Below are 1,153,433 nucleotides of genomic sequence, written 5' to 3'. Positions count from 1 at the left end.
AAATGTCTATTCAAATCTTTTGCCTATCTATTGATTGAATTATTAGATTTTTTTTCCCTATAGAGTTATTTGAGCTCTTTATGTATTCTGGTTATTAGTCCCTTATCAGATGGGTAGTTGCAAATATTTCCTCCCATCCTGTAAGGTTGTCTCTTCACTTTGTTGATTGTTTTCTTTGCTGTGGAGAAGCTTTTTAATTTGATATGATCCCATTTGCCTATTTTTGCTTTGGTTGCCTGTGCTTGTGGCGTATTACTGAAGAAATTTTTGCCCATACCAATGTCCTGGAGATTTTCCCCAATGTTTTGTTGTAGTAGTGTCGTGGTTTGTGGTATTAGATTTGTCTTTAATCCATTTTTTATTTGATTTTTTGTATGGCAAGAGATAGAAGTCAAGTTTTATTCTTCTGCATATGAATATCCAGTTTTCCCAGCCCCATTTACTGAAATCTGTTTTTTTCCCAGTGTATGTTGTTGGCACCTTTGTCAGAAATGAGTTCACCATAGGTGTGTGGATTTGTTTCCAGGTTCTCTATTATGTTCCATTGGTCTATGTGTTTGCTTTTATGCCAGCACCATGCTGTTTTGGTTACTATATAGCTCTATAGTAAAATTGGATGTCAGGTAATTTGATTCCTCCAGTTTTGTTCTTTTTGCTTAGGATAGCTTTGGATATTCTGGGTCTTTTGTGATTCCATATAAGGTTTAGGATGTTTTTCTATTTCTGTGAACAATGTGATTGTTATTTTATAGGAATGGCATTGACTCTGTAGATTGCTTTGGGTAATTTGCACATTTTAACAATATGGATTCTTCCAATGCATGAACATTGAATATTTTTCCATTTTTTGGTGTTCTCGTCAATTTATTTCATCAGTGTTTTATAGTTTTGATTATAAAGATCTTTCAATTTTTTGGTTAAGTTTATTACTAAGTATTTAATTTCATGTGTGGCTATTATAAATGGATTACTTTTAAAATTTCTTTTTCACATTGTTTACTGTTCACATATAGAAATGCTCCTGATTTCTATATGTTGATTTCTGTATCCTGCAACTTTACTGAATGCATTTATCAGCTTTAATAGTTTTCTTGTGGAGTCTTTAGGCTTTTCCAAATATAAGATGATATCATCAGCAAACAAGGATAATTTGACTTCTACCTTTCTAATTTGGATGCCCTTTATAATTTTGTCTTGTCTGATTGCTCCAGCTAGGACTTTTGGTACCATGTTGAATAACAGTAATGATAGCTGGCATCCTTGTTGTGTTCCAGATTTTAGAGGAAAGGCTTTCAGTTTTTCCCCTTCAATATAATACTAGCTGTGGATCTGTCGTATATGGCTTTTGTTATGTTGAAGTATGTTCCTTCTATATCCATTGTTTTGAAGATTTTCATCATGAAGGGATGTGAAATTTTATCAAATGCTTTTACAGCATCAATTACAAGGATCATGTGGTTTCTATCCTTCACTCTGTTGATTTGATGAATCACATTGATTGATTGGTGTACATTGAACAATTCTTACATCCCTAAGATAAATCCCACTTGGTCATGATGAATGATCTTTCTAATGCATTGTTAAATTCAGTTTGCTAGTATTTGGTTGAGGATTTTTGTATCAATATTTATCAGCGATATTGTCCTCTAGTTTTCTTTTTTTGATGGGCTTTTGTCTGGTTTTGGTATCAGAGTGATAGTGGCCTTGTAGAATGAGTTTGAAAGTATTCCCTACTCTATTTTTCAGAATAGTTTGAATAGGATTGTTATTAGTTCTCTGTTTGGTAGAATTCAGCAGCAAAGCCATCAGGTCCCAGGTTTTTATTTTTTATTTTTATTTTATTTTTTTACTTGGAGGCTTTTATTATGGCTTCAGTCTTGTTACCTGTTATTGGTCTGTTCTGCCCTGGATTTCTTCCTGTTCAACACTGGTAGGTTATATGTATCTAGGAATTTGTCCATTTCTTCTAGATTTTCCAGTGTATTGGCGTATAGTTGCTTATAGCAGCCACTAATGTTCCTTTGAGTTTCTGCATTATCAGTTATAATGTATCCTTTTTCATCTCTGGCTTGATATATTTGGATCTTCTCTCTTTTTTTCTTAGTATGGCTAAATGTTTGTGAATTTTGTTTAACTTTTCAAAAAGCAAAATTCTTATTTTATTAATCTTTTGTATTTTTAAAATTTCAATTTCATTTATTTCTGCTGTGCTCTACATTTCTTGTAATGATTTGGGTTTTGTTTGCTCTTGCTTTTCTAGTTCTTTAAGATGCATCATTATATTATTCATTTGAAGTTTTTCCCCTTCTTGGATGTAAGCAGTTACAGCTATAAACTTCCTCTTAGTGCTGCTTTTTCTGTATCCCAGAGGTTTTGGTATGTTGCATTTCCATTATTATTTTCAAGCAATTTTTCCTTTTCCTCCTTAATTTATTCATTGACCCACTGATAATTCAGAAGCATATTGTTTAGTATCCACGTGTTTGCATAGTTTCCAAATTGCTCCTGTCATTAATTTCTGGTTTTATTCTATTGTGATCAGAGAAGATGCTTGATATTGGTATTATTTCAATTTCTTGAATGTTTTAAAACTTGTTCTGTAACATAACATATGCTCTGTCATTGAGAATAATCCATGTGCTGAGAAAGAAATGTGTATTCTGCAGCTCTTGGATGAAATGTTCTCTAAATATCTGTTAGATGCATTTGGTCTATAATGCAGATTAAGTCTGACATTCCTTTGCTGATTTTCTGTCTGGAAGGTCTGTCCACTGCTGAAAGTGAGGTTTGACATATCCAGCTATTCTTGTATTGGGACCTATCTCTTTCTTTAGATGGAATAATATTTCCTTTATATATCAGGGTGCTTCCGAGTTGGGTGCATACATATTTAAAATTGTTACATTATCTTGCTTTATTGACCCCTTTGCCATTATATGGTGCCCTTCTTTGTCTCTTCTTACAGTTTTTGTCTTGAAATCTATTTTGTCTGATATATTATAGTGACTCCTGCTCCTTGGTTTCCATTGGCATGGAATATCTTTTTCTGTCTCTTTATTTTCAGCCTATATGTGTCTTTTTAGGTGAAATGTGTTTCTTGTAGGCAACAGATCAATGGGTCTTGATGTTTCATTCAGCCAGTCTATGTCTTTTGATTGGAGTGTTTAGTCCATTTACAGTCAATGTTGTTGTTGACAAGTAAGGTCTTACTCCTGCCATTTTGTTATTTCTTTTCTGGTTTTCTCTTCCTTCTTTATGTTGTTCCTGTCTTCCTCTAGTGAAGATATTTTTCTCTAATGGTATGTTTAGTTTCTTGCTTTTTATTTTTTGTATATCCATTTTATGCTTTTTGGTTTGGGGTTACTATGAGGCTTGCAAATACTATCTTATAACCCATTATTTTAAACTGATAATATTCAACACTATTTGCATAAACGAGTGAAAAGAAAACTAATAAAAACTCTATGCCTTAACTTCATCTTCCTGCTTTTTAACTTTTTATTTCTATTTATATGTTATTTTACTATGCATTGAAAAGTTGTAGTTATTTTTGATTGGCTTATTGTTCAGTCTTTCTACTTAGAATAAGAGCAGTTTATACACCACAGTTACAGTGACATAATCTGTGTTTTTCTGTGTACTTACTATTACCAGTGTGTTTTGTATCTTCAGATGATTTCTCATTCGTTAACATTCCTTTTTTTGAGATTGAAGTATTCCCTTGAGCATTTCTTGTTGGTCAGGTCTGGTATTAGTGAAATCCCTCAGCGTTTGTTTGTCTTGGAAAGTCTTTATTTTGCATTCATGTTTGAAGGATATTTTTGCTGGATATACTATTGTAACACAGAAGTTATTTTTCCTTAGCACTTTGAATATATCATGTCGCTCTCTTCTAGCCTGTGAGTTTTCAGCTGAAAAGTTTGCTGCCAGACATATTGCAGCTCCATTGTATGGTATTTGTTTCTTTTCTCTTGCTGCTTTTAGGATCTTTTCTTTATCCTTGACCTTTGGGAGTTTCATTATTAAATGCTTTGAGGTAGTCTTCTTTGGGTTAATTCTGCTTGGTGTTCTATAACCTTCTCGTACTTCGATATTGAAATCTTTCTGTAGGTTTAGGAAGTTCTGTTATTCTCCCTTGGAATGAACATTCTAACCCTATCTCTTTCTCTAACTCTTCTTCAAGGCAAATAACTCTTAAATTTGCCCTTTTAAGGCTATTTTCTAGATCTCATAGGTGTGTTTCATTGTTTTTTATTCTTTTCTCTTTTGTCTCCTCTGTGTTTTCAAATAGCTTCTCTTCAAGGTCACTAGTTCTTTCCTCTTGATCAATTCTGCTATTAATAGACTGATGCATTCTTCAGTATGTCAATTGTATTTTTCAGCTCTAGAATTTCTGCCTGATTCATTTCAATTATTTCAATCTCTGTTAAATTTATCTGATAAAATTCTGAATTTCTTCTCGGTCTTATCTTGAATTTCTTTGAGTTTCCTCAACACAGTTATTTTAAATTCTCTGTCTGAAACGTTACATAGCTCTGTTTCTCCAGGATTGTTTCCCTGTTGCCTTATTTAGTTCATTTGATGAAGTCATGTTTTTGTTGATGGTGTTAATGCTAGTAGTTATTCTTCAGTGTCTGGACGTCAGAGTTAGGTATCACTGTCTGGACTTATTTGTACCTGTCCCTCTTGGAAAAGTTTTGCAGATATTTGAAAGGACTTGAGTGTTGTGATATAAGCTGATTGTGCTTTAGGGGCACCCTAGGCCCAGTAACACGGTGGTTCTTGCAGACTCATAGAGGTACAGCATTGATACTTTGGACCAGATCCTTGAGAATTCCCTGGGTTACCAGGCCCAGACTCTTGTTCTCTTCCCTTATTTCTCCCAAACTTATAGAGTCTCTCTCTTGTTCTGAGCCACTTAGAGCTGGAGACTGAGTGACACAAGCACCCCTGTGGCCACCACCACTATGACTGTACTGGGGTCAGACCTGAAGCCAGTGTAGTGCTGGGTCTCACCCAAGGCTGCTGCAATCACTCCCTGTCTATTGCCTATGTTTTGTCAAGGCCCTGGGCTCTACAATCAGCAGGTGGCAAAGCCAGCCAGGCCTTGTCCTTCCCTTCAGGGTGATGAGGTCCCCATTTTCTCAGGTAGGTCCAGTAGTGCTGTCTGGGAGTCAGGAACTAGAGTAAAAAACTGTAGAAGTCTACCTGGTGATCTATGATATTGCGGTTGAGCTGGAACTCAAACCACAAGACACAGTTTTTCCTGCTCTTCCCTCCTCTTTCCAAAGGCACAGGAGCCTTGCCCTATAGCTACTGCCACTGTGGGCCGCAAGGAGTATTTCCAGACTAACAACTATGTTCCCTTAAGGCTCAAAGTCTCTTAAGTCAGCTGGTGGTGAATGCTGTCTGGCCTGATCCATCATTCAGGGAAGTGGGCTCCCCTCTGACCCAGGGCAGGTCTAGAAATGCCATCTAAGAATCAAGTCCTGGAATCAGAGATCCCAAGAGCCCGACTGATTTTTGCATCTTATGAAGCAAGTTTATCTTTTTCTATTAAGTGTCTTTGGGTTGTCATTGGCAAGCCCAATTCTATGCATTTAAAATACTAGGTATTTTTTTCTGCAATTGTTCTGGGGCTGAAATACAGTATATACAATCAAATAAAATGCTAAATCATTAAAAAACCCTATATTTCCAAGTATGTATATGTTAAGTATAGTCGTTTAGGGAAAGGTTTAAGAAGGTACCTACTTCTCACTTAAAATAGCACCAGTTCTTCAAATTCTTGTGGTAGATTTTAGAGACTGGGCACTAATATCCCAAAGGGTTCCGCTAAAATAGAAGTTTTATAGGACTCTCTATGAACAGATACTTTTTGTGACAGATACTAGAAAATTCATTTCCCCTGCCTTTATTGTAGTCCTAGTAGACAAAAAAATCATGAATCAACTTAGAAGTGGTTTTGCAGAAAAGATTAAGCTTTCATCCAATTAATTAGAGGTATATAAATTCACTTTAAAGGAACTATTCCTCATACAAATAGGAATTGCATGTGGAAGAGAGTCGCATTTTTTTTCTTTTCTCTTATTTGGGGGACAGAGTTTTACTTTTGTTGCTCAGGCTAGAGTGCAATGGTGCGATCTCAGCTCACTGCAACCTCCGACTCCTGGGTTCAAGCCATTCTCCTGCTCAGCCTCCCGAGTAGCTGGAATTACAAGCATGCACCATCACGCCCAGCTAATTTTGCATTTTTGGTAGAGACGGGGTTTCTCCGTGTTGGTCAGGCTGGTCTCAAACTTCCGACCTCAGGTGATCCGCCCGCCTTGGCCTCCCAAAGTGCTGGGGATTTCAGGTATGAGCCATAGTACCTGGCTGAGAGTTGCATTCTTATGAGGAATATTAGTGTATTTTATTCCCTAAAATCATGGTGTTAGAAATAATTATTACAGCTTACTATTTTGCTATTTCTTTAAGCTATACCTTGTTAAAAGGGGTTATAAGACCTTTCAATACATTATAAGCAAAGTTGTTTATAGGTTAAGAACTACGGTTATGAAAAGCATGTTTTCAAAATAACTGATCATTAAGTAGATAACTACAGAAATTGTTAGGTGAAGGCAAATAGCCTTTGAGATCAAGAATTATTGAGAGCCATATTCCAGTGCTGAGGAAGGTAGTGCTCTAAGTGAGTCTGTTTGTATGTTCCTTGTAAGAAGAACTTTTCTCTAGGTAAGTGTGATATTTGGCAAATTTCACGAAGCTCTGCTTTCTGTACCTGTCCATCTTTCTCTATTTCTGCCAGACAATGGATGGAAAGATGCAGAATCTCTTAGAACTCAAAACGCTGGAGGAAAACAACCAACCCAAAACTTTTGGAATGTTAAACTGTGGCTTCTCTAACATCATCTAAGAAACAGCAGAGAAAATCTACTAAGTTATGGACGAACTATTCAGGACAGTTTTTCTTTTTCTTAGATTCAAAATAGGCCTAAAGCTCTGCATTTGTTCATGAAGATGTCTGAATACAAGATACCCATTTAAGAAGCACAGTGCTAGAAAGAAATTCTATTTAGGCTTGGAGGAAGAACTAAGAAAATATGTACGTATATTTTTTTGAGACACAGTTTCACTCTGTTGCTCTGGCTGGAGGGCAGTGGCATGATCATGGCTTGTTGCAGCTTTGACCTCCCATGCTCAAATGGTTCTACCACCTTAGCCTCTAGAGTAACTGGAACTATAGGCGTGGGTCACCAAGCCTGGCTAATTTTTTTTTTTTTTTTTTTTGTAGAGATGGGGTCTCGCTATGTTGCCTAGGCTTGTCTTGAACTCCTTGCCTGAAGTCCTCCCACCTCGGCCTCCCAAAGTGCTGAAATTACAGGTATGAGCCAGCATGCCCAGCCATTAAAGCTATTTTAAGTGTGCAGTGATTGATGGGCTCATTCAGAGCAGGAAGAATAATATTTCTGAAGTACTAGTTGTGCAAATGGAATAAGCTTGCACTGGGTATTAATCAGAATTCTTTTTGCAGAGGACAAAAAGTTCTTTAACTTAAGCACAAAGGGGACCACAACAGTTCATGTCATCAAACAGATGCCAATTTTTTTTTTATTTTAAATTTTTATTTTGCATGTGTATCAGCTTTGGAAGATCATGGGAAAATTCATGTTAACTGTGCAGGTAATCACACCTGACTTTCCTGATGTGAGGCCATGGATGAATAAATTGTTATGATGGATTTTTCCTCTGCCTAGCAGATTTCCTCCTTCTCCTCCCCATCCTTCTGGTAGCAGCAGAAAGATGCTTTCCTTTGAGGAATTGTCATCCCTGGTAAGTCCTTTGAATCACACTAAACCTATAACCCCCTCCTCTTTTAACCCATGAACTCATGCCTCATGCCTGTCTAACTAGAGTCCTTCGTGGGGCTTATCATGCTGAACTGGGAGGAATATTTCACTCTTTAGACTGTGAGGTCCTAGTGTGTGACTTCAGAGTGGTCAGCAGCTGTGTTTTCTGCCTGAGAGAAAGAGACCAGCACACAGATGCTGAGGAGGTGGTGGGAGGCATCAGGGGAGAAGGGCAGAAGAAGAAAGGGGGAAAGAGGGAGAGCCCTAATACATTGTGAGTCTTTGGATCCAACTGGTCTTAAAGCCAACACTACTTAGGTTTTTAGGGTTTGATGACATGAGCGATTGTGGTCTCCTTTGTGCTTGAGTTACTTAAAATGACTTTTTGTCTTCTATAAAAAGAATTCTCATTAATACCCAGTGAGAGCTTACTCCATTTGCACCATTAGTGCTTTAGAATACCTACCAACTTTAATAGTCAAACAAGTAAATGGCAAGATTTGAGAAAAAATACAAAAAATTCTTTTGGTGTTGGAAGATGAAAGTTACGCTTATTTCAGGCTAACTCAGCTCTTTCTTTTTTCTTTTTTTTTTTTGAGACGGAGTCTTGCTCTGTCGCCCAGGCTGGAGTGCAGTGGCGCGATCTCGGCTCTCTGCAAGCTCCGCCTCCCGGGTTCATGCCATTCTCCTGCCTCAGCCTCCCGAGTAGCTGGGACTACAGGCGCCCGCCACCACGCTTGGCTATTTTTTTGTGTGTGTTTTTTAGTAGAGACGGGGTTTCACCATGTTAGCCAAGATGGTCTCGATCTCCTGACCTCGTTGATCCACCTGCCTTGGCCTCCCAAAGTGCTGGGATTACAGACGTGAGCCACCGTGCCCGGCCAACTCAGCTCTTTCTATTAGCTCCTTCTTGTACATAGTTAGGTTTTGGGAAATGTGATTTGACAAAGGTACATTTGAGTCCATGCAATAAGAAGTCATATTTCTAAGTAAGTTGCTGGACTTGTTAGGAGTTGCTGGACTTGTTAGGTAAACAAGACGTCAATGAGTGACATATGTGCTTTCTAGTGTATGAAGAAACTTTTTAAAAAATTTATATGAGTTTAAGGGTACAAGTGCAGTTTTGTTACATGAATATCTTGCATAGTGGTGATGTCTGGGCTTTTAGTGTGATCATCACTCAAATAATATGCATTATACCCAGTAAGTAATTTCTCATCTCTTGCTCCCTACCCCCCTTCCAAGTCTCTAATGTCTGTCATTCCACACTAATTGCCCATGTCTACATATTATTTAGTTACCGTGTATAATTGAGAATATGTAGCATTTGACTTTCTGTTTCTGAGTTATTTCACGTAAGATAATGGCCTCTAGTTTCACCTATGTTGCTGTAAAAAACCCTGTGATTTCATTCTTTTTTAAGGCTTACTAGTGTTCTATTGTGTATATATAGCACAACAGATACTCATCCATTGATGGACTTTTAGATTGGTTCCAGCAAACATCTGATCTTTTTGACTTTTTAATAATAGCTATTCTGCGATTATTAGAAAGTCAAGAAACAACAGAGCTGGCGAGGTTGCAGAGTGAGAATGTAAATTAGTTCAACTCTTCTGGAAGACAGAGTGGTGATCCCTCAAAGACCTAGAGGCAGAAATACCATTTGACCCAGCAATCTCATCACTGGGCATATACCCAAACGAATATAAATCATTCTCTTATGAAGACACATGCACGTGTATGTTCACTGCAGCACCATTTACAATAACAAAGACATGGAATCAACCCAAAAGCCCATCAGTGATGGACTGGTTAAAGAAACTGATACATATACACCATGGAATACTATGCAGATATCAAAAGTAATGAGCTGATGTCCTTTGCATGGATGTGGTTGGGGCTGGAAGCTGTTATCCTCAGCAAACTAATGCAGGAACAGAAAACCAAGCACCACATTTCTCACTTACAAGTGGGAGGTGAACAATGAGAACATATGGACACATAGCAGGGAACAACACACACTGGGGCCTGTTATAGCTGGGAGGGAGAGCATCAGGAAGAATATCTAACGAATGCTGGGCTTGATACCTAGGTGATGGGTTGATCTGTGCAGCAAACCAATGTGGCACATGTTTACCTATGTAACAAACCTGCACATCCTGCGCATGTACTCTGGAACTTAAAAGTTGAAGAAAAACCGTTCTGATTGATGTAAGATGATATCTTATTATGGTTTTAGTTTACATTTCTCTGATTAATGATGAGCATTTTTTTGTATGCTTGTTGGCCATTTGTATGTCTTATTTTGAAAAATGCCTCTTCAAGTCTTTTATCTATTTTTAATGGGTTTTTAAATTATTGTTGAGCTGCTTGAGTTCCTTGTAAATTCTAGATATCAGTCCCCTTTTGGATGCATAGTTTGCAAATATTTTCTCCCATTCTGCAAGTTGTCTTTTCACTCTTTATTACTTCTTTTGCTGTGCAGAAGCTATTTGGTTTAATGAAGTCCCGTTAGTCTGTTTTTGTTTTTGTTGCTTTTGCTTTTGAGGTCTTAGTTATAATCTTTTTGCCTAGCCCAGTATCCAGAAGAGTTCTCCCTAGGTTTTCTTCTAGTATTTTCACAGTTTCAGATCTTAAGTTTAAGGCTTTAATACATTTGGAATTGAACATTTGTATATGTTCAGAGTTAGGGGTCCAGTTTCATTATTCTGCATATGGCAATACATTTTTTCAACACCATTTATTGAAAAGGGTGGCCTTTTCTCAGTGTAACCAGTACCATTTCTATACACTAATAACAGTCAAGCTGAAAACCAAATCAAGAAGGCAATATCATTTACAATAGCTACAAAAAATTACCTAGGAATATATTTAAGGAAGTGAAAATTCTCTACAAGGAAAACTACAAAACACTCATGAAAGAAACTGGAGATGATGCAAAGAAATGGAAAAATGTTTCATGCTCATGGATTGGATGAGTTAATATTGTGAAATGATCATAGTGCCCCAAACAATCTACAGATTCAATGCAATCTCTATCAAAATACAATGTCATTTGTCACAGAATTGGAAAAAAAATCCTAAAATTCACATGGAACAATAACAACAAAAAGAGCTCAAATAGCCAAAGCAATACTAAGCAAAAAAGAACAAAGCCTGAGGTACAAGATTACTTGACCTAAAATTATACTACACGGCTATAGTTACCAAAACAGCATGGTATTGGTTAAAAAAGGACACACAGATCAACTGATCAGAAAAGTAAACCTAGAAATAAAGCCAAATATCTACAGCTATTGATCTTTGACAAAGGAGGACAATTTATTTGAGAAAATAGACCAGGTATTTTAAACTTCTTGCTCTTGTTATTTTAGTCAGTGGCTTAAACAGCTGGCCAGGACAGCTCTGCTTCATCTCATTTCCTTTTATCCTTAGAAGTAAGAAACGGTCTTGTTCTAGCAATATTTTGTCTAGAGGAAGGGGACAGATTAGATCAATGGTAGAAAACCTAGTCTTCAAAGGTAGTAATTGATGTCTGAAGGCTATTTCTAGTACTTCAAAAATCCTAATGCTAAGGCATAATGCAGTTAGTTTGTTTGTTAGAAAAAATACTCAAGAACATAAAACATATGAGGGAGATAATAAGTGAAATTTGGAGAAAAGTTCAGAAATTCTAGCCAGATGACCTTTCTTGACACATTCTTCCCAATTAAACTGACTTAATTAGAGCTAGGAAACACAGTGGGGTTTTTTAAGTAAAGTATTTCTTTTTTGGCCCAAAGTGTTACTTGTCAATGCTGATTTCCATAGGAATAATGAAATAGATTAATGAGAAAGCATTTTATCACATGAATTTATCTCTGTCTTCAAGACCATTCACGTAGGCATGCACATTGATTCATTTTTGTTTCTACCTACAGGATAATAATGGGCAGAATGGTGTGTTTCTCATTCCAGATTTACCAGTAGTCCTGTAGTCCTTCCCCTGGTAGCCTGAAGAATTTCATTCCTGCTGCCCTTTATTCACATCTACTTAACAGAGTTGCTCTTTCTGCCTTTTTTTTTTTTTTGATGGAGACTCGCTCTGTCACCCTGCCTGGAGTGCAGTGATGTGATCTCGGCTCACTGCAACCTCAGCCTCCTGGGTTCAAACAATTCTCTTGACTCAGCTTCCCAAGTAGCTGGGACTACAGGCACACACCACCACACCTGGCTAATTTCTTTCTGCCTTCTTCTGAAGGCTAACTTGGTAAGTTCTGCTCTGGGGCATCACTTAACAAGCTGATGGCCTGAGGATTGACAGTCTGTGTTGGTAATAATGGAGAAATGAGTTGGAAGAAGTTGGGTTTGTCATGTGGGAAGAAGAACAGACCAGAATTTGAAAATTCTCAGTATACTTGGAAGCATGATGGTTGGTGGGAAGTAGCCTTGAGAAGCATGGAAATTGTGTGGGTAGATGGTAGTCCAAGGGTAGGGATATTGATTGACAGTGAAACTGATTTGGATAATGAGGTTTGGTGAAATTGGGAATTGGGGAAAGTAGAAGGCCATTGAGTAGCTGGCACAGAATATGAAGAAAGATGAGATAGTAGAGATAGTTAGGCAGGGGTAGGTTGTTTTGTGTGGATGATTAGGTTCATTTAATTCATCTTCTCACCTCTTGAATATTTCAAATCGAGAGGTTGAAATTATGAGTGCAGATTTTAACATTGCTTGGAAGTACCTGAATGATTTGGTTGCCAACTTCTATTTGACATGATAGGATTTGATTATATGTTTGGAACACACATTCAGTAGGGCAGATATTATAAAACATATGACTTGTATTTTTTAAATTCTTGATCTAATTGTTTTCAATTCCCATAGTACTGTTTTGTTTAATCCTCTGCTACAAATTGTGATGTTTTCTGTCCAAAATACGTCAGCAAGACACGGTCCTCTAGGAACTGCAGTAACTTCAATGGTGCTATGTAGAGAAGGCTGGTGGATCTATTCCAGTTAGGGATAATTTTATTTTTTATCTTTTGTTTTTATTTTAAGTTCTGGAATATATGTGCAGAACTTGCAGATTTCTTATGTAGGTATACATGTGCCATGGTGGTTTGCCGCACATGTCAACCCATCATCTAGGTTTTAAGCCCCACATGCATTAGATGTTTGTCATAACGCTATCCCTCCCCTTGCCCCCATCCTTTGACAGGCCCAGGTGTGTGATGTTCCCCTCCCTGTGTCCATGTGTTCTCATCGTTCACCTCCCACTTATGAGTGAGAACCTGCAGCATTTAGTTTTCTGTTCCTGTGTTAGTTTGCTGAGAAAGATGGCTTCCAGCTTCATCCATGTCTCTGCAAAGGACATGATCTCATTCTTTTTTATGGCTGCATAGTATTCCATGGTGTATATGTGGCACATTTTCTTTATCCAGTCTATCATTGATGGGCATTTGGGCTGGTTCCAAGTCTTTGCTATTGTAAATAGTATGGCGGTAAACATATGTGTGCATGTGTCTTTATAGTAGAATTATTTATAATCCTTTGGGTAATGGGATTGCTGGGTCAAATAGCATTTCTGGTTCTAGATCCTTGAGGAATCACCATACTGTCTTCCACAATGGTTGAACTAATTTATACTCCCACCAACTGTGTAAAAGCGTTCCTATTTCTCCACAGACTCGCCAGCATCTATTGTTTCCTGACTTTTTAAGTTCAGTTTGCTTCATATAAATCCTTTGTGGTATTCACACAGAAAAGACTTGCAAAGTGATGCAGGTGCATATGCTGTGTGTGTGTGTGTGTGTGTGTGTGTGTGTGTGAGAGGATGAATGTTAAACAGTTTAAGGAACTGAGTCTCATGTCTAGAAGGTGCAATTAGAAATAAGAATAGCGTACAGAGTACAGCAAAACAATCTGTATGCTACAGTAGTTCAGGAGGGCTTAGAGCCAGATGTAACAAGAATATAAGCACTCCCTGATTTTCTAGGAGTTTGCACAAATATTAGGGAGGTCATGAGACTTTTTACTAATGTAAAAATGAAAGTTCATGCTAGTCTTAGCTAGATTTTTAAGAGACCTGGTTACCTCAGGTGACATTGACATATGATTCAAGAATAACAATAGTTTATTATTATTATTATTATTATTATTATTATTATACTTTAAGTTTTAGGGTACATGTGCACAATGTGCAGAAGAATAACAATAGTTGTTTTTGAGAACTTACTACACACTGGGTGAAGTGCTTTACAAATATGTTATCCCATCATCTATGAGAAAAATACTGTTGATATCCAACATTACTGATGAAGAGATAAAACGTAGAGATGCTGTAATTTATTTAAGTTGCACAACTTGATAAGAGAATTCAGAAAGGAAATATTCTGGCAGCTAGATCAAGAACAATTGGTCAAAGCAATATAGAGAGAAGGTTAAATGCAAAACTCCAATTCTTTTCTCAGGGACAAGGTCCATTGAGGGGGTATGACTTGACAAGCCAATTTTTCTTATTTTTTAATACATTCACATGAGAGTCCCAATGTTGCCATTATTTTATCTTACCTGCCTTGTCCCAAATGAAGCCATGCTAGTGAGGCTGATGGTGTAGTAGCTAAGAGTACAAACATCAGAATCAGAGAGCCCTAGATTTCAATCTTGGCTCTGTCACTTATAGGTGTGTAACCATGTGCCTTCTTGGCCTCAGTTGTCTCATCTAAAATAGAGGACATTTAATAACAAGATGGGCTGCTCTTGCTAAGACTAAGATAAGGAGTATGAAGAGTTTAGCACAGTGCCTAGTACATAGTCACCCCATAACTTACTATTATTACATCACCCCTACCACATTCCTACCCAACTAAAGGATAAAATGAATTGGGGAGAAAACACTTATGGATGACTTACTATGAGTCAAGAATCCTTCTAGATATTTGTTCACTATCTTATTTGATACTCATGCAGCTATGGGCCCTATAAACCACATTTCACAGTAGAGAAAATTGCAGACCAAAAGAGGTAAAGTGACTTACCCAAAATGACTGAATTATGTGAAGTTAGCTATTAATCCAGTTTTTCAGGTGAGAAAACTAAAGCTGAGATAAAAACATTGTAGAGTGTTTATTTGCGCCAGAAGTTCTCTGACTCCAAAGCTTATCATATCCCATTACTACCTGCTAGCTTCCCTAGGCCATGTCCACTATCGTGGCACAGGTAAGTGAGCAGTTAAAGAGAACACTAGTGAAGAGGCTGAAATGGAGTCTATTTGCATGAGATATTCTGCATGAAAAATTTGTGTCTGAAGAAGCAAGAAATTCAAATAAGACTGCTTGGGAGATAAGCTGAATAAGGACAGTATTTTGTCTATTGTCTAGCCCAGGTTGGGTTCCCAGGGAGACCCATACTGGCTGTGAGAGTGAGGTTTTCAGTTGGAAAAGCACAACCCAGGATTGAGGAGATGGCCCTACTTGCTGTACTTGTGCAAGGAGTACAGGAATATTCAGGTGTAAAGATGACTGAAGAGAATACAGGTTTGTGGCTTTAGAATTTACCTACCTTAGCAGAGAATTCTCATTCTTCTAGAAGATATTGGCATTGTGGCCTTGGTGCTACATTCCTCTTCAGGGCTTTGTGAAAGGTGTATCTCAAGTGAAGAAGAGCAGAAACCTGGTGACATGGGAGGAAATCTTATTTACCAAACCACAGGGGACCAACTAGTGGTGGAATGCCCAAGTGTTTGAGAGAGCAGCTTGGATGGCATAATGGATATGGTGGTTGGCTCCTTGATGGCATCTCTACCATGCCTAATGTGGTTTGAAAATTGTGCTCAGCTGTAGTGGTGGGTTCGAATGACTTGAAAGTATTTTCATCCCTCTTGCTAATAACTGGTTTAGAATGGGACATGTGAAGTAATGAGATATGAGGAAAAGTTTACTGAGGCTTCTGGGAAGGTTTTCTTCTTCAGAGAGCCTCATAAGAAGTTGGTTTTTCTTCCATCATGTATAAATTAGGAACCAATGGCCCCAACTTAATGACTTACAATCACAAGGGAACCAGAATGAAGATGAAGCTGTGCATGATAGTGGAGAAATAGAAAGAATGTACATCTTGGGTGATGTGAATAAAATGCAAGATCAACCATTTCTAAATCTTGTTCTACTTATAGACTTCTCCTTTAATGAATTAGATGTTTAAAAATTGTATAAGCTAGTTTGAGTTGACCTTTTCCTTTTTTAGTTTCAGCTGAAAGCATCCATCCTGATTTGATTGGAGAATGGGTTTCAATGAAGATTTTACATTTTTTTTTCAATTTACATACCAGCTGACTTGTGTCAGCACATAGATCTAGGAGTAGAAAAAATTAGCTAAAATATTTCTATTAAATTAATAGAGGAGTTAAGTTTGGAAATGATTAAAAGATCTAAATTTGAGAGCAGTATGAAAGAAAAATGATACTGGAAATTAGATGTTGAGGAAAGGACAGTTGATCAAATTAATGTCTTGGTGAATTTTGAGTCTTGGTTATTCATCGAGGATGAGGGATGGGATTAGAGGATGGTAAATGTTTTAACAGCTGCTATTTGGAATGGAAAAGGAATTAATTAAAGATTAGTGCTGAGAAGCATTGAGAATCCAGCTGAGTTTGGAGATCACAAATTTATAATGGAGCTAATCAGTTTGTTTATGAAGTTTTTTTTTTTCCAGTAGGACTGTGTAGAAGAGAAATAGAAGCAGAGGAAAAGGACAGTGGGACTTCAAAGCTGGAGACTGGCAGAGAAGGTGGAGTGGAAGGGCCAGGGGCCAAGAAAATTGACAGTTATAAGTATAATAGTAATCATTACTTTTTATTAACAATAAATGATTCTTTGGCATTTTAACTTCCAACAAAATGTTTAAAAATTATCATATTTGATTGTTAGAATGATGTTGTGAAACAGATTGTTAATCCTAGTTTACTGATGATGAATTGGAAAGTCATGACATTTATGCATTCATTCCTTCAATCACTATTTTGTTTTCTCAACTTTAGAAAATGTGTGTTGTAGGCCAGATTCTGCTCTACATACTAAAAGTTTAGAGGTGCAGAGCATAGAATCTGCCCCCAAAAATGCATTCTCTCTGGTGGGAACATAGACAAGGTAGTGCAAACATGTAATACAAGATAGATGAAGCCGCAGATGGATCTTCTAGAAGCACAAAGACGGTGCCTTTACCCAAGATATGGAGTTAGACTAGTTTTCCTTGGGTGGGTAAGCATATGAGTGAGGTTTGACTGAACAGTTGGAGTTGGGAGGGTGAGGCAAGGGGTAGGCAAAAGTGAGCAGCAGGAGTAAAAGGTACATACATGTAAGAGAGCACAGTGCAAGAAGATAAACCTGGATTTAATACTGGAAATGTAGGTAGGAACTAGAACATAGTTACACTGAGTAATTTGAATTTTATTCTAAAGACAATTAGGTATCTCCAAAAGATTTTAAAGAGAAGAATGATATCTTTGGCAACAAAGTGAAAGATGAAATGTAGATATTATGCTCGAGATAGAGAAACCAAATAGGAGATCACTGGACTACTGTAAGAAGTGATGAGTGAGACTTAGAGGATGGGAGGATCTTGACAGTTACGTAAAAAGAAACCAATGAGGAGGTAGAACAAGATGGCCAAAGACAAGCCTCTACCAATTGTCCACACACAATAAAAGCACCTTCATATGAACCAAAAACCAGGTGAGGAATCACAGCATCTGGTTTTAACTTAATATCACTGAAAGAGGCACTGAAGAGGGTAGAAAAGACAGTCTTGACTTGCTGATGCCATCCATACCCTATACCTTGGCAGTGGACAGGTGGCATGGAGAATGTGTGTGCTTAGGGGATGGAGAGCACAGTGATTCTGGGACTGTGAATAGAAACAGTGCTGTGCTGTTACAGTGGAAAGCAATACCAAGCAGAACTTTGCTGGTGCTCATGGAAGGAGTAATCATACCAGCCCTAGCCAGAGAGGAATAGCCCATCCCAGTGGTCAGAATCTGAGATCTGGCAGGCCATGCCACAGTGGACTAAAGTGCTCTATGTTTCTAAATAAACTTGAAAGGCCACAAGGGTGGCAGTTTCTGCACAAGTCCTGATACTGTTCTGGGTTGGAGCCAGTGGACTTGGGGAGCAAGTGACCTAGTGAGACACCAGGTGGGACAATCCAAGGAGCGCTTGCATCACACCTTCTCTAACCCTGGGCAGTGCAGTGCAGCACAGCGCAGTGCAGCTTACAGCTCTAAGGGAGGCTCCTTTCTTCCACATGAGAGGAGAGGGAAGAGTAAAGAAGACTTTGTCTTGCAAGATGGATACCAACTCAGACACTATAGGATAGGGCACCAGGCAGAATTCTAAGGCCTCCATTCCAGGACCTAGTTCTTGGACAACATGTCCAGACATAATTTAGGCCAGAAAAAAACTCACTGTCTTAAAGGGAAGGACCCAGTCCTGGAAGGATTCATCACCTGCTGACTGAAGAGCTCTTGGGCCCTGAGTAATTACCAGCAGTATTCAAGTAGTTCTTGCTGTGGGCCATGGGTAAAACTCAGATGTGCAGCCTTCAGGTGTAACCTAGCACATTGCCAGCTGTGGTGGCAAAGAAGAGGGACTCCTATTTGAGAATGACAAAGGGGACTTTGTCTTGCAGCTTAGGTACCAGCTTGGTTACAGTGAGGTAGAGCAAGAAGCAGCCTCTTGAGGTTTCTGATTCCAGGCCTTGAGTCTTGGATAGCATTTCTGGATGTACCCTGGGCCAAAGAGGAGCTCACTGCCCTGAAGGATGTGTCCCAGGCCTTGCAACATTCACCACAAGCTGAGTGAAGAGCCCTTGGGCCTTGAATGAATGTTGGCTGTAGCCAGGTGATACTTGCTGTGGGCCTGGGGCAGTGAAGGAGATGGGGAGAGACTCCTCTGCTTGTGGAAAGGGAAAGGAGGATTGGGAAGGACTTTATCTTGTGGTTTGGGTGTTAGCTCAGCTGCAGTAAAGCACCAGGTAGATTCTTAATGTTTCTGACTCTAGGCCCTGGCTCTGGAACAGCATTTCTGGACCTGCCCAAAACCAGGGGGATCTTGCTGCCTTGAACAGAAGAACAGAAGCCTAGTTGGCTTTGCCACTGCTGATTGTAGAGCCCTAGGTCTGTGAGAAAACATAGGCAGTAGGTAGGCAGTGAATACACCAGGCCTGGGGTGTGACTTAGCACCATTCTGGCTTCAGGTCTCGCCCAGTGCAGTCCAGTGGTAGTGGCCATATGAGTTCTTGTGTCACCACTTTTGCAGGTCCAGGCATATCAGCACTTAGAGACTCCATTTGTTTGGGAGACAGTAAGGGAGGAGAAAAAAGAATTTCTGTGTGGTAATCCAGAGAACTCTTCTGGATTTTATTCAAGACTACCAAGACAGTACCTCTGTGAGTCTGCAAGAGGCATAGCATTACTGGGCTAGGGGTGTCCCCATTTAATGCAGATAAAGTGGAAGTGACCAAAAACTTAGATAACAACTCCCAAGTCCCTGAGAATACCTGGAAAACCTCCCCAAGAAGAGTAGGTATAAAGAAGCACAGACTGTGAAGACTAAAATAAATACTGAACTCTTGAATGCCACATCCACAAGCATCCACATCATCCAGAAAAACATGACCTCGCAAAATGAGATAAATAAGGCAGCAGGGACCAGTCTTAGATAGGTATATGTGCCCTTTCAGATAGATACTTTAAAATAGCTGTTTTGAGCAATGTCAATGAAATTCAAAATAACATAGAAGAAATTCAGAATCCCATCAGATAAACTTAACAAAAAGAATGAAATGAAAAGAATTAAGCAGAAATTCTGGAGCTGAAAAATATAATTGACATACTGAAGAATGCAACTGGAGTCTCTTAAAAGCAGAATTGATCAAGCAGAAGAAAGAATTAGTGAGCTTAAAGACAGGCTATTTGAAAATAGACAGAGGAGACAAATGAAAAAACAATGAAAAAAGAATGAAGCATGCCTACAAAGATCTAAGCCTCAAAAGGGCAAATCTGAGTGACTAGCCTTAAAGAGGAGGTAGAGGAAGACATAAGCATAGAAAGTTTATTCAAAGGAATAATAACAGAACTTCCTAAACCTAGAGAGAGATATCAATATTCAGGTACAGGAAGATTATATAACACCAGGCAGACTTAACCCAAAGGTTACCTCAAAGCATCTAATAATCAAACTCCCAAAAGTCAAGGATAAAAAAAGAATTAAAAAAAAACAGCCAGAGAAAACATACAATGGAGCTCCAATATGTCTGGCAGCAGACTTTTCAGTGGAAACCCTACAGGCCAGGAGACACTGGCATGACATACATAAGGTACTGAGGAAAAAACCCTTTTCCTTGGAAGAGTATATCTGGAAAAAAATAAGGAGAAATAGACTTTCTCAGGCAAATCAAAGCTGAGGAATTTAATCAACACCAGACTTTTCCTACAAGAAAGGCTAATGGGAGTTCTTAACTGTCAATGAAAAGGATGTTACCAAGTAACAGCAAATCATCTAAAGGTACAAAACTCACTGGTATTGGTAAGTATATAGAAAAACATGAAATAGTATAAAACTGTAATTGTGGTTTGTAAGTTACTCATATCTTAAGTAGAAAGATTAAAAGACAGACTGATCAAACATAACTAAAACATGTTTTCAAGACATAGATAGTACACTAAGTTATAAATAGAAACAACAAAATGTTAAACAGGGAGACAAAGTTAAAGTGCAGAGTTTTTTTTATTAGTTTTCTCTTGGCTTGTTTGTTTATGCAATCCGTGTTACCCGTTTAAAATAATGAGTTACAAGACATTATTTGCCAGCCTCGTGGTACCATAAAATCTAAAAACATACAACAAATACACAAAAAATAAAAAGCAGAAATTGAATGTTATTATCAGGAAAATAACTTTCACTAAAAAGAAGACAGGAAGGAAGGAAAGAAGGTAACAACTATAGAGCAAACAGAAAACAAACAACAAAATGGCAGAAGTAAGTCCTTACTTACCAATAATAACATTAAATATAAATAGACTAAACTCTACCATCAAAAGAAATAGAATGGCTGAATGGATGAAAAAACAATACCCAGTGATCTGCTGCCTACATGAAACAAGCTTGACCTATAAAGACACACATAGACTAAAAAATAAAGGAATGGAAAAACACATTCCATGCAAATGGAAACCACAAAAGAGCAGGAGTAGCAATATATATATATCACACAAAATAGATTTCAAAACAAGAAATATAAAAAGACACAAAGAGTGTTATTATATAATGAGAAAGGGGTCAATTCAGCAAGAGGGGATGACAATTGTAAATATGTTCACATTCAACACTGGAACACACAGATATATAAAGCAAACATTGTTAAAGCTAAAGACAAGCAGACCCCAATACAGTAAAAGCTGAAGGTTTCAACACCCCAATTTCAGCATTGGATGGATCGTCTAGACAGAAAATCAACAAAAAAATCAGACTTAATCTACACTATAGACCAAATGGACCTAAAAGATATTTACAGAGCATTTCATTCAACAGCTACAGAATACACATTCTTTTCCAGACCATATGGATCATTCTCAAGGATAGGCATATATTAGGAAACACAACAAGTCTTAAAACATTCAAAACCTATAAATTTCTCCATCAAAAAAGAAGAAAAACTTCAAATAAACAACCTAATGATGCAGTTAAAGAACTAAAAAGTGAGAGCAAACCAAACCCAATGTTAGCTGAAGAAAAGAAATAATAAAGATTAGAGTAGAAATAAATGAAATTGAAATAAAGGAAACAATACAAAAGATCAATGAAACAAAAAGTTGTTTTTTGGAAAAGATAAAATTGACAAGCCTTTAATCAAGCTAACTAAAAAGACAAAATCATAGATGAAAAAGAAGACATTACAATCAATACTGCAGAAATTAAAGAATCAATAGAGGCTGGTCTGAGCAACTATATGCCAATTGGCATTTATGTCAATAAATGGGAAAACCTAGAAGAAACGGATAAATTCCTAGTCACATATAACCTACCTAGACTCAACCATAAAAAAAAACAAAACCTGAATAGACCAATAACAAGTAACAAGATTGAAGTTGTAGTATAAGGTCTCCCAGCATAGAAAAGCCCATGACCCAGTGTCTTCACTCCTGAATTTTACCAAATATTTAAAACATTCATAACAATCCTACTGAAACTATTCCAAAAAATAGAGGGGGAGGAATTACTGCCAAACTCATTCTATGAGGCCAGCATCACCCTGATACCAAAACCAGACAGATGCATAAAAAATCCCAACAAAACTATGTGCCAGTATCCCTGATGATCATTGATGCAAAAATCCTCAACAAAATACTAGCAAACCAAATTTAACAACACATTAAAAAGATTATTCATCATGACCAAGTACAATTTATCCCAGGGATGAAAGGATGGTTCAACATATGCAAATCAATCACTGTGATACATGATATCAACAGACTTAAGGATAAAAACCTTATGATCATTTCAATTGATGCTGAAAAAGCATTGATAAAATTCAACATCCTTTCATAATAAAAAATTGTCAAACTGAGTACACCTCGACACAATAAAAGCCCAGATACCTACAGCTAGTATCATACTGTGCCGGGTCCGACCTACAGACCCTGGCTGAATGTTGGATGACAGAATGCACTCAGACACAGGTATCTAGTGAAAGAGTGGGATAGGGGACCAGGCTGTTCACAGAAAGAGTTGTAGCAACCACAGCCCCGACTAGCTGGTATTGTGGGCATTTATTTAGTGCACAGTTAATGACAAAGGCTTGAGTCAACATTCTTTGTGGGTAAATAATATTGCCGATCCCCCCAGGTAAAGAGCAATCTTGTGCATGAATGATCAAAGGTCAGTTTTAGGACAACATGAGTAAGCAAGCTATTTAGCCTTCAGCCAAATTATCTTTCAAAGCTTTTGCAACCCCCCTGGCATTTCAAGAAGGTTTGCTTCTATTCCTGTAATTTCTCCCACCACCCTGAATGATCTCCCACATCTCCCCCTTTTCTGTTTTTTTGCATTAGGCCTTGTTGATTGAAGAGTACAGATCTGTGCAGCAACAAGCTTGTCAGGTGCAGCGGTTATAACTCGTACTCTGGCTTTGCATCCTAGAGTTAGTAAGTAACATAAAACAAACATGAGTATAATTAGCAACATTCTTTTCCAATTGAGGAGTGACCTCTAGGAGTGGGGGATCTATCCAAGAGAGATGTTTTTGCATATCCTTTCATATGGCTGTTGCTGAGGAACCCCACTGGGGGTATGTTAATTCCTCTTAGCCAAGCAGTCATGTTGTCAGTTGCTAGGAGGGGGTGTTTGCCTAAGTAACAGGGCTGAAAAAAGGTGGATTTAGAAGATGGGCTTAATAAAATGTAGGTACAGGTAGCAGGCAAAGTGAGCATAAAAAGGAACAAATTATCTGGAGTGAATGGTGTCTGTATCTGGAGCAGGATTTGCTTGGCCTTTTGAGTTGTCTTCTTCAGCATCCCTCAGGTAATGTCCGGGGCTTGTGTCATCTGAGGAAGCCACATCGTCTGGGGCTATGGGTCCTATAGGGTCATTTTCTTCATTTCTAGTACCAGGTTGGGTCCTAGCCACACCATGGTATGGTTTGATGCATCGTGCTAGAATCCAAAGAGGACCTGAGGGGGTGTGAACACAAGCATATTCTCTTTCCCATGTTAAGCATTCATTTGGACCACACCATACATTACTGTTTACATCTTTCCATAAAACTGTGGGTTTTATGTCTTGAAAGGTTTTAGGAAAGTACTTTTCTACAGCTAATTGAAATTTATCATCTACATTTTAAAAATTAAGGGTAAATAAGGCTTGTGCCAATAGTGTTGCAGGGTCTTTACTCATATTCCCCCTTTTTTGTTTTTTGAGCATATTTTTAAGAGTGGAATGGACACATTCTATGGCCTGTCCTTGGGGGTTATACGTGATGCCTGTGGAATGTTGGATGTTCCACTTGTGACAAAATTGTTGAAATTGTGAGCTGGCATAAGCTGGATCATTATCAGTTTTAATTTTTGTGGGCCACCCCATAAATGCAAAAGTTAAAAGAAGATGTTTAATGACATATCAGGTGGATTCTCCAGGCAAAGCATGGGTGCTGATTAAGTTAGAATTGGTATCAATGGATACATGTACATATCTAAGTTTTCCAAATTCAGGGATGTGAGTAACATCTGTTTGCCATAACTGATTAGGTTCCAGTCATCTAGGGTTAACACCTGTTGAAGGAGGGGATGTGCCTGTAAGCTGGCAATCTGGGCATTGCGGGATAATTTGTTTAGCTAGTCTCTGGGTAAGTTGAAATTGTTTAGATAAGTTTCTCCAGTTTTGGTGGAAAATTGATGTGATTGGGTGGCTTGGTCAAGCAGTGATGTCATAACCTGTAGGTCTGCTTGATCATTGCCATAAGCCAATGGGCCAGGCCGTGAGCTGTGGGCTTGAATATGTCTGATAAAAATAGGATGTGTATGTTGATCTAGCAAATGCTGAAGTCAGAGAAAAAGAGCACACAGGGTGGGCTCCAGAGTGGACTTAATGAGGGCTGTCTCAAGCTTCTGCAAAATATAAACAGAGTAAGCAGAGTCACTAACAATATTGATGGGCTGAGTGGAAAAAGTCTCCAGAGCCAATATTAAGGCTCCAGCCTCAGCTCTTTGAATGTTAGTCAATCCAGAACCAGCGAGGAAATTATGTGGTCTCCACCAGACAGCCACTTTCCATGTTTATGCAAGCTATCAGTAAACAGTGTTAAAGCCGTCAGGTATGGGGGATTGAATTTTTTTTAGGCAAAACCACAGAAGTATGAGATAAGAACTGAAGCAGTTTGTCAGCAGGAAGGGCATGCTCTATATGACCTGTGTAATCAGAGAGTGCTATTTGCAGGTCCATAGATAAGGGCAATACTGCTTCAAATTGCCTTTTACTTAAACGAATCCTGATGATATCAGGGTCATAACCTAGCAACTGATTGCATCTTCTGCAGCATGAATAGATGACTTTACTGACGAACTGGATATAGGGAGAGAGTGTCTTAGTCCCAGTATGTGAACAAAAATCCCATTCTAGAAAGCATAGCTCTGGGGCCGTCTGTCCTATTAACCCTGTAGGGGAGTGTTTGGTAGGAAAAATAAATAATTGAACTGAATACCATGGGTCAATGTGATCTAGTTGCCTTTGAGAGATAGTTTGTTCTATCTCTTCCATTTCCCTTTGTGTTGCAGGAGTTAGATATCTAGGAGAGTCAAGGGCTGTATTGCCCTTTAAGATAAAAAAGATGTTCCGTATCAGTAGTTATGCCCAAGGTGGGATGAAGCCAGTTAATATTGCCTAGTAATTTCTGATAATCATTTAAGGTGTGTAAGTTGCTAGTATTTAATTTAAACTTTTGAGCTCTTACTGACTGGGAAGTTAGTATGTATCCAAAATATGTCCAAGGAGAGGACATTTGTAGTTTTTCAGGTGCTATGATTAAACCTCTTAACTGTGTATTCTTCATGACAGAGGTATATAAACTTAAAAGCATTGGCCGCATTGGGGTTGCTAGTAAAATATCCATAAAATGAATAATCTTGCAATTAGGAATTTTTTTCTTTTTATTTACTGGGGAGCAAAGCCTGATTTACATGATACTGACACATAGTAGGACTGTTCAGCATTCCTTGAGGAAGCACTTTCCAGTGAAATTGGCAAGCTGGCCTTTCATTATTGATAGCTGGTATTGTAAATGCAAATTTTTCTCTGTCTTGCTTTGCAAATGGAATAGTATAAAAGTAGTCTTTTAAGTCAATAATGATTATAGGCCAGTCTTGAGGAATCGCCGTAGGAGAGGGGAGCCCCTGGTGAAGGGGCCCCATAGGTTGCAAATTAGCATTAATAGTGTGTAAGTCATGCAAAAGTCTCCATTTACCAGACTTTTTGGGAATGACAAAAATGGGCAAATTCCCAGGGCTGTTTGACAGTTCTATACGGCCAACTTTTAATTGCTCCTCAACCAATTCATGGGCTCTTTGTAATTTCTCTCCCTTTAAAGGCCACTGTTCTACTCAAATAGGATTTTAAGAGAGCCACGTCAGGGGTAGGGGAGAAATAACAGTGGCCATTATCAGAAAGAGGTCTGCAGAGTGACCTCAATTAACCCTCTTGTAAATGGGCTAGTGGCTCCTTTTTCTCTAATTCCCCTTTTTATCTGTTTGCCTTGTTGATCTAGCATTACTGGACAGACTAAGAGCTCCCCTTCTAATGCCACTTGCCTAAGACAGGGTCCCATAGCTCTAGCCTATCCTTTGTCTTTTTTTCTAATTTACTAGAAGAGGGGCCCAGGCAAAACTTCCATCTCCTCTTTGTGATTTTGGCCTGGTGATAGCAGGGCTGAGGGTTAAGGAGGCAGTAAGGTAGTTGACGGTTCTTCCTCCCTCCCCTTTTTAGGCTCTTCTGTGTATAACAGGATCAAAGCTGCCCTAATTTAAGCCCATTACGTTAAAGATGTTACTGGGACCCATTGCCCTTGCACACGATGTTAAGAGTTCTCCTCACTTGTTCCCAGAGCTCTATGTCTAGCATACCTTCTTCCAGGAGCTATGGGTTATGGGATACAACAGTTTGGATTAGGTCCCTTAATTGAGCCTGTGAAAGCAAGCTCCACTAGCTTTGGCAGTTGTTTCAATACTTTTAAATACTGTTTCTGCTGAGCTGATAACCATTGTCCCATGATGAAACCCTAGTCTGAACAATTCCCTTGAACTTGGAAATCCTGAGCAGGCACAAATGATTTGCTGATTACTGACTGCACAGTCTTCTTCACCTTTGTTTTTGAGGGTTCCATTGCGATTTGTTGCAGCATTCCTCTCATGGGGCACCACCTACCGGGTCTGACCCGCAGACTCTGGCCAAACAACGGATGACAGAATGTACTCAGGCACAGGTATCCAGTGAAAGGGTGGGCTAGGGGACCAGGCCATTCACAGGAAGAGTTGTAGCAGCCATGGCCCTGACTAGCTGGTGCTATGGGCATTTATTTAGTACAGATTTAATGACAAAGGCTTGAGTCAACACTCTTTGTTGATAAATAATATTGCTGACCTCCCAAGTAGAGAGCAGTCCTGCACGTGAATGATCAAAGGTCAGTTTTAGGACAACACGAGTAAACAAGCTATTTAGGTAAACTCCTCTACATTTCTTTTTATCTACACCCTAAGCTCTCAGGCTCCTGAAAAGAGAATCTGGCTTCCTTCAGCCAAGTTATCTTTCAAAGATTTTGCAAAACCCCTTGGTCTTCCAAGAAGTTTTGCTTCTATTCCTATAATTTCTCCCACCACTCTGATCAATCTCCCACAGTACTGAATGGAGAAAAACTGAAAGCCTTTGCTCTATAATATAGAACATGACAAGGATGCCCACTTTGGACATTGTTAATCAACATAGTACTGGAAGTCCTAACTAGAGAAATCAGATGAGAAAGAAAGGGCATCCAAAATTGAAAAGATGTCAAATTACCTCTGTTTATAGGTGATATGATCTTATATTTGGAAAAACTTAAAGACTTCACCAAAAACCTCTTAGAACTGACAAATTCAGTAAAGTTGCAGCATACACAATCATACAAAAATCAATAGCATTTTTTTTTGGAATCTAATTTTTTTTTATTATACTTTAAGTTCTAGGGTACATGTGCACAACATGCAGGTTTGTTACATATGTATACATGTGCCATGTTGGTGTGCTGCACCCATTAACTCATCATTTACATTAGGTATATCTCCTAATGCTATACCTCCCCCCTCCCCACCCCACGACAGGCCCCAGTGTGTGATGTTCCCCTTCCTGTGTCCGTGTGTTCTCATTGTTCAGTTCCCACCTACGAGTGAGAACATGAGGTGTTTGGTTTTTTGTCCTTGCGATAGTTTGCTGAGAATGATGGTTTCCAGATTTATTCATGTCCCTACAAAGGACAAGAACTCATCCTTTTTTATGGCAATCAGTAGCATTTTTAAATGCCAATGCAAATAATCTGAGAAAGAAATTTAAAAAGTAATCTCATTTACAATAGCTAAAAATAAAATTAAATACCTAGGAATTAATAAAAAAAAGTGAAAGATCTCTACAATAAAAACTATACAACACTAATAAAAAAATTTGAAGAATTCACTAATAAATGGGAAGATACTCTATGTTCATGAGTTTAGATAATCAATATTGTTAAAATGACTATACTATCCAAAGAAGTCTATATGTTTATTGCAATTCCTATTACAAAAACCCAATGACATTCTTCACAGAAATAGAAAAGACAAACTTTGCATGTTTTGACTTACTTGTGGGAGCTAAAAATTAAAACAATTGAACTCATGGAGACAGAGAGCAGAATGATGGTTACCAGAGGCTGAGAAGCATAGTGGTGATAGGGGGTGGCAGGGGGAAGTGAGAATGGTTAGTGAGCACACAAAATTGTTGGAAAGAATTAATAAGATGTAGTATTTGATAGCTCTACAGGGTGACTAGTGTCACTAATAATTCCATTGCACACTTAAAAATAACTAAAAGAGTATAAGTGGATTGTTTGTAACACAAAGGATAAATGCTTGAGGTGATGGATGTCCCATTTATCTTGATGTGATTATTATCCATTATATGCCTGTATCAAAATACCTCATGTATGCCATACACACACACATACACACACACACACACACTATGTATCCATAAAAATTAAAAATAAAACAAATGAAATGACTAAATTTGATAACTGCATGTAGATAGTAAGAAAGGAGTTAGTATAACTCTAGAGTTAAGAGATGAATTGTAGTGCCAGTTACAGGTCAGATAATAGGAGGAATCTGGGGGCTTATAATTAGTTGCAAGCTCCATCCCATGATACCACACTTGACACCTTGGAGGCATCATCATTGTGTGGTTGTCCCCAAACAAACTACATCAATAATTCAGAAATGGAAAGAAGAACCAACTCTTGTAAAGCCTAATATTATAAATGACCTATTAGTGTCAGTTATCCATCTGATCATGTGAGACTTTCAGTCTCTTGCAGATCTTCTTAGGACTTACGGGAATTCCTCTTAAAACAGCCTGTCATGTGTAATCCTATGGAGGACCTTCCTTGTGTTCTTGTTTTAGCATCGTGTTGACATCTGCTACCCTGAAATCCACTTAAAGGGATTTCAGTATTGCCTGAACTGGAACATAAGGACAACATTGCACAAACATAAGCACAAACATTGTTTATGCACAGAGTGCTTTTTCCCCTGTGTTCTCAGAGCCATTGAGGGGAATCTCCATCAAGATAACTGTTTTCTGTTCTGTTGCATTGCATGGTCTGGTTCCTGAGCAACATCCCAGCTACTGTCAGCAGCTCACATAGTCTTTCTTACTTTAATCCTAAACCATCTCCCGTTTGATGTTTGAAACCAGTGCTAAGGGCTAAATGGAGAGCAATTTCTTTTCCTGGTCTATCCTCATTTCCCACTCTCATCTAGATTTTCCAAATTAGAAAACAAACCCACACAGATAATTTAATAATACTATCTCACGCAGAGAGATTCCAGAGAGGTTTTTAAGGTTTCACTAGTTACACAAAAATGCAAGTCATGTTTGGCTCCACTTAGACATCCTGGTATATTTCACTTCCCTGTTTCATCTCTAGTACTTCCCCTTCATGATTCTACTCATCCACACTCTTCTGCCTTCTTCGGAATATACTTTTGTACTAAGAGCCATCCCGGAGGGGACATGACTTCTCCACTGTAGATTCTTATGGATGGGGGGACTGCCATGAAGTCTTTTGTTAGCAATCTCTTCCAAAGCCTCTGAGAGTTATTCTGTAAAGATGGTCTTGCTGTCTTTGACACTTGGACCGCTGGTAAGAAGCTGCAGTTGGTTGTCTAGCATGCTTTTGTTTTTGTCTGTGTCCTCAGTAGTTTTGATATATTATTCTTAGCATGTCATACTGATTTGTAGCCCATAGAATATCAGTGCTGTGAGGAACTCCAGGGAGAACATCCTCGTCCACCCCTCCCCTCTACCCTCCCTTAATTTATTGATAAGAGAATAGGGTCCTGGAGAGGGAAGTGACATATCCTTGAGGTCAAGTTCAGGCTTGCCATCAACTTTCCTCATCCGAATAGCAGTGTAAATGCATGAGAATCAGATGAGGAAAATCAAGTTGGATTCTCACAATAACACTGGGCAAGGCACTTGTGAACTCATTTCACAAGTAAGAAAACATTTAAATTGAAGTTCATACAGTGAGTTAGTGATAAAGCCACTCTAGGCCCATATTTTTCATAATCATTCCCTCTGAAGCCTTGAGAAACTGTGATTTTAAATTAAACATGTAACCTGGGTTCCACACTATCCAAACACATATACAATATATAACCGCTTTTTTGACCAATATATTTCCTGATATTTGGAATGTTTTTGTGAATTTGTTGAATGAGAAATGAACTATTAATTTATTTTCAAGCCTCAAAAATGCCATTAGAGAAAAACCTTTATAAAAATCCATCAACTTGTCAGGAGGATATTTTTTTTTTGACAGCTCACCTGTGTGTGCCAGATGAACTTTGAGGCTAGAGACGGTGAGAACATTTAAAGTGTATCATTTGTATTTTCTCCCCAAAGTTGGGACCTTTTCTCTGATTCAGTCTGGCTGTCTTCTGTGACAGGCTGATTGACATGCCTACTTATAAGTGAGAATTTTAATGTATTTTTTATCTTTGAGGGAAATTTAGATTTGCGCTTCATACTATGGGAACTTTCAGACACCTCCATCAACCTTCCATGTAGTTAAAAAATCTAACCAATAAAACTGTCCTGCAAATTTAACCTTCTGTAATGGGATGAAGAACACTGTGGCTTTATAGAAACACCAAGTTAAGACAAAACTTACTTCTCTTTCCTGTGTCAGTAGCTAGATGTGTGACCTTGGGCAAATTTGAGGCTTTCATGGCACCTGTTTTCTGTTCTTAAAAACTAGATAGTACCTGAGGTCTCTTAGAGATGTAGAACAATTAGTCTCTTAGCCTGTTTGAGGTGTTCATCTAACTTTAATCATTCATTTAGTGCATTGAGTATTAGGTATTATTGTAGTGAGGAGAGTTGTATGTTCATTTTGTCTAGTTAGGAACACGTTGCTGTAAAGAATAAATGAGGTAATGGATGTGAAAGCTCTCTGAAAAGCATAAATTCTAAAGTAAGTTATAGACATAATTCTTATTTAAGTACCGTAACTATTTTTTTTATATTTTTTCTAAGTAGCTAGCTGCTTAAGTATCAGATTCTTTCCAAGAAGATCTTACATAAGTTATTGTTTTTCCCTCTTTTGGAAAGACAAGGAGTAACAAGGCATCAATTTCTACATTAAGTCTATAGATCTCTGATTTTTTATTTTACAAAATGATTCAGATTCCAGAATGGACAGAAATGAATCGTACTTTCTACTTGTGCGCATAGTGTACTTTGTGTGGCAGGACTTAGCTGCTGTGGGTATAGTCACACTGAACAATGTGAGATTTCAAAAGGAAGACAGAGCAGTTGTCTTCTGGAGAAGCCCAGGGTATGTGCAAGAAGATAGGGGTTAATAAAACATATAATAGAAGAAACCATATAGATCGTCTGGTCAAGGATTCATAAAATCAAATGTCTTTCAGGTCCACTGGATTATGATAGTGAGTAAAGTGAGCTAGTGACAAGCTGTGATATACCAATGAGGGTAGCTGCAATTTACCTCCAGCTGACTGATGCCATGTTGGGAATGTGAAAGCAGTGTTGCTGGTATTTGAAGAAAAGCTGAAAAATATTGGGGATAAGCTATTCTAATTTATCTCCCTCCCTCCCTCCCTCCTTCCTTTTGTTGTTACAAGGTCTCCTTCTGTTGCCCAGGCTGGAGTGCAGTGATGTGATCACGGCTCACTGCAGCATTGACCTCCAGGGCTTATGTGATCCTCCCACCTCAGCCTCCCCAGTAGCTGGGACTATAGACATGCAAGGCAATGCCCAGCTAATTTTTGTATTTTGTTTTGTAGAGATAGGGTTTCACCATGTTGCCCAGACTGGTCTTGAACTCCTGGGCTCAAGCAATCTGCCTACCTTGGCCTCCCAAAGTGCTGGGCTTACAGGCATGAGCCACGGCGCCCAGCCAGCTTTTCTAATTGGTAAATGTGTTTCAAGTGAGGTCGAGATCTTGTTTATGACCTACTGATTTAAGGTATATGATCTAGATCAACTTTATTTTTTAACTTAAAATATTTTTTCCTCTTATCTATCAACTACTTATTGAGTACATGCTATATGTTTGGAACTTTGCCTAGATGTAGGGATACAAAGAAGAGTATAGCCCAGCTCTATGGGGTTAGTCATGTAAGCAGGTAAGAGTAATCATATAATATGATTACTATTATATTAATAGAGATTTTTCCAAAGTGAAGTGGGAGAACACGTGAATATAATCCACTCTATTAGGTATCCTACCCACTCACCACATAACTTTGGTTTACTTTGAAAAATATGTATCATTGCTATTGCCTAAGCCAGTATCCATGAAAATGCACCAAGCCTCCTTAAAAACAAAGACAACATTCCCGTTTCATTAGGCATAATTATTTTTTTTTAATAAAAATAACTTTCCTTCTGCTTGGGAAAAAATAACTTTAGCTATTGAAAAATAATACAAGAAATGGAACCCAGAGCACCAATTCTTCTAAACTTTGAGAAATAATTGTAGTAAATTCTTATAATTTTATGTTGTCTTTGCATTTATTGTGAATATAGATTTAAATTTCTCATTTCAGAAGCAGACCTTAGTCAACCTTGACTTGGTTTCCCATTTCCGCCTTCTCCAGTTAACTAATGTAGTTGATCTAGATATCTGTCTTATACAATCACCTCCGGGTGGCCACTACTTTATGGGACAGCTAGATTCAACCTATTTGACTTACCCTGCTGACCCCATAACCTGCATAGACTGCACAGTTATGCTTCAGTGACCACCTCTCATTCACAGTGTGACTCAACAGAACTTGTATCAGCCTGCTCTAAAGTCACTAATCACAACTCCCTGCTAGAAGCCTGCTTGGGTAATGCTCTGGACCCCTGTAATGGCTTTGGCACATAGGTCCCTCTCTCTCTTCCTCCCCACGTACTCATTGAGTGTACATGCCCCAGATGGCTTCCTACTTCTTGTTGGTCCTATGCGGCATGGGGCCTTCTCTATGATCTATAAGTAATACATTGCTTTTCTTATTTCATGTGTCTTGTTGAGTTGCCTCCTCTGTGTTTCATGGGACTACCACATCTGAACCTAACTTCTCTCCTGCTTGGGGCTCTCCTAGAGAGTGGCTATCTTAGTAGAGGTAAACCAGACACAGGTCAGACTAGAGCCACAAGGGTGTCTGCCAGTAGAAACGATTTTTCTGTGAGAAGGACAATTGACGCTGGTCAGACACTTAGGTATTAGGCCATCTGCCATGATAAAGAAGTATCCTGTGAAAGACCCACTGTAATCACCATCACCATCACCAAATCCCTGACTCTCCATCAGGGAAGGGATAGAGTTAGTAGTTACTTTCTTGAAAAAGACCTCATGACCAAATTAGAAAAAATACAAAAGGAATCAATCAAATCCTAACAGTTAATATTTGTAGCACGCTTTGTAGTTTACAAGGTGCTTTTATAAATGAGTCGGTTGGGCACGTTGGCTCACACCTGTAATCCCAGGGCTTTGGGAGGCTGAGGTGGGTGGATCACCTGAGGTCAGGAGTTCAAGGCCAGCCTGGCCAACATGGTGAAACCCTGTCTCTACTAAAAATACAAAAATTAGCTGGGCATGGTGGTAATCCCAGCTACTCGGGAGTCTGAGGTAGGAGAATCGCTTGAACCTGGGAGGCAGAGGTTGCAGTGAGCAGAGATCACGCCACTGCACTCCAGCCTGGGCGACAGAGCAAGACTCTGTCTCTAAAAAACAAACAAACAAACAGAAAGTAGTAACAAATAGTTTGTAGCTAATTGTAATTGTAAAGTGTCTGGAAGCTCTGTTAGCTGGGATGGTAGGTGGCCCCAGATGAAGATCATAGGGGTACTTGTGTCTGATGTTTAAAGGAATAGCGAGGAGATGTTTATATATTTTTCTTTATACAGCATGTGAAAACATACTATGTTTCTCAGCTTTTAGAGAGGATAGGAATAGAGGGGACCAAAAGAATCAGCCCCACAGGCTTTTTTTTTTTTTTTTACTTGTTGATCCCAGAAGGGAGAACTATTCCAGACATGGAGTGGGCAGCACCCTTGCAGAGATAATGGCATTCTCTGAGGTTTGGGACGATCAACAGCAGAAGCCTGAGCCACTGTCATGGAGCTTACTGAGCAGAGGACATCCACTGTAAGGGAGCAGAAAAGTCATGGCTGCTGTTTTAGGGTGACTGTTGCTGATAGATTGGCTTTTGTATATTAAACACCCTGAGGTACTTCCTGAAATATTGGGAACCAGGAAGGGGGAGATTTTTGGAACATGGATATCTTTCACAACCACATGAGCGCAATGGTAGGAAATTTGGCTTGTAGCTGTTTATATCACTTTATTTGTGCAAATAAAAATGTAAAATGTGACCTAGGAACAGCTATATTATGTTGTTTCTGGAGTATCAGTTTTTGCTCACAGTGTTGCTGTGCCAATACAGCACACATAAAGTTTATTTATTTACAGTGAAAGACTACATGATTTACTGATTTTATACTTTTTCCATTCTAGATGCAAAAAGCAGAATCTTTCTATTATGTAGGGTTGTGAGAGAGTTCTCAACATTTTAGAGAAACAGCTTCCCTGAATTGCACAGATGCACTCGGATGCTACATTCTTAAATAAGGTGTCAATAGATTCTTCAAAATCTCTTGGGAAAAGATCACAGGGCTGTGAACGTTGATAGTACCAAGTTAGCACAATCCTCATATCACAAGATGCTGTGGGATCAGACCAGGGTTTTGCAGTTATGGTTGACATGGGAATTGTTGATAGGTGGTTGCTTGACAAAGATTTATGAAAGCGATTAAATGCTGGAACATTTACCTGGTAGGAACAGAATTATTTGAGGATGGTGCAAGTTAATTTTCCCATGGGAAAATGATGAAGTAAGAAAAATGCAGGTATCCTGAAACATATTCCTACCTCAGAGGCACTGCATTTGCTCTTGCATTTGCCTGCATTGCAGTCCATTGTTCTTAGCTCATATTTTTAAATTTATGTATATATTTCTTTTGTCTCCCCTGAACCCCTTTAAAATATGATTGTTTACTGACTGTAGACTTCGATTTTCTGTCTTGTTCATCACTGTATTCCTCTCATCAGATAGTGCCTGGTAAATAGTCAATGCCCAAAAATATCTGTTAGAAAATTATTAAATTTGACCCCATTTGTCAGTATTTTAGTAGAAAATTTGGCAGAAGAAAGTTTCATTTTATGTTACATTTCTTGTCTCTATTTTAAAAATCTTTTTATTTTGAACTAATTGTAAACCTCAGTAAAGTTACAACTATTCTGAGTTCCTATAAGCTTTAAAATATCTTTCTGTATGTTAACATCTTACATAAAGTATAATCATTGAAACCATCATATTAATATTCATGTAATACTGTTAACTAATATATGGACCTTCTTCACATTTTACTGATTTTCTTACTAATGCCATGGATTTGTTCAAGAACCAATCTAAAATTCCATATTACATTTAGTTATCGGGTCTCTTTAGTCCTGAGACTCCATATACACATTCTCAGTCTTGTCGTTTTTATTTTTGTGTGTGTGTGTGTGTGTGTGTTTCATAGCCTTGATTCACTTGAGGAATACTGATCATTTTAGAGACTGTTACCAAATTTGGGCTTTCTGATACCTTCTCATGATTAGATCAAGGATATGCATTTTTGACAAAAATACCACAAAAATGATATGACTACCTCCTCCATCTCTGTGGGTCATTTCATAGGGTCTGTGACATTGATCAGTCCCACTGCTGTGACGTCAACTTTGATCACCTAGTCAAGAAGGTGACTGCCAGGTTTCTTCATTGTAAAGTTGCTGTTTTATCCTATGTGGTTAATACGTTCTTATGGGAAAATTCTTGTTGATTATGTGAATGTACTGTTTCTCATCTCAGTTTTGTCCTCCAATTGGTGGCTCTTGCCTGCAATAACTATTACTGTGTTTGCCTGATGGTGATTTTATAATTCCACCATTCCTTCTAATTGGAATTCTTCTGTAATGAATCACTGTATCTTCTCTACCACTTTTATCTGTTCAATAATTTATTTATATTGGTATGGATTCATGGATATTTGTTCTGTGTGCTATGATACAAAGTTGCCGTTATTTTATTGCTCAAATTATCCCAGATTTTGCTATTAGGATCTTAAAATTGGTTCCTGTTTTCCATCAATGTTGCCTGTCAGTTTTGGGGCACTTCCTTACCCTCTGGCACCACAAGATATTTCAGGTTTATTTTGTATTTTCTTACTCTTAGATCTGGAAAAATCCAACAATTTTTCCAAGATTTCTGACTCTATTGAAAAACTGGTATTTATAACGCAAGATCTGGGTGATAGGTTTGCTTATGGCTTCTGAGGTAACATTCTTTTTAGGCCCTGTCAGCAGACAGAACTAGGAAATGTATGTATAAATAATAACACATGCACAAACATGTATCTATATTGATTTGTATGTTTATCCATAAGAAGATTGTTAGTATTTTTTGTTGTGGTAGTGTTAAGTTTATAAACTAACTTAGAAAGAACTTACATCCTTAAATTGTTGTCATCACTTCCAGTAACAGGCTAATTTCTTTCCATTTGTTCAACTCTATTTTTATGTATTTAACAATTATTCTCATAGATTTTTGTATATTAAGTATGCATATATTTTTTTATTTTTATATTTTATTTTTTGAGATGGAGTCTCACTCTGTTGCCCAGGCTGGAGTGCAGTGGCTCGATCTCATCTCACTGCAGGCTCTGCATCCCAGGTTCACACCATTCTCCTGCCTCAGCCTCCTGAGTAGCTGGGACTACAGGCGCCTGCCACCACGCCCAGCTTATTTTTTGTATTTTTAGTAGAGACGGGGTTTCACCATGTTAGCCAGGATGGTCTCGATCTCCTGAACTTGTGATCCGCCCACCTCGGCCTCCCAAAGTGCTGGGATTACAGGTGTGAGCCACCGTGCCCGGCCTAAATATGCACATTTATTAAGCATGTAGTCTTTGTCCCTATTGTAAGCAGCATTTTCTTTGTAATGACGTTTTCTGTTTATTGTTTGTATACATGAAGGTTAGGATGCTTTATTATTACAGGTGATTTTAGGTCCACTATATGTCCTTTTGCTAGCTTCTCTCTTCTGTATCCCTGGCAGGTTTTTTTTTTGTTTTTTTTTTTTTCTTTTATTATTATTATTATTATTATTATTATTATACTTTAGGTTTTATGGTACATGTGCGCAATGTGCAGGTAAGTTACATATGTATACATGTGCCATGCTGGTGCGCTGCACCCACTAACTCGTCATCTAGCATTAGGTATATCTCCCAATGCTATCCCTCCCCCCTCCCCCCACCCCACAACAGTCCCCAGAGTGTGATGTTCCCCTTCCTGTGTCCATGTGTTCTCATTGTTCAATTCCCACCTATGAGTGAGAATATGCGGTGTTTGGTTTTTTGTTCTTGCGATAGTTTACTGAGAATGATGATTTCCAATTTCATCCATGTCCCTACAAAGGACGTGAACTCATCATTTTTTATGGCTGCATAGTATTCCATGGTGTATATGTGCCACATTTTCTTAATCCAGTCTATCATTCTTGGACATTTGGGTTGGTTCCAAGTCTTTGCTATTGTGAATAATGCCGCAATAAACATACGTGTGCATGTGTCTTTAAGTCTGCCTTTGCTCACCACAAAGTTTGAAGGAAAGGCAAGAGTGGGTCAGGAACATCAGAAATTGTGTAGATAGTGTAGACCTGATTTTTCTATTTTCTAAGTGCTAGTTTGTAGTATCAGCATTCTGTCTTTAAATTATGCTCAGTGTATGTTTTTTGTGGAGATTTATTTCCCCTTTCTTGTTGTATATTGCTTTTGGAGAAAACGTGGAAAAACAGGTACCTAGACAGCTGTTATTTTCTTCAGCTACCTGGAAGTCCTAGGTTCAATTTTTAATTTTTTATTATTGTTATTGTTAATTAACAAATATACATTTATGGGGTACAGTGCACTCTTTTGATACATGCATACAATGTGGAATAATTAAATCAACCAAATTAGCATTCATCAATTTGATTACCTATGATTTCTTAGGGTCAGACATTTGATTTAGTACATTATTATTGAGTATAGCGACTGTTCTGTGCAATAGATTTCAAAACCTGTTCTTTCTGTCTGAAACTTTCTACGCTTTGATCAACAATTCCCTGTTCCCTCTTTTTTCAGCTCCTCTGACCTCTGGTAACCATCAGTCTACGCTACTTTTGTGAGTTGAACGTTTTTAGATTCCACATGAAGGTGAAATCATGTGGTATCTGTCTTTCTGTGCCTGGCTTATTTCACTTAGCATAATGTCTTCCAGATTCATCTATGTTGTTGAAAATGGCAGGATTTCTCTCCTTTTAAAGGCTGTATTAATAGTATTCCCTTGCATGCATGTACCACATTTTCTTTATCCATTAATCCACTGAAGGACACTTGTGTTGATTCTGTATCTTGGCCATTGTGAATAATGCTACAATGAATGTGAGAGTACAGATATCTCTTTGACATATTAATTTCAGTTCCTTTGGATATATACCCAAAAGTGAGATTACAGGATCATATGGTGGTTCTATTTTTAGTTTTTCTAGGTGCCTCCATACCATTTTCCATACTGGTTATACTAATTTACATTCCCACCAAGAGTGTATGTGAGTTCCCTTTTTTCCACATCCTCATCAACACATTATCTTTTCGATGAAAGTTATTCTAACAGGTGTCAGGTGACTTCTCAGTGTAGTTTTAATTTGCATTTCCATGAGGATTATGAGCCTGAGCATTGTTTTATATACCTGTTGGCCACTTATATCTTTTGAGAAATGTCAGTTTAGGTCCTTTGCCCATTTTTAAATCAGGTAATTTATTTTCTTGCTAGTGAGTTGTTGAGTTCCTTGTATATTCTGGAGATTAGTCCCTTGTTGAATGAATAGTCTGAAAATATTTTCTCCCATTCTGTTGTATGGCCCTTCACTTTGTTGTTTCTTTTGCAGAGGATTTTGGTTTGATGCCATCCCTTTTATCTATTTTTGCTTTTGTTGCCTGTGCTTCTGAGGTCATGCCCAAAGTATCATTTCCCAGACCCATGTTGTGGACCTTTTCTTCCATGTTTTCTTCTAGTGGTTTTACAGTTTCAGGTACGATATTTAAAACTTTAATCTATTTTTAATTGATTTTTGAATATTGTGTAATATAAGGGTCCAGTTTCAGTCTTCTGCATGTAGATATCTACTTTTCCCAACATCATTTATTGAAGAGACTGTCCTTCCCCCATTTTGTATTCTTGGCATCTATGTCAAAAATCAATTGACTGTAAATGCATGGGTTTATTTGTGAGCTTTCTGTCCTGTTTGATTTGTTACTATCTTTGTGTTTGTACCAGACTCATGCTGTTTTGATTACAATCACCTTGTAAAATATGTTGAAATCCGTTATCATCATGCTTTCAGCTTTGTTCCTTTTTGCTCAAGATTGCTTTGGCTATTCAGAGTCTTATGTGGTTCTATAAGACTTTTGAAATTAAAAAAAAATTCTGAGGGTAATGCCATTAGAATTTTGATGGGAATTGTGTTGAATCTGTAGATCGCTTTGGCCAGTATGGACATTTTAACAATATTGATTCTTCCAATCCATGAAGAATATCTTTCCATGTATTTGTGTAATCTTCAATTTATTTGCTCAATATTTTATAGTTTTTAGTATAGAGATCTTTACCCTCCTGATTAAATTTTCTCCTGTGAATTTTCTGAGGCTTTTATAAATGAGATTTCCATTTTTTTTCTCCAGATAGTTTGTTGTTAGTGTATAGAAATGCTACTGATTTTTCTATGTTGATTTTGTATCTTAGTGACTTTATCAGTTCCAACAGGTTTTGTTTTGGCAGTCTTTAGAGTCTTCTGTATATAAAATCATGTTATCAGCAACTAGAGACAGTTCAACTACTTAGTTTCCAATTTGGATGCATTTTCTTTGCTTCTATTGCCTGATTGCTCTGAACAGGACTTCTAGTACTACGTTAAAAAGAAGAGATGCTACAGGGCATCCTTGTCTGGTTCCTGATCTTAGACAAAAGGCTCTCAACTTTTCATCTTTAAGAATGTTAGCCAGGAGTTGGTCATATGTGGCCTTTTATTGTGCTGAGGTACTTTCCCTCTATATCTAATCAACTGAGAGTTTCTGTCATGAAAAAGTTTGAATTTTGTCAAAGATTTTCCTCATCTATTGAGATGATCATAATTTTTATCCCTCATTTTGTGAGAGTGATGATCACATTTATAGATTTGAGTAGGTTGATCCATCCTTGTGTCCCAGAGATAAATGCCATTTGATTATGGTGTATGATCATTTTAATCTGTTGTTGAAATGTGTTGTTGAATTTGATTTGCTGGTACTTTGTTGAGGACTTTTGCATCTGTGTTAATCAGGGATATTTATCTGTAATTTTCCATTCTTTTAGTAGCCTCATCTGGCTTTGGTGTAAGGTAATGCTGGCCTCATACAATGAATTTGAAAGTATTTCCCTCTCTTCAATTTTTTGAAAGAGTTTGAGAATAATTAGTATTAGTTCTTATTTAAATATTTGTAGATTTTAGCAGTGAAGCCGTCTGGTCATAGTCTTTTCTTAATGGGAGTCTATATTACTGATTCAATTTTCTTACTCATTACTAGTCTGTTCGGATTTTCTATTTCTTTCTGTTTCAATCTTGGTAGGTTATTATATGTCTTAGGAATTTATCCATTTTTTTCTAGATTATCCAATTTGTTGGCATATAATTTTTCATAGGATTTTCTTGTCTTTATATTTTTGTGGTATCAATTGTAACATTTCTTCTGTAATTTCTGATGTTATTTATGGGGAAGTTATAGGTGAATTTTTAATTTGTTAAAAGTTTTGAGTGTTTTTCTCAGCAACATTGTGGTTCTTTGTAACTTGTACTTGTCCTAAGTGTCTCTTTTACAAATTTATTTTTAGTTTTTAGGAACAGGGTCTCACTCTGTTGCCCAGGCTGGAGTGCAGTGGTGCAGTCATAGCTCATTGCAGCCTAAACCTCCTGGGCTCAAGCAATCCTCTTGCCTCAGCCTCCCAAAGTTTTGGGACTACAAGTGTGAGCCACCATTCCTAGATACTTTTTGTGTGTATCTCCTTTATTGCTTGCTTTTTCTCCTATATGTAGGTAGGATAAAATATAAATAGTATTCAGATTTTGATGTAAACTTAAATATTTAGAGGCTGACAAGGCAGTGAACAAAAAAAAAAAGGATCACAGAGTTGTGCGAGAATGAGAGGCTTGGAGAAAATTTAGAAGAGTCTGAAAATAAAAGTTTAGGGCAGGAGAAAAAAAGGCTTAAATGAGATTGATAGGGAAGAGGAGGAAAGCATGAAGGGGGAAGGGGATGCTGATTTACTGTGCCTCTCACCTGTCCTCCTTGGAGCTCAGTGTCCGGGGCTGGGTCCCCACCTGGTGTGGAGTTGCCTTCTCCCTGACTGTCACTCCCTTTACTCAGAGCTGAACCCTCTGCGTTCACTAAGATGAAGTCCTGCTAGATCTTTGCCTGTGACCTCTTAACCATCCCCATGGAGGAACAACCCTTTTTCTAATGGATCCTCTGCAAATCCCAGTTATTTACCTGTCTATATCTTTCTGTGGGCCTTTGTGGCTCTTCTAGGATGGGAAGTGCCTCCATCCTAGTCTCTGGAGTCCTCTCTTCCCTCTGCTGAATGTGTGTTGGTAGCTATGTGTCCATTTGCCTCTGCACCTGATGGTGCTTTCACCACTCATTCTAATATAGTCTATTTTTCTCTCAGTGTTATTTCTTACATAGTTTAATAATTAATTGATTTTTACAAGTGAACTGATTGTCAGTCTCTGTGCTAGTGGCTATAATGAATATAGAAAAATGTACAATTGATACAGATTTAGTATGAGATATAAAGCATACCTTTAAAAAATAGAGGGCAAAGCAGAAAGTACAAAAAAAACCTTAATATTTTTATTCCTCATTGACAAATAGCAATGTTACATCAATAATTCAGAGTGGCATCTTAGTACTAACTCTTGGTGCAAGTATCTTTCATACACTTTAAGTTAAATACCGTGTTATAATGTGTTGTGAAAATTAAAATGATAGAATTTCCTTTTGACATTGAGAATTTGAAGTTTATGGTTCTAGCCCATTGGTTACAACTCAGAAAATTAAGGCGCTTACCTGTAACCTCAGCTACTTGGGAGGCTGAAGCAGGAGGATCAGGGCTGCAGTGTACTATGGCTCTGATTGTAAATAGCCACTACACTCTAGCTTGGACAACATAGTGAGATCTTGTCTCAAAAAAAAAAAAATCCTGGGGAAAGTAGGAAAATTTTCTCTCATGAAATTTTTCAGTAAGACTGTCAGTAATACAATAGTGTTTGTGGGGCAAATAAACAAATGTTTTGTCAACATAGTATAGTCTTATGATACAGATGAGGAACCGAAAAAGCACCAGAAACAAATAAAACAAAATACAAACATGTAGCCCTTGTAAAAGATTTTCACTGCTATTACTAAAACATATAAAAGTCAGCATGATACATTAGAAAAGACCCTGGACTGGTCATAGCTCTTAGATTAATTTGGGTAAGTTACTTAGCCTTTCTGGGTCTCAGTTAACTTATTAAGGATGTATACTCTAGTGGTTCCAAAATACAGTCCAAGATTAATGTTATCTATGATAAAGTATTCATAGGTAGAGGTAAAAATATTAAGGACATTTGAAAAACATTTTCATTCTAAGGATTATTCTTTGATATTTTGTTGCTCTTTTGGGATTAAAAAGTGTGATAATAGTGATGGTTTTAAAGTCTTAGCTTAAACATGTTGACAACTCTATGCTAATGGCAAAAGTGTTTTTTTTCTTTTAAACCTCATACTGTTTTAATAAATTTTAAAAATTTTAGAAAACTCTAGATGTCAATAGGCTTTGCTTCAGCCTCTTTCTATGAGTATGAAATATTATGAAAGCAATGCTATGAGTAATATACCTACAATTCAAGCAGTTTTTTTTTCTATTTTAACACACAGAAATGCTAGCCAATCTAGTATAAATTTCTGGCAATACTTGCCAAAAGTCAGTGTAGGTGTAGCTGAGGTAATAACAGCTGTTGGAAATCTGAATTTCTCCATACCTACCCAATTCCCCAGTTACACAGGTCAATAAGCAGATAAAGTTAAAACCACATACCTTCAGAATACCTGGAAGACAGAGAACTTTAAAACTGGAAGTTACCCATAAGTACAAAAATAAACACTAATTACAGTAGAATCATATTTTAAGCTCCTGCCTCAGGTCTTTGTGGAAAGGTAAACTATCTGGAAACACTATATTGGAAAAGGAAGAGGATATTGATATAAAACCACTTCCAGAAAGAGAAAGTTCTGGGTGTTTACACTGAAACATGACAATAATAAAAGAGAGTCCTGGGAAATCAGAACACTGACCCAGAGAAAGGATTGAAAAGTATATGTAGGGCTTAAGGAAGAAATCTTGGAAGGGAAATACTACAGGAAGAGGATACAAATGAAGAGGAAATTGCCCTTTAGGAACTTAGCAGAAAAGAGAAAGGAATGGGAAATTTAGATTCCTTCAAGACAAAAGAAAACTAAAAATTTAAAGGACAAAAAATCATTTTCCCTGATTCCTCAGAAAAGCGATGAATTAAGGAAACTGACACACAGATAGAAAAGGTAATTATTGAAATAGCCATGTGTAAGCCACCCCAAATGCTGGCCACGTCTATACAATACAGAAATGCAAAGTCTTATCTATACAAAACTATCCTAGAAGAAAACAGAAAATGAGAATTAAAATTTATGGATTGATAAATTTCCTGAAAACCAACCTCTTAAACAGAAAAAAACGGTATCATAGAACTTCAAACCAAATTAAATATTCTCAAATAACAAATGTAAAATAGTCAAATCAGTGATCTAAAGAATAATAACTGGATAGAAATCAAGATAACAATTGATTGGACTCAGGCAAGAAACTGATATAGAAAAAAATATCAGAAATGTCTAAATTATAAGATGTCCAAGAGAGAATTGATTTAGATAAAAATTTAACAAGTGGCATTGAAGAAAGCTAGCAAAAACAACCAACAAAATGAAAATGAGATAGAAATGTTTTAGAAAGTGGTTGAAATGGAAATCAGGAAAAGGATATTGAATAAATGTAGAATTGGAGTCTATGAGGCAGGAAAAATAATGGAATAATGAAATTATAAATCAAGAATACTTTTTAGAAATAACAGAAGGCATAACTTTACATATTTAATGGGTCTATAGGGAACCTTGGAAAATTTACCATGATCAATTGGCTCCAAGCATATCCTAGTATACCACTAGGCTTTAATGATTCAGAAAAAATTCTCAGTGCTTCCAGGAAAAAAGATCAAGTAACCTACAAAGCCAAGATTATTATACTGTTATTAGACTTCTCAGAAGCAATAGAGCAAAGGAATAATGGCAGCATTTTCAAGAAACACATTGGATGCTTGCTCCCTCCTCCAGGTTCTAGCCAGGAGGCTTCTTGCCCCATGCAAATTGTTACAAAGTTCAGCTAGAGAATTCCTTCTCCCTGTGGAGTTTTGCCCCCTGCTCCTCTGATCATCCTCCTGATGCATCCCTGTGGTGTCAGGCAGGAATGGCCTGCTTGGGTACCCAGTGAGCTCCCAGGGCCTTTCTGCTGCTTCCTCTACCCCTGTATTTCGCTCGGCTCTCCAAATTGACTCAGCTCCAGGTAAAGTCAGAAACTTCTCCCTCAAAGAGACATTGAGCTTCTCCAGTTGCGGGTATGTGTTAGGGAGAGGAGGGTCTCCCTTTCTCACTTCTGCAGTTGGGGCATACACAGTTTTTTGGGGAGTCTCCTGGGTCCTGCAGGAGCAGTCCACTGCCTTCAGAGGGTCTGTGGATCCTCTCAGGATTGCTGGTTTGTTCTTGCAGTCCATCTGGAGCTAAAATTCACAGTGCGAGCTGTCGGCTGCTGCTCTGTCTGCAGCTGCAATCTAGTCCTGCCTCCCGTCTGCCACGATCTCCTAATCCAGGTTTGTTTCCCCAATTTGTTTAGAATTTTTATCATCAAAGGATGTTGAATTTTATCCAATGCTTTTTCAGCATGTATTAAAATTCTATTGTTTTCATTTGTCTTCCTGTTAATGTGGTATTTCACATTTATTAGTTTGTGAATGTTACACCATTTTTGTGTCCCTGGGACGCGTCCAACTTGATCATAGTGAACTTTTTAATGTACTGTTGGATTTTGTTTTTTGTCTTGAGAATTTTTATATCTGTTTTCATCAGGGATATTGGCCTGTAGTTTTGTTTTGTTGTTGTTATATCCTTGTGTGGTTTTGGAATCAGGGTAATGCTGCCCTTTTAAAATGAGTGCGAAAATATTCCCCCATTTCAATTTTCTGCAATAGTTTGAAGAGAGTTGGTGTTACTTTTTAAATGAATTCAACAGTGAAGCCATCAGATCCTAGGTTCTTCCTTGATGGGAAACTTTTTATGACTGCTTCAGTCCTGTTACACATTATCCGTCAGTTCAGGTTTTCTATTTCTTCATTTCAGGCTTGGTGCATTGTATGTGTCCAGGAAGTTACCTGTTTCTTTTATTAGATTCGTGGGCATATAGTTATTGATAATAGTCTCCTGTGATCTTTTGAATTTCTCTGGTATCAGTTGTATTATCTTCTTTTTCATTTGATTTTATTTGAGTCTTCTTTCTTTTTTTCCTAGTATAGCTAAAAGGTTTGTTGACTTTTGATCTTTAAAAAAAAAACAACTCATGGGTTTGTTAATCTTTTATAATATTTTTAAAATCTCAATTTTGCTTATTTTTGGTCTGATATTATTTCTTTCTGCTATTTTGGATTTAGTTTGTCCTTGGTTTTTTAGTTCCTTGACATGCAATGTTAGATAGTTTATTTGATAGCTTTCTACTTTTTGATGTAGGCATTTATTGCTGTAATCTTCCCCTATAAGAACTGCTTTTGTTGTATCCCATAGGTTTGTGTATGTTATTTTCATTTGTCTCCAAGAATTTTTAAATTTCCTTTTTAATTTCTTCATGACCCATTTGTTGTTCAGGAGCATGTAGTTTAATTTCCATGAATTTGTAGTTTCCCATTTCCTTTTGATATTGATTTCTAATTTTATTCCATTGTGGTTATAAAATGTTCTTGATATAACCTTGACTTTTAAAAATTTGTGAAGACTTATGAACTAGCATGATCTTCTCTGGAAAATGTTCCATGTGCTGTTGAGAAAACTGTATATTCTGTAGCTATTGGGTACAATGTTTTATAAATGTTAAGTCCGTTTGATTTAGAGTGCAGTTTAATGTTTCTTTGTTGATTTTCTCTTTGAATTATTTGTCTATTGCTGAAAGTGGAGTGTTGAAGTCCCCTACTATTATTGTATGATACTCGATCTTTCTCTTTAGGTCTGTTAATATTTACTTTATGTGATTGAGTGCCCCACTGTTTGGTGCATGCATATTTATAATTGTCATATCCTCTTGCTATGATGATCCTTCAATCAATATATGGTGGCCTTTTTGCCTTTTTTTTTAAAAAAAATACTTAAAGTCTATTTTATCTGATTATAGCTACTTTTTTGGTTTCCATTTACATGGAATATCTTTTTCCATCTTTTCACTTTCAGTCTGTGTGTTTCTTTATAGGTTAGGTGAGTTTCTTTTAGACAGTATATAATTGGGGCTTTTTCATCTCTTGTCCTACTTTTTGTCTTTCAAATAGATAATTTAATCCATTCACATTTAAGGTTATTTATAGGTAAGTGTTTAGTATTGCCATTTTGCTACTTGTTTTCTCATTGTTTTGCAGATCCTTTTTTTTTCTTTTTTCTTCTCTTACTCTTAATTTATGGGTAAGTGATGTTTTTCTAGTAGTACGTTTTGATTCTGTGCTATTCATTTTTAGTGTATCTATTATAGGTTTTTGCTTTATGGTTAGTTACTATGAGACTTACAAAATATATCTTATGTTATTTTAAACTAATAACAACTCCACTTCAATTGCAAAGAAAAGTATAAAAAACAAACTCTACACTTTAACACAATTTCCTCCACTACTGTTTGACTTTTTGATGTTTCAATTTACATCTTTTTGTATTTCCTATCTATTAACCAATTATTGTAGTTATTAGTGTCTTTAATAGTTTTGTCTTTTAGTCTTCCTAGTTACAGTATAAATGGTTTACCTACCATAATTATAATATTAGAGTATTCTGAATTTGTCTGTAGTCTTTTATACAGTGAGTTTTATACCTTCAGATATTTTCTCAATTCCCTGGTATTGTTTTTAGTAGTATTGACCCTGCCTTGTGTCTTTTTCAATGTGGTTTTCATCTCTGTAATGGTTTTAGTTTTCTTTCCCACATTAGTTTGAACTAAGCATGTGTTTTTTCTTTTGCTTTTGTCTTTGACATAGTTCCATAGCAGTTACTCATCTTTGTTGAGGTATTTTTAAGGAGGTACTTGCTTCAATATTTTTTAATTCAGTTGCTATCTTTGTTGATGATTTTTATTTTCTTGATAGCAATATTTTTGTTTTCTTCCTACAATTCACCTTTTATTTTAAATATAATTTAAGTTCTGGGATACATGTGCAGAACATGCAGGTTTGTTACATAGGTATACACGTGCCATGGTGGTTTGCTGCACCTATCAACCTGTCATCTAAATTAGGTATTTCTCCTAATGCTATCCCTCCCCTACTCCCCCAACCCCAAAACAGGCCCCTGTGTGTGATGATCCCCTCCCTGTGTCCATGTGTTCTCATTGTTCAACTCCCACTTATGAGTGAGAACATGCGGTGTTTGGTTTTCTGTTCCTGTGTTAGTTTGCTGAGAATGATGATTTCCAGCTTCATCCATGTCCCTGCAAAGGATGTGAACTATGGCTGCATAGTATTCCATGGTATATATGTGCCACATTTTCTTTATCCATTCTATCATTAATGGGCATTTGGGTTGGTTCCAAGTCTGTACTATTGTGAATAGTGCTGCAGTAAACATACGTGTGCATGTGTCTTTATAGTAGAATGATTTATTATCCTTTGGGTATACCCAGTAATGGGATTGCTGAATCAAATGGTATTTCTGGTTCTAGATCCTTGAGGAATCGCCACACTGTCTTCCACAATGGTTGAACTAATTTACACTGCCACCAACAGTGTAAACGCATTCCTATTTCTCTACAGCCTCTCCAGCATCTGTTGTTTCCCGACTTTTTAATGATTGCCATTCTAACTGGCATGAGATGGTATCTCATTGTGGTTTTGATTTGCATTTCTCTAATGACCTGTGATGATGAGCTTTTTTTCATATGTCTGTTGGCTGCATAATTGTCTTCTTTTGAGAAGGGTCTGTTCATATCCTTCACCCACTTTTTGATGGGGTTGTTTTATTTTTGGAAATTTGTTTAAGTTCCTTGTAGATTCTGCATATTAGCCCTTTGTCAGATGGATAGATTGCAAAAATTTTCTCCCATTCTGTCTGTTGCCTATTCACTCTGATGATAGTTTCTTTTGCTGTGCAGAAGCTCTTTAGTTTAATTAGATCCCATTTTCAATTTTGGCTTTTGTTGCCATTGCTTTTAGTGTTTTAGATATGAAGTCCTTGCCCATGCCTATGTCCTGAATGGTATTGTCTAGGTTTTCTTCCAGGGTTTTTATGGTTTTAGGTTTTACATTTAAGTCTTTAATCCATCTTGCATTAATTTTTGTATAAGGTGTAAGGAAGGGCTCCAGTTTCTGTTTTGTGCGTATGGCTAGCCAGTTTTCCCAAAACCATTTATTAAATAGGAAATCCTTTCCCCATGGCTTGCTTTTGTCAGGTTTGTCAAAGATCAGATGGTTATAGATGTGTGGCATTATTTTTGAGGCCTCTTTTCTGTTTCATTGGTCTATGTATCTGTTTTGGTACCAGTACATGCTGTTTTATTTATTTATGTATTTATATATGTTTATTTTATTATTATTATTTTTGAGATGGAGTCTCACTCTGTTGCTCAGGCTGGAGTGCAGTGGTGTGATCTCGGCTCACTGCAACCTCCGCCTCCCGAGTTCAAGCGATTCTCCTGCTTCGGCCTCCTGAGTAGCTGGGATTACAGGCACGCACCACCACGCCCAGCTAATTTTTGTATTTTTAGTAGAGATGGGGTTTCACCATGTTGGTCAGGCTGGTTTCAAACTCCTGACCTTGTGATCAGCCTGCCTTGGCCTCCCAAAGTGCTGGGATTACAGGTGTGAGACACCGCTCCTGGCTGGTACCAGTACATGCTGTTTTGGTTACTGTAGCCATGTAGTGTAGTTTGAAGTCAGGTAGCATAATGCCTCCAACTTTGTTCTTTTTGCTTAGGATTGTCTTGGCTATGTAGCTTTTTTTTGGTTCCACGTGAAATTTAAAGTAGTTTTTTTCTAATTCTGTGAAGAAAGTCAGTGGTAGCTTGATGGGAATAGCATTGAATCTATAAATTACTTTGGGCAGTATGGTCATTTTCATGATATTGATTCTTCCTATCCATGAGCATGGAATGTTCTTCCATTTGTTTGTGTCCTCTCTTATTTCCTTGAGCAGTGGTTTGTAGTTCTCCTTGAAGAGGTCCTTTACATCCCTTGTAAGTTGTATTGCTAGGTATTCTATTCTCTTTTTAGCAATTGTGAATGGGAGTTCCCTCATGATTTGGCTCTCCGTCTATTATTGGTGTATAGGAGTGCTTGTCATTTTTGCACATAGATTCTGTATCCTGAGACTTTGCTGAAGTTGCTTATCAGCTTAAGGAGATTATTGGCTGAGATGATGGGGTTTTATAAATGTAGAATCATGTCATCTGTAAACAGAGACAATTTGACTTCCTCTCTTCCTGTTTGAATACCATTTATTTCTTTCTCTTGTCTGATTGTCCTGGCCAGAACTTCCAATACTATGTTGAATAGGAGTGGTGAGAGAGGGCATCCTTGTGCTGGTTTTTGAAGGGAATGCTTCAGTTTTTGCCCATTCAGTTTTATATTGGCTGTGTGTTTGTCATAAATAGCTCTTATTATTTTGAGATACATTCCATCAATACCTAGTTTATTGAGAGATTTTAGCATGAAGGGTGTTGAATTTTATCAAAGGCCTTTTCTGCATCTATTGAGATAATCATGTGGTTTTTTTCATTGATTCTGTTTGTGTGGTGGATTATGTTTATTGATTTGTTTACTGATGATGTTTATGTTTGTGTGGTGATTATGTTTATTAAGTTGAACCAGCTTTGCATAGCAGGAATGAAGATGGCTTCATCATGCTGGATAAGCTTTTTGATGTGGTGCTGTATTTGATTTGCCAGTATTTTATTGAGGATTTTTGCATCGATGTTCATCAGGGATATTGGCATGAAATTTTCTTTTTTTATTGTGTCTTTGCCAGGTTTTGGTATCTGGATGATGCTGGCCTCATAAAATGAGTGAGGGAGGAGTCCTTCTTCTTCTGTTTTTGGAATAGTTTCAGAAGGAATGGCACCAGCTCCTCTTTGTACCTCTGGTAAAATTTAGCTGTGAATCCATCTGGTCCTGGGCTTTTTTTGGTTGGTAGGCTGTTAATTACTGCCTCAATTTCAGAACTTGTTATTGGCCTATTCAGGGATTCAACCTCTTCCTGGTTGAGTCTTGGGAGGGTGTATGTGTCCAGGAATTCGTCCATTTCTTCTAGATTTTCTAGTTTATTTGTAAAGAGGTGCTTATAGTATTCTCTAATGATAGTTTGTATTTCTGAGGGATCAGTGGTAATATCCCCTTTATCATTTTTTATTTTGTCTATTTGATTCTTCTGTCTTTTATTCTTTATTAGTCTGGCTAGCAGTCTATCTATTTTGTTAATCTTTTCAAAAAACCAGCTCCTGGATTCATTGATATTTTGAAGGTTTTTTCATGTCTCCATCTCCTTCAGTTCTGCTCTGATCTTAGTTATTTCTTGTTTTCTGCTAGCTTTTGAATTTGTTTGCTCTTGGTTCTCTAGTTCTTTTAATTGTGATGTTAAATCTTTCCTGCTTTCTCCTGTGGGCATTTAGTGCTATAAATTTCCCTTTAAGCACTGCTTTAGCTGTGTCCCAGAGATTCTGGTATGCTGTGTCTTTGTTCTCATTGGTTTCGAAGAACTTACTTATTTCTCCTTTAATTTTGTTATGTACCCAGTAGTCATTCAGGAGCAGGTTGTTCACTTACCATATAGAGATGCGGTTTTGAGTGAGTTTCAATCCTGAGTTCTAATTTGATTGCACTGTGGTTTGAGAGACTATTTGTTAGGATTTCCATTCTTTTTCATTTGCTGAGGAGTGTTTTACTTCCAATTATGTGGTCAATTTTAGAATAAAGGAGATATACCTAATGCTAAATGACGAGTTAATGGGTGCAGCACACCAGCATGGCACATGTATACGTACGTAACTAACCTGCACATTGTGCACATGTACCCTAAAACTTAAAGTATGATAAAAATAAAACAAAACAAAACAAAACAAAAAGAATAAATGTGATGTGGTCAATTTTAGAATAAGTGTGATGTGGTGCTGAGAAGAATGTATATTCTTTTGATTTGGGGTGGAGAGTTCTGTAGATGTCTATCAGGTCCGCTTGGTCCAGAGCTGAGTTCAAGTCCTGAATATCCTTGTTAATTTTCTGTCTTGTTGATCTAACATTGACAGTGGGGTGTTTAAGTCTCCCACTATTGTTGTGTGGGAGTCTAAGTCTCTTTGTAGGTCTCTAAAAACTTGCTTTATGAATCTGGGTGCTCCTGTACTGGGTGCATATATATTTAGGAGAGTTAGCTCTTCTTGTTGCATTGGTCCCTTTACCATTATGTAATGCCCTTCTTTGTCTTTTTTCATCTTTGTTGGTTTAAAGTCTGTTTTATCAGAGAGTAGGATTGCAACCACTTCTTTTTTTGCTTTCCATTCACTTGGTAAATATTCTTTCATCCCTTTATTTTGAGCCTATGTGTGTCTTTGCACATGAGATTGGTCTCACTGAATACAGCACACCAATGGGTCTTGACTCTTTATCCAGTTTGCCAGTCTGTGTCTTTTAATTGGGGGCATTTAGCCTGTTTCCATTTAAGGTTAACATTGTTAAGTGTGAATTTGATCCTGTGATTATGATGTTTGCTGGTTATTTTTGCCCATTAGTTGATGCAGTTTCTTCATAGTGTTGATGTTCCTTAGAATTTGGTATGTTTTTGCAGTGGCTGGTACTGGTTTTTCCTTTCCATATTTAGTGCTTCCTTCAGGAGCTCTTGTAAGGCAGGCCTCTTGGTGACAAAATCTCTCAGCATTTGCTTGTCTGTAAAGGATTTTATTTCTCCTTTGCTTATGAAGCTTAATTTGGCTGGATATGACATTCTGGATTGAAAATTCTTTTCTTTAAGAGTGTTGAATATTGACTCCCATTCTCGTCTGGCTTGTAGGGTTTCTGCAGGGAGATCTGCTGTTAGTCTGATGGACTTCCCTTTGTGGGTAACCTGACCTTTCTCTCTGGCTGCCCTTAACATTTTTCCTTCATTTCAACCTTGGTGAATCTGATGATTAGGTGTCTTGAGGTTGCTCAAGGAGTATCTTTTTGGTAGTCTCTGTATTTTCTGAATTTGAATGTTGGCCTGTCTTGCTAGATTGGGGAAGTTCTCCTGGATAATATCCTGCAGAGTGTTTTCCAACTTGGTTCCGTTCTCCCTGTCACTTTCAGGTAAACCAATCAAATGTAAGTTTGGTCTTTTCACGTAGTCCCATATTTCTTGGAGGCTTTGTTCATTCTTTTTCATTCTTTTTTCTCTAATCTTGTCTTCACACTTTATTTCGTTAAGTTGATCTTCAGTCTCTGATATCCTTTCTTCTACTTGATTGCTTTGGCTATTGATACTTGTGTATGCTTCAGGAAGTTCTTGTGCTGTGTTTTTCAGCTCCATCAGGTCATTTATATTCTTCTCTAAGCTGTTTATTGTTGTTAACAATTCCTTTAGCCCTTTTTCTAGGTTCATAGCTTCCTTGCATTGGGTTAGAACATGCTCCTTTAGCTTGGATGAGTTTGTTATTACCCATCTTCTGAAGCCTACTTCTGTCAATTCATCAAACTCCTTCTCCATCCAGTTTTGCTCTGTTGCTGACAAGGAGTTGTGATCCTTTGGAGGAGAAGACACGTTCTGGTTTTCAGAATTTCCAGCCTTTTTGTGCTGTTTTTTCCTTATCTTCATGGATTTATCTACCTTTGGTCTTTGATGTTGGTGACTTTAAGATGGGATTTCTGTGTGGAAGTCCTTTTTGTTGATCTTGATGCTATTCCTTTCTGTTTGTTAGTTTTATTGCCAAAAGGCCCCTCTGCTGCAAGTCTGTTGGAGTTTGCTGGAGGTCCACCCCAGACCCTTTTTGCCTGGGTATCACCAGCAGAGGCTGCATAACAGCAAAGATTGCTGCCTATTCCTTCCTCTGGAAGCTTCCTCCCAGAGGGGCACCTGCCAGATGGCAGCCAGAGCTGCCTGTATGAGGTTTCTGTCGACCCCTGCTGGGAGATGTCTCCCAGTCAGGAGGCATGGGGGTCAGGGACCCACTTGAGGAGGCGTCTGTCCCTTAGCAGAGCTCGAGTGCTGTGCTGAGAGATCCGCTGCTGTCTTCAGATCTGGCAGGCAGGAATGTTTAAGTCTGTTGAAGCTGTGCCCACAGCCACGCCTTCCCCAAGGTGCTCTGTCCCAGGGAGATGGAAGTTTTATCTATAGGTCACTGACTGGGGCTGCTGCCTTTCTTTCAGAGATGCGCTGCCCAGAGAGGAGGAATCTAGAGGGGCAGTCTGGCTACAGTGGCTTTGCTGAGCTTTGGTGTGGTCTGCCCAGTTTGAGTTTCCCCATGGCTTTGTTTACACTGTGAGGGGAGAACTGCCTACTCAAGCCTCCCTAATGGTGGACACCTCTTCCACCACCAAGCTTGAGTGTCGCAGGTCGACTTCAGACTGCTGTGCTGGCAGCGAGAATTTCAAGCCAGTGGATCTTAGCTTGCTGGGCTCCATGGGGGTGGGATCCGCTGAGCTAGACCACTTGGCTTCCTGGCTTCAGCCCCTTTTGCAGGGGAGTAAACAGTTCTGTCTGGCTGGCCTTCCAAATGCCACTGGGGTGTGAAAACAAAAAACAACTCTTGCAGCTAGCTCAGTGTCTGCTCAAACAGCCACAGAGTTTTGTGCTTAAAACCCAGGGCCCTGGTGATATAGGCACCTGAGGAAATCTCCTGGTCTGCAGGTTATGAAGACTGTGGGAAAAGTGTAATATTTGGATTGGAATGCACCATTTCTCACGGCACAGTCCCTCATGTCTTCCCTTGGCTGGGGGAGGGATTTCCCTGACCCCTTGTGCTGCCCACGTGAGGCGACTCCCCACCCTGCTTCGGCTTGCCTTCTGTGGGCTGCACCCACTGTCTAACCCGTCCCAGTGAGATGAGGTGGGTATCTCAGTTGGAAATGCAGAAATCACCCACCTTCTGAGTTGATCTCTCTAGGAGCTGTAGACCGGAGCTGTTCCTATTCAGCCGTCTTGCCCGCCACCTCCACCATTCATCTTTTGATTCTTTACCCTTAACGTTAAAAAAAATAATAATACCATGCTTGTATAGTTCTGGGCCTGGTTTTGTTTTATTTGTCATTTTTGAATTTGGTGAGTTATTTCCAGACCATGTATTTGCAGGTGGTTCAGACTGGGAAAGAACCTGGGTTATATTTTATACTGGCCAAAAGTTTCCCATAATACACCGGTGTGTGTGAAAGGAGTTCTTTTGGCCTTTATTTCTCCCTAGTCATCAAGAATGGGAAGCTGTAAGGTCTGGCAAGTGTCTGTTTCCTTTTTTTTTTTAATCTCAATTCAGCCTTGCGTCTCTTTAGTGTTAAAGTTGATTTAGCGAAGGTTCTCTGCATACCTTCCCTATTGTTAAACTCCAGATATTGTTGGCTTTGCCTTTTTGGGTGTGCCGCCTATTTGAGGACATGAACTCTGCCAGCTTTGAGACTGTAGCCTGAGCTGTCATCTCAGTATCTTTTTCCATGCTCGTTTGACCTTAGGATTTTTGGAAGCTCATTCATACCTTTTGTTGTTTGATGTTCACTTGGTGTTGTATTATATTACCATTTGTGTTAGTTGAATTACTTGGTGTTTTGGAATTTCTGAAAGGAAATCTGTATTTTATAACTGGAAATCTGATTGCTTTTTAAAAAGTGACTTCCATCCAGGCACGATGGCTCATGCCTATTATCCCAGCACTTTGGGAGGCTGAGGCAGGCAGATCATGAGGTCAGGAGATCAAGACCATCCTGGCTAATACAGTGAAACCCCATCTCTACTAAAAATACAAAAAAATTAGCTAGGCGTGGTGGCGGGTGCCTGTAGCCCCAGCTACTCGGGAGGCTGAGGCAGGAGTATGGCGTGAACCTGGGAGGTGGAGCTTGCAGTAAGCTGAGATCACACCAGTGCACTCCAGCCTGGGCAACAGAGTGAGACTCAGTCTCAAAAAAAAAAAAAAAGTGACTTCCATGATGTCTCAGCTAAATTCTTAGAAAAAAGAAGATTCAATTTATAAAAATTTAGGATGTACTACATTTATTAATACCTCTGTTTAGTAAAACATACCTATTCCTTTTTATTAATATTATTTTAGATAGCTAATTCCAGGTAGAAAAATTCTCTATTACTTTTTAAGAGATACTTTATTTCCCAGTTAGCTGGAAAAGTGTGCTATTTACTTGAACACATGAACTGTACTTGGCAGGGAGTTCATGACTAACAGGCAAAAAATTTGATTGGCTTGAATATTTCACCACTATTGTTAGGTCAATATATTGAGTAACAAGGTTCTGTCAATTTTCCCTTAAATATTTTTATATATTTCTTATGCATATCAAAATACAACTTGTGCTCCTAGTATTATTCTAAGTCTTGTAAATGCTACAAAGGAGTGAAGAATCTGGTTGTCACCTAGTTTGGGAATGGCATATTTATGAAAAACACCTGTGAGGCTTATCAGATTCAGAAAGTATGGCCTGCAGAGAGATTCTTTAGGAGGCCTGACACATTCCCCCGATGCCAGGTTCTGACACTACAGAACTGGATGACTAGGTATTTGACCTGTGTATGAAACCTGGGGGCTCACCAGGAGGATAGTTTCAGATTCCCATACATATACTGGGTATTTATTAGATGCTTGGAATTTTTACATCAATAATCTTATTTCATCCATATGGTAACTATCAAGGTAAATGCTATTATTCCCACTTTAAAAATAAAGAAAGTGACTTTCAGAGAAGTCCTATGATCTTTGCAAAGTCACATGGGCCTGTTCCTGGCTGGGCTGGGATTGAACCCAAGTTTTTAGACTTCTACTTCAGTGTTCCTTCCACTCTCTCATCCACCTCCTGGGCAGCTGCCAGGTTTCTTGCTACAAGATTTTCCCACCAAATATACCCTCTTGACTTAGTCAGTTTCCATTAATTTTACATCAAGGTTTGACTTCCTGACTCTCATCTTTTATCTGACCCTCAATAATAGCAGAGAGCTAAATACCATGCTAAAGTTAAGTGATTGAACCTTTCCAAAAGCAGATATATGGGGTCAGGAAATGACACCTTTCTTCTGTTCAATCTTGATGTGCCTGGGGTTGCCTAGATTATGGTTTTTTATTTCCTTGGGTCCCTTAATAGCTTAGAAATTGTGTACATGAACAAAGAAACTTTGAGGCACTATAGACATTTTTAGAAATAAAAGAAATGTGAGGCTTTCACATTTTGAACAGGTAACATGCAGGACCAAAGGCCTAACAACTCTGTAGAGGGTCAGATGAGATGAGTGTATGACTCTCAGTAATAAAGCCTAGGGAAGAAGACTCCATATAAGGGGGATGGGGAGGAGAAAGAACCATCTGCAAGTGAGATTTTGCGTCAATATCCTCTAGTTCTAGAACTCAGAGTTGAGTTATTTTAATTGGATTTATAAGGAAGTTTGCTTGTTTTTTTAAAGAAATGTACTATTCCTTGATTATTATGTGACTTTTGACATTAAAGATTAGAGGCACAATGTGAAATGTATTGTGACAAGACCCAGCTTTTCCTCCTTCACATTCCTTCAGAGAAGTCACTGCCTGACAATGTTTATCTTTATACAAATCACTATGCTTTGGGGAATATTGATGGGTATGTATATGTGTATGTGTGTGTGTGTGTGTGTGTGTGTGTGTGTGTGTGTGGTGGTTGTGGGCACAGAAAGGAAAAGCACATTGCTTTGGTGATAATAGTTCACTACACTCTGTTCATCCCAGGTGGTTCTATTTGGGTAGGAAAAGCCAAATTGTTCTACTGTTTCTTTACGAATAGAAATTCTAAGAGCTTGAAGGAGGCCTTTGCTGATTTTTGTTTGTTGCTGTTGAGATCAGAGTCACCAACAAGGGGACATGTTTATAAATATTAGGCCATGATGTTTGTATAACCTCTCTAGGGTAAAGAAAGGAAGTTATGGCAGAAAACAGAACTTCAGGAGTCAACCTGACAATAACAAAGTTTTCTGGGCATCATGGATGACACTTAACAGTTTTAATCCTTCTGTTTAATGAGACACACTGTGTGTTTTGTTCACTGCTTTCCTTCTTCTCCAGAAGGCTCTTACCCTGGATTTTTTTAAAGGGCCACTAAACTTCCTTTAGAACATTATTTCTATGAGACCAGGGTCATCTTTTTTGTTGTTAAACTTTGAGGCATGCATTTACTTTCCCACATCACCAATCATGGCTTATTGTGTGTCAACTATCATAATTATGAGTGGCTAAATCATATATATCCTCAGGAAAACGTAGACCTCATGGAAAGAGTCTCATGCAGTGGAACTTAAAATGTGTTGTAGCTGGAGTATCAGGCATGAAGTGGGCATGGTGGGAGATAAGGCTGCAGAGATGGGTACAGGTTTCGAGCCACATGGTCTTTATCCTAGAAACAGTGAGAGGCCATTGAAGAGTTTTAGACAGGCAGAGGACAGGTAGGATTGAGGAAGTGGTGCTCTTCGTACAGATCTCTGTGTTAAGAAATCTGTTTTGTATAAACATTAAAACTCGGCACTCTGGAGACAGACTAGTTTTTGACCAGAGTGTGTGTAGGAGGATCAGTTAGAAGTTATTGCAGTAGAGCTTATACAGAACAGTTACAAAAATAGACAATAAAATAGGCCCCTAAGAAAGCTTCATTTAATTCTGGCTGGGTGCAGTGGCTCACACATGTAATCGTAGCACTTTGGGAGGCCGAGGCAGGTGGATCACAAAGTCAGGGGTTCGAGACCAGCCTGGCCAATATGGTGAAACCCCGTCTCTACTAAAAATACAAAAATTAGCCAGGCGTGGTGGCGGGTGCCTGTAGTCCCAGCTACTCATGAGGCTGAGGAAGGAGAATTGCTTGAACCCGGAAGGCAGAGGTTTCACTGAGCCAAGATCGCACCACTGCACTCTAGCTTGGGCGACAGAGCAAGACTCCGTCTCCAAAAAAAAAAAAAAAAGCTTCATTTGATTTCATTGGATCTATATAATACAGAGGGTTTTGTGATTATAATGCAATAAAATGAGAAATCACTTTTCAAAGAGTTTAAGAAGCCCATATGTTTTAAAATAAAATTTTACAGAATAACCTTGAGTTTAAGGGGAAATAATGAATGGAAATGATTACTTAGAATTAATAATATTCATATAAACATTAATGATATTTAATATATGATAACATGAGCTAGTCATTCAATGTTATGTTAGAAGAAAGAAACAAAACAAACTGAAAGAAATAGGAAAGATAAAAATAAAGACTGGAAGAAATATGTGAATTAGAGAACAGGAATAACACTAAGCCAGAGAGAAGATTAAGATACCCAAAAGCTAATTCCTTGAAAGAATGAATATTATAGATAGACATCTGTCAAAATGGAACAAGAAAAAACTATGCAATGTAAACAAAAGAATTTGAAGGAAAAGATAAAAATATCAAGTCAGAGTTGCAATGATTTTGAAGAATTAAATAAAAGTGATAAGCTCTAGAAAAACACATATTCTATAATATGTGCAAGAGAAAATATAGAACTTTGACCGATAAATACGGAAGAAATTAGATAGTCAGAACCTCCCACACCGTAACACCCAGTCAGCATTGTTTTCTTTTTCTTTTGCTTTTTCTCTTTCTCTTTCTCTCTTTTTCTTTTCTTTTTTTTTTTTTTTTTTTTTTTTTGAGATGGAGTTTCACTCTTGTTGCCCAGGCTGAAGTGTAATGGTGCAATCTCAGCTCACTGCAACCTCTGCCTCCCAGGTTCAAGCAATTCTCCTGCCTCAGCCTCCCGAGTACCTGGGATTATAGGCACTTGCCACCAGGCCTGGCTAATTTTTTGTATTTTTAGTAGAGATGGAGTTTTGCCATGTTGGCCAGGCTGGTCTCGAACTCCAGGCCTCGGGTGATCGTCCACCTTGGCCTCCCAAAGTGCTGGAATTATAGGTGTGAGCCACAGCGCCCAGGATGGTTTTCTAAATGACTTTTAGCATAGCTTCAAGGATCAGTCAATTGTTGGTTCATAAAGTTGCTCCAACATATGGAAAGAAAAAAAGCTACAAAGTCTATTCAAAATTCTATGGAGAAATAATGGTCTATGAATGGCTAGGTGTAAAATATATATGTTGTTATCCGCAGTTCCTGACTCATAACTCCCATAGCCCTTGTTAGAATCTTTTACTATAATGTTGGAGTGCTTTAGGCCTCAGAAGCAGGGCTCAGAAAACAATCTGTCTCTCTGACCTTCTCCTGCCTCCTTTTCCTGCTCTTTTCTCTCCCCAAGGCAGGAATCTTCCCTTGCCTTTGTCTTGAAGCTGGCCGTAAAGAAATTGTCTGGCCTACCTTGTGTGCTTGTAAGATCCCCATTTCAGAAGAGGCTCTTTCCATACCTTCAAGGAAGGAATTGTGCACAGAGAGGTCAAGAAGAACCTGAACAGACAGGTCTTGTTGGGTTTCCCCACTGGTCTATTAATGTTTCATATCCTTTTTGTCCAGCCACATTTATAGATGGTTGTCAATCATGCCTATCAAATGAAGTCCATAGCTATAGAAAGCCCGAGAGGACAAGATCCTAAAAGCTTCCAGATAGTTGAACACCTGAGGTTCTTGGAGGGCGATCCTGGGGCGGGCATGGAAGTTCTACATCCCTTTTCATGTGCCTCACTCTATGCATGGCTTCATCTGTATTTTTTGTGATATCCTTTATAATAATACATGTAGATAAATTTTCCTGAGTTTTGTGAGCCACTCTAGCAATTTAGTTGAACCCAAAGTGGGGATTGTGGGAAGCCCAACTTGTACCCAGTTAGTCAGAATTTTCAGAGACCCAGACCTGTGACTGCTAGGAGGGAGGGGGCAGTCTTGTAACACTGAGCCCTCGCCCTGTGGTGTCTGAGGACATCTCCAGGTAGATAGTGTTAGAACTGGATTGAGTTGGAGGACACACAGCATGTGTCATCTGAAGAACTGATTGCTTGCTTGGTGTGTGGAGAGAAATCTTCATACATTTAGTCCCAGAAATCTTTTGTGTTGATTGTTGTGGCGTGAGAACAGAAGAAAAACATAAGTTGAGTTAATTTTTCCTTAACATACTAGGTAAATGATAAAAAAAGAAGAAAGAAGGTGTACTTGCTTTACCAGATATTAAGATGTATTACAAGGTCATGGTAGTAAAACGTATATGATATTGGGGCAAAAACAGGGAAATGCACCATTGAATTTGTAGAAAACTCCAAGACAGATGCATGTATATATGGTGACACTACAAATCTATGGGGGAAAGAACAGATCATTTAGTAGGTGATGTTTGGGAAAATGGGCTCCTAATATGGAAAACAACTAAGCTGACATCACATATAAGGGTAGACCCTAGGTGAATAAAATATCTGAATGTGAAAGCATCCTAAGCCGAAAATAGCTAGCACAAAGGAGGCTGGATGCAGACGGTGACTGAGTTTCCTTTATGAGCTGAGACATAACTGGTGAGGAAAATCTGAGATGAATACAAGAGGGGCTACCATTGAAGGCATGCATCTCAGGAAAAACCCTTACTTTAACAGCGAGTCTTTATGTGGTGGTGTGGGAACCAAGATCAATTACTTCTCATACTAAGACAAAGGACATGTACAGTAAAATGATTTTGAACTAAAGGCAAGAGATCTAAGGGAAAATGCCAGCTTTTCCCTATATTGAGGTGGACAGGTTTTATGTAGCTTTTATAGCCAAAATATTTCCCAGAGTTTCAGAACCAGTGGCAAAATTAGAATTCGGTATTTAGTCCAGATGATGGCTTGTTCTTTTCAAGAGTGTGAGGCTTGTTCTTTTAAGAGTGAACTCAAGCAGACCTGAGTTCAAACCCTTGGCTCTGCCACTGAAGAGTAAGTAATGGGTTTGAACAATCTTTCTATGCTTTACCCTCTTTACCTATAACATGGGAATGGAAATAATTCCTTTCTCATTAACTTGTGTGAACAATACGTGAAATAACCCATGCAAAGTGTCTTGCTTTGCTTAGCATAGTGCCTAGCACACAGTAACTGCTTATTTCATACTAATTTTCCTATCTTTATTGAGGAATAATTGATATACAAAAGCCTGCATATAATTCATGTATATAATTTGAGCTTGAACCGATGCCTATATTAATGTTATCATCACCATATTCAGGCAATAAACATATCCATTACCTTCAAGAGTTTCCTTGTGTCTTCCTCCCATTTTTTTTGTGGTGGTGAGAATACTTAACATGAGATCTACCCTTTTAACAAAATTTTAGATATGCAATACCTTATTGTTAACTGTAGGCACTATGTTGCACAGCAGATCACCGGAAATTACTCGTCTCATATAACTAACTTAATATACATTGAACAATACTCTATATCATCTTCTCCGCATTCCCTATGAATCACCATTTTATTGTCTACCTCTGTACTTTTGACTAATTTAGGTGCCTCATGTAAGAGGAATCATGTAGTGCTTGTCTTTCTATGACTGACTTATTTCACTTCTCTAATATTAGCTGTTACAGTAATCTCAACATTGAGAAACATGGAAATCGATTTTTCCAATTGTGGCCCTTTGAGTTGTTTCCTCATCTGCTAGTGACCAGTGACATGCCTTTGCTTAGTAGGAAGAGGAACCCAAAATAAGAGTTAATTTAAGAACAAAGCTTCTGTCCTTAGTGGGCTAAATTTTAGAATCCTTAAATTTTGACCTATTCCCTTATAAAGTAAGAAGGAAGAGAATATTTTGTATCTCATGTTTTCTTTCCCTGAAGGTTTCAGTTAAAAGTACTTCTACCAAGCAAAGCATAACTGCATTCTGAATAATGCATTATGCCTTTTTAGAGACAAGGAAGATGGAAAGGAACAAAAAGCATTTTTTCTCCTCCTCAAAATAGTTACTAGTCAGGTTGAAGGAATACCTATTTTTGACCTCAATTAATGTGTACTTTTCCCCTGTAGTATGTTTGGGAATGATTTTGTCTCAATCAGCCTTTTTATGTTTGTTCTTTTACAATTGGATAACTAGAACAATGTCACACCCTTATCCCCTAATTTTTTTTTTTTTTCTGCTAAGACTGTATGTACATTAAACCAGTGGATTCTTGGTCTTTATGTAAAATGGTTGTACCTCTGTTATGGGTTGAATTGTGTCCCCCCCAAAAATTTTTATGTTAAAGTCCTAACTCTTGCTACTTCGGAATGTGGCTTCATTTGGAGGTAGTCTTTACAAAAGTAATTAAGTTAAAATGATGTCATTAGAGTCTACTCTAGTCCTAATAAAAGGGAAATAGGGGGACACAGACACGCGCACACACACACACACACACACACACACACACACACACACACACACACACACACACACAGAGAGGGAGAATGCCATGTAAGATGAAGGCAGAGATTGGGGTAATGATTTTACAAGCCATGGAATGCCAGGGATCGCCAGCAAACCATCAGAAACTTGGGGAAAGGTACGAGATAGATCCTTCCCTCACAGCCCTTAGAAGGAACCAAACCTGCTGACACCTTGACCTTGGACATGTAGCTTGAAGAACTGAGACAATAACTTTCTGCAGTTTAAGCTCCAGCCGGTTTGTGGTACTTTGTTGCAACAGTCGTAGCAAACAAGTGCAACCTGCATGAAGCCATCTGGGAAGTGGCATCTTAGCAGAAGTATCAGATTTGTTTTTCACATACCAGCTCTGCCATGTAATAAGTTGTGCAACTTTAAGCAGCTTAACAGTTCTGAAAATCAGTTTCCTTACTTTGTTACTGGTCTAAAAAACAGTCATTCTTTGCACTCCTTGAGCTTTTACTTTACTAGAGTCTGAGAATGTTGGTATTTGCTTTGTCAGCTTCTCTATGGTCTGAGGAAGGCTTTCTTCCTTCTTAAAATGTGAAGCATGAAATAAAGGGAAACTCTTTGTCCTCACTGATATCGCAGAAGCAGTAAACCTAGTATGGTCATCCCTCACCTCAGACTTGTACTAATCAGGCCCGAATCTTTACATGTGTTAACCTATTTTATCCTCACACCGGTCCTAGGGTGACAGTACTATTCTTTGTCCATTATAAAACCAAGGAAGCTGAAGCACAAAGTGTTTTAAGTAAATTGCCCAAGGTTACATGTACTAAGTAGAAAAAGAATTTGAAAACATGCATACTGTCTTAAGAGCCTGTGCTTTAACTATTACATCAAAAATCTTTAAACCACTGTCAGTTGGGAATTCTTTTCTGCAGTGTTGAAGGGCTCGTAAAGGACAGACCTTCTTCTAACATGGGAACAAAACCCCTACTCAGATTTGTTGTGAGGATTTCATAAGATCATATGCTAAATGCGTGGCAAAGTACCTAGTGTATAGTAAGTGCTCAATAAATGTTTGTTCAGTTTGCCTCTGTCAAGGGAGCAAGAGAAGTCATGAAGACTGGAGAAACTCCTGCTGCTCCCCTCTCCCAGAACACAGAGCTCTCAGCCTGTGTTTAGGTGCTTTTGGGAGGAGGCAGCAGTTGGAGTGCTGATGTGGACAGCAACAGCTTCTGCTGTTTCAGTGTGGCCTGTGGGTCTCAGAAAAGTGGCTCGGCTGCTGGAGTCTCGACCTCACTCATAGATGGAGACAATCTGAACCACAAGGGGCAGAGGATAGAGAGGCAAAGGTGGCTGGAACATGACTTAGGAAATTGGCCTTTTTTTTTCCTGTGGTGTTGACCCCTAGAGCAGCCTGGAAACAAAGTGACCTGCAATGGCTTGAGAGGTTCTTCCTGGAAAGAAGCTATTAAAAGGAGCCTGAGGCAGAGACACCTGTCCTCATATCCTAGAGTCCGTTCCTCTTAGTGTTACTGACTTTCAGGGCACGCGTGTTGCTCACTTTCACAGTCAACGTGAAAGGGAATGCACAGACGAGCCTTGATCTTCACAGAACTTAGGAAATGTGAAGCCCTTTTCACGCGCACAGCTCTGCTCCCAGTGTGAGCTAGGGTGTGAGAACAAAGCCACGTCTTGGGAAGACTGAAAGGAATATTATATCCAGAGACCGCCACTCCTTTGTGGTGAAAATCATGCTCAGAAGGAGTTAGTAGTATTTTTTACTATGTCCCGGCAACATGGAAATTATTCTGAAAAATGTTAGTCTATCTTTAAACTGTGTGTGTGTTTTTTTTTGTTTGTTTGTTTTGTTTTGTTTTGTTTTTAAAGAAAGAGACAGGTATCTGGTGTAGCCCAGACTGGAGTGCAACGGTGTGATCATAGCTCCCTGCAGTCTCAAATTCCTGGCCTCAAGTGATCCTCTCACCTCAGCCTCCTGAGTAGCTAGGCACATGCCACCCTGCCTTGCTAATTTTCCAAGAGCCTTTGAAAGGAATTTGAATCATTTTTTGATGGGGATCTTTGACAACTTTATTATGTAGGTTATCTCAAATTATGTTTATGGGGAGTGATTCTCTATTCTTGTGTTTTTATTGAAATTTTAGTCCCTTCCCAATTTATATAGCTGAGCAAAGCAGGGTCTTGCCACTATTTCTAAAAATCGCAGCTTTTGCACCTTCCAGTTTTGGAAAGTAAAGCCTTGCCAGTTTCAGAAGACATTCAGCTACATAACGTGTTTGATTTTTGTAGACTTTATTGAAGATTGGGAGAATCTCAGTAGTTCTTTGCATAATCTTGGTCCACAATCTTGCTCACTTTTCTGCCGTCTCTCTTCCATCACTCCCCATTTGTGTCATCTCCCAATCAGGAACAACTTTCTCTTTCTGTTGAAAAGAGTAGGTTTTGTTTTTGTCTTACATGACTCTGTAGTCCACAGCCCAGCAGAAACCCAAGACTTCTAGCAATTAACGTATCCTTATTGGAACAATGTACACATTTCCTCAACATATCTCTTCCTAAGAAAAGGAATTATAATAGTCACTCAAATACAAATTTAAAAATGTATCATCACACATACTTTCCTGCTTTTTCAGACAGTGTAAGCAGAATGCTAGTTGTTTTCTTTTGGATGTTAATGCTGACGGCAGTGCTGTCCTGTGCTGTAGTTCTCTCAGCACTTCCGGACTGTTAAATTTGTGGACCTATACAGAGCAGCCCCAGATTAATTCTAGTAATTTCTTTTCTATCCTCGGTCACTGATTTCTTTTACGTGTTTACACCCCTTCCTTCTAATTTTCTGCTTGTATTCTGTTGTGAAACAGAAAACCAAGTAACAAAAAAATATAGCAGGTTTCACTTGAACGGATGCCAGATGCTGTGCTATATACTTTGTGTGCACTGACCCACAACAGTCCTTGAGAAAGGTGCTTGAATTTACATTTCATTCAGATGATAAAGAAGAAGGCAGAAAGAGTAAATAGCCTCTTCAAATAAAGTGGTACAATTAGTAAGTGAAAGATTCAAACTCAGCGGTGTCTGACTCTGGAACCCATGATCTTTATTACGTTGTTCTGCTCAAATTGTACATGAAATGAAGGTAATAGTTTTTCAGGAAGGGCTAGGTGATGTCTCTACAACTTAAATTTGTTTCACTTTGTGCAATTTGTGGCATTTATATTACTAGTGCAAAAGAATTTTTAGCTCTTATTTGCAGAATCTAAGTTTTGGGTTGTTGGGTGTTCCTCTAGGTTGAGGATCAGGGAGGACCTCCTTGAGAAAGTGGTACCTGTCATGACTTTGGGGCTGTGTTTACTTGACCTGAGCTATTTTTTATTCATTCATTTGCTCACTCACTCATTCACCATGCACTTACCAAGTGACAGACACTGCAATAGATGTGGGAGATTCAAAGATTTGTTTGACTTAGCTGTTGTCTTCAAAGATTTCCTTAGTGACTCTCTAACCCCGTCATATAATACTCTCTCTCATTCCTGCAGGATCAAGTAAGAGAGTGAAGGATGTGCTCAAGGAGAGGGGAAGAGTACAAATAGGACTTACCCAGGACTGGGGGTCTAAACAGAGTTTAAAAGGTTAAGTTTGACAGACAAGAGGAGCAAGACTTGAGTCAAGAATCTTGTTAGGCATCTAGGAAGACAAGGGCTGCTTGTAATTAAATTTAAGTGAAGAGGAGCTATAGAAAGTGTGATTTTATTTATTCACTCCTTCAGTCATTAGCTAGTCCCCATATTAGAGACCATAGATGCAGATTTCTTGTTCTTGAAAGGCTTATTGCTTTAGGGGCCATTCAAATTAGGGGTAAATCAATTTTTATATAAAACAATGAGTTAAAAACCATATTAGAGGAATAAATACAGAGTTGGGAGCAGAATATATCTGATTAGGGATCAGTCAAGACAGGCTTTGTAAATTACATTACACATGAGCTAGACTGTTGAACAGGAGTTAGTAAGGTACTGAGGAAACAAGAGAATCAATTAAATACCTTTTTATATCCAGTCAATGTGGAAAGAGTTTGCTTTTAAGTTTTTTCTATAGTTTTTGGCAACAAATTTTAATTATAAAAGTAATATGACTGATCTGTCACTGTGAGAATTTCAGCAGGAATAAATAAAATGAACATTCATTTTTTAGAAACTGTCCCTCCTAGGCCCCTTCAATCTGAGTGTTTTTTTGCTTTTAGAAGAAGCCACTGTAATCAGTGTCATTGGTGTGTTTTCTATATTCATTTTAAAACATAGAAAAGCTGAGTTTTGTTGTATGTATTTAAATCCAAATAGGACCACTACATACTGTGTTTTTAACTCTGTGTTCTAGATCTGCTTTTTCATACTCCGTAGTATGACTACATAGAATGTGTATATTATCATTTATTTAACTATTCCCCTATATATATTTTTCTTTAGCCATTCAAAGAATACAGAAATTAAAGTCTCTTTGCAAACACATGCAAGCATATAGATACCAAGAAGTGGAATTTCTAGGTCAAAAAGAATATACATTAAAAATACCAATAGATACTGATAAATTGCTTTCTAAAGTGTTCCCATTTATATTTCCTCAAATAATGAGGATACTTATTTCTTAACACCTTTGTCAAACTTAGTATTATCAAGCTTTTGAATTTTGGTCAGACTGATGGACAAAACTAGGACCATTTTACTGATGTTACATTTGCCTAAATACTGTGATATTGAGCATAGTTTTACATGTTTATCATTTGAGCTGTTCTGTGAATTTCCTGTTCTCATTTTGCATTCATTTTTCTATTTGTTTATCTTTTAAAAACATTCATGGAGTTTTACAAATGCATTCCTGAGAAGCGGTTTTCTGTTATCTATGTTACACATGCTTTCACCCAGTCTATCACTTCTCTTTTAACTTCGTTTATAGTGAATTCCAAAATTTTCAATTTTGATGTCGTAAAATACATCAATATTTTCCATTATTTGTGTTCTGGAATATGTTTAAGAGATCTTTACCTACCCCAATGTGTGTTTATTGACATGACCATATTCCTCATTCCACCAGTGGAGCTGGAGACTAATATGGATATTTCAACTCATTTTCAAAGCTGTAGAATTCCTATTAATACCTATTAGCACATATAAAATAGAATATGAGGGAATAGGACATAAAGAGAATTAACAATTATACATTATCCACCTGTTTCCAAGGACTAATTAAATGTCTTTCTATTAGTGAGTTGAATTAATGAATTGTCCTACTTTTAAAGAACTCTTCAGTAAAAAGGAGTTCCGGAGAGATGTACAAGCACTTAGCATTATTTTCAGATTTAGTGGCTGTGAGGTACCTTTTAGGTACTACATTTAACTGCTTGCTTTTCCTTTGTATAGTAGTCAATAAAGAGGATAAATTATTTCAAGGCTTTCTTTTTTCTTCTCTCTCTCTCTTTTTTAGACAGGGTCTCACTCTGTTACCGAGGCTGGAGTGCAGTAGTATGATCTCTGCTCACTGAAACTTCTGCCTCCCAGGCTGAAGTGATTCTTCTGCCTCAGCCTCCTAAGCAGCTGGGACTATAGGCACTCTCTACCACAGCTGGCTAATTTTTGTATTTTTTGTAGAGACAGGGTTTTTTCATGTTGCCCAGGCTGGTCTTAAACTCCTGAGCTTAAGTGATCTGCCTGCCTCAGCTTCCCAAAGTGCTGGGAACACAGGCATGAGCCACCACGCCCGGCCTTCTAGGTTTTCTAGGAGAGGTTTGGTTCACAACTTCAGGTGTCAATACTGGATTAGCTGTCAGCCCCTACTGAACGTTATCTAACCACAGGATGTAAAGTAAATTTCATTTTCCACCCCATATTCTCACTATGAATGGGAACAAAACCTAACTAGACTTGACTTAAAAATTTAAAAACCAAATTCAAAGGCTGAGTCATCCAAGAAATAGTGTTTATTTATTTCTAGGTACATAAAACAATCTTAAACTCCTAAAAATATAAGTTGTTTAGTAGTTGGTCTAAAACTGAGAAATTTGACTTCTCAGAGAGCTCAGTGAGAAGGAAGAAGTAACTAGCATACTATGATCTGGAGAAGATAAACATATCTGTTTCTAGCATAGCAACTTTGGCCCAAGACAATCCAGTGAATAGAAAACATACTTGGTCAGATGTTTTCATGAGGAAGGCCCAGTAGGTCTGTGAGCTCACCAATGGCAGAAGTGTTGGTAGTGGTGTTGTGGACTGTCTTCCTGCTCGAGAAAAAACCAAACCTGTATTTTGGGTATGAGAATTAGCAGACATCTTTTGGGTGGCTTGCTGACAAATGTTAGTCTTAAGTTTCCAACCAAGGAAGCTAGAGTTTAGGGCTGGGTTTTGGTCCCAACAGAGGAGGTGAAGTGTTAACTGGACCACGAAGGCAGAGGACCATTTCTGTCAACTGAACTAATACATAGTTGTATTAGTTCATTTATTTATTAAATATTTGCTGAGCAACTGCTATATCTCAGGTACTACAAATACCAATGAATATAAGAGACAAACATCTCTATCCTTGTGCAGCTTGGATTCTATCAGGGGGAAGACAGCTGATAAAGCATAGACTGTGTTACGTGGTGCTGTTAAGAAAAATAGAGCTGAATGGAGATAGGAAATATCAAGGTGTAGAAGCTGCAGTTTTAAGAGTGGCTTGAGAGGGTGTCTCTGAGAATGTGGCCTTTGAGCAAATATCTGAAGGACGTGAGGAAGTGAGCCATGCATCAATCTAGAGAAAGGGGATGTATTAGTTTTCACTCTTATAAGGGATTGTCTGAGACTGGATATGAATAAAGGAAAGACATTTACTTTGGCTCACATTTCTGTAGGCTGCACAGGAAGTGTGGTGCCAGCATCTGCTTCTGCTGAGGCCCCAGGAAGCTTACGATCATGGTGGAAGGTGAAGCAGGAGCTGATGTGTCACATGGAAAGAGAGAGAGAGTGGGGACTTGGCAGGTTCTTTCAAACAACCAGATCACGTGTGAACTCATAGAGTGATAACTCACTCATTACTGCAAGGACAGCACCAAGCCATTCATGAGGGCTCTGCCCCTATGGCCCAAACACCTCCCACTAGGCCCACCTCCAACATTGGAGGTTACATTTCAACATGAGATTTGGAGAGGACAAAACATTCAACCCTATCAGAGGGTTTTCAGGAAGAGAGAAGTGTAAATGTTTCTGAGGTGGGAGAATACTTGGCATGTGTGCTAAGTGAGGGTTCAGCCAGTGAAGTACACATGCACTGAGATCAGTGACGAGGAATGTGTTCAGGTGATGAAGGGGGCTGGCTAAGCAAGTCAGAAACGTATGGGGCAGGCAGTCAGGAAGAAAATAGTATGAACAGGACTTAAGTACAAGGACACAGGACAAGGCTGTTGTCTACAGGTGGAATTTCTTCTTACTGGAGGAAGCCATAGCCCTGCTCTTAAATCCTATCTGTCTAATTTAGGCCACCAGATTATGCAGGATAATCTCTCTTACTTAAGGTCAAACAATTAGGAACTTCAATTACATGTGCAAAATACCTTCACAGCAACACCTAGAATAGAGTTTGAGTGAATAATCGGGGACTGTAGTCTCACCAGTTGGTATATTTTTAAAAAGCCATCGCAACATGTTCCAAGAATAGTAAGGAGCCAATAGGATTAGAGAGATGTGAGCATCTGGAAAAATAGATGAGTGAGAGATAACAGGAGCCGTTGGAAGGACATTGAAACTGACTCTGAGAAAGATGTGTGGCTGTTAGAGGGTTCTTAGCTTAGAGAGAGAGAGATCTGAAGCCTATTTTAAAGGATTACGCTGGCACTCCATGGAGGAATAGATGGAAGAGGGCAAGATGATGTTATAACTTGGAGACTACATCATGCTGGGCTTATTCATATATTACTATGTTCAGGGATACCAAGTCTTATTTCCAAGTCTCACTTGGCTATAATCCTGATTAAGAAGGTTTAATAGGCCAGGTGCAGTAGCTCACGCCTGTAATCCCAGCACTTTGGGAGGCCGAGGCAGGCGGATCACCTGAGGTCAGGAGTTCGAGACCAGCCTGACCAACATGTAGAAACATGTAGTAGAAACCCCGTCTCTACTAAAAATACAAAAATTAGCCAGGTATGATGGCACACGCCTGTAATCCCAGCTACTCAGGAGACTGAGGCAGGAGAATCGCTTGAACCCGGGAGGTGGAGGTTGCAGTGAGCAGAGATCGCGCCATTGCACTCCAGCCTGGGGACAAGAGCAAGACTTTATCTCAAAAAGAAAAAAAAAAAAAAAAAAAAGAAGGTTTAATAAGGAAACACTGTGCATTTATTTACTAGGTTCCTAGAACTATGATAGGTGTCAGGAATGTAAAGGTGATCAAGGCAAAGCAATGTATAGTCTTTTGTTTCCTCAAAAGTGATGCAATTTACAGTGAGCTTCCCTCACTGTTCCACCATTGGGACCAAAATGTCATGTGATGTTAAGTTTTAACTATGTGTTGGGGCAGGTCCCAGGCCTTCTTGTACCTTGCCCACCACGTTTAGGCTCTTGAGATACATGGTACAGGGGACACTCCAGCCAAGGCATAGACTTTTTACCTTGATTTTCAGAATTCTTTATTATCCTTTTGGGTTAAGCTAGAGAGAAAAAACAAAAACATGACTAGAGTGAGATAATGAAAAATGGGGATGTACCAGCTGTTGTTTCTTGACCCTTAACACAATGCCTGTTCATTTTAGATTTTTTCCTCAATCACTGTGTTGTAATCCTGGGAACTGAATTTGCCAGGAGGGCAGAGAGACATACTTGGGTGATGTTTGGAAGTGAGGAGGGAAGAGAGGATCCTTCCTCTGCCTGTGGTGGAGGCAGGGTAGCAAGGGTACCAGCAATGATGGCAGCAGCTTCCTGGGCTCCATGACCCCGTGGTGTCTCCAGCTTTGGGGATGTAGACAGCTGTGCTTTAGCTGTAGCTTCCCACAGTTTTCTGATTTCTGGGTTGATCACCTTGCCTGTCTAATTTACACTTCCAAAAATGTAGTAATAACTTATTTCACTGCACTAATCCTGCTCTGTTTGAAATGTCTGACTGAGCCCTCACTGACTCACAGGTCTTCTCTACCTCTCTTTCTGCAGCCTGGGGAAGGCTTCAATCAGTTAGTTTCCTCCTTCTCCTCATCTGACCTCAACCCTGACTCCTCTTAACTCTCCAAAGATGAATGGTCTGCAACAGAAGACTTCTGACCAAAACGAAGGGAAAGGAAAGGATGTGAGGATGTCTAGATAGGTGTAGAGGGTGGTGGAAGAAATGTACTAAGAGACCCCAGCATGGGAGGGGGAAGGGGAAAAGAGATAGTCCCTTTAATTTCTTGTCATGTCTTAAACATTTTTTAATTCCCCAGTCTTACAGTTTTAGAAGTGAGTTAAATGAAGGATGTGAGAATAGTCTTCTTTATTTATGACTACCTTTTATTTCCCCTGAACTTTCACATACTCTAATAGAAGTGTGTTTTCATCACTCTTCAGTCTGAGTGTGTTCAGGTTTTCTTGGGAGAGGGTTGGGGATGCAATATTTCACTTATCCAACATCTTTGGTCTTATTTATATACATGACCTGATATAATTTTCACATGTATTAGGTTTTAATATGTTTTATATTTAATATACAGAAAACTCTATTAAAAGGAAAGGTTGTGTCAAAGTTTGAGAACTTGCTCGGATTCATGTAGGTAATCAAAGTGGACCTAAGATTTGAGCTCAGATCACCAGACTGTAATTCAGTTAACCCAGAGTTCCTTTGTTAGTATAAACAAATCTGGATTTGGAATCAGGGAGAGGAATGTAAGGTCGACAGTAAATTGAAAGAAGTTCTAGTATAGTTTCTGACTTTTTAAAGTCTGTTAAAAGAGTGTCATTAATAATGTCCCTAGGGATTGCTGGTGAGTCTTTTGACTAGAATTGAAATGGATGTTTAAAATTAATTTAAAAATAAAAATAAAGGATTAAAAACTACATTACTTTATTACTTAAATTTTGACTTCAACATCTCTTTCAGTCTACCCCATCCACGAAAGTTCTTTTCATAATCTTTTTTTGGTAGGAGAAGATGGTTAGAAATACTGAAGGAATTGTGGGAAAAATAGGGCTAGGCCGAAGTCATGAGTAAACTTATGAAAACAGTTATTATGGTTTTATATATTAATTAAAACAATTGGGACATAAGTCTAATTAAAAAGAAATAACAGGCCAGGCGTGGTGGCTCACGCCTGTAATCCCAGCACTTTGGAAGTCCGAGGCGGGTGGATCAAGAGGTCAGGAGTTCAAGACCAGCCCGGCCACCATGGTGAAACACTGTCTCTACTAAAAATACAAAAAATTAGCTGAGCCTGGTGGTGCATGCCTGTAATCCTGGCTACTCGGGAGGCTGAGGTAGGAGAATCACTTGAACCCAGGAGGTGGAGGTTGCAGTGAGCCGAGATTGCACCATTGCACTCCAGCCTGGGTGATAAGGCGAGACTGTCTCAAAAACAAAAGAAGTAACAATATTGCTTCACACATCCTAATTTAGTGGTAATGGTTAATGTGCAAGTCCTCCTATTCTTGCTTGCTTGCTTGCTAGAAGTTTTTTGGCTTTCAATAAGATGTTTATAAATTCATTTAGCTTTGCTGCAAATAATTTTGCAGCTTAGGTGTTTTCAAAGTATAGTCTATTCTTCTGCTTCATTATTCAAAGACTTTCTTATTGTGTGGTACAGTTGTTAATATCTGTCTCGTAGGTCCCACCCTGAACACAGAAACAGAGCATTTTTGATGTTTGAGATGGGGAAAGCTTTGAATATCACTTATGTCAATCTACTTGTTATAGATGAACAGTTAATTATCAAATTCTTTTGTAAAAATAAAAAATCTAAAATGCATTAAGCATGTATTCTACTTGCTATGTACCAGGCAGTGTTCTGAGTTCTTTACCTGTGTTAACTCATTTAATCTTCAGAGCAGCGCTTGGAGATAAATGCAATCATTGTCCCATTTTTGCAGACAAGAAAACAGGCACAAAAAAATTAAGTGGCTTATGCAAGGTCACACATCAGGAAGGAGCTCTCTGGAACTGTCTCTTAAGTGTTGCTCACATGACCTCTTTGTGTGTAGGTTATGCTGTCTCAGACCTGCTTGAGTCCAGGTTTCTTATTTCCTACTCTCCTGACAAAATAGGATGGTCATCAAGTTTGACCTTACCATCTCTTGGCTTTTTATGCTTCTCTTAAAGTTTCATTGCAAGAATTCTACTTTGGTTCTCTTTTCTGTTTCTGACTCCTAGTTTGTTGTCTGTCTGTCTGTGTCTCTTGCAGAATTGACTTTCAGATCCTATATACTATGTATGAGATGACATTTTATGAAAGTCTTAAAGATGAAACCTTTTTACTGAATAATTTGTTAAAAGAAATATTCAAAATTGAGCCCTCTTATCCTCAAAATACTTAATTTTTAAATAAACAGAAATGACTTTTCTGATTACAAAATAACATAATTGTATTGTAAAAATGCAGGGCATGCACGAAGATATAAAGAAGATCATTAAAATCGCCCCATATTCCTACCCCACAGTAGGAATATGTTAGTATCTAATGGCGGAGTCACGGGAAGTACTAACAATGACTGATGAGACAGCGTCCTTGAATGTACACTTCCAGCGATAAGGAAACTCTATCACAAGGTAGCCCACACACTATTTCAACAGCTTTAGTTGTTAGAATGCTCCTTTTGGAAGATAGATGGATATACTTGACATGCATGTATCCATTCTTTCTTTCTGCATCTTGGCGGATCATTGTGCTTTATCATTGAGCTTCTAGGCAGTTATTACCGAGCTTTGGAGATGGCATACAAAATGAAACCTCTTTTCCATCCCTGCTCCATGCTGACACTGAGGCATTAATATGTTTTAAGGACTTTCATTCAACTGTCTCCCGACATCTAAGAGTTCTGGGAAATCACCCCTGGGTGTGTAATGTGCTTTGTGCCTTTTTGTAAGAACAGAGTGGTGACTTTAGAAATTTTTTATAGTAAGACTCATCATCTAGATTTTTATCTTTTTTTTTTTTTTAGAACATTGAAAAGCAACAAATAAGACACTTTTGTAAGAGTAAGGGCTGTTTTATGTTCTAGTATGACTTGTTCAATGCTGAAACGGTACATACCTCTGTTACATGTGCTTCATATTTGTACATCAGGGGAAAGCCAGGCCCTAATCTGAAAGCCACAGGCAAGCCTTGCAAATATTGAGTTCTACACAGATGGAAATGCCCATTGTGATGAAACTGAATCCTCTGCTAAAGTAGGCAGTTGGTATGCCTAGCCCTTTGCTACATGTTTACTTTATTTGGAGAAGGAAATGAGGAATTATACATTCTGCCTTGCTCACAAAGGAAAAGTTAAAGAACAGCTGCTTCCTCATTGTGAATGTGCTGCCTTGGGGCATATCATCCCAAAAAGATACTTGCAGGAGCAAGGCCAAGAAGGGGAGGTGAAGTTCATGACCTGTATTACCTTTCTCTCATTCTCCATATCCACTCCAACAGCAACTCCAGTTAAGTCTACCTTTGAAATTTACGTTGAATCTGAGCACTTTTCACCATCTTGAGTCTGCTCATGGTCATATCTTGGTTCCTTGACTCACTAGCAGTGTAAATTTGGGAATGTTCTTTAATCTCACTGTACCTTGCTTATCTATCAAATGGAGATAATAAAGTAGCAGTTACATAGGGTCATATGCACATTAAATTAGGGCAAGTAAAGTACTAAAAAAGTGGCTGGTATCTCCAAGTGTAAGTATTATGGACACATCTTTTCAGGGTCTTACAAATGTGCATGTCTAGTATGAATTATAGAGAATCAGTGTTAAAAGGGACTTCAAGGATGAACTAGCCTAATGCCCTTGTTTACAAAGAAGCAACCTGAGGTGCAGGGAGGTGAAATATCTTTGAATTCACATAATAACTTTGGGTGGGTGAGTTTGGATTAGGATGAAAGCCTCTATGATGGATTAAGGACCCTGGTTGAGAACATGAGTCCCTGCATGTCTGAAGTATTCTGTGTTTCCCCAGTCTGAGATTTTGGCTTGTCCAACAAGCTTCCTGACCTTCAGTCACTGGTGAGGATTTTTCATGCATTGTTCAGCTCTGCACAGCTCATTAAGAGCCTTCTCCTGTCCCCTTAGCTATGAGATGCCTTCTAGGGCCCACTGGTACAATTTCCCATTTATATTAATAGAAAACCCCTGATCAGATGGACTTGATCTATCCAAATACTATCCAAATAGTACTGGTTATGCAGTCCAGAGGTGACGTGAGGGCCTATTTTCAGTGCCCTTTGACATATAAAATGTCAAATCTATAGCTTTCATGAATAAAACTGAATTTTGATCTCAATTTTAAGTAGATGTTTATAGGGGTCAAGACAGTATAAGGAAAAGTCAGAGTGAGATATGTACTTTCTTTCCCATGAGTAATAAAATTTTAAGACTGTAATATTATTTCCCTCACAAGAACATGAACAATGTGAACAACGGCTTTATCATCACTGAGTGTTTGGTTGGGCACATTTTTATTGATTCAGTCCATGTTTTAAATTTCTAGACACAGAGAAAATGGGTTGGATAAAACAGGCAAGGGGAACTTGACTCCCATAGATTGTGGTTGCCCTTTTCCCAAAAATAAACCAGGCATGGTGCTGGAAATTTTTACACACATTATTTTAATTGTATAAAACTTGGTGAAGTGACATTTCTTATTTCTGGAGATAAGAACATTTAACCATACAGAATTTTTAGAAGTTTTTAAGGAGCACTGCCAGCGACCCTAGCAAGATGAATGACTAGAGTTACGTGGTGTTTGTCCCTCCCACAAAAGGGGACCAAAACAAAAAGTAACCGTATTTTGAACAGAGCAACTACAGAAGTGTGCTGGAGAGCAGCAAGGGCCTGGCAAAATCTCTGTCAGGTCAGAATCCTCCATTTATGTAAAGGTGCTATGTACACCTCTCAGTTCTCTAATGTAGAAGTTTACAGTCAAAGTGACTAAAAGCCATAACAGCTACAATTAGTGGCTAAGGAACACATAATATATAAGTAAGTATTAAGGCACAAAAATATAAATTGTAAGGGGTGGTGGTAAAATGTCTAGAGTATTTTGATATCACCAAAGTTAAGTTGCTACCAGCTTAAAATAGTTTATTATAACTACAATATTTTTTCTGTTAACCCCATGGTAATCAAAAAGAAAAGAAATTACAGTAGATGAACAAATGACAAACAAAGCTTAGCAACTCAGAAAACTACCAAACCACAGACGTAAAAGACAAAGGAGGAAAAAAGGAACAACGAACCTATAAAACGACCAGAAAATCCTTAACAAAATGACAGGAATAAGTTCTTCACTCTTGGAAATAACCTAGAATGTTGATGGATTAAATTACTCAGTTAAAATATATAGAGTGGCTGAATGGATTTTTTAAAAAACCAACTGTGTGCTGCCTACAAGAGCCTCACTCCAGTGTTAAAGACAAATGTAGACTGAAAGTAAACAGATAGAAAATCACATTCTATGCAAATGGGAACCAGAAGTGAGCACTAGTGGCCAAACTTATAGCAGATAAAAATAGCTTTTAAGTTACAAACCGTAAAAAGAGACAAAGAAGATCATTATATAATGATAACGGTATCAATTCAACAGAAGGATATAACAGTTATATATGCGTTCAACTCTAGAGCACACATATATATAAAGCAAATAGGAGACCTATAGGAAGAGATAGTCTGCCATATAACAATAGAGGATTTCAGCGTACCACTTTCAACATCTAGTAGATCATCTGAAAAGCCAAAGAAATGTTGAACTTAAATTGTTCCATAAATGGGCCTAACAGAAGGTAACAGAACAGTCTGTCCAATGGCTAAATAATACATATTTTTTTAAACTGTACATGAGACTTTATCCAGGATATATCATATGTTAGACCACAAAACAAGGCTTAACAAATTTAAGAACATAGGGATCATATTAAACATCTTTTCCAACCACAATGGTATAAAACTGAAATCAACAAGGAAAACTTCAGAAACTTTGTACAAATACATGAAAATTAAACAACATGCTCCCAAACAATGAATCAAACAATTAGTCAATGAAGAAAGTAAAAGGAAAATTAAAACTTTCTTTGAGATAAATGAGAATGGAAGCATATTATACCAAAACCTATGAGACACAGCAAAAGCAGTTCTAAAAGAAATATTATGCAATAAAACCCTACATCAAAAAGAAAGATTTCTAATAAATGACCTAATGATATGCTTCAAGGAACTAAAAAACAAGCATAGACTAAACCCAAAATTGAGAGAAGGAAGAAAACCATGAAGCTTGGAACAGAAATAAGTGAAACAGAGACCAAAAATAAATAAATAAATAAAAAACAAAAAAGATTAACAAAAGAGTTGGCTCTTTAAAAAGATAAATAAAACTGACAAATATTTAAGAAAAAATGATAAAATCAGAGATGAAAAAAGAGACATTACAACTGATACCACAGAAACATAAGGAATCATTAGAGACTATTCTAAACAACTGTATGTCAAAAAATTGATAAATAGAAGAAACGGAATAATTCCTGAACACATATGACTTACCAAGATTAAGTTATGAAAAAAAGGAATCTGAACATGTCAATCACAAGTGCAAAAATTCAATCAGTAATAAAAAGTCTTTGATCAAAGAATAGCCCAGTACCTGATGGCTTCACTGCTGAATTCTACCAAACATTTCAAGAAGAACTAATACCAATTTTACTCAAACTATTCCAAAAAATTAAAGAGGAGGGAATACTTCCCAACTCATTTTACAAGTCCAGCATTACCCTGATTTCAAAACCAAGTAGGGATACGACACAAAAAGAAAACTGTGTATCAACACTATTGATAAACATAGATGTAAAAATTCTCAATAAGACAGACAAACAGAGAGCCAAATCATGAGTGAACTCCCATTCACAATTGCTTCAAAGAGAATAAAATACCTAGGAATCCAACTTACAAGGGATGTGAAGGACCTCTTCAAGGAGAACTACAAACCACTGCTCAAGGAAATAAAAGAGGCTACAAACAAATGGAAGAACATTCCATGCTCATGGGTAGGAAGAATCAATATCATGAAAATGGCCATCCTTCCCAAGGTAATTTACAGATTCAATGCCATCCCCATCAAGTTACCAATGACTTTCTTCACAGAATTGGAAAAAACTACTTTAAAGTTCATGTGGAACCAAAAAAGAGCCCGCATCGCCAAGTCAATCCTAAGCCAGAAGAACAAAGCTGGAGGCATCACAGTACCTGACTTCAAACTATACTACAAGGCTACAGTAACCAAAACAGCATGGTACTGGTACCAAAACAGAGATATAGATCAATGGAACAGAACAGAGCCGTCAGAAATAATGCCACATATCTACAACTATCTGATCTTTGACAAACCTGACAAAAACAAGAAATGGGGAAAGGATTCCCTATTTAATAAATGGTGCTGGGAAAACTGGCTAGCCATATGCAGAAAGCTGAAACTGGATCCCTTCCTTACACCTTATACAAAAATCAATTCAAGATGGATTAAAGACTTAAATATTAGACCTAAAACCATAAAAACCCTAGAAGAAAACCTAGGCATTACCATTCAGGACATAGGCATGGGCAAGGACTTCATGTCGAAAACACCAAAAGCAATGGCAACAAAAGCCAAAATTGACAAATGGGATCTAATTAAACTAAAGAGCTTCTGCACAGCAAAGGAAACTACCATCAGAGTGAACAGGCAACCTACAAAATGGGAGAAAATTTTCGCAACCTACTCATCTGACAAAGGGCTAATATCCAGAATCTACAATGAACTCCAACAAATTTACAAGAAAAAAACAAACAACCCCATCAAAAAGTGGGCAAAGGACATGAACAGACGCTTCTCAAAAGAAGACATTTATGCAGCCAAAAAACACATGAAAAAATGCTCACCATCACTGGCCATCAGAGAAATGCAAATCAAAACCACAATGAGACACCATCTCACACCAGTTAGAATGGCAATCATTCAAAAGTCAGGAAACAACAGGTGCTGGAGAGGATGTGGAGAAATAGGAACACTTTTACACTGTTGGTGGGACTGTAAACTAGTTCAACCCTTGTGGAAGTCAGTGTGGCGATTCCTCAGGGATCTAGGACTAGAAATTCCATTTGACCCAGCCATCCCATTACTGGGTATATACCCAAAGGACTATAAATCATGCTGCTATAAAGACACATGCACACGTATGTTTATTGCGGCATTATTCACAATAGCAAAGACTTGGAACCAACCCAAATGTCCAACAATGATAGACTGGATTAAGAAAATGTGGCACATATACACCATGGAATACTAGGCAGCCATAAAAAATGATGAGTTCATGTCCTTTGTAGGGACATGGATGAAATTGGAAATCATCATTCTCAGTAAACTATCGCAAGAACAAAAAACCAAACACCGCATATTCTCACTCATAGGTGGGAATTGAACAATGAGAACACATGGACACAGGAAGGGGAACATCACACTTCGGGGACTGTTGTGGGGTGGGGGGAGCGGGGAGGGAAAGCATTGGGAGATATACCTAATGCTAGATGACGAGTTGGTGGGTGCAGCGCACCAGCATGGCACATGTATACATAGGTAACTTACCTGCACGTTGCGCACATGTACCATAGAGCCTAAAGTATTATAATAATAATAATAATAATGATAATAAAAAGAAAAAAAATTCTCAATAAGACACTGACAGTCTAATAGCACATTGTAAAGATTATTCACTATGATGAAGTTGGATTCATCCCAGGGATGCAAGAATGGTTTAACATACACAAACTAATAAACGTGATATACCATGTTTATCAGGAAGAAAAACATCATGTGATTATTTCAACACATGCTGAAAAAACATTCAATACAGTTCAATATTCCTTCATCAAAAAGATTCAACATCAGTTGGAGATAGAAGTGATACGGGAGAGGGGGAGGGAAGTGCTGGTTAGAGAAGTGCGGGATCCCTAATGAGGGCTCCATTCTTGGCCTGCGCCTGTGGACCTAAATGAGGACAGGCATTTCTGTTTTCATGCCCCAAAAGTTGCCTTTTGGCCCACCATGCCCCCTATCCTGTACCCATAAAAATCCGAGACCCTAGCGGGCACAGACACAGGCAGCTGAATGTTGAGAGGAGCAGAAGAACACACTGACAGACACCAGCAGACACTGGCAGGTCAGTGACAGCGGAACAACGCTAACACTGAGGGGAATTCAGCTGGGGCCAGTTGGAGGAAAGTCCAGCTGCTGGGCGTCCTGACTCCAGGGGAAGACAACCTTTCCATTCCATCCCCCTTCTAGCTCCCCATCCAACTTGCTGAGAGCTACCTCCACCACTCAATAAAATCTTGCACTCATCCTCCAAGCCCATATGTGATCTGATTTTTTCCAGTACACTAGGGCAAGAACCCAGGATACAGAAAGCCCTCTGTCCTTGGGATAAGGCAGAGGGTCTAATTGAGGTGATTAACACTAGCCGTCTGCACATGGCAAAGCTGAAAGAGTGCACCATAACACATGCCAACTCGGGCTTCAGGAGCTGTAAATACCCCTATACCCTGCCTTGGGGTTGGAGCCCAGAAACGTTCCCCATGACCTCTGCAACTGCCTGTCTGCATGTCCCCCCTAGGGGTTTGAGCAGTGGGGCACTGAAGAAGAGAGCCACATCCCTGTTGAACACCCTGCAAGGGGAAAAGGGGGAACTTCTCTCATTTCAGAAGGAACATACTTAATAAAGGCCATATATGACAAAACCCACAACACCATACTCAATGGCAAAAAGTTGAAAGCTTTTCTTCTAAGATCTGTAATATGAGAATCATGTTCACTTTCACCACTTCTTTTCAATATAAAACTAGAAATACTTGCTAGAGCACTTAGGCAGGAGGAAAAAAAAGGCATCTAATTTGAAAACGAGAAAATCAAGTTGTCCCTGTTGGCAGATGACGTTATCATATACATGGAAAACCCTAATGATCCCACTGAAAACTAATTAACAAATTCAGTAAAGTTACAGTACACAAAATCAATATAGAAAAATCAGTAATATATATATACACACTAAGACTGAAATATCTAGTAGTCAAGACAAAAATTGTAGTTACTATAGGTACAAAAAGATAATAAACTTAACCAAGGAGGTGAAAAATCTCTACACTGAAAACTACAAAACTTTTATGAAATAAGTTGAAGAGGACACAAATAAATGGGAAGATAACTCATGTTTGTGGATTAGAAGAATTGATATTAAAAATGGCCATACTAACCAAAGTAATCTACAGATATAATTCCTTTCAAAATACCAATGACACTCTTCATAGAAATAAGAAAAAAATCCCAAAATTTTATGGAACCAGAAAAAACCTTGAATAGCCAAGGCAATTTTGAGCAAAGAGAAGAAAGATGGAGCCATTTATGCTACTTGACTTCAAAATATACCACAAAGCTATAGTAACCAAAGCAACATGGTACTGGCATAAAAACAGATTCATGGACCAATGGAACAGAATAGAGAGCTCAGAAATAAATCCACACTTTTATAGCTGACTGATTTTGAATAAGGATGCCATGAACACACATTGGGAAAAAGATAGTCTCTTCAGTAAATGGTGCTGGGAAAATTGGATATCCACATGCAGAAAAATACTAGACATCATGGATGAGCCTGGAGGACATCATGTTAAATGAAATAAGCCAGGCACAGAAATTCAAATATGATATGATCTTACTCACATGAGTGATCTAAAAAAAATTATTACCTTACAAGCAGAGAGTAGGACAGTGGTTACTAGAGACTTGGGAGGGGAAAAAGACAAAGAAAGAATGAGAAGAGGTTAGCCAGTGGGTATACAGTTAAACTTAGATAGGAAGAATAAATTTTGGTGTCCAATTGCATAGTACAGTGACTATGGTTAATAGGAAAATACTGTATTATTGCATGTTACGCAGTAGCTAGAAAAAGGCTTTTGAAGATTCTCACCACGAAGAAATGATAAATGCGTGATGGATACACTAAGGACCCTGATTGGATCATTATACAATGCAGGCATGTACCAAAATATCAAATTGTACCTTGTACATATGTATAATTACACTGTGTCAATTAAAAAATAATTTTAAAAGTGTCTCAGGATTAAGGAGCAGGCCACTATCAGGGAGAGGAGGCATCAAACCCAGATTTCCCTCGTTCCAAAGTTGTGCCCTTCCCACAATGTCCCATGGCCGTTCTTCACCATAGAATTGATGATAATAGCATAATGCATATGTGAAAGTGCTTGTAACCTTTAGAGTGACAAAACATAGGGTTATAATGATTGCAAATGTTAATATTTTCTGAATTTGTTCTAAAACTCTTTAGATCCCAGCATGTATAAACTTACACATAGGTAAACCACAGTTTGGTGTCACACCTTGAAGAAGTTTTGAGCATATACCTTGTCCTAAGATATAAGCTTCATTGTCTTATGTGTTACCATAAAGAGGGGCTTCTATTTTAATATGTTGTAAATTTCTAGAAACATAAACTGCTGAAAATTGAAAATTGAATAACAGTTAATATTATGATAGGTTTTCTGTTTACAGAATGCTAAAAATATAAGATGTCTACTTGTATTTTGAATTTTAGCTATCAAATTTGAGGATTATAATTTGCTTTTAATATCTGTAGTTCTTTTGCTAGTGAGTACACAATTAACTGCTTAAATTTGGTGAGGCTTCAGCTGAGGATAAAGAAGCTTGACTTCCAGCACATCTAGTGATTTACATGTTTATCCGATTTATGTAACATCTGTTACCTTAAAGAAGACATTTAACGTCTCTGGCCTCAAACTCATTTGTGAAGCGAGATTTGATAATACTACCTGTTGATAGAGTTGCTATGATGATTCAGTAGGATGTTTGTAGAGCTCATTGAACAGTGCTTGGCACATAGTAAGCTCTACATAAATTGTTCAATAAATCAGCAAGATGAGCTTCATTATAACACCAACTATAATACACCTTAATTGACTTCTTATAACATGTCATGCTTTACCTGCATACAGCAGAGGAAAGTTACTTGACTTAAGTTGCACCTACAGCCGGTGGTAGAGCTGGATTCACGTTAGGCTACCTGAATCTGAAGTATTCTCTCCCTCGCTCTCAGCTTTTCACTTTCCTAAGAAGAAGAAACAATTTAACATGCTTCTTCAACTTCCCTCCTCTCCACCTCAAACTATTTCTTTCATGCCACTCTCCTTTCTACCTCCAAGTGCCTTCTCTCTTTTCTCAGAGGTGCTGTATCCCCTTCACTTTCCAAAGTGAATTTTTTCATGTTGTAGGTAACTCCTTCCTCTGGGCTTTGCCCCATCTATATCCTTTTTTGATCTCCAGTCTTTCTTTTCACTTGCCCCTTCACCTCTTCCTCCATGTTTAGACTCTGCATCCTCACCGTTCTGCGTTCAGCATGGCATAGGAGTCAGAAGACCTATGTTCTCTTCCTAGATCTGCCCCTGGCTGTGTTCATTTAGACAAGTCACTCAACATTTTTCAGCTCAGTTTATTTAAAAAGTTGTAAGAAACTCTTAGGCCTTATTTCAAGGTCAGAACTCTGGGATAATAATTCTTCTGTCTTTGTTCCTCAAAGGTTTGGGAATAGGGGTACCTAGAATTACATTGGTCATGTTTCTCTTTGGACCACAGCCTCCTACCTTGGTGGAATCTCTTTCGACTGTCAGTTTCACTTTATCTAGAAGGTCTTCAAGTCACTGTCTCCAACAGCAAAAAACAACTCCACATTTCCAATTCATGTCTCATGTGGAATAATTTAACTTGTCTAAACCTCTCACATCTGAGCTACACCTAGAGGTGGTGGCTATTCATACCCAAGCAGTTCTCTTAATGTGGTTACCTGGATAAAGTGGTGGTTCTCTTTCTAAGAGTATTCTGTCATCTTCTTTTCCCAGCTGGTTTAAACTGCAACCAGCTTATCATTGACAACATTTTGTTCCTATGTATTTTGGGGATGCAAACTAGCATGACTTGGTGCTTCAGTGTTTACATTAGAATACAATTAAATTTTATAACACAGATAATAAAGAAGCATATTCTATTTTTTTTTCAAACTAGAATTTCCTGAGTGTATTTTTCCACCAAATCTTTTTTTGCAGTATGGTAATGTTTTAATTATCGTTTTCCAGAAACAATGGTTAGTGAGAGACAGAGATTTTAAGTGATTTATTTTAAGGAATTGACTCACACATTGCGATGGCTGGCAAGTACAAAATATGCCGAGTAGGCTAACAGGCTGAAGAACTAGGGAAGAGCTGGTGTTGCGGTTTGCATCCAAAGGCAGTCTGCTGGTGGAGTTCCTTTTTGCTTGGGGATATCAGTCTTTTTTCTGTTAAGGCCTTCAGTTGATTGGTTGAGGCTGAGTCACATCATGGACGGTAATCTGCTTTACTCAGAGTGTGTTGATTTAAATGTTTAAAATAATTTTTAAATGTTTAGACATTTAGGGAGTACAAGTACAGTTGTGTTACATGGATATATTGCATAGAGGCAATGTCTGGGCTTTTAGTGTACCTGTTGCCCAAATAGTGTATGTTATATCCAATAGAAAATACCTTCACAGAAACATCTAGAATACTGTTCGACCAAATATCTGGATACTATGGCCTCACCAACTTGACACATAAAATTAACCATCACGGCTTATTAACCTAAAACCAGTAATTAATGAACAATGTATTTTAGAAGTATAGGCCAAGGTCATATTAATGCTAGGCTAAGGGGACTCAGACTATTCTGTAGGTAAAGAAGAAGTCTAAGTTTTGAGCAGAGCTGTGACATGTACTTTGGGGAGATTATTTTGAAGGTAGCTGTATTTAAGAAGCATTTAAGCTGTATTTAAGAAGCATTTAAGCTGTATTTAAGACCAAGTAGGAAGAAAAAAAAATTCATTTTGATGATCTAGGCAAGATGTACTATAGGATAAGTAGGGAAGTGGTAGCAGAAGTGGGTGAAGTAGAGTGAATTTCAAAAACACTTTGTAAGTGTAACTAAGAGGATGGGTCAAATGACTGTTTTGGGGCTAGAGAAGGGAAAATTTAGTAATAATGCTAAGGCTTCAAGTCTTGGCACTGAGAGGATGGCAGTGACATTGGAAGAAAATAATATTGGAGGAAAAGTAGACTTCCTAGGTGCTGGTGGGACCTTATATCTGAATAAATAAACATTTTGGCTTCTTAATGGTTTGGTAACAGGCCAGGCGTGGTGGCTCACACCTGTAATCCCAGCACTTTCGGAGGCCGAAGAGAGCAGATCACTTGAGGTCAGGAGTTTGAGACCAGTCTGGCCAACATGGTAAAACCCTGTCTCTACTAAAAATATAAAAATTAGCCGGGCGTGGTGGTATATGCCTGTAATCCCAGCTACTCGGGAGGCTGAGGTAGGAGAATCACTGAAGCCCAAGAGGTGGAGATTTCAGTGAGCCGAGACGGCGCCAGCGCACTCCAGCCTGGGCCACAGAGCAAGATTGCATCTCAAAAAAAAAAAAAAAAAAAAAAGGGTAGTAAGATAGAAAGATAATTGAGATAATTGGCAACTGGGATTAATAACTTCAGGAGAATTTATGAGGAGAATAGGGCTATGCATATCACTTCATTGTTTTGTCAGGCCAAACTGTTTTTTTCTTTTCCTTAGAAATGAAGAATAGAACAGAAATTGACAAGAAAACCAAATGCTCCACAGCCACTAGCTCTTTGTTCAAAGGTGATGAATCCTGACTAGTGGACATTCATGAAACCAACCCAGACTCCTAGTTATGAGGTAGAGCTGTTGGATTCGTCACAGTAAACATTTCTGAGGCTGAGAGAATCAGGGTCGAAAGGCTTGTTAGGATTTGATAAAGAAAGCCGGTGGCCCATAGTAATAACCCTTCTATTTTTCTTTTCATTTCTTTCACCTTCATTTGTACTCATTCTTTTCTGCAGCGAGCAATTCCCTAAGCTCAGCTTAACCCTCTGGCTCCAACAAAGATGCTATTTTTATTTTCTATACTGTTCTAGGCCATTTTCAGTCATTTTACATTTGAAAAGATATCTTTGACCTACTGAAAATCTTGCTAGCAAATTTGCTAAAAATAGCTGTACCAATCCTAGAGTTTTAAGATGAGGAGCAGAAAATTAATTAGTTGCATGAGCCTATTACTACCATTGAGCATAGATTGAAGGAAGTCATGAGAGCCCAACAAGTTAGAGACAGAAGGACCTTGTAGGTCACCTAGGCTATTACCCTCATGTCACAGATGAGGAGGCAGAGGCCGGGAGAAGGTAACAGATTGTATCTAAAGCAATGGCAGGGCTTAGAGGAGGAGGTGTGTTGTTTAACTTTCAGTCTGGGGATGTTTCACTGTACCATGATGACCTAAGCACTCTGCTTGAGCTGGGCGCTACAGAATATATGATAGAAGTCCAAGGCATGGTCTTTGCCCTCTTAAAATTTTACCTTTATACCCAAGATTTTAAAAAAAGTTTCCCTAACATTAAAAGAGGGATTGACCCTTGTAGTTCTTCACAAATTGAGAAAGCTTTAGGTTTGTTTTTGCCACGTGATCTCAGTATATTTTTCCACCAGACTTAGAAAACACTGTGACCATTTTACAATTCTTTTTCTTATCAAACCCATAGATTACAGTCAGAGATAGCAACTACTGCTACTTGGCTTGCAAAAATGAATTGCTTTATCATCTTTTTTTTTCCTAATGTGTCACAAAAATTCTAGCAAATCATTTGACCTCTATGCTGCACACGATCTATCTTGTTCTAAAGAGAATTGTGTCTGTTAGGCAATGGTTATTGACATCCTCTTATGGAAGTTGCTTCTGAATGGTGGCATAATTTTTGGCTCTGTGGGGTGTGTACAGTTCTTGATCTCTCTTGATGCTTGCTGTTGAGCTGGTGACTTGTCTATAGAATATAGGTAGTGAAATGTGTTTGTGGGTTGTGGCAAATCACTGTGACTGGTGATATGTATGTGACCTAGAAACACCCAAACAAATCCCAGTAGTTTATATGGGAAGAATGTACATTAAAACATTTTATTAGTTTAGGTTGGGATTTAAAATATGGGCTATTTTCATGTAAAAACGTGTTGAAGTACTAACAATGAGATGGAGTAGTTTTGTTGACGAGTCTGCTTTGTACACATATGCATAAAAAGAATGCATAAAATGCTAAATTGGAAGGATATGGAATTATTGGGAAAGTGTGGCATTTGGAGCTCTAGGTTACTTGGGAAGCCAAGGGATAGCAGTGAGGAAGTAGCGAGATTTGATGCTGCCTAAGAAGGATAAAAAGCTAGGGCTTGGCAATGAAGGAGAAGCTCTGAGATGTCAAAGCACCGATTGAGTCAGCACGGAAGGCTTTGCACCTGGGGTTAGCAAGGCGAAGAGGAGCAAGCACAGGCTTATAGACCCGCAGAAAGCAGAGATCAAGGGAAGGGATCATTTAATATAGTACCTGTGGCTCTGCATGTGGGAAGTTTGGGCAAAGTATTGAGTGTACCAAGCTTACTGGAATACTAGGAGTTAGGTTTTGGGGTTTAAATTCTAGTTATACATAATTTTGTGACATAGAATTTATAATAAATGCTATTAATAGAAAAATTATACTTTTTCTGAGCTTCAGTAACCTCATTTGTAAAATGAGTCTAATGATGCTATTCAGAGTTGTTTTTGAATTAAATGAGATTATGTGAAAGCCCTTTGTGGCTAGCAACAGGCTATATGAATGAAAGACCCATTTGATTTATTGTAAATTAAAAGCGAATGATGGCTTTAGGTTACATGTGGCCATTCAATTCCAATAAGGCCATTATAAAATAATTGTAAACTTTATGTATTTTTATTACAAGGTGAGAAAGTAGCTATGAAAGGTTGGTTACTTGTTCACAGGTTTACCCAATCAGAGCATAGTTTCTAAATTTTGAAGAGAGCACTTTTAAAAATATTCATCTTACTCCTTAAAGCAAGAAGCCATAGGTACATAATGACAATTTAAAGGCAGAATTTATGTATTTCTTTAGTGCATAAATCATCATTATGCCCCCAGCACATCAGTAGGATCTATCATCTATGCATTTTTTATGGACTCATTTGGGAAATGTCATGGTTTATCAGAGCCACATAAATCAGAGTTTGCTGGATTTAGTCCAATCTTTAAATATCACCTGGAGATGAGGGAATAATATTGAATCATTTTGTGTGTGAGAGATTAAATAAAAGCAATAAAAGCAGGTAGAGAAATCAACGAAAATTTGAGGAAAAAAATTACATGAGCTAGAAATAGATATCACTGGGTATAAGAAATTGCAAATTTTCTTAAAATATAGGTTCATACTCAGCAGGCTTCATGCTTTCCTTTTATATGCTTTAAGTGATAACAGTGTTGAACTATTGCTTTTCATAATGTTTCCAGAGTTCCAGAATTCTCTCCATTTATGTGCAGTATCTTCCTTGCACAAACTCAAAACCTACTGTACCAGCCAGGATAGGGTAGGTTGTACTATAGTCATCAACAACCTCCAAAATACTCAATGTCTTATAACAACAAAGGGTTATTTCTTTACTAATGTCATGGGTCCATCTTGACCTCACTATTGTTCCTATTCAGTGAGCAGGAAGCTCTCTTGACTGAAGGTTGGGTCTGGAGTTGCCTGAGCTTGGCAAGGCCTGAGCTTGGCAAGGACACTCCTGACAGGAGGAGGAAAATGGCAAATGAGATGAGCAAATATTGGCTACTAGAGAGGGCAGTGAAAATGAGGAAAGATTGCAATGTGCAGCCTTATTTTTTCCTAGGTTGATGGCCTTGTCAGGGTCTCAGGGAGGCAGCCAGATGGGGGAAAGGGAGAGGTCTCAGTGGTCGTTGCCCTGGTACATGGTCTGATAGAGCACCTCTGTTTGTAAATCTGCAGGTATTTCAACTGCAAAGGAAAGAGGGCCAAGGCAAACAGCACATAACCTTTCCACTTCTACTCAGGGTACAAACCAAGTCACATAGCAATCTCTGCATTTAAGGGGGCAGGGATGTAGAATTCTCCTGCAGTGTGAGGAATTGAATTGAGTAGTTATGAATAACACCCTGATTTGTCCTTCAAATATTGTCTCAGGTAGCACTGTAACCATGAAGCAGTCCCAGTGAAAAGTCAGGACACCTATAATATTTCTCCTCTTTTCATGATACAGTTTTCATCTTTTTTTTGTTATTTGTGAATGCTATGATCTGAATGTTTGTGTCACCTCCCAAATTTATATGTTGAAATTCTGACCCTCAAATGATGGTATTAGGAGAAGGGGCTTTGGGGAAGTGATTATGTCATGAAGGAAGAGACCTCATGATTGGGATTAGTGCTGTTTTCACACTGCTATAAAGAACTACCTAAGACTGGATAATTTATGAAGAAGAAGAGTTTAATTGACCCACAGTTTCACAGAGTTAACAGGAAGCATGACTGGGAGGCCTCAGGAAATGTACAGTTATGGTAGAAGGTGAAGGGGAAGCAAGCATGTCTTATGGTAGAGCAGGAGAGAGAGACAGCAAAGGGGGAAGTGCAACACACTTTTAAGCCATCAGATCTTGTGGATCTTGTGAGAACTCACTATCATGAGAACAGCAAGGGGGAAATCTGCCCCCATGATGCAGTCACCTCTCACCAGGCCCTTCTTCCAATTCGACATAAAATTTGGGTAGAGGCACTAACCTAAACCATATCATCCACCCCTGGCCCCTCCCAAATCTCATGTCATTCTCATATTTCAAAATCAATCATGCCTTTCCAACAATCTCCCAAAGTCTTAACTCATTCCAGAATTAATTCAAAAGTCCAAGTCCAAAGTCTCATTTGAGACAAGGCAAGTCCCTTCCACCTATTGGCCTGTAAAAGTGAAAACAAGTCAGTTACTTCCAGGGTACAATGGGGGTACAGGCATTGGGTAAATGCTTCTGTAACAAAAGAGATAAATTGGTCAAAACCTAAGGGGTTACAGACTCCATGCAAGTCTGAAACCCAGCAGGGCAGTCATTAAACCTTAAAGCTCCAAAATAATCTCCTTTGACTCCATGTCTCACATCCAGGGCATGCTGATGTAAGAGGTGGGCTCCCATAATATTGGGCAACTCCATCCCTGTGGTTTTGCAGGGTACAGCCCCTGCAGCTGGTTTCATGGGCTGGTGTTGAGTGTCTGTGGCTTTTCCAGGTGCATAGTGTAAATTGTCAGTGAATCTGGGGTCTGGAGGATGTTGGCCTGCCTCTCAAAGCTTCTCTAGGGAGTGCCCCAGTGGAGACTCTGTGTGGGGGCTCCAACCTCACATTTCCCCTCTACACTGACCTAGTAGAGGTTCTCCATGAGAGCTTCACCTCTGCAGCAGACTTCTGCCTGGAAATCCAGGCATTTCCATACATCCTCTGAAATCTAGGCTGAGGTTCCCAAACTTCAACTCTTACCTTTTACACACCTGCAGGCCAAACCCTACATGGAAACTGCCAAGTCTTTGGGCTTGCATTATTTGAAGTAATGGCCTGAACCATACCTTGGCTTCTTTTAGCCATGGCTGGAGCTGTAGCTGCTGGGATGCAGGGTGCCATGTCCCGAGGCTTTGCAGAGCCCACAAAACCATTTTTTTCCTCCTAGGCCTCTGGCCTGTGATGGGAACAGCTGCTGTGAAGCTCTCTGAAATGCCTTGGAGACATTTTCACCATTGTCTTGGCGACTAACATTTGGCTCTTCTTTATTTATGTAAATTTCTACAGTCGGTGGCTTGAATTTGTCCCCAGAAAATGCGTTTTTCTTTCCTACCTCATGGTCAGACTGCATATTTTTCATATTTTATGTTCTGCTTCTCTTTGAAACATAAGTTCCAATTTCAGACCATCTCTTTGTGAATGCATATGACTGTATGCTGTTAGGAGTTGCCAGGTCACATCTTAAATGCTTTGCTGCTTAGAAATTTCTTTCACCAGAAATTTCTTCCTAATCATCTCTCTCAAGTTCAAAGTTCCACAGATCCCTACAGAAGGGACATAATACCTCCAGTCTCTTTGCTAAAGCATAGCAAGACTGACATTTACCTTAGTTCCCAGTGAATTCCTCATCTCCATCTAAGACCTCCTCAGCCTAGATTTCGTTGTCCATCTCACTATCAGCATTTTGGTTAAAACCGTTCAACAAGTCTCTAGTAAGTTCCAAAATTTCCCACATCTTCTTATCTTCTTTTGAGCCCTCCAAACTGTTCAAACTTCCGCCCATTACCCAGTTCCAAAATCTTTTCCACATTTTCAGATATCTTTATAGCAGTACCCCATTCTCGGTACCAATTTTCTGTTTTAGTCCATTCTCACACTGCTTTCAAGAACTTAACTACCTGGGACTGGGTAATTTATGAAGAAAAGAGGTTTGACTCACAGTTCCACAGGGTTAACAGGAAGCATGACTGGGAGGACTTCAGGATACTTACAATTATGGTGGAAGGTGACAGGGAAGCAAGCATGTCTTACCATGTCACAGCAGGAGAGAGAGAGAGAGAAGGGCAAAGTGCCACACATTTTTAAAGCATCAGATTTTGTGAGAACTCACTCATTATCATGAGAAAGCAAGGGTGAAATCCACCCCCATGATCCAATCACCTCCCACTGGGCCCCTTTTACAATTTGACATGAGATTTGGGCAGGGACAGAAATCTAAACCATATCAGTGCCCTTATGAAAGAGACTTCAGAGAGACCCCTTATTCTTTCTTCCAGGTGGGGATACAAGGAAAAATTGGCAATTTCCAACCTGGAAGAGGGCCTTCACCATGCTGGTACCCTGATCTTAGACTTCCAGCCTCTAGAACTGTGAGAAAGAAATTTCTGTTTTTTTATAGCCATCTACTGTATGGTATTTTTTTTAATAGCAACCTGAATGGACCAAGATGGTAAGTGTCTCTTACTTCTGCTGATAGGTGATAGATGGGTGAACTTTTTTTGGGTACAGGTCATATCTTATTCATTGAGCTATCTCTAGTAATAAGCACTGTGCTTGGAGTACAGTAGTATTCAATCTTTTTAATGAATTAATGGGTCCAAATTTTGATGAATTAATCCTTTTAATGAATTGTGAATTAAAGACTCTTTTTTGTGCATCTCTAACCTAAAAAGGCATCTTAGGTCAGTCACCCCTAAGTATTCAGAATTGGGTAAGAGGGCAGTTGTCTTAATAGTAGAGGTGAAGCAGAATCTCATCTGCACCCTATATTCTCTCCTCTCTATATTAAATGGAAACTAAGGAGTGGGTGAAAATACTGCAAAGGTTTATGAGTCACATGGGAGGAGACAAAATGTGCTGTACTTTATCATATCTTATTTGACTTTAGATTCTGCAGGATGCTAGGACTCCATAGTTACAACTAGTTAGGCACTGCTAATGACCATGGCTAGCAAGCAATCATTGATCAACCCAGGTCTGTGCAAATTAGGTCCTCCTTATCTGTTAGTATTTTCACAGTGGCTGCTACTTTGAGTTGTAATAATTTTTTTAATAGACTTTATTATTTTAGAACATTTTTTGGTTTATATAATGATTAAATGGAAAATGCAGAGAATTACCATGAAACCCTATGCCCTAGTCCTATTAATTTTTAACTTAGGCTTATTCATAGCTATTCAGTAAACAGGTTGGTCCCTTGGCAACAGGTTGGATCTGAGTTTGAGTCTTTTACTGGGCTAGTCAAGGCAAAATCTGGATAGGAGAAATACAAGGAAGTCTTTTTTTTAATTTTAATTTTTTTTTTTTTAAAGCAAACATGGGCTGCTTGTGAGGCAATGGGAATGAGGAGGCAAAATGACTAAGGAGGGATAGAGGCAACTCCCAAGCAGAGGCTTGGGAAATTGCTCCACCTGTGTGAACAACCTTGGCAATGGGTTTAAAAAGGTGGAGATGTGGAGTTGGAGGTGGACTGGGGAGAAGGTTTAAGTAACTTCACGTTTTCTTTTTAAATTTTTGTGGGTACATAGTAGGTATATATGTATTTATGGTATACATGAGATATTTTAGTACAGGCATACATTGCATAATAATCACATCTACGTAAAGAGAGTATCCATCATGTCAAGCATCTATCTTTTCTGTTATAAACAATCGAATTATATTCTTCTAGTTATTTTTAAATGCATAATAAGTTATTGTTGAGGGTAGTCACCCGGTTGTGTTATTGAATACTAGATCTTGTTCATTCTACATAATTACATTTTTGTACCCATTAACCATCCTCATCCCCTCCCCCACCCACATACTACCCTTCTCAGTCCCTAGTAACTATCATTCTACTGTCTGTCTCCATGAGTTCAATTGTTTTAATTTTTAGCTCCCTCAAACAAGTGGGAACATGTGAAGTTTGTCTTTCTGTGCCTAGCTTATTTCAGAGTAGAAGTTTTTAAGCACACAATCCCAACTTACCCTTTCCCAGTTATCATATTTCTTCATCTTTGCCCTAATCCTTTCTCTCTACCTATCTTTCCTTTTTTTCCTAATTTTCCTCTTAGAAGCCAAAATCTCTGTTCACTACATGGATACACAAGTCGTATTTGTCATATCAAGACTTTTCCTCTGCTCTTGGGCAGCCCTTTCTGGATTCTCACACTATCAGCAGTGGCTAATACTGTCTCAAATGCAAAGTCCTCCTTGGAGCTGGAGGTGGTGCTTAAATAATACTAGTATGCATTTCTTTTGACTGAATGTGATTACATATGTAAAGGCTCAGAGTAGTTCATTAAAAATGGATTTAAATCATGCATCACAGAATAATCCCTTAAATATAATGTTTCTATAAACTCTTACATTCCATCAATAATACTTCCAGGTAATATATGTTCATATTTTGAAATAGTAATTTCATATTTTAAAGCACAGTACTTGATTTTTTTTTTTTTTTTTTTTTTGAGACGCAGTCTCACTCTGTCACCCAGGCTGGAGTGCAGTGGCATGATCTTGGCTTACTGCAACCTCTGCCTCCTAGGTTCAAGCGATTCTCCTGCTTCAGCCTCCTGAGTAGCTGGGATTACAGGCATGTGCCACCATGCCCGGCTAATTTTTGTATTTTTAGCAGAGATGGGGTTTCACCATGTTGATCAGGCTGGTCTCGAACTCCTGACCTCGTGATCCACTCGACTTGGCCTCTCAAAGTGCTGGGATTAAAGGCATGAGCCACCGCACCCGGCCAGTGGTTTTTAATTATATACCAGCTCCTTAGAAGTCTATATTCAGTTCACTTAACACAGACAGAAGTATTTTCATATAGGCTGAGAGCATTTGAAATAACTTAAAAAGTAAAACAATTACAGATTTGACAATAGTATAAAATGGAACATAAAACAACAGAAGGCTAGGTCAAGACCAAAGATTTGTATCTTTGAATACAAATGTCTACAATATCTATTGAAAAAAAGTTGCTGTTTCATAGGGTGAGAAACTTCAAAAGACCATTCTGGAAGATCATGCATAGAATTAGTGAACACATGTTGTGGGCAGCTAGTTCACCATATGCCAAATGACAATATGAGTCTTAGCATGCTGCTACTGAATTTTTAATAGATTTATTTCCTTGGCTATTTGCCATTCTCTTGTAGTTTGATAGACATCAGAATGAAGGTAAAAAAATTCTCATGAAATGAACTATAGAGCTTTGAAGTAAGAGAAAGAGGCTTTTCCCCTTTGGTTTTCCCTTCAGTAAGTAGTTGAGACTGAGACAGTTGATCCAGGTCCATCTTGGTAACTTTCAAGGCAGAATTTCCAGCATTTTTATAAAACTTAAAAAAAGGGTGATCATTTAATTTGTTTTGATATATTTTAAGTTTTCAATTTGTAAGTGTTCATAGCCTCTAAAATTCTAATTTCAAGTGGACAATGATAAATCAGGAGAGGTAGCCTCAGAGCATTGAGTGCATGTGGATGTTGGGACAGATTACTCTAGCAGGGAATGAGGGAAAATACTGAGTGACTCTGTATGCAAGGCACCGTGCCATATGCTTTTCAGGTAGTATCTAATTTGCTCCTCATGTTAGCCTTTTGAGGTTTGTAATTGCCATTTCTATCTTAGAGAAGAGGAAGATGAGGTTGAATAAGATAAGGAACCATGTCAAACAATATGTAGATGACATCTAAGACTCAAGGGTTTTTCTGCCAGGACTCCAGAGCACATTCTCTTTTATTATATCTTGAACTCCCTGTGGTAAAGAGTTTCTGAGACCCCCCCCAAAAAAAAAGAAAGACAAAAAAATGAGCCAAGATTTTTTAGTTTTTAGGGTTTGTGGGAAATGAATCCTTGATCAGGAGGTTAAAATCCTCAGGCTTTGGTTTTAGTCATTCCTGAGTTACTCTTTCTGGGCCAGTGAATTACTGTTGGCTGTTTCAGAACTCATTTTGTACCCAACATTTTACTAGGATCTTAGAGAGACATCATAATGATATAGTACTTGGCAGTAGATCTCTAAAAAGTTTTCTTCTATATCTGAGAATTAGAATGTAACGGAAGGAAAATGGTCTATTACTTGGCTAAATTGTGTGGCATGAATTTGTACTTCCTCTTTCATGGGCTGTGAGGATACACAGTGAAGGAAATCGTACAGTGTTTATGCCTATGGGATTTTTAAATTTCTTATGGAATGCAGAAAGTACAACTACTATCATGTGGAGGTGAGATCATGATTATTTTGATATAGAAGGTGCAACAGGGAAATGTTAGTATAGACAACACTTTTTTTTCCTGATAAAAAGTACAGTAATAGATTAGAAAGGAAAGAGGTCAAAATGTGTTGAAGTCTTGTGGTGATAGCTTCGTGGAAATGGTATTTGAATTGCGTCTGGAAGGTTGGGTAGGATTCAACAAAAAGAAAGAGACTTTTCAGGTTTGGGGAACTGCATAAGCAGAGCCATAACCTGAATCAGTTATTTTACTCATAATTTCTATCTTATCCAATTCCAGCAGAAATTGAGGCAGAATTTTTAAAGTACCTATTAGTATAGCTTAAACTAATGTTAAAACAGTTAAATAATAGTGTCAAATGGGCCTTACATTTAGCTTCAAGTTTCCTGGCAGTGAAAGAATAGGAAACATGAGAATTTGTCTGATAAATGGAAATGTACTGAGTCTTCAGATGAGACATGATTTTGTCTCTTAATTTCCAATTTGGTATATAACAGACATTGAGCAGTAATCACAGACAATACGGTTTGTAGCAGTTTAGGAAGAACAGAACTCACTGTGTGGCTCTGTTTTCTTTTTTAAAAAGTCTAATTTAATTTTTAATTGAGTAATGTATATTTATAGGATACCATGTGATGTTATGATATATATGTATACATTGTGGAATGATTCAATCAAGCTATTTAATATATCTACCACCTCACATACTTATCATTTTTCTGTAGGAAGAAAATTCACAATCTCCTTTCCAAAGAGGCGCTGTTTTCTACTGACTCTTGAGTTCCTTTCCACTCAGCCAGGGGGTGGAGAAGGGAAAGTGAACTTGTAGTAGAGTTTTTGGGCCATGCTGAGTTTTACTTACATCTGCACACATATCATTGTTCAGGACTTGGTCAAGTAGCTATACCAAATGTCAGAGGTGTTTGAACCAAAGCAATCCCATCTTGAGTAAGGGCTGAGTAAAATAAGACTGAGATCTACTGGGCTGCATTCCCAGATAATTAAGGCATTCTAAGTCGCAGGGTGAGATTGGAGGTTGGCACAAGATACAGGTCATAAAGACCTTGCTGATAAAACAGGTTGTAGTAAAGAAGCCAGTTAAAACCCACCAAAATCAAGATGCTGACAAGAGTGACCTCTGGTCGTTCTCACTGCTACCCTCCTACCAATGCCATGACAGTTTACAAATGCCATGACACCATCAGGAAGTTACCCTATATGGTCTAAAAAGGGGAGGCATGAATAATCCACCCCTTGTTTAGCATATCATCAAGAAATAACCATAAAAATGGGCAACCAGTAGCCCAAGGGCTGCTCTGTCTATGGAGTAGCCATTCTTTATTCCTTTACTTTCTTAATAAACTTGCTTTCGCTTTACTCCATTGACTCACCCTGAATTCTTTTTTGAGTGAGATCCAAGAACCCTTTCTGGGGGTCTGGATCAGGACCCCTGTCCAGTAACACTAACTTCAAAGGACGTTTGGAAATGTAATGTAGCTGTGAGCCTAGAAGGATGGGGAAAGAATTTGTGCATTTGAACTTCAGTGGTAGTCAGCATAAGGAAAATCCTTTTGACTGGTGTAGACATTTTGTGCTAGTGATTAATGTCAGATACTTTTAATGTCAGATATAGGGATAAAAATTACAAATCCTGATTCATTTTCCTTTCCCTGTGGAGAGCATTCTACTTCTTTCTGACTTGGAGCTGGGTCAAGGTCGGGGGATGAATGCTTTCATTAAGATTCAACTTGTTTTGTACAGTAGAAGACAGGGACAAGTTTGCATTTCAAGGGTTTGGGCTGGGGAAGATAATGCTAAAATGACAGTTCAGAAAAGAAATATTCTGAATGTCATATAGCAGAACACTGCAGAACTAAAACGTTATCTGATAAATAAATGAAGGAGTCTTGGTCAATGGACCCCAATCCATCCAGTTACCTATTAGAAATCTCAGCATCATTACCAAATGCCCCTCTCCCTTTCACCCCAAGAAGAGGCTTGGCAAATAATAGATCCTCAAAATATTGTTATTAAAAAAAATAAATATATTTGTTTTCTAATAAAATACCTTTGTGACCAGAAAATAATCTGTATAATACTGACTCTTTGAAATTGCCTTGTGGTCTAGTACATGACCAGTATTTATAAATATTCTGTAGGTACTTATAAAGAAAGTATATTATCTAATTATTGATTATGATAAACTAATTGAAATAGTACCTGTATTGCTTAGATGTTTTATTTTCTTTCTAATATTTGTCAATTTGATCTTTCAGTTACGGAAAGATGTTAAATTTCCCACAATAAAGATATATTTGCCAATTTTATATACAGTTCTTGACCAAGATGGTCTTAGTGTTGCTCCTTCAGCTTGACTCAACTTTTAGGCAGGCTTTTTCCTGACTCTAGGTATGGGACCTCTTGAGCTCTTTTTTCTTAAAGCATTTACTTTGAGAAACTTCAAGTTGTAATTTTTTCCTCTGCTTCCTTGAGATGTAAATCCTTTTTAAAAGCTTCTTGCTAATTTTACAATCCAGGATATCTTTCTCAAGAACCTGGAAGTCATCCTTTACAAATGTAATCATCAAGGAAGACCACACCTCTATCTCCTAGTGTCCTTGGGAGAGTGTCACGCCCTTTATTTCAATGGAGTTGAGGTCAGACTGCATTGGGGTATGTCTCCTTGATTGCAGTAGTCTAGAATAAAGTCTTCTTCACTTGTTTAACTTTGTCCAGTACAATTTTTTGCTCTTGTGAAATTTGCAGTCTATCTAATTGTAGTTCCTTACAGGTTTTTGATTTTTCTCCTTGAATCCTTCTAAGATCTTTTCAGTACCACATTAAATTTTTGAATCAGATTTTTCTCTATTGTACATGTCATGTCAATTTCAATTGTGCATCCATGTGAAGAGAGGACTATGTTTACTAATTCTTAGGGGAGGTGGTTGTTGTTGTTAATTTCCATACAACATGTTAACAGAGATTAATAGATTTTCTTGTGAGTTGCCATTACTGCATGCAGGTGGATTTTTTTCTAGCCTACCTTTCCTTTTGATGATGTGGTTCCTTTTGGGGTTCAATTCTGGGTGTGGATCTCAAATTCAGTACCCTCCCCCAACACATGCACACACTTTGGTGAACTTACACCTACTTTCTTGTTTTCCCCTAAGCAGTTAATCTCTAAAGCTCTAGTTTCTAACATCAGCTGTTGTTCTGACAGAGCCTTGGTTTCTGAGATCACGTAACATTTTTATTTCAGCTCTCTGTTTTTCTTTCTTCGCTGTTTTTGTCTTTTAGTAATTTTTTTGAGGGTCTTGGCAATGCATTTAAAGTAGAGTTGATATAATCTGTCTTTTATCTAGGTGCTGAACACAGAAGCCCCAAAGTATAAAAAAGTGCATGAGTGAATGAAATCATAAATTTGATCCAATAGATTATAGGAATCTTGTGAATGATTCTCTATGGGGAATGTAGTATTTTGTATAGGACTATGTCCTGGAAAGGGGTTTATGAGATTTGGGGGGATTATAACAGTTGTAGTGATGACACTTTCCTTTGGTTAGAAAAGAAAGCATACTGGCTGAGGATGGAGTGAGGTACTTACTCTTTATAAGCCAGGAGAATGCATTGGTGGCATTCTCCCAGGGACAGCAGGGACGGTTGGTTCCATTGTCATTTATTAAACAAGTATGACCTTTATCTTTTTTATTGTATTTACATTAGACTCAATTTCAAAACTGTTCCTAATTTTTTGATGGTTTATGTGCTGTCAAAGCACAAAGGAGACTGCCAGGCCCTTAGGATGTTTTACCCAATTTCAGGCCCAAATAATTTTTGAGATGTGAAATGGGTCGGTTTAAAACCTCTCTTCTTTTTGGAGGGCAAGATAATGATAATCATTTTGCAGTTCTCAGGGTCACGACATAAGACTTAGGTAATCTTGTTGGTAAGTGGCCAACTGCACAGAAAGAATGAATTTCTTACAGTCTGTCTGCTGCCGTAGAAAATTATTGATCAACCAATGGAATTTCTATATATTTTTGTTGCCACCAGTCAAAACTGAATTATGGAAAATGAAATAATTTTGGATTCTTAAGTGTTACAAGGATCAAAGTATGAGGCACATAACTTAAAAAAGCAGCTCAACATTTTCTGATGGGTGTTTATGTGACAGAACCTTGAAATCTAATTGGACTTCTTTGGAATGAAAATACCAGGTAAGTAGCTAAAACAAGACAAAAAACAGTGTCACACGAGTTCACTTTGCAGAAAATTGGCAGCAGCAGGTATGGAATGTTAGCTCAGAGCACATACTGCCATGTCGCCTTGGCTGACTGCTTTCTACAACTTTGCAGAGACATCTCAGATTGAGGTTTTTTGGGGGTTTATATTTGAAGATAGAGCTTTTTCAAGGCCAGATTGGTAACAGATTGTGATTTAAAAATTACTAAATGCCTTTGGTACCTGGCAGCTACAAAAATTCATTTTGTTTTGAAAACTTGATGTTTGGTGGTGCCTATGAGTTTCCTACTCCTCAAGTCTAGATGCATGGTGTTTCCAGGACATCTATGAGAATGGGCTTTTTGCCATCAAGGGTGGTGGTAGAGAATGGGGTTGCAGGAAGGTTTGGGGGCTTATTCTAAAGCTGTGTTTGATTCATAAGTAGATTGTTTTAAGCATATTACAGGTCAATAAAAATGTTAAAATGCTTAGTACAGAATTGAGGAAATCCCAGTTATTTATATAAAATAATGTTATTTTTCACTTGGGAGTTTGGGGATATTGATGGAGATAATGAGGGGGTGACTTCCCCATAACTATTGCTGCTGACATAGGCTGATACATATATTTAACATTTAAAAGGCCGCCTTTAGAGATTTTCTTTTAAATTTTATTAGGAAATATTGGTTTATCCCACTCTTTTCCATTTTCCTTTTTTGGCTCTTTTAATAGTGGAATTCTTTTAAAAAATATACAGATTTTGGGGACTAAAATAACTACGTTATAGTATAAATGTGCACAATTGTTTTCTACCATCTGCAGCTTTAATTTTTTTTTTACAATATTAGACAAGAAAGACTTGCAAGGGATCTTAAAGATCTCTGGGTCCAAACTCTGTGTTACCATAAAATAATGTGAACAGAAGTGATTGAGTTGGTCTCTAATTACCTCTTTACTGCCCAGTGCTCCTAATATGGATTCACTAATTCTTCTTTGGTGATAGAATCTGGATTGAAAATGCCCGATTACCTCTTGCTATTGATAAACACCTTAGGACACGTGGTCATGTGACAAAGCTCTAACCAATAAGCTGAAGTGCTGTGTAGTTCAGTAGTGTGTCCTTACCTGTGGTTTCACTTTCCTGTTTCAGTTACTTGTGGTCAACTGTGGTCCAAAAATATTAAGATAGTTTGAGAAAGAAAGATCACATTCACATAACTTTTAGTATAATACATTATTGTTATAATTGTTCTATTTTATTATTGTTTTATCTCTTACTGTACCTAATTTATAAATTAAACTTCATCAAAATGTATGTAGAGGCAAATGCACTTGAACTCCAAATACAGTGTATGTAGCATTCAGTACTACTGTGGTTTCAGGTATCCAGCAGGGGTTTTCGAACATACTCCTGTGAATAAGGGGGGACTATTGTACTTCCAATATGTTGTCTTAAGATGACCTTTATCCTAGTTTTCCATTTCGCTGCTGAAATATGATAGGACACTGAAATGATGGCTGAAGCACCAGCTTTCATTTTATACCATGAATACCAGAGCCACATCCCAGGGACTGAGCATGTAAAGGAAGCTGAGTCATGATGACAATGACTGTAAGACCTCTGTATTGACTCTACTGTGTCTCACTCTGGACTTCCATCATAAGAGACAAAAACACTTGTAAATTGTTTAAACCATTGTCATTTTGGGTTTTCTGTCACATGAAACAGTGACTCACACATGAGTCATTTATAACATACTATATTTTATTCAGTCATTAGTTCAATATTAATCTCTTACTAGATATTGGGCTCTATTCTATGTGCTAGCAGTGCAGAGGTAAATAAGACATAGTATTTACCTTCAACAAGCTCGGAGACCAGCCGGGGAAACTGATACATCAAAAGACTATGAAACAGAGTTTCATTAGTAGAGGCATCTATAAGTGGTATGGTGGAGTAAAAGAGGAAGCAAGTAATTCTATTTTTTTTAGGTGAGAGGCAGGGTTCACAGAAAAGGAAGTACTTGAACTGGCTCTTGCAAGATTTGTAAGACTTTTCCAGTTAAGAATGGGGAGGTAGTTGGGGAAGGATGCAAATTTTAGTCAGAGAAAACTTGTAAAAAGACCTGAAGGCATGTCACAGAATAATACTTTAGGTGAGCTCTAAGTACTTTGGAATAGATAGAAATTAGAGTTACTGGAAGTGATAAGAGAGCATGTTATAGAGAGCCCAGATCATTCTGTATCTGGTGAACATATTTGTCATGTCTTGTTTTACTTCACTTTACTTCAGTTGTCCAGGGAGGAAAAAGGGTATCATCATGTCCTGAGCATCATACACTTTCATAAAGATTTGCTTTTTGGAAAACTTGTTACTTTTGATTAAAGCATTAAAATTTACTCAGCACATACTATATGCCAGAATTATGTAATACTTAATATGTATAATCTCATTTAATGTAGCCCTTTTTGGAGGTAAATACCATTATCACACCCACATTAAAGATGGAGATATTAAGGCCTGGAAATAAAAAGTAGCTTGTCCAACATAACATATTTCACAAGTAAGAACATTGAGATTCAAGTTAAAGGCTCTCTGCATCTGGAAGCAAAGGTCTTACCCAAAAGATTTAATCCATTTGTCTGTCTATTCACTTAGCATCTCTCTATTAGTCATAACTCAATTTCAATAAAAGTTATCCTTTATTTGAATATCAGATGCCTTGAATATGGATGGTCCTTCTGACACATCGAAGTTATTACAAGGAATTAAAATATTTTGAAAGCAAATTTTATTACTCGTATGTTGACTATTGACATGACAAGTTAAGAAATATTGTTAGACCAAACTTGGCCATTTTAAAAACATGTTTATCTGTGTATCTATCTATATATCTACTGACCTATAACTATCTATGTGTCATCTATCTGATCACAGAAATGTGGACTGGAAGGGACTTTGGAAATCAATCTAGTACTTTCTCAAAGCTTTTGGAAAGCAATTATGTGTTTCAAGACAAACTCAGTTTCTGAATTCTTGGCTCCTTGGCAAATGGCTTGCCATTAACAAACACCTGAGGAGGATTTCTGAGGTACAGACATAATTTATTGATTTATTGATGAAGATAACTCAGAGCCATTTGGAATAGAAAGAAGCATTTATAATGTCGTAAATAATGCAGTCTCATGAAAATGCAAACTGAATGGTGATGATTATTCCAAGGAGTCAAGAGAGTTATTGCCCATAAAATGGTGTTTGGTTTCTTCAGGATACCTGACTCCTAAACATAATTAGAAAATTGTAAGTAGACAGGCTGACTCTAGAAAATATTAGGATCATCTTGCAAAGGAGGTGGTTCTATGATAAAAAAAGACATTTGAAACTATAAATCTGTTACGAAATCCTAGATTTGACCCCTCTACACTTGAACTCACATTATGACAAAATATTTAATGTTTTATTTCTAGTCTTTTCTGGTTATATTCTTGTGAACATTATAACTTCAAAAGGATTGTGACCTATTTGAGGGCATTGATTGCACCTTTGCTTTGTTCTGTTTGTCTTTGTTCTGTTTGTCTTATTTTTCCCTCATGGTTTCTAGAACCAAGCTAAATTTTAGTTAATTTTTTTAGTATAACTCCATAAAACATGAAACAGTCAAGCCTGTATACTGTACAGAAAAATTTACAGGAAGAGATTAAGAAAAATGATATTGTTTTGATTTAGTATTATTAATTTTTTAATGTATTCATTCCACAATTACATAAAGAATCTAGTATATAAAAGGAAGTGTGCTAGGCCCTGAAGTAGATGCAGATAGCCTCTTTTAAGGAAGCATGAGTTTTATAGCAGAAATAAAGGATGTACATCAAGATCTCTAATATCAGATAAAGAGGAGAAAGTACCATGATGGCTGATATGTTTCATGTTTGTCCCATATAAATCTCATGTTGCGATGTGATTCCCAATGTTGGAAGTGGGGCCTTGTGGGAGGTGATTGGGCCATGGAGGTGGATCCCTCATGAAGGGCTTAGCACCATCCCTTGAAGATAAGTAAGTTCTTGCTCTGAGTTCGTTTGAGTTCTGGTTGTTTAAAAGTATGTGGCACCTCCCTTCTCTCTCTTTTGCTCCTGCGCTAGCCATGTGAGACACCTGGTCCCTCTTGCTGGCACCACACTTCTTGTACTGTCTACAGAACTATAAGCCAATTAAACTACTTTTCCCTTTAAATTACCCAGCCTCAGATATTTCTATATAGCAATGCCAAAACAACCTAAGAGAATAGCCTATTTAGGGTGCTCAGATTGGGGTGTTTCAGTTTCAAAATAGTGGAATTGAAGTAGTTTCTGCCTCTGTCTCTTAAGATTATTCCAAAGCGACCAGCAAAATAGAAAACAAGAAAAATACTCAATGAAAATGGGCTGATATATATAATCTTGTATTATAATATGTCATGACAGAGATGAGGAAAGTCAAATGTAAATTCCTGTGGCTTGGTGTGATGGTGAATTCTACATGTCAACTTGACTGAGCGTGTTAGGTGTTTTTGCATTGCTATAGAGGAATATCTGAGACTGGGTAGTTTATATAAAGAAAAGAAGTTTAATTGGCTCATGGTTCTGCAAGCTTTATAGGAGGCATGGTGCTGGCATCTGCTGTGATAAGAATCAGTCTCTGCGTTACAAACAATCCAACTACACTCTTTAAGTTATTTTGAGGGGATGGATACCCCATTCTCCATGATGGGCTTATTTCGTATTGCATGCCTGTATCAAAACATCTCATGTACCCCATAAATATATACACCTACTATATATGCACAAAAATTGAAAAAAAACACAAAAAACCAAAGAACCAACCTCTGCTAACATCACACTTCTCTTCTGCAGCTTTACCACCTCTCTTAGACTTCATAGAATTGAAGAGAGTTAGGGCCTTGCTCTGGACTTGGCTTTGGCTTGAAGAAATGTTGTGGCTGGTTTGATCTATCCAGGGCAGTAAAACTTTCTCCATATCAGCAGTGAGCCTGTTTCACTTTCTGATCATTTGTGTGTTTACTGGAGCGGCACTTTTAATTTCCTTCAAGAACTTTTTCTTTGTGTTCAAAACTTGACTGTTTGGCGAAGAGGTCCAGTTCTGGCCTCCTTCAGCTTTTAACATGCCTTCTTCAGTAAGCTCAATTGTTTTTAGCTTTTGATTCAAAGTGAGAGACATACCACTTTTCTTTTCACTTGAACACTTAGAGGTGTTTGTAGGGTTAGTAATTGGCCTAATTACAATATTGTTGTGTCTTGGGAAATAGGGAGGCTCAAGGAGAAAGAAAAAGATGAGGTACAACCAGTTGAATACATCACAGTTAGAATACACAGCATTTATTTATTGGGTAAGTTTGCTGTCTTATATAGGCAAGGTTCGTGGTGCCCCAAAGTAATTACAATTTTGTACGTCCAAGATCACTGATCACCCTAACAGATAAAATAAAAGTTTAAAATATTTCAAGAATTATTAAAATGTGACAGACATAAAATGAGCACCATGCTATCAGAAAAATGGTGCCAATAGACTTGTTTGACACAGGGTTGCCATGCCACAAATCTGCAATTTGTGGGGAAAAAAAGCACCAAAAAATGCAATTACCTGGGAAGCACAGTACGGTAAAGTACAAGAAAATTATGTAAGTTTTTGCACATGCATTGAAGCATCATGTTATACCTCATAAATATGTACTATTACTGTGTGTCAGTCATAAATTTAAACAAATACCAAAGTCAAATAATAGTAGTATGAAATCATTAAAGGAACTTATACAATTTGATATAGGCTTGAATGCCTATGAACAAAATAATGCACTGAATTTCTGTTCTTCTATTTAATTTCCATTTTAATAACTAAGTCAAATCATAAAAATAATTTTGCCTAAAAGAATTATTTGCTATGCTAATTAACACCTGAAATTATGATTAAACATTTACAAATTAAATGTCTCTCTGGGGAGCCTTACATCTGGGATACATCTCTTCTGTATACATCTGTTGCTATCTAAACATATTTCATTATTTAAATGCAAGATTTAAAAAACCCATTATGCTATTAAAGTTAGAAATATAGCATGTGAAAAATCTGCTGATTTTTTAAAATGTATTTTAAATTGCTGGGCTAAAATATGTAACAACATAAATGTTTGACTAATTTTGCTGCCATAATACAGAAGTTTCAGTTTAACAGGGCTGCATGGATCTGAAAAAACAATTGCTCTAAAACTAGCAATGACAATAGGAAATTAATCAGAATAATTGCCACCATGTTAATATCTGGGTTAAGTGAGTTAACAGGCACAAAATATTTAGAATAGTACCAGGCACAAAGTAAGTATTTAATTATTTTTACTTGTTATTGTTATTACATAAATGTATCTTCCTTTTTTTTTTTTTTTTTTTTTTTGAGATGGAGTCTTGCTCTGTCACCCAGGCTGGAGTGCAATGGAAGATCTCGGCTCACTACAATCTCCACCTCCCGGGTTCAAGTGATTCTCTTGCCTCAGCCTCCCGAGTAGCTGGGATTACAGGCACCCACCACCACACCTGGCTAGTTTTTGTATTTTTAGTAGAGATGGGGTTTTACTATGTTGGCCAGGCTGGTCTCAAACTCCTGACCTGAAGTGATCCACCCTCCCAGGCCTTCCAAAGTGCTGGTGTTACAGGCATGAGCCACTGTGCCCAGCAATATCTTCCTTTTATAGAATAGATTTTCCTTGAAACTGCAAACCTCAAAGATTTTCGATTTACAAGCAGAGGAACTGAGGAGATAATGTAGATAAATTATATGCAAACTCTCAAGTGGTATGTGTATATCAAATTTTTACTTTGGAGGCTAGAGATGCTGTAGTGTAGTAGAGGGAAATTTTATCTCTGGGGTCAGGTCAGGACAAGGGTTGGGTTAAAATAAAAATCTTTGGGGAAAATCGACTTTCTCCTTACTTGCATTGTTGGCAGAATTCATTTCTTTGTGGCTATAAGGCTGACACTGCATCTCCTTGCTGAGTTCCCAGCTGCTAGCAGCCACCTGTGTTCTTTGGCTCATGGTCGCCTTCCTCCATTTTCAAAGCTAGCATTGGCAGATTGAGTCCTTCTCAGAATTTCAATCTCTCCTCTTTCTTCTACCTCATCTCTCTGATTTACTGTTTTGCTTTTAAGGACTCATGTGATTAGATTGGACCCATCTAATAATAACCCTAAGTAATTTCCACATTTGAGGGTCCATAACCTCAATCACATCTGCAAAATTATTTCTGCCATAAGTAACATATTCACAAGTTTCTACAATTAGGAACTATTATTCTGTTAACCACAACTAGGTATTGTGCTAAGCGCTGTGCAAAATAATAGTATTAGTAATGATAATAATAATAGTAATAGTGGTAGCAAGCCCTGTGCTAAGTTTTCTACATGTAAATTTAATCATTAAACCAACCTAATGAGGTACGTAATGGTATGGGTCTTATTTTACAGATGAGAAAACCGAGGCACAAATGGACAAATAACTTGCCCAAAGTTACCACATCAATAAGCTAGGGTTTGAACCTAGGCAATCTGATCTTGGAGAGCAAAAATGTCCTGTCCCCAGTGAGTTTATAGTCCAATAGGTTTTGGGGAAAGGAGAAGTCATACAGATAAATGCATGTTTTAATTCTGGTAAATTTTAGGACGGAGTGGTGGTGTATGCTACTTAAAAAGCCTGAAGTTGCAAGATCTGACTTGTCTAGAGGAAGGTGAGGGCTTGGCTGTTGCCTGAGTTGTGAAGAATGCATAGACATTAACTAGATAAAGTTGTGGGGCGGGGCATGTGCTTTCCAAGCAGAGGACTGAGTATCTACAAATGGCCTGTGGCAGTCCCGAGCTTAGCCAGAATGAACAGTCTGAAAGAAGGCTATCATGGCCAGATGACAGGAAGTAAAGGGGAGTTGAGTCCTAAGGGAGGCTGGAAAACGTGGGAGCCAGACCAGGCTGTGAAAGTTTTGTACTGTACTTACCTAAGAGCTGTGGGCAATATGTTAAGCCCTGGGTGACATGGTAAGATTGATGTTTCAAATCATAAGCCTGGCTCTAATGGAAAAAACAGACTGGAGTAAGGCAAGAGTGGAAGCCAGAGACCTGGTGGGAGAATGAGATATTGCGGTGGACTGAGGTTTGTTTATAGGGGCTTAGACTACAGGGGTGATGAGGTGTAATGGAGGTAAATAGAGATATTTCACATGTATTTAGGAGGTAAAAGTTTTAAAAATGATGCTGCATTAGATGTTGGTGTGAGAAGGTACTATATGTCCTTTTTCTTCTCCAACCTCTGGGATTAATTATAATGTCTTTGGTGTCTTGTGAAACCATGCTTCTTAATCTGGGGCTCTTGATCCTACTTATTTCTGTGGAGCTCCTGATTCATGAGGTTTTGCTTGAGGCTCTGGAATTTGGGAATTCAGAGCCATTTGTTTCATTTCATTTTTTTGAGGTACCTTGTTTGAACATTCTTACGTTCACGCACATTTGGGAAACGCTGATATAGACAGTGTGTAAGATAGTGATTCTTAATATTGGTTGCACATTAGAGATGCTTTAAAAAATATGTACGCCAGGGCCCTACCTGAAACAATTAAGTCAGAATCTCTGTGAGTTGGGCCTGGGCATTGGTGTTTTAACAGATGATTGTGATATGCAGCCAGTATGAAACTCTGAGTTAAATTATGATTCTGGAGAGAATGTGGAAAAAAGAAACCTGGGGTAATAAAAAGATAGAAGCATGCCAGGCATACGGTAAAAATGATTTATAAAGCACAACATGGACAAATTATTCAAAATGAAATCAATAAAGTCGTAAAGGTACTGAATTAAGCTGCATCCACTGGGATATTTTCAACCTTTTCCAAATGACTGCATAAAATTATTCTTGCATCTTCCAGCAGAAAAGATTAAATAGTAGATATAGTACTTGATATACTTCTCTAAATCAGACATAAAGCAAATATATTAAATTGAGAGAACCTCTTCATAAAAGGAACCTAAGTTTTCAAATGAAGATAAGGTAACTTTGGACATTTAGCACGATCTGAGGTTATTTATAAAATAAACTAAGACAAAACCATCATGTCTGTACTTGTAAATTTTGTGTTTTGACTTCTCAATAAATTTTATATGAAAAGGCATTAATACTTGCTGTTTGTTATTGGATACTTATGTCCATTGTTGAGGAAGCTTTGCATTTAAAGCAAAGCATAAATAAGAATATAACTACCAAATGACTTCTGTAATAATTAAGTTAAAAAATAGCAATGCCAGAGACCTAAAGGTTATTCTCATTCACTGGTGATGTAAAGAGAACAACCTAGTTAGATGACAATTTAAAATACCTCCCCAAACTTTAGAAATCCAAAGTTCTCCAGGGGGATTCCTGGCTTTATGTTTCTATCAGTCAATCACTTAATCTATCCATCTATCAAATAATCGAGTTATACTCAATATACAAAAACTGTATATTTAAAATTTACAATAATTGCATATATTTAAATCATAGAATGTAATGTCTTTACATATTTATAAACTTGCGAACCCTTTGTTACAAAGATAATGAACATATCCTTCACCTCCCAGAGTTTACTCATGCCTCTCTGTAATCCTTTGTTTCCACATTTGCTCATTCCCCACTCCTCATACATATAGAGTGTTCTCCTTTTTGTCTTGTTTTTTGTTTCATCCAGAAAAATTATTTTGAGATTTATTTTTGAGATTCATATTGTTACTTATACCAATAGTTCATTTCTTGTTGTTGCTTAATAGTAGTCCACTGTATATAATCACCTGTTTTTCTATATTTCTTGATGGATATTGAGGGCATTTCTGGTTTTTGGTTATTACAAATAAAACTGCTATGAACATCAATATACAAGTCTTCGCATGGACATGTGCTTCTTTTCTTTCAGAACTTTGGAGTAAAATGGCTACATCAAGTGGTAAGTGTATGTTTGACTTCTTAGGAAACTGCCAAAATACTTCATGAAGTAGCTGTATCATTTTACTTTCTCACCAATGTTTTCTCCAGAGACTAACCCTCCAAAGGCCTGCCTGGATGGATAAACCTGTCTGTAAATATTTCAGAATTTGGGCGAGGGAAGGGGACTGGATCTAGTACTCTCAGTAAATCCTGTTTCTAGCATGGCACCTCACCTCAACTGTTATTGTGCCTCCGTGACCTGGATTCTGACATACTTGGACTCAATTTCTACAGAGAATAAATTGATTATCTCTTGAGACATGGAAGAAAGAGGAAATTACTTGGTTGCATGGAGTCAGAGAAAGGCAGAGTCCAGTTGTTCTTTTACAGAATTCCAGGCAATGCTGCATTTTCAGTGTCATGATCCTTAACCCCCTTTAACTTCAGAAATACCCGGCATCTCCGATGTCTGAAATTTCCTAGGATTCTAAAAGATGAGTTAGCTTGTTTCTCATTGGAATCTTGCTTAGCATCTTCTTAGGCAACATCTTTTTCCTTTATGTGAAGTCAGCTATCACCTAGAAATTTTCCATCTTCCAAAAATTGGTTAACATCTCTTGCTCTATCACTTAATATAGTACTATATTTCTTTTATTGCTTACCTGACACTTTAGCAATGCTTGGAGAGGGAGCAGAAATAAACTTTTCCATCATAACTCTATCGTTACAGCACTTAAAAAGGAACCTAGAGACCCTAGAAGATATCAGAAGGAAAATGAAGGCAGGGCTGATAGTCAACATATTGTTACAGCTATGCAAGGTAAAACAGCAAAACACTTTCATGTGTATTGGTTATTAGTGGCTACTCCAAGCCTCCTGCCCCTTCTGAGACCTCTGAATGTCTCCCATGATTTAGCAACTAATGAGGTAATGTCTGATATAATAGACGGGCTTCTAGGACCCTGCTCTGGCACTCACCTCTGTTCGTTTTGATTGGGTGGCATGCATTCTGATTGATCTGCAAGTTTTTTGATTGGTTGGCAGCTGGTTTTGACTGATCATATCCATAATATATGCTGTTAAATAATTTTGATATCACTCTTGAATAAAGGAACTCTAACCCATATCATCTGAGGAGGAATTGAATGAAATTGAGTATGAGGTTAAAGGAGAGCAGATTCAGGAAGGATATTTTAATTATTTTCAAATACAGTAGGACTTATTGACATGTTCGAGATAAACTACAGATTTAGATCTAGGGCAGATTTAATCTCAATATAAACATGAACCTTCTAAAGGTTCAACGTTTTCAAAATTCAAATGAGCAGTTTCATTTATTCCCTAACACTGGGAAGAATAATATATTTACAATTACATCTATCTACAATATGTTATATACAACATAAATACATGATTTTAAAATATAACATATTCTTTGTTTAGACTATAAAAGCAATGCAGGCTTTTATAACAGTGCGTGCTGGAAAACTTAGCATAGGAAAATATGAATAAGAGGCTGGGCATGGTGGCTCATGCCTGTAATCCCAGCACTTTGGGAGGCTGGGGTGGGTGGATTACTTAAGCCCATGAGTTTGAGATCAGCCTGGGCAACATGGTGAAACCCTATCTCTACTAAGATCCAAAAAAAAAAAAAAAAAAAAAAAAAGCCGGGCATGGCAGCATGTGCCTGTAGTCCTAGCTACTCAGGAGGCTGAGGCACAAGAATGGCTTGAGCCCGGGAGGTGGAGGTTGCAGTGAGCCAAGATCATGCCACTGCACTGTAGCCTGGGCAACAGAGTGAGACAGTCTCCCAAACAACAACTACAACAAAAAATGAAAAATAAGAAAAGTATGACTAAGAAAACAGAAAACTCTCATGTTACAACCCAGAGGTGATGATAATGTATTACCTCCACCCAATTGTTCTTCTAAGTAAAAGAAATAAATTTGTCCTTTGAGGTTTTCCTATCCTATGTATTTGACATTTGAGCCCTTATTTTGTTTTAATTTTTGATGCATAAAATTTTATTTGCTCTATAAACATCACAATAATATTTTATATCTTCTGTTTTGTATATAATTAAGAGCAAATAGTAGAGTGCATTTATAGTATACAGATCACAAATATGATAACCAGGAGCACTTTCTCATTTTATTTTGAACTAATAGAACCATGGAAATAAAATATTTTAAATCAGAATTGATAGGACCTAGCAAGTAAAAGTGTTAAATTTCCTATCAATGTTGAGAAACATGAGGTATTCATAGATGATGTTTAACTCTTTCTAACATGGGAGTGTTAGAAAACTAGTTAATTATTATACATCTTTATTTTATTAATTTTTCTTTTTTTATTACACTTTAAGTTCTGGGATACCTGTGCAGATCATTATAATGCAGCCCTTATTTTAAATATCTACATTATAATAATTTCAGACCCCATCCTTTAGATCACATGAGGAAGTCCATTTTTTTATCCAAGAAAATTCTGGAAATCCCTAAAAATGTATGTACACAATATGCATAACATGTACTGCAAATCAACCCATTGGCTGTATTTGGGAATTGTTTTATTGGATTGTATTCTGCTTTTGTTCTAAATCTCAGGAATTCTTAGATCACTTCACTAAATCCAGTGGCTTCTCTGGGTCATGCTATTCTTCTATCAGTTTACTTACAGGATGAGTATAAACCCCTCGTTTAATTTCCCCAAATTATATTTCAGGCGAGGAAATGCTGTATCATAGAACTTGAGTAAATGCAGATACATAGAGAACAATAGAGGAAACATATTACACTGCTATTAGAAATAGTTTCTCGTAGTGTGTAGATACTAAGCAAACCAGAGAGTTCATGCCTAGCTCCTGGCAGGCTCCTGCTGAGTCAGGGACATCTTAGCTCCATCAGCAAGTAACCTCTGCCATCTAGTACCAGGTATACCAGGAGACAACCTTCCTGGGTGCCAGAAAGAAAAGCAGGTCTCCTCACCTCTTGTCCAAGGAAATCTTGCTTATTTAATGATCTCGTATGTTTGACAGTGGTAGTAGCCATTCCTTCATAAAAACCCATACCCCACCTACAATGATGTGGTTAGGCTTTCCTGACCCAAGAAACATATTCATGATAGTTGCCATACATTTCTATAGATTTAATGCCATCCCCATCAAGCTACCAATGACTTTCTTCACAGAATTGGAAAAAACTACTTTAAAGTTCAAAAAAGAGCCTGCATCGCCAAGTCAATCCTAAGCCAAAAGAACAAAGCTGGAGGCATCACACTACCTGACTTCAAACTATACTACAAGGCTACAGTAACCAAAACAGCATGGTACTGGTACAAAACAGAGATATAGATCAATGGAACAGAACAGAGCCCTCAGAAATAACGCCGCATATCTACAACTATCAGATCTTTGACAAACCTGAGAAAAACAAGCAATGGGGAAAGGATTCCCTATTTAATAAATGGTGCTGGGAAAACTGGCTAGCCATATGGAGAAAGCTGAAACTGGATCCCTTCCTTACACCTTATACAAAAATCAATTCAAGATGGATTCAAGACTTAAACGTTAGACCAAAAACCATAAAAACCCTAGAAGAAAACCCAGGCATTACCATTCAGGACATAGGCATGGGCAAGGACTTCATGTCTGAAACACCAAAAGCAATGGCAACAAAAGCCAAAATTGACAAATGGGATCTCATTAAACTAAAGAGCTTCTGCACAGCAAAAGAAACTACTATCAAAGTGAACAGGCAACCTACAAAATGGGAGAAAATTTTCGCAACCTACTCATCTGACAAAGGGCTAATATCCAGAATCTACAATGAACTCCAACAAATTTACAAGAAAAAAACAAACAACCCCATCAAAAAGTGGGCGAAGGATATGAACAGACACTTCTCAAAAGAAGACATTTATGCAGCCAAAAAACACATGAAAAAATGCTCACCATCACTGGCCATCAGAGAAATGCAAATCAAAACCACAATGAGATACCATCTCACACCAGTTAGAATGGCAATCATAAAAAAATCAGGAAACAACAGGTGCTGGAGAGGATGTGGAGAAATAGGAACACTTTTACACTGTTGGTGGGACTGTAAACTAGTTCAACCCTTGTGGAAGTCAGTGTGGTGATTCCTCAGGGATCTAGAACTAGAAATACCATTTGACCCAGCCATCCCATTACTGGGTATGTACCCAAAGGACTATGAATCATGCTGCTATAAAGACACATGCACACGTATGTTTATTGCGGCATTATTCACAATAGCAAAGACTTGGAACTATTTAATCTTAACTTCATATGTGATACCAACAGTTCAGACTAAATTTGTTTATGTGGGGATGGGGGGAAGAGGATCTAACTTTCCAAAGGCAAGTGATCCTAAAAATAAGTATACTCAATTTACGTTCACATACAGAATATATAATATTTTGGCCTGCAGTTTCTGCATTGAAAATTGTTGGTATTCCATAGTTTTCCAAAGTCAAGAGGTGTATACTTGCTTTATATTTGTGTAACTAAAGAATCTAGTCCTGTGATTTTTTTTTTCTAAAAAAGTCTGTTACAAATGTAAATTAAAGTTGTTTCCAAAGGAAAGAAAACTGCTAGTAATGTTATTTTTTCCTTTTTCTAAAAATAGCTTTATTGAGTTAGAATTCATATATCATGCAATTAATTCATTTAAAGTATACAGTAATAGCTTTTAGTATATTAAAAGATGTATACAACCATCACTACAGTCAACTTTAGTTTTCATCACCTCAAAAAGAAATTCCGTGCCCTTTATTTGTACACCCCCATTGCCCCATCCCCCCCATCCCTAAGCAACCCTGATATACTCTCTGTCTCTATAGATTTTCCTATTCTGAACCTTTCAATAAAAATATTGTGTGGCAATGTATATTAGTCCATTCTCACACTACTATAAAGAACTGCCTAAAACTGAGTGACTTATAAAGGAAAGAGGTTTAATTGACCTGCAGTTTCACGTGGCTGGGGAGGCCTCAGGAAACTTAGAATCATGGTGGAAGGGGAAACAAACATGTGCTTCTTCACGTGATGGCAGGAAGGAGAAGTGCTAAGCAAAAGGGGGAAAAACCCCTTATAAAACCATCAGATCTCATGAGAACTCACTCACTGTCACTAGAACAGCATGATGGTAACCACCCCCATGATTAAATTGTCTCCCATCAAATGCCTCCTACCACATGTAGGAATTATGAGAACTACAGTTTAAGATGAGATTTGGGTGGGGACACAGCAAAAGCATATCACAACTTATGGTTTATTTGACTGGCTTCTTTCATTTGACATTATGTTTTCAAGGTTAAATAATTTTGTGGTGTGTATCAGTATTTTTTTATGGCTGAATAATCATTGTATGGCTACCACATTTTAAAATTCATAAGGTGGACATGTGGATTGTTTCCACCTTTTGGCTATTATTAGTAATGTTGCTATAGAAATTTATGTACAAGAGTTTGTGTGGTCATGCTTTTATTTCTTTTGGGTACATCCTAGCAGTGGAATTTCTGGGTCATATGTAAGTGGTAACATAAGTCTTATTTTTCTTAAAATTATGGTAAGTACTTTGGTACAAATTTTATACATATGGATATTTACATGTATGTGTATCTCACATGAGATATATACTATTTATAGTTAAAAGAGAGGAAAGGAAAGAGATAAAAAGCACTGATAAGCCTACCATTTTGTAAAATACACTTTCAGCTCTTTTGTGTACATATCAATAAATACATACAAGTTTATGTCATAGTATTGATAGTTTTAGATGCTTCCTTTGATCCTTAGCATGATGATGGACATTGGATTCATTATTGCATCATACAACTGTATCATAACTTATTTAACCAATTTCCTATTACTGGACATTGTGGTTATTTTAAAACCTGGTATTATTTTAATATATAAAGTTGGTACATAATTTAGGTCTTTGGAATAAATTCCCAAGAGTGGGATTGATGGATCAAAGATTAACATATTGCTACATATTGCCAATTTGAATCACATCACTTTAAGGTCTTGTAAAACTAGTTTTTATAAGACTTGAGTGAGAAAACATGAAAGGGCACTATCTAAACCAAGGTAGTCCTCATTTAATTATTTGAGCAATTGTACTTGTTGGGAGAGAGTAGTACTATGATAGATATTTTAAAAAAAGAAAACTATGTGAAGCACCAAAGAGAAATGCCAAATAATGGGAGGCAAACAGATGTTCAACGCTGATAGTCTGACTCAAAGAATGGTAGAAACTAAATGGTAAGAGAAATGAGTGTGGAGTTGGCTATAGTAATCCTTTTCTAATCTTGGTTTTGTAATAAAACATCTGTGCTATATTTAATATAAGCCACATTTAATTGAGCACATGTGAACACAAAAGCATATAGCAACTGTTCTTTAGCAAATGATAGTGGCTCTGTGGGGTTGTCCACAGAGAAAATATGTCTATCCTTTCAGTTTATGAAGAAAATACAGTAAAAACTTACCCTTAGGCACCAAGTTAACTGGAAAGGAAGTCAAACAAAAAGTGACAAAAACTTTTTTTTTTTTGGCAAAGATGTGTGAAACAAGAGAAAATGCTCATACAAAAGACAGTAACTTAACCAGGAAGCATTGCTTCAAGTCCTTTCAAAGAAGCAAAACCTAAAATTTGAAGGAGAACATACCTTTGATCTCAATACTATTGCAATATTTCTTAAAGATCTGAAGAAGCTGATTCAGAAGAAGGGATATAGCAAAAACATTAAACTCTGTCAATATTTTGTTTTGAAAGTGGGTTGTCTTCACAACTTTTATTTGCATATCTATGTTTGTCTCACATATGTGAATGCGTATATTCAATGCCACTTTTATTGCTTACTTTTTCTTAACCACTATGCTATGAGAGCTTAAATTTATCAGACATGGCTTTCCTACCTTTGTCCATTTTTAGAAATATAATTTCCTTGTTTGAAGGAGTCTGCAGTTGGAGAAGCCTTCCCAGAGACGGGAAGGACATAAGTTGATTTTTAAGGATGCATTTGCTTCCCTAGCCTGAAAATCAATACATGAAGCAAACCAAAGTTCTGTTCTCAGATTTGGAACACAGCACTTCTGGGACTTTTCTTAGCAGCCTCTATAAATACATATAAGTTCACATTGCAGTGTCACATAGCAGGAAATTCTAGAAGTCAGTGGTCAGAAATAAGAGGAAGAGCCAGTTGCAGTGGCATGAGCCTGTAGTCCTAGCTACTCAGGAGGCTTGAGGTAGGAGAATGGCTTTAGCCCGGGAAGTCTGAGGCAAGCCTGAGAATTTGAGGCAATCCTGGACAATACAATGAGACCCCATCTCTTAAAAAAATAATAAATGAATAGAAATAAAAAGAGGAAAAGTGATCTGATGTAGCTGATCATTGAGAAGGTGCAGAATGCAGAGCCTCAAAGAGGAGATATTTTACTGTAGGCAAGTGACTCAAGGGATTTTCTGATCTGTCTTCTCTGTGTTCCTTGGCCGGCAAGCTCTATGGCATTCACCTGAAAGCCACCATATCATTGAGCAGTTATGGGTGAAGGGCATTCTGGTGGTCTTGGGGAACATGGCTATAATGGGGCATATGACCTTCCCCTAATTCATGCCAATTACTTCTCCTAAATCCATACTCTGTAGCTGGTACCACTTATATTGCTTCTTTACTAAGTGTCTACATTCATAAAGTTCCTATCATAAAGATAGGAATCTATTTTCTTTAGAAGATTACAGATTCACAAGGAACAAAACAATGTAAGTGTGATTAAAAAGTTCATATTCAAAAGGCAGTTACTGGTTATTTTCTCAGCTAAATGTAATGTTCACTTATCTTGATTTTTAAATTAGTAGTAGTAGTGAAGAGTAGGGATCCTTAACTCAGGTCTCAGTGTCTAATCCCTAAATTGAAGGTATTTAAACAGATTGTCAATAAAATTAATTTTAGCTGTAAACTCTGATGAGCTTGTGTGTTTTCTTAAAACAAGCACAGGATTCTTCTAGTCTTGGACTCTGATTAAAAATGTGCAATGGCTTCCAATTGCCATGGGTTTTAGACTAGCATTTAAATACATTTGACTGATTTGCCCCCAGTCTACTATTCTAGTTTGCTTCCTCGCATTCCTCACTACAAGTCCTCCACTGACTTGGTCAGTCTCCTAATTATACCACAAACGTAACTCGTTTTCTTCTCTTCCCATCCCGCGTGCTTTCTCTTCCTTCCTGTAACTTTCATTTTCTTATCCAGACACTACACAGTATTTTTATTGGAGGTACACATTAGTCTCTTCTTTGCTCTTTGGGAAGACTGGGACTCTGGAGTGAGAGGAATCTTTGATCTCTAGTAGCTTAGCCACTTTGGACCAGTAACTTACAACTTCTGTAGGCTTTAATTTCTTCTTTTGAAAAGGATTCATAAAAGTACCTGGCTCATAAAGGTTTTGTGAGGTTACCTGGAAAGCACTTAATCTGTTGTTGGCACATAGTAGAAATTCAGTAGATGATGTTGAGAAAGATGATGAATATCGGCTTATATAATTGCGTATTTGGTCTTTGTCAAGAAAGATCTGCCTTATGTTTTCATTCATATCACTGTGAAAGATCTTCTTGAGTTAAAGTTTTCTTCCTATACGGCAGTGTGTGATTTTTTTTTATTTCCAAAAGGCCCCTTCTACCTCTGTGAGGAAAATAAGCTAATCTCCATGAGAAAGAGATTAGCTCCTAGTGTTTGAGAGAAAGCGGCCAATTTCAGAACCACAGCCTCTCTGGCTGTCGGTCTTTAGCCGTGTTTTATTTCTCAGAGTTTTTAGTCCATTCCACTTTCTCGTCACTCCTCCCTGGCTCACAGTAGTAAACTGAAGCATACTTTATTGAAGTAAGAAGAAATAATTGTATTATGCTTCTTAACTGCAAGCACGTGAGTTTTGGTGCCTTTCAGGAGGAATACATTAGATGGGCACCTGGTTGGCAATCAACCTACTCTATCTCATTGGATGACATTTGAATAATCACTCAAATCTGCAGTAACTAGAGAAGAGTATTTCAAATGAATTACTGAGTATTTACTTCATATTACAGTTTAATGATTAGGCATACAGATAAATAAGGGAACATTTTCATGACATCCATACTATTGAATGCAGTGAACGTGTAGAACACATTTTGATTTCTAAAAATTGCTATAGTTACCGGTGAACAAAAACAATACATCTGAATGGGGAAAATTTAAATTCTTTTCCAGGTTCACGTTGTCTTGAGGCTTATTTTTAGAGATGCCTAGGACACTGAAATAATTGATGATTCATGACAGATTCTTATTTGACTTGGTAATTATGTCCACACAAATTATTCATAGGGTTTTAAAAAAATTTACCTGGACTACTAGAATATTTTCCCTGAAGATCTCTCAGTAGAATGGGGCAGAGATATTTATTTTTATTTTTTTGTTTATGTGGGTTCTATTTGTATTCACCATATTAACAATTAACATTGAGACATGTTTTAAAATATATGATTATCTTAATATAAGTTACATGTTAATTTTTATGAAAAATAATTTTATTTTTCAATAATAAGTAATATTTTTTATTGTGTAAATTTAAGGTGTACAACATATTTTCATGTATTTCTGCATGGTGAAGTGCTTACAACAGTTGAAATAATAATATATTATCTTCCATAGTTACCTTTCCTTTGTGCTTGTATGTGTGTGTGGGGGGTAAGAGTATCTAAAATTTATTGTTTTAATGAATTTCGAGTATATAAAGTGCAATATTATTAACTATAGTGCTCATGCTGTATGCTATTTCTCTACATGTATTCATCCTGTGTAAATAAAAAATTTGTACCCTTCGGCCTACAACTCCCATTTCCCCTGTGCCTTTCCCAACTACCATTCTACTCTGCCGCTTTGTGTTTATTATTATTTTTTTAAGATTCCACATATAAGTGAGGTCCTGTAGTATAGTATTTGTCCTTCTATATCTGGCTTATTTCAGTGAACATAGTATCATCTAGGTTCACCCATGTTGCTGAAAATGGCAGAATCTCCTCTTTTAAGACCAGGTAGTATTCTGTTGTGTATGTATACCATGACTTCTATATCCATTCCTCTATCAGTGGACACTTAGGTTGTTTCCCTATCTTGGCTATTGTGAATAATGCTACAATAGGCATGGGCATGCAGATACCTTTATGAGGTGGTGATTTCATTACGTTTGGGTATATATCCAGAAGAGGGATCACTAGGTCAATATGGTAGTTCTACATTGAATTTCTTTTAGGAAGCTCTGTGAAGTTTTCCAGGGGCTACACAAATCTGCATTCCTACCAACAGTCTATAAATGTTTCCTTTTCCCTACACCCTCACCACCACTTATCTCTTGTCTTTTTTATAATGAGCATCCCAGCAGATGTTAGATGATAAATCATTGTGGTTTTGATTTGCATTTCCCTGATGACTAGTGATGTTGAGCACCTTTTCATGTACTTGTTGGCCATTTGTATATCTTCTCTAGAAATAAGTCTATTCAGGTCCTTTACCTATTTTTTAATCAGGTTATTCTTTTGTTTTCCTATTAAGTTGTTTGAGTTCCTTGCATATTTTATATATTAACCTCTTGAGAGAGACTATGGTTGGAACATATATTCTCCCAGTATTTAAGTTGTCTCTTCAGCCTCTTTAGCATTCTTTCATGGTAAAAACACTGTTGAGTGTTTTTACCATGAAAGAAGGTTCGACTTTGTCAAATACATTTTCTGCATCTGTTGGGCAGATGGTTTTTGTCATTAATTCTGTTAATGTGGTTTATCACATTAATTGATATGCCTTTTTTTAAACCAACATTGCATACCAGGGATAAATCCAACTTGGTCATTATAATTTTTTTGATGTGTTCTTGAGTTCATTTTGCTGGTGTTGTCTTGATGATTTTTGCATCTATGTTCATCTGAGATATTGGCCTGTAGTTTTTTTTTATTGTGTCTGGCTTTGACGTAAGAATGATGCTGGCCTCAAACATGGCTTTGGAAGTATTCCCTCTAGTTCTAAACTTTAGAAGAGTGTAAGAAGAATTTGAGATATGTTCCATCAATATCTAGTTGATTGCATGTTTTTTTTTTTTTTTGAGATGGAGTCTCACTGTGTCACCCAGGCAGGAGTGCAGTGGCATGATCTCTGCTCACTGCAAGCTCTGCCTCCCGGGTTCACGCCATTCTCCTGCCTCAGCGTCCCAAGTAGCTAGGACTACAGGCGCCTGCCACCACGCCTGGCTAATTTTTTGTGTTTTTAGTAGAGACGGGGTTTCACCATGTTAGCCAGGATGGTCTCAATCTCCTGACCTCATGATCCGCCCGCCTTGGCCTCCCAAAGTGCTGGAATTACAGGCATGAGCCACCGTGCCCAGCCGAGTGTGTGTTTTTAACATGAAGGGATGTTAAATTTTATCAAAGGCCTTTTCTGCGTCTAGTGATATAATCATGTGGTTTTTGTCTTTGGTTCTGTTTATGTGATATATTACATTTATTGATTTGCATATGTTGAACGAGCCTTGCATCCCAGGGATGAAGCTGACTTGATTATGTGGATAAGCTTTTTGATGTGCTGCTGGATTTGGTTTGCCAGTATTTTATTGAGGATTTTCGCATCGATGTTCATCGGGGATAGTGGCCTGACATTTTCTTTTTTTGTTGTGTCTCTGCCAGGTTTTGGTATCAGGATGATGCTGCCCTCATAGAATGAGTTAGGGAGAAGTCCCACCTTTTCAATTGTTTGGAGCAGTTTCAGATTTGTACCTCTTTGTACTTCTGGTAGAATTGGGCTGTGAATCCGTCTGGTCCTGGGCTTTTTTTGATTGGTAGGCTATTAGTTACTGTCTCAATTTCAGAAGTTGTTATTGGTCTATTCAGGGATTTGACTTCCTCCTGATTTAGTCTTGGGAGGGTGAATGTGTCCCAGAATGCATACATTTCTTCTAGATTTTCTAGTTTATTTGTACAAAGGTGATATAGTATTCTCTTAGTTTGTATTTCTGTGGGGTCAATGGTGATATCTCCTTTATCATTTTTTAATTGTGTCTATTTTATTCTTCTCCCTTTACTCTTTATTAGTCTAGCTAGGGTCTACCTATTTCATTAATTTTTTCAAAAAACAGCTCCTGGATTCATAGATTTTTTTGAAGGGCTTTTTGTGTCTCTATCTCCTTCAATTCTTTTCTGATCTTAGTTATTTCTTGTCCCCTGCTAGCTTTTGGATTAGTTTGCTCTTGCCTCTCTAGCTCTTTTAATTGTGATGTTAGGGTGTCAATTTGAGATCTTTCTAACTTTCTGATGTGAGCATTTAGTGCTATAAATTTCCTTCTTAACACTGCTTTAGCTGTATCCCAGAGATTCTGGTATGTTTTCTCTTTGTTCTCATTGGTTTCAAAGAACTTATGTATTTCTGTCTTAATTTCATCAGTTATCCAGGAGTCATTCAGGAACAGGTTGTTCAATTTCCATGAAATTGTGTGGTTTTGAGTGAGTTTCTTAATCCTGAGTTCTAATTTGATGGAACTGTGGTCTGAGAGACTGTTTGTTATGATTTCAGTTCTTTTGCATTAGCTGAGGAGTGTTTTACTTCCAATCATGTGGTCAATTTTAGAATAAGTGCCGTGTGGCACAGAGAAGAATGTATATTCTGTTGATTCGGGGTAGAGAGTTCTGTAGATGTCTACTAGGTCCATTTGATCCAGAGCTGAATATCCTTGTTAATTTTCTGTCTCATTGATCTAATACTGACAGTGGAGTGTTAACGTCTCCCACTATTATTGCGTGGGAGTCTAAGTCTCTTTGTAGGTCTGTAAGAACTTGTTTTATGACTCTGGGTGCTCCTGTTTTGGGTGCATATATATTTAGAATACTTAGCTCTTTTTGTTGAATTGTTTCCCTTATCATTATGTAATTCCCTTCTTTGTCTTTTTTGATCTGTGTTTGTTTAAAGTATGTTTTGTTGGAAACTAGGATTGCAACCCCTGCTTTTTTTGCTTTCTATTTGCTTGGTAAATTGTCCTGCATACCTTTATTTTGAGCCTGTGTGTGTCTTTGCATGTGAGATGGATCTTTGCATGGAACATATCTCAAAATAATAAGAGCTATTTATGACAAACCCACAGCCAATATCATATTGAATGGGCAAAAGCTGGAAGCATTCCCTTTGGAAACCGGTACAAGACAAGGATGCTCTCTCTTACCACTCCTGTTCAACATAGTATTGGAAGTTCTGGCTAGGGCAATCAGGCAAGAGAAAGAAGTAAACGGTATTCAAATAGGAAGAGAGGAAGTCAAGTTGTCTCTGTTTGCAGATGACATGATTTTATATTTATAAAATCCCATCATCTCATCCCCCAAACTTTTATGGATCTGATAAACAACTTCAGCAAAGTCTCAGGATACAAAATCAATGTGCAAAAATCACAAGCATTCCTTTCTACCAACAATAGGCAAGCAGAGAGCCAAATCATAAATGAACGCCCATTCACAATTGCTACAAAGAGAATGCCTAGGAATATGGCTCACTAGGGATGTGAAGGACCTCTTCAAGGAGAACTACAAACCGCTGCTCAAGGAAGTAAGAGAGGACACAAACAAATGGAAAAACATTCCATCCTCATGGATAGAAAGAAACAATATCATGAAAATGGTCATACTGCCCAAAGTAATTTATAGATTCAATGGTATTCCCATCAAACTACAGTTGACATTCTTCACAGAATTAGAAAAAACTATTTTAAATTTTATATGGAATCAAAGAAGACCATGTATAGCCAAGACAATCCTAAGCACAAAGAACAAAGCTGGAGGCATCGTGCTACCTGACTTCAAACTGTACGATAAGGCTACAGTAACCAAAACAGCCTGGTACTGGTACCAAAATAGCTGTATAGACTACTGGAGCAGAACAGAGGCCTCAGAAATAACACCACACATATACAACCATCTGATCTTTGACAAACCTGACAAAAACAAGCAATGGGGAAAGTATCTCCTAATCAGTAAATGGTTCCTACTTCAACTTTGTTTGTTAGTGGTTTGTTTTCTATTTCTTCTTGATTCAATCCCACTAGGTTGTGTGTTGCTAGGAATTTATGAATTTCCTCTAGGTTATCTAATTTGTTGGCATATGACTGTTTATAAGTCCCTTACGATCCTTTTCATTTCTGAGGCATCTGTTGTAATGTCTCCTCTCTAATTTGTGATTTCAGTTGTTTGAATCTTCTCTCTTCCTTAGTTGGTCTAGCTAAGGATTTTTCATTTTTACTTATTTTTGCAAAAACCCACCTCTTTGTTTTATTGATATTTTTATTTTATTTTTTATATTTTTTATTTTATTGATATTTTCCCTACAGTTTCTCTATTCTCATTTGATTTGTGACCTAACATATGATCTATCCTGGAGAATGTTTCACGTGGGCTTGAGGAGAATATCCTGTGAATGTTCTACATATGTCTCTTAGCTTCATTTGATTGAAAGTATAGGTGGGAAAAATAAAGAAAATGTAGGTGAAGTCCAATATTTCCATATTAATTTTCTCCTGGATCATCTTTCTGTTGCTGAAAGTGTGATATTGAAATCTCCTACAATTATTGTATTGCTGTCTGTCTCTCCTTTCAGATCTGTTAATATTTGCTTTATTCATGTAGGTGCTCTGATATCAGGTCCATATGTATTTATAATTGTTTATCCTTTTAGTGAAGTGACCTCTTTATCATATAATATTTATTTTCTTTTTTTACAGTTTGAATGTAAAGGCTATTTTATCTGATAAGTATAGCTACTCCTGCTCTATTTTGGTTTCCATTTGTATGGGATATCTATTTCCATCATTTCATTTTCCGTCTGCTTGTTTCCTTACAAGTGAAATGAGTCTCTTGTAGGCAGCATGTAGTTGGGTCCTGTTTTAAATTCCTTTAGCTGCCCTGTATACTTTATTAATTTTAGGCCATTTACATTTAAAGTGGTTAGGTAAATATTTACTATAGATATTTTATTTATTGTTTTCTGGATATTTTGTAGATTCTTTATTCCTTTCTTTCCTTCTTGCAGTCTTTCTTTGTAATTATATAATTTTCTGTAGTAATATGCTTTGATTATTTTCTTTTTCTCTTTTGTGTATCTACTGTAGGTTTTTGCCTTGGGGTTGCCATGAGGCTAATGCTAAACATCTCATACCCAAGTTAACTTGACTCACAAGAAGAGGTGGGGATTTCTAAATGAAGCGTACAACTGGGCCTTCAGGTGTTCATGTTTTAGGAATCTTCAAAATTTATCAGATCTCTGGAGCTCTTGGTGCCACTGTAATGAGCTGAAGGGATTCATTTCTTGCCAAAGGTAGCTAAATAATTTCTCTTACAGAACCCAACAGTGACTCCGATGTTCAATCATTTCTCTATTCATTCATTTACAAAACATACATTAAACAACTAGGTGTCAGACACTGCTCTATGGCTGAGTGATGCCAATATAAACAAAGCACATTTTCTCTAACTGCAGCAGTAGTATGGTGGTATAAAAGTTAAAATTATATTAGAAGCTTTCCAGAATCAAAACTGTGTGACCTTGGGCAAGTCCAAACCTCTCTGATATTAGTATCCTCAACTGTAAATTGGGATAATATCTGTCCCAAATAAATTGTCTTTAGATGATCAGATGTGCTCATGCACGTGGGAGTACTTTTTAATGAGCAATGCAAATGTAAGCAGATTTTTTTTTTTGTTTTGCTTTTTTTTTTTTAAACATAGGCAACTGGCTAAATAGACTTAAAAGCATTCCTTCTCAAGTGTCCAACTTGGTAGAGAGCCATGGTGACCAGAATGTCAAAGGGTTGAACATGTCTTGGGTGTTTTAAAACTAGATTCTTCACTAGAACTGTTGCAAAAAAAAGCCCAATGACAATACTGAATTTAGATCTGTCAAAAAACAAGTGATACAAAATACATTTTTTCAAATTTTTAATGCTGTTATTAGAAACTTCTATTTTTCATAAATGACACATGGGTTTTCATCTTTATAACCATCCAACTTTTAAAATTATCCAGCATGTTCATGAATTTAACAGGTTTTAATTTCCAAGCTACTCTTTACTGCTCCATGTATTACAGCCTGGAAGCAAATATGAAATCCGTGAACAATACATCTTATTTTCAGATACCCATTTGTTTACTGAGTAATTTGTTCTCTTGTTGGTAACATATTAAACTAATATATTTAAAAACACTTGTACAGCTTGGTAAATGAAGGATTATGAATATATCTGACCCCAGGGATATTCTTACAAATGTCCGGTAGTATAGGAAAAAATTTGCTGAGAGAAAAGTATGCTAGTATAGTGTATCTGGTTATAATTTATTAAAACCTTCTTGCCTGGATTAATTATTGTGTGAATGAGTTTTAAAATGTCACATAAGTAATGTGTCATGATGAGCCTGTATAATTAAAATGTGGTTTACCAGTTGCTTTTCTCAGATTATAAATTATTGACATTGTGATTGCATTAGTGCAACTGTGTTAATTTCTCTCATGTTTAATGTCTGCCCACAGGAACAGATTTCCTTATAATATTAATGAACCAAAAGATGGATGGTGAGTCTTCACTGCCATGGTTGATCTGATTTGTAAAAAGCTAATATGGGTATAGGAATTCAATGTTGTGTTCATTTTTCTCTTCTGTATTATAATCTAGTAACTAAACAGATTGGAAGTCCCTTTTGGGGTCAGTGCTCACATAGAGTAGCAAAGCTGAAAATCAGTCATGCACTGAGATTAAAATAGAGTGGTTGGGAATATGTAAGTTGGGGGAAGTATGTAAACAAAGAGACAGTGTTAAAGAGTAGAAAGACAGTCACATGAAAGCAATTCTGGAACAGGGTTTCAGGAAGACATGGCATTTGCATAGGTTGGGTCCTGCCACTTCCCAGGGTTAGTTGATCTCATGGTTATCATATCCATGCCTAACTCACTGGGTTACATTGTATATGTGGTTTTCGTTTATAAGAATTAAAGTATACATGGCCAACAGGTCTATGAAAAAAATCCTCAGCATCACTAATCATCAGGGAAATGCAAATCAAAACAATACTGAGATGTCATCTTTCCCACTTAGGATAACTATTATTAAAAAGACAATAAATGCTGGCAGGGATGCAGAGAAAAAGGAACTCTTATACACTGTAGATGGGAGTGTAATTTAGGAAAGCTATTAAGGTAAACAGTATAAAGATTTCTCAAACAACTAAAAACAGAGCTACCATTTGATCCAGAAGTCCCACTCCTGGGTATTTATCCAAAGGAAAGGGAATCAGTATATCAAAGGGAGACCTGCAACCCTATGTGTACTGCAGCACTGTTCACAATAGCTAGAATATCGAGTCAACCTGCATGTCCATCAACAGATGAATGGTAAAGAAAATATGGTATACATATATAACGGAATTCCATTCAGCCATAAAAGAGAATAAAATCCTTTCATTTGCAGAACATGGATGAAAACTGGAGGCCATATGGTAAGAGAAATAAGGCAGATACTGACAAATACCGCATGTTGTCGCTCATTTGTGGGAGCTAAAAATGCTGACCTCATGAAGGTAGAGTGAAGAATGATGGTTACTAGAGACTGGGATGGGTTTATGTGTGTGGGAGGGGATGAACAGAGGTTAGTGGTTGCAAACATATAGTTAGAAGAAATAAATACCAGTGTTTGATAGCACAGTAGGGTGATTATAATTAACAATATGTATTTCAAAATAGCTAGAAGAGAAGATTTGAAATGTTCTCAGCACAAAGAAATGATAAATATTTGAGATGATGAATATCCTAAATATCTGATCAACAGCCTGATTTGATCATTACACACTCCATGCATGCATCAAAATATCACACGTATGCCATAAAAATATACAAATATTATGCATTGGTTAAAAATTTATAAAGAATTATGTATAATGACCAACATAAATGAACTAACAAAAATAAAAGATCGAGGAAAAGTAATCCTTTAAAGCATTCAGGGGAGTCAACCAGTGACTTCCTTCAACGAACAGGAATGGCCTTTTCCTCATGCCTTTTATAGTATCACATCTTGCTAAGCTAAGTGGAACTTTTGTATTTAAACGCAGACCTGGTTTGAACAATGCATTACCTTAAATGAAAGCCAAACACTTCATAGTGATTGGTTCAAATGCTGAAAGAAAAACCAGCAGTGATGCATTTTTGAGATACATATTTTTTTTTCTGATCTGAGATTTGCAAGAGTATAATCATTGATATATATATATTTTTTTCACCTAATAGAATAATGTTAGAACCTAACCCAGGAGTAAGCTGTGACTCCATTGCATTATCCACTAAGAAGAAATAAGTTAGCTAGGGCAAGGAGTCTAAGTAAGGCAAATATTGGAAACTGCTGGATACTGCAGGACTAGGCAGTAGCTTCCTCGAGTCAGCAGATAGCTAATAAAGAGGCAGGCACATCCAGGGTGGTAAACACGTTTCAGAGATGAACAGCAATGGGTAGGAAAGCACAGCTACTGAGATTTCAGGCTTAAAAACAGATTCCAGAGATGAAGAGATGAGCAAAGAAAGGGAGAAGAAAACAAGAAAGAAAGGCTAGTAAATGATATTACAATCTGATCATAGTGTAGAAGTCACTTGATTTCTGATACATTGGATCAATTTCAGGTTATGTGCCAATTAAGTACAATAAACATTTTAGCCATTTCTTTGCTTTAAATACACAAATACTTTATTCCATAATCAAATTTTCTTTTTTTCTGTTTGTCTTAACATTTTTTGGCCATGTTAAACATGTATTTATATTGGAGGAATCAAAGATGTCTTATATATTTAAAAATCTTGTATAGTACAGCTCTTATTAGAGTATAAACACATTGATTGGCGAATTTTCTTTGTTGTTAGAAGACAGTAAGGAGGAAAAATACTGCAACACTATAGAAAAAACTTATGGCCCAAGTAAAATAGCAATATTAACTTTTTGCTGTTAGTCTGCCAAGGATACATAAAATTTGTTGTAGATTGTTTACCCTAGGAAACAGACTCAGATGGCAATGAGTGTGAAGGATGTTTCTTAGGGAGTGGACTTGGGTTCAGCACCTGGGGTATGGGGAAGGGAAAGGAATTAGGGTTGGGCCTAGGAAGAATTGAGGCTGTGATGCATCACAACAGGGACTCAGCTGACTCCAAAAGGATCTCTGAAGCTTGGGTAGCCCCTCAGGGTTGTTCCTCTTTGGGGAGAGGAGCTGGTCATTTATCCCCAGTACTTGGGTAGGAATTCACTGGGGAAGAGGGAAGCTCTTTCAGTGAGGTCATACCCAGCTTAGGGTATATATCCTTGAGTCTTTAGGGGAATAGAGCATAGAGATCTGGGCAGTGTAGCATTCGTGACAATTCATCCATATTTCTGGGGCCATTTGTTTCATACAAGTTTTCAGGGTAGCTGCTTTAAGACTCTGGTGGGACTTTCTCTTTGGATAAACTTAAAAGGTTATAAGGGAAAAAGGTTAGTAGGAGAAACTGCAACCCCAGCTGCTGCTGGGGACAGGGAGCTCTGGGCTAAACTCTCTGATCCATTCTGGAGCCCTTTACCTTTGTTCTTATAATGGTACAAGGACGCTAACTTTGTGAGTAACCCAGACCTTCCTTCCTGAGGGGACCAAGTTAATGTTTACTTTTCTTAGGCTGTGGCTGTGGCAATTATGGGTTTATTATTAAAATTAGATGATGGAATACTAACATATGCCAACCACCTTGGTGTTAAACTGATCGCCTACTTCTCTAATGTGTAACAGCAGCTTTCCTCCTGATGACTAGGTCATGTACCTTTTCCAGGATGGTGATTATCCCAAATCTTTTTTTTTTTTTTTTTCGGGCCCTGGACACAAGGTGCCCAAAGTGCGGAAGTGGCAGCTGTATCTTCTATCTAATGGGACTTTGCTATGTCTGCTGGTAGAAGAGTTCTCTAAACCTGTGGTGCCCAGAATTGTGGGAATGGGAAGCACACATTCCCGAAGTAGGTTACTGGGGGCGATAGTAAGAGGGGCCATGTGGCTTTCATGCCTTGATTCTGAGACCCATATATTTTTTCTTTGGGGGACAGTGCATCAAATAGTGGTCATTGATTTAGTATGGATTTTGTATATTGGAGGATGGTGCCCCAGGCTGGCAGGATATTGTCATTAGTGTGGGGCTTTAGCAGCACCTTCAATAAGTGATTCCCATATACTTTTAGGTCAGCAGTTTCTGAGTAGTAAAGTTAGTGGTAGAACGTGGATTTCATGGTCATGTGCCCACTGCCTTACTGAGTATGGTGTAAAGTAAGTTGCTTGTCTGACGTGAAAGTGTGTGAGGTGCATGCTAGTGGGCCAAATGCCCTGTAAACTGTTGGATAGTGGTATTTGTGGAAGCTATACTGGAAATGTGTAGTGGTATCTGTCAAAATAAGTGGTTAGTTGATCTCCGAGGGATGGTGCTATATCAGTGCTTATGGTTGATCTTTGTGGCATCGTGTGGAAGTGGCAGTGGCAGTGACGGTAGTAGCTAGATGATCCTTGTTGAGTGAGATTTTGACACTATTTGGTTCATGCATGCTTCATTTCTGCTATGATACCACAGTGCTTATCCTGAGCATATGGCAAACTTTTTTAAAAAGAGCTTAAGGTTTAAACCTCTCTTTTAATTGTAGCAAGACATAACCTTGAGAATTTTGTTCTAGTCTCCTGCCTTAAGAACTCCTGTCCAAAATCCCCATGGGTGATGTGAACCATTCCAAGAAGACATAGTTTGCTTTTACCAGTTGTCCATTCACATGAAATTTCTACTTTTTTTAAACAAAGAATTTGGGCAAGTAAGCATTTTATTCTAAGAAAAGATTTAAAATCCAGTATTAATTTAGAGTCAAATATGTCATCGGCCTGATAAAGTTTATATGTCTAGAAATTTTTCTAAACCTTATTAGAAATTAATGTCAGTGCCACTCAGAGTTTGTGAACACTGCTCTGTGTACATATCATCTAATGGAAGAATGATAGGAAAAGCTCCCAGGAGCATATACATCTTAAACAGGGCTTGCCATTGTGTATCAAAGACTCTGTTAATGATGCAATTTCCCAGTACAAACAATACATGTTATTTGTCCTCAACTTTTCAATCTGAGTTTGCTCTACAGTAGAATTAGAATTTAAAACACTGTGTCGGCCAACTCAGTGAAGTTCAATTGTGAGTAGAATTTCTGCTTCTGAATTCTTGAAGTTTAAATAATGACCTGTGTGTTATAAGCTCCAGGAACTTCTTTGAAAATGTGTGGGCAAAACAACGTTCCTGTAATAGCTGTTGAAAGAATGCGGTCTTATTAAAGGGAATTAGAATAGGGGATGTAGATTTTAATTTGATTCACTTTGATTTAAAGCAAAATACAGTAAGAATTTGATAAATAAACTTATGAAGCCAAACTAATCAGAATCCTCAGTTAACCTATTTTTTTGCTGTTGTTGTTGTTGTTGCTATACTCATATTTCATGAGAAGGGGACAAACAGTGAAAACTAGTTCACACTCAAGATAGATCTCCCGCCAAAAATCACCTTCCAGGGATGCATGAGTCCTATACAGATTCAGTCCAATGTTCACATCCCATATTTACAATCCCTATACAGAGGTAATAATGTTTAAAATAATGACTCAGAGATACTACAAAATGTAAAATGATCAAAGGAGGATTCAGTAATGTTCAGGAGACTGTGCCGTTTAGGAAAGAAAATTTGCTTATGTACTTAAAAAAAAAAAAAACCTACACACACAACAGAATAGACTGACAAGTTTTCCAAAGTAACTCAGAGTTAATCAGATAATCAATCTCCAAAGCATTCTACTCATCTGTGGTCTTACTCTGTTTGATTTAACCCATAGCTCACTTGGTGGCATCCATGTCTTCAGTAGTTTAGGCAATTTTTTCTTGAAGTCCTATGTCATGAGCAGTGCAGGGTTAGAGGTGTCCAGGTTCACACATGTGTATGTCTTTACACAGAGTCAGACTTCTATTGATAACTATTTTAATCACAAAAGCCACGAGCTACATGGAGTTCCCAAGGAGACAATTCTCCTTAGTACTTCCCATTCACTCCATAGTCAGAGCCATGGCCACACAGGCTCAATCCACTCCACAAGTCAGTCTATATTATATACCATACATAATAGTATATTTAATCTATATATAAATATTATAGGTTAAACATTACACAACAAACAAAAGTAACACTTAACATCAAGAGGAGAAAGAGATAGGAGAAAGGGTTAATGAGCAAGTCCCAGCGGGAGCAAAGAAGACAAAAGGATTCCCGGTCTGGTCCATTGGTCTCCAAATGGACTCTCCAAAGGAAGAGTCTTTGATGTGGCAGAGCCTTTAGAGGTAGATGCCAAGTGCTTATCATGGGTCACTGCAAGATTCAGTCAGTTAAGGCAGCTGTTTGGAGCTGCTGAAAGTCTGCTTTTTTTTTTTTTATAGTCATGGAGTCCTCTGGTGAGAAACTGTAGTGGAAGAGTGTGTTTGTTTATGTGCTTATCTGCTTGGACGTAGTCTTTGTATTTTTATTTGTTAAGTAAAACATCTTATCCTTGTTGGCAAAGTGCCATATGAAATATAAAATGGAGTCTTTTTCTAAGATGGAGTTTAATGAAGGGGTGCTCTATACACCCCAATTTCATAGTTTTCGGGCATTTCTGGATTAACTTCCTCAGAGTTAACTCTTCTATTTCTGAGGGAGTTTTCAATTTCTGTTGCTACCTGGTTGCCAAATATTACTTCTTTCTAGGATTCATTAAAAAATTATAACCCACCAAATATATAAAGATTTTTGTGGGTTTGGATAGAAAAGTCATATCACACAACAAGCAGTCAGTGGCATTTTTCTTGGCCCAATATAATCTCCACCCTTCCTCTTGGGGCCATTCTTCCTCCAAAATGTTCTGGGCCTCTGGTCAAGTGTCTCTCCCCACCGAATGCAGCACCTAGGTCTTAGAAGGGAGTGATTCCTGAAGCTGATAATCATTTTAGCTATCTCTTGGTCTCCTCTCCCTGTGTCCCATTGAATTCTAATGAATAATATTCATATAACATTAAACTTTTATTTCATATAAAATTGTTCTAAATTGCCATCTGGTCTCCCAGTCCTTGAAGAATAAATAGCCCTTGATCTTGCAGTTCCAACAATCTTAATTCAGTTCAGCTGCCACATTTGATAGATGAGGAAACTAAAGCTCAGAGAATGGAAGTGATTTACCAAAAAATATTGGTGCTATTTAGAAGCAGAGCTGAAGCCATAACTCTGGTCTTCTTCCTCTTAAGCCAATGCCTCTTCCTACTTGTGTCATTTTTTTGCTGCATTCCAGATTGGCGAGATTGTAATGATGAAAGATGACAGAGTTGCTTATGCACCTTGTATTCTTGTCTATTATAACCATAAACCTGAATATGTTTCCCAAAATAGTTAATCATATAATAAAAGGAGATAATGTGGTTTCTTGTCCTGTAAATCTTGAAGAAACACCTCCTGTATCTTTTATTAATGTTGATATATTGTTTTTCAGGCTGTAAGGAATTCGTCTTAGTGTAATCGTATATAAATACTGCCTGTTTGTCTCTCCTTACTAGTAGATGCTGACACAAGGTAATAATTGGTTACACTGCATTAGGAGAATAACAATTTATAACAATATTACTTGCCAATAAGCTTAATACTTTCTTTTCCTATTCAGTGGAGAAATTGTTTGGTTTTATGTCTACATAGATTTTTCTTTCCTAGCTAAGTTTATTTTAGTCATAAGGCAATCAGGTGGCATGAAAATATTAAACACTACAGGAAACCAGCATCTAGCAAATAAATTTGAAGACCATGTTCACCCTGAATAAACAAATGCCTTTAAAATTTTTCCAACTTTTAATAAAACTTTAAACTCAGAAAAGTTGAAAAAGAAGTGCCATAAAGACACATGTACCCTTTACCTAGATTCACAAATTAACATTTTCTGAGATTGGCTTTGTGTGTCTCTGTCTCTTTCCCTCTTCACACACACACTCATTCTCTCTCTCTCTTACACACATTCACATATATATGCACATACACACATTTTGGGGGAGCTCTGAACTGCTCTAAAGCAAGTTTCAGACATCAAGATCATCCAAAAATACTTAAGGTATTTTTCCTAAAATTAGCACATTCTTTTATATTACTACAATAACAATCACAAGACATTTGCTACTGATAATTAATACTATGTAGTATACAGTCTAAATTTAAATGTCTCTAATTGCTCTCAAATATTCTTTATATTAGGGATCATATACTGGATTTTTTATCATGTTTCTTATTTTCATCAGTCTACAATGTTGCTCACCCTCCGCCCTTTTTCCTCATCTTTTACAACCTTGACATTTTTGAAGAGTCCAGACTAATTGTCTCATAGAATGTTCAATCAAACTGGATTCACCTAACTCTTCCTTCTGGATTCGATTATGGATAAAATGTTCCAGCAAATACTACGTTTCCCATTGCATTACATCAGGAGTTTGTGATGTCACTTTGTCTCAATATTGGTGAAGCTAAGTTTGATCTTTTCATTTAAAATACAAGTTTCTTTATTATTATTATTATTATTATTATTATACTTTAGGTTTTATGGTACATGTGCGCAATGTGCAGGTAAGTTACATATGTATACATGTGCCATGCTGGTACGCTGCACCCACTAACTCGTCATTTAGCATTAGGTATATCTCCTAATGCTATCCCTCCCCCCACCCCCGCACCCCACAACAGTCCCGGAGTGTGATGTTCCCCTTCCTGTGTCCATGTGTTCTCATTGTTCAATTCCCACCTATGAGTGAGAATATGCAGTGTTTGGTTTTTTGTTGTTGCGATAGTTTACTGAGAATGATGATTTCCAATTTCATCCATGTCCCTACAAAGGACATGAACTCATCATTTTTTATGGCTGCATAGTATTCCATGGTGTATATGTGCCACATTTTCTTAATCCAGTCTATCATTGTTGGACATTTGGGTTGGTTCCAAGTCTTTGCTATTGTGAATAATGCCACAATAAACATACGTGTGCATGTGTCTTTATAGCAGCATGATTTATAGTCCTTTGGGTATATACCCAGTAATGGGATGGCTGGGTCGAATGGAATTTCTAGTTCTAGATCCCTGAGGAATCGCCACACTGACTTCCACAAGGGTTGAACTAGTTTACAGTCCCACCAACAGTGTAAAAGTGTTCCTATTTCTCCACATCCTCTCCAGCACCTGTTGTTTCCTGACTTTTTAATGATTGCCATTCTAACTGGTGTGAGATGTTATCTCATTGTGGTTTTGATTTGCATTTCTCTGATGGCCAGTGATGGTGAGCATTTTTTCATGTGTTTTTTGGCTGCATAAATGTCTTCTTTTGAGAAGTGTCTGTTCATGTCCTTCGCCCACTTTTTGATGGGGTTGTTTGTTTTTTTCTTGTAAATTTGTTGGAGTTCATTGTAGATTCTGGATATTAGCCCTTTGTCAGATGAGTAGGTTGTGAAAATTTTCTCCCATTTTGTAAGTTGCCTGTTCACTCTGATGGTAGTTTCTTTTGCTGTGCAGAAGCTCTTTAGTTTAATTAGATCCCATTTGTCAATTTTGGCTTTTGTGGCCATTGTTTTTGGTGTACTTAATAAACGTTTGATGGGTGATAGAGATTCATGAATGTCCTTTTTCTAACAATATGTTAGCTTATAGTGTTAGGAGTAATTGCTTGCCAGAATCTCATATTACCTTGGTGGTATTTGCAAAATGGTGATTTTAAATTTCAATCATTTTTCTAGATCAGGGGCCAGTAAATTTTTCCAGTAAAGAGCCACATTCTAAGTATTTTAGGCTTTGTGGGCTACATATGGTCTCTGTTACAGTTACATATTCTATTTTTTCTTTAGCTGTGCAAAAAAATATTCTTAGCTCATGGACTGAAGGAAAACAGTCTGCAGCAGGAGTTGGGCCATGGATAGTAATTTGCCAAAGCCCTGTTCTATATCATAAAGAAGAGCTTTCCTTTTCCTTGTTAACACCTGTGTGTGTGTATGTGTGTGTGTGTGTGTAGTGCGTGTGTCAGAGAGAGATTGAGATTCTTTGATAACACTGTTTCTTTTATAGAGTTGGTCTGTTTAAGCTTTTTTAAAATAAAATACTCTTTTGGATTTAACTTTGGTAAATAACACTGTCTTAGGAAAATTTCAATTTCATCTTCTATGCTTCCTGATGCAATAGCCACTAGCTGCTTGAAGCTATTCAAATTTAAATTAATTATAATTAAATAAAATAAAACATTCAGTTTCTCAGTCACATGAGCCACATTTAAGTGTATAAGTATTCACTCAACACATATGGCTAGTGGCTACCTATTGGACAGTACAGATGTAGGATATTTTCATGATTTAGAAATTCTGTTGGATAGTAATGAATGCAGATTTCAAATGTATTTGCATAGAGTAGTGCAAAATAGTCCGTTATAATTAGAGTTAAATTATTATTTTTTCTTGTCTTTTTTTTTTTGCTTTTATGCTTATTTCCTTTCTTACTAATTTATTTTAATTTTTTTCAAGGTACTAAAGTTCTTATTTATTATATCTACTATTTTTCTGTTTTTATCTCACATTTTCCTTTCCTTATGCTTTCTTTTGATTTACTTTTTCTTTATCAACTCTTTTTTTTAAACTTTTAGATTCAGAGGTATGTGTGCAGGTTTGTTACAAAGGTAAATTGTGTGTCACTGGGGATTGATGTACAGTTTATTTAGTTACCTCTGTGGTAAGCATAGTACCTGATAGGTAGTTTTTCAGTCTTGACCCTCCTCCTTCCCTCCACCCTCAAGTAAGTCCCAGTGTCTGTTGTTCCCTTCTTTGTGTCCATGTGTACTCAATGTTTAGCTTCTACTTGTGAGAACATGTAGTATTTGGTTTTCTGTTTCTGCATTAGTTCATGTAAGATAATGGCTTTTACCTTCGTTGATGTTGCTGCAAAGGACATGATCTCATTCCTTTGTATGGCTACGTAGTATTTCATGGTGTATATGTACCACATTTTCTTTATTCAGTCTGCCATCAGTGGGAATTTAGGTTGGTTCCATGTCTTTGCTATTGGGAATAGTGCTGCAGTGAGCATACGTGTGCATGTGTCTTTATGGTAGAACAATTTATATTACTTTGGGTATATATCCAATAATAGGATTGCTGGTTTTAATGGTGATTCTGCTTTGAGTTCTTTGAGAAGTTGCCAAACTGCTTTCCACAATCGATGAACTAATTCACATTCCCACTAGCAGTGTATAAGCATTCCCTTTTCTTTGTAACCTCACCAGCATCTGTTATTTTTTAATTTTTTGATAGTAGACATTCTGAGTGGTGTAAGATGGTATCACATTGTGGTTTTGATTTACATTTCTCTAATGATTAGTGATGTTGAACTTTTTTTCATATGCTTGTCAGCCATGTGTATGTCTTTTTTTAGAAGAGTGTCTTTTCATGTCCTTTGCCTACTTTTTAATGGCATTGTTTATTTTCTGACCTTAGACAGAAGCATAGTTTGTGAATATTTTTTCCCATTCTATAGGTTGTCTGTTTACTCTGTTGATAATTTGTTTTTTAAATTGATTTTTTAATTTAAAAAATTTCAAAATTTTTGTAGGCACATAAGGTATATATATTTATAGGGTACATGAGATGTTTTGATACAGACATGTAATGTGAAATAAGCGCATCAGGGAGAATGGGGTATCCATCCCCTCAAGCGTTTATCCTTTGATTTACAAACAATCCACTATACTTCAAGTTATTTAAAAATACAGAAGTTATTAATGACTATAGTCACCCTGTTGTGCTATAAAATAATAGGTCTTATTGATTCTTTCTAACTATTTGATTGTACCCATTATCGATACCTACCTCTCCACTGCCCTTCCTGGCTTCTGGAAACCATCCTTCTACTCTCTATGTCTATTAGTTCAATTATTCTGAATTTTGAACCCCACAATTAAGTGAGAATGTGCACTGTCTTTCTGTTCCTGGCTTATGTCACTTAACATAATGATCTGCAGTTTCATCGATGTTTGTGAAAATAACTGGATCTTGTTCTTTTTTAAAGATGAGTAGTACTCCATTGTGTATATGTACCACAGTTTCTTTATGCATTCATCTGTTGATAGACACTTAAGTTGCTTCCAAATCTTAGCTATTATAAACAGTCCTGCAACAAACATAGAAGTATAGATATCAATTTAATATCCTGTTTTTCTTTCTTTGGGGTATATACCCAGCAGTGGGATTGCTGGATCATACAGTAGCTCAAATTTTAGTTTTTTGAATAACCTACAAACTGTTCTCCATAGAGATTGTCCCAATTTACATCCTCACCAATAGTGTACAGGATTTCCTTTTCTTCACATCCTCGCCAGCACTTGTTATTGTCTGTCTTTTGGATATTAGCCATTTTGGCTGGGGTGAAATGATATCTTGTTAAAGTTTTGATTTCCATTTCTTCGAGGCTCATTGATGTTGAGCACCTTTTCATATGCCTGTTTGCCATTTGTATGTGTTCTTTTGAAAAATGTCTATTCAAATCTTTTGCTCATTTTTAATCAGATTATTATATTTTTTCCTATAGAGTTATTTGAGCTGCTTATATATTCTGGTTATTAATCCCTTGTCAGAGAGGTAGTTTGCAAATATTTTCCCCTATACTTTGGGTGGTCTCTTTCACTTTGTTGATTGTATCCTTTGCTGTGCAGAAGCTTTTTAACTTTGTATGATCCCATTTGTCCATTTTTGCTTTGGTTGCCTGTGCTTGTTGGGTATATTGCTCAAGAAATCTTTGCCCAGACTAAAGTCCTGGAGTTTCACCAATCTATTCTCTTATTAGTTTTATAAATTGAGGTCTTAGATTTAAGTCTTTAGTCCATTGTGATTTGATTTTTATGTATGGTCACAGAGAGGGGTCAAGCTTCATTCTTCTGCCTACCGATATCCAGGATTCCCAACACCATTTATTGAAGAGACTAGCTTTTCCCCAGTGTGTGTTCTTGGCACCTTTGTCAAAACTGAGTCACTGTGGGTGTGTGGGTTTGTTTCTGTTCTGTATTCTGTTCCATTAGTCTATGTGTCTGTTTTTATGCAAGTACCATGCTGTTTTGGTTACCTGTCAGGTAATATCATTCCTCCAGGTTTGTTCTTTTTTCTTAGGATGGCTTTTGCTATTCTGAGTTTTTTTGTGATACATTTCAATGATAGGATTTTTTTCATTTCTGTGAAGAATGTTGTTGGTATTTTGATAGGGCTTGCATTGAATCTGTAAATTGCCTTGGCTAGTATGCACATTTTAACAATATTGATTCTTCCAGTCCATGAACATGGAATATTTTTCCATTTTTTTGTGTCCTGCTCAATTTATTTCATTAGTGTTTCATAGTTTTCATTTTAGAAATCTTTTACGTCTCTGTTAATTCCTAGATATTTAATTTTATGTGTGGCTATTGTAAATGGGATTACTTTTTAAATTTCTTTTTTGTATTGTTCACTGTTGGCATATAGAAATGCTACTGATTTGGATATGGTGATTTTGCATTCTGCAACTTTACTGAATTTTTATCCATTCTAATAGTTTTTTTTGTGAAGTCCTTTAAGTTTTTGCAAATGTGCTAAGATTGTATCATCTGCAAAGAAGGATAATTTGATTTCTGCCTTTCCAATTTCAATGCAGTTTATATCTTTCTCTCATCTGATTGCTCTAGCTAGGACTTCCAGTACAATGTTGAATAACAGTGGTGACAGTAGGCATCCTTGTTGCATTCCAGATCTTAGAAAAAGGCTTTCAGTTTTTTCCCCTTCAGTATGATACTGCTATGGGTCTGTCATATATGGCTTTTCTTATATTGAGGTATTTTCCTTCTCTACTCAGCTTTTGATGGTTTATTTTTAAATCATGAAGGGATGTTTAAATTTTATCAAATCCTTTTTCAGCATAAATTGAAATGATCCTATGGTTTTTATTCTTCATTTTGTTGATACGATGTATCACATTGATTGATTTGCATATGTTGAATCATCCTTGCAACCCAGGGATAAATCCCACTTGGTCATGATGAATGTTCTTTCCAATGTATTGCTGAATTCAGTTTGCTAGTATTTTGTTGAGAATTTTTGCAACAATATTCATCCGAGATTTTGGTCTGTAGTTTTCTTTTATTGGCGTGTCTTTGTCTGAATTTGGTATCATGGCAATACTGGCTTTGTAGATTGACTTTGGGAGTATTCCCTCCCCCTGTATTTTTTGAAATAGTTTGAGTGGGATTGGTATTAGTTCTTATTTAGCAGTTTGTGCAGTGAAGCCATGAAGTCCCTGGCTTTTCTTTACTGGGAGACTTTTTGTTACGGCTTAAATCTCGATATGTGTTACTGGTCTGTTCAGGTTTTGGATTTCTTCCTGGTTCAATCTTGATAGGTTGTATATATCCAGAAATTTGTCCATTTCTTGTAGATTTTACAATTTATTGACATACAGTTGCTCATAGTAGCTACTAATTATCCTTTGAATTTCTGCAGTATCAGCTGTAATATCTCCTTTTTCATGTCTGATTTGATTTGTATCTTCTCTCTTTCTTTTTTACTCTGGCTACAGGCTTGTCAATTTAACTTCAAAAGACCAACTTCTTGTTTCATTCATCTTTTATGTTGTTTTTTCATTTAAATTTCATTTCTGCTCTGATCTCTGTTATTTCTTTTCTCCCTCTAATTTTGGGATTGGTTTGCTGTTGCTTTTTAAGTTCCTTAAGATGCATTGTTAGGTTATTTATTTGAAGTGTTTCCTCTTGTTGATATAGGCACTTAGAGCTATCAACTTCCCTCTTAGTGCAGCTTTTGTTGTATCCCATAGGTTTTGGTATGTTGTGTTTCTATTATCATTTGTTTCAATAAATGTTTCAATTTCCTTCTTAGTTTTTTCTGGCTTACTGGTCATTCAGGAGCATATAGTTTAATTCATTTATAGAGTTTCCAAAATTGCTCCTGTTATTTCTAGTTTCATTTATTGTGGTCAGAGAAGATGTTCCATATTATTTCAGATTTTTTGAATGTTTTAAGACTTGTTTTGTGACTTAACATATGGTCTTCTCTTGAGAATGATCCATGTACTTAGGAAAAAGAATGTGTATTCTGACACTCTTGGGTGAAATGTTATGTAAATACCTATTAGATATATGTGGTCTATAGTGCCAGATTATATCTGATATTTCTTTGCTGATGTTTTGTCTGCCAGATCTGTCCAATGCTGCAAGTGGGGTATTGAAGTCTCCAGCTATTATTGTATTGAAGCTTATTTCCTTCTTCGGCTATAATAATATTTTCTTTATATATCTGGGTGCTCCTCTGTTGGGTGCATATGTATTTAAAATTATTATAAATTCTTGCTCTATTGACCCCTTTATTATTATATAGTGCCCTTCTTTGTCTCTTCCTACAGTTTTTGTCTTGAAATCTATTTTGTCTAAGTATAGAAACTCCTGCTCCCTTTTAGTTTCCATTGGCATGGAATAACTTTTTCCATCCCTCTATTTTCAGTCTGTGTGTGTCCTTACAGGTGAAGTGTGTTTCTTGCAGGCAACAGCTAAATGGGTCTTTTTTTTTTTTCATGCAGTCAACCAGTCTGTCTTTTGATTGAAGACTTAACTCCATTTATTGTAATGTTGTTATTGATAAGTAAGGACTTACTCCTGCCATTTTGTTATTTGCTTTCTGTTTATTTTGGGGTTTTCTCTTCTTTGTTTCCTCTGTCTTCCTTTAGTGAAGGTGATTTTCACTAGTGATATAATTTAGTTTCTTGCTTTTTATTTTTTGTGTTTCCATTATACGTCTTTTTTGGTTTGAGGTTACCATGAGGCTTGCGGATACTATCTTGTAACCCATTATTTTAACCTGATAGCAACTTAACATTATTTGCATAAACCAACAAGCAAGCAAAAGGAACACTAATAACAGCTTTATGCCTTAAACTTTTTCCTCACTCTTTAACTTTTTGTTGTTTCTATTTATATCTTATTGTAGTGACTATGTCTGGAAATGTTGTAGTTTTTCAATGTACTTATTATTACTAGTGAGTTTTGTACCTTTAGGTGATTATTTATTGCTCATCAATATCCTTTTCTTTCTGACTGAAGTGCTCCCTTTAGTGTATCTTGTAGGATAGGTCTGATATTGATGAACTCCCTTAGCTTTTGTTTTTCTGGGAAAGTCTTCATTTCTCCTTTATGTTTGAAGGATATTTTTCACCAGATAGGCTATTCTAGGATAAAAGTTTTTGTTTTCCTTCAGCACTTTAAATATGTTATGTCATTCTCCCCTGGCCTGTAAAGTTTCCTCTGAAAAATCTACTGCCAGACGTATTCGAGCTCCGTTGTATGTTATTTGTTTCTGTTCACTTGCTTTTAGGATCCTTTATCCTTGACCTTTGGGAGTTTGATTATTAAATGCCTTGAGGTAGTCTTCTTTGGGTTAAATGTGCTTGGTGTTCTGTAACCTTCTTGTTCTTAGATATTGATATGTTTCTGTAGGTTTAGGAAGTTCTCTGTTATTATTCCTTTGAATAAACCTTCTATGCCCATCTCTTTTTCTACTTCCTCTTTAAGGCCAATGACTCTTAGATTTGCCGTTTTGAACCTACTTTCTAAATACTGCCGGCAGGCTTTGTTGTTTCCCATTCTTTTTTGTTTTGTCTCCTCTGTGTATTTTCTGTTTTTGTTAAACATTTTTAAATAGTTCAATATGTTTTTGGGGAACAGGTGGTGTTTGGTTACATGAATAATTTTGTTAGTGGTGATTGCTGAGATTTTAATGTACCCATCACCCAAGCAGTGTACACTGTACCCAATGTGTAGTCTTTTGTCCCTCACCCCTCTCTCACCCTTTCCTCTGAGTCTCCAAATGTCCACTGTATCATTCTTATGCCTTTGCATCCTCATAGCTTAGCTCCCACTTCTGAGTGAGAAATACAATGTTTGATTTTTCCATTCCTGAGTTACTTCACTTAGAATAATTATCTCCAATTCCATCCAGGTTGCTGTGATGCCATTATTTCATTCAGTTTTATGTCTGAGTAGTATTCCATGGTGTGTGTGTGTGTGTGTTTGTATCACATTTTCCTTATGCACTCATTGATTGACGGGCATTTGGCCTGGTTCCATATTTTTGCAATTGCAAATTGTGCTGCTATAAACATGCATGTGCAAGTATCTTTTTCATATAATGATTTCTTTTCCTCTGGGTAGATACCCAGGAGTAGAATTGCTGCATCAGATGGTAGATTTAGTTCTTTAAGGATTCTCCACATTGTTTACCATAGTGGTTGTACTAGTTTACATTTCCATCCACAGTGTAACAGTGTTCCTTTTTCACCACTTCCATACCAACGTCTGTTATTTTTTGATTTTTTGATTATGGCTATTCTTGCAGGAGTGAGGTGGTATTACACTGTGGTTTTGATTTACATTCCCCTGATAATTAGTGATGTTGAGAATATTTTCATATGTTTGTTGGCCATTTGTATATTTTCCTTTGAGAATTGTCTATTGAAGTCTTTAGCCCACTTTTTGATGGGATTGTTTGCTTTGTTCTTGCTGATTTGTTTGAGTTCCTTGTAGATTCTGGATATTAGTCCTTTTTCAGATGTGTAGATTGTGCAGATTTTCTCCCACTCTGGGTTTACCATTTCCTCTGCTGATTATTTGTTTTGCTCTGCAGAAACTTTTTAGCTTAAGTTCCATCTGTTTATTTTCATTTTTGTTGTGTTTGCTTTCGGGTTCTTGGTCATGAAATCTTTGCCTAAGCCAATGTCTAAAAGATTTTTTTTTTTCAATGTTATCTGCTAGAATTTTTATGGTTTAAGGTCTTGGATTTAAGTCTTTGATCCATCTTGAGTTGATTTTTGTATAGGGTGAGAGATGAGGATCCAGTTTCATTCTTTTAGATGCTGCCTACCAATTTCCACAGCACCATTTGTTAAATAGGGTCCCTTTCTCCATTTGTGTTTTTGTTTGCTTTGTTGAAGATCAGTTGGCTGTGTTTGGATTTATTTCTGGGTTCTCTATTTTTTTCCTTTGGCCTATAAGTCTATTTTTATACCAGTACCATGCTGTTTTGGTGACTATAGCATTATAGTTTGAAGTCAAGTAATGTAATGTCTCCAGATTTGTTCTTTTTGTTTAGTCTTGCTTTGGCTATGCAGGCTGTCTTTTGGTTCCATATGAACTTAAGGATTTTTTTTTTTTTTTTTTTTTTTTTAGTTTTGTGAACAATGATGGTGGTATTTTGGTGAGAATTGCATTTAATTTGTAGATTGTTTTTGACAGTATGGTCATTCTCACAATATTGGTTCTACTTATCCATGAGCATGGAATGTGTTCCATTTTTTTGTGTTGTCTATTATTTCTTTCAGCAACGTTTTGTGATTTTTACCGTACAGGTATTTCACCTCCTTGGTTAAGTATATTCCCGAGTATTTTATTTTATTTTTGCAGCTATTGTAAAAGGGGTTGAGTTCTTGATTTGATGCTCAGCTTGGTCACTGTTGCTGTCTAGCAGGGCATTAATTTTGTGTTGGAAACTTTGCTGAATTCATTTCAAATTGTTTGTCTTTAAGCTCAAAAATTCCTTCTGCTTCATCTACTCTGCTATTAAGGAGTCTGATGCATTCTTCAGTGTGCCAGTTGCATTTTTCAGCTCCAGAATTTCTGCTTGATTCTTTTAAATTATTTCAATCTCTTTTTAAAATTTATCTAATAGAATTCCGAATTCCTTCTTTGTGTTTTCTTGAATTTCTTTGAGTCTCTTCACAGCTATTTTAAGTTCTCTGCCTGAAAGGTCACATATCTCTGTTTCTCCAGGATTGGTTCCTGGTGCCTTATTTAGTTCGTTTGGTGAGTTCATGTTTTCGTGGATGGTGTTGATGCTAGTAGATGTTCTTCAGTGTCTGGGTTTTGAAGAGTTAGGCATTTATTGCAGTCTTCACTGTCTGGGCTTATTTGTAGCCATTCTTGTTGGGAAGGATTTCTAGATATTTGAAAGGATTTGCTTGTTATGCTCTCAATGTATTTACTTGAGTGGGCACCCCAAGTCCAGTAACAGTGTGGTTCTTGCAGACTTGTAGAAGTACTGCTTTGACGGTCTTGGATGAGATCTGGGAGAATTCTTTGGATTACCAGGCAAAGGCTCTTGTTCTCTTCCTTTACTTTCTCTCAAACATACAGAGTCTCTGTCTCTGTTTTGAGCCACCTAAAGCTGATGGTAGAGTAACACAAACACCACTGTGGCCACCACTGCTATGATTGTGCTGGGTCATAGATGAAGGCAACACAGTCCTTCCCTTTAGTGCGGCAAGTTTTCCTAGTCCTCATGTGGGTACAGAGGTGCTGTCCTGTAGCCAGAGACTAGCGTCAAAAACATTGGAAGTCTACCTGGTGTTGTATTGTATTGTGGTGAACTGGCACTTAAACCACAAGTCACAACGTTTCCTACTCTTCCCTCCCCTTTTCATAGGCAGAGGAGCTTACTTTGTAGCCACCACCACCCCAATCCAGGAGGAGTAGTGCCAGACTTTAAGCCAATGTTCCCTCAGGGCCCAGGAGCTCTTTAGTTAGCAGGTGATGAATGCTGCCAGGACTGGATCCTTTCCTTCAAGGCAGCAGGTTCCCTTCTGGCCTAGGATGTATCTGGAAATGTCATCTCAGAGCTAAGGCCTAGACTGGTGGCCTCATGAGTCTAACTAGTGCCCTATCCTACTGTGGTTGAGCTGGCATCCAAAATGCAAGGCAAAGTCCTTTCCATTCTTTCCTCTCCTCAAATAGAAGGAAGGGGTCTCTTTTGGAGTCACAAGCTGTGCAGCCTGGGGTTAGGGGAGGAGTAATGCCAGTACTTCCTTGGTTGTCCCAGCTGGCGTCTCAGTAGGTCAGTCCCCCTACAGTCCACTGTCCTGGGCCTAGTTCAGCACTATGACTCACCTAAGAGTCTCAGCCTTATTAGCTGGGTGCAGTGGCACATGCCTGTGGTTCTAGCTACTTGGGAGGCTGAGGAGGAAGGATTGCTTGCTCCCAGAAGTGGAGGTTGCAGTGAGCCAAGATCTCACCACTGCACTCCAGCCTGGGTGATAGATGGAGACCCTGTCTTAAAAAAAAAAAATAAATAAAGAGTTGCAGTTCTTGTGGCCTAGACTGCTTTTCAAATTTAGTTGGAGACACGGAATGCTGTAACTATCCGTAGCAAGGTTTGTAGGTACTCTAGTTTGGACCGCTGGGATCAGCGATTCCCCTCTGTTTAGAGCTGCTTTAAATGCTCCCTTTGTGAATGAGCTTCAGATAAGATGAATCTAGTTTTCCTTTCTACTCTATCAGGACAGCGCTGAGTTCCGTGCTTCACAGTTGCTGTATTCTCCCTACCCTGGTGCCCAGAGATGTTCTCTGTGCCAAGCAGCTGCTTCTAGGAGTGGGTGAGGTGTGGTGTCAGCGATTTAGGACTGTATTTTCTGTTTCCTCAGTGCGTCTTTCAGCAGCACTATGAAGTTAAAACCAGGTACTATGAGTGCTCACCTGATTTTTGGTTCTTAAGAAAGTTTTATTTTTTTTTGAAGTATTTATAGATGTTAACTTGGTGTCCTTGTGGAGAAGGGAGGCTCCTTGGAGGAGCCTTCTATTCTGCCTTTTGTTCTGCTGCTCTTCCTCTAATCCCTTGATAGTTTCTTCTGCTGTGCAGAAGCTCCTTTGTTTATTTAGGTCCCATTTGTCAATTTTTGTCTTTGTTGCATTTGTTTTTGTCATCTTCATCATGAAATCTTTGCCAGGTTGTATGTCCAGGATAGGATTGCCTAAGTTGTCTTTCAGGATTTTTGTGGTTTTAGGTTTTACATTTAAGCTTTTAATCCATCTTAAGTTGGTTTTTGTATGTGGTGTAAGGTAGAGATCCAGTTTCAATCTTCTGCATATGGCTAGCCCGTTATCCCAGCACCATTTATTGAATGAGAGTCCTTTCCCCATTGCTTGTTGTTGTTAGCTTTGTCAAAGATCAGATGGGTGTAGGTGTGTGGTCTTATTTCTGGGCTCTGTTGTGTTTCATTGATCTATGTGTCTGTTTTTGTACTGTGCTCTTTTGGTTACTCTAGCCCTCTATTATAGTTTGAACTCAGGTAACATGGTGCCTCCAGTTTTTTTCTTTTTGCTAATATTGCCTTGGCTTTTCAGGCTCCTTTTTTAGTTCCATGTGAATTTTTAAACAGTTTTTTTTTTTTTCTAATTCTGTGAAGAATGTCATTGGTAGTTTGATAGGAATAACATTGAATCTATAAATTATTTTGGGCAGTATATCTATTTTAACAATGTTGATTCTTTGTATCAGTGATCACGGAATGTTTTTCCACTTGTGTCATCTCTGATACCTTTGAGCAGTGGTTGTAATTCTCATTGTAGAGATCTTTCACCTCCTTAGCTGTATTCCTAAGTATTTTATTCTTTTCGTGGTAGTTGTGAATAAGGTTACATTCCTGGTTTGGTTCTTGGCTTGGTTTTTGTTAGTGTATAGGAACGTTAGTGAGTTTTGTACATTGTTTTTGTATTCTGATGCTTAACCAAAGTTGTTTATCAGATCAAGGAGTTTTTGGGCAGAGACTATGGGGATTTTTTAGGTATGAAATCCTATCATTTGCAAACAAGGATGGTTTGACTTCCTCTCTTCCTTTCTGGATGTCTTTTATTTATTTCTTTTGCCTGATTTCTCTGGCCAGGACTTCTGATACTGTGTTGAATAGGAGGAGTGAGAGAGGGCATCCTTGTCTTGTTTTGGTTTTCAAGGGGACTGCATCCAGCTTTTGCCCACTCACTATGTTGTGCCTATAGGGTTTTCATAGATGGCTCTTATTATTTTGAAGTATGTTTTCTCAATGCCTAGTTTGTTGAGGGTTTTCAGCATGAAGGGATGTTGCAATTTATCAAAAGCCTTTTCTCCATCTATTGAGATAATCAAATTTTTCTTGTTTTTAGTTCTGTTTATGTGATGAATCCCAGTTACTGATTGGAATATGTTGAGCCAATCTTGCATTCTAGGGATAAAGTCTATTTGATCTTTATGGGTTAGTGTTTTGATGTCTTGTTGGATTCAGTTTGCCAGTATTTTGTTAAGGATTTTAGCACTGACATTCATCAAATATTTTGACCTGAAGTTTTCTTTATTTGTGCGTCTCTGCTACGTTTTGGTATCAGGATGAAGCTGGCCTTATAAAATGAGTTAGAGAGAAGTCCCTCTTCCTCAGTTTTTTGGAATAATTTCAGTAGCAATGGTACTAGCTCTTTTTGTACATTTGGGAGATTTTGTCTGTGAACCCAACTGGTCCTGGGCTTTTTCTGGTTGGCAGGCTTTTTATTACTGATTAAATTTTAGAACTCATTCTTAGTCTGTTCATTTGGTTGTCTAAAATGGATCTTTTGTTTGTTTTTTATTTTTAATAAAAAATGAAATGGATCTTATTTCCCTTTCACTTAAGAATCTTAGTTGGGCTGGATACAAAATTCTTTGTTGGAAATTCTTTGTTTTAATAATACTGAATATAGAACCCCCATGTCTTCTGGCTTGTGGGATTTCTACTGAAAGGTTTGCTGCTTGCCTGATACGTTTCCCTGTCTAGATGACTTACTCCTTCTCTCTAGCTGCCTTCAACATTTTTTCTTTCATTTTGACCTTGGAGAATGTGATGAATATGTGTTTTGGGGATGGTCTTATGTAGTATTTTGGAGGGATTTTCAGCATTTTTTGAATTTGAATGTTGGCCTCTAACAAGGCTGGGGAAACTTTCATGAATGATATCCTGAAGCATGTTTTTCAAGTTGCTTTCTTTATTGCCTTCTCTTTCAAGGATGCCACTGAGTCATAGGCTTGGTTTCTTTATATAATCCCATATTTCTCAGAGGTTTTGTTCATTCTTATTTATTGTTTTTTTCATTTTTTTCTGACTGAGTTATCTCAGAACTGGTTTTGGAGCTCCGAGATTCTTTTCTCAGCTTAGTCTATTCTGTTGTTAATATTTGCAGTTTTATTGTGAAATTCTCAACCTGAGTTTTTGAAATCTGTAAGACCAATTTGGTCCTTCTTAAAATAGCCATGTCATCTTTTATCTCCTGGATTGTTTTATTGTATTCCTTAGGATCCTTGGCTTGGGTTTTGACTTTCTCCTGAATCTAGATGATCTTCATTCCTATCCATATCTGAATTCTATTTTTGTCAATTCAGTCATTTCAAACTGGTTAGGAACCATTGCTGGGGAACTAGTGCAGTTGTTGGAGGTAAGAATACACTCCAGCTCTTTAAGTTGCCTAAATTCTTGTGCTAGTTCTATTTCATCATTGTGGGTTGATGTTCATTTAATCTTTGAAGTTGCTGTCCTTTGGATTTTTTTTTTCTTTTATCTTTTTGATGTGCTTGGGGGTTTGATTGTGTTATAAGGTGGATTCAGTGCTGGAGGCACTCTGGTTGGGCATCCAAGGATGTACTGCAAATGCGCACAGTGAGGCTGAGGCCCTGGAAGAGGCCAGCTGACAAGGGGGCACTCAAGTCAGACTGCCCCATTTTACAGGCAAGGCCACTTTGCTCTGTTCAGGCCTAACAGTTCCTCTAAGGCTAAAGTCTCCAAAGGGCACATGGTGAGCCTTGGGGGATAGGCATCCCTGGTCATACTCCACTGAACACATTCCTGCACCAAACACTCTGGGCACTGCAGAGGCTGGTCCTACCCCTCCCTGCCCTTTAAGCAGCTCTCCCTGCCAGCTCAAGTGTCCATGGGTGTCACAGGATCTATTGCTGCCATGATTCCTGAGGTCCATAGCAAGATTAGGTCATTCCTTGACTGTTCAATTCACCCCTTTGCCAGTTGTCATTGGGGGCCAGGAAGGAATCCTGGTGTGGGGTAGCCCCAGGCAGGGTTCCCAGCTTCCTCTTCCTTCAGCCCAGCATCTGTGTTCTCCCTCTATTCTCCCTCTATTCTCAGTGCCTTCCCTCTGAATATCTGCTCAGACTGCACCAGTGCGTTTTTTTTTTTTAATAACACTGAATAGTCCTTCTTAGTCCTTCCATGGCATATGTTCTTGCTGGCTGCATCTAGTCAGCCATCTCCATCTAGTCTGGGAACCATTTTTATTTTTTTAAGACAGGGTCTCCTTCTCTCCCTGGGCTGGGGTCCAGTAGCCAGATCATAGTTGCCTGCAGCCTCTGCCTCGAATTCCTGGGCTTGTGTAATTCTCCTGTCCCAGCCTCCTGAGTAGCAGGAACTATGGGCACACAATGCCACACTGGGCTATTTATTTTATTTTATTTTATTTTATTGAGACAATGTCTCCTTATGTTGCCCAGTTTTGTCTCAAACTCCTAACTGGAAGCCATTGTCATGCATTGACCTTCCAAAGCACTGGGATTACAGGCATGATCAGGTGTACTTAGCTCTATTCTTTTGAGTTCAGAATTTAACTTTATAAAATTCTAGCTGGGTGTGGTGGCATGTGCCTGTAATCCCAGCTACTCAGGAGGCTGAGGCAGGAGAATCACTTGAACCCGGGAAGCAAAGGTTGCAGTTAGCCAAGATTATGCCACTGCACTCCATCCAGCCTGGGTGAGAGAGCGAGACTCCATCTCCAAAACACAAACAAAAAACAAACAAAGGGAATATGTATATCAAATCATAACATTGCACACCTTGAAAATATACAATCTGTTTGCCAATTAAGTACTTTAAAATACATATTTTTTCTTTTTAAGATTATATATTTGATATATATATATATTAGATCTACCTTATTTCTTTTACATATTTATATTTTCTTTTTTTAATTATACTTTTAAGTTCTAGTGTACATGTGCACAACATGCAGGTTTGTTACATATGTATACATGTGCCATGTTGGTGTGCTGCACCCATCAACTCATCATTTACATTAGGTATATCTCCTAATGCTATCCCTCCCCACTCTCCCCACCCCACAACAGGCCCTGGTGTGTGATGTTCCCCACCCTGTGTCCAAGTGTTCTCACTGTTCAGTTCCAACCTATGAGTGAGAACATGTGGTGTTTGGTTTTCTGTCCTTGCAATAGTTTGCTGAGAATGATGGTTTCCAGCTTCATCCCTGTCCCTACAAAGGACATGAACTCATCCTTTTTTATGGCTGCATAGTAATCCATGGTATATATGTACCACATTTTCTTAATCTACTATATCATTAGTGATGGACATTTGGCTTGGTTCCAAGTCTTTGCTATTGTGAATAGTGCCACAATAAACATATGTGTGCATGTGTCTTTATAGCAGCATATTTATAATCCTTTGGGTATATACCCAGTAATGGGATGGCTGGGTCAAATGGTATTTCTAGTTCTAAATCCTTGAGGAATTTCCACACTGTCTTCCACAATGGTTGAACTAGTTTACAGTCCCACCAACTCTGTAAAAGTATTCCTATTTCTCCACAGCCTTTCCAGCACCTGTTGTTTCCTGACTTTTTAATGATCGCCATTCTAACTGGTGTGAGATGGTATCTCATTGTGGTTTTGATTTGCATTTCTCTGATGGCCAGTGATGATGAGCATTTTTTCATGTGTCTTTTGGCTGCTTAAATGTCTTCTTTTGAGAAGTGTCTGTTCATATCCTTCGCCCACTTGTTGATGGGGTTGTTTGCTTTTTTCTTGTAAATTTGTTTAAGTTCTTTGTAGATAATGGATATTAGCCCTTTGTCAGATGGGTAGATTGTAAAATTTTTCTCCCATTCTGTAGGTTGCCTGTTCACTCTGATGGTAGTTTCTTTTGCTGTGCAGAAGCTCTTTAGTTTAATTAGCTCCCATTTGTCAATTTTGGCTTTTGTTGCCATTGCTTTTGGTGTTTTAGTCATGAAGTCATTGCCTATGCCTATGGCCTGAATGGTATGGACTAGGTTTTCTTCTAGGGTTTTTATGGTTTTAGGTCTAACATTTAAGTCTTTAATCCATCTTGAATTAATTTTTGTATAAGGTGTAAGTAAGGGATCCAGTTTCAGCTTTCTACATATGGCTAGCCAGTTTTCCCAGCACCATTTATTAAATAGGGAATCCTTTCCCCATTTCTCGTTTTTGTCAGGTTTGTCAAAGATCAGATGGTTGTCGATATGTGGTATTATTTCTGAGGGCTCTGTTCTGTTCCATTGGTCTATATCTCTGTTTTGGTACCAGTACCATGCTTTTTTGGTTATTGTAGCCTTGTAGTATAGTCGGAAGTCATGTAGTGTGATGCCTCAAGCTTTGTTCTTTTTGTTTAGGATTGTCTTGGCGATGCGGGCTTTTTTTTGGTTCCATGTGAACTTTAAAGTAGTTTTTTCCAATTCTGTGAAGAAAGTCATTGGTAGCTTGATGGGGATGGCATTGAATCTGTAAATTACCTTGGGCAGTATGGCCATTTTCACGATATTGATTCTTCCTATCCATGAGCATGGAATGTTTTTCCATTTGTTTGTGTCCTCTTTTGTTTCCTTGAGCAGTGGTTTGTAGTTCTCCTTGAAGAGGTCCTTCACATCCCTTGTAAGTTGGATTCCTAGGTATCTGATTCTCTTTGAAGCAATTGTAGATGGGAGTTCACTCATGATTTGGTTCTCTGTTTGTCTGTTATTGGTGTATAGGAATGCTTGTGATTTTTGCACATTGATTTTGTTTCCTGAGACTTTGCTGAAGTTGCTTATCAGCTTAAGAAGATTTTGGGCTGAGACGATTTGCTAAATATACAATCATGTCATCTGCAAACAGGGACAATTTGACTTCCTCTTTTCCTAATTGAATACCCTTTATTTCTTTCTCCTGGCTGATTTCCCTGGTCAGAACTTCCAACACTATGTTGAATAGGAGTGGTGAGAGAGGGCATCCCTGTCTTGTGCCAGTTTTCAAAGGGAATGCTTCCAGTTTTTGCCCATTCAGTATGATATTGGCTGTGGGTTTGTCATAGATAGCTCTTATTATTTTGAGATACGTCCCATCAGTACCTAATTTATTGAGAGTTTTTAGCATGAAGGGCTGTTGAATTCTGTCAAAGACCTTTTCTGCATCTATTGAGATAATCATGTGGTTTTTGTCTTTGGTTCTGTTTATATGATGGATTATGTTTATTGATTTGTGTATGTTGAACCAGCCTTGCATCCCAGGGATGAAGCCCACTTGATCGTGGTGGATCCAGCTTTTTGATGTGCTGCTGGATTTGGTTTGCCAGTATTTTATTGAGGATTTTTGCAATGATGTTCATCAGGGATATTGGTCTAAAATTCCCATTTTTGTTGTGTCTCTGCCCGGCTTTGGTATCAGGATGATGCTGGCCTCATAAAATGAGTTAGGGAGGATTCCGTCTTTTTCTATTGATTGAAATAGTTTCAGAAGGTATGGTACCAGCTCGGCTTTGTACTTCTGGTAGAATTTGGCTATGAATCCGTCAGGTCCTAGGCTTTTTTTGGTTGGTAGGCTATTAATTATTGCCTCAATTTCAGAGCCTGTTATTGGTCTATTCAGGGATTCAACTTCTTCCTGGTTTAGTCTTGGGAGGGTGTATGTATCCAGGAATTTATCCATTTCTTCTAGATTTTCTAGTTTATTTGCATAGAGGTGTTTATTTTATTCTCTGAAGGTAGTTTGTATTTCTGTGGGATCAGTGTTGATATCCCCTTTATCATTTTTTTATTGCATCTATTTGATTCTTCTCTCTTTTCTTCTTTATTAGTCTTGCTAGCAGTCTATCAATTTTGTTGATCTTTTCAAAAAACCAGCTCCTGGATTCATTGACATTCTGAACTTTTTTTATGTCTCTATCTCCTTCAGTTCTGCTTTGATCTTAGTTATTTCTTGTCTTCTGCTAGCTTTTGAATGTTTTTGCTCTTGCTTCTCTAGTTCTTTTAATTGTGATGTTAGGGTGTCAATTTTAGATCTTTCCTGCTTTCTCTTGTGGGCATTTAGTGCTATAAATTTCCCTCTACACACTGCTTTGAATGTGTCCCAGAGATTCTGGTATGTTGTGTCTTTGTTCTCATTGGTTTCAAAGAACATCTTCATTTCTGCCTTCGTTTTGTTATGTACCCAGTAGTCATTCAGGAGCAGGTTGTTCAGTTTCCATGTAGTTGAGCAGTTTTGAATGAGTTTCTTAATCCTGAGTTCTAGTTTGATTGCACTGTGGTCTGAGAGACAGTTTGTTATAATTTCTGATCTTTTACATTTGTTGAGAAGTGCTTTACTTCCAACTATGTGGTCAATTTTGGAATAAGTGCCATGTGGTGCTGAGAAGAATGTCTGATCTGTTGATTTGGGGTGGAGAATTCTGTAGATGTCTCTTAGGTCCACTTGGTGCAGAGCTGAGTTCAAGTCCTGGATATCCTTGTTAACCTTCTGTCTTGTTGGTCTGTCTAATGTTGACAGTAGGGTGTTAAAATCTCCCATTATTATTGTATGGGAGTCTAAGTCTCTTTGTAGGTCTCTAAGGACTTGCTTTATAAATCTGGGTGCTCCTACATTGGGTGCATATATATTTAGGGTAGTTAACTATTCTTGTTGAATTGATCCCTTTACCATTATGTAATGGCCTTCTTTGTGTCTTCTGATCTTTGTTGGCTCAAAGTCTCTTTTATCAGAGACTAGGATTGCAACCCCTGCTTTTTGTTTGTTTGTTTTCCATTTGCTTGGTAGATCTTCCTCTATCCCTTTATTTTGAGCCTATATGTGTCTCTGCATGTGAGATGCATCTCCTGAATACAGCACACTGATGGGTCTTGACTCTTTATCCAATTTGCCAGTCTCTGTTTTTTAATTGGGGCATTTAGCCCATTTACATTTAAGGTTAACATTGTTATGTGTGAATTTGATCCTGTCATTATGATGTTAGCTGATTATTTTGCTCATTAGTTGATGCAGTTTATTCCTAGCATCGATGGTCTTTACAATTTGGCATGTTTTTGCAGTGGCTGGTACCGGTTGTTCCTTTCCATGTTTAGTGCTTCCTTCAGGAGCTCTTATAAGGCAGGTCTGGTGGTGACAGGATCTCTAAGCATTTGCTTGTCTGTAAAGGATTTTATTTCTCCTTCACTTATGAAGCTCAGTTTGACTGGAAATGAAATTCTGGGTTGAAAATTCTTTTCTTTCAGAATGTTGAATATTGGCCCTCACTCTCTTCTGGCTTGTAGGGTTTCTGCCGAGAGATCCGCTGTTAGTCTGATGGGCTTCCCATTGTGGGTAACCCCATCTTTATCTGTGGCTGCCCTTAACATTTTTTTCCCTTCATTTCAACTTTGGTGAATCTCACAGTTATGTGTCTTGGAGTTGCTCTTCTTATGGAGTACCTTTGTGGTGTTCTCTGTATTTCCTGAATTTAAATGTTGTCCTGCCTTGCTAGGTTGGGGAAGTTCTGGATAATATCCTGCAGAGTGTTTTCCAACTTGGTTCCATTCTCCCCGTCACTTTCAGGTACACCAATCAGACGTAGATTTGGTGTTTTCACATAGTCTCATATTTCTTGGAGGCTTTGTTCATTTCTTTTTGTTCTTTTTTCTCTAAACTTCTCTTCTCACTTCATTTCATTCATTTGATTCTCAATCATTGATACCCTTTCTTCCACTTGATCGAATTGGCTACTGAAGCTTGTGCATTCGTCACATAGTTCTTGTGCCATGGTTTTCAGCTCCATCAGATCATTTAAGGACTTCTCTATGCTGTTTAATCTAGTTAGCCATTCGTCTAATCTTTTTTCAAGGTTTTTAGCTTCTTTGCAATGGGTTCAAACATCCTCCTTTAGCTCAGAGAAGTTTGCTATTACTGATCATCTGAAGCTTTCTTATCTCAACTCGTCAAAGTCATTCTCTGTGCAGCTTTGTTCCATTGCTGGCAAGGAGTTGCGTTCCTTTGGAGGAGAAGAGGCGCTCTGATTTTTAGAATTTTCAGCTTTTCTGCTCTGGTTTCTCCCCATCTTTGTGGTTTTATCTACCTTTGGTCTTTGATGATGGTGACATACAGATGGGGTTTTGGTGTGGATGTCCTTTCTGTTTGTTACTTTTCCTTCTAACAGTCAGGAACCTCAGCTACAAGTCTGTTGGAGTTTGCTGGAGGTCCACTTCAGTGTTTGCCTGGGTGTCACCAGCGGAGGCTGCAGAACAGCAAATATTGCAGAATGGCAAATGTTGCTGCCTGATCCTTCATCTGGAAGGTTCATCTCAGAGGGGCACCTGGCTGTATGAGGTGTCAGATGGCCCCTACTGGGAGATGTCTCCCAGTTAGGCTACTTGGGGGTCAGGGACCCACTTGAGGAGGCAGTCTGTCCGTTCTCAGATCTCAAACTCCGTGCTGGGAGAACCACTACTCTCTTCAAAGCTGTCAGACCGGGACGTTTAAGTCTGCAGAAGTTTCTGCTGCCTTTTTTTTCAGCTATGCCCTGCCCCAGAAGTGGAGTCTACAGAGGCAGGCAGGCCTCCTTGAGCTGCGGTGGGCTCCACCCAGTTCGAGCTTCCTGGCCACTTTGTTTACCTACTCAAGCCTCAGCAGTAGCAGACGCCCCTCCCCCAGCCTCGCTGCAGCCTTGCTGGTCCATCTCAGACTGCTGTGCTAGCAGTGAATGAGGCTCCGTGGGCGTGGGACCTTTCCAGCCAGGCATGGGATATAATCTCCTGGTGTGCTGTTTGCTAAGAACATTGGAAAAGCGCAGTATTAGGGTGAGAGTGTCCAGATTTTCTAGGTACCGTCTGTCACAGCTTCCCTTGGCTAGGAAAGGGAATTCCCTGACCCCTTGCATTTCCCAGATAAGATGATGCCCTGCCCTGCTTTGGCTCACACTCGCTTGGCCTGCACCCATTGTCTGACAAGCCCCAGTGAGATGAACCTGGTACCTCAGTTAGAAATGCAGAAATCACCCGTCTTCTGCGTCGCTCATGCTGGGAGCTGTAGACTGGAGCTGTTCTTATTCGGCCATCTTGGAACCCATTATTTATATTTTCTTTATTTTACCTGTGTTAGACTAAGAGTGGTGGTGTGTGTTATGAGTGTGTTTCTGTCAGTTTCTCTTTGCATGTTTGTCGTTTCTGCTCTATGTATGCCATTGCTGTGGGATTTTGGTGTATAGATTCATAAATGATACTTTTATTGTAAATTGTTCTTAGTATTACAAAGCACTCTTTTTTGTTTAAATTTTTTGACATGAATTGCCCTGTGTGCCTGATATCAGTATTGCAAATCCTGTTTTCTCAGTGTTTGCATTTGTTTCACATACATTTGTCCATGTATTGCCTTTTATTCATAATCTTTCTGTATAATTTTGTTTTAGGTGTATCTTCATGTCTTGCATACTGTGTAGACTTGTATTTAGCTTGAGAATCAATCTGAAAGTCTTTAAAAAAAATAGATGGGCTAAGCCCGTTTACAATTATCGTTATGGCTTGTTAAGTGTGGTCCCAGCTTTGTCATTTTTTAATGTTATGCTTCTCTTTGTATTAATTGATCCTATATTTATTGTATTTTTTCCTCTATGAGATATGTGTTTTCCTCTTTTAAATTTCTTTTATTGTATTGGCAGATTTGAACATATTTGTTCTAGTTGTTATTTTTATACTCATTTTTTAAAAATGATACTTTCAGTATATGTTTTCTTATTTGAGACTGATTTGGTTTTTTCAGTTTTTCAGCTTCAAGGGCATATATTTTGATTCTGACATCATACGTTTAGGGCAATCACTGTGCTTATTCCATGTTCCTTTTTCTCTTTCCCTTCTCTTCTCTTTTTAAAAATTGTGTTATCTCTACATTTTCAGAATATGTAACATTTGTATGTATTTAGGAACTTTAGGGACTCCGATAATTTGATGGATTGTTGTTTATCTACTTATTTGTCACTCTATAATTCTTTTTAAGAAATCATTTTCTTTGTTATAGTATTTTTGTTTCCTTGGGTTTTTTCATTTTTCAGTTCTCCTTACTATATTTAAAGTTGTATCTATTCTCTTACATACATTGTAATTTAATTTAGCTTTCATTTCTGAGATAATTTTGAGTTTGTTTTCAGTTTGGTTTGAATTTAATTGACTCTCATTTCATAGCTTCCCTTTTTAATCCATTTATATTGAAAGATTTAAATATGTGGTTCAAAATCTTTTGAAATATCTCCAAACAGTTGTTTAAAGGTAGATAATTCCAGTTGGGATATTGTAATGCAGCTTTTCTCTGCTTTGGGTTTATTTTAGGGGATTTTTATCAGCTAAAATGTTTTTAATTTTTTTCCCTTTAGTAGCCTTGTAGGGATGGCTTTTGCCATTGTTACTTATTTTGAATGTCTTATATTTTCCTGGACTACCAATAAAAGATTTTTCTGTCTGTTATTCTGAAGTTTTGGTTGTTTTCTAGATGTCTTAGTTAATAGCACCCTCTTCTTTGGGGGTGGTAAAATCTTTCATATTTTTTTTGGGGTGATGAGGACAGAAATTCATAACATGTCTTCTGATTTTGCAATTCTCTTTTGTTTCTATATTTTCCACATTTCCACTGCTTGGTTTTTTTTTTTGGCGGAGGTTGGGGGATGGAGTCTTGCTCTGTTGCCCAGGCTGGAGTGCAATGGCACGATGTCGGCTCACTGCAACCTCCACCTCCCAGGTTCAAGTGATTTTCCTGCCTCAGCCTCCTGAGTAGCTGGGATTATAGGCACGTGCCATCATGCCCAGCTAATTTTTGTATTTTTAGTAGACATGGGGTTTCACCATGTTGGTCAGGCTGGTCTTGAACTCCTGACCTCGTGGTCTGACTGCCTCAACCTCCCAAAGTGCTGAGATTACAGGCTTGAGCCACTGTACCCAGTCCCACTGCTTACTTCTTTCCCTTAACAAGCCTTAATAATGCCCCTCTCCAAGATGCCATCATCAGCCCCACACATTTTTAATCCCCTCCTTTTTGATTTCTCAGGAGCTATGCTTTGATCTATGAAGTCTCAAACTTGGTCTTAGTGGCTTTCCCCATTCAATATTTGACTGCCTCTGATGTAGGTTTTATCTGCACTCTACCATGGTTAGCTCTCCACTGTCTTCTCTCTTCTCTGCAGGGCACTACCTGATTATCTACTCTGGATTGGGGTCTGAAGCCGACTCTACTAATTTCATATATTTATTGCCTTTCTTACATATAAATTAAATTATACTATATTTTTAAAAATTATTTTACTTGTAATTGACTAATTGTATATTGATAGGGTACAATGTGATGTTTCCATACATGTATACATTGTGTAGTGATAAAATTAGAGTAATTAGCACATCAAGCACCTCAAATATCTATCATTTCTTTGTTGTAGGAACATTCAAAATCCTCTCTTATAGTTATTTTAGGTATACAATGTTTTTTTGTTGACTATGGTCACCCTACTGTGCAATATGACACCAGAACTTTTCCTTGTACCTGTAACTTTCTATCTACTGACTAACCTCTGCCTAGCTCCCACTGCCCCCTACCCTCTCTAGTCTCTGGTAACTACAGTTGTATTCAGTTAATTCTATGAGGTTGAACTTTTTAGATTCCACATATGAGTGAGAATATGCAGTATTTGTCTTTCTCTGGCTTATTTCATGTAACGAAATGTCTGTAAGATTGATTCATGATTTTGCAAAGGACAGGATTTTGTTCTTTTTTTGTGGCTGAATATTATTCCATTGTGTATATATACACCACATTTTCTTAATCCATCATCTGCCACTGGACACATGTTGATTCCATTCCTTGGTTATTGTGAATAGTGCTGTGACAGACATGGGAATGCAGATTATTTCTTTGAAATACTGATTTTTGTTTTCTTTGCATATATATATACAGTAGTGGGATCACTGGATCATATGATAGTTCTATTTTTAATTTTTTTGAGAGACCTCCATACTGTTTTCCATAATGGCTATCCTAATTTACATTCCAACCAACAGTGTGCAGGGGTTCCCTTTTCTACATATACTCATCAAGACCTGCCTTTTGTCTTTTTGGTGACAGCGAAGATGTCACCAATAGGTGATACCTTATCATGGTCTTGATTTACCTTAACCTGATAATTAGTGTATTAGGATTCTCTAGAGGGACAGACATAATAGGATATATGTATATACGAAAGGGAGTTTTTTAAAAAGCATTGACTCACATGATCACAAGGTGAAGTCCCATATAGGCTGTCTGCAAGGTGAGGAGCAAAGAAGCTAGTAGTGGCTCAGTCCGAGTCCCCAAACCTCAAAGTAGGGAAGATGATATTGCACCCTTCAGTCGGTGGCTGAAGGCCTGAGAGCCTCTGGCAAACCACTGGTGTAAGTCCTACACCCCAAAAGCTGAACAACTTGGACTCTGATGTTTGAAGGTAGGAAGCATCCAGGGTAGGAGAAAGATGAAGGCTGGAAGACTCAGCAAGTCAGCTTCTTCCACCTTCTTCTGCCTGCTTTTACTAGCCATGCTGGCAGCGGATTGGATGGTGGGTCCATTGTGGATAGATGTGGACCCATCCACAATGCAGTTGGGCCTTTCTTTCCCAGTCCACTGACACAAATGTTAATCTCTTCTGGCAACACCCAGAGACAATACTTTGCATCCTTCAATCCAGTTGAGTTGACACTTAATATTAACCATCATAATTAGTGATAGTGACTTTTTTTATGTGTGTGTTGGACATTTGTCTGTCTTCTTTTGATAAATGTCTATTCAAGTCTTTTGCTCATTTTAAAATCAAATTTTTTTCATATTAAATTTCTTATATATTCTGAATTTGTTAACCCTTTGTTAGATGCATACTTTGCAAACATTTTCACCCATTCTGTAGAGTATGCCTTCACTCAGTGATTGCATCTTTTGTTGTGCATAAGGTTTTTAGTTTCATGTAATTCTGTTTTTCTATTCTTTGTTTTGTTGTTTGTGCTTTTAAGGTCTTATCAAAAAAATTCTTGCCCAGTCCAGAGTCATGAAACATTTGTGTTTTCTCCTAGTGTTTTGATAGCTTGGGATCTTATGTTTTAGTTTTTAATTCATCTTGAGATGATTTTTGTATGTTGTGAGAGTTTTGAGATGATTTTTGTATATTGTGAGAGTTAAGAGTCTAGTTGCATTCTTCTGCCTGTGGATACTCAGTTTGCCAAGTACCCATTTCTTGAAGAGACGACCTTTTCCCCATAGTGTGTTCATGACACCTTTGTTGAAAATCGGTTGGCTTTAGATACATGGTTTGTTTCTGGGCTCTCTATTTTGTTCTGTTGGTCTAAATATCTGTTTTAATGCCAATATCATGCTGGTTTGGTTATTACAGCTTTGTAGTACATTTTAAAGTAAGGTAATTTGATGCCACCAGCTTTTCCCTCCCCTTTATCTGAGATTTCTCTAGCTTTGGGGTCTTTTGTGGTTCGATACAAATCTTAGAATGGGCTTTTCTGTTTCTGTAAAGATTGTTTCTGGCGTTTTGTTACAGCTTTGATTCAATTGGTAGATTGCTTTTGGCAGTATGGCCATTTTAACAATATTAATTCTTTCTGTGAGCATGAAAGATCTCTTTATTTGCTTTCATTCTCTTCACTTTCTTTCATCAATGTTTTTATAGTTTGTAGACATCTTTCACTTCCTTGATTAAGTTTATCCCTAGGGTATTTTTTCTCTTTTAGCTATTGTAAATGGGATTGTCTTGATGATTTCTTCTTCAGCTAGTTTGTTGTCTATGTACAGAGACACTATTGAGTTTTTGTATGTTGATCTTGTATCCTGCAACTTTATTGAAATTGTTTATTAGTTCTATGAGTTTCTTTGGTAGAGTCTTTAGGTTTTTATACTATTAATATCTTGTCATCTACAAGAAGGGATAATTTGACTTTCTCTTTTCCAATTTGGATGCTTTGATTTCTTTTCCTTGCCTAATTCTCTGGCTAGAACTTCCACTACTATGTTAAATAAGAATGGTGGGCATGGACATCCTTGTTTTCTTCCAGTTTTTAAAGAAATAGCTTTCAGCTTTTCTTCATTCAGTATGATGTTAGCTGTGGGTTTGTCATATATAGCTTTTATCATTTTGAGGTTCTTTCCTTTTATGCCTAATCTCATCTCTTCTCTTCTCTTCTCTCTCTCTGTCTCTCTCACTTACTTTCCTTCCTTCCTGCCTTCATTCCTGCCTTCCTTCCTTCCTTTCTTTCTTCCTTCCTTCCTTCCTTCCCTCCCTCCCTCCCTCCTTCCTTCCTGAAGAAATTATCATGAAGAGGTGTTAAATTTTGTCGAATGCTTTTTCTGCATCTATTGAGATGGTCATATGGTTTTTGTTGTTTATTGTTATTTTTGTTGTTTATTCTGCTGATGTGATATATCATGTTTACTGATTTGCAAATCTGGAACCATCCTTGCATTCCTGGGATAAATCTCATTTAATCATAAAGTATTTTTTAATGTATTATTGGATTCAGTTTGCTAGTATTTTATTGAAGATTTTTACATCTATATTTATCAGGGATATTGGCCTGTAGTTTTCTTTTGTTTCCTTGTGTCCTTGTCTGACTTCATTATCAGGGTTATACTTGCATCATAGAATGAGATAGGAAGAGTTCCCTCTACTTCCGTTTTCTAAAATAGTTTGAGAAGAATTAGTATTAGTTCTTCTTTTAAGATTCAGTAGAATTCCGCAGTGAAGCGATCCAGTCTTGGACTTTTCTTTTTTGGGAGATTTTTTATTACTGATTCAATCTTGTTAGTTGTTACTAGTCTGTTCAGGTTTTCTATTTCTTCTTGGTTCAATCTTGGTAGGTTGTATGTGTCCAAGAATTTATCCATTTATTCTAGGTACTCAAATTTATTGGTCTATAATTGTCATAGTATTCTCTAATGATCCTTTGTATTTCTCTGGTTTTTATTATGATGTCTTCTTTTTTTATTTCTGATTTTATTTAGGTGGGTCTTTCCTCAAGTTTTTCAGTGTAGCTAATAATTTGTCAGTTTTGCTTATCTTTTAAAAAACAACTTTTTGTTTCATTGATGTTTTGTATTGTTTAGTCCAAATTTTGTTTCATGCTGCTCCAATTTTTATTCTTTATTTCCTTCTAATTTTTGGTTCAGTTTGTTCTTGCTTTTCTAGTTCTTTGAGATTTATTGTTAAGTTGTTTATTTGAAATCTTTGTATTTTTTGATGTAGGCATTAATTACCATAAATTTGCCTGTTAATATTTTTTTTTCTGTGTCCCATAAGTTTTGGCATATAGTGTCTATTTTAATTTGTTTAAGGTATTTCTAAATGTTATTATTAATTACTTCCTTCACCCACCAGTCATTCAGGAACATATTTAATTTCAATGCATCTGTATTGTTTCAACTGTTCCTCTTGGTATTGATTTCTAGTTGTATTACATTGTGGTCAGATAAGATACTTGATATGATGTAGACTTTGTAAAACATTTTGAGAGTTATTTTGTGTCCAAACATATGGCCAGTCCTGAAGAATATTCCATGTGCAGGTGAGAAGAATGTGTATTCTGCAACTTTTGGGTGAAATGGTCTGTAAATATGTTAGGTCTATTTGATGTATAATGCAATTTAAATCTGATGTTTCCGTGTTGATTTTTTTTGTCTAGATGATCTGCCCAATGCTGAGAGTAGGATATTGAAGTCATTAACTGTTATTGTATTGGGAGTCTAATCTCTCCTTGTAGATCTAATAACATTTGTTTTACATATCTTGGTGTTCCAGTGTTGGGGACTTACATATTTATAATTGCCCTCCTGTCTCTGGGCCAATCTAATCTAGGTGGAGAGATGGGGCTACAGAGGATGAATGTCTGCATTGCCACCCTCCTGGGCTTCCAGTCACCACAGTCTTTTCTTGTGGGAGAGATGAGTTTCAAATATCTCTAGTCAGTCATCTTGCTAATTGTCATTCTGTGTATTGATTTTGTATTCTGCAATTTCACTTAGTTTCCTCATTCCAATAGCTTTAAAAAAAATTCTTTAGGGTTTCCTACAGGTAGGATCATGTTGTCTGCAAACAGACAATTTCACTTCCTCCTTTAGAATTTGGATGCTTCTTTTTACTTTTTTCTTGCCTAGCTGCTCTGGTTAGGACTTGCAGTACTATTATTTCAGTACTATATGGCAAAAACCTCAATTACTTTTTCACTTACCTACTTTGTTCAATAGAAGTGGTGAACATGGCATCTTTTTCTTTTTCCAGATGTTAGACAAAAATCTGGAAGCTTTTCATGATCTCTTGTGTCTCAGAGGTATTAGTTGTAATGTCTTTGTTTTCATTTCAGATTTTACTTGTCATCTCTTTTCTTAGTCTTGCTAAAGATTTGTTGATTTTTTTATCTTTTCAAAAAAACTAACTTTACATTTCATTGATATTTTGTATTTTTATTCTTTTCTATTTCTGTTGTCATCTTTATTATTATTTTCTACTAATTTTGAGTTTATTTTGTTCCTACTTTTCCAGTTACTTGAGGGTTCAATGTTAGGTTGTTTATTGGAGATCTTTCTACTCTTTTGATATATGCATTTATATAAACAGTGCTATGAGGTACATACTTCTCTCATGGTACTGCTTTTGCCGTATCTCATAGATTTTGGTATGTTGTATTTCTGTTGTCATTTGTTTCAAAAATTTTTAACTTCTCTTTTAATTTCCTCATTGACCCATTGGTTATTCAGTAGCCTGTTGTTGAAGTTCCATGTATTTGTAAAGTTTCAGAAGTTCCTCCTGTTACTGATTCCCAGTTTAATACTGTTATGATTAGAAAAGATACTTAATATGACCTCTATCTTCTTAAGTTTGTTAAGACATATTTTGTGGCCTAACATGATCTGTCCTGGAGAATGTTCCATGTGCAGTTGAGTAGAATGTATATTCTATAGCTGTTGGGTAGGATATTCTGTAAATGTTATGTCCATTTGGTCTAGAGTTCAGTTTAAGTCCAATGTGTCTTTTATGATTTTCTGTCTGCATAATCTGTCCATTGTTGAAAGTGGGATATTAAAGTCTTCTACTATTATTGTATTACATGGTATTTCTCCTTTTAGATCTAATAATATTTGCTTTATATATTTGCATACTCCAATTTTGGGTATGTACACATTTATAGTTGTTATATCCTCTTGCTTAGTAGATTCCTTTATCACTATATAATAACCTTGTTTGTTCTTTTCATAGTTTTCTACTTAAAGTGTGTTTTATCTATTACAATCATAGCCACTCCTGCTCGCTTTTTATTTTTGCAACTCCTGCTCACTTTTTATTTTTGCGTAGAATATATTCTCCATCTCTTTCCTTTCAAATTGGATGTGTTCTTACAGGTAAAATGAGTTTTGTGGGAGCATATAGTTGGATCTTGTGTTTTAATCTATTCTGCCATTTCATATCTTTTAATTGGAGAATTTAATTCATTTGCCTTCAAGATTGTTATTGATATGTAGGTACTTATTCCTTCCGTTTTGCTGATTCTGTTGTGGTTGTTTTGTAGATCCTTTGTTTTTTCTTTTGTTCTTGTTTACCTTTGTGGTCTGGTGATTTCTGTTTCCTTTTGATGCTAAGGTTTGATTTCATTCCCTTTCTATTTTGTGTATCTGCTGCATTTTTTTTTTTGAGGTTAACGTGTGGGTAATATACATAATCTTGTAGCTAAAATAGACTAATTTAGGCTGAGAAAAAATTATCTTTGGTTGTATAGAAACCCTCTAGACTTTCACCCACTTCTCACAATACATTACTTTTACCTTAATATACATATTGGTATATTGTGGGTTCTTTTACAACTAATCGTAGCTGTAGTTATTTATGACCATATTGACTTTAACCTTCATAGTAGAGATTTGAATGATTATGAATTTACCTTTAGTAATGAATTTATACTTTGATGTGTTTTCATAATAGTAATTATTTTCATTTTGCTTCCAGTTGTATTCCTCCCTTAAGCATTTCTTTTAAGACTAGGAGTGATGAATTCCTTGTAGTATTGCTCATCTGGGAAGGACTTTTTTTCCTCTCTTTTCTGGAGGACAGCTTTGCTGTGTATAGTATTTTTGGTTGGCAGTTTTTTCCCTGTATAGCACTTGGAATATATCATCTCATTTTTTCTTTGCCTGCAGTGCATCAGCTGAGAAATCTGCTGATAGTCTAATGGAGATTCCCATGTATGTGGCTTCACTCTTTTCTTTCTCTTGCTACTTATAGAATTCTCTCTTTGTGTTTTGTCAGTTTGGCTATTGATAAAGTTTGGGTGTTATCCCCTCTAAATTTCATGCTGAATTTGTAATCTACAGTCTTGGAGGTGGGGCTTGATGGGAGGTGATTGGATTATTGGGGCATAGCCCTCATGAATGGTTTAGTGACATCTCCTTAGTGGTGAGTGAACTCACATAAGATCTAGTTGTTTAAAAATGTGTGGTACCTTCCCCCTGTTTGCTCTCTCCCCATGTGAGATGCCTGCTCTCCCTTTGCCTTTAGCCTTGATAGTAAGCTTCCTGAGTCCTCATTAGAAGATGAGCAGATGCCGGTGCCATGCTTTCTGTACAGGCTGCAGAACTGTGAACCAATAAAACCTCTTTTCTTTATAAATTAACCACCCTTGAATACTGCATTGTAGTGATTCAAGAGCAGTCTAACATAATTATAATGTTGCCAGGTGAGGAACTTTTGTTTTAATATATTTAGGGACTTTTGAGCTTCCTGGATTTGGACGTCTATCTCTCTCTCAAGACTTACAAAGTTTTCTGCTATTGTTTTGTTAAATAGTCTTTCTGTGCATTTCTTCACCTATTTTGCCTCTGGAGCTCCTCTAATATATATTAAGCATATTAACCAAATATATATGTAAATATATGTAAAGATATATTTACTTAATGATATCACATAAGTCCCTTTGGCTTACTTTTTCTTCTTATTTTTTCCTCCTTTGACATGGTTATTTCCAAAGACTTATCTTCAAGTTCAGAAATTCTTCCTTCTAGTCTGTTGTTGTAGCTCTCAATTCATCAGGTTCCAGGATTTTTGTTTGGTTCTTTTCACTTTTTTTTGTTAAATTCCTCATTTGTTAAATTCCTCATTTTGTGACGTTATTGAAGTGTTTATCTGTATGTTCTTGTAACTTGCCAAGTTTCCTTATGACTATGATTTTGAATTCCTTCTTTGGCATTTCATAAATTTCCTTTTCTTGCAAGGCTGTTATTAAATAATTATTATTTTTTTGGAAGTGTCATATTTTCTTGTTTATTTTTGTGTTTCATTTATCCTTACTTTGATATCTGTGCATTTGGTGGAATTGTCACTTCTTCCAATTTGATGGAATAGCTTTTGAAAGGAAAGACATCTTCTTGTAGCTGTTGTCCTAGGGTGTCACTGGGTAGTTTGTTAGCTTTGGTTCTGGAAGACTACATAATAGTGTAGTCTCCATGCAGATTCTTCCATTGAAATCCACATCAGCAATTTCTGCAGGTGCCTTAGTGGCCTAGACTGTGGGGATTTGTGGCAGTGGCAAAGCTTTCTGGGTGCTGGGTTGGTTTTCAGGCCAAAGAGTCACATATGCAAGGTATCCACTGGCTCTGGCATAGCCTGTCCAGTGGAGGGGCTCAGATGATGGAGTTACATACATCCCACTGGGCCCAAGCTTTCAATAGCTGGGAGTATGGTACTGTAGTCACATGTGTAAGCATGATAAAAATGACAGGGCCTCATGGATGGAGAGACAGGGTAGTCACTGGCCCTCAGAGAAAGGTACACTCTGGTTATTGGTTCCAGTTCTAAGATGATGCTGTACTGTAGCAACTTGTGTCACTGGAAGTGAGGGGTGCACAATATGGGCTTGTATTTTGGAGCAATGTAGCCATGTGAACTCTAGGCAGCTCACCCAGCTGTGATCATGGTCTGTGAGGGCTGCAGGATTCTCCTGTATGTGACCTCTATGTAATGGAGCTGCTGGAGATCTTCTGCTTACCTTTTCCCCCCGCAAATGGAAGTCCTTTCTGGTTCCCAGTCAATCTTGGTGGAAGTAATATAGTACCAGAAGCAGGGTGCTCTGCTCCCCTTTCTATGCTGCTATTCTGGGTGTCCATGCTTCACAGGGAATTCACACTTCCCTTGCGGTACTCCAGTTCTCTTTGTAGAGACTATACTTTAATTTTAATTGTTTATTTATTGCTCTAGTCTTTGTTGTTGTTATTGTTGTTAGGGGTATGAGTGCCAGGCATCTCTGGTCAGCCATCTTGTTGAAATCTCAAGTGTGTAAACTGTATTATATTCGTTGTCTCCAAATTTATTCTTTGGCATGTTTTAAAAGTAGTTTTATTTGCTCACTTTTTTTTCTCCATATGGTAGTTAGATTATGGGCAAAGAGATTAGATTTAGGAAGTTGCCATTATTCCATAGGAACCCTGGATTATTTTACATGACTTTGTTCACTGCATTTTCTCAAGATAATGTGTACAAAGCTGAGTACTCACTTGATGGAGGTGTAGTGATTGTCTTGATGTGTCTGAAGGGGGAAGATTGCGGTCACCCTAGGAGGAGAAAACTTAAGAAAAAATCTGTGGATCATTTAAATTACCACCTTACAAATGATTCACACAACTTTAGTGGCTGCATCTTTATTTTGGTTTACAAATCTCCTGATGCCAAGAGAAGATCAAATGACTTAACAGTTCAATGTTAGGAGTCCATGAGATTTGTTTCACTTTTAAATATGTTTACATTATTCAAGTTTGATAAAAACTGATATGGTGCAGATAGCAACAGCTTTTACATTGGATAGAACTGAACTCAACTGCTCTGTCACTTTTTAACTTTGCAATTACATAACCTTTTGGGGTTCAATTTTCTTATATATAAAGTGGGAAAAACAATTTCAGCATCATAAGGTTGTAGTAAGGTTTAAAATAAAGGATAATATATGTGAAGTGATGGTAGGGTTTCCAAAATTGTAGCAGTTACTGTTAAATTTGTGATGTGCAGACAATCAAGGACTGATTTAATTAAGAATGACTACATTTTCAGAATTCCATTGTGATTTTTCAAATGGGCTTTCTCTCCACTTTCCACATTAACTCTTTCCTGCTGTCTTTTCACTCCTCACATTTATAGTCTTAGTTGCAAATACTCTTGCTCATACTTTAATGGAAAAATTCAAACCACAGGAAAAGAGTTCTCTTTTCCTTCTAATATCATATGTACAAAGCACGAGGATTCATACTCAGAGTTTTATTTTTTACAAGGGTGATGAGTTTTTGCTCTCATCAAAGACCATTCTCTCCAAATGGGATCTTTTGTACTTCACCCTGTGATACGGTTAGGCTTTGTGTCTCCACCCAAATATGATCTTGAATTATAATCCCTGTAATCCCCATGGTCCCCACATGTCAAGGGAGAGACAAGGTGGAAGTAATTGGAGTGGGGGCAGTTTCCTCCATGCTGTTCTCATAATAGTGAGTTATCACGAAATCTGATGATTTTATAAGGGGCTCTTCCCCCTTTGCTTGACACTTCTCCTTCCTGTTGCTTTGTGAAGAAGGTGCCTTGCTTCCCCTTTGCTTTTCACCATGATTGTAAGTTTCCTGAGGCCTCCTCAGCCATGCTGAACTGTCAGTCAATGAAACCTCTTATCCTTATAAATTATCCAATCTTGGGCAGTTCTTTACAGCAGTGTGAAAATGGACTAATAGACCCTGCCTTCGCAAGGGCCTCTTTTCTTTGGATATCCCTTCTTTTTTTTAGCATCATCAACCTTTTTCCCCATTGGATTATTCCTACCAGAACCCAAATAGACTCATTTCTTTTATGCCAGTTTTCTGTCTAGATAGTGATCTATTTATTGGCTCCCTTTTATTACTGAATCTTGCAAAAAGACATGTTGTCTTCACATCCTCATCTCTCACTCACTGTTTAATTAACTTCAGTATGATTTCATTCCCACTAATCCCTTGAACCTGTTCTTGCCTTATTAACATCAGTGACTCTCAGTTGCTGAGTGTGGACAGGTAAAATTTTATCCTTCTTTTGGATAATCTTTCCTTTTGGTTTCCAGGGCCCTTCACCAACTGGTTTTCCTTTTATTCTCTCATGTCACTTCTCAGCTTCTCCTGCTGGATCATCACTGTACCTGATGGCTACTCCCTTTAAAATTTTGTGTCTAGATGACTTTATTCATCTCAGTGGCATTATATACCATTTACTTGTTATTCTGATAACCTGCTATTCATGTTATTGGTGAAAGGGAGATCCCTAGTTCTAAGCAGTATGAGATGGCCAAATACATGACACCCAACACTGGATAGATGAGACTTACAGAAGTTTACTAGTTACACATATTCAGGATTTGGGAGAGGAGGATACCGCATACCATGCAGGTGACATGGGGGTTGTACTTGGGAATAGAGTTAATCCTCAGGGGCTGTGAGAGGCAGGCTTTGTAGTAACAGGGGTGTAGGGGGGACCCAGGGTTCCCACTGAAAGATGTGATTGGCCTGTTTGAAGAATTCTGGTGCCGGGTGCAGTGGCTCATGCCTGTAATCCCAGCATTTTGGGAGGCCGAGGCGGGTGGATCATGAGGTCATGAGATCGAGACCAGCCTGACCAACATGGTGAAACCCTGTCTTTACTAAAAATAGAAAAATTAGCTGGGCGTGGTGGCATGTGCCTGTAATCCCAGCTACTCAGAGGCTGAGGCAGGAGAATTGCTTAAACCTGGGAAGCGGAGGTTGCAGTGAGCCGAGATCACGCCACTGCACTCCAGCCTGGTGACGGAGCGAGACTCCCTCTCAAAAAAAAAAAAAAAAAAAGAATTCTGGCTTGCACAAAAGTGAAACCACTTAGGTTAAGGACTGAGTGGGGTGCAGCTAGTACAGGTGGGGACTAGCTGGGTGTGGAGCAATTCTCGCAGGGTGTGGAGTGTATTTGGAGCCAGCAGGGGACATGACGGTTAGGCCTTTGAACCTAATCCTTTTTCAGGCTCAAAGATGTTAAGGCAGCAGTTAGAATTTTATGTCTTTCAATATGCATGTCTATTGTTCCAAAATGTGTGTCCTCATTACAAACCATTCCTCTGGGCTCCAACTTTATTTATTTCTTTATTTATTTTAGCCAACTGCATCCTTGACATTTTCCACTGAGATGTCTCACAAATAAGTTAACTTAACATGTCCCAGAGTTTTGATTCTTTTCATTCTTACTTGCCATGTTTCCCCCCAGTTTTTCTTATCTCAGTTGATAGAGTCATCATCTACTCAGCTGCACAAACTAGTAATATGGGAGTAATATTTGTTTCTCCCTTTCTTGATTTTCACAAACCATTGCATCAAGAACTCTATTAGCTTTTTATCTAATTCCTGTCACACAGTCATCTACTTTATATTTCCAACATCACCATTTTACCCAAGCTATCATCTTCTTTCTCTTTGACAGTTATAATAGCCTTCTAATGACTCTTTCCAGTTTTGCTCCCCTTTTTCCGGTCTGTTCTCACATGGCAGTTATAGTGAACTTTTATAAATATCAGTCAGTTTGTTGACTCTGGGCTCTATCTCTACCTCTCACAGAGCAGGCCCAACTTTCCTGGGTGAGAGTTAGGGCAGGGAGAGCAGTCTAAGCAATAAATGTTAAAATTGTCCTGATCAAAGACCAACTTACAAAGAGAACATCATGATTCCATTTCTCAGTCTGAGGTCCCTTGCCAAAGATGGTATGTCATACCCAGACTCAAATTTACCCTTTCACTGAACTCACATTACTTCCTCATCCTAAAACCTCTTAGATGGAGCTAATAGATGGAGCATATATTTCTCTTCTTCTGATTACTGTTTATTCCATTTGTGTGCTTTATTGTTATTATATTATAGACATAAAGGGAAGGTTCCTTGTCTAGGGTAAGCTGCGGTGGTACCTGGGGGTCAAACTCAAGTGGACACTGGTCCATTTGGTCAAACTCCAATTGTGTTCTTAGCTCACCTCACCTTATTGTTCAAAAAAATGTGATTCTTCTGCAGTTTCTTCTTCCTTAGTTTGCCTGTTTCTCCACAAGGTTTTGATAATGCATAGATTTCCTTCCCTCGATCCACAGATTTTTTGCCTATTCTATTTCTTTTGGTTAACTTTGATAGATTTCCTTCTTTCAGTCAATACTGCCCACTTAATACACATTATGCTATTCTACTGCTTGGAATTCTTTAAGGACTTGCCACTGTGCATGGAATACAATCTCAATTTTCTATTATGACATATGGTGGTTTGTAAGATACAGTCCCTGGATCAGTTTCCAGCCTCTTTCTTTTCTGTCCCTTCTTTGCTCATTATACTCTAACTGCCTGTCTATGCTTCAGTTCATTGAGGACATCAAGCTCTTTATCACCTTAAGATGTTAAAAATGTGGTGTTTGCTCTGTCAGGTCTTCTTTCTGTCATTCATTTCATATGATTCTTTCTTATTCCTCAGTATAGCCTTCCTAATTTATATGAGGGTTCTTTTTCCTCCCGCTGTTGTTCTACCTCATAGCATCTTGCTCTCCTTCTTTAAAATATGTATGGAAGTTTATAACATGTATCTGTTATGCATTGATGATTGTTTTCTACCCTTACTAGGAATAGGGGCTATTACTTTGTTCATTGCTGTACACCCAGTATCTGGAGCTTCTTTGCACATTATAGGGCTCAAGAAATATTTATTGATTGAAGAAAGGAAGAATGAGTAAATGAAAGAACATAATTGAAGCATAGGAATTTATTTGTTGGTCAACTCTTCAGCAGTTGTTAAAATGTTCATTGTCAGGCCCCTTTACACTCTTGAAAGTGATTGAGGCCTCCAATAACTTGTAAAAAATACAGATTATATCTGTTACCATTTATCATATAAGAAGTTAAGAAACAATGATTAAAATCATATGTTGACATAAATTTTATGAAAATTTTTAAAACAAAAAATTTGGGAAGATTGCCATTTTTATGTTTTTGAGAATCTTCTAAATGACAACAGAAGAAAGCTGGATATTCTTTTCTGCTTCTGCATTGTCTGTTTTCATATCACATACCATGTAGCCTCTGGAAAATTCTGCCATACTCTCCTGAATGAATGCAAGTGAAAAAGGCTGATAACACCCTAGTGTTGTTATAAAAAACATCCCCTGAAAGGTGTCCCTCTGTTTTACTTGGAGAACTACTGGTTTAGATGATCATGCATTTGTTAAGTGGCAGTGGAGCATACTCTTCCTAGACAGGTCACTCAGAAATTTAGGTGAGAACTGGGGCAGTGTCAGATAGAGAGGTATAATGGTCAAGAGAACCAGATTCCAATCCAAGTTCTAAACACAGCATATACCATTACCTATGCATGTTTTTAAAACATCTATGGCCCTTGTTTCTCCCTCTGTAAAATGGGGTAATTGTACCTCTCAATTGCCTCTATGATGATGATACATGTGATATCATAGATATTAAGTAGCTGGAATAAAAGTTAGCAGAGGCAAACAAATGCAAGAGGTTACTTACCTTTCACCACCATTTATTTTCATAAGCCGTGCCTCACAAAAATTAATAGATGTAGGATTTTCTGTCTCTGAGAGTTCTTTCCTGGTGAATTTAGTTTATCATTATGCCATCAGGGCTAAAGGGAAAGTGTTGAACGATTGATCATTTTGTAGTGGTCTCTATTTTGGTTGGAAAGCATAGAACTAGGTGAGAGAACTCTTGCTATGATTATTTTTAGAAAACATTTTCCATGAGAATCAATTATTCATGTAATATAAAAAAAGTCAGTTGCAATCTATTTCATATTGACTCTCTATTCACTGAAAAAGAAGAGACTAAATGGCTGTTGCAGTAATTCAGCTGCCCTGCCAATAGCTCTGCAGCAGCAAGAATGTCTTTTCTAATAAGGTGTTCCCTATATGGAGTCAGAGATTAATGTCATGACTGTTCTTTTGTCTCATAGCCCTGTGACATTACTGTCCTGTTTTGCAAAGTCTCACTTCTGGCAGAACTGAGAGGCTCACACACTTATAAGGCACCAGATTTTGTAGTGAAAATGAGAGCTTTAATGTTTGGAAGTGTAAGAGTTATTGTTTCTTCATACATTTAATAGACTAAAAAAATAAAAACAACAGTTGTGCTGATAACCAACTCCTCAGAGTGGCAAGATTACAATAAGCTGGATGTATTTTTCCAAATTATTTGACTCTCATAACAGTTTCAGTAATTCCTGAAGTGGATAATAATTCTAAAGGTATTTATAACAGAGGAGGGGTGTTAGCTAGTACTACACCCCATTCCCATACACACATATACATACTCATACCCATCCCTGAACACATACCACCCCCACCCACACACCACCCATATAAGAGAGAAATATATAACCTAGAGTAATGGGTAGTTATTCTGCCCTTTCTCATGCTCTCAATAATTTGATGTTTTATCTCTCCTTACTATAGACTTTCTCAAACTTGAACGTGCATCAGAATCACTTGGAAGGATTATGAAAATATAGAATTGTTGACACCATCTTCAGACTTTGTGGTTCAAGGGTTTGAGGTGGGGTCGCAGAATTCACATTTCTTACAAATTCGTTGGTCGTTGGTCCAGGGACTATGCTTTGAGAAGTACTCACTACAGAAGCCTGATAGACAGACATCATGGTTTCCGATAGTGGTTTAGGCTCAGATATATCATGTTTAAATATTTACTCGCTGCATGACCTAGCACAGTTTTATCTCACTGTGTCTCATTTTTTTCCTCTGAAAAATGGAAATAACATATCGCAAGGCTATTGCATGTGTTACCAGGGATCAGCGGTTTAAGCACAGTGCACTGTGGTTTTGGACTGGAGAGTATTCTGTGGTTACTGTTCTTAAGAATTATCTTCAATTCAAGGTTGGGTTTTCTGAGTGTCTGAAATGTGAATATTATATGTTGATGATTAAACATTTATCTCCAGGCCCGGCGCGGTGGCTCATGACTGTAATCCCAGCACTTTGGGAGGCCGAGGTGGGTGGATCACAAGGTCAGGAGTTCAAGACCAGCCTGACAAAGATAGTGAAACCCTGTCTCTACTAATAATGCAGAAAAATTAGCTGGGTGTGGTGGCAGGTGCCTGTAATCCCAGCTACTCGGGAGGCTGAGGCAGATAATTGCTTGAACCTGGGAGGTGGAGGTTGTAGTGAGCCGAGATCATGCCACTGCACTCCAGCCTGGGTGACAGAGTGAGACACGATCTCAAAAAAAAAAAAAAAAAAATTACCTCCAAGATTTAGATACCCAGCTGACAGGTAGAAATAGACAGTGCAATGATTTATTTGCACCATTGCAAAATACCATTGCATAAATCAGACTGGCTTATTTTATTAACATCAGGGAAATAAATAGATGTTTTGGTTTCCAACAAAAATTGTAACTAATTGTGTTAATTAATTAATAATATTAGCTTTCCACATATCCTACAATATTTTGGCTCAAACTCCATTATATATATTCCTTAGCATTTATCACACAGATCAGATTTTCTCTGTATATGTGTTTCAGAATATCTCACTAAATGTAGCATGTCATCTGCCTTTCACACTTCATCAGTATTAGTGAAGAAAGGATCCTGAGACTCGAAACACTTTTATAAAAACCCCCTTTCCCAGCACCATTTATTAAATAGGGAATCCTTTCCCCATTGCTTGTTTTTCTCAGGTTTGTCAAAGATCAGATAGTTGTAGATATGCGGTGTTATTTCTGAGGGCTCTGTTCTGTTCCATTGATCTATATCTCTGTTTTGGTACCAGTACCATGCTGTTTTGTTTACTGTAGACTCGTAGTATAGTTTGAAGTCAGGTAGCGTGATGCCTCCAGCTTTGTTCTTTTGGCTTAGGATTGACTTGGTGATGCGGGCTCTTTTTTGGTTCCATATGAACTTTAAAGTAGTTTTTTCCAATTCTGTGAAGAAAGTCTTTGGTAGCTTGATGGGGATGGCATTGAATCTATAAATTACCTTGGGCAGTATAGCCATTTTCACGATATTGATTCTTCCTACCCATGACCATGGAATGTTCTTCCATTTGTTTGTATCCTCTTTTATTTCATTGAGCAGTGGTTTATAGTTCTTCTTGAAGAGGTCCTTCATGTCCCTTGTAAGTTGGATTCCTAAGTATTTTATTCTGTTTGAAGCAATTGTGAATGGGAGTTCACTCATGATTTGGCTCTCTGTTTCTCTGTTATTGGTGTATAAGAATGCTTGTGATTTTTGTACATTGGTTTTATATCCTGAGACTTTGCTGAAGTTGCTTATCAGCTTAAAGAGATTTTGGGCTGAGACAATGAGGTTTTCTAGATATACAGTCATGTCATCTGCAAACAGGGACAATTTGATTTCCTCTTTTCCTAATTGAATACTCTTTATTTCCTTCTCCTGCCTGATTGCGAGAGGGCATCCCTGTCTTGTGCCAGTTTTCAAAGGGAATGCTTCCAGTTTTTGCCCATTCAGTATGATATTGGCTGTGGGTTTGTCATAGATAGCTCTTATTATTTTGAGATACATCCCATCAATACCTAATTTATTGAGAGTTTTTAGCCATGAAGTGTTGTGGAATTTTGTCAAAGGCCTTTTCTGCATCTATTGAGATAATCATGTGGTTTTTGTCTTTGGTTCTGTTTATATGCTGGATTACATTTATTGAGTGGCATATATTGAACGAGCCTTGCATCTCAGGGATGAAGCCCACTTGATCATGGTGGATAAACTTTTTGATGTGCTGCTGGATTTGGTTTGCCAGTATTTTATTGAGGATTTTTGCATCAATGTTCATCAAGGATATTGGTCTAAAATTCTCTTTTTCAGTTGTGTCTCTGCCCGGCTTTGGTATCAGGATGATGCTGGCCTCCTAAAATAAGTTAGGGAGGATTCCCTCTTTTTCTATTGATTGGAATAGTTTCAGAAGGAATGGTACCATTTCCTCCTTGTACTTCTGGTAGAATTCGGCTGTGAATCCACCTGGTCCTGGACTGTTTTTTGTTGGTAAGCTATTGATTATTGCCACAATTTCAGATCCCGTTATTGGTCTATTCAAAGATTCAACTTCTTCCTGGTTTAGTCTTGGGAGGGTGTATGTGTCGAGGAATTTATCCATTTCTTCTAGATTTTCTAGTTTATTTGCATAGAGGTGTTTGTAGTATTCTCTGATGGTAGTTTTTATTTCTGTGGGATCGTTGGTGATATCCCCTTTATCATTTTTTATTGCATCTATTTGATTATTCTCTCTTTTTTTCATTATTAGTCTTGTAGTGGTCTATCAATTTTGTTGATCCTTTCAAAAAACCAGCTCCTGGATTCATTAATTTTTTGAAGGGTTTTTTTGTCTCTATTTCCTTCAGTTCTGCTCTGATTTTGGTCATTTCTTGCCTTCTGCTAGCTTTTGAATGTGTTTGCTCTTGCTTTTCTAGTTCTTTTAATTGTGATGTTAGGGTGTCAATTTTGGATCTTTCCTGCTTTCTCTTGTGGGCATTTAGTGCTATAAATTTCCCTCTACACACTGCTTTGAATGTGTCCCAGAGATTCTGGTATGTCGTGTCTATGTTCTCGTTGGTTTCAAAGAACATCTTTATTTCTGCCTTCATTTCGTTATGTACCCAGTAGTCATTCAGGAGCAGGTTGTTCAGTTTCCATGTAGTTGAGCAGTTTTGAGTGAGTTTCTTAATCCTGAGTTCTAGTTTGATTGCACTGTGGTCTGAGAGACAGTTTGTTATAATTTCTGATCTTTTACATTTGCTGAGGAGAGCTTTACTTCCAAGTATGTGGTCAATTTTGGAATAGGTGTGGTGTGGTGCTGAAAAAAATGTCTATTCTGTTGATTTGGGGTGGAGAGTTCTGTAGATGTCCATTAGGTCTGTTTGGTGCAGAGTTGAGTTCGATTCCTGGGTATCCTTGTTAACTTTCTGTCTCGTTGATCTGTCTAATGTCGACAGTGGGATGTTAAAGTCTCCCATTATTATTGTGTGGGAGTCTAAGTCTCTTTGTAGGTCACTCAGGACTTGCTTTATGAATCTGGGTGCTCTTGTATTGGGTGCATATTTATTTAGCAAAACTGGCTAGCCATATGTAGAAAGCTGAAACTGGATCCCTTCCTTATACCTGATACAAAAATTAATTCAAGATGGATTAAAGACTTAAATGTTAGACCTAAAACCATAAAAACTCTAGAAGAAAACCTAGGTATTACCATTCAGGACATAGGCATGGGCAAGGACTTCATGTCTAAAACAGCAAAAGCAATGGCAACAAAAGCCAAAATTGACAAATGGGAGCTAATTAAACTAAAGAGCTTCTGCACAGCAAAAGAAACTACCATCAGAGTGAACAGGCAACCTACAAAATGGGAGAAAATTTTCGTAGCCTACTCATCTGACAAAGGTCTAATATCCAGAATCTACAATGAACACCAACAAATTTACAAGAAAAAAACAAACAACCCCATCAAAAAGTGGGCAAAGGATATGAACAGACACTTCTCAAAAGAAGACATTTACGCAGCCAAAAGACACATGAAGAAATGCTCATCATCACTGGCCATCAGAGAAATGCAAATCAAAACCACAATGAGATACCATCTCACACCAGTTAGAATGGCGATCATTAACAAGTCAGGAAACAACAGGTGCTGGAGAGGATGTGGAGAAATAGGAACACTTTTACACTGTTGGTGGGACTGTAAACTAGTTCAACCATTGTGGAAGTCAGTGTGGCGATTCCTCAGGGATCTAGAACTAGAAATACCATTTGACCCAGCCATCCCATTACTGGGTATATACCCAAAGGACTATAAATCATGCTGCTATAAAGACACATGCACACGTATGTTTATTGCGGCATTATTCACAATAGCAAAGACTTGGAACCAACCCAAATGTCCAACAATGACAGACTGGATTAAGAAGATGTGGCACATATACACCATGGAATACTATGCAGCCATAAAAAATGATGAGTTCATGTCCTTTGTAGGGACATGGATGAAATTGGAAATCATCATTCTCAGTAAACTGTCGGAAGGACAAAAAACCAAACACCACATGTTCTCACTCATAGATGGGAATTGAACAATGAGAACACATGGACACAGGAAGGGGAACATCACACTCTGGGGACTGTTATAGGGTGGGGGGAGGGGGGAGGGATAGCATTAGGAGATATACCTAATGCTAAATGGGAGTTAATGGGTGCAGCACACCAGCATGGCACATGTATACATATGTAACTAACTTGCACATTGTGCACATGTACCCTAAAACTTAAAGTATAATAATAAAAAAAAAGTAAACATCATTTTGTTAATATCAAATATCCAATGTTCAAAATCTCATAAATGTCATGGTTGATTTTTATAGATATTTTATATGAATCAGGTTCAAAATAAAGACCACTTATTGCTAAAAAAAAAAAAAAAAAGACCCCCTTTCTCTTTTTACCAACAGATGCTGCATCCCTAATGTATCCTGCTTAAGGACCCAAGACTAATCCCATTTTCCACTTAATCTTTGATTTTGTCAGTTACTCTATGATCTCTAAGACTTCCAAGTCGTTCTTCATCATCCAGATTTATCCTTCACCCCATAAGGGTGTGGGACTCAGTGTCTGTTATCAGCAAAACTATGCATTCTTCACCTATTTGCCAAACATTCTTTAACCTTCTCCCTCTATGAAACTTGACTCTCTCTAAGGAAATGGCTTCCCGGGAAGCCCTTTTAAGAGCTTTTTTTTTTTTTTTTTTTTTTTTTTTCCTTCTGCACTCTTCTGCTACTGGGCCTGGAGATAAGCATATACTCTCTTGATACCTTTCAGACAATTCTCCTTAAAAATACCCAGCTTTAAGTTCAAGCTATTATATTGTGCCTTTTATTACTCTACCTTGTTGCAGGCATCTACAGATCCCCAGGTCTTTCTCTTGCACATTTTTTCAAACTCAGCACCTAGCACATCCTTTTTCTCAATACATAGACATATATGTAAAACATATGCATATAAAATATGTATGTGTATATATGTATGTGTGTTATATTATTTTTCACATATCTGCTACCTCATTTTTTTTTACCTTCTCCCCTCCAGCGATTGTATTTTTTTTTACCCCACCTCAGGCACATATTTCTATGGTCATGACCAAGATGTTGGCATTGTCAATAATTACTCTTCCCCATAATCTTCGTTTTAAGCATTACACTCTCCAAAGACCACTCCCATTTTCCCAGCTTACTCCTTCTACTGCCCTGACACTAAGAATTCTTAAATCCTACCAGCATCCTGCGTTCCATTGCTTTTGCTACCATTACAATATTTCTCGCATACCATATGCTCTCACTTCCACTTTCATGTAAAGTCCATGCCCGATCATTATAATCACCCCCTTGGGCATACCTTCATGGGCCACTTTGTCTTTGCATTGACTTTTTCTGGAAAAATCTCACACCTGGCTAAGTCTAATTCTTTTTCTACTCCACAGAGTTAAAAAAAAAAAAAAGTTGACTGCTTTTGTATTTATTTATATTGCATTTGCTCTGATTATTGGTGAAATGTCTGTACCTTTATTGAAGGCCAACCCCTTTGCTTTTACACTGCAGCCCATCCCCTCTTGAGGATATGACTCTAGCAATTGTTCTGCTTCTCTTGCATCATCAATTTCTTACTCTTATTGGTTTACTCAAATAAGCTGTAATCATATACTGAAAATAAAACTTGCTCAACTTCACATTTATCTCTAGTTTGTTCCATTTCTTTTAGCTTCTTTCATCAAAACTCCTGAAAATAATTACCTGTGCATGTTGTCTCAATATATATAGTTCTCTTTTCTCCATTCTTGCTTGAACTCACATCAGTCAGGCCTTATCTCTACCCCTCTATAGAAGTCTTAAGTTACGGTCATATTGTTAAGCACAGAGGTCAATTCCTAGTCCTTGTCGTACTTAATCTGTCATGATCACTTGTTCAATCTTTTATTTTTTTTTAACAGCCTCTGGGTTTCTTGTCTTAGTCCTTTTGGACTGCTATAACAAACTAGCAAAGACTGGGTGCCTTATAAACAACAAATTTATTTCTTACAATTCTAGGGGCTTAGAGGTTCGAGGTCTAGGTGCTGGCATATTTGGTGTCTGGAGAGGGCCCAGTTCCTCTGAGAGACAGCTGTCTTTTCATTGTAATGCCACATGGCAGAAGGGAAAAATGAGCTCTTTGTGGTCTCTTTTTGAAGAGCACTAGTATCATACGTGAGGGCTCTTCCCTCTTGACCTGATCACCTTCCAAAGTCTCCACCTCTAATACTATCACCTTGGCGGTTAGGATTTAAACATACAAATTTTGGGGGGCACAAATATTCAGACCATAGCACTGTTTCATTGGCAAGTAACTTTTGGTTTGCTTTTTCCTCATTTCTAAGATCTATGAATATTGGAATATTCTAAGGTTCAAGCATCAGACTTCTACTAGTTTTCACACTCACTCACTGGCTTACCTTATCTGATGTAAAGACTTTAACTACTACCAATGAACTGATGACTTCCAAATTTATATCTCTACCTTCACTCAGAATACAGACTTGTGTGTTTTATGACCTATTCAACTCTCCCTACAGATGTCTAATAGCTGTTAAAATGTATTATGTCTAAAAAGAAACCCAGCCATACTATTTCTAGTTTTGTTTTGCCTTGTCTTTTACATCTTGATAACTCATCTTTCCACTTGCATAAGCCAAACACTGTGAAGTCATCCATCATCTTCATGTAGTATTTATTGACCAATACTGTCAAGTCTACTTTGAAAAAACATCTAGAATATGACCACATGCCACAATTAGTATGCCAACACGCTAGTTCAAATGCTATCGTCTCTTACCTGGAATAATGCAATAGCCTTCTAACTGGTCTCGTGGCTTCCTTATGCCCCATGCTCTGCTATTTATTTTCAATGTGTTAGCCTGAGTGAGATTTTAACAAAGTCACGTTATGTCACTTCTCCACCTAAAATTTCCCAGTGGCTTCCTATGCGTCAAGTTAAAAGTCAAAATTTTTGTATTAACTAATAAAACCCTAAACATTATGGTTCCACTATATCTACTCTAACCTCATTTATAACACATGTTTTCTGGCTATTGTGTTGTTTCCCAAACCTACTAGGCATGCTACTAACTCAGGAATGTTGCACTTCCTTTTTCTCTGGCATCTAATGCCCTTCCCCCAGAAATCTGCATGGCATACATTCTCAGTCCTATCAGGTCTTTCATCTGATGTCATGCTATCATCCTGACAATAACCTAGTACCCTTCCTTGCCCACTCCTCCCCATCCTTACCATATTTTGTTTTTCTCCATAGCCATTGTCATCATCTGGTAAAATGTATTTTGTATTTACCAGTGTGTTTACTTACTGACTGCCTCTCTTAATCAGAGAGTACGTTAAGTTACATGAGTGGTAGAACTTTACTGTCCTTTGCACATAGTAGGCGCATGATAAATATTTGTCATATGATTTTAATTAACTTCACATTAACACTGAAGATGACTTAGGTGCTAAGTTAAATAAACCATGTAAGCTATAACTAGTTTTTATTATTTATTTATTTTATTATTTATTTATTTTAATTTTACTTTAAGTTCTGGGATACAAGTGCAGAATGTGTAGGTTTGTTACTGTGAAGAGGGAAAGAGGACAGTTTTGAATCACTGATGCCACCTCTCTCCCAACTCTTGTCAGTGGCTGGGTGGCACAAAGAGAGAGCCTGTGCTCTTGGGAGAGGGAGAGCACAGCAATTGTGAGACACTAAATTGAACTCATTGCTGGCCCTTTGTCACAGGATCCTTAAGGTGTCACTTTTGCAGCCGGAAACCTCTGTAGCCGGTGGTGCCTTTGCCCGTTTTGCTTGGGCCCACTGGTCTGTTCCACCCACTTGGCCCAGTAGGTTGTGTTCTGCTCATGCTACCAGCCTGGATCCCATGCTTGCCAAGGGTGAGCCAGGTGTGGAGTGGTGAGGGGTGTGTGAGTGAGCACAGTGTCTAGCCACTGCTCACAGACAGGGTGCTGGCTGCATGCAAGGCTGTGGCTGGACCATGCATACCATGAACAGCTTCCACTGCGGGCACCAGGGAATTTGGTGTTGCCCTTAAGAGAAGGTCACAAGTCTGCCTGGATTCACTACCTGCTGATTGTAGAGACTAAGGGCCTTGAGAGAACATAGGTGGCAGCTAGGGAGTGGTTCAGCCAGCCTTGGGCAAGACCCAATGCTGTACTGGCTTCAGTTCTGAACCAGCACAGTTTTGTGGCAGTGGCCAAAGGAATATTTATGTTAATCCACAGCTTCAGGCAGCTCAGAACAAAGACTCTGTTTGGGATAAAGTAAGGGAAGAGAACAAGAGTCCATGCCTGATAATCTATAGCATATTTTTCCAGATCTTATCCAAGACCATCAAGGGGATACCCCTAAGAGTCTGTAGGAACCACAGCATTACTGGACTTGAGTTGCCCCCTAGCGCAGATACTGCTTAGAATACAACATTCAAGTCCTCTTGAATATCTGGAAAGCCTTCCCAAGAAGGATGAATACAAACAAGCCTAGACTGAGAAGACTACAATAAATATATAACTCTTTAATACCCAGACACAGACAAAAATCCACAAGCATCAAGACCATCCAGGAAAACATAACCTCACAAAATGAACTATATAAGTCACCAGGGACCAATTCTGGAAAAGCAGCGGTATGTAACCTTTCAGACAGATAATTCAAAATAGCTGTTTTGAGGAAACTCAAATAAATTTAAGATAACACAGAGAAGGAAATAGGAATTCTATGAGATACATTTAATAAAGAGGTTGAAATATTTAAAAAGAATCAAGCAGAAATTCCGGAGTTGAAAAATGCAATTGATATACTGAAGAATGCGTCAGAGTCTTTTAGTAGCAGAAATAATCCAGCAAAAGAAAGAATTAGTGAGCTTAACAGATTGTTTGATAATACACAGAGGAGACAAAAGAAAAAAGACTGAAAAACAATGCAACACACCTATGAGATCTAGAAAATAGACTCAATAGGGCAAAATAAGAGTTATTGAACTTAAAAAGAGGGTAGAGGGAGAGAGGCGGGTAGAAAGTTTATTAAAAGTGTAAATAACAGAGAACTTTCTAAACCTAGAAAAAGATATTCATATCCAAGTGCAAGAAGGTTATAGAATACCAAGCATATTTAACTAAAAAAGAAAGCTTCAAGGTATTTAATAATCAAACTTCCAAAGGTCAAGGATAAAGAAAGGATCCTAAAACCAGCAAGAGAGAAACAACAACAACAAATAACATGCAATAGAGCTCTAATATGTCTAGCAGCATACTGTTTAGTGGAAACCTGGTAGGCCAGGAGAGAGTGGCATGATATATATAAAGTGTTGAAAGAAAAAAACGTTAACCTCAAACAATATTTTGAACAAAAATATCCTTCAAACATGAAGAGTAAATACTTTCCTAGACATCTGAGGGATTTTATCAGCACCAGACCTGTTCTATAAGAAATACTAAAGGGAGTACTTCAATCAGAAAGACAAGGACGTAAATGAGCAATAAGAAATCATTTGAAGGTACAGAACTCACTGGTGTTAGTAAGAACATAGAAAACCACAGAATCTTATAACACTGTAACAGTGGTGTGTAAACTACTCTTATTTTAAATGGAAAGACTAAAAGATGAACCAATCAAAGATACTAACTACAACAACTTTTCAGGACATAGACAGTACAATGAGATATAAATAGAAACAGCAAGTTAAAATGTAGGGTGACAAAGTTATGATGTAGAGTTTTTTTTTTGGTTTTCTTTTTGTTTCTTTGTTTATGCAACCAGTGTTGACTTTCTATCAGCTTAAAATAATAGGTAATAGGTTATGAAATGGTTTTTGTAAGCCTCATGGTAACCTCAAATAAAAAACTACAATGGATACACAAAAAATAAAAAGCAGTAAATTAAATCACACCATTAGAGAAAATCACCTTCACTAAAAGATAAGAAAAAAGGAAAGAAAGAAGAGAAGAGCACAAAACAACCACAAAACAATTTTAAAAATGGCAGGAGTAAGTCCTTATTTATCAGTAGTAACATTGCATATAAATAGACTAAACTTACCAATCAAAAGAGAGAGTGGTTGAATGAATTAAAAAACTAGACCCAATGGTCTTTTGCCTACAAGAAACACACTTCACTTGGAAAGATACACATAAACTGAAAAGAGATGGAAAAAGATATTCCATGCCAATGGAAACCAAAAAAAAGCAGGAGTGGGTATATTTACATCAGACAAAATGGACTTCAAGACAAAAACTGTAAAAAGAGACGAACAAGGTTACTATTTAATGATAAAGGGGATAATTCAGTGAGATAATATAACAATTTGTAAATATGTATGCACCTAACCCTAGAGCACTAAGATATATATAGGAACTATTAGAAGTAAAGAGAGAGACCCCAATACATTAATAGCTGGAGACTTCACCCCACTTTCAGCATTGGACAGATCTTCCAGATAGAAAATCACCAAAGAGACATCAGAGTTAATCTGTACTATAGAACAAATGGATCTAATAAATATTTATAGAACATTTCAGCCAACAGCTGCCAAATACACATTTTTTCCTCTGCAGCACATGCTGCATCATTCTTAAGGATACATTATATGTTAGGTCACAAAACAAGTCTTAAAACTTTCAAAAAATGAAATATCAAGCATCTTCTCTGACCATAATGAAATAAAACTAGTAATCAATAGCAAGAGGAATTTTGGAAACTATACAAACACAATGAAATTAAGCAATATGCTCCTGAATGACCAGTGGGTCAATGAAGAAATTAAGAAGGAAATTGAAACATTTCTTCAAATAAAGGTTAATAGAAACACAACATACCAAAACATATGGGATACAGTGAAAGCAGTATGAAGAGGGACATTTATAGACATAAGTTCCTATATCAAATGATGCTGAAAAAGTATTTCATAAAATTCAATGTCCCTTCATGATTAAAAAAGCCCTTAAAAAGGGTATGGAAGGAACATACCTCAACATAATAAATGCCATGGATGACAGATTCACAGCTAGTATCATCCTTAATGTGGAAAAACAAAGCCTTTCCTCTAAGAGGGGAAACATGACAAGGATGCCCACTTTTACCACTGTTACTCAACATAGTACTGGAAGACCTAGCTACAGCAATCAGGCAAGAGAAAGAAATAAAGGGCATCCAAATTGAAAAGGAAGAAGTCAAATTATGCTTGTTTGCAGATGATATGATCCTATATTTGGAAAAACCCAACGACTCCACAGAAAGCTATTAGAGCTGACAAATTCAGTAAAGTGGCAGGACACAAAATTAACATACAAAAACCAGTAATAGTTCTATATGCCACAGTGAATAATCTGAAAAAGAAGTCAAGAAACTAATCCCATTTATAATAGCTACAGATAAAATAAAATATCTAAGAGTTAATCAAAGAAGTGAAAGATCTCTACAATAGAAACTATAAAACATTGATGTAACAAATTGAAGAAGACACAAAAATATGGAAAGACACTCCATGATCATGCATTGAAAGATTCAATATTGTTGAAGTGTTCATACCACCCAAAGCAATATACAGATTCCATGCAATCTCTATCAAAATACCAATGACGTTCTTCACAGAAATAGAAAAAATAATTCTAAAATTTACTTGCAACCACAAAAGACCCCAAATATCCAAAGGTATCCTAAACCAAAAGAACAAAACTGAAGGAATCACATTACCTGACTTTAAATTACACTACATAACTACAGTTACCAAAACGGCATGGTACTGGCATAGCAACAGACATATAGAACAGTGGAACAGAATAGAGAACCCAGAGATAAATCTGTACATCTCAGAGAACTCATTTTGACAAAGGTGCCAAGAATGTACATTGGGGGAAAGGACAGTCTCTTCAATAGATGGTTTTGGGAAAACTGGATATCCACATGCAGAAGAATAAAACTAGACCCCTATCTCTTACCGTATACAAAAATCAAGTGGATTAAGGACTTAAATCTAAGATCTCAAACTATTGAAACTACTTAAAAGAAACTTTGTGGAAACTCTCCAGGGCATTGAATTGGGTAAAGATTTCTTAACTAATACCCCACAAGCACAAGCAGACAAACTTAAAAATGGACAAATGGTATAACATCAAGTTAAAAATCTTCTGCACAGAAAAGAAACAAAGTGAAGACAACCCACAGAATGGGATACAAATTTTTCAAACTATGCATCTGAAAAGATATTGATAACCCGAATGTATAGGAACAAATCTAATAATCTTATTAAATACTGGGGGAAACTGCCCCCAATATTTCAACAGAGGTTCTTTATATTTTCCATAAGTGTTGGCTGGCTGAGAAATAAAGAGAGACAGCACAAAGAGAGGAATTTTACAGCTGGGCCGTCGGGGGTGACATCACATATCGGTAGGACCGTGATGCCCACCTGAGTTTCAGACAGGCAAGTTTTTATTAAGGGTTTCAAAAGGGGAGGGTGTGTAAGAACAGGGAGTAGGTACAAAGATCACATGCTTCAAAAGGCAGAAAGCAGAACTACTAGTAAGGGTCTAACAAAGATCATATGCAAAGGGCAAAAGCAGAACTACTGATAAGGGTCTATGTTCAGCGGTGCACATATTGTCTTGATAAACATCTTAAATAACAGAAAACAGGCTTTGAGAGCAGAGAATCGGTCTGACCACAGATACACGAAAAGGTGCTCAGCATCATTGATCATCAGAGAAAAGCAAACCAAAACCACAATGAGTTATCTGACCTCAGTTAAAATGGTTTTTATCCAAAAGTCAGACAATAACAAATGCTGATGAGGATGTATATAAAAGGGAAACCTAGTACGGTGTTTTTGGGAGTGTAAATTAGTACAGCCACTATAGAGAACAGTTTGGAGTTTCCTAAAAAAATTAAAGATAGAGCTACCATGTGATCCAGCAATCCCACCGCTGAATATATACCCAAAAGAAAGGAAATTGGTATATTGAAGAGATATCTGCACTCCCATGTTTATTGCATCACTGTTCACAATAGCCAAGATTTGGGAGTAACTTATGTGTCCGTCAACAGATGAATAGATAAAATGTGGTACATATACATATTAGAATACTATTCAGCCATAAAAAGAACAAGATCCTGTCATTGACATCAACATGGTTGCAACTGGATGTCATTATGTTAAGTGAAATAAGCCAGGCACAGAAAGACAAACTTCACATGTTCTCACTTATAGGAACCGAAAATTAAAGCATTTGAACTCATGGAAATAGAGAGTAGAAGGATAGTTACTAGAGGCTGGGAAGGAAAATAGGGGGAGTTGGAGGGAAGTGGGAATGGTTAACGGGTGCAAAATAAATAGTTAGAATGAATAAGACCTAGTATTTGATAGCATAACAGGGTGGCTATAGTCAAAATAATTTTATTGTACATTTTATAGTAACTAAAAGAGTATAATTGGATTGTCCATAACATAAATCCAAATACATAAATGTCCATAACATTTATCCAAAAGGGATAAATGCTTGGGGTGATGATATCCCCATTTATCGTGATATGATTACACATTGCTACCTGTATCACAAGATCTCATGTAATCTATAAATATATATACCTATTATGTACCCACAAAAATTAAAAACAATGAATTTAAAAAATAGCAAGTTTGCATATTAATAGCAGGTTCTTATTCTTCCTGTATTGAGGTGAAACACAATTCTAAATGACATTTCTAATACTTACAACCTATCTTCTGAATAGTAGATTCATAGTCTGTTGTTTTCTGCAGCATGCAGAATAAATGTTAAGAATTATGTAATTTCAATATAAAGTAGTGTAGATATTTGCTCTAGGAAGTGAAGATTAGAGATTGATTAGACATATTGGTCATTTGATAAATATGGTCCTGGTGGGGTCTAGAAGTCACTGATTTCACCAGAAAAGATCAGGTGAAAAAACAAACCATGGTTAAGATAGGTTAAGTGAAGGACAAAAATTAAACTGAAAGTAGCAATTCAGTGAATGCACTCAGCTGCAGACTAGGCACAACTGAAGAGAGAATTGGTGAAATAGAAAATAAAAGAAGAAAAAACCCCATGAATGTTTTAGTCCAGCAGTGCAAAATGCAGAAAAGAACATAAACATATAGTTAAAAGTTTTAACATGTGGAATTAAAGAATCAAGAAGAGAATCGAACAAAAGCAATACGTGAAGAAAAGATTACTAAGATTTTGGGAAAACGGAGGAAAGACATGAGATCACAGTTATGCCTGAAGCACATTATGTCAAAAGAAAACTTAGTTTCGATGCATCATAGTAACAATGCTAAAAAAGAAAAATCATTAATGTGGCAAGAGAAAGAAAAATAACTCCAAAGGAGCAGAAGGAAGAATGACGGTGGACCTTGGAAGAGATGGAAATGGTCATAAAATGGAATATCTGGAAATTATTGAACGGAAATAACTGCCAACCTACTATTCTATAGAATTTAATACTCAATTACAATATCTTCCAAAAATGAAAAGAAAGTAAATCTAATTTTATACAATAAGTGAGAGAAATTATTAGTAGAGCCACACCAAAGTATATGCTAATTTGTGTTGTTCGGGCAAAAGAAAACTGACAATAGATTACAGCTCCAAGGTGCAAGAAATAATAAAGAGAAATGAGAAAAATAAACCCATGGGTTAATCTAACTGAAAATTGGCTTAAAATAAGAAAAATATTATTTTAGATATTTAAAAATACATGAGAATAATGGCAAACAGAAAGGAATAGAGTTCAAGTATACTGAGAGCTTTGCATTGTTTAGGAAGGAGTAAATATAGTTCTTTATTTTTTAACCAGTAAAACTATAGTAAAAAGAATTGAGAAGTAACAAGCTAATGAAAGAAATGGTATAATAAAATGTGTTCAACCCGAAAGGAGTCATACAGAAATAAAGAATAGACAGGCCAAAAATAAAAACATATAGTAAGAAGATAGATTTAAATATAATTACTAATTTCATTAAAGGCAAAGGGAAAATAATTTTAAATAATTTCAAATATTTTCTATTGGTTTATGGGACCTATAATGCTAACAAGAGAAATATCTCTTTGTGTATATTTTATGCTTATATTTTAAATTGTTATAAAATGGTGTGTATTTAATACTTTATGTGTGAAATAAAGAATTCTTATATATAAACGCAAATATATGGAAATGTATAGTATTTGTACTCAGTATCTATGGAAGATTCTTCCATAAAATGTGTACCAGGATCTTTGAGAAGGGATTCTTGGAGATTATGGTTCTGGAGTGGGAGAGAAACATATTTTCATTATGTACTTATTTGCGCTGCTTGATTTTGTTTCATCATATGCATGTATTTATTGTTAATTTTTTTTCAAATAAAAATTGTAGGGCTTGGGAGAATAGCGATACTTGTCTGATTCCAATATCTCCTAGACTTTACTCTAAAGTAACATAAAATAAAAAGATCACATAAAACTATTCATGACCCATACTTGCATTACCAGAAAACAGAGAACACCACATCTTTCTAATTACCTGTAAGAAGAGGGAAAGATATGTCAACAAATTTTTCATTATGCACTTGCCACTGCAAGCCTGTGATAAAAGTAAAGAGTGAGGGGAGGCTTAAAGATATCAACAAAAGAGTAGAGGGGAGCAGAGAACTTAGGGAAAAAAGACACAATCACCCCAAGAAAGAAAAAGTGCAACAATAAAAGTCAAAACACAGAACATAGGTCACTTGTTCTGGCTACCTAAAAAGGACTTGCAAGTGTGTAGGACAGGAAGTATCAACTTTAAGGTGGCATTCTGGAGGGAAATTAGACATACGGAGGGGGAGGGGGAAGTATTTCTTGCAAAATAAAAGCAGTAATGCAAATGAAAGCAATATGAGTAGAAAGTTAAGAATACTACAGAAACAAAAAACGAAGTAAGACTTTCCAGTTCCTTTCCTTCCCCAACCTAACAGCAGTAGCTATAAAAGAGACTGCACAAAGAGACAAGAGCTAACAAAAGAGAATACTCTTGTATTTGAGCCATGTCCAAAAAAAAAAAGCAGCAAAAAGCAGACTATTGTAAAAAAAAAATTAGAAAATGCTAATAAAAGCTTCACTGCTGATTAAAAATCTCCCTTAAAAGACCTACCTTGAAGGGGGAGAAAACTGTAACATAATTCTCTACATATTAAGTATTGTTAAATGAGCTTTTGAGTATATACAAATAGATACCTTGAATTAAAAATACAAAAATTGAGGCAGGACATTGACCCCCATAGGAAGAAAGATAATGAGAGTTGATTGAATGCAGGAAACTAGTAGAGTAAAAAGACAAAAGTATTTAGGAAATGAAGGGTAAATTATGAGTGCCCAAAGGAAAGTTAAAAAAAAAATCAAAGGGAATAAAAATGAGACACAAAAATAAAAAGAGTCAGAGAACAAAGTAGTTGAATTAGAAAACAAAGGAGGTTTAACATATGTGTAACTGGTTTCCCTGATGATAGAAAAACCAAACAATGGAAAAACAATATTTAAAACTATAGTCCAAAAAAAAATTTACCAGAAATAAAATAACTTAAATCTCCAATTGAAAGTGGCCATCTGGTATTTTGGAAAATTGATCTAGAAAAATAAACTCCAAAAATCAACTCCAAAACAGTAAAAATACTTTAAACATAAAAATAAAGTAATCAGAATCTCCAGGTAAAAAGATGAGTAACACCTATAAAGGCACGAAAATTAAACTGGCATCAGACTACCCAAAAACTGCATATAATGTAAGGCAGCAGTCAAGTAGCTTTTCAAGAAACTTAAGGAAACCAAAAATAGCATATGTGAAAATTATAGGTGAACCAATAATTGTATAAACCAAATGGAATGACTACTAGAAAGAACAAATACAGGTTGTTATAGGGATAACCTCTAGTCACCCTTTAGTGATCTAACCTTTTGGTCATGACTGATTGAATGGGAAAGAAAGAATTTCAAGTTAGGTAGACTATTTAGAGCATGTGCTTGTTCTTAGAGCGTATGCTGGGATTTTTAAATTTTTATTTATTTATTTATTGCCGTCTTCCTCTATCCCCTCTCTTCTGCCTATCTCTCTACCCCCATTTCCCATCTTATTCATCTTCTTTTCCATCCTTCTCCATCTTTCTTCTGGGCCCCACCCTGTGCCTATGGGGCTGGCCCCTACAGACCTCCTAACTGGAATTTTCTTACCCTCTGGCTTGCAGATGGGTTTGGAGTACGGGAAACAGGTCTAGATGTTTCTTCCCTCATTGTCTTTCTGCCTTGTCACTCTGGTTGTTTCAATGGTCGTATTTATTTTTAGCTATAACCTTTGCTGGAAAACTGCTTCTCCCAAGTCTCCCTCTCCTGGCTCCCTCTCTTTGCTCCTTCAAGTCTAGGGTAATAAAGGCCTCTTTCTGTTGGTAGATCCTGGGTCTCTATATCCTTTATTGGTTCCTTAATTTTCGCCTAAATTGCTGTAAATACTCCCTTAATTAATTTCTGCTGAAAGTAACAGCTAAGTACACTTTCCGTTTTCTGTTGGGACCCTGACTAATACAAAGTGCTTCTCCATTAATTTGAAATTATTACTAGAACTAAAACGTGAGACTCAGTTTCAGATTTTATTTCTTAAATAGAGGATATTTCTTATGTGAAAATTTCTTAGTTGTTATGGAGCCACCATACACCATGTAAATGAACCTAGAAAGGAGAAAGCTTGTGTATAAAAGAAAGAAAAGCAGATATGCAGAGATAAGAGACAGAAGATGAAGATCAGAAGTTCTTACTGTTTCCAGGTGCTGACCGACTTCACTGTCTTTGAGGGCCAGCTACATTCCTGCACTTGTCTAGTAAAACACATCAATATTATTGTCATAAACTAGCCTGCTTATTTTTCTTTTGAACACTTCAGGCTTGTTTTAGTTGTCACTAAATCTTTCTTTTGTGTTTGAATTTCTACTTGTTCTTCAAAAATTTTGAAAGCTCTATGGACATAGTTCTCAATGCTCTTCTATTAATAGTTTCATTTAGAATAAAAAAGTAAAATACTGTTTCTAGGAGGTTATATACAAACTTCTAATAGTATTTTTTTCTTTGGGTATAGAACTATAGCAGGATTTTTTTTGGGTACCATCTCAATTTATTGAAAACCATCGCACAGTACCTGAAAATTAATATATTCATTTTAAAATGTATTCAGTTTATAAATCTATAACTACATGTAAACTATTTGTTCAATTTTGTTCACAGATGCGTATGGAAAGAAGTGATAATAGATATAATTTTATTTTATCCATTCAATTTAAAGATCAAAATGAGCAAATACGAGCAAAAAATGAATATATTTTACATTTCAAAATGAATAAAATATATACATTATCATGTTACGTTACTATATGGCATATAAAAATGCATATATTCCTCATTCAAAGTTTTCCCATGGCTTCAATATCTATGGGAATTTCTTATTGCTAATGCTGCATATTTTACAGCATTTTCTACCTAAATGGTCACCGTATCACAAGCCTCATGAATCCTGTCTTTATAAACGAGCCAAGAGAAGAAGTTTCATCTATCATAATTATAAAGAGAGAATTAAGCAAAAGCATTTTCAAAATTATGCACACTTACAGACTGTCATAATGGGTTGTTATAAATCTGCAAATGACTAGCTGGGAAAACTTCATGGAAGTTTGTGTGGTGGAGGGAGATACTCACTGCATTAAGGTAAGACAACTGGCGTCTCTTTAAGCATCTGTCATCAGCTCATGGGCTTTAGTTCTCCAAAAATGGATTCGGGAATAATGACTCCCTTAATGACTCCATATTATCTCGTCTTGGGACTCTTTGTTGTTAATAGATTTGTAAGTGCAGTAACGTGTAAAGTTCCTTGTAACCAAGTTGTAATTGTTACCATTCTGTTTACATTAGGATACAAAAACCATCAGAGAAGTGTTGTCCTATGTAAGCTGTTAACATATTTATACTGAGCTGTATCATATTCAAGGGCTTTTCATAAGTATAACTTAGGTATATTATATTTGATTCTCATAGAAGTTTCATAGGTATATTTTATTCGATTCTCATAGAAGGTCTGATAAGTTGTGCCACAGACATTATTCCCCCGACACACACATATTTTATTAATATGGTGAAACTGAGGATTAGAGGTTTTTATTACAATAATAATTCTAATACATAGTATTTTGGAGTATTAAGTTCTGGGCATCACAGTATGGTTAGTTGATTAATAGTTATGCAGTCACCCAGTGGTAATAGATGTGCAGAATCTACACTGTGCCATCGTGATTTTGGAATTTATACTTTTTATGTTTGTTAGATTTGTTCATCCCAAAAGAAAAAGATTCAGACTCATATTCTGAGTGTAACATGTTCTTCTTAATTCCTATTGGAGACACAGCAGCTATTTGTTTTATATTGGTGAAGAGTGTGAAGGGAAGACTGGAGAAATCAACATCAGAACATCAAATATATATTGGGGAGGGTGCTCCTTTTCTTGTGCTTAGTTAAGCTATGAAGAATATGGATTACCTGACAATCTGAGGACCCCAAGCCTTTTACCATCTTTACATACTTTCTGTGCTAACTTCTTTGATCATGAGAAAATAAATAATAGCCTAGTTCCTGGGAATAAGTGGTTATTTATTAACGTTTCAGGGGGATAAAAATAATAGATATGAAATCTTTGGGAGCCTCACAGTATTGAGAGACACAGCAAATGCAGTTTAAGATAAATAGACAAAGGCAATTTGTAATATCTCAAATTTGTTTCAGACATTATCATGTATACTGTAATTTCATATCCATATTATTACTTGATTATCGTAAGATCTCTAGTTGTAGGTACAGTTGAAATCATTCCTTTGGTGAAAATGAGGCACAGAGGGAATTAGTACTATAGAGGCAGTGATACTAATACTTGATATAAATGCTAATCACATTTAATGAAATAGAAGGACAAAGTACGAAGGCAAACTGTGACAGCAGTGACTCTAGTGATCATTCCTGAGGAAGGACAAGGTACGAAGAAATAATACCCCGTTTATTTCTATAGATGAACAAGGGTCAAGATTCTCATTGCACACTCTGATAGGTAAAATATTTTGACTGTGTACTTCCATATTTCAATTTTAAGCACCAACTATGCAAATTTTTTCTCAACTTATATAGTAAATTTCCATCTTCTACTGTATCAATCAGTCACTTGTTCTCACAAAGTAATCAGAAAGTGCTGCCTTGTTGTAGTTTTTAACAAGTTGGTGCAGAACCCACTGAAATTCTGAAAGATATTGAAATAATGTTAGGGTATTCTCTTTCCAAATTTCTGAAGTGAGCATATGTGACAAAATTTTAAATAGGTAATATACTTAAATTGTTCTTGGAATCAAAATGACATGACTCTAGGAAAGTTTCCAAATATCAATTTCCAAAATGTTCTTGCTGAAGTATAACTTTATTTTTTAAGAAACTACTTCTCTCACTCACTGTTAAAAATATGACCTTTATCTTGAATGGATAAATTAAATATGTATATACATTTTAAAATCACTCAGGAGCATTTATCATAAAAATCATGAACCATTTGATTTATCTGTATAATAATTTATAACTAATATGAAAATTCTGCAGCTCTTTTAAGTGCTTTGCCATGAGCAAAATTTCACATATATAAGACTTTAATGATTTCTTCCTGTCTCATTAGGTATTTTAAATATTCTACACAGTATTTTGATATTCTCATTTTTACACAGTTAATTAAATCATGATACCTTTTAACATTTAGTGCATTTCTTACTGTAGCCTTTTTTAAAATTTAAATTAAATATATTTTACAACTTTTGGTCTTATTCCTTCGGCATATTTGCATACTAATACGTAACGATGTATCTCTTTTTAATGATCTAAAAGTTCTGTTGTTCAGGTGAATCATTACATCATCTTCTATTGATAAATACTTGAATCGTTTCCACTTATTTCTCATTATTAACAATGCTATGGGTAATATCTTCATATGTATGTCTTTGTAAATATGTACACATGCACAAAACCATATTACAAAATTAAGCTTCCATAGAATACTGGCATATAGTAGATCCTAAATGAATATTTATTGAATTAAGGAAGTGCCTCTTGATCTTTTGAACCACATCTGAGGTCTGGAGGATCTGAAATATAACCTGAATTCCTGAAGAGGAACTCTAGAAAAACAGTATATCCCTGTTAGCATACCAGGATTAGGGGACAGAACCAAAATGTGTTTAAAATGAATATAGTCCAACAGTGTTGGGCACCAGTGATTTCTTAGTATCTTCACCACCAGGAACCTCATTCTGAAATATTTTGCTTGACAAACAAATAATAATTACTTATATTTTTACTTTATTTAGGCACACTTTTAAGTCTTGAAAGCTATAACTTATAGTAAAACCAAATCCATAAAATGGGAATCTGTGTTTATCTGTGTTTAATCTACTTAACTTTAGAGAACACAAGATTCAGTCAAGGAGAATGCACATGTAGACTACCTCTTGAGAAAATATATTTATGCTTTTAGTGAAATATTCACATAAAGATAGCCCAGTACCAAGCCCTATGTACTAATCCTGATGTCACTGGGAATTGGATTTCCCCTGTGGGGAACTGATTGGAGCTGAACTTAAATCTCCAAGGTTCTGGCCTTACTCAGGCATCTAAAGATTTATTCTACAGATCTAATTAGGAGGGTTGAGCTATGGCTGTAAGCTTTTGCTGCAAATGTTTGATATGCAGTCAAAGAATATAATATTACCTTGGAGTAAATGAATAGATGAATAACTGAATGAATTTAAATGATGCCTGTCACTTAAAGATTCTAGTTAAAGTATAACTCCATCAGTAGTTACACTTGCAGGTTTTAAAAAATAAATACTTGTATTTTTTAAGTTACAGAATATATTCACTTTTGAGAATGTATGTGTGTGTGTATACTCTTTCATTTGGTGTTTCACTAAATAGTTCTTAATGTATTATTAAAACGGAATGTAGGCTGGGCATGGTGGCTCATGCTTGTAATCCCAGCACTTTGGGAAGCCAAGGTGGTGGATCACTTGAGGTTGGGGGTTTGAGAACAGCTTGACCAATATGGAGAAACTACATTTCCACTAAAAAAAAAAAAAAATACAAAATTAGCTGGGTGTGGTGGTGCATGCCTGTAATCCCACTGTAATCTCAGTTACTTGGGAGGCTGAGGCAGGAGAATTGCTTGAACCCGAGAGGCGGAGGTCACAGTGAGCTGAGATTGTGCCATTGCACTCCAGCCTGGGCAACAAGAGCGAAATTCCATCTCAAAAACAAACAAAGAAACAAACAGAATGTAGCAAATGTTTTAAAATAGGATATTAGAAATATGTTTTCATCCAACTATATTAAAAAACCTCCTATACTTATGTAATTCACTCCAGTGCTTGTTTCTTCAAAATTTTAGCAGTATATCTATGCATCCTCTGAAAGCATTGTCTGCTAAAGAAATGCATTTTGATCACTATATTGTATTCAGTGTGTTGTTTCAGCTATTTAGCTACTTTTACAACTTCAGGTGGAACAAGCACTGCTGGCAAAGCCAAGCCTCCTCATTTGGCTTGCACTCTGAAATAAGAAATCTCTAAAGAGGCTTCTTATCTTTTTGTAGCACTTTGTGAAATGTTGTTGTACCCTGGAGTGAGAATCACATGACTTGCTGTGATACTGTAGAGATTTGTGTTCAGGTTCTGGATAATTAATGTTTCAGTGTTAATCATGATGACTTCATACAATCGTTGGGTAATATCTCAAGGCACAGTGAATACTTAGGGCAAAGGTCACTCTTAAAAATAGTAGATGTAGATCTATATTTCAAATAATCTTGATATATCCAGGTTTTTGAAGCCTACTTCTTGTCAGATGTGATTAGATTATCACTTTTGTTTTAACTTGAAAGCTGACAAAGAGCTTGTACACTCTTACTCCTTTTAGTTTGGTCAAAAAAAAAAAGACAAACTGAATATTGAATCAGCCTTACATAGAATGAAATATGTTGCAATACATTGAAAACCAGCACAGCTAGGGTATCACTCCAACATACTTTGTGTGGGGGAGCTTCTCCTCCTCCTGTAGGTGACACAATGCTGGAAATGTGATATCCAACACGGAGACATGGGGTTGATCCATATGTTAAATGAAATATTCTGTGTCCTTTTTTATACAAGTATAACTTTAAAAATAGCTAACACAAAACCATGTTTTTCCTATTTATGTCCACCTACCCAGCATGAGTTTGATAATTCTAAAAAATTCTGGTAGCCTTTAGAATGTGAAACATCATGGCTATTTCCTAACAATAGCTATTTTTATTATCTGCTTGTTTCTTAGTTTTAATGGTAGCTACACTTCTGTGATGCTTAGGCTCCTAAAAGATTGAAAGCATACACAGTGAGGGTACCACTCTATTCCACCTCATGTGGGGGCGCTTCTCTTCCTCATTAGGTGGCATGATGCTGGGCATGTGATATATGACGCAGAAAAGGGTGCTGATCCATAAGTTAAATAAAATATAGTTCCAGCAAAGTATGAAGTAGTTGCTTCTGCTTCTACCAAACAAGATTTTTTGTGTCCAGTATCCAGACAGCTGGTTTCTGAAATGAAGGCACTGGACCCACATATTCTCACTGCAAAGGACACTGCTACTGTGGCTGCTTCCACTGACTGGTATCATCACTGAGACTGCAACGGACTGATGGACTGATGAAAGGAGGGTGGTGTTATCTCCATGTCAGGCATCTTTCTTTGAGGACTATAGCAGTGCAGTGTCTGAACCAAAGTAAGTATTCAGGAAGTATTTATTGAGCACCTGAATAAATCTTATGGCAAGGTATGATGTTATAGGCTTTAAGAACCCTGCGCTTCTATTTGTAGATCTTACCAAAATTATAATTGGATTTATATGCAATTATTTATTTAATGGCAGCCACCTTGCTTCTCAAACCACTCCCCTCCCAAGTAAGCTGCTTGAGTTTAGAGACCAAAGTCTATGGTACAAGTAATGTTAATGCCCTTGACTCTAGATGTCATGAAGATATTTTGATTGTGAAGATACGTATTTAGTTTTTACTTGTTCTTTTATTGAAGCCCCTCAAGGAGGAGTTAAGGGATGCTGGGCAAATGAATGATTATAGTGACAAATACGTAGGTGTGGTGACCAGGGGCATGGGCCTTTCAGACCTTCAATTAATGAGTGTAATTAAGTCCCCATCTGCTGCACCCTGAAATCCAAGTGTGTGTTTGCACTGAGGCCATGCTTCTTCCAGGACATTCCCTGTTACTGACTGAGGGAAGAAAGCTGACTCATTTCAGGGAAACACAGGACTGTTATTGGCCAATTTCCTGAAGGCTTTATTGAAGCTTTCTTAGACCATGTGGTGGTCTAGGATGCATCCAGCCAACTTTCTCTCTGTTTCTTCTTCACTCCAAATCATGATGGTCTGCTGACTCTCCAAGTCTTCTCTGGCTGCCTTCTCACTTCTTTTTCACACAGGTATTTTCCCTAACAAAACTGTCAGTGTTTAATCCCATCTTTGTGTTTATTTCTTGGAAGATCCTAATTAAAGTAGTAGTGTAGTTCAAATGTTCCTAACCCAAAGAAATGATAAATGCTTGAGGTGAGGGATATCATGGTTACCCTGATTTGTTCACTATACATTCTATGTCTGTATCAAAATATCACATGTACCCCATAAGTATATGCAACTGTTATATACCCATACTAATTAAAAACTTAAGAAAAAAAGTAGGGTAATCAATCTTTTTTTTTTTGCACTAGTCTACTGCACCTCATCAAATGTGTGTTTCAGCTTTTGTTGTTTTAGGATGGGATATTTTCCCCCATGAGGTTCCTTGGTTCTTTATGTATACAAACCCCTGAAGTGCTTTTCTCAAAATTTCTCTGTACTTGCTTAGGCACCCCTACATCCATGGCCTTGATCTATACTAGGACTATAAATGTAAAAGCATGAACTTCTATAATTACTGTTAAGACCGTGAAAGAAGACAGGAGACAATTTGTCTTTTATCACTGTGATTCTAGAGGAGCAAGATATGCACAGACCTGTGTTAAATGCTGGATGACATATTAGAGCTGGAAGGTTTGAGAAATCATAGATTTAAACTTTTCCATAAATTCTTACTAGTAAAGATGGTGTGCTGTTTTGTAATGCTTTGCATTCTCACATTTGTTGCTGTGAGTAGACATAGGCATTTTGTAAGAAGAAAAGAACAAGACAAATGTGCTTTGTGAGCAGCACAGTGACAAAACATTAGTGGCCAAAATGAGAATATATGGGAGAGCCAAGGGCACCGTTAATATGATGGAAAAATACAAAGTACTCAAGATTAGTGAGGATAATTTTGCTCTCTGAAATTAGAACTGTGTGGAATAGCTTTCTAATTTATATCAATTACTGGCTTGTATTGGCCTATTAGAAGTATCTGCTAAAGTCACATAAATTGAATTTAAAAATAAAACTGTAGTGTAGCAAATTCCAGTTGTGTTGTTAAGGTAAAAAACTTAGTCAAGGAGTAGCCCAGAAAAACATCAGCAACAGAATTTAGGTGGACAACCAGCTTGTAAAAAATGTCTATCACTCACTGCCTAAAATCACACAGGTAACCTCATTTAATGAGACTGAGTAATCTGATGCACCATGAATATGACAAAGGACTCAGAGTTGCCCAAAATAAGACCAGTGACTTTCTTTGTATCATTTTTTTTTTAGTGTGCGTGTTTTGAATACATATTCAACAGGTGGTGAAAATATTTGGACTCTTTTCAAGGGATGGTTGTTCACATAGAAGAGAAGTTGGAAGGATAACCTCTTCAGGCCCAGGAGAAAAGGACTGTGCTATTTTCTGAGCAGACATAACCTATTTGAGAGGATGAATCTGAAGGAGTTGAGCTGTACTCTCATTGCAAGAGCTGCATGTTGCTACAGTTATCACTAATCACTTCTTAGATTTAGAATGGAGCTCCACCAACTGATAAATACCATATAGTTGTTTGAGAAACCATTGCATCATGTCATGACTGATGTATTTTAGCAGGATGTGGGTACATAATAGGATGTGGTAATATCAAAAAACAAACAATTGAAGGGACCAGAAACTAAGACTTGTAAGAGGATATGATAATTGTGGAGCACTGATCTATTTTTCTGCTGGTATTGTTCTTTCCTGTTAGCCTATTGGGTTAATCTAGTTCCTTTTATAAATCTAGGCATACATTCTTCAAAGTCTGAATGAATGGTGTCAAGCTACCAGACTGTCTACAAGATGGAGCAAGTCAGTAGACATATGAGCTTTATGAAATATTTCCAAGTTTCTTATGACCAAATTTCTAAGAAAAATAATAATTTGCAAGTGAAAGCAATGTTGTGTTGAGTCTGGTATGTATCACTGTGGGCTAAGAAAAACGGAGCAATTGGCTACTTTTGCAGGTTCTAGTGATGGCAGTGGCTGTTATCATCACTCCGGCTGCAGCAGGGAGGTGCCCTGGGTGGGGCTACAGCTGTCCAAACTGCGCTGTGGATCTGAGCCTCCCTGTGCTCTTGGGGGGCACCGGGAGCAGGCAGGATCTCCCCTCCTGGGTGTAGCTGCAACCGCCCAACCCCTGGTTTCCGACCTGGTCCTCCCACTCCTCTCAGCAAGAAGGAGCTGGGGACAAGCAGGAACGCTTCCCCTTCTGAGTTGGCCCGGTGGGAGCTCTTGGAGTGCAGCTGTGGCTGCCTTCCCAGGCTCAGGACCTGGGCATCTCTGCAGCCTGCACCCTTGGGGGCCTGGGAAGGTCCCCTCACCCCCCCACAATCCCTGCATCCTTGGGGAATGTCTTCTCCTGCTACCTGGCCTCTTTTGGCTCCCATGCTGGCTCTGATCTTGGAGCAGGGTTGGGGCTGAGCCCCAGGGCCATGAATGGCAGCGGCAGGGAGAATAATTCCTGGGCAGAAGGGGGCGGGTCTCCAGTAAGGCCCCATTTTCAGGCCAGGCAGGGCCTGAAGTCTGGAAGCTAGGCTGCCAGTTCCTCAGACCAGAGTGGGAATTCCTGATGCCTCTTCCAGGCCCTCCCATGGCCACCCATGGACCAACTGGCACACACTTTATCCCCTCTGAGGTCCATAACGGCCCTGGACTCAGCCAGGGCAGGGCAGAGGACAGCCAGAGGACTAAGAGGGCAGAGAGACAATGAGACGATCAGCTGCAGAGAGAAGTACCCTCTGTGCTTAGAGCTGCAGAGACGACCTGCCGGCAGAGAGGAGCTACCCTTTCCGCTGAGAGCTTCAGAGACCTGCAGAAATGTCCAGAAGACCTGTCTGCAGAGAGGACCTATCCTCTCCAGGGCCTCCTCTTTGAAGACAGCTGAACACTCCACAGGATGACCTGCCTACAGAGAGGAGCTACCCACTCCTCTGAGCTGCTCTAACACTAAATCAAACTCTTCTTCTTCACCTTTCACTTGTCTGTGTACCTCATTCTTCCGCAGGACAAGAACTCGGGCAAAGGCACCATGGCCACAGAGGTTTCCGGCCAGAAAAATCGACACCCCAGAGATCCCGTAACACTAGGAGAGTCAAGAAGACGGTTTTCTTTCAGTGTGTGCCAGTGATCTGGAATGAATGATTGATTGTTTTTGCTAGTAAAAGTTGGAGAGAAAGAAAAAAAAGAAGAACAGAAAGGAAGAGAGAGAACAAAGCAAAGATAATGCAGAAGAAACTAAAACAAAGTAAAAGGAAAGAGGGCGGAGGAGGAAAAATCACATATTCCCTGTGAGCTTCATTGCCCTGCCTAGAGATTTTCCAAATATCTAAAAATTATTTTTGTGGATAATTTTTAGCATCTCTCATAATATAAATTAATTCCATGAATTTTTTTGTCTAATAAATATCCATGATAATTTAAGACATTAATTCTGTTAGGCTTTTGAAATATTCAATATAGCTTGGGGATGAACTTTTCTACTCTTAGAAACTCGGGATAGAATTATGCCTAAACTCCTCTATCAATTTAGGGAAGTTAATCCTGTTAACTCTGGAACCATAGTGTAGGATTTAGCTTTGCTTAGGAGTTCCCTGGATCTGCCAGAGTAAGTTGCTGGCGTTTGGGTACCACCTCACTGTGTTGCTCACATGCATTTTTTAATTTGTTTAGTGCCAGGATCCTTCTGGTCCCCTTACATGAGGAGATCTGAAGCAACAAGTCTTCATTGCAGGCTTTGATTCCCTCAAAGCCTAACTATATTCTCTCTGGTTCCTACAAGTTCTGTTAGCATTCACTGTTGTGGAAGCAGGAATCAAATTGTTTAAAAATTTGTAGCTATGCCATTATATTTTAAGTAAATATTTTTGGTAAGCCAACAAAGGAAAATGGATATATGAAGCTTAAAATCACATTCTAAAGTTTTGTAGTCTTTGAAAAACATGATTTATTTTAATTTATGTAGTCTATTATTGTGCCTTTAAAATTATTCAACTATCAATCATCAGGTCCTGTGTAAAGTCAGTTTTGAGGTATAAATAGGATTCAATTGCATTTTATCATGGGTCCCCTCAAGTAAAAGAGAAATTTCCTGAAATATTTTCTTTTTCTGAAAAACTATGAACCCTCTTCTTACAGTTTATTTGATTTCCAAATGACCATTCCTTGACTACTTTTACCATAGGACAAAATAATCTTCTGTATTTTAAAAATCAGTAGTGCTTATAACTTTTTTTTATAGGAAGGAAGTTTTTTTTTCTTCTTATTTTAACATCAAATTGTTTCCTTAGCAAATGAAGCCTACATGACATTTGAATACAATAAAAAAATTGGCTTAAAATCCAGATACATCAAGTCCTCAAAAAACATTATTTTGTTCAACATAGTTTAGTTATATCACTGATGAGAAAAAAATAGATTCCTGGCTGGGGCCACATTCTCTGTGGATTTTGCATGTTCTCCTTATGTCTGCATAAGTTTTCTCTGAGTACTCTGGTTTCCTCCCATGTCCCAATGCTTGTGTGTGTTAGATGCATTGGTGTGTGTAAATGATGCCAGTCTGAGTGAGTGCAGGTGTGTGTGTGTGTGCCTTGTGAAGGGATGGTGGTCTGTCCAGAGTTGGTCCCTCCCTATCCCCTTGAGCTGCTGAGATAGGCTCCAGCCACCATGACCCTGACCTGGAATAATTGGATGAATAATTATCTTGAATTCATTAGTTCCTCTTAAATGTATGTTGATCTCACAGTTATTTCAGTGTTTAATATTAGAGGTGTTTAGAGTCTTTATTTAGAGGTTTGGTGATGTTTTTGTGATCAGAAATGGGGCATAGGAGCTTACTTGTTTATATCAATTAGCCTGTGGTAACATTGGTTTCATTATTTGTCGTTTGGCTTAAAGTCACAGTTTTCAAGTACCTATCGATGGTGTTAAGTAAGGACTCACTGTATTTTTTGAATATTTTGATTTTTTATATTAAAGGAAATATGTATAATAAGAATAATTTTTAGGCTTTTCTGTAATGTTAATTTTCCTGTGATTGATTACCCTGAAATACAGAAGGATATTAGTCCAAGGTCTTTCAATAGCCATAATGATAAAATGTAAAAAGCATGAAATGTTTTAACACCAACCCTCTTTGGAACATTTTTTTTAAAATTAATTTCCAGCTCAGTAAACCTTCTTGATGGCAACACCAAATGTTTCATGTTAATCCAATGTATGATTCATTTCAGTTTTACTAATCTTGCCACATATAGTTCTAGAATAAAGCCAGATGCTGAAGAATTATTTTACAAATACAAACTTCTACAGATGGAAATTTAATGGAAATGTATGTGTATATTAGGTAGCAATTGGTTAATGATCACAAATCTTTATGATTGTATAAAGAAAAATGAGAAAATTCACATCACAAAAAAGCTCAACATAAACAAAAATAAAACTTTGAGCAGAAAAGATTAAGAAAAAAACACAGTTGCCTGCTGTTAGGTAAAATGAGTGTACCTGAACTCCAGATGCTGGCATGTATGTACCATTTAATTCAATTATTCCACAGACAGATGTCAAATTTGGCCTATCTTCTGATTCCATTATACATTAATTCATGGTAGATATAAGAAACATTCTATTTGGCTTAGAAAGAAAAATAAACCTCCTTAATCATCCTATGGAAAATCACAATTTAACAGCTCCTCCAGGCTTAGAATCATAGAATTTTAGGATCTCAAGAGAACCTGGAGATGATCTGGCTTGATCATTTTACATTTGAGGAAACCAGGGTTCAGAAGTCTGATGTGAGTCTTCTGATTATGGTGACCTGGATTAAGGAGAATCTGGTTCTGACTCTCCTGACAAATATTGTTTGTATCCATTATAGATAAATAAGTGCCCTAGAGACACCTGAGCAACTGTCTCCCATCTTCAGGTATAAGGATGGCTATGCACACAAGCACCAAATTATAGTAATGATGGCCACCACTTATCGGGTGTCTTCTATATAGCATCCATTTGACGTATATTACTTATGATTCTAACGTCTTTGTGACCTGGTAATTGTTGTTATTCTTCTATTACTAATAAAGAAATTAAAGTTCAGAAGGGTAAATTACCTTTTTCAGATCCACACAAACAGCAAATAGCTGAAGCAAGGTATGGTATGACTGTTCCTGAAGGTCTCAGGAAAAGGAATTTGAAGGAAGGGAATGTACAAACTATCGGAACTGTAAGAATCTATATGATAGTAGAAAAGTTGATGGGGTGCTAGTGCACTTCTGTTGGTGACTGAGATTAACAGCAGTATCATACAGGAAGTCACTTGTTTTTAAAAGTTGGATTAAGTCTAAGTTTAGCACATGATATTTATTCTATATAATTAAAGATATGTAAAAATCAGAGTATACATATATAGCTTTAGAATTTTCTTTTGGCCAGTGAAAATTTAAAATCTAAAGAGTCTATTCACATTTCCAGCATTCCATTAGACTCTTTGTTTCATATACTTTATGTCTCTGATGAGATTTCTCATTTGTTATTGCATATTGCCTACCTTTTCTTCTAGATTATTCAAAATCTCAATCATAGATTTTTTTGTTGATCTGAAAGTTCTAACACCCAAGTCATCTCTGGCTCTAGTTCTTTTGACTGATTTTTCACTAAAGTGCTGTTTTTATTTTAGCCTTTTTGTGTTTCTGATACTTTTCAATTAGAGGCCAAACATTGTATAGAAGAATGGTAGAGACTGAGGTGAATAATATTTATGCCTGGAAATGGGCCACCCCTTCTTTAGGTCATGGATGTGGGAGTTGAGTCAATTTAGTAAGTAATTGAGCTGGGATATTTTGTTGTTATATTCAGTGCACCACAGCCTTCAAATGCTTACAGCAGTGGGCTACCTCTGCCTTGTGTTTCATTTAGGAGTTGGGGTACCACAAAGTTTTTCTCAAAGTTCGTGCTGCATCTGCATATCTGGGCATAATGGGGGTCTCTCTCCACATTCCTACCCCTCCCTCAGCAGCAGACGACTTTTGCTACTATTCTTTCTGGCTGCTAGGGCAATAGGATTTTCTAACCCTCTCCTATGGCTTGTCTTTTGTGTCACAGAAAGGATGGCTCAGAGAATGGGCATATTTTATGTCTGTGCACCACGAAGTGGTTCTTTCTTGGATCTCCTTCTTTGAACCAAGTCTTTTTTGAGAGTGCCTGGTGGGGCTTATGGAAAAGCACTTCTAAGTATGTAAGTGAACGTAGACATACCCTTGTGTCTGAGCTTCCAGGGATCCCAAACTGTCTGTCACGTGAATCCACAGTCAGCCTTTAAGAATTAATTATTTTGCTGATTTCTTCTTTGTGTTTTTTTTTTTTTTTTAAAGGCACTTGCTTCTTTCTCCTGTGTTTCGTCAAAACTGGAACAGTTCAGGTATCCTGTCTCCCTTTTGAAACTCAGTTCACGTAATTGTTCAGAAACCTCAGCTCTCTGATAGGTTTAAGGAAAGTTATGATTTTGTAGATTTCCCAGCTTTTTCTTCTTGTTAGGATGACAGTCATACTTCCTGCTGCTTTATATTAGAGGCAGTAGAACCCCTCAGCCCACTCTTATTAAAAAGGTATAAGGATAATCATCTAACTGTTGTTATTCCTGGTTCTGCATATTTATATTACGATAGCCAAATAAACATTCTCAAATTGGGTAGTTACATTTTAGTCATTAAATACATTTCTTTATCATTTGAAAAAATATGAGTCAAGGGTTGTGAAGAGACTGCGTGTTATGATGAACATAGAAGCTTTTACTTGTAGCCAGAGGATACTATAAGGAAATGGTTTGCCACTAATTATCTAGTGACATTGGTAAGCTTACTTAACTACTTTCTGTAGTTCATTACTTTGTAATGTAAAAAGCATCATTTTCATACTATTGTAAAGATCAAGAATATACTTTTTCATTCAAAAAATGAATTTGAGCATCTACAGTCAGTAATAAAGGTGTTAGTAATACAGGAGTGAACAAGGGAGAAGTTGTTCCTTGCCCTTACAAAGCATGCATTTTACTGGGAAGAGACAGATATAAACATGGAGAAAAATTAAGGTAACTTCAGGTAGTAAGTGCCTTGAAGAAAAAGTGGGGTAAGAATATAGAATTAATGAAGTCAGATGGGGATTGTTTTACAGTGTGTGGGCAGTAGGTTACTTTTGACTAGAAACTGAATGACTCCATCTTCCCCCGAAAAAAATCAGCTTTGAGAAGGCCAGGTAGAAGAGAAGAAGCATATTCTAGTTAAAGCAAACTTCAAGTGTGAGCCCTGAAGTGAAATAAGCTTGATGTATTTGAGCAACTGAAAAGTCAGTCTGGCTGCAGCATAGATGGCTAGAGAAAGAATGGAAGGGGCTAGTTTGGAAAGGGAGACAAGATGCAGATTATGTAGTGTTTGACGGGTGAAGTTAAAAAAAATTGTATGCATGACCCTAACCACAAGCCTGAGAAAAGGTAAGTATTCAAGAAGTGTTAATTATTTTATCATTATCATTTACTCCTCTCTGTGGATGTCAATATATCCTATCCCAAATAAATAAAAGTCAGGAAAAGGATGGTGATACACTGCTCTGGAATTGTAAGTTTGGGTAAGTAAATCTAAACTGGGAAGGCTAAGTAAAATTAAGAAATCTGGGAATTTTGTCTTCCAAACTGGTCTTAATATCACTATTCATCTGTGTGTTGGATATAGCTAGAGTTCTAGACAAAATTTCAGATTGGTCAGAGTTTATGTTTTGAGGTCCTAATTCCGTTAATTACTATTTTCTTTCAAATGCTCTTCTATCCTACACCAAAGATATCAAATGTCTTTCATATAACCCCATGAAATCTCCCATTCTCATAGCCAATATATTAATTTGGAAGTAAGATAAAAATAAGAGGTAAATTACTGATAGGTTTTTATACTGTCAAACTCTAGGCCTTATAACCCATTCCTACAGATAACTGAATTTGAGCTAAATTAACTAAGATATGGTTATGTCATAGAAATAACCAGGTTCTTGTCATATGACCAGGAAAGATTAGGCTCACTGACACATAGAAGGCTGAGGAGCAGTATTTGTTGGGTGAAAAGGAAAAAGGAAAAATAACTCTCAGCCAAGTGAGAGAGAATCCTGCTAGCAGTTTGAATCCCAGTTTACCACACAGGAACAGGAGAGGCCAGGCTCCTCCCCTCTGCAAACAGTGAGAGCTTCCCGAGGTTCCACTCTGTCCTGGAGTGCTCAGGTGGTCATTATACAGAAACAGTTGGGAAAGGGCCAGCTTCATCCGGGACCAGCAGTCTGAGTTTTCAGCCTTCAGGCTTTTTTATGCTTGAAGGCAGGGTTTCACTGGGAACCCTTGGCTGCCTCCTTTCTCTATCAGTTATGACTGTTAACCGTGAGAAAAGATATTTTTGAGCAAAGGCATCTTGCAAACTCAAACTTGTCTTTCCGATCCTTGGTCTGTATGGTGGTTCTGGAAAAAAATACATTCAGCATTGTTTATTAACTTGCAGTCACCCTATCTGCGCTTCCTTTATTCCTTTTAAAAAAATCTGTATTAAAACAACAAGCAGTTATCTTTTATTCTAGAGAGAAATGGGCTCAGCACAACACAAAGGTCTCATTTTCTTATGCTTCTGTTTTCTGCTTTAATGTAAAAAGCATACTAATATTTAAGAACAAAAACCTAGAATCTAGGCTGAAAGGTAACATAGGTATCATCTCGTACTTCCATTCTCCAAATCTTTTGCTCCTCTGTAGTCCTGCTGCAATCTCTCACCAAGATCATTGGCTTATCCTTGGCTGGACAAATTCTTCTGGCACAGAGAATGCAGAGAATATAGTGTCTCACGAAGTGGCCCGTTTAATCTTGGCTTATGTATTTTAAATTTCTTTACACACCTCTTATAATTCTGTCACTCCAACTTACTCATAAACAATGTATTTTGGATTCTAATGAAATCCATGATCCCCAAATGTTGATATTTTTCCTTCTATGTTTTTATCTTCCTCTTTTTGGTAATGTCTCTAACCTTCTTGATTTCTTCTCTGGTAACTTTTACATATTCATATCTGCATTTATGCTGATGAGTATGAATTCATATTCATCTGCATTTATGCTGTTGCCAAGTTGCCAACATTGTAATTCCTGGGGTTTTATTTTTAGTAAAAGAATATATATATTTTTAATATTACTGATATGATCACCAGAGAAAGACGAGTTCATTTATTAAACCTTTTCTTTTGTTTGTTAATTCATTCAGTAGAAACTTATTCAGGCATTTATCTAGGTCCTGAGGGTATAATAGTGAACAAAAGGAACAAAAAGAAGTTTTGTAAGATGTGTAATAAAGAAGTTCTGACACCTCACTCTGTTCACCTATTTACTTTTTTATACCCCCTAACTACCAGGACCTCTGAGCATATATACATATGTAATTCCTTACATGTTAAGAGTGAGGAATTCTGGAAGTTCCATAACTTACGGAATTTTAATTATTGATATTATTATTATGATTGAGACAGGATTTCACTCTTTCACCCAGGCTGAAGTGCGGTGGTGCTATCTTGGCTCACTGCAAACTCTGCCTTCCAGTTTCAAGCAATTCTCCTACCTCAGACCCCTAAGTAGCTGGGATTACAGGTGCCCGCCACCACACCTGGCTAATTTTTGTATTTTTAGTAGAGACGGGGTTTCACCATGTTGGCCAGGCTGGTCTCGAACTCCTGACCTCGTGATCCGCCCACTTCGGCCTCCCAAAGTGCTGGGATTACAGGCGTGAGCCACTGCACCTGGCCTGATATATTGTTAATATCAATGAGATGAAAGTAAGAACCTCCCCATAAGCTGTTTATTATTGCTGAGAATTGGGTGCTTTTTTCCTCTTCCATAGTCTCAGCAGATTCATCTGTAATTGTTGTCTTCAGATTTTTAATGCTTTGGCATGCCACTTCCCCAATCTTTTCTCTTGAAGGTGTGCTCTCTTCTCATCTCATAAACTCAGAATTTTGTTCTGGTTAGGACTAGAATATTCAAAGTAAGATACTCCATGTGACATCCCTGCTGTGAACTTTCTTAAATTTCCTTCAGTTGCTAAGATCATTATAATCAATATGTATTTTATGAGTGTTAAAAAAAACCTCCTTCAAGATTTCTTTAATCCTTTGCTCTTTTTCTTTCTAAATCTTCAGGCTTCATTTGCAACCATGCCATCTTTTTCCCTTTTGTGTGTTGTCTAGTTTTATTTGAAAAATGTTTCCTCATTAGACAGAAATCTTTCTACTAGTTTTTCAAAACTGGTGGGTAAAATATAGAGCAAGAACTACAATTGTTACCATCTCCTGCTTTTTGTAAAATGCTTTTTAATTATTTTTTAATTTTTATGGGCACATAGTAGGTATATATACTTATGAGGTACCTGCGATGTTTTTATACAGGCACTGAACTCCTCTGCACTGATTTTGCCCAAACTTCCTTTCTCCAGTTACAGATACACGATGAATCTTCTGGTCAAGGGTACTGTGTTTTTTGATAGGGCAATGAAAAGGGACCCTGTGGCTAAAAGCTGTCCCACAACTAGAGTATAAGAATAAAAAGGACACCAGGACGTATTCACATTTTCTTTCTTTTTTTTTTTTTTAAAGGTTCAACCACTTTTTATTGATTTGAAATTTAACATAATGAATTTGGGACCAACAAAGGTGTTTTAAAAGTAAAAAATAAATATTAGATCTCTGTCCCCAGTTTCTGGTACACAAATCCTAAAATTCTTGGACTTTCCTGAGGACTAAAACTATATTTGAAGCTATCTTTTATTTTATTTTATTTTATTTTATTATTATTATACTTAAAGTTTTAGGGTACATGTGCACAATGTGCAGGTTAGTTACATATGTATACATGTGCCATGCTGGTGTGCTGCACCCATTAACTCGTCATTTAGCATTAGGTATATCTCCTAATGCTATCCCTCCCCCCTCCCCCCACCTCACAACAGTCCCCAGAGTGTGATGTTCCCCTTCCTGTGTCCATGTGTTCTCATTGTTCAATTCCCACCTATGAGTGAGAACATGCGGTGTTTGGTTTTTTGTCCTTGCGATAGTTTACTGAGAATGATGATTTCCAATTTCATCCATGTCCCTACAAAGGACATGAACTCATCATTTTTTATGGCTGCATAGTATTCCAGGGTGTATATGTGCCACATTTTCTTAATCCAGTCTATCATTGTTGGACATTTGGATTGGTTCTAAGTCTTTGCTATTGTGAATAGTGCCGCTATAAACATACGTGTGCATGTGTCTTTATAGCAGCATGATTTATAGTCCTTTGGGTATATACCCAGTAATGGGATGGCTGGGTCAAATGGTATTTCTAGTTCTAGATCCCTGAGGAATCGCCACACTGACTTCCACAGTGGTTGAACTAGTTTACAGTCCCACCAACAGTGTAGAAGTGTTCCTATTTCTCCACATCCTCTCCAGCACCTGTTGTTTCCTGACTTTTTAATGATCGCCATTCTAACTGGTGTGAGATGGTATCTCATTGTGGTTTTGATTTGCATTTCTCTGATGGCCAGTGATGATGAGCATTTCTTCATGTGTCTTTTGGCTGCATAAATGTCTTCTTTTGAGAAGTGTCTGTTCATATCCTTTGCCCACTTTTTGATGGGGTTGTTTGTTTTTTTCTTCTAAATTTGTTTGAGTTCATTGTAGATTCTGGATATTAGCTCTTTGTCAGATGAGTAGGCTGTGAAAATTTTCTCCCATTTTGTAGGTTGCCTGTTCACTCTGATGGTAGTTTCTTTTGCTGTGCAGAAGCTCTTTAGTTTAATTAGATCCCATTTGTCAATTTTGGCTTTTGTTGCCATTGCTTTTGGTGTTTTAGACATGAAGTCCTTGCGCATGCCTATGTCCTGAATGGTAATGCCTAGGTTTTCTTCTAGGGTTTTTATGGGTTTAGGTCTAACGTTTAAGTCTTTAATCCATCTTGAATTAATTTTTGTATAAGGTGTAAGGAAGGGATCCAGTTTCAGCTTTCTCCATATGGCTAGCCAGTTTTCCCAGCACCATTTATTAAATAGGGAATCCTTTCCCCATTGCTTGTTTTTCTCAGGTTTGTCAAAGATCAGATAGTTGTAGATATGCGGCGTTATTTCTGAGGGCTCTGTTTGTATTCACATTTTCTATCAGTCAATGAATTTCCTATGAATATACTTCCCTTTCTATTTCACTTATTTTCTTTCTTTCTATCTCTCTTCTTCCCCTCCCCTTCCTTCTGTTTTTGATGGAGTCTTACCCTGTCGCCCAGGCTGGAATGCAGTGGCGTGATCTGGCTTACTGCAACCTCCGCCTCCTGGGTTCAAGCAATTCTCCTGCCTCAGCTTGCCAAGTAACTGGGCTTACAGGCATGCATCACCACGCCCAGATAATTTTTGTGTTTTTAGTAGTGACAGGGTTTCACCATGTTGGCCAGGCTGATCTCAAACCCCTGACCTCATGTGACCTGCCTGTCGCAAAGTGCTAGGATTACAGGCTTGAGCCACTGTGCCTGGCCTACTTCACTTATTTTCATTTTGTTTCTGCCACCAAGGACAACAAATAATCATTTTTGACTCATCCATCAGTTTTGCTTTTTCAATTCAGTTGTATTTAATTTTCACCGTTTTTGTTTTTTTTTTGTACTTTTGAATTTTGCCCTTCCATCTCTTACCTCATTTCTCTTTCAGACTCTGGACATCTTTTGATAACTTCCGGAAAAATATCCATTGCATAAGCAATGATTGGACTGGCCGGCACCTTCATTCATTATACATATTTACACTCTTCTAAATTTTGATAAGTTTTTCTGTAAAATGATCTGGGAACTCCATAAATTTCTATGGACTTCAAGAGGCTACTAGAGCAACTTGTTCATTTTCACTTATTTTTTTTTTCCCGCATCTAACCCAGGGATGGATAGGGATGCTAGTATCATATCAACAATCTTTCAGGCAAAGGTTATTTTACAAAATCTTGACTAGAAAACCATTGATTAGATTGACAGCTTTTAGATGTTTTCTTCATACTTCCCTCCTTTGTCATGTTCCATGATTTTTACTAAAGTTCAAGCAGTCAGCTATTTTTTTCCCTTTATGGCTCTTACCACTCTCCCCTTTCTAACTGTAAGGTTTTGGTAAGTACAGTGTTTCTGTTTTTCCAGTCATTTTCTGCTTTAACCACTATGACTCTGTTTGATGAGAATGGTCTAATCTGTCTTCTCTAATTTCCCCCTTTTGCTTATAATGTGTAATCTCTTATATGGATGGAGACTTGGAGTATCTATTCTGTACCATAAAACCTTGGGGTTTTCTTTTATAATGTACTTTTTTAGATGATTATTATTCATGGTTTAAATTTATCTAAAGTAATATAAATTTGTGCATTGGGTATACTACATCTTTTTGCAAAATTTCTCACTTTTTTGGAAAAAGTCATGACACGGCATGGTCAGAAAATAAGTATTTTTCTCAGTATTTTTTTTTTTCTGCCCATGCTTGCTGTGAGTACTACTGGGTCACTTTAGTTTTGAGTAAATACATTTGTTTATTTTTTTTTGAATTTATATAATTATTTGTATTATTTGGATCCCCATCAATTTCTTCTGATATTCCCCCCTGCCTTTTTTTTTTTTTGACTTTCCCCACTCGAACTTCAAGATTTTTTTGTACTAGATAGGAACATGTTATATCCTTAAATCATGTTATTTCTGGAGGAATTAGACACATAATCCACTACTAATCTAGGCATTTTATTTGTTGTTTATTTGTTGAAAATACAGTGTGTGTAAATTAAGAAGTACCATGGTAGCCTGGCTTTCTGTGGGCACCATGGTGAAGTCCCCCAAATGGTCCATTGTGTTTGCCAGTAGATATGTGGCACTGCTTATGTATTAGGATGACATGACATTTTAGGTAGAGAAGAGAAAAATCACTTGGCCTGTTTGTTTTCCCCATTTGGTGTGATTTTAGTTTTTTAAGGTCTTCTGTAATTCCTTTATTCTTTTTCCGCCTGTAGTGCCTCATATTCTAATATGCTGTTACTCAGTTGCCTCTGTCTTCCTGGAAGTTCTTGTATGAATCTTGGCAGCTGCAATGTCCTGTTTTTATGCTTTCAGATTTCTCTTTCCCTGAATACCCTGTCCACTTTCTTTCATTCCTACTTGATTTTTAAATCTGCTTTCTTGGGATATAATTTACGTACATTAAAATTCTCTAAGTGGGCAATTTGATGCATTTGGCACATATATACGGCTTTAAAACCATCACAGCAATCAAAAAGAAAAACATTTCTGTCACTCACAAATATAATAGCTGCCTTATACTGCTAATTGACCACGTAGTTTTCTCTAAAGGAAGTGGTTTCTTTTTCTTGTCCTCAAAGATCTTTTTTTTTTGTTTTTTTGTTTTTTTGAGATAGCGCAGGAGTGCAATGGCATGATCTTGGCTTACTGAAACCTCTGCCTCCTGGGTTCAAGTGACTCTTGTGCTTCAGCCTCCCAAGTAGCTGGGATTACAGGTGTGCGCAACCAGGCCCGGCTAATTTTGTATTTTTAGTAGAGATGGGGTTTTGCAATGTTGGCCAGGCTGGTCTCAAACTCCTGAGCTCAAGTGACCCCCTGGCTCATCCTCCCAAAGTGCTGGGATTACAGGCATGAGCCACCACACCCGGTCCTATCTTTTCTTTTTACTGAATAATTATCTTTGTAGTAAAATGATTTGTTTTACTTTTCCTTCTCTCGTCTCAGTACTGTAAGCCCATCACCATTTGTATTTCTTCCCATCTCTTTCTGAAGCACCCTCTTGAGATTTTCCTTTTGCACAGAGGACTATGCATTAACAGGAGCAAATTTTACCTGCTTCGTTATTCCTTTTCCCTCCTGTGTTCTGAATCCTGAACATGTGTGTCTTCTGCCTATTTTTATTATTTCGTGGTCTTTGGTAACCTGAACTGGCTAGTACTTTTCTAAAACACAAAATTATAGATGTTTTTCTCCTCCTTTTTCCCCCTTCCCTTTTCCTGCCAGAAGGAACAGTGTTGAGCTTGTTTTAAGAAGACTGTGATGTTTTTATTTATTACATATTCACTTTATTTCTAGATCCACAAAATGTGTTTTTTCTAATCCTTATCAGACCCTAACTGAAAAGCATCTGGCATTGATTAATCCCTCCTTCTCTTGCTCCAATTTTACTTCATCTTTGTATTCCTAGTTCCAAACCTGACAACTTTCACTTAAATTTTTATTACATAATGTTTTCAATATTTATACAGCAAGCTTTTTATTTTAAAGAGAATTAAAAAGAAATCTTGGGCTTTCTCTTCCTTTCCGTACAGTTTCCAAAATTTTATGCATGTTTACCGCAGATTCAATGCTTTGTCAAATGCTTTAATTCCTAAGTGTGTTTACGTGCTGTGCAAAAACTTTAGATATTGGAGGTAGACAGAAAGCAACTCAAATAATACCTATCCTGGCTTCTGATCATGAGGACTTGATATCTGTATTCCTCAAGGTTCAATTTCTTATTTTGTAAAATACAAATAAATACCTTTCAGGACATGGAAATAGTAAGAATTAGAGTGTAAGTAAAGGATTACTATAAAAATATATTTGAGATAACATATATAAAACATCTAAAACATCTGGCCCATGGACTGTATTCATTAAATAATCAGTGTTATTATTTCAGCAAATGAGAACTTTGAATAAACTCCAGTTAAAATAATGATTACATAATCTCTTGTACACAACTTTTTCCACTCCCAGAAATTTTATAGATTTTCTTCATCTGTGTGACACTGTTACCAGAAGTTCTAGGATTCTAGAAAACAAAACAGGCAAACCAGATCTTTGCTTCAGATTTTCTCCTTCATGGCCTCAATTGGCTTCAATTATTTTTTCCATTTTTGTCCTTAATGAGGTTGCCAGCTTTGTACCCTTTCTCGGTAGTTTCCATTTTCAAGTAACCCTGTTTCCTACCTTTCACACAGAGGGTGAAAGAGAATGGGGTGAAGAAAATAATATGAAGTCTTAGCACAGTCAGTCCTTACCAATTTATGTTTTTTTTCCTATTGTACTCTAAAATTTTCTCTTTTTAAAAAGTCGCAAAACTCTCAGACTGTAGCCTCCAAATCCTCCTGCTATCATTGACCACCTTGGTTTCTTTCCTGGTGAAATGTCCTGGTTTGAAAAACTCACATATAAGTGTTAATGTCTAATAAACAAGAAAATTAGTACACGCCCATTCTCCAAGTTGTTTGTAACTGGCAAATAACACTGGCAAGGATAAGTGAGTTTCAACTGACTCTTATTTCAGTCCTTTTTCTACCTGGCTGCCAGGTCTAATTAAGTGCTTCTCAAACCTGGCTACATAAGAAATACCTGGGGAGTTTTAAAATATTATCAAATGCCTGAGCCACACCATGGCTGGTTCTGAATCACTGAGGGTAGGGCCCAGGCATCTGTATATTTTAAAAGCCTTCCAGTTGATTCTAATGTATAGCCAGGGTTCAGGAATATTGCAATAATTAGATATCTAGTTTCCAAGCTCGTTTTTATTTTAAAATTTAATTACAGTTGCCTTAGAATGAAGGAATTAATTTGCTAAATGTATTTTTTCCTAAGTGGATTTTTTTTTTTCCTTTAAGGAGACGGCAAAAAGTGCAGTTGCTCTGGGGTGAGAGTATAGAGGTCTACCTAACCAGAATTCCTCCAGCTCCATCTCAGAACTCGTAAGACCACTCACAGTACTGTTTGAAAACCCTTAGCTTAGGTGTACAGTGAATTCACTGGAGGAGCGTTTTTAACTGGGTCAACTGAGCAAGACCTAGATAACAGAGCTTCCTGGCCAATTGCCTCCAGTAGCCTACTCGAGTGCTGTAAAGATGTCACCATTTTCTATGTATGACACAATGTGAAAAATGTTGGGATGCACTGGTTGAAGAGGCCATGTTGGTCTCTGTCATTTGTACCATTTTTATGTCTGTTGTTTTCACCATTTTATCTCTGTTATTTTCTGTAGGCTACATATTTCACTGTACCAAATATTTCAGCAATTAATCATTCAGTGAATGATTTTCAGCATTTACAAAATGCAAGTTTATCCAATGGCTGCTTTTACTTTGTTTTCTTTCGCTTTCATTTGAGTGTTTATACACAATACTCTGAGAAAAAGGGCATAGTTAAAAATTAACCCACAATTGGCTATAACAGCTGACACTCAACTAAGATACCATTTTTTAAAAGTCATCATTACTCAAGATTTCTCAGTAGACACTAGCCTTGTTTATATGCATGTTTTACAATAGAAGCCTTTATACCCAGAATGTAATAGATTTTTGCATCCAGCTTGCCACCTGCGTGCAGGAGATTCCCAGAAGACAGGCACATACTCTGGGTCGTTGATTCTCATCTCATTTTATACATAGAATGAATTGCTGTTGGGTGTAGTTTTGGGGTATGAGTGAATTTCAGCTGTCATCTCTAAGGCAGCTTACCTAGAATTAGAGCCTGCCATTTCAAATGCTGTTTGTCTTCATTAGTCTTCATTCTTGCCCCATTTGTCCTATTCAGTTAACGTGACCTCAATAGCTTAATGGTGCCGGTGTACTGTCAGGCAGGCTAAGACTGAATATAGAAATACCCTCTGGACACCGTCATCTGTAACTTTAAGCAATATTATATCTGTTTTTTGTTATCTTGTTGGTCTTGTTAATTTGGCTGTCTTATTATTTTCTTACCAAAACTGCTGCTGTCGTCTTTTTTTTAAGCCTAAGAAGCATGGGTGGTAGAGAACTGGCTGGACAGGCTTCTGAAATCTAAACCGGTCTGGAAATTTCTGTTTGATTCAACAACTGTCTTTTGGATAGTGGTTCTACTAGATTAAAAGTTCTGGCCGGGCAAGGTGGCTCAAGCCTGTAATCCCAGCACTTTGGGAGCCCGAGGCGGGCAGACCACAAGGTCAGGAGATTGATAACATCTTGGCTAGCACGGTGAAACCCGTCTCTACTAAAAAATACAAAAAATTAGCCAGGCGTGGTGGCGGGCGCCTGTAGTCCCAGCTACTCAGGAGGCTGAGGCAGGAGAATGGTGTGAACTCGGGAGGTGGAGCTTGCAGTGAACTGAGATCGCGCTACTGCACTCCAGCCTGGGTGACAGAGCGAGATTATGTCTCAAAAAAAAAAAAAAAAATGTTGAGGTCAGGGAGCACGTCTTAATTTTCATACTTCAACTCTAACACAGTGCTTAATATGTGGTAGACCCTTCAGTAGGTAAAGTTTTATGATAAACGAATGAACTGGAGAATGGTCTGTAGAATACAAAACAAGTGCATGACAGGTTAAATGTCCTTAAGTATTATAAAAAGCTCTGCAGAGAAAATAAGCCTCTGTACTAGAAGCATTACATATGTTGTCTATTTTAATGCTCTTAACATTGCTATAAAGCAGGCATTATTATCTTCATTTATAGATGGATAGCAAGGCTCGGAGAGGTGGAGAGAGACTCACACAAAGTCACTCAGTGGATTAGTGGAAGAACTATCTGTTTATTGTGAAATACAGTTCATACAGAAAAACAAGATCAGTATTTGATTTATTCCTTTAACTTTCAGAATTAATTTGTTGGCTTTCAATTAACTATTTTTAACTTTCAGATTAATTTGATGGCATTCTGGCAATCTCCAAAAAAAATTAATAGTTTTTTTTGTTCATCCCAAAAAGTATCACTTTGAATTCATGGGTTTTAAAACTTATTTGACATTTTGATCAACTGTAGTCATTAACCATGTTGATTAATGTTTTCACTTTTGGCTACTGTGTTTCTTTTTTTTTTTTTTTTGGAACCTTTTGACACTAGCCCAGTAAATACTTTTTGATACATATTTTCCTTACACAATTTTAAGTACCAGGTTCATTTTGTACATTTTCTGCACATGATCAGGAATTAGCGAATTTCTCCAAGGAGCCCTAGTTCTAGTGGATTGGTTTTGGACACCATCATCTAAGAAACGGTGATGTTCATTACTACTGAGTTTTTAGTGCTTCTGGGTTATTTTAATGAGCAGAACTAAAGAATACATTAAAAAAATACATACATTTAATCATTAAAAAATATATTTATCTCCTTTTCCTTTATATTGGGTATCTTAGTTCTTTATAAAATTACCATATTTATCTTGTTCTGTATTTATATAATAATTGTAAAATAATACCAGTATTATTGCTAACAGTAAGACACATGATAAACACACCATAAACTGCTTTACACCTTATTTTTTTTACTTAATATGTGCCGAATGATCACTGCTTAGCAGTATATGTAGATATTTCTCATTACTTTTTTCATAATTTACTTAGAACTATTTCAAACAGTATTAAAAACCTCTCATATTCCCTTACTCCTTCATACAGATGCCCTAATTGTTGGTGTTTCACCAAATAGCCTTCATCAACTGTCTCTTTCAATATAATGTATATTGTATGTGTGTATAATGTCTGTTTTATGATCATTATCATTTTTCTTTTCCTGAACTATTCCACCTACTCTTTCCTATTAGCACAATATAATTATCCAAAGCAGGAAATCAACATTAATACAATACCACCATCCAACTCACAGACCTCATTTAAATCTCATTATCCCAACAAAGTATCTTTTTTCTATCTGATCCTGATTCAATCAAATATCATGCATAGATTTTAGTTATGTATCTTACATCTCCTTTAAACAGTTTCTCAGGCTGTCTCAGTTTTTCATGACTTGAAGATTTTGTAGAATAGAGGCCTCTCCATCTTTATGGTGTCCCTCAACTTGGGTTCCTCCATTGTTTCCTCATGACCATATTCAAGTGATACATTCTTGTCAGGAATATGATAAAAATCATGATGTTCCTCTCAGGTCAGAAAACCTACAGGCTATACTTGATCACTTGGCCATGTGAATGCCTCCTCGTTATCGCCACAGTGATATCACCATTTTCCCACTGTAATTGATAGTATTTTTTGGGGAAATACTCTAGAGCTATGTCAATATTTGGTTCTTCATCAAATGACTGTCCTCTAGCCTTTGCATTTACTGATGATTCCTGACTGAATTAGCTACCACTATATTGATTCTGAATTTTGATTTTATATTTCTATCATTCATTTATTCATTCAGTTTTTTAGTTGTCTTTTTTGCTTTAAAGAAGAGATATCCCTAGTCTTATTTATTTATATAGTATGGACTTATGGATCTCGTTTTCTCAACATGTTGTAATGCATTGTTATTATTTATTTTCATGATCAAATTGTAGATTTGGCCAGTGGGTACCCATTAAAGCTGACTTCACTGTCCTTTTTAAAATTAACACTATTATATTAATAGCATACATTTTTGAGTATAGAACCAAAAACATTTTTTAAATTTTTGACAAATTTTTGTATCTAACTACCACCACAGTTAAAATATGGAACAAATTCCATTGTCCTCAAAATTTACTCCTGTGCCTCATCTCTTGATCCTCACTCTCAGTCAACAAGTAGAAACCTGAAGCTATGTTTTATTAAAGAAAAAAAAAACACCTTGCTATCTTTGGAATATTTAAGCTGTTTATATTTAATATTATAATGGATATATAAAGTTCTCCTTTGTCTGCTTTTTTCCCTACTTTTGTATTTATTTTCAATTTATTTTCCCTTTTTTCTTCTGTTAGTTTGGTAATTACATATTTTCTTTTTTTCGTTTATTTTTTTTTCTTGAGACGGAGTCTCACTCCATCACCCAGGCTGGAGTGCAATGGTGCAATCTCGGCTCACTGCAACCTCAGCCTCCCAGGTTCAAGTGATTCTCCTGCTTTAGCCTCCTGAGTAGCTGGGATTACAGGCGAGCGCTACCACTCCTGGCTAATTTTTTTTTTTTTTTTTTTTTTGGTCTATTTAGTAGAGATGGGATTTCACCATGTTGGTCAGGCTGGTCTCATACTCCTGACCTCGTGATCTGCCCGCGTCGGCCTCCCAAAGTGCTGGGATTACAGGCATGAGCCACCGCACCTGGCCTACATATATTTTCTCTATTCTGTCAGTGATTGCTGTGTATCATTGTTTCATTGAAGCCTAACATAAATTTAAAAATATAGTTATGTGTGGACAGTGGGAAGAATTTAGAATACTTAATTCCATTTACCATTGTCAAGTTATATCAGTGTTGCTAATTTTATTGTGTTTATTTTATTGTAGTTATATTTGTTGTCATCAAGTACAGTTCTCACTAGTTATCATTTTTGTTGTTTCTTGCAATTAATGTTTATCTTTTTTATTGTTCTTTCTTCTTGTATCTCTAAACTGCTATTTCATGTATTTTTTCTTATACTCAGTTCAGCCCCTTTTAATTCACATCTACTAGTGAAAATTTTAATTCAGATCTACTAGTGAAATATTCTCTCAGTTTTATTTATATGAAAATATTTTTAATTTTTTTATTTCTGAATTATATTTTTGCTAGTATAGAACCATAGGTCTCTAGTTATTTTTTACCCTATTTTTTATATTGACAAATTGTCTTGTAGTTTCCACTGTTTCTGTTGAAAGTCAATTGTCACTTCTAGTTTTTGGACAGAGTGACAAGTTCTTTCTCTTTCTCTCTCGCTGTGTGTCTTGCTGCCTTCCAGTAATCTTTGTTCTTGATTTTCTGCAGTTTTACTTTGATGTGTGTTTCCTTCTGTTTATTCTTATTGTTGTGTGTGATACCTCTGGAATCTGTGGCTTTGTGCTTTTCATCAGTTTTGGAAAATTCGTAGCTAATATCTCTTCAAGTATTGCTTTTCTTTACTCTCTTTCTCTTTGGATTTACTCTAAATATTTTCTTACAATTTATATTCTGTTTAACATTTCTCTTGATTTGGTTTGGTTCTGTGTCCCCACCCAAGTCTCATGTTGAATTGTAATCCTGAGTGTTGGGGGAGAGACCTTGTGGGAGTGATTGGATCGTGGGGGTGGTTCCACCTTGCTGTTCTTGTGATTGTGAGTTCTCACAACATCTGGTTGCTTGAAAAGTGTGTAGCATTTCCCCCTTCACTCTGTCTCCTGATCCACCACAGTAAGATGTATATGCTTCCCTTCCGCCTTCTGCCATAATTGTAAGCTTCCTGAGGCTTCCTACCCATGCTTCCAGTACAGCCTGTGGATCCATGAGTCAATTAATCCTCTTTTCTTCATAAATTACTCAGTCTCAGGTAGTTCTTTATAGCAGTGTGAGAATGGACTAATACATCTCCCATCTCCAAAGTCCAATGAATTCAGTGTTTTACTTATTGTATCTTTTTAAACAGAATTTATATTTGATTTTTAAGTTTCTACAACTGCAATGAAATTCATATTACTTGAACATATTAATCCTGTTAAGGTTAAAATGTAAAAATTTTTAAATTTTCCATTGTAATTAAAAATTTTTAATTTAAAAATTTAAAAAATTATAAATTAAACAAATTAATTTTAAAATTTGAATCCTAACAGGATTAATATGTTCAAGTAATATGAATGCTTAAAGTTTTAAAATTTTAATCTTAACATCTTGATCTCCTTTGGATTGTATATTTTCTCTTTATTTTAGGTTAACTCATATGTTTCATAGGCTGACTTATTTTCTGCTATGTACTAAACATTGTTTAGAAAAAGCTATCAAACTATTTTGAGGCTCTGGATGATCTTATCGTAACATGGAGTCACTTTTGTTTCTTGCAGTCAGCTAAGCATGGAACACCATCATCCAGTCAGAAAACGAGATGATCCTAGATTATGAGGGTAGATACAGTTCCGCTTTACCCTTATTCCATTAATGTGTATCCATGGGGGATTTACCAGGTCTTACTCTTCTTCTTGGATCTTGAACCCAAATCTTTGTCCCCAAAGCCCAATGAATTCTTAAAAGTTAATATTATTTGAAATAGTAAATCATAATTTCATACATTTTGGAGTGCAATTTAATGTTTATACACACACACACACACATACACACATACACACACACACAGAGCCTGGAATGACTAAATCAAGCTAATAAACAAATCTGTCACCTCACTTATCATTTTTCATGGTGAGACATTTGAAATTTACTCTCAGCTATTTTGAAATATATAATAAATTATTATCTGTAGTCATCCTTCTGTGCAGTAGATCTAAAAAAACAATAGTTTCCTCCTGTGTAACTGAAACTTAGTGCCTCTTAACCACCACTTCCCCATTCCTTCCCTTTCTACCCCAAGCCTCTGGTAACCACTATTATACTCTCTGCTTCTATGAGTTAGACTTTTTTAGATTCTGCATGTGAGATCATGTGATACAAACCTCAAAACATAGGTAACAAAAGTTAAAATAGACAAGCGGGTTTGGATTAAGTTAAAATCATTCTACACAGTAAAGAAAATAACAGAGTTAAGAAATAATCTACAGAATGAGAGAAAATATTTGCAAACCATATATCTAATAAGATGTTAATATCCAAAATATATAACTAAATAGCTTAACTAAATAGCAAGAAAAACCAGTAACCCAATTTAAATACAGAAGTAAAAATATGACTATCCTATGATCCAGCAATCCCATGTCTGGGTATATAATGAAAAGTATTGAAATCAATATATCAAGGAGATACCTGCACTCCCTTGTTCGTTGCAGCATTATTCACAGCAGCCAAGATAGAGACTCAACCTAAGTGTGTACTAGTAGATGAATGGGTAAAGGAAATGTGGTAATTATACACAATGGAATACTATTCAGCTTTAAACGGGGGAATTATGTCATTTGGAACAGTATAGATGAATCTGAAGGATGTTAGCCTCTGTGAAGTAAGTCAATGATTCTGTATGTTCTGTCCTTAGACTCCAGTCTGTTGTTTCACAGACCACTGATGGCCTTGAGGGAAAAAAGTGCTGCAAATGCAGGGCTCACTTCTTTGTGATTACCTACTGATCTAGATATTGACCCCACAATTCCTCACTGCTATTCTAATTAGCCTCCTAATGACATTATACATTATTTTGATGAAATGTACCTCCAGATTTCTAGCTGTTTTCAGCAAAATGTGTGGCCTAAAATAATACAGCTATTTCCAGAATTTAAACTCATTATCTTTGCTTAAAAAGATGGCACTTTTTTTCTAAGTGTTCTCACCTAGTATATAGAAATGTGTTTTCATATTCATCTTTTATGAATCAACATGCTAAACTTAGTGATTTGAATAGTTTATATATTCTATTGTTGTCTCTTCATTGGTCATCATATAATTTTGTAAGTAAATATAGTGATATTTTCTGCCTTTTCTATGTATCTGCCTTATCTGTCTTTCTTTCAATTGTTTATACCATTTTAATTTTTAGTGTTTGCTCTAGAGTTTTATATATGTATACACATACACATGTCACTATTACTAATTTTTCAGTCTGCTTTCAAATAATATACTACTTCACATCTAGTATAAAAGCCTCACAAAAGCATACTTTTTTCTTTCCTCCCATCTTTTGTGCTATTTTTGTCCCAGTTTTACTTCTATGTATGTTTTAAACCTTACAATCTGTTTTCACTGCTTTCTGCTTTGGACAGTCAATTATATCATAAACATATTTCAAAATAATTTTAGACTTATAAAAAGTTGCAAAAGAGTATAGAGAGTTATGGAACAGTCTTTACAAAGCTTCCCTTAAGGTCAGCTTCCAAAAGGAATATGGCACGATGACCCAAATCAGACGATGCATATTGATTCAATATTACTTTCTCATCTAAAGACTTCAGTTGGATTTTGCAAACTTTTTTGCTAACATAGTTTTTCAGATTCAGGAACTTATGCCAAATAACACATTTTATTTAGTTTTCATCTCTCCTTAATCTGCTCCAATCTGTGACATTTTTTAGTTTGTCTTTATTATGGTCTTGACACATTTGAGGGATACTGACCAGTTATTTTCTTGAATGTCCCACTAATTTGGGTATAGCCTATGATTTTTCATGATTACTTTGAAGTTATGTACATTTGGCAGGAATATTCCGGAATGATTTTATACCATTTGCAGTGTATCATATCAGAAGCTATATGTTATTAATATATGTTCTTAATGGTGATGTTATGTTTGATAGCTTAACATGTTGAAGTTAAAGAAAATTATTAGTTTTTTTGACTATAAATTTACTATTTTTCTTTTTAAATTAATAAATTAGTTTAATGTTAATTAAGTAGTTCAATTAATAAGTATATTTGAGACTATATAAGTATTCTGGTTCTCCTTATACTTTTGCCTGCTAATTTTCTTGTTAATAGACGACTCTTGCCTATGACAATTACCACTGTGGTATCTGCCTATTGGATATTTTCCATTTCTCTTTGCTTTATTCTTTCTACATTAATTGATTGGGATTCTAATGTAAGGAAGAGCTGTCTCTTGTTTCTTTCCTTTTCTTTTTATTCTTTCTCCAGTTATTTATATTAGATGGACTTATGGATAGATATTTATTCTGAGGCGTATCATTCACTATTATCACTGCCTATTTTTTTACTCAAATTGTCCCTGCTTTTGCCTGTGAGAAGTTCCTTCAAGTTTGACTCCTGTGTCCTTAAAGACTGTTTTAAAATCTTTTCATTGTGAATTATCTGTTTATGTCTTTTCTTCATCATTATTGGATTTTTAATGCTCTATTCATCACATTTTAGAAGTTCTTTACATATTAGGGATATTAGCCCTTTGCAGCACATGTTGTAAACATTTTCTCCCATTTCATCAGTGGCCTTTTGACTTGGTTTCTGGTATGTTTTTGCCATGACAACTTTGAAACAATTTCTATGTAGTCAAATTTTAAAATTTTCTCTTTTATTGCCTCTGGATTTTTAAGTCACAGTTTCAAAGCCTTTCCATATAAATAGATTATAGAAAAATTCACCCCCCCCTTTTTTTTTTTTTTTTTACTACTTGTAAGTTTTCATTTTTACATTTAAATCCCTGATCTATTTCAAGTTTGTTTTTATGCGTGGTATAAACTGAGTCTAATTTTATATTTTTCCAAATACTAACAAGATTCCTAAGCATTATTTATTTAATTATTTAAAAAATTTATCTTTGTGAATTTGAGGTGACGCTTTTAATATATACTAAATTCACATATGTACCATTTGGAGTCTCTCTGTTTCTAGTCCACTAGTCTATTTGTCAACACATGTACCTGTACCATACCATTTTATTTACAGTGTTCATACTATGTTTTAATGTCTGGTGAGTTATTTCCCATCATGGTTTTCTTTAGTGTTTTCTTGGATTTTCTTGCATGTTTCTTTTTTTGTGTGTAAAGTTTAAAATCTATTTGCCTATATCCACACAATACATTATAGTTGTCTTATTTATAATGAATAAAATTTATGAGTAGTTATGTTCTTGTAAGTAATTAAGTTAAAAATAATTACAAGTTAACCTATATTTTCCCTTAAAATATGATATTATCATGTTTTCTTCTGTTTGTGTGCTAAATTACATATATTGAGGTTCTGCATTTGTGTTATTAAATCCACTTGGAGAGGTGTTGAATGTGCTCTACGTGTAGGAAGAAGGCAGCAAGGTGATCTGAAAGCTGGGTGTGGGCAGAGAACTTTATACTACTCTCAAGATAACCATGAGGTCTTCCATATTTCCCAGCCTCCTTGCAATTAGTTCAAGCTCTTTAACTTGCTCTGTCAAATGCACATGGGTGGAAGTGTTATGTGCCTGGGCCAAGTATAATAATTTAAGAGTCGACGTGGGATCCTCTGTCTCTTTCTTTCCCTCTTGATCAGTGGAGAATATTGTACGTTCCAGAAAGTAAAATGGCAAGCCTACTTCAGCCTGGGTTCCTGGGTGATTGTGAAGAGCCAAGTTTTCTGCTGTCCTGCATTGGAGCTGTAGCATGAGGGGGAAATATACCTTTGATATCTGAAGTCACTGGGAATTAGGGATAACTTTTTAACACAACACAACCTATTTAATTGTGATGATAGGATAAGTCTCTATGATATGAGTTTCTGAAAATTTGTTGAAATTTGTGCTATGAATTGGTACATGGTCAGTCTTCTATATATTTCTTATATGATTCAGAAGAATGTATATTCTCAAGTTTTTGAATGCTTGATTCTACTTGGGTCCATGACATATAGTTTATTCATTGTTGTAATAGTTTCATAGTTTGAAGTCTTAGATTTAAGCCTTTAATCCAATTTTATGTGATTTTTGTATATGGTAAGAGATAGGGATCTAGTTTAATTCTTCTGCATATGGATATTCAGTTTTTCCAGCATCGTTTTTTTTTTTGAGACAGAGTCTCACTCTGTCGCCCAGGCTGGAGTGCAGTGGTGTCATCTCGGCTCACTGCAAGCTCCGCCTCCCGGGTTCACACCATTCTCCTGCCTCAGCCTTCTGAGTAGCTGGGACTGCAGGCACCTGCCAACACGCCCGGCTAATTTTTGTATTTTTAGTAGAGATGAGGTTTCACCGTGTTAACCAGGATGGTCTCGATCTCCTGACCTCGTGATCCGCCCGCCTCGGCCTCTCAAAGTGCTGGGATTACAGGCGTGAGCCACCGCGCCCAGCTTCCAGCATCATTTTTTGAAGGGAGTGTGTTACTCAAATTTTTCTACATTGATGCTGATTTTCCTTGTGCTTGACCTATAATTGACTGATAGAAGTATGTTAAAATCTCTTATTGTGCTGGTATTTTCATATAGTTACTATTGTCCTGTCTGATTTTCTTACTATGGTTAACCTATGTTATTAGTGGAATGCAACTTTATAATTATTATATTTGTTGAAACTATTATCATATAATTACCCTTTTTATTGCTAATGATACTTTTTCCTTTAACACGTATACAGTTTGATATTAAATAGGTTTCTCAGCTTTTTTTCCCATAGTATTTTACTGGTATGCCTTTATCAATACTTTTATCCCTTTGTGTGTTTTATTTTAGATGTATGGCTAGGTGATTTTTACAAATATGGTCTGATAATTACTGTTTTTAACTGAAAAATTTTATGTTTGTTGTGATTACATATTTATATTTGGATTATTTCCTACCAGATTCCAGGGAGTACTTTGAATTCAGGACAACTTTAAATTAACTTCCAAAGTCAGATACACAAGATAGAGAATAAAATGGTGATTATCATTGGTGAGGTGGGGTAGGAAATAGGGAGATGTAGTACAAATGACACAAAGTAGCAGATATGTAGGATGAACAATCTAGAGATCTAATGTATAACATAAGGAATATAGTTAATAGGATTGTACTGTATTTGGGATTTTTACTAAAAGAGTAGGATTTAGGTACTCCTGCCATGACAAAATGGTAACTATATGAGATGATGGATATATTAATTTGCTTGTCCTTAGTAACAATTTCATTCTGTATATGTATATTGAAACATCATGTTATATACCTTAAATATATACAATAAAAAGAGAATCCTAAAACTTAATTTATCAACCAAAGAACATTTATAAGATATAATAGTTTTTTGGACATTGTAGGTAATACGAATTCATCTAAACTTGCATGAGAATTTGCTTTCTGTAGCAAATTTTACTGGGAGCCTTTTTCTCTCTTCTACTCAGAGTCCCGCCTAAAAAACTGTTCTCTGATATCTTCCATTGTTGCAGTTTTTTTCCCCTGTCCTCGCTGCTACTGAGTGCATATCCCCTTGGAGTTTTGCATTTATAAAAATGTGTATATTCAAATCTTGAACAGACCTAAGGCTTCTTCTTTGTCCCCTGTGTAGTCATTAAAACTCAAGATCCTGAGTTACTGGTAGTATAAAAACTCCAGATTGGACTGCATCCCATTCACCTAAGGAATTACCTACTTGTATTCCCTGGAATGTCTCACAAGTATCTGAAATGGAATGTTTCTAAGATGGAGCCTTTGCTTTGTCCTCCCACAGTGGGTCTTCTCAGTCTTCCTGGACTCAACCCCAGTCAGTGACACCCTACCCTCAACCCATCCATTCAGTGCCTGGAGCTAGCAACTGAGAATTAACCTTTCCTTCCTTCGTTTCCATTTCTGCATGCAACCTATTGGCCAAGTGTCTTCATTTCCATTTCTGCATGCAACCTATTGGCCATGTGTATTAATTTTACGTCCAAATAGACCTTTAATAATATCCTCTTCATCACTCTGGACAGAAATCACCACCACTTTTTCCAGACTATTTCAATAGCCACCTCACTGGTCTTTCTGTCTAGAGCCCCTCAAGTCTGTCTGTTTCACACAGCCTGCACACAGAGAATTTTAAAAAGAAATTTGATCATATTACTCCCTTTTAGTGATTTCCCATCATATGTAAAAGCTAATTTTTCTATTATTTTCCATGTAGGCCTACGCTATCAGCCTCCTGTGTTTTCATATAAACCATACCGTTTATCCTTCAAACCCCTACAAACTACACTTTTCCCAGTGCTGTCTTGAGTACTCCACTCCCAGCTATGAAATAGAAAAATACTTCAAACAGCTATGCTAAGAAAACCATGTATTTTTCACATTTCAGCTTACATATCATATCGATAGAGATTTCTTCTCTGACTTTCTTGTCTAAATTACATCTAGATCTCTCCCTCTGGCCTTGGTGTTCTTTTTCATCACATCCTGTTCGTTTTCTTTCTGTAAGACTCCTACAGTGCAATGGGAATCAGACTGTTTTGATTTAAACTTATTTTAGAAAGAGGGAATTCCATGAAGATTTTATAAGTCCAATAATATTTCTCACTTTTCAATTGAGTCTTTTTTTTCTTTTCTATGTTAACCCATATAAACAAAGGGTAAAAGAAGAAGATTCTTTTTCTTACAGTCTTTATTTTATTTGATCTTCCATGATTTATGACTTAAATAAATAGGACAAGCATCAAAAATCCCAACTAGCTTGTATTTTGTGTATCATATAAGGTATTGTTCTGTCCATACCTGTGTTCACAGGAGGCTGTAATTGGCTCTAGAAAAGTTCGGGTGGCCAGGGTATTATTTAGCAATTAACAGTCACTGCTGGGAAGCTTTTAGCAGATATATGCTCTTTCCCCCTCTATAATGCTTTGAGGATATAAAATCAAATACCATGTCCTTCGCCCTCTTTTTGATGGGGTTGTTTGTTTTTTTCTTGTAAATTTGTTTGAGTTCATTGTAGATTCTGGATATTAGCCCTTTGTCAGATGAGTAGGTTGTGAAAATTTTCTCCCATTTTGTAGGTTGACTGTTCACTCTGATGGTAGTTTCTTTTGCTGTGCAGAAGCTCTTGAGTTTAATTAGATCCCATTTGTCAATTTTGGCTTTTGTTGCCATTGCTTTTGGTGTTTTAGACATGAAGTCCTTGCCCATGCCTATGTCCTGAATGGTAATGCCTAGGTTTTCTTCTAGGGTTTTTATGGTTTTAGGTCTAACGTTTAAGTCTTTAATCCATCTTCAATTGATTTTTGTATAAGGTGTAAGGAAGGGATCCAGTTATGCAGCCAAAAAATACATGAAAAAATGCTCACCATTGCTGGCCATCAGAGAAATGCAAATCAAAACTACAATGAGATACCATCTCACGCCAGTTAGAATGGCAATCATTAAAAAGTCAGGAAACAACAGGTGCTGGAGAGGATGTGGAGAAATAGGAACACTTTTACACTGTTGGTGGGACTGTAAACTAGTTCAACCCTTGTGGAAGTCAGTGTGGCGATTCCTCAGGGATCTAGAACTAGAAATTCCATTTGACCCAGCCATCCCATTACTGGGTATATACCCAAAGGGCTATAAATCATGCTGCTATAAAGACACATGCACACGTATGTTTATAGCGGTACTATTCACAATAGCAAAGACTTGGAACCAACCCAAATGTCCAACAATGATAGACTGGATTAAGAAAATGTGGCACATATACACCATGGAATACTATGCAGCCATAAAAAATGATGAGTTCACGTCCTTTGTAGGGACATGGATGAAATTGGAAATCATCATTCTCAGTAAACTATCGCAAGAACAAAAAACCAAACACCGCATATTCTCACTCATAGGTGGGAATTGAACAATGAGAACACATGGACACAGGAAGGGGAACATCACACTCTGGGGACTGTTGTGGGGTGGGGGGAGGGGGGAAGGATAGCACTGGGAGATATACCTAATGCTAGATGACAAGTTAGTGGGTGCAGCGCACCAGCATGGCACATGTATACATATGTAACTAACCTGCACATTGTGCACATGTACCCTAAAACGTAAAGTATAATAATAATAAATAAATTTAAAAAAAATCAATATTCTTAACTGCGATAAAAAGCCTTCAATTATAGATAAGAATATTTAATTCACATGCAAAATATCTGAGTGCTTTTTATGAACATTGTGTGAATTCTGGATACTACTGTTCAGTGGGACCCTATGGACTCCCATTTTCTGTATTCTCAAAGTGTTATTATATAAGAAACAGACTCCCTCCTTGACTTCACTGGTAACAAATCATTTTAAATGATGGCTTATGGATATTTTAGAGTTTAAGTCTCAGCAAGGTTGTAAGACCGTTAGAACTTCAAAGCTGAATATAGTAAGGATGCATATTAAATTCTCTCATTTTTTTACAAATGTAAATATGTTGTATGAATAAATATTCATTTATGTAAAGTTTGACGACAACAAGTAAAACACACAGATACGTTACAATCTAAAAAAAAAATAAAAAAATAAAATAAAATAAGATAAAATACCAAGGAGGAAATAAGCTAAGGGTCAAACTCAAAGGTTATTTTTGTTTTTATTTTAATGTTTAAAAAGGTTTAATTTTATGACTAGTCTGGGATAAGTAGTGAAATAGGCTATATTTCTATGATTAAATAGTATTTGGCACATAGTATGCATTGTACTGGTATTTATTAACATAACAAAAATATGATATAATATGAATATGATAGTTTGTATTGGTATTTATTATCAACATAACAAAATATGATATATGAATATAATGGTATTGCTAATATTATTTTCTACTCTTCTCTAACACTTTTTAATACTGTTCATTAGTTTTAAAAAAATTGTGGTTAAAATGTACCTAACATACAACTTTCCATTTTAACAATTTAAATGTACAGTTCAAGGGCACTAAGTACATTCTCCTTGTTGTGCATCCATCACCACCATCTATTGCTCATTATTTTTCTTTTTTCTTTTAACAGGTTTTTGGGGAATAGGTGGTGTTTTGTTACATGAATAAGTTCTTTAGTGGTGATTTCTGAGATTTTAGTGCACCCATCACCCAAGCAGTGTACACTGTACCCATCGTGTAGTCTTTTATCCCTGCCCCCCTCCCATTCTTTCCTCTGAGTCCCCAAAGTCCATTGTATCATTTTTATGCCTTTGTATCCTCATAGCTTAGCTCCCATTTCTGAGTGAGAACATGCAATGTTTGCTTTTCCATTACTGAGTTACTTCACTTACAATAATGGTCTCCAATTCCATTCAGGTTACTGTGAATGCCATTATTTTGTTCCTTTTTATGGCTGAGTAGTATTCTATGTTATATCTATATAATATAGAATAATATATAGATATAGATATAAATATCTCACATTTTCTTTATCCACTCATTGATTGGTGGGCATTTGGGCTAGTTCCATAATTTTGCAATTCTGAACTGTGCTGCTATAAACATGAGTGTTCAAGTGTCTTTTTCATATAATGGCTTCTTTAACTCAGGGTAGATCCCAGGAGTGGAATTCCTGGATCGAATGGTAGATCTACTTATAGTTATTTGTGGAATCTCCACACTGTTTTCCATAGTGGTTGTACTAGTTTACATTCCCACCAATGCTGGAAAAGTGTTCCCTTTTCACCACTTCCATGCTAACATCTATTTTTTGACTTTGTGATTATGGCTATTCTTGCAGAATTGAGGTGGTGTTGCATTGTGGGTTTTGATTTGCATTTCCCTGATCATTAGTGATGTTAAGCCTTTTTTCATATGTTTGTTGGCCATTTGTATATCTTCTTTTGAGAATTGTCTATTCATTGCCTTAGACTACATTTTGATGGAATTGGTTGTTTTATTTCTTGCTGATTTGTTTGCATTCCTTGTAGATTCTGGACATTAGTCCTTTGTCGGATGTATAGATTGTGAAGATTTTCTCCCACTCCGTGGGCTGCCTGTTGACTCTGCTGAATATTTCTTTTGATGTGCGGGAGCTTTTTGGTTTAATTAAGTCCCATCTATTTATATTTGTTTTTGTTACATTTGCTTTTGGGTTCTTGGTCATGAAGTCTTTGCCTAAGCCAAAGTCTAGAAGGGCTTTTCCAATGTTATCTTTTAGAATTTTTATGGTTTCAGGTCTTAGATTTAAGTCTTTGATCCATCTTGAGTCAATTTTTTTTCTTAAGATGAGAGATGAGTGTCCAGTTTTAGTCTTCTGCATGTGACTTGCCAATTATCCCAGCATTATTTGTTGAATAGGGTGTCCTTTCCCCACTTTATGTTTTTGTTTGCTTTGTTGAAAATCAGTTGATTGTAAGTATTTGACCTTATTTCTGGGTTCTGTATTCTGTTCCCTTGGTCTATATGCCTTTTTTTATACCAGTACCATGATATTTTGATGACTATGGCCTTATAGTGAAGTTTGAATTTGGGTAATGTAATGCCTCTAGATTTTTTGTTTCTGCTTAGTCTTGCTTTGACTATGTGGGCTCTTTTTTGGTTCCATATGAATGTTAGTATCTTTTTTTCTAGTTCTGTGAATAATGACAGTGGTATTTTCATAGGAATTGCTTTGAATTTGTAGATTGCTTTTGGTAGTGTGGTCATTTTCACAGTATTTATTCTACCCATTCATGAACATGGGATGCATTTCCATTTGTTTGTGTTATCTAATATTTATTTCAACAGCATTTTGTAGTTTTCCTTGTAGAGGTCTTTCACCTCTTTGGTTAAGTATACTTCTAAGTATTTAATTTTTTTGGCAGGTATGGTAAAAGGGGTTGAGTTCTTGATTTGATTCTCACCCTGTTTGCTGTTGGTGTGTAGCAGGGCTACAAAATTAATGTACATTGAAACTTTGCTGAATTCATTTACCAGCTCTAGGAGCTTTTTGGATGAGTCTTTAGAATTTTTTAGGTATACAATCATGTCATCAGCAAACATCAACAGTTTGGCTTCCTCTTTACTGATTTGGATGCCATTTCTTTCTTTCTCTTGTCTAATTGCTCTGGCTAGGACTTCCAGTACTATGTTGAATACAAGTAGTGAAAGTAGGCATCCTCATCTTGTTACCATTCTCAGGGGAAATGCTTTCAACTTTTTCCTGTTCAGTATGTTGTTGGCTGTGGGTTTGTCATAGATGGCTTTTATTACCTTAAACTATGTCCCTTCTATGCTGATTTTGCTGAGGGTTTTAATCATAAAGATATGCCGGATTTTGTCAAATGCTTTTTTTTTTTACATGTGTAGAAATGATCTTGTGATTTTTGTTTTCACTTCTTTTTATGTGGTGTATCACTTTTATTGACTTGCAGATGTTAAACCATCCTTGCATTCCTGGTATGAAACCCACTTGATTGTGGTGGATTATCTTTTTGATACGCTGTTGGATTTAGCTAGGTCATATTTTATTGAGGATTTTTGCATTTTTGTTCATCAGGCCTATTGGTCTGTAGTTTTCTTTTTTGGTTGTGTCCTGTCCTGGTTTTGGTGTTAGGGTGATATTGGCTTCATAGAATGATTTAGGGAGGATTCCCTCTTTGTCTGTCTTTTGGAATAGTGTCAGTAGGATTTGTACCAAATCTTCTTTGAATGTCTGATAGAATTCAGCTGTGAATCTATCTGGTCCTGGAGTTTTTTTTTTTGTTCACAAGTTTTAAATTACCATTTAAATCTCACTGCTGGTTATTGGTCTGTTTAGAGATTCTGAATCTTCCTGGTTTAATCTAGGAAGTTTTTATTTTTCCAGGAATTTATCCATCTCTTCTGGGTTTCCTAGTTTATACGTGTAAAGGTGTCCATAAGTCTTGAATGATATTTTGTATTTCTGTGGTATCAGTTGTAATATATCCCGTTTCATTTCTAATTGGGCTTATTTTGATCTTCTCTCTTTTCTTGGTTAATCTTGCTAATGGTCTATCAATTTTGCTTCTCTTTTCGAAGAATCAGCTTATTGTTTCATTTAACTTGTGTATTTTTTGTTTCAATTTCATTTAGTTCTGCTCTGATCTTCATCATTTCTTTTCTTCTGCTGGGTTTGGGTTTGGACTGTTCTTGTTTCTCTAGTTCCTTGAGGTGTGACCTTAGATTGTCTATTTGTGCTCTTTCAGACTTTTTGATGTATGCATTTAATGCTGTGAACTGCCTCTCAGCACTGCTTTTGCTGTATCCCAGAGATTTTGATAGGTTGTGTCACTATTATCATTCAGTTCAAAGAATTTTTAAATTTCCATCTTCATTTCTTTGTTGACTGAAAGATCATTTAGGAGCAGGTTGTTTACTTTCCATGTATTGGCATGGTTTTGAGGCTTCATTTTGAAGTTGATTTCCAATTTTATTCCACTGTGGTCAGAGAGAGTACTTGATATAATTTCAATTTTCTTAAATTTGTTGAGACTCGTTTTGTGGCCTGTCATATGGTCTATCTTGGAGAATGTTCCATGTGCTGATGAATAGAATGCATATTCTTCAGTTGTTGGGCCGAATGTTCTGTAAATATCTGTTAAGTCCATTTGTTGTAGGGTATAGTTTAAGTCCATTGTTTCTTTGACTTTCTGTCTTGATGAATCGTCAAGCGCTGTCAGTGAAGTATTAAAGTCTCTTACTGTTATTGTGTTGCTGTCTATCTCATTTCCTAGGTTTAGTAGTAATTGTTTTATAAATTTGGGAGCTCCAGAGTCAGGTGTGTATATATTTAGGATTGTGATATTTTCTTGTTGGACTAGTCCTTTTAATCATCATATAATGTCTGTTTTTGTCTTTAACTGCTGTTGCTTTAAAGTTTGTTTTGTCTGATATAAGAATAGTTACTCCTGCTCACTTTTGGATTCTATTTGCCTGGGATATCTTTTTCCACCTGTTTACCTTAAGTTATGTCTGAGTCCTTATGTATCAAGTAAGTCTCTTGAAGACAGCAGATATTTGGAAGGTGAAATCTTATTTATTTTGCCACTCTGTATCATTTAGTTGGGACATTTAGGCAATTTACATTCACTATTAGTATTGAGATGTGAGGTACTATTCTACTCATCACGCTATTTGTAGCCTGAATATTTTGTTTTTTTTTTTTTCCATTGTGTTATTGTTATATAGGTCCTGTGAGATTCATGCTTTAAGAAGGTTCTGTTTTGGTGTATGTTGAGGATTTGTCTCAAGATTTAGAGCTTCTTTTAGCATTTCTTGTAGAGCTGACTCGGTAGTGGTGAATTCGCTAAGCATTTGTCTGAAAAAGCCAGTATCTTTCCTTCATTTATGAAGGTTAGTTTTCCTGGCTACAAAATACTTGGCTGATTATTATTTGTTTAAATAGGCTAAAGATAGAGCCCCAATTCTTTCTGGCTTGTAGGGTTTCTGTTGAGAAATGTGCTGTTAACCTGATAGGTTTTCCTTTATAGGTTATCTGATGCTTTTGCCTGACATCTGCTAATATTTTTTCCTTCATCTTGACTTTAGATAACCTGATGACTATGTGCCTTGGTGATGATCTTTTGTGATGAATTAACCAGGTGTTCTTTCAGCTTCTTGTGTTTGGATGTCTAGATCTCTAGCAAGGCCAGGGAAGTTTTCCTTGATTATGCCTTCAAATGTGTTTTGCAAACTCTTAGATTTCTTTTCTTCCTGGGAACACAAACTATTCTTAGGTTTGGTGATTTAACATAATCCCAAACTTCCTGGAGGCTTTTTTAAAATTTGTTTTTTGTTTTTGAGATGGAGTCTTGCTCTATTGCCAGGCTGCAGTTTAGTGGCACGATCTTGGCTCACTGCAACCTCCAACTCCCTGGTTCAAGCAATCTCCTGCCCCAGCCTCCTGAGTAGGGGGGATTACAGGCATGCACCACCATGCCCAGCTAATTTTTGTATTTTTAGTAGAGATGGGGTTTCACCATATTGTCCAGGATAGTCTCGATCTCCTGACCTCATGATCCACCCGCCTTGGCCTCCCAATGTTTATTTTTTTAATTCCTTTTTTTCTTTGTCAGATTGGGTTAATTTGAAAGACTCGTCTTTGAGCACTGAAGTTCTTTCTTCTGCTTGTTCAATTCTATTGCAGAGACTTTCCAGTACGTTTTGAAATTCTCTAAGTGTGTCCTTCATTTCCAGAAGTTGTGATTGTTTTTTATTTATGCTATCTATTTCACTGTAGACTTTTCCATTCATATCCTGTATCTTTTTTTTTAAATTTCTTTAAGTTGTACTTCACCTTTCTCTGGTGCCTCCTTAATTGGCTTAATAGTCGACTTTCTGAATTCTTTTTCTGGCAATTCAGGTATTTCGTCTAGGTTTGGATCCATTGCTGGTGAGCTGGTGTGATCTTTTGGGGTATTATTGAACCTTGTTTTGTCATATTACCAGAATTGTTTTTCTGGTTCCTTCTCATTTGGGTAGACTATGCCAGAGGGATGATCAATCTGGGACTCAAGGGCTGCTGTTTAGATACTTTTGTCTCATGGGGTGCTTCCTTGATGTGGTGCTCTCCCCTTTCCCTTAGGGATGGGGATTCCTGATAGCTGAACTACAGTGATTGTTATTTCTGTCTTAATCTAGCCACCTAGTGGGGCCACCAGGCTCCAGGCTGATACTGGGGAGTGTCTGCAAGGATTCCTGTGATGTGATCCATCTTCAGGACTCTCAGGTATGGATACCAGCACCTGCTCTGGTGGAGGTAGAAGGAAAGTGAAGTGGACTCTGTGAGGGTCCTTGGTTGTATTTTTGTTAAATGTGTGCTGATTTTATGTTGGTTGGCCTCTGTCCAGAAGGTGACACTTTCAAGAGCACATTAGCTGTGGTATTATAGAAAGGTTCAGGTGGTGGGTGGGGCCATAGAGCTCCCAAGAGATTATCTTCCTTGTCTTTGGAGTTCCTTGGCTGTCCAGTGGAGACTGCAGTGGCAGTATGCCTCCTTCAAAGGGTCTGTGGATTCCCTTGACGTTTCTGGTATGTTCTTGTGGTAGTTCTCAGAGCGAAATTTTACATTGTGAGTCTCCATGCACTGCTCTGCCTGTCTGAGTGGGAGTTGCAAGTTAGTCCTGCCTACTATCTACCATTTTCCCCTACTCCCGAATTCAAAGTTTTTCTGAGTCCACTCCAATTTTATTTTAATACTTGAATTTTTAACTAGTATTTGGACTTTGTAGTATCAGGTCTTTGAAAGTTTAGGTTGTTGATATGTTTCAGTAACTTCTAATGGTAATATTTTTGATAAAATTGACTTTTAAAAATTCTTTAAAGTATAAATTAGGTAATAAACAATAATCCTTGTTTATATGCTCACATGTCAGTTAAACTATTTGGAAGTAAGTCAAGTTAGTGGCTTGTTAAGAATGATAGGGTAATGCAGGGAACTGTGTTCTACATGACAGTATTGCAATATATCTTTTATATTGTGTAGTAGTGGAAAGAGAATGTACTTTGAAATAATAACAAACTTACACTTGAACTTCATGTCTGTAATTTAATAGTCAAATGACCTTGGGAGACCTATGTGAAACATTATCTCTGCCTGTCAGATTTCTACAGATTTTCCTATTTTACTTTTTACTGAAAATAAGTACCATTGTAGTCCAGAATTAACAACACCCATAGTCATATACCTCAGAGTTAATAAACAGATTTGCATTATTCTTTTTATTGTTTAAATAACCCTACATACTCCTGTTTATTTGGAGAACTGGTTTTCAAATATATATCAACTCTATTAGATTTTCATTCATTTCCATAAATTATCTTTGGAGGAGATGTTATGGGAATCGGGGTAGCAAATTCAAATTTACATCAAACACATTCATTTTTATTAAAATTAATAATTATTTATTTTTACTTGGAAGCAAAAGAGCATGGTGCTTGATAGCTCAGACTTTGGAGTCAGACAGATCATGGCGTGAATCCTAGCTCTGTCATTTGTTCACCTGCATATTTGTTTAGGATAAAAGACTTGATCAAGTATGTGGGGGTAGACTAAGAGAGGTTAAGTTCTTGCCTGAAATGCCAAGTTATCACTGATAGCCTGGGAGAGAAAGTAAGATTTCTACTATCCCTTAGTTCATACTTTAAAAAAAAGGTAACATTTATTATATGGTATCTGAGCTTTATATGTGATCTCAAAGGTTAATCACAGACTCTTTCTGAAGACTCCCACTCTGGGCCTTAGAATAGTCCAATCCTGGTGACCTGGCACTGTTGCTGTCAGCCCTGGGTTCTGGAGTCCCTTCTGACCTATGTGTTTCTTGATCATTGGACACACAAAGAGCCTTGTGGGTGTTATGGTCCATATGCGGTGTATTTTACTTTATTGTGTGTCTTGAAGGAGACATTTCACATTACTGGCAGCTCTGGTGGCAACTAAGAGGTGGCCATGGAACATACTTTTGGGGAGATTCTAACCTATTCAAGAAGTTAATCAGTGGCAAGGACACTTGAAGGATGCTTTTAAAGGAGTTTCTGAAGCAATGGAAATTCGTCTTCCTTTTTGAATGTACTTTTTGTACATTTTAACTGGAATGATGGATTTGCCTTTCTCCTTTCCCTGCTACAACTCCACTTAGTAAGTACTACCACTGACATCTGCAGCCTTCTTCTAGCTCAGGGATTTTCTTAAAAGTACTGTTCCTCTAGGATATTCTTTTAACGTTCAAATATCACATGAAGGTACAAAATAACTTTTTATTATGTAAAAGATACTGTTCAGAAATTAATCTGATACTACATTCTTTTGGATATGTAGGACCATACCTGTATATACTATAGATTTACATGATCATAGTCATCAACAACTGTTTTATTATTTTGCTCACACATTAGGTCCTGAGATCCCTGAGGATATCAGAGCCAACTGATGGTGTCTGAATCTAGTAGAATTTCTTGTTATCATTATAAATAACTCTGCCTCTTATTTCAATTTGACCCCATTCTGCACACTATACTTGTTCTCCAAAGGTTAGATTAGTCACCCAAAAGCTGATTTTTCTTGAACTTTAGTACAAGTCATATCTTACTAAAAGAAAATGGACTGAGAGAAACATTCTTTGGCATCATCTTTCCACTAGCAAACCCCTGCTGTCCCTTCCTATCTAAGTGGTTGCTGACACCCATTGTGAGGCTGTACACTTCCCAAACTGGCAAAAGAAAACTCAAAGAGTTCTCCCCAAAAGGCACATGAAAAATTCAATTCCCACCTGTAAGCTCATGACTCTTAATGGAGCTCAGGAACCATAAAGGGTTCATAAGGCTTTGACCTCCAGAAAGAATAACAATATCTAATGTTTAGTTCATGTGTTACCACCTACGTACACAATTAAATTCCCCATACACAGCTAATCTGGAGCTCTGCGGCAGTGAGATTGGTGTTCTTTCAGGTGTTTTATTAGCTGAACAAATACCAGGGAAGGTAGGAATATGGGCATTGGAATCAGAAAAACCTGCATTCTGACTTTACTGGGCTCTACTGCTTACTGTATGAATGACTTTGGACAAGTGTATAACCTCTCTAAACCATAGAGTCTTTTTTTTTTCTTTCTTTCCTTTTTTTTATTATTATTATACTTTCTTAGGGTACATGTGCACAATGTGCAGGTTAGTTACATATGTATACATGTGCCATGCTGGTGTGCTGCACCCATTAACTCGCCATTTAGCATTAGGTATATCTCCTAATGCTATCCCTTCCCTCTCGCCCCACCCCACAACAGTCCCCAGAGTGTGATGTTCCCCTTCCTGTGTCCATGTGTTCTCATTGTTCAATTCCCACCTATGAGTGAGAACATGTGGCGTTTGGTTTTTTGTCCTTGCGATAGTTTACTGAGAATGATCATTTCCAATTTCATCCATGTCCCTGCAAAGGACATGAACTCATCATTTTTTATGGCTGCATAGTATTCCATGGTGTATATGTGCCACATTTTCTTAATCCAGTCTATCATTGTTGGACATTTGGGTTGGTTCCAAGTCTTTGCTATTGTGAATAGTGCCGCAATAAACATACGTGTGCATGTGTCTTTATAGCAGCGTGATTTATAGTCCTTTGGGTATATACCCAGTAATGGGATGGCTGGGTCAAATGGTATTTCTAGTTCTAGATCCCTGAGGAATCGCCACACTGACTTCCACAATGGTTGAACTAGTTTACAGTCCCACCAACAGTGTAAAAGTGTTCCTATTTCTCCACGTCTTCTCCAGCACCTGTTGTTTCCTGACTTTTTAATGATTGCCATATCAGACTAAGGATGATAGTGCTATTTATCTTATGTCATAAGAATGAATCATGTTAAATATCTAAAAGCTTAGCATGGTTTCTGGTGTATGGTAGGTATTCCCCACGCAGGAGCTATTATTATTAAGGAAAAAAAAAATCTCAGTTCTCTAAAACAGGTGTCCCAACCCCTGGGCAGCAGGCAGTTATTGGTCTGTGGCCTGTTAGGAACTGGGCCACACAGCAGGAGGTGAGTGGCAAATGAGCAAGCATTACTACCTGAGCTCCGCCTCCTGTCAGGTGAGCTGTGGCATTAGATTCTCATAGGAGTGCAAACCCTATTGTGAACTGCGCAGGCAAGGGATCTAGGTTGTGCATTCCTTATGAGAATATAACTAATGCCCAATGATCTGAGGTGAAAGTTTCATCCTGAACATATACCTACTGTTCCCCCCACCACCCCCACATAACACCCCCCACCTCCACCCCCACATAACACCCCCCACCTCCACCCTACCCCCACCCCATGGAAAAATTATCTTCCAGGAAACCCATCCATGGTGGCAAAGAGGTTGGGAACCGCTGCTCTAAAACATTTCTCAGGCTCTGGTGTACAGTAGCTTGCAAACTAATCAGAAACAATCTTATGACCCAACAAGTGATGGTCATAGCTATGGAAAGACATTTTCTAAGTCTCAAATATTTATTTTTTTCAAAAATTACTGAAGCCAATGGGAGTGGTAAAATATTAGAAATGGGATTTTTCCAAATATAGCTGGAGTTGACTCCTAGTGGTTAATTAATACCCTTCCATCTTAAAGCTAGAGTTGATGAGGACCTATTACTGGAAAAACTGTATTTATACCAGCTATAAATAAACCTCTTCTAATTGCACAATTGCCAAGTAGTTCTCAGAAAGCATTTTATTTGTCAGTAGACAGAATGAGTTGGACATAATACTAGACCAGTCAGTGGTTGGATAACCATGAAGAAAGTGCCAGGACAGACCCACAGACCATCTTGTGAGCTGGCAGCTTCCCGAGAATTCTTCATTTATAGCAGACCTAAAGCTACACTGAGGGCCAAGTGCCCCCTAGCACCTTCAATTACAGTTTCCTGATCCCTTGCAGAATAATTGAATATAGTTATTCAACAGTCTTTAAAAGGTAGGCCATCATTGTCTGGCATTTTTCTGTAGCAAATCCAGGGAGAGCTAATAGCTCCATGGACTGGAGTTAAGCAGCTTTTAAAGGAAGAGTAAATGTCAGTTAGGATTACATTTCAGAGCCCTGTGTCAATCAACCAGGCTTAACAGTACCTGAGAACAGACTCAGGCAGGAAAAATAGAAGTTGTTAATACTAGGTGAAAGAGAATATCTTTCGTTGTGGGTTCCGTGGTAGTGAAAAAGAAACATTCATTTACGTGGTCTCATTCAGCTCATTCACAGCTGGCAATTTCAACATAAGGATTAGAACTTGATGTGTAGAAATTCAGGACATGTTGTTTTTGCTGGATGCTCTCAATTTTCCTCTCCAGATTTACTCTCTACTTATATCTTGCTCTGTGTTCTAGAAGATTGTTCTCTATGGATTGTGTAAACCATGCTCCCTGTTTTGTCAGCTTTTGATTGGAATTGGCCAATGGGTGGGAGCATCAGAAGATTGGAGTATGGAAATAAAGAGAAGTTAGAGTGTTTCTCTGTTCTCTCTCCATTGGCCATTGGCTGTGTATGTTTGCCCAAGGCTGTAGCTCCTGTTGGATAGCTATTTTCAGGAACTTCCAGTGGTTTCCAATAACCATTTCCTCTACTTGCTTCCCATGTGACCTATGAATAAAAAAAGAAACACCACAATGAACTGATTACTCCAGAGAACAACCATGCATTTTTCTTTTAAGGTGAGAAATGATTTACCCTTCTAAGAAAAACAAAACCTCCTTGTAGCTTGATAGATGTTGCTAATTAATTGAGTTTACCCTAAAATTTAGTTTGAGTGTAACTTTTTTGCTGGGGGAGAAGAACTGAGTAGTAAAGAATAAGAGCATATTTTCATGAAGTAAACAGATACTGGCAACTTGAAATAAGTAGGTGGAATTCTTCCATAAGATTGCTATGGATATCAGAAACTAGGAATATAACTTTTATTTCTCATATCTTCCTGAAGCCTGAAATATTTTGGTTAGCATCCATGCCTCTCATCTGTAATCCAAGAATTTCTTGCATCTAATTATGTCACTCATAAGTTACCCTCTTACTTTCTGTAGGAAAACATTATTTTTCTATGAAATAATTATTTCTGTATTTATATTTTAAATATATTTCTTCATAAAACCATTCTTCATGTTTTTATTATAAAATGATGCTATTATTATAATTAAAAAATTAAAAAGTATATACATTTTTAAAATTATAGTTTTCTCCTTCTTCTTTTTCTTGATGATGTAATCACTGACGCTTTGCTGCATACTCTTTTCTGTGCCTATAGAAACATATAAATATGTACATATCTACCACATTTAAATTGTACCTATAGTGATGAGTAGGTTATCATATTTTATATAGTGTTCTGCAACTGGGGTTTCTGCTTAACATTGCGAAGTGAGAATCTTTCTAAGTATGTGTATATGTGTACACATGGCTTCAGAGTATTTTTTCAGTATGCATGAACCACAATTTACCACAATTGATGAACACAGTTCATGAACATTTGGCTTCTGTCTTCTCTTTTTTCTATTATAAACAATGCTTCTTTAAACATCTCTATGTTTATTTTATATACCTTTACTTTTCTCTGAGATAGAAATCTGGACAGTTGTAAGCATGACGCCAAACACCTTTAGATGGTTTGCTCCAGGTCTTTCAGAAATCTCTATGCATAAAGGGATCACTATGGTTCTTTAAACAAACAAAAACAACAAATTCCTGGAACTTACCCATACTCTATGACTGTGAGATGGAATCATCTTTTTGATAAGCATCCTCAGTGACTTTAAAATAGATGTTCCTGGAACCATATTTTAGGAAACACTTAAATCTTAAATATCCTGGTAAGTTGCATAGCATTTTTGAGCTTTAATTACCTCATTTCTCCACATTAGAATGTAAGACCTCTGCTAGGCAAGTAGTTTTTGTCTGTTTAGTTCACTGATGTGTCCACAGAGCCTAGAAGCATGCCTGGTACATCAAAAACATACAATAAATGTTTGATCAATAAAGGAATACATAAACGAATGAGTGAATAAACCTGTAAAAGGAGCTTAGGATCGAGTTAAGGTTTCAATACAATACACATCTAACATTATAGTTTACTGCAGGCACTCAGTAACTATAAATTCTCTTCCTAGCCTCAAATTTTGAGTCAGCGTGGCACGCAAAATTCTAGTTACAATTCAATGGATTGTCTTATCTGAGACAATAATTATAATAAAACAAGCAAAATGAGCTTGCCAGTTCAATGGCACAAACATAATATGCTTTACTTTTTAACAGAAGGGTTTTAGAGATCTATTCACCTTGTGCCCTTTTTCTTACTGAAGAATCCATCAAAATGGGAGCATTAGCTTATTTTAATAGGTGTGTGAAAATGTAAGAAACATGTGACAGGGAACTATACTAATGCTACTGTCATCAATCAGGTGTGTGTGTGTATGTGTGTGTGTGTGTGTAAGCAGAGAGATATTGTGTAGAAGCAGAGGGATATTTATGAGGATGACAGGAGATATATTTAGTTTCTAGAAATATCTTTACTCAAAATTTAATAAGGACAAAACTGATTTTTCCAGATAAAATCATTTACATTATTTATCTATACAGATCCTAACTGACATTTTGTCCAGGCTGTCCAGACCTCTCTTACCCTTGTTTACTGTGGGAATACATTGATTTAAGAAGTGGACAAAGCTTTTCAAACTTAGGTTTATCGGATTATGACACAGAACTTCCATTTCTCATTAATATTAGCTTACTGTTTAATGAGACATTTAACTTCACACTCTGGGCGCGTCTGTGAAACAGTCTAGTCATTCCATAAGTTGTGAATAAAATTATTTTGCTGAAAATTACTGAAATGATAAGTTCCCAAAATAGAAAGTTAAAATTTAGCTGTGAGAGCTTTAGAGACAAGGCAAACAGAATTTCACTGCACTAAATAAGCAGTATTGTATTGAAAGGAGTAAAAAATTCATAAGGCTGTGTGTTTGTTTTTTTTTTTTTTCAGGAGAGGTCAGGGTATTTAATATGATTTATCATAAAAAATAAATATAGTATTTCTAAAAGTGTCAGTTACTTCTTATGAGAAATTAGACAGAATTGACTTATTTTGCACATTAATGTTAATATCATGTCTTTTCAATGAGGTAAAGTGGAATATCATGGAACATCTTGGCTGGAGGCATACATTTAACTTAGTCATTCTAAGTAATTGAGGGGGTCTTCTAGGAAGGTGACATCTCAGGGAGCTTCCATCGTAACTTATAATTGGAAATGATTTCATAGAGCTGATAGTAATTTAATGTAACAATCTAAGAAGCAGAGAGCAGCATTTTTGCCCCAAGGGGACTATACCCCATTACCATATGTTTCATCTCAGAGATGAAAGTCAGACTGATGTAAAGAGAAGGTAAGTATCTTTCCCAAGGCACAAAGCTATTGAGAAGTACATCCATGACAAATAAAGTCATTGACATAAAATCTTTGAGGTCTCTGACCTCTGTTATATTTATAAATGAAACTGGCTACCAAATAGATAATCTTATATCATTTCTTGGGTGAAGAACGTTACAGTAGTCAACCGGATGTGGTTTCCTAGACGCTTTCCCAGGGGAATGGTGGACTCCTCTAGATTCCATCCGACTCTATGGAAGGTGATTGCTAGTTCCCACCATCAGGTCTGCTGTGTACGTTTATGGTAGCCAGCTTCCTTGACTGCATTTCCTCTTCTGAAACTCACTTTTAGCAAGCTGTCTGGATTGGCAACCCTCTTCTGCATTTATTTTAGACATTGAGTATTTTGTTCTTTGGCAGGAATTGTGACTGTGAGATGATGGTATGTGAGAAAGCCTGGTTTCTTTCTTTGGATGTTGCAATAAATTAGAAACATGCTATCAAAAGAGTGTGTCTTCTCTCATGAATGTCTTAGCTATTAGGGCTGGCTGGATAGTAAATTTGGGAGAAGCCACCACAAGATGGGCGTTCTTGCATCCGTGACAGGCAAGCCTTTCAACACTATTCCCATAGGCAGAGTGTCCCCTGGACCCTGATGCAGCTTCTTACAGTATTCTAACCCTACCCCGGTAACAACCATTATGGAATGTGCACATTTAGCTTCAACGTGGCTAGACCAGGTTGAGCCAAGTAGATGGGAACTTGATCTAGATAAATAGGATTTAGACCAACTGAGAGGCCTTCAGAGGCTGTTACCAGCTGAGACAGCACCTGGAACAAAGCCACAGAGATGAGACTGAGTATCATGAGTCATGGGTAGAGACAGAATACAATGAGGTGGCCTGGTTAAAGCAAAAAGTAGGTCTAAGGAAAGTAGGCTCATGACCAGGGTGAGTGCATATTTCTGCCAGCATTGTATTCTAGGCAAGGAATTTCAATATGGAATTGTAGGTAGTCTCTCAAGATAGATTAGTAAAACAAAAACATAGGCTATATGGAGACCAGTGTAATACTAGTATCATCTTCTAGGCTAGAGGCAGTGAGAAGGTAACTTGATAAAGCAATTTCAAAGCCATTATTATTAATATAGATAGCAAGAATGAGCAGTTTATATAACATATCACCAAAGTCATAATCAATAGGTATCATGTAGCTGATTGTATTCCTCGGATCAGATTTTCCGGTCAATAAGATAGTTATTATAATTGGGGGATTAAAAACAAACATGATAAATAACCTGTTATTGGGGACGTGGCCAGTCCATGGTGGATATATTATTATATGTATAGCAGGCCACAGAGAGAACAGCCTACATTGATCTTTGGGGAACAAAAGGATGGAATAAAGACAAGTTTTTCTTTCTCTCCGAACTCACTCTTTTCACCTCTGTTGAGCTTCAGATGCCAGAAGCCTCCTTAGCTTTCATGCTTCTTATCCTGGTGAGAGTCTTTCTGAAGGATTGTAGGTCACACCCTTGGAATGAAAATGTTACTGCCTTGGCAGGTGTGGATTTGAGTGGGCTACAGTTGGTCACAAAACTATGGACATAATAAAGAAATAAAATTCTTGAAATGTATGACTTATATTAGACTTCTATAAAACTGAATGCCAGATAGTCTTAAGATGTTTCTGAGAGAGAGGACATGAGTGAGGTCACTGCTGGATACTGTATTAAGATGAGGAAAAGTGCAAATCTCTGGGAACTTTTTTAGTTCAGTAGTCTGTGTGGCTGTATCCAATGGGACTTCTGGTTTGTTTGTGATGTGATGTTTGTTTATACATTCAATAAACTTTGAGAGTTTTTCCAAGCCCTCAGCATGCAGAAATAAAGGTTTAACGTGGGAAATATCAGAAGTAAATAGGTGCATGAGATAGGAAAGGGACATCTGTGTATGAGGGTAGGGTGGAGAGATGTACTAACGTTTCCTACAAAATGACTTCTGGGTTTCAATAAAGGGAAGGCCAGTAGGAGCGTGCCAGCTGAGGAAAATGGCTGAAGACAAGGGCATTGTAGGTAAAAACAGAGCTTTAAGCCAATTTTTATTTGGATATTTTGTCTTGTGAGCTCAGAGAGATGTTTACAATAACATAAGTATGTTTGAAAAGCAATTCTCTCCCCCCAGACTTTAACTGAAAAATAAGTGAGTTGTGGCCCCAAGTGAAGGCTGACCATGGCAGAAACTGAGGGAGAAGGATTCCTTGAGATACTTAATTTGACAGGTGATGGGACTATGCCCTCCAGGAAATTAGAGGAATTGGTGAATCTATAGTGTCACTGGGTTCACTAATAATGACAGAAGATGTCTGAGAAGAAGAAAGGACTTAAACAGTACCTTCTGAGGATTTTAAAAATCATCCTGACTTTTTTTTTTTTTCAAAGGAGACAGTGTTTATTTGGTGCCAATATGTGGAATTTCGGACTGATGGGTATAGCAGAGAGGCATGAAGACTGAAGCGGGGAGCTGGTCTTCCAGTGGGAAATACACACAATTCTATCTTCCAAATGAAGTGTCTCCACTGAGCAATCACAGAGTCCAGAAAAAAATATAGCTTTGATGAAAAGCATCTCAGGATCTCAGATTATGTCTCTGGCATAATGTCAGATTTCAATGCAACTTCTCTTCTAAGTATTAATTGTACATGAAAATATCTCAGAGTCATATACTGACTGGCATTAAGAGTCATTATAAAGAAACAATAAAAACGGACTTAATGTTTTGAATATGAGTGAACAGGTGTGTTTTCATTTGTTCAGTGAATACATTAATTAACTGATGAAAAATTACTAGCTTTCTGTTAAAGTTTTGTTAGATTTTGTGCCGGGGCTTCACATGTATTTTTCTAATAAATTCTCAAAACAAACTCATGAGGTATATATTATTAGACTCAATTTAAAAAAGTAGATATTGAAACTCAAGTAAAACAGTGCTCAAGGTCACATAGTTATTTAATGTTGAGTACAGATTGGGCTTAGGTCTGCTTGATGCCAAAGTTCTTCATTATTCTTACATCCTGCTATCTGTCAGTAAGAGGGCCTTCCCAAAACTTTAGGATGCCATGGACTCCTGAGGAATGTTGATACATGTTTCAGGAAACAACTGATGTAATACCTAGGATCTTAAAATGACTAAAATCAAACATCACCACAAAAAGAGAAAAATAGTAAAACCTAGCCTAACATAAACCTGCATTTCCTTGGACAAAGTAGGATATTTGATATGTTTTATCCAAGTAGTTTTAAAATACCAATCAAAAGTAATAGGGCTTTAATTTATCTAATTTCAGAAAAAAATAAAGTAGTTAAAACAATATTCCTACATAATACCCAAACAAGGGAGACATTTGTTTGAATCAATTAGTTTTCTTCACCAGGGTGCATATAATTATTTAGCATTTTGAAAATACTTTTAGTAACTAACACCATGTTTAATAATAAGAGTTACAAATGCTAAAAATCCTTAAATTATGGACATGTAAGAAGACTATGCCAGCACCTTTGTGGAATGCTTGCTTTTTCTTTTCCTAAAATGAATGATAACTGATATAGTGCTAACCAGCACTTAAAAAACATTTATTGTGTATCTCAGATGAACACTTTTTATGGCAAGACCATATATCAATTAGTAAGAAGGAAGAGGTCCAAAAAAGAAAAGCATAGGTCAAAATCAGCAAGAAAATCTCAGCTCAGGAGCAGGAGCTCCATGTGGGAAGAGAACAAGCCATTTGACTTTATATACAGTAGAAAGATTAGGATAAAGTAAGCAAGTTCCCTGCAAAGGGATTAAGTAAAATGGCATTTAAACTGTGAATATTGGACAGGATCTCAAGATCTAAGCACTCTGTCAAAGGTTTACAGGTTTTTCAATTCTGGAGGGAATACCTTTTCTTGTCTTTTTTTTTTTTCTTTGATTTTCTTTTTTTTTATTTCTCTTTTTCTTTCCCTTTTCCTCTTTCCTTTTCTTTCTTTCTTTTTTTTTAATGATAATGGATGAAAATGCACTCATGGGGCATGTGTAGAAACTGGAGGTCATGCTTAAGGATAATTGGAATTTTCTATTTCTAGCCTAGGACTGGGTTTACACATGTTTATTATACTGAGAAAAAATGTTTTTGTAGACTTTTTCTGGTCACTTGTTTTCTGTGAATGCCTTGGCCGTTGCAAAGGTCATTGCTCTCAAGGAATGAGTTAGTGTTATTGGATCAATTAAGATGCCTTACTTATATGGACAGTATCTAATCGTTCTGTGCATTTCAAGATTTAAAAAAATTACACACCTTTAGAAATTAATAATACTGGTGTAGTAAATGCAAAAAAAAAAAAAGAGTAGTTAAAAGAAGGAAAAAATCCAGAACACTGTAATTGAAAGAAAGCATTTATTAATATTTTGGAATATTTATGTATTTATTCATTTATAATATCAATTATATATAGATATATCTATCTCTCCACATATATATTTATATCAGCATCTGCTTTGTGCCCAGTTCTGTATAAGAGTACAGTAATGAGAAAGGCAGTTATCCATTTCTTAGAGCATCTAGTGTGTATTCTGGGGGAGGGCGTGGGCAGATATAAGCCAAATAATCAGAAAGGTATATAATTGCCATTGTGATTTAGTGCTATAGATAAAAATATATGACAAAGGCTGGGCGTGGTAGCTCACACCTGTAATCCCAGCACTTTGTGAGGCTGAGGCGGGTATATCACCTAAGGTCAGGTGTTCGAGTCCAGCCTGGCCAACATGGTGAAACACTAAAAATACAAAAATTACCCAGGTATGGTGGTGGGTGCCTGTAATCCCAACTATTAGGGAGGCTTTGGCAGGAGAATCACTTGAACCCGGGAGGCAGAGGTAGCAGTGAGCTGAGATCACACCACTGCACTCCAGCCTGGGCGACAGAGCAATCCTCCATTTCAAAAAAACAAAACAAAAATATATGTATATATGAGACGAGATAAGACACTATAAGAGGACACTATATCATATCAGATAAATAGGACTCAAAGACAAATTCCTCAACAAGGAGGGTTTGGGATGGGATTTTAATGCTGAGTTGGAATTAAGAAATAGAGAAGTGTGGAGTAAAGAAGAGGGAGGAAAATAACTTCTAGGCAGAGAGAACAACGTATGCAAAGACTCTGAGGTGTGGCATGAGGAAGATGCATTTGATGAACATAAAAAATGTCAGAGAAACTGGAGTATAGAACATGATATATTGAAGACGTACCAGAGGCCGGGTTATATTATTAATTTTAGGTTATATTATTAATTTTGGTCTTTATCATAAAGACAATAGGAAGATATTATATTGTTTTAAGCAAGGTACTTGCATTATGAGATTTGCTTTTGAAAAAGTTGCACTTGGTTGCAAAACTGTAAAGGAGATTGGAAGAGAGGCCAAAGTGGATTTAAGTGGAAAGATTTAGAGGTATCGATGGTAGTACTGAAGAGCTATGACAGTTGTGTAGCCCTTGGTGGTAGTGGAGAGATTAAAAGGTGGGAAGATTTGAGAGATACCTAGAATCTTAAATTGGCAATACTTGATGATGGACTGGGTGTGGAAGGTGAGTGAAAGCATTCTAAGTTGACCTCTAAGTTGTTGGGTTGCTTAACTCAACAGAAGATAATTACTGTGGTAGGAAAGGATTAAGGTAGTAAAGTGTGAAGGGAAGCTCCTGAATTCACCATTGGCAATGCTCAATTTAGTACCTCAGAGTTTTCTGATGAAATGTCAGTAAGCAGTTGGGTGTGGACATTTAGGGTCCACAGAAGTGGTCTATGCTAGTAAAATATATTTGGGGGTGTGGGGATCAGACAGTAATTGAAGCTATAAGTATGGATGAAAATGCACTGCTGGGGTGTTGCTCCCTTCCTTCCCTTGCCTTCTTCCCTTTCTCCTTTCCTTTCTCTTTCACCCTTCCTTCCTTTCTTCCCTCTTTCTTTCCCTCTTTTTTTTTAATTGTGTAAATTTAAGGGGTACAAGTGCAGTTTTATTAAATGGATATATTACGTCGTGGTAAAGTCTGGGCTTTTAGTGTAACCATCACCTTAAAAGTGTATATTGTACCCCTTAAGTAATTTCTCATCCTTGACCCCCCCCCCCGTTCTTCTGAATCTCCAGTGACTATTATTGCACATGCTATGTCCATGTGTACATATAATTTAGCACCCACTTATAAGTGAGAACCTGTGGTATTGGCTTTCTGTTTTCAGGTTGTTTCACTTAAGATAATGGCCCCTAGTTCCATCCATGTTGCTGCAAAAGATGTTATTTCATTTCTTTTAATGGCTGAATAGTATTCTATTGTGTGTGTGTGTGTGATTTTCTTTTTTCTGTGTCTTCGCCAGTGTCTGTTATTTTCTGTCTTTTTAGTAATAGCCATTCTGACTGGTGAAAGATACTATTTCTCCAGTGGTTTTAATTTGCATTCTTCTGATGATTAGTGATATTGAGCATTTTTATATGCTTGCTGACCATTTGTATGTCTTCTTTTAAAAAATATCTATTCATGTCCATTGCCCACTTTTTAATGAAGTTACTTGTTTTTGTTTTTGTTGTTTGAGTTCCTTGTGAATTCTGGATATCAGTCCCCTGTCAGATGAATAGTTTATAAATATTCTCATATTCTGTATGTTGTCTGTTCACTCTGTTGATTATTATTTTTTTCTGTGCAGAAGCTTTTTAGTTAAATTTATTTATTTTGGTTGTTGTTGTTACTTGTGCTTTTGAAGACTCAGCCATGAGTTCTATGCCTAGACTAATGTGCAGAATTCTCCCTTGGTTTTCTTCTAGTGTTTTTATAGTTTTAGGTAATATATCTTTCATTCTCTATTTTTTTAAGTCAATTCCTTACTTAAAGCGATGGTACCCAAATAATGTCTAATTAACTTGTGACCATATACAATTTAATTTTTTCCCATAGGTGTTTTGAAGACATATTTCATGGTCACCTTCTCTCTTGTCAACAAGGCTAAAACCTCAAACACTAAAGCCTGGCTGTAGGACTAGGGCAATTAAGATCGCTGTATATATTTTTAAATGCTTTTGTCCTATGCATATACTGAAGTCCGATTACTTTACCTTTGGTGTAAAGAAAACAGCATATGTCAGTTAGGATTTGGTTCCATTTTGTATAACAGTGACTTGAGTGTACAAGGAATTATTTTTCTTCTTGTGAATTGAGTCTGGATAATGCTCTCTGGGGCCAGTATATTGGTTCCATAGCTATCAGGGTTCTAGGTTTAGAGCATGACTTAGCATATTAAGGTAGTTTCATGGATTAATATGGTCACTACAATTTCAGCCTCACATATGCATTTGTGGAAGCACATATAAAGCAGAGGAGAAAGGCATTTTCTACTCATAGCTACAAGGGAAGCTAAGAATTATCTTTTAACAGGGCACTTTTCTACCTGAAATAATCTCTGTTCTCCTTTCCTTTTAATGAGAAAGAAGGGAAAGAATGTGGGCAGGCAAATAGAACTCTCTGTCTGAACGTGTCTGAATACATGGAGACTGGGTTTAATTCCAGGCCATGCGATTAATGGGGTTTGTTACCTTTACAAACCCCTCTGTAAAAATAAATAAATAAATAAATAACATAATAAATAAAAATAAACACTAAAGATAGTGTTCTGTAAGTGTTATACAATGCTATATATTGCTATTATTTCCAAGGTGATTGACTCTGTGGGTACTTGAAAAATAGCTCAATTGTTATAAGTATTGAAAGATTACCTGAATTTCAAAATTGTTGTTTTAGACTTTCTTGAAATTTTATCTTTTTGTATTGTTATATATTTTTTCTTTATCCATTGTTGTCCATCTATTGATGGACAATTAGGTTGATTCCAAATCTTCCCTATTTTAAACAGTGCTGCAACAAACATGGGAGTGCAGATATCTCTTTGAAATATTGACTTCCTTTTTTGGGGGTATATACCCAGCAGTGGGATTGCTGGATCATATGGTAGCTCAAGTTTTAGTTTTTTGAGGAAACTCCAAACTCTTGTCCATCATGGTTGTTCTAATTTACATTCCCTCTGTTAGTGTACAAGGGTTCCCATTTCTTCAGATCCTCACTAGCATTTGTTATTGCCTGTCTTTTGAATAGAAGCCATTTTAACTGGGGTGAGATAATATCTCCTTGTAGTTTTGATGTGTATTTCTCTGATGATCGGTGAATAATGCTGAGCACCTTTTCATATGCCTGTTTGCCATTTGTATGTCTTCTTTTGGGAAATGTCTATTCAAATCTCTTACCTGTCTTTTTATTCGATTATTAGATCTTTTCCTATAGAGTTGTTTGAGCTCCTTATGTATTTTGGTTATTAATCCCTTGCCAGATGGGTAGTTTGCAAATATTTTGTCCCATTCTGTGGGTTGTCTCTTGACTTTGTTGATGGTATCCTTTGCTGGACAGAAGTGTATTTACATAATGTGATCCCATTTGTCCATTTTTGCTTTGTTGCATGTGCTTGTGGAATATTGTTCAAGAAATCTTTGTCCAGAAGAACGTCCTAGAGTTTTCCTTTAGTAGTTTCATAGTTTGAGGTCTTAGGTTTAAGTATTTAATCCGTTTTGATTTGATTTTTGTATAGGGTGAGAGACAGGGGTCAAGTTTCATTCTTCTGCATATGGATATCCAGTTTTCCCAGCACCACTTATTGAAGAGACTGTCTTTTCCCTAGTGTGTGTTCTTGGCATCTTCGTGAAAAATGAGTTCAGTGTAGATGTGTGAATTTGCTTCTGGGTTCTCTAGTCTGTTCCATTGGTCTATGTGTCTGTTTTTATGACAGTCCCATGCTGTTTGGTCTAGTATAATTGAAGTCAAGGAATATGATTCCTCTAAGTATGTTCTTTTTGCTTAGCATAGGTTTGGCTATTGAGGATCTTTTGTGGTTCCATATACAATTTAGAACTTTTTTTTTTCTGTAAAAAAGTCATTGGTATTTTAATAGGGATTCCATTGAATCTGTAGATGGCTTTGGGTAATATGGACATTTTAAGAATATTAATTTTTCCAATTAATGAACATGGAATATTTTTCCATTTTTTGGTGTCTTTGTTCAATTTCTTTCATCAGTGTTATGTAGTTTCCATTATAGGGATCTATTAGTTCTTTGGTTAATTCCTAGGTATTGAATTTTATGTGTGGCTATTATAAAATGAATTACTTTTTATTTTCTTTTGCAGATTGTTCACTGTTGGTATATAAGAATGCTACTGATTCTGTATATTGATTTTGTATCCTGCAGTTTTCCTGAATTTTTAAATCAGTCTTAATAGTTGTTTTTTTGTGGAGTTATTAGGTTTTTCCAAATATAAAATCATATCATCTGTAAACAAGGATAATTTGACTTCTGCCTTTCCAGTTTGGATGATCTTTATATCTTTCTTTTGCTGGACTGCTCTACCTAGGACTTCCATTACTATGTTGAATAACAGTGGTGACAGTGTGTGTCTTTGTTGTGTTCCAGATCTTAGAGAAAAGGCTTTCTGTTTTTTCTCCATTTGGTGTGATAATAGCTGTGGGTCTGTCATAGATGGCTTTCATTGTGTTGATGTATTTTGCTTCTGGCCCCAGTTTTTTAAGAATTCTTATAAAGAGATGTTGAACTTTATCAAATGTTTTATCAGCATCAATTTAAATAATATGTTTTTTATATTTCATCTTATTAATATGATGTATCACATTTATTGATTTGTATATGTTGAACCATCCTTGCATCTCAAGGATAAATCTCCTTGGACATGATGAATGATCTTTCTAATATATTGTTTTTTGTGTTTTTTGAGATAGGGTCTCGCTTTGTCACCCAGGCTGGAATGCAGTGGCATGATCTCGGCTCACTGCAACTTCCACCTCCCGGGGTCAAGCAATCCTACCACCTCAACCCTCCAAGTAGCTGAGTTGGGATCACAGGCATGTGTCACCACACCCGGCTAATTTTTGTACTTTTTGTGGAGATGGATTTTTGCACTGTTGCCCCAGCTGGTCTTGAACTCCTGAGCTCAAGTGATCCACCTACCCTGGCCTCCCTAAGTGCTGGGATTATAGGTTTGAGCCATGGCACCCAGCCTCTAATATATTGTTTTTTATTTTATTTTATTTTATTTTATTTTATTTTATTATACTTTAAGTTTTAGGGTACATGTGCACAATGTGCAGGTTAGTTACATATGTATACATGTGCCATGCTGGTGTGCTGCACCCATTAACTCGTCATTTAGCATTAGGTATATCTCCTAATGCTATCCCTCCCCAAACCCCCCACCCCACAACAGTCCCCAGAGTGTGATGTTCCCCTTCCTGTGTCCATGTGTTCTCATTGTTCAATTCCCACCTATGAGTGAGAACATGCGGTGTTTGGTTTTTTTGTCCTTGCGATAGTTTACTGAGAATGATGATTTCCAATTTCATTCATGTCCCTACAAAGGACATGAACTCATCATTTTTTATGGCTGCATAATATTCCATGGTGTATATGTGCCACATTTTCTTAATCCAGTCTATCATTGTTGGACATTTGGGTTGGTTCCAAGTCTTTGCTATTGTGAATAGTGCCGCAACAAACATACGTGTGCATGTGTCTTTATAGCAGCATGATTTATAGTCCTTTGGGTATATACCCAGTAATGGGATGGCTGGGTCAAATGGTATTTCTAGTTCTAGATCCCTGAGGAATCGCCACACTGACTTCCACAGTGGTTGAACTAGTTTACAGTCCCACCAACAGTCTAAAAGTGTTCCTATTTCTCCACATCCTCTCCAGCACCTGTTGTTTCCTGACTTTTTAATGATTGCCATTCTAACTGGTGTGAGATGGTATCTCACTGTGGTTTTGATTTGCATTTCTCTGATGGCCAGTGATGGTGAGCATTTTTTCATGTGTTTTTTGGCTGCATAAATGTCTTCTTTTGAGAAGTATCTGTTCATGTCCTTCACCCACTTTTTGATGGGGTTGTTTGTTTTTTTCTTGTAAATTTGTTTGGGTTCATTGTAGATTCTGGATATTAGCCCTTTGTCAGATGAGTAGGTTGCAAAAATTTTCTCCCATTTTGTAGGTTTCCTGTTCACTCTGATGGTAGTTTCTTTTGCTCTGCAGAAGCTCTTGAGTTTAATTAGCTCCCATTTGTCAATTTCGGCTTTTGTTGCCATTGCTTTTGGTGTTTTAGACGTGAAGTCCTTGCACATGCCTATGTCCTGAATGGTAATACCTAGGTTTTCTTCTAGGGTTTTTATGGTTTTAGGTCTAACATTTAAGTCTTTAATCCATCTTGAATTAATTTTGGTATAAGGTGTAAGGAAGGGATCCAGATTCAGCTTTCTCCATATGGCTAGCCAGTTTTCCCAGCACCATTTATTAAATAGGGAATCCTTTCCCCATTGCTTGTTTTTCTCAGGTTTGTCAAAGATCAGATAGTTGTAGATATGCAGCATTATTTCTGAGGGCTCTGTAGTGTTCCATTGATCTATATCTCTGTTTTGGTACCAGTACCATGCTGTTTTGGTTACTGTAGCCTTGTAGTATAGTTTGAAGTCAGGTAGCGTGATGCCTCCAGCTTTGTTCTTTTGGCTTAGGATTGACTTGGCGATGTGGGCTCTTTTTTGGTTCCATATGAACTTTAAAGTAGTTTTTTCCAATTCTGTGAAGAAAGTCATTGGTAACTTGATGGGGATGGCATTGAATCCGTAAATTATCTTGGGCAGTATGGCCATTTTCATGATATTGATTCTTCCTACCCATGAGCATGGAATGTTCTTCCATTTGTTTGTATCCCCTTTCATTTCATTGAGCAGTGGTTTGTAGTTCTCCTTAAAGAGGTCCTTCACGTCCCTTGTAAGTTGGATTCCTAGGTATTTTATTCTCTTTGAAGCAATTGTGAATGGGAGTTCACTCATGATTTGGCTCTCTGTTTGTCTGTTATTGGTGTATAGGAATGCTTGTGATTTTTGCACATTGATTTTGTAACCTTAGACTTTGCTGAAGTTGCTTATCAGTTTAAGGAGATTTTGGGCTGAGATAATGGGGTTTTCTAGATATACAATCATGTCATCTGCAAACAGGGACAATTTGACTTCCTCTTTTCCTAATTGAATACCCTTTATTTCCTTCTCCTGCCTTACTGCCCTGGCCAGAACTTCCAACACTATGTTGAATAGGAGTGGTGAGAGAGGGCATCCCTGTCTTGTGCCAGTTTTCAAAGAGAATGCTTCCAGTTTTTGCCCATTCAGTATGATATTGGCTGTGGGTTTGTCATAGATAGCTCTTATTATTTTGAGATACATCCCATCAATACCTAATTTATTGAGAGTTTTTAGCGTGAGGGGTTGTTGAATTTTGTCAAAGGCCTTTTCTGCATCTATTGAGATAATCATGTGGTTTTTGTCTTTGGTTCTGTTTATATGCTGGATTACATTTATTGATTTGCATATATTGAACCAGCCTTGCATCTCAGGGATGAAGCCCACTTGATCATGGTGGATAAACTTTTTGATGTGCTGCTGGATTCAGTTTGCCAGTATTTTATTGAGGATTTTTGCATCAATGTTCATCATTGCATCAAGGATATTGGTCTAAAATTCTCATTCTCAGTAAACTATCGCAAGAACAAAAAACCAAACACCGCATATTCTCACTCATAGGTGGGAATTGAACAATGAGAACACATGGACACAGGAAGGGGAACATCACACTTCGGGGACTGTTGTGGGTTGGGGGGAGGGGGGAGGGATAACATTGGGAGATATACCTAATGCTAGATGACGAGTTGGTGGGTGCAGTGCACCAGCATGGCACATGTATACATATGTAACTTACCTGCACATTGGGCACATGTACCATAAAACCTAAAGTATAATAATAATAATAATAATAATAATTACAATAAAAGAAAAAAAAAAATAAATAAAATTCTCTTTTTTTGTTGTGTCTCTGCCCAGCTTTGGTATCAGGATGATGCTGGCCTCATAAAATAAGTTAGGGAGGATTCCCTCTTTTTGTATTGGTTGGAATAGTTTCAGAAGGAATAGTACCAGTTCCTCCTTGTACCTCTGGTAGAATTCGGCTGTGAATCCATCTGGTCCTGGACTCTTTTTGGTTGGTAAGCTATTGATTATTGCCACAATTTCAGATCCTGTTATTGGTCTATTCAGAGAGTCAACTTCTTCCTGGTTTAGTCTTGGGAGGGTGTACGTGTCGAGGAATTTATCCATTTCTTCTAGATTTTCTAGTTTATTTGCACAGAGGTGTTTGTAGTATTCTCTGATGGTAGTTTGTATTTCTGTGGGATTGTTGGTGATATCCCCTTTATCATTTTTTATTGTGTCTATTTGATTCTTCTCTCTTTCTTCTTTATTAGTCTTGCTAGTGGTCTATCAATTTTGTTGATCCGTTCAAAAAACCAGCTCCTGGATTCATTAATTTTTTGAAGGGTTTTTTGTGTCTCTATTTCCTTCAGTTCTGCTCTGATTTTAGTTATTTCTTGCCTTCTGCTAGCTTTTGAATGTGTTTGCTCTTGCTTTTCTAGTTCTTTTAATTGTGATGTTAGGGTGTCAGTTTTGGATCTTTCCTGCTTTCTCTTGTGGGCATTTAGTGCTATAAATTTCCCTCTACACACTGCTTTGAATGTGTCCCAGAGATTCTGGTATGTTGTGTCCTTGTTCTTGTTGGCTTCAAAGAACATCTTTATTTCTGCCTTCATTTCGTTATGTACCCAGTAGTCATTCAGGAGCAGGTTGTTCAGTTTCCATGTAGTTGAGCGGTTTTGAGTGAGTTTCTTAATCCTGAGTTCTAGTTTGATTGCACTGTGGTCTGAGAGATAGTTTGTTATAATTTCTGATCTTTTACATTTGCTGAGGAGAGCTTTACTTCCAACTATGTGGTCAATTTTGGAATAGGTGTGGTGTGGTGCTGAAAAAAATGTATATTCTGTTGATTTGGGGTGGAGAGTTCTGTAGATGTCTATTAGGTCCGCTTGGTGCAGAGCTGAGTTCAATTCCTGGGTATTCTTAGCTTTCTATCTCGTTGATCTGTCTAATGTTGACAGTGGGGTGTTAAAGTCTCCCATTATTATTGTGTGGGAGTCTAAGTCTCTTTGTAGGTCACTCAGGACTTGCTTTATGAATCTGGGTGCTCCTGTATTGGGTGCATATTTATTTAGGATAGTTAGTTCTTCTTGTTGAATTGATCCCTTTACCATTATGTAATGGCCTTCTTTGTCTCTTTTGATCTTTGTTGGTTTAAAGTCTGTTTTATCAGAGACTAGGATTGCAACCCCTGCCTTTTTTTGTTTTCCGTTTGCTTGGTAGATCTTCCTCCATCCTTTTATTTTGAGCCTATATGTGTCTGTGCATGTGAGATGGGTTTCCTGAATACAGCACACTGATGGGTCGTGACTCTTTATCCAATTTGCCAGTCTATGTCTTTTAGTTGGAGCATTTAGTCCATTTACATTTAAAGTTAATATTGTTATGTGTGAATTTGATCCTGTCATTATGATGTTCGCTGGTTATTTTGCTCGTTAGTTGATGCAGTTTCTTCCTAGCCTCAATGGTCTTTACAATTTGGCATGATTTTGCAGTGGCTGGTACCGGTTGTTCCTTTCCATGTTTAGTGCTTCCTTCAGGAGCTCTTTTAGGGCAGGCCTGGTGGTGACAAAATATCTCAGCATTTGCTTGTCTGTAAAATATTTTATTTGTCCTTCACTTCTGAAGCTTAATTTGGCTGGATATGAAATTCTGGGTTGAAAATTCTTTTCTTTAAGGATGTTGAATATTGGCCCCCACTCTCTTCTGGCTTGTAGAGTTTCTGCCGAGACATCTGCTGTTAGTCTGATGGGCTTCCCTTTGTTGGTAACCCGACCTTTCTCTCTGGCTGCCCTTAACATTTTTTCCTTCATTTCAACTTTGGGGAATCTGACAATTATGTGTCTTGGAGTTGCTCTTCTCGAGGAATATCTTTGTGGCATTCTCTGTATTTCCTGAGTCTGAATGTTGGCCTGCCTTGCTAGATTGGGGAAGTTCTCCTGGATAATATCCTGCAGAGTGTTTTCTAGCTTGGTTCCATTCTCCCCATCACTTTCAGGTATAGCAGTCCGACGTAGATTTGGTCTTTCTACATAGTCCCATATTTCTTGGAGGCTTTGTTCGTTTCTTTTTATTCTTTTTTCTCTAAACTTCCCTTCTCCCTTCATTTCATTCATTTCATCTTCCATCACTGATTCCCCTTCTTCCATTTGATCGCATCGGCTCCTGAGGCTTCTGCATTCTTCACGTAGTTCTGGAGCCTTGGCTTTCAGCTCCATCAGCTCCTTTAAGCACTTCGCTGTATTGATTATTCTAGTTATACATTTTTCTAAATTTTTTTCAAAGTTTTCAACTTCTTTTTCTTTGGTTTGAATTTCCTCCTGTAGCTCGGAGTAGTTTGATCGTCTGAAGCCTTCTTCTCTCAACTCTTCAAAGTCATTCTCCATCCAGCTTTGTTCCGTTGCTGGTGAGGAGCTGCGTTCCTTTGGAGGAGGAGAGGTGCTCTGCTTTTTAGAGTTTCTAGTTTTTCTGCTCTGTTTTTCCCCATCTTTGTGGTTTTATCTACTTTTGGTCTTTGATGATGGTAATGTACAGATGGGTTTTTGGTGTGGATGTCCTTTCTGTTTGTTAGTTTTCCTTCTAATAGACAGGACCCTCAGCTGCAGGTCTGTTGGAGTTTGCTAGAGGCCCACTCCAGACGCTGTTTGCCTGGGTACCAGCAGCGGTGGCTGCAGAACAGCAGATTTTCGTGAACCGCGAATGCTGCTGTCTGATCGTTTCTCTGGAAGTTTTGTCTCAGAGGAGTACCCGGCCGTGTGAGGTGTCAGTCTGCCCCTACTGGGGGGTGCCTCCCAGTTAGGCTGCTCAGGGGTCAGGGGTCAGGGACCCACTTGAGGAGGCAGTCTGCCCGTTCTCAGATCTCCAGCTGCGTGCTGAGAGAACCACTGCTCTCTTCAAAGCTGTCAGACAGGGACATTTAAGTCTGCAGAGATTACTGCTGTCTTTTTGTTTGTCTGTGCCCTGCCCGCAGAGGTGGAGCCTGCAGAGGCAGGCAGGCAGGCCTCTTTGAGCTGTGGTGGGCTCCACCCAGTTCGAGCTTCCCGGCTGCTTTGTTTACCTAAGCAAGCCTGGGCAATGGCGGGCGCACCTCCTCCAGCCTCGCTGCCACCTTGCAGTTTGATCTCAGACTGCTGCGCTAGCAATCAGCGAGACTCCATGGGCGTAGGACCCTCCGAGCCAGGTGCGGGATATAATCTCCTGGTGCGCCATTTTTTAAGCCCGTTGGAAAAGCGCAGTATTGGGGTGGGAGTCACCCAATTTTCCAGGTGCCGTCTGTCACCCCTTTCTTTGACTAGGAAAGGGAACTCCCTGGCCCCTTGTGCTTCCCAAGTGAGGCAATGCCTCACCCTGCTTCGGCTGGCGCACGGTGCGCTGCACCCACTGTCCTGTGCCCACTGTCTGGCACTCCCTAGTGAGATGAACCTGGTACCTCAGATGGAAATGTAGAAATCACCCGTCTTCTGTGTCGCTCATGCTGGGAGCTGTAGACTGGAGCTGTTCCTATTCGGCCATCTTGGCGCGATCCTTATGTATTGTTGAATTCAGTTTGCTCGTATTTTGTTGAGAATTTTTGCATCAATATTGTATCAATATCCAATATTTGAGATATTGGACTGTAGAATTCTTTTTTTGATGTATCTTTTTCTGATTTTATTATTAGGGTAATATTGGCCTGGTAGAATGAGTTTGGAAGTATTCCCTCCTCCTCTATATTTTGGAATAGTTTGACTATGATTGATATTAGTTATTGTTTAAATGTTAGAATTCAGCAGTGAGGCCATCAGTTTGTGGGATTTTTTTTAGTGGGAGACTTTTTGTTACAGCGTTGATCTCATTAGGTATTGGTCTGATATATGGTTTGGATTTGTGTCAAATCTCATGTTGAATTGTAATTCCCATTGTTGGAGATGGGGCCTGGTGGGAGGTGATTGGATCATGGGGGTGGATTTCCGACTTGCTGTTCTCATGATAGAGTTCTCATGAGATCTGGATGTTTAAAATATGTAGCACCTCCCCCTTCTTTTTCTTCCTTCTGCTCCAGCCATGTAAAATATGCCTACTTCCTTTTCATCTTCCACCATGATGGTAATTTTCCTGAGGCCTCTGAAGCCATGCTCCCTGTACAGCTTGTGAAACAGTAAGCCAATTAAACTTCTTTTACTTAAAAATTGCCCAGTCTCAGGTATTTCTCTGTAGCAGTGTGAGAACAGACTAATATAGAAAATTGGTCCTGAGGAGTGCGGCATTGCTCTAAAGATACCTGAAAATGTGGATATGACTTTAGAAGTTGGTGATGAGCAGAGGTTGGAAGAGTGGAGGGTTCAAAAGAAGACAGGATGAGGGAAAATTTGGAACTTCCTAGAGGCTCGTTAAATTGTTTTAACCAAAGTGCTGGTAGTAACATGGATATTGAAGGCCAGGCTGAGGAGGTCTCAGATGGAAATGAGGAACTTATAGGGAACAGGAATAAATGTCACTCTTGCTATGCTTTAGCAAAGAGGCTAGCGACATTGTGCCCCTGCTCTAGGAACCTGTGACACTTTGGGCTTGAGAGAGATGATTTAGGGTTTCTGAAATAAGAAATTTCTAAGCAGCCAAGCATTCAAGATGTGGCCTGACTGCTTCTAAAAATCTATTCTTACATGCATGAGCAATGAAATGACTTGAAACTTGAACTTATATTTAAAAGGGAAGCAGAGCATACAAGTTTGAAAAATTAGTAGCCCCGCTATGTGGTAGAAAAGTCTATTTTCAGGGAAGCAATTCAAGCTGGCTAAAGAAATTTGCATAACTAAAAGGAAGGCAAATGCTAATAGCTGAAACAATGGGAAAAGGCCTTGGAGGCATTTCAGAGAACTCTGAGACAGCTGTGTCCATAACAGGCCTAGAGGCCTGGGAGGGAAGAGTGGTTTCCGGGGCCATGCCCAGGGCCCTCTGCTCTGTGCAACCTCAGGACATAGTGCACTGCATTAAGGCCGTTACAGTTCCAGCCATGGCTAAAAGGGACACAGTACAGCTTGAGCTGCTGTTGCAGAGGTTACAAGCTGTAAATGTAAGCCTTGGAAGCTTCCACATAGTCCTAAGCCTGCAGGTGCACAGAGTATAAGAGTTGAGGCTTGACAGCCTCTGCTTACATTTCAGAGAACGTACGGAAAAGCCTCTATTTCCAGGCAGATGTCTGCTGCAGGAGAGGAGCCCTCCTGAAGAACCTCTACTCAGGCACTGCAGGGGGAAATGTGTGGTTGGAACCCCCCCCATTCAGAGTCCCCACTAGGGCACTGCCTAGTGATGCCATGAGAAGAGGGCCACCATCCTCCAGACTCTGCAATGGTAGATCCACTGACAGCATGCACTGTGCAGGTGGAAAAGCCACAGGTACTCAACACAAGCCCCCAAAAGCAGCTGTGGGGGCTGTACCCTCCAAAGGCTCAGGGATGGAGCTGCCCAAGACCTTGGGAGCCCACTCATTGCACCAGTGTTGCCCTGGATGTGAGAGACATTGAGTCAAAAGAGATTAATTTGGAGCTTTAATGACTGCCTTGCTGTCTTTCAGACTTGCATGGGGCCTGTAGACCCTTTCTTTTGGCTGATTTCTCCCTTTTGAAATGAGAGCATTTACCCAATTCCTCTGCCCCATTGTATCTTGGAAGTAACTACCTTGTTTTTGATTTTACAGGCTCATAGGTGGAATAACTTGCCTTGTCTCAGATGCAACTTTGGACTATGGACTTTTGAGTTAATGCCGAAATGAGTTAAGATTTCAGGGTACTGTTGAAGGGATGATTGAGTACTTTGCAATGTGAGAAAGACATGAGATTTGAAAGGGGCCAGTGGCAAAATGATATGTTTTGGATTTGTGTCTCCACCCAAATGTCATGTTGAATTATAATTCCCAATGTTAGAGGTGGGGTCTGGTGGGAGGTGAATGGATCATGGGGGCAGATTTCCCCCTTTGGTGCTATTCTCCTGCTAGAGTTCTCACAAGATCTGGTTATTTAAAAGTGTGCAGCACCTCCCCTCTTTCTCTCTTCTTCCTGCTCTGGCCATGTGAAGATGTGCCTGCTTCCTGTTTGTCTTCTACCACAATTGTATGTTTCCTGAGACCTCCCCAGCGATGCTCCCTGTACATCATGCGGAACCATGAGCCAATTAAACCTCTTTTCTTTATAAATTATCCATTCTGTGGTATTTCTGTATAGCAGTGCAAGAACAGACTAATGCATGATCTGTTCAGGTTTTGAATTTCTTCCTGGTTCAATCTTGGTAGGTTGCATATGTCTAGGAATTTGCTGATTTCATCTGCATTTTCCAATTTATTGGCATATAGTTGCTTATAATAGCCACTAATGATCCTTTGAACTTCTGTAGTATCACTTGTAATGTTTCCCTTTTCATTTCTGATTTTATTTATTTGGATCTTGTTTCTTTTTTTCTTAGTCTGGCTAAAGACATGTTAATTTTGTTTCACTTTTCAGAAAATCAACTTTTTGTTTCATTGATTTTTTTGTATTTTTTTTGTTTCATTTAAATTTCATTTCCTTCTTTTGTGTTGTTTTTGTTTTATTTAAATTTCATTTCTTTCTCCTCCAATATTATTTCTTTCCTTCTATTAATTTTGGGTTTGGTTTGCTCTTTTTTAGTTCTTGAAGATGCATTGTTAGATTGCTCATTTGAAGTTTTTACTCTTTTTTGATATAGGCACTTAGAGCTATAAACTGTTTTTGTTGTATCTCAGGTTTTAGTATGTTGTGTTTTCATTATCATTTGTTTTAAGAAATTTTTCAATTTCCTTAATTTCTCTGTTGACCCACTGGTCATTCAGGAGCATATTGTTTAATTTCTATGAATTTGTATAGTTTCTAAAATTCCTCTCATTATTAATTTCTAGTTTTATTTCATGTGGTCAGAGAAGATGTTGATATTATTTCCATTTATTGAATGTTTTAATACTTGTTTTGTGACCTAACTTATGGTCTGTTCTTGAGAATGATCCATATGCTATGGAAAAGAATGTATATTCTGCAGCTCTTGAATGAAATATTCTGTAAATATCTATAAGATTTATTTGATCTGTAGTGCAAATTACATTTAATGTTTCTTTGTTGATTTTCCATCTGGAAGAGCTGTCCAATGCTGAAAGTGGGGTGTTGAAGTCTCCAGCTACCATTGCACTGGGGCCTTTCTCTCTCTTTAGCTCTAATAATATATCCTTTATATATCTGGGTGCTCCTATATTGGGTGCATATATATTTAAAACTGTTATATCCTCTTGCTGTATTCACCTCTTTATCATTATATAGTGCCCTTCTTTGTCTCTTCCTACAGTGCCCTTCTTGTTGTCTTGAAAACTATTTTGTCTGAAATAAGTGTAGCAACTCCTTTTTTTCCCCATTGGCATGAAATAACATTTTCTATCCCTTTATTTTCAGTCTATGTGTCTTTATAGGTAAAGTGTGTTTCTTGTAGGCAACAGTTCAGTGGATCTTGTTTTTTCATCAATTCAGTTAATCTGTCTTTTGATTGAAGACATTAGTCTGCTTATACATAATGTTATTGATAAGTAGCGACTTACTTCTGCCATTTTGTTATTTGTTTTCTGGTTATTTTGGGGTTTTCTCTTCCTTCTTTCTTTCCTCCCTGTCTTCCTTTAGTTAAGGTGATTTTCTCTAGTGATGTGATTTACTTTCTTGCTGTTAATATTTTGTATATACATTGTATGTTTTTGTTTGTTTTAGGTTTCCATGAGGCTTGCAAATACTATCTTGTAACTCATTTTTTTAACTTGATAACACTATTTGAATAAAGCAACAAACAGGCAAAAGAAAAACTAATAAAAGCTTTACACCTTAACTTTACCCACAACTTTAAACTTTTTGTTGTTTCCATTTATATCTTATTGTACTATGTCTTGAAAAGTTGTCATAGTTATTATTTTTGATTGATTCATCATTTAGTCTTTCTGCTTAACAGTAGTTTATACACCACAGTTACAGTATTATAATATTCTGTGTTATTCTGTATATTTACTATTACTAGTGGGTTTTGTACCTTCAGGTGATCATTTATTGCTTATCAATGCCCCTTTCTTTCTAATTGCAGTACTCCCTATAGTATATCCTGTAGGACAAGTCTAATATTAATGAAATCCCTCAGCTTTTGTTTGTCTGGGAAAGTCTTTATTTTTCCTTCATGTTTGAAGGATTTTTTCGCTAGATATGCTATTCTAGGATGAAAGATTTTTTTCTTCAGCATTTTAAATATGTTATGTCATTCTCTCCTGGCCTATAAAGTTTCCCCTGAAAATTCTGCTGCCAGACGTACTGGGGCTTCATTGTATGTTATTTGTTTCTTTTCTCTTGCTGCTTTTGGGATCCTTTCTTTATCCATGACCTTTGGGAGTTTGATTATTAAATGCCTTGAGGTAGTCTTCTTTGGGTTAAATCTGCTTGGTGTTCTATAACCTTCTTGTACTTGGACATTGATTGTATCTTTCTGTAGGTATGGGAAGTTCTCTGGTAATATCCCATTGAATAACTTTTCTCCCCATCTCTTTTTCTACCTTTTCTTTAAGGCCTATAACTCTTAGCTTTGCCCATTCGAGGCTATTTTCCTGACCCTGTAGGCATGGTTTTTGTTTATTATTCTTTTTCCTTTTTTTTCTTCTCTGTGTATCTTCAAATAGCTTGTCTTCAAGCTCAGTAATTTTTTTCTCCTGCTTGATCAATTCTGCTTTAAAAGACTCTGAGTCATGCTTCAGTATCTCAATTACATTTTTCAGCTCTAGAATTTTTGCTTCATTCTTTCTAAGTGCTTCAATTTTTTGTTAAATATATCTGATAGGATTCTGAATTCCTTCTATGTGTTATTTTGAATTTGAGTTTCCTCCAACATAGCATTTTGAATTCTCCCTTTGAAAGACCACATATCTCTTTTTCCCTAGGACTAGTTCCTGGCGCCTTATTTACTTCATTTCCTGGATGGTGCTGATGCTGTCTGATGTTCTTCGGTATCTGGGCATGTAAGAGTTAGGTACTTATTTTATTCTTCACTGTCTGGGCTTATTTGTAGCCGTCCTTCTTGGGAAGATTTTCCAGATATTTGAAAGAACTCGAGTGTTGTGGTCTAAGCTGTATATGCTTTAGGGGGCACCCCAAGCTCAGTAATTCTATGGTTCTTGCAGACATATAGAGGTACTGTCTTGACGGTCTTTGACCAGATTTAGGAGAATTCTCTGGATTACTAAGCACAGACTCTTATTCTTTTCCCTTAGTTTCTCCCAAACATACAGAGTCTCTCTCTATTCTGATCCATGTAAATCTGTGGGTGAAGTGACACAAGCACCCCTATGGACACCACTACTATGACTGTACTGGGCAGACCTGAAGCCAGAACATCACTGAGCCTTTCTCAAGGCCTGCCGTAACCACTTCCTGGCTACTGCCTATGTTCTCTGAAGGCCGTGGGACTCTATAATTGACAGGTGGCAAAGACAGCGAGGCCTGTGTCCTTACTTTCAGAATGGCAAGGTCCTCCTGGCCCTGGGTGGATCTGCAAGTGCCATCTGAGGTTCAGGGACTAGAGTAAAAAACCTTAGAAGTGTACCTGTACCCTATTGTAGTGCAGATAAGCTGGCACTCAAACCACAAGATGCAGTTCTTCCCAGTGTTCCTTCCCCTTTCAAAGGCATACATAGGAGCCTTACCCCTTACCACCTGCCACCTCAGGCTACAAGGAATACTGCCAGACTACTGCCACTGTTCCCTTAAGGCCCAAGGACTCTTAAGTCAGCTGTTAATGAATGTTGCCTGTCATGGCACTTACCCTTCACTGCAGTTCCCTCTGTTCCAGGGCAGGTCCAGAAATGCTGTTCAAGAATCAAGTCCTGGAATCAGAAACTCAAAGTACCCACTCAGTGCTCCACCCTCCTGTGGGTGTGCTGGTATCTAAGGTGCAAGATAAAGTCTCCTTTACTTTTACCTCTGCTTTTCTCAAATGGAAGAAATTTTGTTCTGTAGTTATCACAGCTAGTAATGTGCTGAGTCTCACCTGAAGCCAGCAAATCTCAGAGGCTCACCCAAGGCCCTTGATGTAGTACCTGGGTATCACTGCTGGTTATTCAGGGCCTAAGGGCCCTTCAGTCAGCAGGTGATGAGTGCTGCCAGGACTGGGTCTTGTTCTTTAAGGTAATGGGTTCCCTTCTGTCCCAGGATTTGCCTAGAAATGTCATCTGGGAGCTAGGGCCTGAATCGGGGGCCTCAGGACACTGACCGGTGCCCTATCCTGTTGTGGCTGAGCTGGTATCCAAGACGGCAAACAAAGTCTTCTCCACTCTTCCCTCTCCTCTTTTCAAGTGGAAGGAAGGGATTTATTTTGAAGCTGAAAGTGCAGTCTGGGGTTAGGGGAGGGGCAATACCAGCGTTTCCTTACCTACTTCAGCTGTTGTCTCAGTATGTCGCATTCCCCCTTAGTCCAGTGTCTCTGGGCTTGGTTCAACACTAGGACTCACCTATGAATTGCTGTCTTTGTGGTCTAGACTGCCTTTCAAGTTTCTTGGAGACACAGAGTGCTGTAGCCCTTGGTAACAAGGTTTGCAGAGACTAAAGTTCAATTTGTTGGGGTCGGTGATTCCCTTCTGGCTATGGCTGGTTTAAATACTCCCACCATGGGCAGGCTGAGTTTGTTTTTGTTTTTTTTTTTGTGTTCCAACAGGACAGCACTTACTGTATTTTATTTTAAATAAATTTAATTTTTTGACTCAGGTCTCACTCTGTCACCCAGGTTGGAGTGCAGTGGCATGATATCAGCTCACTGCATCCTCGGCCTTTCAGGCTCAAGCAATTCTCCCACCTCATCTTCCCTATAGCTGGGATCACAGGCACATGCTATCATGCCTGGCTAAACTTTTTTTGTTTGTATTTTTGGTAGAGATGGGGTTTCACCATGTTTCCCAGGCTAGTCTTGAACTCCTGAGCTCAAGCAATCTGCCTGCCTCGGCCTCCCAAATTGCTGGGATTACAGGCATGAGCCACCATGCCTTGCCAGTACTTAGTTTAGTGCCTCACAATTGCTACGTTCTCCCTCCCACAGGACCCAGAGATTCCACTGCTGCTGGGGATGGGGAAGGGATGGTGTCGGTAATTCAGGCCTTTTTTTCCTATCTTCTTAGTGCCTCTTTCATCAATATGAAGTTAAAACCAAGTACTGTGAGTGCTTACTTGATTTCTCGTTCTTATAATGGTGTTATTATTTTTTTTCTTTGCTGTGTAGATGGTTAACTTGGTGTTCTTGTAGGAGGACCATTGGTGCTTTCTATTCCACCATCTTGCTCTGCCTCCCCACATACCAATTCTGACAGGTACTGTCTTTACTTTAATTCAGCTTCTAGTATTTTTAAATTTGTTATTATTCTTCCAATAGACAAAGGTTGTTGGTAAGACATTGACTTTAAAATATATATGATTTTCAGCTCTCATTTTTTTATTCATACTTTATTGCATATGGTCAAAAAAAGACAGTGTGTTACTGATCTTTTGGAATATATTGAGTTTGCCTTTGTATTCTATTAGCTGTTTTTCTAAATGTTCTGCCTAAGCTCAAAAGCAATTCATATTCAGTGAATGTTGTGAAACAGCAAAGATGATAGCCTTCTCCTTCCTCTGGTTGCTCCATCTCGGGGGTACTGACCTGTTGCTGGCCCAAGTGTGCCTATAGGAGGTGGCTGGAGACCCTTGTTGGGAGGTCTCACCCAGTCAGGAGGAATGGGATCAGGGTCTTGCTTAAAGAAGCAGTCTGGCTGCTTTTTTGTAGAGTAGGTGTGCTGCATTGCGGGGGGACCCTTGTTTTTCTGGACCATTTGGAATGTCCAGTGCTGGCATGCTGGAATGGCTTAGTCTACGAAACCACAGAGATGGTGGTCACCCTTTCCCATGGGAGCTCTGTACCAGGGATAGATTAGAGCTCTGTCTGTATAACCCTGGCTGAAGTGGCTGAAGCCCCCACGGGGAGGTCCCGCCTCCCTGTGGAAACAGAATGGATTGGGATCCTGCTTAAAGATGTTGTCTGGCCATGATCTGGCAGGGAATTTGTACTGCATTGTGGGGGACCCTTCCTCATCTGGACCCTTCGGATTCTCCAGTGCTTGCAGGCTGGAATGGCTGAGTCTAACAAACCACTGAGATGGCAGCTGCCCCTACCCCAGGAACAAACTTCAGCTTGTTGCTGTTGACTGGCTGGAATTCCAAGCCAGTAGGTCTTAACTTGTGAGGTACCCTGGAAGTGGGGCCCATGGAATGATTTTGTTTGTTTCCTGGATTCAGCCCCTTTCCTAGGGCTATGTACAGATGGATCGGCCTGCCTTGCTGGGGATCTCAGGGCCAGAGTATGTAAAACTCCTGGCTCTCTGTGTGTGCCTAAGTGGCTGCTCTGCTGAGACTCCACACAGCCCTTCCAATAGACAAAAGTTATAGGTAAGATACTAACTTTGAAATACCAAAGTTGGCTGGGCACGGTGGCGCATGCCTGTAATTCCAGCACTTTGGGAGGCCAAGGCAGAAGGATCACCCGAGATCAGGAGTTTGAGACCAGCCTGACCAACATGGAGAAACCCTGTCTCTACTAAAAATACAAAATTAGCCGGGCCTGGTGGCGCATGCCTGTAATCCCAGCTACTCAGGAGCCTGAGGCGGGGTAGTTGCTTGAACCCGGGGGGCAGAGGTTGCGGTGAGCCGAGATCGCGCCATTGCACTCCAGCCTGGGCAACAAGAGCGACACTCCATCTCAAAAGAAAGAAAAAGAAAAGAAATACGAAAGTTATTGTGTATTGGACCCAAGGCTCTGGTAGTGTGGGCCCATGAGGGGATCTCCTGATCCGGGGGTTGCAAAGGTCCGTGGGAGAAGAACCCAGGCAGGGTTGCACAATCGCTCATTATTTGCCTTGTCTGGGGTGGGGTTCCTTTGGCTCTGTGCTGCCTCTGGGTGGGCCATTACCCCAGTCTGCTTTTCTTCATTCTCTATGGGTTGATTTGTTTGCCTAGTCAGTCCCAGTGCATGAACCTATATATTACAGTTTTAGTTGCTGAATTCACTCATCACTCTCATTCCTCTTCCTGAGTGCCATCTTGAGTTCTTCCTCCTTAACATTGAATTTAAATTTATTACATTTAGTCTTTAAAGTTAAGTAACTGAAATATCATTTCTTCTAAATTCTTTTTTTAATCATGCTAAGTCTGAATGTAAGTTCTTAAATTTTACTAAAGTTTAGTTTGTTCAATTCATACTACAAAAAACTATTTTCATCAAGATTAAGGCCATTTAATTAAATTCTATCTCCACATTACAAATTGGTATGTTTGCAATTATCTGGGCCTGTTACAGTATTATGGTTTTTCATTTTTTTTTTAGTTCACAATTATGGTGTACAACATGATGTTGAAGTGGCATCACTGTCTGGCATAAATACCCAGGGTTGATTGACTTGCACCAAGAAAATTAAGGACACAAACATACGTGAGTGGGTTAAGGAGTGGAAAGTTTAATAGGCGGAAGAAAGGAGAGAGGAGAGCAGCTCCTTGCAAAACAGAAAGAGGCATCCAAAAATGAGAAAAGTGGCAGACTGCAGCAGAATTTATAGGCAGGCTTGAGAAGGAGGTGTCTGATTTATGTAGGGCTCACAGATTGCTTCTATCAGGTGTGATGTTTGCAAAGCACATGGGGAAGGGTGGTTGCCCCACCCTAATCTTATTATGCAAATAGACTTTCCACTTGGCCAGCACCATCTTGTCTGCTTTTTACTGTACACATGGCTGGCAAAGAAGGGAAGATGGAGCCACCATTCTTAACATGCCTAATCCAAGGTAGTATTTTTCTGTTGGCACAACTGCTGGCATTTGCCTGTGCAAGCTTCCAGCTTGCTTGTCTGTGTCTGCAGCTCAATTTTACAGGTTGCTCTTTGTTAGAAAATGATTTTGGAACTGCTTTTTATTAAAAGAAAAACCTTATCAAGGACTTCCTTACACTCACTATCTGCTAAATAGTTTATTTTTCACTTCTATATCAGTGTTTTGGTATATATACATATATCATGGAATGAAAAAATCAAGCTATTTAACATACATAATAGCTCACATTCTTATTTTTTTGTGATGAAAACACTAAACATAATGTTTAAAGCAATTTTTAGTTATACAATATATTATTATTAACTGTAGTCACCAGGATGTATAATAGATCTCTTGAACTTATTCCTCCTATTTAAATGGAATGTTATTTCCTTTGGCCACTATCTTCTTTATCCCTCTATACCCCAGCCTCTGGTAATCACCATTTTATTCTCTGTTCTGTGAGTTCAACTTTTTCAGATTCCATGTAATTGGGATCATGCAGTATTTATCTTTTTGTTCCTAGGTTATTTCACTTAATATATAATTATCTCCAGGTTTACTTATGTTGTCACATATGACAACATTTTTAAGGCTTAGTAGTATTCCATTGTATATATATGCCAAGTTTTACCTTTTCATCCATTTGATGGACACTTTGGTGAATTCCATATCTTGGCTATTGTGACTAATGCTGCAGTGAACATGGGAGGGCAAATATATCTTCAGTATACTGACTTTATGTTCTTTGAGTATATACCCAGTAGTGGGAATACAGATTAGATGGCAGCTTTATTTTTATTTTTAGGAATCTCCATGCTGTTTTCCATAATGTCTGTAGTAATTTACATTCTCACTAACAGTGTCCAAGGTTTCCCTATCTCCACATCCTTCCCAATCCTATCTTTTTTGTTTTTTTGGTAATTGCCATTTTAACAGGTGTGAGGTGTTATCTCATTATGGTTTTGATTCACATTTCTCAAATGATTAGTGATGTTGAGCATTTAGAAATATCCTTGTTGGCTATGTATATGTCTTAGGCAAAGAGTCAATTCTAGTTTTTTCCCCATTTTTAAATTAGGTGGTTTTTTTATTGTTTGTTTTTGGTGTTGAGTTCCTCACATATTTTGGATATTAATTTCTAATCAGATATATGGTTTTAAAATATTTTCTCCTGTGCAGTCACTTTACTCTGTTGTTTCCTTTGATGTGTAGAAACTTTTGGTTTGATGTCATCACACTTGTCTAATTTTGCTCTTGTTTCTGGTGCTTTTGGGGTCCTATCCAAAAATTCTTTGCCTAGACAAGTGTCATGAAGATTTCTCACTACGTTTTATAGTTTCAGGTCTTACAGATAAATATTCGACCCATGTTGACTTGATTTTTGTATGTAGTGTGAGGTGAGGTTCTGTTTTGTTTTCCATGTTGATTTCCAGTTTTCCCATCACCATTCATTAAACAGATCTTACTTTCTCCATTGTGTGTTTTTGGCATCTTTACAGAAAATCAGTTGACTGTAAATGTGTGGATTAATTTCTGGGCTCCCTATTCTGTTCTCTCTTCTGTTGGATGGAATGATCCATATATGTCTGCTAGGTCTATTTGGTCTAATGTGTAATTCAAGTCCAGTGTTTCCTTGTTGACTTTCTGTCTGGATGATCTGTCCATAGTTCAAAGTGGGGTTTTGAATTTCCCTCCTTATTTTTTTATTTCATTCAATCTCTGCATCAGATATCTTAATATATGTTTTATATATTAACTGTTCCAATGTTGGGTGCATATATGTTTATAATTGTTATATCTTCTCAATCAGTTGACCACTTTATCATGAATGAATAACCTTCTTTGTCTCATAGTCTTTTACTTAAGGTATTGTATTAGTCTGTTCTTACACTGCTAAAGAAGACATACCCAAGATAGGGTAATTTATAAAGAAAAAGAGGTTTAATGGACTCATAGTTCCACATGGCTGGGGAGGCCTCACAGATCTCATGAGACTTACTCACTGTCATGAGAATAGCACAGGAAAAATCTGCCCCCATGATTCAATTACCTCCCACTGGGTCCCTCCCACAACATGTGGGGATTACAGGAACTACAATTCAAGATGAGATGTGGGTGGGGACATAACCAAACCATATCAAGAATCTATTTTATCAGATGTAAATACAGCTACCCTAGCTTTCCTGTGGTTCCTGTTTGCATGAAATATCTTTTCCCACCATTTTACTTTCAATCTTTGTTTTCTTTAAGGTAAATTGGGTCTTTTAAAGGCAGCTATGCAACTATACAGTATAGGCAGGTCTTTCTATCCATGCAGGGACTCAGTGTTTTGATTAGAGAAATTAATCTACTTGTATTCATGGTAATTATTGATTGGTAAGAACTTACCACTGCCACTTTAAACATTGTTTTCTGGTTGTTTTGAAGATCCTTTTTTCCTTTCTTCTTTTATGGTTGTCTGTATGATTTGGTGATTTTTTTCTAGTGGTATGCTTTGATTCCTTATTTTATATATTTTGTGTGTCTGCCATAGGTTTTTGTTTTGTGGTTACCATGAGTCTTACACAGAACGTCTTATAGTTATAAAATGCAATTTTAAGCTAGTAATTTTGATTAAATAAAAAACTATACTATTACTCCATATCCCCCTTCTCCCATATTTTTTTTTTTTGGTGTCACAATTTACATCTTGTATTGTTTTCCCTTAACAAATTATTGTAGCTATTAATATGTTTAATGGTTTTGCCTGTTAACCTTCATACTACAAATGTAAGTTTTCCCACTTCACCATTATAGCATTATAGTAATCTGAATTTGTGTACTTACTTTTCTGGTGAGCTTTATGACATCCTATGAGTTTGTTACTTATTAGTATCATTTTATTTCATCATGAAGAATTCCCTTTAGCGTTTTATATAAGATATGTCTGGTGGTGAGGAACTGTCCCAACTTTTGTTTGTCTTGGAAAGTCTTTACCTCTTCTTCATTTCTAAGATGCAGTTTTCTGGATCAAGTATCCTTGGTTGGCATATTATTTTTCCTTAAGCACTTTGAATATATTATACCACTTTCTCCCAGTTTGTAAGGTGTCTACTAACAAGTCCACTGCTAGCTTTAGTGGAACTCCCTTAAATGATATGCTGCTTTTCTCTGTTTTCAGGACCCTCTTTTTCCTTTTGATTCTGACAATTTCATTATAATTTGTCTTGGTGTAGTCTTATTTGAATAGAATCTGATTGGAGGCCTTTGACCTTCCCATACCTGCATATTTATATATTTCTCAAGATCTGGAAAATTTTCTTCTATTATTTCATTAAGTTTTTTGACCTTCTCCTTCCTAAATTCTCATGTTCAAAAATATGCTCTTTTGATGCTGTCTCATGAATCCTGTCAGCTTTCTTTATTTTGTATTCTTTTGCTGTCCTCTGACTGTATATTTTCAAATAACCTGTTTTTAACTTCACAGATTCTTTCTTCTGCTTCATCCACTCTTCTGTTGATGTTCTGTATTGCATTTCTCATTGTATCTTTTATTTTTTAGCTGTGGAGATTTTAAAAAATCAATCCAAGTGTGGTGGCATGTGCCTATAGTGCCAGCTGCTTAAGAGGCTGAGGTGGGATGATAACTTGAGAACAGAAGGTCAAATCCAGCCTGAGCAGTATAGTAAGACTCTGTCTTTAAAGAAACAATAATAGGACACAGGAAGGGGAACATCACACTTTGGGGACTGTTGTGGGGTGGGGGGAGGGGGAGGGATAGCATTGGGAGATATACCTAATGCTAGATGATGAGTTAGTGGGTGCAGCGCACCAGCATGGCACATGTATACATATGTAACTAACCTGCACATTGAGCACATGTACCATAAAACCTAAAGTATAATAATAATAATAATAATAATAATAAACAATAATAATAATTTCAGTCTTTCAGTTAAATTTTTCATTTTGGTCGCGTATTTGATCTTAATGAATTGTTTCTCTGTATTCCTGAAGCTCAGTGATCTTCTCTAAAATAGTTATTTTGAACTATATGTCAGGCAGTTTGTGTGTCTCCATCTTATTAAGGTCAGCTGTGGGAAAATTCTTGCGTTCTTTTGGAGATATTTTTCCTTGTTCTTTTTTTTTTTTTTCATGTTTCTTGTTGCCTTATGCTGATATTTGAATATTTGGTGGAGGAGTCACCTCTTTCAGACTTTATAGACTGATTTCCTGGTGGGAAAACTTTTTCCTATGGTAGAGTGCATGGGTGCTTGCTGGGTGAGGTGCAACAGTTCTGGCAGTAGCGAGGGTGCATCTTTATAGTTGCTGTGTGGCTCTGACAACTGAAGTTCATATCCCTAAATATTTACAAGATCCTCAGTGGCCTGAATGTTTGCATTGGCTGCAAGGGTTGTTGGAATCTTCAGTGGCAATGGCTGCTAAGATTCTCCTGATCTCTTTTTCTCTCTCTGGGGAAGTTGTGGCTAAGCGGATTCTTGTTGGCAGTGGGTCTGGCTTGTGGGCCTGCTCATGGTTGCAGTGGTACCTATGTCCAATGAGTGGCACCCGTGAAGCAGCCATGGAGCTGAGTGAGGCCTAAAGTATAGGCATGCATTGAAGGACTTCAGCTCAGAGATCCAGGTTGGAAATGGCACAGCTGTGTGGGGCACAATCACTTCTCCTACCATGTTGGCAATAGTATGTGACAAACAGGGTTTTTTGAAGCAGCCAGAGAGCCAAGAATGAGAGAATAGGTGTTTGCAGTTATACCGGTTCTGGGGTCAAGGTGGGGCCTACTTCTCTGTGGTAGCTTAGCTGAATCCTGGAACACAGACATGCACGGTGAGAACCTGGGTCCAGGCCCAGAGTGTGAACTAACTCACTATAAAGATGGCTGTGATGTCTGAGACATGGGTGGGTGTAGTTACATAGCCTGGGTCTGGATTGTGGACACTCACAGGAAAGCCGCTGCTTGCGCTTCAAGACACATGTAGGTTTGAGAAAATGGTAGCTCCTTTATCATAGTGGCTTAATAGTGAGGTTATGGGGAATGCAGCTGCATCTCTCTTTCTGTGATTCCCTGGAAGTAACTGGTTGGTTACCTCAGTGGCAAAACATTCTAGTGTCCTCTGTGGAGCAAGCCACTGGAAACCATGATAGTTCCTGCTGCTGCATGGCTGATACTGGCAACCTCTGCTTTTTTTCTTTGTTCCTAGCCGTCTTCTGGTGTCTCAGGTATGCTAATCTCACCAGTGATCCTTTCTATGTAGATATAATCTTTTTTTTTGCTTCATTGTGTTGCTGCAGATTCTTTAATAGGCCCTTGAGCCCTGCTAGGGCTATTTTGATTTGTAAATTGCTGTCTATATTTTTGGCAGGGAAGATGAAGGCTGGTATTTCCTACTCCAGTATCATGGTGATGTCACTTCTCAATCTAGCCATCTTTTTAGCTAGTGTGCCCCTCTACCTTGGTTTTCTAGTTTGTACTTGTATGATTATTGTAAAAAGCTTTAATTTAACCCTCTTACTTTAATCCTGTATCATCTGTAATTTATTGTCATATTTGTCACACTTGGAAAGTGTTCTCTCTTATTTTATGCTTTCTAATTTTTCTTGTCTCCTGTATTTCTATTCAATTTTCTATTGTTGTTTGGACTATTTTGTTGGTGTTTATTATTCTTCTACACTGATTTAGAAGAAAGAAATCTTATTTTTAACTCCATAGGTGGTGAATTAAAGTTTTCCAAAAATGTTTATATACGGTCATTGATAAACACCCATAGCATGACTTTTGTTTCAAATTATGAGTTAAGAAATAGAGCACATTTATTTCTTATTTTTTGATCTGGTTCCCTAACTTTCCCTATACTTTATCAGTTCATTCTGGAGCAATGAATTCTTTCATTTAGAAATGCAATTTTTCAAGGTAAAACTATTTTCCAAACATGTTTTAATTATTACTTATGTTTACCTTATCAGCCTTTCTTCCATGAGCAGTTAGTTCTTTTATTCAGTTGTCCTTTGTGTTTTGTCTCATTGCTTAATAGTTAATTGCTACCATTATTTGAGTGTTTATCAATTACTACTATTCTAAATATTATATGCATTAAGTTATTTAATCTTTACAATACTTTTATAAGAATAGTATAGTAATCGTCATTGAACAGATGAGAAAAATTGATGATCTAAGTTTTGATTTCATGAATAGCTTCAAGACATTGTACAAGTTATTTAACCCTTCTAAGCCATAAAAAATGATGAGTTCATGTCGTTTTTAGGGACATGGATGAAATTGGAAATCATCATTCTCAGTAAACTATCGCAAGAACAAAAAACCAAACACCGCATATTCTCACTGATAGGTGGGAATTGAACAATGAGAACACATGGACACAGGAAGGGGAACATCACACTTTGGGGACTGTTGTGGGGTGGGGGGAGGGGGGAGGGATAGCATTGGGAGATATACCTAATGCTAGATGATGAGTTGGTGGGTGCAGCGCACCAGCATGGCACATGTATACATATGTAACTTACCTGCACATTGCGCACATGTACCATAGAGCCTAAAGTATAATAATAATAATAATAAAAAATAAATAAATAAATAAATAAATAAATAAACACACACACACACACACACACACAAAAAAAAAACTTAGATCAGTCTGAATCTAAAGCCTCTACAGTAATGGCTCTGAGCTGGATTACTTTTGCCTACCACCCTAAGTGACACTTGGCAATGTCTGGAGACATTTTGGTTATGATAATTGAAGGACTTGGGATGTGCTCCTGGCATAAGGTGGGTAGAGTCCAGAGATGGTAACTGAACATCTTACAATGCACATGGCAGGCTTCCACAATAAAGGGTCATCTTGTCCCACATGTAATATTTTTTCTCATTATTTGTTTCTTTTTGCTGTCTTCATCATTACAATATGTACTATTTATTTCATCCAAAGTATATGTTGTTTTGACATTGGCTCTTCATTTAATACCTATTAGATTAATTGAATTGGTGTTTTAACACCTCCCAATAAAGAAGAAATATAGGTCCACACATTTCCACTGTTAAATTCTACCAAATATTTAAGAATGAATTAATACCATTTCATCACAATCTCTTTGACAGAGTAAAGAAGAAGAGAATTCCCCATACAATTTTGGAGGCCATATATAGTCTATATTCTGCATGATTTACAGACCATAAGAGGCACTATATATATATATATATAAAATATATATGTATACATGTATATATGTGTGTATATATATGTATACATGTATATATGTGTGTATATATGTATAAATATACAGTCTATATGGTATATCTTCCACAAAATGTTACACAATTGAATATATATATATATGAAGAGCAGATATTTTGACAAAGTAGGATTTACTAGTGAAATGTAAAGTTATTTCAACAATCAAAAATGAACCAAAGTAATTTACCACATAGACTACAGCAGAAAAATTGTCGTCCTAATTGATGAGAAAAAGCATTAGACAAAATTCAAAAGTCATTTATGATAGAAACTTTTAAAGAGTAGGAGTAGGAGGCAACTTCCTTAAGCTAATAAAAGGCATGAATAAAACGTCCAGCTAACATATTTAGTGGTGACAGACTCAATAGATTCTCCCTAAGATTGAGAACAAAGCAAGTATATCTGTGCTCACCACTCCTATACAAAATCAGACTGGCAGCCTTAGCAAGTGCACTGAGGAAAGAAAAAGAAATAATATGTGTACAGAGTGGAAAGGAAGAAAAATAATTGCCTCTCTTTAATAATTGTCAATGTACAAAATCCCAAGGAATCAAAAAAAATGCTAAAACTAATAAAATGAGGTTAGTGAGGTTTCAGGATACCAAGTCAACATACAAAAATCTTTCTTTGTACAGGAACTGAACAATTGGACTTCGACTTTCATTCTCAAAGTAACATTTATACTCTTGTACACACACAGAAGAAATCCTTGGTAGGATTTGTATGCTGAAAACCATAAGACAGTAATAAAAGAAATCAATGAAGACTTAAATAAGTGGAGACATATACTGTGCCCATGAATTGAAAATTCAATATTGTTAAGACATCGGTTGTTTGTAAATTGGTGTATGGATTTAATAAGTTCTCAGTCAAAATACCAGTAGGCTGTTAAATTTTTTTTTTTTTTTTTGAGACAGAGTTTCGCTCTTGTTGCCCAGGCTGGAGTGCAATGGCGTGATCTCGTCTCACTGCAACCTCCATCTGCTGGGTTCAAGTGATTCTCCCGCCTCAGCCTCCCGGGTAGCTGGGATTACAGGCATGTGCCACCATGTCTGGCTAATTTTGTATTTTTAGTAGAGATAGATGGGGTTTCTCCATGTTGGTTAGGCTGGTCTTGAACTCCTGACCTCAGGTGATCTGCCTGCCTTGGCCTCCCAAAGTGCTGGGACTACAGGCGTGAGCCACTGTGACTGGCTGGCTGTTAAAATTTTTATAGAGAGGGAGAAGCAGTAGAATATTTCACTGTTTTGAAGAGAAGAACATGGAGAACTCTTACTACCTGAGTTCAAGACAGTATAAAGCTATAGTAATTGCTACAGTGTCACACTGGTAATAACGTATAGAGTCAGAGCAATGGAACAGACTAGAGATGTCAGAAATGGACCCGCCCACATTTGGTCAATTGATTTATGATGAAGGTACAAAGGTAATTCAAAGGGGGAAGTGTAGTATTTTCAATGAATGGTGTGCTGGAACAACTGGACATGCCTATGAAAATTAATTTCTAATTAATTACTCAATTGTAATTTAATAATCATAGATGAACCTTAACTCAAACTTTACACCCTCTGTTAACCTCAAAATGGTTCAGAGGCCAAATTGTAATACCCCAAAGTATAAAATTTCCATATGAAAACATAGGAGAAAAAAATCTTTTTAACCTTGACAGAGGCAAGTAATTCTTACGATAGCAAAGCTATGATCTATAAAAGAGAAAAAATGACTTCATCAAATTCGACTTTATGGAAGTGAAAACCTTTTGTTTTCTCTGAAAGAGATTGTTATAAAAATGAAAAGACTAGCCACAGACTGGGATGAAATAGTTGCACATTTCATATCTGACAAAGGGTTTGTATATGGAATAGAAAAATATGTCCCCAAACTCAACAATAAACAACTCATTAAATAAATGGGCAAAAGATTTGCAGATACTTCACTAAAGAAAATATATGGATGTCAAATAAGCACATACAGAAATACTCAATGTTATTAGTCCTCAGATGAATACAAATTAAAGCCATGTTGAGATGCTATTTTGTGTATATCAGAAGAAGAACTAAAATAAAGAACTGACGATACCCAGTGCTTGCAAAGATGCAGAGCAACTGAAACTCTCATGCATTTCTGCTGGAAATGTACAATTTTACAACTACTTTCAAAAAAGTTTGATAGTTCCTTATGAAGTTAAAGATATACTTATCATAAGACCTAGAAATCACACTCTAATAATCACCTAAGAAAAATAAAAACAGGTATACACAAAATCCTGTATGTGAATGTTTATAAAAACTTTGTTCATAATATTGCCAAACAATGTAAGTGTAGTAAGTGGCGAATGAAATCTTTTTTATGTTCATACAGTGCAGTACTATTCAGCAATAAAAACTAGGTAATAATTGATACATGCCACAATGTAGATGAATCTCTGGTGCATTGTGCCAAGTGAAATAATACAGGCTCAAAAGAATATATACTGTATATTTCTGTTTATATGACATTCTGGAATACACAAAACGTGAGGGACTAGAATGAACCAGTGCTGCAGAGGGTTGACGGTAGGAAAAGTGTTGGTCTATAAAGTAGTAACGTAGAATTTTGAGGCATGATGGAATTGTCCCATATCTTGACTGTTGTGATTAATACATGACTACGTATTTGTCATAACACAGAAATGTATGCCAAAAAAGATAATTTTAGTATATGCAAATTTAAAAATATATATTTTTTGAGACAGTGTCTCATTCTGTTGCCCAGGCTGGAGTGCAGTGATGCATCTTGGCTCCCTGGAACCTCCGCTTCCCAGGCTCAAGTGATTCTCCTGCCTCAGCCTCTCAAGTAGCTGGGACTACCGTGACATGCCACCAGGCCCGACTCATTTTTGTATTTTTTTGGAGACATGGGGCTTTGCCACGTTGACTAGGCTGGTCTCGAACTTCTAAGCTCAAAGCAACCTGCCTGCCTCGGCCTCTCAATGTGCTGGGATTACAGGTGTGAGCCACTGTGCCTAGCCAAACTATGTTTTAAAATAGACAACTAAGCATTACTTTATTTTCATCGATTTGTATATACATTTTTAATAAATATGCTTATTGATGCCTGGAAGTCATTCATTACAAGAAGAAACATTATGTACTATTAAGGGAGAAAAAATCACCAATTAAACCATAACATGCCAAAGGATTATACATGTATCCTGATTTCAAAGTTGTGATCTAGAACTAGAAATACCATTTGACCCAGCCATCCCATTACTGGGTATATACCCAAAGGACTATAAATCATGCTGCTATAAAGACACATGCGCACGTATGTTTGTTGCGGCACCATTCACAATAGCAAAGACTTGGAACCAACCCAAATGTCCAACAATGATAGACTGGATTAAGAAAATGTGGCATATATACACCATGGAATACTATTCAGCCATAAAAAATGATGAGTTCATGTCCTTTGTAGGGACATGGATGAAATTGGAAATCATTATTCTCAGTAAACTATCGCAAGGACAAAAAACTAAACACCACATGTTCTCACTCATAGATGGGAATTGAACAATGAGAACACATGGACACAGGAAGGGGAACATCACACTCTGGGGACTGTTGTGGGGTGGGGAGGAGGGGGGAGGGATAGCTTTAGGAGATATACCTAATGCTAAATGATGAGTTAATGGGTACAGCACACCAGCATGGCATATGTATACATATGTAACTAACCTGCACATAGTACACATGTACCTTAAAAAAAAAAAAAGTTGTCATGATGTGAAAAAACATGAGCACTTTTAAACATATGTTATTTAACATTCACAAATTGGAATTGATTCTCCTTCATATCACATATCTTAGTTTTTTATTCTAAAAATCACACTCCAGAAGCCTGAATCACAGAGATGAGTGATCAGTGGAGGCCTGGGGAGTCAAAAGAGCAAAGGGGCAGCTATTTCAAACAAAGGACTGGAGTATAAACACAGGTAACATCAGGGGAGGGCAGTCTCCTGCCTGTGTGCCCAAGAATTTTTCTAAGTAGGTGGAATTAGACATTTATTCAAGGATATTCCCTTAGTCATGTATAAGTATGATCATTTATTATTTGAGTATAAAGATTAAAGCTGCTATAGTAGTCCATAAAGGGGCTAGCTAATATAGTCATATCTTTATGTAATATAGAGAAATTAAAAGGAGAAAATCTTGTTTCATGCATTGTTTTTAAAAAAGACCAAATAAAAGACATTAAGCTAGAATTGTCATTTATAAATGTGCCCCATTTAAGATAAATTCAAGATATAAATTATCCTAGAAGTAGATAAATTAGAGCAGGTTGTAATGGGGACATCTGATTACTTATCTTAATGCATTCAAATTCCTTCGAATAGCAAATACTCCACTCTGGGTTTAAATACTTTGTGTTTGCTAAATTTGATTTACACGTGTATCTTTAAAGACCTGTAATGTGAGGTTTATCCATAGACGAGTAACAGAGCTTTGCCTTTGTGTGTTTTATCTGGAATAAGATGAATAAATTGCTACACACATTAGTGCAACACTCAATTGACAGAGATCACTGGGAACCTTAGAGTGAGTACTAATTTGGGTAAGTAAATATAACGCGCTTTGTTCTGAAGACAACAGGAATACTTGTGCTTTGAGAGGAAAACAGTCTACAGAATTTATAATCATTTCAAAATTAGTACCTGTACTTTATGATAGTAATAAATACTTAATTCACCCTGCCACTATTAGCCTTTGATATATATTGTATACATTGTGAAAGACAGAATAATTGGATGCAATTAAACATGTCAGGGAAAAAAATACCTTGCTCAATTTAAAGTGATCAATGCAAATCCTAACTGCCTTTTACTCAAATGTATCATGTATTATGACATTAATGTGCTCCTAAAGAGCTTAAGTCAATGTTCTGTAAAATATTTATAACATAAATCTAGAATGAATTTTTCAAGTAATTGATGAAAACTTTTATGTGAGATTTTAACCATGTTGCATGTTGAATTTTGTTCATGGGTCTAAACAGTATTTAGCAATATATAGGTAGATACATTAGTTCTGCCTTATTTTCCTCGTCATTACAATAGATAGTGGTTTCCATGAACGCAACACCTGTGGAATGAATTTTAACATCTGAACTATTTTTTTAACTTTTATTTTAGATTCAGGGGTTCATGTCCAGATTTATTATGTAGGTAAATTGTGTGTCACGGGGTTTTGGTGTAGATTGTTTTGTCACCCAGGTAGTAAGCTTAGTACGTGATAGATACTTTTTCTTATCATCTTTTCTCTCCTCCTACCCTCAAGTAGGCCAGTGTCTATTGTTGCCCCCTTAGTGTCCATGTGTCCTCATTGTTTAGCTTCCACTTGTAAATGATAACATGTAGTATTTGGTTTTCTATTCCTGTGTTAGTTTGCTTCAGATCATGGCCTCCAGCTCCATCCATGTCACTCTGAAGGACATGATCTCATTCTTTTTATGGCTGCATAGTATTCCATGGTGTATATATACCACGTTTTCTTTATCTGGTCTACTGTTGATGGGCATTTAGGTTGGTTCCATGTGTTTGCTATTGTGAATAGTGCTGCAGTGGACATATACGTGCATATGTGTTTATGGTAGAACATTGGATATTCCATTGGCTATGTACTCAGTAATGGGATTGCTTAGTCAAATGGTAATTCTGTTTCTAGTTCTTTGAGGAATCACCACACTGCTTTCCACAATAGTTGAAGTAATTTACACTGCCACCAGCACTGTATAAACATTTTTCTTCGCAACCTCGCTGGCATCTGTTATTTTTTGACTTTTAAATGATAGCCACTCTGACATCTAAACTTTTAATGAGATATTAGAACCAAATAATATGAAGACTATTACATATGGTGAAAAGAGCCTGGAGTTTTTATTCCTAAATAGTGAGATGATATTGCATAAATGAAATAAAAAGGCAGAAGATACAATACAATGCTGCAGGTGCTCAATATACATCCATTTATTAAAGCATATGCCAGAGGATCGCATCACACTATGCATTTAGAGGAGTCATTAACAAAGCAATGGCCTAACAAACAGTTTAACATGAATTAGCCCACCTCACTGGTCTGTGATTTCATACTCACTCAGTAGCAGAATGGTTCTGACAGTCATGATACTAAGTAAGCACTTCTGTACTCACTTAACGTATTAGATCAGCTTGTTCACAAAGCACAATCATAACAGGCTCTTGTTTCTGCTTCTGTAAGTAGTCCACTAACAGTTATGACCATAAGTTATAATTACAAAGTACTGTTTTACAGCCATATATTTTGGCATAGACTCTAAAAAGTCAAATCATAAAAATACAGAAAATGCACATATTCATAAACTGTTTTATATTCAAAAACCAACTTAGCTACATTTTTAGGTACCAAGCTGTATTACATTGTTCTCCTACTGCATTGGATGCATTTGGGGCTTATAAATACAAATTACAGAATTTTAAGCAATTTATTCTGACTTAATTTTACTATTTTTTTCACTAAGTGGATGAAAACATGACTTCTCGCATCAGTACAATATATAGTAATGCTGCATTCAATACTAATCATTGAATATTTTTTAAAATAAAGCATTGAACTGATTATAGAGTCATAACTGTCAGAGGGAAGATATTAACAATATAGTTACTTACAGGTATTTTCAATAAACCTTCCATTCCATTTCTAAACCATTAATGACTTTTTAAAGAATGAAATATGGTAAAGCCAAGACATAACACTATATGACAAATGCATTAACTTACCATTTTTACAAATGCGATGTGACCTTGGCAGTTTTAGAGAACAAAGTTTTGTCAATATATATCAAACATTGTTAACAAACTCTAGCATTGCTTTATGTAAGTAAGTTTGCTTTAACAGCATTTCTTCACAGTGATATTTCAGAAAGGTTGGAAACTGGTCAGCAGAAAATATTTCCCACCTTTTCTATTTTAATTTGTATGCAAAAATCACAATATCTGTGACTATAAAATTACAAATGCTTTCTATAAGTGACTGCATTTCTAGTTATGGTAGAAAAGGGTATTTGTAAGACATCTATAATGAGGTAAGTAAATAAAATGGAAATTGAGTAATAAATGTTTTCTGATCTATGGGCAATATAATCTAATTTAACAAAGACAACTGATGGGCAAACTCAAAAGACTAGTTTTTAAAAATTATGTTTAATGAATGTGAAGTTGGTAAAGAAACAAAATAAACATTTTAAAAGGTGTTCTTGATATTTCACTTTACATCATAATTTTGGCACTTCATGGAACACTTATTTCCCAAAGACCAGAATTGGTATAAAAGTTCAGCAGGTTTTATACATACCTTGCAGACATCGTACATGAGTACTGGCAAACATTGAAATGTAGTGAAATAAACATTCCCATGTATTTGCACATGCATGCAGTAGTCAAACAATTATAGTTATGAATTTAGCTTGCAGTGTTTGTTTCAAGCATTCTCTTCAGTAGATCTTGTTTCAGATTTAAGTCTTACAAATTCTTTAGCCACATCATCACTGGTCCTCTGAGAGAGTATTCTAAGGATAGTCAAACCAGTTTCATCCATAGAGATATTTTTCAGAAGAGGATACCATGCCCCATAGCTTCCCTTTTCTGCTATGTTCTGTAGCTGAATGACTGTCATTCCGATAATTCGATCTTCTCTGGCAAAGCAGTAATCCTTAACTGAGAGATGAAGTTCATAAGCTCCTGGTCGATTTTCCTTTCCCAGAATGCTGTGTGGATTAAAAATACAAATTTTGAGCAAAAACTTTACTTCCACTAGGCATCATTATGGTTCTCAAATACTGCTGAAAATTGTATACATTGGATCTGATTATTATGTTGGCAAATAGGATATCAGTGTATTTTAACCCTTTAAATTTGGCTTAGAAAGTGAATTCTAAAATGACTTTCTCCTTATATAGAAAAGACAGAAAAAAATGGGAATTAAGATACTATGTTACACTTAATCAGTAGAGGCAGGGTCTCCTGATTGATTGTGGGTGCGGTGGAGTTGGACAGGGGTTATGGGGGCTAGGCCAGGGTAATGGGTACCTCTTGGTAGAATTTCTATGACATTTCAATATCAGTTACTACTCTCACTTTACCTCCAAATCCTGAATAAGCTATTATAGCTAGGAGTTTTTTCTCAGGGGAATACACTGCACAGCCCATCAAGCACTATTCACAATATGCTAAATTGGATACAAATCTCCAGAGTAAATCAATTCCAGCAGAGCCTGGTGATTCAATGCCAATTCTTTCCTATGGTAACAGTTAGACCTGTCAAGTGTGTGGCCTCTCCTAACAACCACCTAACACAGCTTGTTAGTGTCAACATAATAAAGAAGACCAAGTGGTGATATGGTAGATACAGTCTTCCTCCACCCCTTATTTTTGTTCATTCTCATATTCTTGACTTTCTAATGAATGTACATCTAGCCCTCAGCAGTACCAGCTTCCAAATTCCTTCCTTTTACAGGTGATTTTTTTTTTTTCTGATGAAACATTTTGCAGAGTCAAACTTTGATTTCCAGGAAACATTGGTAACTAAACTTTGTATTTTAGGGAGAATCTGAAACAATGTGAAAGAAAATGGAAGTCTAGGGGATAAGAGTACAAGAGCAAAATATGATGGGAACCAGATCTCGTGAATTAAAAATGCTGCCTTTAAGTAGCTCACTGTGTTATATCTAACAAGAAACTTTAGTTGGGTCCAGGTTTTTGAGTAAGTTGGAGAAGTAGATAGTGAAATGTTGTAAGCTGGTTTATTAGCAGGGAATGTGATCTATTTATTAGGACCCTTTCGATAGAGTAGGATACTTCAGTTTTAATACATGATAAGAGGGTGAAATATTCAGAGCAGAGTGCTGAAACGACTATAGGAAATCAGAACAAAAAACCTGTAAGAGACTGTTTTGGCGTGTAAATCCTTAGGGCTTTGTCCTAGGCCTCTTAACTTCTCTATGTATCCATTCCTAGGTTAGATTATTTATATTTATTGAATTAAATGACATCTCTTGAGAGTCTGACAGCCATCTCCAAATTAATAGATTTAAAACAATATTTTTATCATTTCTTCTTCCATCTTGGTAAATTACTTCTTCCATCTTGGTAAATTACTATCTTCCCAACTACTCATGCCAAAAACTTAGGGATCATCCATGATTTTATTCAGTGCAAGGTGTCACCCAGTTTCCCCCTGTGGATCCACCCTCCTTTTTGCTGTTTGCAATAGAAAACTCATCTGTTGGGACTATCTCAGTAGGGTTTCTTCTTGCTTCCAGTAGATTTTGGCCAAAAGGGAACCCCATCAAGAGGTCAGCAGTGAGGAGAGTGAGGTCAGAGTCTTTATTTCCCTGGCTCTTTGCCTGTGAGGCTGCCTCCAGTAGGCTGTTGCCCTCCATGGAATGTCACTGCTGCTTTCAAGGCAAGTATACATTCAAGTATACATTTCAAACTTGATGTATACTTGAAATGTATACATCAAACTGAAAAGAAATGAATAGTTCTTTCCATTAATAGTGTATTTCAATAGTACATTTCAAGCATACATCAAGTTTTCACTTTCCTAATTTTAGTAATGACTCTTTCTCTCCTCTTTTCAGGCATAAGCATGGTAATAGCCTGGTTACTATTAGCCCCAGGTCCCATGATTACTCAAATTTCTCCCTTTGTAAGTAAGCTCATTTTGAATTACTCTAAATTGAGCATTCTCGGGAATTACTCTTTCATGTCCTACCTCCAGCCTATGGCAAGAATCTACTTTCCACACATGATATAGAATCTTCTCCATCTATCTCCCTACTAGGATCTGGTTAGTCACTAATAGCTATTGCCTGGACTATTGCAATAGCCTTCTAACTGATCTTTACATATTTGGTCTTACCGCCATATAATTATTTCTGTACACAACAAACAAAATAAAGATGTAAATCACATTGTTCATCTCTTCATTTGAAAACCCTTCTGTGGACCAGCTATTGAACTTAGAATTGAAAAGCCCTATGTGACACGGCATCTGTACCTTGGCCTCCTCTCCAAAGTAGTTAGATCTCACTCCTTTATCTATGATGTGCTGCTTCTTAAATATCCCAGACTTGCTCTTGCCTTAGAGTTCTTGTACTAGCTATTTCACTTTGTCTGAAATGTTCTGCTCTTCCATGCCTAGCTTTTTATTTGGACAGGTTTCAGTTTAAAAGTCACATGCTCAGAGAGGCTTCCCTGACCTCCCAGGCAAAGCAGCTAGTCATAGCACTTACCACATAGTTCTGCATATTGTATTTAATGCCATATGACAAATATTTTGTGACTTTATCATACATTCCTCATCTGTAGAAAGTAACTTACATGAGTGCACTGCAAAAGATTCATTCAGACACCTCCTATGATATATACACCTAATGACTATAACATTGACTGATACATGGCAGGCACTGAACAGATATTGAATGAATGGAAGGGAACTAAAAACAGAGCCTTCTTCATTTTCCTTAGCCCTTCCCACTCCAAAGCCCTCAGTAAGGTCAGCTGTACAGTAACTATTGTCTGGTGGAATAAGTAAGGTGGGTTTATGACTTACAACTGAAATGTTTCATTGTACTTTGGTGACCATGTGTTGCTTTTTGTTTTTGTGCCTTGTTTTCTCTTCTTGTCTCCAAGGTTGGGTCCCAGTATACAAACTTCCACAAAGGGGCGGAACATTGCTGTGGTCTGCCAGTTTAGGTCATTAATAGCAATCACTAAAAAAAGCAAAGGAAATATCACATTTTAGCAAACAGATGTGTAGAAATTTAGAGTGAAATTTTAAAAGTGATTTATGAAGCCAAAACTTAATAATAGTGCCCTAACTCCACTGACAAGACACTGTACTCCAAGACAATAGAATACAATTTTCTTTCCAGAAGGCACACCTGATGGAGCTTTCAGCTTTCAGCTTTAGGCTGTGTGGCTTTGGTGAAAAGTTAGTTAGCTGCAATTAAAATGATATCTGTCACTAATGAAAAGTTAGCAGTCTCCTCCTCTTGGTAAAAACATGGTGTTGTTCATATTGAACATTAAGATATGCTCATCAGGAAATAGATAAAATCTATAAATTTACCAGTCAATGACAATATTTTGGATTGTATGCTTTCATGGCTAATTTTCTAATTCATTATATATTTCATCAACTGCTAATAATAATTAATTTGCTCTGTGGATATTTCATCCTATATTTAGCCAGTCACTTGTTAGATATTATAGCTGTTTTTAAATTTCAGTCATCCTAAAAAATTACTAAATGAACATTCTCATGTTCATTTCAAGCGAAGTGTCTTATAATTAAAATCACTACTGCAAAATATTCATTAAACTTTCACATGTTGGCAACATTTTTCAAAAATATTTAAGGAAATTGACAGTATATACTACTGTATATAATCTGTTCTAAAATATAGCTATTTTACTTTTATGATGTAAAGATACAATATGTAATGTAATTCTGAAATATATTGGGCAGCCCTGGTTTTGCTCAAAGCGGGTATTGAAGTGACTAATATAAAAATAGAACGAGCGTATTGTGAACAAAATGCTAATCCTTTAATTTCATCTTTGAAATTACCCCTGCATTCAGGCTGTTTTTACAATGTAAAACCAACAAATCGAGCCACTCATTGTAAAGGGCTCTAAGCCAGTTGTTGGAAATCATATAGAAAAAGCAGTAGGTTTTGTGAATAGTAAGAACATACTGACTTAATATTTAAAGTGCAAGTGTTCAATGAATATCATGGCACCAACCACAAAATAAATATCTGATAAAGGAAGTTTGGATATTTAATCAGTGTATTTTTATATTTTGAATAATGCATGCTAAACATTAGTGCCATTGATATTTTTCTATTTTTAATCAAAAGTTTGGGTTTCATTAGGAAATTTTGTGCATGCCCTAAAATAATTATGCAGTTTTTTTAAATGCAAGAAAAGTTACATTGCTGATATCAGTACTGCTGCAGAAGTTTAGAAGGCTGTTTTGATTTATCTAGACCAGAAGTATACCTTTTACAGTGACTTTATGATCACCCGTTCCTGGGGTGGCAGTGATGTCCACATGAACAGATATCTGACCCACAGCATCTTTGGAGGAACGACCTGAAAATAAGCAGAGGTTTACTGGCCTGAGCTTTCAGACTCATTAATAATGGACAATTTCATTCTGTGCATAAGAAACATAAAATTTATTATTGGAAATGAATGTTCTTTCCATTAATAGTGCATAATAGGTGATGATAAATATTCACTTAAGTATGAAATGCAAGTTTGAAGCTTGGATGTAATAATTACCCCATTGAACTAAAATGTCATTGGGCCTGCAGAAATCCTAAGACATTCTGTTACTATTATGATAGTTTAAAGAACTAGGGTTGATTTACTAGCCACTTAATGAAGTTATATTCATTTCTTGCACACCAGGATGGACCATTGCTTTTCATTACTTTAAGAGCTTTTCCACAATGTGCCATACCAGAGCACTGGGAACAGAAAGGTAGCTTTGTTAGGGTCCCTGCCTTCGTGAAACTCATAGTTGGCCAGGGGAGACCCACATGCAAATATATTACAACAATTTATTTATAAGGTGTACCGATAGCATTTTAAAAAGTCAACTCTCTCCTGGAAAAGATTAGTCAGGGGTTAAACTTATTGTGTTGGAAAGGGCCTGTGATTTGGGTTCAGATAAACATGAATTCAAATCACAGTATGTCACCACTGATTCTATGATTCTATTTTCTTAAGCTTCTGTTTTCTTATTTGTAAAATGAGGATAACACCAACCTCTTACCATATTCACATTAACATATCTTTTATGAACATACAAATTTTCCCCAAACTGAAGCACATGCTCTAGCTATTTGTTACCAGGCCTTTATCTTTTCACCTAAAAATGTATCATGGAGGTCACTCCAGTTCAGTGTAGATAAAGCTGCCACTACAAAGTACATGTTCAACGACTACATGCTTGGAAAATAAAATATTAATGTTTGACATTTAATCCATTATATGAATATATAATTTAACCATATTTCAATTGTTTAATTCCTTGCTATTATAAACTGTAATGAATTATTATGCTACAAAAGTTTACAGTATAGTTTTTAAAGGCATAGTATTTTTGTCAAAGTTATGTGGAGTTTTAATTTCTACCATAGAGACTGTAACTTTTGCAATCTCATTTGCAATGTATTAGATTAATAAGGATCTTATTTTCATAAAAATGAAGGCTAATGCTGAAAGCCCAGAACAAAAGATTCTGAAAGACTTTCAGTTTCTATCTTGAGAGAATCATCAAGATTTGGGCCAAAACCTTTCAAGAGAACCTGCTGAGATGAGCCAGTTCACCACAAGGGCCTCTCTCCTTGGCACAGCCATTTGATGATAAAAGGACTGGAAGATAGAAAGTGGTTACTTTGGACATAAGAATTTTAGAACAACCCTTCACACTAACCAAATAGACAATGACCCCTCACCACTGAAAGTCACCACTGAAGTACAAACGGAGTCATCTTTTTTCTTTCTTTCCTCCCCCCCCACACCAGGGAGACTACCACCAGGAGAAAGAAGTCATGAGAGGAGGTCATACCTTTATCTTTTACTCTTTGTACTACTGAAGGCATGATTATAGCCTGCTTTTGGGAGAGAGGTTTTTTTTTTTTTTTTTTTTTGAGACAGGGTCTTGCTCTGTTGCTCAAGCTGGAGTGCAGTGGTGCAATCATAGCTCACTCTAGGCTCGACTTGTAGGGCTCAGGTGATTCTCCCACCTCAGCTTCCCAAGCACCTGGGACTAGAAGTATGGACCACCACGCCTAGGCCTCCCAAAGTACTGGAATTATGGGTGTCAGCTGCCATGCCCGGCCGAGAATAGAGCCAAAGCTTTAATGTGAGCAGAATGAAACCTTAAGAAATGAGTAATTTTCTAGCAGCACGAGTAACTAATACAGTATGAACCTGGATTGGGAGATCCCAAAGTACTGCACCTGGCCATAACATTCTAAGTATGGCAATATGTGAGTTTTGGTGTCCTTAGTTATGAAGGAAGACTTATGCTGTTTTAAAACAAGTAGCATCTAAGGAAATGTGCCTAAAACCTTTTTAGGAAGGGACTCTAAACGTATACAATGTAAGTAAGTTTTTCCTTTCTCAAATTGCTTGTCTGTGGTCTTCCATTTATACACCCTACCTGTGTGTGTGTTTTCTAATCAGATATTGAGGGTTGTATTGACGTCAAGGGCAGAGGATTTAAAAATCTTATGTACTCAGCAGTGCCTGAACACTTTTCTGAAACCTCCTGGGTGGAAACATTTACTAGACTCTCAAAATACATATTTCCTTTTCTAAGACAAAATTTACTCTTCAATTAGGTCATAGTCTTGAGAACTGGCTGTGTAAGGTAGTGCAACCCTAAAGTGCAATGAGGAACATAAATTTTCTGACAATTGTGGGTTAGAAACAATGGGCTAGAAAGTATTGATTATCATTGCTCTTATTGCTTAATAGTCATGCTATTTAGAATTTTCACTTTGAAACTAATGATTCTGCTTTCATGGCCCTATGTTTATACCACTCTCTAGTACTCATGCTATAGCTAGTATCACAGTTAATTATGCAGATTTTTCTCCTTAACAGAATGCCTTTATTATTAATAATCCATACGTCTCATTCATACAATACAATGCTTTGATGTGCATTACATGGACAATTAACTATTTGTTGATTAAATAGGCTGACAGTAGTTGCTTCCACAGTTTAAACAACATTAGTGCCCCTCTGACCAGTTCAAATTTCAGTTACCATGGTATATTAAACGTGTGTAATTGCATGAAGGGCAAACTTCACAAGCTAATTCTGTAGTCCACTAATCACTATGTGGATAGCAGATACATATCATTAGTGACCAGTCGCTTCTTTCAGAGTAGGTGATTGGTCACTGTGTACCTGTTCACACACAGACAACAAAGTGTGGCCCCTTTGTTTTGCAGTTATAAACCCATGTGATTATTTTACGAACCTGGATAATCAAAAGATGGACTTGGACTTGGCCAGGAAAGATGAAAGTGCAGCAAAGAAAGGATAAGGGATAATGCTAGAGTGAAACATGCGTAGAGTGCAAATGAGTTAATCTAAGAAATTACTGACCCTTGGAATGTTGACACTACTGCCATTGGAGAGATTCTACATAAGCATCCAAGGAGATTAATGAAGTTGGGCTTATTGACATAAGTGAGGAGAAAGATACAGATATCTTAGCAAAATTTACATGGACGAAAGCTCACATTTAAGGAACTCTCAGATAGGTGATGACATAAAAAGCTGAAAGGATTACAATGTTGGTGGATTGTATTACTATACCATGAGAAGAAAAAGGCAAACAGTGTTCAAACTACTCTTAAAAAGACTTTTACAATAAAACACATTAAACAAATATTTTTACTGTATTTTAAATTTCCCTGTACATTTATAATTGACAGTAAGAGGTTTTTTCTTTCTAAAAGTCACAGTAGAATTTTAAGTTTTTCCATAAGTTATCAGGATTACTTTGCACAGTTTGTCTCCCATTATTTTCATAGTCCTGTATTACTGTGAAAAGAACTATGCATATACTTCCTTTGATTCATTTAATGCTTTGATACTGAAATTCTAAAAGCTTCTTAATTCAGTCACATGTGTGTTATATTGTGCAATATATTTTACCTCACATTTGGAAGATTTGCCTTACTACGTCCTTGAATATCATGTGTACGGTGAAATTTGTCAGTTGTCTATCCTAGGGTAAAAATGAAATTGAACCAAAGCACTTTGAAGTTGAACACTTCAACTTCAAAAGATATTCAAAAGGATATCTCAATTGACTAGTTATTTGCCCAAAAAGGCAGCCTATATTTCCATTTCCTATGGATTTGAATATGGAAATAATCTAACATCATACTCTTTATTCAACAAAGTTTTAGTGAGCAATTCAGAAAAATTTAATGAGAGGCTATGCCTGTTATATAGTTTTGCTTATTCTAAATCCATAGGGATTAGACTACATGTGAAATCACCATCTGTGTGTCTACAACGTGCCCTTTGTCACTAACATTATTGGGTCATGAATACTTCAAGAATGAGTAGTGCCCTTGTGAGCTACTCATTCCAGGAAGCTCAAAGAGCTCATTGTCTGCTTTATTTGAACCTCCCTTCAGAAGAGCAGCTTTTGAGGATTAAAAATTCCTGCTTACTGTCGTTATAACACGGGATTAATAAGCACCTTACTGGAATCTCTCACCTACCATAATTTTAGTATGCTATGTGAGGGAATGAACAGTCTCACACATTTAATAATGACTACTCATATAATGCTTTTAATTGGTAATGACCTACATGAAACATGATATAGAAAACACATCACAGCTTCTCAAATGACCCCTATAGGTTAACCAATTGCTTAAGTTTCTGACAAATTTGAATCTGGCCCCATGCACCTTTGCTGGGCCCCACAAAACAAGGAGGTAGATTATTTACGAAGGTCAACCACTCCGGCAATATCAAAATTAAATATCAGGCTCATCTGCCCCATGGCTCCTCCATCTTCAGGTCCAGGACTCTGGATTGGAGTGACCTACCTCCACATTCAGTTCTGTAAGTCATTAGGCATCATCCAAGATGGTAGATGATGAATAAATGGACAATGACTTAAGCTTTTTCTCCTCTCTCATCCATTCCAGTGCTTTCTTCCCTGGTCTTTGCTCATTATTTTCATGTTATTTAATATATATTTGGAAGAATTCATGGCAGTGATAACAATAATGGCTATAATTTTTTATTACCTATGTATGCCAGGCATTGTGCTAAGTGCTTCAGGTATAAGATCTTGTAAGGTATCGTGTACATTTTACAGATGGTAAGACTGGGATTCAGATGTTAGTTGCCTGTTTAAGTCAATACAGAGCAAAGCTGAGATTTGACCTCAGATCTCTAACTTATAAGATATAGTATATACTGTGCTCTGATGCTCATTGAACAGTTTCTCCCCATATCCCTCATCCCTGCCCCTCCACTTTTTTCTTTTTTACATCAAAGAGGAAAAAGCAAACTTTGACCTGGTTTAGTTTTAATGGCACTTAAAATATTGCTACACTAAAAGACAGGATATGAAACAAAAGATTAAAAAAATTACTTATATAGGACCTAGCTATCTTAAGATTTTCTAACATTTATAAACTCTACAGTCACTTAATGACGGGCATAAATTCTGAAAAATGTGTTAGGTGATTTCTTCATTGTGCGAACATCATCAAGTGTGCTTACACAAACCTAGGTGGTATAGCCTATGACACTTCTAAGTGGTAGGGTACTGTTTATTGTTCCTAGGCTACAAACCTTTACAGTATGTTACTGTACTGAATAGTGTAAGCAGTTGTAACACCTGTATTTGTGTATCTAAACATAGCTAAACATAGAGAAGTTATAGTATAAAACATAAAAACAATATACCTATATTGGGCCCTTACCATGAATGGAGCTTGTGGGATTGGAAGTTGCCCTGGCTGAGTCAATGTGTGAGTGATGAGTGAATATGAAGGCCTAAGACATTATTGTACACCCTGTAGACTCTCTAAACACTTAGGCTACATTATAAAAGATTTTCTTCAATAATAAACTAAACCTTTCTGTAACCTTTTACTTTGTAAACTATTTTTTAATCTTTTCACTCTTTCGTAGTAACACATAGCTCAAGCTGTATAAAAACATCATCTTTCTTTATAACCTTATTCTGTAAAATTTTTTCATTGTAAAGATTTTTTTTTTTACTTAAAAGTTTTTGTTGTTGTTGTTGTTAAACTATTAGCCCAGGCCTACACAGGGTCAGAATCCTCAACATCATTTTTTAAAATTTTTAACTTGAGTCTTTTCTAACTGTACATAATTATATTGCTATACTTTTTATGACTGCCAGTACAGCAGGCTTATTTACACCATCATTACTACAAACATGTGTTGTGCTATGATGTTATGATGTTATTATAATCTTATGGGACCACTGTTGAGATGCAGTGTATCACTGACTGTAACGTTGGTATATGTCACAAACTCCGCAGCAATTATGTAGACATACTTAAATTAACTTTGTTTCCTAGGACTCCCTATTTTCATGGCTTTCTGGACTTTAAACTTACCGCTGATTGAAAAAGCTTATATCTGCTACTTTATATTAAGTGAGTCTCCATGGCTACAGTTTGCTAAAGTGTGTTGCTGAGAAATTGATGAGAGGTTAGTAAGAAATCCATGAGGTAAGTCACCATGTTGGTTAATTATCTTTTATAATTGCCTTGGGAATTTAGGTAACTTTAAATATTTTAGGATTGAAACATATTTAGATGGAAAAATTTTAGGGCTAAAGGGACACTTGGAAATCATTTGGTCCAGTCTTTTTGTTTTAGACATAAAGAAATTGAGGCTTAGTATTTTGAACACGTTTCAATAAAGGGGACAATATTAGTGGTAGGTCTTATTTTTCAGTTCTGGATTCTTTCCATTGACAAACTAGCTTCTCTTTTGGAATCCACACAATTGGTTAGATTGTCAAACAAGAGAATAACTTGGGCAGTAGGTAGCATGTGGATTTGGCCAGTCACTGTTACTTGTTTCCACCTGGAAACACACAGCAGTTGGGGGAAAATAAATAAAACAACTTTCAACCCCAACTAATGCCTGATAACTGTTTCAGATGTAGACAGTCATTATCTATTTAACTTGACCTATCAGCATCTCTGAAATCTATTCATGCACCACAATTACTAGCAAACATGACTATCGAGCAGAGAGAGGTAGAGGTATAAAAAGATTCTCCACATGGCAGTGTGTATTCCCACCAGGCATTATAAGCAGGAAGAGACTAGGGAATAATACATCTTGAAGGATGAGAGCATCAGGATGTCGTCTTCTTAGTGATCACTAAATTAAATAAATGTAGTAATGGGAGCCAAGTTAGTTCAGATGAAGTCAGTCAGTCATGGGACTATGCATCCCCACAGCCCTGGCTTCAGACCACTGCGTCTGTCAGTAACCAAAGGAAGTTAAGAAGACAGACCCTCTTTTTGATAGCACAATAGGGTGACTATAGTCAATAACAACTTAATAGTACATTTTTAAATAACTTAAAGAGTATAACTGGATTGTAAGTAAAAGGATAAATGCTTGGGGAGATAGATATCCCCTTCCCCAGGATGTGCTTATTTCACATTGCATGCCTGTATCAAAATATCTCATGTACCTGTGAAAAGTGGCTAAGGTTAATCCAGTTCACATACACATTGAAAAATCTAAATACATCTCATTTGAGGATGAGTGAACATATAAAACCCAATAAAGGGCATCTGAAACAAAAATTCTATAGAACAGGAAAAAGATAGTATCTTCAGAACTCAGAGGAGAAAGCTTCTCTCTGAAAACAGTATTCCTAAATAAATCAGGATTTTAAAAAAATAGTCACTAAATGTACAACAGAATTTCTTGAGCTAAAAGTTTTAAATATTTAGAAGAATTCCATTTGAGAAAAATTAGAAAACTATAAACTACACCAGCATATATCTGTATGAAAGGTTTACAGATAAAGGGCAAAATGTCTAAGTATATAATAAAATATCCAAGAAGAAAAGGAAAAAGATTCTGGCAGCCCTGTATTTTTCCTCCTAAAATTCAGGAAAAAATTACACAATACCTAGTTATGAGGGAGACAGTATATGATCCTAGAATTTTAATCCAGCCAGTTTTTCCTCATGTGTAAATAAAAAGTAATTTTCAAAAATTCAAAAGCCCAGAAAAATTAATACATATTTCAGCCAATAGAGCCTAAGACCGGAGCTGTTGGGTTGTAGTGAGTGTTGGTATTGACTACCTGACTACCACACAAAAGTATTCTTTCTTGTAATATAACAGCTACAGAGGAAAGTTACTATATTTTCAGGGAAATTATAGATCCAAAAAGATTCAAAGAGATTCAAATTCTTTGAATAGATGCTTATAGAGTCTGAAATTTGCTTTGTGCCAGCTCAGAGATGCTCATGACAACCCTTTAATTATGAAAGTCTTGGGAATTTGGGGATGTGGGTATTAGCAATGGCACAAGTTCTATGCAATATGGCGTTAAAGTAGAATAAGACACTAGCAATAGCGAGAGAAAAATATTAACCCTAGAAAGAAAGCTTTTCAATTATAGCCAAAGTCTAAAAAAATAGGTCCACAGTTGACCTGAGGTATTGACACTATGTAAAGTTTCATAAAAGGAAAGAGAAGAACACGAACATTATTGTATCTGATTAAGAGTTAAAAAGGAAAGCAGTATGACAATCAGCAACCTCTCTCCACCAAGTCCCTCTGGGGAACTACTTGTGCTATTAATTAAAGTAGCTGGGGCACCAGGAAATGGGGCTGGAGTTCTTACCCTGTTTTATTTTTCTTCAAGCACCTCTGATGTTGCAATGTATAATAGTTTCTCCCACCAAAATATAAGCTCCATAAGGGGAAGATCTTTGCCCTGGTCACAAATGCTTAATTACTACCTAAAACAGCTCCCAATACGTACTAGATAAATATTTGCCAAATACACAGTTACACAATTAGAGAAGTTAAGAATATTATTTAAAAGATAAATTGTAAATTAAACATGATAAACTGAGGTTATAAGCCTGGCATTTTATCATGATTTATATCTCTATTTTGATTTTTAGCTTTTTAAAATTAGCTTTTTAAAAAAGAAGATATTATAGAAATAGTTAAGGCCCCAAGAGTTCTCCTCTCTGGTCTCTTCCTCCATTATCATGAATTCAGAAACTATTACACTTGAAGGTCTTTATACTTGGTTTATGGATCCATAAATATTTATTCATTAATATTTAATAGGTTTTAGAAATATTAACAGTATTATGAGTATCATTGCACAGTTTTATTTCACTAGGTATTGTTTGTTTGAGGTTTATCCATGTTAAATGGACAGCATTGTAATTCACTTATTTTAAACTACTGTTTAGTATACCATTCATGAATATTTTATGATTCATGCATTCTCCTATTAATATTTAGTAAATAATAGCAACACAATTTTAATAGACTTTTTAAATATGTCAACTGTTGGGATTTTGATCATTGTATTTATAGATTAATTTGGAAATTGTAACCTTGATGTTTATGTCTTGCTCTGAATTTCAAAATCTTTTGGAGGTTTTATACATATTTTGCTACATTTGTATGTATGTTGTTTTATTATTTTAAATAGGATATTTTAATTTTATATACTAATTGCCTATTGTGTAAAAAAGCTATTGATTTTGTAGTGAGTAAATCTTCTAATTGTTTTTATATAGATCTATTTATGCTTTCTATGTAGGTAATTATGTTGTCTGCTTCTAAAAATTTTAGAAGTCTCTTGTTCTTGAGTAGAGAGAAAAATAATAATCTCCTAATTTTATGTGAATATAATCTCTAAATAATAGTGACATGGAGAGCACAAAATTAGGACCCCACTGAATTAATTCATATAAGTATAAAAATTCTAAGTGAAATATTGACAAAATGCAAGCCTTTGACCAAATAAAGCTTATTAAAACTTATAGTAACAAGAAAAGATTGGTTTAAACTATTACCCTAATAAATATCTCAAAGTCTAATAAGGTATGATAAAATTCAATGCTCACTCCTATTCAAACCTTATTCATATTTGGAGGGTAGCTTTAAAATGTGATTTTTCAAAAATATCCACTTCATTTGCAACAACAACACATGTAAGTCATTAAAACAACACATGTAAGTCATTAAAAATTGCCTTTTAAAGCAAACAAAATAAGACTGTGTGAAATTAGAGTAAATGAATGGAGTCAATGAGAAAGAGCATGATTATTCAATTAAATGTTCTAGAAGTTTTTACTATTGGGGAAAAAGTTAAACTGGAATCATTTGATATCTGTACGTGGAAAATCTTTTGGAACTTGAAATCAAATCACAAACTTAAAAACAAAAAACATTTGTAAATCAATCTGTCAACTGGGAAAATGTTTTGTAACAGATGTTACAGATAGAAGGTTAATATCCCTCATGTATAAAGAAGTCATACAAATAAACTCTAAATGAAGAAAGAAATAGACAATTCACAAAAAGAAATTTAACTGGTTCATATGGAAAATGTGTAACATTTAAATAAGGTATCTAGCACTGCTTATCACATTAGCATATATTTTAGCATATATTTTAAACAAATACAACCACCTAATGCTAGAGATTTTGTGAAAAATACAACTACTCGAGTCCACTATTGATGGGAAGAGAAATTAAAACAATGATTCCAGGTGGAAAACAACTTTGGTATTACATGCTTTCTGCATATTTGAGTTTAGTAATTTCGATTATGAAACTATTCAAAATATACGTGAAAGATGGTGTTTTATAAAATTCTGGTTGAAAACGAGAAATAAACTTCTTTGGTAATTGCTGAGTAAATCATTAAATGAGATATCCATATGATCAATGCAATATCCATGTGATCAGTGCAACAGCTGTAAACTTGACAGTTCACAGAGTTAATATCATGTAAAATACTTATGTTGCAAGGTCATGTAAATGGATACATAATTGTGTATAAGCCTGATGGAGCATTTAAAATAAGATTAAATTACAAAAACTATAATATCTTTATACTCTGTATTTTCTATTGTTTTCCAATTCCATGTTACTTTTTAAATAAAAATAAAATAAATGTAGTTGGAACATTTCAAAACGTGTATTAAGAGAGCTTGATTTAATACTGGCTAAAGCATAACAGTTATCCAGAAAGAGGGATTTATAACTTACAATCATAGGGATTTCAAAGGAGTATATGCATATACTTTTCCAGAAGAGTTTAAAATAGTTGAATCTTTCAGGATTCTTAAAAGTTCCTCCAGAGATTATTATTTCAGAAATAAGAACTCAACCAACCTATGGATGGCCCTTCTCTTCTTTAGGTGTTATCTTAATCAGATTTCTTGAATGTACTGTCCATCTCTGCTTACTTTTCTCTTCAAGCATAATTCTGCTGAAAATTGGGAGTCTCCAGTGATCTTTTTTTTAGGCAGCTATATATGTTTTTTTCAGGTCCTTGGTATTTGCTATGTCTTTGGCCTGTATGTGGTTGATTACCTTCTTGCAGTTCTTTTCTCCTTGGCTTTCCTAACTATCTATTTCTCTGCATTACTTATTGTAGCTTTCTTTATTTCCTTTGTTTAGCTTTTTGTTATGTGCCATCCACTATTGTGAGCTCTTGGCTTTCCACTCTCCTTTCTCTATTCTCAAACTTTAATTGTTTTAATATTTGTACTGTTAGTCCCCACCTTGATCTTTCAATTGAACTCCATTTCTAATAGCCTAAGGAATATCCTTGCATATTTTCATTTTAGCAGAACCTCAAAGTTAATTTTTCATATTCTCAAAATACCTCCAAGTGCTTACCTTCCCCATTTTCAACCCTGGTAATATTATTTTCCTACTATTCAAGCTCAAATCATTAGCAATCCCATGGGATTTATCTTGTTTTTATTTAATTTATTGACCCTAACCAGTAACTAAATCATGTCCGTTGTTCTTTATATAGTTTTAGTCTTTATTTTATTTAATGCAGTAGGACTAAGTTTCCCAATATACCAATTGCATCCTGTTAACCCCTTCTAAACCCAAGAGCCCTTGCTGATTTGAGTGGAAATTTTAAATTTACTCCTAAGCTTTAGAAATTGTTCTTCTATCAATTATAAACGAATTTACCTCTGATCACATTCAGCAATATCCCTTTTTACAATCCTTCCTTGCACATATGCAAATACTACTCCACTTCCAAGCTCTGCCACCTCTGCATAGCTTCCCCAATTACTCCAACCAACTCTACTGATGGCCACTTGTAGCTACTGTATTCTCCTCATACCACCCATTTTGTCACTTAATATGCCACCTCATTGTGTATCCCTGTGATTTTCTACAGATCAAACCTATTACATCATGAAGTTATGCCAAGATTAAAAGTTTTAATGCTAAATTTAAAAAAGTATAGTTGTCTAAAATTTTTAATACTTACTATTGGTCAAATTGATGGAATAACATACAAAAACAAAAACTGGTCATTGAAACACAAACTTTGGAGATGAAACCTAATAGTGATGCAGTGTATGTAAAAGGTACGTGATGGTCTCTGGGCCATACCGCCTGGGTTTGAATCCAGGCTTCACTAAGTATCAGCTAGGTGACCTTGAGCAAGTTACTTAATCTCAAATCTTACATCTGTAAAATAGGAGTAATAGTTCTTACCTATTTCAATTGTTGTAAAGATTAAATGAATTACCACTTGAAAAGAACTTAAAATACCTGGCATATGTAAAGTCTAGTTGCTAGCTATTATTTTGGTGGTTGTTTATTAAAATATTATTCATCCATGTTTACCTAGCAATTTCTATAAACCTGTCTTACAGAAACACTTGCACAAAGACACGTATGACTAACATTTTTAGAGGTGGGTGGATCACTTGAGGTCAGGAGTTTGAGACCACCCTGGCCAACATCATGAAACCCTGCCTCTACTAAAAATACAAAAAATTAGCCAGGCATGGTAGTGTGTGCCTGTAATTCCAGCTACTTGGGAGGCGGAGACAGGAGAATTGCTTGAACCCGGAAGGTGGAGGCTGCAGTGAGTTGAGATCGCACCTCTGTGCTCCTGCCTGGGTGACAGAGCAAGACTCCATCTCAAAAAAAAAAAAAAAAAGCTAAAGACAACCAATATGTCTATAAGTAGTAAAATAGTGAGTACATCACCATATATCATATGACATACTGTGAATTCACACTAAACAGTGAAGGAACTCTTTTGTATATAAGATGAAGATTTTAAAAAACTACAATATGCACTGATATGGTTTGGCTGTGTCCCCACCCAAATCTCATCTTGAATTGTGGTTCCCATAATCTCCCCATGTCATTGGAGGGACCTGGTAGGAAGTAATTGCATCATGGGGCACTTCCCCCATGCTGTTCTCATGACAGTGAGTGAGTTATCATGAGATCTGATGGTTTTATAAGGAGCTTTTTCCCCTTTGCTCGGCATTTCTCTTTCCTGCCACCATGTGAAGAAGCGCGTTTGCTTCCCTTTCTGCCATGATTGTAAGTTTCCTGAGGCCTCCCCAGCCATGCTGAACTGTGAGTCAATTAAACCTTTTTTCTTTAGAAATTACCCAGTCTTGAATATGTCTTTATTAGCAGCATGAGACTGGACAATTACATGCATATTACTCAATTTTAGGGGGAAGAAAGAAGTATTATACATGTATGATTGAAGGTCTGGGAGAATAAACAATGCACACAGAGATGGTATTGGCTGAGTATATTAGCTTTGGTATCATACACTCTCATGTTATCTGAATTGTTTAAGAAACATCTAGCACTTAATTAAAATGTTTAAACATATAAAAAAGAACCAGAAAATTAGAGCAGGAAAATATAGATGACAAGTTCAGTTCATTGATTTAAAACCCTGTGGTTTCCCTGTCTGGAGAATATGTACATCACTGATGTGGCTCAGTCATTTTGACCAGGATGTTATCCACCCTGCCAAGCAGCTATCATGAACAAATTGCTGAATTTGTGCGCATGTGAGTGAGTAACTGAACAGTGTTGAGAGGAAAATTGGTAATGTGCATCAATGGGTAGATGGAGCAGTGTCCACAGTGATCCAATAATTGGTATCTGGGTGACAGCAGAAGACAGAACTGACTTCATTCCAGTCATCAATCAAGAATGCTCACCCAGCAGAATACTCAAGCAGCAGCAGTAAAAAGCCATTAAAAAATGAAAAGAAATCAGCTTAGTTATGGACAACAATGCAAACACATCTAAGAGATGACCACAATTAACAGCAGTAGTTCCCAGGGTTCAGAACATTTGGCTGAGAACTCATTTAATACCAGAGACTTCAGAAACATTAGCAGCTAATGTTGAAATAGTCAAATGTAACTCTCACCATCACTTTGAAGCAGCCACTCTGCAGGAAGCAGGCATACACAAATTTAACTATCCTACAGAAAAGGCAACAGGGCTTGGTAATGTACTGCTATGATCTTTTAAATCAATAATTGGTCTAATCTAACATAATTCAGCAAGGACAGTATAGCAAGATAAGGAACTGTAATGAACAGAATGAATAACATTTGTCAGAAGAGAAATGGAGAATATATATGGTTTCATTTCCCAGCAGATACAATAAACAGGGTGTAATGCAATAAACCCTCAGTGTTTCCTTTTCTTCCTTAGTGTATTTTGTTTTTTATCGTGACACAGTGCTGAATAAGAATCTGGAATCTGAAATATATAAAAAATATAGACTAAAAATAAACATGGTTTTTTCATTTGTTTGTTAACACATTAAACCTGCCACTTTGCTAGGTGTTGAGAAATATAAACAAAAAAGCAAAACTAAAAATGAGTGCATCACATCCTGTACCTTCAGAGAAGTGAATAGAATATATACATAAATAACTCTACTGGAAGATATTTTTGTGATCTGAAAGATTTGCATTTGAATTCTGGCTGTACCACATACCTGTGCTCTGAGCAATCATTTTAGCATTCCTGAGATTCGTGTTTTATTATCTTTGGAAATAAAATAATCACATTCCCTTCACAAGATCATGAGGACAAAATGAGGTGACACTGGTTGAAATTACGGTCTAACACATATTTGGTGCTTATAAATGTTAATTCCTTTATGTCCTTTTGTTTTGATTTGAATAAGATGATCTATTTAATTTCTGTTAAATTAGTTTTAACTCATTTAATGTTTATAGTAAACTTAAATACAAGTGTTTTTTTGGGAAAAAGATCTGGAATACATAGACATGATTTCAGTTTTCTGACTTATCCCGTAATGTTATTGTCTTCTAAAAATCTTGAACTTCATCTGTTTAGTGGAGAGAAACTGGCTTTTTGTTTTTTCAAATAAATGCAAGGAGAGCACATTTCTTTTGAGGAGACCTTAAGTTATGAAATAAACACACAAAAATAAAAACTACTCTTTGTCTGATATGGTTTGGCTCTATGTCCCCACCCAAATCTTATGTTGAATTGTAATCCCCAGTGTTGGGGGAGGGAACCGGTGGGAGGTGATTGGATCATGGGAGCAGATTTCCCCCTTGCTGTTCTTGTGATAGTGAATGGGTTCTCAAGAGATCTGCTTGTTTAAAAGTGTGTAGCACCTCCCCCTTCCCTTTGTCTCTCCTGTCTGCCACGGAAAGATGCGCTTGCTTCCCCTCTGCCTTTTGCCATAATTCTAAGTTTCCTGAGGTCTCCCAGCCATGCTTCATGTACAGCCTGCATAACTCTGAGTCAATTAACCCTCTTTTCTCCATAAATTGCCTCATGGTCTCAGGTAGTTCTTTATAGCAGTGTGAGAATGGACTAATACCTTGTCTGAGGCATTTAAAAAATAAAAAATAGATCTCAACTTCCAAAGACTATTCTCTACAAGAACAGTCACTCTAACAATTTCCTAAATTCAAACTGTGCTGAGGAACTCCCAGGTAGAAGATAGGATTAAAAATATTTTTTCTTTCTAAACAATGTATTGAACTGATTCTGAAAAAAGGGCAAACAAGCATGGAGAAATAGAGATAAGAAACAGTGTTCTGAAGTTGAAACACAGGCTTCTGGTAATTTCTGTGGCCTAGTGTATCCCTGTGATCTGTGGCTTGGTTCTCACTTGCAAACCGAGTCTCTCACATTCTTAAAATTCATTCTATTCTTCAACTATTTGGTATCATACATCTGTCACCACCAACCATTAGTTGCATTCATAACACAGGATTTGACATAGAACTAGATACCAACTCATTTAAGTCAAATTTATTATATAATTTTTTTAAGTTTTAAAAAACTAAATTTAAGATATGAAGCTAATGTAAATGCCAATTTTTTTTCCCCATAAAACCTTCCCTGATTTCTCCATAGGAAATAGTCTCTTTATAAACCATGACTGTGTATAATTCATTTAAAGCTTAGTATTTTCTATTTTGATTATAGTCATTTGCATACAAAATACATATATTTCCAATTTGGTAAATTGTAAGCTCTGTAAGGACAGAGTATGTGACACATTCATCCATGTAATTCCTATGGCTAATGCAGCACCTTCAACTCAATTTGGTCCCAGTAGAAATAGAGCAGAGCAGAGGGTTTGACACCACAGGCTGTAGGGTCAGATGCCCAAGATTGAGATTTAGCTCCTAACTCAGCATGACTTTGAGCAGTTCCTTAATCTCTTTGACTCTTAGTTCCTCATTGGAAAAATGAAATGGTTTTTTCCTTTTAACGGTACTACGAGGATTGAACAATGTAAAGCACTTAGTTCACTGCACGCAAATCATCAAACATTGGTGGTTAACATTATCTCTAATGCGTACTTGGTCTGAAACTCTGGGTTTGTATAATGCACTTGCATAGCTCAAGTTTCTTTCTTTTTAAAAATTAAGGCTAACTAAATGACAAATTGTTTGACTCCCTAGGTTCCCCTAAGAAACGCACAGATGATTCATAGGATCATCATGACCTTTGAAGTTATCTACTGATCAAATATGGAACACATGCATTCTTAAATTTGTTTTAAAATAAATTCCTTCAAGTTATAAATTTGTTTTGTGAAATCTTGCAAAACTTTGCAGTTTGTCATATCATATTCTGTCATTTTCAATAAGATTCCAAGTCTTAGGTCCTTGCTAGAAATCTGTGCTGAAAAGCAAACTATTGCTTCAACTTCAGAGAAATGTAATACAGACTCTAAGAAGACTTGTTACAATGACAAGTAATAGAATGATTGCTCACTAATTGTACTTTTCTTTTATACTTTAATAACAATAACAAACCAATAGCCAAAGACAGATTTGTTGTATTTTGCAAAGTCTTTCTCACCAGAAGTGGGAAACAGGAGTAGCCTAGCAATGTCATATAATGGTTTTACACACAGATGCCTTTGGTTTCTTAAAGAAGGCAGAGGCAGACAGTGCTCTGCCCAGGGTATAACACTCAGCTCTAGTTTATTTTCCCTGTTTGCAAAGACTTGTCATCCCTAGTTGCAAGTAGCACTGGCCTAATGTCCATGAATGATGTTTATACTGAGAGAAAATGTTCATGAATTTTGCCTGTTATTGAGGAGGAGGAGGAACAGCATATTGCTAGCGAAGCATTTAAGCAATCGAGTCATACAGGTTTGACCAGATCCTGCTGTCTTCTACCTGCCTCCTGGTTGACAGAATCCTGGACTGATTCAGTCATCATCCATCAAACATTCACTGGGCACCTACATGTCAAGCATTAAAACTTGGTTAGGATGATTCCTGACCCTCTCTGTATACTGGAAACACCTGAGGAACTTTAAAACAAGGGTGGGCTCCATGCCAAGACAATTACATTAGAATTTTGGGAGTGGAGCTCCAGCAGCTACATTTTTAAAAACGGGGCTGTAGGTGGTTTTGATATGCAGCCAAGGTTAAGAACTACAAGTATGGGGGCTCCAAAGCAAGACAAAAAAGTATTTTTGAGAGCTTCTAAGCTTGTGGAAGGAGAAGTAAACAAAATCCAGTGGGATCTGTGCTATGATAGGAAACACAAGGGGCACTGGAAGCACGCAGGAGGAGCACCTCATTAAGACTGGGGATTGGCTCAGAGTGCTAGGCTTAAAAGCAGTTTCAGTGATTCTATATGGCACTGTGGCCCCTCTTAGAACTCAGCTGTCTGATCCAGCTAGGACTGATTAAACTGCCATTCAGACAAATTGGTTGCTGATTGTTTGACCCTCCCCTGGGGCCACTGTTTACCTGTTTGTGAGCTTCCCATTGATCACTTCTCCCTCCAGCTTTACTACCCAGCAGGTCTTGCTTCTGGTCTCAGGCAGTGAAAATCCTAACTCCAAGCTGGGAATAAACTCCCAGTGAGTTCCCCTGCTGATGCAGCATCCTTTGGAGATGAGGAAATTACCCATCTCAACACAGAACAGAGCTGTTTTTTTTCCCCAGTTGTACTTTATTTTTATTTTTTAAGTTGCAGGGTACATGTGCCGGAAGTGCAGATTTGTTAATTAGGTAGGTCTGGGTCCAGACCGTTTATTAGGTTTTAGACTCTACATTTTAAGCATGAGGAGAACTCCATTTTGTCTGATTTCTCATGCTCTCTATTATGATGGCATTCCTCTTCAATGCCCTGTCAGAGTAACAACATCTGAACAACTCAAAGTCCTCCAGAACACTGCTGGCACAGTATTGCCCTGTGCTGGCACTGGAAAGAGGTGTTCAAGTGGGAATATTATCCCACCAGAAATAAAGAGGTCTTAGAGGAATTGCTGACTGTAGAGGTAACAAGACCAGTGGGGATTCTGGCCTCACAGGGGTGGCCTCTTATCTTCTGGAATCAATATTTAGAATTGGAGCTTTTACCGGAAGCAGGGAGTTCCCCAGGAAAGTTAGCCCCTTGAGGAGACAGGTACCAGTGATCCCCCAAAACTGCAACTGCCCGTCTCAAAATAAAGTATTTACAATAAATTATGCTCCTAAACTCAGAGGTGTTACAGCTATTTTTTTTCTTTTTTTTCTTTCTGGTTTAAGGAAAAAAGTAATTTCAAACTTTGTTGTGTTTCTTAATGGAAAAACTGAAAGTAAACTACAGGTATTAGATGCACAACTAAATACATTTTAGTTCATCTCTGTGGTGGGAAATTATGCATTCTTTAACTCATACTTTTAGAAATTTTAGATGACATGTGTCAGTGTCATCAGGCCACATTGTGATATACACAATGCCAGGACATGGATGACAACAGAGACCAACCAGTCCACTGTAGGGTGAAGAAAAGGCCGACTCCATAAAGAGATGGGCATGAGTTCAGCTCTCCTGTCAACAAGCTGAGGGTGAAAGCGTCAGAGGCAGATCAAGGCCTGGAAAACCGTGTACCAGGCATGTGAAACTGGAGGATATCACGAGCTCTGAATAAGTGGGAAAGAACATTTAGATATTGGTAACAAAGAGTGGGAAGGCTGCACTCAGTCAGGTAGAAACAAACAAAAAAAAGCCCTGCTCAGGTGTAAGCTTTCAATAAAGTCTATCTAGACACAAGTTTTGTTTTTTGGAGTCTCCCTCTGTCTCCCAGACTGGAGTGCAGTGCTGCGACCTCAGCTCACTGCAATATCTGCCTCCCGTTTCAAGTGATTCTCCTGCCTCAGCCTCCCAAGTAGCTGGCATTCCAGGTACCTGCCACTACACCTGGGTAATTTTTGTATTTTTCTGTAGAGACAGGGATTTCACCATGTTGCCCAGGATGGTCTCAAACTCCTGGCCTCAAGTGATCTGCCTGCCTTGGCCTCCTAAAGTGTTGGGATTACAGGCGTGAGCCACTGTGCCTGGCCAGTTCTTCATATTTTTCCTATCCACATGTGAATGGTTTCAGGGGTGGGAGTGCTTATAGATCCACACTGGAGTATTAAACAAGTGATTTTCTATATATGTCTAAGAATGAATGCAGTGCTACCAACAGTTCTGGCAGCAATTTAACTGTGGAATAATGAACAACCAGATAAGCATCTTTCACTATACAGGGTGTATTCTTCAAAAGCTGCCAGTAAAGTGATTTGTGTCAAGTGTTTTTCTCATCAAGAATTAAGGAATCGATACCTTCAAAATGCATTCTATATGATTAAAAGAGTCATACTTCACAGAATTCTAGGAAGATGTGTGAGAGATGGCAGCCTAATTTTTTGATCCTCCCAAATCCACACAGAGACAAACAAAGCAACTACTTATTGAGGCCAGAAACCCGAGGAAAACATTTACCATGAGACAGGTGTTAAGGTAACTCCTTGAATCCCAAAACTGGATAATGCCGGAGGTGCCACAAACAGCTATGAGTTCTTTGTGTGACTGGTGTCTATGTGGAAGAGGCACATGGGAATGGAGGAAGGACTAAACAGATGCACCAGAGCCTCTGTGAAATCTCCCCACTGATCCTACCTATTATCTTGCCTCAAGGATGAAACCTGAGTCCAGTCTCCAGACACAGAGGCCAACTTGCAGGAACACAGAAGGATATGTGGAATCACACTGTGTCCATCCAAAATCAGAAAAATCCAGGCTGTCAGAGACTCTACCATTGAAAAATGCTTGCTCTTAAAAAGATAACAAAGTACAGAAGGGATATGTAAATGAAAGGGACTTTAAAAGACATGACGTTTAAAAGAAAATGAGCAAGTGAAACTGATGTCCAAGGATCCAATCTTGGGCATGGAAAGCTATCAAGAAATGTAAAGAAGTGATTACAATGAAAAGTCACTTTGGAGGGAGGGTGGGGGCTGTGACTGATGAGATGTGTGGAGGAACTTTTGGGGTGACTGGCAAAGTTTTCTTTGATGACTTTTGTGGTCCTTACACTTGTTCTATTTGGCTCTTTGTTCTGTGCTGTATGTTACAATAAAGGTTAAAATATTTAAACATAAGATCTATTGATAATCTCAAAATAAAAAGAAAACTTAGAGGATCCTCTAAAATATGCTCATGCTTTTAAAATGAAAATAGAATATTTAATAGCATATAATCTACGGATCATCTCTAAATATTAAAATATTCTAGCTCCTTGATGTTAGAGCTATGGTGGCCACTTAAAGGCTATTTGTTTCTCACTTCCATGAAAGTAAGGAGGGCACAGGTGTGTGTGAGAGAGGATTTTCTTCCTATTCTTGTTCTCACTCTGTCCCACTGTCAGCCCGGTGAAACTAATCTATTGTTCTCCAAGAATTAGAAACAATTGTGTTAGTTACTCTGCCTAGTGTTAACAAGCTACTAGGGTAATTAAAGTGTTTCCGAAATAAAGTTATCCCCTTCTACCTCCAGGCTGCACAACTCCATGGAAACCACTACAGGTTTGCTTTCTTTGGATGCTTTCTTGGTCCTCAGAGGCCCTTGAGGAGCTCATTCCTTTTCAACAACTGCTAATTGATGAAGAAATAGTTGCCTGTTCAGTCTATGCCAGAATAAAATGGCCAAGGGAGGAGCTAGACAAGGGAGGGCAAGACAAGAGGACTGGGGAGCTGGCTGTGGGCTCACAGAGGGAGGGAATTAAGAGGGGAGTGCAAGTCAATCCTCCTATTGTTTTCAGATGGGGCAGTGGGTGGGCGAGACCGGAAATCACTACAGCAGATTGCAGAGACCAGGCCATGCTCTTCCCCAATACTTCCTTACCTTTGCTTGCTTCTACATTTCCACTTTGAGGAGAAACATGTTCTTAAGTGAATGGCAGTCACCCTAAGGATGGCACCTGGATGATTTTACTTCTTTCTTCCTGTTGCTAAATTTAGTGACAAAACTCCTTTGGAATGGGGGACAGGGAAAGGGAGATGGATGTCTGAACCACACAACCAGGCCCCCAAAGGGAAAAAGCATATGAATAAGGAACAGAGAAAGTCTTGTACTCTCTGTGATCATCAAAACTTGCATACTTTTTCCTGCTGACAGAGTCAAAGATAATTTTTATTAGACTATGCAAGACTCTGATGCAAGTAAGACAATTTCTACACCACTTTGCCCACACTTTGTGTCTGTCTTTTCTTCTGTGTATTGGTAACTATTTGGATCCTACCAAAGCTCCCTAACCTGTTCCCCTAGGGTCTTCTCAGTCCTACCATCAAGTGCTCTCCTTCTCCTCTAAACCACAGCACTTTCCTGTAATATTCTTGTAGGTCTGGCTTAGGTTTTAAGTCATTTTGTTTGTGGCCTCTTGCACCAGGAGATTATCTTCTCTTTGACATTAAAGACCCTATTACCCTCTGGATTCCCTGTGGCATCCCAAAGAGTTCCTGGTATATAGGTCACCAAAACATATTTGTTGCTTATTTAGCTTATTTTACTCATATTCATTGCATGCCATATTGAATGTTCTTTGGAACTAAAGAATTGTGAGAATGTAGGGGTTTACTCTAGCTTAACCCATTAGATCAAGCTTGTCCAACCCTCGAGCCACAGGCTGCATGTGGCACAGGACAGCTTTGAATGCAGCCTAACTCAAATTTGTAAACTTTCTTAAAACGATGTTTTTGCAATATTTTTTTGGCTCATCAGCTATCATTAGTGTTAGTGTATTTTATGTGTGACCTAAGACAATTCTTATTCTTCCAGTGTGGCCCAGGGAAGTCAAAAGATTGGACACCCATGCATTAGACTATAGATTACCTGAGAGTATGGGCTTACGTATCTAATGCTATATCATCCACATCTAGATTGGTGCTTGGTCCATGATGGACACTCAGTTAACATTAGTCCCATGAATGAATAAATGATCTATGTATGGGGTTTTCTTAAGATATGAAAGCTTTGTTTTCAAAGATAAAATATTTATTTTATATAAGAAAGAGATAAAAAACAAACACTGATTGGTAAGAATAATCCATAATTCAGACATGTTATTAATCAATAAATACCTGAAAAATAAGGTACCAAAAAAGTGAATTATAATGCGTATTCACATCTGACAATTATTGTGCATTTAGCAATAGGACAGTACCATAGGGACAAAGGAATCTAAAAGGCCCCCTATAATCTAACTTAATCTAGCTGAGCTCATCTTGTTCTCAAATTGGACCTTCTGCTCCAGCTTATCTGGCCTGCTCCCCTATACTCTGAATACAGCTTTCTCATTCCTACATCTTTGCCTTTGGTGACACCATTTTGTGTTCATGGAAAAATGCTCTCATCCCTAAATCATATGCCTTCATTAAAATCCCTCCCTAGATACCCCTTTCCTACACAGTGTTCCCTAGATAACACTATTCTTGAGGAATTTAGAGAGGTCTCACTTTGATAAGATCAAGGCACAGTCCAGGGCCTACCACATTCTCACACAAATATGTGCTACCATGAAATCACTCTCTCACTGTCCCATACTTATTTATTATGCCCTGGCAAATTAGATCATAAACTACTCTGGAGAGTAGGAATGGTGTTCATTATTCTCTCTGTTCCAAATTACCTGGTCATATAAGAGGTTAATAAATGGTCATATGCCTGCTATATTAGACATAGGAAATTTCTTCCTAAAAAAACAAAAGTACCAAAACAATTACTACAAAAGCAAGATAAGTTAATCTTTTCAATGCCTCTAACTTAAGTGCCTAGATAATTATCGTTCTCTTCAAGTTTACTTTCAATGGTTAGGAAGAGGTGCGAGAGAAAGAAGAGTGAGGAGACCATAACTATTTTATAAGTACTACTCAAGAAAAGAAGTAGATGTCCTTCATTTCCATAGAAGACAGAAACATAATAGGCTTCACACAGACCCAGAGAAAATTTGTCTATATGTGGGGAGGAATTTTTCACTGTACAACTAACCACTGAAGTAGGCTACTTAAAGGAAATTCCTAAAAACAGTATAGACAACCATGTGTTTCGGGTAGTTGGAACAATTTCACTACTAGAGGAACAATCCCTCTCTTGAGGCTCCTCCAGTGCCCTAGATCCATAATGAAGAAATATCGTTGGAAAAACCTTACTTTTGGAAACTTGGATAGTCTTACTGGAGTGAAAGAAATAGTTCTTACCATTTTTATCCACGAATAGCATAAAAATATAACAATGATTGCAAGCAGATACTGAAGAAATAGAGATTACACTGCAGGCTTTTACAAGACACAAACTCAAAGCAAAAGAAAGCAAAAAGCCATCAAAGGCAGAATAAATTGTTCAGGCTTTCTCTTTTCTTGATCTGTACCTCTGAAGCTGGCATAAACCCTCATGTTTATTAGAAAATGTCCTGAACGTGGAATCTTGAAGCAGGGATTTGTATTCTAGTCACCAATGTGATTATTTAACCTCTCTGAACCTCTGTTTTTCTTCATTGGTAAGATGGGAATGATAATATTTCTCTACCTATATATGTGTGACCAGATAATATCATGAATATGGATATATTTGCTAAAGTAAAATGAGCTATTATGAAATGTATGATTATTATGAGATATTAGGTGGGGAAAAGTAGAATATGATTAGAATAGTATTTTACTATATTATTTTACCACAGCACAATTGATTTTTCATTTAATATTTGTTGAGCACCAGATGCCAAGGTTACAGAAATAAACAAAACAAATGATCCTACTGTTATTGAAGGAAAACAAACATCAAATACTTGAGTATTTGTGCCTCAGTACAACACAGCTAACATTTTCTGAGTGTCTGCTAAATGACAAGTGCATGAATGTTTTTATATAAACTCTCAGAGCTTAATCTTTTTGCTTCAAGTATTTTCTGACATGAAAACAGCCAATTTTTCTTTTAAAAAGAGGGAAAATTTAGAATGCTTAGTAAAACTTATAACATCAAATTAATAGAAATTGACTCCATTTTTACAACTTAAACTTTACAGTGCTTGAACTAAATCAATATAAATTGAATTCTTTTAGGAAACCTTAACACATGCCAGTGCTGCTTCCTTCAGGTTGATTCAACAGAACTTTATTCCACCCAGATCCTATGTGCTGTGCCTGGATGTGCCTCTGGAGAGCATCAAACTGTCTCTGTATACGGACAGGTTTTCACTCAATTTTTTAAATCCCAAAGCAGTGTCATGGAATTTTAGAATTAAAAAAGGACCTTTAGGCTGGGCACGGTGGCTCATGCTGGTAATCCCAGCACTTTGGGAGGCCGAGGCAGGCAGATTGCCTGAGGTCAGCAGTTGGAGGCCAGTCTGGCCAACATGGTGAAACCCTGTGTCTACTAAAAATACACAAAAACTAGCTGGGTGTGGTGGCATGCACCTGTAATCCCAGCTACTCAGGAGGCTGAGGCAGGGGAATTGCTTGAACTAGGGAGGTGAAGGTTGCAGTGAGCCAAGATGGCATTCCAGCGTGGGCGACAGAGTGAGACTCCATCTCAAAAACAAAACAAAATAAAGGACCTTAGAGGTTAAAATCTTCCACTCATTGTAGGAGTCTTCTACAATATGCCTGGGAAGTTTTTACCAGTCTTAAAGTTTGACTAGTTTCTATCATGTAAACATCTAAAATAGGCATCATATTCCTTTGCTAGGTAGCTCCAATGATTATTTTGTTCATAAAATATTAAGACAAAGTTTGTAACCCTGGAATACATTTAATGCCTCAATTTTGAAAAAGTTATTACTGTGCTCCATGAATATTAGGTATAACTGGAAAATTGTTTATATTATTAGCTGGATATGATGTATTTTTAGACACTCAATAAAAACTGTACATAATGTGATTTCTTTAACACCTGAAATCATCATTAATGTTAGTAGTCTTCTCTGATCTCTGACACCATGTGTTAATACATTATTTACTAATTCATTTACTCAAATATTTTAAGTTCTTAGTATGTGTTGTGTAGGTTACCAGTCTATGAAAAAGATCAAAATTTAATTCTTATGTAATTATTATGTTTTACACAGCAGGGACTCTCTTGCCCCTTCTGCAGTGTCTCAGGGATGATTCTCCCTGCTCAACATTCTTCCCTCTCCTTCCATGTCTTACCCCAGACGTATCTGGAGTTCCTAAGCAGAGGACCACAGACCCTGGGCTAAGTAAAATAAATCCCTTACATGCACAGAAACTTTGGCCTGCAGGTTCAGTGGAATATCTTCCTACTAGAGGACCCTGGATTCCAAAGGTGTTAAGCTATCTCCTAACGTACGTGGTAGGATTCTTCACTGGCACGCTGCTATTGCCCTTGGCTCTTACCTTCCTGAGCAGTGGTCCCTAACCCCCAGGCTGTGGACTGATACTGGTCTGTGGCCTCTTAGGAACTGGGCTGCACAGCAGGAGATAAGCGGCAGGCAAGTGAGCATTACCACCTGAGCTCCACCTCCTGTCACATCAGCCAGCATTAGATTCTCACAGGAACATGAACCCTATTGTGAATTGCGCATTTGAGGGATCTAGGTTGTGCACCCCTTATGAGAATCTAACTAATGCCTGATGATCTGAGAACAGTTTCATCCCAAAACCATCCCAACTGGTTTTGGGATGAAACTGCCCAAGACGAAACCAGTCTCTGGTGCCAAAAAGATTGGTGACAGCTCTTCCTGAGGATGGGACTTCCCAGTTGTATTAGTCCATTTTGTATTGCTGTAAAGGGATACCTGAGACTGGGTAACTTGTTAAGAAAAGAGGTTTATTTGGCTCACAGTTCTGCAGGCTATACAATCATGGCACTACTATCTGCTCAGCTACTGGTGAGACCTCTGGGAGCTTTTATTCATGGTAGATGGCAAAGGGGAAGTAGCTGTGTCACATTGCACAAGAAGAGGGAGGTCCCATGCTCTTAACCAGCTCTGATGTGAACTAATAGAGCAAAAAATCACTCATTTCCATGGGGAGGGCAGCAAACTATTCATGAGAGATCTGCCCCCATAACCCAAACACCTCCCACTAGACCCCACCTCCAACAATGGGGGATCACGTGTCAACATGCGAGTTGGAAAAGACAAAACATTCAAATGATATCCCCAGTCCTCCTGCCTGTGCAATGCCTCCCATCATGGTCATATTTGACCCTGGTGGTGCTCTCATTTGGCCTCTTGAGTTATTGTTGTACGTGTGTGTGCATGTGCATATCAGAGGGTAACTCCTCAAAGCAAGCCTGGGACTTACAGTCATTTCAATTTGCATCATGGCTATACTATTTATATTCCAATTCCTAGATGAAAATCCCACAAAACTAAAAACAACAAAGCTGGCCTCCATAGTCACCTTCCTTGTGGGAAATTAGTTATCTAAAATTCACAGGGAGGCATGTTTGACATGTGATATAGAAAATATTCTTTTTAATGTAGCACTTTCGGTAGAAAAAACACCCACAGTTGGGATAAGCATATTTATATGCCATGAAAAAAATACAGCTTTCTGATAAATATAACCTCTGAGATGGAACTTAACACATTTCTGGTTTGAACCTTCAGATTCAGTAGCTCAAACCCTGTCCAATTCAACTTGACTCAGTCAGGCCGGGTTTTGGACCAAAAATACCAATAAGCCCAAGCAGACAACCAAAACTCCTATTGAAGACTTTTTTTTTTCAAATTCTTAAAGGCATTTTCATATGTAATATTTCTTATGCTCTGAAGAAATATGTTATCTACTTCATGTAATCATTGAAGAGATTGAGTAGCTAGTATAATGAATGGAAAATTACTTTTCAATTATTTGGCTACATTTCTATAAAAGATCAAGTCTAATTCACTGGAAAATTGAATCTGTCCAGATAAGCCAAAGAATTAAACAAATAGAAGCTGTCCAAGAATTTTGAATTCTGAGAAACTTTTATGCAATTGCATCACTAAAACCACTCTTAGCACAAGTGGTAGGGAATGTATTTCCAATGTAGTTTAGTGGCAAAATAAGATCTGAACACAATTGCCTTAAATAACTTAAACAAAATAATCACAAATTTCATAATTGAGAATCTACTTATGGATCAAGACAAATGAGAGGCAGGACTAGATTGCAGCCCCACACAGAGCAGCCTGTGGAGGCTTGCATTGTGAATTTTAGCTCCAGATGAACTGCAAGAACAAACCAGCAATCCTGAGAGGATCCACAGAACCCCTGAAGGAAGGCGGCTGCTCCTGCAGGGACTGGGCGACACCCCAAATACTTTCAGTGCCACATCTGCGGGAGTGGAAAAAGGAGACCCTCCTTTGTGGGAAAGAGAGTTTCTGGGGTGCCAGTTGAGTTGGTCTTCCCTGTGTGAGACACCCATGGGAAGCCACTGGTGGCCTCTGAGGAGAAAAATCTCCTTATTGCCTTCATGTCCTTAGGCCCCGAGAGCATAACGGCATTCAACAGGTTGCTCAGGGAGATAACACTCCCTTGAAGCAGTGGAGTATAATCAAACATCTTGGCTCCTCCTGAAACCCACTCCCACCTGTATCAGTCCCGATAAGTTAAAGATCTTAAGTAGTTTAGACACATGCCTTTGCTCAAGGAAATTCACAGAAACCACCACTGCTATACATCTTATCGAATGACTCACAAATTCTCCTTCACTGATTAATCCTTTTCCTCATCCCTTCCTCCTCCTCCCATCTGCCCTAAGAACAAAGAGCTTGTAAACCAATAAATTGGGCAAAGCCCAAGAGCTCTGGGCCGTCAGCAAGCCTCTGATGCTCTGGTCCCCTGGACCCGCCTTTTTTTTTTTTTTTTTTTTTTTTTACTAACTTATTCTGTCTGTAACTCCTTTGTCTCTGCTGGACTCGGGGTACCCACTGGGTGGTGTGGGGCTGGTTTCCCCAACATCCTTTCCTGAACACACATCCCTACTGGGGAAGCTGAACCTGACAGATGGAAAGCCTCAGGCAAGTTTTCAAGCCCAACTCGCCTTCTGCCTAGAAACAGACTTGGGGATGTTGCAGGGGGCATGGTGGAAGTGAGACTGGCCCTTCAGTTTGTGTGGCAGCTGGGTGAGGCCTGTGACTGTCAACTTTCCCCCACTTCCCTGACAACCTGCATGACTCAGCAGAGGCAGCTATAATCCTCCTAGGTATACAACTTTAGTGACCTGGGACTCTCATCCCCACCCCCCACAGCAGCCACAGCAAGACCTGCCCAAGGAGAGTCTTGAGCTCAGACACACCTAACCCTGCCTCTACCTGATGGTCCTTCCCTACCCACCCTGGTAGTGGAAGCCAAAGGGAGTGCAATCTTGGGAGTTCTAAGGCATCGCCCACCAATGGTCCTTCTCTACACTACTAGAGCTGATGCTTTCTGGAAAGCGCCACCTCCTGGCAGGAGGTCAACCCGCACAAAAAAAGAGCTTTAAACCACCAAAGCTAAGAGCCCTCATGGAGTCCATTGCACCCTCTGCCACCTCCACTGGAACTGGCGCTGGTATCCATGGCTGAGAGACCCATAGATGGTTCACATCACAAGACTCTGTGCAGACAACCCCCAGTACCAGCCCAGAACCGGGTAGACTCACTGGGTGGCTAGACCCAGAAGAGAGACAACAATCCCTGCAGTTTGGCTCACAGGAAGCCACATCCACAGGAAAACGGGGAGAGTACTACATCAAGGGAACACCCTGTGGGACAAAAAATCAGAACAGCCTACAGCCCTAGACCTTCCCTCTGACAGAGCCTATCCCAGTGAGAAGGAATCAGAAAACCAACCCTGGTAATATGACAAAACAAAACTGGTCAACATGCCCCCAAAATCACCTAGTTCACCAGCAATGGATCTAAACCAAGAAGAAATCCCTGATTCACCTGAAAAAGAATTCAGGAGGTTAGTTAAGCTACTCAGGGAGGGACCAGAGAAAGGCAAAGCCTGGTGCAAGGAAATCCAAAAAATGATACAAGAAGTGAAGGGAAAAATATTAAAGGAAATAGACATCTTAAAGAAAAAACAATAAGAAATTCAGGAAACTTTAGACACACTTTTAGAAGCATGAAATGCTCTGAAAAGTCTCAGCAACAGAATTGAACAAGTAGAAGAAAGAAATTGAGAGCTCAAAGATAAGGTCTTTGAATAAACCCAATCCAACAAAGACAAAGACAAAAGAATAAGAAAATATGAACAAAGCCTGGGATTATGTTAAATGACCAAACCTAAAAATAATTGGTGTTCTTGAGGAATAATTCAATTCTAGAAGCTTGGAAAACATTTTTGGGGAAATAATCAAGGAAAACTTCTCTGGCCTTGATAGAAACCTAGACATGCAAATACAAGAAGCACAAAGAACACCTAGGAAATTCATCACAAGAAGATCTTTGCCTAGGCACATGGCCATCAAGTTATCCAATGTTAAGACAAAGGAAAGAGTCTTAAGAGCTGTGAGACAGAAGCACCAGGTAACCTATAAAAGAAAACCTATCAGATTAACAGGAGATTTATCAACAGAAACCCTACAAGCTAAAAGGGATTGGGCCCTTATCTTCAGCCTCCTCAAATAAAACAATTATTAGCCAAGAATTTTGTATCCAGTGAAACCAAGCATCATATATGAAGGAGAGATACAGTCATTTTCAGACAAACAAATGCTGAGAGAATTCACCATTACCAAGCCATGACTACAAGAACTGCTAAAAGGAACTCTAACTCTTGAAACAAATCCTGGAAACACATCAAAACCAAATCTCTTTAAAGCATAAATCACACCAGACCTATACAACAAAAATACAAGTAAAAAAAAGCAAAAACAAAAAACAAAGTACACAGGCAACAAAGAGCACGATGAACGCAATAGTACCTCACATTTCAATACTAACATTAAATGTAAATGGCCTAAATGCTAAATTTAAAAGATACAGAACCACAGGATGGATAAGATCTCACAAACCAACTATCTGCTGCCTTCAGGAGGCTCACCTAACACATAAGGGCTCACATAAACTTAAAGGGGTAGAAAAAGGCATTTCATGCAAAAGGACACCAAAAGCAAGCAGGGGTAGTTATTCTTATATCAGACAAAACTTTAAAGCAACAGCGGTTGAAAGAGACAAAGAGGGACAGTATAGAATGGTAAAAGGCCTTGTCCAACAGGAAAATATCACAATCCTAAACACATATACAGCTAACACTGGAGCTCCCAATTTTATAAAACAATTACTAATTGACCTAGGAAATGAGGTAGACAGCAACATAATAATAGTGGGGGACTTCAGTACTCCACTGACAGCACTAGACAGGTCATCAAGACAGAAAGTCGACAAAGAAACAATGGATTTAAACTATACCTTGGAACTAATGGACTTAACAGATACATGCAGAAGATTTCATCCAACAACCACAGAATACACGTTCTATTCAGCAGTGCATGGAACTTTCTCCAAGATAGACCATATGATAGGCCATAAAATGAGCCTCAATACATTTAATAAAATTGAAATTATATCAAGCACTCTCTCAGACCACAGTGGAATAAAACTGGAACTAAACTCCAAAAGGAACTTTCAAAACCACACAAATACATGGAAATTAAATAACCTGCTCTTGAATAAGCATTGGGTCAAAAATGAAATTGAGATAAAAATTAAAAAATTCATCAAACTCAATGACAATAATTATACAACCTATCAAAACCTCTGGGATACGGCTAAGGTGGTGTTAACAGGAAAGTTCATAGCCCTAAACACCTGTAACAAAAACACTGAAAGAGCACACACAGACAATCTAAGGTCAGGCATCAAGGAACTAAGAAACAAGAACAAACCAAACCCAAACCCAGCAGAAGAAAGGAAATAACCAACATCAGAGCAGTACTAAATGTAAGTGAAACAAATAGACAAACAAAAATACAAAAGATAAATGAAACAAAAAGCTGGTTATTTGGAAAGATAAATAAAATTGATGGACTGTTAGCAAGATTAACCAAGAAAAAGAGAGAAAATCCAAATAACCTCACTGAGATATGAAATAGGAAATATTACAACTGATACGACTGAAATACAAAAGATCATTCAAGGCTACTATGAACAACTTTATGTACATAAACTAGAAAATCTAGAAGAGATGGATAAATTTCTGGAAAAATACAACCCTCCTAGCTTAAATCAGGAAGAATTAGATACCCTAAACAGACTAATAACAAGTAGTGAGATTGAAATGGTAATTAGAAAGTTACCAATAAAAAAAGTCCAGGACCAGATGGATTCACAGCAGAATTCTACCAGACATTCAATGAAGAATTGGTACCAATCCTTTTGACACTATTCCACAAGACAGAGAAAGAAGGAACCCTCCTTAATTCATTCTGTGAAGCCAGCATCACCCTAATACCAAAACCAGGAAAGGACACAAAAAAGAAAACTACAGACAGATATCCTTGATGAATATACATGCTAAAATCCTTAACAAAATACTTGCTAACCGAATCCAACAACCTATCAAAAAGATAATCCACCATGATCCAAGTGGGTTTCATACCAGGGATGCAGGGATAGTGTAACATACACAAGTCAAAAAATGCGATACATGACACAAACAGAATTAAAGACAAAAATCACATGATCATCTCAATAGATGCAGAAAAAGCATTCAACAAAATCCAGCATCCCTTTATGATTAAAACCCTCACAAAATTGGTATACAAGGGAAATACCTTAATATAATAAAAGCCATCTATGACAAAACCACAGCCAGCATAATTCTGAATGGGGAAAAGTTGGAAGTATTCCCTCTGAGAACTAGAACAAGACAGGGATGGCCACTCTCAGCACTCCTCTTCAACATAGTATTGGAAATCCTAGCCAGAGTAATCAGACAAGAGAAAGAAATAAAGGGCATCCAAATAGGTAAAGAGGAAGTCAACCTGTCCTTGTTTGCTGACGATATGATCGTCTACCTTGAAAACCCTAAGGACTCCTCCAGAAAGCTCATACAACTGGTAAAGGAATTCAGCAAAGTTTGTGGACACAAGATTAATGCACACAAATCAGTAGCTCTTCTATACACCAACAGTAACAAAATGGAGAGTCAAATCAAGAACTCAACCCCTTTTACAATTGCTGCAAACAAACAAACCCTTAGGAATATAGCTAACAAAAGAGTCAGAAGACTTCTGCAAGGAAAACTACATAACACTGGTGAAAGAAAACATAGATGACACAAACAAATGGAAACACATCCCATGCTCCTGGATGTTAGAATCAATTTTGTGAAAATGAGCATACTGCCAAAAGCAATCTACAACTACAATGCAGTTCCCATGAAAATACCACCATCATTCTTCAGAGCTAGAAAAAAGAATCCTAAAATTCATATGGAACTAAACAAGAGCCCACATAGCCAAAGCAAGATTAAGCAAAAAGAACAAATCTGGAGGCATCCCACTTCCTGATTTTAAACTATACTATAAGGCCATAGTCACCAAAACAGAGTGGTACTGGTATAAAAATAGGCACGTAGACCAATGGAACAGAATAGAGAACCCAGAAATAAACCCAAATACTTACAGCCAATTGATCTTCAACAAAGCAAACAAAAACATAAAGTGGGAAAAGGACACCCTTTGCAACAAATGGTGCTGGGATAATTGGCTAGCCACATGTAGGAGAATGAAACTGGATCCTCATCTCTCATCTTACACAAAAATCAACTCAAGATGGATTAACGACTTAAACCTAAGACCTGAAACTATAAAAATTCTAGATGATAACATTGGAAAAACCCTCCTAGACATTGGCTTAGACAGGGATTTCATGACTAAAAACTCAAAAGCAATTGCAATAAAAACAAAGATAAATAGCTGGGACCTAACTAAAATAAAGAGCTTTTGCATGGGAAAAAGAACAGTCAGCAAACAGTCAATCCACAGAGTGGGAGAAAATGTTCACAATCTATACTTCTGACAAAGGACTAATATCCAGAATCTACAACAAACTCAAATCAGTAAGAAAAAAACAATCTGATCAAAAAGTGGGCTAAGGACATAAATAGACAGTTCTCAAAAGAAGATATACAAATGGCTGGCTGGGCGCAGTGGCTCATGCCTGTAATCCCAGAACTTTGGGAGGCTGAGGCAGGTGGATTGCTAGGTCAGGAGTTCAAGACGAGCCTGGTCACCATGGTGAAACCCTGTCTCTACTAAAAATACAAAAATTAGCTGGGCATGGTGGCATGCGCCTGTAATCCCAGCTACTCGGGAGGCTGAGGCAGGAGAATCACTTGAATCCAGGAGGCGGAGGCTGCAGTGAGCTGAGATTGTGCCAGTGCACTCCAGCCTGGGTGACAGAGTGAGAGTCAGTCTCAAAAAAAAAAAAGAAAGAAGAAGAAAAAGAAATACAAATGCCTAACAAGCATATGACAAAATGCTCAACATTACTAATGATCAAGGAAATGCAAATCAAAACCACAATGTGATACCACCTTACTCCTGCAAGAATGGCCATAATCAAATAATAAAAAAATAGTAGATGTTGGTGTCATTGTGGTAATCAGGGAACACTTCTACACTGCTGGTGGGAATGTAAACTAGTACAGCTGCTATGGAAAATAGTGTGGAGATTCCTTAAAGAACTAAAAGTAGAACTGCCATTTGATCCAGCAATCTCACTATCGGGTATCTACCCAGAGGAAAATAAGTCATTATTTGAAAAAGATACTTGCACATGCATGTTTATAGCAACACAATTCACAATTGCAAAACTGTGGAACCAACCCAAATGCCCATCAATCAACGAGTGGATAAAGAAACTGGTATATATATACAATGGAATACTACTGAGCCATAAAAAGGAATGAATTAACAGCATTTGCAATGACTTAGATGAGATTGGTGACTATTATTCTAAGTGAAGCAACTCAGGAATGGAAAATCAAACATTGTATGTTCTCAATGATACGTGGGAGTTAAGTTATAAGGATACAAATGCATAAGGATGATACAATGGACTTTGGGAACTTGGGAGGAAGAGGGGAAGGGGGTAGGGATAAAAGACAACAAATATGGTGCAGTGTATACTCCTTGGGTGATGGGTGCACCAGGATCTCACAGATCACTAAAGAATTTACTCATGTAACGAAATACCACCTGTACACCAATAACTTATGGAAAAAAAAAGAATTTACCATGAAATATTTGTTATGCACTAGGCATTGTTCTAGGAGGTTTACATATATTGATTTATTTAATCTTCTCACCAACCACACTTAGGGGTCACTATTGTCAACCTCATTTTACAGATGAGGGAATGAGACATAGATAAGTTAAATTACTTAATGTTACACGTAGTAAGTGGCAGAGCCGAAATTTAAAGTAATTAATAATGTGACCATATTTAAAGGGAAAGTTCAATTTACTTGAGGAAATAAATTTAAAATGTATCAGCATTTCCTTTGCATTTCAGCAGATAATGCGTTGTGCCCCAATGCTATCAATGAACCATATGGGAAGCTAGGTGAGGCAGAAGCCAAGGTTAACAAAGAGCTTCACCATGCAACCAGCAGTCTGCTGGTCAGGGGAAGGGTGTCCTACCCATTCTCTATCATCTTATCTAGGACTCTCCAATCTACCTTGTGATTATGCCTAATACAGAACACCATACGAAACCCATCTTCCTGAGACTAAAATGATTCACCCATGCATTGCGCCCAGGGCCAATGTTAGTCTCATCTGAAACTTGGCATAACAAATGCACAGTGAATAATTATCTCTTATTTCTTAAAAATATGACTCAATTAGTCATTAAAATATATCTAACTTCAAATATTTTATTATTGAACATGTCAGTATCTTACAGGAAGAGGTCTACCTTTTATTTGACTGAATAAAGTAAAAAGATGTTTGCTGTTTGTGTAGACAGGAGATGCACAGGGTAGAGAATCAGAGAGTTGGCTGGGCATGGGGAGGTGAGTGGAGGCTCAGTCTCACCTGGCTTTCACTTGCCTTCCTCCAAGTCTGATTGCCAGAGGGGAGGAGCAGTGCAACATCTGCCTCAAGTGATGAAAATCCACTCTACCAACAGAATGACCATGCATTAGAAGAGTGGAGTACTGAGGTCCTGAAGGCTGGTCCCAAACTCCTTAGTTGTGAGTTTACTATCTATACGTGGAAGTTATAAGACTACATTATCTTCTAAACTATCATATGTCTATTTTGTCCAGACTGTCTTTGAGTTATTTTGAGTGAGTTCTATTATATGAATTAGTTGGTGGTTGTTTTTAAAAACTGGGAAGACATGCAGATAACTGTTTCCTTACAATAGACTCTGAGTGCATATGAAGAAGCTTCAGGCCATATAAATGTTTCACGGGTTTTGTGAACTGTCCCGGTAAGAGGAGAATTCTGTCATTTCACCTCATAAGTATTTGTGTAAAATCAACATGACACAACAGTTTGAAATTGAAATCTAAGTTGAAACCTAATAATTTCATAAAATTCTTTCATTTCACCTTATAAGTATCTGCGTAAAATCAACATGACACAACAGTTTGAAATTGAAATCTAAGTTGAAACCTAATTAATAATTTCATAAAATCTACGGTGGTAGTAAGTGATGGAAGGAAAAACATTATCTGGGTAGTTTTCAGCCATATTGGTATGTAAAATGAATCTAGGGGTGATTAAATGTTGAGTATGTGAATAAATGAATTAATGTATAAGTGGAATTTGATAAATTATTGATTGATGGCCTAACAGTCTGTACAGTTTAGTTAGATCATCAATTATCTGGATGATCCTGCTTCCATAAATTTACTTTTCCAGCTCTTTCCTTTCCAAATTATCAGGAATGCACAATTTACTCCCTGGTTAACCAGGAGCTGGCTGGTTTCTTCTCATCCTTAAGCGAAGGGCCTTCACCCATCACTGTTTATTTCCTTGATTATTACTTGCAACTTGCATTACTTGCATCCCCATGATGACAAGGACTTAGCCTGACTTGTTATTCCTGTAAGGGCAAATGCCAACTAAAAATAAGAAGCTCAACTCTTTGTTATGGACTGAATTGTGTCTCCCCTAAATTTGTTTGTGAAAGCCCCACCCTCCAATGTGACTGTACTGGAAGAAAGGGCCTTTAAAAAGTTAACTAAGGTTAGATGAGGTGACAAGGATGGGGCTCCAATATGATAGAACTGGTGTCCTTTTAAGAGGAGGAAGAGACACCAGAGATCTCTTTCCCTGTGCACGGGGAAAAGGCCATGAGAACAGAATGAAAAGGTAACTGTCTGCAAGATAGGAAGAGCAATCTCACCAAAAACCAAGCCCACTGGCACCTTCGTCTTGGGCTTTCAGCCTCGAGAACTGTGAGGGAATAAATATCTGTTGTTTAAGTTACCCAATCTGTAGTATTTTGTTAAGAAGCCTATAAGGAATATACGACTAATATGTTCTCCGTGTTAAAAATAAGGAAAGAAACATCCTTTTCTTAGGGTATTTACTTTAGAAAGCTTGTACCTCTTTGTTATTTTGAAATGTATATAAACATTTTTAAAAGCTAACTTAGTCTCTCGCTAGTTTTAAGAACCAAGGATACAGTTCTCAAAGACCGGGGAATCATCACTTTGAAAATTATCAAGGAAGATAACACCTCTATTTATCAGGTTCTGTAGGAGGCTAGGAGGGTAATTTCAGCAGGTATCTTATTCCAAGTTGCAAGACAACCTCCTTTTATAAAGATATGAGAAATTTATTTTTTGCTTTGGATAAAGCCAATTGTCTAACACAGACGGTTACCCCAATTACTAAGGGAATTTAGGATGAAAGTTGTTTGACAAATGGTGCTGTAAAGTCCCCTTGAGGACAAGTTATTGTTTACCTTGAGAATTTGTATATAAAAGGTTATATCTGCTTGTTATATTAAAAGGTGAGATTTTTTTCTGTCTTTGCAATTTCTTAGCTCATTTCCTGAGACGTGCATCTCACTCTGGTTTAATGCTTATTCAATAAAACTGTGTTCTTTCTCTTCTACCTTTGTGGAGAAGTTTTCTGGGTTAGGAGGAGATTATGTTTTCATTTATATTTCTCTAACACTTCCCAGTCCCAGTGAGAATATACGCAATATATAAGCATCTGTTAAATTAATACCTACATCTCCCCATCTGTATTAGTCCATTTTGCACTGCTATAAAGGAATACCTGAGGCTGGGTAATTTATAAAGAAAAGAGGGTTATTTGACTCATAGTTGTGCAGACTGCCCAAGAAGCACAGCAACAGCATCTGCTTCTTTTGAGGCCTAAGGAAGATTACAATCATGGCAGAAAGCAAAGGGGGAGCTGGCACTTAACATGGTGAGAGAGGAAGCAAGAAAGACACGGGGGCAGTACCACACTCTTTAACAACCAGATCTCAGTGAATGAATAGAGCAAGAACTCAGCCATTACCATGAGGAGGGCACCAAGCCATTCATGAAGGATCTGCCCCATGACCCAAACACCTGCCAACAGGCCCTATCTCCAACACTGGGGATCACATTTCAACATGAGATTTGGAGGGGCCAAATATTCAAACTATATCACCATCTCTGTTACTACTGCATCCACACAAATAATGAGAGATTCTATTAGACTTCATTACCTCTTAATTCTGCTGCCCATATCAGATAACCAATGGTAGGCTGGTGATGGGGAATTAAAAGTATAGGCCAAAATTGGTTTTACTCAAATGGCCATAGCATCACTTTAAATGTTTGGAAAAATTAGGTTTCTGTGGTTAGTGGGCTGATTAGTGGAAAATGCCCTGTGCTTACAGTTGGAAGAATTTGGATTTGAATCCAGTTCCACCACTTACTCTCTATATAAGTCTCACCAGTCACCTAATTTCACCCTGAAGCCCGGTCTCATCTGAAAATGTTTCATTTACCTTATAGGGTCACTGAGAAGACCAGATGAAATATTACAGGTGTGCTTTGCACAATGAACATTTGTACCATAATGTTGTCTTAGTGAATACTAAGAATGCCTGTCATCTAAATGGACTGTAACACTTACCAGCTAGTTTCCAAATTGGCTTACTCCTAAAGGAAAGAAAAACTGACTTTTTGCATTTCCAGTTCATCTGTCTATTCTTTTACTCTTTTGAATTTCTTCATAAGTACTTTCACTGCCTTTCAACATCATTTTCTTTAACAATGTAGGACACGGTGCTCACAGTTTTGCACGTTTAATTTGCTCTGCATTGGAGGTTATGGTTACAAAGGGGGATGCTCTATCAAGTTACCTTGCCTTTTCTGCTAAAGAATTCGAGGTATTTATAAACTGAGGGAATAAAATGACTTCAAGTGGAAAATGAAATGAAACGAGGCATAACTGCATACTACAAGATAGCAATGCAATTTAGAGCTAGAATAGGTCTAGTGTGTTCTAAATCATAAACACATTTTACAGTATAAATATATATTGTCAGTAAACAACCAAGCTTTCTGTTGCGATTTATATATTTAGATTCCTAATTTGGTCTTCAGGTCTCTCTTTGGAGGGAGCCAGAAACCAGCCAATCTCCACGAGAGCCCTGGCCAGGGGGAAGGGTAGGTTCTAGGGTGTCAGTCAGGTGAGGCACAAGGAGGAGGTGAAACCAAAACGCAGGAACAGAAGAAATCTCTTACTTACACATCCCAGAGAGGTCCAGGGAGCGGCAGGAGCCCGAGGGGAAGTCTGGAGGCCATGGGGAGCCAGAGAGCAGAGGGAGGGCCTGGAGCTTTGTCCTGAGGCTTTCCCGTGGGGGTGTGGCTTAGGCTGATTTAAGAGAACATGTAGGAAGCAGGACTTATTTACAGGACTCTGGTGTTGGCCATTAGGTTTGATCGTGGTTAGCAGCTGTGTGATGTGTGGGTTCTGGGTCAGTTCAATGAAGAGCAAATGGGCCGCATTACAAACAACCACTCAGGGAGGGGAAGTGTTACCCAGACCAGAGGTGATACAGTGAGACTGGGCTTCAGACAACTTAGGTCAGGCCTGAAAATGGATGCTGAGGCAGCAACTATTAACCACATTTATGGCAGTTTCCAACAAAACCTGGCTTTTAAATCATTTCTATTATACGTGAAGAAAAACTGAACTGAAAATAATTGGAAATAACCCCTTTGGTTTGCCCTAATAAGCAGGAATCAAATTTCTAGGTTCTTCTATTATATGTAAAATGGCAATGTCATTTAAATGAAAGCTAAGATATGAGAAAAAATCAAGGGAAATATGTAGCCCTTTACCTCAGTGTGAAAGTGTTTTTGTTTCATAAAGACCTTTTTAAGCTTTAGTTTCAGGTTTATCTTGTTATTTTAGTGCAGTCTACATGGAAACATTCTTTTGAGGCTGTAAAACACATGCTCTCATTTGGAAAAAAAAAATTTCATTGACTCTATATGTTCCTATTCTGATTTTTTAGGTTTCTTTTATCTAGAGGTTTATATTGCTAAAGAAACTGCCTACGGTTATAGTTTGCAGCCAACAAGTTACCCTGAATTAGCTACAGGTGGCTCTCATGATAGGAATGGCGTGGCGTGAGGCTTAACAATGGTTCTCAAATTGTGGTTCCTAAACCAGCACCATCAGTTGTGCCTGAGAGCTTATTATAAATGCAAATTCTCAGACCCCACCCAGACCCACTGAATAAGAAACTCTGAGTGTAACCGAGCAATCTGTGGTCAAACAAGCCCGACAGGTGATACTGAACTGCATTAGAGAACCGTCAGTTTACTGTTGCAGAAACCCCCTTAGGGTTTCAGTAGCACATTGCTTAAGTAATATAAATGGCCAACATTTATATTACTTATAAATGGTAGCACATTACTTAAGTAATATAAATGGTCAACATTTTAAAATTCTTTTAGCTGGTACTGAAAACCATTATCCTGTTTAACAAGGAGTCAGGCTAACAGTAGTGGTGGTTGTCATAATTCACAGTTTTGGCTAGTTGGCCCAGTTCATAGGTACACTGATTTACCCAGGGGACTCACAGTGACTTGCAAACATGTCTCTTCTGCAGAGCTCAGACTGAGAGGCATTTTGAGGGGCTAACCAGCAAAAATGTGTAAATGTCATTGATATTTACTCTGCCCTCATCTTCACCCTCATTCTGGGTCTTTGCTTTCCTTGAAATAGTGGCTTTCTCTATGACTTCGTTTATCTTCTCTCACTGTGCGCCCTTCCTCAGAACTTGCAAAAGCTCTACAGGATTCAAGAATCACCTCCTGAATTTAGTTGCAGAACTGACTGCTCCCTTAACTATATCTCATATCTTAGTAGACATAGTCACTTAGATGTCCTCCTGTTAATATCAGCACAAATAAATAAAACTGAATTTGTGCCTCAAATCAGCTCCCTGTCTAAGCTTCCACACTTTCGTCAGTGGTAGGTTGCACAGATCTACAAGTTACCTAATTCCCCTTTCTCCTTTGCTTGCTTGACCCTGGCATGACCTGTAGATTTTAATATTTATCATCTTCATCCCTTTTCTCCATTCCTGCTATTACTATACTTAGAATGTGAATACCTGAACTATGAAACTGTTTTCCAAAAGGCCTTCTTCTCTCCCGTCCTCATTCCCTCCCTTTCTCCCTCCTTCCCTTTCTCTTAATTCCTTCCTTCTTTCCTTCTCTCCTCATTTCCTTCCTCCCTTTCTCCCACAAACAGATGGCAAAATAAATGGTTTACACTACCTGTATGACCTCCTCTCCTTCTAGGTCTCCCACTGACTAAGACGAGCCTCCACGTTCTTGAGCCTCAAAATTCTCCAAGTTCTGATGACAATCTACTTTTTTCATCTCACCTCCATTCACTTCCCCTATTGACTCTTTAGTGGTTCTCAAACTCAAAAACACCAAAAAGGCTGATTAAAAGAGATATTTGAGCCCAACTCCTAGAGTTTCTGACTCAGTAGTTTCAGGGTAAAGCCCAAGATTTAGCACTTCTGAAAAGTTTCCATGTGCTATAGATAGAATGTTGGTATCTCCCCCAAATTCATAAGTTGAAGTCCTAATCCCCAGTGTGGCTATATTTAGAGATGGGGCCTCTGAGGAAATAACTAAGGTTAAATGAGGTAATAGGGTGGGGCCCTGGCCTGATGGGATTAGTGTCTTTATAAAATGAGACACCAGAGAACTTAGGATCTCTCTCTCAGCCATGTGAAGACACAGCAAGAAGAAGGCTGTCTGCAAGCCAGGAGGAGAGCCCTCATCAGAAACGGAATTGGCGGCACATTGATCTTGGACTTCCCAGCCTTCAGAACTGGAAAATAAGTTTATGTGTTTAAGCCACTCAGTCTTTGTATTTTGTTATGACAGCCTGAGCAGGTAATCCTGAGGCTGCTGTTCTGGGACTATACTTTGAGAACACCTTTCTACTCCACTCTGATTGGTCTCCTTGTTGACTTGATTTCTGTGTCTTTCTGACATGCCTACTTTTCTCCTTTCTTTACTTGAGACCCACATCTTCTTGAAAACCCACTTGGAACCATACATCTTCCCTGAAGGCTCCCAACTCTCCCATCACAGTCATCTCTCCCCTTCTGAAAGCCTCTACTTTTTATCTTTAGATTCATCTGGCATCTAGCATAAACTACCCTGGATGATTTTTTTTTCTCTTCATACAGTTGTTTTATCTTATCATAAGCTTCTTGGAGCAAAGAATCTATCCCTGGTGTCACATACCTAGCACAGTGCTTTGTGCACAGCACAGGTTCAATAAATATATGATTATGATTATTTGACAACCATGGACTGTATGGAGAAGGGGTTCTTAGAAACTGCAGGTGTGAATCAGTCAGGTGTCACAGATCTCTCAGTCACTCCGAGAGCGTCTTAGGAATGTGGAGGTACAGCTCACAGAGGAACACGTGATTACTGGCTTACTTGCTTAGGGAGCTGCATCCTGAGGGGTCTCTCTTAATGTTTTGTAAACGAAAGAGGCACCTCTGAGACAGAGTACATCTAATGATGATGATGATGCCATAAGAATGATGAACATTTATGGGGATTTCTATGTGCAAAGTGTTTCACGGGTATTATCACTTGTAGTTCTCCCAGCAACTCCACATGGTATGAATTATTATGCTTTCCATTTTTACAGATGACAAAATTGAGGCTTAGAGAGGATAAGTGACTTATCCCAGGTCTTGCAGCCAGGCAGAACCAGAGCACATGCTTGGGCCATGCCTGCATAGCTCTCCATTCACCTGTTTTCGCATTTCTTGCCTTTCTTCCATAAATAAGCAGAGAATTTTTACACCAGAGGTTTGTGGCTTCCAACCTTTAAAGATTTAGGTTTACTATTTTTATGCCATTTAACATGGTTCATATTCCTTATTCTAAGATAGATTAAACACGTAATAACAAGGCTTAACTTCCAGTGCCAAAGGATAACTGTAGGAGAAAATGTCCCATCTTCTCTCAGAAATCAGCTGTGAAGGACACGTGCAGGTTGTGAGGCAGTAGTCTGCAGTTTCCAATTAACGCCACTGACCCCATTGGTCACCAAACTTGTTCTCAGTGAACAAAAACAGGCGTGGTGGCTCAGTGGGTCCAGAGAAATTGTATTGCATTTTGCTTTCTTGACTCAGTGATTTGAAGAGTATTTTTCTGACATGTCAGCATTTCCATAAGATTCCCAAACAACTTATTCTAACCTCTGTTTTACTTTCTAACCAGACCTAAAACAAAACAAACAGCAGTAACAAAAATATTAAAAAGTATCATAGCTACCCATAATAAAAAGGTATTACACAATTTTCAAAATACCTGCTTTATCATTAACTCAGCACTTGATTTTAATCGATGCATTATACAATAACATGTGGGTCCCACTCCAGGCGATTATGCTACTCACAAAGCAATTATAAGATTCTTTAAATCCTAAGGTTTTTTTCTCTTTTTCTTTTTTGAGACAGAGTCTTGCTCTGTTGTCCAGGCTGGAGTGCAGTGGCATGATCTCGGCTCACTGCAACCTCTGCCTTCCAGGTTCAAGCCATTCTTCTGCCTTAGCATCCCAAGTAGCTGGGACTACAGGTGCGTGCCACCATGCCTGGCTAATTTTTTTGTATTTTTAGTAGAGACAAGGTTTCACAGTGTTAGCTGGAAGGTCTCGATCTCCTGACCTCGTGACCTGCCTGCCTCGGCCTCCTAAAGTGCTGGGATTACAGGCAAGAGCCACCATGCCCGGCCAAGAGAAAGTTTAATTGGGCTGTTTATTCCAGCTCAGATTTAAATCCAAGGCCTTAAAAGACTTCAAAATCTACCACTTTGAATAAACTGCACCTTGGCAATCAATTAAACTAATTTACTTTGCATAAGAAAGTGTATTTTTTATATTTTTAAATAAAATTATAATTCAAAAATAAATATCTAGACATTTTGGGATAATTTGAAAGTATAGAAAACCATAAGCAGGCAGAAAAAAAAATCAACCACACTTTCATCACACAGAAGTAATTGTTGCTTTATTTTGGAATCCTGTAGAAGAAATTTTAGATCCTAACTTTTATTAACTTGAGATTTATTTCACTAACACTTGCCTATTTTACTGCCGAACTACATCTTGAATCTGCCCATATTTCTTTGTCACTATTCTACCATCCAAGCCCCATGCCTTGTCTCACCTGGATTTTTATTGGAGCCTGGAACTTGTCTGTCTGCTCCTGTCTTGTCTCCCTTCAGTCTATTACCCATGTTGCACTCTTGCTTAAATCACTTCAGTGACATCCATTGCTCTTGGGTGAGATGACTGTCACAAAAGGGCACCCAGGAGCCCTTTGGAATATTACACCAATAATCTGAATATCTCTGTCTGACTTTATTTTTTGTTTTTTAATTTTTATTTATTTTTTTGAGATGGATTTTCACTCTTTTCCCCCAGGCTGGAGTGCAATGGCGTGATCTCGGCTCACTGCAACCTCCACCTCCTGGGTTCAAGTGATTCTCCTGTCTCAGCCTCCCGAGTAGCTGGGACTTCAAGCATGTAGTCCCAGCTTCACCATGCCCGGCTAATTCTTGTATTTTTAGTAAAGACAGAGTTTCACCATGTTGGCCAGGCTGGTCTCAAACTGCTGACCTCAAGCGATCTGTTCACCTTGGTCTCCCAAAGTGCTAGGATTACGTGCTGGCCCTCTGTCTGACTTTAGAGGGTTGTTCTGAGACTCAAGTGACAAAAATACATGAAGGTGCTTATAAATGGTAGTAAGCTGCAGTGTGAGTGGTTATTACTTTATATGTAAACTTTATATGTAACTTTAGATGTAAACAAATGTCAAGTGCTTTTGTTTCCTTTGAAAATATATGTATGTTACCTTCATAATTATTTAAACCAATCTTAGTATTTGAGAGGCAAGTAACAGGCAACACTTGAAGTCAGGAAACAGGGATTCTAATTACTGATATTTAGCATAACCTTGGAATGAGATCTGGCTCTCACCAAATTGAGAAATAAAGAAATGCATCATATACACAGTTGTTGATTAAAATGTGAGTGCTATAAAAAATATAATCTTTCAAGTATTTGTGACAAAAAATAAATGAAGAAACGCTAGAAGTATACCTATTCTGAGCTAAAAATATGTACATTTTAGTCTGCCAGTACATTAAAAGTGATAATTTCCCCATGGCATCACATGCAATAAACATGTGCTTACTCTATGCTGTGAGAACTCCTAAATTTTACAAGTGACTTTACAAATGATTCCCAATTGTCTTAATCTGATTTCAGATTTCCAGAAAAGATAAAATGCTGGGCCAAATAAACTGTATTCTGAGAAAGTGGGATTTGGGATTTTGATGTCCTGCCCAGACTATAATGGAAATATTTCTGTGGAAAGGTCTTTTGTTCATTCTGGACAAAGGAGTCATCAAAATTTGATGTTTTCTCTCACTCCAAAGAGCATTATTCTGATGCTTGAAATGCTTATTTCAACATGTTAATCTTTGACCCAAATGAAGGAGTTGCCATGGAAGATGACCTGGCAAAACTCTAAAGATGTTTCAAGTATCAGAGTATAAATAGTGAACAGATGGAAACTAGAATTTGAGGAATTTTAGGATGGTTTGAGAAGAGACTTTTTACGAGGATTTCGCTGGGCTCTAGGGAAATGACAAGGGAAAGTGGAACTGCTAACTGCCCTCATCTGTAAACCATGAGGGGAGGAAGGAGTTACTGGAACCTGGAAAGACAGAGTTTTCTAGGAAAGACATTGAGAAGCTTACAGTCAAAGGACAGAGCCAGGCTGAGAGGACCTTGTCCAGAGGGAGCCTGGAGAAGGAATATCTGAACGTACTCTTCCCTTTTAGGAGGGGCTCCCTGCTGTCTGAACTTGGGAAACAGGGAGTAAGCCTGCCCAAGACTGTGACCCACACAGCTCAGCCTCCTGCGGAGTGGGGGAAAGTAGATTAGGAGGGGCAAATGGAGATATTCGGCATACATTTTCATGGTAATTTACCTAGCACAAAGCCTGGCATATGACAAATGCTCCTAAAACTAAGTCGCATGAAAGGATAAATGGATCTTTCAGTAACCTAAAGTGTGCACAGTGGCATACTTCATTTTTTCCTGGTTGGTTTTTGAGTTTCTTGTAACAGACTGAATAAAACATCATGATTTCAAGAGTTTGCTAAAAAAAAAAAGTAGTCTTTTTCTCTCTTTCTAATTTTATATGCCCCTTTGTATTTCTCCAATGGCACTTACTATCTTTTATCTTGTATGATAATTAGTGAATAGTGTCAGTTGTAAAATTACAAGCTTTTTTCTAAGGATGCACACACACTCATACACACTTTGGATGTTCCAGTGTCTAGAACAGGACCACAAACATAGTTGCTACAATAAAAGTCTGTAATAACATACATTCAAATATGAGAACTATGTTATATTACACAATTTGAGATTTTCTGCATTGAATTTAATAGCATTCATTTGTTCTATAACTCACTAAGCACCTGCTTTGCATCCAGTACTGTACTGGGCACTTAGATTTCAAAGATGAGTATGCAAACTGCCTGTCCTACTAGGGCTTACATTGTAAGAAGAGAGGATTGCCAATTATCAATCATGAAATGACTCACTGTGCTAGGGAACTGTCACAAGATGAATCCATGTGCTGGTGGGGTACAAGAGTGGAGAAGAGTGAGACAGGGAGGACAGAGCAATGCAGCAATGTCCTACATGCACACAGTAGACTCCAGGCTATATTAGAAAGAGTGTCCTGGAAGCAGGATGTATTTTCTTACATTTAGCCTGGATTTCTACAATGTCAGTTCCTCTGTTTATTACTTAAAAGGTGTCCTGGCTACTGAGCCTACCCAGTAACTGCAGCCAGAATGAAGTGAAACTGGGGAGCAGAGGAAGAAGTTAGAAGTTTGCGGAGGGGGTTTATTGCCAACATGAAAACCAAGTATCAGCTTAAAGATCATCTCCTGAACAGAAGAGAGATTCAATGATACTAACATGTAGAGTATGGAGAAGGAAGTACACCCAATTATTTAAAGCTAGGGAGAAGAAAGCACGGGCTGTGGGAAGGAATAATGATAGACTGATTTCTTTCTGATGAAAACGAGTGTGAGACAGTGGGACGGGCATTGTCTCTGTCACTTACCTACTTGACCAACTACCTTAGCAAGTTTTAAAAATCTATTTGTGAGTAAAATCTTTACACATCATGTCTTAATCTGAGAAGTGTGGAGAATGTTACTGGTCTTGCAGAATTTGAGGGAGGAATAGCACAGAGGTAGACAACTTGGTTAGTGCACAAGATGTCTGCTTATCATCACTGTAACCTTATTTAATATTTGCCATTTCTACTTTTGGAGTCAACATCCTTAGAATCATATCACAGTACCCCTCTTATTAAAGGTATTTGTGCGTAGCTCTTTGACTGCACTGAAGACCCTCATCCACCTTGGTGAAGTGAATGTCATCAGAAAGACTGCAATGTTTGAAGAGCCATATTTCACAGATTCTCCTCAGTTTTACACTTAGGACTCTAGAGAAATGCTAACCTCTTGTCTTAGAAGGAAATTCTACCTTCTGGATAGGATTCCAGATCTCTGATTATCTCTGACAAGCTTAGCCAATATGAGAAATAACTTCTATGTTTTAAAATCAGTATTAAGTTGAAAATGGCCAAGCATAGGAACTGAGGACATTTCTCAGAATTTTTTTCCAGAGGTGGCTATCCAGTTGAAATTTCAGCGGTGGCCCTTGGCCAAAAATCTCATTTTTTTTTTTTAAATTGAGAACAGTTTTTCTGCCAATGAAATATTAAGTTCTTCTGTATTACTGATAAGAAAATGGTTCACTCTTTCCACAATGAACCATTTCAGAAAAGGGTTTATTTTCTACTTCTGGGCATATATTCTATAGTTTGAGGAATATAATTAGAGATAATGCTTTCATTAGGTGATATGATCCCAAATAACTATGTGTGAGATGCTTCCAAATTTTACTCCTGACAATAAAAGTGTGCTTGGATATATAATCTAGTATTTAAACTTTTCACCCTATATTCTGGATACAAGGTGGGCAGATCACCTGAGGTCAGGAGTTCGAGGCCAGCCTGGCCAACATGGTGAAACCCTGTCTCTACTAAAATTACAAAAATTAGCTGGGTGTCGTGGCGGGCACCTGTAATCCCAGGTATTCAGGAGGCTGAGGCAGGAGAATCACTCAAACCCAAGAGGTAGAAGTTGCAGTGAGTCGAGATTATGCCATTGCACTCAAGCTTGGGTGACAGAGACAGACTCCATCTTAAAATAAATAAATAAATGAATAACTAAATGACATATTTCTTCCACTTAAATTATAAAAATGACCAATAAAAAGAAGAATGGGCAATCTCTACATAACATTAATGCAATATACTAGGCGTACTGAAGTATATTAATAGATTCCAGAATGGGAATCAGTAGCTATCTGCTTTCCATCTCAAATTAAAATACATTATACTCTACTTCAGCAGGATACAGATAATTAAAATGATCAAAATGATCTAATCTAAATGTTAAGAAACTCAAAATAAGCAGAGACTCAAAGACTTCACTCATTAAAAATGAAAAAAGAGGACAGATCATAAAGTACAAACACTTCAGCTCTTGTATTTTAATTCACATAGGCATTAACTATTAATGTTTTTATGGGACAGTTAAAACTTCTATATAAAATATCCCTTTTCTGTGTAAAGCTTTTGTGATTCAGGTCACTCAAGCTGCAATAAAACTCAGAGAAGGAAACAGAGGATGGCTCAGCAATTAATCATTCTGTGCCTTATTTCAAATTGTGTTATTCATTGAAAAACTGTATTTAATATGTTCAAGTTTTATTCATTTTTCACTGTCTGCTCCTGCATGAAATATTCAAAGAGCCCTTGGTATAATGAAATAGTTGTTAGAAAAAAACCTTTTTTTTATTAACATTGTAATCAAGATGCAAGAAATGAATTTTCTACCAGCTTCTAAAACTGTAAGTAATGCATTCTTGAGAAAAAACAGCAATAAAGAGTATAATATTTCAAACTAACTATCAATTTTAAACCACTGAGTCAAATTTTGGAGAAATAATGTGTCATGATTCCAACATATGTTAAAATTTCTGCTAATGTTACATTAAACCTACCACAGTATTTCTACATATTTTAATGGTGCAAGGAAATTTAAGATACTTTTAATAATATCTATTGATTAAAATAAGGGGTGATGTGGTGAATTTTGTTTTAAAAAAATTATGTTTTTTTGCCAGTAAAAATATACTGTGGACATACTTGCTATATTGGGATTTTAAAATAAGAGGGCAAGTACATACTTTCCTGGACAGTTTCTTTATCCAGAATACATTTCTTCTTCCACCTTCTCATGACCCAATATACTCACCTACCTCTCTGCCTTTTCTGTCTCCTCAGACCAAAATTTCACTTCTCACTTTTCAGCCTGTATTAGAGAAGGGTGTCCTAGACTGAGCACTATTGCTATTTAGAGCCAGATGAATTTTTATTACAGGAAGGCTGTCCTGTGCACTGTAGGATGTTTAGCAGCATCCCTGGCCTCTACACTAGATGCCAGTAACATGACCACCACTCCAGGATGTGACAACCGAAGCTCTGCAGATATTGCCATATGTCTCCTGAGGGAGAAAACCACCCCTACTTGAGAAGCACTGTATTAGAGCAACTTGCATACATAACATCATATTCACCTTTGAACATATTTCTCATTGTATGAAACAGCTCAGAGGTGACACTCATTAAATGTTGGTTAAATGGATGCAGAATAAGATGGTGTTTTAGTATGGCAGTACATTTCTAGAATAATAAACGTGTGACCCATATATATTAAATTCTCAGTTCCACGTAAAAACTTAAGAATACTTCTACATCCATCTTGGATTTGTTTATTTTTCATGTTTGGAACAGAGAGAGAAGACTGTTTTTCCAATATGATAGATCACATTTCAATTATGTGGCTCATAAATTTCTTATGGGATTCAATTCCTTGTAGAGTATTTTTTTCTTTTTGTCTAACTACTACAGAAAGATGACATCCAAATCTCTTCCAAAAGAGAATAATGAAGGAGGAAAGGAGTACAAAAATAGGAGAGAAAAGAGCAAGAAAGAGGTGAAGAAGGAAAAAAGAATAAATGAGCAAGATACAAGGGGCATTTCCATACTTATAAACCCATTTATGAAAATGTTGAATTTAATTAAACATATTTTTAAAGGAAACTATGTCTTAAAACCTGAAAATAATGAAAAAATCTATTATAAGTTATTGACTTTTTCCTTATATTAAATGCTATAGTTACTTTTCTAACACAAGCAAGGGAGAGAAACAGAAAAAAGAGAAGGAGATGAGAAAGGAAAAGAAGAAAATGGAGTAAGGGGAAATTATATGAGAATAAGAAAAGTAAAACACAAATGCCTTTAAAAGTGCCCTTAGATTTCTAAAGGATCACAAGACTTTTTATACAACACACATTTTGATTAAATAACACTTAAATAATGATTCAATGCAGTTTGAAACAGTAATTTCTCCCACAGAGCATGAATTAAAAATTAAAGAGACAGGCCGGGCACAGTAGCTCACACCTGTCATCCCAGCAGTTTGGGAGGCTGAGGTGGGTAGATCACCTGGGGTCAGGAGTTCAAGACCAGCCTGACCAACATGGTGAAACCCATCGCTACTAAAAAAAAATACAAAAATGCTGGGCATGGTGGCGTGCACCTGTAATCCCAGCTACCCAGGAGGCTGAGGCAGGAGAATCGCTGGAACCTGGGAGGCAGAGGCTGCAATGAGCCGAGATCGTGCCATTGCACTCTAGCCTGGGTGACAGAGCAAGACTCCACCTCAAAAAAAAAAAAATTAAAGAGACAAAAAAATCACTTTGGGTTTTAGGATCATAAGGTAAATGATTATGCTTATTATTTGGAAAAAAATACAAGTTTTTTGTATTAAAAATACAATTGTATATTTTTTTGTATTAAAAGATAATACTCATTTAAAAGTTGTATTTCATTAATTAGTTCTGTATTTCTAAATTAAGAACACATGAGAGAAAAAGCCCAAGTAATGGGGAAACATTCATTCAAGGTAGTGAGCCTTTTTACTTGTTGTCAAGGAGAGGTGTACATAGAGGTCAGGGCACAGAGTCCAGATATGTGTTGAACCAGGATCTGGTGCACTGCTTTTTAGCCATGTGACCTTAGGTTTGGGTTCTCCCATAAGTAAACCTGAGACAAGCATCAAAAGGTAAGTGGTCTGCCTGGGGAGGGATCCCAGGAAACACTGGGAAAGGAGCCAGGAGGTGAGAAAAGAAAAAAAGTAAGTAAGCTAAAAAAAAAAGTAAATAAGTAAAAAGTAAGTATGTGTGTGTCAAGCCAGCCTTCTGAGGGAAACAGGATCCCATCTCATGGGGAAACTCTGGAGTGCTGTGTATGTAGAATACACATCAGAGTTGTCACAAATGAGGAAGATAGAGATTTTCTCTTCTTCCTTTCTAACCCACCAACTTCCTGTATTTCACTGGTAGGGGTATGCTCCCTCAGGCATTAACCCTCTGGCACTCCAGCTGGTCCTGCATAGGACTGAGCCTATGCCTGTGGCTCCTCAGGCAGAGTGGCAGGTGTTTGCAGTAAGCAGTGTCAGCTATTACTACTTTATATTTGATTGATACTATAACACCAGTATGATCTTTCTAAATCATATAACAAAATCTAAGTTAAAATAACAAAAATGAAATACAATGACTATTCATGGGTGTTTGGTATTGTGCTAAGTGCTAGACAATTATTTGGATAATTGCAACAATATTTACACCATGATATGGTTTGGCTGTGTCCCCACCCAAATCTCATCTTGAATTGTAGCTCCCATAATTCCCACACGTCACAGGAGGGACCCAGTGAGAGGTAATTGAGTCACGGGGGTGGGTTTTTCCTGTGCTGTTATCATGCTAGTGAATAAGTCTCATGAGATCTGATGGTTTTATAAAGGGCAGTTCCCCTGCACACACTCTCTTGCCTGCCACCATGTAAGACATGCCTTTGCCCGTCCTTTGTCTTCTGCCATGATTGTGAGGCCTCCCCAGCCATGCTGAACTGTGAGTCCATTAAACCTCTTTCCTTTATAAATTACCCACTCTTGGGTATGTCTTTATTAGCAGCATGAGAATGGACTAATATGCACTGGAAACTGAGACTTCATTTGGTCAGTTTTGACTCCATGCCACCAGAATAAAACAGGTACAGGATAATGGATCCTACTATTGACTGGAAATGATCATCTGCAGGAAGAGTACCAATGGAATACAAAGGGTGGAACCCAAATGCCTCTATTTCAGCATGTCCAGTGTCAAATGTTCAAAGAATTGTATAGCACTTTATATAAATAAGACCCCAATAATTAAACTTTTCTATATTTCTCTGTCACTTAAGGGATCTTGGAAGCTGAGTTTCCTTTGGCGCCAAAGAGAACATGGACTGGACAGAAGAATTTGGAAGTCATAAGTACAAACTATAACTTTAGGATCTGTTACAGAAATAAGTATTGTATTTTCTACTATATTTTCATTTTTATGGTTTTATAAATAATTCTAAAATGTAGCTAATTTTCATTTATCTCTCTTGCCCATCACAATTTTCCAAAGGGTGTAGTGTTGGCTAACTTTATTATTCAGTCTATGGTCATGAATATTGAGATGGGATTGTGATACAATCATAAAAAGAGAGGGAATGAATATTACTCAGAAATCCTAGATTCACTAACTGAGAAGACTTTAGCTTGCCTCCATTTTTTATTGAACATGGTCATGTTACAGCAAGCCATAGCATTGTCCCTCCCCTAATGTGGAAGTATAAATGCTTACATACAGGTAGAGAAGAGAATTTTAGAGAAATGGCAGGGTGGAGAAAGTGGGTAGTAGTGGAGAAGTCTCCATTACCACCAACAATTTGAAAAAAATGTATGAGTTTTCTATAGCTCAAGTGAACATCACAAGAGGAAGTTGGGCTTTAGCTTACTTGCTGGAATCCCATTCCAGAGGGCTAGCCACAAGGAATGGATTTTCAAGCAGCAAGGATCTATGGCATATGCTGCAGTAGGCAGTCACAGGAGACACTGACAGGAATCGATCTGAAATAGACTTCACTCCTCAAGGAAATGTACAGATAGGAGGGTCCCCAGAAACACACATGAGAGACCAGTGTTTGGATGCCACCATATAGGAAGCACTGAGGACCTCTTCTTCTTCCCCTTTAGTTTCCATTCCCCAAAACACTGAGGAATAGAGGGACCTATAAGTGGATGGGGAAGGAGAATAAGTGGCACATCAGGTTCCCTTTTATACACTAAGTCCTTTGGGCCTGAGTATGTCTGGTGAGGGCAGCTGCGCGAGGGTGGAGGGAGGAGGGCTGGAGGAGGTGGAAATAGGTTTCCACAAGGCATACTTACAGGTAGTTATTGGAGAAAATTAAAAACCATTTCATATCTATATCCTACCAATTTCAGTTATCTGAAAAAAATTGAATACTCAGAAAAAAACAGAAAATGAGGGAGTAGGAAATAAACTAAGAGTAAAACCAATTATATTACCAGTGAGTTATTAGAATTAAGAATCCTCTCCTCTTCCCATATGTTTTTAATGTTTTCATATAATACATGTAATAAAAAGATAATTATGCCAAATTCCATATACCATAGTTGATTATACACACACACACACACACACACACACAAACATACATAGATGTATGCACACACACACTCACACAGTCAGCCCTTGATATCCATGGGTTCTGCATCCATAGATTCAACCAATTGTGGATGGAAAATATTTTTAAAAATTGCATTTGTACTGAACAGGTACAGGCTTTTTTTCTTGTTATTATTCCATAAACAATACTGTATAACAATCATTTACATTTTTTCATATTCTACATACTCTAGAGATGATTTAAAATATATGGGAGGATGTGCATATGTTATATGCAACTCCTATACCTTTTTATATCTGGGACTTGAGCATCCATAAATTTTGTTATCCATGGGATGTCCTGGAACCAATTACCTATGGATACCGAGGGATGACTGTCTGTATATGTATATGTGTGTGTGTTGGGGGCGGGGGGTGTACATATAAATGTAAACTGATAAAGATGAAGCAAAAGTTTTATATACTCATTTTTTTCTTGGAGTAAAGCTACAACACTATTTATTTGATATATTAGAATTGTATTCATATTTATAAAGTTTAGTAAACCTTGAGGGAGCATAAGCATGCATTCAGGAGTAATGTTTTGAATATTTCTGCATCTCTTGACAATCTCTCATGAGCTCAACTTTTCCCTTTCTGGAAATATCCCACAATATAACCTGGGATATATGAAAAGGGATAATTGTAGTTTTTAATTGGACAGTATCAAAAAGCACAAAGTATTATAGGCAGACAACTTACCTAGCACCTTTAGCTTTATCTTTGATATAGGTAGAAAAATTAATGTATCCAAGAGGAAACAATGATGAGTCCAGGGTATTTTCATCACAGTTAAAAACTTATCTGTATGTTCCCTTTTCCAAGGATCTTTCATGAATGAAGTTAGTGTCCTCTTACTTACTTTTATTATTTCTGTAGTATAACTTATTAGGTTGTGAAGTTTGAGCATGCATTTGGCTCTTTTGACTCATATTGACATTTTCAATAATCTCTTAGAAATGCCAGATCTTAAATGCATATAATCACCAAAATATAATACATCACAAAGCAACTTGAAAGAAAAATTTTTGAACGGTAATATCCTAGAAGCTTATGAGGTGGAAACTTTGACACATGAAACATATCTGAGTTTCAAATAAAATACCAAGCCTGCCTTTTGGCCTGTTTCAAAGAAATCTTGTAATTTTTTTCATATGAAATGAGCATAAAATGAGATTTCCCTTATGGAAACCCCAGAGCACAGATTTTACATTTGAAGTTAGGATTTAGGGAATTATTATCATTTTTTGGAAGATACCAAGACCAGAAATCCACTGAGTCTTTTATACTGAATTGAAGAAAATATCATGGTCATAAATATTAAAAAGTAGATTTTACTTAAAGTAGTTTTATGGAAGTTAAAATCACCAACAAGTCAGCCATTCCATAGGGCTTTAGTATGAAATATATCTTAGTGTTATTAAAATTATTTATAAAATTATAATTCATGAACACTAAAAAAAATTGGTATTCTCTATTAACCGTAAATCTCCATTTTTAGTGATACTTCAATTCACAACAGCAAAAAATTATTGGGACTATGTATAATAATTCTGATGTTAAATTTTAGTTTAGTATTCAGTTTACCTTATTCTCAGGTCCTATGTGTTACTTACTCTGTGAGGTTTGAGTATCTATGAATTTCTTTATCAAGGCATCAGTAGTTTGGGTATAAAGACTGAGAGCATATCTCAGAGACTGAAGATCTGGGCTTTTCTCCAAGAAATTCTTTTTCAGGCCATTTCCTCCTGCATGAAAGTATTGCTACAAAGAAAAAAAATAAGCAGAGGCATTTAGAGAGAAGTATTGGAGGAAAGAAATTTATTACTCTAATAGAGAAGCTCAAATGGAATAATACAATTTGATCAATGCAAGATACAAAAAAATGGTTCCATCATTTTCCCATTGCTAAGTTATTAACATCTAATTCAGGTCCCTAGACATCTCTGAAATGACACTCAATGTCACAGACCTCATATCCCAGAAGGCCTAAGCCTTTTTCTCTTATGCAAAATTTTAAACAAATGAGATCATGCTGATATAGCAGTCAGAATCCTTATAGAATAACAGGTTTAGGTAACAATTATCAACCTGGTTATTGACTTCTGTTTCTTGAATATGAGAAAAATACCAAGGGTTGTCAACATTTCATAGGGAAGGTAGCTTCCAGCCACATATTTTCCAGATACCAGTTTGAGATTCTAGGTCAGGCGTCTGCCACTCCATCTGCCCCATCCTCTAATCACACAGTGGTGCAGATATAGGCCAACCTGACGAAGCAGAGTGGTCCTTGGAAATCCAACACCCCTTAAACTTTGTGTCTGATAAATATAATAAAACTTTTTTTTGTTATTTTTGTTCAACCAAACTCAAAATTTTCCAATATTTATAAATAAGATAATAGAGAAGATATATGGTAATTGACAATAAATATGGTCACTGAGGGATGTTAGCATTTTTCATACTACAAGTGTTATGCACAGACAGACATCTCTTGGAAATGCAGACTGTCTAGAGATATATGATAGAACTAAGGATATTTTTTTCTACCTGTTTATAAATGATAATAGATTTATAATATTCTATTAAGGTTAGATAAATGGTTCTCTTTCTCTCTTCCTGTACCAACAATGCTAGAGGAAACAAAGCACTCACTAGTAACTGTAGCTCACTGTGATCTATAATTAGCACAGAACGAAATATGTCGAAGAAGCTCAAGAAATTATTCAGAGACGCTCTCCTAAATGGGTATGTGTCATTCTTCTTTCCCACTCCTTAAGAATTTCTCAGGCAAGACATTTCAATGAGCTGAAAAATCATAGTTTTCTCAGTTTTTTTTTCCCTATTCAAGGGGAGATGCAGAAAAAATTTATGGGTATTAGCAAGCATCTGGTTGTACTTTCAGAGAGTATACTGTAGAGGAGATTCAGGGTGTAGGCCAGAGAAATTAGGCAATTGGGATTTAAACTTAAGAAAGACTGGTACAATTACAGATACCCTCCCCAGGCAGAAAGAAACCTATGGTCCTTTGAAATTCCATTTACCGATTCTAGCTAGGTGCTCTGTGAAAACACAGGCTTTGGCAAAAACTACATATGCTATGAAAAGGAGGCACAGAAAAAATGTCTTCTCTTTAGGAAAAGACAAAACATAATTTTTAAATTGTTCTACACCTGGATCTTATAAAGAATGTGAAAACATTTTCACATGCAGAAAGTATTTAGAGGACTATTAGTCCAGAACTGTTTCAGGTGTCTTAATGGATTAAAAAAATGACAATTCCTTTCTTTGAGAAACACAGTATTTAAGGATGGAAAAAAGATTTCATGGACGTATTGAGGGGGATACATGTAAATGTATTTAGATTGGTCTTGACTCTGTATCACCTAGAAGGATGGTGGGGTCCTCTCTGGAGGACTGTTTACATAATGAATCAAGGAGCCATCCAAAGAAATAACTGTGCCTGACAGTAAAGAGCAATGCTAGAAACTGAGCCAAGAGTAGGAGGGGAACTCTGGAAAGGAAGGCACTTTCTCTCTTAATATTTCTCAGGTAAGCCTCAGTCTTATCAAACCTGAGCAAAAGTGCTAGATGATTATAATAAAAGAGGACGAGGAGGAGCAGGAAGAGGAGGAGGAAGAGAGGGAAGGAAGACCAAAACTGATAAAATGAAAATTTGCCACTTCTGGGGAAAAAGGAGCAGAAAAGATTAGTGGGTATTCTGTCTATGATACACATTTGGGTTATTTTCACTTTTCATTGTCCTTGGGCTACTTTAAAACTCTATAAATTGTAGAAAATTAATAATAATAGTATAGATGATTTTTGTCCCTAGTAATACAAATTAATTATTTTGGGTGGAATAAAACTGAGTATTGCTTTGCGGATAAATCTGTCTTGCCTCTATTCCAGCTTTTCTTATTGCTTGTATGCGTTTGGTTTCTGGAATTCTCCTTTGAGACAGTAGTAACATCTTACCTGGTTCTCTCACTAATTGATGAATAACATTTTGACACATTTTATAACTGCGTGAATATCACAATTATACTCTCTTTTAAAAACTGTTCTTTAACAGTGTATATAAAGTAGTATGAGTGACAGCATGTATAAGGATGACCACAGGATTTACTGTCTAATTTGTAAGACTGCACTGTGGATTCTTCAGTCACCTTAATACTTGACAGCATCTGTGGTAGTGTCTGCTGTGCCACCTGTTTTCTCCCTCTTTTCTTTAATAAATATTTATTAAATCTGTATCATGAGCCAGACCTTGTGCTGGATGCTAACATTATAAAGCAAAAGAGACACAGTGGTTGCTCCAAAAGGGATTATGATCTAGTAGGAAATGTAACCAACATTTAAAGAAATGACTTCAACAATACGTTGCAGGTGTTAGAAAAATGATTTCAAAATACAGATAATGGGGGAGGCATGCAATTCTGTTATCTAAGGAGCCAGCAAAGGCTTCCAAAGAAGTGACATCTTTGGTGGTAATGAGTTTTTAAGTACTGTTATTTTTAACTTTAGCAGCCAGTAGGTAATTCACCCTCATGAACTAGAGAAAGAGGACAATCCCACCAAGGAACCAAGAGAAACCCTGGTAGTCTCAGCACTATTTAAGGAGAACTAAAGTGTTTGTAGTTCTCCAAGTATAATTTAGACATAGTTTTAAAAATACTGTTTTCTACTGTTATTCGATACTCATCACTAAACTTGTGCTGCCTCTAGGTAGTAGAGGGCCTATGGAAGTTAAGAGATGACATTGCACTCCTAAAAATTCCCAATGCTTATTAACATGGTAGAGGCTCTGAGGCATACTGTGGTAAAGAGATCTGTGTAATCCTTTATTAATATACCTTGTTGCTAAAATTATTAGGCCATAGGACACCTATATCACTGGGCTAATACTTTTGGGAATACAAGTGTTCCATGAAATATGATTTGGGAAACCCAAGAACAGAAGAATGTCACTGAACTTCATATAATTGAGATATTGTTGAGGGCCTAGAAAGCTTCATAGGAGAAGGTAAAAAGAGTTAAGCTATGAAAGCATAAACTATGTATTTGTGCTTGAATCTTTTAAAATAGTTTTATAGAAAGGCATGTTTTTAATACTAAGGCATTATTTTGTAGGACTCTGGGACTTTGGGGACTAATCAGGAAATGAAATCATAAATAAGGTATGTGCTTGTACATGAGGAAAACCCAAGGGTCCCTATAGTTTTAGGTTACGATACTCAACTGACTTCCTCTTTTTTAGCCATAGAGTTTTACTTGTTATTCCATTAAAGTCTCTAGCAGGATATTTACTGAACAGAAGTTTTTTAAGGGCAGAAACTAATGTCTTTGTCTTTTGAGTGCATTTTTCAATATGAAATGTCCTGAGACAGAAACCCAGGACAGAGGGTAGCTATGTCAGAAGAGAAAACAAATTGCCAGGTGGTAAGAATGAAAATATCCCATTCAATGGACACAGACAAATAACATATACCATAGGCTCCTCACTCTAACAGTGAAGAAGGTGATTTCTATGGTTATGCAAATGCAAACTTGATGAGAATTCTACTTTATGAAAACCTTTCACACAGTGTTCAAAACCTGGAATGACAGCATCTAAGAGCACCAGTCTGGTTATCTTACTGGCACAGATAATCAGGAGAAAGGGGGCTGCAGTTACTACATGGACCTTGGCATTCAGAGATTTTACATTCAGATTTGACTCTATGCCCATGACTCTGAAGGAATTGGAGAGTAGAATCTGCATTTTGCTGAGGCTTGGGTTTGAAGGATATAAATGTGAGGGTGATGTATAGAAGTAAATGTCTTAATTATTAGACAAAACCCACTATCCATAGCTCAGTGCAGTATAGTTGATTTCTACTCATTATAATGGGCATTTTGTTGGGGGATAACATGCTAGAAAGGCATTTGTAAATGTGGGGTTTAAAGCCCAGTATAATGAAAACATTAAATATGTGAAAAGTGCATTATTTTCCATTGATTCTAAACCAAAGACCAAGACTTGGTTTCTTATAATTCCTCTATGGACTGCAGCATAATCTAAAAAACTTCAGTTTGATCTGTTCAGATGTTTTACTTAGACTTGCCTAAAGCAGCAGGAGAAAATGGACAAAAAACAGTTAGGACAGGTCATTTCCTCCTTATTGAAGAAAAGATTTGTAACCTCTCTGTTGAAGGACTATGGAGGAGTTGGTCGTTTAGTGCAAAGAAGGATAAAGACATTAGCTGGATGACATTCTCTCTTTCTCTCTATCATGGCTGATATTTTTGCTATGGACTTAAAAAAACAAAGGCAGAAAGCATGTTTGACAGATATGCAGTTGAGCTGAAGCTTAAAGTTGTTACATTGGATGACAAAATTTGGCTTTAGAAGGGTCCCAGTAGTCTGGAATGTTGGGTCAACATTTCTAGAATGAGATGGCAAAGAGGAAAGTAAAAAGCCAGAATTCATAATAAATATTAATATTCATGTTTACCACAAAGTACAGAATAGGGGTGATGTGGCTGAACAACAGAAAATTTTAAAAAGTCATAAAGATTTATTTGCTTTCAAGTTCAACATGATTTAATAAGTGAGAAGGCAGCTATTAAAGCAAGTGAAATCTGATCATGCATCAACATAGGTAGACAGGTCAAGTATAAGGGTTTGGTAAGGCAGGAACATTCTTCATTGGTTAGAACACATCTGGTATATTAAGTTCATTCTTGGGCTTCATCATTTATAAGAAATATGAAAAGTGGAGGCCTTTTAAAAATAGATGACCAGAATTTCATAAGGTCTACAAGGCATGTTATTCAATAAACAGCTTCAGATGATATAGGATGGCATGATAGTTTTCTTCAATATCTGAAAGTCTATCACACAGAAAAAGAAACAATAATTTTATAGTAGTTCCAAAGAACAGAAGGAGCACCAACACATAGCAGGAGAACAGATTTTTCTTTGACACATTCATCAAAAATTTCCAATATTAATGCATCTTAAAAATCAAAACTTCCACTTGTAAGTTAGTGAGGTCCCGTCACTGGCTGCTATTAAGTGGTGGCCAGAAGACCATGTGCGGACAACATTGTAGATGACGTGGCAAGAGTGGGAGATGCTCAGTCATGTTTCCAATTCTGAGAGTCTAGAATCCTCTTAACCTCTTTGATTCTCTGATCCTTATAATATGCTAGAAAATATAATTCTTCATCTGTCCCCTATACAGTCATACTTTTGCATAGGTTATTTAACCTCTTAGGCTATCAGTTAATTCATTTATAGAATGGTAGCAGAAATATCCATTCTACCTTTGGTGTTGTCAAATTGTAATTACTCTAACTGGAAGAGCTTTGTGAATGCTGGAGTTCTTTCCAATTGTAAGAAATATATTTAATTGGCAGAATAACGTAGAACTCAACATAGAACTCAGCATTGTGTTTTAAGCATCAGCCCCTATCTCAAGCAGGTTCTTAAATATTTATTTCTATGTTCCTGCCATCGTATCTAACTCCAACATGGCACTAGGAAAATAGCTTTCCTGGCTGTCTCCAATTTTTCTTGGTGGAACCATGCTTTCTCAGTCGCTGGGGCTGAAATCTCTGAGGCATTTTAGGCTCCTTTTCCTTTTTGCCCCATATTCAGTTGCCAATTCCAACAACTCTCCCTGGCTTGTGTCACTCATATCCATCTTTCCCTTTGTCCTCCTAAAGCCACCACCTTGCTGATAGCTCTCATCATCTTATGAACTAAATAACTGGAACTCAAATCTCTGGCTACAGTCTTGAACTATGCAATCTAATTTGTGCATTTCCTTAAGATTCCTATTGGTGAAATGACTTTAGCATAACATTTTCAAAATCTCTTTTGAGATTTTGAGTGAATCTTCTTTTATGAAATATACTGAGGGCACAAAAGGACCTCTGTATTTTCAACCTAAACATTTCCCATCAACCTCATTTTACACTGCTTTATTATGCAAACACCTAGTTAAGTCCAGGCCAGTCCACAGAGTAGTCTACTCACTGCCTCCAAGCCTTCTTGTCTTGTGCCTTTCCCTGGTGAAATTCCTTTTTCCGGTTGATGTTCATGTCATGAGTCTTCCTCCAAAAAAACTTTCTATTCAGCGTGTAAACTCCCATCTGTCCTTCAAGACCATTGCAGCTTTTCCTGATCTCTTGAGTCCGTACTGGTTGATCATATTCTCTAAAACTTCATGATTTTTTTAATCTGTTTCCCTCAGTTAGTATTTGGATCACCTGTTCCATCTCTTACACTGTTATAAGTTAACATGTATCATTATTTTGTTTTCAATGTACCTCTCTCAGCTTTTAATCTGGACTAGAAACTCCTGGAAAGGAACAGCACTGCTTCTCAAAGGGAAGTCTCAGGCGTTAAAGAATCTAACCAGGGCTGTGCTCTTATAGGGAAAAAGTGCTGGGCCCAGGAATCCAAAAGGCCAGAGAACAAAGCCTTAAGGATTTGAACTATTGCTTGGGTGAAAGAGTCAGATTTAATAGTTAGCTCCTTTGAGAGGGAATTAAGGGTTTATTGGGAAAGGAGGAAAAAAGAAACACACTGGTTGCAGTAGAGTATGTGGGGTCTTGGGCTTAAGAGTAGAAAGAGAAGCCTCCAAAATGAACCAGTCATCAGGCAATATAAGTGACAACTTAATATTTATGAAGCGTTTTCTATATGCCTGCTTTAATTGCTTTGTATATGATGACTCATGTAATTTTCTTTCAATAATCTTTTAAGTAGTAGTATTATTTCCATAGGAGAGGAGAATAATTTGCACATTGGTGTCTTTCTCTCTCTCTTAATCACCTCCTATCCTGATATTATGCTTGTTAGTGGCATAATTTCCCATGTAGTTTCCAGTATTTTATTTACTTTTGTAATTCATAGCCACCTTCTGACATTTGTAAAGGCTTCCACCCTAGATACATTAATATGTTGGTCTTGCAAATGTCAGGATGTATGATAAGGAGCACTATTATCACCTCGGGGGTAGGAAGGAGCTATATACGAAGTATCATTTTCTTTATCTTGAAAAATAACTAGATTTTTTTTTCTTCATGACTTTTCAGAAAATAAAGCACTTGAGACCTGGTTGTGATTTGAGAGGCAAATAAATAAATAAATAAATAGTACTGCTAAATTAAAAAAAAAATCAGGAAAAATATTGCCTGCATGCTTGGCAAGCTATTTTTTTATAATCCCTATAAAACTCTCTGAATTCTTCTAACTCTTCAAACTTTTCGAGATTGAAGATCTTGCACAATATATTTTTACTGACTCATGGGAACATGCTATTGTTTCTTTAGAAGATTATAAGAAGAATTCCCTTTTTTTGTTAAATATAGTATTTTGGTAGCAATTTTCCATCATTACTTTGTTCTTTCCAACACCTGTATCACATTTTCGGCAAATCCAGGCAGACAGCTCATTTTGCAAACTTAGATATAATCATAACCCACCTTAACTTTATAATTTTAGAGGTTAGCCACTAAAGTTTTCTTTTTTTAGAAATTATTTGACAGATATTTTAAAAAATTATTTTCTACCACAACTGGAGTCCTCTTTTACACATCATATCAGAATATGCTCTTCCTGCCCATAAAATATTTCAGTGTTTCTCTTTTGCTGACAAACTAAAGTTGAGATTCTTTACTTTGGTGTTTAAGCCGCAGCATTCTGGCTCCAATCCAATGTTCCTCTTTCATTCCCTGTGATACTCAGCCAGTCATGATCGGTTCTTCTGCACTAGACTGTTTAAAGTTTTCATGCCGGCCAATGCCTTCTCTTCCGTCACTCATGCTGTGTTTTCTATAGGCCTGCAATGCCTTTCTCCCATTGTTTTTTCCCTCTTTATCCTCTACATCCCCAAATGTCCTTCTCTGGGAAGCTTTTCCCTGGACATTCAGAGAAAATTCATCACCCTCGCTGCCCTCCCCCATCCTTTGTCCACAATTATTTTACTGACTGTAGATGTTTTTGTTCCCAAGTCAAAGGCAAGTGCTCTCATCTCCAACCACCTCATCATTGCTCACCATATTTTCTACCTATAGTAAGCTCTCAAATAATGATATTTGAATTGAAATCCTCTAAACTAGGTAGGTTATTTTGTTCTTCTCATGAGTAGCTGGATTTTAACCAAGGCAAAAGCTATACTTGTAATGGTGAAAAGAAGATGCTGAGAAAAAGCTCTTGGAATCACCCCATGGACAATGGAGACAGCAGGATAGGGTAGAACCTCTGCGAGGGTAAGAAACACAGAGGAATAAAATGTGGTTCATTACCATGTTCTTCTGTTTGCCTGGAGTCCTGAACATAAGAAATGGTATTATCTAGGATTAAATAAGAAAGTAATAAGTTCCAAAGCTATATTTGAATTTATAGTTAAATTCCTTTCCTTATACCAAGAAATGCAGATTTCTAGAGGGTCCTGATTCACATGTTTATTATTTTTAGAGAAACCTCAGTATTACCACTGCATGAAGCCAAATATATTTGCAACATATAATGTAGTGTCATGTTCAGGCCCATATAACAGGGGTTCTGGGGGAATTTAAAACAGTGGGAAAAATTAAATCATTCAGCATTTTTTTCAGGTCAAAGTGTAACTGTTATTTCTCTTTGAAAGAAATCTACATTTAGGGGAATCTCATGTCAGTCCTGAGTCTTCCTGAGATATGGGGTTGAAACTCAAAGTCCAGCTAGAACTCCTTTAAAGTTTCCCTATTGGCCTCCCTATTAGTTTGCACATACAGATTAGGTGACTGATTATCTGTCTCATAGCTGCCACCTTTCTACTTTTACTTTCAAACATTGTTGATTTGGTTGCTTTGCCAGGTAAACGGAATGTCTCAAAGCCCAACCATCCTACCTGCAGCAGATGATCATAATTTTTGTTACTCCTGCCATATTTGACACTCTTGACTTATAATAGAAGCTACATGTGACTGGTGTTATAAAATAGTTCCAGTCCAATTAGAGTTTTAATATTTAGAAAATTTAATATTTTCATCAATATTGTATAGAGGCTGAAAGGTTTTACATTATTTTAAAATAATTAGAAAGGAATCTAAGTAATTGACATAGTATTTTAATATAGCAAGAAGTAATCTCTTTGAAGAAGTATCCCTTTTAGCCTGCTACATTTTACTTAAACTTTGTACATACTTATTGAAAAAATGTGACAGAGAAGCAAGGACACTGGCTTTAGAATATGGAGTCCTTTCTCAGTTCTGCCAATTACTAGCAGAGCTATGGCCTTGGAAAAACAACTGAAATCTCTTCACTTTTAATTTTCTCAATTATCAAATGTGAATAATCATTCTTGAGCTATCTAACACCCAGGATATTTACAAGGATCAGGTGAAATGATGTACATACATAAGAGAAATCTGAAAATGTAAAACATTATTTCAGCCTATATTCTAAAAACTCCATAGCATTTTCCCTCTTTGTTTTCTCATTTCTAGCTTATTCAATTAAATTGAGCTGAAGAGGAATTAAAGATTATCTCTTTAGCAGCCATTGGACATTAGCATGGGTAGCGTCTGCTCCTTTGGTCTAAGGTCATCTTTCTCACAAGGTCTCTGTTTGCATTATAGTGCTCCTTTGGCTGGGCTCCAGGGAGACATTGAATCTTTAGCTCTTGGAGTTAAAACTCTTTTAAGTTGTACTCTTCCTTCTCTTGAATTCCTTTGTAGTCAATCTCACAATTACTGTTTGGTAGGAGAGTAAGTTGGTGCAAATCTCGCAGATAGACAAGATAAAGGGAGTCTCAGCTTTGGCAAACTGATGACAGTCATTGAAAATCAGATATCAGGTGAATACCTTGGCAGATGGGCAGGGTACAGGGTCAAGAGAGTCTCATAGCAGGCACAGCAGGCCTAGCAGGGAGGTGCCTAGAGAAAGAGTTGGCATCACAGAAGTTAGGGAAGAGGGGAACTGGAGAACTGACACAGGCTCTGGGGCTCAGGAGGACCAGAGTCAGACTCCAGTCCTGGAGAAACAAGACAAATGGCATGGACCCATTTACTGGACCTAGGACACCAAATAGTAGTTTTGTCCACAAAGAACAAGGCCGGTGTCTGGTGTCTCAGACTGAATTAAAATATTAGTATAGATGATATAAACAGGAAGATAGGATAGTTGAGCTGTCAAGATAAAAGGAATTTGCTTGAGGATCAACATTGTCTTAGACTCTGAGAAGAACTCAGTCAGCAGGTGGTGATCATCTGGCCCCATCAATAAAAATTAGAGAAATGTTGAAGTTAGAGACAGAAGCCAGACCTGTGAACACAGTGAATACCATTCCCTATTTCCACAGAACACATTTTCCTTCCTTTCCTAAAGCCATGCATTGACCTAATAAAATGCATGAAGAGCTGAATTCAGATGCCAAATGTTTTTCTTTTCTTCCTGTTCATGGTGCACGCTAGAGCTTATTTTTTTCTACTAGCATGTCCTTTTATATAGCTATTAGTGCTACTATAGCTCCAAAGATTAGTTATTTCTTCCTCAAATTTTTGAAAATAATTTAAAAAAAACTTTTAAAGTTTTTTATTGTATCTTTTTCAGGTTGTTCACTTTTTCCTCAAAATTATTTTGCAAATTTTCCATATTTCCAGACAACATTCTTGCTGCCTCTTTAGAAACTCCATTTCTGTGTCCCAGGTGCCTCCAGGTGTCACAAAACTCTCACCTCCCAACTTTAATTTGGCAGTTTTTACCACTGCAGCAGCAAAAGACTGCCTCATATTAAATGCTGAAACTGCAAAACAAAAGCCACGAGGTGACAGTTTTGTGAAAGTATGTGACTGTTATTCAGATAGAACTCTGTTGAAATGAATACCATTGTTTCTATCCAGTAGAACTGTTCTGTGCTCTACAAATGGCTCATGGTAGCTAACAGTTACAGTATAGTTAGTAGCTATGCTATTCACACATCCTGGATAGTAGATGCTTCCCCCAGTGAAGAGTGAAAACTTTGGACATAATTTGAATTTAGAAGACAAACTCACCTTTCAAACTCTTTAATAAACTTTCACATATAAATATATATGGATATAAATATAAAATAAATTATTTGAAAATAACTTCTAGGTTACATTTTGAGATCTGCACACATTTAGCATACACTACAATAACTTTTAATCTTTGGCTATGAAAACAGTTGATGCGCACAAACGACGTCTTTGGGTATTCAGCAGGAAATGACATGAAATTATTGTACTTACTAAGCGAGAAGGGAGGGTTGATATTTTAAAAATAATTTCAACATGCATAGAAAACATATAAAAACAAATTCTGTCTACCCAAAATATTCTCAAAGCATCTGTTTACCTGGGTTTTAGGGTACATGTTTTTGTTTGAGAACATGTGTTAAAACATAGGTTTCACTTATGCTTTAGAGAGAGACAAAAGAAGCAAGTATAAGGACAGTGTATTGTGGATGTCATAAGGAGATAGACAGGGCTAAATCTGGCATCCTCCAGGAATGTATTAGGTTGGTGCAATAGTATTAATGGCAAAAACCACAATTACTATTACACCAACCTATATCTATTCAACTATCTACTATCTTTTTGAATGGCGCAGCTCTACTGATATATGGCTAAGATCAGGGCTACCTATCTCTGGAGGTAAATGGGGGCCTCTCTGGATGCATATATAGGAGCATTATAATCTCACCTTGATGGTGGCCAGGACTACCTCCATTATAGCGCATTGTCTTGGCGTCAGACCCTTGGCATCCTCTCGAATCATGTGCTCCTGGAAAACAGGTGAAGAATTGCTTATAAAACAACCAGTTCATGTATTCAACTACTACTTTAAAACATAATCTGTATTATCCCCATATGCAAAATTTCCTATTTGAAATACCTTCTGCACATGAATGCATTTAAAATAAAATGATTGTCATATATTTTATAAATCTCCTCTTTGTTAAAGGAAGAAATGTTAAACATTTACTTAAAAATAAGTGCTTTGATAGAGGTGTGACTTTATTTACACTTGCAAGCTAATGTTAGGGAAAAAAGAGAGAAACCTGGAAAATGCGTGATGAAATTTTTTCACCTGACTTCCTTGGCTTATGTCTGTCACACTGAGCGATATCAATCATGAAAAGGATTTAAGGAGCAAATTTAAGCCTCTCCCAATTATTACTGATAAAGTCTATTTTAAATATAATGCCTCCACTTTATTCTTCTTAGGTGCCCTCAATTCTTACTCATTCCCGGGAAAAGCCCCAAAGAATTAATTAAATTTGGCTGTGAATATTTTAAATATTTTATAATCATTTTAAGTATTTTAGAACTGATTTTAAAACTGATTTCATTATTTTACAATGGATTTTCTTCATTGTTCACTGTGGTCTGTTTCAACCCATCATACAAAGCTTATTTACGGAAATGATGGCAGAAAAAGAAAATAATAAAGGAAATAAAAACTAAGGGAAAAATTTAAAAATGTCTGATCCCCCAAAACTGATACAGTCATCCCAGGGCTGCCATTATTCTATTCAACAACACTCAACAAATATTTATTGAGTGTTTATTATGTGCCAGCACTGTTCACAGAAAATGAGATATATTGTTTAACATAGGGAAAACTTTTGCCCTTCTGGAGCTTAAACTTATGTAGGTGCCTTTGTGAATTAGAAGAAAAGTTCCACGTGGGTGAACATGGCTCCGAGCAGGTATGGAATGATGAGTAAAGCAGTGCCTTTGGTAAGTAATAAAAGGTGTCTTATTTTTTATAAGAGGACAGCTTCAAGTTAACACATACGGCTTGGCAAGTGGAACATGGGCTCAATTTCGGCTGTCACTTGCTCCTTTAGGTATGCATTTTTGTGCAATGCACAAACCATGCAATCACACCCAGCGGCTTGTCCTTCTATTTTGGCCTTTATCTTATTGTTTTATTTGGTAGTTGCCACGACTTCCTGAAGATAATAATCTACCAATGTCTTGCTCACTCCTTCAGCTTTTCAGTGTCTATTTTGGCAGTTGTTATCTGCTAGGCACCCAGTAAATTTTTGGTAATTGGATTGTACTTCCTTCAGTGTGTGTCACAGGATTTTATATGCTCCAATAGAATCATTGTCTTTGGATACTGCTAACAATATGGTATAATGTTTCATGGATCCAAGATATATATTTATACATCTTACTGCATCTTTCTCTGATATGGGGATTTCAAGTTAATCATATGAGTTCATTTCACAGTTTTTAAACAGCAATATTATATACCCATTGAGACTCAAAGAGTAGTAGAAATGTTTGCTGAAGTATAGGGGAAAATGCTTTCAGACAAGTAATTAAAAATATTTTCTATTAATAAATTTATCTGGCTTCATTAATCTTGACTGGTTTAACAATGTGGTCACATTATTTTCTAACAGATGCTAATAAGGGATATATGCTGGTGCTAGAAATATAATTCTTACTAGAAATAATTTTTTAGAATTTAGCAACAGATCATTCAAGTAAGGGGATCTCTGAAAGAGGCCAGAAATGACTTACTGCCCAAGTAAAAAGCATGCAGTAAACTCAGAGTCTCAGGTGTATTTTCATCAATTGGTTTTGATATTATATCACCAGTTCCTGAAGATTTATGCATATTTTCTTTTATGTCAAATAAATCTGATTATATGAAATATTGTGAGGCAAATATATATGTTATATATAGCATATATTTAATATGTATTATATGTAATACGCATTATAAATGTTTTCTGTAATATATTATATATTATATTATACATTATATATAATTATATTATATATTACAATATATAATATAATATTATAATGTATAATATAACTATATATTATATATAAGTATATATAGTGTATATAAATACTTATATATAATATATAAGTGATATATTATAAATTATATATTATATATTATATATATAATTATATATAATATATAATTATATATATAATATATAATATATAATATATGATATATAATATAATATATATAATATATAATATATAATGTAATATATAATTATATATTATATATAATATATTGTAATATATAATATATAATATATTTTGTAATATATAATTATATATAATATAATATATTGTGATATATAATTATATATTATATTATATATTGTAATATATAATATAATTATATAATATATTATATATTGTAATATATAGTATAATTATATAGTATATTATATATTGTAATATATACTACAATAATATATAGTAATATATATTACAATAATATATATAGTAATATATACTACAATAATATATAGTAACATATATTACAATAATATATAGTAATATATACTATATACTATAATATATAATTATATATTACATATAATTATATTATATATTATAATGTATAATATATATAATTTATCTGTATATATATTGTAATATATGATATAACTATATAATATATTGTAATATATGATATAACTATATAATATTATATTGTAATATATGATATAACTATATAATATTATATTGTAATATATGATATAACTATATAATATTATATTGTAATATATGATATAACTATATAATATTATATTGTAATATATGATATAACTATATAATATTATATTGTAATATATGATATAACTATATAACATTATATTGTAATATATGATATAACTATATAACATTATATTGTAATATATGATATAATTATATCATATATTATATTGTAATATATGATATAATTATATCATATATTATATTGTAATATATGATATAATTATATAATATTATATTGTAATATATGATATAATTATATATAATATATATTGTAATATATGATATAATTATATATATTATATATTGTAATATATAATTATATATAATATATGTTGTAATATATAATTATATATAATATTATACATTGTAATATATAATATAATTATATATAATATTATATATTGTAATATATAATTATACATAATATATAATTATATATTATAGTATATATTGTAATATATAATACAATTATATATAATATATATTACACCTAATAAAGTTCCAGATTATGAAGTAATAGAAAATGTCAAATTGTTGAATAAATACATGTTTAATGAAATAATCCCAAATCCTAGCCAAACACAGAAAACCAATTAGTTCCCCGCATCGTTCCATTTTTCTTGATCTTGTGTTCCTTTCGGCAGTTATCTATCAATACTCCTAAATAGGAGTTCTGAAATTTTCTATCAGTACAATTATTTCAAATAGCACTTTTTCAGCACATCATATCTGCTTTCAAATTAATATATTAAAAATTTAAATACCCATGGTTTAACATTTTTTTTTAAATGGAAGTGACATTCTAATAAAATAAGAGGAAATAGTTTTATACAATTTGAAGTTCTTCATGCCAGCTGGAGTTTCAGGTTTTTGCCTAATACTGTAGGAGATTTATTGCTGTGTAATTCAAATAATGATAACTAAATGGACTGATAATTTAAAAATAAAAAACTCAAAAGCCAATAATGGAATATGATACAGAACGAAGTTATTTTTCTCATTATCAATAGATACAAAGACTATCTTTAGTCCTTCATATTATTTCAGTGTTGTTGAAATAATCCTGTTAGGTCATTGTATTTATAGTGTGCTTTTAGGTTATTAGAATTAAAAAAGAATTCAGTGAATTGAGAAAATAATGGGACCACAAAGCATGCTAAAGTGTTATGTTTCTGTGGACCCTGATTTTTCCCACAGAGCATGTGTATACCCTCTAGGGAACCAGTCTCTATCTTGATCAGAGTTCATAGGATTTGGATTGGGTTGTACCCAAACCTCAGGGTGAGTATGTGAGTTAAGCCAATTGGCACATGTCACTTCTCAGACCATGGTGACTGGTTTGGGAATGGTGATCATACTTCCTCAGAGCTACTGATATTCCAGGAGACTTTGCTGTGATTCCCTGCACTGAGATGGGTGTTTTTCTCTACAAGATTTGAAGTTCAAAAGATGTTACAACAAAGGATGTGAGAGCAGAGACAACCAACTTACACACAGAAATGAAGGTCTGTTATGGCAATGTATCAAACAAGGAGAAGGGCAGAGTCGAGAGGTAGTGAGTATCTGGGTCCTGTAACATTGTTTGAATCCCTGATCAAGTAGTAACAGAAACCAGAGTTACCCCTGGACTATAAAATTTCATGTAGCAGTAAATTCTCTGTTTGCTTATGTTTGGCTTTCCATCACTTGAAAATGAAATAGTTCTAGCTGATAGAACACTCAACTCAGGAAACTGAAGCCTGGGGAGATGGATTGTGCTTGCTAACATCACACAGATATTAGATGCATGGCCAGGGCCATTTCTTTTGTAATAAGACGTGTGTTATTTCACCTTCATGATTTTATGTGAGAAATCCACTTTTCAAAGTAGGCTCCAGAAATCCCAGGGAGGTAATAAAAGGGATACAGAAAGGGATAGAGATTCAAGATCCAAAATAATAGTTTGGCAGTGACATCTACTTTTATCTTTCCTTCCAACCATCAACAGCACTGAACATGTGTGAGTAACAATTTTAGGTGATAGTTATATCTTCCAGATGGATTATTGGTTTTAATTTTTGTGTTAGGAATGGGATAATGTGGATGATAAAATAGAATACTGAAATTATAAGGCACATATTTTACCTTAGTACATAATTATACATTTTGTTTTTCCCCTGTGCTGTACATATGAAACAATCCAATACTCAATGGCATCTAACTCTGAGCTACCAGCTGGGGGAGGGATGAAGATAGCTCCCTCTGCAAGTGGGAGGTGACATATACTTTGCAGTTACCCAGCAAAGATAGTGTATGTGTTGTCTCATTTATACTCACAACAATCCTTATAACTGATATTATTATTATTTTTTTGCATTTTACAAGAGCCACATCTGAAGATTAAGGAGGTTAAATACTTTGGCCCATGTCACATAGTAGGAAGCATTTGAGGAAGAATTTGAAACAAGGTTACCTGTGTCTGGAACTCATCCCTTAACTACATTCTAGTAGGTAGAAATGGAATAAAAATAGCATGTATTTTAGGCAGTCAAGTTCCTATGCTAGAGGAACAGGGACTGAAGTTTTCTGCATAAATCCAGAATTTTGGGAATCTCAAATTATAACTAAGCACAGGGTCATTTAGTCAGAACTTCCCCCACTTGTAATGGGATTGAACATGTTGACAAGTTCAGTGCCTGCTTTGATGAGTTTCATTTTCCTATACTGTGTTTCTTGGTTTGAAGACTTCTCTGGACTTCACTGGATTTCTATGCAGTGTTCCATTTTGTCTTTGTTCATATCAAGCCAGTTTAATATATGAAAGAAAATATGCTCTCTAATTTAATCCAGAAGCAATAATGCTAAATGCTGCAATACAAAGTTAAAAATTCCTAAAGCAGATTGTGAAATCACAGACATACGTCTTCTTAATCCTGCCATGCTAGATACTATTACTAGGAGGAGGATGCTTGCAGAACTGTAGTTAACTCACTACTTTCCATGAATGAGTAATTTCCTTATTTTTATTACCTTCAGTTTGGATAATTGTCCAAGATCTTTAGCTGCAATGAAAATCATCTGGGGTCCCTAGAAACAAAGAAAACGTTAGAGAAGACTCAGTCTTAAGATATTCAGTATTAGTCACGATAGAAATGCAGTCAACAGATAATTTCTTTATTTCCCTTATAAGAGTTATGGCTTATGCCAGATGCCCTTAATTTGTCTATTATGAAGATTGGGTCAAATATATCTAGTACCGCTGGCAGTATAACAGTCCTCATAGATGTCCCACTTCTGAAAGTCTTAAGTTTAGGTTAATGAATGGGTTGCTACTAATGTAGCCAGTTTAATGTAGTATATGGATTAAAGCAGTGATCTTCAACTTTTATTCATTTATTTTTAGCAGAGGCAACTTCCTCATTCTACTCCCTGCAAAAATAAATGTATGCAAAATCTGAAGATACGGGGCTAAAGAAGGTGGAATTGCTCCTTCTAAAATGCTGTCCAATCTATTAGCAACTACCCTCTTAACCCCTCCCTCAGCCAGAGGCTTTCTCTAGAACCCCAAGGCCCTGGGGAAATGAATTTGAAAAACACTGGAATAAACCATCCAATGCTTTACTAGAATGAAAAACTAGAGGCGTGCCTGTTGGTGTATGTGACTGGAAAAGTACTAAATTTGGCCAAGTCCATTACAGCTTGAAATATTGTCACAGGAAGGAAAATTAGCTATTTTGAACAAATGTTATCTAGATTTTTTATCGGAGTGTGTATTTTATTGGAGAATTAAAGACTATAAGTTTGAGAATAGCAACCGTGGTTAATTTTGCTCATATTTTGCCCCGTCACCTAGCACAGTGCCTAGTACATAGTAGGAGCTCAAAGAATATTTATTTAATGAATGAATAAATGATATGCATTCACACTTGGATATCCCAATGCTAGAGAAATTTTAGGTTATGGTAAGCTTTCCTAGGGAAAACCTTATACAGAAAATGAAATGTCATAGATAGCATTTCTACTGTAACATAATATATACATTCTTGAAAAACCTCATATTCTACAAAATTACACACTAAAAATAATAGGGCTTATGGGAAAAACAGCAATGGGCAGAACAGTCCAAGCCCTTGCAATTCTGTTACTAAAGAACTACCAAAACCATAACTGCTACTTTGGGATATGGCTTGGACAGCTAGCAGGGAACTCAGTGAAGCTAATGGTTGCCTCAAGGAATATTAAAATGCAAAATATCCTGGCTAACACGGTGAAACCCCGTCTCTACTAAAAATACAAAAAAATTAGCCGGGCATGGTGGCTGGCGCCTGTAGTCCCAGCTACTCGGGAGGCTGAGGCAGGAGAATGGCGTGAACCTGGGAGGTGGAGTTTGCAGTGAGCCGAGATCGCGCCACTGCACTCCAGCCTGGGCGAAAGAGCGAGATTCTGTCTCCAAAAAAAAAAAAAAGAAAGCGAAAGAAACGAAACAGCAACAACAAAACAACAGAGTTCAAAAGTGGGCTGAGACAATGCTCATGCAAGTGGAGCTACCAGCAGACGGGGAAGGTAGCCTGCAATCTGTGACAGTCATACAAGGTTCAGTTTTCCAGAGAGGGAGCCCATGTACGGTTACTCTCCTCTTTTTTCCTTTTTAAAATAGGTCTGTGAAGTAGCCAAGGTGAGAGCTTTTTCTTTTTCTGCTGAAGTTATAGTTTTTCTATTATATTCCAGAGCCTCTGACCTAGGGAAATTTATGTATAAACCAACCCAACTTCCAGATTATACTGATATTCCTCTATTGAACAATTACATGAGTGCTAACAGGTGTTATGGAAATATATTATATATTGAAGTAGAATGTGTATGTGTGTGTGTGTATGTGTGTGTGTATTTATAAATGTGGCTTGGAACCTATATATATGTAGGCTATAAAATGATTAAAGCACACATTCATGGCATTAAACGAAACTCAAAGTAATTTATATTTTATCACTCACTGTCTGGCAGTAAATCAACAAAAACACATGCATATTTGCATCTTGGAACACTTTATAAGAAAATGTTTTCTAGGCATATGTTTCACTGAATAAACATGGACTGAGTGTATATAACTAATGTATAATAATGCATATTTTATTTCCATTTATACTTACTCATTATTTGCATCAATTTATCTTCCCCAGTCATGGAGAAAAAAATACATTACCCCATAACAGGTGTTTGTTAGTGTTATTTTTCCCTTGTTTGGCTCAGGATATGTGAACAGGGATACCTGGCTCTGTGCATCCACTTGACCACTGTCTAACTTTGCAGCCAATTGATCTTTCTGGTTTTTTTCCTTTTTCTTTGTGTGATACAATCACATTCTTCAGATTCACTAAAAGATGCCTCCTCTATTAACCTCCAAGTGGGGAGGTAAGAGATGAAAGCATAATAGAAAGGTGAAAAAAAAATCCAAATAGCAGTGGTGTAACTATCTCCTTAAACTGTAAAATTTAAGAAAGAAGCACAGTGGATACATTGTATCTTAATTCTATTTTCTTGAGGTTGGTAAAATTAAATAAAAATTATATGTGTAAACCAGATGACACTATAAATAGAACTTTGATACATGTTTTAAGAGGTTAAGTTCTGACTGTCAAGCAATGTGAAGTTTGACTGCTATTGCCATTATTTAAAATTGACTTGGATAGGAAACTATCATTTGAATGATCACTTCGGGGACTGTTGTGGGGTGGGGGGAGGGGGGAGGGATAGCATTGGGAGATATACCTAACGCTAGATGACGAGTTAGTGGGTGCAGCGCACCAGCATGGCACATGTATACATATGTAACTTACCTGCACATTGTGCACATGTACCATAAAACCTAAAGTATAATAATAATAATAATAATAATAATAATAATAATAAATAAAAATAAAAAAAAAGAAACTAGATACCAAACACTTTTTCCCCAAAGGGATTTAATTAGTATTTCATCTGGATGAAAACCATTCACTTAAACCAAAAACAGATGGGTTAATGAAAGCATAACTAAACTTTATATACTTACTGTTTGATCTGTCAGAGGAGGAAGAACAATTTGTTTTTCTATTTTGTTGAGAACTAGCTTCCATAACTCTTTTAAAACTCGCTTTAGGACTGTTTTCTCACAGATTTTTGCTGAGATACTTAATCTGAAAAGAAAAAATATATATATATATATTCACTTTTAAATTTCAGATCAAGGTATCAATTTAGGCCTTTACAATTTCAAATGCTAAATTCCATTTACTAAATTATTATACAAAATGTATAATCTCAAAAAAACTATTTCATTATTCTGTACATTAGATAATTCTCTATATTTGATAGAAAATGAAATCAGCATACTTCTTTTCTTACGTTGTTTTCTAAATCAACAGGCTTTGGAAAGAGAAATAATTTTTTCCCATTATACTTTAAGTTTTGGGATACGTGTGCAGAATGTGCAGGTTTGTTACATAGGTATACACGTGCCATGGTGGTTTGATGCACCCATCAACCTGGCATCTACATTAGGTATTTCTCCTAATGCTATCCCTCACCCATCCCTCCACCCACCGACAGGCCCTGGTGTGTGATGTTCCCTTCCCTGTGTCCATGTGTTCTCATTGTTCAACTCCCACTTATGAGTGAGAACATGCGGTGTTTCATTTTCTGTTCCTGTGTTAGTTTGCTGAGAATGATGGTTTCCAGCTTCATCCATGTCCCTGCAAAGGACATGAACTCATCCCTTTTCATGGCTGCATAGTATTCCATGGTGTATATGTGCCACATTTTCTTTATCCAGTCTATCATTGATGGACATTTGGGTTGGTTCCAAGTTTTGCTATTGTCAATAGTGCTGCAATAAACTTATGTGTGCATGTGTCTTTATAGTAGAATGATTTATAATCCTTTGGGTATATAGTCAGTAATGGGATTGCTGGGTCAAATGGTATTTCTAGTTCTAGATCCTCGAGGAATCGCCGCACTGTCTTTCAAAATGGTTGAACTAATTTACACTCCCACCAACAGTATAAAAGCATTCCCATTTCTCCACATCCTCTCCAGCATCTGTGATTTCCTGACTTTTTAGTGATCACCACTCTAACTGGCATGAGATGGTATCTCACTGTGGTTTTGATTTGCATTTCTAATGCAAATGACCAGTAATAATGACCAGTAATAATGAGCTTTTTTTCATATGTTTGTTGGCCTCATAAATGTCTTCTTTTGAGAAGTGTCTGTTCATATCCTTCATCCACTTTTTGATATTTTTTGTTTTCTTTTCTTGTAAATTTGTTTAAGTTCCTTGTAGATTAAGTAGACTAAGATTTAAGTTCCTTGTAGGATATTAGCCCAGAGGGATATATTGCAAACACTTTCTCCCATTCTGCAGGTTGCCTGTTTGCTCTGATGATGGTTTCTTTTGCTGTGCAGAAGCTCTTTAGTTTAATTGGATCCCATTTGTTCGGTTTCGGCTTTTGTTGCCATTGTTTTTGGTGTTTTAGTCATGAAGTTTTTGCCCATGCCTATGTCCTGAATGGTATTGCCTAGGTTTTCTTCTAGGGATGTTATGGTTTTAGGTCTTAGGTTTAAGTCTTTAGTCCACCTTGAGTTAATTTTTGTATAAGGTGTAAGGAAGGGGTCCACTTTCAGTTTTATGCATATGGCTAGCCAGTTTTCCCAACATCATTTGTTAAATAGGGAATCATTTCCCCATTGCTTGTTTTTGTCAGGTTTGTTAAAGATCAGGTGGTTGTAGATGTGTGGTGTTATTTCTGAGTCCACTGTTCTGTTCCATTGGTCTATATATCTGTTTTGGTACTAGTACCATGCTGTTTTGGTTACTGTAGCCTTGTAGTACAGTTTGAAGTCAGGTAGCATGATGCCTCCAGCTGTGTTCTTTTTGCTTATCATTGTCTTGGCTATACAGGCTCTTTTTTGATTCCATATGAAATTTAAAGTAGTTTTTTCCAATTCTGTGAAGAAAGTTAATGGTAGCTTGATGGGGATAGCATTGAATCGATAAATTACTTTGGGCAGTATGGCCATTTTCACAATATTGATTCTTCCTTTTCATGAACATGAAATTTATTTCCATTTGTTTGTGTCCTCTCTTATTTCCTTGAGTAGTGGTTTGTAGTTCTCCTTGGAGAGGTCCTTCACTTCCCTTGTAAGTTGTATTCCTTGGTATTTTATTCTCTGTGTAGCAATTGTGAATGGGAGTTCACTCAGGACTTGGCTCTCTGTTTTTCTATTATTGGTGTATAGGAATGCTAGTGATTTTTGCACATTGATTTTGTATCCTGAGACTTTGCTGAAGGTGCTTATCAGCTTCAGGAGATTTTGGGCTGAGGCGATGGGGTTTTCCAAATATACAATCATGTCATCTGCAAACAGAGACAATTTGACTTCCTCTTTTCCTATTTGAATATCCTTTATTTCTTTCTCTTGCCTGATTGTCCTGGCCAGAACTTCCAATACTATGTTAAATAGGAGTGGTGAGAGAGGGCATCCTTGTCTTGTGCTGGTTTTCGAAGGGAATGCTTCCAGCTTTTGCCCATTCAGTATGATATTGGCTGTGGGTTTGTCATAAATAGCTCTTATTATTTTGAGATACGTTCCATCAATACCTATTTTATTGAGAGTTTTTTAGCAAGAAGGGCTGTTGAATTTTATCAAAGGCCTTTTCTGCATCCATTGAGATAATCATGTGTTTTAAGTCACTGGTTCTGTTTATGTGATGGAGTACATTTACTGATTTGTGTATGTTGAACCAGCCTTGGACCTTGGGGTGAATCCGACTTGATCATGGTGGATAAGCTTTTTGATGTGCTGCTGGATTTGGTTTGCCAGTATTTTATTGAGGATTTTTGCATCGATGTTCATCAGGGATATTGGCCTGAAATTCTCTTTTTTTGTTGTGTCTCTGCCAGGTTTTGTTATCAGGATGATGCTGGCCTCATAAAATCAGTTAAGGATGAGGCCCTCTTTTTCTATTGTTTGGAATAGTTTCAGAAGGAATAGTATCAGCTTCTCTTTGTACCTCTGGTAGAATTCGGCTGTGAATCTATCTGGTCCTGGGCTTTTTTTGGTTGGTACATTATTAATCACTGCCTCATTTTCAGAGCTTGTTATTGGTCTATTCAGCGATTTGACTTCTTCCTGGGTTAGTCTGGGGAGGGTGTATGTGTCCAGGAATTTATCCATTTGTTCTAGATTTTCTAGTTTATTTGCATACAGGTGTTTATAATATTCTCTGAAGGTAGTTTGTATTTCTGTGGGATCAGTGGTGATATCACCTTTATCATTTTTTATTGTGTCTATTTGATTCTTCTCTCTTTTCTTCTTTATTAATCTGGCTAGTGGTCTATCTATTTTTGTTAATCTTTTCAAAAAACCAGCTCCTAGATTCATTGATTTTTTGAAGGGTTTTTCATTTCTCTGTCTCCTTCACTTCTGCTCTGATCTTAGTTATTTCTTGTCTTCTCCTAGCTTTTGAATTTGTTTTCTCTTGCTTCTCTAGTTCTTTTAATTTTGATGTTAGTGTGTTGATTTTAGATCTTTCCCTCTTTTTCCTGTGGGCATTTAGTGCTATAAATTTCCCTCTCAACACTGCTTTAGCTGTGTCCCAGAGATTCTGGTATGTTGTGTCTTCATTAGTGAAGGAGACGTAAAATCCTTTACAGACAAGCAAATACTGAGATATTTTGTCACCACCAGGCTTGCCTTACAAGAGCTCCCAAAGGAAGCACTAAATGTGGAAAGGAAAACCTTGTACCAGCCACTGCAAAAACATGCCAAATTCTAAAGACCATTGACACTATGAAGAAACTGCATCAACTAATGGGCAAAATAACCAGGTAGCATCATAGTGACAGGACCAAATTCACACATAACAATATTAATCTTAAATGTAAATGGGCTAAATACCTCAATTAAAAGACACAGACTGGTAAACTGGATAAAGAGTCAAGACCCATCAGTGTGCTGTATTCAGGAGACGCATCTCATGTGCTAAGACACACATAGGCTCAAAATAAAGGAATGGAGGAATATTTACCAAGCGCATCGAAAGCAAAAAAAGCAAGGGTTGCAATCCTAGTCTCTGATAAAACAGACTTTAAACCAAAGAAGATCAAAAAAGACAAAGAAGGGGATTCCAAAATGGTAAAGGGATCAATGCAACAACAAGAGCTAACTAATATAAATATATATGCACCCAATACAGGAGCACCCAGATTCATAAAGCAAGTTCTTAGAGACCTACAAAGAGACTTAGACTCCCACACAATAATAGTGGGAGACTTTAACACCCTACTGTCAATATTAGACAGATCAATGAGACAGAAAATTAACAAGGATATTCAGGACTTGAACTCAGCTCTGGACCAAGTGGACCTAATAGACTTCTACAGAACTCTCCACCTCATATCAACAGAATATACATTCTTCTCAGCACCACATTGCACTTATTCTAAAATTGACCACATAATTGGAAGTAAAACACTCCTTAGCAAATGCAAAAGAATGGGAATCATAACAAAGAGTCTCTCAGACCACAGTGCAATCAAATTAGAACTCAGGATTAAGAAACTCACTCAAAACCGCATGACTACATGGAAGCTGAACAACATGCTGCTGAATGACTTCTGGGTAAATAACAAAATCAAGGCAGAAATAAATAAGTTCTTTGAAAACAATGAAAAATAACTTATAAAGCACACAAAGTAAAATATCTTTAAAGGCAAATGATCCCTTTTTATTCATATTTAATACTTATTAAACCTAGAGCAATTTCTGATATCAGTCACCAAGGTTTGGCATGACAGTTGAGAAAAGAACAACAGAACCCATATTTTTAACCCATGTTACAGCAGCAGAAGGCAGACCATTCTCCATAGTGGAGTCAGTCTCCCAAAGCACACGATTTTCACCCTTACCCTGATGTGCATTTAGTATATGCCAATGTTCATGGTCTAGGAACACCAAGGAAATACATTTTCAGCACTACTGGGCACTGGACCAACATAACAACATGGCAAAGGTGTATATAATTTCAATCAAGAATAAAAATTTACCTATTTTAATAGGTGTAAGGTATTCCTTACAAATTCTTCTCATGGTGACATAATGATGTAACATTATCTAGCATTTGTATAATACCTATACAAGCTATTCTTTAGAAACTTCTTCTATATATGTTTCTCATTTACTATTATACCCATATTACAACTCAAAAACAGGCACAGAGGCTTGGGTACTTGTCCACGGAAGTGAAGCTAGTAAGTTAGATTCAAAGTTTGACTCTTCTAAATCCAGCCTGTCTTCCAATGTCCCATACTACCTCTGATGAATGTGCTTATGCAGGATGTTCTGGCCTATATGAAGACACAGTGCTGCATAAATATCTATTAAATATACTATCATATGACCCTGGCCTCTTTGAGTCTCTAAGTGAAATAAACCTGTTTCACAGAGAGCCAAAGATGGGTCATATATTTCAGGGCAGCCTCATTGACTCCCTATAATGCTACTCTGTATGCTTTTGGACTCAGAAATTATAACCTGGGCTCTAGTCATGATAGACACATTTGGCTGTTTTTAATATTTAAAGATATACATAATTGTATTTATATAATTACAATGGATAACATTGAAAGGCTGGTGACATATGAGAGGCATATAGAGAGATTTTCAAGACACATTTTTATGTTAAAGTATTTATCCTAACACTATGTATGTAAAAGCCCAATATATAAAAATATGTGAAAGCAACCTTCTCTGGATAAAGAGGAAGGTTGGGGACCCCTGAGGCATGTATGTGGAACTCCAGCTCCTGTAATTTGAAAACTGTTTTTCAGGGGTACCATTTTTAGCTTGCTGGTATTCGGCATGGACATAGGGTAGAAAGCAGCAGATGTGTCATGGCAGAATAACAAAGGCTATCCACAGAAAAATTCCTGGTATGATTGGAGACATAACAACTCTGCCAATTTTGCTGCAGATGTACAATTTCCACTTTCCAAAGATCCAAGTCTAAGAATTAATCTTGTGTTTATGGTCAGCTCACATACGTGGCATGCCGACTAACCCTGCTTAGACTGGAACTAAAAGAATAGGGATAAAAACATTGTCACGTGCGCAGCTCGTTGTAGGATTTCTGCTAGTTAACAATGCAGTTTACACCTCAATTTGTGAAGGGGTGAGGTCTTAGTGGAGAAAGTGCAACATAAAGAAGTAAGATGTTTTATTTAGAGAGGCTGCACAAAGACAAAAAGAGCTTATACATTCGTAATATAACATGATTTCTAAGGGAATTTTCTCAAACCACCTTGAAGACTTTCAAGCCTCTATTGTTTATTTTAAATAATAGAAAATAATGGCGAACTAGCAAATGCCCCTTTAATTCAGTCTGATTTAATCAACTTGATAATGTAAGCTGAAAAGCATATATTTTAGAACCTGAGCTATCTAGATTGGCTGAATACAAAACTAATTAATCAGACAATTTTCAAATGCCATGTGTACTGCCTGGCAATAAAGATTTCCTGTCATATAATTAATCACATTTTCATGAAAATTTACCTAGCTGTTTTCCCTCCCCTTGGAATGCCTGTCCCTCATTTTCATATATCTAAACTTCATCCACCTTTAAATACCCAACCCAAATCAAATTTTTATTCATTCTTTGAAGTAGAAATAAATATTGTACTCATTATCACTTTACATCTTACGTTTATTTGTGTTCCTTTCTTGTTTCTCCTCCTAAACTATTAGCTCCTTGAAAACAGAATCAGTATCTGGCTTTTAAGTATCTCCCCTATGCAGTGGCTTTTAAGTTACGCATTCTGAATTAGCCCTGAGGATTTCTGCAATTCTCCATGACATATTTCTTTCAAAATTTTTAAATGTCTTTCACAAATGCTTAAAGCTCATAGATTATTTCCCCACTTTATACGTTATCTCTTTCCACCAATAATTAAAAGATATGACATATATGGTGACATAATTTTCTAATTATACTTTAGTAAGACTGAGTAAAAATAAGAATCAAAATGTACTGAAAATAAGGGTCAACCCATTTTATCTATTAGCCCCGTTTTATAGATGGTGAAATGGATTCAAAGTCACTCAGCTAATAGTTGGAAGTACCAAGATTACTTAAAACTTTCTGTTGTGTTCCACAACTTTGGCCACAGGACATAGAAAGCAAATAGTTTTGCTAGTAACAAAGAATACTTCTCCAAACTACTGATTGGACTTCTAAAAAACAGAAGGCATTCCAGTGAGAGGTTGAAGCGAATTGGGATTGCTTGGGCCTGCTGTTCATCACCATCACATTCACAACCAATGCTGGTGTGTTTATAGTGACCCACTTCTGTGTTGTCCATAGAAAAGAGTCATATACTAAGATAAAAATGTCCAGAGAATGTATAGAAAATTATGTTGTAAAAGTGAAAGTCTACATTAACAAACTAAAGAAATGAGGAAAAGTATTTCTCCTTCTCTCTTTCTTTTCTTCCCTTTCCTCTCTCCTTTCTTCTGCTTTTCTTCTGCACCTACTTCCCTACCTACATCCTATTATCTACTTACCTATATACCTATCTTCTAGATATTTCCCCACAGAGAACAAAACATAAGGCTTAATTTTCCTACCAAATATTGACATTAAATAGATAACATTAGACTTATGTAGTAAGAAGGCAACCAAACGTAAATGGAATTAAAACAGAAGTCATAGTATACAGAAGATATTTTCCTATGAGTTCTTTTTTATCCTTACCTATTTAAATATTTTATAATTATGACTGTGGGAAAGTTTAGATGGAAAGAAAAAGAAATGCACTAAATAAGTTTAATTACCTGGAAGAATAGCCAACTTTTTTTTCCTTTCCAACTCTTATTTAAATTCAGAAGGCACATGTGCAAATTTGTTATATGGGAAAATTACATGCTGTGGGTGTTTGGTGTACAGATTATTTCATCACCCAGGTAACAAGTATAGTACCCAATACATAGTTTTTGATTCTCACCCTCCCCCCGCCCTCCACTCTTAAGTAGGCTCTAGTGTCTATTGTTCCCTTCTTTGTACCTATTTGTACTCAGTGTTTAGCTCTCACTTGTAAGTGAGAACATGCAATATTTGGTTTTCTGTTCGGGTGTTAGTTCACATAGGATAATGGCCTCCAGTTCCATCCATGTTGCTGCAAAGGTCATGATCTCATTCATTTTTATGGCTGTGTAGTATTCCATGATGTATATGTACCACATTTTCTTTATCCAGTCTACCATTGATGGGCTACTTAGGTTGATTCCTTGTCTTTGCTATTGTGAACAGTGCTGCAATGAACATATGCATGAATGTGTCTTTATAGCATAACAATTTGTATTCTTTGGATATATGCCCAGTAATGGGATTGCTGGGTTGAATGGAGGTTCTGTTTTAAGTTAGTTGAGCACTCTCCAAGCTGTTTTCCACAGTGGATGAATTAACTTACATTCCTACCAGCAGTGTATAAGGATTCCCTTTTCTCCACAACCTCATCAGGATCTGTTATTTTTTAACTTTTTACTAATAGCCATCCTGATTGGTGTGAGATGATATCTCATTGTGGTTTTGATTTTCATTTCTCCAGTGATTAGTGATGTTGAACATTTTTCTTTATGCTTTCTAGCTGCTTGTATGTCTTCTTTTGAGAAGTGTCTGCTCATACGCTTTGCTCATTTTTAATGGTGTTTTTTTTTTTGGCTTGTTAATTTATTTAAGCTCCTTATAGAGTCTGGATATTAGACCATTGTCAGATGCATAGTTTGCAAATATTTTCTCCTATTCTGTAAGATGTCTGTTTACTCTGACGATAGTTTCTTTTGCTCTGTAGAAGCTCTTTAATTAGTCCTGTTTTTCGTTTCTAGTTTTTGTTGCAATTGTTTTTGGAATCTTCATCATAAAAACTGCCAGGGCCTATGTCCAGAATGGTTTTTCCTAGGTTTCTTCTAGGGTTTTATAGTTTTAGGTTTTACATTTAAATCTTTAATCCACCTTGAGTTGATTTTTGTATACAGTGAAAGGAAAGGGTCCAGTTTTAATCTTCTGCATGTGGCTAGCCAGTTATTCTAACACCATTTATTGACTAGAAAGTTCTTTCCCTTCCTGCTGGTTTTTGTTGACTTTGTTGAAGATCAGATGGTTGTAGGTGTGTGGCTTTATTTCTGGGTTCTCTAATCTGTTTCATTGGTCTATGTGTCTGTTTTTGTACCAGTACCATGATGTTTTGATTACTGTAGCTTTGTGTTATAGTTTTAAGTCGGGTCCTGTGAGGCCTCTGGCTTTGTTCTTTTTGCTTAGGATTGCTTTGACTATTCAGAGTCTTTTTTGGTTCTAAATGAATTTTGAATTTTTTTTTTCTGATTCTGTGAAAAATATTGCTGGTAGTTTGATAGGAATAGGATTTAAACTGTAAATTGCTTTGGTGGTATAGCCATTTTAACAATATTGAGTCTTCCTATCCATGAGCATGGAGTATTTTTCCATTTGTTTGTGTCATCTCTGATTTCTTTCAGCAGTTATTTTGTAATTCCTGTTCTAGAGAACTTTCACCTCTCTCATTAGCTGTATTTCTAGGGATTTTCTTGTGTGTGTGTATGTGGCTATTGTGAATGGAACTGTGCTCTTGATTTGGCTCTCAGCTTGGATGCTGTTGGTGCATAGAAATGCTACTGATTTTTGTATATTAATTTTGTATCCTGAAACTTTGCTAAAGTTGTTTATCAGATCTAGGATCTTTTGGGCAGAGACTATAGGGTTTTCTATGTATACGATCACATCATATGTGAACAGAGATTGACTTTCTGTCTTCCTATTTGGATGCCTTTTATTTATTTCTCTTGCCTGATTGCTTTGGTTAGGACTTCTAGTACTATGTTGAATAGGAGTAGTGAGAGTGAGCATCCTTGTCTTGTTCTGGTTCTCAAGGGGAATGCTTCCAGCTTTTGCCCATTTAGTATGATGTTGGTTGTGGGTTTGTCATAGATGGTTCTTATTATTTTGAAGTATGTTCCCTTAATGCCTAGTTTGTTGAGGGTTTTTAACATGAGGCGATGTTGAATTGTATTGAAAGCCTTTTCTGCATCTATTGAGATGATCATGTGGCTTTTGTATTTAGTTCTGTTTATGTGGTGAATCACATTTATCGATTTGCATCTTGCATCCTAGGAATAAATCCTACATGATAATCCTGAGATAGCTTTTTGATATGCTGCTGGGTTTGATCTGTTAGTATTTTGTTGAGGATTTTTGCATCTATGTTCATCAAGATATTGACCTGAAGTTTTCTTTTTTTGTTGTGTCTTTGCCAGCTTTTAGTATCAGAATGATGCTGGCCTCATTGAATGAGTTGTGGAGTAGTCCCTCCTCCTCAATTTTTGGAATAGTTTCAATAGGATTGGTACTAGCTCTTTTTCACACATCTCATAAAATTTGGCTGTGAATCCATCTGCTCCGGGCCTTTTCTGGTTGGTAGGCTTTTTTATTACTGATTCCATTTCAGAACTCATTATTGGTCTGTTCAGGGTTTCAATTTCTTCCTGGTTCAATCTTGGTAGTTGGTATGTTTCTGGGAATTTATTCATTTCTTTTAGGTTTTCCAGTTTGTGTGCATATAGGTCTCTGTAATAGTCTCTGAGGGTTATCTGATTTTTGTGGAGTCGGTGGTAACGCTCACTTTGTCATTTCTGATTGTGTTTATTTGAATATTCTCACTTTTTCCCTTATTGGTCTAGCTAGTGGTCTACCAATCTTATTTATGCTTTCAAAAAACAAACTGTGTTTCATTGATCTTTTGTATGGTTTCTCATCTCTCAATTTGATTCATTTCAACTGATTCTGGTGATTTTTCTTCTGCTGGCTTTTGGGTTGGTTTATGGTTTACTCTTGTTTTCCTAGCTTCTCTAGGTTGTTAAATTGACAATTTCTAACTTTTTGATCTGGATGTTTAGCACTATATACTTTCTTCTTAACACTGCTTTAGCTATGTCCCAGAGATTCTGGTATGTTATACCTTTTCTTTTACAATTTTCAAAGGATTACTTGATTTCTGTCTTAAATTCATTGTCAAAAGTCATTCAGGAGCAGAATGCTTAATTTCCATGTAATTGTATAGTTTTGAGAGATCATCTTAGTATTAATATCTAATTTTATTGCACTGTTGTTTGAGAGTGTGGTTGGTATGATTTCAAATTTTTTGAATTCATTGACAATTGTTTTGTGGCTGATTGTGTGATTGATTTTAGAGTATGTGCCATGTGCAGATGAGGAGAATGTATATACTGTTTTTGTTGGATCGAGTGTCCTGTAAATGTCTGTTAGGTCCTTTTGGTCAAGTGTAGAGTTTAGGTCCTGAATATCTTTATTAGTTTTCTGCCTCAATGATCTGTCTCAGTGGGATGGTGATATTATTGTGTATTTATCTATGTCTTTTCATAGGTCTCTAAGAAATTGTTTTATAAATCCAGATACTCCAGTGTTAGGTGGATATATGTGTAGGATAGCTAAGCCTTGTTGAATTGAACCCTTTATCATTATATAATGCTATTGGGTTGTTTTGGATCATTGTTTGTTTAAAGCCTATTTTGTCTGAAATTACAATAGCGACCCCTGCTCTTTTTTGTTTTCCAATTTTAGGTAGATTTTTCTCCATCCCTTTACTTTGAGCATGTGGGTGTCATTGCATGTGAGAGGAATCTCTTAAAGACAGCTTCCTGCATTTTAAGTGGGGCATTTAGTCCATTTATATTCAAGGTTGATATTGATATGTGCGATTTTATCCTGTCATTGTGTCTTTAGCTGGTTATTATGCAGACTTGATTGTGTAGTTACTTTATAGTGTCTATAGTTGATGTACTTGAGCGTATTTTTGTGTTGGCAGGTATTGATCTTTCATTTTCACATTTAGCACTCCCTTAGGGACATCTTGAGAGGCAGATCTAGGGTAACAAATTTCCTTAGCATTTGCTTGTCTGAAAAGGATATAATTTCTCCTATGCTTATAAAACTTGGTTTGGTGGGGTGTGAAATACTTCTTTGGAATTTCTTTAAGAATGCTGAATATAGCCCCCCAATGTCTTCTGGCTTGTAGAGTTTCTGCTGAATGGTCTACTGTTAGCCTAATGGGATCCCCTTTGTAGGTGACCCGCCCCCTATCTCTAGCTGTCTTTAGTATTTTTCTTTCACATTGACTTTGGAGAATCCGATGACAGTATGGTCATCTTGTATAGTATATCCTAGGGGAGATACTAAGACTGCTGATTATATTAGGAAATTTTTATAGTGAATTTTGCAGCTTCATCAGACCACTTTGATTCTTTCTTAAAATGGCTATTCTGTCTTTTAGCCCCTGTATCATTAGATTCCTTGGGTTCCTTGGATTGGCTTTTGACTTCCTCCTGAATTTTCATCTTTTCTCCTATCCAGATGCCAAATTCTTTATCTGTCATTTCAGCCACATCTGCCTGTTTAAGAACCATTGCTGGGTAGCTAGTGTGGTTGTTTGGAGGTAGTAAGACACTCTGGCTTTTTGAGTTGCCAAAGTTCTCATGCTGGTTCTTTCTCATCTGCATGGGCTAATATTCCTTTAATCTTTTAAGTTGCTGTTGTTTGAATAGTGTTTTTTTGCTTTTATGTTCTTTCATGCCCTTGAGGCTTTGAGGATTTGACTGTGGTATACATTGGGTTCAGTCAAAGTCAACTGGCTTCATTTCTGGAAGATTTCAGGGGGCCAAGGCTTAACTTGGCATTCCTGGATTGCATGCCCTAACTCTGGGGCTTGGTACCAGGCCCATTACTTTGTTTTCTGTCTTCTTAAGGATAAGCACCTGCTGCACTGGAGGGGCAAAGGTGTTCCTGGTCTTCCGATAACAACAGTCTGATGGAAAGTGCTGGCCAAAGCACTTGGTTGGGGCAATGGCTGGTGGCAGCGATGCAGTGGTGTCTACGTGTGCTGGTGGTAGCAGCAGCACAGTGGGGTGACTGTTGTCCTTGTCTTTAAAGAAAGACGTTGTAATTTTTCTTTTATTTAAATCTTGGTCCTTTTGATATTAGTTTGCCACAACAATAATAAATAAGATTGTGTAAACTAACATATATGACACTGGTCCCTTGGTAGGCATTCAAAATTATTATTCACTTTTCTCTTCTACATTCAGTTCTGGCTTTGAGTATCAGTGTTTAAGAAATCATGTTTCTGGTTGCTTTAGATAATGATTCCCAATCCCAGCTGTGGACACATTACAAAATATAGGTGCTTTGACCCTGCCTCAAACTTACTAAATTAGAACTTCTAAGAGTAGGAACAGAACAAAAACCTTAAAAACAAACAGAGCAACCAACCGAACTTTCAGGTTAAGAATTTGTCTTAGTCAGTCATAATGGCCTGGATTCCCACGCACTCCCACCACTATTAAATTGTAATCTCCATGGTATCAGGGACTTCAGCTTTCTTTTTCATCACTGTCCAGTGTGTAGAATATGGTTTGACACAGGTGAGCACTCAATAAATCGTTATTGAAGGTTGGGTCAGGCAGCTATCTGCTTGCCTCTGAGCTAAGTTAATTCTAGTCATATTTGTGCTATTCTCTTTTTCATCAGGTTTCTGACATGAAATCAGATGTTCTGGACTCATCTCAGTCTTTCTCTATGTCCAGGAGGATTGAAAACAATATGTTATCCAAGGAACATGAAATTCTAAATCTTTCTCTGCCTCAGAACAGCAACCTCCTTAGTTATAAAATTTATTTCCCCTTTTTCTTTCCTTTCTTGTACAAAGTCATTCCTAATTTATTTTTATCTAGTAATCAATTAAAGATATGTTGCTTTTTAGTGAATTTATTTATTTATCTTTGAATTCATTTATTTCTATAGAAAGACTTTTAATGCTACCTTACACAGAGGAAATCAATGTTTCTCTTAAAGCCTTACAAGTCAAATTTAGGGCAATAAGTAAAGAGAAAACTGGGCAAAAAAACTTACGTTTTGTCCAAAAAATCCATAAGAGATCTTAACACAATCTCTGCATCCATTGCTGCACTGTTCTTATTAGATGTGGTGTTTCCATTTGCTCTCATTTGATTTAGTTCGAAACTCATCTGTTTTATACACTCTTCAATTATAACCTGGAAACTAAAAATAAAGAATATAAATTCTAGAATATAAGAATACGTTTTGCCTCAGCCTGTTTCAATTTCATCCTGAGGATTTTGATCTGTTTCAACTGGTGTGAATTCCCCTCCTCATGAGTTTTCGAATTCATTGCTTAACTGCAAAAATTTTTGTTGCAATGAAAGCTTACGTGTAATAATTATAAGTAAGGCAGATAAAAGTGCTGTTCTCCAGGTTGAATTAATTTGAGTGGAGGTTCATTCATTCCCCACCTCTGATAGTCACAGTTGAGATGTTCCTCTGAGCACGGTTTGGGAAAATGACTGCTCTAGAAAGACTCTTGCAGTATTTGGTTTTCTGTTCATGTGTTAGTTTGCTAATGATAATGGCCCCCAACTCCATCCATGTCCCTGCAAAGGACACGATGTTGTTCCTTTTTTTGGCTGAGTAGTATTTCATGGTGTATATGTACCATGTTTTCTTTATCCAGTCTAGGGTTGATGGGCATTTAGGTTGATGCCATACTTTGCTATTGTGAATAATGTTGCAATGAGCATATGCATGCATGTGTCTTTATGGTAGAATGATTTATATTCCTTTGAGTATATACCCAGTAATGAGATTCCTGGGTCAAATGGTATTTCTGTCTTTGGGTCTTTGAGGAATTGCCACACTGTCTTCCACAATGGACCTAAATGATGAGAACACATGGACACGTGGAGGGGAACAACTCACAGTGGGGTCTGTTGGAGGGTAGAGGGTGGGAAGAGGGAGAGGATCAGGAAAAACAACTAATGGGTAGTAGGCTTAATACCTGGATGATGTATTATAATGTGTATAACAAACCCCTGTGACACAAGTTTACCTATGTAACAAACCTGCACATATACCCCTGAACATAACACAAAAGTTAAAAGAAAAATGAAGTACTGCCACTGCCACCATATAAATCAACCGTATGCTTAAAAGCATTGTGCTAAGTAAACAAGCCAGTCACAAAAGACCACATATTGTATGACTCGATTTATATAAAATATCCAGAATAGGCAAATCCATAGAGACAGAAAGGAGATTAGTGGTTTCCTAGGGCTGGAAAGGAGAGTGGAATGGCATTTATTGCTACTGGGTATGGGGTTTCTTTTTTGTGGTGATATCAGTGTTCTAAAATTAGATTTTGGTGAGAGTTGCACAATTCTGTGAATATGCTAGAAACCACTCACCTGCATATTTTAAATGGGAGAATTTTATGGTATGTGAATTATATTTCAATAAAATTTGTTGTTAAAAAAAAAGAAACACTCTTGGCATCTGGATACACCTTCTTCATTTGGATTCTGTGACTCCACACCTTCTTGTCTTTCCTCTGACCTCACAGGCTGCTCCTCCTCAACTGCCTGACCTCTAACCATTAGAGTAAGGTTGCCATATTTATCAAAGGAAAGCACTGGACACCGAGTTAAATTTGAATTTCAGACAGTGAATAGTTTTAGTACAAACATGGCCACGTAATATTTGTAACACAATTATGCTAAAAATTATTCCGTATGTATCTAAAATTCAAGTTTAACTGAGAGTGTTCTGTATTTTATTTGGAAATCCTACACTGTGATCCTCTGGGCTTCATCCTTGGACCACTTCACTTCTCCACCAGTCATCACTTTCTTGGCAATCACATCTAGTCCCATGGCTTCCATAGCATCTATATACTGGTGGTTCTCAAATTCACATCTGCAGACCTGACTTCTAACCCAAACTCCAGACTATTTTATTTAACTGCCCATGCAGTCTTTCCACTTCAAAGTCTGATGAGTTTCTCATACTCAACATCCAACCTATCAGCAAAATGTATCCTAAATCTGAGGATTTATTATTACTTCCAAAAATGCCACTATAGACCCCTTTACCATCCTCCCACTTGAACCTGTGCAATAATTTCCTAAATTGTTTCTGTTCAACCCTCTACAGATAGCCTTTTAAAATAAAAACCAGATCATGTTCCTCCTTTGCTAAAAATCTTCAATAGCTTCCAACTCCACTTAGAAAAAACTCTAGATATATTTGACAGACTGAAAGCCCAGCATAATCTGGTGCTGGCAATCTCACTGATCTCATTTCTTGCCACTCTTCCTTCTGTTTCATTGCACCAGCCGCAATAGACTTCCTGGTGTTCTTAGAATTCTCTGAGGACACTCTTATCTCATGGCCACTGTTATATTCCCTCTGCCATGGAAGGAAATTCTTATAGCTCTCTTGGTCCCTCGTTTATTTCAGGCATATATCAAATATCACTTCAGAGAAATCTTCCTTGTTCACTCAAGCTGAAATGGCATTCCTATCAATCTCTGTTCCCTTATTGTTCTTTTTTTTCTCAATGGCATTCCTCATTATATGACGCACTGCATAATTTAATTTATTTGCTTATTGCCTGTTTCCCTCCCTACAATGTAAGCCCCATGAGAGCAGGAATTTTTTTTTGTTCAGTGCTGCATGCCCATACCATGGCACAGGATGCCATGCTTGGCACAAAGAGGTTGTGCAAGAAATATTGGGACAATAGTTAAAACTGCTGCATTATATACTTGAAATTTGCTAAGAGGACAGATCTTAATGTTCTCAGCACACACACATGCACACACACAAACACACAAATGGCAACTCCATGAAGGTGATAGATACGTTAATTATCTGGAATGTGGTGATCATTTTATAATGGATATGTATATCAAAACAAAGTTGTATACCTTAAGTATACATAATTTTTATATGGTAATTATATCTCAATAAAGCTATTAAAAAGGAAATATGTGTTGAATGCATCAATGGACCATCTCCTTCCACCTACCTCTATTGCCTCACCCACTCTAAGGATTTAAATGTCGCGAAGAGCAATATTTCGTATTGCTTTTTTCATTCTGTATATCCCCTACACCAGTTTTGATGGTTCTTACCTAAGTAAGCATGGCAAGTAGTAAGATATTCAAATCTTGGCGACTCTTAGCATCATCACCATTCCTCTATATTGTCTGCTATTTTCATGTTTCTAACAATAGGAGTAATAATAATACATGTGTGGGCAGGCAAGAAAAACTACTTAGGAGAATGAAGATAAATGAAAACTTGGAAAATGGTCAAATCATTGGAATGGTAATGAGGAGAAAGAGGGAATTCATTTTAGTATTGTAGTCAAGTCAATCCCACTCCTCTCCTCCTCCACACACAATGATGATACAGTTAGTATTTGAGAAGTATCCAAATGCATAAATTCCTCAGATTTTAAATAGAAGTTTAGGAATGTTCACTATATAATGCTTTTATCAAATAAAATATACATGTTTATTTATTCATGCATACATTCTCCACATATTTAGTAAACTATTATGTGCCAATCACTGTTCCAGGTGCTGAAGATATATCAATGAACAGAACAGGCACAGTGTTTTGTTCTTAGAGCAAATATGAGAACTTTCATTTTAGCATTTACATTACGGAAATATTTTAGTTGACCTCTTGTTAAGTATTTCATTTTTCTAGTTTTTGGTTTTCTATATTTGGTTTTCTATATACATATTTCCATGCCTAATATGGAAAAATTTTAATAAATGTTAAATTATCACAACTTGGGTGTTTTTCTTGCTTCTGGGCCTTTAATAGCAGGGTTATACATACACTTGTTCATAATTTTGTGTACATATTCAAGGCCTGATTTCACTTCTACCATCATGTTTGATCTGTCTCCATTTTTGGCTCCTGAATTCTTGGATTTCTTTACTGTTGGCAACACTATTCTTGCCCCTCTGGGCTTGGCATTTACATTTGGTTCCTTGATCCTTGCATCTCAGCTGGCCCCTTTGAATTTGTCTCATTTCTTGGCTCTCTGCATATTTATCTGATTTAAAGGAACATTCTCGTCCAAGCTGCCATCTGAGAGAGTCTAATCCTTGATTATTTCACTTTTATCTGGCTGAAGCTGCCTTTGCACTTTTGTCAGGCAGAGGTTGCAAGAGATGGTGGGGAAAATGAGGAAGGGGATGTTGTTTGTGGTGGAGTGTGTATTTAATCAAAGTAAAGGTAGTAGATACTTGGGGCAATAGAAAACGAAGGCAAATCATGTTGAAAATATTTTGAACTAGTTGATTTACCACTGGGTCATCAATGATCCTGCTGGCTGTAGTCAAAATCACCTTTGAAATGACTACTTTCTTTTGCACTGATTTTCGAATCAGTGCATTGGGGTGGGGAGATAGACTGATTTTGCACTGATTTTCAAATTAGAGCATGGGGGTCGGGGGATAGACTGGACAAGGGGTGTGACAGTTATGTTCCTATTATGTAAAATTTATTTATGTTCCTATTATGTGAAAAAATAGAAAAAGAAAAGTCTAGAAAAAGAAAAATAGAAAAAAGAAAACGTTTAAAAAAAAGCCTGTATTAACTGGTTTGAATAAAAGTAGTGCCAGTAAATAATTACAGATTTTGTGAGCACCCAAGGAGCCACACACTCACAAAATAATGCCTATGAAATATTTCTGAATTTTTTTGTTTACTTAATCTAGCCAGCCTCTAGTACTAAAGATGTTGGTTAATAAGAAAAAAAATAAAGGAGCAAACCAAAAACCAAACTGCAAAGCATGTGTAAGCAGAAGCCCTAGTGGCACACCCTTTGAAAATTTTAAGACCATCTTCAAGTTATTATTGAGGTTATATCACTTAGTCTCAGTTCCCAGGTAGGTGCCCTGTGAGCATGTCAGGATTCCACAAATGTGTGGTTTGGCTCAGCTCTGACTTTACAGCAAAGACATTCTAACAGCTGCATATAGTAGAATTATTTAATCATGAGTTTTAATAACATAAAATCAAGTGGATTTTTACAATTAATTATGCACTTAATTCTAAAACTCTACACTGCCCATTTAGACCTTAAGAAGAGTAGGTTCAGATGAAAATTGTGCATTGTGACTTCACAGCATGATCACATTGATTACTGTAGACTTTTCTACCCTGAGAGTAGAATATAGACCTGATTGGTAGTGTGAGGAATAAAGCCGTAGCAACATAGCAACAAGGATATAATAATTATACTTTTTATGAGGAAACATGACATGTGGCCCATTTATTCCAATAGTCCTAATAAACCCTAATTGAACAGAGTACTAAATTCTTTCCTATATTTAAAAAATCAATAATAAATGGATTCTGGGTAGCTGCAGTTTTTACTATTTAGGCTCAAATAGCTGGCTTCATACAAATAAAGCTCTTCAAGTGTACTCCTAAGGACGCTACTCCTTCTTTCATAACTGTGGTTTATCCAGCTATCTTTTGAATCAGAAAACATATTCTAACCTTTATAACCTGAATATTCCACCTCCCCAAACAAAACAAAAAGCACTTATCATCAGAATGATTTAGATATTTTACAGAAAATAATTTAAATATACTTTACTTATATTCTAGTTTCTACTCTGTTTAGTCATCTTATTTTCCATAAGGTTCCGAACAACTCTAGCTATTCCTGACCTCTTTTTTTTCCTCCCCCTGACTTTGCTAAATAATCTCTAATGTTGCCTCTGTGGCTGAAGGCAACAGTCTTTCTGCTAACCCCATGTTAATTTGCAACTAGAACAAAGACAGACATGCCTGAAATGGCTCAGCAAAGGCCTCTTCATCTCTCAGTGTCACCCCAAGTCAGAGCCAATGAACCCCACATCTCTGGAACAATCTATGTTTCTCCAACTTCAGGTAAACAGAACCTTGAAATTGCTGACTAACATCCCGATGAAGTAGGCAGGATCATCGCGTCAGCTAACAACACTGCAGAGGCAGAGTGACTACCCTTGGCTCAACACAGCAAGGCTCCTCTGGCTCAGCAGCTGAGCCCTGAAGGTGAGTTCCATGAAGACAAGGCCACCTTGCTTAAGGAAGTTACAGACACACCTCTGATAATGAAGAGAAGGCTAAGTGGGAGATTATTCTTCACTCTGCTTTATTCCTACATCTAAGAAGAAAAATATGATGCTTTCAGAGTCTTTTGTCTTTCTTATTTAAAAAATGGCATAACTAATTGATAAATGTTTATTAATAGTGGATCTTTCTAAAACACAACAATAGGTGATGAGTGGTGGCCAGAGATAGTCCCTACCTGAAGAGAGCAATCTTTTTTTTTTTTAGACGGAGTCTCTGTCGCCCAGGCTGGAGTGCAGTGGTGCGATCTCGGCTCACTGCAAGCTCCGCCTCCAGGGTTCACGCCATTCTCCTGCCTCAGCCTCCCGAGTAACTGGGACTACAGGCACCCGCCACCACGCCTGGCTACATTTTTTTTTGTCTGTTTTATATTTTTAGTAGAGACGGGGTTTCACCGTGTTAGCCAGGATGGTCTCGATCTCCTGACCTCGTGATCCACCTTCCTCGGCCTCCCAAAGTGCTGGGATTACAGGCGTAAGCCACCGCACCCGGCCCTGAAGAGCAATCTTTATAGTCTCTTTTGAAAACTGAACATGTAGTTTAAAATAATACAACAGTTATTGAACTAATATTTAAATCAAATTCTATATTAATGAACCTCTTCAAAAATATATTTTCTTTCCTCTCTATTTTAACATTTTGATGAGGTGATAGCTTTTTCCTACAGAACTGAAGTGAAATTTAACTAGGGTGAACTTATCTTTCTTTAGAATCATATCACAGATAAAGCCAGTTTTAACAAACATTTAAAATATATAGATATATCAATAGTTTCCAAACTCCTTCCCATGGGGTAGTTGTATTCAGATTGCTAGGCCCTAAAACCAAGAATCCTGACAATTTGGTACAGGATTGTTGATCCAGCTATACTGAGTGCAACCACACTGATATGTATGGTATGAATACAACTCATACTTCTTATATATATGAAGTTTTTCTCTTTTCTTCCCTCCCTCTCTTTAGTCTTTCAATAGCCAGTCACCAAAATCTAAACACTAGAACTGCATATAGGTGTGAGATATGGTTTCTGTCCTGAGTGTGGGAAATAGACAGGTAAAACAAAACTTAGAGAGTAGTGTTATAGGTGTTATCCAACCGAAGGATGCACAGAGTTCTAGGGAGTGCATAGCGAGATAGCACTATTAGATTATGGGGTCATAACAGACGTTTCAGAGAAAATGACATTTAGATTGGGTCTTGAAGTTAAATAGATTTAGTCAGTCAGAGGAAACAGCACTGAAGGCAAGAATATCATGAACTGACACCTAATTATCTTATTTAGATAATGATAACAGAGGCCACTTACCTTTCACCATAAGTGACGCTGAGCTCATCCAGGACCCCACTGAGCTTAACCTGAAGTTCTTTTAGAATAGTACTAGCTTCAGAATCTAGCTGCAGAGAGACCATAAACAATATTACTTTGGAGTTTTGAGAAAGTATGCCTCTGTTTCACTTACAAGCATTTTGATTATTATATGGTAACTCCAAACAAAATGTAAGCTTTTTTGTCTTCTATTTTTTTTCTTTTTTGGTCTTTGAAATCAAATCTAAATATTTAGGAAACTTTAAAGAAACCAAGGGGTTCTCATATACAAAAAAATTGTTTGAAATTCAAGGCATGCATACAAATAACAGCTAGATAGCGAAGCCTTTGTTGGTTATAGCAATGAGATGCAAGGCATGACAAAAATATCCTCCAGAACATAATTCCATAATTTAGAAAACCTGTTATACTTCAGCTGAATATATGTGTTGCTTCAAAATTTATTTAAATCTTTAATATCCCTGTAAATAAATAGGCACATTAAGAATAAAAGTTGTTAAAAATTAACTTTTGAATATTGTGTTGTGCATTATTTAAAGGTGTTTTCATATTTCCCCAACTTTGGAATTAAGAGTAATAGGATAGACAAGGTATCCAAGCACTCTCATGTTTTTCTGGAGACGATAGGCATGACTTTTCTTCCTGGTTGCTAATTTACAGCTGAAAGTTCAGGATAATAGATCTAGCATATCAAGCAGAGAGAAATTCATGTAAATAGCAATCTGAAATATTCTCTGAAATTGGAATGTGACTCTTTCTCTCTTTCTACCTTTAGAAATTTAGTTTCCTACCATTAATATCATTAGTTCTTGCCCAAGCTGATCTACTATTGAAAAGAAGAGTACAGGATAAAGCCAAGTTTGGGGAGTAAAACAAATTAAAGCATGACTTAGTATAAGTAAGAGAATCGAAGAATGCCAACTAAACATAGGACCTAATATCAGTTTAAACTCCTGGTAGCCGATCCAGAAACAAGAAGTGTCCCTATGAGTGTGTATTAGACATAAGCCCTATAATCCTCCAACAGTACTTTCTGATACTAAGGAACTGTTAGGAAGAAGAATTATTTACATATCTCTGTAGCTGGGTAGCTGTAAGTTGTAGTGATGTGACTAAAAACATTGGAATGAAAATCAAATATTGCATTTGGCATTTGAGACTTTATTAATTATATCAAACCAATCCTTTATATCAGTTTTAACTCAAATCCAGGTAACTTTCAGGATTGGTTAGCTTCTGCCCTCTATCAGAGGCAATGTGATTTTTCTGGACTCCTTGTATCTTTTTTCTTCTGTCTCAGTAATCAGTTATGCTGACAGCTCTTATCCAGACACACAGGCTACCATAACAGACAGAGACTTCTATAAGAGTGAGAAAATTAACGTATCTGTGAGCCTCACACTTTCTAAGAGTTCTATTCAACTATAACCAGTTGCAGGGAAGTAATTCAGAAAGACGATTAGATAGTACATACTTATTTTAAAAAGACTTAAAATATGGATAATGAATTTAATCACAATTTGCCTAACAAACTATAACTCCCTAACCCCTAATCAAGAAAACATATGTGGATTTTCCACTCCAATCCTAAGGAACCATGCAGGCTGAATCTTTTTAAATGATATTTTCTTGTTATTGTGCTAATAACAATTTTACCTTGATTGCATTTGATAAAAATGTTGGGGAAGAGGGAATGAGAGATAAGTTCTCCCATGTGGCTTTCTTCAGGCTCTCCACTTCTTGCTCACATGTGTGGTAGTTCCCCACCCATACCTCTACCACCTCCAAGGAAATCGCTCTGAAAGTAGCATTTTCTTCAGGAAATGGGGGTTGCTTCTTATTTAGAATGTTTTGGTTTTCATATTAGTTTAATATACACACTGAGGTAATTTGTTCACATTGAGGTAGGATTATCACCAGATAAGGCCTTCAAAGTCATACAGAAATGGCTACCTAGGTCACTTGCACAAAACTATGCTATTTTCTCATAGAATTATTTTAGTCCACCTTAGGTATTTGGTGAATAGATATTTCTTATCAAACAATTATTACTTAACAACCTAAAACTGCCAGACTACAGCAATTTGAACATTGGATGACAGTTTTAATTTCTGGATACACAGGTATGTTTCTAAGTAGGTGCAGATGGAATGTCTCTGTCATGTAACCAGTCCCTCCCACAAAAGGAAAAGTTTTAGTTTCAGTTAAGTATTTAATGTTTATGTGATCTGAATCACACCATTAAAACAGGCAAAGCAATTCTGAGGCCTATGTACATGGCTCTTCAAATTGCAGATCTTTTTCAACAATGAGCATAATGGACATAATTATCATACTCATCTAATAATAAAACAATCTCTTTAGGTAGCAAAACTACCAGTTTTTGAGTTCTTCTGCATTACTCTATGTGTCCAAATTGAGGACATTTTTCTTACTCCTACAAATTTTGTAAAATTTTAAGAAATAATAGATTGGGAGCTGAGAGCTCATTGCCTAAATTATCAATAGCATATTTTAAAAATTATTGGGTACTTTGTAAAGGTAAAAGGCAGTCTAATCTTTTTTCAAAGGTTTAAACCTTATCCTAGTTATATAAGTAGTATAACATCAAAATTATCTTGAATCTTTTTGTATTGTTATTTACAGTTATTGTTAAAAGCAAAAATTAAGAGGGAAAGAACAGAAAAATTTCAAACATTCATAAGTCACAGTGTATTCTAAAGTAGAAACTCAATTTGCATGTGTATATGAACAACTTAATTGGCTGGCTGGCTAAAAAAATAAAGTTCCTATGTAATGAAGAATATACACAATGAAAATTTAAGGATTTTGAGTCAAATTCTGAATTTAAAATAAAGTTTTTAAGACAGATTTAATTCTTCACTCTATGAAGAGCTAGGGAATTCCAAAATCTAGGCTGCCAAATTATGGTTCAGATGATCAGAATAAACTACAGTCCCACATAGGTATTAACTGAATTTTACACCATTGAGGTATTTTATACCATTGAGCTGTGGTAATAGATATAACTTGTCTGGGAGAGCCAGCTAGTAGGCAAGACTTTTTGTTGTAGTTGTTGTTTTGTTTTGTTTTGTTTTTGAGACAGAATCTCACTCTGTTGCCCAGGCTGGAGTGCAGTAGCCCGATCTTGGCTCACTGCAACCTCCACCTCCTGGGTTCAAGCAATTCTCCTGCCTCGGCCACCCGAGTAGCTGGGATTACAGGCACCTGCCACCACGTCCAGCTAATTTTTTTGTATTTTTAGTAGAGACAGGGTTTCACCATGTTGACCAGGCTGGTCTTGAACTCCTGACCTCAGGTGATCCACCTGCCTTGGCCTCCCAAAGTGCTGGGATTACAGGTGTGAGCCACCGTGCCCAGCCAGAAAGACATCTTTTAAGTTATTTTCCTTAAGGCTTACTTTTCCTTTTTCTTTAAAAGATAATTCACTTATTACCTCCTTTTGCAAATTTTCGCTCAAGTGTAGCTAGACCTAGGCAGTTAGTAGATCTAGTCTCTACACTGACTATGCTCTTTACTATAACTGTGTATGCAGTGTTCTCTCTAAATGCTCTCTTATAAATCTACCTCTTCCACAGAACTTGTTCATACTTTTCTATCGTGGGTATCTGTCCCAGTGTCCTGCATGCATGGGCATTCACCACATGTTGAGGAAGGAAGTGAGGATAGACAGAAGCATAGAAGATTCCTTCACAGAAGCAGTCCTATATCATCTTTATCTCCTTGGACTGATACCTTGCATTAACTATGAATAGGATATTTTTCCCTTGAAATCTTTCATTCTTTAGCAACCATATATTCCAGAGTTATCAAGTTAATCCTGATTTCAAATATCTGTCTCATTGCCAGACCATGTCAGGTGTTTCCCTGCTATTTGTTTGGTTCAGAAGAATGGTTACCATACCCACACTGCATGTTTGTTTGTTTTCCAGAAAAGATTATTTCCCTAGAGATCTAAAGAAAATACATGTTATATATTCTCTTACAGCAGCAATTATTAAACTGACCCTCAAGCTCTTGCTAGAGTTACAACCAATGAGTTGCAAAGTCATTTAAAAGTCATTTAAACTCTTCAGATAGCTCAATATAAACTCTTGAAAAATAGACTTTGCATGGAAGAAATTAAAGATCTTTAGTGTGAATTTTATTTCTGCTCCACAGTCTTTATTACTATCTCATTTCCTTCATTTCCTACGGGCTACTAAGCTATCTTTCCTGTGTTCAGCTCATCAGTGTTATGGGTCTGTTATTTTCTGTAAAGAAGTGCAAATCAGGAAGGAAGGTAACTTCCTGGCCATCTCCCCAGGGGCCAAAATTTAATCATTAGTCTGGTGGGTTTCATACTCTCAAATATTTTTGCATTGAAACATTAATAAATAAAAATTTCACCTCTAGTTCCATGAAAAAGCCTTATTTCCAAGAAAAATGCTGTTTAACTTGCACTCTTGGTTCCTTCTTTTGGATTTTGTTCCATCAATTATCTCTTTCCCTTTTCATTCCCTCTACCATTAATTTTATTACCCCATCCTATAAATATGCTCAAGTAACATTTATGTTAAAATAAACAACAGACAATGAAAGAGAAGCCAAACTTATTTGGAACTACATTCTCACTGACATCTAGCCAATATCCTTCCTTCTTTTGATCTTCAGACTGCTTACAACAGTGTCAAACTTGACTCCACATCCTTTTCTCCTAAACATTCATTAGTTCTCTGCAATGTGGCTTGCTTCTGCTACAGATATGCCACTGACGTGTTAGCATATGGTCACCAATGATTTCTTAATTTCAAGGACCTTATTTATCTTAGCCTTCATTCATACTGTTGTTTGCTCTGTTTCCCAAGGTCCTTCCCTGCTTCTGTAACTGCCTGTGATTTGTCTGTGTCTTCTGTTAACTTTCCTCCTCTGTATATCCCTTAAATATTAGTGTCCTTCAATTCTCCTTTTTCAATCTTCTTTTCTTTTTACTCTGTACTCCCCTTGAGCAATTAAATTCATGCCCATGGCTTCAACTATCACCCATATGCTAAGGGCCCCAAATCTATTATCAACATTCTTAACAGCATGCCTGAGAATCATGTCTATATTTCCAAGTACCTAGTAAATTTCCACTTTGATGGCCCATGCATACTTCAGCTGTAGCATATCAAAGCACAACTTATTACCATTCTTAACTTATTTATCTTCTTATTTCCTCTGATTTGGTTAATGGCCTACAATTGTTTAAGGCAGAAATGTGAAAGTCATCTTTGACTTCTGTTTTCTTCCCTCCATATTTACTTCCATAACAAATATGATTGCTGATATCTCTGAAATGTTTTATCCACCTGTCTTGTCCTCTTCACTTCCAGATTCTGAATTTTTCTCCTCTGGCCCACTGTAATCATCTACACATTGTGTTCCTATTTCCTGTTTCCCCCCTTCATCCTCCTAACTGGTGTAATAAACCCAAATATGATCATTACACAGGTGTATCATCCTTCTAGCTGGCTTTCCACCAGGGAATTGCTTCAAGCAACTTCTCACAATCTTATCTGGGCTCTTGCTTTTTTTCTTTTTTCTTTTTAAAAGATCATTTTCCTTCAAATCTTCCAATTGACCAGAATCTTTTCATCTTATAAGGTCTACTTCAACTTAAAATATATGACTGAGAATTCAGCAAAAATTCCCTAGTGAATCTAGAAGTAGGGTACTTTCCTGGAAATGCCCTAAATCACTTCATAAGCCTGTGGTGTCAGCATGAATACTGTGGTTTGTTGTCAGAAGCAAAAGAATACATGGTCCTCTCTACTGGATACAAAAGTGCCCAGCTCTAACCATACTACCCTGTTTTTTGTTTCATTTTAAAATGTCTCTTAAGGAGAAACTCCAAGAACTTACATGACAATTTTCAGACAGACTATGGCATTTTCTGTATCCTATTCAGATTTGCATGAATGTTATGCTAGAGGTATCAGTTGTATAAATTCATGTTTGTAACTTCTGGGTTTCAAAAAGTTGAACATCAGTAGCTGTCTCCCATCCTAATTAAAGAGAGTATGCAGTAAATCCAACTGTCACTGTGCTTCAAATCAATGAAATGCCTTTGAGATATGTTAAATGAGGTTCTTCAGTCTAGACAACTGAAGGAAAAAAAAAAGATTGCCTTACCTTTTATAATTCACTCAATATAGTTTTGAGTTAGTGAATATAAGGAATTTTGGCTTTTTCTGTTTCTATGAACTGTTTTTCTTTAAATTACACCTTCAAGCTTTATATAAGTGATGTGACATTCTTTTCTCTTAAACATTTTTTCCCTTCTCACCTACAGCACATACACTATTCCTCTACTTCATGGATTGCTAACATGTGGATTGTCCTTATAATGACAGAAATTTAGAAAAAAAAAAGAATTTCTGAAATCACATAGTTCAACTTCCTCGTTTTTTTCCAGATGGGTAAAACCAAGGCACAGATAATGTGTTACACTTTTGGAGCCACATGGGGACTGAAGAGCAGCATTCTTAGAAACTATTTCCTCTGAAGAAATTCTCTTCTGAAAATGTTCATTAAAAAAACAGGAATCCCTGTTTTATAACAATGGGAAAGGAATTTAGGGCTTGTATGTTGCATCTATTGGCTAATTGTGAAAATGGATTGGGTAGGGATAAGTTAGGAATAGAATCAACGAGACACTTTATGTTTAGAATTTTGTTCTGCCCTTTTCCCCTGTCCTACTCTGTCTGACCCTTTGGGTGTTTCTTCACATTCTCGCATCTGTTATAAACCACTGCTCAGCGATGTGAATATAGTCCACCCAGTCAATTGAATTCATGACCTGTTGACCATCAAGTGCTGGGGACAGAGTGTTCTCTGTGAGCCATTATCTCAGGGTGCCTGAGGACTATTTTGCTAAGAAGGGCAAAAAAGAGAATTGACTGGGTTAAAGAAGTTAAATTTTACCAGTAACGGCATTGGTTTATGGTTTGTTAAAGCAGGCATGAGCAACTGAAGGTGATGACAAGAACATAATGAAATAGATTTATTATAGAAGATGGTAGTTAAAGTGAAGCTGTCTCCCTCTCCTTCCTTGCTGGGGCATGTGTCCTTTCTCCTTAAGTTTTCTTAAGGTTCAGAGAGAGGTGAGTTTAAAGAGACTTGGCAGTATATGAGTAACCCTCTGAGCTCTCTTAAATGCTCTGGGAAATGAGGTTAACAAGCATCACCTGACTGGGTCTGTATTTCATTTTGACATGGCTCGCCAACCAAAAAACCTTTCAACCTCCTCAGCAGCACCTTTTCTTAATTTCACAAGCTTAGCAGTTAGCTAAACTTTATGTGGTAGTAGTGCTAAATTATTAAACATATTTATTAAATCACTTCAATATAATTTGCTTTATTGGCCCTTATTATTCTCTTAATTTTCCATTAAGTTCAATTTATTAAATCTAATTGCAGAGATGGCAGAGATGGTTAGGAGGAGAAAGAAACCAGGCAGTCTCTGCATGTTGCCAGAATAAAAGGCCAGCACTTCATACATTCAATTCTCCTTATTATCTGGGGCTATGAAGCTATAACTGGTTGCTTTTACTGACTTCAGCCAAATTACATTTCCCTTTTTACCTCTATTTATACAACAAGAGGTGAGGTATGAGTTTATTTCTGAATTGTTGCAGGATAAGTTATAACAATTAAAACTTTCATCTGAAGGATATGTTCACGTTTAGGAAGTGTTCTTGTTGTTTTTCTCTCACAAACCTTATCTCTTTAATTGCTCTGATTCCCCTAAAAACTTCTAAGTTCTTTGACGGTGGGGTCTGCATCTTAGTAATTAATGTATCTCCAGTTCCTAGTAAAATTTACAGCTCATAACAGTGCTCAGCATATAAATATTTGTTGAATGAATTAGTGAAGGAGTAAATTCTGTCATCATATTCAGTGTGCTCAGATCTTTTTTTCATACAGCTGTCAGCCCCAAGGGGACGAGATGCGTACAGTGGTGGAGAAAGATGTGGAACAGCTGGCTTCTGAATATCCTTCAGTAAGTGCTAAAAGGCATCTCTAGTCTAATTATGTTTTACCAAGTCCCTTACACCTTGTAATCTCCTTGAGGCCCTAGGCATTAAAAAATCTTTTTATTTTGTACCCCAATTTCTTCCCACCTGCAGATAAACTACATGTAAGTAGGCAACAATGGATATTCTAACTAAACAAGAACTTTCCAAATTGCTTTAGAAAAGTTTTAGAACTGAAAGATATAATGTGACAGTTTGAAATTGTCTATTTTATTATCTAATATATACTTTATAATTTATTCTATATTTTGTAATTCCTGAAAATATGAGAACAGTAGATTAATTCTTATTAATTTATTAACTAGTAACTTATATTTCTATATTAAGAAGAAAAGGCGAGACAGATTAGAAACCTGAACGTAAAATTTGGCCTCTGTTAACTATAACACCATTTTTTATAAGATTACATACAAAATACAAGCATAAAGGCCAGAATCTTAAAAAACTGCAAGAATTTTGTATATGATTGCAAATCGACTACCTGTATTTTGGGATTATCATATTCTTTAATACAAATGCTTGCCTGCACTCTTGCATGCTGTCCCAATTTCCATACAAACACCTTGAATCTCAGGTGTTTTTAAGATTCAAAACACAGAAAGTAGGCTGGTCAGGAGTGGTGCACAAATAAGAAAAATGAGTATTCTGTGTTATTTTCTAATTATCTGTTCCTTTTTTCTTTGAGACAGCATCTCACTCTGTCATCCAGGCTGGAGTGCCGTGGTGCGATCTCTGCCCACTGCAACCTCTGCCTCTAGGGTTCAAGTGATTCTCCTGCTTCAGCCTCCTAAGTAGCTGGGATTACAGGCGCCCACGACCATGCCTGGCGTATTTTTGGTAGAAACAGGGTTTTGCCATGTTAGGCTGGTCTCGAACTCTTGACCTCAGGTGATCCACCCACTTTGGTCTCCCAAAGTGCTGGGATTACAGGAACGAGCTACCACACCTGGCCTGATTCTTTTTCAGAAAGCATATAGCAGTAATTCTCAAAGCATGGTCCCCAGACCGGTAGCATCAGCGTCACCCAGAGATTCCTTAGAAATGCAAATCATCTGGCCCTGCCCCAAATGTACTGAATCAAATACACTGGGGGTAGAGTTCAGTGATGTGTGTTTTTCATAAACTCAACAGGTAGTTCTGATGCGTGCTGAAGTTCAAGAAGAACTACTGGCATGGAGTATTATTTCCTTTGAAGCTCTGATCTTTCATCTCCTGTTGCCTCAGCACGTATAAAGTTGAGAAGCTAGTGGCAAGTGAAAAATGATGAAGATTAATGTTTTTCCTTCCTGGTCTAGGGTTGCTTAGCTAATGACTTGGTCCATGTGGCTAATAGGTATTACAATGAATTTCAGTGAGCTACACACACACACTTTTGGGCAGTCAGATGCAATTTCTAGTTGACACATCAAATTTGTCATTAAAAATTAAAAGAGACATAGATATACATCTCTGAAATAAAAGGAAAATTTAGTTGACCATTAAAATATACATATTTTTAGAATAATGGGGTTATGGTCCAAATTCCTTGGCTCTATTCTGCCTGGACTTACGTGAAGTTACTCTCATGGGAAATTTTACTACCATGATATGACACAGAAGAGTCAATCCTTTTTTGAGTCATAACAATACAAGTAGCATTATCATTATACCTAATTGATCTGCCTGTGCTCAACAGCTGAAAATAATTTAGCTGAACAAATGAACCCTCCTTTTTCCCTAAATGTCTTAATAACAGCTAACTATAATTTGAAGTAACATCAACAGTTAGCGGGCTTATGGATAACTATGGATTCTACCATTTAAAATGATTGCACCAATAAAATATTGTGAAGGATCAATGCACCTTCTAAATCAATGATCATAATACAAGTTCTTTAGAGTTTCAGAATCTATATCTTATAACTTCCTGAAAAGAAATTAAATTTTGGATTTTTTTCATATACCTGTATATATTAGATTGCAAATTAATGATAAGTCCTTTTCATGGGCTGCAGCAATGTGTTTTTGCTACAAAATAAATACAAGCTAAGTAATTATTTGCAATTGCTAGATAATAAATTATATTCATGAAATAATTAAGCTATTAACATAATGTAACCTAAAGTAATCATGCTGATAATCATTTTGTTGTTATTGTGTTATAAAGGGACAGGTAATATTACATGGGGATTTTAGTGTAAATTAACTTGTAGCTCTAGTACATCTACAACATGGGTTGGCTATTTTATTTGTTTTAGTATAGTGATTCCCAAAACTGTATCCACATAAAAAATCATCAGAGGTGCTTTTTAAAAAAACAGACTCTGTACTCCATTCCTACAGGTTAGTTTTTCTTCATGGTTTGTGAGATATTTTTTTTTATGTTCTCTAGAAGAATCAGAGGTGTTATGCCAAAACATGCCTCTGATTTGTATGTAGAGAAGTGTGTTGGAAAATCACTTTATAGGAGAAGAAAATTAGTGGTTTGCTTTTCTCTTTTGACTTTTTTTTCCCTAAATAGGGCATTAGAAAGTAAATGTGCTGACATGGCCCATAGGATATTGTGCATGCAACTGTCTAACAGTGATTGCTTAAGTGACCATTTTTGGAACCACTGGCAACAGCATAATCCCAAGATCACCATGGTGTTAAGCAATGCTTCCATTTGAACTCCATATGAAGAGTGGATTTTTCCACTGAAAAAAGTTTTTAAACACTCTTTTTATTTCCAGAGGGAAAAGAGGCTGATTCTGTGAAGAAAAAACAGCTGCCTCAACTACATGGTGATCAGGTTAAAGCAGCAGGGAGCTGCAGTAGCATGCAGTCATGCCTGTAAGCAGCCAGCACTCTGCAGATAGTATAATATTAGAGGGAAGCAATGCTGTTGTTAGAAGCCAGATAATAAACACATAGCATTAAAAACCATTTTGAGCAAGTGCACAAGCAATTATTTGCTATTTAATTTTTATAGCAAGAAGTACGTATCTCAGCACAGATGGTGGGGGATAAAATAAAAAGAAACTCTTAAACGAAGAATAAAGTCTAGCCTGGAATATTTCCCTTATTTACAGTGGAATTGGTTATAATACCAGTCAAAGGTTTTACAACCAGTTCCAGTGTAAGGAAAAAACTGGAAATTTGAATTAGAACACATTGTATAACTTTTAAAGGCCCCTGAACATGTCTGCATCAAGTGTTGCATATCAAAGGGTGAATTCTGTAATTTTCTCATATCAAAGAGTGAATTCTATAATTTTCAATGAAATCCTTTTTCATCTTTATAAAAGCCCCAAGTTAAGGAAACCGTCTAGATACTGCCATGTTTATACAACGATACTGGAAGAACTCTGCTTATTATTTTGAAATTCTGTTGCCTAGAGACACAAGAGTAATCAGAAACTCTAACATAATTCTGTATCAATTAAGCTTCTATTTTCTGGAAGGACACATGATGCACTCAGACTTGAATGCAAGTCTTGCTTCCTCCTGACATTTCATCAATCTCTATGCCAATGCTGACTGGCCCTACCTAAAACTTTGAGCTGAAAATGGAAGACAATAATAGAAAAGATCTATGCATAGAGAGGAGAAAAAGAAAACAGGAGAAACAGAAAATCACAGAAAAGGGTAAAGAGAGGAAGGAAAGAAATGAAAAAAATATTTAGAAAAATAAAGGAGCAGATTACATTGTCAGAAGCTAGGCATTCATTTTATTTCACTGATTTATTTACGTTTTCTTCTTAAATCATGTCTGAGGAGTTTAGCAAATAGACATTGCAAGAGTTTTAAAGGGAGAAGGTACCAAGCTCAGTATTTCTGTTTTCATTATTTTCTTCAATAAGAGGAGGAGTTCTATGGTTTAGTCATATATTTGAAATAAAATGAATAGTGTGAAACCTGTATACTTCAAACCAGCAATTCTATCTGAAATAAGGAATTCATTTTTGATTGGTGAACAAGCCACTTTATAACATTTTTAATTAGCAAGTGGCTTGGCCCATCCAGTTTCCTTTAAGTACAGGTCTGATTTATCTGGTTAAATTCAGTTCAACTATATGTTATTCACATTAGAGTTCAAACACAGAATAGTAATGAAATAGCGTAAGTAGCCTAAGGAGAAGTTTATGGAAATATGACATTTTAAATATAACTTTATTCTTAAATGATCTGTGGGCTTTAAAATGTATAGAAAGGAGATAATATTTCCCACATGAAATCAATAATTTCTTCATCACTTTTCTAAATGCTAAGTGGACTTCAAGTCTGAATATAAAACATCAGTAAAATTGAAAAGGAAATCTCACATTATGTTCCTTAATTGGTTGTGCTTACCTAATTCAGCAGAATAATTTTAAAATAAGATCAATGCCCTCAAACTTTACATAAAGCATTAACACACTTTAGGGAATGAGGCCTTATTTCATACAAATAAAACTGAGATTGCAATGAAGGCACAGCTCATAAGGGTTCATTTTTTTAAAGTTTTGCATCATCACACATATATTCTAGTGCTTCTCCATTGTAGAATGCTAAATAGCAAGTTCATTTTTCAAAATAGTGAAAAACAAACAGACATTGGGGAAGTGTAAAAACATCTCCTTGGGGTTAAAAGCAAAATCACATGGGAAGGAGCCAATCTTAAAAGAAACATTTATAGTCACATAAATTTAGAAATAAAAAGGATATTTACTTTGAAATGCATCCTAGCATTACGCACATCTCATAAACTTTCCCATGGGAAGGAACACTGTAAAGGAATCTTAAACAGAAGTATTTATCTACATATTCTTGACATAGCTGCCCTTGAGATTGTTTCGAGGGGAATAAGGGCATGGGGAGAAACCCTGCTTCATGACCCTCCCTCTCAGCACCTTCTCCAGTCCTCAATCCCTGAATGCTTAGGTCAGTTTATGAAAGAAAAGACTGTGGCAGGCAGGAAGATGCAGATGCATAGCTAGTATTTCGCTGTCTGTCTGTTCCAAACAAGCAAATGGGAATAAGTAGAAAATGCAATGGTCTATAGGTATGGAGTGAGGGTTGGAGGGAACAGGCAGGTAAGGGATAAGATGCTTACTATCACAAACCTCATAAAAGAATCTTTCTCCTTCCTTCTTCTGCTCATGGAATTGCAAGTCAAAGATGTTGGACAAAGACATGACACATTACAGACACATCACACAACACATTTTTGACAGAGCTTTCTCGATGTGAAAAATAAGCTACCAGTACATCAAAGACCAATAGCGCCACAAAGCATATTTCAGAACAAACATTGATATCAAGCTGACATTGTACAAGACAGTGAAAAACACAGTTTGTGGAATTTTACAAGTCATTAGCATACAAATATATATGTGTGTACATATGACTACACACACAAACATACATGCACACACACATTAAGACCAAAGGCTACTATCTTCTGCCTCCCATTCACACTTCTAATGTATTTACTAAAGTATTCTGTTGTGGATAATAATCATTTTAGTTGTTAATGACATTTGAGATTATTGTCGTTTCCTGTTCTTAGTTAACCATGTAAAAACTTGATTAAGACACTTTCATAGCAAGAGATATGCCGCTAATAATCTCTAAGTAGGTTTTTAGCAAATGTAGGAGAAAAAGATACCCACCTCTTTCCCTCCCATGGATTCAAACATTTTTTCCAGCTGGACCCGCAATTGTTGAATATTGTTCATCAAGATACAGGGCTTTAAATATAGAAAAAAAGACTATTATGAGCAATCTTTTTATATAAAATTATTGAATGAGCTTAACTTATAAGTGGTGGAAAATAGCTATCTTGGATTCCTATTATATTAGATGTATATACTAATTCTGCTATTTCAACATTATAGTTTGTAACAGTTAAGAATGGAAATGGAAAAACATAATGCCACATTGGGGAATGAAATTTAATAACATACTCAGACAATAAACCATTGGAGACTTGCTGCTAAAGTTTCTTTTATCTTTAACATTGTAACATTTCATACTTAGAAAGTAAGCACATTTTTTCTTTTTATAGATTTACTTTTAGAAAAAGGTTAGCTTAAATTCTTCTGTTATTTTACTGTTTTAGAAAACAAAACACCATGTGATTTTTTAAATGCAAAAACATTTTAAAAATAAACTTAAATAGATTTTCTGGCTACAGGTAAAGACCACATGCTGGTATTCGAAGCGTTTTGCTTCTGTTTTGAACGTGCGTTTTTCTTCTCATTTTCCTACTTGCTTATTTGACTCACATCCATCATTCAGGTTAGAGCGTTCTTTTTTCCTGGATTTTATCTTATCACTCACTTGGGATTTGTTTTATATTGCTTTACATTTCAGTTGCTTTTCACTCTCACTGGCCAACCTTAAATACATTGTACATGCTGCTGTGTCTCTTTCTGCTTTTCTTACTCACAAACTACTGCACAGTGGTGTACATATAATACATGCTTAGAAAATGTTTCTCCACTTGTTTCCAAGGAGCCAGAAATATAACAATAACAAAGATGTAAAGCTTTGTGACAGGTCTAGATGTGAACTTAGAATAGTAAACATTAATTCATAATCAGAAAACAATTTATAATAGTTATAGAATCATTTAACCTTTGCTGTATATTGATTCCTAAGAGCCAGTGTATCAGAGGAAAACAGACACAGAAAGAGAAATAGACAAAGGAAGGAAAATGGATGTATCTTCCAAGTTGCTGGGAAATAAGCCAACAACCAGAGTCATGCAAAGGATTCAGGGGATGTCAGAGAGGTGTTAGCTCTTAACAGTGGAAAGATTTTATTATTACTTGAGCCACATTAATGACCTTTGTAAAACTTTCTACTTGACTCTCAAAGTGACCACATCATCACTTTGATTTATGCAAACAATTTAAAAATTCCTTTCTGTTTCCTTGATTCCAGTCACTTAAACACTTTATTTTTTAACACAGATAGCTGAGATGTGTCTCCCAAAGATTCTGTTTTAATTAGCTGAATCAAAATGTTCCACAAATGATTCTGATCCATAGCCATAAGTGAGTACTACTTGATCTGGGCTTAGTCCTTTCCATAGTGGGTAGGGCCACATTTTCAGAGGATTCAGCATCTTGACCCAAAATCCACAAACTAAGCCAATAGCCTATCTTTTCACTAGGATGTAGGGTCATTGACATTTACTTTGAATTGCAGAAAGGGAAGATTTGGTGTGAATCTGGGCAATCCTACCGGGGGAAATCCGAGGTCAAAGTAAAACAATGACTTATAATGAGAAACAGGAAGACTACACAGGTGAGTGGTTATTATCACCTTGTTTCCCATGTCTAAGTTAGCTTGATAGACTCTTCTTAGATTATTTGATATTAACATTCAAGCTAATCTTTATTGTCACATATAACAGGACCCTAGTACTAGCTTTATAAATAAAGGCCAACTGCCAACTCTTCTTACTGTGATGATTTCTGATTAAAAAGAGCTACTGAGAACAAAATAAACATGGACAGTTTGGCTCACTTGACGTGGATTACCACTGACCCCAAGTTACCCTACAGAGAAAAAAGAGGAGATGCAGTTATCCGGAGGGAGACAAAAATAAATTTGAGACTCTCCCTTTTCATTAAGAGTTCCCTGACCTTGAAATGTTCAAAGTTCAGTTTTACTGAATCAATTCCTCAAACTGCTACTGGGAACAGATTATACAAATTCACCTTAAATTTAATCATGAAACAGTTTTTACTTTCGACAACTTCATAGTAAATGAAAAAAAGAACAACTTCATAGTAAATAAAAAAAAAGAACAACTTCATAGTAAATGAAAAAAATAAACTGACAGCAAAGGAAACATTACCCTAATTCAGGGATATTGCTTTTTGAGTTTAATAAGACAAAACAAACTATGTTAAAGTCAATTTGTGTCTTCCTATTTTTATATCTTGATTTTTTCCCTAAAAATAGAATAATACCTTTAATTTTATCTCAATCTGGAACAAAGTTAGGAAACTGAAACATAATGAATATGAAAGTTTCAGACTAGGAACATTTCTACATGGCCAAAGTGTTTCTGAGTTTAAAAATATTTTAAAAATTATTTAAAATAAAAGTAATTCTAATTTAGATTGTGATGTCTTGCTATATTTTGGAATGTGAAATTAAATGAATAAAAATATTTTGACCCATTTCAAATTTAAAATGTTACAATAGAAAACAAATTATTCTGACATGGATATTTTATTTAACTCTGGTCTTTAATTCTGAACCCTGAGAACTCAAATGTTATGGTCATATCTTTTTTGTTTGTACGTTTTTGAGACAGAGTTTCACTCTTTTTTTGGCCAGGCTGGAGTGCAATGGCACGATCTTGGCTCACTGCAACCTCCATCTCCCAGGATCAAGCAATTCTTCTGCCTCAGCCTCCCAAGTAGCTTGGATTACAGGTGCATGCCACCACACCTGGTTAATTTTATATTTTTAGTAGAGACAGGGTTTCACCATGTTGGCCAGGCTGGTCTTGAACTCCTGACCTCAGGTGATCTGCTCACCTCGGCCGCCCAAAGTGCTGGAATTATGGGTGTGAGCCACCGCGCCTGGCCTATATTATGGTCACATGTTAAATGATGTCTATCTTTAGATGTTTCTAGCTCAATTTGCAGATGAAATAGATATATTGCCATAGATCTACTGAAAGATGTACAAGTTTCAGTGGTCTTGATATTGAAATCTGATATTGAAATAATTATAAATAAGTATCTGTAATAGTAACTATATATACTCATGGAAATGTACAAAAGCATTTGAATTTGCCTTGAATGAAAACATAAGCCTAGTAACCAAGTGATATTCTTTTATAAAAGCTAAAATGATACTTGGCATTTAAGCAATAGTGTATAAGGCTGGTCAAGATATTAGTAATTATGGAAGAAAAGCCCCGAGGGAAGGAAAAGGAAGTTCCTTTGCTGTAATATTTGGAGGGCTTTTGTTTCTTTTTATAAAGATTTAATTTTTAAAAGTATAAAACCTACAGAAAGAGTACATAGAATAATATAATAAATACTGGGTTATGATTTTTATCTCAGTGTTTATTAAATGTAAAATATAATATAGAATGTTAATACATAAAGTGGAACTCTGCAGGGGCTTTTAAAAACTAATTTGCCTTTCTGAATGGCAGGAATTAGCCTTAGGAGTTCATGGTCACCTTTCAAAATCTTCAATTTGGCTGTTCTAATATAAACAGGATCCTTCTGTGAAATTATCAGATACTGTTTTGATTTTCAATGTAACACTTTAGACATGTATTATCTTTTAATCAGAAATAATATACTTTCAATAAATAAATATCTTGCTTTTTGAGTATAATCAATAGCAATAAGAAATAATTGTTTGAGTTGTCAAAAAGTTCTAATAAAATTTCTGGGCAGCATATTAATTTAAGGAAAAGAAGTATCTTATAGAATTCTCAAGAACCATTAGGACTGACTTATCTTAATGAGCTGTCAGCAAGAGGTCAATGAGGTTTCAGGGAGAAAACTAGTAGCTGTCTTTAGAATAATTTAGATTCACCTGATAGCGAAACTGATTTTTGGAGGGAGAAAAAACTGGTTTTTCTTTTTTTTAAAAAAAAATCCTATACTCACTTTTTAAACACTTTTTTTTTCAGAGCTACTGTTTTTCAAAATGTTTACAATGCTGCCAATGTATTTCTCCTAATATTACAGATTGAATAAGAAAGTTTTCACATTCCATCATAAAATAAATCTTACTATATTTCAAATACCTTTATCTAGCTTTTCTTTATGCCTTTTATTAAGTTGCAATACTAGTTTGAATTTTATAAATATTTTCTCAATCATCTAAAAAAGCTATTTTAATAATTTGGAATAGAAATCAGCATTGTTCCATATATTAACGTTTGCAATTTATTTGAAAACTGAAAGAATAAATTACACTTATTTGAGTATTAGTGCCAAAATGAAACTAGTTGGTGCCAATACTCATCTAATTTTTAAGTCCCTTGTTTTTCTCAGCTCCAGTGTTTTATGAGTATGTTTATTTTCAATTATTTATTCTAGTCTTGTTTCCTATCTACATGGAAAACCACAAGTTGGCTGGCATTGAGACACTCTCTACCTTCCTGTAAATCCTGTATCAAAACCAGTTCAAGAACCCTGGAGAAGTTTTCAACTTAAGATCCTTATTTCTTATTATTCTATATGAAAACTGAAAGTCAACAATTTCTCTTCCTTACTGATACTTTGAAGAAGTAAATCTCAACTGAGAGATACTTGAAAGTAGAGACATTTTTACTTACCACATTTTCCTTATCACAATATGAACTGAAATCACTTGATACAATTGCAGCATACTGGAGCAGCACTTTATTGATAGTCTAAGAAAGAAAACATTGTAAACTTTACCCAGGTAAGTATGTAGTTTACAAATACGCTATAAAGTTTAATCCTAAGTTAACTTCTTGCTGTCTTTTTCATCTTAGTTCTACATTTTTTTCTCCCTCTAACAACTGTTTCTGAACCTAAGAATGCCCTCTGTTTTCATTAATTATGCAAAGCAGAGGAAAATAAACCATGTTAATTAAATTTTATTTCAATTACTTAAAGATGCATGAATGCATTTGCACTCTACTGCTTTTATACATAGATTAAATTATCATAAGCCAAATGTAGATGTGATTTTCTTAGAAGAGATAAGGCAACAACAGCAGTAGAAATGTCATCTCCTTTGATAGAAAAGTAAAGACAAAAAAGCTTTTATTTTCTTATTTGTACAACATATGTCTGAATTTTCTTAGTGGCTCAAAATCAACTGAGGGAGACACTCCAAAGAGTTAAGCTGAAGAAGAGATGTTTAATTTATAAACCTGAATTCGCTAAATTGATTATAAGCTTGCTTACACACTTTGAAAATCACAACGAAATCCTGAAATAAGAGATAAGATAACACACAGAAAATCAATACTTCGTTGAAGTACACAGTAACGTGATAATATGCATCAGCTCAAATAGAAAGTTGACCTTGAAAAATATAAAATCTTATCAAGCAGCAGACCAATAAATCCTGGTAAACAGATGGCTGATCAGACTGAATTATCTTCCAAATGTGTCTCTTCAAATTTTACTTTAGACATAATGTTGAATTACTTTGGACTTACCTATGAAATACTTATTCGTTTGTACATATGAACACTACTCTCAATCTACGGCTTCTTGATGACATTATAAACTTGAAGAATTATTATATTGTATTGCATACACAACAACATATAAACACAAACCATAAACCTGACTTTAGGCAGTCGTAACTCAGACATTGTAACTTGCTTAAGGTAAAGTTTGGGCTGTGTGAAAATCCTTTACAACTTAGTGCCATGTGAGATTTTTTAATTCTTATGATTCTGCTTCCCCTACATCCTACAGCTGTTGGGTGACTTGCTGAACAGCCTGGATTTTGTTTTTTGCTTTTTTTTTTTTTTTATCGTTTTCTAAAGAAGAAAGAGGAAGCTGGATACCCTTTACAATAATTCTTGAAGTATGCCCTATGGCCTACAGTTTGAGTCTACTTCATAGGAAAACTTTAGTCCCTTGAATTTATGCTTAGAGACAAGGAATCCCGGGATCTCACATGTACTAGCCTACAAATGCCAATGGTTAGCAAGTCAGGATGGGCTGCAGGTAAGACAAAGTGCACAGTCATATAGATATATCCAGCCTGGGCGACAGAGCGAGACTGTCTCAAAAAAAAAAAAAAAAAAAAAGAATATAGCTTAAAGCTGTGTGCCTATAAGAGTTGCAAGTACACTGCCGTAATAACTCCCATCTTTACTAATGTACAATGTGCACTTAAATGAGAGTGTGCAAAGTACATTTTGTGGGCAACTTCAATTTCATTCTAATTTATTCAGCTAAGTAAACAACTATCACAAAATAGCTCTTTAACACTAATAAGCTGTTGCTTATGACATGCTTAACTCATTGTTTCTTGGAATATAGTTCTGGAATCAGCAGCATTAAAAGCATTACCTGGGAACTTGTTGAACATGCACATTATTTGGTCCTATCCTAAATTACTGAGTCAGAAATGCCAGAGGTGGACCCCAGCTGTCTGGGTTTTAACAAGTCTAAGGTAATTCCAATGCATACAAAGTTTGAGAACCACTATCTTAACGAATGCATGGCAGGGTGGAGGTAACTCTTCAGAGAGAAGCTGTGATGGAAGGGGCACCTGGCAAGGCCTGGAACATAAGACATCTGGGTGTGTGAGCTTAGGTCATGATTTTATCTTTGGGGAACTACTGGTCTTCAGAAGAGAGTATAGTGCAGAGAGAGGGAACAAACAGCCTAGCAGGGACTGTTGCATCTTGTTCTAAAGAAATAGTCATGAGGAGTAGAGGGCTCTTTTATGGATGCCTATAAAGAGCTGCTATTCGAAAAGTTCCAGATTAAATAACATGAAATTCTAATAGGAGTGTAGCAGTACAGAGAATGATTCTGCTGTATTTAAAGGATTAGACAGGGTGACTAAAATATCTTTCAGCTACAGTCAGTTCTGATTTGACACACAGGTACTGGTGGAGCATTGAGTGGGACCGCCATCAATTACTCAGACAAAGGCATTGTATTTTTCTGAGCTAATGCCACCCTGTTAGGAGTGGGCTAAATATCCTGTCAACACTTCCAGTTATTCCATCTAGTGTATTTATCTTTTGATCAGTAAGATAAGAAGTGTGGTTCAAAATCCATCTTTTCATTCACATTTTATGCATGGAACAATGCAGTATTAGAGCAACACAAGGAAGACAAGAAAACTGTCATATTGATTCAGCAACATTAGAAATGTGACTTCACGGATTGATGTAATGTATTTTAACACATCCAACGTAAGATAGGGTCTCCCATTTCTGTCACCATAAATGCCTAGGTTTGATCTCAAGGGTAAAAAACAAATAGTGACATTCTATTCTCCAAATTTCTAACTTAATTCTGATCACACCAGAATGAGAAGTGAGTATAGTTTAGTGGTTGAAAGGATTCTATCCATATCATTTCAATTATTTAAACGTTTTTAGTCTGTTTCATCATGGATGGAAATTAGGGAAAATAATAGTACCCATTTAATTATATGGTTGTGAAGAATAAGAAAATGTATAAAGTGATTAGCATATAATAATGCTAAATGAATTATCATTATTATTGTTAAAAATTAGAATTATGTTCCCAGAGAACAAGGAATAGAAATATGTGTGCGTCATTTACCACAGTATCTCTAGCACCTGGCAAACAGCCAGACTCATACCCAGGACTTAATATTTGTTTACTTATTTTTAAGCAATATTAAAAATAACATTACTTCATATCTATTTTTAAAATTAAATTACCCATACTTGTCAAGAGCAGCACTATAGTCATAGGAATATTAACTACTCATGTGCCCATTTTATCACTCATCGTAGCTTCTGAATGTTCTTGATATGAAATTTGAAGCATTTTGTTTGGTACCTTTTTTAGTCTTATATCCTGTTTAGTAAGAATAAATTGTCCCTTTAAATCCCAGTTTAAAATGCAAAAATTTTTAAATCTCTACAGATACAATTAATATGTCTTATCTCCAGGAGACTGTTTAAATCAATATAAATCCCATAAAGATAATGGGATTTTAGTATATTTTGATATAAGGATTCCAATACTTAGAAGTGTAGAGTTTTCAAGACTAATTAGTCAGTCACATCTGATGAAATAAAAACAAATTCCAATAGTTTGCAGTTCTTGTGAAATGGCTAATTACGGTAAACACAAACCATTTTTATCTACTTTGTTATATAAAATACAAATTATAGATAGAAGGGCTGATAATGAGTTTGGGACCAGCCTGGCCAACATGGAGAAACCCTGTCTCTACTAAAAATGCAAAAAATTAGCCGGGTATGGTGACAAACACCTGTAATCCCAGCTACTCTTGAGAGGCAAAGCCAGGAGAATCACTTGAACCCGGGAGGTGAAGGTTGCAGTGAGGGGAGATTGTGCCACTGCTCTCCGGTGATAGAATGAGACTGTCTCAAAAAGAAAAAAAAAAAGGAAAGGCTGATCATGGTAAAATGGATTTGACTGATGTTACTTATTTTTATATTTATGTTTAATTGATTTTGCTTTTTATTTATTATTCTGTATAGTGAGTCACTGCAAGAGTTAAAAAGAGAAATGCTGGCAAGAGATTTTTAAATCATTCCAATAAAATAGAATTTCTTTTTCAATGAAAATTACTAATTTCTTCTTTTCCAGAAAATGCTTCTCGTTGTTCTTACATTATTTCCTGCTGACAATTGGATATTGTTGAATTTCCATGGATTAAAAATGTTTTACTTAATTGATTTTTTTATTGCACCAATAAAAGCACACATCTCCTCAGTAATACATGGAAGCTGATTCTTTTCTTCTTGCTTCAGAGAATGTGTTTTCCTGAGTGTGATTCTAATACAACCTTCCTTGTGACCTCCCACCCTTTTATACTTCCATTCAGTACATTTGGTTATACCCCAGCAGGCTTATTGTGGCTAAGTTCAGTATTGCAGCTGAAGAAAGGTCAGAGCTACCAACGGGTGGCTGCAGCCCAGGGTCTAGGAATCTCAATTCAGCGTTCTTTCTACTCTGTTACCGTGCACTCATGTCTCCCAACTTACATAACCTACCTGCCTGACTACTCTGAGGGTGAATTCTAGTTACTTTTCTAACATCAGGTACAATTATAATACGTTACTAAATATATTAACCTAAATATATTAACCCTGAGATTTTTAAATTCTCATATGAGCCTGCTTCCCCTACATCCTACAGAATTCCAAGAATAGGATGTGACATACTTTGGCAAACGCTATTCCTAATGACCCAGTTTCATTCTTTTCTTGGCATTCACCCAAACACAGCTGCTCATCAAGAAAAGACTTAGAGAATTTTTAGAATTATGCTCTACAGATGTCACTATATTGGGAAATTAGAATCATCTAACGAGACTCAGAAAGTCATCTCTAAGAATGGTTTAAATAAATGATTATTGGCTATTTTTAAAAATTTTAAAAGTAGGAGGTTAGTCTTCTTAATTAATGAAGACTTGAGATCAGAATATTTCATGGCAAATAAATATAATACAGTTTAGTGTCTCTCTGTCTTTGCTTCTTTATCTATATTCTGGGCCTCTTTAAACTTCTGAGATGCTCTGATTATAACATTTGACTTTGTCATAGTTGTTTGCAGCTTTGGCCCTTCCATACAAGTTGTCTGAGGTCAGAGATTATGCTTATTCATGACTACATCCCTCAAAGTGGCTTACAGTGCGTGCAAGTGAGGCATATCAGCAAGCACTTGTTGAATGAACAGCCTAAAACCTCAGTCATCATTCAATCCACGGAATCAGACTTATATTTAGATCAGCCAGACGTAGAACTGTGTAAGTAGTTTCCCTAAATTACTATGTTTGTTATGTCACTACTCTGCATAAAAATCTCCAAAGGTTCTGTGTTTCCTAAATTGACCAGCACATTAAGTCTAAACTTCTCAACCTGGGAAGCAAAGTTCTTCAGATCTGGGGTATCTTCACTCTCCCAACATTTCCTACTGCTTCTCCCCACAAGGGTTGTTTCTCCCTGCCCTTCCCATGTCAGTCTCAGCTTTACCTCTTCCTTTGTTCCTGCTATTCCTCTGGCTTAGAATACTTTTCTAACTTCTCCATTTTAGTCTTCTACGAGCCCTGCCCTTGTCATGAAGCCTCTGTCTATTTCAGCTCTCATCAGATCTCCCTCCACTCAATTTACGGTTGATCTCACTAAGCTTGAAGCTGAATTGTGTCCCTTTTCACGTCATCTTTCAATTAGTTTATGTCATGTGGTCTTGCATATTATATGGATTTTTTTTGAGATTTGATAGACAGTGGCTGCTTCTTTTATTTCTTATATTTCCCTTGAAACTCTTGGCAAAGTAGTAAGCACATGGTAAGCCATTTTAGATTTTAAGAGGAGAAGAGGCCTTAAGATAAATTTGGTTTATCAAAATCAGTATGTCAAATATGAAAACTAAATTCATAAAAAACTTGAACTATTGAGATTCAATTACAAATATTGGCTGATTTGTAATCAGAAATCAGTTTTCATGGCTCCAAGTTCAATATACGTTGTACTATACTACAATGTCTGCTAAAACACTTAGCAATTTGCACATGAAATTGCCAAGGCTTACTTTCAGCTAGAAAACACCACATTTGAAATGGGAGTAATTTGGAAATCTATGGTAATTTCTTCTATTATAAGTAACTGAGTCCTCGATGTGAACAATAAATAAGTTTTTAAGAGATAAATCCATATTAAAGAAATAAGAAGTGCAGGAAATCAGATGGGAATCTTGGAAACAACTGAATTTACTAGTACAGAATTACAAATAAACTGGGATAGGGGTGACAGAGAAGACTAACACCACAAAACAATAGCATTTTTCAGATTGCCACAGACCCAGAAAAAAAGAAGACTCATTTTATTTAACCTACCTTTGCAAATCTTCTCATTAAGTGAGATAATGCTTCAGGATTAGGGCATTCCAGTTTCTTAATAATCTCAAAGCTCTGATTCAGCTGAGCAAAGACATCAACCACGGAGCAAGAAAAGAGGGCATGATCAGATGTCTGCTGGAACTGTGCGGAGAGGAGGTGAAACCATCCCAAACAGTACATTAGAGGCGGAATGGAAAAATCTTCGTTATTTCCCATCAACAACTGAATCTCCCGTATCATATATTTACATTTCCCAGTAATAAAATGCTTACCCACTTTAAAATCATTAATCTCCTTTTCTAGAAAGTGTGGTGGAACTAATATCATGGAGCAAGCTGCTGCTAATTGGTTTTTCCACTGCTGAATTGAGGTACTGGTTCTTTTGTATTTCATTTTCTCCAAAGGCAGTAGGTTAGCTTAGCAAGCCGGTTGTGGCTCAAGATTTTGGGAGCTGCTGCACAGGGACTGGGAGAATGTCTGCTCCTAATCTAGAAATCCTGGAAAAGTTCCAGGACAACAAAGATGTTTTGTACAAGCTTAGGGAACCTGTAGATTCAGATTAATGTAAGAATTAAAGAAAATCTTGGGAAAAATGGGTGACTGATTTTTTTTTTTTAAATAAATGTACGCAAGTTTCTAGGGTTCTGATCAGACCATTGAAATTGTGTTTTAAATTAATTTTGGTCATTGGGTAATGGAAACAATTAATAACAATGAGTCTAATAATTTCCATTAAGTTAAAAGCAAGCAATGTGACTGAATCATGGCAATGAACATTCTTAAGGTAATTTAAACTCACTCCATCTTTTTTGTCTCTTCCCAGTGCTCCATGAAGGAATTCCATTGACACATCTTCATTTTCATCTAGCCACTGCATGACAAAAGGTTCAAACCACCTATAACAAATTAATAATGTTACATACCACAAAGGATATCATTTGCATGTAATTAACAGGAATGCTGCTCTTTTTGTATATGAGAGTAATTCAGAATCAACAATCTCATTCTCTCTTGCAGTTGTGCTTCCTCAGAGACCTCTACCTGTTCTCCATCAAATCAATCTCCTCCTCTTTACCTCCAACCTCTACCTTGTCTTGATTCTTCCCATGTTGCCTTAAATATGCTTAGTTTCCAATAGCTACTCTGTAATTCCCTTCAAAATTCAAACTCTTGTAAAATGTAGACCTTGTGTGCTCTCTTCCCTGTCAACCCATTTCCTCATTTTTAAATTCTTTGCCATAGAGCTTCTACCCATTCACACTAATCTGTAACTGGTCCTGGGTGCTTACCTCAGACTCGTAAGTTATGATCTATAATCTATGGACAATTGATTTTTGGAAATTGTTTAAGATATTTTTTTCTCCATTCTGAGCATAAATTCTTTTTTCTGTATGTGTGCCCAGTTGATCTAGCATCATTTATTTAGAACACCACTTATTCCCCCACCGCATTGAATTTGCATCTTTGATGCAAATGAGGTCATCATGCCATACATGTGAATTGGCCTCTGGACTATTTTATTCCCTTGGTCCATTTGTTATGCACTGATATGGTTTGGATCTGTGTCCCCACCAAATCTCATGTCAAATTGTAGTCCTCAATGTTGGAGGTGTGGCCTGGTAGGAGGTGGTTTGATCATGCAGGTGGAGTTTTCATGAATAGTTTAGAACTATCCCCTTGGTGCTGTTCTTGTGGTAGTGTTTGAGTTCTCATGAGATCTGGTTATTTAAAACTGTGCAGCACATCCTGCCTCACTCTCTCTTGCTCGTGCTCCCCCGATGTGAGATGCCCCATTCCCCCTTTGCCTTTTGCCATGATTGAAAGCTTCCTGGAGACTTCCCAGAAGCAGAAGCCACTATGTTTCTTGTACAGCCTGCAGAACTATGAGCCAATTAAACCTATTTATTTTTTTACCTAGGCTCAGGTATTTCTTTATAGCAGTGTGAGAACGGACTGAGAAATGCATTAACATGACACTCTCTTAAGAACTCTACCTTATTAGATAACCAATAATGTAGTTCTCCGGTTTGTAGACTGCCTTTGTATTTTTAAGCACTTTGCATTTCTACATGCATTTTAAAAATCTTGTCAATTTGCACAAAAATATCTTTTGAAATTTGCATAGGGTTGCATTGAAACTGTAGGTCCATGTGGAGAGAATTACTATCATTATAATAATGCATCTTTTTAGGAATGTTACATATTTCATTTAGTTCATCTTAAATTTCTCTCATAATATTTTATAGTTGCTTGAAAAGATGGCTTATATGCTGTTCATCACATTTATTTGTGGTGATTTTAATGTTATTTAAATGGTACAATTTATATATAATTTTCTAATTGTTTGTGGCTATAATACAGAAATTTAATAAAGTTTTAAATAGACCACATGTACTTTTAAAATTCTACTTCAAAAACGTTTTGAATTTTCATCTACTTCCTGTTTTAGCTGCATTCTACAAAATTGGATATGCCATAAATATTTTGTAATTTTTACCATGATTTCTTTTTTTACTCATGAGTATTTAGAATATTCTGCTGATTTTCTGTATTTAGTTATCTAATTATCTTCTTGGAGTTGATCTGTGTCTTAATTCTATAGTGTCAAGAATACATAATATATGATTTCTCCCCTTAACATGTATTAGTTTTGTTTTATGGCTCAGGAGACAGTCTATTTTGGTAAATGTACCATGTGTACCTAATAACAATATGTATTTTATCATTTGTGTTTATAAATTTTATATGGGTGTTTTTGTGTGTAAGTATTGTCAATGAAAAATTATGGAAACTCTGGATGATCAGATATAGATATAGAAATATAGATACCTATATAGATGGATATCTCTAAATGTTTTATTCATATTTTTCAAACTTCTTTGTTCTTACTGTTTTTTGGGGTCTGGTTTTTCAATTCATTGCTGAAGAAGCATAATCTCCAGATAGTTATTTAGTCCTGTTGTCTGGTAGCCTTTAATTTTTTGATGAATGTTATATATTGTCCATGAAAAATTGTGGACCTTTGATCTAGACAGTGTTGGGTTTTAGGTTGGTCTATTTCCACTTTGTCATTATTTCTAGGGCAGAGACCTTCAAAAATCTCACCCGAAAGCCTGGAGTGTTTATAATGTTCCTTCTTTCTTAATTTTTGTACACAATGTATGATTCCATTTATATAAAGTATAAAAATCTATAAAACTAATCTATGCTATTAGGCATCAGAAGGTGGTTACTGCTGCAACAGAAGGAGAGGCTGTTACTGTAAGTAGGCACAAAGGGGACCAGACTTGACTTCTAACATTTGTCCCTTCAGCACTATGAGACTGCTAAAGTATCTACTTAGTTCCCAATCTGTTAGTGGCCACTTTCTACTTGATTTTCTTCTGCCCCAATCTCAACACATAGGCAAATTAGGCATCAGAAAATGCCTTCAGTGGGAACTGCCTGTAGAATGTTGTGCTCATATCTCTGTGGTTTCCTTTTCTCTGGGATCTTGGTCTCACAAATCCAAGCAGCCTTCATAGCCCCGTCACTCATATTGTTTCTCCAGTCCAGGGAGACAGCTGTAAACTCTGAGCTACTGTTGGCTGTTTGCTCTGCAAGCCCCATATTGCAAACTGGCAGATGTATGGGGGTGAAAACATGGGAGAGAAGATGCAACAAAATACAGGACTCATCTTAGTGCATTTTTCTTTTCTCAGGGATCTTAGATTCTCAAGTGCTGGTTGCCTTTGTTGTCTCTGTTGTCTTTCTGATGCTGTTTAATTTTATTTACCTTTTTTGTTGGCCATCAGGGAAAATATTAGTCTGATTTTAGTTTAGTGTAGAGTGTCTAGACAGAGCCAGAAGCAGAAGTGTCTGGCAAATAGCTCCTCTATTTACTTCCCTATTCCTGATCAGTGATACTACCAACAACTTAGGCATACAGACTTCATGTTTAACTCTTTCCTCTTTCTTGTTTATTTTTCTATTTTTAAAATGTTTTCATTTCAATAGGTTTTGAGGGGAACACATGGTGTTTGGTTACACGAATAAGTTTTTTAGTGGTGATTTCTGAGATTTTGGTGCATCCATCATCTAAGCAGTGTTTACTGTACCCAATGTGTAGTCTTTTATCCTTCCCCCCCACCTCCCTTTCCCCCAAGTCTTCAAAGTCCATTGTATCATTCTTATGCCTTTGCTTCCTCATAGCTCAGCTCCTACTTATGAGTGAAAACATATGTTTGGTTTTCCGTTCCTGAGTTACTTCACTTAGAATAATGGTCTCCAGTTCCATCCAGGTTGCTGGGAATGTCATTATTTCTTTCCTTTCTATGGCTGAGTAGTATTCTACGGTGTGTACATATATGTGTATACACATATATATACACACCACAATTTCTTTATCCACTCGTTGATTGATGGGCATATGGGCTGGTTCCACATTTTTGAAATTGTGAATTGTGCTTCTAAAAACATGCATGTGCAAAGATCTTTTTTGTATATGACTTCTTTTCCTTTGGGTAGATACTCAGAAGTGGGATTGCTGGATTAAATGGTAGATCTACTTTTAGTTCTTTAAGGAATCTTCACCTTTCCTCTTTCTTTTAACCCCATATGTCTTTAGTTGACAAATTCTGTAAATTCTGTCTTCAAAATTTCTGTCCCACATCTTCATCCTTTGCATACTTACTGCAATCACTCTATATTATCAATATAGCCTTTATTTAACATAAAGACTATAATTTTATGTTACTTATTTTAAGTATGTTTTATTTGACAAAAGAAGTTGTATGTACTTACCAAGTATAACATGTTGTTTTGAAATATGTATACATTGTGGAATGGCTAAATTGAAATAATTAACAAATGCATTACTTCACATACTTATCATTTTTATGGTGAGAACATGTAAAATATGTTCTCTTGCAACTTTTCAGAATATGATACACTAATTATAGTCACCATGTTGTATAATAGATCTTTTGAACTCATTCCTCCTACTTAACTAAAATGTTGTATCTTTTGACCAAAATCTCCCCAACACCCTATACCCAATAGTATAGCATTTTTAAGTTATCCCACTGTCCCCTTACTTCTTATATATTTTGTATGAGAAAAGTTGTGTTAAAGGGCTCTTCTAATTTCATATCTAAATCACTCATTACCTTCTAAATCTCTTCTCTGCCCCCCATTCCTTGTCTCTTCCAACTCCCACAATGCCTGATGAATGTGGTACAAGCTTCACAATATTTATTTATAACAATCTGGCTCAAAACTACTTTTCCTACATTATTTTTAAAACGCTACTATTAATTTTATAAAAATAGAAATATGCCTCACTTCCTATGGATGATAGCTCATATATTCTTACCTCCATAATTATGCTCATAACTTTCATTTTCATCTTAATGCTTTTTCTCCCTTTTCTTTCTGTAACCTGGCAAATTTTATAAAGTCTACATCAAATGCTATCCCATCCATAAATATTGTGTGGAGTTCCCCAAATGGAGGTAATTTCTCTCTTCTGTGAAACCCTATTGCACTTTGCTTATGCTCTTTAAATTAGCACATATTTCATTTTGATTTGCCTTATAATGATATTTGAACTTATCAGCATCTCCTAGAGTATAAGTTCCTTTCAGGGTGGGAGTCTTTATTTTCTATTGCTCTACAGCACCTGGAAAGTGCCTGGCATAGGGAAGACCCCATCAATAGAATAAAATAGAATTCTAATACATATCAAATGCAAAGTATTACATGAGTCCTTGTGTGATTACAAATGTGTTTGAAAGAGGCATATTTATGAGAAAGTTCCCTGTTAAACCACTATTTCTATTTTTAGAAATAAGAATTCCTAAGAGTGTTACAAGTTTGAATAAAAAGGAAAATCTGAATATATAGGTCAATATACAAGCACCATAATTTCCCCCAAAAAATCTGTGTTCTGGTACTTTTACAGAAAATCATTCATGTTTTCACGTGAGCCATGTCTTATTATGCATTTTTTTGTCTTTGAGTTGAATATCCAGGTAGGGCATATTTGAAATGTGCAACACAATTCAATTAAATATGGTTCCCAAAGACATGCAAATCCTTTAATGTTAACTTCATAACGGAAATTTCTGCATTCCAATGAAGATTATGTGAAGAGATTTTAGTGCTGCACAATTCAGGTGTAATTTTACAGGACTGTGAATTTAGATCTGAGGGTGTGTGTGTGAAAATCACTACTTACAAGGAGTATTCAGGAACAGCATCCTTGAAGGCAGGAAGTTCACGCACATATTCATTATAAAACCATTTAACTTTGAAATGCAAATTCATATAATCGGTGCTCTTGCATAACCGCTGATTTTCATGTTCTATAACAGATAAAATCAAATATTTAATAAAGCTTGGTTTGCCAACAATGCTGCTATGTTCCAATCTGTTTTTATTAATAGAATTTCTAAAAGGAAGAAAATAGTATATTAGATGTAAAGGTATAATGAATTGCTAAAAGCAGAGCGAAAATTTTATAAAATGCAGAAATAATTACAAGTCCCACATAGAATAGGTCAAGCAGTAATGCAAAATAACTTCAATGTTCTAATCCAGCTTACTGAAAAATGCGAAAAGTCAGATGTAGTTACAGAGAAGTAACATACTAAAATTTCGTTTATCTGCAAATTTTCATATTTTCACTGCTTTTAGCTTGATGCAAAGTGACAGAGAGAATTAAAATTCTTTTTTTAAAATTATTCTTTAAGTTTTAGGGTACATGTGCACAATGTGCAGGTTTGTTACATATGTATACATGTGCCATGTTGTTCTAAGCATGCATAAAACATGAGTCAGGAGCTATAATCATTGATTAATCAATATTGGAGATATGAAGTGAGTAGATCACATTTCTGGCCTAGTTATTTACCCCCTAAAGCATTAAAATAGTTGAAAAGGAGAGAAAATATCTCTAACTTATGAGGCACATGATTTCTTCTTCATTCTGTAGGTTTACCTAAAGTTATCTTGCACGCTTTGGCTTTTTTGATACATTCTTAGCAGGATTTCCTAATATGAGGCATTTTTTTCTCTCTTGCTCAAAAAATATAGCTTATCACAGTTGTTAAGCTATTGTGACCTGGACATACAGGGCTGGGGAACAGAGACAAATAATAATGTTACTGAGAATGTTTATCTATGCTATTTTTCCCTCCTTAATAATATTTGGCCAGTTTTCACTACAACTGTAAACATAATGAAACCTAAAAAATACCTAGCTGTATCTAGGTTGAATGTGCCCTCTGACAAATTCTGCTTGAGGTCTGTGAGTCTCCTAAGGACTTTGATTTATAGCAGAAACATCCTATACTTTACATTCCAAGCTAAATTCTTAAAACACTATTTGAAGAACTAGATTGTTATAAACAAATTAAAGGCATCCCTGCTTTTCAAAACCTGAATATAGAGGGACTAAAATCCCAGTCATGAACATAAGAGAGAACTCAACCCCAGGTCAAACATTTCCAAATTATCTGAACAATGATTAATTTAAGACAAGTTGTAAAGCAGAGAGAGACAGAGAGAGGAGAGAGTGAGGGAGAGAGGCAGGAAGGGAGGGAGGTAGGGGAACATAAAGACATGTACTCACATAGAAACAAGAGTAATAAACTAATACTTCTAGGCCAAACTCCCAAACAAAATTTTAGTCAAGATGATATTTTGCTTTAGCTCCCTCCAAATTCATTGCACTCTTTTCACCATTCAGTGTAAGCTCTCCCCTAACCTCTTTCTTCAGATGTCTAATATCCCTGTGCTCTTTAAGAGAAAACATTTACTTGATAAACTCAGGTAGAAATTTAACACAATACTACCCTGAAACCCAGACCAATGGAGACCTTCGCTTGGGAAATGATGAATTTAGAAGGTTCAACTTATCACAAATATAGACTTATCATTAAATAGCTCTTGGGCTCCTCTATCACTTGGGATCTTACACTTGGTGCTGGCACAGAACAAGATAGAACACTAAATATTTCCTCTTGTGAGTAACACCACCTGCTCTTATGATTAATACCCTCTAAGACCCAGAGAAACATTTTGGACTATTTTTCCTCCTGTGTCCTAGAAACAAAAGGTGACAATGTCCAAATGCTACCAAGGTTTGCAGGTTGTATCATTACTGACAACAGAAAGATACTGCTTTGGAGTGTGGGGAGAAATTGTGCTCTGGAAGCACTTAGGTAAGAGAAGGGGCAAACTAATTAACTTGCCAAATTCTTCCTTTGGATAGCAGAAATGCAGCAGATTATTGCATAATAAAGCATCATTAAAAAGCACCCACTTGCTTACTTTCCTTTGGTTCAACTGTATGCGTCTGAAGATACTCATAAATCACTGCAGTACCATTAATCAAAACAGGTGAGCATAACGGCTGAGAACTGTGTTAAATATTAAATAATTCATATTATGTTTAAATTTGTGCATGTAAATTTCTATGTTAATATACATGAAGCCTGATACTTCTTTGCCAACTAGATGGCCATTTAATGTTAAAATTGTCAATAGTTTTATTTTGTTTTTAAAATCTAGATACATGAGGTTTAACTAAATTTGAGCTGTATTCAAATGATTTACTGTAGAAATTTATATCTAATATTAATAATTTGTATTTTGTTTTCATTTAAATAAATATTTTGGGTACTTTAGAAAAAACTTTCTGAAAACTATATATAAACTGTATCTGAGAACACATATAGATATAATTTTGTTTTAATTTTTGGATTTGAAAGTTTAAATTGAACCTTTGTATAAACTATAGACTCAAGTGTATGTTTTGAATAGGGCAACCTTTTATTTTTTAATCCTTTATTAACAAGGTGTGTAAACTATGATTGGGTAGAAAAAGAAAATATATAAGTAGAGTTTAGAAAAAGTAAAGGCTGAAAAGCAAAAAGAGAGAAAACATTTCAAAGCGAAGGTGTGCCTAATTTTTTTTTTTTTTTTTTTTTGAGACGGAGTCTCGCTTTGTCGCCTAGGCTGGAGTACAGTGGCGCGATCGCGGCTCACTACAAGCTCCGCCTCCCGGGTTCACGCCATTCTCCTGCCTCAGCCTCTCCGAGTAGCTGGGACTACAGGCGCCCGCCACCAAGCCCGGCTAATTTTTTGTATTTTTAGTAGAGACGGGGTTTAACCGTCTCGATCTCCTGACCTCGTGATCTGCCCGCCTCGGCCTCCCAAAGTGCTGGGATTACAAGCGTGAGCCACCGCACCCGGCCAGGTGTGCCTAAATTTTAAAAACAGAAAATAGTGAAAACAAGCACATATCATGTGACTCAGGAAAGGTATTGTTTGGCACCACATTAAGCCAAATGCAAAATATTTGAAAATTTTTATTATAAGAACAAATTAGTGATTTTGCTAAAATAAAGGTGAGAAAATATATTTTCTGAAAAAATATACTGATTTATGCATACATTTATTTAAAAACAAAAGTATTACCAATCTAAGCATAACACTCAAATATGCATATTGATAATTACATTTTAACTTTTGCATTTTCCCAGCTTTTAGCATCTTAAAATGTAACTGCTATTACATACAACTTTTATCATGTTGATATGAAGTTTTTTTTTTTTTTTAGGTAGGAAGTTAGGATATGTTTCATTTAACAGTTTATTAGTTAGATTTATAAATTATAACTATTTAGGTCTATGGTATGGTATGTGGACCTTCATCTGTGCTCTTGCCTTTGCAAATATTAGGAATGAGCCTGAATTAATGTGTTATTTCTTCCAAGAGCATTTGCACATGAAGAGAATGCTGAAGAAAAAAGCAACTCAGTTTCATTTACTACCAAAAAATGTTTACTGGGTGTGTCTCTTGCCCCAGGTTACATGTGAGGCATTGGAAATATAAATATGGACACATTGATCTGAAGTGGATGGAGCTTAGGGAGGAAAGGGTGATAAGTTAACTTTCAATTCAATACAATATGGCAAGTGCCTTGATTTTTGACAGGTACAGGATGTTGTGGTCTCTTGGAGGAGATGAATTTAGCTCTACTTTGTGCTTTAAGTGAACAACTTAATAATGAAATGATCTGCTGATAGTGGTATTTAGTGGGAGAGAGGAATTTGTGTCAAAAGAAACATAAAACAAGACTTTTTTTTACTTAAATGGGATACTATTTAAGATGTGTGCATGTCTGCAAAGTTATGTAACTGTGTTTCCAATTAAAACCTTGAGTTTTTCCTGTCTCTCTACTCATGTTTTTAAATATTTTGGTGGTAAGTCTGGGTGAATGTTGAATTTATGCCGTGCCATTAAAAAAAAAAAAAAAGTTTCCCAATCCCTGTCCCTTGCAATGCAGTAGCCTCTACACTTTGGAAAGCAGGTAAAAGCCAGCAGTAGGCCGCATTCTGGTCAGTTTTTCAGACAAGACCTTCAGTTTATTTGCTTAACCCATCTGTACTTCAATTCTAGTTGTTTCTTCCTCCTTATTTGGCTGCTCTGCTCAGAACTTACAGATCTCCTCCAATTCATCCTCCTGGACTCTGCAAACTCCCTACATTCCTACAGTCTCTTCATTCCTGTTGTTCCCACAAAAGAAACACTTCTGTCTACTTTACTGCAGCCACAGATAGGCAGACCACTTCTTCACTTCACAAGTCTTCCCGTTGAGGATGGATATGGGAAAGGAGATAGGAAAGATATCTTAATCTTTCTAAAGAATTAAAACTAGTTTTATTCTTATCTAGAGACTACTCATTCTAGTTCCTAAGAGTGTACCTACTATGATAACTCTAAGTATCAGAGTTTTACCAGCCTCTTTGCTGGGAAAAAATATTAGAAAAATTACCAATAGTTTCCTCCTTATAAAGTTGCTTCTAAACCCATGGGAATTAATCTTTATCCCTTTATGCTATATTTCTCTCATGTACTATCAGCTGATATTTATTGTTCTCTGTTGACAGAAACAGGGGAGCTCAGTATCTGTTTGCCCATTCTGCCAGTTCAACAAAAGAGAAATTGGGTTCTTTCATGCATTATGCACTTCAGCTGATATAATAAAAGATTTTCAATATATTGAGTTAATTGGTGATATAGGTCTGATCTTGAGGACAGTACAAACAAAAATGAAAAGAAATGATATGATTCTATATAATGAGATCTACCTGTGATGTTTGCCCTTAAGTGGCAAATACTAAATATAAGATTTTGTTTGTTTGTTTGCAGTGACTTGTAGTACAGAAATCATCATGAACCCCAGTATTTGTGGCAGGTTTAACTAACTGGTTACCAAACTATGTCCTTTTCCTCTCAGGTACACAACCAGACTACATTTTCCAGCCTTCCTTGCTGTATGATTGAATTTGGGGCTCTGCTACATCACAACAAGATTTTCCAAACTTAATAGCCACTTATTAATTATCCTCCAGAGTGCTCTGCTTTCTAATTTCCTGCTTCTTTCTTCTTGTATACATATACATACATATAGATTTATATATACCCACACACATTGAGGCTGTCTCCTTGCCCTGTTGGAACTGTATCAGTGTAACCCTAGCTGACTCCACTATGAATTGATGCACCACTGCACAGAAAACTAGTTAATCAAATTTGTTAAGTTCATGTTAAGATAAAAGTATACAGGCTTTGAATGAGGAGTAATCATACAAGTAAAATACATAGGCTTTGTGGATAATCTAATAAATATTTTACCTTCCTGTCATCCTTGTTTCATATTCGTGGTCTCTCAGTTACATTCTGTGTAGTTAATGCCTTTTAAATGATTCTATAAAAAGTGAGCTGTTATTGTTTCAAAATCCAAGTGCCTGTTTTTCTTATGTGTTCATATATTCCTTCCATAATGAGTAATCACATATTATACAGGAGATATTTAAAATAAACTACAATTATATCCTAATGCCTACCAAATAATCAATGTAAGATATTATCATATCAAATTCAAAAATATAGTTCAAATTACTTTTATTTCTACTCACATTATCTTCTGCTTAGTGGTAGACTGCGTTGACAAAATGGCATCAATCTCATCTGATGTGAATGACTCTTAGAATTTATTTAGCCATCAATCCTCCTACATTTTTAATTTTGGCAGCAAAGATTTAACTAGCTCATTACATTTACAAAATAAAACATTTAATTAGTTTTCCAAGCTGCAGTATAATTTTGTACGAAATTTAATCTTTGAATTTCAATGAGAAATATGAATATTTTACTACCAGAATAAAAATGGTTCATTAAAACTGTACAAGGAAAAGGCTTGGCAATTTGGAAGAATGTGACTATTTTCCTTTAAATGGTGCTTACCAGCATTCACTTGAAAATAATATATTTTCTTCACAAAGTCAGTGTCATTCATGAGTTTTTTTCTGTATAGTGTACAATTATGTTTTGGTTTACATAATAGGAATGGTATATTCTTGACCCGTTCTCATGCCAAAGGAAAATTTGCTGCAATCATTAGAGTGTTGTTTTTCAGTCCTTACTTTGTGACATCATTTTATTGCATAAACACTGCTTTATCCTATAGTTTGTAACATATAATTTCTTTAAGACTATTTTAATCATCTCTCTCCATGTTTGACAGCCTGCTCTAGCTCTAATAGGTGGTAATATGAATGGTCTGGAAACAATATGAAATAAAAAGCCTGTATTAGGATTCAGTATGTATGATGTTTTACCAGCTATTGTGTGCTCACAAACACAAAATTTTATCACCAAGAAACGTTGGTTCTAAACTATGACAGACTATTATAGGTACAAAACACACATAAGCATTTCCAAGGTAATTATAACTTCATATTAACAATATTTAGATGGGATCATGGGTTCTTTTTTATATGCTAAGAATGGTAAGCCATGTAATCAGAAGTTAAAAAAATAAGGTAGGATGAGTTACCATTTTCCATTTTAGAGAAACTTTATAAAGATATTATAATGTTGGGATATCTTTGGAGGCAAGAAATCATCAAAATCCTGGCTGCCAAAAGTAAGCTATAGTGTTAACAAGGTTAAAGGTTAGAGTAATACAAACAAAAAAATAAATGACTATACATAATATGTCAGGAAAAATCATCTGGACCAATGTGAATCCTCTAGAGAGGAAAATAGGCAAAAAGGAAAGATTAGTCACAATTGTGAATTATGGTAATCAAATTTATTTTCTCTCTCTCTGTCTTTTTTTTTTTTTTTTTTTTTGAGATGGAGTCTTGCTCTGTTGCCCAGGCTGGAGTGCAGTGGCACAATCTTGGCCCACGGCAACCTCCACCTCCTGAGTTCAAGCAATTATCCTGCCTCAGCCTACCAAGTAATTGAGATTACAGGTGAGTGTAACTACACCTGGCTAACTTTTGTATTTCTAGTAGAGATGGTGTTTCATCATGTTGGCCAGGCTGGTCCCAAACTCCTGACCTCAAGTAATCCACCCGCCTTAGCCTCCCAAAATGCTGGGATTACAGGTGTGAGCCACTGTGCCCAGCCATTATGGTAATAAACTTTCTTTAGAATCAATGACTTTGGAGGAACAAATACAGTTAATTTTTGTAGGGTAAGAAAAAAGATATAGAAGTTTCTTTCATGACACATTTCTGATATCAAATCTTAGCAAAATACCAGGAAAAAAAGCAAAGAAAATTAATGAAATGGTGCCTTACTTTATGACCGCTGAAACTCATGCCAAAGGAAGCTTTATTCTTGAGAGGAGTAGCAGTTGGTAATTCTGCTCATAGTTACAAACAATTCCTCAGCAGAAACCCGGAATGAATCCAGGATCCCTGGGTTCATTAAACCAGGAATAATGTGAGGTTGGACATACCTCACAGATACACTCTCTAATTGATCTACTTAGAATTCTGGCCTAGATCTATGAGGTACGTTCTGGTTGGACATTCCTCATAGATATACTCTCTGATTGATCTACTTAGACTTCTGGCCTTGATCTATGAGGTATGTTCCAGTTGGACATTCCTCTTAGATATACTCTCTGATTGACCTACTTGAATTCTGGCTTATATCTAGTTCTGGTCTAGATCTAAAGCCATACTGGTATGTTTAGAGGAAGAGCCACTCCATGATATGACTTGGAAGAATGCTGCATGACTTGTCCAAGCCATATACCTGAAAAATTAGGAAGCAGTATACAAGTAGATCCACATAATCTGATGTTGGAAATAGAGATGGATAGTTATAAAGAAAAAGAATGGGATGGAAAGGGAAAAGGTATTTTTTAAAAAGAGGGAGCCAACAGGCTGGATCATAATGATAAAAGATAGGCATCCAAAGAAGCTCTTGGCATTAATTGACAAATCATTGACCAAGTGTATTAAAAAAATAATAATAAGTTTCACTTACTTTGCATATTTACCCATAATCCTAGAAATAAATATAGTACACAGTATGTCTGTGAGAATGAGAACTGAGGACTAAAATGTGGATTTCATTCCTTTATACAACATATTCATTGACTATTCTACCATGAACCAAGTACTATTTTCTTTTTTCTTTTTCTTTTTTTTTTTTTTTTTTTTTGAGATGGAGTCTCGGTCTGTTGCCCTGGCTAGAGTGCAGTGGCATGATCTTGGCTCACTGCAGCCTCCACCTCCTGGGGGTTCAAGCAATTCTCCTGCCTCAGCCTCTGGAGCAGCTAGGATTACAAGTGCCCACCACCACGCCCAGATATTTTGTGTGTGTGTGTTTATGTGTGTTTTAATAGAGACGGGGTTTCACCATGTTGGCCAGGTTGGTCTTGAACTCCTAACCTCAGGTGATGTGCCCACCTCAGCCTCCCAAAGTGCTGGGATTACAGGCGTAAGCCACCATGCCCAGCCACCAAGTACTATTTTCTATACAGGAAATACAGCAAAGAAAAAGACACCGTGTCCCTGTCATCATGGAGCTTATAGTGACAAGTGGCAGACAATAAATGACATTCAATATAATGTGAAGTATAATGTGAGGTATGTGTTCTGGAAAAAATATGTATATAATGTAATGTAAGGGGAGGAAGTGGGCCTGGAGTGCCTTTTTTGATAGGGTGCTCACGGAAGGTGGCTTATGAGATGACAAGAGAGCAGAACTGAATGAAGTCAAAAAGCAAACCACAGAGCCATCTTCTGGAAGAGCATTCCCAGTGGAGAATACAGACAGTAAAGTGGCCCTCAAGCAAAATGTGCTTGACAAGCTCAAAGAGATGCAAGGAGGCCAATGTGACTGAAGCAAAGTGAGTTTGGGAGAGTGCTGAGATCTGGGTTCAGAAAGAAACCCAGACTAGGTCACGTAGGATCTTGTAACCCATGACTGAGACATTTTCCTCTAAGAGTTATGGAATAAAACTGCATGATTTTGGTGTGATTTACATTTGTAAAACATGACTTTCGTTGCTATCTGGTGAACAGATGACAGGGATGAGAAAGTGGAGGCAGAAGGATACGCAGAAGGCTACTGCAGTAGAACAAGGGACAGGGCAGCTTGGACACTTGGGTGGTAGCAGTGATGATTGTGGTAGAAGTGGTGAGGCATGAAGTCTAATCTCGGTTCTGTGTCTTTCCACTACATAGCCTTACCTCTCACGTCTTTCCTTCCTAAATAACCTGAGACCAGAAATGGTAACTTATTGAAATTTTGTATCCCTGTCCAACCTTGTTTGCTTAAAACCATAGATGGATGTATAGATGAATAGATAAATGGATAAAAGAATGTGAAGATTGTATCCAGTTTCTTTGCCATTTCCATTTCTTCATTTTCTTCTAGGTCTTACTGGGAATGGAGTGGATCATCAATCAGAATAATCAACATTGGACTTGTCCTACAACTTTGCTGGTTTATAGCTTCCAATGGGGAAAAGTCATTGCTGCATCTTACTCACTTTTTTTTTCTGTATTAAAATAAAAGGCCCTGATTGTGTCAGTAAATTTTTTTGCTAAGAATTGTTGATAAAACAAAAAAAAATTTCATCCATAATAGTTCAAATTAACCACTCATAAATAATCAGTTTCAAGTATGTCTCAGAATCTTATAACTTTTATTACAAAATCATTACTTATAGTTTCTTATTAAAAGACTCAAATCTTTGTGGATTTTACCTCTTGAAATTTATGGTACATTTTCTCATTACTTATTTAAATGTAACCTGTAACTGAGATCCTGTTTTGTGGGAGGAAATTGATTTCTATCAATGATTTACAGCATATAAAAACAAACTGTAGGAATTTCTCTTTTTGGTAGATTTCAACTAAGCTATTTTTCCTTAGCTTTTCTGAGTTTGCCTTCATCTCCTTATTATTTACCAAGGAGATGGGCCCAATTGATAGGTCATGAAGATAAAGTGAAAACATGTTCACTTAGTTTATATTTTGGCAGGAAGTAAAACATCCTAAATATTTGATCAATTTAAAATTTATTATTGGCGAGAATAGTTATTTACTTACATTATTGATAATGTATTTGTTTAATAAGTCTAAGTTTCTTTTCTCTGTATGCCATTTTAATTCTGACATGTTCAATTTCAGCTCATGGTTTTAAAATAACATCTGAATAGGAGTTCCTAATGTATCATGTCTCAATTTTACACTGAAAATGCATAAGTGAACACAGAAAATTATGAATAATTACATGCTCACTAAAAAGTAAAACTGATCAATAACCATGGCTAGGACCTAGGAGAAATTTTCAAAACAACTGGATTTATAAAACTGCAATACAATGACCCATTCAGATGTGTTTGAGCACCTAAGACCATGTCTCCCATTGTAATCCTGACTCTTGCTGTTCATCTCTTCCTCACCTCCAGTTGCTTGCCAGGTATGAATGCATATAAGAGAAAACTGTGTAGCTAATCATCAGCTTCCTAGATGCTGTTTTTTTTTTTTTTTTTATTTCAAGGAAGCCAGAGTTCTGATTCATAATCCTTCCCAACCCTGCAACAAATACTTCAGTGTATGAAAGGTATGGAAGACCACTTCCAGAAGATAACTAGCCAGGAAGTGTGTGAGCGTGCGTGTGTGTGTGTGTGTATGTACTGTGTGTGTGTTTGTGTATGTTCTGTGAATATGTATGTTTCTGTTGGTAAAAGGTAGGTAACAAGGTGAGAGGGAGACAAAGAAATGCCAGTGGCATTTTGCATTGTAGGGAGAGTGTTTCTCACAATTAAAATAACCTTAACATCCTATGCAATGGCAAAGACAGAAAATAAGTAATGTGAAGAAAATAGGGCTGGGTGCAGTGGCTCATGCCGGTAATCCCAGCACCTTGGGAGGCAGAGGCAGATGGGGTGAAACCCCGTTTCTACCAAAAATATAAAAATTAGCTGGGCATGGTGGCGCACACCTGTAATCCCAGCTACTTGGGAGGCTGAGGCAGGTGAATGGCTTGAACCTGGGAGTTGGACGTTGCAGTGAGCCGAGATCGCGCCACTGCACTCCAGCCTGGCAACAAACTGAGATTCCGTCTCAAAAAAAAGAAAAGAAAAGAAAAGAAAAGAAAAGAAAAGAAAACAGGCTAATTCTCATGAAAAGAAATTAAAAACAAAGAAAAATTGTTCTAAATAATCATTTGGATTATTTAGAGTAGGAGTTCACAAACCTTAGTCTGAGCTTGTTAAAATGCAGATTCCTGACCCCTACTCTCAGAGATTCGGTAAGTCTGGAATAAGCATTCAGGTGAATATAAGCACTCAGATGAAGATAATGCAGGTGACCTGGTTGGCATATGTTGACAGACACTGTCACCAAGGTTAAGACAGATCTCTGAAAAAACAGCTGAAGAGCAGAAGATAAATTTAATTTAAAAGCATGCAAAGTGGTAAGATGATGTCTTATTTTCTATGAAATAAGAAAACAAAGCCATAAGAAGAAAAGACACTTAGAGAATAAGATTACAAATTATGATGGAGTTGCAGCTCTAGTATTCACTGTATTAGAAAATTAATATTGACTGTAAAATTTAAATTGGATAATGTTAAAAGCTACCTAAATGTTTAGAGCACTTCTGACAAATAGTTAAATTTTCTTAATATTCAAATGATTTTTATAAATTAATAACAATTAATAAGCTAGTTCATTAAAAAGTTAGAGGATAAGAAATTCTCATTTACAATGGCCTTTAGACATGTGAAAAATGTATAACTATGTTCATATTTAAAGAAATGACAATTTAATGAGATATTTGTCAGACTGACAAAAAGTAAAATATACACTGCTTTTCCCATTAGGGAAAAATTGGCAATATATATCAAAATTTTAAATGTGCAGGAGACTTCAAGATGGGTAAACTAGAGGTACCTGGCACTTGCCTCCTCCACACAGAGGAACCCAAACACCAAGTAGGTAACCACATGTGGAATACAGCATCTGTTAGAGAACAGTGGAATTCAGCAGGGAAGAGACGGAGAACCTCTGAGGCGAGGAAGGAGAGAGAAGTGAAGTAGCTGACCCCTCAGGATCAGCTCAGAGTCAGGAGGAACCTCCCATTGCGGGAAAAAGGTGAACAAAAGATCCCCAGTGGTTTAAATTCCCACCGCCCGCTCCTACAGTCCTAACACAGGAGAACCCTTTGGCTCTCACAGGCCCTGAGACTGGAAGAGGAGCTGCTGCGAGTTCACTTGATTGGATTAATTCAAAGAAGGAATTCACGCTGGGTCCTGTAACCCCTCCAAGACCCAAACAGCAGCAATATTGTGCTATTTTGAGAGCCCAGCCCTCACTGGACTACACTGTGTCCAGAGAGCTAAACGCTCCTGCATCTACATCACTGAAGCTCTGCTGACATCACCCTATGTACTTCCCGAGGACTGCAGCATCATGACACTAGCTGGACACGGCAGTGCAGATGAGTTTCCACTACTCTAACCCATGCAGTGCCTTACACCCCAGGGAACATGTGGTACAGCACGCTAGAGAGGCTGCCACGAGAAAAAAGTGAGACAAAGTGTATATTCCCCAGGGCTTGAGAGCCACCTGCCTAGGACCACTGCCATGCAGAGCAACCCTGCCCCTCACAGGAGCAATGCTGCCACGCACCTGCAAGTGCCTTCAAGGGCCTTGGTTATGGGCCCGTCCACATGCCATCCTGGGACCTGAGGAGAGACTTGTCCTGCACATCATCACTGCTGCCTATACCCACACAGGTCATCTGGAGGCCTGGGGATTGGTCCATCCTGCCTGCCACTGCTGGCATCCCCATGCACCATCAGGGGACATGAGGACAGGGCTGCTCTACCCACCACAGATGCAGCAACTTTTCACGTCCTCTGGATTCTGTGTCCTGCCCACCACCACTGGTGCTTGCACACACCATCCAGGGACCCAAAGACAGGCCCATCCCTGTCCCATAAACCCCCCAAAACCCAAGCAGCTGCAGCATTCTGCTATTTTGAGAGCCCAACCTCACCAGACTATATTGTGCCCTGAAAGCCACTGCTGCTGCAACCAGTACCTGCATGTATCATCCTGGACGCTGGGGACTGATCCACCCCACTTGCCCACTGCAGGTATACACACACATACCTTCCAAGACCCTGGAGATCAGCTCACCCTGTCCCCCACTGTAGCATGTGCATGTCATAAAGGAGCATTAGGAAAGGTCAATTTCTTTCTTGCAGTCTGCACCCAAGTGTGTTTCTCAGGGGCCAGGGACTGGCCTGCCCAGTCCTGCACTGCCACTGCTGGCTCCAGCATGCACCATTCATGGGCCTGAGGCTTGGCCCACCACCACTACTGCCACTGCCAATGTTATGCATACTGACGCCACCACCACTGGCACCTGAGGACCAGCATGCCTAGCATCCCATCCTCAGCAATGCATTGCCATAGCCTCCACTAATAACTGCAGCTTAAACCACAGAGGAACTCCAAGACATTAATGATACTGATTACAGCCAAAGGAATGGTACAGAGAACACATTACTGTGCCCTGCCAGAAACAAAACCAAAGCATCCTACCAAACCAATACTATAGTTACATAGGTTTTGAGAGCCAAGTCCTCATGAGAATACATTGTACCCTGAGACCCTACAGCTGCTGCTTCTATAGATCCCTGAAGCCCTGCTGACATCCCCTCTGCTGAGAAAACTGCTGCTAATCTGATTTCCTTACATGTGACTATAGGAAAAAGCCTTTCCCTATAAAAGCTAATTCATAAAATTAGAAAAAGTGACTGTTATACCAGATGTGCAGATAGTAAATGCAAGAATCCAAGAAATAAGAGAAAGCAAGGAAACATGACACCTGCAAAGCAACACAAATAATTCTCTAGTAACAAATTTCATAGAAAAGGAAATATATGAAATACTTAAAAATTAATTAAAAATGTAATATTAAAGAAACACAGTGCAAGAGAACCCAGATAAACAATAGGAATGAATTAGAAAATTCATAATCTGAATAAGAAATTCAACAAAGAGATAAATATCATTATAAAGAAAAAATCATGGAACTAAATATTTAATGAATGAAAAAACATAATTGAGAACTTCAACAATAGATAAGGTCAAGCAGAATGAAGAATTTATAAAACTGAAGACAGGTCTTTTGAGATAACCCAGCCAGACAAAATTAAAAAAGAAAAAAGAGTAAAAAAAGAATAAATGAAGCCTATGTAACACATGAAACATTATAAAGTGATAAAATATTCAAAACTTCAGTGTCCCAGAGGGTGAGGAGAAAGCCAATGGAATAGAACACCATTTAATATTATTAAATATAATAGCTTAAATAATAAATAAATAATAAAGACCACAGCAGAGCTAAATGAAGACTTCTCAAGACTTACAATAAATATGGACGTTCAAATACAGGAAGCTCACAGATCTTCCAACAGATTCAATCCAAAAGCTTCCTCCAAGGAATATTATCATCAAACTGCCAAAAGTCAAATACAAGGAAAGAATTCTACAAACAGTAAGGAAAAAGTCAACTCACATATAAGGGAGTCTCTATCAAACCAACAGTGGCTTCTCAGCAGAAAGCTTACAGGCCAGGAGAGAATAGGATGAAATATCCCAAGTGCAAAAGAAAAACAAACAAACAAACAGCAACAACAAAAAAACTGCCAACAAAGAATACTATACCCAGCAAAGCTACTATTTGAAACTGAAAGGCAAGTAAATTCTTTCCCAGAAAAACAAAAGCAGATGGAATTCATCACCACTACACAGGCCTTACAAGAAATGCTTAAGGAATCCCTACATTTGGAAGTGAAAATATGATATCTACCATAATGAAAACAAAAAAGTATAAAATTTAGTAGTAGAGTGCATACAGAAAAAAAAATTAAAAGGAACACAACATTATCACTATGAAAATGCACCAAATTGTAAAGGCAAACAATAAAAGATGGATAAAGAAAAACAGATATATGAAACAATCAGAAAACAATTAACAGAATGACAGGAGTAAGTCATCACCTAACAATAATAACCTGGAATGCAAACTGTTTTAAACTTCTGATTAAAAGATGTAGACAGGTTAAATGGATTTAAAAATATCTGACTGTATGCTGCCTAAAAGAAATTTACTCCACCTGTAAAGATACATATAGACTGAATGTGAAGGAACTAAAAAATTATTCCACAAAAATGGAAATCAAAAGCATGCAGGAATAACTAATAGCAGACAAAAGAGACTTTAAATCAAAAACACAAAAAGAAAAAAAGAAGAACATTATATAATAATCAAGGGATCACTTTACCAAGATGATATATCAATCATAAATATATATGCACCCAATACCAAAGCACCGAGATACATAAAGCAAATGTTATTAGAGCTAAAGAGAGAGAGACCCCCATAAAATAATAGTCGGGGATTTCAATACCTCCAATTGAAGCACTGGACAGCATAATATATATTCAAGGATTTATAGCCAACTGAATTTATTTTATTTTATTATTATTATACTTTAAGTTTTAGCATACATGTGCCCAATGGGCAGTTTAGTTACATATGTATACATGTGCCATGCTGGTGTGCTGCACCCATTAACTCGTCATTTAGCATTAGGTATATCTCCTAAAGCTATCCCTCCCCCCACCCAACAACAGTCCCCAGAGTGTGATGTTCCCCTTCCTGTGTTCCTGTGTTCTAATTGTTCAATTCCCACCTATAAGTGAGAATATGCAGTGTTTGGTTTTTTGTTCTTGTGATAGTTTACTGAGAATGATGATTTCCAATTTCATCCATGTCTTTACAAAGGACATGAACTCATCATTTTTTATGGCTGTATAGTATTCCATAGTGTATATGTGCCACATTTTCTTAATCCAGTCTATCATTGTTGGACATTTGGGTTGGCTCCAAGTCTTTGCTATTGTGAATAGTGCCGCTATAAACATACGTGTGCATGTGTCTTTATAGCAGCATGATTTATAGTCCTTTGGGTATATACCCAGTAATGGGATGGCTGGGTGAAATGGAATTTCTAGTTCTAGATCCCTGAGGAATTGCCACACTGACTTCCACAAGGGTTGAACTAGTTTACAGTCCCACCAACAGTGTAAAAGTGTTCCTATTTCTCCACATCGTCTCCAGCACCTGTTGTTTCCTGACTTTTAATGATTGCCATTCTAACTGGTGTGAGATGGTATCTCATTGTGGTTTTGATTTGCATTTCTCTGATGGCCAGTGATGGTGAGCATTTTCTCATGTGTGTTTTGGCTGCATAAATGTCTTCTTTTGAGAAGTGTCTGTTCATGTCCTTTGCCCTCTTTTTGATGGGGTTGTTTGTTTTTTTCTAGTAAATTTGTTTGAGTTTGTTGTAGATTCAGGATATTAGCCCTTTGTCAGATGAGTAGGCTGTGAAAATTTTCTCCCATTTTGTAGGTTGCCTGTTCACTCTGATGGTAGTTTCTTTTGCTGTGCAGAAGCTGTTTAGTTTAATTAGATCCCATTTGTCAATTTTGGCTTTTGTTGCCATTGCTTTTGGTGTTTTAGACATGAAGTCCTTGCCCATGCCTCTGTTCTGAATGGTGATGCCGAGGTTTTCTTCTGGGGTTTTTATGGTTTTAGGTCTAACGTTTAAGTCTTTAATCCATCTTGAATTAATTTTGGTATAAGGTGTAAGGAAGGGATCCAGTTTCAGCTTTCTACATATGGCTAGCCAGTTTTCCCAGCACCATTTATTAAATAGGGAATCCTTTCCCCATTGCTTGTTTTTCTCAGGTTTGTCAAAGATCAGATTGTTGTAGATATGCAGCGTTATTTCTGAGGGCTCTGTTCTGTTCCATTGATCTATATCTCTGTTTTGGTACCAGTACCATGCTGTTTTGGTTACTGTAGCCTTGTAGTATAGTTTGAAGTCAGGTAGCGTGATGCCTCCAGCTTTGTTCTTTTGGCTTAGGATTGACTTGGCGATGTGGGCTCTTTTTTGGTTCCATATGAACTTTAAAGTAGTTTTTTCCAATTCTGTGAAGAAAGTCATTGGTAGCTTGATGGGGATGGCATTGAATCTATAAACTACCTTAGGCAGTATGGCTATTTTCATGATATTGATTCTTCCTACCCATGAACAAGAGACACAAAAACCCTTCAAAAAATTAATGAATCCAGGAGCTGGTTTTTTGAAAGGATCAACAAAATTGATTGACCGCTAGCAAGACTAATAAAGAAGAAAAGAGAGAAGAATCAAATAGATGCAATAAAAAATGATAAAAGGGATATCACCACCGATCCCTCAGAAATACAAACTACCATCAGAGAATACTACAAACACCTCTATGCAAATAAACTAGAAAATCTAGAAGAAATGAATAAATTCCTGGACACATACACCCTCTGAAGACTAAACCAGGAAGAAGTTGAATCTCTGAATAGACCAATAACAGGCTCCGAAATTGTGGCAATAATCAATAGCTTACCAACCAAAAAGAGTCCAGGACCAGATGGATTCACAGCCGAATTCTACCAGAGGTACAAGGAGGAACTGGTACCATTCCTTCTGAAACTATTCCAATCAATAGAAAAAGAGGGAATCCTCCCTAACTCATTTTATGAGGCCAGCATCATCCTGATACCAAAGCCAGGCAGAGACACAACCAAAAAAGAGAATTTTAGACCAATATCCTTGATGAACATTGATGCAAAAATCCTCAATAAAATACTGGCAAACCAAATCCAGCAGCACATCAAAAAGCTTATCCACCATGAGGATGAAGTGGGCTTCATCCCTGGGTTGCAAGGCTGGTTCAATATATGCAAATCAATAAATGTAATCCAGCACATAAACAGAACCAAAGACAAAAACCACATGATTACCTCAATAGATGCAGAAAAGGCCTTTGACAAAATTCAACAACCTCTCATGCTAAAAACTCTCAATAAATTAGGTATTGATGGGACGTATCTCAAAATAATAAGAGCTATCTATGACAAACCCACAGCCAATATCATACCGAATGGGGAAAAACTGGAAGCATTCCCTTTGAAAACTGGCACAAGACAGGGATGCCCTCTCTCACCACTCCTATTCAACATAGTGTTGGAAGTTCTGGCCAGGGCAATTAGGCAGGAGAAGGAAATCAAGGGTATTCAATTCGGAAAAGAGGAAGTCAAATTGTCCCTGTTTGCAGATGACATGATTGTATATCTAGAAAACCCCACTGTCTCAGCCCAAAATCTCCTTAAGGTGATAAGCAACTTCAGCAAAGTCTCAGGATACAAAATCAATGTACAAAAGTCACAAGGATTCTTATACACCAATAACAGACAAACAGAGAGCCAAATCATGAGTGAACTCCCATTCACAATTGCTTCAAAGAGAATAAAATACCTAGGAATCCAACTTACAAGGGACGTGAAAGACCTCTTCAAGGAGAACTACAAACCACTGCTCAGTGAAATAAAAGAGGATATAAAGAAATGGAAGAACATTCCAACTGAATTTTTACAAAGGCACCACGAACATACCCTGGGGAACAGATACCCTCTTCAATAATGGTGCCAGGAGAGCTGGATATCCCTATGTGGAAGAATAAAACCAAACCCCTATCCCTCACTATATACAAAAATAAACTCAAAATGTATTAAAGACTATCAGACCTGACACTACAAAAACAGGGTGAACACTTCAGAACACTGGTCTAGGCAACTATTTTATGGCTAAGACCTCAAAAGCACAGGCAACAAAAGAAAAAACAGACAAATCAGACTGATATAATTTGGCTATTTGTCCTCTCCAAATCTTGTGTTGAAATTTGATCCCTAATGTTGTAGGTAGGGCCTAATAGGAGGTGTCTGAGTCATGGGGATGGATCTCTTCGCACGAATGGCTTGGTGTCCTTCTTGTGGGATTCAGTGAACTCTCACTTTTAGTTCCCATAAAATCTAATTGTTAAAATGTGTCTGGCACCTCCCTTCCCTCTCTCTTTTCTCCTCTCTTGTCATGTGATGCCTGCTCCCCTTCTTCTTCTGGTATGGGTGGAAGCTTCCTGAAGCCCTCACCAGAAGCAGATACTGGCACCATGCTTCTTGTACAGCCTGAAGAAACATAAGCCAAAAAGACATAAATTACCCAGCCTCAGGTATTCCTTATGCCAATGCAAATGGACTAACACAAGGACTATATTAAACTAAAAAGCTTCTGCACAGCAAAAGAAACAATCAACAGAGTGAAGAGATAGCCTATAGAATGACAGAAAATATTTGCAAACTATTCATCTGACAAAGAAATAATATCCAGAACATACACGGAACTCAAACAAGTAAACAGCAAAACAAAACAAACAAACACAACAAATAATTACATTAAAAAGCAGGCAAAGGACATGAATAATTTCTCCAAAAGAAATGACATACAAATGTCCAACTAGTGTATGAAAAAATGCTTAACATCACTAATCATCAGGGCAATGCAAATCAAAACCACAATGAGAAATTATCTCACTTCAGTTAGAATGGCTATTATCAGAAGGAAAAAAATAACAGATGCTGGTGAGGACACAGAGAAAAAAGAACTCTTACACTCTTGGTAGGAATGTAAATTAGTATAGCCATTATGGAAAACAGTATGAAGATTTATTATAAAAACTAAAAATAAGACTACCATATGTTCTGGCAATTCCACTACTGGGTATTTACCACCCCTCCCAGAAAAAGCAAATCAACATATCAATATATAAAAGAAATACCTGTACCCTCATGTTTATTGTAGCACTAATAACAATAGCCAAGATAACTTTTCATCAATGGATGGATGGATTAAAAAATGCAGTAAACCAAATGGAATATTATTTGGCCATAAAAATAATGACATTATGTCTTTTGCAGAAATCCAGACACAGAAGACAAATATCACACGTTCTCATTTAAAAAGGTGTACACATAGACGTAGAGAGTGGAATGATAGACAATAGAGACTCAGAAGGGTGACGAGGTAGGAGGGGGAAAGATGATGAGAAACTGGTTAATGGATACAATGTATATTATTCATGTGATATATACCCTAAAAGCACTGACTTCACCACTACACATGCAACAAAATGCACTTGTATCCCATAAACGTATATAAATTTATAAAAAAACTAAAAAAAGAAAAAAGAGAAGAGGTGGTATATATACACAATGGAATACTATTGAGCTGTAAAAAGGAAGGAAATCTTTCATTTGAATCAACATAGATGGAACCAGAGGTCGTTATATGATGTCAAATAAGCTAGGCAGAGAAAGATAAATTTTGGGAGTTAAATTGTTGATTTCATGGAGTTAGAGGGTAGAATGATAGTTATAAGAGGCTGGGAAGGGTAGAGGAGAGAATCAAGAGAGGTTGGTTAATGGGTGCAAACATAAAGTTACAAAGAAAGAATAAGAAAGTTGTAGTGTTTGACAGCACAGCGGGGTAACTAAAATTAACAATAATTATTAACAATAATTCAATGTATATTTCAAACTAACTAAAAGATTTGAACTGTTCCTAACACAAAGAAATCATCAATGTTTAACACGATGGATATCCTAATTACCCTGATTTGATCATTACTTTTTGTATGAATATATCAAAATATCATATGTCCCATAAATATGTACAATTATTATGTATCAATAAAATAATCTCCGACAAACATCTAATGCATACATATTTTGTCAATTCCACTTCTAAGAATTCTACTCTTATGTATATTTAGACATGCAAATAAAATGTATATGTTTAGAGGTATTCAGCATATAAAATTCTAGAAATAATCTAAATATTTATTGATTTAGGAAGAAATAAATATATCATACATCTATTCGTTTGATTATAACAAAGAAAGTGGAACACCTAAATTTTTTTATATTGTCTGAGCCACAAGTTTATAGGTAAGTTTAAAAAGCAAGGTGCAGGAAATAAGGACACCATCATGAAGAGATATTTACATTCCCATATTCACTGTAGCATTATTGATAAGAGCCAGGATATGAAATCATATGGAAACAAGTGTCCATTGACAGATGAGATGATGAAGATGATGTCTATATACATAGAATATTATTGTCAAAAAAGAATGAAATTTTGCCATTTGGGACATGAATGAAACTTGAAGATAGTACGTTAAGTGAAATAAGCCAGACACAGAAAACTAAATACTGCATGATCTCACCTGTATGTGAAACCTAAAGTCAAACTCGTAAGAAAAGCATAGAATGGTGGTTACCCAGGATTGACGGGTGGGGAAAAAGGGAGATATTTGTCAAAGGGTTAAAACCTTCAGTCATAAGATGAATAAGTACTGGAGACCTAACATACAGCATGATGACTATAGTTGATAGTATACTATAAACTTAAAATTTACTAAGTGAGTAGATCTCAAGTGTTTCCACCATAAAAACACGAAGATGACTATGCAAATGAAGGGCACGTTAGTTAGCTTGATTGCCATAATCATTTCACAATGTATACATATGTTAAAACCACATCATATACCCTAAATATATATAAATTTTGGTCAATCATAGCTCAGTAAAACTAAAAATCATCTACATTCGTAAAAAAGATATTTTTAAGAATGCCAAAAAAGCAACAAAGTGAAGAAAAGTATGAATGGTTTATTACCATTTGTGTAATAATGTACATAATATGTACACACATACATACATACATACATAAACATGCTTAGAATATATCTGAAAATACACAAGAAACTGGAAACTGCAATCATCATTAGGCCAGAAACTAATCAGTTATGGAAAAGAAACTTTCCACAGAATTCCTTTTGTATTTATTGATAGTTTTAACCAGGTACATATATTACATTTTAAAAAACCAATACCATATCTAAAAAACACAACGCCAAACAGTAAAGCACTTAATAGACAATTTTGGAAACTAAATAAGTAACTTAAGGATAGGTTGATAACATCTTCCAGAATGCAAAAATAATTCTTAGGGTAGAAAATTAGTGTATAAATGATTGATATTAAAGTCAGAGACACTTCTATTTCATACCCTATGAGCCAGCAAGTCCAATGCCTCACCATATTAGTCACCAGAAAAATGAAAATTAAACCAGTTTAACCCCCTTACATACCTACTCAAATGGCTAAAATGAAAAAGAGAGACAATGCCAAGTTTGTGAAGATGTGGAACTATCAGAACTTTTACATACTGTTGGTGGGACAGGTAAAAGCTATACCCACTGTGAAAACTATTTTGTGAAACTAAACTGAACATATGCATACCCAATGACCCAGCAAGTCCACCCATTGGGAATATACTTGAACATCTGTGTATAGATATGTGCACTGAAACATATAGAGAAGAATGTTTATAGCAGCACTATTCATAAAAGCCTGAAATCAGAAACTGTCTTTGTCAGTTTGGGCTTCTATAACAAAATACCATAAACTGCATAGCTTATAAACAACAGAAATTTATGTCTCATAGTTCTGGTGGCTAGGAAGTCCAAAATTAAGGCATTGTCAAATTTGGCATCTGGTGAGGGCCCACTTCCTGGTTCATAGATGCTGCCTTCTTGCTGTGTCCCCACACAGTGGAATGGGCAAGGTCACTCACCCCATTCATGTGGGCTGCACCCTCATGACCTAATCACCTTCCTAATAGAAGGCCCGACTCTTAATACCATCACATAGGTGATTAGGCTTCAACAGACAAATTTTAGGACACAAACATTTAGACCATACTACTATTCACATATAACTCACCAGTAAAATGCATAACATTATATTTGTACACCAGAGTATAATACAGCAATGGGAATTAACAAAGTGTAAACATTTCAGACAAGAAATAACATTGAATGAAAGAAATTCAGCACAAAAGATAATGTACTCTATGATTTAATTTAAATGAAGTTTCAGAATAGATGAAAACTATTCTATGATGTTAGAAGTGAAGGTAGTGAGTACCTCTATGAGAGGAATTGGGCAATGATAGGAAAGGGGCATGAAGGGGGCTTCTGTGGTTCTGTTACAGGTAAGTTCAGTGTGTAAAAATGTATCCAGCTGGACACCTATGGTGTGCAGACTTTATGTGTGCTATAGTTCAATAGAAGGTTTTCTTAGTAAAAATAAACTCATCCTTTAGGCAATGGTTGGTGATTAAATGTATTGCATATAATTTAAGAATTAGGAACATAGAAGTTACATGAAGTCAGTTGCACTATGTCCAGGTGAACACTTACCAAAACAGACATAATGTGAAAGACACAAGTACCTTGGTATATTTTCCCTACTTAAAACTTACTATCGTTCAAGACCAGCCCGACCAACATGGAGAAACCCTGTCTCTACTAAAAATACAAAATTAGCTGGGCGTGGTGGCACATGCCTGTAATCCCAGCTACTTGGGAGGCTGAGGCAGGAGAATCACTTGAACCTGGGAGATGGAGGTTGCAGTGAGCTGAAATCGCACCATTGCACTCCAGTCTGGGCAACAAGAATGAAACTCCATCTCCAAAAAAAAAAAAAAAAAGAAAAGAAAATAATTCTTACCTGGAAGTTAAAAATGCCAGTCAAATATTTTGTATCTTTTAATTATGTTTTAAATACTACATTTATATAATCAATTCTTTGTACACATACATCTCTTTTTCATCGTGTCAGTTAACAAATTATACTTCTTAGGTTAAATTTTAGACAAGTAGAATAGATACATACAGAGAACTATTTGAACACAAACTTTTATTCTTTTTCTTTCCTTTTCTATTTATTCATACTTTTTTTTACAAGTTAGGTATTTTTATTATCTCTATTTTGCAGATGAGAAAACATGACTTGTCAAAAATTACAGAATTATGAAGTGTTAAAGGCATGATTCAAGCCCAGGCTGTTTGTATCCAAATCACATATTGTTAAATACTATGTTATTTTACTTCTCTATGCTCACTATTTCTATTTTATATGTTCAATATGTCTTTCATGTTTAAATGAATTAACCCACTTCAATATGCCTTCCTCCTCCATATTCCACTGAAAATTCTCTGAATAAGTTTCACATTACATTTTAATGTAATTCAGTTCAATGAATATTTTTGATTGCTTATCATGCACAAGTCACTGCTCTACTATGTGCTATGGGAATAAAAAGATTCCTAGGACATGATCTCTACCTTTAAACAAAAGTGTGTAGAAAGACTAATATTTCTTTTGGATATGATGGATGCATTGAGGACAGACTTGTCCTCCAATTGGAGGATAGAGTAAGGGAGCCAGAGGACATGGGCTTTAGTGTTGGCTCTGCCATTACTGGCCTTGTCACCATTGGCAAGCCATTTTGCACCTTTGAAGACTCAGTTTCCTCATATATTAAGTAAGACTATAACTTTACATGTATTTCAGTTTTTTTTTTAAAAATCAAACGATATCACATGTATAAATGTCCCATCAACAAAATACACTGTATAAATGGCAGTCTTCTAAACAGGACTAACACTCCTACTACAAGAACTTTCTTGTAGTACATTTTTCATTGTAAAAAAGTGTAGTTTAAAAAATGAATGATGAGGTGTGAGGAAGGGATCCAGTTTTGGCTTTCTGCATATAGCTAGCCAGTTTTCCCAACACCATTTATTAAATAGGAAATCCTTTCCCCATTGCTTGTTTTTGTCAAGTTTGTCAACGATCAGATGGTTGTAGATGTGTGGCATTATTTCTGAGGCTCTGTTCTGTTCCATTGGTCTATATGTTTTGGTACCAGTACCATGATGTTTTGGTTACTGTAGCCTTGTAGTATAGTTTGAAGTCGGGTAGCATGATGCCTCCAGCTTTGTTCTTTTTGCTTAGGATTGTCTTGGCTATGTGGGATCCTTTTGGGTTCCATATGAAATTTAAAGTAGTTTTTTCCAACTCTGTGAAGAAAGTTGAAGGTAGCTTGATGGGGATAGCATTGAATCTATAAATTACTTTGGTCAGTATGGCCATTTTCATGATATTGACTATTCCTATCCCATGAGCATGGAATGTTCTTCCATTTGTTTTTGTCCTCTCTTATTTCCTTGAGCAGTAGTTTGTAGTTCTCCTTGAAGAGGTCCTTCACATCCCTTGTAAGTTGTATTTCTAGGTATTTTATTCTGTTTGTAGCAATTGTGAATGGGAGCTCACTCATGATTTGGCTCTGTTTGTCTGTTGACGGTATATAGGAATGCTTGTGATTTTTGCACATTGATTTTGTATCCTGAGAGTTTGCTGAAGTTGCTTATCAGCTTAAGGAGATTTTGGGCTGAGATGATGGGGTTTTCTAAATATACAATCATGTCATCTGCAAACAGAGACAATTTGACTTCTTCTTTTCCTAATTGAATACCCTTTATTTCTTTCTCTTGCCTGATTGCCCTGGCCAGAACTTTCAACACTATGTTGAACAGGAGTGTTGAGAGAGGGCATCCTTGTCTTGTGCTGGTTTTCAAAGGGAATGCTTCCAGTTTTTGCCCATTTAGTATGATATTGGCTGTGGGTTTGTCATAAATGGCTATTATTATTTTGAGATATGTTCTATCAATACCTAGTTTATTGACAGTTTTTAGCATGAAGGGCTGTTGAATTTTGTTGAAGACCTTTTCTGCATCTATGGAGATAATCATGTGATTTTTTTCATTAGTTCTGTTTATGTGATGGACTATGTTTATTGATTTGCATATGTTGAACAAGCCTTGCATATCAGGGATGAAGCTGACTTGATCGTGATGGATAAGCTTTTTGATGTGCTGCTGGGTTTGGTTTACCAGTATTTTATTGAGGATTTTCACATTGACGTTCATCAGGGATATTGGCCTGAAATTGTGTGTGTGGCTCTGCAAGGTTTTGGTATCAGGATGATGCTGGCCTCATGAAATGAATTAGGGAGGATTCCCTCTTTTTCTATTACTTGGAATAGTTTCAGAAGGAATGGTACCAGCTCCTGTTTGTACCTGTGGTCGAATTTGGCTGTGAATCTGTCTGGTCCTGGACTTTTTTTGGTTGGTAGGCTATTAATTGCTGCCTCAATTTCAGAACTTAAAAACTGGCTAGCCATATGCAGAAAGCTGAAACTGGATCCTTTCCTCACACATCATACAAAAATAAACTCAAGATGGATTAAAGACTTAAATGTAAGACCTAAAACCATAAAAACCCTAGAAGAAAACATAGGCAATACCATTCAGGACATAGGCATGGGCAAAGACTTCATGACTAAAGCACCAAAAGCAACGACAACAAAAGCCAAAATTGACAAATGGGATCTAATCAAACTAAAGAGTTTCTGCACAGCAAAAAAACTATCATCACAGTGAACAGGCAAACTACAGAATGGGAGAAATTTTTTGCAATCTATCCATCTGACAAAGGGCTAATATCCAGAATCTACAAAGAACTTAAACCAATTTACAAGAAAAAAACAAACAACCCCTTCAAAAAGTAGGCAAAAGATATGAACAGACACTACTCAAAAGAAGACATTTATGCAGCCAACAAGCATATGAAGAAAAGCTCATAATCACTGTTCATTAGAGAAATGCAAATCAAAACCACAATGAGATACCATATCATGCCAGTTAGAATGGTGATCATTAAAAAGTCAGGAAACAACAGATCCTGGAGAGGATGTGGAAAAATAGGAATGCTTTTACACTGTTGGTGGGAGTGTGAATTAGTTCAACCATTGTGGAAGACAGTGTGGTGATTCCTCAAGGATCTAGAACTAGAAATACCATTTGACCTAGCAAACCCATTACTAGGTATATACCCAAAGAATTATAAATTATTCTACTATAAAGACTCATGCACACGTATGTTTATTGAGGCACTGTTCACAATAGCAAAGGCTTTGATCCAACCCAAATGCACATCAATAATAGAATGGATAAAGAAAATGTGGCATATATACACTATGGAATACTCTGCAGCCATAAAAAAGGATGAGTTCATGTCCTTTGCAAGCACATGGATGAAGCTGGAAACCATTATCCTCAGCAAACTAACAGAAGAACAGAAAACTGAACACTACATGTTCTCACTCATAAGTGGGAGTTGAACAATGAGAACATGTGGACACAGGGAGGGGAACATCACACACTGGGGCCTGTTGGAAGGGTGGGGCTAGGGGAGGGATAGCATTAGGAGAAATTCCTAATGCAGATGTTGGGTGGATGGATGCAGCAAACCACCATGGGACATGTATACCTATGTAACAAACCTGCACATTATGCATGTGTACCCCAGAACTTAAAGTATAATTTTAAAAACGTGTGATAATATTTGGTAGTGAGGTAAGGAGTTTTAAGCCCTCTTATTTTTTGTTGTTGTATTGCAAGATCTTAACTCTTTCCACTCCTTCTTTCATCTACTGCTACCCAGAAAAGGAGCAAAACTTCTTCTGTTTAACCTCTTTTCAAGAAGCAATGGTGTTTCAAGACATCTTTTTAGTTTTTTGCTTTAAGTTCTTTTCTCTTTAGGTTCTGCCTCTTTTAAATACTTATGACTGTTCTTTTCTATTAATACACATTTAAGGTAGATTTTCTCTTTTGGGACTAAGCTAATCTTTTGGCTCTCCTTTTCCTTCTTTCCCATCTTACGTACTTTTTCCAGACTCCCTTCCTGTTTCTTTGCGAAGGGAGAGAACTATTGTGAAATACTGTAAGCTATCTCTGTTGGAATTTGTTATTTACGGTTAGTTTGACATTTGTAGTGGGTGACATCAGCAATATGGTAGAATAGGAGGCGCCTGACTCTGTCTCCACCCACAGACACACTAACTAAACATCTATTCACAGATCATTTCCATCTTAGAGACATTCAGAAACCAGTTGAGAGACTCCTACCCACTGTAAAACTGAGAAAACATCCACATCAAGTGGGTAGGAAAAGCTGAAGCACTAATGGGGCAGACAGACAAAAGCTCTCCTGCAGCCTGAGCCAGAGCTTGGCACTGCACAAGCCTTTTCTCTGGTTTACCTAAGTGATAAATTCAGGTCTACCATTCTTCCTGGGAAAAGTTAGTCCATATGCCAAGTGCCACAACCTCTATAGGTCCCACCCATGTGGGAAAAAAACAGGGAAATATATTTCAAATACAAAAACAAGGTAAATCTCTGGAAATAAATCCAATGAAGTGGAGATTTGTGATTTAACTGACAGAGAATTCAGAATCGTCATCATAAAGATGATCACTGAGGACAGGAAAGCAATTCAGGAACAACTAAGAACTTCAGCAAACAGAAAATATTAACAAGTATCAAACAGAAATCACAGAACTGAATAGTACTACAAATGAAGTGAAAAATTCAATTGGGGGCAGAATAAAAGCAGACTAGATAAAGCAGAGAAAGAACAGTGAATTCAAAGGCAGGTCACTGGAAATCATCCAATCTGAGGAGCAAAAATGAAAAATGAATGACAGAGTGAAAATTGCTTAAGAAAAAACATGGGACACTATGAAGTGGAATAATACACACATTATTGGAGTTCTAAAAGAAGAAGAAAAAGAGGGAAAGAAACAGAAGTCATATTCAAAAAAATAAGGGCAGAAAACTTTTCAAGCCTGAAGAAGCAAAGTGAAACCCATACAAAGGAAGCCCAAAGGACACCAAATGAGATGAATTCAAAGAGACCCACTCTGAGATACATCATAATTGAATTATCAAAAGTTAAAAACATGGAAGCATCTGGAGGCCATTATCCTAAGCAAGTTAACAAAGGAACAGAAAACAAAATACCACATGTTCTCACTTTTAGTGGGAGCTAAGCATTAGGTACTCATGGAAATAAAGATGGCAACAACAGACACTGGAGAGTACTAGATGGGGGAGGGAGAGAGGGAAAAGAGGGTTGAAAAACTAACTATTGGGTACCATGCTCACTACCTCGGTAATGGGATCATTCATATTCCAAGCCTCAGCATAATGCAATATACCCAGGTAACAAATTTGTACATGTCCAACTCCCCAAATATGAAATACATGTTTAAATTATTTAAAAAAAAAGAAACAAGTTAAAAACAAAAAGAGAGCCTTGAAAGCAGCAAAGGAAAAGCAAATTGTTATATATGTGAGAACCTCTACTAGATTATCAGCACATATTTCAGAAGAAACATTCTAGGCCAGAAGTGAGATGATATACTCAATATTATGAAAGAGAAAAAAACTGTCAACCAATAATACTATACCTTGCAACTCTGTTTCTCAGAAAAAAAGGAAGGAGTGATAAATACTTTCTCAGACAAATAAAAGAAGAGAATGACAGGTCTAGTTTATCACTGGTACTTCTGCATTAGACCTGCCTTTGAAGAAATGCTAAAGGCAAATTTTTAAGATTAAGGAAAAGGATGCTAATTACTGACATGAAAACATATAAAAGTATAGAACTTACTGGTAAAAGTAAGTACCTTTTAATGAAAGAAAAGTCCAATCCAAAACACTATAAAACTGACATAACAATGGGCAAGTCAATGATAATCTTCAGTAAAAAGTTTAAAAGGCAAAACTGTTAAACACAACTAAAATTTAAATAATGTGTTAATGGATGCATATTATAAAAAGATGTAAACTGTGACATCAAACACAAACAAGAAGAAGAGGGAATAAAAGTGTAGAGTTTTTCTTGGCTATCAAAGTTGGGTGACTATCAGCTTAAAATAGCCAGTTTTAAAGTATGAGAGGCTTTATGTAAGCATTAGGGTAACCACAAGAAAAAGGCTATAATAGATGTACAAAAGATAAAAAGGAAAGATCCAAAGCATATTATTACAGAAAGCTATGAAACCAGTGGAAGAAAGCAAAGGTACAGAAAGGAATAAAGGATCTGCAAACAATCATAAAACGAATACCAAAATGGCACTTGTAAGTTCTTATCTATCAACAATTGTTTTAAATGTAAGTGGATTAAATTCTGCAATCAAAAGGCATAGAGTAGCTAAATAGATTAATTTTTTAAAAGACCCAACTATATGCTAGCTACATATAGCACATAATTGGGTCTTTTTTGCCTTATAGACAAGTCATAGACGGATAATCCAAAAACAAAATCAATTTAAAAAGCATTAATTTGAACTATATCAAACAGACATAACACACATATACAGAAGATTCCATCCAACAGCAACAAAATACACATTTTTTTGAAGTATATACCAACAATTTTCCAAGACAGATCATATGTTAGGCCACAAAATAAGTCTTAACAAGTTAGACTATACCTATATGCTACCTACATATAGCATATAATTAGGTCTTTTCACCTTACGGAAAAGTCATAGACTGAAAGCGAAGGAATAGGAGAAGGTAGAACATGCAAAGAAAGCCAAAGGGGAACGGGGGCATCTATACTTATTTCAGACAAAACAGACTTTAGGCCAAAAACTATGAAAACAAAGGTCATAATAAAATGATAAAGGGTCAATTCATCAAGAGGATACAACAATTGTAAAGATCTATACACCCAACTTTGAAGCACCTACATATGCAACTACAGATCTCATTAAGAGATCTGAAGAGAGACACAGACTGCAACACCATCATTGTAGGGAATTTCAGTATCCCACTTTCAACAATAGATAGATAACCCAAATAGAGAAATCAACTAAAAAAGCATTTGCTTGAACTATAACAGACATAACACACATATTCAGAATATTCTATCCAACAGCAACAAATGCACATTCTTTCCAAGTGCATACAGAACATTTTCCAAGATAGATCAAATACTAGGCCACAAAATAAGTGTTAACAAATTTGAGAAGATCAAAATCATATGAAGTATCTTTTCCAAACATAATTATATAAAACTAGAAAGCAATAACAGGAAAAATTATGTAAAATTAACAAATATATGGAAGTTGAACAATGTGCTCCTAAAAAACTATAGGGTTAAAAAAAGAAAAAATTTGAAAATATCTTGAGATTATTGTGGGATGCAGCAAAAATAGTTCTGAGAGGGAAATATATAGCAATAAATGCCTACATCAAAAAAGAAGAAAGATCTAAAATTAAAAAAGTTACACCTCAAGTAACTAAAAAAGAAGGATAAACTAAACGCAACATTAGCAGAATGAAGGAAACAACAAAGATCAAAGCATAAATAAATGGAATAAAAACTACAAAAGCAATTTAAAAGACTAATGAAACAAAAAAATTGGCTTTTAAAAAGATAAACAAAATTGAAAAAATCTTAGCTTTTTTCTTAGACTAAGAAAAAAGACAGAAGGCTCAAATAAAATCATAAATGAAAAAAGAGATATTACAGCTGATAACACAAAGTACAAAGGATCATAAGAAAGTACTGTGAACAACTATATGCAAACTAATTAGACAACCTAGAAGAAATGGATAAAGTCCTAAAATCATATAACCTACCAAGACTGAATCACAAAGAAACAGCAAATCTGAATAGGCCAATAAAGAGTAAGGAGACTGAATCAGTAATTAAATGTCTCCCATTAAAGTAAAGTCCAGGACCAGAAGCATCACAACTGAATTTTACCAAACATTTAAAGAAGGACTAATATATATTCTACTCAAACCCTTCCAAATATTGAAGAGGTAGGAATACTTCCAATCGCATTTCATAGTCTAGCATTAAACTGATACCAAAGCCAGACAGATACATTTATTTTCATTATATCCTGATGAACATAGATGGGCAAAAATCCTCAACTAAATTATTAGCAAACTATATTCAGCAGTACATTAAAAAGAATGAACACCATGATCAAGTGGGATTTATCTCTGGGATGCAAGGATGGTACAATATGTGTAAATCAATACATGTGATTCATGTTATATTAAAGAATGAACAAAGACCATATGAGCATCTTAATAGAGTCAGATAAAGCATTTGATAAAATTAAACACCACTTTATGATAAAACATACCACTCAACAAATTAGTTTTAGAAGGAATATTCCTCAATTGAGTAAATATGACAAGCTCACAGGTAACATCATACTGAATGGGAAAAAGTTGAAGACTTCTCCTCTGATCTCAGGAACAAGATAAGGATGGCTACTCTCACCGCTTCTGTTCAGCATAGTACAGTCAGCCCTTCATAACTGTTGGTTTTATATCATGGATTCAACCAATGATTGATTGAAAATACTCACAAAAAATTCCACAAAATTCCAAAAAGCAAAACTTGAATTTGCTGTGTACCAAGTACTACTCTGAACCCACATAAATGAAGTGATGTGTTGGCATTGTATTAGACATTATAAGTAAACTAGACAGGATTTTATGTATATGAAAGGATATGCATTAATTATATACAAATACTTAGATAAGGGGATTGAACATGCACAGATTTTGGTATCTACAGGGGGTCCTGGAACCAGAGCCATGTGAATACTGATGGATAACTGTACTGAAAGTCCTAACCAGAGCAATTAGACAACAGAAGGAAATGAAAGGCATCCAAATGGGAAAGGAAAAAAAATCTGCTTGCTGATGGCATGATTTTATATGAAGAAAATCCTGAAGACTCTACATAAGAAACATTCCTAGGACTCATAAAGGAACTCAGTGAAGTTGCAGGATACAAAACCAACTTATGAAAATTAGTATCATTTCTATACAGTAATAATAAACTGTTGAATTAGAAATTGAGAACACAATCCCATTTACAATAACATAAAAAATAACGTAGAAGGAAATTTAGTCAAGGCGGTGAAAGATCTGTATACTGAAAACTCTAAAACATTGATAAAAGAAATTGGAGGTAACATGAGAAAATAGAAAGACATCCCTTACTCATGGATTGGAATAATTAATATTGTTAAAATGTCCACACTGCTAAAATCAATCTATAGATTCAGCAAAATGTCTATAAATATTTCAATGCTATTCTTCATGGAAATAGAGAAAACAATCCTAAAATTTGTAAGGAATTACAAAAGTCTTGAAATAGACAAAGTAATCTTGAGCCAAAGGAGAAGCATCACACTACTGGATTTCAAAACACTTACAAAGCTATAATAAACAAAGTAGCATAGTATTGACATAAAAACAGATATACTAAGCAATGAAACAGGATAGAGAGCCCAGAAATAAATCCACATATTTATAGTCAATTTATTTTTTGACAAAGTCACCAGCACACACAATGGGGAAAGGACAGTATTTTCAACAAATGGTACTGGGAAAACTGGATAGCCACATGCAAAAGAATGAAAATGGACCCTTAACTCACCCCTTATACAAGAATCATCTCAAAATAGATTCAAGACTTAAAAGTAAGACATGAAACTGTAAAACTTCTAGAAGGAAACATAGAGGAAAATCTTCACAACATTGATCAGGGCAGTGATTTCTTGGCTAAGATTCCAAAAGTATAGGCATCCAAAACAAAAATGGATGGAATGAATCAAAATAAAAAGCTTCTGCACAGCAAAGGAAACAAAAAAGTGAAGAGACAACCCACAGATTGGGAGACAATATTTTCAAATAAATACATTGGATAAAAGACTAATATCCAAAATACATTAATACAACGAACTCAAACAACTCAATAACAATAAAACAACCCTATTTAAAAATAGGCAAGAGAACTAAGTAGACATTTCTCAGAAGAATATATAGAAATGGCCAACAGATAACATGAAAAATGCTCAATGTCAGATAAATGCAAATTAAGACCACAATGAGATATCACCTCACAACTATTAGATTGGCTATAATCAAAAAGATAAAAGATAAAAAGTACTGGTGAAAATGTGGATAAAAGGGGACCCATACATGCTGTTGGTGGTACTGTAAATTAGTACAGGCACTTTGGAAAACAGTATGGAAGTGTCTCAGAAAACTGAAAATGGAGCTATTATATGATCCAGCAATCCCACTTGTGGGTGTATAGCCAAAGGAATTGAAATCAGTATGTTGAAGAGACAGATATCTACCTCTACACTCCCATGTTCATTGAAATATTATTCAGTGTGGGAAACAACTGAAGTGATCATCATTTAATGAATGGATTTAAAAACATGGGAAATATACACACAATGAGATACTACTGAGCCTTAAAAGAGCAGGGCAGTCTGACATTTTTGACAACATGAGTGAACCTATAAGACGTTATGATTAGTGAAATAAGTCAGGTATGGAGGGACAAATGCCATATGATCTCACCTAGACGTGGAAACTGAAAAAGTCAAGCTCAAAGAATTAGAGAATAGAATTGTGGTTATCAGAGGCTGATGGGAGAGCAGGGTAGATGGGGAAGGGGATATATTAGTGAAACCATAGACAGTTTAGGTTAAACAAGAGGAATAAGTTCTGGTGTTTTATTGCATAGCAGGGTGACTACAGTAAATAATAATTTATTGTGTATTTCAAAATAGCTAAGGGAGAGGAATTTAAATGTTCCCATCAGAAAGAAATGATAAATATTTGAGGTAATGAAAAAAATAATAAAATTGATGAAAATGTAAAATCTTGTTTAAAAAAAGAAATTTGTATTCATCTCTGTCATCTAGTTATACTCAAGCTAAAGTTTGTGTACTTTTTTGTTTTTCATTTAGAAATTATTGGCAAATATTTGGATTTAAATAGCCATCATTATAATAATTAGTTTCATCAAATAACTACAATTTTGGAAAACTCCATCATTTACTGAAAAATTCTTCTTGAGTTATTTAAATTTATGTTACCCTGTTAAAATGTAAGCCCCATGAATGAAGGAACCATGTCTATCTTGTTCACAGCTGTATTTCCAGTCCTTGTTTAATATATAGATAATATGGTTTTGTGCCCAGAAATTCTCATTTAGAAACTCCAATGTAGGTCCCAGAAGTCTGAATATTTTAACAACTGTCACAGTTTATTTTAATGCACAGTCAGGTTTGGAACTATTTCTCTAGAATAATGCTGTTCAATACAGTAGCTCTGGAAATTCACAGGTCTCCTAATTTCTTTAGGATCAAATATTAGTTTCCCAATTTATTATAATATTTTAAGATGCTTCTTGTTGTCACCTTTATTTACCGCTTATTTGCATAGCCATTGTTAATCTTTTATTACAATTTTCTCTTTTTGAATTTTATTTGATATTTTTCAAATTACTAAAATAATACCTGATTGTTGGAATAAATGGGAAAGTCAATCTTCCAATCCCACCCCACCTCCACTGAATGTCCATAGAACACTGATACGCTTCTTAGGAATACAAATGTGTGTGGGGGGGTGGGGTCTGCTTTTATTTGCCAAAAGAGAATAATCACATATGTAATTTTTTTGTCTTAAAGATGCAACATCCTGACACGATAGTCTCTCAAGATCAATTGACCTCCACATGCAAATTCAGCCTGAATTTGATCTCCAGCATGCCCTTTTGTCACATACGTCAGAATACCAGTATCCAGAGTTCAGCTGACTTTTTTGGAAACTGATGTATAATAGCTGTAGACATTAATGGGGTACATGAGATATTTTCATACATGCATACTACGTGAAATGATCAAATCAGGGTAATTGAAATATACATCACCTCAGTCATTTACTGTTCTTTTGTGTTCTGAAATTCTAAATCTCTTGCAGTTATTTTGAAATATACTACAAATTCTTGTTAACTATAGTCACCCCACTGAGCTATCAAATTCTAGAAGTTAATTCTTCTATCTAATTGTATTTTTGTACCCATTAACCAACCTCTCTTTCCCCACCTTTGCAACCTCTGGTAACCACCATTCTACTCTCCACCTCCATGAGATCAATTCTTTTTAGCTCCCACATATGAGTGAGAACATGCAAAATTTGACTCTCTGTGCTTAGTTTATTTCACTTAATGTAATAACCTTCAGTTCCGTCCAAGTTGCTGCATATAACAGGATTCCATTCTTTTTATGGCTTAATAATATTCCACTGTGTATACAGACCATATTTTCATGATATATTCATCTGTTGATGGACAAGATTCTTGTCTACCCACATAATCTTTTTGCACATTGACATCTGAAAGCACTTTTCTAGGAATAATTCAGGCTTTAGGGGAAAAGAACTTAAAAATACATGCAACATCATGCTCCTTACATTGCTTCTTATGTAGTCTTAACCTGATATCTTTGTTCTGGTAATTCTGTTTCTGAATTCCAAAGTCTAATCCTCATTATGTATCCCCAATCCTGTTAGCTGAATATCTGTCATATTAAAATGCCACACTTTGACCATCTTTCTGGAATCATACTACTATTCCTGCCTCTGTGCATTCACATTGGCTATTTTCTCCCCATCTTGAATGAGTTATCATTTTATCTAGCCTCAGCCATAGTCATCATTTTACTTAAACGTAGCTTCAAATTCTCATAATTCAATAAGTTATTACTAACTAGTACCATTCCCTGTTGACCTCTTACTCAGTAGGGAGTTATACTAATGGCTCCTTTCATTTTCTTATTAACCCTTCCCCATAAGCAGGCTATAACTCAGATCCTTATTTGTTTTATCATATCTACCAAAGTATTTATAAAGCATAGAAGCCATAAAATGTTTAAATAAATGAATTTAAATTCAGCATTCAGAGGCCAAAAGGATTGGCTAAATGAACTATGAATACTATAACATTTAAGTATTTTCTGGTGTATTCTTGATGACCGATTGACTGTATTAGGATAAACTGAAGATAAGTGGAATCATATACTAGCACAGTTCATTTGAAATCTTAGAATTTACCCTATTCTGGTCACTGTCTTATTGACTGTTTCCTTTTAGTTTTATTCATTACTTCTTTCAAGCTGTGGTACCTCACAAGCATATTCCAAAAGCAGAGAACAATAGCTTCAATATATATTGAAATTATATGATACTGAATGCTGCCATCAGATATGTATTATCTATGTAATATACAGAAAAAGTATAATGTATTATTTGTATGTATTTGTTATAACAAATCAACTTCTATAATCATTGGGGCTAGACAATGAATGACAATTTTAGTGAAGCCTGTAATAGAAGTTCTAAGAGGTTAAAAAAAAAAAGCAATCCACGAATACCTTTGAATACTATTTATCATTTAAAAGCATTCCATTTGTAAGTCCTTAATACCTTTTACTGGCCAGGAGAATAGTCAATATACATGCATTTCTCCTAACATTACATTAATTTACACTCATTTTCTACTGGATAATCTGAATTTATCTGGAGCAATACCACCTCTTCTATGTATGTGACTGCTATCAGGAATCTAAGGTTCTTCCTTCTAAAATTATTCAAATAAAAATTTGATTTAAAAGTTTTTAAACTTAAGATAAGTCCTTTTCCTTGTACTAACTATGACCACTACAGAATTTTCAAAAATACATTTAACTCATATACAATGAGTTTTCATCCTTTAGAAGAAAAAGTCTATTAAATACATCTCATCATTCTGATGTTTTATGTACAATCAACTAATAAATAATTATAATGTTTATTTTCAAGAATAAAAAAATTTAATGCTTCACTAAAATATCAACATAAAAATAATTGAAAAATACTTGGAAGATAAATGATAGCTCAGAGAAAGTTTTCTCTATTCCAGGAAGATTTATTTTAAATAGCTAATAAAAGATGGATATGCTGGCAGAAAAACTGACAAAGTTCATGAATGGAAAATGTAATAAAAATGATCATATAGGAAAATGGACTCAACTGTATCAATTATTAAAAAGGAAAATTCAAATTCCAAGATATTGTTTTTCACCTAGGATATTAGTAAACATTGAGCATATTGATAATACCTAGTGTTGGCAAGATATGGAGAATTAGGCACTTCTAATTGCTGTTAATGGAAATCTTACATGATAAAAATTTCATAGAAATTACTACTGATATTTATAATTTACATTCGTTAGTTAACTGCTTCTTTATCATCACCATCACTCCTGTCATCATTTGTTGTGATTTTTATAACTATGTAGATGACCTTTCTAGTGCCCTGGCTCTAAGTCTCTGACCTTTTCTTCTCCACTGGGCTTGTCCCTTCTTCCACCTCAGCCATCCCCTCCCATGGTCTTACTCTCTGTCATGTCATTACCAACAATGGCATTCCCTTCACCTCTCAATTTCAAGAATTCTGCCTTTTGACAAGCATCCTACTCCTTGACCTGGTTTTCACTTTATGTCCGGAATTGGTGGGTTCTTGGTCTCACTGACTTCAAGAATGAAGCTGCGGACCCTCGCAGTGAGTGTTATAGTTCTTAAAGATGGTGTGCCCACAGTTTGTTCCTTCTGATGTTCGGATGTGTTCAGAGTTTCTTCCTTCTGGTAGGTTCGTGGTCTGGCTGGCTTCAGGAGTGAAGCTGTAGACCTTTGTGGTGAGTGTTACAGCTCTTAAGGTGGCGCGTCTGGAGTTGCTTGTTCCTCTCCTCCAAGTTGCTCATTCCTCCCAGGGGGTTCGTGGTCTTGCCGGCCTCAGGAGTGAAGCTGCAGACCTTCGCGGTGAGTGTTACAGCTCATAAAGGCAGTGCGGACCCAAAGAGTGAGCAGCAGCAAGATTTACTGCAAACAGCGAAAGAACAAAGCTTCCACAGTGTGGAAGGGAACCCCAGTGGGTTGCCACTGCTGCCTCAGGCAGCCTGCTTTTATTCCTTTATCTGACCCCACCGACATCCTACTGATTGGCCCATTTTACAGAGAGCCAATTGGCCCATTTTACAGAGAGCTGATTGGCCCATTTTGACAGGGTGCTGACTGGTGCCTTTACAAACCTTGAGCTAGATACAGAGTGCTGACTGATGCATTTACAATCTTTCAGCTAGACACAAAAGTTCTCCAAGTCCCCACTAGATTAGCTAGACACAGAGCACTGATTGGTGCGTTTACAAACCTTGAGCTAGACACAGAGTGCTGATTGATGCATCCACAAACCCCCAAGCAAGACACAGAGTGCTGATTGGTGCATTTACAATTCTCCAGCTAGACATAAAAGTTCTCCAAGCCCCCACCCAACTAAGGAGCCCAGCTGGCTTCGCCTGGTGGACCCCACGCTGGGCCCACGGGCGGAGCTGCCTGCCAGTCCCGCGCCACATGCCTGCACTCCTCAGCCCTTGGGTGGTCGATGGAACCAGATGCCGAGGTGCAGGGGGCGGTGCCCGTCAGGGAGACTCCTCAGGCCGTGCGGGAGCCCATGGGTGGGGGGGCTTGGGCAAGGCAGGCTGCAGGTCCCGAGCCCTGCACCTGGTGAGGTGGCTGAGGCCTGGTGAGAATTCAAGCGCAGCATGGGCAGGCCGGCAGTGCTGGGGTACCCGGTGCCCCCTCCACAGCTGCTGGCCCAGGTGCTAAGCCCCTCACTCCCCAGGGCCGGCGGCACCGGCCAGCTGCTCAGAGTGTGGGCCCGCCGAGCCCACACCCACCCAGAACTCTCACTGGCCCGTGAGTGCAGTGTGCAGCCCCAGTTCCCACCTGCGCCTCTCCCTCCACACCACCCTGCAAACAGAAGGAGCCAGCTCCAGCCTTGGCCAGCCCAGAGAGGGGCTCCCACAGTGCAGCTGTGGGCTGAAGGGCTCCTCAAGCATGGCCACAGTGGACACCGAGACCAAGGAGGCGCTGAGAGCAAGTGAGGGCTGCCAGCACATTGTCACCTCTCAATTTCACTCCCTCTTATATCCACTGAGATTTACATTTTCTCTATAAATAATCCCTTCATAATTCTATTTTCTCTTTATTATGAGTTTGTGGCTCATGATTGTAGTCTCTCTTTTATATACATACTCAACTACTTGGCCTCTCTTTTTCTTTGTCACACACCCCTGGCAAAGGCCTAACTTGGGTAAACGCAAATCCTTATCTATTTTGTGCTTGTATCCCAGTACCTAAACATGACTGGAAAACATACAACTCCGCTGACTAGTCGTACCTTCAAGTGATGGCCACAAAACTCAAAAGGTTTGTGGTCATCACTTGAAGGTAAGACCAGTACTGAGAGTGATCTCTACATTTCACTATCTTTGCCTCCTACTCTCAGAAGTTATTATTTCATACCAGTATTCTTCTTTTTCTTCAAACGTTGAACAACCCCTCAAATCTCCTCACTCTCAACTGATCACTTAGTGCCCACATCTACCACTACCACATTTACCAATCTGCCCGCTTCTGTAGACATATATTTTGCCTCTCCTTCTGCTACTGTGGCTGACCTACTCATACTACTCTCTAAGAGTAACCAGTCTATTTATTTACTGAATCCTAACTGATTTACTCAATGACTCTGTTGTCACAATTGTGTACTTTCTCTTTTGCATTATCAATTTTTCTGTCTACTAAATTATTCCCATAATCATAAATACATGTAGTATTTTCCCAATTATTAATGGATTTTTAAATATTAAAATGAAGACCATGGAGATTAAAGAACATCACACATATATAAATCAAATTATAGACTAACAAAATACTTTGCTAGATAACATTTAAGCTAAAAGAAACCATAAATACAAAGATAGATTATATGATATACAGGTTAAATATCCCTTATCTAAAATGCTAGGGACCAGTAGTGTTTTGGATTTTGAATTTTGGAATATTTGCAATATATTCACTGATTGAGCATCCCTAATCTAAAAATCCAAATTCTAAATGTTCCAGCGAGCATTTCCCTTGAGTGTCATGTCAGCACTCAAAAAATGCCAAATTTGAGAACATTTCAGATTTTGAATATTTGGATTTGGGATGCTCAACCTATAATAAACCTTTACAACAAAAATAATACAACTTGAATAAAAATATCCTAAGAATAATATATGCAGCAATTGTTTCAAAAATTAAAAATTATATTTTATAAATAAGTCATAAAAATAAGAAATTCAAACAATATTGATTGAAGACCAATATTTAAGGGGAAAGTCATGAATAAAAATTCAAGAAATAAAATTAGTCAACAAACATAAAATATGTTCCACTCTTTTGTTATAAAATAAATAAAAAATATAAACGAAAAATAAGGTTTTAATTTATAACTATTACAACAGCAAATTTAAAGTTATTCCTATATTCTAGACTTGAGAGGAAAATGGCCAATAGGAGAGAGGACTAATGTGCAGCTCCCACTTGGATGGACAGAACAGTGTGTGGAGATTCATTTTGTGAACTTCTGCTCCAAGAACCACTGCAAGAACATACCAGAAAAACCGAAAAAATTCACAGACCCTTTGAAAGAAGCAGCTTGGTACTGCAAACGCTGCAAGACAGGTGGAAAACTGTGAAGACAAAGGACATAAACTCTTGGGAGCTCTGTGACCCTGCCCATTGCCTGAGAAACTCGAGTACTTATCCTGGCCAACTTAGGGTAGGATTATATCCCCCTTCTATTACTGGAGCTGGTGCTCTCTTGAAAGTGCCACTTCATGGCTGGAGGCCAACCAACTCGAGCCATTACAGCCACTCATAACAGAACAACCCTGCTCCAATGAAGAAGACAACAGCTAATTCTACCGCCAGCAATACCCTGACTAATCAGAGGTCCTGAGTCTGTTCAAGTGACAGCTTCACTGCTAGCATAACCAGCATTCAAGAAAACCAGCACACTAAACAAAACTACAACCAAGGACTCCCACAGAGTCCACTTAACTCCTGTGCCACCTCCACTGGAGCAGGTGCTGGTATCCACGGCTGGGAGACATGAAGATGGATCACATCACAGGACTTTTTACAAACATTCCACAGCACAAGCCCAGAGTCCAGTAGCCCTACTGGGTGGACAAACTTAGAAGGGCAATAACAATCACTCGAGTCTGGCTTTCAGGAAGCCCCATTCCTAGGGGGAGAGCACCATATCAAGGGATCACCCAATGGGACAAAATAATCTGAACTGCAGTCCTTGAGCCACAGATCTGTCCACTGAAACAGTCTACCCAAATTAGAAGGAACCAAAAAAGTAATTCTGGTAATATGAATAAACATGGTTCTATAACACTCAGAAAATATCACACTAGCTCTCTAGTAGTGCATCCAAACCAAGAAGAAATCTCTGAATTACCAGATAAATAATTCAGAAGTTTGATTATTATTATTTAGCTACTCAAGGGGGCACCAGAGAAAGGTGAAAAGTAACTTAAAGAAATAAAAAAAAGAATATGGATGCAAAAGTCTCCAGATAAATAGACATCATAAGGAAAAGATGAGCACAACTTCTGGAAATAAAAGACATACTTAGAGAAATGCAAAACACACTGGAAAGTTTCAACAATAGAATTGAACAAGTAGAAGAATGAACTTCAGAACTCAAAGACAAGGCTTACAAATTAACACAATCTGACGAAGACAAAGAAACAAGAGAAAAAAATGAACAAAACCTCCAAAAAATTTGGGATTATGTTAAACAAGCAAACGTAAGAATAATTGGTGTTCTGTGGAGGAAGAAAAATAAAAAAGTTTGGAAAACTTATTTGAGGGAATAATCAATGATTACTCCCCTGATCCTGCTAAAGATCTTCACATCCAAATACAAGAAGGTCAAAGAACACCTGGGAAATTCATCATAAAAAGGTCATCACCTAGGGACACAGTTATTAGGTTATCTAAAGTCAAGATGAAGGAAAGAATCTTAACAGCTATAAGACAAAAGCCTCAGGTAACCTATAAAGGAAACAGTAGATTTCAGATTAACGGTAGATTTCTCAGCAGAAAAACTGCAAGCCAGAAGGGACTGAGGTCCTATCCTTATCCTCCTTAACAAAATAGTTACCAGCAAAGAATGTTGTATCCAGAGAAACTAAGCTTCATATATGAAGGAGAGATAAAGTCTTTTTCAGACAAATGCTGAGAGAATTCACCACTACCACACCAGCACTACAGGAACTGTTAAAAAGAATTTTAAGTCTTGAAACAAAACTTCAAAATACACCAAAATAGAACCTCTTTAAAGCACAAATCAACAAGACCTATAAATCAATAACACAATGAATAAAAGATATTAAGTCAACCACTGCTATGAAGAATAGAACAGTACCTCACATCTCAATACTAACATTGAATATAAATGGCCTAAATGCGCCACTAAAAAGATACAGAATGGCAGAATGGATAAAAATGCACCAATCAAGTATCTGCTGTCTTTAAGAGACTCACCTAACAGAGAAGGATGCACATGAACTTAAGGTAAAGGGGTGGAAAAGATATTCCATGACATGGAATCCAAAAGTGAGCGGGAGTAGCTATTCTCTTTAAAAAAAAAAAAAAAAAAAAAAGACCTTAAAGCAACAATAGTTTAAAAAAGACAGAGGGACATTCTATAATGATAAAAGGGTTAGTCTCATAGGAAATATCACAATTCTAAATATATATGCATCTAACACTGGAGATCCCAAATTTATAAGGCAATTATTACTATATCTAAGAAATGAGATAGATGGCAACAAAATAAAAGTGGGAGATTTCAATGTCAACTCCACTGACAGCACTAGACAGGTCATTAAGACCAAAAGTCAACAAAGAAACAATGGACTTAAATTATACCCTAGAACAAATGGATTTAACAGATATTTGTAGAACATTCTAACCAACAACTGCAGAATATACATTCTTTTCATCAGCACATGGGAAATTCCCCAAGATGGACCACATGATAGGCAACAAAACAAGTCTCAATAAATTTAAGAAAATTAAAATTATTTATAGTACTTTCTCAGACCACAGTGAAATAAAATTGGAAATTAACTCCAAAAGGAACTACTAAATTATACAAATACATAAAAATTAAATAATCTGCCCCAAATGATATTTGGATCAACAATGAAATCAAGATGGAAAATTAAAAATTCCTTGAACCGAATGATAATTATGACACAACCAGTAAAAACCTGTGGGATACAGCAAAAGTGGTGCTTAAAGGAACATTAATAGCTTAAATGCCTACATCTAAATATGTGAAACAGCACAAGTAGACAATATAAGCTCACACCTCAAGGAACTGGAGAAACAAGAACAAACTAAACCCAAATCCAGTAGCAGAAAAAAAGAAAGAAAGAAAGAAAAAAACCGAAAAGCAGAGCAGAACTACATGAAATTGAAACAAAAAAATACAAAAGATAAATGAAACAGAAACCTGGTTCTTTAAAAGGATAAACAAAATCAAAAGATCATTAGTGAGATTAACCAAGAAAAAGAAGAGACAAGATCCAAATAAGCTCAATTAGAAACAAAATGGGAGATATTACAACTGATACCACAGAAATACAAAAGATCATTCAAGGCAACTTTGAACACCTATATGCACACAAACTAGAAAACGTAGAGGATATGGATAAAATCCTGGAAAGATGCAAGCCTCCTAAATTAAACCAGGAAAAAATAGAAACTCGGAACAGAGCAAGAACAAGTAGCAAGATTAAAATAGTCTTTAAAAAAATTGCCACAAAAAAGTCCACGGCCAGATGGATTCACAGCTGAATTCTATAAGACATTCAAGGAAGAATGGGTACCAATCCCACTCAAACTATTCCAAAAGATAGAGAAAGAAGAAATCCTCCCTAACTCATTCAATGAAGCCAGTATCACTGTAATACCCAAACCAGGGAAGGACATAATAAAAAAAGAAAACTACAGAAACATATCCGTGATTAACATAAATGCAAAAAACCTCAACAAAATACTAGCTATCTGAATCCAACAGCATGTCAAAAAGATAACATGCCATAATTAAGAGGGTTTCATACCAAGGATGCAGGATTGGTTTAACATATGCAAGTCAGTAAATGTGATACACCACATAAACAGAATTAAATACAATAATCATATGATCATCTCAATAGACACAGAAATAGAATTTGATAAAATCCAGCATCCCTTCTTGATTAAAACCCTCAGTAAAATCAGCATGGAAGGGACATATTTTAAGGTAATAAAAACCATCTATGACAAACCACAGCCAACATTATACTGAACAGGGAAAAGTTGAAAGCATTCCATCTGAGAACTGGAATTAGACAAGGATGCCCACTTTCACCAGTTCTATTCAACATAGTACTGGAAGTCCTAATCAGAGCAGACAGACAAGAGAAAGTAATGAAGGGCATCTGAATCAGTAAAGAGGAAGTCAGACTGTCATTGTTTACTGATGATACGATCATATACCTAGAAAACCCTAAAAACTTATTCAAAAAGCTCCTAGATCTGATAAACGAATTGAGTAAAGCTTCAGGATACAAAATCAATGTACACAAATTAGGAGTATTGCTATACACCAGTAGTGACCAAGATGAGAATAAAATCAAGAACTCAAACCCTTTTGCAACAACTGCGAATAAATAAATAAATAAATAAAATACATAGGAGCAAACCTAACAAAAGAGGTGAAAGATCTCTATAAGGAAAACTACAAAACACTGCTGAAAGAAATAGACAATACAAACAAATGGAAACATATCCCATGCTCATGGATGGGTAGGATCAATATTATGAAAATGACCACACTGCCAAAAGCAATCTATATATTCAATGCAATTCCCATAATACCATCATCATTCTTCACAGAATTAGAAAAGAACAATCCTAAAGTTCATATGGAACCAAAAAGGAGCCTATGTAGCCAAAGCAAGACTAAACAAAAAGAACAAATCTGGAAGCACCATATTACCCAACTTCAAACTACACTACAAGTCTATAATTATCAAAACAGCATGATATTGGTATAAAAAACAGGCATGTAGACCAATGGAACAGAATAGAGAACCCAGAAGTAAGGCCAAATCCTTACAGCCAACTGATTTTCAGCAAAGTGGGGAAAGGAAACCCTATTCAACATATGGTGCTGGGATAATTGGCAAGCCACAAGTAGAAGAATAAAACTGGATCTTCATCTCTCACCTTATACAAAATCAAATCAAGATTTATCAAAGACTTAGGCCTACGACCTGAAACCACAAAAATTCTAGAAGATAACATCAGAAAAACTCTTCTAGACAATGACAAACAAAGAGTTCATGACCAAGAACCCAAAAGTAAATGCAACAAAAACAAAGATATATAGATGGGATTTAATTAAATTAAAAAGCTTCTGCACAACAAAAGAAATAATCAGCAGAGTAAACAGACATCCCACAGAATGGGAGAAAATCTTTGCAAACTATGCATTTGACAAATAACTAATATCCAGAATCTACAAGGAACTCAAATAAATCAGCAAAATAATAATCATAATAATAATCATAACCCCATCAAAAATCAGGCTTAGTTCATGAATAGACAATTCTCAAAATAAGATATAAAAATGGCCAACAAACATGAAAAAATGCTCAACATTACTAATGATCAGGGAAATGCAAATCAAAACCACAATGCAGTACCAGCTTACTCCTGCAAGAATGGCCATAATTTAAAAAAAAACAAAAAAACAGATGTTGGTGTGGATGTGCTGAAAAGGAACACTTTTACACTGCTAGAGGGAATGTAAACTAGTAAAACCACTATGGAAAACAGTATGGAGATTCCTTAAAGAATTAAAGGTAGAACTACCATTTGATCCAGCAATCCCTCTACCGGGTATCTACCCAGAGAAAAATTAAGCCATTATTTGAAAAAGACACTGTACATGCACATTTATAGCAGCACAATTTGCAATTGCAAAAATACAAAACCAGCCTAAATGCCCATCCACCAATGAGTGGATAACAAAAGTTTTATATATATATATATATATGTAGAGAGAGAGAGAGAGAGAGAGAGAAGAATATTACTCAGCCGTAGAAAGGAATGAAATAATGGCATTCACAGCAACCTAGATGGAGTTGGAGACCATTATTCTAAGTGAAGTAACTTAGGAATGGAAAACCAAAGATCATATGTTCTCACTTTTAAGTGGGAGGTAAGCTATGGTAATGTAACATAATAATGACATAATGAACTCTGGAGACTTGGGGGCAAGGGTGGTAAGGGATAAAAGACTAGATTTTTGGTGTAGTGTATACTACTGAGGTGATGGGTGCACCAAAATCTCAGAAATCACCACTAAAGAACTTATCCATGTAAACAAACACCACTTGTTCCCCTAAAACTATTGAATCAATGAATGAATAAATAAACAAATAAAATTTAAAAAGGAGATGGAGTACTGGGAGTTGCTACACTGTGGATGAAACTCAAAAACATTATATTGAGTGAAAGAAGCCAGACACAAAAGGCCATGCACAAATTGTATGATTCCACCTACATGAGGTACTCAGAATAGGTAAATGTATAGAGAAAGAAAGTAGAATAGAAGATATCAGGGGCGTGGAGGAAGGGCATGGGGAGTTATTGCTTTCTTTTTTTTTTCCACTATTGTTGCCTGGGCTGGAGTACAATGGTGTGATCTCAGCTCACTGCAACCTCCACCTCCCGGGTTCAAGTGATTCTCCAGCCTCAACCTCCTGAGAGCTTGGGATTACAGGTGCCCGCCAACACGCCCAGCTAACTTTTTGTATTTTTAGTAGAGACGGGGTTTCACCATGTTGGCCAGGCTGGTCTCGAACTCCTGACCTCAGGTGATCTGCCTGCTTTGGCCTCTCAAAGTGCTGGGATTAGACGTGAGCCACTGCACCCTGCCAGGGAGTTATTGTTCATTGGTTACAGAGTTTCTCTTGGGGATGAAGATGAAAAAATCCTGAAAATAGATGGTGATAGTAGCACAACATTGTGAATGTAGCACCTCATGCCACTGATTTGTACACATATTAATGGTTAAAATGGTAAATTGTATTTTATATATATATATATCACAATAAAAAATTATAAAAAAGAATAAAGTACTAATACATGTTACAACATGGGTAAACCTTGAAAACATTATGCTAAGTGAGAGAAGCCAGACACAAAGCAACATATTTTATGATTGCATTTATATGAAATGTCTGGAATATGCCAATCCACAGAGCTAGAAGGTAAATAGATGGTTACCAGATGCTGAGGGAGGGGGAAACTGACAATATTTTGTAACTAGATGGGATGCTGGTTGCACAACATTGTGAATAAACTAAATGCCACTGAATTGTACACTTTAAAATGGTAAATTTTATGTGTATTTCATCTAAATTAAAAATAATATACTATATCAAAAAAAGTAATCCTACATTCCATTTTGTCAAAAGTGTGCTTAAATGAGAATATCTATTTATAGCTGGTGGCAGTGAACACTGTTGAAAACATTAGAAAATAATTTGTCAATATATTTCAAAAGGTATATCATGTTAATTATCTTTGACTCAGTAAATTCATTCGTGATAATTTGCACAAAGATGTAAACAAAATGAGGAAAAGGCAAAATACAAGAACTTTTTACTGTAGCATTATTTACAGTACTTAAAAAAATCTAACAACCTGATTATCCCAATATAGGGTGTAGTTAAAAAGCTGAAGGTTATGGATTTGGTGGAATATTATGTAACCATCTGAAGAGGGATTTCAAGATGGCTGAGTAGAGGCATCTAACAAATAGTGAGTTGGTAATCATGCTTTCAATAGATCCTCCAAGAGAGAACATCAGGATTCAACAGAGAAGTGACAGGAGACATGTAAAAGAAGGAAGGACAGAGAAGCAAGGTAGCCTGCTCAGCTAGTATCATCTGGGAGCCCAGTGAGACACCACAGTGCAGGAAAAGTGTAAGTGAGTGACCCCTAGCCGTCTACATTCCCACCGTGGACCCCTCCAATCCTAGCAAGGGAATGTTTCTTGACACTTGTGGGCACAGAGATAAACATAGAGAGCTGCCTGGAGACTGTGCAATGATATTGCTTTAGAGAGAGAGAGAGAGCTCAGGCTTGGTCCCTCATACTGGAAACTCAAGCCCTAAGCAACTACAAAATGGTGCCATTTTGAGAACCTAGCCACCAACAGAATGCATCCTGTCCTGGGCCCCAACAGCCTCTGCATTTCCACACCCTTAGAATCCCATTGTCATCCCCTGCTGAGAGCCACTGCTGCTGCTGGCTACTGCCATCTGGGCTAAAGTGTGAGCCACTGGCAGCAACCCTGTTTTTCCAGAAAGAAGGGCTGCTGTGCATTTTCATGCACATAGAAAAGTGGCTGCTCCATTGGCAGCTGCCACCTGGGGCCAAAGTGCACACTCCCCAGCCAGCTACCTGTGGCTGCTGACACTGAAAGCAGCCTGGCCCTTAGCAGTAGCAGGGCCACAGTGCAGATGCAGCCATCTCCACAAAAGCATGCTGCTGGGGTCTGAGGATCACTCCATCTGCCCATAGCCAACCTCTATGCACCATGGGGAAATCTGAGGACAGGTTTTCCCAACCTGGCTTTCTCCAACTTCCCCTAGTACCTGAGCATGATGTCCAGGAATCTTGGGATTATCTTCCCCTATCCACCAGCATTTGCACCTAAGCATTCCTCTCAGCAGCTGAAGATGGGCTTATCCAGCCTGCTGTTGCCACCACTGTAGGCACCCACCCAAACACCACCTGTGGGACAGAAGACCAGCTTGCCCAGCCTGTCACAGCCATGTTCAACACCAGTGCAGAGGGCTTGGGAACCACAGCATTGAGCCACCACTATAACTGCCATCATCCATGCACTATCCAGGGTCAGAAGGACCCACCCACCTACCTGACCCACTGCTGCCACTGCCAGCATCTGAGCAAACCAAGTGGAGACCCAAGAATTGGCCCTCCTGGATCTGCCGATACGGAGGCCAGTGTACATTGCTCTTGGGCTCAAGAACAGCTACATTTGCCCCATCACTGCTCATACTGGGGTCTGAGGACTCACCCAGCTGATGTCCCCATCCCAAGCAAAGCTTCGCCACAGTCTCCACTAAGAATCACACCCTAAGTCACTGAGAAAATCACAGATACCACTGATTTGGCTGTGTACAGTCAAATAAATGATACAAATAATACACTACTGCATGCACCGAGAATCAAAGCCAATGTTCCCTACCTAACCAAAATCACAGATACATCTTCAGTATGAAGTCCTTCCCTATGAAAGCAAATCCAAAAATTGGAAGAGGCAACTGTTATATCAGGTGCACAGATGCCAAGATAAGGACACAAGAAACATGACAAAGGAAGGAAATATGACACTTCCAAAAAAACACAATAATTCTGCAGCTACATATTCCAATGAAAAAGAAATTTACCAAATACCAAAAAAGTTAAAAGTAATGATATGAAATAAGGTCAGTAAGGAACAACACAATACAGATAACTAATACAAAGAAATCAGAAAAACAATTCAGGATATAAATGAGAAATGTACAAAAGAAATAGCTATAATATAAAATAACCAAAAAATCCTGGAACTGAAAAATTCATTGAATGAAGTAAAAAATCCATTTATTCAACAAAAGACTAGATCCAGCAGAAGAAAGAATTTCAAAATTTAAAGACAGGTCTTTAAAATAATCCAGTCAGACAATTTTTTTAAAAAGAGAAGAAACAAAGCCTACATGACATATAGGACAGCATAAAAGGACTAAATATGTAAATTTTCAGAGGCCCAGAAGGAGAGGAAAAAAAAAAAAACCTATTTAACAAAATATTAGGTAGAAGTGTACATCTCTTTCATAGATGATATATTCAAAAAGCTGAAAAAAGTATCCACCAAAAATACTATACCCCCAAAATTTACCCTTCATAAATAAAAGCAAAATAAAGTTTTTCCCTGACAAGCAAAAACTGAGGTAATTCCTCATCACTAGACTGACCCTACAATAAACTCTTTAGCATAAAATGACTAAATATGAGAATTTCCAGTGACCCAGAAGGAGAGGAAAAAATATCTAAAAAACTCTATTTAACAAAATAATAGGTAGAAGCTTACATCTCTTACAGAGATGATATATTCAAAGCGCTGAAAAGAAAAAGAAAGTATCCACCAAAAATACTATACACAGTAAAGTTATCCTTCATAAATAAAGGCAAAATAAAGTCTTTCCCTGACAAGCAAAAACTGAGGTAATTCTTCATCACTAGACTGACCCTAAAAGAAACTCTTGGGTGGTTCCAAGATGGCCGAATAGGAACAGCTCCATTCTACAGCTCCCAGTGTGAGCGATGCAGAAGAGAGGTGATTTCTGCATTTCCAACTGAGGTACTGGGTTCATCTCACTGGGGCTTGTCGGACAGTGGGGGCAGGACAGTGGGGGCAGGACAGTGGGTGCAGCGCACCGAGCGTGAGCCAAAGCAGGGCGAGGCATCACATCAACCGGGAAGCACAAGGGGTCAGGGAATTCCCTTTACTAGCCAAGCAAAGCTGTAACAGACAGCACCTGGAAAATCGGGTCACTCCCACTCCAATACTGTGCTTTTCCAACAGTCTTAGCAAATGCATGCCAGAAGATTATATCCCGCGTCTGGCTCGGAGGGTCCCACGCCCATGGAGCCTCACTCATTGCTAGCACAGCAGTCTGAGGTCCATCTGCAAGGCAGCAGCGAGGCTGGGGGAGGGGCGCCCACCATTGCTGAGGCTTGAGTAGGTAAACAAAGCAGCCAGGAAGGTGGAACTGGGTGGAGCCCACCGCAGCTCAAGGAGGCCTGCCTGCCTCTGTAGACTCCACCTCTGGGGGCAGGGCATATCTGAACAAAAGGCAGCAGAAACCTCTGCAGACTTAAATGTCCCTGTCTGACAGCTTTGAAGAGAGTAGTGGTTCTCCCAGCACAGTGCTTCAGATCTGAGAACGGACAGACTGCCTCCTCAAGTGGGTCCCTGACCCCCGAGTAGCCTAACTTGGAGGCATCCCCCAGTAGGGGAAGGCTGACACCTCACATGGCTGGGCACCCCTCTGAGATGAAACTTCCAGAGGAACGATCAGGCAGCAAGATTCGCTGTTCAGCAATATTTGCTGTTCTGCAGCCTCCGCTGCTGATACCCAGGCAAACAGCATCTGGAGTGGACCTCCAGCAAACTCCAACAGATCTGGAGCTGAGGGTCTTGACTGTTAGAAGGAAAACTAATGAACAGAAAGGACATCCACACCAAAACCCCATCTGTACGTCACCACCAAAGACCAAGGTAGATAAAACCACAAAGATGGGGAAAAAACAGAGCAGAAAAACTGAAAATTCTAAAAATCAGAGTGCCTCTCCTCCTTCAAAGGAACTCAGCTCCTCACCAGCAATGGAACAAAGCTGGATGGAGAATGACTTTGACGAGCTGCGAGAAGAAGGCTTCTGATGATCAACTTTCTCCAAGCTAAAAGGAGGAAGTTCAAATCCATTGCAAAGGAGTTAAAAACCTTGAAAAAAGATTAGTTGAATGGCTAACTAGAATAACCAATGCAGAGAAGTCCTTAAAGGACCTGATGGAGCTGAAAACCATGGCTCGAGAACTACATGACAAATGCACAAGCTTCAGTAGCCGATTCAAACAACTGGATGAAAGGGTATCAGTGACTGAAGATCAAATGAATTAAATGAAGCGAGAAGAGAAGTCTAGAGAAAAAAGAATAAAAAGAAACAAACAAAGCCTTCAGGAAATATGGGACTATGTGAAAAGACCAAATCTACATCTGATTGGTGTACCTGAAAGTAATGCGGAGAATGGAACCCAGCTGGAAAACACTCTGCAGGATATTATCTAGGAGTACTTCCCCAACCTAGCAAGGCAGGCCAACATTCAAATTCAGGAAATACAGAGAAGGCCACAAAGATACTCCTCGAGAAGAGCAACTCCAAGACACATAATTGTCAGATTCACCAAAGTTGAAATGAAGGAAAAAATGTTAAGGGCAGCCAGAGAGAAAGGTCGGGTTACCCACAAAGGGAAGCCTATCAGACTAACAGCGGATCTCTTGGCAGAAACTCTACAAGCCAGAAGAGAGTGGGGGCCAATATTCAACATTCTTAAAGAAAAGAATTTTCAACCCAGAATTTCATATCCAGCCAAACTAAGCTTCGTAAGTGAAGGAGAAATAAAATACTTTACAGACAAGCAAATGCTGAGAGATTTTGTCACCACCAGGCCTGCCCTAAAAGAGCTCCTGAAGGAAGCACTAAACATGGAAAGGAACAACCGGTACCAGCCGCTGCAAAATCATGCCAAATTGTAAAGACCATCGAGACTAGGAAGAAACTGCATCAAATAACGAGCAAAATAACCAGCTAACATCATAATGACAGGATCAAATTAACACATAACAATATTAACCTTAAATGTAAATGGGCTAAATGCTCCAATTGAAAGACACAGACTGGCAAATTGGATAGAGTCAAGACCCATCAGTGTGCTGTATTCAGGAAATCCATCTCATGTGCAGAGTCACACATAAGCTCAAAATAAAGGGAGGGAGGAAGATCTACCAAGGAAATGGAGAACAAAAAAAGGCAGGGGTTGCAATCCTAGTCTCTGAAAAAACAGACTTTAAACCAACAAAGATCAAAAGAGACAAAGAAGGCCATTACATAATGGTAAAGGGATCAATTCAACAAGAAGAGCTAACTATCCTAAATATATATGCACCCAATACAGGAGCACCCAGATTCATAAAGCAAGTCCTTAGAGACCTACAAAGAGACTTAGACTCCCACACAATAATAATGGGAGATTTTAACACCCCACTGTCAACATTAGACAGATCAGTGAGACAGAAAGTTAACAAGGATATCCAGGAATTGAACTCAGCTCTGCACCAAGTGGACCTAATAGACATCTGCAGAACTCTCCACCCCAAATCAATAGAATGTACATTCTTCTCAGCACCACACCACACTTATTCCAAAACTGACCACATAGTTGGAAGTAAAGCACTCCTCAGCAAACGTAAAAGAACAGAAATTATAACAAACAGTCTCTCAGACCACAGTGCAATCAAACTAGAGCTCAGGATTAAGAAACTCACTCAAAACCTCTCAACTACATGGAAACTGAACAACCTGCTCCTGAATGACTACTGGGTACATAACAAAATGAAGGCAGAAATAAAGATGTTCTTTGAAACCAATGAGAACAAAGACACAACACACCAGAATCTCTGGGACACATTTAAAGCAGTGTGTAGAGGGATATTTATAGCACTAAATGCCCATAGGAGAAAGCAGGAAAGATCCAAAATTGACACCCTAACATCACAATTAAAAGAATTAGAGAAGCAAGAGCAAACACATTCAAAAGCTAGCAGAAGGTAAGAAATAACTAAGATCAGAGCAGAACTGAAGGAGATAGAAACACAGAAAACCCTTCAAAAAATCAATGAATCCAGGAGCTGGTTTTTTGAAAAGATCAACAAAATTGATAGACCACTAGCAAGACAAAGAAGAAAAGAGAGAAGAATCAAATAGACACAATAAAAAATGATAAAGGGGATATCACCTCCAATCCCACAGAAATACAAACTACCATCAGAGAATAATATAAACACCTCTATGCAAATAAACTAGAAAATCTAGAAGAAATGGATAAATTCCTGGACATATACATCCTCCCAAGACTAAACCAGGAAGAAGTTGAATCTTTGAATAGACCAATAACAGGCTCTGAAATTGAGGCAATAATTAATAGCCTACCAACCAAAAAAAGTCCAGGACCAGACAGATTCACAGCCGAATTCTACCAGAGGTACAAGGAGGAGCGGGTACCATTCCTTCTGAAACTATTCCAATCAATAGAAAAAGAGGGAATCCTCCCTAACTCATTTTATGAGGCCAGCATCATCCTGATACCAAAGCCTGGCAGAGACACAACAAAAAAAGAGAATTTTAGACCAATATCCCTGATGAACATCGATGCAAAAATCCTCAATAAAATACTGGCAAACTGAATCCAGCAGCATATCAACAAGCTTATCCACCGTGATCAAGCGGGCTTCATCCCTGGGATGCAAGGCTGGTTCAACATATGCAAATCAATAAATGTAACCCAGCACATAAACAGAACCAAAGGCAAAAACCACATGATTACCTCAATAGATGCAGAAAAGGCCTTTGACAAAATTCAACAGCCCTTCATGCTAAAAACTCTCAATAAATTAGGTATTGATGGGATGTATCTCAAAATAATGAGAGCTATCTATAACAAACCCACAGCCAATATCATACTGAATGGGGAAAAACTGGAAGCATTCCCTTTGAAAACTGGCACAAGATAGGGATGCCCTCTCTCACCACTCCTATTCAACATAGTGTTGGAAGTTCTGGCCAGGGCAATCAGGCAGGAGAAAGAAAGAAAGGGTATTCAATTAGGAAAAAAGGAAGTCAAATTGTTCCTGTTTGCAGATGACATGATTTTATATCTAGAAAACCCCATTATCTCAGCCCCAAATCTCCTTAAGCTGATAAGCAACTTCAGCAAAGTCTCAGGATACAAAATCAATGTGCAAAAATCACAAGCATTCTTATACACCAATAACAGAGAAACAGAGAGCCAAATCATGAGTGAACTCCCATTCACAATTGCTTCAAAGAGAATGAAATACCCAGGATTCCTGGGTATCCAACTTACAAGGGATGTGAAGGACCTCTTCAAGGAGAAGTACAAACCACTGCTCAGTGAAATAAAAGAGGATACAAACAAATGGAAGAACATTCCATGCTCATGCGTAGGAAGAATCAATATTGGGAAAATGGCCATACTGCCCAAGGTAATTTATAGATTCAATGCCATTCTCATCAAGGTACAAATGACTTTCTTCACAGATTTGGAAAAAACTACTTTAAAGTTCGTATGGAACCAAAAAAAGGCCTGCATTGCCAAGTCAATCCTAAGCCAAAAGAACAAAGCTGGAGGCATCACGCTACCTGACTTCAAACTACACTACAAGGCTACAGTAACCAAAACAGCATGGTACTGGTACCAAAACAGAGATATAGACCAGTGGAACAGAACAGAGCCCTCAGAAATAATAGTGCATATCTACAACTATCTGATTTTTGACAAACCTGAGAAAAACAAGCAATGGGGAAAGGATTCCCTATTCAACAAGTGGTGCTGCGAAAACTGGCTAGCCATATGTAGAAAGCTGAAACTGGATCCCTTCCTTACACCTTATACAAAAATTAATTCAAGATGGATGAAAGACTTAAATGTTAGACCTAAAACCATAAAAACCCTAGAAGAAAACCTAGGCAATACCATTCAGGACATAGGCATGGGCAAGGACTTCATGTCTAAAACACCAAAAGCAATGGCAACAAAAGCCAAAATTGACAAATGGGATCTAATTCAACTAAAGAGCTTCTGCATAGCAAAAGAAACTACCATCAGAGTGAACAGGCAACCTACGGAACGGGAGAAAATTTTTGCAATCTACTCATCTGACAAAGGGCTAATATCCAGAATCTACAAAGAACTCAAACAAATTTACAAGAAAAAAACAAACCCATCAACAACTGGGCAAAGGATATGAACAGACACTTCTCAAAAGAAGACATTTATGCAGCCAACAGACATGTGAAAAATTGCTCATCATCACTGGCCATCAGAGAAACACAAATCAAAACCACAATGAGATACCATCTCACACCAGTTAGAATGGAGATCATTTAAAAGTAAGGAAACAACAGGTGCTGGAGAGGATGTGGAGAAATAGGAACACTTTTACACTGTTGGTGGGACTGTAAACTAGTTCAACCGTTGTGGAAGACAGTGTGCCCATTCCCTAGAAATACCATTTGACTCAGCCATCCCATTACTGGATATATACCCAAAGGATTATAAATCATGCTGCTATGAAGACACATGCACATGTATGTTTATTGCGGCACTATTCACAATAGCAAAGACTTGGATCCAACCCAAATGTCCAACAATGATAGACTGGATTAAGAAAATGTGGCACATATACACCACGGAATACTATGCAGCCATAAAAAATGATGAGCTCATGTCCTTTATAGGGACATGGATGAAGCTGGAAACCATCATTCTCAGCAAACTATGGCAAGGACAAAAAAACAAACACCACATGTTCTCACTCATAGGTGGGAATTGAACAATGAGAACACTTGGACACAGGAAGGGGAACATCACACACCGGGGCCTGTTGTGGGGTGGGGGAAGGGGGGAGGGATAGCATTAGGAGATATACCTAATGTAAAGGATGAGTTAATGAGTGCAGCACATCAACGTGGCACATGTATACATATGTAACAAACTTGCACGTTGTGCACATGTACCCTAGAACTTAAAGTATGATAAAATATATATATATAAAAAAGAAATATGTATATAAAAAATAAACTCTTAAGCCAGTTCTACACCTGGAAGTGAATGGATAACATCCACCATCATAAAAATGCACAAAACAATAAAACCCACTGGTAGAGCACACACACACAAATTAGGAAGAGAAAGGACTTAAATGTTACTGCTATAGAAAATCTCAAACCACAATAATAAATAATAGGAGAGAAAAAGTGAAACCAAGGATATAGAAATGATCCAGTGAACAATTAACAATATGCCAGGAACAAAATCTCATATATCAATGATAACCTTGAATTGAAATAAATTAAATTTTCCTACTTAAAAATATAGACTGGATGAATGGATAAAAGTACATGATACAATTATACCATGCCTACAAAAGATCACTTTTCCTGTATCTGACATATATAGACTGAAAATAAAGGAATGGAAAAGACATATACAAATGTCATATACATATATATGTATATACATGACATATATATGACATACATTATATATATGTGTATATATATACCCATATATTATATATGGGTATATATGGGTATATATACATATATCAAGAGTAAAGGAATGAAAAATGATATTCCACATCAATAACAACCAAAATTGAGCAGGAGAAGTCATATTTACACCAGATAAAACATACTTTAATTAAAATAAAAACTATGAAAAGAAACAAAGAAGGTTATTACATAATGATAATGGATCATTCAGAAAGAGGACATAACAGTTCTAAATATATATGTAACCATACTGGAGTACCCAGATATATAAAGTGGATATTATTAGGTCTAAAGGGAAAGATGAGCTCCAATAAAATAATGGTAGGGAACTTACTGTCAGTATTAGACAGATCACCTAGACAGAAAATTAACAAATACACTTTGAATTTAAAGTAAATTTTATAGCAAATGGACTTAATATACCTTTACAGAACACTTTATTCAACAGCTACAGAATATACATTCTTCTCATCAGTATGTGAAATATCATCCAAGATAGAGTATATGTTAAGCTGCAAAGCAAGTCTCAACAAATTTTAAAAATCAAAATCACATCAAGTATCTTCTCATACAACAATACAATAAAATTAGAAATCAATACAAAGAGGACCTATTGGAAACTATACAAATACATGAAAATTTATAAATCATGCTCCTGAATGATCATTGGGTCAATGAAGCAATCAAGATGGAAATCAGAAAGTTTATTGAAACAAATAAAAATAGAAACACAGCATAGCAAAATATATGTGATAAAGTCAAAGCAGTGCTAAGAGGGAAATTTTTAGCAATAAATGCTGACATCAAAAAAGTAAAAAGATTTTTAAATAAACAATCTGATGCTGCTCCTCAAGAAACAAGGAACTCAAGAAGAAACCAAATCCAAAATTAGTTGGAAGAAAGAAATAATAAAGATCAGACTAAATCTAAACAAAAGAGAGACTAAAAAATATAAAGGATCAATGAAACAAATTGGATTTTTGAAAAGATAAAATTGATAAACCATTAGCTTGATGAAACAAGAATAAAAGAAAAAGATCCAAATAAAGTCAAAATTGAAAAAAGAGACATTATAACTGATACTACAGAAATGTAAAAGATCATCAGAGACTATTATGAACAACTATATGCTAACAAACTGGAAAACCTAGAGGAAATGGATAAATTCCTGGGCACATATAACCTTCCAGGGTGGAATCAGGAAGAATAGAAAACCTGACCAGATCAACAGTGAGCAATGAGATTGAATCAGTAACAAAGTCTGTGAAGAAAGAAAAGCCCATAACCAGATGACTTCACTCTCAAATTTTAGCAAATATATAAAGAAGAATTAATACCAATTAACCTCAAATTATTACCAAAAAATTAAGAGGAAAAAATTATTTCCAGTGAATTCTATGAGGCCAGAATTACCCTGATACTAAAACCAGAAAAGGACACAACAACAAAAATAAACTACAGGCCAATATCCCTGATGAACATAGATACAAAAGTCCTCAACAAAATACCAGCTAACAAATCCAACAGCACATCACAAAGACAGCACAATATGAGCAAGTGGGGTTTATCCCAGGAATGCCATGATATCTCAGTATATGTAAATCAATAAATGTGATACATCGCATCAAAGAATGAAAGACAAAAAAAAGATCATCTCAACGGATGTAGAAAAAGCATCCTTTCATGATAAAACTTCTCAATAAACTAGGTATAGTAGGAACATAACTCAACATAATAAAGACTATACATGACAAACCCACAGCTAACATCATACTGGGTGAGGAAGTCTGAAAGCCTTTCCTCTAAGAACTGGGGCTGGGTGTGGTGACTCACATCTGTAATCCCAGCACTTTGTGAGGCTGAGGCAGGTGGATCACCTGAGGTCAGGAGTTCAAGACGAGCCTAGCCAACATTGTGAAACCCCGGTCTCTACAAAAATACAAAAATTAGCTGGGCATGATGGCAGATGCCTGTAATCCCAGCTACTCAGGAGGCTGAGGCAGAAGAATCACCTGAACCCAGGAGCCAGTGCACTCCAGCCTGGGCAACAGAGTGAGATCCTGTCCCAAAAAAAAAAAAAGAAAAAGAAAAAGAAAAAGAACTGGAACAAGTGGTGAAAGATGCCTAATTTCATTCAATTGAATTTAGTACTGGAAGTCCTTGCTAGAGCAATCAGGCAAGAAAAAGAAAAAAAGGCATCAAAATTGGAAAAGAATAAGTCAAATTATCTCTCTTTGTGGACGACATTATATTTGGAAAAGAATTAGTCAAATTATCTCTCTTTGTGGATGACATTATATTTGGAAAAGAATAAAAGACTCTTCGAAAATTCTTAAAATGTATACACAAATTAATAAAATTACAAGATACAAAGTCAATACACAAAAGCAGTAGTGTTTCTATACAATAATAATGAACTAGTTTAAAAAGAAAGAAGAAAATCCCATTTATAATAGCTACGAAAAAATACCTAAGAATAAATTAAACAAAGATGATAAAAGACTCTACAATGAAAACTACAAAACACTGATGAAAGAAAATGAAAACGACACAAATAGAAAGATATCTCATGTTCATGGATTAGAAGAAGAAATATTGTTAAAACAATCATACATGTAAATCAATCGATAGTTTAAGTGTACCCACTATTAAAATACCAATGTAGTTTTTCAAATAAATGAAAAAAAAATCCTAAAATTCCTATGTAGCCACAAAAGACACCAAATAGCCCAAGAAATTCAGATCAAAAAACAAAGCTGGAGACATCACAGTATCTGACTTCAAAACACATTACAAGGCTATAGTAAACAAAATAGCATGGTATTGGTATAAAAACAGACACATAGAACAATGGAACACAATAGAGAACCCTAAAATATGTTCACATATTTATAGCTAAGTGATTTTTGATAAGGGTGCCTAGTGATTCCCTCCAAAGGTGCCAAGAACATATATCAGGAAAAGAATAACTTCTTAAATAAATGGTGATAGAAAAGTTAGACATCTATATGTAGAAGAACGAAACTGGACCCCCATCACTCACCGTATACAAAAATCAACCAAACATAGATTAAACACTTAAACGTAAGACCTGAAACTACAATAAAACTGCTAGAAGAGAACTTGGAGAAAACACTTCAGGATATTGGTCTAGGCTAGAATTTCAGGGCTAATACCTCAAAAGCACAGGCAATAGAAAGAAAAAAAGACAAATGGGACTGGGACTATATTAATCTAAAATTCTTCTCCAGAGCAAGTGAAATAACCAACAGAGTAAAGAGACAACCTGTAGAATGAGAGAAAATATTTGCAAACTATTCATTTTACAAGGAAGAAATATTCAGTATATAGGAGGAACTCAAATAACTCAACAGTAAGAAAATAAATAATCTCATCAAAAAGTAGGCAAAGGACACGAATAGACATTTATCAAAAGAAGACATACAAGTGGTCAACATGTATATTAATAATGCTTGACATCCCTAATCATCAGAGAAATGCAAATCAAAACCACAATGAGATATCATTTTATCCCAGTTAGAATAGCTATTATTAAAAAGATAAAAAATGATAGATGCTGGCAGGGTTACAGAGAAAAGGGAACACTTATACATTGCTGGTGGAAATGTAAATTAGTATAGCAACTATGGAAAACAGTATAGAGATTTCCCCAAAATCTAAAAATAGAACTACTGTAGGATCCAGCAATCCCACTATTGGGTATCTATTCAGAGTAAAGGAAATTATCTACATCAAAGAGATACCTACAGCCCCATCTTTTTTGCAGTACTAGTCACAATAGAAAAGATATGGAACCAACCCAAGTACCTATCAATGGATGGATGGATAAAGATGGTGTGGTATTTATACACAATGGAATACTACTCAGCCATAAAAAAGAATGAAATCATGTCATTTGGAGACACGTGAATGAAACTGGAGGTCACTATGTTAGGTGAAATAAGCCAGGCACAGAAAGACAATACTGCCTGTTCTCATTCATATATGGGAGCTAAAAAGGTGATTCTCATAGCATTAGAGAGTAGATGATAATGTATTAGTTTGTTTTCACACTGCCATAAAGAAATACCCAAGGCTGGGTAATTTATAAAGGAAATAGGTTTAATTGACTCACAGTTCTGCAAAGCTGGGAAGCCCTCAGGAAACTTACAATCATGATGGAGGGTGAAGAGGGAGCACCTTGGACCTTCTCACATGACAGGAGGAGAGAGAAGCGGAGGCAGGAGAAATTCTAGACACTTATAAAGCTATCAGACCTTGTGAGAACTCGCTCACTATCAAGAAAACAGCATGGGGGAACCCATCCCCATGACCCAATAACCTCCCACTTGGTCCCTGTCTCGATACGTTATGAGGATTACAATTTAAGATGAGATTTGGGTGAGGACACAGTCAAACCATGAGAGATAGATACCAGAAACTGAGAAGAGTGTATGGGTAGGACTGGGGGTGAAATGAAGGGAATTTGGTTAATGGTTACAACCATAGATAGAATAAATAAGTTCTAATGTTCAACAGCAGAGTAGTGTGAGAATAGTCAACAATAATATATTGTGTATGTCAAAGTATTAATAGCTAGAGGCAAGGATTTGAAATATTCCTAATTCATAGGAATGATAAATATTTGAGATGATGGATACCCTAAATATCCTATCTTGATCCTTACATATTATATGCATGGAACAAAATATCACATGTACCCCATAAATATGTACAAATTTTACATAATGATAAAAAACTTGAGGCTTTGTATCAATATGCAAAAAATCTAAAAATATGTGAAAATATATAAATGCATCTATGCTATTATTACAATTATATAAAATTTTGTATGCTTATGTAGGACTAGAAAATAGGATGGTAGGATCTTGGTAATTTAAAATTTAAAATTTATTTCTATTATAATTGAGCAATATATACAAGTCAAATAACTTCAAAATTATCAAAATTATCATTATTAACTTTCATTTTCCTTGAAGAAGAGAATTTTATCCTATTTTATATATTTTACTGTAAACTCTAGATTACATAGTCTAAAGAAACCTACCAAAGGCACTGGGTTCTTACTGATCTTTTGGGAGTAGTAACACACCTACACATAAATGGCACTTTCATGAAGGATTAGGTAATTAATTTGTTTAAAAGATGTTGGACTTACTACTGTTATTACCGGTATCCCAGTGAAGTGTTTTGTATTTCAAACTATTCCAGGTAGCAGAGATTGTGAGAGAGATGCGTTGAGTTTAGATGGATATTATACAGCAGCAGGACATAGGTAATTTGAGCGGCCTGGCACCTAGGAAGGATTCTATGGGAAGATAATGTTGTCCTGATCTAGTGCAGTAACAGGTAAGTATAAGAAGAAGGGGTAAGAGAACCAGATACTTAAGGGTGAGAACTTTATAAGTTAAACTTCTAAAACCCATTCAATTAAAAAATATATTTGAGTAAGCTATTTACAAACAACACAGGTATTGAGTTAAGAGCTTGGACTCTGAGTAAAATGTAAAGGTGAGGGAAGAACTTAATGTTACTTAGCGATCTTGAAGGGTTATTGAGGTCAGAGTGAAGCTGTCAAGTACAATTAAAAATAGGATATATAGGAGAAAGAACAGCTTTGAGGAGAGGATAAATTCTTGATGTGCTGTTGGGATTCTAGAAATATTTCCTCACCACCAACTCTCTAGAGGTACTAATTGCAACTCATAGTTGTATAAATTATAAGCAGTTTAAGAGATTGAGAAATTTTACCTAGATAACAAATCAGAGAAATTATGCCTTGATGGCAAGAACATAAACATTAAGGTATGTTCTGCTTGCCATTTTAGAGATTGGAAGAAGATTCTGGTTATATGAAACCAGGAACTTAGAAAGAGGACTCTTTATGTTGACTAGAGCAGAGTGGTCAACCCTGTTTAAATCTACATTTTAAAAATGTGCTTGCTTACAACTGGTGAACACAAAGACTTAGACAAAAGAATTCAATGTTTAAAATGCAGCTGTCTTGTAGACATGGACATATCTTGTAGTCTTTACTAGAAGAAGAGCAAACAGTTGGGCATCTTTATATTCCATCCATATTTTAGTAGAGGAATCAAAGCCATTAGAAGACACGCTTCAGAGAATCCATTGAGTTTGGAAGGACTCAGTCACTGGCTTTATGCAGTTTAGAAGTTCTATGGGACTGCACCTGCTGGATAGGTGATTTTACACTGAAAAGTTAATGTGAGCTGTTCCAGACATGTGCCCTTTTTTTTCTATAGATGAGTCTATAGGCTTTCCTTAAGAGTAACCTCACCAAATATTTTGTAAAGAGACTAAACTGGTGATGACTTGAAATGTATTTTACCCTAGTTTCCTCCTATGAATGCACTTACTCCTGCTAATTAGAAAAATGTAAGAGTTTTAGATAGTCAAAGAATACAAGGTAAGAGATTGAAGGACATAGGAATGACACATGGCTTTTATCGTATACCTAAAATGTAGCAAAACCTTGAGCTTCTTGTAAGTACCTTACTTAAAATCCTTTAAATTTCATGGATTTCAAAACTTGGTCTTAATCATGATCCTATAAAATGTATAGGAGAAACCATACTGGATAGACTCTGCAGATATGGGTTCAAACATGTCCTCTGTGTTCTAACCACCTGTGTGACCTTGAGTGATCATTATTGTTCCTTGTCAACAGTGTTCCTGTTTGCAATCGATCAGAACTGGACTAACTGACTACTCTCTGATATGCCTTAAGTGCTAACTAACCTAGCAAGACTCTTCCCTCAAAAGCTATTGTATCATTAAACTTTGTGGTGTGACTTACAGGAAAATGGCTCAATCCTGAAGAAATGGAACATGTGGGAACCTCAAAAATAAACAAACTAGATAGATCTAAGGAAGGAAAAGCTGTAATGTGAACAATCAAATCAGTCATAGATTAGACTCAGATTATATTACCAAGAAGCCCAAATGTTTTGAGAGTTACAAGTTTTATAAATTTTAGAGCATCTGTTGAGTGAGTTCCTTTGAAGCTTATATAATAGATGTAACAACAATATTTAGATGCTATTGAATATGTATGTAAAGCTTGCCAGCTGGTAATTGTTTCGTGACTAAAATATTATGAGCATAATCAAATAGCTAAAGATGGACATGCATTTCCTCTTTTGGAACTTTCTGGGGATTTGCCAAAACACACAAAAAATATTTGAGGCAAAACGGTGACCAGTGAAAGCAATTATCCAAGGGGATGCTAATTTTACAATGGGGAAAAGACAAGTTTGTTACCAGACATGCCAAATTGGTGAATGCATATGCATATAAACTAAATAATCTCATTGTAGGCAGCCATCAGAGAAATGTAAATTTCAAATTTTGCAGGCTATGGACTAACAGGGTCAGTGTTAATATTTAAAACCAGCAGCTTAAATAAAAATATTTTGTTACGCACTTTTTGCTTATAATTTTTTCATTAAAAAATTAATACAATAACTGCATAGCAAAAATGCATTTTTTATTCCTTTTATTTTTCTAAATTTCTTTTTCTTTTTATTTTCTTAATTTTACTTTAAGTTCTGAGATATATGTGCAGAACCTGCAGGTTTGTTACATAGGTATACATGTGCCATGGTGGTTTGCTGCACTCATCAACCCATCATCTAGGTTTTGAGCCCCATATGCATTAGGTCTTTGTCCTAAGGCTCTCCTTCCCCTTGACCCCCAACCCTCGACAGGCCCTGGTGTGTGATGTTCCCCACCCTGTGTCCATGTGATCTCATTGTTGAATTCCCATTTATGAGTGAGAATATGCAGTGTTTGTTTTCTGTTCCTGTGTTAGTTTGCTGAGAATGATGGTTTCCAGCTTCATCCATGCCCCTGTAAGAGACGTGAACTCATTCTTTTTTATGGCTGCATAGTATTCCATGGTGTAGTATGTGTGCCACATTTTCTTTATCCCGTCTGTCACTGATGGGAATTTGGGTTGGTTCCAAGTCTTTGCTATTGTAAATAGTGCTGCGATAAACACACATGAGCATGTGTCTTTATAGCAGAATGATTTATAATCCTTTATGTATATAACCAGTAATGGGATTGCTGGGTCAAATGGTATTTCTAGAGGAAATACATGTCCATCTTTAGCTATTTGATTATGCTCATAATATTTTAGTCACGAAACAATTACCAGTTTCTAGTTCTAGATCCTTCAGGAGTAGCCACACTGTCTTCCATAATGGTTGAACTAATTTACATTCCCACCAACAGTGTAAAAACATTCCTATTTCTCCACATCCTCTCCAGCATCTGCTGTTTCCTAACTTTTTAATGATCTCCATTCTGACTGGTGTTAGATGGTATCTCATTGTGGTTTTTATTTGCATTTCTTTAATGACCAGTGACGATGAGCTTTTTTTCATATGTTTCTTGGCCATATAACTGTCTTTTCTTGAGAAATATCTGTTCATATCCTTTGCCCACTTTTTGATTTTTTTTGTTTTGTTTTTTTTTTCTTGTACATTTATTTAAGTTCCTTGTAGATTCTGGATATTAGCCCTTTGTCAGATGGATAGATGGCAAAAGTTTTCTCCCATTCTGTGGTTGTCTGTTCACTCTGATGATAGTTCCTTTTTTTATTTTTATTTATTATTTTTTAAATCTATTATACTTTAAGTTCTGGGATACATGTGCCTAATGTGCAGTTTTATTACATAGGTATACATGTGCCATGGTGGTTTGCTGCACCCATCAACCCATCATCTACATTAGGTATTTCTCCTAATGTTACCCCTCCCCTAGTCCCCGACCCCCACCCACCGAGAGGACCTGGTGTGTGATGTTCCCCTCCCTGTGTTCATGTGTTCTCATTGTTCAGCTCCCACTTATGAGTGAGAACATGTGGTGTTTAGTTTTCTGTTCTTGTGTTAGTTTGCTGAGAATGATAGTTTCTAGTGTCACCTATGTCCCTGCAAAGGACATAAACTCATCCTTTTTTATGGCTGTATAGTATTCCGTGGTGTATATGTGCCACATTTTCTTTATCCTGTTTATCTGATGGGGATTTGGGTTGGTTCCAAGTCTTTGATATTGTGAACAGTGCTGCAATAAACATATGTGTGCATGTGTCTTTGTAATAGAATGATTCATAATCTTTTGTGTATATATCCAGTAATGGGATTGCTGGGTCAAATGGTATTTCTGGTTCTAGATCTTTGAGGAATTGCTACATTGTCTTCCACTATTGCTGAACTAATTTAAACTCCTACCAGCAGTGTAAAAGCATTCCTATTTTTCCACATCTACACCAGCATCTGTTGTTTCCTGATTTTTTAATGATTGCCATTCTAACTGGCGTGAGATGGTATCTCACTTTGGTTTTGATTTCATGTCTCTAATGAACAGTGATGAGCTTTTTTTCATGTGTTTGTTGGCTGCATAAATGCCTTATTTTGAGAAATATCTGTTCGTATCCTTTGCCCACTTTTTGATGGGGTTGTTTTTTCTTGTAAATTTGTTTAAGTTCTTTGTGGTTTCTGGATATTAGCCCTTTGTCAGATGGATAGATTACAAAAAATGTCTCCCATTTTATAGGTTGTCTGCTCTCTCTGATGATAGTTTATTTTGCTGTGCAGAAGCTCTTTAGTTTAATTAGATCCCATTTGTCAGTTTTGGCTTTTGTTGTCATTGTTTTCAATGTTTTAGTCATGAAGTCTTTGCTCATGCCTATGTCTTGAATGGTATTGCCTACGTTTTCTTCTAGGGTTTTTATGGTTTCAGGTTTTATGGTTAAGTCTTTAATCCATCTTGAGTTAATTTTTGTATAAGGTGTAAGAAAGGGGTCCAGTTTCTGTTTTCTGCATATGGCTAGCCAGTTTTCCCAACACCATTTATTAAATAGGGAACCCTTTCCTCATTACTTCTTTTTGTCATTTTGTTGAAGATCAGATGATTGTAGATATGTGGTGTTATTTCTGAGGTCTCTGTTCTGTTCCATTGGTCTATACATCTGGTTTGGTACTAGTACCATGCTGTTTGGTTACTATAGCCTTGTAGTATAGTTTGATGTCAGGTAGTGTGATGCCTCTAGCTTTGTTTTTTTGCTTAGGATTGTCTTGGCTATATAGGCTTTTTTTGTTGTTGTTGTTCCATCATATGAAATTTAAGGTAGTCCTTTTCTAATTCTGTGAAGAAAGTCAATGGTAGCTGATGGGGATAGCATTGAATCTATAAATTACTTTGGGCAGTACGGCCATTCTCACGATATTGATTCTTTGTATCCATGAGCATGAAATTTGTTTCCATTTGTTTGTATCTTCTCTTATTTCGTTGAGCAGTGGTTTGTAGTTCTCCTTGAAGAGGTCCTTCATGTCCCTTGTATGTTGTATTCCTAGGTATTTTATTCTCTTTGTAGCAACTGTGAATAGGAGTTCACTCATGACTTGGCTCTCTACTTGTCTATTATTGGTATATAGGAATGCTTGTGATTTTTGCACATTGATTTTGTATCTTGAGACTTCACTGAAGTTGCTTATCAGCTTGAGGAGTTTTGGGCTGAGACAATCGGTTTTCTAAATATAAAATAATGTCATCTGCAAGCAGAGACAACTTGACTTTCTCTCTTCCTATTTGAATACCCTTCATTTCTTTCTCTTACCTGATTGCCCTGGCCAGAACTTCCAATACTATGTTGAATAAAAGTGGTGAGAGAGGGCCTTCTTGCCTTGTGCCAGTTTTCAAAGGGAATGTTTTCAGCTTTTGCCCATTCAGTATGATATTGCCTATAAGTTTGTCATAAATAGCTCTTACTATTTTGAGATATGTTCCATCAACACCTAGTTTATTGAGAGTTTTTAGCATGAAGGGGTGTTGAATTTTATTGAAGGCCTTTTCTGCATCTAATGAGATAATTGTGTGGTTTTTGTCATTGATTCTGTTTATGTGATGGATTATGTTCATTGATTTGCATATGTTGAACCAGACTTGCATCCCAGGGATGAAACTGACTTGAACGTGGTGGATAAGCTTGTTGATGTGCTGCTGGATTTGGTTTGCCAGTACTTTATTGAGGATTTTTGCAAAGATGTTCATCAGGGATATTGGCCTGAAATTTTCTTTTCTCGCTGTGTCTCTGGCAGGTTTTGGTATCAGGATGATGCTGGCCTCATAAAAGAGTTAGGGAGGAATCTCTTTTTCTATTGTTTGGAATAGTTTTAGAAGGAATGGTACCATCTCCTCTATGTATCTCTGGTAGAATACTGCTGTGACTCCATCTGGTCCTGGGCTTTTTTTGGTTGGCAGGATATGCCTCAATTTCATAACTTGTTATTATTCTATTCAGGGATTCAACTTCTTCTTGGTTTAGTCTTGGAAGATGTGTGTGTTAATGAATTTATCCATTTCTTCTAGATTTTCTAGTTTATTTGTGTAGAGGTGTTTATAGCATTCTCTGATGGTAGTTTGTGTTTCTGTGGGATCAGTGGTGATATCCCCTTTCTCATTTTTTATTTTGTCTATTTGATTCTTCTCTCTTTTCTTCTTCATTCGTCTGGCTAGCAGCTATTTTGTTAATCTTTTCAAAAAACCAGCTCTTGGATTCACTGATTTTTTTGAAGTGTTTTTAATGTCTCCATCTCCTTCAGTTCTGCTCTAATCTTAGTTATTTCTTGTCTTCTGCTAGCTTTTGAATTTGTTTGCTCTCGCTTGTCTAGTTCTTTTCATTGTGATGTTAGGGTGTCGATTTTGATCTTTCCCACTTACTGATGTGGGCATTTAGTGCTATAAATTTCCCTCTTAACGCTGTTTTAGCTGTGTCCCAGAGATTCTGGTACGTTGTGTCTTTGTTCTCATTGGTTTCAAAGAAATAATTTATTTCTGCTTTAATTTCATTATTTACCCAGTAGTCATTCAGGAGCAGGTTGTTCAGTTTCCAGGTAGTTGTGTGGTTTTGAGTGAGTTTCTTAATCCTGAGTTCTAACTTGATTGCACAAACCCTTTTCAACTGGTTAAATCCTGCTTGTTTGTGAAATCTTGGCACAAAAATCACTTCCTCGTGGAACGCTTTTCTGAATCACCTGACAAAATGCCCCTCTCAATTATTTTTCTAACACCACACACTCATTTTTTCTAACAGGTATCACAGTCACTCTTACTTAAATAAGCAAGAATAAGTGTTAAATACCTATCTCCCTCACTCTATGGACTCTATTAGGGCAGAGATTCTATGTCTTTATTGTCCCAAGTACTTAGCACAGTGCCTGACACAGAGTAGCTATTTAAATATTAGCTTATTAAATGGTCAAATGAGTAACATTTTTGTGATGGTTAGAAATGTATTTAAATATAAATATATAGAAGTCATATCTTTAAAAATTGTTTATTTTATTGATACATAATAGATGTACATGTTTTCAGGGTACATGTGCTAACTTGATACATTCATATAATCAAATTAGGGTAATTAGAATATCTATCACCTTAATATTTATCTTTTTGTTACTCTAGGAATATGTGAATTATTTTCTTCTAGCTATTTTGAAATGTAGAAATTGATTAATGTTATCTCTAGAAAGAATCTGTGCAGTAGATTTTTAAAATGATCTTAAAGAATGACTATCTGATACTTCCAAGTATTATAGCTACAGAGACCATATGGTCTAATTCTCTGAGCTTGTGCCTATTGCACATATGATTTTCCAATTTACACAGAAGTTTTTTACCAAAGAAAGTAATTTGAAGAATGTAAAACCAACGGTCTTGAAAAGTACTTCCTCAGTTGCAATTAATTCATATTATATAGACTGCAGCCCATATTAACTTTAAGTAGATCTGTTTTATAAAAATTGGATTTTGCAAGAATAGTGAAACAATAAAAATATTTGACATCAAATTTCAGAGTTTAAGATAAAACCAGATAGTTGTACACTCTAATATACTAATATGTGCTGACAATATGTGATATTGCATATTAGATACCCTATTAGACATTCCAAATATTTAGCCATTAATGGAAAAAGGAGATAAGTTCTCAGAACTACTGTGAAGCCACAGAAAAAGTATTGGCTCTCTAGGCAGAAAAAAAAAGCTTGTGATTCAGAGAAGTAAAGTTGGCAGAGATTATCCCCCAATATGGCGACACAATATTTGAGAAGATCTAAGATTTAAAATTGTTAATTATTCCAGGAAATTTGCACATGTTGTAAACATGAATTTCTGCTTTATACATTGAATTTCTTAGATATATAATTTAACAAATGCAAACATTCACAAAATAAATCTCCAAGTCCAGTACTCTGTCAGCAATAATTATTCTGAATATTCTTGATTGAGTAGTGACTTAACAAATTACTTTGTTTGCAAGGGCAGTAGGAAGTAAAAAGTGTTAATGTAACTGCTTTGGGTATACCATCTTCTGCCCAGGTTTTCTCTAAAGAGAAGCTGCAACATGGTTCATGACATCTGAAATTTCCCATGGGAAGACTTGGATCACGAAGGAGGCAAGATTTGTTCAAACCCACTCACCAGCTGTTCCCTCAGTTACATTAGCTATTTAAATATTGTTGCCAAATGCCAGAAGCTCTCAGTGGAATAACTGAATGAAAGACCTCCATTTCCCAGAAAGCTCATTCTAATTCTTGAAATTCCTGAGATAGTATTTAATGCAGTGAAAACAAAATGTGTTTTAAATTCTCATGCAAAATTTTATTCAGTTAGTGCAAATTTAAACAAGATAAAACAAGACTTAAGATAACTCCTTTAACAGCAATGGTATAGAAAATGTAATTTGACAAGTTGTTTAACCTCTGTGTACCTTAATTTCTATTAATATTTAATGCTGATTTACCTTATATGATGTTGAGAAGCTTAATAGGCTAATGAGTTTGAGCAATTAACACATTAAAAAAAGTCTAAACCTTCAGCATGATAAGAAAGCAAAAAAAAAAAAAAATCCAAACATATAAATGAAAGGCAAAATTCAATATGAAAGAAGCATGAAAAGACTAGTAGTAAAATAATTTTGGATTTCTTTTACAACTGACCACAAATTTTCCAAAAGTTTTAATAGCTGATATCAGTTGGACTTGGTCATCAAGCAGTAGCCAATATGCTCGAGACACTTTCATAATTTGAAGAGTAAAAAACTAAATGTAAAAATGCTTTATCACCGTAAGTTAAGTGGTACAAGAATTGATAAAGCACAACTTAAAAAACAGAATGAATAGCTTTTTTCTTATTCACAAAAATCTGAATATAGAATCTGAAATTTTCACTTATCAAACATGTCAACATACTATTAGATTAGAGGTTATCTTAGGGTTAAATTGAAAAAATGCTGAATGTATAGAATACTGTAAAAAATAAGCGATAGTTATACAAACATTTGTTCCCATGTTCCTACCCTCAAATTGGCATATTATTTTGGAAATAAAGTGTTTTAGTTACAAGTGTGCATTTTGATGTATCATATGCATTTTTAAGTATAAAAGATAAAATACCATTAAAATTCAGTTTTATTCTCCAAATCAAATCACTTACATTTTATCCACAACTATATTACTTTTTACTTTCTGTTACTTACTCCCAGAGTGATTGACATAGTTCTCCTTAGGCAAATAGAAATAAATGAAAGGAATAGCAAAATGGCAAAGCTGTCATTACACTGCCTTCAATATGTCAATATCAAATTCCCATGGAGATAAATAATAAAAACTAGTAAATGATAAAATCTGAATGTACCTTGCGTAGAATTCAATTAACAAAAAATCTGATTAAAATTACAAGTGAATAAATATTCACAAATATCAATACCTATTTATAATGGAAATTATCCACCTCTATTATGCTATACATAAATGAATTTGATTAAGGAAATGATGGGAGAAATACTAGTTATAGTTAATATGTTAAGGCTAAATATATGTTTCTATACTGCCTTTTATCATTTGTGGGAAATAACAGTTGTGATGTGAGAAAATTATGGATAATGTGATAACATTAGAAATCATTACATTTTTAAAAAGATGAAGAAAAATAAAAAGATGGAAAAATATGGGAAGTTCATAAAAGAATAATGCTTTAACTTGTCCTCAGGAATTTCTGTATTGCTCTTTTAATCACAATAATTAAAAACATTTGTATAATATTTTCACTTATAAATTACTTTTTATTGAAATATGATTTATATATCATAAAGTTTACCCATTTAAAGTCTACAGTTCAATGAGAGGGAAAGACAGAGAGTGGCTGCTAATGGTACAAAAATTCTTTTTGCAATGATGAATAAATTTAAATTATAATGGTGATTGCACAACCCTGTAAATATAATAAAGCATTTTGAGCATTGTTTCATTTCATTGCTACAAAATCCTTTAAGAGCCTAGACTCTAGAGAAGAATAGCATTCACATGCAAGAAACTTTAAGGAATTATACAATATATGGGAAATACGGGACCCGATCGGGGGCTGGGGGGAAGACAGAGAAGCATGTGAAGAAAGAGGCAGAAATCCTTCAGTGCTTGATCAACCACCAATCCGAGAAAGGGTGGGGCAGGAGGCAGGGAGCACCATGGGATAGTACAAGCACATTTGCAATCCATCAACATTTGGGGAAGCAAACAAGGGATCAAAGGGCACACTGTCTGGGGATTCTGCAGCTGTGCTTACTCATACCCACTTTAGATCTAGCTCAGAGAGCATACCAGGAACCTAAACTGAGGAATTTACTCACGCAACATGTGTTAGGTACCTGCCTTCCACATGACAGATTCTTCTCTAGATGCTAGGGTTATAACAGTAGACAACACAGAAAAGTCCCTTTCACAGAGCTTACAGTCTAAGGTGGGAAACAGGCAATAAACAAATAAGTATATCAGTGGGTGACAGATTGGGGGTGGCTCTACTTTCCTATTTTATAAAGTAGTAAAGGATTCCCTTATCAGAAACCTGAAGTGAATATTCAGGAAAAGAGTATTCCAAGCAGAGGGAACAGATATGCAGACAACCTAAGGGACAGGTTTGTATGATGTGATTGGGGAAGGACAGAGTTCAGAGTGATTGTCGCAAAGGGATGAGCTGGGAGTCATAGGAGATGAGTTCAGAGACAGGGCCTCCAGCAACAATGCAGGGCCTTCCAGTTCAGGGTAAAGACTGGATTTCATTCTGTGTGTGACAAGGGTCATGAACAGAAGAGAGACATGATTTGATTTTTGTCAGATCAAAACAAAGAAACAGTAGAGAGATGTTTTAGAATTAAAGAGATATCTGAGTCTACAAAGTTTAAGCACTCATGGAGTACCACGCACAACTAACAATGAAAGAAACCCTTCACTTTATTTTCAACCTTGAAATAAATAAAAAGTATTATTCACATCTAGGCTGAAACAAAACCGAACAGGCTGTGTTCACAGAAGAAAATTATTCTGGTCTTCTAATTCTTTGCTCTAACCCTATATACCAAAAGACAATGGAGAAGTATCCACAGGGTTCTGAGAGAAAATAGGTATCACCTAAGAATTATATACCTAGCCACACTCTTTCAAGCACAACAGAGATAGTTTCAGACATGAAGGGACTTATAATGTTATAATTCATGAACATTTCCCCTCAGAAAAATGACCTGCAGGTATAGGCTGACCAAATAACTAAGTCAAGAACATTTATGACTATAAAAAGAAAAGTTGTCAATAGTAAAATATAATAAGCTATAATTTCTTTCATAAAAAGTATTTTGGTTAATTATTATGTAAAATTAAAGTTATAAATGTTTTATATAAAATTATATTAAATGTATGAAAAGCAAATATGTAAGTGTATACATAATTTCTGGATAAATACACTGGGTAATTTTGAAGTTCTTTCTGCTTTGTATTTTTCAATTTTTTTGTAAGTTTTTAAATCAGAAAAATAATATACTGTTTTAGTCTGTTTTCGTCTGTTTTCATGCTGCTGATAAAGACATACCTGAGACTGGGAAGAAAAAGAGGCTTAATTGGACTTATAGTTTCACATAGCTGAGGAAAGCCTCAGAATCATGGTGGGAAGAGAAAGGCACTTCTTACATGGTGGCAGCAAGAGAAAATGAGGGAGAAGCAAAAGTGGAAACCTCTGATAAACCCATCAGATCTTGGGAGACTTATTCACTACCATGAGAATAGCATGGGAAAGACCAGCCCCCATGATTCAATTATCTCCCCCCTGGGTCCTTCCCACAACACATGGGAATTCTGGGAGACACAATTCGAGTTGAGGTTTCAGTGGGGACACAGCCAAACCATATCATATACATTTTTAATAGTAAAGAAAGAAATTATTTGGTCATATTATCCTCTGGTATTTGTAAAATGTTATGCTTTATTTATTCTAAGAGTAGAAAAATTGAATTTGTAGGTCATTAATGAAACATATAGATTCTTTATTTAGATATAGCTTTAGGATATATCTAGCTGAATGGTTAACTCAGGTTTTAGGACTAAATTCTTCATTCAAGTGAAGACTGATGATCATCATCACCAAAGCTAATATTTGAGCACTTATTACTATGTACCAGGAAATTCTCTAACCATTTTACACGTAGCACCTAATTTAATCCTCACAACAATATGATTTTTCAGAAGAAGAAATTGATGTACAGAGTTGACAAAACAATTGCTCAGTGTTGCATGGTGGGTAAGTAATGGAGATAGATTTTTGTACCCATCCTGTCTGACTAAAGCCAATGTCTTTGAGACTAAACAACACTCCATGGTAGGCGGCCTTTAAAATAATCCCAAATAATCTCTACTTCCTACTATTTACCCCCTCTGGGGTAGTCCCCTTCCCTTGAACATAGACTTGACCTAATGACTTGCTTCTAATGACTAAAACACAACAAAAGTTACGAGTTCTCACTTCTGTGATTGGGTTATAAGAAATTACAATTTTTATTTTTTTTGTTTTCAGACTCTTGGTTTCTTGTCTTGCATACTTTGATAAAACAAGACACCATGTTGGAGGGGCCTACTTGTAAAGATACTGAAGGTGGCCAGAGGCCAAATGCCAAGGAAGAAGTGAGGCCATCAGTGTGATAACTTTTGAGAAACCGAACTCTGTCAACAACCATACGAGATAATAAGGAAGCAGATCCTTCACCAGCTGAACTTTCAGATGAGGCCAAGTCCTGTATGATAATTTCATTTCAGCCTTGTAAGAGACTCTAGGACAAAGGACCCAGTGAAATCATGCCCAGATTACTGAATATGAATATGTTCTGTTAAACGACAAAGAAGAATTAAGACTTCAGTTGGAATTAAGTTTGCTAATCAGCTGACCTTAAGACAAAAGGTTATGCTGGATTTCTAGTTCAGCTCAATGTACTCAACAGGACACGTAAATGTGGAAGAGGGAGGCAGAATAGTCATTGTTAGAGTCATGAGAAAAATACTTGGATATTGCTGACAAAGAATTTGGAAGATGGCCACAGCCATGAAATGTGGGAAGCCTCTAGAAGCTTGTGAGAGACAGGAAAATGGATTCTCTCCTAGAATCTCCAGAAAGAAAGGCTGTCTACCAACACCTTGATTTAACCCAATGAAACCCACATCAGACTTCCTGACCTACAAAATTCTCTAAGATGATATATTTGCATTTGCATTGTTTTATGCGCTAACTTTGGGGATAATTTGTTGCATAGATGACTAATAAACACACTATGTCAAACAGAGGAAAAAATAGCTGGCCAGTAGTCATTCTTCTCTGAACCTTAGCTACCACCAAAGCAGTCCCTGAAGTTTTAACTTAGTGTTCCATAGAACGCAGTGTGAAGACCACTGATCTAGACTAACTTCTCAGGAGGTGAATAAATTTATTTGAATAGTAGCACTAAGAGGGACTACAACAATTGAGAAAGGAATCACTTAATTCTAGGTGTCATTTGCCTTTGGGTCTATTAGTAAGATCTCTCATGCCTGGTTGTCCATGTAAGTGTTTCTTATGTGGAACACAGCATGAAAATTCTTTAGCCTCATAACCTGGGTTGTGATTCACCTGTACTGTGAATTCTCCCATTTGCAAGCCACTTACTACTGGTTGCCTCCCTTCATTGTAGAAATCTTCTCTTGTAGCCCCAGGTCCAGTTTTTATCCTTTTACTTACTGCTTTCGTATTTTTCCAATAAGCCAGAGCAGTGATTTGGGGTCATGGTGTCGTTGAACTCTGCCATCTACATAGTGAATTGTGAGTTTTTACTCATTATAATGTGTTTCTATTCATTCTAGTGATGGTACTAAGGTTTACAAATAATTTGTTTATTCTTGTAAAAGAATAAACTATATCCTAATGTCACTCATACTCTTTCACATGCTGAAGTGGTCCCTGGTAGGCCAGAAAGGCCTGGAGTTTCTTGTAGCACATGGCATTGTATACACAGCATGTCAGCCTTGGCTTATCAGGACACAATTTGAAGTTAAGATCAGCATTTTGGAGCATTCTTAAAGAACCCTTCCAATGACAAGTAACGCAGAGTGCAATGAAGTTTCTTGGGGAGACGCAGAGGGGTGACCAGAGCAGAGCACAGCACAATATACTAATTTACCCACAAAACATTTTTGTTATCTCTCCAAGATGTTCTCCATGCTCCAATCTGCTCCTGTCCTTTCCAGCCAGCAGACTGTCAATAGGCCTAGCCTATATCTTCCTCTTCTACTATGATTCTAAAAATGCCATTTTCTTGCCCCAATTCTATTGTTTTTGCCAAATTGAATATCCCATTGATATAGGATTAATACGTGTGTGAAGTTACTCACCACAAACAATTTACAGGTATTCTCTTGATAGCATAACACACGTGAATGTTATCTACAATGCTTGAAAGGTTTGATCTAAAGCATAAATGGGCTTTAGCCAAGTCCTTTTCCCTTCTCCTCAATTTGCAGCCATGTCACGCTTAAAACAAACATGTATAATTGACAGTCAACCCAACAGAACCAATAGGAGGTCATTTCTTCAGAGCTTTCCCTGGAAGGTTTCCAAATAAAAACAAAACAAAAAACATGGTTTCCTAAGCTTCTCATCAGGAGAAAGTTTCTAGAAAGCTGATTTCATGCCAACTGCTACCTCCTTCCCAAGTTTCTTTTGTTGCCAAAACATTTTCACTGGCTGAGTATTAGCAGTCTCCAAACAAAGTCACAGATTTTTTGACCAAAATATTACAAAAATAGTCACAGCTATTTTCTTTTTTCATTGGTTATATCTACATATCTACATGCATCGTTGGGCTTGTGATTCATTTGATTTAATGAGGAGACAGCCAAATTTACAAGTTCCACAATTCAAGTTCAAGTAGTTTAGATAATATTCATTTGTTCCTAAACAATTTTATCTTCTTTATTATCCACCATAGGTAGCAAGGCAGCAATGAGCATCTAAGGCCATGACATGTAAATATTTCTGTTTCCTTTTTAAAATGAATTTTTCTAAACTAATTTTAACAATTGCTTTCAATTTATTATTTCTCTAAAAAAATTCTAAAAACCACTAATAAGGAAGAAAAATCTAAGCAAGTTTTCATCACTTTCTCTTTTCTTTTTTCTCCTATCTCTTCCCAGATGGTACATGGCTGAAACACTAATAGCGGGAAAATGATAGAAAAAATATAAAGTTAAATATATAATTTTCACATAAGTGAAAATCTACCATGTTATGATAATGACATATGCAAAATGCAGTTAGCTCTGTTCCCTTGTTTTCAGCCAATACCAACTTTATTTTCTTGATTGAACTCTTACTACATTTTTCCTTCAGGCAATAATGGCTTTCTATAGATTTTTATATTCAAATGCTCCATTCAAATACCTTGCCCAAGAGATGTGATCATTCACCACGAATATCTTAATTTGTTTGCAGAGAAAACATTTTTATGCATAAATATAACATTTTCTTTATGTATACTTAGAAATAAAGAGCTAGGTACACAAAAACAGGCCCCAAATTGTGTTAAATTCCAAATATTGCTGGGGAAATTATCTATATGCTGTATTATATTGGCAAATTTATCAACATAGAAATATATCTGAATATATCTAAAATATATATTTTGTGAGATTTAAGGTGGCATAATATATTTTTTAAATATTCAATTATTATTTTTTGAATAGGAGTATTCAATTTTAAATGAAATTACAAAGTTTCATACTCTATGAAGCTTATTTTTAAGATCAGTGTTGTTAAACTGCTAGCTTCAACCCATCAGTGGGCCATAACATCAATTTAGAGGGTTATGACCAGAATTTAAACATATATACATAAATTATATGCAATATGTCATATATGTATGCTATATATTACAAACATGTAATATCTTCATGTATATACAGATATATATAAAGTACACACACAGCTATGAAGAAATACAATTTCAGAGTTTGTTAGCTTTATCATGATGTTTATGTTTCATGAAGTTTTTGTTTTGGTTTTGTGTGTGTGTGTGTGTGTGTGTGTGTGTGTGTGTGTGTACTATATTGCTGTAAAAGTGTATTTTCTTTTCGCTTTGGGTTGTGACCAAAACATGTACAAACAGAAAAAAGGAAAAGGCATCAAAAACAGAAAAAAAGTAGTAAAGAAGTGAACAAATAACCAGGCTAAATAATATGATTCGATATAATAAGTGTTTTGGGGAGAAAAAAGAGTTGGAGATGTGTGGGAGTGTTGTGAGGGATGGGCTGGTCAGGGTAGGGTTGTGAAGGAAGGTGACCATGAAATGAGACTTGAAGAATGGAAAGAAGCCCTCTATGAAGAGAAGGGAAACAGCTTCTTAGGCAGAAAAGCAAGCAAATATGAATGCCCTGGTGTGGGAACACATTTGGCTCAGTTAAGGAAGAGTCATGAGGACAGCATGGCTACATTTGAGTGAGAGGAAAGTGAATGAGGTAAAGTTGGAAAGACGGGTAGAGCCCAGACTACATGCTACATTATAAGCCATAGTAAAAATAATGGAGTTTGGTCAATTGAAAGAGGAAGCCTTTGGAAACTTTTATATACCAGGGAATGTCTTGATGTAATCTAAGTGTATGAAAGTCAATCTGAATGTTATGAGCTAATGGATCATAAGAAAGCAAGAGTGGAAATGTGCAAACTACTTAGAGGGTTATGATAGGTATCAGAGTGAAGGGGGCCTGTAGCTATAACTAGTTGGAAGTAGTAGAGATGGAGAGAAGTGTGAGAGCCAAATATGCTTTGGAGGTAGAACAGGTAAGTATTTATGGATTTGTCTATGTCAAGTGTCTGGAGATGGTGGTAGAGTAACAGAAATAAGGAATCAAAGATAATGTCTGATAATCCACAAATGGTACCATATTTTGCTGTAATAAAAAAAGACCGAGAGAGGAACAGGATTTGGGTGAGAAGGTTGTACTTCTAGGTTTACTTTAAACATTTAAGTTAGAGATGTCTAATGGACATGCTTTTCATCCATATCACTTATTAAATCTTATATGTTTATTTGTGTAATTATTTGCTTATTGTAAAGTAAAAGTTTCTCAAGGCAGGGATCATTCCTGTTGTGTTGCATTGAGCTTTGCTAGCATAATGCCTGGCACAGAGCAAGCATTCTGGGAATTCCTTGAATACATAATATATAAGTGTGTGTATTAATGAAAAATTAAATGAATATTTGTGAGTAATTTTCCTTTGGTGATCATTTTTATCAAATAAACCAAGTTTTAACAGAAGATAGTTTCCACTTGCATAAGGATGAGCCAAGAACAATGAGATGTCTATAAGAACCATGAAATGGGTTCATTTGCTAGTTAAATCACTTGCTTCCACACAGCGGTTTTCCAGAGCAGTGGTTCTCAACTTTGGTGCACATTAGGTGCAACTGGAAGTTTTGTCAAAACAGGAATTGCTGGGCCCTATTCCCAGGATGTCTGATTAGGTAGATGTGGGGTGGGGCCCAAGAATTTGCATTTCCACCAACTGCCTAGCTGATGCTGCTGGTCCAGGGATAATCACTGCTCTAGCAAGCAAAAGTTTTGAACCTGGGGTTCATGGATCCTTGGAAGAAGTCAGTGATTGGGCTATAGGGCATTTGTATACATATCTTTGAGAGAATATATACAGAGTTTTGATGTATAGGCTATTTAGCATTTTTCTAGTAATACGGCCTACATGTTTTATTAGATTCTCCAAGAAGGCCACCAAAATGTAATTAACATTATGAATAATGGTACTCAATCATGAATACACCAATCTAGTATGAATACATACTAGAACCACCAGGAATCTTGGCTCTTCCATTCAATTGCAAGGTAATTTCAGGCAAAATAATGTCTCTAAAAGGGGGATAATGATAGCATTTATTTCATAGGCTTGTTGTGGGAATCAAATAAGTTAATATTCATAAATCATTTAAACCAGTACCTAGCAAGTGCTAAATAGGCAATTGCTAAATAAGATTAAAAATCTGGGCATGTTTCAGAAGGCCAAGGCTCTACCCCTGGTGATTCTAATGTATAGTCAGTGTTGAAAACCCCTGTTCTGAAATGAAGAGAGCACAGTAGATGAATGAATGTCTTTCCTGAAAGTGTCTGGTTAATTTCTTTTCAGTCAACCAGAATTCCCTTCCCAGAGGAGCTTGGCAAGGAAAACTAGAGAGGGCTAACAAGAGCTTTAGCATCTTAGACAATAATTTATTTTTATAAAATTTCAAGAGTCATTTCTTGCTCACCTCATTTTCCTGTTGTTATGGGAAGGGCTGAGGGAAATGAAGCCGAAGGGAAAAAAATGGTTTTATCCACATTGACTATTATTTTTGTTTAAAATCATCACAAACAAAAACCTGACCTAAAATAATAATATGCTAATATTATACAGAAATGATCAGAAAGGCAAATACTAATTGTGCTAGCCAGCCTTCAAGATGACACCTGTGATCCTTGACTCTTAGAGTTCATATCCTCGTGTACTCTCTCCCACACTGAACAAGCTGAACTGTGCGACCAACGAGATATTGTAGAAGTGACTGAGTGTGGCTTCACAGTATAGATAATAAAGATGGCAGCTTCTGCCTTTTCTCTTGCATTGCCCACTTTGGGAAAAGCTAGCAGCTGTATCTTGGAGATGGTCAAGGAGTTTGTGGAGAGGTCCATGCTGAGAACAACTGAGGTCTCCTGCTGACAGCCCCCAACTACTCAACAGCCATGTAAGTATGTCACCTAGGAAAGCAATCCCCCAGCCCATCAGTTCTTCAACAACAGCAGCTACTTATGTATGCTGCCAGCCACTATATTTTGGGATAATTCATTATATCATAATAGGTAACTGATACACTAACCCCAAACCTTATATTTTTTAGGTATCCAAGCTGAGAGTTTCTCTTTTACTATTTTGGTGCTACTGCAGGGGATCTGTTCATCTTATTCTTTTCTGACTCCTTAAGTACACCAAAAATAATTAGCTACTAAAACAATTAACTAGAAAGTGGGTATGTTGTACGAGGGAGAGAGAAAGATCACCCAGTCTCAGGCTTTTAGTCTCCTGAGGCCTCACATGAGAGAAAGAAAAAAAGTTATCATACTTGAGTGAGTACCAAGCTCAACAGTGAGAGACCAGCTGTATTCATGACAACACAGACTCTGAATTGAGTTAACAAGAAATTTAAATTCTAATACCATCTGAAAGGAAAAATGTGAGAAAGCTCAGTGTTTTCCAGGAGCACAAATGACCAGGTAACTTAACTAAATCCTTGAATGTCAGTGTCCACTGTTGTTCCTTATTTCAAAACCAAAGAGGCAGAATTATATGAGATAAAACTAGAATCTTAGAGTTTGAGTTCAGGCAGGGATAAAATACTCATCAAGGCCTTATGTTCTATTTATATAGTGACCATCTACTAATTAAAAATATCTAAACAGGTAAGGCTCCATATCCTGATTCTAATACCAGCTCAGTGGGCTTTTGGAAACTCATTTCCATTAACATGAGATTCTGCTAAAGTTTACCACTGTATAATAGAAAGACAGACTTAAAAGTTATTGAAATTATTAGCCATTGAACTTCTAATAGTATCAGAACACCCAGCTGTGTGTTCAACAAATAGATTTGCCTATACTGCAAGTGGGACCACATTCATAGCCTGAGAAGTTAGTTCAGCCCTGTTCTTACCATTTGATTACTTTTTAAGTTGGACCAGAGAAAGTGGCTGACCAGTTAATTACACACCTACTCTGATGTATTCATCTCTACCAAAAAAGCACGGTATATTACTCAGGTAAACATATTTTAATTATCTTTTACTGAAATAGATAACAAAGTGATTTAGTAGATGGTCAAAGGTGTACCTAAATAATAGCATTACAAACAGTCTTAGATGTCTATTTTTCTTCTGTTACTTAGAAACCAAATATTTTAGTCAGCATGTTTCTAGATTAATTATACAGAGCTTGCCTTCTCTGTCTACTCCAGATATATAAAACAAGTAAGTAGTTTCAACCTAATTGCAAGGGAGGCGGGAGTGTGCGGGTTGGAAAGGAACTGCCAGTGGAGGAAACTGTGAAATGCACTTACTGTAAGTGTGAAACAGGATCTGTGCTTCCAAGTTTAGGTCAATGGTATTGACACTGATGCTTTCCTTCAATGTAAAGATGAAAGGAGGCAAGAATCTCCTAAATTTCTGAGATACATGTTTAGAGGTGAAAAGCAGATGCTAATTAGCTTCATTTCTTGCTCCCATTTTGTTGTCTTTTATGTTTATTCCCACATAGCCACTTCCAGCTCATCAGTGTATGCAGGATATATTTGCCAACCCCCCAACCATCCCAGTTTTTAATTATAATGTGTTTATTTCCTTTTTGTGATTTCAGATCTTTTGGAAGGGATAACCAGGATGCCCCAAGTGCTTTAGTGTGTTTAATCTCCTGGAAAGCCCTGAGTGCACCAGGTGCTCATAAGATAGGGATAAAGAAGGGGCAGGGCAGACAGGGTGTGGGAAGAAACATGCAGAACAAGCAGAGGAAGGTAAGCCTGAAACACATCTGTCCATCTTGGTCTTGCCCTGCTTCTCAACGTCTGTTCTCCCTGATCTCCATTTCCCCACTGAAACTACATAGGGGATTTAATGGAATATTTTTCGACTTTGTATTAGACAGCCTGACAGCCGACTTTTATTAACCAGTCTGTGAAATCTGCTTGATGGCTAAAATGTGGTTTTATCTCATAAAAGCAGCATTTTGCCATATGTTCTGTGGGCTGTGTTTGCTAATGTAAAATAGATTGTTATATATTAGAAAGCCTTTGGGTAAGGACTGAAGCTAAAAGGCATTCTGATGAGCTAAAGCTTTACTATTCTGTTGTGCAAATATCAATATGGACAATTAAAATGATGAACAATGTACTTCAATATAGAAGGGACTAGAAAACAGCTACTTGGGACGTTGAGGCAGCAGAAGGGCTTGAATCAGGGAGTCGGAGGTTGCAGTGAGCCAAGATCACATCACTGTGCTCCAGCCTGGTGACAGAGCTAGACTCCATCTCAAACAAACAAACATACATAAAACATATAGGAAATTTTAACAATGTACAACTGCCTGGCTCTAATATAAATGAAAATAATTCTGAATTATGTCGCTAATCTACACATATATATTCATTTACATACTGCTTTAGTGCACCTTAGATTTTCATGCAACCATTATTTATTGAGCAACTACTACATGCCAGGCTTGTGTTAAGGACTGACACATGGTTAACATAGTTCTGTTTTTCAAAAAGCTCTAATCTCATATCATTGAAAATGTCACTAGTAAGACCATCTATTCTACTAAAAAGCATTAAAACATTTTAATCTTCAAAATATATATGAAGTATGCTGAATCATAGTTACATATGGAAAATACAGTTATGCAGAATTGTACCTAAGTCCCCAGTTGAATTTACTCTAAGACGTAGATTTAGAGTAAATTTTACATTTACTCTAAAACTTAAATGGTAAAGTTAATTATCAACTTTCTATAACATTTGGCTTATACATTATGATACAAAAGGCAATAAATGTTTGAAAATGCACTGAGTTTTGTTCTACTCAAACAAAAGGGGAGAACAGTGAAACACAAAGGTGTTGAGCTCTTGGAATGTTCCCAAGGTCACACAGCAAAAGACAGTCACAAATTGATGTCTCCTCTACTGCCCTTTCCACTAATCCATTGAGTTGGGATTACCTGGTAAAGTTGGTAATTTATTTGTTCAACAAGTAGTTATTGAGTAGCTTCTATTTTCTAAACATCATTATAGGTGATGTAGATATGTTGGTAAAAGTCATAGACAAAAAAATTACATTGTGGTAAAAAAGACACATAAGAAATAATCAAATCAACAAAGAAACAAATAAAATTAGTTGTTATGCAGCAGATTAAAATATTCCTGGGAGCTACTACAGATAATGCGGTGAGGGAAATCTTCTCTGAGGAGGTGTCGGTAGCTGAGCCCTACATGGCTGCTTATGAAGATTGGTGGGAAGAAAAATCCAGGCATCAGAGCAGCTGGCCAAAAAATCCCTCATGCAGGAATAAACTTTTATTGTAGTGAAGACAATAAAGGAATCAATGATAACCCATAAGTGCTTAAGTAACTGCATAAATGGCGGTACCAATAACTGCTATAGGGAACAGTAGGGAAGAGTCAGTTCTGACAGAGGAGATTAAGAATCTATATCGATCCTAAAAATTTTCAGATGCCTGATAGACTTTCAAGGAGGGTGGGGGGATGCAGAGTATAGGCCTAGGGTAGTGAATGCTATCTGAAAAAAAGTTATTTGCTGAGTGGACTGGTAGTTCCTGTCTGATTTAAGAGAATTTTGGGGTCCCAAAGAGACAGTGAAAGCAGAGAGATGTAAAAGGATGTGGTTAGTAGGAGACAAAGATGGAAGAGGTAGGAAGGGCTGGGTCATTAATAAACTGTAGAAGAAACACCTCATTGCAAAGTAAGGAACTGTACCTCTGAGCAGTTCTGGTGTGATTTTAAAGATTAGATAAACCTCTCTATTTGTGAGTGGGAGAGCCTGACTTTATCAGAAAACTAGATATTATGATCTATTGAGTACCTTTTTTTTCCAAATAAGAAAAACTGAATGTTCCCTCTGCAACCGGTACCGGAAAGCTATTAAACAGTAGCATGATAAACACGAACTCTATAAAACCTGTCTTACTCTTGCAACCTATTTTCCATATTGTAATCAAAATGATTTTTCTAAGTTGCAAATCTAAGTTAGACATGCACCTGCTGAAAATACTTTACGGGACTTTGTTTCTCTCAGCACAGAGTCAAACTCCTCACGATGGCCCACAAGGCCCTGTCTGCTGGTCCCTGCTAATTTCTCCTGTCTTACTTCTTGCTACCTCTTTCTTTCTCATTGGGCCCACTGAGTTCTCTCTTCTCAAATGCACCTTGTGCTTTCTCTAATTGCTAGTGCTCTGTCCTACCAAAAGCTCTTCTTACTCCTACCTATCCTTTAGGTCTTTATCAAAGTTATATTTTCCTAGAGGAAGTTCTCATAGTAAGCCTGCCTTGTCCCCTAGCCCCAGGTCTGATGTAGGTGCTTCTCCAGATACTCTGTCATCATAAGTCCTCACCACTCCACATTGCAACTGTTTGCATTCTTGTAGTCCTCCTCTATAATCTTGATGAGTCTGGGGACCAGGGCTATCTTGTTCACTGTTGCATCCCCTACATCCAGTGCACCAATGGTCATTTAGTATCTATGGGCTCAATATATATTTACTGAATAAGTACAAAGAAATTTTTCTACTAGGTTGTTAGTTTCTAGAGGATAGTAACCGGATCTATGGTTCTATCTCTAACTGTAAACACAATGTGGGTACGCAAAGAATATTTATAGAATTGTTTAACTTAGAGCTGTATTTCTCTTTTTCTACACTGAATGATTTGTACTTATTCAGAGTGGAGTTTCGGGTGAAGACCTCTGCCATTGTTCTTGTGTAAACTTGGTAGGATTTTGACCCGCCTCCCCGTGGATACTATTTCCAAGTCCACGTAGACAAATATCTGGACTAAACAACTCATCCACCCCCTCAATATGGCCTGCTTTGGTAGATGAACTACCATAAAGTATTCTTGCATATGAGCATAATCCTATCAGTGAAATACTCCCATGATCCAAGAACTTAGACCATATAATTAAAAATGTATATACTTCTTTAGGGCTTTTTGAGTACTTTGGGACCTTATCTTTCTACCATATGGAAATAAGTTTTAGAACTAAACTGATCACAATAATTAGTGTTTTAATGTTTCAATTCTTAACATTTAAAGCCAAGAACACAATATCACCATTTAACTCTAACATGTATTTGAATAAGTATAAATATTTATAATTACCTTCTAATGCATATTTCATATCCAGAGCAAAAAGAGTCCACATAATTTCGGCACTTATTTTTCCCATGTTCAGCTCTTGAGGAAACCTAAAGCCAAACACATTGTTTTAGTGTATGAAGAATAGCATGCCTAAAAACCAAAATACAGCATTTTACATATATACCACAGTAGTTATTACATAGTTCATAAATACTTTTATTTATGACATTTCTCTTTATGAACTTTTGTAAGTAAAAAAAAAATGTTACACACTAGAGTTTGATGTTAAAAAGTTATTGGATGGTAAGAAAAGAGACATTACATCAGTGCCAAAGTAATGGTGCCTGGGGCTCCCTGTGGATGTCTTGTGATGAGTGTTTGTATCTCAAGAGCTCCTTCGGTTTTATTGAAGCCTCTATCTTCTTTTTTTTTGAGATGGAATCTTACTCTTCGCCCAGGCTGGAGTGCAATGGTGCCATTTTGGCTCACTGCAATCTCTGCCTCCCAGGTTCAAGCAATTCTCCTGCCTCAGCCTCCCAAGTAGCTGGGATTACAGGCATGTGCCACCATGCCCAGCTAATTTTTTGTATTTAGTAGAGACATGGTTTCACCGTGTTGGTTCAGGCTAGTCTGGAGCTCCTGACCTCAGGTGATCCACCCGCCTTGGCCTCCCAGAGGGCTGAGGTTACAGGCATAAGCCACCATACCTGGCTGACTCCATCTTTTTATATCTCATTTTTGAGGATAGATCAGATGAAGCTGAATAGCAAACACCATATTACACTAAAAAATCACACCTCATATATGTCCTTCAGCCATTTTCTTTGAAGCACACTTAAGTACTTCTATTTTTTCTATTATCTATTGTCTTCATGTGAATTATTTGAACAAAGATTCCTCACTCCCTCTGGCAAAATGGCTCCTGGTGGACACACCCACTAATCTATACTCCAGAACTTCCAGGCAGGTCTGTGTTTTAGACTAAACAAGCTTAGGTTAAAAACAAGATTCTGACTGCTTCTAAAAATTAATTTTGTTTGCATGTGTTTTCAGTCTCATGATAAGGCTCCTAATAATATGAGCCCAATGAATATGATGACCGAGTCTTTTTATTACAATGTAAACACTCACTCTATGCCAGAATGTAAGACTAGAAGTATTTTCTCTCTCTATATATACAGACTTGCACACATGAATAAAAATATTTATATCAAAGAACAGAGCTAGCTCTCACATTCATCCACATTTGGGAGTTCGAATAAAAAAAGAGTATAATCCTGTATGGAAAGTGTTACCTAAGGAAATATGACCTCAAGACAACCTCAAATAAGAAAAGACTATTGACACATACAGAACTACTCTAGTCCATATTTCCATCAAAATTAGAGTGTGTTGCATCAGTTTCCCTTACTGACTGCCAATTTTATCAATTTGTCTAATAAGGCATTCGATTTTAAAACTTAAATCAGAAGCTTTACATTTATCAAGTATTTAAGTTCAGAACTTTTCCAAAAAATTTAATATAATCTGAATACATATAGTTTTCAATATTAAATTTTACTTTATTGATATAAAAATAACCCTAGGCAAACAATTTATTTCAAAAGGTTTCATTTGAGCATAAATACTAGCATCACACATTTTGTAGTATATTAGATTTTATGTAATTAATATGCAGCATCAAAATTATAAGTGATATAATGAGTGTTTTATGCTTATAAAAAGGCAAAATTGCTTAGTTATTTTAATTTATTTGAATCAAGAATAAGATTATATTAACTTTACAGTACAATATACAAGAAACAAAGAACTAAAGAACTAAAACTAAAAACTAAAACACACAAAAAACTAAAGAATATCTCTTATAAACATAGATGTAAAAATCTTCAACAAAAAATACCAAATTTATTCTCACAATATATAAAATGAATAATACGTTATGATCGAGAGGTTTATCCCAAAAATACAACGTTAATTCAACCTTCAAAAATGAATCAACATAATTTACTCTATTGTTAGACTATGGAAGAAAAATTTTATGATCATCTCAATAGATGCTGAAAAGGTATTTGACAAACTTCAACATTCATTCATGATTTAAAATCCCTCTGAAAGATAGTTATTAATGTGAACTTTTTTAACCTCATAAAGAGAATCTACAAAACCCTATTGCTAAAATTATGGTTAAGTCTCACACTTGATACTTAAGGATGAAGGCAATGATGTTGACTCTCAGTATTTCTACATAACATTGTACTGGAATTCCTAAGTTCTGTTAAAATGCAAGAGAAATACAAAGGAGGCATATAGATAGCAAAGGAAGAAATAAAACTCTTTATAGACAACATGGTTTTCTACATAAAAAATGGCATACTAAAAATTGTCTGCATAGAAAATGTCTAAAAAACTAAGAAGCTACAAAATATAAGGTCACAGAATATAAAATCATGTATTTCGGTATACTACCAATGAATTATTGGAAATTGAAATTAAAATAACAGTATCATTTATAATAGCATCTGATATGGTTTTGCTCTCTGTTCCCACCCAAATCCCATCTCAAACTGTAATCCCTACATGTTGAGGGAGGGATCTGTAATCCCCATGGAGGCAGTTTCCTCCATGCTGTTCTCTTATAGTGAGTGAGTACTCATGAGATCTGATGGTTTTAAAAGTGTTTGGCAGTTCCCTCCTGTGCTCTTGTCTCTCTCCTCCTGCCTTGTGAAGAAGCTGCTTGCTTCCCCTCAGCCTTCAACCATGATTATGTTTCCTGAGGCCTCCCTCACTATGCGGAACTGTGAGTCAATTAAACCACTTTCCTTTATAGATTACTCAGTCTCGGGCATTTTTTTTTTTTTTTTTGATGAAGTCTCACTCTGTCACCCAGGCAGGAGTGCAGTGGTGCGATCTTGGCTCACTGCAACCTCCACCTCCTGGGTGGAGGTTCTCCTGCCTCAGCCTCCCGAGTAGCTGGGATTATAGGCGTGCACCTTATGGCAGTGTCAAAATGGACTAATGCATCATCAAAAGTTATTAAATACTTAGTTATAAATCTAAGATAATATGTACAAGATTTATATGAAGAAAAATATAAAGTACTGAAAAAAGAAATTAAATAAGGCCTAAATCAATATATTGTATTTATAGACTGATATACTCAATAATGTTAGAATTTTATCTTTTCTCAAATTGATTCATAGATTCAATGCAATCTCAATCAAAATTCTAGCAGAATTTCTTGTGGAAATTAACAAACTGATTCTAAAATTGACATAGCAAAGTAAAAGCACTAGAAGAGGAAAAAATGTTTTTTTCTTAAAGTAAAGAACAAACATTACTTGTATTTGCAGCTTTCTATGAAAATATAATAATGCATACAGAATGTCTTCAAATACAAGAGTGGCTAATTTTCAACAATGTGTAACAGTATGTCAGTGAAGAAAGGACAGTCTTTTCAACAAGAGATGCTAAAATACTTGAATATCCACATGCAAAAAAGAAAAAATCTTGACTCATACCTTGCAACAAATTAAACATTTAACTCAAAAAAGACCACAGACCAAAATGCCAAACCTAAAACTATAAAACTTCTGAAAGAAAACATAGTAGAAAATCCTTATGACCTTATATTAGGCAAAAATTGTCTAGATGTAACACAAAGGTGTAAACCCATCAAAAAAAATATTGATAAATTGAACTTCATGAATTAAAATCTGATCTTCAAAAGACACTGTTGAGAACAGAAAGATAAGCCACAGACAGGGAGAAAAAAATTTGCAAAACATGTGACTGATAAAGGACTTATATCCAGGATGTCTACATTACACTAAAATCTCAATAATAGAGAAAAAACATTACCCAATTAAAAATGGGCAAATGATTTGAATGACACTTCAGCAGAGAAAAAAATTAGATGGGAAATAAACACATGCAAATAGGCTCAACATTATTAGTCATTAGATACTTGCCAATAAAATTATGATGTGATACTACATGTCTATTAGAATAGCTTAAAAAAACCAAAGGCAAAAGCCCACCAATATTAAGGGCTAGCAAAGATGCAAGCGTGCAGAGGAGCTGGAACTCTGACACATTGCTTTTGAGAATGCAAAATGTTATAGTTGTTTTGGAAAGCAGTTCGGCAAATGACATTTTTATAGAATTAGAAAAAAATTCTAAATTCATATGGAACCAAGAAAGAACCCAAACATACAAAATAATCTTAAGAAAAAAGAACCAAGCCAAAGATATCACGCTACCTAACTTCAAATTTTACTACAAGGCTACAGTAAGCATAACAGCATGATACCGGCACCAAGAAAGACACATAGAACAATAGAACAGAATAGAGAGCCCAGAAATAAGACCACACACCTACAACCATCTGATCTTTCACAAAGCTGACAAAAGCAATGGGGAAATGACTCCCCATTTAATAAATGATGCTGGGATAACTGGCTAGTCATGTGCAGAAGATTGAAACTGGATATTTTTCACCATATACAAAAATCAACTCAAGATGAATTAAAGACTTAATGTAAAACTGAAAACTATAAAAACCCAGAAGAACACCTAGAAAATGCCTTTCTGGACGTAGGCCCTGGCAAAGATTTTATCATGACCCCAAAAGCAATTGCAACGAAAAGAAAAATTGACAAGTGGGATTTAATTAAACTAAAGAGCTTCTGCACAGCAAAAGAAACTATCAACAGAGTAAAGGGTCAACCTTCAGAATGGGAGAAAATACTTGCAAACTATACATCTGGCAAAGGTAATATCCAGAATATGTAAGAAACTTAAACAAGTCAACGTGCAGAAACAACAGGCAACCCCATTAAAAATGAACAAAGAACACGAGCAGAGACTTCTCAAAAGAAGACAAACACATGGCCAACAAGCGTGTGAAAAAATTCTTGACATTACAGAAATGCAGATCAAAACCACCATGAGATATTGTCTCACATTGGTCAGAATGGCAATCATTGAAAAGTAAAAACATAACAGATGCTGGTGAGGTTGCAGAGAAAAGGGAACGATTATATGCTGCTGGTGGGAATGTAAATTAATTCAGCCACTGTAGAAAACAGTTTGGAGATTTCTCAAAGAACTTAAAATACAACTACCATTTGACTCAGCAGTCTCTTTACTGGGCATATAACCAAAATAAATCTTTCTACCAAAAAGACACATGCACTTGTATGGTCATCACAGCACTATTCATAATAACAAAGACATAGAATTCAACCTAGAAGCCCACACACAGTGGACTGGATAAAGAAAAGGTGGCACATTTGTACCGTAGGATACTACACAGGTATAAAAAAGAATAAAATCATGTCCTTTGCAGCAACATGGATGGAATTGGAGGTCATTATCGTAAGTGAATTAACTCAGGAACACAAATTAAATATCAGATGTTCTCACTTATAAGTGGGAGCTAAATATTGAGAGCATATGGACACAAAGAAAGGAACAAAAGACATTGGGACCTCCTTGAGGGTGGAGGGTAGGAGGAGAGTACGGATCTAAAAACTACCTATTGGCTACTATGCTTATCATCTGGGGGATGAAATAATTTGTATATCAAACCCCCATGACTTACAATTTTTTTATTATTATTATACTTTAAGTTTTAGGGTACATGTGCACAATGTGCAGGTTAGTTACATATGTATACATGTGCCATGCTGGTGTGCTGCACCCATTAACTCGCCATTTAGCATTAGGTATATCTCCTAATGCTATCCCTCCCCCCTCCCCCCACCCCACAACAGTCCCCAGAATGTGATGTTCCCCTTCCTGTGTCCATGTGTTCTCATTGTTCAATTCCCACCTATGAGTGAGAACATGCGGTGTTTGGTTTTTTGTCCTTGTGATAGTTTACTGAGAATGATGATTTCCAATTTCATCCATGTCCCTACAAAGGACATGAACTCATCATTTTTTATGGCTGCATAGTATTCCATGGTGTATATGTGCCACATTTTCTTAATCCAGTCTATCATTGTTGGACATTTAGGTTGGTTCCAAGTCTTTGCTATTGTGAATAGTGCCTCAATAAACATACGTGTGCATGTGTCTTTATAGCAGCATGACTTATAGTCCTTTGGGTATATACCCAGTAAAGGGATGGCTGGGTCAAATGACTTACAATTTACCTGAGTAACAAACCTGCCTATGTACCCACTGAACCTCAAATAAAAGTTGGAAAGAAAAAGCAAAACAAAAACCACTGTTTAAAATAAAACAACAAACTGGAAAAATATATACAGCTTATATAAAAGACAAAAAGAGAATATTATTAATATAAAAAGAACATAAAATATTATTAACATGTTAAAAATCTATAGAAAAAATGAAAGAAAAACTGGCTGAGATGAAAGGGAAATAAAAAAAAAATCAAAGCCTAATAAACACAAGAAAGGAGCTGTTCACCTTAATAAGAGTAAAAATTTTCTACTTATCAGACTGGAAACAATTAAAAATTGATGAAAATTCAGGCTTTTTTTTGAAGTTAATTTTCTCATAGTTATCTAATGACTCTCTACAGGCCTTCAGTTCTTTTCCATACCAATATCTGTGTTGTCCCTATCCCCTTCTCTTCTCTGTGCCCCAGGAGTCCCCTCATTGGCTGCATCATCCTGATGTTAAATGATACCATGGAAAAACATGCAGCTATTGAAATGACCAAGGCAGATCTATTTCAATTGACATGAATAGATGTCTCTCAGGCAGTATTAGGTGAATAAAGCAAATCATAGCTTAGCATATAAAATATGATCGTATATTTCATAAGAAACACTATGGAAGCGAACATTATTAAATGAATTTCTATGTTTATATGTGTGAAAGATTAGCTGGAAGAAAACACACCAAACTACTGAAAATTTGTAAAGCTTAGGTTGGGGAGTCATGCTTTTAATTTTTACTGATTTACTTCACAGAAATGATACATAAACATTAGAACCCTTATTTTCTACTTCACACAGCCTGTGAAGCTGAATATGATTATTTTTGTAATCATATCATTTTTGAAACTCAATTTTGAAGTAGAATCAATGGGAGTTTTACTATATACATGAGTTCTTTTAAAAGATGGATAATATCAATTTGTTTCTCACAAAGCCCCTATTCAGTTGTTATTATTTCTAATTTAAAAATTGGTGGTCAGGAGTTAAGCCCTGAGATCTCTCCAATAAAGAAAAAACAATATTCAATGAGTTTGTTTGATATTTAGAGGAGATGTAAAGGGAACTTTAATAATGTTCATTTTAGACTCAGTAACATTAGAGATTAGGAAAGTATACTAGAACATGAAACAAATCAAAGACAGAATCAGAAACAGAGCCTATGGTTCTTGCTCTTGCCCATGTTTCTTTTCTTTTTTCTTTTTTTTTTTTTTGAGACAGTCCCACTCTGTCACCCAGGCTGGAGTGCAGTGGCGCCATCTAGGCTCACTGCAACTCCGCCTCCTGGGTTCACGCCACTGTCCTGCCTCAGCCTCCCGAGTAGTTGGGACTACAGGTGCCCGCCACCATGCCCGGATAATTTTTTGTATTTTTAGTAGAGATGGAGTTTCACCGTGTTCGCTAGGATGGTCTCGATCTCCTAACCTCGTGATCTGCCCACCTTGGCCTCCCAAAGTGCTGGGATTACAGGTGTGAGCCACCGCGCCAAGCCCATTCTTTTCTTTTACAATAAAAAAATTCCCATGCATCGAAAATGTTTTCACAGTTAACTTTTTCTTTCTTTTTTTTGGTATTAGGCTATTGGTTTTTTCCTCGAAATATTTACAGTTTAAATTATTGGATTCATATTTTACGTAGTAGTCCCTCTTTAAATTTAAATCTCAAGATCTACTTCTTGCTAAGATCTACTTCTATACAGAAAACAATATTTGGGTTCTGAGGTCTCATTCTGATCAGTTTTAGAAGTTTTTCTCCATTATAAAACATTATGATACACCAGTTTCAATTTTGCTTGTGCTATTACCTATAGAGATAATAGACATCCCATGATAGAAAATAAAAAGAATGCAAAGTTTCTTTCTTTAACAGTTACACAAGTTCTTCTGAAGCCTGTATTTTATTTTACTTTACCTCCACTCTGTGGTACTTTTTGTACATTCGGAAAAACTTTTCTTACTCTTTCTTACATATTTCATAGTTAAATTAATGGCAATACTATTTAGCTGATGAATATAGATAGCTACCAGAGTCATCAACCTTTGTCACAATCCACAGTGTCCCCTCCTTTCCACCCTCCTGGGAATTTTTTCTTTGGTCTACCTATGGAATTTGCCTCTCCCTTCCCTATTCCTAATATCACACCCCCAATTCAAGTCGTTATCTCCATTTGCCTCAATAATTGCACTAATCTATTAGCTTATGTCTTTGCCTCTATTTTTCCCTCTTCTGATACATCTTCTATATTATCACCTAATTCACCTTTTAAAAACACAGGCTATCATATTTCTAACTACTGCTTTGAAACCATAAATTGCTTGTCATACATTTATTAGCATATAATAGTTTCATTTCATTAATATGACTATCCTGCTCTGACCATCTGGCCCCAACTTTCATTTCTTTCATCTTCATTCCCCAACCCTTACCATGAATAATCTAGCTACTCCTATTATTTATTATTTCTTGACATGCCTGACGTTCTATATATATTCTGATCATTTTCCACCTTCCTGTTCTCTCTTCTTCTTAATTTCTATGAGATAATAACCTCTCTCTCTCCCTGGAAAGCACAGCTTAAGTATCACCTCCCTTTAAGTGTTCTGTTGTATTCAGGGCAGAATTAGCAATGATTAAATAGTTGTGAATGATAAGGGCAAAGAGAAGTGCATAGTGACTATAAATGGGTCTGAGCTCACTTAATATTAAGAATGAATGACAGGATTGGTGATTTTATACTGTGGAAATTCCATAATTTTACCCTTGACACAAGGTTTAACTTAACTGGCACAATGTTATTGATGTTTGCTTTGTAGTTCCAAACTGATGAAAACAAGGGAAATAACATTTTTTCTCTGTAACCAATCTTGTCTAGCATTATAAAATGTTTCTCCTGACAGGGTTCAGGACACGCTACCCCAAAATATGGCACCTTGGCAAATTGAATATTTCAAGTGGAAGGAATCTGAGAAATGGTACATGCAGTTAGGACTTTATGATTTTCCCCTGAAGCAAGACATAAAACCTAGAAAGGATTTTCTGATCTTCCGCTGAAGCAGGAAATAAGATCCTTACGTGAGAGGTGCTGCTCCTATACCAAAAGGAAAGAAAGAAGCATCGTTATCGTTGAAGACAGGGATGTCAAAAGGAATGTGAATGAGCAGGCCTTGCTGTTTCTCCAAGTTTACTGTATTTATACTTTTCTGGGGGCTTCTATACATGTCCGCTCAATTCTCCACTTTTCGTCAAACCTAGCACAAAATATACTCAAATTTAATCATTTATTCAGGTCTTTATTTCCTTTGAAGGCTCCCGTGTCATATAAAGCTTATGTTAAATAAATTTGTATGCTCTTCTCTGGTTAATGGATCTTGTTATAGTGACTACAGCTGAGGATTCAGAGGGTAGAAGGATAAGATATTCTTTCTCCCCTACACTTCTCTCATATAGCATCTCTTTACTACCTAACAGTATTAATTATATTTACACGATCTTCTCAATACCTACATACGTATATAATTTTTTCTCTCCATACTATTTAAACCATTTTAGCAGCCAGAATATAACTTAGTAACATTTGCAAAGCTAACAGTTTCCCAAACAATTCTTTACTTTTTTCTGCCTTGTGGAAATAGGGGAGAAAAAATGAATAATTATGAGTAAAATACAGTACGTGAAAGAGGAAAGTCGGTACTGGAAATGAAAGGAGAAACACTCCATTTTCCCGACAACATAGATTTTATCAATTTCTGGGTAACTAATGGCTACATGTTAAGTTTCTAATTTTTAAGGGGCCACAAAATAATATTTCCATAATAGTGTTTTTTCACCATGTCTAACTTGCCTTTGTAGACTTGTAAATATGTAATCTCACTTTGACAGTAAATTTTTTATATGCTTTTTCTATGCTATAGTCCCAGTATCAAATCATTATTTAAAAGGCAGAATTTGTTTCTTCTGACATTCCACAATTGAGTACTTCTGCCTTTTGGTGGAGGCTAGCTAAGGAATCTGTACTATTTGCATATTTGCTAGAGGCTTATTTTCCAAAATTTAACACATTTTTGACTATTTCTTCTGCATAATACATAGCAGTATAATATAGAAGTTAAACAGCAATGCATTCCAAAAGACAGCAATTTCATTTCTCCTCTGCTGCTTAGCTAATTTACCCAGTGGAGCGGTGAGTAATCTCTTCAAAACTGAATTTTCTCACTTGTCAAATGGGGATGATATTAATTGTGTAACTTGGGACTGTTTCTAGGGCTGCTGTGAGGATTAAATGAGATTTTACATGTAAATATTTTGCATAGTCACTGGCACATAGTGAGTACTCAATAAATGTTTCCTGCTGATAATGATGAAATTCTAAGTATAAATGAGACAGACAGGAAAATATTATTTAGATTCCATTGATTTCTAACATAAAAATAATCACATAAAGTGAATGAAAATTTATATTTGTACTTACTAGGTGTTTAGTCTGTAGGAGAATATTTGTTAATAAAGTTAATAGCAATAAACTTGATTGCAGAGGAAAATGTTTATGTACTCACAGGACTGAATGGTTTTATGAACTTCAGAAGTATTGAGCTATACACTAACAATTCATACATTAACTACAAATAAGTTCCAAACTATGACAGAAGCAAAACTGAAAGAGGTTTACCTTTCCACAACCATTTTGTAACTTTGTAGAAATTGTCATACAGACTTCAAAGTTAAAAGAAGTACACATAAATATGGTACATTAAATATTCCTATGTACCATATATATTTAAATTAGCCCTTCTCACACTAGTCTGAATTCATGAGGTTTTCTTGTGCACAAATTAAATTCTCTAAGGTATAGCTCCACCTCTTCTTCATTTTCAAATTCAATGCAGTCATAGCTTAACTTAATCTACCATCATGAAGAGGAGGTTTCATGAAATAACTGATCCATTCCTCTATTATGTGACTGTCTCCTGTTTTTAATTTGCAGCAATTAATTAACAAAGCACAAATGTTTTAAATCTTGAATCTTATGAGACACAACAGTTTAATAACCCAATTTGTTATCTTGCAAATTTCTTAGTGAAATGAGGAAAACATAATCTGCCACTGCCAAATATGATAATACTGATTCATCAGTCACAATGGATAAAATTAGAATCCATTAAATGTGAAGTATTATTTTGATATGCAAAGTTTGTCTTTGAAGAAAAGTATGTTAATTATTACAAATAAGTAAGCAATGGTTCTCTGTAACTGCCTGTCATGTATGCATCTGAAATTTCTTTGTCATAGCTAGAATTTAAGAGACAGTTTGTTGTGCCGTTTTTACATTATAAAACTTATTAAGCCTTTGTTAGTATGTTCTGCACTTAAGATACTTGACATGCATTTAGTGCAATTAACTGCTATTATCATGAATGTAGTGAACAACTAAGCATAAATTTTATTAATCAAGACTCTACTAGTAAATCACAAGCCATCCTTATGAATTAATGCTGTGGTAGAAATTTTTCCTTTTGTACTTAGGTTCTTTTGTACCATAAAGCAAGTTGATCATAAGTGCCATTTGAAGCCAATCACCCTTTTCATCTTTTTGCTTTCTCTTTGTTTCAAGGCATTATTTTAATGAACTCAGATATTTAAGTATATATTTAATTTTAACGTGAAAAACAAAATTGTGAATGGATCTATGTAAACTTTTTTTTTTTTGAGACAGGTTCTTACTCTGTTGCTCGGGCTGTTGCTCAGAGTGTTGCCTTAGCTCACTGCAGCCTCTACCTCCTGGGCTCAAGCAGATCCTTCCACCTCAGCCTCCCTAATAGCTGGGACTACTGGCATGTGGCAAAATGCCTGGCTAATTTTTGTATTTTTTTGTAGAGACAGGGTCTCACTATGTACTGATCTCAAACTCCTGGCCTCAAGAAATCCTCCTGCCTCGGGTTCCCAAAGTGCTGGGATTACAGGCGTGAACCACTGCTCCTGGCTTCCACTTTTTAAAAGTTTTTAGTTATTTATGTCAGAGACAGGATCTTGCTCTGTCACCCAGGCTGGAGTGCAGTGGTCTGATCATAGCTCACTTCAGCCTTGAACTCCTGGGATCAAGAGACCCACCTGCCTCATCCTCCCAAATAGCTAGGCCTACCAGCATGAGCCCAGCTCTAAGTTAACTCTTGAAATCAGCATTGCATAAGACAATGAAAATACCACCTGGCAGTATGACAAAGGAGTTGGAGATGGCCAGGGACAGCCTAAATAACTTGTGTGATGTGCATGGGGTAAATAGTCAACAGAATGTACTGAGTTTAGATAACTGTTTCTCAAGCTGCAAGACCTGGTACAAGCAAGTCCTCATGTTCATATTGCAGGGCAGGGAGCTTAAGGCAGTAGAGCAGAGATGGAGATTACCATTGTGGAGCACCTACTCAATGCAGGCATTAGGCCGGGTGCTTTCTGTGCATTATCTCTACAAATCCTGATATGGTCTCATGAGTTAAGTTTTGCCTCCTAATTTCTAAAACATAGAAAGCCTAAAAGATGTTGCAATCAGATCCAGATTAATCATGAAAATATCAGAAATGTTTGGAAGGATTAATGCTCATCATCTTACTTATGGGATCCTTTTGTTAACATTAACCCTTTTGTTATTTCAAAGGTTGCTTACATTTTGATTCTGCTTATTACTAGATAAGTGATTTTGCATAAGTTAGTCCCCTCTATGCTTAAGTTTCATCATCTGCAGTTTGGGGATGATAATGGTACTGATATCATTAGAATAAATTTAGGATTAAACATTAAACTGTAAAAATGCTTAGAATAGTGCCTGTCTCCAGCTAATTCCCCATGGTTCCCTACATAATGATTATGATATTTATAACATATAAATATCTAGTTGTGTTAAAATCTTTCAGCAAGCATGACAAACCTTGAAAAATTCAAGATCAACTCTTTTTCGCCTCTGTGATATGTGGTCAGGGAGGTAGAAAATTGAAATCTTCAGAGGTGTTTAAATTGGTATAATTATTGGTAAGCATTCTTTGGCAGTACTCTTGTGCACTTAGAAAAAAGTATTTGAATTCTTTCCATATAATGTAATTTTGGGAAATTGCAGAGAAACACACTTGATCTGTTTTAAAATTCAAAATGGCTATGATATACACGAGTAACAGTTTTTAAAATTACTTTTGAAATTTTACTTTATATCTTTAATGTTAGGTAGATTTTTATAACAGATCTGTGGGTTTTTTCAGTATCTATTCTGCCCACTATGAACTGCAGGTCTGCAAAACTGATCGCTTGTAGGAAATTAACGATTCACCTAGATCCTAAGAATTCAAATTAAAGCATTTTTTTTTTTTTGTTTTTTACATTTCAACAGCAAACAAACTGCAACTATATTGGAATACATGTGTCATTTCATATAATATTATATTGTGTTAGTTATGCTACTTTGGTTCCAAAAATCAGAGGCTCAAGTAACTACAAATAATTAAAAAGTAATTTTTGTAAGGATACTTTGGGTAATGGAGAAACAAGACTAAACTCCATTACCACATTGTACTGGAACCCAAGAAAAGCTGAACTCTGTTTACTGGAGTCAAACAGCCCCTGGAGTCAGGCTTCAGGGACCCTCAGACAAGACAGACAAGATGCTCCTTCAGGGTTTAAGGCGGCGCTGAAGAGTGCATTGAATGACCACAGATGGGGATCTTCAGGCACAATGTCCTCCAGTTTGTGACTCTGCTATTCTTGTATCTGCTTTTCCTTCCAAGTATCCTTTCCCTCCACTCACTGTCAACTACCTTCTTCTCTCTCAATGCTATCTTCGTTCCTGTTTATACTTCATTCTGACTTATTCTTAATTGTTGATCACCTGCTACAGGTATCTCCAAATTCATAAACTTTCAGTGTCTATTCTCCCTGTCAGCTGATTCACTCTCAGGATTTCTTGGTACAGTTCCAGAGAGTGAACCTAGTTTCTCTTATTGTGTAAAATTTTTCTCATAAGGCTGCATCAACAAGGGTGTGTAGGAGGAGTTTAATCACAGAATGACTTGTGACTGGGGCAGGCACAGTAGTTAACCACTTTCAGACTCCTGATTAATTTCATATATATCTCTTTTACAAATCAAATATTTGTGACTCTAGCCTTGCATGGTGACTGGCATATATTAAGGGTTCAATACGTATTTATTAAATTGAAATGAAATTCTTAATGAAAAATGATAAAAGTTCAATAGAGCAGAAAAGAAAAGAACGAGATAAAATACTTTAGGTTAAAAGAAATAATTAAATATTTACCTTATCTTTCCTATATTTATTATACATATGGGTAATCAAGTAAGTAAACCTAATTAATGAAAGAAAGTTCTTCTTTACAAAAAATTCTAATGAATAAATGTTGAAGAAATGATAACCTTATAAAACCACCATTTTGCTGAGAATGATGGTTTCCAGCTTCATCCATGTTCCTACAAAGGACATGAACTCATCATTTTTTATGGCTGCATAGTATTCCATGTTGTATATGTGCCACATTTTCTTAACATTAGGAGATATAACTAATGTAAATGATGAGTTAATGGGTACAGCACACCAACATGGCACATGTATACATATGTAAAAAACCTGCACATTGTGTACATGTACCCTAGAACTTAAAGTATAATAAAAATACATATATTAAAAAACCCACCATTTTGTCATCCCTAATGAAATAGCGAATTCTGAAGTGATCATAAATAAATGAAACCATTAGAGGAAAGGTTAATGAAGAAATTTTCAATGAAGAAATAAGGCTGCCAGTGCTAATCAAGGTTAACATCACTACAAGGGAATAACCAGATAATGTCTTACCTGATGTGACATAGTGTGAAATACACACAGTCACTTATGAAGTGTTCTTAAAAAAAAGAAATTGAAATGTTCAGCTATGGAGAGTATTGACTATGAATGAACAAGTTAAATAGCACCACAAGAAAGCAAATGGAATAACCCAGAAATTGGCATATTCTAAAGGATAATGAACATAGCTTCTTTCAGAAGTCAACGGTATAAATAAAATAAAAGGGAGGGGGGACTTAACTAGTATGAAAGAGACTTGTAACACATAATAACCATATGTAATGCTAATACCTTATTTGGATCCTGATTGAAACAAACCAATGTAAAAAAAACTTCTTTAAAGAAAATCAGAAGCATTTGATTATGGAATAGGGATTACACAATACCAGGGCCTTACCGTTAATGTTATTACTTGTGATGTACAAAAGAAAGCCATAATTTTTAGAGATAAATACTAAACTAAGAAGGGATGAAATGATAAAATGTCTCAAGTTTGTTTAAGATAACTCAGCCAAAAGAAAAAGAAAGTGAAAACTCAAGAGTATAGATGAAGAAAACATCACAAAATTTTGATAATTGTTGAATTTGAATAATGGATATACAGGACTCTACTGCATAGTCTCTGTACTTGATAGTAGGATAAACAATTTCATAACAATTTCTTAAATATAAAAGTAATTTAGGGAAGCCATAGTGTAAGCAAACAAATCAATAACTTTAATACTCTGAACATTATTTCCAAAACAGAAAGAACAAAGGGCAAATCCCTGATCAAAGTAGCTTAAACCTAAACTTCCTCACTTCAGCAAATAAAATATACTATCTTTAAAAACAGGCAATTTGAAACTAATGTTCTGGCTCATCACATAACCCTGAGAGGGGAAAGATAGGCAGATTTTATCCTTGCAAATGGAAAAGACAACTTTTAAAACTGGTCCATTTTCTACTCAATACATTGAGATACTTTCTGCTATCTACACTTCATGCAGAGAGAAAATGAGTTGAGACTTCACTGTATGTATATTTTTGGAGAAAACTAAAGAAATTACATATTATAGTACAATGCATGCAAACAAATGAGATAACAGAATGGATGAAACATATTTCTGCTTATGTTTTTGTCTTCACAACAAAACAAAGTAATATGAAGTCATGATAGTTTAAGTAAAATGAGTAAAATTTTCTGAATATTTAGAAATAATTAAGATTTCTTACTTTTAGGTACATATGGCAAAACTTCTCTACATTATGTATTTAATTGATATCAATCTAAAGGACTTTCTTATCTATGTATACAATTGTCTGTTGCATATAATGCTTGTAAGACCCACAGGTAACCAAATATCTGTATATCAAAATATAAGTCACTGTGAACTTCTTTAAATGGATACTTCCTCCTGTATTTCTTATCTCCAATAATGATGCCCCTATAAATATGACATTTCCATGGTCTCTACTTTCTTCCTTAACACTCCACTCAATGTATTTAGTCATAAAGATCTTTTGATTTATTTCACAAATCTAACCTTAACTCTCCATCATCTTATACAAGGCTTTCATATCTTCTCACTGGATTACTGCTATAGCCATTTAACATTTATCTTCACTAACAAAAGAAAGACAATAATAAAGGAATGAGAAAAAAATTAATTTAAAACAAAAAACAAAACATTGAATAAAATCAAAAGCTGTTTCTTAAGACCAGTAAAATTTATAAATGTTCAGCCAGTTGGACAGAACAAAAGAGAGAAGACACAAAATATCAATATTGAGGATGAGAGAAGAAAAATCAGTTCAGATTTAATAGACATAAAAAAGATAATAATAGACTGGCATAAACAACTACAGGATGGAAAATTTCACCACTTAGTTTAAATGGAAAATTTTCTTGAAGACACAAACTACAAAAACCTAAACTGAACAAATAGGTAAACTAAATAGCCCTATATCTAATGAAGAAATAACATTTTTAGTTTAAAAACCTCCTACAATAAAACTCTAAGCCCAGATGATTTTTCCAGTAAATTCTATCAAAAACTCAGAAAAGAAAATGTCAAATTTTATAAAAACTCTTTTGGCAAATTATACTGGAGGAAATACTGTCTAACTCATTCTATAAAACCATCATTACATTGATCTAAAAGACAGAAAAAGACACTACAAGAAAGTAAAACCATAGAGCAATATCTTCATAAACACAAAGGCAAAATTACTTAACAAAATTTTATCAATAAATTATAATATTATGTAGGAAAGATTATACATCAAGACCATGTGGAGATCGTCCCAGGAATGCAAGGTTGGTTTAAAGTTCAAAATTCCTGAGTTCAATTCACCATACTGATTGTTGAAAAACAAAATTATGTGATTACCCTATTATGAGCAGAAAAGATATTTGACAAAATCCAACACCCTTTCATGAAAAAAACTTTCAGAATAATAAGAACAGAACAGAACTTCCTCAACTTGATAAAGCATTATCCATGAAAAACATTTAGTTAACATGATATTCAATGGTAAAAATCTCTATGCTTTCCCTGTGAGATTAAGAATAAGGCAAGAATGTCTGCTCTTCACTAATTTTAGTCAACATTGTACTGAAGATTTTAGCCAGAGCAATAGGGCAAGAAAAATAATAAAATACATCTAAATTGGAAAGAAATAAGTAAAACCATCTTTATTTTAGACAAGAATATAATTTATTTAAATAATCATAAGGAACCTACAAAAAAGTAAATTTAGAAAGGCTGAAGATATATATTTGTATATCTATGTACTATTAACAAAGAATGGGAAATTAGAATTAAAAATACCATTTAAGATAGTAATAAAAATACTTAGAAACCAATTAACAAAGAATATGTAACACCTTTTCACCAAAAGAAGAAATTAAATAAGAACTTAATGCATGTACATGCCATGTTAATGGATTATAAAATTCAATATTGCGTTTCCTTTTCTCCCCAATAGATTTATATATTTAATGCAATACCAATCAAAATGTCCAGCAGACATTTTTCTTGTAGAAATTGACAAACTGATACAAATTTAAATGGAATTGCAAAGGAGCTAGAAGAGCCAAACTATTTTCAAAAATATAAACAAAGTTGAGTAAATTTTACTATAATATTTCAAAATATGTTAGAAAACGATAGTGACCAAGACATGCAGTACTGGTGTAATTACGGATATATAGATCAGTGGAAAAGATTACAAAGAACTTCAGAATTAACCTCTTACATATATAGTCAATTGAGTTTTCACCAAGGTGCCAAAGCAATTCAAGGAGGAAAGAATAATTTCCAACAAGTAGAGACAAAAAAATAGATAACCATATGAAAACGATCCCAAAGAAAGTTAAACTTGATTATCACACCAGTTAACAAGTAAAAATTAGCTTGAAATTACTTATAGACTTAAATGTAAGATGTCTAGAAGAAAACTGTGGTGTTGCAAGCTGACTGTGCAGATTGCAAAGATTTCTAAAATAGAATTTTTTAAAAGCTTAAACTATAAAAGAAACTGATCAATAAATTGGACTATTCCATCAAAATTTTTTTAAAAATGCATGATAACTATGCTCTTCAGAAGGGACTAGTAAGGTAATGGAAAAGAAAGTTACAAACTAGAAGCATATATTGCAACATTTATTTCTAATGACAGACTTTTATCTAGTATAGACCTTTACAACTCAACAATAATAAGATAAAAATCCTAATTTGGAAATGGGAAAATGATTTGAACAGAAATTTCACCAAAGAAGATATATGAATTTCAAATATTCAGATAAAAATATGGTCAGTATCATTAGGATTCAGGAAAGTGCAAATTAAAATCATAGTTAGATAATATATGCCTGTTAGGATAGGTAAAATTGAAAGATTTATCAAACCAAGTGTTGGCATGGTACAGCCACTTTGGAAAGCAGTTTGGCAGTTTTAATATTAAGTACATACTTACCATGTAACTCAATAGAAATAAAAGAGTATGTCTATACAAAGACTTGTAAACAAATATTCATAGCAACCTAATCTTGAAAAAGTACAAATTTTAACAGATGAATGAATAAACATATTGTGATATATATGTACAATGGAATACTACTCAAAAATAAAAAGTAACATACAATAACATGGGTGAAACTCAAAATAGTTGTAATGAATAAAAGCAGCCAGACAAAAGAATGGAGAGAATCTATGATTACATTTACACATAATGATAACATTTCCAAACTAATTCATAGTATTAGAAAGCAGATGAGGGGCATTACCTGGGGATGGTGGAGGAGTGGATGAATTACAAAAGTGAATGAATTATTGGGGTAACGGATATCTTCATTATTTTGAAAATAGTGATAATTTTGTGGCTAAATACATATGCCAGAACTATTCAAATTAGACTATTTAAATATGTGAAATTTTATTATTTTCAATTATACCTCAATAAACCTGTTAGAAAGAGAGAGAAAGAAAAAGAGACAGAAACCTGGACCTAAATGTGAAAGTACTCTGCTTAATACTATTTAGTTTTAATGAAATCTTGAAATTTCTAAAACATCTAAAATTCATTATAAATAATTTTAAAAATTGAGAAAATATTACTCAAATAAATACTGTAGTTCATCAATAAATCGATGACATGGGAATAGACAGAACAAACACTGACTACATGTATAAACTTAATTTATTAATTCATTCAACAAATATGTATGCCTGAATATACATTAGTCAACAAAATACAAGTCTTTTCCCTCATGCTTATATTCTACTGTCACTGTAAACTTGTTATCAAATTTGAGTAAGCAAAAGCCTACAATGATTTCTCAAACTCATGATAACAATAAGAACTTCACTAAATGATCTGAATCAATAATCAGGGATTACATTGAAAGAGATTTTAAAATGTCCTATGTTTTAAGATCATTAAATTCACTTGCCTTTGCCTCTAAAACAAAATCCAAGCTACTTTTCACATGTCCTTCACATACTGATCTATGTGTTCACTGTTAGTGACCATAAGACACAATAACAGGGATCATTTATTAATATTGCAGACTTCTGTGTCAAGTTCAGGTTTTCTGACTCCATAGATTTGGGATGGGGCTCAAGATCTGCAAATCCAGCTAGTAGTCCATGTGATCCTTACCCTAGTGGTCTGGATTTTTTACTTTGTGAAATTCTGCATTAGTTTAAGTAACCAAGGAGATGATTAATGAAGCACAAATGTGATGATACAGTATTCAAACAAAGAAACAGATATAAATGAAAATCTCACCACATTATACAAATGCAACATCGGCCACCAGGATGCCATCTCAGTCTCCAGATGAGTTCACTTAAGGCATTTATTAAATTAAGTGAGAAACTAAATTGAATGATCTTCAGTATGTGAAAAAAAGTTTTACAGCATCCTTAAAATCTGACCAAACACAATAATAAAAAATGGATTCCAAATAGAGGAAGGCATCTGGTTTTTTCAGAGACAAGTTTTCAAAGGAAAAAAGTGGACTTAAACTCTGACATTAAAAACAAAATTAAAAAAAAAAAACAATTTTCTCCTTTGCACATGTCATTGCTAATTTTTATACTTGGTAGGCTTAATTTAGTTTCTAATTTTAAATCTATTTTTGCCATAAATAAATGTATTTATTCCAGTTTCTTTACTACAGTTACATAAAGTCAACTAAAATCTTTGTATATATTTTGTGGTACATGATTAAAAATAAATCACGGAGACTTTAATTTCTTCCATGATTTTATAATGTATTTTTACTGATCAAATCCTGATTTAAGATACTTGGTAAACATAAGAAATTTCTTTGATTATTAAAGCCAAAGTTTCTTCATAGAACTGAATTTGTGTTTCTCAGTAGATGTTTGTTTTCATCCAGTATCCATTTGTAAAATGGCCTATCCCAGTCCAAGGACACAGTCTTGAAACAAGTTGTCGGTCTCCCAATCTCTTAGAAACCTACTCTGTCCTCAAGAAAGGTCCAAAGAGTAAATAAGAAAACAACTCTATTCCACAAAGCTGTCAGAGACCTGAGAAGTACTTCCCAGGACCCATGATGAGATGACGACATGTTATAGATTAAGAGAAGATCTTCTAGTCCTAACAGAATAGAATAAAAGAGCAAAGTCTGTACAGAGATTAGGAAACACAAAGGCCATCGAGAAGAAAAGGCAGATATAAGAATTAGGTGTGGGGGAAAAGGGAGAAGAAAGTGAAAGGGCAAACTTGATGTTATCATGATTGTATACCAAAAATAGGACCACTTTCTCCACAATTAGGAGGAATTGAGGGACTGTTGAAAATGGATGGCTAATAGTAAGTAGAAAAGGATGAAGATTGAAATACTTAAATGTATTTCTTCTTTATTGGAATTTTAATTGGACTCAACATAAACAATGACCCTAACGGTCTTGACCAGTATAGAGGATAAGAATACAGTCATTTATCCATAGTAAGTCTGAGTCTACTTCACTGTTCTACTCCATTGTTTGTCTATTTCTGCTATCTTTGCTACCTATAACATTTCAGGTCTAACTAATATTGTCAAGACAATCCTCTTCATTAACCAGATTGCAAGTGCCTAGCTGGTAGTCTGATGTTATTTTGCTTTTATGGTCTTTAATATGTGGGTGTAAAATAAAATCTAAATATGCAATATTAAAGTTGGATTGGATCTTGGAAATCATCTAATAATTACACCTTTATTTTAGTTGGGAGGAAATTGAGACCCAGGGAAATTAGATAATTTGCCTAAGGTCACACAGCTAGTTGTATTTTGATAAAATGAGGATTTTTACAGTCTCTTCTAGAACAGTCATGAATTTTAATTCATCTGCCTTGTCTTAGAGGCATGAACTTTAGATTATAATTTGTGAAAATCGACTTGTTTTATTAAATATTTTATTAAATTTGTTAAATCAATATGCACAGCTATTTTGAAAGCAGGTTTTTTGCCAAATCTTTATTATTAAAAAGCCACAATGCAATATGTTTAACACTAGCTCTTCAAAATTATTTTTAGTTTTGGGGGAGTGTACATTTTTTTCTTTTGAGACAATGGTATAGTTATGAAAGGATCTGGAGGAAAAGTTTTACATTACATAAAAATCAAATCTTGGAAAATATTTTTCTCCATATCCAAAGAATCATACTCCATGGAGCTCAAACTAAAAATTCATAATATCATTTAATTGATATTTACTGATAAAAGTTGAAAAATATTATTTTCTATAGCTTAATTATGGAAAAGTTTATTATTGTTGTCAGAGTATGTTGCGCTTAAAATATGTATTATTTGAACTTTAGTGGAATAAAATCCATTCATTTCCAAAACATTGTACTTACTGATTCAGGATAGGTGTGTAGGCAGTTTTATCCTCATCAATAATAGTAACCATCAGTGTAATAAGTTGGGGCCAAAAATCCAAATTCTTGGTGGTTGGTCCCTGATCTTCACGAGGAATATCCTGTTTCTTACTCTGCTCACAAATTCACGCAACATGCAAAAGAAAAGGTTAATGGGATGACTTTAGTTAGATGTCACTGTCAAATAGAAGATCAAAGAAAAATGATTATGGAAATGAAACTTAGATTACGGGAGTCAAAGCTGTTAAACTCAGGTTTCTTTTCTTCATTGAATGACACCCCATAGAATAAACTCACAGTGGCCTGGCTTGTATTTCTAATCACTTTTTAAATTTTGGTTTAACTTCCATTGCTTTTTTGTTGTTGTTGTTGTTCTGGATTAGAGGTTTTTCCTCCCTCTGATGATTACAGTTCATGACCTTAAGAATTATTATTATTAGAAATTATGCCTTTAATGTGGCTTCTTCCAAGGATGAAGATTGAATTTTGTGTGTGCAAAGGTGTGTGTTTGTGTGTGCATGTGTGTATGCATAAAATTTATCTTGTCTAAATATTTTGCTCAAAGTTACATCACTAGTAAGTATGCAGAACTGACAGCTGCCTGTCAGTACTGTTACTCAAACTCAGTACTGTTAAATCCCACAATATATACGCACTATTAATTGACTTAAACTCTCCCTTCTTAGGCACAAATTTATCTAGGTAACTAAAATTTTGTAAGTTTGTCTTTTTCTCTTTTTTTCCTTTTTTTAAAATATCTTTGAATCTTTCTCAATTTACCACTCTGCTCAAAGTCTTCAACTCTCAGTCTAGAAAGCAGAATGTGACATAGGATGATCTAGATTTACTTTGAGGTTAACAGAGTACAATAACAATCTTGAATGTTTCACATATAAATTTCATACTCAACATATGCAATTCTTTACAACATATAGACAAGTTATTCTGGTCATTTATTTTGGTAGGTGTCCCTCTTAGAGCACTTCTTTTACATTTACTTGTTAAAATTGGGTAAAAATATAGGCAGAGATACATTTTCACTTAAGTATATGAAAATTTTTGCTAAACCCTTTACAAGATTATAGGTGCAGGATATTTGAAAACATCAACTTATGGCTCCGGAAACTCAAAGACTCTGATGTAAAATGGGTATTAGATTTTATTTGGCCCAAATTATTGCCATATCCAATTGCCATGTCTTCTGCTGTGACCAGATCAGCCACCCTCCTGGCTGAATGGTTGTATGTGCATATGTTCCAGTGCAAATCATGATATGTAAACATATTATGTTGAGTTGTCATCTAATTATTCTCCCTTAACTTAAAAGACAGCCCTAGAGTGAACTAATTTAGTACTAGACACCTCTATTCTTAGACTATAATGTACTTTTAAAAGCATGTATTTCCCTAGGGTACATCCAAGAGCCTTTGATTTACATTTATGTTTGAAATGCAACAGATGTTAAAACTTGCAGAACTAAATTAAAATGGTAAAAAAAATTAGTGGCTGACACAAAATACTTCAAATATTCAGAATGAATGATAAGCAATCTCCAAAGGATCTTAAGAAGTATGTATATATGATCCCCGAGAACAACTTGAAAGTTCTTGGCAAGCTTCTTCTTTCAATTCCTGAGTTACATTAGTGAATCTTTAGGAAGTAATGGGCAGTAAGGCAGGCTTACAAATATCAAGCTTTGCTGCCTTTTAAGTTAGAAATTTTATTAAAATTTATTTTGATTTTGTGAACAGGATTTTGTTATCAGTACTATAATGTAATTATTTGTGCATTATATTAAGCTCAATAGATTTCTAAAGGATTTAGAAATCCAGATAACCTGGTGAGTTGTGAAGGTTATAAATAAAACTACTTCTAATAGCCACAGTGGGGAGACATTTGTATTAGAACACTATCATTAATTATCATCATATGTACATAGCCAAACTATATGTCTTATATATTTTAAGTAATGTGATTAAATGAAAGAAAATTATTATACATGATATGTGTAACATCACAGCCACTTCTCATCATTTTGCAAAGAGTGACATGGAAAGGAGGAGAGACAGAAATGTTGAAATATGCATTCATTCCCAAGTCCCTTACCTGTCGCAAATTGTGCTTCCGTCACTCTTTTTTATGACACCAGAAGATTACTGATGATGCTGTTTTTCACATCATATAACATTTGTTGCATTAGAATAAATCAAACTGGATGTTGAATCATTAAGTTTTTATATAGCACACAATACTATCATAAACCAGGCTTTCCCTACTTTAATAGCATATTGTAATACACTGCATGTTTAAAGGATGAGGTCTCATCTGGTGTATTATAATATTTACTCAATTTCTTAAGAATTAAGTTTCTCTATGTGAAACTTTTTAATATACCCTAGAAATCTAATAGGGCATTTAACCTTATGATTGGAAAAATTAAGGTTATGGTAGTAGAAATTAAGAAAAGCTTATAATAAGTATATTCATATTGACTGAAACATTACTATGAATAATGTTATGAAATAACATTTGTTATATCAAGAAAATATGGTAACTATAAATCATTTAATAGCAAATAAAAATACATTTATTAAAATATGACCCAGTAAATCAATCATAATTATAGTGATTATTATAATAGTGACTAAAATTATTTTGTTAATAGATTATTGAAGAAACATACTTTACAGCAAATCTGTAAGGGTATAATGGCGAGGTAATTTTTTGAAAGTGAAAAGTTGCCAGGTTATAGGATTATCTGAAGAAAGTTCTAATGGTCATGTTTACAAAGTCATTTCATTACAGAAAAGCATATACAGAAAAGTTTTTACAGACAAGCTGATGGGATGTATATTACACTTTCATGATATCACGTAAGAAAATATAAGTATATTCCATCAAGAAGAGATCAGTATATAGAAAGAGCCATTACATGCAAAAGAAAGTATTGAAATAACAAATGATATCTTCAACTTAGTGGAACTTATACAATACTTTTAAAACTGTTATAAAATATTTCTGTGGCATTCAATGTATTCATTCAATAAACATGTAATTGTGAAATGCTGCTTCTAAGGAGCTGACAAGACTAGGGTTGGGAGGAGACATCTGGTAGAAAAATGCAAAGACGGGCAGGGCGCAGTGGCTCATGCCTGTAATCCCAGCACTTTGGGAGGCTGAGGTAGGTGGATCACCTGAAGTCAGGAGTTGGAGACCAGCTTAGCCAACATAGTGAAACTCCATCTCTACTAAAAATGCAGAAACTAGCTGGGCATGGTGGCACATGCCTGTAGTCCTGGCTACTTGGGAGACTGAGGCAGGAGAATTGCTCGAACCTGAGAGGTGGCAGTTGCAGTGAGCCAAGATTGCGCCACTGCACTCCAGCCTGGAAAACAGATCGAGATTCCATCACAGAAAAAAAAAAAGAAAAACGCAAAGACAGGCTGTGTAAACACAAAACCACATGACAGATGCCTACTATACTTGAATAATTACTAGTAAAATGGGCTATAACAGCTTTTGATGAAGTGTGCTTCTCTAACGTTTGTTCTACTCTATGTTAGTATCACGTACTTACACACACAAGGGCCAGTGCTCAACTAACTTCAAAATTTTTGCTTAAACAAAGTTGAATACGTTATTTTCAGATTTCCTGAAGCCTTTAATATGCTAATGTGCATGGTGATTCTCTAAGATTGTGGTTCTCCAACTTTAGTGTATATCAGCCCCACTGGAAAAGCTCATAAACACAGACAGGTTGCTAGGTCCTGGGACCCATGGTTCCTGATTCAGTAGGTCTAGGGTAAAGCTTGAAAATGTGTATTGAGAGTGACCTTTCAAGTAATGCTGGTACTTCTGCTCCAGGAATCAATTTGAGAACCACTTCTCTAAGAGGTAATACTAAAGCATTAGTTTCTCAAATGGATTTGAACTTGGTAAAGCCCTCCATTCCCTTCCTGTTCCCCCACCTCATCATGCCAGACTTTTCACAGGATAAGTGTTCTTCTGAACATACTTTGGGAAATAAAAGACTAGAGAGATAAATGCAGGGGTCAAATCATGAAAAGTTTTGTGTGTCACGTCAAGGATTTTGCATTGAAACCAAACATGATAAGGACCATTAAAAGATTTTAAACATAGGAGTACTTGGTTACATTTGTGTTCTAAATGACTTGGCAGTTTACTTAGTAACTCTTTAAGTTAATTTTAAGTAAAATTTTGGAACTTATTGACTAATGGGTGAGAAAGAGAAAAGGAGGAATCTAGAAGGTAATTAGGTAGACCTGTCTGAAGTTTCAAAAGCATTCTGAACGTGTTGATGTAGATTAAAAAAAATTCCAGTATATATGTGGCAGCTGAAATTATGGAGTAAATAAGATTACTCAAAAAGAGAGAGAAAAATATGTGACCACAGACAAAACCTCAGAGAAAAAGTCTAAAAAACAATAAGAATAAAATTTTATAAGATACATAGGTAAAGGAGCGAGGCCCCTGCTGAAACAGAAGAGAATGAGAAACAGAGTCTATGTGGAATAATTAGCTTCAAGCATAAATAAGAATGTGACTTGCTCTGAGTAAGATAATCAAAAAATCTTGCAGATAAGCCTTGTTGATGGTGAGAAAAATTAGCTAGGAATTTCCTTCTTGAGAGAAGAGGTGGTGCACAGTGTACTGGTGGAGTAGTAAAAGTTTGAAATTGCACCTGTGAGGAATGAGAGACAGCCTCGAGTTGGACCCATAGTGGCATTGCCAAGCAGTGTCGGGTGGCTCTCTGAACTTGTAGTGACACTACACTGGACCATTATGAGTTTTCTCCAGTATTGAATGTGGAAGCCTAAGAGCCAGAATGTTGGATGTGCTTCTGGAGTATACAATAAAAACAGGAAAGCAGAATGAGATTTAAATATTTGATGAGAATTACTGAAGTGCTAGAACAAATATACATTTTGGTCTGGAGGAAGGAAGGAAAAAAAGGAAGGGAAGATGAAGAAACAAATCTAGAGGAAACAAGGAGTGAAAAAGGCAGAAGCACAGGAAATTGAGGTCAGTAGGATATTTGTGTTTCGTCATTCAGCTCATGGGAATGGGAATCAAGAATGGAGATTAGGTGAAGGGCTCTAGAAATGAGGAGGTCTAGGAGACGCCAAAGGGACTGTGGTGTTTCTGAACAGAACTTAAAGAATTTGTGTGCTCGTGTGTGTGTGTATAAGTGCTTTGCAATGTGCATAGCAAGGTAGCTGTAGTCATGGCAGCTAAGCAATGATTAAAGATCTTAGCAACCAGGTTTGCTGATGCCAAGAATTTGAATAATCAGGACAGGGTGGATATAAAGAAACAAAAAAGAAAACAAGATAGATGTAAGCCTGAATATTTTAAAAGAGGTAAGCTTTAAAATGTGATAAATATGTGGCAAGATAAAATAATATTAAATCATTAACTAGATAGCTCTCATATGATGTGTTTGCAGCTTCTTCTGATTACAAATTGATTGTTTACCTGTTCACAATTCTGAGATAAGGAAAGCTTAGCTATAGAAGTTCATAGGTTAGAAAAATGGGCCCTCTCTCATTAGTTTTGAGGTAGGAGATCAGCAGGACTTGTTCTCCAAATCAGTGGGGTTATGATCCCACTGATCAAAACAGGATGTAGTAAAGAAACCAGCTAAAATCAAAATGGGGAAGAAAGCAACCTCTAGTTGCCCTCACTGCTAATTATACACTAATTATAATGTATTAACATGCTAAAGGACACTCCCAGTAGCACCATGACAGTTTACAAATGCCATGGCAATGCCTGGAAGTTACCTTACATGGTTTAAAGGAGAGAAACCCTCTGTTCCAGGAACTCCACATCCCTTTTCTAGAAAATTATTTACCATATAATTAAGGAGTAGCTATAAATCTAGCTAACTGGTGCTAGATCCACAAGTGCTACTCTGCTTATGTGGTAGCCCTGCTTTGTCATGGAGCAGCCATTTTCCTGTACTCTGTTGCTCTAATAAACTTGCTTTGCTGTCACTTTACTCTGTTGGCTCATTTTTGAATTCTTTCCTGCATGATGCCAAGAACACTCCTTGGCTGGGCCCCAAAATTGGGGTTCACCTGCATCAGTTTAGAGGCAGAACCTAAAGTTTCAGATACCCAGGGAATCAAGGATCCTTGTGAAGAGCAATGTGGACAGTTTATCAGCTAGGAAAATAGACGGCAATTATTCTACTCTACATTTAGACAGGATTGAGAAAGAGAATTTCTCTAAGTCCTCTTCCCCTAGCTCAAGGTAACCTGTTGGGACATTCCTGACACCAGTGGAGCCACATGCCCCTCTTCTCTCTTCCAGATACTGCTGCCTTCAACTTACTGCCTAATGCTACCTCCACTACTTCCAAAAGCAGCAACAGAGGCATATTTTCAACTCATTACAATTCAATTCTCATTAAAAAAACTGTTAGCCATGAAGACTGAACATACAAATGAATAATGTCTAGACCATATCTGATAGAACTCTGGCCCACAATCTCTGCATCAACAAGTCCAGGAGGCCAAACCACAAACTTTGCAGCAACTGACGTGGAATGGTAAGGATTTGGTCAATGGCTGCCAGCTTCCTTATATTTTGCCCTAATTTTTAACTGAAAACCAACAAGAGAAAGCCAAATATACTCCCTAAACAAATCACACAGGATGTGTCACTTCCATTTAGCTGACTCCTAGCTTTCCCATGCTAACATGCTCCAAACACATCACACCCGAGGCCTTCCATGTTTTTTATTATAAGGTTTTTCCACTTCCCTGCCTGACTTTGAATCTCTGCTAAGTGCTAGTGATGGTAGCTGACTTTATTGCTATAGCAATGTCTGAATAAATAAACTGTCTATTCTCACTTGGATGTTCTTCATTTATATCCAAATATTAAAGTCAAATACCATTATCATCATTTTAGAGATAAGTAAACTGAGGGTTATCTTAATTTCCACATCCTCTTAACTGCAAATAATACAAGTTAGTAGCCTCAGTTTTTTCTCTTTAGCCTCAATGCCAAGACCTGGTCGAGTTTATAGATACAGATGGCAACCATCACCTCACATTAATAATATGGAGCTAATTTTTATTTTGTGTTATATGTCTTGAATGAGAAGAAAAGCTTTCAGAGAACAAAATGATTGATACCTTTGTTAAATGCCTTTGCACTTCCTGAGTTCTCAAATGTCACAACTCCTGAGCACTCATTTGCAGTTTCAGAATTATAGGCATGATCAAGGTCTAGCTGTAAGTTAATTTCCATTTGATTTTCCCCCAGTTTTAGAGCATTCTTTTTTCTCCTTTTATTGATATATAATAATTTACAAATTTATGGGGTACATGTGAGTGTTCATCGCATGCATAGAACATATAATGATTAAGCCAGCATATTTGGGGTATTCATCATCTTTAATGATTATCATTTTTATTTTTTGATATCATTTCAAGTCCTGTCCTCCAGTTAGTTTAGAATGTGCATAATATTATTGCTAAGTATAGTAACCCTAGTCTGCTATCAAACATTATAACTTATTTCTTGTATCTAACTATATTTTTATATCCATAACCAACCCTGCTTCATCCTGCCCCCCTCCAACCCTCACCACAACCCACCCTTCCCAGTCTCTGGTATCTATCATTCTATTCTCTATTTCCATATCAAGTTTATTAGCTCCCACATATAAATGAGAATATGTGGTATTTGTCTTTCTGTGCCTGGCTTATTGTACTTAATGTACTGGGCTCCAGTTCCACCCATGTGACTGAAAATGACATGATTTCATTATTTTTATGGTCAAGTAGTATTCTATTATGAATATATACCATAATTCCTTTATCTGTTGTTCTCTTGATGAACACTTAGGTTGATTTCCTATCTTTCCATAGTAGCGAAGGACTTCCAGTACTATGTTGAATAGAAGTGATGAAAGTGGGCATCGTTCACCAAGAGCACTTAGGTTGATTCCATATCTTTCTACTATTCTTTGTGAATAATGCTGCAATAAACACATGAGTACATGTTTCCCAGTAGTGGGATTGCTATATTCTATGGTAGTTCTGTTTTCCATAGTAGTTGTACTAATGTATACTCTCACCAACAGTGTGTAATAGTTCCTTTTTCCTCATGTCCTTGCCAGCATCTGACATTTTTTGTCTTTTAAAAATTATAGCCATTCTAACTGGAGTAAAATGATGCCTCATCATGGTTTTGATTTGCGTTTCCCTGATGATTAGTGATATTGAGCATTTTTTATATACCTGTTGGACATCTGTATATCTTCTTTTGGGAAATATCTATTCATATTCTTTGCCCATTTTTTAACAGAATTATTATTTTTTACTATTGAGATGTTTGAGTTCCCTGTATATTCCAGATATTAGTGCCCTGTAGGATGAATAATTTGCAAATATTTTCTTTAATTCAAGAGGATGCCTCTTCACTCTGTTGAGTATTTCTTTGTTGTTCAGAAGCTTTTAACTTTACTATGGTCTCAATAGTCTATTTTTGTTTTTGTTGCCTATGCTTTTGAGCTCTTAGCCATAAAATCTTTCCCTAGAAAGATTTTCTGAAGACCAATGTCCTGAAGAATTTTCCCTCTGTTTTCTTCTAGTAGTTTTATAATTTCACGTTTAACATGTAAGTCTTTAACCCATATTGAGTTGCCTTTTGTATATGGTAGAGACAGGGGTCCAGTTTCATTCTCTTGCATATAGTTATACATTTTCCCCAACACCATTTAATAAAGAGAGTGTGCTTTCCCCAATGTATGTTCCTGGAATCTGTGTTGAAGATGAGTTGGCTGTAAATATGTGGATTTATTTCTGGGTCCTCTATTCAGTTTCACCAGTCTATGTGTTTACTTTCATAAAAATACCATGCTGTCATGGTTACAATAGCTTTGTAATATGTTTTGAAGTCAGATAGCATGATGCCTCCAGGTTTGTTCTTTATGCTCAGGGTTGCTTTGGCTATTTCAGCTCTTTACTTGTTCCATATAAATTTTAGAATTGTGTATTATATTTCTGTAAAAAATGTCATTGGTATTTTGATAGGAATTACATTGAATTCATAGATTTCTTTGGGTAGTATGGTCATTTCAATAATATTAATTCTTCTGATTCATGAACAAGTAATGTCTTTCCATTTGTTTGTGTCTTCTTCAATTCCTTTCATCAGTGTTTTGCAGTTTTCCTTGTAGAGGTCTTTCTCTTCCTTGATTAAATTTATTCCTAGGTATTTTTTTTGTAGCTATTGAAAATGAGACTGCCTTCTTAATTTCTTTTTTGGCTATGCCATTATTGGTGGATAGAAATGCCATTGATTTTTGTATGTTGATTTTGTATCCTTCAACTTTACTGACTTTGTTTATAAGTTCTAAGAATTTTCTGGTAGAGTCTTTTGGATTATCTGGACCTAAAATCATATCATTTACAAAAAGGGACAGTTTGACTCTCTTCTAATTTTGGTGACTTTTATTTATTTTTCTTGCCTGATTTCTCTGGCAAAGACTTCCAGCACCATGTTGCATAGGAGTGGTGAAACTGGGCATTTTTCACCATTTGTTTCATTTCCTAGAGAAAATGCTTTCAAATCTCCCCCTTCAGTATGATGTTAGCGTGGGTTTATCATATATGGTATTTATTATTTTGAGGTATGATATTTCTATGCCTAGTTTGCTCAGAGTTGTTATAAAAGGAAAATATTTTTCTGCATCTATTGTGATAATCCTACGGGTTTTGTCTTTCCTTCTGCTGACATGATAGATCACATTTATTGACCTGAATATGTTGAACTATGCTACCATCCTTGGGATAAATCTCACTTGATCATGATGCATTATCTTTTTAATGTGTTGTTGCATTCAGTTTGTTAGTATTTTGTAAGGATTTCTGCATCTATATTTATCAGAGATATTGGTCTATAGCTTTTTTGTGTGTACCTTTGTCTGGTTTGAGTGTTAGGAAAATGCTAGCCTCATAGAATGAGTAGGGAGAATTCTCTATTCAATTTTTGGAATAGTTTAAGAAAAAGTGGTATTCATTCTTCTTTATATGTTTGGTAGAATTCTGCATTGAATCCATCCTGTCCTGAGCTTTTATTTGTTCATAGAATTTCCATTACTGATTCAATTTTGCTCCTCATTATTGGCCTGTTTAGATTTCCTGTTTCTTCCTCATTGAATCTTGGTAAGTTGTATGCTTCCAAGAATCTATTCATTTCCTCTAGGTTTTTCAGTTGGTTAGTGTATAGTTGTTAATAATAATCTCTGGTGATCTTTTATATTTCATAATATCAGTCATAATGTCTCCTTTTTCATTTCTGAGGCCATCTGTTTTGAGCTTCTTGCTTTTTTTCTTGGGTAGTCTAGTTATCAGTTTATCAAATGTTTAAATCTCTTTGAATAACCAACTTTTGCATTGGTTTCTTTAGTCTCTATTTTGTTTAGTTCTGCTCTCACCTTTATTATTTCCTTCCTTCTGCTAATTTTGGGTTAGATTTATTCTTGCTTTTCTAGCTGCTTGAAGTGTATCATGAGACTATTTGAAATCTTTCTGAGTTTTTTTTTCAGTGTTGTTTTTTGTTTGTTTTTGGGATAGGGTCTCACTCTGTCACCCATGCTGGAGTGCAATGGCTCAATCTTGGCTCACTGCAACCTTAACCTTCTGGGCTCAAGTGACCCTCCCACCTCAGCCTCCTGAGTAGCTGGGACTACAGGCATATGCCACTACACTAGGATAATTTTTGTACGTTTTGTGGAGATGGAGTTTTGCCATGTTGCCCAGGCTTGTCTCAAACTCCTGGGCTTAAGCAGTCTGCTTGCCTCTGCCTCCCAAGTCTACCAAAGTGTGGGGACTATAGGAGTGAGCCACTGAGCCCAGCCTCACCTTTTGTTTATGTAGTTGTTTGGTGCTATAAACTTTCCTCTTAGCATTGCTTTTGCTATGTCCTACAGAAATTAATATTTTGTATTTCCATTTTTCTCTCTCTCAAGAAATATTTTAATATAAATCTTAATTTTCCTATTAACCCAGTGGTCATTCAGGAGTGTGTTGTTTGTTTTCCAAGTATATGTATAGGTTCCAAAGTCCCTCTTCCTATTGATTTCTAGTTTTACTCACTGTAGCCCGAGAAGATACATTACATAATTTTGATTTTTAAAATATTTTGAAACTTGTTTTGTGGACTAACATGTGTTTTATTCTGGAGAATGTTCCACATGCTGATGAGAAGAATATGTAGTTGTTGGATAAAATGTTCTATAAGTATCTGTTAGGTTCACTTGGTTGAAAGTTCAGTTTAAGTCCAATATCTCTGTTGATTTTCTGTCCAGAAGATCTGTTTATGCTGACAGTAGGATGTTGAAATCTTCCATTATTATTGTGTTGAAATTTGTATCTTTTTAAAAGATATTTTTAGATTTTTTAGATATCTAGTAATATTTTCTTTATGAATCTGGGTGCATATATATAATAGCTACAAAAAATATGTAAGAGTTAATTTAACCCAGAAGGTAAAAGACATCTAAATTAAAACCTATAAATAAGAATAAAAGAAATTTAAAAAGACACAAATGAATAAAAAGATGTCCAATGTTTATGGATTGGAAGTGTTACATTGTTAAAATATTAATATGACCCAAAGTGATCTATAGAGTCAATGCAATCACTATCAAAATACCAATGGCATTCTTCACAGAAATTGAGAAAACAATCCTAAAATTTGTATGAAACCACCACAGATCCTGTATAACCAAAGCAATTTTGTGTTAAAAAAAAAAAAAAAGCTGGAGGCACCACACTACCTGACTTCAAAATATACTGCAAAGCCGTAGTAACCAAAACAGTATGGTGCTAATATAAAAGCAGACACACAGATCAATGCAACAGAATAGAGAGCCGAAAAATAAATCCTAGCCACTTGATTTTCAAAAAATATGCCATGGGCACACAATAGTTAAAGGACAACCTCTTCAATCAGTGATGTTAAGAAAACTAGATATCCACATGCAGAAGAATAAAATTATATCCTTATTTGACACCATATATAAAAACCAACTCAAAATCTTTAAAGACTTCAATGTAAGACCACAAGCTATTAAATCACTAAAAGAAATCATAGGAGAAAAGCTCCATGACACTAGACTGGATTAAGATTTTTTTGGATGTGATCCCAAAAGCACAGGGAACAAAGGCAAAAATAAACAAATGGGTTTACATTAAACAGAAATGCTTCTGTACAATAAAGAACTCAAAATAGTGAAGAGACAGCTTATAGAACTGGAAAAAATATTTGCCATCTATACATTTGATAAGGAGTTACTACCCAAAATTTGTAAGACATTCAAACAACTCAATAGCGAGGAAACAAATAACCCAATTAAACATGGGCAAAGAACCTAAACAGATATTTGTCAAAAGAAGATATACAAATAGTTAACAGGTATATAGAAACATTCTCAGCATCATTTATTTTCAGGGAAATGCAAATTAAAACCACAATGAAATATCACCTTTCACTTGTCAGAATGGCTATTATCAAAAAGACAACAGATAACATGCGTTGATTAGGATGTAAAGAGAACTCTCGCACACTTTTGATGGGAATGTAAATCAGTACAGCTATTATGGAAAACAGTCTCTTTCTCATAAAACTAAAAACAGAACTACCATGTGATCCAGCTGACCACTGTATATATATCCAAAAGATATTAAATCAGTATGTCAAAGAGATAGGGACACTCTGATATTCACTGTAGCATTATTCACAATAGCCAAGTTATGGAATCAACTTAAGTAGCCATCAATGAATGAGTGGATAAAAACCATACATATGTACAAACACAGTGGAATCCTATGTAGTCTTAAAGAATGGAAATGCTGCTTCATGGATGAACTTGGAGAACGTTATGTTAAGGGGATTAAGCCAGGCACAGAAAGACAAAAATCACGCTCATGTATGGAATCTAAAAAAGTTGATCTCATAAAAGTAGATAGTAGAATGGTGTTAACAGGGGCAGGGGTGGTTGGGGTAGGGTTGGGGGTGGGGGCTTAGAGAGCTGTAGGTCAAAGGACACAAAATTTTAGTTAGAAGGAATAAATTCTAGAGATCTATTGTACAACATGTTTACTATAGTTAACAGTATATTGTATTCTAGAAAAATGCTAAGAGAGTAGATATAAATTGTTCTCACCATAGAAATAATAACTATGTCAGGCAATGTATATATCAATTAGCTAGATTGAGTCATTTCACAATGTATATATCCTTCAAAACATCATGTTGTGCATGATAAATAAATTCAATTTATCTTTCAATTAAAAAAATTATAATTTTAAAACCCATACCAAAAATACCTGAGCAAAGTGTGAATTGCAACTTATACAGAGAATGTAAAAGAAACGTATGTAGAATGGAATTGGGGCCAATATTCACAGCTCCTATTGACCATTGTTTTTCTAAGTCTGGTCCATGGATCTTCTCCATCAGAACCATGTAGGTTGTTTGATAGAAATACAGAAATCAAGAAAGTTGATTTTAGAGTCTCTATTGTAGACCTACTAAATCAGGATAACTGAAAATATGGCCCGCAAATTTGGCCTTACATACATAGCACTGCTCTTATGAAGTCTCATGTTCATAAGAAAAGTTCACTGGTAACTTATAATAAAGTCAGATTAAAAACAGGACTCGCTTTTTAGAAACAAGAGTAATACACTTACTTTTGGGTGCCAGTATCAGTCATGAGTTTGCTAGATTTTGTATTCTGTCATGATAATGAAAGACGTATCTTTCACCTTCAAACCTGATGAATTTCCAACTACACACAATTCCCTAATTTTAAGAGGAAGTGGAATGTTTTACTAGGTATTTATGTAGTATCCTTTCCAGCTGTTGATAGACTTTCATACTAGATCCTATATAAAACATTACTCTTAAAATTAGTAGTCACTAAGGGATTACTAGTTTTCTCAAATAACATAATAGGCTGTTGCTATTAATAATTGAAAACAAAAAAACTGAGCAACTAGTGGTCTTAAGAGTAATTATCAAAAGCTAAAAATACATTAATTTGGTTAGAAACAAAACTAGGAATTTCCATATATTAGAATCTTTCAGTTTCGTTACCGTAAAATATTCAATAATCTTTACAGGGTCCTTTCAGTTTCAATAAGTCAGAGGTATCCTGACATTTAAATTGCCAAAACTGCGTTTCAAAGTGTTTGAGCACTCTAAGTGGTTTTTAACATCTCTAAATTGTTCCTTGAATTTGAATAGACTGTATGTAGTTAATTAAATTATACATAATTATAAAATATTATAATTCTGAATGTGGAATTTTAAATATATAAATTATTTAACAGCACGGTATAATAGAAAAATAGTAACTGAACATAGGATCAGAAACTTATACTCTGGTCTCAGCTTACCCTTAATTTATTGTATAAATTTGGGTAAAGAATTAATCTCTTCAAAACTTTAGATTCCTAATATTGAAATGATAATACAGACATATATATTTCTATATTTCTGATAGTTATAGCAAGCATATGTGTAGAATATACTTAATATTATATATTTATTACCAAAATGGGGGAATACTTATATTTAATTAAGTTTATGGTATATGCTGTAGTAATTGACGAGGTCCTGAGGATCCAAAAGACATGCATATGAAAGTTTCTTGAATATAAAACACTACTGTTTTAATAAACTAATAGCTGCTCCTTTCTCTTTAGGCAAATTACACTTGTATTAAAAAAGAAAAATGCAATAGATCATATCTGGCTAGCATTTATTTTCTGCTTCAGATATCACCTCTTTAAAAGCACTGGTGGTGCTTAGAACAAAGATAACAAACTCTGGAGTAACATGATAGCTGATTTCAAATACATGATGGGTTGTTGTACAGAAGACTAGAAGATAACTTGGATTTGTTTCGTGTGGTCAAGAAAATAATACTAATACTTTTACTTGTGAGTAAAATGTTCAACAGAGAAGATTTTAGTATAATATAATAAAAATGTTCTAGTATCCGATGTCTCCAAATGTTATAAACCTCCAAGTACATAGGGGTATCTATACATAAAAACATCATTTTTTTCAGGGAATGCTGTACCAAAAAAAAAAAAAAAATCCCATACTGTATCTAAAAATTGACTACATGCCCTGTGAATTTGTTAATATGCATTCCTATGATTATATACTTGTAACTAAGTTCACAGATATGAAAACATAATCCATAAGTGATATGGTCTAATCCCCACGGCCAAATTCATACATTGATACCTAATCACCAATGCAATACTATTAAGAGGTGAGGCCTTTGGGAAGTTGTTAGGTCATCATGGGGCTGGAACCCTCCATAATGGGATTAATGCCCTTACAAAAGAGGCCTGAGGGAGCTGGTTCACTCCTGCCATGTGAGGACACAGGAAGACTGTGCTATCTGTAAGGAACAGATCCTTAGCAGACACCAAATCTGCTAGTAGCTTCATCTTGGACTTCCTGGCCTCAGAACTGTGAGAAATAAATTTCTGCTGCTTATAAATTACCCAGTCTAAGGAATTTTCTTATAACAGTCTGAATGGATTAAGACAAGTTTTAAGTACTTTATAGGATGTTGATGAAAATATATGGTTACTGCTTAAAAGGATAAACAGCTTAAAAAGCTCTAATCATGACAGGGGCTGAATAGCTGTTCACCAAATCTGTTCCTTCTTTTTCTTGGGTACATAGCTAACAAGTGTGGAGGGTCAAGAATAGTTTCAAATTATTTGTCAGTTCTTCCTTCAATAAGTATGCCTGTTTTTCTCCCCTTGAACATGGGTGACTTTGAGCAATAGAATATGGCAGAAGTGATCTATGTCTATTTCCAGGCTGTAGTCTTAAGAAATGCAATTCTCAGTGCTTGTCTCTGCTCTTGATGCTTGAACATCTGCTCTTAAAATACAGCCATTATGCTGTGAGGAAGCCCAGGCAGCCCTGTGGGGCTGTGGTTGGTTCTTTTTGGAGGCTGTGGTTGGTTCTTTCTCTTTGTGGAGGTTCTTTCTGAAGGAAAATCCATTTCATGATTCTCTCCTAGCACCTGACGGCTGCTAGGCTGTGAGATTCTTCAATTTGTAGCTGCATAACACCAATCTCTGCCTCTGCCTTCACAAGGGCTTCTTCTCTCTGTGTGTCTGCTCCTTTACTGGCTCCCTTAAGAATGTCTGTCATTGGATCTAGGGCCTATTCTAATCTAGGAGGATCTCATCTCAAGATGATTACCTCAGTTACATTTGCAAAGGCACTTGTTCCAAATCGGGTCAGACTCTGAGGTTCTGGATGAACAACAAGTCTTTCCAGGGGACATCATTAAAGCTATTGAACTCACCATCTTCCACTGGGACAATTCTCAAAGATGTTTCATGTGGTTTTCAATGGGTTCTCAGAGAAACAGAGCATAGAATTTACCAGCTCACTATAGCACATGTTACTGCTTTTCTTTGTTCTTTATGTCATTTTCTCTACATATTCAGCTTCTCTTTCCTGGGATCACATCTCAAATAAACTACCTTTGAGTCTTTCTCTTAGGCCCTCCTCTCGAACAACCCAAACTATGACAGGAAGACTACTTGAGTATCAGGCAGACTGATTTTTAGACTTTCATGACTGAGAATAAAACTCATTACTCATATCTGAGTTTAGACTTATTTGATTTAGCAGCTAGTTTTATCTGTAATAACACAATTCCATTGCTGTTTATAAAATTTAAACTCGTATATGCTTTTTCTGGTTATGTTTCAGGTGTCATCCAAATTTTCCTTATGTTTCTGTCACTGTTCTCAAAACCCCTTTTTGTCTTTAGAGGAATCTTAAAATACTGTAACCCATACCTTTCTTTTCTTAAACTTAGGTATTCTTAGATGTTCCAGGAAATTGATTTTTAGATATTTTATCTTTGAAATAAACATAAATAACTTCTATTCAGTCCTTGAATTCCTACAAGTACATTTATCCTTGGGAAAGTTAAAAATTTATTTGAAAGGACACAGTTACTACTAGATACTACATGAAAGCAATATGAATGATATTCAATGTCTCTTCTCTAGGAATTAAGAATTGTCTTAAAGACAGAAAGAATATAGTCTCTGACTCTAATAAAAAATACTCAAGAAAATGTAATAGTCAGATGGAGAAAATTAAATATTGTGATTTAAAAAAGGGGAAATTTTGTTGCAAATGGTTGTTTGTTTTCTATTGCTGTGTAACGAATTGCTACAATTTTGGCAGCTTTAAAAAAATATACATTTATTGTCACACAGTTTCAATGGGTCAGGAGTCCAGGCACAGCTCCACTGGGTCTTCTGCTCTATGTTTCAGGGGGCTGCAATCAAGGCATTGGCTGGCGCTGGTGTTTCATCTGAGGTTCAGGGTCCTCATGCAAACTCACATCGTTGTTGGCAGAATTAATTTCCTTGCATCTCTAGAATTCAGGAAGGCTTGTTTCTTTAAGATCAGAAAAACAACGTATCTGACCTCAGAAAAGGCTGAAGCCCCCTTTAATCAGCTCACCTGATTAAATCAGACTCACACAATGTAGTCTTTCTTTTCATTGATTCAATTCAAACTTGCTAAGGACCTTAATTACATCTGTAAAAATCCTTTACCTTTAACATACAAAATAATCTAAATGTGAATTTATATTTGTTGTTTTTGTTTATGGTTTTTGCCATACTCTGTTGGTTAGAAGCAAATCACAGGTTCAGCCAAGATTCAAGGGAAAAGCATTATACAATAGCATTACTCATTGGTGGTTATTTTAGAATTTAGTGCCAACCACTATAGGGTTAAATTTATTTCAACACTTCATTCAGAGAAAAATGATATTAAGAAATCCAAGTTTATTTTCTGCATGGTAGATTAGAAATTTTGAAGAAACCTTTCATTTGATACAGTTGAGGCACTGAATGAGAGGCTGCAATTTGTAAACTCTATAACCATGTGGAAAACATCCAAGCTTTACCTAGTGCAGTCAATTACACACATATCCTAACTTTCTGTAATTTTACTTACAGGTATATATCTTAGAGAAATTCTTGCATTTATTCACCAGAAGACATATACAGGACTGTTTAGAGAAACATGGTTTACCATAGCCATACCTCCTCAAACTGGAAATAACCTAAATCTCTTATCATCTATAGAATACATTAGTAAACTGTAGTTTATTTATAGAATTAAATTCCTATAGAGCAGTAAAAATAAATGATCAGCTCTATCATGGATACTGCAGTGATCTGCTCAGAATCTCTCCAGAGCTTAGCACCAATCCCCTAATGATGGCAGTGGCAGCCCATCTGGAGAGGCTGTTGTGAAGATGACAGCTGCAGCCAGCCGGGTAGGCGCAACCAGGACTGCATGCTCCACAGAGCTAGCAGGAGCCAGGAACAGGCAGAAGCCCCCACCCCTTCCAAGTTGGAGGGATGGAAATCCCGCCTGCCTGGGTGCAGCTGCAGACCTGAGCATTCCTGAGCTCAGGGGCCCTAGAAGGCCTCCTTTCCTCTGCAGGCTCAGAAATGCCTCCCTTCCTCTGCAGGCTCAGAAATGCCTGCTCCTGCTGCCTGGCCTCTTCCTGCTCCTGGTGCCTGCTCCAATTTTGAAGCAAAGTTGAGACTAAGCCTGGGCACTGTCACAACCCAGCGGTGTGTCTGCTTGCTGGAGGTGGTGCTGAAATGCCAGCCCCCTGCTGCCTTGGCCCCTCCAGACTTTGGGTGCTGAGGGGCATGGGAGGGAGGCTGGGGTGGGGGTTACTGAGGCTGGCTTGGTGTAGGCCTGCAGGTGCCCCTCAGTACAAACAGCCTGGGCACCTGGGCTGACAGGCTGATGACGGTGGGAGGCAGATAGGCTCCTGGGTGGAAAGGGCCTGGGAAGGCCTGAAGCTAGGCTGCCAGTTCCATAGACTGGAATGAGAACTTATGGTGCTTTTTCTGGGCCCTCTCATAGCCACCCATGAACTAATTAGCACACACTTCCTCCCTTTTGAAGCCCATAAAAACCCCAGACTCAGACAGACTTGGGGAGACATTCGGAGGACCTGTCTGCAGAGAGGAGCTGCCCACTGAGGGTCTTCTTTCAGCTGAGAGCTAGGCAGATGTTGGGATGACATGCCTGATGATAGGAGCTACCCACTCTGGGTTTCTTCTCTGCTGAAAACTGCACCCTTGACAGGATGGCCTGCCTATGGATAGGAGCTACCCACTTCAAGTCTCCAGAGAGCTGTACTGTTGCTCAATAAAGCACCTCTTCACCTTACTCACCTTTTAGTTGTTGGTGTACCTCATTCTTCCTGGATGTGAGACAAGAACTTGGGACCCACCGAATGGCAGGACTGAAAGAGCTGTAACACAAACAGGGCAGAAACATGCCCCTTGCTCACCATGTTGCAGGCAATAAGAAGGAGCGAAGAGAGAAAGAAGAGAAGAGCTGCAGCCTTTTGGGGAACCCAGACTAGGAGCTCCCAAGCCAGGGCTGTGACGCCTTCTTTGGGACTGTATGGTTCCTGGTGTTCCAGACTTCCAGGCACCACCACATTCCCTAGTGCCAGTAGTGGAAGCTGCTTGTGGAAAGCCTGGACCAGCTGCAGCCTTGCAGGGAGCTGGCACCCATGCCAGCATCTGGAGCTGCCTGCCCCACCACAGCCAGTGTGCCTGGCTGTGCAGAGCGGCCAGACACCATGCTTGCTCACTCATGCACCCCTCACTGCTTCATGCCTGGCTCACCCTTGGCAGGAATGGGATCCAGGCCAGTAGCACAAGCCAAGCATGGCCTGCCAGTGTGAGTGGGTGAAACAAGTCCAGTGGGCTCGAGCAAAACTCAGGCAAAGGTGCCACTGGCCACAAAGTTTTCTGGCTAATGAAGCAACATTCCAAGTATCCTGTAATACTTGCTTTGGTAATATTGGCTGCTGAAGGCTCACAGATATGCTCTTCACTGGAAATGGCCCTCAATTTCCAGTGAAGAGCTGACTCACCCAAGTTTGCTCCTTCTTCTAGGAGGCAGTACCAATGACTGTCTCATGCTGTCATACTAAAGTTTAGTTGCTTTGCCTCAATTGGGGACACCTTTGACAGCCTATCCAAGTTCTAGACATGCCCAGAGGACTGGCTGAGTCAGCTTCTACCTCTGTCCAATTCTGCTTCCTACTTTGTTACAGGTATGTCTCTCTAGAGCTCTGCTATCTGGTACCATAGTTCACAAGCTATATGTGGATGTTGAAATTTATTTTTAAATTTTTAAATTGACTAACTCGATTGTCACCTATGACTAGTGGCTACAGCTACTCTATTAGGCAATGTAGGTATAGAATACTTCTACCACTGCACAAAGTTCTATTGGCTAGCACTGCTTTAGAGAATTCTTAGGTGAAATTTCTGCATGCAATTATTCACCTCAGAATCTATTTGCAGGGAATCCAAAGTAAAACAAACAGTTACAAACAGAAGCCTGAATGAATACCAAACACATAATGTGGAGGCCAAGGAACATAACATGGAAAAATATATTTAGTATGATTCCATATACACCAATTTAAAAATAAGATTAGATAATAAAGTATATAAATATTTATATGTAGTAGAACTATAATGAAAAGAAAAGGAATCATTGACACAAGCTTCAAGGGAGTGGTTATTTTTGGGGACTGATTTTATCAGTGTAATCTCTTTCTAAACTTGGGTCACGAGTATTAAGGTGCTCATCTTATTATCTTTTTATAAATCACAAATATTCACTATCTTTATGTAGGATATTTTTCACGATAAAATATTTTTTCAATAATCTAGGCTCTTAAGGAAAAGGTAACTGATATGTTTTCTATTACTAATAGAAAACAAGTATAAGATAAAGCTCACTGATATGACATATTACCATATTTTTTAATTTTTAATTTTATACTTCTTAATTGACAAGTAAAAATTGTATATATTTATGGTACACAACATGATGTTTTGATATATGCAACCATTGCAGACTGACTAAATCAAGCTTTTTAATATATGCATTACCTCATATACTATAATGCTTTTTTGTGCTGAGAACACTTAAAATCTACTCTCTTAGCTATTTTTAAATATACAATATATTGTTATTAATAATAGTCACATGTTGTACAATAGATCTTTTGAACTTTATCCTTCTAACTAAAACTTGTGTGCTTTGATCAACAAGGACATGATCTCCCCAATCTCCCCTCCCTCAGCCTCTGGTTACCATCACTTTACTCATTGTTCCTATGAGTAGAATTATTTTTCATTCCACAAATACGTGAGATCATGCAGTGTTTGTCTTTCTGTGCCTGGCTTATTTCACTTAACATAATGGCCTCCAGGTTCATGCATGTTGCCACAAATCACAGGATTTCCCTCTTTTTTAAGGCTCAATAGTATTCCACTGGTATGTGTGTGTGTGTGTGTGTGTGTGTGTGTGTGTATATATCTCCATTATTAAGGGGTATTTTATTTTAAAGCTGTGGTAAAGCCATAAACAAATCCTGAATATCAAAAAATTACACATGGAAATAAGATTGGAGAAGCCAAACGGAATGGCAAAACTTTTAATTATATCACATTAAAACTTTCTATAATAAAGTTTCTTAACCACAATAGACTACTGAACTAAGAACTGCTGCTAAGCCTCAGGCCATTCAAAAAAGTCTTGAGATGAGTTGGGTATCACCGCTTTATTCAACTTGGAAACTTAATGGGGTGCAATGTTGATGGCAAGAATGGCGGAAGAGTAGTGTATGTGTTTAATTGGACCTAAGAGCTTATGTTCTATACATTTCCTTCATTTTGATGTTTGATAATCATTCCAGTTACATTAAATGAAATGTCAGGTATTAAAAACAAATATCACATGATTTCACTCATATATGGAATCTAAAAAAGTTGATCTCATAGAAGCCTAGAGTAAAATGATGGTTACCAGGGGCTGGAATGGTCGGGCAGGGGTAGGAGTTTGGGTGATGGGTTGTGGAGACCTTGATTAAAGGATACAAAATTTCAGTTAGATAAGAGAAATAAGTTCAAAAGATCAATTGTATAACATGTAATTATAGTTAATGACAATGTGTTGCATTCTTGAAAAGTGCTAAGAGAGTGGATATAATCTCACAACAAAAATCATAACTATGTGAGGTCATGCATATGTTAATTAGCTATATTTTGTCATTCCACAATGTACATATACTTCAAAATAAAATGTTGTACATTAACATGTGATTTCATGTCAATTAAAAACTTTTTAAGTTTATAATTAGTAAAAAATTTATATTTTAATGGATATTTTAATTTTTATAATTGAGATTTTTAAAAATAGCTTTATAATATGAGTGAAATTCAGATACTTATACCATATTCAGATATTATTTGAATGTAAGAGACCCTTAGTGAAGGTCAAAAAGCCAGAAATCTCTCTGGAGTGCTGACTTGTAAACCAAAATCTATAAATAAAAATATGACAACATGTCAGATTAGAAATCAGGATGATCAGCTAGAAGATACCATATTCGTGTTTTATCAAAACTAATCTGAAAGTCAAGAGGCAGGAAAGGGCAATTCAATGTGAATTAGCACTGAAGCAGTGGCAGACATGATCGTATCATGATATAACTGTCAGATTGCTCATTGTCAGGGAGTTTTAGAATTGAAAGGGGACTTAAAGATGACAAGTCCTAGTTTTCCCTAGGCTTAATGACAAGTAAGTAAATCTATATGTCTAAATGTCTATATTTCATTATGAGGTATTTAGTGAACTAAATCACTTGAGGGTGATTCAGGATTCCAAAATGTATCTCAGGGTTAGCAACAATAGACAGTCCCTAGGGCCTTGCTGTTCTTAAAATGACTATTTCTCAGTATTTAACAGCCAGGCTAAATGGGGTCAATGAAGAGACTGGATATCAGTACAATTTGACGCTTGCTGAAAAGATGTAGCAAGCCACCATATTGGCTTTTTCCCCCATCCGTGCATAGAAAGAGGTGGAAGTAATTAATAAACGTATTAAGACAATAGTAAATATTGCAGGAATGCCAAGTGTTAGCTCGATAGCAGTCCTACAATAAGTGAGTTATAGCACAGAAAAACTCAACAAACACTATTAAGTACAACCAATGAGCTCCTAAGAAACCAATGTGGCCTATTATTTCTCACCACCCTTAAAAACACAAGGAGAGTATGTAGTCAACAGGAAACTGAGGATCCCTAACTAACCAGAGATTCTAATACAGCCAACTCTCATTTTTCTTAAAAATAGTAGAAACAAGTGAGATGTGTTACTAGGAGAGCACAGACAGGCCCACATACCCTTTTGGTTTTTCTTCTTATCTCAGGCTCAACACTATTACAAGCCCTTTATAGGCATGCAAGTTGACTAATCTGAGTGTCATTTTTTCTTCATTGTTTATCCATGCATTGGTGAAGTAATGTCAGTGAAATTGTGATGACCAAAATATAGAAAAGACAATCTAAGAATCTTTCAAACTAGATAACTCGTCTGTAAATAACTAAAGTTAGGCTACGTTTTGTTCATATTCTATCTTTAATTTTATAGCAGATAGTATCTAACTGGAATTTTCTTCTGGATTTATCAATTCATTAGGTAGATACAAAATTTGTGGTGCATTTTTAAAATTTTGTGGCTTGCTTATTAATGCCTGAATCATTACTTACAAGTTTAGTGTTGCATGGGGAACAGTGATCTAAATAGTCAATTACCAATTTAATTGTAAATGTGGCTGTTATGCTGGATTGCAATCAGCAAGTAAATAAACAAAAGGGCTTCAGCAAAGTCAATGCTTTTGTTGTGGGAGAAAGTCTACGAATTAACCTTATCCCAGATAACTACAGCTCAAAACTGCCAATAATAACATGAAATTAAAATGCATTCAACTGATGTCCCCTAGCATTCAACTTTTTTTTTGGAGGGGGGTTAATCATCGATCCCAGAATGTCTATTTCTATAATCTACTTGTAGCTATCAAAATACAGGGATGTTTAATTTTTACCAATTGTGCTAACTAGAGAAAATGTATTTTTTCCTTTCATTTTTAACTCTGAAGGACTTTATAAGTTATACTTGAACAAATCATTACTTCATGGAGGAGATTATTCTAATGGTTCTTCCTTTACCAACAAACTTTGGTAAAATTAATCTACAATTGTTTAACATGGTTATGTCCTACTAACACGTTTCCTCTTTGGACTTTATGAAATAGACTCCTCAGCTTTAATATTTGAAAGGATATTACTGGAATTAATACTCTGTTCCATTTACTAAAATAAGAGTTTTGTAGTCATGATAGACATTTATTACAATTGCTTATTTAATTGTTGGGTCTATTCTGTGAAACAAAAAGCAAAATCTCTCTTAATGAATAAAATCTCTGCCCTTAGTGCAAATATCAGTCATATAGCAGATACTCATTAAACAGCACTTAAGAAAATTAACATAAATTAGGTGTTAGCATCACCATGTTGTGGGGTGGGGGAACTGAGGCACAGTGAAGTTAATTCTCTTTGTGTTTTTAAGGGTGGTAATAGCAGGCCACATTAGTTTCTTGGGGGCTCATTGGTTGTACCTAATAGCACTTGTTGAGTTTTTCTTTGCCATAACTCACATGTTGTGGCGCTTCTATAGAGCTAACACTTGGCATTTCTACCACACTTTTGTCAGGAGAAGTGAATATACAAAGCACCAAGAGTCACTTCATGGAGGAGATAACATTCGATTTGATTATAGAAAGAAGATTTGATAATTTAAAAGGCTTCTATGGGAAAGGAAAGGAATAAAAGAAAACATCATAATTCTCACTGTAGCAGGAAACAAATTTCATTAGATCTGTGAACAATTCATTCTTTAGATAACATGACTCTTCAACAGTCAGTAATAGCGTCTCAGTGCCATCTGTGGTTTAACATGGGCCCAAAAACATAGGGTAAAGTGTCAGTGGTAAGAAACTCTGGCTAGTAATCTCTGAAATGCATGGCTGAGACTAAGGTGAGGCACGTGGGGTGTCCTTGAGTGCAGAATTTAAGGGTCAACCATGTACTTGCATTACCCTGAGAAGTCTCACCCTAGTGGACCCTAGCTGTGGCCCAGCTGAAGTTTTTTAATGCAATATGAATGCCACCATTTGTTCTCAGTTCCAGAGTTATGTTTTCCAATACAGTAGCCACTAGCCAAATGTGACTATTTAAGTTTAAAATAAATGAAAATAAAGTATAAACTTCAGTAATTCAATTGGTCTAGGTACAATTCAAGTGCTCAACAGCTACATGTGGCTAGAGGCTTCCATATCGGATAGTGCAAATATAAAATATATCTACCATCACAGACAATTTTGTGGGACACAACTGACTTGCCTCAGTCTACAATCTAAGATTTAACTGAGACTAGATGCTATAATGGACTCCAGAATGAAGGAGAGGTTAAAAGCAGCTTTTATTATGCTATAATTTGTTGGATCATTTACATTCTCTGTCTAAAAACTTAAATATTTTTTATTAATTCATTCTATCAGTATTTATGGAGCAGATACCTTGTGGAAAGTACTGTGTATGGACAGGGGCAAGAAAGCGATTCTCACAGATGAATCAAACTCAGATCCTCCCTTCAAAGAGCCTGTGGCATAATGAGAAAGCTAAGACTTGCAAAAAATAACAGTAACATAAAGTGGAACAAACTCCCAAATAGGAATTAAGGGTAGGGAGAAATTATTTACTGTTAAATCTATCAAGAATTTGTTATAGAAAAGATGGTATTCACATTGTGCCTTTATGAATAGGTAGGATTGAAAAATATAAATATAGTTGCAGGGAGAGCTACTACCTTTTTAATGAGAAAAGTCAAGGTTAGAGGAAAATCTGAGCCATACATGGGAAAAAGTATTTGGTTGGTTTGGAATATAAAGTGTGTAGGGGTTGGCATATTTCTTATGTTTTATTGGTACTTTCTGTTCTGATAGCTTCTGAGAAACTATATTAATGTAAATACAATTTTAATACTAATAGATTTAAATTAATAAATAAGTGTCATGTCATTAATCTGTCTGATCTTATGCATAATTAAATTACATGAATCATAAGGTCACTGTATCCCCTGAGGTTCAATGACAGCCAGCCAGTTTTCCTGTGAGAAGACAGTTGTGTGAGAGCTCAACAATTCCTGGTCTAACTGGCTCTTAAGGAATAGTATCCTGCTGTGCTCTAACAGGGATGTTACGGCCTTGCAGCCACCAGAGGACTGAGTGTATTCCATGCATATAGTCAAGAGTTGTCCAAATCTGCTTTAAAGATAGGTTAGCCATTTTTCAGAAAAATGAAGAAAAATGCTGCATTAACAAAACACCATTCATTGACAAGATGATGCTTAATAAAAAAAAATCACTGAGAGCTCTTTTTTATTTCCATCAATAGGTCAGATTTGTTTCTTCCAGCCAACCCTGATTTTCTCAATTACTGTTAATATCCTGGGTCAAAGAGTTAATTATTTTCTAAAAATATTATTTAACAGATAATATTTACCATTTTAGCACACAAACCTTGTAAACCAAAGATATCAAAAAAAAAAAAACCAAAAAACTATAGTGGGTTAAATGTACCACATATCGATGGATGTATGTGTGTGTATGTGTGTTCATCTGCACATAACTAAAATATAGTAAAATGTGTTCAGGTAGAAATGTTTTTTATCCTGGGGATTTAAAATTGGACTGGAAAATGAATATCAGGCAAAGTACAAAGCATGATTAAAATCCATATCTGTAAAACCATAAGGAAAATCTGAAGAGGGCTGAACATAAATACCCCAAGCTGCCAGCTTTTTTACATTTTGCCACGTTATGGAGATATATCTGTTATATAGCAACTAGAAAATGCATCACCCAAATTATATGTACATGAAACATCTGCAATAAATTCTAAATAACAGAATAACCATAAGAAACGATGCTTTTGAAATAAAAATAAGGCCTTTTCATCTAACAGAGAGATGCTGTAATTTAAAGGGAGTCATTAATAAAAATAGGACATAAAATAATATATCCAAGCAATATCCCTGCTCTTCGTCTGTGGAACAATTAAATAATCACAAACTCTCCTGGAACACTTTTTCCCAATGTGCTGCAAAGGTGACAACAGTTAACATAATTCGAAGTGTCTTCAAGATGGAGAATTGAAAATGATATATTTTCCTTCCCTTATAAAAACTCACAATGATTTCACAACTAAGATAAGTAGTCCAAGTACTGAACCTCCAGGAAGACACAGTATAACTAAAAAAGTTCTAAAGAATATATGATGTTCATAAAGTGGGACTGATTCTTGGGTCAAGTTTTTTTTTTTTACTTTTTTTTTTGAGCGGGGAGCAGTGCAAGTGAGGAGCCTAGGACATTTGTCATGTAAGGACCCACTAGAAAGACTCCAACTCTTTCATCATAAATCCTGAGTCTCCCAAGGCTCATAGTTAACACATAAAATCATAAATCAACATGGTCTTATATGCCATCCCAAATTCCTATGTAATACAAAAGATATCTATGAATATAAGTTAAATTAATTTGGGCAAATAAAAAGAAAACTTTGGGAGGTGATAGATATGTTTATGGCCTTGATGGTGGTGATGGTTTCATGGGTGTATAATTATCCCCAAATTTATCAAGTTGTATAGACTGAATATGTACAGTTTTTAAATATATCAATCATACCTCAACAAAGTGGTTTTTAAAAGAGAGGAAAAGTACTTTAAATTCAAGGACCATGTGCAATAATCAGAGAAACACCTTTCCCCAAGGTGCTATGAAACTGAGAGGGAGACTTCCAATGGATACAAAGAACTTAGCCTCCAAAAAGGACCAGCTGGCCAGAAGGGGAAGAGTTATACAGAGAAAAGGATCTCAGTGGGGAGCCTGCATTCAGCCAAGCCAGGAACAGAAAGAACACAGGCAAAGACTGAGAGGGCCAAGAAAACAGACCAAGCCTGTGGCTGGGTTTGCAGCTCTGCAGATCTGACAGGGAGTTCTTTCTCTCTCTAAATAGCAAAAAGAAAAAAAAAAGGCTGTCAAAATTGGAATGGTAGTTGAGCTGTCCCATCTTAGGGGCTACTTTGCAATCTAATCAGAGCTATTGCCATAGACACAGCGCTAGTATTAGCATCCACATATGGAAAAGCATTCATCTGCACAGTGGTTATGCCCGAGTTTGATTGTTTTAATGTACATCTAGCAGTAGCTCTAGCATACTATAATTAGACTCATTCACAGTTTTCTAATTCATATAGCTATTCATCAATGAGAATCAATCACTAGATAAGTGTGTTACCGGCACTATCTAGACACAAATTACATTGAATAAGGTTCATTAAGTCATTTAATGGGAATATCATAAGTACAATCAGTACTAGGTTACACTTCTAGTGGGCACTATTTTCCATAAAGGTTTTGGATGTCTTATGCAGATTTGTGTGAGTTTGTTCCAATAAAAAGTCACTAAAGTGAAGTCTTACTGTCCTTCACTAAAAGTATAAACTGTCATCAGCTCAGTCAGTTTCCAAAAGAAGCTGCCACTCAAAAGATGATACTAAATTGAATTTAAATGTGTACAAAATGACATTAAACCCCAGTAGCTCCCTACATCTAAGAAAAATGAACATTGATTTGGGACCCTGCTCAAATTCTGATGTCTCTGAGCTTTGCTGGTGGGTAACTTTTCCCTCTCATAGCAGCTCTGAGTGTAATTACTTATAAATAAAATATGACTATCTCAAAAAGTAAGCTATTTTCATGCAATTAAATTTTTCTTGGGGGGGTCATTTTTTGGTCTAATAAATACTTAGATGACTACCTAATTCACTTGGGTCCAGCTATATTATAAGATAGATTAAATGTCATGTTTTGTAATCTTCAACTATCAAGACACATGGATTTATTTTTCTACCATTGAATTTCATTGTTTTTTTCTTTCATATAGCATCTGTTAAGCAAAAAGCTCATTTTCTGATGTTTCTGTTCTCCAGCAATATGTAAAGGTCAAGCTGGAGTTTCCAATCAGCACTAAATCACTAGAGTGCCTGTACTGAATTGATGTAATTCGCCCCAAATTAAAAAGAAAACCATGAATTTTTAATTTGCATTTACACAAATGTATGACACTTATTGGGCTTTTTAATATACTGAAAATTGCTTGTTAGTTCCCCTTACTTTTTAACAAATATCTATAATTGCTCAGGACCTTTAAAATGGAAATCCTTATTTAAGACATAAGACTTTAATTTTTCTGTATGTATTATTTTTATTCAACATACATCAAAAAGCTAGGGCATATTTTTGTAAATGAATTCTTTAGCAAGAGAAAATCAGGAAATTTAACACAGACAGATTACCCAAATAGTCTGTTGTTAATAGCTGTTCTACTTGCTCCCAGTCTCACCTCTCCAATTAATTCTCAATTCTGTAGCCAGATACACTTTTATAAACACATATCTGATCATGCCATGCCACTGCTTAAAATTCTTAGTGGCTCCACATTTCCTTCAGGACAAATCCAAATCCATTAGCTTGGTTTAGAAAACATTTCTTTTCTTCTTTAACCTGATTTGTCACCAGTAAAAGGAAATAATTTTCAATCCTTATGACTTTCACTGATACTAATATCAAATGACTTGTGACATATTCACCCTTGATAAAAACCTCATGATTAGGACTGAGTGAGGTGGCTCACACCTGTAATCCCAGCACTTTGGGAGGTTGAGGTGGGCAGATCACCTGAGGTCAGGAGTTCAAGACCAGCCTGGCCAACATGGCAAAACCCCATCTCTACTAAAAATACAAAAATTGGCTGGGTGGGCTGGCATGTGTCTATAATCCCAGCTACTTGGGAGGCTGAGGCAAGATATTCACTTGAACTCAAGAGGCAGAGGTTGCAGTGAGCTGAGATCGTGCCATTGCACTCCAGCCTCAGCAACAAGAGTGAAATTCTGTCTCAAAAACAAACAAACAAAACAAACCTCATGATTAGCTCTGCACTGTGATTGGTTATGGTTGCTTCAGTATTCAGCTCCAAAAGGCATCAACCTTCTCCTACCTATGGGATCTTGCACTTGTGGGACTTTTCTTTACTTGTAATACTCTCTCTGACCCTTTGTCCATATACATGCCCCATCCTTCTTTTCCCTAACACATCCTTCCCACTTAACTTACCTATTCTTTATATGCCTTCTTCTCATCCTAAAAGCCTTTCATGATCCGTCTATCCCCAGTAGATTATGTGAGCCTCCTATGTGCTCACAGAACACTTTTCTCTCAGAGCGTTTTCCACATTTTAACTTTCCCTTTACTTGTCTGAGTCAAGCAGTAGATGAGTGATTTTCGATCATTAGAGTGTACCTGGAGGACTTGTTTAAATGCAGAATGTTGGACCCCACCCTCAAGAGTTTCTGACTCAGTAGCTCTTGAGTAGGTCCTAAGGATGTATATATCTGAAAGTGATGTTATGGTTCTGTAACTCCATTTTTGTGAATCCTGCAATGGAAAAAACTGAGAGAAGTTATGTCAGCATGATGGTGGAATACAAGATTCCCTTGTATCACTACTGCCACAAAAATATAATTAGAAACTATTCAAAGACAAGAACACCACCCTGAATTCAGGGGAGTAATGGAGAAGTCTCTTGGGCCTACAGAATCAAGAGAAGGCATGACCAGTAGGAGAAATAGTCATTTTAGTCTGTGCTGCTCCCTCCTCCAAGCTGGCATAACACCATTTGCAAAGAATTTCCCTAGACCTGTGGGTTCTGAGGTGAGAGGAGGGAGTTGGAGGTGGATATTCAATCTCTCCACTGGTCTGATAATCTTCATGGGAAGCCAACTCCACTTCCATCCCACTGGAAAGATTGGGAGTGCCAGGAGGGCTCAATCACCTGGAGTAAATTGGATAAAGAGCAGGTCTCTTATCACAGTGAGTGATACACAGATCTTGATAGCTATTCTTCCCTCTAATCAGCATGGGTGCCACAGTAAGGAGACTGGCCAGAGCCATAGAGCTACAGTAGGTACAATATGCAGGAAGGCCCAAATCCCGGGCCATATTTTTTACAAACCCAGATGTTCATGTGAATCTTTCTCCTGTCCTAGAAATAACTAAAATGTTGGAATTAGGTTTTGGTGCTACTTAAGTCTTCATCAGACCAGAAAAAAATAGCAGGACAGCAATATAATTCTCGTATAGCATTTAAGTTTTTGTACTCTCTGTAAGTCTTCCCCAGACTGGGAAATAATAGCAGAGCAGCAATTCAGTTCTGGTGCAGCATTTAAGTTTCAACTCACAGAGTAAGCCTTCCTCAAACCAGGAAAGAAAGGTAGGGTAGCAGTTTAGTTCCAGTGCAGTGTTTTAGTTCCAGTGCTCGCTGTAAGTCCTCTCCAGAATTGGAAGCAAAGGATTAACTTTTGGTACTAAGTAGTAAAGGTCTAACACAATCAAAGAATACTGCAAAAGTTGGGCAAGGTGGTTCTTTTCTCAAATGTGCAGACATCAATGTAAGCATTGTTAAACTCAGGGAAATATGACATCACCAAAGGAAAACAACAAAGCTTCAGCAATGGGCATGGAATTGAGTATCTATGAAATGTCTGTCAGAAAATTCAGAATTATCTCCTTAAAGAAGTTCAGGGGAATCACAAGAAAATATGGATAGACAAACTGATGAAACTTGGAAAATAATCTAAGAATAAAATGAGAAAATTGACAAAGAAATAGTGTTTACACAAGTAAAAACACACCAAGTATAAATCTTAAAATTGAAGAATACTGAATACAATGAATAGAGAATACAATAACTGACCCGAAAAACACATTAGAAAGCCTCAACAGTAGACTTGATCAAAGAAAGGAAATAATGAACAACCCTGAGGAGAGAATACATGAAATAGGAGATAAAAGAAAAAAGAATAGAAAAGAAAAGAGTAAAGAAGTCCTATGAGAATTATGAGCCACCATCAAGTGAATTAAATTCTGCCAAATATTAATAAAAATTCCTGATGGAGATGAAGGGAAAAGACCTAGAAAGGATATTTAAGGAAATAATGGCTGAATATTTCCCAAATCTGGAGAAAGATGACAGCATTCAGGTACAAGAAACACAGAGATTGCCAACCAAATTTAAGCCAAAAACGAATTTCCCAAGGCAAATAATAATCACAATATCAACCAAAGATAAATAAAGAATACTTAAAACAGCAAGAGCAAAGAACTATATCACATTCAACAGAGCCCCAATACACCTTCCAGAGGATTTCTCAGTGAGAGTGGAATACTGCATTCAAAGTGCTGATGGAAAATAAAAAAAAAAAACCCAAAACCTGCCAACCAAGAATACTGTACCAAGAAAAGCTATCCGGGAAACATAGAGGACAGAGAACTTTCCTAGGCAAACAAATGCTGAGTGTATTCCTTAACATCAGCCCTATCTTACAAGAAAAACGCTAAGGAGAGTTCTTTAATCTGAAAGTAGCTTTGCTTATATCAGATAAAATAGACTTTATGTCAAACATGGTGAAAAAAAGGCAATTATATAATGATAAAGGGGTCAATACAGCAAGCAGACACAAGAATTTTAAATATATATGCACCCAATATCAGAACACCTAAATATATAAATTCAATATTAATATACTTAAAGGAATTGATGCAATAAAATAATAGTAGATTACTTCAGTACTCCATTTTCAGCAATGGACAGTTCTTTCAGGCAGAAAATCAACAAAGAAATATCAAAGTTAAACTGCACTCAAGACCAAATAGATGTCATAGACATTTCCAGAAAATGTCATCCAACAGCTGCTGAATAAAATTTTTTCTCAACAGCACAGCACTTGAAACATTCTCCAGTACAAATCATATGTTAGGTCACAGAACAGGTCTTAATAAATTTTTAAAAATCAAAATAATATCAAGTATCATTTCTGATTACAATGAAAAAACCTAAAAATCAATAACAAAAGGAATATTGGAAACTGTACAAATTCATATAAATTAAACAACAGGCTCCTGAAAAATAATGGATCAATGAAGAAATTAGATAATTTCTTGAGACAAGTGAAAACAGAAACACAGCATATCCAAACCTATGAGATACAGCAAAAGCAGTTTTAAGAGGGAAGTTATAGCAATAAACATTTACACCAAGAAAGGTATACCTTAGGAAGCTAGAAAAACAAAAACAAACTAAACTTAATATTGGTAGAAGAAAAGAAATAACAGAGAATAGAACAAAAATAAATAAAATAGAGATTTTAAAAATATGAAAGATTAACAAAACCAAGACTTGGTTTTCAAAAAATAAACGACAATTATAAACCTTTAGTTAGTGTAAGTACAAAAGAGAGAACACTCAAATAAGCATAATTAGAGATGATAAAAGGAGACATTACAACAGATGCCACAGAAATACAAATGATTCAATACAAATACAAAAGATAATATGAACAATTATATGCCAACAAGTGGAAAAATCTATAAGAAATGTATAAATTCCTGAACACATACAGCCTACCAAGACTGAATCATGAAGAAATAAAGAACCTGAACAGACTAATAATAAGGAACAAGACTGAGGCAATAACAGACTCTCCCATCAAAGAAGAGTCCAGGACCTGATGGCTTCACCATTAATAAATATTTGCCAATAATATTGAATTATCAAATATTTAAGGAAGAACTCATATTAACTTTTCTCAAATTCATCATAAAAAATTGAAGAGGTGGGAATACTTTCAACGCATTTTATAAAGTCAGCATTACCATGATATCAAAACTGGACAATGATACAACAAAAAAAGAAAACTATAGGACAATATCCCTGTTGAACATAGATGCAAAAACTCTCAACACTAGCAAAACAAATTAAACAACACATTAAAAAGATCTTTCATTATTACCAAATGGAATCATGCCAGGGATACAAGGAGAGTTCAACATATGCAAATCAATAAACATAATACATCATACTAAAAGAATCAAGGACAAAAACCAAAAAATCAAATATGAATATTTCAGTAGACACTGAAAAAACATTCTATAAAATTTAACATTTTTTCATGATAAAAAAATCTTCAGCAAATTAGGTATAAAAGTAATATACTTCAACACAATAAAGGCTATATATGACAAACCACAGCTAACATCATACTAAATTGGGAAAAGTTGGGAGCATTTTTCTCTAAGTTATGGAACAAAATAAGGATGTCCACTTTCATTGCTTTTATTCAACACAATACTGGAAGTCTTAGCTATAGCAATTGGGCAAGAGAAAGAGATAAAGGGCATCCAAATTGGATAGAAGAGAGTCAAATTATCCCTGTTTGAGGACAGCATGATTAAAAATACAGAAAATCCCAAAGACTCCACAAAAATAATATTGAAATCAATAAATAAATGAATGTAGTAAAGCTGCAGCATACAAAATTAGCATAGAAAAATTAGTTGCATTTCTATACACCAATTACAGACTATCTGAAAAATAAATCAAGAATGTAATCCAATGTATAATAGTTAAAAAATATAAAATAGTGATACATTTAACCATGGAGGCCAAAGATCTCTATACTGAAAATTATAAGATAACTGATGAAATAAATTGAAGAAGATGCAAATAATTGGAATGACATTTTGTGTCCACTCATTGGAAGAATTAATATTAAATATCTGTACTACCCAAAGGGAGCTAAAGATTAATGTTATCCCTATGAAAATACCAATGATGTTCTTCACAGAAATAGAAAAACCAATCCTAAAATTTGTATGGAACAACAAAAGACCCAAATATCCAAAACAATCTTAATCAAAAAGAATGAAGCTGGAGGCATCATACTACCTGACCTCAAAACATACCACAAAGCTATAGTGACCAAAACAGCATGGTACTGGCATAAAAACAGACACATTGGCCAAAGGTATAGAACAGAGAACCCAGAAAGAAATCCACATACTTATCGCCAACTCATTTTTGACAAAGTTGGAAAGAATATACACTGGGGAAAAGATAGTCCTTAATAAATGGTGCTAGGAAAGCTAGATTGCATACTGAGTAAATGCAGAAACTCCTAGATATTTTTTAACTAAAAAGGGGCCTGTTGTGGGGTGGGGGGAGCAGGGAGGGATAGCATTAGGAGATATACCTAATGTTAAATGAGTTAATGGGTGCAGCACACCAACATGGCACATGTATACATATGTAACAAACCTGCACGTTGTGCACATATACCCTAAAACTTAAAGTATGATAAAAAAAAAAAAAGAGTTAACGGATGTCTTTGTGCACTATGATTAGTACAGGCAAGTCTCCCTGGCTTTTGGGCTTTTGATAATAATAGAGAAAAGATTAACGTATATACATACATACACACACACATATAAAATAATGGTTTACATATATATACACACACACAAATATGTGTGTGTGTTTTTTCTCATATATATGTGAAAAATGTGTTTTATAAGTCCTACTCCAAGAGCAAGGGAAATTTATATGGAAATCAAAGAATAGTTTACCGAAAGGTTGAAAGAATGTGTTTGTATTTTTCCCCTGGATTGCTCAGTAATTATCTCCCCAGATTACTTTCTCCTAAAACTTTTATATCTGCTAATATGTCTAATTTTATGCTAACTTTAGAGGCTTAAAGTTATTTTTTAATATATGCATATGCTGAAACATCTTCAATTTCTGCTTTATCTTTTAAGAATATTTGTTAGTGTACAAAAAGTATGTGTAAATGTACAATGCTAAAAATTTAAGAATTTCAAATAATATTAGAATAAAAAATTATTTTTTCCTAAAGCTGAGCTTAACAAATATTTTCAAATTTAATATTTCATAAAAACAATGTACAGAAAGTCCTGTTGGGTAATGGAAGAAAATAAGAATATTTTTAAAATATTCCAGGTTGTTTTTTAGGATGGAGAGAATGCAAAGCGAAAACATTTGTTGATTTGATTCTGCTCTATACTTCATAATTATCTTTTATTTTGAAATTTATAATAAAACACTGCTTTAGGACAATGTTTTCATTACAATTTATATAAAAACAAATTCGAGGTATGTCATACATTTAACCTAAAAATACTGTAACAATTCTAGATGGAAAGACGGGATGAGATTTTAAAAAATAATCTCAAAGTGGGGACTGTAGTTTACAATATAACATAAATCCTATAAGCTGCAAACTGATACAATTAACAATGTAAACTTCAAAAAAAACTAAAGAAATTTAAACAAAATCTAAAGAAATTATGTTTGAATCCTTTATCAAGACAAAGTGCAATTTCCTTAAAATAGAACAAGGTCCTATAGATCAGAATACATAAATCAATAAAAAATGAAGAAAACTTTGATTAAACATTGAAGTGCCTTTTTAATATACAAAAATTTTTAAACTTATCAATATTAAGATAAATGTAAATTGAAATTCCTCAGCAATAATTTTTTATATCTATCAAATTTGTAAAAACTATTAAGACAATGACTACAGTCTGAATGTTGGGTATCCCGCAAAAATTCATATGTTATATTGCTAAAGTATTCCTAATACTCAATGTGATAGGATTAAAAGTTGGGACTTTTTGGGGAATTATCAAATAACAAAACTCTGCTCTCATGAATGAGACCTGTGCCCTAACAAAAGAGGTTGAACACTGCTTATGTCCCTTCCGTTAGGTGAGGTTTCGGCAAGAAGTCACTACCTTGGAAGCAGACAGCATATCCCACCAGATGCTAAATCTACTGGCATCTTGATCTTGAACTTCCCAGCTTCAAGAACTGTGAGCAATAAATCTCTGTTGTTTATTAATTACCCAGTCTAAGGTATTTTTGTTATAGCAGCCCAGAAGATGTCTACTAAGACATCTTTGGTAGAACAGTATATGGACAAGGTATGGAGAAAAAACACTTTTAGAGATTGCTGGAGGGACTGAAAATTAATAAAACCTCTTTAGAGGTTAATTTGTTGGTATCTACTAAAATTCCCAATCTATATGACATTTGTTCCATCAATCAAATACACATTTTGAATTTTATTTGATACATACTTTTATGAGTTACAAAAAGATATATATCATGTCTTTCTAGCATGATTTATGAAAACATAACCTTAGAAACAACTTGAATTTCCACCAATAGGGGCAGGCTAAATACATTGTCAAATGTCCATTGAGTGGAATACCGTGCTGACATAAAAAATGAGAATATTTTAGTGCATTGGAGATGAAATCATCTCAAAGACATATTGTTAAATGAAGCACAGAGCAGTAGAGTATGTATAATATGCTACTATTCGTGTAAAAAGGTGATTCATATATCTGTATGTGTACGTGTCTTCATATATACAAACGTATCTATATATACATCTATGACATGTTCATATTTGGAAAGCATACATACACATAGGTATGAATGCAGTATCTCTGAAAGGATATGTAGAAAGGTGATAATATTGTTTATTTCCAGGAGGGGAGGCTGAGTACTTGGGGAAAGTATGAGCAGGAAAATTTTTACTTTATACTTTAAAAAAAAATCTTTTCAATTATGTGCCTGAGAAATATATTACCAAAAAATTTAATAAATAAAACTTGAATTAAAGGCAAAGTGAGGGCTGGGTGCGGTGGCTCACACCTGTAATCCCAGCACTTTGGGAGGCCGAAGTGGGAGCATAACTTGAGGTCAGGAGCTCGAGACCAGCCTGGCCAACATGGTAAAACCCTGTCTCTACTAAAAATGCAAAAAAATAGCCAGGTTTGGTGGTGTGTGCCTATAGCCCCAACTTCTAGAGAGGCTGAGGCAGGAGAATAGCTTGCACCCGGGAGCCAGAGGTTGCAGTGAGCCGAGATCACGCCATGGCACTCCACCCTGGGTGAAAAAGTGAGACTCTGTCTCAAAAAAAACAAAACAAAGTGAGATTAAAAATCAAGATTAATTCAGAGTTAATGAAATGAAACATGACATGTGTAGACTGCATGATCATAGAAATAATTCTAATTCTTGCTTGTCTTTGATATACTTGATAATTACTTAAGTAAAGTTTTAAGTTTGTTTCTGCTGATCATAACAAAATACCTGAAACTGGGAAATTTATAAAGAAAATACATTTATTTCTTACAATTGCAGAGGCTGAGAAGTCCAAGGTCGAGGGGCAACATCTGGTGAAGGCCTTCTTGGTGGGGACTCTCTGTAGAGTCTGGAGGTGGCACAGGGCATCACGTGGCAAGGAGGCTGAACATGATAGTTCAGGCCTTTCTTCCTGTTCCAATAAAGCCACCAACCCTACTCCTATGATAGCCCACTAACACAATAATTCATAAACGAAATAATTTATTCATGTGGACAGAGCCCTTGTGGCCCAATCACCTCTTAAGGGCCTCATCTGTCAATACTGCCACATTGGGGATTATATCTCGACATGAATTTTAGAGGGGACAAACATTCAAACCATAGCAAGTAACTATTCCCATATTATTTAATTCCAAGTTACATTTCATTCAGAATTTGGGGGCACTGATCTTTAAGTTGTTTTCTTTGAATAATAGTAAAGTTGAGATATTCCTTGAGTTGGAAGTACTACTTTGGTTTGTACAACCTTGTTCCTTTTACTATCACTGAAGGAAACCTATTCCAGAGGCTATGCGACCAAAAAGAAGAAAAGGACAATGAAGTACATTTCCAGCAATTTTTATAGGCTGTCAGTGCCAAGTTTAATTAGAGAGTACATTTCAATGCTTCCAAATACCTGGAAGATGCTTTGCAAGCAGATGGAGAGTGACAGCATATGCATTCCAGAGTAATCCTGGTAGGTCCAGCAAACTATATATTTTGTGTGTTATAATCTCCTCCATTTTTATAAGGCGAATGGGATCAGCAGAAGCAGCACCGAATCAAAAACTGTGTTTCAGTGCATGGTGTTATAGCACAAACTCCTGTCTGGTCAGTGAATTTAGCACAAAAACAAGGCAAGTATTGATGGAATAAAGAAAAGGACCATCTCCTGAATACTTATGAGTAAGATGATTCACAAACATTCTTTCATTTAATCCTCACAGCAACTCTATGAGTAATTATTGTTATCCTTTTTTTTTTCCTAAATGAAAACATTGAGGCTTAGAAGAACGAAGTAACTTTTCCAAGACTCAATAGCTTCCTAATTGATGGGAGCCTCCATTTGAATCCAGGTGGGTTTCATTTCAAAGCTGTATCTCTTCCTAAGACATCCACTACTTGCCAAAACAAAACAAGGTTATTTGTTGACATGAAGCAGGCAAGACAACCAATTCTTCCCTAGGAATTGTAAGAGCTATTTCCAGAATCAAAGCAAAAGGGTCTGGCTCCTTCATCCTGGCCCAGATACAACTCTGTTTTTCAATTGGTAGGTGTCCTCCAAGTTTTTATGGGACTGGTGTGTGTGTGAAGCGGTGTAGCTAGAGTAAAAGCCAAGGACAGAACCCCAGGAGTTCTAACATTTACAGGCCTGGTAGAGAAGGGCATTTGGCAAAGAATTCAAAAGGGAGCAGTCAGTGAGGTGAGAGGAAAGCCAGTAAGAATACCAATTAGATATTTAGAAGATAAAGTGTTTTAGGAAGGATGGAGTGGCCAATAACAAATGTTTCTGATAGGTTAAGTAAATGAGGCCAGATAATTGACCATTGGTTTAGGCACAGTACCGATGAAAGAGCTAAGATAGTTTTAGCAGAAGCCCAATCAAAGTGATTCTACCGTACCTCTTTGCTGGGATGAAAAATACAACTGTCTATAGAATTCTAGATACTACTACACTGGGATTTTGAATGAAAGTAAGATAATGTTTTGTTTTGTTTTATTGATTGATTGATTGTAACATTTCCCTGGTCTTTGTAGGGACACATCTCCAGAATTACCACCTCCAGCAGAGTGTCTGGATGTATTTCTAACAGAAACCATATTATTTTAAATTCTACTCTTCCCTACATCCCAGACTAGGATGGGTTTTTCTTTTAATACTACATTATATTTTCCCTGCCTGGCATCTGACACTATTTTAGTTATTGGTCGAAGAATTTTTTTAATGTCTACCTCTCTGGCTAGAGTCCCATGAGGATACTGACCGTGTTTTTCTTGTTCACTGCTCTTTCTCTTATTCTTAGTGTTTGGTACACAACGAGAAGCCAACAAATTTTATTTATTGTATATATGTGAATAAACGAATTACATTTAAATCCTTTTTCCTGTATGAGACAGAAAGCTCAAAACTAATCTTCCTGCATAATTTTGAATGCTTCCTCTTGACCATTTTCACCACTGCCAAAGAAGAATGTCTCAAAGATAGAATTTTTCAATAGATAAAACTGTAAAAATCAATAAAACAGGATACAGAAACTGCATTTTTAATAAGATATTTTAAGGAATGGTAACAAAATTGAACACCTCTATAGAGAGCCTTATAGCATATTTAAGGAAAATAAAATGCATCATGGAAATAAAGAAAGGGACCAATTCATTTCCTGGTGAGATTCCATTATCCATTAACTTGTTCTGGAGAGAGCAAGGGGAAATTGGATTACTGGATTATTACAATCTATTGGACTACTGTATTATTACAATCTAGTCTGTCTTTGCTAGCCATCTATTAGAGATTATATATAGACACCACTTATGAGTGATAGCAAAAATACACATATATTCTAGAATTTAGCATAATTAATTGCCGTATTTTTGTTTTATGCCTTCTGTTTGACACTGTTCTGACGAATCAGGAACTTTAGAAGAAACATGCTACAAAATATGAGACTTTTAATAAAAGAGACTATGTCTAATCAGCATATTAAATACCATTTCATTAATGCAACACCATTTTATTTACATGATTTTGCTGCTGGTGATGAATTAAACAATTATGACCAATAATATTCTTCAGACAGGATAACCTGACTCACTCTCTCTCTATATATATATTTATATAAATTATATTTACATAAAATATATAATACATATTAATATAAATTATATTTATATTAATATATAATATATATTTATATATATTTATTATATTAATATATATTTTATATAAATATAATTATATTTTATATAAATATAATTATATAAATGTATATATGGGTTATATAATTATATTAATGTATATATGTGTTATATAATTATATAAATGTATATATGTGTTATATATTTATATGATCACAATATATAAACAAAATCAAAACTATGAGAATAACTACATCAGCATTTCCTGGAAGGCTGAAAATAGCAATTAAAAATGCATTAAACTTAACCATATAGAGAACTTTTTAGATGGATTAGAGTTCCTGACCTCTTGCTTTAAAAGTTCACATTTAACTTTCACCCCAAGATTTCAATGAAATCACTGAGTAAATGATATTTTAACTTTAATTCTATCTCTGCATATTTCTCTCTTTTAATTACTTATGTTTCCACCCTAGTTTCTAATTCACTAGGTGCTCCACTAAGTGTAAACACGTCCTGATTTTAGAATCAGAGTTCTACTACCTCTGAAGTAGAGACAAAAGTTATTGCATTATTTTAGAGATGAGAAAACAGTGGCTACTGAGTGATTTGTTGATTCTTTATAATTAATCAAGTTGTAAAACTAAAATTAAAATTAAAATCTTACTGTTTTGATTCACATGTATTACAAACAAAAGTGGCAACTATTACATCTACTATTTATGGAATGCCTAGTATATGTGAAGCGTTAGGTTGGATATAAAAAATGCATTGGTGAGCAAGAGAGATAAAATTCCTGCACTGGAGGGTTTTATAATATACTCCACCATACTGTCTCCCTGTTCATCTTAATTGCTGTATTGTTTTACCAAGGATTCAGTAATATAAGTAACATCTACCACTTTTTTCTCTTTAAAAGGAATTATATAAAGAATTGTGTAACTTCTGGGAAGCTGGGGAAGAGGAGCCCAAACCTTGGGAAATAATACAGACTATTAGGCAAAAACAGTTCTTAAACAGATTTTTTACATACTATAGTTCTTTTCACAATTTAATTTTCAGTGCAAGTTTTTCTCTAGATACTTACTAAAAAGAAAAACTAAAAAGTAAATAGAATATCAGAATCCATAGTGAGAAAGTTCTACTTAATGGAATAGTTGCTTAACATCAGGTATCATTCTACTTACTAACTTGTTAAAAAATACAGATTCCTGCACACTTTACTGGATAACCTGTATTTTCTGAAGTAGCCAAGAACCTGAGTTTTAACAAGCTCCCCAGATGATTCTTAGCAGCAGGAAATTTGGGAAATACTAGAGTCAAACAATTGTAAAAAAAAATTATGTTTCCATTTTCTTATGTTTACTGGACTTTTCATGAGCTTGGAGTAATTTGACTTACTAAAATGTCCCATCCCAATCAACAACTATATTTTAAAACTAATAGATTCAAGACTCATCAATTTCCTGGGTAACTTTTATACAAAGTCACAATGTGAAAAATAGAAAAATTTTAAGTGAAATGACTCAAACTATAGTCTTCAATGAAATATTATAAGTTCCAAACAACTTACTTGATAGTATTAAAATATAAAGAAGCACATTGTAGAGGAATTCATTTTTTCCTATCACCATTTGTGAAGGAAAAACATCTTTAAACAATGAAAGTTTCTAAAGAAGGAGCACATTAAAATAAAAATCACATGACACAATATTGATTATACCTCTTGACTCCACTACAGCAGTTTTATGGCTATAACACTACACAATTTCAGAGGTCGCCATTTCAATTTCATGTATGGCCATGTGGGGCAGAAAGAGTCAACATTAAATCTGAGTTTTATACTTGTTAGATGCTAAATTCATATCCATCGAAAAGTTATACGAAGTTTAGGTAATTGACTCCAGAGATATCACAAATATAGCATATTTTGCTGCAGACCTCTGCATTCATCTATCTGTATCACTCATGCTGCCTTATAACAAAACACAGTCATTTGGAGAAACGATTTTCAAAAGAAATCATCACATGAATGTCAAGAACTTTGATTTGTTCCTGTTTTTAGTTACAAACCTTCTAATCAGATTCAAAATAAGATTTTAAAAAGTCCCTAAGTGTGCTTCAGAACTAAAAGTGTACTTGTGTTTTAGTTAAGGCATATCTTAATACAATTTTCTTAGGTAGTCATTCAATAAACAATTTAAAATTTACCAAAATACATAAATTTAAAATAGCAGAATCTTAGGCAGAAAGGTTTTATTGGTTTTTGGCGTCTTCTTGTGGATGATCTCTGTGTAAACAAGTTTTGATTTCAGGGTAGGTGTGGAGGGAGACTGTAGAAATCAGTTAATAAAGGTTTTCATCGTTCAACAGAAAAGTTCTTTCGCTGAGTGGTTTCCAAGGAACTGAGTTAATGCTGACATTAGCTCAGCATAATTCTTTTAAAACACATTTAAAAAGAAAGTCTTATCTATCCTCCTCATTCCACAATTAGGGGGTCTCTTTATGTAGATTTTATTAAAATGGATGTGTTCATGCTAGCAATAATCACTATTAATATTATCCAGCTAATTCATCCTGCTCTTGTTCCAGGTTCCAAAAATAACCTTCAGATTACAGGTTTTATTTTCACATAGATGTTCACGCGGGAGAGTATAAACTAAAACATTTTAAATCTGTTTGAAATTTTATTTTTTATTTTAAAGTAACTATCGTTTGTTCCCTGACATGTCCTAAGAGTCTACACCAGTGCCTGGCATATAATAGGGCTGATTAGGTATCTGCTGGATAGATATCTATCCAGTTTATAGATTGATCTTTTGTGTACCTCTCTGTGAGTCCAATGACCTCTGTCTACACTGACACATTGGAGTTCTTAAGCTAAACTGAAGTGCAGATGCGGAGCCTGGCAATTCAACCAAGGTAAATACCACCTACCGAGTGCACAGCCAGCCTCCGGAGACCACACTTCTATCTTGTTCTCACTGCAGCTGTTTCTACTTTTCTATCAAATCAATTTTCCTTTTTTATTCTACGCATTTTATTTTTATATGGTTCTTCAAAATCCCTCTGGAGAGAGAATGTGTGATTCCACATTTAAATAATCAGAACTGTACTGTGTCCAACAGTGCTGGAATTCTTAATTTTTTTGTTTCAGGCAAGGCATTATATTATCCAGAGAGGACTCAGAGAAAACAGAAGTAGCATGAATATGATGAAGAAACTAGACATGAAGAGGCTAAATAGCTTAACAAAGGCCACAATGCTAAAAAGTAGAGCTGTAATTTGAACTCAGGGGTTTTAATATCAGAGATTATGTTCCTTACTATAGGTTTTAATGTAGAGTCACTGAAGGATACTACAAATAAGTAACTAAGGCACTGCCTTTTTTTTTAAATGTTATTTTTACTAGATAATTACTTTGTTTATCAACCCTACTCAGAGCCAGGTATACCACCAGGCACTGGGAATACAAAGATGAAACTCATGGTTTAGCCGGGAAGACAGGTCAAACTGATATCACATGATGCACCTAATAAATTCACCATGATAAGTGCAGTGGTGGTGACATGTCAGGGTATTATGAGAATAGGGAACCGAAACACCAAATCCAGCTACAAGAGGTTATAAAGGCTTTCTGAAGAAAAGGTTAGCTGAGCTGGGGTTAGCTGTTTGGAGGGAAGTTTGGAGAAGGGATGCACACTCCAGGCAGGTAAATATAAGGCAGGCAAAGTCACCATGGAGTTTAATGTACTGAATCATGGAACGCAATGTGGAGATGATGTTGAAGTCAGGAGTGATAATCAAGGCTTAGACCTTAGAGACACTGTGGGTAATGGGAGAGTCTGGACTTCATCCTGTGAGTAAATGGGGAGCTGGTCCAGAGTTATAAATAGGAGGGTCATGTAAACATGGATATATTTTAAATAAATAGTGGGGTGGCAGGTTGGAAAAGTAACTGAAGTTCTATTAGTCAAAATAAGCCAGACTGTGCTATAGTAACAAACAAATATCCAAATATCAGTGAGTTCATACAATAAAAGATTATTTCTTAAACATCCAAAGTCCAAGGCTGACTAGGCAGCCCTTCACCACCTGGTAGCTATGCCATCTGCAATAAGTATCCTTCCAGGTTATTGCACTGCAGGTGACAAGATGTTTTTATGGGTTGGGACTAGAAGTGGCCTTCATTTACTTTTCCCATATCTCATCATCTGGGATCCTGCCACATGACCCAGAGTAAGTGCAAGAGGCTTTAGGCAAGCACTGAGAGTCTACCACAGAATAGGGCACTTCATTCAATCTTGTTTATAATAGGTGAAATATACCTATAATTGCTTACTGTATTATTTGGAGAAAAATCAGTTTATTTCTGTATTCAATTCATTAAACAAATGCTTTTGTGAGCACCTACTCGGCACTGTCCTAAGTTCTGTCTCTGTCATAAAAAGCAGGGGTAAAGCATTGTTCACATTACTTCCCTGCACATCAGCTCTTCATTGGCTCTCCAATCACATGGAGACACGTGCAAGGGGACAGAATTAGAGTAAGAGGGGTGAGAAGCGTAACATGGGCCAGATCATGTGGAGTTTTGTAGGACTTTGAATTTAACTTAAATGAAGGGCCTTAGAACATTCTGTGCAGAAGAATGATATAATCTGACTTCCTTTTTTAAAAAGTAATTCTGGCTGCTCTGTTGAGAACAGACATAAGATGATGGGGTAGACACATTGAGCTCTCTTAGGAAGTTATGTAGTAATCCAAGTGAACAATGATTATGGTTTTGAGACAGGGTAGAAGCATGGATCTGGTGAAAAGTGGTCTGATTCTGGATATATTTTGAAATGAAGGTATTTAATTTTGAACTAAATAATTAGAATTTGAAGACAGGTGGGATGTATGCTATAAGACAAAAAGGTCTTAACTTGAGCTCTTAGGAGCATGGAGTTGCAGCCAACTGAGGGGAGATAATCCTTAATCATATGAAATATTCCTAGATGGCTTCAAAAGGGCTCTAGAGAGCATTAGCCCCCTAAATAATTCAGCTCCAATGGATGCTTCCTTTAGAATTTCACATAATAACAATGTTGATGAAAAAGTATTTTTCCAAGATTTAAAGCTTAGCCCCAAGCATTCCCTACATTGACAAAATTTCACATAAAATCTAAGATCTCTCTACCTAAAAATAAAACCAGTAGGAAAATTATGTAATTATCTTTTCTGAAAGCCAAGTCAGAAAATATTAAGCTATATTAGATTATTTTGATGTGACACAATTCATTTACTTTTTGTTAGGGGCATGTTTGCTTTATGGGAACTACCTACGAAGCTCTCTTACAGAAATAAACTGTTTGTTTATTATTGTTGTTGTTATTAGTTATGTATTAGAAAGACATCAAGTAAGGTATGCCACTTTACTTTGGCAGCTTAATTCATCCACTGAGTATTAATTAGCAGATGAAGAAATGATAAAGATTCTCTCTTTGACCAAACTTTTTTCAAACTCTTCTGAGCTCTCTTTTTAACGAGGCCCCAACTTTTGAACTTCCATGTTAGTTTCTGCATTGTCCAATTTAGCAAGAATCTTCTCAGTTTAGCCAGAATTTTTCATTCTTGATATCTGATCACACTTTGATATCTGATCAGGTTTCCTTCCTCCACAATGCTTCCTGTGATATTTGATCACCCTGGTCTGCCTTCAGCAAGAATCCCATCAGATCTGTTAGCCAGGATCCCCCCTTACCCCAAATGTTACCTCTTAGTAATTTCTATCCAGTAAGCCCCTCCCCTTAACTCAGCTCCTTGGCTATAAATTCCCACTTTTTCTTGTGGTATTCATAGTTGAGCCCACTTTCTCTTTTCTACTATAAAATCCTATTGAGGTAGCCTTCCTGTGTAACTTTGTAATAGTACCCTTTGAATAGTCTGCCTTACCTTTCTTTAATGGGTGTAATGAATAATTTTTTCTTCAACAAAGATCATATTTGAGCTGGATTTTTATGAAAGCAGGGAAGGAGGGAGAGTTTTTTCAGGCAGATAGAACAGGATGCATAAATGCAGGGATGTGAAAAAGGATGGCTGATTCATGGAAATTATAAAATTTAGGGCTCATGAGAGCAGAGCAGTTTGGTTCAGGAGTGTGAGGAGTAGGAAACTGAACCTGGTAAAGTCTGGTAAGACTGATTATAAAGTTATGCATGGGGCCAGGCACGGTGGCTCACGCCTGTAATTGCAGCACTTTGGGAGGCTGAGGCAGGTGGATCCCCTGAGGTCAGGAGTTCGAGACCAGCCTGGCTAACGTGGTGAAACCCTGTCTCTACTAAAAATACAAAATAAGCCAGGCATGGTGGTGGGCCTCTGTAATCCCAGCTACTCAGGAGGCTGAGGCAGGAGAATCACTTGAACCCAAGAGGTGGAGTTTGCAGTGAGCCGAGATTGCGCCACTGCACTCCAGTCTGGGTGACAGAGCAAAACTCTGTCAAAAAAAAAAAAAAAAAGTTATGCATGGGTAATTACATGGTACAATAAAAAGTTTCAATCTTAGCCTTTAGGTAAAATAAAGATAATGATGTTGAAAAATGTAAAAGAATTGAAAGAGCCCTATGAGAGGAAGATGGAAAGTAGAGATTCGACAAAGAAAATTCATTAGAAAACTACTCATGGGAAAGTACAAGTGCGCACCAATTTAGCTCCTAGAAATCCTGGAGGACCAAGTTTTAAAACTAGAGCGTATCTAACAGGGTTGATAAGCTAAAGTTATGAACACGTATGTGGTTATATATTGTTTTGCTTATGCAATGCCAAACTCAGCTTAATTTGTTTTCTTATGAAGCAAAACAAAAAAACAAACAAACAAACAAAAAAAAAAAACAGTGACCCCAGAAATATATCATACTATATGAAACCTAGCTAAAAATTCAGTTTGGAAGAGTCTTACTTGCCTTCAGCTAACATTTGCTTTCTAGAATTTATTTCTCCCAAGTAAACAGAATGTTTCATGGATGATCACCATTTTAATATCTAGTGGACCAAGTGCACTCTTCCTGAAAGGATAGGCAATAGACACATTTTTGTTTTTTAATAGAGATAGGGTCTTGCTGTGTCACCAAGGCTGGAATGCAGTGGAGCAAACATAGATCACTCTAACTTCCAATTCTGGGCTCACTCTAACCACCTTAACCTCCTAAGTAGGTGTGACTATAGACACATACCACCACACACAACTAATTAAAAAAAAAAAATTGTAGAGATAGGGTCTTGCTATGTTGCCCAGGTTGCCCAAGCTAGAATACATTTGTAAAAGCCAATTTTATAGAAGTAATAGCTATATATGTCATAGTATGCATTAGAAAACTTCAATATAACAAAAAGATGTGTCATCAAGAGGGAAGTAATCTATGAAATCCATATAACCAAAAAAGGATTAGTATCCACAATATTTTTAGATTTTTCTATAAATTAATAAGTAACAGACAAGAAAACCAAGAGAAATACACACAAAAGATTGACAGGCAATTCACAGATAAAACTCAAGCATTCATTGATCATATGTGAAAATACGTTCAAACACACCAATATTAGAATAGTGTTCATCTCCAAAGGAAAAAAAGGAGTGGGATGGGATTGGGAAATACAAAGCGAAATACTATTTTTTTTTTTTTTTTTTTTGAGACAGAGTCTCGCTCTGTCGCCCAGGCTGGAGTGCAGTGGTGCAATCTCGGCTCACTGAAAGCTCCACCTCCCGGGTTCACGCCATTGTTCTGCCTCAGCCTCCTGAGTAGTTGGGATTACAGGCGCCCACCACCACGCCTGGCTAATTTTTTGTATTTTTAGTAGAGACGGGGTTTCACCGTGTTAGCCAGGATGGTCTCGATCTCCTGACCTTGTGATCTGCCTGCCTCGGCCTCCCAAGCAATATACTCTTTTGTGTGTAACATTTAATGTCTTGAAACCAGAGCAGAGAAATATTGGAAAATGTTAACATGGTTATAGGTAGTAAGCATATACATGTTTGATTTGCTTTCTATTTTTTTTTGTATTCCTGAAATTTTTAAAAATAATTTCAACATTTATTTTAGATTCTTGAGGTACATATGTACGTTTGTTACCTGAATAGATTGTGTGATGCTGAGGTTTGGGGAACGACTGATCCCCTTACCCAGGTACTGAACATAGGACCCAATAGTTAGTTTTTAAGCCTTCTCCCATTGCCAGTAGGCCTAGTTTCTATTGTTCCCATCTTTATAAGCTCTCATTTATAAGTGAGAATATGCAGTATTTAGTTTTCTTTTCCTACGTTATTTTGTTTAGGATAATGGCCTCCAGATGCACCCATGTTGCTGCAAAGGACATTATTTCATTCTTTTTTATGGCTACATAGTATACCATGGTGTGTATATACCACATTTTCTTTATCCAGTCCACCACGGATGGGCACGTAGGTTGATTCCATGTCTTTGCTTTTGTGAATAGTGCTGTGATGAATATATGAGTGCATTTATCTTTTTGGTAGAAAAACTGATTTTCTTTTGTGTAGATTCTCAGTAATGGGATTGCTAGGTCAAATGATAGTTCTGTTTTAAGTTTTTTGAGAAATCTGCATACTGCTTTCCACAGTGGCTGAACACATTTATATTCCCACCAACAGTGTATAAGCATTCCCTTTTTTCTGCAGCCTTACCAGCATGTATTGTTTTTTGATGTTTGAATAATAGCCATTCTGAATGTTTATGGATGTGTAGAATCAATATTGTGAAAATGACCATACTGCCACAAGCAATCTGCAAATTTGATGCAATTCCCATCAAAATACCATGATAATTCTTCACAGAACTAGAAAAAACAGTCTTAAAATTCATATGGAACCAAAAAAGAGCCCATATAGCCAAAGCAAGACTAAGCAAAAGGAACAAATCTGGAGACCTCACATTACCTAACTTCAAACTATACTGTAAGGCCATAGTCACCAAAACAGCATGGTACTGGTATAAAAATAGGCATATAGACCAATGGAAGAGAATAGAGAACACATAAATAAACCCACATACTTACAGCCAACTGATCTTTAACAAAGCAAACAAAAACATAAAGTAGGGAAAGAATACCCTATTCAACAAATAGTGCTGGGATAATTGGCAAGCCACGTGTAGGAAAATGAAACTGGATCTTCATCTCTCATCTTATACAAAAATCTACCCATGATAGATCAAGGAACTTAAATCTAAGACCTCAAACTATAAAAATTCTAGAAGATAACATCAGAAAAACCCTTCTAGACATTGGCTTAGCCAAAATCTTCATGACCAAGAACCTAAAAGCAAATGCAACAAAAACAAAGATAAATAGGTGGGATTTAATTAAACTAAAGAGCTTCTGCATGGCAAAAGGAACAGTCAGCAGAGTAAATAGACAACCCACAGAGTGGGAGAAAATCTTCACAATCTATAAATCTGTCAGAGGACTAATATCCAGAATCTACAAGAAACTCAAACAACTTAGTAAGAAAAAAAACCTTATCAGAACGTGGGCTAAGGACATGAATAGACAATTCTCAAAAGAAGATATATAAATGGCCAACAAATACATGAAAAATTGCTCGACATCGCTAATGATCAGGGAAATACAAATCAAAACCACAGTGCAATACCACATCACTACTGGAAGAATGGCCATAGTAAAAACATAAAAAATAATAGATGTTGCCATGGATGCAGTGAAAAGGGAACACTTCTACACTGCTAATGGGAATGTAAACTAGCACAACCACTTTGGAAAACAGTGTGGAGATCCCTTAGAGAACTAAGAGTAGAACTACCATTTAAACCAGAAATCTCACTACTGGGTATCTACCCAGAGGAAAAGAAGTCTATGCACAAAAAAGATACTTGCACATGCAGGTTTATAGCAGCACGATTTAGAATTCCAAAAATATGGAACCAGCCTAAATGCCCATCAATCAACGAGTGAATAAAGAAACTGTGATATACACACACACATATATATATATGGAGATATATATATATGGAGAGATATATATATGGAGATATTATATATGGAGATCTATATATATGGAGATATGTATATATGGAGATATATATATGGAGATATATATATATGGAGATATATATATGTATATGGAGATATATATATGTATATGGAGATATATATATACACATTCCTTTTTATGGCTGTATATATATATACATATATACATATGTATACACATATATGTGTATATATACATATATACATATATACGTACGTATGTACATATATACATATATATGTACGTATGTATATATACATATATACGTACATATGTATATATATATACATATATACATAGGTATGTATGTATATATACATATATACATAGGTATGTATGTATATATACATATATACATAGGTATGTATGTATATATACATATATACATAGGTATGTATGTGTATATATACATATATACATAGGTATGTATGTGTATATATACATATATACATAGGTATGTATGTGTATATATACATATATACATAGGTATGTATGTGTATATATACATATATACATAGGTATGTATGTGTATATATACATATATACATAGGTATGTATGTGTATATATACATATATACATAGGTATGTATGTGTATATATACATATATACATAGGTATGTATGTGTATATATACATATATACATAGGTATGTATGTGTATATATACATATATACATAGGTATGTATGTGTATATATACATATATACATAGGTATGTATGTATATGTATATGTATATATGTATATATATGTGTATATATATGTGTGTATGTATACATATATACGTATACATATCTCCATGTAATGGAATACTACTACTCAGCCATAAAAAGGAATGAGTTAATGGCATTCACAGCAACCTAGATGGAACTGAAGACCATTATTCTAAGTGAAGTAATTCAGGAATAGAAAGCTAAACATTGTATGTTCTCACTCGTAAGTGGGAGCTAAGCTATGAGGATGCAAAGGCATAAGAAAGATACAATGGACTTTGAGGACTCTGGGAAAAGGGTTAGAGGGGTGTGAGGGAAAAAAGACTACAAATTGGGTTCAGTGTATACTGCTTGGGTGATGGGTGCACCGAAATCTCACAAATCACCACTAAAGAACTTACTCATGTAACCAAATACCATTGTTCTCCAAAAACCTATGGAAATAAAAATTTAAAATAATAATAATAGCCATTACTACTGCTGTGAGATTGTATCTCATTGTGGTTTTGATTTAAATTGTATTTTTGAAATATTTCTTAATAAATTAACATATAGGTCAGGCGTGGTGGCTCATGCCTGTAATCTCAGCACTTTGGGAGGCCAAGGCGGTTGGATCACCTGAGGTCAGGAGTTCGAGACCAGACTGGCCAACATGGAGAAACCCCGTCTCTATTAAAAATAAAAAAAATTAGCTGGGCATGCTGGCTCATGCCTGTAATCTCAGCTACTGGGGAGCCTGAGGCAGGAGAATCGCTTGAACCCAGGAGGTGGAGGTTGCAGTGAGCCAAGACTGTGCCACTGCACTCCAGCCTGGGAGACAGAGTGAGACTCCATCTCAAAAAATAAATAAATAAAATAAAATGATATGGGAGACAGTATGAGTTAGGGGAAGAACATAGAAACATGAGTTGGAATCCTAATGTCTAGTCCCAAATCTGCCACTTACCCACTGTGTGACCTTGAGAAAAATCTCTTCATTTTTCTGAAACTGATTCTCCAGCTAAAACCTTAAATAATATGTGCCTTTACTACATAAAGTTATTGTAAGGAGTGAATTAGTTCACGTATGTGAAAGTGATATTCAAATATGAAGAAAAGGTATGGAAATTCTCAAATTTGCAGTTAATGTGAAATTAAATGAACATACTTTTCTATTTACTATCATGCTAAACTTATTGAAACAGATATTAGAAACAAAAGTGGCAATTATAAAAGACATACATATTTTCTTACCGGGTCCGTTAGTTGGGAATAGAGTTCATGGCAATTGTCAAAAATATACTTGTATGTAGAATCCAGGCAAGCTCTTACACAGTCCTTCACCACCATGCTCGCTTTTGGGGGGCTTTGCAGCTCCAGAACCTGACAAAGACGGACATTTATTTTCTCAAATGCAACAATAACACATTGTAATCTAGTATAAACTACTCAAATATATATTCAATAAATACTTTCAGTTGATTTTTCTATGTTCAGTAAGTGTCATCTTACCATGTGGTTTTAAATGTGTAAACATTTTAACTTTCTGATATAAAAACTTATTGAAAATGATAATGGTTGTAAACACTCAAATAAAAACACTTAACATGACCAGTTAGTACTTCACGCATTGATTTCATTCCATTCCATCATTCAACAAATATTCATCACTTTCTATATGCCAGATAATGGTGATACAGCAGTGAACGATAGAAACAAAAATCCCTTTCCTCATGGGCTTAAGTTCAAGTAGATAATAAAATAAATACATAAAATATATTACATGATGATGCCTGTTGAAAAGTAAAACAGAGGAAGGATGGGAAGTGTTTTAATGGAATAGAATTAATACAATAAACAGCAATAGTAAATGAAGCTGTAGGGTGAGAACAAGGGGAAACTACATATAGACCACTATAAGAATCTTAGCTTTTAGTGAGGCGGGATATATCTTATAAAAGATAATATATCTTTTATAAGGCTCCCTTACGCTGCCTTAAAGTGGGCTATGAAAAAGATAGAAAGACCAATTATGAGAATAATGTTAAAATTTAGTCTAGAGAAGATGATGCTTGACCAAGGTGGTGGAATTAGAAATTATTAGAAGAAATCATATTCTGGTAAAATTTAGAAAAAAAGAGCTAACAGAATTTTCTGACAGACTGGATGACTGGTGTGAGAGCCGACTCCAGTTGACCCCAATATTTTAGCCTGAGCAACTGCTATAAGGGAGGTGACTTCATTTGTCTGTTGTCACAGATTTAGAATTTTTTGGTGTGTTTTTGGTATTTATACAAATAATAAATAAATACATATAAGGGAGGTGACTTCAATTTAAATGGGAAAAACTGTGGATATGAGATCAGGAGTGAATTCTGAACAGTTTAAGAAGCCTATTAGGCATATACATGAATTTCAAGAAGATATTTGGATAAATGAATCTACAGTTGTGGAAAAGTTCTGGTTAGAGATATAAATTTGGAAATTATTAGCTTACAGAAGAATATAAAGAAACAACACTGGTTGAGTATCGACAGTGAAGAGAAGAGGTCCAATAAATAAATCCGGTTAAATCTTACATAATTCTAAATCTGTGACAACAGACAAATGAGAAAGAATAAAGCAGTAGAGAGCCCCACCCCCTGCCCCGCTCCCAAAAGAGCCAATGGTATAGGAGGGAAATAGAACATGAGATGCTGACAAATTATTTTTGGTGAAGTGAGAGAGTAAAAGTCTGATTGCAGTGTGGTCAAAAACTAAGGACAGAGTTGAAGTTTTAATATTGTTAAAATGTCAGTTCTCTCCAGATTGATCTATAGATAAAATGCAATCTCAATTAAAATCCCAGAAAGAATGAAAATCACCTATACAATTGTGAAAAATGAAGAAACAAGGTGGGATGCACATTATCTTTTTTAACGATTTGCTATAAGGTCACAGTAATCAAGACAGGATGGTAGTGGTGGATGTACAGACAATTGAACAGTATAGAGAGTTCAGAAATAGACCCATACGTATATGGTCAATTTAATTTTTTACAATAATACAAAAGCAATTCAATGGAGAAAGGAAAATCTTTCTAATAAATGCTGCTGGAACTATTAAACATAAATATGTAAAATGTTATCCTTGATTCACACTTTACACCTTACATCAAACAAAAACAAACAGCAAAAAAATCCCCAAAATTCTAAATAAAAAATATGCCCAAATATAAATGGTAAAACCAATCTTTTAGAAGAAACATACCAAAAAAACCTCTTTGTGATGTAGGTTTAACCAAGAGCATTATCCAAAATTAGAAAAAAAAATGATAAAGTAGACCAGAATTAAAAACTTGCTATATGAGATATTTTTAAGACAATTAAAAGACAAGGCACAAACAAGGCAAAAATAATAGCAAATCACATATCTGACAAAAAATTGTATTCAAAACATATAAAAACTCTCAAAACTCAAGACTATTGTATTCTTGAAGAATGCAAGAAAGTAGATTTTAAATATTCTCCTCACAAAAATGATAACTTTGTGAGGTAATGCACATGTTAATTAGCTAGATTTAGCCATTCTGCAATGTATACATATTTTAAAGCATCATGTTGTACACAATAAATACATGCAATTTTGTCTATCAATTTAAAATAATTAAAATTAAAATGCCATTAACAGTAAGAAAACCAGCTAATAAATATGGGTAAAAATTTCAACATTCTTCACAAAAGAAGATATTCAGATGGCAAATCAACTCCCCCAAAATTCTCAATATTATTAATTTTTAGACAAATAAAATTAATACATTAAGATAATGCAACGTCACTTCTACTAGAATAATGCAACGTCACTTCTACTAGAATAATAAATAAATACATACATACATACATAACATGGAAAATCCCAAGAGTTTTGCTACAGGATGCAGAACAATTGGGACTCTCACACACTGCTGCTGAGGATTTAACCCAAGGAACATAAAAATGTATGTTTACAACTATAATCCCATGCTTATTTAAAATAGTTTTATTTGTAATAAACCAAAATTGTAAATAACTCAAATATCTCTCAGTGAGGGAATGGATAAATCGGTAGTACATATATAACAAAGAATCACTACTTAGCAATGAACAGAAGTGAATTGTTGACACACTCAACACCAATGAATCTCTATTGTGTTATGCTACATTGTGTATAATTTCATTTACATGATGTTCTAGGAAAGGCAAATCTACAGGCAAAGAACAAATCGGTGGTCACCAGCATGTGGGAGAAGGGTTGACAACAATGGTATATAGCACAAGGGAATTTTGTAGGCTCATGGAACTGTTCTGTATCTTATCGCTCTGGTGGTTATATGACTACACATTTGTCAAAACTAATAGGACTGTACAACAAAAGAGTGATTTTTACTCTCTGCAATGAGAAAAAAGGATAACAGGAGAAGAAAATTTGTTCAAAGGATAATAGGAGGAAATTAATTGGAAGGAAATGTATAGACGACTATTTCAAGGAGTTTTGCTATTAAAGGAAATGAACTGGGGTAGTAGCTATAGAAGAAAGTGATGCCAAGCAGTATTTTGAAGATTGTAAAATCAATAGCACATACATAGGGGAAAGTTGACAATTCAGGAGAGTGGAGAGGATTGCTGGACCAATATTTTAGTGCACAAGAGAAGACAAAATCAATTGCACAGGTAGAACAGACCACATTTTCTAAGAAAACAGACGGCTCATCAATAGTGAAAAAGAAAGAATATATGGACACATACAAGGAAGTACCTACTGGGGTAGGTGGTGGGAGTATGTGATTGGAGCTTGAGGATGCTCCTTTTTCTTTCCTCCTATTTTTTTTTTTTTTCATCGAAATAGGAAGCAAAGTAATCAGCTGGGAGTGAGGGTTGGGGAAGAATAGTTACAAGTTTAAGGAGATAGTGTTTTTAAGCAAGGAGGCATGGCAGATGGGTAGCACTGTGCTGGCAAGCCCTACCTTCACTCCCATTCCTCACTCCCCAGTGTCAGTGGCAGACATCACTTGTCAATCTAAGTCAACTTTATGGGGTCTTGCCATCATTAGCTGCACATTGTTCCAGTAGCTACTGACAGTAGATTAGAATTGATGTAAATTCTATCTATCCTAGTCACCTAGTTAGCCTGATTTTAAACCAAATGAATTTTAATTCAACTTTAAAGAATCTAAATGAACTTTGATATAGTATGGTTTCCCTTTGTGTCTCTCTTTTATTACAAAATGCCATTTTTAGAGGTTCTAGTGAAAAAAATTATCAGCAAATGCAAAGAAAAAAATTGCTCCTATTTAGGAATTTTCTGAATAAGCATTCTAATACTCTCTTCCAAAGAGCGTATATTTTAGCCCACAACCTGGCAAGTAGTTTCTGAAAATGCTTTACGTAAGTTGCGCTGCAAGCCAGAACTATGACTGCAGAAAACTTGCAATTAAAGTAGAAATGATATATTTAAAAAGAAATACCCGGTTTGTAAGGCCTAGCCAATTATACCAATAGATAGGTGATCAAATATATTCCTATGTAGACATTCCCAGTGCTGAAAATGTAAGTTGCCACAATTGGGGTAAACTTAAAAAAGTCAGCTACTTTTTTGTAGCAAAAAAGTCAGCAAAACATCTAAGTTAAAACTAAAATTAGAAGGGAACTCCATTTCCATTTAACATTCTTTGGAAATTTTTTAAGTGCCACATCCACTTACTAGAGAGCTTTATCTAAGACAGATTTAACTGAGAACTAAATTAGAGCCAAATGTATCAGAGTATTTTAAGTGTCTAGGATAATCTCTTCTTCACTATACCTTATATTGGAAGATTCATTGAGTTCAGGCAAAGATAGTACAGTTTAATCGATGGGGTTAACACAGTACTTGATTAAGAGGAGGGTAAAGCAAGACTTTACCAGGGGATGAATGTATTCTATGTCACACCAAAACAGTGACAGAAATAAAATGAGATACCTTCATCCTAAAAAAGGTGATACTTGTTAACAGGTCAACAGTTGATTTCAGGTCTTGCAGTCTTTCAGTATTGCTTGCAGGAAAGTTTTCCTGGTTAATTAGGAAACAGAAAATGGATAAGGTTGTCAGCAGTAAACCTCCAGTGGGAAAATAAACTAAAACTAGCTTCTCATGAAAGAAAATGGAAAGTAAACTGTATACAATTTTTAAAATACTCTTAAAGTATTCTTAAAATATTTTTATCCTAAAACATTATAGAACATAAACAATTTGGAAATATTATATTTTTACTCTTGGAAAGCTGCACTCTTCTATTTATACTAACAATGCAATAAATGCAAAACAATATCATTATTACAATGTTATGATGTTATTAATGCTTGCTTCTAAAATAGTCTTGCTACTAAAAGGAGGAAGTGTAGCATACATAGGAAAAAATTTTCATGATTTTCTCAAGATAACTACTTTTTAAAAAATACTTCAGAAATTATACATGTGCTGCATTTACTTTTAGTCACAAAAAAACTTTAAAAGTTAAAAAAATAAGTTTGCATCATATAGTCTTTCCTGAAATACTATGAATTTTAACAAAAGGTTTCTTTTAGCGAGGTTCGATGAGAAGTATCATTTAAAAATACAGATGTTTATAATTTTGAAGGAATGAAAAGTTATAATTATAAAATGTTTGAACTAAGAAACAATTTTTACTTTGGTCAGTTTCACATATTAACATGCTTTTCTAAAGAGCCGTTAGGAAAACCATCGCTAATTATGAGATATTCATGAACTTGAACAGGGTTAGTGTGCCTATGATGAGGTGGTGAATGAGGTGGCTTCAGGCCCTTGTTGCCCCCAAATATCTCTCTCAATGGCTTAATGGTTGTTCTCTTCTCATTATGTTGGCCCCAGATCCAACATGAAATAACCAACGTGAAATAATACCAAATTAAATTTGGTATTATAACTTCCATAAGTATGCAATTAAAGTATCTGTCAATAAGAGACTAATTAAAAATGAATGCACGGGAGATAGATATGTTCAAATAAGAAAAGATATTTAGGATAAATTGTTAAAGAATATAAGATATAAGACAGCATCTACTAGTTATTACTATAGACATTTTATAACTAAAATTTGTAACTAAATTTTTATAACTAAGATATTTTGTAACTAAAATTATATGTGTGTATATTTATGAACATATGTACATGAATATATTTGTGGTATGTGTGTGTTTCCCCAGGAGGTGATATATAGAATTGTTGACAACAAATTCTGGGCAGCTTTGCAAGAGCACATGGTACTCTTGGTACCATGACCCAGGAGGAAAGAGAATGAAGCAGTAAATTAAGTAAGAAGTTCAGAAATTGGGGAAATATCAGCAGAATATTTCAGTAACAAAGGATGAGCTTTCAAAATGAGGACTGGGCCATAGTCTACTTCATGAATTAGCTGAGGGTCATTGAATCTGATAGCTATTTTAAAATTACAAAATTAAAACTGCATGTGTGTACACACACACACACACAGAGTATTGTTGTAGTCTACGTGGGGCAAAGATCTGAACAACAAAGGAGACCTGCTGGATTATTTCTAAGGGTGACAGCACCTGAGATCAATATTTTTATTTTTCTATTACATGATGGGTAATTTTTACAATATGGCAAGAAATTCTCTAGACCAAACAACAGTTTTCTTTCAGGCAAGTAAATTTGTACATACCCTATACTTTGACAGATCAATCCTCAAAGAGTTATGTAACTGGTCCAGTAGTTTTATGAATTTTTCCCTCTGCACAAAGCAAACACAAAATAGGAGAATGGAAATAAATGACCACTCTAAAGACCTCATAATAATTCTGAGTTTTGTCTCTATTTTATAGAAAGGAAGGATCAAATATATCAATGACTTGTCCAAGATCATAAAGTTACAATGTGGCATAGCAGTGATTCAAACTCAGGTCTCTTTGACGCCAAATTAATGGTCTTTTCAATAAGTCATACTTCCTCTCTATGATGAATCAGAAATGTGTAACTGTTCTAACAAAGCATCTAGAGACTTGCATTTTGTAGAAAGAGATCAGACAAATAAATTGCCAGTACATTTCTCTATGTGTAATAATTCACAAAAATATAATGCGTCAGCAAGAGAAAATGCAACCCATTCTTCTTTTTATTCCTGTACTTCATGCCCCTTCTCCAGACAATATATTACAGTTTTTTACACTTCTCCCACCTACGGAAGTAGGAGCAGGTGTTGTTTTTGTCAAAACCAATTTGAAAAAAAATTTTCTTTTTGGAGGCAAATGTAGACTTCATAATCTGAAAGGATCAATTGCTTTTAAAGGCTGTGTATGATATAGTGCTAAAATTAGTATAAAAATGCAGCCAAAAAACTTCTGTTGCTTCCACTTGATGCAGTATCAGTGTTGAACTGTCCTCTTAACAGAAATATTTGAAGATGGTGAGAATAAAGAGCTTTTCTCTTATTAAGTGTATGGTTAAAGTTGTGTGGATTAAACAAAAACAAAGTCAAAACATAAAAGTCACACATGCAAACTTTTTAGGTAGACACTCCACTATTCTGAATTCCAGTTTTCTCATCAAAAATAAAAACAAATGGGAGAGGTAAGATTAAATGACATAAAATGTCCCTGCCAACATTAATATTCTGTAAACACCAAATTTCACTTTGGAGGATACTGACAAAAATGAAACCTTTTCCCAGTAGTTTCACATAGGAGGTGGATTTATGGGGTATATAACTCTTATGCCTCGAAGTCACTGATCTTGATGGAGTGAGCTGAATATTAACAGGAGGTGATAAATTGTTCCTAAGCTGAAACTCCAATTTTCTGAATAAACTGCCATCATCAGATTTATACATCAGTAAGAAGGTTTGAGTATCATCTCTGTGTTAACCTCTGTGGAGGCAATAAAGGAGCCTAAGAAATGAGCCCTGCCTTCCAGAAGCATGCGATCTTGTTAGGAGGTTAAGACCCTTTATCCCAACAAAGCTACAGAAAATACAGATGAGTTGAACGTCTTAGATCTTTCTCTGCCACTCTCCATTATACCTTCCCAAGGGATGAGGCAAGCTATACAGTCCTTTCTTAACTCTCCAACTTCCATGCATTTGGGTTGGTGGCCCTCAATCCGGATAGAAAAAGAGAAGAATCACTAAAATAATTAGTTTAGGCCACAGTAAAGTTAATCATTTAAATGATTATCAAAGTGAGTGTGATTCGTGTCACATCTCTGGATGCCTTATCTCTGTGATTGGCACAAATCATCAAGACAGTTGAAGTGACGGATCAACCATGCTGTGGCCCAAATCATTGGCCCTCTTACATTCATTGGGGCAAATGGTGCTGGTTGTCTGCCCAATATCCATTCTTCCATTGTTCCTTACTAAAAGAATATCATATGTCAAATGTGCCCATATGAAATGCTCACTCTCTCAGACCTCTTTTCCTCCAAGGATGACCACATGCCATGGTTTTGGCCAATGAGATGTAGACAGCTTATTAAATAAAATAGACCCAGCTACCATACTACCAATGACTTATTGTTTTGAAAGATTTAAAAAGAGTGCTTGGCAGATAGTGTTTGTTACATTAGTGTTTGCTGTATAATTCTTTGTTAGGTATAGCATTCAGACTTTTCAACTTTTGCCCTCTGTGTTTCTTCCCTTTTCCCACCTAAAACTCTAATAGGCTCCAGAAGATAGAGTGCTTATTTCATGCCCATTAGATGAAAATGGAAAGAACAAATGGAAAAAAAAAAGGATTGCCTAGATCCATCCTACCCCATCTGCCCACTCTTTTAAAATATTACAATACTGAGCAGCTACACCAGCTCTGAATTCCCTACCTCTGCGGACTTAAGGTTCCATGAATCGGGGAGCAAAGGGGGAAATCTTATTTAGTTAAATATATTTAGTGAGTTTCTGTTTCATGGAGCTGAAAAGATTTCTGACTGATACAGTTCACACATTTGGTTTCCCTACCTAGTCTTTGGTGCCCAGCTGGAAAATTTACATTCAAGGAAAATAGAAAACTGTGAAGAAAACTGCTGGGCTTCTTGTCACTGAAAGCCAGAACAACATCAGATGATGTGAAATTAAAAGTATGCTGCTGATTGAATTTTCATAGAGATTCTTTAAACAGCGGGACAGCTTGAACTTTAATTTTATTGACAACATTTCTATTTAACTAGAGTGAGATTCCCTTTGCAGAGCAGAGAAAGCCTACTGCCTGTAGGGTGTGATTTGAGGAATAATGAAAGACTGGGTGATTAAAAAATGTTTCCCCAAGAGACATGGCACAATATCTAAAACTGCCACATTATTCAATTTTTTATTAAATAAGGGCCACATATGTCTAGTAGGAGGCAAATCAATAATAAAAATAATAATAAATATTATAATAGGTTCAAAAATACAGTTAGAAGGAATAAGATCCAGTGTTTGGTAGCACAATAGGGCAACTATAGTTAACAATAATTGGTTGTGTATTTCAAAATAACTAAAAGAGTGGAATTGGAATGTTCCCAACATGAAGAAATGATAAATACTTGAGATGATAGATATTCCAGTTATTCCGATTTTATCATCACATATTGTATGCATGTATCAAAATCTATCTTGTACCCCATAAACATGTACAACTATTATGTATCCAATTAGAAATTTAATTAAATTTTTAAAATAAATAAAAGGTAAATCCAAGCAAAAAAAAAAAAAAAAAAAAAAACAATTTGGTTCAATTAGTTGACCAGAATAACTAGACCAGGGATTGGCAAACTGTCTACAAAGGGCTAGTTAGTAAATATTTTTCACTTTGCCAACCCTGTCTCAACTACTCAGTCTGACACTGTAGCACAGTAGCTACCATAGACAATATGTAAACTAATAGGCATGATTGTTTTCCAATGAAACTTGATTTATGGATGTGAATATTTGAATTTTAGATAGTCTTAATGTGTCACAAAATAACAGTCTTTAAATTTTTTTTCAACATTAGAAAATATTAAAAAATATTCTTAGCTTATGGGCCTTACAAAACCAGTTGGTGAGTTGGTGGACTGCATTTGGCCCACGGGCAGGGGGGAAGAGGTAGTTGCTCCCCGGACTGTGCACCCTCAGGAAGCTCCCCCCAGAATCTGGGGAACCGTGGAAGGAAAAGCTCTTGTAAGGAAGGGGTATGATAACCTCTGCATCACCCTCAGCGTCTCTCATTATTTTCTTTCTTTCTTTCTCAAAGTCTGGCTTCAACAGCAGGGATGAATTTAACCAGAAGCTAACAATGCTTAAGCTCTTCAGCCCTCACCTTCTTCAGTACCCCTGGGAGGAGCTAGCTATGTATTCATGCTATCTTAGATTTTTGTAAAATTTTCAGGAATAAGATAAAAATAATTCAGAACACAACAAGCAAATTGTAACACTTTTTTTCCAGATCATACCAAAAACAGCAATTCATTAAGAAAGACTTTTCAGACAGAAGTAATGCATAGGCAATTGTGATAATTTTTAAATAATTCAATTAGTGTTAAACATGAACATATTGGACATATATTTATAGCTCTTATTGACTTGAGATTAATTCTGATACCAACAGAAATATCATACAATTATGAAAGGTGACTAAAATGATGCTTTCAATGACAAAATAATTAATAAATTTCATCAATTCAAAGTATATTTAAAGAGTCCCTTCACAGGAAAACTTGAAAGGCATTGAAATGTTATTGTTCACTGATCAAGACACCCTTAGCCTTCCCCTCAGCCTGGTTAAACTTTAGATAGGCTTCTTCCTGACTCTAGGTCTCGACCTCCCTTTTCTTAAAGCATTTTATTTAGAAAATTTGTAACTGTAAATTCTTTTTCTGCCCCTTCACATTTAAATATGTTTTAAAGCCTCTTGCCAGATTCATAATCCAAGAATGTCTTCCTGAAAGACTTGGGAGCCTTCCCTTTGAAATGTAATCATCAAGGAGAGAGCACTCCTTCCTCCCACCCTCTTTGGGAAGATAGGACCCTAACATCCATGGCTGTAATTAGCAAACAAAGATGGCCTAATTGCAGAAGAAAAAATTACAGACTCAAAATTACTCAGTGCACTGGTTACATCCCATTGATCAACCTCCCCACTATCATCCTTCACTACTTTCTCCTTATTTTAGCCCTGCCTTTCATTTCAGTGGAGCTGAGCTCTAATTGAGCTCTGGCCTCTCTTCCCTATTGCAATAGCCTTGAATAAAGTTTGCCTTGCCTGTTTAACTTTGTCAGCTGTAATTTTTGCTTTTACATCACATATGAAAAAAATAATTGGTGTTTTCCCAAATTTTATGAAAATCACTAAAACGTATGTGGCATTGTGAAAGTGAAATAAACTCTTCTAAAGTGTCCATTAAAAAATATGTCAACTCTGCTAAGTAAAAAAAAATTATAAAAATAACATTTCAATATTTTTGTCATATGATGTGATCAAAGAAAATGCAGCCAAAAATGTGTAGAAAGAAAATACTATAGAGGTTGGTCAGTCAATAAAAATATCATTTATACTTGGTTATATATATTGAGCATGTATATACTCAAGTAAATAAACAGCTCAAAAATATTAATTTTATGATTGATTTATTTGATATTTGTATTTCAAGATAATTCACTAAATAAATTTCCTAAAGACACTTTCACAATTAAAATATTGACTGCCTCCCACCTCATGGAATTTTGTTCCTTTTCAACTCCTGATCTACCCATTAGTGCCTTCAACATACAGAGACACTTTATCTAATAAGTTCTTTGTCTGGACTCCAAATAACATTTACACTCACTGATGCGCTGGTAAAGTGGCTTTCTGAAAGCAAAAAGCCTTGATTTTTAGCATTTGCTAACTTTCATGTTGTACTTTTAATATGTCCAATTTCAAGGATGGCTGTGTTTAACAACAAGCTTGCAATATTCCTGAAAATTTACTGATCAGTTCTCATGAGCCGGTACCAGCCAGCTGTAGCATACCACTGCTCTACAATCAATTTTCAACAATCTACTCCCTGAGTTACCTTTTGGACCTGAGACTTCCCTTGCGAAATGTTAACTGAAAGGTGCTATTAATACGTTCCTCCCACAATCCTCTGTCTCTGCCTGTTTTCTCTCTTCCACTCTCTCCCTCCCTTTCCCCACTTCTCCCCTCCTTCTCTCTTGCTATCCATCATGCTTCTCACGGTTCCACTTGCCAAAAACTAGAGCTAATGGCAAATCACTTTACCTTCACCCCATTATCTTTATATGAATTTCCTTGCCTTCGCATGGCCTCTTTTCTGCAAAATCTCGGCCTAGAGTCAATCCAACCATCAGCTATATCTCCTAGTAGGTCAGCATCAGAATGCTGACACACTCTAAGAAAGTCTCACTGTCACAAGAATTGTGACAAAACATTTATAGTGCCCAACAGCAAATGACACTTTCAATTTACTAGGAATTTCTTTACATGTCCCTGAAACATTCTTTTTTGTATTCCCCTCAGTAGCTTATCCAAACTTTTATTACCCCTCTTCCCCTCTGCAACCATTTCACAGCCCATTGTTTTGTAAATGAGCAATCCTTGTATTTCCTGACAAATTTAAAGAAGGATTAAAAAATAAGGTACAACTACCCCAACTTTTCACTTCCATATGAAAAGCTTAGTGTTCTCTGCAAGGACTCTCACACTATTTCCTTGAATTTCAGAACACAGCTTGTCCTTTCGCCTTCTAAAGGCTAGCCTCTCCTTCCGCCCTCATGACTGCACTTCCTTCGTTTCCTCTGAGATAGTACTTATAGTCACCTATTCTCCCATCTGAGAAATTTGCAACCTCACTCTTGCAACTAACTCCTTTCCTAACACTCTATAAACATGTTTATATTTACCTTATTAAATAGTTTAAAAATCCCTACCCAAGCAGATAATAAAAATAAAGTCTCTTTTTATATGGAAAAACCTTCTTACTCTTGCCCAGTCTCTCTTTTTATCTTCTGATTTAAGTTCCTTGAAAGAATAGTCTGTTTCCTCATCCAATTTCATGCTTTCTTTCAGAATGTTGTTATAAAGTTAATCCAGACTTAAGGTATTTTATAAAAAATTTTAGACATCATTCTCAGCAAAGTAACACAAGAAGAGAAAACCAAACACCACATGTTCCCACTCATAAGTGGGAGTTGAACAATGAGAACATATGGATGCAGGGAGGAGAACATCACACACCGGGGCCTGTTGAGGGGTGAGGGGCTGGAGGAGGGATAGCATTAGGAGAAACACCTAATGTAAATGATGAGTTGGCGGATACAGCAAACCAACATGGCACAAGTGTACCTATGTAACAAACCTGCACGTTGTGCACATGTACCCTAGAACTTAAAGTATGATAATAACAAAAAGACTGTTGTATAAAACAAAACCAACAAAATGTCAGCTATAACCCAACCAGGTGGCTACATCATTGGTATTTTAGCATATTTCCTTCCAGTCTTATCTCTAAACCTGTATGTGTGTGTGTGTGAGTGTGTGTGTGTATGTGTGTGTGTGTCTTCAATGTTGGAATTAAATTGCATATAGAGTTTTTTAGCATACTTTTTTCATTTATTATTATCATGGGCACTGCTCAATTATAGAACCTCTTCCATAAAAACTTGATTTTTAAAGACTTATCATATTTTAGTGAATAATTGAGCTTTAATTTATATAACTGTGCTTCTATGCCAGGGATATTCAATCTTTTGGCTTCCATGGGCCACAATAGAAGAAGAAGAATTGTCTTGGGCCACACATAAAATACGCTAACACTAATGACAGCTGATGAGCAATTAAAAAAATCATGCATAAGTCTCACAATGTTTTAAGAAAGTTTACGAATTCGTATTGGGCTATATTCAAAGCCACTCTGGGCTGCATGTGGCCCACGGGCTGTGGGTTGGACAAGTTTATTATATGCCATTCACTGAACAAACTTCATGAAATCAGGCTTCAACCTCAATTGCTTCACTGACCAATGACCTTCTACTTGCCAAATTCAATGGGCTAATTTCTTTCTCCATTTTACTTGAACTGTCTATGACAGTTAATGATATTATATACTACCCTTTCCCCAAAACAGTTTACCTTACCTTTTACAGTTATCACTTTTTTTTAGAGACAAAGTCTCATTCTGTTGCCCAGGCTGGAGTGCAATGGTGCGATAAAATCACATTTTAAAAAAAATCATTGTCATCCAATTGGTCTAGCCATTTTCCTAGGTAAACTTTGCTTGTATCTCTTCTGTACACCCAAGGGTTCTGTCCTTTTCACTTTATTTTTGAACAAGTTTCATCCACTTCATGATTTCAAATAAGATTTATACATGAAAAGGTCTAAATGTGTAATAGTTTTCTTCTCTTAAAGATTTGTTTTACAATTCTCATAGGTAAGAAAGCTTTTTCTACTGGTTTATTATTTGGAGTCTTAAAATGTGTGGGCTATGCACCTTTGAGAAGGATCAAGAAGGGAGCATATAATTGTCATTGAGTCCCAGATGACAGAATCAGCTTTAATAGTTAGGTGAATAAAAACCTGAGGTTCCAATGTAGAGACAGGAGATACACTTAGGTATATTTGACTCATCAAATGGCATTATTTTCAATAGCTAGAAAAATATAGTCAAATTTATATACCAAATCACCAACTTTTCATGATGTAGTTTGAAGAAACATTTCTCTTTCTTTTGGCCGTATTCTATAATAAGTTATTGGATTTACAAAATGAAGTTTGTTATAACTACATTACCACTGAAATACTAAAATGTACTGAAATCAATCTGCTCTCTCTTCTTTGGGTCAACATGAAGTAAAGGAGCATGTTATCTAATTTTCCTCTAGGTAGTTTTTATGGTGGATATTAATCACTTAAACACATCTTTCTCAGAGGGAGAAAGGCTCAATGTTCCATGATGTTGGCTTATTCTTCAAAATATACACAGACGGAATATTAGAAGCAAAACAATTTCATAGCACAGCATGCTTCATGTTATGGGTAAAATCCCAAGACAACAAGTGCTGTTACTAAGATGAGGTTTTTATAACAAAACTGTTCTATGATCTGGTATTTGGTAACAATAGGATTTTGTTAAGCCGGCTAGGGAACATTCTTTGGTTCCAGCTTCTGCAAGAGTCAATCTGTCTAACAAAAGTAGCTGATACTGTAGGTTATACTATAGGTAAGGCAAGAGAGACAAAATTCTCATATTTTATGCAATGACACTTTTACCAACTGGCTTGCCATCTTTTATCTCATTTTATCATTATTTTAAATTTGAGAAACATGTTAAAGTAAGAATTATCTTCTTCATTGAGCATGTTGAGGAACTGAGGCTTAGATGACTAAACTGACTTGCTAAATTTCAATAAAAACTGAAACTCCATAAGTCTTAACCCAAGGGTAGTCTCCTTACTGGCATTTTATTTGATTTGGCATTAAACAGCAATTATACTTTCCTTTGATTATTCTAATTCACTTCATACACCTCACATGCATTTCTCTTTTAGAGGAAAAGGACAGAAAAAGAGTAAACACAGGAGCACATCTTTTTCCCTATTGGGTTTTCACCCTTTTATTTGCTGTGTCTCAACTGTTTCTTTTCTATGACACATAACTCAAAATTTGATTTCTAAACAATATACTCTGTAACAAAAATATATTCAGTAAACTAAATTGGAAGTGCAGTGGAAACAATATGGTGCCATGAAAAATCACCTTTCCACAATTGATCTTAGTTTCCTCCATGAAAAAAAAAAAAAAAGAGAACAAAAACCCTGTCTCACAGGATTATTGAACAGCACTACTGCCTACCCATTTTCCCTGACCAGAAACCTGGGAATATTTCCAGGCATCTTCTCCTTCCCTCGCTGTCCATGTCCCCAAACATACCAAATGCTATTGAGGCTGTTGATTTTATGCCCTGAAAACCTTTGGTATCTATCCTCTCTTCTCCATCTCCACTCATTTTTAATTTTGACTCTTACCACTTTACTACAAATACTCTTAATTTATATCCTATTTCCAGTCTTGCCAGTTTCAGTTACAGTATACGTGTAGAGAAAGAGTTACACTGATGGATGCAACAGACGAATTCTTGGGGCTCCTTTGATTCCCTGAATTTCTACTTTTCAATGCATTCTTGATGCCTTTGCATATGTCAGATGGACAGCCTTATTTAGGCACAGATTGTTTTTCTTAGGCTCCTTAAACACGTACTATGTTTTACTTAGAGGATGTGCCACTATCCATCAGTACCAGAAAGAACCAATAGGAAGTGCAAATGGAGCCTAATATGTTCCAGAGATGGCAGCCAAGCTCACACTTACTAGGGAACTATATCTACAAGACAGTGAATCTGAAATGTTGAATACCAAATTTGCACATGTTGAGAATTCCGTATAAAGTCCCAGCATTCTCTTATAAAATGTATGTTTTCCCCTCACTGAAAAAGATCCTTTAAGATATGAAGATTCAATCTAATGAAAATTCTTATTGACTGTCACAGTTAATTTACTAAAAATGTTTCAAATGAACTTTGAGCTGGAGCCCATTATGCTATTCCCTAAAATGTCCATTCTGCATAAGATTCCAAGAATATCTTAAGTTTAAAATCTCTTGAAATGTAACTCCCATAAGCTGCTAGGAATTTTAAAGTTTAAAAAATTATACTTACACCAAAGTTGGTAGCAGCAAATCGATCTGAGGCAGAAACCTGTACATTTGTTGAAACTGTTGTGTGAGCATAAAAAGCATTTATATTAGCCAGCAAGGTGCTCATGACGGCAGGGACACCGGGGCACATGTATTTAGAAGACAGACATGAAAAGTGCCTGCAAGACAAAAAACATAAAGTGTTTTTAAAACAGAAATTAATTAATTCATGCAACAACAGAGCTTCTAACATCAGCAATTAAGTAATTCCACAGCTACATCTATGCAAAGGAGAGAAAACTGCACAATCTCTAATTGAAAGAAAAACGATTTCGGCCTTTTGAAAATTTCTCATTCACAAATGTAAAGTGGCTTAATTAGTGTGTAATTTGCCCTTTCTGCCCATGGACGCTGCCGAGAAAGCATTGTTAAAGTCTCCCTTGCCACTGTTTGTCATGTCGAAGTCAGTTTTCGAGAGAGCCTGAACAGCTGCAGAAGCTCTGCATCAGAGGGTTAAGCTTTGAAAAAAGTTAATGAGAGTCTGAGGAGTGATGGGGAACACTCACAGGCTATGTGGTAATGAGAGACCCAAACATCCAGCACACCAGGGGCTTTGGGTTTGTCACATATGCCACTGTGGGGGAGGTGGATGTAGCCATGAACGCAAGGCCACAAAGGTGGATGGAAGAGTTGTGGAAACAAAGAGAGCTATCTCCAGAGAAGATTCTCAAAGACCAGGTACCCACTTAACTTTGAAAAGGATCTTGGTGGGTGGCATTAAAGAAGACATTGAAGGACATCACCCAAGAGATTATTTTGAGCAGTACAGGGAAATTGAAGTGATTGAAATCATAGCTGAGGCAGTGGCAAGAAAAGGGGTCTTGCTTTTGTAACCATTGATGACCATGGCTCCATAAATAAGGCTGTCATTCAGAAACACCTTACTGTGAGTGGCCACAACTGTGAAGTAAGAAAAGCCCTGTCAGAGCAAGAGATGGCTAGTGCCTCACCAAGTTGAAGAGGTCAAAGTTGTCCTAAAAGCTTTGATGGTGGTCATGGAGGTGGTTTCGGGAGAATAACAACTTTGGTCATGGAGGAAACTTTAGTGATTGTGTGGCTTTGGTGGCAGCTGTGGTGGTAGTGGATATGGTGGCAGCGGGGATGACTATAATGGTTATGGTAATAATGGAAGCAGTTTTGGAAGTAGTGGAAGCTACAACAATTTTGGCAATGATAGGAGTCAATCTTCAAATTTTGTACGAATGAAGGGTAGAAACTTTGGAGGCGGAAGCTCTGGTTCCTGTGGTCATAGAGGCCAATACTTTGCCAACTGGGAAACCAAGATGGTCATGGTGGTTCCAGTAGCAGCAGTAGCTATGGCAGTGGCAGAAGATCTTAATTACTGCCAGGAAACAAAGTTTAGCAGGAGAAGAGAGCCAGAGAAATGACAAGGAAGCTACGGGTTACAACAGTTGTGAATTCAGCCGGGCACAGTGGTGACAGGGCCTTGCTGCTGTCAAAGAAGATGTGTTTTAGATAATACTCATGTGTATGGGCCAAAAACTCAGGGATTATATTTGTGACTAATTGTATAACAGGTTATTTTAGTTTCTGTTTTGTGTAAAGCATTCCAGTGAACGCTTTTAATGCAGATTTTTTTTGCACCCTTGATGTTGATTGCTAAATGTAATAGTTTGATCATAATGCAGAATAAATGTGTCTTAAAAAAAAGAACATAATTTGCGACAAAGATGTGTAAACTCAACTTTGAATGTTGCATGTACGCACCAAAAGTACAATTTCCAGTGGAATTTAGTACCATCGGAAAACAACTGCGCAGGAGTCTCCCTACTTCCTCAACCCTGCTTCTACTTATTTTGGTTCCTGAAATGCCATATTTTAACCAAAATGTTATTTTGCATTTGTATGCCTCTCACAGTTGTAAAATAGCAAGACACCCTCCTCTCACTATACATTGAATTAATAAGTCAGTTTAACCTCTGACTTGAGTCCAGTTTGTATGATTTTTCAGAAAGAAATACCTTCTGTAAGCAATTCTCTTTTCTAAGCACTTTGTTACAGACAACATTTAATTAGGCAAACAGATGAATAGTGAGAACAGATTGAATAATGACAGCTTTATGCTTAAAGATCATTTCTTTTAAACCTTGAATAACAGTATCATTTATATCCATCAGAAGCATCAAGGGTCCACTTTTGTTACTTCTCTCAAGGAAACCTTTTTCATCTGAACTACAACAAAAGACTTGGAAATGGAAAGCACAGCTTATGATAAAAGTGAAAGATAAAATATACATGGAGGAAAGAAAATTTCACTATATAATGTGATCCTATTTTGCTCTCATATCTTACTATGCCATCAAAGCATCTAGACATTTCTGAATTTTGTATTATTGAACACATACATAAATAGCTGCCCTGAGTGGCACTCACAAAAAATAAATGATGGTCCTGAAAACTGAGGCTTTTCTTAGATCTTAACCAGGCACCTTGCTACCTACTTTGTCATAATACTGATTAACAAAAGAGGTTAAATCTTTAAAAGTGCATCTTTAAGAATCACGAATAAAAATTTATGCTATGTGAGTTCCATGATTTGTGCAAATTAACCCTGGATTTAGATTATTAATGACTGCTTCTTTAAGGAAATGATAAGTGTTATGACTGTATTATACACTGAATTGATTATAATTAACACGTATTAAGAATCCACAAACAATATTATTTATTTAACAAAAAATATTAGTTAAAAATAGAAATTAAAAATTCTTAGAGCTATGCTATCACATTTCTTTTTTTTTTTTCAACAATTCACAAGTAATTACATTTGTCAGACTAAAATCACAGGTCAAAAGTTGTGGAAAATGTAATGCCTAAAATGGTGTAGGCGAAAATAAATGAACTAGGGGGAAGAAGAGATATAGAAATGCCATAGTCAATTTTGAAAATAAATTGTTAAGACACTCAAAAACAAGGGGGTTATTACCCAGACCCTGCATTGTCTTTTTAGAGGGATACTGGAGGTCATCAGGCTGAGTAATCTTGTTCTTGGTTTTAAAAAGGATTGGTGCTCTCATAAAGCAGCTATATTACTTGGCTTTACTTTTGTAGCTGCCACCTTGAGATTTTTGGTGTTTGGTTAAGGAAGCAACAGCAGCTTAGTGGTTACTTCAAGCGTAAATAGTAGAGCGAAACAGGAATAACTTACTTAAGGCATTCACAGGATGATTTTTATAAGTGAAACTAAAAGATTTATGTAAAAAATGACATAATTATTTTTTTGATATGACCTCAAAAGCAAAGGCAAAAGAAGCAAAACCAGATAAACAAGAGCACATCAAATTAAAAAGTTTCTGCACAGCAAAGGAAAAACTCAAGAGAGTGAAGAGACAACCTGCAGGATGAGATAAAATATCTGTCAACTGTACATCTGATAAGGGGTTAATACCCAAACCATATAAGAACCTGGAACAACTCAGTAGCAAGAAAACAAATAATCCAATTAAAAATGGGCAAAAGACCTGAATAGGCAGTTTTCAAAAGAAGACACAGAAAAGGCTGAAAGGTATATAAAAAAAAAGTTCAACATCACCAATCATCAGGGAAATGCAGATTAAGACCACATCAGATATTACCTCACTCCTATTAGAATGGCTATTACCCAAAAGACAAAAGGTAAGAAGCGTTGGCAAGGATGTGGAGAAAAGGGAACCCTGTATACTGTTGGTGGGAATGTAAATTAGTACAGCCATTAAGGGAAATAGTATGGTGGTTCTTCAAAAAACTAAAAAATAGGACAATCATATGATTCATCATTCCCATTAATGGATATATCTACAAATATGATGAAATCAGCATGTCAAAGAGATATCTGCACTCCCATGTGTATGGCAGCACAACAGCCAAGGAATAGAATCAGTCTAAGTATCTATCAGTAGATGAATGGATAAAGAAAATATGGTTATATACATAAGAGAATACTGTTCAGTCATAAAAAGAAGGAAATCCTGCCATTTGCAACAACATGGATGAACCTGGAGGACATTATGTGAAATAAGCCAGACACAGAAAGACAAATACAGCATGAGCTCACTCATATGTACAGTCTGAAAGGCTGAAGTCAGAGAAGTAGAGAGTTGAAAGGTAGTTACTAGAGGTTGGAGCAGTTAGGGGGTGCAGGGTTGGGAAGATCCTGGTCAAAGGATAGAACATTTTATTAAATGGGGGGATAAGTCCTAAAGATCTATTTTACAGAATCGTGACTACAGTTAATGATGATATATTGTATTTGTGAAAAATGCTAGGAGAATGGATGTTAAAAGTTCTCCCACAAAAATGATAACTGTGTGAGATGACGCATATGTTAATGAGCTAGATTTAATCATACCACAGTGTATATGTGCTTCAAGGCATCATACTGTACATGATAAATATGTATAATTTTATCTGTCAGTTTTAAAAAAACTAAATAAATTTGAAAGAAAATGACACAATTATTGAACATTGTTCACTACTTAAAAGTCATCTGAGGGAAATACAAATGCAATATGGGAAGATTAGATATATCAAAAACCACCCTTTGCCTATTTTATACTTTGAGATGGTTAAGCAAATATCTTGATGATAAAAATACCCTAAGAAACTGTGGCTTTTGAATGCCAAAGCAATGTTTCATGACCAAAATGAGAGGTTAATAAATAATTCATAGGTTATATGTGAAAATTTGTATAATTCAGGAAACATCATGTAAATAAGGCAGTCTTGAGTTATACAGTTTAATACAATCTTTGCCACACATTTATCATTAATGGTAACATATGTTATTCACAGAAAAGTTAGAAAAAAGTAATGTCAAACTTACATGCACGCTTTAAGCTTCTCTTTTAAAAATAACTTCAATGTATAGTCAAATAGTAATTATAATACATTCATCTATGAAAATTGATTAGAATTAGTATTATAATTTATTCTAAGAGTTTTCTAGTATTTAACCCTTTTTTTCCTATTAAAGCCATCTGGTCAGAGTACTCTTTCTTCATTGGTTATGTACTTACTGTATTCCTGGCACCCTTCTTAATGGTAAGGATCTGGAGTTGATTAAAACATAGTCTTGATCTAATAAAATGCATATTCCTAATTGAGAAGCACATACCTCGAATCCTAATTTTGTTGTACAGCAGAAAGTGCAATCATAGAGGCAGCCAAAAGGTTTGGGTGGGCCATAGGATAGAGGAGCAGGCCTGGAGGTGCAGGTCAATCCTCCAAAGGCCGAATTGAGTCCCATAGTGGTGAAGAGAGGAGAAGTCAGAGGGAAACACAAGGACTACAGAATGAGAGTTGAGGTAATGATCATGAAAGAGTGAAGAGCTTAGCATCTCTACAAGTTGGTCCAACAAATATTTACTGAGCACACTTACATGGCAGATGCTATATTAGCTTTGGATATGCAGTAATGAATCTGCTTATAGACTGCTGGGGGAATCGGTCATGTAATAAATTTAGTACAGTTATGCAGAAATTATGAAAATGGCATAGCGGAGTGCTATGAAGACACTGAGTTAGAGTGTGTATATCACAGCCTGGTGAGGAGGGTCAGAGGAGATGTCTTGAGATGAGGCTGGGCTAACAGTCAATGAATGACTAAGAGACAGCCACGCCTGGCATAGAGTTTGATATCACTGATGGATAAAGAATATATTCCAGAGGAATGGAAAAGTACAAATCAAGGCACTATGGAAAGAAATAAAATATTGTGTAAAGTGAACTCCAGCAATTTTAGGTTAACAGAGCACAAATTTCCAGGAGAATATTTAGGATTGGTATGGCCAAAGATAGGTCTGAGGGGTTTACAGAGAGTCTTATGTAACACGTTAGATAAGTTGGATCTATTCTATGCATCAAAAAACATTTTTGGAGAAAGTTCAAAATCTTAGAGTAAATATAAGTAAATATAAGTTAAAAAGCATTAGTAAGGAACTCTAATTCTTCAACATGTATTAGGAAGTGAAATAATCAGATTTGGATTTTAAATAGGTTAATTTGATGAGAGGAGCATATAGGAGGATGAGTTTAAGGAAGGTGAAAGTAAAGAGTCCAATTAGGAGGCTATGAAGAGAAGAGACGATGGATGTCCGAATTAGAGTAGTAGTGTGTAGATGATGAGGAGGAAATGGATTTGAGAAATATTCAGAGGGGAAAAACTGTCAGGACTTAGAATTCATAAGGAGAGCGGGATGGGGAACAGAAAAGTTTCAAGGTTCTAGTTTGAGTGACTACATGAATGGCTCTTCCGCCAAGTGAGCTGGGAACTAAAAATTGGAAAAAAATTGAAGGTGGGGATGATGTATCCAGCCAATTATGAGCTTAAGGTGCTCATAGAGCTTCCATGTAGGAATGTTACTGGTTTTTGGAGACATGGACTAAACACCTAGATTTGGGATCATCACCATGAATTATCAAAAACCATGAGAAAGGATAAGATTACCTAGGGAAAATATGTACAATAAATGAAGAAATGTTAGAGAATGTCACCTGGGAAATAGCAATATAAAAGGAAATTTTACAAGAAGAAAAAAAGTAAATTCTATAATTGAGACTAAATAAATACTAGATAGGTAAAAGTAAACCCAGGAAACTGGAATCAGCATAATCTTGATAAAAGGATGATTGATACTGTTAAGTGCAGTAAGAGTCTTATAAAATAGGACAGAAAAGAAGTTATTTGACTTGACAAATAAACATCATCATGACCTTAGCAAGATCAATGTTAATAGAGTGACAGGAGTTTGCACTAAGAGGAAATAAGATAGAAAGTGAAGAGGTACCAGGGGATGACCAAGGTAAAGTAGGTCAAGGCCAAACCTTGATTGGTACAATATCTAGCCAAGGAGTTTTGATTTTCTTTTGTGTACTACATGAAGTTACCTGAGATTTCTGCAGAAAGAACTAGCATTATCAGATTAATTTGAAAAGATGACTCTGAAGTCGTATAAAGATGGATTCAAATGAATGGGTAGTGGAAGCAGAAAAACAATTTAGAAAGTGTAGAAGTGAAAATTGACACTCCTGCCATGCTTCCAATAAGAATGACCACTTCACATACCACAGTCAGAAGGAAAAAAAAAAAAATACTTTGCACCTGGAGATAATCCAAATATCACAGAATTACTGTCTGCTTCTGATCTCTAAGATAGAAAACGTTGAATTTTTCTGTAGTACCCAAACTTCCTAGCAAAACAATTTTAAGCCTAATTTTGACAGTGTTATAACTGAAGATTTAGAATGATCTCTGAAAATATAAAACCAAGTGGGAAAGCTGCTGTTCCCATCATGAACAGCACGAAAACACCAAGTAAACTAGGTAACCTTAGTAATTCCAACTTAGTCTTTAAATACTTAATTGCTTTTGTTTTGCCAATGTTTCTGAAGTCTAATGTCCTCTCTGTATTTGTCGTAATTAAACATTTCTTTCCTTTTCTAACTTTTTTTTTCTTTAAAGTCACAGAGCAGGTAAGGTTCTCAAAGACTGGAATTCAGGAAGTGTATCTTTAGAGACTCCTTCTTAACCATCCACCATGGTATAGCTTCTCTTAATTTATCCTCCTCACCTCTTTATATAAAAAAAAATTCTTTATTTTTAATTGACAAATAAAAATTACATGTTTATCATGTACAATATGTTGGTTTGAAATATGTATACAATATGGAATGGCTGAATCAAGCTAATTAACATTTGCACTACTTCCCATACTTATCTTTTTTTGTGGTGAGAAAACACAAAATCTATTCTCTTTGCTCTTTTCAAGAATACAACACATTGTTATTAACTATAGTCACCATGTTGTAAAACGAATTTCTGGAATTTATTCCTCCCATATAACTAAAATTTTGTATTCCTTGACCAATAGCTCCACAATCTGCCTCCTTTCCCTAAGACCCTGGTAGTCACCATTCCACTCTTTATTTCCATGAATTCCAGTTTTGTTTTGTTTTCTTACGATGCCACGTATAAGTGAGATTATACAGTATTTGTCTTTCTGTGCCTGCCTTATTTCCCTTAACCATAATATTCTCAGGGTTTAACCATCTTGTTGCAAATGACAAGATTTCATTCTTTTTTTTAAGGCCAAAAGTATTCCATTGTGAGTACATACTACATTTTCTCAATACATTCACCCATTGATTAACACTTAGGTTGATTTCATGTCTTAGTTATTGTGACTAACGCTGCAATGAACATGGGACTACAGATATATCTTTGACATAATGATTTTATTTACTTTGGCCCTCTCTCTTCAATATTGTGTATTACTTGTATATGTATCTGTTCCTTCTCGAATGTGTTTGGTTTATGCTTTGACAACTTTTGAAAGAAAAAAAAGCATTGTGTTATTGATTTGTTTGGCTTATTCCACAATAAGTATTATAGCTTTATACAGTTTTACATTATATACTTTAAAGGTTATGCAGTTTTATTTACAAAAACAAAGAGAAATATACATAAGTTTTTAGTTTATCAAAGAATAAAAAAACAAGTTGAATTATCTTTCTTCTTAGTACTTAAGGTTACAAAGAGACTCTAAAAGTCAACAATAGGCAAAATTTGAATCAGCAAAATTTAAGATATATATCCAGCCCATATTTAGCACAGTGTTTTCTTGTACTTACTAAGTGACCAACGAACATTACTTAATTAAAACAAATTAAAGTAATATGAACCAAAATATAAACTAAAGGTATTGATGTAGAGTGTACAGGACATATGCTTGAGTATGACAGTTTATGAAAACATCCAATTATGTTGTGAAAATGTGGTGGAAGTACTTAGCAGTTAACACTGTAATAACAATGGCTACTTTGAAGGCAAATAATATTCTACTTATAATCAGTATGCTGAAAGCAGCATTTTAACTTTTCGAAAGCATTAGGCCAGTATTCCTCTTAGAAAGCTAACAGAAATATTTTACATTTTGATTAAAATTTAACTGAGGTGATTTCTGGGGTATGATGGATGGTAGCTAGCTGCACCTGACTCAATCCCTCTAAGCATTCCATGGAAACTTCCGAGAAAACCAAAAAGGATGCAAAATCACAACCGTATTGGAAATTAAGGTTACCAATCAAAGATTTCCCAGTTTCTGGAAGGAACTTTTTCTAACTTTAGGCAGCTGGCTAGATGGAGAACTATTCAGTGACTGCTGGTATATCAACTCCTAAAACACTAACCTGACAGAGAGGAATGGGAGGGTATTTCTAGAAACCTTCCAATGTCTGCCCCCTTTATCAGAGATCTGGGGCCTAGACTGCTGCCAAGCAAGGCTATCAATCCCTCCCTATTTCATGCTAATGGACTCCCCAGGCAGTAAAACTGTTTCTCCTTTCCCACACCTTCTCACTCTATATCCATTAAAGAGCATAAAACTCCCAAGATTCTAATACTGCCTGTACAATAGGGAATGAGCAATGGGATTTGAAGCTACTTAGAAGAAAGGGCTGCAAGAACGCTGGGAACAATATACCCTGGGGATTATATAGAATCTTTTATGCTCTGCTTTTAGCAAGACAAAATTTACTGGTTGTTTACGTTGTTCAGAAAAAGAAATATGCTTAGAAAACTCACCAATAGAAGCTAAAAAATATTTTTCCCCAGTCTAAAAGAGTGCTTCATTTGAATAAAGAAATGGCAGAAAGTGGACAATTTTTAGGGGCTGGTCTTTCAGTTTAAAGTTTGCAGGTGGATGCTGACAACATCCAGGTGGTCAGCAAACACGTATTCAAAGAAACCCTGTAAGTTGCCAAAACAAGCAGGATAAAAAGATTTTACTATTTCAACACACACACACACACATGCACACCAAACACAAATAGATACGTGTATATGTCTACATGAAAACACAAAAACAAACACCCAGCAGGAAATACTGCTAAATTATATGATCATAGTGTGATCTCTGGTTGGCGTTATACATTTTTGTTATTTAAAAAATGTACATTGTATATTTTTAAACGTAGCATTAACGTGTTTTATTACCCTAACCAGAAAAAAATATATAAAATATACATCTTAAATTTCGCTAATTCAAATTTTGCCTATTGTTGATTTTAAAAGTCTCTTTGTAACCTTAAGCGCTAATAAGATAATTTAACATGTTTTTTATTCTCGTTTAACTAAATTATTTGTATATATTTTCCTTTTGAAGAAAACTACATAACCTTTAAAGTACACCATGCAAAATTGTATAACCTATAATATTTTAAAATATCATTGAACAAGAATTTTTTTGAAGAAGTCAAACAAATCGCTGACAAAATGACTTCTCTCTTTCAAAATGTATTACTGACAAGTAATTTCTAGTTAGGAGTACATGCCTCATGATATAATAAAATTACTGTAAAATAGACACCAGCTTAATTTTACTTAGTAAAATATATTCAAGAATTTTAAATATATTAATGAAATGATCTTGGTGCATAAGTTCCTAAGGCAAAATAAAGGTATGAGAATGGTGAATATGTGAAAATCAAAAAAGGCTAATAAGAAAAACCTGGCATTTCACTTAATGCTAGTTTTCTTTCCACCAGATATTTTATTACCAGTTTCAATAACAACTTAGCATTACCATAGTGTTTTTCTTGTGAGCTAATTAATCAGTAAAACTTTTGTTGTTTGATTGAAAGGCAATGTAAATATGTCAAAAATTTAAATATGAGAAACAAATTTAGTCATAGTTAAATTAAACAGTTTTTAATACACCTAAAGATTAAAGATACAATACTTAGGAGTAGTTGCCACCTCTTAGAACTTATATTAAAATTAACTTCTTAGAAATAACTAGTGACTTCGGATTTAAACAAACGGTTGAGAGCCAAGATTAAAAGCTTACTCATTTGATACTGATTTTACAAAATAAAATACTGAAACTGAGCAACAGAATTTTCAGGTCATTACAATAATTTTTTCCCCAGTTTGGTAAAAATACCTATCCTTTTCTAGAAAGTGTGATTAAAAGCATGCTAAATTAAGGAAGGTAGCTCCTAGTACCAAAACAATAGTCTATGTTGAACTTGCCTTTTCATCACTCTACATAGTAAATGATTAGGCAATTGATATGATAAAGGTGGTAGTAGTATGCATCAAAGTAAACATTTCTTGGACGGGTGAAGGAAAAAAGAAAAATAGACAAATCTTACAAAAGGAAAAATATGAATCAGTATTAGTGGCTACATTTCTTTGAAACCTTGAAGAAATGGTCAGCAAAGTGTGTGTGCATGTGTGTGTGTGTATGTACATACATATAATGAGGAGGGATAGAAGGAATCTGGGTGGCCAATTTAGAGTTAAAAGTACCAAGGCATAAAGATGTCTCATGCTAAACCTATCCCTCTTCTGTAACCTTAAAAATAACTTCATCACTTCTAGATTCAGTTTTTCCATCTGCAAAATGAAAGCATTTTTAGAATATCTAATCCTTACATGCTCTAACATGCTATGCCTTTCTGAATATAAATAACATGTTGGCTGTGTCCAGCTGCATTCATCACTTCTCTCCACCATCAGCATTTGATTCTATTGCAGCCAGGGGTTAGGAAAAATAGCAAGAAAGCACTGGACACAGAAGTCAGCCTGAGGCAATCTTTGCTCTTTGCAGAGCTTTCAGCTAATGGGCTTCTACAGGAGGTTCAATTTGGCAAGATGTCCGCCTCCGAGTTTGCACGGGTTCTCTCTTTATGTGTAGTTACAGCCAAGGCAAACTTTTTCTTGCTTCTAACCATATCCATTGAAAATCATTTACTTTTAACAGCTACAGTTCTAACACTACTTAAATTATTCTCAGGGTGGAAATAGGATTAAAAGTACAACCAGTAATTAAAAATGACTGACTCAGAGGTGCTGCAAACCACTTCTTCAAAAACCAGAGAGTTCATCTTCAAAAAAAAAGGTCAAAAAGTACTGTTTTTTATTAAAAAAGAAATGTTTAATATTCTCCCCTAAAGACATGACTAAAAACAATGGATTAACATTAAAACACTTGACTTTACTTTTGCAAGTAAATGGTGCTAGTGTCAGAAGAATTCAACAAATGGAATTTTAGTTCCATGGGAAAAGTTAGAGTAATAAACTCTAAAAAGATGATACTTACTGCAAATAATGAAACATGGTACTGACATAAAAATAGACACATAGATTAATGGAACAGAATAGAGAGCCCAGAAATAAATCCACACATTTACTGACAAATGATTTTCAACGACAGTGCCAATGAGAAAAGGATAATCTCTTTAATAATGATGTTGAAAAAACTGGATGTCCACATGCAGAAGAATACAATTTGACCCACCCTTATCTCATACCATATAAAATATCAATTCTAAATTGATTGAAGACTTGAATGTAAGACCCAAAACTATAAAACTACTAGAAGAAAACACAGAGGAAAAACTGCATGACATTGGTCTGTGTAATGATTTATTAGTTACAACCTCAAAAGCACAGGCAACAAAAGCAAAAATAGATAATGGGATTGCATTAACCTAAAAAGCTTCTTCACAGCAAAGGAAACAATCAACAAAGTGAGGAGCCACCCTACATGTGGGAGAAAAATTTGCCAACTATACATTTAATAAAGGGTTAATATCCAAAATATAAAAGGAACTCAAATACTTAAACAGCAAGAAAACAAATAACATGATTAAAAAATGGGCAAAGGATCTGAATAGGCATTTCCCTGAAGAAGACATACAAATGCCCAATAGTATATGAAAAATATCTAACATCACTAATCATCAGAGAAATGCAAATTAAAACCACAATAAGCTATCACCTCACTCCTATTACAATGGCTATTACCAAAAAAGGTAAAAGATAACAAGCCTTGGCAAGGAGGTGGAGCAAAGAGAATCTCATACACTGTTGATGGTAATGTAAATTATTAGAGCAATTATGACAAACAGTAAGAAGCTTCCTCAAAAAGTTAAAAATAGAACTATTATATAATCTATTATTTCCACTACTGGGCTTATAGCCAAAGAAAATAAATCAGTATGTCTAGAAATATCCGCACACCCATATTTATTGCAGCATTACTCACAATAGCCAAGATATGGAATCAACGTAACTGTCCATTGACAGATAAGTGGATAAAGAAAATGTATATACATACAATGGAATAGTATTCAGCCATAAAAATGGAGGAAATTTTATCATTTGCAACAACATGGATGAACATGGAGAACATTATGTTAAATGGCACAGAATGACAAATACCATACGATCATCTCATTCATATGTGGAATAAATAAAAAAAGAGGAACTTACTGAATTAGAGAGTAAAATGGTAGTTACCAGGAGCTGGAGTTGGCTAGCAGGGTGGGTACTGGGAGATATTTGTCAATGCATAAAAATTTTCACTTGGATAGGAGGTGTAAGTTCAAAATGTCTATTGTACAACATGGTGATGATAGTTAATAACAATGCATTGTATTCTTGAAAAATGCTAACAGTGTGGAAGTGTACTCATGACAAAAATAACTATGTAAAGTAATGCATATGTTCATTAGCTAGATTTAGTCATTTTACAATGTATATATACTTCAAAACATCATGTTGTATATAATAAATACATAAAATTTTATCAATCAATTTTTTAAAAAATTTAAAAAGCAAATAATGAGATAGTTACTGGCAAGTTTTTGGCTAAAGCAACTGCTACAAAGTTATTAACCATTAATAGTCAAAATATTATTGGCCTAATATGTATTTCAAATAGCACACCTGGATTAATGTCACTTGCTATTGTTGAACAAAAAAAATAAAACAATCCTCTAACTCACATGCCAGTTCAGGGACAGGTGTCCAAAATCATATGGAACTTGTGGTTTTCAAAGAGCAGAAATGCCTTTCGTCTAAAGTTTAAAAATAATCAATGAACAGAAGAACAAGGTGATTGGAAAGAAGTACCAAAAGGAAGATTATGATTCTTAGATTGTTGCAAGCAATTTCAGAGATACTGTGCAAAATGAAAGGAAAGACTATCTGCATTTCTGATGTTAGAAATACACTAAAACAATATTCATCACACTTGCTCCCCCAAATTCAGCTCAGCTTTCTAATTTATCAGTGATAAGTTAGAATTTTATTCATTCTTGTCACTAAAGACGACTCAAACACTTAAATGTCACTTCTGTTTTGACCAAAAACATCATAGCTTCTCAAAGATGCTATGGGTTGCTAGAGCCCAATTATGGAGATTTTGAGTACAAGAGCAATGGTGTGTGACTGGAAAATAAATAAAAGGCACAGATTTTAGAGGAAGACAGAAGTTGAACTACACGTAAGGGTGGGGCCCTCAGGCTGCCCATCAGCTTTCTCTGACACTTCTCATCTGTGCTTGGATTTGCTTCCTCTATACCTATGCCCGTACAGCCCCCATGCTCGTTACTATTTAATCTCTTCGTTCTCTTCCCCCTAAATCAGGAGCTTACTAGAGACAAGAGCTATCTTTTACTGCTATTTCCCCATTGCCTTGTGCTATGGTCTGAACAGTTGTGTTCATGAAAAACTCACATGTTGAAACCTATGATTCAAGGTTGTAGTATTAGGTGGTGAGGCTGTTGAGAGGTGATTAGATCATGAGTGGGGAGCCCCTCATGAATGGGATTTTAGTTGTCTTATAAAAGAGGCCCCAGGGAGCTTTCATCCCTTTGGCCATGTGAAGCTTGCACACAGTGAAAAGATAGCCATAAATGAACCAGGACATGGACCTCATCAGACACCAGATCTGATGGCACCTTAATTTTGGACCTTCTAGCATCCAGGACTGTGAGAAATAAATTTCTGTTGTTTATAAGCCACTCAATTGATGGTATTTTTTATAGCAGCCTCACAGACTAAGACATTCTATATAAGTCCTCATACTTACATACTCAGAAAATGTCTATTGAATAAATTAATTTCATCTTCTAGAATGTGGGGTTCATGAGAGACTAGACTGACTTCTTGTTCACTGCTGTAACCATAGAAACATTTCTGGCACATGATAGGCACTGAGTAAATATTTCTTAAACGAATGAATGACCCCGTTAAGCAGCACTCTTTTAAAAAGATAGACTCCTGGCTCAAGCAGTTAAAACAGACTGGTGACTTTAAAGTAATCTGTATCCAAACAGTTCTGATTTAAATATAAATTAGATAAAGATGGCCAGTGCCAGGGTACAGGTTGTTTTTTAAGCACATCAAGGTAAAAAACACCGACCTAATGCTTTCCTCTCCTTTGCTATTGTAGAGGCATAACCATAGCCTAACAGAATCTCAGACTTTGTGAGACATCTTAGCCTTCATGTTACAATAAATGACTAATTAAACACTCAAGAAAATGTATTTTCTTGACAGAAATAATCTCCAGAGGATGGTTTAAACCATAATGACTGATAGAAAACTCCCCAGATGTGTTCAGCTGTGAACAATTAATCCATCAAAACACTATTAGGAACCTATACATTGCATATATAGATGAAAAGAATCAAGAACTCCCAAAATATTGATGATGGAAACAAGTTCTATGCCTCACCCCATGATGCAAAATATGTGGAATGGTGTGTTCCTTAGAGAAGGGGAACAGCCTATCATTCTTGCTGTCATTAGTTAGAAAATTGTTTTTATTTTAGATGGATGGTTGCATTTGCCATGTGGGAACAAATTCTTCAGGTCCTTGATCAATCACTTGTCCAAACAGGAAAATTGTAATCCCTCTCCTACTGATGCATGTTCCAGAACAAAGGGTCATTTTTATGTAACAGGTAGGGCTAATAAATGATACCCTCACAGAAAATATTCTGTGGAAAGGGGAATGCTTTATAGTAAGCTGGAGGTACCTAGGAGCACTGGGACATTCAGTCCTAAAGCTCAGGTTTACCAGCAAAATAGTTTCAGACTCTTGTGTCTGAAGAGAAATTCACAAGAGAAAAATTCAATAGTGTACTACCAGACTCTGACTTAAAACATACTTCTCCTTGTTTATTTCTTCTCCAAATCCATCTTCAAAGAAATGGGAATGTGCTCGAAAGAAACCAAGAAATCTCTAATAAAAGAGGAAGATTATGAAATTAACCGGGGATTTGGCTAACCCTAAAGAGTATTTAAATATCAAAAGAAAGTATAATTTGATTTCTGTTTTTGATCAAATGGTGTCTAGGAAAATCCACAGAATTAAGGACTTTTGTCTTTTTCGAAAATGGTAAGTATCCTTATTATAGAGAAAAGACAGAATTTCTTCCTTGTAGCTGAGTTTTCCAATTTTGTTTTTTTAAGAATTAAGAGGAAGTAATTCTGAGACAGGCTTCAAATGTTGCGTTCTAGGTTTTATTGTTCTTTCGTTGGTTGGTTGGTTGGCTTTCCGGTTACTTTTATTGTTGTTGTTCCCTGATGCAAGGTTTCAGAACAACAGAAAAATACCTATTCATTAGTCAACCAGTTTAAATTGAAAGATAGATTTATCATAAACAGTTTTTTTTTCAGTTGAGTTAGTCCTTGGCCAGCAATAGCTTAGGGCTGAAGTTACAGTTCAATTGCAAAAGCATCATTTTAAAGTATGGTGGAAACTATCTCTGAAAGCTGTATTTCAACTCGACTGAAAAAAAAAACTCAGTACTCTGAAACTTCCTCAAATTTTTAAAAACGATCAATCAATGTAGTGTGCTCTCACCCTTATTACAACATAAATGGTGACATAGAACCCTATATCAGCTCAATTACACTTTTCATTTTCACTTTGTTTTTGGCAACTGAAAAACTCTGGCATCTAGAAACACACTAGGAGAAGGTAAAAATAAATGTAATTCTGATAAACAACTTCAGCCTCTGATTCACTCAATTGCAAATATGTACTGAGTTTCCATCATGCATCCAGAACTTCTTATAAAGCAGAAATGAAAGATATGATTTCTCTCTTCAAAATTTCAATTTGTAAGTTGTGGAATAGAATTCAAGTGCACCTCTATGCTGTTCCATTCTATTCTCTTTCCTGGATATAATTACAGCTTACAATTATATCAACAGATTGAGATAAAATGAGTACATGTATATTTTTGCATAAAAACAATAATTTCTAATAACTAATGAATACCAATAAATAATATTGGTATTCATAAAATCTTTATTGGTACAATAGAGATTGTATCTATGTTGGTAGTAATTTCCTTAGGATTGATCAGATTGTCAACAGAATTTTTTTTCTTCTGGCAAAGTAATAGAAAATTTTGTACTGCCAAAGCAAAAATTATACCAAAGTTAATTAGACAAGGGAATTTTCATTAAGGCTACTGCAACAGGGACAAGATCAGGTAAGGGTTTTTTTTTTTTTTTAAATTACATCTCAAAGGAACAGAGAAAGAATTTACAATTGTAAGTTTTCTAAAGTAAATGCTCTAAGGGAAAGGAGGTCAGGGGCCTGTGGGTTTAGGTCATTTGGAATCTGCAAGGGCTGGGAGGAAATGGACTTCAGGGCTATAGAGGCAGAAAGAAACCTATCTAAAGTTTTGCTAAGCTGGGAAAAATGTTAGGCTTGTCATGATAAGTATTCAGTGCTAAAAGAAACATGTGATATAAAAAATATTTTAAAATTAAATGTATAACCACAAGTACACATAATCTACCACATTATTGTCACTGAAGTGCAATTGTCAATGAATCGCAAAATCTAAGGCATTTTTTTCTTTATTTCTATCTGCTTTGTTTTCACTCCTTAGACCAGTGAATCTATGAACCTCATGCCCTCATGTCAAACCCTGACCAAATCCTGAGTTTCTGTTTTTTAAAATAAAATTTTATCAGCACACAGCCATTTCCATTTATTTACTTAATATCTATGGCTGCTTTGCACTAGTACTGCAGAGCTAAGCAGTGTAACAGAGACTGGTACAACTACAAAATATTTACTATCTGGCCCTTTACAGAAAAACAATTCCAACCCCTGCTCTTAGACAGTTGTCTAGTGTGAACAGGAGTTTTGCCTTTCCTGAGATTTATAAATACTATGAGACCCAATTTACCTGCAGGTCACTTGCTACCAAATAAATATCCAAAATATTTTTGAAAAATACTTATCTTAGAGGCTTATCAGAAACTCAAAAAAATGCAGCCATTTGTCTCTCCTCTACTTGTGCCCTGGAAGCTCCCTCCTTGCTTTGAGTTGTCTCCACCTTTCTGGATGGAACCAATGTACATCTCACATATATTAATGTCTCATGTCTCCCTAAAATGTATAAAACCAAGACCTTGGGCACATGTCGTCAGGAACTCCTGAGACCATGTCATGGGAGCGTGTCCTCAACCTTGGCAAAATAAACTTTCTAAATTAACTGGGGGGGGGGGGAAGAAAGAAAAATACTTACCTTTTACTTAGATTGAGAAGCAAGAGTTACCACATTATACAATGTAACAAAATAAGGAAGGGCTAATTCTCCTCTTTTCAACGATCTATGTGATACATACTTACCATTTTTCTATATTAACATGACTGTGTTTCTTAGAACACAGAAAAGATGGAAATGAACGAATCTAACATCAGCTCCCAGAGATATTTTAGAATAAATTTAACTTAATCTTTTCTTTTAATGGGATTCTATCCAGCAGCAGGTTGTTTTGATTTTTTAACCTACCTTTCTTTAGGCAGAACAATTTATTTCCCTTAGACTGTTCATCATAGTTGCATTTTAATTGTGCTATAACTTTATACTAGGTGTTCTGGATCATAGCCTTTGGCATGGGATGGAACAGATGTCAAAATCATGGACTCTCTTAGGGTTCATCAATTATAAAACAAGTTCCCTCCAAAGCAGTGAGCTCCCTGTTACTGGATGTGGATGAACAAAGGGATGATGACCAGTCAGGGATCCAATAACAAAGTTTCTAGATTTGAGAGGGAGGTTCAATCGGGTGATCTCTAAGGTTTCTTATTTTTTTTCATGTCTAAGAATCTATATATCTTCATTATTTAGCATAAGGACATTCTATGTATTGAAAAAGCATGCACAATTTCTCTATCAGTAATTATCATTCATGCTTACATTATGTTGTTCTAGAATTATGATTAGAGATTAAGGGCTATGAACAGTAAACTTTGAAAAGAAACACTGATAGCATTGAATCTATCAATTACTTTGGGAAGTATGCCCCATCAAGTTACCACTGACTTTGTTCACAGAATTAGAAAAAAACTACTTTAAATTTCACATGGAATAAAAAAAGAGCCAGCATAGCCAAGACAATCCTAAGCAAAAAGAACAAAGCTGGAGACATCACATTACCTGACTGCAGGAAACCAAACAGCATGGTATTGGTGCCAAAACAGATATATAGACCAATGGAACAGAACAGAGTACTCAGAAATAACACCACACATCTACAACCATCTGATCTTTGACAAACCTGACACAAACAAGCAATGGGGAAAGGGTTTCCTATTTAATAAATGGCGTTGGGAAAACTGGCTAGCCGTATGCAGAAAGCTGAAACTGGATCCCTTCCTTACACCTTTTACAAAAAATTAACTCAAGATGGATTAAAGACTTAAATGTAAAACCTAAAAGCATAAAATACCTAGAAGAAAACCTAGACAATTCCATTCAGGACATAGGTATGGGCAAAAACTTCATGACTAAAACACCAAAAGCAATGGCAACAAAAGCCAAAATTGACAAATGGGATCTAATTAAACTGAAGAGCTTCTGCACAGCAAAAGAAACTATCGTCAGAGTGAACAGGCAACCTACAGAATGGGAGAAAATTTTTGCAATCTATCCATTTGACAAAGGGCTAATATCAAGAATCTACAAAGAACTTAAACAAATTTGCAAGAAAACAAACAAACAGCCCCATTACAAAGTGGGCAAAGGATATGAACTGACACTTCTCAAAAGAAGACATTTATGCAGCCAAGAAACATATGAAAAAAAGCTCATCATCACTGGTCGTTAGAGAAATGCAAATCAAAACCACAATGAGATACCATCTCACGCCAGTTAGAATGGCGATCATTAAAAAGTCAGGAAACAACAGATGCTGGAGAGGATGTAGAGAAATAGGAATGCTTTTACACTGTTGATGAGAGGGTAAATTAGTTCAACCATTTTGGAAGACAGTGTGGTGATTCCTCAAGGACCTAGAACTAGAAATACCATTTGACCCAGCAATCCCATTACTAGGTATATACCCAAGGGATTATAAATCATTCTACTATAAAGACTCATGCACACGTATGTTTATTGCAGCACTGTTCACAACAGCAAAGACTTGGAACCAATCCAAATGCCCATCAATGATAAACTGGATAAAGAAAATGTGGCATATATGCACCATGGAATACTATGTAGCCATAAAAAAGGATCAGTTCATGTCCTTTGCAGAGACATGGATGAAGCTGGAAACCATCACTCTCAGCAAACTAACACAAGAACAGAAAACCAAACACTGCATGTTCTCACTCAAAAGTGAGAGTTGAACAATGAGAACACATGGACACAGGGAGGGGAACATCACATACCAGGGCCTGTTGGGGGGTAGAGAGCTAAGGGAGGGATAGCATTAGGAGAAATACCTAATGTAGATGATGGGTTGATGGGTGCAGCAAACCACCATGGCACACGTATACCTACATAACAAACGTGCACATTCTGCACATGTACCCCAGAACTTATAGTATATTAAAAAAAAAAAAAAAGAAAGAAAAGGAACACTGATTTTGGCCCAGTCTTCATTCATCATTAAGATGATTGAAATTGACTGATTATCTGGGCCAGTATCTATTCAGTTCACATGAAAATGAGATCTTGTTGTTAATATGAAAAAAGTCATCTAATATATGCATATAAATAATTTACATATTATACCTGGTATATATCTGAACCACATGCACTTATAAAATTAGACCAGGTCTCAAAAAGGAAACTATGGGGAAGTAATGAATACTTCTGTTCATTACTAAACCCTTACTAAAATTCAGTTCTAAATCCTCACTGAAATTATAAATATAATAAGTCAATTCTGTGGTATCACATTTTTTATACTGTTTGGGTTCTATGGGTGCAAAATAAATCTTTGTTTTACTGAATTAGCAGTACTGATATAAATATGAGAAGGAAAGACATAGTCTAATATTTGGAACAAGACACCATAATAGCTCTGGTCCTGTCTCTCTCACTAACAGGCTTTGTGACCTTGGACAAACCAGGGCTTTAGTTACCTCAGATATGGAATAAGTCACTGGCTGTCAACCTTTAAAGTATATGAGAATCACCTGGAAGACTTGTTAAACCATAGGTTGCTGGATTCCACCCTCAGAGTTTCTGATTCAGTAGGTCTGGGATGGGGTGGATAATTTGCATTGCTAAGTTGCCAGGTGCTGTTGATACTATTTGTCAAGGAACCACACTTGGAGAACAGAACAAGGATTGGAGGATGGTGGTAGTGAATTACCAAGTCATTAATACTTTACAGCTGTAAGAGAGAGTGGTCAGCATCAAACATGCACAGTGAAATATAATCCTCTTTTTAATCAGTTTCATTTGAATGAGAAGTGAGATGAATGCTCCTTTCTTTCTTTGTATTTTAATAGAGATATTGACCATGTAAATGTTCTGTAGTACTTACGTCATAGCTTGATAAATGGATTCAATTCCATAACGCATAGCAAACTCATCAACTATTTCTTGGGAAGCATCATCAAAGAAAACCTTCCAGGCTTCATCCCCTTTGACTTCTGGGATTTTCACTCCACCATTAGATTTCACTTCAGTCAAGTAATGGAACAGATTCTAAAAGCAAGTGGTTTTTAATTGTTCAGTGATTCCTCAGAATAGGCCAGAAATATTTAACTAAAACTTTCAGTAAAATGCACTTGCACTTTCATTGCCTCTAATGTTTCATCAGCATCTGCAAGCAATAGGAATACCTTGAATTTTTATTCTAACTCAATTCATCTCTTATGCAAAATCTGCTTTGATTTCTGCCTGGGTAAAAGTGCTGATATAAATATGGGAAGGAAGGACATAGTTTAATATTTAGGACAAGATGTCATAATAGCTCTGGATGGGTCTCTGACAGTAACAGGCTTTGTAACCTCGGAAAAATCAAGGCTTTAGTTTCCTTAGCAAATAAGGCACTGGTTCTCAAACTTTAAAGTATATGAGAATCACCTGGAAGGCTTATTAAAACACACATCGCCAAGTTCCACTCTCAGAATTAGATTCTATTACACTGCAGCTGAGAGGTTAGTTAGAGGTGTCACTGGTGACTCCCTGATGCAAATGATACTTGTCTTACATCAAAAAATGTGAGATGAGGCTGAAGAATGTACCCTTATTCATGTTCAAAGTGATAAAGTACCTTCCTAAGGCACTTTAGACAGTAAAGTCGGGTAGGTCTATACAGAATCAATGATTCAAATATTTTGTACATACCGAACCATTTGCAGAAGGAAGTGAGTGTTTTTGCATGAAAACATTTCTAAATGATAGAGCGTATTTTGCATTCGGGGATTCTGAGTAAATTATAGTGCCCTGGATGAATAATCTGATTTTGACTATGTTAAGGCAAAATTTAGCTGTGTAAATGATACTAAAGGATTTGGGCTGCAAAATGGTAAGAGTCAGGGCAATGAATCGAGGTTGAAAATGAATGTTGGAGAATTTTGTAACGAAATAAAATTACTACTCTCAATTCCTTTTTGCTTCTAAGTTTAGCAACTGCTACTTTGATGAAGCCAGGGTAAACTGAAGGATTTTTTCTTAGATTTCAGTTCTTTCTGGTTCTTGGACCAGTAGAAAAGACTCTGTAAAGTGAAGTGTACTGCTGTTTCTCTGACTGCAGATCTTCTCTGCCCACACTTTAAGGCCAGAATTCTCCATCATGCCAGTTTAAGGGATTTCTTTTTATTGGTCTGAAAAATTAACCATCTCTCTTGAGGGAATGATATCACTAACCACAAAACTGTGATTATGAAATTAAGCCTCGGTCCTATTCCTAATTACTGTGTAATATACACACGATTTAAACACGGTTCCTCATTTCTTTCTTAGTAAAATGGGGTATAAATATTTACATGTACAAATTTTCATGAATATATTTAGAAAAAATAATATGCAAAAAAGTAGAACTATCTTTCAGTTGTCTTTTTCTGAGGAAGTTACTTTGTCACTTTGAAAAACATGAAGAAGAGTACATTCCTCAGCTTCACCTATTTTTTGATATGAGACAAGTATCATTTGCATCAGAGAAGGTCTCCCGTGACACCTCTAACTAAGCTCTCAGCGACAAACATTCGATAGACTCCCAAGATGATTTTTCTGTGCTTCTGTACTGAGACACAAAAGGGAACTGGTGAAACTGTGCTTTTGATTGATGTTGGGTGGTGTTTACATCTCTCCAAGCCAACTAGGCCCTACTTTTTGGGTGAGTAACCACATATTCATTCTCTCCATACTCACATGTTTGTAGAAAGAGAGGTTAACACAGAGAACTGTGCAATATGTATGAAACTGTTTGTTGTACTCAGAAACAGGAAGAAAAATTAACTGCTTATTACATTGGCTCCCAAAAGCCATCGAAACAGCATCACATTTTTATGTTTCTGGTTATAAATAGAGTCCTAATTAAATCTTCAATAAAATCTGAACTCTAACTCAGAGTTCTCAAACACAATTATGATTTGATCCTCTCCTGCAATACCAAACTTTCTACATATTTAATGCTTCCAAAATATGTGTGGCATGACTTATTTCTTCAATCAATATTTTTAACACTCTTCTTCCTCTTTGGAAGAACATTAATTTTTTTGTATCTACTTATGCATTATCATCTTATTGCCTATTCACACCTGCCTCACAGGCTTGTTCTAAACTCTCATTAGATGACAAGTTCGTCAGCGGTAATACAACACATAGCATTTATGATATCTTAGTATATCACCTGCTGTAGTATAGAGTCAGAACTCCAGGAACCACTCTACAAATTCAATGATTTTTAAACCAAATATTCTGTTTTATAATCCATAATCAAAAACATTTCTTATATTTTGTATTAGTAAAATTCCATTTATTTACCTCATGTAAACATGTATATTGAATATGATATGGAGCAACCTTCTCTTCTCCTTTTATCTCCACATTGATTTTCAATCGTATGGCCCCAGATACAGCTGACTTATCTGTCCTTTTCTCTGATAAAGCAAAAAAGCAATTGGTCAGTCATGTCTGACAATAATGTTTTTCTCATACGACCTCTCAAAAGCTAAAAAACAAAAAAAACAAAAAAATGGCTTAAGTAGCTAAAAGCTATTTTTCTGAGTCAGAGTTGCTTATTAAGTAACCATAACGAGGCCATATTTGCTGGCTCTTGCCTATAATCTCAGTGTTTTGGGAAGCCAAGGTGGGAAGACCACTTAATGCTAGGAGTTTGAGACCAGCCTAGGCAACATAGCAAGATCTAGTCTCTACATTTTTTTTTTTAAATTAGGCAGGTGTGTTGGTGCTTGCCTGCAGTCTTAGCTAATTAGGAGGCTGAGGCAGGAGGATCTCTTGAACTCAGGAGTTTGAGGTTATACTAAGCTATGATCACACCAGGGCACTTCACCTTCTCTAACAGAGTGAGGCCCTGTCTCTATTTAAAAATGCAAAAAAAGTAACTATGATTCCCCTAAATACAGTTAAAAATATTTGCCTATTGTGGTATTGTAATTATCAACCGTCTTACAGATATTCCAATTAAAAAAACTAACCAGAAGACCCTGCCATTCTCATATATTTCTGTGTATTTGATCAGTTTATACAATGAAATTAAATAAGTTATTTGGCAATCAAAATCAAGAAAAACAGTGTATAAATAGGAAATTATTTTATCTGAAAGCTGTAACTGCTTGGTTTCTTCTCTCTGTTTCTGTACTTGAAAAGATGAGCCAAAGTTCTGGTTTATAAAAAAATCTTAATAGTTTTCATTGTCAGCGATTTATAAAGACCTACAGTCTATAGCCTAGGCTAACTTATAAGTGCTGGACTGTTTATTTGAATGGAAACAACATATAGTCAATTTAGCCATATAATGTGCGTGTGTATGTTTTCGGTATAAACTGAGCAATAGCTTTGTGATAAATAAAGGCATAATCTAGGCTGTGATTGTAGTGGAGGGTCCTAAGTTCAAGACCCATTTCAGATACAAAATACAGAGGCAATCTGACCCATTTCAAAAACGAAAATAGGATTTAGGTAAGTGACACAAAGTCAGTGCAGAGGACTTTAAATTGGCCCTCTTTCTAAACATAGCTGTATCTTTAGCCATATAAGGTACAGTTAAATCATGAAGACGACTTCCCTCTTGTGGAATGTCTGCTGACTTTTTACTGTTATTCTTTAATCGTCATTTGTGTTGCAAAGATTCTTCCCTTCTAAGTGCCAGGATCATAAGCGATTTTCCTACTGGCTGAGACGGAGTTGATACTCAACAAATATTAAAATTCTCTGCTGGGCCGGGTGCGGTGGCTCACGCCTGTAATCCCAGCATTTTGGGAAGCCGAGGCGGGCGGATCACGAGGTCAGGAGATCCAGACCATTCTGGCTAACACAGTGAAACCCCGTCTCCACTAAAAAATACAAAAAAAAAAAAAAATTAGCAGGGCGTGGTTGCGGGCGCCTGTAGTCCCAGCTACTCGGGAGGCTGAGGCAGGAGAATGGCGTGAACCCGGGAGGCGGAGCTTGCAGTGAGCCAAGATTGCGACACTGCACTCCAGCCTGGGGGATAGAGCGAGACTCCGTCTCAAAAATAAATAAATAAATAAATAAATAAATAAATAAATAAATAAATATAAAAATTCTCTGCTGGGGCCAAGAGAAATGCAAGACCTAGGGTCTTTTTTGTCACACACCTCTTTCCAGAACTCCAGGGGAGCTTTATTGGTTCTTTGATTTTTAACTGTCATCATCCCTAAGGATCTTTGGGAAGCAGGCTCTGCTTGGACACCCAAGGCTTTCAGTCAAACTTCCTTTGTGTAGTGGAATGAATTTTAAGTGATAAGAAAGGTTGTATCAAGAATAGAAATAGGTTATTTGTTTGGATAGAATGTATTTAGGGATTTTACACAAAGCTTTTTAAAAAAGGTAAAACCCGTACACACTCTCAAAGGTTAAACATCAGCAATGAGGGCAAAAAACTACTGAGGATGGGTAGATAAAGACTTACAATATTGTGTTTCATCACATTTTCATCTCATAGACTGAAGGACAGTTTCAGCATAAGAGCTGGATGGCTGATTTTACTAATAGCAGCATATTCAAATTCCTCAGCAAGTTCTGAATATATTCTGGTACATGGTTTTTTTTTTGGTTCTTCTTCTTCTTATTATTTTTTTTTTACAAGGTCTCACTCTGTCACCCAGGCTGGGGTGCAGTGGCATAATCTTTTAGTTCACTGCAGCCTCAGTGTCCTGGACTTGAGTGATCCTCTTGCCTCAGCCACCAGAGTAGCTGGGACTACAGGCACATGGCACCATGCTTGGCTAATATTTTAAAAATTTTTGGTAGAGATGGGTCTCACTATGTTGTCCAGTCTGAACTCAAACTCCTGGCCTTAAACAATCCTCCCTCCTCCACCTCCCAAAATGTTGGGATTACAGGTGTGAGCCACTGTGCCGGGTACTCATATATGTTTTGTTAAAATAACAAATTGGAGAAATTTCTGTTCTGAATTACAACTTTACTGCCTCGACCTAAGAATATGTTAACGTATTACAGAAAAGAAGTCCATATAAAGATAAACCTCTTTCATAAAGAAATAATTTGTGAATGTTCCACAGAGTTAATGGCCTGAAATTTACCCTCAGTTAATATCTCTATTTTCATATATGAAGTCATTTAATAGTTAAAACAAGCTTTGTGGGGGTGGCTCATTATAGCAGAGGTAAAAATTCTACTCTAATACATAAGAGTACAAATCTTCTTTAAGGAAGATTTCTTAAGATAGTTTTAATAATTAGTTCTTAGTTTAACGTGAATCATCTGTGTTTAGATAAATTAAATATCTCTTTCATTGAATTATTCTATAATCTAGAGTTTGTGAATTCTATGTGATCTTCTCCGTTTGTCAATTATTTCATTACTAAAAGTATGCAGATTTTTTTTAAAGTCGAAAGCACTTTTTAATTTGTTAACATATGTTGGTATCCTAAGTGGTAACTCTTTGTAACCCAAGGAATGTGTCAACTCTTTAATTCATATCCAGCCAGCCCTCAAAAGTTTAATTAAAACACGTTATAGGATATGATTAAGAAATCTTCAGATCGTGCCTTTGCAGAAACTGAGGTGGACCATATATTTTTACTACTATTAAATCACCACAGAAAATTCTATGTTATTATTTTATTCTAGTAAAAGTTAAATTAAAACTTACCTTATTTAATTTCTGGTTCCATAATAATTTTTTAAATCATTCCAATTAATCACCTTCTCAGTATCCGCATCATCAAGAGAGTCCGCATAAGTTCACATATTTACTTGACTTTGTCAACTAAAGCCTACTTTTATACCATCATTTGAAAGCAATTCAAAATACATTTTTCCTTCATTGCCAAAATTTCATTAATGGACAAGAAGGAAATAAGGCAAACAGCATTAAAGAATAGGTCATTTGTTTCCCGTGTATTTGGCAAGGGTTTGTGAAGCTGTATTTCATGCATTAAAAATTAAGAATGCAATAACATTTTTCTCTAAAAGATATCTAGGTAGTTCTTGGAAAGGGTTTTCTCTTTTCACCTCAAATTTACCAAAGTCTTTCAATAGTATTGAAAAAAAATAGCCTTTTCTTGTCAATGAAATGAATCATCTAAAGTTCAACAGAATGTCCTGGAAAGGCATTGGTTATTTTTACTTATATGGGAATATAATACATGCCACAGGTATTCAGGGGTTTTATTTAACTTGTTTTCAAGTAGATAAAAAAAAAAAATCACCTAAGTTGTACCAGACATCCATTTCTCCACTCAAGGTCCTCACTTCTACAATTGTTTGTCCCAGAAAATCATCTGACTCCTTTTTGAAATGTTGCTTGACTCTGGATTTAATATCATCATCTTCATCCCATACTCTGACTTTGATTCGATCTGTGGAGTTATGACACTCACTGAAAATAAATGTGGATAAGTTAACAACCATTGAAAACTGCTCTAAATTGCATCTGATGTTAGTACTTTATTTTCTGTCTATTCTAGAAAGGCATAATATACTACATAATAAATGAGATAACCCATTTCATCTATCCATGGGATGTTGCAGGCACATAATGCAAATATACTGAAGAAAAGTTAAATAATGTTAATAAGGGAAAATCAAATCCCATTCCACCCTATTTCCTTTAACTGATTTAGATATAATCAAATATGGGTAAGAAATCTTTGCTTGTGATATTTTCACTTATGCCATATTTCCTATTGACAATAGTTATCTTGATAAAAATATCCATGCTTGGAAAATTCTTCACCATAAAAATAAAGCTAATTTTACTGCAATGGGTGTTGAGAATGTGGACTTCACAGACTACAAAATGACAATAACAGTTTTCTGAAGGACTTGAAAAACTAAAAATCCCAGTAAGCACATAAGATATTATTAAATCAAGTAGAATTAGAGCAAAATCCTTCTGATTCAAAGAACAAACTGTGCATTCTAGTCCATCGTTAATTTCCAGGTTTCCTTCACCCTCTTTTGTTGAGGCAAGCTACTTAGTATTGCCTACACATATTATGGTCTTTTCTGACACTGTGATTTTTGTATACACTCTTCCCTAGGCTTCTTTGCCTGTTAACCAATCAATCTTTAGGAATCTGCAAACAAACTGATGTATATCACTTTTCCTGCAACTTATTGAACCATTTAGTTGCGATCAGCTCTGTGCTCTCTGTGTATCCTGTACGTGATTTCCTCTAGCACAGGTGCTTTATCTCAGGGTTCATAGATGAGTTCTGAGCATTCTTGAACTTGGATTAAAACACATATATTATATATGTATATACAAACACACATATAAGGAGAATATACATATTATATATGCATTATCTACATAATCTATATAGATAGAAATAGATATCTATCTCTATAATCTATATATGTATTATCTATAATTAATATAGATATATGTATAAAACATACTTTATACATATATGTATAAACCTATTTTATACATATATGTATAAAATACATATATATAGAGAGAGGAAGAGATCATCTTTATATTTTCAATTATGAATATAGGCAACAAATCACAACAGCATTTTTGTCATCAATACAACCACAGATACTTACATATAACATTATAAGTGTTATGAACCTTAAAATATTATTTGTACCTATCATTAAACTAAAACTATGTTTCAATATAATTGATTTAGTTCTATGAATTTTATTTTTTATATGAAAAAGTACATTTTGAAAAGACATCCATGGGTTTCACTAGACTTCCCAACAGGTTCATGGTGCAAAAAGTATTTGAGAATTCCTAACAGTATAATGTCGCTTTCATTAACTTATAAGGCAAAATAATACAGCACATACAAGAATAATATTTGAATCTGACGGGCCTATATGTGAATTGTAGCACCACTGTTTCTACTTAATATAGGAGTTTTCAACACAGAGCATTTTACTAATTTCTGGGACATTTTTGGTTTTCACGAACATTCAAGGACATTACTGGCATTCAGTGGAATAGGCTAGAGATTTAGATACCCCACCATGTACAGGACAGTGTGCATGATTTAAAATGACCCATCAGGCATTAAGGAAATTGCTTAACTCATTGATAATTATCTTAGCTCAGGATGTAATTCTTTTAGGTAGAAACACCATGTCTTTTGCATGATTTACTAGACACTGAAATGTCCTGGAAAGGAACTAGTATGTCAATCACTAATCAAAGAAGGTTTTGTTGTTGCTGTTAAGAACTTCACCAAGGCTTGCTTTCCATTTAGAAAAATTACATCACCCATGTTGAAACTACACAAAGTATTTGATCTATAATATTTGAACTATAGTATTTATAGTATTTGTATCAGTGTGCATTTGAAATGGTCACATTCATGTTAATTCTATCAACAGTGAAAGCCTGTGTCTACTATGTATTCTAGGGTAGTTGTATCCAAACCCTTACACATTAAAATACATATTAGAATACTTTCAGTTCTCCTTCATTTTAAGTTGGAACATTATACTGATTTTTCAAATTATATCTATAGATAGGTTAAGTCATACATTACTTTGTTTCAGCATAAAATGGGTCATTATGAATTATTTTACATAAAAATGATTCATTGGGTCTGACAGGGTTGAGAACTACTATGTCTACCTAACTTAACTTCTATAAATCTCAGTTACTTTATCTATAAATAACAGGGAGTAATAACACTTGTCTTAGAAAATGCTTGTGGGAAATGGTAGATAATACCTTATAGCAGTTAGCACAGTGCCAGGCAATGTTTCATCCATATTAGCTATAATATGCCATTATTCCATAAGTTCCACGTTCTTTTTGAAGCTAGAGCCTATGTTTAATATATCTATTATTGACAATTTCTGGCATGTATCTTTCAACAAATATTCACTAAAGTCTGTAAAGTTTCACCAAAATAAAATCCCTTTTACATTTGAAGAAAAAATAATTTTGTCATTCTTAGAAATATATTCATAAAAATATCTAAGTTTGAGCTATTTTTTTAGTAAAATGAGGTAGAAATTGCGGGGAGAAAGGAAGAATTAATCCATGACATTGTGTCTGGAGCAGCTAACAAAGCCCACTATCAACCACGGAGAGCAGTCAGAATAGTAACAGTGCAGCTGTCTCCCATTGACTCAGAATTCCCAAGATAACTGTATGAACCCACACCTGAAATTATTGTAGCAAGCATATTTGGATGATAACCCCTTTGGTAATTTACCCAAAATTTATATTAAAAGTGGCTAACATTTTAAGTTCTTTGCTATCAAAAAGAAGAAAAGTCTAAGTAGAAACAAAGACACAACTACTAGTTTATTTATTTCATTCTTATCTTAGAAAAAGATAGAAAGGCATTTTAGAGTAGCAAAAGATGCAGTTATCGTCTTAAACTTAACTCTCAATACATTGCAAATGCAGAAAGATGTCCCTTTTTGTCATTTTTTGATAAATAAATCATCAGAGTTAACATAAGCCCTGGAAGACAGAGTTCTAATGCATTTTTTACCTTCAAATAGCAGGCACAATAAATAGCAAGCTCTAGATAATAAAGATTGGTAAACATTTCTAGAATCTAGTCCTTCACAAGAAAAAAATATCCATCTAATTTTATGGCAGATTTTTTTGAGATTCTAGTTTTTGCTGTAAAAGCAAGGTAAAAATTTATTAAGTGGTTAAATATGCATACAAATAGCAATCCATACAAAATAGTAATGACTATATGGGTAAACATACATACATATGCATGTGTCTTTCTATATAATTACATATATATGATACAGAAAAAGGATGGAGAGACAATATTATCTTTCTTTCCAAATTTCTGTTCAAAATAAATGTGATACCAATAGATGAAGGACAAATATAAATGACCAATGATGTTCTTTGTATAAGTGCACTTGCAATTTGTCTTGGGAGTTTGAGTCTCTGCATTTCTGGTTGACTGTTTTTTCATTTTTTTAATTAAAGGAACTTTTTATTTTAGAATAATTTTAGATTTACAGAAGAGTTGCAACAATAGCACAGAGCCTTTCTCTAGGCCCTGAACCCTAATTATTTCTTATTAACCTGTCACATTACTAATATTTGTCGCAACTAACATTGGTTCTACTTTTTTTCACCATAAAGACTGGCCAGCTGTTACAATTTTTCTCTTCCAAACAGCTTTTTTTTGAGGAATATTAAGTTTGCCATTATGTTTCACATTTAAACTGTCAGAAACTTGCAGTTTTACTTCACAGAGCAAAGGTAAGAGTGAGGCTGCTGTTTCAAATGTTGAAGATTACCTAAGGGTGTTGTGATAGGTTTGAAACTGGAGATTCAGTTTATGATTCTGTGATGGAGAAGCATATGTATGGATGCCCAGCCTCTCGAGCATTCTGCTTTCATTTTGACTAGATCCCTCCTTGTGTTGCTCATCTTCTGAAGACTGAAGTTAGATAACTCACACTCCTGGATTCCTTTGTAGCTATGTTCCAGGTATTTACCCTGCATTCAAGCAAGGTGTAAACTCAAAGTCGTACAGTGTACAGTGTCCATATCATGGGAACTGCTTTTTTTTTTTTTTTTTCCCCAACAGTGGATGCTATGTAGTACTGTGATACAGGGTTTCACAGTACTATTTAGTCCTGAGGGGCAAAATTATTGATTGGTGTTTTCCCCAAAGAAATGTCACCACATAATTTGATCCAGTTCCCACACAGCAGCTTCAGAAACTGGTACTTCAACCTCTACAATCATTCTTGAGTGACCTAGTAGTCTATAAATAATCTCTCTCAGCCTAAACTAACCAAAGTGGACTGCGTTGCTTGCAACTAAGAATACTCACTAACATAATAATTTTTAAAGCATGGAGGGAGTGGCAAGTAAGAGTCTAAAAATATAGAACTGACTCTGTGGAGGAGATACTGGCACAGAGAGTGAAGATTTAATCACCTCAGGCTAGAAAGCCGATACATTTTGATATGCAATTGCAAAACAGCTGGTCAAATCTTGCTCACTATAAACTTTGACCACCATGCCAGCTGAAGCTTTTTTATTAGTGGGAATGGTAGGAAATAAAATTCAGAATGTTGGCAAGTGATTATCAAATGTTTACCCCTTTCAAGAATATACTACCATACACAGAGATACATTCAAACTGAATCTAGACAGTTTATAGGTAGAGATGCAAAGGAGAGCAGCCATGTTCAAAAGAGGTTCACGTGCTAGTGCCCTGCAATGTAAATTGACTGAGAATATCATAATTTGGAACTCTGCAGGGTTGAGAAAAGCCAGCTGATTCGGAACATAAAAAGGTACCTGTACAAGCAGAGGCTTCTAAGTGCAACTTCAGAAATAGATAAAATTGTTGCCCTAGGGCTTTTCCAGCACCATCCTTTAAGAGGTCTTCGAGTCAAAATGAATGGTAGCTTAGTGGCAAAAACCAGATTAAAGGTGTTGCATTCTCACCCTGGCATATTATTTTTCAGGAACTGAGGCTGCAGCCATTAGGTTAAGAGAGATGAATTGATCAGAACAGAGGAGCCAAGAGCTAAGAGACAAAATTGTCCAGGCTTATGTGGTTACTTGCTCATAAAATTGTCTTAGAGCCCGTCTCCTGGAAGCCTGGTAAATTTTCCAGGAAACAGTATTGCCCAAAAGTCATATATACATGCTGAGAAGCTAAAGAGGTTGTTGGTGGCAGACGCTATAAGTACACTCATACAACAACCTTTCAAACCACTCTCCTCCTTCCCTTTTTTAGTTTTATGCAATTTCCAAACCTCCCCTGCAACTAGAGATGGACGTTAGCCAATGTGTCTCACATCTGGCTGGCTACAGCTGTGCTTAGAGTAATTCCTGGGTCCCTGCACTCACAGCAATTAAAAGAAAAAAAAAAGACTCCAAGTAGAGCATCTCCCCAGCTAGGAAGACCACATGCCCAGATTTCCTGGGATGGTCCTCATTTATGGATATTGTAGATAATGGAATGACTTTTCATTCTTTTAGAGCCCTTTTTAATTTACTTTCACCTTTCACAGTACTCACTCTTGAGTGCAGGCACTGATAAAATGAGCAAAGAAGGTTTACCCATATGTAGACTCAAACTAGTAGAGGGAAATTGATAAACGAAATTCATCTAGAAAGTAGCAGGTCATACAAGATTGACTAACCCAGAAACTACTTCTGTTGCTAGGATCAGGAAGTCCTGAATATACCTGTCCAGCAGGACTCCATGGTTGCTACATACAAAGACTATGTATTTTCCATTTTCTCTCTTACTAAATCAGAAATTTTAAATTGCTGTTATCCTATTTTCTATTCTCTCCACAATACATTGGGAGTGTTGGACAAAGATACATAGTGTTTGTGTCCCAGGATCTACAAAGAACCAAACCTGAAGCTTGTGAAGAGATTACAGAAAGATCCTGGACTTCAAGCTAAATGCAGTAACTGAATATAATTTTTAGATTACCTACATTGATAGGGAGAGAATGAATTCATTTCATTTAAAGTAAACATACATGTAGAAAAGTCATATATACATGCTGAGAAGCTAAAGAGGTTGTTGGTGGCAGATGCTATAAGTACATACATACAACAACCTTTCAAACCATTCCCCTCCTTCCGTTTTTTAGTTTTATGTAATTTCCCAACCTCTCCTGCAACTAGAGATGGACATTAGACAAAGTTCTTCCAAAGAGATATGAGCAATAGTCTTCTGATGCTGTCTCCTCTTTTTTCTCTCTTTACTACCCTGAAACATGGATGTAGAACAGCCTTCACTAAAAATGTTAAAATAGGAAGATAAAATAAGCTTTGTTCTTTGAAGGGATAATTGAGTTACCATACTTATATCTGAACTTCTTGTTGAATGAAATAAATGAATCTCTTCTTTGGTAAAGCTGTGGCTTAATGTGAGATTAATGCAATTCTGATTGGATCAAGTAGGAAAAGAATAAAAAACATAGTAAGTTCATTTTGTTTGATTATATCTGAAATAAATTTAAATAAGTTTAATAACTCTTATTAGTTTTTATACTTGCTGTGTTCTATGGTATTCCTTAGCTATTTAAAATGTGTTTCACAAACCTTGACTTTTACGAAAATATACAGGTTTGCATTTTAGCTGGGAAATGGTAGGCTCTTGTAGCAAACAATTTGACAGCAAGAGAAATATCCTTACATAAAAGAGGAAAAAAAATCTATCATCTGTAATAGAGGGAGAATGCATAGTCTCACTAAATCTTACTCTACTAAACCATTTCTGAACTGAATAATTTGTTAACCAAGACCCCGGGTTTATGGTTTACCAGTTTGTGAATTTGGCTTTTCTTTTATCAACAGAAATTAAGAATTTTTACTGCACAAACTTGATAAATAAAGTACTGCTACAGCCAAGTTATTTGTTTTGCAGTTTTCCTTTAATTAAAAATAATTCTCTTCTTAAAGAGTGATTCATATTTCTAATTTTAAATGTTTTCATTGTTAAAGAGAGAGCTGGTTTCGTTTCCATGGGAATAAGGTCTTTTATTCCATTCAAAATTAAAGAAAAATATATTCCTTTTCTGGCCTCAGTATTATTGTATGTGTGTCTGTGTTTTGTTTTGATTTTAGTTTCTAATTTACAGGTGCTGTATCTCTGCAGAGCCAATCACTTATTTGGCCAATTTTCTTTTGGCAGTCATCAAAATGACTAATTTCCTTATAATTGCTTATTCCACCTTTGCAAGTATTTTCAGATATAGAGTCTCCTAGATATGGTCCAAATAGATATTTCCTATCATTAAAGCAAAATTTTTTTGGCCAAGTTATCAGAGTTTAACCCATCATGAGATGGATTGCTCTACCTAGAGAAATGCTCATGGCTTTCATAAAGTCAGTAAAGCCTGGCTGCCTGACTTCAATGGAAAAAAACAAGTTCCTGCCCAAGTAACCATCTCAGAATACAACAGCATTGCTGAAGTATTATGTTAGAACGAGTTGTTAAATATTGAAAACTGCACTTATAGTTGGGCTAGATCTAATGAAGCAACTAAAATATACTTCACACTGCAACTATACCAGAAAAATGTCAGTAGTAAGTGCTGTCACCATTAGAAATCATGTTCGTTAAGAATATCTAAAATTTCTAGCTACATATTTTAATTGTAAAAAGATCCTGTAATATTTAAAATAGTATTGTACCAGCTTTTATTAAAAGATATACTGATAAAATAAATAATGGATCAGGCATAGTGGCTCACGCCTGTAATCCTAGCACTTTGGGAGGCTGAAGTGGACAGATCACTTGAGATCAGGAGTTCGAGACCAGCCTGACCAAAATGGTGAAACCCTGTCTCTACTTAGAATACAAAACAAATTAGCCTGGCGTGGTGGCAGACACCTGCACCTCCAGCTACTCAGGAGGCTAAGGCAGGAGAATCGTTTGAACTGGGGAGGCGGAGGTTGCATTGAACTGAGATGACGCCACTGCATTCCAGCCTGGGTGACAGAACGAGACTCTGTCTTAAAAAAATAAATAAATGAAATAAGTAACTACTGAATATACATGATTAATAAATATATACATATATAAAATATATATTCATTAAAATAAGCTATAAGCATATATATCAAAATATCAAAATATAGGTGATAGAATTTGTGAAAATGTTATTTTATTATTTATAATTTTTCTGTTACAATAAAAAATGTATTTTCAAATATCTTCTAGTAATTATGAATGATCTCATTCCAACTCAGCCTGGAAGACAGGGCATCAACTGAGAAAATCATCAGCAGAAATCTCCTGCCAGAGCCATCCTGAGGCAAAGCAGCCGCGGCAGCCTTTCAAACAGTAATTGAATTCTCTAGTTACAGCTTAATTCCTTAAACTCTGACCCAGCAAATGGAAATACTATAAGACACTCAACTTTCACATTTCCTGTTAGTGATTGATCATGAATTATGTAACCCACTTCTATTGCAATATCGGTATCTCATTTGTTATTGCATGAAGATCCCTAACACTATTATCTTCAAATTCTATTATAGTAGATGGACAAACTCTAAGTTCAAAACCCAGTGATGATGCAGAGAAACTTTTCTCACCTACATTTAACAGGAGCAATTTAGTTATTGGAGTTTGAAAAAAAAAGAGTCCTCAACACTTTAAATTCTCTCATAGTTTTTCTTTGTAGTATTAAGGCACTGTAAATCCATTTTAGAAGTCAATAACATAGGAGACAATGAAAATAAGAACAAGAAAGGAATTATATTATTAGCATGACTTTTGGAAAAGGAAAAGAGGAGTTCATGCACTGGCTTTTAAGGGTTGACTGAAGAAAGCACTTATGTTTTAACAGATCATAAAAACAAAGGGCAAAATATGACTTTATAAGCTACATTAATTTCCCTGAACCACCTTCTAGAACCCACAATTAGATTATAAATCTTTCAAAGTCTTGCATTATATGTTTATATCTAATAATTTCTCCACAGATAACGTTGCAGAAGAAACTTGTTTTAACAGCTGTTTTGATGACTAATAAATAACATTAAAACAGCTGAATAATAACAGTAAGTGAATACTAAGCTCTTAAAATACTATCAAAATCATAATGTAAAATATAATTATTAATATTAAAATAATAAACATAAAAAATTGTTTAGGAAAATACCCCGTGTTCATTTTGCTACGAAAAGAGAGACCACTTAAGAAGAGAGATATCAGCGAACAGGCAGATCAAATTATTCTCTCAAGAAATTAGAAGTGTGTGTGTGTGTGTGTGTGTGCACACGTGTGCACATGTGCTCGTGGTGATTTCTATTCACCATTTCTTTGGTTCACCTTGTATTTTCCCAGCTCAAACCCTGTATTCATATTTTTCCTAGTTAAGGATGTCTTTTCCCTACTCCTCTGGTGAACACTTACCTGTCTTTCAAAACCCACATAAAGAGTCATCTCTGTGTGAAAGTGTCCTGGGAGCTTTTTGTTTGTTCCAAGCTCTAGTGCCTGCAGCAAGTAGGTATTCAAAATCATTTGCATAATAAATAAGACAAACATCACAGGTAGGAGTAATTATATTCTTCTTTTTTATTCCTCATTAGATATTACAAATATACTTGTTTGAATTAGTGGCATAATTATTGTAGCAGAAATTAAACTATTTGTTTGAAGAAACAAGGTCCACTTTGGATGTATGTTTGATATTTATTTGATATTTTAATAAGGAAATTATCTTCCCAAATCTGACTTTTATTTAAGTGGCGATATGTGTTTTTTCTAAAAAATTACCCGTCCATAGAACAAAGAGCTATACATCAATAATCTCTAAAGTGATTGGTTGTAATGAGGAACAAAAGGTCATATAACTGTAAAGGGACTGGAACAGTGTCTTTTGCTGTTGTTTGTGGTTTTCTTATTCTAGTAGTATTCAAAGATCTGTGATTCACAGCATTAGTTACACATTTTTTGTATTTCACTTTCAAGGTCAATATGTATTAGACATGATGGAATAATAGAACTAGCTTAGAAAAAGACCTGTCTAGTTCAAATTCCATTTGAGCCACTCACTAGCAATACAACTTCGGGAAAGTTGCTCAATTGCACTGAGCCTCTGTGCCCAGTCGATAAAACTGAAGTAATGATAATTACTTTTAAGGGGATTAAATATTACATACACACACACACACACACACATATATATACACACATATATATCACATAGAAATGTTCTAGGCACTTAGATTTTTAATTACAGGTAACTGCTTGTAACTAATTACATTATTCAAATGTATAAATATATTCCACCCTTAACAGCAAAGGACATGTCAACACAGATATATAAAATACAATAAATTTTAATTTCCTAATTATAAAACCCAGGAGATTGATTAAATAATGTATATATACTGATACAATAAAATCACAATCAATTATTAAAAATGTAGGTTTAGCAATATCTTTGACAATGTGGAAATTTTTACAATGGATCACTGAGACAAAAAAACTTATAATGTAGGGATTATAATGATTCTAATACTTAAATTTTATATTCTTTTGTATATATATTTATGTCTGTGTGTGTGTATATCTACGATTGGATATATACATCGTTTCATGTGGATTTGTATATATACCCATATTGTTGAAGGTATATATATAATTGATAGTGACAGGAGGCAGCTAGATGCCTAGGCAGATAGGGTTGTGTAGCAGGTAAAACCCCTCCTCAAAGCTGAATACAGTTTAAAGCCTGAAAGCCAAGCTGCAAGTTAAATCCTCGAACTGGATTCAGAACTTGTCTTCCTGTTTGATGTGCTATCCTCTGACTGATCCCCACCCTTCATCTATTTTATACATACCTGCCCTTTCCTAATTGGTTTTCTATGCTTTCATGTCCACCTTTGAGGGAGGTCTTCACTTTAACCTTTTTTGCATACTCACAAACTAGTCAGCATGCACACACCATGCTGTGCCTATAAAGACCCAGATTCAGTCAGTAGAGGGGAGATGGCCTGACCTTGAGGGAGAGACAATGAGACTCTAGAGAAGATGACCTGAACTTCCTGTCCCCTCTCCAGCTCCCCTCTCTGCTGAGAGCTGTTTTCATCACTCAACAGAATTCTCCACCTTCACCATCCTTCAATTGTCCACATGATCTCATTCTTCTTGGACACCAGACAAGAGCTTGGGACCCACTGAGTGCGGGTATGAAGAAAAGGCTGTCACACTGGCCCTTTGCACTTGTCAGCAGAGGGCAGCCACCCCACATGATGAGGCAAGGGGCCAACTGAGCTGCTAACACACCGCCATCCATGGACAACAAAAGTAAAAAAGCACTCTAACACCCCCTCTGGGGTTTTAGGGTCATGGGCATCCTCACCTGGGCAGTGCCATGTTCCCCTTGAAGTGACACACCTGGTCTGGCCACAGGTCCCACATGGGGCTTACTCCTATATTGGCGTTCAGAGCAGCTGGCTATATCCCATGCTCACTCGCTCCCTCCTACAAGAGGTTGAGCGCAGTGGGACAAGTAGAGAGGGCGCCTCTTCCACAAGTCTGGCGAAGGGGCTGAGAAATATCCCACATCATAATTACACATATATACATATTTAATTGATGATATATATGTATGTGTATATGTATGTATACATGTGTTCATATATTTGATTCTGTATATGTAACTACATACATGATCAGAACTAGAGATAGCAAAATTTTTTACAGTGGTTACCTAAAAATCACTCATATTATGGAGATGTAGTTCAGAATATTGGTTAAGAATAAGGGCTCAAGCAACATTATTCATAATACCTAAAAGTAGAATCAATTCAAACCTCTACCAACTGAAGAATAGACAAAATGTAGTGTACCCATACAATGGAATAGTATTCATTAATAAAAAGAAACCACCTACTGAGACATACCCCAAGTGAATGAAACTCAAAAACATTAGGCTACATGAACAAATCCAGATGCACACTTAAAATGAATAAATTGTGTCATATGTATATTATACCATAGTAAAACTTAACAAGAAAAAAAAATAAAAATGAGAGTTCACTTTTGGTTCCACCACTTGTTGACTATTGTATTACTTAATCTCTTTGCCTTGGTTTTGTCTTCTGTTTAATGGTGATAATAGTAATGATACCTACCTCATAATACTGTTGTAAGAATTAAATGGATTAATGTGTATATGTGTATCACTTAGTATAGCACTTTGGAGTGTATAGATACATAGACAATACTTGTAAGCGTCTTTGGAATGAATGCATGCATTCTTTTCAGCTTCATATTTGACTGAGAGTTGGTGGTTTTAATTTCTCCCCCTGTTGCATTCTGTAAATTACCAGAAAACTATAAAAACAGTTAAGGAATAGAAGAGCTAACAGGCAAACGACCAGCACACCACATGCCAAACCCATATAGAAAATGCCATGAAAAGATACATACGACTACATATTTAGCTTTAAGTATATCTTTGGTTCTCTCTCTCAGTCCTTTCAGTATTTCTTTGTCCTTCTCCAAAAGATATTAGCATTTATGTTTTGATAATAAATCTTAAACACAAAGCATTTTTCTGGAGTGTATGATCCAACTTTCTTATTTCAGAAAAGGAAACCTCTGCATAAAGACTAATAAACATTTTGCACTAGTAACAATGAGTGAATTGGAAAGAAAATTGTGGATATAAAAGTTTTGGAAAAATAATAGCACTTTATAAACGATTATAATTGTTTTTAATGCTTATATAGTCACTCTGTATAAGTATATGGATAATTTAAAGACTTTTAAAAATATTGAGTGTTGGCCAGGCATGGTGGCTTATTCCTGTAATCCCAGCACTTTGGGAGGCTGAGGCAGGCGGATCACTTGAGGTCAGGAGTTTGAGACCAGCCTGTCCAACATCGCAAATTCTCGTCTCTACTAAACATACAAAAATTTCCCGAGCATCGTGGCATGTGCCTGTACTCTCAGTTACTCAGGAGGCTGAGGCAGGAAAATCGCTTGAGCCTGGGAGGCAGAGGTTCCCATGAGCAGAGATTGCGCCATTGTGCTCCAGCCTGGGTGACAGAGTGAGACTCTGTCACAATTTTTTTAAAAACTATATATATATATATATATAAAATATATATGTGTGTGTGTGTGTATGTATGTATGTATACATATATGTATGCATGTATACATATATGTTTATATATGTATATGTACGTATATACATACATATATGTTTATATATGTATACGTGTATGTATACATATATATGGAGAGAGAGCAAGAGAGAGAGACAATGTGTTTTTCAGAAAGATGGAACTCTCCTCTATCAATTTCCATCTGCAATGAGCACAATTCTTATTGTGATAGCTGTATCCAGTTATTGTCAATATTTTAATAGAAAGTTATTATTTAGTATTAGTATTTGCCTTTAAAAAGTTTGATATATTGTTATCAAAGTAGATACATGTATCTACTTTGAATTGTGACAAATATGGGATCGTATTGTACATATCATTTACCCCTTTAACTTAACACATTGGGTACATCCTGACACATCATTCGTTTTAATAACTATATTGTATTTCATTATATTACTGTGCCCTAATTTATTTAACTTTTCCCCTATGTACAGTAGATAAACATTTAAGTAGTTTCCATTTATTTACTGTTGGAAAAAATACTACACAGAACCACAGAACCCCTTGTATGTATATGTTTCTAAACTTGTGAAAATATGTTAGTCAAATTATTAAAAGTAGCTTTGCTAGATTTAAAGGTGTGCATATTATATGCATATCTGTATACACACATATTACTAAAATATTATCCAGAAACACGTATGTGCTTACCCTTCTATCTGCTTCTCTATACTCTCATTAACACTAAGAATTTTTACTGTTTAATATTTGCTGATGAGATCATTGAAAACCTGTCTTTTTATATTATATTGACTTTTAGGGAGCACATCCATCCTACAGCAAACAAAATACATGAATAAATATTCATGCAATACTTTTCCTTTTTCCTTACCAGCCTATCTGAACAGAGAAAAATTCTAATGAAAAGCTTCACATTCCCACATCTAAAAGACCTCTAAGGAGATAATAAATATTTCTTGCCAGAGGCAAAGAGTTAAACAAAATAAATAGCCAGAGTTTATTTTTGGCAAGAAAATAGGATCAGTCAGCATTCATTTCTGTAGACACCTGGCATCCTTTCTCTTAGCTATTCCCCCACCTTCCTTGCTAGAAAAGAAGAGCTGCCATTCTTTCAAGAAACTTTGAGGCAATGATGGAAATGCCAGTAACAAGTTGTGGTTCCATCAGTTTCCCAAACAGACTTTATCTGAACATCAAACTTGAATCAGGAGAGGCAATCACAAAAGTAAACACTGTCAACTAATATCCCTCTCATCCCAAATATGAGCAATACAACAGCACAGTACAGGCTTATACAAAGAAGATTGTACTAATCACCAAGGAACTGCTAGAGAAATGTTAGGAAATCTCACATTCCAATTAACTTTTCCACTTAAGTCTAAGCTTCAACCAATTATCTCGAATGGAGCAAATGTTCTTAAGAATTCACAAATAGTAACGTTGGTTATACCTCAGTCCTCTCTGGGCTCTTTTGCTAGATGTGAAAAATGCAAAGAGATGGAATTTTTGAAAATGCCAAGTCACTGCACAAATACCACAAAACACTTGGCAACACCTGTCATATTTTGGCACTGGTACTCATCTGTCTGCAGTATTGCCCTTTATCATTAAAATGCAACTTAAGTGCCATAAGAACTAAAGTTGAATAAATATGTTTATGAACAGCTGAATGAAAAATTTACCAGACACCTGTTTGAATGTATTTAATATTTCCAAAAGTTTGTGTAATAAAACATAAAACAACCCAATTTGATCAAATATAAGCATAGCTTATATTTTAAAAAGTATAACAAGTACTGTGCTCTAGATGATAAAGAGGTAAGACTGATGATTCACATAGAAATCATTCTAATGAAAGCGATTACTTTAGGTTGAACCATATAATATTTCCATTTTTATAGGTCATAAGGGTCAAATGTCAAGAATTTCACATGGCTTGATTGTGTAATGACCAGTTCTGCATGATGAAGAAGGACTGTGTCCTAACTGAAAATCCAGTATGTACTTTGCAAGTATAAGAAAGTCTATTATATTCAAAAAAATAACTAGTGCATTCACAAAACCTAGTCTGATTATTAATCAAGATACTGAAGAGATCAGTGTGGGGGAGATGGAGAGAAGAAAGGTATTGTACAGCTTAACAACAAAGTTGAGGAAGCCCTGGAGATCATCAAGATATACTAAATTTGATTCATTTGAGAACAGCATTGATCCTAGAGGGGATCATTTAGACATTAGTGAATGCTTTTCCAGAAATTCAGCCACTCCTCAGGGAACTTCCCAATTCCTCTCTTGCCAGATAGGGGATTAATTTTGTCTACTCAAAGAAATCTAAAGCTTTCGAGCTCGCATGAGAATATTAACCTGACATGTGATTCTAAAGTAGGGAGCAGTAAAGAAGCTTCTGGCTGTTAAGAATTTTCTTGGAGTTCTAAAATCACAAGATCCATACTCATAAGGAGTGGTTGATAAAGAAAAAGGATAAGATTTCTAAAAACTGGTGAAAAGAGAGTTGGGTGCCAATATTTAAAAAGGCACAGCAAAAGCTAGGCGAAATAGTCAGAGGTTTCAGGTCAGGATGGAGTGGCCAAAGATGGTAAGGAAAGTTAGGTCGGTAGAGAGCATTGACATAAGAGTTATTTTTGAGTTGCATGCCACGCTGATCACTTTTCCGTAAACAGAAAGTCGTTTAAGGGGATTGTTTCTCTCTCATTGTGCACCGGCTACTACCTGTACTTAAAGGACTCTAACTGTGGAGTAGCCTCCAAAATCTGAGATCGCCTAGAGTGCCAGTTCATAAATTTATCAGCTACTTAATTTCCCCCAACTGTATCATTTTTTTCTACAACATTATTCTCATATTACAAAATAGATTGGGTTCAAATCATTTAGTTTCATCTCAGTCCTTGTGACTGAATATACAATTGAAAAATACAACTGAATTATTTGTTTTAATTCGTCCTTGGAACAAAGCAAGGAACAAATAATTGCTTAAAATTAAATATTTATTAAAGCGTGTCTTAAACCATTTTAAATATGGCCCTTGTAGCAGCAATATTAAAAAGATAAAGTTAATGTCTCCTTTTTGATGAAATTTTCCCAGCACGTATACTTATCTGCCAATTAGCAGAGTTTTATAAAGTAATAAACCTATGATGTCAGAGGGCGCCTTAGACATCATCTTGCAGTGAAAAGTCATGACAAATGTTCCCCCAGAGTTAGTGGTAGGTTTCCATCTTGTGCTTTCTTAACCTTATACGTTGTTCTGTAAGGACAGGGTGAAAAAAGATGATATGGATCTAATCATAATAAAAGCTCAAGAGGTTACTTCCTACTGCTTATTTTAGTGCTTTAACTAAGTTAAAAGAAGTGCTATCAATTTTATTGTCCCTCCAAGTCCAATTCTAGTCAAAATCAGCTTCAAAGTTTACTGGGTAGAAACATGACTGAAAGAAAATAACAAACATATCATGAAGACTAAAGGCATTCTTAACATTTCATCAGGCAGGAAAACACTGTGGAGATGCTAATAAAAATGTCAACAACTGTGTTCATATCATAATGTTCGGGTATCGTGCACAGAAAAGAAAGGAATGTCTTTGGAATTATTTGGAAGAAAATGTCATTGAAAACAAAGGAGAAATAAGAGTGAAGCAATAGTGTGAATAAATTTTTTAAACTAACAGTAAAAGTTTATAGAAGATGCTTTCATTAGTAAAAAAATCAATTATAGAAATTATCATTTGAAAATAACTATTAAATATATTTTTATGCTTACTTTATTCGCAAAATTATTTCAGGAGGTTCCCGTCCTTAAGTAACTCAAAACTTAGGTGAGGAAAATTAAACTAACATATATAAAGTACATAAAAATTTGGAAGGACTGTATCAAAAATGGTCTCAAATGTCGTAAGACTAATGGGGAAAAATGTTAAAGGCAAGTAGTAGATGTGCCTGAGATAGCACATTCTTTTAATTTTGAGTAATTACTTTTTATATAGAACTCAATGAGTAAGGTATAAAAAATTCACAACAGTATTGCATCCTAATAAGCCCATCAAGGAACTTGGGGTTCTGGCTATACTATCTGTAGTTTCGTAAAAGTCGGAGACATTTTTCTCAGCCATAAATGTAAGGATGTAAATGCACATGATACTGTATTTAAGATTTTAGATGTGTTGAACACTGTAAACCATTAATGCTAGACCACAAAGGATGGTGGTGGTCGGGGTCACTGATTTTACTGTGCGGTCATAATCATCATAGTAGAAGCAGCAATTTTATATCATCTTGAATTTGTGGGGTGTGAGTAATTAGTGGAATACTGACTCTGCTAACATAGTGAATGAATTATTTTTTGTCAGAGTTTTTTTTTCAACTGTTTATTGGGGTATAACTGAAATACAATTAACTGCACACATTTGAAATGTACAATATTTTTAGGTCTTGGCATATGCATTCACCTATGGAACCATCATCATGATTAACATAATTAAAGTTGTATTTCAAAAGTTTCTCCAAAAGTTTCTTTGAGCTTCTTTGTAATCAGTTCCTCTCATCCTTTCCTTTCCTTACTCCCCAGGAAAACACTGATCTGATTTCTTACATTGGAAATTAGTCTGAATTTTGCATTTTCTATAATTTTATATAGATGAAATTATACTGTAAGAATTCCTGTCTGAATTCTGTCACTCACCATAATTATTTTGAGACTTACCCATGATATTGTGTATACCTACAGCTCATTCCTTTTCACTATTAACTAGTATTTCAGTCTCTGGGCTTACCACAACTTATATCTATTCACCTATTGATGAAGACTTGGGGTTGTTTTCAGTTTTAAGTTATTACAAAAAAGCAGCTATGAATATCTGTATACAAGTCTTTGTATGGACACATATTTTCTTTTCAATAAATGAATGAATTCTTCTCCCAAGTGGTTTACCATTTTATATTCCCACCAACAACAGAATTCCAGTTCTACCACATTCTCACCAACACTTAGTGACAACAGGATAAGGGTATAGAGGAGACAACTAGAAGTGTATTATTATAACTTTCTCATATTGTATGTGAAGCAGTATTAATATTATATTACTGGTAGGCTGTTATAACTTAAAGATATATACATAATAAACTCTAAAGCAATAACTAGAATAACAAAATAATGAGATATAAATAACCCAACAAACTATATTATACACAATTTTAAAAAATATTCAAGTGGTTCAAAAAAGGGCAGAAAAAAATAATACTAGGGGACAAAGAACATACTATTATACTAAGTATGATGTGATTTTCACATAGTTTTAATTTGAATTTCCCTAATAATTAATGATATTGAGCATATTTTCATGTGTTTATTTGCTATTAACACAAATCTCCTGTGTGTACTTTAAAATGATAGATATTCTGTTCTTGTTGGGCAAAGTGTTCTAAGTAGCATACCTACGAGTAGTATAACTATTTTTGTCTTTATTTAAAGTGTATTTCTTACAGGCAGGATATGCTTGCATGTCGCTTTTTTATTCGATCTGACAATCTCTGCCTTTTATTCGGAGCATTTAGATTTTTTTTATGTAATGTGATCAGTGGCATATTTAAGTTTTAGTCTATCATCTTGCTATTTGCTTTCTGTTTTCCCCCATTTGTTTATTTTACCCCCTTTATAGGATATTTCATTTTTGATATTAAAATTTGTCTACTTTGGCCACGTGCGGTGGCTCACACCTGTAATCCCAGCACTTTGGGAGGCCGAGGCAGGCGGATTACCAGGTCAGCAGATCGAGACCATCCTGGCTAACACGATGAAACCCTGTCTCTACTAAAAATACAAAAATTAGCTGGGCGTGGTGGCGGGCACCTGTAGTCCCAGCTACTCGGGAGGCTGAGGCAAGAGAATGGCGTGAACCCGGGAGGCGGAACTTGCAGTGAGCAGAGATCGCACCACTGCATCCCAGCCTGGGTGACAGAGCAAGACTCCGTCTCAAAAAAAAAAAAAAAAAAAAAAGTCTACTTTATTGGCTTTTTAACTATAACATTTTTTGTTTTCTCTTTTTAGTGGTTGCTTTAGAGTTTATAGTATACACCTTTAAGTGGATATTTATGTGATAATAGAAGATATAGGCATGAGTTGTGTTTCTTTCATTTTGCTTGTTGTGATGGATTATTTAGCAAAAATCTATTGGTCTCCCAAAGGTTTCTCATTTGTAAAATGATAACAACAATCATAATGACAATGATTAGTTGTGAAGTATTATACATATGATAGGATTTGAGATACAGTAAATGAACACACAAATATCCATGCCTATAATTATGATGATATTTGCAATGATTTGGGTTTTGTTTTAGATATTTCTTCCTTGCCATTAGTATTTCTTCAACACATTGCTTACCTATTTAAAACTTCTTTTGCCCAGCTTTCAAATATTACCTTGCTTCAAACATCTTTTATTTGGAGTCAAATATCTATCCTATTGTCAAGTCAAGTTGGCAGCACCAGGCAGAACTGACCACTTCTCCCCCACCTCCATAGGACTGGCTCCCCTACTGACGATGTTAGCTTAAGCATCATCTCCACTCCAATTGTAATGAAAGCTCTGGGGCAAAAAAAATCATGTGTCTTTCATATTTACCTCAGTGTCTGTAACACTGCGGAGAGTACCCCACACTTAAATACATGTTCAACGAATTATTTCTCTACAGAGTGTTGGGGCTGATACTAACAAAAAAAATGTTCAGAAAGCTGAATTTTACACTATATGGATCTGGGTCAACAGGGATCTGCAGACTCCCAGTTTGGCCAGGGACAGTACTAGCATGTCGATCTTTTTCTGCTTTCAAAATAGGTGGTCTACACAAGGAGTACATCCAATAAGTGAGGGTATGAAGCAAGTAGAGACAGATTGGCATTTTAGTTTTGGGATCTTGAAAATGCTGCTAGATCAGTTGGTTGTAGTGTAATACTACACTCAGGGGAAATTGCTTCAACCCACAAATGAGTGACTAGCATGCCCCATTAAGACTTCTCTGGTCTCCATTCCACACATGAAACATACAAGTGATAGTTTTAAGATGTTCCAATCATTGATAGACCAATAACCCAGGACTTGTATGGTGCTTTGTGAAGATGAACTGAGCTAATTATTGAAAAACCCCAAGAGGTTTCCAGCAGCAAACTGAGTGCTAGAGTTGGGAAACACATGGCCAAGGCTATTATAACCATGGGGAAGTGAAAAACAAGAAAATCTATTGAGTAGTGATCAAGAATCCGATCAGTGTGTAGAGAAGAGTGGAAGGGGAAAAGCGGGGAAAGGAGGGAGATAGGGACACAGTGAAAGGAGAGTGTGTATGTGTGCAAATGGAAAGATGGAAAAACAGATACAGGTGAATAAACTCTCAGAGAAGAAGAGAGGAATAAACTAGCATAATCATTTCTGCCCTTGGGACAATTTGTTTGGCTTTTCCGGGTTTCTGCAAGGACTTTCTGTTCTCATATATTAAAATTTGTCCTCACCTAATCCGTTTTCCATGTATTAGTTTAATTGTAGAGGGTTCTCTTTCCTCTGACTGAGACAGCTTCCTGCAGAACAGTCCTTTTTACCCCAAAGATTGCTGTTTGTACCCCCAACTGCTCCCTAAAGATTTGGGAGATTTTATTTAAGTTCTGTTTGGTTCTCAATTTAAAACTAAGTCAAGTTCATAGCACCTTGCACCTCTGCCTATGGAATATTACAGTGATAGCTCTAAAGATGCATCTTGATTTGATATTTTCTAGTTTACTGACTGTGAATTAATTCTCTTTGGTGACCCGAAGTTCATATTTTATGACATTCCATTTAGATCTCTCCGTAACTCCTTCCGCTATTTATTATAAAACCCTTAGATTCTAGTGAGAAGCAGTGATAATGTAAATTCTGTTCTGTTGGCTTTGCTGTATGTGGATAGGTAATGGCTCAATCTCATTTAGCAAGTGAACAGTAGGATTGGTTATTATTATTTTCCTGCTGCTAGACATAATCACAATGTAGGCAATGATTAGAAAAAAAAGAGAAATAAATAAATAAATAAATTCTAATCCCATAAAGTGTGACTAAACTCCTTGCTTTAGAAACTGTGGAGCCATCTTCTATGACAAATGACTTGCTGCTGTTGCTACCATCACTGTAAACTGGCTCAGGCAACTGAGGAAATACTCCCTTCCCACATAGCCTAGGAAAAGACTGCTGGTAATCTAGGCAATAAATCAGATGCATGATTATGTTCAGGCTGTCATTTTAAAATATTAGTCTGCTGTGCTATCAAAATACTTTAAATATGGTACTAAATAAATTATATTTTATAGAGCTTAGTTTATGCTTAATTCATACTCAGCCCCGGCTGAGCAGCACATGGCATGGTGGAGAGCCATGGGCCTGAGGCACTCTGTGCACCACATCTGGGTAGCTAGGAATTGAATGCGGCTGCCATATACTTCAAAATGTCCAAAACAATCATGCTTCTAAACAACAGTATTATGAGTTTAGTGTTACTGTCTGTCAAGATGGGGAATAACTTTTAGCACATTTCCCATGGCAAAACCGAGATTCAAAGAGGTTAAGGATTGGTCAAGAAACATGTTAGACCCAGAATAGTACTGGTATTCAGGTTTATAATCTTGTTGGCCAGATAGCTTTTGGTATAACATGGAATCACTCTTTAAGTCAATACTTTCCATGGTACTTAGCTACAGTGCTTTACACACAACTGTCACTCAGGAAATTAGGTGGAATTAAACAGATACTCCAAGAAGTAAGTGGAGCTGATTGTCCAGTCAGTTACATAAGCAGAATACTTAACTACCATTCCCATGCCTATTCAATGCTACTATAAATGAGGACTCCTATCACAGGCATTTTGTTGACTAGACTTTCATTAACCTAATTCTTTACTCCAATGGTTAATATCTATTAAAAACAGATTAAGTAACACATATCTACTATCACCTTTATGACCTACCTCAATGCTTGCAGGGAGTCAGCATGAAATGTGTTTTTATTTCAGAAGTTTGCAAAAAGGAGGCACCAAGGCCTCAACTATACAGTCCTCAGAAAACAGCATCAACATATGCACAAAATGTCAGTCTCCTAACTCTCAAATTTCTTATTCAAACTGGCAGACCATACTGGCATTTTCTCTCTATAACTCACTGAGAGAGTTACTTGTTTTCCTCCTGAGGGAATGGTTTTATGATAAGCATAAGACATTCCATTAACAGTAGCAAAGGAAAGTGAAATTGAATGTCATAATTAATTATGAAATGATCAACTATACAATTTAGGATCAAAGAGCAAAGATAACTGGCACCTTAGATTTATATGATACTTTATCATTTCAAAGTGCTTTCATATGTGTTATCTTAATTAATCTTCACGTGATATTTTAGGAATTAAACATTTGTTTACAACCCCTTGTAACTCAGATTTCTGTAAGGGCTTAATTGGTTATGCCTCTGTTCTCTCCAAATGCTGTCCAGAGTGCCCCATTCTGAAATCACACAACATCCGTAGTATTTTAAAGATTATAAATTCAAACTCTTTGTTTTAAAGTAAGATAAATAAAATTAAAATTGAAATTATTTAGCATTAAAATCTCGAGAGGGCATTAAAGTGCAATTAATGGGGGGATAATTAAGGCCAAGTCCCAAAGTTGAAAAACTATTTCAACTACATTTTCATTTGACCAGTTTTGTGATTGCTTGCCTTGATTAGCTCTGCAAGTGAAGAGTTTGGATGTAGGGAAAAAATCACACTTCCTAATTTCTACCTGTATCTTATTTGTGGCTTCACAACAGGGCACTACTTTGTAGTGTCGAATGTACTACAACCCATCTGAGCTTTGATTTTCTCATCAGTGAAGTGAGGAAGTTGGACAAAACTATCTCTCAGATCCGTTTCCCAGTCTCAGTTCTCTGATTCTTATTTTAGTAGAACTTTTTTTTTCTTTTTACAGCAACCTATTCATTGGTTCTCCCTTGGCCTCACTATTCAAGTTGGAACTTTTTTGGCATGAGACTATTACTGTCATATTTAGTGTAAAGACCTGAAGCTCAGCACAAAGATATAATCATGTTATTAATGCTAATAATAATACAGCTATCATTTTTAATACTTAACAAGTTCTATGAAATTTACATATAGTATCTATCTCAAAAAACATAACAATTCTGTGAGGTATGTATTATTATCCCTATTTTTCATATCAGACAAGCTAAAGCTCAGAAGTTAAAGTCACACTATTAATAAAACATCCTATTTTCAGAATGTCAGTATACATTTTTTCCACCCCAGTTCACAGGGCAGAACTGTCAGGGTAGGGGGAGGCATGGATGAGTTCATCTGTGATGAGTATACATTTTTCAAAGTCTGAACATAAATTCACTGTGAACTCATTTCTTTCTGCAAAACAGAACCGTTTATAAAGAAAAGGTAACTTTGCAATTCTCATGCCATTTTTATGATAAATGAAAACATGCACTGGTAGCTTCAAAATAGTATTTCTGGAGCCAGTGATATAGAACCTGTATAATAAGAATAAAATCTCAGAATTCAGGAAACTGATGACAGAAAGAACTAATGTTAAAAAAGTTGGCATTTAAAAAGGAGACAAATAGAAAAGAATTACAAGTGTAACTTCACTTAATAAATATTTTATTGGTAAAGTGGAAAATATTTTGAAAAATTATGTGCTTATATATAGTTCATGCATGGCCAGGTACAGTGTTAAATTTGAATTTCTTCTTTGAAATGATGTTGTTTAAAAAATACATATGTTGTTATTGCCAGTACAGATGGTGCCTCCTATCAAAAGGAAACCAGGCACACAACATGGAAAATTATATGAAAACTGCCAATAATAATACAGATAATTCATAGTTTAATGGTCCACTCTGGTGTGTACTTCTGTGTACTTTCCCCATGAACTATGATGCTTTTTAGCCAGTCTGGTGGGAACAAGCACTAGCCCTGGTCTGGATGAGCACTGCGAAATGTCACATCAAGTATTTGGGTGGTCCTAGGTAGTTTTCTCACATGCATCATTATTTGGCTGCGCTTATCATTACTCAGTTGATTTCTCAAGGAGGACCCTTTGAAGGATTAAAATAATACAATAAATACTTCTATTTTATTTTACTGATTACAACTGGATCAATATTTCTAGAAATTTTATTCTCTTTGACATGCCCTATGTTGGCTCTCATACTGTTTGATTTTGTTTTTTGCTTGTCAATCAAATTCAGGTTTCCAGACTTTCTATTCTAGTCAAGAGGGATTAACAGGGACCAGAGATATCCTCCCACATAAAAAAATCAAGCAGTGAGCAAAATATATCAAACATTGGTTTTCAATAGAATGGAGATATGTCAGTGATGAACAGTGATCCCTGAGAGAGAGAAAAACAAAGAAAGAAAGAAAGTGAGCCCTATGATTACTTCAGCTTACTGCCTTGAGGGAGTTTTCCAATCATTGTGCAAGGAAGAGAAACCAAGGTAGATAGTTTGCTGCACGTTGTGTACATGTACCCTAAAACTTAAAGTATAATAATAATAAAATAAATTAAAATAAAATAATAAAAAAAAAGAAACCAAGGTAGAGTCCATTAGACTCTTTGAGGTAAAAGACAGAATTGAAAGTTGGGGAAGACCAAGGCAGCTAGAGGTCACAGGGCATAATATCAAAATAAAAGAGCTGAACAGAGGAAGATTTCAACAATCTGCACAGGGGTCCCCTTGAGAAATGAGTTGAGTAATGATAAGTGCATGCACATAAAGAAACTGCCCAAGGCCAGATTAAGATTTAAAAGTTTGATGCAATAGTGCCCAACACACAACCAGTTCTAGAAATCATACTAATTTCTACTGGGCAGAAGATAAAACCTCCTAATTCATGAGTTAGTAGGAAGAGTATGCTGAAAAGTCTTGCCTTCATGATATGGGGAATAATTAGCCTGAAATTGAGCACTATTTCATTCCCCTTTAACACGTTTGAAAAGCAAGATCCAAAGCACAAAAATATTTCCATGTAACTTAAGTATGTCGAGAACAAAGCTCAATAATACCTGTAGGATGCTATGATATCCAGCAAGCAATAAAGTAACATTTGCAATGTCTACAATTCAAGCTAAAATTACCAGGCAAGCAAAGTAGCAGAAAAATATAATGCATAATGAGGAGAAAAATCCATCAATCAAAAGTGACCAAGATTGGACATAGATGTTAGAATTGGTAGGGAAGGACATCAAAACTGTTATCGTAAGTATTTCATGTTTTCAAAAATTTAAGTTGAGGCATGGAAGATGCAGTTAGGATTTCCTAGGATGGAAAAGAAAATGCCTAATATGAAAAATACAGTGGCTTAGATTTTAGTAGATTAGACATTACAGAAGAAAAGCTTAGTGAATTTAAACACACACAATGGAAGTAATCCAAAGCGAAATACAGAAGAAAAAAAGAAATTAAGAAAAGTTGGGGGGTGGGGGGCAAGTGGAGGGAGAGCATTAGGACAAATACCTAATGCATGCTGGGCTTAAAACCTAGATGATGGGTTGATAGCTGCAGCAAACCACCATGGAACGTGTATACCTATGTAACAAACCTGCACTTTCTGCACATGTATCCCAGAACTTAAAGTAAAATTTAAAAAAAAAGAAAGAAAGAAAAGTCCTCAGAGTGTCGAGGAGCTGTGAGGTAACTTCAGGAGGCCTAATATATACACAAGTAGAGCCTCCAAACGGACAGCAGAATGAATATTTGAAGAAATAATGACCAAATGTTTCCAAATTTGAAAGAAAACTGTAGACCCACAGTCCCAAATAGCTAAACAAACCCTAAACACTAGAAAAAGGAAGAATATTACACCATGTGAAATCATAAACTAATTGTACAAATGAGTTGAAAAATATTTTAAAAGCAGTTGGGGGAGTAGGGGAGATATGTTATACACAGAGAAGCAAAAATGAGGACAACTGCAGATTTGTTATTGAAAACACAAAGACAATGAAGCAAAAAAAATTTAAAACGACAATCAGAATCATATGATCATCTAAATAGATACAGAAATAGAATGTAAAAAAATGCAACATCTATTTCCGGTCAAAACTTTCAGTTCACTGAGAATAGAAAAATCACTTTTTAACTGGATAAATTGCATCTACAATAAAGCTACAGCTAATATCATAGTTAATCAAGAAATGAAGTTTTCCACTTAAGATTGGGAATGAGACTAAGATGTCTGCTCTTACCTCTTTGATTTGGCATCATACTGGAAATCTTAGCTAGTGCTTTAAAGCAACCAAAATTCCATCAGCGGTTTTTTGTTTTGTTTTGTTTTTTTAAAAAAACAAGAAGAATCGATTCCTAAATTAATATCAAATAATTGATAGGTTACGAAATAGCCAAAATAAATTTGAAAAAATAAGAAGGTTGGTACACTAATTCTACCCAATTTTCAAGCTTATTATAAAGCCACAATGATCAAGACTGTGTGTTATTAGAAAACATAAATAGATCAACAAAACAGAATGACATGGTCAGATGCAGTGGCTCATGCTTGTAGTCCCAGCACTTTGGGAGGCTGAGGCAGAAAGATCACCTAAGGTTAGGAGTGCAAGACCAGCCTGGCCAACATGGTGAAACCCTGTATCTAATAAAAATACAAAAAATTAGCTGGGCATGGTGGTGCATGCCTGTAATTCCTGTTGCTCGAGAGGCTGAGGCAAAAGAAACGTTTGAACCCAGGAGGTGGAGGTTGCAGTGAGCCAAGATTGCACCACTGCACTCCAGAAGGGGCAAAAGAGCGAGACTGTCTCAAAACAACCACCACCACCACCACCACCACCAGAAAGACATTCAGAAATACAGACATATATATATATGGAGAGCTGAATTTTATCAAAGATCTAAAAGCAATTTAGTAGGGAAAAATAGTGCTTTCAAAACTGGCACAGAAACAAGTATATGTCCATCCTATGCAAAAAAAATGAACTTAAGTCTATCACTTATACCATACTCAAAAATTACCTCAAAATGTATCATAAGACTAAATGTAAAACCCAAAACCATAAAAGCTATACAAACACAAAATACAAAAGCAATACCAAATGGACAAAATATTTGAACAGACACTTAACCAAAGCAGATACATAGCACATAAGCAAATGAAAACATGCTCAAAATTATTAGTCCTTAGAGAAATGCAAAATACAACCACTATAACACTATACGTGGATCAGAATGGCTAAAATGTCAAAAACTGGCCTTACCAAGTACAGATACCCCTCAACTTACAATGGGGTTACATCATGATAAACCCATCATAAGACAAAACTATCATAAGCTGAAAATGCACTAAACATGGGCAACACAGCAGATCGTCCCCAGCTTATGTTGGTTCAATTTAGGATTTATAAACTTTATGATGGTGCAAAAGTGATAGGCATTTAATAGAAACCATAACCCAATTATAGATCCTAAGAAACACCTCAGCTTACAATGGGATTACATCATGATGAATATATCTTAAAGTAAAAAAATTATGTCAAACTATCATAAGTTGCGGACCATTGGTATTGGAAGGATATGTTTGATCTAGAACTCTCAGACATTTGTAGTGGAAGGATAAAATGGTACAGTCATCTGGAAAAAAATCTCAAATATTAAACATATTCCTAATATGTGATCCAGCTATTCATTCCACTTCTAGGTATTTATTCAAGAGAAATAAAAACGTATGTCCACACAAATATGTACATACAAATGTCAGTTTTAGTATGAGTCATTCATTTAACATATGGGTCACTTTGTTGTCATTAACCAAAAACTGGAAACAAACCAAAATATCCATCAAGAGGTGAATGGTAAAATAAACTGCGATATATTAATAAAATGGAATGCTAACAAGCAATAAAAATAAGCTATTGACATACCCTACAATTTGGATGGATCTCAAAATAATTATGTTGAATGAACAGAACCACACAAAGCATTACATACCATATTGTTCTAGTTATAGGAAATTCTAGAAAATGCAAAATGAAAAGTATCCTATAGCATCAGAAAGCAAACCAGTTGACTGCCTTTGCACACGGGAAGTCAGAAGGGATGACTTTCCATGAGGCATAAAGAATATTTTGGGGCATTGATGGATATGTTCATTATCTTGTCTGTAGTGACAGGAGGTACACATATGTCAAAACTTAACAAAATGTACACTTTAAATGTGTAGACTTTATGTTATGTCAATTATACCTCAATAAAACTCTTTCTAAGCTTTCAGATATCCAGCTTCCTGAAAAACTGGAAGCTCTAGCTGCATCGTGTCTACATGATCGCATGGCAACGGAAGCCATTTCTTTTCTGGGAATCACCTGTTTTCCAGTTTTCCATAGTCTCCATCCCTCCCCTTTGTTGTTCCTTTCCTGCTTTATTCATTTACTTGATTCCAACAGGAAATTTAATTTTAACTTCCAATTGATTTCTTGTCTTCTATTTTAACACATAAAGGGGTATTAGTCTCTCCCAGAACTCTGAAGGGAGAAATCCTCCAAATCCCTTAGTTCATTCTACAGTACCCTCTGTTATTTGGTTCCAACTGATTTTCCAAACCTATTTCTTAAGACTTCCTTCATCAGGCCATATATGCAAGAAACTCTACTTCTTACACAATATTGCCCACATTCCCAAATAAGCTGTATGTTCTGGGTGTATTTACTTACCATGGTAATGAGATTCCTGTTTAGAGCATTTGCAAAGAGAGAACTAAAGAAAAAAGACTGTCTTTAACTCATGTAGGAATTTTTATTTCTACCAAAGAATAACTGAAATTCATTTTTTTACAAAGGAGTGTAAAAAAAAAGAACTTTTGAGAGAAAAATTAGTTCCTGCTGTTCAGTGAAAGATACAAGAGGTTTAAAAATAAATGCCCTCATGGAATGTGCAAGGTTATAAAAGTTATCATCAACTATCTCAATAGTATAACCTAGTGTAGATATGGTTCCACCCCAAGTGATGGGCCAAGAGATGCTCTAAGTCTATTGTCTTTAGTTCTAAATCTTCAGATGTCAAGATACTGTTAAATCAAGATTACATTTCTGGCTATGTTGGGATCAAGTTATAGATCATGTTGTGTATCTTTTTTTATCTCCTGCAAAGCCACCCCAGTCATGCCATCTTTTTTTGATTTGAAGTATTCTTCTTATTCACTTGTTTCCAAAGATGAAGAATAAATAATAAATATTATGAAAGTATTGAGGGAGTTTATAACACTACTTTTACTTTTTTATTACTTTTGGGTAAGAGATTATTAAAATATGAGATAATTATTGCATACTTTGTACGCCTGTCTTAAATTCATTGCTAAATAATTTAATATTTGTAAAGGTTTCACATTATATACTCACAAATAAAACTTCTCATCCCATACTGGATTCAAATTTCCAAAAATGGTTTTTGTTCTTCTTTTGTTCTTTCCAACTTGAACTGTAACATATGGATCACTAGACCCTGTTTTATCTTTTGCCTGTAGACCCTGTGCAGAAACCACTGAAATAAACCAAAATAAACATTTTAACATACAGAGTCCTCAGAGACAAAAAATAATAATAACAAAGACAATTTTTCTGTCATTTGGTTCTTTGGGTTTACAGATGCATCCCCGTTGCTTTCATTCTCATGACCCACAGAACTTTAAAAAAAGTTTAATAAAAATAAATATACAACGTTAAAATCTGTAATTTTTGCTTTTGTCTCTAATGAAAAGTAGCTATATACATACACATGCATATACATATTAGCTATATACTCATACACATTACTGCATACATGTACAGAGGAATGAGGAAGATATACCTACACTTATGTGAAAAATTACCCAACATAATTCAAAGGCCTGTAATCCAAACTGATTTATTTATGAGTGTGCCGTCAATATTGATCAACTCTACATAGTTGAGAAAGCATCTTTATTTATCTTGTAAATACAAAATGAGTAAGTAAAGAGTTTTGGTAAATGTTAACAGGCTGCGCAGTCACTTGCTGTTAACACTACAAGCAACTTCAGAAGTCCAATTTACTAGATATCATTAAACTCAAATTGTCCTGACTTGAGGACCAAATGGATGAGGGATGTTGAGCCAGGAGTAAGTAAAATAACATCGATTTTCTCATTTAAAAAGATTAACTGAACAGATTATTAGCTACTGTTATAATTTATCACTGATAGGCAGCAAAAATGCTCATTTCTTGTAAACTGCCGGTGAATATATTGAAAAACAGAAACTTTTTCCTATGAAAGAACTTTTGATTAGAACAAGACACAGACTAAAATTATTTCACTTATCTAGTATGTATTTTCAAAATGTGAAGTACCAACTAGTCTTGTTCATATTAACATGATTCAAAAAATAATCATTTATTTTACCTATAATTATTATTAGCAGTTATTTCTAGGACACATAAAAATCTCAACTTACCATAAAAATTTTTAAGAAGACTTATTTTTACCTGTAATGGTTATTTTTGCAGACCACTTAGATGTCCCATCCAGTACACTCTGTTTGGCCGCCTTTGTAAACTGCACAAAATCTTCTTTAGAAATCTGAAACATTTCCTGGATTACTTCAAATACTTCTGGCCGGTTTTTCTCCCTGATCTTCATTCTTTCTTTCATTGCTGTAATAATGGTCTGAGTCTTGTCTTCGGCACCATGTTTAGAACTCTTTTCTGCTGCTCCTATGATGGAAAAATCAATGGTGATGGGAATGTACATGCCGTTACATTTTGATGGCTAAAGGAGGGAGGAAAAGGAGGAGGAAGTGAGAATGAATGAGTGCTTTCATTCTGTGGAGTCAGGTGGCTTTTTAGAAAAATATCATAATGAACTGCTATGCTGAGATTCACAACAACTAGTACTCCTTTGTGTTATTGGCAAGTAAATCGACCTCCTATGATTCCCAGGCTTTTCTTTTGTATTACTGAACTAAATTAGGTGTTGTGCAAGAATGTGGTTTGAATTTTCTAAAAAGAATTTAAAAACAGCAAAAAGAACAGACACAATCAAATGTGTTACATACCACACATACTTCTTCAATGGGTATCCAAAACAAAATTGAGAAATAGATAGAATATAAGTGGCAAATGTCACTTGGAAAGCAATAATTTAAACACATCACTGTTATTTGCTGAACATTAAAATAGAATGTAAGATTTTACTTGGGAAGAAACTGACTGAGCTGTTTAAAAAAGATTTGGATACTACTAGGCTAAATGATCTATAATGTAACTGATAGAACAGCAACTTGAACTCTCTTTCTCTAATATATCCAGAGCTTTTAAATGACTGAATACTCATTTTCCACTAAAAAGTTTTTTTATTTCTGGGGCATTGTTTTTCATGACTGGTCTCAACTTTCTGGGCATTTTTGTTTGTAACACAAATCTTTCTGTCAGTGAAAGATTTCTAAAATTCCATTATTGGATCCCTAACCTTAAGCTACTGGCTAGATATTCTCATTGTTCTCTATGGTCTTCTGGGTTGCCCAGTATTACACAAGTTAATAACGGACCATGATTTCAATTTCCACAATTCCTTAGTGAGTTTAAAGTAAGAAAGCAAAAGCTCGTGTACCAGTGTCTACAGGAACTGCCGCTGCTAAAATCAAACTTTTTTGGTACAGAAGCAACTGAAATATAGTGAAAATAATCGAAAGACTTGTGTTCATAGGTAGTAATTGCTCTAATTTTCTTTGACGTGACTGTAAGTTTGCCTAATTAGTATTCTCATTTTTTTTCTGAACTACTATATTTCTGAGATAGGCATACTAATATCTCATAAACTATTTAGAGATTAAATGGGATAATTTATAGGCAAGCACAATTTCTACAATAAAAGATAATATCAGTAATGTTCTTTGAACCTAATTTGTGAATGTTGAGCCCAATTTAAATATAGAAAGTAAGACAAAAGATGAAAGGTCAACTATTAACTTTACTTATGATAAATTCATATACAATTTGACAGCAATAATTTAATGTAAATGTTCATTTATTTGAAAGTGTAATACCTGTTTCCTAGAGTGGAAAAATATATTCATAATAATGAGTGTGAATAAAGGAAGCTAAAAGATATGAATACTCCAGTGGTAGAAAGAGCAGGCTACCGGTCTTTTATCTTTTATTTTAAACTTTGAGGACCTAAACGACATTTAAAAAAAAGGAAGACAAAAAAAAAAAAGAATGAATTCCACTGAAGATGATTTAAAAGGACATTGTAAATGGTCTACACTATTGAAACATGTCCCTGGAATAGCTACAAATTTGTAAATTGCATGCAATTAAGATGTTTTTAATTTATCAATATTGGTTTAACTACACAGTCCATAATGCTTAAACAGTGAAATTAGCTTAGGCTGGAGTAAATAGTTGAAACTATCCGATAGGCATATTTTATTCAAGTAGTTAATGTTCATTAAATGCAAAGGACAGTGGTGGCTGGAAAATGTTCCCTACAAGACACAAAGTGACTCAAAATTTGGTCTGTGACAGCCAGGCAAGGAATGTCCAAAAGGTTAGAAATGACATAAAAATGTTGACTCTCCCCCAGATTTCTAAACAGCTATTCTTATTTTTGCTATTAATGCTCCCAAAGGCTCTAGGAAGGAGTGCTAAAGTCATGTAGAGTTAAATATACTTTGGATTATTTTTCTAAATTCAGGAAGAGCCCATCTAACTACCATGCACACAATGAATGCTCAAACAATAGCTGCCAAATTCAAAGTTAGAATATAAAGAGATTTTTCATCCAAAGGAATAAGACTTCTGTCCTTAACGACTCCCTCTTTTTATTAAAAAAATAATTAGGAAAACTTGAGCGTTAGCTTTGAAATTTCACTTATTCTTATGTATTATTGATGTTATTATAGAATATCTATTCTAATATGTACAGACAAAAGAGCCATAAACTGAAATTGCCAATCGGTGGACAGCAGGTTAATAGCGACATATGTTTAAGCATTTTCTGTGTTATTTCTAGAAAAAAATATGTAGGTTTTAAAAATTTCTACTTTTGGCCGGGCGTGGTGACTCAATCCTGTAATCCCAGCACTTTAGGAGGCCGAGGCCAGCGGATCATGAGGTCAGGAGATTGTGACCATCTGGCTAACATGGTGAAACCCCGTCTCTACTAAAAATACAAAAAAATTAGCCGGGCGTAGGGGCGGGCGCCTGTAGTCCCAGCTACCTCGGGAGGCTGAGGCAGGAGAATGGCGTGAACCCGGGAGGCGGAGGTTGCAGTGAGCTGAGATCGCACCACTGCACTCCAGCCTGGGTGACAGAGCGAGACTCGTCTTAAAACAAAACAAAACAAACAAACAAACAAACATTTCTATTTTTGCATTTTTGATCAGAAGAAAATTATTCATCTTAGATTGTTTAGCTCAGAGATAGAGACAAATTCATAATTAATTTTTGTCACTGATTTACAAGTACTTTCCATTGCCCTATTCTTTATCAGACCCACATATCTTATGTTTCTAATGAAACCCTTTATTAAACAGTTACAATTTGCCATGAATTTCCAGCCCTTTGGATTATTTTTCTTCGGCCTTATTTGTTTATCTAAAAGTCATCAGAGATAACTTTAAATTTGCTTTTATATGAGTCTTTCTTCAAAGCATGTGTAGAAGGTCTAGTAGTGTCATTGAAATATAGAAATATGCCAACCAGAGATCAACAATTGATGAGATCAAAAGAGATAATATAAACTAAAAGCACTTTGTACAGTATAATATCCAAATGAAATGCATCATTGATACTTTTAAAAATAATTACTTGACAGACAAGACAATATAATTATGGACAATACAACCATAATTCAACCTTAGACAGAGGGGCAAACTGGTTCTCTTCTACATAATGTAATGGGACAATTAACTAGAACTCATTTTTCTTTAATTTTTATCAGACAAAACATGTAAACCTCAGGTGAAATTAACAATTTTACCATCTTTATATGGCAATTTACAATTTTTGTGTTTTTTTCTGAAAAGTAGCTATAGATAATATCTACAAATAATTATAGAATTTATCAATATAATCTAAAAATAGAAGGAAGAATATTGAAGTTGTTATATATGTAACTTTATATATAAAATATTTTATATAGTTATATATTATATATTTTGATTATATATAACTTTATATATAAACATACATATATAAAGTTATATATATAAAAACTTAAAACTACAGGTGTGTGTATATATACATATGCATACATACATATATAATATATATACATACGCATACATACATATATAATATATATACATACACATATATATGTGTATATTACATATAGAATAATATATATATACATATACACGTATATAATAACTTCAGTGTTCTTCCTTCTTCTCAGTTCTTTCCTTTTGCTATTTTTCCCACCAGCTCTTCCAAAACATTTCTGCTCTCAAGTCACCTACCTCACCCCCATTACCCTCCATTCTCAGCATATGATCTTATCTCGAGAGCAAATAGAGGTCTTTTAAACTCAAAAGTCACATTTTCTCTCTTCTCCTACAGAAGCAAACAAAAAAACCAAGACCTGATTTGTAGTATTAGCAGATTTCTGTGATGTAAGTATTTCTAACAGCTGATTCCAAGCAAATGCCTCACAAAATTATTTCATATTTAACAATCACCACTGACATAGCTACCTGCATATATGTCTATTCCTTATGCTACCTCATAAGGCCCAAATTTTATTAAATGTGTATACCAAGTGTCTAACACACTGTTTGGAAACTAGCATACACTCAATAAACAGAGGAAATACTTCTCAGGGGAGCCAAAGATAAAATGATTGGCATAATTGAATATTTAATTTGTTTCTGGGTTAATTTAATGTGTTATGAACTTCTTGCAAACTCCTGCCCTAAGGCCACAATTCTGGAAAAAAACAGGAATAAATTGAATATAAAATGATAAATATCCTGTCAAATAAATCTTATGAAAAGACAAAATACACTTGGCCCTTGGGTTTGGATTTGGAATTCTTAGAAAACAAAGGCTGTATTCGCATCATTAGATAATAGAATTTGGTTAACCTACATGCCACATGCTCTTCAGTCAGCATAAAGCAAGAACATGAATGCCAATTATAAATGGAAGAAATATATAAAGAGTATCACTTCTAAATAAGGTAAAAGTGCACAGTAGCTAATGATGCTTCAGTGATATGGTTTGGCTGCGTCCCCACTCAAATCTTATCTTGATTTGTAGCTCCCATAATTCCCACATTATTGTGGGAGGGACCTGGTGGAAGATAATTGAATCGTGGCAGCAGTTGCCCCATACTGTTCTCATGGTAGTGAATAAATCTCACGAGATCTGGTGGTTTTATAAGGGGAAACCCCTTTCATTTGCTTCTCATTCTTTCTCTTAGCCTGACGCCATGTAAGACCTGCCTTTCGCCTTCTGCCATGATTGTTAGGCCTCACCAGCCATGTGGAATTGTGAATCCGTTAAACCTCTTTTCTTTATAAATTACCCAGTCTTGGGTATGTCTTTATCAGCAGCCTGAAAACGTACTAATACACTTGGATAGAGGAGATAATCTTGAGTGTGAATCCTGATCTCCCACTTACTAACTGGCATGGTCTGAATGTTTGCATCCCATTGAAAGTCATATATTGAAACCTAATCCCCGATGTGATAATGTTAAAAGATGAGGCCTTTGGGAAGTAGCTAGATCATGAAAGCAGAGCCCTCAAGAATGGGATTAGTGGCTTTATAGGCTCAATAGAGCTCACTTGCCCCTTCTACTATGTGAAGATGCAGCGGGAAGTCAGCAGTCTACAACCTGGAAGATCGCCCTCAACGGGCCCTGACTATGCTGAAACCCTCATCTTGGGCTTTCTACCTTCAGAACTGTGGGTAATAAATTTATGTTGTTTATAAGCCCCCCAATTTAAGGTACTTTCTTATGCAGCTGAAACAGACAAAGATCCTAACCTTTTAGTCTTGAGCTAGTTAGTTTATCTGTCTCAATTTTAGCTTCTTCATCTGAAAAACAGATAGGAATAGTAGTAGTGTCTCACTTAACAGTATGAGGATTCAATGAGATAACACATATAGCTTTAAAAATAGTAATGGAATAAATATAGTGATTTCAGCATGTCAAAAAGGTGAAGATATAGGTATTTATTAAAGAACTTCAGGCCAGGAGTGGTGGCTCACATCTGTAATCCCAGCACTTTTGGAGGCCGTGGCAGGCAGATCACTTGAGGTCAGGAGTTTGTAACCAGCCTGGCCAACATGGTGGAACTCCATCTCTACTAAAAAAAATACAAAAAAATTAGCCAGGTATGGTGGTGCACATCTGTAGTCCCAGCTAGTTGGGAAGCTGAGGCAGGAGAATGGCTTGAACCCAGCAGGTGAAGGTTTCAGTGAGCTGATATTGTGCCACTGTACTCCAACCTGGGAGACAGAGGGGGACTTTGTCTCAAAAAAAAATAATAATTTCACATTAGTAAGAAATTTTAGGAGTTTGAGCTTCATAATCACTTGACCTCTGAAACAACTGGAAAACTCTCACACGGACAGTGTCTGCAGTGTGCTGGATGCTCTATATCTATTTGCTAGATGACGGCCAAGGAAGGGCTTAAAGATAAAAGAAATTTGAGTTAAAAAAAAAAACTAGAGAAAATAACTTATTTATTTTTTTGACATCCATAAAGCCTTACCTGCATTTGAGACTGATGGACCCAGAGAAAGTGGGTGGTTAACATCTATTGAAAGCATTCAGAGGGTCTGATATTGAGGCATTTTTGTATTCCTTTCTTTCTCTAGGAGCCTCTCTGACATGGGAAATGGGTCTTTACTGCTTTTCTTTCATTTTCCAGTAAAAACATGTAGGTGGGCCTGCTTTCACTGTCTCTCTGCTTTTTGCCCCCGTGAAATCATGTGGGTGGACATTCAGTTGCCATTCTCTACCCATTTCTTTTAGATGTTTTATATCCAAGATAATATGAACCCTCCTCTTTTAACATGCCTTTAGTCTTTTCAAAGAACAGACCTGCAACTCCCCCAGTCTTCAAGTTAGCAGCTTCCTTTTTCTTGTAAAATCAAAGCCACACACTCCTTATTTTTCACAAACAACAAAGGACTGACATTTAACAGAAGGTAATTGGAGGAGCACAAATCTAACATAGTGTCATCTTCCATTCGTGTAGGTGAGAGCCTGTAGGTAACACTGTCACTGACAGTGGGAAAATACAAGAAGGTAGCCCACTTCCCAAGGAACTACCACCTTCTCTAAAATGACCAGTGTCAGGGAGCCTGGCACCAAGAGCACACAAAAAACTGCCAAACTGTTTTTTCTCTTCTGCCTGTACCATCCCCACCATATTCAATCATCTCATTATTGGTATATGCAAACTTTTAGAACAAGTTTGAAAACAAGCATGTTTTAAAAATACAAAATCAGGAATGTGCTCGCATAACAGTATGTTAAAGCTACTACATCTCATCAGCATTTTCTAGAGGTTTCCCAGTCATCACAAAGTCAAAAGCTATCTATATTGTTTAGGGGAACAAATTAATTATAATTCAAAATGGGCTCAATTTTCAAAATATTTTTACTAGGCAAGAAAAGAGAAGAAACTAAGAGACTAATGGTAGGAGGAAGATATTTTTCTTTGTATCACATTTAGTTTCATAGATTTCTTCATATACTTTTCAAAAAAATACAAAGCAAAAGAAAACTAAACACCAAAAATTTCAAAACAAGATTTATTTCTATTTTTTCATAACTAGACTTTCTGACTTCTAGGAACTTTGCTAACACAACTAGTTCACAGTGTTGCTCAGAGCTGGCCTGGTACTCATAGCTAGGCTACTTTGTTCTTTTCTTGGACCTAAACAATTTCAAAGAGCGCCAACCTTAGACGTGGTCACCCTGCAACAATGTTAAAGTAAGACAAACAAGGCCACTTCCTTATTTTTCCTAAGCATAGACAAAAACATAGCACTGTGTAAACGACAAAATATCAAATATTCCCTTTCCTAACTAATATGAGTGGTTGTTGTTGCTTTAGGAAGCATAATTGTCCTCTTTTATCCTCAGGGAATGCATTCCAAAGCCTTCAGGAATACCTGAAACCTCAGATAGTACCAAACTCTATCTTTATTGTATAGTGTTTTCGTTGTTGTTGTTGTCATTGTTTTATTTTATTTTAATCTGATCACCAAGAAAGCTACTAAGTGACTATGGGGTGAGTAGCATCTACAGCATGGATACACTGACAAAGGGATGACTTTCCTTCCAAGAAGGATGGCAGATTTCATCATGCTACTAAAAATGGTGTGCAACTTAAAATTTATACATTGTTTATTTCTAGAATTTTCTATTTAATATTTTTGGACCATACTGGGGAGGACTGAAACTGGAAACTGAAACCACGAATAAGGTGGGACTACTGTAAAGCTGTGGCTTCAGTCTACTCTGCCTTCCTGCTAGATTAGCTGTTTACAGACACAATATCATAGAATTGTCCTCACTTCCACATAACATCCCATCCAGAGTACACCTCTGTTTTCTAGCACCATCTTGCCGAGATGCCCTACAGTCATCCTGGTGTATGTTCTCCCCCACAGTAATAAGTAATAAAACATACTTTTTAAAACTATGGGTGTGTTCCTGGTGGTCTCTAGCTGGAGGTCATTGACAAGTATTATTAACTGTTTTCGTAGATGAGGAAAATGACGCCCAGGGAAGTTTTAAAAACATTATAGTTGCAATAAGACTGGAAGTCAGATTATTTTTAAGTAGCTCAATACTATGAAAAAACATGCACTGATATCCATTGAGTATGTTATATAGAATACCTCTATGGCATTATGCAAAGCATATTCATCCTCTTAGTCTCTCTCCAGCAGCCAACCCCAACACCTGAAAATGCTCCATTATTAGTCTATTGCTTTGGGTTAAGGAACTGACCGTTGCGTTCATTTCCCTTTTAGTGTTGTCGAAAAGTCAATGCAATAACATGCTGGGATAGAGGTGGTAGTGACATGGAAGGGGGTCAGGGAAGTGCCTGAAGGGGAAGGGCTTGGTCTCTGGCTAGGGCTCCACCCCCCGGGGCCTCTGCCCAGGGACCTAAGTGAGGACAGGCATTTTTGTTTTCCTGCCCAAATGTTGCATTTGCCAAGACAACCCTGGCCTGCCACGCCCCCATCCTGTGCACATAAAAACCCTAAGGCCCTAGCCAGCAAACACATAGGCAGCTGGATGTGGAGAGGAGCACGTCAGCAGAGGGACACACAGGCGGCTGGACAACCAGACGAACACATTGGTAGAAAAAGACACAAGTGGCTGGATGTTGAGAGGATACCGACGGGAGCACGCCAGGCAGAAGAGCACAGGACAGACATCGTCACGCCGGCAGACCATCAACTAACAGAACGTGGTGGAGTTTGGCCAGGGCAGTCAGAGGAGAGCCCGGGCCTCCAAGCGGCCTGACTCCAGGGGAAAACCATTTCCTTCTGGCTCCCCCATCTGCTGAGAGCTACTTCCACTCAATAAAACCTTGCACTCATTCTCCAAGCCCACGTGTGATCCAATTCTTCCAGTACACCAAGGCAAGAACCCTGGGATACAGAAAGCCCTCTGTCCTGGCGATAAGGGAGGGGTCTAATTGAGTTGACTAACACAGGCCACCTACAGGAAACTAAACTTAAAGAGTACCCTGTAACATATGCCTACTGGGGCTTCAGCTATAAACATTCACCCCTAGACACTGCCGTGGGGCTCCCTACCCGTCTGTATACTCCCCTAGAGGTCTGAGCAGCGGGGCACTGAAGAAGAGAGCTACACCCCATCACACGCCCTGCAGGGAGGACCTGGGAACTTTTCCTATTTCAGGAGCATTGAGGATTTATTGGCCGTTGGCTGTAGATGGCGGGTCCTGAGGAGTTATCATGGTGGGGAACTCTTGGAGGCTACAGTAAGCAGCATAGAATGTCTCCAATTCAGGGGTACCCTATGTGCTTTCTCCCATATGAAAAAGTGAGACAGTGCTGAAAATAAAATGCAGTAACTTTCCTTTTCTTCCCCCTAGGACTGACTTTGCAAACTTATTTATAAGTTAGGAAAGAACAGCAGGCTGAGTTCAGAGACCTGAGTTCTAATCCCGCTTACACTATTCACTTGATTCTTTTTGATGAGACACTAAATCTTATGAACTCAGCCAAAGCAGTAGACTGAGTTTCCTAACTCACTAATCTCAAAGCTCCTTTAATAGCATATGCTTATATAGAAAGATGATATTTAAACCATAACAGGTTATTTCTAGTTGTAGTTCTTGTTCCTTCATCCATTAGTTTAACCACATTTGTTAAGCAGCTCCTTTGCTTAAATGTGTGTTAAGTAGCAGTGGATAAAAGGAATCCTACTTCTAAGTTTCCTGAGTACTCATTACTTAAACATATATTGTAAAATTGTTATTGAAAGAGTAAAATGTCAAAAGTTTCCAAGATATATGTTCACGTCTGTTCATCTAAGTTATGTATTAGAAAATAAGGTTGAGTTCAGGAAAGTTTTAATCTGATCACCAAGAAAGCTACTAAGTGACTATGGGGTGAGTAGCATCTATAGCATGGATACGCTAACAAAGGGATGACTTTCCTTCCAAGAAGGATGGCAGATTTCATCATGCTACTAAAAATGGTGTGCAGCTTAAAATTTATACATTATTTCTAGAATTTTCTATTTAATATTTTTGGACCATACTGGGGAGGACTGAAACTGGAAACTGAAACCACGAATAAGGTGGGACTACTGTAAAGCTGTGGCTTCAGTGTACTCTGCCTTCCTTCTAGCCACTTACTTTCTTTGCAGCTCTGAGAGCCCAGAAAAAAGCTCCTACCCACAATAGATGCTCAATATATACAAATATTTGGCTGTCTAAAGATATGATTTCAAAGTGTGATAACAGGGCAACAAAGAAAGGAGAATATCTAATTTGCAAACAAGAGTATGTTAGCCAGATATTATTAATGCTACAAATTTATTAATTGCTTGTCTTAGGACATATAAGTTCAACATAATGTCAGTAGGAAGCACATAGAACTAAAGAACACTTCTCACAAAATGCTTCTTTGCTGAGTGTTTGGTGAAATATTTTCTGGCCTCATGCAGGTGCTTGAAATTTCTAGTTAGGAATTAAAAGTAGGCAGAATGTTTATTCAGTGAGACTTCGGGATTCCTTCTTTGGAGATGTGTAAGGAAAGTGCCATGATTATTTGCATTTTTTTCCAATCTCTGTAGCTGTCTCTTTTCTACCCTGAAAAGATAATCAAGGAAAATATTTTACATATGATGTCTCTTTTACATATGACTCACTCTGCACACAACCCTCATCCCAGCCAACACGGCCTTTTTCTAGTTTAAAACTACCACTGAGGTGCTACAGCAAGTTCCTTACAGGTTATGTTAACATAATTCAGGATCACGACCTGTTCCTCCATTTATTATAATTAAATTATTTCACCACCAAATGCTTTTTCCAAAAAAGAATAAAATGTCTTTTTAGGTGACAAGATGCAAATGAACTAATTAAAGAAAAAGCAGGTGAACTCTGGCTGCAGCCACTGATTTTATTGAAGGAGTATAAATCAGGTCTCTTTTCTCATTGTTCTCTCTGTTTCCATTTGGTCTCCTTCTTACCAGCCTGTGACTATGAGTTTTGGGCCAAGAAAGTGGTAAAATCTAGGGACTACCATCAAGTACAATTAGCTGGAGAGGGTGTTAGATGAAGCTCTTTGGGGAATTAACTGGACATTTCCATGCATCTCTGGACCCGCAAGGAAGCACTGGAGCAGTGAGTGGGATTTCACCGTCACCTGGTCTAATTCCACTTGACTGAAGGTGCACAGGTCACAAACCCAAGACTTCATGGTAAGGAAATACCTGACTTAAATCAATTTGAAGTAACTTTACATACTCTCTCTTTTGCATGGGTCATTGGTCAGACCACATGTAGAGAATTTAATTTCTTTTAGCATGTGTGTGTTGATAGACCGTAATTATTCAGAAAAGAATTAGCAGAATAAAAAGAGTACTAGAAACCTATAGAAAACTAGATAATTACTTTTAAGTACTTGAAAAACTGTCATATTTAATAGAATTCATTAAATATTTTCGCCAGAAGTAAGATAGGGCTTAATGGGTAGAAATTACAAGGAAAGACACCTTGGCTTAAATTTTAATTTATGAACTAGCATTTTAAAGTCATGAGTTAAACTGCCTACCAAGGGTTTAAAGTTTCTCTGGAAATGTTACGAGATTGAAGGGCCATTTTATAAAGAAAATCATAGAATTGTCTTACATTTAGAGGGGGCTGAATTAGCGATACCTTCTAACTCTGATTTTCTTAGCTTTTTATTCTTTCCTTTTCTTCAGTGTTGGCATTCATGAAATTATCTCATATATAGTGTCACCATTGCCATTTTTTTGGCTTAAAACAATGAATAAGAGAAATTTCTTAAGGTAATGTCACTGATTCTGTAGGGAGAATTTCAAATTTTATTGATAGTTATCATGGAAGGTTAAGTACACATACTTGTAGGACCTCTTTCTGATCAATATGAGAGTGTCAATTTTAGGGAAAAAGTAAAAATGGATTTATAAAAACCCTCCCTGGGGCATGCATACCCACCTTCATTGTTCTGCACTATTTTTGATTCTTCCAATTTACATGTGCATTTTAATGAATAATGTCAATGAAAATTTTGGATTGTATAATTTATTTAACAAATATAAAATAATAAATGTTGTTTTAAGAAATGGAAATAGATTATGAACATGTTTCTAAAGTTTAGTGAACGGGCAGCATCTGTCCTTTCTGAGAGACTAGAAGAATGAATTCATTTCTTAGGTATGAGAAGCATCATTTTTTTCTCCAAGGAATTTAAGCCATTTGTTCTTAGATGACAGTGTATTTTCTATTTTCTTAAATGTCATTGCCCTAATATGCTTATTTCTTAAGATGCCTATACACAATTCACTTTTTAAACAATTGGGCTGAATTTTAATCAGATTATGAGATTTTGCATGTAAATTAAATGGGTAATATCAAGTCAGTCCCCCTTCCTTTAAAATAATTATTCTTAACTATACCTTTTATTTTTCAAATAAAGAATACCACTTCTTTTGCTTAAAAAATGCACTTCTTACCATTAACACAGCCTCAATCTGATCTGATCTTATATGGAGAATACTAATCAGATAGAGAAAACTTAAGAATGTATGTGATCGTGACTACAAGAAGTCAGCTGTGACAGCATTTCTGATTTAATCTTTGACATTTTCCTCTTCTCCCTTCAGTGTCAAGCAATCCACATATCTTACGTTGACTACATCCATATAAACAATAAATAGAGGGGACAATATTTAGATGTGAAAAAATATGATTTTCAAATGAACATCATGTTGAAATATAATTTTTTGGCAATTTTTAAGTGACATTACCAAATAAATATAGTAGTGAAAAGTCAATTATGTGTATTTTAGAATGTGATGCATTAGCATTTCTAGACCTAAAGTAGCAAATAAAGGATTTTTTTGGAAATGAAAAACTTAAGGTAACTTGTCATAAAAACCAAAGTGGCATGTACTCATTCAAGAGTGTGAAAGGATGGAAAGGTCATTAATATTTATTGAGCATCTACCGTGTGCCAGGCTGTTAGCAGAGACTATTACATTTAGCCTTTCCAATAACCCTCTAAGGTAAATTTTGTTATTCCTGCCCATAGAGTGGAGAAAAATAAAGCCTCAAGAAGTTAAAATATTTTCTCAAAGTCACATATCTGGTAAGTTACATTTGTTGTTGACAGTAAAACCCAAGACATCCCATTTCCAAGGCCTGTGCAGGAACTGTAGAAGGACATGGATCCTGCCAGACAGGCACCAGATAGGCTCGAAAAAAGAATTCCAGTTGCTGCAAATGCAGAAGCATATCTTGAGCCCTGTTTGGGGAACCTGATTTTACATATTCCCACTTACCTCATGGAGCTATTATGATGTATGAGTAAGAAAATAGATAGGGGCCGGGCGCGGTGGTTCACGCCTGTAATCCCAACACTTTGGGAGACCAAGGCAGGCGGATCACGAGGTCAGGAGATGGAGACCATCCTGGCTAACATGGCGAAACCCCGCCTCTACTAAAAATACAAAAAATTAGCCGGGCTTGGTGGCATGTGCCTGTAGTCCCAGCTACTTGGGAGGCTGAGGCAGGAGAATGGCGTGAACCCAGGAGGCGGAGCTTGCAGTGAGTCGAGACCTCGCCACTACACTCTAGCCTGGGTGACGGAGCGAGACTCTGTCTAAAAAAAAAAAAAAATAGATTGGAAGTCACTTTGAAGGTTTATGCAGGATGAGAGTGAAATTTCACTCCAGGTACTCACCCTGAGGATTCTAATAGTGCCTAGCTCCACACTGTAAGAATGCATCATCAACTATGATTTGATGGACAGTATGTGTATCTTTGTGTAAGTGGTGGGAGGAGAGCGGGTAGGATTTCTTGACAACCAGCAAGAGTTGAAGTGATCTAACATGAAACAGATGGAATAAGGCAGGCTCTGCATACCACTTTTTCAGCCAAACCAAGTACTCACTCTGCAAGCAGTCAGCATTTAGCAGGTCCTGACACTTTTCGTGGCATTTCACTCCACACTCCAGACACTTCATGCCTTGCCTTGCAATGCCCCACAGGAGCCCTTCACACTCATAACAGTAGGTGGGCGTGGTAGCCGTCCAGACCTCAAAATTGTGTGGGGTGGTAGAAGACATAGGGTAGATCAGTGCCTGCAAGGTCTTCTTGAAGACGTGCATTTTCTGTGAACATGAGAGAAGTTACCAATGCACTGCCAAGTCAGTGGATTTGAATTGTTTCAAAATAAAACAAACCATTTTATCACTTTTCTCTGAAAATGGTATTTTGAGAAAGCCCCTGGATCACTGATTCAAGTCATGACAGTAAGCATAATAACTCTGCTAACCTATTCTTCTCTCAATGTTTTAGGGCCCAATTCAGTTATCTGTACACAAAGAACTCCCTAATCTTCCAGACTGGACTGGGCTTCACTGTCTGCAGCTTCTTCCCAAGCAGCACACAGGTCTAATTACTTGACAATGTCTAAGTCCCTGCTATGCTGTAAACCCCACGCCTCTTTCACTTTCTACCCAGGCCGTTGTTTCCTGACTCCCTTGTCCTCTCTGACACTTCACCCCTTCTCAGCCCCAAGGAATGCTTTTGTAATTCAATCTGCAGGAAATTTGCTTTCAGTACCTATCACCTGGGAAGGATCTTATCACCTAATTCATAAGAAAGCATCAGTAGTAGATAAGGTCAAATGAGGCACTCTCCCATGGTGATTTATATTTTAAAAGGAAAGAATTTCTAATAGCACATGGAAGGACTCTCTAATGATAAGTCATTAGTGAGGTGAAAAAAATCTATTGAACAAGTAGGTAGGAGATCTGAGTTCTCCTAGGCCCAACCACATGATATTTAAAAGGGGCCTCTATAAGCAGGAACTGTCTTCCATGTTTTTCTTCTTAGTGCCTGAACAGCTTATCACTGTCCCTGGAACATAGTAGAGGTACATTTCTTTTAATGAATAAACGTTCTGCCACTTATGAATCTTGTAATCTACGGAGAAATGTAAGGGCTCTAAGACTCACTCGCCTCCTCTGCTCTGCTTCAAATGGTATTACTTTGAAGATCAAATTATATAATGATAACAGAAGTAGTCTACAGGCTTCAAAACACCAAATAAGCACTTAGTATTAGTATTGATGCTGGATTGAAAAAAAAACACCACCAACAACAATAAACACAGGCCAATAGAAAAGAGAATTGGTTAAATGAGTCCTTTTCTATGCTTCTCATATCCCACAAAGCAGGTGACTTCCTGAGAGAAAGACCAGCACTCTTAGAGGTTACATTTACAGATAATTTCACACAACTGCCTGATGCATAATGAATGGATATTTACATAAACCCTGTAGGAGCCTAGCTGGTAAGTCATACTAGAAGGGAAGCATTTATATTTTGCATTAATTATCCTTAAATCTCATTTCAGAATATTTTCCCACAGTGTTGAAATGACTAACTTTCAATTCCACAGTATGGTAACAGCATATTTCCCTTTATTACTACATTCCTCTCACTCACATACATTTCCCAGAATATGTTTGGTAATGGTACTACGAGGTCCCCTACCAGGGAATGAAGCCTCAGAAAAATGTTTCTAATTTTGAATGGCTAGATCCATCCTTGCTATTAGATAAGGGGCTGGTCAATCCAGAGCTCTTTATACTTCAAGTGAGTCTACAGAGCAGAAGCATGGTCAAATTCGAGCATCACTCAAGTGGAAGATCCTAATATTAGGGTTTATTCAGATAGAACAACTGGATCCACCACTTTTCAATAAAGAGTGTCTGAAGCAAGTAAATCTCCTGGCTTCGTTTCATAATAAAGATGTCTTATAAAGAACTGTTAAGAGTTCTTTGAGAATTAGAATCATGTATTATTCACCTTTGCCTCCTCTTTAATATCTAGCATAGTGAGTATCTTCACTATCGTTAAAATAAATGAAATAATCCTTGGCATAACAGATTTTTCATTAGCTACCCACAGACAGAGTCTCCTGTTCTAATTGGACTGAGGGGCTGTGTGTGTGTTTGTGTGCGTAATGTAGCATTTGTGGTCTAGAAGAAAAATTAGGAAGGGAACTAATTTATATACTTGCAATTGCATCAGGCAACTCATTTGTTTTAATGGCAATAAAATAATAAAAATAGAATAATAAAATATTCTAATTACATGGAATACTGAGTGGGAATAAAACAGAATCTGCTAATGAATGGAAGGAAAGTAAGTAATGTATCTTACATAAATTTAGAAAGTAGAGTTGGGAATAAGGTTGTTTTTGAACATGAACTTATTCATATATTTCAAGATTAAGTAAAGGATTAATATATATGATCTAATTCCCTATGTCCACTTTCCTTTTACTGAAGTCAAGTGATAAATAGTCAGTACTCTAAGTCCATAGGTAATAGTAGGAGCAATAAAAATAAGTAACCCTGCTAAAAAATTAAACATACTGGAGGAAAACAAGTAAAAGCTCTGAATAAACAGCTGAGCAGATTTCATTAAATGTTTTGTTTGGTTTGGCTAAGGAGTCATAATTCATTTCATGTAAAGGGAGAGTAAAGCTAATTTCCAAAAATAAGAAACATGAAACATTTACTAGACGGCCCATTGAAAAGCAATTGAATGGCGCACTGAAACAAATCCCAATATTTAAGAGCTATTAAAGTTAAAGAAAAACATGAAAACATTAGACAACCTACTACAGGGTATATATCCCCTTTAATAAGGGCTCATCATTTTAGGGAAATGATGAGTCCTTTTCATTCTTGACTTTCGAGGGTATGGGCCTGTATTTATCAAAGCTGAAAATTACTCTGAAATAAATGCCATACAAAAACATTCTTTTTTCAGCAAAGTATATGCTGAGTTGATAGTTTAGGAACATGAAATTAATAGGTAGGAAAAGCATGTAAAAATAATATCATAATAGAGGATTCTTGTATTTCAGGGGGATAACACATCTTGGAGAAAGATGTTTTCTCAGCAGCAAAATCAAGCAAGATGAAATAAGATTATAAGAAGGAAAAAGTGTGGGTTTTTGTGTGGAATAAGGCGAAAAGAGCAAGAAGCACTAAATAAAAGCATGACGGGGAAAACAAGGGGAAACTCCAAAATTTGCCATTGATGGAAGCAAATGAAAGTCCATAGTTTACCATTAGGAATCAGATTGAAGGGATGAAAAGCCATTAAAAAGAAAAGTAACACTAATGGCAGGCAGATTAATAATCAGCTATAAATAAGAGCTGAAGGAGAAGGATGGAACTGAGTATGTTATCAAGAGAGGGTCTCTGTCCTAGGTAAACAACTCAGAATCAGACATATGGAGATCCCTAGAACAAGCAAAAACCTAATTAATAGAATTAGGACCCAAGGACAGCAGGATTTGGCAAAATGAGTGACTTGCTGCTAATCTATTTAACTTTTTAAATTTCCAAATTTTATTTTAAGTACAGGGGTACATGTGCAGGATGTGCAGGTTACATAAGTAAACATGTGCCATGGTGGTTTGTTGCACAGATCATCCCACCACCCAGGTATTAAGCCCAGCATCCATTAGCTATTCTCCCTGTTGCTCTCCCTCCTCCCACCCCCACCCTCCGACAGGCCACAGTGTGTGTTGTTCCCCTCTAGGTCTCCATGTGTTCTCATCAGCTGCTAGTCTATTTTAAATGTTTCTAAACTTTACAAATCTACAACTTTTCAAATCTTCTACAACAAAAATGTATTTCCTAAAAAATATGTATTTTAAGATTATAATAAAGTGTATGCTCATAGTAAAAATAATTTATAAAACAGAAAGGCACTAATATAAATAAAAATATTCAATTTAACTTTTTAAAGTTAGCCATTATTTGATACATATCCTTCCTGTGTTCTTTTTTATGTATAGACAGGATGTAATACTCTTGCAATTAGGAAAAAAAAAACCATTATTTTCACATTGCTTAAGTGATTCCAAAAAAGAAGGCAATTTTTTTTTGCTGTGTATAGACATCTTGTTAACCTGTAGAAATGAGTAAGGAATGTTTTCACATTCTGATAAGCCTTTGTAGGCAAACACAACATATAGACTACACTGGGGAGGATGCTCACACCCTAGAGAAATATTTTGTTAGAACTTTCTTCTCCAAAAAATAAATTTAAAGTAAGTTGCACTAATATATCACTTTTGGAACAATTAGGACACTGGAAGGAAATAAATTGCCTTTTCTATTCATCACTACGTGAAGAAACTAAAAAGAGCCTGAGATTTAAAGGAATCAGGCTTCCTGCCAAGAGCAATGACTAGTGTTTTCAGACCATCAATATTCTAATCTACCAACTGTTAATAATTATAACATGAACAAAGCTTGTCTGCCTCCATTTGCCACATTGTTTCTCTCCTTTTTCCTTTCTGTTTTAACCAGTGACTAACCTATGAAGTTCTATTTTCCTCCTCATCCTGTGGAGGAAATAATCCTCCTTGTGATATTATGTAAGCCACACCTTTCCTATACCCCCCCAAATATCACATTTTGATACTTTCAAGAAAAAAAGTGCTTCTTGTTTTGAGGCATTTTTCATATACTTGATGTATGCTTTCCAGAAAAAAATACATCTACTCTTCGGTGAAGTATAAGTGTTATTTTTTCTGGACAAAAACATCAGAATTTTTTGCAGACCAAACATTAGGTACAATATGATATTTTTGAAATTTGTTATAAACATGAAGACAGAGCAATGCTAGGATAAAATCCTGCCTATAAAAACAAACATAATTTCAGTGCTGATTTGCTCATCTAAGTAATCATCCTATAAAATTGATTGACTGTAGGAGCTAGAATTATTCAGGTGATTTTTTTGTAGCAGAAAGTACAAACAAAGACTAAAAGTTATATCCTATCTATGTGAAAATGTAACTAGTTTTCTTTCACTTCTATTGCTTTATAACAGATATAAATTAACATTGTCCTAAGAAACTTATGGGGTGAGTCCAAATAAAGATGGCAGAACAATGCTAACGTAGATGATTCCTTAATTCAAGGAGAGCACAATATAGCATAAGCCCTTTGTTATGACACAGAACATAATCTGAAAACAAAATATGATAGATTTTATGCACTATAAATGTTCTTTTTTTTCCCAATTCAAACTTTCAATAAAAATGTATACAAGTGACGCGGGTGGTATGAGATAATTAATTTGATAAATATATGAAACTAAAAATAATATGGATTTCTACACTGGGGGCAACTTTAGCCATTTTAATGTGGGAAGTCTAAGATTTACTACTTGGGGTGGAGACTGCATTCTTATGAGTCTAAAACAAGCATAAGACAAGGATGCCCTCTGTTACCACTCCTATTCAACATAGTATTGGAAGTTCCAGCCAGGGCAATTGGGCAAGAGAAAGAAATAAAGTCTATTCAAATAGGAAGAGAGGAAGTCAAATTATTTTTGCAGAGGACATAATCCTATATCTAGAAAATTCCATGTCTCAGTCCAAAAGAGTAAGCTTATAAGCAATTTCAGCAAAGTCTGAGGATACAAAATCAATGTGCAAAAATGAATAGCATCTCTTTACACAAACAACAGGTAGGCAGAGAGCCAAATTGTGAACAAACTCCCCTTCACAATTGCTACAAAAAGAATAAAATACCTAGTGATAACAACTAACAAAAGAAGTGAAAGACCTCTTCAAGGAGAACTACAAACTACTGCTCAAGGAAATTAGAAAGGAAACAAATCGAAAACCATTCCATGCTCATGGATAGGAAGAATCAATATTGTGAAAATGGCCATACTGCCCAAAGTAATTTATAGATTCAATGCTACTCCCATTAAACTACCATGAACATTTTCCACAGAATTAGAAGAAGCTTTTTAAAAATTTGTATGGAACCAAAAAGAGCCTGAATAGCCAAGACAATCCTAAGTAAAAATAACAAAGTTATAGGTATCACCCTACCCACCTTCGAACTATACTACAAGGCTACAGTAGACAAAACAGCATGGTACTGGTATAAGAACAGACACATAGACTAATGAAATGGAATAGAGAAATAAGAAACAAGACCATGCACCTTCAACCATCTGACAAAACCTGACAAAAACAGGCAATGAGGAAAGGATTCCCTTTTTAATAAATGGCGCTAGAGAACTGGCTAGCCATATGCAGAAAACTGAAACTGGACCACTTGCTTACATCATATACAAAAATTAACTCAAGATGGATTAAAGACTTAAATATAAAACCCCAAAACTATAAACACTCTAGAAGAAAATCTAGGCAGTACCATTCAGGACACACTGATGGGCAAAGATTTCATGACAAAAACGCCAAAAGCAATTGCAACAAAAGCAGAAATTGACAAATGGGATATAATTTAACTAAATAGCTTCTGTGCAGCAAAAGAAACTAAAATAAGAGTGATCAGGCAACCTACAGAATGGGAGAACATTTTTACAATCTATCTGTATGACAAAGGTCTAATATCCAAGATCTATAAGGAACTTAAACAAATTTACAAGAAAAAAAATAAACAATCTCATTAAAAAGTGGGCAAAGGACTTGAACATAAATTTCTCAAAAGAAGACATTCATGCAGTCAAAAAAACATGAAAAGAAGCTCAACATCACTGATCATTAGAGAAATGCAAATCAAAACCACAATTAGATGCTTCCTCATGCCAGTCAGAATGGTGATTATTAAAAAGTCAAAAAACAACAGATGCTGGCATGGTTGCAGAAAAAAAGGAATGCTTTTACACTGTTGGTGGGAATTAAATTAGTTCAATCATTGTAGAAGACAGATTCCTCAAAGATCTAGAGGCAGAAATACCACTTGACCCAGCAATCCCATTACTGGGTATATACCCAAAGGAATGTAAATCATTCTGTTGTAAAGATACATGCATGCATATGTTCATTGCAGAACTGTTCACAATAGCAAAGACATGGAATCAACCCAAATGTCCATCAATGATAGACTGGATAAAGAAAATGTGCTACATATACACCATGAAATACTATACAGCCATAAAAAGGAATTAGATAATGTCCTTTGTAGGGACATGGACGGAGCTGGAAACCACCATCCTCAGCAAACTAATACAGCAACAGAAAACCAAGCCCCATATGTTCTCACTTATTAGTGGGAGCTGAAGGATGAGAACGCATGGACGTGCGGCGGGGAATAACACACAACGGGGCCTGTCGGGGTGGGGGTGGGAGGAGGGAGAGCATCAGGAAGAATAGCTAATAGATGCTGGGCTTAATACCAAGGTGATGGGTTGATCTGGGCAGCAAACCACCATGGCGCACATTTACCTGTGTAACAAGCACATCCTGCACATGTATCCCAGAACTTAAAATAAAAGTTGAAGGAAAAAAAAAGAGAAGAATGTTTAGGATTTTATAAAACAAAGGTGAGGAGGGGGCTGACTGTTCCTATAAATAGATCGCATGTAACTGTCCTTTTATGTAACCAAGCAAAGTCAGTCAGGGAACCATGGGAAATTGTGTGGTGAAAAATTGTTAATCACAAAATTAACTTTTAGTATGTACTTACGCGTCAAAAATGGATACATGGTTAGATTATTATTATTATTTATTTTCTTCACTTACATTGTAAATATTACTTTGTGTATATGCAATAGTTAATAAGAACCATTAAAATCAATAACTATATGTTCAACTCTATAACTTAGAACAGTAGTTTCGGGGTGAATACAAAGAATAAAAAAATCTGAAAATGACAAGAGCATAAATAAATGAAATAGAAAACAAGGAGATAATATGGAGTCAACAAAGCAAAGCCAGAGAAATTTCCTGCAGTTTTAATTTTACAAAAGAGAGAGAAAATACAAATAAATAATAATAGGATAAAATGGCACACATTTTTATATAAATCATGATATAATTATATAAAAAAATTGATGGCATTAAATTCAAAAATTTAGAAAAACAAGACAACTTGCTGAAAAAATATAAATTGTCTAGACTAACTCAAGAATGAATGCTTAGGGAACATAATCACTATATTAAATAAGTTGATTCAATAGTCAAAAAATTACTCTCAAAATAAGTACCATATCCAGGTGGTTTTGGAGGACAAGTTTTGCCAGTCCTTCAAGATACAGAACTTATTTTATAGAAACCATCCCAGAGAAGGAAAAAAAGGAAATCTTCCCCATTTATCTTATTAAGCTAGTTTAATAATGGTGCCAAAATTGTTCAAGAACACGGAAAAACAGTCATTTTTACCTTATGATGCAAAGTAGATGCAAAAATATGATATAATTAGTAAACACATAAGAAAATCAAGGACATGAAAATTTCCATAACTTGCCCTAGGCCCCACAGTAGGTAAATTGTAGAACTGGACCAACATGGATCTCAAGTCAAAGTCCGTGCTTATGAAGAATAACAGAACCAATAGCAATACTGGCAGACAAGAGATAATCTTTGCTTTGGTGTCATTATTGCTGGCTTCCATGTCAGTACTTCCTGGAAAGGAAAATTACCCTCAGGTGCAAAGAGGGCAGGGAGGCATTAGACTTTAGCATGTATTCTGCAGCCCCAATCACAAGTTCCTGACCTACTGCGCTGATGGCCACCTGCCATGCCGGCCACTGTATAAAGAGAAAAGGGGGAATGGGAAGGGTTTGACTAAACAAAGGGCTTTCTACATAAGCTATTTCTTTTAATTCTCACACACTGTGAGGTAACTATTATTACTTTCATTTTATTGATGAAGCAAAGTTATCTCAGGAAGGTGAAGAATATTGAGAAGAAACAAGTAGTCAAAGCTAGTGAGAGGTGGAGTTGAGATTCTAATTCAGGCCCCTTTCACTTCAAAACTTATCCAGGTGGCCTGAAAGTGTTCCTGTTCCTGAGCAGGGGTCTGAAGTACCTGGGTGTGCTGTAAGCCTACAGCTCTGGTTGAAGTTGAAGTCTCAGAAAGGTGTTCTGAGCAGTTTTCTCCTTCCATGTTATCTTTCTAGTGTCATGCTAGAAATAGGGCTCAGGTTTGATCTTTGATTACCTCCACATCTAGTTCTTGCCAGTCCCTTTCACAAAGTCTGAATCCTAGACAAACTTCCCCTTACTGAGAATGGGCACTTCCTAGAAACCTGCCAGCCTTAACACGTCCATCAACCCAGAGAGAACCAACAGGGCTCTAGGATCCCTCTTATGCTTAGTCATTTTCATTTCTCCCTCTACCTGGTTTCCCATAAACCTCATCTGAAACTATCTTGGTTTAAACGATCTTGCCTACTAGAAGCTTCCATGTGACTTGCAGCAACAGTGGATACAAAATTAAGTATCTCAGTCCCGCTCCCACTGTATGGTAAGCCTTATGAAAGTAGAGATTTTTGGCTGAGTTGTTCGCTACTTTATTTCCAGTCTGAAACAACACCTGACACGTAGCAGATAGTCAATAAGCATGTATTGAATTACCGAATGGATATACTTTGATTGCCCCACTGTCAGGTTCACACCTAAGAAATTATCAGTCTGTGAAACTAGCACAGAGATGGATAGTGGAGTGCTAGGAAGACTACTGCTATAGTATTTAGATACTAGATTGGTTGGTCCTTCCTATGTTACCAAGCTAGATGGAAATTTTCAGAAATCATAATCCTTAACAGCTTATTAAACTGAGATTCTCGATCAGTCCTAATAGCACCTCATGGGTAAGGAGGAGTTGGTGATGGATGGGGCCACTGGTGATGCTTCACCCATGGCCAGCAGAGCGTTAGTGGAGGAGGCAGTGCTAGGTGACCCACTGTCATCCTGCATCAGGCATTAGTGTCTGTTCTGTCCTTGGAAGAGATGACTGAGCTTCAAACTGTACATTTCTTTAATTAAAATAGAAGTGGTACCATTTGATATTTTCCACATCACCAAGCCATTTCCCTTCACATAAAAACAAATATTTTATTTTTTATATCAAGTGTGCCTAGGAAGATTTTCAGCACCAAGGAGTGCAAATTATTTGCTCCAGCATTTATGTTAGTTGCCTGTGTAATGACTGAATGCGACAGCTCGTCAAGAGTGACATTTAATATGCCTGTTGTACAGAAATCATAGTTCATTTACTTTTTGAGGCATGAGTCCCAGGGAAATGGGCTTTATGAATCTGAGAGGTAACTGATGGATTCTGTTCATCCATTCAACACCAACACAGAGTTTTTTACTGAGGCCTTCTGAAACTAAAGGAGTAAAGGTGATATTTTTAAGTTGTTGAAAAGCAGATCAATAGCTAATTTAACCTTAAAGTGAGGATATGTTCCCTGTCCAGGACTCAGAAAATACAGTAGCATTCCACTAATTTCTATGCTTTCCTGTTAACTTGTCAAATGAATTAGTATTCATAGTTCAAATCAAATACCATGTTTTAAAACATAGGAAAGGAACAGTGTAGGAGTTTATCAATAAAATTCTTCAGCCTTTATTATTTACTCAAAAGAAGACTAGATGCTTTGAGATTCAGCAAGCAATATGCAACTTTCTCCTACACAAGAGGATGTCTGCTTTGTCTTGTGCCCAAACTATACTCAAAATATTACATGGCATCATAAATCTAACAGATAAGAATAAAGAGGTGGGGGCCATGGTGGCTCACACCTGTAATCCCAGCACTTTGGGGGGCTGAGGTGGAAGAATTGCTTAGTTTGAGACCAGCCTGAGCAACATAGAGAGACCCTCTCTCTAAAAAAAAAAAATGAAAATATTAGCTGAGTGTGGTGGCATATGCCTTTAGCCTCAACTACCCAGAAGGGAGAGGCCAGAGGATCATGTGAGCTCTGGAGGCTGAGGCTACAGTGAGCTATGACCATATGATTGCACTCCAACTTGGATGACAGAGCCAGACTCTGTCTGCAAAAAATAAATAAATAAAAAGAGTGAAAGAGAGAAAGAAAGAATAATACTCTGAGAATGCAATTACATTTTTTCTCCTGTGGCACAATAGAAAATGTATCAACTTGTTGTAGCCTCCAGATAGTCAAACGAATATGTTTTGTTTTGCTGATATGTACTGGGTAGGGGAGCTTGCTGATGGAAAAACCCAGGAAAGATTGACATTTGGATGAAAGATGACAATGACAGAAAGAAGAAGGAAGGCAATGAGAAATATAGACATAAAAATGGTGTTTAAATGTTAAGTTATAGAAAGTTAAAATGGGTAATATAATATTTTTGGCAGAATTTTTATTCTGTAAGAATGACAAAGTTGCTAAAATTGGGGAGGTAGGATATATTAGTCTCCAAGCATAGGGAGGGACACAGATAAACCGTCTCAAGTAAATCCCCAGCAGAATGTGCAAGACACATTTACCAGAACAGAACATGTCAGGCACAAAACACAAGAATTTTTTTTAAAAAAAATCCCTTTTACCAAAACTACACCTGAAGCCAATTAAATCAGAGTGGCTGAGAATGAGACCCCATCACTGTATGTTTTAAAGCTCCCTCAAGTGTTCCAGTGAGCCGGATTTAAGAATCCCTGACCTAAATAATTACAGCCTACTTGTATCTTCTAATCAGCGTGGTTCTTTCATTCAGTTGGAATTTACAAACATCCACCTCATGCCAGACAGTGTGCTAAGCCATACTGGTAGAATCATTTAACAAGAACAACAAACAAGTTATAGTGCCACCCTCAAGGATATCAGAGTTTAAAAGGAAAGGTGTATGCAAAATAATCAAAATAATTGTAATAAAAATAATAAAACAGAAGCTCGTATATATTGCTTATTATAACCTAAACTATGCTGAATGTTAAGCATGTATCTACTTCCTAATCCTCTCAGCTTCCTTGTCACCTCTCTTTGTAGATGAGAGAACTCAGGCTTGAAGAAGTAACATAACTTGTGGGATATAATAATTCTAATTAAGTGGCACAGATGGGACTCATACCAAGCCGACTTCACTCGTAATCATATGACCCTATGGAGGTCATGAATAAATGCTATAAAAGGGCCGGGTGTGGTGGCTCACGTCTGTAATCCCAGCATTTTGGGAGGCCAAGGCAGGCAGATCATGAGGTCAAGAGATGGAGACCATCCTGGCCAATGTGGTGAAACCCCATCTCTACTAAAAATACAAAAATTAGCTGGGCATGGTGGCAAGCACCTGTAGTCCCAGCTACTAGGGAGGCTGAGGCAGGAGAATTCCTTGAACCCAGGAGGTGGACGTTGCAGTGAGCTGAGATCGTGCCATTGCACTGCAGCCTGCAACAGAGTGAGATTCCGTCTCAAAAAAAAAAACCAACCTATAAAAGTCCTGAGGAGGAAATTAATCATTTAGCTGGAAGGGGAGGAAGGAGGAAGATGGAAGCTGTTTGGGGGAAAACCTCGTAAAAGAGGCAAAACTTAAACTATGTAAAAAATCAGTAGGACTTTTCCACAGGGAGAATAATAGGGAAGTTATGTTAGAATTGAACAGCATTTGTAAAGATAGGAAGGTTTATACGTATTTGAGGAGAAGAAAATGATTGGCTGAGTCCCTGAGGAAGTTTGTTTGGAGTCAGGCTTTCCTCATGCTCCCAGTTACTTCCGGAACATTGGACTAAACATCACAGATGAGTAGCTCAAGCAGAACGGTTTCTCCCTTGTGATTATGAGCAATATCTAGTTAGATATTATGAGCAATATCTAGTACTTACCAGTTCCTCATTATTTAGGGATGTCCTAATCACCATAGCCAGGGAGAGTCCAGATTTCCGGGCAGCCAGGGTCTAAAACAAACAGAATTATGACTTATTAATACATAGGGACGTTGACGTGCATATACTGCGCAGCAGAAGGTGAAAATGCAATATCAGCTATCACTGTTCATATTTTAGTTAGTAAGGACCTGCCATTTTGGTAATCAGCCGATTCACCCAGAATATGGACTAATACAATATTAAAACTGGAAAGGTCCCACAACTCATCAAACCCAACCCCTACATTTTATAGATGATGAAACTGAGGCCCAGAAAGGCAAGATGACCAGCCTTAAGATGACCAGCCCCCTCAACCACCTCAGGCTAGCAAGAGGCTTCTCAAACTTTCTTATTCCCCAAGGTGGTTGTGATAGATTCATTCAGAATACATAACCTTTGGTAGAGAGCCAGCCTGACTTTGGTGATGACCGTGAATCATAATTAGTATTAGATGGTTCCTGAGTTGTTCATAGTTCCCTAGAATATTCTTCCATATCTATCCAAGATATTTTTCTAAGTGCCCATTTAATTTACTGAGAATTGTTACATCCAGATTCATTTTCTTCACTTGATGCCAGTAACTTGAGCGATCTTAAATAAGAGTCAAGTCCCTTTAGTTTCCTCACCACATAAAATAGAACCATAACCACCACTACCTACTCCTACCCAAAATATATGAAATACAAGAAACTCAGCAGTGCTATAGAGAATGTTGGAAATCAGAAGCTCCATATGGGAATATTAAAACTGTTATCCCATTAGGAGCAAAGAGATGTCATTGTGGAATAATGCATTCTTGATCACCCGAGACCCATCTGGTCATATACATATCTCCTCAGCGTTACAAAGTCATTAACTCAAATAAAATTCAGCATACACCTGGGTAAGAATGTCACTCTCCACTCATCTCCACATTTACCTTGAAGACTTACCTCCAAGAGTTTACCCAAGAAGATCTTTCATCTTTGAAAAATATATTCCCTAAAACTATATTTGTATCCATTTTGGTCTGTGTTTGCACCTGTTGCATACATAATATTCTCTTTCAGAATTGAACCAGAGGTTAAATTCTTGCAGAACAAACTTCTTATTCTTGTATGTCTGTCTTTTCATTTCTCCATCTTGCCCTCTTTTACCCCATGAGTAAGTGCAGTGTATGTTTGAGAAGACTGCAAAATATTAATTAAATAAATAGAAAAGCACTTACCATGGCCTGAAGATTCCAGAAGTGAGAGGAAACAAAGTGTAAATAGATACATGAAAGGTAGGAAAAGAGTATAACAATGTTAAATTAGCCTAACACTTTACAATTATTTCCACATAGTGACGACAGAAATCTGAACTAAATGTACTGACATGTTATACTTTCCAGTATAAGATCTTTTCAGTCAGGATCATATTTTAAAACTAAAGTGGTGGCCTTCAGATGAAGGCTTTCTTAGCAAAATTAAAAATTACTGATGTAAAAAGTAATGTACATTGTTGCCGAAAGAAAATTTACTTTTTATGGGGGAAAATATATTTTTCATATCACATATAATATTAAAAATATGCCTATAAAATGTGAAGACATTTTGGATGATAGAAGAGACATTTTTTCATGATGATTTTTTTTTTACAATCTAATGCAGGCCATGGTCAATTTTTTGCATTTATCAAGGTGGCCGCAGCATATTTCAATATAGGAAACAGATTTATTCAGAGTCATGATCAGAAGTAATAATGATGTTAATAACTTGAAAACCATGGTTTTCTTTTCTTTTTTATTATTTTTATTTTTATTTTTATTTTTGAGACGGAGTCTGGCTCTGTTGCCCAGGCTGGAGTGCAGTGGTGCAATCTCGGCTCACTGCAAGCTCCGCCTCCTGGGTTCACACCATTCTCCTGCCTCAGCCTCCCGAGTAGCTGGGACTACAGGTGCCCGCAACCACTCCAGTTAATTTTTTGTATTTTTAGTAGAGACAGGTTTTCACCACGTTAGCCAGGATTGTCTTGATCTCCTGATCTCGTGATCCGCCCGCCTCGGCCTCCCAAAGTGAACCTTGATTTTCTTTAAATAGAGGAGCTTATTAATTTAGCTAGAATTGACTTTAATATAATAAAGAGTTGATTAATGTTATCTGCTTGCTTTATAAAGTATTCAGGTCCACCGTGTTAAGGTGAAGAAGTTTAAATAAAGCCTCAAGCATTGTGAATTAAACTTCTGGTCATTCGTAACACTAAACACATCAAAGCCTATTCACTTGCTTGGCATGCTGCGTAATTTCTTTTTGCTCCAATTATAGGGTCATATTAACTTAATTGTAATTTCCACTTATATCAAAAGCTATCAAAGGTTTGAGTTATCTCCTCCATCTAATAGATTTTAAAGAAATAATAATAAATATAACAGGAGGTAGCATCTGGCCTCATATACTTTTATTCCATGAAATATTTACAGGCTAGACAGTGAATAAGAAGGACATTACATTTTAGTAAGGAAAAAAACCACACATGCAATCAAACAGGATTAAACAGTTATAACTTACCACATCTCGGACAATAGGCAAAGTTTTCTTTCTGCGAAGATCCGGCATGCTGTCAATACCATAAAGTCCACCTCCAGCCCTGAAAGAGAAAATAAAACCAATAATTGCAATGGGTAAAATGACTTCTTGTAAGAAAAACGTCCACTGTTCATGGTATAAAGTCTGTGAAAAAGATGACATGGATACCATAGTTTTCAAATAATTCACAAAGCTGCAAAGATACAAGCCTCTAGGACTTTGTTGAATGAGGAAAAAAGACTATAGCTACCACACTTGCTGACCACTCATCTTCTCAGATAGTTGAAAATTTAAGATATACATGGCCTGGATGGACACACAGTTTTCTGTTAGTATCACAGAGAAAAGAATCAAAATGTAAGATCTGTGGAACTTCTTACCTCCAGGAGGAAACAGAAGAAAACCATTTTTGGTGCAAGTTTGGTCTGGCTGTGGTGCTAAATAAATTACCTTCATTATAAAAATACCAGTTACTGCGTGCCTCTGCTTCACAAATTAAACTCCAGAATAATGTCTCAAGGAGTCATGGACATATTTAAGATATTGGTAATTACCCTTATACCACAAGTTCCGCTTATCTGAATTCATCCTACAGGTAAACGCACAGAATTAAAATGAGTAGTTGTAGAAGGATGTTTATTGCATCTTTAAATAATAGCAATAAAAGCTAGGTTATTTACATGTTCATCAATAGCATATTGATTAAATGAATCAATGGGAAGAATAATTAAAGTGAAACAGGTAAATATATGTGTGCATACATAAAAAATACTCATGTTTAGTGAAAAAGCAAGTTTGCATATTAGTAAGTTTAGTATACTCCCATATATATATATATATAAACATATATATAAACATATATATAAACATATATATATAAACATATATATAAACATATATATATAAACATATATATAAACATATATATAAACATATATATATGTTTATGAATGCACAGAAAATATCTAGAAAAATAATCGTGAAATTTATAACTGTAGTTACCTCTGTGGAGTGAGAATGGGTGAAAGAGAAAACTCCCTGTTATAAACTTGGTAATGTTCAATTTTTAAATAAGCATGTATTATTTTGCAATTAAAATAATTTTCTAAGAGGTATTAATATTTGTTTCTCTAGAATGAGTTTGATACATTGAATTTGACTTTTTATTGCATTAAATCCAGTCATTTAATATAACCAACAAGATGTTAATATTACTGATGATGGCTTCTCCTTATGCTTACTTGAACTACAAAATCCCGTGCTGACTTCTTGCCCAGGGTCAGCTTATTCACCACGAACAATACAGTTCATGCCCCTCGGTGACAGCTAGGCATCTCTGTCATTGCAACAGGCTACAAAGGCTAATGACAGATTAATAGCATTTTATAGTCCAGTTTTCCATCAGCAGAGAGATGGCCTCTATGTTCTTGCTGCTTAGCTTAATATAAGGAAACTTAGTCTTATTGGATTTTTCTTAGTCGTCATGATCCTAACTCCAACACTTCTTCAGGTATCCACTATTACTAACATGGTACTACTAACAAGTCACTAAATGTGTCATAAAATTCATGTCAATAGAAATGAAAACAAAGTAGTAATAAAGATAAAATGAATTAATAAATGCATAGTAATAATGCCATAACATATGTTTGGAAGTGAGGATCAAATGCAGTGAGTGTGAAATATTAAAACCATTGCAAATGTGTAAGAAGGATGTCAAAGATGAGCAAATTATTTTCAGTCGTGCACTTCAACTAAATGTCCCCCTTAATTTTGATCATAAAGAAATAGAATACATGTGAAGCAGAGGTCAAGAAAGATGAAAGAAAGGAGAGAAGAAAAGAACTGAAGAGAATGTGTTCAGGGAGAAAGGCGACATTTAAAAGACCCCTTTCTCCACTAATTCTATGATAAAATAGCTAATATGATTTCCCTCGTTGCCCAGAATAACGACAATTAGCACGGTCTAGGTTAAGGGCTGTGCTAGTCACAGTGAGTCAAAGTTTGAGAATGTGCATCACAAGAAAGAATCATTGGTGACATACTCTTTTGAATGTCAAGAAACTGCGGAGTAGAAAAGGGAAAAGAATGATAAACTTTTTTTCTTAAGCCCCACCTTCAGAATACACAGCACTACTCCATCAGTAACTTCTTGCTTCCCTCCTGTCATCTTTCCATATTCCTTCCCAACCCCTGCCAGTGCATACTTGACCCTTCCACATTCAAAACATCAAATGCATGGAAAAAGGCTAAGTGAATGGGTATCTAGAAAGATTCTTCCAGTTTCATGTGCTCCAATATTAGGCTGTCATTCCAAGTAGTTTCTACTTTCTCTCCTCTGTGAACAGTATCAATAATGAACTAAAACATGCATGAATAAATATTTTCCCACTACAGTACCTATTAATCATGTTAACTATAAACCTTCAAGTATTTTGAAATGTTTTGACTTCTAAATAATGCAACTTTCATAGCTATGTAAAGAAACACATTTAATTCAGATGATGGTTGAGAAACTGATTTATAAACTGCGAAGTGTTATATAAATGAGTTGTGTATTTTCTTTTATCAGTAATCATTATTTCTTTTATGGTTTCCTTTCCGTGGAACTTAATTCAAATTTTCAAAGTACACCCAGAATCTTGAATCAAACTTATTTACCCACAAATTTGGGAATCAGTTATAAGCATATGCATTATTGGGCCTGACACTTCACTCCCATGCTTGTCTCATCAGAGCAGAGAGATCCAAGGACCTAGGACAAATATGAGCATTGCAGAATAACAAGCCCAAGTGAGCAGACATGTATCCAAAATTAATTTCTGCCTCTTTTGAGTTTGCCACTGAATTTCACTAAACTTGCATTTATTTTTATTTTTATTTTATTATTATTATACTTTAAGTTTTAGGGTACACGTGCACAATGTGCAGGTTAGTTACATAAGTATACATGTGCCATGCTGGTGTGCTGCACCCATTAACTCGTCATTTAGCATTAGGTATATCTCCTAAAGCTATCCCTCCCCCCTGCCCCCAACACACAACAGTCCCCAGAGTGTGATGTTCCCCTTCCTGTGTCCATGTGTTCTCATTGTTCAGTTCCCACCTATGAGTGAGAACATGCGGTGTTTGGTTTTTTGTCCTTGCGATAGTTTACTGAGAATGATGATTTCCAATTTCATCCATGTCCCTACAAATGACGTGAACTCATCATTTTTTATGGCTGCATAGTATTCCATGGTGTATATGTGCCACATTTTCTTAATCCAGTCTATCATTATTGCACATTTGGGTTGGTTCCAAGTCTTTGCTATTGTGAATAGTGCCGCAATAAACATACGTGTGCATGTGTCCTTATAGCAGCATGATTTATAGTCCTTTGGGTATATACCCAGTAATGGGATGGCTGGGTCAAATGGTATTTCTAGTCCTAGATCCCTGAGGAATTGCCACACTGACTTCCACAATGGTTGAACTAGTTTACAGTCCCACCAACAGTGTAAAAGTGTTCCTATTTCTCCACATCCTCTCCAGCACCTGTTGTTTCCTGACTTTTTAATGATTGCCATTCTAACTGGTGTGAGAATGGTATCTCATTGTGGTTTTGATTTGCATTTCTCTAATGACCAGTGATGGTGAGCATTTTTTCATGTGTTTTTTGGCTGCATAAATGTCTTCTTTTGAGAAGTGTCTGTTCATGTCCTTTGCCCACTTTTTGATGGGGTTGTTTGTTTTTTTCTGGTAAATTTGTTTGAGTTCATCGTAGATTCTGGATATTAGCCCATTGTCAGATGAGTAGGTTGCAAAAGTTTTCTCCCATGTTGTAGGTTGCCTATTCATTCTGATGGTAGTTTCTTTTGCTGTGCAGAAGCTCTTTAGTTTAATTAGAGTCCATTTGTCAATTTTGGCTTTTGTTGCCATTGCTTTTGGTGTTTTAGACATGAAGACCTTGCCCATGCCTATGTCCTGAATGCTAATGCCTAGTAGTGTTGGAAGTTCTGGCCAGGGCAATTAGGCAGGAGAAGGAAATAAAGGGTATTCAATTAGGAAAAGAGGAAGTCAAATTGTCCCTGTTTGCAGATGACATGATTGTATATCTAGAAAACCCTGTCATCTCAGCCCAAAATCTCTTTAAGCTGATAAGCAACTTCAGCAGTCTCAGGATACAAAATCAATGTGCAAAAATCACAAGCATTCTTATACACCAATAACAGACAAACAGAGAGCCAAATCATGAGTGAACTCCCATTCACAATTGCTTCAAAGAGAATAAAATACCTAGGAATCCAACTTACAAGGGATGTGAAGGACCTCTTCAAGGAGAACTACAAACCACTGTTCAATGAAATAGAAGAGGATACAAACAAATGGAAGAACATTCCATACTCATGGGTAGGAAGAATCAATATCATGAAAATGGCCATACTGCCCAAGGTAATTTATAGATTCAATGCCATCCCCATCAAGCTACCAAAGACTTTCTTCACAGAATTGGAAAAAACTACTTTAAAGTTCATATGGAACCAAAAAAGAGCCCGCATCGCCAAGTCAATCCTAAGCCAAAGGAACAAAGCTGGAGGCATCACGCTACCTGACTTCAAACTATACTACAAGGCTACAGTAACCAAAACAGCATGGTACTTGTACCAAAACAGAGATATAGATCAATGGAACAGAACAGAGCCCTCAGAAATAACACCGCATATCTACAACTATCTGATCTTTGACAAACCTGAGAAAAGCAAGCAATGGGGAAAGGATTCCCTATTTAATAAATGGTGCTGGGAAAACTGGCTAGCCATATGTAGAAAGCTGAAACTGGATCCCTCCCTTACACTTTATACAAAAATTAATTCAAGATGGATTAAAGACTTAAACGTTAGACCTAAAACCATAAAACCATAAACCCTAGAAGAAAACCTAGGCATTACCATTCTGAACTTGCATTTTACAATTTATAAAATTGCAAGACAATAAAAACACTTTCTTAACCTTCACAGATAGCCTCAAAACATAGCCTTCTCAGGTTATGTTTCCTTATACTTTCATATGTTCATCATTACTACAAGAAACTTTGATAAGCCTATCTATCAAGTAATAATACAAAATTTTATCATAAACCATGACTTTGAAAAAAGTCTACCTTACTGACCTCACCTCATGAATAGAGAACACTTGATAAATATGGATAAGGTCTACATAAATGCAAACTATTTTTGTGATATTTATTGGGAGGCTTCTTACCAGGAGCGATCTTGGAGAGATTAAGGAAGAAAAACTAGTAAATAGTGGAAATATTCATATATAAATAAATCATTTACTTTCTAGGCAAGATGTTAAGTTCATGCACAATAGTTAAAATCCAGAAGAAACTGTCTAGACTTGATGAACAATAAGTCAGACGAAGTTATCAGAACAGACCATAGCAGACAAGTAACTCTAAAGGTAAGGTCTGATAAGAAAAGAAGCTGTTTCATTTCAGCCCTTTTTGGTATAGTTGATTGTTTTAAGATATCATTGACTGTAGACAGAAAACTCACTAAGGATAACTAATTTTTTTTGGTGCTTATTAGGTGACAGATATAATGCTAATATTTGTACCCAGCATTTACAGAGTGCTTATTACTCTAAGCACTTTACTTATGTTAACTCATTTTATTTTTTAAAAATCATATGAGGTATAGGTACAATTATTTCTCTCATTTTATAAATAAGAAAATGAAGACATAGAATCCTTCAAAATCACACCCAAGGTCATTATTTAGATCTGAAATGACAGTGCCAAGGTTTGAGCCCACAGTTTATGACTTACTGTGCTCCACTGCTTATCTGATTGGGATATCCTATATCTCTAAAACTCATATGAATTGAGGTCTACAATTAATACTATTTTGTATTTAATGAAACTAATATATTGCAGAGACTGATTTCCACTGCAGGATCATTTTACCTCAGATTTAATCTTCTTAATAATCAATAAGTATTTTGCTAAGAAGAAATAAGACACATGTACCAATTGATCCAGGGATGTTGCCATCATTTGGATATTTTTTCAATGTATTTCAGGACAGTTTTATCTTCAGATCGCAACCCTGTTTCACTGTACAAAATAGCCTCAGTCTTCCTCAAATGACCCCTGTCCAACTATTCAAGTGTTCTTCTTAGGAAAAAAGATATTAGACTATAGGCATTACAGAGGATAAAAAACTGAAGACATCGATGGAAGTAGTTGGAAAGTCAATGGTCACATAAAATGATAAAATGGATATTATTATAAAGTCTAAATCAAGCATGCTCAAATTCAATATCAGCTCTATTACAAAGTTTTTATTAATATTTTAATTAACATATCATAACTATACACCTTTATGGGGTACAATGTGATGTTTTGATATAGGTATGCAATGTGGGCTGATTAAATCAAGTTAATTAACATACTTATCACCTCACTTATTTTTTGTAGCAAGACCTTTAAAATACACACTCCAAGCCAACATAGTTTAAATATTTTCAGTGGTTTTCTTTTGTTTCTCAGTTCTTTCCATAATGATATTAAAATGGGTTTACTGAATTTAATAAAATCTGAGATGTACAGTATATTGCTATGTGCCTTGACTCAGGTTCAGTTAATTGTCTTGTTATAAAATAAATGCAATATAGAGTATACAAATTACATATGTTCTGTAATTTTAAGACACTTCATATTTAGATAAAGAAAATAAAAGCTGATTTTACTGATTAAGTAGAGATTAATTATTATTTTCACTCAAAATTGACTGATAATACATTGAATGTATACGGATTGCAAAAGAAATTTGAGAAGTCACCAAGAAAATATCACATGAAAACTATCAAGCAGGATATAAAAAAATACACAGTACAACTAATTATTAGTGAAATGCAAAATTAAACCACAATGAAATATCACCTCACAAGTGATACAAGAGTTATCATGAAAATAATAAAAGATAACAAATGTTGGTGATGATATGGAGAAAAAGGGACCTTCGCACATTGTTGTTGGGAATGTAAATTAATACAGCCACTGTGGAAAACAAGGTGTGGATTTCTCAAATAAGTAAAAAACAGAACTACCATATAATTTATTACTTCTACCAACGGGTGTATATTCAAATAAAATGAAATCAATATGTTGAAAAAACATGTTCACTCCTATATTTATTGCCACATTATTCACAATATAGCCAGGGTATGAAATCAACTTAAGTGTCTATCAGTGGATTAATGGATAAAGAAAATATGGTATATATACACAATAGAATATTAGTCAGTCTTAAAAAAAAAAATCCTGCCATTTGTGACAATGGGTGAACCTGAAGGACATTATGTTAAGTGAAATAAGCCATCCATAGAAACACAAATACCACATGATCTTGATGACATGTGCAACCTATGCACATGTCATCAAGATCTCATGTTGATCTCAGAACTAGGGAATAGAGTGGTAGTTACAAGAGGTGGATGGCATGGAAGGGGAGGTTAGGGAGATATTGGTCAAAAGATACAGAAAATTAGTTACACAGGAGGAGTAAGTTTAAGAGATCTATTGTAAATAGGGTGAATATAGTTCATAACAATATACTGTATTCTGGAAAAATGCTAACAGAGTGGATGTTAAGTGTACTCACCCCGTAAGTATAACTATGTGAGGTAACACATATGTTAATCAGCTAGATTTTGCCATTTCACAATGTAAATATACTTAAAAATATAATGCTGTACATGATAAATATGTACAATTATTCCAATCATTTAAAAATAGTAATAAACAAATGGTAAGGTGATTAAAAATTAAAAGACTGTCAGCTTTCAAGGAAGTGGAGCAACATGGCTGAATAGAAGCCTCTAGCAATCATCTTCTCCACAGGAACACCAAATTGAACAAACATCCACACAAAAAACACCTTCATAAGAACCAAAAATCAGATGAGCAATCATAATACTTGGTTTTAACTTCATATCACTAAAAGAGGCACTGGAGAGAATCAGAATGACAGTGTATAATTACTAATGCCACCCCTCACTGATCCCTTGGCAGTGACCACATGGCATGGAAAGAGAATCTGGGTGCTTGAGGGAGGGAGAGTGCAGTAATTGTGGGACTTTGCATTGGAACATTGGAACTCAATGCTGTCCTGTCACAGCAGAAAGCAACAACAGGCAGAACTCAGCCAGTGCCCAAAGAAGGAGCATTTACACCAGCCCTAGCAAGTGGGGACTAGCCCATCCCAGCAGTTGGATCCTGAGTTCTGGCAAGCCTCACCACTAAAGGCTACAGTGCTCTTGGGTCTTAAATAAACTTGAAAGGCAGTCTAGGTACAAGGACTGAAAATCCTGGTGCTGTGCTATGCTTAGAGCCAGTGGACTTGGGCAAATGACCTAGAGATACACCATCTAGAGTGGCTCAGGGAGAGTTTGTACTACCCATTTCCCCAACCCCAGGCAGCAGAGCTCACAGGTCTGGGATAGACACTTTCCCTCTGCTTGAGGATAGGAGAGGAGAGGGAAGAGTAAGAGGACTTTGTCTTGCAACTTGGAACCCAGCACAGCCATAGTAGAATAAGGAATCAGAGTTCTGAGACTCCCATTCCAGGCCATGGCCCTTGGACAACAGTTCTAGGCACACCCTAGGCCAGAAGGGAACCTGCTACCTTGAAGGGAAGAATCCAGTCCTGGAAGGATTCATTACCTGCTGACTAAAATACCCTAGGTCCCTGAATAATCAGGAGCTGTAGCCAGGTAGTACTCGCCATGGGCCTTGGGTGAGACTCAGAGACATGCTGGCTTTGGTGTAACCAAGCACATTCCCAGCTCTGATGGCAATGGGGAGAGACCCATTCTGCTTGAGAAACGGAGAGAAAAGGGTGAAGGAGATTTTGTTTTGCAGCTTAGGTACCAGCTTGGCCACAGTGGGGTACAGCACCCAGAGTTCATAGGGTCCCTGATTCCATGCCTTGGCTTTTGGACAGCATTTCTGGACCTTCCCTGGGCCAGATGAGAGCACATTGCTTTGAAAAAAGAACTCCAGGCTTGGCAGCATTCACCACAAGCTGACGAAAAAGCCCTTGGGCCTTGAATGGACGTTGACTGTAGCCAGGCAGTACTCACTATGGGCCTGGGGCAGTGGTGACCATGGGGAGAGACATGTCTTCTTATGGAAAGGAGATGGAAAGTGAGTACGACTTTGTCACATGGTTGAGGTACCAGCTCAGTTGCAGGAGAACGGAGCACCGGGTAGATTCCTAAAATTTCTGACTTCAGCCCACAGCTCCTGGATGGCATCTCTGGACCCACCAGCGATGAGAGGGAACTCATTATCCTGAAGGGAAGGACACAAGCCTGGCTGGCCTTACCACCTGCTTATTGTGGAGCGTCAGGGCCTTAAGTGAACATAGGTGGTAGCCAGTCAGTGGTTGACAGGCCTTGGGCAAGACCCAGTACTATACCGGCTTCGAGACTGACCCAGCACGTTACCAGTGGTGGTCTGGGCACAGCTGTACTCACCTAGCTGTGGTGCTGGACCTGGGCATCCCTGAGCTCTTGGGGGCCCGGGAAGCCCCCTTGTCCCCACAGGTTTGGAAGTGCCTGATCTCACTCCCTGGCCTCTGCCCTCTCCTGGTGCCTGGAAAATTCTCACTTTGGGCCACTTTTGGAACAAAGCTGAAGCCAAGCCTGGAACGCTGTCGTGACTTGGCTGGTGTGTGTGCACTCAAGAAAGTCCTGACACACCAGCCCCCCTGCTCCCTTGGTCTTCCTCTGAAGATTTAGGCACCAAAGAGCTCATGGAGGGAGGGAGGGGGTGCTGAAGGTGGCTCAGCATGGGCTGGCAGATGCCCCTTCGCACAAGCAGCCTGGGTGCCATGAATGGTACGTTGATGGCAGCAGGCAGGCTCCAGGGTGGAAAGGGGTGGGTCTGTGGTGAAACCCCACCTTCAAGCGAGGGATGGCTTGAAGCCTGGGGACTGGGCTGCCAGTTCTGTGTGGAGTCCACAGCCAGGAGTGAGAACTTATGGTGCTTTTTCCAGGCCCGCCCTTGGCCATCCATGGACAAATCAGCACACACTTCCTCCCTTCTGAGCCCATAAAAACCCTGAAGTCAGCCAGACTTAAACAGAAGTAAGAACGATCTGCCTGAGGAAAGGAGCTACCCACTTTGGGTCTCCTGGAAACTGTTCTGCCACTCCATGAAGCTCCTCTCTGCTCACCCTCCAGCTGTTTGCATGCCTCATTCTTCCTGGACAAAGGATAAGAACTCAGGACCCACTGAATGGTGGGACTAAAAGAGTTGTAACATAAACAGGGCTGAAACATGCCCCCCACCCTTCCCTGCTTGCCACACTGTGGGTAATAAGAAAGAGAAGAGCTGCTGCCCTCCAGGATCCCAGACCTAGGGACTCCCTGAGCCAGGGGTCTGACACACTTTAAGGAGTTCTGCAGTTTCTGATGTCTCCAAGCTTCCAGGCACCACCATGATCCCTCTGTCCAGACACAGGTGCCTACAGCACAAGCCACATGGAGTACATCTGGTCCAGCTGCAGCTTCTCACAGAGCCAACATGTGTGCTCGTGCCTGGAGCTGCCTGCCCTGCCTCAGCGGCCAGCCTCAGCTTGGTTGTACACAGTGGCTGGACCCCAGGCTTGCTCTCCAACACACCCCTTGCCACTCAGCACCTGGCTTGTCCTTGGCTGGTGTAGGATCTGGGCCAGTGGCGTAAGCCAAGCACAATTGGCTGGGGCAAGTGGAGGGAACAAGGTAAGTGGTCATAAGCAATACTCAAACAGAAGGTACTGGTGGCAACAGAGGTTTCCAGCTAGCAAAGTGACACTCCAAGGATCCTGTAACACTACAAATCAATAAAAGCCCAGGACCAGATGGATTTACAGCTGAATTCTACCAGAGGTACAGAAAGGAGGTGGTACCATTTCTTCTGAAACTACTCCAAGCAATTGAAAAGGATGGACTCATCCCTATCTCATTTTATGAGACCAGTATCATCCTGATACCAGAACCTAGAAGAGATATGACAAAAAATGAAAACTTCGGGTCAATATCTCTGATGAGCATTGATGCAAAAATCCTCAATAAAATGCTGGCACTGAATCCAGCAGCACAACAAAAAGCTTACCCATGACAATCAACTTGGCTTCATCCTGAGATGCAAAGTTGTTTTAACATACACAAATCAATAAATGTAATTTACCAAATAAACAGAACTAAAAACAAAAACCACATGATTATCTCAACAGATGCAAAAGGGCCTTCAATAAAATTCAACATCTCTTCATGTTAAAAACTCTCAATAAACTAGGTATTGAAGGAACATATCTCAAAATAATAAGAGCCATTTGTGACAAACCCACAGTCAAAATTATACTGAATGGGCAAAAGCTGGAAGCATTTGCTTTGAAAACTGGCACAAGACAAGGATGCCCTCTCTTACCACTCCTATTCAACATAGTATTGGAAGTTCTGGCCAGGGCAATCAGGCAAGAGAAAGAAATAAAGGTATTCAAATGGGAAGTCAAGAAGTCAAACTGTCTTTGTTGGCAGATGACATAATCCTGTATCTAAAAAACCCATCATGTCAGCCCAAAAGCTTCTTAACCTGATAAGCAACTTCAGCAAATTCTCAGGATGCAAAATCAATGTGCAAAAATCACAAGCTTTCCTTTACACCAATGACAGACAAGCAGAGAACAAATTCATGAATGAACTCTCATTCACATTTGCTACGAAGAGAATAAAGTAACTAGGAATACAGCTAACAAGTAGTGAAGAGCCTCTTCAAGGAGAACTACAAACCACCACTCAAGGAAATCAGAGAGGACACAAACAAATGGAACAACATTCCATGCTCATGGATAGAAAGAATGAATATTGTGAAAACGGGCATACTGCCCAAAGTAATTTATATATTCAATTCTATTTTCATTAAACTATCTTTGACATTCTTCACAGAATTAGCGAAAGCTATTTTAAAATTTATATGGAACCAAAAAAGAGCCCAAATAGCCAAGACAATCCTAAGCAAAAAGAACAAAGCTGGAGGCATCATGCTAGCCAGCTTCGAACTATACTACAGGCTATAGTAACTAAAACAGTACGGTACTAGTTTAAAAAAAAAGACACATAGATAACTCAGAAATAAGACTGCACATCTACAACCATCTAATGTTCAACAAATAATATAAAAGATCAATGAAAAAAAGCTATTTTATTGAAAAGATAAAAAAAACTTACAACCCTTTAGCCAAGCTAAATAAGAAAAAAAAAAAAAAGAAGATGCAAGTAAAACCAGAGGTGAAAAGGGAAACATTGCAACCAATACTACAGATAGTCAAAGGATCATTAGAGGCTACTATGAGCAACTATATGCCAATAAATTTGAAAACCTAGAAGAAATTAGTAAATTACTAAACACATAAAACCTACAAAAATTAAACCAGGAAGAGATTCAAGACCTGAACAGACCAATAACAAGTAGCGAGATTGAAGGTGCAATAAAGTGTCTCTGAACATAGAAAAGCCCTGGACCTGATGACTTCACTGCTAAATTTTGGAAAACATTTTAAAAAGAACTAATACCAATCTTATTCTAACTACTCTGAGAAATAATATAGAAGTGAATACTTCTAGACTCATTCTATAACACCAGTATTACCCTGATACTAAAGCCAAAGACACATGAACAAAAAAAGAAAGTAAGAAAGCCACAGGCCAATATCCCTGAAGAACACTAATTTGATGCAAATATCCTTAACAAAATACTAGCAAACCGAATTCAACAACACATTGAAAAGATCACTGATCATAACCAAAGAAGATTTATCTCAGGGACACAAGGATGGTTTATCATACACAAATCAGTCGATGTGATACATCACATCAACAGAATAAAGGACAAAAACCATATGACCATTTCAACTTTCAACTGATATCGAAAAAGCATTTGATGACATTCAACATTCCTTCATTATAAAAGCCTTCAAATTCCGAGAAAGAACATACCTTAACACATTAAAAGTGCCAAAAATACAACAGACACACAGTTAGTAACATACTGAATGGGGAAAAACTGAAAACCTTTCCTTTAAGATCAGTAACACCACAAGGATGCCCACTGTCACCACGGTTATTCAACACAGTACTGGAAGTCCTAGCTGGAGTAATCAGACAAAAGATATAAAGTGCAACTAAATTGGAAAGGAAGAAGTCAAATTATCTTTGTTTGCACATGATATGATCTTATATTTGGAAAAACCTAAAGACTCCACCAAAAAACTGTTAAAATGGATCAACAAATTTAGTAAAGTTGCAGCATACAAAATCAATGTACAAAAATCAGTAGCATTTTTATATGCCATCAGCAAACAATATGAAAACAAAATCAAGAAAGTAACCTCATTTACAATAGTTACAAATAAAATAAAACCCTACAAATTAACTTAATCAAACAAGTGAAAGATCTCTATAATGAAAACTACAAAACATTGATGCAAGAAATTGAAGAGAACACCAAAAAAACAGAAAAATATTCCATGTTCATAGATTGGAGGAATTAATGTTGTTAAAATGCCCATACTACCTACCCAAAGCAATCTATAGATTTAATACAATCCCTATCAAAATACTAATGCCCTTCTTCACAGAAAAAGAATTTAAAAATCCTAAAATTTATATGGAATTGCAAAAGACTCAGGATAAGCAAAGCTATCCCCAGCAAAAAACAAACAAACAAACAAAAAAAAAGAAAACAAAACAAACAACAACAAAAAAACAAAACTTAAGGAATCATCTTACCTGACTTCCAATTATTCTACAGAGCTACAGTAACCAAAATAGCATGGTACTGGCCTAATAACAGACACACAGACCAATGAAACAGAATAGAGAACCCAGAAACAAATCCATACATCAACAGTGAATTCATTTTCAACAAATGAGTCAAAAAACACATTGGGAAATGATAGTCCTCTTCAATAAATGGTGCTAGAAAAACTAGATATCCATATACAGAAGAATAAAACTAGACTCCTGTCCCTCACCATATATGAAAATCAAATAAAAATGGATTAAAGACTTAAATCTAAGACCAGAAGCCATAAAACTACTAGAAGAAAACATTTGGGAAACTCTCCAGGACATTGGTCTGGGCAAAGATTTCTTGAGTAATACCCCATAAGTACAGGCAACCAAAGCAAAAATGGACAAATGGGATCGCATCAACTTTAAAAGCTTCTGCACAGCAAAGGAAACAATCAACAATGTGAAAAGACAACCCACATAAAGGGAGAAAATATTTGCAAACTATCCACGCGACAAGAGATTAATAACCAGAATATACATAGGGAGCTCAAACAACTCTATAGAAAAAAATCTAATAATCTGATTAAAAATGGGCAAAATATCTGAATAGGAATCTCTCAATGAAGACATACAAATGGCAAGCAGGTATATGAAAATATGCTCAAACATCACTGTTTATCAGAGAAATGCAAATCAAAATTACAATGTGATATCACCTCAACCCAGTTAAAAATGGCTTTTATCCAAATACCAGGCAAAATGAATGCTGGCAAGGATATAGAGAGAAGGGAATCCTTGTTCACTGATGGTGGGATTGTAAATTAGCACGAGCACTATGGAGATCAGTTTGGAGGTTCCTCAAAAACTGAAAATAGAACTACCATATGACCCAGTAATCTCACTGCTAGGTATATACCCAAAGGAAAGGAAATCAGTATACTGAAGACACACCTGCTCTCTCATGTTTATTGCAGCACTGTTCACAATAGCCAAGACTTAGGAGCAACCTAAATGTTCATCATCAGATGAATAAAGAAAATGTGTACCTATACACAATGAAGTACTATTCAGCCATAAAAAACAATGAGATCTTGTCATTTGAAACAACATAGATGGAACTGGACGTCATTCTTTTATGTGAAATAAACAAGGTACAGAAAGACAAACTGCATACACTCACGTATTTGTAGGAGCTAAAAATCTAAACCATTGTACTCATGGAGACAGGGAATAGAATGATGGTTATCAGAGGCTGGGAAGGATAGGGGTGGGTGGAGGAGGGATGGGGGAATGGTTAATGGGTACAAAAATATAATTGGATAGAATGGATAAAATCTTGTATTTGATAGTACTACAGTCAACAATAATTTATTGTACATTTAAAAATAACTAAAATAGTATGATCGAATTGTTTGTAACACAAAGAAAGCATACATTCTTGAGTTGATGGATATCCCATTTACCCTGATGTGATTATTGTGCATTGTATGCCTGTATCAAAATACGTCATGTATCTTGTGAATATCTATACCTACCATGTACTCAGAAAAATTTAAAATTTAAAATAAAACAAAAAATTTCCCAAAAAACTGTCAAGCAAATTTTTCAAATAAAAATCTTTCTGATTTTGTGACAACAGTTTGCCATTCCACAAGAGGACAGTTGATAGTTATTTGGCTAATATTCACAGACTAGCTATTTTCTATTACAAATCAGAAAATTTGTAGACTCTGTATCTGAAGGAGTTCTTGAATTAATTGAAGACTGTGGGTCTAAGAAAATGCATAGTGTTTCTGTTTATTTCTGTGTTGCCAAAACAATTGTTCGATAGGGCTGTGCAATTAATCTTTTTTTTTTTTTTTTTTTTAGCATTATGGAACATTAAAGCAAGGTAAAAGAGAACCAATCATTCTAAATCCCTCTTCTTTAATACAACTCTATTCTGTTAGACTTTTACAAACAACTTTTTATATTTATTTAGTTATTTGATGATGACCTATGAAAACCTATTTGCATTTTTGCCTAACATTATGTATTTTATAAATATAATTTTCCTGATGACTATTATAGACTTCTTATAATTTCCACCTGCTAAATATTAGCTATTCAGAATGTGTTATCCTCCCTTCTCTTTTCAATTATTGTCAACACTGAATATTTATGTCTGTACAATTGGTGATTCACTTTCCACATACAATTAATCACCAATTCCTAATGATTTTTTGATTTCATATTTTGTCAGAGCTATAACACCATCTCTCTTCATTATTTTATACAACATTGTGAAAAAACAATTAAATTATGATACTATGCTTTCTTAGCAATTAGAATTTAAATTTAGGTCCCTCATAAACTGACATGAAAAATCTATGTATGACATAGACTTTTGTTATCTATCAACCATTTTTGTCAACACATGAAGGGAAAATATACACAAAATAAATTGTTAACTTATTTCTTAAACTTCTGATTCAGAGTCCAAATCTTTGGAATTAGACTTCATCAGAATTGTCAATGTGTGGGATGTTTTCCAAAATATTGTCCTCTAAGCCAGCAAGAGCATCTGTGGTTTAGTATTACATAAAATAATACACCATTATTGTCTTTTTCATCCCAAGTAGCAAACCACTATGCTACAGGTTTTGATGTTGATAGGTTCTCAATCTTACCAAAAGCACCAAGACGGGCAAACAAGCCTCCTACCCTTCCCCTAATCATCCTTATTTTTTTAATGAAACAATAAGACATTATAGTTGTTTAGCAATGCCACCACCAAAACAGTCAAAATGTGATTCTTTCCCAGTGTAGTTTTAACTACATTTGCAAGTGTGCAGGCAATGAAACTCTTACAACATTTGCTTGGCTACCAATATTTTTAATAAACCATCAGTTATTAAGATGCATTTCTATTTTTTATACTGTATTAAAAAAGTATGTTGTAGAATTGTTACAATAGGATGTTTTGCTATCTGTCCCCCTCCTGAAGCTCCTCATCAATAGTGCCCTATTCCACTTCTTGCATTCTGACCTAATGGCCCAGCTTTTCTCCAGCCCATTTTTTGGATTGCCAACAGAGTGATTTTTCCACAACACAAAATCTAAGCATGTCATTTTTATATTCAGTATCCCTGATTGTTTATAGGTTATAGAACAAACCCCTTTACATCCCAGTAAGGCTTAATTGCCCCCTCATAGCTCATCTCTTTTGACTTCTGTCTTTGAGCTTCATTGTTCCAGCCATCCTGAACTCCTTGCAGGTTTTTGGGAGGCATCATACTATTCCACACTTCTCTGTTTTTGCTCCACCATTCCCTCTACTGGTACTGGCCTCCTCACTGAGTAGCAAATGCTAACACCTACTTACCATTCAAGTAAGACAGTAACATCACACTCACTGATCCATAAGTATCTCCTCCCTATCCCCAGGTAACCCTCTTCCCTATCTCTGTAACCCTTAACTTCAGGATTTCTCAGTGGAAATAGATGGAGAATGAGGGGAGAAAGAGGAGGAGAAAATTATGTCTCTTTTCCCTCAAATGCGTTGCCAGCACCTGCATAGGTTGAAAGGTAAACATTTGTTACTGACAGGAGGATGTCCTACTTTTTGGTTGAACTGGAGCAGAAAAATGTCTGACAACAATTGTTTTAAGTCTTCTATCATATCCCCTATAAAACTGCATTCTGTTTGTTTACAGGGAATGTCTCCACTATAATACAGATTTTTAAAAAATCAATAAAATGATATTACTCATCTCTACTTTCCTAGAACTGGTTCTGGCATGTAGAAAAGATGAATGAAAAGTTGAGGTTCAAGTGACTAGGCCTTGACATTAGAGGGATGTGACATTAAGTAGTCCATTGTTCTGTTTTAAAATTTAGATTTTTATCCCAGAAATGATACCTGGAAAGAGCAAGATGGAAGCCTACGGACCTGGCAGAAGTCAGAGACCTCACACTAAAGAGGGTTAGTCAGCAAGAACTTAAGTCATAGGGAAGAAGATAAGAGCCTGAAATTTCCTAGGCCAGTAAATATTTTTTTATCCTCTATGAATCTATCTACTACGGAAAATGAAAAAAAATTACTTGCCTTAAAGCATCTTTGGGAGCACTGATGGAGATAATACATATAAGTAGATTATGTATTACTGGCAGCAATTATTTGATCAGAGACTTGTGCAGACAGAAACAAAATTAAAGCTGATTGAATGTGTGCTGGCCCACCTGCTGCCCTGTGGTATTTACAATCATCCAAACTAAGGAACAGATTAATGAAAGAGCCTCTGGCAGACATGAACTTGTAGGTACCTATCTGCATAGAGAGTTAAAAGAATAGAAGGGCAGATTGCCAAAATTCTGATCGTACCCCCTATTGTATTTTTGGCTCTGTTAATTTCCTCTTCTGACTACGCTTTCGTCCAGACTTTCTTTCCTCTACTGATCCTTGGTTGGCACCTTAGCTCTGATGATGCCACATCCTGGTTGAACTACTTCCTTGCCTTGCCCTTATCCTCAATCCTAGTCCCAGTTACTTAATTTCACATCAGACAACAGTCTCACAGATGACTCCACCAAGTTTATTTTTCTGTGAACCCTAATATCTGAAAAACACTACCTTGATCCTCTCAAATATCTTTCTAAGCCCCATCTCAAAATGGAAATAAACTTCAAAGAATAAAGCTCCTCCTCAGTACTAATTGTTCCAGATTGTCACATCTTCTCTCCATTAACTCCTAGATACCTTAACTGTTGCTGTAAAGCAGAATGATTTTCTTTATTGGAAACCACACTTAGTACTCTCAAGTAACCTGATGATCTCTTTGGAGGGAACCACATTAGAAACCAACATGCCATCTCACAGTAAGACCAGTATGGCTATAGTTCTTCTGTTGGCACGATCACTCATCCCTTGGTTGAACATAAGATGATGTAATTGGCTTAAGTTCAGAGGTCATGGTTGCATGAAAAATATATAAAATTACCCTCAGCGGAACAACAATGTTCACGCTTGTGAGGCAAGGGAAAAATGAAACTTAAATAGGGCATAGAATATTTGTGTCTTTCATCTCGCTCATTCTGGGCATGTATTAATAAAATACTGAACTAACTGGCATGTTGAATTGCCCATCATTTTTAAATGTTTTCCTTTATTTCTCTCTGTGTCATATTTTCCCTCTCTTGCTTTCTCTCTAGTAAATTTGTATAGGAAGTGACTCCATTGAAGTAGGGAAGGAGTATGTCTGTTCTGCTGAGTGCCTGGAACACACTGGCTGTCGATAAACAATTTTTTAAAGGTTCTCAAATATTTTCACAAACATGCCAGCAATTTCAAGACAATATATCCATCCCAGAACCAATTATTTTCCCTGAAATTTTTTAGCTGTTTCCTTGTCTCTGTTTTGTGTATTACCATCAATTTCACAAAGAGGTTTAAAATACTAAATAACAGCTAATCTGAGTTATAGAATTGAAGCAACCTAAAAAATGCTATATTCCAATATTTTTGTATTTTAAGGATGTGGAAAATGAGCTGCAAAGAAAATAAATGCTTGTGCAAGATACCCAGATTATTGGCAGCAAACTAGACATAATCGGGGCTCTAGGCTTTCGCTGCAGTCCTGTCCTTTCCCCCTCCTTTGCCTCTAGTATCCAAGAGATATCAAATCTTGTCCACTTTCCTTCATGTACACACTCACTCTCTCTCATCTTCACATCCTCTCTCATTTGCATCTTTATATTTGGATCACCATGTATATTTGTTGTGAATTTTATTGTGTTATGCCTGGAACTCTTTTTGTTGACTTTCTAATAACCACTTTCCCCATCTCCAGCTTATCCCAGTTTCAATTTATGTTGGACGAAATGGCTGCATCTATCTTCTGTAGGTATTTAGCCACGAAACTGACATGATTAAAGTGATGTTTTAAGAGGGCTAGTCTGGCAGTGCTTTTCATGATGGATTGGAGGACAAATAAAGGAGACAGAGAAGTGGTCTCAAAGATTGTTGAAATAATCCTGGATTCCTTAATGGGCTTCTTAATGAGAGTCTTGACTGAGGTAATTTCACCACTATTTTTCTCAACCCCTCCATTCCACTTCATGAACTCTGGTAAAAGTCCCAATTCAAACTGCCATAATATTTTAAAGATAAGATGGCCTCACTGCCAAGGAGAGGCTTTGTATTCTACTAAATTACCTTCTCTTTTCTTGTGCATTTGACCTATTAAAGCTCAATAATGCTCCTTAACACTTTAGGCAGGCTTTCTTTCAAACCTTTGTTCCTTTGAAACATGGTTTCAGAAGTGATGACTACCTCATTATTCACTTTTACATTATTTTTTAAAGCTAATGCCATTTTTTAAAGTTTTCAAAGAGTGGGAGAGGACATGAGTGATACACTATCCTGATGAGAGAGGGAATTTCAAATTGTATTTCCAGTAATGAAAAATATTTTTCATAGAAAAACAAATAAACAAATGGTCCTAGGTTTTTGGTATAATGAGTTGAGGAAGTAAAAAAGCCTAAATGCAGCTTTCAACACTCTCCTGAAGGTTTTCTCAATGGTAGGCTTGGGAACAATGTCAGTGTCAGGGATTAACTTTTAGCAACTCAATTACAATATGTACCTTCTAGGACTCATTTTCTTTACACATTGTTTGTCAAATAGACAATACAGACTTTTCTAGAGCTTGCAATTACCTATACCAAAAACCTTACTCCCTCTATAATGTTCTGTGTACCTAAATTAGCCTCAGACATTATTACATGCTACAGAACAGAAAACAAAAAATGCAGCCCCAAAACTTTCTCATAATAATAGCATCCACTATTTCTTTTTGAAAAAAAAAAATCCCTTTAGTTAAAATTCATGCTATTTAGGGTCTCAATTTAGGGTGTTAGTTTTTAAACATCTAAGTCACACTTCTGTGGTTCAAAGCTGTAGTAAATATGAAATTGTGTACATTAATGTTCCTTGGTTTGAAGCTAATTTTCATAGTAATCTCTTCCAGGAAAATCTCAGCAGCCATTCACACATAGTTTTTTAAAGTATGATCATTCATAATTAATGAAAGACCAGCTTCTTAATAGGCTTTACTTTAAAGTCATTCAGTGGAATCAAATCTCCAACAGCAAAGAAACTACATTTCTTAAAGCTGAAATGCTTTATTCGTTTTAATTACACTATCCTTTAGAAGTATGCTGCATATATAAACCCTAAAATGTTTAATAATCCCTCTTCTATCCCTAATGAAAATTAGCAGTACCTGACAGCAGAGACTACTAACACTATTAAGTGGTTGTCAGACTTTCACAGCCCACCCCTCTTATTATTAGACAATGTTTCTTGCATCCTCTTATATGGTTTCACAGTTCAAAGCTGACTGCAATGAAAAACATAACTCAGACTTTAGCTCAAACTAAAGACACATCTCACCCAGTAGTTTAGCTTTGATAGACAGTACCAAGAATGCCCTTTCAGGTCCTGCTCATTTCAAAGACTGCAGAAAGAAAAGAATAAAGAAAACTCCTGCGCTGTGTATCTCATCAGGAAGTAGCCTATTCACAGACAACTAGAGCCAAGCTCTGGTTGTTTGTTATTCCATGGTTGTCTCATTATTTTAAAAGAAATTATGGAATTTTTAGGGTATAATTAAAATATAATTTTTAAAAAAGCAACAACTGTACATCAGGTACTGTTTTAATGAATTGCTAATTAGGGAATGGGTATTGGAAGGATTCCAATTGATCCACACACGCAAGGATAAGATATAATAATTTGTAGTGTCAATTTTTAAAAGTTTCTCTGACCATCAATTTGCAATGTGTTATTTCTCTCCCTTGGTAGCTCTGTCTGTGCATTTGCCTCCTTGGATATGTGATCTCAATGCCTTTGGCTGCCTTTGGCTGGTAAACTTCTGGTGCCATTGGATTAGAGAAAATTCCCTCACCTCTGAAAGTTTCCACCGATACTACCTGTTAGGTTGGCAAGTTGGGAAATGTCTTCCCCAATCTACCTATATGCTACAAAATAAGAAATCTTTCCCCTTTTGAACTGCTTGATATAGCTTTATCTATTTTTGGTTATATGCAATTCAGTGCTTTATGCTTACATGCACTTACACATCATCACACATCTCTTCAACAACTTGCGTCTTTAAGGTCAAGAATAAATGTATGTTCTCCATGTAAAAATAATTTGTCTGCAACCCATGAACGTACCCAGAGGGGTAACTTCCCAGGATTGTGCAAATGATTAGAAGCTTACAAAGTTAACAAGACTTAACTGCATGTTCCTAAGTAACTATCAATTAGTTGAGAACCCATTTCACCATGCTACCATTGCACTCCATTTATTCCTTTTATAATACACATTAAAAATTGTGCTAAAGCTGTCTGCACATGTTTGACTTTCAATAGATTAAAAACCCTTCCAAAATAGGAACTATATAAAATATATTTTCCTCTCTAGTATTTAGTATAGGATTTTACACATATTAAATACTCAATAAATCAGTAATGAAATTAATGAATGAAAGAATTCTTTTCATTTTTAAAAGTTTTATTTTTAAGTGACAATAATTATATATATTTACAGGGTATAACCTAATATTTCAATATATGTAAACATTGTGGAATATTCATCTTTTAAAACACTTCTTACTAAAGCAAAAACAAGCATATAGACATGCATTTGAAGGTCTTGAGTAATTAGAAATTAAAAGATTGTCCAAGTTTTCTTTTCTGCCTCGGGGTTTGAAGCAAAGGTTATTATTCTAACCAGTATGATTCTCTAAAAATTGAAAAACAAATAGATTCATTATGTCTCTAATCCAAAATGTTGTTCTTACTGTGCTTAGCATAGTGGCAGTTTGCCTCCTCAAGGCCATCAGGGTTTAAATAGAGAAAAAGTACTGTTTGTTCCTAATGGGTATGCCTTGCATTTTCAGGTGTACAGTTGCTGGAACTGAAATTGAGCTTTCCAAAACACACACCCAACCGAAAGGTAATTTTAGCTGTCTGAAAAAGGACATATCCATCTATGTTTTGTTTAATGTGTAATCAACTCTGCTAGCGACTGTCAAACTAGTACTGTATTCTGGAAGCACTTTTTAAACCCAGTAGTTAAAACAAACAGACATAGATCTAATTGAGGTTGAGGGAGAAGAAGGGAGAAAAACTATGTAGATTTGGGACATTTGGTTGCGCGGGCTGGAGAAGCAAAAGAAGACTTTGTTTATTCTTCCAAGATCCCACAATGAGCATGGTATTGTGTACATAATTTAACAGTCATTTTTCAATATACATTGATGTGGGAGCTGTTTCCAGTGACTGTATATGATTCTCTGGACTTAGATAAGAATCTTCTGAACAGTAGAATGTAAGTAGAGTCACTTAAAATCAGGCATGTTTCTGAAAATAGTAACATAAAAATGATACAAACATCTACCTGAATTTTTCCTTTGGGTGCATGCCTGCTTGGTGTTTGTCCATAACACCTCTCCCATGGATCTGTCCTCAGCAGTTTGGCATGATGAAAGCTTAGCTACTTACCATTTTGTGATTATTTCACCTTGGGAAATGAGGTAAAGACAACATGTCAAGTTTGTTTGTAAATTTCAAGCACTATGATAATGGAAAAAAAGTAGCAACGTTGTACCAGTCAGCAAGTGCTGGTCCCAAAATATGTTAGTGCTCATAACTTGGTCACTTAGCCTCCTTGTGTAAGCTAAAGCGTCTGAGCTACCGACAATTAGGACCCCATATAAAATAAATGGATCGTGGGAGTGAATGAGCCAGCAAAACGGAATCTCCTGTTTCTTACCTTACAACCCGGGGACAATGTAAGAGGCAGGAGAAGACTTTTGCATCTATAATAATAGCATTGGAAGGGATGAAAAATAAGGCTGCATCCTGACCTCAGCCCTGCTCACAGGGTTGAGAGTTGTAATACAAGCTTATTTCCTTTGATTCTTCTGTAGACTAAGCAATGAATATTAGATCTGCCAAATATGGATATCCCATGAAATCCCACTAGCACTGCACCTGACACTCTGTTCATATTGATGGGGAACACTGGGACAAAGGATGGAGCTTTGTGGGGGAGTGAACTTTTGGTGTTATTACTTCCACTTTGTACACCACAACCAGTGGTGCACTGGAGCTAGCCCCACGGTTCTAGAGGAAGAGCAAACTGTAGACATATTTCCCTAACTCCACATTCAGAGATAATCACATTGACAGCTTGAAACCGATCATAGTAGGGTAAATTGAGACTAGGGAAAAAGGCAAATGCTACCAAGTAGGACTTTTTTTTCCTACTTGAGTAAAACCTACAGATATTAAACATTTACCAGCACATAACTCTTGCTAATATCCCAGTAAGGAACTCCTATAATTTGTCACTTCACTACTTGAATTTTCATTCTCCTTTATCTCTATCTTTGATTGCCATGGACTCTTAGCGTCATTTTACATAATATTTATAGAAATATTTGAGTTCTTTAAAATCAGTATCTTTCTCAGAACTTCAATTGAAAGGGAAGCCAGTATAGAGGTACACATAAATAGTTATGTAATTTACAGTGATGACTTCAATTCAGTGCTCCTTTGAAATGATTCCCTGGTCAAATTAATTCACTTCAGCATTCACTGAGTTCCTACTATGATACCTAGCCTACTAAGTGCTATAGAGTGCTGGGAGACAATTCTTCATGGATGTCCTGCATTTCTGTACATCTTGCTAGTGGAGGCTCTGACTGCCTTTTGTAGTGTCTACTCCTCTGGAATAGAGGACAGATTTGTTTGCTGATCAGTATAATAAATATAATGTCTCCCCGTGAAGCAAAGTTTGGCTTGACTTGCTTAAGCCCACTGTGTGTCCTGCATCCACAAAGGCCCACCTCCAAGTCATCCTGTGGGACCTGGGACAAGGGAAACCTTTGTAAACAAGAAGCCAATGCTGTCTGCTTTGCCATGAATAATAAAATCCTTTGTCTCTGACCTTTCTATCAGGATTACGGTATTTTCTGCCAGCATCCATGCAACTGTGGCAGACAAACTAGTCAGCTTTTAAGTAGGGTAAAATATCAGAAATTCATAGTTCTTAAAGTAGAGAACATAAAATAAGTTTATTCTTGACCTTAAAGAGACATATAAACATATAAAGAGATATGTGTAGATGCATAAGTGCATGTAACTGTAAAGAATTGAATTTCATATAACCAAAATATATAAAACTATATCAAATGGTTCAAAAAGGAAGAGATTTTTATAATAAATGCTTGAATCTCTCATCATGAAGTAATTTTGACATAGCATTGCATTTCAGTACAAAAATAAATATTTTGTGCCACAAAATCCTCATTTATGACCATGCTTGTTATATGGGAACATTAATCATCTAATTAATGACAAAGTAACTGATTTAGAGAGCTAATATAGAAATACCTTTAAATAAAATAACAAACAAGAAAAATTAACACTTGTTTTGTTAGACCATATATATATATATATATATATGTGTGTGTGTGTGTGTTAATGCAGTTAACTATATATATTTTGGTTATATGTGGTTAACTATATATCTATTATATACATAGTAAGTTTTCTTTGCATAATATAATAAATATTTCTTTCATTTGTGGAACAACAACTATATTTCAGGTAGTGTACGAGATTCTTCATGAGTATTCTTTGTAACACTGACAACACTAACTTTTCAAGTAGGAATTATTTCTAACATATAGAGGAGGAAATTGTGTCTCACAGCAGTTAAATAATTTGTTCAAAGTTAATATAGTTAGAGAAAATTGATTCAAAAATATTCAGTAGTTATGAAACAGTGTCTTACACATACCTTAAATAAAATAAATATATGTTAACATCTACCAGATACTTTTTGCCTGTATTATCTCATTTTATCTTATTTATTTCAACCTAATATATAAATTGACTATCCCAATTCTAAAGAAGTTGCACTAGTTTGTTGGATCATGTTGACATTAAAATCAAAATGTGTAATCGCTGTTTAGCCAATATTAAGAGGTAGAACCTTCTAGATATTTGTACACATAAAACATTTACATAAAATATAGGCCTGGTGTGGTGGCTCACACCTGTAATTTCAGCACTTTGGGAGGCCAGGGTGGGCTGACTGTTTGAGCCCAGGAGTTCAAGACCAGCCTTGGCAATATGGTGAAATCCTGTCTCTACAAAAAAATACAGAAAATTAGCCACGGATGGTGGCCTGTGCCTGTAGTCCAGCTATTCAGGAGGCTGAGAAGGCAGGATCATCTGAGCCTGGGAGGTCGAGTCTGCAGTGAGCCATGATTGTGCAGCTGTACTCCAGCCCTGAGTGACAGAGTGAGAACCTGTCTCAAAAAAAAAAAACCAAAAAAAACACTAAAATGTAAAGGGTCAGTTCAGGATACACTTCACTCTATGCCTGAATCCCTAGACCATTTGGGTTAGTTTATAACTGATCGTGGTTGCAAGTTGCTTATACTCTCCTCGCAAATATCAAATAAAGTTAATACAGAACTTCAAATACAGGAGCCCTTTTCCCTTCTTTGGGTTTCTAAGACATTTACCCCATCATGCTTCCAGTTCTACTCTGAAATCCTCCCTCCTCAGGCGCTTAAATCTCCATATAGCTGAACATTCACAGTAGAGTGGGAGGAGGAGCAGAGGGCCTTAAAGACTAGTTTGTAGTACCCAGGAGAGACTTCCTTTCAGGACAGCAGCACTGAGCCATGACGAAGGCTAGGGCAAGGCAGTCAAAGTTTAGATGACATGGTTTGTTAGCCATGGACTTGCTTTGCATAAAGGAGTTAGTGTTTCTCTTTTGGAGACTTGGGTACACAGAGGAAGGGTTCTTGCGTCATTTTGGCTTGACTGTGTTGACAAATGGGGTAAGCATAAATGTATTGGGGGCAAAATAATATATAAGTGAGAGAACTAAAAAGTTATTTTACCTCAAAAATACTACAGTTTATGGTTATTTATTGTATGTGATGCATAAGATTTTTAAAAACTCATCTTTTCAATGAGACTTATATAACCTTACCATTCTATTTAATACTGCTCCTTCCCTGCCAAAATTTACCCTGCCTCAGCACTTCCGATTCCCTTTATTCTGGTTTAGTTCTTATTTTCATAGTTCTTATGGCCATCATACACACATCATACACATAATGTACTTATGTTTATTTTATTATCTGTCATTTCTACTTAGAATTCAAGCTCTGTGAGGGCAGGGGTCTTTATTACCAAATGCCTTCAATAACACCTAGCACATAGTAGTTGCTCAATAAATATTATGGGAATGAATAAACGAGTAAACAACCTTGAAATGTTCAATAATAATAATTTATGCAGCCCTTATTATTTGACAGGTACTGTTATAGCTACATACACACATTAATTCGTTGAATCCTGCTATGGTTTGGCTATTTGACCCCTCAAAACCTCATGGTGAAATGTAATCCCCAGTGTTGGAGGTAGGGCCTTGTGAGAGGTGTTAGTATCAGGCGGTGGGGGTCATCCCTCATGAATGCACCATCCCCTTGGTGATAAGTGAGTTCTTGCTCTGAGTTCATGTGAGCTGGTTGTTTAAGAGTATGTGGAATCTCTTTCGTCTTTCTATCTTTTTCCTGCTCTCACCATGTGACATGCTGGCTCCCCATCACCTTCTACTGTGATTGTAAACTTCCCGAAGCCCTCATCAGAAGCTGAGCAGGTGTTGGTGCCATGCTTCTTGTACAGCTTTCAGAACTGTAAGCCAATTAAACCTCTTTATTTACAACAAATTTTCCAGTTTCAGTATTCTTTTATACTAAAAATAGCCTAAGACAAAGCCATACAATAAATCTTACGAAATAGAACTACTATTATGCTTATTTTCTACATTAGCATACTAAAACACAGAGATGTTAAGTATTTTGTTCCAAAAATCACACAACTGACACATATAAAGCTTAGATTTGAACCCAACCAGTCTGGTTTCAGAGTGCATCTCTTGATCACCACAGTAGTGAATGATATTCATGACAGGCATTGAGTCATTTTAAGAAAAGACATATATTGTGTTCTGAATATTGTTTAAGAAGTCAGAGATGTACAAATTTTTAGAAGAATATCTAATCAAAATTATCTCCAAATTATCCCCATTATAGGTATCTTTAATGGGTACTTCAGTTATCTGGATAATTAACTTAAATGGATTATTCCATTCCCTCAAAAACTTAATTGTAAAATGCCAGTAGGCATATTTCTACTTTCACAGTTTCTTCTCCTTCTCTCCCTCCCCTAAGTTCAACATTGGGCAGCTATGTGTGCTGAGGGCCTCATGCTTCTCCTGCTCATGGCAGAAAATGAAAAAGGAGTGCAAAGAGATCACATGACAACTGAGGACATGAGAGAAAGAAAATAAGAAAATTATACTATTTTTAACAACCAGCTTTTTTCTGAAACTAATCCATTCTCAGGAAAGCAAGAACTCCCTCACCTTAAGGGAGAGCACTAATCTATTTATGATGGCAAACACCCCTCAGCAGGTCCCACCTCCCAACACTGCCACATCAGGAATCAAATTTCAACATGAGTTTTGTTTGGAACAACCAGCATTCAAATCCTTGTAATTATCATCATCATCACCATCATCACCATCATCATCATCATCATCATCATCATCATCATCATCATCATCGTCATCAATAAAGTGCCACTGCTACCTTACCTTGGTACAATGCATTGCATGAGGATGCTTCCTCTCTGCTACTATGAGATCCAAACTTTTATTTAGGACCCACGGTATTTTTGCTACTTAGGGTACCTTGGGTTTTATTTTCCATTAGGAATGGGTTATATTTTAACAACCTCAGCACAGTGCTTTATTTTGGCGATCTAAACACAAGCCAAAGTTATAGACATCTGACATTCATGAATTGTGTTCTTGCCAGAGCAATTTCATAAGCCAAGAGCTCTTGACATGCAGTTTTACTTCGCTATAATTTTCTAGACTAAGATTGCTTGACCACACTGAGTTGACTCTTTACATTCACTCTTAGTATATCTATTGGAAGTGTGATGAGGCTCCCATTTTCACAATGTACATGCTGACAAGTGCCACAAATATCTTTAATACAATTTACTGTCTGGTTTAAATAGAGCTATATCCTTCAGATATTTCCTTCACCTGATCCTAGTTTACTGCCCAGCTGTGAGGATGATCTGTTTTGTCTAAGGAGGCAGAAGCAAGGTGATAGAACGCTTATATACTACATGCATTGATTAATGGTTCATTCTGTAATAACCATCAGCCATTTAAAAGTCAAAACAAAAAAAATTAATCTTCCAGTTGTCAACCATTTTCTTTAAGAAATGCTAAGTCTCCCTGCACTACTTCAAGAAGGTGGAGCTGACTTCAGAATAATTCCAATGGGAAAAAAATCTCCAAACCTTTTCTGTTATCAAAACTTTTATTTTTATAAATGATCACTTGACTTGATTGGAGGATGAGGGATAGGAGCCTTAAGAAGATCAGTTAGGCAGGGGATAATGGGTGGTAAGTGACTAGCGCAAAGAGAAGGGAGAGACACTATTGCAGGACAAAAAGAAAAACAGAAAAATAATCATCTATAAATATTTTTAGGAAGGTAATTTCTGAGTTTTTGTGATGTGCATAACATCAGGAATAACAATTTCTTTATGATTAAATATTTACTACAAATCCACAATCTTATATGCCTTAATACTATAAAATTACTGGTTTCATTATGTTATATTATTTTTAAAGAGAGGAAATCCTTGATTAAACTAAATTATACCCTAATCTCTTCAAAGTAACAACTTATTAGTTCAGCTAGAGAAATTTGTGCTTAGACATGCTGAATTTAATCCTATCCCAGTCCTAAAATCTCAGAAGCCCAGCTGTAATTTCAGCTGACTGGATTACTTCCTTATTAACTCACAGGTAACCAGTTTTGTAGATATACTACTGTTGTGTCCTACAATAAACTCTGAGACATGTGCTGTGAAAAATGAGGTGTTTGTCTTTCAATTTATACTTTGAACACTTATAAGAACTTCATAAATTCTGCAAAAAGTAGAGAAGCTTAAAAGATGACATGACAATGCTTTTAAAAATCAAGTCCCATGGCAGAAAAAAGGAGCCTGTTTTCTGTTGCTCCAGACAGCAGAACTGGGGCTAATTGGTGGAAATAACAGAGAGTTAGGATTTGACTCATCATCAATTACTATAGTTATAATAAACATGAAAATAGCCAATATTTATAGAGCCTTTACTGTGTGGCAGGTATGAGGCATGATGCTAAGAGTTATACAAAAAGTATCTCGCTCTTTTCTCTTTATTATTAACACTTTTGAACAATAAGAACCTGATATTAGTTGAATAATTGCTTAATGACTCCTCACCTATAGAAATATATAAGCTGAGACAAATTGTCTTTTAGGATAGCACAGAAAGAAAAATCTTACATTGGGGGACAAGAGAAACTAGAAAATCAGTGGTTCTCTTAACTAGTTGATCATTAGACTCACCAGGAGAATTAAACAGAAACAAAAACAATAACAAATGGGAGAGGAGTGGCTGTTTGATTTTTAAAACAGAGTACTACACTACCAATCATTATTTCTTTCACCATGTTCCCTGACCCAAGATATGATTTAGCAAGATTCTGATTTAACAGACCCTTAGGGAGTCATAAAATCTATATTTTTAAAACTCTTTCAGTTCTCTGATTATCAGTCAGGATTAGGAAACCATTACTTATAATATCTCCCAATTATGGGATTACAGAAATCTGATGGTAAATATTAAAAGAATAAAACATATTTTAGAATTAAAATGATTTTTAACATGACATTGAAACTGTTTTATGATTAAATGACTTATATGTAATGATGTAGGTCACATATGCATGGCAATAATAAAAATAACTCGTGTATTTTCTCCTCAGTTCAAAAAACATTTCCAATATTGTCGACTTTCCCAAATATTCTCTTTTTCCCTCTCCTCCAAAGTTAACTACTATCCTGAATTTTGTGATAATAATTCACTTGCTTTCCTCAACATGACTCTGTCTTAATCATTAGCTTAAAAATAAGTTACTTATCTGGTAAAGTAAGTACTTCTACCTTGTTCTTTTTCTTAAGATTTTAGCTATTTTTGCTTTGTTTTGCAGAAAAATTTTACAACTTTCTTGAGTGAATAAAAACAATTTGTTGAGATTTTAATTGTAATCACATTAAACGTGTAGACAAATTGAGAGAGAATTTGATACTTTATATTTGGTTATCCTATCTATAAACAGGGTAAATATCTCCATTTGTTTAATCTTTAATTTTTTTCCATAAATGGCACAAATATCAGCCACAATCTAGTTTATGCCTACAGCCCTTATACTACTGTTAATATCGCAAATTCTTTTTTATTGAATTATATTATCTTTGTTGCCAGTATGTAAAAACGGAATTGAGGTGGTTTTGTTTTTGTTTTTTTTTTTTTCAATTTTTAATCTTTTTATGTTGTTCAACAGGTTTTTGGGAACAGGTGGTGTTTGGTTACATGAATAAGTTCTTTCGTGATTTCTGAGATTTGGTGCACCCATCACCCAAGCAGCGTACACTGTACCCAATGTGTAGTATTTTATCCCTTGCCACCCCCAACCTTTCCCGAGTCCCCAAAGTTCAATGTATGATTCTTATGGCTTTGTGTCCTCATAGGTTAGCTCCCACATATAAGTGAGAACATACAATGTTTGGTTTTCCATTCCTGAGTTACTTCACTTAAGTAATAGTCTCCAATTCCATCCAGGTTGTTGCAAATGCCATTATTTTGTTCCTTTTGATGACCGAGTAGCATTCCATTGTGTGTGTGTATATATATACACACACATATGCATATACAGATATATACACATATATGTATATGTGTATATATGTGTATATATGTGTACATGTACACATATATGTGTATATATGTGTACATGTACATATATGTGTATATGTGTGTATATGTGTATATGTACACATATATGTGTGTATATGTGTGTATATGTGTATATGTACACATATATGTGTGTATATGTGTATATGTACACATATATGTGTGTATATGTGTATATGTACACATATATGTGTGTATATGTGTATATGTACACATATATGTGTGTATATGTGTATATGTACACATATGTGTGTATATGTGTATATGTACACATATGTGTGTATATGTGTATGTGTACACACATGTGTGTGTATATGTGTATATGTACACATATGTGTGTGTATGTGTATATGTACACATATGTGTGTGTATATGTGTATATGTACACATATGTGTATATGTGTATATATACATGTGTATATGTGTATATATGTGTATATATACATATATGTATATGTGTGCATATGTGTATATATACATATATGTATGTTTGCATATGTGTATATATACATGTATGTATGTGTGCATATGTGTATATATACATGTATGTGTGTGCATATGTGTATATATAATGTATGTATATGTGTGCATATGTGTATATATACATGTATGTATATGTGTGCATATGTGTATATATACACATATATACATATACGTATATGTATATATGTGTATATATGTGTTTATATATACATATATACATATATGTATATGTATATATGTGTATATATGTGTGTATATATACATATATATGTATAAATGCCAATCAATCACGAGTGGATAAAGAAAATGTATATATTATGACTGAGTAGTATTCCATTTTACGAAATACACACAATGGAATACAACTCAGTCATAAAATACATGGAGTACACACAATGGAACACTACTCAGTCATAAAATATAATGTGTGTATATGTATACATATACGTGTGTGTGTATATATATATACATATACACACACACACAACATTTTCCTTATCCACTCGTGATTATTGGGCATTTGGACTGATTCTATATTTTTGCAATTGCTAATTGCGCTGCTATAAACATGCTTGTGCAAGTATCTTTTTCGTATAGTGACTTCTTTTCTTCTGGGTAGACACTTAGTAGTGGGATTGCTGGATCAAACAGTAGATCTACTTTTATTTCTTTAAGGAGACTTCACACTGTTTTCCATAGTGGTTGTACTAGTTTACATTCCCACCAACAGTGTAAAAATGTTCCCTTTTCACTGCATCCCCACCAACATCTATTATTTTTTGATATTTTTATTATGGCCATTCTTGCAGCAGTGAGATGGTATTGCATTATGGTTTTGATTTGCATTTCTCTGACAATTAGTGATGTTGGGCATCTTTCCATATGCTTGTTGGCCTTTTTTTTTTTTTTGCCATTTTTATATCTTCCTTTGAGAATTGTATATTCATGTCCTTAGCCCATTTTTTGATATAATTTTTTTTTCCTTCCTGAATTGTTCAAGTTCCTTGTAAACTCTGGATATTAGTCCTTTGTCGGATGTATTGATTGTAAAGATTTTCTCCCATTCTGTTGATGGTCTGTTAACTCTACTGATTATTTCTTTTGCTGTGCAGATGCTTTTTAGTTTAATTAAGTCCCATCTATTTATCTTTGTTTTCATTGCATTTGCTTTTGGATTCTTGGTCATGAAATCTTTGCCTAGGCTAATGTCTAGAAGGGCTTTTCCAATGTTATCTTCTAGAATCTTCAGTTCATTCTCTTATAGACTGAGAGATAAGGACCCAGTTTCATTCTTCTACATGTGGCTTGCCAATTATCCCAGTATCATTTGTTGAATGGGATGTTTTCCCCCACTTTATGTTTTTGTTTGCTTTGTTGAAGATCAGTTGGCTGTAAGTATTTGGGTTTATTTCTGGGTTCTCTATTCTGTTCCGTTGGTCTAGTGCCAATTTTTATACCAGTACTATGCTATTTTGGTGACTATGGCTTATAGTATAGTTTGAATTTGGGTAATGTGATGCCTCCATATTTGTTCTTCTTGCTTTGTCTTGCTTTGGCTATGAGGGCTCTTTTTTGGTTCCATATGAGTTTTACAATGGTTTTTTCTAGTTATGTGATGAATGATGGTAGCATTTTGATGGGAATTGTATCGAATTTGTAGATTGCTTTTGGCAGTATGGTCCTTTTCACAATGTTGATTCTATCCATCCATGAGCATGAGATGTGTTTCCATTTGTTTGTGTCATCTAAGATTTCTTTCAGCAGTGTTTTGTAGTCTTTCTTGCAGAGATCTTTCACCTTCTTGGTTAGGTATATTCTTAACAATTTATTTAATTTTTTTTTTTTGCAGCTATTGTGAAAGGGGTTGAGTTCTTGATTTGATTCTCAGCTTGGTCATTGTTGGTGTATAGCAGAGCTACCAATTTGTGTACATTGATTTTATATCCTGAAACTTTACTGAATTCATTTACCAGTTCTAGAAGCTTTTTGGATGAGTCTTCAGGGTTTTCTAGGTATACAGTCATATCATCAGCAAATAGTAACAGTTTGAATTCCTCTTTACCAATTCGGATGCCCTTTAGTTCTTTCTCTTGTCTGATTTCTCTGGCTAGGACTTTCAGTACTATGTTGAATAGAAGTAGTGAGGGTGAGCATTCTTGACTTGTTCCATTTCTCAGGGGAAATGCTTTCAACTTTTCCCTATTTACTATAATGTTGACTGTGGGTTTGTCCTAGATGGCTTTTATTACCTTAACATATGTCCCTTCTATGACAATTTTGCTGAGGGTTTTAATCACAAAATGATCCTAGATTTCATCGAATGCTTTTTCTGTGTCTATTGAGATAATCATGTGACTTTTGTTTTTAATTCTGTTTATGTGGTGTATCATATTTATTGACTTAGGTATGTTAAACCATCCCTGCATTCCTGGTATGAAACCCACTTGATCATGGTGGATTATCTTTTTGATATGCTGTTAGATTTGGTTCCCTATTATTTTGTTGAAGATTTTTGCATCTATATTCATCAGGAGTATTGGTCTGTAGTTTTCTTTTTTTGATACGTCCTGTCCTGGTTTTGGTACTAGAGTGATACTGGCTTCATAGAATGATTTAGGGAGGATTCCCTCTTTCTCCATCTTTTGGAATAGTGTCAGTCGGATTGGTTTCAATTCTTCTTTGGATGTCTGATAGAATTCAGCTATTAATTACTCTGGTCTGGACATTTTTATTGTTGGCAACTTTTTTATTACCATTTTAATCTTGCTGCTTGTTATTGGTCTATTCAGAGATTCTATATCTTCCTGGTTCAATCTAGGACGGTTGTATATTTCCAGGAATTTATCCATCTCCTCTAGGTTTTCTAGTTTATGTGCATAAAGATGTTCATTGTAGCCTTGAATATTTTGTATTTCTGTGGTATCAGTTATAATATCTCCCATTTAGTTTCTAACTGAGCCTATTTGGATCTTCTCTCTTTTCTTGGTTAATCTCACTAACAGTTTATCAATTTTATCTTTTCAAAGAACAAACTTTTTGTTTCATTTATCTTTTGTATTTTTTGTTTGTTTGTTTCAGTTTCATTTAGTTCTGCTCTGATCTTTGTTATTTATTTTCTTCTGCTGGGCTTGGGTTTGGATTGCTCTTGTTTCTCCAGTTCCATGAGGTGTGACCTTAGATTGTCTGAGTGCTCTTTCAGACTCTTGATGTTGGCATTTAATGCTATGAACTTTCCTCTTAGCACCACTTTTGCTGTATCCCAGAGGTTTTGATAGGTTGTGTCACTATTACTGTTCAGTTCAAATAATTTTTTAATTCCCATCTTGATTTCATTGTTGACCCAATGATCATTCAGGAGCAGGTTATTTCACTTCCATGTATTTGCATGGTTTTGAGGGTTCCTTTCTTTTTATTTTATTCCACTGGGTTCTGAGAGAGTACTTGATACAATTTCAATGGTTTTAAATTTACTGAGACTTGTTCTGTGGCCTGTCATATGGTCTATCTTGGAGAATGTTCCATGTGCTGATGAATAAAATGCGTATTCTGCAGTTGTTAGGTAGAAAGTTCCACAAATATCTATTAAGACCATTTGTTGTAGGGTATAGTTTAAGTCCATTGTTTCTTTGCTGATTTTCTGTCTTGATGACCCATCTAATGCTGTCAGTAGAGTATTAAAGATGCCTACTAATATGTTGCTGTCTGTCTCATTTCTTAGGTCTAAAAGTAATTGTTTTATAAATTTGGGAGCTCTAGTGTTAGGTGCATATATATTCACAATTGTGATATTTTCCTGTTGGATTAGTCCTTTTATCATCATATAATGTCTCTCTTTGTCTTTTTTAACTGCTATTGCTTTAAAGTTTGTTTTGTCTGATATAAGAATAGCTACTCCTAGTCACTTTTGGTGTCTATTTGCATGGAATATCTTTTTCTGTCCCTTTAAGTTTATATGAGTCCTTATTTGTTATAAGAGTCTCCTGAAAATAGCAAAAACTTAGTTAGTGAATTTTCATCTATTCAGCCATTCTGTATCTTTTAAGTAGAATATTTAGGCCATTTACATACAATGTTAGTATTGAGATGTGTGATACTATTCTATTCATCATAGTATTTGTTGACTGAATACCTTGGTTTTTGTTTTCATTGTCTTGTTATATAGGTCCTGTGAGATTTGTGCTTTAAGTAGGTTCTACTTTGGTTTATTTAGAAGATTTGTTTCAAGATTTAGAGCTCCTTTAACAGTCCTTGTAGTGCTGTCTTGGTAGTGGCAAATTCTCTCAGCATTTGTTTGTCTAGAAGAGACTGTATCTTTCCTTCATTTGTGAAGCCTAGCTTTGCTGAATACACAATTCTTGGCTTATAATTGTTTTATTTAAGGAGGCCAAAAATAGGACTCCATTCTCTTCTAGCTTGTAGGATTTCTGCTGAGAAATCTGCTGTTAATATGACAGATTTTCCTTTATAGGTTACCTGATGCTTTACGTCACAACTCTTAAGATTCTTTCCTTTGTCTAGACTTTAGATAACCTGATGACTATGTGCCTAGGGGATAATCATTTTACAATGAATTTCCCAGGTTTATTGAAGCTTCTTGTATTTGGATGTGTGGCTCTCTGGCAAGGTTGGGGAAGGTTTCCTCAATTATTCCCTCAAAAATGTTTTTCAAACTTGTAGATTTCTCTTTTTCTGTGGGAACACAAATTATTCTTATGTTTGGACTTTTAACATAGTCCTGAACTTCTTGGAAGCTTTGTTCATTTCTTAAAATTCTTTTTTCTTTGTCTTTGTTGGATTGGGTTAACTCGGAAAGCCTGTCTTCAAGCTCTGAAGTTCTTTCTTCTGCTTGTTTGATTCTATTGCTGAGAGTTTCCAGTGTATTTTGCATTCCTCTGAATGTGTTCTTGATTTCCAGAAGCTGTAATTGTTTTTTATTTATGCTTTTTGCTTCACTAAAGATTTTTCATTTTATATCCTGTATCACATTTTTGATTTAAGTTAGACCTCACCTTTCTCTTCACAATTAACCTTCTGAATTCTTTTTCTGGCAATTCAGAGATTTTTTCTTGATTTGGATCCATTACAGGTGAACTGCTTATGATCTTTTGGGGATGTTAAAGAAACTTGTTTTGTCATATTACCACACTTGTTTTTCCAGTTCCTTCTCATTTGGGTGGACTATGTCAGAGGGAAGATCTGAGATTCAAAGGCTGCTCTTCAGATCTTTTGTCCCACGGGGTGCTCCCTTGATGTGGTGCTCTCCTACTTCCCCTAAGAGAGGGGCTTCCTGAGAGCCAAACTATAGTGATTGTTTTTGTTATTCTGCATCTACCCACCCAGTGGAGCTACCAGGCTCTGGGTTGGTACTGGGGAGTGTCAGCAAAGTATCCTGTGATATGATCCATCTTCAGGTCTTGCAGCTGTGGATACCAGCATCTGCTCCACTGGAGGTAGCAGGGGAGTGAAGTGGAGGATCCTTGGTTGTGTTTTTGTTTAGTGTGCTGGTTTTGTATTGATTGGCCTCTAGCCGGGAGGTGGTGTTTTCAAGAGTACATCAGCTGTGGTTCTATAGGGAGGATGCAAACTTCCCCTAGGGGCATCTGGTTAAGTATTCAGGTTTCTCAGGTGGTGGGCAGGGCCAGGAGATCATGAGCTTTGTCTTTGGCTACAAGGGCAGGTAAAGAAAGACTACCAGGTGGAGGTAGGGATAGGCATGTCCGAGCTCAGCCCCTCCTTCAGCAGGGCTTGATGAAGGTGCTGTGTGAGATAGGGGTGTGTGGTTCCCAGTTCAATGGAGTTATATTCCCAGGGGGATTATGGCTGCTTCTGCTGAGCCATATAGGTTTCCAGGGAAGTGAGGGAAAGCTGGCAGTCACAAGCCTCACTCCACTCCCACACAGCCTGCAGTCCTAAAGGCTTGTCTCACTCCTACCATACCCCTCCAACAGCACCGAGTCTATTTCCAGGAAGCTGGTGACCAGGGCTGAGAACTTGCCTCAGACCACAAGCCTCCTTGTTGATAATGCAAAAAGACAGAGATTTTGGTGTCACAGGGATCCTGCAGCAGTGATCCAGTTCCTTCAGAGTGTCTGTGGACTCTCGACTTTCCTAGTGTGTTCCTGCACTAGTCCTTGGAGCAGAAGTTCATGATGTGAGTATTCACATATTGCTCACTCTGTCTGAGCAGGAGCTGCAAGCCAGTCCTGCCTCCTATCCGCCATCTTAATCTGATATCCCCCAGATGCTTTATTTTTAAAGGTTCCTTTTACAGCCAGAAGATGCACTTCAGGCAAAGTTTTAAATGTGAAAAAGTTTGCTCCCACAACTCAACAGTTCTCAAAGCCTCCTTATAGAGATGTGCTTAAAATGTAATCACGCAATTGAGTTTTGTATATTAAACCTATCCAGCATCTTTCTAAATGTGCTTATTTTTTTTTTTTTTTTTTGAGATGGAGTCTCACTCTGTCACCTAGGCTGTAGTGCAGTGGTGTGATCTTGGCTCATTGCAACCTCCGCCTCCTGGGTTTAAGTGATTCCTGTTTCAGCCTCCCACTTAGCTGGGATTACAGGTGCCCGACTAATTTTTGTATTTTTAGTAGAGATGGGGTTGTGCCATGTTGGCCAGGCTGGTCTTGAACTCCTGACCTCAGGTGATCTGCCTGCCTTGGCTTCCCAAAGTGCTGGGATTACAGGCGTGAGCCACTGTGCCCAGCCAAATGTACTTATTAAAATGAATAATTTGTATGAAGTTTCTTTTGCATTTTCTATGTAGATCATATCATCTGCTAATAATGAAAGTTTTGTTTTCTATTTTCCAAATATTATACCTTTTATTTTTCTTTCTTTATGGTGCTCTTTAGAATCTCCAAAACAATACTGAGCAGAGGTGATGATATAATAGATATATTTTCTCATCCCTGGCCTTAAAGTAAATATTTCAGTTTTTTACTGTTAAGCATGACTGTTCCTGTAGGTTTTTATTATATAAGTTCATCAGGTTAAGATATTTTCCATATAATTTACTAGAATTTCTCAAAAATTATGAATGGCTTTTAGTCTTGAATGACTTTTCACCTATTGAAATGATCACATAATTTTTCTCCTTTAATCAGCTAGTGTAGATTAGTATATTACTCATTGACTGCAAGTCAAGTTAAACTTGAAAGCCTAAGTTTAACTTAACTTGGTCATGATATATTGTCTTTTATATAATTGTTGGATGTTAATATTCCATTTATTAATTTTTTATTTATACTCATGAGTGAACATGGTCTGCAAGTTTCCTGCTTCTTATTGTCCTTATCTGATTTGGGTACTAAGGTTACACCAGTTTCATAAAATAACTTGGAGAATGTTTCCTCTTTTTCTGTTATATGGAAAATTGAATGTGGAATAGATCCAAAAGTCCCACTTTTTGCAGGGATCTCTACTATAAAGTCTCATTTCTGAAGGTTGCAGGTTTTTTTTTTTTTCTCCAGTAGCCTGCATGCTGCTAAAGCTGAAGATCTGGGCTTGTGAGATCAGCATTTGCCCCAGAACAGTTGACAGCTGTTTGCTTGTCTCTCTGCATTTCCACTTTCACTAGTTGCTTGACCTGTAAGAATTTCCCTTATTTTCTTGCAAGTTCACCTATATACTAAAGGAGATTATATTTTATTTAGAAAATAAGAGTGTGTTATACTTTTAGTAGGGAGAAAAATAAACCTCTTCTCCTATTCATAAAAGAGCTTTCCCACATGGTAAAACATAATCTGCTTGGGTGACTACAGGGAACTGTTTCAGCATTCATAAGTTTGGCATGAGATAAAGATGGTCACGGATACTTGGTTCTATGAGAAAGGTGGAGAACTTGCACATATTCAAGGTGTCAGTAAAAAGACAAAATAAGACACAGTTGTGGTAAAGTAAGCTTGGCAGATGATTTTAAATTAATTCAGCTTTGATATATTATCAAGCAACGGTAATTTGAACAATTTTAACCAACTGCAATAAGACATCTTCATTGCAACCATTAGCACTCTCTCCTGGATGCACTTCTCTGCAATGTCATATTATACCACTTACAACAAAACCACTTTGCTAAACATTGCTGAAGAGAAAGTAATGAGAGATGATCTGTAAGAGTATAGAGACTAAAGAGTAAGTATTAGGGGATTTTCAATATTCAGAGGAGAAGTTTAGGTTATATAAAGTGTGGCTTACCTTGTACCTGGGAACTTCATGACATTAATGCTGTATTCACTGCCTATCTATGGTGCAAAAGGTGCTGCTTCTGTCCTGCTACTCTACCACCTCACTATCCAAACAGTACAGGGTTGACCACACAGTACTATTTACTGAATGAATAAAGGAAGAATTCGCATCCCCCCAGCTCTTTCCAAAACAAATGTTATTCACTATGCCTTTGTTCCATAGCAAAGCTACGGTGCAAAAATGTCTTGGAATGGCAGTGTTTGAATTGTTAAATTAACGGCTGTTCTCTCAGCCTACATTTTATCTGCCAGGCAATGATGTAAACAGGGGTGTAGGGCATAAACCTGGCTCCTGCTGAGAGTGTAGGCTTTTTTCCTCTGCTACCAGAGTTGTTTATGGTACAGCTGGAGAATAACCAGGATTGGAATTCCATCTTTGTATGTGCAGTATCAGAGATCACGGGGAAAAACCAAAAAAATTGCAGACACATCCACACAAAACTTCTGATCCTGAAAAGCTAACCCAACTCAATATTCTATACATGGAATGCCAGGAGGTAAATGTAATTTTTGAGAAAAGATGACAAACTAAATGGAAATAGAGTTTAAATTATGAATTCTTTGATCCTTTCCTGTTTGAGTTTCATTGAGTATTTTTTTTTCCTCACAAAAACATGTTTAGTGTTTAATGATGCTTTCAAAAATAAATATTTTAAAGTTTTGTACCTAATATCAGAAGCCCACTCAGAGGCCTTTAGCTGTGTCTGTGTAGACCTGTCTGTCTGTCTGATCTGGGGCTCAGACAGTGTCCTTTCTTATACTCCTAGTGGTATCCCACTCCATTTCAACTTCATACCCACTCCACTCCTGAGTCCTACTTCAGCAGTCAATGCAGCTCATGTCCTTTTACCAGATCTCACACTTAAATTTCATAAAGTAGCTTTGAAGCAATGTTTATTCAATGGAGAGTTTTGTATCATGTTGTTTTAATCCACAGACTCAAACAATATTATCAAATTCTTAAATTTGATAGGTTGGGTGTCAACCTTAAAACTTCATTTAACACTGTCTTTTAACATTTAAATATTTTATGACTAAAATATGGATCAGTATTGTCCTTGCCACAAATAATGTCCAAGAACTTTGAAGAATAAAAAATATTCTACAAACGGAGGATGTTATTGTTACCACACACAAGAAATCACTCCTTCAGCTAAGGGTGCAATTTAAGAGCATACGTCAGGGAAAACAAGAGATATTGATAAAAGAGCATTTGCCTAAGAACCTTGAAGTACCTTCAAAATATGATCATCTATAGTACATATCACTGCTCTAGTCTAAACTGTCATCCCTTCTAACTTGGGTCATTGCATAGTCTCCAAACTGGTCTACACAGAGCAGCCAGAGTGATCTCAGCAAACCTTGCTTCTTACTAAATTTAAAAGGAGGTCCACAACCTGTATGAAGACCCACTTGGCCCTCAGAGATACGGCCTTTGCATCTTTATAAATTCATCTTTACTTACTCTTCCCTTGGTTCACTGCATTTGGACTACACTGGCATTCTTTCAGTTCCTCTAGTTGGCCAAGCTCATTCCCACCTGTGTTCTCTTCAGTAGAAACTTCGTAGCTCCAGATCTCATTACCTAGGTGTTAATTCAGATGTCACTTTGAAAATTATTCCATAAAAGCTACCCTGGCACTCTCTAGCAGTCTGAGAAATCAAATCCAGATTTGTACATTTGGCAATCAGTGCTATGGAGGTAACAGGGAAATCTTTGTAGGGAGATGAATTTCTCTTAAGAGATGGCCTTATAGTACAAGTCTAGATCACTTAACCTATTATCACCTCAATCTCTTATCAGTAAAATAGAAACAATAACAGTAAGTTGCCTAGCTATTTGATTAGTTTATTTGAAAAGAGTAAAACAGAATGGCAGAGTTGACTGAAGGGCCGGGGGTGTGAGTGCAGACTTTTTGGTAGGTAGAACCAGAGGGAACATTGAAAAGCTGATCGGAGGCTCAATAGAGATGGAAACTTCTAAGATAGAGGGGAAGGAGAAAAAGAGAATAAGGAAGTGGTAAAAGGTGATTGCCTTTAGGGCAAAAAATAAAAAGGATAAACTTTTGAAAGAAAGAAGCTATTTCCTAAATGAGGAGATGTCAAGACATACTGAATAAAGATAGAAAACATGTGTTGTATATACACTCAAGCTTTTTAGAGCAGGGATTCAAGAAGTATCCAAGCATATCACACGGTCATCAGTGACCAGTAGTAATTGAGGCTGAATTTATGATTCATAAGGAGATATGTAAAGACTCTTAAGAGAACTTTAAAAAATTGTCTTAAAGCCCAAATCTTTCACTTTGTTTCTCATTTACAACACAGTAAATATCATCTCACTTTACTTTATAAAGTAGAAGAAAACAACTTTGTGAATACTTGAAGCTTCAGTTGTGATGAAAATGAATCTAAGATGGTAGATTCTTAGGAAAATAATAGTGGGGCATTGGTAATGTATAGTAAGTGCAAGTATGAGCTTTGACTTAAGTTTCCATTTAAAAAATGAATAAAAATAAATCTCACTTCCTTCTTTTTCCTTTCATCTTAATGTGTGTGTTTGTGTGTGTGTGTGTGTGTGTGACACAGAGATAGAGAAAAAAAGAGGGAGAAACATGTATTAGATAAAACCAAACTTGTCTTAGATAAAAATTATTGTCTGTAATTCAAAACACAATATATGAGAAAGGACTGGCAAATACATTGACGACTGAAGGCCCAGTGGGAAGCTGAGTATTGCTACAGCTACAGATCTCAAGTGAAACTAACAGAACTCTGTGATTGAAATTACAGATCCCACTCTGATTTATAAAACCAATAATTCTTTGGAATGATGAAAAAGATATGTTCTGAACATGGTATGACAGTAAAATAAATCAAGGAAGAACCAACAAACAAAGGAACTATCCAGATACAGTAATGTGATGGGTAAGATGTTAGAGAACCAGGGTGGAGGAAAGGGGCTGTATTGTGAAGAGTCTGGCAGCTACCAATCACAGTTGTCTGGAAAGACATAAAGGCTGAAAGAATTCATGGATATATGACCCTGTGTCCAAATGTACTACTTGTGAAGCATGGAGAATCTATCCTTGCCTGCAATGCTCCTTTATTAGATGACACAAGAAAAACCCATCTCCTTTTGAAAAATGACAGAACAGCAACAACAATAGGAAACTAATACATGATAGTCACAAAGACTACAAAAATAAAGAAGAAATGAAAAAACAAATGACAAGAAAGAATATTCCCTAAATATAAAAAGTTTTTCTGGAAGAAATATAAATTGTGACGAACACATTACATTGCACCCAAAAACTAATTCAGGAACAAAGAAATTGCCTTTACAGTATCATTCAGGACATAGGCATGGGCAAAGACTTTTGACTAAAACACCAAAAGCAATGGCAACAAAAGCCAAAATTGACAAATGGGAGCTAATTAAACTAAAGAGCTCCTACACAGCTTCATCAGAGTGAATAGGCAACCTACAGAATGGAAGAAAATTTTTGCAATCTATCCATCTGACAAAGGGCTAATATCTAGAATCTATAAGGAGCTTAAACAAATTTACAAGAAAAAAATAACCCCATCAAAAAGAGGGTGAAGGATATGAACAGACATTTCTCAAAAGAAGATATTTATGCAGCCAAAAAACATATGAAAAAAAAGCTCGTCATCACTGGTCATTAGAGAAATGCAAATCAAAACCACAATGAGATACCATCTCATGCCAGTTAGAATGGTGATCATTAAAAAGTCAGGAAACAACAGACGCTGGAGAGGATGTGGAGAAATAGGAATGCTTTTACACTGTTGGTAGGAGTGTAAATCAGTTCAACCATTGTGGAAGACAATATGGCGATTCCTCAAAAATCTAGAAGCAGAAACACCATTTGACCTTGCAATCCCATTTACTGGGTATATACCCAAAGGATTATAAATCATTCTATGATAAAGACACATGCACATGTATGTTTATTGCAGCACTGTTCACAATAGCAAAGACTTGGAACGAACTCAAATGCCCATCAATGATAGAATGGATAAAGAAAATGCGGCACATATACACCATGGAATACTATGCAGCCATAAAAAAGGATGAGTTCATGTCCTTTGCAGGAACATGGATGAAGCTGGAAACCATCATTCCCAGCAAACTAACACAGGAACAGAAAACCAAACACTGCACGTTCTCACTCATAAGTGGGAGTTGAACAATGAGAACACATGGACACACAGAGGGGAACATCACACACCGGGGCCTATCAGGGGGTGGGGGGCTAGGGGAGCGATAGCATTAGGAGAAATACCTAATGTAGATGACGGGTCGATGGGTGCAGCAAACTACCTTGGCACATGTATACCTATGTAACAAACCTGCATGTTCTGCACATGTATCCCAGAACTTAAAGCATAATTTTAAAATGCTTAAAAAATTAAGGAACTAAACTAAAAAATTGAGGAACTAAACTAGTATGGACTAAACTAATTTTATCATTCCTTATCATGGAAAATGCATACATAATGTCTCAAAAATGAGATGAATAAATATATTATAAATTAAAAAGATCAACTTTCTAAATTACTAAAATAAATTATAGATGGACTAGAACACAAAACAGATTATAAAAAGAACAAATGAAAATGATAGAACTAGGCCTGTTACGTCAATAAGTGTAAATGGTTCAAACAATAAAATGTTATGTTTAAAAGCAAAGTTCATCTATTATATATAAAATATACACCTAAAACAAAATTACTAAATGGGATACATAAAAAATAATAATTTTTGAAGTATATTTAGTAATAAAATATGATCAGAAACAACTTACTGTCCCTCATGGATATTGTGATACATTATACAATGAAATAGAATATATCTTCTAGAAAATATGAAGTGACTCTATATTTGTAGGTAAAGAACTATATGCTATGTCAAAAATTGAAAAAAGGGTGGAGAATGGTGCATAATCTATCATTTGTTTATTTACATACATAAAGACCTATATAAAAATGCTTGATGTACATAGAATATCACTAAAAAGATACATAATTACATGGGTAAAGTGAGCTCTCCCTAAGGAAAAGGGATGGGTGGCAAGAAGTAGAGGAAAGAGGGAGATTTGCTTATTGCTATGTAGTTTTTTGCCTTTTGAATTTTTATCGTTCATAGGAATTACCTGTTTTGTTAAACTTTTTTAAGCAAAAAAAAAAATAAAAAAAGAAAAAGAAAAGCTTGTATGTCTGAGTTTTTGAGTCTTGGCTTTGCCACTTAATTGGTTGTGCTTGCTAACTTAAATCAGTTTCCTTATCACCCTAATAGAGGTAGGAGTATTAACCAACTTGTAGGGTTGGTTAAGCCATCTGCAGGGACCAAAACACTAGAAGGTGTGACCTTATCCATTACTTTAGAAACCTGTACTAAGAGTAAGGCGTTCCCTCACTGGACAATTTTGTAGAATCAGTTTAGTCTCTAAAACCTTTTATAAATGCAAAACATTAAGCTAAAATTAGGACTGTTGACCTAACATGTTACATAATATGTTTCTAAGTTTTTTCCTTAATTATCTAAATCACTTCTATTTTTTACAGTAGGACATTTTTCCAAAATAGAATCTTTACCAAAATGGATATTAGGTGGCATCAAAGAATCAAGATGCTGCCGCAGTCAAGCAGCTGTTTGTGGCATGCATTTCTCCCCTTTATGGAACCTTGATCTGAACATGGCCCTATAAGCTTTGCCACAACTAACACTGACTCATGACCAGGCAACTTCTTACATTAAAAAAATTCATTTTTTTAACAAAATTATCTTAATTATCTTGTTTCCATTTGTGTTGCATTAAAAAATTCAATTTTTAATCAAATTATCTTAATTATCTTGTTTCCATTTTCCCAAAATATCTACATAATTGCTTCAGCTGTCTCTTTCATCTGCCTCTGCAGACACAGCTCCACACTCTAATATGCTCCAAGTTTCCTAAGAACTTCTATTGAAGTAGTTATTACTTGTGGAGCTCATTTTCCTAATAGCTATAAAAGATTCAGCAGGCAACTGGTGTTATGACGCTGTTGTTTTTCTTGGAAGAACTATTAAAATAAATTGAATTTTAAAAAATGGTACCATCAGAGGGCCCACTTTATAAGAAAAGAAATTCTGAGTAGAATATGTGCAGGCAAACTTAACACCCATATCCTCCAATTCATTTCTCCCTTTTGCCCAGGGAATATTTATCTGGGAGACAGAATTTTCCGAACCACTTTTACACATTTTAATTTTATTCCAGACACTGACCTGTGGGACAAAGAAAATGAGCTTTTCATCTAGTCTCATATGAATACAGATGACTAGTACTCATAATAGGCAATGAGATATCCTTGCTATTTTATTATTTTTGGTGCATAAATCTCTGAATTATCTACCAATAGTTGACTTTTGTAGGAGAATATCATTCACCTAAAAACCAGCATTCAAAGCAACAACAGTCCTTATTTTTAATGTGATTTTACCAAAACAGTATTATGTAAGCATATGCATTGTTTCTAGAGAATTTGGAAACTGTAACAATAGAAGAGTAAGATTGCATTTCTTCCTAAGATAAGCTCTGATTTGGAAAACATAATTATATCTAAGCATTAGTGATTGCCCCTATTTGTAATCATCAATTTTAAATTTCCAATAAATGCAATTCCTCAAATAGGGTATCTAATAAATAGGGATCATGATATGTACCTATCCAGCTATGAAGATCAGTGAGATTATGTACTTTTAGAGTGTCTGACACATAACAGATGCTTAACAAATAAGGGCTAATATATAACATACATAAAATTGCCACAGCAAAGCAATAGTGTACTTATTAAGAACTTAGGCTCTGAAGTAAAGCAATCCAGCTTTGAAAATCATTTGCGATTGTTCTTATCAGGACAAAATAAGATAATATTTGAAAACTGTTTAGCAGAGTACCACTTCGCTAATGAATTTAAAATAAATGTAGTTTGCTGTACTCAATTATCATTATCATAAAATCTTTGCATGTAATTATTCAATTAAAATTGTACATATAGAAAATAAAAATAAAATTATTTATATAATTATTATTTACCTGTTGCCAGCATATGCGTTCCACAAGTAGTTTACCTCTTTATAATCACAACTAGAAAATTATTTAATACATTTTGGGTTTATACAAAACAAGGTCAGTGTGTACCTTCTTATGCTGTTGGAATTAACTTCAAATGTTATGATTTTCTACTTAGTTTAAATAATGTAAGAATATGAAATAAGAATGTATTCAATCCCATTATGTACCAAGTTCACTCTTCTAGATGCTGAGGAGCAGGTGGTGAGTAAAAACATACAGTGTGGCCGGGCTCGAAGGCTCATGGCTGTAATCCCAGCACTTTGGGAGGCCAAAGTGGGTGGATCACTTGAGGTTAGGAGTTCCAGACCAGCCTCACCAACATGATGAAACCCCATCTCTACAAAAAATATAAAAATTATCCATGCATGGTGGTGGGGTGGTGGGCGCCTGCAATCCCAGCTACTTGGGAGACTGAGGCAGGAGAATCACTTGCACCTGGGAGGTGGAGGTTGCAGTGAGCCAAAATCCTGCCACTGCACTCCAGCCTGGGCAATAGAGCAAGACTCTGTCTCAAAACAAAACAAAACAAAAAAAACAAAACATACAGTGTGAATCCTGGTAGGCCTCATTATTTAGTGAAGAGATAAGATATTATTAATCAAATTATTAAAAGGTATAAATACAGCTGCTTGAGTGCTTTAAAGATATGATGCCAGAGAAATTTTTGTAGGAAAAAATCATGTTGTCACCGAGGTCAGGAAAGGCTTTTTCTGAGGACAGACTGACTGAGAGATTCAGTGAAGAGGAGTTAGCTATGCAAAGGGAGGTAGAAAGGCTACTCTGAGCAGAGGGGTATCAGAGACAATGGGCCAGCTGTAGAGAAATCTATTCATATTTTAGAAACTGAAACCTAGTGTGACTGGAATTCAAAGAGCAAAACTAAAGAGTTATTGAGAAGGGTCAGGCCTTTTTATTAATGGTTTTGATCTTTATGAGCAATGGAAAGTTATTAAAGAATTCTGAGTAGTAGGATCACCTGATCATAATTACATTTTGAAATAGCCCACTCCGGCTATGGTATTGAGAATATCTTCTTGTGGAGCAAGAATGGATGTAGAAGTGCCAATTAAGACCACATGGTAACAGTCCAAGTCAGGGTAGGACAGTAGTGATGAAGAGGAGAGATTCAGGAGATATTATATTTTATTAAACATTACAATTTTGATCTAATTTGAAGAATTACTCTCAGGAAATGCATATGTGTGAGCTCATACCAACTTTGATGTGTAAAATTGATGCCGAGGCGGGCAGATCACCTGAGGTCAGGAGTTCAAAACCAGCCTGGCCAACATGGTGAAACCCCGTCTCTACTAAAATACAAAAATTAGCCAGGCATGGTGACATGTGCCAGTAATCCCAGGTACTCGGGAGGCAGAGGCAGGAGAATCGCTTGAACCCGGGAGGTAGAGGTTGCAGTGAGCCAAGTCTGTGCCACTGCACTCCAGCCTGGGTGACAGAGCAAGACTCTGTCTCAAAAAAAAAAAAAAAAAAAAAAAATATATATATATATATATATATATACTATGTTCTTTGTATGTGTCAGTGAACATGATAATGTGGTAATTAAGGGCAGTGAGTATTAAGTAATATGTAAGCCAAAGGGACATGCTTACTTCTCCACTGCATGATTAAGGTTTTCTCCGGAAGCTCAGAAATATTAAGTTGTTCTTATATGGAGTGGGTATTGATCCATTCTTACTACAATTCGTGATTAAATTTTTCCCACAGTGTGGGTGGATTTTTTTCTGTTATAATATTAAAATAATAACATACGTTCTTCACTTTGAGGAAAAATTATACTGTATGATGTGAAATTAAAAGATAAATTTGTTTTTAGAATCCTGAAGTATATAATTAAGTAGAAAATATTTTATTTTGATATACCAATTGATTACATACAGTTATTTTGTGGCTTAAGATATAATTTTTCAAGTGTCAAGTATATACCAGAATTTATTTTCTTCATCGACTTTCAGCAAAGGAAATTTAAACTACATTCCCTTTGAAAACTGGCACAAGACAGGGATGCCCTCTCTCACCACTCCTATTCAACATAGTGTTGGAAGTTCTGGCCAGGGAAATCAGGCAGGAGAAGAAATAAAGGACATTCAGTTTGGAAAAGAGGAAGTCAAATTGTCCCTGTTTGCAGATGACATGATTGTACATCTAGAAAACCCCATCGTCTCAGCCCAAAATCTCCTTAAGCTGATAAGCAACTTCAGCAAAGTCTCAGGATACAAAATCAAAGTGCAAAAATCACAAGCATTCTTATATACCAATAACAGACAAACAGAGAGCCAAATCATGAGTGAACTCCCATTCACAATTGCTTCAAAGAGAATAAAATACCTAGGAATCCAACTTACAAGGGACGTGAAGGACCTCTTCAAGGAGAACTACAAACCACTGCTCAAGGAAATAAAAGAGGATACAAACAAATGGAAGAACATTCCATACTCATGGGTAGGAAGAATCAATATCGTGAAAATGGCCATACTGCCCAAGGTAATTTATAGATTCAATGCCATCCCCATCAAGCTACCAATGACTTTCTTCACAGAATTGGAAAAAACTACTTTAAAGTTCATATGGAACCAAAAAAGAGCCCACATTGCCAAGTCAATCCTAAGCCAAAAGAACAAAGCTGGAGGCATCACGCTACCTGACTTCAAACTATACTACAAGGCTACAGTAACCAAAACAGCATGGTACTGGTACCAAAACAGAGATATAGACCAATGGAACAGAACATAGCCCTCAGAAATAATGCCACATGTCTACAACTATCTGATCTTTGACAAACCTGAGAAAAACAAGCAATGGGGAAAGGATTCCCTATTTAATAAATGGTGCTGGGAAAACTGGCTAGCCATATGTAGAAAGCCAAAACTGGATCCCTTCCTTACACCTTATATAAAAATTAATTCAAGATGGATTAAAGACTTACATGTTAGACCTAAAACCATAAAAACCCTAGAAGAAAACCTAGGCAATACCATTCAGGACATAGGCATGGGGAAGGACTTCATGTTTAAAACACCAAAAGCAATAGCAACAAAAGCCAAAATTGACAAATGGGAGCTAATTAAACTAAACAGCTTCTGCACAGCAAAAGAAACTACCATCAGAGTGAACAGGCAACCTACAGAATGGGAGAAAATTTTTGCAACCTACTCATCTGACAAAGGGCTAATATCCAGAATCTACAATGAACTCAAACAAATTTACAAGAAACAAACAAACAACCCCATCAAAAAGTGGGTAAAGGATATGAACAGACACTTCTCAAAAGAAGACATTTATGCAGCCAAAAAACACATGAAAAATGCTCACTATCACTGGCCATCAGAGAAATGCAAATCAAAACCACAATGAGATACCACCTCACACCAGTTAGAATGGCAATCATTAAAAAGTCAGGAAACAACAGGTGCTGGAGAGGATGTGGAGAAATACGAACACTTTTACACTGTTCGTGGGAGTGTACACTAGTTCAACCATTGTGGAAGTCAGTGTGGCAATTCCTCAGGGATCTAGAACTAGAAATACCATTTGACCCAGCCATCCCATTACTGGGTATATACCCAAAGGATTATAAATCATGCTGCTATAAAGACACATGCACACGTATGTTTATTGTGGCACTATTCACAATAGCAAAGACTTGGAACCAACCCAAATGTCCAACAATGATAGAATGGATTAAGAAAATGTGGCATATGTACACCATGGAATACTATGCAGCCATAAAAAATGATGAGTTCACGTCCTTTGTAGGGACATGGATGAAGCTGGAAACCATCATTCTCAGCAAACTATCGCAAGGACAAAAAACCAAACACTGCATGTTCTCACTCATAGGTGAGAATTGATCAAAGAGAACACATGGACACAGGAAGGAGAACATCACACACCAGGGACTGTTGTGGGGTGGGGGGGCGGGGAGGGATAGCATTAGGAGATATACCTAATGCTAAATGATGAGTTAATGGGTGCAGCACACCAACATGGCACATGTATACATAGGTAACAAAACCCACACGTTGTGCACATGTACCCTAAAACTTAAAGTATAATAATAATAAAATAAATAAATAGATAAATAAAAATAAGCTACAAAGCAAATGAATAATGAATCTAATAGAGAAACATTTAAAACTTTAACAAAGGAAAATGCCTTGGCTTACTTTCTTGTTAAGTTTCTTATTAGCATCAGTTGCCTCAAAACAAAACCAATCTAAAAACATACTAAATCAGATGTAACAATTCATGTGAAGGGAATGTACAGTCTGCATTTCAGAGATTATAATGCTAAACAAACTAAATCATCCATTTCAAGTAATTTTTGTACTCTTTAAAAGTGTGAATCTATTTGCAATATTTTTTTTTTCAAAACTGGTTGAATGTCCTTTCCCCAAGTAAGTGAGCTATTAAATATTTAAGGCATAGCTAATGTGTCTGGTCTTTTGTGAAGATTTCAGGATCTCACACTAATAAAACAAATTGTTCCTCTCTCTGTGCCACTGCTCAGTTTGAGACCTAGCTCTATTCTATTACTTAATACTGTCTGCAATGACTGGTTCCCATGGTTTTTTTTTTTTTTTTCTGTCTCACAATGTCTGAGCCTAGCACAAAGACTAACATATATTATATAATCAATAAATAGTTATTGCATGAATGGCTATGGTCCATTACTCATATTCTCCAAAATCGTTTCGATAATCCATGGTCCTTCAATTCTATAAATCCTATAGAGTAAATTTCTTTTGGACATTTTAACACAAACAAAAATATATGCTGGCCCTTAATAACCTACACATGTAAATATTCACACATGGCAAATAGTAATCGTTTCAATAAAAAGTGATTGAGGAATCACAATCATATATACATGAAAGTTTTTGAAAAATAATCTTTTGCTTTGCAAAGACAAGTTGCTATTTGCTGGTTATTTAGATAGCTAATAGCATAGTCAGAACTGCGTCTAGTTTGCCTAAATTCAGAAAACATTCTCTTCTGCTTCCCTGTAGTAGTTATTGTGCCAGCATTTTCCAAGTTTCTGTCACCTATGTACAATCAGCACCATTTATTTATTTAATGTTTTTCTTAAATTCAGCTGACTTTTAAACTTAAAGAATGTATTTATCAACTTTACGTTATAATAATAAATGGAAGCAATATGTATTAGTACTTGATATTCATTTTCCCATCTCTGCTTTTGTCCCCCTATTTCACCTTCTTTATCTTCTTTTGGGTTTGTAAAATGTTTTTATTTTGTTATTTTATTTTTCTCCTCTACTAGCTTGTGTTATCCATTTTATTATGGTGGTTATTCTAGATATTAAAACATGAATATTTGCTTACTAAAGTCAAATGAAATTAGTACTTCAGCTTCCTGAACAATGAATGAAACATAATATTTAACTCAATACTTTATGCCATTACTGTTTTCATTTATTTTGTTGCTGCATATGTTATAGGCTGTACATCATTTCTCTTTAACAATCAATATTCCTTTATAACCACCTAGACATTTTCTCTTTCTGGTACTTTTCTATCTTTCCTAAAGTTCCATGCTTCTTGGAATTATTTTCCTTCAATTTCAATAATGTTTTAATATGTCTTGTAGTAAAGATATGCTGATGAATTATTTCAGGGTTTTTTGTAGAGGATATTTTCCTGGAGGATAAATTGTGGGTTGTTAAAAAAAAGAAAACACCCTGGTTGAGATAGTTTTGCAGCTGAATTCTACCAGTTGTAAAGAAGAGCTGGTACCAATTCAACTGAAACTATTCCAAAAAATTGAGGAGGACGGATTCTTTTCTGACTCATTCTATGAAGCCAGCATCACCCTGATACCAAAACCTGGCAAAGACACAACAAAAACAGGAAACTAGAGACCAATATCCCTCAACAAAATACTAACAAACTGAATTTAACAGCATATCAAAAAGTTAATTCACCATGATGAAGTAGGTTTCATTCCTGGGATGCAAGGTTGGTTCAACATACACATATCGATAAATGTGATTCATCACATAAACAGAATTAAAAATGAAAACCATATGATCATCTCAATAGAGGCAGAAAAAAGCTCTCAATAAAATCCAACATCCCTTCAGTATAAAAAGCTTAAGAAACTAGGCATCGAAGGAACATGCCACAAAATAATAAGAGTTATCTATGATAAACACGGAAGCAATATCATACTGAAGAGGCAAAAACTGGAAGCATCCCCATTGACAACTAAAACAAGACAAGGATGCTCACTCTAACCACTCCTATTCAACATAGTACTAGAAGTCCTGGTTAGAGTAATCAGGCAAGAGAAAAAATTAAAGGCAATAAAATAGGCAAAGAAGAACTCAAACTATCTCTCTTCATGGAAAATATGATCATATATCTAGAAACCTCTAAATATTCTGCCAAAAGGCTTTTGGAACTAACAAGTGACTTTAGTACAGTTTCAGGATACAAAGTCAACATACAAAAAAATAGTAGCATTTCTATACACCAATAAAACATTCAAGCTGAAAGCCAAATCAAGAGAGCAATCCCATTTAAAATAGCCACAAAAATAATTTTTTAAACCAAAAAGGTAAACCATCTGTAAGTGGAGAATGACAAAATGCTACTAAAATAAATTATACATGAAACAAACAAATGGGAAAACATACCATGCTCTATACATTGGAAGAATCAATATGATTAAAGTGGTCATACTGCCCAAAGCAATCTACAGATTCAATGCTATTCCTATTGAACTATCAATGTCATTTTTCATAGACCTAGAAAAAACTACTCTAAAATTCACATGAAACCAAAAAAGAGTCCAAATAGCCAAAGCAAGCCTAAGAAGAAAAAACAAAAACAAAAAACAAAACAAAACAAACAAACAAACAAAACAGAGCCACAGCCATTACACTACCTGCCTTCAAACTATACTATAAAGCCACAACTACCAAAGCAGCTTGATACTTGTACAAAAACAGACAAATAGACCAATGGAACAGAACAGAGAACCCAGAAATAAAGCAACACATCTTCAGCCATCTGATCTTCAACAAAGTCTACAAAAATAAGCAATGGAGAAAGGACTCCCTATTCAATAATGATACTTGTATAACTAGGTAGCCATATGCAGAAGAATAAAACTATATCCCTACCTTTTACCATATACAAAATCTAACTGAAGATGGATTAAAGATTTAAATGCAAGACTTCAAACTAGGATTCTTAAATCCTAGAAGAAAACATAGAAAACACCATTCTGGATATCAGCCTTGGGAAAAAATTTATGACTAAGTCCTCAAAAGCAATTTTACAACATAAACAAAAGTTGACAAGTAGGACCCAATTAAACTAAAGAGAGTCTGCACAGCCAAAGAAACTATCAACACAGTAAGCAGACAACCTAGAAAATAGGAAAACATATTTTCAAACTACACATCCAACAAATGTCTAATATCGTGAATCTATAAGACGCTTAAACAAATCAACAAGCAAAAAAATGAATAATGCCATCAAAATGGACCAAAGATATGAGCAGACCATTCTCAAAAGACATACCAGTGTCCAAGGAATATATGAAAAAAAATGTTCATCATCACTAATCGTCAAAGAAATGCAAGTCAAAACCACAATGAGATACCATTTCACACCAGTCAGAATGGCTATTAAAAAGTCAAAAACAACAGATGCTGGTGAGGATGCAGAGAAAAGTGAAGACTTATACACTTAGTGGGAATGTAAATTAGTTTGGTCACTGTGGAAAGCAGTTTGGCAATTTCTGAAATAACTAAAAGCAGAACTGCCATTTGACCCAGCAATCCCATTACTGGGTATATAACCAAAAGAAAACAAATCTTTCTACCAAAAATGCAAATGCACTCACATGTTCATCACACTATTCACAATACCAACAACATGGAATCAGCCTAGGTGCCCATCCACGGTGGATTGGATAAACAAAATTTAGTACATATTGCCATGAAATACTGTGTAGCCATGAAAAAGAATGAAATCATGTCCTTTGTAGCAGCATGGATGCAGCTGGAGGCCATTATCCTAAGCAAAATAATCCAGAAATAGAGAACAAAATACGTCATGTAATCACTTATAAATGGGAACTAAATATTGGGTACTCATGGACATAAAGATTTAACAGTGGAAACCAGGGACTATCAGAGGGGAGAAGCGAAGGGGCAAAGGTTTAAAAACTATCAGGTTCAGTACTTGGGTGATGGAATCATTCATACCCCAAACCTCAGCATCACATAATATACCCGGGTAACGAACCTGCACGTATACCCCCTGAAAGTAAAATAAAGTCAATAAAATTCTAGTTTTTATTTTAGCACTTAAAGATATCATTTTATTTTCTCTTGTCTTTCACAGTTACTATTGAAAAATTGACCTTATGTTTTATTGCTTCTCTTTTAAAAAGAACATACTATTGCTTTTACATTTTTTTCCTTTTCTTTGATATTTAATAATTTGACTGCAGTGATCTTTGTTGTGATCATTTCTTATTTATCCTACTTGGGTGCTGTCAGACTTTTGAATTCGTAAGTTGATGCCATTTATTACTTTTGGAACATTTTTAGTTATTTTGGTTTTTAAATATTGATTTGGTTTTTAAATATTGATTTCCTGTTGTCTTTGCCCTCCATTTTGGCATTCCAATTGCACATATATTTGAATTTCTCACTATAGCTCATATACTGATATTTTCTTTTTCTTTAATTATTATTCTTTCTTTCAGAGCTTCCTTTAGACGTATTCAACTATCTGTAATTGTATTTATAGTATCTTCTCTATGTCCCTTCTCTTGTGAAACCCATCCAATAAGGACTTAATAGTATATATTGTATTTTGCAGCTCTAGAATATCAACCTGTTTCATGTATTTCAACTCTTCAGTGAAACTCTCCGTATATTCCTACATTTAGTGCATGTATACTTCTGCCCTTTGATATATTAATAATAGCAATTTTAAAGTCTGTAGATACAGACTAAATCCATTATTGGATTGTTAGTCTGCTGATTTTGTTTCTTTTGATTATTAGCCACATTTTCTTGCTTATTCACATTTTCAATAATTTTTTATTGTATGTGCCTATCATATATTAAGGAAACATAAAGGATCTGGTTGAGCTTACCTTTTTTTCTAGAGTTCCTGTTGAATTCTGTAAGGTGGGTAGGGTACATGTGAGGGGTATTAATCACTTCTACTCAATCATGGATTATAGTGAATAATTGGCTGGGTTGGTGCTTCATTCATGTTATTCAGGCATGTTCCAAGCTTCGTCTTGGGAGACTGGTAGATTTATATTTCCTGATCTCTAAATAACTATGAAAATTCAGTCAGCCTTTGTAGGTCTTGGGTTTTTCTCTTTGCCCTTCCATTCCATGCTATTTCCAAATTTGGTAGATGTCATGAGAAGATGACAAACTATGTGTTTGAGGCAGGCCTGTTCCTCAAGCGGGATTTTATTTCCTTAATTCTGTGAAGGTACGGGAACAGGTTAGACTTCTCTGTAAAGCTCCCAGGCCTTCAGCATGGCCCCCAGATTTGGCAAATAGGTAATGGGGAAAACAGAATTCTGGGCTCCTTGAGTTTCTTAAATATTGTGCAAGTTCTGCACATAAATTTTGTTATTTTACTTTCTCCTTTGTGTGAGCAAAGCCTAACCCTTAATTCATACTGGGAACTGGTAATTATTTCCAGGGACGAAAACAACAGGCATACGTTTTGCACCTTGGAAAGGCTTATCCCTCTTGGAATTTGTTTATTTAATCCTCTTTGTTTCCACAGCTCTTTCTAGGAACTACTCATTAAACACAGTTCACTTAAGATGCTAGGAGTTACTCTTCTGTGTATCTGCTGATATTTTCTTTGTTTTTTAATTTGAGATACTTCATGAATAGCTTAAAAATCCATAGATTTTTCAGCTATTCATGAGAAAAGCAAGAGTTACAGTGGAAACTCATTACGGCTATTCTGAGTTGGGCAGAGAAAGATTATGGGGAGAGAAGATATGGGGAGGGAGGAACCCCTCTTTTTACAGGGGTTCCCTACACCCCACTTCAAACAAACAGATCTGTTTCAAATGGTTTTACATCATCAACTTATAGCCTATGAGACCCTAAATACAAGATTGTATAGATTGAAAACCATGCTTGATGATCAAACACTTGATTTACTGTAGCTGAAAAATACAGAATAATTCTGCTGCTTAAAATAAAAATATGATAAAAGTTAAAGGGAAAGATAGAGGAGAGTAGGGTATAATGTTTTTATTTTTATAAAAAATCAATAAAAATGCACATTTAAAAAATTCTGAGTGATAAATTCCTATGTGATCATAGGCAGCAAACTACTAAAGGAAATAGCAATAAAAAGAGAGAAAAAAATGAGAAAAAATGCTTAATAATACTGCCTACATACAACATATCACAGGATTTTATCTGTTATTATAGAAAATCATGTTATTGGGGCTGAAATAACATGGCTGTTCTATTTTACTAACTCAGGAAAATGATGGATACAGAGTAACAACTATAGCTAGATAGTAATAGCTATATATTATATAACAACTGGAGGCTGAGTACACTGACTGTAAGTTTAACAATTCACAATACCTGAAATTATACATATCATGCCTACATAAAAATTCATTTTAAATTAATTTATCAGGAAACAGACTCACAGAAGAGAATACACACTGAAACAAAGAAGCAAAGTGAAAAATAAAGCTTTGCTTGTTTTATACTGGTATTCCTTTCCATTGGTTTATGGCCTGTCTTTAACCTCTTAGTGAGGAGAGACTACTGACTCGTGCTAGAGTTATAATGCCTACCTGTATTTTACTTAAAGATTACATGTATATTTGTATTCACAGAGTGAGCTACATGTAGTACTTTTCCAGAGTATGCAAATTGCCTTAGCTAATTTGTGTGTATGTGTGCTTAAAAAATAGTCTTAACTTGTAAAGAACCTCTTCAGAGAACCCAACGAATCAATGCAGTCATTATCTCAGTCTATACATACAGTACCTCTGATAACTATTACTATCACAATTGTTTAGTTATGGTAGTATTTGATAAAATTGTACCTGCATAGAATCAATTCTCTTTAAGTGTGTTACTTGCTACACATGCACATGGTATAGTCCTAAAATTATATGTCCCTGCGGTTTGATACCGCTGCTTTTTTTTTTAAGATCTTTTTTTCAGAATGCCTTTGAAACACTTTAGGTTTTCAGATTTCTAGGCTATATAATAAGAGAAAAGCATTCATTTGAGAGGTCAGGCAACCCAATCACATGTGCGGTCTGCCAGTTTGAAGATAGTTTGATAACATCAATCTCAATGCTACTGGTGTTCCCATGATAAAGAATATTAATCTGTTTTCACCTTAATGTGATGAGTCTTTATCAGTAGCATTTATGTTTCTTTTATAGCATTATAAGACATCTTCTATAAACAATTCATCTTTTTGTCCCATAGAGCAAGGCAGAAATTATAACTACATAGTGAACCAAAACTTTAACATTAGATTTTAATATCTTAGTCTTCAAATATTAAACCCATGTCAAATTCGTGCTTTTAAGTTACTATTTGATATTATTAAATTTATTCTTCAATGTCAGACTTTCATAAAAAGTATTGAGTCTATAGGCTTAATTTTGTTTCATGCTCCCTGGTTTTAAGGTGGATATGAATTATTATAATCATAATTTGCTACTTAAGAACTTTTTGATAAAGGATTTCAGTCATTCAACATTGTTTCAACTTCATTTTTTGTGTAATATATGTAGAAATATTATCATAAGGGTTAGACAGGGGCTAATGGAGACATTATAAAAGGTAACTGTAGATTACACGGCTGAGGTAAGCCAGATCTCAAAAAGTAGAAAGATTGAGGAATAAAGACAGAACAGAACAGACAGCCTAAGTTAAAAGTTATATTGTTTCTTTAATAGAACATAATAATCTCAGTACCTTCACTATAATTGGCTCCTATCTTCTAGAAGCCACTGGTCCACAATGTGATTTAGAGATGCTACTAAAAAGTGGGAGACACTTTCTTATATACCACTGGAAGCAGCCTTAATAAAATTCAGCAGAGAAAAAAAAACTACGATCTTGAAGATTGTGATTAAAAAGAATGTTGAACCCACTGTGCTTCCAGATTCTTTTCAGGATGTTTTAATACAAATTTCATAAAGTTGAAATGCAGAAGCATGTTAAAAAACCACAAGCAACAAAAAAAGAGTAGACATCTACACTAAGTGTAAGAGATGAGGAAAGAGATATCCTATATATGACAGATGCATTATTTTACACTAAATATATGTTTTATACTAGTGCTTCTCACACTATGCTGAAAAGCAATTTTTTTAAAAAAAAAATTCTATTCGGTATAGACCAGTGTGTGGTCTTAAAACCTCACAACCAGTTTTATAACCACTGCTCATAAATATGCAGTGTGCCACCACATGACCCATAACCCTTTTAATAAGATATGTCCACTGATCATGAGTCTGAAGGGCAGAGCAATGCCAAATCCCTATAAAAGTTTCTAAACTTACTCCCAGTTTCTGTGTATCTCCCCGTGGAGCTGGGAAACCCCGCCTCTACTAAAAATACAAAAATTAGCTGGGCGTGGTGGTGGGCGCCTGTAGTCCCAGGTACTGGGGAGGCTGAGGCAGGAGAATGGCGTGAACCCAGGAGGCGGAGCTTGCAGTGAGCCGAGATCGTGCCACTGCACTCCAGCCTGGGCTACAGTGCTAGACTCCATCTCAAAAAAAAAAAAAAAAATTCTAGGGCCACAACAACAGTGTTATTGGGAACAAAGTGTCTCTTTTCCTACTGGAAAGAGGATTCATTTGGTACCAGGGAAGACTCACCTTGGTTTACTGTTTTATAGTTACGGTGGGCAAATAACGTGGTGCTACTGGAGATAGATTGGACACCATGGCTTCTGCTCCTCTTGTGCTTGTTTTGAAACTTTATTTCCTTTTTAGTCTTTCCTTGGCCAGGGTTTAAAGTATCAAACATCGGTCTGGGTATTAAGAAAATAATATTTTGTTTGCTTGGAATCCTACATAAAGAAAAGCTGATGGAGAGATAAGATTTAGGGCTTTCTTTTCCATGGTAAGTTAGTTTCTGCTGCAGGGAGAACGTAAGTGGTGGAAAGGAAATATGCCCCTGTTGGAGTCATGAATGTAGCCAAGGGCTGAGGAATTAAGGAGTTGAGAAAGATAAAGGTGCAGGTTATTCTGCTTCTCACTGCCACTGGGATAGCATGCTTAGGCGAGTGCAAGGAGAAACATGTGGGGTCAATAGGCTTGAGCTTGGCAAAAGGATCTACAAAAGCAAAATTTAATCTCATGTGAGGTTCCTTCCGATTGAGTTTAAATTCAAAGATTGTGAACTTTGGATAACTGGCATCTTAATTAAATTGAAATCAAAAGGAGTATCTCAATTCTTACCTGCTTTATCAGTACATGACCCAAATTGTTCACAGCTGGAAAAGGAAACGAGGGCTTTTAAAATTATTATTATGAAATGCTGTTACTTTAGAGGAAATAACTGATTCTGAAGTGTGTGGGGATGGGGCTGTTGGGAGTTATTATATGGTCCAGGCTTCGTTTTGCTTTGCTTGTTTAAGAATTTATGATTAAGATAGAATCATATTGAATTATACTATTCAAAGAACTTGGTATGTTCTAAGGGTAAGCTTGTTTTAATCAACTTGTTTTAATTTCTTGATGCTACATTAAGTTATAGTGAGAATACAGTGATTAAATCACACCTGAACTAAACCATTTGCCAAATTTTGTGAATATGAGTTAAAACAGCACAATTATCATTAAAAATTAAAAACAAGACTTGCTATGAAATATCTCTCCACAAATAAATGAAAGTTGATCATGCAAATAAGTCAGCTCACAACTGGAAGAAAATCCATATTCCTGAAGAAGATGTAATTTGTATAAAAGAAAACTATTTTTGTTTTGCAATCACTTAACGAGAAAATAATCTCACTTAAGGAGAAAATAACGTTTCAGAAAAATAGAGGAAGAAAGAATGCCTCTTTATTTATTTAATGAGGACAGCAGGACCTTTATACTAAACCCAAACAAAGATACTAATACAAAAGAGAACTAGAGACAAATTGCCTTCATGAGCATAAAAACAAAAAATCCTTCACAGAATATTAACAAGTTGTCTTTAGCAAATTCAAACAGATAAAAAGGGAAATATATCATGACCTATTGAAGTTTATCATAAGAATACAATATTGATGCAACATTTGATAACCAATCAATTTAATTCCCTATATAAACAAACGGGAAACCCACCTGATAGTCTCAACAGATATATAAATGGCATTTGACAAATTCAACACACATTTATGATTTAAAAAAACTGTTGAGAAGAGAACTGAACTTAATAAAGGGCAACTCTGAGACACCTACTGCTAACATAGTTAATGAATGCTAAAAGCCTGAATGCTGCTCCTTAAAATTAAGAACAAAGCAAGGATGCCCACTGTCATCACTTCTATTTATCACTTTACTGGAGAGCCTAGTCAGTTCATTAAGGCAAGAGAAGAAAGAGTAAAACCCACACACGTTGGAAAGGAAGTAATGAAACTGTATTTGTGGATAACAAGGGCATATACATAGAAACTCCTAAGCAATCTGCAACAATGTTATGAAAGTTAGTGATCTGGCAAAGTTGCAGAATACAAGATCAATATTACAAAAGAAATTTAATCTCTCCTTGTGAGAAACAAAAAAACTGAAAAATGAAATTTTAAAGATATAAATTATAACAGCATCCAAAACTATAAAATACTTTGAGATAAATTTAACAAACTGCAGTAACTGTACAATGTAAATCACACAAAAAAGCACAAAGAGAAATTGAAGAAAACCTAAATAAATGAAGACATATTACACATTCTTTGATTAGAACACTCAGTAATTTTAAGGTGACAATGTAACCCTCGATTGATCAACAGGTTTAATGCATTGTCAATCATAATCCCAGCAGGTTTTTTTGGTAGACCTTGTAAAAATTTATATGGGAATTCAAGGTATTTGGAATGGCTACAATATAACGTTGAAAAAAGATAACAAAATTGGAGAAATACACTCTGGTTTTCAAGACTTATTATCAAGTTATAGAAGTTATGATTATGTGATATCAGCATCATCACAAAGATTAGTGAACAGGATAGAGAGTTCAGAAACTGACTCATCCATATTAGGTCAGCTCATTCTCAACAGAGGTGCCAAGATAATTTCATGAGGGAGATGCTAGTATTTCAACCAATGATGCTGGAACAGCTGTATGTTCATATAAGCAAAAGTAAATCTTATTTCCTACCTTTATGATGTACACAAAAATTAACTATAATGGATCACAAGTCTCAATATAAAAGCTGAAATTATAAAGATTCTAAAGCTCACCATAGAATAAAACCTTCACAACCATGGGGTAGGGATATACTTCTTAGACAAGACCCAAAATGACCTAAAGAGTAAAGAAATATATATATGTGTGTGTGTGTGTGTGTGTGTGTATGTGTATATATATGTGACTTCATCATAAATGAATATATATATTTGACTTCATCATAAATTAAGCATCATACCAAAATATTTATAGAAGCTTTATGAAAAATAGTAAAAAATAATATGGAAACATTCCAGGTATATTTCAGCAGAGGACTGATAACCTGTGGTATAATTTATACAATGGTATACTACTCATCAAGAAAAAGGCACAAATTACTAATACATTCAACCAGATTATGCTGAGCTAAAGGAGCTAGAACCAAAGAATCCTTACTGTATTACCTCATTCATATAAAATTCAAGAACAGGCAATTTAAAAAATTGTGTGTACCTAGTAGGTGTGTATATTTATGGGGTACATGGTATATTTTAACACAGGCATGCAATTCATAATAATCACATAAGAGTAAATGGGGGTATCCTTCACCTTAAGAATGCATGCTTTCTTTGTGTTACAAACAATCCAATTATACTCTTTTAATTATTTAAAAATGTATAATACATTATTGACTGCAGTCACCTCATTGTGCTGTCAAATACTACATCTTATTCCTTCTATCTAACTATATTTTTGTATTCATTAACCATTCCCACTCCCCCACCACTACCCTTCCCAGCGTCTGGTAACCATCATTCTACTCTTATCTCCATGAGTACAACTGTTTTAATTTTTAGCTCCCACAAATAAGTGAGAACATGTAAACTTAGTCTTTCTGTGACTGGTTTATTTCATTTACCATAACGACCTCCACTTGCATCCATGGTAATTGCAAATGACAGGATCTCATTCTTTTTCATGGCTGAATAATACTCCACTGTGTATACGTACCACATTTTCTTTATCCATTCAAATGTTGATGGGACACTTAGGTTGCTTCCAAATCTTAGCTATTGTGAATAATACCGCAATAAATATGGGAATACAGATATCTCTTTGAAATACCAATTTTCCTTCTTTTGGGTATATACCTAGCAGTGGGATTGCTGGATCATATGGTGGCTCTATTTCTAGATTTTTTGAGGAACCTCCATACTGTTCTCCGTAGTGGTTGTACTAATTTACAATCCCACCAATAGTATACGACGATTCCCTTTTTTCCACATTCTCACCAGAATTTGTTATTGTCTGTCTTTTGGTTAAAAGTCCTTTTAACTGGGGTGCAATGATATTGCATGGTAGTTGTGATTTGCATTTCCCTGGTGATCAATGACATTGAGCACTTTTTCATATACCTGTTTGCCATTTGTTTGTCTTCTTTTAAGAGATCTCTATTCAGATACTTTTCTCATTTTTTAATCGGAATATTAGATTGTTTCCTATAGTGTTGTTTGAGTCCCTTGTATATTCTGGCTATTAATCCCTTGTCAGATGGGTAGTTTGCAAATATTTTCTCCCATTCTGTGGATTGTCTCTTCACTTTGCTGATTGTTTCCTTTGGTATGCAGAAGCTTTTTAAGTTGATCTGATCCTATTTGTCCATTTTTGCATCGGTTGCCAAGAACAGACAAGAGTAATCTACAGTAATTCCAAGTTGATCAGTGATTGCTCACAACCTAGGGTTTGGGATTGATTATACAGAGACATAAGGGAATGTTTAGCAATAATGGAAATGTTCTGAATTTCTATTGGGCTGCTGGTTATATAAGCATGTGTACATTTGACAAAACCTATTAATTGGCACACTAAAAAGGGCTTGTTTTACTGCAGATAATGTATATGCCCATCCTTGTGATTTTTGTACACATGGACTTTGTGAATAGTCCTTTTGTAAACAAACCCCCTCAATTCCGTTTTAGGGATGCCATCTGAGTCTTGTGCAGACTCTCACAGAAACAATGGCTTATAACTTTAGGCAGACATTCTTCAGACTTTTCAAAAATATAGGTAGGCCAGTTTACTTTTTAGTTATATGTGAAAGAATGAGGATTTCTGGGTCTTTGCAGCCAAAACATACTTACAAAAAGGAATCACCTGTGGCACCTTCATTGCCACATTCTCTCTAGCAGAGTATCGTACCTTCTGAGCACCACCTCTAATCTAACATTCAAATAGCTTAAAGTACAGGATGCATAGTATAACAGATAAAATCCTTTAACCTGTTCAAATGAAATGGCTGTCTCTTCCTCAGAAAAATAAGATATTTTAAGAAAAAAAAGGAAATAAAAAAACCGTTACTAATGTTTTTAATTCTAAAAAGGGAAAACTTGACAGTCTCTCAGTACCACACATAATGATATGATGTTGTTTGAAATTCCCCAGAATATATAGATCATCCCTTTTTATCTATTTATACTCCCTTCATATTTTTATGTATTAGATCTTGTCTTCCCAAATGTGGAGCTAGGAGTTGATAATCACATGTGTGCTATACGCTAAATGATTCTGTTTTTTTCATCTTTTTCCCCTTACTGCCCTGTAGTTTTATTTTTGAGAATTTCATCATTAGAATCTCTATTTCATTAACACGTTGTATATTTCTCATATACAAATGCTTCTCAAATGGAAATCTATAAAGTCACTATCAGACATAAGTATCACAATAGAGAAAAGCTTTTCTTTTCTTCTAAACAAATATGTGAGAGTGAGGTCTTATCTGCAAGAAACAGGAACCCATTTTGATGGCATTCAATGTTTAAATAATATTTATGAAGTTTCTCTTCCTCTTATATACCCTGTACATGATAGGTTTAAGAATATAGTGATGTTAAAAAAAAAAAAAGAAAAAGGATATTGTCCTTGCTGATATGAAGCTTACAACCTTGTGGGAGAGGAGATATATATCAAATGCATTATCACATAAAAGATAGATTCATAAACTGCAAAATGTTCCCTGAAGAAAAAGAACCAGCTGCTCTGAGACAGAGCAGGTGGGTGGTGGGGGAACTAATATAAACTATAGAGCCAGGGAAAGTTTCTTGGAAGAAGGTCCCATTAGCAGAGATGTAAAGTATCTACAGGAGTTGTTGAGGAGAGGTGATGTGTCCCAAAGGGCACTCCAAACAGCAAGAACAGAAAGTTTAAAGCCCTAGGGCTGGAAAGGGCAATCCTCGTATTCAAGGAAAGAGAACAGGTCAGAATGGTGGGCAGTGCAGCAAAGGAAGGAAAGAGAGGCATGAAATGAGGCTGGAGTTCACTCATATTTTGGCTCTCTGTTTGTCCGTTATTGGTGTATAAGAATGCTTGTGATTTTTGTACATTGATTTTGTATCCTGAGACTTTGCTGAAGTTGCTTATCAGTTTAAGGAGATTTTGGGCTGAGACAATGGGGTTTTCTAGATATACAATCATGTCATCTGCAAACAGGGACAATTTGACTTCCTCTTTTCCTAATTGAATACCATTTATTTCCTTCTCCTGCCTTATTGCCCTGGCCAGAACTTCCAACACTATGTTGAATAGGAGTGGTGAGAGAGGGCATCCCTGTCTTGTGCCAGTTTTCAAAGAGAATGCTTCCAGTTTTTGCCCATTCAGTATGATATTGGCTGTGGGTTTGTCATAGATAGCTCTTATTATTTTGAGATACGCCCCATCAATACCTAATTTATTGAGAGTTTTTAGCATGAAGGGTTGTTGAATTTCGTCAAAGGCCTTTTCTGCATCTATTGAGATAATCATGTGGTTTTTGTCTTTGGTTCTGTTTATATGCTAGATTACATTTATTGATTTGTGTATATTGAACCAGGCTTGCATCCCACGGATGAAGCCCACTTGATCATGGTGGATAAGCTTGTTGATGTGTTGCTGAATTCGGTTTGCCAGTATTTTATTGAGGATTTTTGTATCAATGTTCATCAAGGATATTGGTCTAAAATTCTCTTTTTTGGTCGTGTCTCTGCCTGGCTTTGGTATCAGGATGATGCTGGCCTCATAAAATGGGTTAGGAAGGATTCCCTCTTTTTCTATTGATTGGAATAGTTTCAGAAGGAATGGTACCAGCACCTCCTTGTACCTCTGGTAGAATTCGGCTGTGAATCCATCTGGTCCTGGACTTTTTTTGGTTGGTAAGCTATTAATTATTGCCACAATTTCAGAGCCTGTTATTGGTCTATTCAGAGATTCAACTTCTTCCTGGTTTAGTATTGGGAGTGTGTATGTGTCGAGGAATTTATCCATTTCTCCCATTCACAATTGCTTCAAAGAGAATAAAATACCTAAGAATCCAACTTACAAGAGACATGAAGGACCTCTTCAAGGAGAACTACAAACCACTGCTCAAGGAAATAAAAGAGGATACAAACAAATGGAAGAACATTCCATGCTCATGGGTAGGAAGAATCAATATCATGAAAATGGCCATACTGCCCAAGGTAATTTGTAGATTCAATGCCATCCCCATCAAGCTACCAATGACTTTCTTCACAGAATTGGAAAAAACTACTTTAAAGTTCATATGGAACTAAAAAAGAGCCCGCATCACCAAGTCAATCCTAAGCCAAAAGAACAAAGCCGGAGGCATCATGCTACCTGACTTCAAACTATACTACAAGGCTACAGTAACCAAAACAGCATGGTACTGGTACCAAAACAGAGATATAGATCAATGGAACAGAACAGAGCCCTCAGAAATAACGCCGCATATCTACAACTATCCGATCTTTGACAAACCTGACTAAAACAAGAAATGGGGAAAGGATTCCCTATTTAATAAGTGGTGCTGGGAAAACTGGCTAGCCATATGGAGAAAGCTGAAACTGGATCCCTTCCTTACACCTTATACAAAAATTAATTCAAGATGGAGTAAAGACTTAAACATTAGACCTAAAACCATAAAAACCCTAGAAGAAAACCTAGGCATTACCATTCAGGACATAGGCATGGGCAAGGACTTCATGTCTAAAACACCAAAAGCAATGGCAATAAAAGCCAAAATTGACAAATGGACTCTAATTAAACTAAAGAGCTTCTGCACAGCAAAAGAAACTACCATCAGAGTGAACAGGCAACCTACAACATGGGAGAAAATTTTCGCAACCTACTCATCTGACAAAGGGCTAATATCCAGAATCTACAATGAACTCAAACAAATTTACAAGAAAAAAACAAACAACCCCATCAAAAAGTGGGCGAAGGACATGAACAGACACTTCTCAAAAGAAGACATTTATGCAGCCAAAAAACACACAAAAAAATGCTCACCATCACCGGTCATCAGAGAAATGCAAATCAAAACCACAATGAGATACCATCTCACACCAGTTAGAATGGCAATCATTAAAAAGTCAGGAAACAACAGGTGCTGGGGAGGATGTGGAGAAATAGGAACACTTTTACACTGTTGGTGGGACTGTAAACTAGTTCAACCATTGTGGAAGTCAGTGTGGCGATTCCTCAGGGATCTAGAACTAGAAATACCATTTGACCCAGCCATCCCATTACTGGGTATATACCCAAAGGACTATAAATCATGCTGCTATAAAGACATATGCACACGTATGTTTATTGCGGCACTATTCACAATAGCAAAGACTTGGAACCAACCCAAATGTCCAACAATGATAGACTGGATTAAGAAAATGTAGCACATATACACCATGGACTACTATGCAGCCATAAAAAATGATGAGTTCATGTCCTTTGTAGGGACATGGAGGAGACTGGAAATCATCATTCTCAGTAAACTATTGCAAGAACAAAAAACCAAACACCGCATATTCTACTCATAAGTGGGAATTGAACAATGAGAACACATGGACACAGGAAGGGGAACATCACACTCTGGGGACTGTTGTGGGATGGGGGGAGTGGGGAGGGATAGCTTTAGGCGATATACCTAATGCTAAATGACGAGTTAATGGGTGCAGCACACCAGCATGGCACATGTATACATATGTAACTAACCTGCACATTGTGCACATGTACCCTAAAACTTAAAGTATAATAATAATAAAATTTAAAAAAATTAAAAAAAAAAAAATGAGGCTGGAGAGGCAGCCGAGGCCTTCTGGGTCATGTTAAAGACTTTGAATTTTAATTCTAAGAAGTGTCATAAGGTGCCATTATTTACAAAGAATGCCTCCTGGAAACTCGAGTAGGCAACTGAATTACTGTAGGAATTGACAAGAGAGCTTGGTAGATGGTTAGTAATGGGCAAAATACTAAAAAGAGAAAAAAAAAAAAAGTAGCCTCTCTACATGGAGAAAATCCAATATTTAGGAAGAGGTTGGATTCTGGAAAGGTGTTCATAATTTCATAAGTGCAAAAATTCAAAATGACTAAGAGAAATGTAAACGTACAGCCATCAGATGCATTTCTATCAAACAGGCTTGGGAAACGGTCCATTAAAGCTGTTTAAACAGCTATAGTAATTCAAACATTCTTTTGGGCTTTCTAAAAGGGAAAATTTTCGTCTAATTTGAAAAACTTTCAAGCAAATGCCTGCTTCCTTTGATGGTCTCTGCCTGGTTCTACTTCTTCAATAACTGAGTTCCCTGTAAAATGTTTCCTTGCCATTTAGCCTATCCAACATGTGACAAAAACTTTATCAGCAGGAATCTATTACACTTGTCCATCTGAGTTAACATTAGGTTGATAGGTGATCAAATTGAAATATGTTTTCAGCCACACCCTTAGCATTTTTCCATTTTATTAATCACTTTTATTGATTCTTGGTGATTATTGCTAATTGCATAGACACAGCACTTGTTATAAGTTGCAAGATTCGTTTATGCCCTCTTTAATGTTCGGTTTGTTAAAAATGTATCTTATATGCATGTGTAATAATTATATTTTATTTTTAGTTTTCGCTGATTTTTTCTACTTTTATTTCCAATATAATTCTAGAACTCTATTTAAAATTCTTAATTTTTTGACCCTCACACTGCTGTTGAATTTAACAGACATGTTGTGGTATACTATTCAGAAACTACCTCAAAAATAATCAAGAACAGGAAGCAAGACATATCTGAGCTGTCCAAGAATAAAATGACCGTGGCCAAAAACCCTTTCTATTAAATATTAATAAGCAGAATGATTCACTTTTGCTTAGTAGCATATAAAAGTTGAACGTTGAAAACTCTTAAAAGAGCATCTGTATTAGAAAGAACCAATTACAATAAAAATGAGTGAGATCCCAATCTTACAAGGAACCAGAAATATTTAATATCTAGCAACAAATTTAACAATGAATGTAAACATAAAATTACACATTGCATAACGATATTTCAACTGTTGAAACTTGATGAAATTGTCACACTAATCTGAGTAAACAAAAGTCCAAACAAATCTCAAAATGATATTTTTTGAGAATAGCAATGTAAACAAGTGAAAATAGCCAGCAACTTTTTAAAGACAACATGGGAACTGACTTTATAGTCAAGTATATTTTAAAGCTACAATTTTCTAATGTTTTATTATTAAAAATCTCAAACATTCAGCAAAATGGAACAAATGTTTAAAGCCATACCCTATACTCACCACCTAGATTCTACTATAATTATTTTACTATACTTGCTCTATCACATATCTATTCATATAACCATCCCACTTTCCATGGGATAGTTCTCCCTTTATCCATAGGAGAGTTTTGGTTGTTCCACATCTTTGCCAAAATTAGATGTTGTCAGTTGTTTTAGTTTTTAACATTTTGGTAGGTGTATAGTAGTATCTCCTGGTGCCTTTAATTTTCATATTTCTAAAAATTAGTGATATGCATTTTTCCATATGCTTATTGGCCACTCCTATATGTTCTTTTGATGTGACTGTTGAAACCTTTGGCCCATATTTTATTGGATTATTTAACTTTTTTAATTGAGTTGTAGGACTGTTTTTTATATACCCTGCATACCAGTCCTTTGTTTTCCTCTTAAGGTTTGTTAGTTTTAACTTTTACGTTTAAAAATATGATAGATTTTGAATTTTTTTGTATGTGTATGGTGTGAGTTAGAGGTTGAGATTTGGTTTTGTTTCTTTTTTTTTTTTTTCTTTCCTATTTGGATACTCATTCTTTCACTCATTTCACTCATTCTAGCACCATCTGTTCAAGAGTCTCTTCTCCTATTTTTCTTTTCTTTTTGAGACGGAGTGGCACTCTGTCGCCCAGGCTGGAGTGCAGTGGCGCGATCTCGGCTCACTGCAAGCTCCGTCTCCCGGGTTCACACCATTCTCCTGCCTAAGCCTCTCGAGTAGCTGGGACTACAGGCGCCCACCACCAGGCCCGGCTAATTTTTTGTATTTTTAGTAGAGAGGGGGTTTCACCATGTTAGCCAGGATGGTCTCGATTTCCTGACCTCGTGATCTGCCCCCCTCGGCCTCCCAACGTGCTGGGATTACAGGCATGAGCCATCGCGCCCGGCCCCGTCTCTTTTCCTATTGGGTTGCTTTGTCATTTATGTCAAAAATGAAATGCCCATATTTATGTGGGTGTATTTCTATTGCTTTCATATCTTTCACTCTCATGCCAGTTTACCACTGTTTGATTATTGTAGCTTTATAATTTATCTTGGAGTCAGGTAGTATATATCCTCAAACTTTGTTCATCTTTCTAAAGATTACTTTGAATATTCAAGTTCTTTATATTTCCATGTAAATTTTAGAACCAGATTGTCAATTCTTATGAAAAATAATGCTGAGATTGAGTAGGATTGCATTGAATCCAATGATTAGATGAGAGAAAACTGACATTTTATCAATATTGCATCTTCTAATCCACTAACATAGCAAATTTGTTTATTTAAGTCATCTTTAACTTCCCTCATAAATGTTTCTGTTTTTTAGGCTGCAGAACTTGTACCACATTTAAAATTTATTCCTACATATGTTATGTGTTGTGATACAATTTTATGAAATTCTTAAAATTTCATTTTATAATTGTTTGCTGATAAAAAAATTGATTTTGATATATTAACCTTGAAACCTATTTTACTAACATCACTATTAGTTCCAGTAATTGTTTTGCAGAATCCTTAAGGTTTTCTATACAAATCATCATTCTGTCTGCAAATAAAGACAGCTTTGTTTCTTCCTTTCCAATCTTTGTGCCATTTTTCTTGCCTAATTGCCTATACTTGTTTTAAAAAGCTGTAAAATTGGACTGAAAATTTATAGAAAATGAATAGTTCAGAAATAACTAAGCACAATTTGGTTACAAATATATGTAATTTTGCACATAATAATAAAAATGTTAAATATTTGGAGAAATAATATTTTTAAGATATGATTGGGTAATAAATAAATAATTGAATAAGTAATATTTTTTCATGTCTCCTATCATACATTCAAATAAATTAATACAGGCTAAATATACAAATGTTTGCTCTAAGAAGACTGGAAGCAAATATTCTCATAATTTTTGTGTTGGGAATAGTTTTATAGGCATTATCTAAAGGCAGAAATCAAGAGACTATGGATAGATTTAGTAAAATAAAAATCTGTTCAAGATCAATAATGCTATAATAACATTCAAAATATGATAAACTGGAAAGGTGACTTTGATACATAAGCCAAAAATACCCTTAATACATAAATAACTCTTACAAACCTTAATAAAAATAATTTACCACAGAAGATAAATGTGATGAGAACAATAGACGAACAGTCACAAAATAACAAATGCAAATGGCAAGAAATAAGAAAACATTTTGAATTCATCTGTTAAAAATAATACAAATTTTAAAAATGAGATGCATTTTGACCTTTCAGATTGGCAAGAAAGGGAGAAAAAGAGAGGGAGGGAGGCAGAAAAAAAGGAAGACAGAAAAAGAGGGAAGCAGAGAGAATTATAAAATGAACACAAAATTTTTAAAAATAAAATACATGTTGAAGACAATTTACTAAATCAGTAATTATACTTTAAATAATTTAGAGCAATAATTTTGAAAACACATTACATACAATAATAAAAATGAAGTAACCTAAAACCTGATGTCAAAATGCTGATTAAATAAATTATGCTATATTATTATATTTGAATGTTTTACAATGGTATATAAAGATGATAACTTATTTGTTGATGCAAGAACTACAATACCTAAGTTCTGAAGGGACACAGGGCTAGGATCAGAACCCAGCTCTGTCATTTACTCACTGTGTGGCCTTAGACTTCATCTTTATCCCTCAATTTCCCTCAATTTCCTCACCTGTAAATTGCAGCAATGGGAACCACTTAATATAGTTGTGAGAATTCAATGAAATAATGGGATAAAAAATACTAGTACCTGACATATAGCGCTTATAACAGTTCATTTTTTCCATATTCTTACAGAATTTATTGAAATATACACATATAATAATTATTTATTATTAACATCTTTAGGTGAAAATAGAGCTATAAATATTGTACTCAACATGATTTCATGTTTATGAAAATCATATATATACACACACAAACACACAGATATTTCTTTAAAGTATTTCTGGGAGAGTATTCAAAAAATTGTAAACAGTGGTTCACTGTTGGAAGTGGGAAAGGGGACACTGGAAGCAAAGGGAAGGTGACTTTTTAAACTTACTTCACTCTCAAGAGTCTTTGAAATTTTAAAATGAGTATTGATTTTAAAATAACACACATACACAAACTGTCCACTCTACTTACCTCTGGATATAGGATTTTACAGGTGATTTTGTTTTTATATTTTGCATATTTTAATAAAAGTTATTTTACAATATAATGAGACATATCAAAACCTATAGATAAACCAACTGTTACTTCATTAGCTAAAATTTCAAATTATAAAATATCATGATGAAATTATTCCAATACTAGAGCTGTCTGTGATTTTTTAATGTTTAGAAACCATAGAACTGTCCTTTTTGCTAGTCCTTCAGTGCCAACCAGATGGTTCTGAGAAAAATTAAACCCAAATCGTTTACATCAATCCAGAACATTTGACACTGAGCTGCAAATTTACATTCCATAATTGTTTAGTGAAAGCAATCCTGCCAGAGGCTGATGGCTCTAGAAACCCAGCTGAACTGACAGAGCAGATGCTGTAACCACTTGCAATACCTGTTGTCACCCAGATGTAAGGCTCATGTTCTGTTGTTTTAATTTTAGCACTGTCCTGCTGATGTTTTATTATTTATTGTATCCACACAAATATTTGGCCAAGTCACATTGTCTAAGATGAAGACAGTGTTTTTAAACTGGTTTACATTGGTATAGCAAATGATATACAGTATAATTAGGAAAATGATATATACAATTTATTACATTTAAGCCAAATTTTATGCCTACATAGCCACTGAAACTTTTTTAAAAGATGGAGCATAAACATATTTTAAAGTGTATTCAAGTTAGATTATTTAAATTACATGTGTATATATTAGTCATAATTTAAATTAAATGACACATAAATTCTAACTATTTACATATAATTACCTTTAGCTAGCTAGCTATCTCTCCTTTTTTATTTCTTTAACTGAATATATTTAAGGTATGCAACAAGCTATTTTAATATACTTACACATAATGAAATGGTTACTATAGTCAAGCAAAATAACACAAGCATCATTTTGCAGAGTTACCCTTTTTTTCTGTAAGAGCATCTAAAATCCACTCTCTTAGCAAACTCCCACTATACCAAACGCTATTACAGCCATATTATTCATACTGCATATTAGCTCTCTAATCTTATTCATCCCATAAATTCACAATCAGGCAGGCTTATGATTTACATTGAGAACTATAATTCTTCAGCTAGAATTTTTTTTCTACATCAGTTAATTGAAAACACTATAATTATTTCTTCTGATTCCAAGTAACTTCATTCTCCAAAATTCTTCAACTCATGATTACAAAAGAGACTGTGATCTCTTGGAGAAGAGGATACATTAAAATAATACCTAGCACAGCGTAAAGCACCTAGCAGATACTGGGTAAATGACTTCTGTTAGATTGATGATAAAAGGAATCCCAATTCTCAGGAAGTAATGGCAGTGAATTTGCACAACAGGCTCTAGTTATAAAACAAACATCCTGGGTAGAAGAAGGTAATGAAAAAGAAGAACAGTGCGTGTTCCGAAAGATGCAAAGCACTCTGGTGGTAAAGTTTAAAAATGATTTAGACACATTTAAAAAATTGACAGAGAATATATTAGTTTACTATTGCTACTGTAACAAATTATCACAAATTTAATGGCTTATAACAACAGAAATTTACCATCTAACAATTCTGGCCAGAAATCCTATAATTAAGGTCTCTGCAAGGCTCTGCTCCATCTGGCAGCTTTGTAGGAGATTTTGTTTCCTTGTCTTTTCCTGCTCCAGAGGTTGAGGCTGCCTGCAGTCTTTGGCTAGTAGCCCCCTTTTGTATCACTCCAGTCTCTGCTTCCCATTCATCATCGCATCTTCTCTGAAACTGACACCTCTTTTATTAGGACCTTTGTAATTATATTGGGCCTACTCAGATAATACAGGGTAATCTATCTCAAGATCCTGAATTCAATCATATCTGCAAAGTGCCTTTTGCCATGTAAGGTAACATATTCACAGGTTCCAGGAATTAGGATGCGGACATCTTTGCAGGGCCATTATGCTGTCTACCACAAGGAGTGAGATAGAAGAAAAGAAAATCCTAAAACGTGGCACAACTTTATCTACAGTTATCTTGTCTCACCTATTCAGGGAACATAGATTAAAAAACCAAAATTAAACTCAGTGACGTTGCATTATTTAATATCTGTTTATCTCTTGATTTCACCCTCATGCTTAATCTTGTTGAGTTTTAACAAGGGATTATTCAGGGAACTATTTTAAACCAACGTGAGATTTAAAAAATATATATTTCTATAAGATCTTAGAGAATTAATGAATTAAATGGAAACTAAAAGCCATATTAACTAAAGTATAAAGTAGTTTGTATCGTATGCAACGGAAGGAGATGGAGAAAGTTCCAGGAAATCTTTCTCACTAATAGCCAAGGAACTGTCTATTTCCTGGAGCTGGTCTCAAAGGATAGAGGACATAATAGGCTAAATTAATGTAAAAGCAGGACTCTGGTTTTGATGGAAAGAATCTTATTCAGATAGTGAAAGTGACAAAATATCAGATTGTATTTGATGGGGAGAGAGATTTTAAAATTTCCTTACCAGGAAATCTTTTAGTATGAGGCCACAATATTTCATATGTTCTCTGTCTGACTGCAAGAGCTGCCCAGGTATTCTCTTTGAATGCCTTCTGGTCTGTCTATCCATGATTGCATAGTGTCACAGGCTAAGGGAATCAGGTCTCTAAATTCTGCAATCACAGGTAACCAGCAGTAGAGTGAACCAGACAAGGAAATGGACCAGTCCCTGCCTTTTAGTGAAATTACTGGGGATTATATCTAGTCACTTGCCTGAGTTCACCTTAACCCTTTTGCAGTTATAGATCATCTGCTGTAAGAAAAAGCAAAACAAGTCCTAAACAATAGACATCAGCCACGTATACACATGCACATGAATTTATGAGTAACAACAATGTGACTCTATCATATGTAAATTCCTAATGACTAGAGAGCAAAGCAGTCAAAAAATAAGAATGTTGGATGACCAACATAAATTTGTGCTTCAGCAAAATCACAAATCCCTCTATGACACAGACTATGTAATTGCTTGGAAAAAGCCATTTTTTTTTTTTTTTTAAACAGAGTCCCTCTCTGTAGCCCAGACTGGGGTGCAGTGGCGCAATCTCGGCTCACTGCAACTTCTGCCTCCCGGGTTCAAGCCATTCTCCTGCCTCAGCCTGCCGAGTAGCTGGGACTACAGATGTGCATACCTGGCTAATTTTTTTGTATTCTTATGAGAGACAGGGTTTCTCCATGTTGGTCAGGCTGGTCTGGAACTCCTGACCTCAGGTAATATGCCCACCCTGGCCTCCCAAAGTGCTGGGATTACAGGTGTGAGCCACCATGCCCAGCTGAAAAAAGTCAAAATTTTAATGATAATTGACAAAAGGCTTACTGTATCTAATATAAAACAAAACCTAAAAACACCAAAACAAGAACAACTCTGAACTTATAGAAATAAATATTGAGATATTTATTCCCAATATAAGAGAAATTCTGGCAGTTGTTATTAATGCTCTCAGTATATTAAAATATAATTAAATGAATAAATATGTAAATTGGCCAGCTACTATTTCACTAGACAAAATCATTGGCCTACCACTGTCAAACAGCAGACTTGTGCCACTGTCAGACGGTGTCCGTGTACCTGGCAGAAAGACATGGCTTTATGACTAACATAAAAGCCCAAGATCTCCACTCTCTGTGTCCAAATTAGCCTAATATCCCTCTTTATCATTCAACTTATAAACTTTGAGACTACATATAGAACAAATAGCATGCACCTGTGGTCTCGGCTATTTGGCAGGCTGAGGTCGGAAGATCATTTGAGCATGAGAAATTGAAGCTGCAGTGAGCCATGAGTGTGCCACTGTACTCTAGCCTGCATGACAGAGCAAGATCCTATTTCTAAATAGTTAAAAAAATTAAAAATAAAAAAAGCTAATATTTCTTTTACAACAATCCCCTCAGTGTAGATCAACCGAGCTCTTTTGTTTAATTGTGAGGTTGTCCTGTTATTCACAATGGCTTCCCCAACCCCTTTTAGGCTAAGGTATCAACCTTCAAAAGAAAGGTGCAAATTTAGAGATTTTTCACATTTAAAAGAGTATATTACTTACATTCTCATTAAAATATCTTTATCATAAAAATTTAAACTAATTATCAGAAATATCTTAGAGATATAGATATTAGAACATATTTACAAACCAGAAACAATTACCAATGAGCAACATGTAAAAAATATTTGCTTTCTATGTGTCATAAATTGTGTTAAATGTTCACATGTCAATTCACAATACTGATAGCAACTGAATGAGTTGAAAATTGTAATTATTTACTTATGCATATGAAAATCATTTTAGAGAAATTAGGAAGCTTTTCCGCAGCTATACTTTTGAATAGCTATTTAGCAAGAACTTTATTCCAGACATCAGAGTCTTATACCAGATTTGAAGATCATGAATTCTATTTCTAAATCAAAAAAGAGTTTAAGTGAATCTGGATCTTTGTAATTTAGTTGTTTCAGAACATGAGTAAGTAAAGGATATCCTGGAGTGATCAACAACTTATTATAGTTTCTATGAAACAAGCACGTGTCATAGCTTTCTGTTGCTTGATATAAATGAATCTAGTATGCATTGTTAGGAGGGTGTAATAACATCCTTCTTTCTTAATCATTCAGTCTAGGCTTCTATGCTCTCTTTGTCATTTTCATCTGGCTATCACTTCTGTAGAGTTGAACCTCAAATCACTATACCAATCCTAAACTTTCTCCCATGACCTAGATCCTCACTAAGTCTACCTAACACTTCCATTTAACCATCCGTTTCATATTTTTCCCAAGCGAAACATGCTTAAAGCTAGCATCATTATTTATTCTGACAGAGTAGCTTCTATGTCCTTTTTTGTCAATAGTATTCCAAAAGTCTTCCAATTGTCTAGTTTTCCATGATGTATCATATATTCCTTCTACCTCAATCTTCACACAACAAAGGTTTAATTTTTAAATTCATGGCTTGAATGCCTTTGCTGACTTCTAATTGCCTACAATTGATGTTTCGCCCAAGGAAGGACAGGATCCAACGAAGGACAGGATAGGCAGATGATTTAATAGTAACTAAGGGAAGAGGAAGGTATGTATTACTCTTCCCCTGCCTTCTCACAATTCTAATCCTCTCTCTAGTGCACTACTGCATAATGGTAAACCAGAATATCCTTCAGGTATGTGAAGTTACAAAAGCAGGTTAGAAAATACAGGCAAAACCCTCATGTTTCTTAGCTGATGTTTAAGGCCCTTCCAATGTGGCACTCACCTATCTTCAAAATTCTTTTGTGCCAGTATTATCCCCATGAGCCTTATACATCTACCAAACTTGACCCACTAGTTCCCATGTCCAAGTATTTGTTCATGCCAGAAGTAGGCCCTTAAACGCTAGATTATTAAGACACATTTTAGCCACAGGGACACCTGTTTTTTCTTTGCAGCTCCTGTGGTCCCTTGTCTGTCTGATCCTTTTAACTATCTTCATAGCTAAATACAACATGCACAAGGAAACAGTGCCTTAGGCATCGGCATCCTCTAATCAAAAAAGACCCATAGAACAAACAGTGCTTTTGTACTTGGTGTACACTTAATAAAGTGTTGACTTGGTTTTGAATGAAATGGTATGGTCTTCTTCCTTTAGTTTTCCTCTCCACTCACATCCTTTGGTATTTAGACTGTGTAAGATATTTACTGTGTTCATTCTGCCTGGTCTGCGGTCTATGAAGAATTTGAATGCTAGTGAAACTTCGAAATTATTGAATCAGCATGTTTACTCGACAGTTCTGTTATAGCCTGCTCAATAGTGAGCATGAAATAGCTAAAGTATAATAAGTAAGACACGTTGCCAGCAGGGAGATGTTTAATGGTGTGGTACAGAAAAGTGTCAAGTTTCTAAGCAGTGCCAAGATCTGTATCTAGCTTTAACTCCAATGAAAAGTGGGCCTTCCTGCCAAAGATAGCAAAATAAAATCCTGCCCACGTCCCAGTTTGCAATAATAGGAAGAAAAAAGGCTGGTCTCAGCTGAGCAGATAACAAAGCTAATATTGGCTGGGTGTGATAGCTCATGCCTGTAATCCCAGCACTTTGGGGCCAGGCGGGAGGATTACTTGAGGTCAGGAGTTTGAGAACAGCCTGGGCAGCATAGTGAGACTTCATCTTCACATAAATTTTTTTAAAAATTAGCTGGGTGTGGTAGCATGAGCCTGTGGTCTCGGCTATTTGGGAGGCTGGGGTAGCAGGATCACTTAAGTATGAGAAGTTGAAGCTGCAGTGAACCATGATTGTGCCACTGTATTCCAGCCTGAGTGACAGCAAGATCCTATTTCTAAAAAGTTAAAAAAAAAAAAAAGAAAAAAGAAAAAAAAAAGCTAATATTAAAAGAAGTAGGCCGAGCGCAGTGGCTCACACCTGTAATCCTAGCACTTTGGGAGGCCGAGGCGGGATCACAAGGTCAGGAGATCGAGACCATCCTGGCTAACAAAGTGAAACCCCATCTCTACTAAAAATACAAAAGATTAGCTGCGCATGGTGGCAGGTGCCTGTAGTCCCAGCTACTCAGGAGGCTGAGGCGGGAGAATGGCGAGAACCCGGGAGGCGGAGCTTGCGATAAGCAGCGATTGGGCCACTGTACTCCAGCCTGGGCGACAAGAGTGAGACTCCATCTCAAATTAAAAAAAAAAAAAAAAAAAAAGAGTAAATGACACTGCACCATGCATGGAAAGGGAAGAAGTTTGGCAGCATCTGCCATGTATTCATTCAAACATCAAAGTTTTTAGAAAGGGAAGAATCTCTGATGAGGTCTACTTATTTGCTCAAATAGGCAATAAAACAAATTTCTGTTCTAAAAGTTGCTCCTTCTCACAACTCAATTCAGTTCTAGAAAGAACTCACCATTCTATCCTGAGGCTCCTCTCTTCCTTGTTCCTTTGTCTTTCTGGAAATGAATTCCTTGAGATATGATTTTCTTGTTTTCAAGGGGTAAACAATTATGGCTAAAGATATATGCCAAGTAGAGGGCTGGAGTAGGCAATTACTATTTTTCCAAGCTTGAATCTACACATTTTCTTGGGCAGAAGACCAGTAGGAGTAGATAGAAATATATTTAATTCTCTTTCTACATATGGCTAGCCAATTTTCCCAGCACCATTTATGAAATAGGGAACCCTTTCCCCATTTCTTGTTTTTGTCAGGTTTGTCAAAGATCAGATGTTTGTAGATGTGTGGTATTATTTCTGAGGGCTCTGTTCTGTTCCATTGGTCTATATCTCTGTTTTGGTACCAGTACCATGCTGTTTTGATATTTAATTCTCTAAATGAGAGCTTCTAGTGAACTATACATGTTTTACAGCTATGCTGATCTTCTCAGAAGAACCCTTTGAGCAGCTCGTCGGGGTAGCTACAGTGTCTCAAAACTCATAAAGTGGCCAACTCATCTTGGTTTGCTCAGGGCTTTCCTGGTTCTAGCACTAAAACTACTGCATCCTAAGAAACTCCCCAGTTCCAAGAAACCCTACCTCTGATCACCATGAGCAAGGATTTACCTTTCAATAATGTATTATTAAACTATTATTTTCTATGTGTGCTAGATTTTAAAAGAAAGTTAAAACATACTAAATGATCTTGCGATTATATGATAATATGATTATAAGTATAATCTACAGTTTTCAAATGGAGCATTAAGCCTCACAGGTTAAATGACCTGCCCAAACTAACAGAGCTAAAAAGCAATAGAGTCAAGATTTAAAACTAGGCCTTCTTATTCGAAGTTCTTTGTATTTGTCAGTATATCACATTATCATGTGTCTTTTCCTCAGAAGCAATGTGGGAATTTTCCCTTCTCAAGTCCCATTGGCTAAATGGAAAAAGCAAAGACATTATTCACCTTCACTTAGTGTTAATTCTAATCTGTAACCTATGGCTGGCTTGCACTCAATTGGTGAGAGGGGAACTCGGCAGTTTTGCCTTGATCCCAGAGAAACAGCTCAAGTTCACATACAGTCCTTTCCTCCCTCCTTAAAAGTTACTTATACAACCAGGGTGGCCACACCCACCCACCCACAGAGTAATGAGAACTTCTTTCCTCTGATGTCGAGTTCTAACTGCTGCATCTGAATTGCCTTCCCAGGTTCTTTCTTTCCTTTTTGATAAGACTTCTCACAGGAAACCTACGTACCTTTCAAAAATTCTGTTGCCCATCAATTTCACTGCTACTGACCCAGTCTTTCATCAAATATGTCTAGTTTTGAACCCCAGTTGCAGGCACTGTCCAGCTTCTCTATTCTCAGACCCTGTGTAAACCCATGAAAGCAAACATATATATTGGAAAGAGATTTTGCAGATGTCACACTGGACAAATCTGAGTCTCAGCTCTAGCCTGGAAAGGATACTCTGTTACATGCAATCCATGGTTTCCTCGACACTTGCACTACAGCTTTGTACCTCCCACACTTGATACAAATAAATGCAACTTATTGTTAAACGTGGGGAAGCTTCTAAATTATAAGTTTCTGTAGCTGTCACTCTGTGACTCTGGAATAACTGTTTCAAGTATTGTTTCCTGAAGAGGTCTTTATATGTAAAGATTATAGGACAGATGATGTCATCTTGTATAAAAAGATTTATACAGATGATTCTCAGCAGTGATGGCTTCTACAAATCCCTTGGTTTGGCCTTTCCTACCTGGCACCTTAGAGTCTAAGCCTCAAGATAATGAGTAGGAGTTACAGTGATGCTTATCATGGTTGACAGAGTTGTGTAAAAATTCTCAAAGCAAGAAAGATGCCTGATATGCCTGAGTGCACCTGCTTCTGGAGACTAATGTCTTTCTAAAAATTAAGATTTTGGCAGACGATTCTGCTCTAGTTAATGAAAATCATACAATCTTGTGAATTTAAATCCATCAGTTTCTTCCCTGTCATTGTCACCATAACCCTGTAGTTATTGTTTGACCAGAATGGCTGAGTCATTTTTCACAAGATGCAGGTATTTCAAATTACAGAAATATGTTATTTGAAGGTTAATATATTTAGTATCTTTGGTCAGGCATTCAAACTTTCAACTTACGTTTCCCAACATATTTTCCACTTCTTTCCTCCACATGATCGGACATACTACGTTCACTTTCTTGCCTATGATGCAACTCATGTTTTGTACTGCTTCCTGGTCTGCATTTTCTTTTCCATATCCATGTGTCAAAATTGTATCCAAACATTTAAGCCCAATTTAATTCCACCTTCTCCATAAAGTCTGCACTGAAAACTCCAAATCAGAAATGCATTTTCTCTTAAATGTACAGAACACTTTTATTCACCCATCTGGAAATTAAATTACTCTTTATCCCATATTGTAACAGAATAATTAGGTACTACTGAAAATGAGATTCTGACGTTTTCATGGCAATATCTATTTTTTCATTATTTAAAATACAAATAATTAAGTGGAAGTAAATATAAGAAATGAAATTCTATTTTCTCTAAATTGTGGAAAATATATAATTTGAAGAATATTTAATTGTGAATATACATGATTATATTCTATTGTTAAAAATGTCCTCAGTCACTCACTCCTCTTATAAAGAAAACAGAGCCTCATTTCCACATTCCTTGAATCTCAGTGGGACTTATGATGTGTTTTCACAATAGAATGTGGCAAAAGTGATAGGTGTCAGTTCCAGTTTTGGCTGCTTCCACTTATTCCTTTAGAATCCTGTCAGCATCATATAATCAAGTTTGGTTTGGCCAGCTAGATGATGAATAACAGCCCAATTGCCCCCACTCCAGAATAGCCAAAGAGCCTCCAGAAATGTGAGCAATGGCCCCTGTTGGGCTGACCATACATGCATGAGTGAATGTAGACAAGACCCATGGATTCATTGTTTAAGCCACTGAGTTTTGGAGTGGTTTGTTACATGGCAATATCTAACCGATACAGGTACTATATTATGATAGAATATAAGGATAGGACATTAAGATTGGAATAGGTTTTAAATAATCAAGCATTTGATATTTAAATTTCTTTTGCAATATTTCTAACAACGGAGCACCTAATTTATTTAAAAGTTTCTAGCAGTAGGAAACTTAGTATTTACAAAGACAGTTCTTATTATTGGAAATATCTTCTTATATTGGTCAGAAGCCTGCCTATACACAATTTCTTCAATGATCCACGTTCTGTCCACTGAGGAGCTCAGGACAATATAGTCCCGTTTATAACCTAATCTTTTAAATACTTGAAGACCTCTAACATGAATTCTCACTCAAACCTTCTCTTTTCTAGATTCAGCGTGTATGAAGGCAAAGCCTCTGTCAGCATGGTTCCCTGAACAACTATGAAGATCAAAGTGCACCCTCCTCCTCATATCTATATGCACTGAAAATGTTGCATGCTTAAATTCTGAGAAATAAGGGGAAAAAACGGAAATGTTGCATGGATGAGAAATAACATTTTATTTAATTAATATACTGAAATTTGGTAGTTGTTAATTACTGTATCATAACCTAGGTTATCTTGGTTAATATACTATTTATACTCCATCTTGTTAGTTTCAGCTCATTGTTGTAATATGCTAAGATCTTTTAGACATTAATTCCATTATTAATATACTAGTTATTTTCCCAGGTATATGTCACCCTTATATTGTATAAGTATGTATTTTATATTTTTATCTTTTCTAGTTAAAAACTATCTAAGTCCATATTCATGGATTGGAAAATGTAATATTGCTAAAATGTCCATACTACCCAAAGCAATCTACAGATTCAATGCAATATGTATGAAAATACCAATAGAAAGTAGATTGGTGAATAAGAGGCCAGGAAGAATACAGAGGAGGTGGGGAAGAAGAGAGGTTAATAGGTACAAAAATATAGTTAGATAGAGGAAATAAGACCTAGTACTCAATAAATCAGTCGAGTGACTACAACAATATATAATTTATTATATATTTCAAAATAGCTAGTAGAGAATAATTTGAATATTCCAGGCATAAAGAAAAACATTTAAGGTAATGAGTATTTCAATTACCCTGGTTTAATTATTACACGTTATATGAATAAATCAAAATACCACAGGTACCCCTAAAATATGTACCTCTATTATATACCAATTTTTAAAAATCTATATAAAGGCAATTCCTGAGGCATTTCAATAAGAGCCACCCCTGAGTACAATATCAATCATGAATTATCACACCTGGGGTCCAGTCATTCAACCTGTTATTAGTTTATCTAGGTCATATTTTTCTAGGATATATCCTGAAATTCCTTTGCAAATATATTTTTGAAATCTAGAAATACATCTACATTTATTTGGTACATATACTTAGAAACCTTTTCAGACCAATACATAATGTAATGTTAAATTTAAAATATAACGTAAGTATACAGTACAATATTTAATAGAACAGATCCAGAAATGAGCATTATTGATTTGTAAAATTGTATCAATTTGGCATAAAAGCAAAGCAATCAAATTCTGGCGTCAGCTAGATCTAGTTCAAATCTCAGCTCTGATACTGTCACTGATCTTGATATTTGCTTAGTGCCTGGATTTCTGAATTATCTCATCTGTAAAATATGAATAATAATTATCACACCTACCTCAAAAAGTTGCTACAAGAATTAAAGGAAGTAATGCTAAAGAACTCTCAGATATGGGTCTGTTATAACATTTCAAAAAGTATTACTTATATCATAATAATTATGAATTTGAGATATATCATTTTTAAATGACATTTAAAGTGTTGCTTAATTATTTTATGTTATATTCTTTCTAAATATTAAGACAGACTAAAAACTAAGATCTCTTAATCTGCTAGTCTTAGATTTTGTCATATCTGAAAATATTGATTACAGTGCAGTTCCTTGAGCAAGCTGTTTCATATTTAAGAAAGTATATGGATTAAGCAAACTTGTTACTTTAAGAAGTAATTATTTACAAGTTTATAGCAGCAGCAGCACACATTTTTAGCAGTGATTATTTTATTGTTCTCTCTCACTACTATATAGTCTGTCTGTAAGAGGGAATCTATGTCATCTACCTTCATGGAATAAGGTATTTATTCATTAAAAGATACCTAAAAACATACTCTATATATGCTTTATTGGAAAATACAATTATCACCCTCAGCGTTCCTCTTTTTTTTTTTCTCTAAGACTTTTATATATATTAGATGTGCTCAACAGCCATATCAATTACAGCTTGGAAAGAAACAGCAGGTGCAGGAACCATGGTATTTCTTACACTTTCCATCTTATTTAGTGGGGTTATTTTCAGTGTTTCCCAGCTAATGGCTGGTAATTTTCTAACACAAGTGATTATTCTGCTTAATGTAACAGATGATATTTTCTGTAGTCACTAAACTTGCACCACTTTAAGACTGACGACTCAAACACTGTCTTCATAAAGGATGTATCAGTGATTTTAATTTGCTACTCTTCAAACTCAAGAATATCTGGAAGGCATTAGAAGATTAAGCTTGACTCTGATGTAGCTAAGATTCATTAATTTCCTCATAAATTAAGCCCTAGAGACTTAGGGGTCATGATTAAGAATCTGATATATAAAGAGCTGAAATGTATACTAATATATAAATGTTGAATAAGCAAATTGAACACAGAGAAGGAAATGGGTTTCAATATAATACTTTTTTTCTCATCAACAAATATACTGTCTTCAAGTTTCTTAACTAGCAATTTCATTTTTCTGAGGCTGGATTGGCCCCGCTAGTTGCTATATTAAGTTGGCACTCCTGTGATACTCAAAACCAGAAGTGAGTACCAGCACTGGCTTGAGATACAGACCCTGGAGTGAGAAAAAAAAAATTGTGAATGAGTTCATGAGGGTGAGGGGATAGAAGCAGTACTATGCTTAAGCTTATGTTGATGGCCTTAGTTTTCTAATTGAGAAAAGACTGGCTTTGGGAGTTGGGTGTGTGATGAAACTTATATCGCTAATATGGAGATGGTCTTACCAAATGCTAGTCCTTTGGAAGTGCGTGATTTGGGGTTCTTTTAAAGTACATCTCAAATATTATGAGGTCGAGTTAGTAGCTCACAGAAATCAGGGAAAGGTAAATTTCCTATTGAGTGTGTTTTTATCGGCAGTCACCTAAAGATGAAAGGAAAAGCAGGCCCTTTCTAAGAAGCCAACCAGAGCTGTGTAGATCAATTATGGAAGGCTCCAGCACCAGGAACTGGCTAAAGGAAAGTTGTCAGAGTTGATGGCAGCTCTGATTTCCTTCCCCAAAGTAGAACCGTTATCTGCATCGTGGCTTGAAAGGGATCTTGATCTGAAATGTAAATGCCGGGCACTGTGGCTCACTCCTATAATCCCAGCACTTTGGGAGGCCCAGGGTGGCAGATTGCCTGAGCTCAGGAGTTCGAAACCACCCTGGGCAACTTGGTGAAACCCCACCTCTACTAAAATACAAAAAAAATTAGCCAGGCATGATGGCACGCTCCTGTAATCCCATCTACTCAGGAGGCTGAGGCGAGAGAATCACTTTAGCCCAGGAGGCAGAGGTTGCAGTGAGACGAGATCATGCCACTGCACTCCAGCTTGGGTGAGAGTGAGACTCTAGCTCAGAAAAAAAAAAAAAAAGAATAAAAGAGTAGTTTTCATACAATGAGTAAAACTGGAGGTTCTCCTGGCTTACATGTACTAGGATTATCCTGAGGTTTCATATTCTTAAATACTATTAAATAATGGAAGTAAAAAATGTGATTTGGGGGAATAACTTTTTATGGTCAGCCTCCTAAAGCTCAGAAGATGGCCTCTATTACAATAGACATCAGGTTTCTTATATATGTGTGAGGATGGATGGACCTATTTTCTAATATTACCCGAAGATGGGGGAGTCTTATACAGTATCCCTGATCAACCGTGGGTAATAGTCAAGTATTTTTTCCTGGGTTTATGGTCTACCACTGAGTAAGAAAGAATGTTAAGCTATAAACCCAAGCCAGAAGGTGAGATGATCAAAAAGGTGCCAATCTACAACTTGGCAAACTATGAGCTATTAGCAGCTTCAGGATGACATCTCCATTTTCTTAATCTTCTGAGTCAGTTTTATGATTATTTTGCCACCATAAATTTAGGAATAAAATATGCCTAAAAGAAACTATTTATAATCTACCCCAAGAAAACTATGGTTTAACTAAGCCTGGTTGAGAATATAGATAGTAAAGTTTATCTTAATTTCATAGATGCTGTACCAAAGTATATTTCCCACTAAATGGGTCTGTGGTTGTGAGTTCTCATAGATCCACACATTGAAGTAGTCACCCTAATGTCTGGTCTTTGTAGTTAATATCAAAAGCTAACCTAATGATCTTACAACTTTCTAAGTAGAGATGATATCAAGTGCTCCTGAGACTAGAGAGAGCTGGAGGTAGGCCAAAATTAGATAGGCAGTCTTCTTGACCACAGGAAGCTAATGGCTCAGCAACCACTTCTTGATTCATGGATTTTAGAAAGTTGGCGGCCTTGTGGTTATCAGTTTTCCTAATTAAGAAACTCTCTGTCTAGATTAAGCCTTTGTGCATGGGACATTATGTGTTTTTGCTCTGCGTGAGGACTGCAGACAGTGTGCTGAGGACTAACAGGCATGATACAATCGAGAGTCTGTGATTGGGCGTACTCCCTGAAGTCTCACATGAGGCTCCTTTCGAGCAGCTGCAACTGCCTCGTGGCATGACTGTGCCCAACACTGGCCAAGAGATGTCAAGGGTTGTTTCTCCTGTAATAATTTAACCAAGTCAACTTATTTTAAACTCCTTAGAAATTTGAAATCAAGTTAGAGGATAAGAATCTTGTTAAATCTATGCAACTTATCAAACTAATATATGCTACAGAACTGATACAAAAAAAAATAGAAACACTAAAAACAGTGATAATACTTTACCATAGTAAAAAGAGAGAGAAATAGAAATCAAGAAATATATTCAAAGCCATGTGAAAAGAACTATAAAGTTATCCTTTGGTATCCACAGGAGATTAGTTCCAGGATCCCCTGTCAGAGACCAAAATCTGCAGATACTCAACTGACTTATATAAAATGGCACAGTATTTGTGTATTTCCTGTGCACATCGTCCCATATACTTTAAATTATCTCTACGTTACTCATATGACCAAATACAATGTAAACGCTATATTGAGTTGTGATCTTGTATTTCTATTTTTGTTTCTTATTGTTGCATTGCTATTTATTATTATTGTTTAGCATATTCTCAATCAACAGCTGTTTGAATCCACAGATGTAGAACCCACAGATACAGAGGGCCAACTGTCCTTTACATTTAAGAAAAACAAGAGTCATTAAAAATATTTAAGTAGAAAGGCCCGTGCTTTAAAGACATTGATCTTTAACAGTGTAGAGATTAGATTTAACGTGGAAGAAGAAATTAACAAAGGAAGATTGGTTAGAAGATCAGTCACAGAAGATCAGTTTGCAAACGCCTAAGTAAAACTTACTGAGGACTAAAACTAGATCAGTGGTAATGTGAATACAAATAAGTTGAAAAAATATCAGCATGATGACTCACTGGCTATACAATAATGAATTATGAAAGTGGGCTCTGTTTGCATCTGTTAACCCTTATAATAAGTAGAAATCTCTATTTCACTCTTACCTAACTCTATAGTGAACTCCTTCTATACCAAGTTCTCTGGAGGGAAAGGAAACTGTTTCCTAAAAATAACTAACTAAAAGGTCAAAGACCATATTAGTCCATTTTCACACTGCTATAAAAATACAACATGAGACTGGGTAATTTATAAAGAAAAGAGGTTTAACTGACTCACAGTTTTGCGTGTCTGGGGAGGCCTCAGGAAATGTAAAATCCTGGTAGAAGCCAAAGGGGAAGAAAGGCGTCTCTTACATGGCAGCAGGAGACAGAGAGCCAGGGGCAGGGGGAATTGCCAAACACTTTTAAAGCCTCGGATCTCATGAGAACTCCTTAGCATGAGAACAGCCTGGGGGAAACTGCCCCCCATGATCCAATCACCTCCCACCAGGTCCCCCCTTGACACATGCAGATTACAATTTGAGACGAGATTTAGGTGACAGAACCAAACCATATAAAAGACAAAGGCTCCTTCCTCCAAAGAGTGACCTGTCACCATGATTAAAGCACTGTGTTATGTGGGGGCTGTCATTTTCTTAATATTTGGCAAACCTGGTTCAGAGCATGCAAGGATGGTGCTGTACGGTAAACCACTGACTCAGAAGAAAGGGCAGTCGAAACAGCCCATGTCTAGGCTTAGGAGAATTTCTGACCCTTGAGAAATAGGGAAGTTATCTGAGGGAACAGGGAAGAATCAAATTAGTGGACTTGATAGGAAGAACTGAAATAAAAAGTTCTCAGCTATAAGAGAGAAGACTGCTGCAATGAGAAAAGTTAGGTGAAGAGCACCTGGAGAGTAGGAACAACTTTATCTTCTACGCTAAGTGGAAGATTTTAGGCCCTGGCTAAACATGGAAGTCAAGACTATGAAAGAGGAAGACAGTGTGAGGATAGTATGCAATCTCAACTTTACAGATAAATAAAAAAGCAATGTCAGTACTGTGACAGAAAATTAAAAATATGTTAAGCCGCTTTATTCCTATGTTGAACAACCTAACTGACACTGAGTTCTACAACAGTAACAAAAATGGGTATTTTAATTAAGATAAATTTAAGAAAAACAATGGAATTGTGCAGGACTTTGGATGCAAATTTGCTTGTTCACATTTGCCAAGATAGTTGTTCCTGGTGATAATTGAACAACCTTGGAAATCTCAGCATATGTTTCTGATTAATTTTTTTTGGTAAATGCACTCGTTTGAAAATGAGGTCAAAATAGAAGCTTCTGTTTTAATTTAGCAATATCTCAGTGTCCTTTCCTTCAACAGTGTCTCTTCATCTTTCTCTGTCTCTGCATTATTCCACTTCTGTAACCACTGCCTCTTTCCTGATAAGGTTCAATCATTCTGGTAGAGGTTGAACAGAAGTTACCAGCCTAGTTCAGAATCATGGACAGAGGAATTTCACATCGGCTCAAGGAACTTAGCGCCGTGAGAACTGTACTGCAGAGAAGAACTTCAATGACTAGTGAAGAAAGAAAATAAAGATGATAATATCCTCCCCAAACTGTTTTTCCCTAATCCCACCATTGCTTTATAGACTTACCCAAATTGTGGTGCATGCAAGTCTGGTGCTTAGAGAATAGACACACACATACACACACACACACACACACACCTTGCAATGCTTCTTATAATTCAACCACTCTTTTATAGACTTGTGGTACTTTCAGAATACACACACACACACACACACACACACACACACACACCTTCACACACACCTTGTGATGCTTCTTATAATTCAACCAGTAGAGTTCTAACTACAAATGTCAAGGGAAAGGTAAACTTAAGTCATATACAATCAAAGCACCAAAGGAGTGTTATTCTAATTTAAAACGTGTTTCACATTTGGAGAAGGTACTCATGTGACTTTGTTCACTATCATTGAATAAAAGTAGTTTCATCAGGCTGGGCGCAGTGGCTCATGCCTGTAATCCCAGCACTTTGGGAGTCCGAGGCGGGCAGATCACGAGGTCAGGAGATCGAGACCATCCTGGCTAACATGGTGAAACCCCGTCTCTACTAAAAATACAGAAAATTGGCCAGGCGTGGTGGAGGGCGCCTGTAGTTCCAGCTACTCAGGAGGCTGAGGCAGGAGAATGGCATGAATCCGGGAGACAGAGCTTGCAGTGAGCCGTGATTGTGCCACTGCACTCCAGTCTGGGCAACAGAGCGAGACTCCGTCTCAAAAAAAAAAAAAAAAAGTAGTTTCATCAAATTGATGCTGGGTAGCTGCCATGGGCATGTATCACTCAGATATCCCTTAGAGAGAATCTGCTGCAGGATAGTTGGGTAAGAGCCTCCAGCTGCCACACCTCCAGTATCCACTGCAGCATTCACCCCAAGGCTACACCCTCCCCAAGCTGCTCCCAACCAATGGCTAAACTTGGTGGAGATAATAGAGCTGGCTACTTGTACCCAATGAAAGACTCCTCTAATAAGCAAACTTTCCTCTCCATTTGTCTGAATGACTTTCTTTTAGCCTCATTATAGTCAATTTCAGGCTTTTCATACTCAATTCTCCTTCCTGCTCCATATACTTTTGCAAATGTAAGAACTGTGTCATGGTCCAAAGGCTCTTCTCACCTACTTCTGCTACCTCTCCATTTTATCTTTGAGACATTTCTGCCCAGTAAACCTCTTGTACTTTTCATATTGAGTTGCTGTGTGCTTTCTGTATGACTCCTTGCTTACGTAGATGACAAAATCTTATAAAACCACTAAAGAGTATAAATGTCGAATTCATTGATTTCACCAAAACATGTATCCTTCTCACTTTCTCTTGCTCCTTTTATTTTTCTGTCACCTCTTCTCTGTCCCTCTTCCAGTTTTTCCCCAGAGCCTGTCTGAACTTTTATTGTGACAGATAGGAAAAACAGAATGAAATTTGCCATGTCTTTTCTGGCAACACTTACAGGAAATGTACAGAGAGCTAAGCAGAAATCAGAAAGCAGAATTATTAATTTCATTATCTGGTTTCAGCGTATATAGTTTATTAATTTGGTTTTAGTGTGTATAGATTATTCTTTCATTGACACTTGAGTAAACTAAGGGAAGGATGAATGTCATTTGGCTCTCAACTGATTGGGGATGGTAAAGGTAGAAAAGTGAAAGATTTAGCAGCATTGTTATAGAAAGGCAATGACTCCAAATTTCAAAAGTCTGCCCCAGTCATAGCTTTTTAGGATAATAGAAGTTGTGATATTTAAATAGTATTTCATTTTATTTTTAAAATGTATTCTAAAATATTTATAGAAAAAGTAAAACAAGCACATCTTTCTGAAAGAGCTTGTGATTGAAGGCTCATATGTAAATGTACCCTTCAGGTTCTTTAAGAGAAAATAAGCATTCAGGCAATGACAAATTCTCTTGATGACTGAAAATTATCACCCCCTTCCCATATATCACAGTTCCAAAATCCCTTAGAAAGTCGTTGAAAGAGGCATTTTCAGAAAACGTAACAATGTGGAAAGATCTATTCGAAATGCAAAGAGGAACTATTTTAGCCAGACATTTATACTGCATGTGCTTAACAAAAGCATGGATGTAGATTAACTCTGTTGCTCTGACAAGGATCAAGTCCATGTTCAGACATGAGTTAGCAAATCAAATTTTTACAAAGTGACAGATGCTGTAGGCGAAGGGAGGTGCAGAATCTATAACATCATAAACTCAGGTTTATGATAAACCTCCAGGTGCATGACACTATGTCCCAACATTTTTCATAACTAAATTAGAATTCAACTTAATTATTTCCTAAGACAATCATTTTATTTAGTTGTCAAATTATCATTGCTGGTAAACTTAAAGACACAGTATTCGTGGTGTTGTAGTAGAGAGAGTAGTCTATTCACTACCTTAATATCTCTGAATAATTCATAGTGATCTTTCACCACAGCTGCTTTTATAACTTATTTAAATTACTATAACATTAGAATATGAATGAGAGTAATTCTTCACATATTTCAAGGACACTGAAGTTAGAGATGTAACAGAAATAACATCTTAATCACTTCTATTTGGAAACATCAAAATAAAAATGATACATATATGTTAATTTGTAGGAGCTTTACATTTAAAACTTTAAATCTTACAAATATTTTATTTAAAATAAGTAAAGTGGATGTATTTAACAACAAACTGATTTTCAAAAAATGAGTGTATTATAAAACAGAACTGTGAAATTTTTGCCTAGATAAAAAAACTAAAACATGGCTCTAAATTTTGCTTCTATTTATACTGTACATAAATGTATTCAAATTTCAACATTTATAAAACATCTAATACACATATACATATATATGTATATATATTTAAATTATTTGCCAGGCACGGTGGCTCATGCATGTAATTCCAGCACTTTGGGAGGCCAAGTTGGGTGGATCGCCTGAGCTCAGGAGATCAAGACCAGCCTGAATAACATGGCAAAACCCGGTCTCAATTTTAAAACAAAAGTCTATACAGACAGATAGATAATTAATTATATAGATATCTCTCTATATTCATAGATAAAGAGGTATATATGAATATATAAACTATGTATAAGCATTGATCCACAAATTACACTTTTAAAATCTATTGTGATATATTTACCATAGTATCTATAATTATGTCATAATTTACAATTATGAATTAGAAATAATTTTGAAAACCCACCAATAGAAGAATAAAACATGTTGTCTGAGTGTTTTCAAATATTTGCATCACTTCAAAATAATAAAGTAGAAAATTTGGCAAGGCATTTGTTATTAAATGGAAAAAAACAAAACGGCAAGTTGCAGAGGCAATGTGGCGTGTAAATTGAGATTACAGGCTCTGGAATTGGATTAACTGAGCTTGAATACTGACTTTGTCACTCACTTGCTGTCTTAAGGAAACATCTCTTAAGTGCTTTGTGAATTGGTTTCTTCATTTGTAAAATTAGAGTCAAAATAGTACTTACCTCATACGGTCATTGTAAAGATTAAGTGAGTTATGTATAGAACAATTTTAACAGCACTAGATACAAAGTCAGCATTAAATTCATGCTTATTTATTTACACAGAGTGGACTGTTTTATGTTAAAATGCAAAAAAAAACCACAATGCAAAACTACTTATTTTATATGAACATAGCTATGTATTGCAAACATGCAGAAAAATGCCTATGAACATTCATGCCACACTGATACCAGTGTGTAACTTTTAACATTAAAGACGAGGCTGCTTGAATTTTTTACATAGAAAATAAATTTCATACATTATTTTTGTGATTAAATTTTAAATACTTTGATACTTATGTTAAGTGTAATACTATGCAACTATGAAAAATAATAGTATAGATTACATTCATTGAGTTGTTGACAGGAAAAATGTTCATGCACATATATCATTAAGTGCAAACAAGCACATTGAAAGAGAGCATTAATTGTATCAATATGAATTCATTCATATAAAATTATGTGGTTCTATTTGGGTATGTAATGATAATGTTAACAGTTAAACTGGTTAGGTGATTTTGACTTATATATGTATATATATAATCATATACCTATTCATATTTTTAGAATTGTTTTATAGTTAATATGTATTACATTTTTTTAAGAAAACACTATAATGTCGACTTTATTGTGAAATGAAGTAACAATGAGGCTAGCTAATCATGCAGCATCCTGCATTCAAAGCATATATGTTGAGAACACAGCCAAGTGCCATCTATGAATGGAATAAATTAGAAAGGTATGAAGGTACTTACCCACCACACACCTGGAGTGCAGAAAATTTGGAAGCATCCAAATCATTGCCACTTATTCGAGCCTTAAATGAAGAGTGAGAGAAAAACAAAACAAACAGGCTTTTAGCATACTACAGTTTTATGTACATGAAATCGGGACACAGGTCAGCTGCACTACACACGTAACACCTAGTATGACAGATGCTAAGCAGGGTCAGCTCCAAGTCAAAGCTACTGTGTTTTTATGAGTAGAGGTTTTGAAATTAGCTGTCAGCATTTAAACAAATGCACTGGCAGAGTCCAGGAAAATATATCATATTCCAAGTACTATTTGCCCTTAAAACTTGATATGTGCAGTGAAGATCATGAATCAGTCAGAAAGGTCATGATTAGCCAGACTTAAGAAAAGATGCTGTGTTTGACAGTAGCAGACCCCTAGGTTGGCAAGTATAGCTAAGGTAAGCGCAGCTGGCAAGGTGTGACCTCTCCATAAGTGCAACATATCAGGGGCACACTTAGAGGACAACCAAATAACAGAAAGCTGGGATAACATGCACATTTCAAAACTAAAACAGAGGAATCAAACAGATCTAATATGTCACAAACAAACATGTACGAAAGACAAGATTCCTCAAGAGGGAAGAATAAGTATGATTTAAAACCTTTTCATCCACAGAACTGCTATCTGAAAGAGAATCAGGAAAAGAAGGGACAAATGTTAGATGGAGTACTTTTCAAGAAATCGTTTAAACATATACATGAACAGAGTGTTAATATGTTACATTGTTTAAAATTATAAATAAACAGAGTTTCAAGGTTGAGCCCAAGGGTACAAGGGTAGTTGGTTCTCATAATTTAAAGTGCAGGGAAATGTAATAGAATGCTTGAAAAGTATAAAAGTGATTACAGGATTTAATGAAAGACAATGCGTTATATTAAGAAAAGAACACAGTTGAAGAGTCAGAAGTCCTGGGCTCCAGCTGAGGCTCTGCCACTTACTAGACACATTGGGTAAGCTACCAAACTCTTTGGAGTCAAGAGCCTAGATCCAACTCTGAAATACGGTCACAAATACTTTCACTAATTGCCTCGCAACATTGTTGATAGAATTAATTGAGATCAATATTTGGGAAAGTAAACCTCAGATGACTCTATAGATTAAAGTTGTTTTATTAAGAGATTATATATTTATGGCTTCTCATATCATAGAGTTTACGAGCTAAAAGATTAAGTTGATTCCATCTTACACATAAGAAAACTACTTATGCCTAAAGAGGTTAAGTGACTTGATTAAGATCACAAAGCTAGTAAATGGCAGAAGAGGGACACAAATCCAGGGCTCCTGATCTCCCATCTGGTGCTCTTTACATGTAATGTTTCAGGTGAGCTGTACAGAACAGTGAAGGGTGCTTGGTCAACAGCTTTCAGATGCAATGTAAGATAAATCACAGGGCCAACATTTTCCAGGTCCAACCGCTCATGGACACAGGGAGATGGAGAATGGACTACTGCATCATCTCTTTTTAAACACAGGTTTAAATTTGCCTGGTCATAGCATAGAGTCTACTACTACCTTACACAGTACTATTGCTCTGAAACTCATTAGTTCATCTTTGCTTATTAGCATAAAACTGGAGAAACTTCTCTATGGATACAAGTTGGCAAAATGCTAGAGCTGGAGTGACAGTGGAGTTTACTTAGTTCAAATCCCTTGTTTATATAAATGAGCAATGGAAAGATTAAAATTTGTCCAAGGTCATGTAGCTCAATGATGACCCTTACTGATGAAAATCTGAAATGCATTACTTCTCTTGACTCATTAAGTAACGGCTGCTTAACTATCATAAGTAAATATTTTGGTGCAGATTTTACAGTACTTCAGGGTTGTATCTTCAAATGCAAAACAGGGTAAAATGTATTGTAAAGTAATAAAAGACAAATCATATTTATGACCATAATTATTTTAAAATACTATATAAAATAAACAAAATTTAGCATTATTGCAGAAGAATAATATGCCATATTCAAGAAAATTGTACCCAAAGTATCATTTAAAATAATGGAATGACTAATTTAATATGACATATCATTTGGCCAGAAAATATATATCTTAATTTTCATAGGGAGCAAAAGTCATCTGATAAAAAATCAAAACCTTCTAGTCATTCAAAACCTCCTTAAAATGGGATTGTAATGGGTCTTCTTTAAGTTTAATATGTTAAAAAAGTATTACATATACTATTATAGTCAGCAATTTATGTGTGAAATAGTAGGGCATTTCCATCATCATTAAAAGCAAACAAAACTGTCCAAAAGCATGATTTTCACTTCTTTCTGAAAATTCTGGCCTATATATTAAAACTAACCAAAATAAACTATATAATTATTAGAAGTCAAAATAGAAAGTTATTTTTACAAGAATTATAATTTTATATCTAGTAATCAAAACATACAAAATCACATGGAAAACTATTAAACAAAAGAGTCAACAGAGTAACTATATAGTCAACCCACAAGCAAAATAATAATGTTATTTCCTATACACTAGCAACTAGTTTGGAAAACAATGAAATAAGATCTGATTTCAAATATGCAATATTTTGAATGAGTACTTTATATTCATTATCTCCTGTTGATATCTGTCTTCCATCTCAACCATCCCACTAAATAAAGGTAATCTTAACAAGGTCATCAATTACTTTTCAGCTGTTAAATCTGGTAATACGTCGGTTCTTTCAATGTTTCATTCATTCACTGAACACATATTTATTGCCAATGAACCTTTTTTGTTCACTCTGATGGCTTTCTTGTCTCCCTGCTGTATTCTTCCCTGAAATCTTTCTAAAAAAGATAAAATTATGTCACTCTCCTTCTTAAAACCCACCAATGACACACAGTGCCCTCATGAAAGAACATAAAGTCCATGTGAAATGCAATCTCATCACTCATTATATCTCATTCACATCATAAACTTCAGTCACAATTACATTCTTGAAGTTCCATTTCTGTGCCATGTTCTTTGAAATCTATGTGCCTTTACATGGCTGTTTCCTCCCTGTGAAACAACTGTTCTCCATCCTCATCGAGCTGACTGCCTGTTATGTCCCAAACCTAGCTGAAGCACAACCCCTCTTTCTGGAAACTTGTGACACTTCTCCCTGCTGTCATCCTGGGTTCAGTATTGTTCACTGTGCATTCCTCTTTGCTAATCTTCATCCTTTGCCAGTTTCCTTATCTGCAATCCTTTCAGAATTTGAGCTCCTTGATGGTAGTCTGTTTTTTAATCTCTCTCTCTCTGTTTTTTTTACTTTTACCACATTCCTGAAATATAGGAGATGACCAATAACCATTTCTTAAATATTGGAATGGACAATTTTAATAAGCTACACCACTTCATGGAATATCTAAAAATCTGAATAATGTAAAATATTATTTCATTTTTCTATATAGTGGTGATGAATTATAATCTAACAGATTTGTAGATTTGACAGTCAAAATCCTAATGGCAGATTGTTGTAACTTGAAATTTTACCAATTTTAAGTGTAATTGGATTAATAAACAAGTAAAAATATCTAAAATTTTGTAAAAGAGGCATTATGAGATGAATCTATAAAAATATTAATAATTTATAACAGCTAAAACAGTATGGTCCTGGCAAAATAACAGATTAAAAGTGAAACACAAAATATAATTAAGAAACCCTTAGTATTAAGAATTTAATACTAAGAAAATATTTTTTATTAAAGACAAAGAGAAGCACTAGTCAGTAAATGGTGCTTGGACAATAGGTTAAGTATCTATAATATTCATTTGTATCCTCATCTCATACATATGCCAAGTTCCACAGACATTAAAGATTTAAATATAGAATAATTAAAGGAAGAAAGGCAAGTAAAAAGAGAAAGGAATATTTATTAAACCTACGGAAAGAGATTTTTAAATTTAGACTTAATAGATAATTGACAAATTAAAATGCAACAATGGTAAATATGCCTACAAATTATCTATTTTACTAAAACTACAACTAATGATTACAAAATTAATGAAGATTAAAGATACTGATTTTAATGATATTAAAAATAATTCCCAAGGCCGTTGAGAATATTATTAATCAAACACTATCATACATAGTTGATGAGCATGAAAATTGTTATAATACAAGTTAAAAAAAAACTTTCAAAACATGTCTATCAATAGACTGTTTTGACAGGAAAATTCCACTTTTGGAAACTGGTGCTAAGGAAATTATTTTGGTTATGGGTTGAATTGTGTCCCACCTCTCCCAATTTAAATGTTGAAGTCCTAATGCCTGGCACACCACAATGTGGCCTTGTTTAGAACTAGGATCACTGCAGATGGAACTAGTTAAAACAGGCCATACTAGAGCAGGGTGGACTCATAATCCACTGTGACTGGTGTTCTTATAAAAAGGGGAAATTTGGGCCGGATGCGGTGGCTCACATCTGTAATCCCAGCACTTTGGAAGGCTGAGGCGGGCAGATCATGAGGTCAGGAGTTTGAGACCAGCCTGGCTGACATGGTGAAACCCCGTCTCTACTAAAAATACAAAAATTAGCTGGGCATGGTGGTGCGTGGTTGTAATCCCAGCTATTCGGGAGGCTGAGGCACAAGAATCGCTTGAACACAGGAGGCGGAGGTTGCAGTGAGCCGAGATCGCACCACTGCACTCCAGCCTGGCGACAGAGTGAGACTCCGTCTCAAAAAAAAAAAAAGCAAAAAAAAAAAAAAATTAGGGGAAATTTGGAGATACATGCACACACAATAATATCAAGTAAAGATTAGTGATGCTTCCACAAGCCAAGCAATTCCCAGAACTTGGGGAGAGGCCTCAATAGATTCTCCCCTAGTTCCTTCAGAGGGAGTATGGCCCTGCCAACAACTTGATAGTGAACGTCCAGCCTCCAGAACTCTGAGAACAAATTTCTGCTATTCTAAGTCACTCAATTTTTGATATTATGTTATGGCAACCCTAGCCAACATACAATTTAAATACTAAAAAATTTGTTAAGATTGGCACTGTTTCATTAATTACTACAAAAAAATTGGAAAAGCATACATGATTAAATATAGAACTATGGGTTGAAAATTATGTTCTATGACTTTGATGCAATAATCTGTGACCATTAAAATCAATGCATTTAGAGGCTAAATAAAAATATAGAAAATGTTCCTGATGTATAAAATAAAAATTAGGAAGAAACCTCATGTTTGAGGTTACTTCAGGTTATAAGGTGATTATGTAAAAACAAAAACAGTTATATATAGAAATAGACTTGAGAAAAACATCCCCATAATGTTATTAATCTTCAGTAATAGGTTAATATGTTCATTCATATTCTCTTATATTTTCTAAGATTTTGTTATTTAATAATCATATTGTTTAAATTATTTTAAAATGACACAATATTCTACCCAACAGCAACAGAATATATATTCCTGTAGAGTGTACATTTTGAAAGTCTTCAAGCCACAAAACACATCTTAACAAATTTAAACATTGAAATCATATCAAGTGTCTTTTCTGACCACAATATTTGAAAGTAGAAATCAATAACAGGAAGAATTTTAGAACATCCACAAATATATGGAAATAAAACAACACACTCCTGAAGAACCCATGGGTCAAAGGTGAAATTAATAAATATTTAGAGACAAACAAAAATAGAAACACAATATACCAAAACTTACAGGATGTAGCAAAAGCACTTCTAAGAGGGATACAGTGATAAATACCCACATTTAAAAAAAGATCTCAAATAAACAACCTAAATTTTTACTTCACAGAACTAGATACAAAACAAAACAAAGCCCAATGTCAGCAGAACTAAGGAAATAATAAAGATTACAGAAGAAATAAATGAAATAGAGACTACAATGACAATGGAAAAGATAGATGAAACTAAGAGGGTTTTTTTGAAAATATAAACAAAATTGTCAAACTCTTAGCTAGACTCACCAAGAAAATAAGGGAAATGGATCAAATAAATAAAATTATAAATGGAAGAGCAACATCACGACAGGTAGCACAAAACTGCAAAGGATCTTAAGAGCCCACTATGAATAATTACATGCCATCAAATTGAATAACCTTGAAGAAATGGATAAATTACTAGAACATACAACCTACCAATACTGAATCATAAAGAAAGATAAAGCAGACCAATAATGAGTAACAATATGGAAGCAGTCATCAATTATCTCTTAACAAAGAAAAGCCCATTACAAGATAGCTTCATTGTGTGCCAAGATTTAACACCAGTATTTCTCAAACTCTTCAAAAAATTGAAGGGGAGATAATACTTACACCTCATTTTACAGGCCAGCATTACTCACACCAAAGCCGGACAAGGATTCTACAAGAAAATTACAGGCCACTATTCCTGATGAACACAGATGCAAAAAATCTTCAACAAAATGCTTACAAACCAAATTCAATGGCACAGTAAAAGGATCATACACCATGATCAAATGGAATTTATCCCTGGGATGCAAGGATGTTTCAAGGAATGCAAATCAATAAATGGCATACACGGCTGGGTGCAGTGGCTCATGTCTGTAATCCAAACACTTTGGGAGCCCCAAGTGGGCAGATCACTAGAGCCCAGGAGTTCAAGACTAGCCTGGGCAAGACTAGCTGGGGCAAGACACTATCTCTACTAAAAATAGAAAAATTAGCCAAGCATGGTGGTGTACACCTCTACTCCCAGCTACTGGGGAGGCTGAGATGGGAGGACTGATTGAGAATGTTGAGGCTGCAGTGAGCCTAGATTGTGCCACTGCACTCCTGGGTGACAGAGCGAGACTCTGTCTTAAAGTTAAAAAAAAAAAAAAGTGACACACAAAAATTAAAGAATGAAGGATGAAAATTATATAATGATCTGAATAGATGCAGAAAAAGCTCTTGACAAAATTCAACATCTTTTCATGATAAAAACTCTCAGCAAATTAGATATTGAGGGAATGTACCTGTACATAATAAAAGCCATATACAATAAGCCCATAGCTAACATCATACTCAAAAGTGAAAAGCTGAAAGATTTTCCCCTAAGATCAGAAACAAGACAAGGGCTCCCACTCTCATCATTTCTATCCAACATAGTACTAGAAGTTCTCACTGGAGAAATAAGGCAAGAAAAAAATAAATAAAAGGCATCTAAATAAAAAAATGAAGAAGTAAATCGTTTCTGTTTACAGGTGACAATATCTCACATATGTAAAACCCTAGACTCCACCAAAAATCTTAAAACTAATAAACAAATTTAAAGTGCCCTGATAAAAAAATCTATACACTAATATAACAAACTATCTGAAAAAAGAATATTAAAACAGTGGGCAACATGGCAAAACCAGTCTCTACAAACAATACAAAAAAAAAATTTGCAGGGCATGGTGGCACATGCCTATAGCCCCAGCTACTCGGGAGGTTGATGTGGGAAGACCACTTGAGCCTGGGAGGTTAAAGCTGCCGTTAGCAGTGATTACCCTACTGCACTCCAGCTTTGGTAACAGAGTGAGACTCCATCTTGAAAAAGAAATTTTTAAAAATTAAATTTTACAATATCAAAATGTTAAATACTTACATATAAATTTAACGAAGGAGGTGAAAGATCTGTACGCTGGAAACTATAAGACTACACTGAAAAGACATCGATAAGACATCAATGAAATAATTGAAGAAAACACAAATAAATGGAAAGATGTTCAGTGTGCCTGCATTGGAAAAACTAATATTCTTAAAATGCTTGCATTTTAAGTGACCTACAGATTCAAAGGAATCTCTACCAAAATTCCCATGGCTTTTTCAAAGGCTTACAGAGTCAAAGGAATCTCTACCAGAATTCCAATGGCTTTTTTACAGAAATAGAAAAAAAATTCTAAAACATATATGGAATCATAAAAAAGCCCTGAATAGCCAAAGCAATCTTTAAAGAAAAGAACGAAGCTGGGGCATGATTTGTCCCGATTTCAAGCTATATTACAAGGTTATAGTAATTGAAACAATATGGTACCAGCATAAAAATAGACACATAGACTGATGGAACAGAAGAGAGAGCTCAGAAATAAAACCACAGACATACGGCAAACTAATATTTGATGAAGGTGCCAAGAATACACAATGGGGAAAGGACTGTCTCTTCAACAAATGGTATTGGAAAAATCAGATATCCACATGTAAGAGAATACAACTGGATCCTTATTTTATACCACATAAAAATTAACTTGGAATGGATTCCTAAGTGTAGGACCTGAACCCATAAAGCTCCAAGATAAAAGTTTAAGGAAAATTTACCATTGGCAACATATTGGTCATGATAGCAATAATTTCCTCGGATATGACACTGGAAATGCAGGCAACAAAATAAAACATAAACAGGTTCATCAAATTAACATGCTTTTGCACAGCAAACAACTGGCAAAATGAAAAGGAAACCATGAAACGGGAGAAAATATTTCCAAACTATATGTCTGATAAAGGGTCAATATCCAAAATATATATAAGAAACTCATATAACTCCATAGCAAAATCACAAACATTTTGATTAATAAATTGGCAAGGGGTCTAAAACAGGTATTTTTTTCAAAAAAGACATTAATGGCTAATACACATTTAAAAAGGTGCTCAATATCATTCATCAGCAGAGAAATACAAATCAAAACCAAAATGAGATATCACCTCACACCTGTTAGAATGGTTATAATTAAAACACAAGAGATAATGTGTCGGTAATGGCGTGGACAAAAAGGAACTCTTGTACATTGATGACAGAAACATAAATTGGTACAGCCATTAAGTAAAGCAGTATGGAGGTTCCTCAAAAACATAAAAATAGAACTACCATAATAATCCAGCAATCTCACTTATAGGTATAAATTTAAATAAAATGAGATTAGCATGTTGAAGAGATATCTGCACTGCCATATTCACTGCAGAATTATTCACCATAGCCAAGGTATTTCGGTGAAAACAACCTATTTCGGTGAAATCCCGTCTCTACTAAAAATACAGAAAAAAATTAGCCAGGCGTGGTGGCTGGCGCCTGTAGTCCCAGCTACTCGGGAGGCTGAGGCAGGAGAATGGCGTGAACCCCGCGGGCGCAGCTTGCAGTGAGCCGAGATTGCACCACTGCCCTCCAGTCTGGGAGACAGCGAGACTCCGAGACCCCGTCTCAAAAAAAAAAAAAAAAAAAAAAAAAACCTATTTGTCAGCAGATGAAGACAAAAAAACTCCTGCCATTCATGACAAGATTGATTAATCTAGAGGACATATACTAGGTGAAATAAGGCAGAAAAAGAAAAGAGAAATATTATTTCACTTATAAGTAAAATCTCAAAAAAAAAAAAAAAAAAAACCTGAACTCATAAAAGTGGAGAATAGAACAGTGGTTGCCAGGGCTGGGGGTGGGGAAAATGAGTTTTTGGTCAAAGTGTACAAACTTTCAGTTATAAGATGAATGAATTCTGGGGATCTACTACACAGCATGACAACTATAGCCAATAATACTACATTGTTTTCTCGAAATGTGTTAATATAGTACATAAGTGTCCTCCCCACACACGCACACACACACACACACACGTAACTCAGTATAGTGATGGATATATTAGTTACTTTTATTGTGGTAATCATTTCACAATGTATATGAATATCAAATCATTATATTTTAACACCTTGAAATAGCTAATTTATTTGTCAACTATGCCTTAATAAAGCTGGGGAAAGGATAAAATGTAAAATGTATACAATAGGCAAAAATCTTGGCTATTATTCAAGGGGCAGTGTAATATATATAAAACATATATACATATGCAGATAATCATATATGTATATACAGGTATTGTGTATATAGATAGATATAGTAAATACACACACATACACACACAGTCTTTGTTCGCTGATAAATTGCCTTTTATTCTACATACAGTTGTTCTGCTTAGTAAGACTGTGGTAAAATATCTGTAATTACATGCTGGGTACTCCCTATAAGGCTGCTCCCAATGTTCCTAGTCTTAGAAGGCACATATCATCTCCCAACAGGTTCATTTTGCAGCTCAGCAATTTAATGTCGTTAATGTGGGACCACAGTACATCCATCTGCTTTATAGTGAAACCACCCCTATAAATGGGATTAAAGTAAGTTTGCAGTGGTTATACAATTTTAATGTCTTCAAATTCCACAAACAATTTAAAATAAAAAAACTGATAAAATATTTACTCGGCGAACAGCACTATTCTATTCAACCATGCTGCATGGTGACCTATAAAACCAAAATTCTCAGTATATAGAAATACAAATAATATATGTGTGTCTCCTGTGTATTAGACCCATCAGAGGTTCTTGTGTGAGCATCCACAAGAAGTAAATCTGAACACAATCTAAGGAAACATGTCATCTCCCTAACCCTCAGTTTTCCTTCATATATAAGTAAAATAAGAATATTTGACCAGCGTCTATCTAAACCTTCTAGCTCTAAATTCTATGATATCTTTTGGTATGTGTAGTGAATTTTCACTAAAACAAGGAATGTTTATTCACCAGTTATCATGAAAAATAAATATTCATAATACCTAATGCCTACATTTAAGACGGATAGATATAGTCAATTTACAATCTTCTAAGATAAAAGTAAAAATGTTGTATTTTCTCCCTTAATGTTTTACCTCTATTATAACACACTTTTTGAAATATGAATAGAAGAGATCTCCAAGTTTGTATGTAAATTGAGTTCTATCCTGTCTAGTTTAGGAATTCCCTTAAACATCTTTGCTCTAAGGTTCTTCAGTGATAACACAGTATAAATTTCCCACTGGTGATAATTCATTATCTTCTTTGGAAATAGTTTGCTCTACTTGTCACCATATTAAAAGAGATAGGACTTTGAAACATGTGTAGTATGCCTGAAAGTCATCACATGGGAGCCAAAAACCATGCAAAGAAAGATCATTAATGAAATCAGAGGGTTGCTGAGCTGTCATTAGCCTTTACAGAGTACCTACCGTATGCTAGGTAAGTCTGCAAATAACTTTATCTTCCCTTTTATAGAATTCCTTAAACTGTCTTGTGAATTATTAATAATGAGCACATGTTTCCAGGTCAGAGGAAGTACCTGTGGATGGTGCATGTTTCAGACTTACTTCTGGATGCAACTGGATGAGTGCTGGGAGATTAATGCTGATTTAACTCATATCTCACATACCTTTGATCACTCATTTAATGCCTCAACAGTAATCTAAAAAAACTGAATTGGTTGGGCATGGTGGCTCACTCCTGTAATCCCAGCACTTTGGGAAGCTGAGGCGGGCAGATCACGAGGTCAGGAGATCAAGACCATCCTGGCTAACATGGTGAAACCCCATCTCTACTAAAAATACAAAAAATCAGCCGGGTGTGGTGGAGGTTGCCTATAGTCCCAGCTACTCAGGAGGCTGAGGCAGGAGAATGGCATAAGTAAACCTGGGAGGTGGAGCTTGCAGTGAGCCTAGATTGCGCCACTGCACTCCAGCCTGGGTGACAGAGCAAGACTCCAACAAAAAAAAAAAAAAAAAAGAAAAAGAAAAAAACTGAATTGCAATGACAGTTCAGTATCATAAGGATGTTAAAGATATGAACAAAGTGATAGGGAAGCACAGAGAAGAGATCCCCTAACTCTTCAGCCATGGATGGGTTTGGGAAGGACTCATTCGGGAGAGGAGTGGGTTTTGTCGATGTGTGAAGGTATTCCTGGCAGAGTAAAAAGTATTTCAAAAGGCATTGAAGCTTGAAAGAGCATAGAGTGTTAGGGACTGAGATATGGGAGTGCGACAGTAAACGATTTCAAGAAATGAAAGGAGAGTGAATAAGGTTCATAACATAAAAGTCCTTACATATTTTACAGGAGTCAGCCCTTATTCATGGGGGGATATGTTCCAAGATCCCCAGTGCATGCCTAAAACCAGGGATAACACCAAACCCTAAACATGCTACATTGTTTAGATCTGATAACTGAGATGACTACTAAGTGCCTAACTATGGATACTGTATACAGCATGAATATGCTTAAAGAAAGGGATGACTCACGTCCTGGGCAGGACAAAGCAGAATGCATAAGATTTCATTACCTATCTCAGAAGGGATACAACTTAAAACTTACTCATTATTAACTTCTGGAATTTTCCATGGAATAGTTTTGGACTGCTGTTGACCATGGGTGACTGAAACCATGGAAAGTAAATAATAGATCAGGGAGACTACTGTATTAAGGAATATAAATTATATCCTAATCGCAATGTGGAATCACACAATGTTTTCAAGCAAGAGAAAGACATATAACGCAATCAAAATTTTATTTTCTGTTTTTAAAAATCCATTATAGTCTGCTGGGCAATAAAGCAAAATAAGATGTCATATGGAAGGATTCTTCCCTCTGGTCCACATATACCAAAATTCCATGCAGACACACAAATACTAGGTAACATGATTTGTTCAACTTTAAAACATATCTAAGCTCAAAATCAAACATAATCTCCCGATCATTACAAATGAAGAAGCAACTCAAAACTAATCTTCAGTGCAGTAAAAATCAAAATTGCTCACAGGAATATGAAACATTTCATTCATTGATTCATTTCCCATCCACCAAGTGCCCCTAAGTTCTAGGCTTTGTGCTAGGGACAGGGGATGCAACAGTTGAAAACCACGATAAATAACCATTGGTCATGCAACTTTTACAGTAGCGGTAAACCCAGGTACAACAGAATCTGTACACAAAAAAAGCTATAACTTTCTAGTACTACTTGAATAAAACCAGAAAGAATATTATTAAAAACACTCATAAAATATAAAAGCATGAGATAAGAATTATCTACGGAAATGGAGAAACAGAAGGAAATTTTATTTCCACCTAGGAACATGAATGGAAAAGACTTGCCTATGAAGATAGGAATCTTAAGCCTATACCAGATATAGGTGTAGGTTCAGAATTCATACCAAACTGAAATATATTTATTCTTTTCACATAAAATACTATTAAAAATTAACTATGGGCTGGGCGCAGTGGCTCACACCTGTAATCCCAGCACTCTGGGAGGCCGAGGCGGGCGGATCACGAGGTCAGGAGATCGAGACCATCCTGGCTAACACGGTGAAACCTCGTCTCTACTAAAAGTACAAAAAATTAGCCGGGCGTGTTGGCAGGCGCCTGTAGTCCCAGCTACTCGGGAGGCTGAGGCAGGAGAATGCCGTGAACCCGGGAGGCGGAGCTTGCAGTGAGCCGAGATTGCGCCACTGCACTCCAGCCTGGGAGACAGACTGAAACTCCGTCTCATCAAAAAAAAAAAAAAAAAAAAAAAAAATTAATTATACCTGGCCACGAAGAAGCCTCAACATATTCCATAGAATATCAAAAAGACCAATCAAATAAGAAATCAACAATGGTGATTAAAATATAACAAAATAAAATACAACAAAAACAAAAATGAAAACTACATTTGAAAACTCTTAAGCATGCCTTATTTTATAGGAAAAGAAATCACAATGGAAATGATAAAACATTAATAAAAATTAAAACTAAATGCACTAAAACACATCACATGCATACATATATTTGTGAGATAAATCTAATGTAACAAAAGAAAGGTTATCCTTAAAACTTTGTTTAAAATATAACAAAAAAGTAAAATAGATCAGTTTAAGTGCAACTCAAGAAGCTAAAAACAAAAACCACATTATAAACTCAAAGTACAAAAAAAAGAGAAATAATAACGTAAACTTATGACATGGAAAAATCAGTATAAAGGCTTTTTTAAAGTTTTAATGGAAGTATAAATCTTAAGCAGCACTGATTAAGAAAATAGAATGTACATATAAACAATATTATTATTATGTAAAAGGATATAGTTAAAGGTACAGTAAAGATTTTGAAAAGTTCTGAGAGAATGATATACACATCTTTATGCCAATTAATGGTCAAACTTAAGGAAATGGATAATTTTCTAAGACTATTAAACTATCAAAATAAAAATTTTCTTAAAAATATAAATTACCAAAATTTACTCAAAAATAATAGAAAAACTAAACACAGTATCAATTATTAAAGAAATTGAATCAGTAGAAAATTCTCCCTATGAAAGAATATCTAATATTTTCAACTATTAGATACATTTTAACAAATATTTATAAAATGGATAACTTCCACGTAGTATACATTTGACTATAGAAATAGGATACAGAAAGATATGCACCTAATTAATTTTCTAAGGCTAGTATAAGCTTGATACTGAAACCAGAAAAGAAAGTACATGATAAGATTACATACCAGTATCACAGATGAGTAAAATCCTAAAGAATATTTTACAATTAATCTAGCAGTCTGGATGTATGTACATATGTATGCATCTGGCCAACCAGTATTTACCCCTGTGATAAAACTGTGCTTTAACAATGTGAAATTCATTAGTGGAACTTCCACTTCCAGGAAAAATAGACCTACTCCCCCTATTACTCCCACCAAACGCAACTAATAACTCTGGTCATTATATGTAAAATATGGTGAACTCTGAAAACTGGAGAGAAGACGGTAAATTAGCTATGGATCTTGGGACTCAAAGCCTGAACTTCTACCCAAAAGAAGCAGTAGTGATGTGCCCCTGTCTTCCTCACTGGAATGGTGTTAAAGGAGGAATGTGGAATCAGATTTTTTTCAAGCAAGAGAATGACCCAGTTGAGAGGCCTAGTTGACAGTCAGGACTTTGACCACTTCTCAGTACTAAGGAGGTTACTCCCCTGATATCAGTGATGGGAAGCAGCAATTAGGTATTAATTTCCCTCCCAACTAGGGTTCTGTAAGCAGAGACTCAGTGGGAAGTCTCAACTCCCAGCCATTTCCAGCAGTAACATAAAGCCCTTCCTACTTAGGTATCCATGGGGGCAGGCTAAAGAACCTGGGCTTTCAACTCAACCTGGTAGAAATGAAGCAGAGCTCCCTTTCAATCACTCGAGAAATGTCAAACCATGCCTGCTAAAACATGAGATTTTAATAAGATCCAAAGTCTTAAACATAACACCCTAACTGTTCAGGTTTCCAGCAAAACTTACTTGTCATAGCAAGAACCAGGGAGATATCAAAGGGAATGAGGAAAGACAATCAACAGATGCAAATGTTCACACACACATGTTAGGATGACAGGACAAGGATTCTAATGGCACTAAAACAAAACGCTTTAAAACAATTCTAAATATGTCTGAAACAAATGAAAAAAATAGAAAGTTTTGTGAAGAAGTAGAAAGTTGTAGCAAATAAATTAAGGATATAAAATAAATATTCATATGGTATTAATTCTTCCAATCTGTGAGCATAGAATATTTTTCCATTTATTTGTGTTGTCTCTGATTTACTCAGCAGGGTTTTGTAGTTCTTGCAGAAACTTTCACCTCCTTCATTAGCTATATTTATGGGTACTTCATTTTCTTTGTGGCTATTGTAAATGGGATTCTGTTCTTGATTTCATTCTCAACCTGGACCTTCTTGGTGTATAGAAATGCTGCTGACATTTGTACTGATTTTATATCCTGAGACTTTATTAAAGTTATTTATCAGTGCCAGGAGTCTTTTGGCAGAGTCTTTAGGATATCCTAGGTATAGAATCATATCTTCAGAGGAGAGAGATAGTTCGACTTCTTTTTTTATTTAGATGCCTTCACTTCCTCCTCTTGCCTGACTGCTCTGGCTAGGACTTCTAGTACATGTTGAACAGGAGTAATGAGAGTGAGTATTCTTGTCTTCTTCCAGTTCCAGTTCTCAAGGAGGAAAGTTCAAGCTTTTTACAAAATATATATATTAAATATTATATATTATATTAAATATATTATTTTATATATATTATATATAAATATATATGAAACATTATATATTTAATATATATTTTATATATACACACACACACACTTTAAGTTCTGGGATACATGTGCAGAACGTGCTGGTTTGTTACATAGGTATACATGTGTCATGGTTGTTTGCTGCACCCATTAACCCGTCATGCACATTAGCTATTTCTCTTAACGCTATCCCTTCCCTAGTCCCCCACTCCCCAACAACTCCCCAGTGTGTGATGTTCCCCTCTCTGCGTCCATGTGTTCTCATTGTTCAACTCCCACTGATGAGTGAGAACATGCGGTGTTTGGTTTTCTGTTCCTGTGTTAGTTTGCTGAGAATGATGGTTTCCAGCTTCATCCATGTCCCTGCAAAGGTCATGAACTCATCCTTTTTTTATGGCTACATAGTATTCCATGGTGTATATGTGCCACATTTTCTCTATCATTGTTGGGCATTTGGGTTGGTTCCAAGTCTTTGGTATTGTGAACAGTGCTACAATAAACATATGTGTGCATGTGTCTTTATCACAGAATGATTTATAATCCTTTGGGTATATACCCAGTAATGGGATTGTTGGGTCAAATGGTATTTCTGGTTCTAGGTCACTGAGGAATCGCCGCACGGTTTTCCACAATGATTGAATTAATTTACACTCCCACCAACAGTGTAAAAGCACTCCTATTTCTCTATAGCCTCTCCAGCATCTATTGTTTCCTGACTTTTTAATGATCGCCATTCTAACTGGTGTAAGATGGTATCTCATTGTGGTTTTGATTTGCATTTCTCTAATGACTAGTGATTATGAGCTTTTTTCATGTATCTATTGGCTGCATAAATGTCTTCTTTTGAGAAGTGTCTGTTCATATCCTTTGCCCACTCTTTGGTGGGGTTTTTTTTTCTTGTAAATTTGTTTAAGTTCCTTGTAGATTCTGTATATTAGCCCTTTGTCAGATGGATAGATTGCAAAAATTTTCTCCCCTTCTGTAGGTTGCCTGTTCACGCTGATGGCAGTTTCTTTTGCTGTGCAGAAGCTCTTTAGTTTAATTAGATCCCATTTGTCAATTTTGGCTTTTGTTGCCATTGCTTTTGGTGTTTTAGTCATGAAGTCTTTGCCCATGCCTACATCCTGAATGGTATTGCCTAGGTTTTCTTCTAGGGTTTTTATGGTTTTAGGTCTTAGGTTTAAGTCTTTAATCCATCTTGAGTTAATTTGATCAGTGTAGTATGAGAGTTTAAGTCTCAAACAATATTTGTGGATTTGTTTTTCCTTTGTGTCAGCTTTTGCTTTATCTATTTTGCAGCTTGTTTTTTTTTTTTTGAGATGGAGTCTCGCACTGTCGCCCAGGCTGGAGGGCTGTGGTGAAATATCAGCTCACTCCAAGTTCTGCCTCCCAGGTTCACGCCATTCTCCTGCCTCAGCCTCCCGCATAGCTGGGACTACAGGCACCCGCCACCACGCCTGGCTAATTTTTTGTGTTTTTAGTAGAGATGGGGTTTCACCATGTTAGCCAGGATGGTCTCGATCTCCTGACCTTGTGATCCTCCCGCCTCAGCCTCCCAAAGTGCTGGGATTACACGCATGAGCCACCGTGCCCGGCCTATTTTGCAGCTTTTTATTTGGTGCATATTCATTTTTATTGCAATGTCTTCTAAGTAGATTGACCTCTATATCATTATATAATGTGCCTCTCTGTTAGTTTTCTTTGCTCTGAAGTCTACTTTATCTAATATTAGCACAGCTACTGTTGCTTTATCAGATTAATGTTTGTATGGCCTATCTATTTCCATGCTTTACTTTCAAACTCCCAATATCATTACATTTGGATTAAGTTCCTTATGGAGAGCATATAGTTGAGGCATGTTTTTTAATCCACTTTATTATGCTGTAACTTTTATTTGGTGCATTTACACCATTTAATGTAATTATTTATATGTTAAGGCTTAAGTTTATCCTTTTATTTTTTGTCATCTGTTTATTCTCTCTGATTTTCATTTCTGTATTTTCTTTTTTCTTGCATTGCTTCAGATTACTTGAATGTTTTTTAGTTTTAATATATTTCTTTGTATTGCTTTTCTAGAGGTTACTGTAGGTATTGTATTGTGTATAAGTTTTCTTTTGCTTAAAAATTACCACAGACTTTAATTCATGATATTGGCATTTTGAAAGTAATCAATGGAAAAAGACCATACAAACATTAATCTAATAAAGCAATAGTATCTGTGCTAATATTAGAAAAAGCAGACTTCAAAGCAAAGAAAACTAACAGAGAGGCACATAATGATATAGAGGTCAATCTACTTAGAAGACATAGCAATCAAAAATGAACATGCACCAAATAAAAAGTTGCAAAATAGATGAAGCAAAATCTGACACTAAGGAAAAATAAACAAACACACAAATATTGCTTGAGACTTAAACTTCCCTATTACACTCCCTATTACACTGATGAAATTATTCAAAGAATATCTTAATAGATGAAGAGATGTACCACGTTTGTGAATTGGAAAAGTTACCATAGCAAGATATAGATAATCCCCAAATTTATACAAAGGCTTAACACAATTCATACCAAAACCTAGAATTATTATTATTATTATTATTTTAGATGGAATCTCGCACTGTCGCCCGGGCTGGAGTGCAGTGGCGCAATCTCAGTTCACTGCAACCTCCGCCTCCCAGATTCAAGTGATTCTCCTGCCTCAGCCTCCTGAGTAGCTGGAATTACAGGCACCCACCACTATGCCAGGCTAATTTTTTGTAGAGACGGGTTTTCACTATGTTGACCAGGCTGGTCTCAAATGCCTGACCTCACGATCCACCTGCCTTGGCCTCTCAAAGTGCTGGAATTACAGACGTGAGCCACCGTGCCCGGCCCTAGAATTATTTTTATAGTTAAGGACAAGAGTTCTCCAAAACTTATATGGAAAGATAAGGGAACTACAATAGATAAAAACAACTCTGACAGAAAAGAATAAAATGGGAGGGATTACTTTATTCAATTAAGATTACTTTATATTTATAGCAACCAAGACTGTATTGTACTGGTAGATGGAATGGCATTTAGATTTATGAAACAGAATAGAGAGCCCAGAAAAAGACCCACACATTTCTGGTCAACTGATTTTTTTTGGCAAAGATTCAAAAGCAATTCAATGGAAGATAAACTTTTCAACAACTAGTGCTTGAGCAATTGGATATTCACAGGCAAAAATAAAAATAAATTTTAAAAAGAGGAAACTTTACCTAAACTTCACATCTTTTGCAAAAATTATCTCAAAATGAACCATAGATTTAAACGTAAAATATAAAAATGTAAAACTCTTAGTTAACTTAGGAGAAAATTTCAAGACATAGGGCTTGGGGATTAATTCTTAATAATGATACCAATAGCATAATATGAAAAGAATCAATTATTTGGACTTCAACATTTTAAAAATTGTCCTTAGAAAGACCTTGTTAGGAGGATAAAAAGACAAGCAATGAACTGGAAGAAAAAAATTGTAAATCACAAATCCACCAAAGGACTAGTTTCTGTAATATGTAAAGAATTCTCTCAAAATTCAACAGAAATAAATCTAATATGGAAATTGGCAAAAGACATAGACAGTTATTTCACTAAAGAAGACATATGGATGACAAGCTTATGAAAGGATAATCAATATTAGTAGCTATTTAGAAAATGCAATAAAAACCATAGTGAAATGTCTCTACACACTTAATAGAACAAATAAAACAAAAAGCAGCGACAATACCAAATGGTGGAGAGGATGCTGTGAAACTGGGTCTCATGTATGATGTCATAAAGCTAAACATACACTCATAATTCAACTAGCAATTACACGTTTCGGCATTTATCCTCAAGAAATGAAAATATGTCTACACAAAAATCTACATATGATTAATCATAGCAGCTTTATTTTAATAACCCAAACTGGAAATATCCAAAATGTTCATTAACAGATGAATAGTTAAACAAACTGTGGCACATCCATCTCATAGGACACTAGTCAGCAGTAAAAATAAATGAACTATTGATACATGCAACAATTTGGATAGATCTCAGGGCATTATGCTAAGTGAAAAAAGCCAGTCTCCAAAGGTCACAAGTTCTATAATTTCATTTATATAATAGTCATGGAATGACAAAATTATAAAGACAGAAAACACATTAGCAGTTGCCAGGAGCTATGAATGGTTAAGGAGAATAGTGTGAGTGATTATAAAGAGACAGAACCAGGGAGAGAGCTTTGTGGTGAAGGAACAGGCCTATAGTTTGATTGCAATGGTGCTTATACAATTTACACGTGTGATAAAACGACATAGAACTATACTTGCACATTATACCAATGCCAAATTCCTGTTTTTAATATTGTACTCTACGTAATGAGATGTAACTGCTGGGAGAAACTGGTGAAGGATACCTGTCACCTCTCTACTATCTCTATAACTTCCTGTGAATCCATAATTTTTTTCAAATAAGCAGTTTTAAAAATCAGTGTTAAAAGAAAAATAAATTACTTTGATTTAGTACTTTTGAATTTGATTTAATCAAGATTTAAAGTTCTGCTCTTTGCAAGATACCTTTAAGAAAATGAAATACTAAGAAAACATACTAAGAATATACTAAGAAAAAATACATAAGAAAATAATTTATATTATCCATATCATTTATATATCCATATAAATGTATATATAGGTATATATAAACACACATAGATATTCATCGCATCTCTCTCTAGTTATATCTAGAATACTATATCAAGATAACAAACCAATTTACAAGTGGACAAAAGAGTTGAATGGAGACTGTACAAGAGAATATATGAATAGGGAAAAGTACACCTAAAGATACTCAATATCATTAGTCTTGGGGTAATGAAATTTGAAATCATAAAATACCATGACACATACTTTAAAATAGCTGCAATTAAAAAGACTGACAATAATAAGTGTTGATAAGATGTGAAGCAACACAAACTCTGCTATACTTCAGGGAAGAATGTAAAAAACTACAATCACTTTAGAAACAGGGTAGCTATTACTTAAAAATTTAAACATACGTTTGCCACATAACCAAGGTATTCCACTACTAGAAAGAAAAATTGAAATACATGTTCACATGAATACTTAAATGTAAAATTTCATAGCAGCTTTATTAATAATACCCAAATACTGGAAATAACATAAATGTCAATCAACACATGAATGTATAAACAAATTTTGCTCTATCCAAACAACAAGAAATATATTGCTGATACACATACAAACATGGATAGCTCTCAATACTATTGTGTTAACTGAAAGAAGCTAGACGCAAAATTGTACACACTGTATTATTCCATTATTTGAAATTCAAGATCAAGCAAAACTTGATCTTGATGAAAATCAGATCAGCAGTTGCCTTCACAGCAAAGATAATTGACTACAAGGGCGCATGAGAGAACATTTTGTGGTGATTAATTTTTTTTTTCTATCTTGATTGTGAAGTTGGCTACAAGGGTTTGTGCAGTAGCCAAAAATGTATCAAACTGCACACATACAATGGATGCATTATACATACAGAGAGATTATACCTCAAAGAATTTTAAAAATCTATCAGTACAATTCACCATGTTAAAGGATTGAAAAAAAAGAAACCTAAAATATCTCATTATATACAGTAAACTATTTTTAATAAAATTAAACATTTATTCACAACCACCAAAAACTAACTAAAGAACCAAAACAAACCACAAGCATTTTAAGAAACTAAGAAAATCTCCAGAAATTTCCTCGATCTGATGAAATGTATTTATTAAAAACATGGCATACCATTTATAAATTATTAAGTGTAAGATCAGAAATCAGACACATAGGACTGTTATCATTTCTACAATTTAACAAAGTGCTCCAAAGCCCTAACTAATGAAATAAGAAAAAAAATAATGGAACAAGATTTCAACAAAATCATAATTTACAGACTGGCTGTCATATTAGCAAATATTACTGGCTACATAAAAAGTCCAAAGGAACCTATAGACAGGCTATTAAAATCAATAAGAATACTTGTTAAGGTCACTCCATATAAGATCAACATAAAAAACTTAACACTATGCCCATATTTTAATGATAAAAATAGGAAATACAATACAAAAATAACCCATTCACAATAACATAATGATTATATTATGTCCGTAAGATAAATCTGACAAAACCAGTGCAATACCTTACAGAGAAAAATATAAAGCATTTTTGAAAGAGATAAAAGAATACATGAATAAACTGACAAAATTTTATAGGTAAAAAGCTTAGTATATAAAGATACAGTCTTCTAAAAATTAATATATAAAGACAATACACTCAGAATCAATAGCACAATAAGATTTTTTTGAAAGACTTCTACAAAAATAGTCAAGCAAACACTGAAAAAAAGAAGAAAAAGAAGAGCATCATTGCCCTATTAAATATCAAGGGAAATTAAAAAGCTGTGATAATTGAGAAAGTATGATATTGTCATATAACACATTTAAAAAATAATTTTTGCAACCAAACAGAGGGTCACAAAACACACACATACAGGCATACCACAGAAACATAGCAGACTTAGTTCCAGACCACCATAATAAAGCAAATATTGGAATAAAGTGAGTCACACACTTTTTTTGGTTTCATAGTTTAATAGCATTAGGTCTAAAAAATAATGTGCATGCCTTAATTAAAAATACTTTATTGCTAAAAATACTAACAATCATCTGAGCCTTCAGCAAATTGTAATCTTTTTGCTGATGAAGGTTATTGCCTCCATGTTGATGAATGCTGACTAATCAGGGTGGTGGTTGTTGAAGGGTGAGGTGACTGTGGCAATTTATTGAAATAAGACAACAGTGAAGCTGTTTTTCAAATACCTACTTATTTTCCTAATCACTATACTCATCCTAGTCATGGCTAATAACCTATTTCAACTTTTCATCGGCTGAGAAGGCGTAGGAATCATATCCTTCCTACTAATCGGCTGATGACATGCTCGAACAGACGCCAATACAGCAGCCATCCAAGCAATCCTACATAACCGTATACCCTCCTACCCTCTTCCTTCTGGGAAAGATTTCCCTGTACCTTGTGACACTGTTTGATAGCATTTTACCCACAGTAGGAATTCTTTCAAAATTGGACTCCATCCTCTCAAACCCTGCTGCTGCTTTATCAACTAAATTTACATAATAATATTCTAAATCCTTTGTCATTTCAACGATGTTCAATAACATCTTCACTAGGAGTAGATGCCATCTCAGAAACCCATTTACTTTGCTCATCCATAAGAAGCAACTCCTCACTCACTGAAGTTTAATCATGAGTTTGCAGGAATTCACTCCCACTTTCAGGCTTCATATCTAATTCCAGTTCTCTTTTTAGTTCTACCACATCTGCAGTTACTTCCTCCACTGAAGTCTTGAACCCCTCAAAGTCATCCATGAGGGTTGGAATCAACTTTTTCCAGCTCCTATTAATGTTGGTATTTTGACCTCCTCCCATGAATCACAAATGGCCTTAATGACATCTAGAATGGTGAATCCTTTCCAGAAGGTTTTCAATTGACTTTTTCCTAGATTCATCTGATAAATCACTATGTTTGGCAGCTATAGCCTTACAAAATGTATTTCTTAAATAATGAGACTTGAGAGTCAAAATTACTCCCTGATCCATGGGCTGCAGAATGGATGTTGTGTTTGTAGGTGTGAACACATTAATCTCTTTGTACATCTCCTTCAGAGCTCTTGAGTGACCAAGTGCATTGTAAATGAGCTGTAACATTTTGAAAGCAATCTTTCTTTTTTATTCTGAGCAGTATAAGTATTCAGTAAACCATGTTGCAAATAAATGTGCTATCATCCAGGTTTGTGGCTCCATTAACAGAGCACAAGTAGAGTAGATTCAGCATAATTCCCAAAGGCTCTAGGATTTTCAGAATGCAAAATGGAGCACTGGCTTCAGCTTAGAGTCACCAGCTGCATTAACTCCCAATAAGAGAATCAGCTTGTACTTTGAAGCTTGGAAGCCAGGCATTGACTTCTGTTCTCCAGCTTTAAAAGTCCTGGTGTCATTTTCATCCAATAGAAGGCTGTTTTGTCTACATTGAAAATCTGTTGTTTAGTGTAGTCACCTTCATCAATTATCTTAACTAGATCTTCTGGATAACTTGCAGCAGCTTCTGCATAAGCACTTGTTTCTCTGCTTTGCCTTGTACTTTTATGTTATAGAGACAGCTTATTTCCTTTAACTCCGTGAACTGACCTCTTCCAACTTCAAACTTTTCTTCTGTGGCTTCCTCACTCCTCTTACCCTTCATAGAATTGTGGAGACTTAGGGCCTTGTTCTGAATTAGGCTTTGGCTTAAGGAAGAGACCGTTGTGGCTGATACGATCTATCCAGATCACTAAAACTTTCTTTATATTAGCAATAAAGTTGTTTTGCTTTTTATCATTTGTGTATTCACTGAAGTAGTATTTTTAATTTCCTTCAAGAACTTTTCCTTACACAAGAGGCACAAGAGGCCTACCTTTCAGCCTATTGACTTTCGACATGCCTTCCCCCCAAGCTTAATAATTTCTAGTTTTCAATTTAAAGTGAGAGATGTGTGACTCTTCAGTTCACTTAAACACTTAGAGGCCACTGTAGGGTTATTAATTGGCCTAATTTCAATATTGTTGTGTCTGCAGAAATCAAGATGCCAAAAAAGAAAGAGAAGGAATGGCCTGTATGTGGAGTACTCAGAACACACACAATGTTTTTTAAGTTCACCATTATAAATGGCCACAGTATGTGGTGTTCCAAAACAATTACAATAGTAATATTAAAGGTCCATGATCACAGATAAGTATAATATACATAATAATCATGAAAAAAATTAAAATATTTCAAGAATTACCAAATGTGATACAGAGACATGAAGTGAGACTGTTCTTGAAAAAATGTTACCTAACCACTTGCTCAATGCAGGGTTGCCACAGATCTTTGATTTGTAAAAAAACGCAGTATCTTTCAGCTTTCCTTTCCTGAGTGATAAGATAGAAGCTATAATAAAAAGTCTCCCATCAAAGAAAAGCCCAGGACCTGATGGCTTCACCACTGAATTTTACTAAACATTTAAGAACTACTAACAGCAATTCTACTCAAATTCTTAAAAAAAAAAAAAAAAAAAAAAAAAAAAAAAAAAACTGGAGAGGAGGGAATACTTCCAAACGCATTCACCATGATCAAGTGGGATTTATTCCTAGGATGCAAGTATAGTTCAAGATACTCACGTCAATCAACGTGATACATCACATTAACAGAATCAAAAAAAAAAAAACCATAAGATCATTTCAATAGATGCTGAAAAAGCATTTGATAAAATTTAACATCCCTTCATGATAAAAACCCCAACAAACAGAGTACAGAAGAAACATACCTCAAAATAATAAAGGCCATAAATGACAAACACATAGCTAACATACTGAACAGGGAAAAATTAAAAGCGTTTCCTCAAAAATCTAGAACAAGACAATGATGCCCACTTTTACCACTTTTATCCAATATAATACTGGAAGTCCTGGCCAGAGTTAGTAGGGCAGAAAAACAAAGGACATTCAAACTGGAAGGTAATGAGTTGAATTATCCTTATTCACAGATGACATGATATTGTATTAGAAAAATCTAGACTCCACCAAAAAATTATAAGAAGTGATACGCGAATTCAGTACAGTTGCAGGTTAGAAAATTAACATGCAAAAATCAGTAGCATTTCTATATAATAAACAGCAAACAATCTGAATAAAAAATCAAGAAAGCAATCCAATTAAAATAGCTACAAGAAGAAAATACATAGGGATCAATTTAACCAAAGAAGTAAAATATCTACACAAGAAAAACTAAAAAACACTGATGAAAAAAAATTGAAGAGGACACAAGAAAGTGGATATTCCACATTCAGGAATTAGAAGAAGTAATATTGTTAAAATGAATATAGTACCCAAAGAAATCCACAGATTAAATGTACTCTCTATGAAAATGCCGATATTATTTTTCACAAAAATAGAAAAAACAATTCTAAAATTTATATAGAACCACATAAGAACTCAAAAGGCCAAAGCAATCTTTTTTTTTCTGAAAATAAAGAAAAAGCTGAAGCATCACATTATCTGACTTCAAAATATACTATAAAACTATAGTAACCAAATCAATATGGTATTGGCATAAAAACAGACACACAGACCAAAGGAAGAGAGAAGCCGGATGTAAATCTGCACATTTACAGCCAACTCATTTTCACAAAGATGCCAAGAACATATAATAGGGAGAAGACAGTCTTCTCAATAAATGGTTTGGGGCCAGGCATGGTGGTACATGTTTGTAACCTTAGCACTTTGGGAGGCCAAGGCAGGGGAATCACTTGAGCTCAGGAGTTCGAGACCAACCTGGGCAACATGACAAAATCCCATCTCTACAAAAAAATGCAAAAACAAGCTGGACTAGTGGCATATGCCAGTAGCCCCAAGTACTCAGGAGGCAGAGGCAGGAGGCTGACTTGTGCCCAGAGGTTGAGGCTGCAGTGAGCCAAGATTGTCCAATGCACTCCAGCTTGGGCAACAGAGTGAGACCCTGTCTCTAAATAGAGAGAGAGAGAGAGAGAGAAATATAATAGTTCTGAGAAAACTCTATTACCATATGCAGAAGAATGAAACTAGACCTCTACCTCACATCATATACAAAAATCAAATCAAAATGGATAAAGGCTTTAATCTAAGGCCTGAAACTATAAAACTACTAGAAGATAATGTTGGAAAAACACTTGAGAACATCAGACTGGGCAAAGGTTTTTTTGTGTAAGACCTCAAAAGAACAGAAAACAAAAGCAAAAATAAAAAAATTGGGTTACATCAAGGTAAAAAGTCTTGGCACAGCAAAGAAAACAATCAAAAAAATGAAGAGATATCCCACAGAATGGAAGAAAATATTTGCAAACTATCCATCTGACCAGGAATTAATAATCAGAATATATAAGGAGCTCGAATAACTCAATAACAACAGCAACAACAACAAAAACTAATCGGAAGCAAAAATGGGCAAAATATCTGAATAGCCATTTATCAAAATAAGACATACAAATGGTATATGAAAAAAAAATCAGCATCTGCAATCATCAGGGAAATGCATATCAAAACCATAATGTGATATCATCTCACCCTAGCTAAAACAGTTTTTTATCAAAAAGATCAGTAATAATGATGCTGGCAAGGATATGGAGAAAGGGGAACCCTCATACACTGCTGGTAAGAATGTGAATTAGTACAGCCACTATGGAAAACTATATGGAGGTTCCTCAAAAAACTTAAAACTACCATGTGGTTCAGCAATTCCATTACTAGATATATACTCAAAAGAAAGAAAATCAATATATTAAAGAAATGTCTGCATTCTCATGTTTATCGCAGCACTATTTACAATAGCCAATGTGTGGAATCAACCTAAGTTCCCATCAGAGATGAATGCATAGAGACAATGTGGCATATATACACAATGGAAAATTATTCAGTCATAAAAATGAATAAAATATTGTTATTTACAACAATATGGATGAAACTGGAAGTTATTATGTTTACTGAAATATGCTAAGCACAGAAAGACAAATATTGCATGTTCTCATTCATCCATGAGAGCTAAGAAAGTGGACCTCTTGAAGGTAGCCAGTACATTGGTGGTTACCAGAGGCTGGGAAGGGTATGGGGGAAGAGGGTATAAAGATAGGCTGATTAGTGAGCACAAATATAGAGTTAGATAGAAAAAAAAAAGACATCATGTTCAATAGAACAGAAGGGTGACTATAATTTATGATTATCTATTGTATATTTCAAAACAGCTAGAAGGGGATATTTCAAATGTTTGTAGAATAAAGAAAAGACAAATAACTAAGATGATGAATATTCTAATTACACTGGTTTGATATATACACATTAAAGAAAAGTGCTAGATTATCACATGTACCTTGAAAATATGTACATCTATTATGTTTCAGTTAAAACAATAAAATTCTGGGAAGGGTTGGGGAGAGGGGTGGGCAAGGAGAAAAAAATATATAAATGTATTTATTACCACTGAACTATACACTTAAAATGATGTGGATGGTAAATTTTATATGTATATTTTATCTCAATTAAAAAAAGTTAAATGACTATAAAAATAGCCCAATGAGGTGGCATCTTCTTTGGAAAGCGGTCGTTGATACTGTTACTGTCTCCTTCTTCTATGCATCTATTGCTGCCTTATCAGGTCATCAAAGTCATACCATAATTTATAAATCACATGCCTTTATCTCCTTATAGATTGAGAGTCTTGAGGGAAATCATGTCATTCATCTCAGTATCCCTAGTGTCCTTAGTAACCCCAGGGCTAGGAATATAGTAATCAATGAATATTTCTGACAATGAATTCTTTGAATTTCCACATCCTTCAGCAAACTATGATTGATACTGCCTTTTAAGTTTTATCCAAATGAAAGCAGATAGAACTTTAAAGACAAAATTAAAATAAAATTATTGTTAAAATATTTAAGATGATAGATATCCCAATTACCCTGATTTGATCTTTACACATTATATGAATATCAAATTACATGTGCCCCCAAAATATGTACATCGATTATGTATCAATTTTAAAAAGAAAAATAAAATGGTACCTGTGAAGTGTGAAGCAAAAAAAAAGCAAACTGCAATAAAACAAGATATGCCTGTATATGGGAACTGACTTATTATAAAATAAAGAAACAGCAGCACAAAACCACAGTGAAGGATGCAATTGATAATGTTGGCACAACTGGTTTCCATATGGAAAAAAGAATTTAAAAAATGTTAGCTTTCTTTCTCAAAGCATACACACAAATACACTTTTGTACATTAAAACATCAATGTAATCTTCTAAAATTCATTTGAAAATGTAGGAAATATATAAGTATATGTATAACAATGAGCTTAAAATATTTTAGGACTCTGAAAGCATAAGTTGTGAAGGATAAGAATGATCAACTTAAGAACATTACAAGTAAAAATATATAATAAAATTAAAAAATAAAAGAACAGTATATATTTGCAGAACATAGAGCAAATGAAGGATTAGCATCTATAATAAAAGAACCTGAAAAACAATCCAATAGAAAAGTGGGGAATGCATTTTGAATTCCAGTTCGTTAAGTGGAAATCTGAATTAAAAACAAAGGAAAAGTTGCTCAAATCTTCAGCCATGAAGACTGTGCAATCACTATAGTAGTGAGCAACTGGAATGGAAAATAATTAAATACCTGAGACTACCACATTCTTATGCATGGAAACATTCATGTAATGCTGCCAACAATAAAAATTTATGCAAAGATTCTGAAGAAATAAATAGCAATGTCTAATAAGTTTTAAACTTGCTAATCTCTTTGCCCAAAAATTCTTCCTTTAGGTACATGACATAAACTCTTACATATAGGTAGCAGGTTATATGTAGAAATATGTTTACTGCATTATTTGCAGTAGCAAAAAATAATATGATCTGGTATAAATGCCCATTAATAGGGAATGGATAAGTTTCGCTATGTTTATATAGCAGAATATGTTAAAATGAATGAATTAGACTGATAGGCATCAATGTGAGTAGTTTTCAAAAACCTAAAATCGAGTGAGAAAAGCAAGTTGTAGATCATCCGGTATAGCATTATTTGTATAAAAAATTTAAAATCACAAAGCTGCACTTCTACTGTATTTATGAATAGTAAAATAATGCAACATAACCTGGAAGGATGCACATTAAATTTTTATAGTGATTGCCCCTAAGGAAGGAAGGATATAGGACAAGAGAGCCAAATAAGGAGACTCCAATTTTATTCTTAGTGCTTTATTCTTTTAATTAAAAGTGTCAATGAAAAGAAAATTAAAGTATTCCAGTGGCAGGCTATTGGGATCATAGTGTGTCCTTAAGACTGCAGAAAATAATCCACAGAAAGAGGGTACATACATTAAGGAGGTAACATCATGCTTTCTACAAAATTTACATACTAGTGTTTTTGGCAGTGGTTTGGGGATTAAAAAGGGTCTCCAAGAGCTGCCAGTCATAGTGTGAGTGAACACTGGTGAGGCAGAGCTGCATGTTCAGGTGGAAGACTCTGAGTAAATGCACAAAGTAAGTCTTTCAGAGGTGTGAGGGAATCTACTAGACTGTTGTACTAGACAAGCTAAAGGTAACCTTTATAGGAGCCCCTTCCAGAATCCAAACACAGGTACATTTTTAATTATTACAGATTATTTTTAAACTATGTAAACTTAAAGTCTTTTAATTTTTTCTTTATTTTTTTGAGACAGAGTCTCACTCTGTTGCCCAGGCTGGAGTGCAGTGGTGCAATCTCGGCTCACTGCAACCTCTGCCTTCCCGGTTCAAGCAATTCTCCTGCCTCAGCCTCCCGAGTAACTGGGACAACAGGCATGTGCCACCAATGCCTGGCTAATTTTTTCTATTTTTAGTAGAGACAGGGTTTCACAGTATTAGCTAGGATGATCTCGATCTCCTGACTTCATGATCCACCCACCTCGGCCTCCCAAAGTGCTGGAATTACAGCACTCTTACAATGTTTTAACAAGCAACCTGCAGAAGTTAACAGCTTGCTTTGTGTGAATACCCCCGGGAAGACTTCCCTGGACCTAACCAGCTTCTAATACTCCATTCTTTCCTACTACAGCTGCAGATATCTGACCTGACTTTCTTCTTTGTTCCAGTTGCCACTCTGATTTTTCTGCTTATATTCTTCTTTAACCAGCCGTCAAAATATGCAGATTTTCCCACTACTTGTCTTCCTACTATCTCTAAAATAATCCCAGAGTTTAGTAGATCATGAATGCTATAAAGCTACATAGAAGGGATGCAGTAGCATTCTTTCTTTTCTCTCTCCTTCCCTCCCTCCTTTTCTCTATCTCTCTTTTGCTTAACCAACATTTATTGACAGACTTTACATGCAATAATCTCTTCTCGCAATGAGTTTGCAATTTAATGGGTAAGATGTAGGTTGGGATGAGTGTGGAGGAGAGGTGGAGAAAAAAAAAACTCACCTAACATGATAAAGAGTAAAATATGACACAATTTATCAAGATACATCTGCATATCCATTTAACCTGAAAAACACTATTTACTGCACCTATTTGCAAACCTGTTGCTTCATACTCTGGTTTCACCTACTATTACATTCAAGGTAATGTTTGATCAAGGCATAACTCTCTCTCTCTGAAGTATTTTCATTTTAATGTGGACTTTTGGCATTAGGGGAAAGCAATGTTTAGGGGTAGCACTGACCATGGGCCTCAACTTGTAACTTGGGTTGGCTCTGAGCAGAGAGGTACAACTGATATGAGAGTTAAAAAGAAATTATTTTGGCAGATAGTGAGGGCAAGAAAGCCCTCAGTAAGGTTTCTCTTTTTATAAAAAGCAGCACCAAAATTATTTCTTTTCTAACAAAAAGCAGCCTGTAAAATTGAGCTGCAAACATAGATAAGCAAGCTGGAAGATTGCACGAGTGAATGTCGGCAGATGTGACAATAGTAAAAGGCTACCTGGGGGCTAGGCATATTCAACATGACAGTTCTATCTTGCCTTTTATCAACCATGTGTACAGTAAGGAGCAGACAACATGGCACCGGCCAGGAAGAAACTCCATTTGCATAATAGATTAAGGTGGGTGGCCAGCTCCTTCAGGCACTATGTAAACATCATGCCTGGGCCAGTCTTTGGGCCCTACGTAAATCACACACCACTTCCTCAATCCAGTCTATAAAAACGCATGCACTTCACGATGGGACCGGAAGACCCACTCAGGAGCCCCTCTCTCTCTGCAGGAAAGAGAGCTATTCTCTTTTCTCTTTCTTTTGCATATTAAACCTCGGCTCTTAACCTCACTCCACATGCGTCCATGTCCTTGATTTCCTTGGCATGAGGCAACGAACCTCAGGTATTACCCCAGACGAATGATGTTGCTTCACAATTTGTGAAGAGACAATGTTTGGGAATAGTAACTTTCTTCCTTCTTTTAGAAAGTAGAATTTTAACAAGAAAATTTTCACGGGTTCCCTAACTATACCTGTGCCCCTGGCTTCAAGCAGATGGCTTTATATCACACAGTGGCTTGGGTGGAAGGCCAAGTGGTAATGGCAGTTTCCACCATTGTTGCATCCTAGCCTCAACTTCTGTGGCAAAAGGTTCTCTATAAATCAAAGACTTTGCATGCCACCATTTCTATAAATCAAAGACTTTGCATGCCAACTTTGAAAGGCTGATGATTCTTCCCCCACCTTTTGGGGAAGAGCAGTATCTCCCTTCATGTCTCACTGTTCACCACCAAACACAGCACTCCTCTCTGCCCCCTTGGACTGGTCCTACTCACCCTAAAAAATTCTTGGGCTTTCCATTTACCCAAATCATGCAATCCTTTGATGAGCAGGACCTCTCCTGTTGATTCCCATGAATCATACCAGAGTATAGAGCAAATAATATGGAAACATTCAGTAATTACTTATTGGAATCAAAGTGTCTCAGAACCAAAAGGTCTTGTGGTGATCATATTGCCCATTGATTTTCAAACTGTGTTCTGAGAGCCCTGTGGTTTCCCAGAGAGGCTTCAGGGGCTGAGGCAAGGTCTTCACATCTAGGATTCTGCATCCACTGCCTCCCATCAAGTAGAACAGTTATGATGTTATTTGCTTTATAATTGGGATTCCAAATAGGACTTCATTTACAAAAATAGTTTCTCTCTAAAAAAGGATGAACAATTGAGTTTTGGCATTAACTTTATTTTTATGAGGAAATGAAAAGTTAAGTAAGTTAACTATGTAACTATCAAGGTCACATAGTTCTAGGTTTAAATGATTTGATGTTTACAGAAGAATTCTCAGCATTATGGGAAGCCGTTAAGGAAGACATATGGGAGCCTTTGATGTCTATTGTCTATCTTATTGTACTACATAAACAGGAGGATGTTTCTCCAAGAGTAAAGTCAGAAGTGAAAGAATAATTATGTTTAATTTACCAACATAGCAATTCTGGTATAAAGTCAGGGAAGAAGGAAAAGAATTTTCTCTCTCAAATTTTGTAGTGTGCATTATGCCCTGCTCTAACAGTTGGAAGAGTAAGAGTAATCGACTGGTATGTGGCTAACTTTTGGATCATTTAACCTAGCTGTAACCCTGTGAACAAGTATTTCTCATTAAAGGAAGTTCAATGGTATATGCAAACTTTTGGAAAACAATTGTTTACTCTTATCTACAGTTACAAGAGGAAGGACTAAGTCATCAAGCTTCCATTTCTGCCTCTGTTTGGTGATTTCTATTAAGGGTCACTTATGAGGCCAATCAGTTCTGTTCAAGGAAGTCACTAAAAAGGGAAAAAATTATATTTGGTACCAAAGCTGATGTGGAAGAAAATGCACACACACAAAAAAACAACTTTGATCTCTACTCCAGGCTCTGGCTTAATGGTTTGGAAAACTAATAATTAATTTTCTCAAAAAGACGTCATATAGCTAGAGCTATAATGTTCAAATAACATGCAATCCTATTTTTTCTTAAAAAGTGGAATCCTCTTTTAATCATTTTGAAACCAACAACCACAAAATGCATTGTTTTATTCCTGTAATATTTTTCCACAAGTCTTTTCAACATAGAAAGCAATCTCATTTCCAAGGTTATATACTGAAGACAAAATTTGATTTTACATTCAGATCTCATTTGACCTAACAAACAGAATGATAATATTTTTCTCTGTTGGTATTGCTATATGGTATAGAATATTTGAAAAGTACTGTTTGTCTTCTGTGGGACTTCCCAGACTAGGTTAAGCAGTATCTATTAATATTTATACTTTTTTTTTTTTGAGACAGCGTTTCAGTCTGTCACCCAGGCTAGAGTGCAGTGGCACAATCTGGGCTCACTACAACCTCTGCCTCCCGGGTTCATGCAATTCTCACGCCTCAGCCTCCTGAGTAGCTATGATTATAGGTGTGTGCTACCAGGCCTGGCTAATTTTTTTTGTATTTTTAGTAGAGACTGGCTTCCACTATATTGGCCAGGTTGGTCTTGAACTCCTGGCCTCAAGTGATCTGTCTGCTTCGGCCTTCCAAAGTGCTGGGATTACAGGCATGAGCCACCGCACCTGGCCAATATTTATACTTTAAACAGAAGGACCTGCAACAATAGCTGGAAATGATGTTGAAAATAGGCCCCTTCTTCCTTGCTGATGTCCAAGACAGATGGGATAGCCACAAAGCAGAGTGAGTTTCATGGAGAAAAGGTTGTCACAGAGTCTGTCTGAACAGATTATGTTGGGAGGAGGGAGATATCCACCTATAATATCTCCATCCCTACCCTAGCAACTCACAATCCAGTTTCATAATGACCCTACCTCATATTAAGGATTACCATGTGTATAGGGTTTATGAGGTGTGGATTATTCTGAATAAAGTTGTGAAGTAAAATAGCAATTGCATTAGAAAATATAGTTTGTAGGCCAGGCACAGTGGCTCATGCTTGTAATCCCAGCACTTTGGGAGGCCAAGGTGGATGGATCACCTGAGATCAGGACTTCGAGGCCAGCCTTGCTAACTTGGCAAAACTCCGTCTCTACTAAAAATACAAAAATTAGCCGGGTGTGGTGGTGCATTTCTGTAATCTCAGCTACTTGGGAGGCTGAGGCAGGAGAATGGCATGAACCTGGAAGGTGGAGGCTGCGGTGAGCCAAGATTACACTACTGCACTCTAGCCTGGGCGACAGAGCAAGACTGTCAAAAAAACAAAAAAGGAAAGAAAGAAAAAAAGGAAAGGAAAGGGAGGGGAGGGGAGGGGAGGAGAGGGAAAGGAAAGGAAAGAAAGGAAAATAAAATATAGTTTGTAAAAAGCTCACTTCTGATAGCAGAGAGGTTGCTAACTATTTTTGTCTTTCAGCTTTGTAAAGCACTAGTTGGAGGCTAAGACAGCACAGATGAAAAACATTTGTGATCCCAAATAGGAAACGTCTGTCATTACAGGAGGTGCATAATAGAGAGAAAGTGAGTAAACTTTCCTCCTGGGCAGGTAGTGAGTACAGGAATCCCACTCTAGATTAAAGGACTGAAAGTTTGCACCCATGTTCCAGATTCAGACTGTCACTCCATACATCAGAATTCTGCCAGGCTAAATGTAGAAAAGCAAACCACGCTAAGATGGAACAACTACAAGGAATGCTTCCTCCTCTGAGTGCTTATATCTGAAGAGTTGCCTGAATCTGTAGTATCTCCCATAGCAGGTTCCTTTTTGTCATCATGAAATCAACCAAGGGAGAGATATTTGGCTTACTGTATGCCTCCACCTCTTTTTATCTCCCCTATTTTCCAGACAAAGTAATAGGAATGAAGCAAGGAAAGTCACATTATAGCTCAGAATAGGACAAGCCTTTTTATTTGATTGTCATTGGTTCTTATATAGCACTGGAGGTAAATCTATGTGCTATGGGAAAAATAAAAGTTAAGAAAACTTGCTATAATTTGAGACTTGAAATTCAAATCTACTATAATACTATGATTATTTTACAAGCTATTTTTTTCTTGGCCTAGATGGTTTATTGAGATGTTAAAAAAGTATTATTTAGCAAAGGCCGGGCATGGTGGCTCAAGCCTGTAATCCCAGCACTTTGGGAGGCCAAGGCGGGCGGATCACGAGGTCAGGAGATTGAGACCATCCTGGCTAACACGGTGAAACCCTGTCTCTACTAAAAATACAAAAAAATCAGCCAGGCGTGATGGCGGGCGCCTGTAGTCCCAGCTACTGGGGAGGCCGAGGCAGAAGAATAGCTTAAACCCGGGAGGCGGAGCTTGCAGTGAGCCAAGATCGCGCCGCTGCACTCCAGCCTGGGTAAAAGAGCGAGACTCTGTTTCAAAAAAAAAAAAAAAAGTATTATTTAGCAAACTACATTTCCATTGAAATAATAGAAAACTATCAACAAACCATTATCTCTAAATGCTGTCTACAGATCCAAAGCATTGATTCCTGAGAAACAGAATAAAACCCAGATAATCCTTGTATATTGTTAGACACTTGAAAACTTGTCTCTCTAAAATATGTTTTTTTCTCTTTTACAAACTGTGGCCTCAAAGTCACAGAAACCATCACGCTTTTGCCTTTGCTCATACCAGTTTTCAATAACTTTTAGAATAAAGGACAAAATTTCAATCATCTCAAGACTCAACTCATGTGTTTTAATGGAAAATTTCTTTCCAAAGGATGTTTTTACAGTTCTTACATAATCCTAGAATAAATATAAAGACACTTTGAGAGATGACCTAATCTATTCTCATGCTTCCTCTAAAGTAAACAGCAAACCACCCTAAAGTAATGGGAATAATGCTATTTAGTACAAAAGCTTGAGAAAGGACTCTACTCTGTGTTACACATCACAATAATAATTCCCTTTAAACTAACAGGTGAGTTCTCATTCTGGATAAAAGAAGCAGCATCATTGAAGTCCATTTCTTCTCCTGTTCTCAGCTGGGTTCAAAAGTTGAATTAATATCATAAACTTTAAAAACTGCGTTAATTCACTGCCTCTCCTGTAGACTGCAAGGCCCCTGAAAAATGGGATCCAGGTCATCAGCTTTATATTAGACTCTATATTGTAACTCAGTACCGGGCAAATCCTTGTGTTTATCAAGCAATGCATCAAAGCACTTCAAGTGCATCAAAAACTAAACCAACACACTGGCTTATAAATGCTTTTTAATTATATGCTTATAATGCTTGTTAATATTTGAATGATTATCATTTAAAATACATTTTTTCGTTATAGCTGTTTCTTTCCCCTCATACCTAGGTAGCCCTTATTTTTTCAGCTGTATTTAGCTCGATTATTGGTGTATTAAAAATTAAAAATTTAGACAAAGGCTCAGGCATAATTGCAATATGGAATTAATATTTGAAATAAATAAACAGTCAAAAATATTAGTCACAATTTTCTTTTAAGGAGTTGTAATAATGTATTTTCTAACTTTCTGATATAGTTCTACACAAAAATATATTTAATTTCAAGATGGTCACATGATACCTACTGTATAATAACCTGTGAAACAAACTAATTTGGATAATGTATGTTTTCAGGAACGTAACTTCACTTTGAAAGTATCTTTCATTCTACACAGCAGGGAACATATAAGAGCAAGAGTTCCCCTGAGCCAGTATTCTGCCATGTGGCTGTTAGTCTGAAAACTCTGAAACAAGAAAAGCACTTCTTTTCTTCCTTGCCTCACTACCAGCTGCTACTGCCACCTTCAATTCAATGTTCACTATTGTCTAGTTGCCATTAATCACATGGGCTGGTTTGATATTTTGGCTAGTTTAAAACTGAGTCATATAGTAGGTATCTATTAAATGTTTATTTCAGATGAGGGATGGAAGGATAGAATGACTGAGGAAAGAAATAAATTTGGTGGGGAAAATGATAAGAAGAGATGGCACATGGAACAGAAAATGAAGGATTAACTTCAGTTAAAGAAAGGATGGGAGATAATTTTTTTTCTGCTGGAACTACAGAAGAGCAATAAGAGAACAAGGATGTGTATGAAATGATACTTAAATGTTACTGAGAAAACTCACTGCAAGTCATTTTGTGTAACCTCTCAAATCTGAATCACTTTTTAAAAGCAAACCTGAAAATATTTTTGCTTGATCTGTTTTTTAAGAACAAGAGGAGTTTTAGGTGGTCATTGGAGAATTTCAAGTTCTTGTTTTAATATTTATTCTCTTCAAGACTTGAACATCAGTAATGATTCATTTTTATAAGAAAGGAAATTACCCACTTTGACAATCCCAAACTGTAGGCTTCAGAGCTAGTTCTACATATATTATTTTCTGTTTCTATAAACATGAGTTTGTACAACTCATGAAGTCTTAAAATTCTTTATTTCAAATAAAGGTAGATGCTTCTGAATATGAATTACTTTATTACTAAAATCTGCTTAATAAGTTAAGGGATCTAGAAAGACTGCTGTACCAACACAGAATTATCAGGGCTCATTACAACTACTTCACTGAAGAAGACTCCAGCACACATTGGAGTCATTTCTTTCAAACTCCAAGAAGGAAGTAACTACCTAATGATCATTTCCACTCTAGTAGGTTTAAAATAGAACTGAACTGCAACTCTGCCAATCTTCCTTCTGCACTCCCTTTGTTCAAAGGATGGTGATGGCTTCTAGCTAGTCATCTAGTCAAAAGCCATAAAATAATCTTATACTTTTTATCCTACTTGTTTATTCCAATTATTCTATTTACTGTCATATTCAGCCAGTCACGAAATCTGGTTGAAACCACCACTTACATACTCTTCACTTTCACATTCTTCTATTCATTCCTACTATCATAGGACATAGTTCCGATTTTTATGATTTCTGCAATAGTCTGTGTAGTTTTTCTGTCTCTATATTTTCATCACACAGTAGTAGAAATGTTTTTTTCATGTGTAGTTAAGAGTGTTTACAGCTTTCTATTCCTTATTCACCTGAGACTTTAAAATGCAACGTGTGACTTCTGTTTAAACTTCATGAATTGGCCAAACACATTAATTTCTTCTCCCTGTTATGACTTTACACAAAGGATAATAATAAAAAATATACAAAAACCTTCAGAATGAAGGAAAGAGAATGGGAAAGGGCCTAATGTGGGCAGTTATTCAATTTATTCTCATCAGAAGAACCCTGACAGTCTCCAGATTGAGATGCAGCAGGTGCTAAGAATTGTGGGCCTAGAGAAAGGAGCTGAAAGCAAGAGAATAATTGACCATCTGAAAACACTGCTGAGACCCCCCATGTCCTGTTCACCATCATGGGCAGTTAGACTGTTACTGCCTTGGGAAGAATACCTCAGGTTTATTCTCATGCAAAATTAAATCTGAGAAGCTATGGATCCAGAAACTCCAGGCAAAAAGTGAGACTGAGATAAAAATTAAAAAGTCAAATAAAATCCATATAAGAACTATTGAACTATCAGTTCTCTTGTCCATCTTGCTCCCAGGAACCACAGGAGCAGGTGTATATCCCTCAGGTAGAAAAACTGGGGCTTTTCCTCCGGACAAAGTGAAGAGCCTTAGAGATGAGATTTCCAGAAAGTGACATTGGCAGCACTTTTAAACAAACGCATACACACCAATGCAAATTCAGCCTTGCCACCTTAATACCCCAGAATGTAACTCTCCAGTTACCAAAGCCCAGCAGAGAATACACAGCACCAGCCACCTTCTCAGTATCTTATTGTTACAATATGAACCAACAGACAAGGAATACAAAACAATGAAAGACAAATCACTAATATGAAAGGTGGATACAATCAAACTGGAAAATCAAAACCCAGATGAACCACAATCAGCATATGAAACAATTAGGAACCAGAATTTTAAAAAAAACTGTAAATATAATTATTTAGAGAAACAAAAAATTATACTGCATCATAAGACACTACTAAAATTTAACTATCAGAAAATAAGAAAGAACTCTTGACTATTAGAAATCTGATAGCTGAAATATAACTATTAAGTGCTGAGAAAAGGAGTTCAGAAAATCACTTGAAGTTAGAATACAAAGAAAAGGGAAGGAAAATAAAACAGATAAGAACATTAGAGATCAATCATGAAAATCTTAAATGAAATCCAAAGAAAAAGAATCAAGAAATTTGTGTGTGGCCAGGGGGGAAAAAATCTAAGAATATATATTTTTAAGTTAACATAGACAAAAACATTTCCAAACATGAATATTCTTCACGGGAAAAAAAGATGAAAAAGTGGTTTTCTTATTGATTATTTCTCTGGAAGATACTGACTTCCATGAAAACAAAAAGACAAACCCAAAAAGATATAGAATCCAGGCATTGTTTAAGGACAATGAAGGGAATTCCTAGAATGAGTGCTAACAGAAGTCCTAGGAAGAGCAATGAAGCAGGTACAGCAAGTATCCAGAGCAATGGGTCCAAACCTGGGCTCGCTGAGGTGAGACGACCAAGGACCGTGAAAGAAAGAAAAGGACTTGACACAATATCTTAACAGGTCTACCTGTGGCTGGGCATGGTGGCTCATGCCTGTAATCCCAGCACTTTGGGAGGCAGGCAGATCATGAGGTCAAGAGATCGAGACCATCCTGACCAACATGGTGAAACCCTGTCTCTACTAAAAATAAAAAAAATTAGCTGGGTGTGGTAGCGGGCGCCTGTAGTTCCAGCTACTCAGGAGGCTGAGGCAGGAGACTCACTTGACCCCGGGACTGTGGAGTTGCAGTGAGCCAAGATGGCGCCACTGCACTCCAGCCTGAGCTACAGAGTGAGACTCTGCCTCATAAAAAAAAAAAAATGGTCTATGTGTTTGGAAAACAGTATTGAGAGTTGTCTGATAGGTCTGATGGTGATGGTACAGGTAGAAAAAAAAATGACAGGGTCACAGAAATTAATTAAATGAAAGAACAAGGCAATCAATAATGACAGGGAAACAAGATACTCAGCTAAGACAATTTAGTAGAAGGATTGTGTTGGATTTGCACTGACAAAAATATTTTTAACCTACAAAAGTGAAGTAATACTATTGTGTTTTCAGAAAAGTTAATTTGAACACAGTTGGTAAACTATAATTTGCTTTGTACGTATGACCAGCTATGCATTTTTCTTAGAAGAAATATTATTCATCTTGTTCTAGGAAACAGAAAGTGCTTTGGGTATAAGAATGTAAGATCTCAGCTCCCAAAGGCCGGAACATAAGGTAAGGAAGACAGGCTGTGCTTACTTACCCTGGTGAACCACTTAAAATAAGTGTGAGAGTACAGGTGCTTCTGTGTGTGTAAAAGAATTGTGAGATGTATGTCTATGTGTAAGAGAGCATGTGCATGTACTGTGAGAGAGTGTGTGTGTGTTTGTGTATCATAGTTATAATGATTGGACCACAAGTCTGTGATCGGAATGAAACAAATACTTCTGAGAAAAATACTGCAGAAAGAGGGCTTTCTCTCCCCAATTTGTACCCTGAGAAACTGCCAGACAATGAACTTCAGTCACAGAGGACAAAATCTACCTTTCTTCCAGAAAAACGACTGTCATGACTAGAAGTATTAATCTGCTACAGCCACCAACAGACTTCCAGCAAGATGCAAGTACTGCAGCTGGCCAAGGGATCACTTATTTTTGACAGTGACACCAGAACTATGGCAACAACATTGGCAAAGAATGCTACTCTCCAGGAGGACCAATCCAATGTTCTTTTTATCCCCATGAGACAAGAGTCACCAGGACTGGGTGAACGCCCCTTGGATGCATGTTCTGAGCATATGAGGGAAATATGGCTAAAGAGAGATGCAGAGGAAGAAAGACAGCATTTCAACAACACTAGAATGAACACTCGGACACATTTAAACATTTAAAAGAATATGCTTTTTAAAAGTACTCCACATTGAGAAAGTAGAAAATAGTAGCTACATACACAAAAGCTATTTATTATAATGTAGTTGTTGTTGTTTTTCTTGCACCCTGTAAAACATGGATAGAACACCTCTACTTGAGCAGCACATTCCCAGTTCTGCAGACCTGCCTCAAGAGTTTAGGGAAAGATGTGTGTAGGTGACGGCTCTGTGTATCCAGAGTGTGACATACACAAGCATGTCCTGCAGCAACAAGGCTGCTTTGCACTTGAAAATCCTTCAGGCAGGACAGGAGGCTCTCAAGGTACTTGTGAACACCCTTTGACATCTTTGAAAGTTGAAAAACTGAATTTTAATAAAAATACTTTAGGCCAGTACATTCTCAGGTTAGACTGTGTGTCTAGCCCCCAGTCCACTGTATTAAGAAGGATCTGGCAGAAGTTTATATGCATGCGCATGAAAGAAAACCTACTAGACTCCAAGCTATAATACTTAGGTTCATTTGTTTATTTGTATGACTTATGGGAATTTGCCAAATCTGTGTGAGTCTCAGTTTTCTCACTTATAATATGACTATGGTCAAATTCCGTGTCTTAGATACTTCACACAGGATCTAGTAGGCAGGCATCAAATGAGATAATACACAGGCAAGAATGCTGTAATGCAAGGAGCACTGAACAAATGCAAGCAGTTTAATAATTTGAACTGATTCACATGCCAGTGTTTTTTGAAATCCATTCTTTGGCTCTCTAGGTTACCCAAGTATAAGAATGGGGAGGATGGCTGGGCACGGTGGCTCACACCTGTGATCCCAGCACTTTGGGAGGCCAAGGCGAGCGAATCACGAGGTCAGGAGTTTGAGACCAGCCTGACCAATATGGTGAAACCCCATCTCTACTAAAAATACAAAAACTAGCTGGCCGTGGTGGTGCATGCCAGTAATCCCAGCTAGTCAGGAGGCTGAGGCAGGAGAATCGCTTGAACTCAGGATGCAGAGGTTGCGGTGAGCAGAAATAGTGCTACTGCACTCCAGCCTAGGCAACAGAGCAAGACTCCATCTCAAAAAAAAAAAAAAAAAAATGGGAAGGATAATGAGGAGGAGCAAATAGAATAAACTCCATATCTCTCCAACACTTGACCTGAAGTAACTCCACTTTTATCTTGTTTATTCTGGGAATTATAAATACAATTTTATTTAGTAAAAAAATAGGTTCTTCTGCTTTAAAAGTATTTATAAAGTATAGCTATAAACAATGGAGAAAGGAATAGGAGACTCTGAGAGATGAGAACAAAAGGAAACAACTCTATTGTAAAATAACTCAATATGGCAATAAAGGACAGAGGCAGAGAAATAGCAGCAGAGCAGCAGTAAAAATAGTAATAGCCTGTGAATCAAGAAATTTGGATTTTGTTCTGTCTGTGTGCTACCAGCCAAATAACTAAAAATCAAGAAAAAAAAAAAAGGAACCAAAACAGAAGCAGATTAACAGTTATCCAGATATTAGAGTTATCAAAGGCAGGCTTTAAAAAAAACTCATCATAAATATATTGAAGGAAATATGTGACAAGATGGAGAATTTCTCCATAAAACAGAAATCTAAATTAAACAAATCCAATGAAATCTTAGAAATAAAAATTATTAAAAAATTGAAACGGGCTTAACAACAGGTATTGATCTGGATGTTAATTACTTGGTGTACACTTCAGATTTATGCACTTTACTACATGTGTACTATATATTATACCTCAGTCAATGTATTTGTAATTCATTCCTTCTGCTTGTGAAAATGGACTGGGGAGTGAGAAGAGGAGTGAGCAAGAATGAAGCAGGGAGAAGTGCTTAAAAAATCCATGTGGTCAGTCACCAAAAGAGATGATGGCATGGATTAGGTGGCAATGATGGAGCAGGTGGAAAGAAAGGTTTTGAAATAATGTTAATTGGACTGCTAATGAATTTTTCAGTTTTAACAACTATTTTTTTTTTGAGATACTGAGTTGGAGAAGTGTATGCAACATCTCCCACATAGGTAACTGGATATAGACGTACTAAGCTCAGAATGGAGATCTGGGCTAAAGATACAAAGTTCTCAGCATAAAAATGCAATTCAAAGAAAAGTATAAGGCTGAATGGAATCACATAGAGAGTGTAAATGGAGAAGAGAAAGGGACCCAGGTCAAAAGCCTGAAATGCACCAAAATTTAGAATTTGTATGCAGGAGTTGGAGACACTTCTGAAAAGGAATGGCCCGTGAGGTAAGAGGAAAGCTAAATGAATGTGGTGTCAAAGAAGCCACGAGTGGAGAATATGTCAATAAGCAGAGAGTGACCAGTCATATCAAGTTATGCTGTGAAAATGAGATTTGACTGTGTGGATTTTATTTTTGGCTTTGATGGAAGCATTTCAAGGTATAGGTGGAAAAACTCTCAAAGAAGTAAATTTAAAGGAGAACAAGAAGTGAAGAAGTAGAGACAACAAATAGAGAAAACTCTTGCATTGTGTGAAGGGGAGAAAAGAAATAAGGTACTTGGAGGAGTGCGAGGAGAATTTAATTTTATTTATTTATTTACTTTTTTTTTTTTTTTGAGACAGAGTCTCACTCTTTTGCCCATGCTGGAGTGCAGTAGCAGGATCTTGGCTGACTGCAATCTCTGCCTCCCAGGTTCAAGTAATTCTCATACCCCAGCCTCCTGAATAGCTGGGATTATAGGTGCCCACCACCACGCCTGGCTAATTTTTGTATTATATATTTAGTGGAGACAGGGTTTCACCATGCTGGCCAGGCTGATTTCAAACTCCTGACTTCAAGTGATCCGCCTGCCTCAGCCTCCCAGAGTGCTAGGATTACAGGCATGAGCCACTGTGCCCAACCAAGTATTTTTTTAAATGTGGGATATATTAAAGCGCACTTCTACTTTATAGGAGAAAATGCTTGAAAAACTTAGAGTGGATGGGTTGCACTCTAATTTTGCAAGCAGATGAAATGCAAGGGATTTTCTTTCATTTTAATCAAAGGGGGAATATTCGAGTACAAATGCACTTAGGTTTGGGAATTCAATGATGCTGAGATGATGATGGGCTTCTTCTCTGAATGCTTCTAGTTTCCTTTTACAGTTTGAAAAATTTCATCAGAATGTGAATATGAATGGTGAGGTGGAAAGAAAAAAGGAAAAGATAATTAAGTGACCATCTTGGGGTATTAGGAAGCACATGTATTGAAGAAATACAGCAGGGTTGCTGGAGAGGGTCACCTTGAAATGCATGGCCATCTATTTATAGTGAGATCACTTATTGGGGTTTGCTATCTTCCCAAGCAAAGTTCAGTAATACGATTTGGAGCAGAGTCTTGGAGCCAGAGGAAAATTAGATTTAACCCTGACCTGGATTTTTCCATGGGAGAAAGATAGAACGGGGAGCATTTCATCCAACTTAAATGCTTTAGCCTCTTATACTGAACACCCTGGAAAGTTCTGTCGCCCTTAGGCACAGAGAAGCTGGGGATCATCCTGAAGTTGCTATCACTTTTGGTTCTACTCTTGACAAAACTTCCCTTTTTCAAGTAAAGAACTTTACAAGCTCATCAAGTGATATCAACATCTTTGGACATATTTGATTAAAACCAAGGGACTGCTAAGCCTCTGATAAGTTTTCTCTCAGGAGAATTATTTGGTAGATAAAATACATAAGGCAACACATTGCAAGCCGCAGAATTAACAATCCATGTACTGGCTCTGACTTAAAGAGGCAGTTGTGGTCAGACCTTCCATCCTCACCTATTTCAAACTCAGCCAACCCTCCTTAGCAGTATATTAGGGAATGAAAATGTCCTTTAGAGATTCGCTGACATTTGATGAAGACGGAAATCTCCATTAGAAAGATCACCATTTGCAAACTATCAAAAAGAAAACACTGACTTTCTTGGTCAAAATGTTTTACTGGTGAAATGTTTTAAAGTGTACCTATGGTAAAAAGTTCAACAGTATACATTTGTCAGCTGTATTATAACTTAGAAAAATGTAATTTATTATGATACAGACCTGTTTATCTTATGCTGGTGTTTCTTTTATAATCTACTAAGAAAAAAAAACATGAAGTGAAACAACATGTTTATTCTTAGAAACAACATGGAGGCATGTGTGTAAAAGTGGATTGGGAATCTGATGCTTCTTACAATTCCTGGAAGTTGGGAGGAAGGAAAAGAAGCTATGGACAGGCCAGATGCGGTGGCTCATGCCTGTAATCCCAAGCACTTTGGGAGGCTGAGGTGGGTGGATCACCTGGGGTCAGGAGTTTGAGACCAACCTGGCCAACATGGTGAAACCTCATCTCTACTAAAGATAAAAAATTAGCAAGGCGTGGTGGCGCATGCCTGTAATCCCAGCTACTCAGGAGGCTGAGCTAGTGGAATTGCTTGAACCCAGCAGGCAGAGGTTGCAGTGAGCCAAGATCACCATAGTGCACTCCAGCCTGGGCAACAGAGCAAGACTCCATCTCAAAATAAAATAAAGTAAAATAAAAATGCTACAGAGGGAGTCACCAAAGTGGAGCATGTGCTTTATAAAGCCCAGCTATCCCCAGAATGGCCTGTCCTGGCCCCTCTGTCCAGCTGAGACTACTGAATCTTCTGTGACTTGTTACTAACTTCTGGACTGGCAAAATCACACCTAATTTTATTCTTTTCCAACAGTCAGTGCACATTTAAACTGATAAAGCAAAGAAACGTTCACAGTCATTTCACATACATGAAATGTCTCTTCAAGAGAAAGGCTTACTCTTTTCTAAAAACCCCAGAGTCTATATATAAATGAGTGTTGCTCCCATCACAATACTTATTTTACAAGCAAGTTATTCTAACAATGATCTGAATGTTATTTTGATGAATTCCTCTTAGAGATCAATCATCTAAGAATATCAGTCACATAACTACACACAGTTAACCATTTCAAATCCTTTGTGGACCAAGAGAGATGGACAGGTGAACAAATGGATGAACTACTACTAGATGAATTACATGAGGACTTGAGGTCACAGCTCCTTCTGGATCCACTCCTAGAAGTTGCTACAAAGATAATTAAGTTATTTAAACTTCTGTGCCTCTGATACTTTCTGTCTAGAAAATAACTCATTTCACTTGGGGCCCAGATTCCATTACAAGTTAAAGGAGAAATAAATGAAAAAGTGCCTGATAGTCATCAAGCTACATAGAATACCAGGCATTGTAATTCATCAGTACCGCATAATCTCCTTAGAAAGAGCTGTCTCAAGTTCTCCATTAAAACACCTAATTTTCTTACACATTGGGGAGATTAAGGTAGATCCATATCTCCTGTCAGAAAAAAACCTCTGAGACAAGTTGTTAAAATGGACAAAGCCAACTAACAAATAGTACATGTGGTAAAATAGATGATAATTTTGAAGGAGAGATGTACACCAAAACAATTATGCAAAGTAAAACTTGAAAGAAGGAGCAGTGACTGTCTTAGACAAATACAAAAGACTGGGTGTTCCATAAATATTTGAAGGACAAAGCAATGTTAGAGTAGAGCTATATCTACACTACTATGAGAACACTAAATAGGAATGATCAAATTGTCTTTATTTGAGGCATTTGGAGAAGGGAAAGGCTGTATCCTAACTGAGACTTTTTGTTAAGTCTCTGACTTCAGAAATTTCAGGAATATACTTCAAAAACATATGGGAATATATTTTTACTGCAGAGAATTGCATTCAAATAGTATAGACAAAAGTTTCCCATTTAAGCTCGATATCCTCTCTCTCACCTAAAATAGCTATAATTATTATTTTATCATATATCCTTCTGAATATTAAAAACATATTTACATACATATATAGAGAGAGAGAAATAGGCAAAATTTTCTTTTTCTTTTTCCCTAGATCTCTCTTATTTCATGCTTTATTCTGCTGCTGGCCTGGAAGTCTAGAGTATAGTTAAAGGAGGCAGACGAGTACAAGACAGGGTTGGAGAGAAAGGTCGGAGCCAGACCATTCTAAATGTCAGGCAATGGTAAGAAAGTTAGTGTGTATTCTAAGTTGTTTACATGCAAAAACAGGGAATTTTTATAATTCGATAATTTTAAAGGGTACTCTGGCAGCTGGGGAGGAGACACTATCAGAATGGGGCATAATCCATATTGAAGAGAGCGTGAGAGATGCAGAATTAGAGACAGTAAATACAGACAACTAGATAAGTTTTGCTGTGAAGGGGAAAAGAAAATTGGCACTTCTCCAGAACAGCCTCCAAAATACTATATCCAGCTTGTTCCCCTCTTAAAATTTGCTGAGAGTTTTTGAGGCCATAGTTCTTGGTCTATCACAGACTTTTTTTTTTCCAAATAGAGAAATGAGCAGCATCAAAAGACCATGTGATAAAACATGGAATCCCACACCTAGCACAACCCAGCCCGCATCTCCAGACTTATGCATTCTGCACCAGCCAGATTTTAAGCTTCAGATCTGAATGAAAGTCTCAAGCTATCACTCAACAGCAGCAGCTAAGGAGAATCACTCCACACCCCACCAAAGTGACCCTCTCATTTCATTTCTAAATGAAGTTCAAACTCCAATTCAGCATTCAAGGCTCACACATACCTACATATCTTCCTTGGTATTGCCCCCATTATTGCCTTCACATGCTCTCTTTCTAGTCGAATATAGCTATGGTCTGCATCTTTGCTTACTCTAATCCCTTTACATAAATGACCAGTTTCCTCAATTCCACATGGACACGTGCTGTGTGTCTTTCAAGACTCCAGTCAAATCATTCCCTTTCTGAATCTCCGGTCATAAAATAATCTTTCCCCTCTAAAATCCTATGGAACTACTAATATATACTAATCCTTTCTATAAGACCCTAAGTAAGCCTTTTGAATATGTCTTGAACCTAATAGTGGTCAATAAATTTGTTGAATAATACTGTTGTAACAGAGTGTTAAAATGGGTTATTTCTTATTTCTGTTTCATCTGAGTACTCTAAGCTAGTGCTTCTCAAAAGTGACTGTCAATATAAATCGCCTGGGCACCAGGTAAAAACACAGATTCCCATTCAGTAGGTCTGGGATGAGACCTAAGATTGAGCATTTCTTCAAGCTACCAGGTGAAGCTGCTGCTGGTACTAAGACCACAAACTGAATATCAATCTACTGAATAGGTGTCAACTATTTTCATGCTGCAAAGTGGGACCACAAAAGTAGAGAAGGTTGTTTAACATTAGTTTGGTGACACGGACATGGAACAGAAAATTCAACTCCAGCTTTTGTAAGGTTGGAGTAACCAAGAAGGATTCTGGAGTTTGGAGGAATTTTGGAGAGAATGCTGTGTAATGATGGTCCTGCTTACCCCACTAAAACCCGATCTAAGGGAAATAGGAGATGCTTTTTCAACCATTAAGCCTAGGGAGAATGTCATGAAATGGACTGATACAGAGCTTGATTTGTATGTCCTAGAGTTTGAGAGACACGATGCCTGAGAAATCTAAAGGAAAAGAGACTGTAACAGTCTGCCTGCTGGGGTGGACGGTGTTCTATAGTGAGGCTTCCATGTTGGGACAGCCTGCATGCCCAGAGTTCATTGGACAAATGATGTGCATTATTTTCCATGGAAGAAATGTGGACCATACCTGTGTGAGAATCTGTGTGGGGTTGTCTTAGATGTTGCACAGAAAGGCCACCAGAATGGGTTTGGATACCTCACCAGAAAGATGCTGAAGCTATTAGGATAGGTACCTCAGGGATAAGGGAGAATTGCAGTTAAAATGTCTGAATCACTTTGTACTTGGCCATATCAGTGGAACAGGAGTGAGAGACCCCCTGTGATGACAGGTTTCCCCAACAACCCCAAAGAGAAAGTCTCAGCTATAACACTTGCCAAAACTCAGAGATAGCTGCACAGGCCTTAACTGGGGGAGAGAAAGAATTGTAACAAAACTTTAATAGATTTTTGCTTATTTTATAGGAGTGAGCACTTTAATTGATGAACTAAGACTTTAGTGAAGTGTTCAAAGGACATTTTTGCTATCTGAGAATAAAAGTCAATGGCATCTGCTCAAGTTGTCATCTAAGATGGTGGGAAGAACAAATTCTAAAAACAATTTTGAAGGGGCAGTAGAAGACAAACAGTTGTTTTAAAGTTCTACGTTTTGAGTCTAGCTTGTTGAAAGACACAACTACATGGTTACTTCAAAGCACAATATAAAATGCACACTCATGACTACCAGTTAGCCTTAAACTAAGCCCATAATACTGTCTTAGCTTTGAAGGTGGTAGTATTAAAACAGGTCCTCCAAGAAGCAGATATCAAGATGAGACAGATCAGCTGCACAGATTTACTTTCCATAAGGGAAAATAAGAAGGGAGTCAGGAGAGGCTGGGAGTGCTGTCAAACACATCAAAGTCATGTAGAATTGACTTTTACCCTGAGTGAAGGACACAGGGAAGGAAAGTTTAGCAGAGACGTTTTAGACAGCAGTGCAATTCTAGGTGAGGTCAGTAAGGCCTTCGGAGTCCTTAAGCCAAAGTTTGTTATCAGGAGCTCCATGTCACCAAAAAACAGGTCTGCCTTTGCATTGCTGCCTCCACTCAGTCATTGTTGAGTGTAGCCTGTTGGAAGCCCGTCTTCTTGGAAATGAAGTAAAGGTTTCAATGCATACCAATTGGTGCTATAAGTCAATTAGGCTCCCCACAGCCCAAGGAGTGCATTCTCATAACTGCCACAGTAGTAATACAGATTTTTAATATATTTACTTACTTATTTTTGCCATGGGACCTTGAACTGAGAAAAGACCATTTTGAGGATAAATCATGGCTCATGCTGTCATATTTTCAGGTGTTATAGAATTGCCCTTGGACAATGTATTTATAAAAAGCTGAATGTGACTTTTCTTCATCGGAATTGAAAAGGTGTTATTGATATAGACATATGCTCAACAGCAAGCAACAGTCACACCAGGTCCAGAACTCACTAAATTATTGTAGAAGAACCCAAATGTGACTTTCCAAGGGCTCTCAGATCATGCTAAGTTGAGACCATTGCAGCACCCATGTGCATTTGGTAATTATCCACTGATATGAACATTTTAACATAAAAACTCATTTAAAAATAAAAGATGTTCTCATTAAACTGCTCAAGAGAGCAACACTAATATTCAGTTTCACAAAGATTATAATTCAGGCTTTTCATTAGTTGTTAATCATCAAATTATACATTTACATAAAAGCAAAGGACAATTTAAGGAGTAACACGAACGTTCAACAAACACAACTAATTTGACTGTTTAGCTATATCTACTTAAGTCAATATAAAACTAAGGACCCTGAGAAAAGCAAACAGTTAATTCCATCATTTATTTTATCTATGCAATATTGATTAAGCCGGTTAAACATATTTGGCTGACTCAAGTTTTATTGGGGAACAAAATAGACAAGACTGATTTTTGCTTTTCTTTTTTGTAATTTACATGTTTTAGCACCCTGTGAACACAGCCTTGGGGATGAATAATAGCAGCATAAATATAAGCTGAAGTAGGACTTATAAGCAAGAATAGATGACAAATAAGGATAGGACCCTAAGGAACCTAGTATCACAGGACATGAATGAGTGGAGGCTAAAGGGGACTGGTATACTTTAATCTTGAAAGCTAAGGGATTCCTTCCAGATTCTAATCATTATTCACCTTTCTCTCAGAGGAAGATATTGTGACAGGTATATGTCAGCTATTTATTCTTTAAGCAGTAAAAAAATTTCCCCTATCTTTGTCATACAATAAATGAAAGTTTAAAAACCATTTTTGGTTGAGGTGGCCAATGAGGTAATATCAAAATCCACACTAAAAGACAAATAAGTAATGTCATAGGGAACTATTCTCCTTATATTCCCATTACAACTCACATATATTTCCATTTATAGTATATTTATAGTTTTTATACTCTATGTTCATTATTTGAAAGTCTACCTTCCCCAATGGACTTCTAAACATATTAAAGATATTAAGTATTTCTCCTCAAACTATCTGTATCATTAGCAACTAGGAGTGTTCTTGGGGATTAAGGGACAGATTTTGTCAGGTTAAGACCTTGGCTCCAACACTAAATGTGTTTCCTTGAGCAACATAGTAAACCTCTTCAAGACATGATTTAAAAGAGGGATTATAACACTTACTGTGTTATAATCTCACTGTGTTATGAGAAGAAATGGAATGTAAAGCCTTAATACAAGATATAGTAATCATAAAATATTGCCAGTATTGTTATCACTATCACGGTTGTGATTTTTTAAAATTATAGCAGATCCTCTGTAAAGACTTGGTTAATGAATATGCTTTGTGACCCTATCAGCCCAAAAACAAACTCAAAATTCAAAGATTATGGAAGCTCACAGTAAAAATAAATCGTGTTAAATGCTTGACTCCATAATGCTATACCCTGTCATTTTTTAATTATTTGGTCATATATAATTCTAAACTGTGCGGCCCCAGATAAGGAGCCTTCTGGGATCTCACGTCCCACCAGTGAGGCAGGTGGAACACAGCGGAGGCCTTGAAGGGTAGAAATGTGGAGAATAAAATTAAGAAGATAGTAACAATCCTCTGCTCCTAAGAGAGGGGCTCCGTGTTCAACTGGCTAAGTCTAAGAGGTATAGTAAATTTGAATCCAGTACAAGTCAATATTGATATCAAGCTTTTGAGTAACTGTTTTCATGTTCTTGAAAAAATACTAAGAAAAGAAATACGGTTGATGCATAATAAGCAAAGTTTCACAACAATGAGAACACTAAGAATTAAGGAATAAATCTCAACGAGAAAATGCTGGAAACAGGAATCAAGCCAAGTGGAAAATACCAAGTCCTGTGCAGCAAAAATTCAATAAAATGATTTCTCTTGAAAAAAAATGTATCAACTGAAAAATTGTAAGAGATAACAAAAAATTTTAGAAAGACTAGTTATAAATATTCAGACATTGATAGTGGCTTTATATACTAGCAATATCCTGTTGGAAAATACAATAAAATATTTTCATTCAAAGAAGGAATAAAAATATAAAATCTATAGAAATAAACACATCAACAAATAGGAACTAAATTTAAAGCATATAAAAATTTACAGAGAGATGGAAAATAAATCTCAAATAAATAGAAAACCATACAATAGTAGATATGAAAGGATTTATCATTATAAACAAATCAGCTCTTCCTAAATCAATACATAAATTTAAAGCAGCTTCAATACAAATTTCAAATGATGATTTTGAACCTAAGAAAGGACTATAAAATCCATTTGCGAGACTAAATGGGGAAAAGAGTCAAGAAAAAAATGGAATCGAAGCTCTGCAAGATGAGAACAAAATAGAGGTTATTAGCTGAAACAGTACAAGTTAAACAGAGCTGAGGAACATGTCAAGAGAGGATCATTTAATGAAAGAGGAGGTTTTCAAGAGAGGATCATTTAACGAAAGGGGAGGTTTTAAGCACAGGAGAGACAATTACAAGTCTTAAACTGAAAAGGTCAGAGGCAGAAGGATCAAACTAGCCTCAAAAAGCAGTTCGGTGTCAGCCAGAAGTCAGGGGAACCCCACTGAGGAAGGTTGTGGTTGGATACTGAGGCAACCCCCACCCCTTCCCCCACAGCTTCTGTGGAAGGTATGTGACTTACAGGCTTTTTGGGATGACATTCAGAGCTTACAGAATTGAGGCTAAGTGTGTACCAAGAGCATCTCATCTCTCTGCACAGAGGCCTCAAATTCTTCTTAGTGCTTCTCAGTCATAAGATCATCAAGTACCTACTGACATGTGCCAGTCACACCACACATTCTCAGTCACAGTGGGACAGAGCCAAATTAATGCTTCCCAGAACTGATGCATCTGCCCAAGTCTCAGGCAGCTTAGCCCATCATTGGGGGTGTGGGAGCTTTCAGGCTGAGAGTCCCTCCAGAAAGAGCCATTAAATGCTGTGACACCTACCATCTCTATAGGATATTGACATTCAGGTGGAAAAAGGGATGAGTAACCCCTATCCTTCAGATATTTTGAAATATTACAACGTTTGGGAGTGTACAGAATAACTTCTTGGTGACCGGCTAAATATAACATAATTGGTTAAGGGTATAAACTTGAGCCAGAATGTATGGATTTGAATCTTGACGTTGCCACTTTCTAAATGTAAGTAGTCATTTAACTTTTCTTGATCTATCTTTGGTAAGCTGGGGTTAATATGTCATAAGATTGTTGTGAGAATTATGAGCAAATATATTAAGTATTTAGTAGCATGATTATTTCATTGTACTACAAAGCATTTGCTCTTATTTTAAATTAGACATTTAGTAGTAGGTAGAGAAGACTTCTTGTCCCTTCATCCTTAAGCCTTTTTACCAACTTTTTTTTTGTTTTCTATAGAAACAACAGAGTCATAACTGATACTTTTTTCTCAAACAGTACCTGAAAAAATTCCCCAGCAGAGCCTAAAAGGACCCAAAGAGGAGGTCTATACAGAATACATCCTCCTTTTGCAATCCTGAAGTGGTTCCATTTTCAGGGAGCTGATTCCCTTTGGCAAGCACAAAATTATCATTTGACATTTGCAGGTGATGCACGTCCTCGGAGAAAGAAATGTAAGCAATGTCAGAGTTCTCCTGTACACCAGCAAAGGAAACATATGTGAGCCCCGGGCTGTTTGTGCCAGAGTCCTTCCCAATAAAATGGGTCGGAGCTCTGCTGCAATCTGCGTTCTCTCTCACATAGTCCACTGAGGACCGAAGCGGCACATTGGAAGTCCTACCGCTTGTTCCACTCCCACTCCCACAAGTCAGCAGGGGAACCTGGGACCAAACCTCACATTCAGGAATTGTATTGACACCTTGTAACACCTTTATGATGAGTTGAATTTCTGAGTTACTTTACATGTGTATCCTTAAAATTTCTCTCCAGACAGTAGAAATGAATGCCCCATTCTGAATCCAAAGGTGAAGTGCATCAAACACACAACCAGCAAGGCATACAGGTTGCGAAAAAAAAAAAAAAGATATTGGAAGCAATAACCATAAGTGCTTTCACTGGATTAATTGAAAATTTAGGAAATAGAAAATAACATGGGAAGACCATATTTTCTCCTCCACTCAACACTCTCTACCCCAGTGAACACACATGCACATACGATGACAGACACATACTCACACGTTTTCTCCTCTAACCTTCAAGAGGATACAGCCTGAATACTGCTGTTATCTGAAATCTACACATGAGTAATTGAAGTTTTGCTTCTCTGGCCATTCTGTTCCATCTCAATACCAAACCCAGGAAACCCCCAATTAAGTCTCCCAAGTCCTTCTTCCTCATTAAACTAAAAGAAGTAATGGTAAGTGTAGACACATTCTTCCAAATAATGAGTTGCTGACTACAGATAGCTTTCTTTGTTCTAGGCACTGCACTAGTACTAGGCATACCTTGCTTTTAGTTTTCATGAGAGTCAAGCAAGAAAGGTATCATTAACTCCACGTTACACACACAGGGAAGATAACCTGGCAGGTTCCTGAACCACATGGAAAAGAAGTTGGACTATCAAAGCAGGAGCAGGCAGGAGGCAGGAAAGAGGCACAGGGGTAAGCGCAGGAGGCAGGAAAGAGGCACAGGGGTAAGCACAGGAGAAGGATGGAAGGGGGCCACTGAGAATGTTCAGGGCATGAGCCTGTGGTATGTGACGGGACTGTGACATTGCCAAGGCCAGCAACAAGTTTCTGGAACTTCATGTTGACGTTCCCCTCCCAAGTTATCTGACCCTGAAGCCAGGTGGGGACCAATCCAATATTTCTTCTGTTTCAATAGTGTAAAATTAGTTTTTCCTCCTCCTCAAATTTCACATCCTCATCACTGGAAGAAAGAACAGTAAACTATGCAAGAAAAGGCAGAAAATGTTTAAATCCCCATTTATTACTTCCAATGTGAATGCTGCATCAAACTGTACATCACGTTGTCTCTACTGCCTATAGACTTAGAAATCAGAGATGAAACAGAGAGCACTCATGTTCTTCTTCACCTTCAATGCTAATTCCCACACCAAATTTACCCTCTGGGGAACAGTGTAGAGAAAGGAAGTAACATGCTCTGATCAGAGCTACAGTCCAGAAGTAGATAAACCTGTCTCTAATCAATCTCTGATTTCAAAAATACCAACAACAATAACAATAGTGACTTGGTGAAAAACAATGAAAATTTCTATGGATCAGCAGAACCCCCATCCGATGTAAAGCATCTCTTGTCTGGAAGTGCATCTATAATCACATTGTCACCAATGTGGATTAAAAACATTTCTCTCCCTTCACGGTCCGAATAGCATGTCCGCACTCTGCCCAACTTTTCATAAGAGCCCAAGGCTGACTTGCCTCAAACTGGAAGAGGATACACAAGGGTGTCGGGGGAGTGATCCATGGGGCCTGAATCCTGACAAATTACGGCAGTGAGAGGAGAGGAACTGGCTGATTGGATGCGGGACGAGGGGAAGAAGGAAAAGGAAGCCCATGGCTGCTTCTACATGTTTTCCTAATGTATTAGGAAAAAAGAGGGACTATTCAGTTGATACAAAAAATATAGGAGCCAATTTTAATAGGAATTTTAAGGCATTTTAAAATCAAGAGATATATATATAATATTCTGGATTTGTAGGCTATATAGGTGTTACTTGTAGGCATTTCAATAATGTCTTCAGAACAGATAAATGTAAGTAAAGTTACATTCTTTCCATTTGAGTCTACATTTTGACTAGTTTTGTTCTAAACAATAGCGAAAGTTGCCTTGAAGTGCCTTTCCTCCCAATATCCAAGTTAAACAAAATTGGTTAGAAGTGGAAATTATTGATAATTTCCTCAATCAGAAAAGTCTCTGGCACAGACAAAAACTTTGGTAACTGTTGAAAATGAGCTTGAAGAACATAATACAGAAAGCTATGTTTAATCCAGCTTCTTAGTTACAAGAGCTAGTCAGTAACAATTCTCTTCTGCATCATAGACAAGGCTCTGCCTAAAGGAACTGTTCTCTAGGCCCCTCTCAGTGGTAACTGGAGTAGTTTTGGCATAGGAGATCTACCTGTGGTAGTCACCCACATCACACTAATTTAAGCCTGTAATATGCCCATTTGTGGACATGAGGGAATCTTTGGCAATGCATATGCTAGTTAGCAGATGCTGATTACTGAGAAAATTGAAATAAAAATAATCACATCATAATAAAGATAGACAGAAGTGGGTAAAGATGAGTGAAATATACAGGGTTCCACATTTCAACTTCATGCAGAAAAGAACTTTCTCAGTAGTAGGGTTTTGCAAAAATGCAGAGCTGTCCTGTCAGATAATGGGCTCCCTGACGCCAGTAGCGTTTAAGTACAGGCTAGAAATCCATCCGCCACTGATATGATGGAAAGTATACCTGTACTGACGATGAACTAGTGATTTCCAAGGGCTCTCTAAATTTTAAGACTCTTTGATTTATTTAAAAAAAAACTGCACTCCACTTTCTGGAGTGGAAATTATTTGAAAATAATGCTTCAAATGAAAACAATAAGAAAAATACATCACAGGAGGTGAATGACACATCTAAATCAAGTATGTTCCACGTCCAGTGCTAGGAGACAGGAAAATAGTGCTTCCAGTAACTGACAAGTACTGAGGTGGAAAATAAGCAACAGGCCAGGTGCGGTCACTCATGTCTGTAATCCCAGCACTTTGGGAGGCTGAGGTGGGTGGATCATGAGGTCAGGAGTTCAAGACCAGCCTGACCAAGATGGTGAAACCCTGTATCTACTAAAAATACAAAACATTAGCTGGGTCAGTGGCAGGTGCCCATAATCCCAGCTACTCTGGAGGCTGAGGCAGGAGAATCCATTGAACTTGGAGGGCGGAGGTTGCAGTGAGCCAAGATCTCGCCACTGCACTCCAGCCTGGGCGACTGTGAGACTCCATCTCAAAAAAAAAAAAAAAAAAAAAAGAAAGAAGGAAAATAAGCAACACATAGTGCATGTGAAATAAATGGTAATGTTACAAACAAATAAGATAATTTCCATGGTAGCACATTGCTGCATTTCAACAGATTTATAATTCCTGTTTTTCGCCATTTCACTCTCCCTCTTTTGAACTTTCATCTTAAGACTACAAAACAAACACAAATGAGAAGGGATTTATGTTCTTCCTTTGTTAGAGGAGTATCAAACCCACCTACTTTCCAGGCCTTCCGATGAACACTTTATTTTGAGAGACTGAGCAGCCTCAATTTTATCATTTTGCTGAAAAATTTTTGGTTATGCCATGTGACCCTTAAGGAGATAGGGAACATAATTTCTGAGATCTTAGAAATAAATCCCTTTTGCAAAGGAAAAAAAAAACTTTTTTGAATGTCCTATAGTATTCCCATATCTTTCTCCACTCCGAGTCTCTTAAAACTGGAATGCAAAATATAGGAGTGGCTGCATGGAAATAGAGAATAGAATTGTGTGTATTAGAGGCTGAGAAGTTTAGGGAGGAGGAGAGACTGGTTAACAAACATACAGTTACAGCTAGATAGACAGAATGTGTCTGATGTTCTGCAGCACTGTAAGGTGAATATGGTTAACTAACTTATTGTATATCCTCAAAAAGCTAAAAGAGAGGATTGTGAGTGTTTACAACACAAAGACACGCTATGTTTGAGGTGATAAATACCCAGATGATCCAAATTTGATCATTCCACATGTATACATGTATTGAAATATCACTCTCTGTCACATAAATATGTATATTACATGTCAACTAAAATAAAAGGAGGGGCCAAACATGTCTCCAGGGTGCTCCAACAATCGTTTCATAATTATTTGTTTTTTTAATCATTTTTAAATATGCAGACAGAAAAGTGCATTGCACAAAATAAAATACAGAGCTTAAAATTGTTCACACCCCCACAAATGTCAGGAAGTGTCAGCCAGCACCCCGACCCTTGTCTTGTGCCTAGTTTTCTTTTATTGCGTGGTAAGATTTTTTAAAAGGTACTTTAAGAGGCCAAGGCAAGAGGATCACTTGAGGGCAGGGATTTGAGAACAGCCTGGGTGACAAAGGAGACCCTATCTCTATAAATAATAATAAACAAATAAATAAATAAATAAAGTTTTATTGGAAAAAAGTATAAATACTTCGAGGCAAAGGTTGGTGTATCTTCTTCAAGAGAAGATATTTATTTGCTTCTACTAGGCTTCTGGGCACTGACAATACAGAGTCTCCTTAATGCAAATTCAATGACTGAGATGACTGAAAGCTATAGCTTCTTAGAAGTCTGGCCTGGAGCAAATTCTGAGGAACCCCAAGGTTGAGTATAGGGATTACTTGGGATCCTTCTTTGTCAGACTCTTGCACTCTAATGTTTTGTATCTTTTGCTTTAAGGGCCTGTCAAAAGTGCAACTAAACTTCCTGTTGACACTTCTAGAATCGGTAAATGTACCAGGAGAAAATAGCCCTAAATTTTGGGCACATCTTTGTATATTTTGTCTCCTCTAGGATCTTAGCCCTATAACTCTCTACTAGCTTCTTTGTTCTCTGATATCTATAAATTATTTGCCTAGATTTTCTAATCTCCCTCCATAGGGAGGGTTATTCCAAATTACTCTTCTACCAATACCATTAGCAGAAGTCATAATTAACATTCAGAAGTCTTCTTATCATAATAATTTGGACAAATTGAACCATTTATTTCTATAAAAATAAATTTTTATACATTATCTAAAATAAGGATGTACCTGCCACATATCAAAACTACTTATAAATAATCATAATACACTATTATTGAAACACACCACTATTTTTGAATGCAAAATAAAGATCATTTTTCTTAATTCTTGCAATTGTGATCTCGAGGCTGAGGGGCCCTGATTCTTAGTAACAAAAAAACAGTGACAAAATGGCATTAGCATCTCATCTATATGAGAAAAGAGTATCTCTTCTGACAGAGAAGATAATTTTTTCAAGTCACGCAACTAGCAGTAATATTTATGGATCCCTTAGCATATGACCTGAATATTCTGCATGTTTTTATGTATACTTTCTTGTTTAATATTTATAATATACATCTGAAGTAGATATTAATAGTTCTCATTTACTAACGAGAAAACTAAAGCTCAAAGAAGTGAAATGACCCATCAAAGGATACATGCCAAAAAATGGCAATGGCCATAAAGGGGACACATTCAGACCCAGAACCCCTGACTTTTGAAAATTACGTGGAAAATAATTCAAACACAAGGCTGGGAATTTATAAAGCCAGAAATAAATGAAACTTATTTAAGAAGGAAAGAAGGTAGATATGTCTTCACAACCATTATTTGTGAGTTATAAAGACAATTCGTACACCCATAAAACACAACTGCAAAAAATGAACTTTGCTAGAATCCAACCTACCCGTTCCGTTATATACGAGGAACTTAAATCCAACTGACCAATAGAAAGAGAGTAGAAAGAGTACAGAACTGAAGAAAAAAGGGGACACAGATCACAGTTACTGTGAATGGACGGGCTCTCAACAGAAAACTGAGGGAAGAGAGCCAGGACAGCTGGGGTGCAGAAAAGGAAAGTAGCAAGAGTCTGGCTGACACCGACCCCAGAGCAACGCGGAGCCCCGAAGAAAGAGTAGTGGGAGTCCTCTCTGCTCCCCTCACCTCCCTGGCAATCTGCTGCCTGCCAAACTGTTGGGAAGACCCTCTGCATTCACAGCCCTGGACAACACTGTCCGTGGCGATTTGGGAACTTCATGAGGACAGAGGACCAGGTAGCCAGTTCTCACAGAGGTTCCCCCACCCCACTCAGACCCGAACTGAGATGGTGAGTACTATACTAGTTATGTACCTATCACGGGCCACTGTCCTGCCTGGGAAATCTCTGCCCCCAAGACAATGCACCAGCAGATCCCCAGCAAACATACCTTTTAATCCCTTCAGATTTTCGCAAGCACAGCGGACAATCGAGTCCCTGGTGAGTTGTGGGGTCCCTAGAGATCTAATCTCTGGTGTAGGCTGCCCCAGGGGAGGAGGGAGTGCAGCCCATCAAAGCTCTTTTTGGGACAAAGGAAATGAAGGCGCATCACCAATCTCTAGAAGGGGCAGCACCCAGCAGCTGGGAAGAGGGATGGAGAGGGGGTTATTTCCCGAACCCCACCCCATCTACTATTGTGGATACAGCAGAGGTTCTCCCCACTGGGGGCTGGCACATGTACACTTGGGGAAAGTGCTTTTTCATGGGACAGAAAGTGAGCCTGTGCTGTTTGGGCTTGCATGAAGATTGGGGCCCAGCTCCCTCTCCCTACGCAGAGAAGCAGCACCCTGGCAATGGAGGCCAGACAAGCCATACAGTTGTCTGCTCCAGACTGAGGGAAGAGGCTGTGCCTTGAGCCTAGTTTGGTGGTCGCAGCCAGAGGGGCATAGCCACATCCGAAGGTCCACAGCCACACTGCAGCTGGGAGCCAAAGAACAAAGTCTAAATGAACTGGAGGTTTTGAGCCCTGCAACAGGGCCATGATAGGGAAGGGAATCGTGTTACTGGCTGCTCAGGACAAGGCTTCACTCCCACTCCCTACCCCAGGGACCTAGAACACCCCAACACAGTCTCTCACCATCAGGTTGGGCACTTCTCCCTGAGCTGAGAGTGAGCCGGCTCTTACTCTTCATTGTCACCTACTGGAATGGAGCCTGAATTGCACCACCAAATTAAAAATCTTCCGGAGGGTCTTACTGCTAGTACACAAGATGCGCTCCCTGAGACTTCCACACCCAGAGCACCGCAGGTGATGGTGTATGGGCTCATATGTCCAATATATCCCTACAACAAGCGGCATCTTAGAAAGCTATCACACAGAACCTATCCACAACCAAGGAACCCATTCAGAGCCTTGGCCCCCACGAAAGCACCCAGAAACAAAACCGGATGATTATATACAACATATACCATAGTCATACCCTCAAGGGAAAAGATAAAAAATTAAAAACAGTCCCAACAAAATGATAGAAAACTCAAAAATAAGAAGTGACAGTTCCTTAAGATGAGTAGAAATCAACAGAACTCCAGCAGTACAAAAAGACAGTGTTTTGACAACTCCAAAAGATTACATTATCTCTCTAGCAATAGATCCCAACCAAAGTCAAAAGTCTAAAATGACAGATAAAGAATTTAAAGTACAGATTGCAAGGAAACTCAACGAGATCCAAGAGAAAGTTGAAATCAACACGAAGCAACCCAGTCAGACAAAATTTAAAAAAAATTAATGAACAAAGCATTTAAGAAACATGGGGTTATGTAAAGCAACCAAATCTATGACTAATCAGCATCATGATAGAGAAGAAGAAAAGGTAGGCAACTTGGAAAACATATTTGAAAGAATAGTTCAGGAAAATTGCCCTAATATTGCTAGAGTTCAAGACCCAGATACAAGAAATTCAGAGAACACGTGCGAGATACTATACAAGATGACCATCACCAACATATATGATCATCAGGCTATCCAAGGTCAATGCTAATGAAAACATCTTGAAGGCATAAAGGGCAAAATTACCTATAAAGGAAATCCCATTAGGCTAACAGTGGTCTTCTAAGCCAGAAGAAATTAGGGGCCTACTTTTAGCCTTCTTAAAGGAAAATAAATGACATTCATGCATTTTATATCCTGACAAACTAAACTTCATAAATGAAAAAGAAATAAAACCTTTCCCAGGCAAGCAAATGCTAAGGGAATTCATAACCACCAGACCAGCCCTATAAGAAATGATCAAAGGAGTTCTAAACATGGAAATGAAAGGATGATACTTGCTACCATAAAAGGACAAGTAAGTACAAAGTTCCCAGATCCCATAAAGCAACTACCCAATTGTACAAAGCAACTAGCTAACAATGCTAGGAGAGGAACAAAACCTCACATATCAATATTAACCTTGAAAGTAAGTAGCCTAAATGCTCTATCTAAAAGACATAGAGTGGAAAATTGGATTAAGAAACAATACTCAACCTGCTGTTGCCTTCAAGAGTCCCATATTATGTGTAATGATACCCACAGACTCAAAGTAAAGGGATGAAGAAAGATCTGTCATGCAAATGGAAAGCGAAGGAAAAAAAAAGCGGGGATTGCTATTCTTGTATCTGATAAAACATACTTTAAAACAACAGTAAAAAAATAAAAGAGCATTATATAATGATAAAGGATTCAATTCAACAAGAAAATTTAACAATCCTAAGTATATACAAACCCAATATCAGAGTACCAAGATTCACAAATACTACTGTATCTAAGAAAAGAGGCAGACAGCCATACAATAATAGTGAGGGACTTCAACACTCCAATGACAGCACTAGAAAGATCATCAAAGCATAAACTAATAAAGTAACTCAGGACTTAAATTGGACTCTTGTCCAAATGGACTTAATAGGCATCTACAGAATATTCAATTCAATACCAAAGAATATACATTTTATCATCTGTGCATGAAACAATCTCTAAAATGGTCATAAGGCAAATCTCAGTAAGCTCAAAAATCAAAATCATATCAAGCATATTATCAGACCACAAAACAAAACTTAAAAATTAATATCAAGAGGAACTCTCAAAACCATACAAATATATGGAAACTAAACAACTTGCTCCTGAATGGCTTTTGAATAAGCAACTAAATTAAGGCAGAAATTTTTAAAATTTTGAAACAAACAAAAATAGACACACAACATACCAAAACCAATGGAGATACAGCAAAACAGTGTTAAGAGGAAACTTTGTAGCGCTAAATGACTACACCAAAAAGATAGAAAGTTCTCAAATTAACAACCTAATGTTGCACCCAAAGGAACTAGAAAAACAAAAACTAACCAAATGCGAAGTCAGCAAAAGCAAAGAAACAACAAAGATTAAGTGGAATTGTGACCCAAAAAAACACACAAGGGATCAACAAAACAAAAAGTTGGTTATTTGAAAGGATAAACAAAACTGATATATCAATATCTAGATTAACCAAGAAAAAGAGAGAAGATTCAAATAAGCACAATCAGAATTGATAAAGGTGTCATCACACCTGACACCACAAAAATACAAAAGATCCACAAAGACTACCATGAACATTTCTATGTGTACAAAATAGAAACCAAGAGGAAATGGATAAACTCCTGGAAACATACGACTTCCCAAGATTAAAACAGTAAGAAATTGAAATCCTGAACAGACTAATAACAAGTTACAGAAATGAATTGGTAATAAAAAAATCTACCAACTAAAAAAAGCCCAAGATCAGATGGATTCATAGCCAAATTCTACCAGATGTACAAAGAAGAGCTGATACCAATCTTTCAGAAATGTTTCCAAAAAACTGAGAGAGATTCCTCCTTAAATCATTTTGTGAAGCCAGTATCATCCTGATACCAAAATGTGACAATGACACAACAAAAATAGAAAACTATAGGTCAGTATCCTTGATGAATGTAGACCCCAAAATCTTCAACAAAATACTAGCAAACCAAATCAAGAAGCTTATCAAAAAGTCAGTCCATCACAATCAACTGGATTTTATTCCATGAATGCAAGGATGATTCAACATATGTAAATCAATAAATATAATTCACTACATAAACAGAACTAAGAACAAAAACTATACGATCCTCTCAATCGATGCCAAAACAGCACTCAATAAAATCCAACATCCCTTTATGATAAAAGAAAACCCTCGACAAACCAGACCTTGAAGGAAATACCTCAAAATAATCAAAGCCATATATGACAAACCCACACCTAACTTTATACTGAATGGGGAAAAGTTGAAAGACTTCCTCCTAAAACCTGGAACAAGACAAGGATGTCTACTCTAACCACTTCTATTCAACATAGTACCGGAAGTCCTAGCCAGAGTAATTAAGCAAGAGAAAGAAAGAAAAAACATCTAAATAGGAAAAGAGGAAATCAAATTATCTCTATTCACTGATGACATGATTCTATAACCAGAAAGCCTTAATGATTATTTTAAAAGACTCCTAGACCTGATAAAGGACTTCAGCAGTTTTCAGGATACAAAATTAATGCACAAAAATCAATTGCATTTCATACACCAATAGTGCTCAGGCTGAGAACCAAATGAAAAATTCAATCCCATTTATAATAGCCACACACACACAAAATAAAATACCCAGGAATACATCTAATCAAGAGGTAAAAGACCGTTACCAGGAGAACCATAAAACACTGATGAAAGAAATCATAGGTGATACAAACAAGTGCAAAAACATCCCATGCTTATGAGTAGGAAGAATCCATATCATTAAAATGACTATACTGTCCATAAAAAACTAAAAATTCAATGAAATTACCAACATCAATTTTCACAGGATTAGAAAAAAATGATGAAAATTAATATGGACCTAAAATACGCCAGAATAGCCAAAGCAATCCTAAGCAAAAAAGAACAACGCCAGAGGTATGACCTTACCTGACTTCAAACTGTACTACAAAGCTATGGTAACCAAAGGAGCATCGTACAAGTACAGAAATACACACATAGATCAATGGAACAGAATAAAGAACACAGAAATAAAGTCACACACCTATAACCAACTGATCTTCTACAAAGTCAACAAAAATAGACAAAGACAGAGGAACACCGTATTCAATAAATAGTGCTGGGAAAATTGTCTAGACACATGCAGAAGAATAAAAATAGATCCCTATCTCTTGCCATATACAAAAATTAACTCAGGATGGATGAAGGACTTAAATGTAGGACCTGAAACTATAAAAATTCTAGAAGAAAATCTAGGAAAAACTCTTCTGGATATTGGCCTAGGCAAAAAATTTATAATTAAGACTTCAAAAGTAAATGCAACAGAAACAAAAACAGAAAAATGGAATTTAAACTAAAGAGCTCCTGCGCAGCAAAAGAAGCAATCAACGGAGGAAGCAGCCTACAGAATAGGAGAAAGTATTTGCAAACTACACACTCAACAGAGGACTAACATCCAGAATTTATAAGGAACTTAAGGAAATCAGCAGGAAAAAACAACTCCATTAAAAGGTGGACAAAGGATATGAACAGACAATTCTCAAAAGAATCCATACAAGCAGCCAACAAACATATGAGAAAATGCTCGACATCACTAATCATCAGAGAAATGCAAATAAAAACTACAATGAGGACCCATCTCACACCAGTCATAATGGCTATTACTTTAAAAAAAAGATGGCAAAGATGCAGAGAAAAGGAATGCTTATACTTGGCAGAAATGTAAATTAGCTCATCTTCTATTTAAAATAGTATACAGACTTCTCAAATAACTAAAAGTGGAACTAAAATTCCATTAAACAATCCTAATGCTAGGTATCTGCCTAAAGGAAAATAAATCGTTCTATAAAAAATATAGCTGCACTCTTACAGTTATTGCAGCACTACTCATAGTAGCAAAGTTATGGAATCAACCTACGTGTCCATTAATGGATGAATGGATAAGAAAATATGATATGTATACACACTATAGAATGCCACACAGCTATAAAACCACATGTATAGCCTCCAGCTACATCCATCTTGTATTTTACAGCAACATGGATGGAGATGGAGGCTATTATACTAAGTGAAATAATTCTGAAACAAAAAATACCACATGTGCTCACTAATAAGTGGGAGCTAAACAATGAGTACACATGGACATAAACATGGAAATAATAGACACTGGGGACTCCAATGTAGGGGAGGCTGGGAGGGAAGCAGAGATTGAAAAACTACCTATTAGGTAATACGTTTACTATTTGGGTGATGGGTTCGCTAGAAGCCCAGACCCCAGCGTTATGCAATATACTCACATAACAAGTCTCCACAGGTACCCCCTAAATCTGTAATAAAATTTTTTTAAAGGTGACAGGAAAAGAAAATTACACAGGCTTATTTTTTTAGTTAGCAATTTCTAATTTAGCAAATTGGTTTGTATTATTGCTATTAAATTTAATTAGATGTTTGGGGACTAATAAAACAGCATCTATTTGTGCCAATTTGAGAAGTAGTTGGCCGGGCATGGTGGCTCAGCCTGTAATCCCAGCACTTTGGGAGGCCTGGGCGGGCAGATCACATGAGACCAAGGGTTTGAGAGTAGCCTGGGCAACATGGTGAAACCCAGTCTATACTAAAAATGCAAAAATTAGCTGAGCATGGTGGTGCATGCCTGTAGTCCCAGCTACTCAGGAGGCTGAGGCAGGAGAATCGCTTGAACCTGGGAGGCAGAGGTTGCAGTAAGCCAAGATCACACCAATGCACTCCAGCCTGGGAGACAGAGAGAGACCCTGTCTCAAAAAAAAAAAAAAAAAAAAAAAAAAAAAAAAAAAAAAAAAAAAAGAAAAGGAAAAATAAAAGAGAAATACATGTTTTAAGAATGAAAATCTTGCTGAAGAAATACAATTTGCAAATAAGAAAATGCATTAAAATGCACCATAAGAAACATGTTTAATAATTTGTATTAAGAATGCATTTTTAGAGTTTTCCAAGCAAGATATTCAGTAAGAAATGGCCTATAGGAAGTCCTTTCCCTTTTTTCTTTCCCTTTGCTTCCAAGATTGTTTGAGACCCATAAATACAGGGAAGAAAGAGACTCATAGTCTTCACTATAACAGACCCCTGGACTTGTTGCCTAAAGACCAAAACCCAAGACTCGGTTTAACCAATAATTCACCATGTGACCTTGATAAGCTACTCATCTCTCAGATACCATTTTCTTATGCATAAATATGGGGATAAAATATCCATTCTACAGATTAGAAAAATATAACAATTCATAAAGACCACTATTACAAAGAGGATTTTTATGAAAATTTCTCTAAATTAATCTGATAATGTTAGTTCAACTCTGGTGGAAAGAAAGCAAGCAGAAATATTTGTTCAGCTATATCCATTTTTCCCCCTTTATTACTACTTAACAGCAAAGAATACTCCCAAAGGGATTTGACCTAAAACCGAACATGGAAATGAAGTTAAGGGTGTGTATTTGTGTGTTGGGTGGTGGGTAATGACAATTCCGATTTCTAGTTTTCTTATGCAGAAACCAACTCGTTATCAAGTGGTAATAGAGACTAACTATCACTCCTCTGCCAGCAACCTCCTATTCTATTTCCACTACCCAATAAATGTGGTGTTTTCCAGGGAACTGTAAACACTTTAAAAAATAATTAACCTGAATGTTTCCCACACTTATAAATGGTGGAGGGCATTTAAATGGCAATTAAATTCAATATAAGAGTCTAAGCAAAGGAGCAGAAAGAGGTGACCTAGAACTCTAGAAGACCCTATTCTGAAGTGGACTGCAATCAACTAGCTGTGTGACTTTGAACAAATTACTAAGTAGCCTCATCTGTAAAATAAAGGCAATTATTTAGATAATCTCTAAAGTCCTGTTGAGCTTGCAGATTTAAAACTATTTTGATTTGCATGTTCATTTAATATTTAAAATTATGCTCTGGCATTATTATATCTGGGAATGTTTTTTAAATATGAGCACACACATATTCATAAGTGCAATACATATACAAATTATGCATGAGTTATTTTCAATAAGTTGCAATGCAGTTGGCCACACTGAGATTCCACAGTCGCTGCTCAATACTTCTAATAGTATTAACAACCATCACTTACGGAAAGCTCCAAAAGTCTCACATACCGGACAAAGTATTCAGTTGCGGCAAAAGCAATTGCAGTTTTGGACACTACTTTTTTTTTTTTTTTTTTTTTTTGAGACAGAGTCTCACTCTGTCGCCCAGGCTGGAGTGCAGTGGCGTGATCTCGGCTCACTGCAAGCTCCAGCTCACTTGCAACCTCGGGCTCACTGCAATCTTCGCCTCCAGGTTCACGCCATTCTCCTGTCTCAGCCTCCTGAGTAGCTGGGACTACAGGCACCTGCCGCTAGGCCTGGCTAATTTTTTGTATTTTTAGTAGAGACAGGGTTTCACCGTGTTAACCAGGATGGTCTCCATCTCCTGACCTCGTGATCCGCCCGCCTCGGCCTCCCAAAGGGCTGGGATTACAGGCATGAACCACCGCGCCTGGCCTTGGACACTACTTTTGATAGTAAAAACTGCAATTACATTGGCACCAACTGAATCATTTACATACACCCTTTCCTTTGACTGTGTTATTATTCTTTGAGTGATATAAGATATTTTACAGATACAGAAATTGCAGCTCAGGCCATAGTAAATGTTGGAGCACAGGTCTGACTGACTCCAACTACACGATATTGATGATACTAAAAACCTACATCACCGGTTAAGAAAATGCTTTAAGGTAACTAATTCTTGAAGAACTGTGAATAGAAAGAGGCTGTGGATCCTTCTATTCAACATAGTATTGGAAGTTCTAGCCAGGGCAATCAGGCAAGAGAAAGAAATAAAGGGTATTCAAATAGGAAGAGAGGAAGTCAATTGTCTGTTTGCAGATGACATGATTGCATATTTAGAAAACCCCATTCTCTCACCCCCAAATCTCCTTAAAGTCACAAGCAACTTCAGCCAAGTCTCGGAATACGAAATCAATGTGCAAAAATCACAAGCATTCCTATACACCAACAATAGACAAACAGAGCCAAATCATGAGCGACTCCCATTAATAATTGCTACAAAGAGAATAAAATACCTAGGAATACAACTTACAAGGGATGTGAAAGACCTCTTCAAGGAGAACTACAAACCACTGCTCAAGGAAACGAGACAGGAGGACACAAACAAATGGAAAAACATTTCATGCTAATGAATACAAAGAATCAATATCGTGAAAATGGCCATACTTTCTGAAGTAATTTGTAGGCTCACTGCTATCCCAATCAAGCTACCATTGACTTTATTCACAGAATTAGAAAAAACTACTTTAAATTTCATGTGGAACCAAAAAGAGCCCACATAGCCAAGACAATCCTAAACAAAGAACAAAGCTAGAGGCATCATGCTACCTTACTTCAAACTATACTACAAGGCTACAGTAACCAAAACAGCATGGTAGTGGTACCAAAACAGATATATAGACCAATGGAACAGAACAGAGGCCTCAGAAATAACACCACACATCTACAACCATCTGATCTTTGACAAACCTGACAAAAACCAGCAATGGGGAAAGGATTCCCTATTTAATAAATGGTGCTGGGAAAACTGGCTAGCCATATGGAGAAAGCTGAAACTGGATGCCTTCCTTACACCTTATACAAAAATTAATTCAAGATGGATTAAAGACTTACATGTTAGACCTAAAACCATAAAAACCCTAGAAGAAAACCTAGGCAATACCATTCAGGACATAGGCATGGGCAAGGACTTCATGTCTAAAACACCAAAAGCAATGGCAACAAAAGCCAAAATTGACAAATAGGATCTAATTAAACTAAAGAGGTTCTGCACAGCAAAAGAAACTACCATCAGAGTGAACAGGCAACCTACAGAATGGGAGAAAATTTTTGCAACCTACTCATCTGACAAAGGGCTAATATCCAGAATCTACAAACAACTTAAACAAATTTACAAGAAAAAAACAACCCCATCAAAAAGTAGGCAAAGGATATGAACAGATACTTGTCAAAAGAAGACATTTATGCAGCCAATAAAGATATGAAAAAATGCTCATCATCACTGGTTATTAGAGAAATGCAAATGAAAACCACAGTGAGATGCCATCTCATGCCAGTTAGAATGGCGATTATTAAAAAGTCAAGAAACAACAGATGCTGGAGAGGATGTGGAGAAATGGTAACACTTTTACACTGTTGATGGGAGTGTAAATTAGTTTAACCATTGTGGCAGACAGTGTGACAATTCCTCAAGGATCTAGAACCAGAAATACCATTGGACCCAGCAATCACATTACTGGGTATATAACCAAAGGATTATAAATCATTCAACTATTAAGACACATGCACATGTATATGTATTGTAGCACTGTTCACAATACCAAAGACTTGGAACCAACCCAAATGCCCATCAATGATAAACTAGATAAAGAAAATGTGGCACATATACACCATGGAATACTATGCAGCCATAAAAAAGGATGGGTTCATGTCCTTTACAGGGACATGGACGAAGCTGGAAACTACCATTCTCAGCAAACTAACACAAGAACAGAAAACCAAACACCACATGTTCTCACTCATAAGTGGGAGTTGAACAATGAGAACCCATGGACACAGGGAGGGGAACATCACACACCAGGGCCTGTCGGGGGGTGGACGGCCAGGGGAGGGATAGTATTAGGAGAAATACCTAATGTAGATGACGCGTTGATGGGTGCAGCAAACCACCATGGCACATGTATACCTATGTAACAAACCTGCATGTTCTGCATATGTACCTCAGTACTTAAACTATAATTTAAAAAAAAAAGAAGAAGAAGAAAGAGGCTGTGGATCAATGGCAGTTTGAATTGTTGGCAAGGTTAAGGTTTGGTTAGTAAATTCATTACTCAGTTATATAATTATACCTTCAAGTAGTAAAATGTTCTTTTATTCACATCATTATGAGGACTCAAAAGTGCATATTACAGAAGACAAATGAAGACAAAACTCTCCTAAGAGTTCCCAGAGAATTCAAATTCCTTTCCCATCTTATCTCTGCCTACTTTATACTGAACTTCCCATTAAAATCATTAAAGTATGAAAAAAGAAAAGGTAGTGGCTTGAAAGAAAGGGGGGATAAAAGGGTCTTGTGTTATCTATGCAAGTCAAGACCCATATCATAGTAACATGACATTTTCCAAACTCTTTGGGTGATGTGCACATTTTCCCCTCTTCATGCTCTATTGGCTCCATTGAAGAAACAAAAGAGTTCAAAGGACAGCCTCAGCTACCAGGCCTTTTGCTGCGCATTCTGATGGAAAATTCAGTTGCCCTGGATTTGGGTTTATTACCAATTTTATCTATAGATACACTAGGAAGCAAAATCCCTATGGTGTGAAAATACAGATTTTTCTAAAAGAAGGCTTATTTTAGGCTGGGCGTTTGGCATCTCAGACAAGCTTGAAATAACATCAGAAATTACAAACTGCATTATCCCAGAGGAAATGCACCCCTGCTCACTACCCTGTAGTTCCACACATTAATTCTAGATCAGCCATAGATCAGAGTCCTGGTTTCCACTCCCAGAACTAGGAAAACAAAGAGATACAAAGTCTATGGGAAAAATAATAAAAGAATGGAGAAGGGAAAAATAATAAAAGAATGGAGAAGATCAAATTCTACAACAGAGAAGGAGGGATGTCCCAGATGGCAGTAGAAGCAAATCTAAGGTCATCTTAGGAAACCAAGTAGAGTGAAATAGTTTGCTTGGGAAGGCCAGACAAGGAAGGAGAAGGGCAACCAAGTTAGGAGCCAGAGATATCAAGAGATACCGTAACCAACAGTAAGTCAGGGCAGGGACAAGGAACATTTTCCTTTAAAAGCACAAGATTATAAATGCTTTAGACTTTAAGGAACACGTAGTCTCTGTTGCAACTACTCAACTCTGCCATTACAGCAGCCAGAGACAACGTGAAACAGGGCATGACTCTTTCAATTAAGCTTTACGTATGAACACTGGTATTTAAATTGTATGTAATTTTCATGTGTCATGAAATAGTATTCTTTTTGTTTTTTTCAACCATTTCAAAATATAAGAACCATTCTTATCTTGCTGTTCCTACAAAGAGGTAGCAGGCCACGTGTAGCCCATAGGCCATTGTTTGCCTGCCCTGGATCAGAGTGAGCCATTCAGAACTGATCACATGGAGTCTCATTTTTTTGTGTATGGTACCTCTGCATGCTTTAAAGTTAACATTTATGAGTTGGTTGCAGAAGAACATATCAATAATCTGATTTGTGAAATACATATTTTACACAAAAATATCAATAATAGAAAACAGTAACAATAACCATTACTTCTACAGATTTTACTATGCTCTAGGCACTGTTTTTTACAGATAGTATTAAATATTTAATGAAGTAGGAACTACTATCTGCATTTATAGATAAAAATCCTGAGCAACAGACACAAGAATATTGATATTTATAGCTATCCAGAATTTATCTGCAATTCTGAAATCCTAAAAGTTTATAATTTTTTTTTAAGAAAAAGGAAATTTGATATAAAAATCTGATCTGAATTAGTGGGTATGCCTAGTCTTTATTTCTGCCACTTGGGGTGAACATTCATACATTTCATGATAAAAATATTAATTATCAGATGCTACACCAGACTCTGCTAGACTCTTTCATAAAAGTTCATATAGGAATAGTATTATCTTTATAAAGTTAAAAAAAACTGCCTTTCCAAACACATCAGGCCCTATAGATGTTGAATAATAAAAATTATATATCTTCTACCAAAAAGTATGAACCAAATCCCATGAATGATAGTGTGGTCTATTAAAAGAAAACCACACTAATAGTTTGAAATTTTGGGGTTGAATCCAGCTTGTAAGTAATGAGTTGGGATCTTAATAAACTTTACTTCACTCTCTGGATTTCACTTTCCTTATCTTGACCAAATATCCACAAGGCCGGGTGAGAAATGTAGATGAAGGAAGCAGAGAAACTGTAGCTTCCGGGAGAGCAGAGGCCACAGCTAACTGGAAAACACGGACCCTGTCTTTTGTCACATGAACATGCACGGTCCAAGCATCCTGAAAAATTTGAGAAAAAGCAGAGCCATATTTAAATGTAAATTTTTTTAGGATTATAAAAAACCTATGCAAGCTAACAAAACAGGTCTGTAGACAAAATGTGATGTACAGACTGCAATCCTCATCTGACTGATGGGCTGTAACATCATCTTATACTGCATTCAGACTCAAATTCCATTCCTTCTGCCTTTACTCGCAGCTGGTGGTAACTTGCCTGCCTTGAAGCCCCTGTAGCACTTACATATTCCACTTAGTCAGCTGTTGGCATGGGCTGCCTTCCATTTTCAGTTATCTTTTCATATCTTCATGTCTTTTATGCCTAACTAGATTATAAGATCCGTGAGGGTCCTTGAGGGTGATGAAGTGTTTCTGAATTTCTGTAACAATTGGCTCAGTGCCTCAAACACAGCAAGGGCTTAATGAAAACATTTGAACTGATGTAAAAACAGGCTATAAATAGCTTTGGCTAAATCATAAAGCCAAAGTCTGTGTTACTTGGATTCTTCATTGCTGGTGGGAGACACTGTGGTAAAATCGCCCCAGGAGGGGCTTCGGAATCCAACAGACCTAAATCAGGATACCAGCTTCTTTGCTTCAAGCTCTATGACCTTGAGCTTATTACATAACTGTCTAAGGATCATTGTAAAATGGAAGGTTAACAATACTCAACTCATTCTGTGGGTTAAGTGAAATAATGTATAAAGCATGTGGAACAGCATAAATGTCATTTACTGCTTATTCTCTTCATCGCTTCTGTGGCCAAGGAAAGAGAAAAGTTCTTACAGAAGATTGAGAACTACTCGTCACATGACTCTTCACTATCTATAGAAAATCAGATCCAGTAACTGCTGCAGAATCCCTGGAGGTCAGTTATACCTACCTCACCATAGTTCAAGGCGTTATCTAACGTTACAGTGTACCTTGTGTGATTTCAAACAAATTATGTTTTTCTGAGCTGACCTGAACATTCTTTCTTCTCCTTTTAAGCAATCAAAATACCTCTCCAAGTACATGGCCCATGACAAGTTATCTTTAGCTTCAAAGAAATAAAATAAAAAACAACGTTTGACACAAACTTGGCCAAGCATAGAGCCATGAATAATTTTCAATATATACATGAGAGCAATTTAGTTAAGGATGTGGTTTTCAGGATTATTTTATGCAGACATAACAAACTTCTAAAACAGTCCTGTTAGGAAAACATGGACAGTGGGTCAGGATTCAGACACATTTGTGATATTATGAATGTCTATCCTTACAGGCTGCCTGAGAGAAGACTTCAGTCACTGTGATACAAAGGAGACAGTACACAAGGCTTCCAAAATGTCATAGACTGGTATCATAGAACCTTTGCACAAAAAGGGATTTAGCCAAGTAGTCCAGCCCTTTTCTCTACAGCTTCCCAAAGGTCATCTTGGAGCTGCTTAAACACTTTCAGACAGAAGAGGAATGCACTCCTTCTAGTGATAACCTTTGTCATTGCCATATTGAGAGGAATAAAACTAAGACAAGACCTTAGATCTGTTTTTGTCTCTTAGTCTGCTCTCTGAAGACATTCAGGATAGCTTAAATTGTAAACATCTGTATTTGTATGAATATATACTGAGTATCACATTGTGTTCCTAGAATTATTTAAGATGTGCTAGATAATACAAAGTAAGTCTAATGAACTTTTTAACATGACTTACTACTTCTCTTGATGGCAGAATCCAAACACCGTTAACTTATTTCAGAATACCTAAAATAGATATAATGCCCTGTGCACAGTGACCTGTCAATATTACTCACTAATCCTGTAGTTTGCCCTCATTATAGGATCAAAAGTGTTAAGAGAAAAAAAAATAAGTTCTGACAATTTCTAGTCCACTTTTCTGAAACTGACTACTACAGTTAATCTATGTGTTCATCCATGGTATTGTGCAGCTTATGCTTTTTGAAAAAATATATATATTTAGTATGGTTCTGTGATAATTAGAAGAACAAAGCCAGTTATATACTTATAATAATGAGGTGACGACAATCAACACATTCTCCTTTAGCAGTGGTTGGCAGACTTCTTTTGTAAACTACCAGATAATAAATACATGCTTTGCCAACCTCGCAGTCTGTGTGGCAACCACTCAACTTTGCCATTGTACAGTTACAGTAGCCATAGACAATATGTAAACAAGTGGATGTGTCTGTGCTCCAAATTAAACCTTATTTACAAAAGCAGGTGGCTGCTTGGATTTAGCCCCCAGACCCAGCGTGGTGGAGTGGGAAGAACATTGCCCTGGGAGTCAGGAGAAGGAAGTTCTAGCTGCGGCCCTTCTTCTAGCTACCTCTATAATGGCAAACACTTCAAAACTTTGGGCTTGAGTCTTCATCTCTAAATGGAACAAATTAGATGATTTTTCTTGAACTTCAGTTTCAAAATGTCTATGAATCAGTTATCAAAATCTCTTAAATAGTTGTGGCTATTGAATTGTTCAGGTTACGTTGCTGCTACATTCAAAACTTTGGGGCTTTCCTTAACACTGACTACAGGAGCTCCGAAAAGGCCCTCCTGAAAAATCAGTCACTAATGTAGGTAACGAAATTGAAGGGATGGGAAATTTCTCTTTCCTTAGGAAAATTACAGAGACTGCTTCTCAATAACCCCAATTTAAGGTTCCCAGATTTAGCAAGTGTAAGTTATTTGTTGTTTATCTGAAATATAATTTAACTGAGTATCCTGTATTTTACCTGGCAATATTACTCTAACTCCTTAATTTTAAAAAGGAGTCAGACTGTTGACACTTTTACACATGTATTTTCACATGTATTGAGCTCATTAGGTCTCACAGCATCCCACATATTGGGCACAGGGATCGTTATCTTCATTCTAATCAGGAAAAAGTAGAGGCGTCAGGACTTAGGAATTATCTAATCTCAGAGGGCTAATGACATAAGTCTGAATATCCCCTAGCATCTTCAGAGAGATACAAATATTTGGTTCATTATAGACCTACAACTTTGTACAATAGGTACTCATAAATATATATCTATCAAAACTGTAAACTGCAACACTGCAGTTATGCTTCTATTTTGTCCATACAATACAACATTTACAGCTATTTCCTAAAACAATATTCAAATGCATTATCATAGAGACAAGCTTTACCTGTCACAGCATGACTTATTGACAAAATAATGAATTCTCCTTCTCTGGGAGAAAGGACATTTTCTTAAATCAATTGAAACAAGTCAAATATTTAAAAATTTTTATAACATAAGATGTTAATTAAATATGAAACTAGAAAATCCAAAATTAGGTGTGGAGTGTGTTGGCCTAAAAGACAACCTAAAAGATACACTGTTCTCTCAGGAGATAAAATAAAGGATTAAAAGACATTTTAAATATGGCATGGATTTAAATATTTGGTGATATTTATGTGACGACAATACAGTTTTCCTTGAGGTAAGTGTAATTACTTGAGGCAACATCGCTTTCAGGAATCTTCAACCAAGATTAAAAAAACGGTCAGTCATCAAATCGAAACAAACAGGAGTATAGGGAAGAATTATTGCCTTAATAATCTAAGAAACTCATTTACTTTAAAAAATATCAGCATGAGCCAGGGCTATAAGCTAAAAGACTGTCAAAACAAGCCATGTCTTAGATGGAGTGAGTGTGGTAACATCCTGCATTAGTGTGGCAAAATCTATTCTTCCTAAATTTAAAAAAAAAAAAAGAAAACAATTTTTCTGTTTTCCCCTTCAGCACTGATCCTTGGAATCTAGGCATTAAATTTAGATATTTCTGCGGGACAAGACTTTGCCTTCTGGAGTGTCATGCTGGATTAAACCAGATGGACATCTTAGCACTAACATCACAGGACTTTTTCCCTTTCCTCAATTTTCAGTGCCCAAATACCGTAGCCAGTGGCCTCATCTCTGGTCTCCACTACTCAAAATAGGGAAATAGCCTATCACTGCCTAGAAACTTCATTAACTGCCTAGAAATCATCTTCTGAAGGCATAACATGTGACCTCTGAGCCTCACAAATCTCACTTCAGTGGGTCTCCATTTCCTCAATGGAGGAGTGCTCTGTAGAGCCCTGTGGCCACCTTGCAGTGGGGTTGAGAGCTGAATGAAATCCTTGGCCTAGAGCGCCTCTCTGTGTTTTTACATAAGTGCACAGATGATATTGAATGTGACCATGGATTTCCAAGACTGAGAAAACAAAATGTTTGAAAACAGCAAAGACACAAAACGGACTAACTCTAACAAACATAAGCTTCAACTTCCTAATAAGGGATTTCAAAGACCATTCTCAGCTTCACCAGAGAAATTACTCATCAGAGGAGGGAAAAAGAAATCAGCCTGTATTTCTTAGCTCTTATTATGTGCTAGGCTGCTGGCCATCATGCTAGAAGACAGGAAAAGCATTAGCTATCATCTTAATCAATCTATAACTCCCTACTTATTAATTCAGATGATCCATGCATATCTTTTATTGACACCACAAAAGTGAGATAAACTATTCCCAGAAGCTTCTCTGGAGATGACTCTGCTGACCGGGTAAAGAATGTTTTGAACTTTTTCTATTTGTTTAAAACTGCTGAAGTAATATCAAAGTCATAATTAGAGATAAAGTAATTTGGATCTTCAGAATTTTGCATAGGCGTTCTTGCTAATAAATAGTAAAATTTGGGGATATGGTTAAGTAATCATGGAAGAGAAAATAATTAAATTCAAACTGTGCTTGCTTTGTTTTCCATTAGCCAGTACAGTGGTTCCTTAATATTGCTCCCTTCATTGGAAGTCAGTAAGTCATTCAGCAATGAGGATAGCAGAGAGTAGGCTGGTGTTCACCAACTCCATTCCTCTTCCAACATGCACAAAAATAGTATATTTCCCAGTCTCACTTGCAGTTAGATTGGGGCCATGGAACTAGCTCTTGGCAATGGAATGGACTGGCCCCTAAAAGTTCCTGTGAGGTACTGGTCTTTCTCCCACTAACTGGAAGTGAAGAATTCCAGGATGGCAAAGCCACGCTAAAGAAAGAGCCCAGCATCTTGCATTCTGCCTTGGAAGACAGCCTCCTAATCTGCATTGAGCTGTGATGGAGGCAAAAAAATAAATCCTTGTTATGATAAGCCACTGAGATTTGGGGGATGTTTCTTACAGGGGCTTACCAATATGAACCAATATCAAAGAAAGGGCTCAGGCCCAATATTCTGTGTCACCTTAGCATGGTTCATTAGCAAAAACTAGCATGAGATATAAAAGGGTGCAGTGAGGAAATGGTGAATAGTGAGGGCTGGCAGCAGAGATCGTATAATGCAGAAAAAGCATATCGGAGAGTGGAATTGGGAACTTAGGGAAACTAAGACCGTTGGCAACTCAAAGGAAACAATAGCAGAAGTCCTGTAGCTGGCTCCCTTGTTAAGGCTCAAAAGGCAGGCCACCAACAGAGAGGTGGGCCGCTGAGGACTTTTCTGACTGTACCTGGTGTTTATCTCTCTGATCCAAGCTAGAAAGTGAGCTCCTGCATAGTCAGATCATTTGAAATGCCTACTGCAGTCCAGACCTCTGAGAAAGACAGTCTGGTTTGCATATCTAATTTGGAAATCTAGATATTGGCTCAGAATTCCAAGGATACCACTGGAGTGAATGAATCTTAAACACAGGAAGTTTTCTATAACAAAAGTAATATTCATCAGCTAGAAATCCTTGGAGTGAATTTATTTACATATTTTACTTCTCAAGTACTCTCATCTTTCTCTGATTTTGAGAACTTCATATAAGACTTTCTTCCATGAAAGCTTTCTTACCTGATGATGGTCAGTAAGAGCAAATTAAAACCTCTAACATTTTGGGAAGTACATGGAAAGTGATGGGAACTCTTCAATTAAAGCCTGTTTCCTGAAAGTGAATTAAACAGTACCTGCAGTTATTCCTATTTAACTGCTCTTAACAAGATTATAGGTAGTGGTTCCTGCTGATAGATTGAGTGCAAAGGAACGAGAAGCATCGGAAACTGGGGAGGGAAGTGACTGATGTGAGTAAATATATATTTGGAATATGTCCATTTAATTATTCTGAATGAGCTTCTGGTTCATGTTAGCAGCATCTCTTGGGAAATCAGCTACACTGCATTTGTTTCACTGCTTCCACGTGCATATTGAATGAAATTGTGTGGACTCAATACAAATTTATTCTTTGCTGATCCTAAGGAGCAGAGTGGAAATCTGAGGCATCAACTTGCCAGACCCCACTGTGTGAGGAAAGACCTTAAGTGAGCTAGAGACAGGTTCTCAAACTTTGAGGTTGCAATTATTTTTGTAATCTTTCTAGCAACAAATCAACCACGTTTATGCAGAGCCAGTAGGTCTATTTACAGGCAGAAATAACAAATGAAATTATGGCAAGATCATGGAGCCATAGATCTCTCTGTTGCCACTAGGTAGCCATATGACCTTAAGTTAGTGACTCTGAACAATTTTCTGCACTTGACTTTACAGGTTAGGTATCTTTTGTGAGAGTAATTTCACCAAAAGCTAGACACAAAATGTGACAGACCTGACAAATCTGAAAAAAAAAAAATGAAAAAGGAAAATTGAGGTAGGAGGATGGTGAGAAGCTAGACACAAAGACATCTCCTGTTTTCACCTGGTTGTGGGCCAAATCTTAGAAATTCTTGGGTGTCAAAAAACAGTATCTGTTTTATCCATGAAACTCCTATTGTCCTTTGTGCCTCCAAAAATCCTGTATTCCCACACAGATTTGTCTAATGGCCCTTTCCCCTCCTTCTCAACGACAGACTCTCTAAGGCAGCTGTGTCTCCCACCTTGAAGCTTTTGTGCTATATCCCATTAGCATTTTTCTGCACCAAAAAGATTTGCAGAACTAAACGGAAGCATAGCATTGCTTTCACACTTAGCACAAAGACTAGTCATTTTTTAAAAGGTCAAGTGATTCTTGTAGCATTTACTGGTCCCTAGAATTCATTCAAGACAGAATCTTCTTTGCAGTTTATTTTCCATGCTATTGCTGGAAAAATACTAGTTTGCTTCCATAAACTCCAATGTTCTAAATCTAGGAGAATAAAAATGAGTGAGGGAGAAGTAAGTGAGGATGTTAAAAAAAAATCAAATAACCACTATCCTTTACTGAGAGCTGATGACTCCTAGGAGGGATCTGAAATGAAGGAAACAGTTGGTATTGGCTTTGGCATATACTTTCAGTAATTCTCTCCTCCCACTTGGTGCCCTGTCCAAGCTCTCCAAGGACTCTAACATCCTAAATTCTTGCCTATTGCCCCCTTCCCCACCACACACCTCTTACTCAGCTTCGTGTGTGTCTTGCTTTGGAATTACCCTTTCCTAAAATCGAACTCTCATTTACTTAAAGTATACCAGCCAGGTTAGAATGAAAGCTAATTCACATTGAGTTTATGACTAATCATCTTCCCACATACTCTTTAACATATTCCGGAATGTTTTCTTATTAGCTCTAATTGGTGAAATTTCAGTCAGTGTGGAGGAGATATTTTGAAATAGGAAGGCATCCTCTCTCATCCTGGAAGGAAAAAAACCAAATACCACAGGTTTTCTCTTCATCTATCCCCACTACAATTCTCCAGGCCTATCCCTAATGGGAACTAATGAGCCTTTTTTTCCCCTCTCACCAACTTCCTGAATCAAGATCAATGAGAATTCCTAATTACAATTTTGTCTCTCAATGAAAGGGGATGGGGTAGAATAACTGGGATGTCTAGACTTACACCAAGCTACAGTGAGATTTTCATGTCTCCGTTCCCAGTATTTGCAGCGGTCAATTATTACACAAGTAGGTCCCAAAATTTATGGAGGATCAGGATTACCTGAAGGGCTTATTGAACGCCAGATTCCTCGGTTCTACCAGTAGAGTTTCTAACAGCAGTATGCTTGGGTGGGGTTAAATTTTTGCATGACTATCAAGCTCCCTTGTTGATGCTCATACTGCTGGTCTAAGGACAACACACTAAGGACCACTGCTTTAGACTAAACTGTACTTCCAGATGGAAGGTAAAAAGCATTCCTGAAGTAGAAGTTATATACTCAACAACATAATGATGTAAAAAAGCACCACATGTTTAGGACCAGTGTCATTTTGCTTCCTGGAAGGTTGAGTTTTGTGAAAAGAAGAAGAAAAATGGAATTGAGAGAGTTTAGGGCTAGGAGAAAAGAATCATGTCAGTTTAGAATGTGGTGCTGGGATCATCCTCTATAGGAAACTACGACTTCTGCCATGTTAGGAGACTCACACAGAGGATGGAGCTTTTTTTTTTTTTTTTTTTTTTTGAGACTGAGTTTTGCTCTTGTTATCCAGGCTGGAGTGCAGTGCAATGGGCGATCTCGGCTCACTGCAACCTCCACCTCCCAAGTTCAAGCGATTCTCCTGCCTTAGCCTCCCGAGTAGCTGGGATTACAGATGCCTGCCACAACGCCTGGCTCATTTTGTATTTTTAGTAAAGGTGGGGTTTCACCATGCTGGCCAGGCTGGTTTCGAATTCCTGACCTCAGGTGATCCACCTGCCTAGGCCTCCCAAACTGCTGTGATTACAGGTGTGAGCCACCACGCCTGGCTGAGGATGGAGATTCTTAAGAGATATATGAAGTCATCTTGAGTCACTCCCCATCTTGGCATGAATGAATAATTTAAGTTCTTGGTATATGATTGATACAGGCTGCCCAAATTCTGAGGTGCCTTTTTAAATTTACAAACATCCGTGACCCTGATTTAACTGACATACCCATGCTAAGAATGAAGGGAAAAGAAAGTCTCTTTCTGGTTTTCAATCCTCTCCCTTTTCCTTCTTTTCTCCTTAATTCTTTCTGCCTCCAGTGCATTCTAGAGCCATTATAAGGCCGCATACAATGAGCAAGCTCACTGCTCACAAAAAGTTTTTATAGAATGACAGCCCTCCTTCTACTTTCTCTTGCACCATGTTGAAAAACTCACCATCTTTTCTCCACTGTCTTGTTTCCTTTGCTCTCTCTTACTTAAGCATGCCTAAAAGGGCTTGCTGTACCATTATGCTGACAAGGGAGGTAAGATTCCAAGGTCTGGATTTGGACATAGGGTCTGTATACTTCCTCAGAGGCCTTTAAGTTGGTCTTTGTGCTCCAACCCAACTTCAACAGAGAGAGATCCAGTATGAAGGGAAATTGGGGAGTGATCCAATTAGCAAAAAAATATCTCTGGTCCAGGGAAAAAAGGAGGCAGGCTTCCAAGAGCAAAGAGGTGTTTCTTTTGTTTGTACAACTAAAATTTACTAGAGTACCATTTTTCTTCCAGCCACCTAAATTCTGAGGGAGCATAGACATTACTCACTGTCTTAGGTGAGGTCCACCAAGAATCAGATACTGAACTAGACTTTAAGCAAAATTAGTTCATTTGGTAGAAAACACTGGCAGAGGTGTGGCAAAGTAAGAAAGGGAAAGGAAGAAACCAACACAGAAAAGTTAATTTCATGTGGAACTGGGACTCACCTCCTCTAGAAAATGGTATGGAACACACCTCTCAGTTGTTCCACTGAGTGCAGTGCACTCAGTGCAGTGCAATGGGCGCTGCACTGCACTGCACTTGTCCCATTGCAGGACAAGGGAACGTATCTACCAATCCTTTCTAGTTGTTAGATAAGGGTTGCTCCTAGGATGTTAATTTCTTTTTTTTTTCCTTTTTTTATTTTTTAAATTTAGATTCCTTTTTTTATTATTATACTTTAAGTTTTAGGGTACATGTGCACAACGTGCGGGTTTGTTACATATGTATACATGTGCCATGTTGGTGTGCTGCACCCATTAACTCGTCATTTAGCATTAGGTGTATCTCCTAATGCTATCCCTCCCACCTCCCCCCACACCACAACAGTCCCCGGTGTGTGATGTTCCCCTTCCTGTGTCCATGTGTTCTCTTTGATCAATTCCCACCTATGAGTGAGAACATGCGGTGTTTGGTTTTTTGTCCTTGTGATAGTTTGCTGAGAATGATGGTTTCCAGCTTCATCCATGTCCCTACAAAACATGAACTCATCATTTTTTATGGCTGCATAGTATTCCATGGTGTATATGTGCCACATTTTCTTAATCCAGTCCATCATTGTTGGACATTTGGGTTGGTTCCAAGTCTTTGCTATTGTGAATAGTGCTGCAATAAACACACATGTGCGTGTGTTTTTATAGCAGCATGATTTATAGTCCTTTGGGTATATACCCAGTAATGGGATGGCTGGGTCAAATGGTATTTCTAGTTCTAGATCCCTGAGGAATCACCACACTGACTTCCACAATGGTTGAACTAGTTTACAGTCCCACCAACAGTGTCAAAGTGTTCCTATTTCTCCACATCCTCTCCAGCACCTGTTGTTTCCTGACTTTTTAATGATTGCCATTCTAACTGGTGTGAGATGGTATCTCACTGTGGTTTTGATTTGCATTTCTCTGATGGCCAGTGATGTTGAGCATTTTTTCATGTGTTTTTTGGCTGCATAAATGTCTTCTTTTAAGAAGTGTCTGTTCGTGTCCTTTGTCCACTTTTTGATGTGGTTTTTTTTTCTTGTAAATTTGTTGGAGTTCATTGTAGATTCTGGATATTAGCCCTTTGTCAGATGAGTAGGTTGCAAAAATTTTCTCCCATTCTGTAGGTTGCCTGTTCACTCTGATGGTGGTTTCTTTTGCTGTGCAGAAGCTCTTTAGTTTAATTAGATCCCATCTGTCAATTTTGGCTTTTGTTGCCATTGCTTTTGGTGTTTTAGACATGAAGTCCTTGCCCATGCCTATGTCCTGAATGGTATTGCCTAGGTTTTCTTCTAGGATTTTTATGGTTTTAGGTCTAACATGTAAGTCTTTAATCCATCTTGAATTAATTTTTGTTTAAGGTGTAAGGAAGGGATCCGGTTTCAGCTTTCTCCATATGGCTAGCCAGTTTTCCCAGCACCATTTATTAAATAGGGAATCCTTTCCCAATTGCTGGTTTTTCTCAGGTTTGTCAAAGATCAGATAGTTGTAGATATGAGGTATTATTTCTGAGGGCTCTGTTCTGTTCTATTGGTCTATATCTCTGTTTTGGTACCAGTACCATGCTGTTTTGGTTACTGTAGCCTTGTAGTATAGTTTGAAGTCAGGTAGAGTGATGCCTCCAGCTTTGTTCTTTTGGCTTAGGATTGACTTGGCGATGCAGGCTCTTTTTTGGTTCCATATGAACTTTAAAGTAGTTTTTTCCAATTCTGTGAAGAAAGTCATTGGTAGCTTGATGGGGATGGCATTGAATCTATAAATTACCTTGGGCAGTATGGCCATTTTCACAATATTGATTCTTCCTACCCAGGAGCATGGAATGTTCTTCCATTTGTTTGTATCCTCTTTTATTTCCTTGAGCAGTGGTTTGTAGTTCCCCTTGAAGAGGTCCTTCACATCCCATGTAAGTTGGATTCCTAGGTATTTTATTCTCTTTGAAGCAATTGTGAATGGGAGTTCACTCATGATTTGGGTCTCTGTTTGTCTGTTATTGGTGTATAAGAATGCTGGTGATTTTTGCACATTGATTTTGTATCCTGAGACTTTGCTGAAGATGCTTATCAGCTTAAGGAGATTTTGGGCTGAGATAATGGGGTTTTCTAGATATACAATCATGGCATCTGCAAACAGGGACAATTTGACTTCCTCTTTTCCCAATTGAATGTCCTTTATTTCCTTCTCCTGCCTGATTGCACTGGCCAGAACTTCCAACACTATGTTGAATAGGAGTGGTGAGAGAGGGCATCCCTGTCTTGTGCCAGTTTTCAAAAGGAATGCTTCCAGTTTTTGCCCGTTCAGTATGATACTGGCTGTGGGTTTGTCATAGATAGCTCTTATTATTTTAAGATATTTCCCATCAGTACCTAATTTATTGAGAGTTTTTAGCATGAAGGGTTGTTGAATTTTGTCAAAGGCCTTTTCTGCATCTATTGAGATAATCATGTGGTTTTTGTCTTTGGTTCTGTTTATATGCTGGATTACATTTATTAATTTTCATATGTTGAACCAGCCTTGCATCCCAGGGATGAAGCCCACTTGATCATGGTGGATAAGCTTTTTGATGTGTTGCTGGATTCGGTTTGCCAGTATTTTATTGAGGATTTTTGCATCAATGTTCATCAAGGATATTGGTCTAAAATTCTGTTTTTTGGTTGTGTCTCTGCCAGGCTTTGGTATCAGGATGATGCTGGCCTCATAAAATGAGTTAGGGAGGATTCCCTCTTTTTCTATTGATTGGAATAGTTTCAGAAGGAATGGTACTAGCTCCTCGTTTTACCTCTGGTAGAATTCGGCTGTGAATCCATCTGCTCCTGGACTTTTTTTAGTTGGTAAGCTATTAATTATTGCCTCAATTTCAGAGCCTGTTATTGGTCTATTCAGAGATTCAACTTCTTCCTGGTTTAGTCTTGGGAGGGTGTATGTGTCAAGGAATTTATCCATTTCTTCTAGCTTTTCTAGTTTATTTCCATAGAGGTGTTTATAGTATTATCTGATGGTAGTTTGTATTTCTGTGGGATTGGTGGTGATATCCCCTTTGTCATTTTTTATTGTGTCTATTTGATTCTTCTCTCTTTTCTCCTTTATGAGTCTTGCTAGCAGTCTATCAATTTTGTTGATCTTTTCAAAAAACCAGCTCCTGAATTCATTGATTTTTTGAAGGGGTTTTTGTGTCTCTATCTCCTTCAGTTCTGCTCTCATCTTAGTTATTTCTTGCCTTCTGCTAGCTTTTGAATGTGTTTGCTCTTGCTTCTCTAGTTCTTTTAATTGTGATGTTAGGGTGTCAATTTTAGATCTTTCCTGCTTTCTCTTGTGGGCATTTAGTGCTATAAATTTCCCTCTACACACTGCTTTGAATGTGTCTCAGAGATTCTGGTATGTTGTGTCTTTGTTCTCTTCGGTTTCAAAGAACATCTTTATTTCTGCCTTCATTTCGTTATGTACCCAGTAGTCATTCAGGACCAGGTTGTTCAGTTTCCATGTAGTTGAGCAGTTTTGAGTGAGTTTCTTTATCCTGAGCTCTAGTTTGATTGCACTGTGGTCTGAGAGACAGTTTGTTATAATTTCTGTTCTTTTACATTTGCTGAGGAGTGCTTTACTTCCAACTATGTGGTCAATTTTGGAATAGGTGTGGTGTGGTGCTGAAAAGAATGTATATTCTGTTGATTTGGGGTAGAGAGTTCTGTAGATGTCTATTAGGTCCGCTTGGTGCAGAGCTGAGTTCAATTCCTGGATATCCTTGTTAACTTTCTGTCTTGTTGATCTGTCTAATGTTGACAGTGGGGTGTTAAAGTCTCCCATTATTATTGTGTGGGAGTCTAAGTCTCTTTGTAGGTCACTCAGGACTTGCTTTATGAATCTGGGTGCTCCTGTATTGGGTGCATATATATTTAGGATAGTTAGCTCTTCTTGTTGAGTTGATCCCTTTACCATTATGTAATGGCCTTCTTTGCCTCTTTTGATCCTTGTTGGTTTAAAGTCTGTTTTATCTGAGACTAGGATTGCAACCCCTGCCTTTTTTTGTTTTCCATTTGCTTGGTAGATTTTCCTCCATCCCTTTATTTTGAGCCTATGTGTGTCTCTGCACGTGAGATGGGTTTCCTGAATACAGCACACTGATGGGTCTTGAGTCTTTAATCAATTTGCCAGTCTGTGCCTTTTAATTGGAGCATTTAGCCCATTTATATTTAAGATTAGTATTGTTATCTGTGAATTTGATCCTGTCATTATGACATTAGCTGGTTATTTTGCTCATTAGTTGATGCAGTTTCTTCCTAGCTTTGATGGTCTTTACAATTTGGCATGTTTTTGCAGTGGCTGGTACCGGCTGTTCCTTTCCATGTTTAGTGCTTCCTTCAGGAGCTCTTTTTGGGCAGGCCTGGTGGTGACAAAATCTCTCAGCATTTGCTTGTCTGTAAAGGATTTTATTTCTCCTTCACTTATGAAGCTTAGTTTGGCTGGATATGAAATTCTGGGTTGAAAATTCTTTTCTTTAAGAATGTTGAATATTGGCCCCCACTCTCTTCTGGCTTGTAGAGTTTCTGCCGAGAGATCAGCTGTTAGTGTGATGGGCTTCCCTTTGTGGGTAACCCAACCTTTCTCTCTGGCTGCCCTTAACATTTTTTCCTTCATTTCAACTTTGGTGAATCCGACAATTATGTTTCTTGGAGTTGATCTTCTCGAGGAGTATCTTTGTGGCGTTCTCTGTATTTCCTGAATTTGAATGTTGGCCTGCCTTGCTAGAATGGGGAAGTTCTCCTGGATAATATCCTGCAGAGTGTTTTCCAACTTGGTTCCATTCTCCCCGTCACTTTCAGGTACACCAATTAGACGTAGATTTGGTCTTTTCACATAGTCCCATATTTCTTGGAGGCTTTGTTTGTTTTTATTCTTTTTTCTCTAAACTTCTCTTCATGCTTCATTTCATTCATTTCATCTTCCATCGCTGATACCCTTTCTTCCAGTTGATCGCATCGGTTACTGAGGCTTGTGCATTTGTCACATAGTTCTCGTGCCATGGTTTTCAGCTCCATCAGGTCCTTTAAGGACTTCTCTGCATTGGTTATTCTAGTTCTCCATTCGTCTATTTTTTTTTTCAAAGTTTTTAACTTATTTGCCATTGGTTCGAACTTCCTCCTTTAGCTCGGAGTAGTTTGATCTTCTGAAGCCTTCCTCTCTCAACTCGTCAGTCATTCTCCGTCCAGCTTTGTTCCGTTGCTGGTGAGGAGCTGCGTTCCTCGGTTGGATGTTAATTTCTTGACTTTTTTTTTACTTGTACTCAATTGGGACTTACATGCTCTTGTAATCAGAGAAATCATACAAAGAAGCACAGAAGCTAATGGAAGGTATCCAGTAGATGTGAAGAGAGTACCCACAACTCTCTTGCAGTCATTTTGAGTATTTTTCTTCTTTCATCATCAGGTGTCCTAAAATTTCCAGCTGTCAATAATAAATGTACCCGTTGGAAGCAAAACATATATTTTAGTTTCATGAACCTTCATTCCCTATAAGTGTTACCTTAATTCCATCCCATCCTGTTATTAGAATGACTCTATCAATGTCTTTCTAGAAAACAAATGTAGGGATAAATTTATTCCAAAAAAAGAAAACACCATCTATGCAAAGATGTCTTTGAAATCTTGATAATTAGTTCTATGAAACAACCCAGAGAAGTAACGCTTAACACTTTCCAAATGCATACTGATAGTAAGAAAAAGCATCAAATACTCACATTTGCATTTTGTCTAGACATGGCTACAAATTAAAATCCCTCACTTGATCAGCTGGAGGGGCCAAATAAATTTCTGTTATCAGTACAACAATAGCACCTGCTTGTTTTGTAGCAGCGCATATAAAAAGAACATTTAAATAAAAAATAGAATCTTAAGAAATATATTTTTTCAAGGTAAGCACTCACCATAGTATACTTGAATTATTAGTCTGATATAACTTTACTAGAGAAATGACAGAAAAGAAAACAAGACTAATGATATGATATGTAATTGAGTTGGCAAGGACCAACACCTAAGTAGCTAATTTAGTGTTCAGGGAAACCCCAAAATGCATAAGCATGATTTTTCCATACTAAAAATGAGTTATTGTAACTGATTTGGGCATGAGAGGTATTTTAGTATAATAAATCAATTATTTGGCATTGCATGTTAATAAGTTTTATCTAATCAATTTGCCATTGTAGTCACAGAGAAAATGTTGTAATGTAACAAGCAGCATGATCAAGCTTGACCCCTATAATAATGCCTATTTATCTGCAGGCTATACTTGTAAAAGAAGAATAAATAAAGCAATTTTGTCATCCTGATCAAACAGTGTAGGCCACAGTTGATTCAGATGTTACAACAATGCAGTTGATACAACTCACTGGGCAGCAGACTTCATGAGCACTAAGCAAAAATTAAAATTGACTGCATCAAAGTCGACTCCATTTATGCCTGGCCTTCATTAAGGGTCAGCGAGAGAAAACAAACAAAAAAATAAAAACAAAAAATAAATATGTTTGTGAAAATGTCATTTGGGCTCTCATTTACCTGGCAGGGTATAGACAGAAAATACAGGTTTAATGTAAATAATTGATACTGTGATATGCCTCTATAGTTGAAAATAGTCAACATGGTACATTATAAAACCAGTAGAGAAAGTGGGAAGTTCTTAAGGAGTGAAGAAAATCTTTCAAATTTGGGTCACAGTCCCATATTTAAATTATAAACAGCAAGTAGATGCTGAACATCCAGCTTAATGATCCTATCTTCTTGATTCTGCAACGGTATATCAGCATGTTTTTACAGCATAAAATTCTAGATTCATAACATTTAATTCTATTCACAAAATTCTGTTAGCATGAAATCATCCTGTGACAATTTAACAGAGGGCATCCTTAAGATAGGTATTATGATAGGAGGATGCATAGACAAATCAGTCACAGTCAACACCTCCAATGAGCTTACAGTCTAAGAGGGAGAGATTGACAAGAGCACTAGAGTGGGATAGGTACTAATACAGAACCATCTATGTGGTAAATGGAGATGCAGAGAAGGAACAGTCAAATGATAGGTAGGCATAAATTAGTGCAACCACTATGGAGAACAGTTTGTAGGTTCCTCAAAGCTAAAAATAGAGCTATGATAAACTCCAGCAATCCCACTGCTAGGTATATGTCCAAAGAAAGGAAACCAGTATACTTAAGAGATATCTGCACTCCCATGTTTATTGCAGCACTATTCACAATAGCCAAGATTTGGAAGCAACCTAAGTGTCTATCATCAGACGAATGGATGAAGAAAAGTGGGAGCACTATTCAGCCATAAAAAAGAATGAGATCCTGTCATTTGCAACAACATGAATAGAACCGAAAGTCACTATGTTAAGTGAAATAGGCCAGGCACAGAAAAACAAACTTCACATATTCTCACTTATTGGTGGGAGCTAAAAATTCAAACAATTGAACTCATGGAGATAGAGAGCAGACGGTGGTTACCAGAAGCTAGGAAGGGTAGTTGCGGGTAGGAACGGGGATGTGGGGATGGTTAATGGGTCCAGAAATAAACTTAGAATAAATAAGATCTAGTATTTGATAGCACAACAAAGTGACTACAGTCAACACTAACTTATTGTACATTTAAAAATAAGTAAAAGAGTATAATTGGATTGTTTATAACATAAAGAAAGGATAAATTATTGAGGTGATGGACACCCCATTTACCCTGATGCAATTATTACACATCGTGTGTCTGTATCAAAATATGTCATGTACCCCATAAATACATTCATCTAATATACAGCCAATAAAAACCATAAATTAAAAAATATATAGGTAGGCAGGGAAGCATGTCACAGAAAGCTTTATAAATAATGCGACACTCAGGTTATTTGTTAACAGTGGAATTTACATTCGTATTTTTGCAAAATCAGTTTCAAAGTTCTAGAACACATTCTGAGTTAACTATAAGAAAATTTAGGCTGGGCGTGGTGGCTTATGCCTGTAATCCCAACACTTTGGGAGGCTGAGGTGGGTGGATCACGTAAGGTCAGGAGTTCAAGACCAGCCTGAACAACATGGTGAAACCGGATCTCTACTAAAAATAAAAAAGAAATTGGCCAGGTGTGGTGGCGCACACCTGTAGTGGTGCACACCTGTAGTCCCTTCTATCAGGAAGCTGAGCCAGGAGAATTATTTGAAAATGGATGGCAGAAGTTGCAGTGGGTTGAGATCACACCACTGCCACTGTACTCCAGCCTAGGCAACAGAGTCAGACTCCATCTTAAAAGATAATAACAATAATAAGAAAATTTAAGAGTCAACTGGATTTCTAAATTTATTAGGTTGGTGCAAAGTAATTGTGGATTTTTGCCATTACAACCAACTTAATATTTTTGTATATCCTTTTAGCTGGATAGTAACCACATCACTGAGTACTATATCTGTCACTGGATACTTATAAAATCAAATTAACAACTATATTGAAGACGTTGTTCTAGGTGACAAGTGAAAGCAAACTAACTAACTAAATAAATACGTAAATGATTAAAGCACAACCTTTACAACCCAGGAAGGGAACAACTTATAAAACAAATTTAAGCACATAAAGAGTTAAATATTAAAAACTTAAGACAGGTTTTAACAAATGAAAAGTCATCCTTTCTTCTTGGATAAAACACTTCAACACCATAAACGTGTCATTTATCATTCAATCCATGCGTTTATTGTAACCTCTGTAAAATACCAACAAAAATGTTAAAAGTCAGCAAGTGAGATTTAAAGTCTGTATAACAGAAACATACGGAATGAAGTTTGAAAATGAAAAATCATAGATCCACCATAGAACCACAGCTATCTGATCAGCAGCTAGTGTTACCAGATACTGAAATACGTATCAAAGTCTCTATATTTGAAAGACTGATCTAGTACATTGAATAGAGAGACTAAGCAGTGGGAAAAAAATTGGGAAGTCCAGGAAAAAAAAAACCCAAATACAAATAGAAGTTTATATATTATATAAATGTCAGCTCAATCCACCAGATAAAAAAATACTCTTTTTAAATAATTAGTGTCAAGACACTCTATAATCGTTTGGAAAATGATGAAATTGCATCCACTCCTTATACTATATGCCAGAATAAACTCCAAATGGGTCAAGAATACAAATGAAATACATGAAGTTATAAAAATATTAGAAAAAAAAAGATGGATCCGTTCCTTTATAACCTGAGTGTGGGGAAAACCTTTCTATGTCTAAAATACAGATGCAATAAAAGATTGATAAATGTGGCTCTATAAAAATGAATTTTTATATGGCAAAACAGAAAATCACAATAAAAGAGTAAAAAAATCTGGGAGAAAATGTTTGCAACATATATCATAGTTAAAAAACTAATAGTCAAGAAGTCACTATGGTGACCAGGAGGTCGAGAGGCTTCTTGGTAACTGGTACTAGCTATATGAAAGCAATTGCCACTGCTTTCCTGGAACTTGAGTAAATACAATCAAGCAGCATTTTAAATTTTTGCTGGAAGTGGAGTGATGAGACTGAAGATATCTCTTTTAAGAGAACCAAAGCATCAAGAATTAGTAAGATGTGTAGGCTGGACTACTGCTGAAGGGCTGTATTCATGTAGTGATGATTACCAGATAGTGAAGAGGAACTTGTTCACTAGTGGAACAACTCAAATAGTAAAGCTTCCTGATGATATTTACCCTATAGATCTTCACTGGTTTCCAAAGAGTTTGCGTATAAGAGACAAACTCAAGCAGAAAGCTTTGTCCTCATAAGTTCTGATGATAAATTTAATTTGATTTCCAAGTTAGAAAGAGTGGAAAAAAGTGTAGCAGCTCACTCTGGAGAATACTTGCAGGAAGATAGAATGATGAAGCAACAGCATTAGTTACAATTGGAGAATGTGGACAAACAAAAATTTGGTCAAAGACTTGGATGCTTAAATCAACTTTAGCTCAGCAAGCCCAGGTCAGCTCCTGACTACTCCCAGAGAATATTCCCAGAAAATATACTTATCAAGTACAGAAAAAGGAGGAGTGCCTTCTGAGGAATACCACGGTACTCAGTAGTGTGGGGTCCTGATTCAGAAAAGGTTTTTTATACAGCAGGCAAGCAGCTAATCATTAAACCTCTTCAGGGGCCGACACAGTGGCTCACGCCTGTAATACCAGCACTTTGGGAGGCTGAGGTGGGTGGATCACCTGAGGTCAGGAGTTCAAAACTAGCCTGGCCAACATGGTGAAACCCCTGTCTCTACTAAAAATACAAAAAAATAGCCGGGCATGGTGGCGGGCACCTGTAATCCCAGCTACTTGGGAGGCTGAGGCAGGAGAATTGCTTTAACCTGGGAGGCGGAGGTTGCAGTGAGCCGAGATCACGCCACTGCACTCTTGCCTGGGAGACAGAGTGAGACTCTGTCTCACAAAAAGAAACCTCTTCAATCAAATGCTAAAGTTTTACAGAAAGCTTATGATGGCATCATTTTAAAAATAGATTGGAACTCAGTCAATAATCTTATTTTATCTGCTGGTGAAGACTGTAAATATAAGGTATGGGATAGCTACAGCCACCCACTGTACAATTCACAGCCTCATGAGCATCCTATTACTTTAGTTGCCTGGGCTCCAGATGGAGAATGGTTTGCTATTGGATTATTTCATACTTTACACTTATGTAATAAGACTGGGTGATCATACACTTTAGAAAAACACTGGCAGCATATTTAACATTGCGTGGTCAACTGATGGCACTCAGACCGCTGGAGTGTGTGGAATTGGGCATGTTGTTTTTGCACCTGTGGTGGAACAACATTGGGAGTGGAAAAACTTTCAAGTAACATTAACTAAAAGAAGGACCATACAGGTTCGTAACATTCTTAAAGATGCAGTGAACTTACTGGAATTCCATCATGGCCACTAAAGTATCTTTGAACTCTGCACACTTAGTTGTTTCAATGTCTCTTCAATGTTATGTGGTCTCCACAAAGAACTGGAATACACCAATTATATTTGATCTCAAAGAAGGAACTGTTAGTTTTATCCTGCAGGCAGAAAGACATTTTCTTCTTGTAGATGTTAGTAGTATCGATTTATATTCATATGAAGGGCCCTTTATTTCATCTCCAAAATTTCCTGGAGTGAGAACAGATATTCTGAATGCACAGACTGTGTCTCTGAGTAATGATACCATAGCAATGAGACAAAGCTGATGAAAAAATAATCTTTTTCTTCAAGGTATCAACTGGAAAACTATTAGATGATGGAAAGCTTCTTCCTCGTAAGGATGAAATCTTGAAAATTGCTCTGGATCAGAAAGGACTTACCAATGATAGAAAAGTCGTTTTCATTGATAAAAATAGAAATATCTATATCACATCTGTGAAACAATTTGAGAAGGAAGAAAAAATTCTCAAACTTGGTACAATGGTGCATACTTTGGCATGGAGTGGTACATGCAATGTCCTTTGCAGACTTCAGGATACTCAACTTACAGTGTGGTATTATTCCAATACGGTTTATGTGGACAGTGACACTTTGCCTAAAACATTACATGAAAGGGATACAAATGAATTCAGTAAAAATTCCCAAATTGTGAGTTTTGTTGGAAATCAGGTAACTATAACAAGAGTTAATAGCCCTCTGGTTCACATCAGTGTATCACCATATCCTGTTATTCTCCCTGAATATGTAGGCAGTTCAAAATGGGAAGATGATGTAAGACTTTGCTGCTTTGTTGAGGAGCAAACCATGTGAGCTTGTCTAGCTGCTATGGCAGTTGCTAATCAAAATATTACTATTACAGAAACAGGCTATGCAGCAATTGGTGAAATTGATAAGTTTCAGCACATCAATTCTATAAAAAGTCTTTCATTTAAAGAGTCAAAAAATGGCCCACATACTAAGGTTTAGTGGGAACATACAGGAGGCTGAAATAGCACTTATTTAGGCTGGCCTCATTATCAAGCAATCCAGATCAATATTAATCTCTACAACTGAGAAAGGGCACTGGAATTGGCTGCAAAATACAAAACACGTGTTGATACAGTTGTTGCTTACTGTCAAAAGAAAAGTTTTTGGAGACATTTGGTAAAGAGGAAACATAAACAATACTTGCAGTATGCAGAAGGTCTCCAAATAGATTGAGAGAAAAATCAAAGCCAAAATTGAGATTGAAATTACAAAAGAAGGAGAACAATCATCAAGCAGCCAATCCAGTAAGAGTATGGGTCTAAAGCCCTACATGCCATGCTTATATTTAAGAAGTTTTGTATTTTGAAATGAATTCTGATTAACTAAGGATAAGCATGTTTTGGCTGATAAAAAAAGGATAATCTTTAAATAAGTATAAGCACTTGCTGTGTATTTAATGTAAAAGTACATTCAGAAAGACGAAACACAAAGTAATTTATGTACTTCTCAGTTTTATATTTTTCTAAACTTTCATAATATGAGCAAAATATTATGATATACTTATGATATGCCTGTGTAGTGTTAATTATATTTCAGTTTTTTGCCCGTTATTTCATCCCTGAATCTTCAGCCTGAACAAATATGAATGTTGATAATAAAACACTGAACTATTTAAAAATGTATGTTATTATTAATTTCTATTTGACTTCTAAATTGTGAAATGCCTCAAAAAGTTTATTTATAGAACAAAAATACTTGAGGATGGATTTGTGCAAATGTGTAAAAAGCACATACTTATACGCCAAAGTCCATAGCAGCATTACTTGAATAGCAAAAGGTGGAAACAACTCAAATATCTATCATGAATGGATAAACAAATGTGGTACAATACATACAATGGAATATTATTTAGCCTTAAAAAGGAATGAAATTCTGATAAATGCTACAACAGGATAAACCTTGAAAACCTTTGCTAAGTGACATAAGCCAGACACAAAAGGTCAATTATCATACCACTTATATGAGGTACTAGCATAGGCAAGCTCACAGAGATAGAAAGGAGAACAGTGTTTACCAGAGACGGGTGGGGAGAAGGAAGGGTGGGGGGTGGCTATTGATTAACGGGTACATAGCTTCTGCTTGGGATGAACAAATTCTGAAAATTAATGGTAATGATGGTTGCTCAACATTCTGAATGTTAATGCCACTGAATTGTACCCATAAACATGGTTAAAATGGTAAATTTTGTTATGTATATTTTACCATAATTTTAAAAATATATCTAAAATGGGTAAGAAGGCTTCTCCTCATTCCTTTCCTGACTTGAGATGGTCAGGCAATAGGCCCTGAAGTCTGAATTTGTGAAAATCTTCTTAAATGATAAACCTGTTTGACTAGTCTTAATCATTTGTCTCCAAATTATTACCAAATAACTTTTTAAAAAATAAATACCGCTTAGAAAATCTTATGTGAACCCCTTTTTGGAAATTGTACATTATAGAGTACATACATGTGTATATATGGAATTATATATAAATATGTTACATGTGTATAAAGGGATAAAGGGATTACGTCTCTCACCCCCATTTGAATTACTATGTCTAGTTTTTTTTTAATAGAAATCTTTTCTTTTTAACATGTTTCTTTTCTTTTCTGGAATGTTGGAATATCCTGCTCTTGACCCAGATACTGGGTACAAGAGTGTACTCAATTTATGAAATCTGATTGAGCAGTGTACTCATAAGTTGTACTGTTTATATATTTTCTATATTGTTATATTTCAATGAAAAGCTTAAAAATTAAAAAATGGTTAAAAGAGTTTTGTTATGTATATTTTACCACAATAAAAAAGTAAAAAATAAAGTGTCTATGTTCAGAACAACAACAAAAAAGGCTAATAGCCAATATAAAAATATTTTTAAAGTTTGAAGGAAAAAACCCACTAGAAAAATGAACAAAATTGTATACACAGGTGGTTTGGAATAAGACAAATATAAAAATAACTTTAAACATATGAAAAGATTATTGATTTCATTCACAATAAAATAAATACAAATTAAAATTACATTGAAATATGTCAACTGAGTTGCAAAAATATAGAAATTGACAATATACATTGTTGACGAGACTCTGGAAAAACAAGCATACTCATATATTACTAATGGCAATCCAGAATGATGTAATCCCTATGGAGAATAATTGCTAAACCTAACAAGCCTATTCACACACTAACTCAGAAATCCCTAGGTATTTACTCTGACAACGCAACTCATAGAAAAATACATCTACAGTGCTATTCATTGTTGTAGTAAATTATTAGACACCAATTCACAAGATATTGGCAGGATTAAACTTTGTTACATCCACAGAAAGGGGTATTATGTAGCAATAAAGACAATGACAAAGATTTCCATAAAGTACTGAAGTAATCTCCAAGATAGATTGTTGGGTAAAAAAACAGTAAACTTGAGACAACTGAATATCAAAGTGAGAAATGATAGAAATGGATGAGAACATTGAATACAAAATGAATCTGGAGTCCATACTGATACTACAATAAATTTTAAAAAGAGAATTAGAGGAGATGATAAAATCTTCTTTATAGAAGAATGCCTATTAATACATGTAAAAAGACGGATAGAATTAGAAAAACCATCATTTTGCAACCTTGATGGTAATTATCAATTCAAGCAAGAATTATCAATGGATGCTAAAGCTAGTTTGTAGAAGACTGATGAAAAATAGGATATTCTCGGAATCTCGAAGTATTTCCCCAGAGGTTATTTATTTACTGCAATAACTTACTCTTTGTTCAGTAAAGACCTCAGGTGTATGGTTAAGAAAGACAGATTTCAGACAAGCAGTCAGGTTCTATTAGCTACTCCTACTCTCCCCATCAGTAGGAATCACCACAGAATCAGTTCATCTACAGTGGTAGGAAAAAGTATTGTGACCTCCTGCTGGTCAGAGGCCCCACCACACATGGTAATAATTCCACCTCCAGTTAAGAACAGGTGTTCTGACAAATTTATGGGCATGAATGCTTACATGTAAAATTTATACTGAAGAGAGCGATTGCATTATTCAGGGGAAAAAAGATGGAAATTCACCAACAAATATCTTTAAAGAAAAATGTGTAGGTTAAAAGTATTCTGAATTTTTAACAAGGTTGTTAAACAAATTCAATGGGGAACAGAAAAATCTTTTCAACAAATGATGCTAGACAACTAGATATCCACATACAAAAGAATGAAACTAAACTCTTGTTTTATACCATATGCAAAAATTAACTCAAAACAAATCTGAAAACTAAATAAAACTCTTAGAAGAAAACATATAAATAGTTCTTCATGACTTTGGATTTGGCAATGGTTAGATATGATACCAAAAACATGAGCAAAAAAAGAAAAAATTGACAATTTACACTCCATCAAAATTTAAAATTTTTGTGTTTCAAAGGACACAGTCAAGAAAGTGAAAAAATAACTCACAGATTGAGAGAAAATATTTTAAATCACATATGTCATAAGGGACTTGTAACTAGAATATAAAAAAAATCATACAATTCAACAATAAAAAGAAAAAATAACCAAACTAAAAACTGGGTACAGAATTTGAATATATATTTTGCTCCAAAGAAGATATACAAATGGCCAATAAGCACACAGAAAACACCCTTAGTAATTAGAGAAAGGTAAATTTAAAATAGCAGCTACGTGAGATGATAGATATGTTAATCAGCTTGACTATAATAACAATTTTGCTATCTATATGTATCTGATAACATCATGTTGTAAACCTCAAATATACACAATAAAATTTATTTTTAAAAATATCACAATGAGATACTACCTCACCACGAACAGGATGACTATAACAAAAAAGTCAGATAATAACAAGTGTTGGTGAGAATGTGGAAAAAGTGGAACTTCCCCGCACCCCCCACCCCGCCCGCCACATTGCTGGTGGGATTGTCAGGTTGTGCAGCCACTTTGGAAAACAGCTGGGAAATTCTTCAAAAAGTTAAACAAAGAGTTCCATTGAACCAAGTAATCCTACCTCTAGATCAACATCCAAGAAAACTTAAAATATATGTCATCATAAAAACCTGTACACAAATGTTCATAGCAGCATTAATAATAGCCAAAAAGTGGAAATAGCTTTTTCCAATCAGTATATAGAGGGATGAATGGATAAACAAATGTGTTATATCCATAATATGAAATACTGCTCAGGCACGAAAAGGAATGAAGTTACTGTTATGTGCTACAACATAGACAAACCTTGAAAACATTACATTATGCAAAAGAAATCAGATGCAAAAGGCTACATTTTATATTATTCCATTTATATGAAAGGTTCAGAATAGGCAACTCCACAGGGACAGAAAGTAGATTAGTGGTTGCCAAGAGGCTGGGGGCAGGGGGAAAAGAGAGTGACGACAATAAACATGGGGTTTCTTTTTGGGGTGACAAAAGTTCCAAAATTAGATTATGGTGATGGTTGTACATCTCTAAGTATGCTAAAGACTATTGAATTTTATTTACACTTTAAAAGGGTGAATTTTATATTATGAAAATTTATTTCAATAAAGTTGTAATACGAAAAACATATTCTGAAATTAAAGCCTAAGCTGTGAGTGATACAAGGCCCAAAGGGAAATGGTCTTTAATAATGCCACCTGTCAATAGAGCCATCGATCAAACCAGGACCCAAGAGTATGTAGATGAAGTTGTATGATCACACAGAATAGATGAAAAGAGTAGGACACCCCACTGAGGGACAAAACATCATCCCAAAACAGGGTATCCCAAGTTCTGGATGTCTACACATTAACTAATACAAGATTGCATAGAAATTGTGGCAAGAGTAGAAACCTGTTTCCCTTGACAAGAATCAAATGAATCACCCCAAATGGCTGGATGTTTACAGACTCCTCTGCCATATATCTTTGCTCCTATCTAAGAGGGAAGTCAGAGGAAAAAAGCACAAACTTGCTTAGAGAAGAGAGAATCCTACAGCCTCCATTTCTGTGGTTTCTACATCTGACCAGATCCAGAGTAAAAATAAACTGCTGCTAAAAGAGAACTGGGAAACTTTGACTGGGCTTCAAAATTCAAAGTTCATGTACATTTAATTAGCAAGGCATACATGAAGTGACACATGCTCCTGTATCTGCTGGCTTAATATCTCCAGAAATTGCAGTGTAAATGTTGCCCAAATTCTCTGTCTGTTGCATAGTGATCTCCTGATGAAATTGACATGTTGCGCAAGGCTGCCTCCTTTATTGCATAAATGCATTAAAATAAATTTCCATGTCCGGAATTATTTTAGCCACTTTGTGAAAAAAAAATATGGTTTTAAAAATGTATAATTTCAAAACCCATCCACATATAAGGTAAATTTACCATAAGCTTATTTTAGTAGAGTCCTGGGATGAAGCCATTATTGTTTTGAGGCAAGAACATGTTATAAGCCTTTCCTTATAGAGGAGCAGTCATGTTTCCAGGCTGAATAGGGAGCATCTAGTGGGCTTCTTAAGGACAAGAAGTGCGATAGACTCATTTTGTCGTACTTTCGTAACATTGATGCTCAATGTTATGCACAGTAGATTCTCAATAAGTGGCAATAAGTGGTTTCTTTTTCTTTTCTTTTTCTTTTTTTTTTGAGACAGAGTCTCACTCTGTCACCCAGGCTGGAGTGTGGTGGTGCAATCTTGGCTCACTGCAAGTTCCACCTCCCGGGTTCACGCCATTCTCCTGCCTCAGCCTCCCATGTAGCTGGGACCACAGGCGCCCACCACCACGCCCAGCTAATTTCTTGCATTTTCAGTAGAGACGGGGTTTCACCCTGTTAGCCAAGATGGTCTGGATCTCCTAACCTTGTGACCCACCCGCCTCGGCCTCCCAAAGTGCTGGGATTACGGGCGTGAGACACCACACCCGGCCTCAGTAAGTGGTTTCTAAGCCACTAAGTTAATGAACAACAAATAACCAGGTGATATGTGGTTACCATCTATCAGTTGTCCTCCACTGGAATATAAGATTCTTCACTTCCCCTATTTTGTATTTGTATCTTTCCTCTTTCATAGGGATAAGTTTTGTTCTTAGGATTATCAGTATATTTACCCAATTGTCTAAACCTGCAGGTGTGTTGGGGTTGAAAATTCACTATTGAAGTTATCCCTACAGACTCACATTTTCAATGATAAGCTCAAAATTTATCAGTGATAAATCCCTATGTATTTTCATTTCATGCTTTATGTCAAAAATAAGATTTTTCTGACAATTATTTGACCTAGGGCTCCAAAACCTGACTCTGAAGTATTGTGATATTTTATAGAGGTTGAGTATTCCTTATCTTGGGAAAAGAAGTGTTTTCCACTTCTAATATTTTCCAATTTCAGAATATTTGCATTATATGCCAGTTAAGCATCCCAAATTTAAAAATCACAGCATCCTGTTGGTGCTCACAATGTTTTATATTTCAAATATTCAGATTAGGAATGCTTAACCTGGAATGCCAAGCCCCAGCACCATCATGCTAAGTTGAGATGTACTCGATCAGATTTTGAAACATTACACAAATCTTATCAACTAATCCTCTTCACCACGGACAGCACTATACCCCCAACTTCAAAATGCAAATAAAGTAAAAACAAAGTACTATTTATTACTTTATCAATTTTAAAATGTCTCAATATGGTATTAGCTAACAGTTACATAGCATTTATTATGTACCAGATATCCATCTTTATCTATACTAAGTAATTTAATCTTCACAACAACCCTATGAGGTAATATTATTTTCATTATTCTCATTTGACAAATGAACAAAGTGAGGAAAAGATAAGTAACTTGGCCAATGTCACACAACTCGTAAATCAGAGAGTTGGTATTAAATCCAAGACAATTATCTCCGAATCATGCTCTTAACTACTATGCTATGTAGCTTTGGGTTGATGAAAAGAGTATGGTGTTCCAGGCATGTCTATTCATTGCTGGTTAGAGGTATATGGGAACATTTCCAAAAGACAATTTCTTATGTATCTCTCTGAGTCTTGACAGTCATTTTTAGTCTTTGAGTTAATATTTTGACTTCTACGCACTTATTGTAAAGAAATAATATATAAAATGAAACAGATTTATATACAGAGAAGTGTTATTTATAATCACAAAAAGAAAATAGAAAATATGCCGAGTGTTTAATTATAATTTGTAGAGACAATGAAATATTTGACTACCAATTAAAATGATATTTAAGGATTTTCATGATATGGGAAATATTTGTGACATAATGCTAAGCCAAATGCAGGATACAAAGTTTTATATATACTACCATCTTATATTTTAAAATATAGAAAGGTATTCATTTAACAAACATTAAAGAGCTCCTCTACGTTATCCATCAATAAGCAAAACAGACAAAGTCTGCTGCTCTGGTGTAGCTAACTTTCCGTGGAAGCAGGTCAACAATGAGTATATTAAGTGGATAAATTATACAGTGAATTCAAAGGCTAAGTGCAATCACAAAGAGAACAGAGCAGAGTGAGGGGAATTTGAAATGCTGGGTTGGTGCATGCAGGTTGCCAAATTAAATAGAGATAAGTCTCACTGAGACAGTATGATCTGAGCAAAGACTGGGAGGAGGTAGAGGATTTAGCCAAGTGAATACCTGAGGGAAGAACATTTCAGGCCAAGAGAACAGCTACAGCAAAGGCTCAGTTGCAGACACTATTAGTACCATACGCATATTCTGGGTGCTCACCTCTACACACCTGAAGACAGTTCACTGCAAACACCTGTGACTCACTTCCAGCAGGCCTTTATTTTCAGGCCAAAGAGCATGCTAAGCCAGTACTTGGGGCAAGCTGGAAGTTAATAGCCCTGGAAGCAAAACTCAACCAATGACAGCTAGGGAGTTGTTGAAAAATACCCCCCAGCTTTCCCAGCCTAGGTAGGATAACACTGACATGTTCCACACTGTCCCCTAGAGAGTGTTTCTCAAACATTAATTAGGGTGTAAGAATCACCTGAAGCCCTTGTTAAAACACAGATTCACAGATTCTGATTAAGTAGGCCTGGGTTGGGGCCTGAATCTCATTTTAACAAACTCCCAGGTGATGGCATCATGCTGGTTCACGGACCACATCTTAAGCGGCAAAGTCAGGGTTCTTCAGTGGGATTGGACCCACCTGGCTACAGCCTAAGTCTATCTTGTGTCAGCTTCCTTTCTATACCTGACTCCTGGTCTCTCTCCCACAGTTTTAATTTGGCATCACCTTTGAAATAAACTAGTTGCATTTACCCTGTCTTAGAGTCTGTCTGCTTCTGGGGGAACCCTACCCATAGGAATGAGCCTGGTGAACCAGAAGAACACAGTGAATCCAGGTGACTAGAACAGAGTGTTTGAAGGTTTCAGCAGTAAGAACAAGAAAGGAGCTTGGAGAGGTAACGAGGAAAGAGCGTAAAGGCCACAGTAAGGGGTTTGGCTTGTTCTCTGAGTAAAATGGGGGTGGGGTGGAGGAGGCACATTGTAGAGTTTTGAACAGAGGATGATATTACGACAATACTGACATTAACAGCCTCACTCTGGCTACTGGCGGGGGTCAAGGGAAGAAGCAGGGAGCCATTGCATCCAGTGCAGAGATGATGAAGGCAAAGGATGGGGTGCTGGAAAGGGAAGCAAATGGCGGGGGGTGACATGTAAGAAGTCATCAGATTCTAGACACCCAAGTGAAGAAGTCAAGGAAACAGTTACATCCTAATAGGCTAGAGTCTAGGAGGGAAGTTCATACTAGGAAATATAAGTGTGGTCATCTTCAGCACGCAAGTGGCATTCAAAGTTATGGGACCAAATGGGATCACCTAGAATGCAAGTGTATGTAGGAAAATATACAACCATAAATAGGAAAAAAATAGAGTCCAAGAACTGAGCCCTGGAACACTCCAACTGGAAGTGAATATGCTCAAAGTCAATGGTAGAAATATCTGTGTGGAGGGATTCTAGTTAGTTATTTTTCCTTACTTTCATCAGCTTGACTTTAGTGTCATCTGTGGAGCCAAAGACCCAAGGGATATGCAACACCAATGGCATGTCATTCTGTTTCATTGTTGCCCTGCCAGTCAGGAACAATATGAAAAGAATCTAGAATATTTTGACAACTCAAATCAGGCAAATAAAATTAAATGAGGTTTCAAAAGTATTACACAAGCATGTGAAACATCTGATGGAATGGAAAGAAAATGTGTTCTGAGCCAGATGAGAAAACATTAAAACGTACTAAGAGAATCAAATAAGTGCAAAACCTAACAAAACAGTGAAGCAAATTACAAACAATCTCGATGAGACTGGACAGAAATGTTATGTAACAATAATCTGAATGCAGGAGGGGGCAATGTCTTCTAAAGGGCATAAGGTCCCTGTTGCTATAGCAATTATAAAAAGCAGGTCGACTTGTAGGTAAGTGACATGTGGAGAATCAACTGCATCTAGACCCCATATATTCCATGGACTTGTAGCCTTTACTGGCCCAAGATAGTACAACCATTGTTTAAACAGAAAGGAATGGAATTTACCACAGAGAGGCTAAATCAAGCCCACAATTATACCGTAACTGTGTTAAGTTCATGAAAATTATTTATGTAAAATGAAAATACTTAAGATAATTTGATTTATTAAACTAACATATGAGTCTCGGGATTCTAAATTGAAACATAATTGATTTTGAAATTGTGATCTTAGTTATTCAAAGACAACTGTTAAGTTTCTTAAACAGTGTTGAGATGTTTAAGATAATATTGACTTTATAAGTTTATTTTAAAGAATTACTTAATCAATTGGAAAGATTCTGTTTATCAGTCAGTTGAAGTTCTTATAAAGAAAACTAAATATTTTCAGGTATAAATGCAGTTTAAAAAGTTAAAAATTGTTTTACTAACCTCATTTGTAAATGGGAGATAACATTAACTTAAAGCCTCCTTCATTTTAACAAGTGATTGCTAACATCTCCTATATTTAATATAGAATAAGATATATAAATGGGGCCAGTAGCACTGGTTCATGCCTGTAATCCCAGCACTTTGAAAGGCCAAGGTGGGCGGATCACTTTGAGGCCAGGAATCCCAGACCAGCCCGGCCAACATGGTGAAACTCCATCTCTACGAAAAATACAAAAATTAGCCAGGCATTGTTGCATGTGCCAGTAATCCCAGCTACTGCAGCTACTCAGGAGGCTAAGGTATGAGAATTGCTTGAACCAGGGAAGCAGGAGTTTGCAGTAAGCCGGGATCGCACCACTGTACTCCAGCTTGTGCAACAGAGACTGTCTCAGGAAAAAAAAAAAAAAAAAAAAAAAAAAATATATATATATATATACACACACACACACACACATATACATACAAGTATAACATAAAAGCATAAGAGAATCTATTTTAAGGTAACTAATAAATTAAACATTAATTTTAAAATGATATATGTAAACAGAATGTACTTGCTCAGAAGCTGCCTCAAAGACAGCAAAAAACCTCCATTGCTTTTACACTTCTCACTTTTTGGTAAAAGAATACAGATTTCCATATATTTGCTAAATTTTATATACTATACAAATATTAATTTAGAAAAAATACATTAATAGGACACAAAGAAAACTGCCCAAATGAATGTACTCCATAACAGCACTTGCATAAATGGCAAACCTAACCATTTTGTCCCTAAATGCAAAGTGAATGGTGTTAGATCACTTACAGAAAAATTTATGGGAGTATCTTATATAAATCAGACAACTATTCTAATAAGTGAATACCACATCCAAAAACAGACCAAACAAATCTCTAATGTTAGAAGTATCTCCTACCATATGTCAAATGTATATAGATACTAGCATAATTAAAAATATATATATAAATTCATTTTGATGTATAAAGGAATTCAAACTTGCTTTTTTCTCCAAAACAGTGAAATAATTATTGGTCTTGTAATCACTTACCCAATGACAAGCATTGTGCTAAGCCTTTTGGGCATTTTTTTTTTATTTTTGCATGATAAATCAATGAGAAAAATACTCTTATTACCGCAATTTTACAGCTGTGGAAGGTAGGGAATAGATGGTTTAAACTATTCGCCCATGGCACATTGTGGAGATGCTCAGGGTAGAAAAAACTGTATCTTTCTGACTGTGAAGCACCTACTTTAAACCACATCACTGGAGTGCCTAAAAGGGCAACTACTGTAGAACAGGAAACCTGCAAAATTATGTGGATACTAAAAAGGTAGCTAGTACTCAAAACAGCTGGAAGCAGTGGTGCTAAACTCAAGGCAGCCATTTCTCTTTCAAGAAGCATTTAAGTTTTAGGAACACCTTTAACTGGAAAGCACACAGAAATACTTAGGACAGGTCTCCCCTTAATGCTAGGTCTTTCAGTAGCCCAAATCATAAAATAAATTACATTTAGTATCCACAGCAGTCTCATTTTCTTGGCATTCCTACCTTTCATGCAGGCAGAGTGGCCTGCTTCTGGTGACTTAAGTAAGAGCAGAAGGTCCATTCATTTAATGACTCTTCCTGCTTTCCCAGAATCCTCTCAACTGAATCACTGAAGGTTTTCCATGTTCATAAAGTCATAGATATTCAGAGAAAAAGAACTTTGGTAGTTATCTATTCTGTTTTGGTCTTTGAACACCTCAAATTTTGCTACAATTTAGCAAACTGCCCCAACTCCATCCATTACAGGAATGACAGACGAAGGTAGATGAGAAGAAAGGAGAGAAACAGATTTAACTGCATCTAGTGCTGCTAAGGAGAGGTAACACAAAGAAGAATGGCTGCATTTTCATGAACAGGCTCAGGCCAAAGCAGAAAGTTACTTGGGCTCTATCCCTCCCCTCTTTTCATGTATGTGGAAATCAAAGCTGAGTGAATTTATATTACTGGCACATTGGAAGGTGTCCCCAAAAGAAGTTTCTAAAGAACTGAGACAGAAGGACTTTTGAACGTGTTAAGTGAGAGATGCAGTCCCTAATGCCTTTAGGAAATGCATAACATTTCTGGGCCCCAGTTTCTTTCTCCGTAAATTGAAGGATTTGGACAACACCAGGATTTCTCCACCTGCGCCGGATAATTCTTTGTTGTGGGCTGCCCTGGGCACTACAGAATGATCAACAGCATCCTTGGCCTTTGCCCCATAGTGCCAGTTGCACCTCAAGTTGAAACCCACTGAATTAGACCATTATAGAGACATCTTCAGCCTTGGCATATTAGGATGCCAGAGAAACTTTGAAGTTTTATCAGTAACAACTTGTAGTTAATTTCTCACATCCTGGAATTCTAAGGTTCATTCAGAATGAATACAAGACTGAAGACTGACAGAGGCAATCAAGTGTCCCCAAAAAGGAAGGGGTCATTCTCTTTAGAGAAATCTCTCAACTTGGCTTATAGTCACCTAGAATGACAATAATTCTTTATAACCTCAATTCCTAGATGGAAAGACTACAAAATCCCTGAAGTATTACTATCAGATCTGCTTTTCAAGACAGAAATGTATGACCATATCTTCATCTTCTCTTTCTGGCATCCAATGGCTGCACTTAAGAATCCAAATCATCCTCTCAGTGTTGCAACACCTCCCCACCTTGTGAAACTTTTCTGTAAGTGGCTCGGCTTTTTGGAATTTTGCTCCAGACTCTCTGCTTCCTAGCATTGAGTGCTCATCTATTCTCATTTGTGTTGCTGCTATCTTGGTTGATGGAAAACTTCCCACGCCTGTGCAAATTGGCTTCCACATTTTTCTCTGAGTGATGGTGCTGGGGCACAGGCATCTCTCTGTAAATCGAGTCAGAAAGCCAGTCACCTCCACAGTAACAAAGGTGCATGCATCTAACAATGGGCTCTAGGTTTAAAGTGATTAGAAGAAGGCTAGTGAAATTTAGAGGGAGCTTCCCATACAGAAGGGTCTCTCAGTTGGAGAAAATGAGCTCCTATGAAGTTTGTCATCTGACTAACAGTGTTTACTGGGTGCTTCCAAATTCTCATCACCATCACAGGAGCATTTGGGTTTTTGTTATACAAATCATGCATGCCTGTGATTTTTAGAAAGAACAAAAAAATAAAAACATAGGAAGATATAAAGGTAAATAGATATAGTGTGTATATGTAATCATGTAACATGCCATTCTGCACTTTGAATTTTTGTTTGACTTAATATATCACAAGCATCTAGATATGCCCCATTCTTTGTAATGAAAGTGGACTAATACATTTTCTGGGTACATTGTACATTTTTTAACAAGGCCCCTTTAGGCATGTGTAGGTTGAATACTGTTTTTTATAAGACAATGCTGCAAAGAATATCCCTATAAATGTATATCTGAAGAGTGATTCATTAAAAAAAAATGGAAGAAGGGTATGTTGATTTAAAACTTTGCTAAATATTGCCAAATCATCCTTGGAAGTGGATGTACTAGTTTATACACTTCTGGAGGGCATTTTGAAGTGGCCATTGGAAGAAGAGTTTCAGACTCCTAGCCCACAGCAAACCGTAGGTTAAAAGGATTAGATAAACTGGGTTATGTCTATGTCAGTTCTCTTATTTCAGAATAGTCTCCCTCCCAGGTTTAAAATCTTTTGTGATAGATACAGTGAAACAAACTGAACTGAACTGCAACCACTGAGGAGGTTCTGAAATCAGTTTCTAAGGAGTAAAGATCACGTAGTCAAAATTATCTTTGAAAACATCTTAAACAGCTCACAAAGTACATTGTTTATAGTTTCGTGTCAACAAATCTGTACAGTAATATGTATGCAAAATGATAAAATGTACAGCAATGTACCATGCAAATCAAGTAAATATACCAAGAATTTCACATCATTGTATTCTTAAACATTAATAATTTTCAGTTCAAGGAGATATTGACTTTTTAAGGAAACTCAAAAATTCAGAATTATTGAGAGAAACAATTATATTTCCCATCTTGTATTAACCTAGGTGCCTGAAGAAAACAGAATTAATACCAATAATTCAAATAAGTTTCTTTAACTAAAGGACAAATTACAGAGGTGTAAGATAAGGTAAGGGAACAAAAAGAGATGGTAAGGCCCCAGAGAGAGAGAGACTATGTACACAAGAAAATGATTGTCATGCCTAACACCTAAGACAAAAGGAGGAAACTGTGTGCTCGGTGCCCAACACAAGCTGCTTCAGTGGCTTACAGCAGTAAATGGTAGACACACACTTATAGCTAGAGCTGAGGCACCAAAACAGGGAGTGAGCAAAGATACTCTGACCTTTCCCTTCTGCTATTTGACCTGCAAACTTGACCACAAGCCTGCTGGCAAAGAAGGCTGGGTGATCCAATACACAGGGGTCAGCCTCCTGGGACAGACAGCAAGCCAGGGAAGTCCATTCTGGAACAAAAGCTCGCACAATGGATTGGCCAGAGAAATCACTTGCACTATTTAAATTATTCTCTGTATCTCCTTTTCTCTTTCACTTTGCCAGCAAAGTTGGACTAAATTCAATGACCCTGTGATGAAACTCCACTGTATATAGCAGAGGATTATATTAGAGAGCTCATTGCTTTTGGATAATTCTTCTAGCCTACAGAAATGAAGAGTGAAAGGACATACAGATCTCCCATGCTCAAGAAGTTCGCTGTGAGAACCTTCATTTGGTTTGTGCTTGGATCAATTTCCTGAGGGGTGCTAGATCCCTCTCTCATCACATTATGTGCTGTCCTAAAATTTAAAAATTACCCAGGTACATAATATCTCTGGGTTTTGGCTTTTCTCATCTGCAAAACAAAAGGACTGAATTAGATAGAGGATTCTCTAAATGTGGCCAGTCTCCAAAACTTTAGGGGATTCTATTCACAATACTTATTCCCAGGTCCTTCTTGGGGCCCACTGAATCAGAATCCTTGGGTGTGTGGTTCACGGAATGTGTGTATATAAAATTTCACCCAGGTGATGCTGACATGCACCCAGGCTTGAGAACAGCTGCTCTCAGTGATCTTCAAGACAGATTCCAGTTCAAAAATCCCATGACAATAAAATAAGTCAGTAAGTTAGCAAAATAATCCAAAGAATTTTTTCTTGTCACTTAATTTTAAAAATTAGGAATTAAGGTAAATCCAAAGCAACAGTGTTTCTCTAACCTCTTCCAAAATGTTTGAACATTTTATGTTTTGCATTTTCAGATTTTTATTAGAATATTGGTAAATAGAAGTACATTGTGTATTTTTTATTTGTATCTTTTTTTTATAAACTAAGGGGTGCGTTCTGAGGCAATAAGTCTCATTATTAATTACATCTATGCCATTATTAAAGGAACATCTTAAATTATTTTTTATTTCCATAGGTTTTTAGGGAACAGGTAGTGTTTGGTTACATGAGTAAGTTCTTTAGTGGTGATTTTTGAGATTTTGGTGCCCCCATCACCCAAGCAGCATACACTCAACTCAATTTGTAATCTTTTATCTCTTTCCCTCTGAGTCCCCAAAGTCCATTGTATCATTCTTATGCCTTTGCATACTCATAGCTTCACTCCCACTTATGAGTGAGAATATGTGATGTTTGGTTTTCTATTCCTGACTTACTTCACTTAGAATAATAGTCTCCAGTCCCATCCAGATTGCTGCAAATGCCATTAATTCATTTAAAGGAGCATCTATTTTAATAGCAGCATCCTGTTATTACTTCTACAGGGGACCACATGAGGAGAACCAGTTTCTAGGAAATCCTCCAGCGCAATAACTTGTATGATCTTGGACAAAATATTTAACTTTTAGGCTCTTATTATTATTTCAGCTTTTAAGTGACAGGATTGGCCTAAATGATTTAGGTCCCTCCCAGCCTAAAAAACCTGGAGTTCTAAGAAATGTCACAATATATATACATATCTTCCTTTGTTGTCTACTGTTGCCTCTTAAAAGAGAGTTTTTCAAAAATTGGATAAACAGATTATGTGCTAAACAGATTATGCCAAAATAAACAACTCTCCACTAGTTACCTGTATTTCAAACCTGAGCAATCACTCATCAATGCAATGAAGGCACCCAGGAAGCTGGGAAAGGTTTCTTTGATGACTGGGCTTCTAGAACTGTCCAAACATCTCTCATGTTTATCCGGTCTTGTAATCAAAGGAGTATTTCCCTATCAACCTGATTTGATGTACCTTGATATGAAAATCACTTCCTCCCACACAAACTGCTATTCTTTCTAAATCATTCATACTAAAAATGAACAATGCCAGAGAAAGCAAAGCTACCAACAGAATCAAATTACTGTAATAAATGAGTACATTTGTAACTGAGTAATACCTCTCAGGACAAAGCAGACATCTGACCCTGAACTTCAAAGTACATATATTTCCTCATTCTATAATCATCCTCAGTCTTTAAGACATGTAGACTCATGCCTTTGCTGTAAGACAAGAAAATCCTTCTAATTAATACTTCCGGTAGCTATTTACATTGTGGTAAGAAAAGTGATTTACCTAAGCAGCAGACCATAAAGATCAAGCACTGTGGAAAAATTAAATGTTGTAACAAGCAAAATGTATGATAAAGTTCATAAATGATATGCCATAATTTATTTTGCATAATTTGTTTTGATAATAACATGACCATGTTAAGCAGATAACATACTTGACTGTAATTATGCTTAATTTTATGCAGCCAGATCAAAGCTTTATTGTATTAATATTTGATCCTTATTTCTATAGTATCTATAAAAGGCATCAATGAAAGACATTTGCTCAGTTACCTGTACAGGTAAGTCATTATGCATGCACACACATGCACACAGGCAAACACATACACTTGTGCATCTTCCTAGATATTTGGTATAACTAATGTTCTGGTTCTTTCCACGTCCCTCTATCAGTAATAAATTCCTGTCAAAATGTAGAAACTTCAAATTGTCCAAAGATGATTCCTTCAAGCTCAGCCTGATGTGTGTTCAGTTGCTAAGATGATGTTATTTCGGGATATCTAGATATGCTTCGCTATCCAAAAATGGTACCCTACTGAATTTCCAATGCCTAAGTATCTTTATCAGCAGGAATGCTTCCATTTGATAATAGAAAAGACATAAAATGCAAACATCTCCAGGAGATGCAGCTTATCAACTGAAAATCAATTACAATAAATATCACTCATTCTACAAAGCAATGAAAGGAAGGATAAGGAATGATGTAGCAAAGACCAACCAGCTCCTAGATACTTGATAACTGGGAGACACAGCATCGCAGGCCTAAGAGATTGGGGTGTGTGACTGGAAGAAGAGGTGTACTATGGTTTGAATGTTTTCATCCTCTCAAATTCATGCTGAAACTTAATTCCAAATGCAACAGTATTAGAAGGTAGTAATCAAATCATGAGGGCTCTGCCCTCACGAATGGGATTTTGGGCTCTTATAAAAGGGCTTAATAAAGATAATTCATCCGTTTTTGCACTTCCTCCTTCTGCCACCTGAGGACACAGTGGTTTTATCTTTCTGGAAGATGCAACATTCAAGGCACCATCTTAGAAGCAGAGAGCAGCCCTCACTGGAAAACTGAATCGGAACTTAAACTTCCCAACCTCTGGAACTGTGAAAAAATAAATTTCTATTCTTTATAAATTACCCTGTGTCAGATATTTTGTTATAGCAATATAAACAAAGATGAGGGTAAGAAGAGGATGATGGAAGCCACATTTACTTCTACATAATTTTGCTGTGATACTTTTCAACATTTATACAAAAGTTTTTGCTTACTTACTACTACCACTAACAATAATTTCTAACCTGATTGACCTTACTGTCTGAGATTATCTCTAAGTTTTCTCACACCTGGACTGCAATTAGGTAGACCTTTTTCACAGTTACATTTATATTGTTCACAGGAGGTTGTACAACAACTATCATCAGAGGCAGGTATTTGAATACTGGCTCTGCTTAAGGGGCGTTAACTAAGTAAGTAACATTCAGCTTAATGGTCTATGGATCTGTCACCTCAGGAGCAAAATGGGGATATTAATAGTCATGACCTCAGGTCTGAATTTGGGTCTTGCCAAAAGTAGAGCCTGGGACACGGACATGGGGGTGGGTGGTTTGGAAGGTGGTCCCTGGAAGCAGGAAGGGGAGCAGGGAAAATGAGGTAGAGGTTGAGAAAAAGCCTATATAAGGATGAATGACTGAACCTGCTGCTGCTGCTGCAGCAGCAGACAATAGGGACTTGACTCAGCTAAGACCTCCAGACTTGGGTTCAGTGTGCTGCCCTGAATTGCCCTCCCAAAGGGTGGAAAGCTGCAGCATTTATCCTGGATCTGCTGTCCTTTACTGGTTGAGGGTTGCTGAGTGGAATCACTCAACATCAGAGAAGAATGATGCAGAGATCTGAAAAGATGAAGGTGTTCACCTGAGTGAAGGATGACGCTGAGCATGACCATATGCTCTGGTCCACCAGAGCTGCAGCTGAAATCAGAGCAAGGCTGAGTAGGGCCACATAGGGTCCCAGGGACATCTGCCACACCTTCTGAAGCTATGTGAAGGCTTAAGTGGGAAAACGCATGCAAAGTGCTCACCTCTGTCAGTATGGCTGCATAAGTGCCATTTTACGGCATTGTCTTACTTTCTTGCTTATTACTAATAATAATGAATAGGTAATAATTAGTATTTTAACTGTAATGTCATTAATTATCCAGCTATTTATTTTTCTGTGTCTTCTCTTCTACTTATAACCATGATGTCATTCACAGTATACATATAGTAGGTGCTAACAACTATTTTCAAAAAACAATTGAATGATAATATATGAATATCAGCTACAATGCCTCTCACAACAGTCAGCTCAAGTGAATTCACTTGAACCAGACCATAATAGTATCAAGGAAGGAAACCATGTGTTTGTATCATGTGCTTTCTCCCTGCAGCCCTAATCTTGAGTTCATCACACTACTAGCACTCAATAAATGTTGATTGACTTATTTGGTTCCCTATGTTGAAATTGCCCCAAGGCAACACCGTTAAAAAGCCAGAGAGTACAGGCAGATGCACATTTTTCTGTGTTTCATGAAAACATCAGTAACTGAAGCTATTAATACTAAGTCCAGTTTCACCAAGCTGTCTGTGCCCAGAGCCTTTCAAGAACTTAAACCCAAAAATAATCACAATCAATTCCCAAAATGCATTCTGGATGGTTTAGTTAAGAAATGTATAGGAAGGTAATTGTAGCATTTGGCTTCTGATTAATATTTCTCATAAATAGTTTAAAATCAAAAGAAGTCTGTGCTTTTTAGGTAGGTTGCCTCCCTACTGATTACTTACTGGTTTGACTGAAAATTTATCTTTTATGTATTTATTTTATCACCACATTTTAAGTGAGGAAATGGAGCCACAGTGAGGTTAAACAACTTGCCTAATCTCCTAAGACTTGTAGGCTGCGGGCACCTGTAGTCCCAGCTACGCGGGAGGCTGAGGCAGGAGAAGAGCGTGAACCCGGGAGGTGGAGCTTGCAGTGAGCCAAGATTGCGCCACTGTACTCCAGCCTGGATGACAACAGAGCGAGACTCCGTCTCAAAAAAAAAAAAAAAAAAAAAAGACTTGTAGGCTGACTCTGGAGGCCAGGGTCTTAACCACTATGCTTGGCTGAGTCATGGTTGACCACTGGGAACTGGCATTGGGAAAAATGCCAAGGGTACCAGGCATACCACTTGCCTCGCAGGAGATGAGGGAGGCAGCAGGAAAACAGGAATTTTCAGTGCTATGGGCTCGCTGTTGTTTTGCCCTTACTCTAAAAGTTATACAAAGACATTTTTAGTTTTGCCGATTTATATGTATCGCTGGATGCTGAGACATGATGGATTAGTGGCAGAGCAGGGATGGGGAAAGACATAGAGACAGAGACTATTTATGAGGCTACAGCAATGGTCTATTGTTGTCCAATGTTCAATGGAGATTGAGAGACAATCAGAAGGCAAAATTGCCCGGCCTTATTCAATGACTGAGTTTGAGATGGTGAGTGTACCCCACACAGGAAAATTCACTTTTGCTAATAAAAGGAGAAAATAGTTAATTGTCTACATTATGAAATCAACTGAAAGTCTGAAAAACTTAGCTTGAGATATAGGAGTCAAGATGACATAGATCCCAGCCAACACTCACCACAGTAAGTTCACCATTACTGGTACTTAAACCATGGGCAGCTGAAACTATTAACCTGGATTTATTAGTTTATGTACAGTGCTAATGTACAATGTCTAATTATCCCTATCTCCTACCACTTCCTCCCAATTCAAAGTTCTGGGCAAGCATTTCCAGCTAGCCAAGTTTGACATGTGCTCACGGCATGGCTGATAGGGGTGGGAAGAAGGCGCTTCTAGCCCCTTCAGCTTTGTAGTAGCACACAGAGCACTACTTACTTCTAAGGGCTTACCTACTAGTAAGGAGATACCAATAAGAAAGGAATCCAGATGCTGAAAAGCCAAAAAAAAAAAAAAAAAGCAAATGTGCAAATTTTCACTACAGTGTGTCAAATAAGCTGCTAAGGAGGACAACACCGTCTTGAGCAAACAGAGGATGGTGGTGCCATTTGCTGAGACAGAAAACCCAGGGAGAGGCCAGGCGCTGTGGCTCACGCCTGTGATCCCAGCACTTGAGGAGGCGGAGGCAGGCAGATCATTTGAGGTGAGGAGTTCGAGTTCAGCCTGGCCAACATGGTAAAACCCCGTCTGTACTAAAAAACACAAAAATTAGCCAGGCGTGGTGGCACACGCCTGTAATCCCAGCTACTTGGGAAGCTGAGGCAGGAAAATCACTTGAATCCGGAGGGGTGGAGGTTGCAGTGAGCCAAGATCCTGCCACTGCACTCCACCCTGGGCGACAGAGCGAGACTCTGTCTCAAAAACAAAACAAAAGAGGAGAGTTCAACAGGATCTTGTTTGACATAACCCCTACAACTCATTGTCTTACTCTTCTTCCATAGCTTTCCATAGTGTCTAGGAGTAAAAATAAAATCTCCGAAAGACTCAAAAGACACAGAAAAGGTGGCCTCTGATTATTGCACCAGATTTGTCTTACATCCTTTTCCTATTTTTTTTTTTTCAGTTCCTCAAATACATCATACTATTTCCTGCCTATAGAACATGGCTCATGCTATTTCCTATGCCTGAGGGGATCTTTTCCTTTCTCTTAGCCTGGCTCAGTGTATTCATTCTTCAAATCTCAGATCAAATACCATTTCCTTAGGGAAGCCTTCTCTAACCTCTAAGCTGTAATGTGCTCTCTTAACACTTTGTATTTTCTTCTACAGCCATTATCAAAGTTGGAAACAATATATTTGTGTAATTTTTGAAATTAAATTCCTCTCACCGACTTCACCGATGACAAAGACCAAATATGATTTGTCACTACTATATCCCAGATGCCCAGCCAGGAAATTAAAGATTTATTGAAGAATGAATGAACCAATGCATGAATTAATGACTGAAAGAATAAGTATATATAAAACAATCTAGGTTTGAGAGAGGATAATTAGTCCAAAGACACTGATTTCGGATCATCAGGATACAGATGATAACTGTAGCCAATTGAATTAATCAAATCACGCAAAAAAGAGTGAAAAGAGTACTTGGGATGAGATATTAATTATCAACTATTAAGCATTTCTTAATGTGACCCATGGGTCACCCCACAGCAAAATCAACTGGAGACTGGATGAAGGAATCTATGTCTTTAATAAATGACTCCAGATGATTTTAATGCAACCTAAGAACCACTAACTTTAGCAGTCAGTAGAGAACTACCCTTGACGCAGTCCCAGAGTTTGTATTATAGGACAGGTGTCCTAACTTCTAGAAGAAAGAAGCATAAACATGCACAAGTAGCTAAGAGCATGTTATTGTGCAAAGAATACCACAGGAGGATTCAGAAATCCTGGGCCTGTCATCTGATCTCATCATATGCTACATCTACAACCTACATTAACGACCGGTAATTATCTTCAGGGAATGGAGACTTGGGGACTTCGGCCATAGTCTACTCCATTAATGTTTTATGGGGATTCAATATATATGATAGGTGACTTTTAAAAATATTCCGTTTGCATTATGTTTCTAGAAAATGCAAAGGGCATGTTGATCAGCTCAAGAATTTCCTATTCATTTCTCAGATAGTAAAATGCTTTTTTAAACATCAGTAAATTATCATTTTATGTATGTGTATAGGAACATGAGTATGTGCGCCTTAACTGTAATCACTAAAGAACAGAAATGTAAATCTAAAACCACGGGTTTTCCACAAGACACTGTCAGCATCAGAAAAGGCATTAAAAGGGCGGGGGAAGCTTAACCTACATCTCTGGGAAATAAGAAGATTATATTCAAGCTGTCATTTCTTGTTGCCACTATTATATGCAGTCAACAATTTCTTTTATCACAAATTATACAGAAATGACACCTGGATAATCATGTTGCCTGTAATATCATCATGTAAAATGGGAGAATGGTCTGATCGTTTGAGTGCTGGCTTATGATTTGGGAAAATAGCTTGTAATTGCAGTTCTACTGACAAATTGGTGCTGTCGGGTAAATCAATATTTACCACCTCAGTTTCTCCATCTTATACAGTTGAACACTGACACTTAATTTCTGGAATCCTAAACTAGGCTGCATGGGGTAATGTTTAAGCACGCAGAATCTGGAAGAGAAATGCCAAAGTACAAATACTGGGTTTGCTACTTCTTGCTTTTCTTCCCCCTCCTCTTAGATAAGTTACAGTATTTCTGTTTCACCTCCATAAAAAGGGGTCAAATATAATATGCATTTCATAGGGTTATTGTGAGGATATGTATTTAGAATAGTATCTGGCACATAAGAAAGGAATTAATGTTACCCATTATTAAGCTACATACCTTCTAGGGTTCTTAAGAAAACTAATGAAAGTGTGTGTTTGTGTGTGCCAATGCTATATAAAACACATACACGCATAACAAATTTCATACTCCAAAATAAAAAGCATCCCTCTTAAAGTCATCACGGCTGAGTTAGGGAGAAAATGAAGGATATGTTGAGGGCAGTGAAGATGGTTGGAGGGATGAGGGAGAGATATACTTATTCTAAATAAAGTGACATTGCTCAATATATCTTGGGACCTTTTGGCATTTCCTATGGATCATTTCTTCTTATTTCACAGTTGTTTGAATCTGCCAATTATTAATCACTTTTATCTTCAGATGGTTTATTTAATATTTGGAAGTAGCTGAGAGTCCGTAAATCAAGTTTGATGAATGAAGTGGTTAACAAGATTCCATAGCATATTTATTTATTTATGTTTATTTTTTATTTTTTGAGACGGAGGTTCGCTCTGACGCCCAGGCTGAAGTGCAGTGGCGCGATCTTGGCTCACTGCTAGCTCCGCCTCCCAGGTTCACACCATTCTCCTGCTTCAGCCTCCCGAGTAGCTGGGTCTACAGGCGCCCGCGACCACGCCCGACTAATTTTTTGTGTTTTTAGAGACGGGGTTTCACCGTGTTAGCCAGGATGGTCTCGATATCCTGACCTCGTGATCCGCCCGCCTCGGCCTCCCAAAGTGCTGGGATTACAGGTGTGAGCCACCACGCCCGGCATCCATAGCATATTTTTTTAACAGAAGCATACAATAGGCTGAAATGAGCCATGGTGTAGAAGTCAATCAATGCATTTAGCTCTGTCCAGTTTTACAGCCTATGGAGGCAACCTAAGCTACTTTCTTTAGTGCAGGAAACAGTTCTATTTGAGTCCATCTCCCTTGGACTCAGCATCAAAACATTTTGCTTGCAAATTGGGCTCAGTCCTTGGATACCTTCTGAACAATAAGGCTTTTACCTGTTTCAGATACTCATTTCTCACCTTGGGTTTTAGTTTACGTAACTAGGTAATTCTCTTGATAACCTCTCTAGTGCCTCAATCCCTCCTAGGATTTGTATTTCTCTTAATAGTTCTCATTCTGGGATGTTGAGAGCCTATCCAAGTGATACCCAGAGTTAGAGTCCTAAATGCTTTCGAAGCCATCATCTGTGGTCTGAGGTGTACTCTCCAGGTGGCAGGTTTTCTCTGCTGCACTGGAGTCCCTCTCCTCCCTTGTTCCTGAGTTTTATGCCAGAGCCTAAATTGCCCCACTGGATATAGCTATTCCATCTACCCCATTCTCACATAATTCATCATAATTGATGAGGCCACCCTTTGCTATCTTACACCAGAGTTCAAAGCTTATCTTATTCGACACAGCAATCTCAAAAATGATTTATAATTTCTATAAAATATGTCTCTGTTTGAGCTTGAAGAAATAACATGAATGATGACATGAGCAGAAACGAGCAAAAAAAACTATTCATCTGAGGTTCTGACATAACATCATTTCTTGAATCTCTGAGATATGGTATTTTGCATTGTACACTTTGCAACAACATTCCTAGTACAACCTGGAAATTGCCATCTTTCATTGTCAGTTAATATTTTCCTCAAAAAATGCACCATGCCTTTAGCTTCCCTACAAAGGCAGGTATTCCAGTCTTATAGTTTGGGAGCCATTTAATAGTTACAATATAACTTAACTGTGTTTATGAACTCTGCAACATTTTTGTTGTTCCTGTTCATGGGTCTTTGTATATCCTTTTGAATTCCTAACCTTCTATAAAATTTTTTAATTCTCAAAAACTAATCTTATTGGCACTTAACTTCTTCACCCCAAGTGACTAGCATCACCTTCCCAGACTTACAAAACTTCCTAAAAATATGATACTACCTCTTAGCACAAACTATTATCACTCACCTTTTATTAGGAAAGCTCAGTATGTAACTACATTTGCTAACACAAAATTGGCTGACTTTAAATGTACAACTTACACAGATGCTTAAAAACATAAGCCATAATCTTTCATGACAAGACTGGCCTGCAGTGGCAACAGGATGTCAGGGAAAGAGTATCAGACTTTGGATTCTGGGCAAGGCACAATAGGAGTCAACCAACACCCTTAATTCACTATATGATGCTGGGCCTTCCTTGTTTTGCTCCTCTGAGACTCAGTCACCTCACTTGTAAGATGAGGCTAACAGTACCTTCTTCCCAAAGCTATGGTGACAAGTATGAAATTAAAATGCCTAGAACGGAGTCTGATAGAATAGCATACCTATTGGTTTCTTTCCCTTTCTCTTAGTTCCATCTCACACCAGAATACACTTAAACACTTTGGCTCCACTTGGGACTAATCTCCTTATACACATTCTCTTTCTCCCCTCTGAACCAATTTACAAACACATGTATTCCTTGGGTTCTAGTCTTGCCTCCTAGATGAATTTTACTGTTGGACCTTTTAGGCTTTATCTCTAGTAAGAAGTAATGTCCCTAGCTGGTTCTCTACTGCTTCTAGGGGCCCTTGGCCACTTCACTCCTCACAGGTCTCCTTTGACTCCAAAAGCACAGACAGCAAAAGCAAAATAGGCAAATGGAATTACATCGAAGTAAAAAGCGTCTGCATAGCCAAGGAAACAATCTACAGAAAGATGAGATGATCCATGAATTGGAAGAAAATACCATTTGCAAACCATATATTTGATAAGGGGCTAATGTCCAAAATATATAAGGAACCCAAACAAGTCAATAGCAACAAAATAAGTAACCTGGTTTTAAAATAGGCAAAGAATCTGAGCAGACGTTTATCAAAAGGATAGATGTAAATGGAAGATATATCAAACAATGCTCAGTATCTCAGGGAAATGCAAACTAAAACCACAAAGAGGCTGGGCTGGGGTGGCTTTTTCTTGTAATCCCAGCTACTCTGGAAGCTGAGGCACGAGAATCACTTGATCCCTGAAGTTTGAGGCTGCAGTGAGCCATGATCATCAAGGTACTCCAGCCTGGGTGACAAAGACCCTGTTGCTTAAAAAAAGAAACAGCAAAAAAACCACAGTGTGATATCACCTCACACCTGTTTCAATGATGATTGAAAAGATGAATAATAACAAGTGTTGGTGAGAATGTAGAGAAAAGGAAATTCTTGTACATCGCTAGTAAGAATGTATATTAGCACAGCCATTTCAGAAAATACTACGGAGGTTCCTCAAAAACTAAAAATATAATTACTAGAAAATATGATCTACCAATCCCACTTCTTCATATTCAGTCATGTATTGCTTAACAACAAGGATATGTTCTGAGAAATGAGTCATTAGGTGATTTTGTCATTGCTTGACCATCATAGACTGTACCTTACGCAAACGTAAATGGTATCACCTACTATACACCTAAGCTATATGGTATAGCTTATTGCTGCTAGATATGTTTAGATAAATAAACTTTTACAATTTAACATATAGAGCATGTTACTATAGTGATTACTGTAGACAATTGTAACACACTGGTAAAGGTTTCTGTTTCTAAACATATTCAAAGATAGAAAAGGTACAGTAAAAATACAGTATTATAATCTTTTGGGATCACCATCATGTATACAGACTGTCATATATGCAGTCCATCATCAACTGAAATGTCATCACGCATCTCAGGGCTGTATATCCAAAGGAATCGAGACTGATATTTCAAAGAGATAGCTGCACTTCTATGTTTACTTCAGCAATATTCACAATAGCCAAGATATGAAGGCAACCTAAGTGTCTACCAGTGGATGAATGGATAAAAAAGTAGATGTACACACAACGGAACACTACGTGGTCTTTAAAAAGAAAGGAATCTGTAATTGTGACAACACGGATGTAACTGAAGGACATTATGCTAAGTGAAATAAGTCAGGCACAGGAAGAAAAGTACGGTATGATCTCAATTATATGTGGAATCTAACAGAGTCAATCTCAGAGAAACAGATTTTAGAAAGGTGATTACCTGAGGCTAAGGGTTGGGGTAGAGAATGAGGTGGGAAAAGGGGAGATGTTAATCAGAGGGTAAAAAGTTTGAGCTAGACTGGAGGAATAAATGTTAGTGATCTACTGCATGGTATGGTGACCACAGTCAATAATAACATCGTATATTTCAAAATTACTGAAAGAATAGATTTGTCACATTCTCACTGAAAAAAACGATATGTTCCTAAGGTGGTGGATATGTTAATTAGCTTCTTTGAATCTTTCTACAATGTATATGTAACTCAAAACATTACATTTTACCCCATAAATATACACAATTGTTACTGTCAATTAAAAATGTTACTGTCAAGTAAAAATGTCAATTAAAAAAACAAGACAATCACTTTACATTATAGATAATTCTAGTGTATTAGAAGCAAAAAATACTAGACAAAAGGTTATTGTTATACACTGCATTTTTATGGAACATTTTGCAAATAAGTTGCCTTCTACTATTACCAGTATTGCTATGCTTGAAGGAAGATTTACCCCCCCAAAAAAAAAGGCCCAAGTAGTCAGATAAAATGTGGAATGATAGGAATTTATTTGTAGGCAAAATTATGCACTAAATGCTTTCTACAGGAAAATCCCCTAGGACTTTTGATACAGATGATTTCTAAAATTTTAAATTCATACATACCTTTTAAGGAATACATCTATTGCTCTTCTATTTTTCATATGTAGATATTACTAAAGCCTTTTCACAAAACGTAATAATCTACTTAACTCTGAAAGTTTGATAAAACATCTTTTGTTTTTAAGTTAAGAAAAATCGGCCAGGTGCGGTGGTTCATGCCTGTAATCCCAACACTTTGGGAGGCCAAGGCTGGCAGATCATGAGGTCAGGAGTTCGAGACCAGCCTGGCTAATATAGTGAAACTCCATCTCTAATAAAAAAAAATACAAAAAAAAAAATTAGGTGGGCGTGGTGGTGCATGCGTGTAATCTCAGCTACTCGGGAGGCTGAGGCAGGAGAATTGCTTGAACCCAGGAGGAGGAGGTTGCAGTGAGCCGAGATCACGCCGCTGCACTCCAGTCTGGGCGACAGAATGAGACTTCGTCTCAAAAAAAAAAAAAAAAAAAAAATCATTAATATTTTTCCTTAGACTGATTTTATCTCTTTCAAGTTAAAAAAGGGGAAAATTAAGAATGCCGTATGAGCAGGTATATTTGCTACATAGCTTTTAGTAGTGCTCTTCAAATGTGCTCTGATGATCACATTCCTCAGAACTGTCAAGGGAGCATGTGAATAGCCAGACTGCATCCTCCTGACCTGGACTGTCCACAGATGAGCTTTTTTACTTTTCATTTTAGATTTTGTTTTATTATGTTTTTAATTGCGTGTGTGGTTGTTGCTGTTGTTTTATTAAAGGGCATATATTACATCAATAACTCATGTAATTTAAATGCATATGCCTGGCCCCATTGTAGGACTACCAGGCCACAATAATCTGTGAAAATATGCTAATAATTGGTCATTTTAAAACAACATCCCAGGAACAACTACTACAAAAGCTTTCCAGATGATTCTAACAACCAGCCAGATTAGGAACCACTAGTCTAACAAAGTATATACCTTAGGAAATTTTAATACCTTCAGTTTTATATCCTTAGTTGGAAGTCAAAATATTCTGACAGTTTTATAACCATTCAGAAAACAAAATATATACATGATGTAAAAACTAGGAAGTATGCTAATTTCCAATAACACAGTCTCTTTCAGAACAAGATTTTTGTTCTTGTGCTAGGAAAATTATTAATACTTCAAACCGACGTTAGGTTCTGATTTCAGGTAAAGTGTATCAGACTGCAAATACAACATCCTTCAAGCAGCTGTTATAGTACAGTATTTATTGCACTCTACAAATCTTGATTTATAAAATGAACCAAGGATTTGAAGTAGAAACAATAAGAATGAACTATTTCACATCAAAACCTGAGAGTCCCAGAAATTTAGTGCCTTTCATATTCATACTGGTTTCTTGTGACTATCTCTGAGTTGAACTAAACGTAGTGGCTGACTCTGTTCTTCATCTTTTATCAGTTTTTCCAACTTAAAACTTGAATAAAAACAACCTTTGAAGTGAATAAGCATACTGCTGCTCTAAATAGCCAAAGTAACAATCCATTTAATTCTGGATCCACCACTTATTAGCTGAATGACATTAAGCTAGGTAAGTTTTCAGCATCTGCTTCCTCACCTGTAAAATGGGATAATAATAAAATAAAATTAATAGTGGTGTTATAAGAAGTAAAAGAATGAAAAACAGGTAAACAGCCTGGAAAGTGCCCAATATATAGTAATTCTGAGTAATAAGCTTTTATGTCTATTCTTCTGAGCTCTCAGGAGATAAAGTCATAGTCTTAGCAATTAAAAGCCACAGTTTGAATTTGGATTTGACTTTAAAGTTTGTGTTTTTTTAATTTAGTATCCCACCTCTCTTGATTCAGGCATTTATCCAACACATATTAACTCAATGCCATATGGGCATAAAACACTAGTCTAGGCACAGTACAAGTTAAAGGATTAAAAAAAAAGACAATTTGCCTCTAGACTATTCTGGAATAGAAAATGAGAAATGCACATAAATATGAGAGTCAGTGTGATAAGAGGCAAGTACATGGGAATTCTGAGGAGACAATAAATAGTTAATTCCGGTTGATAGGTGGTGCAAGGCTGAAGGTGGGGGATCAGAGAGTCACCGTCGTGGTGTGGGAATCAAGACAGCTGCACAAATGGTGCCAACTCGGCAGGGGCCAGCAACAATGGATGAATTTGACCTCATGGGGAAGCTTCTGGCTACACACACTCTAAGGTCTCTTCCTACTGGAATGCTGTTCAAGGTGAAGGTTCTCTGAAACATTATCATCAAATATCCACATCTATAAACATTGGAGTTTTCTGGTCCTCTGGATCCTGAAGACAACAGTTGAAATAAATAATTCAAACGTGTGAGCTTATAATTCCATAAAGCTATGTCAGGGAGACAGCATCCTACAGTCTGACAGCAAGAGCTCTGCACTCCAATCTGGCTAAGGTTACTTATGGAGAAAAGACAGCACTGCTACCTCATGATAACTACATAGCCATGGAGAGAAAAAATATGTTGGCATCTGCCCAAAGCCCAGTAAGCAGATGGCCATGGGAACAGAAACCATCATGACAATTGGCACCTCTTTGGGATGCTCTGAGCAGGAAAGGGGCCTGGAAAATGTCCTTCTTTGGCTGTCCTTCCTTCAGAGGCATATGGGTGGCACAGGATGGGGAAAACTGCCTGACTGCTGCCAAGGGGAGCAGAGATAGCCTTTAAAATCTAGGCTACCGCAGCTTCCCGGGTAGTCAATCTGGTACCTTTCAGCAACCAGAGACCATCTTAAAGATGTGTGTGCTGATTTCCTCTAGGACAGATGATATCCAACAGATTCCATTCAAAGTTGGCTCACAGGATAATAAGAAGCCAAGCTCCAAGAGGATGGAGGGGTCTGAGTCCTCTATAGCCAGGCCTCATATGTTAGGTAAATGGCACAGGATTGTTTTATCTGTGGTTTTATTCTTAACCAGGTGGCTATAGATAACCAAGAGCATGTGTGTATTCCAAGGTTAAGTGCCACTCACTGGATGACTAAGTTTGTTAGCTGGTTGAAGGGTCACCATCAGTAAAAATCTGCTTTGCAGAGGCTTGCTAATTTGGAATTTTTAGAAGTTGAAGAAGATCCATTTTTCTGAAATGTATCATCTTGTCCTATTTATGATATTGCCTAACATTTCAAGCAACTACATTAACCAATTGGCATTAAAACATTTCTCTATTATGTCACAACAGATATACACAAACCACACACACACACACACACACACACACACACACACACACGCTCATGCACTTCTTATGTCTTCATTTGCCTTTGAGTAAACTCTGAATCAACAGCAAATAAAATACAGTGTCAAACTGCTGGCCTGTATCCCAAGAAATAGCAACTGAATTTCAGTAACAAGGACATCTGACTCTCAAAAATCACTCCAATATAAGATAGATATTATTACCATATGCATTACATTTGCATAACATTGACTGCTTTTCACTCTTAAATCAGTTTTAAATATAGTTGAGAACTACCCATCCCTGCAAAAAAAACAAAAACACAAAATGTCACAACAGCCAGTGCATTCAAGATCCCTTTGACTTATATCATTCCTAAATAAATCACATAAACTGTGTTGTTTTATCAAGACATATTTTTAGAGTGGCAAACCCTAGTTACTTCAGTTGTCTTAGAAATTCAAATAGTTTAGCAGTAAAGATTTCTGATTATTCAATAATCTACTCACATCAACCACAAAATGGCTCATTTAGAGGAGTTTGATCACAGCTTTGGTCAAGACAGAGAAGCCATAACCAGCTACTGGCTGCAGATATTATTATGTTATTTGATAATAGCAAGTAACACTTGGTCATATATACCTTTATGAAGTATTATGTAGAGTAATAGCTTAGTTAATGATGACAATCCCATGATCAGGGAACATAATAATAATATGCAATTCGTTTAAACTGAGATAGTAACAGACTATCCCAAAAATGTAAGTAATTAGCATGCAACTCAAATAAATGGTAAGGGATTGGAATAAGTGCGGGGGAAGTTGGGTTGAGAAATAGAAATTAAACAAACTCTTACATTTACATGCAATTATCACTTTCCAAAAGTGTATAATCCAAAGTTGTTCCCACAAGAAAGCAATTAAACTTGTTAGTTAAGGTACTCTTCTCATTTCCACGGTGGAGAAGGGACTTCATTCTTAAGAAGGTAACCACTCAACTCTATCCCCTTACTGATCTCTTCTCAAAGAATAGCTTGTGACCACTCAGGCATGACCTAGGGCCTTGGCTCTATTGCTGTCCCTGATTGTGCCAGTAGGTTGTAAGGGAGTCCGTGGCCTTCCATGGGACTGTCCTGTGCAGACACAACTTTTCCTATGGGCAACCCCTAAATTGTTGAATGGACAGGAAAATGAGTGGTTAAGTCTCAGAGTCCATCTTTTCACATTTTTTTTAAGATTACCCCTTTCTCTCCATCCCTGTAAACTTAATGGAACCAAGAAATAGATGCCAGGCTGTTGGCTTAACCTTTGGTTTCACTCACCTTTTGTTTGACAACTGATGCCACAAAGTTAGTTAATGTAAAATGGGGTTTGTGCCTAAATTTAGCAGAGAAATCTCATCCACAATGTATTGGGTTAAGTTTGGGCTCATTCCAATATGACCCATTTAACACATTCTTTGATTTTAAATCATCAAGCCCAGCTTCTTAGGAGAGCTGCCTGAGTAAAACAAAATGCTCCTCAGAGTAAGCATGAAAAGTCATTGCAAGTAAACTCTTTCACCCAAGTAAACACAGAACATGCTCTAAAGAAGTGCTACCCAATGTTAAAACACAATTAGCTCACAATGTAACATTTAAACATGAATACCTCCAGCCATGATCTTCTCTTCCAACTCCGCCATTTGCTTTTTATAGGCCCTTAAAGCTGCTTCTTTGAAAGAAGGACGAATTCTCTTTGGCTTTGTGATCTCCACTGGCTGTTCAGGAATGTTTTGGTTTTCATCTTCTCTTATTTCCATCTCAGCTGATGTTTCATTTAAGGGTTCTAATCCCTCTTCACTAACCATATCATCTGCTGGACCATCATAACCCTCATCTTGTGGGGTTTCATAAGGCGTTTCATACAAAAGGTGATCATATGCTTGCATTTGTTCATCTGTTTCAGTAATACTACTCCTGTTTTCTAGTTTAGCAAGGACTTGTTCCATCACTTCAACATAATCTGTTTCATTATCAGCCACTGGTTCAGTATAATCTTCCTCATTCTCTGCTTTATAGTAATAGGGCTCCGTGTAGACCTCAGAGTCAAGTGTGGTACTTGACTCATTTGCAGTTGATTGAGATAATGTCCGAAATCTCCCCATTAATGAAGAGCCACTGTCCTCATACCCACTCAGACTCTGTGTGCTTTTGTTCCATACTACTTCCAAGGCTGATTTAGCCCTCTGCAGTGTAGATCCAAATTTTGGGAAGCTGAAAGTCTTATCAGAAAGGTCAATGCTTAATCGACTATGCCATGATTTGGGTGGGGCATCCTCAGAGTCATCACTTTGCAATTCACTTTGACTTTGATACATCATGGACAACTGGTTTTGATTTTGGTATAGCTCATTAGAATTAGCTCCCTGATAAGAATCATACTGGCCAACCCACTGGCCTTGTGGTTCATTATCCAAGCCAGGGCATGGAGAAGAATTGTCATCTTGAGTTAAGTCATAGCTCTCTGAGTCATCTTGAAGATCACTGTGGCACTTTCCCAAGTATTCTAGGTCTTTACTGTAAACACCAAGCTGTTGGTCAGAAAGACTGTTTGTTTCATAATCAAAACCTTCCTGGGTGGATGAATCCAAGCCTAAATCAGCTCCTTGCTCTCCTTGATTCCATTCCTTCCATGGAGAAAGATCCTCATGTAAAGAGAGCTGAGAATCACCGTAATGACTCTGGTCTCCAGATGCACACACCATGCCATTACTCATTCCACTATCCACAGTTTCTGTGTTTTCAATTTCAGTCTGCCCTTGGATACCCTGAACACTTCCATTCAAATGCTGGTCCTTGGGACTCTCATACAGGGTCGCTGTTCCTTCCTGTTTCCTCTGCCATAGCTCCCGGTCCGAAGATGACAGGAGAGAGCTTCCATTAGTTCTAGTGAAAAACTGATTTTCTGAAAAATCCTCTGAGTAAGACTGACACAATTTGGAAAAATCTGATTCAGAACGACTAAGTTTAGCAGTGAAAAAATCACTCTGTGAGTGCCAGAGAGGTGTTGCATCTGCATAATGGGTTGTGGTTTGCTTTTCCAAGATATCTGATTCTGGCAACTGCGAGGAGATTTTATCATAATCTGATTTATTTGAAATTCTGCTGCTATTAGCAGTTTTATTCTTGGATCTAGCACTGTGTGATTTTGAGCTTGGCTTGGAAATACTTCCCTTTGTTAGAAGCTCTGACTTGGAAAGCACAGCGTAACTATTTCTATTGAGGTCAGATTCAAGATCTTCATCACTGTCATCAGGTGACTGCCAATTGTTCTTCTTGATTTTTGGCTCTGGAGTAGACAACTTTATATCCATGCTCTCATATGTCTGGGAGGATGGTATCCCTTTCTCTTTTCTTTCTCTGATGTCATGAGTTAGAATATCTGTTGAGATACCAATGCCTGTTCCTTTGAGTTTATATGATTTTTTTAAGACAGAATCCCTTTGCTGAGGGGTTTCAAAGTACACAAGTATGGGTCGAGGCTTTGCATTTGGGCAGTCCCTCTGGTGTCCTATCCTCTGAGCAAATTCAATTTTAATAGCATTTGGTGCATCTGAAAAACCCATTTTATCTATTAGAATTTGGTATACCACACTTTCAACATATTCAAATCTTTCTTCAGGCACGTTTAAAAATCTCAGGCTTGCCTTGCTACCCATATGACCTAAGTGCTTAATATAATCATGGATGTCTCTAGTTTCCCTCCGAGACTGGACAAACCCTGTACGTAGCTGCTCAATTTCACTTTGTACAACCTCCACACTGCTGGAGATCTCATCGATGGAGTGCTTGAGAGCATTGACATGCCCTCGTAGTTCAGAAAGTTCTGTTTCAATCTGACTTATTCCCTGAAGTTCCTTAAAGATCATTTCCATGACATCATGTGTTTGGCTAATGCAGCCAGAAGAACTGAACCCTGGCTCCAGGGCATTTGTCTTTGGGTTTCGGACAGTTCGGTCCAAAGACTTGCTTCTTATTCCCCAAGATTTTTTCATGGTGCTTAACTCTGAGTCTGAGGAGACACACTCTTGACTCTTTTTCCATTTTCTCAGTTTTCGTAAAGCTCCCAGTTTTAAGCCATGTAGAGTACGCTCCCCGTCAGAGCTGCCCTCAGAGGGTGCAAGGCTGCTTGAACTCTTTCTGTTGCGTCTAACTGGCATTGTGTGTGCTGATTGTGCCTGGTTTTCTGTGCTACTCCTTAGTTCATTTAATGATTCTGAGTAGGAACTCTCAATTGAAGAGAGCTCTTGAAGCAAATCCTCATTATCACTGTTGGTTACTTTAGTATTCTTTTGTAGGCCATTGGCAATAGCTACTCGGTAACTGAATGTTGGTGAGAGGGAAAACTCTTTACTAGCCTCCTCTTCCTCAGTGGATAAGTTGTGAGTGGATGAACACTTTGCAATCTTCTTTACAGTGCTTTTAAAGGTATAAGAAAATTTGGGGGATTTGGTCTGGCCAGCAGTGGGGAACTCTTGATCCTTTTTCTGCTGACGATACTCTTCGTTTTTGTTTGTATTTCCCAATTTCTTTGTAAACATTCCTTTGCAAAGCTTATGAATGTAAGGTAAAATCAAGCTCTTGAAAAAATTAGACACCATGGAGAGCAATTAGTGCAAGCTTTTCTGCCCCAGAAAAGAAAACAAGTATCAGGATGAAAATCTGAAAATCCAAGGCAAGCATCACTGTTCAGATGTTCTGTGAATCACTAGAAAGAGCAGGAAGGGCAGGCATGGCTCTGCCACATTGTCTCTGTCCTGTGCAATCCAGAAGCAAAGCTCCATCTATGAAAGACATTCTTTCCTGGAGGAGGGGTTTCATGAATCTCTCTCATTTCCACATAACTCCATGTAGTGTCTAAAAAGAAATGAATGTTAAAATAAATATCAGAATTCAATTCTAGATTTATTCCATTTCCAACACGTTTCAAAGGTATTCATAATACACAATGTGTGAAAAATTGCAGAGGAAGTAGGAGAATATACGAATTTCGATGTAAATTTACTTTTAAAATAATTACTTAAAGCAAATCACTACCAATAACTATGTTTATAATGTTTTTTGATAAATCATTTATGGGTGGACACAACCGAAATAGTAATAAAAGGCAATTATGATTATTTAGAAACATTGAGTAATATGACAGGCAATTTATACAGCCATATTGACTTCATAAAGTCATTTCTACTTTACTTTCTTTCCTAATATCATGTTTACTTACACAAACGTAAGAATTTAAATCTATGTATATTCCCCTCATATCCCAGATATTCAAAATTCACAAATTAATATTATCTATATATATAACCTGTTTTTATTCATTCAAATAATCTTTTTCTGACCACATAAATAAATAATCTCTATGATGACTAGTTTCTTGAATTATGTGAAGAAAAAGAAAATAAAGTTTACATTTAATTTTGCTGGTTTGCCAGCACAGGGCCTTATATTAGTAGGAACTCAAAGTTTTGTTGAATTGAACTTAATATTTTATCAGTGAAATGTAACCCAGAATAATAGTAACAGTCAAAAGGCTTTGTTGGTATTCCAGTATGTGTTTGGGTAGATAATCTATTTAATTCATTAAAGAACACATCATAAACTACAGATTGTCTCAGAAATCTGCTCTTTTATCAGCTCTCTCCACTTGGAAATCTGCCAATTTCACTTCAATCAGGCTCTGCAGGGGATTTGGGAATACATGCTCTGGCCAGGAGCCAAGCTCCACAAGAGACAAGGGGAGCATAGAATAGGAAGAGAAAAGATGGAGTGAAAGAGATGAACTCTAAAGAAGTCCAAGTCTTTCTGGGTTTCAAATACTATCAGCGTATAACTCTTCTGCTCTGCAACAATTTGGCATTCATTCACAAACACAAACCAGGACCTATTTTCTACTAATAAAAATGTCAAGAAATTTACTTTTGAGTTCATTTAAAAGCATTTTTTATACTCTTGTGTGACATCTCCTTGTGAAGAAAAGGCTTTGGAAAGTTAAGCTGCAATCAGGTAGATAAATTATTTTTAAACCAATTTTGGTCGAATAAAATTTTCTACCAATCACTCAATCCAAAATCCTTGGTCTTCCAAACTTAGATGCTTCTTTTTGTTTAAATCAAAGTAGCAATTCTGTTAATGCCTCTGATGTTTTTAAATCTAAATTTCCTGACTGGCATTACTGGTTCAAAGCTACTGTCCTAGGCAATAATTGTTAGAAAAAGTTTCAGCAGGAAAGTTCAATGTGAAATGAAGCCCACCAAATGCAAACTCAGGAACAGGTGTCCACAGTTGCACACACAAACTCACTTGCTCGTATTCCAACCACAGAAAACAACCTGTTATTCACTAAGGGCTCCACATGCTTTCATGCCTCAGTAACTTTTATGTCCTCTCTAGCCAGAATATCATTCATTATCCAGCCCTCACTACCTGTAAAAATGATGTTTAAACTCCAAAACCATTTCAGCAACCACTCAAACTGAGCTCATCTCTCTCCTAGCCACTCTTTATCGAAGAATTGGCACACATTTCAGCCACTTAGTATCTCCACCTAGTTGCCCCAAATTAAATTCCATCCAGAACCTAGCAATTTTCCTGAATGTCATCATAATCATCCACTTGCCCACAACATATACCCAGGAGTCATTCTAGATCATGTGTCATCCATCCCATGTTCATACCTGAGGTGACATAGTAATGCCTTAGTAAGGAATACTGTCATTTCTCATCTGGACTATGACAATTGTATCCTACATGGTCTTCCTAATGATAATTTGACTCTTTTTTCAAATCCTAAATTTCTAAAATTAATACAATTAAAAATATATGTCTTCCTTCTTGAAACACTATTTTCACAGCCTTATTTTCTGTCACTCCCATAAGCACATCTGCCTCACTCATGGTAAAGTAGTAGCAGTTCCCTGATTACCATATTTTTACCTCACTAAAGGGCCTTTTTCCATGCTGTTCCTTCTTCCTCCAATTCTTTTCCCCTTCCCTTCTCTATTCACATGTCTCTTTCATAAATATCTATAGAATATCTATACATTTGAGATCCAGCCAAGGATCAACAACAGCTCATTTTACCTCCTCAGCATACAGCACTTACTCCTCTGTGCTCCTGCAATGTACTCTCAAAATACCACAATTATTTATGTGAAATATTTTATCTGTATGTCTTCCTCTCCTATCTGACTATAAACTCTTGAAGAGCAGGAGCCATATTCTATTTAACTTTAAATTTTTTTAGTCCTTGATACATAATAGACTCGTATTGTTTGTCAGATAGGTGATTATATAAATGAATGAAAGTAATAAACCCATGAACTAATACATAAACAATATAGGTTCCAGTAAGCCTAAACTGGCTGCACTGGGCCTTACACAATCCAGAGAAGGAGAAGCAGTGTGAACAGAAGGGAAGCATCTGAGACATTCATGTCGTATGCAAAGATGGAGAAGCATCCACTTTGTCCAGAGAAGGATGCCTCTGATGGGGAGCAGAGGATTGACAAAATACAATCAGAAGGTAGACAGTTTTGAAATTTAAGAAGTGCCATTTGAGGAGTAGGCACTAATGGTTATTGGCTTTCAGCACAGTCCCTTGATCCAGATTACCTGCAATGGAATCCCAACTCTGATACACTAGCTGTGTGGTCATAAGAAAGTTACTTCCTTGGGAGGCCAAGGCAGACAGATCATGAGGTCAGGAATTCGAGACCATCCTGGCCAAGATGGTGAAACCCTATCTCTACTAAAAATACAAAAATTAGCCAGGTGTGGTGGTGCATGCCTGTAGTCCCAGCTACTCAGGAGGCTGAGGCAGGAGAATCACTTGAACCCGGCAGGCAGAGGTTGCAGTGAGCTGAGATCATACCACTGCACTCCAGCCTGGTGACAAAGCGAGACTCCATCTCAAAAAAAAAAAAAGAAGAAGAAGAAGAAAATTACTTTCCTACTGCTTTATCTTGCACATTAATTGTATTGGGACAGAAATAGCATCTCCTCATAGGATAGTTGTAAGGTTTAAATAAGTTAATACATGTAAATTTTTGGAGCAATGTCTAGAAGATAGCAAAGCCCAGTAAATATTAGTTATTACTAGTGCTGAGAAGAGTAGTGAAAAAGTTCAAGAAGCAATTACAGAAGACTAATCAGGTGGTATCTGATGTGAAAATTATGATATAGTGGGGGGCAACCTAAGAATTCTGCTAGGTTGGAGAATGAAAGAGGAAGAACAAAAACATTCTAAAGAAGCAGTCAGAAGTGAAAGGGAAGATACCTTTTTTCTCTATGGTTCAGCAACAATTTCCTATTATTGAAATCTCACCTTCCTAGTTACTGAGCTCCTACTGTATGTGTGTGTGATACAATCCCATCATAAAACCATAGATGCCTTAGGGAAAGAGTTGGTGAGTCCAAAATACTGGCTGTGGAACTTCCTTCAGACAAGTGACTGAGATAGGAAAGGAAGATAACATTTAATGATCACCCGTTATGTCTCAGAAACTTAAATTATCTCCGTAATCCTCACAGAAACTCTTTAAAGAAGGCATTATTATGCCTATTATATGAGGAGATAAGAGATTCAAAGAGATAAAGAGATTCAAAGAGATAAAGAGATACAGCCAAAAACTGCACAGCTAAATGAAGCAAAAAGGTAGTTTGGTCCTAGTCCTGGAGTCTACGAAACAATCATTTGTATGTAAAGTGAATGTTACCAGTGGTAACTGACACAAACCCTTACACCCAGCCCATACAAACCGACATACCTACTCCTCTTTCTGAGGTTCATTTTTTTAAAGGAAAAACTCAAAGTGGATGAGAGGTAGCTGGAGGGTGAACGCTAAGATAACATCATCTCAACTACTTGAATTCCAAAGCTCCAACTTACTCTCCAGATATTTTAACTTTAGTTACATAACCACACATCGTCTTCAGTAATGAACGTTAGGGATAAGATTTAAGACTTTGGAAAGAAAGTCTTTGAGAGAGATTAAAACAATAGACTATGCTGTTATGGGAAGCCTTAGTAATAACATTTAATTATTATTTACTATGTACCAAGCACTGTGTATGCAATTTCCTAAAGTTTATCTCATTTCATTCTCACAATAATTGTATAAAATAAGTATTTTTAATTTCCAGATAAAGTGACTGAAGGTTTGGTTTCTGAAAACCTGCTTAAGGTCATGCGATTAACATGAAACGCAGCCTTGACTCTGAACCCCAGATTTGAACAGAAAGTGTGTAAACTCTGAAACTAATATTAGTGTTTAATGGGAAATATGTTTTGCAGATATGTTAACATATTCATTTTTAAGAGAACTATTTAATATGACTCTAAAAGCTAGATACCCTAGTGAGCTAAAGAAGATAATGAACTTTTAAACAGTCAAAAATTTATTGCTAAATCATTACCAGAATTAAGTTAAAGCATTTTCAGATCAACAAACAATTTTATGTTCCTTGCTAAATGCAGTAAAGTATTTTATGTTCCTTATTAAAGGCAGTAAAGTACTAAATACCCAGGTGAGCTGGATATTTAGAAGTTAACTTTCAAGCCAGACAAAGAAGACAAAGGGACAGGACCTCTTATGGTACAGCCCAAGGAGTTCACCTCCCCAAGTCCTGGCCTCAGGACTCACGCTTGTCTCACTGGCCCTTATTCTGATCTGTATTCCTGTCTTTGGTATAGAAATATGCTTATTACCTGGCTTTTCTTGTTATTTTTAATTCTGGGTTACATGGGCAGGATGTGCAGGTTTGTTACATAGATAAATGTGTGCCATGCTGGTTTGCTACACCTGTCAACCCATTACCTAGGTATTAAGCCTAGCATGCATTTAGCTACTTTTCCTAATGCTCTACCTCCCCCCAACCCACCCTGCAACAGGTTCCAGTGTGTGTTGTTCCCCTCCCTGAGTCCATGTGTCCTCATTGTATAGCTCCCACTCATGAGTGAGAAGATGCAGTGTTTGGTTTTCTGTTCCTATGTTAGTTTGCTAAGGATAATGGCTTCCACCTTCATCCATGTCCCTGCAAAGAACATGATGTCATTCCTTTTTATGGCTTCATAGTATTCCATAGTGTATATGTACCACATTTTCTTTATCCAATCTATTTTTGATGGGCATTTGGGTTGATTCCATGTCTTTGCTATTGAATCACTTGACTTTTTGACTTTCTCTTTACTGTTATTTGCTTAATCCTAGACTAATAGAATAACCTTACTCTTAACTGCTCCTTCATTTGCATTAAGTTGTGTTATGTGTCCTGGACTGTGTTAGGATTAGAATTATTTTCCCACAAGAACATAGCAAGAAAGCTTCTGCTTTTCAATACAACAGCACCTCATCAGCAAATGCCCTATAATTGCTGATTTAAAAGAAATTCTTTCAAAATACATAAAAGGGTGACACATAAATATGGTTCACCACATATCTGTTCAACAGTAAATTCTTGGTGATTTGAAAAGTAGCTGACTCAAAGAAGCTTCCCATCAGGTAGGATGGCAGAATCACTGCAACAGAGAAGGAAGCAACCCTAACAAAGTGCAGAAAAGGTGCAACTGAGCAAGAGGGCCCCTGTGCAAAACAGCATTGAGCAGCACACTGACCAAGTAACTTTATAAGCAGGCTCCTCCAAACACAGCAAAGAAGAAAACCAGAGCAGCTGGAGATGGAAGGGCAAGCCAGATACACCAATAGTGTGTGAGGAGCCACCAGGATTGATAAGGGGGAGCAGGTCGAGGTGGAACAAGTTGGGACAAGGCAGATGATGAACAAATAGGTTGATATTAAAGATTAAATTTTAAAAAGCATCCTCTAGAATGCCTTTATCAGGTCAATGAAGATTTATACCTGTTTTATATATCCTTTCCACATGAAGGAGTAAAAGGATGTATATATAATATGACTGATGGTCACAGGGATGACTGTGACAATGAGAATTGCTGGAACACAGTAACACATTAAATAATGTTTGGGGGAACTGTTAGTTTTTTGCCTTACTTTAAGGCAAAAGCAATAAACCAATAAATATTAAAATATTTCAACAAAAATGATCAAATCAGAAAGTGATTAAAAGGTTTATCCTAAGCTAATATACTATTGTTTAAAAATAAACAGAAAGACCCCTTTCCCCCAAGAATGAAAGTCAAATGACTCAAGCATACTCTTTAATTCTAGCTAATCAGTTATTTTGTGAATTTCTTCACCCAACTACAACCCGCATACATTCTTTATTCATTCCCATTGCTGCTACTTTTTTTTAAGAGTAAACAGTGGCACTGAGTACTAATATTTCCATAGCACCTAGGATCTACAAAGTCCTTTTGTGTGGCTTATCTCAAATAATCTTCATGGTAATCTTGTAAGGATAGTATTTCAGTTTATGATCAGGAATGCTGAGCCTCAGAGATGCTGAAGTAGTTGCCCAAATGGCCTAACTCTAAAATTATTTCACTATAATAATTTACATTCTTCTTATTTTAGACATAGAATACTACAGTAGTTTACTGGCCCCCTAAAGTAATATCCTCCACCATTTCAAACCTTCCCATTGATTTAATTTCCCTTAAATATCCCATCTAATTTCCCTTAAATATCATTTTCTTCTCCTCCTTCTCCCCATGAATGATTGTATACCTTCTTCTCTAGGCCACTTCATGGTACCGTGGATGCACACATGTATTCTTCCATTGTTTTATTCTTGTTCTTCACTCTGTCTAGAATGTCCTCCACCTAATCTGTTCCAAATCATTCAAATGAGAAATCGAGACTCATGTTTTCCACAAAAGTTATTTAACTTGTCACCTTTTCTTTTCATTATAGTCCTTACAGTCTATATAGTTTGAACCATGATATTTAGTCCTTAATTATTCTTCTAAGCTGTTTACCAAACAGCTCTTACACATGTTTTTCCATTTTTAATGTCTATTATATGCCAGGCACTGTCTTGAGTGCTTTTTATAGATTACATTAATGTTTGATGGTAAACTTGTGGTAGATACTGTTATGAATTCCCATTTTACAGATGAAGAATACAAGAGCCTGAGTATCTAGTCCAAAGCCACATAGCTTGGAAGTGATGCAGCCAGCATTGCAACCAACGTGACTGGTTTTAGAGTCCTTTCTCATAAACACTATGCTATACTACTATGCCCAGGAGGACCAATCTTAGGGAAACAGGTGGTGACCTATGTAGTATGTTTGAAGAACTCCCCTACTCAAGAATAATCTATACTAGTTTTTATTATTAGAGCTTTATTTATTTTATTTAAAATTTTGGTCTTTGTTGAAATGCAAGTCTCGCCACTGGGACCCTAGGTTTTAAGGCTTATCAGGCTCATTGTACTTTGGTATAAATGGTTTATCAGGATATCCCTCAGGACTTGGAGGGAGAGTAGAGCGAACATTAAGAAGCCTGAGTCACAGAAACACAGGTGACCAAAGCAAACACGGACAAGTGGAGTCACATCAAGTTAAAAAGCTTATGCACAGCAAAGGAAACAATCAACAAAGTGAAGAGACAACCCAGAGAATGAGAGAAAATATTTGCAAACTATCCATCCGACAAGGGATTAATAACCAGAATATATAAGGAGCCCAAACAACTCTACAGGAAGAAAATCTAATAATCCAATTTAAAAATGGGCAAAACACTTGAATAGACAATTATCAAAAGAATATATACAAACAGAAAATGGGCATATGAAAAGGTGTTCAATATCATTGATTATCAGAGAGAAACAACTCAAAACTACAACGAGATATCTCACTCCAATTAAAATGGCTTTTATCGCAAAGACAGGCAATAACAAATGCTGGTGAGGATGTTGAGAAAAGGAAGCCCTTGTATACTATTGGTGGGAATGTAAATTACTACAGCCACTATGGAGAACAGTTTGAAGGTTCCTCAAAAAACTAAAAATAGAGCTACCATATGTTCCCGCAATCCTACTGTTGGATATATACTCAAAAGAAAAGAAGTCCTTATATCAAAGAGATATCTGCAATCCCATGCCTGTTGAAGTACTGTTCACAATAGCCAAGATTTGGAAGCAACCTAAGTGTCCATCAACAGATTAATGGATAAATAAATGTGGTACATATACATAATAAAGTACTATTCAGCCATAAAAAGAATAATGAGATCCTGTCATTTGCAACAACATAGATGCAACTGGAGTTATGTTAAGTGAAATAATCCAGGCGCAGAAAGACAAACATTGCATGTTCTCACTTATTTGTGGGATCTGGAAATCAAAGCAACTGAACTCATGGAGATAGAAAGTAGAAGGATGGTTACCGGAGGCTGGGAAGGGTAACGGGGAGGTAGAAGGAAGATGGAAATGGTTAATGGGTATAAAAACTAGAAATAATGAATACAATCTAATATTTGATAGCACACTAGGGTGACTATAGTCAGTAAAGTTTGGTTTTTTTGTTTGTTTGTTTGTTTGAGATGGAGTCACTCTGTCGCCCAGGCTGGAGTGCTGTGGCGGGATCTCGGCTCACTGCAAGCTCCACCTCCCAGGTTCACACCATTCTCCTGCCTCAGCCTCCCAAATAGCTGAGACTACAGGTGCCTGCCACCATGCCAACTAATTTTTTGTATTTTTAGTAGAGACAGCGTTTCACCATGTTAGCCAGGATGGTCTCAATCTCCTGACCTCGTGATCCGCCCTCCTCGGCCTCCCAAAGTGCTGGGATTACAGGCGTAAGCCACTGTGCCCGGACTACAGTCAGTAAAAGTTTAATTGTACATTTTAAAATACTAAACGAGTATAACTGGATTGTTTGTAATACTAAGGATAAATACTTGAGGGGATAGATACCCTATTCACTGTGATTATTACACATTGCATGTCTGTATCAAAATATCTCAGGTACCCCATAAATATATACATCTACTATGCACTCACAACAATTTAAAAAAAATTAAAGTCTGAGAATGGGAAGAGTCCACCTTCAAAGGGGTCAGGTAAGAGAGTATTCCAGAAATGAGATACTGAGGAGCCTTGACTAAGCTTTGCCTGTTTACTATCTTGGCGTGGCCCGACCCCGTTCCCAGCTACATGATGATAAGCACTATTGCTTTTTCAATCTTTGCAACATCTTCCTAATCACGTGCACAGAGAGCAAAGTACAGGTACTCTGGCTTACAGATAAGCAACTTAGAATTGTAACATTTCAAAGATGAGTTTTTTGTTATAAGGTATTGTTTTGTTTTGATTTTTATCCTCAGAAATAAGCTCCCTCCCACTTTTTTTCCAACAAAATCAGATGTTGAAACTCAATATGATTGAAAAAGCAGAGCTCCTTTAGCTGAATTAAGGCAGCAGGGTTAGAGTCCCACTTCACTGCTTCCACAAAAATTGCGGCCTACAGAAACCCTCCACAGAGTCGTTGAGGTTGGGGAGTGCAGTTTGAACAGCACTGATCCTCAAATTGTACACAGCATGAAAAGGAAAGCTAGGAAGGTCAAAACACTTGCCTTAGTTCATACAGCAGAGCTGGAACAAAAACGCAGGCCTCCTACCCCAACTTCACTATTCTTTCCTCTGTGCTGTGCTGCCTTTCCTCTACAGCAATCACATCCCAGGGTTTGGCACCTTCCCACTGTGCCCAACACTCTTTGATAGGGCAATCTAACTCTGTCCTTAAATAATTTGACTTTTACCTTGATTCTCTACACTCAATGTCTGTAATTTTCCGGAATTGGAAACTGTTTGAGATTAAAAGAGATTTCTGAAGATAAATCCTGTGAGCAATTTTGACATTTGTTAGAATTATTGATGGAGAGTTAAGCTGTATAAAGGAAGGCCATTGAGGACCACTGCTATTCTAGAGCAAAAGCTTCCATTAGCTGAAATGTTTCTCACATCATCTGTCCCACCACGTTTGACACATTACCACCCGAGTGTCCTATACCAAGGCAAGGAGCCCATATTCCTATTTAAACAAATTACCTGCTCCTCTGTGTCTCCTAAGGTCTATTCTGTCTCTTATTTGGATTAATCTGTATCTTGAAAACAACCCTGCAAGGTAAAATATTATTCTCATTTTAAAGACAGAAGGGAAAAAAAGAAGAAAAAGCTAGACTCAGAGCTTCTAAGCGACTTACTCGAGACTTACTCAAACATACAGTTAGGATTTGAATAATTTCTTTCCTTTCTTTTTCTTTTTTTTTTTTTTTTTTTGAGACAGAGTCTCGCTCTGTCACCCAGCTTGGAGTGCAGTGGCGCAATCTCAGCTCACTGCAAGCTCCGCCTCCCAGGTTCATGCCATTCTCCTGCCTCAGCCTCCGGAGTAGCTGGGACTACAGGTGCCCGCTACCACGCCCGGCTAATATTTTTGTATTTTTAGTAGAGACAGTGTTTCACTGTGTTAGCCAGGATGGTCTCGATCTCCTGACTTCGTGGTCCACCTGCCTCGGCCTCCCAAAGTGTTGGGATTACTGGCGTGAGCCACCGCGCCCGGCTGATTTGAATAATTTCTGTATGGTTACCAAACCATACTACATCATACTGTTCAAGCGGGATAACATCAATTAAATCACGGAGCATTTCCATCCTTGATGGGACGGAGTCATGTGTGTCATTTGGTGCCCACCTGAGCTCTATCACCCCCTGTGGGTGGGGGAAGGTATAGAGGAGAGACTTAAGTCAGATTGGCTACTTTAGATCACGGCTGTGCCATGTCCCCACGGCACACTTTGAGCAAACTATTTAATCTCTCTGTTTCTCAGTTTCCTCATTTAACAAATAAGATAATGGTACCAACTTCCTCATATTGCTATAATGATTAAACAAGAAATAATTAGAGAAGTGCCCACAACATCAGAAGTACTAAAAATGTTAACATTATTATTAAATAATACGATTCCCATCTGAGCAGACCCTTCCTCTACCCCTACTCGTTTACTGACTGCAGGTCAGCCAAGAAATCACCACAGTGACACAGATGCTCTTTGGGGTTCATTTAGACTAATGCAAGCTGCTCAGTTGCATTAGTCTATTTTTTAAGGTATAGTAAATTTCACACTAATTTTGAAAGTTCGTGAGGACGATAAAAATCTATAGTGTTACATGTAGTTAAAAGTGTTTTTAATTCCCAGACAGGAGCTAATGCACTCTTCCATCTGTGTCACAGGCTCATTTGATCATCACAGATACCTTCTCCAATGCATACAAACACCCTTACTATACTGTATGACATGTATTATAGGATGTAACATGAGGCAATATAATCCCTCATTTTTGCCTCAATTTTCCCAAAGCAATGTACCAGGGTGTCTGATAGTTAATAGCTGTTTAATGACTTTTCATTGGAAAAAGGTAATAAATTTATCAAAACCTGTCATGAACTATCACCAACCTGCTCAGCTATGAACAGAACTTGACCTAAATCTTAGTAGGGTGGAAGAGGAAACGAGTTATATTGTCCTTAATACAAATCTATTACCCTCCTAAGATGTAAAAATTATCACACATTATGAAAGAGTAAGGTTCAAACTAAAAAAATTTTTTTGTATTTCTCTAAGAGTTGCCTACAAAATGAAGTATTTTGGCCAAAAATACATCCTTTGCTAAAATTACATTAAATATACGTATAACGAGAAACTAGGAATATTGCTGGGAAGTTGGTACATTGATTAGATGTCCACAAGTCTAATTTATGAAGTCTAAAGAGTGCCGCAACTTGAGTGTCTAAACAAAAGTTTGTTCACAAAGTATTCCTTATATATATCTTTAGGTGTTGCTAACTCATTTTGCTCAGTTTTATTACATTTGATCTGTCCATAAATTCTCTCTAATGCCAAAAGAACATCCTTAAAAGCAAAACACTGGGTTTAGTAATTAGTGGCAATTTCAGACTGATTTCTAATGTGGTTTTCTAAGACCTCTGTGAAGAACAAGAGGTTGACTTATGAATTTTAGCAATGTTAAAACCACTTGATAGATCATCTAAAATTGGTTTCACTCTTAGATTTTACTAAAATTAGCTATAGATTTATGCTATGTGATGGTATAATAATATCACCACCTGCATTTTCATTTGACTTAGCTTTCAAAACATGTTCATATATATTCTGTGGCTTGATTCTAAGAATAGTTAGAATGCTTAGCCATGGAGGGAGGTGTCATTATCTTCAGTAGATCAAAGTTTGGAGAGGTTACTTGACTTGCTTAAGGGCACAAAACTAAAATCCAGTAGTTTTAGTTTGGCTTGTGGAAATTGACTCTTTTTATTATAACCCAATGCTGTTCTTGACTCTGATATCTTTATGACATTTCTTGAAGTCTTTGAATCATTCTTTAAGACTCTATTTTAGGAGGCATACTCCATTCTAACTTAAAACTTCTCCCTCAGAATTGCTTGTCTCAAGCAATTTAGCTGTCTTTGAAGTAAGGAAAATATGGAAGTCATCTAATTTTTCTGTCAAAATATCACATACTCATTACATACAAAAACTGTAGAAGAGATATGCTTTATTCATATGCACAGAGCTCACTAACCAAGACACATACTGGTCCTTGAAATAAGCCTCAAATATTTCAAAAGACTAACATCTTACAGAGCATATATCATGACCATAATAAAAGACATTTAAAAAACAATAAGATGAAATATCTATAAACACTCCATCTCCACAGCTATCTTTTAAAGTTAAACAATATTCTTCTAAATAATCCATGGGTCAAAACCCCCAAAAACTGAAATATTTTGAAATGAATAATTTAAAAAAACAACATACCAAAATGTATGGGACACAACTAAAGCCAGTGCTTAAAAATGAATTTATAGGCTTAAATAATCTAAGAATCTATCATCTAAATTTCACCTTTAGAAGCTGTCAAAAAAAAGAGCAAATTAAATACGTAGCAAGTGGAATGAAGAAAATAACAAAAATAAGAGAAGAAGTCAATGACAAAAACCCAGAAGTTAACAAATAGGTAATAAAAATTGATGAAGAAAATAAGAAATACAAATTACCAATATCAGAACTGAAAGACAGAATATAAGTATAAATCATACAGATATTAAACCGACAATGAGAATATTGTACAAACTTTATGTCAATAAATTCAATAATGGATAAAATATATCAATTCCTTCAAAACCACATATTATAAAAACTAAGGAAGAATTTTTCTCTATGTATATATATCTTATATATATTTTATATGTATGAGAGAATAGATTTATATATATAGATATCTTACATATACATATGTAATCAAATATCTTCCATAAAGAAAGCTCCAGGCAGAATTTTTAAACTAGACGATTCTAGAAACATTTAAGAATGTGTTAATTTGAAACAAACTGATTCAGAAAAGAGGAAAGAACACTGTCCTGCTTTATTTGGCCACAAAACCATGATTTCAAAACTTGACAAAAATGTTACAAGAGAAGAAAAAATTCAGATTAGCATCCCTCATGAACGTAGATGAAAAATATTTAACAAAATATTAGCAAATAAAATCTAGAAATGTATAAAAAGATTAACAGATCATGATCAAGTCTAATTATTCCAGGAATGTAAGGCTTATTTAATTTTTGAAAATCAGTCATGCAATTGAACACATTAAAAAAAAAAGAAAGGGAGAAAAATAGCATATAATCACTTACGTACATGTAAAGAGAAAAAAGCACTTAACAAAATTCAACACCAATTTATGCCATAAAACATTTCTTAGCAAAATAGAAAACATCATCAATCTAATAAAATCAAAACCTACATATGAGCTTATAATTGAAGGCAAAATATTTAATGCTTTCTTTTACATAGGGATTAAGCTTGGTATATCCACTCTCACCACCTGTATTTAACATTGAATTGGAGGATTTAGATAGGTCAATAAGGCAAAACAATGAAATCAAAAGTATTAGAAAGGAAAAAAATTAAATTGCATTTTTCCGCAGTTAACATGAGTATTTATGTGAAAATCTTAAGGAATCTTCAAAATAAGTATAAAAGCTGAAAACTAAATTCAGCAAGCTCACAGAACATAAGCTCTATATAGACAGATAAATTATGTTTCTCACTACTAGCAGTAAAAAACTGAAAAATAAGATAAAAAATCAATTATAACATCAAAATCATAAAATTTTTAGAAATAAATTTACAGAAATATTTTCCTGAATACTACAAATATTGCTGAAATAAATTAAAGAATAACTAAAGAGATAATATATGATCATAAGTTGAAAAATTCAATGTTAATATATCAATTCTCCCCAAAGTGATCTATAGATTTAATACGCCACAACAAAATCCCAGCATATTTGTTTTTGAGAATTTGGAAATAAAATGCTAAAATGTATATGGAAATGGAAAGATTCTAGAATACTTAAAACACTCTATAAAAAGAACAAGATTGGGCCAGGAGTGGTGGCTCATACCTGTAATCCTAGCACTTTGGGAGGCCAAGGTAGGAAGATCACTTAAGCCCAGGAATTCTAGACCAGCCTGGGCAACATGATGAAACCTTGTCTCTACAAAGAATACAAAAATTAGCTGGTCATGGTGGCGCACACCTGTAGTCCCATCTACTAGGGAGGCTGAGGTGGGAGGATAGCTTGGGCCTGGCTGGTGGAGGTTGCAGTGAGCCAAGATTGTGCCACTTCACTGCAGCCTGGGCAACAGAGTGAGACAGTCTCAAAAAGAAAATAATAATAATAAAATAAAATAAAACAATATTGTAGGATTAACACTACCTAATTTCAAAATTTACTAACAGCTGCAGTAGTAGTGATACTGATATAACTAGAGAAAAGAAATAATTGGAATAGAAAAAAGTCCAGAAATAGACACATATGTATAGATAACTTTAATTTTTACAAAGGTACAAAAAAATTCAGTTAGGATATTTTCAATAAATGATCCTGGAAAAATTTTATAAACACGAGAAAAGTAGCTAATTCTGCATACAGAATCAATTTCAGATGAACTAAAATTGTAATGCTGTGAGTATAACATATAAAAGAATGTTAATGCAAACTTAAGGTATAGAAAAATTTCTTAGAAGTATAAATAAGAACTAAATATAAAACAGAAATTTGATCACGTGGAATTCATCAAAATTAAAAACTTGTCTTCTTTGAAAACCATTAGCAAAATAAGAAGGCAAGTCACAGATTGACTTTGCAATGCACACATCTGATTTGTATCACACTCACATGCATGCACACACACCAACCCAAAAAATCAACAATAAAAATACAATATAAATAAAAAAGGTCAAAAGACTTGAATAAACACTTCACCAAGGAAGGTGTTCAAATGACGAATAAGCACATAAAAATGTACTCTATAGCATTAATTATCAGGCAAATACAAATAAAAACATCAAAATGAGATACCATTTCATACAGGTGAAAATGGCTAAAATTTCTAAAGACTGGTTACACCAAATGATAGAAGGGATATGGAGCAACTGGAACTTTTATACGTTGCAGAGGACAATGTAAAATAAAATCACCTTAGGAATGGCTAATTTCTTACAAAGTTAAGCATACATGCATCCTATGATTCAGTAACTTTATTCTTAAGTACTCACCCATGAGAAATAAACATATTTTCACAAACAAATGTGTATAAGATTTTTTCTGATAGCTTTTTTCATAATAGCCAAAAAATGAAAAAAAAATCCATCAGGAGAATGAATACACAAATTATGGTATATTTGAATAATGAACCACTACTGCATGTGACGTTCATAAACATTATGCTGAGCAAAATAAACCAGGCACAAAAGAGTACATACTCTATGATTTCATGTATATTAAGTTCAAAGCAAGAATAATTTATGATAATCAAAATCTGAAACACTGTTGGCTATGAAGAGTGGAGATTGACTTGAAGGGGATATGAGAAAGCTTTCTAGGGTGACAGAAATGCTCTATATCTTAGAGTGGTTAAGTGTTTTCATTTTTAAAAATTCTTTTAATTGTAAGCTTAAAATATATGCACTTCATTGTAAATTTTACTCCAATAAAAATATGTAAATAATAAAATATGAATATGTACAGAAAAAGTGGTTCAACCCTGCAATCAAAGACATAAGGGCCTAAGCAGTGTGTTGAAGAAATAAAAGGTTCTTCTGACATTAATCCTTACCACAAAGACCAGGACTCACCTCTCAAACCTGCTTGGAAATCCTCTACCTGATACAGAAACGTCTTCTTAATTAAAGACGAACTGAAGTTGCCCAAGCCTTCACTGTCATACAATTGGAACAAAACTACAATAAGTATTCAAAAAGATACGTGTTTCAGTACTGTATGTTTGCTGTACATCTCTAATATACAAGGGTTCTTCCTTTCCAAGGATCACATCTCTTCCTGTTCTCTTAATGGAATCACTTCTCACCACCTCTGGGACTGTTAACTCTCCTTTTGCTCACATCTTCAGTCTCTTTTCCCTACTGGGTCCACCCAGCCTAAGCAATAAGCATATTCATATCTTCCATGTTGTAAATAAAAAACAAACAAATGAACAAGAGCCTTCGGCCGTCCTTCCATAGCATTACCTCCTCCAGGTATTGCACCTCCCACCTAACTGTTGAAAAGCATCATGGAAACCTCTCTCTCTCTACTTCTCCATGAGTCCATTCATCTCCAACCTCTCATCATCCAGTTCCAGCCTCAGTACTCTACTGAAATTTCTCTTTTATTGGGCATAAAAAGTATTTGTATAAAACCTTAATCTTCTCCAACCTATCACTGCATCTGAAACCACTAACTACTTGGCGTTCTTTAAATCGGTCTATTTACTTCCACGACAATGGGACCCGCTGGAGCCTCTCTCTGACCACAGCTACTTCTATCTGGGTGGTCACATGATTAAGACTCGTCCAGAAAGTTTCTCTCTTGGGAACTTGAGAGAGAACATGAAGTCTTTCATCAGCCCTTTGTAGGCATTTCAACAAGAAAGTGACAAAGTTTTTACTTAAGCAGTCAAGTATAAACCTTGTAAAAGTTGAACATTGAAAAAATTTTCAGGGGGGTGGGGTGGGAGGGCAAAGAATGCAGACAAAAGGAATGAGAATGGAAATAAGAGACCAGATGGCCCCAGAGGGAGGGGTTGCCTTTTTTTCTGATTGATTTCTAGGTTGAAGACTGGGGCTATTGCGAGTTTTATCTGAAGGGTAGTAAGATACCGATTTAAGTAGGTTTCCTTCTTTACAAAGAAGCCCTAACAAAGTCCTTTACTGGCCCCTCTCCTCTTTTCAGACTTTTCTTCCCCTTTCTTCTAACTACCAAATCAATGTGTCTGCATCTATCTTCTATTCTTTGCATTAATTCCTATTTGTTTGTTGACCAGTTGGGTCTATATAACCATTAACATCTCAAATTTAATATTTTCAAATTTATCTCCATTCATGAACTATAATGTCACCTCAGTTTCTCATAGAATATTTATATACAAAAGCAATATTATCCTAATTATACACACTGGACATCCAGGTTCACCCTTCATTCCTCCATCTTTTTGTCATACATCTCTAACCAGTTTCTACATCTTATGAACCTTAACTTCACAATTTCTCTCATTCCCATACCTCCTACCTCTTTTCCATTCCCAGAGCTACCACCTTAGTTCAGACCCTCATCAGTGTTCCCTTGAGGTCATTATCTTGTTTTTTTATTTTTAAAATACTAAAAATATTAAACATTTTTATATAGGTTCTGCAGTATTTCAGACACTATACTATACATTTTAAAAAACACATTCAATTAATCCTCACCACACAGATTTACACTTGACTATTGACATGGCTTCCAAGCTGTTCTCCCTTCATTAATTGTGCAAAACTCTAAATGTATCCTTCTTTTGTAGTAAAAGTAAGAATTTTAAGTTTTAATGAATGTTGCACTGGGAGAAAACAGAATAGAACGTAGATGCTTACAGAATTAGAATCCTCCCCTCCTTTCCTCTTTAGAGTATTTGATCTAGTGTGATTCTCTTCACACAATGGAACTTCATTTGATTCTAATTCTCGGATAAAAGCCCATTACTTATGCTTCAAGGCACTCAAGTGAAATGGGCGTGGCATTTATAATTAAAATTTAAATTAGCATCACACTAAAGAGAGCTGCAATTTCATTTTCCTGTATCTTAAGTTACTCTTTAAGTGAATCCATAAATAAATTATTTCAAAATACCTGATAGCAAGACATCTTTTAAAGTTTTCTGCAAAGATAGAGTACATTCCATATAAGTATAGGTAATATATGCTACCAATAAAGAATTTAAATATCAAGTCCAGTTCTTTAAAACTTTGATATTCTTATTGTGGGATATCAAATTATACGTGTAAAATCTCTTCTGTTTAAAACTAAAACATGCTTAGTATCAGCAAGCTCTGAGAATAAATAATCACAAAAGATACAGCTAATAACTTGATCTATAGCAAGTCCAAGTATTGGTGTAATTGAAATAATAGGAAGAAATTAAGAAGGTAATGTGAAATTTTTATACCTATAATAACCATAGGGGTAAAAATATACAATGTCTATCCATCAAAAGCTCCTTCTCACAAAGGAAGGTAAAATCTCTCTCTTCAATAAAACTACATTAAGGATAGGGCTCCAATTATACCTGTGTTTGTCCATTCCCCTGACATAGTCTAGACCACTATTGAGGCCTTGACTACAGCTATAAAGCAAAGACCCAGAAGAATGTTGTAGGAAATTAGAGAGACTATCTTTGACACCACAGATCGTGGGACCACAATCTGCTATTTTCTAAAACATTGCAGATTAAAAAAACACAACAACAACAACAATTAGAATATCCTCTGAGTTAACTTTTGTCTTTGGAGGAAGAAGGACATAGAAGGGGTATCCCAGAGTGCATAAACTTTCTGAATATCCCTGATACTCAAGTCAATGTAATGCCAACCATAATATTTGCATTCCAGCCTCCCATCCTCACCTTCTCTCAGAATGAATGGAAAGACATGTTGTGGCACAGCCATAACGTGCCACACAGATACCATCTTCAGGACTAAGTCACTCATCCCTTCAACTTTCAAAAATGTTATGCTGGCTGCCAAGAGTTCATAGTTGACTCACTCCCTGAGGGAGGTTCATGGTCAAGTGCTCATTCTCTCTCTTCTGCTGCTTTATACATCCAATGACTAATGGATGTGGGAGTTCAATTGCTTGAACCCCTTGCTTCGATACAGGGACCATACTGGCATCAGAGTTTCCTGTGAGATTGGTCAAAGACTCTATTGCAAATGCACTGCAGCTCAGCTTTTCCCTCTACCTAATCCAAAAGAAGTTCAGCATATATTTCTCTGTCTCATAGCCTACTTCCCTGGGAATCTGACCTGAGAAAATTGACAGCAAGGGAGCACTGAGGACGTGACTCCAGATAAGATATTTTATCTATGTTCTCAGTTAGACTGGAAATGAGGACTTAATCACTGATGCTATGTAGAAAATGGATAGTCCGTGGTGTATTATAGCAGTGTGATTGTTAACGTTTTCACTGGCAGCAGACTGGGATGGGATATGAGTAGAAGGGAATGAATTACTGCATACATACTGTATCTCAGGTATTTGAGAGGTTCAGGGGAAGAAGTGATTCATAATCCGGAATACAGTTACTGTTGCTAGAGCCTCTTGATGCAGTATAGAAAGACAACAAAAGTGAAGGGTGATTAATTACTAATGTATAGCTAAGTTGAAAGAAAACAGACCTCCAATGTCACCATATAAATAAATTCTTCCCTCTTGCCACAGATTCAGAAAAAGCTGAACACCAGGTCCAGGAATTAATCATAAGAGTTATAAATCTCTAAAGAAGGTTAAATTCTCAGCTTGGGCAGGTTGGATTTGCCAAGGCCAAGGCCTTAGGAAAAACAGTACTGTGAGTCATGGGATAGGACATCTGGGTTAATTCACCTGAAACTCTTGGATCCCTAGATTCTCCTGAATCCTCTAAGATTGCAAAAGTCGCCCTCTCCTTCTTGTTGGGGCTAGCACTTCATCCTTGCTTGAAGACAATATGGAGGCTTCTTACTTGTAGGAAAATCTTTGCATCCACCACGAAGATCTACCACGAACAACCTCCTGGACCTGCAGACCAACAGCTAGAGTAGAGTCATAGAATTCTTCAGCTGAGAAATGGCAGGGTCTGTTAAGAGAGGAGAGAGACTATATGTTGAAGAAGCTGTAAGACCTCACCAATATGTATGCACAAGTAGGAACTGGGAGAGCACATATGGACTGGATTCTGTCAGTGCTACATCAATGGAGAGGTATACAAAGTTAAACAGAGGAGAATGTATCATTATGGGATACATTCCTTCTCCAGTGATATTAAATTTAACACCTGGCAAGGACCCATAGGAGGCATGTTAACACAAAACTAGAGTAATTCTTAAAAGGTTGAAAATTCATTGTCTGCACTAAGAAATAGTGTGGAAAACAGTAGAGAAAGGGATAATAAGCCTCAGAGAAGTAAATGTACCAGAGTGAATATACTATATAATGCCAGAAAACCTATCAGCCAAGAATATTCCATGGAGTACACACCATTCACCAGTGAGATAAGTAAGGTCATTGTGAGATTCTGAACACCATCGTTGAGTATCTCAGTGATACCTATCATCTATATGTCAGGGACGTTACAGGACTAGGCTCTGATAACAAGGGCAATGATAGTATCCCAAAAATAATTAAGGTTAGGTAGCAGTGTTTAACTATCAGAAACAATGTGGGTGCAATTACCATAATAAGTTGCAACAATAGAGTGGCAGCCATGGAGGCCTAACTTAGAGCTATGGAAATGGCTAATAGAAAGCAGTTCCTAGAGGCAAGCAGATGCACATTGCTCCACAGAAATTGTTTAATTTATACAAGCAAAAGAAATAATGGATGATTAGAAGGTTGAGGACAGCCTTCCCAGTAAGATTCACCAAGTCTGATCTAGGTGCTGCTGCTGCCAAATACCCAACCTGCCAGCAGCTGAGACAAAGGTTGAGCACCTGATACAACAGCTTTCAAGAAGATGGACCAGCCACTTGGTAAAGATTGATCACATTGGACTTTTTCTGCTCTAGAAAGAACAATGCTTTATTTTAATTAGAATCAACATGATTTTTGATGTGTTTACCTTTCCCATCCACATAATTTTAGACCAAGGGGTCTACTTCATCTAGTGGAGATGCAGCATTGGACCCATGGAAGTACACGCCATTTACAATTTAACCTTATATACCCCTCTACTATTCCTATCACAACAAAGCCCAGAGGATTCCAATCTGCATATGCATATATATACCCTTCTAAGGCATATTTCAAGTACCAGGGTATAAATGATACCCTAATAGAAAGAAGTCTCATAATTCAGAAAGCAGTATATACCCTAAATTCATGACTATCACATGGTACTGTGCCCCCAGTAGATAAAATACATGAGTCTGGGAACAAAGGAATGGAAGTAGACGTGGCCCTACTTACTACCACTCTCAGTGTTCCACTGGAGTATTTGTACTCCCCATCTCTACAACTTTGTTCTCTGTCATTATATAGGACCTAGTTACCAGAGGGGGGTCTCCTTCTATCAGGAGACACAGTGGATAAATCACATGGTTTTTAACATATGGTTGCCACCTGGCCACTTTAGACTTGGCAGGAGGAATTGACTCTGACCCTTAAGAGAATGTAGGGCTGAAATTACATGATAGGGACAAGGAGAAATACATTGCCACCCAGTTAAGCCACTGAGGAAATGCTTCATAACCCTGGTCCAATTTGATTGTAAATGAACAAAATGTCAAAATGGCTCTAGAGGTTCAAGTTTACTAGTAGGGAAACTTAAATCTACTTAAACTATAAAAGTGGAAGTATAAAGAACATTTTTAGTTTTTGGAATGGGGTTTGAGATAGGAAAGATCTGTGCATCTATCACTACTGAAAAATAAAAGTAAAAACAAAAGATTTTAAAATTGTATTATACAGCACTTCAGTGTCACTCCAATATGTCCTTCATATACAGATACAAATAGGTCAGTTGAAGCTAGAGTTGTATCACCAATTTCTTGGACAGCAGAGGGCAAGACAGAAGAGCCCCTTCATTCTTGCTCTGCATTTAATCTTCCTAATCTTTTGCTGGGTTTTTTGAAAGCTGTATAATTCTGTATTCATTTTTCACTCATAATCTCTTTTTCATCGATGACTCCATTGATACATGGAAGAATTATCTGCATGTTTGGGATAATTCAAAGAGTCCTGAATAAGAGAATAGGACAAAAAGCAGGTATATATTTTTGAAGTCCTTTAAGATAGTCTTTAAGAGAGTATGTTTTAATAGGGTAAACATACCTATGTCTCTTTAAGTGAGAAGGCAAGTCTACCTAAGAGAGAAGGCAAGTCTACCCAAGATTCAGCAGAGAAACTCCTGGTTATCATGGCCTGTTTACCTTTTGGACAAGCTGACCTGTTCTCCCTTTATGAATTTTGCTTCAAGTAAGTAAGCCTTGTCCTTTAACCTGCTTAGGAATAATGGACAGGGTCAGGGGAAGAAACATAAATATCAAGTCATGTTAGACTTTTCACCCATTTTTTCCTCTGGTTTCCTTATCATGCAGTGTCAGAGATCTCCAAACTCTGAGATGCAGAACTATTGCAGTGCTACCTGTCAGCACTTAGGATTAGCTCCCTTTTAAAGCAGCTGTCAGAGTAGCCATGCTGGCTGCTGTCTTCAAGAAAAGTGCAATTATACATTAGTATAAATAAGTTCATACTTTCAAAAACAGGTAAATCAAGATGAGTACTGCTTTACAAAGGCATTTAGCACAATTTTCCTGAAAACAAAAAGCTCGTTCCCTAGAGAATTTAAAATTACGGTTAACTCGCAGATATTATTCTATTTGGCTGTTTGTATATCTGAGAGTAAAAAAAAGAAAGCACGTTTTACATGGCATAATAAACAAAACAGAAATATCCTACATTTGCCAAAGAAGAAATAGATTTAATGGCAAAATAGGTAAAACATGAGGAGTTATAGTTTTAATTAAGGCCACTGCCCTTCTGTGGTGTCTTTAGGAACTGTTTGGATTAATATTTTTTCTTTTTTTTTTTAAATCCATGAATTTCCTACCAGGCTATTATTTCAGGCAGAAGCCAAGAAACATTGCTTACATTTTTTTTTAAACAATTAAGCAGTGCTTGTTAATCAGATTTTGTTGACAGTTTTCCAGGACTGTAATTGAGGTTGCATAACCTTGCCTTCATTGATAAATGCAATTGAGATACAGTGTCTAGATGAGAAATATTTGATCACAATTTGGAGGGGAGGTATCTATTTAACAAATTCAAAAATATTGAACCATATGCTGACATTAGAGAGATAGCTCAATTTCCTCTGTACTGTTTTACTCACACCAAGCATGGCATTTATTTAAAAGAATCTTTTATGAGCCCACTACCTGCATGGTAGTCAACACAGAGTAGATTACTGATGACGATGAAGAAGTGAAAGATATATTCAAGGGGAATCTAGCTAGCTAGAAACCTGGATTTGAATTCAAAAGCTTTAAAAATACTGACAATATGGAGATACCAACACTTTATTCATTCACACAATAAATATTTACTAGGCACCAGCTTCATATTTTGAGCTATACTAGGTTTGAGAAACACAATGGTGAGCCAAACAGCAACAGGCCCTGCCCTCTAAGAATGGAAAGAACAGAGAGTGTTTGGAAAGTGAGCAATTTCAACAAACAGTAGATTTTCCCTGCAGCAAGAAGTGACTCTTTGATGTCTACTTCATGAAATTCAGACCCAACAATAGCCCTGCCCCTTACTATAATTTTCTCTGTTCTAACCCAAGATATCTCTTTACCTCTTTGCTTGGAAAGAATGTACTTTCAAATCCTCCCTAGCAGACCATTCCTGTTGCAATACTAAATCTTATAATTCTGTATCCATATTTCCTTCCCCCAAAAGATGCAAGAGCTTGTGATGGTAGATCCTTTTTGATTCATCTTCACATCTCTCCTGTGAAACCTAGCAAAGTACCCAAAGGCTTCTTAAATAACAAAAACAGCCTCCTGCTCTCTACTCACAACAATTTTGTTATTTTTTTTTTATGTCCCATAAGCATTTTGTCTAGAATATTCTCTCTGACCAATAATAATACACATCATCCCCCGTCTTTAAAATGTCAAGAAAATTATTGTAAGAACTATTTTTTGTATTAATACTGTCAAACACAGGAAACTGCTGTATTGTATCTCATCAGAACCATTTTAATTCACCAGGGTTTCTTCCTTCCCTCCTCCTCCCATACCTAATATATGTAAGCATTCTACTAGTTTTGCAGTGAAGAGAACAACAGCATAAGACTTGTCCTCAAGGAACTCACAGTCTAGTGAAAATAGAAGAGAAGGCAGATACAGGCACTAGAAATTCAGACCAGCCTGGATGGTGAGGGAGAGAAGTATTGGGAAAGCCAAGCCTTTAGGCCTCTGCACAGGTAACCACACATTAAACTCACATAAACACATCTCATCTGAAACTGAACTTCATTTCTCCTGCAAAAGCTGCTCACAGTTCTGTAATTAACCCAGAAGAAACTCCCTAGATGCCAAATGTTTTATAGATAGTTTAATTAGAGCAAAAGCAGCAACTCCAGACAGAAAATATATCTCTGAATCAGGAAAGAACAGAGACATCCTTCAGAGAGCCTAAGGCACACAGCAAGAACAGAAAATGTAAACACAGTCACATCAGTGCACTGGGATTGCTACACTGAATTTTGTGGGCATGTTTCAAACCCAAGCTTGGCTATCTGCTGTTGTCCATGACAGTCCTGCCCCATCTTCTTTCAGAGACAATTGCTGAGTCCTCAGGACATTTTTGCAAATGAATTGCAGAAGTACTGTAAGCAAAAGGTAACTAAGATAAGCCTGCTAGTACTCGAGAATATTAAACAACAACAACAACAACAACAAGCCTGTCTTTCATGTTTAGAACTGATGTTCTACTTTCCCTTCTGTAGGATGCTGGCTTTGAATTGATGTTCTGGAGGAAGTGATGGATTTTGTGTAACTGCAATCTCTTTTCTATTCCTCTTTAAAACCAATTGTTTTCCTCTGGCAAGATTATGTGTTAGGATCCAGGCCTATTTCTCCCAAGGCAAATAATCCATATAGGAGGTTAACTTACTTTCCCAATAATTTCTACTACCTCCCAAGGCAAATAAAATAAAATTTGAATTACCCAGACAGCCATTCCTCATCACTAACAATGTGTTATTTAACCAACCAAGAAATGCCTATTTATCTAAAATATGTTTATCAATTTCAAATAATTAGGAAGTAAAATGAAGACCAATTATGCTAAACATAGTTTAATATTTTATACTGTAGAAAGCACTAAATAGAAATCTTAAGAATCTTTCATGACATTATAATGTATATCATTATTGTGCAATATTGCAGACAATGGTAAGCCAATCTATAAGTAGTATACTCACCTGTAAATATCTATTATATTTGTCCTTCTTCTAAAGCTACTACCATAAATTAGTTAATAGTTCATTAATGTTTGAATTCCTGATAAATAGGATTTCAGAGTGTCTTTCCACTACATTTCAGATTGGTTGGTTTTATCACTCACTTTCACAGACATATAGTAACAAATTTATTTGCATTAACATATGAACAGGCTTTGCTTTTTGGTCCAGTTTCATCTGATGTTAAGTAGTACAGTAAATTATCTGTCCTCTAAGAGTTTTAGATAACTGAACTAAGAGATTAAGTTCACAATAAAAAGTGAGATAATATGTGACTGAACTGAGAAGCAATTGAAAAACAGACATCCAGAAACTGTAACTACTTTAATAAGTACTTTCTTGGTGCTGTATAATTTTTAAAAACCATATCTAGCGTTTTATAATCTTAATTAAATTTGGAATTTTTTCATATCTTCTGTACTTATCAAATTTTCAGAATTCTAAGAAATGTCTTATTCATTCTTATAGAAGGATTCTGTATATTTCTAAAACAACAATCAACAAATAATATCTTGCCAGTAGGGCCTGAGTTACAGAGAAGTGGAATCAACTATAAGAGAAATTCATCCAGGCTTATAGTGTCAAGTGTCTTAAGAGAAAGGTAATATGAAATCTAGAAACAAAAGGAAAACTTACAAAGTTAGGCCCAAGTTTTCTCTCAATAGATTCTAGAGTTGACCCCACACTTTGTCTCTCCTAATTGGCATTCCCTCCCCATTTCAAGTTCAAAGAAGGACTTCAAGACATATTTTGCTCAGACCTTTTGTTCACTCTTTGAGAAATTTTCTTCCAACATAAAATATCACAGGTGAGTGTACTTGTCTATAATGAGGCACACTGCCTTCTGTCTTGAAGTAGATAGATGCTCTAAGAATTTCCTCACGAAAACTTAAAAAAAGATCATTGGGGATTCCTCCCTGGATTTCTTTCCATAATCGTGGCTATTGAAAAATCCACTGGGAGCTAGATGCCATCAAGCAGGACCCATAGTAGTAGAAACAACAACGTAAACACGTTCGATGTGCTCAGGAGGGAGGTAAATGAAAGTTGAGATTATCAGCTGGAGTCAAAATGGAAAGATTTAGACCAAAGGAAGAGAGGAAGGATATGGGATATAGACCCAATGAGGAAAATATTGTTGCTACAAAAACCAAACAGACGAAAGTAGTAGTCCCAGAACCTCCTGATCAATAAGAGGAAGACAAACGCCACAGTGAGTTGACATTGACCTATAATGTGACATGGTTATGACATCAGGTAGGCAGCCCCCCTATTAATAAAAATCCATCTTCCACCACTTTCATAGCTATACATCTTCTGCCTTTCAGTGGTTGTGTTCATGACCTACATGTACACTAGATTCTGACATTCATGTTTACCACAGTTACTGAAATCAGGAGCATGAAGAGTAAGAATAAATCAGGGTTGCTGGTCAGACTCCAATCTCTCTTCTTGTTCCCAGGAGCAGGCGGTAGACAGTTCATGTATACATATGTAACACATGTATACTTATGTAACACATATATACATGTATACATAGTAGCACAGGTATACATATGTGACAAACCTGCATGTTCTGCACATGTACTCTAAAACTTAAAGTATAATAATAATAAAATTAAAAAAAAAGAACTGAGAAAAAAAAAAGAAAATGTGGCACATATACACCATGGAATACTATGCAGCCATAAAAATGTATGAGTTCATATACTTTGCAGGGACATGGATGAAGCTGGAAACCATCATTCTCAGCAAAATAACACAGGAACAGAAAACCAAACACCACATGTTCTCACTCATAAGTGGGAGCTGAACATTGAGAACACAGGGACACAGAGAGGGGAACAACACACACCAGGGCCTGTTGGAGGGTGGGGATTGAGGGGAGGGAACTTAGAGGACGGGTCAATAGGTGCAGCAAACCACCATGAACACGTATACCTATGTAACAAACCTGCACTTTCTGCACGTGTTCCCCTGTTTTCTTTAGAAGAAATAAAGAATAAAAAAAGAGAAAGTTGCTAAGATTTGCTGCCATAACACTATGGAAAATACATACAAGCTTATATTAGAATCTCGGGGCAATTGATTTAATCAGAAACAGGCTGTCCAAAATAATCCCAATTTGCCATAAATGTGCTGATAAAGTCATTACCATTTTAGGACACAGCAGAGGTTTCAGTTTCCTTCTGACCTGAATTATTTTTCTTGTTATTTCCAACTTTGCATACCATACTCTTCTTCCCTTACCAGTCTTTTCGTCTAATAACATGTACATTTCAAATATAAAAGCAAATATTTACTGAGCATTTATCTTCAATACACAGATAATGACAAATTTACAGCCAGTGCTCACTGAGAACTTCCTTTATATTATTTAACTTAATCCTGCTGTAAACTCTATGAAGCAATGGTCTTTATAGTGTCATTATTTTCTACTTGAGAATTCAGATGCAGAAATTTTAAGTAACTTGCCAAAGTTTGCACAAACACTGTACTTAAGGGATTTATTTTTTAGCTAAGGCTTTTAAAAAGTAACATGCAAAAATATAGGTTTTAACTGTAATCCAAGACCAAAGAAGAAATCTCATAAGAGAGTATATGATGCATTAGTAAATCAATCAGACAAATCATTTACTACTGTGGAATTGTATAAAATGTCAGTATCTGGAAACTGTGCATAATCTGTCTAATTGGGGCAGAGATTGGATAAGGAAATAGAAAAAGAGATAAAGCTGGGATGGCAGTCAGATCTGGCTGTAAAAAAAAAATATTTTGCCATACTAAGTATTTAAGGTTTTAGTTTATAAACAATATAGTGTCCTTGAAAATTTTTGATCAGGGAGTGACATATGTCACGTTCAAAGCAATTTTTAGGACAATGAATCTGGCAGTAGTATGCAGAACAGATGCTCAGAGAAAAGGATCGTACAGATAAAACAATTGGAAGATTCAAGCAGTATTCTAGGCATAAAGCTACAAGAACTTGAACTAGGGTGGTGTTAATAGGAAAATAACAGAAGACATGGCTGGAGACCACGTGTTAAAGAGAAAACAAGAGTAACTGAATATGAGCCATGAGAAAGGATAAGGCAGTGAGGATGATTTGAGATTTGGGTCTGAGAAGCTGAAGCAATTAGGAAGAGGAGCTGCTTGAGAGACCCAGAGCTGAATTTCTTGACTTTTGAGACATGTTAGTGGAAATCCTGTCAAAGAGGTAATAGAGGCCACTGAAGAAATTCAGGTCACCTAGACAAAAAGTAGAAAGAGAGGATCAGGAATGCTCCCACTCAAGGCTAAATGGAGAATGAAAGCAATTACGGTAGGCAATTTTTTTAATTTGCTGTATTTATTTATCAAGCATTACATCTATTATTTGAAAAAATATGCTCTCCAACCACTCTCCAGTAATATTGTGGCAACTTATTGTGTAATTAAGCAAAATCTTCTAATTTTAGGGATTATTTTCTAAGAAGAATCAAATATTAATTTTTATGTATATGAAGTTATCCATATATTTTGCCTTCTACCAGTCAACCTTCTTTGAAAGTGAAAAGGAAATATAAATTTTCCTTAGGTTTGAGAAGCTTCATAGTTAAATTTCCCCTTCAGCCATGAGAGCTCCCTGCAGCCCTCTTTTGTCTAACATATTCTCATTGAGTGTGCCAATCCAGAGAGGAAGGCACTGGAGAGAGTCAATCTATTCCAGTAACTAAGTAGAGTAGGTACATATTCTTTACTTTTAAAAGCATTGTTCCATAAATGACTCTTAAAAAGTTAGCAGCTAAGTATCCTAATGCTATTTGTTTCTTGTTAACGAAGTAGCAGTACTTCAACATCTATCACAGCTACAGCAAATATTTAATGAGTCACAGTAAGGAGTTATACAAAGCGTGCAGTTCCATGGATTATAATTAAGCCAATACTTCTGCCTTGTTGTCTGAAGGAAAACAAGTTGACAAATTTCTTACTCAATTCTAAAACCACGAACACTGTTTCTTCAGTTTATCAGGTAGACAAATGCTATTTACCAAGCCTCTAGCCTCTCAGGAGAAGCAAGTCAGAGTCAAGTAATTCTGTAGCTACATTTGAAATGGAGTCAAGCCTACAGAGTCTGCACAATGCAGTTTTTATAGAATCTCTGAGTTGAGGAACTAGAAGGGATCTTCATGAACATCTAACCAGTCTAACAGACAACCAAGTCTTACAAAGAAAATGATGGCCAAAGTTTACCCAGCCAATTGGTGACTGAGCTAGGATTTGATTAATTACAGTATTTTCTATGAGACAGGAAAAAGCACTGGACTCTTGTTGGAATGTGTCATTAATTCTCTAGCTTTATCTCACTGGTAATTTTTACTTAAGATTTCTCATTAATAAACAGGGCAACTATTTAGACTTTTTCAGTTGTGTGCCACTTAACAATGACATGATTCAAAACACAACCCTTCTTCCTCCATTTACTCTGAGACCATATCATCAGTGCCCCCTTTCAGAAACGTGCCTCAGGGAATGTGCCTAAGCCATTAGTTCTTCCCACTTATAAAATGGAAATAGCCACACACTCTGTACAATCAGTGGTCTTTTTCTATTTTACATGCTTGGAGAAGCTACTTCTAGAGAAAATAATTTCAACTTATAAAACACATGAAGCAAAATATTTTCATGCAAAACACTTTTTCCCCATCAAAAAGACATATTGCACCCAGATTCTCAAGAACCAGAAGGCTCAGAAACAAAGTATGTTTTATCCTGAACACAGGATTTGGGCCAACAAAAATTGGCTGTTGGGAGAAAAGACAGGCTGAAGATGGGATTGTGAAAATGTAGGGAGACAAGAAAATATTTGAAAGGGAAGCCCATCTTTTATGATTACTTTTTAAAAATACTTCAAAATCTCTGTGTACAATTTATAATGTTGAGCTCCTATCTTTCTATCTAGCATTTATTTCTACAAAATATTTTCTAAACTCTTTATATAGGAAGAGTAATATAAAACTCTCTTCCATATCAAGATTATAATTAATTTCTGTATGCTGAGGCTAAAATATACAATATAACTAGGATATAAAAGAGATGGGAAACATTTATGCCTACTGCATCACAACCATTTTGACAAGAGATGGAGAAACGATTCAGTGTGTCTTATTGTCTACTTCTCCTCTGGAGGACTTTTGACCTAGAGGTTAGAATATTTATTCCTGTCTCCCTCCCTATGCCTTAAAAGACTACAAGTGAAAGAAACACTGCTGTGGCATCCATTATCTCTGTAGAGATTTTAGAACTGGTGATCAGTCTTTTGCATTCTCAAAAGCTACAGATTGAGAGGGCTATTAATAAATCCTTTTTTTTAAGCTAGAAGAAAGTTGGAGCCTAGTGATCCAACCACAGACAACTTAAGATCCAGAAAGGATTTGTAATAACAACAGAAATACAAATTTGATACTTTGAATTTGTAATTTTTTTCTACAGTTATTCTAAATGCATACTACCAAATGAATTGATATTAGGTACAAACTATGACCTATTTAGAAAGTGGCTTTCTAGCTATAAAAGTGTATTTCAGAAACAAACTTGGCATGTATTTAAAACTCTTAAAATTTCTAGCTGCAAAGCAGGATTATTTTTCTTGGGTGACAAAATGATTCTAATGTCTTCAAAAATTCTAGAGAATGACCTTCTGTAGTAAAGACTATGGGATGGAAAGAATGAATAACAGAAACGTATATGTTGAAACTGGAAGACAATGTACAAGTGGCATAATACTTCAGAGAAGTTATGGCAGGGTTTATGCATTGCATTAGCTGAAAAGGTTAACAGAAATGAAAGTGCCTAGAGAATTGGGGAAAAGATATTATCATACCAAAAGTGTCTGATATTAAAAAAAACAGAGGTTTGCCCTAAATCAGCAAAGACAACGAAGTACATTCTCTTCTGCACTGACCTTCCTCCCAACCCCACCTCAGCCCCAACATACATTTGATGTGTTTTGTCTTTAAAAGGGGAATCACTGCAATTATCCTGTGTTTCCAATGACCCATGGGCTCTTAAGCAACTAGTTCTGTGCACCACATACTATATTGCTTCATATTTAAAGATTAGCAACCATAGCAAGTTATTATATGGCCTGGAAAGGAAAACAGTTTACTTTATTAACAATAAGCACATGAAAAGTGATTTCTCTAGGCTTCGCTAACACTTTACCTTATATTTCACCTGGGCATTAATTTACCTGGCACATAGTGATGACGATCTCTGGAAGGAGTTTCCAGATTTCTTTAATGGAAGTCTAACAACAAATTATTGAATGCTAGGAAATAAACCCATACCTATTATCCACCTTCAAATTCTACTGAAAAAAAATTGGCAATTCTGCTGAAATTATTTTCTCAACAAAATTCCATTATAGTTTGAAAATACAACTTTGTAAATTAGAGTTTCAAATATTCTTTTAGATGATCCTTTATCAGTTTATTAGTTTAAAAAATTATTTAATGGACTCAGTAAAATTACTGCTATAGTGTTTCACCTACAGACATCATAAGCTTCTTTATACAAGATGTCAACATAGAAGAAACACACAATGTTTTTCACTCCCTACTAACAAACATAAACTTAATACTTTGATCATCTTCTAAATCACTCCTCTGGTCTTAAGAATTGCCTATACTTACTTACCATATTTTGACATTGTTGTTGTTATAGTCATGTGTGGAATTTTAAAACAAATGATTTCCTCATTTTGTTTACGGCCTAACTGCTCCAGATCGCTACCATTTGGCAAAAATGAGGTTTATAGTTTTCAAAGAGCAGGGTGGTGATTTACTTTACAGTATGCATAAATGACAATTTAAAGCCCACTTACCTCTATTACATTTGAACTTTTTAATCATAAGAAAGTGGGAACAACAATAATTAAAAGCCAGGGTCCTAGAGCTTTGACAGTAACTCTGTGTTAACACTAAAAATCTATTAAATATTTTATATATACAAAAATGTAGTACTTCCTCATTCTCGTTTCTCCCCTCCAGAAAATCTCATTTAATATAGACATATGCACATTTAATTTATTGACAATTTAACCCACTTTTATGAAAAGTATTGATGAGCAAAAGGTGGTAAGATGATTTTCTAAAAATCATTGTTTTTTATTAATTTCAAAATTATATAAACTTACAATTTTAGCTTCTTAAAGAAATGCAGAGTATTTTAAAGCTAATCTTTATATGTGTTACCCACGCTCAAACCTCTTTCCTGTTTTTCCTTAAAAGCCTAACAAGGAAAATTAATTTTTAAGTGTTGTCATCTCCGTCTAGGTACTAAAGACAGCCAATATTACTATTGTTGTATATCTGTCTTACTCTTGATGATACAAGTATATTGATGATGTAATTGCAGAAGTTAGGGTTTACTCATGCTGTTGGACCGAAGGGATTTTTTTAGACTGCCTCCTTGAGCACCATAGAACAGTTGTAAAACAGAACCAAGCACACAATTTAAGCAATTCATCTCTTGAAAGTAAATCTGCAGGATCTTCTTCTTGAAGAACTGATGAAGAGCTAGAAATAAAAAAAATCATTGGTAAAGCTTCTTTTGCTTCAGACTGGATGCTGAGCTGGAAAAACACTTGGGTGACACACTAGCGTATGACATCTTGGCTTTTAACCCTTTCCTAGAAGCCCTCAACTTTTGTTCTCTGTTGAGCTCTATTTTTTTTTCTTCCAAAATTCCAAGGGGTTATGGAATATCCCAGCTTTTCATCTCAACCCTATTTGTCCCTATGTAGATATTCTCCTGAAAGTTGACTGGAAACTAAGCAGTCATTTATCATTCTGAATTTTTTTTAAAAAAAGCAATGACTGAGAAGTCATGATGCTCCATAGAATCATGTACATTATAAAAACAGGAGAGCCGAGATTTTACAAATGTATCTGCTACGCTAAGAGAACCCCATGGTTGTGATTCCCAAGTACAAACAAAAAGAAGGGACAGGAAAATACAGACACAAAATCGCATGCAGATGAAGTAGTGCGTGCAACGGAGAAAAGAACATACCTGAGGAATTCTCCTTTAAAAAAAAATGTGCACGCCAGCTGGGTTGTTCTTTCCCTCCTTTCGGAGTGTATGTGTTTTCCTTTTAGGAACACCACTTGCAATTGTGTTTCTAGTCTCGTTTCCTTTTTTCAATCACAAATAGTTAGAACAGGAGTGGAAGCTGCGTCCCAGGGATCCGACTCGTGCAATCAGGCATGCCTTGGTCTGCAACGGTGTCTGTTCTTTTCTTGTCAATTCTATCGCGCTCCCCAGGTAGCCTCCGAAGCAATTCTACAACTTAGCTGCCGGCAAGAAACTGCCTTTCACTCTTCTCATTGCCAAATACCTTCTGCAGCTCATTTCTCATCTCTTTCTCCCAGAAAGCAAAATGGGATCTCTCCCGTGTGTTGACGAGCGCCCAGGCTCATCAACATTTGAGGGTGAGGAGGAGCCGGGCTGAGTGCGCGCTGGGAACTTCACACATCGCCGGGTGCGGCTGAGGCTTTTCTGAATGCAGCACCGACACTGCGATCCCCAGCCTCCTCCACCGAGAGCGCCCGGGCTCCCTCTCCTGCCGCCGTAGCTGCACGGAGCAGCTCCGAGAGGGTGAGCTACAGCCCCTGCTCACAGGAGACGCGCTGTAGCCACTGCCAGGTGTGGCCTTCACCACCGCACTGACAACTAACTGTGTGGGACACAGCTTCATCGCTGGGAGACGCCTGAATGCCAGAGCTTCCTCAGCCTATCTTCCCTTTATCGCTGGATGATGACCTAGGGGACAGTCATGGCCAATTCTGCTACTGGAATAGCGTGGATAATACTAAATTACCCATGTTATTCAACAATGACTGCTTTAGATGTACTTGACTGTGCTTGGAATTATGAAAGTATACCGCACACAGTATCATTCCCTATTAGCCACCAAATGCAGCTAACAGGACCCTGTATTTAAATAGAGGAGATACTGACATCCCATCCCAGTTGGTTTTTCTTCTTATTTTTGTGGAAAACCATTTGAAGGTGATTCCTGAACAATTTGAATTAATGACATATGCATAAATCAAAGTGGGAAATGATGGGTAACTTATAGTGATGCAAAGGTTTTTCTTCTCACTTAGGAATAATGTCTTTTCATTTGATGTTAACATTTTAAAGATCTGGCTGGGAATTGAATGGACTTGCTTTCTCTTTTAGTTTTGCTGAGTAGAGGAGGTGGGGGGAGTAACAGTTCCCACTTTCCATCAATAAAGCATTTTCAATCCTCTAATCCTCCTGTTGAAACAAATAAAAAAGTACTGAATCTTAAAATAGAGCCTTAAAGCAGCTCGAAGCCTGGAATAATTTGGAGGTTTTAAGCTACATCTGCTCTACTGCTTACTTAAAATTTTACTTTTCTTTGCTTTTTAGAAAATGGAAGGATATTTCCAGGGCTGAAGAACGTCAACTAGCAGCTGTGGTTAAATAGTATAAGAAGCATATATACAGATTTGTATGGCATTTTTCAGTACTTGGAGGGATGAATATGTCTTGACTGACATTAGAATTGACTCCACCTAAATATTCAATAATAGTAGTTGCCATCAAAATAAACAGTTAAACCGGATATAGCATTTTTTGGCAAAACTTGTGGCAAAACATATTTCACCTACCATATGTGACAACCGATAAATAACCTCTCCATGATGTTTAAAAAAGTGTCCCCAAATGTGACACTATATATATGCTGGGTACTAGCAGCTGAGCCCTCCCCATTCCCAGCTATCAGCCCCACCTTTAATTCAGAGCAGCATAACTTCCCTTACCTGCTGCTTAAGTGACTGTTAATGGACCTGAGCAGCTGCTCAAGGTCTGATGATCTGCATCAGGGCAAGTACCAGGGCAGTCTGATTCCTGCCTTCACTTATCACTGGAGTGGCAGGCAGGACAAAGCTCTGCTGCCCCCGGCTGTAAGCACTGGAGAGTAGCACACGAAAACCGGTTAGACCTAAAAGTGCCTGATAGGGTGAAACTTGACTTTTTTATACAGAAAAACTCATGCTAGCCAATACACTATTTTGAAGAATATGTTTTAATACATAGAGAAAAGAACACCTAATTCACTGAATCTGTTTTCATTTTTTGGTGGAAATAACCATTGCAAAGTGCAGAAGCTATGGGCAGCTGAGAGACCCTAGCACCCAGAATAAGGTAAATGTGCATACATCTTCAGTGTTTGGATTTAATGTCAGTGATGTAAATGTTTAAACCTACAGAGGGAAATAAATGAAAGATGATTCTAACCATGAGTGGTCTATAAAACATGTATGTAGGAAAATTAGCTGGGCTTGGTGGCGGGTGCCTGTAATCCCAGCTACTCAGGAGGCTGAGGCAGTAGAATCACTTGAACCTGGGAGGCGGAGGTTGCAGTGAGCCAAGATCACGCCATTGCACTCCAGCCTGGGCGACAGAGCAAGACTACAAAAAAAAAAGAGAGAGAGAAAAGAAAAAAAAGAGAAACGAAAAAAATAACATGTATGTAGTGCCATGAAAACTTTGAAAATATTGCTCTAATTCAAATACTCTCATAGAGGAAATGAATCACACCAGGGGTGGTAATCATTAGTTTTTGTTGGAAAGAAGAAATAATGTTTCATGAATGCTTCAATGCCAGCATGTGTGTTTTAATGAATGCAGTGCTAAGCTCTAATAATCAGGATTCTGGTCATATATTTCAAAATGGAAATTGTTTACATCTCTGAAAGTGGCAGGAATCATGTATCTGAGGGACACTGGCTGCTAATAAAATATGTTGCTGTTAGAGTGACAGAGCTTTATGACTTTATTGACCTGCAGGGACATCAAAATCCCTAGTAGAAACTTTTTGGCTTTTGACGAGTAGTTTTCACTACTAAGTACCTGATTTGAATAACGTATAATTACAATGATGAGATTTCAACAGTAAGAGCCACATTCTTACCAGTAAGATGCATTCTGTTTCTGCAGAGCTTTTCAAACTCTTGAATTAATAACCTTAAACAACACAGGATAAGAAGTAATTTCTACTTATACACTCACCCCATCCACAGGTACATGCCTCAAAACTTATAGATGGTTGGATTAAATAATAAGATCATTTCTCCTTCAAATGCTTCAGCAGTCATTTCAGAAAGAATAAAACCTCTAGGGTACCATTCACCTCTCATACCCCAAGACATAAGCTGAGCCAGATCATTTGTCTCATTTATAGTTCAGGTGGAAGAAAAGCAAGGAACCTGGGTCACTGCTTATTTTTTAGTACAGTAGTAGTGAAGCTTGACTAAACCAAAAGAATCAAGTAAAGGGGTCATTCTTGTAGAATTCTGTCATGGCCTGTATATCTGGCTTTAAGCAATAGAGGAATCCTTGAAAAAGCATAAACCAATCCTGTGTGCATGGAATTGTGTTTTCAGTTTTTTAGAAAACCTCAATCTTTATTTTAGGGAATTGGTAACCAGCCATTGGACCTCACTATTATATTTTTTAAAAAACAATACTCTGACCAATCATTGGCTCTCTGTTTCCATGCAAATGGATTGGCAAAATGGATTAGTTGTCCAGATAATTATGGAGAAAAATATGATTATGTTTAAAACAGCAAGTTGGCATTTCTAGCTCTATATAAGTAAATAATGTATAGGAGAACGAATATTTGGAAATAAACCATCTTATGCAATTTGGAAAGATGTGCCTAGCACAGATTACATGGTAGTAAAACACACGTTAAGTTCTGTTCTTAAATTAAAGCTTTCCATTAAAGTATGGGTCACTTTAAAATGGCACTTTTGAGTAGAATTGACAGTGTGTAACTTTAGAGACTAGGTCACATGAGGTACTGCCACTTCCTGTTTGCCCACTCTGGTTTGCTCACTCTGGAGGAAGTTAGTTGCCATGTCATGAGGATACTCAAGCAGCCTAGGGGGAAGTCCACATGGCAAGGAACTAAGGACTCCTGCCAACAGCCAGACACAAACTGTGACCTCCTGCCAACAGGCATGTGAATGAGCCATTTTAGAAGCTGACTCTCTAACCATGTTCAAGCTTTCAAATGACTGCAACCACTGCTGACATGCAAAATGCAACCACATGAGAAACCCTGAGGCAGAAAAACCCAGGTAAGCTATTCTTAAATTTCTGGCCCACAGGAACTGTGAGATAATAAATGTTCATTGTTTAAATGCAAAAAATAAAAATAAAAATAAAAATGCTTTTGACTTTTCCAACTGAGGAATGAGATTAACTATTTTTCAACTGTGGAATTTAAATGCATCTAAGTGACTTAAGAAGTAAAATTTTAGGCTCAACAAATTCTGTCACAAGATATGGATGCTGTACTTCTCCAGTCAGTATTGGCAGTGCCTTCTAAGCACTTTCATAAATCTTTGTGGCACTGATTTATTATACAGTATGCTAACTACTATTTTACTCATCTGCCTGCTTTTCCTTGCTGGACTGTGAGCTCCTTGAGGGCAGAGACCATGGTTCATTCATTTTTATATCACCAATGCCCAGCTGAAGGTTAGACTCATTAAAGGTAGGTTGATGAGTGAGTGAATAATAGTGTGCTTGCTTAGTAAAGCACAGAGTTAATGAGGCTAAAGACACGGGTTGAGTCCCTGTGTAGCCAATTAGCTTTGTTCTATTTCTTGGTCCAAATGGCGCCCTTAGTTCTCACCAGCTGTCTCACAAATTTGTGCCAGAACGAACCTTCTAACTATATATTCCAACAATAGTGAGTCAGTAACACAATAATAGTGTCTAAAACTTAACACCCTTAAAAGTGTTATTACATACATTTTCTTATTTGATACTTATCTTTAAAAACCTGCAAAACATTATAGTAGTGTTTTATGGTTCCCATACTGTAATGATGAAACAGGCTCAAACTCTTGCAAGATTTATCTGGTTGTATAAAACTAGTAAGTGGTTACTGGATTAAAAATCAGGCATTGAACGTCTACTTCAAAACTGGTTCCCCTGTAAAGCGGACAAGTATTTACTTATACAAGCATAATAAATGGCACAATCTGTAATTTTTTTTGCAAAAAAGTAATAATTAAATGGAGTAAATTATTCAAGCAGACACTCTTTTAGAATATTTCTGCTTGGGTAATGATTGTTAGACTTTGGATAGATATCATTTGATGTTGAATGCTGTTTGGTGTGACAGCATCTATACTTCCATTCTGTTGTTCATTTTTTATTTCCTTCAGTAAAATGAAAAATGTGTCAGCACTGTATTCCAGCAAATTATCAGATGAATGTACTTTTAAAGAAGTTCTAAATTTTTTTAAAGACACAGCATTTGGATGACCTCAAGTAAAAAATTTTTTTCCACTTTTTGGAGTGTTTTTTTAAATTTTGTTGATTCAGGAAACTGATTTAGTGATATGGCACAGTGTTGAAGAGCTCAGACTCTGAAATCAGGGTGCCTGGTTTCCAACTTGGGCTTTAGCAAGTACAATTTTTCTGACTTTAGTCGAGTTTCTTAACATTTCTAAGCTTGCTTTATCTGCAAAATGGATATAAATATAATTTCTATTTATACTTTTGCTGATGAATCAAATGAGATAATCCATGTAAAGCAATTTAGATAGTATATACTTATTATGTAGTAGGTACTCAATAAATATCATCTAGCAATAATTAATATATTAAACTTCTTACCAAATATTGTCATTTTCTACTATAATCTGCCCTCCATTCATAATGGTGACGTTTCCAGAGGAGTAAATGTTTTAAAATTCTTAATAAGTTTTAGAATACCAAAGAGCCATTCTCTTATTCAGAGTTCCACTACTTTCTACCTGTATGGCCATATGCTATTTATGTAATCTCCCTGAGCCTCAGTTTTCTGTTTGTATATACTATGTGTTCAATATGTCTATTTCTTTTTTTCCTTTTCTATTCTTTATAGATTTCCAAATGCAAATTTCAATTTGGCTTGACAAAAATGAAAACTATAATCTTAATAATTCATATTCTCACTAAATGTCTTATGTACATTAGACATTTTTCCATGCTTGACAATAAAGTTGATGTATACATTGAGATATCTTGTTCAATATTGGAAAGGATGAATGTCTTAAATATGTATGTACACAGTGATAAATGATCACTGGGTTTTTCTTCCAAAAAAACAACAATGACTTCCTTTCGTTTTTTTGAAGGCTAGAGTACAAATGTGAAGAACATCACATGCCAATCATTCAGGAGTTATTCAATATGCACTGATGACCCCAAGAGCAGTGAAAATAACCGTGACAGAAGCTTCCTGATGACTGGGTGAGAACCATTATTGACCACAAACTGCATGGATTCAAATTTTGTGGAGATGTCCTTTGTCTAACAGGTTTTTAGAAACCATATTTGGTACTAAAGATATTTTAATTACCCAATTTCTTGTTATAACCAAGAATCATACTGAAAGACCTTTCCACCTAACTGCCTAGGATGTGTACAAAGTGTGAAGCAACTCAAGAACATATTTCTTTGAAATGGTCTAAAATATTTGTATCAAAATAGATCCACATAGAGCACTTTATTTAATATGATTGGACATAGCATCCTTTCTTTTTACAGTGTTTCAGATTCTCCCGTTTCCTAGTTGTTTTCTCCAGAGAGCACATCCACATATTCTGTAGAGCCCAGAAGGGCAAAAGCAAAAACAAAACCCTAATTTCTGGTTTAGGGCCGGGGAGAAAGAAGCTCTTATAAGCATCGGAAGGGTTGACTCTAGGTCAACTGTGAGCTAAGTGATGTTTTCCTCAGAACCCTTCACTGTCCAGGTCTTTGCCCTTTTTTCTCTCTCCTTCAGCAAACTCTTTGGTTACTTTGGCAATCTCTATTGAGAGAAAGCTCTATAAAGTACCAAAAGCTAAATCACAAATTAATAAAATATATCACATGGGAGGAAGAGGAAGTCAAGACAATGAACCCATAGTCATTTAAAAAAAATTCTAACTGGTATTTTTGCAGTTGGTAATTTTGATTTATGAGTCATCTATAAAATGAAGGAAAATAAAGAGTGTCACCTATTCATGTTTTTGTTGTAAAAACCAAATGACTTAAAAATATAAAGTGCTTGACAGTATCAGCTGTTCCTTTTATCAACACCATCATTGTCATTTTATAAATAGGTGCTAGAGGAAGAGAGGCTTTACCTCTGGAAATGCTAGAAGGGAGCAGTATCTGATAGGATTATAGTAAGAATTAAAAGGGAGATAATGAAATCTTTCTCATATAGATGAATTTTCCATTTTCCAGATATATTTCTTAAAAGCAAGTATACTTTTTAAAACTCCAGAAAGATCTTCTACTCTAAAATATTGCCCTCTTATAACACTGAAATTCCAACAGCTAGTAGAGACTTTAATGAATCATCCTATACTAAAAAATAAAAATACTTCCATTTTTATTTTCTTCCTGCAAATATTTTCTTCCATTCTGTTAGTTACCTATTCATTTTGCTGTTTCCTTCATCATACTGAAGTTTCTAAGTTTGATGTCTAATTGGTCTACTTTTGCTTTTGTTGCCTGTGCTTTTACTGTCATATTTAACAAATCACTGAGAAAGTCTTGAAGCTCTTCCCTGATGTTTTCTTCTAGGGGTTTTATAGTTTTATATTTTACACTGTAAACTATAATCCATTTTTTAGTTAATTTTTGTACATGGTGTAACGTAAGCATCCAATGTCACTCATTTGCAGGAGCATATCCAGTTTTCTCAACGTTATTTGTTGAAGAGGCTGTCATTTCTCCATTGTGTGGTTTGCCAACTTGAATAGACATTTCTCAAAAGAAGATATACAAATGCCCAATGAGAATATGAAATTATGCTCAACATCACTAATCATTAGAGAAATGCGTATCAAAACCACGATACTACTTCACACCCATTAGAGTAGCCATTATAAAACACACACAAAGAGAAAATAAGTATTGGCAAGATGTGGAGAAATTGGAGCCTGTGTTCACTGTTGGTGGAAATGAAAAATGGTGTAGCTACTATGCAAAAGAGTAGAAAAGTTCCTCAAAAATTCAAAAATAGAATAAACATATGATCCAGCAATTTCATTTCTGGGTATATATCCAAAAGAATTATTATTTTTTAATCAACTTTTAAGTTCCAGCGTCCATTTGCGGGGTATGCAGGTTTATTATATAGGTCAACATGTGCCATGGTGGTTGCTGCACAGATCAATCCAACATGTAAGTATTAAGCCCAGTATCCCTCAGCTTTTCTTCCTGATGCTCTCCCTCCCTCTGTATCCCCCAAACAGGACCCAGTGTGTGTTGTTTCCCCCCATGTGTCTATCTGTTCTCATCGTTCAGCTCCCACTTATAAGTGAGAACATGTGGTATTTAGTTTTCTGTTTCTGCATTAGTTTGTGGAGGATAACTGCTTCCAGCTCCATCCAAAGTAGGATCTCAAAGATGTATTTGCACAACTGTACTCAATGCAATATTATTCACAATAGCCAAGAGTTAGAAGGACTCAAATGCCCATCAGTGGATGAGTGGGTAAAGAAAATATAGTATTTATATACAACGGAATATTTTTCAGCCTTAAAAATGAAAGAAAATGGCAGAGTTCAGTGGCTCATGCCTGTAATCCCAGCACTTTGGGAAGCCGAGGCGGGTGGATCACCTGAGATCAGGAGTTTGAGACCAGCCTAACCAACATGGTAAAACCCTGTCTCTACTAAATATGAAAAATTAGCCAGGAGTAGTGGCGCATGCCTTTAATCCCAGCTCCTTGGGAGGCTGAGGCAGGAGAATTGCCTGAACCGGGGAGGCAAAGGTTGGAGCAAAGGTTGGAGTGAGCCAAGATCATGCCACTGAACTCTAGTCTGGGCAACAAGAGTGAAACTCTGTCTCAAAAAAAAAAAAAAAAGGAAAACTTGTCACAAGCTACAGTATGAATGAACTGTGAGGACATTATGCTAAGTGAGATATGCCAGTCATAAAACAAACAAACAAAAACATATTCTATGATTCTAGTTATTTTAGATATCTAAAGCAGTAAACTCAGAAACAGAAGGCAGAAGAGTGGTTGTCAGGAGCAAGGGGAGGGGGAAAACAGAAAGTCAGGTAATGGGTATAGAATTTCAGTTTTAAAAAATGAAAAAGTTCTAGAGATCTGTCCCACAACAATGTGAATATACTTAACACTGTGCACTTAAAAATGTTTAAGATGGTAAATTTTATGTTAAGTATATGGGATTTTGTTTTTTCGTTTGGTTTTTTTTTTTTTTTTTGAGACAGCACCTTACCTGATGCCCAGGCTGGAGTGCAATAGCACAGTCATGGCCCACTGCAGCCTCCAACTCTTATGCTCAGGCAACCCTCCTGCCTCAGCGTCCTGAATAGCTGGGACTACAGGTGTGTGCCACCATGCCTGGCTATTTTTTTAAAATTGTTTATAGAGACAGGGTCTCACTATATTGACCAGGCTGGCCTCAAACCCCTGCCCTCAAGAAATTCTCCTGCCTCAGCCTCCCAAAATGTATTACGTGTGTTTACAACAATTTTTAAATTGCTATCTGAAAGAGACATCAGGCTATGTATTAACATTCAAAAATAATTTATCAAATTCCTGCTTGAGTTAGAGGAGAGAATGCTGCAACTGGCTCCATTCTGAGCATCTTAGAGCATGACCAGGGCTGCCCTGTGGTGTTTCATCTTTCTCAAATACTCTCCCTCCCTATTCTTGTCTCTTTTAGGCATATTTTCAATAGTCAGTTATCTTGCCCTGATTCTCTTCTTTATCAATGTGCAATCACTTTCCCCTGCTGTGCCTTCTACTATCTGTAGGTAGATCTCTGAACTCCAGAGATTCTGGAATGAAAACTCAACCCAGGCATTTGGAATGTAATTATTCTCTTTATCCTATAAAACAGAGGTGCAAACACAAATACTTTAATAGTAAGGAAGGTTATGTCAGTGGATTAAGTCAGTCGAGTGTGATAAAATTCAAAAAGATGGGGATTGTGGGGATTGTAGGAAACTGCAGAGTACCTGCCCTCTCTAGAGCAACAGCTGCCTAATGAGAGGAGCATAAGACAATTAAATCTGCTGGTTTTCAAAATAGAGCAGAAATACAGAATGTTGTGTAAATCTTTGCAATGTTTAAAACAATCTGAATGAAAACAAAAACTGGACTCTTTCCAGTTTGCTGGCCATCAGCTTTTGATTCTTGCTATAAAGCTCAAAGAGATAAGAAATTTAGATCCTCTCTCAAACTCAAATTACAAACAAAAGGAAGGCTGACTCCTATTTTTTCATGGAGAGATCCAAACGCAGGACCTTGTGAGACCCTGGGATTTAGGATCTTTTCTCAGCTTCCTGGCTAAGGAAATACCAGAATACCTTTTCTGGGGCTTCTCCTTCTAAGCTCCTTCTATGGAATTTCAGTGAATATACTGAGAACCCCCTTTCCTTTGTCACCCAATATCCTGGGTATATCTGCTTAACCCCACCATCTTCTCTGAGTTCTTCCTCATTCTAAGTGTTTGATATATTCTATATTTCTGTGGTTCTTACTAGTATCTTACTCTTGAATTGATAGAAGCCTTCCAATAGCCAGGTCCCCTGCCTAATTCACTAAGAACAACTGTGAACTGAATTTTAAAATTCATTTAAGAACTAGTTCTCACAGGAGCAATCTGAATCCATGGGGGTTGCCTAGGGAAATGAGCTTCAGTAATACTGCATAATGCAGTCTCTTATCTCTTGTCTAAATTATGCTTTTGATAAGCATTGAGTTGGATCACCTTTCCCTTCACCCTCAGGTACAAGGACAATTTTTCTCTTAGTATCCAGACTCAAGTCCTCAAGTCTGCAAAACCATGAGAACAATAACATTTTACCATCAGAACAATAACACTTTACCATCAGAGACATTCTCCATTGTACACAGAGTACAGATCAATTCCAGGTATGTAATTGGTACTGAGTAGTTTCTACAAGCTAAAGACACAAAATATTTTGAGATCTACAGATAATTGAAAAAAAAATGAAGCCACCTATTTGAGAACAAAGACTACAGAATCTACAGATACATTTTTTAAAAACAATGCATCACAATTGTTACTGTTTCGTATTTTACTATCTATATGAAACCACCAAACGAATTTCAACGAATTGGCTTGTGCCAACTATAGTTATTTATCTCCATTTGGCAAATACTTCACTAAAGCAAAAGAGCTCAACGTAACTACACTTCCCCTTCCCTTCTGCCACCACCTTAATCACATGGTGAGCTGTTCTTTAAGAATTGTTCAAGGAAACATCTCTTGAAGCTAGAGAGAATAACTAGGATAGCAAAGCAAAAATCCAGATAACAAATAAAAGTACTTGAGAAGATATTCTTATGAACACAAAATATAAGCAAGTGGGGACAAACAAAGATTAAAAATCCTTCTGGTGTCTGCTTTTGTATGAGAGGAAATAGAAGAAAGAAATAAGGAATGCAAAGGACTTGAGAACAGGTAAATCCCCAAATAAACAAAGGTACTCACTTGAAAGCACCGTGGGTCACTTGAGAACAGCAGGTACATACTTCAACTCATGATGATTCGCAAAAAAAAAAAAAAAAAAAATTGTGCTCTTAAAAACTCATTTTATAAAAAAGTAAGTAGCAAAAACACATTCAAAATCCATACAAAGTTGCTACAGGAAAAAAAATGAGTATATGAAGCATAATGATATCCCCTCAGAAAATGAAAAGATGACATAAAGACAGGCTCACAAAACATAAACCATAACCTAATAGTTCATATAAGTTCAAAATGTTTACTAAAATGATACAAGATATGAAAAGGTAACAAATTAGAATTGGAAAAACTAGAGGTGAGGGTATACAGATCAGGAAAGAGAAATAGAAGCAAAATTATTTTAGAAGTGAAAGAATGCAGAGGATATAAACACAACTGGTATTATTACCTTGGGAAAATAAGTAAAATGAATTATTGTTTAAATAAAAGTATGTAAAAAGAATTCAAGATAAAATGACAACTATAGAATCTAAGAAAAGAAAATCTAACATAGATATAATATGAACCCATGAACCTCTTCCCCAAAGAAGAAAATAAGATAGTAAAAACTTAAATTCAAAGGAAGCTTACTAAAATGTAAAACAAAAAAAATGAGATATGTTGTTTTGAGAGGGCATACTGCATGCCTGAGAAAAATTGATCTATAAAGAGCAATGCCAGGATATACTCTAGTAAATTATTTGGATATCCAGACAAAAAAAAAAGATCAAGTCATTCATAAGGAAAAAATAAACTGTCTTCAGAATTTTGGCAAATTTTATGCCAACAGGCAATGAAGTTAAAAAAATAAAGTAAGTAAAGAAAATATGAACCATAAATGTGATATTCAACACATTCATCCAACACAGACAAACTCACCTTCAAGGATAAAGAGTACAATCTGCTATAAACATTTAAAAACTCAAGGAATATTATTCTTGTGATATCTCCTTGAGGAATAGACTATAAAAAGGGCTTCAGGTAATCAAAACAAATGGAAGAACGTTGGCATAAAATAGTGCTAATACCCAGCATTGATAGTTGTTTACATCACAAAAAGAAAGACAGCCGGATATCAGGTGCCTTGTTATAGAAAAAGATACAACCATCATTAAAACAGTCTTGCCCAAGAAAACTGAACCTGAATCTAATCAAGCCAGTAGGTTCAACTACTGACTTATAGAAAATATAAACAGAAGAATATGTCAACTATGCCACTTGAATATGATCAGCAAAATCTAGAATATGAGACTTTTATGAATGACCCACTTAATTTCTTTAACAAATACATTTCAGGAGAATAAAAAAAGGAGAGTGAGAGACACGGGGAAACCTATAGATAAAAGTGCACTGAAAAGACAAATAAATTCAACATTTCAATATTATTTGGATTCTGATGAAAAGGAGAGAGCTCTTTGTGAGATAATTGTAAATTAAAACATCCAAATTGATATTCAATATTAGAGAATCATTGTGAATATATGAAGTAATTGTACTGAAGGTTGTGTTTAAAAAGAGTTCAAATGCTTAAGGGTAAAATGATATGATGTATGATATTTGAAATTAATATGAGCTGAGGAGGGGAAGAGAGGGTTATAAATGATTGAAGGGTCATGGGTTGATAATCATTGAAACCAGTTGATAGGCATGTAGGTGTTCATTATAATAATTTGCCTACTTTTTACATTTAAAATTTTACATAATAAAACATAGTTCAAATCGTCTTATGCCTAATACATTGTGAAGGAACCAGTTATTTTGTGCTGTGTTGCCTGTGTGAGTGTAATGCACCAAATGTTTCTAAACTATTATAAATAAAAGCTTGTTTTGAACTTATTAGTATAATCAGAGAAGAAAACTTATAGAATCATTAACACTGTTTTTCTGAACAATTGTATTTTCTTACCTAAAAGATATATACCTTGGGGCAGGCTACGTCTTGTTAGTATACATGTAATGTACGTGTGTGACTGGCTAACATGGCTTCGAGATGTGCTACCGCTTCCCTCCGGTGACACTAGCTGCTGTCAGATCTTCCAAAGTGCCAAAAGATTCTAAATTGTCTTGTGTGTTTTCAAATCTTCATCTGGCCTTAGGTGACATGCTATTTTTAAAACATTACTTGGAGTTTTTTTTTTTAATGTGGCATTTCATATATCATCTTTAATAGTCTTTGTTTCATGGATAGATTTCTGGCTCAGGTAAGTACTAAGGCCTGTTTTATTTAGATGTGTATTTAAATACCTCAGAAGAATACCTGAACATCTCTTTAGAATTTATTAGGTTGGTGCAAAAGTAATTGCAGTTTTTGCCATTACAACCTAATATTTCACCTTATTGAGGTGCATTACATGTCCTTAGAGTATAGAAAAATATTGGCTACCCAGTAATTATTTGAAGAAACACCATTTTATCTACTTTTGGTTGACACCCATACGGATAGCTCTGTGCAAGTAGCTGTAAAAATACAGTGTTTGTACTAAGTGTAATTCTTAGATTTAAGAGCCTACTTCCACACAGTATTCAGGATTTAGGGAGACAGATCAATCATACCAACTCTTTTCAGCAAGTAGATGAACATCTCTGCAAAACTGTTAATTCTCTTTCAAACCCACTTAGTCAAGCTGTTTGATTTAGTAGACCCTGCACACACCATTTAGAATGAAAAGGTAGATACAGTTCTTCCCATGAGATTTGTCAGTACTCCTACTCTGTAAAGATGTTGGTCCTTACTGATTTTATTTCCTAAAATTGTAACCCATTTTTGCTTCTAGAATCACATCTTTCATGTTCCAAGCTGGGAAAAAAAAATGGATAAAGACCATTTCTTTCCAGACAGATGGGCCTGTTTGTGATTTGCCAAATTCCAAAATATGTGTTCTTTCCCAAATCCTGCCAGAAAGAACTTGGGTGCTAAAATAGATGTAGAAAATCCCTCTATCCTGACACAATTGCTTGACTAAATTATGTTTCTGGATATAAAACCATCTAGCCTGTTTTATCTCCATTTCCATGTGCAGCACTCAATTCCCCTGATAATTTCTTAGTCATTTTAAGTTTGTGAACCATGAATGTCAGTCATTGGTTCCTTACTCTTGTAGGTTTCACCTCTTCTTAATGAAATATGCATGTCTTCCTTGAGCATCTCATCCTTCAGTTCTGCAGATTCATCTTTAACAAGGCTTCCCAAATCCACTCTTAGCAGGGCTCCTCTTATAGACATTATTATTATTTTTCAGTGTCTACTGTTTCCCAGGATTTGTACTGAGAATTAACAATAGGTAATACTTATCAGAATTTCACCCTGTGGGTGATAATGAGCTAAATCCTTTACACGTGTATTGTCCCATATGGGTATCTCAACACCACAATGAGGCAGGTACCCTTTTCATCTCTGTTTTACTAATGAGGAAACTGAAGCTCAGAGAAGTCAAGAAATTTGCTTCAGGTCACACAGCTTCCAAGGGTTCAAACCCAGGCAGGCTTGATTTATTTCAAAGCTTAATGAATTTCATTGTGACAGTCTGTCTTCCCTAAACCTGAAAATGTTTTTATAACAAAAGTCTCAGTATAAGTTTGGTGGGCTGTGAAGACAGAAGTTGAGGGTCTTCATATAATAGAAACCTTTTAAAATAAGGCCCCCAAAATAATTGTGTGAGTGTAGGTGGGGGAGAGTTTGCCTCTATAAACCATAATATAAACCTCAGCCTTTCTCATGGCTAATGCTCGCCCTCTGCTGGCATGTCTAATTTGTGCCCAACTGAAGGGTCATTAAAACATATCCTACCTTCTGTAGTTTAAATTCAGGACAGCAGAATCAGCTTTCTGACCTCTGTAAGGTAATGTGAAAAAATCATGCAGTCGAGAAAACTACATAAATATTCTCTATTATGATTTCTTTGCAGGTGGGCATAACTTGGCACCTTTGATTTCTAAGCAGTCTGAATTTTATCATGTACAAAGGATGACAGATGAACTCTTATTAGTTATTCCCTTCAGGTGGTTCTGATGAGGGCAGTGAAGGGAAGGCTCACAGTGTAACCAAGGAAAGAATTAATTAGAACAGAGGCTCACCTCTGTGATTCTATTTTATGTCTGAAGAAAAAGAAAGTCACTAAAAACCATGGCATTTGCTCCAGTCTATTCCTCTCTTCTCTTTAATAATGCAGTATTCATTTTTGCAGCCAGTTATCTGATGAACATGGCAATGCTTAAATGGAACAGTCAGCATCTTATAAGTTTGTCTGTTTCTTGAGACAGGTGGACTGTCACTGTTTGTTACAGCATCTATTAGGGCTAAGGGAATCATATTTTTTCTATTGATATGATTATGCAATCAGCCATGTGTGCCACAAGAAATGGGGGTGGAACTGGAATATAATAAGTACACACACATATTCACACATGAAAATAATTTCAAATAATATACTTGAAAGAAATCATAACCGTATAATGAGAGAGTGAATATCAAAATATTTACTCAAATATCACCAGTACTTTAAAGTAATAATATCTAAACATGGTTAGCAAATTAGTGTATTTAAGTCTGTGCTGACTCTTCTGTTTCACATATAATGATTTATATATTTGTCTGATATTTTCATTAAAGTTATTAGCATGAAAAATGATATTCTGTAAGCCAGCAAAATGCTTAGCAGTGTCAGATATTAAATAGATAGTAGAGTTTAAACAAAATACAAGCAGGAATCAGGAATCCGAGATTATATTATAGCTATCATCAATGTCATGGATTAAAAATAATGCAAACAATTTGATATACACAAGCCTCAAATTTCATGCTATTTGATGGAGATAAGGAGGAGCTATCTCTTAAAGAAAACAACGCATTAACTCAGTAACTCCTAAAATTTGATAATATAAACAGAAGTGAAGAAATGAAGAAAGACATTAAAGATAAGAAAAAAGAATAAGTAAAGAGTAGAAAAGGAGTTTGTAATTTCTCTGCCTTCTTTTTCCCCCAAATTTTTGACACTAAGAAGTAGGTTTGTAGATTTCTCATGCTGATGTGCCATTTACAATGCAGGTTATTCTGCTACCGTACATATTTGTATTTGGTGAATTATCTCATATGTGTGTGGTAAATAGGAAACTAGTTACAAGGCTTTTCAGGAATATCTGTTTTGTTACAGCAGTAATATTATTCAATGAGTAAAAACTACTTTTTTCCTGGCACGGACATATATTAACCAATTTAACATACTCTCAGCAACCTCATTTTTTCTGTTTTACTGTCAGGGAAATGAAGGCTTAGAGAGGTCACACAGTAAGAAAATCAAGATTCAAACAGTTTCTAAACTGTTAAGCACCATATGGTGTCCTTGCTGATTCTAACCCGCTCTTAACCACTGTGCAGCATGCATCCAAGGCCCCACTGACAAAAGAATCATAATGACAATGTGTACATTCATCCCTCCTCATTAAGATAAATTAAGGGCAGTGTCTTTCAGACAAAAGATGTAGAACACCAGCTTCTGTAGCCCTCTTTGCAAACAAAGTAACTTCCTGAGAGATGAAGCAATTCAGAGAGGAGGGCTGCCCAAGCAGAGTCCCCCAGCAAAGGAATGAGAGCACCAAGGCTCAGGGGCTTCATGGTCCGGTGCTGTGCCAGTGGGCAAGCCTTGGGAGAAACAGATATCCCCCTGCTGGGCCATGCTGCATTGGCTGGAGCGCCCCCAGAGAGCTCAGGAAATTGTTCACTGACTACTGGCTGCAGCAAAACCTCAGGGATGAAGGAAAGCGTAAGGATGGAAAACCTACGAACCATCAAAAAATAGGCAGTTGCTCAAAAGTTGAATTTTGCCCCTCTATCCATTTTAGGTACAGGAATACACACACACACACACACACACACACACACACACACATACAAACACACATACACAGAGCAAACAATTTTTGAGGCTTTTTTAAAAGAAGTTTATAACTCATCCATTACCTAAGAATAATTTATAACACTTCATTATATTTTTTGTCTGTGATATAATATATAAAATCAGGAAAGCTATGTGGTGTGGGACAGTAATTTAATATGTGCATAGTTGGGATGAGGGTAAGAAGCTGGCTGCAGAGAAGATGGGAGTATCTATCACATGTAACTTGATTAGATGCTAGGATTTATTGACATGGATATGAAAGGATTGACTATAAAACCTGATAAAACTGACCAAATGATGCTCCACCCTCCAAAAGCACTCTACTTTGGGATCTAGGTTGTCAGAGTGGTTAGTTACTATTTAACGAGTCATCTGGGTCATTTCTAGATCACATTCTTACTTTGTGTTGTGTGTTCATAGAAATTCCAAATAATAAGTTTTATTTTTGTCATAATTCATATGTACATTCCAGACTATAGTCCTCGAACTTATTTCAAAAGCTTTTCATTAAATGATACACTAGTGGTCTGAAAAGGGTAATAAAACTTTGAACAAGACAAAGAATACAAAAGAGTCTCTCAAAGAATAGGGACATTCTGGTTCCATTCTTACGATCCTATAAAACCCAAGCTACCATTTAGGAAAAAAAAAAAACCATGATATAGATTGTATACATAAGTCTTCCGACTTGGTTAGTCTGCTCTAGGGTCATACTCAGTCTCACAACTCCCTATGGTAGGCATTACCTCAACGCACAGGTAAAGAAACTAAGACTTAGGTTACTTATTGCCTGTGGTGACAATAGCAGAATGGGGATCCAAACCCAGATCTCATTCTAGTCAGATTCAAGAAACCTTCATAATTGCATGAAATGGAGGAAAATAGACAACTACTTGGAGGTAGCATATCTCCTTAGTGTCTCAGAGAGGGTAAAAGAGAGGGTAATCTCACTGTTATTTTTAACTGTAAACTGTAAAAACTTTTAATGGGAAAAGTAATGCTTATCCCAGGCGTTATAAATGCTGCCTTCTACCTAGTTCACCCCATTTATTAAAATACCACAATAATTCTTTTTCTAAAATGCGATTTGTAAAAATCTGCTTCTTCAATTTATTGCAGTGATACCCAGCTCAGATACTGTAATGAAGTCCATGAAGAAATATAGATAGAAATCCACTTTATGAAGGACTTGGCTGTAAGATTCATTCTGATTAACATGGATCATCTATATTATATTGAGTTTCCCACTTTAATATTGTAGCTTGGATCTGTTTTCTGTTGTGAGACTTAATATACAAAACATAGCCATGAAATCTCTATCAAGTAGAATTGCAAGCAATAAATTACCAAACTGAGTTAGAGGTCTTTGAGCCCTGAAAACCAAAGGACACCCTAAGTCTTAAAAGAGTGGGTAAGCTACTAGGTATGGGTGAAAAATCAACAGAGTTAAACTAAGATGACCACCAACATGAGCATGAACAAGGATAAGAAATAAGACAGGCTAGTTAGAATGGCTATTATCAAAAAGAAACCATAAGAAATGCTGGCGAGGATATGGAGAAAGGAGAAGTCTTATACACTGTTAATGGGAACGTAAAGTAGTACAGCCATTATGGAAAACAGTATGGAGGTTCCTCAAAATCTATAAATATAAATACCATATGAACCAGGAATCCCACTGCTGGGAATATATACAAGAGAAAAAAAACGGTATATCTAAGAGATATCTACATTCCCATGTTCATTGCAGCACTATTTACAATAGCCAAAATATGGAATCAACCTAAGTGCCCATCAAAGGATGAATAGATAAAAACAATGTGATATATACACAGTAAATTATTCAGCCATAAAAAAGAATGAAATCCTGTCATTTACAGCAATATGGATGGAACTGGAGGTGATTATGTTAGTGGCACAAGCGAGACACAGAAAGACAAATATTTCACATTCTTCCTTCTACCTAAAAATGTTGCTCTCGTGGAGGTAGAAGGAAGAATGGTGGTTACCAAAGGCTGTGAGGGCAAGCAGGGTGGGTAGGAAGAGAGGTTGCTTAATGGATACATAAATGCAGTTACGTGGAAGGAATAAGTTCTAATATTCGACAGTAGAGTAATTATAGCTAATAATAATTGATTGTATATTTGAAAATAGCTACAAGAACTGTAATGCTCCCAACACAAAGAAAAGATAAATGTTTGAGGTAATGGATATCCCAATTACCCTGATTAGAGCATTATACACAGCATAAGGGTATCAAACTATCACGTGTATCCCCAAATACGTACGACTACTATATACCAATATAAAATAATTTGAAAAAACAAATAAGACAGGAAGCAGAGGCTATTGGAGTAGACTGTGATGGGGATCAGACAGCCTGAGCCTTATCATAATTCCACTATCAAAAGATGGGATAATTTGGGCAAGTCAAGTCCTCCGTTTCCTCCTCAATAAGCTGAGACATCTGTATTCAGCCCTTTCTAGTTTCCCTTGGAGCACAGTCTCTGTTTCACTGAAAGTAAGGCAGCACAAAGGCTTCAAGACCAGGTAAAAAGGCAAAACAACAATGAGCCCAGGTGTTCATTTCACTTTGATTTTGGTAGTGGAGAAAACAAAGAGATAAAGAATGATCTAAATTAGGCAGTCATATGAAACCCTGAGGCTGAGTCCATTTGAAATTTGAGGATGGTTTTCGGGAGAAGAGATGTTGCAATTTGTCTCTAGAGCTGTCCAAATTTCGGTTTGTTCTGATTTTAGAAATTTGTCCTCATTTCTTTAAACATTGGTATAGGTAGGGAGAAAAAAGGGGATTGGGTGACAAACTTCGTCTAAAATTATCTACAGCTCTCTTTAAGTAGTGGCTGTAGTATTTCTCATGCTCCTATTAATTTAGATGTGAAACAAGTTACTGTTTGATTACCTCTTTTAAACTCCTCTAGAAATAACAAAATTATCTCAATCTCCACCTTCTCCCCTGACCAAAAAAACCACAAAAAAACAAAAAACAAACAAACAAAAAAAGCTGAGCCCATGTTGAAATCATTAAATATATCTTTTGCTTATTAAAGACGTTTATTGATGCCTCTGTTAACCTCTAGACTATGAGCTCCTGGGGACAGGGACTATTTGGTGTTTGTTGCTGATGCCCATGCAAGGCTGAGCACTATTCCTAGCATCTACTGAAAGTTCAATAAATGTGTACTGACTTAAACTACATTTAAAATAAGGCCAAACTCCTCTCTTTCCCGTGCTTATTTAATATGCTGTAATTGAATATTGAACAACAACAACAGAAAGAAATTGGTACTTATATCAATCTACTCAGAATTTCTGGGCTATAAAACAAAATGATTTGCTTAGGGTAGATAAGGGAGGATTTTTTACTGTACTACTATATATATAGTGTAAAATTTACCATTAGCAACATTTAGTACATTCACGATGTGAGATTTTTTAAAAATTATATTGAAAGTCTATGAAAATACTTACCAAAAAGAAAGGAACCACTGCCTTTAAAAACACTTTTGAGAACATTCCCATTTCTGGTAGGGCATGGTGGCTCACGCCTATAATCCCAGCACTTTGGGAAGCCAAGGTGAGCAGATCACTTGAGGCCAGGAGTTCGAGACCAACCTGGTGAAACCCAATCTCTACTAAAAATACAAAAATTAGCCAGGCATAGTGGTGCACACCTGTAATCCTAGCTACTCAAGAGGCTGAGGCACAAGAATCACTTGAACCCAGGAGGTGGAGGTTGCGGTGAGCTAACATAGTGGCACTGCACTCCAGCCTCAGTGACAGAGTGAGACTCTGTCTCAAAAAAACAAACAAACAAAAGAGAACATTCCCATTTCTGAAAATTCTCACTTTCCATGTTAGAATATCACAATATTGTCATAATGAACACATATGTAGTAATGATTATATTTGTTGGCATTTGTTTTAGTGAAAAATATTTCTATGAAGATAATATCAGTGTTTTGAACTTTATGATACATGCAGCTCCTATTTTATAAGCTTGGACATGCAGAGCTGCCATGTTTTACACACATGGATGTGCGCGCGCGCGCACGCGCGCGCACACACACACACACACACACACACTTGAGCTTAACTTTACCAGTCCCATGGACAACCCAGCCAACAATGCTCCCTCTCAGTTCCATGACATCCTCAACTCTGATAATCCTTCTCTCCATTCTGTTTCCACCATCCACTCCTGGACCACATCGTGACATTGGCATTACTCAGAATTCCTTCAACTACACAATCATTCCCTGCTCAGAGTTTCCTTTGGTTTTTCCTGTTCAATTTCTCTGTGTCATCCATCCCTTCAAGCTCCTGACTTTATTCCAATCATCAAGCTTCTCCCTTTTTCACTTGCTAACTTATGAAGCTTCAGTTCTAAGTAACACTCTTGCTAATACCCTAAACCTCTTTACCTCTCTGTTTTGTTTTATAGACAAACCCCATCTAAGACCTGATTACATAATAGTTAGGAACAAGAGTTTGGGGCAAAATGGTGTACGTCTGTTTTTGATCACTGAGCCTTCTGAGCAGCTAGCACCGGTGGAAGCATTGCAGGCAGCAAATACATATTTGCTATGTGAATTTCCCACCCCTAAATATTCTTTTGTCTTACATTTCAACTTTTATTTTAGATTCAGGTGGTACACGTGTAGCTTTGTTACCTGAGTACATTGCGTGATGCTGAGGTTTGGGATGCGACTGATTCCATCACCAAAGAACTGACCATAGTACCCAATAGTTAATTTTTCAACCCTTGCCCCTCTCCTCCTCCCTTTTGGAATCCCCAGTGTCTACTGTTGTCAGCTTTTGTCTGTCCATGAGTACCCATTGTTTAGCTCCCACCTATAAGTGAGAACATGTGGTGTTTGTTTTTCTGTTTCTATATTAATTCAGTTAGGATAATGGCTTCCAGCTACATCCATGTTCTGCAAAGGACACGATTTCATTCTTTTTTATGACTGTATGATATTCCATCGTGTATATATACCATATTTTCTTCATCCACTCCACTACTGATGGGAACCTAGGTTGATTCCATGTCTTTGCTATTGAGAATTGTGCTGTGGTGAACATAGGAGTGCATGTGTCTTTATGGTAGAACAATTTATTTTCTTTCCTCAGTATTCTTAAATGGGTGAAATTGGATTAAAATGGCCAGCATGAGGAGGCATCAGAATGGGGAAGGTAAGTGGCTGTGGTATCACTAGACCAGCTGATGGAGCATGTTTAAAGCCTCCGGATTTTTAAAACCAATCCTCTTTCTGTACACCCTATTTTCCATGTTTTCTTGAGCTGCTGCCATTTCCCATTTATATCCCTACACATTACCACTGCCTCAAATTTCTGTAGAAAATACTCAAACTGTATTTAAAGGCTTTAGAGATGGAATTTCTACAGCCCTGTCACTTTCATTGTGTTTCAGCCAAGGGTAGACTGCTCTAATTACCCACATCTTTTTGGCTGGAGCAGTTTCAATTTTTCTCAATTCCTACTTAGATCTTTCTAATGAAATAACAAGAATACAGCAGCTGAAAAATCATGTCTTTTAATAACCCCATCTCATAATTTTTTATTTTTTAATTCAGTATGTTTGGTATCAAAAACTATTTCTAAGTTGTTCTTTTCCCATTGTGATTTCTCTCCTAGTTTTATGTGTGTGTGTGTGTGTGTGTGTGTAAGAAAAAGTCATAGCTTTGATATCATAGTACAAAAAGAAGCAGAAATCTTCACAAAGCAATTCAGCATCTGTGTCTATGCAGGGGAAATACTATAGATAATTGAAGATATTATCTAGATAGCTTGCAATCAAAATGTATGTTCACCTGAAATTGCTTTGCACTTAATGACACTATTCTGGCACTTATGCTACTGAACATCTATGTTCCAGTTCTCTTCTTATATTCATCAAAATGTTGTAAGTAGAGCCACAAGTTGAATTTCATATGCCCTAGCCAGCTCATCTTTTTAGTATTATAGCTGGACTGTGAAAATATGCCAGTTCCTTGGTCATTTTGACTTCGGTATGAAAGCCTTACGGTACAACCTAATAGTACACTGATACTCTGTGTAAGGCTAGAAGCATATAGTCTATTTACTGTATTTTTTGAAACACAAACTTAACCATAGCATTTTATAATTCATACAAAGCTTCTCTTTTAAGTTTGAGAGAATGAGAATGCCCTCTCTCTTAAACATGAACCAAAACATTGAGGGAAATCTCACTATTTCTTTATAAGCTTGCCCTGAGAACCATATAAATTCCTAACTCTGTAACAGGCCAATCTAATTCATAACCCATTTGAAGCCTATAATTAGAAGACAAAACCTGGGCAGCTCACTCAATAGCAAGTTGTGAAAACATATGGTGACATCTAATGTTGGATTTCATCTTCATCAAAGGAGACTGCATGATAGCAGGATGATAGCTTTGGGGTTAGAATCAATGTATAACTATGTGTAACTTTGTGTAAACCACTTTTCCACTTCTTAGACTTTAGTTTTCTTTCTTAATTAATATTTACTTCCTTGGCAAATACCAGGTACTAGATTTTTAAATATATTTATAATTATGCCCAGCATCTATCATCATATGAAACTGTTGTGCTTAACAGTAACAGTTCAGAAAGAAACATTGTCTCTCCTCTCAAGAAGCACACACTCTAGTGGGACAAATAGAGAAAACATTGTGTCACTATAGACATGCACATGGAACATGCTATAAGAATGCAGCAGGAAAACAATAAGCTGATGATAACCATTTCCAACAGACTGTTAAATGAGATTAAGTATGTAAAATTGGGCACCTAGTAGTTTTTCTGTTTACAATCCATGAATACAAGAAATTCAGGCTCTTTAAAGGATGGATAGGAAATAATGAATGAGAATGAAAGAAGACAAAGATAAAGGAGGATATGAAAAGCTGTGCTGCCTTGCTGCTCCTTCACTACGAAGCTCGGAGCCCTGCACCCCCAACCTGGCTGCACTGTGTCCCTTACAGTCACCATGGAAGTCTTGATGCCAACTGCACAAGCAGGTCTGGACTGTGCTCTGACACTGCTTCCAGCAGACGTAAGAGCAAGGAGAGTTTTGTGATGCGGAAACTTATAAATCCTAAATAGCTTAGAGGCAATTTAGCAGGAAAACAGAAAGCCCCGTGATCTCTTCATATTATCCCTTCTGATTCTATGACCTCACAGGTTAAATTAATATCTAATGTGCTGGCATATGTAATAACAAATGCTGTTGGACATGCAGGTTAAATCTGAATATTCATTCTGCCTCTGAGCCATTGCCTCCAGTCTCTGCCACAAAGCAACTGCCCCCAATTTGTAATGCATTCATGTTTAGAGCAAACTGGTTCAAGCTTCATCCAAGTCTGCAAAGGAGAATCTCTATTTTGCTCCTCTTATAATATTCTTGGGTGATGCCTTAATATTGCTGTTCCAGAAACATCCCTGGATCTAGAGAGTCCTTAGGGTTGAATTGGACAGAAGTTGGAGACTCATTGCTAACGTGCCTTGACTTCTGGGGCCCTTCTGAGGAGAAACACCTGGAGCAGCACGAGGCAGGCGCCCATGGGCACAGCCTAGCTGCCTGCTTAGCCGGCAAGCTCTTATAAGGAAAGCCACTTCTCATTTCCCTCAGGATTCAAGAGTGCCTACTTTGCATCAGATTAATGGAGGTTTTTCCACACAGAAATAAAATGTGATCTCTGATCATTTAACCATGTGACTCTGAGGAAAAGAAGAATTCTGAAAGTACATTCTGAAATCCTCTCATCGCATCAAAGTCTGAAGCACGATATAAAAAGAAGCCTAAATTACCCCCTGAAAGCAGCTGTTGTGAGGTGCTAATTCAGTTACAACTTATTCACATCTATTTCACTTCAGGTTTTGAACATAGAAGTGACATATATTTCACTCTGTACACTTCACATAAGTACAAGACACTGAAGAAATCTTATTTTGCTGTGTTTATCCCCAAACCACTCAGGGAAAAAAAAAGTAGACACTCTAAGAGACTGTAACATTTAGAAACTTTTATTACATATGCCCTGAATATTATGAACACCATAGGTCCCTGTGCTTAAATGTTTTCTCTGTATACTTTAAGTAAGAAGGATGGACTTTGAATCCCCTATTTCCTTGCAATTTTTAAGAGCATCAGTTTGCCTGGGTCATCTTATGCCTAGCTTCAATCAAGTGCCAGCACAGCGGATTCCTAATTTGGTTATACATTAGAATCATCTGGGGAGTTTTTTATTAAAACAATTCTGATGCCCAGAACACAGCCCACGCAATTAAATTACAACGTCTATGTTGGGAGCCAGAAAGAAGTCAGTATTTTTTAAAGGTCCGAAGGTGTTTCAAATAGCCATCAAAATTTGAGAACTATTTGGGTGTGAAAGTTGCTACTCAAATGTTTGATAACTAGTAACATAAATTAATTGATGGGTTAGAAGGTGAGTTGATGGGGGAAGAGAGAATGAATGGGAGAATTATTTAGTTAGAAACCCTGAATTCAAGATCTAGACTTTTTATTTGTGTGTAACCTTGAGCAAGCAAGTCAAAAGCTGAATGAATCTATTTCGTTTTCTTTTTTTTTATTATTATACTTTAAGTTTTAGGGTACATGTGCACAATGTGCAGGTTAGTTACATACGTATACATGTGCCATGCTGGTGTGCTGCACCCATTAACTCGTCATTTAGCATTAGGTATATCTCCTAATGCTATCCCTCCCCCCTCCCCCCACCCCACAACAGTCCCCAGAGTGTGATGTTCCCCTTCCTGTGTCCATGTGTTCTCATTGTTCAATATCCAATAGAGATGATATTGTCCTGCCAGGTAACATCATAATTTTAGCCACTATTGCCACATGTACTTCCTAACCACCCCACTTTTCTCCAGATCGGCACACCTTTGGGGCGATGTATTCAACATCTTCAGAATCCCTACTCTTTAGAAATACTGCCCTCTTTTCTTCTCAGGACAACCAAGGAATGGTTTGCTGTGTCCTTGGCCTTAAGAATATCACCTCAGCTCATGACTACATGCCTCAGCGTTGCCCAAAGCCTCACATCATCCTATTGCTGATACATAAACCAAAGAGGTATAGGATGCTATGCAAAGCACCGCTGTGCTTTGCTCCTTGCAGTCAAAGTTTTCCACTTACAGAGGCTTGAGGGATAAATACACTTGAAAAAAGATAAAATCCTCGTGACCAGCTGGTCTCCAGATCCACTGGGACAGAGCCCAAGGAATCACTTGAATTTTCAATAAGATGAATTTAAGTTTAACATAAAGATAAATGTCCTAGGAGGAAAGGTTATTTGCACTTTAAAAACAAATAGAGGATGTGATACCCATTTCAGCACTGTGTTATAAGTAATTTTTTCCTAGCATATGGAAGAGAAAGGATCCTTGAAGGGTAGTGGTTAAAAACATGGATTTGCGGGCCAAACAGAACTGAGTTTTTATCTTGGCTCCACCACTGGCTAGCTTAAGCAAGCTGCTTAGCCTCTCAAAGCCAACTACCATTTCCTTATCTGTGGGATTAGGAGACCAATACCTATGTCACAAAGGCTGTGAAGAATAGGGTGGCCATGTGATTTACCGTTTACACCAGGACACTTTTGAGAGTGAAAGGGGTCACCACAATAATTAATAGGTTTTAATTAATCTGTAATGGAGTTAAACCCGATCTGTCCCTGGCAAACCTGGGTCAGCCCACATAGTGGGCATCCCAAAAAATGGCTTGGTTATTCACATTACTGTGTTGAATACCATAGGAAGCCTTTATACATTAGATAGATGTGAAATCAGGGTAAAATGTTGAAATGAGTCAAGCTGGAATTCAATATCCCCAGTTCAGCTTGTATGTTGACTCCTTGTCAGGGCATTTCTGATGCCAAGTCACCCAGCCATGTAGGTTTATTGAGTTAAATCAGAATTAAGAGAAATGTTAGATATTTTCACACTTGTTGCAGACATACATAAATCATCATTTTTAAAAGTTTGGCAAAAGGACCTTAGAAATGAGGTCCTAAAAATATGAATGTGCTGCTCATATTTTACAGTTTAAGAAATATCTTCAGAGAAAAGGCTTCATCTCCCCATATTCTTCTCACCGTGAGAATCAGAGAGCAGAGTATAACTATAGGGCTGTTTTCACTAGATTGCTATATTACATTTCGCTTTGTAATATATAATAACTGTTGCTACAAAAAGACCTGAAACTTTTAGGATTACGTTGATGAAGACATGCACTTGTCTTAGCTGACTTCCTGAAAGCCTCTTTGAACACAGATGTGTCTTCTCTTAGCAATGCAAAATGTGGTGGCCTAATGCCAACCCTGAGCTTGCTCTCTCAGCTGAGAAAAATGCATAACCCCTGGCTGCTATTTCTGTGTCTTCAGCTCTGAATCCAGAATCAAATGTGATTTTCTCCAGTTGGTCTTACAGAAGCATTCCATGTCTTACAGTGTGGTTGGATGCTAGAGACCAATCTACTGCACGTAATCTAAAATTAAATATAAAACACTTGGAGTATCAGTTGACACCTTTGATTTCCCAGCTATTGTATTCTGTTGTTAGAGATGAGAAATTATTATAAAATTAGAGTACTGAAGAATTATACTGGAAAAGGCTACCATCACATTAGCTACTAGATATCTAGTCCTACAGAGGCAAAAAAAAAAAATCTTTATTTTAGTCTTTGCTGATACTTTTCTAAGCAAAGAGAAAAAGGAAAAGGCGAAAAACTTATTTAAGAAAAAATAAAAATGAAGATCTTCTCTGGGCAAATTGCTTAGCCTCTTCAAGTCTCAATTTCCTGTCTGTAAGATGGGAATATTATTGTCTACTTCACATGGCTACTGTGAAAATTAAACAAATTAATATAAGGTTTGTTCCACATGATGGGCTTTCAATACCTGGTCATCTTTACCAAGCCCCTTCTTTGCATTTTAAGTTTTAGAAATTGCCATAGAGATGTCTCTTTCAGTTGCCTGCCTGACTGGGGTTAATATGGATTTTTCCCCCAACATGTACTTTTATAAGGTACTGAGGTAAGAGTGTCACAGATGTTTGTCTAGATATATTTCTGTGTGTTGACATTTTTATCTTCTTCCTGTGTTTCTGACATTGAGAATAGTGGTTCCAAAAATATGAAAAAACAAATAGCAGAGCTTAAGGTCAAATATAATGTTAGTTAAACCTGAATTTATTATAAGACACCTTCTCTACTCAAAAAGAGTAAGTTCTTGAGTTTCAGTTCAACAGCAAACATTATATTCAGACTTTAGTATACATAAGAATCTTGAGGACTATAAAGTGCAAATTCCCAACCTTCCTAATAAAATCTGATTCATTCTGTCTGGAGCAGAGTTCCAGGAATCTGCATTTTTGCAAGCCCATCAGGTAGTCCTGGGATGATACTTTGAGAAAAATCTCTCTTTGATGTGCCAGGTCCTCTGTTTGGGATTCATCTCAGAGTCCTGGTGTGCTCATAGTTCTCCAAACCTGGGATATATAATCAGATGATTAACACACTGCAATTAACACTAATGGAGTTGTATACTGAGTGCTATAGAGAAATAGAAGCAAAAATGACTAAGTTCTCAAGATCATAGTCAAATCTTCGAGAAATTATTCTACAAAAATTATTTTAGATAACTTGTAGTTTTCTTATTTCTCTCTCAAAATAACAGACATCATAGAACCAAAAGAAATGTCTATGGATTTCCTGGGTTATATCAATAAATCATTCCCAGCCAGGCGCTAAATGTTTTTAAACAGCTGCAAGTCTCCCACCCAACAAGTAGAAAGCAGTCCAGGATTTAGCACACTGGCTGAATATCTACTATGTAGCAGGCACTTTATCTAAATAAGGTCAGTGTCTCACATTCTGTCAATCTGTAGCCATACTCCAAACTGTATGAAGAGTGAACAACCTAAAATATTGGTAAGTTCTTAATAAGGTGCCAAGATTCTCCACTGCAAAGGTAAAGCATGTATTATATTATAATTGCTTATCTATTTTCTCTACTCCTCTGTAGATTATAAGTCCCTTAAGGGAAGACATTATGTCTTGCCCACTGCCGTATCTTCAATCCCTAGAACAGTGCCTAGCACAATAAATAGTTATAACAGATTAATGGAAAATACCTTCAATGGTTTATCCTGTGTAAAGAATAAATTCCAAGCTCTTTAAGTACAATAAATGCAAGGCTCTGGATTCCTCTCTCTACCTTCATTTCTTATTCTTCTGCCTTTTGATTTAGCCTCAGGTCTCTCCATACTTCCTACTCTGTGTCAGCTGTGTGCCTTCATTGTCCCCTTTTCCTCTGCTTGAAAGGTCATTTCCTCACCTGGCTAATTCCTACACATCTTTCTCGCATCATTTCTGCCCTCTCCAGCCTTTTTGTAATGTAAGAGTTCAGAAAATAAAAAGGCCCTAGCCCTATGTTGAAAGAGTATAATAAATTTCTGTTGATAGCTGTTTTTTTTTTTTTTTTTTTTTTTTTTTTGAGATGCAGTCTTGCTCTGTCACCCAGGCTGGAGTGCAGCGGCGCAATCTCCGGTCACCGCAACTTCCGCCTCCCGGGTTCAAGCGATTCTCCTGCCTCAGCCTCCTGAATAGTTGGGATTACAGGTGCCTGTGACCACACCCAGCTAATTTTGTATTTTGAGTAGAGACGGGATTTCACCATGTTGGTCAAGCTGGTCTCAATCTCCTGACCGCATGATCCACCCCCCTCGGCCTCCCAAAGTGCTGGGATTATAGGCATGAGCCACCACACCAGTAGCTCTTTCTTATGACAGAAGTTTCTCAACAGAGTACTTTCTTCTGAAAGCAGTATCATTTTTCTATATTTAATCTCCACAAGAACCACTTTCAAAAAATAACAGTATCCTGGCACTTTAAAGAACTAAAAATAAAAAGAGTAAACAAACAAGATTTATTACTTTAGAAAATCTAGCTAGTTCTTATGTGAGTAGCTTTTGAGATGGAAAATACCTTTAAATCAAGATTTTGGTTTTGGCTTACACTCCCAGCCTACTCTTTTGGTTATTTTCAGTTCTTGTTCATTTACCTTAAGAATATGTTCACCTAATTGCACTACTGAATCAGATAGCAAATCAATCCTTCTGATAAAGTTAAAACAGTTAAATTTTAATTCAGAAGGTATTGGCTGCCAGTTTCAAAAATGTGTATCATGATATGTTTCTGAAGACGAAGTCATTGTGATACCACATACAAGTTTTGATTCTAGATATTTTTCTGCCCATGTGTTCCTCTACAGTGAAGCCTAAAGAGTCATCCTCCAACTTTGACAACCCTTCACCATTATAATGGAACAAGTCCCAGATGAGAACAACAGCCATCTCAGGCAGTCACAATTTGCTGCAGTAGAAATTCAATGACAGACTCTGATGGATACAAAACACTGTGTTGGGAGCTGTGGTGACAAGATCTAAGGGACATAGACAACCCTTTCAAAAAATAAAAAGAGCTCAAAAGTCATAACAAAAGATGTGAAAAAACATCACCAATGAGAGGTACAAAGTGATCAGAGGCATGATGAAGGTCTAAGTTTTCAGGAAAAGGAGCAGCTACTTCCAGTTGGTAGAGCATTAAGGAAACGCTGCAAAAGGAATTGAACTTCAAACTGTACCTTGGAGATGGAGATTGAGTATGGACAGAAGAAGATGAAATGAGGACTGTTGTTGAGCTGAGAGCTAATAAATCAGCTTTCTATTTCATTTGTTCATTCATCCATTTTATAAATATTAATCAAAATATCTTCTATGTGCCACATTATACTATGCTCTAAGTATGATGTTGTGAAAGAAAGACACAGCCTGTAACTTAATGGTGCTTAAAAGTCTAATATCATCTATCCACCTGCTTTTTCTTAGGCCTTATGGGAAAATCCAGGAAGTATACAATTTTGGAACTCATCAGAACATAGACTGAATAGTCCAGGGCAGACCATATAGCTTGCTAATTGGTTACATATAAGTCATCACCATAGGTTTGAGATCAAGTTTTATACTTATATTTGGAAATATTGGGAACAAAAGATAAAAAATTGAAAGTTTCATTTGTTTGCTTACATTCCAAGCATAACAAGCTGTTAATAGAACTTTTATTAGAACCCACTAGACTCTGTGTTAATGACTTTTAAAAAAGTGAGCCAACAATATCCTTGATGAACATTAATGCAAAAATCCTCAACAAAATACTTGCAAACCAAATCCAGCAGGATATCAAAAAGTGAATCCACCATGATCAAGTAGGCTTTATCCTTGGAATACAAGGTTGGTTCAACATCTGCAAATCAGTTAATATGATTCATTACATAAACAGAACTAAAATGAAAACTACATGATTATCTCAATAGATACAGATAGACCTTTTGATAAAATTCAATACCCTGTCATGTTAAAAAAAAAAAAAAAAAAAAAAAAACTCAGCTCACTGCAACCTCCCCCTCCCAGGCTCAAGTGATTCTTCAGCCTCAGCCTCCTGAGTAGCTGGGACTACAGGCATGTGCCACTGTGTCCAGCTAATTTTTGTATTTTTAGTAAAGACAGGGGGGTTTCACCATGTTGGCCAGGCTAGTCTTGAACTCCTGACCTCAGGTGATCCAGCATGGGTGACACAGCAAGACTCCATTAAAAAAAAATAAAAAAAAAGAACACCTCAGTAAACTAGGTATTAGAGGAATATGCCTCAAAATCATAAGAGCTATCTAGGATGAACCCACAGCCAACATCATACTGACATACAGAATGGGCAAAAGCTGGAAGCATTCCCCTTGAAAACCAGCACAAGACAAGGATGTCCTCTCTCACCACTCCTATTCAACATTGTATTAGAAGTCCTGGCCAAAGCAATCAGGCAAGATAAAGAAATAAAGGGCATCCAAATATGACTATAGGAAGTCAAATGATCCATGTTTGTAGACAACATGATTCTATATCTAGAAAACCCCATAGCCTTGGCCCAAAAGCTCCCTCAGCAGATAAACAATGTTAGCAAAGTATCAGGATAAAAAAATCAATGGACAAAACTCACTAGCATTCCAATACACCAACAACAGCCAAATCAGAAAAGCAATCCCATTCACAATTGCTACAAAAAGAATAAAAAACATAGGAACATAGCTAACCAGGGAGGTGAAAGATCTCTACAATGAGAGATACAAAATGCTGCTCAAATAAATCAGGGATGACACAAACAAATGGAAAAACATTCCATGCTCATGGATAGGAAGAATCATTATCATTAAAATGACCATACTGCCCAAAGCAGTATTATAGATTCAATGCTATTCCTATTAAACTACCAATAACATTATTCACATAACTAGAAAAAAAGTATTTTAAAATTCATATGGAACCAAAAAAAAAGCTCAAATAACAAAGGCAATTATAAGCAAAAAGATCAAAGCTGGTGGCATCACGCTACCTGACTTCAACCTATTCTACAGGGCTATGGTAACCAAAACAGCATGGTATTGGTACAAAAACAGACACAAAGACCAACTGAACAGAAGAGATAGTCCAGAAATAAGGCTGCACACCTACAACAATCTGATTTTTTACAAAGCTAACAAAAACGAGCAATGGGGAAAGGACCTCCCCATTTAATAAATAGTGCTGAGATAACTGGCTAGCCATATGCAGAAGATTGAAACTGGACCCCCTTCTTTATATTATATATAAAAATCAACTCAAAATAAATTAAAGACTTAAATATAAAATCCAAACTATAAAAACCCTGGAAGATAACTTAGGCAATAGCATTCTGAACATAGGAACTGGCAAAGATTCCATGATGAAGATGCTAATTGCAATTGCAACAAAAGCAAAAATTGACAAATGGGATCTAATTGAACTAAAGAGCTTCTGCATAGCAAAAGAAAATATCAACAGAGTAAACACAACCTACAGAATAGGAGAAAATATTTGCAAACTATGCATCTGACAAAGGACTAATATCCAGCATCTATAAATAAATGTACAAGAAAAATAATAACCCCATTAAAAAGCGGGCAAAGGACATGAACAGGCACTTTTCAAAAGAAGACATACATGTGGCCAACACGCATATAAAAAAATCCAGTATCACCAATCATTACAGAAATGCAAATTAAAACCACAGTGAGGTACCACCTCACACCAATCAGAATGGCTATTATTAAAAAGTAAAAAATAACAGATGCTGGTAAAGTTGCAGAGAAAGGAGATGCTTATGCCCTGTTGGTAGGAAAGTAACTTAATTCAACCATCAAAAGCAGTGTAGCAATTCCTCAAAGAGCTATAAACAGAACTGCCATTCGACCCAGCAATCCTATTACTGGGTATATACCCAAAGGAATACAAATCATTCTACCATAAGGACACATGGATGCATAGATTCATTGCAGCACTATTCACAATAGCAAATACATGGAATAAACCAAAATGCCCATCAATGGCAGACTGGGTAAAGAAAATGTGGTACATATATACCATGTAGTACATATATACTATATAGCCATAAAAAAGAACGATATCATGTCCTTTGCAAGAACATGGATGGAGGTGGAGGCCATTATCCTTAGCAAACTAATGCAGACACAGAAAAACAAATGTTCTCACTTATAAGTGGGAGCTAAATGATGAGAACACAGGGACCCTGTGAGGGGAACAACAGAACAACAAGGGCCTCCTTGAGGATGGAAGGCAGGAGGAGGGAAAGGATCAGAAAAAATAACCATTGGGTACTAGGCCTAGTACCTGGGTGATAAAATAATCTGTGCAACAAACTCCCATGACATGATTTTAACTATATAACAAAATTTGCACATGTACCCCTGAACCTAAAAGTTTAAAATAAAAAAGTGAACCAAATTAAATTATTAAAATAATAAAATAATTTTTTTTTCTTTTTGAAGTTCTAAGACACATCAATTAGGAAGCCTGGAAGCATCTTAGATGGCAGACATAAGCCTTTGATGTTAAATGTAAATAATTATATTAAGTGTTAATTACCCAAGTAAACTAACTAAAAGACAGATATTGACAGAGTAGATTTAAAAACATGATACAATTATATGCTGTCTACCAGAAACTTCAAATATAACAATATATGCACATTGAAAGTAAAAGGAGGGGAAGAGATATATCATGTAAACATTAATCAAAAGAAAGAAGGAGTGACTATGTTACTATCAGATAAAAACACAGACTTCAGAGAAAAAAAAATTACCAGATACTTAGACATTCCAGAGTCAAAATGTCATAAAAGGGCCAATTTACCAAGAAAATATAGCAATCCTACGTGTACATGTACCAAATACAGATCCTCAAAATATGTCAGACAGAGACTGATAGAACTGAAAGGAGAAATAGACAAATCATAAATCCATGCTTTATACAAAAATTTACTCAAACAGATCATGGACGTAAGTGTGAAGTATAATACCATAATTTTTTTAGGGAAAAAAACCCTGGAATTTTAACTTTTAAATCATGTATAAGCCCTTTATGCATAAAATTATAAATATTTAAAAACAGTTAAAAATAGAGACATCTGCTTATCACAGACAACAAAGTATCAATTCTCCCAAAATTTCTGTATGGCTTCAAATCAATCCCTCTCAAAATAAAAGAGAAATTATTATTTTTGTTCTTTTTTTGTTGTGTTGCTGTTTAGAAACTAGAGGAGATAATTCTTGTTATTTGAGAATTACAAAGAACCAAGAATAATGAAGATACTTAAAAGGAGAAAAAATAAGTGGTCAATTTGTCCTATTAGATAGCAAAATGTATTATGTGATTGTGACAAGAGAATGTGATTTTGTCTTAAGTATGGATAAATTAGCCAATAAAATAGAATTGCACGTGCAGAAACAGAGCCACTTAAACTTGATACATAAAGAAGCAGCACTGCCAATCAGTGAGGAAAGGTAAAACAATTCATTAAATTTTTTGACCATTGGCTATTAAAATGGAGGGTGGAATGGAGAATGGAGTTAGATCTCTAATATCTGTATCAAATAAATTCCAGGGTGATTAAAGATTTGTCAATGATAAACTTTAAATTTTAGAATAAAATACAAACTAATATGTTTCTGTTCTTAGTGAAAAGAAAGATTTCATAAATAAGATACCAAGCAAAAACTTCAGGATAGGCTGGGCACAATGGCTCATGCCTGTAATCCCAGCACTTTGGGAGACCAAGGCAGGTGGATCACTTGAGGCCAGCAGCTTGAGGCCAGCCTGGGCAACATGGCGAAACCCTGTCTCTACTAAAAATACAAAAATTAGCCAGGCATGGTGGCACATTCCTGTAATCTCAGCTATTTGGAAGGCTGAGGCATGAGAATTGCTTGAACCAGGAGTTGGAAGTTGCACTGAGCCAAGATCGCACCACTGCACTCCAGCCTGGGTGACAGAGTGAGACTCTGTCTCAAAAACAGAAACAAAGAAAAAAATATTTCAGGATAATTGCTACCTGGAAAATAGGCATAATAAAGAGTCACACAGATTCAAATACCTTGGTAATGAACTAATTACTTTTTTTTCAACTTTTATTTTAAATTCCAGGGTACATGTATAGGATGTACAGGTTTTTTACATAGGTAAACAAGTGCCATGGTGATTTGCTGCAAAGATCATCCCATCACATAGGTATTAAGCCCAGCATCCATTAGCTATTCTTCCTGATGCTCTCTCTCCCCTCATCCCCACCAACAGGCCCCAGTGTATGTGGTTTCCCCACATGTGTCCATGTGTTCTCATCATTTAACTCCTACTTATAACTGAGAACATGCGGTGTTTGGTTTTCTATTCCTGCATTAGCTTGCTGAGGATAACAGCTTCTAGCTCCTTCCATATCCCTGCAAAGGACATGATCTCACTCCTTTTTTATGGGTGCATAGTATTCCATGTTATATATGTACCACATTTTCTTTATTCAGTCTACCATTGATGGGCATTTGGGTTGATTCCATGTCTTTGCTATTGTGAATAGTGCTGTCATGAACATACATGTGCATGTATCTTTGTAATAGAATAATTTATATTCCTTTGGGTATATATTCAGTAATGGGATTGCTGGGTCAAATAGCATTTCTTGTTCTAGGTCTTTAAGGTATTGCCAGACTGTCTTCCACAATGTTGAACTAATTTACACTCCCACCAACAATGTAAAAGTGTTCCTTTTTCTCGGCAACCTCGTCAGCATCTGTTGTTTCTTGACTTTTTAATAACCGCCATTCTGTCTGGCATGAGATGGCATCTTATTTTGGTTTTGATTTGCATTTCTTTAATGATCAGAAATGTTGAGCTTTTTTTCATATGTTTGGCCCCATGAATGTCCTCTTTTGGGAGATGTCTGTTCATGTCCTTTGCCTACTTTTTAATGGGGTTTTTTTTTCTTGTAATTTTGTGTCAGTTCCCTGTAGGCCTTGGATATTAGACCTTTCTCAGATGGATAGATTACACAAATTTTCTTCCAAAAGTCCTTTGCCTACTTTTCAATGGGATTGTTTTTTTCTTGTAATTTTTTGTAAGTTCCTTGTAGACCTTGGATATTAGACCTTTGTCAGATGGATTACACAAATTTTCTCCCATTATGTAGGTTGTCTGTTCACTCTGATGATAGTTTCTTTTGCTTGCAGAAACTCTAGTTTAATTAGATCCCATTTGTCAATTTTTGCTTTTGTTGCAATTGCTTTTGTCATTTTTGTCATGAAATCTTTACCCATGCCTATGTCCAGAGTGGTATTACCTAGATTTTCTTCTATGGATTTTATAGTTTCGGGTTTTATATTTAAGTCTTTAATCCATCTTCATTTTTGTATACTATGTAAGGAGGGAGTCCAGTTTCAATCTTCTGCATATGGCTAGCCAGTTCTCCCAGCACCATTTATTAAATAGGGGATCATTTTCTCATTGCTTTTGCCAGGTTTGTCAAAGATTAGATGGTTGTAGGAGTGTGGCCTTATTTCTGAGTTCTCTATTCAGTCCCACTGGTCTATGTGTCTGTTTTTACCAGTACAATGGTGTCTTGGTTACTGTAGCCTTGTAGTATAGTTTGAAGTTGGGTAGCGTGATGCTTCTAGCTTTGTTGTTTCTGTTTACGATTGTCTTGGCTATTTGGGTTCTTATTCCACATGAATTTTAAAATAGATTTTTTTTCTAATTTGTCAAAAATGGCACTGCTAGTTTAATAGGAATAGCATTGATAAATTACTTTGGCCAGTAAGGCAATTTTCACGATATTGATTATTTCCATACATGAGCATGGAATGTTTTTCCGTTTCTTTGTGTCCTGATTTCCTTGAGCAGTGGTTTGTAGTTCTTCTTGAATAGGACCTTCACTTCCCTTGTTAACTGTATTCCAAGGCATTTTATTGTCTTTGTGGCAATTGTGAATGGGAGTTCATTCATGATTTGGCTCTCTGCTTGTCTGTTGTTGGTGTATAGGAATGCTGGTGATTTCTGCATATCGATTTCATATCCTGAAACTTTGCTGAAGTTGCCTATCAGCTTAAGAAGCTTTTAGGCTGAGACAATAGAGTTTTCTAGATAGAGGATCATGTCATCTGCAAACAAAGATAATTTGACTTCCTCTATTTTCATTTGAATACCCTTTCTTTCTTTCTCTTGCCTGATTACCCTAGCCAGAACATCCTATACTATGTTGTATAGGAATGGTGAGAGAGGGCATCCTTATCTTGTCCTGATTTTCAAGGGGAATGCTTCCAGCTTTTCCCTATTCAGTATAATATTGGCTGTGGGTTTGTCATATATAGCTCTTACCATTTTGAGGCATGATCCTTCAACACCTAGGTCATTCAGGGTTTTTAACATAAAGAGATGACTGTTAGGGACAAACCACCCCAAAAAGTTTCTTGGTATTGCCAACACTCCCTGCAAACCTCTCCGTGCTGCCCACCCTTCCCCCAAAACCATTTTACATTTCTAAGCCCTTATCTAAGTGCCATGGTGAAGCCAACAGACTACCTATCAGGTCTTGCTACAATAAACAAACCCGAATTACAAACCATCCAGACCACACAGAGGGAGATGGTGGGAAGCATAAACAAACTTTACCTACTCCCTCCTGTAAGTTCCTTCATCTAGCTGCTACCATAAACATCACAAGGTGACATATGGCAAAGTTAACCAACAAACGACCCCAGGATCTCTCTCCCCAATATAAACCCATCATCTTGTAAGCTCAGGGCTGTCTCCTCTGTCTGTAATGGAACAGCTGGCAGGTTAAATAAAGGCTTGCCTGAACTTGGGTCTCTCTCTGTCTCTCTGTCGTCCTTTCTCTTGGCTGACCTTACAATGACAAATTTTATTGAAGGCCTTTTCTGCATCTATTGAGATAATTGTGTGGTTTTTGTTGTTAGTTCTGTTCATGTGATGAATTATCTTTATTAATTTGCATATGTTGAACCAACCTTGCATCCCAGGGATGAAGCCAACTTGATTGTGGTGGATAAGCTTTTTGATGTGCTGCTGGATTCAGTTTGCTAGTATTTTATTGAGGATTTTTGCATCAATGTTTGTCAGGGATACTGGCCTGAAGTTTTCTTTTTCTGTTGTATCTCTGCCAGGTTTTGGTATCAGGATGATGCTGGCCTCATAGAATGAGTTAGGGAGGAGTGCCTCGTTTTCAAATTTTGGAATAGTTTCAGTAGAAATGGTACTGGCTCTTCTTTGTACCTCTGGTAGAATTCAGCTGTAAATCCATCTAGTCCTGGGGTTTTTTGTTGGTATTTATTACTGCCTCAATTTCAGAACTCATTACTGGTCTATTCAGGAATTCAATTTATTCTTGGTTCAGTCTTGAGAGGGTGTACGTGTCCAGGAATTTATCCATTTATTCTAGATTTTCTAGTGTAAGTACATAGAGTTTATAGTGTTCTCTGATGGTTGTATTTCTGTGGGGTCACTGGTGATATCCCCCTTGTATCTGATTGTATCTATTTGATTCTTCTCTTTTTTCCTTATTAGTCTATCTAGTAGTCTATTTTCTCAATTTTTGCAAAAAACCAGCTCCTGGATTCACTGATTTTTTAAGGTTTTTCTTGGTTCTATCTCTTCCAGTTTTGCTCTGATCCTGATTATTTCTCTTCTGCTAGCTTTGAGGTTTGCTCTTGGTTCTCTGGTTCTTTTAGTTGAGATGTTACGTTACTGATTTGAGATCTTTCTAGCTTTTTGATGTGGGCATTTCGTGCTCTAAATTTCCCTCTTAACAGTGCTTTAGTTGTATCCTAGAGATGCTGGTACATTCTCTCTTTGTTCTTATTAGTTTAAACAAACTTCTTGATTTCTGCCTTCATTTCATTATTTTCCCAGGAGTCCTTCAGGAGCAGATTGCTCAATTTCCATGTAGTTTTGTGGTTTTGAGTGAATTTCTTAATCTGGAGTTCTATTTTGATTGTGCTATGGTCTGAGGGATTGTTATGATTTCAGATCTTTTGCATTTGCTGAGGAGTGTTTTACTTCTGATTAGGTGACCAATTTTGGAGTAAGTGCCATTTGGCCATGAGAAGAATGTATATTTTGTTGTTTGGGGGTGGACAGCTCTGCAGATATTTATCAGGTGTGCTTGATCCAGAGCTCAGTTCAGATCCTGAATATCTTTGTTAATTTTCTGTCTCAATTATCTTTCTAGTATTGTCAGTGGGGTGTTATTATGTGGGAGTCTAAGTCTCTTTATAGGTCTCTAAGAACTTGCTTTATGAATCTGGGTGCTCCTTTATTGGGTGCATATATACTTAGGATAGTTAGCTCTTCTTGTTGAATTGAACCCTTTACCATTATGTAATGCCCTTCTTTGTCTCTTTTGATATTTACTGGTTTAAAGTCTGTTTTGTCAGAAACTAGGATTGTGACTCCTTTTTTTTCTGCTTTCCATTTGCTGGGTAAATTTTCCCGCATCCCTTTATTATGTGTGTTTTTGCACATGAGATGGGTCTCTTGAAGACAGCATACCAATGGGTCTTGGCTCTTAATCCAGTTTGCCATACTGTAATGTTTAATTGGGACATTTAGTCCATTTACATTTAAGGTTCATATTGTTACATGTGAATTTGATCATGTCATTATCATTGCTAGCTGGTTATTTTGCAGACTTGTTTATGTGGTTGCTTCACAGTATCACTGGTCTGTGTACTTCATTGTGTTTTTGTAGTGGCTGGTAATGGTTTTTCCTTTTCATATTTAGTGCTTCCTTCAGGAGCTCTCACAAGGCAGGCCCAGTGGTGACAAATTCCTTCAGCATTTGCTTATCTGAAAGGAACATATTTCTCCTTCACTGATGAAGCTAAGTTTGGCCAGATATAAAATTCTGCGTTAGAAATTCTCTTCCCTAAGAATGTTGAATATTGGCCCCCACTCTCTTCTGGCTTGTAGGTTTTTCACTGAGAGGTCCACTGTTAGTCTGATGGGTTTCCCTTTGTAGGCGACCTGGCCTTTCTCTCTGGCTGCCTTTAACATTGTTTCTTTCATTTCAACCTTGGAGAATCTGATGATTATGTGTCTTGGGGTTGATCTTCTCGTGGAGTATCTTATTGGGGTTCTCTGCATTTCCTGAATTTGAATGCTGCTGGCCTGTCTTGCTAGGTTGGGAAGTTCTCCTGTATGAAATCCTAAAGTATGATTTGTAACTTGGTTCTGTCCTCTCCATCTCTTTCATGTAACCCAATTAGTCATAGGTTCAGTCTTTTTACATAGTCCCATATTTCTTGGAGGTTTTGTTTGTTCCTTTTAATTCTTTTTTCTCTATTCTTGCGTGCCTGTCTTTTTTCAGAAAGATCATCTTCAACCTCTGATATTCTTTCCTCTGCATGGCCTATGCTGCTATTGATACTTGTGATTGCATTGTGAAATTCTCATCTTGTGTTTTTCAGCTCCACCAGGTTAGTTATGCTCCTCTCTAAACTGGATATTCCAGTTATCATCATCAATATTGTTTTATCATGATTTTTTGCTTCTTTGCATTGGGTTAGAACATGCTCCTTTAGCTCACTGAAGTTTGTTATTATACAACTTCAGAAGCCTATTTCTGTCAATTCAGCCATCTCAGCCTCAGCCCAGTCCTGTGCCCTTGCTGGAGAGGTGTTGCAGTCATTTGGAAGAGAAGAGGCACTATGGCTTTTTGAGTTTTCAGCATTTTTGTATTGATTCTTTCTCATCTTTGTGGGCTTATCCACCTTTGGTCTTTGAGGTTGCTGACCTAAGAATGGGTTTTTGGGGGGTCTTTTTGTTGATGTTGTTGTTGATTTCTGTTTGTTTTTCTTTAACAAACAGGCCACTGACTGTTAGCAACTGTAGGGCTGCTGCAGTTTGCCAGGAGTCTACTCCAGACCCCAGTCACCTTGGTCCCTCCCACATCTGGAGCTATCACCAGTGAGGGCTGTGAAATAGCAAAGGTGGCAGCCTACTCCTTCCTCTGGGAGCTCTGTCCCAGAGGGGCACAGACCTGATGCCAGCCCAAATGCTCCTGTAGGTGTCTGGAGACTCCTGTTGGGAGGTTTCACCCAGTCAGGAGGAATGGGACCAGGGACTTGCTTAAAGAAGTAGTCTGGCTGCCCCTTGGCAGAGCAAGTGCACTGCACCAGGGGAAACACCCCTCATCCAAACTACCCAGATTCTCCAGAGCCAGCAGGCAGGAAAGGTAAGTCGGCTGAACTGCAGATACAGTGGCTGCCCCTCCTCCCAGTGGCTCCATCCTAGGGAGAGATCAGAGATCTGTTTGTATAACCCTGGCTGGTGTTGCTGAAATTCCCACAGGGAGGCCCTACCCAGTGATGAGGGATGGATCAGGGTCCCACTTAAAGGAGGAGTCTGGCCATGATCTGCTGCCTTGTGGAAGACTGCTGCTCTGGACTGCCCAGACTCCCCAGAGCCAGCAGGCTACAATGGCTGACTGGAACTGCAGAGATGGTGGCTGACTCTCCCCCAGGAACTTGGTCTGTCTCAGGCAGTCTCAGGCAGTCTTCAGCCTGCTGGTCCTAAACAGCTGGAATTCCAAGCAAATGAGTCTTAACTTGAGAGGTGCCGTGGGAGTGGGGCCCGCATAACAATGCCACTTGTTCCCTGGATTCAGACCCCTTCCTAGGGGAGTAAGCAATCAAATCTCCTGCTTTGCCAGAATTCCCAGGGCCAGAATATGCATAACAACTCCTAGGTTTCTGTGCTTGCTGGAGTGGCCACCCTGCACCCCACCAAGACTTCGCACATCTCTGTGCTTTGGACCCAAAACCCTGGTGGCATAGGCTCACAAGGGGGTCTCCTGTTCCATGGGTTTCAGAGATCCATGGGAAAAGTGTGGCTTCCTGGGCAGGGTCACATAACACTCACCACCTATCTTGGCTGAGGGTGGGGGCTCTTCTAGCTCTGAGCTGTTCTCAGGTGGGCCATCACTCCACCCTGCTTTTCCTCACCCTCTGTGGGTTGAGTCGCCCACCTAGTCAGTCCCAATGCGTGAACCTGGATACCTCAGTTGAAGATACAGAATTAACTCGCCATTTTCATTCTCCATGAGAACCATGGACTGTATCTGCTTCCAAATCGGCCATTTGGGCCAGAATGTACTAATTTTTAAATTGGGTAGGTGGATCATGAGAAGTCGTTATTTCTCTGCTTTTAACCTTATTTTTATTCTATACATTTCTTTGTGATTAAGTATTACAAAGTAGTTTTTCATGGATCTAGAACCAGATGCAGAAAAGTAAAACAAAACCCCATATCTTTGAAACCAAAGAAAAGTCATTTAAAATCTCCCAAATAAATGAACAGAGGGGAATAAAGCTAAGAACTAAGAATTGCCCTCCATACATTATGGTTTCTTACTGTGGGTGGATGGGAAGGAGTGTTCTCAGTGGTAAGCAACACTCATAATGGTGGCCCCTTCCTCCTCAAATCAGAAACCATTGAAAGAGTTTTTTTTTTTTTTTTTTTTTTTTAATCAGGAGGATTAAAGTAATTAAGAAAAAGAAGAAAAGTAGGAGATATTGTGACAATGGCCACCACCAGCAATATAGTTAAACTTCCTGGTTGATGTGGAGAAAACTCTTCTCATCTCTGCATCCTGGCTCCTTCATATGTAAAATAGATATGAGAATATATACTGCCAGGGAATTAATCTTTATGTCCCCCTAACTTCAAATGTTGAAACTCCACTCCCCAATGTAATGATATTAGGATGTGGGACCTTTGGAAGTTGACTGAGTCGTAAGGGTGGAATCCTCATGAATGGGATTAGTACCCTATTAAAAGAGGCCCCCAGAGACCATCCTCACCTCCTCTACAGTGAGCAGACACAATGAGGAGACAGATCTCTGTGAACCAAGGAACAGAAACCTCATCAGACACTGACTCTGTTGGTGCCTTGCTCTGGGATTTCTCGGCCTTGAAAACTATGAGAAATGAGTATCTGTTACTCATAAGCACCTATTCTATGGTATTCTGATATAGCAGCATGAATAGAATAAGACATATACCTTCTAAGACTATTTGAGGGATTGGAGATAATGTCAATTACAAACATGTTACAGTTGTCTAGAAATAGCTGACTCTCTTTAATTGGTAGCTTTGCTTGTTATTCTAGGACTTGACTTTACCTTCTGATTTTAAGATAAACATAAATTAATTCATGCATTCCACAAACATGTAATCATACTATTTTCTTAAGTGTTAGAAATACAGAGTGAGAGAAAAAGGCAGGGGTTGGAAAGAACTCTACTACACCAGATTATAGAGTCTGGCATCAGTAGACAATTATAGGTACAAGGAAATGCAGTGAGGTGTGAGTGTTTGATATAGTTTGGATGCCCCCTCCCAATCTCATATTGAGAGTTAATATCCATTGTTGGAGCTGGGGTCTTGTGGGAAGTGACTGGATCATGGGGACAGATTTTTCAACAATGGTTTAGCACCATCCCCTTGGTGCTGTCCTTTCAATAGCAAGTGAGATCTTGTGAGATCTGGTTGTTGAAAAGTATATGGCACCTCCCTCACTCTGTCTCTTGCTCTTGCAATGTAATATGCTGGCTCTCCCTTTGCCTTTGCGATGATTTTAAGCTTCCTGAGGTCTTACCAGAAGCCACGCAGATGCCTGGCACCATGCATGCCATGCAGCCTGCAGAACCATGCATCCCATGCAGCCTGCAGAACCATGAACCAATTAAACCTCTTTCCTTTATAAAATACCCAGTCTCAGGTATTTTGTTATAGCAATGCAAGAATGGCCTAACACAGCATTCTTGCAGAAGTTCTCTACAGAGCATTATTGAGTAAAATTGTAGGAAAAACTTCAATAATGAGAAGGTTTATAAACTGAACCCTAAAAAAGTTCAATAAATGGTCACCAGATAGACAAGGCTGAGGATGGTGTTATGAGCTGAGAAAACAGAGGGAGCAAAGGCACAGAGGCATTCAACAGCATAGTGCACTCAGGGAGCTACAGTGGTTCAGAATCACTAAATTACAGCATGCTAACTGTGTGTGTTAAGGTCTATGGCTAGAGAGGCAGAGAGAGACCAGACAGTGTAAACCATATTAAAACTTTGGAATTTATCCAGTCGTTCAGAGGCTTCCACAGCGGGGTGTATCCACCCCCAGTGCTGTGGTATACAGTGCTGAAATGTTGGAAGTAAATATTTAAATGTCTAACTATGTTACAGTAATACCATCATTTTGATTTGTGTATCTTATATTTGTGTGGTAATACATGTTGACAGTTTTTAAGATATATATATATATATGCGTATGTTGATGTTTTTTCTTTATTGAATGTACCTATATTATGTACCTACAAAATTTGAAGACAACTGCTAAATTATTAAGCAGGACCACAAAGTAATAAGATTTTTGTATTAAAAAGCTTTCATGGTAGGGGGAGGTGGGCAGCATAGAGTATAGGTTAGAGAAGGAACAGGATGCTATCCTAATTGTCCAGGCTGAGATGATAAGGATCCGAACTATGGCAGTAGATTTAGAGTTGAAGAAAAAGGCAAGGCCTGTTCTTGGAGGATCTTACACAAAAATAATCATAAGATTTAGTCACTTATGAAATCAAAGTGAGAAGAGGGAGGCATCTTTAAATGACTCCTGTATTCCTGGGTTGACGACTGGATGGCAGTGCCAACCAGAATGGTTGGAGCTTAGGAATGGAGGTTTGGTGACAAAGGTAATGAGCTCCTCTTTTGACATGTTTAATTATAAAATTCTTTTGTGAAAATTAAATGGAGATGTTTAAGAGATAGTTGAGTATGTGGGTTTTAAAGTTCTGAAAAGAGATTTGGCCGAGGCCTAAGTATGCATGGGACTTAAGGGCTTAGAATCAAAAGCTCATACAAATGAATAAGAGTGGCCAGAGAGTGAAATGACTAAGAAAAGAGGTCAAAGCTAAGGAAACTGCAATATTTAAAGGAAAGGAATAGGAAGAAACAGCAGAAAAAGAAACTCAAAAGAAAGGGTTAGAGTGGTAAGAAGAGTATGAACAGAGATAGGAGTCATGGAAGCCCAGGCAAGGGAGAGTTTCTTAAAGAAAATTGGTATGTCTAATTGCCTTGGGTAAAAAGCATTCCCTTGTTCATTTTCCTGTTAACACCTTCAGGTATTTGCTGAGTACCTGCAGTTAGACAAATTGCATCAATTTTAACATCACAGGTTATGGAAAATCTGTAATTTAGAATGCAGTATCTGTGAATATTATTCTGTACTTAAACATTTTGGTCTGTCACTTAAATACCTGAGGTCAGCATTGTTTTTTGTTGTCGTTGTTTGTTTTTTGAGATGGAGTCTTGCTGTTGCCAGGCTGGAGTGCTGTGGTGCAATCTCGGCTCACTGCAACCTCTGCCTCCCGGGTTCAAGCGACTCTCCTGCCTCAGCCTCCTGAGTACCTGGGACTACAGGCACGCACCACCACGCCCAGCTAATTTTTGTATTTTTAGTAGAGATGGGGTTTCACCATGTTGGCCAGGCTGATCTCAATCTCTTGACCTTGTGATCTGCCTACCTCGGCCTCCCAAAGTTCTGGGATTACAGGGGTGAGCCACTGTGCCCAGACTGAGGTCAGCACTGTTAACCCAGCACCTAGTATATAACAAATTAAGAGTGACATGAGGGGTGTATTTTGGATGATTAAAAACACTAACACTGATGGTGGGCCAGATGTTAAACAATCAGCTTAATCATTTCCATTTTGGTGAATGATTTCATGCCTCCGATATGAATTGTTGACAGCACTGTAACACCAAGGACTCACCCTGATTTGTAGCATATGTTCTATATGTGGCATTAGGCACACTTCCTGCTAGCAAAAGACGATTTTAACAAAAACATACCTCAATTGATTTCACCCCTTTTTAAGAGAAGAGTCGCAGAGTCTTTCAAAACTTACCCAAGTGTATACCTCGGTTTAGTTGTCTCAACCATGTATTTTAAAGCTTAGACTAGGGATGTAAGCCAGAAGTCAAGAGCCCTGTAAATCAGCCCTTACCCTGCATCACCCAGGAAAGCGGAAAGCATACAAGATTAGGAACAAGGAATCAAAGACAATTTGTACGCACATATGCATACACCCCACCCACCTTGTAATGCAAACATTATGATTAATAAGCCAAAAAAGCAAGGGCAATGGCTCATGGCTGTAATCCCAGCACTCTGGGAAGTCGAGACGAGTGGATCACTTGAGGTCAGGAGTTTGAGATCAGCCTGGCCAACATGGTGAAACCCTGTCTCTACTAAAAATACAAAAATTAACCAGGTGTGGTAGCATGCCCCTGTAATCCCAGCTACTCAGGAGGCTGAGCAGGAGAATCACTTGAACCCGAGAGGCAGAGGTTGCAATGAACCGAGATCGTGCCACTGCACTCCAGCCTGGGCGACAGAGCAAGACTCTATCTTAAAAATAAATAAATAAATAAATAAATAAAATAAAGCAACTTCCTGTCTGAGATGGTAAGCTCATCTCACTTAAGCAGAAGTCACTGTCATTGAATGGCATTAGACAGTTGTCAACTGCTGGTTCTTGCCCTGGCAAATCTCTTAAGTGTCCCTTTAAATTAAGAATATTTAATTTAGCAGAAGCTCATTTTGACTAGAGAGTATTTTTCACTTGACAAAACTAAGTGTTCTCTGCAGAGGTCGACAATAACTTCATTTGAGTGTAAATCTTACTTTTATTTCCACGCTCTAAAAATCTTTACACTGAAAAAGTACCTTAAGATCTCAGTACTAAAATGCATGAGGGAAGCAACTATGTCTGGCTGTTTATGGCTGTTTCCCCAGCATTTAACCTAACACTTAGTAGAAATGTAATCTTTAGTAGAGTATCATCTTAAATTTTGTATATTATAATGATTCTGTCAAGTAATGAGTATCAAGTGTGAGCACAAAGGGGGTAGATTAAATAAAATCCAGCAAAAGCTACTGAGGAACAATTTTTCCTAGCACAGACAGACAAATAGGGTATTTTATAAGTACCAGTGTTTGTGTATTTAGTTTGTGTATTTTGATTTTTAATAAGTACCAGTGTTTGTGTATTAACCACTGCCCTAGAAAGAGCCAAAGCAGCCCTCTTCCCAGAAAATCTACCCTTAATGATATGGTTGATTATCTCCAAAGATGGTCACCAGCAATTCCACCAGTTCTTTTAGTTACAGGCCACTCCTTCCATCAAGAGGTAAAGATTACTTCCCCTCCTTTGAATCTGGCCTTGTGATTTGCTTTGACCACTAGAATGCAACGGCAGGGGCTTGTGTGTGTTCGGGGTCTAGACATTGAGAGGACGGTAGTATCTACTCCTGCTCTCTGGGAGCTCAACTTTCATGCTAGGAGGAAGAGAGAGGCCATGAAGAAAGGGGCCATGTGGAGAAACTGTGGAGAGAGAGGACACATGAGACCCTGGAGGAGAAATCAATCAGCTTAGCTGACAGTCAGCTTCGAGGCCCCAGACATGTGAGAAAGGCCACTTTGCATGCTTCATTCCAGCCCAGTTACCAGGTCAAGGCAGCCAACTGAGTGACCAGAGCAGAAGGACCACTCAGGCAATGCACAGAATGTTGACAGATAATAAACCATTGTCATTTTCAGCCTTTGTTATGAGGAGTTTGTTACATAGCAAGATATATCTAAAATAAATGACATCACAGTTCTCTCCTTCTATGTCACCATTAGCAACTTATTTTTGTTCTTTTTGATATTATTCTCATAGGAATTCTAGCCTGTTTGCTTTAGTTGTAGTGTTGAAACAAGTTTCAAGAATGAAGAGCTACATTTGAAAAATGCTGGTTTCTAAAACTTTCCAATGGATGCAGCCATTAACATGACTTTTATTACAGCAGAAACAGTTTGTCTCTAAAGTGTTCATAATCAAATTCACTGTGCTTGAAATATTCAAACACAGAAGTTTTCCTCTTAAAATTTTGCTGATAGTTAAGTAGTAAGTACAAGAGCAAGGCCCAAATTTAATGTAGTCTGCCCTACCACATGCACCTAAAAATATTATTGAGGTCTAAGCTGATCCATGTTAAACATTTCTAAATATTAATTTTTTCTAATCAAAATGACTTCTTACTGTATCATTCTAAATTTTAGTAGTTGATGCTTTAACATTACTGAGGTAGATACACTCATCAAAAAAGTCTCTGGTGATATCATTTTTTCTTAGTGGCATTTCAAAATTACATGGTACAATGAGGTAAAAATGATATGGTTTTGCTGTGTCCCCACCCAAATCTCATCTAGAATTGTGGCTCCCATATTTCTCAAATGTCATGAGAGGGACCTACTGGGAGGTAATTGAATCATGGGGGTGGGACTTTCCTATGCTGTTCTTTTGATAGTGAATAAGTCTCACAAGATCTGATGCTTTTATAAAGGGAGTTCCCCTACACAAGCTCTCTTTCCTGCCACCATGTAAGATGTGCCTTCGCTTTCCTTTGCCTTCTGCCGTGATTGTGAGGCCTCCCCAGCAGTGTGGAACCATGAATCCATTAAACCTCTTTCCTTTATAAATTACCCAGTCTCAGGTATGTCTTTATTACCAGCATAAGAACAGACTAATACAATCCCTATAATATCTCCCAGCAAACACTAAGTATGATCCTTTTTTTTCATGACTCTTGTCATGATGTAATCATCACCACTGTCTTCAAGGCTGAATTTCAACGTGAAGTCTTCACAAAGAGAACATAAAGAACATGATCTTCTCTTGAAATTGTTGGTTATTCCACTGACATAATCTTTTGTATGTTAAGATTACTTATACAATGGGTGAAATGCTAAGTTAGAGCTCCAAGTACTCTGTGAAAGCAGCAGTACCTCCAGAAATGTACTTAGAAAGCTCATCCCTGTGAACCAAACTGTATGATTAACCCCAACTGCAAGAACTCACATTGACCTTGCTTATAACAAAGCTCAAAGTAGACATATTCAAATGTCCTTCCAGGAGAGTCTAAATAGAACTTTTTTTTTTTTTTTTACATAGTTAGATATTCTATCTCTGTTGGGAGCAAGCCCCCCAAAATCTGGCCATAAACTGGCCCCAAAACTGACCATAAACAAAATCTTTGCAGTACTGTAACATGTTCATAATGGCCCTGATGCCCAAACTGGAAGGTTGTGGGTTTACAGGAATGAGGGCAAGGAACACCTGGCCCACCTGGGGTGGAAAACCACTTAAAGGCATTCTTAAGCCACAAACAATAATATGAGCAATCTGTATCTTAAGGGCGTGTTCCTGCTGCAGTTAACTAGCCCAACCTATTCCTTTAATTTGGCCCATCCCTTCGTTTCCCATAAGTGATACTTTTACTTAATTTAATATCTATAGAAACAATGCTAATGACTGGCTTGCTGTTAATAAATATGTGGGTATATCTCTGTTCGGGGCTCTCAGCTCTGAAGGCTGTGAGACCCCTGATTTCCCACTTCACACCTCTATATTTCTGTGTGTGTGTCTTTAATTCCTCTAGCACTGCTGGGTTAGGGTCTCCCCGACCGAGCTGGTCTCGGCAATCTCAGTGCTGAAATCTTCAACATGTAGACGTCCTTTATCCCTTCTTTAATAAACTATTATTTCTGAAGTTGTCAAACTTTGAGTAGTTACATGTCTATTTCAACTAATTGCTGGCAGAAGACAGTGATATGATTTTGCTCATTCTATCACTTACTTTGCTTCTTCTCATTCTTCTACTCTTAGAGACATGATGGTAGCTGGCTCTCCCTAGAATTCTCTTCCAAGCTCCCTGCTCTTCTCAGTTTATGCCAAAGGAAGCAAAACCATCTACTTACATCTGCAAGTCAGATCAAGCCAGTAGGGATCCATTTCTAAAACTTCCCTGGGCAATCACACACATACACACAACTGCTACTGATGACTCCCAAATCTAAATTTCAGGCTCAGAACCCTCCTTTGAAATTCCAGCTGCAAATAACCACTTGTGTTCTGCATATAACACCTTCATATTCCACAACTGCTTTCAAGTCCACATGACGTTTCTCCTCCCATTCTTACTCTAATAACAGTCTTGTTAGTGGAATTATCACCTACCCTGACACGTGAGATGTTTAGCTCCTTCTCCCTTACACTCTACAGTCAGTCCATGCCAGTTACTATCAATTCTATCTCCAAACATATCCTTTGAACCCGTCCATTCCCTCTCTCTTACCTCACTGATGCATCATTTCTTATCTGGACTCTTACACCCACATCCCAACTGTTCTCCTTGCCTACAGCCTTTCCTCCTCTCCAGTCCATTCCCTGCATAGTAGCCAAAGTGATCTCCATGGAACTAACCGTGAGTGGAAGCAGAGTGAGGTGGTTAAAAATGTGGACTCCAGAGCCTAGGTTAAATCCTGATTCCATCACTCACTAGTTTTGTCATCTTGGGAGTGTTACTTAACTTTTCTATTTTGTATTCCTCAGAATTAAATTGGAATAAAAATAGTATCTACTTTGCCTGGTGGTTATGAGGAGGAAATGAGTTAACATTTATAAAGCTCTTAGAACAGTGCCTGGAATATAGAAAGTACAATACTGTATAAGTGGGTGTTAAATAAATGGATGACAATCTATCTGCTTAAGACCTTTTTCTGGAGGAAAATGCTTACTCAGGGAAAGTAACCCTCCATAATCCAGCACCTGCTTACCTGTCCAGTCCAACTCAGTTTATCCCACATAAGGGCAGAGCTATAGGCACGGAAAACTATTGGCAGATCCCTGATCCTGTCCTGCCATTCCATTCCCCCATGCCCTTCTCTCTGGAATGTGCTTCTCTCTGGAACATGAAGTGAACTCCCACCAATCATTCTAGCATTAAAGATTGGGTATCTTATTCCTTTTAAGCCAAGCCAAGTTACTCGCTTCCTTTATGGTGCTGTCATAGAATCTGGCAGATATCTCTATTATTCCATTTACCACACTGCCTTGCAATATTTCTGACAAGCCTACTTCCCCTATTAGGCATGCTTTTTGAGGCCAGTGACTGCGTCCTGTATCCTTATCTCTTTGATACATAGCATAATAACTAGCATGGAATATAGGATACAACAAATATTTCTGTTTCATTATCCTCTACGTGTTTTCTTTCCTCTCTCAATAGTATTAGCAGTGATATCATGATGCTTTAATATACATAGAACACTTTAAAACATATTATATCCCTTTTTTGATCCATAGAAAAAAGACAGAAAAATAATTATGCTCACATGTGAGAGAACTGAGGTTTCAAAAATCAAGTGGTTTCCCTAGGATCATGCAGCCATTATTCAAATCCAGGGCTTGCAATTCCAAATCCTACAAATTATTTTTCCATTTCACAATTACCTACCCTCCCTTGAAGATGACTATTTTGTATTAAACTCTGGGAAAATAATGATTCTGCTCCCTACACCTTCTTCAGAAAGCACCTCTGCTTTAATGTCTATGAGTCATACTTCCCCCATTGAAAAAAAAAAAAAAACTAAAAAACTAAATCATCTTGTTTTAATCAACAAGAATAGTATTGCTCCTAGCCAAATGCATTCATTACTTACAAATATGCCTTGTAAGCTCCCAGAGAGGTATCTTTTAAAAATATGTTGTGTTCCCACTGGGGTTTGACCAAAATCCATGGTTGCTCTTCAAGGGCACAAAGTCCTTGGAGTCAGATAAGGAAGCCTTGTCTGCAAAGTCATTTCATATTTTACAGGCCCAGCCAGGAATAGTCACAAAAGAGAAGCACCTGGTCAGGCATGGCGAACATTAACAAGATCCGAACAACGAAGATCTTTCTTTAAAAATAGTTTTTGGAGACACCTGAAGATTAGGCTGCAAGCTAGTGTCACTAGTAAATAATAGTCCGGTGTTTACGTTTTCACCAGGGATTGTTTCTCCTGACACTACAAATTAAATGAGGCAGCTAGACTCTCGGAGCCTGTAATTTTACGGGGAGAGCTGTGTGTTTAAAATGTAAACAAAAGGGATAGACTGTCTTTCTAAGGAGTTTAAGAAAAGCTGGAATTTAACATGCAAACACACTTCTATTCTGCTTGACACTTCTATTCTGCAAGACAAGCTTTATACTAAAGCTCTAAAATGAGTTTTTTCTCACCTCAGAAGTCCTTCCAAATCCAGGTGTGTGGCAAATGCTAACTGCTACAGAGAAAACAAGCCTCTGGCTCCTGGGAAGGACAGGCTGTGTTGCCAAACACAGACCCTTTGGGGTTTGAAATCTTGACAGGTCCCAAACAAAGCGTCTTGTTGTGTTTCCTCTTTTATAGACTGTAGCATTTAACTTTTTATAACAAGAAAAGATGTATACCTTCTTTTATCTTTATTTTGGGAGGATATCTACCCTATGAGAGACTATCTGAAATAAGAATCTAATGTAATTACTGTAAAAATCCATGAACATCCAGTCAAATCACCCGGTTACATTTATTCCCTCCATTGAAGACACAAAATAATGTAAACAGATTCCCCTTTTTCTGTGACATTCCCCATGAAACTAAGCGCTGTTCTCTCTTTATAAGAACCATTGACTGAAACAACATTCTGATTCAATATTTGGCCCACAACAGCTGTGAAAGCACAATTTTCTATTGATAGCTTAAATCCCATCTCACCTTGAGAATCTTAGTTATAGGCAGGCTAGAAAACACATATAACCATATACCCTAAACACATAGTTTATAAACAACATTCCATCTTAAAGGGCAAACATTAATTTTTGATATCAACAGAATTTATTTGTGCTTTAAAAAGTAAATTTTGATTGTGATAAAAATTGGTGTTTGAATTTTGTGTTCAAAATGATTCAATGTTCAAAAGTCTATGACTTTAGTCGAATGAAATATAGGCTTTCTTTGGGATTAGGAAAGGATACCTCTTGCTTTTAGCTTTTCTAACTAAAAGCCAATTTGTATGGCATGTCAAGTCACTGTAATTTTCTGAGGAAATTACATAATTATTTAGGCTAAACAAAGCACAAGATAATCAGCATTGTTGTTATTATACAAAACTAAAATTTATCCTTACTACAGGCTAAAAACATAGTGCACCCTGTCACTATTTCCTTAATTTGCTCTGTCATTATTTCCTTAATTCATAAAAATATAAATGGAAAAGGTTAATATTTTACACTTATAAACATTTAGCTATTTATTTCCTAAGTTGAGCTTCACAACAATTTCATGAAAGAAAAGGGAAAGCATCATTCCTCCCTTTTTACAAATGAAGAGCTGAATCTCAAAAAGATTACGAGGTTTCTGCAAGGTCACACAGCTGGTAAATGGCAACACTGGAAACAAATCTAGTCTATTAGCACTGAACTATGCCTTGCTATCTCTTTGTTTGTTTTTGTTTTTTGTTTGTTTGTTTTGTTTTTTGAAACAGAGTCTCACTCTGTTGCCCAGGTTGGAGTGCAATGTCATGATCTCAGTTCACTGCAACCTCTGCCTCCCAGGTTCAAGCGATTCTCCTGCCTCAGCCTCCCAAGTAACTGGGATTACAGGCGCCCACCACTACACCTGGCTAATTTTTTGTGTGTTTTTAGTAGAGACCGGGTTTCACCATGTTAGGCTGGTCTCAAACACCTGACCTCAGGTGATCCGCCTGCCTCGGCCTCCCAAAGTGCTGGGATTACAGGCGTGAGCCACCGCACCCAGCCCGTGCTATCTCTCTTGAATAAACTTTGCCCTTACCTAGATCAATCAACTTAGAACATAAATTGCTATTGGTTGCTCATCTGCTGTGAATTAACTCTAGCTCCATCTATCCAAATGTGGTAAGCATGGGAGGAAAGTGCCCAAGAAACAGCCTTGGAGCACTTACAAACAGAGATGATTCTTACAGTGTTAGTTCCATTCCGAGGAAGAACCATACTCTCTCCCAATATCCGATACTCTCTGTGCACTCATCTCTTTCCAACTGAATCCTACTCTCTGCAGCTCTAAATAAATGATTTCCACCAGAAAACAATGTGAGCTCTGTAGAGACAGCTAATATTGAAGGAAGATGCAATGCATGGGTTGCAGGGCTGCTTTTAGAGGATGGCTCAAGGGTCATAGGGGAAGTATCCTGCAAGTTATCAAGGCTGTTGGTTAGTCAAGTTATCACAATCCTCTTCATTATTGTTTCTACCATAAATGTATCCTTCTATCATGAAAGAATCTGTAAATTGTTCTGTCTGCTACATTCACTGACAGATACCCAGAGACTTTACAAATTTTTCTAGAGTCTTTTCTCATCCAGTAAATAATTATTGGGCATCTATTATATGCCAGGCATTAGTCTAGATTCTGAGGATACATCACTCTTGTATAGCAGACAGACACACAAAAATAATCACATTGCCTTTTGGTGAGTGGTATAACTAAGGGCTTTAGATGTGATTGTTTCCACCTGGGTGAATGGGACAGCTTTGCAGAAATTATGTCATTTGATCTGAATCTTACAGATTAAGCAGTAGTTCAGCAACAAGGAATGGAAAGGGTAGTATTTTATTCCTCCTGAAATTAACAAACATATAAATGCAAATGAATACATTAATTCCCATGGGAGGTCTCTACAAACCTGAGACTGAAATATTTTAATAGAAAGCCTCTAGAACAATGTATAGAGTGGCTTAGTAAACAAGAACTACTGATCACCTTATGCATTTCACCATTAATAATCCCTTCTGGTAAGTAATGAATACTTATATTCTCAAAATATTTTGAGCAAAAAAGTTCTCAGCTATAGCCTAGTTCAATCCAATTTCTCTGATAAGACACAGAAAGATTAAATGTCTTATTTAAAAATCAGTTAATCACTGAAATTAAAAATACTATAAATAAAAGTTTCTGACATCCCATTGTTTCTTTCTTCAATATTGCATGCTCTGTTGATGTAAGTCAATAGTTTATGATTAGCAATGTCCTCTGTAAGACATAAGCATGGTACTCTGAGGTCAGAGGTTTAAGTTAATAAAACACAAGGGGGTTGTTATTTATTTTCTGCTTAATATAAAAAGGAATAAAGAACCTGAGGCAGGAAAAGAAATTGCAAAGGTGAGGGACAAGAATGGAGGTAAGTACAAAAGACCAAGAGCCAGGAGAGCTGGATTTGATTATGATTCATTCTTGTTAAGTGGTCGTGAATTAGCCATTTGCCCCCATTGGCTTCCATTTCTTCGTTTGTAAAATTAAGTCAATAATACCTGGCCATTCATTTGTAAGTATCTCAGTTTATATGTGAATATGTGTTGCATTTCAAAAACCATTAATATCGATTAAACATCTTCTGGGAACCTTTTTCATATACGCCCTCCGTTATAACTTGAGCCAGATTCACACAATTGGTATTAGCCCCAGTTTAGAATGAGGAGACTGTGTTGTAGAGAATTTATTTGACTTTCCAACAGTCACTTAGCTAGTGGGTTACAAGGCTACAGTCTGAACACAGCTCGCAAAGCCCATTGCTTTTTAAAAATCAGTAATACCATTACTTATTCACTTTATCATAGTATTTAAATTTCAAGCATGACCAAATAAACACATGCTTATGCTTACAAACATAAATGCTACTGAAACAAAAGTTTCAGAAAACATTATTCATACTGCATTTCAATATATTATACATGTGAAATCCTAGTCACAATCCCCTAAACTGATTTTGTAACCAACTAACTCACAAGTCGCAGTTAGAAAATACTGTCTTAGGTTACATGACACACATGCTTTTTTCATTAAAAACCCCATTTAAATCAAATGACCCTTAAAGTCCATTCTGCTTCTAAAACTGGACATTTAATACAGTAAGTAAACATGAAGATGCTTTAGAAAATTTAAAGTGCTATATAAATGTGAGGTGGCCATAACACACCTATTTATCACATGTGAGCATCTATATGGACCCAAAGCACTGCAAACTCCACTCATCACTATCTCCATGCCAGAGGGAAAGGGCAGGCATTTTGAGTCTTTAACAGCTCAAGAAAGACTAAGTCATAAATAGCTGTAATTTGTCCTGACATTTAGAAAGTTGATATCCCAGTGAAGAAGTTATTAGACTGGAGAACTCTGAGAATAAGAGATGTTTAAGCAATTTGACTTCCTTTCATATGCAATATATAGTCTCCACAGAGAATTGGCCAACTTTAATGTCAACCAGAATGTTTATATTCACTCAGAGATCATCTTGACAATGAATTGTCTTTTACTGACATAAAGTTACAGATGTGAATTTCCTTTTAAAAAGAGCTATATAATAATATGGCAGCTCCTTTTTCTTATTATAAATGGAATATTCTAATAAGCATAAATAGCCCACAAAGCAACTTTGAAGACCTTTTTATTAGAACCAGTTTTTATAGTAGCTGAGAAGTTCGCAGAGTAAAAATATTAAAGACATTGATTCAATTCTCCCATTCACCTTTAGAGTAAATATTCTAGAGCAATGTTCTTTCCTGTCATAGAAAAAAGATGCCACAATGTCTGTGCCCCACCTACCATAGCATGGTTTTCTTGTCTCCAATGAGCCTTTCCCCTCCTACCACAGGGCTAGCTCAGATGCTCTCCCCACTGCCTCGAAAACACCCAGCACCCTACTTTAACTCCTGCTCATCCTTGAAAACTCATTTCAAATATGACTCCCTCTAGCCTCTTCCCTTTGTCACTCCCATAGTTAAACTTTCATAGCACATGCACCTTTTATTGTTGTGGCTATTAATAGAAGTGTGATTTATTATTTATTTGTCCAATTATTTGATTAAAATGACTCCCGTACTAGATTCAAACTCTAAGAGGACAAGAACTGTGTCTTTTTGGTCACTGTTCTACCCTCAGGGCCTAATAGAGTGCCTGTAACATGCAAAATACTAAGTTAATGTTTTTTGAGAAAATAAATGGTTCTCTTATGGAGAAGACTCCATCCACTCTCAGTTGCTATGCTTCATAACCTCCTCCAAATGCTACATCTTTATTCTTTGAAGACCTTCTACACCAAGGAGCTAATGTTTTATGAGAATAAAATAACCAAGTTAGCAATTATAAATATAATTTTGCTTTTTATTTATTATTATTTTGGAGACAGTTTCACTCTCGTCACCCAGGCTGGAGTACAGTGTGGTAATCTCAGCTCACTGCAGTCTCTGCCTCCTCGTCCAAGCAGTTTTCCTGCCTCAGCCTGCCAAATAGCTGAGATTACAGGCACACACCACCACACCCAGCTAATTTTTGTATTTTTAGTAGAGACAGGGTTTCATCATGTTGGTCAGGCTGGTCTTGAACTCCTGACCAGCCTCCCAAAGTGCTGAAATTACAGGTGTGAGCCACCCTGCCTGGCCTAATTCTGCTTTTTAAGTTGATGACTAAAGAAAGAATCCAAGAGAAAGGGAAAGAGGTTTTGTGTAAAGTTATATGCTGTAGCGTTATCTTAACAATATTATAGAAACAACCTTAATATCCAAAAAGAAGGAAGTAATAAAACCAGGTACATCCACTCAATAGAATGTTATCTATACATTGAAATGATTAATTATGAACATCATCCTTTAAAAAGAAAAATATTCATAGTAAATTAGGCTAAAAAGGACAAAAGACCAAATTCTATAGCTATCTTCTAATATACAAAGCATACATTAATCTAAAAAGATGGATTGGAAAAAAAAACATGGAAAAGAAAAGCAACTTGATATGGGAGTGTGATAATTAATATTTTAATTTTATTTTTGTTGTGATATTACTTGTATCAAGAGAATCATTTAAAAATATACATAAATACTCAGAGTGACTGTAAAATATTTTTAACCAAAACTTTAGATACCTACTTTGAGAATCCTATAGCATGTTATATGTTGTATATTTTCCAGTGTAAAGAACAATTGGGTCATGCCTTTGAATGAAGACTGTATCAACAGACTCTCAATCTCATTCTTGGAAACTCTGATTTATGGCTATTGAATATACCTGAATACAATCCAAAATTAACATTGTTCCAAAAAAAATTGTGTCAGCTTCTTGGAATATTACAGCGTGCTTCCATTCACATGGTGGTAATGGAGATGGACACGTGCGGGTGTGGAATATAGATGAACTTAGTTGCATTCTGTTTAGAAATCAACACCTAAGCAGCTCCAAGAATTTGTCCTCTGAGAATTCCTCCCTGATTCCAATTAGGAAGTTAATTCATTACTCAACCAGGTGAGCTCTACCCTAAGAGCGCTGATTCACTGAGGCACACATGGTCACCAAGACAAGTAAGTTCTTCTGTTATTCATGCCAATAACTGATGTTCATTTTTGATGTGCCAGACACATCACTGAGCATACCAATATTTCATCCTCACAACAACCCTACGGATTAGGCATTATTAACCCCCACTTTTTAATTAAAGTAGTTGAGACACCATAATTATTATGTAACCTGCCCAAGCTCACATAGCTAGTAAGTGTTCTAAGTCAGAAACTAAACCTAGAACCCACAATTTAAGCATTACTCCGTAGTACTATGAAAATGTGAGTCTGCAAAACTCAAGAAAAAAAACTGGTGAGTTAGGAAATAATTGGTTCAATCCTACATTGTTAAATTCTCATGAAGTATAGAGCTTCCTATACTTCATATATCATCAGAAACAAACTAAAATGGGAGAAAGAAATCCCACATTCACTTCTGCCTGCTGCAGAACCATGAAAGCATATATGCTGGGACGTCGAAAAATTGCTCATCTCATCATTTTCAAAAGTACTTTGAAGCTCTGTGCAATGGCCCAAACACATTCACAAGCCCATGACTTATAGTACCACATAAATTCCATGGTGTGGGGAAGAGAGGCTCTCTGATGACAGGCACTTCCAGGAAGAAGCATCTGGCTTCAGAATCCTCACTTTACCATTTGTCTTTGCCTTGGAAAACAGCCCATTTCTGAGTACCTGTGGGACCCAGCAGTCACCAGGCAATGGGAGTGCAGTCTCCACTATCCTTAGACAATGTGTAATATCAGCTACGAGAATGGGGACAGTCCCTGTGCTCAGCACTGCCTTGGCTGTCACAGCCAGGGACAGACTTTAAAATGACTCAATAGTGAGACATAAAAATATCAAGGTCATGGACTGATGCTGCGTCTGAGGGAGTGGGAGACTTTGTAAACTATGAAAGGTTGAAGGTTAAATTACTACTATTTTTCACCTTTGTCCCAACCAAAAAGACTGTTAACAAGCTGTTAGTAAACATGACTTGTGATAAGAGAGTGAGAAAAAAAAATCTGAGTAGGGAAATAAACAATTTGTTGACAACAGGAAGAAAACTGGGCTCGAGGCCAAATACCTGCTCATCTCCCTGGAGCTGCAGCTTAGCCTGTGAGAGCAGAACACTCAGGGGCTGAAGACTCCACTGATTTGCATCCCTGTTGCTTCTGCAATGGAGTGGCTTTCAAAAGCGAAAACAAAACACAGGGGAAGAAAGGGTTGAAAGTGAACAGCCGATCATTCTTATGAAAACAAAATTTTAAAACAATCCACATTTTAAGCAAATAAAATTCTGGCAGGCGATTCTTGGGCAGAGAATTTATTATACAAGCATTCTCAAACAACTTCTTTTGTTCCAACTGCTACCACCCGTGCCCAGCCCAAAGAATGTCTTACTTTCCTTAAAACATGCTAAACTCAACATTATTGAGCAGAAACCATTTCAATCTTTATCTTACCTGAGACAGGTGACTGTGCTTTAAGTTACTAAAAATTTAGGAAGGGCAAAAAAAGAAAATGACAATAAAATAAAAAGTGCCATTTCTCAAAATCAGTGAAAGTGACAAAGAATTTTACATAGCCTCAAATCCTGTTGTCCTAAGCCTAAAATACTGGTTTTACTTTGAACATTCCTTGCCCATCCACTTTGTTACTTTCTAGGAAAAGAATGACAGAATATCTAAAATGTTTGTGTGTGGTGAGGAGTGGAGTGGGGAAAGAGGGGAGGAGATAGAAAAGAGGCCCTTTGTGTCACATTTTTGTCCAAGGTCCGAATTACCACTGAGTTATGCTACTCTAAATCCAAAATTTTCACCAGGAGAGTTCTGAAGTGCTCATTTCCCTGGATCTCCAGTATCAAGCCTGTGTTCAGGCAAATGACAATCAACAATCACTTGTTACCTAAGAACGAGGTACTCACTTTTAGGAGTTCCTTCTGGAGCCAGTAAGATAACTCAACTTTCTTTTTTCCTTTTCTTTTTTTCGGGAGCCTAGTTCTTTCTCACTTTGTTCAGGTTTCCTGTCTTAAAAGCTGAGCCAGCTAGAAAGAAGGTATTTGATACTATGAGACTAGCTACTCCTGACGTAGGTTTCAGCTGCACCCAACTGTTAAAGAATGCTGGGAGGTTTATTAATCAGGTGAAATCACTTCTTCCATTCTGGAAGTGAGCTCACAAAAGTCACTCCCTGTTGTTATAACCCATAGTGATAGTGTGAGGAAGAGAAAGTACAAGATTATTTCACAAAATTCTCACATTATGTCTATTTAAATGTTAAACAAATTCACCAGGATTCGACTGTCATAAAAATAAATGAATAAACAAAGAAGGAATTAATGTGCTATTACTGATGCTGTGCTTAATTTCAAATCATAGTCTGGTCATCTGATTCGTTTATGCCAATATTTAAGTATATTCGAAGAACCTGTAATATTGTTTCCCAAAGTATAATCTGTAAACTACCTGCTTCAAAAACCCAAGATGCTTGCTGAAAATATAGACTTTTACAGCATCCCAGCTTCGGTGCATCCGAAACTCTAGTGGTGGGATCCGATCCAGGAATACATAGTTTCTTTATAAGCTTCCTGATGTTTCTTAAGCATGCTGATGTGTGATGGTTCTCAAACCTTTCTAAAGTGCATGAGAATCACTTTGAAACGTTTAAAATGCACATTCTCAGGGACTGGGATTCAGTACTTCTGAGTTAAGCCCAGCAATCCGCATTTTTAGAAAGAACTCTGGTAGTTCTGAAATAGGAGCACACTTTTAGCCACACTGCATAGAGCTTCTAGGTGCTCGACGATGCAAGCAGCTCTACTTTGCAACTCTTCACTACTGATAGGTCTCAGTTTTCTTTCATCTTACAAGTCCTGGCCTTTCCCATTCTCTCTCTGGTTTCTTTCTCAGGGCTGCTTCCCCTCATCCTTTCCATTCCAGGTCAGCCTACTCTATTGATTCATATGCACAAGGAAGCTTCATTAAGAGTAAAGATATTTCAGTGAATATGCAGCTACAGTAGAGATAAATCACAAATATAATTCTCATTGTTCAGGATGTCCTTCTCAAATGGATCGTGTTGGACTACTTCCTATTGACCTGAAAATCTTGCCACTAGACCCTAAGACTTGGATTATAGTCACAGGGCTCAGTCCCCATAGTCTGCCTTTCAAGTTTAGGTATAGCTAATATGTTAATTTGTACTACAGGCAATTGTGGGATCCAAGCTCTTCTATTACCATTCTTTGAACTCTGTCTAGTCTCCCAGCCCACCACAGTAATTTATGTCCAATTTCCCATTTTTAAACAGTTTTAAGCCCTTATTTTACAGTTTTATTTCAAAAATACAGGAAATTTAACACTATAACAGAAACTTGGGGGAAAAAGAAAATTGGGGAAAAATTACAAAAGAATCCTAAGTAATGCATTTATTTTCATTTTACAGACAAGGAACCTAAAGATAAAGAGCAATGAATATCATCCCACAAGTACTTTTCCATGCATCTATATGTACCTTAATTCATATGCATAGATTTCAACCATGGTTTTGTATGTGATGTTTTCCCTAATAGTCATCAATCCGTCTCTCCACTTATTGATTCATTTGACAAATATTTATTTTTGCACTACAATGCAACAACTTTGGTTTATAGACTTTTAAAATGTTTGCTGATATGCTAAGCAAAATATGATACAACATTGTTTAATTCATTTTTTCTTTCTAGTAAAGTTGAACTTGTTTTAAAAATATTTACTAATCATATTCTATCACTTCTGAGGTATCCCTTAAATATTTTGCCTATTTGCCATTTGTGTTTTGAGTCCTTTGTGACTTTTTATTTATACGAAAACATTACATATTACAAACATCTATCCTTCATTGGTCATAAGTGCTATAATACTAATTAATTAAGCTACTACAATTTGAGGTAAGGTTCATAATTGTCTTCCTCACAGGTTCTCTTTAGGGCTCTGTAATACCTGAGACATTGTCTTCTCTACAGCCCGGTTGTTATATTGCCCTTTTATTTGTTATTTTTTAAGTTTTCATTTAAAAGATTCTCTTTTTAATCTATTCCAAAGTGTTGGAAGCTGAACTATACAAGTTCCTTCCACCCACTCTTCCAGTACAGTTTTCTCAGGACACATAGGACATATTTTTTTAAACAGAAAAACAAAAAGTGGACCATCTACTGAAACCAGGTAGGACCAGTGTCAGCTCCACAGGCCCCTGTGGCAGTTTTGCCAAAGCAGGCCTTGTGGAGTGAGTGTGTGAAGTCAGGGGAATTGAACCCTCCCTCCTGTGAGGAAAAGGCTGAGTCAACTCATGTTCTCTTTAGTGAAATAATCCAAATTCAGTTGGGAAAGCCTCCATTATGACATTCCCCAGTACCCTTCTTATACTTTAGGTATTGAAGGCAGATCCCTCTTTTATGGTTGATTTTAGTAGACAAAGAAACAAAGGAATACACTATATAGATAATATATATGTATACATACACACAAATATTTAGGGGGAGAGAAAGGAGAGAAGGGTCATATAAACCTAAAACAGTTATCACATATCTCATTACTGCCAAATGAGCCTGCGTCAGGTTCACAACTATGCCAAAGGTCACGATGAGGTCTGGAGGGAGTGGGTGGGCAAGCAGAAAGAACACTCGGGGGGCCGTAGGCAGGTGAAAAATGATTTTATTCAGCAGCAGCTCCCATCAACTGCTTTCTCACACTAGCTCTCTACACTGTTCGCCTGTATCTCGGCTGTCTGCTCCTGCTCTGTGGCCCCTGCTGCCCCTACACCTGCAGCTGCACGGCCGGCTCTCCCTTGGCTTCAGGGTCAGCAGCTTAACTCTTTCTCTGAGAACAAGCGAGCGGAGCTGTATCCTGGCTCCCCAGGGTCCATCTGCAAATATGGACAGCCCTGACTCTCTCTTTCTCTGGACACCAGCACGCCCACCATGTCAAGCCATGTTGAGCTGAGCTGAGCTCCAAAAGCCATGTCTCTTGTGCACAGTGTCAACAGGGCAGTTATACCTTTTACAGCAATAGTGGCTCAGAGCCAAGTATGAACTTACACAAACAGGTTATATAACAAGTGGAGGTGCGCACTCATGCACCAAACTCACTTGGATATCCACCTTGGCCTATTCCTTGACCAAAGCACATCCATGTACCTTACACTCCACCCCCTCGGCCGAGGGAGACTTAGGTCCTGGACACACAGGTTTTATACACAGGTTTGGCACACAGGCCTAGCATAGAAACTTTGGGCACACAGGCCTGATACATACACATAGGATTCTGGGCACATAGGCCTGACACATAAGCCTTATACATAGGCTCTGGGCACACAAGCCCATCACACACATAAGCTTCAATAAACTGCTCGGCTATTGGCACAGATTACCATGGGTGTTGCATCCTTGGTGATTACTGTTCACATTGCCCTGAGTTCAGCTCATTAGCTACTTTGCCTACACCTGGTTTTAACCCATATGGTGTTAGTACTAGGCTGGACTGTGGCAGCAATCCAGGCAGCAGTAGCTCCCTGCCTACACATATCTGTGTACCATGCCCTATTAGGAATGGGAGAATGCCCTTTCTAATGATGAAGGCTTAGGGTTTAGGGGTGCCTTAGGCCCCATGGCCTTATTTGGCATTAGGACTACAGGTCCCAAGACTTCCTGTAACTCTGCTGCTAAGGGACTTGTAATCAGTGTACTTCACTGCTGTAAGTAGGCTCCCCACTTTGCTAAAGTGGATGTCTGTGCTGTCCCAGTCCATGGGGTCATTACCCACGAGTGTACTCACCCCACTGTTGGGAAAGTCGTCTGCATGATGACTGTAGCCCTTCCTGCCATGCTCTTATGAGCCTGAAGGGCAGTATATACAGTTACTAACTGCTTTCCCAGTCCAGGGGGTGGTTATCCATGAACACACCCATCCTATTATTACTAACTGCTGCTTTATCAAGGAATACTGGAGCTCAGCTCCCTCGCATAATTGGGACCAAAAGCCTACTGGCATACTCAGGCACTCCGTGCACTGCCATAGGCCCTAACTGAAACTATCTATGGTCACATGCACACCTAGCTTAAATGGGCACCTCTGGTCAACTACCCATAGGGCTTGTGCTTGCTGAATAGCCTACTTGGCTACCAGGAAGGCTGTCTCAGCTGCATCATCCCAATCCCAGGCAAGAAGGGCATTGCTGCTTCTAAAACTGCAAGAGAATCAGAAGTGAATACAACATTATTAACAAGACCATGACATATGGTGGGGCTATGTATATAAGCCCTGAAGCAACACTGTGAAAGTCCATTGTCACCCTCCCATGAAAGCAAACTGTTCCTGGCTCTCTGGAGCAATGTCAATGGAGAAGAATGCATTAGCCAAGTCCCATCACAAAGTGGTACTGTCCCAGTTCCATTGTCAAACAGTCCATCAAGTCTATGATGGAAGGTCCAGCTGCATGCAGAGGGGATGTTGCTTTATTCTGTTCCTGATAATCCACTGTCATCTGCCAAGTTCCATCAGGCTTTTTGACTGGCCATACTAGAGAATCATAGGGGTTATGGGTGCCATGCACCATTTGCACCTCCTCTAACTTCTTATTAGTCTCAGTTATCTCTGTGTGCTCCCCTCCACCCCCCAGTAAACGGTATTGACGAGTGGAAGTAAGTTGTTGGGGTTGTGGCAGAACTTGGGGCTGGTGATGTGTATGGAGTACTGGCTTTACTACACAAACCAGGAGTCCAAATTCTCTGGCTGTGGTGTGTAAGTCCAGACCATGCAAAATGTCCACCCCCAGAATATATTCAGGTATGGGAGAAACATACATACAGAGTGTACAGGTGGGTAGCAGAGTAGCCAACGCCAATATGGATTCACCATCACAGACTGGCCCCCATAACTGTCAATGAATGCAGCTTTTCCCAGAAACTTATCCAGGTTCCCATAAACTAGACTGCAGTCTGCACTTGTATCTACCAGTGCTAGGACCCACTGTACATTAGTAGGGGACCAGAGGATTTCCAGCTCCACATATAGCCTCCAGTTGTCCAGTTCCCCCCAGAGTTGGGCACCTCAGCCAGTTCCCTAATCAAACAGGAAAGGCCTAATGTCTTCTCCTGTCTGCAGATAGTCATTGAGCTGAAGTTTCCAGGTGGGGCTGGGTTGAACAACATTGTCTTGCCCCTCCTTGGGCATTCTTCAGAATTGCAGCTCTGGGGACGATTGCCTCCTCAGAGCCAACAGCATTCCATTGGATTGCCTGTCAATTTTCTCCCTAGCAACCCCAGCTGCAAGTAAATCAATCCACATCCACATGTGGGTCACCAGCTTGGGCCCCTTTTAATCTCATGGGATGGTTACTTGTGAAGGGGGCACCTTCCATTTCTTTATGGCGTGGACTCCCAGGTCCCGCCAATGGCCTTCTGCCTCCCCAAGGGCTGCCATAGCAATAGTCACTTTGTGTATGCGGTGTCTTACATACGGGGTGAGAACAGCAGCTAGAGAGCCAAAGCATCCACGGGTGCTGAACTCAGCACAAGATTCCTCATGGGAGAGGTAAAGCGTTCATCATCTGGCCCCAGATATTCCGATCAAACAGCCTGCCGCATATCCGTCTCCCAGAGCACCTGCACCAAATCAGTATATGATTGCCATTTACTCACAGTTTCTGGCGTCTCTCCGGCATCATTCCAAACAGTCCGTATGGCTGCCATCAGCCACTTGATTTACATGTAGTCACCTTGCCCTTATGTCAACCGTTGGCACAACTGCAGCCGCCGATGAAGGGAAGGGTGAGTTGTGATAGAAGCCAGCTTCTCCATCTCAGAGGCAGAGCAAGAAATGCTATCAGCTCCTTCAGACGCTGCCAGACTGTTTACCTACTTCCTTCAAACCAGTGAGGTATAAGCACTATAAGAGGTATGTTCCACCACTGTGGGGGGCTCCTGGGATCTCCCCTGGGGACCCATTGGCTGCTCATGTTCTACCTTCTGATGGATCACAGGGTGATCCCGCAGTGGAGGAGCCTCCTCCTCAACATCAGACTGAATGGGAGTGTCCCGCCAGGAAGATGGGCTCAAGGTCGGGCTAGCTGTTGCTAACTCCTGTTCCTGGCTGTTTATCTGGGCCTTTAAGTGCCCTGCTTGCACCTGGAGGTCCCCCACCCCCAGGTCCTGCTCCAAGCTGTGCACTTGGGCCCCCAGGGGCTCAGCTTGTGCTGGGAGGTCCCTTACCTATGGAACTGAGCATGTACTTCCTGCAGTGCTGTCAGAAACGCCCATCCGACGCTGCCAGCAAAGGTGCATTCCTTCTTGGTGCTGTGTGCTCGCACACTTGCAGGAGACCTCTCCACTGCCTCCCACGTTTCCATTGGGGCTCATCCGAGCAGCACCGCTGCCCCTGGGTACAGCCCGTGCTGCAGCCACACAGCTGACCCAGGAGCCCTCAGGAGCCAAAGACCTACTCACTTCATCCTGCCAACATCGCAATTGTCAGGTATATGACTACGCCAAAGGTCATGATGAGGTCTGGAGGGAGTGGGTGGGCAAGCAGAAAGAACACTCGGGGGGCCGTAGGCAGGTGAAAAATGATTTTATTCAGCAGCAGCTCCCATCAACTGCTTTCTCACACTAGCTCTCTACACTGTTCGCTTGTATCTCAGCTGTCTGCTCTGGCTCTGTGGCTCCTGCTGCCCCCACACCTGCAGCTGCATGGCCGGCTCTCCCTTGGCTTCAGGGTCAGCAGCTTAACTCTTTCTCTGGCCACGATCAAGCCGAGCTGTATCCTGGCTCCCCTCTGTCTGCAAAGATGGACAGCTCTGACTCTCTCTTTCTCTGGGCGCCAGCGCACCCACCATATCAAGCCATGTTGAGCTGAGCCGAGCCCCAAGAGCCATGTCTCTTGTGCACAGTGTCAACAGGGCAGTTATACCTTTTATAGCAATAGTGGCTCAGAGCCAAATATGAACTTACACAAACAGGTTATATAATAAGTGGAGGTGTGCGCTTGCAAGCCAAACTCAGTGAGTCCTGCAGGCCTAGGTATCCGCCTCGGCCTATTCCTTGACCAAAGCACATCCACGTACCTCACAGCCTGACATTAACAAAAAGATAATAAAAACCTCCCGGGGGTTAAGTGACAACATGGATGTAGCAAGAAGGGAAACGGCACACATTTAAGTGTTACATATGTTTGGCAGAGTTCAGGTCAACACCTGGGTCCTACGCTTGCCAGACAAGTAGCTAAGGACACTCAAAGAAAAAAAAAATTTGTAATTCAAGCAGAGCTCCATATCACAGTTTTCCTTTAAGTCCTGTGGCCCGCAGGCACTGTTTCCCTACCACTAGGAACAAAAACTTTGGCTCCAACGCACATAAAACAAAAAAAGTATTTCCACTTACAACATGAAAATACAGAAACTTCATCGAAGAAAGAAAACTATCCAAGAAGCCTACTTCCAGCAAAACCAAGGTAACACTGCTTTCTCTGCATTCAGTGCTCAAGTGGTTCTCTGTACAATGTGTTCTTAAAAAATATGTCCACTTGACTGACAGGTGCAACATATTGATGGATAAACTCAACATGAAACGCAATAGTTCAAAGAAAGAATTAAAAAGAAGTGAGGGAAATAACGGTTTTGGATAAATTAGCTTAAAAGGGGGTTGTCACCAGAATTAGAATGCTCTTAGTTGGCCCTGGCTCTCCAAGAGCTCTGAATCGTCTGGGAATTCATGCAATGTGGATAACAGTCAGTGTTGCCATTAAAATCTTTACAAATAATCATTACAACCTAAATTCAACCATGTAAACAGCACTACACACAGCACATACCTGCCCTGAAAAACAATATGCAAAACTAAGATCTGACACTGAATCATTTTGTGATGTTAATTCAATCTAACAGTCTCATCCCCCTTCCCTGTTCTACACCCCCCACCCCGCCACACACACAAATCTAATTTGTGCAAGAAATAGTGGGCTCATTCTATTGAAGACTTCAAACAAAAATACACAAAATGTATGTAGCCAGGTTCAAATATTTTTAGAGATTCCCCCCCAAAAAATAAAAATAACCAAAAAATGAACAAAGTGCCTAAAATATGATAAAGCATTTTAGAGCCCTTTCAGATACAAGGCAGAGAAAGATGTAAAATAGAAAATGTCCAGATCTTCAGTAATGTCCAGAAATGTCTAATGCCTTGGTTGGCCGCAGGGCAGTGGTAGATCCTTGCTCCTGCTCGCGGGATAGAGCCATTAAGTCTGCTTCTTGGGACACAAGCTCTCAGGCCCTGGGCTGAGTGCACCTGTCCCTTCCCCTTCTCTTTTCCTTCGCTCCCTTTCCCACTCCACAAAGGTATCAAAGAGGCTTGGCCAGGCCTCATCTTTGCTGTAGTTACTGAGGTCAGCACCTCACCTGAGTGAAGTTAAAGAACATGTTCCAAGTGTCCTGGGCGATGTCCTTGATCCCCGACGGGTTCTCTCAGGAAGTTCAGCCATTGGTCCAATACCGGAGGACTGTTCTGGGTAAAGACTAGTTTCCACAGTGCAATGGCTATTTCCCGATGCAGTGACCGCTGCCCTTCTTCAGCATCCAGGCCAAACTGAAATGTACACCGGTGAGATCCTTGAATTTATCCGCTCGTTTAGCTTCTGTGAAGAGGCTAGGGAACTGTGCACAGATTCCGTCAATGTTGTCCGCACTTACTGCTTTGCAGCCATCAAATGACTCCTTCCTGGTGAATCTGCACATGGTTGCAGCCTGGAACTTCCACGCCAAGAGCAGCATTCGAAATTCCGTGGGGTCGACACAAATGTCACCGCAAAAACACGCCATGCCTTCTTGCAAAATTGCTTCCTCCCGCTCATCCTTGTAGCACCCGAACAGTTCTTCCAACCTCTGCAAGGAAGATTCCTTGGCATTGAACGTGGACTCTCTCCCTCCATCTCCCGAAGACGTCAGCAGCCGGCAGGCCTCAGTAGCAGCTTCTACCTTCTTGGTCCCATTGACGAGGATATTCCCACCTGGCTTGCCACAGGGTGGCACCTGCTCCTCACGGTGGCCTGCACCCCGTCTGCTGTGCGACTTGCTGCTAGGGTCACAGGCTCCATTCCTGCTGCCCAGTGTCCATGAGGGATTCTTGCACTTGGTGACATACTGGCTCATTGTGCTGGTGACCCCGCCTCTAGAGCGGCCCCCTCTGAATTGGATGCCGTCGCTACAGCTGCCCCACATACCTCAACACGCCAACAGCTGGAGGAGCCAGCCAACCTACCACTTCAAAAGCAAATGGCATCACCTGGCTTTTTAGGTTGCCCACTTTTCAGAACGATTTTGTCTAAAAGCAGCTGCTCCAAACGTTCCTCCAGTCAAACGTTTCCTGTAAACGACAGAGGCCTGTCGGGTCCAAAACACCTACCATCCACAATCGCATTTCCACGCTCCTTACCTGTGCTGCCACCTCTTCTTCCACCACTGTCACCACCTCTTCATTGTTGGCCAACTGGAAGCTTCCCCGCACCCCACGACCCGTATTCCCTTTTAAAACCCACAAGGCATAAGCAATAGTTAAAGGATGTCTACTTGTATTATATCTACTCATGCATGCATTAAATTATTTGCTTGAGTGTGAGCTCCTTGGGGTAGAAACTACTATATTGACTATTTACCCTGCCCAGCCCTAATCCTAAACTTGGAAAACTGCCCATAAGTTATTGTCATGTGCAGGTAACAGTATAGCAGTACAGTCTAAGCTCAGGGCCACAGTTCAGGCAATGGTAACAGAAGAGCTGGACTCCCAGGACAGGGGCCTCCAGCACATACCTAATATTGATTCTTACATATACCAAGTATGGGCTCAAAAGTAGTTTACAGAATTGAATTGAAAGTCAGGATCCACTGGCGTCATTAAATATTTTCAATGCTTTAATTTCTAATTCTGTTAAACTGTAGCAATCTATTAGTAGAATGGTATACCTTTGAATTCACAATTGTATGTAAACTTAAATGGTGGTTTGCTAAAGATAGCTCAGAAAAGTTCCCATAGAGGAGAAATTTGGCTATTTTGTGAGATGTAGTTAGGTGGGGCTTCCAGATAGAACTTACAAGCTAGATCCCTGGTGAGTTAGTTTAGCCTAGGAGAAAAGTAAGGTATTAAAAATAATAGAAAATGATTGTCTCCCCAATGTATTTGATAATGAAAGATCTCCATAGATTTTTTAACTTATAAAATATCTTGCCTAATTAAGTAGACTATTTATATGAAAAGAGCCCCTGGAGCTCTGATTGATGTACTGGGCTGACCTGGGCCCCAAGGCTCAAGCACAGAACAGAACAACCCTCAGCAAAAGTAGCCTAGACTCTTGGCAGCCTATAGGGAAGGTCCCTTGGACCCACCACCCTCCAAGCTAGGAGCGCAGCAGGGCAGAGGCTCAGCTGTGGGACTAGAGCGGAGGTGAAAGAATCTGGCTCCTTCTTGCTGGCTAGTAATTAAGTAGTAGAGACCTGGCAACTGCAGTGGCATCTCATTTCACTCAGACCCAAACCATAGCAAGACTCCAGAGGGCTCTAAATATCTGCTTCAGGTTTTTATCGGTAACTGAGTCAGAAATAGAAGCTTTTCCAGGCAAAACTTTTAACACAGGATCCCTGAACCTTTAGCAATTTAATCGTGTGAATGGCTCATCATAGTTATATCCATGATTTTTTTTTCCTTTTCCTTTTAATATTTTACTTTTTCCCGGATGCAGATTTTCTAGGACTTCTGTGAACTTATCTTGACGGTGTCATGCAAAGTCACAGGATTGAGAACCAGAATGCTCTAGTCCCTCCTCTGTTACTGTCTCATCTTCTTTCTTTTTCTTTTTCTTTTTTTTTTTTTTTTTTTTTTGAGATGGAGTCTCACTCTGTGGCCTGGCTGGAGTGCAGTGGCACAATCTCGGCTCACTGCAACCTCCACCTCCCAGGTTCAAGAAATTCTCCTGCCTCAGCCTCCCAGGTAGCTGGGACTACAGGCATGCACCACCACACCCAGCTAATATTTTTAGTAGAAATGGGGTTTCACCATGTTGGCCAGGGTGGCCTCAATCTGCTGACCTCATCATCTGCCCACCTTGGCCTCCCAAAGTGCTGGGATTACAGGCATGAGCCACTGCGCCCGGCCGCCGTTTCATTTTCACATTACCTTCTTGAGCCTGTCTCCTCATCCATAACATGCGAAGTAGGATTATATCAGCAGGAGAATCATGTCTTGGTGCTTCAGGGGTTATACTACATTTTGATTCATATTTCATTGTTAGATATATCATTTAATATGTGCTGATATGGAATAAAATCTCCATGATAAAATGGTTAAAAAAAGCACAGTGCAGAAAAGTGCTCCGATATTGAATTTTAAAAAGTGATACACATAAATAACTCATATATGTTGGGCATTTCTGCAAGAATAAGGAGAAAACTAGTGATGGCGATTTTCTCTGAAGAGTAGGACTTTGGCACTCAGGAAGTGGGTCTTGGTAGTCTGCCTTGGGAGGGAAACTTAGTTTACATTGAATATACTTTTATCACTTGGATTTTTATTATGCATATAAGTTTTTGATAAAACAATATTATTTATACCAATATATAGTGCATATATATAAACAAACCACATATACAAATGTGTTTATAGATATGTTGAATCAATGATTAGTAATGTTTATGTTAACAATAAAATCATCTGTAATATTCTCATAATTTTGTTAATGTGACCTAAATTAGCATGTATCATTTGTGCTATAACACTCAACTAATGCTAAAAATAATTAAGTATTTTAAAAGAGCAATATTTGAAAAAATGTATAAAACCAAATATTTAGATACACTTTTTTTTTTTTTTTTTGGAGAAAGGTTCTCATTCTGTCACCCAGACTGGAGCGCAGTGGTGCAATCTCGGCTCACTGCAGCTTCAACTTCCCAATCTCAGGTGATCCTCCTTCTGCAGTCTCCCAAGCTGGGACTACAGGTGCACATCACCATGCCTGGGTTTGTATGTTTTGTGTTTGTTTGTTTGTTTGTAGAGACAAGGTTTTCCACATTGCCCAGGCTGGTCTAGAACTTCTGGGCTTAAGTAATCTGTCCACCTCAGCCTCCTAAAGTGCTAGGATTACAGGCAGGCATACTACATTTTTAACATAATATATGCTCCCCAAAGGGTCATGTGCTGCTAGCCTGACCATTTTTGTGTGTGTAAGTCCTGGAATAACGTAACTACTATTAAGTCTAAGAGTGTATTTGAACTTGTATATATGCCATTACTTGGAAACTTTACAGTATTCCCTAAGTCTTTCTTCTAAAATGCAAGTCTCTGTAAGGTTGCTAGGGTAAAAGTAGGACAAACAAGAAAAGTAGGACAAAAAAACGAGCACCCATTAAATGATAAGGACATGTGCATGTTCCTGATATGCTGTGGACCATGAGTGGGCACCTAACACTGAACAGGGACAATATTTCTAAGCCCCTATTCTCCTCTTATGTTGACATTTATGAGAAATGCTAACAAGTGGTAGAATATTCAATAGCTAAAGGATAATTTTCCCACTGCCCCTCTTTCTAACTACTCAGTAATTGCAGTAAATCCTAAAACTTCAAGATACGTGTATTTAAAGTATTATCTACGAAAATTAGTAATTTCTAAATTCTAACTAGAATAAAACCAGAAACAAATTAAATATCAAGGGTGATGTAGTCTCCAAAATGGCTCTGTTTATTATTTTGCTTTTATTTATTTTACTCATTTATTCAACGAATATTTAACTAGCATCATTTATGTTAAGCATTGTGCTTGGAACTAGAGATATAGTAGCAAAGAAGATAGATAGAGACCTTGCTCTCTGCTAAAGGAGAAATACCTGAATAATTCTTTAGGTAATAATAAATGATTTTTATTTATAAAGTTCATAAGTTATATGCCAGACACTTTCATATGCATCATCTCAGTCAATAACTATAGGAACTTTTTAATAACAGCATTATTATCTCCACATTACATATGAGGAAACTGACTCCAAAAGAGAGGTTAAGTAACTTGATCAAGGTCCTTAACAAGAAAAAATAAGAGGAATACTCAATTCCTGGGGCAAATTTGAAGAAGAGTTCTTCCCATCTGGCTTTCTCCGCTATATCATACATCATCTATTCTATTAGTCTGGTCAATGCTGATCTTCTATTACAAATATTTACTTGTTTTAAAAGTATTTATTTCAAAAATTAAATATATCCTTTCTTTTTAGTACATTGTGTTTTAAGAATTTACATCAACCATCAAAAAAAATAGGGAAAACCATGAAGTGAACTTCACTATATTAAGTAATACCACTTGATATTCGGTGTTGTTTGCATAAAACAGAAATATATTCTAAGTTAAAAATAATGACATTATCATAAGGATATTTGGTAGTTCATACACCCAAAGAAAAAGTTCAGAAACAGGCTTTGGAAGAAGCAGAAAGCAGAATAACACTAGGGTTCTCAGTTGCAAAAAATCAACCAAACAAATAAAAACAATCTCTTCCATATTGATATGGTTTGGATCTGTGTCCCCACCCAACTCTCATCTTGAATTGTAATCCTTTGGCATTGAGGGAGAGGCCTATACTCCCCATGTGTCGAGAGGGGGGTAATTGGATTATGAGTGTGGTTCCCCCATGCTGTTATCATGATCGTGAGTGAGTTCTCATGAGATATGATGGTTTAATAAGTGTTTGGAAGTTCTTCCTTCGCTCTTCTCTCTCCTGCCACCATGTGAAGAAGGTCCTTGCTTCCCCTTCGCCTTCCACCATGATTGTAAGTTTCTTGAGGGCCTCCCCAGCCAAGTGGAATTGTGAGTCATTTAAACCTCTTTGCTTTATGAATTACCCAATCTCAGATAGTATCTTTATAGCAGTGTGAGAATGGACTAATACGGGGTTCTGGGTATGGCCATCTGAAAGAATTGACAACAACCATTTTAGCCTTGAGTCACTGCACTCAAGATTCAGTTCCTGAAGGGAAAGTTCAATTGTCCTGGCTGATCCCTTGGCTAGGAAAGACGAGACATCCTGACTGACAGTTCCATCTCTATGCCATGCAAAAAGGGAGACAGGGACCATTTATTAGAAGAAAGGAAGAATAGTTGCTAGACAGACTCCTCAGATGCTACCTATGCACATATTGTTAAAGTGGATGCTGAATGTCACAATTTTGTGGAAATCACAGGCAGGAATGCAAATAGTCCATGCTGGATTGCCAGACCTAGTGCAGTAGTTGGGATAGTCATATAACTCAATTACAGAGACTTCTTTTTTTGAGACAGGGTCTTACCCAGGCTGGAGTGCAGTGGTGCCATCACAATTCACTGCAGACTCCACCTCCCATGCTCAGATGATCCTCCCACATCAGCCTCCCTAGTAGCTGGGACTACAGGCATGCACCACCACGCCCACTTAATTTTTTGTAGGGATGAGGTTTTGTCATGTTGCCCAGGCTTGTCTTGAACTCCAGGACTCAAGGGATCCTTCTGCCTCGGCCTCCCAAAGTGCTGGGATTACAGATGTGAGCCACGTGCCAAGCCTATAGCAGAGACTTTTAATGGTCTCCTAGGGTTCCTTTAATCTTTAAACACCTTATTCTAGCAAGAGCTTGGGATAATAGATATTTACATATTCTCTAAGTTTGTATTACAGTGTCTGTTATTTCAATCTGCTTAGTATGATAAAAGTAGGGACCTGCCCTCTATTTTTTTAAGGTATATGAAGTGACGTTTTGAGATACATATAAGTTGTGAAATAATCACCAAAGTCAAGCCAATTAATATATCCATCACCTCACATATTTACCTTTGTGTGTGTGGTGAGAACATTTAAGATCCATCCTCAGCAAATTTCAAGTATAGAATACAGTAAGCTATAGTCACCTTACTGAACATTAGAGCTCCAGAACTTACTCATCCTACATAACTAAAACTTTTTGTACTCTTTGACCAACATCTCCCCACTTCCCCCAGCCCCCAGTCTCTGGCAACCACCATTCTACTCCATGGTTTTATGAGTTATATTTTTTTAGATTCTACATATGAATGAGACCATGCAGTATTTGTCTTTCTTTGCCTGGCTTATCTCATTTGGCATAATGTCTTCCAGGTTCATTCATGTTCAAGATTTTCTTTATTTTTAGACCAAACAATCATTGTATGTGTGTGTGTATATGTATAAAGTAATATAATATAAATGTAATATGTATGATGTAATATATATATAAAGATGAAATCTTATACATTCATCTGTCAAAGGACACTTAAGACACTTAAATTGTTTCTATATCTTGGCTATTGTGAATAATACTGCAATGAACATGAGAGTAGAGATAGCTCTGTGAGATACTGTTTTCATTTCCTTCGACTATACCCGTAGTGGGATTGCTGGATCATATGGTAATTCTGCTTTTAATTTTTTTAGGGACCTTCATGCTGTTTTCCATAATAGTTATACTACATGCCTTGTATATTTTAAAACCTAAACTTAAGCAGAGAGTTTCGTGTGTTATGCATTCATTGCCCAACAATATAGGTCATAACTGCTTGTGATTTTCTGTCTATGCATGCCTCAGTTCCAAGGCCCTTGGAATGTCTATTTTCCTTAGAGAGATTTAAAAAAAAAATACCCAAAACTTACTATGTACCGATACAGCTCTTATTCACTTGTCTCATCAATCCACAACATCTCTAGATTGGAACTAATATTATAACTATTCTTCAGATGAATAAAATGAGGCATCATAAAGGCCAAGTAACTTGCCCAAGGTATCATAACTAATTAATGGTAGAGCCAGGGTATAAACACAGAAGCTGATTCCAAAATGTATGCTCATGCCCATAAAAATGTGGAGTCTTTTCTCAATAATTTGGTTTGAGGTTGATGAAAATAACATTTTATTTAAGAAACAAAGCTTGAGATTTCAATATTTTAAGATTTTCCTATAAAGTTTAGAGTACCGTACTTTGTATGTTTGGAATTTTCCAAAATAGAATATTACTTTGTGAAAGTAATATGACGATATCCCTCATGACCTGGAGGCAAACAGAATAGAGTTAGTTCAGCAAACACTAAAACAATGGTTTTGTTCATTTTTAATGAAATTATTTTTATGATGATATCTTCTATTTGTACAGGGCAAGGGCACAGTGCATATAGATAGAAATCTAGATGAGATTTATTTTTTTCTTTATAATATTTGTATTACAAATTAGTATGCTTTATAATGTACATTTATGTATATAAATTATTTTGGATATAACAAATGTTTTATCACTTGAGTAACAAATGAGTAAAGTTAAAATCTCATAAATTACTCAAATGCTACGTAAAGGAATTATTTGATAAATATGGTACTATTCTGAAATGGAAACTGAACTAAGAAAGTCTACCATCTCAGCAGGAAGGTTCAGTTTTCCCCAACCAAAAGGTTTCCTTATTGAACATCCAACAAGATTAAAAATCATAATTCTAAGCCTTGCATTTGGCCAGATAAACTGGTCAATCAATAAGCCAGCCAACCAATTAAAAATTATTAGGTGTGTGTGATATTCATATTAAAGAGCCACTGAAGTTCAAGTTTTTTGACCTTCTATGTCCCTCCACAATGTCACTGTACTTCATATCATAATCCCTTTTAATATGCTTCCAAGATCTAAATACTAATTGCTTTCTATCTCAGATGGAAATTTCAATATCTTCCTTTATATTCACTACTCCACAACACCAATGTAGCTGTCAGAAAGGTTTTCAGTCATTAAGTAACTTCTCAGTCACAGCAAATTAGGTTATACATATGGCTTCTTGTCCAATCTAGACTTGAACACAGCCCTTCAACATCCAGTTTTCCAAGAGCAGATACTGTCTACTGCCTGCTTTCCTTATCCTACTTTCAGGCTACAGAACATGGTCAGAGTAGGTCTTGAACAGACGTGTCACTGATCTGATCATTGTGAACACCTTGAAGATTATGGGAATTCTCACTCTGTTGATTTGGCTGAGGGCAATGGTAGTGAAAAAGGACAAAATGATCTGATTGGCCTTGTGGCCATCCAGTCCCACATGGAGATATTGTCACAATCTTAAATTAGTGAAGAGGACTTTGATTGGATTTGTGTTTCTCTGGTTGGATTTCAAATTCAGAAAACTTAATTAGAATGGAAATCATTTTTTCTTGAGAGATTAAACCCTGAAATATTTCAAATGACATTTGATGGATGTGCTTCTGATTTATTTTGATAGGCTCCATCAAGGAATCTTGTTATGTTGATCAATATGTCTGAGCCCTTTTATTTACACCAGGAAATTGTAATGTGTTACGTCTGCTGGGATCAAGCCAATCTTGAAATCTGAGATGATCTGATTTATGCAGTCTGCATTAGCTTTGCAGTTCCAATATGGAGACAAATATCCATATGTCACCATAATGTATTTGAATTTTTAATGACTAATTTATCCTCTGTGTTGGAGAATATGTTTTAGACAAGCAAATAATTACATTGGCATTATCTTGTCTTTATTTCAAACAGGATCAAAATCCAAACTGACTGTATGATCATCATTGGCATCTTCCAAAGTTGCTTTCATCAGAACCTATGTCCCAGCATTCCAGCCGCACCACTGTCCCTACCAACCCTTTGAAGCTTCTACTTCTGATTTTTTCCTCCATCTGGTCTATCATCCATTCTTATGCCATTATTTTCTTCCTTCATACCTTGTATTATTGCAAAATGAATTTCACTGGCCTTTTTGCTATTGTTGATATCAGAATCCATTTGATGCAGTACTCACCAAGCATTGTAAGCCCCCTAAACCTTCTGAAGACCCCTTACCAATCTGTTTCTGTGTTGGCTTCTATCATTCCAAATTTTTTGCTTCTGTTGATATTGACAATGAATTATATACCCCCTTAAGCACTATATTGCCACTGCCTTGCATGTAGAAAGTGTTTAATATGAGTTAATTAAATAAGTTATTGAATAAAGCAGACTTGCTAGTCTCAATATTTTCTAGTGCCATCCGTTATTACAGGTGATTTCTTCTCTCCCTAATTAGTCCTTCTACTACCATGTTTGTTTTCTGCTGCTTTAAACTATTTATGTTAAGTCCTCATGTTCTGCAATCACTAACTGATAGGTTATTCCTTTTTTCAGTACACTTACTGACCATATCAGTCTTCTTTCTCTTCCATTACTGCCAGAACTTGGCCTCAACTGCCAGCTCTGTTGAGGCAGAAATTTGACTGCAACCTCCTTCAATCTGTCTGTCTCCTGTATCTAGGAAGGTATACTTGGTGGGATTAGGGTTAGGAAGTATTAAAGGATCATAGAGGACAAGGAGAATGGTTCCTAAAAAGAGCCCATTTGGACTAGAAGGGAAAAGTAGGACGACGAAAGGATTTTTTATGAAACAAATTTGAGTATTATTACATGCTATGAGGAAAGAACCAAAAGAGTAGGATATATTGACAATATTGAAGAAAAAAAGTATGCCTGAGAGAACATGATCTTAAAGGATACATAGAGAATTGAAAACTAACGCACATGTGGTGGTTAGTCTTAGGATAAAGGTCATTTCTTCCATTGAGGAAAATGGAAATGGGTAAGAACTTAATTTTGTAGATAGAAGGATAGGAATCCTCAATTTTCAGTGTAAATAAAAAAAAGTGGTCTGCTGAGATAAGTCAGAGATAAGGGAGACTTGAAGAGAGGAGTGAAAACATGAAATAATCAATTACCTTTAAACTTTCATTCATGAGAATATCCAAATGTCTTGGGTGCAGTAAACATGCACTCTCAAATTTCTGATGCCATTATAAATTGGCAAAATGTTTTTGGAAATCAATTTGGCCTCAAAAATGTTCATATGTTTGACTCCATTGACTATTTCTCATAAAATAATTTACAATAAAGACAGAGTTTATATACAAAAATGTTCATTTCAACATTATTCATTATAAGGAAAAATCCTGGAAGCAACCTAATTGTCTATAGATAGAGGAGGGACTAAATAAATTATGGCACATCCAAGTAATAGAGATCTACCAGCTGGGTGTGGTGGCTCACGTCTGTAATCCCAGCACTTTGGGAGGCCAAGGCAGGCAGATCACCTGAGGTCAGGAGATCGAGACCATCCTGGCTAACACAGTGAAACTCCATCTCAACTAAAAAAAAAAAAATACAAAAAAAATAGCTAGGCATGGTGGCAGGCGCCTGTAATCCCAGCTACTTGGGAGGCTGAGGCAGGAGAATGGTGTGAACCCGGGAGGTGGAGCTTGTAGTGAGCTGAGATCGTGCCACTGCACTCCAGCCTGGGTGACAGAGCGAGACTGCGTCTCAAAAAAAAAAAAAGAAATCTATGAAGACATTAAAATAATGCTTACTAAGAATCTTTAATTTAATGGAGAAATTGTTTTTATAAAAAATAAACTCATGACTATTATGTTAATTAAATATAATAAATTAAATATAGAAGAAAATGAATAAAAATCATAACAGTGTATAGAATAATTATTATACTTTATATATGTTTTTGAGTATTTTCCACATTTTTAGAGATGTATGTTACTTTTGTTATGAGAAAATACATACCAAACATATTTAAATTAATCTTTCGGTAATTTATCAAGACTAATGTTGAAAAGGAGGGAAAAAAAATGAATGTACGTTAAACCCTTATGGAAAAAGAAGATAAAGTAGGAAGCATGAAGTGCCTATTCCTGTAGCTCAATTGATTAACAACATAGTACATTTTATGAGTCAGTATTGCAAATGTACAAAATCAAGATTGCAGATTTGGGACCCAGATCTGTTGAACTCTCTGAGATGTGACATTGATCTGAGTCTTAAAAAGTTGGATGATTTAAAGTAGAAGATAATGCATTTTTGGCCCACAGTGAAAAAAAAAATAGAAGTTTGATGAACACTGGGCCTCCATTTTCATACTGCAATATCCCCTGAACATCCTACGGTTGCCCTCCTTGGAGGAATTGTGTAGCTACAGTGATTCATAATCCCCACCATATCTCACTGGTTTCCTAACAATGAGTCCAAACAGCAGTTGCTATTTGTCATTACTCATGCTTTTACTATTGTTTACAGTAAATAAACATTTCTCTGTCACCATGGCTCGTAAAGCTAAAAGAAAAGATAATCTGAAAAGCTCATATGTTTCAAGAAAAATAAAGAACATGTTTAATTGTTTAAGTACAGAATATTCCTCTGTGTCTGATATTCATACATCAGGCCCTCTTCTCCAATTTTTATAACTTGCATGGCTATCCTAAACAGTTGTGTCTGCAATCCTGGAATAAGTCTGGGGACACATTATTGTTAATAACATAAACTGCTTATTATATTTTAATACTAAAAAATTATAATTCCTTATTAAATCCATAGGCTATCATTCTAGTCCCTCATTAATTTTGAATTAAATAGATGTACTATTTGCGGAATAATGTGGTTGAAGATTGAGGGGGTATTTTAATAGTAGGATTCAGGCTTAACTTTCTGGAGGATTTTCTACACGAAGATGAAATAGGATATATGTTATACTAATCTGATGACAATATAAAATAAAATATACCTATGGCAGAAAACGAAGAGCTTTCTGTAGGGTGGGGTAGTTATCTGTTGGGGAGATGGGACTTGAACTATGCAGAATTGGGTGAGACTTCCTCATAGGAAGGACAATAGCAAAGATAAGAAACTAAAAAGGAACCATCTCAGAAGCAGAGAGACTGCCAGCACTTTAGGAAGCCGAGGTGGGCGGATCACCTGAGGTCGGGAGTTCGAGACCAGCTTGACCAACATGGAGAAACTCCTCTCTACTAAAAATACAAAAATAGGCAGGCATGGTGGCGCATGCCTGTAATAGCAGCTACTCGGGAGGCTGAGGCAAGAGAATCGCTTGAACCCGGGAGGTGGAGTTTGCGGTGAGCCGAGATCCTGGGCAACATGAGTGAAACTCTGTCTAAAAAAAAAGTAGAGAGACTGGTTTTCCAGCTAAGTGTTCATTTGGGTGAACAGTGACTAAAAAGTTTGCATAAGAAGAGTGAGTTAAGAAAATTGGTCTCTTGAAATTCAGGAAGAGAAGTTTGGAATGTAATTCTTTTAGAAAGCAAAGCTACTGCATGCTTTTGAACAGAAGAAGTTGATTTTCAAGAAGTTTAATTTGGAAGGAAAGTGGTTTGAAGGAAGCGATTAGAGACAAAAAGGAAAATGATGTGTTTATAACAATTTAGATTTATTCAGAGAGTCAACAGATTCTTGTAGAGCACTTGTTATGAGATGCTGTTAATTATGCATTAAGGATACACAATAATCAAATTCTTTGACCTCAAAGAGCTTATATTCCAGTGGACATAGGCAGCTAATAAACATATACATAAATAAGTGCAATAGCGTAACCGGATATAGTGCACAGAATACTGATGGTGTTAATATAATCAGAGAATGCTTCTCTGAGATGTGACATTAATCTGAGTCTTTAAAGATGAAAATGAGGTTACTATATGGAAACACATTGGAAGAATCTCCAGCCAGTAGAGATAAGCACAAAACCCTCAAGGGGAAGTGAGCATGGTGTGGGGGACAGTTGGGGATGGGGTGGGGGGCAGTGTATGGAGAAGTGTTGGTCAAAGGGGACAGACTTTCAGTTGCAAGATGAATGAGTTCTGGGATCCTAATGTACAGCATAGTGAATATTTTCATAGCTATTACCAATAATACTGTATTGTATACTTGAAATTTGTTATGGAAGTAGATACTAAGTATTCTTATATTTTTTTAAAATTGGAATATTAGGTGATAGATGTGTTAAGTAGCTTCATTATAGAATCATTTCACAATGTATACATATATCAAATTATCATATTGTACACCTTAAATACATACACATTTTGTCAATTATACCTCAATAAAGCCAGAATAAAAACCTACTAACTTTAAAATGGCCCAGTCAATAGTCAGCTCCCTGCTCCCTTGGGGAGCCTTTTGATTCTTTTCTCATTTACTAGGGAATCAGAAGAGGTCAGGGTAACCTCCCTCTTTAGGCTACTGTTTGGGGAAATGTTTGATTTTTTTGAAGAATATAGCTATTAGGAGAAAAAAAGTGTGTTAGTGTGTATGCGTGTGTGTGTGTGTGTGTGTGTGTATGTGTCTGGAGAAGAATTTCAATGGACTTTTAGAATCAGTTAGGTCAAAAAAAGCTGCACTCAATAACCTTACCATCTTACCCTGATCATTTCAAATAATTTCACTAGCACCATATTTAAAAGATAAGCATGACTGGTTTAAAAATAATTGAATAGTCCCAACTTTAACAGTAGAACATGATGATGATGATGATGATGGTGGTGGTGGTGGTCATTATCTCTGTATAAAAGGAGAAAGTCTGCATTTTTAGGACTATGTGCACCAGCAGGAGGAAGTAATGTAGATCTTATATTGAACTATCAGCATGGGTCTCACAGCTGGAAGAGTTAGCCCAATAAGAGAACATTTGTATAGAGCAGCATTTTTATCACAAGATGCCAGTGGTCAGCAAGGTTTTTATCATACAAAATGAAAGGACTTAAAATACTCAACTAGAACTACAGTTATCAAGACCAAGAGTTTTTCAAAGTACAACATTAATCCCCTAGGATTTTTAGTAGGGGTTAGACAGAAAATGAAGGCAGTCAGGGCATTCTCAGAGAAAATAAATCTGGAAAGTGTCAAGGTAAAGTTAAATGGATTTTTTAAATTACAGCACATAGAAGAACTTTTAATATGCTAATACACTTTCTGATTTTCCAAGAAAGGGGTCTATGAAGAGTGTCATTTAAGGGATAGCTTCTCATCAAGGAAATTCAGGAAAAGTGGCCAAAATGGCATTGGGTAAGGCCTGAATAGATGATGCTATAACAGTGTGATGACTTTGTGGATCAATTCAGTTGAGTTGTAATGTATCGCCATTTAAATGTATGTACAGCCAGGTTCCATGGCACACGCCTATAATACCAGCTATTTGGGAGGCTGAGATGGGAAGATCACTTGAGGTCAGGAGTTCAAGACTAGCCTAGACAATATAGAGAGACCCCCCATCTCTACAAAAACAAGGAAAAATAAAATAAATGTATGTATAAAATTATTGTTGCTATCCATGTACTCGAAAAAGTTCCCGAAGCATCGAGAAGTATAATGAGAGATGACTGAGCTGGTTGGATCTTAATCTCTATTTTTACCATTTTCCTGATCCAGTCCATTGGACCCCATTGAGGACTCACTGTTTCTTTCATTTATTCAATGAGCATTGATTGTCTCCTCTGTGTGACACAAGACTTCTAGGTGCTAGCGATATAGCAATAGATAAGAAAGACCAAGTCCTTGACCTCATAGAACTTACATTCTAGTGAAGAAGACAGATAGTAAATAAACATATAGTTTCACTGTTGGATAAGGTATCATCAAGTGAGGGAGGAAAGCAGGGTTCAGTTACTTTCTCTACAAAATGAGGAGGCTGGACTCTGTCAGTGATTTCCACAGTCTTTACGTAATTACGTGTAACAGAAAACCTCAGTAACCTAACTATGTTGGCTTCCCAAATAGAAGTTTATTTTCCTCATTTGAGAAAAAGTTAGGAGGTAGGTCATCCAGGACAGATGGAGTAGTTTCATGAGGTCATCAGTGTCCCGGGTGTCTCTGATGTTTCTATTCACCTTAGGGTGTGGTTTTTAATGCTAATGGAAGATGATGCCAGACATAATAAAGAAGGAATTGCTAAAGAGTATGGGATAGTCCCCACATTTAGAAAGCCAGAATTTCCTAAAAATCCACAGCAGGCACTCCTTACATCTTTAGGGAGGCTGAGAAACATGAATACTTTTCAGCTGAGCAACTAGTTGCCCTGAACATGACCTGGTTCCCTTTAAGGAAGAGGGATGGAGTGGAAATTAAGTAAGTATCTAGTCTTCCATAAGGCTTAGGGGTGAAAAACATATATCCCCTTCACCATCCCATGTATTATTGTGATAACATTGAATATTGTAATAATAATACTCATACTAATATCCAACATTAAGAAGAAAATACTGATTCATGCAGAAGTATTTACAAATGACACCTTTGCTAAGCAAACACACAAGCTCAGAAAAATTGACTAAATTGAACCAGAAGAGCACAGCAGCACCCAACTTAGAGGAAGTGCTAACACTACAATGGAAGACTGTGGCACAATTCATTATTAGATCTTGCCTTACTGTCACTTAATTGTATTTGGTATGCATATGCTCTAGTAGTATTTTTTTTACATTTGTTACAAGTAAGGTGAAAATCAAACACCAAATGAAACAGTGATAGTTATACACTTTTCAACCAAAAATGTGTTTATATGATATTCAAATGTATTCATGAAGATGACTAGAAAAGTGTTCTCCTAAGGAACTCTACATTGGCAACTAAAGTTGACTTGATGATGGTCACTAATGGACATTAGCATATTTAAATTCATGTGTTTTTTTATTATCATTTTGTTCAAGATGCATTTTAAAGTAAAAATCAAATAAAATGTTGGCAGAGCTCTGAAGAAAGAGAATGCTAAAGTTAAAATATACCGGACTAAGTGGCCTCAATCTCACCTACAGACTCAGACTTAATTTTTTTACATTTTACAAGAGACCGATCTTTGTTAAAGACATTAAGATTGAACAATGGATTAATGTCAGTCTTAGTTCATATTTTCAATGCTCAAAGAATAGCAATCTCACAAACCTTTGAATAATTTGGAATAGACATTATAAAACTGGAGGAAATAGTAATGATATAATGAATTCAAAGTTGAGTAAATCCTTCTCATCTACAATGCCTAAGAAACACAAAAAGCACTATTTATTCTTCAGCTATCTGCACACATTCTAATCTCACAGACAGCTGGAGAATACAAAACTTGTCTACAAGGGATTTGTATGTATTACTAATTAGATATACAGCTTACTTCAGCTGGGATATCTTTTAATTATGTTTATTAAAACAGTCTGAAATATATTTATAAAAATATGTTTTTATTTTATCAATTTATGAACATTCAATGATATCTTCTAAGATTTAAACAGTAGTAGACCATGCCTAAACTATTTACAACCTGTTTTCCAAAAGACAAAGACTATTACATGACACAAAATTTCTTTCTTTCTTTTTTTTTTTTGGAGATGAAATCTCACTCTGTCACCCAAGGTGGAGTGCAGTGGCAACCTCCGCCTCCCGGATTCAAGCTATTCTCCTGCCTCTGGAGTAACTGGGATTGCAGACGCCTACGATCACACCTGGCTAATTTTTGTATTTTTAGTAGAGACGAGGTTTCACCATGTTGGCCAGGCTGGTCTCAAACTCCTGACCTCAAGTGATCTGCCCACCTTGGCCTCCTAAAGTGTTAGGATTACAGGCATGAGCCACCGTGCCCAGCCTTGACAAAAAATTTCTAAGGAATGATCCTAATAACAGTAAAAGCTTTATTCATGGAAACTGATCACTAGATAATTACATATAATATGTAAATTTGAAACATAATTATCAATATAATACTATGTGGAACAAATTGTGATCAAGGAATATTTAAATGGAATAATATAGTCCATGAGTTGATTATTGTTGAACACGGTGAAGGGTTAATGGGGCAATAATTTACACTAATCTCTTGACTTTTGTAAACACCAAAAGTTTGCTATAATAAAAGTTTTACAAAATTATAAAAAACTCATTTACAGTCAAATAAATGAATAAACATTTCAGAAAGAAATGTTTCTACTGATAATTAAAACAAAACCCAACCAAAGTGACATAAATAAATGGGAGTCTATTTCCATAATAGCAAGAAGTCTCAAGATAGTCAGGTCCCTCAACAATTGCCTTCCTTGTTGTCTCAGACAGCAGCTACAACTTCAACCATCATGCCTCCATTCAAGGCATAAGAGGGGAAAGTGACTGTGCCAGCAGACTTTCGCCCACAACTCCAGGCCAGTCAGATGACCACTTCTTGCTATAAGGAAAGCTGGAAAATTGATACTTGATTTTCACTTTCTCTATAGTAATCAGGAAAGGGATAAAGGGGTTGGGTTTGTTGAGCCAACCTACAGTGTCTGCCAAAGCAACTATAAGAATATTTAGGTAAACAGTTGGTACATTCATTCAACTATTATTAAGCCATTAAGAAACAAATACCAATATTAACCAAGATGGCCAAATAGGAACAGCTCCAGTGTGCAGCTCCCAGCGTGATTGACACAGAAGGCGGGTGATTTCTGCATTTCCAACCGAGGTATCCGGTTCATCTCACTGGGACTGGTTGGACAGTGGGTGCAACCCACAGAGTGCAAGCCAAAGCAGGGTGGGGTGTCACCTCACCTGGGAAGCGCAAGGTGTCGGGAATTTTCTCCCCTATCCAAGGGAGGCCGTGAGGGAAGAAGCCTGAGGAACTGTGTGCTCCAGCCCAGATACTGCACTTTTCCCATGGTCTTCACAACCCACAGACCAGGAGATTCCTTCCAGTGCCTACCCCACCAGGGCCCTGGGTTTCAAGCACAAAACTGGGCAGACACCAAACTAGCTGCAGAAGTTTTTTTTCCAAACCCCAGTGGCACCTGGAATGCCAGCGAGACAGAACCGTTCACTCCCCTGGAAAGGGGTGCTGAAGCCAGGGACCCAAGTAGTCTGGCTCTGTGGGCCGCATGCCATGGAGCCCAGCAAACTAAGATCCACTGGCTTGAAATTCTCGCTGCCAGCACAGCAGCAGTCTGAGATGGACCTGGGATGCTTGAGCTTGGTGGGGGGAGGGACATCCACTATTGCTGAGGCTTGAGTAGGCAGTTTTACCCTCATAGTGTAAACAAAGCTGCCAGGAAGTTCAAACTGGGTGGAGCCCACTGCAGCTCAGCAAGGCTGCTGTGGCCAGACTGCCACATTTCTCCTCTCTGGGCAGGGCATCTCTGAAAAAAAGGCAGCAGCCCCAGTCAGGGACTTACAGATAAAACCCCCATCTCCCTGGGACAGAGCACCTGGGGGAAGGCTGTGGGCACAGCTTCAGCAGATTTAAACGTCCCTGCCTGACAGCTCTGAAGAGAGCAGCAAATCTCCCAGCACAGCATTCAAGCTCTGTTAAGGGTCAGAATGCCTCCTCAAGTGGGTCCCTGACCCCCGTGTATCCTGACTGGGAGACACCTCCCAGTAGGGGCCAACAGACACCTCATACAGGAGAGCTCTGGCAGGCATCTAGCAGGTGCCCCTCTGGGACAACGCTTCCAAAGAAAAGAACAGACAGTAATCTTTGCTGTTCTGCAGCCTTCGCTGGTGATATCCAGGCAAACAGGGTCTGGAGTGGACCTCAGCAAACTCCAGCAGACCTGCAGCAGAGGAGCCCGACTGTTAGAAGGAAAACTAACAAACAGAAATGAATAGCAAGTCCACTCAAAGACCCCATCCAAAGGTCACCAACATCAAAGACCAAAGGTAGATAAATCCACAAAGACAAGGGGAAACAGCTCAAAAAGGCTGAAAATTCCAAAAACCAGAACACCACTTCTCCTCCAAAGAATCACAAATCCTCACCAGCAAGGGGACAAAACTTGATGTAGAATGAGTTTGATGAATTGACAAAAGTAAGCTTCAAAAGGTGGGTAATAACAAACTCCTGTGAGCTAAAGGAGTATGTTCTAACCCAATGCAAGGAAGCTAAGAACTTTGAAAAAAGGTTAGACGAATTTCTAACTAGAATAACCAGTTTAGAGAACATAAATGACCTGATGGAGATGAAAAACACAGCACAAGAACTTCACGAAGCATACAGAAGTATGTGTAGCTGAATCAATCAAGCGGAAGAAAGGATATCAGAGACTGAAGATCAACTTAATGAAATAAAGTGAGAAGACAAGATTAGAGAAAAAATAAAAAGGGATAAACAAAACCTCCAAGAAATATGGGACTATGTGAAAAGACCAAATGTACATTTGATTTGTGTACCTGAAAGTGACAGGGAAAATGGAACCAAGCTGGAAAACACTCTTCAGGATGTTATCCAGGAGAACTTCCCCAATCTAGCAAGACAGGCCAACATTCAAATTCAGGAAATACAGAGAACACCACAAAGATACTCCTTGAGAAGAGCAACCCCAAGACACACAATCGTCAGATTCACCAAGGTTGAAATGAAGAAAAAAATGTTCAGGGCAGCCAGAGAAAAAGGTTGGGTTACCCACAAAGGGAAGCCCATTAGACTAACAGTGGATCTCTCTGCAGAAACCCTACAAGCCAGAGGAGAGTGGGGGCCAATACTCAACATTCTTTAAGAAAAGAATTTTCAAGCCAGAGGAGAGTGGGGGCCAATATTCAACATTCTTTAAGAAAAGAATTTTCAACCCAGAATTTCATATCCAGCCAATCTAAGCTGTGTAAGTGAAGGAGAAATACAATCCTTTACAGACAAGCAAATGCTGAGAGATTTTGTCACCACCAGGCCTGCCTTACAAGAGCTCCTGAAGGAAACACTAAACATGGAAAGGAACAACTGGTACCAGCCACTGCGAAAACATACCAAATTGTAAAGAACATCAACACTATGAAGAAACTGCATCAACTAATGGACAAAATAACCAGGATCAAATTCACATATAACAATATTAACTTTAAATGTTAATGGGCTAAATGCCCCAATTAAAAGACACAGACTGGCAAACTGGATAAACAGTCAAGACCCATCAGTGTGCTGTATTCAGGAGACCCATCTCACATGCAATGACACACATAGGCTCAAAATAAAGGGACAGAGGAATATTTAGCAAGCAAATGGAAAGCAAAAAAGAGCAGAAGTTGCAATCCTAATCTCCGATAAAAACAGATTTTAAGGCAACAAAGATCAAAAGACACAAAAAAGGGCATTATATAATGGTAAGGGGATCAATTCAGAAAGAAGAGCTAACTATCTTAAATATATATGTACCTAATACAGGAGCACCCACATTCATAAAGCAAGTTCTTAGAGACCTACAGACTTAGACTCCCACACAGTAATAGTGGGAGACTTTAACATCCCACTGTCAATATTAGACAAATCAATGAGACAGAAAATTAACAAGGATATCCAGGACTTGAACTCAGCTCAGGACCAAGTGGACCTAATAGACATGGACAGAACTCTCCATCCCAAATCAACAGAATAGACATTCTTCTCAGCACCTCATCGCACTTATTCTAAAATTGACCACATAATGGGAAGCAAAACACTCCTCAGCAAATGCAAAACAATGGAAATCATAACAAACAGTCTCTCAGAACACAGTGCAATCAAATTAGAACTCAGGATTAAGAAACTCACTCAAAACCACACAGCTACAATGGAAATTGAACAACCTGCTCCTAAATGACTATGGGGTAAATAACAAAATGAAGGCAGAAATAAAGATGTTCCTTGAAACCAATGGGAACAAAGACACAACATACCAGAATCTCTGGGACACATTCAAAGCAGTGTGTAGAGGGAAATTTATAGCACTAAATGCCCACAAGAGAAAGCAGGAAAGATCTAAAATTGACACCCTAACATCACAATTAAAAGAACTAGAGAACCAAGAGCAAACACATTCAAAAGCTAGCAGAAGGCAAGAAATAACTAAGATCAGAGCAGAACTGAAGGAAATAGAGACACAAAAAACCCTTCAAGAAATCAATGAATCCAGGAGCTGGTTTTTTGAAAAGATCAACAAAATTGATAGACCGCTAGCAAGACTAATAAAGAAGAAAAGAGAGAAGAATCAAATAGACGCAATAAAAAATGACAAAAAGGGATATCACCACCGATCCCACAGAAATACAAACTACCATCAGATAATACTATAAACACCTCTACGCAAATAAACTAGAAAATCTAGAAGAAATGGATAAATTCCTGGACACATACACTCTTCCAAGTCTAAACCAAGAAGAAGTCAAATCCCTGAATAGACTAACAACAAGTTCTGAAATTGAGGCAGTAATTAGTAGTCTACCAACCCAAAAAAGTCCAGAACCAGACGGATTCACAGCCAATTTCTACCAGAGGTACAAAGAGGAGCTGGTGGCTGGGCGCAGTGGCTCACGCCTGTAATCCCAGCACTTTGGGAGGCCAAGGTGGGTGGATCATGAGGTCAGGAGATTGAGAAGATCCTGGCTAACACGGTGAAATCCCACCTCTACTAAAAATACAAAAAATTAGCTGGGCGTGATGGCAGGCGCCTGTAATCCCAGCTACTCAGGAGGCTGAGGCAGGAGAATGGTGTGAACCCGGGAGGCAGAGCTTGCAGTAAGCCAAGATCATACCACTGCACTCCAGCCTGGGTGACACAGTGAGACTGTCTCAAAAAAAAAAAAAAAAAAAAAAAAAGGAGGAGCTGGTACCATTCCTTCTGAAACTATTCCAAACAATAGAAAAAGAGGGAATCCTCCCTAACTCATTTTATGAAGCCAGCATCATCCTGATACCAAAACCTGGCAGAGACACAACAAAAAAAGAAAATTTCAGGCCAATATCCCTGATGAACATCGATGTAAAAATCCTCAATAAAATACTGGCAAATCGAATCCATCAGCACATTAAAAAGCTTATCCACCACAATCAAGTTGGCTTCATACCTGGGACACAAGGCTGGTTCAACATATGCAAATCAATAAACATACACCATCATGAAAACAGAACCAATGACAAAAACCACATGATTGTCTCAATAGATGCAGAAAAGGCCTTTGACAAAATTCAACACCCTTCAACCTGTTTGGGCAGTTTGGCCATTTTCATGATGTTGATTCTCCCTATCTATGAGCATGGAATGTTTTTCCATTTGTTTGTGTCCTCTCTTATTTCCTGGAGCAGTAGTTTGTAGTTCTCCTTGAAGAGGTCCTTCACATCCCTTGTAAGCTGTATTCCTAGGCATTTTAATTCTCTTAGTAGCAGTTGTGAATGGGAGTTAAGTGTAGTTTTGGTAATGGGGTTTGTGGGGTTTTCTTCTAAGCCTTCTCCTGTTTATGGGGGTTTAGTGTTGATTGTCAGTGGTGTAGCTGGGTGTATTATTATTTTAAATTATGGGGGAGGTTACATAGGTTTAATGGTTTTTTTAATTTATTTAGGGGGCATGATGGTTGTTTTTGGATACACTACTGCAATGGCTATTGAGGAGTATCCTGAGGCATGGGGATCAGGGGTTGAGGTTTTGGTGAGTGTTTTAGTGGGTTTAGCAATGGAAGTGGGATTAGTCTTATGGGTGAAAGAATATGATGGGGTGGTGGTGGTGGTAAATTTTAATAGTGTGGGAAGTTGAGCAATTTATGAAGGGGAGGGGCCAGGGTTAATTCGGGAGGATCCTATTGGTGCGGGAGCTTTATATGACTATGGGCGTTGATCGGTGTTAGTTACTGGTTGGACATTGTTTGTTGGTGTATATATTGTAATTGAGATTGCTCGAGGTAATAGGTTATGTAATTAGAAGGAGGGTTAGGAGGAGTGGAATGAAGAAAGAGAGGAAGTAAAGTTTGATTATGCCTTTTTGAGTTGAGATAATGATGGAGGCAGAGGTTTGGTGTTGTGAAATTATTTTGGGTATTAGTTTTTCTAGTCAAATTAGGTCTAATAGAAGTTGAGATAGGTTTTGGCTTATGAGAAGGCTTAGGCGGGGGACTGTGCGGTGAATAATGATAGGGTAAAATCCAAGTATGTTGGAAAAGTAAAATGTATACAGTGGGTTTTTTATTTTGAGCTTATTGGTTAAGTAGTTGAGGTCTAGGGCTGTTAGAAGTCCTAAGAAGGTGATGGTTAGGGCTGCGAGTTTTAGGTGAAGCGGGATTGTTATTTGGGGAAGGGATGTGGGGGAAATGTTGCTGGTGATGAGAAACCCTGCGAATAGGCTTCCGATTGTGAGGCGTTTGATGGGGTTTAGCAGGGTAGGATTATTTTCGTTGATGTTAGTTAGGGTTGGGAAATGGGGTTGGCCTGTTAGAGTGAGGAGAATTATTCAAGTGCTATACGCGCTTGTTAAGGAAGTGGTGATAAGATTAATAGACAGGGCTCACGCGTTGGTATATGATATGTTTGCGGTTTCGATGATGAGGTCTTTGGAATAGAAACCCATGAGAAAAGGCATTCCTGCGAGTGCTAGGCTGCCGATAGTAAGGGAGGTTGAAGTAAGGGGTATAATTTTGAGCAGTCCTCCTATTTTTCGAATATCTTGTTCGTTATTGAGGTTATGAATGATGGATCCGGAGCATATAAATAACATGGCTTTAAAGAAAGCGTGGGTACAGATGTGTAGAAATGCTAGATATGGCTGGTTGATGCCGACTGTGACTACTATAAGTCCTAGTTGGCTCAAAGTGGAGAAGGCTACGATTTTTTTGATGTCGTTTTGTGTAAGAGCACAGACTGCTGTAAATAGAGTAGTAGTAGCACCTAGGCATAGTGTGAGGGTTTGGATTGGTGGGTTGTTTTCTGCCAAGGGGTGAAAGCAGATGAGTAGGAAGACCCCAGCTACGACTATGGTGCTTGAGTGGAGTAGGGCTGAGACGGGGGTTGGGCCTTCTATGGCTGAGGGGAATCAGGGATGCAGGCCAAGTTGAGCTGATTTTCCTGCTGCTGCTAATAGAAAACCTATTAGTGGGAGGAAATTGGAGTTGGTGTTTAGGAGGAGTATTTGTTGTGGTTCTCATGAGTTGGAGTGTAGGAGGAATCATGCTAGGGCTAGGATAAAACCAATATCACCAATGTAGTTATATAGAATTGCTTGGATGGCTGCTGTATTGGCATCTGTTCAAGCATATCATCAGCCGATGAGTAGGAAAGATATAATCCCTACGCCTTCTCAGCCAATGAAGAGTTGAAATAGGTTGTTAGCGGTAACTAGGATTAGTATAGTGATTAGGAAAATAAGTAGATATTTGAAAAATTGATTAATGTTTGGGTCTGAGTCTATGTACCATAGTGAAAATTCTATAATAGACCAAGTGACGAATAGTGCTACAGGGATAAATATTGTGGGGAAATAGTCTAGTTTAAAGCTTAGTGAGAGTTGTAGTGTTTGGGTTGTTGTTCAGCATCAGTTCGAGATGATGACTTCTTGGTCCAGACATATAAATATTATTATGGGGAGTAGGCTGATAATAAAGGTGGATGCGATAATTGTTTTTACATAGTGTGGCTATGAATTCCTTTTGTCAGGACTGATGAAGGTAACAATGATGGGGGGATTAAAGAAGTTAGGGTTAGGATGGTTATGGTAGTATACATGGTTATTACTTTTATTTGGAATTGCACCAAAATTTTTGGGTCCTAAAACCAATGGATGGCTGTTATCCTTTAAAAGTTGAGAAAGCCATGTTGTTAGATATGGGGGTGTGAGTTGAAAACCGGCACAAGACAAGGATGCCCTCTCTCACCACTCCTATTCAATATAGTATTGGAAGTTCTGGTCAGGGCAATCAGGCAAGAGAAAGAAATAAATGGTATTCAAATAGGAAAAAAAGGAAGTCAAATTGTCTCTGTTTGCAGATGACATAATTGTATATTTAGAAAACCCCATCGCCTCAGCTCAAAATCTCCTTAAACTGATAAGCAACTTCAGCCAAGTATCAGGATACAAAATCAATGTGCAAAAGTCACAAGCATTCCTATACACCAATAACAGTCAAACAGAGAGCCAAATCATGAGTGAACTCCCATTCACAACTGCTACTAAGAGAATTAAAATACCTAGGAATACAGCTTACAAGGGATGCGAAGGACCTCTTCAAGGAGAACTACAAACTACTGCTCAAGGAAATAACAGAAGACACAAACAAATGGAAAAATATTCCATGCTCATAGATAGGGAGAATCAATATCGTGAAAGTGGCAAACTGCCCAAAGAAATTTATAGACTCAATGCTATCCCCATCAAGCTACCACTGACTTTGTTTACAGAATTCGAAAAAACTACTTTAAACTTCATATGGAACCAAAAAAGAGCCCACATAGCCAAGACAGTCCTAAGCAAAAAGAACAAAGCTGGAGGCATCATGCTACCTGACTTCAAACAATACTACGAGGCTACAAAAACCAAAACGGCATGGTACTGGTACCAAAACAGATATATAGACCAATGGAACAGAACAGAGGCCTCAGAAATAACACCACACATCTACAACAATCTGATCTTTGACAAACCTGACACAAATAAGCAATGCAGAAAAGATACCCTATCTAATAAATGGTGTTGGGAAAACTGGCTAGCCATATGTGAAAAACTGAAACTTGAGCCCTTCCTTATACCTTATACAAAAATAAACTCAACATGGATTAAAGACTGAAACATAAGACCTAAAACCATAAAAACCACAGAAGAAAACCTAGGCAATGCCATTCAGGACATAGGCATGGGCAAAGACTTCATGTCTAAAACACCAAAAGCAATGGCAACATTATAAAGCCAAAATTGACAAATGGGATCCAATTAATCTAAAGAGCTTCTGCACAGCAAAAGAAACTATCATCAGAGTGATCAGGCAACCTACAGAAGGGGAGAAAATTTTTGCAATATATCCATCTGACAAAGGGCTAATATCCAGAATCTACAAGGAACTTAAACAAATTTACAAGAAAAAAAAAACCCTATTAAAAATGGCAAAGCATATGAACAGACACTTCCCAAAAGAAGACACTTATGCAGCCAACAAACATATGAAAAAATGTTCATCATCACTGGTCATTAGAGAAATGCAAATCAAAACCACAATGAGATACCATCTCATGCCAGCTGGAATGGTGATCATTAAAAAGTCAGGAAACAACAGATGCTGGAGAGGATGTGGAGAAATAGGAACACTTTTACACTGTTGGTGGGAATGTAAAATAGTTCAACCATTGTGGAAGACAGTGCAGCGATTCCTCAAGGACCTAGAACTAGAAATACCATTTGACCCAGCAATCCCATTACCGGGTATGGACCCAACAGATTATAAATCAGTCTACTATAAAGACACATGTACATGTATGTTTATTACGGCACTCCTCACAATAGCAAAGACTTGGAACCAACCCAAATGTCCATCAATGATAGACTGGATAAAGAAAATGTGGCACATATACACCATGGAATACTATGCATCCATAAAAAGGGATGAGTTCATGTCCTTTGCAGGGACATGGATGAAGCTGGAAGTCTTCATTCTCAGTAAACTATCACAAGAATAGAAAACCAAACACCGCATGTTCTCACTCATAAGTGGGAGTTGAACAATGAGAATACATGGACACAGGGAGGGGAACATCACACTATTGCGGGGTGGGGGGTAGTGGAGGGATAGCATTAGGAGAAATACCTAATGTATGTGGGTTGATGGGTGCAGCAAACCACAATAGCACATGTAACAAAACTGCATGTTCTGCACATGTACCCCAGAACTTAAAGTATAATTAAAAAAACAAAGAAAAAGAAACAAACCCCATGCAACATGAAGAAAGGGGATTGCCTAATATTAATGTCATATCTGATACATCTTCAACTTATTAAAAAGCAAAAATCATGAAATCCCATGTATATCTAAAAAAGAGGATAAGCAGTAAAAAAATGTTAATAAGAGTTACACTTAATATAATGGTTTGCGGTGTTTATTTTACCCCAATATACTTTGTTTCCTCACATTTCCTATAATAAAATGAATTACCTTCGAATAAAAATAATAAACATATTAAATAACAGGGGATTTTAAGGATATCAATAACTGACCTTTTTAATGCAATCAATATTTTAATAAACTTTATTTTTAGACCAGTTTTAGATTTACAAAATGGAGAAGATAGTACAGAGAGTTTCCATAACCCTTCTCCTTCCACACACAAACATTATTACATTTTAGATTAGTATGGCACATTTGTTATAATTAATGAAACCATATTGATATAGGATTAACCAAAGTCCATAGTTGCTCAGATCTTCTTAGTTTCACCAAGTGTCCTTTTTCTGTTCCAGGATTCCATACAGGATACCACATTGCATTTAGTTGTCATAATTCCATAGGCACCTCTTGGCTGTGACAGTTTCTCAGATTTTCCTTGTTTTTGATGACCTTTAAAGGTTTTAGGAGTACTCCTCACGTGTATTGTAGGATGCTGCCCTATTGCGACTTATCTGATGTTTTCATCGTGATTAGACTGGAGTCATGTATTTGGGGGAGATAAATCACAGAGGTAAAGTGTTAATTTCATGATGTCATAACAAGGGTACATATTATCAACCTGATTTGTGACTAGTGATACTGACCTTGATCATCCAGTTGAAATAATGTTTATCAGTTTTCTCCACTGTAGAGTTCCTCCACTCCCCTACCTCCCTTTTTAATGCTGTGTTCTTTAGAAGGAAATCACAATGCATAGCCCAAACTTCAGGAGTGAAGAATTATACTGCCTCTCTTTTAGGGTAGAGTGTCTTCATAGATTACTTGTTGTTCCTCTGTGCGGGAGATTTTTCCTCCTCTGCTTATTAATTTATTCAATTATTTACTTATATAATTATGGACTCATGAATACTTATTTCATACTTCGGGTTGTGGTCCAATACTACTTTACTTCATTTTTTCCTCACCTTTTTCTAGCTTTGGCCATTGAAAGCTCTTTTTGTTGGCTCCTGTGACCCTTTGACATATCCCTATCAATGTAGGTTTGGATTTGTTTTTGTTTGGTTTTCTGTTCACTTCATAACTCTCTGGAACTACAAATGTTCCAAGCTTATCTTGTACATGCCCCAGTCCTAGAAGCAGTCATTTCTCCCAGAAGCTCTATTTCTTTTTGTCGGAGAATGATATTAGAAACCAGGATTGGGTGTTCGGTATGCTTGTTGGTACTAAGGTGTCATTTCTTATATATACCCATAGAAATACACATATCTATAAATATTTCTGTATGTAACCATCTAAACATGAGTTCCCACCAATGTCTCCAACTCTTATCCATTACCATATAGATCATTCCAGACTCTTCCTCTTAGTTATCTGTAAATTCCCAACCCAACAGTCAGAAACCTTGTTCCCACCATCCACCGTTCATTCACATAATTGATCAATTCTAGTATACAGGTATAGCAGTGTCAGAATTATTAACCCATACCCAATGAGAAACAATCTTGTTAATGAGAGTACAGGACTTATGACCAACTCCTTTTGTTTTTGGTATTGCACACTCCACTGGTTTTCAAACTTATTTGTGTCAGCATCTTTTTCCCTTACTCCCTTCAGTGAGGTTGTTTCACACATTCATGGTATTTATTTTCTCTCTTGTAGGGGCAGAAAGGTGTGATCACTTTTCTCACCCATCATAAGGGTCATGATTGATTCTCCTATAAGGACAGGTTGACCAGAGAAAAGCATACCAAATTTATGTCATCAAAATTTTATGTGACATAGGAGCCTTCAGAAATAAAGATCCAAAGACCCAGGGAAAACTATTTTATGCTTAGGTTTGATGAAGAACAGACAGTCGTGTAGAAATGTGATTGGACACAAGAGTATGATCCAATGACAACAGACTGAGACCAAATGCAGTAAGGCTTGCCTGTTCAGATTTTTCTTGGCCTCTCCGCTTAGCATTTCATCTCCCCAGGTATGGAACAGAACCCCTCTGGAATAAGAGTCTTTAAAGGAGAAGTCAGCCTGGAGACAGTGGCCTGTCTAGATTTAATGGCTTGCTTTGGAAGAGAGAGGTTCTGGTTTTTATGCCCCACCTTAGGGAAGAAGAATTCTGATTTCTAAGATTCTCACTGGGGAATAAAATTGGGTGGGAAACAGAAAGGCAGGAGAAGTTCAGAAAGACCTTGGTTCTGAGGCTTTTCCAATTTCCGTTTGTTCAAAGAACTGAGTCTGACAAGGCGCCCTACTTTGGGAGTATCCACTTGTCACATTGCTTCCTGAAATCCCCTGACTTTCTATTTATAAAAAATAATTTGCATATATATTAAGATTCACTCTTTGTGTGACAAAGTTCTATGGATTTTGACGAATGCATATTCTCATGATTCTACCATTGCAGTATTATTCACTGATAGTTTCACTGTTCTGTAAAACCCTGATTTCACCTAGTCTTCCTTCTCTGCCTTCCCCTGAACTTCTGGCAACCACTGATGAATCTTTCTCAACAGTTTTGTCTTTTCCAGAAGTCATTTGGTAGGAGCAGAAGTAGCAGCAGTAGGAGTAAAGGGAAAGAGCGGGGAACTAGAGAAGGGAGTCCTTCTCTAGGTTGTCAAGAACTAAAATTCCAAAAGAGTAAGTCCAAGTAAAAACTATTCAGAGAATGCCAAGACTCAAGGTGAGAAAATCCCACTCACTCAATATATTCAAAGAGCAGAATGGAATGGAATGGAAGCAAGTAAAGAGTGAAGTATTTGGCCAGGTGCGATGACTCATACCTGTAATCCCAGCATTTTGGGAGGCCATGGCAGGAAGATGGCTTCAGGCCAGAAGTTTGAGACTAGTCTGGGCAATGTAGTGAGCCCCATTTCTCCAAAAATATAAATAAACAAACAATTAACTGGGCATGGTGGCACGCACCAGTAGTCTCAGCTACTCAGGAGGCTGAGGTGGGAGGATTGCTTGAGCCCAGGAGTTCAGGCTGCAGTGAGCTAGTATTGAGCCACTTCATCCTAGCCTGGATGACCGAACGAGGCCCTGTGTATAGGCAGGGGAAAGAGTGAAGAGTGAAGAGTTTAGGATCCTGGGAAATTACTGAGAAAATTGCTTGATGGAGACTAAGCCTGGATCACAACTCTCACGCTAGCTGATTATATGACCTGGACAGGTACCTTCATCTTCCTGCTCCATAGTTTCCCATTTGAAAAATAACAGGATTGTATAGTTAATATGGTCCATCCCTCCCAGCCTTAAGCACTCTGTGACTCTCTTTTATTAACCATCGTAACAACAATGATGGTCTCAACTGGTCTCGTGGACACCCTAACTCAGCCATGCACGGTACCGGCATCATTTCCCCAGGATCACAGCATCAAGGCAACTTGGCAAAACTGGAAATAGTAGAGAGAAAAACAGAAGGAACCTACCCTCAGACTTTCTGTAGAAATTTTTGCCCTGAATTATGATGGAAGAGCAATACAAGTACCCTGCAATATTTTATATACTTATTCCAAATATTAGAATGCTTTGAGGAAATTGTGAGGCTTTCAAAGTCAAAACAAAACCTATTTTGAAAGAAAAAACTCACTGTTAATGTTTATGTACTTCTTGAAAGTAAAATCAAGGCTGAGGATTTTTCCTCTGAGATTTCTGCAACAGCCAAAGACAAATATAACTCCTTTGACAAATAACCATTCATATTATATAACGACTAAAAGAAAAAGTCTCGTCACAAAATCTAATCTTGGGAAAGAACATGCTTTGTCTGCATTAAATAGCAATAAAGGAGCCAACATCTATCATTTCTGTCATTTATGCATTTGATTGCTTTACCAATAGTTCTGTGAAAGGATGTGTGATAGAGCCGATTGGCATTTGGTCCTCTCCTTTCTGGTTAAGAAATTTAAAGTAACTCTTGAACTCCATGCCAAAAGACAGTGATCATTAAAGTTATCTTTTGCTTGTGACTCCGCCCCAAAACCTGAGACATGTATCCTACTTGTCAGCCCTTCCAGGGCTATGGCTGATACCAAGAGGAAATATTTCAAAACAAACAGCAACAGTATTTGATGTCAGAAGTGAAAATAAACCAAGTCCTCATTTTTGAGGCTCCCAAAGCTACAGCTAGCAATCCAGTTCTAACAGTAGCTTTACTGCCCTTTTCTGAGGCTGATATTAAAGCCCCATGGTAAGATAATAAATTTCATCATTTTAAGTAGAAAAAAAAACATTCAATTGCTGGTTCACTATTAAATCTTTTCCTACAGAGTTACTTTTCTCTGGTGTGGTAGCTGTAGTGCTCTTCCCAGATTTTCTGAAGTTTTTCCTTAAACATTTTTTTAAGTTCAGGGGTACATGTGCAGGATGTGCAGGTTTGTTACATAAGTAAATATGTGTCATACGGGTGGTTGTACAGGTTGTTTCATCACCCAGGTATTAAGCCTAGTGTCCATTAGTTATTTTTCCTGCTTCTCTCCCTCCTCCTACCTTCCATCCTCTGATAGGCCCCAGTGTGTGTTGTTCCAAAATGACCAGAAGTAGTTTACTAATAAAAATAATAGTATCATCCTCAGTAGAGAAGAACACTTGTTTTCCAAAGGCTGTTTAACTATTTAATGCTTAGTAACCTCTGTAGAGATTATATCAACCCGTAACTCAAGAACCCAAGAATACACTGGTTATACTCCACCAAAACTGTGTACTGGATATATTGATTTGACAAAGTTTTGGGATGACAGTGGGCCACCATCACCAAATCCATTTTCAATAAATGTAAATTATGCTTCATTTGGCCCTGTTATTCTACCAAATGGCAGTAGAATAGTATTGAAATGTCTTTTCTTAAAGGACCATACGAGTCATCAAGGCTTGCCAATGTGAGTAATTCTGATTCCCTGTCATGACTCAGACATATTATAAAATTAAGTGTACAAATATATACAAACTCATATAGAAATAATGACTAGATTACATGAAGTATAAATAATGAATTATAATAAAAACTTTGGGTATATATAAATTTTATTATAAGCAAAAGTAGTGTGGAAAAAAACTAATTCCTAGACTTGCAAATCCCAAAGATATTATATTTGTATACAGAACTGTACAATAAAAATTAAACCATTAGGTAATGGAAGCTTTTGAACTTGTTCATAAACCAAAAACATTCAATTATGTTAAACATTTAATATTTTATTGTGATAATAGATGACATTTACTGAATATAAAATAAAAGCTAGATTCCATATTCCGTACCTTAAACTGCACTCTCCTAATTAATCTTCATTCAACTCTCAGAGCTAAATAATTTTATATGCATTTTAGAGGTTAATTTCTCACAATCATGCATGTTCTGGATATCCTCAAACCTAAGTGTCTCATCCCCACCTACTATGACCCTTGCTTCTGGCCTTTCTTTTCTTTCAAAAGTGGCTTGTGCTGAGTTTTCTACCAAGACTTGAAAAGGTTGCTGACTGGACAGCAGATAGATAATTAATGTGAAAGTAATCGTGTGGGTTATAGGCATGATGCACAGCCCTGTTTGATAATATTTGTATTTTAACAAGGTCCTTTTTGGTTTTCTGCAAGTAGGAATATCTCACTTCTTGGAACGCCACTGAAAAACTTTTGAGAACATGAGCCCTCTAACAAATGAATGAAGGTATTGGTTGGGACTCTACAAGTAACAGAATCTAGCTTTCAAACTTCACAGTTTCCGTAACAAGAAAGAACTGGCTAAAGGACTTTCAAATCAGGTGCTTAAAAGCTCTGATCACTGGCTAAAGACAGGTGTCCACCACTGGACAATCCAACTGTGACCATGGAAGAGGAGTTAGAAGTTGACACCCTCTATTCATTCTCTGAAGATTGTTCTTTACATTATTTCCCATTCACGGTAACCTGACTTAAAGTGGCTGAAAGTGTGGTATGATTAAGCAGAACTTCTTTAAAATTTACATGAATTTGATTTCAAGTGTCTTCAAATCAGAAGTAATGATCCCAGTGCAAGACAAAGCGTTTAACTTTTAAGATACTTAATGGCCACTTTGACAATACGGGAAGCATTCCACATGCTTGGACACAATTTCCAGCTCTAACACTCCATAACCATGCAAGCTTTGGTATGCCACACTCTCTCCAAACAGTATGGCTACCCTGAGTAAAACCTTGGACACTTTATAAGTTCCCACTTCACAGAGCAAAAGAAATGAAACCAATTAGATTTAAATTTACATGTACACACACACACACACACACACACACACACACACACACAATCCCCAACTTCTTAGAGGAATTAATGCAGCCCTTAAATGATAGATTTATTTCCTTGCTGTGGTTCACACACACTGCTGAAAACTTGGCTCAGACTGTGATGTATTTGACAAGGCCAACATCACTTGGGGCAATACAGAAAAAGGGTTGCTTATATTCTATTCCCTCCAATTCAGCTCTTTTCTCTCTTGCTATGCTTCTTTATTGTCTTCCAAATTCAGACTCTCACTTACAAGCTTCTCTTATTCATGAACATTAAAAATCAAGCCATTGTTATCCTAAAACCCACTTGGGTATTCTGTAAGGAGAGTAAGAGGCAATGGACGGGCAGTAAGCAATAACGGCCATCTTATTTTGTCTATTATCTGCTGCAATATCTTAAGCAGAACAACTCCCTTTCAAACTCTTTCTTTGTGATGATTTCAGAAAAAAAAAAAAAAAAGATGACAAAGCAGCTTGCTTTTAAAGAGAGGAAAAAGAGGTCGTGATTAATTCCTGTTAGAAATCCTCTCATTTTAAGAGCAGACTGGGTTATCCTTATAATACGTCAGGATTTGGTCCCGAGAGAGCTGTCAGCTGACCTCACAGGAAGCTTCTTGAAGCTGAAGCCTGTTCTTGCTGTCACTAAATGCTGACCCACCGTTGTATTCTAAATCACTGCACACAGTGCTCTTTGAAAACCAAACGTGCAGTTCAGACATTATTGAGCTATTCCTTCAGCTCTTCAGAAAACAATTGCAAAGCTGCCGCAACACAAGTTAACTTCTTTGAAATTGGAGTAATTGGTCATTACAGTTTATTCTGTGTGAATATTGATTTGCTATCTAGTTTCTTCAATCTTTATAATATAGTTGTTTTAGCCAAATTCTAGTTCTCAGATCTGAGTAAAACTACCATGCATCAAGAGCTCTTATTCTTCCATTTGCGACTGTAGCAAAAAGAGCACTAGAAAATACGTCTCGGAGATCGTGCATTTTAATCCCAGCCTCGTTCTTCCTAGCCATTTAATAATGCAGGATTATCTTCCCTGTCTGTAAAATGGACATGGTAGTGGCCCTCCTTTGACCTTGCAGAGTAACTACATGATTTAAACAAAAATGCCAGTCATCCTTGATAAATGGTGTTCCCTAAAAACAAAGAAGAAAAATTACATGTATATATATACACACACACACACAAACACACACACGCAGCATGATAAATTTATTTTAATTTTTTTTCACTATACCTTATGTCTTATGTTAGATTACATGGCTTGTATCTAATAATAATTTTGTTTTCCAGTTTTAAAAAGAGAATCAGGCCAAGGCGGGTGGATCATGAGGTCAGGAGTTCAAGACCAGCCTGGCCAAAATGGTGAAACCTCATCTCTACTGAAAATACAAAGATTAGCTGGCATGGTGGTGGATGCCTGTAATCCCAGCTACTTGGGAGGCTGAGGCAGAGAACTGCTTGAACCTGGGAGGTGGAGGTTGCAGTGAGCTAAGATAGGGCCACCGCACTCCATCCTGAGTGACAGAGCAAGACTTCATCTCAAAAAAAAAAAAAAGAGAGAATTAGCATTTACTTAAAAAAAAAACAAGTATACTTAAAAGAGCTGCAAGCACCAAGTTCCTATATATAACAATTAACATAAATACTATTTCCATACATGCATTTCATATAAAAATTGAAAAAGGGCTGGGTGTAGTAGCTCACCCCTATAATCCTAGCATTTTGGGAAGCCAAGGTAGGAAGATTGCTGGAGCCCAGGAGTTTGAGACCAGTGTGGGCAATATGGCAAGAACCCACCCTACTAAAAATTTCTAAAAATTACCTTGGTGTGGTGTTGTGTGCCTGTAGTCCCAGCTACTCAGGAGGCTCAGGTGGGAGTATCACTTGAGCCCTGGGGGTCAAAACTACAATGAGCCATGATTGTGCTATTGCACTGCAGCCTGGTCAACAGAGTGAGACTCTGTGTCTAAAAATAAATAAATCAATGAATGAATGAATGAATGAATATTTAACCCATTTAAAAATCTTGGAGGACTATTTTCTTTGCTAAAAAAGTAATTTTTTATATGTACTATTTTTACAAGGGAATCAGAATGTAAAAGGTATGTCATCATCATAATGAGAAATTGCAGGTGACTCTTTTTCAGGGAGCCATACCCAGATTTGATTTAATTGTTCAAAAGCAAAAAATTGTTTTAAAGTTAATTAGAGTCAAGGAGCTCATAATATAATACTGTAAATTTTCTAAAAGTTATTTCAGATATCAAATGGCTTCTATCTGCATATTCATTGCTTCAGAGGTTCATTTGGTTGGTTGGTTCCATGAGCAAAGACCTGTAATAGTAAATCTCTATCAATACAATAAGACACTTATAACAAAAGTTGTTTCTTCCTTTAGTGATTTCAGAAGTAAACTGAATTAGGAATATCTTCATTTATGGCAGCCAGCTCTTCCATTTTCTTTTTCTTTTTTTTGAAGGATAGCTTCCAAATATTTCTTAAAATTATTGTGTGAAAGCCCAAAAGTAGACAAACAGTAGCACAGATAAGAAGTGCATGGCTAGATGCATGAACTCATCAGCAGGACGACAGGGCTGGCTAAATGGAACCCCAGCCAGGCCCTTATGGCCATGCAGAGAAATGATAATTCCTGCTGCAGGCCCAAATCAATCTGACAGAGCATCACATCACAAAATTAGAATTTTGAGGAAAGAGAACAGAAAGTCTGTATTCCTGACTCTCTATTTCAAAACCTGGCACCTAGAAATTCTGAGTGTTGATCAAGGTAAAAGAAAATGTTGTGTATAAAAATGCTTCAGAAACTCTAGAGTCCTGTATGAGTATGAAAAATTCTTACCACAACTGGATTCAGAGGGCACAGCTTTGGTTTGAGGTTTGGTGGTGAGGAGGTGATAATAGTGATCACAGATGAAGTTTCTAAGTTGACAGCAAATTTCAGTTATCATCCATTTCCAAGCAATCCTGTGAACACAAGTATGTCCTGCTCAAAGTTTGAAATTTTGTCAACCAGAAGACAAATGAGACAAACCATTTTTTTTAAAAATGCAAGTTTCATGGATAAACAAATGTGGTATATTCATAAAGTGGAACCATACTCAATACTAAGCAAAAAAGCATTATGGTAGATCAACATGGTGAATCTAAAAAATGTATATTGAACAAAAAGAGCAAGACATATAAATGAAACAAACAAAAGAGAACATACTGTATGATTCCATTTATATGAAGTTCAAGAATGTCCAAATGAATCTATAGTAATGGAAATCCCCACAGTTGCAGGGTCAGGAGGGTGGAATTGGCATATTGAGTACAAGGGGGCATGAAAGAACTGTCTGAGGCAAAGGAAAGTGGTCTATGTCTTTATTAGGTGTTGTTTACATGGATAAGTACATGTGTCAAACCTCATCTCATTCTACGCTTAACATCTGTACATTTCTCTATTCATACATACACTTAACCTCAACACGATTTGTAAAAGGTCAACTTTCCCTTCTTCTCTCTTCTTGTTTCTTCTCCTTCACCCCTCCTCCTCCTCCCTATTTTCCTTCTCTCTCTCTCTTTATCTGTATCCACAAACACACTAGCCTTTCTATTTAACCTAGTTTCTCTCCTGACCTCTTCTAGTCCCTGAGGAAGTAAAGCCCTTTCTCTTTAATTTCTATTAATATTAACCTAGGTTTTGGCTAGATTAACCCTACCCAGTCCTTTGAAATTCAGAGCAGAAACCTCCCTGAACTAGGGTCTGTCTTCCCTGAGCCTATGTTTCTAAGAGCTTCTCTCACTGTCAGGGAGGGAACATGGCATTGAAGGGCTGGATGGGGCAGAAGGCATTGGAGAGGGCAAGGCGAAGGAGAACAGGAGTCCTTCAGAGCTCTGCTGCAAGCCCCTGTGGAACACTGATGTGCTTTTGCATAAGTCAGCTAATCAAATTGAGTAATTATATTAAAGTAACTTTTTAACACAGATTTTTGGCATATTAGACCAGAAGGACCTTTTCTTGACAACTTGCTATATTACTGACAGAAACCACTTTCAGAATCTCTAGGACTTAGGAAGTTCACCAAAACCCAACTTACCTACTGAAGTTGATGGATCTTAGATCAAGATGAAATTCCAATAGAAAATAAATAGTCTCAGTGATTTCTGAAGAATATGCTATAGTTAGACATACAGAAATGCCATGATTTACTCTCTTGGCATATCTCTCTCTCTCTATCTATCTCACTAGACATCAAACTGGAACTGTTGACAATAGTTATCTCTGGAAAGAAAATAATAGAAAGCCTTCTTTATCTCATTCATCTCTGTATTTATTTGTGGTTTTGCTTTTACAGTTACTATGTTGTTTTTTATCATCACAAAAAGACTAAAGATACCATAAAATACTTCCACAATAAGATGGAGATGAGTGGGTAATTATAACAGTTTATACCCACTTTGTGGCCCTCATTTTGAAAAAATAAATAAATCTGAGCAGACTTTTCAAAAAAAATGTAGTAAAAACCATTTGAAACCAAAAAAAACCTGACATGAACAGAAGTTCCTGCTCTTCTGTTTTGATTTCCAAGATGGCAGCTGTGTAAGCATTAATGAGACATGCAGCTTTAGAGGGAAGAAACTGATCCACATCTATAACATTTTCTTAATATGTCAACATTTTGGTTTTGCAATATGGTAGATAACATGGAGCCTCTGAATTGCTAGGCCTGCTCACTATTTCTACAAAGATTAACACGGCATTCAGTCAATCCTTCGAGCCTCCATTTTTAAATATAATATTGAAATGAGAAGGTCCGATTTTGAGAAGGGCTCAGCTGAGAAGGTGCCTCCCTGAAATATAATGGAAGTTTGGTACTTGAGCTTTGAACATTCCATTGAATTAGAAAACCAGAGATGCCAGTGAATTGATGAGTTCATTTAGTGCCACATTCTGCCAAAATGTCTGTGCAATATTGGACTTCAAAATGCAACATGAGCGAAAGTTAAAAGTCATCATGAATAATTCAGATCACATCTGAATGTCACACTAGAAAAAGAAAAATATTTTATCTTAAACAGGAAAGAGTATTTAGCATAAAAAATCATTACGTGGGAACAAAACCAAACAAAAGCACTTTAGAACACATACCCTGTGCTCAGATATGAGAGAACTTCTAGTTTAACTTGACATAACACATGAATTGGCATCCTTTTCTTACCACCTTTTGTTCCAAGGAAGTAACACTGACACTTCAGTGTCAGTCAAACAACTCTTCTTGCAGTATCTGCCATGTGTCAGCACTGTGTGACACACACAAAAGACGCAAGGCATGGCCCAGACCCTAGTGCTTGAGTAAAGAATGCCACAACAGAAAATCAAACACAAGATGGTGCTAAATGGTGTAATGCACACCACAAAACTATTGCAGAATTATATTATAAATACATGTGCCACAGCCTTTGAGGGAACAAAGGGAGAGTTAATTTCTTACCTGGTCCCCATTTCCCTGCTCAATCAATCTTACACATCACTATCAGATACATCATCCTCCAATTTAGTTCCCATCACATTACTCTAGCTTAAAAATTCGAGTTACTCCCCAATAACTTGTTTTTTGGAAAATCTTCACCCCTGATCTAATATGAGCCTTCAAACCACCTTACCAGCAACTTCCTGCTATTGTCCTCACTCAAGCATCTTCAGAGTCTAGGCAAGCAAGCTAAAATGTGCAGCAACCTGTTGTAAAACTACAGTGAGCATACAGACTAGGCAGAACATACCCAACAACATTTAGATTATAATTGAAAAAAAAAATTTTGCGCTAGTCTGCCATCAACCTGCTGAGATGCCACACTGCACCCCAGGATGGCATAGTAAGCCCTTGGCTCTACCATGAACACTGCTTTTCTTTCTCCTCACAACTTTAGTAGGTGCTCAATACATTTTCAATAAGCTAAATTGAAATTGCCATATAAGAAAATATTTTTAAAGCACTGCTCAATGTACTTACAATAGATGTGGGGGAAAGTCACATGCATGTAAGATGCTTTTTTTTTAATTTTGAGATGGAGTCTCACTCTGTCACCAGGCTGGAGTGCAGTGGCACAATCTCAGCTCACTGCAACTTCCACCTCCCAGGTTCAAGCAATTCTCCTGCCTCAGCCTCTCAAGTAGCTGGGATTCAGGTGCATGCCACCATGCCCGGCTAATTTTTGTATTTTTAGTAGAGACGGGGTTTCACCATATTGGCCAGTATGTTCTCGAACTCCTGACCTCGTGATCCGCCCGCCTTGGCCTCCCAAAATGCTGGGATTACAGGCGTGAGCCACTGCGCCTGGCCAAGATTTTTAAAATTATTTACATGGCAATTAAAGAAGTGCCAAGTGTATGTGGAAGTGCCAAGTGAGTGGTACCAGCAGTACGTGGTATAAGTTTCAAAAGAATGTGAGAGATGGCTTTGGGCAGAAAAGTAGGTATTGAGCTACGTATTGAAGGCTAATAGACTTCAGATATACAGGATGGTAAAAGAGGCATTTCAAGAAAGAAAGTTCTAATGTGTGACCTTGATGTTCACCTGTCCTCTGTGGGTAAAGGATCTCTCACCCGCATAATGAAAATAGCTAGTTGGATAATCTCTAAAGCCCAATTTCAGTAATGTGAGTAAAGGCATAGTCCATGGTGTCTTTGGAGAGATATGTCATAGAGGTAAACACCTTGGGGATAGAAGTCAGACATTCCTGGTACTGCCACTTCCCACATGTGTAGCTTTGGAAAAGTTGCATAACTTATTTAAGACTCAATTATTTTCATTTATAAAATGAGAATAATACTAATTATGCACATTGCATTGGATTGTTGGGGGATTAAATTAAATAATGTATTAAGGTACTTTGTATAATACCTGGAGCAGAGTAAATTCCCTGTAAAATCTAGCTATTATTTTTACTATAAGAAACATGCCACAGCCTGGACAACATGGCAAAACCCTGTCTCCACAAAAAATACAAAAATTAGCTGGGTGTGGTGAAACATGCTCATAGTCCCAGCTACTCAGTAGGCTGAGGTGGGAAAATTGATGGAGCCTAGAGGTCAAGGCTGTAGTGAGCCGTGATTATATCACTGCACTCCAGCCTGAGCGACAGAGTAAGACCCTGAGACAGACAGAAAGACAAGAAAAACAGAAAGGAAGGAAGGAAGGAAGGAAGGAAGGAAGGAAGGAAGGAAGGATGGAAGGAAGGAAGGAGAAGGAAGGGAAGAGATAGAAAGAAAAAGAAAGAGAGAAAGAAAGAGAGAGAGAGGGATAGATGCTGGCTGTACACAGTAGCTCATGCCTGTAATCACATGAGGGTGATTACACTAGAGGGTGGATCATTTGATCCTGGGGGTTCAAGACCAGCCTGGGCAACATAGTAAGACTTCATCTCTATTAAAAATAATTTTAAAAATAAGAAATATTCTTATTTGGGAATGTATAAGAACACTTACTCAGACTTTTTCTGTTTTCCCCAAATAGGGACTAGAACTTAAAGCTAATGACCAGCAGCTGACAATAGTGCATTCTGAAAATTCTTGGCAGATCAGATACCTCTTAAAGGCTTTTGAGAGGTGACTAAGCCATCTCCCCTATGCTACAACCATCACCGCATCACAACTTTCCCATTCAGTCTGCATGTGGGTGACGGAGAGCAGAACAAATGTCAGAAATGCAAGTCATCTGCTAGAAAAAGAGTTGTGTGTCTTATTTTTCCCCTTTCCACCTCATGGAAGGAGGGAGGTGGTGCTCAGTACCCCGACCTAAAGCCAAGTGAGAGGGCCTCCAAGAGAATCACTTCATGCATCAGGGTAACTGATATCTTCTCCCACAATTGGAAGTATATTTATATAGACTGCTAGATGATTTGCCTTCTGAGCCTCTTTGAGCTGAGGAAAAAAAAATCCAAAAGAGGGGAGGGAAAGGAAGAAGCAGTGTGGCTGTGGAGCAGCTCCCAAGCTGACAATTTGACAAGGCAAAGCTGCTCCATGAGTTTCCTGTGGGTCAGATGGACATCGTGGAAGAGGAGGCAAGTTGAGCCATCTTGTGAGCAACCAGAGAGGCATACTCCAGGAGCAAGTTGCGGGGTACTACTCAGTCAGGGAATGAGACAGGGTGGGAAGAGGTAGGTTCGGAATGGATCTTTTGCAAGAACCCCAGTCTCCGCAGAAAACTCACAACTCTCCCTCCCCAGAACCAACAGTTGGTGGCCTAGAACTCAGAAGGCATTGAATGTGATTGGTGTTAGAGAAACAGGACCGAGCCCAGAGGAAAGACTACAACAATAGCCACTAAAGAAAAAAAACTTGTCCCTGTCCCCCTTCTCCTCCTTAACACACCAAAGGATCTATAGCCAGGAGAGGAAAGGAAGAGGAAGGCAACAGCTGGGAATATCTTCCCATCCTGAAGCTCTCCTAGACATGGATGAAGCCTGTGGAAGGACAAGAAAAAGTCTAAAATTGTTCTGGATGCTTTGAGATCTACAGCAACCAAAAATCTGAAAGCCATGGAACATGGCAAAATGTTGTCATTTCAGTAAGTTCAGCTTGCTGAAGAAAGGATTGGAGAAAATAATATAGTTTAATGTGTGTGCCCCCAACAAGATCAAGTTCAGTATAACCAGCCTAGAAGGATAATGAGCGAGGATATTGGAAGGATAAACTGAGTCCAGATTGTAAGAATCTTGAATTATTAGGACTTGAAATTCATCCTGAAAGTAACAAGAACATTGAAGATTTGGGGCCAGGTCACTACAGGCCCGTATGAGGATTAATTGAGCTGTAGTCTGTGGGTAGATTGTAAGACACAGAGCCTAGAGGCATGGAGACTAGAGAGGAAGTTGTCATAATAATTTTGATGACTCATAGTAACTGGAGCCTTCACCACAGGGACAACTGTTGAAACGGCATAAAAGAGATAAACAGCAGTGACATTTTACATGTGGAATGAAAATATTTAGACAACCATCTAAATCTAGGGAGTAAGAATAAAGGATAATTCTAACTTGAGTTGAAGTTCTTCAACCTAGATTATGACTACCATTGGCCACTACTCCCTCATTTCTCCAACCCTTTTCCTGGAAGAAAAAAAAATCTATGAATGGTGGTCATTTTGAGAGAAATGTGAAGAGATGTGTGTGGCTTAGAGTCATTTCACCTTTCCAACTCATTAAAAACTTCTCCACTCCCTATCTGACATATTCCTCCCAAAAATGCTATTACCACCACCACAAATTCTTGCCTGCTCTGAAAATGCAGCTGGGGCATATGGTGGAATCTACTGAATGTGAAACAAAGGCGGTAAGGAAGGCTCATGGCTCTCTGAAAGATTCACTACAAGTCCAGAAATGTGAAAATGATCCAGATTTCCTGAATCTTAGATCAGATGTCATTTCAACACATCATAATAGTTGCTCTCTGCAGGTTCTCCTGAAGAAGGGAGGGTTTCATCAGCTCCATACACACACTGCAGGAGCATTCTAACACCATCAACTGTAGAAACTAGCAGCAGAGGAAGTTTTTCTTGCACAACTTTCTTTTGTGTGTGTGTGTGTACAAGTTGAAGAGTTTAAACACAAACACCCACTTCCACAATACTCACTGTAATGACTTCCACTGGCGTCAGGCTTGATGTTGGAGCAGACCATTTTAAGTACTTGCTTCAATCAAGATGCTAGGCGAGCATGAAGAAACCATAAGAAATCAATGTGTCCGATTTCTGGGATTCACAATTTCAGACCTGAACCAAGTCCAGCCACAGGCTATCTAGGGAGTCTCCTGGAAATTTGCTGCCCCCTCCTCACCTCATTCATTTATTCGCTCATGCGAAACGTATTTACCAAAGACCTACTCTGTGCCACTCATTGTGCTCTCAACTGGAACACAGCAATGAACAAAATAGACCTTCCCTCAAGTTGCTCACAGCCTTGCATAGAAGGCACCAAAGACAAGAAAAGAGAAGGTGATATCTGATATAAATGAGCAGAGCCTGCTGTGGAAGTGATCAGCCAGCTTAGAATGGGAGGATGAGAAAGTGCTTCCCAGAATCAAGATGTAAGCTGAACCTAAATAAGAAGGAGAAGTCAGTCAGGGGGAGTTAAGAAGTTATAAAATATTACATGGGCAAAAGTCACAAGACAAGAATGAACATAGGCATGGCTAAAAATGGCATAAGCATGGAAGGTCAAAGAACATCACTGGAGCCTAGAAAATGGGGGCATAGGGATGGGGTTGGCAAAGGAAGAGGGGTAAAAATAGAGAGGTCATACAGACATTCAGGACCCATATCAGCAATGAACATCTTTGTGAAGGAATTTGAGAAGAAATCAAGGGCCACACACAGCAATCAAATTTATTTGGGGGAGTGGGGCAGGTAATTTTGGAGACTAAACGAGAATGAACTAGAATTAGAGCACAGTGTGACTGGCAAATGGGAAAGCAATTAGATGGCATGGGGATGACAACAGTGTTGGAGTTATTGTGTAGGATGGCTCCAACACTATTGTCAAGGGCACTGGGCAGGCCTTGGTCTTGATCATAGGAAAGACATGAGGAAGGGACAGAAGCATCCTAGAGTAGAAGCATGGTGTGCTGTTTTAGGGCAGGGGCTCTGCTTCTCCCAGTTAATCCAGTTAACTGCTGTGTGACCTTGGCCAAACTTCTTAAACCTCTGTGCTTTGGCTTACTTATTGGTAAAATAAAAATCAGGATAAGACCCTCTTTTTAGAGGGCTTGTGAAGATGGGGTAAAGTACATGAAGTGCTGAACTCTTGCCTGGCATATATCAGGTGTTTGTATGAGTTAGGACGTAGTCTCAATTGCTGTAACAGAAGCCCAAAACTATAGTGGCTTATATAAGACAGAAGTGCATTTTTCTTATATCCAGGTATAAGCAGTGGTAGGAAGGTAAGCTGAATGGCCATGAACTCTTCTACCTTATTGCTCTGTAATCACTGGGATGAGGCACTCACCCACATGGTCCAGGATATCTCCACTCCAGCCAGTGTGGGGGTGGGGGTGGAAAGGAAAAAGGACAGTGTGTCCAAATTCTGCAGTTGTGCCTTTTAGTACAGAGAAGGTAAGAATGCATATCAGGGGACAATCAGCCACTAGCAATACTTGATATATGTTAATATTATAGAAAAATAGAAAATGACTGCTCAAAGGAAAGGAGAAAAATAGAAAAAATTCATTTCTGTTGGGTGAGACTTGGTAAACTTGAAACATAAAAAGTTTTAAACTTAAAACATTACCAATTTTATCAAAGGAGAAGGATTTAGACAAAACTATATTATATAAGGACAATGAGGAACTCAAAGGATTTATTTTCGTGTAAAAGGGACATTGTAAGCCTAGGAGTACACTCAGGCTGGTGGGAAAAATTTTAAAATGAAGTTATAGAATATAGACACAAATCTTCTTGGAAGGCCCGAAGATTTTGCAAAAGTCTTAGGATAGTGTTATGGCTGAAAGCAGTCTAATCTTTACCTTGTGTAAATAGCTCACAGTAGGTACAAAGGAATGTAGAGGAGTTTATCTAAATAGCTTGTTTACTCATGTGGTCCTAAGACCAACCTTTGATCAACTGCAGGTGCATAATTGCTCTCTACTCTGGGGGGGGGTTGGCAACCGGGTCAATTACCCTCTAGTGGTGTTTACTCAAGACCTTTGTCATTTAATCTATACTGAATAAATGCAAGCTTCACTGGCTGAGGGGGCTGCGGCTGCTACTCTTTACAGCACCTTCCTTGGTATCTGTGAGGGGCCCGGACCCTTAGCCAGACTGACAGGCAGAATATCTGTGTCAGCATACGTTATTCATCTGTTGTTGGGTCAGGGTCTGTGGGACAGACCCCTGCAGGTAAGAATTAATTTAAGTATTATTAATTATTACTAATTAATAATTAAATATTATTAACTGTTTTCAAGGAGTTATTCTAATGAAGATTCTAATATTCATCCTAATATTGAAAGAAAAGTGATTAAGCCCACAAGGGAATTAGTATGAATTACCCTTTTTATTGGCATGACATTGTGGAGTGAAATATTAATGATTTTCTTCTACTCATGAAACATCATCAAAAGAAAACAATGTCATGAATGTATATGCCTGTGTATGACCACTTGCTACAAGGCAGGCTCAGGAGATACATGGTGTCTCAGCTGAGACAGGCAGCATTGAACAGAAGGCACTGGTCACTTCATGACTGCAATGGTTTGCTTTCCCCATGTGGCCATCCATGTATCTGTAGGTCACCCAGGGCCCTAAAGCTTTGTATCTTCAAATCCCAGATCATGATCTAGGGTCTATCTCTTTTCCAAAATGATGGATTATCAATTTGCTTTCTGTATTTATGACTTTTTTTTAAGACAGGGTCTTTGTGTCCCATACTGGAGTGCAGTTGCTCAATCATGGCTCAATACAGCCTTGACCTCCCAAGTTCATGCGATCCTTCCACCTCAGCCTCTGAGTAGCCCAGACTACAGGCATGCACCACCATGCCTGACTAAATTTTTTGTAGACACGGTGTTTTGCCATTTTGTTCAGGCTGGTCTCAACTCCTGGGTTCAAGTGATCCTTATATTTTGGCCTCCCAAAATGCTGGGATTACAGGCATGAGCCATCAAGCCCCACCCATTCTTGTTTTTAATATGGCCCTAGTGAGATCTCTATAGAAAACCTCAAATGACATCTCCACACCTCTGAGTAATATGAATCTCCTGCTTCAAAGTTAACTTATTCTTTTCTTAAATTTACTTTTTCCCTCCAGACAGCATGGGTCATTTTTACTTCTTTAAGGATTGACCAAGAGCAAAATTAACAACCCTAACTGCCTGTGACTTAAACAGGGAGAGATCTGTAACTTTTTGTGGACAGGGCATTTTCACAAGCAGGAATATCTTATACATTAAGCTAAGAGAAGAACCCTGTGGGGAGCAGACTGCATAGGCCGGGCCTCCTTAGTCTCCTCCTCACCTGACCCCTAGGGCACAAGTCAGTATAGACCCAGCATTCACCTCCACACCCAGCAAAGATCACCCAGGGACAGATCCTCCAGTGAATTTTTTCGACCTAGTTTATTTGCTTAAATTAGTCCTTTCGTTATAAAGAACCATAGACTGGCATTTCAAATGATCCCTGGCTGGGTTTTGTATGGATCAGTCCAAGAATGTAATACAATTGCTCCTCCAATTGCTCTCAGGGAAAGTGCATTGCAATGTCCTCCACTCCCAACAGCCTGCCTGCAAATTCAGGGTGGTCAGCAGAAACTTCTGGGGATTAGAGAGCAGCTCCCTGGCCATTCCCCATTGATAGTTTAATATGATAAAAGTTTGTGCCAGGAATGGTGGCTCATGTCTGTAATCCCAGCACTTTGGGAGGCCAAGGCAGAAAGATCACTTGAGCCCAGGAATTCAAGACCAGTCTGGGCAACATAGGTAGACCCCACTCTCTACAAATATATATTTTTTAAATTAGCTGGGAATGGTGGCAGGCGCCTGTGGTCCCAGCTACTTGGGAGGCCGAGGCAGGGGAATTGCCTGAGCCTGGGAGATCCAGGCTGCAGTGAGGCATGGGAGCACCACTGCACTCCAGCCTGGGTGACAGAGCAAGATCCTGTCACAAAAAATTTAAAAATAAAACAAAATTTATTATTTAACCTTGAACAAGAAAGGCAAGAGCAAACCTTAGCAAAATAATGCAAAAGTTATTATTTTACAGGAAATAGGATTCAAATCATATTAATAGGTAGGAAGGAAATCAATCCTCACAGTGGCAAGGTGAGTTTATTCTTGGAGATTTAAGAAAAAATACAGCCATCATCCATAGGACCAGAGTTCCCTGCCCCCCCAATCCTAACCCATCCCTCTGTCAATTACTCATTACTTTCTCACCTGCAAAGTCTTTTCCAGAAAAGAAAGACATTGATTTTCAGTGGATGCCTCGAGGCTTCAGAATTAGTAAAGAACTGCAGAAGTTGTAAAGCGGCTTTCACTAATCTGTCCAGACAGACGCTGGGCTGCTGAGAGAGGGAGGCAGGATGTGGATGCCTCCCTAAGAAGGGCTTAAGTAATAGAAGCAATTTCATCAAAATCAAACATTGTTAATGTTTTATCTGATACATAAAAATTCTAGTTCATTATAGTTTTTTTGTTCCTATTGTTACTACAGATGTTTTCTCATGTTTATTGTTCATTGCTTATTTGTGTTCCTGTACCAGCATATTTGTGTTCTTTGACCTCCAGTATGATATCTGATATTTTATAACAGTAATGAGAGTGAGCATCCTTGACTTTTTCCTAAATTTGCTGGAAATTCCTCTATTGTTTCTCCCTGAAATATGAATTCTACTATTAATTGCTGATAAAATGCTGCTTTTAAATTAAGCCATATGATTTCCAAGTTACTGAGGATGTTCCTCAGAAATGGATGTTGAGCTTCATCAAATGGCCTTTTTAGCAACTATCATATACTTTGACTCCTTAATTACTGATACAGTGAATAATCTGAAACCATTTCCAAATGTTGAGCCATCTTTACATTTCTGAAATATGGCATAGTGTGGTTTTAAGGTTCTGCTAGATCATGTTAGATGATGGTTTTACATATTTTTGGTTCTGCGTTCATAGGTGAGAAAAGTCTGTAAATTTATTTTTTAGTGCTATCTTTCAACACTCTCAGAATTAGTGACTTACCACTTTCATAGAATGAGTTGTTAATTTGTATGAATGAGTAAATTTCTAGCAACTAATTTATCTATGCTTTGCAGTAGCTTAAATGTCTTGAATTTTCTGTGCCTCGAAGATTCAATTGGATTGGATTTACTGCTCAGACATTGGATCTGGTGCCTGCGGGTCAGGAGCAAGGTAGGAGAAAGAACTCTGTCTTTCCTTATTGCTTCTAACTATTCTCGAACCCAAATTGCTAATATTTTCACAAAAGTTACTTATCTAAGCCACATTTTAAAATGTATTGGTATAAATGTATAGTTAGTATTCATTTAAAATTGTTAAATCTCTTTATTGTCTGAGTAAACACCTCCTCATTACTGATGTTGCATATTATGTTGTCCATGTGGTCTTCTTAAACAGCTCTGAAGACAATATTTTTGCTTTCCATTTTATTAATTTTTGCTTTTATCTTCATTAATTGTGTTTATTCCTTTATCATTGCAATTCATCATCTGCCTTCTGAAGTGAAATGTATAGCACATATATTTTAAATCTTTCAAAACTTGAAAGGTTTAATGTTTTGTCTTCACTGCCACATATTTCTAAGCATTTATTAATTTATTTTTATGTGATATAATCACATCACAAATAATGTGTAGGTACTGAAGAATAGCAGTTGAAAAGTTTTCTCTACTATCCCTGTTTACCACATACTATTTACTTACCTCTTTAATCTGAGTTTTTAGAAGTTTCTTTTCAAAAATTATTTCTTTGTGGTAATTCTACTGTCTTCCTTGACTTTGTTTTGTTTTTGCCATCTTTTAGTTATTTATTTCTTATTCTATTGTATAGGTTCAGAATTTCTACTCTGGGAACTTTATTCACACTTTTCTTTTGGCTTGATATGTAATCAGTTTTTTGTATGTGAATATTTCACAGTCAACTTACTTTTAACTGGAGCCAATTTTATAAAACTTCTATATTCATAACTCAAAATAAAATAAATATAAGTATACTTTTAGATAATATTTTCAAAGCTATATTAAAATATAGTGTATGATTTTAAATAGATTTTTATTGATTATTAAATTATGGAGTTCAGTGGATCTTAATACTGAAGCCTTCAGCATTTATTTGCTCTCCTACTCATGTCACTGTTATGGGCTAAATTGTTTCCCCATCAAAATTCATATGTTGAGATCCTAACACCCCACACCTATAACCCTATTTGAAGATAAACTCTTTAAAGAGGTGATTAAGTTAAAATGAGGCCTTTAGGTTGGGGCCCTAATCTAATATGACTGGTGTCCTTAGAAGAAGAGACACCAGGGGCTCATGCACATAAAAAAGGTCAAGTCGGACTCGGTGGGAAGGCAGCCACCTGCAAGCCAGGGAGAGAGGCCTCAGGAAAAACCAAACCTGCTGACACCTTGATCTTGGATTTCCAGTCTCCAAAACTGTGACAGACTAAGTTTCAGCTGCTTAAGCCTCCCTGTCTGTATTCTGTCAGCCCGAGTAGACTAATGCGGTCACTCAGTGGAATGAAGTTCCTGCCACAGCTTTATGACTGAGGCCAGATGCATTTGCTATTCATCAGCCACACCTGCACTGTTGATTTTCTTAAGCTACTGAAATGTTTCTCAGTTCTTAAATCTCCATCAAAGTAGAAAAATAAAAAATAGTCCAAGTTCAATCAATTTATTCATTTGTGTAACTTGACGGTTCCCAACAGACTTTATCTCATTGCTCATTCTTTTCTCTCTGCCTAAAATTTACCAAACCACAGCTGAACAAATTGAGGTTGGTAGTTGGTCCAAGGCTAAGAATTTGGGACTTCTGACCCCTGGTTAATGCCCTTTTGTACTTACTACACCATTCATTATATAGACTCAGATTTGTCTAGAAAATTTACTTTTCTCTCTACCCTTACAAACTGAATTGCATGATAGTCAAACAACTGCCTTTCATGCTTTGTGAAATGAATACTTCTGAAGCCTATCATATGGTCTCTGACGCCTTTTTATCCAGAATAAATCAGGGTTACTTTGTTATAAATAATACAATCTAGGAAGAGGGTATTTCCTCAGGGACATCTGTACCTACGATTCTGCAAATACTATTGGTTTCTTCAGATCAATCCTCTTCTGATGAAAAAGGGAAAGAATTTCTTAGATCTGAAATATGTAAGGATATAGCCTAGGTAGAGAGAATATTGAAAGTTTAAAACTGAAATTCACAGGAACTACGTGAGGCCTATATTGCCTTTAATATTCCTTTGACTAAAAGTCATTATATAATTATGCAATAAGTCTGTGCTATAAATCAATGGAATTCATATTAAGTAGCTTTCTTTGAAAGAGGTTAAGAGAAAGAATGGGATTGAGAAAGAGTAAACTGAGGAAAAAGTATTGGTTGATTTTGCCTGTCTGACACAACTTTTATTATTATTTTCCTTTCCAGAATCACTAAAGATAATGCAGGTAAGCAAAAGGAAGAAAATAGTCATTTGTGATCGTACCAACCTCAGTAATAAATAATATTGCTTATGGACATATTTTCAGTCAGTTTTCAATAAATATTGTTTTTAAATAAAATTCTGCTTGAATTGGTGTTTTAGATTGGTTTCCTTGGAAAAAGACCTAGAGACAGGGATTCAAGTGCTGGTCATTTATGTGGGTGAAGATGTCAGGAGACACAGGAAGGACAGTGGAAAAGTAAGACAAGGCATAGAAAGCAGCCAAAAAAGTGTACGTACAAGGACATTACCACTGTGGTAGCTGAAATGTTCCAAATGAGGAACTCTGGGAGCCAGCATGGAATATGGACCTCAAAGTTATCTTAACAAAGTGGTGAGTAACCTCACCACTGGGGTTACATTGTGAACTCCACCAGTTATTGAATGAGTGTTCATCAAGGGGCATAATTGGCCTGCTAAGCACATGGGCAAAGAAAATTTAGACAAAGAGAAGTCAATGCTGGAAATTAGAAGCACAGTAAGCACATGCTGGAATAGTGAGGGTTAAGATACACAAGTGTGGCATACATAATACATAGCAACTGTTACAAATATAATGTTGTCTGGTAACCTGCTTTATTCATTTATAATACCTTGAATCTTTTATGGGATATTAAATGCTCTGAGTATGATATTAATTATCAATCTTTTTGGCTACATACTAGTCTATTGAATGATTGCACAAATCTCTGATTGTTGACACTTGAGGATTCCACTTTTTCATTATAATATACAAATTGTGATAAGCATTCTTGTATTAAAATCTGTTGTGCATGTATAACAATATCATTATGATAAATAGCTATCATTTGAATTACTGTATCAAAGGATATGTAATATTTTATGACTTTTGATTTGTATCACAAAGTTGATCTTTAGAAAGATTGTACTAATTTATACAACTAGAAATGTGTGTCACTTCTGCAGTTTCCTGCCCAATGCTGATCTGAAGGGTGAGGCCAACCTACATAGACTTGGGGATGACTCTGCCGCCCCAGACAGCCTGGAGGGTAGAGCATCAGTCCAAAGAGGAGTAGTCTCAGGCCTTAAGATCTGATAGAATTTGCCTTGCTAGGCTTTGGTCTTGCTTGGGACCTGTCACCTCTTTCTTCCTTCTGATTTCTCCATTTGCAGTGGGAATGTCTATCCTAGGCGTGTCTACCATTGTATTTTGAAAGCACATTAACTTGTCTGATTTTACAGGTTTATAGCTGGAGAGGAATTTTACCTCAGGATGAATCATACCTACAGTCTCCCCTATATCTGATTTAGGTGATATTTAGATGAGACTTTGGACTTTAGAGTTGATGCTGGAATTAATTAAAACTTGGAGGGCCACTGGGGTGAAATGAATGTATTTTACATGCAAGAAGGTCATGAATTTGGGGGAGCCAGGGACAGAATGCTACAGACTAGATGTTGTTACCCCTCAGATCATATGCTGGAGCCCTAACCTAAAAACTGATGTTACTTGCAGATGGGGTCTTTGAGAGACAATTAGGTTTAAGATGAGGTCCTGAAGCCCCCAAGACACCAGAGAGATTGCTTTCGCTCTGTCTCCCCAACGTGAGTGTGGCAGGCCAGGTTTCTAGTAGCAACCAGAACAGTCGGTTTCCACTAACCTTTTACTATAATTTTGATGAATGCATAAGTTAAACATTAAAGAACTGGAGAAACTGGGTGTATGAGGGCAGGAATGTGAAAACAAACCTATTAAGACCCTGCCTGGGTTTTCTCAGACCCTAAAGTCTGATCGAATAATAGCATTCTTACACATACACTTTGTACCAGGACACATTTAAGAAACTTTCCAAGACTCTAGAGAAAGCTTTCCAGACCCCAGACTCTAGTTAAAGATTAGATATAGATTGAATGAAACACTCCTGCTTGTGGCCACACTCGCACACGTAGGCATCGAGCTTAAAATATACATGAGCACTAGAAAAAAACTTGTAACTTTGAGTCTGTCTGGTGAGTTACTCTGACTTTCTCCCTGCAACCAGTTGCAGAAATAAACTCCCTTTTTCCAAGTCTGTCTGCATCTGGTTATTGGACCACAAGAACAAGCAGCTGGACCTCATTCTGTGCAGGAACATGAGCACATAGCAAGAAGGTGGCTGTCTACAAGGCAGGAATAGAGCCCTTTCCAGAATCCAATCATGCTGCCACTCTGATCTTGGACTTCTAGCCTCCAAAACTGTGAAAAATAAATTTCTGTTGTTTAAGCTACCCAGTCTATTGTATTTTGTTATAGCAGCCCAAACAGACTAATACATCTGGTGTCATTTCACAGCCGAGATTTAATGCCTCCTGATGATACACTGGCTAGTAACAACATACCAGGCAAGGACTGAGTTGGAGGGACAAGATAGTGGAGCTGGTGGGAATTATGGGGAGTTAGTGTGGGTGAACTTCAACTAATACAAAACAAGAGACAAGAGAAAGGTAGGCAGTTGCATTTCTCCCTTTTACCTATCTTCCGTGGACTACTCTGAGGTTATGATTCCTCTTTACAATTCTTCTGGAGAGGCAATGAAGGCCAAGCTAACATGCCCACTGAGCAATCCGCTGGATCTGCTTCCAACTCATTGTGTTTCATGTCTTTCTTTGCCTCACTTTTCTTTTTTCCTTTATCTTAACACACATGTGTTTGCACCTCTATAGGCAGCAATACTTTAATTGTTGCCCCAGGCTGTGTTTTCTAGAGGACCCATGCTAAGAAATGAGTTTTTGACAAGCACCATATATTGCTTCTCAGCCTTTTGACTAAGAACAAGTGTGATAAAGATGATATATTTTTATTATGATAGAAAGAAATCCAAAGAACTTATAAAAAAAAAAACAACAAGCAAAAAATATGGAGTTGAGTCATTTTATGTTTAAGATAGCTATTTAATACCATTATCTTTTAGAAAGCAAGTGATAAAGTTTCCAATTATATCCTTGTATAAACACAAAGGCTGAATAATAAAACATACTTGATTAGATTCTTGCCTTTTAGACAACTATACCCAAGTAATATAAATTAATTACAAAGTATAAACTTAGCAGGAGGTCTCAAATATAGAGTCCTTGAACATATTCATTTTAATGCTTGTCATTGACATAAATTTATTTTAAATGCTAAACCGAATGTGCAAATAATATGAAATAAAGAGAAATATATGATATTTTGAATAAAATTAAGATTCAGAATGATGTCATTATATAATGTAAAGTATCTCTAGCTTTCAGAGAATATTTACATACATTGACAAGGTGAATTTTATCAAATATAAGTCTAAAGCCCCACATTTTGGTTCAGAAAATCAAATGTACATGAACTGGATAGAAAGAACCTATTTCAGCAGCAAAGATTAAATCTAGGAACTTCAGTTGATCACAACATTTATGTGAATCTCCTCTTCAAGAAGATGCATCGATAATAGCACATTGTCCCGATGACCTGAAAGAATAGTCTACCATGCTCAATTTTAAAAGACCTTTTCAGGAATATTGGTTGCAGCTCTGGAAGACAATGTAAGACCGTTAAAATAATTGACATATTCAGAAAAAAAGTCTAAAAGATTAAGGATCTGAAAAGCATGTTTTATGAAGAGTGAATGGTTTGAAAGGATTAAGAATGTTTAACTTGGAGAGGCAAAGACTCCTGGGAGATTTCATAGCTATCTTCAAATAGGGCTATTTCAGGTCATTCTAAGAGAGATTCAGATTTCAGGTCATTCTAAGAGGGAAATTTCCAATGATGATGGCCAAGAATGGAATGAGAAACCCTATGGGGCAATTACCTCCCCATGACTGAAGTATCTAAACAGGGGTTGTATGACCAATTAATTCATTTATCATGGTGCATTGTGGCTGGGATGATGGACCAATGAGCTCTACTGGTCCCTTTGACTGTGAGTTACCTCCCTGAGGATCCTCAGAATATCTTTCTTTAATTTTGAAATTTTTAACATTTTAGGTCATAAAAGCAACCTGTAAAATATTGCTTGAAAATGATATCATGTGGCTTATCACATGATATCATGATTATCATCTGAATCTAACCTCAATAAATTATTAAAGTAAAAAAATCCATAAATATATTCAAAGCTTAAGACAAATAGATAACTATATTGTACCATTGAACAACGTGCATTCTTACTTTAAATGTCATTGTCAACAAGGGGTCATCAATATCTAGAAAGAGAAGATGATCTATGCTGCTATAATTAGCAGAACTCAAATTTGATAGAGAATTTAGACAGAGAAAAACATGTCTGGATTTCTTATCAAAACTGGGGCAATCACAGCTAGTGTGGGAATTCCGAGGGGCAAGAGGGCAGTGCACATATTTCTCACCCTAAAGAAGCAAAGACAAAACTGTAGGAGAATACATAGTCCAAAACTGTTAGAGAAAACAGATCCCCTAAGCCTGGAGTGAAATCAGAAGGATTCAGCAATGGAAATAATACAAATAGGTATCAGAAATGAGATGTGGAGCCAAGAATCTGGCCAGGGAGATAAAAGCAGGACCTGGGAAATAGCCTAGAACTGTCTTCCCTGGGTACCCATTTAGATGAAGTTTTCTGAATACGGGGTTGGAAGTTCATAGCATTAAAAATGAAAACTAAATATGAGTGTGTGTGTGTGTATGCCTGTACTTATTTTATAAATCATTCTTATCAAAGACTCCTTCAGTATAAGATTACAACCTTCCTTTTATCTTTTTCTTTTTTCGGTGTTTAATACCCTCTCTTTTATAAAATAATGATAAAGAATTTTGCAAAAACAAGGCAAAGAATTTGTTTTGTTTAATGTTTTCAATGGCAATAAGAAATATCGACAAACCCGGGCCATCCCTTCCATTAGTTTTTCTTGTAATTTCACTAGTCTGTGAAATTTTAAAATCTGGAAATGGTTGGCCCAGAATATGCAATCATATTTGCAATTTTTGTGAGGCAGTCAGGATGATATATTTGGACTAAAGAAAAAAGTTTGAAAAGAATAAATTCTTCTAGCAATAATTATACAAATTATTTCTATCACAAAACATTATTTTATTAATGATGAGACATTAAAAATTTTTAAATCAACATTAAAATATTACGAAGACTTCATAGGGTTCTTTTTTGTTTCATTTTGTTATTTTGGTAATGCTTTGGCGAATGCTAGTTAACTAGCTTTCTTCTTCTATAAGTTGTACATGCACATTTACAAAATGCAAATAAGAAAAAAAAGATAATTATTTTCAATATTTAGATTTATCAGACTTCAAATATTAAATACCATTACCCATAAACATATCTAAACACATACAATAATTTTTAATATTTTAATATCAAGTAAAATATATCTATGGCATAAAATGATAGTTTGAATCATGTGACTATGACCGAGTTATGAATATTTTGAGTATTAAAATGACTCCTTAATATTAACCATATGCATATTTATACTTACAAAATTTAAGAAACAGTGTGTTAGCCATTAGGCCACAGATAAACATGTTTTTGTTTCTGAGCCTATATCAAAATCTCATTATCTGGGCCGGGTGTGGTGGCTTATGCCTGTAATCCCAGCACTTTGGGATGCTGAGGCGTGTGGATCAGGAGGTCAGGAGTTCGAGACCAGCCTGACCAACATGGTGAAACCCTGTCTCTATGAAAAACACAAAAATTAGCTGTGTGTGGTGGGGCACACCTGTAAGCCCAGCTAGTCAGGAGGCTGGGGAAGGAGAATCACTTGAACCTGGGAGGTGGAGGTTGCAATGAGCCAAGATCATGCCACTGCACTCCAACCTGGGCGACAAAGCAAGACGCCATCTCAAAAAAAAAAAAAAAATCTCATTATGAGGAGAAAATGAGATAATGAATACACAACTGTAAGCTGTTTTTAATAAAAATTATATATCATGTCACAATACTAAAGTGAAACCAAACATAATTTAACTTAATACTATTCCTAAGCAAACATTTAAAATGCGTATCAAAATCTTAGTGTTTTATATTGTCTTCAATTTTCAATATGTAAATGTTATAGAGTTCCAATTGATAGAATGCTAGATAATATGTTGCCTACCTTATCTAGCAACAAATATTATAGATGTACATATCGAAAATGAAGAAATTAAACATGACATATGACATTCATATAGAGGTTAAAATTATCATTTCTGCAAGAGCTAAATCAAAAGCCCTAAAACAATGTTTGTCATTTTATTTTAATAACATGTTCCAAATTAAGAAAGCAGCATGTTAAGCATAAATCTTAATGTATGAACTACCTTAGGGAATGAAATAAATTCTGGGTGACTAAGTTGTTTTAAAAATAACTCTGCATTCATTATTGTTAAATAATACTGAAGAAAATCTTAACACCAGCTCACCATTATACTTTCAGCTTGATAAATGAAGTGTCACCAAAAAAGTTAATCAGATAACATTTATATAATTTCACTTTTAAGATAATTTTCCTTCTAATCATCTGCCAACATTTGAGAGAGAAATGGAATCTTTTCTCTGCATAATTTTCCCCCAGCAGACTGCCATTGCCAGCAGCAGTTGGTTAATAATAGATGCTCAGCATCTTAGAATATTACTGGTATAGACAGCACAGAGCCTAAGGTTAACACAGAGGTCACTTAGGGTCATTCTGCTCAATAGATCTGCAATAATAATTTGCTAAAGCTCTGTTCCTTATAGTTTGATAAATGTAATGTCTTTCCTAAGACTTCTAAAAATTCTCAGGAGTTTTCCCAAATCTGATTCTGAGCTTCTGGTCCCAATATTGTCTTAGTTTAGGATAGCCTTGCCATCTCATACATGCTATTTCTGTTCTGCCTTGTGCCAATCCACAGGTACAAACTAACTCTCTTCTTTAATTTCTATACAATTCACTCATTTATTTTGGTGTCTAACAAACTCTACTAAAAATTTGGGTTATGAAAAGTAATTATATTGTTAAAAGAGAAACTTTAGCTGAATTAAATTTAAGAGTTTAATTGAGCAAAGATCCATTCACGAATCAGACAGCCTCCTGAGCCAGAGTAGGCTCAGAGACTCCAGTGTGACCACATGGTGGAAAAAGATTCATGGGCAGAAAAAGGAAAGTGATATACAGAAAGTGGAAGTTAGGTACAGAAATAGCCAGATTGGGGCCAGGCATGGTGGCTCACGCATGTAATCCCAGCACTTTGGGAGGCCGAGGCGGGCAGATCATGAGGTCAGGGTAAAGGGTTCAATTAAACAGGAAGAACTAACTATCCTAAATATATATGCACCCAGTACAGGAGCACCCAGATTTATAAAGCAAGTTTTTAGAGACTTACAAAGAGATTTAGACTACCATACAATAATAATGGGAGACTTCAACACCCCGCTGCCATTATTAGACAGATCACTAAGACAGAAAATTACCAAAGACATTCAGGACCTGAACTCAGCTCTGGATCAAGTGGACCTGATAGGTATCTACAGAACTCTCCACCCAAAAACAGAATATACATTCTTATCACCTCATGGCACTTACTCTAAAATTGATCAGATAAATGAAAACACTCCTCAGCAAATGCAAAAGAACTGAAATAATAATAACAGTCTCTTAGACCACAGTGCAATCTAACTAGAACTCAAGATTAAGAAATTTATTCAAAACCACAAAACTACATGAAAATTGAAAAACCTGTTCCTGAATTACTCTTGAGTAAATAATGAAACTAAGGCAGAAATCAAGAAACTCTATGAAACTAATGAAAACAAAAGATGACATTCCAGAATCTCTGGGGCACAGCTAAAGCAATGTTATAGCACTAAGTGCCCACATCAAAAAGCTGGAAAGATCTCAAGTTAACAATATAACATCTCAACAACAACAAAAAAAAACTAGAGAATCAAGAGCACACAAACCCCAAAACTAACAGAAGACAAGAAAAAAAAAAAAAAACAACAAGATTATACCTGAACTGAAGGAGATAGAGATACAAAAAAAATTCAAAAGATCAACAAATCCAGGAGCTGTTTTTTTATAGTAATAATAATAATAAAATAGACCACTGGCTAGACTAACAAAGAAGAAAAAAGAAAAGAATAAAATAAACACGTTCAAAAATGATAAATTGTATATCACCACTGACCCCACAGAAATACAAGCAATCATCAGAGAACACTATAACAACTCTATGCACACAAACTAGAAAATCTAGAAAAAATGGATAAATTCCTGGACCCATACACACTCCCAATACTGAACCAAGAAGAAATCGCATCCCTGAATGGATCAATAACAAGTTCTGAAATTGAGGCAATAACAAATAGCCTATCAACAAAAAAAGCCCAGGATCAGATGGACTCATGTCTGAATTCTACCAGAGGTACGAAGAAGAGTTGGTACCGTGTCTACTCAAACCGTTCCAAAAGACTGAAAAGGAGGGACTCCTCTCGAACTCATTCTGTGAGGCCAGGATCATCCTGATACAAAAACCTAGCAGAGATACAACAATAAAAGAAAACTTCAGGCCAATATCTTTGACAAACATCGATGCAAATATCCTCAATAAAATACTGGCAAATCGAATCCAGCAGCACATCAAAAAGCTTATGTGCCATGATCATTCATTCCTAGGGTGCAAGCTTGGTTTAACATAGGCAGATCAATAACCGTAATTCATCACATAAACAGAACTAAAAACAAAAAACCACATGATAATCTCAACAGATGCAGAAAAGTGCTTTGATAAAATTCAACATCCTTTCATTTTAAAAACTCTCAATTAACTAGGTATTGGTGGAACATACCTAAAAATAATGAGAGCCATTTATGACAAAACCACAGTCAATATCATACTGAACAGGAAAAACTGGAAGCATTCCCCTTAAAAACCGGCACAAGACAAGGATGCTCTCTCTCACCACTCCTACTCAACACAGTATTAGAAGATCTGGCCAGGGCAATCAGGCAAGAGAAAGAAATAAAGCATATTCAAATAGGAAGAGAGGAAGTCATATTGTCTCTGCTTACAGATGACATGATTCTGTATCTAGAAAATCCCATTGTCTCAGCCAAAAAGCTTCTTAAGCTGATGAGTAACTTCAGCGAAGTCTCAGAATACAAAATAATTGTGCAAAAATCACAAGCATTCCTACACACCAACAATGGTCAAGCAGAGAGCCAAATCATGAATGAACTCCCATTCACAATTGCTACAAAGAGAAAAAAATACCTAGGAATACAGCTATTAAGGGATGTGAAGGACTTCTTCAAGGAGAACTACAAACCACTGCTCAGGGAAATCAGAGAGGATACACACAAATGGAAAAATATTCCATGTTTATGGATAGCAAGAATCAATATCATTAATATGGCCATACTACCCAAAGTAATTTATAGATTCAATGCTATCTCCATTAAACTACCATTAACATTTTTCACAGAATTAGAAAAATCTACTTTAAACTTCATATGAAACAAAAAAAGAGCCCAAATAGCCAAGACAATACTAAGCAAAAAGAACAAAGCTAGAGGCATCACGCTACCTGACTTCGAACTATATCACAAGGCTACAGTAACCAAAACAGCATGGTACTGGTACAAAAACAGACACATAAACCAATGGAACAGAATAGAGAACTCAGAAATAAGACCACACACCTACAACCATCTGACCTTTGACAAACCTGACAAAAACAACTAATGGGGAAAGGATTCTCTATTTAATACATGGTGTTGGGAGAACTGCTTAGCCATATGCAGAAAATTAAAACTGGATCCCTTCCTTATACCATATATAAAAATTAACTCAAGATGGATTAAGGACTTTAATATAAGACCCAAAACTTGGTCAGGCATGGTGGCTCACACCTGTAATCCCAGCACTTTGGGAGGCTAAGGCAGGTGGATCACGATCTCAAGAGCTCAAGACAAGCCTAATCGACATGGTGAAACCCCGTCTGTACTAAAAATACAAAAATTAGCCAGGCATGGTGGTGTGTGCCTGTAATCCCAGCTACTCAGGAGACTAAGGCAAGAGAATCACTTGAATCCAGGAGACAGAAGTTGCAGTGAGCCAAGATTGCACCACTGCACTCCAGCCTGGGTGGCAGAGCGAGACTCCATCTCAAAAAAAAAAAAAAAAAAAAAAAAACCTATAAAAACCCTGGAAGAAAATCTAGGCAATACCATTCAGGACACAGGCACAGGCAAAGGTTTCATGATGAAACTGCTAAAAGCAATTGCAACAAAAGCAAAAATTGACAAATGGGATCTCATTAAACTAAAGAGCTTCTGCACAGCAAAAGAAACTATCATCTGAGTGAACAGACAATTTACAGAATGGGAGAACATTTTTGCAATCTATCCATCCGACAAAGGTCTAATATCCAGAGTCTACAAGGAATTTAAACAAATTTACAAGAAAAAAAAATCCCATTAAAAAGTGGGCAAAGGAAATGAACAGACACTTCTCAAAATAAGAGATTCATGTGGAAAACAAATGTATGAAAAAAGGCTCATCATCACTGACTATTAGAGAAATGTAAATCAAAACCACAATGAGATACCATCTCCTGCCAGACAGAATGGCTATTATTAAAAAGTCAGAAAACAACAGATACTGGCGAAGTCGTAGAGAAAAAGGAATGCTTTTACAATCTCCATGGGAGTATAAATTAGTTCAACCGTTGTGGAAGACAGACCAGAGTTTTCTCAAATACCTAGAGGCCGAAATACCATTTGACCCATTAATAAGCATATACCCAAAGGAATATAAATCATTCACTTATAAAGACACATGCACACGTATGTTCATTGCCCCACTATTCACAATAGCAAGGACATGGAATCAACGCAAATGACCATCAATGATAGACTGGATAAAGAAAATGTGGTGTATATACATCATGGAATCCTATGCAGCCATAAAAATAAACAAGATCATGTCTTTTGATCTGCATGGATGGCACAAACTAATGCAGGAACAGAAAAGCGAATACTGCATGTTCTCATTTATAAGTGGGAGCTGAATGATGAGAACACATAGACACATGGTGGGGAAGAACACACACTGAGGCCTATTGCAGTTGGGGGTGAGGGGAGAGAGCATCAGGAAGAATAGCTAATGGATGCTGGGCTTAATACCTAGATGATGGGTTGATCTGTGCAGCAAACCACCATGGCACAAGTTTACCTATGTAACAAACCTGCACATCCTACACATGTACCATTGAACTTAAATAAAAGTTGAAGTAAAAAAAAAAAAAGATAGTTCCTTCAGTGGGTGGGGGAGGAGGCAGAGTGTGTGCACACACATAAAAGATTACCCCTTATTATGAATTCTGTAGCAGTTTTCTTAGATAAATAACACATTTTTCTTTCTTTCACCGTTAGCTACCCAAATAAACAGGTAACTAGATTTCCACTTTCAATCATGAAGGATTATTAGAATCCAGAATTAATCTCCTGCCATAAACAATTATAAAATTAAAAAATATATAGAAAACAAACACTATTTTCATATGTTGGACAATATAGGTAGTGCAGGGCTATGACGGCAGAGAGAGAATGGACACGATATGGTAAACTTTGTAATTGTTCACATTTTCTACCTTGAGGCAATTACCAGACAGCAGCATAGGGCAAGCGGTGAGAGTGATCTGGAAGAGCCTAGTCAAATAGCTCAGATTTCAGAGAGGCAGAAGTGGCTAAAATTTCCACAGACATAGAATATGCAGAGAAAACGTTATAGAAATTTATATCGGGGTGACTTTAAGTCTGTGGCTGAATATCCATCTGTACATACGTAAGGAGAAATCCCATGATGCCAAGCTAGGGAAAACTTCTAGGAAAGGAGAAATTGTAGAAAACTGTAGATGAAAAAATCTAGAGCTCACATAAGGCCTGGAATCATTCAAGCTTCCAGTAGCTAGAGTAAAAGTCCTGTTAGAAAAAATGTTGAACACACTCAAAAGTGTTTTTACCTATTCTCTTACTCAACAATCCAATCAGCACAGAAGACACTGTGACCAAATGTGTGGGGGTTTACCCCACACACCAAGCGGCAGACACCAACTGGGTTTCCTCTAATTCAATTAAAATCTGACAATATCTTCCCGGGAAAAATGTCAGATCCCACAAGGTGAAGGCTGAATCCTGCAAGACTGTCCCTACCTTCAGATACCAGTCACAACTTTGGCCTCCAGAACTTCTGACTGACCAGCTTCAAGTTGGGGTTCCCACAACTCCCTCTTTGGATCCCATTAATTTGCTACAGTGGCTCACAGAACTCAGGGAAACACATTTACCAGCTTATTATAAGGTATATTACAAAGGACACAGATGAAGAGATGCATGGGATGAGGTACAGGGGAAGGTGTACAGAGCTTCCTTGTCCCCCCCAGACGCACCACCTTCCAGCAACCTCCACATGTTCAGCTGTCCTGAAGCTCTCAAACTCTGTCTTCTTGGGCTGTATATGGAGACTTCACTGGACAGGCATGATTGAACGATGGACAACCACGTCACAATGCAATTGGACAGAAAGGGCATGATCTAAAGTCTGCAAGGGCTTGCTGTTCAGACTCTTCTTGGTCTCTCTGTGCAGCATTCCTTCCTCCAGGGTACAGGGCACAGCCCCCCTGAGGGTTTATGACCCACAATCAGGTTAGAGTCCTGCTTTGGGCAGTGAAAGGAGGACAGGAGGAGATGAGAGACTGAGAGAGAGAGAGATTCTGTTTACTGTAACAGGGGCTATGGGAGTTATGAGCCAGAAACCATGGTTGAACATCCCAGTGAACAAAAAGAGTATTCATTAAAAACTGCATAAGGGCTAGGCATTAAAACTGCGGCTAAAGTAAAGGTAACTCCTGTTACTTTTAACCTAAAGGGGCTTTAAATCAAGCCTCAAAATCATCAAACTGATAATGAGTTAACCTCACTGTCTCCCAGAGCAAAGTCCAGTACTCTGCAGGAAAACAACAAAATCTTAACATTCAGAAATGGAAAATTTAAAATAACTGGATAAAGAGGTGTGAAAAATGTCACCAATAACCAGAAAAAAGGCAATTAAAACACACTTAAACATGACATAGATGATGAAATTTATAAATAACAAGGCATATTAAAACAGTTTACTTAAATATGCTATATATGCTCAAGGATATAAGAAAAATTAAAATAATAAGAGAAATAGAAGATACAAAAGAGAACATACTAGAACTCCAAGAAATATAAAAATAAAATTTCTGAAATAAAAACATCACAGAATAAAATTAAAAGCAGATTAGACACTGCATAAGTAAAGATCAGTGAACTGGAAGGCATAGTAATAGCACTTTCCAAAATGAAATGTAGAAAAGGAAAAAAAGAAGGTTGGAAAAAATGACCAGAGCCTCAATGACATGTGGGAAAATATCAGATTTAATGCATGCATAATGAAGTCCTTATAAGAGAGAAGGGAGAACAGGAAAGAAGAAAAAAAAGAAAATCATAGCCAATATTTATCCAAATTTGATGGAAATGGTAAACCCACACATCAAATATGCTGAATGAATCCTAAGTAGAATTAACATAAAGAAAATCACACATGGCTAATTGTAATCAAATTGCCAAAATCCAGTGATAAAGAAGAAAAATTTTAAAGGAGCTAGAAATAAAAGACATTGTTTCAGTTCAACAAGGAATGATTGCAGATTCATATCAGAAATATGCATTTTAAAAGACAATCAAATGGCAATCTTTTAAAGAACTTAAGTGGGAGTGGGGGTTGTGATACCCCCCTAAATATTTTTAATTAATTAAAATTTAATTTAAAAAACATATTTTTAGAGACAGCGTCTTGCTCTGTTACCCAGGCTGGAATGCAGTGCCACAATCATGGCTCACTGCAGCCTCAACCACCTGGGTTCAAGTGATCCTCCTGCCTCAGTCTCCCAAGTAACTGGGACCATAGGTGCATGCCACCATGCCTGCCTAAATTTTTTTTATTTTTTGTAGAGATGGGGTCTCACTATGTTGCCCAGGCTGGTCTTGAACTTGACCTCAATTGATCTTCCTGCCTCATCCTCCCAAAGTGTCAGGATTAGAGGTGTGAGCCACCATGCCCAGCGCCCCCTAGAATTCTATATCCAGCAAAAAGTCTTTCAAAAATGAAGGCAAACAGAAACTAAGGCAAACCTGCAGCACAAGAAATGTTAAAGGAAGTTCTTGCAAAAGGAAAATGACACTAAAAAGAAACTTGTATCTACAGACAAGACAAAGAAGACTGTAAGTGGTAACGCTGTGGGAAAATATTAAAATATATGCTTTATTCATTGTTTAATTTTTTTAAACACATGGCCCACCTTCTTCATTGTCTCACATATGTATGTGTAGCATATTGCTTATTCTTCTTGGCCTTTTACAGTGGCCTGCATCATGCCCAGAGCCCCTAGTTGCCAATGTCTTAGGAGCCCCTGTAATATCATCTCCTGGAAGCCCAAGGGTTGCCCTTTCATGTGAATTGATGGTTGCTGCCAGAATACATTTTGTGGAAAAGAATGGGAATCTTGTGACTCATCATCTAATAGCTTACTTGCCTTCATTAAAAATGAAAACATGCAATAAGAAGAAATATTTTTGGTCTGAAAATGCTTTTTTGGAAAAAAAAGAAAAAATATATAAGTGCTCAAAGTAAAAACAGTAGCAATAGTAATGTATTCTGGAGTTTATAGCCTATGAAAATTTAAAATTAACGGCAATATTGTTCTAAAAAGTAGAATGGACTTAAAGTATAATGTTATAAGATTTATATTTTATAAAGAAGTTTTATAATATTATTTGAAGGCAGACTATAAAATTATGTTTTATATTGTAGACCGTACAGTAATTACTAATAGAGACATATAAATAATACATTGATAGTGGACATAAAATGTAATTATAAAAATTGCTTGCTCCAAAGGAAGGAAAAAATAAAGGAAGATGGCACAAAACAAATGCTGGAGATGAAAAATAAGCAACAACATGGTAGGTTTAATTCTACCTCATAGATAATCACAATAATTTTAAATGTTCAAAATGCATCAAAAGGCAGAAAATATCATATTAGATGAAAAGACAAGATTCAACTACATGCTATCTACAAGAAATTCACTTTAAATATAAAGAAATAAAAATTCACTTTAAATATAAATCTAAATAGATTATAAGCAACTATCTACAAGAAATTCACTTTAAATATAAAAATGTAGATTAAGAGTAATGGGAAAAGTTATATAATGCAAACATTAATAGAAGGAACCTGGTGTTGCTCTTAATATGAGACAAGAGAGTCTTCATAACAAGAAATACTGCAAGGAACAGAGAGAGAAGCTGGTAATGTTAGTGAGGTCAATTCATCAAGAAGATATAAAAATAAAAAAGAGCATGATCTAGTAACATAATTTCAAAACACATGAAGTAAAAGATGCAAACACAGAAGAAGTAGTTAAAAACCATAATTATGTTAAAACCAAAATTATATTTTGAGATGTCAGTACTTCATATTCTAAACAGGTTGATAGAACAAGAAGGCAGAGAAATCAATAGAAACACACAAGACCTAAAAAACGCCAAGAATCAACTTGGCCTAATTGACACAGAGAACATCCTTTCCAACATCTGACAAATATACTTTCTTTTCAAATGCACATGGAATAGTCACCAGTAGACACCATGTGCTTATCCACAAAACAAGTTTCAATATACTTAAAAGGAACAAAATAATTCAAAGTACGTTCTCTGACAATATGCAATTAAATTGAGCAATAAAACAGAACATTATCTATGAAAAGGTCCAAAATACATATTTGAAATTAAATAACACACATCTTAATAGGAAATCACAAGTCAAATTAGAAAATATTTTAAATGAATGAAAATGAAAACATGACATAATATAATTTGTGAGTGCAAAGCTATAGACGAAAGCAATAATCTAATCTTCTACAAAAAGAAGCTATAAAAATAAGAGCAAATTGAACTCAAATAGAAAGAAAAATATAAAACAAATAACAGCAGAAACCAGTGAAACAAAATGAAATAGATAAAATCAATAAAAAACCTGGTTCTTTAAAAAGAGTAATTAAATTATAAACCACTAGTTAGACTGATCAATAAGAGAGAGAGAGAATACAAGTAAATTACCAATATCAGAAATGAAATAGAGAACATCACTAGACATCCTACAGACATTATAAGGGTGATAAGGAAATATGAACAATTTTATGACTACTAAAATAACTTAGATGAAATGTCATGTGCCCATCCTCAATAAATTATGTCAAGGTCATGAAGTATTTTGATTGGCTTAAGTATCTTTGCATGTTTACCTCTGTCACCAGAGGTTCAAATTTGCCCAAAACACACAATCAATGAGAGAGAGTCCTGAGTAGGCAAAGAAAATATATGCTTATCTTATCACAATGGTACATGTTTAACCTTACTATTTCATCTTTGGTATTTGTTCCACTGGGTCATCCCTGTATTGAAGCTGATTTTCCTGTATCTAAAGGCCATATCCTCTCAATCTAGGGAGGATATAAAAACTTAGCTAATGAGGCTGTGCACAGTGGCTCACACCTCTAATCCCAGCACTTTGGGAGGCCGAGGTGGGTAGATCACCTGAGGTCAGGAGTTCGAGACCAGCCTGGCCAACATGGTGAAACCTCATCTCTACTAAAAATACAAAAAAAAAAAAAAAAAAAAAAATAGCCAGACTTGGTGGTGGGCACCTGTAATCCCAGCTGCTTGGGAGGCTGAGGCAGGAGAATCACTTGAACCTGGGAGGCAGAGGTTGCAGTGAGTGGAGACCATGCCATTGCACTACAGCCTAGGCAACAAGAACTAAACTCCATCTCAAAAAAAAAAAAAATAGCTAATGAAATGCCATACCTAGTTCATACTCTATAACCTTTCTCTTTTTGTTAGCCTGAATTATTTAACATCTTCCACGTTCTTGATACACAAATTGGTAAGCAGTGAAAGTTAAAAACCTGCAAGTTCAGCTCTACTCCAACCAAGACCTAGGCTAAATCTTTAACTTTGTTTGTAGAAAGTTAATAAGTTATTATGTTTTAGCACAAAGTCCCTATAACTGTTTGTTTTTATGTTGGGTCTAGTTTCCCCTTCCTTGAGCATTTGTTGTTTTTTTTTGTTCTTGACATCATGGTCCAATCCTGCACTCAAGTTCCTGTAGACCAGAACAATGGCTCTAGTGAGGTCTCTCTAGGACAACTATTCTCAACGCTGACCTCTGCAGTTGGGCCCTACACTGTAAGACTTGACTCCTCCAAAGCCAGATTATGGACTCATAGTCACAGAGCTTTGCTCTCCTGCTGAGGTGTTCTGAGACATCTCTGTCTCATTCTCAGTCTGATTATACATCACCACAGTATAACTAAAGCTTCTACCTAAAGGATCTTGGAATTATTAAATGGCTTACCTTCCTGAAAATATTATTTCTGAAATAAGTTGGATTAGGATATAAGGCATATGAAGTATCTCTTCTATATAGTACAATCTGGACAATTTTTAAAAAAATTTGTCATTCATTAAAACTACCTAAAAATGTCTTAAAGCAAACAGATATTACCATATTAATACATAAATATGCTCAGCTTTGGCTGTATGAGTAACCTACAAAAATTTATTTAATTCCCATCTAACTCTGTAAAGTAAATACTAAAATATTCTTCTTATAAATGTGGAAAATAAGTAACTTGCACAAATCCACAAATGTGGAAAATAAGTAACTTGCACAAATTCAAACCCAAGTTTGTGGCATCACTAGTCTCATGGACTCACTGGTTATCATAAAAACGATATAAAGTGCATGCAGACAAATTTTTTTAAAATCCACCATAAAAATTGAACTTGATTTACCAAATGAAGATTATTACCAGTCTCATAGATTCATTAGTTATGTGTTGTAAACCTCATCACACTACACAATGCCATGTGAATGCAAAGATCTGATCAAATCATGTCAGTAGAGTTGCTCCTTAACTTACAATGGGGTTATGCCTCAGTAAATCCATTGTAAATTGAAAATATGTATTTAATGCACCTAACCTACTGAACATCATAGCTTAGCCCAGTCTACCTTAAATGGGCTGAGAACACTTACATTAGCCTACAATCGGGCAAAATCATCTAACACAAAGCCTATTTTGTAATAAAGTGTTAAGTATCTCATGTAATTTATTGAATACTGTACTGAAAGTGAAAAACAGAATGGTTTTATTGGTACTTGGAGTATGGTTTCTACTGAGTATGTAAGGCCTTTGTACAATTGTAAAGTAAAAAAAAAAGAAAAGTAAGTCAAACCATCCTAAGCGGGGAACTGTTTATGTTAGGATTTTGCCCCAAAAAGGAAAAATGATGCTGCCTGCAAATATCAGTTGGGTCTGCCACAGTTCAAACATGTCTCATTATTAATACCTAAAATTTCCCTGGATTCATAGCATTATAGGAAATAAAAAGATTCATTCATAAAACAGTACCACTTCATGGACTGAATTACATAGAATTTACTGACAGTTAAATTAAGCTTAAATATAACACATACAACACATAATTAATAAGTAGTTACAATTATATTGAGCTTTGCATCCCTAGACCCATGCTTAGCATAGAGTAAGCATTCGATAAATTTCATGAATGATCAAAACACTGAATGCATAAGGAAATAATATGCTGTGGTATTAAAACCAACTTCATATCATAGGACATTGTCTTGAAGGCTGTAGGCAAAGTAGGAGGGCTGTGTTGTCTTCCAGCTCTGCTTCACAGTCTCTTCTGATTCTAGTTGTGAGGCTGTATTCTTTTTGACCTACTTCTCTATTTCAGTTTTTTATACTGTTCCATGCTGAACATTCTGTTATAATTTTTTTTTTTTTTTTGAGAGACTCTCACTCTGTCACCCAGGCTGGAGTGCAATGGCGTGGTGTCAGCCTACTGCAACCTCAGCCTCCCAGGTTCAAGTGATTCTCCTGCCTCAGCCTCCTGAGTAGCTGGAACTACAGGTGCAAGCCACCACACCCGGGCTAATTTTTATATTTTTAGTAGAGACGAGGTTTCACTATATTAGCCAGGCTAGTCTCGAACTCCTGACCTTGTGATCCACCCACTTTGGCCTCCCAAAGTGCTGGGGTTTCAGACATGAGCCACTGTGCCCAGCCTTCAATTTTTAATATAATCAGTTTAGAGAGCTTTCTCTGAGATTGCCTAAACTTAGCTCATACATTCAGGCTCACTGCTTTAACACCTGGATATAAACCTGTATCATCCATTTCAGTATGAACTTGAGAAAGTCAAAGACAACATGGTGACAAACACTCTCTCTTTGTCCAACCTCTAGCATGGCTTCTCACAGCTCAAGGTAGTGCCTCTAGCGTGATGTCACCAGTCCCCTTAACATGCCTGCTTGAAAAAGCTCAATGCTGGCCAAAGAATTTACTGTTTGTTCCAGCAGAAATCTGACTATAGGTCCCTGATCTCTTTTTCTTAGGAACCCTTCCTTCTACTTGAGAAAACTTGCACTTGTAAAACATTTGTCCCTTTGAGATGCATCTTCTGCAACCCAAAAATGTCATTCTCAAGAACCTGAAAGTTCTTTCGAAATGTCATCGTCAAGAATGCTAAAGCTCTGTCTTCCAGGCTATGTGAGAGTGCAGGAGCCTAACTTTGATAAACACCAGTTAACAAATACACAGATGACCTTATCACATTGACCCACCTTCCCTGCCTCAGTGTCCTTCAGTACTTTTCCTTTAGCCCACCCCAGCAAACAAACACATTTTGTTTCAACAAAACTGAGCTCAGTCAATACCAAAGTATTTCTCTCCAATTGCAGTAGTCTGAATAAAATCTGCCTTGCTGCCTTTAATGGACATTGGACTCTGTTTCTCTTTAACAGTGACCAAATTTCCTTATCTCATAGATAACCTTGCCTTCTACTTCACCAAGAATATTAAAATTATCAGTGGTGATCTTCCTCAGCTGTCTGATTTGCAACCAACATGCTTATCTACAGTGACACACACTTTTTCCTTCTTTCCTCTGATTTCAGAGGTCGTGTCTCTCCTGCTCCAGGAAACACATTTACATATGCTCGGGATTCACTTCTTTTCCCTTCAGCTGGGACCTTCCCTTATCAGTTCTCCTTTTTATATGTCACATCTCCTTTAAACTGGCTGCTTCTCAGCCAATCAACATGCTCAGTCTCTTCTGTTCTGAAAAGATTTTAAACGCCATCTGATTTCTCTTGTTATTCCATGAATCTTCAATGAGTTGTCTCTACTTTTCAATGCCCACTTCTTAATATTCACTTAATTCTCACTTCACTGAAACAGAGCCTCTCAACAAATCTCACGGACTTCCTCTCACTAGTGACTTCCTAAATCCTGACCTCAAGGGAAACTTTTTAGTATCTAAATTATCAGGCCTCTGTGCTGACCTGGGATGTGCCGGCCATTAACATGTTTCTTACATGTATCTTTTACTCCTTTGACTTTGTTCTGCACACATGGCCTTCATTTTCAGTCTTCTTCATGGGCTCTTTTTTCTCCACATATACAACATAGTATCCTCTTCAGACCTCTAGCCTTGGTCCTTTTCTCACCCACTGGTCCCTCCTTGAACAGCATTACTAATCTCATGATTAATTGCTTATGAAAAAATACATAAAACACACAAACCAAAAAAAAGAGCCACCGTAAAGTGTGATATATGTATATATATTTGAGATAGGATTTCACTCTGCTGCCCAGGTTAGAGTGCAGTGGCACGCTCACAGCTCACTGCAACTTCTGCCTCCTGGGCTCAAGCAGTCCTCCCACAAGCAATCCTCCCACCTCAGCCTCCTGAGTCACTAGGACTACAAGCATGAGCCACCATGCCTGGATAATTTCTGTGTTTTTTTTCTTGGTAGAGACAGAGTTTTGCCATGTTGCCCAGGCTGGTTTCAAACTCCTGGACTCAAGCAATCTGCCTGCTTTGGCCTCCCAAAATGTTGGGATCACAGGCCTAAGCCACTGCAAAAGTGAATTATATTTACCAAACAGGTGACCCAATTCATTGTTCAGAAATAGAAATATTAATATGGGAAAATAAATATTTGAATGAGAAACATCTAAAGGGCAAGTGACTTCAAAGTCAGAGATGGCTGGCTTTTGACCATTCTAGTTGTGAGTAAAATTCTAGTTATTTAGCAAAATTTCTCTGTTCTTTATTTTAATTTTTAAATTACAAAGAACTTTTTATTATCTTTTAATTTTTAAATTATATATATATAACTTAAAATTATATATATATAAGCACAAGAATGATCCTGGTGTTCAAAATTTCTTCAGTTTCAAGTAATGGAAACCCAGCTCAAATTAGCTTAAGCAATAAATCAGCTACAATAATTTGAGGAAAGTTAAGGAGCAGATGTCAGGCACTTCTGGGTGCAAGTTGTCAAACTATACAATTTCTATCTCTCTCTCAGCTCAGCTTCTCTGTGTGTCAACTTCATTTTCAGGTTTAATATCTCCAAACATAACAAAGATGCCTATCAATTTAGAGTTATATCCTACCACCTAAGCAACATACCTGAAAGATAATGTAACTTTCTCCATGTATTCAACGAAAGTCTCAAGAAGGGTTCAGTGGCCTGGCTTGAATTAATCCAAGTCCATCCTGACCATTTATTATGCTCAGAAGAATGCAGAACTTTAATCGGCCAATTCTGAGTCACAAACTCAGCCAATGATCTTAGGAAATTGTCAGCCCTATCTGAACATCATGAATTGAGAATAGTGGAGATAATTTCCCCAAAGGTAAATCAGAATGGTAGTGGCCAGAAAATGTATCTACAAAGATACTTTATATCTGTAAAGTTTTCTTTTATCTTTTCAACAACAGAAATTATTTATACTTTATGAATGAAAAAAGTAAAAGTCAGAGGAATTAAATTCAGTCACATAGTAAAAGACAGTATTGGATTTTCATTTCCCCCTCTTAAGACTAATATTCTTTCCACTATGTGATGCTTCCCATTCTCCTGCTCAATGCTAGTAAGAGATTCTGCACTTTTCAGTGTCAAAGAAAAGCATTTTACTGAAAGCTTCAATTTATGCAAATACAAGTCATAGTTTGATGTTCTTACTCATGTTCAGAATATTTAAAAAGACATCAACATCTTAATGGATAACTCTCCACCCTTACTCTTGCTTTAACATATAAAGATCTTCCCCAAAGTGGTCCAGAAATTCTTCCTATCCAGCTAAAGCGAGAGTCTACAGTTAAGAACTAGTAACCTCCTGTGCAAAATCTGATGTCATAACATCACCATGGCAACAGTAACTGAAGAGAGAAGAGGCAAATTTTGTCCTGAAAATTAATCAGCTGCAGTGACAATCTTATTTACTTTCTCTGGCAAGTAGTGCAAACCCACATAAGACCCCTGACAATCTTCCAGTCCTCATTTTCAGTTAAAAAATAAAAATACAACTACAGATCTATGTTAAAACATTTTTTTCCAAACAGGAATCATAAACCTTCTATTCCTCAGCTTTCTTCTGGGAAGCTCTTTGTCACATATGCCATAATTTCTTCAAAATTTCATGCAGTAGGTAGCAATTTTTTCATATACTTATTCTCAACTAAAATATCTTATTTTTTTACTAACTTCTTTAATGTCTATTAGTTGCCAGCAGATTTGTGCTTAATAAAGATTATGTCTTGAGAAGAGGATGTTCAATAAAGGTGCAGAATAAGATAATCCACACAATATATATTTTAGAGAAGAAAAAAATGTGTATTTTTTTAGCCTTGCTTTTGGTTGAAGCTTTCAAGATATAATTGGAAGGAACAGGAGTTTATTTCACTGGGAGATGGCCAAGGTAGGGGGGAAAGCAGAGACTCTGGAGTCAAATAAACTGGTATTAAATCCTAGCTCCACCAATTGGTAGTTGTAAAATGGTCAAGTCTCTTGATATGTTTTAATCTCAGTTTTTTGATATAAAATAGGGATCTGTAATTCCCCAATTTTCTAAGGTCCTTGGAAACATTAGAGATAATGTATATGAATTGCATGGCACACAGTAGGTGGTCAAAAAGGCAAATGAAAGCAAACCATTTCTGTTTGTGAGACCATCCACACATTGGTTTCACCAACACCAGAGCTCCTAGACTTGGACTTCTCACTCACTTCTGATAGCTTTGAGCCAGACTAACCCTCTGAATTTGGCACTTACTGTTACTACACTAGAATTGCAATACTTTAGGATGATGTACCCATGCTATGCCTCATACTTCTCATACATTCCGTGATTACTCCTATGTGAGCAGAGCAATATGAGGCCATGGCATACATGCTATGCCTCATACTTATACTTGCTCTGCTCACATATGAGTAATCATGGTATCCTGCTTATTTACATCTGTTTCTTTTTGTCCTTCCATCCCAAACTTGAAGGCTCACATTGATACTTCCTCAGTGCCTTTATTCATAGTCAAAATGGGACCCAGGATGCTAATAGAAGAGGCATGCAAACATTATTAGAACCTGTACATCAAGGCAAAAGGAGATGGTGTTAACCATTTGCTGCTTACTACGGTCTTGAACCCTGTCCTCAGGCTTCACCTCAGGTGCTTAACACTTTGCCTCATGACTGCTCAAGTCTTGCAGGCCTCTGTTCTAGGTCTTTCTCCTTGTTTTTTTTCATGCCCCTTCCTATTATGACTCTAGTTTTGCTTGGCTAGATAAAGATCTCAGTCTTATGGCTTTCTAGAGAATATTGACAAACTCCATTGCAAGCGCTCAGTAAATTACTGAGTTTAGCACATTAATCTCTATTTAACGGAGCTAAAACTCTAATAAAAGGCAATTATTAGACATTTAGAATAAGAAGAAAATTTCTCAGGCATATAGTGCAGTCTTCAAGCCATTTTCTCATAGCTAAAATACTGAACATGGATTCTTCTTCCTATTAGTATTCTTTCATTGTAGGAAACAATTCTTTATGCTTAATAATAAATAATATTATCAACTGCTAATTCTATATAGTATTGAAGGAATTGGAATCTTAGCAGAGACACCTAAGTGTAAAGTTGGAGAACCTGCTCTTTCATCCTGTTCATCTTGTTATAAGTAAAGAATCACTGGAAATGTTAGCAGTTTTTAGAAACCTAGAGATATGCGTCTTAATTGGGGCATGGGAAGAACAGTAAAAAATAGGATAGAATAAAATACTTGCCAGCAATAACATGTAAAATGAGAGACTGGTGATAAGAGTTCAGTCTTCCAAAAACCTCTTACAAAGATATTAATACGAGACATTATTAAATTACATATACATATCAAAATTTAATTGGCAACCTTCAAAAAACCAAAATAGTATATATAACTTCCAAACAGAGCAACAATAATCAATCCAATGAAGGCAAGATAGGAGGGGAGAAAGCAGAAGGGGGAAAAAAATGGAAAACACCATATAAGATGTTAGAAATAAGTCTAACTACCCACAGTAAGCATAATAAATGTAGGTGAACTAAAATAACAGGTTAAAAAACAGAGATTGTCGCAGTACATAAACAAAACTCATATGCTGTTTATAGGAGTCAATGTTAAAATATAAAGATATTGAAAGATTGAAAAGAAAATGATGAAAATTAGTAAAGCTACATTCTATTTAAAAAATTATCTTTAAGACCAAAAGCATTCTTGTAAAGAGTGACACTAAATAGTATAATGAAACAATTCTAAAACTATCTTAAATGCATTACAAAATTAAATAATAAATAATATTATCAATTGCTAATTCTACTTAGTGTTGAAGGAATTGGAATCTTAGCAGAGACACCTAACTGTGAAGTTGGAGAAGCTGCTATTTCATCCTGTTCATCTTGTTATAAGTAAAGAATCACTGGAAATGTTAGCAGTTTTTAGAAACCTAGAGATATGAGTCCTAATTGGAGGATGGGAAGAACAGTAAAAAATAGTAAACATGTTGCTGGGAGACAGATTTCTCACAGCAGAAGAAACACACACACACATCTGCCCATATATACATGCATATACACATTTTACACATGTTTTAGAAATCATGTAAAAAAGGGAGAAACACATATATACAATATTTGGAATCAGAAAAGCTCATAGCTAAAGATAAAGTAGCTAAAGATAAAGCTTTAGCTAAAGCTAAAGAAAATTTGGACAAATTTTCAATTTCCTATGAAAGTATCAAATATTACTTAATACAAATTAAATATCTGAATATACCTTAACCAGAAGTTGAATAAATAAATTTTAACCAACTCTCTCTCCTCCATAAACTTCTAAGACTTTAGGACTTACTGGTAATTTGTGCTAAATGTTTACATGTTTTAACAAGCTCCTCCAGAGAACAGAAAATGAGAAAATCTTCACTAAATTGTTTTATAAGGATAAAAAAATTAGAGAACAAAAACTTATAGGTCAATTTCTCTTATAAAATAGTACATATATCCTAAATAAAATGTTGTCAATCCAAATTAAAAGATATATAAATATAGTTCATTATAATCAAGTTGAATGTATATTAGAGATGTTAAAAATCAATTAGTATAATTTTCCACATTAAGTTTGAAGAAGAAAACCATTTAGCTGTCTCAACAGATGAGTTAAAGCATTCAATAAAATTAAACATCTATTCATAGGAAAAGTTAAATCTAGAAGGGAGCACATTTAACCTGATAAAAAAAAGCTATAAAAATCTATGGTAAGCACCATAAATATTGATGGAAAAAACATTTTTAAAATCTATACGCTACAAGTATGCTAGCAAATGTTCTGGTTCAAGTAAGCCTTCTAAAAAATATAAAGGAATGAATGAATGAGTGAGTGGCATGAAAGATTTGTGATATTTTATGGAGAAAATTAAAAAGTTTGTAAAGTATTAAGGGAGACATAAATGATGGATAAATACATCATATTTATAGGCAAACATTAAAGATATTGATCCTTCTCAAATTGACCCATAAATTTATGTAATTCCGATTAAAATCCCAACAAGATATTTTCATGAAAAAATTATAAACTGATTTAAAAGTTTTATAGAACTTTTTTAGCAAAAATTATATTTTTATAGCAAAGTTTTTTAATTCAAAAAATTGTTGATTAAGCCAGGCAGTATTATTCAACAAAATAGTAAGATTAAGCTAAATAAGCTTAAAGAGTTAATGAAGCTTTGATTTAAAAGTAATGCATTGATTTTTTAAAAACTCAGACCAATAAGATACTATACAGTGCTTAGAAACTGATCAACACATATAAACATAAATGTGATCTTTAATAGTGGTGGCATTTCAAACCAGTAGGGAAAAGATGGACTATTCAATAAATGATCCTTTGGGGAAATGCCATGTAAAAAGTGAAACGGGATTCCTATCTCATACTACACACAAGAAATCAATTCCAGTGAAATTTGCAGATGCAAAAGCAAAGCATTAAAATTTTCAGAAGAGACTGTCATTTACCTCTACTACTGCCTCCTAATGCTGGCTGTGTGCTAGCTGGTGCTGCCTGGTACCTCTTGGGTAAAAAAGCAGCTAAAACTACTTCAGCACTCACCTTGGCCACTGAAAATCTTATGCACTGAATCAAGATTGAGAACAAGGACCAAGTTAATTTGAAGTGGCAGGGCAGGTGCTGTAGAGCAGTTTAAGATTAAGAGGTTTATACCACTTAGTAAACTTAGGAAAACATGTTGTGAACCACAGGGCTTTTCAATAACGCAGAACAGCTCCTGATTTGGTGGGCAGCCAATCAGTAAACCAAACACACCTGCAGAGTTGGAGCTGGAGAATCATGATGCCGCTGATGTGTCCCAGCAGCAGACAGGGGTGTCTCATAAACAAATAACAAAGTGACTGCTTTTTGCTTAAACTGTGTTCCCTTGAGGTGATGCATTCATGATTAGAAAACTGATTTGATTCAACAAATTCTGACTGCTGTGGTAGATCTTCTTCCGTCTTCAATTCTCCCCCTTCTCGATTCATTTCAATTGTCAATTGTCCATAAAATAATTGATGTATGCACACAGGTATGTTGCATTTTATTTTCCAAATAGACAATGATATTATAAGGCAAAATTACAACAAATTTAGTTTAAAGATCTCACTGACTTTTATTTGTGATTCTATAACATAGAGTGAGTATTCTGATGAGTTGAGAAGACAAATTTGGCTTTATAAGCAGAAAATGGCTGAAGAAAGCAGAAATACAGAACACAAGGCGGGCTGGTTATTTGAAAGTTACCATCCTCATAGGGTTAAAACCGAGGGAACTTCCTTACTATGCTGAGTCAGGCAGACTGGAATCTCCTGTGTTTTGGAAAACTGGCCCATTTCAAAATTGTTTGATTACCGTCCGTCCCTTAGTCTAAGTGACTCCATTCTGGTTTGATCTGGTCTGCTAAGACCAAGTGCAAGAGGCTAGTTCACAACAACGGCCTCCAATAAACTTTGTTTAACAACATGCAAAGCTGGGTATTAAAGCAGTTACTCTGGCCCTTAGAAATTCTGATATGACTTTCACTCTCTCAAAATTTTGTCATTAGTTCCTCATAAATAATATATCCTTTTCAAATTATCCTAATTGGAACATAACATCTGTTTTCTTGCACTCTGATTTATACACCTATTTTTCCCAACCATGGCACTGAATCAGAATGTTTGGTGGCAAAATATGTGTGACAGTCTACTAGTTAGTGTAATCTGTTCTAACTGAGGTCTGCAATTCTGAATCCTCAAAGAAGAGATCAGAATTAGGTAGCTGGCAGTCCCACAGCCCAGCCAATATGTGTCCCTAAGTGTGCTTCCAGGAATAGGATGAGAGGTAATTAAGTGAGTTATTGGGAACCACCAGTTTACACGCAAGAATCTATTCACATAAAACTTACTTGTAGTTCATAGATTGCAAAATGGAAGCAGACATATTAGGCACTTATTTGCTCCAGTAATAGCCAGATTTCTTACTTTTTTGCATAAACTTTTTATGCAAATAACTTTCTAATCTGTTAGTATATGAAGAACTTTGATAATAATGAGGGAATATATTCATGGAATAGTTACAAAATCTTACCTTTAATATATATTTTAAAGTAAAAATATTGAAACTAACCAAAGATGTATTTTTAAAAACAAGATGCTATATTTCTCTGGTGTAGAGGCCTGTTTACCTTCACACAGTGAAGCTGATATTAACTCTGCGGTTGCAAGAGGAGCAAGGGTACCATACCACGTAGGTTTTCATCCCTAGGAGGCTTGTGAAGTTCAAGACAAGATCTAAGCATGCTGATCACAGCTGGGAGGATTTGTTTTGTTCTGTGTTGTTTTTCTGTCAGATATTAGCAGTATTTAATTTTGTGTTTTGCAAAGCCCTATGCTTTTCCCCAATCTGTATGTATATTTGTTTCTTATAATAAAAAATCTAAACTATTGACAAACATAAGATATTTCACAACTCAGCTCCAACTACTTCCCCAGGTCATCTCCTATTTATTCATCCAACAGCCTTTCCCCAGTCTCTCCCTGTTCCTGGCACACCCATATCGCGACACTTTCTATTGCAGGTGGTATTGTTCATACCTTCCTACTTACGTACCTGATGTCTCCTGTATCTGGAATGCCCTCTTCCCTTTGCAGACGTATTTCAAAACATTTCTTGTCTTCCCCACAAGATGATTCACTGAACTCTTTGAAGGACCTGCCCCTTGATGTTTTTGTTCCACTCCTTGCTTTACAGTTCTGGCATATTCAGGGAAGAGAAGTCCTTTCCTTCCTCTCCATCTTCCTAAGCAGGTGTTGTCTGCCCTGCCCTGAAATATTATATTAACTTTTAAGTCAGCCAGCTTTGGGCATTGTGAGAACCACTGTGTACCAGGTACCCTGTTAAGCGCTGGCAATACAAAGATTGCCAAGGTGGCAAAGTAAAGAAGGTGGGAAGCACTAGACACTTGGGCAAAGAAGCATCCTACAGTTGTTCATCCCAGAGGCAAGTGCAAAAAGCTATGTGAGCACAGATGCCATAAACAAGAAAGATGATCAAAGGCGATACACCGGGCAGGAAAGAGTTAAACACATTTCTTTCTGGTTCCATTCTGGAGCATTTTGTTGCAAAATCACATTCATATAGTTTCTGTTCATCTGAGAGAGAAGACAAAAAAGACCTTAGAGCAAGTAGTATGTTTTCTGCTGAATACCAATCTTCCTGCAGCCCTCTCTTGACCAGCATTATAGGGCAGAGATGGATATTCCCTGTGAGAACACAAAAGCCCATATGTGACTATGGCCAATCCCATATTAAAAGGTCTCATGAGAACAGGTATCTCTCTTTCTTAGCACTTGGCATAGCCACAATTTTGAATTTTGTTAAACATAATTACATGATGATTTTCTATAATGCTAGACTGTAAAAGCCACAAGACCAGGACTGGACTTATTTTTCCCACCTTCTTATCTTCAGCACTGAGCACAATGCCTGTCACATTAAAATTCTCAATAAATACAACTCAAAAAGAGAACCAATAAATGATAATACAACTATTAGCTAAGTAGCTACATAAACTGAGATACACTACCTCATGTAATCTTCATAATAACTCTATTTTAATCATGAGATACCTGAGTCTTTGAGAGCAGGAAAATCGCAGGTTAAAAGTTGAACCCAGCTCTGTCTAGCCTTACTGCAGCCTCACTCTCAATCCCGACACTATACCATCTTATAATAAGATCCATGTGCAGATACAGCAAGTTTCCAGAAACAGCAGGGGCTGGAAACACCAGACAGAATAGAGAGTCATTTTTAGCAAGGCCATCTGACACCAAATGCAGAGGGGCTGACTTTCTGCCACTTACTATTCCACAATTATAAATTAGAAACCACTTAAGTATCTAAAAGAGGAAAATCGTTAAGTCAATTATGGCATACCTATGTGATAAAATATTATTAGGTAATTAAAAGTTATGGTTTATAAGAATAAAAGAAATGTTCAAGATACACCATTAGGTAGAAGAAGTAAATTATAAAATGTACTATAATCTCAGTTTTGTTAAAGTATATATTGCATATGTTTTAACAAGTGGTATATACACATTTTAGAAGAATATACATAAACAAAAATGTCAATGGTGGTGTTATGCATAGAAGTATAGATTATTTTCATTTTCTTCCTTTTATTTTTCCTATATATTCTATAATTATCATAAATTAAAATTCTTACAAATATGATTTATGGTAAATCTACAGATAAAAGAAACTAAAACAAAAGATTAATGGTGATTTTCCTCTGTATGGTAAAATGATAATTTTATTTATTAATAATTTTTGTGTATTTAAAAATTTAAAGCAACTAAAAAGGTTTACAAGACTGAAATAAACTGCCCTTTAACTATGTTTTGACAGCCCTCAAGTTGCAAATAAAATTGCCTTCCCTTCCCCTCTGCTCTTCCCTACATAATTTTGCTACCTGAAATTATGTTCTTAGCAACTACTCATGACACACGTTTGCAGTCACACGAAATTTGGGGTCCCAGTCACTCGTCTAACACACACAGACACACAGAAACAAAAGGAAACTAGTTATTTATTTTAGGGTCCACATTTTTGGAATATGGACCAAAAATATGGATGCTAAAATAAACAAATGGTTTGCTTTCATAACGTTGCTAAACATCCCCAGAGTCACTAAAGCAGTACTAGATTTATTTTCACAGCAAATTCTTGCCTTTTGGCTGCTCTGAACCCTGGCGTCATTCCCAGATTAGATCTTAGCTTCTGCTAGGAGTCAACCAACTGCTGAAAAAGCAGAGACTTAGAAGCCAAAAGACTGGAAAAGAAGAGTTCACAGAATGAGCCAGACTGTCCACTAGCAAACAGGCTATAGCTAGTGGAGGGGGCAGAATAGAAGCCCCTGCCAACCACTAAGGGGATTCCACGGTGGACCACAGAACATCTGGGACAAGCTACAGGGAACTGAGAGGTGGGAATTTTCCAAACCTGAACCCTGGCTATGATTTAACTATAGTTCTTTTCATCTGATTACATCCCATGAGAGTTTTACCTTTTATCTCTTCCTCCCATGGTGCTTCCCATTTTTTTTGCACATCCTTTATAGTAACTCCCACTATTAGCAGGAAATACAATTCCTTCTGCCTTAACTGCCCTAGTAGAACTTGAGTTGGTCTGGTTGCTTCTAAAGTCTATACCTAGAGTAGAATGCAAGACTGAGAAATCTACGGGCTCCTGAAAGATTAGCAAGGTGGCCATTAACCCTCCTACAAGCTCGTGGAAATCAGAGCTCCCAGGAAACCCAAGGGCTTTGCTGAAATATAAGGGTTAGCTCTGGGTTAGTTTTTCCTGTGTTCTTAGATGTAGAGTACTAAGCAGTGAAGGACAGAGTATGAACTTGTCCCAGAAATCAGAGGCAGCAGCTTGAAGCAAATTTTCCCGCACTCTCCATCTCTAAACACAAACTACCCCCAGTAGAATCTGTGGTTTAAACACAAACCATCCTCAGTAGAATCTGTGGGTTAGTACAAGGATTCTGTTTTGGGAAGAGTTTTCCCCTTGAGAAGAGTCTTCCATTCTGGCATGTTACTGTTAATTCAGCCTAAGCCAAACATTTAATTGTGGTGCTATTCCCCCTCATTTGCCAGGGCCTTCTATTGTAAACCAAATAAAATGACTGAGGCAAGCTTCAATCAACTTAGAGATTTATTTTGCCAAGGCTGAGGACGCACCTGGGAAAAACAGACACAGGGCACAGTAGGATCTGTGGCCTGCACTTTTTCCAAAGAGAATTTTGAGAGCTTCAATATTTAAAGAGAAAAAAGTGGACAGGAGGGGGGAAGGAGGAAAGAAAAAAAGAGAGATAAAGAGTATGGTCACATTCTTGTGAGGCTTTCATTAGCACTCACGGAATCCACATGTTGCATATGAAAATGAGGGAGTAGAGGGGCAGTCAGTTATGTATTTGCTCAGTAAAACTGCACTTTACATAAGATAAAGTAAACACAGAGTAGAGGAAGAAGTCAAATATGCATTTGCCTTGGGGTGGAGGGGACAATTTCTAGTCTCCTCTTGTCCCACACTCATAAAGATAAGCTGTTAATTTACATTTTCAGGGTGAGGGATGCCACCTGGGGAGATATGTGGCCTTTTATCTTGTAACTGTTTAGGAACAAAAGGAAAGGCAAGTTTTGGGGGTTTTGTTTGTTTGTTTGTTTGTTTTTGTGCATGACTCAGCTTCCAAGCTTAATTTTTCCCTTTGGCATAGTGAGTTTAGGGTGCTGAGATTTTCTTTTCCTTGCTCACTATATATCTATTTATTTAAAATAAGCCCACAAGGAAACCTTGTGGTATTAAAACTGTGTAGTGTCTGGACCATGGAGGCAAACACAGGAAACTACATAGGTGATAAAATGTGTAGAGCTTAATACACTCCAATTCATACCAATGAATACAAGTACAATCGGGGAATCAAAATAAGATCTTTGGATTGTATAGATGTCTGTATCTTCATTGTGATATTATGCTGTAGTTTTGCAAAATGTTACCAATGGGGGAAAATAGACAACGTGTACAAATGATCTTTTTGCATTATTTCTTACAACTGCATGTGAATCTACAATTATTATAAATTTTTAAAATCTTTAAAAATAGTTTAAAAATCAAGCGACAAGCTGCTAAATAAAATATATTCTATACTCCTACCTTGAAAAATAGGCTTCTTAACTACCTGGAATTCCAGTAAGGGAGGAGACCACCCCTCATAGTGTCTTAAGACCAATTTCTGCCTCAAAGAAAAAGTAGGAGTAAAGAAAAGACAGAAGTGAAATCAGTAGTCAGACAGCCCGGCGCTGCATTCCCGGGCTGGTAGTTAAAGATTGACTCCTGACTTAACCGGTTATGTTATCTATAGATTCCAGACATTGTATGGAAAAGCACTGTGAAAATTCCTGTCCTGTTCTGTCCTGTTCTGATTACCAGTGCATGCAGCCGCCCGTCACATACCCACTGCTTGCTCAATCGATCACGACCCTCTCACGCGGACCCCCTTCGAGTTGTAAGCCCTTAAAAGGGACAGGAATTGCTCACTCAGGGAGCTCGGTTTTTGGAGATGTGAGTACGCCGATGCTCCCAGCTGAATAAAGCCCTTTCCTTCCACAACTCGATGTCTGAGGGGTTCTTGTCTGTGGCTCGTCCTGCTACACCAGGTTCAAATTTCAGATACCCTGACTTGGAATTTTCCATGGGAACACAGCTGCCTAGGAAAGCTGCCCCATCTCAGATGCACTCCCATTCTCTTCTCCTCCCTCTTCTCTAAAATGCATGTTTGTGGACACCCACATTTGTGGACACAACATACAAGCTTCATCTACACTCCTTTTACCTCTCAAATGGAGTCCTTGGCTGCTTCTTGCAGGCTCCAAAACCAGGCTCCAAGTCCTTCAAACATGAAATTCTGAGTCCCACATACTTGGAGTCGGTCTATGGGGCAGAGCGAGGGGCACTGTAGCCTCTGGGTGGGCACATCTCCTTTACCTTGCTAACTCTTCACATAATCCGTAGGGACACAGCCAGAAACGGACCAGGGAAGGGTCCAATGCAAGGTCTCTTGTCAAAGTCTGAGGGGAGTATCAATCATTACTACCATTTTATAAATAAGAAAATTGAGTGAAATTATGCTTCATATCACTGATAATTAGTAATATCAGGTTTTCAGCCAGATCTATTAGAGTCCAAGGCCATGTCACAGCAATTATAGCACACTCTCCCCTGATGAAAACCTGAATAAAATGCCCATTTTATTGTCTAAGGAGTCCACAGGGCCTATCTATCTGCTCACAGCTGTCCTAATTACGAGCCAAATATACAGTTGCCTTTCTCAGGACTTGTGTCATTCATTTAATGAGGCAGATTATTATTGAAATTGAATTAAATTCAACAGGCATTCATTGAGAACACCCCAGTCATTGAGATTCTGCTCATTATTTGCAGGACCAGCTCATTAATCTTGATTAATTCAGGTGCCAACTCTACAACATACAAAATAGACGCTAAACGTATACAGATGCATTATGCAGAAGCCATTATCAAGAGTAGTGCTTTCACAGGCATTCCTGAGATGTTTCTATGGATTCTGCTCTATCTTTTCATTATTTCCAGAAATCTCTCTCTAGTTCTCAAAAAAAAAAAAAAACCCAATCAATTAGAGAGGATGATACACAAAACTCACCCTTCTTTCTCCCAGGTAGGAAGATGGAGAACAAATAGACAAAGAGGAAGATGAACAGTGCAGATAACTAGAAGTGGGGATAAAAATAACAGAATGTTTAGAAATGCTTTCTAATTTGTCAATGACAGTTTTCCCATGACCCTTCATTTCTCAACTTAAAAAAAAAAAAGTCAGATATATCTTTGCTCTTTCCAGTCAGAATGCCCCAGGCTGTTTCTGCAGGTGTCCCCAGTATTTCCTGCTTATTGAGTGGTTTAGACAGATGGAACTGACTCCACCCTGCACGGTGCTCAGTGTGCTGCGTGGACCATTCCAACAGCTGGGGAGAAACAAGTTCCTTTTCGCACCCAGTGTGATAATAAGTGAGATCCCTAGGAACAAGCAAGGAAGGAAGCTTCCTGACACAGTGCACCATGGACATTTAGCATGTTAACTCTTCTGTTATTTGTGGAAATAAGGTTGTAAGAGGAAAATACGTAGATGTGAGAGCTTGGAGTTGGGGTGTCTTTTCTGGCAACCCAGAGGCATATTCTTCTGGGTTCTCTTCTGCATTCCATTTGTAATCAGAATTCTCTAGGTAAGAAAAAAGTTTAGTAGACAGAATCATAAAAAATAAAGTAAAAAAATTTTAAGCATCATAAACGTGGAATAAGAAAATGAGATATTTAGGTTAAGCTTGAATGGTTTAGATTCATTTTAAATCAAGCTTTAGTATTTCTGTTTAAATCCTCATCATTAAAAATTGTGCCAATCTATTTAAAGATGAAAATAAAAGAAAATCATTCTTAAATTAAGAGAGTTAATTGTCAGAATCCACAAATATTAAACTATTTGAAAGATGTGAAGAGGATTTCCCTGAAATACCGTTTCCAGTATAAAATATTCTGGAAGTGAATGAAATCAGTCAATGACATGAGGTGTATCAAAGAGAATTGAGTAAGTGGAGAGAAGAGTGGGATAACACCCACAGAAGGGGATCAGAGCAAAGGGAAGAAGCAGAAATAGAAAGAGCATAATAGCTAGGGGTCTTCCAAACTGGTCAACTGCAGTAGCCAACAGTGCCTCCTGCTTTCACACTTGTCTGCCACCTTCTATTCTCAACTTGCTTCCAACCCGGACCCCCAAGGGTTTCCCATAATACTTGAAAGGAAACTCAAAGGCTAACCTTACTGTGCCCCTGGTCTTGTATGGTCTGGCCCCTGGCTATTTAAGTACATTTCCTACAACCGTCTCCCCTAGTTTATTCCACCTGATCCACTTTGATCAGCTTGCTATTCCTCAAATACCTCATGCATGTTTCCATTTCAAGAACTTTGCACTTGCTCTACCCTCTGCCTGGAATGCCCTTTCTCTAAATAGTCACACAACTACCCCGCTTAATTATTCAAGCCTCTATTTAAATGCCCCCCTCATCCAAGAGCACTTCCTTGGCCACCCTATCCAAAGCAGCACATATATCCATCTAAGTTGCTTTCTCTCCTTCCATTCTTATTTTTTCTGCACAATGACATTTACTGTTATCATGTTTGTTTATAGTCTGAATCTCATACTGGTTTTAAGAATTATGAAAGCAGGGACTTTATTTAGATTGCCTCTGTATCTGCAGTTCCTACAACATACCCAACGTGTGGTAAGCACTCACTAGGATCTGTGAGATGAATAAATGAAGGTGAGTTGGTCACAGTGGAGCATTATGTAGGAGGTAAGTTTGGCTGAATGGGTAAGGTCAAATCACGAAAAAACTTGAATCATAGGATGAGTCTGGATATATATGACGCATTGGAGTTTCTGAAGAACAGAGTTCAAGCCCCAGGACCTAGAATAGTTCTTGACCCACAGCAGGCATTCATTACATGTTTCATGATCATGTTATGTCAGATGTTAAACAAAATGGAGAAATTCCCTTTCTGTTCCACAGGAGAAAAAGGAGAATGCATTCACCCGGATTACAGAATTGACATTTTCTTTCTTTCTTTTTCTTTTTTTTTTTTTCTTGAAATGGAGTCTTGCTCTGTTGCCCAGGCTGGAGTGCAGTGACACAATCTCAGCTCACTACAACCTCCACCTCCTGGGTTCAAGCGACTTCTGACTAATTTTTGTATTTTTAGCAGATTCGGTGTTTCACTATGTTGGTCAGGCTGGTCTCGAACTCCTGACCTCAAGTGATCTGCCCACCTTGGCCTCCCAAAGTGCTAGGATTACAGGTGTGAGCCACTGTGCCCAGCCAGAATTGACATTTTCTGAATTATTCTTCCGTCCTACAGAATATGGCAGCCTTCTGATATTTCTACTCCACAAAATGTTAGAGCTTTCTTCTTGTTCAGCAGTCTTCTGGGAATTCTGCTCTGGGTGAAACAAGATAGCAACTGATGACGAGGGAAAACGGGACTGTTTCCCTAAGAGACACTGGCTTAAGTCACATAGCTACCGCTGAGGCAGCCAGCATGAGGACCACATTATAAGTGCCCTCAGAAGACACACTGTGAAAACGAATATCTAATTTCCCTTGGGACAAGCATCTAATTTTCTGTAACATTGTGCCTTCTTACAGATGAAAAGGGCTGCTCTCAGTTACTTGGATCAGTGTTCTCAGACGCTCTAGGAAAAGCACTTTAAATGGTTACTATGACCAGGACAAGATTTTTGAGCTAGTGTGTTGCCTGCATTTTTGTGTGTGTAACTACAAAGAGTGTTTAGCAATGTTGTAGTTATAAAGAATAAGCATTATTACACATTAATTTTAAAAGAAAGAAAATCAAGTTGCATATATATGTACATGCATATATTTTTATAACAAATGTGAAAATATACATGAGGAAAAGCACACTAGGAAATCATCAGCTGGTAGTCTTAAATGATACTAGCAATGCTTAGTGAATACTTAGTGAATACAACCAGATGGATTACCTGAATACTCATTTCATCTCACAACAACCTTATGCTGTGGTTACTATTAACATGATCTTTACCTTGCAAATAAAGGAATTAAGTCCCAGACAGGTAAAATAGCATCGCCAAGTACATGCGTTTAGTAAATGGCACAGGTGAAATTTGAATCTAGTCAATTGGATCCTAAAGACTGTGCTCCAAACCATTACACTGCCAATGGTATGGTATTTTATTCCTTCTACTTCCCCATCTTTCATACGTTTTACTTTTACAATAAAAAAAAAAATTCTAAGATTATCCATATTTCTTGTTTGTCATGTAGAAAAATAAAATAGTATTAATGGGCTCATATACCAAATTCAAGATAATATACAAAATACATCCTAAAGTTACAATGTATTTTACAAAACTCTATCTTGCATTAATAAATACCATGCCCTATTTCTTGCTGAGTATGTTTTTTGAGAACAAACAAGTGCATACGTTCTCATACAATGACCTGTACCTTAAAAAGGTAGCCTGCTGTGACTGTATCTGCAATCTGAATTGTAATTTTTAAAAGAATTAAGCTAAAAAAAGAAAATCACAGGTGCATAAAGTATCTGATTTGAAAAAAAATTAATGATGAAACCATCTTATCTTTTTAAAAATTAGTACTCAATTATATTTAAATTTTAAAATACTTTTCTGGGAAAAACATACTATTTAAAAATTATATATTTTTAATGCTATAATTTTCTGAAAGTCATACTGACCCTGTAAGTAGAAAAAAATTAAACAAAATGCCATGGTATCCATTGAAACTCTATAACTCTAAATCATTTTAGAAAAAAACTAAAGAGAAAGGTATGTATTAAAATCTGTATCTGATGTATACTCTTAAGAATCAGTGACTGTGAGTGTCATTTTACCAAAGACCTACTTTAGATAGTAACACTCTTCTTCAACTCATTTTCAGCTCATTTAAGGTTTTTTCCCCCTCAGGTTCTGTTTGTTGTTGCCTGATGCTAACAATGTTTTCTTAAAGGTATAAAGGAAATTTTTTCTTCTGACATTATTTTCTGTGCACTGCAGGTCTTTTCTTTTGCCTTCTGGTAACTGACCTAACAGATTTTATATTTTATTGAGTAATTCCTATGCCATTATTATAAATTTTGGTTTGTTTAGAAAAAATTTTGAGATTAAAATTATTTTTAATTAAGGTTATTACACCTGCGTATCTTTCTGTATGTGCTTTTAAAGTCCTTGTGACTCTGAGTTACAGGGCTTTGACTCCTAGGTCTAAAAAGGACATCAAGTCCTGATAAGTCTTAAACACTGACAGAAATGAAAGCCTCATCTTCAGGCTCAGTAGAAGATGCCAATCAAAATAAACTGTGTTCTTGACACTCAGGACCAGAAATTAAAGCTATTCAACTCCTCAAGGTTCAGGGGCTATTGCAGAAGAGGTGGATGTGTGAGATTGTAAGGGCCAATTTTGAGAAAGAAAATAATTACATATTCTCTATAAATTAACCATCAATGTCAAGCACACACTGATACAAGACCAGCATATGGGCTCCTGTGTCAGGTTAACAAGGTTTTCTTGAAGCACTAACTGACTCCTTAATAAAGGTTATGAAAGTCTTATGGAAGCTATATCTTATGGTCAAAATTAAAATTTTATAGATTGTTTAGAAAAACAAATTTAATTGGCTTCATCCTGTTTTATTAGGGCTTAGTATTTGGAAAATTAAGTGTCCTCTCTCAAAGAATGAAGGTTTTCACTTTTTTAAAAAAAGTCCTTGAGTTATCACTCCAGTTAAATGAATGACTTATTTGATAATGACCTGTGATCCTATGTTGTGATATCAAGTATTTTAAACATTTGATATTTGACAAACTTTCCAAAATCAAATTATAAATTACGTATTTTTCTGACCTAATTAATCCTTTAAGATATTACCTTCCCTAAAGTCTAAAAATGACATATTTGGCTTATTTAGTATAAAAATTGTACAGGAAGCATTGTCAAATATGAAATGGTGTTTGGTTTTCTTTCAGCTGTAGTTGTATAAATATGTTATTGGTATGTGTTCCAAAATTATGAAAAACTCCTGTAATTCTGATATGACTTAGTGTACATTATCCATAATAATCATAATTGTTATGTTAAATTATTATGTGCCACAGAGGTAACAATTTCCTTGTCAATTGTGTCTTTGACTATGGCTGCCCTAAAACCTTTTGTCACCTTCAGACAGTTGTTTTGTTTTGGTCCACTTTAGAAGGTGGTTTTATAATCAGCTATAAAACTCTAACAGGTGCTATTGAATGCAGGTTTCTGACAAGTTTGGAGACTGTGACATCAGAATAGAGGAAAAATTTTCAGAACTCATGGAGAGCTGAAATGTTCATGAATATCAAGGAATTAGCTGCATGGACTGAACTAATAGAAGACAGAAGTAATTTTTAGACTTTTTGCTTAAAACATTGCTGATCCTTTGTTTTGTTTTTCAGAGTCAAGAAAACTTTTATTTTGAGCTATTGACAGCTTTTAACAATTAAGTATACTCCTGAACAAAATGTGGAGCATATTTTTTTCCCTCTACCTTATTTCTCCAGAATTCAGAAACTATTTGTGAGTATTCTTAACTATGGCAATAGTTATTTGCATAAGTGCAGTAAGAATCTGTTTTCATTTGTAACAGAACACAATTGGAGAGACTGCTTATTTTACCAAGGCTTTGACTGGAATGGTGTGATTTCCTTTAAGAAATTAAACTTGACTTATAGAGTTGCCAATAAAAGCCCCTTAGGAAAACTGGCTTCATACCTTGTCCACACAGTTCCTGTCCCAGTTCCTGTCCTGTGGTAAGTAAAGAATGTCATTTTCTGACAGGCCCAGGAGCCCCAAGCTTTTGGGGACCACAAGAGAAGAGGAATTCACCCAACTCATAGATATTTCATGGTACAAATCCATGGCTGGGCTTGGTTTTACAGTAGTCTTATCTGAGATTCCTTCTATGGAACAAAGTTCCATCAAAAGCCAATTTAAAAAGCCTATGTGGAAAAAATAATTATTCCTGCTGCACTTCATACAAATAATCTGGCCTAGTATAATAAAGCAAATTGGTCCTACCATGATTTGTCTTTAGTAAAAATGGAAAACTGGAGACAGAAGAAAATACGTTTCAAAAACTACAGTATACCTGTTGTTAGATTCTAGTTTTGCCTAATGTTTTTCAAATTTTATTATTTTCTACAGTTTGGACTGAATTCTAATTTTTCCTGGCTATAAGTCTCCAAAATAATGCTTTCAATTTTTTTCTTCTTTCTTTACCTTTTCTTCCCATTTTTACTAATTTGAAATCACTGAAAACTAAGCCATGCTTTCTTAAATCCTTGCAAACTGAAGTTAGACAACTTAAACTTCAGAAGAAAATAACAACTTATTTATATACATAAGCCACTTCCATCCCTGACTACTGATATATGGACTTCAGAGCAATGTGGCTATATTAATTTTCCAGGATTGTTCTTTTTGTTGTTATTGTTTTTCTCCCTTCCTCCCTCTGTTTTCTCTCCACAGGGCGTGAGACTTCACAAGCTGCTAAAAATGAGCTTTCCTAATAACCTAAAACCTACCCATCTAGGAATAAACTGTCCTAGCCATGAGAGACCAGACCAGAGACTGATTGTCTTCTAAAATGCTTCCTCCAAATAGTTTTAAAAGAAAAGGGGGGAAATTTGAAGGGAAAATAAATCTTGGGGCCCCCAAATCACTAAGCTAAAGGGAAAAGTCAAGCTGGGAACTGCTTAGGGCCAACCTGCCTGCCATTCTATTCAAAGTCATCCCTCTGCTCACTGAGATAGATGCATATCTGATTGCTTCCTTTGGAAAGGCTAATCAGATACTCAAAAGAATGAAACTGTTTGTCTCTCACCTACCTGTGACCTGGAAGCTGCCTCCCTGCTTTGAGTTGTCCCACCTTTCTGGACAGAACCAATGTACATCGTACATATATTGATTGATGTCTCATGTCTCCGTAAAGTGCATAAAACCAAGCTGTGCCCCAACCACCCTGGGCACATGTCATTAGGACCTCCTGAGGCTGTGTCAGGGGTGCACATCCTCAACCTTGGCAAAATAAACTTTCTAAATTAACTGAGATCTGTCTCAGATATTCAGGGTTCACAAAGGAAAGCTATTTTTGGGGTGAGTTCTGGCAAAACAGCCAAGATATATTATACACTACTTCTGTCCATGAGTTAGCCTGTGTCTCAATTGCATGTTTTGCATGATCTTTTTAAGTAAGGAGTCAAATAATTTTCTAAGTTTATTTTCTTCACGTCGGTAAAATATAACAAAAAAGGTACACATATATTTAAGATAAGATGGAGGGGTTTTTTTTCTTAAATATTTATTCAGCATTGGAAAAGATAGATCTCATTTATTGTTGCTAAAAGATCATTGGATACTATAAAATCATACTTGTTTATTTTACTAGGTGAAATTTTCCTGCTTGTCATTCAGTCACTTACCTACTCTTTTATGTATTCCCATGATTCATTTATTAGATTTCAATTAACAGATTTAAATGTAATAATCTATAGATGAAAAGAGTCAAACTCTGTGATATGGTTTGGCTGTGTCCCCACCCAAATCTCATCTTCAATTGTAGTTCCCATAATCCCTACATGTGGTGAAAGGGACCCAGTGGGAGATCACTGTGTCATGGGGGCAGTTCCCCCATGCTATTCTCATGATGGTAAGTTCTCACAAGATCTGATGGTTTTATAAGGGCCTTCCTCCTTCACCTGGGACTCATGCTCTTCCCTGCTGTCCTGTGAAGAGATGCTTTCTGCCAAGATTGTAAGTTTGCTGAGGCTAACCGAGACATATGGAACTGGGAGTCAATTAAACCTCTTTCCTTTATAAACTACCCAGTCTCAGGTATGTCTTCATAGCAGTATGAAAACTAACTAGTACACTCTGTAAAATATTTGAAGAGATTTACTCTGAGCCAAATATGAGTGACCAATGGCCCATGACACAGCCCTCAGGAGATCCTGAGAACATGGACCCAAGGTGGTCAGGCTACACCTTGGCTTTATACATTTTAGGGAAACATAAGACTTCAATCAATACATGTAGGAGGTACATTGGTTCGGTCCAGAAAGGTGGTGGTGGGGTGGCTTCCAGGTCATAGGTAGATTCAAATATTTTCTGATTGACAATTGGTTAAAAGAGTTAAATATTGTCTAAAGATTTAAAATCAACAGAAAAAAACGTTGGAGTTAAGATAATGTGCTGTGTGGACCAAGGTTTTATTGCAGATGAAGCCTCCAGGTAGCAGGCTTCAGAGAATAGATTGTAAATGTTTCTTGCCAGACTCAGACAGTCTATCAGTCTTAAGGTCTGTATTGATATTAATGCTGGTCAACTGGGCCCGAATTCCAAAAGGGAGGAGAGTGTAATGAGGCATGTTCGACTCCTTCCCGTCACAGCCTGAACTAGTTTTCCAGGTTAACTTTGGAATGCCCTTGGCTGAGAAGAAGGGTCCATTTAGATGGTTGAGTGACTTAGAATTTTATTTTTGGTTTATAATCAAATGTTACAGATTCTTCTATAAATAGTGTATTATTCATAAGCTCATACTTAACGTATTCTCTTATTGCTGCTGTTAATTTCTACAAAGTTGATTAAAGTCCTCTCTAATATCCATTTAAGTACAGGTGTAGAACAAAATGTTCCCAAATTACAACCCAGAAAGTTATGCTCTGAAATATAGAAGGATAGTTTTGTTTAATTAGGATGAATTCCACCCTCTCAGATGTTGATAAGAATGTGCTTGGTCTGTCAAATGCATAATTATAGATTTAATAGTTTTTGACTATGAAATAAAATTACATATGTAACCACATATAAGAATTCTCAAGAATTCATCTCTTAAGATGAATTCTTAAGCTTCTTAAGGCATATTTGGACAACCTATATAATTGACATTTGCCTATGCAAAAAATAATCCTAAAGCACACATTAGGGATGAAACTAATGCTGAACTCTGAACTCCATCTTATTCTAGCTATAAAAAAAGTTAATCTCTAGAAATATGGTCTAATAAAAAAAGTCCCATCCATCTCACTAAGAGACAATATTACAAAATATTTTGCTTATTATCTTTAACAATTAATTGGATATATTTAGAAGAAATATGACCTTTTTATTTTAAAATATATATTTTTTTAATGCCAGGAATTTTTCTCCAATATTTACTCTTAGTTGTCCATTTTAAATATCTAGGTCATTTGAACAAAATGTGTTAAGAACATGCCAGTAAAGATTTTTAATATTATTATAAGTCAATGGAAAGTCTTTAAAGTTTTATCATGAGATTACTGAATTAATGCAATTCATATTTTTTTAAAAATCATGGTGACTGATATATGGGGAAAGAACAGGGGAAGAGGTTAAACAGTGAAGGCAGACAGGCTGGTTGAAAGGAAACTGTAGTCTTTATAAGAAAGGACGGTGTTTTGGACTGGGGTGGTGGCTACAGAGATGTAAAAAGGGAGAGGATGTAGCATATGTTTTAGAGGTAGAAACAACAGAATTTACTGATGGGTTTGATATGGACCATGTAAGTCAATGACTCCTAGATTTTTGTTTCTGTTTTATTATATTTTGTTTTGTGTTTTGATTGAGCAATTGAATGTAATGGTGTCATTCATTCTATTAAGAAGCCTGGGGGAAGGGCAGATTGAGAGATAACAAGAGTCCTATTTCTACATATTAAATGTGAGTCGCTTATTAGACATTTAATTGAGGTTTCAAGTAGGCTATTGTATAAAAGTTTGAAACTAATAGAAGAGATCAGAGGTGTAGAAATTTAGATTCATCAATATCACATGGCACTTAAATCCACAGGACTAAGAGAAACCACCTATGGAATGACAATAAATAGACAACTCTTGACTCCACCCAGAAGCAATCCATCATTTTGAGGTCAAGTAGAAAAGGTGGAACCTGAAAGGAAACCAAGAAGTGGTGGTGAGGGAAGTAGTAGGAAAACCAAGAGAGTATAGCATCACAAGGAGCAAGAGATGAAAGCTTTTCCAGACACATTCATTAAAGGGATGATCTTAACCCTACTTTCTATTGGACTGTACCTGGAATATGCTATTTATAACAACAAGAAAAATCTTTTAAGTAGGAGATTATAACAAAGAATAATTTTTCAACGTGAGAAAAGAAAGGGAAAAAAGACATAGTTTGGGTGATGATTAAAGGGACATTCAAACCAAAAATAGAATCCTATGCACCCCCCTAACCGACTGAATGAGCCCCTCTGGGCCATAGGAACCTCAAAAACTGAATTTCTAGCCATGACAGGAAGGGACACTGGACATGCCTCATTATACCGCTTCCCTTTTGGACTTCAGTCATAACTGACCACCAGTATTAACATTAAAATGGAGATCATAAGACTGACAAAACAGACTCTTTGTGGCAATAAGATACCAAATTCCAAATTGACTCTGGTATAGCATCACATGACAAATAGCAGACCCTGAAAGAAATCAAAATGTTTTATCCCAAAATATATTTCTTTAACATATTTTGAAATGGCCCTGCAAAGCTGTCCTTTCTGGAGGAAGTTTACTTCTGTAAAGAATCTCCATTAATACAGACAGGACTTTCTCCATCTAGGAGAGACTAAGAGTCTGACACCTTCAAAGGTCTGAAAAGAAATATTCACAATTTTTTCTCTTTGACGGCTGCTACCTGGAAGCTTCATCTACATAACAAAACAAGAACCTTGTCTTCTACAACCTCCTTATCTTAACTCAAGAATTTCTTTGTATTGACTTCAAGTCTGTAGACAAAGCTTAACTCTTTGAACTAATTGCCAATTAGAAAGTCTTTGAACCCACTTATGACCTGTAAACCTACCCTACTTCTCCCACCCCACCTCCAATTCAAGATGTCCCACCTTTTTGGTCTGAACCAATGTATTGATTTAAATATTTGCTTGTAATATTGCTCTCCATAAAATGTATAAAACCAAACTGTAACTCAATCATCAACCACCTCAGGCACCCTTTCTCAGGACCTCCTAAGACTGTTCCTTGGGCCACAGTTGCTTCTATTGGTTCAGAATAAACCTGTTTAAATATTTTACAGAGTTTTTTTTCTTTTCTCCATCAACAGACAGTTAACCTCTTTATTTATTAACTTAGTATTTATGCACCTATAACTGTGTGATTTTCTAACATTTTGAGGAACAGAAAGCAATTAAGAGGTCAAGAAAGTTGTTCCCAGAATTCTCAGAGGCCATAATCTTGAAGAACAAACCTAAAGGATCCTTTTTCCCCTACATAGCAGTAGTTACTTTAGTTCATGAATAGGCCAAGAAATGCCAAATTTAACATTCAGAAACATGAGAACAAAGCAAATCATAAAAAGCAACAACATATGAGTGAGATGATAGTAGTGCTTCCTCTCTCTCTTCACCTCCCCACTCAATTACCATAAATATTTGCATGAAGTAACTAGACAGTAAATACTGTAAAGACAAATGCACATTTAAAATCAGACTGTTACTCATTTTGAAAATGAGAAAAAATATCTCTTTCTCTCCGTTTACTTTAAGCATTTACTTTAGAAAACATTATTGCAAGTTCTTTCTCCTCTCTTTGAAAGGTATATAAATTCTTTTGAAGACTAAATTGGCATTTTGTCAGCTATGTAATCTAGAAATATCTTTCTCAAGTCCCTGGTAGCCATTTCTTTGAAATGTAAACATCAAGGAAGATAGTACCTACATCTCCCAGTCTTTGGGGTAGCCTTAAGTCTGACTTAGGTGGGCACCTTGCTCCAAGTTGCAAAACTATTTCCTGTCCTAAAGATATAAGAAGTTTGAATTTCCTCTGGATAAAGCAAATTAACTAGCACAGTTAATTGTACCTAACTAACAGGTACAATTATGGTAACCTATGTGTGACATACAGCGCTGTCAAGTCCTCTTACTTGAGTTATTGTTCATCTTGAAAACATGCATATAATGGGTTGTGTCTGCTTGGATGTATATAAGGGTGAGCAATGTCTTAGTGGATTGCCTGTAATAACCATTACATTATGTTTCAATGCTTTCAATATTAAAAGTGTTTTCTTTTCCTATTACCTTTGTGGAGATGATTTCTAGATATGGAGTTTTTGTTTTTAGTTACATTTCCCCAACAGTACCCATTTACTAAGTTAGCCATCTGCCTTAATTACAATTAAAAACAAAAAGTTCTGTTTGTGAAAAGTGTTTTCTACCAATGACAAAGGAAAAATCTTAAAAACTGCTAGGAAAGCTAGATTATATAGAAGAAAACTTTGTGAATTTTCAATGCATTGATCCTAACCAGACAACTTTTCTTATTGTTTTTCCAAAGTAATTAGATGATATGAAAATGAGTATATTCTATAATGAGATGAATTACATAGCAGAATAAAGACATTTAAATTAGGAAAAAATGCATTTTAAATAAAGTTAATTACATTTGACAATTAAACAAATGTGTTGAGTACTTCCTGTGTTCCAGTTGCCATGTAGGTAATGGGCTAGCCAAAGGGAATGAAACTGTTGGGTGCCACGGCTCACGCCTGTAATCCCAGCACTTTGGGAGGCTGAGGCGGGCGGATCACTTGAGGTCAGGACCAAAGAGAATGAGACAGTCTGTGTTCCAAGGGTACTCAGGGTTTAGCTTGGAAGAGAACTATCACATCTTTAATTAATTTTGTATATATAAATAGTAATAAGCAGGAATGTCTTAGCTCTCGGATAGATGATTTGTGATTCTATATACAGTTGCTTCCAGGTATTTTGCTTTAATTTCATATTTTTAATGTTTTTCCAATTGTGATATAAAGGAAGACCAAAACACTAAGTTCTAAGGAGGTACTTAAAATGTAAAAATTTCTATGTGTTTTAGCCATGGATGAGAATATTTTTTAATAGACTGAAAATCTAGGACAAGAGTCAGCAATATTTTCTTAATGGAAAATTTAAAAAGAAAATTTAATTCCAAAGCAGGTCAAATTCAATTCTTTGCCCATAGGCAATGGTAAAACACTGGATGAAATATTAATATAACAAAAAGATTATCCAGGTCTTCTGTTTGATCTCGTGGCCCCAAAATGCATCCAATCAAGTTGACTTCCTATTCCAAACAAAATTTTTTTTTCATTTTGTCAAGAATGAAACCATGTTTTAGAAATCTGTGTACTGAGCTACAGCCACAATTGGTAGATGTGGACTTCCTAGATTGTTTTATTCTCTGTAACTGTGAAAAGCCATGTCTATAGCCCACCTCATTTCACATCACAGTTGTAGTTCTACACATTTAAGTCCAGGACAGAACGGTCTTTGGAGTCATTCAGACCTAGGTTTAATTTCTCTTCTGCCCTTTGTTAACCTATGAGGATTTTAAGTAACATTTCCAGATCTCAAGCTCTTCAATTATGGAATGGGTGTAAAATTTACAATTCTATTAAGATAATTAAGAAAAGATAAAATTTATAAAACATGATTAAATATGTAAAATCTCTGGTATGAAGTAGAAAAACATTAATTATGTGTTTCCTTTTGCTGTCTTGAAAACCCTAAAAATTCAGTAGAGGCTACAAAAGCTGTTCTCAAATCTTTTGGTATCATGACTCTATACACTAAAAATTATTGATGAAGGCCAGGTGCCATGGCTCTTGACTGTAACCCCAACTACTCAGGAGGCTGAGGCAGGAAAATCGCTTGAACCTGGGAGGCAGAGGTGGCAATGAGCCGAGATCACATCACTGCACTCCAGCCTGGGCAACAGAGCAAGACTCTGTCTCAAAAAAAAAAAAAAGAAACTAAATACTTTGCCACATATTGAAATGTTAGGTAATTTTATTTATAGATAACTCTTACATAACGACAATAAGAATATTATCCCCAATTAATGAATATTAGTAAAATAATCATTGCTCTAAATATTAAAAGTTTTCTCCTTGAAAAATATTTAAATTTTCACCACTTCAAATGTTTTACTATCTCATGATAAGTCAAATTCACTTCATTTCATGAGTTCCCTGCCCACCATATGTCATTGGCCAATACATCAGAAAGAAAGATGAATAGGAATAGTTCTGGTTTTCAGGCAGAAAACCTTGAAGTATGTCCCTGCTCCATCACCATGCTCTCTTGAGCATATTACCTAAACTTTCTGAATTTCTTTTTGACTAGTGGTTGGAGGGAAATAGAGGAAAAAATGTTCTGTCCCATGTGTGGATCTTTGGAGAGCATGAAGAAGAACAGTCTTAGAAAGGGAGATACAAGTGAGATCAGGGCTTCAGCAGGAAGCCAAACAATGGAGCCAGAGTAAGAAAAAGAAGTGTGACTTATTTACAGAAATGTCTGTTAGAGCCCTTTCCCCATTTTTAAACTTCATTGGGTTTTTATTGTTGTTGTTGTTATTAAGTTGTAGGAGGTTTTTTTTTATATTTTGGCACTTAGCTCCTTATTAAATATATGGTTTGTAAATATTTTCTCTCATTCTGTAGGTTGTCTTTTCATTCTGTCATTTCTTTTACTCTACAGAAGCTTTTTAGTTCACAGCAATCCCATTTGTCTATTTTGGCTTTGTTTGTCTCTGCTTTTGGTATCATATCCACGAAATCATAGCCAACACCAATGTCAAGAAACTTTACCCTATGTTTTCTTCTAGCAGTTTTATAGTTTCAGTTTTTACATTTAAGCCTTTAATTCATTTTGGCTTTATTTTTGTGTATGGTGTAAAATTAGTGTCCAATTTTATAATTTTGCATGTGGATAACTTGTTTTCCCAGCACCATTTATTGAAAAGACTCTCCTTTCCCTCAGTGTATGGCCAGTAAATACATGAAAAGGTGCTCAACATCACCAATCATCAGGGAAATGAAAACCAAAACCACAAAAAATATCATCTCACACCTGTTAGTATGACCATTATATATATGAAAAAAGATAATAAGCATTGGTAAGGATGTGGAGAAAAGGGAATCTTTGTAAAATAGTGCAATCAAAAAGAATCTGAAGGTTCTTCCAAAAGTTAAAAACAGAATTGCCATAGGACCTAGCAATCCCACTTGTGCGTATATATCTAAAATATTAAAATAAAGATCTTGACAAGATATCTGCAGTCCTACATTCATTGCACTGTTAGTTACAATAGCAAAGCTATTGTAGAAAGCCAAGCTTGGAGAAAGAAAACATAGTATAATACAATGGAATATTAGTTTTTGAAAAGAAGGAAATCCTGCCATTTGTGACAAAACATGGATGAATCTAGAGAACATTATTCTAAGTGAAATAAGACAGCCACTGAGGGACAAATAATATGATTCCACTTATGTGAGTTATCTAAAATAGTCATAACCACGGAAAAAACAGACGTAGAATGAAGGGTACCAGAGGCTGGCAGGAGTGGGAAATTGAGAGTTGCTTTTCAATGGGAATAAAGTTTCAGTTATGATTGATGAATAAGTTCTAGAGATCTGCTGTACAACATAGAACATATAGTTACCAATACTATATAGCGCACTTAAAAATTTGTTAAGGAAGTGCATCTCATGTTAGTTGTCCTAACAACAACAACAAACAACAAAACAAAACAAAGAGAAACAAGGAAAGTTTTAGAGGTGATAGTTATATCTATTACTTGATTGTAGTGATGACTTCATTGGTGTATGCTTATGTCCTGGCTCATCAAATTGGGCCTATGATAAATATGTGCAGGTTTTTTTTGTTTTTTTTTTTTTAATTTTTTTCGGTTTAAAAGTTAAAGCTCAATTAATCTTTTTTTTTTTTAATAGAAAAAGAAAGACAGGAAGAAAGACAAGCAAGCAAGCAAGCAAGAAAATTGAGCCATCCACCACTCTCTCTGCCATCAAGAATTCTCAGATGGGCCAGGCACAGTGGCTCATGCCTGTAATTCCAGCATTTTGGGAGGCCGAGACAGGAGGATCACTCAAGACCAGGAGCTCAAGACCAGCCTGGGCAACATAGTGAGATCCTATCTCTGCAAAAAATACAACTAGCCCAGGCATGATGTCACATGACTGTAGTCCCAGCTATGTGGGTGGCTGAGGGAAGAGGATCACTTGAGCCCAGGAGTTCGAGACTGCAGGGAGCTATGATTGCACCACTGCACTCCAGCCTAGGTGATAGAGCAAGACCCTGTCTCGAAGAAAACAAAAAAGAATTCTCAGACAGGCTGGGTACAGTGGCTCACGCCTGTAATCCTAGCACTCTGGGAGGCTGAGGAGGGTGGATCACTTGATCCCAGGAATTCGAGACCAGCCTGGCCATCATAGTGAAACCCTATCTCTTATTAAAATACGAAAATTAGCCAGGGCATGGTGGCATACACCTGTACTCCTAGCTACTTCGGCTGAGGCGGGAGAATCACTTGAACCTGGGAGGTGGAGGTTGGAATGAGCTGAGATTGTGCCACTGCACTCCAGCCTGAGTAACAGAACAAAGTTCTGTCTTAAAAAAAAAAAAAGAATTCTCAGGCAGATGTTTTCTCACTCTGCATGGGATGGGATTTTGTTTTTTTCTTTTTTCTCTTATAGAGACAAGGTCTCACTATGTTGTCCAGACTGGTCTTAAACCCCTGAGTTCAAGCGATCCTCCTGCCTTGGCCTCCCAAAGTGTTGGGCATGAGTCACAGCACCCAACCAGGTTGGGATTCTCTATCAATCAGGGGCAAATCTCTCAGAAAACAAAGAAGACTTTAACTCATATTTGGATCATATATATAAAATGCCTTACATATGGTAGATGCTACATAAGTTTTGGTTCTTTATTCACACTTACTTATTTTGAAACAGGGTCTCTGTTTCACAGGCTGGAGTGCAGTAGTACTCTGTTGCCCAGGCTGGAGTGCCAGTGGTACAATCTCTGCTCACTGTAGTCTCAACCTCCCGGCTCAGGTAATTCTTTCACCTCAGCCTTCCGAGTTGCTGGGATTACAGGCGCGCACCACTGTGCCCGGCTGTAAACAATTAAAATATCAAAGTTCACGCTTCGGAAGATAGTAGAAAATCTCTGATGAGAAAGAGCAGCTCTGGTTTGTTATTATAGAATGTACGAGCACTCGCACACGCCCACACCCCAATTAAAACTCACAATAGATGAATCCTTAAAAGAAGAGGAAATTAGAGCAGAATAAAAGGATGCTAATTGTTGACAGTGAAAAATGTTATTTGTAATAATAGAGACTAGTAAAAGCAAAACACATGTTGCTTGTTTGTGAGACCACCCAGCAGTCTGACTTGATTGGAAGTTGTGTCAATGGTCCTCCATCAAAGACTATCACCGTGAATGATGTATGAATAGATGTTTCACTGAAATTAAGAGAAGCCTTATGTGATCTGCAGAATGGCCATGTACTTTAGGTTATTTGCAAAAGTTTTGTAAATTAAATTGTGAATTTAACTGAGAGTACTTTTAAAACTATAACTAAGCAGTGAAAGGAAAGTTAAATTGACAGGGTTATCTAGAAAGGTGCCTCTCTCAGGTAAGCAGGGATTTGGAGACACATAAAGACTTGGGTTTTATTGAGTACACATGAACATAAACATGGGAACAATAGACACCGTGGAATACTAGAGGGTGGAGGGGTGGGTTAAAAATCTACCTGTCAGGTACTATGCTCGCTACCTGGGTGATGAGATTCCTACACCATACCTCAGCACCACGCAATATTCCCATGCAACAAATCTGCACATGCACCCACTGCATCTAAAATAAAAGTTGAATTAATAAAATAAAAAAAAAAGGCCAGGTGTGATATCTCACACCTGTAATCCCAGCACTTTAGGAGGCCGAGGTAGGTGTATCACCTGATGGCAGGACTTCGAGACCAGCTTGGCCAACATGGTGAAACCCTGTGTCTACCAAAAACACAAAAAATTAGTCGGGCATGGTGGCACTCACCTGTAATCCCAGCTACTCGAGAGACTGAGGCAGAAGAATCGCTTGAACCCAGGAGGCAGAGGTTGCAGTGAGCCGAGATCATTGCACTCCGGCCTGGGCAACGAGAGAGAAACTCCGTCTCAAATAAATAAAGAAATAAATCTTGTTTTTTTTTCCAATCCTACCTGTCCCAGCCCCTATTTAGACTTAAACTATCATCAGTTTATATATGCACTGTCAAAAATAACAAACAAGGAAGTCTAGCTCTTTTGTTTTCTATGGCTCTTAAGAAGTCAGGGTGACATCTGGTGGACAGACAGTCTTAAGGTAGCTATCAAGACAGTATAAATTTCTGACTCCCACTTTAAAAGTTCTCAAAGAGTCAAAAATTTAAAAAGGAAGTTGTGCCTCAAGTGGACAGAAAACATGACTCTTAACCCCAAACACAAACTATTCAAAGTGGATCCTCACAATTAAATAGTTGGATCCAGAGATACTGCTAATGCTGTAAATGCACATATGCAAGATGATGCTTGGCTCTGAATAAAAAGAAAGATTTGTGCTTTGTTTTGCTAAAGGACAATTTTTAAGAGGATGTAATTGTGACTCTCCTATAAAACAAATTGTGTCAAACATTTTAGTTAACTCTTTTAGTCATCTAAAGATGAGGAAGACGTTGAAATGCACAAATATAAAATACATGCTAAGCTCATGAAACCACCAACAGTAAAGTATGACAAAAGTGTAAGGTGCCAGATGGGAAAGCTGAAGGAAAGGTCTATGCAGCATAACTGAAGCCAAATCATAAAAAAATCTTGCAAATCAATAGGAGATCAGATACTTTTTTTAAAGAAAATGGAAGGCCATTGTGATTTTAAGCAGAAGAATGACATAATATAACTTGTGCCACAGAAAATTAATCTGGCACTCATGTGGAGCATGGATTAAAAGTTGGAGAAAGACAGAAGGCAGGATCCAGGTTAAGAGGCTGGCACAGTATTCCAGGTGAGAAATGATGAAGAGCTAACATAAGCAGCAGCATGGGGAGGAGAGAGAAGGAGACGCATTTGAGGCGTCTATGGAAGCTGGGGCTCTCCAACCTCACAAACCTGCAAGGGCAGATTGAGTTACAAGCACCCTTATCTTCTAATCTTACTAGCTCCAAGTGCCACCTGCAGAAGTGTTGTACCTGAATATAATCTCGCTGGGGCCTCCAAATGTTGTACCTGAGCGAGTTAGAGAAAACGCCACACTTTGAGACGAATTAAGAGTCCGTTTATTTAGCTGGCGGCCAAGAGATGGCTAATGCTCAAAGTTCTCTCGGCTTTGAAGAAGGGCCTAGATTTTCTTTTATACTTTGGTTTAGAAAGGGGAGGGGGGTCTAGTTAAAACAATTTTACAAAAGTAAAGTAGGCAAAAAAGTTAAAAGGATAAATGGTTACAGGAAAGTAAACAGTTCCAGGTGCAGGGGCTTTAAGACTATTACAAGGTGATAGATGCAGGGCTTTGGGCGTTATCAATCAGACGAATTCCTGGGAACTGCGGATATAGCTCCCCACCGTATCTTATCAGTTAATTGCATTCTTGGATGTGCTGCGAGTCAGCTTGCACAAGTTAAGTCCTTGAGGAAGGGGCTGCCAGTGAAAGAGCCAAGATGGAGTCTGTCTGGCTCTCTTAGCTAAGGGAGAGTCAAAAAACAGGGTTAGTAAAAACAAGGTTGGGCGTTATAGAAGCAGCACTTCCTCTGCACAGACAGTCCAAAAAATGTCTGGGAGTTTGCAACCGATTTCTTACATATGTTTACAGAACAACAACAAAAATTTCAGGTTGCTACTTGCCATTAGCGTCTTCCATGATGAAATTAGAAATTTGCTGATTTTCTCTGGCCACCACTGCTCTTGGTCCTCAGGGTACAGCACATGCCCAGCAATCTCTTATTAAGTGGAAAGGAGTTTCCTCCCCCTGGCCCCGACCCCTATTGTATTTAATTGAGGGATATCCATAGCAGGGTAGATTGAGCAATGGGGTGCTATAGAGTTTAGTGACAGAGGTCTTTGGGGTACAAACAATTCATTTTTTTTTCCAGGGAACACACATATCACTAGGATAGCTGAACTGGAATGGGTTTATCTACCAATTACTACATGGTACCTTGCACCACTCTGACCCTTAGTCCCTTTGGGTGAGGCTGAAGGTCCATGCTAGATAACCTCCCTGCTTAGAATGAATTCTCTCTGTGTGTGTTAGGTTGGTACAAAAGTAATTGCGGTTTTGCCATTAAAAGTAATGGTAAAACCACAATTACTTTTGTACCAACCTGATACTTTCTTACCTGCCTGTAACCTCTCAATCTGGCAGCCCTGTCTGAACTCCAAATGTGGAGAGAGTTCATACTTTACATCCATCAGTGTCCTCAATTTTCCTGAAAATCAGTCTGTCAGAACAATGAGAGGTCATGGAGATAAGATGAGTAGAAAAAACTAGCTCTATATATTAGCCACATTAGAATCTAGTTCTAAACCAGCTGAAATCTCTATTACACCTCAGGTAACAGGCATCAGTAAAATGCAGACATTAATAAAATATAAATGTAAACTATTAAGTATAGAATGTGAGGGAAAGAAAGTAGGCAAAGAGGTCTCCGAGGTATCTAACTTAGGTAACTAGAAGGCTCCACCAAAAAGATGGGTGGGGGGAGGGAATACAGGAAGTGAAGCAAACTGTCAGGTTATGAAGTGAACTCAGCTTCATGGAATATCCACATTCCAGTGGAGGTATCCAGAAGACTAGAGGTCCTCCAACCATAATACATCTCAATGAACCTGGAACTTTAAAAAATACAACTGGGGAACTTGTATTGGAGCCCACACATCCCTCTCTTTAACAAATTCTTTAAAATTATTTAAAGGTTCTCTTAAAATTTACCAAAATACCAACAGTGATTATCTCCAGGAAAGTTGTCTTCGGGTAAGATTTATCGTTGCAAGTACTAGGAAAAAACAAACAAACAAAAAAACTAGTTGTTTTAAACAGTAAAAAGGAGATTTAAAAAGAAGATTTTAAATAGTTCACAGACTCTTGAGGCAGGAAGTGGTTGGGCATGGCACAAAGGGCTAAAGGAAGCCAGTTCAAGAATCCAAGAGCAATGTTCAAAATCATCCCAAAAGCAGTTCAGTGAGGTCCCACTGTGCCATCCATTGTTTGAAAATTTCCTCAATTTGGTGAAAGATCCATGAAACTCAATAAACCCCAGTTCCCAAATGAACTGGGCCAGGGACAGGGCAGGGCTTCCTCAGTGCCCCCTGCATCACTGACGTTGCTGCCTCAGGAGCCAAGGTCACTGCCACTCCCTGGCGCTGCACCTCTTATCAGTGTGGATTCTTTCCTGCTTATGCTCTCTTGTTTCCAGACCCACATCTGGGGCAGATCATCAGTCATGTGTCCACATCCCAGCAAGAGGAGATAGGGGAAGCAGGGATTTTCACCTCTGCAGTGAAAAAGGTTCTGATGTCAGGCAGCAAAAAGAGATGAAAAATGTATGATTTTTCTTGGCTATGTTTTCTGGTTATTTATGCTTCTTCATAAATTCTACATTTTCTATAATGAAAAGGGTTAAATAATCAGAAAAAAATGTTTAAATAAACTGACACTGGAGATTCTATTTCAGGTTTTTTGTTTTTTATTTTTAGCAAATCCATTTGGTATTGCTTCTCCCTCTAGTGGAGACTAAAAGGAAATACACAGGTGGATGACTTCTGATGGTTCTGTAACTTTACTGTTAGAGTAAAATGTACTATCACTCCATTTCATAGGTGAGTAAACTGGAGCTGAGAGATAAGTTTACCAAAGGTACATATGAACTTAATGGTAGAGCCAGCCCTACAATCAAGATATCTTGATGTAGGTTTCTATTTTGTGTTCTCTCATAAAGAGCATGACTGTAGACTATATGGCATGATTTGAGGGGCATTCAGAATCTCCGAGTTAATTCTCTGTTTTTTTTTTTTTAATAGAACACAAGAATTAGCTATGACTAAAATAAAAGTGGGTTTAGCAATTATCCCCAGTATTTCATCTTCAGTGAAAATAAATTTGAGAGGAAGCATTGTTAGAGGTTAAGAGTGCAAACTTTGAGACAAAACTTCCTGGATTTGATCCCAGCCCTTCCATTTGCTGAAAGGAGCCCTCACAAAACAAAAATTGCAGCTGGTGAGATTGGAGAATGTATAGCTTCCTGCCTGAGGACAATCTCCAGTCTGCACAGCAGCTCAGGGCAGCAGAACATTGCAGCCTTACTGCTCTGAAGCATAAAAGGCCAGAGTTTAGGTTTTGGGGAGCAGCCAGAAAGCTTGGAAGAGAAGGGGTCATGTAGTGGGTGTGTCCCAAAATATGCAGCTAATATTGGCCTGAAATGTAGGCTGACCACTCAACTAAACTTCATAGGGGAACTAGTTAAAAAGCAGCAGCTGGAACCTACAGATCCTAGGCAAACTGTTGACTTCAGGGGACACAGATGGAGTTTGAGTCCAGCCATGTTAATTGTTGACTGGAATAAAAATCAGCCTTCTCCGAGTCTATTATGTATCATTCATGCAAAGAAACAGAAGCACATGACCAACGCTAAAGAACAAAAAGAGTCAAGATACACCCATCTCAAAACGACTCAAATAGTCCAATTAGCAGAGGAGTGAAAGAAACGTAATGGATATAAATAAATGAAAATACTAAATACTAAACAAAATACTAAACAAAATGGCTCCTCTTGGCTGTGACAGTTTCTCAGACTTTCTTGCATTTTTGTAACTTTAACAATTTTGAGAAGCATTGGTCAGCTATGTTGTAGGATGCCCCTTTATTAGAATTTTTCAGATTTTTTTTCTCATTATTAAACTGGGGTTATGAGTTTGAGAGAGAAAGATAACAGAAGTAAAGTGCCATTTTTATTATAAGATATCAAGGGTATAGACAATTAACATGATTTATGACTAATAATGGTGAACTTGATCACCAGACTGAAATAGTGCTTGAAAAGATACTCCTTTTTCTCCCATTTCATTCTGTAGTTTTTGGAAGGAAGTCACTATGCACACCCCACACTTAAAGAGTAGAGTTATGCTTCACCTTGTTGGATGGGGAGTATCTGCATAATTTATTTGGAATTTTTCTACATGGGAGATTTATCTCTTTTTCCTATTTATTTATTATTCAATCATTTATTTATATCAGTATGCATTCATGGATATTTATTTTTTACTTTGAGATATCACCCAGTACTACTTGTTTTATTTTGTTACTCAAATTCTTTCAGCTTTGGACATTGGGAGCTCTTTCAGTTGGCTTCTGTATTAATCATCCAGGGCTGCTGTAACAAATTATCACAAACTCCACGGCTTAAAACAATAGAAATGTATTTTCTCAAAATTCTAATGGCAAGAAGTCCAAAATCAGTTTTACTGAGACAAAAAACAAGTGTTGGCCAATCTGTGCTCTCTCTGGAGGTGAGAGACTTGTGGCTGCCTCACTTCCATTCCTGCCTCCCTGATCACATTGCCTCTTCTTCATCCCTGTGTCTGTGTCAGATCTCTCTCTGCCTCCTTATAAAGATACATATCAGCTGGGTGTGGGGGCTCACGCCTACAATTCCAGCACTTTGGGTGGCCAAGGTGGGTGGATCACTTGAGGTCAGGAGTTCGAAACCAGCCTGAACAACATGGTGAAACCCCATCTCTACAAAAAATACAAAAATTAGCCCAGAGTGGTGGCATGCGCCTGTAGTCCCAGCTACTCGGCAGGCTGAGGCAGGAGTACCGCTTGAACCAGGAGGTGGAGACTGCAGTGAGTTGAGATTATAACACGGCACTCCAGCCTGGGTGACAGAGCGAGACTCTGTCTCAAAATAGAAAAGAAAAAAAAAAGTTACATGTGATTGTATTTAGGGTCCAGCCAGATTATCTGAAATAATATTCCTTACTTATTCACTCTGCAAAAACCATTTTTCCTCATAAGGTAGCATTACCAGGTTACAGGGAATAGAAACTGATTGATACTTTTTGGGGGGCATGATTTATCTTAATACAGCTCTTGTGCCACTTTGACATACCCACATCAAGGTAGTTTGTGGGTTTCTTTTCTGTTCTCTTTGTTTGTTTTTTGAGCATTTCCTTACACTCTAACACTACAAGATGCTCCAGGCTCATCTTGTGTATTTCCTGCTACAGTCCTAGAATTAGCCATCTCTCCAAGGAGCCCTACTTCCTTTCATTGGAGAATGGTATTAGAAACCATGATCTGGGTACTAGATATGCTAGTTGCTACTAGAGTGTTGCTTCTTTTAGGGTCAGTTTAGAGAAACTGACAGAGCAAAAAAATAGATGTGTGTCCTAACCCATGTATATATATATAGTCATAAATATTTCTATATGTAATCACCTGTATTTCTTTTAAATTAAACATGAGTTCTTACTAATGTAATCAATTACCATATGGATCATTCTAGCCTTCTTCCATTGCTTATCTGTATATTCCCAAAACAACACTGAGAAACCTGGCTCCCACCATCCACCATTCATTGTTCAGTCCTAGTATACATGTATGACAGTATGAGAATCATTACCCCATATCCTTAGGGGAAACAAATATATCAACTGCACATAGTGCTTATGTGCAGTTCCTTTTGCCTTTAGTCTCACAGACTCCACTTATTTCCAAAATTACTTAGGTCAGCAACTCTTCCCCAAATCCCTCAGTGTGCTTGTTTCATACATTTGTGATATAGCTAGATTATCTTCTCACAATATGCATTTTTTCCTGTGACTCCAAAACATCCTGATAGTTTTTTAATTTGCATACATTAACATTTACTCCTTTTATTGTCAAGTTCTATGAGTTTTGACAAATGCATAATGTCATGTATCCACCGTCACAGTATCACACAGGATTATATTACCACCCTAAAAATCCCACATACTTCGCCTATTCATCCCCCCAGCCACAACCTCACTACACACCAAAATCCCTAGCAATCACTGATATTTTTCTTATCTCTATAGTTTTAGCTATTCCAGAATGTCATATATATTTGCAAACAATTTCAATTTGGCTTTCTGCACTTAAAAATGTGCATTTAAGGTTCTTCCATGTCTTTTCATGGCATAGTCGCTCATTTCCTCTTATAATTGAATAATATCCTATTGTAAGGCCGGGCGCGGTGGCTCACGCCTGTAATCCCATACCTTTAGGAGGCTGAAGTAGGTGTATCATCTGAGGTCAGGAGTTCGAGACCAGCCTGACCAACATGGAGAAACAGAGCAAAAAAATAGATGTGTGTTCTAACTAAAAATACAAAATTAGCCAGGTCTAGTGGCACATGCCTGTAATCCCAGCTACTTGGGAGGCTGAGGCAGGACAATCGCTTGAACCTGGGAGGTAGAGGTTACAGTGAGCTGAGATTGCGCCATTGCACTCCAGCCTGGGCAACAAGAGTAAAACTCTGTCTCAAAAAAAAAAAAAAATATATATATATATATATACACACATATTGTATGGCTATACTACTATTTGTTTATCCACATACTTTTGTGTTGTTAAAAAAGTTTTCCAGCTTCATTGAGGCATAATTGACAAATGAAATTGTATAAATTTAAGGTGTATAATGTGATAATTTGATATGTGTACATTGTGAAATGATTATCACAATTAGGTTAGTTAACACATTAGTCACTTCACCTAGTTACCTTTTGTGTGTACATGTGTGTGGTATGAACAATTTAAGATCTCTATTAACAATTTAAAGTTTACAATACAGTATTGTTAACTATAGTTACCATGCTGTACATTAGATCCCCAGAACGTATTCATCTTATAACTGAAAGTTTGTGCCTTTTCACCAACATTTCCCCATTTCCTCTAGCCCCAGCTCCTGGCAATCACCATTCTATTATCTGTGTCTATGGGTTCAACTTTTTAAAATTCTACATGTAAGTAAGGTAATACAGAATTTGTGTTTGTGTGACTTGTTTTGCTTTGCATGATTCTCTCAAGATTCATCTATGTTGTCACAAATTATGGTATTTCCTTCTTTTTTAAGGCTGAATGATATTCCATTTTCTGTATATAACACAATTTCTTTCCCTATTCATCTATCAACTGACGTTTAGGTTGTTCCCATGTCTTGGCTACTGTGAATAATGCTGCAATGAACATGAGAGAGCAGATTCTCTTAGAGATACTAGTTTCATTTCCTTTGGATACATGCCCATGAGTGGGATTGCTGGGTCATATGGTAGTTCTGGTTTTAATTTTTTGAGGAACTTCCATACTGTTTTCCATAATGGATGTACCAATTTACATTCCCACCAACAGTGTACAAGGATTCCCTTTTCTCCACATCCTTGCCAACATTTGTCTCTTGTCTTCTTGATGATAGCCATTCTAACTGGTATGGTTACGTCTCTCATTGCAGATTTTATTTGCATTTCCCTGATGATTAGTGATGTTGACCACCTTTTCATAATATACTTTTGTGTATTAGCCTTGTATCCCTTGCTATCATCACTTATTAGTTTCAGGGGTTGGTTTTTGGGTGGTTTTGGGGATTTGTGGCATGTTTTTTTGGGCAATTAATTGCAATTGTTTAGATACACAATCGTGTCATCTGTGAACCAAAATGGTTTTATTCCTTTTTTTCCTAATCTGTATCACTTTTATTTCATTTTATTTTCTTATTACACCATCTATGAGTTCTAGCACAAGGCTGAATAGAAGTGGTGAGAAAAGCCATAGTCACCTTGTTGTTCCTAATTTTAGGAGAAAATTATTTAGTTTTTCACTAGTAAGTATCATGTTGGCTGTAGGTTGTTTTAGATGTTCTTTATAAGGTTGAGAAAGCTCACCCAATTCTAGTTTGAACAGAGTTTTTATCATGAATTGGTATTGTATTTTGCCAAATGCTTCTTCTGCATTATTTGAATGATCATATCACTTTTCTTCCTTAGCCTGTTGATGTGATTGATTGTGTTAATTGATAATCAAATGTTGTATCAGCCTTGCATATTTGGAAGTTATCCTGCTTGTTTGTGATATCCAATTCTTTTTGTATATTATTACAATCAATTTGCTACTGCTTTGTTCAGGATTTTTATATCTACATTTTTGAGAGATATTAGTCTACAAGTTTCCTTGTTGTAATGTCTTGGTATTAGGATAATGCAGGCCTCTTAAGAATTAGGAAATGATCACTACGCTTTGTGTTTCTGAGATCGTGGAGTATCATTGGTATACATCATGAACAATTTCTTCCTTAATAATTGGTAGAATTCACCAATAAAACCATCTGAACCCACCTGAAAGTTATTACTTCTTGATTTAATTTCTTAATAAATATAAGCCTATTCTGATTACCTATTTCTCCTTGTGTGACTTTGGGTAGCATTGAAAGTTTTGTAACTTTCAAGCAATTGGTAAATTTCATATAAGTTATTAGAATTGTGAGCACAGCATTGTTCTTAACATTCATTTATTATGATTTTTTAATCCACCTCCTCAAACGTTTATCCATTGAGTTGCAAACAATCCAATTATACCCTTTAAGTTATTTAAAAATGTACAGTTATTATTGACTATAGTCACCTTGTTGTGCTATCAAATAGTAGATCTTATTCATTCTTTATATTTTTTGTGCCCATTAACCATCCCTTACTCCCCCATATCCCCCCCACTACCCTTCCCAACATCTGGTAACCATCCTTCTACTCTCTATGTCCATGAGTTCACATTGTTTTGATTTTTAGATCCCACAAATTTTGTGTGTTTATTTTGTATCCGTATCCTGTAACTTTACTGAATTTGTCTTTCAGTTCTAATAGTTTTCTTGGGGAACCTTTAGATTTTTTCAAAAATAAGATCACATCATCTGCAAACAAGGATAATTTGACTTCCTCCTTTCCAATTTGGATGCCCTTTATATCTTTCTCTTGTCTGATTTCTCTAGCTACGACTTCCAGTACTGTGTTGAATAACAGTGGTGATAGTCGGCATCCTTGTCATGTTCCAGATCTTAGAGGAAAGTCTTTCAGTTTTCCCCAATTCTGTATGATTCTAGCTGTAGATCTGTCATAAATAGTTTTTATTATATTGAGATATGTTTCTTCTATCTCTAGTTTTTTGAAGGTTTTTATCATGAAGAGATGTTGAATTTAACAAATGCGTTCTCAGCATCAATTGAAATGATAGTAAGTTTTTTTATCTTTCATTCTGTTGATATGTGTATCACATTGATTGATTTGCATATGTTGAAACATCCCAGGGATAAATTCCACTTGGTCATGAGGAATGATCTTTCTAATGTATTGTTGAATTCGGTTTGCTAGTATTTTGTTGAGGATTTTTGCATCAATATTCATCAGAGATTTTGGCCTGTAGTTTCATTTTTTTGAGGTATCTTTTTCTGGTTTTGGTATCAGGATAATACTGGCCATGTAGAATGAGTTTGAAAGTATCCCCTCCTCCTTTATTTTTCAGAATAGTTTGAGTAGGATTTGTATTAGTTCTTCTTTAAATGTTTGGTAGAATTCATCAGTAATGCCATCAGGTCCTAGGCTTTTCTTTACTGGAAGATTTTTTATTACAGCTTTGATCTCATTGCTTGTTTTTGATCTGTTCAGCATTTGGGTTTCTTCCTGGTTCAATCTTGGTAGGTTGTATGTATCTAGGAGTTTGTCCATTTCTTCTAGGTTTTCAAATTTATTGACATATAGTTGCTCATAGTAGCCACTAACGATCCTTTGAATTTTGGCACTATCAGTTGTAATGTCTCCTTTTTTATTTCTGCTTTTATTTATTTGGATCATCTCTCTTTTTTTTTAGCTAGTCTGGCTAAAGGTTTGTCAATTTTGTTTAACTTTTCAAAAAACTACCTTTTTGTTTCATTGATTTTCTTTGTTTTTTATTTCAATTTTATTTACTTCTGCTCCAATCTTTATTATTTCTTTTCTTTTATAGACATTGGATTTGGTTTGCTCTTGTTCCTCTAGTTCATTAAGGTGTATCATTGGATTACTTGAAATTTTTCCTCTTTTTCGATGTGGGCACTTAATAGCTTTAAATTTCCTTCTTAGTTCTGCTTTTGCTATATTCCATAGGTTTTGGTATGTTGTGTTTCCATTATTATTTGCTTCAAGACATTTTTTAATTTCCTTCTTAATTTTTTCATTGACCCAGTGGCCATTCAGGCGCATATTGTTTAATTTCCATGCATTTTTATAGTTTCTAAAATTCCTCTTGGTAATAATTTTTAATCTTGTTTGTATCCAAGATGCAAAACAATGTCCTCCCCTCTTTCTTCTCCTCAAGTAGAATGAAGGGGTGTTGTTTTTGGAGTCATGAGTTGTGCAGCCTGGAGTTAGGGGAGGAGTGATGCCAGCACTCTCTTGGCTGCCCCATTTGGTGTCTCAGTGTGTCGTTCCCTTTCACCCCCAGTCCACTCTCTCTGGGCTTACTTCAGCCGTAGGACTCACCTATGAGCTGCAGTCCTATGGCATAGAGTGCCTTTAAGTTTACTTATAGACCAAGAGCCCTTTAAGCCTTGGTGGGGAGGTTTGTGGGCACTCAAGTTCAGACTGCTTGGATCTTTGATTCCCCACTGGCTAGGGCTGCTTTAAGTACTCCTTCTGTGGGCCGGTGTTAGTTGAGTTTAGTCTATGAGTGCTCACCTGATTTTTGGTTCTTGTGAAGGTGTTTTTTGTTTGTTTGTTTGTTTTTCTATGTAGATAGTTGTTGGTGTCTTTGTGGGGAGGATGATCAGTAGAGCTTTCTATTCTGCCATGTTGCTCCACCTGTTTGTTTGTTTTTTTCTCTCATTTATTATTTACTTAATGCCCATAATATCAACAGTGGGAACCCCTTTTTTGTTTCTGATATTAGTAAATTTTGTCTTCTATTTCTTCATGGTTAGCCTGGCTAAGGGTTTATTAGTTTTATTAATATTTTCAAAGAACCAGCTTTTGGTTTTGTTGATTTTCTCTATCTAGTTTCTGTTTTCAATTTATTTGATTTTCACTCTAATGTTTATTATTTATTTTCTTCTGCTTGCTTTAGGTTCACATTGTACTTCTTTCACTAATCTTTTAATTTGGAAGTTTAAATTGATTTTAGATATATCTTATTCTCTAATAATATGCATTCAGCGCTATACATTTTTGTCTAGGCACTGTTTTTGCTGCGTCCCACAAATTTTGATAAGATGTATTTTTATTTTCATTTAGTTTAAAATATTTTAATATCCTTTGGAGCTTCTTCTTTGACCCATGTATTACTTAGAAGTGTTTGTTATTGTTTCTCTGCCACTTGGCTAATATCGAGTATAGAGTTGTTTAACCTACAGCTATCTTTTTATAATTGATTTTTTGCTTAATTCCAGTATGGTCTGAGAACATAACTTGAATTATTTCTATTTTTTAAAAAATTTTAAGATGTGCTTTATTGTCCACAACATGGTCAATCAGTGTATGTCCACGTGAGCTTGAGAACATGTGTATTCTGCAGTTGTTAGATGAAATATTCTATAAATGTTAGTTAGATTTTGTTGATTGATGGTGCTGTTCAGTTTAGTTATACCCTTACTGATTTTCTGCCTTCTGGATCTATCAATTACTAAAAGAGGAGTGTTCAATTCTTCAATCATAATAATAGATTTTCCTATTTTTCCTTGCAGTTTTCTCAGGTTTTACCTTACAAATTTTGACATTCTGTTGTTTGGTGCATACATGTCAAGTATTGTTATATCTTCTTGGAAACTTTACTCACTTATCATTATGTAATGCTCTCTTTATCCCAGGTGATTTTCCTTGTTCAGAAGTCTATTTTGTCTGATATTAATATAGCTACTTCAGCTTTCTTTTTATTATAGCATGGTATACTCTTCTATATCTCTTTATTTTTAATTTATCTGGGTTTGTACATTTAAAGTAAACTTCTTATAGATAACAGATAGTTGAGTCTTGTGTCTTTATCTACTATGACAGTCTCCGTCATTTAATTGATAATATAGAACATTCACATTTCAAATGACTATTGATATTGATGAAATAATATCTACCACGTTTTAAACTGTTTTCTATTTATTGCATTTGTTTTTTCTTTTTTTTAAATCTTCCTCTTTTTCTTCCACCTCTGGTTTTAATTGAGCATTTCACATGATTCCATTTTATTTTCTCTCTTAGGAAATCAATTATAATTATTTTCTTCCTTTTTTTAGTGGTTGCTCTAGAGTATACAACATACCTTTACAGCTAATCTAAGTCCACTTTCAAATAGCACTGTGCCACTTCACCAGCAGTGCAGATATCTTATAGCAGAACATTCTCAATTTCTCTTTCCCATCCCCATTACTGTTGCTTATTTATCCATATGCTACAATGCCTTAATATTTTAACCATTATTCATTTGACAAACAGTTATCTGTTGGATCAAGTAAGAAGAAGAAAAATAAAATGTTTCATTTTACTCTCATTTATTCCTTGTCTATGAACCATTTCTCCATGTAGATCTGAGTTTCTGACCTATATTATTTTTATCTCTGAGAAAGTTCTTTAACAGTTCTTGCAGGACATATCTACTGCTAATGAATTCCCTCAGTTTTTGCTTTTCTGAGCAAGACTATGTTTCTTCACTTTTGCAGGATAAATTTCCTGAATATAGAATTCTAGGTTGGTGGTTTATTTATTTATTCAATACTTACATTTTACTCTACTCTCTTCTTGTTTGCATGGTTTTGGCAAGTATTCCACTGCAATTCTTCTCGTTGTTTTAATGATAAGGTGCTTTGTTTGGTTTTATTTCATCCTCTGAATTCTTCTGCAATGTTCTCTTTGTCTTTGAATTTCTGCTGCTTTGATAAAATATGCTTATTTCTTGGCATTTATTCTATTTGTTCTTTATTGTACTTGGTGTTCTCTGAGCTTCCTGGAGTCATGAACAGATAAGAACATGATGGTAAGGTGTGGGAAGAAGAAATGTTCTATAATCATTTGATGATATTTTAGATTTCTAGTGGGACTGTCTTCGTGAGCTATAAACGTCACAAGTTTTTCTTAGCCATTTTCTCCCATCTCTTTAAATGAGAAAGGAAGGCTAGAGAACCTAAAGTTGGCTAATTTCCCTTCCCCCAGGTTAGATAAGGTTTTGGTAAAGTGTTTACCCTTGCTTAAATTAAGGAGACCAGGTATTTGTTATGAAGTCTACTATGGGAATATTTCAAAAGCTGTTTCTCCCTGACCATAATTCAAATGGTTACTTTTCCTTCCTCCTGCCCAAATTGGGATTTTTCTAGATCTTTACCTTGAAAACCTAGTGGGCTTATGGAGGTAAAACCTACAAAAGTGTGGAGGGTTCCAAAGCCTGAGCCTCCGGGGTTTCTCATTCTCAAGCTAATCCACACTCAGCCTACAGAAATTCATCAAAACTATCATTTTAGTGTTCTTACCTATTTATGGCTCTAGTGACTTCTGTTCCATGTAAATTGACCTTGGCTGACATTCTCTGTATTTACCTTTCTTGCCAGGTTTTGGGGTGTTCTTGCCCTGTGACCTCAGTTCCCAGATGGGTCTAAGAAAAGACTGATTTTCAGTTTCGTAGGCATTTTTAATTATTCTACGGACAGGAATGATGATTTCCAAGCTCTTTCTATGTTGGAGCTGAAATTGTAAGTCTGTTACATACCTTCTAATCTGCAAATTTTCTCTTACTGTTTTTCTTCTTTCACTATATGTTTGTTGAAGAAAGTGAGAAGGCAGGTGGAGGGGCTCATGCCTGTAATCCCAGCACTTTGAGAGCCTGAGGCAGGAAGATCACTTGAGCCCAGTAGTTCAAAAGCAGCCTGGGCAACATAGTGAGACTTTGCCTCTACTAAAAATAAACAAAAAATTAGCCAGGTGTGATGGCATGCACCTGTGGTCCCAGCTACTTGGGAAGCTGAGGCAGGAGGATCACTTGAGCCTGGGAGGTTGAAGCTATAGTGAGCCATGATTGCACCACTGTACTTCAGCCTACACAACAGAGCAAACCCTGTCTAAAAAATAAAAAAAAAAGAAAAGGAAAATGGGCCATCTCTTAGAGATTCTTACCTTCTAAAATTTGCTTATTGCCTCCTATGGGGGGTTTTTCACACCTTCTTCTGGCTTCTTTATTATCTGTAAAGCTAACGTCTTGATCTGATTTGGCTTAGATTTATGGCATGACTATTGTATATGGGTGTTGTGTTGTTCCATTAAGAGGCACATAATGTCTAGTTCTTTCCCTTTTTTGTGGCACGAAGGCTGGACATTAGGTTTGCTGTTGTCAGCCTCATCACCATTATAAAGTTCCCTATCAGCAATTCACTTAATGGTTTTAGTAGCCATTGATAATTATGACCTAAATCCATTATTTCATTAGGAGTTAAATGATGATACTCTAATCCTACTATTGCTTTCTGGTTTATTTGCTGTAATTTTTTTTAAAAGTCTTTTTTTTAAATTAACTCTTTGGTACCCTAAAATACTATTTGTCCAAGAAATATGATGTAAATGCTTGATCGTTTTACTCAATTTACCAGTTTTTACAATAAAGTATTTGTTCATAGCATCTTCCAAAGGTGATTGAGAGTTTTTGTATGTGAGTATCCTTAAGAACTAATGAGTTTTAGTATATTTGATGTGTCTTAATCTATTATCATTATTATTATTTTTTTGTTGCTAGTATTTTCCCAGTGCAATCCCCTGCAAATTGGCTCTGGGATCCAATTAACATGAACCCAGTTATTTCTAATAGCTTCCTTGTCTTTCAGTAAGACAGAATATTTCCGATATATTTTATGCATTTCCTGGCCCAAAATTGGTATCTGCCATTTCTTCAAGGATCCCTATACTCCTTAAGCCCTATACTCTTAATACAAACCACATGTGCAAGCCTGTTTGAAATATCAGTAATGATGTACTACAACTTGCTAATATTTAATACTGTTCTATTGGCTGTCTGCTTTTAACTGTATACAGGATGTTCATCATTCTAACAAATGTCATTTCTGAAGCTATTTCTGTAAAACAAAATTAATGTCTCAGTAAATAATCTACTTGCTTCAGTAACATTCTGTACAACACAATTCCAACATACAAAAATAATATTTATTTTTCTCTGAAAACTAACTTGGTATTTTTCTCCTTGTGGCTACCTATTTGTATACCATTGTTCATATTTCTGCAATGTCAACTCTCCAGCCTTATTCCAACATTTATTGTGCTGGGGTTTTTCTCTGTATCCTTTTGGAGGGGTTTTGAGACAGGGTCTTGCTCTGTCACCTGGGCTGGAGGCTGGAGTGCAGTAACACCATCGATTCTCACCGCAGCCTTGACCTCACAGGCTCAATTGATCCTCCCATCTCAGCCTCCTGAGTAGCAGGGACTACAGACACATGCCACCATGCCCAGCTATGTTTTTCTTTTCTTTTGTTTCTTTCTTTCTTTTTTTTGAGACAGGGTCTTCTTATGTTGCCCAGGCTGGTCTGAAATTCCTGGGCATAAGCCACCCTCCCACCTGGGCCTCCCAAAGTGCTGGGATTACAGGCATGAGCCACCATGCCTGGCCGACTATTGTTTTCACACCGCTGCCTCCATAACTGCACCTTGTCCTCATTTAGATCCTGTTCCCATTTCAATTCCACCTCTATTTCCAAGACAGAGCCTAAACACTCTGGTCAGTGAATGTATGAAATTTCGAATTTTAAATGACCTATGTAGTAACGTCTTCATTCCCACTCATATTCTGTTATTGTCCCACATGCGGCCTGCTCTAAGTGTGTATCCAGCAATAATTTGTCCCTCTCCACTGCCCAGCAACTCTGTTTGACCTCTTGAGCAGTACTTCTTAAATTTTACCCAGTGTAGGAATCACTTGTGGTTTTGTTAAGGTGAAATTCCTATTCAGAAGGTCTGGAGTGAGGTCTGTGTGGGACAGAGAGTTTCTGGGATGCCAGATGAGTGGTCTCCCCTGTGTGAGACACCCATGGGAAGCCATGGGCAGCCTCTGAGGAGAAAAATCTCCTTATTGCCTTCATGTCTTTATGCCCCAAGAGCATAACCGCTCTGCGGCATTCCACAGGTTGCTCAGGGCGATAACACTCCCCTGAAGCAGTGGAGTATAATCAAACATCTTGGCTTCTCCTGAAACCCACTCCCACCCATTTCAGTCCCGATAAGTTAAAGATCTTAAGTAGTTTAGACACACGAGGCTTGAGGAAATTCACAGAAACCGCCATTGCTATATATCTTATTGAATGACTCACGAGTTCTCCTTCACTGATTAATCCTTTTCCTCATCTCTTCCTCCCCCTCCCATTTGCCCTAAGAACAAAGAGCTTGTAAACCAATAAATTGGGTGGAGGCCGGGAGCTCGGGGAGTGAGCAAGCCTCTGACGCTCCGGTCCCCTGGACCTGCCTTTAAACTCTTATTCTGTCTCTTTCTAATTCCTTTGTCTCCGCTGGACTCGGGGTACCCGCCGGGTGGTGTGGGGCTGGTTTCCCCAACAGTCTGATATTCTGAATTTCTAACAAGCTCCTAGTAGATGAATGTTGCTGATCCTACACCATATTTTAAGAAGCACGGCTCTAGTGTGCTGGCGTTATATGCTCTATAAAGAAATATTCCAAACACACATTTCTCCCTAATCTGTCTTTCCCTTCATCTGTACTATTATGATTGATAATCTTCCTTCTTACTTCACCTAAAAGAAAAGACTGACAACATCAAATGTGAGCTTGGACAATTGAATATGCTCCTACCCTTTTGATAATGAGAAATCTGTTACACCATATAGTTAAATCTGTTAAAACACGTTAGAGATTATTTGGCATTTCTCCCTTCAAAAAGGAAAAACTAGTTCCCCTTCCCTTGAACACAGGTCAGCCTTAGAGACTTGCTTCTAAAAAATTACGGAGCAGCAATGGTGAGTGACCTCCAAGGCTAAGTCATAAAAGAAGTATGGCTTCTGCTTGCCTCTTTTTGGATCATGTGCCTTTGGAACTACCTGAAGCTGCCAAGCTGGAAAGACCACATAGAGATAGAGACACCTGAGGGTCCCCAGCTGTCCAGTCCAGCAGTTTGAGTTTTCCCAGCCCAGGCACCAGATGTGGGAATGAGCGAGGCTGCAGATGATCGAAGGCTTAGCTGCTGACTACAACTCCCTGAGAGACCTAGAGTCAGAACCTCCTTGTTGACCTACAGGCTGTTCACAAAAACATGAGAGATAATAAGTTCATGTTCCAAGTCATTGTTTTGAAGTGGTTTGTTATGCAACAAAAGGTACATGGAAATATATCACATTTCCCCTTGTCCCTGACTGCCAAGAACTTCAGAGCCAAATCTGATACTCAGTCACTCCAACTCTGCCAGCTCTCATGGCTATCATATTTGCTTCTTCCTTCTTTCTAAGTCCTGATTTTTTTTCTGTTTATTAACTTCATTATTTCTATGTTCTTTTTTTAAGCTGCCTCAAATTCTTTTAGATAATAGACGAACTACAAATAAACAATGACCCTGTTTCTCACCCACTTGTCTCTACATTCTTATTTCTCAGTTATTTTCTTTCATACTTTTATGTTGTCTCAGAAAAAACTAAACCGTCTTTTTTTTTTATTTTCTGAAGCATCTTTAATCTCTTGCCACCTGTGTTCTTGCCGTTTGATTTTAAACAAGTACAAAGCTCTTCTATCTTGAGAAAATCTTTACTTTTCTACCACTACCATGTTTATTACTTTCTTTTCATAGTTAATCTTCTGGAGAATGTTTCTCTTCCATTTTACCGAAGCTCAAACTGAATTTTCACTTGTACATAAGGATGTGAAATGCAACAGCACCTACAAAGTAAAATTGTGGGTATGGCTGGTGTGTTAATTTAATGCAGAAGAATGTCGGTAGAGTACTTCTATTGTTACTCATTAAAAACAGTTCTTGGCCAGTACTCAAAAACACTTATTTAATTATTGCATGTATCTCCAGTGATCATTCTTTCCTCATTTACCCTTTAGCAATTTGTGAAAGCATTTTTTTTCCATTTTCAAATGTTGTTAATAACACTCTTGTTAGTAACACTGTTAATCTTTCACCCTATGGTCCAGTAGATTTTCTTTGCAAAACAAAGGCCTGGTAATGACAGGAAAAGTGACATTTCTTATTAATATTTAATTATGTTTTGTGTACAGTAATGCAATAAATCCTCCCTCTTTGACACTGTCCTAATGTACTCAGAACTAATGTCTCCTTATGTTTTACTATGACAACATTTCTTCCCAGGGTTGATAAGCCCTAATTAGGGATGTTGGTTGGGGACAAGCTCTTGTCAATGAGTGGAGGAGGGAAAAAGGATCCATGCCAAACTCAGTCCATGTTCAGAAACATATTTTACAACCTTGATGGAAGTGGATGTGATGAATTTCAACAAGAATTTCAAACCATGTACTCTACATCTAATGAATGGTAACACATTCCTTTTTACACCTAAACTTTGCAGATTCCATTCTCTTTCTAGATTTCCATCTCCCATTCTTCTTGCCCTAACCTCCTTCTTATGACATTTGTCTGATCACCATCTTAGTTCTTCACTGGGTTGCCAAGCTTTCAGGAGGGCTTTCTGACCACCTACTTTGGGGGTAAGAGCCCTTTCTCTGCATTTCATTATGCTCCTATGACCACATTGTTGGACTTGCCTTCTCTTCTGTCTATTTTCACTAAGTGGCTTTCTGAGAAAAGAACCACGGTTTTTTCCTTTAAGATCATATCTCTTGCACCCTTAGCACCTAACACAAACCTGGCTTATGAAACACTTGCAATATATGTTATATGTTGAATAAGAACTGTATGTTCATTCCTTTCGATATTTAAAAACAGGACATCTTACACATTTGAAGGTAGGTTTGATTTTCTAAAGAAGTCAAAGTTTATTTAAGTAGGGGTAAACAAAATGACTGATCAAGCTTAATAAAAGCATTTTTGAAGTGACAAACAAAATAACCACGTGCTCCTCCCCAAAAAATTACAACTACAATATAATAAGACTGGTTTTATGTGGTTTTTGAAATATCACTAAAATCATTCTGAAAGAAGAATTTAGAGTAAGAGAAATGACATCCGATGTGACTGAGAATATCACACCTTAAAGAAGCTCTTTTGAGTGGGACAATTTTCCTTTGGCTACTTGTGGAACAGTCACACTGAGAATTGGTTCTAGTGGAAAAAACAAATCCTGAAATAGAGTTGTAAGTTCTGTCTCCAGCTTTGGCGCTATAGCTGGGCATAAGACCTTGGGAGAAAGACCCACTCACGTTTCCTTCCTTGTCGACAAAGGGACAGACTAGCAGTGCTGCATGTTAGAGCACTGCTGCACTGCAGCCATCCTGGGCCCCTGGCACCAAATGCCAGGAACAACCTCAAACATTGTGACAACCAGTACAATGGGCAGTATGGCCGCCAGAGGAGAATTACTGCCTGATGCTCTTTCAAGTTCCTTACCATTCTATCATCCTGCAAAAGAAGCAGAGGCTTCTTAATTTGAGTATTTTTTTTAATAATCCTCACTTGTATTTGCACCCATGAAGTGTCTTAGGAGGTTGAGCAAATTGGATTCTTTTTCTAAATGTGACTCTTTCTCATCATTTGGGCCCCATTATGGTATCTGATATTTCGTCACTTGATTTTTCATCTGAGGAAAAACAATGTCATTTTAGGACTCTTGTACATGCTCTAGAACCCAAAGGAGCTCAAATTAATGTCTTAAGTAGAAATGAGTAGAGAAGAAAGGACTAATCAGTTTTTAAAATAGCCTAAAATTAGTAGGTTCTTGATACAAGGCTCTGAAAATTATAATATTTTCCACTAAGAAAGACAGATAAAAACACTATCAGTTAGTGCATTAGCTAAAAATGCCTTGATTCTCGGCTGAGGAGTACAGAAAATGTCAATACCTCTACCTTTTTCTGTGATACATAATGGAGAATAAGTAAACAAAAGGAAAGAAAGAGAGAGTAATGGGGGAATACAAAGTAAGAGATTTATTTAGGAGAAATTATTCCTAGACTTTCACGTAATCAGTTTGAAAGTATGCAAGTATTTTAATGTATAAGACAGTAATAAAGTCTTTAGCCTGTTCATTGTCTCTTCTCCAACACCTCAAACATAACAGACCTTCACTAGATATTTGTTGAGTAAGTAATAAGAGGCTAAACGTTTCTCAAATGTTGTATGTGAATGCACAACAGAATGGAATAATCCACCTGCACCATTGGTGTATCAGCACGTTGGTGTATCAGCACATTGGTCTATCAGCACATTGGTGTATCAGCTAAAGTGACATATGGGGGCATAATGTCCTCGCTAATGAATGGGATTTAGGAGGAGGAAAGCTAGGAACAGGAGTGCTGTCAGAGAGGTAATAAGTTGAAGTGAGAGCCGGAATAAACAAACTAGCTGAGAGATCCCAAAGGCTAAGGTTACACCAGCTTCTTCCACTTGACAAGTTTGTCAACAGCCAGACCTGCCAGTAAATCATCTCTGGCACTTTGTGTTGTTCAGAGAGATTTGAGCTTCTCATTAATGTTATCTCAGGAGTCCTAAATCGACCACACAGCGATGTATTTTAATAGGCGTGAAAGCCTGTAAATCAATGGACTAAGCATAAACTTTGGGGTTAGGCAGTTATAGGTTCAAATCCCAGAGGAGTGTATATCACTGTTTCCTCCCCAGATTCAGGAGCAAAAGCACTGCATTGGAGGCAGCTAATAGCATAGTTTGGGTAAAACTTTCAAGGGTATAGTATACTTTGTTACCTTTTAGTCTTGTATTTTTATCTTGATAACAACATTCAATATTTACAGTAGTCGGAGAAAAACACAGAACTTCACTCAAGTTTTACATATATTATTATTATTCTTATAAGACATATGCATATGCAGGTGCCATCATGATATATTGTTGCATTTTCAATAGTAGTTTCTCTTCCTTTGGGACATTAATTGGTGATGGCACATGCCACACTGTAACCCAGAAAACTTCCAATCATTCCACTTTATCATCAACACCAAGCTATACCACTGTTGCAATATTATAGTTGTATGGTCTTGAGCAAGTTAGTTTACCTCTGTGAGCCTGTTTCCTTGTCTTTAAAAGGAGAATTATAGTAAAAAATAAAGCTTAATGTGTGTTAAGCCTTACTCTGAACAATTTATATTGCAATATCTAATCTGTAGCCTTCCTGGAAAGTAGGTATTATTACTATCACCATATTGTAGAAGAGGAAGGCAGGGGTCCTGAGAGGTTAAATACCTTATACCTTGCTCAAGGTAACATAGCTTGTAAGTGGAGTAGCTAGGATTCCAACCCAGACTGTCTAGCTCTGGGGTGCAAGTCCTTGGCCACTATACTACAGCCACTGCTCATAAAGTAGGGAAGGCAGTGAGATGATGTAATAAAGGCATTTAGCACAGTGCCTCAAACATAGGGAGTTTTTACAGATTGATGGTTAAGTTCACTGGAGCAAAGTTCAACCCCTCAAAAAAAAAATGACAGTGTAAAGGAAAGCATAAGGGCTTTGGAATTGAATGGCCTGGTATTTAAATCCCAGCACACTGACACCCTAGTTGTGTGATTCGGGGCCAGTTACTTATCTCTTTGAAACTCTGCTGTTTTCTTACCTTTGCAATGGGATGATAATACTCACCTCTTAGGGTTGTCATGAGATCTAAGTTTAAGACAACACACATGGTGTATGGCGTGCCATGGTGAGGGCACTATGTGAAGGGTGGTATACAGAACAGCTCGGGAGCTTGGACCCTCTGTAGGCCATCCTCCTAATTCAACCTGCTTCATGTCCAACCTCCTCCCTCCCCATCCACCAAATGCCCTCATTAAATTAATAAATAAGTATAAGTCAAAGACACAATTCTTCCCTAAATCAGAATAAAAGGCTAGCTTAGATTGCGGACCAAAGCTTGGATGAAAACAATAATTTCCAAACTGGTCTCCTTGCTTTCACTCTTGCTTAACTCAAAATAATTTCACACAGCACTCCTTATGATATGGTTTAGCTGTGTCCCCACCCAAATCTCATCTTGAATTGTAGTTCCCATAATCCCCATGTGTCATGGGAGGGATCCAGTGGGAGGTAATTAAGTCTTATGGGCAGTTTTCCCTGTGCTGTTCTTGGGATAGTAAATAAGTCTCACAAGAACTGATGATTTTATAAAGGGAAGTTCCCCTGCACATGCTCTCTTACCTGCTGCCATGTAAGATGTGCCTTTGTTTCTCCTTTGCCTTCTGCCAGGATTGTGAGGCCTCCCCAGAAATGTGTAACTGTGAGCCCATTAAACCTCTTTCCTTTATAAACTACCCAGTCTCAGGTATGTCTTCATGAGCAGCATAAGAACAGATTAATACAGTAAATGGGTACCAGTAGAGTGGGGTGCTGCTATAAAGATACCTGAAAATGTGGATGCAACTTTGGAACTGGGTAACTGGCAAAGGTTGGAAGAGACCGAAGGGCTCAGAAGAAGGCAGGAAGATGTGGGAAAGTTTGTAACTTCCTAGAGAATTGTTGAATGACTTTGACCACAATGCTAATAGTGATATGGACAATAAAGTCCAGACTGTGGCGGTCTCAGATGGAGATGAGGAACTTCTTGGGAACTGGAGTAAAGGTCACTCTTGCTATGCAAAGAGACTGGCGGCATTTTGCCCCTGCCTTACAGATCTGTGGAATTTTGAACTTGAGAGAGATGATTTAAGGTATCTAGCAGAAGAAATTTCTAAACAGCAAAGCATTCAAGAGGAAGGAGAGGATAAAAGTTTGGAAAATCTGCAGACTGAAAATGCAATAGAAAAGAAAAACCCATTTTCTGGGGAGAAATTCAAGCCTGCAGCATAAATTTGCATAATTAACAAGAAGCCAAATGTTAATCACCAAGACAATGGGGAAAATGTCTCACCTTCAGGGCCATGCCTCCCATGACAGACCTAGATGCCTAGGAGGGAAAAATAACTTCCTGGGCCAGGGCCAGGCCCTCCCCTTGCTGTGTGCAGCCTAAGGACTTGGTGCCCTGTGTTCCAGCCACTTCAGCCATGGCTAAAAGGAGCCAAGTATGGCCATGGCTTCAGAGGGTGCAAGTCCCAATCCTTGGCAGCTTCCACATGGTGTTGGACCTGCAGGTGCACAGAAGATGATAATTGAGGTTTGGGAGCCTCCATCTAGATTTCAGAGTATGTATGGAAATGCCTGGATGACCAGGCAGAGGTGTGCTGAAGGGGCAGAGCCCTCATGAAGAACCTCTGTTAGGGCAGTGCAGAAGGGAAATGTGGGGTTACAGCCCCCAAACAGAGTCCCCACTGGGGCACTATCTACTAGAGCTGTGAGAAGAAAGCCACTGTTCTCCAGACCCCAGAATGGTAGATCTACCAGCAGCTTGCACCATGCACCTGGAAAAGCCACAGACACTCAACTCCAGCTTGTGAAAGCAACCAGGAGGGAAGCTGTACCCTGCAAAGCCACAGTGGCAGAACTGCCCAAGACCGTGGAAACCTCTGTCTGTCATCAGCGTGACCTGGATGTGAGATGTGAAGTCAAAGGAGATCATTTTGGTGCTTTAAGTATTGACTGCCCCGCTGGATTTCAGACTTGCATGGAGCATGTAGCCCATCTGTTTTGGCCAATTTCTCCCATTTGGAACAGGGGCATTTATCCAATGCCTGTACCACCATTGTATCTAGGAAGTAATTAACTTGCTTTTGATTTTATAGGCTCATAGATGGAAAAGACTTGCCTTGTATCAGATGAGACTTTGGACTTGGACTTTTGAGTTAATGCCAAAATAAGTTAATACTTTAGGGAGTTGGTAAGGCACAATTGGTTTTGAAATGTGAGGACATGAGATTTGGGAGGGGCCAGAGGTGGAATGATATGGTTTGGCTGTGTCTCCACCTAAATCCCATCTTGAACTGTGGTTCACATAATCCCCAGGTGTCATGGAAGGAACCCAGTGGGAGGTAATTTATTCATGGGGTGTTTTTTTTCTGTGCTGTTCTCATGATAGTAAATAAGTCTTACGAGATCTGATGGTTTTATAAAGGGCAATTCCCTGCACATGCTCTCTTTTCTGCTGCGATGTAATTTGTGCATTTGCTTCTCCTTTGCCTTCTGCCATGATTGTGAGGCCTCCCCAGCTAGGTGGAACTGTGAGTTCATTAAATCTCTTTCCTCTATAAATTACCCAGTCTCAAGTATTTCTTTATTAGCAGCGTGAGAACAGACTAATACAACTTACAACCCAATCTTATTGTTACCCTGCTTTAAAATGTTACAAAGACTCTTTGCTTCTATAGAGGAAATAATCAAATATTCTACCACAAACCGAAGGCCCTGGGTGAGCTGGTATCTGCCTGCATCTCCAGCCTCACTCACATTATGCAGTTACCATGTTAGTACTCCCTTGGATGCTTTCTCAGACGTTTTTTCTTTTCAAATATATATATTTGAAAAACATACAGGTATTTTCAATATATATGTGAAAAGGAAGACTAGAAAGAAAAGATTTTGAAATAAAAGGTTATATATGTGTAAATAATATTACATATTGTTATATTAGATATTACATGATATTTTAATAAACATAAAATCCTATCAAACACATCATTGTGTTACCTGCTTGTTTAATTTAGAAATGTATTACGAACATCTTTTCAAGCCCATAGATACAATTGTGTGACATCACTTTTGCTGCACCACAGTGACATTCATTTCTTAACCAATCAGAAACAAATTTTTGTTATTATAAAAACATGCTGCATTGACCATAAAAAAGAATGAAATCATGTTCTTTGCAGCAACACAGATGCAGCTATAGGCCATTTTCATAGTAAATTAACACAGAAAAAGAAAATTGAATATCACATATTCTCACTTATAAGTGAGAGCTAAACAAAGGGTACACATGGACATGAAGATGAAAACAATAGACACTGGGGATTCCAAAGTGGGGAGGAAAGAAGGTTGGGAATAGGTTGAAACATCAGATGCTATGTTCACTATTTGGGTGATGGGTTCAATCAAAGCCCAAACCCCAGCATCATGCAATGTATCCATGAAACAAGCCTACACGTGTTTCACCTGAATCTATAGTTTTACTAAAAGTCAGATTTTTAAAAATTACAATAAAATCGTGCTGCGTTGAGATTATCTTTGTGGCTGAAACTTTGTGTCATTCTTATTTCTTCTTTCAAGAAAATTTTCTAAAAATAAAATTGTTGGCTTAAAGAGCATATGCATTTTTGAGGCATTTAGTACATACAGTTAACCTTCCTCTAAAAAATGTCTTACTGATGTTCAGTCACACAAGCAAATAGTGGACGTCTTACTAGATTTTCACTAATACTAAATAGTATCATTCCATTTTCTTTTGATCAATTTCATAGTCAAAACAAACAAAAAAAGGAATTAAAACTCCAGCCAGGATACTATTTTAATTTGTTCAAATATTAGTGAGATTTAGCAAGTTTTTATATATCTATGAAATACTTGTATTGTGAGTGAAATGCCAGTTTATTCTCTGATATGGTTTGGCTGTGTCCCCACCCAAGTCTTACCTTGAATTGTAATTCTCATAATCCCCTCGTGTTGTGGGAGGTACCTGGTGGGAAGTAATTGAATCATGGGGGTGGTTACCTCCATGTTATTCTCAGAATAGTGAATGAGTTTTCATGAGATCTGAAGGTTTTATAAAGGGCTTTTCCCCTTTTGCTCTCATTCTTCTCCTTTCTGCTGCAATGTGAAGAAGGACATGTTTGCTTCCCCTTCTGCCATAAGTGTAAGTTTCCTGAAGCCTCCCCAGTCATGCTGAACTGTGAGTCAATTAAACCTCTTTTATTTAAAAATTACCCAGTCTTAGTTTTGTCTTTGTTAGCAGTGTGAGAACAGACTAATACAGGAAATTCATACCAGATAGTGGGACAGTACTATAAGGATACCCAAACTGTGGAAGCCACTTTGGAACTAGGTAACTGGCAGAGTTTGGAACAGTTTGGAGGCACTTGGAAGAAGGCAGGAAAATGTGGGAAAGTTTGGAACTTCCTGGAGATTTGGAGGGCTCAGAAGACAGAACAATGTGGACAAGTTTGGAACTTCCTAGAGACTTATTGAATGGCTTTGACCAAAATGCTGCTAATGATATGGACAATGAAGTCCAGGTTGAGGGGCTCTCTGATGGAGATGAAGAGCTTGTTGGGAACTGGAGTAAAGGTCACTCTTGCTATGCACAGAGGATGGTGGCATTTTGTCTCTGCCCTAGAGATCTGTGAAACTTTGAGCTTGAGAGAGATGATTTAGGGCATCTGGTGGAAGAAATTCTCAGCAGCAAAGTGTTCAAGAGGTGACATAGTATAAAAGTTTGGAAAATTTTCAGCCTGACAATGCTGTAGAAAAGAAAATCCCATTTTCTGGGGAGAAATTCAGCTAGCAGGAAAAATTTGCATAAGTAATGAGGAGCTGAATGCTAATTACCAAAGCAATGGAGAAAATGTCTCCAGGGCATGCCAGAGGACTTTATGGCATCTCCTCTCATCATGGGCCCAGAGGCCTATGAGGAAAAACGGTTTCCTGGGTCAGGATCAAAGCCCCCCTGCTGTGTGCAGCCTGGGGATTTGGTGCCCTGTATCCCAGCTGCTCCAACCATGGCTAAAAGGGGCCAAAGTACAGCTCAGGCCATGGCTTCAGAGCATGCAAGATCCAAGGCTTGGTAGCTTTCATATGGTGTTGATCCTGTGGGTGCACAGAAGTCAAGAATTGAGGTTTGGGAACCTCCACCTAGATTTCAGAGGAAGTGTGGAAATGCCTGCATGTCTAGGAGGAATTGTGCTGCAAGGGCAGGGCCCTCATGGATATCCTCTGCTAAGGCAGTGTGGAAAGGAAATGTGGTGTTGAAGCCCCCACAGAGTTCCCCCTGGGGCAGTACCTAGTGAAGCTGTGATAAGAGGGCCACCATCCTCCAGATCTCAGAATAGTAGATCCACCTACAGCTTCCGTTATGTGCCTGGAAAAGTCACAGGAACTCAATGCCAGCCTGTGAAAGCAGCTGGAAGAAGGGCTGTACCCTGCAAAACCTCAGGGGAAGAGCTGCCCAAGGCTGTGGGAGCCCACCTTTTGCATTAACGTGCCCTGGATATGTGACGTGGAGTCAAAGGAGATCATTTTGGAACTTTAAGGTTTAATTACTGCCCTACTGGATTTCGGACTAGCATGGGGCCTGTAGCCCCTTTCTTTTGCCAATTTCTCCCATTTGGAATGGGTATATTTTCTGATGCCTGTACCCCCATTGTTTCTAAGAAGTAAATAACTTGCTTTTGATTTTACAGGCACATAGGTGGAAGGGACTTCCCTGTCTCAGGTGAGACTTTGGACTTGGACTTTTAGGTTAATACTGGAGTGAGCTAAGACTCTGGGGGACTATCGGAAAGGCATGATTGTGTTTTGTAATGTGAGGACATGAGATTTGGGAGGAGCCCAGGACAGAATGATGTGGTTTGGCTGTGTCTCCACCAAAATCTCAACTTGAGTTTTAGTTCCCATAATCCCCACATCTTGTGGGAGGGACCTGGTTGGAAGTAATTGAATCACAGGGGCAGTTACCTCCATGCTGTTCTCATGATAGTGAGTTCTCATGAGATCTGATGGTTTTATAAGGGGCTTTTCCCCTTTTGCTCTCATTCTTCTCCTTCCTGCCACTATTGAAGAAGGATATGTTTGCTTCCTCTTCCACCATATTTGTAAGTTGATATGGTTTGGCTGAGTCCCCACCCAAATCTCATCTTGAATTGAAGGTCCCATAATTACCATGTGTTGTGGGAGGGATCCAGTGGGAGGTAACTGAATCATGGGGTGGGTCTTTCCCATGCTGCTCTCGTGATAGTGAATAAGTCTCATAAGAGCTGATGGTTTTATAAAGTGGAGTTCCCCTGCACACACTCTCTTGCCTGCTGCCATGTAAGATGTGCCTTTGCTTCACTTATGCCTTCCACCATGATTGTGAGGCCTCCCCAGCCATGTAGAACTGTGAGCCCATTAAACCTTTGTATTAGTTTGTTTTCATGCTGCTGATAAAGATATACCTGAGACTGGGCAATTTATGAAAGAAAGAGGTTTAATTGGACTTACAGCTCCACATGGCTGGGGAAGCCTCACAATCATGGAAGAAGGCAAGGAGGAGCAAGTCCTGTCTTACATGGATGGCAGCAGGCAAAGAGAGCTTATGCAGAGCAACTCCCGTTTTTTAAACCATCAGATCTCATAAGACTCACTCACTATCATGAGAACAGCACAGGAAAGACCTGCCCCCATAATTCAATCATCTCCCACTGGGTTCCTCTCATGACGTGTGGGAATTGTGGGAGTTACAATTCAAAAAGAGATTTGGGTGGGGACACAACCAAACACCATATTAACCTCTTTCCTTTATAAATTACCCAGTCTCGGGTATGTCTTTATTTGCAGCATGAGAACAGACTAATACAGTAAACTGGTACTGTGTAGTGGGGACCTACTGTAAAGAAAACTGAAAATGTGGAAGCAATTCTGGATCTGGGTAACAGGAAGAGGTTGGAACAGTTTGGAGGGTTCAAAAGACAGGAAGATGTGGGAAAGTTTATAACTTCCTAGAGACATGTTGAATGTCTTTGACCAAAATGCTGATAATGACATGAAAATAAAGTTTAGGCTGAGATGGTCTCAGATGGAGATGAGGAACTTGTTGGGAACTGGAGCAAAGGTGATTCTTGTCATGCTTTAGCAAAGAGACTGGTGGCATTTTGCCCCTACCCTAGAGATCTGTGGAACTTTAAACTAGAGAGAGATGATTTAGGGTAACGGCCAGAAGAAATTTCTAAACAACAAAGCATTCATGATGTGACTTGGATGCTGTTAAAAGCATTCAGTTTTATGTATTCATAAAGATATGACTTGCAATTGGAACTTATGTTTAAAAGAGGAGCAGAGCATAAAAGTTCAGAAAATGTGCAGCCTGACAATGCAATAAAAAATTCCATTTTCTAAGGAGAAATTCAAGCCAGCTGCAGAAATTTGCATAAGTACCCAGGGGCCAAATGTTATTCACCAAGACAATGGGGAAAATGTCTGCAGGGCATGTCAGAGACCTTCCTGTCAGGCCCTCCCACTACAGGACTGGAGGCCTAAGAGGGAAAAATGGCCTCATGGGCTAGGCTCAGGGCCCCCCTGCTTTATGCAGCCTGGCAACATGGTGCCCTTTATCCCAGCTGCTTCAGCTCCAGCAATGGCTAAAAGGGGCCAATGTACAGCTCAGGCCATTGCTTCAGAGGGTGTAAGTCCCAAGTCTTGGTGGATTACATGTGGTGTTGGGCCTGGGGTGCACAGAAGCCAATAATTGAGGTTTGGCAACCTCCAACTAGATTTCAGAGGATGTATGAAAACTCTTGGATGTCCAGGGAGAAGTTTGCTGCAGGGGTGGGGCCCTCATGGAGAACCTCTGCTAGGGCAGTGTGGAAGGGAAATGTGGGATTGAAGCCCCCATACACAGTCCCCACTGGGGCAATGCCTAGTGGAGCTGTGAGAAGAGCACTACCATTCTCTATCCCCCTCAAATGGTAGATCCACCAATAGCTTGCACCATGCACCTAAAAAAGCCTCAGGCACTCAACGCCACCCCGTGAAAGCAGCTGGGAGGGGGGCTATACCTGCAAAGCCATAAGGGCAGAGTGGCCCAAGACTGCAGGAACCCACTTCTTGCATCAACAAGACCTGGATGTGAGACATAGAGTCAAAGGAGATTATTTCAGAACTTTTGGTTTTATAAAAGGGAGTTCCCCTGCACACGCTGTCTTGCCTCCCACCACGTAAAACATGCCTTTGCTTCTCCTTTGCCTTCTGCCATGACTGTGAGGCCTCCCCAGCCATGCGGAACTGTGAGTCCATTAAATATCTTTCCTTTTTAATTACCCAGTCTCAAGTGTGTCTTTACTAGTGGTTTAAGAGCAGACTAAAACATTCTTTTTGCCTGTCTTGTACCCATCTTATAAGATGAATAAAAGAGATACTCATCTTACTTGTTAGCTTATAAGACTTCATTTGTTTATTCATCAGACACTTAGCATCTATACCATTTTCTGGACACTGTGCTATGTCTTGAGGGTACAATTGAGTTTACGATTAAGCCAACTTTCACAGTCTTCTTGAGTTCCTTCCAGCTTTGACTCCTGATCTAGTTCCAAAGCCAGTGGCATGCGTTTTAGGTTTTTCATTGTGGCAGCCCTTAAATTTTTTAAAAATTTTTGTGTGTGCATACTAGCTGTATATATTTATAGGGTACATGAGATATTTTGGTACAGATCTTAAACATCAACCTTTTTATTATATCTCCCAGCTGTGGGGTTGACTGGGATCAGTAAGATAATTCTCCTTCTAATTTCCCTTGGGATGTCTCTCAAGTATGCCATCATTGGCATCTCAGGCTGGATTTATTTGGAGGCTGAAATGGATGCTCAGATGCTTGGCCCTCTCTCCCTCTTTATGGAAGAGTAGGACTTAGGGTCAGCTACAGAGCCAGCCCAGATACAAGAGGATAGGAAATAAAGGATATCTCTCAATGGAGGAGTGACAAATAATTTGCTGCCATCTTACATCTACTACAGATCATAATGGTTTTAATGTGATTTAAAAGTATTTTTTAAAGTTTGTCATATGCCCTTTAACTTTCATATGGATTAGATGTGTAGATGATTTTAAATTATACACAGTAAAATTTGTCATTCACTTCTGAGATTATCCCAACTTCTCGCCCATATACAAAATTTTCTTCTTAAATGCAAAGCAAAAAAAAAAAAAGATATC

General features: G+C 36.7%; 1 protein-coding gene, 3 long non-coding RNA genes and 3 pseudogenes across 7 annotated transcripts; 2 read left to right on the top strand and 5 right to left on the bottom strand.

Annotated features, from left to right (window-relative positions):
* Positions 1 to 111,917: 111,917 nt before the first annotated feature.
* On the bottom strand, positions 111,918 to 188,216 carry LOC134760189 (uncharacterized). The gene is made up of 4 exons (XR_010137111.1): positions 188,177 to 188,216; positions 183,254 to 183,335; positions 112,234 to 112,385; positions 111,918 to 112,009 (listed from the first exon to the last, which is right to left on the bottom strand). It is a non-coding gene; the product is annotated as an uncharacterized LOC134760189 (long non-coding RNA).
* Positions 188,217 to 288,332: 100,116 nt separating this feature from the next.
* UNC13C (unc-13 homolog C) lies at positions 288,333 to 949,649 on the bottom strand. 2 transcript variants are annotated; one of them, XM_063716164.1, is made up of 33 exons: positions 949,031 to 949,649; positions 912,036 to 915,283; positions 785,952 to 785,974; positions 785,311 to 785,372; positions 690,141 to 690,219; positions 687,571 to 687,642; positions 674,871 to 675,090; positions 660,702 to 660,929; positions 659,600 to 659,741; positions 629,781 to 629,950; positions 625,888 to 626,003; positions 623,438 to 623,601; positions 601,796 to 601,952; positions 591,795 to 591,863; positions 590,072 to 590,161; positions 585,350 to 585,478; positions 532,295 to 532,428; positions 509,937 to 510,022; positions 425,828 to 425,902; positions 422,873 to 422,999; positions 417,455 to 417,551; positions 416,653 to 416,796; positions 410,420 to 410,497; positions 405,762 to 405,839; positions 392,051 to 392,139; positions 384,658 to 384,807; positions 370,678 to 370,801; positions 367,656 to 367,712; positions 361,801 to 361,881; positions 349,712 to 349,859; positions 294,435 to 294,527; positions 292,981 to 293,140; positions 288,333 to 290,131 (listed from the first exon to the last, which is right to left on the bottom strand). In XM_063716164.1, exons 2-33 carry the CDS (start codon positions 915,025 to 915,027, stop codon positions 289,846 to 289,848), a joined length of 6,720 nt encoding a protein of 2,239 aa, XP_063572234.1. In that variant the 5' UTR covers positions 915,028 to 915,283; positions 949,031 to 949,649; the 3' UTR covers positions 288,333 to 289,845. The 2 variants fall into 2 exon arrangements, with proteins under 2 accessions (XP_063572234.1, XP_024088301.2); XM_024232533.3 differs by lacking the exon at positions 425,828 to 425,902.
* On the top strand, positions 825,126 to 827,337 carry LOC129050116 (uncharacterized). Its single transcript, XR_008513595.1, has 3 exons — positions 825,126 to 825,191; positions 825,888 to 825,950; positions 826,271 to 827,337. It is a non-coding gene; the product is annotated as an uncharacterized LOC129050116 (long non-coding RNA).
* LOC103892520 (intraflagellar transport protein 80 homolog) lies at positions 877,259 to 880,058 on the top strand (annotated as a pseudogene).
* Positions 949,650 to 1,018,484: 68,835 nt separating the features above from the next.
* LOC100451150 (DCN1-like protein 3) lies at positions 1,018,485 to 1,019,394 on the bottom strand (annotated as a pseudogene).
* A 22,350-nt stretch (positions 1,019,395 to 1,041,744) lies between these two features.
* Positions 1,041,745 to 1,043,640, bottom strand: LOC129050115 (NADH-ubiquinone oxidoreductase chain 5-like; annotated as a pseudogene).
* Positions 1,043,641 to 1,046,039: 2,399 nt separating this feature from the next.
* LOC129050576 (uncharacterized) lies at positions 1,046,040 to 1,091,687 on the bottom strand. Of its 3 annotated transcripts, none has more exons than XR_008514250.1 (5): positions 1,090,987 to 1,091,687; positions 1,066,110 to 1,066,279; positions 1,056,283 to 1,056,467; positions 1,055,043 to 1,055,167; positions 1,046,040 to 1,046,450 (listed from the first exon to the last, which is right to left on the bottom strand). It is a non-coding gene; the product is annotated as an uncharacterized LOC129050576 (long non-coding RNA). The 3 variants fall into 3 exon arrangements; XR_008514247.1 differs by lacking the exon at positions 1,046,040 to 1,046,450 and adding an exon at positions 1,052,226 to 1,053,318 and having other exon boundaries at positions 1,090,987 to 1,091,670; XR_008514248.1 differs by lacking the exons at positions 1,046,040 to 1,046,450; positions 1,066,110 to 1,066,279 and adding an exon at positions 1,052,216 to 1,053,318 and having other exon boundaries at positions 1,090,987 to 1,091,670.
* Positions 1,091,688 to 1,153,433: the final 61,746 nt, after the last annotated feature.

This window comes from Pongo abelii, chromosome 16 (genome assembly GCF_028885655.2).
Source record: "Pongo abelii isolate AG06213 chromosome 16, NHGRI_mPonAbe1-v2.0_pri, whole genome shotgun sequence".
NCBI lineage: Eukaryota > Metazoa > Chordata > Mammalia > Primates > Hominidae > Pongo > Pongo abelii.
Note: the sequence above shows the minus strand (reverse complement) of the source record. Positions and strands in the feature narration are given on the sequence as shown.

Bases quoted from the DNA above. Each gene is read 5' to 3' on its own strand.
- UNC13C (XM_063716164.1), bottom strand. From the start codon at position 915,027: ATGGTGTCTAATTTTTTCAAGAGCTTGATTTTACCTTACATTCATAAG. The intron at 423,000-425,827 runs GTCAGGAGATCG...TATCTGTTATAG, and splicing joins CGAGGCGGGCAGATCACGAG to AACATGAAAATCAGCGGTTA. The intron at 417,552-422,872 runs GTAAGTAGTGAT...AATTTGTTATAG, and splicing joins GCTGTTCCTGAATACTCCTT to GTGGTTTGAACCTTTTGTCA.